Source organism: Hyperoodon ampullatus, assembly GCF_949752795.1.
Source record: "Hyperoodon ampullatus genome assembly, chromosome: 2".
NCBI classification, from domain to species: Eukaryota; Metazoa; Chordata; class Mammalia; order Artiodactyla; family Ziphiidae; genus Hyperoodon; species Hyperoodon ampullatus.
This window is the reverse complement of record NC_136915.1, coordinates 27,509,309-28,636,378: the sequence shown is the minus strand read 5'-3', so window position 1 is coordinate 28,636,378 and position 1,127,070 is coordinate 27,509,309. Positions and strand designations below refer to the sequence as shown.

Sequence of the window (1,127,070 nt, the reverse complement as noted above, 5' to 3'; positions counted from 1 at the left end):
ACCACAAGTCCCTCCCATCAGGAAGTTTGCATAATCCTCTTAGATAGCCTCATCCACCAGAGGGCAGACAGCAGAAGCAAGAAGAATTACAATCCTGCAGCCTGTGGAATGAAAACCACATTCACAGAAAGTTAGACAAAATGAAAAGGCAGAGGACTATGTACCAGATGAAGGAACAAGATAAAACCCCAGAAAAACAACTAAATGAAGTGGGGATAGGCAACCTTCCAGAAAAAGAATTCAGAATAATGATAGTGAAGATGATCCAGGACCTCAGAAAAAGAATGGAGGCAAAGATGGAGAAGATGTTAGAAATGTTTAACAAACACCTAGAAGAATTAAAGAACAAATAAACAGAGATGAACAATACAATAACTTAAATGAAAAATACACTAGAAAGAATCAATAGCAGAATAACTGAGGCAAAAGGACAGATAAGTGACCTGGAAGACAGAATGGTGTAATTCACTGCCACAGAACAGAATAAAGAAAAAAGAATGAAAAGAAATGAAGACTGCCCAAGAGACCTCCGGGACAACATTAAATGCACCAACGCTCACATTACAGAGGTCACAGAATGAGAAGACAGAGAGAAAGGACCTGAGAAAATACTTGAAGAGATTATAGTTGAAAACTTCGCTAACATGGGAAAGGAAATAGCCACCCATGTCCAGGAAGCACAGAGAGCCCCAGGCAGGATAAACCCAAGGAGAAACACGCCGAGACACAGAGTAATCAAATTGACATAAATTAAAGACCAAGAAAAATTATAAAATGCAACAAGGGAAAAATGACAAATAACATACAAGGGAACTCCCATAAGGTTAACAGCTGATTTCTCAGCAGAAACTCTACAAGCCAGAAGGTAGTGGCATGATATATTTAAAGTGATAAAAAGGAATAACCTAGAACCAAGATTACTCTACCTGGCAAGGATCTCATTCAGATTCGATGGAGAAATCAAAAGCTTTACAGACAAGCAAAAGCTAAGAGAATTCAGCACCACCAAACCATCCCTACAACAAATGCTAAGGGAACTTCTCTAAGTGGGAAACACAAGACATGAAAATGACCTACAAAAACAAACCCAAAACAATTAAGAAAATGGTACTAGGAACATACATATCGACAATTACACTAAATGTGAATGGATTAAATGCTCCAACCAAAAGACACAGGCTTGCTGAATGGATACAAATAAAAGACCCATATATATTCTGTCTACAAGAGACCCACTTCAGACCTAGGGACACATACAGACTGAAAGTAAGGGGATGGATAAAGATATTCCACACAAATGGAAATCAAAAGAAAGTTGGAGTAGTAATACTCATATCAAATAAAATAGACTTTAAAATAAAGAACGTTACAAGAGACAAGGAAGGACACTACATAATGATCAAGGGATCAATCCAAGAAGAAGATAGAACAATTATAAATATATATGCACCCAACATAAGAGCACACCAATATATAAGGCAAATGCTAACAGCTCTAAAAGAAGAAATCGACTGTAACACAATAATAGTGGGGGAGTTTAACATCTCACTTACACCAATGGACAGATCATCCAGACAGAAAATTAATAAGGAAACACAAGCTTTAAATGACACAGTAAACAAGATGGACTTAATTGATATTTATAGGACATTCCATCCGAAAACATTACACTTTCTTCTCAAGTGCATAAGGAACATTCTCCAGGATAGATCGCATTTTGGGTCACAAATAAAGCCTCAGTAAATTTAAGAAAACTGAAATCATATCAAGCATCTTTTCTGACCACAGCGCTATGAGATTAGAAATCAATTAAACGTAAAAAACAGAAACACATGGAGCCTAACAATATGTTACTAAATAACAAAGAGATTACTGAAGAAATCAAAGAGGAAATAAAAAAATACCTAGAGACAAATGACAATGAAAACATGATGATCCAAAAACTATGGGATGCAGCAAAAGCAGTTCTAACAGGGAAGTTTATAGCAATACAGTCTTACCTCAAGAAACAAGAAAAATCTCAAATAAACAATCTAACCTTACATCTAAAGGAACTAGAGAAAGAAGAACAAACAAAACCCAGAGTTAGCAGAAGGAAAGAAATCATAAAGATCAGAGCAGAAATAAATGAAATAGAAACAAAGAAAACAATGACAAAGACCAATAAAACTAAAAGCTGGTTCTTTGAGAAGATAAAGAAAGTTGATAAACCTTTAGCCAGACTCATCAAGAAAAAGAGGGAGAGGACTCAAATCAATAAAATTAGAAATGAAAAAGGATAAGTTACAACAGACACTGCAGAAATACAAAGCATCATATGAGACTACTACAAGCAACTCTATGCCAATAAAATGGACAACCTGGAAGAAATGGACAAATTCTTAGAAAGGTATAACCTTCCAAGACTGAACCAGGAAGAAAGAGAAAATATGAACAGACAAATCACAAGTAATGAAGTTGAAACTGTGATTAAAAATCTTCTAACAACAAAAGTCCAGAACCAGATGGCTTCATAGGTGAATTCTATCAAATATTTAGAGAAGAGCTAACACTCATCTTTCTGAAACTGTTCCAAAAAATTGCAGAGGAAGGAGCCCTCCCAAACTCATCTGATGAGGCCACCACCACCCTGATACCAAAACCAGGCAAAGATACTACAAAAAAAGAAGACTACAAACCAGTATCACTAAGGAACATAGATGCAAAAATTCTCAACAAAATACTAGCAAACAGAATCCAACAACACCTTAAAAGGATCATACACCATGATCAAGTGGGATTTATCCTAGGGATGCAAGGATTCTTCAACATACACAAATCAATCAATGTGATACACCATATTAACAAACTGAAGAATAAAAACCATGTGATCATCTCAATAGATGCAGAAAAAGCTTTTGACCAAATTCAACACCCATTTATGATAAAAACCCTCCAGAAAGTGGGCATGGAGGGAACCTACCTCAACATAAGAAAGGTCATATACGACAAACCCACAGCAAACATCATTCTCAATGGTGAAAAACTGAAAGCATTTCCTCTAAGATCAGGAACAAGACAAGGATGTCCACTCTTACCACTATTATTCAACATAGTTTTGGAAGTCCTAGCCACAGCAATCAGAGAAGAAAAAGAAATAAAAGGAATCCAAATCAGAAAAAAAGAAGTAAAGCTGTCACTGTTTGCAGGTGACATGATACCATACATAGAGAATCTTAAAGATGCTACCAGAAAACTACCAGAGCTAATCAATGAATTTGGTAATGTAGCAGGATACAAAATTAATGCACAGAAATCTCTTGCATTCCTATACACTAATGATGAAAAATCTGAAAGTGAAATTAAGAAAACACTCCCATTTACCATTGCAACAAAAAGAATAAAACACATAGGAATAAACCTACCTAAGGAGACAAAAGACCTGTATGCAGGAAATTAAAGACACTGATGAAAGAAATTAAAGATGATACAGACAGATGGAGAGATATACCATGTTCTTGCATTGGAAGAATCAATACTGTGAAAATGTCTATACTAACCAAAGCAATCTACAGATTCAATGCAATCCCTATCAAATTACCCCTGGCATTTTTTACAGAACTAGAACAAAAAAATCTTAAAATTTGTATGGAGACAAAAAAGACCCCAAATAGGCAAAGCGGTCTTGAGGGAAAAAAACGGAGCTGGAGGAATCAGGCTCCCGGACTTCAGACTATACTACAAAGCTACAGTAATCAAGACAATATGGTACTGGCACAAAGACAGAAATATAGATCAATGGAACAGCATAGAAAGCCCAGAGGTAAACCCACGCACCTATGGTCAACTAATCTATGACAAAGGAGGCAAGGATATACAATGGAGAAAAGACAGTCTCTTCAATAAGTGGTGCTGGGAAAACTGTACAGCTACATGTAAAAGAATGAAATTAGAACACTCCCTAACACCATACACAGAAATAAACTCAAAATGGATTAGAGACCTAAATGTAAGACCGGACACTATAAAACTTTTAGAGGAAAACATAGGAAGAACACTCTTTGACATAAATCACAGCAAGATCTTTTTTGACCCACCTCCTAGAGTAATGGAAATAAGAACAAAAATAAACAAGTGGGACCTAAGGAAACTTAAAAGCTTTTGCACAGCAAAGGAAACCATAAATAAGATGAAAAGACAACCCTCAGAATGGGAGAAAATATCTGCAAACGACTCAATGGACAAATGATTAATCTCCAAAATATATAAACAGCTCATGCAGCTCAATATCAAAAAAACAAACAACCCAATCAAAAAATGAGCAGAAGACATAAATAGCCACTTCTCCAAAGGAGACATACAGATGGCCATTAGGCACATGAAAAGCTGCTCAGCATCACTAATTATTAGAGAAGTGAAAATCAAAACTTCTATGAGGTATCACCTCACACCAGTTAGAATGGGCATCATCAGAAAATCTACAAACAACAAATGCTGGAGAGGGTGTGGAGAAAATGGAACCCTCTTGCACTGTTCGTGGAAATGTAAACTGATATAGCCACTATGGAGAACAGTATGGATGTTCCTTAAAAAACTAAAAATAGAATTACCATAGGACCCAGCAATCCTACTACTGGGCATATACCAAGAGAAAACCACAATTCAAAAAGACACATGCACCCCAATGTACATTGAAGCACTATTTATAATAGCCAGGTCAAGGAAGCAACCTAAATGCCCATTGACAGATGAATGGATAAAGAAGATGTGATACATATATACCATGGAATATTACTCAGCCATAAAAAGGAATGAAATGGGTCATTTGTAGAACGTGGATGGACCTAGAGAGTGTCATACAGAGTGAAGTAAGTCAGAAAGAGAAAAACAAATATCATATATTAACAAATATATGTGGAATCTAGAAAAATGGTACAGATGAACCAGTTTGCAAGGCAGAAATAGAGACACAGATGTAGAGAACAAATGTATGGACACCAAGGGGGGAAAGTGGGCACGGTGGTGGTGGTGGTATGAATTGGGAGATTGGGATTGACATATATACACTAATATGTATAAAATAGATAACTAATAAGAACCTGCTATATATAAAAAAATAATAAATTTCAAAATAAATAAATTGGCCTTAAAGATGGGACAAACATCTCACAGTTAATATTTAAAACAGAGCTTTGTTAGACTGTACCCTGAAACGTGAAAGCAAAAATTATTAAAAGTAAGTTTATTTTATTGTAAACTTAACAAAATTGGATTTGCAAATGATACTATCAGTTTGCTCTTTGAATGAACAGGAAACCAAGGGCTGACTTTTTTGGTGGAATTTTCCCCACAAAAGTATATGGTAGAATGAAATAACGTTCTCAAATTCATGTTTGACTTTTGCAGCATGATCATAAAAGTGTTATTTTTTGCAAAAACTCTTTGAGCGTTTTATAAATTTTCTCCAGAGCCTCTCTTATTCCTTTGATATTCAAACCAATCCCTTTCAAAGTCTTCATGGTATCATCGTCCTTGCTGTTCTCCCTTCTTCAGCTGTTAACTGCTTTAAGGCTCCCAAATACGCATTCGTCAAAGCCTTTGCACACGATGCCGGAAGTTCCTCAACTTCACTCTCATAGACTTTATGAAATCCTACCCCCTTCCTCTGCAATATTTGCAGTTATACTTTGCAATCAGTTTGCACTGTATTCCCAGGGTATTGATCCTCTGTCAACCCGGGAAAGGTTGAGCACCAAAGATGTTGATAGGAGGGGAAGGCATAGACCCTAGTGTGCATGTGGGAGGAATATTAAGGAGAGAGGACTAATATTATATGTGGAGACTTTTGCTTCCCTAGGTAAACATGTAACTGTAGGAGTTCAGATAATGAATACCTGAATAAAGGCAAACCCTGTTCTAAACTCTTAAAGTGTTTCTCATATGGCCCTTTACAAAGAGAACCACGAAGTTAATGAAGCAGTAAACAATATGCTTAATCACAGGTGTGCAGCAGAATTGGTGGCACATTCTATGTGGCTGTTTCTTGTAACCACCTCTGATAAAATTTGGGGCAGAACACCCAAACTCAGCTCAGTGGAGGTGATTCTGTGAGGGGCTGAGTTGATCTGACTCCACATGTGGTTTGCTTGCATTCATTCTCTGTTGCTGTGTAACAAGTGACCCCAAACTTATCAGCTTAAAACAATAAACATTTATTATCACATAGTTTCTGTAGGTCAGAAATCCAGGAGCAGCTTAGCTGTGAGTCAGCCAGGGCTGCAGTCATCTGAAGATTGTCTGTGTTTGGGGGATCTGTCTGAGCTCACTCATGTGTCTGTTGGCAGGAAGCTCCTGTTCTTGCTAGGTGGATCTTACCAAATGATTTCTTATGACATGGCTTCCTCCAGAGCAAAAGGTTCAAGAGAGCAAGAGAGAGAAACTGATCAAGATAGAAGCCACATTGTTTTTATAACCTGATCTTGAAAGTGACATGCCATCATTTCTGCAGTATTCTATCAATCACCCTGGTACAATTTGGGGGTATAAATTCCAGGAGGTGGTGGTAACTGGGGGCAGCCTGGGAGACTGGATACAATGCTGTCCATTGGTTGATTGGTTGTAAGGAAGAAGCAGTTTTACCATAACAAAAGACTGGGAAGGGGCAAGAAATTGAGAGGAGGGGAAAAGGAGAGAACAGATAGAAACAACTTATAGGGTAACGGGTGTTGATACTGTGGCAGGGCTGCCCCATACAGTTATGCTGGTTGTGCACTGCACCACTTTAGGAGGTTCCATTTACATAGATCATCCAAAGCCCTGAGCGGAGGTGAGCACAGCCTCTTCCCTGCAGAAGTTCGACATGGAAGGGGTTTCACTGTGGTGACCTCTTCATCATGCAGAAATGACACAAATGTCTCTGGAAGCTGGGTTTGTGGAAACCCATTCTCTGTGTAGACCAGGTGGGATGTGGCTGCTCAGGGGAGGGTGTCTAACAGGCACCTGTGAGCTCTTGGCTCTGGAATGACATTCCTTTCCCCTGCTGAAGGAACCAGTGGAGGTGGGTATTATGTGGGTGTCACAGGAGATCCTGGCTCCATTTAGGGATGGCAACATGACTTGCTAAGCAGGAACAGCAGTGAGGCAGACTGCTTTTTTTCTTCTTCTTAGTGTCTGCAGTTCCATTTACACCTCTGTCAAAAACAAAGGTTGACTGGGACACGACGATTTTGGAATAAGCCCCAGAGTTTCATAGATAAGAAGTCAGAAAATATTAAGTTCTATTTCTGGAATCATTAATGACTTTCTGTGTTGCCCTGTGTTATGGGCTGAATTGTGCCCTCCCCCACCTCCAAAACCCATATATTGAAGTCCTAACTCCCCAGTACCTGAGAATGTGACTATATTTGGAGATAGGGTCTTTAAAGAGGTGATTAAGCTAAAATGAGGTCATTAGGGTGGGCCCAAATACAATACGGCTGGTGTCCTTATAAGAAGAGGAGATGAAGACAGAGACACATATAGAAGGAAGACCATATGAAGACACAGGGAGAAGACGGTCATATATAAGCTGGTGAGAGAACCTCAGAAGGAACTAATCCTGCTGACACCTTGATCTTGGACTTCTAGCCTCTCGAACTGTGAGGCAATAAATTTCTGTTGTTGAAGCCACCCTGTCTGTGGCACTTTGTTATGGCAGCCCCAGCAAACGAATATACCCTGGACAAGTCTTTTTCCTCTCTGTGTCCTGGTCTTGCAATGCTTAAATTTATAACTCCTTGTCTTTGGTGCTTGTATATAATGCATGTTACACATATGAATGCTGTTGACCCACATGGTGCTTTTGTGCAAATTAATAAAAGATACCTCTTCTTCTTGGCAGTTGCAATCCTGCATCAAGGTGCTTGGCTTGGTGACGGGAGTGTGGGCAAGATTTCAGTGCTCCATCATCCCTAGACTGGGTGTGCTTGTGCTGGGTACAGTCTGCATCTTTACATGGCAAGCCTGCCATGCAAGAAGCTCTGGATCCTCAGGATGCAGGGAGGGATGCCGGTTCTGGCTGGGGAAGCCAACCATGCAGCTCTTCTTAAGGGGAAAGGTTGAGATGACATCTCTTTCTCCTCATTGACCTTTCTTAGAGCAAACTCGGTGGAAAACTTCTGCAAATGATGCATTAAACTCTTAAATTTACAAGATACTTTGCAAGTCTACTGTACCTTAATAACGTAACACACCAAAAGATTGGAAAGAGCTTCTTTAAAACTTTATGAATTCACGGCTCTGTACTCACTCTCATTCTCATTCTCAACCACAGATACTTACAAACCCAGAAATTTACATATTCATATATAGAGAAATGCCACTTAGCTCTCTCTATAAATACATTTTAATATCATTTTGAGGAAATTTGTAGGTCTGGCTACCTTGTCACAGTTTACTGAATATTTGGTTAGATGAAACTGGCTCTTCCTTGACAAATCTTCTCCTCCTAAGCCAAAAGCTCAGGAGATGTCATAATTCTCTTCCCATTACATAGTCTTCTCAAGGAAGCTCAGGAGAACTGGAGAAGCTGAGGAAATGGAGACAAGCAGACTGAACTTGGGCCTGGCTTGGCCACTGGTGTCTGGGGCAAGCTAAGGCCCATCTACAGTATCTGCAGCACTGGTCCTGGGGCTTTCCCCAGAACCACAGGAGGCCACTCTGCATGTGCTGGGGAAGCAACAACCCTGGGAGCAGCCTTCAACCAATGGTGAATGTGGGTTTGTATGTAAAATCCCCTAGCTACTTTGCTGGGTGTGTGTGGATAATTTGAGGCATGTGCTTTATAGCATTTCCTGGAGTTTCCTTATGGGATTATGTTGCAGTCTCTCACTGGGGAAGTTGGCTTATTAATGCACACATTTTGGCTGCCTTCCTCTCTCTGGATGATTTCCTGTTTCCATATAGTGTTCCTGGTGCCCCCCAAATAAATTATTAGCACTTGAACCCTGTCTCAGGGTCTGCTTCTAGGGGAGCCTGAACTATATCCCCCTCCAGATTATAAAAGACTCTGCTTCAAACTTTGGATAGAGTCAGCTAATTGCTCAAAGAGCTTGGCCAGAATGGTTCCTGCCACTAGTTGGCTGCAATAGGGCACATCCTGAAACACATCCAGTATGTTTTGCAACAATCCTATGGGGCCACTTATAAATTCTTGAGGTAGAGCAGTCAAGTTCAGGAAGTGGAGGGATGGAAAGGGAATCTGAAGCTATTGCACGCCTATTACATTCTAGATTCTTTATATACTTTAAAAAAACCTTTAATTTTGAGTGAACAGAAAAGTTGCAAAGATAAAACATTCTCTTAAGTTTCCCACCTCATTTTCTTCTTGCAAAACCACAATATAGATAGATGAAGAAATATCGATATGCATATATGCATGGGTTGGTGCACATACCTATATTTCTTAGCTCTGTCTCATGAGAGGGCCTAGAATCAATGACACCTCAGTAACCATGAGCACATGTAAGGCTCAGATCTTGGTCTCTAAACACCATTTTCCATTAAAAGGAACCGGGGGTCCTAGAAGAAGTGGTTGATTCCAGGAGTGAGGAATGGAAAATACAAGATAAGCTTAGAATATCTGGAGGCTTGTTGAAAGAAGATAGGAGCCAACTTGATGGAGCTCCCAATGGCTAAACCTTGAGCAGCAAAAAAATAATGCTGGTATTTTAATTAAAAAAATAACAACCCTATGATATGGATATAATTATTCCCAGTTTATAAATCCCTGAGGTCCTGGAGAAGTCAAGATTCAGATTCAGGTTCATATAATACCAAAGCTCCACTATACACACCTTCCCCATTGTAGCAAGGCAAATAGAATCTCTCAATGCATTAAAGCACTCACTTCTGCTTTGAGTTGAGCAACACTAACCTTCACCCAAATGAGAGTAGGTTCCATTTTCTTTCTCCACCTCTCCATCTTTCCAGCAAAACTTTAAGTCCTACAGGCCTCACACCGAATTTTCTCATTGAGTCAGTTTTGCTTACTCTGCTGGCTTAAATCAGAGGTCACTTGTCATGAGCATTACAATAAACTACTTTTTCAAAATCTACTGATGCTCCAGGTGTTTTAGAGCAACTCTTCCATTCTGGTCCACAACTCAGATAAATTCTCTGGGGAATTCCGGCGCATGGGAGGGAGTTAAAATAAGAACTAGAGACGGCGGGGTGGGGGGGTGGGTGGTGGGAATTTGACATCCCATTCTTAATCACCCTCTGTGCTTTGATGCCTTCCTTGATAGCATGGGTTCCAGATTCCTCATTTGTTCACATTTCCTGGGGGGCAGCGGTGAGGGCTGAGCACACTGCTACAAAAATAACGAAAGTGATAAATGGCCTCTAACAGCAAGGAAGGGAAGAAACGGCATCTTTTTTCCCTCTTTGCCTTGGCTGTAGATAAATTGCATCTGTCATGGCTGGGGCCATGGAGCTTTAACTGTGATGTAGTTGGGGTGGCTATCTGCCAGACCCTCCCTCCCCCTACAGCAAGGAAGCTGACCTGGCTGGCTAATTTTAAAAGAAATAAAAGGAAGCAGGGGCCCAGTCTGCCTAATAGTTAAAAACTCTGACTCTCCAGGTTCTCAAGACCTTTATCTCCATGTAGGAGCAGCTTCCTTCTTGAGAGCAGAGCCAACCTGTGTGTTCATTGCAGCACCTGTCCTTTACTGCACCTGTGGCTGACCATTTAGATGGGTTGAATGCAGATGGGTCCTGAGGCAGAGGGATGTATAAAATGGCCTCTGACAGGCTCCTTACTACCTCAGGTTATTTTAAAAAACAGCTTTATTGAGGTATAATCAATGTACCCCAAACTGCACATATTTAATATATTCAATTTAAGTTTGGACATATGCCTACACCTGTGATACAATAACCACAATCAAGGTAATAACCACACCCATCACCTCCAAAAGTTTCCTTGTGTCCCTTTGCTTTTTTGTGTGATAAGAACAATTAACATGAGACCTACCCTTTTTATTTTTTAAGTGCACAATACCGTATTGTTAACTATGGGTACTATGTTATACAGCAAACCTCTAGAACTTCTTCATCTTGTATAACTGAAATGTTATACTCATTGAGCAACAAGTTCCCGTTTCTCCCTCCTCCCCCCCACCATCTAGCAACCATCAATCTATTTTCTGCTTCTGTAAGTTTGACTACTTTAGATTTCCCATGCAAGTGGAATCATGTAATATCTGTCCTTCTGTGATTGATTTATTCCATTTAGCATAATGTCTTCAAGGTCCATTTATGTTATCACAAGTGATATGATTTCTTTCTTTTTTAAGCTTAAGTAATACTCCACTGGATGTGTATTTTCTTTAGCCATTTGTCTGGTGATGGACTTTTGGGTTGTTTCCATATCTTGGCTATTGCGTATAATGCGTCATTGAATGGGAGTGCAAAGAAGCCATACAAATGACCAACAGGCACATGAAAAGGTGCTGAACATCACTAATCACCAGAGAAATGTAAATCAAAACCACAGTGAGGTATCATTCACACTTGTTAGGATGGCTCTTAAAAAAAAATCAAAATATAATAAGCGTTGGCAAGGTTGTGGAGAAATTGGAACACTTGTGCACTGTTGGTGGGAATGCAAAATGCTACAGCAGCTATGAAAACAGTATGGAGGTTCCTCCCCATTAAAAATAGAAGTGCCCTATGATCCAGCAATCCCAGTTCTGAGTATATGTCCTAAAGAATTGATATCAGGATCTTGAAGAGATGTCTGCATGATGGTTTTTGAGTTCTGGCCCCAAATCAGTCTGTGATAAAGCTCTGTTGTGTCAGAACTGTAAAGGCAATTGGTGATGTCAATTGATTCTGCTTGTCATGATTTTAGTTAGGTCAAAACCTGGGAGTCACTCTAGCCTCCTCCCTCTTTACCATTCCATATATCCAACAGGATTCCGTATCTGGATGCTTCTATCTCCTTAACATCTGCTTGTGCCTCTTCTCTCCTCCCAGGGTCCCCGACTTAGGGCAGCCACCTCCTCCCTGCCCTAATCTATGCAAGGGCTTCCTGGTGGTCCCCATGCCTCTACCCTTGTCTGCTCTAATCCATCCTCTAGACCATAGCAACAGTGAGCACACATCTAGGTACAAATCTCCTCCAGTTAAAACATTTCCATAGCCCCCAGTGTCATGAAGATAAAATCCACATTCTGCTGCATAGCACACATAGTCTCGCATGATCTGGCCCCTGCTTATCGCTCCAGCCTGGTCTCTCCCTGGTTGCTTTGCAGCAAATCCTGGGAATACCAAGTCTCCTTGTGAGGCCTTAAAAAAGACTTACTTTTTCTTGCCTTTAATGAGATGCACAAACATGCTTCCGTCTTCTTCTCCTGAGTGATTCCTACTTATTGTCAGTGCCTCAGGTCCAAGGGCACCTCCTCTGGGAAGCCCTCCTAAGGTTAGATTAAGAGGCCTTCCTCTGCCATCACATGAAAAGCCTCCTTCTGTTACCCATCTTGCAGTCTCACCAGACTCCTTGATAATAAAGCTCTTACTATCTTCCAGATACTGTTTTAGCACATGAGCTGAATAATCAAGTCCTTACACACACCCACTGTTTAGCATCTTCATTTTACAGATGATGATGTTGAGGCACAGAACTGGTAAGTAACTTTTCTAAGGTTACGGAGCTTGTAAGTGACAAAACCAGGCTTGAACCTAGCCTATGGTTCTGACCACTAGGCTGTACCATGTGTACTTGCTTTCTCACAATTTTGCAGTTTTCCTTTGAGCAACTGGGCTGAGCGCCTGTGGCTATAATCAGTTTTGTGAGTTGTACCTGAACTGGGAGGATGATGGGAGGGAGGGGCCAATTATGCCCTGAGGGCAGGCTGCCTGTTTTTGTAAATAAAGTTTTATTAGGACACAGCATGCCCATTCAATTACATACTGTGTATGGTGGCTGTGGTTCTACAATGGCAGAACTTAGTTGTGAGAGACTTCTTGGCTTCCAAACCCTAAAATACATACCATCTGGGCCTTTAAGAAGAGGCTGGCAGACCCCAGCCTCTTCTTAAAGTCTTTCAGACTCCAAAGCCTGTGCACCAATTTCCCAGGCATGTCCCCTGCAGCCAGGTGCTGGGATAGATAATGCACAGTGGCAATGTACACATGAAAGGTGGTGGTCAGGGCCCCAGGAGGAGCTCTGTCAGCAGTATTGCAGTTTCTGTGTTTTCTCCTCCCCACTTGGTGTCTGGTGTCTTAGCTGAGGATGTTGGTCTATAGAGCTCACAGCCATGGCATCAGAGTCTCCATCCCTTCCTTAAGTTCCTCCTGGAACAACTGGTCAGACTCCACTTGCCCCGTACCAGCTCACTTCCTCTAGGCAGGTGCCAAGAATTAAAGTTTGCATTTCCTCCAGCCGGCTTCCTGGCCTCCTCTCCCAGGGCCCCATCACTCCAGACTGGTCTCAGTGCCACAGATGGAGGTGATTATAAAAGTGCAACAATAGGGCTTCCCTGGTGGCGCAGTGGTTGAGAGTCCGCCTGCTGATGCAGGGGACATGGGTTCATGCCCCGGTCCAGGAAGATCCCACATGCCACAGAGCAGCTGGGCGTGTGAGCCATGGCCGCTGAGCCTGCGCATCCGGAGCCTGTGCTCCGCAACGGGAGAGGCCATAACAGTGAGAGGCCCGCGTACCGCAAAAAAAAAAAAAAAAAAAAAGTGCGCATCAATAAATGGAATTGGGGAAAAATAAAATTCCCAGCATGAAGAAGAGCTGTGTGTGTGTGTGTGTGTGTGTAGAGGGGATGCTGGAGGATGGGCTGAGAGGAGGGCTTTTCAGAGAGGGAGAGAGGGCAAAGGCCCCAGGAAGGGAGGGTTTCATGGGGGCTGTCAGCAACAAGAAGGGTGATTTAAAATCAATTTCCTGGCCAAGAAGAGTCATTCTTGCCAGGGTGAAATATAATGTGAAATAGGAAAGAAAGGCAAGCTCGGGCCCTGCCATGATGTGCCTTGGGCCCTCCTGCTTATGAAGCAAATAACCTTCTCCATACACAGCCAGGCTGGCTCCGTTTTCATAGCAGGGACAGTTGCTAGGCGTAACCATCTCTAGTTGTCAGACTGGGGACATCAGGCTCAAGAGGGACAAGTGGCCCACGAGGGCTGCCCTGGCTCTATACATGAATGATTTTAGCATCAAGCATCTTGGGTATCAAACATTGTGAACCTGCCCTTTGGTCTACAGTCATGATATGAAATTTTTTTTGGTAGAAAGTGACAGAAACTCAGTTTGATTTAGTCTAAGATCCAACTGGCTCTATTGACTCAAATGACCATATCTCAGGCCAAGCAGACAGGGGCAGAGTTGAGTGTCAGGCACTCACATGCTCCAGGACAAGACTTTTGTTTCTCTAAATGTCAACTGAATTCTCCCACATGGACTTTCTCCACCGGGCTGGGCTACCACAGGGACCATTGGCTACTCTTGGACTCACAAACCCAGGTTTCAACACTAGAGAGGAAAAGCCTCTATTCCCTTGGTTCTAATTTGAGAAATCCCAGGGAAGGGCTTTGATTGGCTGAGCAGAGACTCAAGGCCCAGGTCCCACTAAAACGAAATGGTTGAGGTTGGGGAGGATATGACCCTAAAAGAAGAGGGCATATGGTTCCCAGAAGAAAGAAGAGTCTGGACACACAAACTGTGATGTGCACCACAGTGTCTGAGCTCTTGCCTAAGTCCCTGGCCCACCCCAGCTCCCAGCAACCAAGTCCTCCCTTTGGATCTTGAAGGTGTTGTCTATACCTCCTGCCTCTGCTTCTCCACTTCTCATTTTCTCCTCTGCACCTTGCAGTCCAATTTCTGGTCCTTCCATGTCACGGAAAATCTCCCTTGAAGGTTATGATGAGCTAAATCATTAGACGAAGCCTTCTATCTCATCCCATTCTCTTGGCCTCCCTGCAGGATCTGTATGGTTATTTACCGCCTGTTCTCCCATCCTTCTTGTATCTGGGAAAGTGTGCTCTCCTGCTTCCACCTACCCTCTGACTACTTCTCCGTTCCTTCTCTGGTCCTTCATAAGGCCATCCCATAATGAAGGGGTTTTCTCCAAGGGTGGCCCTTTTCTTCATCTCAGCATTCTCTTTTGGTAATTTCAATTAGCCTCAGAGCTACGTTAACAGAAGCCTAGTGAATAGAGAAAAGGAGGTGATATTCCTGTAGACAGACCCCACCTATGGTAATATCCTTGGTTCTAGGCAGCATAGTTTTTTTTTTGCAGCTTTATTGGAGTATAATTGCTTCACAATGGTGTGTTAGTTTCTACTTTATAACAAAGTGAATCAGTTATACATATACATATGTTCCCATATCCCTTCCCTCTTGTGTCTCCCTCCCTCCCACCCTCCCTATCCCTCCCCTCCAGTCGGTCACAAAGCACCGAGCTGATCTACCTGTGCTATACGGATATCCCACTAGCTATCTATTTTATGTTTGGTAGTGTATATATGTCCATGCCTCTCTCTCACTTTTTCACAGCTTACCCTTCACCCTCCCCATATCCTCAAGTCCATTCTCTAGTAGGTCTGCGTCTTTATTCCTGTTTTACCCCTAGGTTCTTCATGACATTTTTTTTCTTAAATTCCATATATATGTGTTAGCATACTGTATTTGTCTTTCTCTTTCTGACTTACTTCACTCTGTATGACAGACTCTAGGTCTATCCACCTCATTACAAATAGCTCAATTTCGTTTCTTTTTATGGCTGAGTAATATTCCATTGTATATATGTGCCGCATAGTTTTAAAGGAACAGTGAAAAATTAGTACATGTTCAAGGGTCATAACCAAGGAGACTTGGTTATATGGGGTCATATGGGGAAAAATCACAGGGACTGGAAACATTTAACCTGGACAGAAGAAGCATGTTAGGGCTCAAGAGGGCTCTTCTAGAGAGCTGTCCATTTCATCGTTCCAGTGGTGGGATGGGGGTAGGTCTCAGAGCAAGGCGAGAAAGGACAGGGTGGCCGATTTCCTCTCTGTGCCCCCAGGGCTAGCCCAGGCTTCAGCATGGGAATTAGGGCCTTGAATAGAATTAGGGCTGTTCTGTGTGAGGGGGAACTCCCCCTCCTGGAAACATGCAAGTGGAGACTGGGCAGCCATGATTCGGGACATACGGGTGGGTGGGTGGGAGGCTTGACTCCCTGATGCTTACAGGTCCTTCCAATTTCTAAATCACTGTGGCTCTTGGGCTCAGGAATGAGATTTTAAAAGAGGCTTGGGTCCTCTAAGTGAGCCGCTCTTCCTCCTCTAGGTCACCTGGTTTCATCCTGTGGCCCTGGAGAGATGACGGTGCTCAACCCCATCCTCCAGCAAACCTCAGGGGGCCTTCCTTCTCTGTTTATTCAGTTGTTCAAGTAGTACTTATTCAGGACCTGCTATAGGCCAGGCAGTGCTCTAGGTGTAGAGACAGGTGGATATACTACGTTACTACTACGACTACCAACAACAGCAACACTTAATAGTGCCTATTACATGCCTAGAACATCAAGGCTACATAAGTCAAACAAGGTCTCTGCCCTTATGGAGCTTATACTCTAGCAGAGGAGACAGGCAGTAGCAAGTCAAGATACTGTTATGGTGCTAAAGGTTACAATGAGAATAATATTGGGTTATAGGAGGAGCTGGAGTGTGGATTAGGGGGTGCAGAGGGGGGATCACTAGGAAGGGTGTTCGGGGAAGGCACCCCTGCCTGGAGGAGGTCTCTGCCTCTTCAGCCCACACCCCAGCCTGACAACTACCCCTCTCACCCCCAGCCACTGGAAGAGCTCAGCCTGCTTTAGGAACGGACCAGACTCCCCACTGAGGACAATAAATAAGAAACTAGTTGAAAATGTCTATACATGCAGAAAACACACACAGGCATAATATCCAGAGAGCAAGATGGTTTTTATTTGACTTTTTTTTTTGGTACCAGAAGGAGGTCTACGTAGGCCTGTGTATATTGGTTGGGGGAGGGGCTGTGCAAACCCCTGCAACTCACCCTAATTCTTCCCAATTTGTCACCCTCTCACTCACCTATTGGAGGGCACTTCTGAGCTCAGAGGGACTCTCTCTGGAGGATAGCTGTGCACAGTGCAATGGGTACAGAGGGGATGTGGGAGGTGGCACCCAGAGAACTACTGGCATCATCTTTCCGCCTTTAAAATTCGAATTTATGGGCTTTGTCTCTTGAGCCCATGGTTTTCTCGTTGTGGAGCTTCCATTTTATTTGTGGCAATAAAAGTCAGCGGCAGTTGATGTGGCCCTCTGGAGTTGCAGGCAATAACCATTGTGGGCAATGCAGCAGCAAAAGGGGAGACAGCTCTTTGAAAGTGGTTGATGAATGGCTATAGACTCAATAACCCCTCTCCACACTTCCCACCACCATCACCAAACACACACACCTAGCTTCCCTGCAGCCCTGCAAGAATCCTAATAAAAAATGCAGCACACAGAGAGACTGGTACAAAGGAAGGAAGCTGAGGAAGTTTCCAGGGGTCCCACAACTGGAAGGCTAAAGTGGTCACTGGGATGAGCCAGTGTCCCTGGAACAGGGAGAGAAGGAAGATGAGGTTTTCTGAGCCTCAGAAACATCTGAAACATCCCTGCTTCATAGGTGTGTGAGTGGCTTACGTGAGATAGCACATGTAAAGCATCTAGCATAGAGCCTGGCACATAGTAGACTGTTAATAAATGATAGCTCCATAACCTCCCATCCCAAGGCTGAAGAGGGAACCAATGATGCTTTTTCAAGAGATGAAGAGGAGAAACCCAAGGGGAAGCACTTGGGTTAGATCTGGCCCCTTGAATGTGCCAGTTGAAAAGAATTGAAGGTGCCACCAAAGGCTAAGGGGATTGCTCCCATTCAAATGCCATCTCCTCCACTTCTGACCACTCCCTGCCCAGCTCAGTGCTCTCTGCTTCCTAGATCTTGGGCTTTCACTGTCTGTGTGCCTTCTGTCAGCCTTGCTCTATGCTTTCTCCTATGTTCTACATCCCCTGCCCTGCTATATGTGGAGTCTTGCTCACTATGATGTGACCAGACAGTCCATTTCTTTCTTTCAAGGAGAGAGGACCTAACATTTTTTAAGGCTTGTACCGTGTGCCGGATACTGTGTAAGTCGTATCAACATCATTATTTTTTCTAATCCATAAAACAACCCGACGAAGCAGGCATGGAGGTTTTCATGTTACAGAGGAGAAAACTTGGATTCTGGAAGGTTGACTGATTTTGTTGTGAGTGAGGGAGCGAGGGGTCTGGAACACAGTCTGCTCAGACCCCAGAGCCCATGGTACCGGGGATCCAGACAGTTTATGGTACCAGGTTGCCTTCAAAGGAGTCAGAGAGACCCGAGCTCAAATGGGCATTCAATTAACAGGCTGAGCTGAGCCCACCTGTCCCCAGGAGATCCTTGGCACCCTTCCCACTGAGGACCCAGACTCTGGGAGCCGCTCGCTGGGAAAGCTCTGTAAAGAGCGTTTGGTGGACTCTGCCCATCTACCACCTCTGTTACCTCTGCTTGAATGTTTGCAAAGATGGGGAACTAACTCCTCCCAGCAGACTGCATACTATATAGTGCAGCGGTTCTCAAAGTATGGTGCATGCAACTTTGTATGGCAGCTTCAGCGTCACCTGGGGACCTCTTAGAAATATAAATTCTCAGGTACCACCCCAGAATCAGAATCAGAAACTTTAGGGGTGGGCCCAGCAACCATGCCTTCTGGGTGATTCTGATGTTCCTCAAGTTTGAAGCCCATTGGCTTAGTGGAAAGGAAAACGGCTTTGGGATCAGGGAGATTGGGGCTCCCAGCCCTGGTACCTCCCATTTGTGTGACTTTGGGCAAGTTAGCTGGGAGGACTTTGTCATAATTACTCACGTTTAGTGAGCCCTGTGGTAGACTGAATGACGCTCCCTTCACCATCAAAGACGTCCATGTGCCAATCCTCAGAACCCGTGAATATGCTACCTTATACAGCAAAAGGGACTTGGTGGATGTGATTAATTTAAGGATATTTAGTGGGGAGATTATCTGGGTGGGCACAATTTAATCACCTAAGTTCTCATAAGAAGAAGAGAGAAACATCTGAGAGAGGGGAAGGTAATATAATAACAGAAACGGAGACTGGAGTGATGGAGCATGAGGCAAGAAATAAAAACAGCCTCTAGGAGCTGGTGAGGAAGGCATGGATTCTCCCCTGGAGCCTCCAGGATGAAGCAGCCCTGCTGACACCTTGGTCTTAGCCTTGTAAGATTCATTTCATACTTCAGACCTCCAGAACAGCAAGAGAATAACTTTCTGTTGTTTTAATCCATGAAGAGTGATCAATTTTTTTTTTTTTTTTTTTTACAGAAGCAATGGGAAACTAATACAAGCACTTGCTAGGTGCCGGGCTCTGTTCAAAGTGCCTTAACTATAGAAACTTATCCATTATTTCTGTTCACTCATTTAATCCTCACAACAACCCTATTCTGTGAGCACTGTTATTAAGCCCTTTTTTGCAAATGAGAACACGCAGGCACAGAGAGGTTAAGTCACTTGCCCAAGATCATACAGCTAGTGAGCGGCAGAGCCTGGATTTGCTGTCTGTCTCTAAGTTTTATGTCACATGGTTGGATTCACCCTTTATCCTAGGAGGATTGCCTTTGCACATTTCACCTGTCTGCCCCTTCTCTATTCTCAGCAAAACTTCAATGCTTCCTTGTGGCTGTTTTATTCTATCAGCAAAGCTCTGCCTGTTGCTGGGGCCAAATTGCCCAAGTCAAAGCCTTGATCTTCTTGAACTCTTTTCTAATCATCTTCTCTCTGACCTGGAAGAAGCTTAGCTTTGGGGCCTTTCCCAGAGGCAGGGGCTCAGGCTGCAGAGCCCCCAGCTGAGTCCTTCCTGCATGTAGTAAAAAGAACTCCAGCTCTGCTAGGATGCTGAGCCTCCTAGCAGGCAAAACACAGAGGGCAGCCTCGGGAGAGCTGCCTGGAAGCTATGCCCAACCAGAATACCCTTCCTGGCCAGGTACCAGGGCTCTCTCTCAGGCTCCCATCCATCCCACAGCGAGAACTACATTCTGGCTCTTGTTGCAATGGATACACGTGTGTGAGCTGCATTTCTGCCAGAATTTGACACATGGGCAGAATTTTTGTAGCAAGCATATGGCTGGGAACCCTCAGATAACATGCTCAGTGGGGACCCATTTTGAACCAAGATTTCAAGTGAAAACATAAGTCTGCAAAGAAGTGAAGGCTGGGATAGGCACAGAAGAGCCCTTAGCCTCCAAATGTAGAACTTCCAGTGTGTGTGTGTCTAAGTGTGTGCAATGCATGCTTGACCATGTGTGTTGGAATATGTCTGTGTGACCACAGGTGAATTGCACAACTACTTGTGTATTGTGAGGTGTGTAAAATCTGAGGATTATGTGAACCTCTGAGTGGGTGAATGAATGGTTTTGGAGTGTGAGTGTGTGCATAGGTGTGTTTGAGTGTGTGCTGAGTATGCTTTCATGAGTGCAGGTGAGTGTGCATCATGCAGGAATAGTGGGGTAGAGTAAAAATACATGTTTCTGGGAGTGAGAACACATGTGTGCGCAGTGAGAGGATTTATGTGACTGTGCTTGCCCAGGTGTGAGCTTACGTGTGTGTGCAATGGTAGGAGTGAGCAGGGGCGTATTCCGCATCTCCGTGCTCTGTATCTCAGTGAATGGTCCTGATTAAACAGACTCAATGTTGTCTCTCCGGCTCCTGTTTGCAGAGCCTGGTGTTTTATGACCAAGCCTCCCGGGCACAATTTCAGTGATGCCCAAACAACAAGGCTTTTCAACAAAAGATCCTGATAGATGAGCCACAAGTTTCTTATATCCCACCTCCATGGTCGTGCAGCTGAATTTAGACCCTTAACTGGGCCAGAGTGCTCTCAGCAGCCCTCCCCCAGAGCTTTCCGGCCTGGGAAGCCACTGTGCACACCAGATCCAGGAAGGTTGCATATCTCAGCTGGTGCCTCCTGGCGAGCAAGGGAACATGGTCTATGTAGATTCCTTCTGGATTTGGTCACCAGGGACTGAGCCTGGGATCCTGCCCCTCCATCACCACTGTCTTGCTCTGCAACTTTTTGAAACACACTAAACCATTTTAGTGTGTTGCAAATAAGGTGGGCACAGCAAACAGGCCACATGTTCTCCAAAAGGGAGCATTTTCTCCATACTGTAGATCTGATGGAGAGTTGGAGATTGAAGCTGAGGTGACTTTGAGAAATCCCAGGTGGAGAGTGTGAAGTAGAAGAAAGTGATGGAATGGAACAAGTGGTATGTGCCCACGGGAGCAGCTGGACAGCGATTGTTCCTCAAGCTGTGGTTGTAGCTTATAAAGTGCTTTCACATACATCATCAAATTTTATTCTCACAACAATCCTGGGAAGCAGCACTGTTCATGTTTTATAGGTGACAAATCCAAGACTCAGAGAGGTTAATTGTCTTGTCCAAGGCCACACAGCTTTGAACTGCTGGAGCAGGCTGGCAATTTGGAGGAATGACTCTGATTTGCATTGAACAGGTGAAGTCTGAGTAAGGTCTCAGCCTGAGGTAGCTTGTAAAAAGTCATTAGTAACTTGAGTTGCCATGTTCTTCCTCCGCAGACACATCCACAGTCAAGCCCTGGTCTTTTCCTTCTAGCATATGTTTTACCTGGTAATCTCTCCTTAGCCATGGTACTTTTGACTCCAATCAAGGGCAAACAAATCCAGACAAAAAGTCAAGTCAGGAGTTACTGATGGAATCGCTGCTGTGGGCCTGCTCTGTGCCAGGTATTGTGGTGTGATATAAAAGAAACAAAAATGTAGCCTTTGTTTATGATTTGCTATAGGAGGCAAGCCTCAAACACCTGTCACTTTCTTGCTGGGTGACAGTGGGTAAGTCATTTGCTCATTCACTCACTCTCTGACAGGGCCATCTGTTACTTTGGCTCTCCAGTGGCTACCTTTCCTTCATAACTACACCCCAGATTTCTTTGGGGAACTCACTCCTCCCTCCCCATATGGCACTCTCTGTGGTGCTTTATCCCCTGATACTCTGGATAGAGCATTTGACTCAGACCTGGATAATCACAGCACTGTGTTTACGGGCCAGAGTGACTGGCCCGAGGATAGTCATGTGCCCCAGACAGAAACAATGAGATGTAAGGAGACTTGGATGGAACTGTCAGTAGTGGATACTCAATTTATGACTGGTGAAACATGAAAGAGTGGGAATCTGGGGCTGCATGAGCAGTTTGCCTCCAGATGGAGCCTGAGAAAGGAGCCAGTACATGGGGAGGGCCAGAGTCAGGCTGGAGACAGAGCTCAAGTCCTGGCATTGTTGAGCTTCTGAAACCAGCTATGCTGAACCTGAGCTGGCATATTCATTAGTGTGCAGACTAAGCTGCTGTAATAAAGAGGCTGACATATGCAATGGTGTCAACAAAATACATTCCCCTCTCAGGTCATAGCTGAGAGATAAGTGATCCAGGGATCCATCCTCAATTCATGGTTTCTCTCCCTAGGTCCAAGGCAGCTACTCCAGTATTTTGTCTTCTTACTCATTGGAGAGAGAAAGTGAGCAGGGGAACTTTAAAAAATGTTTAATTAGCTTTATTGAGGTATAAGTTACATCCAATAAAATTAACCTATTTTAAGCGTACAAATCTAAGACTTGACAAATGTATACTGTCATGTAACCACCACTACAATCAAGATATAGAACATTTCCACCCTGTACAGTCAATCCCATTCCCCAACCCCAGCCCCAAGTAATACCAACCTATTCTCTATAACTATAGCTTTGTATTTTCCAGGATTTCATATCAGTGGAATCACACAATATGTATTATTTTTATCTGGCTTCTCTGATTTAACATAATACTTTTGAGACTCAGCCATATTATTGCATGTATCATTCATTGTTTGTCTCTTTTTATTTCTGAGTAATAGTCCATTGTAAACATCTACCATAAGTTATTTTTCCTTTCACCAGTTGATAATCATTTGGGCCATTTCCAGTTTCTGACCGTTATGAATAAAGCTGCTATGAACACTTGAGTAGAAGTCTTTGTGTGGATATTTGCTTTCATTTTTCTTGGGTAAATACCTTGGAATGAATTTACTCTGTCATAAGTGTATGTTTAAGTTTGTAAGATACTGCCTTACTGTTTTCCAAAATGACTGTACAATTTTGCATTTCCACCATCAATATATGAGTGTTCCAGTTGCCCCACGTTTTTGCCAGCACTTGATATTTTCAGTTTTTAAAAATTGTTATGATTTTTTTTTAGCCAATCTAATAGATATGTTGTGGGGTCTCATTGTGGTTTTAATTTTGATTTCCCTAGTAATTATATTGAGCATCTTTTCATGTTTTTGTTTGTTCTCTATATATCTTTGGTGTTCAAATCTTTTGCCATATACAAAAAATAAAGCTTCATCCATACTTCATATAATATATAAAAATTAACTCAAAAACGGGTCATATGGATTTTCAGTTTTTCTAGCACCATCTTTTGAAAAGACTATCCTGTCTCCATTGGATTTCCTTGGCACTTTTTTTGAGAATAAATTGATCATATATTCAAGGTTTATTTCTGGATTCTCTTGTGTTCCATTAATCTACATGCCTATCTATTTACACACCATAGTTCTTGGTTAATGTAACTTTATAGTAAGTCTTGAAATCAGGTTGTATGAATCCTCCAACTCTGCTCTTCCTTTTTATTATTGCTTTGGCTATTCTGTTTCCTTTGCTTTTTCATGTAAATTTCAGAAAAAACTTGTAGATTTCTACAAAACTATGCTGGAATTGTAATTGAAATTGTGTTGGCTATGTTGATTAATTTGGGAGAATTAAAATTTTAATAATTGAAACTTCTAATCTATGAACATGGTATATCTCTCTATTTATTTGTCTTGTTTTTCTTCCATCAATATTTTGTAGTTTGCAGCATGCAGATTTTGCACATATTTTGTTAGATTTGTATTTAAATATTTTAGATTTTATGGTGCTATTATAAATGGTACTTTAAAAATAAATTTCCATTGTTGGTTACTACTATGTATTATAGAAATAAGATTGATTTTTGGTGTATTTTCCTTATATCTTTTAACCTTGCTATACTTGCTTATTAGTTCTAGTAGCTTTTTCTGGTAATTTTTTGGGAATTTTCTACATAAATAATCTGTGTAGAAACAGTTTTGTTTCTTCCTCTCTATTCTTTTAAAAAAAAATTTATATCTATTTATTTTTTTTTGCTGTGTTGGGTCTTTGTTGCTGTGCATGGGCTATCTCTAGTAGCAAGCAGGGGCTACTCTTCATTGCAGTGTATGGGCTTCTCATTGTGGTGGTTCCTCTTGTTGCGGAGCACAGGCTCTAGGCACACGGGCTTCAGTAGTTGTGACACGTGGGCTCAGTAGTTGTGGCTTGTGGGCTCTAGAGTGCAGGTTCAGTAGTTGTGGTGCATGGGCTTAGTTGCTCTGCAGCATGTGGGATCTTCCTGGACCAGGGATGAAACCCATGTCCCTGCATTGGCAAGCGGATTCTTAACCGCTGCACCACGAGGGAAGCCCCTTCCTCTCTATTCTTTCTTTTATTTGTTTTCTTGTTTGTTGATTTTGCCTAATTGCACTAGCTAGAATCTCCTGTACGAGGTTGAATAGAAATTGTGAGAATGACCATCCTTGCCCTGTCTCTAATCTGAGAGGAAAAGCATTTAATCTTTCAGTATTAAGTATAATGTTAGTTTTTGGTTTTTAATAGGTGCCCTTTCTCAGGTTGAGGTAGTTCTCTTTAATTCCTAGTTTGCTGAACATAAAAAAAAAAACAGGATGTGAAGTTAAATTTTGTTGAATGATTTTCTGAATCTACTGAAATAATCATAATGTTTCTTCCTTTGTCTGTTATATGATGAATTATATTGATTGACTATTAAAAAAATCTTGCATTTCTGGGATAAACTTCACTTGGTCATGATGCTAAATGGATGATGATCCTTTTAAATATTGTTGAATTAGATTTGTTAATATATAAAGGATTTTTACATTTATAATTATAAGGGATATTCTATATTTCCTTTCTTGTAATATCTTTCTCAGATTTTGTTGTTAGGATAATGTTGGTCTCATAGAATAAGTTAGGAAGTGTTTCCCATTTTGTATTTTCTGAAGGAGCTAGTGTAGAATTAGTATTATTTCTTTATTAAATGTTTTGTAGAATCACCAGTAAAGGCATTTTGTCCTGGAGTTTTCTTTGTGGTGAAGTTTGTAATTACAAATTCAAATTATTAGATATAAGGCTTTTCAGGACACACATTTTCTCTTGAGTGTGCATTTGCAGTTTGTGTTATTCAAAGAATTTTTCCATTTTGTCAAAGTTGTTGATCTATTGGCATAAAGTTGTTTGTAATGTTCTCTTATGCTTTAAATGTCTCTAATGTTTGTAGTAATACCTCTCTTTCATCTTTGATATTGGTATTTTTTGTATTCACTCCTTTTTCTTGATCATTATAGCCAAAGTTTATTAACTGTATTCTCTTTTAACCAAACAAGTTTTAGTTTCATTGATTTTTCTCTATTTTTTTCTGTTTTATTTTTCATTGGTTTTGGCTCTTCTCTTTTTTGTTCTTTTTCCTGATATCTTGAGGTAATGGCTTAGATTGTTGCTTTTAGACCTTTCTTATTTTCTAATATAAACATTTTTTAATATGAAAATTTCTCTATGCACTACTTTATCTGTATCCCACACTTTTTGATATATTATGTTTTTAAGTTCAAAATAATTTCTATTATCCTTTGTGATTTATTCTTTGACTGTGTGTTATTCAGATGTGTTGTTTAATTTCCAAGTAGTTGAGTTTTTACAGATATCTTTCTGTTATCGATTTTTAGTTTAATTTCAGTATGGTCAGATTCCGACCATTTTAAATTTATTATGAATTGTTTTGTGGCACAGAATGTGGTCTATATTTTGAATATTCATTGTTCACTTGAAAAGAATGTGCATGCAGCTGTTGAATGGAGTTTTCAATAAATGTCAACTAAATAAAAATTTTGATGGTGAGGTTAAAATCTTTATGCTTTTTATATGTGGTCTACTTATTCTTTCAATGACTCAAATTGGTGTGTTGACATCTCTGACTATAACTATGGATTTGTCTTTTTCTCCTTTCAGTTATATCTGTTTTGCATCATGTATTTTGAAGCACCACCAATAGGTGCATGAACATTCAATATTATTATTTTATCTTAATGACTTTGTCCCTTTATTACTATGAATTGTCACATTTTGTCCCTGGACTATTCATTGATCTATTTTTATCTTCTATTAATATAGCCACCCAAGCTTTATATTGATTAAAGTTTTCAGGGTCTAATTTTTTCCGTCTTTAATTTCCAACCTATCTGTGTCTTTACAATTAAAGTGAGTTTGTCTCAGGCTGCATGTCATTGGGTCTTACTTTTTTCCTTAAGCTGACAATTTCTGCTTTTAATTGGAGTGTTTAGGCCATTTAAGTTTAATATAATTGTCAGTATGGCTGGATTTAAACCTGCCATTTTACTATTTGTTTTCTATACATCCCATCTATTTTTGGATCTCCTTTTCCCACCTGTTTTTAGATCAAATATTTTTTTATAATTCTATTTTATTTCCAATTTTGACTTATTAGTATATGCCTATGTTTTATTTCATTTTACCAATTGCTTTAAGAGTGTACATATTTACCTATCACAAGCCAACTTAAGGTATTATATCATTTCACATATAATGTAAGAACTCTTGGGTTTTGTGCACAGTTGTTATATATTCTATGTGTGATATAAACCAGAAATTCATTTTTATTGTTTTTGCTTTAAACAGTCAATTATCTTGTAAAGTGATTAAAAAATAATAAATGTTAAATAATAAAATAAGTATTTTATATTTAACTATATATTTACCATTTCTGGGCTCTCCATTCCTTTGTGTAGATCCAGATTTACTTCTTTTACTTTCCTTTTGTCTGAAGGGTTTTCTTTAGTATTTCTTGTAGTGCTCATAAGTTGATGAATTTTTATGCTGTGTATGTCTAAAAAAGTATTTGTTTTACCTTCATTTTTGGAAGCTATTTTCACTGAGTATAGTGATATATTCTTCAGCATGTTAAAGATGTTGTTCCACTATCCTGTAGCTTGCATTTTTCTGTTGAGAAGTCTGCTGTTATTCTTATCTTTGGTCCTACACACATAATGTCTTTTTTTCTCCCTGTAGCTGATTCTAAGATTTTCTCTTTCTCACTGGTTGTAAGCAATTTGATTATTATGTACTTCAGTATTGTTTTCTTCATATTCCTTGGTGTTCATTGATCTTCTTTATCTATAGATTTTTGGTCAAATTTAGAAAAAAAGGCTATTATTTCCTCATATATCTTTTGCCCCCCCATTTTTTTTTTTTACTGAGTCTAGAATGTTAGACGTTTGCTGTTATCTCAGATTACTAAGCTATTTTTTTCAGTCTTTTTTTTTTTCTTTCTTTGCTTCATTTGAGACAGTTTTTACTGGTATATCTTCAAGTTCACTGATTTTTTTCTTCTGCCATCTAATTTGCTCTTAATCCTATTTATTTTATTTTTTATTTCAAATACTATATTTTTCATTTGTGGAAGTTCTGTTTGAGTCTTTTTATATCTTATATTTCTCTTTTTATGTGTATTTTTCCTTTATATCTCTGAGCACATGCTATTATAAGATTTATAATTTATAATAATCATTATGAGTTATAGTTACTTGTTATTTACATGCCTGGTAATTTTTGACTGGATTCTGGATGTTGGCTATACTGTACTCTTGAGTGCTAGATTTTATCATTTTCCTTTAAAGAATTTTAGATTTTTTCTGATGCAAATTTAAGTTATTGAGGATCTGTTTGATCTTTTTGTGGTTTGCTTTTAAGCTTTATTATTGAAAGTCCAGGATAGCTTTACTTGAGGACTAATTTAACCTCATAATGAAGGCCTGAAACTTCTGAGGATTCTACCCATGATTTCTCCATTCTGGCTTTGGGAATGTGAACTATTCCCAGGCCTGTGTGAGTTCTGGCCGTTCGTTGGCCTGTTGATTACTAGTGGTTCTTTCCTGGCCTTGAGGAGTCTTATCCCATGGATTCCTAGGTTAGTATTCAGCCCCAAACTTAAAAGGACCCTTTGGCTGACGTCTGGAGCTCTCTCTGAGTGCAGCTTCCTCCTTTCTGGTACTCTGCCTTAAAAAGTTTGGCTGCTTCAGCTTCCCCAATCTTTGTTCTGTCTTCTCAACTCAGCAGGACCACTGATCTCATTCTGATTGCCCCTCACTGTGCTATATCCTGGAAAATGCTTCTAGACAGTAAGTAAATGCCACTATTATGCTAAGCTTGCTTATTTCCCTTCTCTCAGGGATCACAATCCTGTGGTGTCTGTTGTCCAATGTCTTATAAAAGTTGTCTTATATATTTTGTCTGTTTTTCTAGTTGTCTATGGTGATAAAGTAGTCTCTACACAAAAGAAGCATAAGTCCTCCAGGGAAAAAACTTTTAAGGGCAAGACTCAGAAGTAGCCCTTCTCACAAGACTCAGAATTTTCCCTTCTCCCTTTTATTATCATTTGATTGTCAGAACTTAGTCACACAGTAACATCTAGTTATAAGGAGAGCTGAGTAATGAAGTCTAGCTGGGTTGCCATGTGTCAAGCTGAAATTACATCACTATGGAGGAAGGGAGAACTGTATGTTGTTATTACTTTTGGCCTTTTCAGTTATGTGCATTAGTCTGGGTTTGAGTTTTCTTCCCTTGTAATTTAGAGTTCTGGCTGATTTGTTTAGTCAATAGACAAAGGGAAACATATGTTCAAAAATAAGGAGATAGTTGATTTTTACTTAACCTCTTCGAAACTTAGCTTTCCTGTCTGTAAAATTGAGCTATGCTCTTATTCATCTCTTCATTCTTTACCCTTAGGTTTAATAATTTCATGAATGATCAAGCCCTTTGTAAGCTGTTTAATACTACACAGCCATATATTATATTAAACAATTTTTTTCAAACAAAAGTTTAGTTTGTTTTTTCACCTATTATATACTTTTAAAACATCTGGTTCTTATTCCTATAGTTTATCTCAATTGTAATAAATATTTACTTGCACAATTATTTGTTTCCAGGTTGTATTCCCCAATAGAATGAAAGATGCACAGGATGCTCAGAGTTGCTATTTTTCTTTTCTTTTTTTTTTTTTTTTTTTGCAGTACGCGGGCCTCTCACTGTTGTGGCCTCTCCCGTTGCGGAGCACAGGCTCCGGACACACAGGCTCAGCGACCATGGCTCACGGGCCCAGCCGCTCCGCGGCATGTGGGATCTTCCCGGACCGGGGCACGAACCAGTGTCCCCTACATTGGCAGGCAGACTCCCAACCACTGCGCCACCAGGGAAGCCCGCTATTTTTCTTGCTTATAGCTATATTCCCCAGCCCTTTGCACAGTGACTGGCATTTATTGAGTTCCTAAGAGTATTTAAGTGAATGAGTGGCAACTATATAAGATGACACATCATTCTCTGACCTCTAGGGAGAACTCAGGCTCCTCTATTTTCCCTGCACCTCACCCAAAGAAAAGCCAGGATATTTAGTGGAAGAGGATGCTTGAGAGCCTGGGGTAGGGGGGCATATGGGCAGCTTTCCATGAAGGTAGATAAAGATTAAGAGTAATTGCAAACATAGGGCATACATTATGGGTATATGACCTCCCTTTGGTTTGCTCTTTGAGTATTTATCTCCTGTGGATATGCTGCACTAAGATGGACCTGGAGCTGTGTCCTGATTAAAAATATGTGTCCATCCTGGGAAAGACTCCTTTTCCAGGACTTTGGAAGAAAGCTTTCTTTTCCGTGGGTCCACCTAAGTGATTAGACTGTGAGGACCACAGTCAAGATTAGGTTTCAAATATAGGATGTGAGGTGAATTTCAGAGTATGTCCTCTCTTTGAATTACCACTTTCTCCCTCTCTATCTCATATCTCCTATTTACAAAACCATCATTTGATCCCGATCTCTCCCAATTATACTCCATTTATCTGCTTCCTTTTACAGAAGGCTTCTTGAAGGAGCTGATTCTGACCACTGCCTCCATTCATCATTTTCCTTTCCTTTCAACCTACACTTCTCAGCATTCTGCCCCCACCACTCAACTGCAATGGCTCTTGTCAAGGCCATTAATAAAATTCACTGGTCACTATTTGTTCTTTCTATCTTGTCCTCTAAGCAACATTTAACACAGTTGATCCCTCTCATCTTTGAATCACTTTCTTCTGCTACCTTCCATGATACCATGATCTCCTTGATTGGTTCTTAATTTTTTATTTTGCTTTTAAATGTTGGAACATCATAGAGATATGCTTCTTCATTTCTCTATTTACATACTGTCTCTAGGTGAGCCCATCTAGTTCCAAGATTTAAGTTTTATCTATATGCTGATGACCTATAAATCTTTACTTGTAGTACTGTACTTTCGCTGGAACTCCAAACTCCTATATCCAACAGCGTATATATCCAAATGGATGTCTAATAAAGGCATTTCAAACTAAAAGTTGCCCAAATAAAACTCATGTTTTTTACTAAAACTCTTCCTCTTCTTCCTTATCTTGAAAAATGGCAGTATATCCCTCAGTTGTTCATATCCCAAATTGAAGTGTTATCCTTAACTCTTTTCTTTTACCCCCCAATCCAACTAATAAGCAAGTTCTGCAGACTTTACCATTCATCTATTTCTCTCCATCTCCAGTATCTCCCATTGTTCAAGCCTCTTTCATTTCTTGCCTGGATCCTGCAAGCATCTCATAACTGGTCTCCTTGGTAGTCAGAATTAGATTTTTAAAACACACATTTGATCATGTCTGTCCCTCTTTTAAAAATCCTTTTACATCTTCCCATGGCATGAAAACAACATTTGACATTTTATCTTCTTTTCAAAATTTCATGTGATTTGAACTTTTCTTATCTTTCTGATAAGGAAGTCATCCTCACATGAATTGCCTCTCTCCTTTTCCACTGTGCTTTCACTGTACTGGTCTGATTTCTGTTCCTCAAACTTGACAAACTTGTTCCCAATCTGGGGCATTTGTATTATCTGTCCCCTCTGCCTGGAATGATTTCACCCCAATCTTATCATGACAGGTTTCCATCTTCCTTTCTTACTTTAGTCTAAATATCAACAACTTAGAGAGATCCATCAGCTATAAATTAGGCATCTGGTTTCTATCTCATCACTCTATTTTACCTCTCTACATAACATCTTTTTACTATCTGGTATAGATGTTGCTATTTTTTTTTTCCTGGATGTTATCTTCTTCCCACTAGATTGTAAGTTTGAGAGTGGGGACATTATCTCTCATTTTCACTGCTATGTCTTCAGTACTTGGAATCACTCATGGCTGATAAGTGCCTGCTGAGTCTATTAGTGAAATCAGACCACTCATTTGTTTTAATACAGGTATCCGAAGTCTGATCTTATATAAGAAAAATGGCTTCTTATAGCAACCTTGGTCCAGCTGAACTTATTGGAAGGTCATAATGAGGTCCAGAGCCATTAATAAAGACCATTATTTTGGTGATTTCTGACTTTTGTTTGCCTCATTCACCAACCTATGGCAGCACTAGGTCTCTGATGGAAGATTTGGAACCTCATCTTAATAAACATCTGGCAGAGTCAGGAAGGTTTAGAGATCCTGGTTCCTTGTCATCACACTCCAACCCCTGAGAGTACTCACCTCTGTCAGAATTGACTACATTAATAGTGTTGGAAGTATGGTGGATAATCAGAGGAAGGAAATACTAGCTTAGCTTGTAGTTTTCATGGACTTTAGCTGGGCCATGGTAGGATTAGGATAGATAGATGCAAGAGGGAAGAGTGTTGACAAAGGTGTGGTAATGGGAAAAGTGGAGCATTTCTGTGGGAGAGTGACAAAACTTCTGAAATCCCTGAATCAATTTTTTAAAGTTTTGGGTGCAGGATTTAGGAATGTGTGGTAAATTATTGAGCTATGTGCAATACTTGATTTCTTTTAACAGCCTCTAAAAATAAAAAACAACTACTTCTTCTTCTTCTCCTTCTCCTCCTCCTCCTCCTCCTCCTCCTCCTCCTCCTCCTCCTCCTTCTTCTTCTTCTTCTTCTTCTTCTTCTTCTTCTTCTTCTTCTTCTTCTTCTTCTTCTTCTTCTTCTTCTTCTTCTTCTTCTTCTTCTTCTTCTTCTCCTCCTCCTCCTCCTCCTTCTTCTTCTTCTTTTTCTTCTTCTTCTCCTCCTCCTCCTTCTTCTTCTTCTTCTCTTCTTCTTCTTCTTCTTCTTCTTCTTCTTCTTCTTCTTCTTCTTCTTCTTCTTCTTCTTCTTCTTCTCCTTCTCCTTCTCCTTCTCCTCCTCCTCCTTCTCCTTCTCCTTCTCCTTCTCCTTCTCCTTCTCCTTCTCCTTCTTCTTCTTCTTCGTCCTTCTTTACTTAAGGCATCCATGGAACTGAAAGTTGCCTTCTAAAGTACTAAATGATAGAGAACTCACTCTCACACAAGGAAGGCCATTCTAATTTTAAAAGTCTTATTACTAGAAATATATTCCTTATACAGAGCACAAATTACGCTGAATTGGCTGTTTAATGGCCCTTGTTTTTCTCTCTAGAGCATCACAGAGTGAGCCTAAAATTCTCTCCCATCTGACAGTCAGTCAATAATGAACTGAATAATGTCCCTTCTCCAAATTCATATGTTGAAACCCTAACCCAAATATGAGTAGACTTGGAGATAGGGTATTTAAGGACATTCTTAACGTTAAATAAGATCATAAAGGTAGGGCCCTAATCAGATAGGATTGGTCTTCTTATAAGAAGAGGAAGAGAAAAAGGCCTTTTGAGGACACAGCAAGAAGACGGCCATCTGCAAACCAAGGATAGGAGAAACCAAACCTGCTGGTACCTTTGTCTTGGACCTCTAGACTCCAGAACTGTGAGAAAATAAATTTCTGTTGTTTAAGCCACCCAGCATATGGTATTTTGTTATGGCAGCTGAGCTGACTAAGACACAGTCTTTGTACACCTCAGGTAACAGTGAGATCTCTTTGTAGGCTTCTCTTATTCAAGCCAAGTGGCTCTAGTTTCTTCAGCTGCTCCTCACTGGAGAAGAAATGCCCTTTAGATGAAGGGTGCTGGCTAGAACAAAACATAATACCATGGTGGGCCCTGGCCACAGCAGTGGAATAATTGCCTCACTTGTTATATTGATATTATTTTCATAATAATACAGCTGAAGACTAATCTTTGGCAGCTCTTGACTCAGATTAACTTCCAAGATAACCCACTTTCTCATAAGTTTGGATGCTATTCCGTTGGCTTTGTGCGTTAAGTGCCTGACTTAACCTTGATCTGGTTAGGTTTCATCAAGTTAGGTGATGTACCTAATTTTTCAAGTCACCCAAATACACTCATTGTCTGCCCCAACTGCTTATTGTCAGAAAATCAATGTCCTCCTTCAGACATTTCATAAAGGCGTTGAGTGGGAAGAGGTCAAGAACTGAAACTGTTATTGTGAATGATAATAATAACAACTTATATCTATATAGGATTTACAGGTTATGGAGTTTTGGCCAGTTTAGGGATCCTGGAAAAATAGGAAATGAGTTTCATCTTTCATGACCTCTTCTTTATGAGTGGCTTAGTATGATGAAAAGGGACGGGAATCAGGAGCACTAATCTTAGCTTTGAAATCATGTTACCTCTCTCAAATTTGATGCCTACCTATGAGTGAAGGAAAAAACTTGGTGGTCTCCAAGGTCACTGTAGCTTCAATACTTTCTGCCCTGGATAGCCACACCACATAAAATTTTTCTTCGTACAACAGATCTACAGAAATATAAAGACCTGCTTTATATAAAGTCCCTTTCAAGGCAAACATCACTGGTTCTTGTGTTTGGTAAATCCACAATGATTCCCAGGCTTTTTGCTGTATCTCCAAAGTATTCATAAAACTTCTCACTAGTTGGTCATTTGAAGAATTCATCTGTTCCCTCTTTTCTAAATCAACTACCTTTCTCCATCTGCAGCCATAAGCATCTCACCTATTCTCCTTGATACCTCATAGAAAATGAACAGTGGTTTTGTGACTGCAACTGCTAGTCTTCCCAGGACTGTGGGGAGCAATTCCTCCAGCTGAATCTTTTTTTGGCTTCGCAAGAGCAGCCAGGTGCTCTCTTGCTCCCTGTTCACCCATTGTGAGTGCTTTCTTCAGCTTTTTCATCTGCACACTTGATATTCATGTCTGCCATATCTTTATTCAAGGTGCCAATAAAAATGCATTATGTATGACTTGATCTGCTCAGAAAATGATCATGTTTTGTATATTTAGGGATGTAAGAGCTTATAAAGAAGTAAAAAAATTGGGGGAAAATGTGTTATTTATTGACAAATGAAACATCTTCAGAAAAATAATATTTTGGTTTCACTTCTCTCTACCAACCCCTCCTCGCCCAAATCTCCACTTCTCAATCTAGAGTACTTAGTGCCTGAGGGGAAGGAGAAAGTGTTAAAGCTAGATAGGTGGTATACGGACAGGCAAAGTTGCCTGGAAAACCATACCAAAACATTCAGGTTAAATACAGTGGGACATAGCTAACCACGTGAGGTTTTTAAGCAGAAACATAAGGCAATGGTAGCATGATTTCTATTTGTCTTTAGATGGCTCTGATCAGACCAGGGGACTGCTTTCCTGAACTCCCACAGACAAAGCATATGTACGAACTGGCACTTGTCATTTGTTTATTGAACAGCAGAAGTTTTAAAAGCAGGTTTTTCAAACCTGTGTGTGTGTGTATGTGTGTGTGTGATCTGTTAAAATACAGATTAATGGGACCCACCCCCAGAGTTTTTGTTTCAGTAGGTCTGAGGTAAGGCCTGGAAATTTGCATAGTTAACAAATTTCCAGGTGATGCTGATGCTGCTGGCCCAGAGACACTTGAAGAACTACTGCTTTAAAGAATCACAAATGGGTCTTCCCTTGAAATTTCTTTATTACTGAGATGCAGGCAGCAGCACTGGGTTCATGAAAGGTCACTGAGAATAACCACATCTTCTTTGCCCGTGGTGGGACTCAGGGCTTCACCTTGACCTACAGCCAGACATTTCTTTTTCCTGGGGAGGGCTGCTTTCAATGAATGAGTTTTTATAGCCAAAGCTAGTGGAATTTAATATTTTGATCAATCTACAGTAGACTGAGATTTCCCTTCTCAATTGAATTGACCAGTTCATAGATATAATTCTCATCATATCATTTCCATCTTCTTAAGATGTTGAAATTATCCTGGGAAGGATTTAGATTAGGTACCAAGAAGAATCTACTGGATAATAAAAACTGCAGAATGTACTCAGAGGACACAAGAGAAGTTATGACATCTGGGCAAAAATTGGAAACAAATTAGATTTTCCTCAATGTAGACTAAGTTAGGGTTTGGAATCAGAGAAAACATAATTTTTATGTCTCTCTTTTTAGATAATTTGCCTTGGATAAGTCACTCAACCTGTCTGAGCTTTTGCAACTATATACATAAATAGAGATTATCAGGGCTTTGGTAAAGTTTAAGCACAATGAAGTGTATAACTTGTTTAGCACCTTGCCTTGCTCAGAGTAGATACTCAACTAATATTAAGAATCTCCCTTCTAATGTCTTCTCCTCCTTGTAATAGAGTCAGTTTTCATCGTTGGACCCTATGATTATTTTGAAATATATTAGGAAGAAAAATTAACCAGGTTGAGAGGGGAGAGACATTTTCAGAGTCAGCATCATTTCTGCCGGTTTAGAGATTAAACTTTCTTAGTGGCTTGAGAAGGAATATCAGCGTGGTAAAGGATTTACTTACAGGCTGCAGAGAGAAATTGACTCTTCAGGGGGGCAGCTGGTTCAGTGCTGTGTGCTCCCATGAATCTGCTTCCTGCAGACAGAGAGGGGGCCAGCAATAAGCATGGTGGGCTTCAGCACCTTGGACAGGGCACCAGAGGAACAGGTTTGTCAGCTGGGCACTCACTAGGCCTGGGTAATGATCCATAGCAGACTTGCTAATGGCCTTAGGGCTTCACATATTTCTGTAATTATTCCATCATTTGGAAGTTTTGAGTTTCTAATTATTAGGCATGAATTAAAATATTCTATGTAATTCAGTTCCCTCTAGGCTGAGAGCTAGTGGTGTCGGGTTCCTGTCGGGTTATCCTTCCTGTGAATGGTGGATGGTAGTAGTTACAGTCACCTTTCTCATCCTGTTTCTATGTATTTTACCTCCAGGACTTCCTCTTTGCCATCAGGTGCCTAAATCCTCACACCCATGTGCCCAGTGATAAATACCAGATGCTCCTCGTTCTAAGCTTAACCCCTTAGTCCAGGGTAAGAGTCCCAGCCCTGGCTGCATGCTAATATTATCTCAGGAACCCTTACAATGCCAATGCAAAGCCCCACCCCAGAGAACATGATTTAATTGGTATTGAGTGAGGCATGAGCATCAGTATCTCTTTTTTAAAAATTTTCCATTATGGTTTATTACAGGATACTGAATATAGTTCCCTGTGCTATACAGTGGGACCTTATTGTTTGTCTATTTGATATATAGTAGTTTGTATCTGCTAATCCCAAACTCCTAATTTATCCCTTCCCCACTGCTTTTCCCCTTTGGTAACCATAAGTTTGTTTTCTATGTCTGTGAGTCTCTTTCTGTTTAGTAAATAAGTTCATTTGTAGCATATTTTAGATTCCACATATAAGTGATATCATATGGTATTTGTCTTTTTCTTTCTGACTTACTTCACTTAGTATGATGATCTCTAGGTCCATCCATGTTGCTGCAAATGACATTATTTCATCATTCTTTTTTATGGCTGAGTAATATTCCATTGTATATATATGCCATATCTTCTTTATCCATTCATCTGTGGATGGACATTTAGGCTGCTTCCATGTCTTCGCCATTGTAAATAGTGTAAGCATCAGTATTTCTTAAATACTCCTTAGGTAATTCTAATGTACAACCAAGGGTTGAGAATCACTGGTCTGGAGATGGACCTTTCTATCTCCTAATGCCCCAACCCCTGCCCCTGGAGTTGATCTCAATTTCCTATGCATGTTTATGTTGGGACATAGACTGACTGAATCTCTAGCTTATTGATTTCTGGTATAGACATTGCTAAGCCCAGCATTGCAACCTCATTTCCCCCAAATTCAGTTGCCCTGGTTATCTCAAAAAGTATATCACAAAATTTAAACAAAATAATGTAAATATTGAGAATTGCATATGAAGATACTTAACATTAATATATGATTGGAAGACAAACAAAAGAAAAGATCTCAATTCTGGTGCAGCTGCCCTAGAGTTCGTTTAATGATGTTAAATGTGCACATGGCCCATGACCTGCCAATCTCAGTCTTGTGTATATACCCAGAAAACTTTAGGTACAGATTCACCTTGGAACATGGACAAAGATGTTCATAACGACATTGTTGGGGTGGCAGAGAGTTTTAGGCAATCAAGATACTTGTCACTAAAAAATTGATAAGCAAAATGTAGAGGATGCATTTTTGTGATATAGCATAGAAGTTAGAACAACAAAATGGGTATATACACAGCAACATGAGTTGAGCTATAAACCAGAGTGAGGAAAGTAAAAAGAAACAGCATGAAATATGTAGCACACTGCTTCTTATATACATTTAAAACAAACTCATTCATGAAGCACTATTACAGATTTTTCATGGATACATTTATATCCAAGGGAATTTACCAAACACCATATAGTAAGTGCCTATGGGAAGTGGGACTGGGGAGTGAGGTTGAAGGGGAAAAATAATGAAACAAAATTTAACAACAGCAGGACCCTAAACAGGCATATGCTGATGGTATGTGTTGTGAACTGAGGAGTATGATTAGCTTAGCCCTCTGCTCTTTCCAAAGGCAAAACAAGAGAGCAAAAGAGAGGGGGTGGCAGGGAGTGAGCCCTGACTGGTTTACAGTAGGAGCAGGAGAAGCTAGAGAGAAAAATGAGAACTTGGGAACCAGGAAAGGGAGCCAGGAACCTTCCCTGGGCTGGAAAGAAAAATCTGGCTTTATTGCTTCCCATAATGGATTTCAGAAGGAAATAAAAAGGCTTTCTAGGTTTGAAATAAAGGCATTTCTAATCGCTGAAGTAGAGGGGGAGCAATTTCAAGAGTCATGCTGAGAAATTGCACTTCTAGACCTGGAAGGGAGCTTTATGCTGCAGACTCATGGATGTTGCTGCTACCCCCAGTGAGGGATGGGTTGTTCCTTCTAACACTGAGTTTCAGAACAAAGGAGTTTCCAGAAAAGGAATGATGTTCCCCCATTAATGACTGACCCTGTTTCATTTTCAGATGTCTCCAGATAGTGATCTAATCATTGAATCATCCAACGAAGATCCATGCAATGAGCCTCTACCATGTACTGGGAAATGAGTGTGCAGAGAAGAGGGAGACCAATCCCTGGCTTAAGATGGAGCCCCTGTAGATGCTGAAATCATCCTTTACTTTGCTCTGAACACTGAGCTGGGGCTGTGCAGAATTTTTCTCCCTGAGAGCAGGGGATTATCTGCGTATAGAATTAGAAACCACAGTGATTCATTCACTGTCAATGCAAGGAACACATGCCTTAACAGGAAGCCTCTCCATCTGTGCCACTGATAAAGAATAATGAATATATTAATTAATACATTAAGGCATCATGTTTGAGCTTTTCTACTGGGAGCCTAAGAAGAACAATACAAATACCATCAACTTACAGTTGGGAACAACTTGTACATCAGATCAGACTTGTGTGACAGTGAGATCAGGTTCAGATGTAGGTGTGTTGGATTTTACAGTGGTGGGAATCATGGAGCTGTGACATCACATTTGAACCCCAAAGGTAGTGCAGAAAGCTGGTACCCTGCCTGGCCCCCGAAAGTCACACTGGAGTGGCTTTGAGAGCAATTATCCTGGTAGGACAGCTCTTACTTTGCATTTAAGATTGTCCTCCTGAAAAGGTCATGTGTAAATCAAATTTAATAAATCAAATTCTACACTTCATACCTTGGGGAGGCTCTCTCTTCAAAAGAAGCTGTGAGTGAATCATCCCTTTTTAATAGAAGTAATCAGCTCTTCATTTATCCGATTTGTAAGGTAAGATTTTTATACATCAGATTTTCTTAAAGTGATCAGCAGAGTTTTTCTTTTGTCAGTGATAGAAAACTTAACACAGTATGGTAAGTGAAAAACAAGAGCAGACAAATGAATTATAAGCATACATAAGGAAAAGTTTAGGGGTATAGTGGCTTTAGATAAGGCTGAATTCAGAACCCAAACAATGACAATAGGGTTTTGTTTTTTTTCCATCTCTTACATCTGTTTTCTCTTTGCTTTATTCTCAGGCTCTACCTGGGTGAAGCAGCTGCAGCATCTTACCTGCCAGGTTCAAGGCCAACAAGGAAGATTACTTGCTTCTTTTCCCAGTAGTCACAGAATTGGCTCTGATTGGGTCACCTGCCTATCCCTGAATGAGTAAGGAGTGAGGAACTGGTTTGCTTAGGCCTGGTCACACAAGGCACTACACAAACCACATGGACAGAGAATGGGGAAATGGCACTTCCCCGAAGAAAATCAGACAGTTGTCAGGAGAAGTGGGGAGCAATGTCAGGAAAGGGTGACATAAACTCAACTCTTCCCTCTCCCTCACCCTCATACCCAATCCATCACTAATCTTGTCTAGAAGTAGATCACAAGGGGTTATCTACACACACCTGCATCAGAATCTCCTAGGGTTCTTGTTAAAATGCAGGTTTTAGGGTCCTACTCCAGATGTAGGGAATTCTATTATCTTGGGGTGGATCTCAGAACCTGCAATTTTAGATCATTTCCCAGGCAATTAAAAAAAATGTACACTGACATTTAAGTACCACTTCCCAAAGCTGTTCCATCCTTCCGTCTCCACGGTAGCTGCCTTACTGCCTTAGCTCAGGACTTAACCGTTTCTCACCTGGACTATCCCACTTGCCTCCTTATGGGTCCTCCCTCTTTCATCTCTCCTTTGGCAGCCACAGTCCCCTTCCCCACTATGTCTGCTTGTGCTAAACTGCCACGATTTCCAAATTCTTACTCTGTTTAGCTCTCCAGCTTCCTGGCTTATGAGACCTCCTCACTTACCTTGGATCTCAGCCATTCTCATCCCCCCCTCATCCCTTCTCCAAACATTCCAGGTCCTTTCCCCACATTCAGCTTGACTGCACATGATCTTCCCTCTGCCTCTAACGCCATTCCCTTTTTCTTCACCTGGTGAACTCAAACCCCAGCATTAAGTCCAGCTCAACTGATAACCTCCTATGTGAAGCCCCTCCGTCCCTTCTCTCCACCCCCCCATCCTCCCTTAGAACCCTGTTTGTATCTCTTCTACAGCCGAGTTACAACACACTATGTGGGGCATAGGAATTTACATGTCTGCTGTTCCCTCTGGCCCTACAAAGCGGCTCAATAATATTTGGCAAGTGTTAAAAGCAAGTCTTTGGAGAAAGACAAACTGGGTTCTCATCCAACTTGAGATATTTACAAGATGTGTGACTATGGGCAAGTCACCTCACTTTCCTGAGCCTTAGTTTCCTAATTTGTAAATGGGGATATTCATACCTCCTGCGTAGGTATGTTGATGGGCTCAGTTGAGATAATGAACAGTAATCTCTTAGCATAGTGCCTGGCAACGTAATTAATGCCAATGAGTGCTAAATTTAAAAACTTAACCTTCAAGTCAAGGAAGCAAAAGTCCTCAATAGTACACTTAAATTCATATTTATGTAATGCTAAGCAACTCTTTCTTAAAACCACATTACTTGAACTAATCCTGTGGTGTTGTGTGGGTCAAATCTGGAATGGTGCAGGTGGACTCAGGCCTTATAGACCATTTTCCTATGTCCCCTAGACCTTCACAAGCCTCTTTATCTTCTTCTGGACATTGGGCAGCTTTAAGTCCATCCCTCTGAAATAATCACTTTCATTCTGTGGAATGCTGACATGAGAGTAATGCAGCTCTCCACAGTGTGATTTCTCTGGACCACGGAAATATTTTGGCTCCTTGAGAATGAGGAAGGCTAAGGGTGTCTGGTGGTGGACAGCCAGTTCAGAAGTGACAGGCTTGAGCTTGCATAAATGAAAGCCATTTAAGCCTCCTGAAGTGACAAGATTGGTCCAGGAATCTGAATGAACTGATGATAAGTGTGGAAGAGATAAGCATTTCATTTAAGTGAGCAGTGGGATGAATTTCAAGAAACTTAACCCCTTTTCTGGTGACTACTTCCTGCTTGTTTTATAATCTGCCTGAAATTGTCTTGCACTTGGCATGCAAGAGGATATGTAAAAGGGATCACAAACAGAAATTGGGAAAGCATAGACAGTTCAAGAAAAAATACTTGAAAATTCCTAATTATCTGCCATGCCCACTGCATGAGGAATATTTACATGCTGTATATTTGATGTATAGAAAGTACCCAGCACAGTGGCTGGATAGCTGTACTTTGTAGCTACTCACCAATGTTGATTTTCTCCTTTCCTTCCATCCATGGAGGTTAGTGGACAGGGAATGTGTGTGTGTGTGTGTGTGTGTGTGTTTGTGTGTGTGTGTTTATGTGCACTTGCAAGAGGATGCAAGAAAATGACTTCTATGTCTTTGTGGGTTGCTCAAAATTTAGAGTATATATCACAGCACGAACCTGATTGTGTTTGTCTAGTCAACATGTTAGATACTATTCTAAATGCAGCCCTGCTCTAGGTTCAGGGAATATAAAGTTTAACAAGAAAACAGAGGACAAATCCTTGCCTTCAGGGAACTCATGATTAGAACATAAAAATAGACAAGTAAACAAACAAAACATTAGATTAGGTTCCCTTGAAGCCAGAGATTAAGTTTTATGCATCTTTGTTTCCTAGCACCTCTAGGTTGTTTCATGACCTTCATAGGCTTATGATACTGTTAGTTTTAGAGGCCTGCCTTATTTAAAATCAAATATATTATAATGTCACTGCCACATTAAATATAATTTTTATAGCCATGTAGGAGATGTGTTGAAAGGCAGTTAACAGGTTGACGTGAGGTTAGACTTTGTAGACTTTCAAGTACATGTTTGTTGATTTAATTTTGCAGTCTTTGTATTATGGAGATGATATTAATTATTTTCAGGTCTCAAATATTTCCATGAACACTTGAAAATCTCATGGGTCATGGAAACTGCTCTGATAGTGTCTAATAGATTACACAGCCCTAGAAACTCCACACCATGTCTGGCACACAATGGGTTCTTTGTGAATATTTAATGAATGAATAAATAAATTAAGGAAATCAAATAATGAATAAATATCATGTGTTACAGAGTCCAGTTCCATGAAGCAAGGGACCTGTCTGGTAGCTGTGGGTTCCATTCTGGATCCTAGTTCTGTTCTCTTTGAAAGTGGAGGTCTTTGGTTGCTAAGGGATTATGATTGGGGCCAAATATCTCCTGCCAATCAGAAAACTAAAAAAGCCTGGTCCTAATAGGCTTTTAGCAAAAGGCATGGAATGGTCCACTATGCAGAGAGTGAAGTTAAGCATTGTAGAAGTAAGCAGATACTTTTGTCTTAGTTCAAAAATGACAGGGGCAGTAGCGTGGTGCAGAGTCAGAGAACCTGAAGCACACAGAAATAACGGTTAAGAGCATGAGCTTGGAGTTAGATTCCCTGGATTTGGATCCTGGCTCCAGTACTCCTGGTTGTGTGCCCTTGAAAATGACTTAACTTCTCTGGAGTTATTATTATCAACATCAGCTAAAAAAAGAAATAATATAGAACCTATTTCACAGGGTGGTGGTAAGAATTAAATGAATTGTGTGAAACACTGATCACAGTGCCTGACGTGGTAGGCATCCCTCAATTTTAACCATTGTTTTTATTTGTTCCAGGGTTGTCAAATGTTAGCAGGATGACCTTGGACAAATCTCTTAACTACTTAGAGCCTCTGGTTTCCTTTCTTTGGTACAGGCTGAGAAAAACCTTTCCTAATGAATCAAGGCCAGGTAGTTAAGACTGGATGAAGTCATGAGAAGTGGTACAGAGTTAGTGGTAGCACAGGGTGTTATAAGCTAAGAACTGGGAGTGACTTTTCTGCTTATATGTGTATAGATGTTGTGGTTGATGGGACATAACAGGAAGAAGAAGTTCTGGAGAATTCAGGGCAGGGCAGGTGTGTAAGTCAGAGCTCTTAGTTGCAAATGACAAAAACCAATCCTGACTAGTTAAGCATAGAAGGAATCCAAGAGGGGATATTAGAAAGCTTGGAGAACTTCCAGGGGGGGCCTAGAGACTGTGCATTCAGGAGAAACACCCAAAATCATACTGCAGAACTAGTTCAGTAGACATACCATGGCTGCCTAACTGGGCGTGGACATGGCAGCCCAAGACCAACTCTACTGATGCAGGACATTAGACATTACCATTAGACCCCCTGCTGTTGACATCTTTGGAAACTCGATATTACTGCTGCCACTAGATTCCACATAGTACTCTATTCAACAAGTCACAAGTTTCTTACTCAATGCTCAGTGCAGATGTGTCTGATTGGTGAAGCCAAGGTCATATCCCTGTGTCCTAGCTGCAAGGAAGTTTGCAAAAATATGGCTTCTATTAGGGGATTTGGAAGATGAAGAGTTCTCCAAAGATAAGAAAAGTGTTCAAAGATCTAGTCAACCCAAATAAAGACACATGTCTATTATAGTATGACCCTTTGGCTGAGTTTCGCAGGAAGTTTAGAAGTGTCAGACTTAAAAGGTTTTGATAGGGTATGGTAAATACAGTGGGCAATATATTCAAAGGCCTGGTGAACTGGGGAAGCTGGCACAGATAGGTGATTTTAAATATTTAAGTCTGGCTAAGTGGAAGTCCTGTGGGTGCATGCATGAGTGTGAGTGTATGTATGGGTCTTTTCTCTGGCTGCTTTAAAATTTTTCTTTTTGGTTTTCACTATGATGTAATTAGGTATGTATATGTATTTTTAAAAATATTCATTCTATTTGGAGTTTGTTGAGATTTTTGGATCACCAGGTTGATTTCTTTAAATGAAATTTGTAAAAATATTTAGTCATTACATATTTATATCTCTTCTCTCTCTCCTCTCCTTCTAGGACTGCACTTACATGCATGTTGCATCATTTTATATTAGCCCATGGATGACTGATGTTCTGTTCATCCTTTTTCTCTCTCTGTTTCCAGTTGGGTAATTTCTACTGATTGATTTTATATCTCTAAAATTTTTTTTAAAAAATTGAAGTATAGTTGATATACAATATTATATGTTACAGATGTACAGTACAGTGATTCACAATTTTTAAAGGTTATACTCTATTTGTAGTTATTATAAAATATTGGCTATATTCTCCGTGTTGTACAATATATCCTTGTAGCTTATTTTACACATAACAGTTTGTACCTCTGAATCCACTACCCCTATATTGCCCTTCCTCCCTTCCCTCTCCCCACTGGTAACCATTATTTTGTTCTCTATGTCCGTGAGTCTGCTTCTGTTTTGCTGTGTTCACTAGTTTGTTGTATTTTTTCTACTAGCTTGATTTTAAGTTTACTGTTTCTTCTTTTGTACCCAATCTGTTGTTAAACTCATAATATTAACTTTTAATTTCAAATAAATATGCTTTCTACTGGATTATTTCAATTTGGGGGGATTTCAATTTCTTTCTGATTTTCTACTCCTCTTCATGCATTCTATTCATTTTTTTCCCTGAAAATTTCCTAATATATTTATAAAAGTTATTTAAAGTCCTTGATTTTTAATTTCAACATATTGGTCTTCTGTTAGTCTGCTCCTATTCGCTGTGTTCCTCTTGATTATTTATCACATTTTCCTGCTTTTTTTTCACCTCTTGTCAAATTTAAAATTGTGTGCCAGATATTGCACAGAAAAACAGGGATACTGAAGTGTAATTTTTGTATGTATATGTACATATATATGCAAGTATGTATATATTTATTGGAGAGTACACAAATTTTTTCTCTGTCAGGTAAAATTCATATTTCACTAAGAATTGAATTGAGCTAGGGCTGGGATGCAACATTAATTAGACTGAGTCCACTTCTTGTTTCAAATGGGACCATGGATATATATATTTTGCCTTTCATCTGGCTCCTTGACCTTCCAAGGGGTGGATCTATTTGATATTTCAGAATTTCACTGGAGATAGGGAGTGTTCTAATCTCATACTTTTACATGTACCTGTCCTTTTTCCCAGCACCACTTATTGAAGAGGCTGTCTTTTCTCCACTGTATATTCTTGCCTCCTTTATCAAAGATAAGGTGACCATATGTGTGTGGGTTTATCTCTGGGCTTTCTATCCTGTTCCCTTGATCTATATTTCTGTTTTTGTGCCAGTACCATACTGTCTTGATTACTGTACCTTTGTAGTATAGTCTGAAGTCAGAGAGCCTGATTCCTCCAGCTCCATTTTTCGTTCTCAAGATTGCTTTGGCTATTCAGGGTCTTTTGTGTTTCCATACAAATTGTGAATTTTTGTTCTAGTTCTGTGAAAAATGCCAGTGGTAGTTTGATAGGGATTGCATTGAATCTGTAGGTTGCTTTGGGTAGTAGAGTCATTTTCACAATGTTGATTCTTCCAATCCAAGAACATGGTATGTCTCTCCATCTATTTGTATCATCTTTAATTTCTTTCATCAGTGTCTTATAATTTTCTGCATACAGGTCTTTTGTCTCCTTAGGTAGGTTTATGCCTAGATATTTTATTCTCTTTGTTGCAATGGTAAATGGGAGTGTTTTCTTAATTTCACTTTCAGATTTTTCATCATTTGTTTATAGGAATGCCAGAGAGTTCTGTGTATTAATTTTGTATCCTGCTACTTTACCAAATTCATTGATTAGCTTTAGAAGTTTTCTGGTAGCATCTTTAGGATTCTATATGTGTAGTATCATGTCATCTGCAAACAGTGACAGCTTTACTTCTTCTTTTCTGATTTGGATTCCTTTTATTTCTTTTTCTTCTCTGATTGCTGTGGATAAAACTTCCAAAACTATGTTGAATAATAGTGGTGAGAGTGGGCAACCTTGTCTTGTTCCTGATCTTAGTGGAAATGGTTTCACATTTTCACCATTGAGAACGATGTTGGCTGTGGGTTTGTCATATATGGCCTTTATTATGTTGAGGAAAGTTCCCTCTATGCTTACTTCCTTCAGGGTTTTTATCATAAATGGGTGTTGAATTTTGTCGAAAGCTTTCTCTGCATCTATTGAGATGATCATATGGCTTTTCTCCTTAGAACACTCCCTGACACCATATAAAAAATAAGCTCAAAATGGATTAAAGACCTAAATGTAAGGCCAGACACTATCAAACTCTTAGATGAAAACATAAGCAGAACACTCTATGACATAAGTCACAGCAAGATCCTTTTTGACCCACCTCCTAGAGAAATGGAAATAAAAACAAAAATAAACAAATGGGACCTAATGAAACTTAAAAGCTTTTGCACAGCAAAGGAAATCATAAACAAGACCAAAAGACAACCCTCAGAATGGGAGAAAATATTTGCAAATGAAGCAACTGACAAAGGATGAATCTCCAAAATTTACAAGCAACTCATGCAGCTCAATAACAAAAAAACAAACAACCCAATCCAAAAATGGGCAGAAGACCTAAATAGACATTTCTCCAAAGAAGATATACAGATTGCCAACAAACACATGAAAGAATGCTCAGCATCATTAATCATTAGAGAAATGCAAATCAAAACTACAATGAGATATCATCTCACACCGGTCAGAATGGTCATCATCAAAAAATCTAGAAACAATGCATGCTGGAGAGGGTGTGGAGAAAAGGGAACACTCTTGCACTGCTGGTGGGAATGTAAATTGATACAGCCACTATGGAGAATAGTATGGAGGTTCCTTAAAAAACTACAAATCATCTCACACCAGTCAGAATGGCCATCATCAAAAAATCTACAAACAATAAATCCTGGAGAGAGTGTGGAGAAAAGAGAACACTCTTACACTGCTGGTGGGAATGTAAATTGATACAGCCACTATGGAGAACACTATGGAGTTTCCTTAAAAATCTACAAATAGAACTACCATACGACCCAGCAATCCCACTACTGGGCATATACCCTGAGAAAACCATAATTCAAAAAGAGTCATGTACCAAAATGTTCATTGCAGCCCTATTTACAATAGCCAGGACATGGAAGCAACCTAAGTGTCCATCAACAGATGAATGGATAAAGAAGATGTGGCACATATATACAATGGAATATTACTCAGCCATAAGAAGAAACGAAATTGAGATATTTGTAGTGAGGTGGATGGACCTAGAGTCTGTCATACAGAGTGAAGTAATTCATAAAGAGAAAAACAAATACCGTATGCTAACACATATATATGGAATCTAAGAAAAAAAAGTCATGAAGAACCTAGGGGTGAGACAGGAATAAAGACACAGACCTACTAGAGAATGGACTTGAGGATATGGGGAGGGGGAAGGGTAAGCTGTGACAAAGTGAGAGAGTGGCACGGACATATATACACTACCAAACCTAAGGTAGTTACTAGTGGGAAGCAGCCGCATAGCACAGGGAGATCAGCTCAGTGCTTTGTGACCACCTAGAGTGGTGGAATAGGGAGGGTGGGAGGGAGGGAGACGCAAGAGGGAAGAGATATGGGAACATATGTATATGTATAACTGATTCACTTTGTTATAAAGCAGAAACTACCACACCATTGTAAAGCAATTATACTCCAATAAAGATGTTAAATGAAGAAAAAAAAAAGAAAAAGAATTTCACTGGAGAGGGAGTTGAGCTGCAACTTCAAATAAATTTGGATCACATTTGGATTAAACTCCATCAGGTCCCCAAAGTTTAAGAACCACAAGGCTACAAAGGCTTCTACTTTCCAGCTGTGTTTCTTCAGCTGGATACTCAGCAAAATTCCCAAGTGGGACCAAATAATTTATTTTTATGTTTGGGGCTCTTCCCAGATTCCAGTATTTTCTACGTTATCACACTTGGTTGATTTTTACTCATCCCTGAAAATTCTGTCTCTGGAAGACTGGATTCTCCATCCACTTACATTAAGACAAGGTCCATGCCTTCAGGTATGGAAACCACCATTACTTTCTGCTCACCTATAAAGGACTCATTCCTCCCTTGGAATTCAGTTCATCAAGGCTTTTTTGCAACTACTGCTCTTTGATAGTTTCATAGTCAATTTTTTGTTCATTTTTTTCCTTGTTGTTACCATGGAGTTCTAGATCTTTTACATACATTTACATACTAACCAGAAATAAAAATGACCTCCCCCTTTCCAGAGTGCCATTTTTCCTTGGTAGTACACTCTTTGGGTTTCTGCTTTGAGATGGAAGGGAGGCCTATGACTCTGGACACTTAAAGATCACTCCCTTCCCATCTATCAGTCACTGAGGAAAACCCTACTCCTCTCCCAAGTGTTCCTGAAAAGGCTGTTGCTACCTTGGTGATAGATGCTGTGGATTAGGCTTGGAAGATGCCTAATCTCTCATTGATTTCAGAACATCCACTTTGTACACTTTCAGACACTTCCCCTTTATACCTAATAGATACATTTATATAAATTTATAATTCCTTCTTTTGTTATTGAGTTAATTATTAAATGCCCTATAGGAGTTCTCTATTTAAAGGAAGCTTGTAGTTAATCCTTTCATAAAATGAATAATGAGAGTAACAAGTCACCTCCCACTCCTACACACCTATCTCCATTCCCACTGTTGACTATAACACTGGAGTCAGATAGGTCTGAAATCAAACCCTCTGCCAACCACCTCATATGTGTGTGACCTCAACCTCTGTTTGACTCAGTTTCATCATTCATTCAGGTTGTTCTTATTGCTCTAAATATTTTTCCTTTCCATCTTCCATGGTTAGAGTCTGCTACTCCACCTGATCTCAACTGAAATGTCACTTCCACAGGGAAGACTTCCTTGACCTCCTTGACTAGGTCAAATCTGCCTATTTTATATTCTTAGAGCCCAGGTACTTCTCACTTGTAGCACTTGCCACAACAATAACTTTATATTTATTTATGTGCTTATTTGTTTAGCATTTTCTCTCAGTCTAGAATACAAGTTCCATGAGGGCAGGGACCATGTATTCCCAGTGCCTAGTACAGTTCTTGGCAAAGAGTAGGTATTTGGTAAATGGATTCTAATATTAGGAGTAATGATGCTTTCCTCTACAAGGTTGTTGTGAGGGCTAAATTAGCCAATGCAAGTGTGTTTTAGTTTAGACCTCCCCCAAACAAGGACTTAGACACAAGAAATTTATTTGATCGTAGATCCCAACTAGAATGGTGAAGGAGTGAGAGAGTGAGACAATGGAGGGAGTAAAACCAGTGAAGGGTGAGTTTATGAGTGGGTTACCACTGTGGGTAATGTGAGCTCAGTAGAACATACCTTGGAATTTTCCAACCAAGGACAGATGAACCTGGGTTATTTATTCACCAACTCCTATGCCTCATTGTTTGAGGGTCACTCCTGGAACTTCACCTCCCAAGCACTCACTCTCCAGTCTCCAGAGAACATCCTTAGGCAGAAAAGTGTAGGAAGCCAGAAACTGTGTGTAAAGGAACTGTCTGCAGGTGACCTCCAGGGGGGGTGGGACAACTCCAGTGACCACTACTAAGGGAAAGCTCTCTGTGCAGTGCCGATGCAGAGTAAAGTTACTTCTACAAATTCTAGCCCCCTCCCCATCTCCCATGGTTTCATTGGCCCTGGAAGAACTAGGCACAATTTCAGAGCTTATGCCAGGGCTTCAGAGTATGCCTGTTTTACTGTTGACCAAAGTAATCAAGACAGATGGACAGGTATAAAGCTCCCCTGAGTCCAAGCTCTACCCTACTATGGGGAAGCTCACCTCTCATGCTGACCTTGGGGACAGTTGGGGAACACAAGCAAAGTCACCTTGGTGTGAATTATCTGGAAGCACTGGGGTATTGATCCAACTCTTGCCTGCGATACAATTACATAGCTTGTAGCCAAGGCAAGACCTACTATTTACCCATGGCATCAGTTCTGCACCTAGTAGGTGTATAATTAATGCCTATTGAACAAACACTGAATCCACCCCAACTGAGGCCCAACCAGAAGCAGGACTATCACGGTAAAAATACACCAATATTTTAAAGGGTTAGTGGCAATAGGGATGATTTGTGACAATAAAAAACCTATTTCTTTGAGAGATGAGATGGGATGATCCTAATTCCCAGAATATGAAATTAAGGTTTCTTTATTTTCACAATGAGATGAGGAGTTCTAGAACATTCGTGCTGCCAAATTTTAGCTCTGACTTAAAACACGTTTATCACAAATTCTGGCTGAGCATAGCCTTTTTAGAATGTGGAGAGCTGATTCAGCCCTCCCTCCCAAAGAGGAGCAGATAAGTGAGAGAGGAGAGAGACAGAGGTAGAGGGACACAGAGACAGAGAGAGAGAGAGAGAGAGAGAGCGAGAGGGAGGGATGGAGAGAGGGAGGGAGAGAGGTTTCTTTTCCTTAGCTTTGCAAACACCAGTGTATCTTCATAACTACATGTATGTCTTCATTCATGGAGCACATGTGCTCCTCTTTTGACAAGAAGGAAAGGCAGGTTTCTTCTCTGGCTTGCTCTCTTTCCTTCGGTGTCACTTTTTTACCTCTGTGTGTCTCTGGTCCCTGCTTATCTCTTTTGGGTGCTTTTTTGGTCACAGTCTGTTTATCTGCCTGTCACCCTTTTTTTCTGCTTCTCGTTCTCTGGCATTGTTTTTCTCTCCTCGCATGTCTTGACATCTGTCTTTCTGTCTCTTTCTGTAGTTTATTCATCTCTCTACTTCCGTTCATCCTCTTCTTTCCTTTCCTTTCCTCCCCCCCCCCCACTTCTTCTCTCTCTAATCACACACACATAGACAAACACACACACAATTCCTTAAAACAAAGATATATTAAATTTTATCAGAATGGAAGTGAAATATCCTTAATATGGCTCCCTCTTAAGAAAAATAAAACAAGGGGAGAAGAAAACTAAATTTTTCCTTTAGCCTTGCTTCCTCCTTCTGTGGCCCTGGGTGGAGCCCTATGAGGACCAGTAGACCTCTTGTCTGACCTTGACTGGCGACTTCTGTGCCTGAGTTTTTAGGGAGTCTCTCTCCATTCCTGGCTCTGGACCAAGCTGTCGGTGGTCCCAAAGGAGCCTCCCTGTGACCGGGTTCTGCTGGGTATGTCCTAGGAGTTTTCTCATGTGGATGAGACGCCCTAAGTCTCAGATCTAAGACTTATTGCCTCCACTCTGTTCTGCAGAGTCACAGCACAGATAAGAAGTTGGTTTGGGGCAAAAATACTGAGTTAACTAAGGTGTTTCTAATTAGTTGTGTTACCTCCACCTGCCATCCATTCTGCATTTAAGTCCAAGTTCTAACAGCAACTAGCAAGTGGCGGGCAAATTCCTTTACCCCTTGGTGCCTTGGTTTTCTCAACTGTAAAATGAGGATGATACTTCTGTTGAAGTGCTGTTTTTAGAATTTAATGAGGTGATGGAGGTAAGGCGCTTGGCAGAGTGCTTACAGTGAAACAACAGGTGCAATAGGGACATAATACTGCTCTGTCTACTGCACATATTCGTTTCAAGTGTTAAATGAAGGGACAATGGAGAAGGTGCTTTGAAAAAAGGACCAGGCATTACATAATGTTTACTCTTGTTATTAAGAAGATAATTTTAGTAGCTAGCATTTATTGAGCATTTACAATAACTCACTTGAATAGCCCTCTGAGGTAGGCATTATCTCTATTTTATGGATGAGGAAATGGAAGTACAGAGAGGTTAAATGATAACCAAGAAATACATAAAAATATTAAAACTTATTTATTAAATGCCTACCATGTGCCAGGCACCGTACCAAGGCTCATATTTAATTTTCACAATTTCATGAGGTAGATTTATGTCCATTTTTTTTTAAAAGATGTGAAGACTGAAGTTTAGAGAAGTTAAGTAATTTGCCCTAACTCATGTGGCCAGAGGCAGGGTCTATTAGACTGAAACTTGTTCTTGAAACTTCTCACCATCCCATCTCAAAACTCCTGGAGGGTAAAGCTGGGCTCAAGTCCAAGTCTTTGGGACCGTGTTCTGTCCTTTGACACCATTTCCTATGGGACGAGCAGGGTGCATGTGAGGGAGGGGTTCATGGTGTCCAAGGCTGCAGGCAGCCTTGCCTCCAGGGCCTGAAGGAGGAAATACTGTACAAGCAGTTCTTGGTCTTTCTTTCATGCATTCTACCTCCTCTTCCTCTTGTTCCTTCTTTCTCTTCCTCTCCAGGTACCTCCCCTTATTCCTCCCCCATTCCTTTTTCTCCTCCCTTACACTTCTTCACCTCCTCTGACTCCTTCCCTTCCTCTGACTTGTCCTTTCCCTTTCCTCTTGTATTCTCTCTCCCTTCCATCTCCCCTCCTGATCTCTCTCTACCCCCTTCCTTCTCCTTCATCACCTCTTTCATCTCCCCCACCCCTTCCCCACCTCCTCCTCCACCAACTAGATGCCTAAAGAGCAAAGCTGCCTGCTGTTGCCATGGGAACGCCTCAGCCTTGTTTCAGCCTTTTCCTGGCTCTCAGCTGGCCTAGGACCAATAAGAGAGACCTGATGGAGTGGCCCCAGGATTTCCTTCCTCTCCTGCTCACAGAGACCCCAGAACCCCCCGAACTCCCCAAAGGCCTGAGCCAGCTGTCCCTGGAAAGGCCAGGGGCAGAAACGCAAAGTGTTATCAAGAGCTCAAGGGCAGGGCTTCCCTGGTGGTGCAGTAGTTGAGAGTCTGCCTGCCGATGCAGGGGACATGGGTTCGTGCCCTGGTCTGGGAGGATCCCACATGCCGCGGAGCTGCTAGGCCCGTGAGCCATGGCCGCTGAGCCTGCGCGTCCGGAGCCTGTGCTCCGCAACGGGAGAGGCCACAACAGTGAGAGGCCCAAGTACTGCAAAAAAAAAAAAAAAAAAAAAAAGAGCTCAAGGGCAGCCTTGAGAGTGAGATTGGGCAGAGGTCACCTTCACTAACACCACAAACCCCACCTTCCAAAGAGTCTGCTGAACACCTTCGGACACAATACAGCAAAGAAAAGAGTTACTCCCAGCACCCAACTGTGCACAGGGATCTCCATAAACCTGACTTGGACTAGCCCCCAGCTAAGTATCAAGTTGTGATCAAAAACTTTATTTGCCGGGCATTTTGTCTTGGTGAAAGATGTCCTAGCCAGAATTTAGGGGATCTATGCTTGTGGCCACTCTTGCTGGGTATCTGGGAGCTTCACTCCTTGCCTGTCACATGGAGAGTCCCATTCACCCTACGGGCCTCCAGGACAGCGTGGAAGCCCATCTACAGGTCTGTGTGGGCTTTCCTGGCTCCTCCCTCAAACCTCCCTGCAGGAAAGCACTTTCTGTGGACTCTTCTCCAGGGCTTGTTCTCTGCATCCGCTGGAGCCACCACTGTCTTTTCTCACGGGAAATTCAGAGGACCTTGGCCACTTTCTACTTCTTCCCTCATGCCCCTGAGTCCTCTGTGGCTTCATTATTTTGATCTTAATTTAGAGAACTTATTTATTTATTTATTTATTTACTGCGGTACGTGGGCCTCTCACTGCTGTGGCCTCTCCCTTTGTGGAGAACAGGCTCCGGACGCGCAGGCCATGGCTCACGGGCCCAGCTGCTCTGCGGCATGTGGGATCTTCCCGGACCGGGGCACGAACCCGTGTCCCCTGCATCGGCAGTTGGACTCTCAACCACTGCGCCACCAGGGAAGCCCTAGAGAACATATTTAAATCACCAGTTATGTGCAAAAATGCAGCCGGCTGGTATAAAGCCCAAATGGATTAGTATTTAGTAAAGCAGGGAGCTTGGAATCTCCTCTCCTTTGCCTATTCCGTCAGAGTGCAGCTTGCCCAGTCTATCCCCCTGCCCCGGGGACCATGTCTGAGTTAGCCAGTTCCTGCTATGGCAACAAACTTCACTCTCTCTTGCCAAATCTCAATGGCATATACAAGCAAACATTTATTTCCTGCTCACATTATATGAGGGCTGCTGGTCGCCGGTAGCTATGCTGGATTCTTCTGGGCTCTGCTGGGCTTGACTCAGCTGCCTAGTCCTCTTATTCTGGGATCCTGGCTGAAGGGGCAGTCCCCCATCTGTAGCATGCTGCTCTCATGGCCCAGGGCAGAAGCTCAAGGGAGGAAGAGGTAAACCAGCTAGCCCACAGAACGGTTCTGCTCAGATGTGGGGTAAGTCAGATCTTCTGGCACATTAGTGGGCAAAGCAAGTCGTGTGGCTTAGCCTAAAGTCGAAGAGGAGGTAGGGCTGCCTACAGGGAAGCACGACAAGGACAGGGAGGAAACAGACAATTATGAACAAAGAATAGCAGCTACTACAATGTTTCAACAATCCCAGACTAGAGTTAGCCTGTTGCTTGGACTCTTCTCATATTATATTGAACTATTACCTGAAAGAACAAGAGTATGTGCCAGTTCAGTGTCAGCCAGATGTGGGTTGAAACCTGAATTCCTCTGCTTACTGCTGTGTGACCTCAGGCCAGTTGGTTAACCTCTCTGAGTCTCAGTTTCTGCATCTGTCAAGTGAGGATAATAACATGGATTTCACATGGTTGTTATGGGGATTAAATGGGGTTATTCAACACTTGGTACATGGTAGGCACTCAGCAGATCACAGCTATTACCATTATTAGTACACAAAAATGAATAAATTATTTTTCTTCAAAATAGATAACTGAGATATACCTAGATGTCTCCTGCTTTTTCCTAGTTACCCAATCTGGGTCATAGTCCTTGGCCAGGTGATGTTAGGGAACTATAGTAATGCTAATGCTAACTGTTGTGTGACATTTACTGCATGTGAGGTACTGTCTAAAAGATGACAGAATTTAAGCAAAAGGAAGCACAGGGAAGGAAGCTAGACAGGTGGATTGTCCATAGCCACATATGTGGCAGAGCCAGGATTTGAACCCAGGCAGCTCAACTGAAAAATCCATTCTCTTAACCATTGTGCTATTATTCTGTCTTTCAGCTTAGTTGGTAGCCAGTGATTAGACAGGGTTGTGGTGGGGTTAAAAGCTATGTGACTGTGGATGTGAAGCTAAGTCTAGTTTATTGGGCTGAAAGAAAATTTGTGGAATTATCTGGATTCAATATCTATTTGGATATAAAATAAAGAAACTGGGGAGGGGGGTTGGATGTTGGTGGACAAGAGTAAGATACAGAATCTGTGACACAGCCTCTAGTCAATTCAAGTGGAGTGTGATCCCAGGCGGGAGGTGAGGTGGATTTCCTGGAGTAGAGGCTACCTCTCTGTTTCTTTTCCATTCAGAAGCCCCAGGCCTTTCTCTCCAGCTGGACCAGCTGCCTTTTGGAAGGCAGGTCTTTGAGACTCCAGTGTCCGGCAATACTGTGGTTATTTGATCCAGTTCTGCATACCAAGGTAGTAAGATGAAAATTTCTCTGGGAAGTATCTCACTGCCCTTTCCCAGGACAGGTGAGAACATTGTCATCCCAGTGGACCCGTGGTGGCTTTGACATCTGCAACAAAAGGGGAGAGCTGGTAACACTGCAGGAGGTACTCCAGCCAATGAAGTCATTCAGGACCTTCTCCTGTAATACCAAGAGGTGACCATCAACGTGCAGCCCTGGTAACTGATGATAAGCAGGACAGCAAACTTCTGCCTGAGTCTGGGCCTTTAATTTAGGTCAACCCACACTCCCATGCCCCATGGGACCTTTTACAGGGTGCTCATCCCGGTCTTGTTGAAAGCGAATGTTCTTAATCCACTGGTGACAACTCACCAATTGTTTCTTGCTTCTTCCTCTGCATCTTTGTTTGCTCAGTTCCTGACTTTTTGATTTCGATTCCCAACCCTCACATTCACTTCTTAGATATAAGAAATGCTTGGACTTCGTTTGATTTGATTCATGGACATGGTTTTGGGATCACCTTCTGGATTCAGCACGAAGCATCACCTGCTTGGCTAGAGCCACTGGGCTGAGTTGGCTCCTGCAGGCCAAACATAGCTCCAATCCGAGTCAGATGCCCTCATGGATTTCACCAAGGTTTTCTCTGGTCATTGATAACGTGGGGAACAGGGCCTGGACTTCATGCCAATCCATGTGGGAATAGCATTAGCTCAAACTCGTTCCTTTCAGAACGTGGACTCCCCATCTTTGATCTGTGAAAAGATCACTGCTGTGCCCACCTTCACTTCCCACCTCCAGACTGGAGGAGGATTTGATTGGGAGGAATCATCTGCATATTTTCTGGGAAAGGTTATCTTTTTGCGCCTTGCTTGGTAAATCCAGTTGTCAAGAGTACAGTCCAGACCCGCTTCTCCTCCACCACCTGCTTAGCCCTTGAGTCAATGAGGACTCAGCCTGGAAAGCCATCAGGAAACCTTTGTCCACTAGTCAGTAGGGCTTCAAATTGTCAGCTGCCCTTACATCTGGTGTACCCAGTGCACAGGGTTATTTATTTAGCTCTCTGGGTGCTCGGGGGAACATCAGACTGCAGCTTCACTAGCCTGCCCCTTGAGTCTAACTGTCCTCTGTCCAGCTCCCTGATTCCTGATTTTACCTTGGGGCTGGTTGTTCAATCCCCTATGTCTGTATCTTACATACTCTATATCTTCCACCTCTCTCACCTGTATATTACTTCTGCTAGCCTTCATACTTACTTGGATGGCCGTTTCAGATCTAAGATTTTGATTCTAGTCAGATGTCAGAAAATGTTGCCATCTAAGAAACCCATCCAGACCTCTTGGGCATGATATTACATGAGCCAGACTACCTCTGACTATATCTCCTGGATTTAATGATTTGGGCTGCTAGCCTCTTCTTTAAGGGAGCCAACTGTCTTGTCCTGGGTGGTTTCTCCAAGAAAAGTCTCAGCAAGCTTTCCTCTCCTCCCCATGGGCTTTTGGAACTCCTCATGGCCCTGCCAAGCTGTATAGTGACCTCATCTCCTTAGATGGGGCCTTTCTTGGACTATTAAATTGACAAATTTAACAAGAATGAGACATCAAGTTTTACTCATCAGATTGGCAAAAACGAACATGACTGACAATGCTTAGAAAGGATGAAGGGAAACATACTCTCGGACAGCATTTGTGGGAGGGAACCTTAGCATAACTCTACTTTTTTGGAGGGCAGCTTGAAAATATGTATCAAAATTTTGACCTCAACAATTTTCCCTCTACGAATTTATCAGGGAGATAATTGGGCAAATTTTCAAAAACATATATGTGAGAGAATGTTCCTTGCAATGATGTTACCGGTAGCAGAAAAAGATATGAGATTTGTTAAACATTTTATGTGACATCCGTACAAAGGAATACATTGCAGCTGCTAAACAGCTTGTTATAGAGCAACATGCATTGATATGGAAAGATGCCCACACCATATTGCTGAGTCAAGAAGTAATTTACACAATAGCTTGTCCAAGATAATCCCAGTAATGGATTTCAGGTATATATACACTTACTTCAGGAAGCTCCCAGTCTAGTGGGGATGGTGGACAGAAATACAAGAAAAGACAAGTAGGGGATTGCATGGTGTATATGTCATGAGAGAAATGCAAGAAGGAACATCTAAGGGGCCCAGAGAAGCCTTGCCAATCAGTGACAGCTAAGCTGGGAACTGAAGGATGGAGTGGAGGATGCAGAGACCCAAGTGGAGGTGTCCAGTAAATGGTTGGGTCTATGGGTCTCAAAACATAGCCATGACCTAGACTTTCTGCTCTAACCACAAGGTCACAGGTCACGAACCACAGAGGATGCAGAAAACATCATTGAATGAGTCCCATAGATGGGCCATTGGACGACAGGTAGACTAGGATAGGAGCATTGAACTTTGGTCCAACACCTGTTGTCTGAGGCAGAGGGAAGTTCTGCCTTCTCTAAATGACTTTTTAACTTCTCCTTCTCTCGTCTGCCCTGCTGTGCCCTACAGCAAAATGACACTTGGTCACACAATCTATTCCATAGTTAAACTTGCACTTTATTAAAATTGCTCTGAATAACTCTGGGGGGAAAATTGTATCTGTCTCCATTCATCTTCAATGGCTTTTATACCTCACTCGACACAACTGTCTCCTTTGATTAAATCTCCATTAGAGCTCTGTTCCATATTCAGCAGTTCTATAAGCCAATTAACCCACCTTTCCACAGGTTAGGACAAAGAGTGGTGCTTCTTCAGAGAGAGAGAGAGAGAAGAGCGAGGAAGGGAGGGAGGAAGAGTGAGATAGGAAAGAGAAACGTATCTCCTTGCTAGAGCTACAGTTAATCAGTGTTTATCATCATGCTCTCATTTCTCCACATTTAATCTAAAGGAAATGGCAGGGATGTTGCCAGCAAGATGCAATGTCAGGGCTGGGAAGTTCAAGTTTGGCTGATCCATTACACCAGGCTCCGTAGAGGGGATGCCTATGTCCTGAACTGAGTGGTGCTTGGGCGTGTTCATGTACCTCTCAGTCCCTTCCTCTCCTTGCTCTGCCAGAATTCCCAGGAGTGCTCACCCCTGACTCTGCCCAGATCTGCATGTTAAATGCCCAGTCTCCACTAGCGTGAGTCTAATCTAGTCTCATGGCCCTAGGCCTTGGGTCTGGAGGTGGCAGTGGGGGCTAGTTATCCACAGATCACCAAGTTGGCTGCCTGCCCATGAACTGCCCCACCCTCATCCTTACCTTACTGGAGCAAAGTATAGGACTGGCTTCCATCTGGAGACTTGGCTAGTGCCCTAAGCCTCTTGAAGGACTGGAACTCCTACAAACTCTGATTTCCAGATTGGATGTCAGGGATCCTATACCCTACCTGGTTCTACTAATTCCTTCCCCTGGAGGATAGACCTAGTTCTCTGCTCCTGGCCATGGGATACAGTTCTGCCCCAAAAAGACAGCATCTGCCCACATTTTGGTATTGTCTGAAACTGGAGAATCCAGCTGACTCTCAGTGTCCTATTGACTGTATGAACACCACTTATTTGGGAGCTTAAATGCCTCAACAGCCTGGATCCATGGCTAGGCTGAATGAAGTGGCTTTGAACAAGAATTCATGTCAGGTCTTGCACTGAGGCCAAATGCTCATGATTAAGATGAGGAGACTCAGAGTCAAAAGACAAAGGTAGGATTGGAGGTCAATCCAAGCCTAGGATGAGAGAACAGTTGATTCAGACCTGAGTCTGTCCAGCTGCTTGGAATGGATCCACCAGCTCCAGGCTCTACCTACCTCACATCAGGGAAAATAGGAGAAGGATTCACCTAGCAGGCTGTCCAAAGCTCTCTGTCCTCTAGCAAGTGGCCTTCAAAAAACATTTTCAGCTGTTTTGGTATAGAAACGAGGCTTTAAGGAAGCCAAGGACCTGAAGGGCGAATGGTAGCATCTGTTGCATCTCCCTGAGCCTTCCCAAAGGGATTGCGTAGAGGAGGCTGGCATGAGCATCTGGAGTCCTTCAGCCTAGTCCTGTGACCCCATGGTGAACGCCTAACTATTGTTCTGGTCCTAGCCCAGCAGGGTCTGTCTGTTCTTCCAGGGCTGCCCAGCCTTTTCCCAGCCCTCCCTTAACTCATACAGACTTGCTGCGGAGGCGGGGGTCTGCTTTTCATCTGCTTGTCACCTCTGCTCTGTCCCCCAGGTTCTGTTCCCCTGCATCAGTGCTCTTAGACACTGAACTTGTCTGCAGTTGAGGACTTGTGCATGGTCCTTTCCTTGAGGCTTGGCATTTTTGTCCCTTCACTGGGATAGCACAGAGGAACCCCTTTTTCATTTCAGCTTTAGCTATTTCCTCCCTTGCAGACCTGATGGATTCTAAATATCACATGCCAGACCCCTATGGCTCAAGTCAATATCCTTCTGGGACAGCTCTGTCTGCTGAGGCTGCCCTTGAAACCAATGTGTTGAGAGGCAGCATTAGTATAAGTACAGCTTCTGGAATGAAGGAGGTGCCTTTCTGCATGCTGAACCTTCCTGTTGATTGGCTTTGCTGTCACATGTACCTAACTTTCTGCCTCAGCTCGATATAAACTTCTTATATTTAACCATACCAGTAAAAATGTATATACAGCAAATATTACAGAATAAAAAAGGAGAAGAATAATAGATGAATATTTTTTATTATGTTGGTGTAGCTTTTGAGAAAGGGAAAACAAATATCTACAGCATGCTGCAGTAATAAATAATAACATTACAGTTTTATTTTCCTGATTAATTTCTTAGTTCAAAGACAATTGACAATGAAAAGAAAAAGATGAATTTCCATTTTAAAGATATTATTCAAATGCAATACAGATGATGTAAAAATTGCACTCACCAAGCAAAAATTATTGCACTTTGCAGTTTTCACTCTGTTTCACTGTCCTAAATTTTAAATGCAAATAAAACTTCAAGTGGTCATATAGAATGTCAGAACTGAAGTAACTCTGTTTTTCGTCTTTACCATTTCTGTGCTTGTTTCTAAAAATTTACCATTTAAACACAGGGATATGTGGTACCTCAGGGCTTGAAGACAGGAACTGTGCTTGAAGAAAAACCTGGGATGAGTTCAAACCCTAAGAATTTACTCTTGAAATGAACACATGTAGCCAAATTTGTGTGTGTTGGAGGCCATTTGTATAACTGGGACTTCTCCAAATTAGTGCCCATGCAGAACACAAAGTTTATTAAAAGGTACGTAATAAAAATGTGCTAAATGGAATCTTATTACATATATATCATTATTATTAAAACTCAACAGTAACATAACAACTGTTTAGAATTTGACCAATAAAGACTTTGTCAAAGATGCATATTTGACCTCTTATGTTGTTTGGAATTGCTGGTGAATGGTGACTATAAAATGCAGACGGTTTAGTCAGTTTTATTACTTTTTTTTTTTTTACTGTTTATGACTGGATTTTGCTGTTTTTTTCTTACTGTAAGCAATGTTCCCTCTTACTGTCTGCACTTGGGGTGAACTGCCCACCAATACCACCCTCCATGTGCTCTGATTAGAGGGGGGGCCCCAATGGAGAGAAGAGTTCACTTCGGGCTCAGTGTAAGGAAGAGATTCCAACTGTCACAGCTCACCAAGGTGGAGTGGGTGGCCTCAGGAGGCAGGAAATCTCCTGTCATGAAAGGTGCTCAGGCATAAGATGCCCTGTAAGGTCTTTCCAGCTTGGGGACTCAGTGACACCATGAGTCAGGAATGACAGAGTCTCCTTCAGTCCATGGGAGTGTTGGGGACTTAGCTGTGTCTGAGGCATGAGTAGCAACCATGTCTCGAATAGATACAACCCCAAATTCTAGAGTCACTCCACACCCACCCCCATGCACAAGCTTTGCTACTGTCAGTAACTGGCCACATTGCCCATGGGCAGAGACAGACAATTACTGACTCCTAGTCAGAGCAAAGTGGGACAGGCCAGAGCCCCTGCAGGACTGTCCTAAGGAAGATGGTGAGTGGAATGGCCTGGATGAGGCTTTCTTGCTGACTTAAGTCCTTCCCTCAGTCTGGAGCTCCTCCTCCCAGCCTCAGCCTTGGGAGGGCTGGTGAGAACCCTGCTGTTTGCACCTCGGGGAATAAAGCAATTTTGGAGAAGGAGTGTCGACCCTAAATTCCTGTCACTGTTTAATCCCCCAGTGGGAGACTCCCATTATCTCTCTAGTACAAGGTACATTATTAATGGATTATGCTTTCAGCAGGTAAAGTTCATTTTTTAATGCTTTTAATGATTCCAACCTGGATTGTCTTTTCAGAGATAGTATTTTCAAGACTCTGGCTGTGAAATCAGCAGGCAGGCAATGGGTCACAACCAGGGGAGGCACCTGAATCTCTCTGCCTCATCCTGGGGAAACACACCCATCTATGTATTCATTGGGCAAATATTTGCTGACCCTGCTCTGGGTCTCATGCAGCACTGGGCACTGGAAGTCCAGAGATGCGGGAGCTGCCTGTACACTCAAGGCATCAACAGCCTGCCCAGGGCAGTCAGACCTGCAGATAAACAAAGACCACAGTGTAGGCTGATAAATGAATGCACTGATGGAGGTGTGGGAAAATGCTACAGGAGCTCAGTGGATTGGTTAAGTTGGCTTTATTCACTGAAGGAAATGAAAACAGATTCTGGATAGAGTCAGTGAAGGACACTGGGATATCTTTTGGAAATCAAGGAAGATCTCCATCACCAAGCTTATAGGACAGAGTCGCTCTGGAGAACTCAGCAAAGGGAGTTTAAGATCTCCTCTTTAGAGAGCTGAAAGGTATGGATTCTTTTCCAATGACCCCTCCCTCTTCCAATCCCCTGTCACTCAGTTAAAATTTCAAATCCCAAGAGAAGGAATCTGATTAGTCTAGCTTAACCCAGGGTTTATCCCTTTTATATTGGAGCAGTTCCCAGAGAAACTGCCAGCATTGTGAGTAAGGCAGCTGTCACAAGTAAAGAGAGAGTAACTAATGCTCTCTGCAGGATCAGAGAAGGCCACTGGACATTCTGCCGTTAGCATTAAACCTTGCTGGACTGTTCCAGGCGAAAGAAATAGTATGTGCAAACTCCTGGAAGAATTAAACATCGTGGCCGATGTGTAGAATTTTGCATACCTCTATATTACAGGCGCTACCACAGCTCAGTGCTTAAGAGTAGAGACTCTGAATCAAACTGCCTGGGTTTGCATCCTGTCTCAGCTAAGTACTAACTTTGAAACTTGGGTTAGTTGCTCAATCCTTTATGCCTCAGTTTCCTTAACTGTGATAGGATTTATCCCAGAGAATGGTGGTGGAGATTGAATGAATTAATCCATGTAAAAGATATGGATCAGGGTGTGGCCCACAGCAAGGGTTCACTAAATGTTAGTTATTATTCTCATGGATGGAACATTGAGTAGGAGAGGAGGGGGAAGTGAGGAAGGTCACTAATAGTTAGGACTTGATCCCTGTAGGCTAGTGGTCTCCAAAGCACCAGATGTTCCCTGGAGTGTGGGAAGAAAACAGCAGAACCTTGTTTTGTTTTGTTTTATTTCTCATGTTAAAAATGACAAAGAAACTAAGCTTTGCTAGTATTTAATAAATGGAATGACATTATTAATCTCCCTTATCGACTCATCAGACAGTTGTTTGGCTCCTGGGGTGCATGAGGTCTCCTGAGGAAGGAGTGGGAGTTCCCCCACGCTGAAGACTGCGAGGGCAATGCCCTCACTCACGTTTCAGCTTGATGAACCATATAGCAGTTGACATGGGCTGGCAGAGTATAGTATCTTAAGTGGTAGAATCTTTCAATATTTTGTAGGGAGAAGGAGAGTGATCTTGTGCCACCCAGAGGGTCTCTTGCTGGCTCACTGAATTTAATGATGAGAGATATAATTTTCTTTTACAAAAAAACAAGTTTTCCAAATTTGCTGACCTTTCCAGGGATGACAGGTAGCTGTTGCTACTAGATATTTTCAAAAAGTAAACATCTGTAAGCTGCCCTTTCAAGACAAAGGCAACATTTTTAACAATGAGTGAGAAAGGAACTGTTTTTGGAAAGAGGTTTCCACAAAAGAAAGAACATTTAAAAGTGGATGTTTGAAGTGTTTCCAGCATTACGTGATCTTATTGCCTAAAATATTGTCAGTGTGTCATTTACAAAAACTGTCATATCTGCGCTTTATAAAAACTTAGAAAAAGAATTTTCTAAAGTGTTAAAAAATCTTCCAAATAAAGAATTCTAGAGGATTGTGAACACACTTGTTCAAAATATAAAAATGCCACGCCTTCTGATTTGTTTGCAGAAACAACTGATTGTCATGTGGAATATGGGAAATCTGCCAGCCAAACGCCTACAGCATCCTCTGTATAATTGGTAGGTGAAATTGGAAAATGAGTCTGTTATATAGAAAGTGCAGCCAATAATGCACTTCTTCTGTTTTGATTGCCATGTCTTTGGGATGCCTGTCTTTCAGTTTGTCAAGTCACTAAACCCAAGTACAAAATAAACATACTTTCAACTTAAATGATTATATCAAAAAGTGCTAAAACTAAGATTTTGAAAAGCAACAAAGCACTTACAATGAACAAGTACATTGCTCTCATTATTCTATTTAGTGGTCCAAGATTTTTATTTATAAAGTATATTTTATAATTTAAAACTTTACATATTTTATCCTTGAAAATTTTCTTCTTGTGCAAAATTTCCACAATACATTAGCACACCATAGGTACATAACTTGTAAATAAATGGATAAATATATTTATGGTGCAGTTGCAGCTCAGTAACTCTTTACTGATGGGGTGTTGATCATGAAATTTGGAAACTCCTATAAACAATGGGACATCTTGAGGAAATTAACATATGAGGGTGACATGAACACATTTGTGTTTTAGAGAGGTGAGTTTGGCAGCGTGGTGAAGGATGATTAGAATCAGAGAGACTAAGGAGAAGGCTGCTTTGATAATTCTAGTGCAAGATGATGAAGGTCTGAACTAAGGATGAGAAAGTGGCAAGGGAGAAGGACCAAGATTTGGAACGACCCTTCCCCATCAGCTTTGCCCGCCTAAGTCAAACATATTCCATTCATCAAATCTCATTTCCCATCAACTACCCCAGGAAGCCTTCCCTGACTTCCCCAAACTGGCTTGGGTACCTCTCCATACCCATACCTCTCCAGCAAAAAGGGCTGCCATAATACCTGCCCTTTTTACAGTATAGCTCTAATCACACTGTTTTGCAACGGTCTCTTTACTTGTCTGTGTGCTACTCTGTCCACTATAGAAGGCAGAGAACTGGTGTTTGACTTTTATTTCTGACTCATAGCAGGCACTCTATCAATACTTTTGAATAAACTATATAGAATTTGACAGGGGTGATTGGAAAGAGAGTTTGGAAATATCTGAGATCAAATCCTTCAAAACAGAGAGGTTACCCTGGGCCCATGGATACTTTTTCTTTGCCTTCATAATGTTTTCAAAATTTTTTAATTAGCTGCTAACTTCATACATTAGGAGCTCCATGTTAATATCTGGATTTTAAATTTCTTTTGAAAAGTGAGAAGAGCAAGCAACTGGATCCATATTCCTCTATGGCAGCATCAGCTGGAGTTGGCAAGATGCTGCTTCCTGTAGCTCCAGCATGCATGCTCCAGTTCAACCCAGTGCTCTTTTCAGTTACTTGCCTGGACCCATCAGGCTTTTTTTTTTTTTTTTCGGTATGCGGGCCTCTCACTGTTGTGGCCTCTCCCGTTGCGGAGCACAGGCTCTGAACGCGCAGGCTCAGCGGCCCAGCCGCTCCACAGCATGTGGGATCTTCCCGGACCGGGGCACGAACCCGGGTCCCCTGCATTGGCAGGCGGACTCTCAACCACTGTGCCACCAGGAAAGCCCCCACCAGGCATTTTAGTTGTTGATGTCTGCTTTAAAGAAGTGTGAATTTTAAAAGTGGCAATGCTTGATCCAAGAAAGAAAATTATTATATGGGGCATTTCAGGCACCAGTAGAAAAAGGGAACTTCTGGTCCCTAAAATTGCACTGTATAGATGATCACTTGTGGATCAGACAAATCCACTGATGTATACTCCTTGTTATTTGTAACTATCCCTACTTCTCATGAAACCTCTAAAGTAAAAATCGCTTTCTCATAAAAAAAAGTACTTTTATCTAAATTCCTGGGAGGGGGAAGGGTAAGCTGTGACAAAGCGAAAGAGAGGCATGGACATATATACAGTACCAAACGTAAGGTAGATAGATAGTGGGAAGCAGCCGCATAGCACAGGGAGATCGGCTCGGTGCTTTGTGACCGCCTGGAGGGGTGGGATGGGGAGGGTGGGAGGGAGGGAGACGCAGGAGGGAAGGGATGTGGGAACAGATGTATATGTATGACTGATTCACATTGTTATAAAGCAGAAACTAATAAAAAATAAATAAATAAATTCCTTCTCTCTGTTAGAGTGAGCTGGTTACGCTTTGAATCCTCTAGTGGTGTTGGATCTCCCAACTCCAGGATTCCCTTGTTTCCACCTTAAAATCAAAAAAACAAGGTCAGAGAACAGAAGAATGTCTTCTTCATCATTCTCTGTCCCAGAGAAGTTGGTGATCCAGTCTGGGTTTTCCAGAGTAGATAGGTAGGTTTTTGTATATGAGATATAGGTTTATGTGTATGAGTACTTTCTTGAGGAATGTGATCCCAGAGAGCAGAAGTGAAGGACAGGGGAAGGGAAGCAAGGAAGGAGAGTGAGTCAATATAAGAATGCATTATTGGGGCTTCCCTGGTGGCGCAGTGGTTGAGAGTCCGCCTGCCGATGCAGGGGACACGGGTTCGTGCCCCAGTCTGGGAAGCGTACTGCAAAAAAAAAAAAAAAAAAAAAAAAAAGAATGCATTATTAAGTTGACCATCATCATGGTTGATTGGTGGTTGATTCCACAAGATCATCAACAAGCCTTTTTAGGACCATGTGTCCAGGGATAGAAAGAGGTAAGTACATCATTTTCTTGTCCCCCATTGATTGAAAGTTGGCCCTACAAGGAATTAACCCTGCTACACTTTTGGGTTGCACATGCATAAATGCTGAACACATTCCCATGATATCCCATAGTGAAGCATCAGCAGAGAACCCCTGGATGGGAGGCAAAAAGTACATGGTGTGGGCCTGAGGTAAGGCACTTTTTAGTTGCCCTGTGTAAAGCTGGTTAGGGTTCTGTGGGACAAATAGGATCTCTTATATGAATGACCCTATGGCAGACAGCAAGAGGGTCAATATAGTCCTAGCACAAGTGAATGTGTACTGTTGTCCTTCCCATGTAAAGGAAAATGGCATTTGATCATCCTTACTGATAAATATCCATAATAATTAATAGGACAAGTCAGTAATCATATACAAATACTAAGTAATGTGTTGATCTGCTCAGTAAAGATATCACAAGACAGCTGTGATTGGGGCAACCACCTGGTTAAGTTTACGGTAGTTCACTTTCATCTGCCCTGATCCATTTGATTTCTGTATGAGTCACAAATTAGAATTGCAGAGGGAAACACCTTTGTCTCTTATGGTGGCACTGATCTCTGTGATTCCTCTAAGAATGCAGGATGGCATCTGGTTTACTACTGTAGTTGGAAGCATGGGATAGCAGTTTTAGGGACTTCTGCTTAGCCCTTCTTACCATAATGCAGTTTTGTAGGCTAGAGGACCAATATGAGGGCTATTTCTACTGTGAAGTATATCTATTCCGATTATATACTTGGGGACTGTGGAAATAACAAAAAAGAAGGGTGGGTCCAGAATCCAGGAGCCATTGGATGAGACAGACTCAAACTCCACTGATCACCTGCCTTCTATTGTCCCCCACTTTAACTGGAGGGCCAGATTGTGTTTCAGATCATGCATCAGTATCATCTCAATCTCCATATCCAAATAGTCATCTGAAGGTCTATTTTTCTCCTTTTTCTCAGGGCAGGTTCACTCTAACAAATAGCCATAAGTCTTTTGGGAAAGGATCAGGGGTATATTTCCTGTATATATGTGCAAAAGCATTGCATCATCCTCTTCTTCAACTAATAGGTCCTGGATCCATGAACTAACTTAGATCTAGAAACTGAGCTAGGATGCTTGATTTTTCCGTGATAGTGTCTCATAGGAGACTTCTGTTCTCAAAGTTCTGGGTTTAAAAAATATTGTACAGGGCTTCCCTGGTGGCGCAGTGGTTGAGAGTCCGCCTGCCAATGCAGGGGACGGGGGTTCGTGCCCGGGTCCAGGAAGGTCCCACATGCCGCGGAGCAGCTGGGCCCGTGAGCCATGGCCGCTGAGCCTGTGCATCCGGAGCCTGTGCTCTGCAACGGGAGAGGCCACAACAGTGAGAAGCCCGCATACCGCAAAAAAAAAAAAAAAAAAAATTGTACAGATGAAGGCATATGTTGTTTGTCTGTTCATCTATCTTGGCCCTAAAATACCTTGATTTATTAGGCATCAGCATAGATCCCTGTGGACATATTAGACATATTAATTGCCATTCTGGTCTTGCTGCTCATAATGGAATTACATTCATTTTGCTCTGATGGTTAAGTGTTGACCTTGGCCTCTGGTATGCTGGGATCTCATTATCCCTATTGATCCTAGGGATCCGAGTTCCATGGCATTCTCTCTCACCATCCACCGGCTTAAGGAGGAAAACCACAGTATCTCCAAGATGATGATTCTATCCTTGTCCCAAGCATTCCTTATTGCTTTACTGGAAAAAGTACCCTCTGGCACACCCTGGAGAACCAGTGGTAGGTTCTCATTTGGCACATCATTCTAATATTCCTAAATCCCTGAACTTTCTGACTCCTTCCTTGATATGATACCAAGGGAAATCCACAATCTCCATCTCATTAATTGTAAGCTATGGTCGTGTCTAAGCTTCAAGTAGTCACCCCAGGAGACTCCTAGGACTGGCTCCATGCTTCCTTCCAGAATATTGAATCCCAAGTCACAGGTGACTTCCTCCAAGGTCAATAAATTCTCCCCTGTTCCACCCTGTATTCCAAATCCTCCTCCAGTCTAACATTATTGAGATCCCCACATGTCCCCAAATTCCTGCTTATACATATAACCTGGACCCTGATATTTCCTCCAGGAGCAAGGTTTGCACTCACAGAAGCTGTGCTAAGATCTGACCCTAATTATTAGTCTGGAGGCAATGAGAGGTGGAAGGGGAAGATCTTGAGAAGGATAAGTTTATTTTGTAAGCACTTGCCTTAGGTGAAGTTATTGGAAGTTACTGAAGTTTCTCCAGGCTGGGAAGGCTGTTCTCCTGAGACAGAGGAAGGGGGATACTTCTGCCATCCTAGAGAGCGCAAGGGAATATGGGGGTTTGAGATATTCTCAGGTCTGTCCACTCAGGTGTCCCCATTTAACATCTCAAGTTTCCATTGCTTTTCCATCAGAGTTTCAGTTTCAACACAGGAGACATGTGCATTCAGTTTCCTTTGCAATGCTGTCACTCTTTCAACTAGATCTTGGACAGACTTTTGGCCCATGGTTATAGGCAATGAAAATCTCCTCAAAGCTTCTGGTTTTCACAGCATTGCTTGAATCTAAGTTTGATATCTTAAACTTTTAATTCTCTTATTTCAAGGTGTTCAATGCAGTTAACAAAAGGCCACCACTCTATAATCTGTATAATTATTATTATCTTTATATAGTCAAGTGCTGCAGTCACCATAATCCAACCTCAGCTTCTAACTGGCTTCTCATATCCATCAGCCTCAGGTGGAAGTCTTGGTCACTGTGATGCTACTAAACGTCAGAGGTCATCACCTGCCACTTACCACAAGCATGAGGGTTCTTATTGCAATGTGACTGGTGAGTGATCCAGCCCTAACACCCCATCCTGAAGGTCTGCATTCCAGGCCCCAGGGGAGACAACCGTCTAAGCCTGGGACCCTTGAAAGCAGAGCCTGAGACAGAGACTTATGTACAAGTACTTTGTGGGGAACTGATCCCAGGGAACAGAAGTGGAGGACAGTGGAGTTTAAGGGAGTGGAGCAGGGTAGGAAAGAAGTCATTGTCTCGGCTACATCCATGAGCAACTGGATGCTTAATCCCACAAGACCATCTGAAAAGCCCTCTGAAATGTGGCTCGAACAGTGTTCTGAGGAGTGGGAGGGAGACATTTATCTATGATTTCTGTCACCCATTGGTCAAAGTTTCCTCAAGGGGTGTTAACATCCCTGCACCTCCAGGTTGTGCACGTGAAGGGTGCTGAGCAAGTTCCCCACAGTATCCCACACCAAGGTGTCATAGAGAAGCTCAAAGGAGGCAGGTGAGAGGTGCACGGTGTGGCCTGATCAAGGCACTGCCATTTTGTATCTGCATAAAGCTGGCAGAAGCCTGTACCTCCTGATTGCAGGAGCAGGAGCTGGAATCAGAGACAAGGGAGGCCAGGAGGACCTGAAGTGGTGCATGAGGGTGTCTATTACAGTCAGCTTGGTAGAGACTTGCATAACTGAGCACCATCTAGGAATGATGGTGGTACATCAGGCAAGTAAGGGTTGTCTGTCATCTTGAAAGGAAAGAGAAACATGCAGGAAACCTGTGGGCTACATGTGTGTGTGTGTACATGTGTGTGTGTGTACACATGTACCTGTGGCTGAGAGGTGACGGCAGATGCAGAAGGCTTTAAAAGTGCATTTGCCATGTGTCTGGAAACCCAATCAGAAAGATACCTACAGAGAGATGATCATTTTGAGAGTCCCATCTCCTAGAAGCAGGATCACCCGATTGAATTCCTTTAACCAGCACAGGGAGAACCAGTTCTTGTCTGCTGTTGTTTCAGCAGTTTTCCTCCTGCCCAAAGCAATTAATGATAGTTGAGAACAGAACCTGGCTGAGGAAGATGGACAGAAGGTGGTCAGATGTTGATGCTGAATTGTTGGAAATGCATTTCCTGGAAGGGTCTTTGTGAGTCATGAGATCTGTCTCCTTTTCTCCAATGTACAGATGCTCTGGAAGGGTAGTGGACCTCTGTTACATGCCAGATACAATGCTGGGCTCATGGTGGGGAGAATAGGGGTGAAGGTGATCAGACACAGCCTGATGGGGTGTGTAAGCCCTGGACTAAACATCAGAAGCATGTCTTGAGCTGGAATATACTCTTATTCTGGCTCAACCACCCATCCTTCATGGGGACTTAAGTACATCGTTCTCTAACTTGCGTTGGAGTTTTCTCATCTATAAAAGGAGGGCATTGGGCTGTGTTGATGTCTTTCTATTCTTTCTTCCAAGTGGCACCATGTGTCACAAATCCTCAATACTCACATAATAATAATAGTCAGAGGTCTACCCATTGTTGAGTGCTTCCTTTGTTTGAGGCAACATTAATAACACAGCGTTGCTCATTTAATAACACAGCAACCTTCAGAGAGGGAGAGTCTGTCATCTCTACTTTAACATGAGAAGCCTGAGACTTTGGTAAATTAAATAGCCCAAGATCAGTGTCTTACTCAGTTCGGGCTGCTATGATGATAGACTGGGTGGCTTAAACAATATACATTTATTTTTCTCAGTTCTGGAAGCTAGAAGTCCAAGATCAAGGTGCCAGCAAATCCACTGTCTGGTGAGGACTCTTGCTGGTGTTCAGGCTGCCTGTCTTCTCACTGTATCCTCACATGGTGGAGAGGGATCATCTCTCTTGGGTCTCTCTCATAAGGACACAAATCCCATTCATGAGGGCTCCACCCTCATGACCTAATCACCTCCCAAAGCCCCCACCTCCGAATACCATCACACTGGGGATTAGGCTTCAACATACAAATTTTGGGGGGATTCAAACATTCAGTTCATAGCAGTCAGGAAGCTGGTAAGTAATACAAATAGAATTCTTCACCCTCAAGTTTGTTCTCAGAGGCTCAAACACTTTGACACTATGCCAGACTTCTGGGTCTGATCTTTGGAAGGTTACTCATGATGTAATAGGGCAGTTTCCCAGTCTTTAAATATCCACTATCCCTTTTTGTTAGATGTGCAAATCACACACTGCCCCCCAGGGATTCTTATATATCCTAAAATGGAGTGCTGACTTGGTGAGAATCTCTGGGCCAAATCATCTCTACAGTCCATTTTAAAGCTAATAATCCAATGAGAGAGTTCACATAAAACACACAGTCCGTGGCACATGGTAGGTACTTAATATCCGGCCTTTGCAGCTGCCTCACCAGCATCTATTTCTTCCCTCCTTCTTAAAAGGACCCCACATCTCCCATTTGTCCATTTGGGATGGATTTAACGTACTCCCAGCTGAGGAGTGGGCCCTGGTTGGTTGAACCTAATACCATGATCTCATTCACATCTGCTCATCACATTCAAGACACAGTCATTCAAAAATGGATATGTGACCCAAATTGGTCTAATCAGAGAAAATCCCAGAATTTTGTTCAAAATCTTATATTTGCAATAGTAATGAATATTATGTATTACCAGGTATATTATAAAAGCTCTGAAGGAATGATCTGGAAAACATTGGTGGCACCATTTTACTCAGATGGAAGGCAATAAACCCACGAGGAAATAATATGAGTCTTGTAGACCAAATAGGAAAGATTGATTTCAGAGGGGAGAGGTCTTTCTCCTCCTCCCTCTGTATGTCTGCCTCTGCCTTCTGGCACTCCTGACAGCTGAGCCCCCTGGTCCCCTCACCTAAAGCTGCAGTCCCCATCTCTCCCAAAGGTCCCAGACCAGTCTGAGTTGAAGCAGGAAATATTTAAGAAACCTCAGCTCCTCCTCACTCCTGGGGGTGAGGGGTTGGGGTGGGGGGATAATGATCACTCTTATCACTCTTAAGCCACTTTCTAGTTTGACTCACAGCATTCATCCAAAGCCCTTGAAATGCTCTAGAGTCACAGATCACTTGCTCTGGAGATCCCAAGTTCTCTGCAATAGTTAACATGGCCCTCTATTGCTATGATGTCTAACTAGGCTTCAGTTTGGTGCCCCCTTGAAATAAGTTTCCAGGGGTTTTCCCAGTTCTCCAGGCCCTGAGAGAACAGAGGCCTGACCTTGCCTGAGGCCCTGATCCTGAACTGTGTCCCATGATTGCTACACAGGGACTAAGCCCTCTGAAGGGGGCTGCCTGAGTGGGTGTCACCAAACCCTGCCCAGTGTCCCTGGACACAGTGAACCATGACTGGACATTGCTGTTCCATGGAATGTTGTGTTTTCTCTCCTTTTCCATCTCTGTACCCCCAACACCTGTGGTTCCAGACTCCCCCACCCCACCCCAGGCCCTGTAGGATCTTACTGTGGACAAACACACATGCTTCCTTGTGGTGCTGAGTGATGGTGACAGGTATAACCTGCCTAGGATGCTGAGATGGGCGTGGGGTCCAGGCATTGAGGCCGGCACAGGGGGCTGGCACTGGAAGGAAGAAGGCTTTTGAAAAGAAGTGATAAATGCTGGTTTGAGGAGCCGGGGTGGGTGGGTGGGAGTCGGTCTGAGCTGACAGCCATTTTTCTTGTTCCCCTGGCTTCCACATGACATTCTTGAAACATGGCCTGACACAGTGGCTGGTCGGCTCGAGTGCTTTATTATTTTTTTTATTCCCAATCAACAACTGTACTGCTTTTATTAGCAATCAGTACTCTGACAGGAGTGCTCACGGCAAGAAGCCTGGCGGTGAGTTGCAGGGGTGGGCTTTCAGACAGCGAGTGGGCTGAGATGGGGAGGAGGATAAGAAGCATCTTTCCATCTCAGGAGGCTGAAGAGAGCTGAGGCAGCCAAGGCTGCTATGTCGGGAAGCTGGCCAGGGACCTGGAGAGTGAGGTGGGGTTGGAGGCGCAGGCTCAGCGTCAACCCCCTTCCCAGGTCCCAGAGTCTCAGGCCATCATGGCCTCAGTTCCCCCAATTTTCTGCAGCTGGGTGATGTTTCTAGAATGACTCCTATTCTCTTTCCTAGGAAGGATGAAGGAAAATGGACACATTCTGATCAGAGACAACAAAATCCTGTTCATGTATTTGAAATGGACAAGCTAGAGGATGAACAGGACATACCCCCCTTCCAGAGCTTGGGGCCCAGATTGTGGCCTAAATCCTCCATAGGTCTGTGAACTTTATTTTGTGGTTATAAACTGATCCTTAACTTGTTACAGCTGAGAACTGGAGTCTGAGCAGAGATTTAAATTCCTATTTTGTTACAGAGCAGTTAAAAGAATGAAATTGGGGTCAGGCCCACTTGTTCTGAATCCTGGCTTTGCCCCTCACTAACTGGGTGGCCTTGCCCAAATAACTTAACTTCTCTGACCCTAAGCTTCTTTATTAGAAAAACGCGAGATAAAATGAGGCCTAGGAGGCAAGCTGCCAGAAGGGGCCTGTGTGTCTGTGCTTCAAAGACGGGCAGAGCTCAAGCCCCCCGCCCCACCACTTATTGGTGGTGTGACCTTGGGCAAGTCACCAAGTCACTTACTCTCTAGGCCTCAGTTTCCTCCTCTGTAAGATGGGGTTGAAAATAGTAGTACCTCCCTCCTAGGGTCCTTGTGGGGTTAAATGTCTGTGAAGCACTTAGTACAGAGGCTGGTGCCTAGTAAACTCTGGGTTTAGCCAAGTTAGTCATCTCCTAACATCGTGCCTGGTGCACCGGGATATATGGCGGGTATAACAGCAGCCATGAATCATTGTCTCAGATGCTATTATCTAGGCTTGGCATCAGGAAGGGAGAGGCCAGATGTCCTCATTATAATGTTCTAGTGGCAAAAAAAAAGAAAAAAGAAAAGTTTGCCGCCCTTGCATAGAGCCTTATGTAAGTGACTGTTAGAAATGGGGTTCTTTTAGAAATGCAGATTCTCAGGCTCCACTCCAGACTTATGGAATCAGAATCTGCATTTTAGCAAGATACTCAGGTGACTGAGTGGACATTAACTCTTGCAAAACACTGAACTGGACACACTCAGAAGGAAGGATCAGACATGCCATTTTCCAGCACGTGCTATGAGATGGGGCCCTCTGTGAACTCCCACAGCACCTTCCACGCAGCATTTATCCCCCCCTGTTAGACAGCCTGTTTACTTGACTGTCCCCGCTGTGAGCGGGCGATCTGGGGGCAAAATCTGTCTCAGTCACACTGAGAGATGGTAGAGGGCTGCGGGTTAAGTGCACCAGCTTTGGGCCCAGACGGCAGGGCCCCCATCCCGGCTCTGCCACTAACTAGATGGGTGAGCTTGGGTAAGTAATTTGACTTCTCTATGCCTCTGTTTCTTTATGCATAAAAAGTGGGAAAGAATAATCTCTGTCTCACAGGGCTGTTGTGAAGATGAAAGGATTAATGAGTACCAGGTACGTGGTAAACATTCACAAGGGTTAGCTCCTCTGCTGCTGTTGTCATTGTGTCCCTGGGACCAAGCCCAGGGCCAGGCACACAGTAGACACTCAATAAACATTTATTGAATGAACGAATGAGCTCAGCTGGGTGCAGCTTAATGTGTTTCACACCCTTGACATTGGCAAAACTCTTTCAGATATCAGACATTGAACTCTGCTTCTGCTGTGTGACTTGAATTCCCTTGGAAAGATGAGCAATTGGGATCAGACTCTCAGTGTCCTCTAAAAAATAACCTGCTGAATGTGCAAGACCATGTTGGCTTCTGTCTTCAGGGCAGGTCAAGGGAAGAATAGCACTTTAAAAAATATGGTAGTTTTGGTGTAAGGAGGCAGCCCTTTAGAGCCAAGCAAGTATGATCCAGGAAAAACAAAGGCTGCTCATTTATATTTAAGGAGAAAGCAGAGGGCAAAGTTTTGACCCAGCTTGAAAGTGTCTTCTTGCTCTTGAACAAGATATTGTGCTTTCAAAATTTTCTTTGTCACCCAGGATCAATGGCTGGAGGCGGGAAATGAGAGGATCTCCATACTGAGTCCTTAGCTTCTGTTTCCACTTCCCCTTCTCCAAGTGATTGGAAACACAGATTCCCGTGCCCTCCCAGAAGCTCAGTCTCCAGGGACATAGCACACAGTGTGTCAGAAATGCTGGAGGTTGTTTGAGGCACCTCCTTTCCAGACAAAACACCAGCTGCAGAGGGATAGTGAAAGCATCTCAGTGCATACACGTCTATGCTCTTGAATTGTCCTTGCAAGCTTGGACCCCTCTGTTCCTCCAAACCTGAGACAGTGGCGACCCTGGACCCGGTTTTCTCAAGAACTTTGAGCTGAGGTTTCCTTGCTGTGTCCTCTACCTGGCTGGGAGAGCTTTGAGGGTAATTATCCCATCTCATTCAGCACTGTGTTCCCAGAGCCCTGGATGGGGCTTGACACATAGTAGGTGTCAGTAAATGTTGATGTGAATTGAATTTAGCAAGGATCTGAGAGGAGGGGACACTTTTTGGAAAACATGTGGGAGACACTGAGGGGCAGGGATGGGAAGACAGGCTTCCAGAGTAACAGCAATAATAGTTACTGCTTCATGAGCATCTCCACATGCTAGCCTCTGAGCCAGGCCCATAACATGTATCACCCCTCATCCCCACTTTACAGATGAAGAAACTGAGGCCTCAGAGAAGTTAAGTAACTTGCTGGAGATCAAATAATTCAATACATGATGGAGTCAAAGAAATGTGTGGGGTTTTTTTCCATTTCTGTCATTTACTGTGCTAAAATAATAATACTTAAACTGTAGACTAGAAATTAAAATCGAGGCAATCTGAGTTGAGAGGCAGAATCCCTGCATTTGAATGCCTGAGAGTCAGCTGTGCATAGAAGGAACAGTCTTTTTGTTTGTTTGTTTGGGTTTTTTTTTTTTGCAGATCTCTAGTAAATGGGAGAAGCCGTGAGCAGGTGAACGTTAACTCATTGTGAGAACTTTCCAATAATGAAAGCAGGTCCACAATGGAATCAATGGATGTTATTAATAAACTTTAAAAAAAACTGTGTTCCAGGGAACTCTAGACTTATCATATCTCTGACAAAAAAGTATGCAGGGTGGGGTGGAGAATTTTGCTATCAAATAGTTTGCAAAGCTGCAAACACCATTCCCTCTTGAAGATTCACGCATTAGCCTGATAAGTACTCAGAGCTATGTTCTGCAGAAGAAATGAGTGTTTGACTTCCTTGAATCCAGTGTTTCCAGCGTTTATTTGACTAGTGAGCGTTTTTATTCAAGTAACGTTTTTAAACATTTCATGGAACTACTGTTCCACTGAACACATGAGGGAAACTGCTGTAGAAGGTTGGCCTGGAATTTGCCCTCTGTGCTCTTTCTTGCCCTGCTGTTGAGCAGCTATACTGTAGAGCTCAGTGACAGAAAAGCCCCACTTAGCTGATTTGTAATGATTTCCTAAATTGGGCAAATAGCCTCATTCGAATGGCCGAGGTGATAAGCTCGCTGGAGGAGAGGACGCCACAGGAAGTGCTGTGTGCCAGGTGGCACATGGGCACTGCATCCCCTTCCAGCAAGTTGGTGCTGATAGCAATGTTTTCCTTGAGTGTTTGAATTTTTCATCCCACAATTATGTCTCAAGCCACAGATAAAATTCACATCCATGTTTCACTCAAGATAAACCAAACATAATAATAATAGAAAAGATTAATTCCTTGGGAAAAAAGGAAAAAAATGGCCTTGGCTTAAAAAGAACTCAACACTTAAGCCTCGCAGAAGGAGATTTCTTCTAGACCACACTCCACGCTGTCATGAGGATATGTGTGCATTCTCTTTAGCACATACGTGTCCATGTGTGTGCTACAACATGCTCCTACTGACATACCCACACGTGTGACTGACAGAAGTCCACTTTTAAAGCTCCTAACCTTTAAGTACATCCCACCATTTGGGATTCACTGCAGTCTTTTCTCTCTGAAATCTTCCATGACCACTCAGGCATCACTAACTTTTCTATGATCATCTTGGGGAGTGTATCAGTTAGCTATTAGCACAGTCATGATGCATAACAACTCTCTCCCCATCCCAGGAAAAAACCCTCAATGGCAAATAACAATAAACATTTATGACCTGCAGCATCTCATGTCTACAGATCAGCTGGGGTTTGGCTGATGTAGGCTGAACTTTGCTGTTGGTTCAGATTTGCTTCACGTGTCTCTCATTCTTCTGGTGCCAGGAGGCTACCTCTGGCACGTTCTTCAGGATAGGATTCCTCTTAAGGCCTAGACTTTGACTGATACACTGTTACATCCACCCATGTTCCATTGAGCAAAGCAAATTTCATGACCAAGCCCAAGATCTGTGGGGAGGAGAAGTGCATTTTTCCCATGGAGGTCAAGGGGAAGGGAGCCAATGTTTGAGGAACAACATGTGATATACCAGAGAGGGCTTTTAGCCATGTCCCTGATTTAAGTGCTGGGTCAGTTACTTCCATAGTCTTGGGAATTGTGTCTCTGTGTCTGCTAGAGGTGTTAGGTAACATTGGAGCTAAGTCTTGAAGAAGTAAAGTTTCCTCTGACAACTCTGGGTGCCCTATGTTCCTCAGAACAATACTGAAGGAAGGATGTAATAAGATGAAAAGTACATGGACAGCTTGGTAGACATAGCCATGCATCCTGGCTCTGCTGCGTGCAAGAAAGATGACCTAGAAAGTCCTTTATTGTCTCAGTGTTAGAGTTTATGAGTCATAATTAATCATACCTTTATCTCCTGAAAGTTTTGGACCAACTTGGAATTATACATGGGAGTTTGGTGGGGATGAAAATATTGACTTTTTAACAGGCAAAGCTGAATTTGAGGACAGCTTGGACCTGAAACTGAAGTGGTTTACTCGATACCTGCCTCTACATTTGGACTCTGGAGCCCACCTGAGGGCAGTTCTGGGTCTTCATAGCAGACATTTAGCTAGTTGCATGGGGAATTATGGCCAGGAGAGAGACCACACCTGGGAGGGATGTTTACATATTAGGGAAGCATGGACCAATGGGTATAGCCTTCTTGTCATATTAAAAATCATGCCATAAAGTAGGACTGATATTACATAGAAGGGGCTGTCACTGAGTCAGAAGGCACAGGCCACTCTATGCCACTTGCTACAGATGTACCATCAGGCCATTTCTATCATGCCTGGAACAGTTCTCTCTTGCTGCTAAGTCCAGATGGGGAACATCCTACCTCCATCCCAAATGCTAACCCCAGTCTTCACCCATTTCCAACAGAACAAAGTTCCCTCTGTTTGGGTGAGTTCATCTGCATGTGCTCACCACCTCTTGAGATGGAGCCAATACAGGTCAGGAGACTTGACCTGCTGCTCTCTTACACTTCCCTCTCTCATCTTGGATGCTAGTTTGTTCTGCAACCAACCAGAAGTTAGAAATAAAGCATGATGACCAATCAGAAATGAGAGAACGTGTGGCTAGTCTGAGAGTAAACTCCCTTAGCTTATGAAAAGCTGCACGTGCCTGGGAGCTTACACTAATTCCTCCAGGTCAAAACACTGAGTGAGGTGGAACTTGAGGGAGATACTGGGGAAAGGAGCTTGTACTCATAAAGGCCATGGTGTCATTATTTACAGCGACATATTTGATCCTCCAACCACCTCAGGTTTAGTGGTTAAGAACACAGACCCTGGAGGCAGCTTCCAGGCTTCTTCATATGCCAGTTGTATGGCCTTGGGAAAGTCTCTGTGTCCCAGTTTTCTCATCTGTAGAATGGTGATAAAGGAGGATATTAATGATACAACCACATAGTGTTGCTGTGAGGATAACGTGACAGTACACGTGGTGAGCAGCCTCTGGTGTAATCCCCTCCTCTTAGAAGTGGGCTGGACCTTGTGACTTGCTTCTAATGAGAGAATATGGCAAAACTGATAGGCTGTCACTTTGAGATTAGGATAAAGAGACTATGACTTCCATCTTGCTTACCTTCTCTCACCTCTTGTTTGTTCTGATGGAAGCCAATTGTACATGGGAGCTGCCCAATAGAGAAGCTCACTTGTAAGGAATAGCCAGCTAGGAACAAGGTCCTCAGTCCAACAGGCCTTGAGAAGCTGAATCCTGCCAACCGACACCTGAGTGAGCTTGGAAGCAGATCCTTCTCCAGTTGAGACTTGACATCTCTGCAAACCCATCTGACTACTGCAGCCTTGCCTGACACTTTAATTGTGGCCTGTGTGATACCTTAAATTGAAGACCCAGCTAACTCATGCTCCTATTCCTGACCCACAGAGACTATGAGATAATAAATATTGTGGTTTTAAGCCTCTAAGTTTTAGGGTAATTTGTTAGACAGCAATAGGTAACTAATATAATAATACATGTACAATTCTTAGAACAGTACCTACTGCATAGTAAACCCTCAATAGATATTAACTATCTTTATTATTAATACCTCCATTTCACAGATAAGAATGAGGCTCAGAGAGTGGTGAATTGCCCAGAATTACACAATTAATATGTAGTAGAGTGGGGTCTCTAGCATTGTTCTGACTCAGGGGTCAATGCTCTGAAAGCATCACTATTTGGAAGACCTAGCTCCTGGGGGTCCCTAGCAGGAAAGATTGAAGAAGAGAAGGCAGGTTTCCATGGGAAACCTTGGAGAGAAGAAAACCCCCCTAAAGACGCAGAGGGTCTAGCCCTAGACTGGGAGAGCTAGGGCCAGCCCTTCAGGGGACTCTACATGGGGGAGAAGGACTAACTCCTGCACCCAGACTTAGCTAGGGGCTAGGCACATGGGAGACCCAACACATGGCTGCCTCTATCCCAAGGGTTTGTAAGACCCTCTGGACGGAGGGCATGGGATGATGAATCATCTTAGCCAATTAGAAGATGGTCATTACCACTTGGGACAGCATGTTCTCTGACCACAGTGACTGCTGGGAACATCTGTGAGATCGCTCAGGATACACGAGAAGCAAACATGGGGAACCCATAGGGAGGCAGGCGGTGCAGCTGAGATTTGTGGGGATGAGTGACAGGAAGGGTGCAGGTTCAAGCTTTGCCACACAAAGAATCAGATACATGGAGGCACACAGACTGTATTAATACAAATATACTCCCACAGACAGAGCCACACTCAGAGACATATCACAGATATTCACAAAGACGAAAATGTTAAGATAAATGCCCAGATGTTAGGGAGGAATATTTATATCCCACCAGTCATGTTTCCATGGAGGGGAGGACATTTCTATTGCACCATCCAGAAGGGGAAAGTATGGAAGGAACTCTTCTGGCTTTTGTCCATCCCGTCACCTATTTCTCCCCAGAGGAGAAGTGACTTATCTGATTGGTGAGCTTGGGAGAAGAGCTGAACACGCTCAGCGTGGCCCCTCCTAGGGCTTCCCTGTCTTCTGCCCTGCCCACCTGCAGAAGGGAAACATTCTCACCAGTTCTCTGGGACTGGGTAACCTCCTAGGGTTGGCTTTGCCCCTCTGGGGAGTTGTCTGGTATGACCACTGCCGAATGGATAAGCCTGTCTAATGCAACGGTGAAGGAATGCAAACCCATTTGTTTACAGATCTAAAGCCACATTCTCCACTTGAGTTTACCTTGTAGACTTGACATTCTGATCTCCATCTTCTGTCTCCTGGGTCTTATTTCTCAGCTGGTTTCAAAATCAGCTTTCCCCAGTCCCAATACCAGACATTCCCAACGATAGAAAAAAAAAAAAAAACAGAGACATGTTCCAAGATACAAACATGGGGACATAGATGAGAGGGTACATTTGCCCTCCTAAGTGAAGGGGCAATGTTTAGAAGAGCATTTCTTGACCCTGACTGGGCATTAGAATCACCTGGGAAGATTTATAAACACTGCTGCCTGGGTCCCAACCCAGGCAAACTGAATCAGAATCCCCCAGGGTAGGATCATGGCAAAGGTAATTTTTAAAGCTCTCCAGTGATTTACGGTCAGTTGCCCCACCTCCCAACACTCAAAGGCTCACACATACTTTTGTCTCCATGGGGAGCCTTAGTGTTTTCCCTGTCGTAATCTGCCACAGACCCCTCTCTGACATCGTTTGCTCCAAGGTGCAGCTCCAAATTTCCCTCCTGTAGACATTCTGGAGATTCCGGGAGCAGCTAAGGGCTGTTTATCAAGCAGGTGGCTGCAATTGCCTGTGGCTGCTGCTATTCCAACCCTTGTTACTCCTCTGCTGGACCATGAAGGTTTTCTCACCACCTTCAAACAAAGGACTCCCCACCCCTGCCCCGGGGTTCCCAACCCACGAATGCTCAGGAAAACTTGGTCTTGTGATATTCTGACTCTTGCTTCTGATCTGCTTCTCACTGTACCTCTGCCTTGCTGGCCTTCGGCAGTGCAGGTGCTCAGGATGCTGAGCAGAGAGTAGCCCCAGTGGCAGTGTTTCAGCAAACGCTGCTCTTCCTGCAGCCAATGGCACTTTTCTTGCAATGGATGGAGAACAGACTTCTCCTCCAGCAACAGAGAGGGCAAGGCCAGGCTGGTGGCTGCAAGATGGGGAGCTTTGCTGGAACTGGGCCTAGAGCTGCCCAGATTCCTTTTCTGCCTTTCTCTATGCATCAAAGCAAGCCATTGGCATTCCAACTGGGAGTCTGGCCTTCTCCATCTGCCCCTTGCTCTAGGCACAGACTTCTCAAATTTGTGTGCAGCAGAATCACCTTGAAGGCTCGTTAAAAGACAGATTTCTGGATCCTACCTCCAGAGTTTCTGATTCAGTAGTTTGGGGGTAGGTCTGGGAATGTGCGTTTCTGACAACTTCCCAGGTGAGGCTGAAGCTGCTGGTCCAGGGCCCCGTGCTAGGCTGCTTCTTCTCCCACTCTTGTGCCAGCTTGATGATTTTTTTTCCCCTGTCACCTGAGGAGCCAGGGCCCAGGAGGGAAGCACTTAGTAACTTCAACAGCAATGATGCTCATAATCAAGCTCCTCTTTCTGACCCCTTATTATAAGCCAGACACTATGCTGAGTGCTTTATAGGCATTATCTTACCAAATCCTCCCAACCACTCTATACACAAGGCATTATTACTTCCCCCATTTTACATGCAGGGAAACTGAGTTTAGGTAACTGACCCAAGGTAACACAACATAGCATTATTAAGTAGTTGGGCTGGGACTGGAACCTGAGCCAATCATATTCTTAAAATATTCATTCATTGATTCATTCATTGATTCATTCATTCATTGGTTCCTTCATTAATTCATATATAACAGATATGTTTAACAAAAATATAGTAAAGATCTTCTATGTTGCTGGCACTAAGTCCTAATGGCATAGCAATGAACGAGGCAGAGCAGAGGGCTGCTCTCAAGGAGCTTAAGTTCGAGAGGGAGGGAGAGACAATAGCTAGTAAATTAAAAAATGCACACGAATTTTGGCCGGCTCTTCCTCTGTGGTCCACAAGGAGGGAGGACCTGACTCTGAGTGCAGTATGGGTTTGGGGAGGGGCCCCTGGTGGGGAAGCAGGCAGCGGGGGCTTCAATTCCCCCTTGTTGCTCCCAGCTGAGGTTAGTGGGCAGGAGCCCCTGGTTCCCGGAAGCAGGGCAGAGCCTGGGGCAAGGCCAGCTTTGGGATTAGCATTTATCACCCTCACACCAACACAAGTCCACCCTGCTCAGAGAGCACTCAGTTCCCTCCAGACTAAGGGATACTTTGTCCTTTGGTCAGCTGCAGCCCCAGTCATGGCAGTCTGGCTGGGTCTGGGCAAAGATCCTCTGATACTCCCTGGGTAAAGAGAAATGGCTTATTGAGCCGCGTCACTGAACTCGTTCACAGGTGGAGCAGGTGAGGGGGCCTGACTTGTGGCTTATTTTAGAAAGCAGCCATCAGCCTAATCTTTATACAACTTGTATCGAATACCCTTGCAGATGGCTCGCTGTACTGTCTCCTATTGGTTGCCCACACCATCATCACAGCCACCCTCTGACTCTCCCCGTTACTCAATGATACATGCCCTCAAGCTTACTGCACACTGTCAATTTAACTTAGCGTCAGGAGTCTGCTGCTCGGGGGCTCCCTGAAAGCACTGAATGGATCTTAAAAATCTTAATTTCTGCAGTACCCAGCGGAGCGCCTGACACTTAGATTTCAGTAACTGATGGATGGATGGATGGAAAGAGAGCGGGTCAGTGAGTGCATGAGATACTACTCCCTGCCCCTCTGCCCCAGCTGTGCTGGCCCAGGCCTGCTCAGCTGCAGAAACACACAGGTTCAGCCTCCTGACTCAGCCAGGCTGCATGCGAGGAGTCCCGTCACACCAGCAGCGGGATCTCGGGCGAGCTCTGCTGCTCCCAGGGCAGTTGTCTGGAGGGGAAAGCAGTGGCTGGTCCTGAGTCCCCATGGACCCTGAGCCGCTGCTCCCCTCATTCATTGGGCTCCCTGCCCCCAGACAAGCCCTTTCTGTATGCTTGCATGCCTGCCTCAATTTTCCAGTTGCCCGCCAGTCCCCTGCATGAACTGGAGCTTGCCTTGAATCCCTACCTGTGCTTTCAGGGTCCTCACCCTGCCTGGCTCCTTGCAGCTTCCCCACTCAGGGGCTGAACCTGCCCCCTGTCATTCCAGCTGCTGGCTGGACCCTCTGGAACCACAGTGTCCCTGCCCTCTATGCACCACATTGGATCCATCAGACATTAACAACTCCAGCCCAAGTCCGCCATACTCCTTGAGGTCCCAGCATTGGGACTGACCATCACCCTCTGCCTGCCAAGTCAGGCACCTGAAATACCAGCCCCCCATGGTCCAGCTTCTCCCCTTTTGTCCGTGACTCACTGAGGCATCAGCCCGCCTGGGTATGGAGCCTACACTGGTCAGGATGTCCTGTTTCTCATCTTTAGTCTCATTCCTGAGTCACCCTCTGGGCCTGGGAGGGTCTGATGAGCATCTCCTTCCCTCTTCTGCTCAGCCTGGGTCAAGCCTGCTGCCCACTCCCTTGGCCCTCTAGCATCCTGGGGTCGTAAACCATCTTCTGCATCCCTTCCCTCTCCTCCTCATGGCAGCTTCTTTTTTGGCCGCACCGCGCAGCATGTGGGATCTTAGTTCCCCGACCAGGGATTGAACCCGTGCCCCCTGCAGTGGAAACGTGGAGTCTTAACCACTGAACCGCCAGGGAATTCCCTTCAAGTCAGCTTCTGACCAGACCACCATGACCTCCCCACACTATTAGCCTTTTCAGACAAGAATATAATCTGCCAACATCTAATGCATTCTACTAATCTGCTCACAGGTGCCTTTGGCAATCCCAGTGAGAAAACTTGCTTTCAATATTTTAAGGAGCAACTAATGTGTTAGTTAACAGTTCAACTTCTGGTGTCAGACTGCTAGGGTTCAAATCCTGGCTCTGACATTACTTTTCTAAGGCAAGGTAATAAACCTCTCTGGGGATTGGTTTCGGCACGTATAAAATAGGGATATAATGCTCTTAGGGCTTTTGTGAGAATAAAGTGAGTCAATATATCTAAAATGCTTCAAAGACGATCTAGTGCATAATGAGCCCTCCATAAATGTTAACTAGTATATTACGTACACTGATTGTGGCCAAGAACCGTTTATTCATTAACTCATTCAAGATACTGTTTTTAAGAACCTACTATGTATCAGGTCCTACAAAGCAGTCGAAGATGAATAAGAAATGTCTGGAGCTCCCAGTACAAAGGGAAGCAGGCTCAGAATGTTCAAAGGGTGAGTGTGGATGTGTGTAAGCAGGGTGAATTGGGGGCAGGCATACCAGCCCACCTGGAGGGTTGCACATGGGGCTGCTGCATGGGGTGTGATGGGAGGTCTCAGTTATGTCCTGTCCTCCAGGCAATTTTGAAGGTAGCGGGTTCCCTGGGTCTGTGACAGGAGATCTGGCTGGATAGGGAAGCACCCCTTAACTGTGGACACATGAAGCAGTGTCTCCCAGGGCTCCAGGGTTCATGCCCCCCAACATGTCATGGTACCTTATGCAACAGGGCATCTTGCCTGGCAGGGGCCAGAGGGGATAATCTCACCAAGATGTTGGTGTCATTAGTGGGAGTGTGTCAGTGGAGCCTCCCGGGTCAGCGCCCATCTGGTATGGGGGTGTCTCTGCTATCCTAGCATCGGGCTCCACTCCCTGCCAAGGTTTTCTTCTAAGGGACACAAATGGTGATTTTCCCTCCCTGCTCTCACCCCTTCCAGCCCCAAACCTGAAAAGGGCTTTCTTTTATCTGCTTCTCGTCACCTTTGTTGAAGTTTCAGGTCTTAGAGGGTTTTTTGGTGTTTTTTCTCAGAACTTACTGGGAAAACTATGACCACCGTTTGTGCCTCTATTCTGTTCCTGATTTAAGGCCAATCCCTTTGCAGCTTTGCCTTTCCCTGGCCATTTTTTCTGCTTCCTCAAGTCAGCTCACTTCTATTTCCCTCCCATGGCACCCCGACCCCTGGATCCCTTAAATGGGCTGGTTCATCTCCAGGAGGGTTCCCAAAAGAGCTTTGGAAAGTTAGTCCAACCTTAAGGTTGATTCCAGTCACCCAGCAAAGCAGTCTAACTACCAATGATAAATTGCTACCTCCACTTATGGGGAAGATATGGGATGTTCTGCCACGCAAATAAGCAGACAGAAAGAAGATGTCTCCACAGAGAGCCCACCAACACTCAGGGACTTCATCATCCTGAGATGTCCCCGAGAGATACGACATCTGGTGGGAAATGGTGAAAGCCTGCAATCACCACACTTTCAGCAAATGAAGCCTGTGGTCAAGGGTAGACCACCCTTTTTAGAAGTTCCCTAGTGGGAAGAGGAGGAGAGGAAGGTGGTTTTTTTTGGTTTGTTTTTGTTTTTTTTGTTTTTTTTTTCTGCGGTATGTGGGCCTCTCACTGTTGTGGCCTCTCCTGTTGCGGAGCACAGGCTCCGGACGCACAGGCTCAGCGGCCATGGCTCATGGGCCTATCCGCTCTGCGGCATGTGGGATCTTCCCGGACCGGGGCACGAACCCGTGTCCCCTGCATCGGCAGGCGGACTCTCAACCACTGCGCCGCCAGGGAAGCCCGAAGGTGGTGTTTTAAAAAACAGATTAAATATGATTTTCTTTGTTTGGAGAGCTTGAGCCTGTCTGGAGACTGAGGGGCAGCGTCCAGAGGAGAGGAAGATGCTGAAGTTACATGAATGGGGTTGGGGGTGATCAAGGGATGAGCTTCCTCAGGATGAGGGATGGGACCCAGGGGGCACGTGCTCGAGGCCAGCTCTGGAGAGGGGAAGGGGGGGCAGGCCATCCCCCTAATAAGAAGCCCTATTTATGGAGAACTCATCAGGCCCCAGACACCATGCTGAGAACTTCACACAGATTGTGCCCTTTCATGCCTCCCACAGGCACTGTCATGTCCTCATTTTCCAAGTGAAAAAATCCAGTGTCAAGGAGGTTAAGTGACTCTCCTCAAGGACCCAAGGCTAAAACATGACACAGTTAGGACTTCAGAGTTTGTGTCCCCAGCACTGCTTTATACTTGTTTACACAATGTGCTTCTTACGTAAAAACAATAATCACTGCTTACATTATTCAGTACATACACTGTGCTAGACACTGTTTTTTTAAAAAAAATTTATTTATTTTTGGCTGTGTTGGGTCTTTGTTGCTGCGTGCGGGCTTTCTCTAAAAATAGAGAGCGGAGGGCTTCCCTAGTGGCACAGTGGTTGAGAGTCCGCCTGCCAATGCAGGGGACACGGGTTCGTGCCCCGGTCCGGGAAGATCCCACATGCCGTGGAGCGGCTGGGCCCGTGAGCCATGGCCGCTGAGCCTGCGTATCCAGAGCCTGTGCTCCACAACGGGAGAGGCCACAACAGTGAGAGGCCTGCGTACCGCAAAAAAAAAAAAAAATAGAGAGCGGGGGGCTACTCTTCATTGCAGTGCGCGGACTTCTCATTGCGGTGGTTTCTCTTGTTGCGGAGCACCAGCTCTCGGCGCACGGTCTTCAGTAGTTGTGGCACGTGGGCTCAGTAGTTGTGGCTTGTGGGCTCTAGAGTGCAGGCTCAGTAGTTGTGGCACACAGGCTTAGTTAGCGCCAGGGCTCAAACCGTGTTCCCTGCATTGGCAGGCGGATTCTTAACCACTGCGCCACCAGGGAAGTCCCTAGACACTGTTTCATATATGCTAACTCCTCAGGTTTTTAAAAAAATTTTTTATTTATTTTTGGCTGTGTTGGGTCTTTGTTGCTGCGTGAGGGCTTTATATAGCTCTATAAGGTAGAGGATACTACTGCTATCCCATTTTGCATACGAAGTGAATTACCTAAGGTCACACAGCTAGTAACAGGCAGAACCCATTCTTGATCCTGATGGACTGACCCCAGAGCCCAACACTGACCCATGCTTCACTCACTGCTCTTTTCTTTCAAAAAGAGAGACTAGTGTGATGATGGGAGCAGAGGTGGGGAGTTACCATCTAGTGGCCTCGGTGTTGCCTTGTAGATGGAGGTGAGAGAATCTGCTGGAGATGTGGGGTTGGGGATGTAGGCTAAGGGGGAATGGAGGTGGTAAGACTTCAACAGAGTGAAAGAGATATGGAGAACCCACCCTAGGAAATAAGAGCAGGGCTAAGGGACAAAACAAAGGGAGACCCAGTGGAAATTGCTCTGACAACTCTTACACCTTGAAGTTCCCTTCAAGCTCAGCCAAGATGATGCCCTGGACCTGAGCTGGAACTCATGTGGTCCTGAGTCTCAGCACTGAGAGCTGGTGAGCCTCCTGGAGGTCCCATGTTAACTTTGAGAGCATCTGATGGATAAAAGGGGCTCCACACCAAGAAGAGACATGCTATGGACTGAATGTTTGTTCCCCCTCATTCATGTGCTGAAGTCCTAATTCCCAATGTGATGGTATTTGGAGGCAGGGCTTTTGGGGAGGTAATTAGGTCATGAGGATGGAGCCCACATGAATGGGATTAGTGCCCTTATGAGAAGATGACTCAAGAGGGATGATCTTTCCCACAATGAGAAGTCAGTAGTCTTCAAATAAGAAGAGGGCGGGCACTCACCAGAACCCCACCATCCTGACACCTTGATTTTGGACTTCCAGCCTTCAGAACTGTAAGAAATAAGTAATTATCATTTAAGCCACTCAGTCTGTGGTATTTGTTATAGCAGCCCAAGCTGACTAAGACAAGAACCCATGGAATACAGGAGGCTATTAGTTCAGGAGGGAAACCCCAAGAATGTGCCTTTGGCGGCATTAACAGTAGAGTGACTGAGGGGATGTTTATCTTGGCACCACTGACCACTGGTTACTTCCAGCCTCAGGGAACCACCTGTTAGAGGCTTCCTAAGGAGAAGAGTCCCAGGAGGGCTCCCTCATTTTTGAAACTGAATGCTTGCGGTGCTCAGTGTGAAACATTCATGATCTTTAAACTCTTAGGAGCAAGAGCTGACCCCTCAGAAAAGGCCCAGAATTAGTCAGAGGACCATGGACCCACCTCCTATGTCCCACCCCAGTCTCTGTCTTGGCTTTTTCTCCAGGGGCTGACCCCTGGCTCCTGGCCTTCACTGGTGTACCTCTTGGTCAGTCTCTCTCTCTCTCTCTTTTTCTCTCTGGTGATTTTCTCTCATTGGCCTTGGTGGCTCCATGACCCTGTTTCTGTTATCATGAACTGAACCTAGTTCAGGATGGGACACTTCTCACATGGGCCTGGTCCACCCATGCTGTGGCTCTGTACATGCTTTGCACTGGTCATTGCACTTGAAACTCACTCCCATCAGTGTTCAGTGTCCAAAGAGACCACAAGGCTGTGGGGCTCCAAGAGTGCCTTGGGCAAAGTTCGATCCAATAAGACACAGCCTGTGGACATGCTCTGTGGACAGACGTGGACAGATGCAAGGGCAGCGACCTTTCATTCATAGCTGTCCCTTCAGGTAAGAGCCTTGGGGGTCTTGCTGAGCTCTTGCCAGCTGGGAGGAGAGCAGAGCTCAGCTATATCCTTGAAAGGAATCTCAGATGTAATAGCCAGAGGAAGCCATGCTCAGGGATGCATCCGGAGAGCTCAGGGGACTCATTAGAACATCATCTTGCTCTGATAAGTTGCTAGTTAAAAGTTCACCTGGAGGGGCTTGTATTGCACCCCACTAAGTATTCCTACCTCCTGCTAGGAGTGCACATGGGGAAGGAAGGGTTGTATAGAAGGTGTAAATGGCTGAACCTTCTGAGTGTTAATTCAAGCCTCACGTAATTGTGTTCTTTGGACCTATGGAAACCCAACCCTATACTGACTGAGTGGCAATCAAGGGAATCATGTTTGGGCAGAATTAGAGGGCACACATTGTAATGAATAATAACAGTAATAAGAATAGTAGCAGTAACAGTAGCATCTGTGCACCAGGTTCTGTATTGAGCACCTGCAGCAGGCTGAATAACAATTCCAAAATATCCAGGTCCTAATCCCTGGAACCTATGAATGTCACCTCATATGGCAAAAGGTACTTTGCAGATGTGACTAAATTAAGGATCATAAAATGAGCTTATCCTGGATTGTCTGGGTGAGCCTTATGTGTAATCACAAGTATAGGAAGACAGAGAGAGGTTTGGCACAGAAGAGAAGGAAATGTGACAACAGAAGCGGAGATTGGAATGATGTGGCCACAAGCCAAGGAATGCTAATAGCCACCAGAAGCTGCAAGAGGTAAGGATTGGATTCTTCTCTGGAGCCTCCAGAAAGAACCAACCTTGCTGACCCCTTGATTTCAGCCCTGGAAGACTTGTTTCAGGCTTCTGGCCTCCAGGACTATAAGAGAATACATTTGTGTTGTTTTAAGACACTATGTTTGGGGTAATTAGTTACAGTAGCAATAGGAAACAAATGCAGCACCTTAGGTCATTTAATCCTCATCCATCTTATGAAGTAGGTGCTATTATGATCTCTATTTATGGATGAGGAGACTGTGGCTCAGAGGGGATGAGGGTCTCACTCAAGGGCACGGAGCTAGCAAGTAGCAGGAAATCAAACTCAAGTCTATCTCTTGAGCTCATGTTCTTCACCACAAGTCTCTATGACTTGCAGCTACAACTCAACATCAGCCACAGCAAATGTGGCAAGGAATCAGGCAGACTCTACAAGGCTGGGCTAAGAAATCATGTAGTCATGACTGAGGCTACTTAGTGGAGGGTCCTTGGGCATGCCACTGTCACAGGAGAAGTCCCCAGAAGGGAAGGAGGAGGAGGAGTTATGGGTGTCATAATCAAGATGTTGCAAGGGGTGGCGGAGAAGTGGGTGGGAGTTAGGTTCTGGGGTAAACATGGTGCGAGCTTGGCCATGGGGAAGCAGAGGAAGTTGGGGGTCCAGGCAGAGTGAGGCGAGGGGTAGACATGCTGATCTGGAGTTTGCTACCCCTTAAAAGAGGCGCCAAACATAAAAATCTCAGTGGCATCTCAGTTACAATTGAGCCAATGTTAAAGACATTATTCCCGGGTAGAGCCCACCACGGGATGGGGTGGGCCTGTGTGTGACTGCAGCCCTCCAAGTCAGACAGGCACAGTGTTCCTCATCCAGAGGGGGCATTGCCTGGCCCCTGCCTGTGGAGCGAAGGAGGCAAGATGCCAGGTCCAAGCACTTGGTAAGGGGAGGAATGGAGAATGGCTAGGTGAGGTGTCAGGACCTCAGCCATGTGTTATGGAGCTGGGAACAGGGCTCCAGTGGCAAGGGAACTGGTGCTGAGCCAGCAGACCAAGGTTGAACCCAGGTGCTTGGGCTGAACAACCCCTGCAGGGGCTGGGGAAACTGTGACGCACTGGACAGGCAGATGCACGGGACTTTTCTCAGGCCACCGGACTCCACCAGTGCCCAGCCAAGTTCAGCAGCAAGCTCAGCCTGCAAGGATGGGGCTGGAGCTGAGGTTCCTCATGGGTTTCCAGCTGTGCTCAGGACCAGCTCAGAGGAGGCTGCTGAAAATGAGTAGGTAGGTGGAGGGCGGGGAGGAGACTGGCTGGCAGCAGGGTCCCTTCAGGGTGAACTCCTGGGTGTGACCATTCAGGAAGGTCCAGGGCACGGCTTCTCAGTGTGTGGTCCCCAGACCGGCAGCCTCAGCATCACTTGGGAATTTGATAACAAATGTAAATTCTCAGGCCCCACCCACATCCACTGAATCAGAAACTCTGGAGCTGCTGCCCCGCAACCTGTGTTTTAAAAAGCCCGCCAGGTGATTCTGGTACATGTTGAAGTTTAAGGACAATTGGCCTAGACCACCAACTAGGATATCATTGGTCCTCCTAGGAGGATTGGAGTCATAGCCCAATCCTTTGCATTTTCTTCTCTTCCCACCCCCATCTCCTACTGCACAAGTGGCAGATTTTCGAAGATGTTCACAGCTGTATCCAAAACAACCCTCTGTGTGAAAGGAGCCTTTTTTTTCTCCTTTCAGGGATGTGAATTCCTATCAGCAGATGAGTATCTCCTTTCACAGGGACTTTTGAATTATACAGACTGTGGGAGGAATTCAGAGGATCAGATATTAACTAGACCTTGAAATATATTTTTCCAAGTGGATGCATAGCCTTTATTTAAATAGAAAGCATTTCTGGCTAAATTTGGTGGCTCATTTGTAGGAAAACCAGCAAAAATCTGACTTCTGGGAGTCTTGATGATTTAAGCCATGTTAATATTAGCAGCTGGTTGAATCACAGGGAGAAAACTGACAGATTCATTCTCTTGGGGGCAGGGAGGAGAGGGAGCTCCCAGCTGAGCCAAGAATCCGCAAGTGCACGTCTGGGTGATTAATGGCCTCAGACCTTGGTGCCCTCTTTAGCAGTCCAGCCAGTGGCCTCAGGGAGGCCTGCAGCGTTGGGCTTGTTTGTGTGAAGCAGCTCCAGAGGGTTGGGGACAGGAGGTAGTGGGGTGGGACTGTCAGAGAGGAAGCGTGGTGAAGGAAACCATCTCCATGTTCCCTCCCCAGCCCAGCCGCCAGCCTGCAGCCTTGTGCCATGAAAAAATGATGACTTGACTTCATTAAAGAAAGCCTTGTCATCTTTCCCCTACTGACAGCTTGAAAAGAGTGCTCTTGCCTGAGCAGAACGGAATTCCAGAGGCCACTGGGGGCATGGAAATCACAGACTGAACTTTCAGAAAGAAAAATCCTTCTGCTCATGTTAAGCAAATGCTGATTATGAAAATGAAGGGGGTAGGTGAAAATTTCCTCTGAGTTTAGGCAGTTCTGGGGTATGTATAATAGCTAAATGGGCTTAAGTATGTCCAACCCAAGGGAATACCATGCTATCAGGTCCCTCCTCTGTTCTGGCCACTTAGTGGAGGTTCCTTGGGCATGGTCACTGTCACAAGAGAGACCCCCAGAAGAGAAGGAGGAAGAGCAGTTACAGGTGTCATAACCAGCAAATACTTGACTTCTGGCTGTCCTGGCATCTCAGCTTTCTGAAACCTGACCCTATCTAACCTGTTTTTGTCTGATTTTCCTCCAGCCCACATGGTTCAAGTCACTGATATCCATTGAGCATCTAAAAGGCCCTAGGGTGGGCACACTCCACATGTGATCCTTTGATGTCCTCTTTGAAGGTGGTATCGTTACCTCCATTTTGCAGAAGCTGGGAGAGGAAGAAGAGAGGTCATTTATTCAAGGTGATCCAGTGATGGGGCCAGGTGTGGAGTCCAGGCCTGTCTGACTCCCATGGGCCTGTAGGTCATTGAGACAGAAGGAAGCTTAGAGAGTTTCTGCCTTGCCCTGAACCCCAGAGAGATTCAGTGCCTTGCTGATGACCACTCAGCTGATTAGTGGGGGGGACCAAAACAGAACCCAGATCTCTGATGCATGTAGCCTGGTGATCTTCCCATTCATTCATTCATTCATTCATCAACTCAAAAATACTTTCTTATCTTAACTTCTAAAAAAATATTGATATATGTATATGGTTAAAAACAAATCAAATAATAACAAAAGGCTTATAATGAATAAGAGCAGTCCCTGACCTACCCTACAGTCTCCCCAGAGGAGATCATTTTAAACTCTTTTTGGGTTTTTTTGTATTGACTTTAATTCTGTATCTCTACATTTATGTCTATATTCTAGTTCTTGATTTGTGGAATGGGAGAATGTAGCTTTCTTAAAACAGCTCCCTCCCACCTCATCATCCCATTTAGACCTATTCTCATTTTTACTTCAATATGGGATCAGAGTCTACTGTAATTATATTTCCTTTCTTGAACAGATTTTGTTTTTCCTTGGAGTTAATAAGTGCCTAGTTATTTCACTTGCATAAATTTCTACATATGTGTCTTTAAAGTTTTTTTTTTAAATCAATCAGATTGATCATCCTCCTAACATTAGTTTCACAAAAATTCCGTTTTATGCTGTATTTTATCATTTCCCCCATTTTTATTCCTGGAGAAATCCATTGTAAAGAATTCTTTCCTCACTTCCGATTGTTCTGCTTAATCTGTAAACTTCTTGAACTGCTCTCCCCAGGGAATTCTTTTGCCCCTGTCTTGGGTTGGAGCCACTCTTTCTTGATCCTTTGTCATCCTCTCTCTTGGATTACTCCTTAATTTTGCTGGAGCACAACTTCTAGTAGCTTTTTTTTTTTTTTTTTTTTTTTTTTTGCAGTATGCGGGCCTCTCACTGTTGTGGCCTCTCCCGTTGCGGAGCACAGGCTCTGGACGCGCAGGCTCAGTGGCCATGGCTCACGGGCCCAGCCGCTCCACGGCATGTGGGATCTTCCCGGACCGGGGCACGAATCCGTGTCCCCTGCATCGGCAGGCAGACTCTCAACCACTGCACCACCAGGAAAGCCCTCTAGTAGCTTTTGAAAGAAAAATACATGAAAAGTAATTTTTTCTGAGCCCTTATGTCTGAAAATATTTTAATTTTATCCCCATACAATTTCTGTTTTGGCTGAATATAAATTTCAAGGCTAATAATATTTTATTTCAAAATGTCTCAGCATTCATTGCTTTGTTGTCTTCTAGCTTCCAGTTCTGTTCTTGGGAAGTTAAATGCCAATCCAATTATCTGTCTGTTGCACATAATATTATTTTTCTCCTCGGAATCTTTAGGATCTATTCTTTATCCCTGGTGTTCTGAAAATTTATACAAGCCCTGAAGTAGAAGATGAAGTCTAGTTCCAGAAAATATTCTTAAATTCGTTCTCTGACAATTTCTTCCTCTCTTTTTTGCTCTGTTATTTATTTTCCTATTTGTCAGATGTTGGATTTCTCAGTTGGTTATCTAAGATTCTGGGATTTTCTTCCATATTTTCTACCTCTATCTTTTTGTTCTGCTTTCTAGTAGATTTCATTATCTTTATCCTCCAAATCTTTTATTACATTGTTTTATTTTTTTCTCTCCTTATTTTCTAATAGTCCTTTCTTGTTCTCTTATTTTTCTTATTTTTTAATGAAACTTATTCTTCCTTAATGGAAGCATTATCTTCTCTTCCAGCTCTGAGTGGACTCATTCAATGTTATTTTCAAGTTTTCTCCTTAGTCCAGTGTTATCTCTATTTTCTTTTGTTCTTTTTCTTTTTCCTGTTTTGATATTGGTGTTTTCTGTTGTTCATTTTATTCTTTCTGTGTTATGTTGGAGTCTTTTCTCAAGTGTCTAGTGACTCTTTGTTGCCCATTCATGAAATAGGCACTAAATAGATGATTGAAATCCCTGTATGGGGGCTAGAGCAGTAGGTTTCACTTTAGGGTGATCAGACACCAAACTGTTTCATTTGGAGAGTTTCAAATAGCAATGTGTGACATCTTCTCTTTGGGCCCATCCCATTGACCCAGAAAAGAACCTTTCAATCTCTTGCCTGACTGGCATAGTCCTGGCTTCTAAAAAGTTGAACACAGGGCAAGAGAGGGAGCCAGGGGCTATGACCTTTCCATGTGCAACTTAAAAAAATATTTTCTATGGAGGTATAATTTATGTATAGTAAAATGTAAAACTCAATTTTATGTTAAGTGAATTTTTATATATCTACCACCCTGAAAACTTCTTCCTGCCTCATTAATGTGCAGACTGTTAATACCTATTTTTGGTCTTATACTTGGCTCCCAGCTTCTCTTATACCTGATGTTCCTGAATCCTGATCCTGTACCATTTTCCTTCGCCAGAGGATAATCCTTGTCTACTGCAGGGTATAGCTGTAATTGACGGAGCCTTGAATTTTAGTGGCTTAAGCAACAATATTAACCCATATAACTGGAAGCTCCAAGGTAGGGGGAGCTCCAAGTGTGGTATGGTCAGTGGCTCAATGATGCCATCTCGGATACAGGGTTTTTCACGTTCTTCGCTTTTCTCTTTTCAACATCTGATTCAAATAAATTGGTTCCCTTCACCACCGTAATATTGTGCCAATAGGAATTAAGCTATGGCTTTACTACTCAAAGTGTGGTCCTTGGGCCAGCAGCATTAGTATCACCCAAAAGCTTGTCATAAATGCAGAATCCCAAGCCTTGTCCCAGACCTACTGATCAGAATCTGCATTGTAATAAGACCCCCCCAAGAGATTCATATGCACATGAAACTTTGAGAAGCACTGGGCTATATACACTTCCAGATCCATATTCAACTGAAGAAAGAGGGAGAAAACCTCTCTTCCTGTACTTTTCTTCTATCTGATTGGGTCAGTTGGGCCACGAGCCCCTGTCCTAGAGCCCATCCGAACTGTCATATGTTGACTGACTTGAACTGATCAAGTTTCATCCGCTTGATCTGGGGATCGTCAGGTCTTCCCCTAAGCACACACTATATAGAAGAGGTGTTCATATTCTAACAAGGCATGGTTCTGCTGGGAAGGAGGGAGATGAGTGGAACTGAAGTGTGGGTGAACGGTCTACACAATCCACTAGAGAGTTTGGTCACGCCGTTTACCGACTTGCATCTCTGTTCGCAGCCCTGAGCGGCACTCTTGCACGCCATAGTATCTAGGTCCTGAACCCTTAAGGGTTCAGCTTTTCTTCTCCCTGATCTCGTCAGTATCCACCTCTGGAATGTGTAGCTTTCTCCTCCCTGATAAAAGAGTTACCACACCTCCCTTTCTGCTTTGCATCTTCTAAAAACGATTGAAAATCTGTTACTGTTTCTCTCCCTATTTTATTTGTCCTTGAAAAAAATATCCTTACTCTCATTTTAGTGGAGTCTGGGGAAGTAGAGGAGATGAACTTGGTGGTCAATTCACCATCTTCAACTGAAAGAATTCAACATGCATGTTGTTGATAGAGACACCATGACACAGCATCTTTTCCTGATTAAAATAAAAAAGGGAGAATGTGTGTGTATTGGAAGGGGGTGGGATGCGAGGATGGGGTGGAGAAGGCATAGAGAGAGACATAGAGAGAAAGAGAGAGAAAGAATCAGGAGAACAGAAGGTCTGAAGCTCACCTTGCAGGAAGTATGGGGTATTCCATGAGCAGAAGAGATGATATCCTTAAAATTGAAAGTCTAACTGTCTGGAGGGTTTGCCAAGCAATCAGGGCTGTCAGGTGCAGCTGGCCTGTGTGCTGATCTCTTCCCTATAAGAAGAAACCAGGCAGAGATTGGCATATTACCTAACCATAAACCAGCAGGGTCAGAATCAGAGTGAGGAAGGGGCATGGCTGAGAGTGGTGACCTGAGTACCTGGGCATGAATCCTGAGATGAAGCCAAATGGGCACTGCCCCAGGAGCCCCCAGATCACTGCCATTCAAGGCCAATGCTCACCTTTCTCCACATCCCTACCCTGCTTATCTCAAAACCACTACGCTCACAAGTTGCTTCACCAAAAAGGAATGTATAAATAAATTATGGTTATGCCATGTAAAGAGGAATATGTTTCATCTATTAAAGTGACAATGTCCATCTCTACTGATACAGAAAGTGACACATGATATATCATTGAGGTGGTGATGGGGAAGCAGACTTCAAAATGGCAGATCGAGCACATTTCTACTTTTGTCATGTGTCTATTTGTAACCAGGATGTCTCAGATGTCACCAGCCTGTGAGAACATATTTCAATGAATACCATAAAGTACAAAGGCTCCAAATCTTGGTGCTGCTTGAGTGTAGGAACAGAGCCTCCCTCAGAGGGTCGTCTGGTCATTTCTAAGAGTCCTCCAGGGCACTGTCTGCTCCCATTGTCCTGCTTCCACTCCTGAGCAAATGTCAGGATACAGGCTCTGTGTCCCATGATGTTCCAGAACTGGTGACCTTCTGCCAGCTGGAGCAGGCACCTCCAGGCTGGCTTTAAGAGGGTACCACAGCTCCCCTCTTCACCATCCTAACTCAAGCACCAAAGAGGCTCTTCCCTTGGGTACTTGGTTACTAGTACTGCCTTGTCACTAGATTTGGAGACAACCAAAGGAAAGAACCACCTAGAGCAAAACTGACAAGTCCCATCCAAAAGAACTGCTTTTGGAGTTTCCAATCCCAGGTCCACTGCTGGGGCTCCCCTGAGGACCCCCACTGCCTTGCTGCCGCCTCTATCAATCTGGAGGCCAACACCTTCACCAGAAATCTTTTAGGATGTCTGGGTCTCTGAGGTCTGGTCCAATTGCCACAGGACCTGGTGAGAGGCAGGTATTTCTCTTCCCGCCCTGAGGCTCACCTGCCCCAGCCTTGCTTGCTTTTCTGGGATCATCCTTTTCCTGGTCATGGCTGATGGCACACATGCTCATTTCTCCTTCAGTGAACTGAGGGGCCCTTTCTGATGGCCTCCAAGTGGACAAAGGCATCTAGTACAATAGTTCAATATCACTTCATTCCCCCAAAGCTGCAGGAGGGAGGTATTTGCTTAATGGTTTGTAACAAAAAGCCCATTCAAAGGGTTTTCCCAAAATAAACATTCTATTCCTAAGGTCGATATTAGTTTCTTTCACTTTCAGGACAAAACCTGTTTACATCAGAGCTTTAACCATCCACGTTAAAAACAAAAAACAAAAAACCCTTATGTCCAGAATTTTGGCTAGACATTTATTTATATCTGTGCATCTAGGTGTGGAAAATTTGCACAAAAATGTTAAAAACACTATTCTGTCACTTCAGAATAGTGGGATGAAGTGTAATTTTTCTTAATTTTCCCTTGATCTGTCTTCTTTTTCTATAATAAACATGTATTATTTGTGAAATTTTTTAAGTTAAAAAAAAAGTTTATGAACCTCACTGTTCATGTTCCTTCAACCAGGTCCTTAATCAAGATGCCAAGTGCAGCCGGCATGGGCACTGCCTCTCATTGGCCATGTGCCCCTAAGAGAATCCATCACCCTTTACATTCCCCCAACAGACAACTTCACAGATAATTTCAGTCCATTATCATGTCCCAGCGAATGTGAATGCATTTGCAAAGAAGACTAGCATCAGCAGACATGTATTCTAAAATCTGAAGAGGAAAAGGACCTCTGGGATGGAAGCAGTACTCTGTGACAGTGCCCCAAGCTTGTCTCCCTGTCTCCCTGCCACCACGGTCCCGGGAAGAGCCACTATGGGTGTCCACCAAGCCCTAAGGAGAGGACCAACCCCAGGGAAGCCCAACTCAGGTAGGCTCAGGGCTATTATGACTTGGGAATCAAAGCAGAGGTGGCTCAGATGCCAGGAACAGAGCTGGGCCTTGTCAGGTGTGACTCACAGGAAGCTGGAGGAAGTGTCCAGGGCCGCAGAGCGACTCACAGGACCTGGGGCATCAGAAATAGAGCCCAGGTGGCCTCTGTGTAGTTGGGGGCTTCAGTCATGGGGTCAGAGGAAGAGGCTGGTGCTCAGAGGCTCATGCTGGGCCTCCCTCTCCCAGTCCCTTAGGGTGGGTGGCTCAGGAAGGTGTATCCTTGTGCTGTCACTGGTGCCTCAGGACCTTGACCCCTTGGGGTCTCACACCTGAAAAGAGGGCAGCTTCCCAAAGCCCAGTGCTGGTATCCAGAGAGGTGTGGATGGTCCCTGCCTGCCAGGCTGCCCCTGCTCCCCTGGGCTCTGTGAGGTGGGCAGAGTTGGTTGACACGGGATCAGCTCGGGACTGGGTCAGCCAGTATCCTCACCCTGGGCTTTCCATGCTGTCCAGCCCTGCCTTTGCCAAGTCATAGGTCATTGCTGGTCTCTCTCTCATCCTGCTTGTGTGCTTTTGGTTTGGGGCTCAAGTGTAAAAACTTTTGTGAATCCTTGTTAATCATCCTTGCACTAAATTCACTTCATCTATTGCTCATCTATTCCTTTTGGGTCCCCTGCAAGAGGGACCAGGGTGGGGTGATATGAACAAATGGGATAGCTACTACCATATGATACTAAAGGTAGATGGGTGCTGTCTCCTTGGAGCAGGACCCCAGCACAGCCTGGGAGTGGATTCAATGTCCAGCCCCCAGAGGAGGGGCTGGCAGAGCTCAGGGTCCTGCCCATCAGGCTGGGGGCAGGGGTACAGGGCAAGGCTCCAGCCTCAGGAGAGGGGTGTAAACACTGGGCAGGACAGCAAAGGAGAAGCTGGTCCTAGAGATGCTCACGGGAGTGGTAGTTAAGGGAGGGGACATGACCAGGAGGTGTCTACGAGGTGAGGCCCATGCAAGAGCTTGAGGTCTGTCCAGCTTAGCGAGGCAGGAATCCCCGGGGATTCTTGTGCCCCAGCATCAAGGTGTTAAGAGTGATTCCAGTCTCTACATCATGGGTGGGGATGGGGCTTCCAATATATTCTCAACCGTGGACCAGGCGGAGCTGAATTCGTTGAGCACTTACTATGTGCCAGACACTGTTCTAAGTGCTTTACATATACTAACTCATGTAATCCCCCATCAGCCTCACGGGATAGGGAATCTTCTTACTCTCATTTAACAAATGAGGAAACAGGTGCAGAGATGGTGAACTTCCTGCCCCAAAGGACAGATGGTTCCATCTTGGTCCTCATAGTATCTCTCTCTCTCTCCTCACTTCCCTAGACCTGGAACTAATGCGGCTGGAATGGAACACCTTGGGGTGGCAGACACAGCTGATGCCCCACCCCAACCCCTGGCAGTCACCATTCTCTTCCCCGGGAACAGTTTTCCACTGCAAGCCCCTGCTCCCTCTAGCCAAAAGCATTCTCTAGTCAGAGAATGCTTGGCCAGAGGGCAGGACTGCCCAGAAGTTAACACCCCTGGGAGCAACCCTCAACCAGCCCCTGGAAAGGATTAGCAGATACATACCCAGCTCTTTGTCCTCAGGTGTGACAACTCTGAGGCATGTTCTACACAGTCACCAGAGGTTCCCCGCAAGGTGGAGGCCCAGTTGGCCACAAGGGAAATGCACTGGCTTCCTTCCCAGAGTGGGAAGTGTGACTTCCCACTCTTTTATCTGTAATCACCTCCTGTGTAAACTCCTTGCTCTTACATCCTTGTCTCAGGGTCGGGTTCTGGGAGAACCCAGCGCCATCCATCTGCTGTTATTCAGCCTGCCCGTCAGGACTTCTCAGGTCACACCCATTGGAGTTGGCCTCTTTCTCTCCAGGTGAATTCTCTGGGGTGTGGAAGGATGGAGGAGGCACAGCTCCTGGGGACCTGTCTGCTTAGTTCCTGGGTTGAAAGGAACCATGGAACCTTCTGTCTCTCTCTGTCAGAGAGAGCTGCTGCTTTACTCCTCAAAGGACAGATGCAGAAGTGTCCCCTGCTTCCCTTGTTTCTTAGAAATTCCAGTTCACGTCTGATGGAGGCTGTCTGTGAAAGATGTGGAAAGATGAGGGTGCAAAAGTTCTGCTCTGCTGTTAGGCAATTTGGGAACTGTGTGCCGCCCCTCTACTGTACTTAGCTCAGGGCTCAGAATGATGCAGCCCATGGGAACTGGGGTCAGTCCTCCTCTTCTGATTTTAATAGGAGCTGTGGAATCATAAAGCAGGAATTACAGTGGGAGTCAGATTTGCTCAGTTACTCCAAGCTTCAGGTTTCTCACCTTAAACGTGGGACTAATGACCCACCGTAGAGCTAATGACCCACCGTAGAGCTTTCTTTGGTGTAAGCGTGTGAACTTATCTGGCACACAGTGTGTGTGTTTGTTCCTGAGGTGATTAAACAAGGTGGTCAGTTTATTTCTGAGGTCATCACGGGAGCTCAGGGCCAGCTGGAGTTGGATGGGTTTGAAGCGTGTGAGAGGAGGGCTGTGAGACTGAGACAAATGCTGTTGAGAAGCTCCGTGGTTGCAGGCAGATCTCCCGCAAGTTAGTGATGGCAGTGCCCAGTGGAGTCACTCGCAGGGTTCTCACACTTTGCTGTGGTTGTTATTTGCAAGGTCAAACCAACAGGGCAGCATCAGTGCGTGTGTGTGTGTGTGTGTGTACCTGTGTGTGGGGGAGTGGGGTAGCGTGAGCCTGGCTGTGAGCTCCCACCCATGGGTTGTCTGCTTCCTTAAACTCCCCTATCCCTCCTCTCCCCCAGAGAGTCCCTGGTGGCTCATACTTTCTCCTCAATGGCCATGGAGTTTTTCCCACTGTATCCTTTGAGTTTACGTGATACTTGACCCATCATGACCTTGAGCTGGTCCTCAGGCTTCTCTGCTCATCCCCTCTGACTGCCCATCTTGTGCTCAGTAGTGGGAGTGCCCCTTATGTTCCAACATTTCTACTGGATTTGAACTCATAGGTCCAGATCAGCCCTTTTCTTCAGGAACTTGGGGACATTCCATTCAATTGGGGCTTGTTTGAGGACAGTCTGTGTAGTACCACACCAGATTCCAAATACTCTCTCCAAATTTAGCCAGAAATAGCTAAATTTTATTTTATTTTATTTATTTTTAAAAACTTAAGTATAGTTGATTTACAATGTTGTGTTAATTTCTGGTGTATAGCAAAGTGATTCAGTTACACACAGACACACACACACATATTCTTTTTCATATTCTTTTCCATTATGGTTTATTACAGGATACTGAATAGAGTTTCCTGTGCTATACAATAAGACCTTGTTGTTTATGCATTTTATATATAATAGTTTGCATTTGCTAGTCCCAAACTCCCAATCCAGCCCTCCCCCACCCCCTCCCTCCTGGCAACCACAAGTCTGTTCTCTATGTCTGTGAGTCTCTTTCTGTTTTATAGATAAGTTCATTTTTGTCCTAGTCTATATTCCACATATAAGTGATATCATATGGAATTTTTCTTTCTCTTTCTGACTTGCTTTGCTTGGTGTGACAATCTCTAGGTCCATCCATGTTGTTGCAAATGGCATTATTTCATTCTTTTCTATGGCTGAGTAATATTCCATTGTATATATATATACCCCATCTTCTTTATCCATTCATCTGTCAATGGACATTTAGGCTGTTTCCATGTCTTGCCTATTGTAAATGGCACTGCTGTGAACATAGGGGTGCATTATCTTTTTGAATTAGAGTTTCCTCCAGATACATGCCCAGGAGTGGGATTGCTCGATTATATGGCAACTCTATTTTCAGTTTTTTGAGGAACCTCCATACTGTTTTCCATAGTGACTGCACCAATTTACATTCGGATCAACAGTATGAGAAGGTTCCTTTTTCTCCACACCCTCTCCAGCACTTGTTATTTGTAGACTTTTTAATCATGGCCATTCTGGCTGGTGTGAGGTGGTACCTCACTGTAGTTTTGATTTGCAAGAAATAGCTAAATTTTAAATAGCTTCCTATTAAAATAAAAAGTACATATCCATTTGCAGATATACATTTCTAGGTCTGGTTAGTATTTGACCCTTGAAGTCTTATAGAAATCAAAGCCCCTATGAATGAAAATACTCTGTCCTGAGATTCCCAGCTCTGTACCTGGGAGGGTGACCTGTATGGACCACGAGGGTTTTTGCCTTCTAACTTCCACTTGGATCTGGTCAACGGGGAATGCCAGTAGGAGAGCCCAGGGGAGGAGAGAGGGAGTGGGTATTTTCCTCTGCTTCGCCCCTCATGGGGTCCTCATGACCTAGGTGACACCATGGAAGAAAACCACAGCTATTTTTGTCCCCAGATTCCTGCAAGTGTTCCCTCCCCTCATTCTTTCAGGCACAGGGTCCTGCACCATCCTTTATGGTGTCTTTACACCCTGCCCACCCCTTTATAAACTCTGCTCACTTGCCCAAGCTCGGTGTGGCACCTATTTCCTCCTGGGACCCCAACTGGTATGCGGAGCCCAGGTATTTTGACTGATGAACAATCTTAGTCACAGGACAAAACCTTGAGTCCCAGTGAGGACACTGTTTCTTCCAGAAGATTCTTTATAAAAAGATCACACCTCCTCTGCCCCCAGTGGCTGAGATGGTAAGAAAATTAGACCATGGCTGCAATGTTAATGGGATTGTATCTTTGCCATTTCATGATCATTCAGTTCATGATCAATGTTCATCAATTTTTTCTTTATTTGTATTTTCTTCCTTATAGCTGCCAGTTTTCCGAGAAGGAATGTCCTAAGCCCTAGGACCCGGGAATAAGGGTGCACTTTTGGGCATTTTTGTAACACTTAACAAAATGAATGGCTCTCTGTCAGTATTTTCAATGGATTTTATTTACTTTCTTGTATGTCTGTATGATAAACTCCTTCTTTCAAGATTTCTTTTCTTCTTTTTCTTTTTTTTTTAAACCAGAATTGCTGTGAGCTATCCCAAGGGCCCAGAATCTGGCAGGAGGTTTCTTGTGAAATTGATATTTTTCTTTTTAAAATGTAACATTTCTTTTTAAAAATCAATAAACCCATTGTGATACCTTTACTAGAGATTAGATCCACTTTTCTCTCATAAATATTAGCTTTTATCTCAGGATACCTCAGAGGATATTTCAATGTTGTGAGGGACTTGGGTCTTGACATACTCTGTTCTGGAGGTCTTGAAAAGTGCTGTTGGGTTTCTTGCTTTGAGATGGATGATGATTTAGAACAGTGGGTCCTAGGCACCCTCTGTAGATTCTTGTGGGGCTGGGATGAAGTCTCACCTGACAGCAGCATCCTTTCCTGATACACTCCTGACTGTTCTGGGTTGGCTGATCCAGGCTCCAGGAGGTACTGCCCTCAGTGTAAACTGGGAGGGCCCCTTCCTAGAGCCCTCATGAGGCCACATACGGCAGCCTCCATCAAGGAGAAGGTAGGAGTCTCAGTTTCCCCATCTCCATATTGGGGCTAATGTTTCTACTTCATAGGTTGTACCTTAAAGAGGTAAGACTTGAAAATTGCTGAACACGTGGTCTGAGTTAATACTCATTGAATGTTTTCTATCATTACTCTTGTCCCTGTGTTTTGAATGTAGAGCCTCAAGCTGACAAATTTCTATCAAGAAAAAAATTTGCCATGTGACATCGTAAAACAAAATTCTACATTGTCATTTTTCTGAATTCAAAAAATTTGAAAGCCCAACTTTTGGGGGGAATATGTTAATCTAAGTTGGCCAGCTGTTTTTCCTTAGAAAGGACTGTATTTGCTCTGGTAATATGCCCTCCTGGTTTTGTTGTTCAAACGTCCTTTCTTTCATGAAATGATAGCAATAGTAGATTTTAATTTAATTGCCAAAGTAAAATTTGCAAAGTCACCCTATTCTTTTTTTTTTTTTTTTTTTTTGCAGTAGGCGGGCCTCTCACTGTTGTGGCCTCTCCCGTTGCGGAGCACAGGCTCTGGATGCGCAGGCTCAGCGGCCATGGCGCTCCGCGGCATGTGGGATCTTCCCAGACCGGGGCACGAACCCATGTCCCTTGCATCGGCAGACGGACTCTCAGCCACTGCGCCACCAGGGAAGCCCGTCACCCTATTCTTAAACTCTTGTTTGGAAGGTGGAGGACTCTGGACCTCAGTAGTTTTGCATGGAGGGTGGCAGTGAGGGAAAAGAAATGAGGAAATGCACAGGCTGCTGGATGTGGGTGGCTGTTCTCAGTGATAAGTATAAAAATCCCACAAAGCCTTGAGCCAAGCCTCCTGCATCCTGGGCATAAGGGACATCCCAAACTGTTGTAGAATGTGCCTAACCACAGTGGGGAGGAGAACAGAAAGGAACCAGCATTACTGCATTCACTCGTGCCACATGTATTTATTGAGCACTTACTACGTGCCAGCACTGTCCTAGGGCTACAGCAGTGAACATAACAGGCAAAGTCTCTGCCCTCATGAAGCTCACGTTGTAGTGGGCCTGTCTGCCTGAAAGCTTCACAGTGTTATCCTCCAACAACCCCTGTGAGATGGGTTTGAGGCCTCCATTCTCAGTGTGGGAAAAGTGACATTGAGAGAAATTGAGTCACCCAGAATAACAGGAGCTCTGGTTTAGTGCCCTAGTCTGTCTCCAAAGCTGTGTTCTTCCCAAGGAGCCAGGTTCCTCGCAGTGGTCACCGCTAGGGGCGTAGTCTGCCATCTGGACACTTATTCCTCTGTTGAGTATGGACAGTTTTGCCTAAGGAGCTGAGCTGCATTTCCAGAGCTGCTGCGTCAGCAGAAGACATGGGCCCTAATAAGCGTATACTCCATCCTCTAAAGCAGTCTTGGGTAGCAGCAGAATGATGAAAAACTCCTGGCTCCAACCACAGATCTGTCATGGACAGCTGGGTGACCTTGAGGATGTCACTTACCCTCCTCGTCTTTACTCTGGCCACCATAATATTACTCCCTGGCAGAGCTGTTCATAAAATAGCATATGTGGAAGCACTGAGCTCACTCTCTGACAAATATAGTTGCTCAATAAATATTAGTTGAATTGCAATCTGAAACATTGAGGCAGAGGCAGTGAGCCTAATTCCTGAGCCTAGAGAACTCATCTGGCTCATCGATTTGCCTTTAAGAGGTTGATTTTATATGCCAGGGCACACATCAGGATGGTGCAGGGAACCCAATTTAGCAAGCTGGTTTTAGCTGATGTGGATGTGATCTGTGACTGAAATTAGGAGCGTTTGCACATGGGCTATTCAAAAGCTCTGTGAATGGACAACTCAGAGTTCACACCTGTGGACTGTATGCATCTCAGTGCCGACCTCAGTGGCACTTCAGTGCCAGGTGGGCCTCTCCCACCCCTCCTTGAGGAATCGAGCACCTTCCTGTTTCTGCTACCTCTGCCATACTTCGGGTGACAGCTTGATGCCCTCGCTGAACAGGGAGCTCAGTACCTTTAAAGACATTCCTATTTGGATCAAGGAGCAGGAGAAGCCCCCTCTGGCAATTTCCTTCGATGTCAGTGCGGATGGTGGTGGTCGTGCTGTGGGACTCCCAGCCAAGGCAGTGGACATCATTGTCTTGATGCAAAAAATAGGTGGGGTTACCACTGGCTCAACCAGGAGTGGGCTAACAGATACTTTCTTTGGAAAGAAGGCTGAGCCCTCTTTCCCAACAGTGAAGCAGAGAGAAAACAGGCCCAGCCCTTCAGTTCTTCAGGCTGAGGAGAGGAGAAGTGCCTCTTACTCAGAGCTTTGGAGCTGGGGAGCAGTGCCAGCCTGGTGTCCCTGGAAGGAAGGGCTAAGGCTAGAGACAGGTGTCCAGATGAGTCAGCAAGCAAGCGTGTTGGAAGTGGGCGTCAGGAGCCGAGGGAAGGAGCTGAAATAAGAAAGAGTGGGCGAGAGTGCCCAAGGGGGCTCTACACCTGAACGTGGGCTGCATGGGAGGTGCCCATTCCCAGCTCCTGTCAGCCCCGGGTACCAGGTGGGGCAGAGGTCTGACCACTGACCTGGACGTGGGTCAGAGTGGGCATGGTGGTGACCCAGGCTGGAGGGGAGGCCCCTGAGCTCCTGCACTGAGGCCCCTAGATTCCTCCTGATGGAAATCAGGATGCAGCGTGGGAGTCAGTCTTCTCCCGGGGGCTTGGCCAAGGGGTCGCCAGGGAGGTGAAGACCTGACAGGTCAACAAGCACAGCGTAGGCTGAGGTCCTGTGAGTCGTGGGCCTGGTGCAGACGTGGTAATGTAAGACAGCTCAGAGCCCACTCTCTGGGCCTGGCTGGCAGCTGCTGGCTCTGGCTCCTGGGCGGTTTCACCCTCAACACACCTCTTGCCTTCCAGTCTCAACTCGTGAACCCAAATGACTGAGTCTCATGCCGCCGGGCAGTGTGTCTTGATAGACTCTGACACACACACACAGCTGGTGGTTTGGGGAAAGTCTATGGCAAGAGAAGCAGAAGGGGGTGGCTGTCGGTAGACTCATCATTTGTCTCCTGATTGCAGCCGTGACAAGATCAGATCCCCTACCCTGGAGGACCCAGCAGGATCCTCACCCAGCCTGAGGCAATTACCCAGATTATGCAGGCAAAAGTCCCACAGTGCAGCTACCAAGACGGAGAAATTGCAAGTGGCAGCTTCCCATGAAAAATCCTACCTTCTCTATTTCAGTTGCTTATACAAAAAGACCCAAACCTATCGTGTTAAAGCTACTTACGAAGTTGACCCAGCTGGGATCTCACTGTGCTCCCCTCAGGATTCTAGCCTTCCTGCCCCTCCCAGGATGATTGCAGCATTGAGTGAAAACTGAACAGATTAGTAAATAGATTCCCATCTTTGTGCTATACAATAAGCAGCATTGAAGAGAACGCAGGAAAGGATTACTGGATAAAAAACCTAATCAATCCCACCAGAGGGGAAGGAGTCTCCACTATGATAGCAAAGGAGTGTCAGCAACCACCTGAGGAAGAGGAGTGGCTGGAACCACTGAAGTCCCCACTGGGAACTACTGGTCACCCCTCCATGAGCAGAGGTTTTTTTGGTTCCTGCTCCTCACTTTTCTGCAGAGCAGCAGACTCTAATGACCTGTTCCCAGCAGACAATGTCCTCGCTGACCTTGAGCCCACACTGACCCATCCTGGTTCCTGGGTGAGTCACATGGAAGCCCAGCAGGACCCAGTGGGGTTCCTGGACACGGAAACCTTTCTGTGTCTTCCGTTTCTTTTTTTTCTTCTTTTTTTTTTTTTTGTGGTACGCGGGCCTCTCAGTGTTGTGGCCTCTCCTGTTGCGGAGCACAGGCTCTGGACGCGCAGGCTCAGCGGCCACAGCTCACGGGCCCAGCCGCTCCGCGGCATGTGGGACCCTCCCGGACCAGGGCATGAACCCATGTCCCCTGCATCGGCAGGTAGACTCCCAACCACTGCGCCACCAGGGAAGCCCCTTTCCGTTTCTTGTTTGTAGGGAACAAACTCCAGCCTCCATGACCTTCCCTGAGTTCCAAAGGGCAGATTCTAACAGTTGCTGATCAGGGAAGGGAGGGGATGCAGAGACAAGGGAGGAGAAGCCAAGAAACAATGGTGCAGCCTTGGGGCAGGGTCCTGGTTCCGCCTCAAGGGATACACATAACCATATCTTTGAGCTCTTTACAGAACTAAAACCCCCAACAAATGGAAGATGTCAGCATTCTTCAATCCAGAGAAGACCACCTGAGGCCAGATTAAAGGAACCAGAGAAGTTCATCAAGAGATTACTTGAGACCAGATTAAAGGAGTGCAGGCCCTACACATACCCTAATCTTATCAGCAATCCCACAGCTTGAGCCATTGCTATCAAACTCCTCACCCAATCCTCCCAGTTTGGGACACACACACAGGTTTTGAGGCAGGAGCCTGCTGTGTCCCTCTTTGCCTGGCAATGCAATAAAGCTATTCTTTTTTACTTCACCCAAAACTCTGTCTCCAAGATTCAATTCAACACCAGTGTACAGATCCCAAGTTTTCAGCATCACCACTAGCTAGAGAGGCCTGAATCAGGCTGTGTTTCTGGGCCTTGTATGCAGCACTTGCCCATGTGCCCACATGCCCATGGTGCCACACTTTCTCCTGACCCTCAACCCAACCTGTGTGCCTGGCTTGCACAACTGGCTTCTGCTTTGGGTTGCAGTAGATCACCCAGCACAGGTTAATTTTCTGTTTTGGATGAGGGAGGGGTATGCATTATTAGGGGACTTCTCTGGGTCCCTATCAAGCCCTAGCACAGTGGTATCATTACATTCCAAGCAGGTAGGAGGGGTGTTGGGCTTAAAAATCCATCCTAGGCACACAGAATCCTGGGCTATTGATAGTGTGACTAACTCTGGATCCACTTGCTTGTGGGGTTCTTACCCAGGCTGGGTTGGGTCAGGATGGGCTCTGCTCAGGGCCTGAGTGGTCAAAGCATGCAGGGTTATCTGAGTCAAAGATAAAGTGGTGGGCAGGAAGAGCCAGACAAGAAGGGCTGCAGACCTGCCTGCTGATTATTCCAGGGTGACCCTGGGGGTTTAGCCAGCGTCAGCAACCCTTCCTGTCCCAGCCTGTGCCAACACTTACTTCATGTCATATCCTCATGACACGAAGGAGTCCTCCCAGACTCCTTCCTGCTTAGAACTCGACAGACTGCATTGGTTGAATTTATTTCCAGCCATCTTTTTGTTTGCTAATTCTGGAGGTATCCATTTTCTGGTACAAAAATCAAATCCTTTTATTAGTGTGATCAAATTTAACTCAATATGACAATCAGCAGCCCAGTGTAAGCGTTTCATCTCTCTAAGCCACGAGGTCTCATAAGACATTGATTTGGAAGCATGCCGTGTCTTTGGAGTCAGATGCTCAGCTGGAGCACGTGCACCGAACTCCCAGGAGACCTCCCCATGGGCGTGGTGGGCAGTGGACAAACAGGGAGGAGGATGCAGTGTCAGCAGCAATGAGGGGACACTGGGCTGGCGGGAACCGCTCCCCTGGTGCTCTCAGCCATGTGATCGCAGATTCTGGTCCCTGGCCACCAGCACTCACACCTGTTCGAGCCCTGAAGTTGGTGGCTCCGCCCATCTCTCTCTTTGTGTTTCAGAATTCAGCTTTTGCTTTGTTCTAGGCTTTGCACAGTCTTTCGGTTTTGATATTCTTTGGGGGTTTCAGGTAAGAAATTCCATTTTCCTCTTGCATTCACCACAAGGTAAGAACTGCTCAGACACTTGTCACAGAGTTGCCAATAGCCCTCATGCTTATGTCTGTACATGGCGCTTCTGGGCCGTTAGAGTAGCAGAAAGTGCCCACACCTGGGAGTTGAATGAGCCTGACTCTGAAGCAAGGCTACGCCTCCTTATTGCCTTGGCAACAGGGCACACTCCCTACTTCCTGTGGGCACTTGAGAAATGTCGTGCCTAAATGATGACCCCACTGTTTGGCTGCCCAGCATTCACCCTGGTGGGCAATGGGGCTAGGGAGGAAGGATCCTTGGTTTTCTTTATCTGACATAATGGACATCTTTTTTTTTTTTTAACATCTTCATTGGAGTATAATTGCTTTATAATTGTGTGTTAGTTTCTGCTTTATAACAAAGTGAATCAGTTATATATATACATATGTTCCCATATCTCTTCCCTGTTGCATCTCCTTCCCTCCCACCCTCTCTATCCCACCCCTCTAGGTGGTCAAAAAGCACCGAGCTGATCTCCCTGTGCTATGCGGCTGCTTCCCACTAGCTATCTATTTTACATTTGGTAGTGTATATATGTCCATGCCACTCTCACTTTGTCACAGCTTACCCTTCCCCCTCCCCATATCCTCAAGTCCATTCTCTAGTAGGTCTGTGTCTTTATTCCCGTCTTACCCCTAGGTTCTTCATGACCTTTTTGAGCCACCTCCTAGATAAATGGAAATAAAAACAAAAATAAACAAATGGGACCTAATGAAACTTAAAAGCTTTTGCGCAGCAAAGGAAACCATAGACAAGACCAAAAGACAACCCTCAGAATGGGAGAAAATATTTGCAAATGAAGCAACTGACAAAGGATGAATCTCCAAAATTTACAAGCAGCTCATGCAGCTCAATAACAAAAAATCAAAAAACCCAATCCAAAAATGGGCAGAAGACCTAAATAGACATTTCTCCAAAGAAGATATACAGACTGCCAACAAACACATGAAAGAATGCTCAACATTATTAATCATTAGAGAAATGCAAATCAAAACTACAATGAGATATCATCTCACACCGGTCAGAATGGCCATCATCAAAAAATCTAGAAACAATACATGCTGCAGAAGGTGTGGAGAAAAGGGAACCCTCTTGCACTGTTGGTGGGAATGTAAATTGATACAGCCACTATGGAGAATAGTATGGAGGCTCCTTAAATAACTAAAAATAGAATTACCATATGACCCAGCAATCCCACTACTGGGCATATACCCTGAGAAAACCATAATTCAAAAAGAGTCATGTACCACAGTGTTCATTGCAGCTCTATTTACAATAGCCAGGGCATGGAAGCAACCTAAGTGTCCATCAACAGATAAATGGGTAAAGAAGATGTGACACATATATACAATGGAATATTACTCAGCCATAAAAAGAAACGAAATTGAGATATTTGTAGTGAGGTGGATGGACCTAGAGTCTGTCATACAGAGTGAAGTAAGTCAGAGGGAGAAAAACAAATACCGTATGCTAACACATATATATGGAATCTAAGAAAAAAAAAAGGACATCTTTTTTTTTTGTCTACTTATTTTTCCTTTTCCTCAACTGCTTCTTTTCACTTATCAATTACTGTATAACAAATCCTCCCCAAACTTAGTGGCTTAAAATAACCATTTTGTATTATCACTCATGATTCTATGGGTTGACTGGGTTCTGCTCTGTGGTTCTTCTATTCGTCTTGGTATTAGCTGGGCTGCGGTCATCTGGGGCTTGACTGGGCTGGGATGCCCAAGTGCTCACTCGTATGGTGGTTGGTTGTGGCCAGAAGTTGGGGCTCATGGGGGCTATTGAGCCAAGCACCTCTGTTCTCCTCCACAGGCCTCTCTGTGTGGCTTAGGCTTCTCCTGGCATGGTGGCTGGGTTCTAGGAGGGAGCATTCCAAGTGCACGAAAGCAGAAGTTGCAGATTTCTTAGCCCAGCCTTGGTAGTAAAATAGCACCACATCTGCTATATTCTATTAGTCAAAATAGGTCATAAACCAGCCCAGATTCAAGGGGAGGAGAAATAGCCTCCACCTCTCCATGGGAGGCATGCCAAAGGAGTTTTGACCCTTTGAGTCTACGATACTTTCCTTTCAAAAACTGCCTGGTGGGGCTGCCAGTCAGAGCTCTAGCCCCGTGGCCAAAGAGATGGACAGTCGGCCCAGGCATGGACAATCAAATTTCCTTGTTAATACTCCCATACCCACATGCCCTGCCATGGCAGTTGGCCCAAGAATGGGAGTCACCTAGACTCCTTTCTTGGGATCTAATATATGGGCAATGGAAGAGACAAGTTTCCCCCTTTACTGTGGGGTTGGGTAGCTGGGATGGTGTAAGCCACTCTGTTTACAGCTAGAGTGCAGCTGCAAGCCACCATCATGAAAGCTCATCTGCCTAAGACAATAATGAAGCAAATGTTCAGAAAGTAGTAGTAGGAGAGAGAGAGAGGGAGAGAGAGAGAATGGGGATGATAAAGGGGAGAATGGCACTGATGATGACAGTGTAATTTGTTGAGACCTGGAATTACCAGACTTCCAGTTACATAAAGCCAACAAATTCTCTATTTTGTTAAAGCTAGTTTGAATTAGTTTCTATCACCCGTGATCAAACAAAAGGATCTGGCTAGAAGGAAGTTACTCATTAAGGTTTGGTTTCTCATCTAGAAAATAGTAGCAATTGTAGCTAGAATACATTGAGCTCCTATTACAAACCAGGCACTGTGCTAGGTGTGTTGTATACTTTTCTTCATTTAACTCTCACAGGAACCCTGGAGGGTTCCTTCAAAATGAGTATTACTGTACCCATTTTATAGATAAGGATATGAAGCTTAGAGAGATTCAGGCCCCACTCAACCAGGAAATGGTGTAGCCATGCTTCTAACTCTTTAGAACAACCAAGCCTCTGTCCCGCCCGCTACCGTGCATTGCCCCAGGTGAGGTATGCAGATCAGCCAGAGAAGGCCTGGTTAAAGTGAGGGTCAGCATGACTTTTGGACGAGCGTGCTAACAACACAAGGCGCCTGTGACACAAGGGGGTCCCTGGGTCCCTTTACATACTCCTTCTTCAGGGCATCTTCCTGGAATCACCAACTCACGGTCAACAGCAAGCAAAATCAGGCCATAGGTAATTCTAACATTTGAGGAGTGTCTTTCCCAAAGACATTTCAGATGGAGCTTCCGGTCCTAACAAACTCCAATTCTGAGGAAGGGGAGAGGGAATCAGTGGCGTGAGAGGCCTCCTGCCCTGGCTCCGGGCGGCGTGGGGAGCATTCCCAAGGTTCTGTACAAACCCCTGGGTCTCCTGCTCTGCATTCTCAGCCCTCCTGTGGGAGTTAGCTCCCATCTGTTGTTTGCAAGTCACTTTAACAATTGTCAACCAGATGGGAGTCTAACAAGGGAGCAAGCATAGCAGAGCAGATTAGGGCAGTTTGGGGACTGGACTGTTTGCCAAACGTAAAAACAACTCTTCCACCCCAGTCCTAAACATTTGTTTCAATACCCATTACCCAGGGGCTCAGCTCAAGGCCAAGATGCTGCAGCTGGCAGATGTCTGGGTGAAAGGGAGAGGCATGCACTTGGCTAATATTTACTGAGCACCTACAATGCACCAAACCTGACCAACAGTGAACCCTTGATGCCACTTCCTGTATCAGGGGCTTATCCAAAAATCTCATCCCTAGGCTGCCTGCCCTCTGGCCCTAGGCAGCAGTTCTGCAGAATTCTGTTGGCTTCCTGATGGAAACAGACTTGAGGCCCTAGTGAAATAAAGAACTCAGCACACACCAAGGCATGCAACCCACTTTCTCTCGTCTCTCTGCTCTGCCTGGGCCTCTCGCAGGCTGCATAGTTCGAGGTGGTTTTTAAAATGACACATGCCCATCCTGAGACCCCTAACACCTCACTGGTAGGGGAAGCTTCGGGCACTGGGAGTGATAGTCTTGTGGTAACTGTCGCCCCCGCCCCCCGTCCACCCCCCCGCCATTTTATAGCCTGGGTCTGCCTCCAGATTCTCTCGCTGCCCTTCAGAGTAACCTTCAGGGATGCATCCTCTGGAACCTGTGAAAGCTCTTACTTGCCAAGAGATGTTAAAGTCTTTCTCACAGGACCCATCAGCAGTAACTGACCATGTGTCCTTTCCCCATGTGGGCAATGGGAATGGGGACTGGTCTTCTCTTAAGATCAGCCTAGGCAGAGGAAAGGGCCCTTGACAGGCAGTTTGGGAAAGGAACTCTCAGACCTACTCTGCCCGTACAACTGGGTGGCTGGGGGGTTCCATACCTGCTGCCCAGCCCCTGCTGCCTGCCATAACCAGACACAGTTTTATCCAGCCCACCCAAGAGGATAGCTGAGAAGAACTCCTTTAGTAAGCAGGTTCTGGAATATCCAAGTGTCTGTGGTCAAGCCCATTCACTATTAAGCTGCATTCTCCTAGACCAGGTGTGGCCGGGCTGCTCGTCAGGCCTTCTGGTAAGATCCCCGTGTGCTGCCTCCTCTAGGAATGGGTCCCGGCACTTACCCAATGCAGACTGGGATGCCGGCTGCCTTCTGGATTCTGGTGGCCTCTCTGCTGGAGTTGGAGTCTGCTTTCAGGCCTTTCCTGTTACTCCCGGTACATGCTTAGCAAAATGGAGATGGTCTCTTAACCTACAGTAAGCCCAAACATTGCTCAGAACTCTGGAAGCCATCCATCATCTCTCTTCATCCCATTCTCTTTAAGCCAGAATCCTTAAAGCCAAGGCTGAACTTCACCTTCCCCCTGTCCCTGAACATGTGATCAGGAGGATCTCAGCCATCTCCACCCTCCTGACTCAGGTTCCCCTGCATCCTGAGCAGCTGTGCAGGAGCCCCCTCAATTCCTCAGCCACTTCACACACACCCCCGCCCAGCCCACACCTGCTCCAGCCTAGGGCTGGGTCATGTGTGCCAGTCAGGAAGGTGCATCAAACCTCAGTAGAATTGTTTTCTATTGGCCAAATCGTCTCTGGCACTTCCACTCGGGAGTCCCTGCACCACTGGGGTGGGGAGAGGGACAGGCCAGGAAAGGAGGCCACGCAGGTAAGGTGGGGAGAGCCTGGGGCAGCGGGAGGGGAATAAGCCAAATGACCTCTCAGTGTGGGTTCGTTGAGCCCGGGAGGAAAGAAGGTCAAGCGGAGGTTGAGAGCAGCCGTGGTAGGGCTCCCCGGGGAGCTGGAGCGGCTTCATGTGGGGAGAGCAGCCGCCGTGGCAGAGAGATGCAGCGGGCAGCTAGGCAGGCTGGCTTTGCCCACGTAGAGAGGGGCTCACTCTCATCTGGGTGTTGGGGAACTTTCTCAAGCCAGCAGCCGTGCTAGGCTGCAGGGCCTCAGGGAGTGTTACTGCTGAAACACAAGCCTGCTTCAACTCCTTTGGCCTAAGCTCTCACAGGTACCAGAGGGAGACACGCCTGCAGGCCCCGTGGGAGTGGCTTTTTCTCCTGCATCTAGGACCATACAATCTGCCTAGTATGTAGCTGCCCCTGAGTTGCCCCCTCTGCAGCCCTGCCCTCCTGCTGGCCTCCTGCAGCCCTGTAGGGGTCCAGAGTTCCCTGGGGAGTCATGAGGCCTTCCTGACCTTTCTGCCGCCTCCCACCCCATCCCCGTTTTGTTGCCGCAGCCTTCTCTCCTTCCTGCTGGTTCATTCATCCTTCATTCACTCAACAAACGCAGCACATACATTCTAACTATGTGCTGAGGCTACAACATCGAACAGGTCGAATAAGGTCCCTGCCCTCATGTAGCTTGTTGACTGATCTGTAGCAGACAAGTAAACCAGTAGAAACATAAAGGGTATATACTCTGATGAGGAAAGCAAAGGGTGCTCTGGGAATGCCTAGCTGGGGCCTGCGTTAATTTCCTAGGACTGCTGTAACACACTGCCACAATTTGGTGGTTTAAAACAACAGAAATTTATTCTCTTGTAGTTTTGGAGGCCAGAAGTCCAAAATCAAGGTGTTGGCTGGGCCATGCTCCCTGGCAAGGCTCTAAGGGAGGATCCTTCCTTGTGTCTTAGTTTCTGGTGGTTGCTGGTGATCCCCAGTGTTCCTTGGCTCTCAGCTACATCTCTGCGTCCGTGGTCACATGGCGTCCTCCCTGGGTGTCTGTATCCAAATTTCCTCTTTCTGATAAAGATACCCTGCTTTGGATCAGGACCTATCCTACTCTAGTATGCATTCTTTTTAACTTGATAACATCTACAAAGACTGTATTTCCAAATAAGATCATATTCGTAGGTACTGGGGATTTTTAAATTTTTATTTATTTATTTATTTATTTATTTAATTTTTTTTTGCGGTACACTGGCCTCTCACTGTTGTGGCCTCTCCCGTTGCGGAGCACAGGCTCCGGACGGGCAGGCCCAGCAGCCATGGCTCATGGGCCCAGCCGCTCCGCAGCATGTGGGATCCTCCTGGACCGGGTCACGAACCCGTGTCCCCTGCATCGGCAGGTGGACTCTCAACCACTGCGCCACCAGGGAAGCCCAGTACTGGGGATTTTGGTACATTATCTTTTGGGGGGACACAGTTCAACTCAACAGCACCCTTAATACGCACTTGGATCATCAGGGCAGGCTTCCTAGAGGAAGTGAAATTAACCTTTGAAAGCAAGTAGGAATTAGCCAGGGAAAGAAGGAGGAGGAACAAATATGTGTGAGGTCTGGGCACAGGAGAGAGCTAAGAGCATCTGAGGCAATAAAGGGCATGCATCCTGGCTGGCACATTGATTGGCAGTAGGATTAACATGGGATGGAACTAGACAGGGGCCAGATGGTGCCGGGCCCTGCATTGTCTGTTAAGGGGTTTGGATTCTATCCTCAGGTTAATGGGAAGACACTGAAAACTTTTATGGAAGAGACTGACATGGCCATATTTATATTATAGAAACATCATTCTTGCTCCATGGAGAAGTGATGGGAGAGCGGCAGCCTGGGGACCAGGAGACAAGTAAGGAAGCCTTTGTCATGGTTCAAGGTAAAGATGTTGGCTTAGGAAATGGAGTGAAGTGGGTGGAACGGGGAGATATTTATAAAGTGGAATCAAATGACTGTATGATAGAAGGGGGATGAAGGAGAGGGACAAACAAGGATTTCAGTAAGGCCTCTGACCCATCAGATTCCCAGATCACACCTCCCAGGGGAGCTTATGCAGAGAAGAAAGGGGTCCCCCACATAAGGAATGCACAAAGATGTTTCAGGCTTTGATGTAAAACGCACAGAGCATTTACACAGTATGGAGTGAAATGCCCAAAGGGCAAGGGTTCTGTCTTTCTTCAGAGAAAACTGTAGTCAGATTTCCACCGACTGGGAAACAAACAAACAAACACAAATCGTGACATTATTTGAAGGAAGCAAGATTAGAAGGGAGATGGCCCAGGGCAAGGGCCTTTACCACTGCGGCTGGGGGTGGGGAGCCCTGCAGGGGCAGGTAGGGGTGGAGCAGGTTGTGGCAAAGGTTAAGAAGAAGGGGCTCTGGGCCTCCCTCTCAACTCATCTTTCTCAGATCTCTTGAGCTTACGACGTCTTCCCATCCCCCAACCCCGACCCCCTCCCCGCCAATGCTCTGGGTGGATGATCTCCACGTTCCCTGCCCCCAGCTGGCCTGACCTGTCTGTTTCTGGACTGCAGCCTCCAGGTCTGCCCCGCTCCTGGGAAGGCTTCCACCAGGCCTCCCAACCTGGTTACGGGTGTTCCCTCCTGTCCCACGAGTGGTCCTGGCAGCTGCTGGTGTAGCCTCTCCCAACTGAAAGCAGCTGAGCAAGAAACATGGGACTGAAGTTACATTTTAGATTCTGAGAATTAGTGGGATTTGGGGACCTTGGGTGAAAAACCCAAGAGAATAAGAGTTGCTATTTACAAAGCCAGGCACTGCGCTAAGTAATTCGTAAGCATCAACTCATTTGATCTCCATGACCTGGGTAGGATTATCTCCATTTTACAGATGAGGTGGTTTGGAGAGTCAAGTGACTTGTCCACCGTCACACAACTTGCCCAAGGTCGCACGATTAGTGTGTGGCAAAGTCAAGATTGAGATCCAGGTCTGTCTGATTTTTTTTTTTTTGCGGTACGCGGGCCTCTCACTGCTGTGGCCTCTCCCGTTGCAGAGCACAGGCTCCGGATGCGCAGGCTCAGCGGCCATGGCTCACGGGCCCAGCTGCTCCGTGGCATCCTCCCGGACCGGGGCATGAACCCGTGTCCCCTGCATCGGCAGGTGGACTCTCAACCACTGTGCCACCAGGGAAGCCCAGGTCTGTCTGATTTTAAAGCCTGTGCCGATGACCCCCCCATTCCCTGCCTCCCGCACCTGAGTGTGACTGTCTCTCCCGGGGATCTTTATGGCACCTTGCCCTCCACAATCTCAACAGCCACAGGTGTGATGGTCCTACCCCCATTGGCAGGCTCACATGAAATTAAAAAAAAACCCCAGATCTCAGAAACAGAAATTATGTTAATCAGTGACTTCATATCATACTCATTATCTGTCTGTGCAAGGCCTTCCCTTGTTTTATGGGCTTTTTTCCACTTCATCCTCAGTCTTCACTTCTACTCCTTTCCTCCCCTAGGTATTCACTTCAGTGTGTTTGATATATGGCCTCACATACTCATGCAGCCTTGTTAAAATCTAATGTTGTTTTGTGGTGTGTATGTGCTTTTAATTTACACGAATGGTATTGTGTTATAAATCTTGTTGTGTTTCTTACTTTTTTTCTCCCACCCTGTACTCTGTTTGTAAGATCTATTCCTGTTGCTCTTTACATAGCTAGTCCATTGCTTCAGATGCATCCACCGCCTTTTTCCTATCCTTTCTGCCAGGCTTCAGCTAACCAGACACGGTGCCAGGATGATCATCCTGGTACATGTGCCTCGTGAATCTGTTCAGGAATGTTTCAGGCTCTACACCCAGGAAAGGTTTGTGGATTGCTAGGTTATAGACTTTAAACAAACAGAGTTTCATTAAATATTTCCATAACACTTTCCAGAAAGCCTCTACCAAATAGCAAGGGTTCCCAGCTCTCTATTTTTTCTCCAGCACTTGGGTTCATCCACTTTTCTAATGGTGTAACTCTCCTGAGATTGGTTGGCATCCAACAGAGGAAATTACATGGCCACGGGGCTGAGCCAGTCCCCTACTTCAGGACGGCAGCTCCTCCTTGGCTCCTGGCTTTAAGACGTATCCACGGTCTGGCCCTGCCCCTCCCTACCCTGTGGCATCTGTGAATTCTCCCCATTCTCTGGCTGTCCCAACTTATCTGGCCTTGTTTAAGCAGAGTCACCCCTCAGCACTGAGTAGAACTCAGAGGTAGGTGTACTGTTCTTGTGTCTGGGGATGTTCCCCGCCATATCAGTTTTCATCTCAACCCTCCCTAAGTGGGCTACAAATGTAGCTCCTTCTTTATTTACAGTGTGTCCATCCGGGCCAGACCTACAGAGCCCTCAGCTTTCCTAGTTCTCTCAATTTCAGCTACTATCCCTTCCCACCTCCACACCAGCCTACCGAGGTAGAAATCCAAGCATGCTCCCCTCCCTAAGACAGACAATTATTTGCATGAGTGTCAGAGTAACCTGCTGAGAGCTTGTTTCGGGTTTTCACTGCTGTAGCAAGACATTTCCCTAAATTTCCCCAGGGTTGGGGAGGACTCATAGGAAGAAACAGTGCTCCCTCCCCGCCCCACACCATGCCCTGGCAAGCCTGGAACACTCTTCTGTGTTTCTCAGTTTGGCTTTTCCCCTGATTGGCCATCAAGCTCTGGTGTGGAGTAGAGAGGGAGGGTTAAGTCCTCTGTGTCTCAGAATTTGAAAAGGAGATGGTCTGATGTTGACAGTGCATTCTTGAGAACCAACTCAGACATCTATGAGGGAATCATGTATAAGAGGAAGAGAAAGCGAAAAAGCTGATCTTTAGGAAAAGAATAGATGAAGCAGAAGAGCAGAGGAAAGCAGAGGTGAGAGAGCCTGAGGAATCTGAAAGCAGAAACAGAAATGGGTAGAGTCACTGCTTGACCCCTATATTGGTTGACTATTGTCCCAAATCGCTGCAGAATCTCAGTGTCAGATGACAAGTGTTCATTTCGCCCATGCATCTTTTGATCAGTTGGGATTGGCGGATCTAGGCTGGGCTGGGGTGGTGGTGGCTCAGTCCCACATGGCTCTCATTTTCCTCCCAGAACTAATGGGCAGCCCAGCCATGCTGTCCTCGTGGCAATGGAAAAGCACGAGGCAAGCCCAATCCAAAGCTTTGGGTACAGGATGCTTGTTGTGATTTCATTGGCCAAAGCAAGTCACCTGGCAAAGGGCACGGAAATAAGGGAGAGGTGAGGATTTGGGTCCATTGATGCACTCTACCATCGACAATTTCCATTCCTCTAAGAGCCAGCTGTACTCCCTTTTTTTAGTTTATTTGAATAGTTTTTTTTTTCCTTACCATCAAATAATTCCCAGTCAAGATGAGACTTTAAGATATAGGTTAGGTGACCAGCTTGACTTCTCCTTTGCATCTTCTTTCTTATGGCGGAGGGCCTGAGGCCAGAAGACATACATCTTGATAAGGAGAAAGTGATGAATTTGAGCAACCTGAGAGAAATGACCAAGGAAGGGTGGTTGCCCCTGGCAACTTGACCAAATCACCACATCCGAGGGAGTCTGCAGACTCTACTCCTCCTGGCTAGAGCTGCTTTCAGTGAGATTGTCTGCAGAGCTAGAGGGCAGTGGGCACAGCGGTGGGGCTTCTGGGTGTGGTAGTTCTCAACATCAGTTATAGTGTCAGACAGGGAGTCTATATGGGCCCACGTGAACTAAAAGGAAACTTGTCTCAAGGAAGGTGGAGGGACTGGTGTGAAGTAGACCATGAGTTAGAAGCCAGCTGATCAAACTGGGAGTCAGCTTCAGGCCCCAGTCCAACAGACAGCTAGAGTGGGAGCCAGGCACCAGGCCCAGGCACAAGGGCAGTCACAGCAAAGGGGGGAGCATCAAGAAAGGATCTAGCTCTGAGCCCCCATAAGTACCAGATGCTTTGCCTACCCAGGCTTAAGAAATGACACAGTATATGATTCCCAGTCATGGAGCAGCCGCTGATCTCCTTCCAGACCTGGCTCCCACTCTCCCAGGACCATGGGGTGGAACCTTCATGCGTGTGTATGTATTTTGATCATGGTGCTTCAATGAGCCTGGGACAGGTGGGTACTACCGAAGCAAGCATCCAGAGGCCTGGATATCCAGGAGAGAGCTTCCTCTCCTTTCTTCCCTTTCTCCCACCTTCTAGGAGGATGGAAGCAGTCTGGGCTGCCTCTGCTGCCTGGTAATGCTGCTGCAGAGTTACTGGTGGTCCCAGGGATCCTATCCCTCACTTACAACAACAGCTCAGAAGGCAGATCCTTGGGACTTTTATGGGTGATGAGGATGTATGAACCAGAACAAGTTTGACTCCCTGACCCCCCATTGAACTGGCAACAGGAGAAGTGAAATCAATTCTGGTAACCTAAGCAGCAGGAGAAAGCAAGCAAGAGTAACAGGAAACTGTCAAGGTCATTTTCTCACCTGCACAGCAGGGAAGAGGAGAAAAAATGAACCAATAGCAACACAATGATTGTGTATTGATGCCCGCTACGTGGCAGGCCCTGGGCTGAATAACGGGATGCAAAAGCTCATGAGATGTGGTTTCTGAACTAGTTCTGGTCTAGTTGATGTTGAAGGGACACACATGAAAACATGTAAACAAAACATGCAATGATGGGAGAAAAGACTGAGTGCTATTGGAGTCTTGAGAAGGTGAGACCAGCCAGCTTGGACAGGGAGTACATGTCTGCCAGCACAAGCTAGGTATGCTGCAGCAACAAACAACCCCTATATCTTTTTTAAAAGAAAATTTTATTGAAGTTTAGTTGATTTACAATGTTGTGTTAATTTCTGCTCTACAACAAAATGATTCAGTTATGCATCTATAGATTCTTTTTCATAGTCTTTTTCATTATGGTTTAGTCACAGGATATTGAATATAGTTCCCTGTGCTGTACAGTAGGACCTTGTTGTTTATCCATCCAATATATAATAGTTTGCATCTGCTAATCCCAAACTCCCAGTCCTTCCCTCCCCCACCCCCACCCCCTTGGCAACCACAAGTCTGTTCTCTATGTCTATGAGTCTGTTTCTGTTTCGTAGATAAGTTCATTTGTGTCATATTTTAGAGTCCTCATATAAGTGATATCATATGGTATTTGTCTTTCTCTTTCTGACTTACTTCACTTAGTATGATAATCTCTAGGTCCATCCATGTTGCTGCAAATGGCATTATTTCATTCTTTTTTATGGCTGAGTAATACTCCATTGTATGTATATACCACATCTTCTTTATCCAGTCATCTGTCAAATGGACATTTAGGTTGTTTCCATGTCTTGGCTATTGTAAACAGTGATGCTATGAACATAGTGGTGCATGAATTTTTTCAAATTATAGTTTTGTCTGGATATATGCCCAGAAGTGGGATTACTGGATCATATGGCAGCTCTATTTTTAGTTTTTTTGAGGAACCTCCATACTGTTCTCCATAGTGACTGCACCAATTTACATTCCCACCAATAGTGTAGGAGGGTTCCCTTTTCTCCGCACCCCCTCTAGCATTTATTATTTGTAGACTTTTTAATGATGGCCATTCTGACCAGTGTGAGGTGGTACCTCATTGTGGTTTTGATTTGCATTTCTCTAGTAATTAGTGATGATGAGCATCTTTTTGTTTGCCTGTTGGCCATCTCATCTGTATGTCTTCTTTGGAGAAATGTCTATTTAGGTCTTCTGCCCATTTTTCCATTGGGTAAACAACCCCTATATCTTAGTGGTTTAAAACAAAGGTTTCCTTTTCCACTGTAGGTTAGCAGGGTTGTCATTACCATTCTTACTCTGGGATCCATGTTAACAGAGCAGCTGCTATCTGGAATGATGCTGGTTGCCATGCCACAGGGAGAGGAAGATGCTGGAGGGCCTCACACAGCAAGCAGATGCTCCAGAATGCACATGTGTTATTCTTGCTTATGACCCATTGGCCAGAATTAGTCACACGACCTCAAACACAAGAGGTCCGGAAATGCAATCCTATAATGTGACTGGTGTGTGGAAAAAGGAAATATCTGATGAATGGCATTCATGACTGCCACAGAATGTTGGAAATACGTCACAGAGGAGGAGAACCTTGAGATGGGACTTGAAGAAAAAGTAGGCAATGAGGCAGAGAACAGAGAAGGATGTTCCAGGTTCACAGGCTTCCTGGAGACCTACAGATGTCAGGCACACTCCAGGAAACCTGAGGACCTGGCAGAGTCAGAGCCCAGGGTGGTGGGCACTGGAGGCAGCTGAGGGTGAGGTGGCCTCCCTAGGAAGCTTCTTGTGAGGCTTGCTTGGAAGTTAGGAATTTATCCTGCAGCAATGTGCCAGCAGCAGGCCCCTTTCAGCAGCACAGTGCTAGGGCTGCTCAAAACGGAAATCTTCCGGAGGGTTTGGGCAGAGCTATATTGGGCACTCAGCTTCCCAGGCAAAGGCCTGCAGTCAGCTGGCCTCAGCCTTCATTGTCTTTGTTTCCCTGGATAATGTTTTTTATAACTCTGCAATATCCAGCACTTGCTTTTATTTTAAAGATTTAAAAAATCCGCTGTAGTGACTGGGGTGAAGTTAGACTGCCTGAGCTGGGATTCTTAGGGTGAATGAAATCATGATTTTGTTGGACTCTGGAGACCACATATATGAATGATATCATTGATGCCAAGAGTTTGGGGGCTCCCAGATGTATTGGAGGTTGTTCCCAGGGCCCCAGATAGGGCTGTACATCACAAGTCACCACAAGACAAGAGGGGGCGACGTGACTTGATGAAAAGACTTCTGAGTTCAAGTTGCCATCTCCCAACTCTCTAGATAATTCCCATCAACATAAAGGGAGGACGCTGGACGGGAGGGACCTGTGAAAGACATTGCAAAGTTGGAAGGGCTCAGCCTACAATACCTTTGTCAATGTGGAGTCCTTGGAGCCATATTTGAGGCTTTGTGCTGAGACAAATGTGTGTTCACGGATGGCGCCCTCTATTGGGGGAACCCTAATATCCTCCCTGTCTCCTGCTCCCGCAGAGAAGAGAGGACTTCATTCCTAGATCCCAGGAGGGGTAAGTATTGGAGAAAGCACTCGCTCTTGGTTTCTCTCTGCGCTACATCAGCATGCTCCCTCTGGGAACTGTATCCTTTCTGTTGGTGAGCTTGACTCCCCCTGGCCATGCTGACTAGGGAGCAGAGCTTCTGCATCACACAGCAGTGCCGATCTCTCTCTCCTCCCATGATCTGTCACACAGACACAGACTGCCTCAAAGATAAGCAAGGAAAGCTAGGGTCCCCTCTCTTCTTCCTCCATGCTGTCAGCTCAGCACAGCAGGTCTACCCCTCAAGGAATGCCATCTTTCATTCTGGAACCAGATGGAGAAGTCAGATGGGTCCTATGATGGGGACCTGGCTATTTTCAATTCACAGGATAGGGAGATGGACGTTTCATTTTGACCTCAGGTCCAAGCCATCTTCTCCAATGCAGTTGCTACAAGAAAGCCCCAGATAAAGCTGACAATTGGCTCTCCATTTGGCAATTTGTGTCCCTTTTCTAGAATTCAGAGGGAGGAAGGTGAGCTGTCAGCACTTTTAATCACCAATATGCAGTTTAACAAGTTTCCTGAGGCCTGCGAGCCACAGGATTCAGTCTTTTCTACATGGACCCTGGTGACACTGACCACGATTATGGTAAGAGGGTCTCAGGACTGAAGACAAGAAACATCAGATTTGTGCTTTATAGTGGACCCTCTGTCAGGGTGTGAAGGATGGGTTGGAGGACGAGGGTTGGAGGCGGGAGCCTGGTTAGAAGACTATGGCAGTAATCGAAGTCAGAAGTGATGCCTGGAAAAAGTGTGTATCCATCAGCGTTCAACAAGAAACATAGAACCAGTAGGAGATATGTATGAAGAGATGCATTGTGAGGAACTTGCCTGTGTGATTGTGGAGGCTTCCTAGGCAAGTCCAGAACCCACAGAGCAGAGCATTGGGAAGGACTGGCTGAGCTCTCAGGCACGGGGTGAAGCTGCTGCCCACAGGTAGACTTTCTTCTTCCTCAGGGAAGCCTTGACTGCTCTTAAGGGCTTTCAACTGATTAAGCCAGGACCACCCAGGTTATCCAGGGTAGTCTCTTACTTCTAGTCAACTGATTATGGACTCGAATCACATCTACAAAATACCTTCAAACAACACCTCAATTAGTGTTTGATGGACTAACTGAGGACTGTAGTCTAGTCAAATTGACACATAAAACTGGCCATCCCCTAAGGGCTTTGTGTATTTTCCTTATACCAGAGACGGATGTTTTAGAAGACTCACCAGAGAAGCTTGCACAGGCCTTTGGCTTGCCTTGTTTGTGGCCACAATACATAACAAGCTCTAGAACTGGCTTTTTATCAATTTCCACCTGAGGTAAGGAAGAGCCTGGCTGAGGGAGCATAAATGGCTGTTACGAATTTCCCCAGAAGTTCCAGTAGAAGGATTTATGTAGCCTCCAGGCAGAAGCCCCAAAGAACTGAGCTCAATGTTACTTCCAGTGTAACATGGGGATCCTGATACTTACTTCAGAGGGTGTTTTTGAGGATTAGATGAGTTGGCAATGACCTGTAAGCTGTAATGTTTTGTACAGAGATATTGGAGTTTCTTTCTCATACAGACTATGAAACAGTTTATAAGTACCAGCCTCCAGTTCTAAATGTCTTCACTGATAAAACAGGTCTCCTCACCTATTACCAATCATCTGTAGCTGTGTTAAGATGCCAGATTCCAACAACATAACAACAAAGTTCAACTTTGAAAGGCACAATATTGTATTCTAGAAAGTTAAGTGAAACTACTTTAAGAAATGTGGGAGAAATGACATTGTGTGACTTGTTTTGTACATAATTCTGGAAAATGCTTACTTATCTTCTTACATCTAAATGAAATGTCGCTTCCTGGGTGAGGGCTGCCCTGAAGTCCCAGGCCTGGTTATGTGCTTCATCTGAGGATGACCCCTGGTGATGGGCGTCCAAACATGGATGTGGTCGCTTGCTGCCTGCCTCTGCCACCCACCACCTACCCTTCACCTCCAGGCTTCACACTCATCCGACATCCATATTCCTGCCTGTTTGGAGCCCCACACCCTTTGGTGAAGGGTGTCTGGGAACCTGTTCCCATCATGCCTCATGTCTGTTTTCCCTGAGGAACTGAGCCCCTGGTACCCAGGGTGACATCGAACTGCATCTCCTTCCCTCCTATGCGTGGTCTTTCATGTTTTAGGTACTGTGCAGAATGATTAACATAGATTATTTTAGTTATTCTTTAATACAATACTGATAGCAACTGATGTGCTATTTATCTATGGCCTTCTATGTTTCAGGCACTTTTCTAAAAATTTGGCATGTATTAATTTATGTAATCCTCATGATAACTCTACGAATAGGTACTAGTATCATCTCCATTGTACAGATGGTAAAACTGAGTTTAAAGGACTTGCTCAAAGTCATACAAATTGGTAAGTCACAGTCAAGTTCATCTGACATCACAGCTGGTGTTCTTTTTTTTTTTTTTTTTTTTTGCAGTACGCGGGCCTCTCACTGTTGTGGCCTCTCCCGTTGTGGAGCACAGGCTCCGGACACACAGGCTCAGCGGCCATGGCTCACGGGCCCAGCCACTCCGCGGCACGTGGGACCCGGACCGGGGCACGAACCCGTGTCCCCTGCATCGGCAGGCGGACTCTCAACCACTGCGCCACCAGGGAAGCCCCACAGCTGGTGTTCTTAACCACTACTCTGTATTAATTCCATGAAAACAGCCTAGAAGTTCCTGTTTCTATTTCTGTTTCCTCTTTCTATTTTTGCCACCTTCAGCTCCCCAAACACATGCATGTGCACGCGCACACACACACGCTCACACACACACACACACACACACCTCCAGACAAACACTCAGGCCCCTAAGATATAGATATTATTGTTAGTTTGGCTTCAGGGTAACTTAGACTTTGCAGTCTGGGCTCCTGAGCCTCCTTATCTCCTGTTACCATCTTAGCCCCACTCTCCACTCCATCAGCCCTTCAGGAGCCACAGAATGTCAGTAACTCCTACAGCCAAGTCCACATGCCCTGTGACGGCCAGCCCAGGCTTCTTTCCCTCCTTTATACCACTGCTCTGTTTTTATCTGTCTCTGTCTCTTCCCTGGTCTGTGAACTCCTCTAGGGCAGAGATTGCATCTTATTCATCTTCTTTCTTCTCTTCAGATCCTGCCTCAAAGGAAGTAATGGAAAAGTGAGTAGATCTGTAGCTTTCATTGGAAAACCCCGTCTTTGGACCAGGGTGGAAATAGGATTAGAGGGGGCTGGATGAACCTCCACAGCTTCTGGCTGAGTGGAGAGCAGCAGTCGCGTTTCCACTGAGAGCCGGAGGGGCTTAAGGGGCTGAAGAGTCACATTAGGACTCTGGCTCTGCCCAGAGCCAAGAGAGCGATGAAATGTTTCTGCCAGGGCACACCCCCTGCTTCTGTCCAAGTATCACTGTCCAGATTTCTCTGCCATTTGCATTTATTGAAATTCACTGTTCTTTCCAAGGAAAGAATGTCAAAAATACAGACAGCACCACGTTACATAGGTTGGAGGAAGAAAACGAGGGAAGGAGAACCAAAAGGAGAAGGGAGAGGGGGCAAGAGGAAAGGAAAGAGGGAAGAGAGATGGGGAAACAGCAAACACAGGGAGGAGAGAATATTTCAGGACAGACTGAAGCTCCATGGCGTGGCTGTTCAAACCAACAATCACAGGTTAGTGAGTTCTAATCACATCTCCACCATCTGCCTCCAGAGCCTCAGTTTTGCCTCCTGTAAAATGGGCAGTAAGAAACTCCTCCTCCACCCCCACTCTATACTCTGCCATGAAGAAGGACTTAGGTATGATCTCAAGAATGTGATGATTCCCTGAGACCTCCCTCCTTTCCCAAGAATGTCACGGATCTTGTCAAGTTGCCAGATTCAAGAGCTTTGAACTGAGATGGAGGACACCCCCACCAGACTTCCAGGGGGCTGTGGAAGGTAGATCAGCTTCATGCTGCTCTTGGTTTGAGAAAGAATTGGAGCATAGCTCTTTGGAACTCACTTCCAAGGGGTCTGCATGAAAGGGTGAAGGTCTTCTGGCGGGAACAGCAGCTTTGAAAGAAAGCAGGGCTTGAGGGGATGCAACAGAGCATTTTGGTCTCTTAAAAATTATTGAGGAGCCCAAAGAAATTTTGTTTACGTGTGTCAGGTGTATTGATATTTACCATGTTAGAAATTCAAACTGAGAATATTTTAAGACATGAGAACACACAAGTACACACTCCATCAGCCCTCAGAAGGGTGACATCCTCAGACATTATGTGGACACTGGAGAACTCCACTGTACACTTCAGGGGGAGTGCCAGTGGGAAGGCAAATGACATCTTAGTGTGGTTAGGAAAAAAGTTTTGATCTCCCAGATACCCTGAAAAGGTCTCAGAACCCCCATCGGTCCCTGGACCACACTTGGAGAACCTTTGAACAGGGGCACGGAATGTTGTACATGATGGAATTCCTGCAGTAACTCCTCAAGCCCTCAGATAAGACGCTGAATGATGGAATCACAACCACGGTTGGATTTCTTGAGGTACATCTACCAGTTAATGTGCAGACAAGTCAGAATGGTTCACCCGGCCAGAGGAGCAAAATCAGAAGAAGCCAGGAGGAAGCATAGTCGAGAAATTGTAGAAATCACGGGGAGGGCCCTGAGTCCACATGAGCTATGAAATTTGAAGGTTTGGATCCAATTTGCGTAAATCTGCCAGAAGCAGAAACGCCCCATGTATCATCTGGGTTCAAGCTTGTTGTGAGGTCAAAAGTGTAACTTGGCTTGAAGACCTTGAACCCTAAGGCAGCACCTGTGCCCCCTGCCGTGAGGTCAGCGTCTGCCCTCAATCTTCTACCCCCTTCGCTTCCCCAGTGCTTGAGGAAACAGGAAGCTGCTGCAACCAAAATGAAACATCCAGGTTTTTTTCTTTAAACCTGAGGAATAGCTGCAATTTGCAAGGAGACAGAATGCAACGAGCATACACTTGTCAGAATGGGAGAAGGTTCTCTGCGCCCCGTGTTGCTTCAGTTTTAAGACTGGACTGATTCCTGCAATTCCGTTGGCTTTTTGCCTCATCGAGAGCCAAGCCAGTACCATAAACGGGAAGTCAGTGAAGAGCATTTGTGGGCAGCATGGCCTGGCCCTTGAGCATCTGTCTCCAGGGAGGAGAGAGAGGACGTGAATGCCTGCTGTGCCTTTCTGCTCAGAACAAGGGAACTGAGGGTCCCAGCCCAGGGTCTCTCAGTCCCCTGGCCTAGCAGCACTTGATGTAATCTTTGTTTTCCCGGGTCACAGTGCTTCCTGAAAGACGGCAAGAAAATCAAGGCAGGTGGTAAATAATAACAGTGTTAGCTTGGTCATCTAGATGAGGCCCTGCGGGGAGAAGGGAGGTTACAGTTCCTTGGCAGGTTCCAGGATGGCCTGTAAAGTGTTTCTGCTGGGACCACTGTTCTCTGTGATGTGACATTTATCTGACCCTGCCTGGCCTTGGGGTTGCAACTTGGGGCTGCCCCCAAACCCACTGCTTCTCTGGTTACTGCTGCAGCCTCTTCCCATGGGCTCTGCAGATCCTCGAGTCAGGCCAGATTCTCTGGCAGGGGCTGGGGGCAGGGATTGCCTGCCTTTCGGGCCCTCGTTTGTGTCCACAGTCCTGCTGGATCTCTTCCCTGGGCTCCATTAAAAGACGTGGAATCTGTGCGTTGAGCAAGCACGACCCGTGGATACGACGAAGTATAATTTTATTTTTGCTCCCATTCGCCCTTTAAAATTTATTCAGTGAAGTCCATTTCTCCCTTGCCTGAGGATGAACTCTCTGTCTCAGGCAAGCCCCATAACTTTCTCCTGGCTTTTTGGTAATAAAATGATCTCTGAGGGCTTCCCTGGTGGCGCAGTGGTTGAGAGTCCGCCTGCCGATGCAGGGGACGCGGGTTCGTGCCCTGGTCCGGGAGGATCCCACATGCCGCGGAGCGGCTGGGCCCATGAGCCTTGGCCACTGAGCCTGTGCGTCCGGAGCCTGTGCTCCGCAATGGGAGAGGCCACAGCAGTGAGAGGCCCGCGTACCGAGAGAAAAAAAAAAAAAAGATCTCTGGTCACTTGATACCACAAATACAGTCACAATTCAGTAATTAAAATGGTCTAGTCCTAGATAATAAAAATTCTGAACTGGTTTCAATGCCAGCTTCACCTCCCTGTCCCAGCCTGGCCCATGAAAGAGGTCTTCTGCCTCTGGAGAAGGGCAGGGTCTTTGTCCAGCTTCTGACCCAGAATTTCTCCTTTTCTTCCAGCTGAGCTGGGAATTTCTGAGGTTTCTAATCCCTTGGGAGTTTGGCTCCAGTGGGAGGTGGGACAGGGAATGGTTTTGGGGGGTGGGGGGAGCAGTCCAGCCTCATGTAGACCCCCCCAGTAGTCTCTGCCACACAGCATCAACTCACTGGGGCCCCTTTGCCTGGGTTTACATGGTCCCTTGGCAAAATTTGGACAGCTCCAGGCAAGCATCCTTCTGCTTAAGGGATGGGGCCCAGACATTCTGGGGAAGCCACACTACCTCTCTCTTTAGACATGTGTCTTGGTGGCTTGACTTCATCCCAGCTCCACAGCGGGTCCTCTGGGCTTAGGCCAATCAGCTTATTCTGTGCTTCTTGACACAGGGACTGGCTATGGGCACATAGCCGATCCGAGCAGGGAGGGTAGGCGAGACACAGGCTGGGGATTCTGTTCTGGAAGACACGGTCTTGGTTCTGTCGGAATGGCCAAAGAGACCAACTCTTTCCTCCTGGACAGTAGGGTATGAGGCTGAAAGGGCTGGAACTGTGATAACCATTTTGCTACCATAAGGTGAGAATGTGATGCTGCCGGGGACCACAACAAGGGCCCTGAGGATGAAGCAGAGACTAGAGAAGGCATGTGCCTTGCTTGATTGTGAGAAACCAGGTGCTGGTGATGAGGTCAGCTTTCCCTAAAGCAGTAGTTCTCAATAAGGGGGTGAGTATGGCCATCCCCTCCCCGCCCTCCCGGGAACATTTGGCAGTGTCTGGAGGCATTTCTGGTTCTCGCAACTTGGAGTTTACTACTGGCATCTAGGGGTAGAGGCCAGGGATGCTGCTAAACATCCTGCCATGCACAGGACAGTGCCCCACAAAAAATAATTATTTGGCCCAAAATGTCAGTAGTGCTTGTTGGTAATCAGCTGAGAAACCAAAGCCAAAGTCTGACACCAAAACTATATCTGGACTTTACAATTATATGAGCCAATGTGTTTCCTTTATTTTTTGAATCAGTTTGAGTTGGTTTTCTTGTGATTTGAAATGGAAAGAATCTTAACTGATAGTTTTCAAAACAATGCCACCTCTTCTTCCCTCCCCCGAGTGCCCTCCTCCATGCCTGTCCTCAGCCTTGCATATTTCCTCTTAGGTGTATTCACAGACCTACTCCTCTGTCTCCTTGGTAGCACTTTTTAGAAATAGTATCCTGCCCATTCCTGTGCCCCTGTCAAGAATCCCATCTCCTTCAGGCTTAAAGATACTTGGGTGAAAGCATTTACGATTTTGCTTAGAAATTTCAAGGTCGCTATTTAAAATTTTTATTATGAAATATTTCAGACCTACAAAATGAGTGAAATAATGAGTGCCCTCTTGTGCTCAACTTCCACTTAATAAATAGGTCCCCTTCCCCAGAACCTTCCTCTCTTCCCCAAGAGAAACTACTATCCTCAATTTGGTGTTTACCTTCTCGTGCAGTGTTTTTGTATTGTGTCACCTAAACTATATATTCCTAAACAATATATTTTTTTAGTTTTTTAATATGCACTTGTATAAATGATATTGTATGTATTCTCTTGTGACTTGTTTTCTTTGTTATGTGTCTCAGAACCCTCTAGGTTGTTTTAGGTAGCTTTGGGTCTCCAGTTCTGTGTGATGTTCCATTGTGGGAATTTCTAAAGCCATTTTCATGGAGAAACACTAATTTTTCACAAGTAGAATGGATGCTGCTCTGAAGATTCATGAGCCTGTGTCCTAGAGCACAGAGCCTCTAGTGGATTCCCCTAGGAGTGGAATTGCTGAGTTGTAGGGTATGTGCACTCTCAACTCTACTACCTGTTGGTGTCAAAGGTCATTCGGATTTTACTTATGCTGAATACATTGTATAAATGTGTTGGAGGACACAAATATTTTTCTTGGCCTCCATCTCTCTTGATTACTCCTGAGATTCACAGAGTTTTTGTGTACAAAGTCTACACGAATAACTGTGGCAGAAAGATTAATGGCCCCCCAAAGACATCCACATTCTAATCTCTGCAACTAGTGAATATGTTACCTTACGTGACAAAAGGGACTTTGCAGATGCGATTAATGATTTTGAGATGATTACATTATCCTGGATTATCTGGATGGGTCTAATATAATCACAAGGGTCCTTATAAGAGAGAGGCAGGAGGGTCAGAGTCAGAGAAGGGGGTTAGAGTGATGCGAGGGAGGGGCCGTTAGCCAAGGAATGCAGGAGGCCTGTAGAAGCTGAAGAAGGCAAAGAAACATTCCCCCATAGAGCTTTCAGAAGGAACACAGCCCTGCTGTTTTAGAATTCTGATCTCCAGAACTGTAAGGTAATAATTAATGTTGTTTTAAGTCATCAAGTTTGTGGTAATTTGTTACAGCAGCTAATAGGAGACTAATACACAATACCAATTCAGAACAAAACTGAGACGGCAAAGCTGGTCTCCAGCGACCCCACATACCCACAACAGTGCCTGACTTATAATAGACATTTAACAAATGTCTTTCCCTCACTTTTCCCCTTCTCCCCACTTTCAATTCATCCCTTGCTCAGTCTTAACATTAGGTTCTATCAAAAGGGAAACCTCCTAATACAGGTTCTAGTGTGAGAAAGTCTAAGAGATCCCTTAGGTGTTCTAACCACAGAAAATCGCATTTATGACATGTCAGGAACTGCCCATGGTGCTTTCACGTGGTAACTCATTTAAGCCTCCCAACAACCCAGGGAAGTAATGATAATAATAATAAACAACGACTTATTATTATTGAGACCTTATTGTTGGTTCTAGGTTGCATTCAAAGAATCAGTTTAACCATACACCTAAGCATGGTTGTCTACTTTTTTGCTGAGGAGGAAACTGAGGAAGGCTAAGTGACTTGTCATGGAGCAGAGGTTTGTAACCTAGAACCATGTGACCTCAAATTCTCTGATTCTTTTATGATGAATTCCTGAGAACATTGCTGTAAGAGTTTCCCTTCAAAACACTAAGCTCTAATCCTTCTCCCCACTCCAGTCAATGCGACATGGCCCCTCATGAATCCCGTCCCCTCAAATCCCAGAGATACGTGTGTTCTGTTTATCTATTATATTTGCTGAAAGAAGAACATGAACCTGCTATTACTAGCGTATGTCGATAAGATATCCCCAGACAAACACAGGTGTGACTGTAGAAGATCGAAGACCTCTTTTGCACTTCCATTCCCCTGCAAACCTTTCCTCTTCCATCTGCTGCTGCTGATTTTCTGGCTTGCCTCCTCTCCTATCAGGGGCAACTATCAGAGGGTACCTATAAGCAAACTCTGATGGGTTGAAATCAACACGTTCCTAAATACATGTGTGTGGCGTGTGTATGGTGTGAGTGTGCTTGTGCATGCACACATATAACTGCTTGATTCCTGTGTGAGCCCACGTCCAGTCTCTGGGTTTGACCAAAAGTGTCAAGCATGGAGATTATTGTAGTCTTCGGTCTACTGATGAAGCTTGGGGATAGGAATAGGGCTGTGCATGAATGAAGACGCTTCAGTGGCCATTAAATTTTCCTGGCAGTGGCAGTTATGAGGGCCAGGAAAATATCCCATCTCTGATCAGGAAGTAAGTGATCTTAAATGGCAACTTAGTTTCCCCCAAAGATATTAGTTGTATCCCCCAAATCCATTGTCCTCTCCCTGCAAACTTCATTGCCCCCTCCCACAAATTCACTCTCTTCTTCTTCCTGAGCACATATGCCCTCAGAGACTACCCAACCTCTCCTGCAGGTAAGTGTGATCACATGACTAAGTACAGGGCAATGGCATGTGAGCAGAAGTGATATGTGTAGGTTCTGGGTAACCTCCAGCGGAAGGCAAGTTACCTTTCCTGACTGTGGCTCTGTGTTTCCCTTCCTGAAATCGAGAATGCTGATGTGCCAGGGAACCTGGCTTCAGCAATACAAACCAGGGGAAAATCCCAGGGAATAGAAGAACAACAAGGTGGAAGGGGTCTGGGCTCCTGACTGACTTCATGGAGCAGAGCTGCCCATCAGGCTAGACTGTCTGGACTGTTATACGAGTGGGAAATAAACTTCTACTTTATTTCAGCCACTCTGTCTTGGGGTGTTTTTGTTAAAGAAGCTGAGTAGTTTTACCTTAATTAATATAACTACACTGTACACAACACCAAGAGAGTGATTACTCAGGCTTTACACTTGTAGAAAGATTAACGTTATTTAGGAGAATAAGCCTTGGTTTTTGACTGCATGGATTACAAACCGGATCATTCTCCCATCTCTACTGCTCTCTTGACTATAGAGTGAAATTGCATCTTAAGTTGGGGTTAATTTCTGAAGTTAGGGTATAAGGTTAAAAAATGATTAATATTCAAAACATGCTTTAATATTCTCAATAAGTCCAATGCAGTAGTGTTTTCTTCCAGCATTGAACCATGGCTGTGTCTTTGGTTGAGCTCTTGATGAGGACTGACATTTAAGGACCTTATTTTGAAAAACATGTTTTGATATATGCTTAATTTTTCCTCTCCCATCCCAACTTTTTCTTTCTGGTGGCCAGTAGATAGAATTGAATTTACCCAAGTTTAACATGTATATGAAGCCATTTAGTATAAACACTGGTGGCCAGTAGCTTGGCTGTCAGGAAAGAAGTGGATTCTGAATGCTGGTGCCCAGTGAGCTCCCAATCCATCTGATCTGTTTCAGGTGCAGTCTTGCCTTGGGTTACGGAGCAGTGATTTAATGAGATTGCTTTGAGCAAAGACAGGCAGCCCCCAGAGTGATAGAGGAAGCAATTGCTTGCATAGGTAATTTTTTCTGTCTCTTTTCTCATCCTCTCCAACATCTATTCTAAGTATATACTAACCTACACTTAAAATTCCACAATGAAAAATCTCCTTTTTCTGACTTATTGCTTTAATAGATGCTTCAACACAAATCCTCAAAGTATTTTTCACTTTCATCATTTACATATCATTTTTGCAACCTCAGATTATTTATTAAATGTTCACTGTGGACATTTGGTAAAGAAAAAATATTACCCATATTCCCATCACCTTGCCATAACAACTGTCTTCATTTTAGTGTAGTCCCTTTTAGTTTTTATCCAAATGGATACATTTTTCCTTATTTGTAATTATATCAAGAATACTATTTGATATCTGGTTTTTTAATTTAAAATTTATTATCAGAATCTTTCTATATAGTTACATCTTTGTAATTATAATTTTAAGAATTTCACAAAAGCATATTGAATTTATAAACTATATTTTACTTCACAGCTGCCACAACCTATAATGGAGATAATATCCACTTCTCAGAGTTGTTGAGAAAATTACATGGACATGTGGTGCTTAGCCCAATGTCTGGCATAGGCATATCACAGGATTGGTGGAGAGCATTATTTTTGGACTCAGACTTCTTGCCTTGGAATCCCACCTTCACCTCTACCTAAGCAGTTTAACCCTTGAGAAGTTACTTACCCTCTCTGTGCCAGTTTCCTGAGCTATGAAAAGGAGATGATAGTAATCTTAGCTCATAGGTTTGTCATGAGAATTAAATAAGTAAGTACTACATGTGTCAATTGTTGTTGTCATTGTTATTATTACTATTTTAATTCCTCTCCAGTACACTTGGTCTTGGCCAAAGTCTGAGAACCAATGTTTTCATGTAATTCAATTTCATGTCTTATTGCTTTATCTAAAACTCCCACCATAATGATAAATGATTATAAGGTTATCTGACATAATTTTTCTGTTGCTTATTTTAAAGTTGTGTTTTTAGAATTATCATTAAGTATTCAGTAGGGTTTTTGTATACAATGAATATTAATTTTTATATAAAAGTGGATATTTCTGTCCCTTTCTTTAAAATTCTTAACATAAGGTATAGCTGTTAGATTGTATCAAATGCTTTGTTTCACCCATTGAAATGATTGTGTTGTTTCTTGCTTAACTACTGAAGTGTTGAGCATTTGTTCTTACTAAGATCTGCTAGGTCAGGTTTCTTTCTCTTACAATTTAATTATTATCCTCTTCTTTTTGATGTTCTTTGGGTTTTTGTTCTTGTTGTCATTTCCTACCTCTCTGCCCATAGCCTCCATACACACATTAAAGAGTAGGAAAGTTTTTTATTTTTTTAATTATTATTTTCTGGCTGTGCTCTGAGGCTTGTGGCATCTTAGTTCCCTAACCAGGGATCAAACCTGTACCCCCTGCAGTGAAAACACAGAGTCCTAACCACTAGACTGCTAGGGAATTCCTGGGTAGAAAAGTTTAGATGAAGTTCCTCTGGGCACTGCAGCCAGTGAATGAAGAAGGGCCAAGTGATGATTGAAAAGCACTCATTAATTTTTAAACATTGACATTGATAGACTAGCAACAGGTGAATATTTAAAAGAAAGTAATGCATTTTGAGTGCTTATTTACTTAACATTTGAAAATTAATCTTAACACTTCAGTAATGTGTAATGTTAACTATTACACTTATTTTAAACTTAAAAGGATTTCTTGTATGTGGTTCTGTGCTTGTTACAAGGGCAGATGTTTGACAGAATCACCTTATAGTCTTGGAAATCTGTGTTTAGTCACAGGCAACTCTGCATGACTCTCTCAAGAATTTTTTCCAGGATTCATGAAGTGTTGTATCTACTAGCAATATGATTGTTAATTGTGTTTACAATAAAATATGTGCATAAATAATAAAATAGACAATATTAATAACTATTCAGATCTTCTAGACCAGCATACATTATGCCAAGTATGGTTGATACGAATACATTTCCTTATTTTGCTGGAATAAATCGTATATGCTTCTGCTATATTATTCTTTTAATGTAGGACTGATTTTACTCACTGATATTTTATTTCAATACTTCATATCTGTGTTCAAATATGATGTTGGCATAGATCTTGCTTTGTTGTCCCATTTTTAACAGACTTCAGGCTTTGTATCATACTGACCTCATAGACCTATATGGGCACCCTGAAATTCTTTTCTTTGTTTTAGAACAATTTATAGCACACAGAAATCATTTGTATTAGGAATAATTAGCAGCACATCTTTAAGGTCCTTGTAAATAATCTCTTATGTAAGCCTAATATTGTTTTCCACTTTTCCTTGCATGAAGTTTGGAATGCCATGTTTTTAAAGACATTTTCCCCTATTTTATTGAGCTTTCAAATTATCTGATAGTTTGGCATAATGTACCTTCATAATTTAAGAAATTATTTTATATTGGTTGTTATGTCAGATTCCTGATTTTAACATTGTTACTTTGAAGTTGTTTTGATTAGATTTACTAGTTTAGGTTTCTTTATTTTGTCATTTGCTTGTTTTCTCCTTTCTTACTTCCTTTGGATTTCTGTTGCTATTACCCTTGGTGACAGTCTGGCTTGCCTGTATGACCCCACCTCCTTTCCTTAGTCATAGATATTTGGTTGATACAAGCATAGGTCTTCCAAAAGGTAGGGTTAACCATTAGATTCTTACTCACTATAAAATGCAATTAAGAGACCAAAAAACTGTGATTGGTAACTGTAGGGAGTGAAGCTGCAACATCAGAGTATGTATGAACCAATACTGTCACCAGCAAAGCCACATGCAAACTGAAATTAAGGGAAAGAAGAATACCAGTCTGAGCTATGGAGGCTGGTAGGGAAAAGAGATAAATATGCAGAGAGAAGCAGAGTCCAGGGACCATGTAACCCCAGGGAGAAGAAGATGGAGAATCTAGCTGCCTTTTGTCCTTCTAGTTCCCATGAGGTTTGACTATATTTCCTCACCATGAATTTCCATGAGGATCCTCCTCTATTTTCATATAAGTCCATTTTATCCTTAAGCTAAAGTTTGTTTCATGCAACCAAACAAGTCTTAAGATATTTCCTTTTCTTTTTAAGCTTAATGCTTATTTGACTTTTTTGGCTTTTGTAAATAATAGAAGAATTTAAAATAATTTAAAGGCTAAAGTGAGGCAAATTCATTATTTCTCTCACTAATTATTATGAAATATTCAGGCCACCTGATTCTTTGATAATCTTTGCTTTGCCCATTTTCCCATATGCCTAGCAGCCAATACCATCCTGTATCCTACAGTTTATTCTCATAACATTTGCCTTAAGTTTCTCCCAAGTAGATAAGGTACCAGATTCTCATTTCACTCTCCCTCCCAACACCCCACCCGAATTAAAAATCCAAATTAGTCAAAAATAAAATCCATGTCTCTGTGAATATATCTCTTACCTACAAGGGGGAAAAATTTTTATCAGTGGTTATCTGCAGTTTTCTTTTTCTTGTTTGTTCCTTCCTGTTTTCTTCAAACAATGAGAGTGCATTATTTTATAATCAGATAAATGCAATTCTATGATACTAAAAAATGAACAATTGATTTTCTGAGTCTGACTTTGTGGTACTACAGAGGTTTTTATATATAGTGTTTTTATTTTTATTGATTTCCATATTTGTTATTAGTTGACCTAAATGCAATTTTGCAAAGGATTTTTTCACTTACAAGCTTTAAAAATGTTTTGAGTGTTTTAACTTATATTGCTAATAGAGCATTATTTACCTGACCACAAGCTTTGGAGGTAATAAGGTCACAACACTTTTTACCATCAACTCTGCATCTGCTCTCTTGACTGGTTCTGACTTGTCTTTCCCAGGCACTGGTAGAATATAAGTGGCTGATGTGGGTACATTTGCTCATTCATTGTTTTCAGCAGTTATTTATGTGGGGTTTACAGGGTGCCTGGCACTGTTCTAGGGTCTGAGGATTCAAAAATGAGTAAAACGGGGCTTCCCTGGTGGCGCAGTGGTTGAGAGTCCGCCTGCCGATTCAGGGGACACGGGTTCGTGCCCCGGTCCAGGAGGATCCCACATGCCGTGGAGCGGCTGGGCCCGTGAACCATGGCCACTGAACCTGCGCGTCCAGAGCCTGTGCCCCGCAACGGGAGAGGCCACAACAGTGAGAGGCCCGCATACCACAAAAAAAAAAAAAAAAAAGAGTAAAACACATAAAACCCATTTTCATGGAGTTTATTCTAATAGGGGAGACAAGAACATAAATCAGAGTATAACATGTAGAAATAAGAGCTACCCAGAAAAAACTTGCTTAACTGGGATATGACAGAGACTGGGTTTTTAGGAAGGTATCTTTTCAGTGGCCATATTTACAAAGAGATCTGAAAATATGGGGAAATCACTCCAGGCAGCAGGGGCACAGGTGTGAATGTTCTAATGCAGAATGAGCTCAGATATTTGAGAAAGACAAAGAAGGTCAGTTTGGCTTCTTGCCTACTTCACTTGGGTAAGAAGTGTGGTAAAAGATGAGTCCAGAGAGGTGGGCATAAGACAGTTCATAAAGGTGCAGACCAGTGGAAGGAGTGTGGATTTTGGTTTAGGTTGGTTATGAAACCACTAGAGCATTTTAAGCAGGGAAGTGACATGATTTGTTTTATGTATTAAAAACAGCTCCAGGACTTCTGCTATGGGCAGGTGGAATACATGCATTTTTCCTATTCTTTCCACCAAGTACTACTAAAAACTCTGGACATTACATATAAAACAAATCTAAGAAAACTCTAAAAGGTGGAGAGAAATGAGGCTGGCTGGTGGGGTTCAGGACCTGAGGAATGACAATGGTGAGTTCCTTGTTTTAATTTTTTAAAATTTTGACTCACATATCCCTGATTTGAAGCTGAAGAAGGCAAGCAACTCATAAATGGGTCTGACAAAGATCAGGAAAGGGTCATGCTAGCAAGGCAGAAGACTTTTAGACAATAACCTTTCTATTCTAGCCAAACACTACAGAAAAAGGGTGGCCTCAACCAACACACACCAGCAAAGACCACGTGAAGAACTTAGACTTCCAACTTTTCCTGTCTGTAACAGGCACACCTACCCTTCTGCTCAGGAAGGTATTAGTGAAGGCCACATGGGGAGCAAGAACTCCCAACCCCTCCTGGCAATAATGAGGGACACACCCCTCCGGTGTTAATAGAGGTCAAGCTGGGAACCTGGACTTTTATCCCTACCTGACAGTAATGAGTTGGCCCCATCCCTCTTCCCCTGGAAAAGCAGTGTCAGAGGAAGCCAGCTAAAAGAAAAGATTTAAATAAGATCCATAACGTAATACCCATGTATTACGTAATACCCAATGTACAGGTTTCAATAGCAAATTATGTGTCATACCAAGAACCGAGAAAAGCTCAAACTAAATGAAAAAAAACAATCAATAGATGCTCACACTGACAGAGGTTAGAGTCTGACAAAAATTTCAAAGCCACTATCATAAAAAAATGCTTCAACGTGTGATTATGAACACACTTCAAACAAGTGAAAAACAAAGTTTCAGCAAAGAGATAGGAGGTATAAAGTAAAACCAAGTGGAAATTTTAGAACCATAAAATACAATAACCAAAATTAAAAATTCATGATGGGCTCAAGAGAAGAATGGAAGGGACCAAGGAAAGAATCAGTGAAATGAAAGATACAACAATAGAAATTACCCAATCTGAACAACAGAGAGAAAATAGATGAAAACTAAATGAGAAGAGCCTCAAGGACCTGTGGGATTGTAGTATTCATGTCATCAAAATCCTGGAAGGAGTAGAGAAAGAGGGCAGGACTGAAAAGGTACTCAAAGAAACAATGGCTGAAATCTTCCCAAATTTGACAAAAGACATAAACATAAGAACTTGAACAAATCCCAAACAAGATAAATCCAAAACATCATAGTTAAAGTTCTAGAAACTAAGAAAAAAATTGAGAGCATTGAGAAAGAAATAACCTCTTATTTATAAGGAAAAAAATTAAATTATACTGGATTTCTCAGCAGAAAACAGGGAGGCCAGAAAGAAGTGGCATAGCATTTTTTTCAGGTGCTGAAGAAAACAAACGTCAACCCAGAATATCCAGTGAAACTACTCTGCAGGAATGAATGAGAAATTAAGACATATTCAAATGAAGGAAAACTATGAGAATTTGTCACGAGCAGACATACCTTTAAAAATGTCTAAAGGAGGTTTTGTAAATAGAAAAAAATAATAAAAGAAGGAACTTTGAAACATCTAGAAGGAAGAAAAAATATCATGGGCAAAAATATGGGTAAATACAATAGACTTATTTTCTCTTGAATTTCCAAAGTAATGTTTGACAGTTGAAGGAAAAAATTATAACACTGTCTGATTTATTAGAGGAAATATTTATATAGAGGAAATTTTTAAGAGGAAATATTATATAGAGGAAATTTAAAATTTATATAGAGGAAAATTTAAGATATTTTGTATACATTAGAGAAGGTAAAGGGATATAAAGGGAGGTAAGACTATACTTCATTTGAACTGGTAAAATGACACCAGTAGAATATATTATATAAATATAACACCTATAGCAACAACTAAAAAATCTTTTCAAAGAGATACACTTGAAAACAACATAAATAAATCAAAATAGAATTCTAGAAAAATGTTCAAATAATCAACAGGAAGATAGAAAAAAAGAATAATAGAAAAACAAAAAAGAAATAGAGAGGCAAGCACAAAATAAGCAAAAATAATAATAATAAAATGGAAGACCTAAGCCCTAGTAGATCAATAATTATATTAAATGTAAATGGTCTAAATATACCAATTAAAAAGGACAGATTGGCATGGTGTGTTAAAAAGTATCACCCAATTATATGCATCTACAAGAAACTAACTTCAGATATAATAATATAGGTAAGTTAGAAGTAAAAGACTGTAAAAGTATATATCATGCAAATTAATCAAAGGAAAGCAGGAGTAGCTATATTTATATCAGATAAAGTAGATTTAGAAAAAAGACAATTACCTAAGACAGAGAGGGACCTTATATAATGATAAAACAAGTCTTCATCCACTAAGAAAGCATAACAAATTCTAAATGTACATGCACAAAACAAGAGAACTGCAAGATATGTGAAGAAAAATTAATATAACTGGGAGGAGAAATAGACAAATCCACAGTTATAGCTGGCTTTTAACATTTCTCTCTCAATAATTGATAAAACAGCTAGACAACAGGAATATAGAAGAATTCAAAAATACTATCAAATACTAATTTGGGGCTTCCCTGGTGGCGCAGTGGTTGAGAGTCCGCCTGCCGATGCAGGGGACATGTGTTCGTGCCCCGGTCCTGGAAGATCCCACGTGCCGTGGAGTGGCTAGGCCTGTGAGCCATAGCTGCTGAGCCTGTGTGTCCGGAGCCTGTGCTCCGCAATAGGAGAGGCCAAAACAGTGAGAGGCCCGCGTACCGCAAAAAAAAAAAAGAAAAAACTTTCCCTCCAAGAAATCTCCAGGCCCAGATAATTTCATCAGAGACTCCTACCAATCATTTAAAGAATAATTAACACCAATTCTAAACAATCTCTTCCAGAAAATAGAAGATGGAAGGAATACTTCTCAATTCATTTTATGAAGCTACTTGATAACTAGAGAAAAACAGCATAAAAAAGAAAATGTAGGCCAATATCCCTTATGAATATAGACACAAAAATCTTTAACAAAATAGTAGGAAAGTGCTTCCCTGGTGGCGTAGTGGTTGAGAGTCTGCCTGCCGATGCAGGGGACACGGGTTCGTGCCCCGGTCCAGGAAGATCCCACATGCCACGGAGCAGCTGGGCCCGTGAGCCATGGCCACTGAGCCTGAGCATCCAGAGCCTGTGCTCCGCAACAGGAGAGGTCACAACAGTAAGAGGCCCGCGTACCACAAAAAAAAAAAAAAAAAAAAGTAGGAAATGGAATTTAGCAATGCATAAAAAGAATTATACACTATGATTAGGTGGAGTTTATGATACAAAGCTAAACTAACACAGTATTGTGAAGCAATTATACTCCAATAAAGATCTATTAAAAATAAAAAAAAAATCAAAAAAATAAATCAAAGTGATCTACCCATGCAATAACATCAAGCATACAACATATCTGTAATGGTGGTTCCAAAAGGAGAGGAGAGAGAGAAAAGGGCATTATTTGAAGAAATGATGATTAAAAAAAATTTCCATATGTAACAACAACAACAAAACACATTAATTAACATATTTAGGAGTTCTGCAAATCCCAAGTAGAATACAAATGCAGAGAGGTAATATAATATATAAAATATGTCAAAATTAGGTACAAAGAGACCCACAGAGTACATTGTAGTCCAACTGTTTAAATCCAAACACAAGAGAAAAACTTGAAAGCAGCAAGAAAAAAATGACTCTTCACATGCAGGGGAACAACAGTAAGATTAACAACTGCCTTCTCATCTGAAACAATGAAGGCCAGAAAGTAGTGGAATGGCATATTCAAAGTGCTGAAAGAAAAAAAAAATCGTTGATCAAGAATTCTATATCCCACAAAACTATTCTTCCAAAATGAAGGTGAAATAAAAATACTCTTATATATGCAAAGAATGAGAGCAGTATTATAAAATATAGTAAAGGCAAACCTTCAGACTGAAAGAAAATGACAGCAGACAGCAAAACACAAAGGTACGGAGAGCACCAGAAATGGTAAATATGTGAGTTAATATAATAAAGTCTATAAATATTTTCTCATTTCTATTAATTTCTTTAAAAGAAATAAGATTGTATAAAGAAGTAATTATAACACTGAATTGTTGGGTTAGAACATATATGGATGCAATATGTGTGACAGTAATGACACAAAGAAATGGGCAGAGAATGGAGCCATATTGGAGCAAAATTTCTATATTTTACCAGAATCAGGTTAGTATTAATCTGAAGTAAACTGTGATAGATTAAAATGCATATTGTTGAGTTTTAAGAGTTCTTTGTATATTCTGGATAACAGTCCTTTATCAGGTATATGTTTTGTAAATGTTTTCTCCCAGTCTGTGGCTTACCTTTTCATTCTTTTTATGTTATCTTTTGCAGAGCAGAAGTTTTTAATTTTAATGAAGTCCAATTTATCAATTTTTTTCTTTTGTGGGTTGTGCTTTTGGTGCTGTATATAAAAACCCATTTCCAATCCCAAGGTCACCTAGATTTTCTCCTGTGTTATCCTATAAAAGTTTTATAGTTTCGCGTTTTACATTCAGGTCTATGATCCATCTTAAGTTAATTTTTATGAAAAGTATAAGGTCTGTGTCTAGAGTCTTTCTTTTTTTCATGTAGATGTCCAGTTTTTCCAGCACCATATTTTGAAAAGATTATCCTTCCTCTATTGAATTGCCTTTGCTACAGTGTCAAAGATCAGCTGGATATATTTGTGTGAGTCTACTTGTGGGCTCTCTACTCTGTTACATTGATATGTTTTGTCTATTCTATTGCCAGTATCACACTGTGTTAACTACTGCACTTTTTAAAAAATTGGAGTATAATTGTTTTACAATGTTGAGTTAGTTTCTGCCACACAGCAAAGTGAATCAGCCATATGCAAACACACATCTCCTCCCTGTTTTACCTCCCTCTCCACCTCCCCCATCCCAGCCAACTAGGCCATCACAAAGCACCGAGCTGAGCTCCCTGTGCTATACAGCAGGTTCCCACTAGTTATCTATTTTACACATGGTAGTGTATTTATGTCAAACCTAATCTCCCAGTTCACTCCACCCTCCCCTTCCCCCTCTCTGTCTACACATCTGTTCTCTACATCTGCTTTTCTATTCCTGCCCTGCAAATAGGTTCATCTGTACCATTTTTCTAGATTCCACATATATGTGTTAATATACGATATTTGTTTTTCTCTTTCTGATTACTTCAATCTCTATGACATACTCTAGGTCCATCCACATCTCTACAAATGACCCAATTTCATGTCTTTTTATGGCTAATATTCCATTATATATTTGTATCACATCTTCTTTATCCATTCATCTGTCAATGACATTTAGGTGTCTTCATGTCCTGGCTATTGTAAATAGTGCTGCAATGAACATTGGGGTACATGTATCTTTTTTTTTTTTTTTTTTTTTTTTGCGGTATGCAGGCCTCTCACTGTTGTGGCCTCTCCCATTGTGGAGCACAGGCTCCGGACGTGCAGGCTCAGCGGCCATGGCTCACGGGCCTAGCCGCTCCACGGCATGTGGGATCTTCCCAGACCAGGGCATGAACCTGTGTCCCCTGCATCAGCAGGCAGACTCTCAACCACTGCAACACCGGGGAAGCCCTACATGTGTCTTTTTGAATTACGGTTCTCTCTGGGTATATGCCCAGCAGTGGTATTGCTGGGTCATATGGTAGTTCTATTTTTAGTTTCTTAAGGAACCTCCATACTGTTCTCCATGGTGGCTGTATCAATTTACATTCCCACCAACAGTGCAAGAGGGTTCTCTTTTCTCTGCATCTTCTCCAGCATTTATTGTTTGTGGATTTTCTGATGATGGCCATTCTGACTGGTGTGAAGTGATACATCATTGTAGTTTTGATTTTCATTTCTCTAATAATTAGTGATGTTGAGCATCTTTTCATGTGCCTCTTGGCCATCTGTATGTATTCTTTGCTGAAATTTCTATTTAGGTCTTCTGCCCATTTTATGATTGGGTTGTTTGTTTTTTTGATATTGAGCTGCATGAGCTGTTTGTATATTTTGGAGATTAATCCTCTGTTGAAAATATTTTCTCCCATTCTGAGGGTTGTCTTTTTGTCTTGTTTATGGTTTCCTTTGCTGTGCAAAAGCTTTTAAGTTTAATTAGGTCTCATTTGCTTATTTTTGTTTTTATTTTCATTACTCTAGGAGGTGGGTCATAAAAGATATTGTTATGATTTATGTCAAAGAGTGTTTTTTCCTATGTTTTCCTCTAAGAGTTTTATAGTGTCAGGTCTTACATTTAGGTCTTTAATCCATTTTGAGTTTATTTTTGTGAATGGTGTTAGGTAGTGTTCTAATGTCATTCTTTTACATGTAGTTGTCCAGTTTTCCAGCACCATTTATTGAAGAGGCTGTCTTGTCTCATTGCATATTTTTGCCTCCTTTGTCATAGATTAGGTGACCATAGCTGCATGGGTTTACCTCTGGGCTTTCTATCCTGTACCATTGATCTATATTTCTGTTTTTGTGCCAGTACCATGCTGTGTTGATTACTGTCGCTTTGTAGTGTAGTCTGAATTCAGAGAGCCTGATTCCTCGAGCTCTGTTTTTCTTTCTCAAGATTGCTTTGGCTATTCAGGGTCTTTTGTGTTTCCATACAAATTGTATAATTTTTTGTTCTAATTCTGTGAAAAATACCAGTGGTAATTTGATAGGGATTGCACTGAACTTGTAGATTGCTTTGTGTAGTATAGCCATTTTTGCAATATTGATTCTTCCAATCCAGTAACATGGCATTTCTCTCCATCTGTTTGTGTCATCTTTGATTTCTTTACTCAGTGTTTTATAGTTTTCTGAATACAGGTCTTTTGCCTCCTTAGGTAGGTTTATTCCTAGTTATTTTATTCTTTTTGTTGTGACGGTAAATGGGATTGTTTCCTTAATTTCTCTTTCTGATCTTTTTTGTTAGTGTATAGGAATGCAAGAGATTTCTGTGCATTAATTTTGTATTCTGCAACCTTACCAAATTCACTGATTAGTTCTAGTAGTTTTCTGGTGGCATCTTTAAGATTTTCTATGTATAGTATCATGTCATCTGCAAACAGTGACAGTTTTATTTCTTCTTTTCCAATTTTTATTCTTTTTATTTCTTTTTCTTCTCTGATTGCCATGGCTAGGACTTCCAAAACTATGTTGAATAAGAGTGGTGAGAGTGGACATTCTTGTCTTGTTCCTGGTCTTAGAGGAATTGCTTTCAGTTTTTCACCATTGAAAATGATGTTTGCTGTGGGTTTTTCATATATGGCCTTTATTATGTTGAGGTAGGTTCCCTATGTGCCTACTTTCTGGAGAGTTTTTGTCATGAATGGGTGTTGAATTTTGTGAAAAGCTTTTTCTGCATCTATTGAGATGATCATATGGTCATTATTCTTCAATTTGTTAATATGGTGTATCACAATGATTGTTTTGTGTATATTGAAGAATCCTTGCATTCCTGGGATAAATCCCACTTGATCATGGAGTATGATCTTTTTAATGTATTGTTGGTTTCTGTTTGCTAGTATTTTGTTGAAAATTTTTGTGTCTATATTCATCGTGATATTGGTCTGTAGTTTTCTTTTTTTTGTAATATCTTTGTGTGGTTTTGGTATCAGGGTGATGGTGGATTTGTAGAATGAATTTGGTAGTGTTCTTCCCTCTGCAATTTTTTGGAAGAGGTTGAGAAAGATAGGTGTTAACTATTCTCTAAATGTTTGATAGAATTCACCTGTGAAGCCATCAGGTCCTAGACTATGGTTTGTTGGAAGATTTTTAATTACAGTTTCAATTTCATTACCTGTGATTGGTCTGTTTATATTTTTTAATTCTTCCTTGTTCAGGCTTGGGAAATTGTACCTTTCCATGAATTTGTCCATTTCTTCCAGGTTGTCCATTTTATTGGCATATAGTTGCTTGTAGTAGTCTCTTATGATCCTTTGTATTTCTGCAGTGTCATTTGTAATCTCTCCTTCTTCATTTCGAATTTTATTGATTTGAGTCCTCCCTTTTTTTCTTGGTGAGTCTGGCTAAAGGTCTATCAACTTTGTTTATCTTCTCAAAGAACCAACTTTTAGTTTTATTGATCTTTGCTATTGTTTTCTTTGTTTCTATTTCATTTATTTCTGCTCTGATCTTTATGATTTCTTTCTTTCTACTAGCTTTGGGTTTCTTTGTTCTTCTCTTTCTAGTTGCTTTAAGTGTAAGGTTAGATTGTTTATTTGAGATTTTTCTTGTTTCTTAAGGTGAGTTTGACTTACTGTAAATGTCCCTCTTAGAACTGCTTTTGCTGTGTCCCATAGGTTTTGGATCGTCTTGTTTTCATTGTCATTTGTTTCTAGGTATTTAAAATTTTTTCTTCTTTGATTTCTTCAGTGATCTCTTGGTTATTTAGCAATGCACTGTTTAGCCTCCACGTGTTTGTGTTTTTTACAGGTTTTTTCCGTAATTGATTTCTAGTCTCATAGTGTTGTGGTTGGAAAAGATGCTTGATACAATTTCAATTTTCTTAAATTTTCCAGTGCTTGATTTGGGACCCAAGGTGTGATCTATTCTGGAGAACGTTCCATGTGCACTTGAGAAGAAAGTGTATTCTTCTTCTTGTGGATGGAATGTCCTAGAAATATCAATTAAGTCTATCTTGTCTATTGTGTCATTTAAAGCTTGTGTTTCCTTATTTATTTTCTGCCTGAATGATCTGTCTATTGGTGTACGTGGGGTTTTAAAGTCCCCTACTGTTATTGTGTTACTGTCAATTTCCCTTTTATGGATGTTAGCAGTTGCCTTGTGTATTGAGGTGCTCCTATGTTGGGTGCATAAATATTAATAATTGTTACTGTACTTTTATAGTAAGTTTTGAATTTGGGTAGTTTAAGTCCTCTAACTTTGTTCTTCAGTACTGTGTTGATTATTCTGAGTCTTTTGCTTTTTCATATAAACTGTAGAATTAATTTGTCGATATTCAAAAGATAATATGCTGGGATTTTGAATGGGTTGGCAATGAATCTCTAGGTCAAGTTGGGAAGAACTGACATCTTCCTATCCATGAACATGGAGCATCTCTCCATTTATTTAACTCTTCATTGATTTCTTTTAGCAGAGTTTTGTAGTTTTCCTAATATAGTTCTTATACATGTTTTGTTGATTCATTTCCAAGCATTTCATTTTGGAAAGGTGCTAATGTTAGTGGTATTATATTTTAAATTTCAAATTCCAGTTGTGCATTGCTTACATTTATGAAAGCAATTGACTTAGGTATGTTAGCCTTGTATTCTTGCAACCTTTCTATTATTACTTGTTAGTTCCAGTTTTTGTTGAGTCTTTGGGATTTTCTACATAAATCTTTGGGATTTTTTCTATGAACAATGAAAGTTTTATTTCTTCTTTCTCAATCTGTATACATTTTACTTCCTTTTATTTCTTTATTTTATCAGCTAGGACTTCCAGTATAATGTTGGATAGGAGTGGTGAAAGAGAGGGAAATATTTGTCTTCTTTCTGATCTTAGGGGGATAATTTATTTTCTTACCATTAAATATGATATTAGCTGTAAAATTTTTATAGATGTTCTTTATCAAGTTGAGGAAATTCCACTTTATTTCTAGCTTTTTGAGGGTTTTAATCATGAATTATCATTGAATTTTGTTAAATGCCTTTTCTGCATCTATCTCTATGATCAAACAAATTTTCTCTAAGCCTGTCAGATTACTTTAATTTATTTTCATATGCAGAACCAGCCTTACATACCTGAAATAAGTCCCAGTTGGTTGTGTTGTGTAATTCTTTTTATATTTTTGAATTTGATTTCCTGGTGTTTTGTTGGGGATTTTGCCTCTATGTTCAAGAGATAAATGTCTTTGGTTCTTTAGCTGGTTTATAGTTTTCTTTATCTGGTTTTAGTTTTAGGGTAATGCTGGTTTCATAGAATTAGTTGGGAAATGTATTCTCTGCTTGTGTTTTCTGGAGGAGTTTATAGAAGAATGGTATCATTTCTTCTTTAAATGTTTTGTAGAATTTACCAGCAAAACTATCTGGGTCTGATGCTTTCTATTTTGAAGGTTTTAATTAATCATTTAATTTCCTTAATAGATGTGGGTGTATTAAGGGCTTCTATTTCTTCTTGTGTGAATTTTGGTAGTTGATGTCTTTCAAAGAATTGGTCCATTTCATCTGAGTTATCAAATTTGTGGACATAGAGTTTTTATAATACTCATTTATTATTCTTTTAGTGTTCAAGAGATCAGTACTGATGGCCCCTCTTTCATTTCTGATATGAGTAATTTGTATCTTCTCTCTTTTTTTCATGGTTAGCCTGGTTAGAGGTTTATCAATATTATTAATCTTGTGAAAGAATCAGCTTTTTTTTGCCCATTGCTTTCCTGTTTTCACTTTTATTGATTTCTGCTCTAATTTTTATTATTATTTTTTCCTGCTTGCTTAAGGTTTATATTACTCTTCTTCCTCTAGTTTCCTGGAGTGGAAGCTTAGATGAAACTTAGATATTTATCCTTATGTAACATGCATACAATGCTGTAAATTTCCCTCTAAGCATGGATTTTGCTGCATTCTACAAATTTTGCTGTTATATTTTCAGTTTAATTAGTTTATATTTTAAAATTTTTATAAACAACACCATGACTTATGAATTCTCCAGGTTTTCACCTGATCTGTCACAGTTAAGTGAATAACTGTGATGATGTCATTTATAAGAAGTGAAAGGAACAATAAATAAAGAAAAGTTGTCTTAATGTTCCTCTCCAATTAAGTAGGAAGAAATAAAATGTATTATCTAAACAAAATCAACTCAATATGCTCACTGGGGAATTACTCCCATCTTCAAATCAATTTCTCAACACCATTAAATATAATGAAAACTATTCTTAAAATCCCTGAGCAGGTCATAAAAGCAATAATTCATGAATGTTGGACAAATATCACATAAACTAGATTTTTCATGATTAACAGGCATTTGCATGGAGAGCAAAATTTTTCTCTTGAGTTTTCTATTTTGATCCATATGTTACTTAAAGTGTGCTGCTTAGTATCCAGATATTTTGAGATTTTCCAGCTCTCTTTCTGGTATTGATTTCTAGTTTAATTCCATTGTGATTTTGGAGCATACTATGTACGGTTTGTATTATTTTAAATTTGTTGAGGTATGGCCCAGAATGTTGTCTATCTTGGTGAGTGTTCCATGTGAGTTTGAGAAGAATATGTGTTCTGCTGTTGTTTGATGAAATATTCTATACATATCAATTAGAGTCAGTTGATGGTTCTGTTCAGTTCAACTATTTTTAACTGATTTTTCTGTCTATAAGATCTGTCAATTGCTGATAGAAGTGTGTTGAAGTCTTCAACTATAATAGTGTCTTTGCCTATTTCTTCTTACACTTATATCAATTTTTGCCTTGTATACACTTTGTTGTTAGGCCATACACATTAAATATTGTTGTATCTTCTTGAAGATTGACCTCTTTATCACTAAGTAATGTCCCCCTCTTTATCCCTGGTAATCTTCCTTGTTCTGAAATCTGCTTGCCTGAAATTAATGTAGTTACTTCAGCTTTCTTTTGTTAACATCACATATCTTTCTCTATCACTTTACATTTTTCCCCTGGCTTCTTTCAAGATTTTCTCTTTGCCTCTGATTTTTTTTTTGCAGTTCTAATATGATATGAGACTCTGTGTGTGTGTGTGTGTGTGTGTGAGCGCATGTGTGCATTTGGTATTTATCCTATGTGTCATTCCCTGAGCTTCCTGGATCTGTGGTTTTCTGTCTGTTATTAATTTTGGAAGATTCTCAGTTATTACTTCAAACATTTCTTTTGTTCCTTTCACTTTTTCTTCTCCTTCTTAGATTCCCACTACCTATATGTTTCATGTTTTTTAATTGTCCCACAGTTCTTGGTATTCTGTTAAGTCTATTTCATTCTTTTTCTTCTTTCCATTTCAGTTTTGGAAGTTTCTATTGACCTCTTCTTTCCTCAGCTATGTCCTGTCTATCTATGAGACTATCAAAGGCATTTTTTATTTCTGTTACAGAGTTTTTAATTTTTGGTATTTCCTTTTGATCTTAGAATTTCCATTTAACTGCTCATATTATCCATCTGTTCTTGCATGATATCCATTTTTTCCTTAAGAACCTTTAGCATATTAATCTTTTTTTAACATCTTTATTGGACTATAATTGCTCTACAATGGTGTGTTAGTTTCTGCTTTATAACAAAGTGAATCAGCCATACATATACATATATCCCCATATATCCTCCCTCTTGCATCTCCCTCCCACCCTCCCTATCCTACCCCTCTAGGTGGTCACAAAGCACCAAGCTGATCTCCCTGTGCTATGTGGCTGCTTCCCACTAGCTATCGATTTTACATTTGGTAGTGTATATATGTCCATGCCTCTCTCTCACTTCATCCCAGCTTACCCTTCCCCCTCTTCATGTCCTTAGCATATTAATCTTAGTTAAAATTTAAAATTCCTTGTCTGATGATTCAGAAGTCTCTATTATATCTGAGTCTAATTTTGATGCTTGCTTTATGTCTTCAGACTGATTTTTTTTTCTTGCTTTTTAGCATACTTTATAACTCTTTGTTGAGAGCTTGTCATTACATGTGGGTAATAGGAACTGAGGTAAATAAACCTTTAGTGTTGTCACTAAAGGTTTATTTTATCTGGCTAGGAGTTTTACTCCTACTCTGTTTACTATTTGCTGTAGTTGTGGGTGATAATGCTTCAATTTTTCTAGTGTCCTTGTTTTTGTTTCCACAGTTCTCTTTGTGCTTCCCTAGAAACTTATTCTTAAATAGGGTTTGAAGCTGGCAGTTTTCTGCTATAGTCCTCTGTTTTTATGCAGGAGCTCTATCATGGTGGTGAGGTATGGGGGGAAGGGGAAGTATCTTATAATCCTGTGATTAAGTCACAGTCTCTTAGTAGCCTGTGTTCCAAGGCTGTGTCCTTCACAAGTGCTTCTCAGTACCCTCTCCACTCTTAGGCAAGATAAGAAGTGTAGAAGTACTGAAGTTGGGTATTTTCCTTCCTCCAGGTAGCTGAGGCTCTGTTAAAGTAGTTTCCCTTGAGGGAAGGTGAAAAATAAAAAGCTCTGGGCATATTTCAAAATGGTTACTTTCCACTCCACCTCCTAGAAGTGAGGCAGGGGATAAATGGGCCCCTGGCTGAGCAGCTGGAGTTTGTCCCCTGTAGACAGATACTCCAAGATGAAGATAATATCAGGAGCAAGGAGGAACTGAGCCCTGCCCAGATAAAAGGTAAAGAGACTACACATTTCTCACTCTCAAGGTCAAGGAGACCTTCCCGACTACACATGTGCAGAAAGGCTCCTCAGGGGTCAAAAAGGGAGGGGGCAGCACCCCATAGTTACTGATGTCAACCTACCCATAGGCCTCTTCACCAGAATCCATTTTGGCTAAGAGATGCGCATGCACACAGGGGAGGACCCTGAGATAAACCAAATACAGACTCAGAACCAGGCAAAGCAAGATGATTGGCCAAAGAAAACCCAGAAGAAATGTCCCTTATAAGTGATTTAAACTACCATGAGCACACGACTCTCTCTGAGCTTACCTGTGTGTGTCTATTCACACATGCTCTTTTCCTCCTCATAAACACTTTAGTTGTTTCACTACTTTCCGTCTCTTTGTGGAAATTCATTTCTACAAAACTGATGGGCCAGGGGCCTTGTCACTGGCCACTGTCCCCTCTGGTCTAGTGGCTGTGATTCGGTGCTCTCACTGCCATGTCTTGACTTCAATCTCTGGCTGGGGAACTGAGATCCTACTTTAAGACGTTGCAGGCCAAGGCCACCCGAAGTCAGAAGCAGAAGGGGATTTTTCTATGATCTTCACAGTGAGAACCTGGTGGGGCTCCTGGATTTAAAACACACAGATGTGTGGGAGCTCCCTAAGACTGGCCCCCAAGAGTATAAACTCTCAAACTAGATCCCACTAAGCCTCTAGCAGTGTATAAATCACATTTTTTCTACCCTTCCTTTGCTCCCACAATTTCCACTTCCAGTAAGTTGTGTTTCTCTTTATTTTCCTGTCTCTCCAGTTTTGGGGGGAGTCAGTTTGTCCTGTGATCTTAATTCTTTGATGGATTTAAGAGGAGTTGTTGATTTTCAGTTTTGTTAGCTTTCTTCTTGTTGTGAGAACATGAGTGGCAACCTCCAAACTCTTTACATGTTGGAGTGGAAAACAACATCCCTGGGTTGTTTTTTAAAGTTAAGTTTAAATGATTAAAAATAATATGTATATAGCCCATGAAAATCAAAAGGAAAATTTTAAAAAATAGATAAAATTAGTTCTGATTCATTCATTTAGTCAACAAGTGTTTATTGAGTGTCTACTAGGTTCCAGACTTTTCTAGGCACTGAGGAAACAATGGTTAATTAAAGATCACATTTATCCTCAAGGAACTAACATTTAAATGGGAGAGGTGTTGTGATGAATCAAATTACATTTATTTAAATTATAATTCCAGGTATTGCTAAGTGCTCTAAAGCAGAATTAGAGGATATAGAGAGAGAGTGGGTGGGTAGGGCCATGCTATTTGCAATTCATTGATCAAGAAAGGCCTTTTTGAAGGAGTAGTTTAAGCAGAGGTGTAGGGAAGTTTAGGCTATGAGTTTAAGCTTTTGAATTTTATTTTATTTTATTTTTTTAACATCTTTATTGGAGTATAATTGCTTTACAATGTTGTGTTAGTTTCTGCTTTATAACAAAATGAATCAGCTATATGTATACATATATCCCCATATCCCCTTCTTCTTGTGCCTCCCTCCCACCTTCCCTATCCCACCCCTCTCTGATGAACCTAGGAGCAGGACAGGAATAAAGACACAGATGTAGAGAATAGACTTGAGGACACGGGGAGGGGGAAGGGTAAGTTGGGACAAAGTGAGAGGGTAACATGGACATATATACACTACCAAATGTAAAATAGCAAGTGGGAAGCAGCTGCATAGCACAGGGAGATCAGCTCGGTGCTTTGAATTTTATTGATATTATAAGTATGATGGAAAGTCACTGAGGGTTTGGAGCAGACAGGATACATGACTTCACAAACATATTGAAAGAATCACCCCAGCTGCTGTGTGGAGAGCAGACTGAACGGGAGCACCAGTTAAAAGTTACTGCAGTCATCCACTCCAGAGCTGATGTTAATTCGGACCAGGCTGGTAGCCACAGGCGTGGTGAGTGTGGTCAAATATGGGATATATTTGGAAAGCTGAGCCAGTTGGAAAAATACAAAAGAAGAAAAAATTTTAAATACTTCTAATCTCTTCCTCCAGAATATCTATCTTGGTTTTTTTTAACATATATTTAATATTTTATTTGCTACTTTATCATATATTACAAATATTTTCTACATAAATAAATTCTATTCTAAAACATAATTTTAATAAATACATAGTTTTGATTATGGAATGCACCAGAATTACTTCACCCATCCTCTACTTTAGGTTATTTTCAATTTTTCACTGTTTTAGAAACATCTATTACATATGTTTATTCTATTAGCTAAATGCACACATTCTTATTTCTTTAGGATACTTTCCTAGAGGCAGGTGAAGGGTTTGCATGTTCTAAAGGATTTTAATATGCATTTATTAATCATTCTCCAAATTATCCTCTGCCCAGCAGTTTATTAATATCCTTTCCACAGCACTCTTATTAAGCATCATCTATCTACTCACCACAGAGCATTATCTTTGCATTTAATCTTTGCCAGGTTTCTAGGCAAACAATGTTATCTCATTGTTTTAATTGGCTATTCTTTGATGATAAGTGAGGTTGAACATTTCCTTGACTACATGGTTTGACTCTTCCCACATCATTACTATGGTCACTGTTCACCTGTGCTGCCATGAAGGAGATACAAGTCCAGGGGGGCGGGGCCTGTCTACTGCAAGTGAAAAACAATCTGTCTCACAAAATTGAAAAGTCCAGGGGTAGAAAAGTCATATCCAGGCCTAACTGGATTCAGGGCCCAGAGGATGTTGTCTGGGCTTTGTGTCTCACTGTCATCCTTAATTCTTCTTTCTACTGGGTTGTGTTTTTGATCTTAAGCTCCTAATGGTACCCCCGTGGTGGCAGTCACTCCAGACCTTACTCCTATCAGTGTCAAATACACCTGGCAAATGCACCTGCCATTGCCCAGAAATACAGCTGCCGATGCCCAGAAACCACACCCAAAGCCTCAGGCACCCCATTGGTTCTGAGGGCTGAGCTGCAGATCCCAAGCCAAGCCTGGGGAGTGTGGGGCTCTTGTTGGCTTGGGTTTGGGTCACACATTCTGTCCCTGGGACTAGGGGTAGGGTCAGCCTCTTTCAAAATGGACTGAGGAGGAGGAAAGCAGGGAGCTTCAACTGAACATTGAGATACCATTATCACTTTGGGGCAAAAATGGGAAACTTTCACCACCAATTTCCACCACAAAAGAAGTAAATAACCCTTCTCTCTCTCCACCCTCTATGGTTCACTGAATTCATCAAGGACTCTTTTTCTAATATCTATGGCCCTTGGCTGGGCAGAGCTGAGAGTGGCTAGCCACTTCATCTTCAATGGAATGCCACATGGTACATATTTATTGATTACATACAATAGGCAAGAAATAGCAATGGTGCTGGAGAGGAATGGTGCCTCTTTCACTGAAAGAGGCAGAAACAAACAACCATAATTCAAAGTAAAACTGAAGTGAGGGCTAAATGCAGATGAAATGACCCGAGGAGACTAGATAAACGGGTGGAGGAGTGCATCATCCTGGGAAGGCTCTTTGGATGCAGCACTTGAGCTGAGCCCTCAAGACTGAGCCAGTTTTCCATAGGTAGAGAGAATAATGGGGACGCCCCAGAGCCCACAGCATACAATATATGGTTTCCAAACCCTTTCTTGCAGAGCTCTGTGCAAATGATGACTTGTAAATTACAGCAATTTAATTGCATCATTTATATTCCCTACAGATCCAAGGCAGATCTGATCTCAGCCTCTTTAAAGCAAATAGTACGGCCACATTTCTCCCTTATGGCAGATGCTAGTTCCTTCAATTATTTAAGCTCATTTGGACCCAATATTGTGGTTCAGCTGCCCAGGCAGGTACTCAGGCCCATGCCTCAGGTCACCAGGGGTGACAGGAAGGCAGGTCAGGCAGCACTGGGCTGGCCCCAGCTGTGTTCAGTCTGATTCTGATTGGGAAAGACTTGTTAGTACACAACCTTCCTAAGAGTTACCATTTTTAATTTCTCCTGAAATACTGGCAGGAGAAGGCCCTGTGGAAGAAAAATGAACCTTGAGAGATTATTCACTGACACAAGGTGCAGTCATGCTCACCACCAAGCCAGGTTGCCTGATCAAGGGCTGCTCTATCCAGTCTCTCTTCCAAATTCCCATCAATAACCCACTAACAATAATACATTGCTACATGACACCCTCACCATGCTATTGGGACTAAGCACCTGATGAGGTGTTTGCAATAAATTCCCCTCCTTTCCTTTCCTGTTCATATTTCGGAGTCCACAGATATTTATGGAGTGCCCACCTGGTGCCAGGTTCATGGTGAAAAAGACTGGGAGGGGTCCTCTCTATAGGGTACTCATATTCTATGGAGGGAAACAGACAAACAAAGGAAAATAAACTCACCATTTCAGACAGTGGGAACACTATGAAGGAAACAAAACAGGCTAATGTGATAGAAGGTGATGGGGGAAGGGGACTACCTCTTATTGAGTGGCCAAGGATGGCCTCTCTGGGGAGGTGACTTTTTTTTTTTTTTTTGTGGTACGCGGGCCTCTCACTGTTGTGGCCTCTCCCGTTGCGGAGCACAGGCTCCAGACGCGCAGGCTCAGTGGCCATGGCTCATGGGCCCAGCCGCTCTCAGGCATGTGGGATCCTCCCGGATCGGGGCACGAACCTGCGTCCCCTGCATCGGCAGGCAGACTCTCAGCCACTGCGCCACCAGGGAAGAAGCCCTGGGGAGGTGACTTTTGAGTCATAACTTGATGATTCTTCAGCTATGTGAAGAATCAGGGGAAGAACATTCCATAAAGAAGAGACAAGCCAAGACTGTGGGGGATGAAAGGAGGCCTGTGGGGTCAGGTTGTCATGAGCTGGGGGAAGGGTGGAGGCATCTAAATACATGCTGTCTCCTTCTCCGCTCTGTCCTTCTCCTTACCACCCCCCTTCTCCCTGTCCCCATCCCTTGCCCAAGCCTACAGGATTTCTCTCCGTCAGCTTCTCAGTCTGCACCTTCTAAACTCACAGACCTCTGGGAGTCCAGGATATTGTGTTTTTTGGAAAGTTTGGCTCTTGGCAAAGAGCCAGTTCTATTTCCATCTTGTGTGGAAAATATAGAATTACCGTGAATTATATTGAAAAATTAGATTCATTCACTGCTGTGATAATTTATCTCCCAATCTGTCTCAGAGAGTTAGCAGCTGGTGAGAAAATAAAATGTAATTTAGGCAAAAAAATAAAATCACTTTTAATCTATGTCTGTCAGGGGGAGAGCCTATTAAGTGAATTTACTCTTTGCCAATCAGGTGATTTTCTTTAGCACACCCTCAGATGAAATGTTGTGATGGAGACTAATGGGTAGCTTGCCCTCCTTGGATGGGCCCTGCTAACTGTGGATGAGAAGTCAGACCCCACTTAGAATTCAAAGCTTCCTAAGCTGGGCCTCCTCCCAGGTCTCATCTCCCTGAGAGCCCCATGGACTTGCTCCTGCTAACAGGACAGGCTTTACAGCACGGATTTTCCATGACAGTTTCTGCCTTGAGAAAGGAGAAGAAACAGCCTCCAATTTTAAGCCTTATCGATTTAAGGTGTTTGAAATATTCCTCCCCGATTGGTAATCATGGCCATTTTTCTTCTACGGAGTGCCTGATTATGTGCCCTGGAATTGTCCTGACATCATTGCATGAGTCAGAACACTGAGCTAATCGTGCTCTGCCCAGAGTCGAGTCCAAAGTTCCCTGCCCCTGTGAGTCAGCCCCTCACATCAGCAGGCCCAGGCAAAGCCACTTGGGAACAGCAGGCTTTAGGCTGCACCTGCTTAGATGCTGACCAATGCCCCTCCCCGCTGCTTCCTGCAGTGTCCCAGCAGCATTCTCCCCCTCCTTGCCAGGGGTCCTGGTCTCCCTGAGCAGAGGTGCAGCCCGCCTGCTTCCTGGGAAATGGATTCCCTGGGTGGCAAGGCTGGAGGCGGGGGCAGAGGGAAGGGGAAGTGTGGCAGGCACTTGCTGCTTTCCATTCTTCCTAGATTAGAATCCTGCATCCTTGGGGAAACTGAGGCACAGGGGAGTGAGAATGTTCTGGACTGGAATCAGGAGACTAGGGATGACGTGGGGGTCTGCCAATTGCTTGTCATATGAGCTTGGGAGGAAATCTCTTCCTTTCTCTCAGCTGGAGCTGCCTCATCTATAAAGTGAGGATCCTGGGTGAGATGGGTATGTTTCCTCCAGCTTAGAGTTTATTAATCTATAAACTTGGAATGCAGGCTCCACCGAGGCCTGCCCAGCTCTGCTCTGTGCATGCTGGGCAGAACAGGGACCTCGCATCTGTGCTCAACCCTCCCTGGAGTCCTTGCTCAAAAGAGGATGTGTCAGGTGGCTTAAGGGAATGGACGGAGGCTCTCATTTAGGAAGTAGAGGGGTGCATCAAGTTCTCACAGATGGCTTATACACGTGTACATCTGATGGGATGACCTGCTGTGTGTTGACAGTTGATATCCTCAAAGCGACCTGGAGACTGCTCTGCAGCCCCTGATGGGACCCTCCTGGGTGGGAACAGTGAGAGGGAGCCGGGGTATGGCGGCCCCTCCTAGAAGTCACCTGGTTCACCAGGTGTCACTCCAGGCAGAACTGTGCTTCATGAAGTTCCCCAAAGGTCTTGCTGACTTCTTGAACATGACCTCTGAGGTCAGGCAAAGAGAGAAAGGATTTGATTTAGATTCAGTTTGAACTTGCAGGAAAGCCAGAGCTCTCATTAGAGATTCCACCTGACCCACCTCCCTTCCTCCACCCCTGGTCAGGTTAAAATTACCAGGAGAATATAAACACAGGGAGGGCGTGCTCTGGTGCTCCAAAGTAAGCAAAGGTGATGGAAACGTATGTGGATGTTTGAAAGATAGAAGGCAGGCTGGCCCAGATGGAAGGAGGGCGGCCTCTCCTTGCAAAGGAATGGGCTACATCCATTCACGCATTTAACAAATACCTACTATGTGCCAAGCATCGCTCTAGGTGTTGGGGGCATGGAGGAGAGGACAGGAAAGACACATTCTCTGCTCTCATGAAGATTACATTCCAGTCTGGGGAGATAGGAACAAGATATTTCAGAGTAAGAACCGTTGTGGGACTCCATGGAGGGCGTGCATGTGTGGATGGGGGCAACAGGTTATCTCTACAGGGCGTCAGGAAAGCCTTTCAGGGGAGGGGAAGGGAGCTTTGAGCTAAGACCTGAATGATAAGAAGGAGCCAGTTGTGAGAGAGCTCACGAGAAGTTTCCCACCTGGTTCTGGCCTGGGAGCAGCCTGGCATGCTGGAGGAATAGGAAGAAGAGCAGAGTGGCTGCAGCGTGCACGGGGAGGGCTGGAATAGTTCAAAAGGAGGCCAGGAAGGCAAAAGGCGCAGATCATGGAGGGCCCTGCAGGCCATGGGGAGGAGTCTGGATTTTATGTGAAGAGCGCTGGGGACACATTGAAGGGTTCATGCAAAATAACATGAGCTGGTTTCTATTTTTAACAAAGCACGCAGTCTATGAAGAATGGACTTCGGTGCACTCCTAAGTTAAAGAAAGAGATCCTGGCAGAACTCCACTCTTATCAGACCCTTCCCTTCGTCTCAAAGGGAAGGCCTGGAGGTGAGGGGTGGGCTTTGGGCATGTCAGGGACATGTATGGATTCAACCAGGGCTTGGAGAAGCATGCCAGGGGCACAGGGTCTCATGAGTGACATCAGTTCCTGATTGGGCCAGGGAAACAAGAGCCACTGCCCCAATGCTTTGGGGCACCTCACCAGAAACAGCCAGGTCACCTCCTGGTGCTTAGGTCAAGAGTCCTAAAGCCCTTGCCTCCCTCCCTCCCTGCCTCCTTCTCTCCCTGCCCCAAACTGCTCGGTCTCTGATCTTCCATTACATTTACAATAAATCTGTTCTTTCTTCTTCTCCCTTTTGCCTGAACCCAACAGATAAAAAGATCCTGACCATCTCAGCCAGAACTAATTTCAACTTTCAATACTGAGCGAACTAACTCTGGCCCTGGGAGGGTGAAGGAACAGAAATAACCAGACACCGGGTAAAAAGTTAAAGTTCAAAAGATGGGGTCCATCTGCGACATCAGAGAACACATCTTCCTAAATAGTAAAATTATGGGAAGGAGCAGGAGATAATTTTAGACAACTTTTAATATTCCTCTCAACAAGATTCAAAATGTCATTGCATCTCTGAATCTAAAGCAGAAAGTCAGCCATGAAAATATGAGGAGAGGGCAAATTAGGACACACTAGGCTAGAAGACTGCAGGGTGAGGGTGAGGGGCCTTAGCTAAATATTGGCTCCACACTTGCTGCTTCTGTGCTCATGGGCAAGTTCTAGAGCTCATCAATTTCCTACAAAAAAGGGATTTAAAAGAGTTCTTCTTCCAGGAGGGTTGCATGGCTTAACCAAGATACCAGTGTATGATTAGTACTTAGCAAAATGCCAGGCACTCAAGAAGCATCCAATATACATTATTCTTCTTGAGAACGTGCATGAAAATGCAATGTGACTGCTTAATTTGAAGATCGCAATGAACGCAAAGAACAGCAGGTTAGATTCTTCAGGAAACCGAGAACAAAGTGGAAATCAAGTTTGGGAAATTCTCCCTGATTTCAAAAGAAAAGAGATAAAAAGTGAAAATAACAAGGCTTTAAAAAAAGAGAGGCATAAACCGCAGGCACAATAAATTCAAAACAGGAAGTGGAGTAACAACAGAGCAAATGTGGTTGAATTAATTACTTTTATAAAATAGGAAAACATTTTCTGATATTTCTGCAAATCGAAAGGACAGACTGAGCAACAGGAAAGGAAAACCGACCAACAACTAGAAACAGCCTCGTGAGAATTTTGTATCGCAGGGATACGGAAAAAGATTTGCCAGATGTAAGAGAAAAGAGAAGTTCATTACAAAGGAAGAAAATCAGGTTAGCTTTGTATCTTCCCACAAAACCAAACTCCAGATGAGAAGGAGCAATAGGACAGGTAAAGCATGATGGCGAATTCTGATTGTCATTCTGGGCTATCATTCCCTTGAGGACAGCAGAAAAAGGTTTTCTCTTACATGAATGGGCTTGGAAGTATACTTTCCATGGGGCCATGGGGGTGATGAAAAAAAAAATCATTTGAAGATATGGCCTACTGCTCCAGAAATGAATTAAATTCAGAATTTAAAGAACTAAGATGAAGCTAAAGCCAAACGATTATCTTTAATGAAGTTTTATAATATACAAATATAAAAAAAAACCTTGAAATAAGTTAACACAAACCCAGATCCAATACCATGCATTTCTTTTTTAAAAAAATTTTTATTGAGGTACAATCGACATATAATATTAAATTAGTTTCAAGTGTACAGAATAATGGTTTGATATTTGTATACACTGAGAAATAATCACAATGAGTCTTGTTAACATCCGTCACCATATATAATTACGAAACTTTTTTCTTGTGATGAGAACTTTTAAGATCTGTTTTCTTAGCAACTTTCAAATATGCAGTACAGTATTATTAACTACAGTCACCATGCTGTATATCACCTTCCCATGACTTATTTATTTTATAAGTAGAAGTTTGTACCTTTTGACCCCCTTCACCCATTTTCCCACCCCCACCCCAATCCCCCTACAACCCCCAATATTTTCTCTGTATCTATGAGTTTGTGGGTGTTTGTTTCTTTGTTTGTTTTAGATTCCATATATAAGTGAGATCCTGTGTCTTTCTCAGACTTATTTCACATGGCATAATACCCTTGAGGTCCATCCATGTTGTCACAAATGGTAACATTTCATTCTTATTTATGGCTAAATTACATATATATGTATATATAAATGTATATATATAATACATACATTTTCTTTATCCATTCATCCATTGATGAACACTTAAGTTGCTTTCATGTCTCGGCTATTGTAAATAATACTGCAATGGACGTGGGGGGTGCATATATTTTTTTGAGTTAGCATTTTCATTTCCTTTGGTTTAATACTCAGAAGCAGGATTGCTGGATCATATGGTAGTTCTAGTTTTAAGTTTTTGAGGAATTTCCATACTGTTTTGCATAGTGGCTCCAATCCAATTTACATCTCCACCAACAGAGCACAAGTATTCCCTTTTCTCCACATTCTCGCCAACACTTGTTATTTCTTATCTTTTTGATAGGTTATTAGTCATTCTAATAGATTCTTTTTTTTTTTAACTGAGACCTGGGGATGATGGGAGAGAATTCAAAATTTATTAGATTTCTCCTCTTTCACAAAGAGGTATTGATAAAAGTTTCTTTTTTTTGACATGAAGTAAGGTTATTTTTTACATTTAAAAATGATGTTTCAGGGGTGGGGCTTCCCTGGTGGCGCAGCGGTTGAGAGTCCGCCTGCCGATGCAGGGGACACGGGTTCGTGCCCCGGTCTGGGAGGATCCCACATGCTGCGGAGCGGCTGGGCCCGTGAGCCATGGCCGCTGAGCCTGCGCGTCTGGAGCCTGTGCTCCGCAACGGAGAGGCCACAACAGTGAGAGGTCCGTGTACCGCAAAAAAAAAAAAAAAAAAAAAAAAAAAAGATGTTTCAGGGGTAAAAAAAAGGATATAAAGTTCAAATTCATCAGACAAGAAGAACAGAGAAAATTCATTTCCAGACAACCACAACAACAAAAGCAGAACAAAGAAAATAATAAGTAAGCATGAAAACAAAAGCTTAAAATAACAGAAATAAAACTGCCTAGTGTTCATTGTGAAAACAGATGCTAATGAGCTAAGCTTCCTTGTTAAAATTAAGTCTCAATTAAATGATGAATTGAAATCCAACAAGTTTATATAACAGGAAAGTTAAAACCCTACTCTAGAACATAAAAGAAAGTGAATTAATGTCAAAATACACCACGTTCCTTGATAAGAAGTTTCAACATTTTAAAGATTTATTTCTAATTTACTCATAAATACAATATAATTCTAGTAAATATTCAAAGAGAATTTTTAAAACTTAGCAAAATGGTTTTTAAATCTGGAAGAATAAACATAGGAGAAATCAAAACAAAAATTGAAGCAGTGGAATAAAGAAGCCCATACTTTTAGACATTAAAATATATATTAAAGGTACATTAATAGAGGGAATATGGTATGGGTATAAAATGAAGGTATCACTGCAATATACTAGAATTCCCCAGAAAAGACCAGCATAAATAAGGCAGCATTTCATGCTATTGGGTAAAGAATAGATTATTCAGAACTTTGTGGTGAGGTAACTTGTTAATTATTGGAAATTAATAAAATTGTATCACTACGTTATAGCACATACCTAAATGAATACCAAATTGATTAAAATGTTAAATGTAAAAGATAAAACCATAAAACAACTAAAATAAAATAAAGATAAAACAAGGCTAAATATTTGCTTGATCTCTGGACAGAGAGGGATTTCTAGACCAAAAGGCACAAGAAGAAAAAAACACAACTGAAAAAAATGTAGGGCTTGACTACATAAATATTAAATAATAATAATAACTTCTCTTTTTCAAACAATCCATAAATCAAGTTTAAAGGGGAATAAACAAAACTGGAAACTGATCTCTCTCTCTCTCTCTCTCTCTCTCTCTCACACACACACACACACACACACACACAAGGTTAATGTCCTGACTGTATAGAAATTAATAACAATTAGAAAAAAAAAAAAGCACCTAACTGGAAAAACTGGGCAAAATGCACAAACTGATAAATTACAAATGAAGAAACACAAGTGGCCAATCAACATATGAAAAAATGTTCAACCTTATTAGTTAACAAAGATATTCAACATGACTGTTAAATTGAAATAGATTAAAACATACACAATTACTGAGTGCTGGAAAGGGTACAAGAAACAGGCACTCTTATGCACCTATGGGTGGAGATGTTAGCAATATACATCAAAATCCTTAAAAATGTTCATAATCTTAGGTATATATATATATATCCCATTCTTAGGAATTTATTCTAGGGAAACATTCAAGGATTTATACTAAGATTTACCTGCAAGGATGATCCTTACAGCATTTTAAAAGCGGGTCAAAATTGATGATAATACATCAAATATTTATACATTATTTCAGTTTATCCTCAAACAGCCATGTGAGGTCTATCCTGTTATTATCTCTATTTTAACAGATAAGGAGATAGAAGATCAAAACAACTCAAACGCCCAGCAAAAGAGGATGGCTACACATGTCATGGAGAAAAAATAATGCGAATGTAGTAAAGTCATGCAAAATCATGTTTCTCAGAGGATATATAAAGGGACATCACTAAGTGCTCACAGTACGTTTGTAAACATGTGTGTGAACAGGGTACCAAATATGTGGCCACATGACTTTGGGAAAAAACATAGAAAACATATGTATCTCCCTAGGAAAACAAGGATAGATGGTGAAAGAAAGAAACAGAGTGGGGGTGGGGAGGGCGGGGATGGGCAAGAGAGAGAGAGAAGGCTTGTAAACAGTGGTTTCACTATGTAGGTTATAGAATGTTGATAATCTTAATTTTCTTTTTCTTATCATCCTTTGTCTTCAAATTTTCTTCAACAAACACGCACATTTAGAATAAAATAGAATGTTATTTAAAGGAGGGGGACAACAATGAATGTCATTTCAAAGGTCTTCTTTTGATTGTTTTCAGATTTAGAGCTGAACCCTAATGGTATATCCAAGGTTGCTGGGGTCACTAAAGTTCACAAAGCTACCTGATCCTGTAAGAATAGGACTGATTTATTTACTTTGGAATAATTCCACCCTTTGGTCCAGAGAGTCTCTGGCTTAAAAGACACTCCTTAGATCACTAAGTCCTCTGTCTGGCTAAGGGTTTTGTTCTAAGCCTGAAGCCCCTGTGTATTTTCCAGTAAATATATATGTACTGATGTTTGTGCTTGCATACTGACGTGTCTGCATGCTTTCAGCTCCATGCTGGCCCGGATGGAGTGACAAATTCTACTGCCCTGTTGCCTGAATTTCAACAAACTAAGCTCTCCACTTAATCAGAGGTCCTGATTAAGTCACTGCAGCAAGGTGATGGGGGCTGCAGAGCGAGGGCTTCAATGTAGAAGGGGGTGTTAGGGTGTCTGTCAAGTCTGGCTGGTTTCAGGAATGCAGCCACTATGGTGACCACAGGTAGATGGGTCACAGCTCTACCCAAGGCCAAGGCCTACAGGTGGGAGGTTTCCTTCCAGAAGGGCAGAGCTTATAAGAGGTGGGTTTTCAGATCAGCGAAATAAGAAGCGGCCTTGGATGACAAGCTACCATATATAGAAAACCCTAAAGTCACCACCAAAAAACTATTAGAGCTAATAAATGAATTCAGTAAAATTGCAGGATACAAGATTAATATACAGAAATCTGTTGCTTTTCTATACACTAATAATAAACTATTAGAAAGAGGAAGCAAAAAACTATCCCATTTAAAATCTCATCAAAAAGAATAAAATACCTAGGAATGAATTAACCAAGGAAGTGAAAGACCTATACTCTGAAAACTATAAAACACAGATGAAGGAAACTGAAGATGATACAAAGAAATGGAAAGATATCCTGTGCTCTTGGACTGGAAGAACTAATATTAAAATGGCCATCATTGTAGAATGAGTAGAACTTTGAGTGAGTAAGAAGGGAAACTCATCCTAGACACAAATAGGGAACAGTACAAGCAAAAGCAAAGAGGCACAAGAGAGCTCTGGAGCTACAGTGCCAAGGTTGGATCCTGACTCTGCCATTTACTAGCTGTGTGCCCCCAGGTATGTTACTTAACCTCTCTGTGCCTCAGTCCCTTCATCTATAAAGGAGACAATAATAATAGTACTGACTTCATAGGATTGGAGTGGAGATTTAAAAAGTTAATATACATAAAGTGCTTAGAAGAGGATCTGGCACAGAGTAAGCTCTATAGATGTGCTAGCTGTTGTTACTATCATTGCTGCTACAGTTGTTGTTATCGCCATCAACTTTGGATGGTTGTCCTGTGTGGACTCCATGAGGCTGCAGGTGGATGAGTTGTCAGATATGAGATTGCAAAAGGAAACTGGAGCCAGATTGGGAATGGCAGGCCCAGTTGGGATTTCAACCCTTTTCTTCTGTTGGTGAATTTTCGCAAGCAGAAGGCCTGCAGCTCAGTTAAGGGGATACTTACACATGCCCATGCCCAGGACCCATGGAATGGAAGCTCTCTCAGAGCCTGAGTCCCAGATTCAGCCCCTGCTCTGGCCATCTATCAGGCTCAGCCTGTCCTCCAGAGATGAGGAGTCAACCTCACACGCCCCTATCTTGGTCACTAGGGTCTGAAGGAAAAGGCACAGATGGCTTCAAGACTGGAATGGGAGTGGCCACCCAGCAGGAGAAATTCTAGGCTATGGATGTGAAACCTAAAGGAAGTCATTGGTAAGAAGTGGCCTGGACGCCAGGGCCCCAGCCAGGTGGAGTTTAACATGGGCTTGGTCAGTGGGGGAGTGAAGCACTTAAGGTGACGCCACTGAACGAGCAAGATGCCACTGAAAGCAGAAAACAATTGCTTCTCACACCTGCCCTTTCATTTATTTTTATTTATTTTTATTTATTTATTTTTAACATCTTTATTGGAGTATAATTGCTTTACAATGGTGTGTTAGTTTCTGCTTTATAACAAAGTGAATCAGACAGTATGGTACTGGCACAAAAACAGAAATATACATCAATGGAACAGGACAGAAAGCCCAGAGATAAACCCGCGCACATATGGTCACCTTATCTTTGATAAAGGAGGCAAGAATATACAGTGGAGAAAAGGCAGCCTCTTCAATATGTGGTGCTGGGAAAACTGGACAGTTACATGTAAAAGAAGGAAATTAGAACACTCCCTAACACCATTCACAAAAATAAGCTCAAAATGGATTAGACACCTAAATGTAAGGCCAGAAGCTATCAAACTCTTAGAGGAAAACATAGGCAGAATGCTCTATGACATAAATCACAGCAAGATCCTTTTTGACCCACCTCCTAGAGAAATGGAAATAAAAACAAAAATAAACAAATGGGACCTAATGAAACTTAAAAGCTTTTGCACAGTAAAGGAAACCATAAACAAGACCAAAAGACAATCCTCAGAATGGGAGAAAATATTTGCAAATGAAGCAACTGACAAAGGATTAATCTCCACAATTTACAAGCAGCTCATGCAGCTCAATAACACCTGCCCTTTTAATCTCCACTTTCCTACCTCTGCAGTGATCTCATAATCTGGGCTGGTCACACCTTTATAATAGATTCCTCTGGTCACTTTCAGGCACCCCAATTATCTCCATTTAGTCATTAAAGCACCCAGTCCAGTACAATAGTTAAAGCTCAAAGCTTCATTTAAAGTAAACACTCTTCCCTTTCCCCAGCTTGGGCTTCAGCAAAGTAGGGGCAAAAGCAAGAGGTTGTCTTCTCTTTTCCTCTCTTTGCACAACTCCTCTGCCTCATCCACCTCACCAGGCTGCCTTTGACTCCTCTGGGGATAAAGCAGGAAGAGGGAGAGAGAGTTGGGGCAGGCAAGGCCTTACTGGACTTGCTGTGATTGTTATGGATTCTCTTTGGGCTTGATTGATGTTCAGTGTAACTCAGAGACCCTTCTTGGCGACACTCTTCCTGGGTCCACTTGGCCCACAGGGACCCTGGCCTCCACCTCACTCTGCTCGGTTGGTGGATATGTAGCAAGACCCAGTACAGCCTGGCCTCTCCCTGTCTCCTTCACCCAGTCAGCCAAGCCTTGACATCTCGCTTTATATTTCTCAGATGAGTGTCAGGCACCAGCTCTTGTCTTCCTCTATTTCCAAGGGGCACATATCAAACTCTCCAAGAGGTTCCCTCAAAGCCCCCTTCTCCACTTGGCTTAAGGTGGGGGGGACGTCCCTCTCCTCCTTGCCGGGTGTGGTGGACGCACAGTGCACTGACTGCCCTCTCCAATAAATTGCTCAAGCTCTCACCCTGCAATACTGCAAATTGGACCCTTTATACCTTTGACATGGATGATGAACTAACGTTCTCAAAGCTGGTTTCGGCCACTCCTTCCCATTTGTAAATCCCATATGGGTGGTCAAGTATGTCATCTGCCTCTTTTCCAGCCTGAGAACTCAGGAAGGCCGGGGTTGTATCTATTCACAACTATTCACAACTCAGCTCCTCAAACTGCATTTACCGTTTAATTGGTGTAGCAGGCAGAATAACAGACCGCCCCCGCAAATGTCCATGTCCTAATTCTTGGAACCCATGAATATGTTAGGTTCCATGGCAAAGAGCAATTAAAAGTCTCAGATGCAATTAAGATTGCTAATTCCTTATCAGCTGACCTTGAGAAGGGGAGGTTACTGGACATTGTAATCCATGTATAATTACAAGAGTCCTTATAAGTGGAAGAGGGAGACAGAAGATCAGAATCAGAGAGAGATTTGGAGATGCAGCTGGCTTTGAAGATGGAAAGAGACCATAAGCCAAGGAATAAGGGTGGCCTCTAGAAGCTAGAAAAGGCAAGAAAATGGATTCTCCCCTAGAGCCTCCAGAAAGAAACACAGCCCTGCTGACTCTTGATTTTAGCCCAGTGAGACCCATTTAGGACTTCTGATCTCTTCTGAACATCTGTAAGATAATAAACTTCCATTGTTTTAAGCCACTAACTTTGTGGTGGTTTGTTACAGCAGCAACAGGAAACTAATACAATCAGCACTCAATACAAACTGGTTGAATTGTAAGAGTACATTGAATTGGAAGGTTGCTTTACAGATGTGGAAGGAAGGACAAAAATCTGGCGGATTATTTCTTTCAGGCCCTGGTGAGTCTGTTGAACCATTCCTGGATGCTCCCTCTGCCCACCTCTGTAGGGACGGGTATTCAGGTCTGCCATGCTCGGAGGTACCCCCCATGGACAGTGCGAGGTTAACAATGCCAATTCCTGGTGTGCAAATTTCTCCCTTTCCAGTCTGCTTGCAGACCAATCTCTTCTGAAATTTTGTTGTTGTTTTTCAAAATTATAAATTAATATATGCACTTACTAAATGTTTTTCTTGCAATTCAGATGAGTATTATAACATGAAAATAGAAGTCCCCCCCGCCAACTCCCAGCCCGTCATTTCTGATCTTCAGAGATAAACTACTGTTATGTCTGTGGATCTTTTCAGACTTTTCCACACATAAACCAGCAGGCATTTACATATTCATTTGTGTACACACACATACATGAAGTATTTTAACACCAAATGAATCATACTGTAGACATTGTTCTACAGTTTGCTTTGTTCATGTAACAATATATATCTTGGTTCTCTTCTCCTATTGGTACATACAGATATACTTTGTTCTTTTTGAATGTTTGCATAGTGGTCCATTGTTTACCATAATTTCTATAACCACTGCCATCGTGGCATTTATGTCTAGCTTGGTACAAAATATAACAGATTCTTTAATAGCTAATCAAAAAATCCACAAACAGTAAAATGCTAGAGAGGGTGTGGAGAGAAGGGAATCTTCCTACACTGTTGGTGGGGATGTAAGTTGGTACAGTCACTATGGAGAACAATATGGATGTTCCTTCAAAAACTAAAAATAGAGCTACCATATGACCCTGCAATCCCACTCCTGGGCATATATCCAGAGAAAAACATGATCTGAAAGGATCCAGGCACCCCAATATTCATTGCAACACGGTTTACAATAGCCAAGTCAAGGAAGCAACATAGATGTCCATCGACAGAGGAATGGATAAAGAAAATGTGGTACGTATATACAATGGAATATTATGCAGCCATTAAAAAAGAAAGAATGCCATTTGCAGCAACATGGATGGACCTAAAGATTGTCATATGAATGAAGTAAGTCAGACAGAGAAAGAGAAATATTGTTTATATGAGGAATCTAAAAAGAAATGATACAAATGAACTTATTTACAAAACAGAAACAGACTGACAGACTTAGAGAATGAATTTATGGTTACAGGGTATGGAGGGGGGAAGGGGAGTGGAGGGATAGTTAGGGAGTTTGGGATTGACATGTATACACTGCTATATTTTAAATGGATAACCAACAAGGACCTACTGAATAGCACAGGGAACTCTGCTCAATGTTATGTGGTAGGCTGGATGGGAGGGGAGTTTGTGGTAGAATGGACACATGTATATGCATGTTTTGCTGTGCACCTGAAACAATCGCAACATTGTTAATTTGCTATACTCCAATATAAAATAAAAAGTTAAAAAAATAGTTAATCATTTCTTCCAAGGCCACATACTCACAGGCAGTTTATGATGTTCATAGGCCCTGAGCCTATGAAACTCATTTTTGGAATTTCTACCTCACATCACACCAAACATATGTAAGTATGCCCACATTCTATATCATATACTTTTTGTTGTAAAAAATTAAGAGGATTTTTTATGATTTTGCTCTTGAAATAATTTGGGTCTAACATTTAATTTATGGTTGACTACAATTTCTCAGCAATCATCATGCATAGTCAGGAATTCTTGTAAAGTGGGACAATTTAACCTGCAAATAGTTTGTAAATGTAATGACATTTTTATGAATATGAAATTTGACGATTAATGAATGTGAACTAATGCTGCACTTCACAAACATTTAAGTAAATGCCTATTAATTTTGATTATGCTGCTTTCTTTTTGTGTATTGAGGCCAATAGTCATCTTTTTTGGACCTCATATTTTTCTTAGGGCTTTGAGGAGATCGCAATTCCTAGAGATGGTGAATAGAGCATCCAAGGGGTAAAATAGCCCTGTACCCAGTGCCCCTGGTCGATGCCTGCACTCACTCTTGAGGTGAGTGGGTGAGAGAGTTGGGGTGTGCCTGGCCACCAAGTTCACCAGGGTGCCCAAGATGGGTGTTTCACAAGGTGGTCTGAGGCAGCAGAGTGGGGCTTGGAACTGGAATGGGTCATAAGGAGGGACCAGAGTCACAGCTAAGGAGACAAGGGTCATAGCCCAGGGCTGGCCTTTTTATAAAGGCAACAAGACTGGTCAGGAATTGGGTGCCCCCAAATTCCTTATCCACGTGTTCCAACACTGTCTATCTCTCAGGGGCTTGATTTTATTGTGGGGAACGTTTCCCTTATTTCTCTTCCAAAGGGTAGCCAAACCTTCAAGGTCTGGCGGTCTTTAACTCTGCCCCTATGCTCTACCTACAGTAAAATCAGAACAGATGATGGCTGCTTAAACAGAGCTGATGAATGGGCAAATGAGGGGTCTCCAACAGGAGGTAAATTTCCCCATCTGCATTGCTACATGTGAAAACGTCATACTGATCAGAGCAGTAAGTGCTCAGGAGGGAAAGGCAACATAATGACAGAGATAATTTGGCATCTCATTTGATTTCCTCACACACAAAAAAAACATTAACAGTTTTGAAAAGATTGACTTTCTCCATGGAAATTCCTCTCCAATGTAAGCACTTGCTCGATGATGAGCTATTATAAATGCTTATGATCATGAGGATGAAATTTCTATAGTGTCAGATGCTGTTATTACTTTGAATGAAGTCACTGTGAGGACAATTTCAGGTCCCACAAACAGCTCTTAGCTTTAAGAAGTCCCTGTGGATCAGAATACGATTTCCATAGCTCAGTAACATAGGCAGCCAAGAAGCAGGGGCAGAGCCACGTGGCAAGGAGGGAGGCCAAGGGCATGGGATGCCATGTGACCAAGAAACCCATCAACAGGACAAGGAGAAGGCTTGTAACCTTTGTCTCTTTCGTTATCCCACCGGGATAGGGAAAAGCTCACAGTTTCAGGCACACACTGTATTTCTGTAGTTTGGTCTTAACAGACTCTGTGGGATTCCCTGGAGGTCTCCTGCCAGGTCCATGTGTGCCCTAGATATTCGTTTTTTGCCCACCATCAATGTTCATCATCTTCCTCTCACCCGCTGTAGGTCACTGTGGAAATTATTTCTGCCACCAAGAGTAGCAAACATGTCCACACTTGCAGGGATGCTGAGGACATCAATATTGCAAGAGCTGCCAGGATGGCTGCCAATTCAAGATCATGGTTGATGCTGCCCAGTATCAAGGGTATCTACACTGATGTTTTCTCCTTGTGGAAGAGGATGCCTATTATACCTATTATATTTTTTTCTAAGTAAAAGAAATCTGACTTTTAGCTAGACGTATTCGCATTCGGCAGAAAGACTATATCTCCCAGCCTTCTTGCAGCTACATGTAACTGTGAAAGTAAGTTCTGACCAATAAGATTTAAGCAGAAATGCTGTAGGAGACTTCAGAGACTTCTCCTTATAATGATGAAGGTATGAAGGTACTTCCCTTCCCCTTCGTCCTTATTTGGCCCAGAATGCAGCTGATGTGATTGTTGGAGCTCTAGCAGCCATGTTAAATCATGAGATGGCCTTAGAATGGAAACCACAGTCTGAAGATGATGGAGTCTTGCTTCCTAAAGGCCCCAGGAGCCACCACACCAGCTTGTTTATGCCAATTTCATTTTGGGTCTTTATGTTTTTGTTTTTTAAATAAAAGCCAAGCTAATTTTCTTCATATTTATTAAATAAGTTCTTAGAAAATGCAAATAGCTATTATCTACTATAATGTATTACATCATCTTCATTGAGTTTTTTAAAATTAAGATGTAACTGACATGTAACATTGTGCCAGTTTCAAATGTACAACATAATGATTTGATATATGTATATATTGTGAAACAATGTTTAGTTAAAATTCATCGCCACACATAGTTACAATTTTTTTCTTGTGATAGGAACTTTTAAGATCTACTCTTTTAGCAACTATACAATACAGTACTGTTAGAGTCATCATGCTGTACATTACATCTCCAGGATTTATTTGTCTTGTAACTGGAAGTTTGTACCTTAAGAGGCCCTTTTCCCACCCCCGACCCCTGCCTCTGGCAACCACCAATTTGTTCTCTGTATCTATGCGTTCTTGGGTTTTTAATTTTTTTTTTTTAGATTCCAAATATAAGTGAGGGCATACAGTGTTTGTTTTTCTCTGTCTGACTTATTTCACTGGGTCTTTATGTTATATGCAGTCAAACCTTATGCTGATACATACCAGTTGCTGTAGAAACCCTGGTTCCAAAGCTTCTGGAAACCATATAGCAATAGTTCTCTGAGAGTTTTCTCACTGTCCATGGAAATCCTCTTACCCTGAGCCCAGACTGGAGCTCATGGCAGCCGAGGGACATTGACTAATAGATGAAGCACTCTGCTAGGGTCTCCCTCTCCTGATATCTCCCCCTGACAACCCATCACCACATGCACCTCCACCCAATCTTTCCTGGGGTGACTCACTTCTCTATAGGCTCCTCTGCCTCCCATCAAAATAGACTCCTGGTCGACCAGCCCCAGGCAATGCCTCAATCCCAGGATGAATACCATTCATGATAAAGTCATGACTTCTACTATACTCTTTCCCCTGTAAAATGCATGTGCTCTCTGCCTCATTCCTGACCTTCCTTTGAGATGGCCTCCTTGAAAAGACTGAGAGATGGTTAGACTTCTTGTAAGCATGCTGGTCTTCTCCAGTTGGCACAATGAAGAGTACGACTGTGTGTGGTATTTTTCTCTGTTGTCACCAGGCAAGTTTGTCCTTGGGTCAGACTTGTGCTCCTTGGTAGTAACTGTGAGAGTTAGATATTTGTTCCACAGGTAATTTCTCCCTGCTACCCTCACCTTCATGAGAGGTGTATAGTCCTCCACCCCACTGATGTTAAGCTTGGCCATGTGACTTGCTTTGACCAATGGAATATGGGCAGAAGTGACATTATATGAGGTCGAAGTCTTAAGACAAAATGTCTTAGGAAGTATCCCACACTCTGCTCACCCCTCAGAGAACATCCAACTTACACTAAGAACATTCTGGGCTCCAGAATGAGACACATGGAAGAAGAATTCTCCAGCCAGACCACAGTCTGAAGCAGAAACCCCCCCTCCCCGCAAGGCTATAGACCTGTGGGTTTGAAAATAAGTGAGTCCCATTTTAAGTTACTAGATTTTGGGGGTGGTTTTAATGTAGCATTATTTCAGTTAAAGCTAATATCTAAGAAGCCCCTCTTGTGCCTTACAGCATCTCTCAAGTCCTTGGTGGAAAAATCAATCTACTGGGCATGAACTCAGACCTATGAATATGGGCAGACAGAGCCCCAGCCTCTCCTCTGGGAGGCTTTAACTCTTGATGTCTCTTTTTCCTGAAAGCTAAAAGGGGTGGACTCAGACACCTGCCTGGAAGGGCCTCCTCCATCTGATCTGTGGCCAGCTCATTCCAAGCCCACCACCCCCATGTTCTCTCACCAGCAGTAGATTCTTTTCAAACCACCTTCTAAAAGGGAGCCAGAGCTGTTGTCCTAGCTGTTCTTTAGAACATCTTAACTGACCATGTCTGCCCCATGCTTACAAGCCCTCAGCGGCTCTTTATAAGTATTTAGTGCAAGTTCCCATTTCGTAGCTGAAAGGACAAGGCCTTTCTTGATGTGGCTCCTGCCACGTCTGCCAGCTTCCCCTCCCCATCCCTCTGCCCCTGACTCTAGAGAGCACCAGGAGTTCCCTAAGGCATATTGCTGCCCACACCAATGCGCATGCTTTCCACTGCTTGCATGCCCTCCCCCACTCCCTGGGGTGTGACTGTCCAGGTGACAGTGATATGATTGATGGGAAGAAGCCAACAGTCACAGGAAAAGGAAATGAGTTCCTTTAATTTATTTTATTTATTTATTTATTTATTTTTTATTTTTTTTGAGTTCCTTTAATTTAAAGTGAAGGATACAACTTACTACACAGAGCAGAAGATACAGCAGCAAGCCCAGTCCAAAGGGGCATTATTTAGGATCTAGTTTAACGGCAGTTACAGAGAGACCCAAATTCCTGATGCATCCTTCAAAACCCAGCTCAAGCCTCACCTCCTCAAGCCTTCCTTGGTCTTATTTTCCACCTGCTGCTCAAAACCTGGGTTCCTAAGGGACTTACCACACTATGGCACCATTGGTCTGTCCAGGTGCAAGAGCCAGTTTGGGAGCTTGGGGAGGACGAGTAACCTGTCATGAGCTTTTTTATTCCCCAGGCAGCACCTGGCACATTGTAGGTGCTCAATGCCTACTTGATGGGCAACTGGGATGCTTGGGTTGGGGAGGGGAAAGGTAGCAGCACACCTGGTTGATACATGCTACCTGGGTGACAGGGCCTTGCCATGGACTTGGAAGTGTGTCCTCGAAGCTGCCTTCCTGCCTCTGGGCTTGTGTCCAACACAATTCTCTACAGCACAGAGCTGGCGGTGTCACTCTTTTTAAAACCTTCCAAGAGCCCCCATTGTTCTGAGGTTGAAGTCTAAGCCCTTCCAAATGGCCTCCAAAGGAAGAAGGTTGCCATATTTAGCAAATAAAAATATAAGACTCCCAGTAAAATTTGAATTTCAGGTAAACAACAAACACTTTGTTAGTGTAAGTATGTCCTGTGCAATATTTGAGACATACTTACACTAAAACCAAACTTCTTATTTATCTGAAATTCATACCGGGTGTCCTGAATTTTATCTGGCTGCCCTGTTTACAAAGCCCTCTACCGCTGGCCCTGTCTTCTTCTGCAGCCTCCGCTCTCAGTAAGCCTCTGCCCCAGGCCCCTGCAGTCCCTCCCTTCCTTCTTCTGCACTTGCTCCTGTGAAGATTAAATGAATTGACACACATAAGGTGCTTCGAACAGTCTCTGTTCTAAGGGACTGACGTGGCCCATGGAAGGACACATTGAATTTTCAATGTTATTACCCACCCTGTCAGGCATACCAGCCCCATGGCACCCTCACTGTCCCACTTTGCTAGGCTAATTCTTACCCATCCTAGAGCAAGGTGGTGACCTTGAGAAGTCTTTTCCAACCACCCCTCAGATGAGATGTTTGGGATATATGCTCCCAAGCACCCTGCACTTACCATATTATAGCTCTTATCACCCTTTGTCATGATCTCTTAGTTGTCTGTTTCCCTACCAGACTGTAACATCTAGAGAGAAAGGGGTCATGTCTGCCTTGTTCACCTCTTTTCCCTCTGTGCCCAGCACAGTGCCTGGAATCGGAGATGGCACTCAGTACATCCTGAATGAATAAACAGCACCCTGAGGCCCCTATATTACTCAGGAGCTGGTTTCCTAGATACTTTGATCTCTTTGTGGTCAAGGTCAAGAGAGTTTTTAAAAATAAATTTTTATTTATTTATTTATTTATGGCTGCATTGGGTCTTTGTTGCTGCACACGGGCTTTTCTCTAGTTGCAGTGAGCTGGAGCTACTCTTTGTTGTTGTGCACGGGCTTCTCATTGTGGTGGCTTCTCTTGCTGCGGAGCACAGGCTCTAGGTGCATGGGCTTCAGTAGTTGTGGCTCGTGGGCTCAGTAGCTGTGGCTTGTGGGCTGTAGAGCGCAGGCTCGGTAGTTGTGGCACACGGTCTCTGCTGCTCCGCGGCATGTGGGATCCTCCCAGACCAGGGCTCGAAGCAGTGTCCCCTGCACTGGCAGGCGGATTCCTAACCACTGCGCCACCAGGGAAGTCCCAAGAGAGGTTGTCATGCTGTCTAGTTGCAGGTTCCCATTCCACTTGGGGTGCTCACTGCCAGTCCTGGTAGAGAGGAGGCAGAATAACAGAGTTCCCACTTCAGTTCTGTGTTCCTGCCTGTGAATCATATTTGCAAGTTACTTCTCTGCCCTGAATCCAGTGTCCTCATCTGAGATGTGAGGCCAGTAAAATCTGCCTGGATGGGACTGGGAGCAGAATTAACTCTGGTGATGTAGTGAGAGGCCCCAGAGCACAGCGGGCACTCAGCAAATGTTGGTTTTCTCTCCTTCCCTCCTCGAAGGCTCCCAGGGCTTCTTTCCTTCAGAACAAATAAAAAGTTTGGTAGCATGGGACCCATACCTTGTCAGTTGGCATAAAGCAATGTATTTTGGTTTCAGATCAGAACCAGGACACCCCGCACTTTAAAGATGAGAGGGGAAATATATGGAAGTAAGAGAGAGGTCACGTCCACGGACTTGAGAGAGAGAAAAAAGGGGCTGGAAGCAGCGGATCAATCATCCAGGTGAAAACTTAAAAGACGATTGATTTTCCTCCTTGATGTCCACGTTTCAAGGGCCTTGTTGGATTCCTCCTGGGAAATCAACTTTGAGGCTTGTCTGCTGCAGAAAGTCATTTCCTCTGAGCTCTTGTTTCCAGTGTCTCCCCGGGCTCTGGGCAGGGAGCAAACACCATCGGCCTTGGAGATGAGCAGCCTGACCTTGGGGCCAGCCCTTGCTCTTTCCGCATAACCAAGAGGGGGTCCAGACTGCTGAGCCTGGAGTTCCTGCATCTGGACTCATCCAGTTGCCCTGGCTGTGTGGCCTTGGGCGAGCTCATTCACCTGTCTGACAATTGCCAGACATCATCCAGGAGACATGAGAGGGGGGTTCTTGAAGATCAGGGGTAAATGGACAGGATGAGGGTGAGCCTGATGATAGGAGTACATGTCCTTGGAACATGGAGTCAGAATGGGAGAGCCAGTGTTTCCAAGGGCAGAGTTCAAGGAGCAAGCAGGGTAAGAGGGGTGGAGGCAGGTATAGAGTGAGAAAGGCGTGGAACCAGGTGAAGACATCCATGTTTGCTGGGAGCCTGGGTGGGCACGTGGAAGAGGGTCTGGAATGCCCAAGACCCAAATATATCTGCACCCGATCAAACTGGGCAAATCTGGTTTAAAAGACCGGAGTCAAAGTTGACTGCTGTGACTCTAATCCTGCAAGGATGGCATGAGGATTACACAGGGTAATGGATGAAAAACTCTATCACGGAGGGCTTGATAAATGGGCTGAGTCAGAAGAATATGAATCAGACAAAGGATAAAAAAATCAAATTGAAATGTCTCTCCCCTGCCTCAATGACGTGGGCCCTCAGCTGGACTCCTGGCCACCTCAGGGCTCCCACGACAAGTGTGGCCAAAGTTGATCTGCCCCAGGCAGCAACACAAGCAAAAGCCTTACCCATCCACAGCCCCTTCAGCAGATGCTCTTTCTCTGGTTTCCTAAGGGAGCTAAGGCCCATGGACCAAATCTGGCCCAATGTTTATTTTTGTCAATAAAGTTTTATTGGGTCAGAGCCATGCTCATTCATTGACGTACGGTCTGTGGCTGCTTTCATGACAAAACAGCAGAGTTGAGTCATTGCAGCAAAGACCGTATGGCCCACAAAGCCAAAAGTATTTATTATTTGGCCCTTCACGGAAAATGTTTACCAGTCCCTGGATTAGATGCATAAATGTTTATGGGTGAAACCAGACTTGAGTCTTCCTTTATGGCTCAGGTAACACCATCTTTTCCCAGAAGACTTCAGGAGACTATAGCCTGGACTTTGTTGTTCAAATCAGAGGAATAAGGCAAGAAGGAGAATTTCAGGGCCCGAAAGAGGGAATTATAGAGGAGGTGGAAGGATGGATGCTGGTCTGACAGAGACTTTCTATCCTGCTCCCCAAGCGAGGAGCATCTGGGAAAATAAGCAAATGGAACATACAGGTTAAGAGCAGGCTGACCCAAGTTCAGTTCAGTTCTGCCTCTTCCTTCCTGTGTGACCCTGGGCAAGTTACTTAACCTCTTGGAGCCTCCATTTCATTTCCCATAAAAGAGTAAAGAGCAAGAATAATAACTCTCACAGGGAAAAATCTAGAGAGGTCGCACTCGTAAAGTATTTATCATGGAGCCTGGTATATGGGAAGGATTTATAAAATATCATTATTCTCATCACTATAAACAAGACTTAGGATGGAGAGAGTGACCTATGTCCCCTTCATTCCCAAGTTCCCAGAAGGAAACAATTTTTACGTGTTGGAAACATAATACAAATTTTCCTGGGTACAGGAAAACTGCTGCAGAAATTACAAAGCAGAGATCATCATTCTATAGATTCTGCAATAGTGTAAATATTAAAAACTGTCCACCATATGCCAAAATAAAAGTTACTTCCACTTCTTTGGTATCACTTCCCCCACCCCATTAAAAAAACTGACCTATGAAAATTATTCAACCAAGTTTTCCCATCTTTCTGATGAGCACCAAGAGAGCTCCTTCAACTTCTCCTCCAGTCTCCATTCCAGCTCCAGATGGAAGGCAAAGTTTTGTCCAGCCCACCCCGTTTGTACCAGAGTCTGACTGCTATTGAGAGTTCTTCCCAGGCCTGTTTCCTTTCCCCTGACACAGCCTTCATTCTCTGGGATGGAGGCAGCTTCCAGGGCCTCTGAGTATGAGTGGAGGATGCTGGGTCTCTGGGAAGACTAGTCTGGGGTCATCCTCTCTCTCTTACTACCCAGTGGTATGTTGGCTAAACAACTCTCTGGGGAAAAAAAGAACTCTGATTAGTAGCATTTGCCGATTTCTGTGGTGTAAATACTCCCGCCATAGCCAATTTCAAGCTCCCAATGGCTTGCAAAATCCCTGAGCCAGTATGAACCAGCTCCAGTTTACCAGTGCCTCCATCCTGCATGCCATACCTATCCTACCTATCCTTGTTTCCCAGCTCCAGATACCCTTTTGGAGGGCAACCCTTAGCTCTGCCTCTGGGGGACTCCCTCCTGGGCCTAGAGCCCCCAGTGAGTTCTCCCAAAGGGTCTGAGCCATTAGAGAGTATGAGTCCATCCAGGCTCTGCCCCTTTCAGCACCTCTGTCCCTGAATCTGCAGGTTCATATTCTTCCTTACACCAGAACTAGCCTTCTCTGTGACCCACTAGGTGACATACCAGGTCACAAGCCAATTCCTTTCTTAAAGGTTCACCTGCCCCTCCCCACATTTGACCCCACTCCGTCATGACCTTCATTCAGACTTTACCATTTACCCCTAGACTTGGCTGCAGCCTTATCACTGGTCTCCCCAGCCCCAGACATTCTCTCTCCAGTCCATTCTCCACAGAGCCACCCGAGCAATTTTTCTAAAACATAAATAAAATTTTATTTCCCTCCTGCTTAAAAAAAACAAAAAGAACAAAAAGTTTTCCCTATCACCTATAGGGTAAAGCACGAATGATTTTTGTTGTTAGTGTGGGATTTTTGATTTGTTTTGTTTGGGGATCATATTTGGATCTCAGGTACAAAGGGTCAAGTTTTCACACACCTTGTTCCACAGGACGCTAATGTCATGATCTTTACAAGACCCCTCTGATTTCATTTATTTTATGTGTATTCTCCTTTCTCACTATTCCTCTTATTATAGGCAACCACGCAAATGTATCTTATGTATGTTCTTCAATTTGTATGTATCTTTGGAAAGTAAGGATTGTTTTAATCTCCATTAAACAGATCTCTGCTCAAGATCTGCCATGTTCCTTATCGCTTTACTCAGCACTGTGTTAACTCTTGTCCACTCTGTTGTGTGTGTGTCTGGTTCCATTGCTTCCACTACTTTGCAAGAACAGCTGGATTACCTCTGACTCCCTCCCCACACATCATGCCACTATGAGTATTCCTGGAATATCCACTGTGGACTGGTGTGAGAATTGCTCTGCAGAATTGTGGAGTCATGGGGCATGTGTTTCCTCAGTTGACTAAGTCCCACCGCGTTGCTCTCCAGTATAGCTGCACAATCCATATTCCAGCATCATCACCTCTCCAACCCCATCTCCCGCCGCCCCCCTCCCATCCTAATTCTCGCCACCTGATGTACTCACTAATGCACTGAAAGTGAATGTTTTTGGAGACCAACCCCCTAGTTTTACAGATTAGGACACTTGGATCCAGAGAGGGGACATTAATGACTAAAGTTCACATAGCATAGAATGGCTTAACTAGGAGAGCCTGAGTCTCTTGATGATTCAAGACAATTTCACTTCACTCCAAGGTCAAAATGTTCACCCATTTTTCAGGAGGGGAAAAGGGAATTCCAGAATCATGAAGTCACAAACTCAAGGTTACATGGAAAGTTAGAAGAAGAGGGAAGAATCATGGTTGTTTTGTTTGTGAAATCCTACTTACAGAATAAGCAAGAGCTCCAGGGCGTTGTACTGGGCTCACTCCAAATCATGCAAAGCAGTGATTGCAGGGGCTCAGATGGCCCACCCCACTGTGTTCACCTGTCATCTGGCACCAGCCTCTGATGCCTGGATGATCGAATGGGTCTTTTATCAGTCTGATCTTCCTGAGGCTTCAGCTAAGGACAGTGCATTTAGAGTGAAGTTTGTTTCCATGTAATTGTCCATTATTCCAATGGATCAAAGCTGGTTTGGGAAACCTGAGGCTAAATTTAAAAGTCAGTTTAAGCTTATGAAATTGTTTGGGGAAAATAATAATGTAAAGAAGCAGGCTCTTTAATACATTTTAAATGAATTAATTTCATTTTTCATGGGGTTTTAATCTGCTGTCCCCCCTCCACCTTCAGGGCATCATTCCTAAACTGAGAAAAGGTTTGGGAGGGAGAGGATGGAGTGGAGAACAAAGCAATGCTGCGTCTGGCTTCCCCAGGGTTCTTCTTCAGTCAGACCAGTCCACAGGTGTCCCTAGAGAGTGGTTCCCACACTGAGTGTGGAAGGGAACTCCCCATCTGGACTCGGGATCACTGAGTGCCCATGGTCCGCAAGTCCAGACTGTATCACTTTCCAGCTTCTGCAGCAAGAACCAGGAATTTCCAGCTTCTGCAGCAAGAACCAGGAAAACAGTCTCCTTCAGTGCCTGTTCTTTATGCAAGGAGAGTTCCATCCTGTCTCCACTCTCTGCCTCCCCTTGGTTCCCCAAATCCACCCACAAGTTACAGGGAATTTAACAGGTAGATCTAATCTCACCAAGATTTCAAAGCCACCCAGTCAATGCATCCTAACTCTGCTTTTCTCTCCTGTCCTCGTCCTCTTCTTCCTCGTCCTCCTCTTCCTCATCCTCCTCCCAAGCTTCTCCACAGCAGAGACCTGCCAGAGGGATCAGAGGCTCTCCTCCATTTGGCTTTGGCGCCTTCCCATGGAACTCAGGATGGAAGAATGCAAAGTCTTCAGCATTTCTGATACAATGTAGAGAATGGCTAAGAGCATGGGCTCTGGAGGCAGGCAGCCTGGATTTTATGCTAACTGTGTGGACTTGAAAGTTACTTAACCTCTCTGTGCCTAGGCTCCTTGGGATAGCAAAATGGGAGTACTGATGTGAACCTACCTATTACAGGACCTACTTCATTGGCTTGTTTGTGAGATTTAAATGTTTTAATACCTTGTTAATATGCTAAGAACAATGCCTGGCTTACAGTAAGTGCAGTGTAAGTGTTTGCTAGAATGAGGATGATTGATGATGGTGACGTGAGCGGCTTCAGGAAGGGAAGAGAGATGGAAATTTGTTGAATTGATTATTTCTGGGTCATCTTTCCTTCATTGTCCTTGGAGCTGAGATTCTACGTATATGCAAAGGAGCCTCCAGGAGACCAGGACTAAGCTGACTGGAATGAAATCATTCCCCGAGGTCAGTGATAAGAGAAAGTTCTCGACATTCAGGAGGGTGGGGCTCACCAGCAGATGATTACTGATACAACGTTGTTGCCAAGATGACTGGGCTTTTATCTTCTTAGGAAGGAGAATGAGCATCCTGCCACATGAGGTGTTCTAGCTTCTTGTTATTCAAAGTGTGGTCCAAGGATAAACAGCATGAGCTTCCCCCAATATTTATCAGATATGCAGAATCCCAGGTTTGTCCCAAATCTACTCAGTCAGAATCTGCATTTTAATAAGATCCCCAGGTGATTTCTATGCATATTACATCTTGAAAAGCACTCTTGCTGTCCCAATGCCAGGGAGTAGATTCAGTGGCCCTCCTCTGAGGTCCCACTGGACTGTACATGCCATGCAGGCAGGGACTGTGTCTGTTTTATTCTCCACTGTATCTTTAGCATTTGGCACCGTGCCTACCACATAGGGAGCATTTGTAAATATTTGACAGAGAGATGCGTGAATGAGTAACTGAATAAGTGAACGAGGGAATGGATGACTGCTGGGTTCAGAAGCTCTGTTGCCTTGTTTGGGGTCCTCAGTGAATAGGGCTGGGATATCCCAGCAGGAGACAAATGGGTGAACCAGACAGATGCTTCCGCAGCACCTAAGTTTCTGCCCCGATTGAGCAAGATTGGCTTGAGGGACTTAAAGACTTTCCGTTTCATGTAGCTGGGTAGAGCTGGGGCCTGCAGGGCCTGACCTTGTGTCTATCACATGTCCCTGCTCTCAGCCTCGCGTGTCCCTGACAAAGAAAGAAATCAGGTCAGTCTGACATGAATTGTTCTAAGTGTGCTTGTGCAGCCCGACGGTGCGCCTGAGTCCTCATCTGGGCACTCAGCATCCATCCCCTACAGACCCTGGAGGTGCTTTCCTGGGTGCAGACAATGACTTAAGAAACACACTCTCTCCAAGGCTTTGAAACTATAAATGACATTTGTCTGTTTCCAGACTTGCAGCCGCTACCAGACTAGCATGAGTCCTCAAAGATCAACAAATCATCGTTGGGCAATTGCCTTTGCAAGTGTTTTTAAATACCCTAGCACATTATTCGTCCGGGCCAAGAGGCAAGGGACAAACATAGTAACTCGGTGTTTGATTGCAGTGACCTCTTCCTCCTCTTTTGGATGTCTTTTATCCCTACTAATATTTGCTCTAACCTTTACAAGTCTAAAGATTATGCTAAAGATCTGTCCAAAGGACTGGGGGCCGTGTGTGATAGCCCCAAGGCTTTTGAAGATCTGTGAGCAGCTCAGTGAGAACCCCGCTGTTGAGGGCTCTCTTTATCTCATTTCCTGCCAGCCCCTTCTCCTGTGATTACTCAACTATAGGAGAATCTTTAAGAACGGCGGCAGAGGGGAATGTGCTCAAGGTTTGATGTCAGAGACCAGGGTGTGGATCCCAGCCAGTGAGGGGGATGGGGAGAGCTCTGGAAACAGGGGATAGCAGCTCCCTGGGCACAAGGACATCCAGGTCCCCGCACACCCCTCCTCTTACCGGTCCACCCTTCCCTTTTCCTCTCCCCTTCACTGCCTCGAAGCAAAACATTCCTGCTCCCCCTTTGCCTTGTGAGCTGGTAAGTGTGGTAGGCATGGCGGTTGCCTACCCCCAATATCCAGTCCCACCTCAGGCTTCCCCCCTTCCCAGTGGAGCCCTATTTTGTTGGATATCTACTTTTCTCATCTTGCCCTGAGCCTTGGGAGGAGCGGACACAGCCTTGGTGGTGCTTCCTGGTGAGTCTAAACCATTCTTGGTTAATCCTATTTGCACCACTGGTGACTAGACATCAATTCTGGACAGTAAATTGTGAGGAAAGCCTGCAGAGGAGCTTCTGGGAGGGATTTACTTGTTCTTGCAAGTAGACCCTGGGGAAAGAAGGTATTACCTTTTTCTCAACGTCAGCAGGTCTAGACGTGTTGCCTGGAAATGGCTACAGCTATGGGAAGAACGAGACAAGACAAAGCCAAGATATTTTTGGTGGCAGAGAGAAAATATAAAAGAAGGCTTGGTCCTTAATGACATCTATGGGTCACTGAATTAATCAACCCGGGAGCTGCCCTACCTCTGGACTGGTTGTAACATGAGCTAATAAATCTTCCCATTGTCTGGAGTGGTTGAGTTGCGTTTGCTGCAGCCAAAAGTGAAAAAGCAAAATGCGTGATTAGATGTAGCCATTCTCAGGAGGAGCTGTGGTGCTCCTGTCTCCTTTGTGGTGATTGATCTGAAGAGAAATCTGGGCCTCAGTGTCCAGCTTTATGCCTCCTGTAAACATACACACCCACATGCTTCATGACACTCACACAGATATACGTTCCAACATCAGCCAAGAAATGGAAGCGATTACATGAATATTCTTAAGAGAAGAACCTAGTTATGCTTAAAGCTTAGAGAACAAGGGCCTAGATTTGTTCAGATCAGGGAAATGCAGCACGACCAGGTGGGATTGGGTGAGAACAAGCCAATTAAATTGTGGCATTTATTAGTATCTTGTCCTTGAGCTTAGGGCCTAATTGGTGCAAGTTTTCTAGGAGAGGGCTTTGGCAACCATAATTCTGCTGTTAAAACTGAAACTCATAATTTTGATGCTAAATGGTCCTTCTCCTGTTCAGAGCTCATTATGTAATTCAAGAGATACACAATATCTGATGTATAAAGTTCTTCTAAGGAGGACGATGCCAAGCCTGTTCAGTTGAGTCCTGCCCATGCCAGCTTGCTGTGGTCCCAGGAGTCACCCTTGTACCCACCCATCGTCTTCAACCAAGCAGAAGCTTGGGTCTTGCACCTGTCTCAAGAGATAGAGATTTGCATACAAGAAGTTCATCTTCCCGAGTGGGGCATGAGGGTGTGGGGAGGTGGTTCTCAGGAGCACCCGGAAGGGGACGAATGAGAGAGACAGGGTTGGGCAGAGGGAGAGGTTGAGCTGAGATGTAGTAGTTTTGACAGCTCTTAGCAGATCCCACAGGGAGCTCTGGAACTGGGGTGGCCCTTCAGAGCTGCCCTGAATTAAGGTAAGGGGGCTGGGCCTTTGACCCTACTCATAGACTAAGGATGTGTGCTGCATATAACCTTGGGCAAGGCAGCACCCTTTGAAGGAAGGAGGGTAACTTCCAGGGAGGTAACTGGTGGGGCTGTCAACAGCCAACATTCTTGACCACTTCAGGAGTAAGGGCCTTAGTCCTGCAGGAGGGCTCTAGGTGGCACACTACAGCATCCACTACACATCTGATGTGGATATTGGAAAGTGCTGAGCAGAAAGCTCTCTTACTCTCTCTCTATTTCCAATACCTCCCTGAATGCACATTGTAGGCATTTTGTAAATATTGCTGGATAAATGATGATGGACATGCAGGACCAACCGAAGCAAAGATGAAAGCATCATGCTTCATTATCTCTTTTAAACTACTTCCCCATTCACAGAAATCACTGCTACCTCCAAATTGTCAGATATGGTTTAAATTGCATAGATCTGTTTCAAATAAGGGAAGAAAGGATGCCACGGGGCTGGGAGGGTTTGTTAACTACTTGGGGAAAAAAAAGTTAAAGCATTACTGCATAGCATACAACACAATAAAATTCAGGTGGTTAAAGAGTTAAATCTAAAGGCGTTATAACCATAAAAGAGTTAGAGGAACATTCTAGAGGAATGTTTATATAAACTTGGGGCTGGTTAGGCCTTTCTAAGTATCACTAAGCATTCAAGCATTTCTAAGCAAAAATGATAAAGAAAAAGATTGATGAATTCGATTACTTAAAAAGAAAATCTTCACTGTGTCCAAAAAAACCCACCATAAGCAAAATTAAAAGGCAAATGACACACTGAGGGAAATATAATAAACATATATTACAGACAAAAGGCTGATGTATATGAAGAGCTTTCAGAGTCAAAAAGGAAAAGATAAACACCCCCATAAAAATGGGCAATTGACATAAGTAGGCAATTCACTAAAGAAAAATTACAAATAGACAATAAACATATGAGAAAACGTTCAGCCTCACTGGAAACAAAAGATATGCAAATTAAATCAACAATGAGTGTGGGAATTGGGCATTCTTGTACCCTGCCGGAGGGAGTGCAAGTTGGTGTAACCTTTTTAGAGGGCAATTTGGCAATATTTATCAAAAGTCTTAAAAACGTGCCTACAGATCTTTGACTCAACAGTTTTATTTCTAGGAATTTATCTAAATGATCAAAGCAAATACACCTGCAACTATTTATATATGGATAAATATATTCTATAAAGAATTATTTATATTGATGAAACCGGGAAATAATCTGCATATCCATAGGCAGTTGGTTAAATTATGGAATATCCATACTATGGGATGCTATGGAACCATTAAAACGACGTGATAGAAGAATATTTGCTGACATGTTTGTAATGTGTCACTAAGTGAAAAAAGCAGCCTACAGAACACTATAGATAACACCATAAATGTGTGTGTGTGTGTTTGTGTGTGTACCTGGAAACATTTATTTTCCAAATATTTACTTTTCATTTGACGGTAGATTACTGGTCTTTATTTGCCTTGTGTTTTTCTGTGTGCTGTCCAAATTTTCTGAATTAGCAAAGAACTACTTTTGCATTTAGAAAATAAAATGTCACAAACAAAATAATTGAATTTGGTAGAATTAGCAAGAATAACGTAATTGATAATATTAGGAGTATCAGGGATGGACCCCTAACTCCAATCTGGGTCAGACTCAGACCTGTCTCACTTCTGAAATTGAGGACTGACAGCCAGAGCGAAGCTCACCTGAGTTCCGCAGAAGACAACCAGTGTGAAGGGATTGGTGGTATAAGACCATCTGCGGTTTGATTGCAGGCGTGATTCCTAAGCATCCCTGTGACCAGAACAGGCCTGGTGATGAGTTGAGTGAAGATATCAGTGAATCCATAATTAGTAAACCTGCCTTCTGCCCCTTCCCTCTCATGAGAAGGTCACTGCATGTGGAAAGGAGAGCCCCATTCCTTGCTCCTGCAGGAGCCAGCAGGATGCTCTTGTCAAGATACCCTGATTCTGAGCAGAGGTTGTGGTCCTATGGAGGCCACCTTCCACCTTGGTTCTCTTCCCCATGCCCGTCCCCTCCATCCCACTCTTGCCTGATTCTCTCTCCAGGGACTTTCTGTCTGTCTCACTGTAGAGACAGTGGGCTGCTCTACACAAGGACATTGTGTATTAACCTTGGACCCCAGGTACAGCTGTTTGAAACTCCCAAGGGCCCCCAGTACAGATTGTACCGACTCAGCTTTACTACTGGAATAGACGGTGAAACTGGAGCTAAGCTTGGGTGCGTGGGTGGCGGGGGGGAGGGGGTGGATGGGTGGATGGATGGATGAGTAGATGGATGGATGGATATTAGGTCTGTCTTAGATAAAAACAGGAAGTAGAAAAGGTAGAAATTGAGAAGTAGGATAAGCTGGGAGTGACTAGAAACACTGACAAGTGAGAACAGAGGTGTTCTCCATTCTCACCTCCCCCGATGTGCATGCATCAGCCCTCCTCTTTCTTCAGGAGTGAGTGACCCCACACCCTCAACACACAGCCCTGGGAGCTCTCACGGCCCTCATTTGTATCCACAAAGAAGCTGCCACTGTGTGTCATAACTGTCGACTTTCTTGTCTGCCTCCCCTTCTAGACAATGAATCCTCTGAAGGCAGTGATTTTGCTTCAGTCAGTTCTCTTTCAGCTGCAGGTTAGAGAAAGCCCAATCCAAACTGGATTGAGCACAGGGGAATTTGTCTCTTATAACTGTTAAGAACAAGGGCATGGGACTGGTTTCAGGTGTAGTTTGGTTCCAGGGTTCAGGCGATTTCACCATAGAAGACCTGATTTCTCTCTCCATCTCTGTGCTTTTTTCTTCCAGGTTGGTTCCGTTCTCAAATAGACATTTCCCTTGTGGTCGCAAGAGGGCTGCAGCAGCTCCAGCAATCACATTCTCTCTGCTTCAAGCTCAGATGAGAAAATATCCTAGAAACCTCCCAAAAGTCTTATTTCACCCTCAGGTTCTGATGGGGACTTGGGCTCTTCCCTGATCCAATCACCATGGCCAAGTGAAGGCAGAGCATTCTCACTGGCTTAAGTTTAGACTAAGAAAGGGGTGGCTGCCCAGAGAGAAGCTGGGTATCTTACAAGAAGGGTGAGGATGCTGATTTGCACAGTGCTGATTGGCACTGCTCATGGAAGTGCCAGGTCCCACCACCTGACATGTAGTCACTATTAATACATGCTACTTCCATGACCCCATCCCAACAGAGAACACAATGTGAGCTTGTCACGGAAGCCCTCCAAAACTTCACTAGCCCAGCAGGGGCTCTGTGTCCATGAGTCCCATCCATCAGCCACTCCCCTGCATTTCCTGTGCCTCCTTCCTGAAGCCCTCAGCTTGTTATGCCTAAGCCACAGGCAGCTGTCAGCAGGTCAGCCCAACTCTCCTCATTCCAGACCACTGGGTTGGAAGTGTTTGAAATTGATGCAAACCTAGAAAAATGCAATTTGGGTTTTTCCCTCTTCTTCCCAGCATGGATTTTGCTCAGCCAGAAATAGTGGCCACTGACACTACTGCCCAGATCTGCGCAATAATAACGATCCCACTAGCAACAATAATAGTCACTGTTATTACCACTTCCACTTTAAGGGTCTACAATGCACCAAGCCCTTTAAACATATCACTGCATGTCTATACAGTAGCTTTGCAAGATAGTGTAATTGAGACCACCACAGTCTTTGCCCATCTCTAGGTACAAATGGGATCACTTTGCTAATAACTACTCAAATTTCAGACTTGTTGCCTCCATGTGCTGGGGCATAATCTCCCGCTCCCTTCAAATATTTCTGTGGGTTCCCATCTAATATGGGCTCATAGGCTCTGCCAAGCTCCATGGTCTCTGTGCTGCTGCTTACCTGTACCCAGGTCCTTGTCACTGAGCCACCAGGCACTGTATTTCCTGCCACTGCATGGTGGCAAATTTGGGGAAGATGCCTCTCTCCTCCCCTCCACTCTATGCCACGTGCTGTTAGTGGGGCCCTAGAGCAGATCTGTTTGTGCCCTGATACAAAATACTATTACTGAAATGGCTCCATCAGCACCCCACTCTCCATCACACAACCTTGGCCACTGGACGCTGGTGTGAGACCAGTGGGGACTAAGCAGCGAGACAAGTACAAGTGATAGAAACCATGCTGAGCTCAAGAATCACACCTCCCAGCCCTGCCTTCCTTTTTCTCTTTCTCCTTCTTTCCCTCTTTACCTCACGAACTCAACCTAAGACTGTTTTATTGGGTCGAATCCTGTATATCTGATTCTCCTTTCTCAGGAGGGTTTCTCCTAACTGGCTGAGAGTAAGCATTCAGTAACTGTATGTTGAATGGTTGGTTGGTTGAATGGATGAAATACTGCATCAGTTCTCATGCCAAATAGTTTCTGGTGAGCTCACTTCACATATATCTGGATTTCATTTAGACTCAAGCTGCCATCCTTGTTAGTTAGACTGGTATGATTCTCCTCCATTTTACGGATTAAAAAACTGAGGCCCAGAGAAGTTAAATCACTGTTCAGAGTCACACAGCTAACAGATGTCAGAGCTGGGATTCAAACCCAGGCCTAACTGATGCTCAAGTCCTTTCCTCTTTCCACTCCACTCTCTACACAGAAAGACATTGGATCTCTGGTTAAAGAGGTGCATGACTCTACCTTGTGCAGGAACTACATCCCTGGGTGCCGCCTGTGGGGTAGGGCTTCCCAGACAATGCTGGCACTGCCTGGTTCTCCATTGCACCCCTAGATGTAACCAATCCAGGCTAAAGGTCCCCATGGACAGCCCACCCCAGCCTCTGGTTTGCCTGCCTGTCCTGGGGAAAAGGATGGCAGCTCCATCAGCTGAGCCTGATTCTTCCTGCTCATCAGCTACTCACACAGTTGCATCTCAGAGGCCAACTCTGTTCTGTGAGTCCTCCTGACCCCACTGGCTACCACATCTTTTCCCAACTCCCTCTGGCTCAGAGGAGCAGCAGTCCTGAGCAATGTCTCCAGAGCTTCTGGAGAAGATGGGTCAGCCCTTTGGGGTCAGTTCCACTAGTGGACCAGGAAACCTTTGGGGTCAGAGGTTCCCATCCCGCTAGCAAAATAGAGTCATGCCTGCCACATGGGCTGAGATAGGTTTCATAGATCTCCAGCCACAGTCCCCTTGTCCTGGGCGCGTTCTCTGCCCCACTGACAGGTTTCTGACCCAGCCCCTGGTTTTCCCTTCCAACTCTTAACTCTCTCATCAAAGTAGCTTTGTTGGCTGGGGCCTTGTCTCCCATCCACTAAGATGCCTCCATGCCTCTCTCCAGATGGGCCTTGATCCCTGTGCTTTTAGCCTGTGATTTTAGCCTACAGGCTCCTATAGTGTATTCTCAGCCTGAGATGACCAGTGCCTTTTTCCTGCTTCTGGGGCCAACACTTTGGGTATTGATTTTCACCCAGATCAGACAAAGTTCACTGGTTGAACTTTGGAGTTTGGACTGCTGGTCCCTCTCTCAAGCCTGAGTAGTCTTGGCCTTAAATCACTGCCTGGCAGAGTCCTCATCTGGACTTTTAAGTGGAGAGAGCTGAAAACCATGGAATTGATTTCCAGTGGGCTAGTTTGGAGATGTCCTGTAACAGTGGCATAGGTGGGGCTTCTGTAAACCTACAGATGCAGTTCTGTAGACTGGTGCCAGAAAATGCACAGTAGTAATACCAGACTAGCATCTGGACTCTGCCCTGCAAGAATCAATAAACGAGAATTGGAGATTAGTTTCACGAGATTGTACGCATATGTGTGTGCCTGTGTGCATTTTAATAGAGGCATTTCTATCACTTTTATTAATTATAACAAACATTTACTCAAATTTATTGTGTGCCAGGCACTGTGGTAAGCACTGATGCATTTGCATGAATTAACTGTTTTAATCCTTATCACTATAGGTGATAACCCTACAAGACAAGCACTATTGTTATCTTCATTTTATTTATGAAGAAACTAAAGCACAGAGAGATTGAGTAATATACTCAAGATCACACAGCTGGTAAGAGGTGCAACTGGTATCTGAACCCAGTCTTTGTGAATCCCATTTACATTTGATTATTAAAGTCTCAAAGATACTTGTGACCCAACAAGGCTAAGGGACTTCACCCAAGGAAAAGAAGCCCAAAAAGTGGAAAAGAAGCTTGATTGGGTCAAAGTACAGGGCAAGGGAGCATTAGGGAAATTGGCATCTACTACTGGCCAGCAGCACTCGCTCTCAGGACTCTGTATATGTTTTCATTTCCTCCTCATGAGAACCGTGTGGAGCAGCCTCACAATCCCCATTTTACATGAGTAAAGTGTGGCTCAATGAGACTCCATCATCTGCCCATGGACACTTACATACTAGCACATGGTGGTCCGAGTTTCAAACCCAAGCCCTTTTGAATCTCATCTGTGAGGGATGAATCTTCCTATCACAGACTTGCCCACCATGGACAGCGGCGGTGGTGTGAAAAGAGACCCTGTGCTTCTCTTCCATCTCATCCTGCCTGTCTGCTCTCCTCCCCCGCCCTCCACCCCACCCCATCCACCACAACTATCCCTCTTCACTTGCTGAGGATTAAGTTAGGAAAACAAAAATGAAATGAACACCGCTCTGCTGTCCCATCCCTGGAGACGCCGACTTACAGGGGTCTGACGCTGTTGATGATGTTCTATCGATTTCCCCTCTAATTGCTGCAGCTAGATCTATATTCATTTTCTGTCTCAAACTTCCCTTTTGTTGGCTCAATCAGCTAAATGAAGGGTCCATTTCTCACTGCTCCTGTCCTGAAAAGCCAAAGAAGTTTCAGATGAAGATCTCTCTTCAGTGAGATAAGTCAGTGAGGTCAGCAGACCAGGGACAAAGAAATTGGTCAGAATTGGATGACCCCTTTTGAAGACTTGGCAAAGAACAAGACTGGAAACAGAAGGCTCAAGAGACAGACCCAGTTGGCAAGAAGCAGAAATGTTCCACACTGAATTCACAGATCAGGAGTCCATTCATTCATTCAACACTTTTATTGAGACCCCATGGTAGGATCTAGAAATATTCAGGACACAGGCCCTGGCCTTATGAAGTTAAATGTGATTTGAGTGGACAGATATTAACCAATGGTCTCATAGATAAATAATTTTTACTGTGAAAAATGTCTAAGTCAACCTCAAGTCCAAGGAATGAATCTCAGGGAAGAAATCAGAATTGGTTCAAGGTAGACTCACCTTTCCCTTTGTTAACTCGGCAACCTTTTCTGATCCACTCAACTCAAGACATCCAATGAAGAGAGCAAAGTACTGAGGAAGATCTCCAATCTGGGCATGACTTGGTGCCTTTCTCCCAGAAGCTCACCACATAATGGAAAAACCAGATACTGCAGCAATTGCACCTGCTTGCCTAGGACCTAGGGTGGGGAGTGGGATGCATGCAAAATCAACTCTCTTCCTTGATGATCTGCTTCTGGCTTTGGCCTTTTGGGTAAACCTGGCACTCCCCTTTGGTGTTTACTCCTGAATATTCTTTCCTTTCTCAAGAGGCATTTGAGACTGCTTAGTCCCCATTCTTGGAATCTGACTACACCTTATCTTTCCAGCTCAGCCCATTGTCATTTGCTGACTTACACCAGACCATTCTTTCCCCAACCCTTTAATAATCAGACCAGGTGAGTGTACAAGGTACTCTAGGGCATTAGTCAGGATAGACTAGGTTATGCTGCAATAACAAATAATGCCCAAATGTCAGTGGCTTAACACAACAAAAATTTGTTTCCTATTCATGCAAAGTCTGAAACAGGTTCAGTGGCTCTCCAGAGCAATTCCCTTCTAAGCAGTGATTTGGGGATTTGGTGGGCTTCCACCTTTTGACTCTAGCATCTTAACACATGTTTGCTGCGGCAGGAGAGAGGGCTGGAGAGCCATTTGGGGTTTTTTCACTGCATGTTCCCTAAAGTGCCATACATTATTTCTGCTCACAGTCTTGACCAGAATTAGTCACATGGCACCACCTCATTTCAAAAATTCCCAGGAAGAAGAAAAGAACCTGATATTTATAAGTTCTAGTAATGTCTACCACAATGGTTCAGCCTCTGAAAAGAGGGTTTATTTACATTCTTATCTGGGGCCCCAAATTTTCAACCCATCATAGCCCATCTTCTTATATCTTATCTTTATTCCTTTGATGCAAGCTTAATTCACAATCCATCTCTGTCTTCACTAGATATACTTCTCAGCCAGTAACTGGTAAGCTATGATTCAAGCTCATGACTGTCTCCAAAAGGAAAACTCACATCTTTTCCTGTACATTAGACTACCTCCATGGGAAATGTCCGTGTCCTCAGTGCATTTCTGCTATTGTTGGGACAGCAATATTGAGGCATACATTAAAGTTAGAATGGCTCAACAGCAGTAGTGAAGAGCTTAGTTTATGAAGTGAGGCACACATAGTTCAACGGTTGACTCTGCCGTTTGTTATTTGGGTGACCTTAATTAAATGGCTTAACCTCTAATTTGCACATCTGTAAAATGGGAATTGTAATAGTAACAATTCAGAGTAGTTTTGGTGCCAAATGCACTAATGTAGTTAGTAAAGGCTCAATAAACAGCAACTGCTATTAGTATTACTATAGATTTCTAGAAGTCAATATCTAATCAAGAGTTTGATAATGTGTTTCAGACTCAATGTGAGAGATGCTAGGAGAGGAGGAAGGGGGAAGCAGAAGCATTTGGAGATCTTAATTTTCTGCAAGCTCCAAATAAATTGCTGGGCAATTACGCTGTCAAGAAAGCCATCCTTATCTCCAGGATAGCGAGAATATTTAAGCATGCACCTCAAGAGTAATGGGGCCTGGAGGCAGGGGTAGATAGATCTCTGAATACAAGGAAAGGGTTAGGGGTATGCAGAGATAGCCTCTTTGTTCTGAAACCTTGAACTTGAACTGGCTCCTGGTTGCTTGAATTAAATATTTGCCATGCTTGTAAAATGCACAGCATAGTCCCAGACCTATAGTTGATGCTCAATAAATAATAATAATTATGTTGATCATAATTATGATTATTATGCTACCCCAAAAAGTTGACACATTGATGTGGGAGACCATAAGAAGGCAGTTATCTCTGAAGAGACTTATTCTATGAATTGTTCTCCACCTGCATCTTGTTAGAGCACTCTATTCAGAAGCAAAATCTCCCTTAAATAGTGTGAGTTTAGAACTAAAAAATGCACTGCTCCAGATCTTGAGGAGCTTATAGCCTAGAAAGGGAGTTGGATATGGTGCAATGGCAAGGTGTGTAGAACACCTTATCCTAGACTGTGCACATCACTAGCATTATCTCCAGACCTCACAGTAGCCACACAAGGTAGGTCTTATTCTCTTCAGATGAAGAGAGTTGAGCCTCCCTTTCTTTAGCCTTAAAATGGGTACAAGAAACTTCACTGATTGCTATGAAGATTAGACACAGCAACTATACAAAGCATGGGATAATTCCGGGCACAACGATGTTATGGAAGATGATAGGTGAGTCTACAGAGAATGACCAGAATGTGTCTATTTATTTGCTGCCTGTACTAGGAAGGTATGTGGGAGGGGTGGGTGGTGACCCAGAAGTCTGATACCTGGAGTATTGTATAGAAGCGGTGTGTCCAGTGAACTCATAGGCACTGGAGGAGGATGGGGAAATGAAGGAGAGAATGAGTGAGTAAATGGGTGGGAGGGAGGCGATATGAAATGTGCCAGTTCATCCCCAGGGAGATGAACCTCAGACCCTGCAGGGGTATGAGTTGAAGCTGCTGCAGGGCTAGGGCCTGGTAGGGTATGGGACACCTTTCCCTGTTTCATACCTCCACAACCCCCAACCATGACCAAGATAATCCAAAATTTACATCCAGTTCCTAGCCTGAGATATAAGGACTGTCTGCAACTTTGGTTTCCTATGATTCCCTTAAGTCTCCTTTGTAACCAACCAGATCCAGAAGTCAGTGTGCCAGATATAAGCCTTAGGTGGGACAACTCCAAGTCTCCCCACAACCTACAACTTCCTCCTTCTGTATCATTTAAAGCTGTAAGACTAGGATCCTGCCTATCATTCCCGTGAGCAGAACTCTGGGACACGACACAATGAGTGTGAGCCAGTACCATCAGCTTCTCTGCACTCGTTCTGTTACATGTGCACATCTCCTTCCTCTCTGCTCCCAAATATTTGACTCAAGGTGACATATTTATAGGATCACAGGAAGACCTTTGAAGGAATAACAGGAACACATGCTTCTCAGAGTTAGCTGGAGATAGCTACCTGTAGGATGGACTTTTTGGAAGCCCCTTCTGCCCAAAATACTTCCTTTTGTCTGTTAAAGGTCTATAAATTCCACCATTGAGGATGTTTTAATTTGAATTAAGAATCCTTTAAAGTGAAAATATTTCTAATAAGGGTAACACATTATCAGAGTTGAGGCAAGCCTTAAAAGGGGGAGCTGCTTGATGAGGTGCCTATGGCAAAACCAAGTCAGAACACGGGAGGGTGGAGAGAGAAAAGTCAGTTTAGCTTTCATAAGTCCAGAACCATGGAGAGTTCCTTCCCAGCTAGTAGCAATTTCAGGGGGATTTTTTCAGATCTGCTCCATCTCCTGCAGGCACCATTGCCTTCAGGCCATTGGACTCTCTGGAGAAGAGTTCTCTAACAGAGATATTAGACATCAAGGTCTTCATTCCTGAGAAAATGCAAAGGTCTCTCCTCTGGATAGTTAGGGATTGGCTTGGAGTTTGTGCTTGAGAGATCAGATGGGGACATGAGGACACAGAACCCCTCCCTTGATTTATCTTGATGATGATGATGATGATGCTAGTGATGGTGGTGATGGAGATGGTAATAATATTGAGAGCTAACATTTATTGCATATTTATGATGTGCCAGGTACAGTTTTATGCACTTCACATGGATTAATTGACCAAACACTCAGAATAAGTCTAAGAGGTGGGGACTGTTATTATCCTTATTTTACAGATGAGGAAGCTGAAAACACAGGTTCAGGGCTTCCCTGTGCCACTGCATCACACAACTCCAAGGATGCCTCTCATTCTCACTTGGTCTATGCGAATGGTGCCCCCTGGAGGTATATCGGGCACAAACTGTACAGTCAGTCTGCAGAGAGGTTAATTAACTTACCCAAGTTTTCAAAGCTTAGAACCAAGGAAAAGTAGTTCTAGAGTTCCAGTTCTTAACCACTGTACTTGATGAGACCCTCTTTATCAGAGACTTCAGGTAAATGTATGGTAGCCTGATGGATCAGTGGTATCTTAAAATTTTATTTTTAAACTTCATTTGTTACTAAAAGATGAGACATACTCTATTAGCAATTCAAAGCAATCAAGACAAAGTCAAATTTTCCTCCCAACCCACCCCATCTTTATATTCTCCCTTGTGGGTGTCTATGCTCCACACACTTCCATCAATGCCCTACTGACAAGAGATAGGAAGGGAGAAGACAATGCTAGACTGACTTGATTATTATTTGGGGGGGGCAGGTGTTGATATAGGAAGAGAAGACAATAAAGCTTGAATTTCAGAACAACTTTTTGGCACTCAGAATAGTAATCCCCCTGGATCTCTCCCATCTGGAGGGAGGAGATGCGGACTCCATTGTATACACAACTTCAGAGTATATTTAAAAGAGTTTAAGAATGGGGCTTTCAGAGTCATTAAATATCACCATGACCTGGTCGACCCCTGCCAGGAGGACAAAGCAAGCATCAGCATATTATATCAAGAGCATGATGGTTTCTGGTCTCATTTTATGGACTTTGAAGATTGTGTGGCACTTCTGAGAACTTCCATAACCATAACCATAGCAGCAACTGCAAAGACATTGCTAACCAAGGATCATTCAGCTTAGAACATTCCTCCTAATCTTATAAACATATGCATATTTTTCTTTCTTTCTTTATCAAAATGAGATCGTGTTATATCTTGTCCACAGTTTTTCTGCTCAACACAGTTACATATCATGTGCATATCCCACGTGTCAGCACAAAAAACTTACCACTTCTTTCTAATAAGGGTGTGGTTGTCCATTGTGCAGCTGCACTACAATTTTCTGTCAGACTCCTGTTGATGGATATTTAGATTATTTCCAATTTCTTTTATTTTATTGTTGCAAGCAATGCTATTACAAGTGTTTTTACATATATCTTTTCACCTTGCACTAGTATTTTTCTATAAAGAGAAGTTGCTGTGTCAAAGGACATGCAATTGGTTGGGTTTAATGATATAGTCAGATGGCATGAGAAACAAAAGAGATGTATTTTAATATGAGGGTGGAGGTATAATGGCTTGAGAAATGGTCATGAGGAGCAAGGAGAATGCTGACCTGAGCTTTCATACATTAGCAGAATGAGCAGCCTGGACTTGGGAAGATCTCAGAAGCAGCAGTGTCTTCTGGGGAGCGGCGGGTTGGGGGGGGCGGGAATCTCATTCTCACTTAAGGCAGGAGGTGCAAAGAGTGTTCTGGGAAAAGTCTGAGCATATAGATAAATCTGTTTAGGAACCTGGCTGGGAAGGACTGGGAGAGTGGGAGTTATGAGGTTGGATCAGGCTTAAGGGAGAAGAAAGCAGTTTGGGAATGAGAGGGCAGAAGAAAGCAGAGATAGGAGGTGAGAGAGGGTCTTTCATCTGTAAGGTGGACAGTCACAAATGACAAGGCTGCAAGGAAGAGGAATAGTCTGTCTACAAGATTCAATGGATGTCAGGCAATAGTCCCTGAATGGTACCTAAGGTTTAATGACATTTGCAAAATTTGGATTTAACACAGGGTTTGTCTTAGGTCTGATTCCCAGGAAACAGAGCCTGAGCAATTTGGATGCATATGATTTGTTGAGGGAGGGCTCTTGAGGAAAACCTGTAAAGGAAGGAGGGATGCAGGATAGGACCACAAGGAGGCAGTGGGGACAGGGGAACAGAATTCTCTCATTCCCATGAACCTTGCCCCACAGTGGAACGGCAAGAATGACAGTGTGTGGAAAGACTCAGGTTTCTTCAGGTGAACAGCTTGCCAAGACCTGGCTTGGGCACACATTAGAGAAGCACTTGTTTTGTGGAGGAGTGGTTGTTCTAAGAACCGAAGGGCTGATGCTGATGTGGAGCATCTAGACAGGCTATCATTGGGACAGGTCACTGCTTCAGGGCTGTGGAAGCAGATCCAAGAGCCCTATGGAGCCTAGAGAGTGTGCAGTGAACTGCAGACAAGGTACAGTTGGGCATTCCCTTTCCTGCCCTGTCCATGTTTTATATCACTGGAGTATCTCACACCTACTGATGCCCTTGCTCCATGGAGGTTAAATCCATGAGCACTGGAGTCAGACAGGCTGGTCATGCATTCAGACTCTGCCTCTTTCTAATTGAGTGAACTTAGGTGAATGCTCTTACCTCTCTGAGCCCCATTACTCTTATCTGAAACATGGATGAAATAGTAATCATGTCATTGAGTACTTGTGCAAATAAGCTGATGACTACGAAGCACCAAGCACATAGTGGATGCTCAATAAATGCCAGTTGCATTTACAGTTGTATTTTAAAATCAGTATTATTGTCATGCCTAGAAGTGTCTATGCTGGCTCTCTTTTTGCCTATGGGCTTAAAAACAAACACGCCATAAAAGGGTTTCTCTCCCTCTATTCCTCTGGGAATCTTCCCAAGTTCTGCTTCCTGATTCTGCTGGTCCAACTTGCCTGTTCCTTATTTATGACTTATCACAAGAGATTTGCATTTTTATGATCCACCCGGAGTTGGAAGGAGATAGGACCAGATGGGACCAGGACTGAGCAGGTGGCTCTACTCTGGAGCTGACCTCCCAGAGAGGTTGCCATCCATCCTGTATGTAGTGTTCATAGGGGCATGGAGAGGTCAGGCTGGACTCCTACTGGCTCCTGTATTGCTTAGAAATGTGTACAGCTTCAATTAACAGAAAAATTGAATAAAGTTGTTTAAGCAAATAGGGAGATTTTTTTTCTCACACCACAAGGAGCCTAGAGGTAGGAGGCTTCTGGAAATGGCTCGGCAGCTGAATGATGTCAGAGGCAGCATCTCTGAGATGCTCTTGGTCTTTGACATGCTCTTGGACTTTATTTTTGCATTTTGCTTCATGGTCACAAGATGGTTGCTACAGCTCTGGACATGGCACCCATGCTCAAGGCAGGAAGAAGAAGGAAGGGGGAAGAGGCAGAGACTGCTCTGATCCTGTCTTTCTCCCCTTTTAATCAGGGTAATAGAAGCCAGATCCATTCCAAAGACTTCCATGCAGGCTCAATTGGCCAGTGTATATGAAAAATGCACTCCTGTGTTTCTTCTTTAGTCTCGCCTACTACCACACTTCACCTCTGGTCACCAAATATACTGTTGTTGTTGTTTTTTTCCCATACATCAAGCAATTCTCCAACACCAGTTGGGTATCCTGCAATTTAACTCAGTTCTGACACTATCCACCTGGAGATAGCATTAGATCCTACATGTTAATTGCTCAGCCCAAGACGGTCCTTCCCCACTTCAGATGTCAATCGCGAGTCCCAGGTTGTCGTCTGTACTTCTAACCAGCTAACTATAAATCAGGCTCCCCATGACCCCCTCCTTAGGTTTGGTAATTTGCTAGAATGGCTCACAGAACTAAGGGAAACAGTTATTCACATTTACTGATTTATTATATAATAAAGGATATGATAAAGGATACAGATGAACAGGCAGATGAACAGATACATAGGGCAAGGTCTGGAAGTGTCCTGAGTGCAGGAGCTTCTGTCTCCTTGGAGTTGGGGTGCCTTAACCTCCTAGCACATGGATGTGTTTGCCAACCCGGAAGCTCTCCAAACCCCAATACATTTGGAGTTTTTATGAAGGCTTCATCATATAGACAGCTTAATCTCCAGCCCTTCTCCTCATCCTAGAGGATGAGAGTCAACCATGACCTGGTTTTTCTAGTGACCAACCCCCATCCTGAAGCTATCCAGGAGTCCATCAAGAGTCACCTCATTAGAACAAAAGACACTCTTATCACCCAGGAAATTCCAAGGGATTTAGGGACTCTGTCACAGGAAATGGGGGCAGAGGCCTATATACATGTAATTTTGCAGCCCCAAAATGTCAAAAGTCTAGCTCTAATTGACAGGAAATCAAGGGTTAATATTGTCATGTTTGGGTTAGAGACTAATCATGGCTCATCTCCAAAGACTAGACACATTGCTGATCTGAACAAAATAAGGAGTCAGTGGGCAAGGAAGAAAGAGGGAATGGATATTTAGTAGGCAATAAACAGAGTCTGCCCACCTTTACACCCAAGAAAGTCAACCATTGGGAGTATGGATGGCAGCAGAGGATCTATGGCCAACAAAGGGCTGCACCAAAAGTCCAGTGAGCAAGACAAATTCCATCACAGCTCTGCTTCAACTCCCTTGAGCCATTTTGTACACCCAGCTCCCAGCATGCCTTCACTCCCTCCCCAGCTCCTGCGTCTCTTTGTTGGAGGGTGGCAGTGGGCTACAGGAGCTCACTTTGCCTATGCATACAGAGAGCCATGGGACTCCTTTGCCTCTGATAGGGACAACTCTGAAGTGTGACTTGGGTTGTCTTTGGAGCTCCCTTATGGAATTAAGGCCAAGTTGCCCTATGTGGGATTTTGCTTGAGAGCACACATTGCCTGGCTTCTTCTTTCACTTGTCTCACTTCCCCATTCCCTAACTGGAAACCACTCAAAACAAATCGTTTTCACATGAATCTTTGGGGTCTTCTTATGGGGGACCAACCTTACATCCTACAGTGTGATTCAAGTAGTCTGTTTAGAGGAGTACTTGAGAAAAGACTGGGTCCTGGGAAGTTGCTGAAAAGTGCCTTGGGGCCACACTGAGCAGTGGCTGGGATTTAGGACAAGGCTCCAGCTCAGTGGTACCTATGGAGGAAAGAAGGAAATGGAGGCAAAAGCTTGAGTAGAGGGATAGGGACAGCATCGCAGGTACTAGGGTACTGTTGGGCTGCCCTGGGAGGACCAGGTTCTCAAGGGCTCTCCAGCTCTCCAGAAAGAAGACTAATTCCAGGCCACACCTCCTGGTGGCTGAGGTGCCCAGTGCCCCTTTAGCCTGGGTCAGGAGATGCAGGGCTGGAGAGTGCTAAGTCTGTGGAACCAGATACCTGTCCCAGAGCTCTTGCTGGACAGTATGTACAAGAGGAGTGATGACACATGCCATCTCAGACTTCCCCTCATTTCAGAGGGCATCCCAGCCAGGAGGATCTCAACTGTCTTTTGGACAAGAGTTTTTCACACTGTGATCCTGAGCCCTTCTTCAGCCAGAGCAACTTTGTTTTCAGCACTGAGCTTCCTTATGAGATCATGTTTGGACAAAGGGTCCTGCAGATTAAGAATAAAGGTTGACTCTTGCACTGTTGGTGGGAATGTAAATTGATACAGCCACTATGGAGAACAGTATAGAGGTTCCTTGAAAAACTAAAAATAGAACTACCATACGACCCAGCAATCCCACTACTGGGCGTATACCCTGAGAAAACCATAATTCAAAAAGAGTCATGTACCACAGTGTTCATTGCAGCTCTATTTATAATAGACAGGACATGGAAGTGACCTAAGTGTCCATCCACAGATGAATGGATAAAGAAGATGTGGCACATATATACAATGGAATATTACTCAGCCATAAAAAGAAACAAAATTGAGTTATTTGTAATAAGGTGGATGGACTTGGAGTCTGTCATACAGGGTGAAATAAGTCAGAAAGAGAAAAACAAATACCGTATGCTAATACATATATATGGAATCTAAAAAAAAAAAAGTTGTTCTGAAGAACCTAGGGGCAGGACAGGAATACAGACATAGACGTAGAGAATGGACTTGAAGACACGGGGCGGGGGAAGGGTAAGCTGGGACGAAGTGAGAGAGTGGCATTGACATACATACACTACCAAACGTAAAATAGATAGCCAGTGGGAAGCAGCCACATAGCACAGGGAGATCAGCTTGGTGCTTTGTGTCCACCTAGAGGGGTGGGATAGGGAGGGTGGGAGGGAGAGAGATGCAAGAGGGAAGAGATATGGGAACATATGTATATGTATAACTGATTCACTTTGTTATAAAGCAGAAAGTAACACACCATTGTACAGCAATTATACTCCAATAAAGATGTTTTTAAAAAAAAGGTAATGATTAGGTTAAGAGGGTAGCAAAAAAAAAAAGAAAAAGAAAAAAAGAATAAAGGTTAAAAATCTCCAGACAAGTCCATTTCGTCTAATACTCTCAAATTTCCCCTGCACATGTGTTCCCAGCATTTGCCAACCTGGTATGTGAAAGTCAAGATAACAATATTACTTTGAACCATGGCTCAAAGAGCCATAAATTCAGAGTGGGGACTGTTCTACAGAAGTGAGTAATCTTAGGTAACTGAGGTGGGATAACTGAGCAGTGAAGAGTGTGGGCTCTGGGTTCAAATCCTGAGTCCACTACCCACTAGCTGTTCTACTAAGGGACAAGGAACCAACCTCTCTGAACCTCTGTCTCCTCATCTATGAAGTGGTAATACATAAAACTCGTAAAATAAGACCCATACCTAATAGATATTTGTTTAATGAAATCTGTAAAGATTAGATGAGATGATGTCTGTAAAGCACTAGGCAGAGCGCCTTACACATAGTAAATACCGATGAGATCCAAAATATTTACCAGCTGATATGGCACTAGTGCCAATCAATCAGCATGTTGCACTGGCCAATCAGAGTAGATGCACTGACCCATCAGTGCAGATCCACTGTCCAAGAAGAACGGATGACTGCCTGAACAGACTTACAAAACAACACCCTTGGGTTCTTCCTATAACTCTTACAGTGGTTTTATAAATTGTGACCAGCTAGCATGAACTCCTAAACAATATTACTTTGCCCCTTACTCTGGAAACTCTAAAATGCTCCAGTTAATATCTTTACCGTAGTCACTAAGGACAGACACCTGCTCTGCTGAGTGAGGGTGATTTTCTGCCTCCCCTTTTCCCTAATATAGGCTCCTAATGAAGATGGAGAGGAGGGATCTGAATCACGGAGTCTCAGTCTCAGGCATGCCCTTGGCTGAACCAGGGCAGAGAGAGGAAGATTGGCCATAGCCACATTCCCCCAGGGACCCTGTCAGTTCTCTGCTGGGAAACTGACATCTGGATTCAACATCTCACCAAGAACAGTGTGTTCTATCTTGTGGCTTTGCTCATGATTCAGAGTTCAGGGAGACAGAGTCTGAAGAAATGGGTTTTATTCATGGGTTTACTTTTGACTATACCAAAGCCCTGAGGGGGCAGATCCACCAGAAGGAGATAATTCTCAAAAAAAATAATAAATTGAGAAGGTGTTAGAAAAGGGTGATGAATGAGAGAGAGAGAGAGAGAGAGATGTGTCAACTAAAGAAGGAGACATATGATTCACCCTTTAATGTTCATCTTCTAAGTCACGACAAAGCCTCAATTTGCCAACTCACTAGAAGCCTTATTAAATATACTGTACACAGTTCAACTTCATTTATTCCAGCAGTGGTGATCAGAAGAAGGTGGGGGAGGTGTCTGCCACCAAGATTTCCTAGTGGTGTCCAGATACTGCCAGTTCCAGGTGTGATTTTTTTTTCATCTCCCTTTCCATTTGCGGCACATTCACCCTTCATAGGTTTCTAATAAATGCCCTTTTGGTTTAAGTTAGCCCACAGACCTAAACTAAAAGGATTGTAAATAGCAGGTTACCTTTGTGCATATAAAATGTGACAAGATTAATGGATAGTCAGTGTACATGTCACAGAGATGGCACAAAAAAGTAACAACAAAGTCGCTGTTTTGCCACAATCACACCATGTACCTTTTTACCTCTGTGCCTCAATGAGTCTGCCAACACGGCTCTCTCCAAGCAAACATCCTCTCTCCTTGCAATAGCCATCTCCTGGGGTGGACATTAAGCCCATATGATGACCCTTCTTTAGGAAATGCCCTAGATTCAGTGTCTGGTTCTGAACTATCAGAGCTCAGTTTTCAGGTCCAGCTAAATAAACCAGGAATGGACCTGTGACTCAAGCTGGGCCAATCAGATTCTTCGAAGAATCTGGAATTTTGGACTAAGACACCCAGAGGCTAGGAGCTGGTGAAGGAGAGTTATATTCAGATATGCTCTCTAGAAAGAAGGATCATAGATTCTTGCTGCCATGGTCTCCCAAACTTCTGGGTTCTTGCCATTCTTGAGATTTACTTGCTCATCTCTCCCTTGGATTCTTTGAAACGATCAGGACTCTTCCAATAACCCTCTTTTATTTTAACTAACCAGTTCATTTTTGTTACTTGCAACCAAAATAACCTTATTCAACACACTCCTGATTCTCTCTCTGTTTCTCCAAGTCTGCTGTGTCCCTTTTTCCATGAAGATGTGTCTGACTCACCCTCCCCTGGCAGGAAAAATGTGTCCCCTTCCTCATCCGTGTTCCCATAATACTTAATGCTCACCCCTGCTGCAGCATTTTGTACACTATTATGTAATCTGCTGTGTATTTAGACCATGGGTTCCTCAAGGAAAGAAGCAGCCTTATTAATACTAGTGTTCTTAATGCTGATCTTAGTGCTTGCAACGTAATACGTGTTTATTAAACTCTTCTTGAACGGATTAAATGAAGAATTAGAGCTAAATTGGAGACAGGCTCCATGAAGGGTTAAATCTTATTGCTTTTTTGTGTGTGTAGGTGAATATTGCAGACGAAGTCGGTGGCAAACCAGCTCTGTTCAACTTGCAGCTTCACCACAATGAACTCCACAAGCTGTCAAAATCCCTTTGTCCTGTTGGGATATCTGTTGCATGTTGATTGGAATGAAAGGCCATTAGATAGGGGGCTAATGATTCCCTTGGTTGTACAGAGATTTCTTGTTTCCAGAGCGCCTGACCTAGCAGACTTTCTGGCAATCCTATTGACCCATGTCTGTCTGGCGTAAGTCCCCGAGGAGCAGGGAAGGATGGCTGGGAGGAGGGCCAACAGAGAGCATCAGAGAGCCTGGCCACGCTCTTCTCCTCATTCATGAGGGTTTGAATCTGACAGGCTTCAGAGAGACTCATGGCTCAGACTCTGAGCTGAAATTTCAAGACAATTGAAGCATGGATGAACATGAAACTCCTGGCAAAGTCAGGATTTCCAGAACAACTGATCCAATGAATGTAACTCTGACCCAAGCTGCACAAAGCAAGTGCAATTATGGAAAAGCAGGGCAAGAGTGGACAGATGAATCTTATGCCGATCGAAGTTCAAGCACTCAGGACACATGCCATCTGAAAAGTAAGGCCACAAGGCCAAAGCTTAGATTTCAATTGAACGGCAGCATCTGTAAGAAAAATGCAATCTGCCCCAAGGGGCTGTAGTTGTGCCATTTGGGCACTGGATTAGAAAGGTGGAAACTGCCTGGAAGGAAGAGTTCTCTAAACCAAGGACCCAGGCAAAGGAAGGTTGTTAATTATGATAAAATACTGGTGATATACTAACAATAATAACAGCTAAGAAACCAGACACTGTCCTAAGTACTCTGTATGTGTTATTTCATTCAATCCTCATAATATACGTATGAGATCAATGCCTCTATTGTCCTAGTTTACAGAAATGAAAACAGCCCTGGACATTACATAACTTGTCTAAGCTCACACAGCTAACTGGCCAGTGGTGGGCTCAAGGGCTGATTCAGACAGCCTGATATGGGTGCCCTCACACAGAGCCTCCAGGCCAAAAATGCTCTTCAGACACCCTGGGCTCTTTCCTGCCTCAAGGACTTTGCATATGTTGTTGCTTCTGCCTGGGACACTCTCAATAACTGATAATAATAGTGTCACAAGATGGACATTTGTTCCAAGCCTCCATGTAGCAGATCTCAGATATCAGGTTGAATTGTGAGATAGGCCAGTCAGTAGAACCTTAAAAAGTGAAAAACAGCCGAGTAGTAGTCAAATAAATATTAAACTCTTCACCCTCAAGGAGGTCATAATAGCATTTGGAGAAAAGGGAATGGGGGAAGAGGATATTCTGGAGAGAGAAAACTAAGGCATTGTGATTTTAATTTAGCCAAGGTTATCCAAGAAACAGAATTTGTCGTTATGTGGCCTGGGGCAAGCTAACGTTGGCTTTCATTTTCCTTTTGTGGCAGTGACTAAACTACTATTCATCAAAACCATTTCCTTTTTCTCCAGCCCACTTGGCTAGAGGCTCTCTTCCAGCATCCCTTGCAGCTAGGTGTGATATAAGTTGTGGCCAATGGAATGAGAGTGGGCACATTTGCACTTCCCCTTTTTAAAAATCAATGTTTGGATGCTTATAAGAATGGTCCAAAAGAAAAAAGGAAATTGATACGAGGAAAATAGAGGCGATATTTTCAGGTTGACGGACATCCTTCAGAGGAAGGAGGGGATGAGATCCAGTGGCACAAGTGGTGGGAGGGTGGCCTAAGACAGATGCGTGTGCAGGTCAACAGGAGGGCAGGTAGCACTTACGGGCAGACACAGGTATCAATCAGGCTGTTAGCTGAGGAGCTGGAAACCTGTGAAAGTTATCCTCTGAGAGTTTCCATTTTCTGAAGGAACTAGGAAGCAAGATTATAGCTAAAATTGAGGAGGAGGAGGAGGAGGAGGAAGGAAGTGTGAAACAGTTTCCTAGGATAGGGGGAAGCAACCCAAACCAGAAGCATGCAGGATAATTACCAGGTTGCACTAAAGGCTTTTCTGAGGTTGGGAGACATAAGCTGAGAGAGAAAGAGCAATCAGCACGATGTGGGGTTTTCCTCCAGCCACATCCAGCCAGCTGTAAGGGTGCAGGCATGAAGCTGGGCAGGAAACTGGGTTTAACCCAAGCTGGTTAGGATGGATGCTTGTCACAGGGCAGCCACTTGTCTGAGAGAGAGCTCACCGATGCCACATTTGCCTTGTGTTGTTCCAAAAGCTTTCTTGTACTAGGATGCCTCTGTGCTCTTGGAATTTTATGAACTTTAATTGTAGTAATAGAGCTTGTTAATGTTTACGAAGTTCTTCTCTGCCAGATGGCATCCTAAGCACTTTACATGGATGATCTTATTAAACTTCGTGACAACTTTATGAAGCAGGTGCTCTTATTATTCCCATTTTGCTGATAAAAATACTGAGACACACAGAGAGATTTAAAATATTTGCCCAAGGCCATGTAGGTAATAAATGGCAGAGTTGGAAGAGGCATCTCGGCAGTTACTACAAACCCCAGAGTTTCCACCACTACTCTGTACCACCCAAGCACCCGTAAACACCACAAAACCCTGGGCTTTGATGTAGATCTCAGTGCCTCACACGAAATCACAGATTTCATAAGGCTGGATACCAGATGGCGAAACGTATTCTAATATATTGCCTAATTTATAAAGGGCTCTGACTTCGCTCAAGTTCTGGAGGCATGCTTGTCTCACATAGGCTTTCTAACCCAATTACGGGAGTTGGAAAAGGAAAAAATGATGGCTGGTAATTCGAAGCCAGCCTGCCTTAATTGTCAGCAAATGGAGGTGGGAGAAAGTTTGCCTCAATTCCTAAACTTCCTTGTAACTAACAATATTGTGACTCAACATCACATCCACACACGCCCACAAACGTCTGCATTTTGGCATTCCAAGGGCAGATGCCATATCCACCATGCTTCCTGGTGAGTAACCAGGGAAATGGACGTCTTGATCTACCCGGAGACTTTTGGGAAATGCCTCAGCTAAATGTTCTAAAAATCAGTATATTCTTCCCCTAAACTCTGTGCTCTTTGATTATCTTAATCCCCTGGTTCCCATGCCCCTTGAGCCCCGAGTCATTTTGCCATTTCAGCAGCTGTTCCCAGTCTTTCTCAGCTGCCAGAATCCAGCCACAGCTGCTTCTCCAAGGTAATCCACCTTTACCGGTGCATGTTTGTTCCTGATGTGACAAATACCTTTTTGGTAAAAAGCATCCAGTCTTCTCTTGTGGTGGTGGTTGGAATTGTTAACTTTGCTTTCAGTAAATGCTTAAGAGGATAAACTGACCCACAAGCCTTCTCCAGGAGAAACTAGGTCAGTTAGTAAGAGAGAGACCTACTGGGGATGGTTCAGGGCCCAGGAAAGTACACAGAACCTGGGAGCAAAGTCAGCAGGGGATTTAGGTGAAATGGGGAGAGACAGTGCTGCCCAGAGTGGACCATTCATTTCCTGAGGGCCTGAGGGCTCTTCTGGTGAAATGATGGCTAATGTACATTCTTTTTTTTTTTTTTTGTGGTACGTGGGCCTCTCCCTGTTGTGGCCTCTCCCGTTGCTGAGCACAGGCTCCGGATGCGCAGGCTCAGCAGCCATGGCTCATGGGCCCAGCCGCTCCGCGGCATGCGGGATCTTCCCGATCCGGGGCACGATCCCGTGTCCCCTGCATTGGCAGGCGGACTATCCACCACTGCGTCACCAGGGAAGCCCTGGACATTCTTGATTTTTAAATAGCTCAGTCCCTCTACATAGGGTGGCAAGTGCCATCTCTGTTCCTTTCAGGTCTGTAGGGTTGGTAGTGCTGCTCTTGATTTGCAGTGAAGGCAGGGCAGGAAGCTGGAGCCCTCCTCCGCATATGTTCCAAGCCCTCCAGCCCCCATCCACTGCCATGGCCTGGGCTGCAAGCTTGGGCACCTGGGTGGGTCCAGTCCTTCTCCTTCCATTGCCAGGCTGTTTGGATGGGGAAGGGGCAGCCCCTGAGGACAGCCACCCCATCTCTCCCCCAGCACTAACTTCACGGGGACTGTTGGGACATTGCAAGGAGCAGGAAGAAGAAGAAGCAGCTATAGGTGCCCTCAAAAAGAAGCCCCACAGTGAGGGTCAGGCGTGGACTGCTGTAGCCCCTGAGGAGCTTCTGGGGAACACACCTTAGAGCCTCATGGAGGCACCAGCTTCATCATACCAGGTGCCCAGCAAAGGGCCTGACATCAGGCTCAGAAACTCCCAGTGTCAAGTTCAAAGCCTGGTACATGGCAGTGGTTCTGCAGCCTGCCTTCATGGTGACCCAGAGCGGCTCTCCTGTTGCAGTTTTTTTTTAAGTTTAGTTAAGTAACACATTGCATTGTAGAGCAATTAGAAAAACTAAAGTAAAAGGGGAAAAAAGTCTATATTCCCACTACCTGAAGATAGACATATTAACACTTTTACCTTTCCACCAAGACTTCCATGTGTTTATCTACACATAAATATATTTCACTCAGATGGGTTTGTACTATATGTACTATTTTGTAACCTTCTTTTCCACTTGACAATACTTCATGTTCAGCTTTCAATGTCAGCACACCCAGTTCTATATCATTTTTAATGACTACACTGCAATCCTTTGGGTTAATATTCTAAAATTCATTTTACCAAGCCCCTGTTGTTGGCTATTTATGCTGCTTTCAATTTTTTTCCTGTTATAAACAAAGTTGCAGTGAATATCTTTGTATGTACAGTCTGCACCCTTGAGGAACTCGCAGTATAAAAATGTGGGACAGGGATTGCATCTCTTCCACATATGGCAGGGCAAAAATTGATTACTGCTGTTTTTAACCATAATACCAATAATAAAAGCTACTTCTGTTAAGCATTTGCTTCATGCCAGGCATTGTGCTAAGGGCTTTACACCCCAGCTCTGCTAGGTTGGAATTATTAATACACTTATTTTTCAGAAAAGGAAATGGAAGTTCAAAAAGAGCACATGACTTGCCCAACGTCACACAGTAGGTGTGTGGCAGAGACAGAATTCAAACCTCAGTCTGAAGACTCCCAAGAACAAGCTCTAGGCTAAACACTAGATTTTCTCTTGACAGTTACTCAGAGCCCATGTTCCTGGATTTCAGCCTCATACCTCTTCCTTATCAGGTTCAAGCTGAGATAATGAAACAGCAATAACAGACCACTTACGGCAGATTTTGTTTTCCTCCCTATATGCACACCTCTTTGTGATGTCCATTTGAAACGCCACCCTTTGAGAGTGGAACGTGTTTCCCTGACCCTGCAATCAGCACTGACCTCTGTGGTTTGCTTTAGCCAATAGAACGGGGCAGGTGGGACATTGTACCAGTTCCAACCTTAGGTCTCAAGAGGCCCCTCATCTGGGAACCTGCCTCAGTCATGTGAACAAGCTCAGGCTAGCCTGTTGGAAGATGAGAGATATTTGACTCAGTGGCCCCACGTCCACAGCCCACAGAACCTAGCAGTCTGGCAGGTGATCAGAGATGTAGCAGTCCAGCATAACCACCCACCACTCACAGCACTTAACGTTTTTTGTTTTTTGTTTGTTTATTTATTTTTGGCTGCGTTGGGTCTTCGTTGCTGTGTGCGGGATTTCTCTAGTTGCAGCGAGCCGGGGCTACTCTTTGTTGTGGTGCACGGGCTTCTCATTGCGGTGGCTTCTCTTATTGCAGAGCACGGGCTCTAGGCGTGCAGGCTTCAGTAGTTGTGGCACGTGGGCTCAGTAGTTGTGGCATGCGGGCTTAGTTGCTCTGAGGCATGTGGGATCTTCCTAGACCAGGGATCGAACCCATGTCCCCTGCATTGGCAGTTGGATTCTTAACCACTGCGCCACCAGGGAAGTCCCACTTAATGTTTTAAACCCACAGGTTTTGGGGTGGTTGTTACGTAACAAAAGCTAGTGGGTGCCTGGTTGGGTTCCGTGTGGTGGATGCAGTCTGGGAGACAGGGGCTCCAGTGGGGCTGTGAGCCAGGTGGCTGGGAAGGCTTCACAGAAGAGGTGACAGCTCACGCATTGTGGGATGTACAATAAACAGCAAAGCCTCCTGAAGCAGAACAGGGAGGTGGGCCTGCATGTACAATTAGATAAACCTCACCGCTGGGGCTGCGGGTTGCTGGAGTCATCTTCCCAGAGCCTGAACTAAGTAGAAACCTCGCTCTGGCCAAAAAGGCAGCTAGATGTCATTTACACACCGATGAGAAACAAAAGACACCTGGCAGATTCCCTGGCAGCCTCTCGTAGGTTTACCCTGAGGGCTGGAGTGGAGCAAAGTTGAATGTTGTTCTCCCTTTCAAATGGAGAATTGGAGTCCCAGTCTGGGGCCACAGGAAAATGTTGCTCTTTCTCCAGCTTCTCCTCCCCACCACCCCCCAACCCCGACTGGGGTGGCCCTGAGGTGTCCTGTGCCCTGGGAAGTCCTGAAGGAACAATTTGCCTGCATAGAGTGCAAAGTACTTTACAGTAACCCTCACGCATGGAATCCAGCAGGGCTGCTCTTAGCAGTGTCTTGATGAAAGCATTGAGCCAAATAATCTGCCCAGGTGAGCAACTCAGCAAGTCATTCATTCATTCATTCCATAAACTCTCCCAGTTGTTCTAAGATGCCCTGGAGAAGCTCACAGCCTAGTATGGTGGGCAGACACCAGCAGAAGCCTGGGGTTCACAAAACCCTACCTTTTCTAGCCACCTCTTTCTTCTTTGCTTTCCCTTCTTGCTCAGTAAACGCATCTATTTTTTCCTCTTTATTAAGGAAATGGTGATAATGGAATAAGATAGTATAAAATTATTAATATATTTTAAAATAGATATAAAGGAGTGTTTGAGATTGAGTGACTTCCTAATATTTCTTCTCCCAAACCTTATTTATGATTTAATCAGGGTGGTGATACTCCAGCACCCTTTTGACCCAGGATGTCTCATTAGTTTTAAATGCAGCTCTTGAAGATTCTGATTCCTGTTTTAACTAAAACTAGGTGAGAAATCAGGAGGTCCTAAAGGTGGACCAGGAGGGGACCCAACCTGTGCTGGGTTGGTGATGGAAGCAGTGAACTCTGTTTTCCAGGATGGGAAGGAGCCTGGGGGGCTGGGATAGTGATAAGAGAAAGACAGATGAAGTGATGAAGTGGGGGTGTGTCTGGATGCTGAAACCCATGCACCTAGGAAGAGCTGAGGAACACAAGCAGAGTTGCCAGAGGCTGTGTTCTTGTAGGAAGCCAAGGTGTTAGGTTGGAGTCCTGACGTCCTTGTTACCTGTATTGTGCCAGCATGATAACAGTAACAGTTTTTCATACCTAAAAGTACTTTTTAGCACTTATTTGTTAATGCCGTATTGTACTGGCTTTGTGGGAGGTGTTGGGGAGCTGAAGAGGATTCTGTCTCCAGGAATTCATGGGCTGTTGGGAGAGATAGGTCAGCAGACAAATTGTTGCATTCCAAGGTGATGACACTAATGGGGAGAAGCCTAGGATGTGCAGAGAGCAGAGGCAAGGGGCCTGGGTGGGAGGGATTCATATATGAGTTGGATGAGTAGGAGTTTTCCGGTGATGATGAGGCATTTCAGAAGGAATAAGGAATGAATACACCAGAGTGTTGCAGGATGAAAAAGCAGAGAACACTCCAATGTCCCTGATTGTAGGATGAACGGAGTTCAGCGGGAAGCAGGCTGAAGTGAGGCAGGCAGAAGACAGACCGTGCAGGGATTTATGGGTCAGCTGGAGGAGCCTGGACTCCTTCCAGTGGAAAAATGGGGAGTCCTTGAAAGGCTCTGGCCAGAGAGTGACGTGGTCAGAACTGTCTTTTGGAAAGAGTTCTTTGGTAGCTATTTGGGGGATGGTTTATAGATGGGGAAGACCAGGGCAGTTACACCGGCTAAGAGATGCTGCAGGAATCTCGGCAAAAGACGATGGTGGCAGTTGTGGTTGGAGAACATTAGTGCAGTGGTTATGTGCAAAAGCTCTGAAGTCAATCACTGGGATTCAAAGCCTGCCTGGAATCCTTACCAGCTGTGTGATCCTGGACAAGTTACTTAACTTCTCTGCACACGATTTTCCTCATCCGTAAACTAAGGATAATAAAAGCAACTACCTCATAGTAGTTGTTCTATGAATGAAATGAGTTCATCCATGTAAAGCACTTGAACCACCCCTGGTACATTGCAAATGCTCTATAATTACTGATTATTCTCATTTAATCCATTAGACCTGTGATGATTGCTGGTAGACAGTGAGCTAGAGGGTGAGCCTCAACTTGCTTCTACAGAGCTGGCTATGATGCTGCCATTCCCAGGGGCAAGAAATATGAAAATATTACAAAGTCTACTCCCCTACAGGAAAATGGAAGTGGTACCCAGTGCACAGAATGAAGCTTCTCTCTGAGGACTACTGCTGATGCTGTCTCAGTTTTGTATAAGTAGACTAGATTCTTACCCAAGACTAACAGCAATAATGGGAATCATCAGAGACTGTCATACCTGCTTCTTTTTTCCAAGTCTCACAATAAGCTTGTAATACTGACAAGACAGGTATACTATTGTTTCCATTTTTACAGATGAAGAAACTGAAGTTCAGTGCCATTGCCAAGGAGAGATGGGTGAAAAGGGAAAGACTCTCAAAGCCAGTACTCTTCCCATGACCCCAAGTGGCTCCCTTTTCCTTCCTCATACGCTTCCCAAAGTCCATGTGATAGCACAGAGACCCACTGAAACTCCAAATGCTGATCTTCCTGTCTCCCAGGGGAAGGGGGATTTCTGAGTACCCCAGAAAGGGTGGAGCATGAGGGTGCCCCCAGCTTAATTTGAGTTTCCATAGAAGGAATTCAGCCCCTTGAAGCCCTTGCTACAAGCCTGCAGATCTCTGGTAACAGTGAGAGGAGAGAGGGAGAGATGTCATACTTAGCTGTGCTTTAGAGAGTGGCCCAAAGAAGAGCAGAGGGGGAGAGGGAGAATTATTCTTCTTCTCTAAGCTCTGTGTTCCAGATGCCAGACATTCATCATCTCATTGACTGCTCACATCCACTGTGAGGTCATCAGTATCATTTCCATTTTTTATCTGAGGACACTGAGAGCCAGAGAAGTGAGGTATCCAAATTCTTAATCATTCTGTTAAGGCAATCCTGTCTTTAGGTGAAGAAATAAGGAGGTGGGACCTTGTGTCAGGATAGTGTCCCCTCATTTTGGGTGTGTTTTCTTACCACCTGGGGAAGGTGATCTACCTTTTTAATTATTTTATTTATTTATTGTTTTTGCGGTGCGTGGGCCTCTCACTGTTGTGGTCTCTCCCGTTGCGGAGCACAGGCTCCAGACGCACAGGCTCAGCGGCCATGGCTCACGGGCCCAGCCGCTCCGTGGCATGTGGGATCTTCCCGGGCCGGGGCACGAACCCGTGTCCCCTGCATCGGCAGGTGGATTCTCAACCACTGCGCCACCAGGGAAGCCCGGTGATCTACCTTCAATCACTGCTTTTGTGAGGACAACCAGGTGAATTAAGTACTGTTAGAGAAGCTAACAGCATGGAGTAGTAGGAGTGGGGAGAGGGGCTTGTTTTTTCCATCAGACTCAATGTGTATCTGTCTCTAGCCTGGAGGAACCTTTATATGAAACATATCAACAGCCAGGAAATGTGGTAAGTACTTTATATACATTATTTCATCGAACGCTTCAAGCACCCTTGTGAATTAGGTTCTATTATCATCCCATTTTCTTTTTTTTCTTTAATTGAAGTATAGTTAATTTACAATGTTTTGTCAGTTTCAACTATACAGCAAAGTGATTCAGTTATATATATGTACTTTTTCAGATTCTTTTCCATTATAGGCTATTACAAGATACTGAGTATCATTCCCTGTGCTATACAGTAAGTAGGTCCTTACTGTTTGCCTATCTTTTAAAAAAATTTTTATTTATTTATTTATTTATATACAGCAGGTTCTTATTAGTTATCTATTTTATACATATTAGTGTATATATGTTAATCCCAATCTCCCAATTCATCCCACCACCACTACCACCACCCCCAGCTTTCCCCCCTTGGTGTCCATATGTTTGTTCTCTACATCTGTGACTCTATTTCTGCCTTGCAAACCAGTTCATCTGTTTACCTATCTTATATATAGTAGTATGTATCTCTTCATCCCAAACTCCTAATTCATCTCTCCCTCCCACCCCCTTTGCAATCCCCTTTGGTAACCAAAAGTTTGTTTTCTATGTCTGTGAGTCTGTTTCTGTTTTGTAAATAAGTTCATTTGTATCATTTTTTAAGATTCCATAAATAAGTGATATCATATGACATTTGTCTTTCTCTGACTGATGATAATGATAATCTCTAGGTCCATTCATGTTGCTGCAAAAAGCATTATTTCATTCTTTTTCATGGCTGAGTAGTATTCCATTATATATATATATATACATATCACATCTTCTTTATCCATTCATCTGTCAATGGACATTTAGGTGGCTTCCATGTCTTGGCTACTGTTATTAGTGCTGTTATGAACATTGGGGTGCATGTATCTTTTTGAATTAGACTTTTCTCTGGATATATGCCCAGAAATGGGATTGCTGAATCATATGGTAACTCTATTTTTAATTTTTTAAGGACCTCCATACTGTTCTCCATAGTGGCTACACCAATTCCCACCAACAGTGTAAGAAGGTTCCCTTTTCTCCACACTCTCTCCAGCATTTGTTATTTGTAGACTTTTTTTTTAATATGATTTTTTCTTTTTGGTCACTTGGCTTCTGGGATCTTAGTTACCTGGCCAGGGATGGAACCCAGGGCACCAGCAGTGACAGCATTGAGTCCTAACGGCTGGACTGCCAGGAAATTCCCTACAGACTTTTTAATCATGGCCATTCTGACTGGTGTGAGGTGATGCCTCATTGTAATTTTGATCTGCATTCCTCAAATAATTAGCAATATAATCATCTCTTTTTCTAGCAGAGAAAACTGAGGCCCAGAGAGGGGGCGTAACCTCTTGATCTAGGATCATACAGCCATTAATGGCAGAGCCCAGTCCATGTTCTTAACCATCGGTTTATGCTGTCTTCTGAAAGGAGAAGAGAATATCCCTGCTAGTTACAGAACGGGGTGGGCATGGCGCATAGACAATCTATGGCATGTGAGTCCACTTTGGAGGCTAGAGGGCAATCCCCGAAGTTAATCCCCTATATGACCTTAGAACAGGAGCTCTTAGCCTTAGGATCCATCCCTGAATGGGGTCCATAAGCTAAGAACCTTGTATCATCCCCATAACCAGGCTGCACAGACAATTGCTTAATAGCTGGACAGTGAGGGCGCACAGGCTAAGTGGTGTGAAAGACCTAAGATTCCAGTCCTTACCTCCTATTAGCTCTTTGATACTTTGGTCCCAGATTCCTCAACTGTAAATCAGGGCCATACCAATATCTATTGTTTTGGTTACTATTGCTTTGTAACAAACTATCCCAAATGTATCAGTTTAAAACAATTGCCCATGAATTTGTGGGAAGGCAAGGTTGGGCAGATCTGTCTGGAGGCTCTCATATGATCACAGTCAGATGTCATCTGGGGCTGCTGCTTTCTGAAGACTCAACAAAGCTGGACATCCAAGATGCTCACTCCATGGCTGGCAATCAGTGCTGGCTGTCGGCTGCGAGCACAGCTGGGCCACTCCTTGGAGTGCTTACAAGTCCTCTCCAGCTTAACAGTTTTATGGTTGGACTCCTTACACTGCAATTCAGAACTCCAAAAGAGTCTCAGCTAACAGGGGAAAGTGAACGCCTTTCTAGGATAGAAGCTCAGAAATCATTCAGTCACTTCCACTGTATTCTATTGATTACAAGTGAGTCACAGGACTGTCACGTTCAAGGGCAGAGAATTAAACTCTGCCTCTGAATGCAGGAGTGGAAAGGGTCTAGAAGAGCATATAAACCAGGAGATATTGTGGGAACCTTTGGAAAACCCAATCTGCCAGCCTTGTATTATGGTATTACACACTGATTAAATAAGGCATTTTGTGGAAAGCATTTAAGACAATGCTTGGCATAAAGTGTTCATAAAGGTTAGCTATTGTTATTAGATACAACACATTTGGGAAATGTCTCTCAACATATCAGGATGGTGGGAAGGGTTGAGGCAAGAATAAAAGGGGTTACTGGTGGTAAAATATTGGCAGCCATTAATTTGAAAGAATGTCAGAAACAAGATTTCCTCAAGAGACAGAGTCACTTGACCATTTAGCAAAGGAATGGGGAGAGAAAAGGGAAGGATCTCTGGGAGAGTAAAGGAGTATCAGATTTGCACTGGCTGAAAGGCCTAAAGTCTTGGTCAGGGGAGGAGCAATCCAGGAGCCATGCAGGAAGGGGTGACAACATGCACAAGGCTAACCAAGGCTGTGGGGAGTGGGAACAGCACGTACTAGGCTATACGTGCTCGAGAAGAAGAGAAGTTTTAGGAGAGAAACAAAGCCTGGCATGGAGAACAACATGCAGTTCAAGGTAGTAGAGCTTGGTCCATGAAGGCTAGATCCTTTGGACCTGTGTCTGGGCTGGTCCAGAGGATGACGAATTTGGCCTGCAAAGCTGTTCATTTCGGGGACAAGGGAGGGACTGGAGGTGTTTCCCCCTTTGCTTCCTACAACATTTCTCAACCTAGGCATTCCCAACAGGAGATGAAGGTGGCCATATCTGAATTTCCTGAGAAAATCTGAGAAAACACTTAATTATTTTACTATTGTTCTTACAATAAAATCCAAACTCCATAACTTAGCCTACCAAACCATGCATAGTTTGGCCTCTGCTGTTTCTACACTCATCTCGAACTTCTCTCTTCTACTCACTAGACTTGAGTTCCATTAAGCTTTCTTCAGGTGCTTAAGCACTACGATTTTTCTTGCCCAAGGGCCTTTGCACCTGCAGTTTCCTCTGCTTAGAATGGTCCCCCTCCTCCCTTTACATTACTGGCTCCTTTTCATTTTCTAGCTCTCAGCTGGAACATCACCTCTTCAAAGAGGGTTTTCCCAATCACCCAATCTAAACTGACTGCTCTTTTTTCTCCCTGTTGTTTCCCTTCATATCACTTACTGCAATTTTTGGATATTTATGTATTGGACCATTTCCTTATTTATTGTCTCCTTCCTACTATACTGTGAGCTATATAAGGACACTTATATAGCTGTTAATTTCACTCTATATACCCAGCACTTAGACAAATACCTGGTACTCAGTGTCTATTCCGTAAATATTAGTTGTGGGAAAGTCTGTAACCTCAGTGTGATTGAGTTAAGGGATATGGACTTTGTCTACCCTAAGGCCACAAAGCCAGGATAGGTTAGAACTTACTGGAATGTTGGGAGTGGTGGTAGCCATGAACCCTTAGGTAAGAACCTGTGGGATTGGGGGGCTGAAGAGGTTTTTTCCTGAGGGTCAAGACCCCTTGAAGGTGGCTGTGTACAAAGTGATCTCCCTTCCTTAATGTGTTCCATTTGAGATGGTTTTCTGGTTTTCTAGTTTTCTAGGAAACATGTTTGTGTGTGTGTGCTGCCAATATTTTACCACCAGTAACCTCTGTTATTCTTGCTCCAACCCTTTCCACCATCCTGAATCTCAGTGTTTTCTGGTGTCAGAAGATGAAAACTGTATCACCCAATGTGCTGTTGCTACCAGAAACAAAGTCTAATTTATGGTCTGACACTTGAGATGGGCTCTGCTGGGGGCCTGCCGTCATCTGCACACTGTTTAGGCTGCTCTCCTTGGTTCTGAAACGAATTGTCTTTGCAACGTGTCCTTGCAGAAACCTGCATCTCAAAAGCCCTAAAAGAACACAAATTCACATGTACGTGAACATACACAGCCCTACAGACACTCATACATCATAAACTCATCCACATGTACTCTCATGAATAATGAGATGGCAAAACTCACTTGGTATGTATGCATTCAACTCCTGCTATATTTATTCCAAAAAACTAGGATGGTTTAGGTCTTTTTTTGGAAAGAAAAGGCAAGCATAGCTCCTGGGGTAGGCTGTTTGCAAATCCACAATTATTTCCCTTCTTGTGTCCATGCCTCTTGAAATGTGAATTTGCCCTTTTCTTTTCTAGAAGTAGAGTCTATTTCCTCATCCCAGGGATCCAGGCTGGCCTTATGAATTGCTTTAGCCAACAGAAAGGGATGGAAGTGAGATAGCACCACTTCCATACATCTCAAGAAGCCTTGAATGCTCCCATTCTTTCTCTTGGAAACTTGCCCAGCTGCTTTGTGAACAAGCCCAGGCTTTCCTGCTGGAGAATAAAAGACTACACAGGGTAGAGATGAGCCATCCTAGCTGAGCCTTTTCTAGACAAGTCAGTCCCCATCAGACAGCAGATACGTGAGTGAACATTGCAGCAAGTGACCTGACCCAGCCCAGATCAGAAGAGTTGTCTAGCCAACTAATGGACTTATGAGTAATAACAAATGATTGTTGTTTAAAGTCACTAAATTTGAGGTAGTTTGTTACCTTAAAATAGCTAACAGATGTACTTCCTTACATGAAAGACTAAATCTGAACTTTTCCTGAAATAATATGTCCTTAGAAGTCAGATGCCCATGTCAGATCCTGAAGCAATTCTACTGCTAATTCTAAAGCCTCAGAGGGATATGATCAAAAGAGCTTTGGAAGCAGGGAGACCAAAATCTTCATCCTGACTCTGCCACCAACTGACTGTGTGACCATGGGCAAGTCACTTGACATCTCTGGACCTTGATTCCTTTATCTATATATTAAAAAAAGCAAGTTTAGCTAATTTTAGACCCTTCAGGCTCTGACACATTCTGTGCTCCCATGATTCTCAGCCTCTGTTACTTTCATCTATAAAGAAAGAAAATATAACTCACGGTTCTTTCTGTCTTGCAGGATAATCCAAAATGATGAAGTACTATTTCCTCGGTGGCACCTCTGCTTTCAGACACTTTCAAGAATTTGAATGTCTATGCAGCAGGAACAGACACTCTGAGATGCTGGCTTTGTGATAATTCATTGTGTTTTATCAACATATGTGAACACACAGATTTTTCAGCTAATATTAGAAGTTGAGATGGAACTGATGAATGTCCAGGCAATCTCCATCACATCTCCTAAAAGAAGTACAAGCATCCTACTAGAACGTGCACCCTGGTCCTCTCTTCTTTTCTCTCAGGTTCCTTCTGGAGAAAGTTGCTTGGAGTTGTTTGCCTAGTTCTGACCACCCAGATATCAGTATAAATGTTGAGTGGAGTAAAATTATTCCTGTGCATAGTTCTGAATGAATTCTAATAATCTTAATAAAATTTGTTCCAGAAAAGGAATGTAGGCAGTGCCAGGTTGGAAACCAAAATCTGGAATCTGGCTTAAGATAGTGTCAGTGACTCAGGAAATAGCATCGTGGGTGGACTGCAAGATTGTGGAATCAGGATCAGGCATTTGTATGAAAGGACACCAAAATCAAGTCCATCAAAGAGCTATAAATCTAAAGTCCATGGGAAAATCAGAGTTAAGGACCATGCACCCACGATCAGCACCAATGCCAGCACACAGCAAAGGATAAAGCAAGCAGGGAATGTTCTGTGGCAAGTGTTTAAAGACAACATGAATAGTGTGTTGTTCAGGATTTGGGGGCTGCAAATCACAGAAAATCCCATCTAACATGAGTTAATCTGAATGGAAATTTAGTGGATCACAAAACTGAAAAGTTCATGCGTAGGATTGTTTTAAGGCATGGCTTTATGCAGTGACAGTGTCACCAGGACTCAATTTTCTCTGTCTCTTTGTTCAGCCCTGCTCTCCCCCATTGTTGTCTTTGACAGGTTCCTCCTTTACAGGCATAAGAAAGCTACAGCTGCACTAGATCTTTCACCTACTGCAATCTAAATCCAGCAGGAAGAGAGAGCCTCTCTTTCAATAGTGTGTACAAAGTCCTGGTTCTGACTGTCTTTGGTCCAGCTAGGCCATTTGATAATACTTGACCAATCCCAGGGCCTAAAGCCATACCATACACTAATTGGCTTAAGCTGATTAGAGCTTACCCTGAGAGCTGGCAGGGCTCAGCCCTTTCCAAACACTTAGAGAGGAGAAAGAGTAATTCCCCAAAGGAAATTCAAGATTCCTTTTTTAAAAAATCTGAAGATGAGTCAATAGATATGGGGGAACACCCCCAGGTGTTCACTATAAGCAGCTATGGGTAGAAATATGGAACAAGAATCAGAAGTCTTCCAGCCTGAAAGTTGAAAATTTCCTGGAAACGAAGAGTAAAAGTTGTTGCAAGCAGGCAAGGGCCTAGATGATAAATATTAGTAAAAGCAGTCAAATTATGGGTAGAGATGAAGGAAACAGGCTTTTGGGAGAACCTGTGGATTGGAAGGGCTCTGGTGTTATAGGAGTTCACGCCTTCTGGACGTGGGATCCCGAAAAGGGATCTTCCAGCCAATTGGGTACTGTTGGATGATACATCTGAAACTTGGAAACCAGTCAAATGGAACTAAGGTTTCTGGGGACCATAGGACTCAGAAAGATAAGCTTCTCTGAAGGGAAACAGGTTAATTTTTTTAAAAAATCTAGACATATTTTAAGGCATATCAAGCAGAGCTCTGATTCTTTTGTACATTGTATATACCTCAAATGCGGGCTGCAGATGCAAAGGACGTCACTTTTTTTTTTTTTTTTTAGGAGGTCACTTTTTTTTTTTTTTTTGCGGTATGCGGGCCTCTCACTGTTGTGGCCTCTCCCATTGCGGAGCACAGGCTCCGGACGCGCAGGCTCAGCAGCCATGGCTCACGGGCCTAGCCGCTCCGCGGCATGTGGGATCTTCCCGGACCGGGGCACGAACCCGCATCCCCTGCATCGGCAGGTGGACTCTCAACCACTGCGCCACCAGGGAAGCCCTAGGAGGTCACTTTTAATGCTCAAATTCATAGCTCCAAGTTCCCACTTGCTGGATTACAACGTTTATAAAACATGATCATAGTCTTCTTTACAACTCTGTCATACTCTGTCTCCTGGGCTCAAAGCAGTTCTGCTTGTTCCTCGAGTCCATGATATGTCTCAACAAAACAACTCAATCAGCTGTTGGCTTTAGCCCTTCAACCAGTGAGGCTTAAACTTAGCATCTGGAACTAAGAGGAGTGGATATCATGGCATCTCTCCCCTCAGTTTTTTTCCATCTCTATCCTGCACATGGAGTCCAATAAACTGCCATCCTCCTCCCCTAGCTTCTCCATAGATACAAATAAATATAAGTGGGCGGTAATTCATTCACTCAACTAATACATATTGAATATATAATATGCTAGGGGCTCAAGTTTACAGTTTACTGGAGATGACAAAGAACAAAGAAATAAACACAAGTGTGTGTGTGTGTGTGCAACTAGTGATAAGTGCTATTAAAAACTAGATGAAAATTAATTGATGTCATTATCACATCAACAGGCTAAAGAAAAAAATCATATCATATCAATAGAGGCAGAAGACACATTTGACAAAATCCAAAACCCGTTCATGATAAATACTCTTAGAAAACTATAGAGGGAAACTTCCTCAACTTGATAAAGAACATTTACAAAAAACCTACAGCTAACATCGTACTTAATGGTGAGAAACTAGATACTTTTCCACTAACATCAGGAACAAGCCAGAACGCCCCCTCTTACTGCTCATTTTCAATATCATACTGGAAGTCCTATCTAATGCAGTTAGACAAAAGACAAAAATAAATTGTATACAATTTGGAAAGGAAGATAAAAAAATTTGTTCACAGATGATATGATTTTCTATATAGAAAATACCAGAAAATCAACAACAACAAAAAACTCCTGTAACTAATAAGTAATTACAGCAAAGTTTCAGGCTACAAGGTTAACATACAAAAGTCAATTGCTTTTATATAGACAAGCAATGAAAAATTGGAATTTGAAATTAAAAACAGCATCATTTACATTATCACCAAAAAATGAAATACCTTGATATAAATCTAACAAAATATGTACAAGATCTACATGAGGAATACTATAAAACTCTGGTAAAAGAAATAAAGGAAGATCTAAGTAAATGGAGAGATATTTACATACATGGAAAGGAAGACTCAATATTGTCAAGATGTCAGTTCTTCTCAACTTGATGTATAGATTCAACACAATGCCAATCAAAATCCCAGCAAATTATTTCATGTATATAGACAAACTGATTCCTAAGCTTATGTGGAGAGGCAAAAGACCTAAAATAGCTAATACAACATTGAAGGAGAAGAGAAAAGTTGGAAGACTGACACTACCCTACTTCAAGTCTTAGTATAAAGCTGTGATAAACGAGATGGTGTTGGTACTGGTGGAAGAATAGAAAACAGATCAATGGAACATAACAGAGAAACCAGAAATAAACCCATACAAATATAGCCTGGGGTGAAGGAGCAAAGGCAATACAATGGAGAAAAGATAGTTTTTTCAGCAGACAGTGCTGGATCAACAGGATACCCACATGCAAAATACGAATCTAGGCACAGACCTTACACCTTTCACAAAAATTAACTCTAAATGGATTATAGATGTAAATGTAAAATGCAAATCTATAAAACTCCTAGAAGATAACATAGGAGGTTGTGACAAGTAAAAGGTGTATATTATAACTTCCAGGACAATCACTAAAAAATGTTGCAAAAAGACATAGATAAAAGCCAAGAGAGTAATCAAAATGGAATACTAAAAATATTTAATTAACCCAAAAGAAGACAGGAAATAGTATCAGGGGAACAAAAAAATGATGCTGGAAACATTGTATATGCTTAGACAAGAAAATGAACTTAAACCTAAGTCTCACACCTTAAACAAAAATTAACTCAAGTTGGCTCATATACTTAAATGAAATCTGTAAAACTACAAAACTTTTAACAAAAAACATATGAGAAAATCCTTAGGAACTAGTGGTTAGGCAAAGAATTCTTAGCACTTGACACTAAATGCATGATTTCTTAAAGGAAAAAACTGATGAATTGAATCTCATCAAAATTTAAAACTTTTGTTCTGTGAGAGATCAGGTGAAAAATATGAAAATACAGAACTGGGAGAAAATATTTGAAAAACACATATCAAGCAAAGGACTAGTATTGGGAATACATGAAGAACTCTCAAAACTCAGCAGTCAGTAAAAAATTTCCAATTAGAAAATGAATGAAAGACATGAACAGATATTTCATCATAGAGGAAATACAGATGTAAAAGAAACAGGTGAAAAGATGTTGAACATCACTAGCCACCAAACAAATGCAAATTAAAACCACATGAGATATCACTGTATACCTATCAGAATGGCTAAAATTAAAAAAGAAATAATGGCAATGTCAAATGCTGGCAAGGAAGCAAAGATCGCTCATACATTGCTAAGAGGAATATAAAATAGTGCAGTCACTCTAGAAGACTCTATGGCAATTTATTTAATAACTAAACATGCAATTGCCATAAGACCCAGCAATTGTACTCTTTGGTATTTATACCAGAGAAATGAAATTTTATGTTCACATAGAAAGCTATACATGGATGTTCATAGCAACTTTATTTGTAATAACCAGAGACTGGAATTAGCCCAGATGTTCTTCAACAGGTGAATGGTTAAACTGTGCTACATGCATATCATGCAATACTACTCAGCAATAAAAAGGAACAAACTATTAATACATGCAACAAGTTGGTGGAATCTCCAGGGAATTATGCTGAGTGAAGAAAGCCAGTCACAAAAGTTTGCATACTATGATTCCATTTATATAACCCATTTGAAATGACTAAATTTTAGAAATGGAGGACAAATTTGTGGTGGCAAGGGCCTAGGAAGGGGAGGTGAGTAAAGTGGGAGGGAGGGAGGTGTGGTTATAAAAGGGCAACATGAGAAATCTTGTGGTGTTGGAGTTGTTCAATATCTTGACGGTGGTGTTGGATATAGAAACCTATACAGATGATAAAATTATATGGTGCTTAATAAACACACACACACACACACACACACACAAGTAAAACTAGGGAAATCTGAATGAGATTGATGGATTGTGTCCAGGTCACTATCCTGTTTGTGATGTCACATTATAGTTTTGCAAAATACTACCACTGGGGAAAACTGAGCAAAAAGTGCAAGGAATATCTCTGTATTATTTCTTACAGCTGCATGTGAATCTATAATTATCTCAGTAAAAATTTCCATTAGAAAATCACATAGCAAATGGTAGACCTAAATCTAGCTTTATCGATAATTATGTTAAATATACATGAATTAAACATTTCAGTTAAAAGGCAGAAACTTTTAGAATGGATTAAACAAAATCATGACCTAGCTATATGCTGTCTACAAGATACAAACTTCAAGTACAAAGACACAAATAGTTTTAAAGTTTTTTTTTAAAGAAAACAATTTCCTGTGCATAAACATATTTTTAAAAGGTGAAATGATGTTATAAAATATCAGACAAAATAGATTTTAAGACAAGGAGTATTACCAAAGATAAATAAAAACATTCTGTAGGATTAAAGTGTCACTCTTTTAGGAAAACATAACAAGCACGAACATACATGAATATAATAATAGAACTTCAAAATACAGGAAACAAAAATTCATAGAATTAAGGATAGAAATAGCAAAATACATAATCATAGAGCAAATACACACACATACACACACACACACACACATATATAAAATCTGTAAAATTTTAAAGAAACTAGATGATACTGCCAAACATTTTGTCCTAATGTGACGGAAAACACATGATCTTGGGAGGCACATACAGTGTTCACCAAGATAGTTAATATGTTGGGCTATAAAACAAGTCTCCATAAAGTTTTGAAATATTGAAATCTTACCAAGATTATTCTCAAACTCAAATTAGAAATAACTAATAATAAGATATCTAGAAAAGCCATACATACTTCCAAATTAATTAATACACTTCAAAATTACCCATAAGTCCAAGAAGAAATCATAAGAAAAATTAGAAACTATTTCACAATGAATGATAATAAAAACCACGTATGAAAATCTGTAGCATGCAGTTAAAGCAGTACTTAGAGGGAAACCCATAGCTTTAAGTGCTTATATTAAAAAGGTCAAAAATCAATTATATAAACTTACACCTTAAAAAGCTATAAAAGGGGTACCAGTTTGGGGTAAGATTAAAATAGATTTAGCACCTCCACCATGCATTTCCCATGGAATGCAGTTATAAAACCTGGAGTAGCTATTTGAGTATTCTGAAAAGAAATTAGTAATGAGCAGATCGGTGAAGGGACAAGAATGCAAGGTACCACTGAACTGGTGGTGAGTTTACCTGACTTTTCACTCTTCCCAGTATCCCTTGACCTAATCTCAATGCAGTTCCCAAACCCAGAAATGAGCGGTGAGGTGCAGAAAAGAGAGCTCCAAGAGAATACCTCTAGTTCTGGCTCAAAGAGTGAGAAAGGGAACTTCTAATGCTCAGAATAGTGCAGAGAGCCCTGGTGTAGTCTCAGAGGATGAGCAAAATCCCATTGTTTTCTCTCCTTCACTCTCTCTCTCTCTTTCCTCATGTAGCTTGGCCTTGGATGCTGATGCAGTTACAGAGCATATGGTAGAGTAGGGTAACTAAAACTCCAACTTGCTGGACAGAGAACCAAAACGTAGTGCCCCAAATCATAGAGAGGGGGGAAATAAAGAAAGCAATTCCATAAAGTTGTTTTGAACTCCTGGGTTCACCCTCAAGCTGCACATGTATGATTCCAATCCTAATCAGCATATCAAAGAATTTGAGAATTAAACTAACAGACGGCCCAACATCCAGACCCAAGACTAGTGTCTAGGTGGCACACATGGGGGAAACATTAAAATAGCATGGTGAGCCTTTTGAAAGTTGAACTGTCATTGGAACAACAATCCACAGAAGGCCTGAACTTGAAGCCTCTTGCTAACCTGCTTGATTGCATGCTAAAACAACAATATCAACATCTGCATAGTATTTAAATAAGACTCAGAGTATCATAACATAATATTCAGAATGTCCAGAATACAGTCCAAAAATTACTTACCATACAATGAAACAGGAAAATCTTAACTTCCATGGTAAAAGACAATGAACAGGTCCCAACAACAAGATGGCAAGATGTTGGGATTATGACAAGGCTGTAAGTAGCTCTTACCAAAATGCTCCAACAGGCAATGTAAACAAATGGAAAAATAAAAAGTCTCAGCAAAAAAAAAAAAAATTTGAACTGTGTTGAAAAACACAGTAACGGAAATGAATAACTCAATGGATGGACTCAATAGTAGAATGGAGAGGGCAGAGGAAAGAAGGAATTTGAGGATAGAGCAATAGAAATGACTTAATCCAAACAATAGGAAGAAATAGCCTCAGGGACCTGTAGGACAATAACAAAGTGTCTAACATCTGATACATGCAACAACATACTCATCAGAAGAGCACGAATTCAAAAGATTGACAACAAAATATCACTAAGGATGTGGAGCAACCAGAACTATCATATATTGCTAATGGGGATATAAAATAGTACATTTACTTTTGAAGAAGTTCCATCAGTTTTTTATAAAGTTAAGTCTAGAACTACCCTGTGACCTACTAATTCCAGTTCTAGGTATTTACCCAAAAGAAATAAAAGCAAATGTCCAATCAAAAAATTGTTCATGGCAATTTTATTCCTAATAACCAAAACTGGAAACAACCCAAATGTGTATCAGTATGAGAATGGGCTTTTAAAATTGTGATATATTCATACAATGCAATACTAATCAACAATAGAAAAGTATGTCATTGATACATACCACATTGTTAAATGTCATAGGTATTAGGTTGAGCAAAAGAAGCCAGACACCACATTTTTCATATTTTATCACCTTATGTATATGAAGTTCTAAAACACACAAAACCAATGGTGAAAAAATTCAGAACAGAGGTCTGCCTTTGGGCTGGGGGTGTGAATTGACTGGGAGAAGACACAAAGGAATTTTTTGATAGAGATGTGGATAGCAAAGATGTATCCATTTGTCAAAACTATACAGCTTATATTTGTGTCTTTTAATGTGTATATACATTTTATTTTTAAAGTAAGAACTATTTTTAAAAATATAGATAAAACATAAAATAAGAAGGAGCCGGCCACACATAGTGAGGGGGAGAATGTCCTTGACAGATAGAACAGCATCTGTAAAGCTTGATAGTAACAAAATGCTTGTTCTGTTTGAGAGGGTAAAAAAGGTCAGCAGGACTGGAAGTGTTGATGAGATAAGCATGGAATGAGAAAACCATTGAGCTAGATATGGTCCAGATCACTCAGGCCCAGTTAAGCCAGAATAAGCAGTGTACATTTTATTTAAAGTGTAATGGAAAGCTATTGGGGTTTTAAGCAGGGAAACATCATGGTCCAATGTTTACTTTTGCCATCGTGTGGGGAATAAATTGGAGCAGCCAAGAGCCAAACCAGTGAAACTAGGAGAGGCCAGTGCAGTTGTCTTGGCAAGAAGTGAAAGTGACTGGAACTAGGTGGTAGCAGCAGTAGAGGGAGTAAAGTATCTTGTTTCAAGCTGTATTTAAGAGATGGAAATAATTGAACTTGATAATGGATTGGATAGGAAGGAAGAGATTAAGGGAGAGGGAGAAGCAAGGATGGCATCCAGATTTCTGACTTGAGAAATTGAGTAGAAGGTGGTGCCATTCGCAAAGGTGGGAAAGATTAGAAGTTCATGTGTCAGGAGAGACAGGAGCTTGAGGACATTTGGATACGTTAAATCTGAGAATCAAGTGGAGAGGTCATTGAGGTAGTTGGATACGCATGTGTGGAAGTCAGAGGTGAGTTTCATCTGGAGGTATGGATTAGGGAGTCATCAGCCTATGATGCCACTCAAAGCTCTGGAAATGGATGAGAGCGTAGGAGAGTGAAGAGAGAGCAAAGGTCCCAAGGAGTCCTGGGGAACACAGAGAAGTCTATATAGAAGTCCAACACATAGCAATTGGGCAGAGAAGGGGACACCTGTGAGAAGACTGAGAAGTGGCCAGAGGAATGAGAGAAAACCAGGAGACAGTGATGTCATGGAGAGTGTTTTGAGGAGAGGGGAGCAATCAACTGCGTCCAAAGAAGCTGAGAGGACTTTCCTGGTGATGCAGCGGTTGGGACTCTGCCTGCCAATGCAGGGGACACGGCTTCCATTCCCGGTCCAGGAAGATCCCACATGCCGCGGAGCAGCTAAGCCCGTGCGCCACAACTACTGAGCCTGCGCTCTAGAGCACACGAGCCACAGCTACTGAGTCCGAGTGCCACAACTACTGAAACCTGTGCGCCTAGAGCCCGTGCTCCGCAACAAGAGAAGCCACTGCAGTGAGAAGCCCGTGCATCGCAACGAAGAGTAGCCCCCGCTTGCTGCAACTAGAGAGAGCCCACGTGCAACAACGAAGACCTAACGCGGCTGAAAAAAAAATAAAATAAAAAAGTGTCTGCAGGATTTAGTAACAAGGAGGTTGCTGGTAACCTTGAGAAAATCAGTTACAGTTTGAGCAGGGGAAGCTAAATCCAGACTGCACTGAGTAAAATGAAACCTGGAAGATGAGTAAGTATAGTGTAGATGTGGTCCTCTCCTTCTAGAACTTTTGCCATGGAAGGAGCCAAGAGACTTGGGGTGTAGAAGGTTCTCGAGAGTGAAAGCATGATGTAGACTTTTTAGAGAGTGGTATTTCTGGCCACTGATGAGGGTGCTCCTACAGACAGGCTAATTTTCATGTACTTTCAGTATGATATTTCTTAGTGTAGGTCTCAGTGAAGAAAGGGGTCAAATTAAAAAATGATACAAAAAGAAGCTGATCAGCTTGGATGTGTGATGTATTTAACTTGCTTGGATGCAGGCATGGAGAAGACAAATGGTTGAGTTTATCCATAGGTGGAGTTTTTCAGAAGAGTATATGCAAAATGAAGAGAGGAGCAAGGGAGTTGAGGCTCTTTGCAAGGGGGTGGCTATAGCAAATAGACCCCAGAATCTCAGTGATAACAGAAGGCAAGTGATGACAAAGGAGAGCTGATGAGGGAGGGAAATTATGTGCATTAGGGGAGATGGGAATTAATGTGTATTTCAGAATGATTAGTGGGGGCACTTGAAAAAGTGAATATAAGGATAAGTTGTAGTCAGAGGGCAGGGTGCTGGAATTATAATTTTGGAGATATCAGTACCATTTGGGGTGATATTTTGGAGTCCAGAGGAAAGCCTTGGACATCATTTTTGGAGTGGAAGAAAGTATCCTTGGAGATGAGGAGGTACAAAACCCCAAAAGATGGATGTATTACAGCAAGAAAAAGATAAACACATTCAGTCATTCTGACAATATTTGAAATTAAAGTCCTCGGTTTTTAGTTCTCTAAGTCTGTTATATTGTTTTAAGTAGAATGGTTTTAAATGTGTGTAATGAACAAAATCAAATGACTCCCATTTGTTTTTGAATTGCTAATGAGAATAAATTGTATATAGAATGTGAAAAAAAAGATGGGCCTATTAGTTTTCTAGGACTGCCATAACAAAATACCATAAATTGTGTTACTTAGCAGAAATTTATTTTCTCAGCATTCTGGAGGCCAGAAGTCCAACATAATGGTTTGGTTTCTTCTAAGACCTCTCTTCTTGGCTTGTAGATGGCTGTCTTCTCAGTGTACTCAGAGAATGGTCCCTCAGTCTTATGTGTACCTAATCTCCTCTTCTTGTAAGGACACCAGTCATATTGGATTAGGACCTACCCACATATTCTCATTTTACCTTAATTACCTTGTTAAAGGCCCTATCATGACAAAGATCCTCTCTTTGACTAAACTCTAGTCAGGATCTCTGAATTCTCTTCTCAAATATGTCCTGACTTTTGGATTTTCTTGTATTACCCAATTTTAGCAAGAATCCTGATAAGTCACTTTAACCAAAATCCCCTCAATATCTAATCAGGCTTCCTCATCCTTCACCACACCCCTGCTGAGTCTGATCATCCTGGCCTGCCTTCAGTAAGAATTTTGTTAGGTCAGTTTGGCTAGAATCCCCCTTTACTCCGATGCTTCATCTTAGTATTATTCTATCTACTGACCCCCCTACCTGGCTCCTTGGCTATAAAATCCCCACTTTTCCTTATTGTATCCGGAGTTGAGCCCAGTCTCTCCTCTACTGCAAAACCCCAGTGGGGGAGTCCCTATACCTATTGCAATAGTCTCCTGAATAGTCTGCCTTGGTGTTCTTTAGCAAGGGTTGTGAATAAGTTTTTAACAGTCTTCAAATACAGCTGTATTCCAAGGTACTGGGGGTTAGGACTTCAACATGTGAACTTGAGGGGCACAATTCAACAATGGCAACAGGGTATTAGATGGGTTATTTATGTGGACCTTAGGGTACTCAGCAACTGAGACCTAAAGGAAACTAAAGAACCACAGACTAAGTGTTCAGTGAATGGGGAATGACCAGGCCAGTGGTGGCAGCAGTGGAGGTGTGTGTATGAGGGGAGCTGAGTCTCAAAGGAACAGCGGCTTTTGAAAAGAGAGAGGTGGTCGGGAAGCAGCCACAAGGAGTAAGGAGAATAACCAGGCCTCCCTCCCTGGTCCCGAGGCATTTGGAAATACAAACCTGAAGATGCTGTTTCCGCCTGAGAGGCTGTCTGAGCAGTGATATCGTCAGGGGACAGCCATGTTTTCACAAGGGCAAGAGGTGGATAGGATACTGGGAGAAGAGGCTGAGGATCCAGGGGAGTTTGCCAACCAGAGCAGGAGTCTACATGAGTAGTGTCTGGGGCACAGCCCTACAGCATCTGTGTGTGTGTGTGTGTGTGTGTGTGTGTGTGTGTGCAGTTCCATTTATTTCAAGACCACCATTCAGGCTTTCCCATCTCTAAAGCAATACTTCTCATTGTCTACTACATGTCCCTTGTGGGACATTTTCACCACTTTATATTTGTGACTGGAAGAACCACACTTACTGAATGGTAAGATTGGGCCACCTGTGAAATGGCAGGTGACTCTTCAATTGAACTTTCAAATTCATTTGTCAATTTGTTCCTGGTGAGTAGTACCCCCAAGAGCTCACACAGCCAGGTTTCTCTCCATTATTCCAAGGACAGCCTGAAGCTGAAGAATCATATCCTGGGATTTGGTGTCTCTGTTGGCCTTTCTCGTCAAAAGGATCCAATTAAAGTGCTAAGGGCTGAAATGCCTCTTTATTTCATTCACGTAAAACCAGGTGATTCCTCGCTTCAGATTTGTACATTAATGTTCAAAATACAAAGTCAGCTTGTGCGGTGGCTTAAACTAATCCAGCAAGATACATTTGGCCAAATAAGCTTGTGCAAATGCAGAAATTTGAGTTTTGAGCTGGAACATCTAAAGGACAGGATGTGCCTGCACATTTAATACGTTTTACTCAGTAGAATGAGCTGGCACTTTACTAAGATGATGCATTGCTGAAGGCTGTCTAGAAACAGAAAAATGAACCTGAGCCAGGGCAGGCTCCCTCGGCTTAAATAGACAGGAATGCAAAAACGAGGACCTAAAGGAAATGGGTTGAATTTGAATGATCTTAATCACTAGGAGGAAAGAAAGCTGGACTTTTTTTAAAAAAAGAATTAGAATATGTGAGAATATCTGGGCATCTCATTTTAAATAACAATAAAATCATCATGTAAATAATTCTATGTTCATTCATTTAACTGTAATTTTCAAAAACCTATTTTGTCTCATGTCTAATGCTAGATGCTGGGGATATAAAAAAGGCAGGACTCCTCTCCCTAAGGATCTCCCAGTCTAGGGGGGAAGACAGACAGTCACAGATGGTATCAATGCCATTAAAAGATGGTCTAGACTAGATTCTGATTCCCAACCTGTAGACTCAGGAGCCTGGGGCAGAAGGCATTTAGATTTGCAAAGTTTTATTGCACTAGGCATTCTCTAGAAAAAAAAATCATTTCACATATGTACATGCTATTTTAAAGGAGAGTGGATAAAATTGTGATTAGCAAAAAGAAAACTCATTTAAAAGATTTTCTGAACTCATGTTGCTTCTTGCCATTATGTATTTTCTCAATCAACGGATATTAAAATATAGCTACATTCAGGAATTCAGGAAATATTTTGAAGAAGAGCTTAAAATAGGGAAGAACTTGTAACCACAGGTCTAGTCACCAGCATGGCATCACTGTCTCCCAGTGTAATCCCAGCCCACTGAGAGTGCAGGACTAGATGTTTCCTCTGATCCAAGGTTGACCCTCTGCCCGGGTTCCAGATTCTATGCCCCTCTCCTGCTTGGGAACCTCCCTCCACCAATTACCTCTCCTCTTTGATATTTTTACTCTCTCCCTCTCTACCAGACCTTTTCCTTTAGTCCATATAACGCTCAGGTCTCTTCCGTCTTTACAAGAATATTCTCTATCATGTCAGCTCCACAGACACTTATTGGGTTTCGGTATCACCTTGCCTGGAATGTCAGGGAAAGACTCTCTGAGGATGTGGAAGTTGACCTCAGAATAATGAGGAGGCACTAGCCAGCAAATAGAGGAGCAGGGGCGTAGGGTGGGTGTTCTAAGCCTTTCACTTTGTCTCCTAAACTATCTCTCAAAGCCGTTTGCTTTTCTCCATCTCCAACTCCAGCTGGTCCAAGCTGTCATCACCTCCTGCCTGAATATTATAATGTCCTCATAACTGGTCTTACTGCAGTCCTTCTTGTCTCTTCTCTGTCTGGTCTCCACCCTGAAGACAGAATGGTCTTTTCAAACGGTGACTTCCCCAACTTCTTGCCGCCACCACCTCCAAGACCCTGGTGGTCCAGCCTCTGCCTAACTCTCCGGCCTCACGGAATGCCCCTCATTCCCTGACACCTTCCTCTCTAACCCACCTTGGCCTCGCAGCACCCCGTATTACTGTGCTCCCTCTCATCACCGGAACTTTTCACTGATTCCTTGGCCTGAACTCACTGGTAAGGAATTTCATTTCATTTTAAGAGCAATGGGAAATCTTTGAAGAGTTTTTAGGCAGAAAAGTGACTACATATGATCTGACATATTCCTAAAAGAGCACCCTGGCTATTGTGTGAACAAGGAATTTGTGGGGGCAATGGGTGAAGCAAAGAGACCAGTGGGAAGCTATTTCTGAGGTGCCGGTAAGAAATAATGGTGGCTTGGACCCAGGTGACAGCAGTATAGATGGCGAGAAATAGACGTAGAGATATATTGGAAATTGGAACCAGTGGAATATGGTGATAGATTCAGTGACAGAGAGTGAGAGAGATGAAGGACTGAAGACTGACTCCTAAGATTTTGATTTGAGCAATTGAGTAGGTGCTGGTTTCATTTACTGAAAGCCTGTGGAAGGGTCAGATATGGAGGCTTACTGTCCTATCTTTATTGATCACCTGCCCTTTCCAGCTCTTTATGGGATGTGAGTCATTAAAGTAATTGGGGTGTAGAGTGCTTGATTAGGAGCAAACTGAAAGATGTCAAAGTATGGAGAAGACTGAGGAGCATGGCCTATACAAAGCATTGTGAAATTCACTCCTTAGAGATGAACTTGAAGTGTTACCTTGCTGGGTCATAACACCAGCATTCATTCCTCTCTGTATACCAGCCCCTCCTATCTTTACTTCCTTCCCTATCCAGCATAGATACTATTTCTTATCACTTCAACCTCTCTTTTACCAATACTCTTGCCCCAGTGTTCCCCTAACTCAACTTCTGGCAAAATACTACCTTTGGATGAATCCAATTATCACTCATCTCTGGTTGCTAAGCACTGCTGGAAATCCATACAGACTGGTGTCACTATAAACCCTTGGTGCCACTCTAAATTTATGGTCTCCGACTTCAGATGGACCCTCAGTGCTGCCTGGCAATCCTCTACTTCTCTTGCCAGTTCTCTCTTATTCTCCACAATGACCATTGCAGAGTTTAACCCTTTCTTAGACCCCACTTCCCCTCCTCTCTGAGCAGATGAATCCACTCCTACTTCACAGAGAATATACAAACTATCAGAAAGTAGAACTTCCTCAGTCTTCTTCTGTCAACTTTACTTCAGTCTAAAACTATTCTTTCTTATCTCTCTCTGGTTACAAAGCTCTCCTTCTGTATCAAAGTAATATTTCTGCTTGGATCTCATTCCCTTTTACTTTTCAGGAATCTTCTTTATTTATCCCCTCTATTCCCTATATTGTTCACCCACTCCCTTACCAGCTCCTTCCTAACTGCATTGAAACTTCTCAGGTTGCCCCCAACTTTAAAAATTTTTTAAAGAACCTAGCCTTCTCTCTTCCCCTATCTAGTTACTGCCAGATCCCTCTCCTATTTTCTTATTAAAACTTTCTGAAAATGTTGTCAACACTGTTTGTGTCTCCAATTCTTACTGAACAGTCTCCACAAACCATCATAGTCTTGCTTTCATCGTGAACCTGCCCTCATCATTGTCCTCTGTTTAAATGACCTCCGTTTGAAATCCCAGTTGTCATCTTTCAGTCATCATGTGCCTTGGATTCTCGGCAGTCTGATGCTGTTAACCACTTCTCCCTCTTAGAAACTCTCTCCTCCCCTTGGCACACTCTCCTGGACTTCCCATGAACACTGAAGTTATCATTTAGTCTTCCTCTTCTTGACCTTGAATGACAGAGTTCTGTGCTGGGTTTCTTCTCTTTTTCTTTATATACCTCAATATTGGATGCATTCTGTGGTAGATTATTTGCAAAGATGATCCCAATTTTCTACCTTTCCTTGTATTCTATACTCTTTATAATATAACTTTGCAACTCCTCCTATCAAGAAGTAGAGTTTATTTCTCTACCTCTTGAATTTGGACTGGCCTTGACTTACTTTGGCCCAGAGAATATGGCAAAGCAATGGTGTAGCAGATCCAAGCCTGGGCTAGCTACCTGGATGATAAGAGTCTATGGCTTAGTCACCTCAGCCAATAACCAACCAAGCAGCTGGTGAGTGAATTCCCCTGAGACCAACCAGCCTCAGCCAACCTGCCAGCTGACCATGGACACATGAGCAAGCTCATTTGAGATCAGCCAAGCCTGTCCAAGATGACAGAATTTACAGACTCATGAAAATAATTCATCGTTGTTTCAAGCCACTAAGTTTGGGGATAATTTATTATGCAGCAAAAGCTAACTTATATAGTTTCACTCCCTCTCATGCCTCAATGGTCATCTCTGTGTTGATCATTTTCTAGACTACATCCCTAGCATAGATCTACCATCTTAAGGCCAGACTCACATCTATACTTGCCTACTAGATAATAGCATTTATCTAGGTTTTCGTATGGTCCAGCTGCAATGCTACACACATCTTTCTCTTTATCCTCTCAACCACCCTATGTGGTAGATTTTTCCATTACCCCATCTTACAAGTGAGAAAACCAAGGCAAGGAGAAGTTAGTGATGTGCCCATAATCACACAGCAGCAATTGGTAGATTTAGGATTTGAATCCATGTCTGTCAGACTCCAGAAGCCTATGACAGTCACCACTCTAGTGCCTTTCCTCACTACTTGTGGTTCCAAGTACGTATCACATTCTCACATCTCTAACTTTACTGATGTTGACTCTTCTTCCTTACACATTCCCTCCTTCTGCTCTCCTTGGCTAACTCCTACTTATCCTTTACAACCCTGTTTGTATATTACCTCCTTAGAAAGTTTCTCTGACTTCCCCTTCTTCCTCCAGAATGGATTAGATGACCCTCCTCTCTGCCACCATAACATCCCCTGCAAACTTCTACCTACTCACACTGCATTATATTGATGCGATGTCTCTCCATAGACTGTAAACTCCTTGAGGACAGGGATTCTAGCCTCAGGAATGGGGTCAGTGGGTGCGAGTATCACCTCACCCAGTCAGGCACCATAAGCCAATATACACCAAAAGAATGTTGCTTAGATACCGCTATGGCATTATGCAAAGTGAGATAAGTAGAACTGGAATACCTAAAACAGATAGAAATGCCAGCTACTCATACAGAAATGGAAATTTCAGTCCATTTGGCAATTTTTAAGGCAGTGTGTCTTAAAATGAACTTTTCACAGACAGGGAATTTGCAAGGCCACTCACCCCAAACTCTAATATGTGGGCTTGAAGAGAAAATGCAAGATTATAGGGTGATTGCTCTTTTTTAATTTCACTGCTCAACACTTTCTCATGAAAACAGACTCTAAAAGGTGCTGGAAATGAGAGATTTAAGGAATGGAACCCATCTCTCTGGCCATATCTCAGGCAATGCAAAATTCAAATGGCCCCAAAAGGACACTTCTCTTTTGACAGTGAAAGCAAACCCTCTCTAGATGGGCGGGGCTTCCCCAGAGCCCCATCTCAGCAGTTGTTATCATCCAGCTGGGGAAAGGAAGGTGTCATATGGTACAGGGCCATCAACTCCACTTCAGCCATCTTTGATGTGATGAGACAGTGATGGAAAAAGCTGCCTTCAGGAGAGGAGAGTCTTTAGAGCACAAAATCCTGGGTCCTAAGAAGTGACCCAAGCAATTAAAAAAGCCATTACGAAGTGTGCAGGGTGTGAACAGTGATATGGTGATATAACAGGTCTAGAATACATTTTGCAAAGTTTCTCAAAGAAACGCCAAGTAATCTTTTGCCACCTACATTTTTACAGCCTTCTGTTAAAAGTCCTTGATTCTAAAACTAAGTGCATACCAGTGAGGGGCTGTGGAGCCAGAGTGATCACGTGGGGCTATGGGCTAGTTTATCCCTGAGTTAGTGGTGTTTGCATTGTAATAATGGCGTGGTATTATTTTGGAATGTAAATACTGTTGTACATAAGTATGTACTGTTTTTCACCCAAAATCCATGGCTTCCTCTTCTCTTGGATACACAGGTAGACTACACTTTCCAGTCTCCCTTGCTACACTCTCCACCTCCACTCTCATAGGTGTGGCTATGAGAACAAGTTCTAGCCTTGAAATATGAGAGAAGATGATGTATACCACTTCTAGTCTTGGCCCTTAAAAATTCCTATCCATCAGTTTTGCAAGATGAAACAGCTCTACAGATGAATGGTGGTGATGATGGGTACACAAAAATGTGAATGTACTGAATGCCACTGAACTATGTATTAAAAATGGTTAAAATAGTAGATTTTTAAATTTAATTTTTATTGGAATATAGTTGATTTACTATGTTGTCTTAGTTTCAGGTATACAGCAAAGTGATTCAGTTATATATATATACACCTTTCCATTCTTTTTCAGATTCTTTTCCCATATAGGTTATTACAGAATATTGAGTAGAGTTCCCTGTGCTAAACAGTAGGTCTTTGTTGATTATCTATTTTATATAAAGTAGTGTGTATTTGTTAATCCCAAACTCCTAATTTATCCCCCCCCCGACATTTCCCCTTTGGTAACCATAAGTTTCTTTTAGAAGGCTGTGAACCTGTTTCTGTTATGTAAGTAAGTTCATTTGTATCTTTTTTTTTTTAGATTTCACATATAAGTGATATCATATGATATTTGTCTTTCTCTGTCTGACTTATTTCACTTAGTATGATAATCTCTATGTCTAACCATGTTGCTGCGAATGGCATTGTTTCATTCTTTTTTACAGCTGAGTAATATTCCATTGTATATATATACCACATCTTCTTCATCCATTCATCTGTCGATAGACATTTAAGTTGCTTCCATGTCTTGGCTATTGTAAATGGTGCTGCTACAGTAGATTTTACGTTATGCATATTTTATCATAATTTTAAAAATTCCCACACATACTCCATCACACTCTTGTTCCCTTCCTGGGAACTGGCTGAAATGGAGACAACTTCAGGGCATTCTTGGAAGCCATTGAAAATGTTGAAAATGACAGTCTCTTTAAGCACAGTTACAAGTACTAGACATAAACTTCTATTGTATTTGAGCCATTATTCACATTGGGGTCTGTATTAATTATCTATTACTGTGTAACAAATTACCCCAAATTTAGTGTCTCAAAACAATGACATTTATTATCTTACAAGTTCTGTGGGTCAGGAATCTATGTATAGCTTAACTGAATCTTCTACTTCAAAGTCACTTTCAGGCTGAGATCAAGGTGTCAGCCAGGGCTACAGTCAGCTTAAGCCTCAACTGGGGAAGGAAGTATCTGCTTCGAAGTTCACTCATGTGATTGTTGGCAGGATTTAGTTCCTCGAGGGCTGTTGGCCAGAGGCAGCCCTCAGCTCCTGGCTATGTGGACCTTTCCATGGGGCAGCTCACAACATGGTGGCTTGCTTCATCAGAGCCAGCAAGCAAGAAGAGCCAGAGGGAGAGCGGGCAAGACAGAAATCACAATCCCTTGTAGCCTAATCTCCAAAGTGACATCCCATCTTTTTGCTGCATTCTATTCATTAGAAGCAAGTCACTAGGTCCAGCCCACGCTCAATCAGAGGGAATTACACAAGAATATGAAAGCCAGGAGATAGGGATCATTGGAAGCCATTTCAGAAGCTTCCTATCCCAGGGTCTCTTTGTTACAGCAGATAGCCTACCCTATTACCATAAGTCTAATGGAGCAATTTACATCTTTGGTGTTGCTGAGAATTTTGAACAATTCTGTTTGAACATTTTACCCCATACTTCCTGCCTGTTCCTTGGAGTAGATGCAGAAGTGCCCAATTTCAGGTTTTTCATAACTGAATAGATGAGTGGTGACATTTCAAAGAGGACTGAGTTCTCCTGGCATGATTCACATCAACTTCATGATGACAGCTGACCAAATCCAAGGCCAAATGGAGAATTAGTTTCTCCTAGTTGTCAGATGCTCCTTTTTTCCTTCCCCCAGTGACTAAAAACCATGACAGCAGAACCTTCCTCACAGTGGTAGCTTTGCCACCATGTTCTCTGAAGGGTCTGACTAGTTCCTGATACTTCAGAAGGTGGAGAAAAGCACCCTGGTCTGGCTTTCACAAACCCTGTATTGAGGAAGGGCTGGTCCGACAGCTGTCAGATGCAAAGATCCTCGCTATGTGTATAGCTCAACTTAATTGCTCTTCTGGCTAGGCCCCATTCCGCTCCAGAAGTTGTATCACAGCACTGCTGGATTTGCTGCTTTCAGCCTCCTCTCATCACCTTAATTAAGCCAAAATAATAAGGCAGCATGTTAGACATGATGATCAAGTTTTAATTAGACTTTGATAAACCAATGTGAATTTGATCTCATCAGGTGCAACATTTCTGACAAGCAGTGAGGCCAGTGAATCATGAGATGGTTTGGGTATAAATAGCAACGATAGTCTCAATTTCATCTGTGTGGAGGAAGGTCAGGGGTTGGGTGTGTATGTAGCCATCATAACCCTTTACATTTGAGGAAGACTTTATAGTGGGCGAAGTCCTTTCAGCTCATTGTTATGTGATTGTGTGAGCTGGGACTCATTTGGCAACAAGACATCCAGGCCCAGATGGGGAGAAGAAGGCAGAAGCTCACATTTAATCAATTTATAAGACATGCCAGAGACAGTGCTAGGAGCAGCATATATGGAGTAGAAGTCAGTGTCTCACCCAAAGTCTCAGGACTTAAGAAGTGTCAGAGCAGAATTCCCATCCAGGTCTGTTCATTTCCTTTATAGAACCCTCTTCAGCACTTCATGCAAATAATCTTCCAAAGCCATCCTGAAAGGCAACTAAACTAGAGCTGAAAATGCCCTTAGAGATAGATCCAAATCCCTTCATTGTACAGATGTGGAACTGGGGTTCAGGAAACAGAAGACATTCCCCCCTGTTAGACAATAATTTTTTTTTTTTTTTTTTTTTTGCGGTACGCGGGCCTCTCACTGTTGTGGCCTCTCCCGTTGCGGAGCACAGGCTCCGGACGCGCAGGCTCAGTGGCCATGGCTCACGGGCCCAGCCACTCCGCGGCATGTGGGATCTTCCCGGACCGGGGCACGAACCCGTGTCCCCTGCATTGGCAGGCGGATTCTTAACCACTGCGCCACCAGGGAAGCCCTAGACAATAATTTGGTGGCAGAACCAGATAAGAACTTAAGTCTGACACAGCCACTCTCTCTAATTCACTTAATTCAGTTTGATTCAACAAATATTTGTTGACCATCTACTCTATTCTGAGCACTGTTTTAGGGATGTATCAGTGAATTAAAAGAGATAAAGATCCATGCTCTAGTAGCTTTCCATTCTGAGAAGAGGGGAACAGATAATGAACAATAGTTAAGTATATAGTATGTTAAGAGTGAATAAGTGCTATGGATAAAAACAAACAAACAAAAAGATAAAGCAGGATAAGCAGGATAGAGAGCTGTATAGATGGCTGAGCTTAATTTTAAAACATGACGGTTAGGGTAGGTCTTACCGAGACCGAGAAATCTTCCTAAAGGCAAAGGTTTCCATTCATTCATTCATCCATTGAGAAATTACTGAACACTCACTGTGCCCAGCCTTTTGATAGAGGTGGGCAGCCAGCCATCTCTCTTAAGGATCCCAAGAACACCACTGTGGTCTGAGCTACTTTTTTTCTAACAAATGGCATTCCCCAAGCTCATGACAAGCTAAGTGGCTGCAGTGCTACTGACCACTTCCATGTGGCACAAACCATCTAGACACAACATGAAAAGTATGATAGTCAGGCAGTGGTCAGGCATGGAAGTGATAAGGTATTCCCTGGTCATGCTGGGGGGCAGGCAACTTATCTGCAGGAGTCTTTCTCCCCTCCCACTAACTCACCACACATGGCAACCCTACAAATCTCCCTCTCTGGCAAATGTCCCACCTAATTTTTACCAACCTTCAGAATTTCCCCAGAGTAGTGCTAATCCCATGATCAAAGCCTTGTGTGAAATTCCCAGGTGTCAGTTAGTCACCCCTGTAAGCTAAATGAATCTATGGACTCCTATGTCTATTCCAGTCTGTTAATTAGAGTCTACTGACCCCAGACCATTCATTTTCTCCCTCCTTCTAATTTGTTGAAACACCATTCTAGAGATGAGTGGTCTCTCTCAGAGGCCTTCATATTACATTATGTGGGAGCAGTAATGCTGTGTGTTCGGATAGAATTTTAGTATTGACAAGGGCACTCTCACATCCATCATGTCATTTGAGCCCCATAAAAGTGCTGGGTCATTGCTCCCACTTTTTTTCAGATTAGGAAGCTCTTAGGAGTGAAAGATCTGTCCAACATCACACAGCCATTGAAACACAACTAAATGCCCAGGGCTCTTTCTAGAACTCCAAGCTGGCTGGCCCTGTGGATAACATCTGGTGACAGGCCAGATGGATGAAGTAAGGTGATCCAGCCTCAAGTTAAGTATAAAAAGAATAAAGATAGCAGCCTGAAATCCGGGAGCAGTACAGTATTCCCCAAACTTCAGTGCATACAAAAATCAGCTGAGGAGCTTGCAAAAAGCAGATTCTGAATCTGTAGGTCTGGGGCAGAGCCTGAAATTCTGCATTTCTTTAAAACTCCCAGGTAATGCCAATACAGCTGGTCCTTGGGCTGAGCTTTGAATAGCAAGAGGATGATGCAAGTCGATATACCGAGTCATCTGATTGGAAGGCTCCCAGATCTCAGTTCTGCCCTTTAGCAGCTGTGTGACTTTGGGCAAGTCTTCACCAAGCTCAAATTCAGGGTGGTTGTTGCTTTTTCTTTCCAAATTCAGCAACAGAGAAATGCCATGGTGGACACTCACATTTGTCCCTAACAAGACCTCAACTGACCAACTTCCTGAAACCATCAGGTAGGGTGAAACAAGATACACCCTGCACAGAGGCACTGACATATGGTGGTGGGTGTCAACTGAAATCCAGCCCATCCTGAACTCACCATGCAGAGCCCCCTGCACAAGGCTACATCCTCCTAGACTAAGGGACATTATTTCTCTCATTTACACAAGGGCACCACATGGACCAGTGGAGGTCTTGACCTTTCCACCATGCTGGACAACTGCTCTTAGTCTAATCGATCTGCCTTTTCAGGGTTCGATCTAGTGGCCAAGCTTCTCCTCTACACTTTTTCTTTTCATTCAGGTAATGACCTCTTTGACTCCCCTTCCAGGCCACTACTGATTCCCACCCCCATCCCTAGGTTTGTGGAGAGGCCATGTTCACTCATAACCATTTGTTCACTCAACAGCAAGTATTTATGTGATGTTCACTGTTTGCTAGGCACGGTCCCAAACACTAAGAATACAGTAGTGAATAAAATAAAGCTCTTATGGAGCTACCATTCTCAAAGGGAAGAGGCAATCCATAAATAATGTATAAGATATGCGTGTAATGAGGAAACTAAGGCAGGAGGTGACATTTGAGCAGAAACCTGAAGGAGGTGAGGGAGTGAGCCTTGTGGGGTGATGGAGAAGTGAAATTTGGGTAGAGGAATGACCTCTGCAACAGGTCCTGGAGCAGCAGTGTGCTCCATGTTGTCAAGGGAGATGCAAGAAGACCAGTGTGGCTGGAGCGGCATGTGTCAAAGGGAGCATCTAGACCACCTGGAGACCTTTGGGTTTTATTCCAAATGTGACAGGATAATGCTGGAGAGCTTTGTGTCATGGCCATTGTTGCTGTTACAGTTGTCCCCCCACCCTTTTGTTTCCCATTCAAGTATTTTAAGGGAGTTGGGGAACAGAATAATTCATTCAACAAACTCAACATATATATCTTGAGTCCCTACCATGTGCCAGGCACTGTTCTAGGCTTCAATCTAGGTCCTGGGAATATTAGCAGTGAGCACAATAGGCAAACTCCCCATCCTTGTGGGGCTTACATCGCTGTCAATGGGAAGATGAATCTCAGCTCTCTTCTTGCTGAGATCCACGTGGAGATGAGAGAGTGATTGCACTGCCTACCTCTCTTTGGATTTGCAAGTTGGGCTGGAGATGGAACAAGCCAGAAAGTTCTGAGGGACCCACTGCTATCTTCACACAGATGCTTTGTGTTGGTGACTCTTGTGGAAATCAAGAGCAAGAGGTTGATGTCATGTTGAGGGAGGTCAATGTGAAGCAGATGGAAAGTAGAGCCCCAGGTAGGAAAAGCCTGTGGGGCTGAGCTTTGTGAGGGAGCTGGAATTGACCTTGGGAATGAATATAAACCTTGAGAATGCACATAAATTCTGGGGAAGAAAGGAAATGAGCTGGGAGGCTTGACCTTGCTCGTATTTTACAGGCATGGACATAAGCATTCTGCCCGAATTGTACTTGCCCTTCAAAATCCAGCTTAAACAGCATCTCTTTTACAGGACCATCCTTAAAACCTTCATCACTTCTGCCTTTTAACAGATGCCTTGCCTTGCACCTAGCTCAGTACTTCCAGTGCCTGTCACAGAACCTGGCTCATAGCAGGCACTTAATAAATACTTGCCGGGTGAGTAAATAGATGGAAGGGTGGATGGATGGATGGATAGATGGATGGGTGGATGGATATACAGATGGATGGTATGATACCCTAACTTGTTGGCAGGTATACGCATGTGGCAGTGAGGGATCCTCCAGGAAAGATCTGAAACTGATTAATTAATCTCCTTTTCTCCTATACCACCTAGACTGTGGCCTTGTACATAATAAGAGTCCAACAAATGTGTACTGAATGAAGGAAGATAAGCTTTGACCAGAAATATGAGTCCAAGGGTTCAGTTTTTCCCATGAAACTTTAATGACAAAAAGGATTTCTGCATATAAATTCACCTTTCTCTGCTCACCTTTACATAATTCAAGGAGCATGTGTCTCCTTGGGGACTTCTTTGGACATTAACTTCTCTCCCAACAGTCTGAGGATTGAACAGTTGCACTGAAGCAATTACCATCGATTTGTCATTATGAGGGGAGTATGGGAGGAAGGGCATGGAGCCGAGAGACGGAGGTGCAGAAGAACCTGGGACAGAGGGACCCAGGGACCAAGAAACACAGGGCCTGCCTCTGTGGAGGCAGGCAACTTGGAGAAGTCAGTGTCTGTGGAAGAACGGGAATGCCAGGCAAGGCCATTAACACATCCCAGAGGCATGGAAGCCTTTAAGCTGCTTCCTGGCACGTTTGTTTCTTTCCCCCTGAATGGTATCTAGCTCATGCCCCCAACATCAGCTTGACAATCACACCTCAACACGGCAAGTCAGAAAAGGGAAGAGGTCAGAGAGGTTGTCTTTGTTTTGCAGTGAAGACCCAGGAGACGATGAGGAAAAGCCTTGAGTTACTCTTTGAAGATGGGAGTCTCCTGGGAGCTGTCAGAGAAGTGAGAAATGGCTCAGGCAGGGTCTGCCGGCTCTCCCACCCTCGGGTCCCAGAAACATCTGCACTGATGACTTGATAAGGAGAGATGTCCTGATAAGGAGAGGTGTCTTGATAAGGATAGATCCAGATTGGAGATGACCAGGACTGCAGAGGAGCAGCTGGTAAGGACCCTCTGGGAGGAAAGGTAATAAAGGTCTCCTGCAGGGGCTCCGAATTCAGAAAAAGGAAGCTCTGAGAGAAAGAGGAGGAGTAATTCCCCTTCCCTGACTCCTCACTTAAAAGGAAATTCCCTCCAGTGGAGGTGGGATGGGAGAAGAAACCCGTTGGTCCCTTCTGCTTCACTGTGAATTAGTCATGCTCAACCCTCTCGAGAACAGAGACACCTGGAGAGGGAGAAGCAGGGAGCAAACGAACATTTAGCATCCACGCCACTCTGAGGCAGGCAACTGCACATACATTGCCTTGTCAAACCCTGACAACAGTTCTCTAAAACGAGTTCTCTGATTCCCATCTCTGGTGAGTTAAACTGTGGCCCCCAACCAGATATGTCCTGGAACCTGACATTGCGATCTTATTTGGAAAAAAATTCTTTGCAGGTGTAATTGAGTTGAGGATCTTGAGATGAGATCACGCTGGATTTTCAGATGGGCCTTAAATCCAATGCCAAGTGTCCTTATAAGAGACAGGGGAGAAGACACTGACTTAGTGGAGAAGGCCACATGATGATGAAGGCAGAGGTTGGAGTGATGTTGCCACAAGCCAAGGAATTCCTGGAGGCACCGGAAGCTGGAAAAGGCAGTGAAGGATCCTTCCCTAGAACCTTCAGAGGGAGCACAGCTATGCCGACACCTTGATTTCATGCTCCAGTCCCACCGAACTATGAGAGAATAAATTTTTGCTGTTTTCGGCCACTGAGTTTGTAGTAATTTGTACAGCGGCCATATTACACCATTTTATAGGTGAGAAAAATGAGGCTCAGAGAGGGTGAGCAACTTCTCTAAGGACACCTGGCTCAGATGAGACAGATCTGGGTTATAGAACTCAGAGTGGAGCAAAAGATTAGCATTTTCCAAAGAGCACCTGCCGAGATGCACCCAGAAAGAATAGAATTCCATAATCAAAAAGCTGGGAAACGCCCTGCTTTGGAGGTCCTCTCTGTTAGCGTTTGTGGTGAAACTCCACAAAACCTGCTTAACCTTCACTTCCTCAGCAAGACCTGTCCTCATGCTCTCAGCCCAGCAGTTTCTTCTCATAGCACCTTCCCTGGGCTTCCTTCCTTTGCACTTACAATCACAGCCCGAGAAAATGTGTATTTGGAGTTATTTTTTAATTTTTATTTTATATTGGAATACAGTTGATTTACAATATTGTGGTAGTTTCAGGTGTATGGAAAAGTGATTCAGTTATACATATATCTATTCTTTTTCAGATTCTTTTCCCATATACATTATTACAGAGTATTGAGTAGAGTTCCCTGTGCTATTCAGTAGGTCCTTGTTGGTTATCTATTTTACATATAGTAAAGTGCATCTGTTAATCCCAGACTCCTAATTTATCCCTCCCCCACCCCGATATTTCCCCTTCGGTAACCATAAGTTTGTTTTCTAAGTCTGTGAATCTGTTTCTGTTTTGAAATACTTTCATTTGTATCATTTTTTAAGATTCCACATATAAGCGATATCTTATGATATTTGCCTTTCTCTTTCTGACTTACTTTGCTTAGTACGATAACCTCTAGGTCCATCCATGTTGCTTCAAAGGGCATTATTTCATTATTTTCTATGGCTGAGTAATATTCCATTGTATATATGTACCACATCTTCTCTATCCATTCATCTGTCGATGGACATTTACATTGCTTCCGTGTCTTGGCTATTGTAAACAGTGCTGCAATGAACATTGGAGTTTGTCTTTTGTTTAATGTCTTTCTCCCCAACTAGACCATAGCTCCATGAAAGGCAGAATGTGTCCAACTTCTTCTCCACAGCATTCCTGGCTCTGGGCCCAGCACTTGGTACATGGGAGGAACCCATTAATATCTGCTGAATGGATGATCAAGAAAAAATTATTTAACTTTATTTAATCCAAGGTTTTCCAAACTTATTTAACTGTTTTTTAATAGGTTTTAAAAATTTTTATTGGAGTATAGTTGATTTACAATTTTGTGTTAGCTTCAGGTGTACAGCAAAGTGAATCAGTTATATGTATACATATATCCACTCTTTTTTTTTTTTAGATTCTTTTCCCATATACACCATTACAGAGTATTGAGTAGAGTTCCCTGTGCTATACAGCAGGTTCTTATTATTATCTTTTACATATAGTAGTGTGTATATGTCAATCCCAATCTCCCAATTTATCCCTCCCCCACCCCCTTATCCCCTGGTCAAGAACTTATTTAACCATAAAACCCTTCCCCCTATAGCACCTGAGAAAGTCAGATTTGGGGAAAGGTGGGGGTCTCTGCCAACAAGTTGGGCTGATGACATTGTTTTCCCCTGAGGCCAGTTTGACTACAGACCTCCCTCTCCTCCTGGGCCAAAGGAGTCTGCTTCTCCTTGGGAAAAGGAGACAATCATGGGCCAATGTAAACCCAATGAACATACCTATGGGATTTGAAGAGTGAGAAGGAGCAGATGAACTGATTTAAAGTCTACATGAAGAGGACACAGAGCAGCCATGAGCGGGCCACACCAGCCCTCCGCTCTAAGCCTCCCCCAGTACCTCTACAGGGCTTACCGCAGGACGTGGGGCCAATCAGCTGGGGACACCATACCCAGTCATCGAGATGCTGCACTTGAGCCACGTGGAAGTTGCTCCAACTCCATCTGAGGCCCTGAGGCAGAGCTGAGGCTCCAAGCCCACTGAGCCTCACTGAGGCTCACACCATCGTGGGTGGGCACTGACAGCAGGCTCCCAGGAAGGAACCCGGGGAAGCTGGACAAGCTGGTTGGGATTTGATGACTCAGAATCACAGAAATTTCTCTCTTTCTTTCTATGGAGCAGCAAGAGCAGAAAATTCTAAGAACTGTATGATGAGAGCAGTAGGCAGAATGAATGAGATTTCCTGGGAAAATAACACTAAAAAAGATACTTTATCGAAAGTTCTCCAAACAATTAAGTGGACAAGTCATTACTGTCAACGATGCTTTATGAAGAAACATGATTGCAGAAATATAGATTTTTAAAACCACAATATTTAATTTATCAGAATGAAACCTGAGGCTCGTGACAGATCAACACCCAGAATAGCCATGGCCGTGTGGCTGACAGGGTCTTGGTGCTCCGGCCAGGTGTCAGGTCTGAGCCTCAGAGATGGGAGAGCCAAGTTCAGGACATTGAACCAGAAGAGACCTCCCAGCCCAATGTAATATCAATTGGCAAGAGCTCTCCCAGAGATCTCTGTCTCAACGTTAAGACTCAGCTCCACTCAATGACCAGCAAGTGCCAGTGCTGGACACTCCATGCCAAACAACTAGCAAGAAAGGAATACAACCCCATCCATTAGCAGAGAGGCTGCTTAAAATCATACTAAGTGAGATATACAGAGGGATAGCGGAGGAAGATGGCGGAAGAGTAAGACGCGGAGATCACCTTCCTCCCCACAGATACATCAGAAATTCATCTACACGTGGAACAACTCCAACAGAACACCTACTGAACGCTGACAGAAGACCTCAGACCCCCCAAAAGGCAAGAAACTCCCCACATACCTGGGTAGGTCAAAAGAAAAAAAGAATAAACAGAGACAATAGGATATGGACGGGACCTGCACCAGTGGGAGGGAGCCGTGAAGGAGGGAAGGTTTCTACACACTACAAGCCCCTTCGAGGGTGGAGACTGCAGGTGGCGGAGGGGGAAAGCTTCGGAGTAGCGGAGGAGAGCACAGCAACAGGGGTGTGGAGGGCAAAGCAGAGAGATTTTGGCACAGAGGATCGGTGCCCTCAGGCACACACCAGCCCGAGAGACTTGTCTGCTCGGCCGCCAGAGCGGGCGGGGCTGGGAGCTGAGGCTCGGGTATCGGCTTTCAGTCGGAGCGCAGGGAGAGGTCTGGGGCTGGCGGCAGGAAGAGACCCTGAAGGGGTTAGTGCTACCCCGGAGGGAGTCCGGGGAAAGGGTCTGGAGCTACCGGAGAGGCAAGAGACTTTTTTCCCTTTTGTTGCCTGGTGCGCGAGGAGAGGGCATTCCCCTCCCTCCCCTCTGCCTGAGTGAGCCAGAGCCCCCGAATCAGCGGCTCCTTTAAACCCGTCCTGTCTGAGCGAAGAACGGACGCCCTCCGGCGACCTATGCGCAGAGGCGGGGCTAGGTCCAAGGCTGAGACCCGGGAGCTGTGAGAGCAGAGACAGGGAAATCTCTCTGTGCAGCCTCCGAGGCAGCGGATTAAAGCTCCACAGTCCATTTGATGTGCCCTGCGTCTGTGGAGTGCATGAATGGACAGCGAATCATCCCAAATTGAGGAAGTGGACCTTGAGGACAAGATTTAAGACTTTCCCCCCTTTTTTTTCCCTCTTTTTACAACGAATTATCTCAAATTAAGGAGGTGGACTTAGCAAGATTTCAGACTTTTCGCCCTTTTCCTCTTTTTACAACGAATTATCCCAAATCGAGGAGGTGGACTTGGAGAGCAAGATTTTTGATTTTTCCCCCTGCTCTCTTTTTGTGAATGTGTATGTGTAATCTTCTGTGTAAGATTCTCTCTGTATAGCTTTGCTTCCACCATATGTCCCAGGGTTCTTTCGGTCCGTGTTTTTTTTCAATAATTACTTTTTAATTTTAATAACGCTACTATATTTCATACTTTATTCTATTTTACTTTACCTGCTCTTTCTTTTTTTCCTCCCTTCCCTTCCTCCCTCCCTCCCTCCGCTCCTCCTTTCCTTCTTTCTTTTTCTTTCCTCCATCCCTCCCTCCCTCCCACCCTTCTTCTTTCCACTTTCTTTTTCTTTCCTTCCTCCCTCCCTCCCTCCCTCCTGTCTTTCTTTCTTTCTTTCCTTCCTCCCTCCCTCCCTCTCTTCTTCCATTCACTCTTCCTTTTGCTTTCATTCCTCCCTCCCTCCCTCCTTTCTTTCCTTTCTTTCCATCCTTCCTCCCTCCCTCCTTTCTTTCTTTCTTCCTTCCTTCCTTCCTTACTTCCCTTCTTCCTTTCTTTCAATCTCTCTTTCTTTCTTCTACTAATTATTTCTTTCTACTTTTTCTCACTGTTATTCTGAGCCGGGTGGATGAAAGGCTCTTGGTGCTGCAGCCAGGAGTTAGTGCTGTGCCTCTGAAGTGGGAGAGCCAACTTCAGGACACGGGTCCACAAGAGACCTCCCAGCTCCACATAATATCAAGCAGCGAAAATCTCCCAGGGATCTCCATCTCAACACCAGCACCCAGCTTCAGTCAACGACCAGCAAGCTACAGTGCTGGTCACCCTAGGCCAAGCAACTAGCAAGGCAGGAACACAACCCCACCCATTAGCAGAGAGGATACCTAAAAACATAATAAGGCCACAGGCACCCCAAAACACACCACCAGACGTGGACCTGTCCACCAGAAAGACAAGATCGAGCTTCAACCACCAGAACACAGGCATTAGTCCCCCCCACCAGGAAGCCTACACAACCTACTGAAACAACCTTAGCCACGGGGGACAGACACCAAAAACAACGGGAACTACGAATCTGCAGCCTGCAAAAAGGAGACCCCAAACACAGTAACATAAGCAAAATGAGAAAGCAGAAAAACACACAGCAGGTGAAGGAGCAAGATAAAAACCTACCAGACCTAACAAATGAAGAGGTAATAGGCAGTCTACCTGAAAAAGAATTCAGAATAATGATAGTAAAGCTGATCCAAGATTCTATTTCCCAGATCCAAAATCTTGGAAATAGAATAGACAATATGCAAGAAACAGTTAACAAGGACCTAGAAGAACTAAAGATGAATCAAGCATCGATTAAAAACACAATAAATGAAATGAAAAATACTCTAGATGGGATCAATAGCAGAATAACTGAGGCAGAAGAACGGATAAGTGAGGTGGAAGATAAAATAGTGGAAATAACTGATGCAGAGAAAAATAAAGAAAAAAGAATGAAAAGAACAGAGGACAGTCTCAGAGACCTCTGGGACAACATTAAACGCACCAACATTCGAATTATAGGGGTTCCAGAAGAAGAAGAGAAAAAGAAAGGGACTGAGAAAATATTTGAAGAGATTATAGTTGAAAACTTCCCTAATATGGGAAAGGAAATAGTTAATCAAGTCCAGGAGGCACAGAGAGTCCCATACAGAATAAATCCAAGAAGAAATACGCCAAGACACATATTAATCAAACTGTCAAAAATTAAACACAAAGAACTCATATTAAAAGCAGCAAGGGAAAAACAACAAATAACACACAAGGGAATCCCCATCAGGTTAACAGCTGATCTCTCAGCAGAAACTCTACAAGCCAGAAGGGAGTGGCAGGACATAATTAAAGTGATGAAGGAGAGAAACCTGCAACCAAGATTACTCTACCCAGCAAGGATCTCATTCAGATTTGATGGAGAAATTAAAACGTTTACAGACAAGCAAAAGCTGAGAGAGTTCAGCACCACCAAACCAGCTTTACAACAAATGCTAAAGGAACTTCTCTAGGCAAGAAACACAACAGAAGGACTATACCTACAATAACGAACCCAAAGCCATTAAGGAAATGGGAATAGGAACATACATATCAATAATTACCTTAAATGTAAATGGACTAAATGCTCCCACCAAAAGACACAGAGTGGCTGAATGGATACAAAAACAAGACCCATATATATGCTGTCTACAAGAGACCCACTTCAGACCTAGAGACACATACAGATTGAAAGTAAGGGGATGGAAAAAGATATTCCATGCAAATGGAAATCAAAAGAAAGCTGGAGTAGCAATTCTTATATCAGACAAAATAGACTTTAAAATAAAGACTATTAGAAGAGACAAAGAAGGACACTACATAACGATAAAGGGATCGATCCAAGAAGAAGATATAACAATTGTAAATATTTATGCACCCAACATAGGAGCACCTCAATACATAAGGCAAATACTAACAGCCATAAAAGGGGAAATCGACAGTAACACAATCATAGTAGGGGACTTTAACACCCCACTTTCACCAATGGACAGATCATCCAAAATGAAAATAAATAAGTAAACACAAGCTTTAAATGATACATTAAACAAGATGGACTTAATTGATATTTATAGGACATTCCACCCAAAAACAACAGAATACACATTTTTCTCAAGTGCTCATGGAACATTCTCCAGGATAGATCATATCTTGGGTCACAAATCAAGCCTTGGTAAATTTAAGAAAATTGAAATTGTATCAAGTATCTTTTCCGACCACAATGCTATGAGACTAGACATCAATTACAGGAAAAGATCTGTAAAAAATACAAACACATGGAAGCTAAACAATACACTACTCAATAATGAAGTGATCACTGAAGAAATCAAAGAGGAAATTAAGAAATACTTAGAAACAAATGACAATGGAGACACGACGACCCAAAACCTATGGGACGCAGCAAAAGCAGTTCTAAGGGGGAAGTTTATAGCAATACAATCCCACCTTAAGAAACAGGAAACATTTCGAGTAAACAACCTCACCCTGCACCTAAAGCAATTAGAGAAAGAAGAACAAAAAACCCCCAAAGTTAGCAGAAGGAAAGAAATCATAAAGATCAGATCAGAAATAAATGAAAAAGAAATGAAGGGAACGATAGCAAAGATCAACCAAACTAAAAGCTGGTTCTTTGAGAAGATAAACAAAATTGACAAACCATTAGCCAGACTCATCAAGAAAAGAAGGGAGAAGACTCAAATCAGTAGAATTAGAAATGAAAAAGGAGAAGTAACAACTGACACTGCAGAAATACAAAAGATCATGAGAGATTACTATAAGCAACTCTATGCCAATAAAATGGACAACCTGGAAGAAATGGACAAATTCTTAGAAATGCACAACCTACCAAGACTGACTCAGGAAGAAATAGAAAATATGAATAGACCAATCACAAGCACTGAAATTGAAACTGTGATTAAAAATCTTCCATCAAACAAAAGCCCAGGACCAGATGGCTTCACAGGTGAATTCTATCAAACATTTAGAGAAGAGCTAACACCCATCCTTCTCAAACTCTTCCAAACAATATCAGAGGAAGGAACACTCCCAAACTCATTCTACGAGGCCACCATCACCTTGATACCAAAACCAGGCAAGGATGTCACAAAGAAAGAAAACTACAGGCCAATATCACTGATGAACATAGATGCAAAAATCCTCAACAAAATACTAGCAAACAGAATCCAACAGCACATTAAAAGGATCATACACCATGATCAAGTGGGGTTTATTCCAGGAATGCAAGGATTCTTCAATATACGCAAATCAATCAATGTGATACACCATATTAACAAGTTGAAGGAGAAAAACCATATGATCATCTCAATAGATGCAGAGAAAGCGTTCGACAAAATTCAACACCCATTTATGATAAAAACCCTGCAGAAAGTAGGCATAGAGGGAACTTTCCTCAACATAATAAAGGCCATATATGACAAACCCACAGCCAACATTGTCCTCAATGGTGAAAAACTGAAACCATTTCCACTAAGATCAGGAACAAGACAAGGCTGCCCACTCTCACCACTCTTATTCAACATAGTTTTGGAAGTTTTAGCCACAGCAATCAGAGAAGAAAAGGAAATAAAAGGAATCCAAATTGGAAAAGAAGAAGTAAAGCTGTCACTGTTTGCAGATGACATGATACTATACATAGAGAATCCTAAAGATGCTACCGAAAAACTACTAGAGCTAATCAATGAATTTGGTAAAGTAGCAGGATACAAAATTAATGCACAGAAATCTCTGGCATTCCTGTGCACTAATGATGAAAAATCTGAAAATGAAATCAAGAAAACACTCCCATTTACCATTGCAACAAAAAGAATAAAATATCTAGGAATAAACCTACCTAAGGAGACAAAAGACCTGTATGCAGAAAATTATAAGACACTGATGAAAGAAATTAAAGATGATATAAATAGATGGAGAGATATACCATGCTCCTGGATTGGAAGAATCAATATTGTGAAAATGACTCTACTACCCAAAGCAATCTACAGATTCAATGCAATCCCTATCAAACTACCACTGGCATTTTTCACAGAAGTAGAACAAAAAATTTCAAAATTTGTTTGGAAAAACAAAAGACCCCGAATAGCCAAAGCAATCTTGAGAACGAAAAACGGAGCTGGAGGAATCAGGCTGCCTGACTTCAGACTATACTACAAAGCTACAGTAATTAAGACAGTGTGGTACTGGCATAAAAACAGAAAGATAGATCAGTGGATCAGGATAGAAAGCCCAGAGATAAACCCACGCACATATGGCCAACTTATCTTTGATAAAGGAGGCAGGAATGTACAGTGGAGAAAGGACAGCCTCTTCAATAAGTGGTGCTGGGAAAACTGGACAGGGACATGTAAAAGTATGAGATTAGATCATTCCCTAACACCATACACAAAAATAAGCTCAAAATGGATTAAAGACCTAAATGTAAGGCCAGAAACTATCAAACTCTTAGAGGAAAACATAGGTAGAACACTCTATGACATAAATCACAGCAAGATCCTTTTGGACCCACCTCCTAGAGAAATGGAAATAAAAACAAAGATAAACAAATGGGACCTAATGAAACTTCAAAGCTTTTGCACAGCAAAGGAAACCATAAACAAGACCAAAAGACAACCCTCAGAATGGGAGAAAATATTTGCAAATGAAGCAACTGACAAAGGATTAATCTCCAAAATTTATAAACAGCTCATGCAGCTCAATAGCAAAAAAACAAACAACCCAATCCAAAAATGGGCAGAAGACTTAAATAGGCATTTCTCCAAAGAAGATATACAGACTGCCAATAAACACATGAAAGAATGCTCAACATCATTAATCATTAGAGAAATGCAAATCAAAACTACAATGAGATGTCATCTCACACCAGTCAGAATGGCCATCATCAAGAAATCTAGAAACAATAAATGCTGGAGAGGGTGTGGAGAAAAGGGAACACTCTTGCACTGCTGGTGGGAATGTGAATTGGTGCAGCCACTGTGGAGAGCAGTGTGGAGGTTCCTTAAAAAACTAAAAATAGAACTACCATATGACCCAGCAATCCCACTACTAGGCATATACCCTGAGAAAACCATAATTCAAAAAGAGACATGTACCAAAATGTTCATTGCAGCTCTATTCACGGTGGCCCGGAGCTGGAAACAACCTAAGTGTCCATCATCGGATGAATGGATAAAGAAGATGTGGCACATATATACAATGGAATATTACTCAGCCATAAAAAGAAACGAAACTGAGCTATTTGTAATGAGGTGGATAGACCTAGAGTCTGTCATACAGAGTGAAGTAAGTCAGAAAGAGAAAGACAAATACCGTATGCTAACACATATATATGGAATTTAAAAAAAAAAAAATGTCATGAAGAACCTAGGGGTAAAACGGGAATAAAGACACAGACCTACTTGAGAATGGACTTGAGGATATGGGGAAGGGGAAGGGTAAGCTGTGACAAAGGGAAAGAGAGGCATGGACATATATACACTACCAAACGTAAGGTAGATAGATAGTGGGAAGCAGCTGCATAGCACAGGGAGATCAGCTCGGTGCTTTGTGACCGCCTGGAGGGGTGGGATGGGGAGGGTGGGAGGGAGGGAGATGCATGAGGGAGGGGATGTGGGAACAGATGTATATGTATGACTGATTCACTTTGTTATAAAGCAGAAACTAATAAAAAAAAATTAAAAAAAAAAAAGAGACATGTACCAAAATGTTCATTGCAGCTCTATTCACAATAGCCCGGAGCTGGAAACAACCTAAGTGTCCATCATCGGATGAATGGATAAAGAAGATGTGGCACATATATACAATGGAATATTACTCAGCCATAAAAAGAAACGAAACTGAGCTATTTGTAATGAGGTGGATAGACCTAGAGTCTGTCATACAGAGTGAAGTAAGTCAGAAAGAGAAAGACAAATACCGTATGCTAACACATATATATGGAATTTAAAAAAAAAAATGTCATGAAGAACCTAGGGGTAAAACGGGAATAAAGACACAGACCTACTTGAGAATGGACTTGAGGATATGGGGAAGGGGAAGGGTAAGCTGTGACAAAGGGAAAGAGAGGCATGGACATATATACACTACCAAATGTAAGGTAGATAGATAGTGGGAAGCAGCCGCAGAGCACAGGGAGATCAGCTTGGTGCTTTGTGACTGCCTGGAGGGGTGGGATGGGGAGGGTGGGAGGGAGGGAGATGCATGAGGGAAGGGATGTGGGAACAGATGTATATGTATGACTGATTCACTTTGTTATAAAGCAGAAACTAATAAAAAAAAAAATCATACTAAGTTCACAGAAACCCCAAAACACACCACAGGATGCAGTCCTGCCAACCAGAAAGAAAAGATCCAGCCTCATCCACCAGTACACAGGCATGAGTCCCCTCCATCAGGAAGCCTACACAACCCAGTGAACCAACCTTACCCACTGGGGGCAGACACCAAAAACAATGGGAACTATGAACTTGTAGCCTGCAAAAAGGAGACCCCAAACACAGTAAATTAAGCAAAATGAGAAGACAGAGAAATATGCAGCAGATGAAGGAGCAAGGTAAAAACCCACCAGACCAAATAAATGAACAGGAAATAGGCAGTCTACCTGAAAAGGAATTCAGAGTAATGATAGTAAAGATGATCCAAAATCTTGGAAATAGAATGGAGAAAATAGAAGAAACGTTTAACAAGGACCTAGGAGAACTAAAGAGCAAACAAGCAACGATGAACACACAATAAATGAAATTTAAAAATCTCTAGAAGGAGTCAATAGCAGAATAACTGAGGCAGAAGAATGGATAAGTGACCTGGAAGATAAAATAGTGGAAATAACTACCACAGAGCAGATAAAGAAAAAAAATGAAAAGAAATGAGGACAGTCTCAGACACCTCTGGGACAACATTAAACACACCAACATTCGAATTGAAGGGATCCAAGAAGAAGAGAGGAAAAAAAGGGACTGAGAAAATATATGAAGAGATTATAGTTGAAAACTTCCCTAATATGGGAAAAGAAATAGTCAGTCAAGCCCAGGAAGCACAGAGAATTCCATACAGGATAAATCCAAGGAGAAACACGCTAGGACACATATTAATCAAACTATCAAAATTAAATAAAAGAAAAAATATTGAAAGCAGCAAGGGAAAAGCAAAACGTAACATGTAAGGGAATCCCCAAAAGGTTAACAGCTGATCTTTCAGCAGAAACTCTGCAAGCCAGAAGGGACTGGCCAGACAGATTTAAAGTAATGAAAGGGAAAAACCTACAATGAAGATTACCCAGCAAGAATCTCATTCAGATTCAACGGAGAAATTAAAACCTTTACAGACAAGGAAAAGCTACGAAAATTCAGTACCACCAAACCAGCTTTAAAACAAATGCTGAAGGAACTTGTCTAGGCAGGACACACAAGAGAAGGAAAAGACCTACAATAACAAACCCAAAACAATTAAGAAAATGGTAATAGGAACATACATATTGATAATTACTTTAAATGTAAATGGATTATGCTCCCACCAAAAGACATAGATTGGCTGGATGGATACAAAACCAAGACCCATATATATGCTGTCTACAAGAGACTCACTTCAGACCTAGGGACACATATAGTCTGAAAGTGAGGGGATGGAAAAAGATATTCCATACAAATGGAAACCAAAAGAAAGCTGGAGTAGGAATTCTCATAACAGACAAAATAAACTTTAAAATAAAGACTATTAGAAGAGACAAAGAAGGACACTACATAATGATCAAGGGATCAACCCAAGAAGAAGATATAACAATGGTAAATATTTATGCATCCAAAATAGGAGCACCTCAATACATAAGGCAAATGCTAATAGCCCTAAAAGGGGAAATTGACAGTAACACAATAATAGTAGGGGACTTTACACCCCACTTTCACCAATGGACAGGTCATCCAAAATGAAAATAAATAAGGAAACACAAGCTTTAAATGACTCATTAAACAAGATGGACTTAATTGATATTTATAGGACATTCCATCCAAAAACAACAGAATGCACTTTCTTCTCAAGTGCTCATGGAACATTCTCCAGGATAGATCATATCTTGGGTGACAAATCAAGGCTTGGTAAACTTAAGAAAATTGAAATTGTATCAAGTATCTTTTCTGACCACAATGCTCTGAGAGTAGATACCAATTACAGGAAAAAATCTGTAAAAAATACAAATACATGGAGGCTAAACAATATGCTAATAAATAACGAAGAGATAACTGAAGAAATCAAAGAGGAAATTTTAAAATACCTATAAAAAATGACAACAGAAACACGATGACCCAAAAACTATGGGATACAGCAAAAACAGTTCTAAGAGGGAAGTTTATAGCAATACAATCCTACCTCAAGAAACAAGAAAAATCTCAAATAACCAACCTAACCTTACACCTAAAGAAATTAGAGAAAGAAGAATGAACAAATCCCCAAAGATAGCAGAAGGAAAGAAATCATAGAAATCAGATTGGAAATAAATGAAAAATAAATGAAGGACACAATAGTAAAGATCAATAAAACTAAAGCTGATTCTAGGCAAAGATAAACAAAACTGATAAACATTAGCCAGACTCATCAAGAAAAAAAGGGAAAAGATTCAGATAAACAGAATTTGAAATGAAAAAGGAGAAGTAACAACTGACACTGCAGAAATACAAAGGATCATGAGAGATTACTATAAGCAATGATATGCCAATAAAATGGACAATCTGGAAGAAATGGACAAATTCTTAGAAATTCTTAGAAGAGCACAACCTTCTGACACTGAACCAGGAAGAAATAGAAAATATAAACAGAACAATCACAAGTACTGAAATTGAAACTGTGATTAAAATCTTCCAACAAACAAAATCCAGGACCAGATGGCTTCACAGGTAAATTCTATCAAACATTTAGAGAAGAGCTAACACCTATCCCTTTCAAACTCTTCCAAAATATAGCAGAGAGAGGAATACTCCCAAACTCATTCTACGCTGCCACCATCACCCTAACAAAACCAGACAAAGATGTCACAAGAAAAGAAAACTACAGGCCAATATCACTGATGAACATAGATACAAAGATCCTCAACAAAATACTAGCAAACAGGATCCAACAGAACATTAAAAGGATCATACACCATGATCAAGTGGGATTTATCCCAGTAATGCAAGGATTCTTCAATATATGCAAATCAATCAATGTGATAAACCATATATACAAATTGAAGGAGAAAAACCATATGATCCTCTCAATAGATGAAGGAAAAGCTTTTGACAAAATTCAACACCATTTACGATAAAAACCCTCCTGAAATTATGCATAGAGGGAACAACATAATAAAAGCCATATATATGACAAACTCAAAGCCAGCATCCTCAGCGGTGAAAAACTGAAACCATTTCCACTAAGATCATGAACAAGACAAGGTTGCCGACTCTCACCACTGTTATTCAACATAGTTTTGGAAGTTTTAGCCACAGCAATCAGAGAAGAAAAAGAAATAAAAGGAATCGAAATTGGAAAAGAAGAAAAACTGTCACTGTTGCGCACACACACACACACACACACACACACATGCAAAGCTTTGGAATAATTTTAGAAAAAAAGAAAAAAACTGTCACTGTTTGCAGATGTCGTGATACTATACATAGAGAATCCTAAAGATGACACCAGACAACTACTAGAGCTAACCAATGAATTTGGTAAAGTAGCAGGTTACAAAATTAATGTACAGAAATCTCTTGCATTCCTATACACTAATGATGAAAAATCTGAAAGGGAAATTAAGGAAACTCCCATTTACCACTGCAAAAAAAAGAATAAAATACCTAGGAATAAACCTACCTAAGGAGACAAAAGACCTCTATGAAGAAAACTATAAGACACTGATGAAAGAAATTAAAGATGATACAAACAGATGGAGATATATACCATGTTCTTGGATTGGAAGAATCAACATTGTGAAAATGACTACCCAAAGCAATCTACAGATTCAATGCAATCCCTATCAAACTACTAATGGCATTTTTCAGAGAACTAGAACAAAAAATTTCACAATTTGTATGGAAACACAAAAGACCCCAAATAGCCAAAGCAATCTTGAGAAAGAAAAACAGAGCTGGAGGAATCAGGCTCCTGGACTTCAGACTATACTACAAAGCTACAGTAATCAAGACAGTATGGTATTGGCACAAAAACAGAAATACAGATCAATGGAACAGGATAGAGAACCCAGAGATAAACCCACGCACATATGTTCTTATCTTTGATAAAGGAGGCAAGAATATACAATGGAGAAAAGACAGCCTCTTCAATAAGTGGTGCTGGGAAAACTGGACAGCTACATGTAAAAGAATGAAATTAGAACACTCCCTAACACCATACACAAAAATAAACTCAGAATGGATTAAAGACCGAAATGTAAGGCCAGACACTATAAAACTCTTAGAGGAAAACTTAGGCAGAACACTCTTTGACATAAATCACAGCAAGATCATTTTTGACCCACCTCCTAGAGAAATGGAAATAAAAACAAAAATAAACAAATGGGACCTAGTGAAAACTTAAAAGCTTTTGCACAGCAAAGGAAACCATAAACAAGATGAAAAGACAACCCTGAGAATAGGAGAAAATATTTGCAAACGAAGCAACTGACAAAGGATTCATCTCCAAAATATACAAGCAGTTCATGCAACTCAATATGAAAAAAACAAAAAAACCAATCCAAAAGTGGGCAGAAGACCTAAATAGACATTTCTCCAAAGAAGATATACAGATTCCCAATGAACACATGAAAGGATGCTCAGCATCAGTAATCATTAGAGAAATGCCAATCAAAACTACAGTGAGGTATCACCTCACGCCAGTCAGAATGGCCATCATAAAAAATCTACAAACAACAAATGCTGGAGAGGGTGTAGAGAAAAGGGAACCCTCTTGCTCTGTTGGTGGGAATGTAAATTGATACAACCACTATGGAGAACAGTATGGAGGTTCCTTAAAAAACTAAAAATAGAACTACCATACGACTCAACAATCTCAGTCCTGGGAGTATACTCTGAGAAACCATAATTCAAAAATTGTCATCTACCACAATGTTCATTGCAGCACTATTTACAATAACCAGGATGTGGAAGCAACCTAAGTGTCCATCCATAAATGAATGGATAAAGAAGATGTGGCAGGGCCTCCCTGGTGGCGCAGTGGTTGAGAGTCCGCCTGCCGATGCAGGGGATACGGGTTCGTGCCCCGGTCTGGGAGGATCCCATATGCCGCGGAGCGGCTGGGCCCGTGAGCCATGGCTGCTGAGCCTGCGCATCCGGAGCCTGTGCTCCGCAACGGGAGAGGCCACAACAGTGAGAGGCCCGCATACCACAAAAAAAAAAAAAAAAAAAAAAAAAAGAAGATGTGGCACATATATGTAATAGAATATTACTCAGCCATAAGAAGAAAGGAAATTAAGTTATTTGTAGTGAGGTGGATGGACCTAGAGTCTGTCATACAGAGTGAAGTAAGTCAGAAAGAGAAAAACAAATACCGTATATTAACGCATGTATGTGGAACCTAGAAAAATGATACAGATGAACCGGTTTGCAGGGCAGAAGATGAGGCACAGATGTAGAGAAAAAATGTATGGACACCAAGGAGGGAAAGCCTTGGGGGTGTGGGGATGGTGGTGTGATGAATTGGGCGATTGGGATTGACATGTATATACTGATGTGTATAAAATTGATGACTAATAAGAACATGCTCTATAAAAAAAATAAATAAAATAAAATTCAAAAATTAAAAAAAGAAAACAAAAAGAAGAACAAATACCATACGCTAACACATATATATGGGTTCTAAAAAAAAAAAAGAAAGAAAAGTTTCTGAAGAACCTAGGGGCAGGACAGGAATAAAGACACAAACATAGAGAATGGACTTGAGGACACAGGGAGGGGGAAGGGTAAGCTGGGACTAAGTGAGGGAGTGGCATTGACATATATACACTACCAAATGTAAAATAGGTAACTAGTGGGAAGCAGCCGCATAGCACAGGGAGGTCAGCTCCGTGCTTTGTGACCACCTAGAGGGGTAGGATAGGGAGGGTGGGAGGGAGATGCAAGAGGGAGGGGATAGGGGGATATATGTATACGTATAGCTGATTCACTTTGTTATACAGCAGAAACTAACACACTATTGTAAAGCAATTATACTCCAATAAAGATGTTAAAAAAAAAGGAAATTAAAAAAATAAAGTCTACATGGAGAAATAAACATGTGATACTAGGCAGAAAAATTCTGAAATTAAAAAAAAGAATAAATGAAAATAACAAGACTTAACCAGATATTAAAAAAATAATAAAAATCGATAATACTTAAAAGCATTTGGGAGTAAGACAAGGCAGTCAAGTAAAGGAAAATAAAATCCAGATAAAAATCCAAGAAGACACAGGCATTTTGTATATAATGAATATGGTATTTCAAATCAGTTAGGCAAAAGGGATTATTCAACAAGGGGTGTTGAGAAAACCAGCTTGCCATCTGGAAAAAAAGTAAAATTGGATCTTGTCTTCACTTATCACATCCAAAAAATTCCAGATGGAGCAAGGATTTCTACATAAAAAAATAAACTCATAAAAATACTAGAAAGGAATGTGGAAGACTTTTTATGACTATGGAGTGGAGACAGCCTTTCTCAGTAAGACAAACTCTGAACAGAAAAAGTAAAGAATGGATTCATTTGAATAGAAAAATAAAACTTTCAGAACTTCAAAAAATACTGTTAGTTAACTCAAAAGTCAGTGAACAAACTGGGGAAAATATCTGCAACTCATATGACACACAAAGGCCGAATGACTTCATACATCAAAAGCTCTTGCAGATCAATAAGAAAATGGCAAATAACCCACCAGCAAAAAAATGGGCAAACCCAAACCAAAATAAAAACCAGAAACAGGCAACTCAGAGAAAAAAGGCCTGCAGGTGGCTAATAATATGTTTTAAATATGTTTGTAGCATTTTTCATAATGAAAGAAATGCAAATTTAAATGATAAATTATGTTTCATCTTTCAGATGGGCAAGATTCAGAAATCTGATAAGACACAGTGGTAGCAGGAGGTGGGGAAACAGGTACTCTCATGCCTTTTGGTAGAAACTAAATTAGTGCAGGCTTTTGCTGGGGAATTTGGTGACATCTATCAAAATGAAAAGAGTGGGTCAGACGCTCAGTGTATGCAGATTCCTGACTCAGCAGTGGTTGGGCCGAACCTTGACCAGTCCCTCAGAGTCCCCAAGGCCACCTCTCCTCAGCTGCCTGCCAGGACCTCACATCCCCCTGAACAACCACAAGCACTGGGAGACCTCCCTCAACCCCAGACCAACCTGGAGCTCTGTGCCTCCTGAATCTACTGTCCATGGCTTACCACATTGACCAGTATGAAGTGGCTTTGGAGAACTCTGCCAAAGGTTTTCTTCTCAAATCCCATTAAGGGAGGAACATGCTTAGGAACCAAAAGCACTGCAGAAGCGACAATGTGGCCATCCTCCTTCAGAACCAAGAAAGCAGCCCATGGCAAATGAGAGTGGGATTGAATGCAGGGAAATGTGCATTACACTTGAACAAGAGTGTGAATTTGTTGTTAAAAGGAATTGCACAGAGAGGCTGTTGACCCAAATGATCCTCACTTTGTGAATTCTGAGGTCCATTACCTGATGTGTACTTGTTATCCATCAAAGAACGGGGTGAATATGGAACCAACTTCTCCACAATGAATAAGCTGTACCAAAACATCCTCCATGTTTTCTTTGAATATTTCCACTATTCCTTACAAAGGGAATCTTGTAACTCTCCCCAAAGAAATACACATTTTAACCCAGCAACCTACCTTTTAGGAATTTATCTTTCAAGTATGCTGACACATGTATTATTATAGGGTTGGTAGTAATAGTAAGAGACAGAAATAATTTAAACATCAATCAATAGAGAACTAGTCAGATTATAGGCCATCATGCAATGGAAAATCAGGCAGTAATGAAAAAGGGTGAGACAGCGATATAGATGAATCCAAGATATATTAATTTTTTTAGAGCATGGTACTGAATGTTCCATCATCGATGGGAATAGGAACATACATATTAATAATTACCTTAAATGTAAATGGACTAAATGCTCCCACCAAAAGACACAGATTGGCTGAATGGATACAAAAACAAGACCCATATATATGCTGTCTACAAGAGACCCACTTCAGACCTAGAGACACATACAGACTGAAAGTAAAGGGATGGAAAAAGCTATACCATGCAAATGGAAACCAAAAGAAAGCTGGAGCAGCAATTCTCATATCAGACAAAATAGACTTTAAAATAAAGACTATTAGAAGAGACAAAGAAGAACATTACATAATGATCAAGGGATCGATCCAAGAAGAAGATATAACAATTGTAAATATTTATGCACCCAACATAGGAGCACCTCAATACATAAGGCAAATACTAACAGCCATAAAAGGGGAAATCGACAGTAACACATTCATAGTAGGGGACTTTAACACCCCACTTTCACCAATGGACAGATCATCCAAAATGAAAATAAATAAGGAAACACAAGTTTTAAATGATACATTAAACAAGATGGACTTAATTGATATTCATAGGACATTCCATCCAAAAACAACAGAATACACATTTTTCTCAAGTGCTCATGGAACATTCTCCAGGATAGATCATATCTTGGGTCACAAATCAAGCTTTGGTAAATTTAAGAAAATTGAAATTGTATCAAGTATCTTTTCTGACCACAATGCTATGAGACTAGATATCAATTACAGGAAAAGATCTGTAAAAAATACAAACACATGGAGGCTAAACAACACTACTTAATAACGAATGGATCACTGAAGAAATCAAAGAGGAAATAAAAAAATACCTAGAAACAAATGACAATGGAGACACGACGACCCAAAACCTATGGGATGCAGCAAAAGCAGTTCTAAGAGGGAAGTTTATCAATACAATCCTACCTTAAGAAACAGGAAACATCTCGAATAAACAACCTAATCTTGCACCTAAAGCAATTAGAGAAAGAAGAACAAAAAGACCCCAAAGTTAGCAGAAGGAAAGAAATCATAAAAATCAGATCAGAAATAAATGAAAAAGAAATGGAGACGATAGCAAAGATCAATAAAACTAAAAGCTGGTTCTTTGAGAAGATAAACAAAATTGATAAACCATTAGCCACACTCATCAAGAAAAAAAGGGAGAAGACTCAAATCAATAGAATTAGAAATGAAAAAGGAGAAGTAACAACTGACACTGCAGAAATACAAAAGATCATGAGAGATTACTACCAGCAACTCTATGCCAATAAAATGGACAACGTGGAAGAAATGGACAAATTGTTAGAAATGCACAACCTGCCAAAACTGAATCAGGAAGAAATAGAAAATATGAACAGACCAATCACAAGCACTGAAATTGAAACTGTGATTAAAAATCTTCCAACAAACAAAATCCAGGACCAGATGGCTTCACAGGCGAATTCTATCAAACATTTAGAGAAGAACTAACACCTATCCTTCTCAAACTCTTCCAAAATATAGCAGAGGGAGGAACACTCCCAAACACATTCTATGAGGCCACCATCACCTTGATGTAAAAAAAATCCATATATGCATAGAATATATCTAGAAGAAAAATTGCCAGTACAAAAAGTATACAGTAAAATGGATCATTCTGTTCCACTGCAGGCCAACCTCACCCTAACTCTAAAGAAGGAAAGAGCTATTCATCATCCAAAATCTGCTTGATCACCAGCCCCTGAGCAAGGATGGAGTGGGTCTGCATGCGGCGGGTGCAGTGGCCAGACCCCTAACTCAGAGCCTTGAGGCAGAAACCCATTCCCAGGATACGTGTCTTCATTACCAATTGCCCCTGACGTGTGGAGTACAGTCTGAACAGAATACCAAGCACAGCTCCTAGAGTCCTGAGTCGTACCTCCTGCATGAATGCTGACTCCTGGAGTATTTACGACTGCATCTGGAGTACCAGGCACTGCTTCCTGAAATGCTGGACTCTCCCCTCAGGTAAACTAGGTACCACACCCCACCTTGAGTCATCAGCCCCAACAGATGCCCACAGTGCTCAGTGTTGCCTCCCGGGGTCCTGAGTTCTCTGCCTGGACTGCTGATGGCTTGTCTTTTTTTTTTTTTTTAACTTCTATTTATTTATTTATGGCTGTGTTGGGTCTTCGTTTCTGTGCGAGGGCTTTCTCTAGCTGCGGCAAGTGGGGGTCACTCCTCATCACGGTGTGCGGGCCTCTCACTATCGCGGCCTCTCTCATTGCAGAGCACAGGCTCCAGACGCGCAGGCTCAGTAATTGTGACTCACGGGGCTAGCTGCTCCGCGGCATGTGGGATCTTCCCAGACCAGGGCTCAAACCCGTGTCCCCTCCATTGACAGGCAGACTCTCAACCACTGCACCACCAGGGAAGCCCTGATGGCTTGCCCTGAATACAGAGCACGGCTTTCCTGGAGTTCAGAATGCTCCAGTCCTGATCACTTGCTGCTAGGGACCTGAGCAGGGCCTCCGAAGGCTGAGTACTACATGCATGGACCTCGGGGTTGAGTATGCTGAGAGTTTTGGGCACTGTCTCTTAGAGATGTGATGATTGTGTCTGGCAGACTGGGAGGGATCCCTGCCCCCACCCCTACTACCTCATCATGAACCACTACTATTTCAGACCAGGTTATGTTTCTTCCTGCCGTCTGGCCTCCTGTTCAGCATCTTCCCGAGGGTAGCTCTACCCTGCAAATGCAGTAACATATTTATTGAACACCAACCATGTGCTGGGCGCAGCAAAGCCTTGATACCGACTGTGTGCTGTGGGTACGGTGGAAGTCTTATAGGATTGGTAGTAGTAGCAATGGACAGGACCTGCTTTCTTGACCAGATCTCACTTAGACGCATGCAAGGTGGTCTGACAGTTTTCTAGGCTGCTCAGAGTGAGTTTAGCAACAAGGATATAGATCTTGGTTGGCCAAGCTCCCAGAAAGCTGAGGGCTAGCAAGATGGATTGACTTCATTTCAGGAGAGGTCAGAAGATCTGAGATTGGTTGTGAATACTGATAGATTGGAGCGGAAGATGCGCCGAGTTAGTCCAAGTGTGGGTCAGGGAAACCCATGCATGTCCTATGGGTCAGAGGCTGGGGAGCCCAGGGTATGTCGTAATACCCAAGACCCTTTCTCCTGTCTTGGTCCCTGCACAGCCCACCCCTTCCTCCAACAGTTTAGGCCACGGTTGTAATTAAACCGTTCCCAATCATGATAGCAGATTTTGCCAGGGGCAGCCTAGGAGATGGCATCAGCAGCTGGTTTGCCCCTGGACTGCCAAACTAGGCACATGGTCAATGGTTAGTGCATGGCAAATTTAATAGTCATTCTCTGCCAGGGGTCATTTTCTCTCCCACTCCTTCCCCATGCTAATGTGTATCCACAATGCTGACTCAGGCTTTTTGGAGAAAGATGGCTCCAGAAAGACTCATACCTGTTTGAGATACTTCACAAATTATAACACCAATCAGGAAGTTCTGCAGCCACAGCTATCATGTGTGGTACCCCCTATGTGTCCAGGGGTAACTCAGTGGATGAGCACTGACGCAAGAGCACCTAGCTGCAAATCTCACTCACAAGAAAGTTGCTTTATTTCTCCGTGACTTCGTTTTTTTCACTGGCAAAATAGGATAAAACTCGTATTATTTCATACAGTTGTTGTGAAGATTAGATGAATTAATCTAAGAGCGCTTAAAACAATGCCTGGCACACACTGAGTGCTCAATAAATATTAGCGAATATCACTACTAACAATGATCTACTGAACAGCAGACATCGTCCTTCACATGTGTTATCTTATTTAATTCTCACACAGTGCTCAGAGGCAGGTATTATCATCCCCCTTTGCAGATAAAATAACTGAGTCAAAGAGAACCAAAGTAACCTGCCCACGGTCTGATGTCTAGAAAGTGGTAGGGTGAAACGTGAACCCAGGCAGCTGGGTTCAGAGCCCCTTTTTTTTTTTTTTGCGTTATGTGGGCCTCTCACTGTTGTGGCCTCTCCCATTGTGGAGCACAGGCTCCGGACACGCAGGCTCAACTGCCATGGCTCACGGGCCCAGCTGCACCGTGGTTTGTGGGATCTTCCCAGACCTGGGCACGAACCCGTGTCCCCTGCATCGGCAGGCGGACTCTCAACCACTGCGCCACCAGGGAAGCCCCAGAGCCCATTTTTTACTCTAAACCCTGTACTCTATTGCCCAGCAATGCAGCCTCTTCGAATGGGTTTTTAGAAGCAACATTGCACACCAGGTTTCTTTGGAGACAGACAGAGCTCCACTTCAGGTATGCTCAGGACCATTCTTTGTGGCACAGAAGGTTACTTTCCTGAGGTCACTGTAAGGTCAGTCCTTGGTATCGGTGAGCTGGCTCCAGCGAGCGCAGGGAAATCAGGACAGGAATCAGCACTCATAAGAGCTAATAACACTTACCCAGCACTGTGTCAAACCCTTCTTCCTCATTTAAGTGTCAAATGGCCCTATTAATTAGGTCCTATTTTACCCCATTTTATAGATGATGAAGGTGAGGCATAGCCAAGTCAAATAACTCACCCAAGATCACACAGCTAGGAAGAGACAGAACCAGGACTGAACCCCAGAAAGTCTGGTTCCAGAGGCTATACCTTAAACACCACCCTAAACTGTGCCTGAAGTTGGCAGCCCAGAGTACATCCACAGAGGGCAAAGGATTGACCCCCAGGGCCTTCTTCACTTCCACAAAGCAAGAATGTGCCCAGACCCTGGGAGACCCAGGAAAATTCGGCAGTCCATCAGGAGCATATACTTGGAACTGGTCAGGAGGTGCAAGACTCTGGTCACGCCTATGTGTTGCAGGAAGGAGGCTGAAGAGCACAGAAGGAGGAGCATGGCTCTGGGGGCCAGGGGAACTGGGCTCTGGTTCCAGATGTGTGAGCCACGGAACATCATTTCCTCTCTGGAGATATCAGTTTTCTTGTCCATAAATTAAGGTGATCGGTTGAAATGAGCTCTAAAGCTCTCTTTTGTGCTGACACTTTTTGTTGTATCAAGAGAATTATGGTCCATCTGGGGACGGCGACTTGTCATGGATTGTCATCTGAGGCTGACATCTCCCAGAGGGTGGAGACTACCCCTCTAATTATCTTTGGATGGGCCTCGCTGGGTACAGCAAACATTAACATTGGCAAAGGCTCAGAAGGTGATGGCTGAACCTCTGATGTGATGGTCCTTCAAAGGGCCCAAGAGGTGGAATGAATCCTGGGCAGCCTCCCAGGCCTAAGTATGAGTCGAGAGGAAATGTCAGAGAAGGACAGAACCCAGCTCTGTGCAGGAAAAGCAGTAGAATGAGTTATCTTAGGAAGGAAGGGACTCCCCATAGCTGAAAGTGTCTCTGAAGAGATGAATGTTCATCTACAGGGGCCTTGGAGAGGAATTTCCTTCCTTCCCCAATGGATTCAAGGTGTACCACATCTTAGTCCATTCATTCATTGACCATTTGTTCACCCAATGAGCACCTGCTATGTGTCAGACACTGGACTAGGAACAATTGATGCAAAGGTGAACAAGACACAGCCCTTCCTTTGACCACAAAGGTATATTGTGGTATCAGGGGTATTCAGAGGACTCTCATTCACTGAGTTGTAACTTTTTAGTGAGTCAAAGAAAGCTTTGGACATGCACACCTACACAATATTTTATATCCAAAATTGAAGTCCACAGGAGAATGAGAGATGGAGTCCTAGAGTCTGTGCTTCCAACCTCTTAGCTCCCAAGCCCACACAGCTGAGCAGGGACTGGCTGGCTGCTGGCCATGCTGGGAAGATGGCAGACAAGGATACAGAGCTAGCAAGGATGCAGAGCAACTGCAGACTGAACTAGTGTCCAGGGAAGCCAGCCATGGTGACAAAATCCAAACTCTAAGAGGGCATGAGCAGACCTGCTCCAGCAGATCAAGATCCAAGAGGAATGAATGTTGCTGGCAGGACGAGCAGGGAAAGATGTTTCTGAAGTGCAGTGTAGGGACTAGGGGAGAGGGAGACTCAGAGCCAGGGCTTTCCTGGAATTCCAGGAGGAAGACCAAACTAGGCTCATTCTGGCAGAGGGGAAAGGTGAAGACCCAGGCAGAAAACAGAGCACCCTCAGTCCTCTACCAGTCCTTTGAAGGATTAGATGAAGGGAAGAGAAAAATCCAAGAGATACTGTCAAAGAAGAGCCAGGCAGTGACACCGGTCTCCCACAGGGATTTCTGGTTTTGCTCTGCAAAGAGCAGTCAAGACTATTTCTAACTCACTGTTGTTTCCAGGAAAAAATCTCTTGCTGTTGGGCTCTATGGGAGGTCAACGCTGGCCACAGCTCCAGAGGAGGGGAACTAGAATGGGTGAATGCTGCCCAGAGCCCTCAGAAACGCCACCAGGATCCAAGCCCCAGGATCAGTCCAGGTCATGTGGGGAAAAGAGGGCTGGGGCCACTCTCAGGGTCAATCCTGGAGAACAAAGGGTCTGGGACCTCCCCTGAAGAGGCCTTGGAGGCAGCAGAAAACCAGATGAGAAGTTGAGATTAGAGGGCCTGCCTCTGAGATGAAGCTGACCGTCGATTCATCTTCCATCAAGAAGGGGTTCAAAGGGCATCTCCCTGGGTGACCTTTTTCCGACACCAGTCTTTCATCATGAAAGTCTGGGGTGGCTGTTCTCATTGGCAGAAAGGTCCATAGGATGGAGACAACTTGTCTCCATCCACCCCTCTATCAACTTCAAAAAGACAGAGCCCACAATCTCCCTCCTGCTCAGTGCCAGATGCTTCTGGCCACTTTGCACATGCCTCTCCCATAATCCTCGACAACCATCATTGTCTTTACAAACGAAGTGAAGGGTCACTGGCCAAGATCACAAGTTAGTCATGGTAGAGCTGGGATTCAGACCCGGTCAGTCTGGGAGCTGTAGCACTGGGCAACCCTGCCCCCTTGTTACTTGTTCTGGCCTGGCTCCTCCAGTGATGCCCCCGGGTCATCTTTTTGCATGGCCTTTCATACTTTGGCATTTCGATAACCACAACAACCACACTCCTACTTGGTGAGGATCTGGACTCTGCTTCTGGATGGTCAGGTCTCTGGCTTTCTTCCTCAGGGGGCAGCAGTAGCTCCAGGTGCCTGGCACCCCCGCATTTCCACCCTCACTCTTGCTTCCGCCACCTGGCAACTGGCACCTCCATGCTACTGACCCTTAATGCCAATGTTCCTCCTTTAGTAATGTTTTTTCCAAACTTCACAACAGCACTATTGCTCTGCCTAATCCTCACTTGAGTATCAACCCACCCACAGCCCTGCCAGCTGAGACACAAGGGGCAGGCCAGCTGGACCTGATCCCATTCGCTTTGTGTCCCCCTCAATGTGATCCCTCCCGAAATATCTTCTGATGATGTCAGAGGCTTTAAGCCTGAGCCTCACCCACATTTAGTCCAGTTTTCCCCAGCCAGAGAAAAGCATCTTTCTCCAAAACTCGTCCTGCCAGCTGAGATTTTCTATCCTCAAATGGTCCAGGCCAGGATGTCCAAAAAAATCTGTCTCTGAGTTAACTGAGGTCTGCTCTGTTGCATCTCAGCCCAGGATAGATCTGGACATTCAGTGGATTGGCCACAGTGATCAACAGGAGAGGCTGGACCAGCTGCTCCATCTGGTACATCTTTGAACAAGCCTGAGCATTCGGCCCTTAAACTAATGCCATCATGAGTCATGACTTCACTGCTTATCTTCTCTTCCCGACTAGATTGTAGTGTCTTAACATTAGTCTCAGACCATGTGCTCAAAATAACGAATTGAATCAATGATTGGAGGAGGAGGAGAGGGAAACTCTCATTTACTGGACACCTACTTTGAGAAAATCACTAAGGGACTGCCACGGACTCAGTAGTGTCCCCTCCCAAATTCATATGTTGAAGTCCTAAACTCCAATGTGATAGTATTTGGAGATGGGACCTTGGAGAAGTAACTAGGGTTAGGTGAGGTCATGAGGGAGGGGCTCTCATGATGGCATTAGTGCCCTTATATGAAGAAACATCAGAGTGTGCTCTCTCTTTCTGTCTCTCCACATACACACAAAAAGAGAGATCATGTGAACACACAACAAGATGGTAGCTGCCTACCACTCAAGAGAAAAAACCTACCTTGCTGGCACTTTGATCTTGGACTTCCCAGCCTCCAGAACCATGAGAAATAAATGTCTCTTTTTTTAGCCACCCAGTCTATGGTATTTTGTTACGGCAGCCTGAGCAGACTAAGACAGGGGCATTCTGCCTTTTAACTCCGTAACAACCCTATGAGGTAGAGCCAAGCTATTCCCCCTTCTTCCTTAGTTTATAGAGCCCTAATTTGGCCTCTGTATTCGGCAAGTCTAACATGTTCAGGAAGGTAGGTCCCTTCTCCAGTTTCAGCATCTCAGATTTCACCAGTCAGAGTGGAATGTTGAACAAATGGACATGACCTTCATTCAACTCCAGTTACAGAGCCTGAGCTCTATAGACAAACTCCCTGGGTTCAAATGTAACCTCTGACAATTATCTGCTGAATAGCTTTGGGCAAATTTTTTAAACCTCTCTGCACCTTAGAAATAGCACCTATTTCTTGGGATTGTTTTCTTAAGTAAGTTAACCCATGTAAGTATTTAGAAGGTGCCTGTCATGTCCTAAGTGCTCCATAAATGTTATGATTGTTGTGGTGGTTATTATTATTGTTGTTGCTGCCATGAGCTACAACATGCAAGTCCCCTGGGAGTTTCTATGCAAGACTATGCTCCTTGATGAAAAGGGAGGTGACAAGGAAGGCAGCCCCCTTTTTCCTGTTTTGAATTTGATTGTGATAAGATTTGATACCTGGAACTGTCATGTTGGGATTTTGAAACAGTAACCTAAGGATGAAAAAGCAAACATGCTGGTGTGGCGAGATAGAAACTTAGAAAGCCTAGTTTCAAACTTCTCTTTCTGTGAGATGACGATTAACCTTTCTATGCTATTATTAACCCATTGTGCCAGTGAGGAAACTGAGGCTGGGGGAAGGGTGGAGATTGGTTAAGTCATTTGCTCAGGATCACACAGCTAGAGGTCAGATCTAGGATTCAAACCCAAAGCCCAGGCTCTTCCCTGGGAACCTACAGGCCTGGAGGCTTGGAGAGAAGAGTACGTGCCTTGGAGAGGAGGTAAGGGAGGGTGTGCCTTGCCTGACTCCTCGCATCCTCTGGAAGAGGTGTATCAGAGCAGGTGCCTGCCTGCCTCCAGTGCCTTGCCTGTCAATAAAACACCCAGCCTGACTGTGGCAAGCTGCAGATTCATGCAAATTCAGGGCCTATATTTAGCAGTAATTTAGCTGTCATCAGTCAGAGGGAGAAGAAAAAGCCCTCCCCGATGTAATGGTTATTCATATCGACTACCTACTCCTCCGGTGCCTTATAAATCCAAAGAAATCTGACTCAGAGCAGTGGTGGCACAGAGGGGGCTGGCTGGCTTGGATTCTTCGACCCCCTACTCCCACCCCTGGGCAGAGATGATGGGGCAGTAGCCTGAGCACAAAGGGAAGGAAGGTTCATTTTTCATGGAAGGTGATGATAAGGGAGAGATATGGAGAAAGATGAGTCAGTTGGAGAAATCTAATAAAAAACCCGAAACGAGAAGGATGCCGGTGAGTCAGAGGATGTCGGAGCTGGGACGGCCCTGGGAAATCAAGCAGTCCAACCCTGAGGAAAGTGAGGCCAGGGAGGAGAGTAATCATATTAACAGATCTCATAATTACCGTGAATTGAAGGCTCGCTCTCTGTGCCAGTCACTGTTGTCAGCACTCCACGGTGTGTAGTCATTTGTTCCTCCCAATAACCCACAAGATCAGAGTTATTGGCCCCACCATACAGACCAGGGACCAGAGATAAGGAGAGATTCAGTCACTCGCCCCAGGTCCCAAAACAGCAGAGCCAGAATTTGAACCCAGGTCTGTCTAATGCCATAGTCATTGCTTGTAACCACTAACAACACTGCCTGATTTGTCATCAGTTTCATGGTTGATAAATGTCAGAGCTGGACCAGACCTTGGCTTGAACAGCTATCCATTTTTTTTCTCCTGTATCTTCCAAGTAGAAAAGAGCAATGACAAAAGGATGGAAGAATGAAAAAAGGAACATGAGAGATAAAAGGCAGAGTGGGTTTGCGCTTGAGGTGGTTGGAATTTGGGAAGAAAATGAATTACTGTTTTCTCCCTCTAGTGATACACCCCTTGGATTTATTTGAGGGTGTTATGAGGTGCCTGGGAGATGGGAAGGAGAGGCTGCTTTGGGAAGGGGTGCAGGAGGCATGTCTGGGGAGGCATGATGATAGGGGCTTGGGGCATCCTGAGGGCACCCAGAGGATGGAGAGATGGGACACGGAAAGAGAAGGCAAAGAGGTAAACTCTGCCTGCTCGCACCAAAAATCTGCTCTCTTGCCTAAGCCACACCAGGCACCACTTTGTGCAAGGAAACTTCACGAAAAGAAACAACTCTGGAAAGGAGTGAGATTCGGGTTACACACTTGATTTCATAAGGGTTGGGCCAGAAAGGAGCCAGGTCCCTGCTCTCAGTTCACAGAACCTGACCACAGATTTCAAATGGATTCACAATGTACATCTCTACCTGGTGATGGAATCCCTCATATGTAGCCCCTCCAGGACAAAGAACATGGACTCTGGGACCAAGTTCGTATTAGCTGTGTGACCTTGAGCAAGTCAGTTAACCTCCTTGTGCTTCAATTTCCTCATCTATACAACAGGAATCATAATAGTCCCTACCTCCTAGGGTTGATGTGAGGATGAAATGAGTTAATATATAGAAGGTGTGCAGCATAGCACCTGGCACAGAGGCAGTACTGGGTAAGTGTTAGCTTTTACTATTGCTTTTGTTATTGTTCATTCTGAGATGCTTTTGTCTGCCAAAGTAGAAAGTCTGTAGGACTGAACATTTTCCCTCTATAAACTCAGGATGATTAAATTATCCCTTAGCCATGCCACAGAATGTAAACACCAGTCACTCAGATGATATGCAAAGATATTATATCTCTAACCCTATCCTTTCTCCACTATTTCCCCCCATTTTACCCCCCATCCCACACCCCAACATGCATGCAAACCACCTCCTCATAACTACCTTTATCTGGATAATAATAGAGAAATAAATCTTGCTTTGTCCTCAAATCACCCAGGTATCTTAAGGCCAGCTCATTTGGGAATATTTTGACCCAGAGTGACTCTGGCCAGGCTCCTCTTCTGCCTGAGCATCCCCTCCCCCACCCCCAGGAAGCAGGGGCTGCTACTACATCATGTCCCCCCACCTCTGCCTCATGCCATTCTGGTCCCCTGGGTCAGAGACCATCCTATCCCCCCTTTCCATCCTGGAAGTTTCAAACAGCAAGTGTGACTTCACAGTCAGTATTTTATATCCTGAGCAGCCAGGAAGAGGAATTGCCACAAATAACCGTGCTAATGGAGGTAATGGAAGTGGGGAGATTGATGTCTCTGGTTCACAGGAGGGCTGGTGGCACGGGCTTGCTGAGCACTTCAGCCAGCTGCTAGCTCCTCAAAGAAAAAAGCGGTGAACCAGGCTGCCTGTAGTGACAGCATCTCAGGAAAGAGTCCCACAGTCCTCGGGTCTGGGAAGGGTGCAGAGAGGACATTCTGTCCATTTTTCCTGCCTGCAAAAGGCCTGTCCCATTTTCCCCTTTCAAAACCCTTCACAGGAGGGAAATGCACAGAAAGCAAATGGTAGCATCCATCAATGCCTGTCAGTGAGCGGACCCTGGACCAGTGGCATCAGCATCACCTGGGAACTTGTTAGAAATCAAATTCCCAGGCTCTACCCCACATCTACGAAAACACTGAATCAGAAATTCTGAAGGTGGGTCCCTGCAATCTAGATTTTAATAAGCCCTCTAGGGAATTCTGCAGCATGTGCAAGTTTGAGAACCACTGGTCCAGTCAACAGTTCTCAAACTTTGTTGAATATTAGAATCACCTGGGGAATTTTAAAATCCCAATGACCTGGCCACACTCCAGCCCTATTAAATCAGAATGCCTCAGGGTGGGACCCAGACATCAGTGTTTTTAATGGTGATTCTATCAGGTGATTCTGATATAGATGTTGAAAGCTGTGAACCACTGACCTAAACATTTAATAGCCAAATCCACAAACATCCTCTTTCCAATACGAATGTGCTTAGCAAAAGTGGTAAAGATATTTTGTCTGTGCAAGAGAAGGGAAATCAAGTTCACTGCACCTATTAGATGCCTAGATATTACTGTGTCTGTTTTACCAAGGAATAAATGAAGGCACATATTTGTTAAGTAGCTTGTCCAAAGTCAGAAGCAAATCCACCCACCATGAGGCAGATTCTACACAAATCATAACCTGGGGGTTCAGGCTAGACCCTGTGTCTGGGGCTAGACCTTGACACCACATGCCATATAAAATGTGCACACCACTCTTGTTTCCACAAAGAAGTTCTTTAAACTCAGGTCTTGTGAATGACATCACCAGGTGGCAGACCTCAAGTACATTCAATCAATAAGAATTCAGCAAGACCAAGATCACCCACCAGTCAGATACACAGAGTAGTTTGTATATATTAGCATCATGAGATGGAAATTAAACTATAGTTGTAGAGAGTGTGGCATACTATACAAAACATAAAAAATTCATTAACTCTATCTAGTACCTAAGAATATAAATTAGAAATTTTTAACCCCCACAAGTGGAAGATATTATGCTAAGAGTAAAAAATTGTAAATCAGATTATTGTAAATCAGATTAGCAATGAAACCAAAGCAGTGATTTAGTTCTCACTGATTTCACATACCTTCTGGCATTGGTTCCCCATTTGGTAAGTTTCAGAGCCAGAATTTGAATCCTTCTCTGCCTGATCCCAAAGCTTAGGCATTTAATACTACTTTGGATGATTAATTCTTAGGTAACTATTCAGTAGAAGCAAAGAACTTCTGCATAAGGCTACTCATCAAAGCACTACCTATCATTGCCAAAAAAAAGTTGAAAAACACAATAATAATAATAACATTAATGATAGTGTCTACCCTTTAATGAGTGCTCCCTATGTTCCTGGGACACGGTGCTAAGAACCTCACATGTATGGTTCCATTTTAATTATATGTTGTGGAAATAAGCATAATAACATAGAATTCCACAGTCATGTGTTGTGGAAATTATCAAATGCTTCTAGTTCTCCCTGTCTAACAAGGTAAGATTATACTTCTGGTCCCCTTCATTGGTGGGTGGTGCCATATAATTCTGTCAAGAGAGTTGTAAACAGGTGACACATGGTTTCTTTGTTGTTCTGAGTCCCTAAATAACTGCAATGAACAGAACCACACCATCAAAAACCCCTCCCACCACCAAATAACCCATGATATGCATGTAACAGGAAGAAGAAAGAAACCTTTGTGTTTTAAACCACTGAGACCTGGGGTTGTTGGTTATGCAACATACAACCTACCTACACTGACTGATACATACATATTATCTCATTTTAACCCTGATAATGTCCCTCAGTATTAGTGTTGACTCCACTTTATAGATGTAGAAACTGAGGCTCAGGGAACTTAAATTGCTAACTTTCCCAAGGTCACAAAGCAAGGTTTTGAATGAGGCAGGCTAACGCAAAGACCATTAATCATTACAGTAAGGAAATGTTATATCCACTCCAAAGGACTATTCTGAAATCAAGATCAATAATTTCAAAGATAATGTGGAAACAGAGGGAGAATATATATGATGAAATAATAAATGAAAGAAGCAGATTACCAAATGGTGGGAACATTGTGTTTGCAATTTTACCTATATGCATCTGAGATGAACCAAACCAGGAAGGAAATATGCAAAAGCAGAAACGTTGGTTGTATTAGAACAGTAGGATTATGTGTGACTTGTCAAAACTTTCTCCAGTGTTAGTTCATCACATTTTCATTAATAAAACAAATTGATCTTCCTTCTCAAATGCCTACATCTGCACGATGTCGAACACGTGGGTGGAAGGTAAAAAAGTGCCATCTGTCAGCAGCACACATCTCTTGCCCAACATCAGACATCTGGAAATTCTGAATGAGCCAAATGACTGAATTTTTCATGCCTCACTGAAGACTTTGAGGAATGGGAAGGACAGATCTCTCTGAATAGCTTGGGAGCTTCATGGAGAAGCTGACTTGTGTAGAAATTCTGTGGACGGCAATGTCCTTATTGAGGAAAAGTATGAGAGGGATGGATACAGGCTCCCAAGAAAATTGGATGAAAGATATTGCTCTGGTCAGTCACCTCTACCTCAGGTCCTGGTGAGAAACATGGTTCTTGGGGAGCGAACCATTTAGCTGGTGACAGATATTGAGTTTATAGGGCAGGAATTCTGTCTTGCCAGGTCCTGTGGACCCCCACCTCTGAATATGAGAAGCTCTGAGGATTGTTCCAACCCACCTGAAGGAAACAATGCCCAGGTCAGTATTCATCAAAATACAGAGTAGATGGAGTCTCCAAACAGGCATGCCCATTAGCCCATCACTCTGGAGTCCTTCTACAAAAATTGCCATGCTGATTGACCCAACCACTCTCACCCAGACCCCACAGATACCACGCAGGAGAGCACTAGGCCAAGGGGTGGATGAGCTACAGGCTTGTGAGTAACCTCTGACTCAGTCTAGCCAGAAAGCTCTCCTCAAAGGAAAACTTCATCTTAAAAGTCGAATCCAACTCTCCATAGTGGGGGTAAGTGGGTAGCAAGGAGGTAACTCTCCTTAGTGGGGGTAATCTCTGCCTTAACACAAGGCAGAGATTAGACAGTGGGTAGCAAGAATGGAAGCAGGAGGACACACGGGGAGAGCTGAGATGAGAGCGTATCTCAGTCATGGTCATGGTGGAGCACTGGACACACTCTTGCTTCTGAGGGCGGATGGGTGGGACTAAAATGACTGATGGTTAAGTGGTGTTGGATCCTAGAGGATCTTCCAAGTTATCGTCCAGTCTCGAGATCGTGAGGCTGTGTGGCTGGTCCTAGGGTACCTTGTCCGGAGGTGTTTCTTAGGGTCATTCCTACAACCCGGGGTCTGCTGGAAGGACAAGCAGCTTTGCCGAGGGAGCTGTTCTAGGACAGGGATGCCAAAGCAACAATGGAGGGAAGTGACCACCAAGTTCTACAAATATACTTTCCAGTCTAATTGGTTGGGCCAGGAGTCAGCAGATTTCCTCTGTGAAGGGCCATATAATAAATATTTGCGGCTTTGAGGGCCAAATAGTCTGTCACAATGATTCAGCTCTGCTGTTGTGGCTTGAATCAGTCATAGACAATGTGTGAATGAATGGATATGGCTGTGAGCAAATAAAACTTCACTTACAGAAACAGGTGCAGGCTGGATTGAGCCTATGGGCTATAGTTTGCCGACCCCTGGGTTGGGCTATCAGTTTTCTCAACCTGATGGTGACATGTCCAGAGGCATCTCAAGGATAGTGTGCTTGCAGCTCACTGAATGCGTTTCCTACACACAAGTAGCTGGTGATGGCAGTGGAGGAATTAGCTGGCGAGAACACGGGCATTAGTCTCCAGCTAATGTCACTTTCTTCTGTTTCGTGGCCTCTAAGTCTTTTGCAGCTCCTGGATCCCAGAGACAGCCTGATAATGAGGAGATATAGGGATGACAGAGGGCCTGGCTCCAAAGCCTTGTCTTTCTTAACAACTCCTCTGCCTTTTGGGGAAAAACAGCTTCCTAAGGTGAGGGGAGATGGTGACTGTTCAAGAAAAGAAAACATCATCTGTGAAAATAATAAACCTACTTCTGACTCCACCCATCCTGAAATAAATTATCTTGCTCACGGAAAAGTAGATTTCTAACAATACCCAACCACTTCTATACTGATCATCTCTCCCAGACATTCCACACGGTCTGGTTAAAGCCACTGGCCTCAGCTCCAGGTACACATAGACGATTGTCTCCAGGTGGGTGTTCAATCAACATCTCTTGATTTCCACTCGCCATGGGTCCAAGATCTGTTCTTCCCCCAGTTTTCCACAGCATTAAAATGTCACCTTCAATTACTCCATGGCTCAGACTTAAATCTGAGGAATCCTTGTTCTCCCTTACCTTTTACATCCAATCCACTGGCATGTCTGAATCAGTTCCACCTCCAAAATTTATCTCAGGTCTTTTCTCCTGCCTTCTTCCCCAATTCCACTTCCACATCAAGCCTGATCATCCTCCCTTTCAATAGCTTCCAAAGTACTCTTTTTACTTCTCTTCCTACCCCTCATAGCTCACTCTCCATTCATCAGCTGGAGTGATTTTTTTTTAAAGAGAAAGATGGGGCTCATGTTTTATCCTGAAATTCCCTGCTCAAAATCCTCCCTTAGCTTCCTATGGCTCCTAGAATAAAGCTCAGAGTGCTGATGTAGCATACAGGCCTGGAATAACCTGACTGCTCCCCACTTCTCCAGCCCCATCCTGCAACACTCTCGTTGTTCACTATGCTCCTTCCACACTGGGGTCCTTTCTATTCTTTGAATACAATGGGCCTCGCCAACCTCCAGACTCCACATTTGCTGTTCCCTCTGCCTGGAATGCCTTGGTCCCGGTTCTTTGCACCATTGACTTATTCTCACCCCTCAGGTCTCAGTTCAAATGCATCTGCTCACAGAGGCCACCATATCTACAAGCCAGCCCCCAGTTACAGCCCTACCACACCATCTGTTTCCTTCCGCGCCCTTCTCTTAGTCCCAAACCATCTTTTTGGATGTTTGTTTACTTGTTAATTGTTGCCTCTCTCACTAGAATCTAATCTCCAGGAAACCAGGAATCTTGTCTCTTTGCTCTGCTGTTGCCTCTGTGAGAACCTGGCACAGAGTCTGTGTTCAATAAATACTTGTAGACTGATTGAATAAGTAACCTCACCCCACAACATATGGGGGGAAAAACCAGTGGTCCTCCTCTCCTTCGCCTTCTCCCCACTCATCAGGACTCTGGGTCTTAATTACCTGGCCCACATTTCCAGCTCCTGAGAGAATAGAAGGTACTCTTCTGCGTCTGTGTGTGTGTGTGTTAAGAACAGATAACAGGAGATCTACCTTCTTAACAAATCTTAAGTGTACAGTACAGTACTGTTAACTATAAGTTAACAATGTTGTACAACAGCTCTCTAGAATTTATTCATCCTGCATGACCAAGACTTTATACCCTCTGAACAGCAATTCCCCATCTCCCCTCCCCTTAGCCCTTGGCAACCACCATTCCACTTTCTTCATCCTGAGTTTGACTACTATAGATACCTCATAAAAGTGGAATCATGCAGTATTTGTCATTCTGTGACTGGTTTATTTCACTTAGCATAATGTTCTCAGGGTTCATCCATATTGTCACATATGGCAGGATTTAAGAAGGGACCTTTTGAAGTGTGCAGGGGTGCCCACACAGACTTTATTTCACAGCCAAGAGCAGCAAGAATTAGAAAAGTAACGATTCTAGCAATCCCACTACTGGGCATATATGTAGAGAAAATTCTAATTTGAAAAGATACATGCACCCTAATGTTTAGAAAGGCACTATTTACAATAGCCAAGACATGGAAGCAACCTAAGTGTCAATCAACAGATGAATGGATAAAGAAGATGTGGTACATATATACAATGGAATATTACTCAGCCATAAAAAAGAATGAAATGATGTTTGCAGCAACATGGATGGACCTAGAGATTATCATACTATGTGAAGTAAGTCAGTCAGAGAAAGAAATACCATATGATATCACCTATATGTTGGAATCTAAAATGTGACACAAATGAACCTATTTACAAAACAGAAACAGACTCACAGACAAAGAAAACAAACTTATGCTTACCAAAGGGGAAAGGGAGGAGGGAAAAATTAGGAGTTTGAGATTAGCTGAGACACATTATTATATATAAAATAGATAAACAACAAGGTCCTACTATATAACATAGAGAACTATATTCAATATCTTGTAATAAACTATAATGGAAAAGAAAAAAAAAAAAGAACAGTAAGGATGTGTGAGGCCCAAGAGCTCAGAGCAGCAGGGGTCCCCATCAGGCTTTTATATCCTTTACTCCAAGGAAATCCCTTGACCGTGAGTTTTGGTGTCCTTGCTCTGAGATGGGATCAGTAACAGCTACCTCAAAGGGGTAGCTATTTATCTCAGGATAAAATGAGAGAACATTCTTGAAGCTAACTTTGTACCGAGATCCTTTAGAATCTTGGAGCAGGGACAGGATTTTCAGGTGCTGCCTTGTTGGGCGTGTTTATCAGCGTCACTTAAAAGGAGAACATTCAGGGGCTTCCCTGGTGGTGCAGTGGTTGGGAGTCCGCCTGCCGGTGCAGGGGACACGGGTTCGTGCCCTGGTCCGGGAAGATCCCACATGCCGCGGAGCGGCTGGGCCCATGAGCCATGGCCGCTGAGCCTGTGCGTCCGGAGCCTGTGCTCCGCAGCGGGAGAGGCCACAAGAGTGAGAGGCCTGCGTACCGCCAAAAAAAAAAAAAAAGGGAGAACATTCAAAGGCTTTCTAGAAGAATGCAACCTCCATGGAGCAGAAACTTTGTTTTATCCTTGCTGTGTGTCCACTGCCTAGAACAGTGACTGGTAAAGAGCAGGCACTCTAGACCCAAGGGAAGTAGTCAGTGAAAGCCAAATGTTGTTACTTGTTATTAGTTAAGAATGAGAGAGACAGAAATCAAATGAGTCTGGGTTAATACTGCTGAAATCCTTTGCTCTCAGTTATAACAAAAGGAAAAAAAGGAAAGAAAAAGAAAAAAAGTGTTACTGAGTACAGTCAGGACTGTAATGAAAAAGCTTGAACTTGTTTGGAGCTAATACAGGTTTTAGCACTTAGGAACCTTGTTCTTCTGAACTGTTATTTTGCCCCTTTCTCATCTCTCTGCCGTTTGGACTCAATATATTTCCCAGCAGCAAGCCTTCCATATTACTTTTCTACCATGCTTCACGTCCCTCAGACAGACTCTGGGATTAACTTGGGCAATCCATTCTGTTCAGATGAGGGAACTCTTCATTTGGGCTGATGAATGTGGAAACACAGGTAAATTATTCACTCAGAATCAGTCACTCTTTGTGACCGTGGTGAGAATGCAGCAGCCCAGGCTCCAGCCTCTCCCCCTCCTGCCCTGGTTCCTGGTGCCTGGTCGTGGGGCTTCTCCAAAACTGTTCGGTCCTGAGAGCTACCACTTTCCTCCTCTGTCAGTTCCCGAAGTGAAGCAATTCATGATTCATGGTAGTCATTGGGGTGTCTGGACGTAACCCCAGACACAAACCAGGAACGACTACTGACTTGGGATGTGAGTCTGAGCTTCCTCAACGAGGTGCAGGGATGGATGAAATTGAGGAGGGAGGGAGCAGGGTCTCAGAGGCCATCTGGGTGCAGGTCCATCCTAAGCAGCCCTCAGTGTGAAAATGTCATGAGCCTCTGCCGCGATGTTTCTTTGCAAAAAAAACTTCCCCCACCCTCACTCCTTTTTCGAGGCTTATTTCTTTCTCAAGATTTAGCATGAGTACTTCCAGGAAGTCTTCCATGATCTCACTGAGTCAGAGGTCCTCCTGACTCATGTGCTGGCCCCTCACACAGCCCTTAGCTCACTATCTCCCCCTCTACACTGAGAGCTCCCCCATGGTGGGGACTTGTCTTATTCCTCTTTGATCTCTTGTGTCAAAAATAGGGCCTATGGGCTTCTCTGGTGGCTCAGTGCTTGAGAGTCCGCCTGCCGATGCAGGGGACATGGGTTCGTGCCCTGGTCCGGGAGGATCCAACATGCCGCGGAGTGACTGGGCCCGTGAGCCATGGCCGCTGAGCCTGCGCGTCCAGAGCCTGTGCTCCGCAACGGGAGAAGCCACAGCAGTGAGAGGCCTGCGTACCACACACACGCACACACACACACACACACACACACACACACACAAAATAGGGCCTATCACATAAGCATCAGTGAATTTTGGGGTTGAATAAAGGAAGCAACTTTCTGATAATCACACACCTGAGAAGTGGCAAAGCCAGGTATATGAGTTAACTTGGAATTATAACAAACAATTCCCGATCTCAAGGCTAAAACAACATACATTTACTTTACACTCACATTGCATGTCATTAGCTGCAGGACAGCTGTGTAGCTGCTCTACATATCTTCTCATTCTGGGACCCAGGTGAAAGAAGCATCCCCTGTGTGGGATACACCCATTCTCAGGGCAGAGGGGAAGAGCAAGAAGCTGACACAAAGCACACACTTAGAGCTTTTGCTCAGACATATTGTATGTCAAGTTTGCTTACATTACATTGGCCAAAGCCATGGCAAAGCCCAAAGTAGGTGGGCAGAGGAGACAAACAGCCGTCCTTCAGGGAACAGTTAAGTAGAATGAAACAGTCTACCACACCAGGACTATGTGACTCCAAATTGGCCTGTCTTTGCTTTGCACCTGCCTTCTAGCTTAGAAGCCCCTTCCAAGGCTTGACCCTTAGGAAATAAGGAAAAGGGAGGGATCCAGATGTAGAGAGTCAGGCTGGTCGTAAAGAATCATCATGACACCTTTCTGAAAAAGCTGTGTTTGTCTTCCATCTTTTTTTTTTTTTTGCGGTATGTGGGCCTCTCACTGTTGTGGCCTCTCCCGTTGCGGAGCACAGGCTCCGGATGCACAGGCCCAGCGGCCATGGCTCACGGGCCCAGCCGCTCTGCGGCATGTGGGATCTTCCCAGACCGGGGCACGAACCCGTTTCCCCTGCATCGGCAGGCGGACTCTCAACCACTGCGCCACCAGGGAAGCCCTGTCTTCCATCTTGATGAAAAATTGGCAACATTTACACCATCGTAGCACAAGTAGAACCAAGACTTAAGTATGACAACTTCCATAACTGATTTCATGCATTTTTGGCAATCCTAGCACGTTTCATGAAATCATACATTTTCTTTCCCCTCTGGGAACCATGTCCTTAAAACACAATGCTTATAGAAATAATAGGAAACACACACAACATAAGCTCAATTCTCTTCCCAAGTCTACATTTATGAGCAACAAAATATAAAGTGATATAAAGAGCTGTACAGAGTTGATGCCTACAACTCAAGCCAAGATTATGACAATAACACCCAACTGAGAGGTGACCTGTCTCCTCAAGGATATAGCCCTCACTTTCCTTCTTCCCTCAATGGTCTGCCTTTTTGAGGTCCATGTGGTATCTGGGAGCCATTTTGACTCCCTAAGGAGCTGGGAAAAAGAAGAAAGTCAGAGAGGGACTAATGTCTGCAAACTAGACTCTGACTAGTGAAAGGCAACATGAAAAATATCTGGAGATATCACTCAAAAAATCCATAATTCTGGACCCTAGAAAAACTGGAAGGTGAAGCAAGGTTAGCCTGCCTTCCCACATGGCAATTGTTGGCTAATGCTGAGCAATGGTGCAGCTGAGCAATGGCTGCCCCTGTTAACTGGGTCATAAGCTCTGGTCTCCAGATGGACAGAACCACACCCCAGTGTCTGAATGTGTAGTTACCTACACATTCTAGCTTGCTTCACTCATTTACAGTACCCGTGTGACCCTGTGGGTACCTGTCATTTTCAACTCCTTATTTATTAAGTGCCTACTGTGAATGAAGGACTGTTCTAAATGCTATTTATTCTCCTTGTTCATTGACCTTCTCCACAAACAATGCAAAAGACTGACCCTTCTTTCCAAACTTCCCACTCAATTCAGTGCTGAGAGGGTCACATAATGACTTTGGGGCCAGGGTGACTGGTATCCCAAAGGTCCAGTGAATGGTCTTGTTTAGGCCGTTGATATTATTTACCTTTGGAGCATTCCTTATTAACTCATCCATGTTAACCCTCATTGTTCACATTTAGGATGATGTTAACCTTGCAAGAATATGGATTTTGAGTCAAATTAACCTGGACTCAAATTCTAGCCCCAAGTCATAAAATTCTCTGAGCCTGTTTCCTCATTTGTAAAATGGGCATATTAATTTGATCTTGATGGGTTGCTATGAGGATGGAATAAGTGAGATCATGTATGTAAAAAGCGGACCACGCATTATAAAATATTCAATAAGTTTTAGCTCCCTTTCAAAGTCCCATCCACTTTAAAGCCTCACAAAATATGAATACCAGGTACATGCAATAATTATACAGGGAGAACCTTAGCTAACATATATGAGTGGCAGTAGTCTCTCAAAGAGATAATGGAAAACTAGGTAGGTCCCTCCATTTTAGGGAAGGAACATGCTGTTGCCCATGGATACCATGCCCTATGACATGGCTTCCTGTGGACAGGCCAGTTCTGTTTGCACGGTGAAGGTGTTTTCTTATTTATTGTTTGTGTTTTTATTTCTTACCATTGCACTTTGTTTTATGAAGTTGATTGGGCAGATGTTGTCCCATCTTACAGATACAGAAAGGTAAGTCTCAGGTGTTCTGGTTCTAGGTGTTCTAGTTCTAGTTCTAGGATTCTTGGTTGCAGAAGCCAAAAGCCACTCAAGCTAGGTCTGGTTGAACAATCTAATGAACATGAGAGGCCTGGGTCTAGAGTACAGCTGAGTCTTGCAGGGACAGAAACTGGCCAATCAAGGACCCAGGCTGTTCTTTCTCTCAGCAGCCTCACAGTCCCTCTCATCTCTTTTTCTCTCTGAGTACTCAGCTTGCAGTCGGCCCAATATGACCATCAGCCTGACTCTACCCCTTATCCTCTGAACTTATCAGCTTCCCACAGGCCAAAGTTGAGCTTCTCTCCTGGAGTCTGAGGTTCTTTCCCTTCTCTGGGAATAGGATGCCAGATAAAAGACCCTACAATGTATATGGCACCTGTTTTATGGGTTTTTCTGCCCTCTGGCCATTTTTCATAGTAGAATGGAGGAGTGGAAATACTCAAAGTAATAGTAACTTGGGATTTTCCAGAATTGATAAAGGAACATATTAACATGTGGATAAACCCAAATAAATATTGACTATACAAATAATTATAATAATGTCTAATTTGGGATGTTAAAAAATACTGAACAACAGTAGCCTTTAGTCAGGAGGAGAATAATTGTAGTAAAGTGAAATGTAGTTAAAATTCTTTGAATTATTTTGGTGGAAAGCATATATTTAACTTATTCGGTTAAATATGCGTAATATAATTTCTAACATAACACTACAAGAACAAAAATGAAATGTGTAACTTCTATACTATTTGAGGAATGATGAGTAAGTTTAGGGAGAATCAATCTAAAAAAAGGCAAAAAAGTAGAACAAAGTGGGAGAAGATAAAAGGACAAGACCAATGGAAAGCATAAAATAAAATGGAAAAATAAACTCCAACTCTACTGGTGATCCCAATAAATATAAAATGACTAAATTTTCCAGTTAAAATTAAAAGGTTACCAGAATTTTTAAAGTGTTACCAGAATAATAAAAGGTTACCAGAGAAAATAATGTCTTATATACTATAATTAAGACAGAAAGTACACAGAAGTAAACAGAAAGATTAAAGCATAAAAATGAGGAAAGATACATCATTTAAATACTAAACAAAAGAAAGCTCGTGGCTCTATTAGTATTATCTAATTTAAAAGACTTTAAAGTAAAAAGCTTTACTAGAGAGAGTTCCCTGGCAGTCCAGTGGTTAGGACTCTGCGCTCTTACTGCTGAGAGCCCAGGTTCAATCCTTGGTCAGGAACTAAGATCCCATAAGCTGGGTGGCACAGCCAAAAAAGCCCAAAAAACAAAAAACAAACAAACAAACAAACAAAAAGCATTGGTAGAAATAATAGGAGTCACTACATATTGATAAAAATTCAATTCACTAAGAAGACTTAAAAATTCTAAACTTGCATGTAATGTAGTGATATTACTTTGAAATAAATGAAACAAGAACTGATAGAACCACAAGGAGAGCTGATAAATCTGCCTCCATAATGGGAGAGTTTAAAATATTCTCACAGTACAATGGGAGACATTAAAATATTCTCATAGCACAGTAACAAATAGACAAAGAAAGCAAAAATCAGTAGAGATATAGAAGATGTAAATGCAAAATTTAAAAGTTAGATCTAATTGAAATCTATAGCAACTGTTGGAGAATAATAATCTTCCCTCATAAATAAGGAACATTAAACAAAATCTGAATGAATTTCAAACAATTTGTATTGCATAGACTGTGCTTAATGACCATAATGCAATTAAGTTAGATAACAATAACAAATGAATAACTAGGAAAATCCATTTGAATATCAAAAATCACATGTCTAAATAACTCATATGTCAAAAAGTAGAACACAATGGTAATTAGAAAGTACTTAGAACTAAATAATATTGAAAACACGAAATATAAAAACTTGTGGGATGCAGCTAAAATAGTACTTATAGGAAAATCTGTGTAGCAAAATGCTTATATTCATAAAGATTGAAAATTAATGAACTAAGCTTTTTCCAACTTAGTTACTTAGAAACAGAAAACAGTAGAATAAACACAAAGACAGTGAAAGGGAGGAAATAATGAGAAAAGCAACGTTACTAAAATTAGAAATATATGCAATAGTGATAATCAGCAAAGTCAAAAGTAAATGCTTCAAAAAGACTAAAATGATTATCAAATACCTGCCAGGGTTCTTAGAGGAATTAAAATTATGAGGTATAAAAGATGGCACACAATGCAGATATAACAGAGAATAAAAAGGTAATAAGAAATTATTATGAACAACTTTATTGTAAACTAGAAAACATAGATAAAATAAGTACCTGGGAAAAATGCCTAAAGTTATTAAAAACAAAGAGATAATATGAAGAGTTCTATAACAATTGAAGAAACGATCACTAGTTTAAAATTGTTCTATTGCTATATAGAAATACAGGGCCCAGAAAGTTGCACCCATGAGTTCTACCAAACATTAAAAAAAAGGTGATTCCAATATCACAGAAATTCTTTCAGAGACTATGAAAAGAGGGAACACTTCCCAACTCATTTTATAAGACTGGTATACTTTGATACCTAAATCTAAAATCTCAGGAGATGAAGAAAAGCATACAGTAAAATTTAACATCCATTGAGTTTTTAAAAAAATACACTATTGCAAGCTACAAATAGAATGAAACTTCCTTAAGCTGACATAAAGTATTTACAACAACATTACAGCAAAGAGTATACTGAACAGTTTAAATTTTTAAAAATTCTCTTCAAAATTAAGAACAAGCAGGGTGCTTGCTGTCACTACTTGAATTCTATATTCTAGTTCTAAGCAGTTCAGAATACAAGGAAAAAATGGAAGTCATAAAGATTGGAAAGGAGTAAAGAAAGCTATCATTATTCATAAGTGTTATGATTATTGATGACAAATACACAAAAGAATATGCACATTACTCAAATTAAGATAATTTAATAAAGTTGATGGGTAGAAAATCAATATATATAGATGTTGAAATTTTTGTTTCTATACACAACATTAAATTGCAAAAAAAAGTAAAATAAATCTAAAAAAGCATACAAGATATGAGAGAAAAGTATACAATGTTATTAAAATATATTAAAGATATCTAAATTAATGGATATAAATAATATCTAATAAATGGAGAAATATATCTTATTCATGAATAGAAGGAATCAAAATTATAAGAAGATCAATGCAGTACTATTCCTATTGGAATTCCAATAGGGTTACTTTTTTTTAACATCTTTATTGGAGTATAATTGCTGTACAATGTTGTGTTAGTTGCTGCTGTATAACAAAGTGGATCAGTTATACATATACATATATTCCCATATATCTTCCCTCTTGCATCACCCTCCCTCCCACCCTCCCTATCCCATCCCTCTAGGCAGTCAAAAGCACCGAGCTGATCTCCCTGTGCTATGCGACTGCTTCCCACTAGTTATCTATTTTACATTTGGTAGTGTATGTATGTCCATGCCACTCTCTCACTTTGTCCCAGCTTACCCTTCCCCCTCCCCATATCCTCAAGTCCATTCTCTAATAGGTCTGCATCTTTATTCCCGTCTTGCCCCTAAGTTCTTCATGACCTTTTTTTTTTTTTTTTAGATTCCATATATATGTGTTAGCATACGGTATTTGTTTTTCTCTTTCTGACTTACTTCACTTTGTATGACACACTCAAGGTCCATCCACCTCACTACAAATAACTCAATTTCGTTTCTTTTTATGGCTGAGTAATATTCTGTTGTATATATGTGCTACATCTTCTTTATCCATTCATCTGTTGATGGACACTTAAGTTGCTTCCATGTCCTGGCTATCGTAAATAGAGCTGCAATGAACATTGTGGTACATGACTCTTTCTGAATTATGGTTTTCTCAGGGTATATGCCCAGTGGTGGGATCGCTGGGTCATATGGTAGTTCTATTTTTAGTTTTTTAAGCAACCTCCATACTGCTCTCCATAGTGTCTGTATCAATTTACATTCCCACCAACAGTGCAAGAGGGTTCCCTTTTCTCCACGCTCTCTCCAGCATGTATTGTTTGTAGATTTTTTGATGATGGCCATTCTGACCCGTGTGAGGTGATACCTCATTGTAGTTTTGCTTTGCATTTCTCTAATGATTACTGATGTTAAACATCCTTTCATGTGTTTGTTGGAAATCTGTATATCTTCTTTGGAGAAATGTCTATTTAGGTCTTCTGCCCATTTTTGGATTGGATTGTTTGTTTTTTTGATATTGAGCTACATGAGCTGCTTGTATAGTTTGGAGATTAATCCTTTGTCAGTTGCTTCATTTGCAAATATTTTCTCCCATTCTGTGGGTTGTCTTTTGGTCTTGTTAATGGTTTCCTTTGCTGTGCAAAAGCTTTTAAGTTTCATTAGGTCCCATTTGTTTATTTTTATTTCCATTTCTCTAGGAGGTGGGTCAGAAGAAATCTTGCTGTGATTTATGTCATAGAGCATTCTGCCTATGTTTTCCTCTAAGAGTTTGATAGTGTCTGGCATTACATTTAGGTCTCTAATCCATTTTGAGTTTATTTTGTGTATGGTGTTAGTGAGTTTTACATGTAGCTGTCCAGTTTTCCCAGCACCACTTATTGAAGAAGCTGTCTTTTCTCCATTGTATATTCTTGCCTCCTTTGTCAAATATAAGGTGACCATATGTACATAGGGGTATCTCTGGGCTTTTTATCCTGTTCCACTGATCTACATTTCTGTTTTTGTGCCAGTACCATACTGTCTTGACTACTGTAGCTTTGTAGTATAGTCTGAAGTCTGGGAGCCTGATTCCTCCAGCTCTGTTTTTCTTTCTCAGGATTGCTTTGGCTATTTGGGGTCTTTTGTGTTTCTATACAAATTGTGAAATTTTTTGTTCTAGTTCTGTGAAAAATGCCATTGGTAGTTTGATTGGGATTGCATTGAACCTGTAGATTGCTTTCGGTAGTAGAGTCATTTTCACAATATTGATTCCTCAAATCCAAGAACATGGTATATCTCTCCATCTGTTTGTATCATCTTTAATTTATTTCATCAGTGTCTTATAGTTTTCTGCATACAGGTCTTTTGTCTCCTTGGGTAGGTTTATTCCTAGGTATTTTCTTCTTTTTGTTGCAATGGTAAATGGGAGTGTTTCTTTAATTTCTCTTTCAGAATTTTCATCTTTAGTATATAAGAATGCAAGAGATTTCTGTGCATTAATTTTGTATCCTGCTACTTTACCAGATTCATTGATTAGCTCTAGTAGTTTTCTGGTAGCAACTTTAGGATTCTCTATGTGTAGTATCACGTCATCTGCAAACAGTGATAGTTTTACATCTTCTTTTCAGATTTGGATTCCTTTCATTTCTTTTTCTTCTCTGACTGTTTTCACTAAAACTTCCAAGACTGTGTTGAATAATAGGGGTGAGATTGGGCAACCTTGTCTTGTTACTGATATTAGTTGAAATGGTCTCAGTTTTTCACCATTGAGGATGATGTTGACTGTGCATTTGTCATATATGACCTTTATTATGTTGTTCCCTCTATGCCTACTTTCTGGAGGGTTTTTATCATAAATGGGTGTTGAATTTTGTCAAAAGCTTTTTCTGCATCTATTGAGATGATCATATGGTTTTTCTCCTTCAACTTGTTAGTATGGTTTATCACATTGATTGATTTGCATATACTGAAGAATCCTTGCATTCCTGGGATAAATCCCACTTGATCATGCTGTATGATCCTTTTAATGTGCTGTTGGTTTCTGTTTGCTAGTATTTTGTTGAGGATCTCTGCATCTATGTTCATCAGTGATATTGGCCTGTACTTTTTTTGTGACATCTTTTTCTGGTTTTGGTATAGGGTGATGGTGGCCTCATAGAATGAGTTTGGGAGTGTTCCTCTGTCTGCTACATTTTGGAAGGGTTTGCGAAGGATAGGGTTTAGCTCTTCTCTAAATGTTTGATAGAATTCACCTGTGAAGCCATCTGGTGCTGGACTCTTGTTTGTTGGAAGATTTTTAATCACAGTTTCAATTTCAGTGCTTGTGATTGTTCTGTTTATATTTTCTATTTCTTCCTGGTTCAGTGTCAGAAGGTTATGCTCTTCTAAGAATTTGTCCATTTCTTCCAGGTTGTCCATTTTATTGGCATAGAGTTGCTTACACTAGTCTCTTAGGATCCTTTGTATTTCTGCGGCGTCTGTTGTAACTTCTCCTTTTTCATTTCTAATTCTATTGATTTGAGTCTTCTCCCTCTTTTTCTTGATGAGTCTGGCTAATGGTTTATCAATTTTGTTTATCTTCTGAAAGAACCAGCGTCTAGTTTTATTGATCTTTGCTATTGTTTCCTTCATTTATTTTTCATTTATTTCTGATTTGATCTTTATGAGTTTTTTCCTTCTGCTAACTTTCGAGCTTTTTTGTTCTTCTTTCTCTAATTTCTTTACGTAAGGTTAAGTTGGTTATTTGAGATTTTTCTTATTTCTTGAGGTAGGATTGTATTGCTATAAACTTCCCTCTTAGAACTGCATCCCATAGTTTTTGGGTCATTGTGTTTTCATTGTCATTTGTTTCTAGGTAATTTTTGATTTCCTCTTTGATTTCTTCAGTGATCTCTTGGTTATTTAGTAGTGTATTGTTTAGCCTCCATGTGTTTGTATTTTTTACCGAATTTTTTCCTATAAATGATACCTAGTCTCATAGCATTGTGATCAGAAAAGATACTTGATACAATTTCAATTTTCTTAAATTTACCAAGGCTTGATTTGTGACCCAAGATATGGTCTATCCTGGAGAATATTCCATAAGCACTTGAGAAGAAAGTGTATTCTGTTGTTTTTGGATGGAATGTCCTATAAATATCAATTAAGTCCATCTTGTTTAATGTATCATTTAAAGTTTGTGTTACCTTATTTATTTTCATTTTGGATGATCTGTCCATTAGTGAAAGTGGGCTGTTAAAGTCCCCTGCTATGATTGTGTTACTGTTGATTTCCCCTTTATGGCTTTTAGCATTTGCCTTATGTATTGAGCTGCTCCTATGTTGGGTGCATAAATATCTACCATTGTTATATTTTCTTCTTGGATTGATCCCTTGATCATTATGTAGTGTCCTTCTTTGTCTCTTGTAATAGTCTTTGTTTTAAAATCTATTTTTTCTTATATGAGAATTGCTACTCCAGCTTTCTTTTGGTTTCTATTTGCATGGAATATCTTTTTCCATCCCCTCACTTTCAGTCTGTAAGTGTCCCTAGGTCTGAAATGGGTCTGTTGTAGACAGCATATATACGGGTCTTGTTTTTGTATCCATTCAGCCAATTTATGTCTTTTGGTTGGAGCATTTAATCCATTTACATTTAAGGTAGTTATCGATATGTATGTTCCTATTACCATTTTTTCATTGTTTTGGGTTTGTTATTGTAGGTCTTTTCCTTCTCTTGTGTGTCCTGCCTAGACAAGTTCCTTTAGCATTTCTTGTAAAGGTAGTTTGATGGTGTTGATTTCTCTTAGCTTTCGCTTGTCTGTAAAGGTTTTAATTTCTCCGTTGAATCTGAATGAGATCCTTGCTGGGTAAAGTAATCTTCATTGTAGGTTTTTCCCTTTGATCACTTTAAATATGTCCTGCCACTTACTTCTGGCTTGCAGAGTTTCTGCTGAAAGATCAGCTGTTAACTTTATGGGGATTCCCTTGTATGTTATTTGTTGCTTTTCCCTTACTGCTTTCAATATTTTTTCTTTGTATTTAATCTTTGATAGTTTGATTAATATGTGTCTTGGCATGTTTCTCCTTGGATTTATCCTGTATGGGATTCTGTGTGCTTCCTGGACTTGACTGACTATTTCCTTTCCCATATTAGGGAAATTTTCAACTATAATCTCTTCAAATATTTTCTCAATCCCCCTTTTTTTTCCTTCTTCTGGGACCCCTTTAATTTGAATGTTGGTGTGTTTGATGTTGTCCCAGAGGTCTCTGAGACTGTTCTCAATTCTTTTTATCCTTTATTCCTTATTCTGCTCTGTGGTAGTTATTTCCACTATTTTATCTTCCAGGTCACTTATCCGTTCTTCTGCCTCAGGTATTCTACTATTGATTCCTTCTAGAGAATTTTCAATTTCATTTATTGTGTTGTTCATCATTGTTTGTTTGCTCTTTAGTTCTTCTAGGTCCTTGTTAAACATTTCTTGTATTTTTTCTATTCTATTTCCAAGATTTTGGATATCTTTACTATCATTACTCTGAATTCCTTTTCAGGTAGACTGCCTATTTTCTCTTCATTTGTTTGGTCTGGTAGGTTTTTACATTGTTTCTTCATCTGCTGTGTATTTCTTTGTCTTCTCACTTTGCTTAACTTACTCAGTTTGGGGTCTCCTTTTCACAGACTGCAGGTTCATAATTCCCATTGTTTTTGGTGTCTGCCCCCAGTGGGTAAGGTTGGTTCAGTGGGTTGTGTAGGCTTCCTGGTGGAGTGGACTGGTGCCTGTGTTCTGGTGGATGAGGCTGGATCTTGTCTTTCTGGTGGGCAGTACCATGTCCAGTGGTGTGTTTTGGGGTGTCTGTGAACTTAGTATGATTTTGAGCAGCCTCTGTGCTAATGGGTGGGGTTGTGTTCCTGTCTTGCTAGTTGTTTGGCAGAGAGTGTCCAGCACTGTAGCTTGCTTGTCATTGAGTGGAGCTGGGTCTTAGCATTGAGATGGAGATCTCTGGGAGAGCTTTCACCATTTGATATTACATGGGTTTGAGGGATCTCTGGTGGACCAATGTCCTGAACTCGGCTCTGCCACCTCAGAGGCTCAGGCCTGGCACCCAGCCGGAGCACCAAGACCCTGTCTGCCACACAGCCAGGTACGTGGGGTGTTTCTTGCCTTCTGCGAAGTCTGAGGTCTTCTGCCAGTGTTGACTAGTTGTTCTGTAGGAGTTGTTCTGCATGTAGATGTATTTTTGATGTATTTGTGGAGGAAGGTGATGATCTCCATGTCTTACTCCCCTGCCATCTTGAAGGTGCCCCTGAGAAGTGTTTTTAAATGTCCTATTTCTCACAAGTTTTTGTGCAAACTTTGTGATTCTTTGTGTTCAGGTTCTCCTCCTGCAGCCTGGGGGTCTGGCTCTGTGAATGCCTCCAATGGGGTTTTTCATGGAACTTGACAAGTTGATTCTAAAATTCATGTGAAAAACAAGAAGATAATCCTGAAAAGGAAAATTAGTGTGGCAGGTTTATTGCAACAGATAAAAAATGTGTTATGAAGTTATCATAATTATGTCCTTTTATTACAGGGACAAATAAATTGAACAGGACAATGGAACAAATTGGAGAGCCCAGTAACAGACCCACAAATATTTGGAAGCTTAATATGTAAGAACTGGAATTGCAGATGAGTAGAGAAAGGAAGGTCTTTTCCTTAAATCTTTTTGGGAGAATTATAGTCTTGCAGAAAAATTGTATGCTGAAATCTTGTCTCAAATAACATGCAAAAATCAATTCTAGATATATTACATATTTCGTATAAAGGAGAAGCTATAAAACTTTTAGAAAAATAATAGAAAATAATATCTATAAGACCTCAGAGTTGCGAAATATTTCTAAGACTCCAAAAGCACAAACCATAGAGGAAAATATAGATAAATTCAACTCATTGAAATTAAGTCTTTTGTTTATTATAAGAGCCCATAAAGAAGAAAAAATCACCAATTAGAAAAGCCTCAAAGGATTAGTATTCAGCATATATAAAGTAATTCCACAAATCAATAAGGAAAATTTAAAAACAGAAAAACCTCATAGAAAAATAGGCAAAGGCATGAGGAGTTAGTCACTTGACAGATGTGGAAACAAAAATGAACAACATGAAAAAGCAGATGCTCAGTTTCATAAGGCATTAGAAAAAAATTCTAATCTTACACCCTTAAGACTTTCAAAAAGTGAAGTTAACTTCTTTAAAAGGTAGTTGACTCTTTAAATTAAAATTAATAACAACATATTATGGGATTTTTAATCCCATAAAAATGAAATGTATGTCATAAGTAACACAAAGAAAGGGAAAGGAAAAATAAAAACATACTCTTTATATTTGTTTGCTGGGGCTGCTATGTGGCTTAAACAATAAAAATGTATTGTCTCACAGTTCTGGAGGCTAGAAGTCCAAGACAAGGTGTCAGAAGGATTGGTTCTTTCTGAAGCCTGTGAGGAAGACTCCATTCCATGCTTCCCTGTTGTATTCTGGTGGTTTGCTTGCAATCTTAGGCATTCTTGGCTTGTAGAATCATTACTTTAATCTATGCCTTCATCTTCACATGTTGTCCTCCCTGCGTTCATAATGACTATGTCCAAATTTTCCCCACTCGTCATACATACTAGATCAGGGACTCACTCTACTCCAGTATGACCTCCCCTTAACTAATTATACCTGAAACAACCTTATTTCCAAATAAGGTCACATACTGAGGTGGTGGGAGTTAGGAATTCAAGCTATGAATATGGGAGGAGGGCACAATTCAATTCATAACTGCTGCCCTCTGGAGCTCCCCAATTCGTACCTTATGCAAAATACATTCACCCCATCCCAACATCTCCAAATGTCTTAACCAATTCCAGCATCTAAGTCTAAAATCTCATTTAAATATCATCTAAATCAGTTATGGGTGAAATGGGATATGATTCATCCTGGGACAAAATTCTTCTCCATCTGTGAACCTATCATCTGTTTCCAAACTACAATGGAGGCACAGGCACAGGATAGACATTTCCATTCCAAAAGGATGAAATTGGAAGGAAAAAAAATATAAGGTCATGGGTCCCAATGAAGTCCAAACCCTAGCAGGGAAAATTCCATTAAATTGTATGACTTCAGACTAGTCAACAGTCCTTTCTGGCCTGATGCTTTGCCCTTCAGACCCACCCTCTATCCTGGGTGGCAGCTTTGCCCTGCTGTTTGGGCCTTTGGTGGTGGCAGTGGCAGCCTCACTGGCCTCAGCATTTGTGGCTCTGTCCTTGAAGTAATTCTTCCTTCAGTTCATCCTATCACTGTCTCTTTCAGTCCAGGTCTGCAGTGTTTCTGTTGATAAAAAATTGTTAAAACTCATGTTAGCCTAACATGAAATCTGTGAAAGATCAAGTCATTAGACAAGACAGTCTTCCCATATCCTTCCTGAATAACTACATCTCTATTCCTGGATTCTGCTGAGACAGTTGTTTGGATCCATGAGTCCCATGCCTAGTCTCTTTAGTCAACTGTTGTCCAGTCACACCCTTAGCTCCATTTCCAGAGCATCATATCTGGATAGGCTGAGATTCTTCCCAATTGTCAAGTGCTGGTTTGTTGTTGCCTATTAGTTCCTTCAATTTATTTCTCTCCACTCATAGCAAGGAGACAGCCTGCTTCACCTTCAACACTTTGCTTAGAGATTTCCTCAGCTAAATATCCAGGTTTATTACTTACAAGTGCTTCTCCAATTTTCAATAACATGACCTTCATTTCTGTATGAGACCTCACCAAAAGCATCTTTAACATTCATATTTCTAGCAAAATTCTGTTCATGATGCTATATGTACTCTCTAAGACAATAGAATCTTTCTCTTCAGCTCTCCTCTTTTCTTTCTGACCTCTCAGAATCTCCTTTAATATCCATATATATACTAACAGTCTCCTTAAGGCAATCAACCCACAATGTGGAAAGGTCATGTGTTATATATTACTTGAATCAGATGTAGTAAGTTAAAGAAGTATATTGTAAATCCCAGGGCATCCACTAAAAAATTTGTAAAAACATGGAAACATAGTTAATAAGCCAAAGTGGAAATTAAATAGAACATTTTTTTTAAAACTCAATATAAAAGAAGTTAGGAAAAGGAGAAAAAGAAATAAAGAACATATGGGACAAATACAAAACAAATTGCAAATGGTAAATTTAAACCCGGCCATATTGTTAATTACATTAAGTGTGAATATTCTAGGCTCTCCAATTATAAGATAGAAATTGTCAGACTGGATTTAAAAAACAAAGTCTGGAGTGACATCAGCAATATGGAGGAATAGGAGGTTCCAGTCCTTTTCTCTCCACAAAAATGTCAATTTAATAGCCATCCACAGGTTAAAATACTTTATGAGAGCTCTGGAATCCAAGTGAGAGATTACAGCACCCCAGTGAAGTACAGAATGAGAAAAGATGCATTGAAAAGGGTAAGAACAATTTCACTGCACCCACATCACCCCTCCCCAAACTTGGTACAGAGCAGCACCAAGAGAGATCCCTTTGGCTCAAGAATTCTCCCATGAAATAGATAGCAAGTCCACGTGTGGAGCCCTGTGTCAGTCCTGCCCACCTCTAGACCCCATTTACGGTTCTACCTTGCCCATGGGCTCTGTCACCTGGCCCACCCAGAATCTCTGGCTACATTGACTGGTGAAGGGCTTTCCCTGCTGAAGCCATTCTGTAAAGACTGAAAGAAGTTACTCCCTCTTCAAATGTGCAGATACCAACAAAAGTCACCAAAGGGCAAAAATAAAGCATCAGGAATTTACCCTAAAGAAATGGACATCTATCACTGACTGAGAATGAATTCAAAATAATCATCTTAAAGAAGCTCAATGAGCTACATAGAACCCAGACAACTAAATGAAACCAGGAAAATAATACATGAACAAAACGAGAAGTTCAAAAAGGAGATAGAAACCATTAAAGGAATCAAACAGAAATTTTGGAGTTAAAGAATATAATAACTGAATTGAAGCTCAATCAAGAGCTTCAACAACAGACTTAATCAAGTAGAAGAAAGAATCAGTGAATTCAAAGACAAGTCATTTGAAATTATCCAGTCAGAAGAACAAGACGAAATGAAAAAGAGTGAAGAAAGCCTGTAAGAGTTATAGAATACCATCAAGATAACCAATATATGCATTATGGAAGTCCCAGAAGGAGAAGTGGAAAAGAAAGGGGTAGAAAGCTTATTTAGAGAAACAATGGCTGAAACCTCCCCAAATCTAAGGAGGGAAATGGGCACCCAGGCCCATGAAACCTAAATGACTCCAAATATGTTGAACCTAAAGAAGTCTACACTAAGATGCATTATACTTAAATTGTCAACAGTCAAAAATAAAGAGAGAAGTTTGAATGTGGCAAGGGAAAAGCAACTCATCACATACAGAGGGCTCCCCTCCATAAGACGATCAGCATATTTCTCAGAAGAAACGTTACAGGTCAGGAAAAAATGGGATACTATATTGTGCTAAAAGAAAAACCTGCAAAACAAGAATGCTAGACCCAGCAAAACTGTCTTTTTAAAACATAGGAGATATAAAGACTTACCCAGACCAATAAAGACAGGAATTTTGTCACCACTACACCAGTCTTAGAAGAGGTGGTAAGAATTCTTCAAGTTGAAATGAAAGGATACTAAACAGTAACATGAAAGTATAAATCTCATCAGTAAAGACAAATATATAGACGAATACAGAATAATGTAATACTGTATTGGTGGTGCACAAACCACTTTGAACTCAAGTATAAAAGATAAAAGACAAAGGTATTAAGAATAACTATAGCCACAACATTTATTAAAGGATACACAATATAAAAATCATAGATTCTGACATAAATAACATATAATGTCAGGGGGAGTAGAAGTGTAGAGAGTTTTGCATGAATTGCTACAAATTGTTACAACTGAAGAGTTTTGGTATGTAATTGTTATCAATTTAAAATAGACTGTTAGACCTACTAGAGAATGGACTTGAGGATATGGGGAGGGGGAAGGGTAAGCTGTGACAAAGTGAAAGAGCGGCATGGACATATATACACTACCAAACGTAAGGTAGATAGCTAGTGGGAAGCAGCCGCATAGCACAGGGAGATCAGCTCGGTGCTTTGTGACCGCCTGGAGGGGTGGGATAGGGAGGGTGGGAGGGAGACGCAAAAGGGAGGGGATATGGGAACATATGTATACATATAACTGATTAAATTTGTGATAAAGCAAAAAATAAAAATAAAAATAAATAAAATAAAATAAAATAGACTGTTATAAGTATAAGAAGTTTCATGAAAACCTCATGGTAATCACAAAGAAAAAAACCTATAGTACATTTAAAAATAATAATAAAGATGAAAGAACCAAGTATATCACTACAAAAAAAATCATATCACAAAGGAAGACAGCAAGAGAAGAACAAAAGAACTACAAAACAGACAGAAAACAACCAACAAAATGGCAATAGTAAGGTCTAATCTATCAACAATTACTTTAAAAGAAAATGGATTAAACTCAATAATCAAGAAATATAGAGTGGCTGAACTGATTTTTAAAAAAAGCAATATCCAACTATGTGCTGTCTACAGCAGACTCACTCTAGATTTCAGGACACATGTAACTAAAAGTGAAGGGATGGAACGAGATATTCCATATAAATGACATCCAAAGAGAACAGAAGTGGCTATGTTTATATCAAAGAAAATAGTATTTAAGTCAAAAACTATCATGAGAGACAAAGAAGGTAATTATCGATACATAGTGATGAAAGAGACAATTCAGCAGGCAAGTATAACAATTATAAATATTTTTACACCCAACTTCAGAGTGTCTAAATAAATAAAACAAACATTGACAGATCTGAAAGAAGAAAAAAAGTAGCAACACAGTAATAGTAAGAGACTTCAATGTCTCACATTCAATAATGGATAGATCACCCAGATCAAAAAGCAATAGGGAGAGACTTCCCTGGTGGCGCGGTGGTTGGGGGTCCACCTGCTGATGCAGGGGACATGGGTTCATGCCCTGGTCCAGGAGGATCCCACATGCCATGGAGCGGCTGGGCCTGTGGGATATGGCCGCTGAGCCTGCGCATCTGGAGCCTGTGCTCCGCAGCAGGAGAGGCCACAGCAGTGAGAGGCCCGTGTACCACACACAAAAAAAAAAAGCAAGAAGGAAACAGCAGACTTGTACAACATTATAGACCAAATAGGTCTAACAGACATAAACAGAGCATTCAATCCAACAGCAGCAGAGTACAAATTCTTCTCAAGTGCACACAGAACATTCTACAGGATAGATCACATGCTAAAGAACTCTTAACAAATTTAAGGAGATTGAGAACATTCAAATATCTTTCACAACCACAATGGTATAAAACTGGAAATCAATAAAAAAGGAAAATGGAAAAACTCACAAATACATGAAAAGTAAACAACACATTCTTGAGCAACCATTGTGTCAAAGAGAAATCAGAAAGAAAATTAGAAGATATCTTGAGACAAACAAAAATGAAAACACAACATATCATATTTTTTGGGACAAAAAAAGCAGTGCTAAGAAGATTTATAGCAATAAAAACCTATATTCACAAAGAAGAAAGATCTCAAGTCAACAATCTAACTTTACACTGCAAGGAACTAGAAAAATAAAAACAAACTAAGCCCAAAGTTACCACAAGGAAGGAAATAATTAAGATTAGAGCAGAAATAAATGAATAGAAAAACAAGAGAAAAATTGACAAAACTAAGTGTTGTTTTTTTTGAAAAGATAAAATCAACAAACCTTAGCCATACTAAGAAAGAGAGAGTACTCAAGTAAATAAAATCAGAAATAAAAGGAGAACTTAAACTGACACTACGAAATATAAAGGTCTAAGGAGGTAAAGACCTGTACTTGTAAAAGTATAAGACACTGATGAAAGAAATTGAACATGACACAAACATATGGAAAGGTATACTGTGCTCATTGATTAACATGATTAATATTGTTAAAATGATCATACTACCCAAGACAATCTACAGATTCAATTCAACCCCTGTCAAAATACCAATGGCATTTGTCACAGAACTAGAACAATACTTCTAGAATTTGTATGGAAACACAGAAGACCCCAATAGCCAAAACAATCTTGAGAAAGAAGAACAAAGCTGGAGATATCATGCTCTGTGATTTCAAACTATACTACAAAGCTACAGTAATCAAAACAGTATGGGACTGGCACAAAAACAGACACACAGATCAATGGAACAGAATAGACAGCCCAGAAGAGAACCCACACTTAGATGGGCAATTAATCTACAACAAAAGAGGCAAGAATATATAATGGGGAAAAAGCAACATCTTCAATAAATGATGTTGGGAGAACTGGATAGCTACAGGCAGTAAAACTGGACTACTCTCTCACACCATGAACAAAAATAAATTCAAAATGGATTAAAGACTTAAATGTTGTAATGCCTGAAACCATAAAACTACTATAAGAAAAGAGAGGCAGTAAGCTCTTGACATCAGTCTTAGTATTTTTTTTAAAAATATGTCTCCTCAGGCAAGGGAAACAAAAGCAAAAATTAACAAATGAGACTACATCTAACTAAAAACTATTTGCACAGTGAAGGAAACTATCAACAAAACTACTGAATGGAAGAAGATATTTGCAAATGATATATCAGGTAAGGGGTTAATATCCAAAATATTAAAAGAGCTCATGCAACTCAATATTTTAAAAAATGCAACCCAATTAAAAAATAGGCAGAGGATCCGAATAGACATTTTTCCAAAGAAGACTTATAGGTGGTCAATAAGCATATGAAAAGATGCTCTGCATCACTAATCATCAGGGAAAGTCAAGTCAAAACTGCAATGAGATATCAGCTCTCACCTATCAGAACGACTATTATCAAAAAGACAGCAAATAATGTGTTGGTGAGGATGTGGAAAAAAAGGGAACCCCCCCTTGCAGTGTTGGTGGGAATGTAAATTTGTGCCACCACTATGAAAAATAGTATGGAGATGCCTCAAAAAATTAAAAATCAAACTACCATATGATCCAGGAATTCCATCCCGGGTATTTACCCAAAGAAAATAAAAACATTAATTACAAAATATACTTGCATCCCTATGTTCATTGCAGCATATTTATAGTAAGATATGGAAGCAACCTAAATGCCCATCAATAGATGAATGGATAAAGACAATGGAATATTACTCAGCCATAAAAGAGAATGAAATATTGCCATTTGTGACAACATGGAAAGATCTGGAAGGTATTAAGCTTAGTGAAATAAGTCAGACAGAGAAAGACAAATACAGCATGATTTCACTTATGTGTGATATTAAAAAAATGAAACAAATGAATAAACATAACAAAACAGAAACAGAATTATAGACACAGAGGACAAAACATGTCATTGCCAGTAGGGAGGTATGTGGGGAGAGGAAGGAAATAGATGAGGGAGATTAAGAGGTACCAACTTCCAGTTGCATAATAAATGAGCCACGGGTGTGAAGTATACAGTGTGGGGAATATAGTCAGTAACTATGTAATATCTTTTTATGGTGACCTGTGGTAACTAGACTTATTGTGGTGATCATTTTGAAATGTATAGAAATATCAAATCACTATGTTGTGCACCAGTAACTAACATATTGTTGTAGGTCAATTATACTTCAAAAGCAAACAGACTCATAGAAAATGGATCAGATTTTTGGTTACTGGAGATGGGGGTTAAGGGAGGGAGAATTGGATAAGGCAGTCAAAAGGTACAAACTTCCAGTTATAAGATAAATAAGTACTAGGGATATAATGTACAACATGATAAATATAGTTAACACTGCTGTATGCTATATATGAAAATTGCAAAGAGAGTAAATCCTAACAGTTCTCATCACAAGGAAAGTTTTTCCTTCTATTTCTTTAATTTTGGATCTACGTGAGATGATGGATGTTCACTAAACTTATTGTAATGATCATTTCATGATGTATGTAAGTCAAATCATTATGCTATACACCTTAAATTTACACAGTGCTGTATGTCAATTATATCTCAATAAAACTGGAAGGAAATAAATCTTTAAAACACTGATGAAAGAAAATAAAGCAGACACAAATGAATGGAAAGATGTTCCACTATGTTCATGAATTGGGAGAATTAGTACTGTTAAAATATTTGTACTATCTGAAGTTATCAACAGATTCATTGTAATCTCTATCAAAATCCTAATGGCATTTTTTACAGCAATAGAAAAAAACAATTCTAAAATTCGTATGGAATCACAAAAGACCCTGAGTAGCCAAAGCAATTTTGAACAAGAAGAACAAAGTTGGAAGCATCACATTTCTTGATTTTAAAATATATTGCAAACCTACAGTAATCAAAACACTATGGTACTGACAGTAAAAACAGACATGTAGATGAACAAACATGATAGTGAACCCAGAAATAAACCCATACATGTACAAGGGTGCCAAGAATACACAATGGGGAAAGAACAGTCTTTCCAAGAAATAGTGTTGGGAAAACTGGATAGCCACATGCAAAAGAATAAAATTTGACCCTCATCTTACACCAAACACAAAAATCAATTCAAAATGGATTAAAAACTTAAATGTAAACCTGAAACCATAAGACTTGTAGAAGAAAACATAGCAAAAATTCTTCTTGACATTGGTCTTGCCAATGATTTCTTGGATATTACACCAACCATGTAGGCAATAAAAGCAAAAATAGACAAGTGGGACTATATCAAACTAAAAAACTTCTGTACAGCAATGGAAACAATTGACAAAATGAAAAGGCAAACTGCAGCATGGAGAAAATATTTGCAAACCATATATCTGATAAAGAATTAATATTCAAAATATATAAGGAACTGCTACAACTAAATAGAAAAAAACCAAATAACCCAATTTGAAAATCAGCAAAGGAACTAAAGAGACATTTCTCTAAAGAAGACAGGTACATGTAAAAATGTGCTCAAAATTGCTAATCATCAGAAGAATGCAAATGAAAACTACAATGATATATCATCTTACACCTGTTACTGTTAGGATGGCTATTATCAAAAATAATAATAATAAGTGTTGGTGAGAATGTAGAGTAAAGGGAATGCTTGGACGTGGCTGATGGGAACATAAATTGGTGCAGCCACTATGGAAAACAGTATGGAGGCTTCTCAAAAAATTAAAAATAGTAGTACCATATGATCTAGCAAGCCCACATCTGGGTATATATCCAAAGGAATATATATAAAATGGAATATTACAGCCATTAAAAAAAATGAAATAATGCCATTTGCAGCAACATGGATGGACCTAGAGATTATCATACTAAGTGAAGTAAGTCAGACAAAGAAAGACAAATATCATATGATATAACTTACATTTGGAATCTAATAAAAATGATACAAAAGAACTTATTTACAAAATAGACTCACTGACTTAGAGAACAAACTTATGGTTACTGAGGGAGAAGGGTTGGGGAGGAGGGAAAGACTGGGAGTTTGGGATTGACACGTACACACTACTATATTTAAATTAGATAACCAATAAGGACCTACTGTACAGCACAGGGAACTCTGCTCAATACTCTGTAATAACCTAATGGGAAAAGAATTTGAAAAAAGATAGAAACACAAATATGTATAACTGAATCACTTTGCTGTACGCATGAAACTGACACAACATTGTTAATCAACTTTGCTTCAATATAAAATAAAAATTAAAATTAAAATAAAAGGAATTGGAATCAGGATTTCAAAGAGCTATCTCTGCGTTTCCATGTTCCTTGCAGCATTATTCACAATAATCAAGACTTGGAAGCAATCTAAATGTTTCCTGACAGACAAATGGATTTAAAAAATAATATATACATACAATGGAATGTTATTCAGCCTTTAAAAAAGAAGAAAATCCTGCCATTTTCCAGCATGTATGGAGGGCATTATGCCGAGTGAAATAAGCCAGATACAGAAGGACAAGTACTACATGATGCCACTTATATGAGAACTCTAAAATAGTCAAACTCATAGAAGCCAAAAGTGGAATGGTGGATGGCTTGGCTGGAGAGAAGGGAAACAGGGAGGTACTAGTCAGAGGGTACAGTTTCAGTTATGCAAGATTAATAAGTCCTAGAAATCTACTGTACAACATAGTGCCTATAGTTAACCATAATTATTAATTAATACTTGAAATTTTGCTAAGAGGGTAGACATGTTCTTATCACAAAAAGAAAATAATAATAAATAGAGAGGAAACTTTTGGAGGTGATGGATATGTTTATGGCATAGATTGTAGTGATGGTTTCACAAATATATACTTATCTCTAAACTCATCAAGCTGTATATATTAAATATGTATGGCTTCTTAAAAATTTATTTATTTATTCATTTTTGGCTGTGTTGGGTCTTCATTTCTGTGTGAGGGCTTTCTCTAGTTGCGGTGAGCGGGAGCCACTCTTCATCGCGGTGTGCGGGCCTCTCACTGTCGCGGTCTCTCTTGTTGCGGAGCACAGGCTCCAGACGCGCAAGCTCGGTAGTTGTGGCTCACGGGCCTAGTTGCTCCGTGGCATGTGGGATCTTCCCAGACCAGGGCTTGAACCAGTGTCCCCTGCATTGGCAGGAAGATTCTCAACCACTGCACCACCAGGGAAGCCCAATGTATGGCATTTTTAATGTCAAGCATACATCAACAAATTGGTGTTTAGAAACAAAAAAATTTTTTAAATAAAAAACAAGGCCCTATTATCTACTGTCTATAAGAAACACAATTTAAATATAAAAACACAAGTAGGTTAAACATAAAATGACAGAAAAAGATATACCATGTAAATACTAAACATGAAACTTGAAGTAACTATACTGATATCAAAGTAGGCACACACAAAAATTATGACAAAATAAAAAGGATCATTTCTCAAAGATAAAGGGAACATTAAACAAGAAGCCATAGCAATTTTAAATGTGCATGCACACAGTAACAGAGCTTCAAAATACATGAAACAAAAACTGACAAAACAGAAAAGAGAAATAGACAAATCCACAATTATATTTGCTGATTGAGAAAGTATCAATTGTTTTCTCAATAACTGATATAATAAATAGAAAAGCAGAAGGATATAGAATACTTGAACAATACTATCAAAAAACTGGAGATAATTGGGGCTTCCCTGGTGGTGCAGTGGTTGAGAGTCCGCCTGCCGATGCAGGGGACACGGGTTCTTGCCCTGGCCCAGGAAGATCCCACAGGCCGTGGAGTGGCTGGGCCCGTGAGCCATGGCCACTAAGCCTGTGTGTCCGGAGCCCGTGCTCCGCAACGGGAGAAGCCACAGCAGTGAGAGGCCCATGTACTGCAAAAAAAAAAAAACCAAAAAAAAAAAAACTGAAGATAATTGACATTTATAGAACATTCTTTCCAACAACAGCAGACCACACATTCTTTCAAGTGTACATGGATTTTTCACCAAGTTTTAACCATGTGCTAGACCATAAAACAAATCCTAACAAATTTAAAAGAATTGAAATCAGATAGAGGATGTTCTCTGAATACAGGGAATTAAATGGCAAGTTAGTAGTAAAAATATACCTGGAAAATCTGTAGATATTTGAAAATTGAAGCAACATTTCTAAATAATCCATATCAAAGAGGAAATCACAAGAGAAATTCGAAAGTATTTTGAGTTGAATGAAAACAAAAACAAAACATATCAAAATTTGTGAAATGAAGCTAAAAGTGTGCTTCAAGAAAAATGTATAATTTATATGCTTACATTAGAAAAGAAGAAAAGTCTAAAATCAGTTTTCTAAGCTTTCATCTTCAGAAAATAAAAAAGCATAACATATTAAGAACAAAGTAAATAGAAGGAAAGAAATAATTAAGATAAGAACAGAAATTAATAAAATAGGAAGCAGACTGAAAATTGAGAAAATAGTAAAATCAACAATATAATTGTTGATAAAACCATAGTGACATTGATCAAGAACTAAAGAAGAAGGTACAAATTACCAATATCAGGGATGAAAGAGGGACCACCACTACATACCATGTAGGGAATATTGTTATCAACTTTATGCTATCAAATTCAATACTTTAGGTAAAATAGGCTAATTCCTTGAAAGACAAAATATACTATAGCTCCCTGAAAAAGAAGCAAGGAATCTGAATAGTCTTATACCTATTAGTGAAATTGAATCCTTAAAGTCTTCCCCCAAAGAAAACACATGGTCCAGATGACTTTGAGTGCTATAAAATATTTAAGGGAAAAATAATACTAGTTATACACAAGACCTTTCAGAAAATAGAATAGAAGGAAACACTTTCCAAATAATGTTATGAGTCTGGAATTATCATGAACCAAATCTAGACAAAGATATTACAAGAAAAGCAAACTATAAGCTAATATCCTTTGTGAACATAGACACAAAATCCTTAACAAAACATTAGTAAATTTAATCCTGCAATATATAAAAAGATAATACATCTTGACTAATTGGGGTTCATTCCAGGAAGGCAGTATTGGTTAACATTAAAAAATTCAATCAGTGTAATTCAGCACATTAACAGAATAAAAGAAAAACTGTACTATCACCTCAATAGATAGAAAAAAGCATTTGAAATCTTCAAGACCTACTCATGATACACTCTCTCAGCAAACTAGGAATAAAAAGGAATTTTCTCAACCTGAAAAAGGACATCTGCAAAAAATACCCTACAGAAAAAAAAAAAAAAAGCCTAAATCAAACTTAGTAGTGAGACTAAACGCTTTACCACCTAAATTGGGAAAAAGACAAAGAAGTCTATTATCACCATTTTTGTTCAACGTTGTACCAGCAGTCCCAGGCAGTAGAAAATGACAAGAAGAGGATTTTAAAAGGTTCTAAGTAGAAAATTCTAAGCAACGTACCCAAAAATGTCACCAGTACTAATAAGCAAGTTTAACAAGGTTAATATACAAAATATATTGTACTTATATATACTACCAGCTTTCAATTGGAAATTGGAATAAGCAAACCATGCCATTTACAGTCATATCACAAAACATGAAATACTTAGGGATAAATTTAATAAAATATATTCAGACCTATGCACTAAAAACTACAAAACAAAGACAGAAAGTGTAAAAGACTAAACAATGAAAAGATATATCATGTTCATGGATCAGGTTTTAATATTGTTATGATGTTTGTCAGTTTTCCCCAAACTGATCTATAGATTCAATGCAATCCCAATCAAAACCCTTGTAGGCTTTTATACAGAAATTGAAAAGGGGATTCTAAAATTTATATGAAAATGCAAAGGAACTGGAATAACAAAGACTATTTTTAAAAAGAAGAACAAATGGAGGACTTTTATACTGTCTGATTTCAAGATTTGATATAAAGCTGAATATAAAGGTACAGTAAGCAAGACAGGGAAATGTACTGATCAGTGGAATAGTATGGCAATAGATCCACATATATATGGTCAATTGATAGCACTGTATTAATTTTTCATTGCTGCTGTAACAAATTACCACCAACTTAGTGGCTTAAAACAATATGAATTTATTTATTTATTTATTTATTTATTGTTTGCATTACACGGGCCTCTCACTGTTGTGGCCTCTCCTGTTGCAGAGCACAGGCTCCAGACGTGCAGGCTCAGCAGCCATGGCTCATGGGCCCAGCCGCTCCCCGGCATGTGGGATCTTCCCAGACTGGGGCACGAACCCGTGTCCCCTGCATTGGCAGGCGGACTCTCAACCACTATGCCACCAGGAAAACCCAATAAGAATTTATTATTTTATAGTTCTGTAAATTAGCAATCCAGCACAGGTCCCACTGGGCAAAAGTCACCGTGTCAGCAAGGCTCTGTTCCTTCTAGATCTAGAGGAGAATGTTTCCTTACCTTTTCCAGCTACTAGAGGCTGCCCTCAATCCTTGGGTTGTGGCCCCTTCCTCCATCTTCAAATTTAACAATGGTGGGTCAAGTACTTTTCACATTTCATGTCTCTAACTTCTATTCTGCTTCCTTCTTCCATTTTTAAGGACCTCTGTGATTACATTGAGTCAACCCAAGCAATCTGGGATAATCTCCCTATTTTAAGGTCACTCTATTAGCAACATATTCACCTAACATATTCTTATGTTAGGTTAGGACATGAACTTCTTTTGGGGGGTAGGGGCATTATTCTTTCATAGACGCCAAGGTAATTCCATGGTGAAAGGGTAGTCTTTTCAACATATGGTGCTGGTACAATTGGATAGACATACAGAAAAAAATGAACCTTGACCATTACCTTACCCACCCACAAATATTTTCTTGAAAAAGATCATATATCTAAACATAAAAACTAAAACTATAAAAATTTTAGAGGAAAATCCTTATGATCTAAAGGATGGCAAACATTTTTTTAGGACACAAAAGATTCAAACTATAAAAACAAAATTGGCAAGTGGGTCTGCATAAACATTAAAAATCTCTGATCTTCCAAGGATGTCATTAAAAAGTTAAAAGCAAGTGTCAGACTAAAAGAAAATATTCACTTGTATGTATCTGACAAAGGGTTTGTATACAGAGTATATAAAGAATTCTTACACCTCAGTAATAGAAAGACAAACAATAAAAAATGGGCAAATGATTTGAACAGACACTTCTCCAAAGAAGATGTATGAATGAAAAATAAGTACATAAAAAATACTGAATGTCATTAATCATCAGGAAAATAAAAATGAAAATCACAATGAGATATCTCTAGACATCCATTAGAATGGCTAAAACTAACAAGACTGATAATGCTAAGTGCTGACAAGGAAATGCAACAACAGAACTCTCATAGATTCCTGGTGGGAATGTAAAATGGTACAACCATTTTGGAAAACAGTTCGGAAGATTCTTATAATGTTAAACCTATATTTTCCATAAACGTAGCAATTCCACTTCTACATATTTATCTAAGAGACCTGAATACATTTTCCTGTACAAAGACTGATACTTAAATGTTCATAGTAGCTTTATTCATAATAGCTATTAATTAGGAACATCCCAAAGACCCAACTTCAGGAAAATTGTAGTATATTCATACATCAGTACGAATGAATAACTATTAAAAGCATCAACATGAATTAATAACATCGATTGAAAAAAGAAGAACAGATTGGAGTCCATATTTAAAGTGCATAAACATATATATCATCTACGTGCTTATGTATGTGGGAGAACTATAAGGAAAAGCAAGAGAATGACAAACATAAAATGCAATAAACTGGTTACTTCTGGGAAGGTTAGGAAGAAATATGGGTTTGCAGTGAGGCATGAAGAAAAAGTTAGAGGTGTTGGCAATATTCTACTTATGCTGAATGATGTTAACATCGATTTTTATTCTTCTTTGGAAACATACATTATAATTATTCTTTTGTATGAATATAATATTTGTGAATATAAAATTTTTAAATCACATAGCATTTCAATGGCAGAACTGGAACTTGAACCCAAACCTCTTGACCCTTGAGACCCCTGAATCTATGGACCCTGAGCAGAATAGATCTTACCATCCTGCTTCCAGGTTGGAGTTGAATTTTGGGGTGGCAGGCAGTGCTGTAGCTGGCTGGGGAAACAGCCTTCACCCTGCCATTTCCATCATCCATGGATATTGTTAATCTCATCTGCCTCTTCTCTCCATCAAATATCTCCTCTGAATAGTAGGATGTTAGACAATAGATTAGATCCTACACAGGTTAGATCCCTGTCACATGGGGACTTTTCTAGTGGAAGTAATGGACAGTGAAGGTGCTGGCTACCAGCACGTGTTCATTTTATCTTGAGGCAGCTGGGATCTCAGGGGCAAATCCTCCATAAGATGAGGAGCAGTCCACTAGGTTCCTTTCTAAAGCCACAATCAGAAAATCACCTCTGATACAAAGGTGCCATGTGCCACCCATCCTCCTGGATGGCATGAGAGACCCAACATCTATTACTCCTCCAGGGCTGTATCAAAATGCACATCCTTTACCTTGGACAGCCTGTTGGCTCTCTCCCATTAGCACATCTGCACCAATGAGATCAATCTCTTTAGAGACTGTTCCTTCCTCCACTCATTAGTCCATCATTTATCAAGCACCTACCAATTGTAGGAGCTGTGTCAGTGAGTGAGGTGCAATTATGATGAAGCAGGCAAGGTATCTTCCTATAAAAAGTTTATAAAGGGAGAAAAAGATATATTAACATATAATTCCAACACACTAAGCTTGGTGCTAATTGAGTTTTGTATAGAGGGAAAAGTAGCAAAATGTCAGAGGAGATGACATTTGAGATGGGGTTAAAAGGGGTAGGGATTTGCCAGAGAGAAGGTTGGAAGCAGAGATCAAAATAACTGATAATGCTTGGGGGCCAGAAATGTTCTGTGATCCGGGACTCACTGATGCAGGAAGGGGAATTTACCATGGATCTTCGTACCAAGAGCACCTGCGGAGCCCGCACCTTCAATATCACTGTCACCCTGACTACCAAGACGCTAGTCCTGCTGATGGGCAAAGAAGGTATCCACGGTGGTACGATCAACAAGAAATGTCATGAAATGGCCTGCCACCTGTGGCGTTCCCAGTACTGACCTCGTCTGTCACTCCCCACTGCTTTTGCACCCCTCTCATCCCCACACACACATACACCATTTTTATTTTGGGGGCCATTACCCCACCCCACTCCCTTATTGCTGTCAAAACCACATGGGCTGGGGGCCTGGGCTGGATGGACAGAGACCCTTCCCCCAACTCATATCCCTCCTGTGTGTGGTTGGAAAACTTTTTTTGTTTGTTTTTTCCTGAATAAAAAAGATTATACTGAAAAAAAAAGGTAGCTGATCAAAATAACCCTTGTAAAAACATATGCTGGGGGACACAAAGTGAGCCTCTTTATGAAACAATCGAAGATAATAATGTGAAAGGTTTTAATGATGATGTTTTACTTCAGATAGTTCACTTCCTACTGAAGGGACCAAAAGAAGACAAATCACAGCTGTTGGTAAACTAAGAAAAAACATTTGATTTGAGACTCTGGGAATACTTAAATTTCACTGAAGGAACAATAAAAAGGAATTTTGATTAAAAAAAAAAAAGGTTCTGGGGTGTCCTGAAGAAACAAAGAGATTCCCACAACTGGAGCTTGGCTGTACATGGGAAGGCAGTGTGCACAAAAGCCTTTTAAGAGAGCTAGAGGGAACAAGAGCTTAGAGTTTAAGTTCTAGGCCAACTATTTTTATCCTGTGAGCCCCAGAGAACTTTTGGGAGAATCACAAAGTGATGTGGAAGGAGTTCTCAAATTCTTATGTGCACCAAATATTGCCTGTGGAATGAATAAAGACTATAAATACATATGCTACTATTTTTAAATGTAAATAAATATTGCCATGATTTTTATAATTCAGATGCACTTAATGGTCCTAGTATGTTTGGGCATTTTGCATTTTCCCTTTTGACAGTGACTAAAAGTACAATCTCTGTCATGGGCTGAGGTGCAGGGAGGTGTTTAGAGACATTTTCAATGTGAAAGGTGGGGAGTGATGGTCCTCCTCATTGAAGTCTGGGCATTCTCTGAGGCAATGAGGAGACATGAGGCAGTTTTAAGTAGGGGAGGGACAGAGTCAGGTTTCTGTTTTGGAAAGGTCACATGGGCCACCACAGAGGCAGGATGGATTGCAGAAGGGAAGCCCCATTGGAGACAGAGCCATCAGTCTCTGGGGACTTTTGCAGTGATGGGATGAGATATACAGGTGGTCTGAGCTAGACAGATGGTGGTGAAGATGGCGCAGAGAGGCATATTCAGGAGGCATTCAGAAGTCAGACTTGGGTTGGGGGAGGGATGAATAGGTACAGCACCAAGGATTTTTAGGGCAGTAAAACTTCTCTGAATGATACCATAGTGATGGATACATGTCATTCGACATCTGTCCAAGTGCGTAGAATGTACAACATCAAGAGTGAACTTTAGGTGATTACAATGTGTCAATGTAGGTGCATCAGTTGTAACAAATGTACCACTCTGGTGGGAGACATTAATAATGAAGCGTGGGTAGAGGGGAAATGAGAACTCTTGGTGCTTTCCTGGCAATTTTGCTGCTCTTAAAAATTGTCTTAAAAAATTATAAATGTTTAAAAGTCCAAATTGATGGAACTTAGTGACCAGCTGGATGTCAGAGGTGAAGGAAAGGGAGTCCAGGATGGCTCCCTGTTTGCAGCTCTGATAGTTGCCGAGGCCATTCATCCAGGCTGCCTGCAATATCTCCTGTAATCCTATGATTAACCCCATTCGTGAGGTGGCCTGGGCTTTGCATTTGGAAATCACAAAACTCTGCATTCAAAAAAAAAAAACAAAAAACAGGCATGAAATCTTGACCAAAAGTTTGAGACAGACGGAGGCAAAAGGAATGAAGTATAAAAGTGTAGCTTCTGACAAATCCTTCAGGGAGAAAAGAGACTGAATGACACAAGTTACTAAATACAGGTGAGTAGTCATTATCTGAGTCATGGCCCAACCAATAGAAAACATTCTGAGCCTAGAGGACAAGGCTTGTCTGTTAACCACTCCTGTTTGCTCATGGGAATGAATGCGCGGCTGCAGGGGAACAAGGAAGTAAGTGTTGAAGCTGGAACTTAGACTAAATCACGTGCACGAGGTTTCACAGCTGGCACCTGGTAGGGAGAGGATTCAAATGATAGTATCTAACATACACGGAATGCTTAATAGGTGTCCAAAACTGTTCTCAGTTCTTAACACGTATGAATTCATTTCATAAGCCCCTCAGCTCCCAGAGGTAGGTAACATTTTTATCCCCATTTTACAGATGAGAAAACTGAGGCTCACAGATGTGAGATAACCTATCCGAGATATCACACTGATTTTATTTTTATGGTGGTAAGTGGGGGAAGCTAGGAATTAGACCCCGACAACCTGGCACTAAAGCTTGCCCTCTTGGCCACTACTCAAAACGCTAGGTCTGTCTGTCCAACGCCAGATACTGGTTGAGATGCTATGCTTAACTATTGAGCCGCACTGCCCTGACACGGGAGAGAGTCCAGGTGTCAGAGGAGATGGTGATGCCAGTCCAGTCAGAGACCAGGAGGGGTGGGTTGGCACACGGGAGATGCCTTTACTCAGTGAGGTGGGTCTGGTGGACCTCTGGACCCAGAGGGCCTAGGATGGGGAGGAGGCAGCAGCAGGACTGATGGCCCCAGGCCACCCTGGACAAAGGCAGGTGAGGGATGGAGAGATTGCAAATTTCCACGGAGGCTGGAGCAAAGGCATGGTGGTGGGAGGGGTTAGGAGACTGGAGATGCCTAAGCTTGTTGAGATTCTATGAGGGCACTTCACAAGAATCAGGCTTTCTGGGTCCTGTGAAATTGATTTTATTTTTATGTCTTAAGTTTGTGCCAGGATGTTATTTCTCAGTTGAATTCCTTTGACTACTTCTATCTCCAAATTACACTCTCATCTTCCTCCTGTAGCTGTGCATTCATTTCCACGTGCAGACAGGGATGGCAAGCCGACAAGCCTTGCTTCCTGTAGGTGAAGCATGTTGTCTGCCTTTTGGCCATGACCCAGAGAAGGGGTGCTCCTGAGTCTAGTAACCTGTGTTAAGTCAGACTTCCTCCCTTAACCATCAGTGACCGGTTTTGCTTTTTCTTTCTTTCCTTTTTTTTAAAATTCCTATTTGCCTCATTAACTCTTCACTCCACAGTCCCTCTATTTTTTTTTTTTTTTTTTTGCGGTACACGGGCCTCTCACTGTTGTGGCCTCTCCAGCTGCGGAGCACAGGCTCCGGACGCGCAGGCTCAGAGGCCATGGCTCACGAGCCCACCTGCTCCGCGGCATGTGGGATCTTCCCGGACGGGGACACGAACCCGTGACCCCTGCATCGGCAGGCAGACTCTCAACCACTGCGCCACCAGGGCAGCCCAAAGGTCCCTCTTTTTTTTAACTGTCGAAGTTCAGTGACTATGAAAGTTTCAAAGTACACAGAGCACACGCCTTGCTTCCTGCCTTTGGCCTCAGCTAACAGGCTCCATCTAAACTTCAGTGCCCTTGGGCAAGGCTACATCCTACTTAAGACTCCACTTTCCCTGGAGGCTCCTTCTGATAGAAGCAGCCTCAGGAACAAGCAGAGGGCAAAGGGGGTGGAGATGCACACTTACTGAGCCCCAGTTTTGTACCTGCTACACATACTGGGCATTCTCCAATTTAATACTCACATTTACCAGGTGCTGGACTCCATGCTAAGTGCTATGCAAAAACCACAGTGGTCTTTAAAAACACAAATCTAGGCCTGCCACCCTCCTCCTCAAAATCAGTCAAGGATTTCCCATTGCCCTTCGGATGGAGTTCAAAATGGGGTTCTTACCAAAGTCTACAAGGCATCTGCAGTCTGGTCCCTGAGGACATCTGTAGCCTCATCACATTGTCCCCTCCTCCCTCATCTGCTATCTTTAACTCTGCTATTCATCGTTCAGCTCTCAGCTCAAAAGCCACAGTATATGGGAGAGAGGGGAGTACAGTGGTTTGGGGCATGACCTCTGCAGCCAAACTGCCTGTTTTCAAATCCCAGCTCTGGGCCTGATTGGCCTGGTTTGGATCAGGTGTCTATCTATAAGCCAGTCACTGGCCAAGGTGATGGAACACCCAGTGCTGTTCCCTGGGACCCAGGAATGAAATCAATTTTACTGAAAGCATGGTGGTCTGAGAGTAGGGGAGAGATGATTCACCAAAGCAAATCAAGAACTGTTCCCCTAAGAAGGGAAAGCAGATGCAGGAATAAAAATTGTCACTCCATTGTCATGCTATGTTTTCCAGAATTTGATCACTGTGCTCCTCCCTGACACTTGCCATGTTCCTGTATCACTTGCGCTATTATTTAATGTGCATTATCACCACTCCCTTTTTGTACTCTCAGCCTTATTTTAAAATAAATTTATTTATATCCCTGCTGTAAATGAAAAATGAGTATTACTTACCATAAATAGGAGGTAATCTTAAACGTTTTTTTACAGTGAAAATAAAACAATATTATTAAATTCCAACGAGAGACTGTGGCCTGCAAAAATGCTTTGAGATTGTGGCCTTGTTCTCTCTTTGTTAAAAAGAGAGATTATCAAGTCTTAGAGAGGTGTAAAGACATGCTAACACCAAACTGAGCCTTTCTCCCTGATGTAATCAAAAAGTCTAAGAAAGCATTGAAAAGGAAATTACTTTCTCACTCTGTGATTCAATGTGATGTGATGCCATATCCATATAGCATTGAAAAGTCATTTTCCGCACTACTTGCAACCATCCGGTAAACACCTAATGCTCCCTGCCTGACGCTTTAAGCAGCACTGTCTTGGAGTGCTTGAACTTGGTCAAAATTGTTGAATGAATGGCCAAAGAGAGTGAGATTGAGTTGGCTAGTGAAGGGATTGGGAGGCAAAACAGCACATTTTATTAACAGAAAATTACCTCTTGGTCTGCTTGGTCCTTTCCAATGAGATATGAAAGGAATTAGTCCAAGTCATCTTGCTTCTCTCCTTGCTTCCTGCAGAGCTGCCTCTCCTCTGTGTCAGACGCTGTCCTTCTAGGCTGGTGCCTACACCGTCTTTTCAATGAACAACCCCTCTTTCTGCCAGCCTCCATCCTGTACACCTCCTGTTCACTCATCCCCTTCACCACGACAGTTTCCCCCACATATTCAGTCATTTCCACCTCCTAAATATTTCCTCAAATCTGTCCATTTCCGTTCTTCCCCACTGCCATCACCACAGTTCACACCACCATTACCTCCATTCTGGACGAATACCGTCGCCTCCTAACTCTCATTCTGCTTCTCCTTTTGCCCTAATTCCCCAATCCATTTTCCTATCATCCAGAGGGCTCTTTTTAGAAAGTGAATTGGAACGCTCACTCTCCTGCCTTAAGACTTCAACGGCCTATTGAGGTTCGAATAAAAGCTGCAGCAAGGCTTACCTGAGCCCACCTCACAGCTAACTTAATTCTCCTCACCTCCTCCATCCCTGCTTTAGAGATTTCTCATTTTTCCTAAGGTCCTGAATAAGAGGTTCCCTCTCCCTGGAGCCCTCTTCCCCGCACTCTGCTGCTACTTCTCTCGCTGTTTCCTTTTCATCCTTCAGGAATGCCTTCTCTAGCCCCCAGTACAAACTATATCCCCTCATCACAGGGCTCCACTCTTTGCCCTTAAAGCACTATTCACTGTTTCCTTTTCATCCTTCAGGAATGCCTTCTCTAGCCCCCAGTACAAACTATATCCCCTCATCACAGGGCTCCACTCTTTGCCCTTAAAGCACTATTCACCGTTTTAACTCTACATATTTGTGTGTGTGTTTGCTTAATGTCATTCTCCTCCATCAGACTAAAAGCTCCATAAGAGGAGGAAGCAGGTCTGTATTTCTTATTCACTGATACATCCCCAACCATTAGCCCAGAGCCTGGCACTCACTCAAGTTTGTTAAAAAGCATAAATAAATACTTTCCATAAAGCAAATAATGTCCTTAATGTCTAAAACTGGCTAAGAGGGAAATGCATTGCATTAGAAGAAGAGAATTTGTAGGTTAAGCATTAAGTGTATTGAATACATTTAGTAAGAGGTTTGGTAGGGGATAAGGTATAATTATGTGACTAAATACGTTTAGGGATGATTTGTGTTTTGTGTTTAGCTGGTGGAAAATTTTAAAATCTGTTAAGACAGGAAATTCAAGAAAACATGAAGAGTTCACTAAGGCATTGGACAAAACAGGTAGGATAGTTCAGAGGATGCTGTGTTTACCTCCTTGAGACCACAGGAGTGAAGTGAGCCACAGACATGGCTGGATTCCAGATAGGTAGAAAAGAGGACCTCAAAGCAGAGGCTCAACAATGTGGCCACCACTCCACTCGCTCTGCCCCTCCTGCTAATTACAACAGAAATGGAAAATCCTCCTTCAAATGGGACCGCTACAACAAGAAGTCAAGCTAGCTCCACCCTGAAGAGGAATTGGGTGGAAATAGGAGGGGTTTAGGGAGAGGATGAAACATGAGAGCATATGGGGATGACACTGAGGGGTGATTAATAAAAGAATATACTAAGCCTTGAAATTGTCTTGAGGAGGTAATTTCTTGCATGTTTCTCCTGCAAGAATGTGGCAGCTGGTGTTAATATATTAAGGATTTGGGAAGCCACATTTCCTCCTCTGTCCTGCTCACCACTACTGCTGCCTGGAAGGGAACCCCACAGGGAGATGGGCAAGGAAAAGCCAAGAGTCTCCACCAGTTTAAAACAAAAGTCAGCTATCTTCTTCTTATTATGCTGATAAGGCCAACAGGACCGGCAGACATGAAATGGTGACAGGATGGGCTCCTATGTGGTCACTACATTCACGCTGTGTGTGTATAGTCAGTGTATGATCCCCAGAACTCAGACATAAGATAACTTTTCATGAGTGCATCTGTTTAAAGTGTTAATTAGAGAGTAAGCTTTACTATCAGCACAGGGCCCTAACTAGGTAATAAAGCAGAGATGTGCTAGAACCAGCCCATACCAGCTTCCAAAAGTCAACATTAAATTTTCTGGAATTTTGTGAACCAGTTGTTAAGCACAGACATTGTTAAAAATTCAATTCTCTAAACCTACAATTAAATACATTTTTATTAAAAACAAAGATAACAAATACTCAGGACTCATATACTTCCCAATTATTTTGCATTTTACTACCATCTATTCTTTTAAAGTTACTTACTTCTATTATACCTGTATGGTGGAAATACCATATAAAGGTGTGCGATTACGATCTCTTCCCAATTCGGTGACATCACGTTGATGGCTTGACATCGGCCAAGGTGAGAGTCTTTACACCCATGTAAATCAGAAAATGCTACAAATCAGGACTTGATTTATTGTTCTGTTGATTGTCTGGACTTAAGAAAGTGATGAAGAAAATGTCAATAATGCAGATTAAACTTAAAAGCCTGTCATGTCTGTAAATGTTGCATTGTGAATGGCATAAAAATTGAGGAAATATTCTTCCAGTATTTGAAAATAATTATCTGGTTCAGCAAAGCAGTCGTTCACATCGCTGATGAACGAATGGCGTTCCGGCATGCCTTTGTGGTTTCACTTTCATCTCACTCATGAATGTAAAAGAAAATATCAGCCAGTATTCATGTCAGAACTACACCCATTCACCAAAGCTTCCTTAGGTTGGCTATAGACACAAGTGTTCAGCAAAAACGATGAAAGCATTCTATGAGAATCAATTGGCCCTATGGAATTTATGATAACTAGTGTTGTATATTAAATTATTTGCAAATTGTGTGAAACACAACCTTTATATCAGTAGAATTTTAATAAAGGTATGTACATATGTACAGTATATGTGTATCTTTTTGAGAGCTGGTTGTCAAATATTGACAAGTATACAACTTGGTACCTCCCAAATCAAAGCTGGGGACTGAGCATAACAGCACAAGAGGTCCACTGGATTCTAATCAATGACATTGATAGTACTGCAAGAAATGCCAGTGGAAGGAAGCTGAACTTCACAAAGCCCTGAGAGGATCCAGCAAAGGGGAATTTCACTGTTGATCCTATCTTGTCCAAGCGAGAGGATAAAGGCATTAGAATAACAAGCATTAGAGAATTGTTTTCTGCTGGGAAGGGCAAAGGTTTCATCAGCTCTCACCATTGTTTAGATCATGGTTTCTCAGCCTTGGCACTGTTTTGGACCAGGTAATTCTTAGTTGTGGAGGGCTGTCCTGTGCATTACAGGATGTTTAACAGCATCCCTGACCTCTTCCCACTAGGTGCCAGTAACACCTCCCTAGTTGTGGCAACGAAAAATGTCTACAGACATTGGTCCCTGGTTGAAAATCACCTGCTGAGGTGAAATATCATTTTAATTCCATTCAACTCAACAAAGAGTTATTATCACCGGCTAAGCGCAAGGCACTCTTCTAGGCACTGAGTTACCTGAGTGAACAAAATCTCCGTGAGAGATGCCAATCACCATGCCTTTGATGACCCACTGAGTTGATTTCTCCACCAGACTGCGAGCTCCTTGAGAGCATCATTGTGTGTTATTTATCTCTGGGTCTCCAGTCTGTCTCGGCACAAGACCTGGCACCAAGGTCCTCAGTAAATATGGAACTAGAGTGACGTGAACACCTGGGATGCTTGAACAGACTGCCTACCTCTATAGCCCCATTCCTTTTTCCAGCACTGTGTTTTGGCTGAGCTGAGCTATTTTCTTTCCTCAGGGTTCTCATGCCCTCTTTCTCTTCAAGATCTTCCTTAACCTTGTTCCCTAGGTGTGTTGGTGTCCTATTGATGCATCACAAATGAATACACACGTAGCAACTTAATATGGCACCTATTTATCATCTCATGATTTACGTAGGTCAGAAGTCCAGGCTCTCTGCTCAGGTTCTCGTGAGTGTGAAATCCAAGTGTCAGATGGCTGCATTCTCATCAGACCTCACGGGTCTTCTTCCAAGCTCATTCAGGTGGTTATCAGAGCTCAGTTCCTTGTTGGCTATGCACTCAGGGTGTCACACTCAGCTCCAAGAGGCCACTCTCCTGTCCCTGTCACATGGGCAACTCCATCTTCAAAGCCAGCCATGGAGAACTTCTCACACGTCAAACACCTCACGTGCTTCGAATCTCTCTGACTTTGATCTCTTTCTTCAAGAAGAGCATTGTCCCTTTGAAGGGCTCATGTGATGAGGTCAGGCTCACTGAGGATAAACTTCCTTTCTCAGTCAACTGTGCCACGTAACGTAACCTAATCATGGAAGCAATATCCCATCCTATACACAGGTTCCTCCCACCTCGAGATAGAAGGGATTATACAAGGATGGGGTTCTTTGGGAATCATCTTAGAATTCTGTCCACTGCAGTTGGACTCCCCCAGCTCCCCTTCAACTTTACTACCCTGGCCCTCTTCCCTTTTGGATCTCTTAGCTTAGATGTCACTATTTGATAACAATAGTCATTTCTTTTTGTGGAATTATTTCTAAAATCTGTGCACCACCCTTTACATATAGTTTTGTATTGACTTTTCACAACAGCCACATGAAGTACATATTATTTTTATTCTCTGCATTTAGAGTTTCCTCTACCTGACACTCTTCCAGATAATCTTTTTTTTTTTTTTTTTTTTTTTTTTTTTTTTGCGGTATGCGGGCCTCTCACTGTTGTGGCCTCTCCCGTTGCAGAGCACAGGCTCCGTACGCGCAGGCTCAGCGGCCGTGGCTCACAGGCCCAGCCGCTCCGTGGCATGTGAGATCCTCCAGGACCGGGGCACGAACCCATGTCCCCTGCATTGGCAGGCGGACTCTCAACCACTGCACGACCAGGGAAGCCACCAGATAATCTTCATGTTCGTTCCTTTACTCCTTTCTAGTTTCCATTCAAACGTCACCTCCTCAGAGATGCCTTCCCTGATGGCTCTACCTAAACATAGTTCATCGAAGAGGACCAACTAATAAATGCAGAAGGAATGACGGAATGAGAACATCACCATTTGGCAGCCATCGTATTAGTTATTGATTCAGGCAAGAATCATCAGTGGAGCTAAAATTAGTGGATAAAACTTTGTTGAGGAACAGGATAGCTATATAGGCTCAAAGTATCTCCACACAAAATACTTATTAATTATAAAGGAAAAATTAGAGCCGTTATGATGGAGAAAGTTGGGAAACACCACCTTATCTAAATGATCAGAGTTAATATCACCAGCAGTGGAATAATGCTACCGCACATGCCTCCTAACATGATGCACTGAGAAGGATATGTTACTTCCGTGGTTTTCCTGTCTTACCAGATAGGCCCCAGTGGAGGGATCACTAGCCTGGACTCTTCAAAAATGTCAAGACAAAGAAAAGCTGAGCAACTCTTCCCAATTAAAGGAGGTTAAAGAGACATGACAACTAAATGGAACATGTGATCCTGGATTTGGATCCTGGACCAGAAAAAGCAGCTTTTTTTTTTTTTTTAAGTATAAAGGACATGATTGGTACAACTGTTAAAAATGTAATAAGTTCTGCAAAAAGGATAATAGTATTAATTTCATGATTTCGATAATTGTCTTGTGTGGCTATGTAAAGAAAATGTGCTTGCTCTTAGAATATATACATTGAAGTATTTAGGGGTAAAAGGGCTCCATATCTGCAACTTATTGTCAAATGGTTCTGAAAATAAATAATAAAATAAAATAAAATAGTAAAAGTTTAACAGTTAGGAGTCCTGAGGGAAAGGTATACTGGAGCTTCTTGTCAACTATTCTTGCAACTTCTATATATTTGAAATAATTTTAAAATAAAGCTTACCAAAAGAAAAGAAAATAGGATAAGAATAACTCACTTCCCCACTCTTCAACCCTTACTCTGTTTTACTTTTCTGCATGGCCCTTATCACCCCTGGTTATAACATGTATTTTATTTAATTTGACAACAACCATATGAAATATGTACTATTACTGTTCCTTGCCTTTATAATTCCTTCTGCCTGGAAAGCTCTGTTCTCCAGGTCTCTGCACCTTACTCCCTTGCTGCCCTCCACTCAGATGCCTCTGATAAGAGTAGTAAGGTTCATTCCTTCCCTCACTATGTTGCAAACCCCATCAGAGCAGGGACCTGGTTTTGTTCATTGCTGATCCTCATATCTCTCAACAGGTCTTGGCACATGGTAGGTATTCAATAAACGTATGTTGAATAAAACACGTCCGTTTTAGAGAAGAGACTTAGGAAGAGACTGTGAGTTTTGAATCCAGGCTTTGAATTCAAGTCAAATGATTCTAGAACTGCTACTAATGACTCTGTTTTCTGGCTTCATTGTTCCAGGAAGCTCCCTAGCCTTCGTGTACTCCCTTCCTCTTGAGTGTGGGTTGGACCTTGTAACTCACTTCTAATGAATAAAATATGGCAAAATTACAGGCTGCCACTTCCATGATTAGGTTAGTGGACCCTTGCTGGCACTCTTTCTTGCCTTCTTGCTTGCTTTCTGTCTTTGTGGTATGCTCTATGGAAAGGTCCCTGTGGCAAGAAACCAAGGAAATCCCTGCAAGGAATTGAATCTTGCCAACAAATTCATGAATGCTCACTTTGGGGGTGGATCCTCCCCAGATGAGCCTTCTGGTGAGATTGCAGCCCCAGCAGACACTTGGATTGTAGCCTATAAGAGACGCTAAAACAGAGGACTCAGCTAAGCCATGCCCACGTTCCTGACCCACAGAAACTGAGATAAGTGTTGTTGTTTTAAGCCACTACATTTTGGAGTAATTTGTTGCATAGCAATAGGAAATGAATACTTTGATCCTCTGTATCTCCACAACTATGTTCTACTCTTATAAAAAACATTTTGTGTTATATTTATTTATATCTTCCACCCTCCCCATCACCCACACCATAAGCTCTTTCTTCTTGGGCAAGGACTGTAATTAGTTTACCATTTTATCTAGGATTCATAGCACGGTGCCTGTCTCATATCTGGAGCTCAGTAAGTGATTGTCAAAAATTACTGAGGGGTCTCTCATTAGAAATAAATTTTAGTTGGGTTTATACATCAACCTCGGAATTTGGTCAGATCTAAGGGCCCTGATAATGTTCTTGAATTTGCAAAGCTCAGAAGCAGAGTCTGAACTGTGGGCTCTTCACCATAGCTGTGTCCCCCATTAGGCCCCATCTGGGTGACCAGCTGGTCCCCTACATGGCAATTCCACCTCAGCTTCTTTTTTTTTTTTTTTTTGCGGTACACGGGTCTCTCGCTGTTGTGGCCTCTCCCATTGTGGAGCACAGGCTCCGGACACGCAGGCTCAGCAGCAATGGCTCACGGGCCCAGCCGCTCCGTGGCATGTGGGATCTTCCCGGACCGGGGCATGAACCCGTATCCCCTGCATCGGCAGGCGGATTCTCAACCACTGCGCCACCAGGGAAGCCCGCACCTCAGCTTCTTTAACATCATGATTCTTGAAACCAATGTTTGTAACACTAAACCACACTAGAGGACAAAGTGAACTGCCCATCCACCTGTTCTAATGAATATACTTTTAAACCACTCAAGGAAAACCATTTCTCCTCCTTCCTTTACACCAAACAAAGATTTAGCTCTAAAATTTCGGCTAAGAGTAATCACATCCTGAATCAATGGCTTATTTTTTGAGTTAAAAAAAAATCCCTCTAACATGCTCATTTTAATTTTAAAAATGCTCTTTTAAATGGTAGGGAGCCTTTTTATTCTGCACTCTGGCTTATAAAAAAATACATAGAAATGTGTTATTAAAGCTATTTTTCTTGGCGTTCTGGTAATTTAATAAACTGCTGAAGCTAAGCCTTGAGACTTTATGAAGCAGAAAGAAGACGATTGTTGATTAATAGTTCCTGATCATCCCCCAACCAACCCCCCTGCTTCCTGGGGTGATTCCTGAAGGACAATCAGTGATTTCTGAAGAATGAAGATTTGGAGAAACATTGTGCAAAAATATCTTGTCCAAGGAAGCTTAATCTCTGGGATGACCCTCACATTCTTCTCTAAGACTTGGGGTGCTGGAGAACTGGTTGAGGTGAGTCTCAGAAGATAACTCTTGATGTGGTCACTTCCATATTTGACAACTTCAGAGCATTTCACCAACCTTGAAAAGTTTCCGTGTCAAGGTCACTGCAGAATGTCTTAGTCTGCTTGGGCTGCCATAACAAATAATCATAAACTAGGTGGCTTGAACAACAGAAATTTATTTCTCATGGTTCTAGAGTCAGGGACCTCCAAGGTCAAGGTGCCAGCCAAGTAGGTTTCATTCTGAGGCCTCTTCTCCTGGCTTGTAGGGGGCCACCATCTGGCCATATGACCACGTGACCTCTTCTTTGTGTGCATGTGGAGAGGAAGAGCCAGCTCTCTGATGTCTCTTCTTTTAAGGGCACTAATCCCATCATGAGGGCCCCACCTTCTTGATCGCATCTAACCCTAATTACCTCCGAAAGGCCTCCTCTCCAAATACCTTCACATTGAGGACTAGGTATTCAACATATGGATTTGGTAGTTACACAAACATTCCATCCATAATAGAAGGTGTGTACCAGTTATTAGGCCTTCATTACCTGGATTCAAATCCACTCCTAATAATCCTTAAACTCTGCAAACCACATTTCTGCTTTGCCTGCTAGATCTCTGTTTGACTCTGTCAAGAAGGGGCTATAGAGGGAGACTCAAGGCTGGAGGAGGAAGAAGGGACTTGTTCATTCCTGTTTGGCTCCTATTCTGATCAGCATCACTGTAGCAATGACAATTTTGTTCAATAGCAGCAACTGCAGTCAGTTTACTATTTTTCCAATACTTGCAGAACCAGTCTCACTGTGCCTTCTTAGAATATCAACACCAGTAGTCTGATGTTTCCTTCTTAAAGGTCTGGGCTCCTACCCCCATGGAGCACCTTTTCTGGGCCCAGAGACACCAACGCCAATAAAACAGTTCCTGTTCCCCAGATCCTTGTGTCTGAGTTTCACCTCCTCAAGGCTCCTCCTCCAGGCCTCTACATTTTAATAATTCCACCCTCTTCTCTTTGGATGGTAGCTGCTTTTTGTAGTTGCTACTTCTGTGTTACCCTTGGAATTATTTTTTCCCCCTTTCAGTTTTTCAACATAGATTTAACAATGATTTATTTATATTAAATTATTTCTGTTAAAGTAAGTAATGTGGTTCTGTCTCCTCCTGACTGAGAATGGGAACTTGGCCCCTTCCATTTGACAGAAAGATGCAATCCCCCAAAAGTAGATAGGGCACTCTTGCACTCTCTAGGCCTATTTCTCTCCCTGTAAAGTGAAGCAAGTGGTAAATATGTTTCATGGGTGAGACTGACTCCATTAAGCCAATTTTTTCCTTTTCTTTCAGTAGCAGCTGGGCACTATGGTTATGGAAGGAAAACCTTCCTTGTTGAAAGCTTTTCTTTATAGGCAGCTCTGTGAGGGCAGAGAATAAAATTGTCCAACTATGTTACTCAGGACTTAATCCAATGCCTGGTGCAAGAGAGGCATTCAATAAGTGTCTACTAAGTGATGAATAAATGGAAAGATGGATGGGTGGATGGATGAGGAATGATGAATGGATGGATGGATAAATGGATTGGTAGATGGAAGGATGATGTTAGCGAATCTTGAGAACGTCTAGTAGTAGAAAGAAGAAGGTCTTCTTGAAGGAATGGTGTTATTTCATTTTTGAGCATGTCACATAGGATTAGATTTGGTTATGTGTGAAAGAAACCCAAAATAACAGTAGCTTTTCAAAGGCGTTTGCTTTCCTCTCAGGTCAACAAAGTCCAGGGACAGGAACTCCAGGGCTGGCCTGGCACCATCATGGTCACCAGAGGCTCAGCTTTCTCCCTTGTTGCTCCACCAACTTCATAATGTAGCTCCGATCTCCAGAAATCACACATAACACTTCTGCCTACATCCCATCTGGCCAGAACTAGGTAGCCTATTCTGGGTGGTCACGTGCCAATCTGAAAAGGGGAGTTCTATTACAAGGGGGGAAAGGGAGAAATGTATATTTGATGCCAATTGGAAATCCCTGTCATAGTGAGGAATGAACAACACAGAACTGAAGGAGGGAGCCTTGGAGGAGAACTTGAAGTCCGGGAGGAGTTGCTCCAGATGACACCCCTTTTCTGTAGGGCTACTCCCCTCCCACTTCTTCCACCATGGCTTAATGCTGGAAAATGACCTAGAGGTCTTAGTTGCCTGAAAACTTAATAGTCATTAACCATGTGACGTGTGTTTCAACAAAGTTCATTCACTCTGGGCTGTGTTACTAGAAACAGGGAAGTGGAAGGAAAAAGGGGTAAGAATATTGATTTTGAGTCACTTACCACCTGACCTTAAATAAGTTACTTAATCACTCTGAACCTTAGTTTCTGCACGTGTAATAAATATATATATATATCACAGGGTTATTATGAATGTTACTATTTTTTTAACATCTTTATTGGAGTATAATTGCTTTACAATGGTGTGTTAGTTTCTGCTTTATAACAAAGTGAATCAGCTACACATATACCTATATCCCCACAACTCCTCCTTCTTGCGTCTCCCTATCCCACCTCTCTAGGTGGTCACAAAGTCCTGAGCTGATCTCCCTGTGCTAGGCGGCTGCTTCCCACTAGGTATCTATTTTACATTTGATAGTGTATATATATATATATATATATATATATATATATATATATATATATATATATATATATAAAGTCCATGCCACTCCCTCACTTCGTCCCAGCTTACCCTTCCCCTTCCCTGTGTCCTCAAGTCCATTCTCTACGTTTGCATCTTTATTCCTGTCCTGCCCCTACATTAGATAATAAAGGTGATGTTTACAGCACGGTGCCTGTTCCAGCATAAGTGCTCAATGACTAATAGCTGCTTTTATTTTATTAAGTATTTCTGGGACCCAAAATTTTGCTACTCCTCAGTTTTGTCGCTTAAACCATGCATAGACTATCATTAGTTTTAAGATTTGCAAATAAAGTATGTTCTGAGGAAAGAGACTGGGGGTGGGGGATGGGACTTGAAAACATATCAGATGAGAATTAGCTTCAGAGTCCAGGGAAGTTAAAAGAGCAGACGTCATTCATCTGACAGTCTGAACTGGGGCGGGTGTCCTGCTCTCACATATCCCCTTAATAAACTCACCTTTCGTAGTAACTATGAGTTAATGTCTCAGCATAAAATGCAGGCACTATGTCTGCCTTGCTCATTACTGTATCTCTAAGAATAAGTTCCAATGCGAGTGTGCTGAATGGAGGGGAGAGTTGGTTGGAAGGAACACAGAGAAGAGATGGGGATTTTCAATCCCTTCCCAGACTTCAAGATCCCAGTTCTGAGTCCCAGTGCCCACCACTCTCTATCTGTTTCTGGAATTCTCTGAGAGGTGAACAGAGTCAGGAAGTGCAACATGTTAAAAAGATTTTGGGCTTTAGCTCCAGCCCTCCCTTAAGTTTCCTCCTAAGGAATTTCTTAGGGAAAAAAATCCATAGAGGCTTCTGAGAGTCTGATTCTTAGACATCCCGGGACAGGGGCTTGGGCAGTGAGCTCCAGCTGTGTCCGAATACAGCTCAGTACAGTTCAACAAACATTTTTGACACCCACTATGTGCCAGGCACCATACTAGATGGCATTCTGCATGCCCTTTCTCATTTTTAAAATGAATGCTTATTTTTATTAAAGTAATACACACACATTTTAAAAGCCAAATAGTGCTATTCACAATAGCCAAAACATGGAAACAACCTAAATGTCCATCCACAGGTGAATGGATAAAGAAGATGTGGTACATATATACAATGGAATACTACTCAGCCATAAAAAAGAATGAACTAAAGCCATTTGCAGCAACATGGATGTAACTAGAGATTATCATACTAAGTGCAGTAAGTCAGAAAGAGAAAGACAAATACCATATGATATCACTCGTGGGAATCTAAAGTATGGCACAAATGAACCTGTCTGCAAAACAGAAACAGACTCACAGACACAGAGATCAGGCTTGTGGTTGCCAAGGGGGAGGCAGGTGGGGGAGGGAAGGGCTGGGAGTTTGGGATTAGCAGATGGAAACTATTATATATCAGATGGATAAACAGCAAGGTCCTACTGTATAGCACAGGGAACTATATTCAATATCCTGTGATAAACCATAATGAAAAAGAATGTTAAAAAAAAGAATGTCTATATGTGTATAACTGAGTCACTTTGCTGTACAGCAGAGATTGGCACTACATTGTAAATCAACTATACTTCCAAAAAAAAAAAAGCCAAATAGTGCTAAGAGTCATAAACAAGGCAGCAAACCCCACACTTCCATCCCTCACAAACCAATCTTGCTTCTCATAGATAACTCTTCCAACTTTCTTGGCCCTTTAACTCTGGGATTAACCTCCAGAATTCCAGATAATTATGGGAATTCTGCTATCTCTCAAATCATCCATTTGGGATATCACCTACTGATTTTCTATTATGATAAAAGGATTTTAGCTCTATTCATACCCTTTTCTTCACCTCCATCCTCCCACTATAGTTATCACACTAATTTTGGTTAAATCCATATTTAGGCTTTTTACTATTATGATCACATAAATATTGTTCACTGCCAAGTTAATAACAATTGTTTCATTTCTTATTTGAATTTATAGCTAAATCTTCCCTCCCCCACCAACCACTGTAAAACAATTCTCAACACAGTTTTCCACACAGTCAACTCTGTCAGAATAATCTGTCATTTTCTTTTTCTTTAGCCACTCCCCGCCCCCCACCCCCAGACACCTCCTATCTGAGGTCTCCAACTTCCTGCTCTATTCTGGACTGGTGGTGGTAGTGGCTTTTCAGGCTTTGCTTCATGGTTCTTGAGCTAAGATCTTTCTTCATCACCCCAAGAGTTTCCTCGGCCTCCCCCCAACTGATGATACCTATTTTCTATATTCCACATCTTCTGTCTTGGTTTACCCTCTTGTCTTCGTGGGGCACAGAGCTTCTTGACAAAGGTGCAAAGAGGCAAATTTTTTGAGACTCTGCACATCTGAAAACATCTTCAGTCTACCTTCACAGATAAGAGTTTAGTTTTCGAATTTTCCATTAAAAGCCATTTCACTCAAAGCTCTGACAGCTTTGTCCCAGGATCTTTTAGGTTCCAATGTTACTGTTGAGAAATTTAATGCCATTCTCATTCATGAACACTTGTATCTGAGTGGGATTTTCTGAAAATCTTAGAGTCTTGCCTTTATCCCTGATACGCTGTAATTTCATAATGATATGCCTTGATGGAGATCTTTTTCATTCATTTCTCTGAGCATGGGTCTGGACCACTCAATCTGGAGAATTTTCTTATGTTTTTCTATTGATACTTCCCTCCCCTCTCTTTTCATTGTTCTGCTTAGAACCCCTATTAGCCAGATATTTTGTCTCCTGGACTGAGCTTCTCATTTTCTTACCTTTTATCTCCTATAATCCATCCCTGTGTCTTTTAAAAATTCTCCTTTCCAGAAGATCTTTGATGTTAGCTTCCAACCCTTTCCACTGAAAAAATTAAATCAGCTATCACTGTTTTAATTTCAAAAGCACTTTTCTGTTCTGATTTTTAAAAATAATCATAAGGCATATTGTCTTATTTTTAAAATAGGGTGGCTTCTCTTAGCTCCCTGAAAATGTTATGCTCTCTCTTTTTAGTTCTTTTTTTACCTTTGTTTTCTGTTTTTGTTTTTCTTGGCCACGCTGCGGGACTTGCAGGATCTCAGTTCCCTGGCCAGGGACTGAACCTAGGCCACAGCAGTGAAAGCCCAGAATCCTAACCATTAGGCCACCAGCGAACTCCCTTACCTTTGTTTTGATCTGTGTCTTTCTTGTTGGAGATTGTCCCTTTCCATTAAACATTAAGTCTTAAAACTTGATTGGAAGCTCTTTGTGAAAGGGCATAATCCTAGGGTAATTTTCATTGGTACCTCCAAGTGCCTTTGGGGCATTTCATTTTCTTCAGAGAACCCTCCAAATTCCTGCCTCTTGTGTAGAGTCTAGCTGCTGGCCTTGGGTGTGGATGTGTATTTCACTTAATGCCCATTTTCCATCAGTACCCTCATCTCCACAATCCTTATGCACGGTCTGTATGTTTCTCCAGAGAAAGTACCTCCTATCTCCTATAGAACTGTCTGTGGCCCCTGGCTTTGTGGGGCCAGGATAGGAGCTACTTCTCATAACAGCCCCTTGCTTTCATCTCTCTTCAGCCCCATCTTCCATCCTCAGCATCTGGCACCCCCTGAGAACTTCAGGCTCTGCAGGGGGAAATGGTTTGCTTCTTGTTGATTGGCAGACATTTCAACGTGATCTTCCCCTCCTCTGCTAAGGCATTACCATTCCTCCACCACACTTCTGCCCTTTTATATAGCAGATGAAATTGCTGGCTTCTCCTGATTTCATTGAGAATGGAGTTCGTATAGATGTTTTTACTCTCCTTCTTACTTGGGGGTAAATTTCAAGAGAAAAAGGGCAGAAACATCTTCACCATCTTGAAACCACAAGTGTGCGTGAAGTATACATTAAGCCTCTATTAAGACTACATTTTCCTTTAATCCTCAGAACTATTAACATTACCATTAGTAGAACTGAGGTTCAGAGTGGTTAAATTCTCTGCCCAACATCAGAGTTGGAAAGTGGCTAAGAACACTTGTCTCGCCAAGGGCAACTCCCTTATTCTCTCCTGCCCCCAAGCACTCTGAGATCCAGAGAGGGTGGTAAACTATGGCCCAGCCTGGGTTAATACCTAGAGGTACAACATGAGGAAGCCCTTTGGGGAACAAAAGAGGTCCTGCATTGGTGAGAACTTCTAACCAGTGTCTCTCAGTCAGTGGAGAGTCTAGACTGTTAACCAAGGATATCAACAAGAAACACGATGTGCTAGAAGTGGGGTGAGCCTTGGGGAAAGGGGCTGAAGAATTCAGGGGGAAATCTTAGACTTAGACCATGGAGAAAGGAGAAGGCATAAGTCCTAAGAGAACTTGGGAGACAAATTGGTTTCCAGGGACCCAGGAAGAAAGGCCAATTGTGTCACACTGTGAAGGCAAGAGAAATGCTCTTGTGAGCCCTGGACTTAAGCTCATCCCAAGACACTGGTGGCTTACAGAGTCCTAGCCTCTTGCTGCAATCAGGATTGGGCTGCTAACGTTCCCCAGACCTAGCCCTCACTGGCCTCAGCCAGGGTGGGCCCGAGCTTTCATGAGAGGAACAGGACTGGTAATACAGCAACTTAGAACTGACAATATTGGTCCATCTGTACGTGCATGGCTCATTTTTTAGACCCAAGAGGAGGTCTTTACATTAAACCTCTGTTTAATTTCATCTTATGATGGTTTGCCTAAGGATAGCACATGAGTTTCATTTCATAGACTGTCCCTGATCAGTGATGGCTGCCGGGACCACCATAGGGAGAATGATTCTGTGACTTTGCCCAGGCTCAGGGGATCAGCTGCTTAATGATGCCTGCCATGGGTGTTGAATAGGAGAATTACGGTATATGTGCATCACTGACTCAGGCCACCTCCTCTTCCCAGATTTGTGTCCTCCATTAATGTGATCAAGATGCTCTCAATGTCCTCATTAAAGTCACTGATAAAAGCTGATTGAGAATGATCCAGGGACAGTGCCATTGGGAGCAGTTCTGAGACTGATCTCTAGCTTGGCATCGATCTACAATGACTGGCTATAGTCTATCACATTCAGGATTATTTTTAGAATTGATTTTCAGGTCACTTTTTCCCATCTCATGTCCAAGAGAGACTTTTTCTGTAATCGCCACCTGGATAGGGCAGAGCAGGATGCACTTCTTTTACATCAATTCCAGAGATGTATAAACTGGGCTATTGAGAAGTGAGTGGATCACAGAAGAGAAGAGATAAGCCCTCTAGTGTATAATCCCTGGGATCCCTTATTTACAGAGCAGCACTTGGAGGACTGTAGCCCGTGGTGTCTCTTCATGTCCTCAGTAAACTTTGAGCCTCATGGGGGGAAAAGGAGCAGTGAAGATCACGCAGAACATTACAGAAAGTAACAGGCACACTCCATTTCAAGCAGCTCATACTTTTATCAGAAAATACAGACTTTCTAAATTAAGTGTCTTATGTCTATTTTACCAACAACAACAAAACCAAAAATCTCTCATGTTAGCTAAATACAGATGCATATGTGGCTGAGCAAGTGAGTATGAATCCGAGGGGTGTGTGTGCAGTCTGTGCTGTGTGTGAGGGCTGGCTCTGTGTGTGTGTGTGTGTGTGTGTGTGTGTGAGTGTTGGTCCATGGATGCGTCTGGCCTTGCTGTTTTCTGTCTGTGACCTGGTTGGAACCTTGGCTCTCCAAACTTCATACCAAGTTGTTGCAGAATCCAGAATTCCAGAGCCCTTAGCCCTACTCCAAGGGCTAAGGTAGGAGGAGGGAGATGAGAAGGAGATCTAAAAATGTGTGTCATTCCCACTAGAGGAAAAATAGGGGCTGTTCATCAGGGGCCCACCGGATGTCGAGCCGAACCTGGAGGAGAAAGAAAATGATGTTGTGATAGAATTCCTGATGTCGGCAGAGATATTAGGGAAAGTAGTATATTAATTTTGGGGCTGTCAAAAACTGGGAAGATCATGACAGGCTTGGAAGCTGAAAGCTTTAGCAACAATGTAAAAAGTTTTGGCTCTGGGAAAATAAAATATTGAAATGATAAAATTGGAGGATAATAAAGAGTTTCTTCCTTAGGTCAGGAAAGCCCTGGCAGCCTGTAGGGGCTATTTCCACCCAGCCTATGCTCTCTCCTTATCCAAGACCAAAGACTAAGGAGCCTCTCTGGATCTAAGCACCTTACCTGTGGGCCTGTAGCCCCTCTACCTGTCTTAGAGGACCCTGTGTGTCCCTAAGGAAATTCCACAACATCAGAGAACTCATAGCCACGTCCTAGGGTGAGATCTCAGAGTCCGGACAATCCCAGGGTTCCTGATTCCCTTCTCAGCACCAAGCTAGATCAGACCCTCCATTTCACACCAATCTGGCAAGTAAGCCCTGAGGCATCCCTGACTGCCTGGAACTCTGCTAGACCCTCAGGGAAGGAAGTGCCGAGAAGATTTGAGCCTCACCCTCCGAGAGCAGGAAAACACACCCTTCTGCTTTTTCTCCCTGGCACACTGCGAATTCATACTTCAAAAGAGAGTTCAAAAGCCATCTCCTCTGTGAAGCCTTCCCCAACGTCTCCAGATGGAATCATTTACTCACACTTGGGATCCTACTGCAATTTCTTTCCCCATCTGCTAGGATACTTTGAATGAATGGAACAGAGCTCAAGACAAATTGCTGCAGAGCAAATAGCTAGATATAGTCTAATCCAGGGATTCTCCGTCACTTTTCAGCTGGGCGGAAGCATATTACAGAAGATGCTCACATTCGTGGCGCCCTCCCATGAATTGATGAAACAAAAAAGGGGGGGAGGGGAAGAAGTGATGGGAACAAACCAGTGCATTAATTTGTAATGCCTCAGCTGGTATGTGTATCTGTTGCTCGCTGTGAGCAGCCATGGACAAGCGAGGCTTTGGGTTGTTTGAGTCCCTTCTCACAAAAATAAATTTCATGAGAGCAGGGACACTGTCTGGACTGTTCACCATTTGACACTCAGCACTCAGGCCAGGACCTGGCACCAGGTAGGTGCCCAATAAGCAATTAATGTCAGTGGTAACCCCACCTCTTTTTCTCTTTTTCAAAAATCATATTGGAAAAGAAACGATTAAAAGTGATGTTATTATAAGGACACTCTGAATTCTACTCTGATTTATAAAATAAAGGCTGTAACCCATACTCGAGTATTTAATAATTACCGGTAACCAATTACTCATGACACACCTTGTATCTGATTGCCACACCCCACACATCTGAGCCCTTCATGATGAGAAATTCTGATCAGATCTGCTGCCAAGGGCATGGTCTAGACAGGATGTAAACTAGAGGGCCAGGAAGAGAGGTAATCCATGTGGACTATAGTTATCCAGGAAGGCTTCCTGGAGGAAGAAGAGGGGCTTAACCTTCCTCACGAGCATGGTGAAAGGTCCTGGTTTGCCTGGGACAGTTTCTACACTGTCCAGTAATAATTCCAGTGTAATTATTATTTGTGCTCTTTTTTTTTTTTTTTTTTTTTTTGCGGTACACTACGCGGGGCTCTCACTGCTGTGGCCTTTCCTGTTGTGGAGTACAGGCTCCGGATGCACAGGCTCAGCGGTCATGGCTCACGAGCCCAGCCGCTCCGCGGCATTTGGGATCTTCCCGGACCGGGGCACGAACCCGTGTCTCCTGCATCGGCAGGCGGACTCTCAACCACTGCGCCACCAGGGAAGCCCCATTTGTGCTCTTTTTAACGCTCAGACTTATTGTTCTTTGGAAGATATATGGTATTGTTATCCTGCCCTGATGGATGTATGCAAATGGACTTGGCAGAGGGCAGGAAGGACTCCCCTCCTCCTTTCCTGAGAACACGGAGGCCACCTACTCCTTCCTCTCCCACCTCATACAGTTTAGTCTCTTGGTTCCTGACCCAGAGGAAGCACTGAGGCCCCTGGTCTCCCAGACTAAACTCTCCACCTAGGCCCTTGTACCTCTCCCCGACCCAGGCAGCCTCTCCCGGACCTTGTTCCATCCAGCACAGCTGGTAAACCTCAACTCTACCCCCGTGTCCAGTGCTCCCTACATTCCATCCTACTGTGCCCAGGTTTTCTTGCCATACTGTCATCCCTCCCTCTCTTCTCCTGGCTCCCACGCTCCACACTCTCCTGCTTTTCCTCCCACCCTTTAGATCCTTTGTTGGTGCCTCCCCATCTCCCCAACCCCTCTACATGTTGGAGACCCAGGGCTCAGTCCTTGGGCCTCCTCTCTTCTCCATGTACATGTGCTCCCGGGCGATCTCATCCCATGCCATGCCTTTAAGTATCATCTATATGCTAATGACTCCCAAATTTATATTATCAGCCACCACTTCTCCCCTGAGCCCCAGACTCAGATATCCACCTGCCTATCAACTGCTCCACGCAAGTGTCTAACGGGCATCTCAAATTTCACATATGCAAAACCAAACTCCTGATCAACAGATCCTTGCCATCATCATCTGGACCCTAGAATGTTGGCATTGCCAGTCATCTGGACACTCAAGTCAAAAACCTAGGAATCACGCTTGACTCCCCTCTTTTCCTCATTCCACATCCAACCATCATCAATTCCCATCAATGCTACCAAGAAAATAAATGCTCCACATCTTTTCTCTTACCTCCTTCCCATGGTCACTGCCCTAGTCTACGCCACCAGCACCTCTTGCTTGGATAGCTAAAAAGGCTCCCATCCTGGTCCCCTCCATCAGCTCTTACCAGTCAGCCCACTCTTCGTAGGTCGATCAACACCATCTTCCTTACACGGAGAATTAGAACATTCATGGCCTCCCGCTGCTTTTCCTTCCCTCGCCTCCCAGGCCCTGCCACCTCTCCGAGATTTCAGTTCTCTCTCCTCCACTCTCTCTCCTCCACTCACTGTGCTCCAGCTACATTTCCCACCTCGGGGCCACTGCACTTTCGATTCTTTCTGCCCAGAGTGCTCATCACCCATATATACACATGGTTCATTCTCTCGTTTTATTCAGATCTCGGCTCCAGAGAGGTCCCTTATTCCCTCCCCGCTTATCCCTTGTACCTGACAGGTATGATGCTTATTTACTTCCGTACTTTCTAGTTCTCCTCCTGGAATGATGGAAGTAAACACTTTGTCTTGTTCCCACAGAAGAGGCTATGAACGTTTTGTGAATGAACGAATCATCCCTTTGGGGGACACGGGCCTGCACTCCTCGCCTCGCTTTTCCGACCTCACTTACCTGGTCTTTCCACCCTCTTAGGCCGCCATTCCACCCTGCTGACTGCTGCTACTCCCCATCACTCTCCTCCTTTGCCCACCGTGTCCCCAGCTGGCCGCAGGCTCTCTCCCACTTCTAAGGCTGCTCCTTCCTCGGTCTCCTGCTCACTCCTTTTCCTCTCCTGCTCCTCGGAAGACAGCCAGAGACCAGGTCCCAACCCTCAGCTCTTATGGCTCCCAATCAGTGCTTCCCCGACCGCTGACTGGTGAGAACTTGGAACCACGCTGCCTCCCAAGGACATCAGGTCCTGGCTTCTGCAGTAACTCTCTCTTCTCTCGAGCCCAGAGTCACAGCGTGGAAGGGGCACGTCTGCTGGCCTGCAGGTAGGCTGTCTTCCCTCTGCGGTCTCATCTACTCTCACCTCCGGGGAGGTGAGAACCTCTCTTACAGACCCTGCAGTCACCTCCAGACTATGCCCTCTCTTCCCTCCTGTTTCTCTCCCCTCCAGCCCATCAATTCACTCCAACGTTCACAAATCTGCATTGGATCCCCAGGCCTACCAGTCAGAGCCTTTAATAATCCAAGCCCAGCCTCCCTTTTCCTATTTTCCACCTTGTTCAGGGATAAATCTAATACCTCAACCAGACGCCTTTATTCCACAGGCCTCAAGCCCACCATGCACCTTCCCACCTGAGGGCCTCATTCCCCTAGTCACTGCTCACTGGACCCTCCCCATCCTGCAGCTCTCATTGTCCACCCAGCAGGGATCCTCCCTCTGTCCTCGGGACACTCGGATGGTCTTCACTTTGTCACGGCATTAACATCGTTGTGTCCCCTCTCATCCACTCTCATCTCTGAAGGGAGGAACCATGTCCTATTCATGGACGGTGCCCCACAGGCTAAATTCACCGTAACTATGTGAACTGATGCAGCGCTTTCCAGGCTGCATTGGCGGAACACACCATGATATGCTCTACAAGAAAAGGGGAAAAAGGAGAGGAAGGAGGGAGGGAGGGAGGAAGGGAGGAAAGAAGGGAGGGAGGGAGGGATGGAGGAAGGAAAAGAAAAAGAGAACTAAAGAAATAAGAGGTCATGGGTTTTATATTCAAATGACACTATTGACCAGCTTCTTGAATGTTCTCCATGAGCCCTAGTAAATTAAATAATCTGCAAATTCCAACAGTTAAGAAATCTGTTTATCTTTGTTTCTACCTTTCTTTTCTCAAACAGATCTGACTATGGAAACCTCTTTCCAGCATTTATCCCTCTATCAAGACATTCATGGGAAACACTGATTGAAAGGGTCCCAGTCCAGGACACCCGGCTGACACTACAGTGAGGGGCTGTGATGGGGAGGAAGGGAATCTATGTCAGGTTGGGGAGTTTGGTCCTAATCCTGTAAAGGGAGGTTCTCAAACTGGAGCACACATTCCCCGGGATGTGCCTGGGACACTTGGATTCTCAGGACTGACACAGCACCACCCGCCTTGCAGGGCATCAGCCGTGAAGGTTTGGTGGGTGGGAATGAGCAGCTGCATGGTGTTACATTAAAACAACAAACACCAATTTCTTACTGACTGGCATGAAAAGTTTGTATGGAACTGTCAGCTAAAATGTTGAGTTTGTGTTGGCTGCTGGCTGCTAAGCTCCTCTCCTCTGCTGTTTGGGGTATTTTGGGGGAAAAGTGTGAGCAGCCTGATAAGCAGTGAGAGGCCCTTCAGCAGGGCCGGGTGCGAACTCACTGGGCTGTTGGAAGGATTAGCCCGGCAAGGAGCTCAGGAGGCAGTAAGTGGGGGAAAGAGCTGTAAGAAGATTACCTGGCCGTGGCTTGCTGGAAACCAGGCAAATGCGGAAAGGCATATGCGTCCCACTCCACTACCTGCCACCTGCTATGGGTGGTGCGCTCATCCACTACTGACCATGCAGCTGCATTTCTGCACCATGCTGAGGACCCCAGCCCTGACTGGGCCTGCCAAAGGGCCCCCCCAGGCCCAGATCAGGCTCACCTCCACATCAGCTCCACCGGGACCCACAAGGCACAGGGTCTGCCCTCCCCACAGCCAAGGAATATATGTACCAAGAGAGCAGCAGTGAGGCCCAGTGCGCCCACCTCTCCTCTCCAGCAGCTTTCGGGATACGAGGTGAATTTCCAGTGTGGGCTGAGGACTCACCCATTCGCCTCGGGGAAGAGGTACTGCAGCCCATCTCCTGCCATGGGGCAAGGGTCTCGGGGATTTCTGGCCAGCTTCTGAGGTGTCCTCTGAGGGTACAGATAGTTGGACTGGACGAAGGGGATGTAGCCCAGCAGGGGAGTGGAAGAAGAGCAGAAAATCTGCTGTCCCATCTGCTGTGGGTTGTATGGCATCACCTGCATGGCAGAGAGGAGACAGGGGCTAGAGGAGAGGACAGAGGTCCAGCAGAGCCCGCTGCTACTAAACTTCACAGTCCCCCAACCCTGACCCTAACCTGAGGCCCCACCCCTCAGCCCCTGTGCCCCTCAGTCACTGTGGGGTGCATAGGAGGCAATGTGTTGGACGGGGATGAAGCACGGGGCTCAGCTTCTATATGTGAGACTGGTAAGTTATTTAATTTATCTGTGTCTCAGTTTCCTTATCCATAAAATGGGCAAATGCTATCTCCATTGAATGGGGACTGAGTCAGCTGAAATAAGTAGAGAGACTGGCACATAATAAATAGCAAAGGAATATTATTTGCATTATTTCCATTCTCTTCTCTGTCCCCTGCCTCACCCTCAGTCAATAACCATCTCAAAAGCCCCTGGTTCATTTTTAAGTCTTTTACAATCTCATCAAAGGTTGCTGGGATTTATACACCCCTGGCTCAGGATCTCAACAGACCCCAAGTCCAAGACAGCTCTGCCCAGTGGAAATTCCTGTGACGGATGATGGAAATCTTCTGGGTCTGTACCACCCAATATGGTAGCCACCAGACACAAGTGTGGCTATTGAGCACTTGAAGTGTGGCTAGTGGGACTGAATTTCAAATTTTACTCAGTTTTGATTTCAATGTAAATAGCCAAATGTGGCTGGTGGTTATGGTACTGGTCAGTGTGAGTGAGGAGAAAGGCCAAATGGGGGCACTGGGATTGAGCTCAAACCCTAAGAAAAGTAGGAACTCATTGGGTTTGAGACCACCTGGATCAGACCCCCACCAAGAAGCAGGGCTCATACTATCCTGCCCCTGATGAGGCAGGAACCCCACCTGTCTTATTTACTGATTTAGCCTTGGCCCTGAGACGGGTGCCTGTCACACAGTAGCTGCTCGATAAATATATGTTAAATGGATAGGTGCAAGAAAGAGAGAGAGAGGAGGAAGGAGGAGGGAGGAAAGAAGAGACTACTAAGTGTCGGCTTGAATATCTAAAATGACAGGGAGCTCATTACATCATGAGCACTGTATTCCACTACTGACAGCTCCAAATGGCTTGTGTGGAGCTGACATCCATCCTCCTGTGTGTTTCGGTCAAAACTCGGGAAATTTCTGGATTTCCACTTTAATAGCAAGCCTGTAGTCCAAGCTGCTCAGGGGTTGGACATACTCACCCTGCACACCCTGCACACCCTTATCTAATTTAAAAAGATGACAAAGGTTAGTGCTTATTAAGTGATTACAAGGGTGTGCCAGGCCCTTCATGTGGATTCTCTCATTTAAACTCCAAACAGCCCTGTGAGGTAGGACCATTAGAATCCCCATTCTAGAGACGAGGAAACAGGTTCAGAGAAGTTAAGCAACTTGCTCAGTAAGTGTTTCAAGCGTCTGAGTTTTGCTGGAATCCCCAGTGTGGCAAGCCCAGAGCCCATGGCCCTGGACTACACTGCTATGCTTGCTCCCCCTGGAAGCCTGAGCCCCTCCCTCCTGGTCCTCCCCATCTTTCCCCCAGTGGACAGGTAGGATCTGGTGACACTGGACATGGGCACCAAATCCCCAAGAGGGTGAGCTGAAGGTCAGAAAGTGCCAAGAGCTCACAGAGAGACCCCAGGAAGGCACCTCCCAAGGCAGACACCAGAGGGTCAGCGTGGCAGAAAAAAAAAAAAAACCAAGTTTTCACAGTGAGGGGACAGTCCTGGACCTGGGAGGAAACTGACATGAAAGAGAAGATATGGGTCCTAGAGCTTATACAAGCTTTATGCAAAACTGTATCCTAACTACATGTCACTGATAAAATGCATAAAACAGAGCTGGGTATAGGGCTCTAGAACCATCTCCAAGGTATCCTCTTTGCTGACAAAAGCAATGATAGAGCAGTGTGCCCAGAATGCCACATCTGTATAAAAATGCTTGTATAAATAGATATGACTGGAAGGATATCTAAGAAACCAGTCACAGTGATTGCCTCTAAGATTTTTAAAATTTTGTACCAGGTTTTTATATTACTGTTTCAAATATATGCATTTACATAACTTTGTCTAAAAGCATTCACTTTGGAGCTAGGTGGATGGAATCACTGCTCATGGGGTGGAGGGGATGAGACTGAGATTCTGTGAGCCTGACTCTCTCATCTCAACTTCATCGCAGGATGCAAAAGCTCCTACTGCTGAAAGAGCAGTCCTGGCCCACGTAAGAAAGTAACCTACACTTATGGGCCCTTCTCTACCTTCTGGAACATTCTATCATCCTTCAGAGGTCAGAGGTACAGTTTGCAGAGAAAGGGTAGGGCTCCCCGGGGAGAGAGGAGAGGCGGAGGAGTCTGTGGGTTTGAGTGTGGGTTTGATCTGTCCACCTGACTGTGGGGTTGCAAGGCCAGCCTGAGAACGTAGCCGGTCCTCAGCTCCTTTCCTCACACCCCCATCCCTGCCCCTAGATACTCAAAACCTCTGGAAGTGTTGTTTTGTGTTTTGTGTGTGTGTGCGTGGGCCCACACGCATGCAGCTTGGCATGCATGTCTATAACTGCATCTTTATTTGTGTCTGGGTGTGTGTTTGTATTTTTGTCTCTGCTGCTTTCTTTTGATACTGTATTTTTGTGTGTCTGTATACAAGAGGCAGTAAGGCACGGTTATTGGGAACATGGACCCTGAAGCCAGGCGGCTCAAGGTCAAACCCCAATCTGCCATTGTGTTACTGTCAAGTAGATATTGACCCCCGACCTATCCATGGGACTAGAGGGTGCAGATTCAGCTAACAAAAATATGTAACACGCAGTTAAATTTGAATTTCAGATAAACAGCAAGGTTTTTTGTTTTTTGGGTTTTTTTTAGTATAAGTATGGTCCATGTAGTATTTGGGACATAGCTCTGCTAAAACATTATTCACCATTTATCTGAAATTTAAATTTAGCTAGGTGTCTGGTATTTTAACTGACAAACTGACATGGAAGGGATATGACTCCCAGCCCCACTGATGCTGGGCAGGCCATGTGATTTGCTTTGGCCTGTGGAAGGCAGGTGTACATTACCACGCCCCAGCTCTGAGCTGAGCCCCTCAGAGACATTGGGTGTTTCTGCTCAGCCCTTCCGCCATCCAACATGGCAGGAGCAAAAGTGACTGTATCTTCAGCACAGGCCCAAAAGGGGGACATGTGAAACAGGCTTGAACCCAATCCCAGTCCTGCTCAGCCAACCTGTAGATCCGTGGGTAAAAAAATAAATATTTTATTGCTGAAAGCCTCTGAGACATTGAGGCCATTTGTTGCCACAGTAAAAGCTAACTTATGTGTTAACTTTATAACTTTAGACAAATTATTTAATCTCTCTCCATTTCCTCATCTCTAATCTATAAGGTAGATTATAGGGTAGCTCTGAAGGTTAAATTAATGTGGGTAAGGCCCTTAGAGAAGGGCCTGGCACACAGTAAGGGCTCTGTAAGTGCCAGCTGGTATTATCACCTGGGGACACTAGTTTGTGTCCACATGCATGTTGGTGTTTCTGTCTGTACTGTGGGGTCAAGCACGGGCCGGAAAGTGTAGCTGGTGACCAGCTAGACAAAGACAGGGGAACAGACATCCTTCTGACCTGAAGGCCTTTGCGGAGCTGAGACAGAGGCGAGGAGGTCAGCTACTCACCTGTTGGGAGTAACACCCCAGCTGGGGGTGCAGGGTCTGCTGGTAGGGCATCATGGCTGCCTGCTGCGGATACAGGCCCTGGGGAGAGAAGGGGGATGCTCAGTGCTGTGGGGCGGTGGGCTCCCAGCCAGAGAACAGCAGTCACTCAACTCAGCTTCCAGCTCCCTTGCCTGGACCTCCAGACACGTTCGAGTCCGTCCCTCCACACTACTGGCCAGACCCACCAGCTGCCTAGTCCAGCTGGAGTCAGGTCGAGCCAGCACGCCTCACACCACACAGGAAGCCCCTGGTTAGCAGGATTCATGGCCTTTTTGGTGAATATTTAAGGCAAGAGCTTTAGGAACCCACCTGCCTCTTGAATTCCAGATCTGCCCCCTTAGTGTCTGTGTGACCTTGAGCAAGTCACTTCACCTCTCGGAGCCCTTTTTCCCTTGTCTCTAAAATTATGTGTGTTCAAGCCTGCAAAGCCTGTGAAGGTAGCCAGATTATCTTTGTTGCTGTCTATACCCCTTTCCTAAGTGCCTTTCCCCAAACCCCATTCCTGCCCCAAGACGTGAAGTACCCATGTACGTCTGTGTGCATGTGTGTGCTAGTTTGCCTCCATGTTTATTTAAGCACATCTGCACGTGTGCTTTCATTTGTGTCTGCAGCTGTGTGTTTCTATGTACAAATGTGCAACTATGAACCTAGATGTATTAGTTTTGGTCTCTGCTGCTGTGCATCTATCTGCTCACACATACACCTGTGTCTGTACCTGATGATGAAGACTGACGTGAAGATACATGAATTAATCCATCTAAAGGGCTTAGAACAGTGCAGCACGTAGTAAGGATTCTGCCACCATCTCTCACTGCCACTCCCTGCCCCTGCTACTCCCACCAATTGAAGAGGCTGCCTGGCAGCTCAGCCCAACGGGAAGTAGAAACTTTATTCACAGCTCTGTCCGGGGTGGCCTTAAGTGTCCATGTGTACACACACACACACACACACACAGCAGAACTGCCACTGTGGATGGGGTCAGCCCATGACCCCTCCAGTCCCAGGCTGCCTCTATCTGCCAATCCAGAGCTACCCCCTAAGATGCAGTTCAAAACCCAACTCTCCCCTCAGACCGTATGTCTTTCCAGAAGATTCCATGCCCCAAGATGCTACCTCCATCCTGGGCTCAGCTTGTGCCAATCGTCTAAGTGTTGATGGCAGATGCTGCCCTTGACGACTTCCTCAGAGCCCATGGGCTCCTCCTAAAAGGCTCCGAATCCCTGATGTGGGGCCCTGGGGAAGCCCCCCACCTCTCTCAGCGCCCATCCCCCATGTCCCCGAGAGAGCACATCCTTTCAGGGCCCTCCTTGCTTTCTGCTCCCATGCACCTGCACTTGACCGTGGCCGGGCCTTTCCCACATCCACCAACCCCTTCACCTGAAACCAGTGCACCTGCTCACCTTTTCTCCAAGCCCTGCTGCCAGGGCAGCCCCACTCACCACCACAACCAGCCTGTGACCCCAGGCGTGGCCTGAACTGGGACAGAGGTGTCAGCCGGATGGAGCCGCCCTGCCTTTTCCCAGCCCCCAGTGGGCTCCAAGGCTGCGTTCTAAGTGTCCCTCCTCTGCTTCACTCCCTCCCCATCAGCGCTCAGCTCTGTTTTCCACAGCCAACTCCCCCAGGGCGCCGTCCTCCCCACGCCCGCCTAGGTGAGGCTACCCCTAGGATCCGTGACCCGCCTGTCCTTGCTCTGTCTTGGGGTGGATTTTCAGGAGATGATGCCATATTCATCAGTATGAGCCACACTGTATGACTTGAAGGAGATTTCTAGTTGTTCAAATTGCAATTCTGTAAAATCACAAGCAAGGGTAAACACACATTCATTCCTCTTTGCTTGAGGCCACGGCCTCTTCCTACGTGCCCTCCCTCCCTAATTGGGAGCAGAGTTCCTTTGTGTCAAGCAGCCCAGGAGCACCCAGAGTTCCCGTGCACTGGAGACTTAGTCTTCCATGGCTCTGCGTCCGTCCACAGTGGAGCTCTGAGTAAATTGGATTTGGGATTCATTTTTATTCTTAACACCGAGCAGGAAAAGAGGCTAGGATAGACTGTTCCCCATTTCTCCTCTGTGCCTTCTCAAGGTCTGCTGAGCTCCCTGACACTGTTTCCTAGGAAGATCAGGGCTAAAAAGTAATCATAACCAATATCTATATCATACTTGAGATTTTACAAAGCCCTTTCCCATGCATGGACTCCATTAACCTGACAACTGACTCAAGTGTTTGCTGCTGCAGCTGTAATTATTAGGAGGTCATTTCATAGGTGAGGAGACCAGGGCTCAGAGCATTTGACTAACTTGCCCAAGACCACACAGCTTGGAAGCAGGGCAATTCCCTTAAACCCAAGTCTGACAATTCTAAAACCTGCTTTCTTTTTATCATATCAGGCCCCTTGATCAGCCGACTTGAAGCCTGATGGCATTATGAGATCATGAGGACCTGGGAGAAGGTAAATTACCCTGTCCCTTGTGACCACCTGGGAGTGTCCACGTGTGCAGCCAACTTCAGCTGGGCCTATTCAGTGTCTAAACTGCTGCATAGGACCCAGGGGCCCTACCAGCCAGGGCCCTTCTGCCCAGAGGCCCAGGAAGCTCAGAGTCAGCCCTGTGATGCACACATCAGCATCTCTAAAGACAAAGGACTTCATGCTGGAAAAATACGTCCAAATCTCACCCACTCCTCCAAAAGTCAAGTCAGAAGAAGTTAACGTAGCAGAGAGAAACTAGCCCCTCTCTACAAAACAGACCATTGCAAATTAGCTTTACATGGTGAGCCCTGTGAGTGCATTTCAGAGTGAATCGGTTTACACGAAATAAAATTATGCAATTGTTTCTCTCTCAGGGGTGGGGGGCACACCATGCTGGCTTTTGATTTGTCCCTGACTTGTACTGGACTCCGAGCTTCCTAGTCATCTTGGAATCACCTCACCTGAGTCAAGGCCTATACTCAGTGTGAAGCAAGGGTTTTTTTTGTTGTTTTAATTACTTAAATGAATGAGAAAATAAATAAATACAAATGAGTGCATCAGGGATTAGGTGATAAATGACTGCACAGTGAGTGAGTAAGGGTGGAGGGACATCAGTGAAGGAGTTGGTGAATCAATGAGGACGTGAACAGAGCATTTCTCTCGAGACCTCTGCCAGGACAACATATCATAGACATGGGAGGGACGCACTTGGATTTTCCTGTGGATCATGCTTCCTTATGACGTCTCACCTCAGTGGTGGGGTGTGAGGAGAGTGTGGCCACTTGCTCTGTTTAGCAAGCAAGAAAAGGCTTGAAAACAAAACTTTGCAGAAGAAAAGAGAGACCGTGCTAAACTCCTTTACTTTAGTTCCTGTTTAAGAATCAGGGGCTTGGGGCTTCCCTGGTGGCGCAGTGGTTGGGAGTCCGCCTGCTGATGCAGGGGACACAGGTTCGTGCCCCGGTCCGGGAAGATCCCGCATGCCGCGGAGCGGCTGGGCCCGTGAGCCATGGCTGCCGGGCCTGCGTGTCCGGAGCCTGTGCTCCACAACGGGAGAGGCCGCAGCGGTGAGAGACCCGCGTACCGCAAAAAAAAAAAAAAAAAAAAAAAAAAGAATCAGGGGCTAAGTCTGGTGGGCCAGCTTAGAGGGGCTTTACATGGAACAGAGAAGATCCACCTTCTGCACAGGCTGTCTAAGCTGTGAGGCTTGCCACTCTGTTGTAAAGGAGGAGATGACACGTGGGACCGGAGGGTCAGGGGGAGGGGGAGGGGCACAGAGACAGGATGAGTCGATTTTCAGGTGGATTTTCTTCTCTCTGCCCTCTCCGGGCTTGGCTGGGTTAGCAGGTTCCCAGGAACCTGGCCCTTTCATACACCTGCACACCATTCTGGAAAGGAGCCACGGAGGAGACAGAACACTGAGAAATCTTAGACACTGAGCACCTTTCCTGGAGGAAATGAGCCTATCTAAAGGGACTATTTAAGCTCTTGGTTTAGACTATGGTTTAAACCAGAGTGAACATTTATTTGATTTTTTTCTTCTACCTACCCAGTGGGTGGCAGCTCTTAAGGGAGATTAAGTTAAACAGACAAACTAAAGAAACTACACTTTCCCCGCATAAATAAGTCTGTGAGTAAAATTTCCCACCCTGCAAGTGTTTCTCCATCCCATTGTGTCTGGCCCCTCTTAGCTGTGAGCCCAAGACCAAGAATGTGTGTCAAGCCATCTTAGCTGGTAGAAGCTAAGATTGCTGGGTTGTAGTTGAAATAAAATGGCCACATAATTTGTCATCGGCACCAGGACACTTGAGAGTGAAAGGGGGTGCAATTAATAATTATGCTGGGACAAAAGACCTAAACTGGGGCTGTCCCAAGTAACCTAGGACACATGTCATTCAACTGTAAAGGAGGTGGTGGGAAACACGGACTATGCTATCATTCTCTCCCGGGAGCCCAAGTACTTCACAGGCCAAAACTAGCCAAGCTCTGGAAGACACGGCACAGAGGGAACTGAAATTCAGACAAAGGAAAATGAGAAATATACACGCACATGCACGTGCATGTGCGCACACGTGTACCGGGTGGTTGGTCTGATGTGGCCCCGATGAAAAAATTAACTAATGAGTCTATGGCTCTTTGTGAATTAGGCTTCCTGCAAGCCAAGGCTCCTCCGTGGACGGCCACCGGAGAGCCAGGCCCAGGATCCTCTCACTCACCTGGTACTGGGGGAAGGTGGAAGGATTCGTGAACACGGGCAGAAGTGGATAGTTCAGGTTGAGCCAGAGCGGCTGGTTCAGGGTCGCTGAGGTCACGGTGGTGGCAAAGCGTGGGGTGAACACATTCCCTGTGTTCTTGAGGTTGTTCTTGTCGGCCCCCGTCACAGGCGGGTTAACTGTAAGTCACAGGAGAGGTAGAGCGTTTCCGTGATTGAGGAAGGGAGAGGCCAGGACCCCCTCCGCCCCATGACTGCCTGAGGGGTAAATGTTCTCAGAGGTGAGGTCTTTTAAAAGCTCCCAGAGGGTTCTTCAACTTTTGGATGAATTTCCAACTCTAGGAAAACATTGTTAGTTCACACCTTGCCAATTTGGAAGGGGTGAAAATCCCAGCATGGTCTGGCAGGGAGCATCTGTCTCCGTCATTCACTAGCAAGGAGGCAGTTTAGCAAGAGGACGCAACAAACCAGATTGCTGGGGCTGTATCTCACCGACTTACAAAACTATGTTCTTTCGAGTGCTTTAGAAAAATCCAGTTTGGTATAAACAATTGCTATGCCACTGGAAGTCATTCTTATCAAATTATTAAAGCAACCCCCTGAGGACATGTACTTGGCAACAGCGAGGACCTGGTGCAGGTTGTTGTATGTATGTTGGAATCATTTTTTAAAAAATATTTTAAAATATTACATAATTCAGTATGATGGGACCCAAAATTAGTCTGAATGAATGAGATGTGATTGAGTTGTTTTAGGATATGGATCCTGGATTCTTTCCTTGTACAATATGCGCTGTGGGCTTATACAGTCTGAGCTGGGGTGTCAGTTTCCCCTTATTGGCACATTTTGGGGGGAAAGACAGTTAGACTAAAACAGTTGTAGAAGTACAAGGGAGAGAATGCCGGCACATGAATAATTTCAATGTAGAAATAATCTCAAAGAACGTATTTTTCTTTGGTTTGGGCCACTTGAGGGGATATAAGACATGCTGAGTCAAGGCTATATTCAAACTGACCACCAATAATGCCCATGTGACCCCTGAAAGTCAGCTGCATTTCTCTAGCAATAGTATTCCCTGTAGGGGACACAGGAAGTCATTTCCCCCATTTTATGGGACTAGGGAAAGACAGTAACTTGCCCATGGATGAGACAGCCCTTTGATGGCAGAGCCACTCCAGGGACATTTGAGGGTTTCTGAAATCCCTTCCTCTACAGATTTCCTCTGAGCAGGGTCAGCTTACGTTTCAGCTCCAGCTCGTCCACCTCCACCTTGCTGCGACGCTTCAGCTGCCTGCTTGGGTTCTTGGTGGCCCCAAGGAGCTCACAGAGTAGGTTCTTTTTGGCCGGCCAGGCAGGCTTCTTGGCTGGCAGGGCCATGGACATAGAGCCCATGGGGTCACTGCCACCCTCCTTACCACAGGTATCCTTCCGTCTCTGGGACCACTGACTGAGAAAGAGGCTCTCTTGACCCTTGGTCAGCTCCTTGGCGCCAGGGTTCCATTCTACAGCAGAAGGGAAACTGAGTCAATGACTCTGGAAGGCCAAGTGCTGGATGAGGGGAGCACTGTCTTGTGGACTAAGTGATGGGTCCTCCAGAGCACATCTGAGGCCCCAACCACTCTGGGCTCTATCTCCCAGCCAAGTTCAATCCAAGTTCAATCCCTGAAGGCTTCACGGACCAATGCCCATTATGGTCTCCCCATCCCACGCACACATGCATGCATTCATCCATTCTTATCTTCTTGCCTTCCATCCACCCACTCATCCTCCCTTCCATCCACCCATTCTTCCTTCCTTCCATAATTCCTTTCTTCCTTCCTTTCAAACCTCCTTCCTTCCAGTTACCTCTCTTTTCTTATCTTCTTTTCTTTCTTTTCTTCCTTCCTCCCTCCTTCCCTGACTTCCTCCTTTCGTCCTTCATTTCTACCTTTTTTCTTTCCTTTCTTCTTTTTTTTTCCCTCCCTTCCTTCCAACCCTCCATAGGTTGGAATACAAAGGTCCCAGATACAAAGCTGACTTGGACACAGTTCCTGCCTTCAGGGAGCACCTGGCTTAGTGGGGGAACACATACTCCTACAGAACACACGTCTGGTCCCTCATTATGGACTCTCCTCTTGCTAAATCGTCATGGCAATTTAGCACTCTCGTCAGCACCAGGCTCTGACCTGAGTCCTGGGGACACTGCGATGAGTCAGAGCCAGACTTGGCCCTGCAGGAGCTCAAAACAAGGAGGAAGAGAAAGACAGACCCAGAAATAGCTCTGGGACAAGGCAGATGGGAATCATGAGGTAACAGAGGGACACCGTGGGAGAAGAAGGTGGCTAAGACAGCTTCTGTCTGAGAGGACCAGAGGGCTTCCAGAAGGAAGAGGGTCTTCAGCAAGGCCTTACACCAGGGGCTATGGGTGATTGTGGGCAAAGGCACAGAAGCATCGGAGAGACACAGTGAGGCAATGGATGTGGTCAGTGCCAGGCTCAGATTTTCTCCAAACAGACCGAATGTCCCCCTAGTGCTAGGACACTGTCTGGACCACCATGGGATTCTCTACAGCAGTGGTTTTCATCCATATTTCCTTTTGAGCAATGGAACTCTTTCTTCCAACAAAATTAAGTATGATGGGGGGAAAATACATATATATATATGTATATGTGTGTGTGTGTATATATATATAAATGCACATATATAATCTATACACATATATAAATTTTTTAAGGCATTGCTTGGTTGAAGCAGGGAAGCGGGCCTTGTCCTCAACATCTTCACACCTTCCCCAACCAGGAGGTCCTGGTCTCCATGGAGCTTGGCTGGGAAATGGCGCTGGACACACAGCAGGCACCTCAGATCTTTCTGGTAGTGTCAGGGCCAGAGGACCTGTGCCCCGTATTACCTGTTAGGAGTGGATGTCATCCCACCCACTCTTGGCCCCATTAGCCCACTGGCCTTGGGGCTGAGTCTGGACAGGACAGGGCCTGACCTCCTAGTGCCATCCCAGCAAAGGAAACAGCTGCTCTAGCCTGAGCCAATTTAGGAGAAAATGACATTTTTATCAAACATGTCCCTAGAGTCTCTTCCAAGAGTTTGTCTGGTTGTGAGTGTAGCCCCCAGCCTCCTCCCCAGAGGCCCCGCACCTGCCATCACACACATACACACCCAGCTGCCTGAAACAGGCTTGCTGCTCACTCATCTCCAAAGCTCCCACTTCCAACGTCTGTGTACACAGACCCACACACATTCCTGCCTGTTGTTCCTTTGGCTCACTCACACGCACACACAGCTACACACAGAGAATGGACACACACAAACACATACACACGGTCACAATCAGATGCACCCACCCTGCATTTTCTCTAACAAATACACTCACACCTGCAAAGCTCCCCTTGGCACACCTTTGCCCACACACTTGTACACACAAACACACACAAATGGTGGGAGGGTGGAGGGGACAGGACGGCCTCCAGCCCAGCAGCCTCATCCGACAGAGAGACATCCATGCCTCTCTCCTGCAGAAGGAGGTGGGAGGAACGTCCCCTCCCCCAGGGAGGCCTCCATCCTCTCGCATGTACAGCCCATCGTCCCCAGAGTCCTCGGGCTTCTAGAGGCCTGCCCAAGACCCAGAGAACAGCGTGCTGTCTACAGCCCAGAGTCCTTGGCCTTCCTCCAATGCTCCAGAGCACAGAATGTTCTTTAGGGTGACCGTGTTCCCATTTTCTTAGGAAGATGGATCTGGGCCCTCCCAACACAGGCATCTCTCCATTACCCGTCCATGCTCACAGCCTGGGGGGAGTTTTTCTTTTGGTTTTCTCCTAGTGACCGTTGACAGCAGGCAAATGACACTGCCATCAGTCTGCCTTCTTGGACCCATCCAGTCTGAATGGCTGGATCAGAACATGCACAAAATGCAGAATCCTGGGAGTGGGGTGGGGGAAACTTGGGAGGTGGCTGGATTTCCTGGGGAGGATGCGAACTCCTCAATTCAGGAGTGGGAATGCACTTTTCTAAAGCCCTGCAGTACCTGGGAACAAATCCCAGGGCCAGCAGTCTGCACTGCACCTGGAGAGTTTACACATTCACCCTCCTGCCCCACAGAGAGGGGACCAAGCCTCATGGTTGGAACAGGAGCCTCCATGAGAAGCCAATCAAATTTCCCTCCTATCCAGCTTTAAGTCCTCACACTGCACTTTCACCCTGGACCCAGCGAGGATAAACGTTTCCTTCAGTGTACTCTGGGTGCCTGTGGATTTAAAAACCCAGTCAGGGGGTTTCCCTGGTGGCACAGTGGTTGAGAATCCGCCTGCCAATGCAGGAGACATAGGTTCGAGTCCTGGTCCGGGAAGATCCCACGTGCCACAGAGCAACTAAGCCCGTGAGCCAAAACTACTGAGCCTGTGCTCTAGAGCAACAAGAGAAGCCATTGCAATGAGAGGCCTACGCACGGCAACGAAGAGTGGCCCCCTCTCTCCGCAACTAGAGAAAGCCCGTGCACAGCAACAAAGACCCAATGCAGCCAAAAATAAATAAATAAAATAAAATTTAAAAAAACCACAAAAAACAAAAAACAAAACCCAGTCAGTTACCAAATGGGCCTCTCCCTCTTCCCAAACCACATTGGATTCAGAGCCACTGTATCTACTTACAAAAGCTGTGCCCTGTATACGGGCATCCAGCAGAGGAGGCCTGTGGGGACTGAAAACAGCCTGTACCGGGGGACTGTGCTCGCCAGTGAGGCCACGCCGTCCTACTTTGCGCAAAGACGTTGCATGTGCCTGATGCAGCCCGGTGAGTTGTTTCTTCCCCTGCGGGCCCATTCCCTAGCCCTGCCCCCAGCCCCACTCACCCATCAATTTGTTCCCCTCCATGGCAGGGTCAGCCTCAGGCTTGGAGCAGATCTTGGAAAACACTGGGAGCTGCTTCCTCTGAGCAGGGAGTTTGGGGGGCTTGTCGAGCTTGTCGGGAGGCGCTGGAGGAGGCAGGGAAGGCGGCAGCAGGAATGGGCCCAGCTCCGCGGGCTCCCTGGGTCCAGGGCCACTGAACATGCTGTTCTGCAGGAAGTCTTTGATGACCCTGGTGTCCTCCAACACCATCTTGCTGTCGGGGGCCTTGGACGTTTCCGTGGACTTCAGTGGGAACTGAGCCAGGAACTTGCTGATCTCCGAGTTGGAGGCCCCCAGGCTGTTGCCCCTGTCCTCTGTCCACTTGGCACTCTTGACCTTGGCAGTACGCAGGGTGCCTGTGACCGTAGACATGGCAGAACGGCAGTCCTGCCGGCTGCCGATAACGGACACTGCCACCTTTGGCTCCAGAAGCTTGTTACCGGCAATGATGGAGGCTTCTGGGCATTCACTGCCGCCCACCACCAGCGAAGGCACAAGAAGGCAGGGAGCCAGCTGCCCGGGCCCCTCGAGGGAGTTGCCGGGTGCCTCCAGCTCCCCAGAGCTCTCTGGGACCGGGATGAGGTACTCTTTGGTGAGGCTCAAGAACTCCTGTTCCACCAGCAAGGAGATCTCATCTCTGCCACTGGTGAGCTCCAGAGGCCTGCAAACAGGTCAGAAAGACAGATGGCTTTAGTGCCAGCTCCCTGAGGGTGGCTGTGCAGCAGGGCACAGGCCCCAAGGAAAGGAGATGGAGGAAACATGTCTCCAGCTGTAAGAAACCTATTGCTTTTTAAGAGAGAAAATGGATCATCAGTGGACTCCAAGGGATTTCTACACCACACCAGTGGGCATAGTACCGAGAGCTTGGTTCTAGGAATTGGGATGCCTGGGTCCTCTCCCAATACTACATCTTGCTGAGTGAGCCGAGCCTTAATTTCTGTCCATCTCTCCCTGTTCAGTCATGCTCAGGACCCGAAGCAATAAAAGACCAGTAGCAAAGGGGACAGGACTGAGCCGACAGCTCTGAGCGTGGCGTCCAGAGTGCTGGGGCTGAGTCTTAGGAGGCCCCCAGATGCACTGTAGGATGGTTGAGTGAGAGCGGGGGACCTCAGGGCCTCACAGCCCGGCTCTGTCACTTCCCAGCTATGTGATCCTGGGCCCCTTGCTCAGCATCTTGGTCTCCTCTCTTGGTGAACAGGAATATCATAGAGACACTTCAGACCATGTCTGGCACAGTAAGGGCAATACAAGTGTCAGCTAGTATGTTGACACTTCTGTCAGCCTGGCTGGGCCCCTGGTCCTGAAATCTGCACAGTGGCTCCATGGATGCCCATGTCCACCTTGGCTGGCATGGCCCTCTGACCAGAGCACAGACTGGGCCCCACTTCCTGGGAGCACCAACAATTTCTTGATCCCTGAACAGATTCACAAGCATCTCCCTGTATCTAAACACAGGCCTCTACCTGCACCTCAGACCCTGGGGGTTCCAGCCTGGACCCTTGACGGCCAGCACCAGCCTGATGGGGCCTGACGGTCCCATGGACTCTAGACTCCTGGTTGCTGGCTCTCTCCAGGTGTGGGAGAGGGTAGCAATCCTGCTGGCCCGGCTTGTGGCCCAGCCTGCCACGCCAGCATCCTTGGCAAAGGGGATGCTTCCTCCCTGGCACCCCCAGGAGGACCATGGTCACCCAGCTTAGAACCATCTGTTATCCCTCCTGGATGGGTCCCCATGAAGGGTGGATGAGGTGGTCTACACAGAGCATTCTGGAAACTGCTCAATGCTCTACCGCTGGTAGAAGGTGGTGAAAATGGCAAAAAAGAGGCAGAGGGAAAAACTAAAGCTCCCTGTGAGAGGAGCTTTGGGGAGGCCCTGTGCACATTCCTGCTCTGACGACCCATTCTGTGGGTGGATCAGCCCCTAAAATAATGACTAGGGAATGCACCCAGCAGGGACGGGCCTTCCTGGTAATGCTCTGCGTATGGGCACACGCACGTGGACACACATACACACACACACACATGCAGTGCAGGCACAAAATGACTCAGTCATCACACGTAGAACCAGGGGACAGTCTCCACATCTGACGACCAGCCACTGCCTACTGTGCCCGGCATGAGCCCCTTAGTTGCTGGGTCCTGATGAAGCCCAGAGGGTCCTGGAAAAGGTTTTGGGTACCCAGGGCCCTTGGGAAGCACAGGGAAGAGTTTAAAACTTGGGAGTTTGTCACTATTCTAACAACCGAGGCAACCAATGCCTCCTGACCACCAGCCCCCCATGTGGTCTCCCCACGCCTGGAGGCTGAGAGAGGTGCCAGGAAAAGCAGACTCCAGCCAAACAGACCGAGGTCAGAATCGGGCACCTCTGCGTCTTTCACGTCAAATCCTGGAAACTCAGGGACTCCCCTGTGATGAGGGTATGACACCTGTGACATGGGTATGACACTACAAGTGCCCAGACGCTGGGTGGGATGAGAACTTGGTGCAGTAACCCCTGTGCGGGCTCAGCATGGACACGCACCAAGGAAGCCCTGGGCACACGGTGGCTGTGAGCGGGAGAGTGGGAGCAGGCTGGCCCTGGAAGCTCCCGGAGGCCATCAAAGCTGTGTATGAGGCAAGGCGGTCCACTCCGTTCTTGCCCTCTTTCCCTGCCCTCTCTCCTATTCCCAGCCTTTCCTCCTTCTCAGTCTAGACTCGGTGTATAAACTGGACCCCTCTCCTGCCGTGTCCCTGGGAACACCTGGAATAAAGAGACTGCCAATCAATCCATGGCCCCGAGTTATTGATCCCCTGTCTTCCTCTTCATCATCACCCTCAAAGGGAACAGGGGAGTCTCGAGTCACAGAAACCAGATACTTGAGGGATCAGTTTTTGTCTCTCCCGTGCCTGCCCCAAAACTTGCAAAGCAAGTTATGGACCAACAGGTCTTCTAAATTGGAAAGACTCACCACAGTTATGTTATTTTTTTTTTTGGCCATGCTGCGCCAGGCTTGCGGGATCTTAGTTCCCTGACCAGGGATCGAACCCGGGTGCTCGGCAGTGAAAGTGCACAGTCCTAACCGCTGGACAGCCAGGGAATTCCTCAACTATGTTAATTTTTAAAAATTGGGATAATGGTATTGTACTTATACTTAACAACAAAAAGGGTCCTTATCTCTTATAGGTACATACTAAAGTATTTACAGATAACATTATGTCTGGGATTGGCTTTAAACTTAATCTAGCAAGGGGAGGGAAAAGATGGGGGCGGAGGGGAATAGATAAAATAAGATTGGCCCTATGTTGATCATGGCTAAGGCTGGATGAGGGGTACATGGGTTCATCACATACTAGTTGTTCTATTTTTGTCTGTATTTGGTTTCTCGTTGTTTTTTTTTTTCTAAAATAAAAATGTTCTATAATAGACGTACACACAAAAGTCTCACCACTGAATCCTTTAAAGTATCAGCTCCAAGGAGAAGTCAAAGCAGCTTCTAAAAGACCCACAGGGCCCGAGGTCCCGGTACCAAAAGCCGTCCCACAGGCAGTCCCTTCTCTGCACCTGAGAGGATACTCCTACCCCTCCCCCACCCAGGAGCCAGGCTGGCAGAGAGGACCCAGCAGGGGCTGAGTGTGAACCCCTGTTCATGTTCTCAGGTCATTCTCCTCTGGACACATCACGGGGGTCAATGGGCCTCTTAGGAAGCTGGCATTCCCAGAAGGGGCAGGGCAGTGCCAAGAACAGAGGGGCCCACCCTGGCTGTGGGTACCCCATGTGTCCCTGAAATGCTGGCCCAGAGCACCCGGCCCTCCCTGAGACAGCCCCTACGAACTCCTATTTCCTTTGCATCTGCCATGAATCCACTACAGGCCAGACTGGAAGCCAGGCATCCATACATATGCTTGCATTTAACCCTCTCCACGTCCCTGGGCAATAGACGATATCATTCTCACTTTACAGATGGGAAAAGTGAGCCTGAAAGAGGCGAAGGACCTTGTCGTTGAGAAAGTGAAGAGACTGGTGTGAGGATGCTGCCGGGTCCGGCTGACTTCTTGACCTCCTCCTACCCCAACCCGGCTTCTTTTCCAGGGATAGTTCTCCAGCGAGGTCCACCGGCCCCTCCTCCGTGGCTGGGCTTTGTTCCCCAATCTGAATGCAATCAGGGGTATTGCTAGGATCATCCCATCACTCCAGCCTGTGGAGGATCATCACGGTGAATACTGAGCCTGTCATCCGTGGCATTAGCTGTCCCTGACAGCTCTGTGTCAGCTGCATGTCTCATGAGCACGCCTTCTGGGTCCCCCACCAATTTATGGATAGAAATGTTGAAGGGGAAAGAGTCCAGGGCTGAGCCTTAGGGACATTGCTGGAAACCCTCCCCCCACAGTCTGACAGTAATCCTGGATCAACACTTTGGGGGAATAAATCAATCCAGTCACTATCATCCCATCTCCACTTCTCCAAGACAGCCTTTATCAAATACCTTGCTGCAATCAAGATTCAGCACACAATTACAAGTCTCTGAGCAAGGGTCTCCCCTACCTGCCCTCTCCACCCCCAAGAAAACAAGATTCGTTTGCTCTTTTCTGTTCTAGAAAACTGCATGCCTGCAGAGCTAAGACATTCTTAGAATTTAGATCAAACCATTCCCCCACTTAAACCCTTAAGTGAATTCTCACTACACATAGACTAAAAATCCAAACTCCTTTCTGACCCGCCAGGGCACCCCACAAAGTGGCCCTGTTACCCCCTCCTGCTTTGACTCCTCTTCTTCCAGCCACTCTGGTCTTATAAATATGCCTTGGCATGTCAAGTTCATTCCAACCCCAGGGCCTTTGCACCTCCTTTGGATGCTAGATCATCCCTTGACTGACTCTTACTAGGCACTCTACGCTCCATCAATCTGTTTATTTTCTTCCTAGTGTTTATCACCATCATATAGTACTTTTTTATGTCTTTACTTGCTACAACAACTCATCCTCCCTGAGGGCAGGGACTGTATCTTGTTCACCGTGGAGGCCTCAGGACCTCGAGCAGTGTCGGGTACGTACCTCCAGCTCAGTAAGGATTTGTTGAATAAATGAATAAACTGGCTCATGAACTTGTCTTTACCCTTGTCCATTTTTTTTTTTTTTTTGCGGTAGCAGGCCTCTCACTGTTGTGGCCTCTCCCGTTGCGGAGCACAGGCTCCGGACGCGCAGGCTCAGCGGCTGTGGCTCACGGGCCCAGCTGCCCCATGGCATGTGGGATCTTCCCGGACCGGGCCACGAACCCGTGTCCCCTGCATCGGCAGGCGGACTCTCAACCACTGCGCCACCAGGGAAGCCCCCTTGTCCATTTCTTGAAACTCTTGAAATCAGGCATTGTGCTGCCAAAGACTGCCCAACTCCTTCAATGGTTGCAACCTGCCTGCATTTGATTCTATTTCTGGCCTTCCATCTCATGTCCCACCTTGGGCCTGGCACCCCTGTGAGCTGACCGGATGACACTGACCAGCCTGCTTGGCAAGGTCCTAAGAACTCTCAACCCCTGTAAGTCAGTCCCACGGCAGAACCCACACAGACCCTGCCCAACTCTTAGCGACCACTTTGGGGCTCACAGATTTTTCCCTCTCCCAACAACTTTGCTGGGTTCCACATCGAGCCTGCCCGCCTGCATTTCCTGGTATCTATCTTTTTTCCTCTCTTCTTAAGAAGTTTTGCCGATGCTGGCACCTCTCCCGTGCTATTTGCTTTCTGCTTTGAGTTGGTAAAAAGCATAAAATCTGCCACAGACTCTATCACAGTGAATCATTCAGGGCCGTTAACCCAACTCCCGGGCGCTGACAAAGGAAGCTAGTCAGAATTGGTGCTGGGGCTCCAGCTGCTGACACTACCTCTGCTTTGCTCACCTCCAGAAATGATAGGTGTCTCATGGCGACTCTGTACACGGGCACCACACATCATTTCTGCATTTGCAGTGTATAGAGTCGTATAAAAATAAAGGCTATTGACTGGCTGGCACCCCTTCCCAGAATAATGACTAAGCAAGCATGCTGTTAGCTCCCCGACAGCAGTTCTGTGTTCACGATAACACAGAGCAAAGATGAAAACTGCTATTCATCTGAGCCAAACAACAGAAAAACGCAAGCAGAGAATTGTTAGTGCTGGAAGAGGACACCAAAACAACTATTTTCTTCCCACTACGGCATTTCAGATTGGTGACAAACACGGTACCCAGGCCCTGTGCCCAGGCAACATGGTTGCTTGAAGATCGAAGCAAGGGAAGGGCTCTGGCTTCATCGGGAGACTGGCCTCCTGGCTGGGGCTGAGGCTGACTTCAAGTGTCTGTGTGGGTGGGGCAGCAGAGCAGAGCGGCTAAAAAGCTCAGCGCCTGGAAGGAGGCAGAAACTGGATTCAAATTCCCACTGCTTAAAGGAGGCCAGCCCTCAAGCAAGCTGTCTAATATGTCTAAACCTCAGGTTCTAGTTCACAAAATCAGAAGGATGAGCATCTACAGAGAATGAACTAACCAGCCAGGCACTGTGCAAAATGCTCCCCACGCAAAACTCTCATTTTAATTCCCACAGCAGCCCCAGTGGGGTGGTGTGAGGACCGATTACAGTTTTGACCCTATGGTAGTTCCCAACCACCTTGGTTCAGTAACAGAACAGAGATTTGGAAAGTGCTTGGGCATTAGGGCTTAACCTCTTGTTTCCTTGGGACTCAGCAACCTCCACATGGACGAACCCAGGAAAGTCTGCTGGAGGATAACACATCCTGTGGAGAAAAACCTCGAGGTCCTCAGCTGACTAGCCAGACCTGGGTGACGACAGACACTGCAGATGTGTGGGTGGGCACGAGGCACGTCCTGCCAAGCCCACCCAAGCCTTTCCCAGAAGAACCACCCAGCGGAACCCAGCCCAGACTGCTCAACTACGGAAATGGGAGCTAAGTAGGAAGCTGTGGTGCTGAGCTGCTAAACTTTGATGTGGTTTGTTACACAGTTGGCCCTTCGTATTCACAGGTTCGACACTGGTGGCTTCAACCGACCGTGGATGGAAAATACTGGGAAAAAAATTCCGGAAAGTTCCAGAAAGCAAAACTTGAATTTGCTGCACACTGGCAACTACTTACATAGCATTTACATTGTATTGTACAACTCTTTACATAGCATTTACATTGTATGAACTATTATAAGTAATCAGGGGATGATTTAAAGTATACGGGAAGGTTGTGTGTAGGTTATATGCAAATACGACGCCATTTTATGTAAGGGACTTGAGCATCCGCAGATTTTGATATCTATGGACATTCTGAAACCAATCCCCTGTAGATACCAAGGGACTACTGTTTATCAAAAGCTAACGGGCAGGGGCTTCCCTGGTGGTGCAGTGGTTGAGAGTCCGCCTGCCGACGCAGGTGACACGGGTTCGTGCCGCGGTCCGGGAAGATCCCACATGCCGCAGAGCAGCTGGGCCCGTGAGCCATGGCCGCTGAGCCTGCGCGTTCGGAGCCTGTTCTCAGCAATGGGAGAGGCCACAACAGTGAGAGGCCCGCGTACCGCAAAAAGAAAAAAAAAAAAAAAAAAAAAAGCTAACGGGCACAGAGAGATACAGTTATCGCAGTTTTTAAATGAGGAAGCTAAAGTCACCATCCCCTGATTGGCCCCCATCTTCACTTGACCAAGGCTGGTGGACATTTCTGGGTCTTCCTGTCTGCTTGGGGAACAGGGACACACCTTCAATGCCCCTGGAGCATATGTCTCAGCACCCACGATTGTCCCTGTCCAATGTGGAGGGAAGGGACACAGCCACCTCTGTCAAAGACCTCTGTCTTCATCTTTCCTCTCCTCCAGAGCTAGGATTCACTGAACTGCCCTGGGTACACACACCATACCATGCACACACATACACACCAACTTATGTGTGCACACACAGCAGTCACGTACATGCACATGCACATATGCCAATCCATATGTGCACACACACACCCATACCACAGCTGTGCACACATACACACTAACACATATGCATACACACACAAAGCACAGCCATGTACACACACACACCAATGCACATACACACAGACAGGCACACAGCTGTGCTACAACCACACACACCTGTGTGCACACACACAACCATGCACACACCACAGCCATGCACACACACACACACATGCTACAACCATGCCCACACACATACCACAGACGCGCACACACCCACACACACAAACACACCACAGCCATGCCCACACACCTCACAACAGTGCACATACACCCAGGCACACACGCACACACCACCGCCATAGCTTTGTAGAAACCCAGCAGGAAGAAAGAAAGGGGGAAGGAGGGCGGATTCCCCTGTCTCACAGCCTGAGGGGACTGGGCCGACTGTTTTCAGTCTTGGGGCGGAGCGGGGGAGGAAGGGGGCAGTTGAGAGAAGCTGCAGATTCAGTCGCCATCCCAGGGCCTGTGCACCTGTGTCCCAAAGGTACCTGGAAAGCCACTGAGTTCCACCTGCCGGCCCTTCTCTGGTGGGGGTGTGGTGGGCAGCGGGCCCTCAGAAAACTGTGATTCCCATCCCATCCCTCCGCTCTCCAGGCTTCGTGAGGATTAAGTGAGATGATGAATGTGAAAGCGCTCGGTAAACTGTAACGGGCGCTATGCAAATGTTAGCGGCTCTGACGGAGAGATGTGCGGTGCCCAGAGGCCCGCTGACCCCTCGCAGCCCAGGGCCTGGCCGGCTGGGGGTGGGAAGCCGGGAAGTGGCTGAAACTGCAGTCACCTGCACCGTGGGGATGCTGACATCGCCCGGGGTTAAGGGAGACGACACTGTGAAATCCCTCAGCTGCCCGAATGCCACGCCTGGGCTAGATGTTCATCTCATTTCTTAGCAAAGGCCTTCACACAGAGTAGAGTCCATTTTTACAATGTCCCTGGCATCTTCTTAGAGCACAAAAACGGTCAATCTCCTTCCTTCATGCTTTTTTTGAAACACCTCTTTCTCAAAGCAGTGTCCCTTTGAAGCCTAAGGTTCCATCATCTTTGACCCCCAAAGTATCAGAGAACTTCCTACAAATATGCACAGGAATCCCCTGTGGTGCTTGTTTCAAATGCAGATTCCCTGGGCACTCCTGGGGAAATGGCAGTTCAGTTGGTCAAAAAGGGGGCCCAGGCATCTGCATTCTGAGCCAGGATCCCTCCTCCACCCTCTGCCCCAAGGCCTGCAGTTCTGGTACAAATGACGCACTTGAGGACACACATCCAGGTGTGAATTTCCCTTCAGACACTTCAGCTCCCTTCCCCACCCCCGCCTGTCCCTCAGGGCAGGCGGGACAGTCTTCTAAGACAGATTGGCAGGTGGAAGTGAGACCTTCCACTCTGCTCCCTCCCTGACCCTCCATCTGTCTGGAGGGGAGAGAAAGGAGTACACAGAGGCGGGCAGGCGTTGAGCCTCGGACGGGAAGGGCTGAGGGATGAAGGATTCAGTGAGCTGGGGAATGAGACAAGAAATACTGGGGAATAAATACAGCAGTAAAGGAGCTTCGGCTGGGAGCTACAGAGTGATTCTTATTGTTCAAATTATCTTTAAAACTTTTCATTTGAATCTGTTTAATAAGAGGAGGCTTACCCTAAGGAAGAGGTATTTTTTAAATGTGACTTGGGAGCTGAATTGGAAAGAACGTTGCAACAAAGATATTAAAAAGGGGATTAAACCAAACCACTGGTGGCCCATCTCTGCAGGCTCCCACAACCTGCGACACGACTCCCAAAACCATAAAATTAAATTAAAAAGGGGGACACGGGACATGGGATGTTAATCATGATTCATCTTCCCTTTACTGCTCATGGCTCCCGGTATTAGCGAAAGGAGGAAGGGCTATCCTGAATGGCTCCTGGGGTAGGGAAAGAGCTCTGGTCTTAAAGCTTCACCAGGTCCCTATCCTTGTTCGGCCCCCTCCAAGCTGGATGACTCTGGGCAAGTTGCCTAACTTCTCTGAGCCCCAGCTTTCTCATCTGCAAAGTGGGAATAATATTGACCATCAACTGGGAAGGGTTGTTAAGACAATGTGATACACAGAAAATTGAAATACAGAGCCTGGCACATATTAGGTGCTCAAGAAGATGTCAGTTCCCTTCTTAAGCTTAAGGCAGAAGGAGGAAAAGACCTTGCAATGTCTTGGCTTCCTGATATCCTGTCCCTACGTCACTCAATGCCTCCTCTGATGATTGTGACCTCTGGTTTGGATCCTGGCAACCTCTGGGCCTCACTCTCCTTGTAGTGACATTTTTATGGTTAATCCATCATTCACTTATTCATTCATACACATTGCATTGCCACTGAGTGCCAGGCACTTGGCTGGGCACCGGGGTGACAATGATGAGTAAGACATGGTCCTTGCCCTTAAGAAGCCGTGGTCAGGTAGGGGAAGAAAGACTGTTGCTACCGGCAGCATACAATACATGCCAGATGACCACCTCATCAGAAACTGTATGCCAGAATGGCGTTGACGCATCCCACTGGAACTTTGTGTCCTCCACTCTGGCCAACGGTCAACAAAAGAGCTGGTTATAAACTGACTCTTCCATTCTATTACCTGCTTATAAAGACCCCTACCATTGGGTCCCCAGAGCTAAGGAAGGATTTCTCTCTCCTGATGACCTCTCCTGCTTTCTCTTCTTAGATGATATGAGTTATAGAAACTAACTGGTATATTCCCACTTTTTGCCCCAGCTGCCAAGAGTCTCAAAGCAACATGCTGGCCTCCACTGAATACTTTTCCTTAGCTTAGCTTTTCTGGTATATAAGTCTCCTCTCCCCATACCACTCTTGATTACTTAACCCTTGTCATTTTGTCCTTGAGAGTAATGATAATAGGGGGATGATGAAGATGATGAACTTGAAGTCCTTATTTTCTGCCAGGTGCTGTATGAACTTTGCACACATTCTTTCATTAACCTCCACAATAGTCCTTCAGGGTGGTCACTATGACTTTTTCCATCTTTCAGATGAGGAGAATGGGGCACAGAAAGTTTGAGCAACTTGGTGACAGCTAGGAAGTATACTGGGATACCCCTTATTTTATTGTTATCTGAGCCACCTTTAAACTCTTAGGAAAGAGAGGAGATATAATTGTTTATTTAAATTTTAAAAAAGGAACGTGGAAGAGGGAGGAAGGAGAAATGTTAAATGGGGTGAGCAGTGAAAAATTTACAAAATGATACACTAATTCCAGGTCTTTAAGGGTGGGTAAGGTTTCAGTAGACAGAGAGAGATGGAAGAAAGGCATTCCTGGTAGTGAAATAACCTGAGCAAAGGTAAGGGAATGTGCACCTGCTTGTGGCAGAGACTCTGGAGAAAAGCAGCCAGGTGTGCACCTAGAGATGTAGGTAGGGCCAACTGCAGAGACTCTTTCAAGACCAGGTCAGGGGGTTCAGAAGACAATGAGGAAGCCATGGAAGATGCCTGAGCAGTACTGTTGATGTGCTTCAGGAAGATGAAGCTGGTAAAGGGCGAAGGACATCCAAGAGGGAAAGGAACCAGGCACAGTAAGATGAGACGATCTGAAAATGGCAGAAGAGAGAACTGCAGGGAAGCAAGGAAACAAAAACCATCATGAAGGCAATTGACAGACGTGTAAGGAGACTGGAGGAGAGAAGGGTCAAGGGCCTTGAACCTCTATCTGCAGCACTATTTATGCACTAATTCACTTGACAACCGGGATGGAGGATGCATTGATGTCAATGTGATTGGGGTCATAGTAGTTGCTGAGACCCAGACCTGGGAAGCTTAAGGGAAGGGGACACTTAAGTGTCCATGAGAGAAGGATTCCAACCTGGGGCCTGGGGTTTTCTGACATTCTAAAATGTCAAGGGATGTGAGGATGTGTTTCAGGCAAAAGGGTGTATGGCAGCTTCCCTCAGATTCTCAAAGAGGGGTTTGACCCCTCCAAGGGGAGAAAATGCTAGCCTGGAGTGAGCATTAGACTCCAAGGGTCTCCAGAACTGGCTTCTGCTCTAGGGCATCAGTCCGAGTTTCCACGTGTGAGTCTTGCCTCATCACTCCCATCACTCGGTTTCAAGTTTTTTAAAAAATAAATTTTTTAATAAATAAAAGTGGGGATGTAGTCCAAGCAACTTTTCCAGAAAAGCAGGATTCATCCCATTTTTCCTGAGCTGGGTCTTGAGAAGAAAGCCTCCAGAAAGAGTCCTGTAAGCACAGGGAAGGACGGGAAGCTCCCTGGGATGATGGGAAATCACGTGGGGGTGGATGAGAGCGGAAAGGTGGCTCTCTTACTGTTTTAATAACTGTAGCAACAAAGGACTGGTTTGTTGGAAGAACTGTTCAAACAAGGCAGCACGTTGGGTTCCAAGTCCCAGTGGCTCTCCTGTCTGGAGGACTGGCCGATGGGTGCAAACAGTGAAAATTTACTGGAGCAAGTGCAAAACAGCCTTCTTCCTTCATGCGACAGATAATACCTCAGAAGGCTGCCAGTCAGGAAATCATTTCTGTTTTTTAAATGCTTAAATAGATTTCCTTTCTTTCTGTAGACTTATCCTCCTACTTGGGTCTGGCTCAGGATGACCTTCCAGCTCGCCTCCCCCAGCCTCCTCCAGAAAGCCTTCCCTGAGCTCCAAGCCCAGGCCATGTGTCCCCTCGGTGTGCTCCCACAGCACTGGCACTTCATCCTGACCTTTATCCTGATATGTGTGATCTGCTCTCCTCAAGACACTGAAGGTCCAGGTAGGAGCTCAGAGACTGTCCCCATCTTTTTCACCACTGTATTGCTTTCACACTTTGTCAGGCATGCACAATAAATATTTGTTGAACATCATTGCTGTCACATGGACCTGTGTCTGTCCCACCCACTAGACTGGTAGCTCTCAGAGAGATGGGCTTCTGTCCTACTTAACTCTGTATCCCTGGGACCCAGCACAGGGCCTGCCACCCAGAAGGCAACTCTGAATGTTTGTTGAATGAATCCATAAATGAGGGAATGAACAAATGCCATTTCACAGTCAGGGCAATGGAGTCAACAGCAAATCCAAAACCCCCATTCTAAGGCTGTGAAGTTTTAGCAACAGGGGGATTGAATGAATAGGTAACCCTAGAATATGAGTCAGTAAGTGGCTTTCCACAATTCTCTCAGCCCCAATTTAAGACTAATTAAAAGATAACTGAACAAGAGTCTGGAGTTTAATTGACACTAGACAGAACTACTGATTTCTCTCCCATAGCCCATTTCTCCCCATTTCTTCCCCACCTCAACAAATGCACCACCGTCCAACCAGTGCTCAAGCCAAAAACCTCAATTCAGCTGTGATGTCACTATCTGTGTGCCCCAAACCATCTGCAGGTTCTTTTGACTCTTCTCAAAATACACGCCGAATCCCCCACTTTTTCCATTTTCACTGCAATCACTCTGGTCTAGCCACCATCACCATCGTGCTCATCCGGACTATTGTAGCATCTTCCCAGAGGTCTCCCAACTTGGTCTCTCACCTGTCTAACAAACCATCTCCACACAGCAGCTGGAGACATCTTTAAAAACCAGTGAACGTTGGGCTTCCCTGGTGGTGCAGTGGTTGAGAGTCCGCCTGACGATGCAGGGGACATGGGTTTGTGCCCCGGTCTGGGAGGATCCCACATGCCGCGGAGCGGCTGGGCCCGTGAGCCATGGCCGCTGAGCCTGCGCGTCCGGAGCCTGTGCTCCGCAACGGGAGAGGCCACAACAGTGAGAGGTCTGTGTGCCGCAAAAAAAAAAAAAAAAAAAAAAAAAAAACTAGTGAATGTGATCGTGTTACACCCCCTTCCTAAAAACCTCCAAAGGTCTCCCATAACATGGAGAATCAAATGTGAACTGCCTACTGTGGTCCTCCAGGCCTTCTGAGACCTTGCCTGACTGTCTCTGGTATCATCCTGTGCCACGTCGCATCACTCACCACACCCCAGCCGCGTTGTCCCTCTCCAAGCCCACTCACATCTCAGAGTCACTGTGGTTTCTCTCCTTTCTGCCTGGACATCCTTCCTTAGATCTTCACCTGACTGGCTCTTTCTTGGTGTCCAGGTCTCAGCTCAAATGACCGCCTCTACTCAGAGAGTCCTTCCCTGACCACCCAGTCTAAAGGAGGTCCCCCTAGTACTTTAGTCAGTTTTATTTCCATCAGAGCACTCTCTGCTAGCTGAAATTATTTGGTTTATTTTTATGTGTTTATTATTGGTTTCTTCCAACTAGAATACCAGTTCTTTTCCCATTCTAAAGTGATCATACTCTTTTATTTACTTATTTTCTGTTTCTCTCCCCTACTTGAATGTAAGCTCTAGGAAGGCAGGATCTCATCTGGTTTACAGCTCTATTCCACTAGCTCTTAGCACAGAGCCAGGCACATAGTAGATGCTTAATAAATACTTGTTGAATGAATAACTGAATGAATGAATGAATGAACTCAAAATGTGTCTATAGGCTGAAGTTGGCTTGTGGAGAAAAGTGAATGCGGTGTTAATTGCCATTAACAGGAATACAGAATATAGACCGGGAGAATCCAGTCTGCTTGGATTGGATCATACCTGGATTACTGTACTTGGTTCTGGTTGCTGCACTGCCCCAGGGACCAGCAGTGTGGGCAAGATACTGACCAAGTTGGTACGTGAAGGGAAACTTAGAAAAACAGAGATACTCAGCTTGTGAAAACAAGAAATCCTAGGAGAAGTGTTGTTACCATCTTTTAATATCTAAAGGGTTATTGAGAGGAAAGTGGGGATAGATTTGGTTTGGAGCCCTAAGGGCAGAATCCAGATCAATGGGTATTAGTTTGATAGAGACAGATTTCAGCAAGGAAGAAAATGTTTTTTTGACAGTCAGCGTTCATAGCAAAGGAAGGAGCTACCTTAGGAAGTAGCGAGCTCTGCATCTAAGAAAGTGTACAAGTGGATAACCACTTGGCAAGGATGTCGAGGAAGGGATTCAAGCAACAGAAGATAGCCTTCAAGATCCCTTTCAAACTTGAAATGTCTGGGTTTCTATGATATATGGGGACAAAGTAAAAAAAAAAAATCTGGCTAACAAGAGTTCTAGAGCTTACTTATCTACCTTCCCTGATAGCAGTCAGCATCTCCAAAACCCAAACTGGGTTTACAAAATTAAACAGTAGGCAGGTTAGCTGAGAGGTTATCTTGTGGGCCTGAAGCCATCCCACAAATATGCTGGACAGCTCCCTGGATTTGAAATCTGTTATCTATGTGTGATCACTCAGAACATGGGACTGCCGAATATTTTGACTCTCCAAAAAGATGCCTTAATTTCTAGGAGAAGGCAGCTAACTCTATCACATAGTGGCTAAGATGGTCCTGGGTTTCTTTCCTGAAACTCCACCACTTCTTAACTGTAGGACCTCGGACAAAGAAATGAACCCCACCAAACCTATTACCTCATCTGTAAAAAGGATCTGACTGAAAAATAGGGGAGGGAGGAATCGAAACAAGAATGGCCCAAAGTTAATAATTAATGAAACTGATTGACAGACATTCATTATACTATTTTATGTGTTTGAACATTTGCATAACAAGCAGTAAAAAGAGGGGGAGTTTAAAATAGTACCCACTTCATGTAATAATTGTAGGGCTTAAGGAAATCATCATCATCTTTATTACAAGGAATTTTTACAAATCCTAGTTATTACCGGGAATGTTTAAATATCCCATTTAATCGTCCCAACAACCCGATGAAATGCATAGTAATCATCTCCACTTGGCAGATGAGGAAACTAAAGCTCACATAAATTAAACAAATCCCACAGCTGGCACAGGGCTGAAATGCGATCTGCAACCAGAGTTATGATTCCACCATTGCAGCTGCCTTTATTTCAAGAACAGCTCACTGTGCTCTACTTGGTTGATATCTGCACGATTATGATATCATTTATTCATCTAAGGCAATGGTTTCCTACCTCTTTTCTCATAGCAGAACCCTTTTTTCAAATGCAGCCTTTACTCAGAACTTCAGTAAGTAAAAACCCATAAAAGCCGAACAGCTCTGGCTGATGTGGGGATCGGTACCCAGCAACCAGGACACTTGACTCCAGGTTGCCCCTGAAGCACCCTAAGGTCTATGAGCATAATGTGAAAACCCCAGATTGAAGGCAACAAAAACAGCAACCAAAACCCCTGAACCCTGAGAATTGCATTTAGGGACAGCCTCACTGGAATAATGTAGCTTTCAGTTTCCTGTCCCCATTATATTTGATCCTCATTATCAACTCTGAGATGGACAAGGCAGGCCATATCATCCTCCATTTGCAGATGAGAAAATTAAGGCCAAATGGAGTTAAGCGACTGGCCAAAGGTGTGCCAGTTCAGTTTTCGGCCAAGTGCAGACTGGAAATAGAGTCTGTTTCCATTAACTCCGTGTGACCTGGCAGAGAGGGTGCAATCTACTGGAAATTGCCACTGACCCTTGGTCCACAAAGTGGCCAATCAGCTCCTTGGCCACTGAGAGCTGAGCAGAGCCCCACAGACCCCCTCTAAGGCCCTGTCCCAGAGCAGATGGCAGTGGGCAGGGGAGAGGGTCTCAGTGCCACTGGAGGGCAGGACAGCAGGATTTTGGCTGTAGACAGGCCATTCCCATCCCAGCTGTGCACTGCTGAGCAGGGGGCAGGGGAGGCAATAACAGCCAAAGTGCCTTTCGCCTTCATGTGTAGCAAGTAAATAAGCCCAAAAAGGGTCAGCATGGAGTGCAGAACTGGGGAGCAGTTATGCTTTGCCTTTCTTAGCTCTTGTGTAGAAATCCCTGAAACCAGACTCAGCCCATAATTGCCTGCAGGGTTCCCCCACTCCAGAGCATCTCTGAGCTGAGCTGGAGCATGCGTTGGAAGAGGTAACACTTAATTATCACTTAGTCTTTAATTAGCGCTTAATTATTAACACTTAATCCATCTGTAAAATGGGGATGCGAATACCTGCCTCATAGGGACTCTGGGAGGATTAATTAATGTTTGCAGCCCACTTTGAAGACGCAAAGCAGTAAACAAGTGCTCAGTGGTGGCATTAATAACTCGCCGGATTTACTCGCTTTTTCTAACGAGGTCCTTTCTTCTTCTCTGTTCCTCCCTCTCCTTTCTAATATCCGTCCCCCAAAACATCTACCCAACTTTGCCCTGGTGGAGAAACTTTTAGCTCTGTGTTTCCCAGACACAGGATTTCCCATCCAGGAAATGGGCTATTTACAGCCATCTTCCTGTGCTTTAATTTTCTGTTATGTCCTCTGAATATGTCAGTGCCTTCCCAGTAAATATTTTGATGTGCGCTCTCGCAGCGGCTTCTATGGAGGCTGAATGGGACAGCTGCTCCCTGTATTAGGGAATTCCAGATGTGGTTTAAAATCATCAGACTCATCTGTGCCAATGCCTAGCCTTTGAGGGCGGCAGGGGAGAAGGATCTTCTAGTTGCCTCTGGGGAAAGCCACGGACTTCTAGCCTTCAGCCCCGGCTAGGGTGGTTTTTCAAGGTCCTCAGATCTACCTTGGAGTTGCCAATGACTTTAGACAAGAAATGTCCCCTGAGTGGGCTGGTACAGAGGCAGCAGAAATACAGCCCTGGTCTGGCCCTTCACTCAGGTAACTTCAGCATCCCAATCAACGCTCCTATTGGACAGAGGACCATGGTGGGTGGAGGAAAAGTACACAGCCTTCAGGGTTTAACCAGACTGAACAACAGGTCAAAACACTCCCCCAGAGGGTTAGACCGCATCTCCTCCCTCCTCCCTTGGGTCACGTAAGGGGACACTCACTTTTCTTGGAAGCTGAGGCCATTGTCTCTTGGGGTGCCAGCCATGGGGGCAGAGAGCTGCTCCTTGGAGGTCCTGGGCTGCAAGGCCTCGGGCAGGCCCTGAACTCTCTTCCAGATTTCATGGCAAGTCTTGTCTAAGCTGTCTTGGGGTGTGTCCTGGTGGATCCAGATGTACCTGGGGAACGGGCCCAGGGCGGAGGGGCACTTGGCCACCAGAGCTGAGGACAAAGCCTGCCCATTCCCACTGGCCATCCTCTTCCTCTCTTTTTGGAAGCCCCTTTGTCCACCCAGGGCTCGAAGACAGGGGGACCGTCCACCACCTCCCCTCCTTCACCAGAAAGGGAGGTGAGGATGGGGCAGGAGGTCAGTTCTGTGCAGCTGTTGGTCCAGCAGGTGACTATGTCCAGAGGCCTTCGATTTGTGTGTAAGTGATGGATGGAGGACAGCTTCCTTTTGGGGAGGGGGTACTTATTTTGATTTGTTTTTATTTGCTCTTTCTTGACTTCTGCCCCCCACCCCCTTCTCCCTTAGAAGAAAATATTTAAAAGTCAACAAAATACAGTAGTTTAGTAACCGTGGAATCCCCCTGAGCTCAGGAACCAGGCCCCTGGGCGGGCAGAATGACATCTGGAAACAGCTGGAAGGGGAGGGCTGGCTCTCCCCACAGTCCCTGGCACTCTCCCGTTGCCACCGGCCCCTGACTCCTGGCAGCACCCGGGGCTCAGCCCATTATCGCTGGCTAAGCCTGGGGGATGACCTGGTGAGGGCCTGGCACACTGCTAGGCACCGGGCTCCGGGATCCCGCCATCGGTTTCTCACTGGGCCTTCCCAGGGACCCTGCTCCCACCGAGGGCCAAGGGCTCCCGCCCGGCCGAGCTCCGCCTTGCTCGCCCCAACGCCCCCTCCGGTCCCCCTCTCCTGGCCGCTCAACCGCCCACAGGAACAGTCCCGAGTGCCCGCCCCGGCGCCCCCAGCAGACACCTGCCACGGTCCCCTCCCTGGACTGCGGGGTGGACCGGGAAAGGGTCCCAAGGCCTTAAAAGGAGCTGTCTCCGCGGGTGGCTGGGGCCGATTTGCAGCGCCGGTGGCTCCCACCCTCTTCCCGTCCAGCGCTGGAATTCCTCTCAACGGCTCCGGCTCGGTGCGCGGGGCGCTCTGCATCCGGTCTGTGCCCCAGGCCCCCCGGTGGGGTGGGGGCGGGGGCGGGGGCCAGAGGACCCAAGAGCGCTTTCCCCCATTAGAGGTCAAGGGCACCTTGCCCCGGCTCGCCCCGCCGCGGGCTCCTCAGTACCCACCTGGACGCCAGCCGGTCCCTGCCGGGGGATCACTGATTTCACCCCTAACTGCCCTTTGACCAGGCGCTTACAATGTGCCAAGCGCTCGGCTTTGAAGTTAGTACCGTTATGTATTATTGTTCTACATTTGAGGAAACCGAGTCTCAAAGTCCTAAAGGGGTGTGTCCAAGGCCCACTAGGAAGCGGGGAGCTGGGGTTCAAACCCAGGCACCCCAGGCTACTGATACAGACTGGTTTCTCCAGCGCTGGGCTCAGCGGTCCCCAAGGTGGGTGGAGGTGCAGAGAGGAGGTCTAAGCTAACTGTTTGCTGCTCAGTGGGCTCCGCCCCACACTGGAGAGGCTTCCTTAAACTCGGAACCAACATGGGACCTCCGTCTGCCCGGGCCTCTCTGGCCCCAGGAGTCAATGGTTGTTCCTCCAGTGTTTCCCCAGTAAAGGATGAGCAAGAGGATGGATGGGAAAGAAGAAAGAAGCCTGGACACGAACAGACGAGATGGCAGTCTGTACATGTAGGGTTGAACCCTGACACTGCCCCTTACTTGCTGTGTGACCCTAACAACTGTCTTCACTTCTCCCATCCTTCATTCATTCCCCAGATCCTGATGAGTATCTGTGCTGGTGAGTAGCGGGACAGTGAGAAAGCATGAAGGTGAAGGAAACTGCCATGGTCCCTGCTCTCATGGACCCTATATTCTCTCGTGGAGGGAGATAGATCGCCAACTAGCAGAGCAAGTAAATAAGTAATAATTACAGACGAAATAAGGGCTCTGATGGAAACTAACCAACAAGGTGAGGCAATGGGGAGAGAAGAGGTGGCAGCATCAGATGACCACGCAGGCAGGCCACTTAGGGTAGGTAAGGTAACATTGGAGGCGAAGCAGAAGGGTGAGAAGGGTCCTTTTTAGTAAAATGGTGTTAAAAATTATTAGGAAGATCACATTTCCGGTACATAGTAGGCACTTCATAAATCTGTGTTGGATGAATTCATGGCATACTGTACGGAGTGCCTGGCATACCATAGGTGCCCCATACACAACCTTGCTCTTTACAGAGGGCCTGAGTTCCTGGAAATGTTGACTCTAAATTTTAAAATCCGAGCTTGATTCCCCTTTGATTTTCATTATAAAATTGAAGATGTGTTCCTTTGGGGAAAATTCTGAGGACCTAGACTGAATAAAATTATAGTTAAGAATGTAGAAACCTTTTAAGATAGTGCATTTAAAGGAAAAGTGATCACTTCTGATGAAATATTAATAGTTCTGAAAATGTCACTCAGTGTTTGTGCTGCTTGGCATTTGGTTGGCTAACACCTATGCTTAGAGCAGAACACCGACGACCCTGTACTGCCCAGGCCACAGGATTCTGGAAAGTTAGCCAGCTCACTCATTCCTTCTGTTCTTTCTCCCCTTCAGCAGGAGACTAGGCAACAGGGGCCAAGGATTGCAAAACAGAACAGAACAAAACACGAAATACACCAGGGATAGAGAACAAAGACAGGGGTGTGTTTCTTGGAACACAGAGCTGAGGTATCTAGAAGAATCTGCAAAAAACTTAAGTGGCAAACAGTATAGAGGTGTTTCAGAAAACTAAAAATAGAACTACCATATGACCCAGCAATTCCACTCCTGGATATATATCCAAAAAAACAAAAACACTAATTCAAAAAGATACATGCACCCTAATGTTCATAGCAGTATTATTTACAATTGCCAAGATATGGAAGCATCCTAGGTGTCCATCAACAGGTGAATGGATAAAGAAGATATCTATCTATCTATCTATCTATCTATCTATCTATCTATCTATCTATCTATCTATATATAGTGGAATACTACTCAGCCATAAAAAAGAATGAAAATTTGCCATTTACAGTAACATGGATGGACTTGGAAGGCATCTTGCTAAGTGAAATAAGTCAGACAGAGAAAGAAAAATACTTTATGATATCTCTTATATGTGGAATCTAAAAAGCACATATACAATGAACTAGTGAATATAACAAAAAAGAAGCAAACTCAAAGATATAGAGAACAAACTAGTGGTTACCAGTGGGGAAATGGAAGGGGGGAGGGGTATTATAGGGGTAGAGGATTAAGACATACAAACTATTAGGTATAAAATAAACTATAATGGTCTATTATATGGCACAGTGAATATAGCAAATACTTTATAACTATAAATGGAGTATAATTTTTAAAAATTATGAATCACTATATTGTACACCTGTAACTTATATAATATTATACATCTACTATGCTTTAATGAAAAAATACTTAAGTGGAGTACTTAGAGCTAGTATAAGCAAACCACATCTAATCTGGTAGCCACTAGCCACATGTGGCTATTTTAATTTTAATGTAAGTAATATTAACATTTCAGTTCCTTAGTTACATTAGCCACATTTCAAGAACCATGTGTGGCTTGTGGCTACCATTTTGGACAGCACAGAGAACACTTTCATTATTGAAAAACACATAGACTCTAGAACCAGACTACCTGGGTTCAAATTCTGAGTTCATGTTTCCTGGCAATGTATCCTTAGGCAAGTTACTCTATGCCTTGGTGTATTCGCTTTCTAGAGCTGCCACAACCAAGTACCACAGACTGGGTGGCTTACTCAACAGAAATTTATTTCCTCACAGTTCTGGAGGCTAGAAGTCCAAGATCAAGGTGTTGGCAGGATTGGTTCCTCCTGAGGTTCTCTCGTTGGCTTATATACGGCTATCTTCTCCCTGTGTCTTCATATGGTCTTTGCTCTGTGCATGTCTATGTCCTGATCTCATCTTCTTATAAGAACACCAGCCATGTTGGGTTAGGACTCACCCTAAAGACCCGATTTTTACCTTAACCACTCTTTAAATGTCCTATCTCCAAATAGTACCTCAGAGTCTGAGGCACTAGGGGTTAAGACTTCAACATCTGAATTTGGAGGGACACCATGAGCTCATAACACTTGGTCTCCTCATCTGTAAAATGGGATGACAATAAAGAATATCTATTTTGTAGAATTATTGTAAATGTCCTATTACTACTTAATTATTTAACAAACGGAAAGCCCCTAAAACAACACCTGGCACACAAGAGACACCTAAAAGTGCTGTATATTAGTTTCCTTGTTGATTACATTGAAGTGCATGCCACTGGAGTTTCTCAATAACAGCTTCTGTGCTATGAGCAGGGAGGGAGAACTTTAGCTGTAGTGGGAAAATTTGCTTTGTGATGGAGGAATGGACTCGAATCATCAACTAAGCCTTTCTAGGCTTTGTCCGTTTTTTAGCACCAACCATGGCCAAAATTGTGCAAGGCACAGGGCTAGGAGATGAATAACACCTCTAGCCTACACATTGTCACAGGAAGGGAGCAAAGCATTCCAGAAGTGCCTGCTACACAGCAGGTGTGGGGAAAACTGATATACTCTGTGCCCAGCACGTGAAATGGTGTCCAGGACCATTGACTGCTTCGCTTCAAGCTCTAAAATAGGCAGGCACCAGGTTTTACTATTCTACCTTCAGCACCTTGAACAGTGGGTTCAATTTGTGAACCCCTATTACCCTGAGCACGTTGTTTCACCTCTTTATGCCTCAGTTTGCTCATCTGTGAAATAGGGATAATAAAACACTGACCTCATAGAGTTGTTTTGCGGCAACTGAGATAATACACGAGCTGTGCTTAGAATAGTGAGTCTGGCACATGCATTGTACCCAGTGAATGTTAGCTATCATTATTTACGATTCTGGGATTCTTGCTTTTCTATTTGAAACCAGGAAAGACTCAGGAGGAGACAACTCTCCCTACCTATGCTCCAGCCAAAGCCTCTCCTTCCATCACGGACACAAACACGGCTAGGATGGAGAACTCAGAAAGGTGGGCACGGCCTACGTTCTTTGGTGATTCACAGCTTACTCATGGAGGCCCTGTCCGTTCTCTAACATAGTTTCAACACCCAGCTCTCACCATAAATATCTCCTTTTGGATGTAAAAGAAAATTGAAAGGTTTTTTTTGCCATTTTGCTTTTGCAAATTTTTGGCCATGAATAATTTATTTAATTTATGGTCAGCTATGATTTCTCACCAATCTTGGTGCCTACCTGGGAGATCTTGTGCGGTGAGAAAACTCCAACCTATCAGATGTAATGAAATTTTTATGACTACTAAATTCAACAGTTAATGAAGTTGACATAATGGTACATTTAGCATTTAATTAAATATTTACTGATTTCAATGTTGCAGTTTTCTTCTTTGTATTGTGGAGCTACTAATAATAACACTTTCAGGCCTCAGACTTTTTGCAGGACCCTGAAAAATACAGTGACATGATGCCTAAAGCGACATGTTGCCTAGAGTGGATTATGCCTAAAGGGTCAAACCGCCCAGAGGGGGCCCATGCATAGGGAGACTGCAGGCAGGCTTCTTAAGGGACAAACCCCAGAACAGGAGGAAGAGAGGAGGGTGTAGCCATCTGTCATGTGAATGGGCCTCCCCTGGACATTGTCCCAGGAACTGAACCTGACTTCAGAGCAGCCAGCCCTGGGAATTCCCTGGTGGTCCAGTGGTTAGGATTCTGGGCTTTCAGTGCCGGGGGCCTGGGTTCGATACCTGGTTGGGGAACTAAGATCCTGGAAGCCAAGCATCGAGGCCAAAAAAGGAAAAACAAAACAAAAACTAAAGTAGCCAGCCCTTTCCAGGACTTTGGAAAGGACACCAGAGGAGGCTAGAAGCAAAGCTGTGGCTCTGGATTCCTCTTTCCTGGCAGCGCCATCAGCGATCCCTACCATTTCCACAGGGGATTTCATCCCTTATTATTGCCTCCAATCCTTGCCCATTTGTGAGGAGATTGTTAAGAGCTTGGGCGGTGGCAGCAGACACATTTGAATTTGAATTCCTGCTCTGCTACTTACTGAAGGGTGGCTTTGCACATGCTCAGCTTCTCTGGCATTTCATCATCTGCAAAGGGATGGAAACACTAGACAGGTGTGGAGGGGGAGAGTTTCAAAGAGGGACATCTATGAACGTTCCCAGCACAATGCCTGGTGCACGGTGTGCCCTCCATAAAAGATATCGATTATTGTTCTTGTTATTAGCTATTAATGTAAAAATGGGGGCTGATGAGATCTCCATGTAAAGTCAGGGGAAAGGAAAGCCATAGTTGGAGGGGGAAAAGGATATGACTTGTCAGCGGTGGCCCAGTTAGGTGGCACCAGAGTTGGAATGCAGTTGGTCTTCCGCTTCTGCTTGGCCTTCCTGCCAGACCCCTGTCATGAGAGGAGCCCCAAGAATCCCTGGAGAGGCTCTGTATGGGGTCCCACTCAACTAGAAGCTTGGTGTTCTGTCCTTCCATCCCTAACTTCCAGGCCTGGATGTTGGTCACCAGTATGCATTCATTTAAGATTTAGACTAGAGATGATTTGAGGCAGCTTTCAGATTAAGAAGTAAAAATTACAGCATCAAAGGATAAAGCAAGAACTGACTCCATCTAAAGAAAGCAGAAAGAGTTGCTGCTCTTAGGTCCCTGAACTGGTCAGGATGCATGGAGGTAATAAGGTAATAAAACTGGGTATCCCTATTTGTCAGCTAAAGCAAAAACGGAAACACGTCGGAAGGCAGGGTTTTTATTTTCTGACAGCAGAGACTACCCATCTTCATCTGCAGAGACAAAATGTTTCCTGGAAATAACCCCAAGCGTGAATTTATCATGAGTCCTTGTATAAAGGACACTGAGTGACATAGTGGGCCATATATTCAACTCTGTTTTCATAAAGACAGAAATGCCATTAAGTTGGTCAGTTTCTCACATCAGGGTTCTCTGAAGACAACATAACATTAAATCATAACCCAGAGAAGGCATTTCTTTAAGGAATTCAGATAATGGAGTCTAGGAGAGACACCTTTGGGTCCATTCCACAAACATTACCGAGCACCTACTCAACCATCCATCCATCCATCCATCCATCCATCCATCCATCCATCCAGCAAACATCTACTGAAGGCCCACCATGACCAGGTACTCTGAATGGCACTGGTGAAGATTGCTTGTAAGAGCTGATGTCTGGGCTGGGTTTTGAAGGACAAATAGGAGAACGCCAGACACAGAAGGAGGGGAGAGCATTCCAGGCTGAGGGAGCCGCGTGCACAAAGGCCCAGAGTGAAGGGAGAGAGAAAGCACGGCTCATTTCAGGAGTGCAGGGGCCTCAGAATGGCTGGAGCGAGCGTGGTGGGTGGACAGTAGGGAGACAGGAGGCACAGGAGAGAGGGGAAGCCAGGGGCAGGAAGGGAGGGTCTAGCAGAGAACTTGGATTTCACCCTGTAGGCCGTGGAGAAACATCCGGGGAAAGGCAGGGAAGCTGTGAAATCGGGTTAGTGTTTTAAAAGAAAAGCGGCACGACGGAAGACATGTTGGATGGGACAAGAGCGGAGTTGGGGGCCCCTGTTATGCGGCTGCTGTCAGAAACCCAGAAGAGAGATGTGGGGACCTGGCTAGGACCTGGGAGATGCTAAGGAGGCAGAATTTAGAGGACTTGGGAGCTGCCTGGATGTGGGGGCTGAGTGAGAGGGGAGGCCAGAATGACCCCCCAGGTTTCTGGCTCAGGAACTGGGTGGAGTGGAACCTGGTTCCTGAGATGGGGGACCGAGCAGAGGGGCAGGTTGTGGTGCAGGGTCAGAAGTAGGTGAGTTCAGTTGTGAGCAGGCTGGGGCACAGCATCCTGCATGACATCCAAGAGCAGAGGATGCCAGACACCACACAGGCACTAGGGACTCAGGCGGCCTCCAGAAGATTTCTGCTGTAGGGAACTCCCAGTCCACTGCGGGGGCAGCCAAAGAGAAAGCTGTCAATTACAGAGAGACTGGGGAGTCGCAGAGCAGAGGTACGGTGCCCCTGCTGCCTGCCCTCCAGCACCCTGGACCGCTGTGAGAACTGCAGATTCTTCTTGCTGGGTCTACCTCCCTGCATTTGCCCACACTGCTTTCTTCCTGGAAGGTGCCACTTCTTACCTGCCCCTCTCCCCAGGCTGAGCTAGAAGCCCTTCTCATTTCCATAACATCCTGTAATTCTCCCAGAGTCATTATGTTTTGCTGTTTAACTCTTTTCCCAATAAACTATCCATAGCCTGAAGGCGAGAACCACTGGTCATGTCTTATTCTTCTTTATATTTGTTTCCTCAGCACCTAGCACAGAGCCTGGTGTGCAGATTAATGTTTGTGGCTGCACAAATAAAAGAATGAGTGAGGAGTAAGCAAATGATACTGAAGAAAAAACATGGAGGGGTGTACGAGGGTGTTGCTAGCTGCTGTAACACACCTCAATATTTTGGTGTCTTTTTGCTGTTAAAGATCATTTCTCACCTAACAGTCCAATTCAGGTGTCCCAAACTGGTGGGTGACTTTTCTCTACAGGGTGATTTGGGATCCAGGCTTCTTCCATCTCATGGCTCTGCCATCCCCTAGGGACCCCAAATGCTCTGTATCCAGCCAGCAAATGGACGAATAAGGGTGGGAGGATTTTATGGGGTAAGCCTTGAAGTGACGCACACACCACTTCTGCTTACATTCCTTGGGCTAGAACCCTTGTCTTATGACTGCACCCAACTGCAAAGGGGGCTGGAAAGTGTAGTCCTGGCTAGGCAGCCACTTCTCAGTGATAAATTGGCACTATTGACATTTTTGGCCAAATAAACCTTTGGGGTGGAGGAGGGCTTCCCTGGGCATGTAAGGTGTTTAGCACCATCTCTACCCACTAGATGCCAGTAGCACCCTCCAGTGGTGACAACCAGAAACGTCTGTGGACACTGCCCAATGGCCCCTGGGGGCCAAATCACCCCTGGTGGAGAACCATTGCTCGATACAATGGAAGGGGAGGCGTACCGTTCTGACGTCCAGCTAGCTGGCCATGCTGCAAAGGGCATCTAACTAAGCAGAGGGTGTGTGTTGCGGGTGCTGGTTAGGAGAAGCTACCTGAAGGAGGCAACACTTGAGCTGGGTGATTAGGAATCATCTCCTCTGCACAGTGAGAGAAGGAATGGTATTGCACTCAGAGGAAGCAGCGTGAGTGAAGGCGTTGGGGCTACAATAGCAGAGCTGATTGGAGGAACTTCAAGTAGAGATGAGAGCCTAGCATAGCCCCTCTCCTGTGGATCATGGCCTCTGACAAGCAGAGGAAACATTCGACCTCTTTTGCCACTGACTCGAGTTCTGTCCCTTTCTTTGTTTCACAAACACAGGATTTTCTGCAGGAAATGCTAGAATTCGATGGTCCCAGCATTTGGTAGCACTGGAGGAATGGTCCAGACTGTGGGCCCTTCTCACATCCCCCTCCTGATTGTGGGGCTCTCACAGCCTCCCCCAAGTTTGTCCTGGGCTTTTTCTTCCTGAACCGTTTCTGTCACCTTTCCTTGGGAAGCAGATCACTGTCATCTCTACGGTGACAGCCTTGCTCTTGGGAAATACTAGTTTCTGTCCCATTGCGTTCATCATTTTAAAATCCCCACCCTCCACTCAGACCCCAGGCTTTTCCGCTGAGCCCTCGCCTTTGCTCTGTAGCCCTTCTCTGCCGTCCTACCCAGCCCTCAGCCTCCATTTCTGCCTTCGTTACTAGAGCATCCATTTGCCGGCTCATTTTCTCTCTCAGCTTCAGCAGGTTCTTTTATTTTCTTCTTAGGTCAGAATGAAACTTTCAGGGCATCAAGAGTGCAGCCCCTACTTGAATCAGGCCAAGTTCTCCAGAGCACCAGGCCTTGTTTTCTTTCTAAAACCAACTCTGATCTTATCTGGATATTAGGCTTATCTTGGCGAGTCACCACACCACATTGGGCTTTTTGCAATGTGATATTGTGGAGAGGCCTTGACCCATGGCTGCCTCTTGCTCCTGGGGAGACAGGAGTGGGTAGGCAGGGAGACAGCCCTGGGGGCTGGGCTGAGTCACACTCTCCTAGGCTAGACAGGGGAGGGCTATTATTATCTCTTGGACCCCTGCCTCTCTCTTGGCCTGCAAATGTTCAGGGTCCCCACCTTTAGTCTTCAGAGCCATGCACCTTTTCAGACTACTTTTTTTTTTTTTTTTTTTTTTTGCGGTACACGGGCCTCTCACTGTTGTGGCCTCTCCCGTTGTAGAGCACAGGCTCCAGACGCGCAGGCTCAGCGGCCATGGCTCACGGGCCCAGCCGCGCCGCGGCATGTGGGATCTTCTCGGACCGGGGCACGAACCCATGTCCCCTGCATCGGCAGGTGGACTCTCAACCACTGTGCCACCAGGGAAGCACTCAGACTACTTCTTGATAAAGCAGTCACACTCCACGCAGCCTGATGGGCATCTCTTTAAATCTATTTTCTGACTGGCATGCTTTTCTTCTCTCTCTTCCCTCCATCTGTAAAGACCTCTCCTGTTATGTGCTGAATTCTGTCCCTCCCTATGTCGAAGTCCTAACCTCTAGGACCTCAGAATGTGACTATATTTGGAGACAGGGCTTTAAAGAGGTGATTAAGTTAAAACTAAATCTGTGAGGTGAGGCCTAACCCACTATGACTGGTGTCCTTATAAGAAGAGGAAATTTGGGCACAGACACGTACAGGGGGAAGACAATGTAAAGATGTAGGGAAAAGACATGCCATCTACAAGTCAAGGAGAGCAAACTCAGAAGGAGCCAACCTTGTAGACACCTTGATCTCGGACTTCTAGCCTCCAGAACCTTGAGACAATACATGTCTGTTGTTTCAGCCACTCAGTATGTGGTCCTTTGTTATTTGTTATGGCAGGAGCCCCAGCAAATGAATACACCTTGTACTTTCCCCTTTTTAAGACTAAAATCCAATCCCCTCATCATCCCCTAAAAGACTCTGCATGATCTGGCTCTGGTCCCATCCCCTCCCTCCTCTCTTAGGTGTCCCCTCTTATTCACCTTGACCCAGACCCAGCTGCCTTTCCCAGTCCCCCTCCCTTTTCAGGGCCTTGCCCTTCCTTTTCCCAACTCTTTGCATGGCTGTTTATCTTAATTTTCAATCCCACCTTCAAGGTCACCACCTCAGAGAGGCCTTCCCAGACCACCTATTTAAGGTATTAAGGTATGCCCCGTGTAGTCCTTCTCACAGCAACTATGGACTTTTTCTTTATAGCATCTTTAATTAGTCACCTTATATATAATTGTTTATTTATCATCTGCCTTCATCAAGCCAGGGACAGTCCACTCAGGTGTATATATCTAGCGCAGTGTCTGCCATGTAATGACGCTCAATTACTATTTGTTGAGTAAATCAATCTTCACCTCGTCAATGTATCCAGGCTTCAGGGTCCAGCCCAAATTCTACTTCCCTCCTTAAATTGGCCTTATGATCCCCCAAGTCCAAGAAAAGCTTACTGTCTTGATATGCCTTTGTTACTGTCTGTAACATGCCTTTTCTGTCCTGGCGATTAGCACTGCTGGGTTGTGGGGGGGTGGGGGTGGTTTCCATCTGGGCCCCGCATCCTCCCATGCAGGACCGCACGCTGTGCATCTCTGCACTGCCCACAGCACAGGCTGGCACAGGGCCCAGAACTCAGGAGGCCTCAGTAAGTATATGTGGACACAGATAGATCAGAGAGAGGGAGGAATGGTGGAGGAAGTGAGTAGCTGGGCCAGTGTCAGGAATTAAAAGGGTGTCCCTGCCCTCCACAGCCCCCAGGGAGAAGGATGACAAATGCCCCATTGCCAGGGAGGGTTCTGGGGTAAACATCAGCTGTGAGTTGCAGCCACAGAGCAAAGTTCTGGGGCTGAGGAGGGAGTGGGGGAAGCCCACTGGCCTGGAGCCCCAGAACTATAGAGCAGCCCAGACTCTCTCCTGCCCAGCTGTGGGCTGCAGGGGAGGACTCTGCCCGCTGGAGCTTGAGGACCCCTCTGGCAGGAGAGGGGAGAGGCCCAAGCTTAGGAGCCAGGGCTTTCCCCCCCAGGGAAGATCCCACCAAGAGCACCCCCAAGGCTGCCACCCACCTACGGCCCAGCCAGTCCCTCCCTTCTCTCCAGCGCTGGCGGGAAGGCCAAGGCTTGGCTGGCTGAGCCCTCTCTTTTGGGGGCTGGGCCTGGACAATGGGAAGCGACAAGCCCCCTCCTCGCTGCTCCGGGGACATAAAGCAGGCCTTTCACTGTGGAGTTCTGGCTGTTTCGGTCGGTTCTTGGCAGCCAGCGAGGTGGCGTCGGGAGGGGCGAGAAAGCCAGCCTGTTGGCGGTGGGGAAGGGGCCCAGCGATTCTGAGGCCGCTCACCGGCCCGGGGCTACCGGGCTGGCTCCCCAGCTGCGGGATGAGCTCATACTGGGAAACCGGAACAACTTGAGGTGGAGGAGGGAGCCGGGCATCAAGGGAGCTGGGAGATGGGGAAATCGCGGCTCCGCACAGCAAGTTTTTCTTGGGGGGCAAGGACAAGCATCCACTCCTCCGGCCCAGTCGGCCGCCTTCCCCACTCCGGTCGTCAGCCCCATAGCCCTTTCCACGCTCTTTCCCGGAAATTCCCACCGACCGCGGGCCATTGCCCCCTGGGCTCGCAGATACTAGAGCTCCCGCTTGCCAACCCCCCTAAGCCCCTAGCGCAGCCTCTCCCGGGTGCCTCGGGCAAAGGGGGAGGGTGTTCCCCCGCTAGTGCCTTTCCACCCCGCGCGCCGGGGGGACCTCCTCCCCAGGCCCTGCCCCTCCTGCTTCCCCCCGTAGCGTCTGTTTCCTCTCGCGGAGAGTTTGGCGTAGACAGCTAAGGAGCCATCGTGACTGACGGAGGAGCCTAGGAGAGACGAGACAGAGACGGCGACCGAGTGGGGGTGGGGGATCGGGTGGGGACAGGCGCTGAGCCCTTGGGGCCTGGCGGCAGCGGCGGCGGGAAAGAAGTGGGGAGGGGCTCGCGCCATTGGGAGAAACTCGTCTGGTTTGGGGCCAGGGCTGGGAGGAGGAGGGTAAGGATGAGAAGAAGCCGGGTCCGGTTATTTAATTTTGAGGATAAATTGCACAAGTAACTCCTGCACCGTTCCTCTACCAACCTCACTTCCCCTCCCCCACCGCAACGGACACAAGCACGCCTCCCTCCATCCCGAGATTTTGCCTTAGGGTAGGGGAAGGACGGAACTGAGCCAAACCCGCGGGTTCCCCCACCCCCGCCCCTCCTTCCCTCCAGTTCTTAATCCTGGGTCTACGCACACACACCCTTCTCCTGGGATGGGGCAGGAGGCTGCTGCCACTGGGGCTGGTAAGCATCGCCCCACGCCCCAGATTGCAAGTTCAAAGCCACCACCCAAGATCAGCTCGTAAGAGCCGTGACTTGGGGAACCGCGTCCTTCTTTGGTTACCTTTTCCCAGACAGTATTCTAATTTCCAACCGTGGAAGAGGCGTGTGTGTACGTGTGTGTGTGTGTGTGTGCGCGCGCCTGTGAGTGCCTGTGTGTCAGTATCACTGTGTGTGTGCGCGCGTGTGTGTATGGGGGGTGTATTACGGGTGATCTTATAAATGGAAACGAGAGAACTGAACTTAAAAGAAACTGGTCAATTGTAAAACAAACAGGAATAAACAACCCTTTAGATGTAATCTGTGGTTTCTCTGGAGGTGGAGGTGGCGCTGAAGAGGAACACCCGCCCCCTCCCAATATTTTCTCCTTTGCTGCGCCTCCACCCCCAGCATTTGGAGCGGCGGAGAAGCGGCTCCGGAGTGATTAATCCGGGGATAATTCACCCCCCCCCGTCCCCCGGCGCGAACCCCCCGAAGCGGGATTGGAGCGAGTCATTTCCGAGAGCGCAGCGCGCCTCTCCCCGGCCGGGCGGACACTTGGTTCATTCCAGCCGCAGAAGCTCAGAGCTCCCGCGTACCGGGATTTTTTTCCGAGCAGAAAAAAGCTCCAGAGCTCTCCTGACCTCCTTTCTCCTCCACTGCGAGGGGAGCCTCTCCCTCGGCGCTGCCGGCCGCGCCATGCCGCGCTCGTGGGGATGGAAGCAGGGGCGCTGCGGCTGCCCCGCGGGGAGGTCTCGCGCCGAAGCCGGGATTTCGGCGCTTGTGCCGGGCGCCGGGAGCCGCTGGGGCCGTCAGCCGCCACCGCCGCCGACACCGCCGCCGCCGCCGCTGTTGCTGCTGCTGGGCTGGGGGCTGCTCAGCGCCTCGGCCGCCGCGGGTAAGTCCGGCCGCGCCGGGGAGCCGGCGGCCGCCGCGCGCCCCACCCGAGCCCCGAGCCCACCCATCCACGACCCGGTCCCTGTCCCTTCCCCCCGCCCTCCGCCTTAACCTCCCGCCCTCCCAAACGCCGACCCTCCTGCTCAGCCTCGCCTCTGCCCTCCCTCTTTTCCCCCCACCCTCACCCGTCCTCCCCGCCACCCTCACCCTCACTGCTACCTACACCCCCAGCCGCAACTTGGCCGGATCCGGCCAGGGGGCCTGGGAGACAGACCATCCCCGCCCGGGGTTGCGGGGCTCCCGGACCGTGGCTTCAGTTTCTTAAGCCTCCCAGCCCCCAAGGTGCTAGGCTTTTCCCAGATAAACTTTCCTGGAGCCCTCCCCGCCTCCCGATCCTCGTTGGCACGCCCGTCCTGGGGGCTGGAGCGGAACGGCGCGCCCCCTCCCCATTTGCGCGTCTGCAGGGTCTGCCTTTCCCTGCCCCCGCCCATTTTCCTCGCAACTGAAGCCCACGCCCCCGCCGGAGCCGCCCGGAGACTGCGGCCGCCACCCCCCTCCCCAAGTGTCCCCCTCCCTGGGCGCTCTGGGCTGGGAGGGGGGTCAGCTGGGCGAGGGCCCAGAGCACGCCGAGCTGGAGGACTCAGGTGGGGGCTGGAGGGTGCTGAGCGTCGGGCTGGCGGGGGCGGGGGTTGCGCCCGGGGACAGGGGAGGGAGTGTTGCCGCCAGGCTCCGCGCCGCCACATTGCCTTCGGTTTTCACTCCGCGCCAAAGTGCCCTTTCCCGCGCCCTGCTGCAGCCGAGCGCCGGGTCTGCGGCAGCGGCGGCGCGGGCGGCGGGACCTGCTCCCGGCGACCGAGTCGGGGAGGGGACAGACCTGGCGGGTGTGGCGAGTCCCGGAACTTCGCCGATGCGTGGCTGCAGCTTGCGGACCGGGAAGGCACGCGGACCTAGGAGAGAACCCAGTCCCCACTGGGAACCACTGGCCTCGACTGCTGCCCTTCCGCTTTACCCCCTGCACCTCTCCGAGTCTCAGCTCTAGCCACAGCCTAGAAAGTTCTGTGTCCCCGTGTGGGGACGGGTCCTACGGGCGATGCCTGGGGCCGCATTTTTATTTAGCCTGGAAGCTGACACCCACGGGGGGAGAAAACCTGTAACACCTGCTGCCCACGCTTTGACTGAGAGCACCTCCGGCCTGGAGCTGTGTTGGGTTTTTTATTTAATTAATTAATTATTATTTTTTTAAACCACCAATTGAACCTTTGAAGGCTTGGCCTCAGCCATCCGAGCCTCTAGGTGGTCCCTTTTTGGAAACTGCGACACTTCCCTGGCGAACTCTTCTGTCCACTCTGGGCTCCAGCATCTTGTGAGCCGGTGCCCGCAGACCGTGTCGCCAGCTCCTTAGCCGGGAATGTTAGGGCTGCTGGTCGGGAAGGGCGCCCCGAGCCAGCCCTAGCTCTCCCTTGCCTACTTGACCGGACTTTCTGAGGTTCCCCTAAGAGTCATAGCGGCCGACACCCAGAGAGGGGCGCCCGCGGTGCGCGCGCCTAGGAGCTCAGGCCTCGCGCACACCCACACCCACTCGGTGGCTGCACAGTTCACAACGACGCCGCTGGTCACCAGACTTGCCACATGAGAGGTGGGGGTACCGCTGGTACCGGCTGTCAGGCCTCTCAGACGTGTGTCCAGGTGCGGCCCCTGCTCTGGCTTAGCAGACCTGAGATTACCCCTAATATGATCCAGCTGGTTTTCTGGCTCGATTTGTCCCTGCCCCTTGGGCATGTCATGCCCCCAGGGAAAGAAGAAGGCCGACTACGGGAGCTTGCACACTGCTGGGCTGTGTTGGAATCCTGCCTTGGAGAGATCGGTTGGCTTGCAGCTCCTTGGTTGGCAGAGAAGTTGGGGGTGGGAGTGCTGAACGGCTTGGGGGAGGGGGCGCTTGCTCTCTGGTGGGCGTGCTCTGGCTTCCCGTCCCGCATTTACATGTGGTGTTTGACCTTGCCAGGAGCAGAGATTTGGAAGTGGACTTGGTGACAGATGATGGCAGGATTTGACACATTAGAGGGGGAAGCACATTTATTTTGTGTTCTCTTCATGCCGTTGACTTTAAAAGATGCTCAGGACTGCGCTGTCTCCCTTCCTTGGCCCAGTGATGACTGGATAAAATGAATATAGGATTTGAACCTGCCTTCGACTTGGACACTCACCCCTGCCATCTGTGCCCTCACACTTCCCCTACCCCCAGCCTCCCTAGAGACCTTCCAGCAGTTACCTCCTCCCCCTAGATGATAGCTCAATCACTCTCCTGTCTTTTGTTTTCCCTAAACAACTTAATCTCTAACATAAAACAAGCCAACCAGACTTCTTGGCCCTATTGACCTTTTAGCTCCCATCCCATCTTTCTTTCTCGTTTACAAGTTAACTCTCTTCAGATGAGTCTTGAACCCACTTTCTCTGCGACCATTCACTCCCTGCTGACTGGCTTCTGTCCCCAGGACTGGAACTCTCTAGGAAAGATCACTAATGACCACCTTAATCGCCAAACCCATCTGCTTTCTCTTTCTTTACCTCTCTGAACTGTGAACACTTTGGATTACTTCTTTTAAAATTTCTCTTCCTTGGGCTTCCGGCACACTGTGCTTGGCTGATTTTTCTCCTACCTCTTGGCTGTTCCTTCCCAGTTTCTAATAGTAGCACTTATTCCCCTCTTGAAAGTCTGGCTTCCTGCAGTGTTCCATTCCTTATGCTTTTCCTCATTTCCTTTCACTCCTCCCTGGGTGAGCTCATCCAGGCCCATTTCTTCCACTACCACACTCTGAAGCTTCCAGACAGATCTCTCCTGCCAAGATGCTTCTCCCGATATGTCTATTGGCTTCCTAGCCCACGGAAGCTCTGGATCTAGACAGCCCATATAACCGGCTGACTCTTGGACATCTTCACATAGATGTTTCCCTTCCAAAGCAAACTCATTAGCTCTGCACCTAACCTCCAGTATCCTCCATGCAGGCTGGTGGTACTGGCAGCTTCCCAGTTACCTAGCCGGGAACCTTAGGATCATCCTCAACTCCTTCCTTATCAGGTGGCCATCGAGTTCTGTCAGTTTCATTCTCTCAAATGTTCTCAAACCTGGCTACTTTTCTCTGAATTAAGCAGCTCTGAGCATTGAAAAGACTGTTATGCTTCCCATTTCCTTAATAAGTAATTTAAAATAAAGGCAATATTAAACCGTAAGTATAAGGATTTTTATACTTAACAGTTTAAAGTTCTGATTTTTCCCATGCTAACCACTTCATTGCTTTAAAAGAAATCAAATATCAAATTATTTTTAAAAAATTTCTCTCTTCTTTGCTTGTTTTCAGAGGCCTCTTAAAAACTGGAGCACTGACCATACCCAGTGTTTGATGACAGTACTAACTGAATTGTATTCAAAGTAGTTATTTATCTGCCTCACGTATTGAACTGTGAGCTTCCTGAGGGCAGGGACAGTGCTTTATTTCTCTTGGCATCCCCAGCACCCAGCTCAGGACCTGGCATAGAATTGGTGGCTGATAGATGGTTGTTAAATCAGCAGATGATTTTTAAAAATATTTTTTTCTTGGACAGTTTTCTAGGGGCTGATAAGCCTAAAACAAGAGTTTTAGGGATCAAAGAAGCCAGTTGGTTTGCAGAGGTAATGCGACAACAAAGCCACCTGATCCCCAGTTGCTTTCCCTCCAGAATCAAATGTCACAGATTGGTAAGATAGCTCCTTAAGTTCTAGAACCAATGCAAGAACAAGCCGTAAGCATTACCCACCCCCCCCCACCCCCCCAGGAAAGGCACCAGTGTATGGATTTGAACTTCCATTTGCAATTGAGCTGTGCGTTTATGGTTTTAAAAAAGAAACTGACCACAGCAGAGAGTGTTGACCATATCCTGGACTGGTGACAGTGTAGCTTTGTTGAAGGTGAGGCTAGAATGATGTGGAAAGGCACTGGAGAACCAGATTGCCAGGGCTCGGACACTGCAAGGTTTGGGTGTGTCCAGAAGAGTCCAGCAGGTGGCTTCAGCGACACCAACTTGCCTCATATGTCTCATCTGCCTCTGTTTCATCATCATTGTCATGCCAGCAGGATTTAGGGACTCTGATGGCTCAGCAGAGCCAGATGTTCCTTGTTGGAGAACTAGCTGATCTTCAGACCTCCCCAAGGCTCAGGCTGCCTGCCTGCAAAAGGGACAAGGCATCCCTGTGTTTTGGAAGGGATTAGAAATCAGAGATGCAACAGACCCAGCACATACATATTGATTGTGCCCATTGAATGGAAGTTGGGGTTGGAACAGGAACAGTGAAGACACAGGACTTGGCCAGGAAGTCTGTGCACCCTCCCATTATCCTCCTCCACTGCTCAGAAAGCTGTCTGGGTACCCAGGGGAGTGACACTAACAGCTGATGTCTGTTGAGTCCTCACCACGTGCTGACGGCAAGCCAAGCACTTGCATGTATTAACTCGACCCTCCCAGCAACCCAGTGAGGCCAGTAATATTATTCTCCCCATTTTATCCACAAAGAAATAGGTTCAGAGAGGACACATACCTTAACCACACCACTAGTCAGCCAGAGATTGAACCCAGGCCCGCCTGACTCCAAATCCTTTATGGTACCCACCCTGTTGTCTGATGTCTAAGGAGACCCAGCTGGTGCTACCCCTGGAATCCTTCCACACAGGCTGCCTATCTCTGTCCTGCTTTTCACACTGGGCTGTGCCCATCAGTTATGCTGTGATGCTTTTAGCACTTGAGCCTGGATCTCAACCTTCCAACTCCTCAAGCAGCCATGGTCCATCCATCTCCACCACAGCTCCTGGAGGGTGACTACAAAGCAAGCCGTCCTTGATTTGCTTCTAGTCCCAGGCACCAGTCTCGACTGAACTCTGCTGTGAACTCTCACAACCCAGGCTGTAAAACTCCTCGTATTGTAAAACTCATCAGGACATATCGGGATTTCTTGTTTAATGAGACAATGTCTACCGTTATTCCCTAAGGCTCTATGAACTCAGGTGAGCAGTGTAGCCCAGATCACAGCACATAGCAGACACTCAATAAATACCTGTTGAAGGGATCAGAGGCAGGTTCTCTGGAGCCCAGGGTTCCCTTTCTCTATGACTGTCCTTTTGGACATTCCCAAGGCAAGGGGCTTGGAGGAGTGGGATGCGATGGAGGGGCATCCCCAGGTGGGAGGCGGCCCTATGTCCTTCTACATATTACCAACGATAGCTCTCCTTTACCGAGTGCTGGCTTAGTGCTTTATAGACATTCATATTCAATTCTCACAACAATTCAGGTACTATAGTATCACATTTGAAGAGACTGAGACTCAGAAATTAAACAATTTGGCCAAGATTATAGAGCAGATAGGAGAGGAGACAGGATTGAACCTCAGGGCTTCCTGACTCTAGGGCCCATCCTTTTAATTCATGGAAAGCAACTGTCACAGTGCCGGACCTGTCGTTAGCATTCAGTGTATGTTAAATACTGCCACTACCTCTACTGCTACTACTGTTGTCCACTTGCTTTCTGCACCAGCCTCTTAGAATTATAAGAGAAACAGTTCTCATCCTATGCCACTCTGAGATGCCACCAGATGCATCAGCAAGAGTCTTTCCTCTGCTCCTCCCACTGAAAGCACACTCCTTAGAACATGGCAGACTCACCCACCTATCAGGCCATGGTAGTACACCTCTTCCTAGAGGGGTGAAGAGGGCGGACCCTCTAGCTCCCCCTGGAGGTTGGAGAATGTCACTGACACTGCCTTCCTTGGGTTTCACTCTGAGTGGGGTATGGCCTCCCAATCCCTCCTCTCTGTCTGCTACAGAGATTTTCCACGATAACAGGGGAACATCTGGGTAAACCTGAAAATGGAGGGTTACCTCAGAGTTTTCCACCTCACAGAGACACTGTCTCAGGATTCAGCGGCTTTGAATAGAATTCGGCTTCCCGTTGGGCCCACAGAAAGCAAAAGGTAGGCTATGCAATGTGGGTTTCTCAACTTGAAAATAGTGGTGTGGTTCTTAGAGCTTTTTCCTGGTTCTTGTAAGTTAAGAGAAACATGAAACTCATATTTATTTTCTTTCTGGATGTGGGAGCTCAAACCCCTGGGCTATCTTTTCATACCCCACCTTTAAAGATGAGATTCTTTTTTGGGGGGCGTGTACAAATTCAAGACATAATAAGAATTACATACTCTTTTTAGAGCATGCTTTTGATTCCCTATCAGTAGATTAAGCATTTTGGAAGTTGTTTGAAAAAAAATAAAGATGAGATTCTGTATCTTTTTTCCCCTCATCTTCCACCCCAATACACACTTAACTCTTAGATCTCTGGGGTCCTTTGGCCTTCTCATGTAGTTTCACATGACATGAAGAATGGTCATGCCCTGTATACATTAAAAAAAGAGAACTTTGGCCAAGCAGGAGATGGGATGGGAGCGAATGGAATGGAATATGATGGGGTGGGATTGGAGACACAGGATAATTTGAGATGGACTGAGGTGAAGTAGGAAGGAGTGAGTTGGGGTAGGATCAAGCATGGGTTGGGATGTATATTGGGATGGAACAGATAGAATGCACTGGGATGGACTGAGATGGGTGGTGGAATGAAATGGAATAGGATTGAGTAACATATGATGGTTTGAGGTGGAATTGGGAGATACAGAGTGTTGAGGGGATTGACTGGGATAGGACGGAGTGAAGTGGGATAGGATTGGGTCAGAATGGATTGGGACGGGATGGGTGGAGTTGGGTTGGGGTAGAGTGGACAATCGGGATATGGTAGAGTGGAGTGAATGAGTTGTGGTGGGATGGGGTGAGATGGGGGTGAGTTAGGATGTATTGGGGTGGCTTAGGTTGGGTGAATTGGGAGGGGATACTGGGAGATGTAGTGGGATTATATAACCAATTGAGTGGGCACTGTGAGGAAATGGGAAATTAAGGAGGGTACCAGAAACAACCTAACCTGCTTCACCTTATTGTAGCATCTTCATCTTCCTCCCCAGAACTCCTCAGTTCCTCATTTGCCTGAACTGTGAAATTTCTAGCAGATAGAAAGTCCCCATCAGCCCTTGGTTCCACACTGGTGTAGATTCTAAAATGCTGGTGGCTCCACTCTCTGCTATTAGGGGTCATTCTTCAGGGAGAAATTGGAAGTCCTGTGTGGCCACGACCATGAACCCTAGCAGAGAAATATGCCAGGCACAAGGCAGGAGCCCCAGTGCAGCCCTTGTCAAGCCCAACATCAGAGAAGGGCCCTGTGTCCACCCTGGAGCTAGCGGGGTGGCTGTACCCACAGAAAGCAAAGTTCTGGGTAGTGTAGGGGTTCACCTCTGTGGTCCCCTCTTTTGAGGAGTTTCCCCACTGGAAACTGCCTTTCACTTTCTACCTATTTGTTTCTTACTGTTGGAAAATTTTAAACTGAATTGAGCTCGAAAGAGATGTCAATTCTGCCCTTGAAAATCATCGTTATAAGGAACTCTTGTGATGCTAAAAATAATGTCTGTGTAGTTCAATTACTGGCAGCACCAAGATAACTCTTAGAAACTTATTTGAGAATCTCCCATGTGGTCTGGAGCAGAAAATAGGGGCTCATATTGTGGCACAAATAGCCTTCCTCCCTGCCTATGTCTCATTTATACTCAAGTGCAGTTATAATCCAGAAACCTCAAAAAATTATGTGTCCATCTTCTTGGTTTTCAAATAGGCAATAGAATAAGGTCCACTATTAAGTAGCTACATGTATTTATTGATTGAAAGTAAGCAGGTGTGACAGTTGTAACTTGAAAGGGAGAAAGCAGAAACTTGGAAATAGACCATTTGAGATACAAGCGAATTATCAGAGAATGTGTAGGCACTTTGTGCAGAGTGATTGATAACCCTTTCTGAGATGAGCAAGTGTGCTAGAGTCGACTCAGGCCCCGGGAGGTTTGTCTGCGGGTTGCTGCCTCACTCCCCACCCCAGCCTGAGTCTTACCACCTCCTGCCCCCATCACTCCTCCATCACCCTGTCAGGGGGAGGAGTCAGAGGTGGAGAGAGGCTCAGAGACTGGGTGAGGCTTGGTGATGGTGCATGGGACTTCTGGCACATTACTTGGCAACAAAAAGGAGGTGAAAGTTTAATGATTTATTTTCAATCCATGATCAACAAGGACCTACTGTATAGCACAAGGAACTGTGCTCAATATTCTATAATAACCTAAATGGGAAAAGAACTTGAAAAAGAATAGATACATGTATATGTATAACTGAATCGCTTTGCTGTACACCTGAAACTAACGCAACATTGTTAATCAACTATGCTCCAATATAAAATAAAAATTAAAAAATAAAATAAAATGTTCCTAGCATGAAAACTGCCCCTTCAAGGATGGCATCCCTCCCCCCAGGGACCTGTGTTGCCCTGGTCTCCTGGCCTTTGTCATTTGTGCAGTCCTAGAAGGGCTGAGCCATGGCAGATTCATAGCTGAAAGGAACACGTCCTGATATATTTGATATGTTTCTTGAACTTTGGCCTGAGAGTCAGGAAACTAGTCTTCCAGCCTCGGTCATTCCTCTACATCTCATGTCTTCTTCCTGGGCCTGACTTCCTTGCCTGTAAAGCGGAGATAATAATACCCACCTTGTCTATGTAATGCTGAACTTGGCATTATTTAATCAACAAAACAAAAAGCATCCAGAGATTTTAGAGTAGGTCACCAGTGTAAGCCCCATCCAATGAGAGATCCTGCCCAGTGGCCAGGCTGGCTTGGCATGCCGGGGATGCGAATCTCACTACCTGTGCAGACAGCCTGCCTGGCTATGCTTCAGGGCGCAGGGATAGTGGATGAAGGAGGGTGAACTCACTCAGCTTTCTGGCCCTTATCCATTCTTACCCGCCAAGTGGCTGATCCTGAGAAATTGAAAGGGAGGACACCGCCCATCAGACATCTGCTGCAGCCTCCTCCCTTCCCACCCACCCACCTACCCCGGGGCAGCATCACTGAGCTCAGGCTGGGAGAGGTGATTGCTAGGGCTTCATATTCACTAAGACATCCATCCAGGGGACAAGATTTGCCCCGAGGCCTTTTAACTCTAGCAAGATGGAAATTCCCTGTGTTTGAGGACCCCGGGACTCACATCTCCTGTGGCATTTTGTTCCAAGAAACATGGAAAGAGGAAAATGTAACAAGGATAGTTTTCCTGGTCATGTGGAAGGCACTGCTGGGTGTTTTTTGGTTTCTGCTTTTTTTTTTTTTTTCTTTGAGCATGACATGGAATTAACCTACCCTCAGATCATGACACTTTATGGTCATCTATCTATGAAAGGCTCCTTTCTTGTTTTACTTTAAAAAATTTCCTTCCTTTATCCCCAATCCCAAGGCAATTGTTGCCTTCTCCCATCAGTACCCACTCTAATATCTTTTATGTATATCTTGAAATATGCATGGATCCTTATAAAATATGTAAGGTTGTTTTGTGTGCATATGTAAATTTACATAAATGATAGTGAACTATAAATTTCATCAAGTGTCTTGCTTTATTGACTTAGCACTATATTTTATAGATCTAGCCCTGCTCCTTGTATGTGTCTAGTCCCTCACTGCATTATGATTGTGCATCCATCACATTGTATATATCCACTCCCCCTGGGGATAAACCCCTGGCTTGTCTGTAACTCCTCCTGACTACACATGGAGTTCTGAAGAACATCCTTGTACATTCTCTCTTGGGACCCCATGTAAGAATAACTCTGGGCTATACAGAGTGGAAGATTGGGATCCCTGAGTTAACATGTTGATATTCTATGATATGCCATAATATTTTTAAGAACAGCTGAGCTAGGGCTCATTTCCACCAAGAGTGCACTAGAGTTTCTGTCTCCCCATGTCGTTACCAATACCTAATATTGTCCACCTCTCTAATTTTTGCCATTCTGATGAGTTTAAAGCACCATCTCATTGTTTTATTTTGCATTTCTCTGATGACTAGTAAGTTTGAATATCTCTTATATGCTTGTTAGCTATTTGAGCTTCTCTTTTTGTGAATTACCTAGTCATATTCTTTTCCTTTTTTTTTTGCGGTACGCGGGCCTCTCACTGTTGTGGCCTCTCCCGTTGTGGAGCACAGGCTCCGGCTGCACAGGCCCAGCGGCCATGGCTCACGGGCCCAGCCGCTCCATGGCATGTGGGATCTTCCCGGACCGGGGCACAAACCTGTGTCCCCTGCATCGGCAGGCGGACTCTCAACCACTGCACCACCAGGGAAGCCCTCTTTTCCTATTTTTAAATGGGATTTCCTGTCTTAATTTAGAAAAATCTGGGTTTGATTTTCAGGAGTTCCTTTTATATTTCAGATATTGCCCTCTGTCAATTTTAGAGATTACAGATAACTTCTCCCAATCTTTCATCTGTCTATTTTGTTTATGATGTCTTTCTTTGGACAGAGATGCTTCATTTTGAGGTAGTCAGATTCATCAGTGTTTTGTGGAAGGCAGAAGTTGGGATATACGGCTGCACTGATGAGCTAAGGGGCAGGGTGGGCTCCCAGGCCCACCTGAGTCCATCCTTCTACAGGGCTGGCTCTCTGTATGGAGAGCTTTGAGCAGTCCCAGAGCCTTCCTGTCCATACTGGGACCCCAATTCCTATAGGAGGTCTTTATTCTGGCTCAAGGCACTGTGTTTTAGAAGGCGCCAGTTAAACTACAAATAAATTACTGGATGGGTGCCACACTTAGAGAATATGAGGGATTACTTAGCCCTTCAGCAGGCATTTATAGAGGGCCTATGCTGGGCCTGAGCTCTCAGATGCATTGGGGATCATAGACAAGTTTCAAAGATAAGGGTACATAAGAGAGACAACTGCCCACATATTCATAGCAGCATTAGTCATGATATCCAAAAGGTGGAAATAACCCAAATGTCTACTGATGGATAAATGGATAAACAAAATGTGGCATCTACATACAGTGTAATGTCATTCACCTTTAAAAAGGAAGGAGATTCTATATTCTACAACTTGGATAAGCCTTGAAGACATTATGTTAAGTGAAGTAAGCCAGTCACAAAAGAACAAATACTGTATGGTTCCAGTTATATGAAGTACCCAGAGTAGTCAGATCCACGGAGACAGAAAGTAGAATGGTGGTCGCTGGGGCTGGGGGTTGGGGGATTGAAGGGAATGGGGTTTTTTTTGTTTGTTTTTTTTGCGGTACGCGGGCCTCTCACTGTTGTGGCCTCTCCCGTTGCGGAGCACAGGCTCCGGACGCGCAGGCTCAGCGGCCATGGCTCACGGGCCTAGCCGCTCCGTGGCATGTGGGATCTTCCTGGACCGGGGCACGAACCCGTGTCCCCTGCATCGGCAGGCGGACTCTCAACCACTGCGCCACCAGGGAAGCCCCAAAGGGGGGGGATTGTTTTTTTAATGAATAGAGTTTCAGTTTTGCAAGCTGGAAAGAGTTCTAGAGATGGATGGTGGTGATGGTTGCACAACAATGTGAAGCACCTTAACGCCACTGAACTGTACACTTAAAAATGGTCAACGTGGTCACTTTTAGGTTACGTATATTTTGCCACAGTTAGAAAAAAAAGAGGGGTAACTATCCAGACTCCAGGGGTCAGGAAAGTCTCCTAGAGCAAGTGATGTTCAGGCTGAGACTCGCAGGATAGATAGCAGAGAGCAGCTGAAGAGAGGCAGCAGAGGGAAGGATTCCAACAATGGAAACATACCTGTACAGGCTCATGGTTGGGTGGAAGTGAGGCCTGTTCAAGGTCTGGAAGTAGCTCAGTGTGACGAATAAGGGCAATGAAGAGTCTAGAGGGTTTGGAGCAGGGGTGTGGCCCCATCAGCTTGGTTGGCTGGTGCAGGTCTTCAAGGAATGCGGTGATGATGAGGGCAGGGTGTGGACCAGGGCACTGCTGGGGAAGGCAGGTCTTGTTGCCCCTCGGGGAGAGGTCAGCAAGGAGGATATGAGGGCATCCTCTTCCTTCCTCATTTTTTTTTACCCTGTTCCCCACCTTCCCAGAGAGGGTAAAATATCCACAGAACTGTCAAAAGTCCATGAAACCCATGTAATAACTTGTGGATTGTAATTCACAGTTCTGTTAATCCTGCCTCAGTGAGAACGTCCCACAACTTTCTGCAAGAAAGAAAGTTAAAATTGTTAATCTACCTGCTCAGGGATGACTCCACAGGCCGTTTCAACATCCCACCTCCTGCGGAGACCTGCTGTACTCTATCTTGTCCAGGTCGTGTGTGCCCCTCCACATTTTGGTCATTCTGCGCCCCCTGGTCCACCTCCTCTCCTCTTCTGACCTCTCCAGTTATCTCCTGCCCCTTTCCTTTCCTGCTCCCTCCTTTTCCCAGTCCTGTTATTTTCCTGACACCAAAACTCTTCATTCTCATTGTAGAGTCATCCTTCTCCCACCCCCAGCCTCACCATCGATTTGAGCCTCCTCCTGACCTTTGACCTTGTTGCCTCCACTCCCTTCTCACCTAGGACCTGCCCCCTCCATGGCCTTTCCTTTAGCCAGGCTTCAGCCCACCAGCTCTGTCAGCAAGGAGGATTTTCAAGGCTTTTAGCTGCTCCCATCTGCTTAGGACCAGTGGGGCTGGGTCCTTTGAACATTCACTGAGCTCCCAGTGCAGTGGCCCTGGCCTGGGGGTCAGGGATACAAATACCATTTAAAACCAGTGCCTTCCTCAAGGACAGTTACAGGCTCCTAGAGGCCCAGGGAACTCTGAGAATAGAGGAGAGAGAGGTGCAGCAGGGCAAGCTTCACCTAGGGGTGTAAGCAGGCTCTCCAAGAGTGAGCAGGTGTCCTTCGGAGGAGGATAATATGGGGGTAGGAGGTCCTAGGTAGAGGGAGTGGCCTGGACAAAGGCTTGAGGCAGGAAGCTGTGTCGGGGGATGTCAAGTCTGCATGCCCCTCCATCAGCATCATTATCATGGAAGCTGGAATCGGTCCTTTAGGGAACGCTCGGGAGGTGCCGAGAGAGCTGTACTTTCCCCTCCCTAAACCTTGTGGCACTCCTAAGAAGGTGATGATTTTGCAGTTGAGGAAACTGAGATTGAAGGAGATTAAGTTACTCGCCCAAGACTAGACAACAGGGAGGGAGAGAGCCTGGATTTAAACCTGGTCTGATTCTGGCACCCATAGGCTTAACAACCACTGTTGTACCCAGGTTTCTCAGTTACAAATGTAGATTCCCAGGCCCTCCCTGGATCTTCTGAATCAGAGTATCTCGGAGCAGGGTGTGGAAGCTACATCCCTAATAAATTCCTGTTATTATTATGCACATTAAGTCTGTCTAGGAATCTCTTAGGCAAACAGCTCCGGACACCTGAAGGTGGAGCCCAGAGGAGATGGGCCTTCAGCCATCCGCTCCTCTGCAATGACCGTGGCCTTGACCTCACCCAGGAGTCAACAGAGGAAGGGCTTCCTGCTCCCCCTCCCCACTCCTTTCCTCTCAGCTCTGCCCTAGTGGAGCTGGGACTCCGGAGGTGAGCAGATTAGTGCTGCTGAGATTCGGTGGCCCCCAAGAAGAGGCTGGGGAAGCATACTAGCCCCACAGGCCTGCATCCCATACCTGAACTGCTTAGCACACCTAACAAAAGGCCTGTTGGTCAGGGTGGGCCTGACAGCTCTGAGCTCCTGATTTACCACGTCCTTCCACCAGCCCCTGATTTGTTAGATGAGAAAGCAGGACACTCAGGGGAGTCTTATCCTCAACTTCCTTGTGTACTAACTCCTATTATTCCAGATTTAATACTTGAAGAGCAGACACAAAGCACTGAAGTGCCATTTTCCTGGGGCCTCTTGCTGGGAGCCAGCTGTATTTTAGGACAGAGGCGAAACAGGCAGGCTAAGGCGGGGTGGCCAGTCGTGGTCAGGGTCAGGGCAGACGGGGAGGGCTCCCAAGGGTGAGGCCAAGGCGTCCAGGTTTGTTCCTGGCTGGAGCAGGACTCAGCTGCCAGGGGAGGGGCTCTAGCCCAGTGGATGGACATTTAGGGAGTCTGTTGTCCCTGTGAGGAGCCAGGGACTCTGCAGAGAAACCTGGCCAAAGGGCCAGTTATGCAAATAGGGATGCTAAGACAGGAAGTACAGAAGTACAGAGACTCTGGGAGGCCAGGGGGTTGGGGGGAAGGGGGTGGAGGGGGTCATTCATTCATTCATTCATTCGGCCAAGTGTTTCTTGGGTTTCAGGAAGTCGGGTAGGAACCATTAAATGAGTGCCCTGAGAGAGAAAGATTTCATGATCAGATGAATTTGGGAATCACTAGACCTCTGGTTTCCAATGTGTGGTCCAAGGCTTTGCCAGGAAGCTTCATAGAATTGCAGCTTCACTGTCCTGCCTGTAAAGGTCTGTGTTCGCCTGACTCTCAGCATGCAGCTTTCCTACCCCTTGTCCATATAAATCTGTGCCCCACTGACAAGCGTTTGGGTTCTTTTATTCACCGCTGTGTCCCTAGCACCTAGGACCGTTCCTGGAGCATGGTAGATGCTCAGTCAATATTGATTGAATGAAGGAATGCTCACCAGGTGATTGTCAGGTCCAACTGAACACCCTGGAAGCTGCTTTCTGAGCAGCAGAGACACAGTGCAGATTTCCTTTCTGTTTTCTGTTGCTGTATCAGATACAGCTGATGTCCTAAGGTGAAGAATTGCTGAGAGGCTTGGGCAAGGGGCGGTGGAAATTTTTAATGCAGAGCAATGGGATAGCTGCTTTGTGCCAGCCTGTGTTTCAGGAGGATCCTGATGTTGCTGGAATCTTTGAGTTGGAAGCCATTGTTAAAAGTCAATTTTTTGAGAAGCGTTAGCTATTAACACCTTAGTAAAAAAAATGAACTGATCAGTCTGGAGCGATTAGGGTCAGATAAGGTGGTAAAGGGTAAATTTGTGTGTATCGGGACCCACCCCATGTCCCCAGGCCTCAGATTTTGAACCTAGAAGTTAATCTGACCCAACCTTGTTCCTCTCTTTTCTCTTGATCCAGCTCTTGCTGGCCTCTCCCACTCAACTCAGTCCTGGTGTGTCCTTCCTCTGGCTCTGTGCCGGCCTGAACCACAGGCTCCATCTGGGACTGTTCTCACCTCTGGGGCAGCCTCACCCACTCATCCTCCTGAACAACCTTGTTTCCTACATCACAGAAAAATTGACACTAAAGGAAACAACTGCATGAACCTTGCTGCTGAACTTGGGTAGGAAAGCTCCAAGGATGCTGTGCCCTGCGCTACCCAGGAACGTTGCTGTTGTAATTGGCTAATTGGTGTCCCTGCTTCCCATTTCTCTAACCCCTCCCTCCTCTGTTTCCTTTCCATTAGCCCAGAAACACACTTTGTTTTCATCTTAAAAACACACTAGGGCTTCCCTGGTGGTGCAGTGGTTGAGAGTCCGCCTGCCAACGCAGGGGACATGGGTTCGTGCCCCGGTCCGGGAAGATCCCACATGCCGCGGAGTGGCTGGGCCCGTGAGCCATGGCCACTGAGCCTGCGCATCCGGAGCCTGTGCTCCGCAACGGGAGAGGCCACAGCAGTGAGAGGCCCGCGTACTGAAAAAAAAAAAAAAAAAAACCACACTAAACACCACCCCTTCCTTGACTCTGCACCTGCTTTTGACTGTCACCCCGTCTCTCTCCTTCCTTTCCTGGTCTGGTTTCCTGAGAGAGTGTCTGCCAAGGTACTTCTCAACCCCTGTCATCTGGCTTCCACACGCCCCACTCCGGCGGAAGTGCTCCAGCCCAGGGCACCACATGACTTCCTATTTTCCAAATCCAAGCCTCTCTCCACTTCTAGACCTTTCTCAGTCTTTCCACAGCCTGCCTCTTGCCCTTCCATCTGCCTTCTCCCCTCTTCAGCATCAGACACTGCTCATCATTTCCTCCCATTTAAAATTGACTGTCATGTTGGTGTTCCCAGGCCTTAGCTGACCTCTCTTTTTATTCTACGTTCATTTCTTCCCGTGGCTTTATGCCACTGTCCAAATGCTGATAATCTCCACATCCACATTTAGGTGAAGACCTTGCCTCTGAACTCCAGAGCCACATACCACCCGGCCAATCCATGGCCCCGCACTCAGCATGCCATCTACTGAATTCTTCCTTTCTGTTGTCACCTGTGTCACGCCCCTTACCCCCCAGCAGTCTCACCACCCCATATTCTTTTGTGTCTCACCTCCATGCATCTTCCTAAGCCAGAAGCCTGGGCATCATCCTTGAATTCCACCCCTACGCATTCCCTTTCACTAATCCAGTCTTGTGGATTCTACCTCCCCAATAGCTCTCCAGCTTCCCCACGGTCTCACTAGTGCTGCTGAGGCGCGGGCCTCAATCTTTGCTCCTGGACACTTGGGACCCAGCATTCTGGCCTTGACAGTGGCAACAATTTGGTCTCCCACAGCCATTCTTGTCTTCCTCCAGTCGATGGTGCACGGTTTGGTAAGAGAGACACAGGAGAGCGGCTTTACTCTCTGGATGGAAGGGGAAGGACAAGACAAAGATCAGTGAGAAGTTGGCGCTTCTTGAAGAAGTAGCAAAGACTCTGAAGCTCTTGGGATAAGAGTGGGTCTTGGGAGGAATTTAAGCTGATATGCCATGGACAGCTGTTTCTATCACCCCGTCCCTTCCAGGGTTCTGACTGATGGGGTGTAAGGAAAAAGAGTGTCAGTTGAGAGGAAGGGAAAGTACTGATTCATTTATTAATAGCTGGGCATGTGCCTGACACCCCTCGAGGCACTGGCCTTTGGTCCATCATGTTGGAGAGCATGGCTCAGGCCTGAGCCCAGTGGTGCTTTTCACGTCCCACTGTGAGGATAAGTCTTGGGAACTGAGCACTCAGGATCCTTGGCAGAATCAGGACTGAGAAAGGGTCTACAGCGTACACTCAGCGCCCCCTTTCCCAGCCAGCTCTCAGCATGAGAATGACGGGCTTGCTCTACGCAGGGGTTTTAGGTAGGACGGGGGGCATCTGGTGGACATGCTTTGCCTTTTAGTCCAGTGCCCCTGCCCCCTGGGGGAAGGGGAGATCCCCCCTCCTCTGCGGGCTGAGGCTGCGCGGTGAGAGGCAGGGGTCGGACCAGGCTCCTAAACGCCTCCCTCTCCCAACACAGCCCAACTTTCGTACGACTGGGGACACGCTCCTGTTCTCCGAGTTCCTCCCAAGAAACTTGCATATCAAGGCACTGTTTCCACCAGTCTGCATTTATCGAAAGGGACATGGATTCTTTTCCACATTTTTATTCCTAAAAGAAATATGTAACTGCCAATTGTTTCAGGTCCGTTGGCCCTGATCAGCTCTCTCTCCACATCCCACCCACCCCGAAACAGTTACAGGGAAACTGTGCCACGGGGTCAGAACAAGTGCAGGAGGCCCAGGCTTCCCTTCTGTTCTGCCCGCACACAGAGGGGGGCAAAGCCACATCTAACCTGTGGAAAGCCCCTCCTTCCTACCTTTCAGCTCTCTGTTCCAGAGCCCCAGGCTCCTTCCCACCTTCTCGTGGCCTCAGCCTTCCTTCATTTCTCACACGTTGTCTGAGTTGACGCCCTGATTTCTAACATGGGTGGTTCTGATCTTCCGCCCTGGGAAAAGGCCTCTTCTTGGGAACTCACTCTTACTCCCTTTATCTATGGTTGAGACACTCCCATTCATTCCCAAATGCACCTCATTGCATTTCTCCTTTCAAAGCAGCAGACAGTCCTGCCAAGGGGCTAAGGTTTCTCAGGAGGCCCTAGGCAGAGAGGCTGGGGAAAAACAACATCCCTTAATTGTCAAGCCTGTGGGCTCCATCCCACCAATCAGAATGGACAAAGGGCAGCGTGACCTCACTGACTGGGACGAGTTCCAGCCCGAAGCAGACACTTGGCATTTATTTGCCTGTGCATTTTGATGGTGGATAAATGCAGTTTCTGTTAGGCTCTTTGAAGTATTGAAAGTAGCTCACAAACTCTCATTACTGCCTTTGAAGACCCGTAGGGGTCTGGGAACCCCGGGCAGGGCCCTGATCTTGTCCAGTGCCTCCTCTGCACCCTCCCTGCCACGCCTTTCTTCCCCTCTCAAATTTGGAACCAGACAGAGTGAAAAACGACAAGAGGAGTCAAATGGAGAGATCAAAATGTCAGCTCATTACTGACGAAGCTGGTTGGAGAATGTGGCTTTGGATATGCAGCCAAAGTGGCTTCTTAATACATCACTCTTGTTTCTTTTTTTCAGTACGCGGGCCTCTCACTGTTGTGGCCTCTCCCGTTGCGGAGCACAGGCTCCAGACGCGCAGGCTCAGCGGCCATGGCTCACGGGCCCAGCCGCTCCGCGGCATGTGGGATCTTCCCAGACCGGGGCACGAACCCGCGTCCCCTGCATCGGCAGGCGGACTCTCAACCACTGAGCCACCAGGGAAGCCCTATACATCACTCTTGAATGGGAGAAATTTACCCACCCATTCAGGGGCAAAAGGGGACAACCTGGGACCTCCTTCACAGGGGCCAAGCCTGCTGGACTAAGTTTAGGGAGGTGTGAGGTGGGTGGGGCTGAGCTGAGCTCGCCAAATTCCCCCCCGCAACTCACTATTTAGACAAGTCACTCCCCTCCTGCAGGGGGCGAGAGTGAGGGGTCAGAGAGACCAGAGAAATATGTGTCAGCGGTACTTTATCCTCTGGGGCATAGAGTGGGATCGTTCTCCCCTCTGTGGAGTCGGGGCTTGGGCGAGCACGTGCTCTCCTACCTGGCCGTGTTGGATCTGAGCCAGAGCAGGTCAGCATCGCCTGCAGCTGTGGTGGGGGGGCAAGCATGCCTGTCCCTCCCACCCTGGAGGGATGGTTGGAGCCCCTTCCACTTTGGGCGCAGCTATGGATGCCAGCCAGCCTTGGAGTTTTCTCAAAGCCCTTACCCAGACCTAGAGCAGATGTTGACTAAGACATCGATCGTCTGGCCCGCTTATCTCTATGACATATTTAAATAAGGAAATAAATTGTTCATTTTTCTTTTCCTTTCATCGTCTCCTGGCAGAGTAGATGGAGAATGTGCTTCATCCAGGTGAATTTTAGGGAACGGGACTGCTGTTTAAAATGCCTCTGCTCTGGAGTCAGACCTGATTCTCCTTGGTTAACTCCTTGATAGAAACTGATGTCAGATGAGGGCCAGGCACCATACATTTGCTTTGCAGATGAAGGACAAAAATTGAGTGGAATAATAGGTCCAAGGCGAGAGGAGCAGTTGGGGTAGGACGGGGAAAGTTACTAGCCTAACAGTAGAAATACCAAGACTTTTTCCTTGTCTCATCCTCCCTTCCCCTCCCCTCCCCTTCCCTTCCCTTCCGTCTTTTTTCCTTCCTTCCATGCATCCAGCCATCTGTGCATCCATTCAACCATGTTGTGTTGAGCTCCCACACTGTTCTGGACTCTGTGGGGTTCTGGTACCTAGAGGTGATGACATGTATAGTTTCTGTCCCCCCAGCCCCACCCCCTAAGCTTTCATTCTTTCTAATGTATCACCACTGGGGTGGACAGATAACTAAGCATAACTTAAATGCGATGTGATGAGTACCACAATAGAGTTTAGCATGGGACTGGGATGGGGGTAATGGCAGGAATCCAACCAGGGACCACTAGGGATAACTTCCTGGATAGATTTTGAAGGTAGAGCTGACAGGGTCCAGTGGGAGTTGGTCTAGGGAAGACAGAGAAGAGTAACCTGTGGCTTCTTGACCTGGTAGCGATGGTGGTAATGGGCCGGAGGCCACTTCTTGGGGGTGATAGTGTGTCGCCTGGGTGGGACGTCTGTGTGATTCTGATTCTGTGTTGGGCACATCGCTGTACACAGTCACTGGGCAGCAAGACCCCACTGAGCTAGGTCGTATAGTTATTCCCATTTTATAGAAATAGAAACTGAGGTTTGGAGGAATGAAATTACTTGTCCAAAGATCACATAGCGGGTAGAGGCTGGAGCTGCGACCATTGCTACCACATAGCGCCACCCATGCGGAGTCTCTTGACAGTGTTTCTACAGCTGTTTCCACCGCAGCACACAACCCAGGATCCCTGGAGAGAGTCCTGCACTGGCACGAATCACAAACTGTTTTTATAATAATAGCGGTGATACCATTATCTTCATGTCTGCAGTTTCTACTATGAGCCACTGTGCCAAGCATTTTATTTACACCATCTAATATACATCTAACAACAGGCTTGTAAGATAAATGACATTATTACCCCCATTTGCAGATGGGCAAACTGAGGCTCGGTGATGTTACTAATGGCTCAAGGTGATACACGGTTGGTAAATGTTAGAGCTAAATGAGAACCCAGAACTGCAGGACCCCAGAGCTCATGGTGTCGAGCAGCACATTATTCACTTCCGCCTCTGCAATTTCACACAAGAATGGAGGGAAGGGGCCGTTCTTGTCTTATTTCACTCCCTGCACATGTTCCTGCCAATTTCCAAGCCTCAGTTTTCTCATCTGTATTAAGGGGACAGTCATTCCTGCCTGCCTTGAACAGAGACGGTGGCAGGCTCACCAGGGCCTTGTAAAGGCCTATTTCATTGGACCTGTAAGACGCTTGTAGCTGAAGCTCAGGGCTCTCATCTCCCGAGGGCTGGGTGTCTGTCTGGGGAGAGACTGGGGGGGTGGAGAGGAGCCACCTGTGGGCCCCGGCTCCAGGGATGAGTTCTCTGATCTGATCTGTCTGATCTGATCGTTCAGATCCATCGTTTCTTGGACGTGGACACCAGATGTGGAAGGTTAAGAACATCTTTGGAGGCAGATGGGGCAGGTGGGACAGGATGATCCCTGTCTCTTCCCCAAAGGCCACGGCAGCACAAGGAAGGTGCAGAGAGGCTGCTCGGGGCCACTTCAGGGCTCACACTAATGGGCCTGGCTCTGTGCAGTGTTGCCAAGGTGGTCGGATGCCGTTCCTGCCTTGAGGAGCTCACATCGCTGTGGGGAGGCACACGTGGAGCACACAGTGCAGCGTGATGCCCGGAAACCCGGCAGGCATCCTCCACGCCTCCCTTTCTTGTTTCCTTCCCCCCACAGTCAAGCCATGAGCCAACCTTGCGGGCTGCACCTTCAAAATACACCCAGGATCCACCCCCTCCTACCATTTCCATCACAGCCCGGAGTCCGAGCTGGCATCTCCTTTGCCTGAACTCCTGCAGGCACCCCCTCTGCGGGTTCCCTCCGTCCACTCTTGCCAGCCCAACAGCTGGAACGCTTTGAACAGTGTCATCGGATCATTCATTCCTCTGTGCTGAACCCTCCAGTGGCTCCCATCACGGTCAGAAATAAGTCAAAGTCCTTCCCACATTCTTGCCCCGGCTTCCTCCCTGACCTCATCTCCCCTGACACTTGCCCAGCTTACTCTGCTCTGGCCAGTGGCTCCCCTGCTGTTTGTTAGACAAACTGGCCGTGGTTCAGTGGTCTTGGGCTCAACGTCCCCAGATAGCCACAGGGCTCAGCCCATCGCTTTCATCAACTCCTGCTCAGATGTCACCTCCTTGGAGAGGCCTCCCTGATTCCCTTATCCTTTACTTACGCTATGCTGCATTAGGATTCTTCATAGTCCTTTTAATTGCCTGACATATTGTATATGCATTTCCCCCCCATTTAGTGTCTGTCTCCACAAGTAAGTTCCATGAGATCAAGGAGCTTGTCGGCTTTGTCCAACTCTAGAATAGTGTCTTAAACATAGTCGGGGCTCAGTGACTATTGGGTATTGAATGAATGAATATATATAGAGAGAATCAAGGCTGACAGAAGCCCAGAAGATGGAGCAAACAACTCCATGTGTGGGTGGGTTGGTAGGGGTGTCACTGGGTGAGTGGATGGGGGTCACTGGGTGAGGTGACATGGGAGGTGGGACGTATAGGAGGAGCAGGCAATCTTCAGGGGAAGAAAGAGGGGATGCGACCCCAGGAAAAACCCTCAGACCTCAAGGGGCTGGCTGTTGACAGGAGCGGAGGAGAAGTTCCTGTGGAGGGAGGACGCTTTGTGCTGTGGCTGAGGCCACGCATCCAGCTGGGAGCCGGGAGCGGGGCAGGTGGCAGAGGAGGGGAGAGTGGAGCCAAGCCCGGCCTCTGGAGCCAGTCTGGCTGGGTTCACATCCCAGCCCTGCAGGGAAATCTCTTAAGTCACCATCTGAAGTGCTATTAAATCATCTCGCAGGATCTCAGAGCACAGTGCTGGCGTGTTCTCAGAAGCACAAGTTGGAGCTTCAGAGAGACCTAGGCTTCAATCCTGGCCCTGCCTGGTCCTAGCCTGCATAAGAGACTGAATAATCTCTTTTGGCCTCAGTTCCCATCTCTAAAATGAGAACAATAGTCCCTAATTCACAAAACCTTTGTAACGATGCGGTGAGATGATGTACGTGAAGCACTTACCTAGGCTGGCCTGGTACTTGGTCATGGTTGCCAAGGCAACGAGCCTGCGAACCCAGTGGGATCAGGAGTGTTGGGAGGAAACTTGCTCTTTAAGCTCTTGGTGGGCCTCAGATGTTCTCCAGATACTTGCTCGCCTGCGAGGGCCCACCCGCTCCTCCCTTCAGGTCCTCAGAGGACCGTGCCCCCTCCTGCCTTTGGGCCTTTGCACATACTGACTCCTCTGTCTGGACTATTCCTGACCCCTTTCACCTCATTAACCGAGGCTCATCTTTGTTGTTTTTAAAGAAGATGTTGGGGGTAAGAGTTTATTAATTCATTAATTTATTTTTGCTGTGTTGGGTCTTTGTTTCTTTTTTTGTGCGAGGGCTTTCTCTAGTTGTGGCAAGTGGGGGCCACTCTTCGTCGCGGTGCGCGGGCCTCTCACCATCGTTGTGGAGCACGGGCTTAGTTGCTCCACGGCATGTGGGATCCTCCCAGACCAGGGCCCGAACCCATGTCCCCTGCATGAGCAGGCAGATTCTCAACCACTGCGCCACCAGGGAAGCCCTAACCGAGGCTCATCTTGGCTCAAGGTTCACTTCCTCCTCCTGGACCCTCCCTCTAGCTCATTTTCATAGAAGTGTGTTCCTTGCCCTTAGATAGCTTATCTTAGGTAATGATTATACATTGATCATAGTCATTCATTTACTATTATCACTCTCCTCATAGACCGTAGGCTTCAGGAGGGCAGGGACTGTGTCTGGCTTAAATCTGGACTATAGACAGTCCCTAGCAAATAGTAGGTTCTCAGTTCAGATGAGGAATGACTCAGGGAAGGTGGAAGGGACACGCACAACTGTAGCGACCTTGTCTTATTCTTACCCTGTTCTTCCCCAAACAAGACTGGGAAGACTGAGGGAGGCACCTGAGCCGTGAACCTCGCAGCATTAGGAGGAATCCCAGTTCTTTTAAAATTTACAACAACAATAATAAACACATACTCAGCGCTCTAGCCGCTATGCTAAGTACTCTGTAGACATTACTTCATTTAATTGAAACGTCATTATTATTGAGTGAGAAAAGTAAGATGCCGAGAAGTGTGTAGAATGTGATCCAATTTAAAAAAGATAAACAATGTCAGTCCCCCACTCTATATGTAAATGTGTATATGGGAGTATGTAATTTTCTGTTTGCATATGGTTTTATGAGCAAGAGTAAAAATATGGAAACATGCAAACTGGATTGTTAATATGGGTTACCTAGGGGTGTGTTTTGGCTAGTGGGTAGTTTGAGTGGGTGAGGTGGGGGAGTGAGGGAGAAAAAGCCAAGTGAAAAAAGGGAAAGTAAAAAGTAAAATTGCACTTAAAAACTCAGTATGCATAATAAGATCATACTTAGGTATTCAGGCAAGATTGTATATGAATGTGTATGTAAAAAGAAATAGAAAAATTGTTCCAGAAAGAAAAGAGTACTAGATGCCGGCAAGGGTGCAGTATGGTGGGCACTTTCATAAACTGCTGGTGGGAGTATAAATTGTTACAAACTTTCTGGAAAGCAACTGGGCAATAAATTACCAACAGCCTTAAAAATATTTATATGTTTGGACTCAGTATTTGACTTCAAAGAATTTACCCTGAAGAAATAATCAGAGTTGCAGTCAACCATTTATGTGTAAAATGCATAGCATTCTTGGTAAGAGAGGGAAAAATGGGAATGAACTAAATAGCCAACAATAAGAGAAAGGTGAAACAAAATGTTATGTCAAAAACTAAATTACAGTCTTATGACAGTCCTGTAGACAGGACGACTCTTACAGATGGAGGAAACAGAGGCTCAAGAAGGGGAAGCAAATTGGCCTTAGTCACCGGCCAGTAGGTGGTGCAGCAGGATTCGAACCCCTATGCGTTTGCAAAAACGTGAGAATTCCTGCCTTATGGGTAGGCTTGCCAACAAGGTGCATATCTGCTGTTCAAGTCCTTCCCCTGGAGGAAATTGTACAGTTCATTGCTCCAAACACTTGAGCTGGGACCTGTTTAACCATGACGTGTAGAGGGACCCCCAGAAGGATCATCAAAGTGACTTCACTTTCTTTTTTTAAAATTTATTTATTATTTATTTTTGGCCGCGTTGGGTCTTCGTTGCTGCGAGCAGGTTTCTCTATTTGCGGTGAGCAGGGGATACTCTTTGATGCGGTGCATAGGCTTCTCATTGTGGTGGCTTCTCTTTGTTGCAGAGCATGGGCTCTAGGTGCACAGGCTTTTTAGTAGTTGTGGCATGCGGGCTCAGTAGTTTTTGCGCATCGGCTTAGTCGCTCCACGGTATGTGGGATCTTCCCAGACCAGGGCTCGAACCCGTGTCCCCTGTATTGGCAGGTGGATTCTTAACCACTGCACCACCAGGGAAGTCCGTCACTTTCTTTTTGATGAGATAATATACAGAAAGCCTTTAGTCAGCACCTGACGCAGAGTTAGCACTCATTATAAACTCTAACTTGTAATTCACGTCATCATTTTTCCTTGGTTAGAGAGGCAGTTAGGAAACTAGGTCTTTTTCTTCCTTGTCATTCTAATTTCTTCTCTCTGGGTTAGCTTGGGAATTGTCCTCTTAGTGGCAGCCCATGGGAGCGTAAATAGTCAAAGCTTTGGAGTCAGATCTGGGTCTGAATTCTGGTATTGCCTCTCAGCAGCTATGTGATTCCAGACAAATTATTTAACCTCTCTGAGCCTCAGTTTCTCCTCTGATCCTCTTTGCCTGACTCCGAGAATTGCAGTGACGATGAAATTAGATGTCAAATAGCAAGTGCCTAACACGGTTCCTGCCTTGTAGAGGATGTTTATTAAATGTTAGGATGCTTGCCTTTCCAATTGGAAGGTATGTTCTTCAGCTGAAACCTTGCTGAGCGGCACTGCTTTGTGAATGGTTTTAGGCCAGGTTGGACCAGGCCAGAGCAAGATGTAAGCTGGGCCAGGGGTACAAACATTATGGCTGCAGCTTTAGAACCCCAGGCTAGAGTTGAAAGCGATGTGCAGGGTAGCAGGGAAAGGAACATGTGTTTACCTAGACTCAGGATGGGCACTGGAGGTTGCAGGAAGGTTTTGAGTCTGACATTTTTGCTTTTGTTGGTACCTAGAGGTCACAGCTGATAAAAGACCAGTGAGAGAGTCTAGCATGAAAGAAAGAGGAGGGATGTGACATTTGGATAAAGACTTGCTGTTGAGAGTGCTCGGATATGTCCTGGGTGAAAAGAACTTATCAGGCCTTGAGGAAAGTAGCATGGTTTCAATCACTTTTTTTCTTGTGTGGTCATTTGACTTTGGTTGACCCATTCTCTACACCTCCAGAGGCATAACCAGGTCCAGGCTATGGAGTGGAATGAAGAGATGCAGTTGATGAATGGATGAGTGGATGGATGAATGGATGGATGAATAAGATAGTAGGTGATGGTAGGTGGATGGGTGGATGAGACGGATAGCTAGATGGGATGGATGGGCATTTGGGATGGATGAATAGAGAGATGGGCTATTATATGGGGGTGGTGGATGAATGCATAGATGGCTAGGATGGAAAGATGAGGATTGACTGATAGGCTGGTAAAGAGGAAGGTGGAAGGATAGATGGGCTGGTGAATGGATTGGATGAATAAATGGAAAGATAAATGACTAAATGGAAGGCTTGACTTGATAGATTATACAGATGAAATGTGATGGTTGAATGAAAAGGTTGAGGGAATGGATGATGAGTAGATTCATGGGATGGGTAGATTTAAGAGTGTTTGGATAGATGAATGGATAAAAGAAAGGACCCAAAGATGTGTGGATGGAAGGATGATTGGATAATGGTTGAATCAGGGTTTTTGTAATTTATTGTTCAAGCAAACCTGTTTGGGGACTGTCTGGTTCAAGGTGGAGATAAAGGCTGATGGGAGAATAAAATACCTTGGCTTCTTAGAGGGACTGCCTGGGGATAGGAATCTGGACTCCTCTGCATCATTCTCTTATCAATTCGCACGATGTCCTTAGTGAAGACTGTATCAGGCCTAGAACACCAACACAGACTATGTTCACATACCTCTGTGTCTCTTCTAATGCACACACAGTGTTTTATTGACTCTGACATGCAAATACGAGATATGTCCACGCTGGCGTTTACACTCATATATAATTTGTAATGGAGATGGTCTGTTTGTTCTCTGCTGGAAACCAAATGAGATTCAATGGCTAACAGTCCACAGCACACCCAGTTGGGTGGGATGGGCCAAGAAGAAGGAAAATCAAGTGGCCCAGGGGCCCTTGCCTTGTTCAATGGATGTGGGGTTTTATTCTTTGTTAAACAAGTAATTTATTTTGAAGGCCACCAGTTCAGCACAACAGAGTTTTTAGTTGTTCTTTATCAAAGCAAGCTGGGTGGCTAAAGATAAAACACATAAGAGATCTCCCAGGTTCTCAGTTGGGGGTCTGAATAGTCTCTAGGGTACAGTTACCCAAATAATCTACTTTTCCTCTTCTCCCAGCCATGCTGCTTACTTGCTCTTTCTCTTTGTTGTAATTTAATTAGTTATAACTACTTTTCAATCACTATTAAAGTAGTGTATCCTCAGGGCAAAAATTCAAACAGCATAGAAGGGCATTTGGTGAAAAAGGTCTTCTCCCCACCACAGGTCCCCTAGTCCCACTTATTCTAGAGATTTTCAAATTCATAAGTAGAAATATGACACAAACTCTTTGTATCACACACAAATGGGATCATTCTAGGTATATCAAATATACTATCCTGTACCATGCTTTTTCTCTTGACAATATCTCTCATACATCTTTCTGGGTAGGCATATATTAATTCATCTCATTCTTATTAATGATTACACAGTATTTCACAAATTACCATAAATGACTCAATCAGTCCCTTATTATTTAGGCTTTTTCTAGTTTTTGGCTCCCCCAAATAACACCACAATAAAATAGTTGTGTGTGTGTGTGTGTGTGAGAGAGAGAGAGAGAGTGATTTCAACATGAATGAACTAGTCTATAGAATGGATTTAGTGCCTCAATAGATATATGAATTTATGCTGATAAAACTGCTAAATGACATTAATTTAAATACTACAAATAGTATTGGAGAGTTCTTGGTTTCTCTACATCTTAGAGTGCATCAGAATCAGCTAGAGGGCTTGTAAAAGTACAGATTTCTGGGCCCAAGAGTTTTCTGATTCAGTAGATCTGAGATGGAGTATATCGGGTACAGTACTGAGAATTTGCATTTCCAACAAGTTCCCAGGTGATGCTAATGTGCTGGTCCAGGAACTACTGCTCTGTACTTTTCCAACAACTTTAAAAAACTTGCCAATCTGATATATATCAGGTACCTGATTATTATATTTCTTTAATTATAAATGAAATTGATCATCTTTTCATGTTTGTAAGTTACTTTATCTCTTTTCGTGCAAATTGTCTGTTCATGGACTTTGCTCCTCTTGCTAGTTTTCTACGGCATTGTTCATATTTTTTCTTATTGATTTATAAGAACTTCTTGCATATGAAGGACATTGGCTCTTTATCTGTAACAGTGTGGCAAGTCTTTTCCCCAGTTTGGAGTTTGTTTTTAGGTTCTGTGATTCCTTCCTTCCTTCCTTCCTTCCTTCCCTCCCTCCTTCCTTTCTTCCTTCCTCTCTTTCTCTTTTTTCTTTCTTTCCTTGTTCTACATTTTTATGCAATCAGATTTGTCAATGTTCTGGCTTTCTACTTTTGTGTTATACTTAGAGAAAGGTCTTTCTCACTTAAAAATTATATAAAAGTTAACAATGAATATGTGTTAATGCTTGTTTTCTTACTTCTAATCTAAAATAGGGCAGCAAGTGTTACTATGGCAGTGTAGTAATTACTTAATTAAAAATGAAAATGTGAAGTCTTCACATTTCTGAATTAACCTGAAGGGATCTTTTCAGCCTCTTCATCCCTTGGGTTTGTAAGAGAGAAAAGAAACTCCCATTTGATGATTTCCTCCTCTTTTGGCTATTGCTGTGATGAGATGAGATTAAAAAAAAAAGAGTTTGAAGTTTGAGGGCAAAGTGTGTAGGCTGTTTTCAGACAAACAGATGTTTCTAAAGTGATGGAGGCACAGAGAAAACCATGGAGGCCACAAGCATGAGGTAGTAGAGCAAACAAAATCTCCCTCCCCTTCTGACAGTCTGGCTGCTTTCCTGTGAAACACTCCTGTCCCCGGGCATGCCTTCTTCCACTGAGCTGCAAGGCTTTCCATTGGAAAAGAGGATCAGGAATGAGGGATTGTGAAACAGCCTTTTATACAACCTGTAATAATGTATGCAACGATAATCGTGGGCTGACTGAGTTAATGGAACCATCATGATTTGGAAAGGATTGCCTTTTCTATTTTTCACACAACTTCACATGCAGGGTTTTAGAACAAGGTCCTGGATGCTGAGACAGCATCCTTAGCCAGCCACTGTACCAGCTTCAGAGGAACTGGCAGCCTAGTGGGCAGCTAGACATGGTCACAAGTGATACTTACAAAAAGGGAGAGAGGTGCTAATGGAAGGTGCTAGCTTGTACAAAGGCAGGAACCACATCTTATCTATCCTTCTGTCCCAGGACCTAGCACAGCACCTGACACGTAGGGGCTCAACCAATGTTTGCTGACTGAATGAATAAGTTTGGGGGCCGAGAGGAGTGAGCGAAGAACTGCCCAGGGAGCTAACAAAGGAGGAGATATTTGAGTCTTAGCAGGAGGAAGTGTTACAGAAAGAAGTGGGTAATAAGCAAGGTGGGTCTCTGTGGGTGCCACCCCCTGCTCAGCAGGGCTCAGGGTGAATTCTATAATGTCACGTGGCAGGGGTGAAGGTATAGACTTTATTGGGGAAAGGGAATGTTGACAGAGTCAGGGTCAGCAAGAGGGGCCACAGTGCTGTGCCTGACATCAGTGGGGGTCTGTGTTCCAGAGGAGGGGGCCACCCTTGTCTGTTGCTCTTCCTCCTTGCAGGCCAAGCACGTGAGCCACCTTATCAGTGAAGGGACAGGCTGCTTGGGAATGGGCTGTTTATACGATTTGTCTAGGAAGGCCTCTGTGCTGCACCTGGGAATTTGCGACCTGTAGGAAGTTGGAGTCCCCCTTGTCCCTTGGGAAGCTGAGCTTGGATGCTCCTGGTCCCAGCTAGCTCATGGTTCAGGGGACCCCGAGTGAGCACCCAGAGATGTTGTCAGAAAATCCTGATGCTTTTGTCACATTGGGGAAGGGTATTCTGGGCTGAGAGATGAGCTTGTGCAAAGACTGAGAGGCGCACCCTGGCCCATCTGAAAATCAGAAGGACGGTTTAGGCCTGAAAGGGAATGAGCAGCTTGGTGATGGTGGGCTTCCTGGACCCACTTTTCCCTGTGCTGTGCTCACTCACAGGGAGGCCTGGGCCGGGCAGCTAGGGGTGGGGGCAGGGTGAGTCTGTGATTTCACCTGCTCTTCACTTTCTGCCGTTCCTGGTGGTGGGCAGGCCGCTCCAAGCTGGGTGCTGGAGGTGGAGTGGAGGGAGAAGTTTCAGGATGCTGAGGCCAAGCCTAGTCTAGGCGCAGTCCTGGAGAGGGCAGGATGGAGACATGCCCAGGCCAGGCCGACCTGTGTAAATAACTTGCAAGATATAGTCACTCATTTGTTTATTTTAAAATATTTAAGACATGACCTCCACCATCCCCCATCCCGCCCACTGCCCCAGTGGAGCAGGCAGAACTTTGATTCTGGGTCAAGTACTGCCACTACCACACAGCTGGCTGTGTCACCCAGGGCAAGTTATTTACTCTTTCTGCACCTCAGTTTCCTCATCTGTAAAGTGTGGTTATAATAGCCCCTGTCTCATAGGACGGTTGGGAAGGTGAAATGAGAACGCGAGCTTGGAAAAGACTCAGCACATGCAAGTGCTTACAGTGTTTGTTAACAAAAGCGGAGCATCCACTGGTGAGATCAGAGGTAGGGGGACACTGGGGGAGGGGTGCAAAACTCTGGGCAGAAAAGGACAGGTGCCATATTGCAGATATGCATCTATTGAGCACCTACTATGTGCTGTATCTACTGGGTAGGTACATAAAGGAGACTCAAACCACGCCTGTTCTTGAGTCCAAGGTAGGATGACATTTGTTTGTCTTTTACACCAGGAACCAAGCGCTGTGGATATGCAGAGCTGGGGCCCAGGGTGGGTCTCCTGGGGAGGTGGCCTTTGCAAACATTGCTCACTAAGAGTTGGAATGTGGCCTCTGTAGTCTGGCATCATCAGAGAAGGCCTCTTGAGAGAGGATCCTGTGAATGGGTGGGAGGGTAGGAGATAGTCCGGAGGCAGGGAGGGCTTTGGGGGTAGAAGTGGGGCAGCGTGAGTCCTTAAAACCCTTTTTGTCTCTCCCCAGGGAAAATAGCTCCCTGGCTGCTCTGCCTGCTTCCCCACTGTGCGCACCTGTGTTCATTCTTCACACAGCAGCCAGAGACAGATCCCAAAACATGCAGATCGGACGAGGTCACCCCTCCCGCCACGTGCACACAGTTAAACCCATCCTGAGTTGGTCTGGTCTTGATCTACCCCATCTCATCTCCCAGCACTCCTGCCTTCTCTCCACCCAGGAGTGCTGTTACGTTGAAAACAGCAAGCTTGTTCCTGTCTTCAGGCATTTCTGCCTGCTCTTCCCTCTGCCTGGAATGCTCTCCCCCCAAATCTGCCATGGCTCACTCGTACTCCGCCTTCGGGTCTCTGCTCCCCGAGTGATGCCCTCAGAGGTGGACCACTGCAGATGAAGCTCCGCCCACCACCGTCTTCATAGCCCTGATCACGCTCGCTCTATCATTTGCTCACTGTTGACTTGCTTCCATCCGTCCGTCTCTGCACTAGAAAACAAGCTGTGTGAGGATGCGCATGGGCAATGTGCACCGCCAGTGCCTACAGCGGGCTTGACACACAGCGCTCAATAAATACTTATCAGTTGCATGAAAGAAAGACACAAAGGTGGGTGGAAGGGAAAAAGTGAGTGGTAATTAATGTCTATTGAGCTCCCTGTGCCTGGTGTTTCACATCCATAATCTCATTTAATCTTCCCAGCAGGCCTGTGAGGGAGCTATTATTATCCTTCCCTTACACATGAGGGAGCTGAGGCTCAGAGAGGGTTGAGCAGGGTGCCCAGTGTCACACAGCCAGCAAGTGGTAGAGTGGGGCTGTGAATTCAGGTCTGCCTGACCCCATAGGCTGAGCTCATCCTCACCGCTGTGCTGCGGGATGCTTGGTGTGTGCATGCTGGGAGCAGGGAGTGGGCTTGAGTGGCCTTGGAAAGTGTGTGTGTCTGCGATAGTGGGGGGGGCAGTGCAGATTAAATTGTAACTGTCATGGGCTCTTTTAAATTCCCCCATCCATGTATTCTCATCTATGTGTGTAAACCCAATTTCACCAGACACACACAGCCCTCTGCCACTCACAAACAGGGCACCAGGTGGAAGAGACGCACAGATTCTTCCAGAAGGCTGCGGGGGTTCTGGTGGAGGGAGGGGGCCCCCTGAGCCCTCCATCTGAGACGGTGGATAGACAGCCTGAGGGTGTGGGGTGTGCACCTGTATACTGAAGAGCTGTGTGCACATGGTAGAAACATGTGAGCTCCGAGTCCAAAGACAGTGTGGGAGAAAGGATGTCCACGCCCTGGCGTGGAGCAGAAGTGAGGCCAGGGAGCGGCTGAGGTCGGCTGCTGAGAAGGTGGTAAAACATGCCGCTTCCCCAGAGGGACGAACCAAGAGCCGCAGCCAAGGGCAAACTGAGGTAACGGCCGGCCAGCCGGGGCTGGGCAGAGGAGAGCCTGGGAACCGGAAGGCACAGGAGGTGGGTGGAACGGTGGCAACGCTCAGCCGTGCGAGGCCTCTTTAGAAGCTGGAGACCTCCCGCCCTGCAGCAGCCCCTTTCATTCCATGTCCAGCCCTTGAACGACGCTCCCCCGAGACCCTCAACCTTTAGTCCTCTGCCGCCCCGCCTGCACACGCTCGGCCCGGGCTGAGTTGCACACTTCAGTTCTCGGACTGTAAATCCGGCTGCTACTGCGTCCAAGCCCTGACCCCAGCCCGGCTTAGCCCTCCTTCCTCTGGCTGCCCTATCAGCTCCTGACTTAGTCCTGAGAGTGGATGTTCCAAGACACAAATTCCCGCGTCCAACACAAGATGCCCCGGCCAGTACCCTGCTGAGAACATACAGACCATCAAGGATGGGCTTCTCCCAAGTCCTGCCACCCTTCCTGCCTGTCCCCTGCCCCTGCGGCCACTCCCCCCCCTCCCCCCACTCCCTGGGGAAGAGGGGCGTCGCTCCTGCTGTCTCCAGTTCCCAGACCTGTGATCCCACCCTTCTCTCTCTCTCTCACCTCCGGGAGTCCGCTCTTCTCTCCCCTTCACGGCTCCCATTTCATTTTTCTCCTCCACTGACTTTACTCTTGAAAATATGTTCAAGAGGAAAAGGGGGCTGTCTCTGGGCCCTGAACTCCTCTGGCTACTGCCCTCTCCTTCTCCCATTTAAGGCCAAGCTGCTCCCAACGGCCACACTCAGTCTCCAGTTCTTCCCAATTACCTCGCCCAGGGCCTGTGTGTTCGGTGACGCTGACAGCCTTTGTCACGAGGCTGGGGACCCGTGGCTCCTCTTGCTTCCCAGTCCACATCCCTCTCTTTATTGTTGCCTTTTCTGCCCCTGATTTGGTCTCCCTGTGCGTTGTCTGTCTCTGTCACTTCCATCCTTTCTTGTCTTTTTCTCTCCTCTTCTGTCTCCCTCTTTCTCGCGCTCCCTCGCTGGGTCTGCCTTTGAGTCTTTTTTTCCATCTGCCCGTCTCTCTTCTGCCCGTTTTCCCTTTGAGTCTCTGGTTTTCTCTGTCATTGTCTTTCTACCTTTCACTGGGGTGTCAGGCCATAGATGGTGTCGGGCAATAGACGAAGGGGGTCCCAGTGGGTCCTGAGATGCCCCCTCAAGAGACTCTCCTGGGGCCTGGACAGGAGCAACATAGGTCTGGCTGTTCTGGGGCCTGACACGGTGACCCTCCTGGAGGCAGTGCCCTCCAGGCAGCAATGGGGCCAGGAGAGAGTCCATCTCTGTGTGGCTCTGTGGAGGTGTGCAAACGGCGGGGGCCTGGAGCACTTCCATTTAGCATAATTACATTCTTCCTGCTGACAGTTCCCACCGTGGTCTCAACTGGACATGACATTCTTATTAAATAACTTCACCAGTAACTAGTAATAATAACACAGTCCTTGCTTGCTGACCTAAATTGCTCGATGCTATTTTGGTAAGCAGCAGCGGTGCTGCAGGGCTTCTGCAGAATGGCCTGCCATATCGCCACCAGCACCTACACACACGTGCCCACACATGTGTGCATGACTGGGGCTGATGGGAAGTGTGCGTGCACCACCTGGGCACAGCCTACATGCATGTGCCCGGGGGTGCCTGGGAAGGCTGCACCCCCTCTCCAAACCAGGGAGTCCTGAATGCCTGATGGCCCAACATCCCTGGCAAGGATGACTCTTCCTAGCCTGGTTGCCACAGAGTAGAGATTCAGCTTCCAAAGGATCTCCTGATTCTCTGTCCCTTTCCCTACCCTGCTCCAGCCTCTGTGCATTCATATCTTCCTTCCCCTGCCTCTGGAGTCTTCTTCCCTCCCTTTTCCTCCAGGTGAAATTGTATTCATCCCTTAAGGCCCAGTGCTGATGTTACCTCTTCCGAGAAGCCGTCTCTGATTCCACCATAGTGGCATTAATCACCCCCTGAGCTGTTCTCCTGCTTTACTGTGTCTGGTCTGGCACTATATTCAAGTTTGTTAGCTGAAGATAGAATTGTCCTTTGAGCAATAGACCATAATTTAGTTAAAGGCAGGGATTGGGTCATAACCATTTCTGATGATGTACCCACCCACTCCCGTAGCAAGACTCCCTGAGTGTTTACTGAATGGAAGTGAATTCAGGTTTATGGGGAGAGGCGTACGGCTGGTAACTGAGAGGTAGTAGTGGTGGGTTTTTCCACAAAGATGAAACACTTGCAAGGCTCCTAGTCTTTGTTTTTATTTTCCATCCTGACAAAAAACAAAAAAAAAAGTGAGGTGTTCACTCTCGCAGAACAAATAGAACTGTGACTTCGGTTTCACAATTTAGGAGGCTGATTTTGTCTGCTTTTGACAGTTCTGTCATGTTCCTGACAGTTACAATTTGGTTTCTCTCTGGGACCTCAGGATGATAAGTTGGGATGCCAAGCCTGCACTGATCCATTGAGGGAGCATATAGCCCCTTTGGGTTTCTCCCCATTCTGTGCTTATGAATTTGGAGCTCTGAGCAAGCCAGGGGAGGATGGATGGGGAGGACGTAAGGCCATGTGAATGTGTGTGGGTGACTGTGTGCTGGGGGAGGGGTGTCACACAGATCGTCTGACGCAGGTTGCATCGGAGGACATGAGCAGTGCCCACCTGGACTTCCCCAGACCTTCTCCCCACAGCCGCTTAGTCTCCCAGAGGACTCCCCTGCCCTGCCTTCCTGTGCCCTCTTCTTCCTCCCCAATCCACCCACGAGTCTGCAGTGTGTCTTCCAAACTTGACATGAGCTTTCAAACAGAGTGCTCATGGCTGATTTTTCTCTGGATCCTTGACATGCAACATGTGACCACAAAAAGCATCAATACATGTGTACTGAGTGCATGATGAATGGATGGATGGGTGAATGGCTGGATGGGTGAATGGGTGAATGAATGAATGAGTGGTTCTGTCTTCTATAGCATGTTGTTTCCTTCCCTGACCTGAGCACGGAATGTTGAGTCTGTCTTAGATTTGAATCCTAGGTCCCCTGCACACTAGCTGAGTGATTTTGGAAGGTTCTTTTGCCTTTAAGAAGCTGGTTTCCATCTATAATATCAAGAACAGAATCCAAGCTTGCCTGGGTTGTTGTTGAGGTGAAATGCACGAGGGGCCATATAGTGTGTAGTGGTTAAACTCATAGGCTCTGGACTCAAACTGCCTGGGTTCACATCCTCACTCAGCTACTTCCTAGCTGTGTGACCTTGGGCAGCTTAGTTTGTGTGCCTCAGCCTGCTCATCTGTGTACATGGGGTAACAGTGGTACCTACTTCTCAGGGACGTTGGGAAGATTATATGAGGCAAAGCATTTAAAGCAGGGCCTGGAATATAGCAAGTGCCCAGGACATGTGTGACAGAGCATCTTGGCTGAGTCACAGCTGAGATTCAGATATAAAAGCATTTAGGAATCAGGCTATACCCTTTCTAGTGGGACTCTCTGTCCCCTGCTCAGATGTGTCCTTACATCTCATGGAGCTTTTAGGGTGACTGGCCACACTCTGGTTTGTGTGGGGTTTAGGAATTTCATGAGGAAGAACTTGAATCCTGAGCACAGATGGGGTTTAGAGATATGTAGACCCCAGTCCAGTGGGAAGTGGGGAGCTCCATGAATATTGAAGTGCTGGGTTAGATAAAGTGGTACCAGAGAGAAAACTCACTGTGAATGAGTAAGGGAGCAGACAGGGACCCATAGCTTGAGGGTCAAGAGAAGGCAGGGGTTCTGGATCAAGGACAATCAAATACGTCTCCAGACATTGCGAAATGTCCCCTGGGAGGCAAAATCACAAGCATCTGAGAACCACTGTTTTACTAGACCTTTAGAGGATGACAGCTCCCTCCCAGCTGGAAAGAGAAGTGAGAAGGGGAAGTCAGGAGGTGGGAAAAATAGAAAGGTTCCTTCCAGCTGCCTACGAGTGTTCATGCTCTTACACATCCCGGAGCAGAGTGGGCCAGTGTCAACACATGGCTCTCAGCAGACCCTCAGCAGCAGTGGTGAAGTTTCAGTGACCCCCAAGGCAGTCAAGGGAGGGCACAGCAGCTAGGTGAGGACTGCAGGGTCCAGAGCAGTGGCTCTGCTTCCATGTGAGTTAGTGCCCTTGGAGAGTCCTTGAGCTCTGGTTCTCAGCCTTGGCTGCACATTGCTGGGGTCCCACTTGCAGATGTTCTAATTTACATGGTCTGGGTGGGGGGCCTGGGCATTAATTAGGAGTCTACAAAGCTTCTCAAGTGCCACAAGGTTGAGAACCAGCCACTGTAAGCTGGGCTTTGCATCAGAATCACCTGGAAGCTTGTTAGAAATGCAGATCCTCAGGCTCCACCCAGCCCTATTGATTGCCCGAGTGGTTCGTACACACATGAAAATTTGAGAAGCACTGACCTGGGGTATGAAAAGTAGGAAAACTGAGGACATTTCAGCCTGGCAGGTGGAGTCTGTTGATTCAGCACCTTTAAGGAAAAACAGTTACATCAAACTGGCAAGAGCTAGTGGGCGTAGTGTTGTTTCTTTTGCTGAACCAGAAGGGACCAGGGGCAGCAGATCCTTTAGTGGATGGGTCTTCCCCATCTCTAAGACACTGGAAGCTGGTCTGGCTGCCTCCATAAGCCCAACCAGATAAGTAAACAGATAAGTAAGTAAATATATAACATTAGGTTGAGTGGGGATAAGCTCTCTGAAGAAAAATAAAGCAGGGGAAGGGTGGTTGGAAAGGCCACTCTGAGCATATGGAAGGAGGAGGACATTGCCTTTTTTTCTCTAGTTGGAAGGGGTGAAATTAGTCACTGATTGATGGCTGTCCTGCCTTCCTCACTGTCCGTATAAATCTTACCCAAACTCCCAAGCCCCCCACCTTTTCTATATTATGGTAAAAAACATATAGCATAAAATTTACCATCTTAACCATTTGGAAAATGTTCAGTACAGTAGTGTTAACCACCTTGTTATGCAGCAGATCTCTGAACTTTTTCATCTTCCAAAGCTGAAGGTCTGTACGCATTGACCAGCAACTCCCTTTTCCCCCCTTCCCCCAGCCCCTGGCAACCACCATTTTTAAGAGTTTGACTAATTTACATACCTCATATAAGTGAAGTCTTGCAATATTTGCCTTTTTGCGACTGGCTGATTTCACTTAGTATAATGTTCTCAAGGTTCATTCATATTGTAGCATATTACAGGAATTCCTTTTTAAGGCTGTATAATATTTCATTATATGTATATACCACATTTTATTTATCCATTCATCTCTTGCTGGACATTTAGGTTGATTACATTTCTTGGCTCTTGTGAATAATGCTCCAATGAACATAGGTGTGCAAATATCTCTTTGAGATTCTGATTTCAGTTCTTACCCCAAAGTAGGATTGTCAGGTCATATGGTAATTCTATTTTTAATTTTTTGAGGAACCTCCATACTGTTTTCCATAGCAGCCGCACCACTTTGTGTTCTTACCAACACTGCACAAGAGTTCCAGTTTCTCCATACCATCACCAACGCTTATTATCTTTTTTTTTTTTTTTCCTAGTGGCCATGCTGATGGTGTGAGGTGCTATCTTACTGTGGTTTTGATTTGTACTCCCCTGATGATAAGTGATGTTGATCATCTTTTCATATGTTTATTGGTAATTTGTATATCTTTGGAGAAATGGCTATTCCAGTCTTTTGCTCATTTTTTTAATGAGATTATTTGGTTTCAGGTTGCTGAGTTGTAGGAGTTCTTTATATATTGTGGATATTCATCCCTTGTCAAATACATGGTTTGCAGTTATTTTCTCCCATTCTGTAGGTTACCATTTCACTCTGTTGATTGTTTCCCTTGGTGTTCAGAAGTTTTAACATTTGATGTTGTCCCATTTGTCTATTTTTGCTTTTGTTATGTCCAGTAAATCACAGCCAAATCCAGTGTCATAAAGCTTTTCCCCTGCATTTTCTTCTGGGAGTTTTATAGTTTCAGGTCTTACATTATATCTTTAATTCATATTGAGTTAATTTTTGTATATGGTGTAAGGTTAGTGTCCAAAATCATCTTTTACATGAGGATATCCAGTTTTCCCAGCACCCTTTTGTCGAAGAGACTATCCTTTCCCCATTGTGTATCCTTGGCACCCCTGTTGAAAATCACTTGACTGTATATGTGAGGGTTGATTTTTGGGCTCCCTATTCTATTCCATTGGTCTATATGTCTGCCTTTATGCTAGTACCATACTGATTTGAGTACTGTAACTTTGAAATAGGTTTGAAATCAGGAGATGTGAAACTTCCAGTTTTATTTTTACTTCTCACAATTTTGGGGGCGGGTATTTGGAGTCCTTTGAGATACTATATGTTTAAGGATTTTTTCCCCTATTTTTGGCAAAAAAAACCCCAAACACTGGGATTTTGATAGACATTGAATTGAATCTGTGGATTGCTTTGAGTAATGTGGTCATTTTGACAATATTAAGTCTTCTAATTCATGAACATAGGATGTCTTTCTGTTTATTGTGTTTTCTTTAATTTCTTTCAGCAATGTTTTATAGCTTTCAACATGTAAGTCTTTTGCCTCTTTGGTTAAGTGTATTCCTAAGTATTTTATTTTTTGGAGTTATTGTAAATGAAATTATTTTCTTAATTTCCTTTTTGAATTGTTATTTTATTTTATTTTATTTTATTTTATTTTTCGGTACGTGGGCCTCTCACTGTTGTGGCCTCTCCCGTTGCGGAGCACAGGCTCCGGACGCGCAGGCTTAGTGGCCATGGCTCATGGGCCCAGCCGCTCTGCGGCATGTGGGATCCTCCCAGACGGGGGCACGAACCCATGTTCCCTACATCGGCAGGCGGACTCTCAACCACTGTGCCACCAGGGAAGCCCTGAATTGTTATTTTTAATGTATAGAAACACAATTAATTTTTGTGTGTTGATTTTGTATCCTGCAACTTTGCTAAATTTGTTTATTAGTTCTAACTTGTGTGTGTGTTTGTGTGTGTGTGTGTGTGTTTCAGGTCTTTAGGCTTTAGGCTTTGGTACATATAAGATTATGTCATCTGTGAACAGAGATAATTTTACTTCTTCCTTTCCAATTTGGATGCCTTTTATTTCATTTTCTTGCCTAATTGCTCTGGCTAGGATTTCCAGTACTACGTTGAATAGAAATGGTAAGAGAGGGTACCTTGCCTTGTTCCTGATCTTGGAGGGAAAGCTTTCAGTTTTTCTCCATTGAGTATGATGTTAGCTGTGGGTTTTTCATATATGCCTTTTATTGTGTTGATGTAGTCCTAGTTATGTGTGTGTTTTTATTATGAAATATTGAATTTTGTCAGTGCTTTTTCTGCATTAATTGAGATGATCAGGGTTTTTTTTAACCTTTGTTCTCTTAATGTGGTGTATTACCTTGATCAATTTTTGCATGTTCAACCACCCTTGTTTTCCAGAAATAAATCCCACTTGGTCATGATATATAAACCTTTTAATGTGTTGTTGAATTCAGCTTGCTAGTATTTTGTTGGGCATTTTTGCATCAATATTTAGCAAGAATATAGGTCTGTAGTTTTCCTGTAGTATATTTGTCTGATTTTTATATCGGATCAAAGTCATAATAGGGCCTCATAAAATGAGTTTGGAAGTATTACCTCTTCTTTTTGGAAGAATTTGAGGAGGATTGGTGTTAATTCTTATTTGGTAGATAAGAGTGTTTGGAAGAATTCTCCAGTGAAGCCACTGGGTCTGGCCTTTTCTTTGTTGAGAGGTTTGTTGATTACTGATTCAATCTCCTTACTAGTTATAGGTCTGTTTAGACTTTTTACTTCTTTATGATTCAGTCTTGGTAGCTGTATGTTTCTAGAAATGTATTCCTTTTTTTTCTAGGTTACCCTATTTGCTGACATATAATTGTTAAGTTTCTTATGATCCTTTTTATTTCTGTGGCATCAGTTGTAATGTCTACTCTTTATTTTCTGATTTTTATTATTTGAGTCTTCTCCCTTTTTTCTTAGCCTAGCTAAAGGTTTGACAATTTTGTTGACCTTTTCAAAAAAAAACCTCTTAGTTTTGTCAACATTTTCTATTGTTTTTCTATTCCCTATTTTGTTTAATTTTGTTTTAATCTTTATTATTTCCCCCTTCTGCTAACCTTGGGTTTAACTTGTTATTCTTTTTCTATTGCCTTGGGATATAAGTTATTTTGTTGATTTGACATCTTCTTTTTTAACGTAGTCATTTACTCCTAAAAACTTCCCTCTCGTCTTAATACTGCTTTTGCTGCATCCCATAGTTTTGGTGCGTTGTGTTTTCATTCTCATTTGTTTCAAGATGCTTTCTAATTTCCCTTGTGATTCTTCTTTGACCCATTTGTTGTTCAGTGGTGTGTTGTTTAATTTCCATACATTTGTGAATTTTCCAATTTTCCTCTTGCTGTTGATTTCTAGTTTCATTTCACTGTGGCCAGAAAAGGTACTCAATATGATTTCAATTTTCTTAAATTTGTTAAGACTTGTTTTGTGCCTAACATGCGATCTATCCTGGAGAATGTTCTGTGTGTGCTTGCAAAGAATATTTACTCTGCTGTTGTTGGGTGTGGTGTTCAGTATATGTTTGTTAGGCTTAATTGGTCTATAGTGTTGTAATTAAACACTTTCCTTATTGAACTTCTTTCTGGTTGATCTATCCTTTATTGAAAGTGAGGTATTGAAATCTCCTACTATTATTGTATTATTGTCTATTTCTCCCTTCAGTTCTTTCAATGTTTGTTTCATGTATTTGGGTGCTCTGCTGGTAGGTGCATATATATTTATAATTATTATATCTTCTTGGTGAATTGACCCTTTTATCATTATATAACATCCTTTTTTGTGTGTCTTGTGACAGTCTTTCACTTAAAGGTTATTTTGTCTGATATAAGTATGGTCACGTCTGCTCTTTTTGGTTACCATTTGCATAGAATATCTTTTTCCATAGTTTCATTTTCAGCATATGTGTGTCCTTACATCTGAACTGAGTCTCCTAGACAGCATATAGTTGGATCTTTTTGTTTTCTTCTCAGCCACTCTATATCTTTTGACTGGGGAGTTTAATCCATTTACATTTAAAGTAATTGCTGATAGAGAAGGACTTACTATTACCATTTTGTTAATTGTTTTCTGTATGTCCTGCAGTTATTTTGTCCCTCTTTTCCTCTCTCACTGCCTTCCTTGTGTTTCATTAATTCATTTGCAGTGATATGCTTTCATTCCTTTCTCATTTTCTTTTGTGAATCTTTTATAGCTAGTTACCATGGGGATAACATAAACTATCTTATAGTTAATACAATTTATTTTAAACTGATAACAACTTAACTTCAGTCACATACAAAAACTCTACTGCTTTACATCTCTCTCTTCAACTTTATGTAATCAATGTCACAAGTTATATTTATTTACATTTTGTATCCATTAACTTAGTTTTTTTATGTTTATCTTTTAAATTCTATACCAGAATTTAAAGTGATTTTTTGTACCACCACTACAGTATTACAGGATTCTTTACTTTCTATATATTTACCTTTGCCTGGAGCTTTGTAATTTTGCACTGCTGTGTAGTGTTGCTTTGTAGTGTCCTTTTTGTGTGTGTATTTACTGTGTAGTGTCCTTTCATTTCAACCTGAAGTACTCCCTTTAGCAATTCTTGTGAGGCAGTGGTGATGATCTACTTCAGCTTTTTTTTTTTCTTTTAATCTGGGAAGGTTCTTATTTCTTCTTCATTTTTGAAAGACAGTTCTGTCAGATATAGTATTCTTAGTTGGCAGGTTTTTTTCTTTTCTTTCAGCACTTTGATTATACCTTCCCACTCCTTTCTGGCCTGCAAAGTTTCTGCTGAGAAATCCACTGATAATCTTATGAGCACTGATAATCTTATGAGCTCCATTGTAGGTGACAAGTTGATTTTTGTCTTGTTGCTTTCAAGATTTTCTCTTTCTTTGTCTTTGACTTTTGACAGTTGATTATAATCTATCTCAGTGTGGGCCTTTTTGGGTTCATTCTAGTTGGAGTCTTTTGAGCTTCTTTTTTTTTTTTCTTGTGGTATGCGGGCCTCTCACTGCTGTGGCCTCTTCCGTTGCGGAGCACAGGCTCCAGACGCGCAGGCTCAGCGGCCATGGCTCACAGGCCCAGACACTCTGCGGCATGTGGGATCTTCCCGGACCGGGGCACGAACCCATGTCCCCTGCATCGGCAGGCGGACTCTCAACCACTGCACCACCAGGGAAGCCCCTTGAGCTTCTTGAATTTGGATGTGCATCTCCTTCCTCAGAGTTGGGAATTTGTAGCCTATTTCTTCGAATAAACTGCCTGCCCCCTTTCTCTCTTCTCCTTCTAGGACTCCTGTAATGCATATATTGGTCCAGTTGATGATGTCCCCTAAGTCCCTTCAGCCTTCTTCACTTTATTTTTTTCTTTTTTGTTCCTCTGACTTGATAATTTCAAATGACCTGTCTTTGAGTTCACTGATTATTTCTTCTGCTTGACCAAGTCTGTTGTTGAAACCCTCTAGTAAATTTTTTAATTCAGTTATTGTATTCTTTAGCTTCTTACTACAGAAATTTTGGTTCTTTTTTTAAAAAATACTTTCTGTCTCTTTGCTGATATTATTTTATTCATGCATCATTTTCCTGAGTTCGTTTAGTTGCCTATCTGTGTTCTCTTGTAATGCATTGGACTTCTTTAAGAAGATTATTTTGAATTCTTTGTCAGTAGTACATGGATCTCCATTTCTTCAAGTTCAGTTTCTGGAGATTTATTTTGTTCCTTTGACTGAGCCATGTTTCCCTGTTTCTCCATGTGCCTGTTTATTTTTTGCTGTGATTTGTGCATTTGAAAAAATAGTCACCTATCCTCATCTTTATGGACTGGCTTCATACAGGGGAAGACCTCCAACTAGCCTGGCTAGAGCCTCTGGAGGCAACTCAAACCTTCTCCAGGGATGTGTCTTCTCTGGGCTTGCGCCTGTAGCTTCTCAGAGAGGCTTGCCATTTTCTTTTGCAAGAGCTTGTAATTTCTTGCTCCCTCTGGTGTCTGTCTGTGTCTCTGCAGTTTCCCTGGTGCTGCACCAAGCACCAAGCTCTCTTGTTCTCTGTGGCTCCCAGGCATCTAAAGTATGCTGATTCCGTTTGCACTCCAGGTCAGACAAGACAGAAACCAGTTCCTCGGGCAGTTCTCTGAAAGTCTGAAGCATTGGACTTATGTTCCCTTCTTCTCTTCCCTCCCAAGGGAAAAGCTGCTGGTCGGGCTATTCTTCTTAGTCTTGCTGAGCTATGCTAGCTTGGGGCTGTTGTGGTTGGTGTGAAATGGCTTTTCTCACCTGGTTCAATGTGACTGTTTTTGAGTTTGAACTTGCCTGGGGTACTGTGACTTCTTAACAGGTTCCTGGAATTCTCATAAAGAGTTTTTGGATCACATGCTGTTAAGTTGGCATCTCTGTGGGGAAGTGAAGTCCAGAGCTTCTTATTTTGCCATCTGGCTGATGTCATTCCTTAAGCCTCTTTTTAATGGCACCTCTTCCATGCACCCTTCCCCACTGCCCCCAGCAAAGGCCACTGGACTGTAAGGGGTGTGGGGGCACCAGGACCTTTCTCCTGTAAAGGCCACACTGTGCCACAGTAAATGCTCTCCCACCCAGCAGTTGATCACGGGGCATGTGATGGTTGAACACACGTGTGTTTCTGCTTTTCCTGACCAAGTGCAGCGTGCATGGTCTTCATACTGCAGGTGAACATGTGCTCTTAGCTTTTTCAGGGACAGATGTGTCTTGAGAGGATGTTGTATCGGTGGGATCTGTCAGGAGTCGGAGATCCTGGGTCTCAGATCCGCCACCCCCAATCAATGTGACACTTCTGGTTTCTTTCTAGTCATGCATGATCAGAGTCACACATCCCTCTTGGGGGAGGCACAAGGAGATGGGTACCTCTAGATCCTAAAAATCCACAAGGAAAGTGTCACCAGGAGGGTACAGGAAACAGAGGCAGAACAGGTTCTCCAGCCTATGCTAAGAGACTGGAGCTAAGGGGTGGCCCCGCCAGAGCAGAGCTTAGCTCACAGCAGTAAGGATAAAGCTGGCTTCCACCTCTACCTCCAGGTCCCTCTCTTTCTCCTTTCTATAAATTCTCTGTCCTTCCCTGTTACACATCTGCTTTCCAGCTGCCACTCAACCAACAGCATTGTCAGGGAAGGGTCAGGCTGTCTTGCAGAAGGCGCTAGTAAATATCCATTGAATTGGCTTGACTTCTGTTCTTCGCATAGGCCCATGCTACTCCTCAAGCCAGTGTGTTTCCTGCCACAAATCCCCAGCACTGGGACCAAGTAGATTCTAGAGGCCCCTACCTACAGATAGGGGCCTCTAGAATCTCCTAGGGGCCTTACAGATTCTCCTATTAGAAGGCCGATCCATTCATTCAACATATACTTTTGATTTTTATCAAGGCCACCCAGCCGATGGCCCTGGAAATTCCTGATACCATTTTAGTGTGTCCACAGGAGAAGGGATACAGCACTGTCAGGATTTCTGGAGGCCCTAAACTGTCTCCAGGGCTCTCATCCACAGAACTCTGCCCAGCAGTCCTCCGGGACACCCTTTGAGTGACCTCAGGTGCTGAGTGTCTGTGGATGGGGCTTTCACTGGAGCATGGATGTGACTGGGACAGCAGGCAAGTATATAGACTGGGGCTGTGGCTGACCAGGTTGGAGGAGGCCCCGGGTGAATGAAGACCTCTAAGGCCAGCACTGAGCATCTGGGGAAACAACCATAGTGATGTCTTCTAAGCAGAAGTCTGAGGTCATTGGGGTGGGTTCTGAATCAGATGCTTCCACATGACCAGCCTCGTCATCCTGTTCACCATGGTTTGCATGTGTATGTGTTATGGAGCAACAGTGGAGCTGTGATTTCCTTTTATAGAGATTTTAAGAGGAAGCACATTTCTCTATTACTCCCTGACACAATTTTTACATTATCTGTCTCCCACTCAGATATATTTTTCCCTCAGTTCATTCAAGCTCAGAGAAACAGAGAGAAGATGTAAAAGAATTAATTAAAATTAAGTCTCTTCTAGGACAAGGAGTGTCGTCATCTCTGTACTTCCTCTGGGGTGGGGGGCGGGGTACAGGGCTGTAATGGAGTCGTGTCCAGCCAAGAGGAAAACTCGTTAGCCCTGGTCAGCTCTTTTAGACTTCCATGCTACCTATGGCATATGGCCTGCCCCCCCATCTTTCCCTCTTCTTTCCTTCCTCCTTCCATCCCTCTCTCCCTTTCTCATTCTCTCTCTCTCTCCCTCTCTTTCATCCCAGTGCAGTGGTAGAGCATATACTTTCAGATCTCAACCTCAGGAATCAGACAAACCTGCGTTTGAAAACCCGCTTAGTCATCTATTACTGTATATGTGAACCTGGGTGAGTTACTTAACCTAAACCTCATTTGCTAAACAAGGTGAAAAATAATACCCACCTCTCTGGTATGTGGTGAGGTTTGAAAGAAATAATTTGAGTACGGAGCTCAGCATTGTTTGGGGCACAGAGTCAGTGCTTGATAAATGATGGCTGAAATTCCTTCAACCTTGTGCTTACTGACCTTTGCTTCCTTTGGCAGCCCTGGGCTGGGCCCTCAAGAATGTGTTGGTGAAAAAGGCAGACTATGCTCTCTGCCCTCAAGGAGCTCAGTCTGGTGGGGAAGTGACCATGGCAGCAGTGGGCAGTGGCCCCTGGGAGGCCAATGGCATCCCATCCCCAGCTCTAATTCCACTGTGGGCTGGATCTGTGGGCTCTTCCACCCCAAACTGCTTTCAGACAGAGCCACACCAGCTGGTTTGGCTTCCTGAGCCTTTAGGGAGTTGGGTTTATATGAGCTGTACATTTGTGAGTGCACTGGATTGTAGTTCATTCATTCATTGAACATTCATTGCCTTACTCTGTACCAGGCACTGTTCCTAGTCACTTAGGATGTATCAGTGAATTAAACAGGGACTTTGCTCTTGTGAAGTAAATGTTCTAGCAAGAGGAAATAGACAATAAACAATAAACACAGTATATAAGTAAACTAGTAGGATGCTACAGAGTGATACATGCTGTGGGAGAAAGATTATATGAACAGGTGAGGGAGCTTGGAGATGCTAGGGATGGAGGTGGGGAAGTGGGATATGATTTTCTGAAGAGTAGTCAGGGTAGACTCACTGAGAAGGGAATATTGAGCAAAGACTTAAAGGAAGAGAAGGGGTTTGCCTTATCTGGGGTAAAGAACTTTGCAAGAAGAAGGAAAAGCAAATGCATGGCAGCTTGTGGCAAGAACAGGAGGGAAGCAAGCATGGTTGGGGAGGGGTGAGCAAGACAGGGAATCTCTATGAGAACAGAGATTGTGTCCACCCTGTGCCTGGCAGATGGTAGACGTACAGTGAGTATTGGTTGAATGAATGAATTTTTACCGGCATCCAGGCTGGTCCAAGCTGTGCCAGGCCAGAACTAACCCATCACTAATTTTCTTGAACAGAGAGGGCTGACTTAAGCTCTCGAATAGGAACAATTTTCAAATCACCAAACAGAGCTCATATAAAATTCAAATGTGCAGTTGCGGGCATCAAAACACAAAGACCTTTCCTTAGCATGTACAAAGAACAGCACATCTGCTGAAGAGTGGGAAAAAACAAAATGAAATTACAGATGACCTTTGAATGCCTAATTTAAAGGAAAGTCTGCTGCAAAAGTCTCCATGAGTGAGCCTTTTGGATTCCCAGCAGATGTCCAGTCTGAAGCTGCCAGAGGAATGAGGGGGCTAGGCCATCTACAGAGGAAGAAGAGGCTGTACCCAACTGCTGGTGACCACATGTCACATCTTCCCTTACTCTGGCTTTTAGGATGTCTGATTTTGTTTCTTACTCTGTAGCTCAAGTCTCCCCACCCCTCATCTCCAGAGAGGTGGTCTCCCACCTGTCCTACTTATTGGTTGCTGAGGATTAAGTGTTAGGAACATCTCAGGAATACACTCCTAAGGGACCACCCCCCTTTCCATCACCCCAGGCCTCCTGTGGCAGACCAGCTCTAGTGTGGCCTCTGCTCTGTCTGGCCTAAGGCTGGAGGACGTTGTGTCAGGCATTCAGGACCCGAGTGGAGCTCCAGTGCTCTCTGCCCTCACCTCTGCCTCGTCAGCCCCTTACCCCAGCTCTCCCTCTCTCCCTCTGCTTCTTCATCTCACCAACTCCTTTCTTCCTTTCTCATCTTGGGCAGAAATCCTGGGAGAGGTTGGACAGGCATCCTGACCCTGGCCCAGGGTCAGGAGAAACAACAGTCTCTGAGGACATTAATGGTTCAGGACCATGGACAGGGCTCTTCTGCTCCAGGCAGCACCAACCTTTCACTTGGGTCACCTGACTCAGGGCATCTATGTGAAGGTGACCTTGAGACCCCCTTTATAAGATGGAGGGGTGGGAGCCTTAGTGACTAAGGGACTTGACCATATTCCTTGCTATGAAGTGGCAAAGCAGAATTAAGAACCCAGGTTTTCAGATTCTTCCCATTTCACCATGTTAGGTTCCCCCCCGCCACACACATTTTTAAATTAATTTTCACATCTGGGTCACATGAGACCAAAGGGCTTGAAGTTACCCCTGTCTCTTAGAGATGAGGCCAGTTCCACCATGGGTGTGTGCATTAGAAAAAATAGCAGCCATGAGCTTTTGATGGATAAAGAAACAAATGAAAAGCAAAACAAAACAAACGAAGCATAGATGACAACTGGACAAGCTAATCTATTTACTCAACAAATATTAAGTGAGTGTCTATGAAATGCCAAATTCTGTGCTGGAGATTTAATAATGAATCAGATGTGGTCCTTGCCATCATGAGGTGCTCTGGTGGTAGAGACAGAGACATAAGCTTGGTTTCTCAATTCCACAATGCGGGCTTGGTTTTGACAATTCACTCCCATTTCCCAAGTTATTTTTTTTTCCTTCTGGGAAGTCCAATGTGTACAGAATTTCCCATGTGTCCTCTCTTCTGATGCCACACTGAGCCTCACCATAGTGGGCTCAACCCCCAAAAGGCAGGCAATAGGGCAGAAGCCTAGGAGTGTGAGCTGAGATGATTGATACTTAAGAAAAGGGCTCCCCAAGGCAACATTCTTTGTCTATCAGAGTGGTCTAGAAAGAGAAGTGGCTTATCACATTGGCCAAAATAGGCATCTAGCCACTCCCCTCACTCCCCCAAATCAATCCAGCCATCCATGGAGTAGTGGTTAAGAAGACAGGATATGACACAAGATTGCCTGGGGTTGAATCCCATTTCCACCATTTATCAGCTGTCTGACCTTGGGCAGGTTACTTAACCTTCCTGGGCCTCAGTTTTCTTGCCTGTGATATGGGAATCATAATAGTACCTATCTAATACAATTGTGGGGATGGAATGACTTATTAGATGTAAAGTACATAAGACAGCCCTTGGCAGAGGAAAAAATGTTTAATGATCTATTATTATTAGACTAAGTCCATAAGGGCAGGGTTAGTGCCTGGGACATAGTGAGTGCTCAATACTTTTTTTAAAATGAATAAATGAATGAATTTGCTAAGACCTGAACTTCTGTGTGTCATTCCCTGTACTCAGCCCCGTCCCTTGAACCAAAGCCACAGCTCAAGTGTCTTCTCAGCTGAGGAGAACTCAGTGATATCTCCCTATGTTTGCTCTGAAAGACCCAGCCAGGAGCACGACCAGCCCAGCAGAGGCACCTGTTCCCAGACACACCTGGCCTCTTCTCTTGGTGCTGATCCAGGGATGTAGCACAACCCAAAGAGTGAGAAGCTCTGCCGTCAGCAATGCAGAGATACCTCTGCTGGTCCAGGATTCCCTGTCAACATGATAAACAACCCCTGGCTGGTATTGGCTCAAAATGATGACAAAAGAGCTGCATCTGTATCACCAGGCAGGGAAAATCATATTTGGTCCACTGTGGTGGTTTCTGTGTTCAGCATGTCCTGGAGAATCAGAGAGCCTGGAGTTAGAATTAGGAAGCTGAACAGCACGGGATTATTCCCACAGAGTAATTGGACGTGGCACAGGGACAGGTTTGCTGCCTTACCCCGTCTGCCATGCATTGTTTTGTGCCTTTGCTGCATGCATCCCCAGCTTGAGAGGAAGAAGGAGACCCTGCTTTGTTTCCTTGTCCCTGCGGCACAGCAACTGTGCTAAGCTCTTTTCAATAAATCCCAGGCTTTGCCGCTAGAGCTGGGTGCAGAGTGGAAACAGCACCGTAGCTTTGGAAGTGTGTCCCCAGGTGGTGTGTGAATCTTGTAGCCTGGCAGAGGGAGGGGCCTGAGCTTTGCTTTCACACAGATCTGTGTTTGAATCCCAGCTCTTCCACTGCTACCTGTTTGACCTTGAGCACGTTCTCAAGCCTTGAGGAGCTTTGCTTCTTCACCTATAAAGTGGTGGAGGTGGGGGCATGACAGCCATTTCAAAGGGTCATTGCTAAATTCAGGGGGGTGATGTTAGGGAAGCACGTGGATAAACGTTGGTCCCCTTCTTAGACCTGCCCCAAAGCACCCATCTTTCTGGGTGTGTTTGTATGTGCTCTCCGCTGTGCCCCTGGGATCCAACAGTGAGGTGTCCTCAAACCACTCAGCAAGTGGAGACACGGTTAGGAAGATGGGCCATGTCTGTCTGTCTCCTATACTCCACTGTGAACTCCTTGAGGGCATGGATCGTATTATACACAATCCACCCCTCCCAATTCCCAACCCCCAATCCCACCCCCTGAGATCCACACACACCCATGCCCACATACGTAGAGCCTGGAACTAAACAGCCCTCCCCAGACTTGCTGAATGAAAGCTTGAATTTGGCTTGGACCTCTGAGGTTCTGGGTAGAATCCAGGGCATCTCTAACTTGGATGGAGAAAGTTGCATCTTTATTTTCACTAATCTTCTACTGAAACCTAGCATTTCTATTAATCATGAATATAAGCAACAAAGTACAGCAGTCCTAGCAGTACCTGTGAATTTGTCACTGATAAGATCACAGGTATTTTCATAGAACATTACAGTAGTTGCAGCTACCTAGAAAGAACATTTGTGCTTTGAACTACAGTATTTTTTAGGCCCACTGCTAGATCTTGTTCATAATGCATTAATAAAGGAACACCTATAATAATCTATGACAAACTTTTGAAATATTTTGAAAACTATATTTCAATATAATTGGTTTCCTTTGTAATTCTATGTATTTTGTTGTATGCATTTCAAAAGATCATTTGAGATGGCTTCACCAGGCTGCCAAAGGGGGCCACGGCACAACAAAGGTGAAGAACCCCTGGTCTAGGAGGTCCATGGGTGGGCTTCTTTGGCCTGCAAGTCCCCTAAAATGAATGAAGAAAGATGGGAGGCTAGGTTCTTCTGTATATGTGACTTTCCTTTTTAGTGAACATTTGGCAATGTCTGAAGACATTTTTGGTTGTCACAACGGAGAGGTGCTACTTGGCACCCAGGGGTGTTTAGCAGCCAGGGGTGTTTAGCAGCCTGGGATGCTGCTAAACATCCTGATGCACAGGACAGCCCTCCCAACAAAGGATTGTCCTGCCCCAAATGTCAATAGTGCTGAGTTGAGAAACCCTGGGCACATTAATGGAAATTTCTCGGATTGTTAAGACTTCTAGGGAAAAAAAAAATCAATGCACGTCTTCATTAGAAATACCTGTGATAATTCTCTCATCCAACACTGAAGGCACATCTACAACATATACCAGGCACTGGGCACCAAGGTTACAGGGAGGAGTACGACCCTGGAGGAGCTCTGGGTCTGCAGTTCAGTTGGATGTGTGACCCAGTAGAGTTGTGTGCAAGGTGCAGCCATTATGCAGATCTCTACGGGGCACCTGTTGTCCAAGCAACATGCTGGGTGCTGCGGATCAGTGTGAATGTGACAGAATCCGCATCTCCCAGGGAACACAGACAATAAGTGATGCCATGATGTGTGCTGTGAGTGATGACAGAGGTGCAGGGCACTGTGGGGACACAGTGAGGTGTGTGCTTGGGTGTATGTTGGGGTGAGGGGACTACACCTTAGTGCAGTGGTCAGTAAGGTCTCCTGGGGGTGCTGAAGTTTCAGTTGAGACTTAAGAGATGAATAGGAGTTAGCAAGATCAGAGGATATGAAGAAAGGATGCTTCCATCAGAGGGAAGAGCAAGTTTGAAGACAGAGGGAGCAAAAGAGCACAGAGCATCAAAGGAACCAAACAGAGAGAGCCTGGCTTGGGCTGGAGTGTCACTTAAGGGAAAGAGTGGCAAGAAGCAAAGCCTGGGAGAGGAGCAGTGGGTGGCTCAAGGGGGCGTCTTGGGTGCCATGTTTAGAACTGTGGGCTTTTCCCAGAGGAGCCATTGAAGGATTTTTAAGCAAAAATGGCAGGCCAATTTTTGTTTGTGTGTGTGTTTGTTTGTTTTTTGCGGTACGCAGGCCTCTCACTGTTGTGGCCTCTCCCGTTGCGGAGCACAGGCTCCGGACGCGCAGGCTCAGCGGCCATGGCTCACGGGCCCAGCCGCTCTGCGGCATGTGGGATCTTCCCGGACTGGGGCACAAGCCCGTGTCCCCTGTGTCGGCAGGCAGACTCTCAACCACTGCGCCACCAGGGAAGCCCTGTTTGTTTTTTTGAAAGGGATAGATTGGGAGGGAAGAGGCATGGAATTTGGTGGATGGCTGTTGCAGTGACAGAGAGAGAGAGGGAGAAAGAGAGAGAGAAAACTTAGTAACTGCCCAGGAAACGAGGGGAGGCTCCTCAGAGGAGGTGCTGTATGAACTGAATCTGGAACAGTGAGTAAGGTTTCCTAGGTCGAGAAGGTAAGGGAAAGGCATTCCAGGCAATGGGCCAAGCATTGTACGGCCTGCAGGATTGTGGGGTGTTTGTAGGTTTGTAGATGATGAGCTATTTGGTGTGACCAGCATAATGTGTAGGGGAGAGGGGCTAAGATGAGGCCCAGGGCCGGCATCTCTATGACCCTGGCTTCTGGTTCACAACTAAAGGGTGACTGCAGAGGCCAAAGATACTGTTTGACCCCTGCTTCTCCCACCTGTCCAGACAAGGTGCCCCTGCAGAAGGCAGGCACAGAGATAAGCCAGAGTCCCATTGTAGAAGTGAGATGTACAGTGGGCTCCCTGTGTGCAGGTGAGATGTCTTTAGTGGGCATGGCTTACCTGGCATCTACCACACTCCTCTGTGTTTCCTCTTAGGGCAGTCTCATTAATTGCATGGTTTCCACAAATCCATCTCTCCAACCCAGACTGCACTCCCACATTTCAGTCTACAGCCCTCATTGCTTTCTGGCCATCTCTGTCTGGATGTCCCAGTGGCTTCTCCAACTAAATTTGTCCAAAACTGACCTTATCAGTCAATAAGTATTTGCAGAATTGAATTGAATTTTCCTGCCAAACCTCTCAAAAGAGTTATCTCCTCAAAATTATCATTATTTGTAGACAACATGATTGTATACCTAAAACACCCAAGGGAATCAACTGAGAAATCTTTAGAATTCATAAGAGTTCAGAGACCCAGTTGGATGCCAGATGAATATATAAAAATCAATAGGTTTTCTGTATATCAGTAATAACCAGCTAGAAAAAAAATAATGGGAAAAATGTCATTCACTAGAGCAAGAAAAAGGGCATAAAATGTCTAGGAATAACCTTAACAAGATGTGACTGAGACCTATATAAAGAAAAGTACAAACCTTTACTGAAAGATTAGCTGGTATTTACTGATTACTTATAGTGTGTCAGGTACTGTACTGAGTATTTAGCAATTTAGCAGATATCATCACATTAACCTGTACAACCATCCTAGAAGTGGTTGTTAATTTTAAAGATGTTGAAATGAGAGTTTAAAGAGTTTACATAAATTGCCCACAAAGTATTAAGTGGCAAAACTGAAATTTGAACCGAAGGCTTTTTGTTTCCAAAACCCAAGCTTTTAACCTTTTCACGAAGCCACCTTCAGAATACGCCGTACATACACAAATGGTAGGTTGGTAGGTGTCTTCCGGGTATTATAAAAAGATTAATTCATTTCACTCATCCATTAATTCCAAAAATGTCTGTGGAGTGACTACTATGGGCAAGTATTGAGCTAGGTGCTAGAGATAAAACTATGAATGAAATCTCAAGGAGTCTATGGCTAGAGAAGCCACATAAACATATCATTATGTCACTATTGGAGAAAGCAGTGATATTCACTGGTTCACTAATTCATTCGCTAAGGGTGAGCAAACGAAGGAAGAATACTTGCCATTATCTCCAGGGTTCCAAGAGGGCTCCCTGGAGGAGGTAATGAGTCTTAGTGTGCCTGGAGTCAGCTGGGTGAGGGAACTAGAGAGAGAGCATTCCAAGCACAGAGAGCTGGGTAGGCAATGAATATGCATGAATCATTCATTCAACCAACAACTCTTCTGGGAGCGTCTGCTGTGTGCCAGGTGCAGGTCTGGGAGCTGGAGAGAGAGTAGAAACAAAATAGCTCCCCTGATCTTATGGAGATGGCATTCTATCGGGGTAGGGGGGCACTGAAAATAAACAAGAAAATAGATGTCAGAGGAGGCTCAGTGCTGTGGAAAAAATAAAGCAGGAACCTGGAGGGCTGGCGTGAGGGGAGGGAGGCTTGGATTTCATTTAGGGTGGGCTGTGAGGTGATGTTACTTGACTCAGGCTGAAGGAAGTGAGGGATCGGGTCACACAGCTCTTGGGGAAGCGCTTTCTGGGCTGGAGGTCGAGCAAGTGCAGGGTCCCAAGGTGGGCATGGGATGGGCTTAGGTATCACAGCCCATCACAGGTATGAAGGGATGAGCGACAGGAGAGAAGGTCAGGGGCAGCGAGGTGTCCGTTCAAGTAGGGCTTCTGGGATGTGGCAAGGACTTCGGCTGCTGTGTTGGGTAGGATGAGAAGCCAGAGAGAAATCTTTCTAGACGTCAATAAAGGCAAAAAATTAGTACCAAGAAAAAGACAGGTAGGGCTTCCCTGGTGGTGCAGTGGTTGAGAGTCCGCCTGCTGATGCAGGGGACACGGGTTTGTGCCCCGGTCCAGGAGGATCCCACATGCCGTGGAGCGGCTGCACCCGTGAGCCATGGTCGCTGAGCCGAGCCTGCGCGTCCGGAGCCTGTGCTCCGCAACGGGAGAGGCCACAACAGTGACAGGCCTGCCTACCGCAAAAAAAAAAAAGAAAAGAAAAAGAAAAAGACAGGTAAAGATGGCTGCCTGTAAAAACCAAACATTTCATTCTACATGAAAAATCTAAATGAAACAAAAAGCACACAACAGGTGAAAAACAACCTCTTCAGCAAATATAACAAAAGAGTGAAATCCTGATTCTCTAAAGAGTTAGCACAAATTAATAAGAAAAATAGTAAGACCTCATGGAATATTTAAGAACATAAAATTTAGATACCTTTGTATGTCATCATAAAATTAAAAGGCCAAAATGACTACAAATGTATATGTAGCACATGTGATGCATAGAAGATATAAATACGTAACTCAGTGAGAAAAAATAAACACCACGGTGGAAAATGAGCCCAAAATTTCATCAGATAGTTCCTCAAGGGAGGAATTAAAATTATTGAGGGCATCTTCTTTATCCATTCATCTGTCGATGGGCATTTAGGTTGCTTGCATGTCCTGGCTATTGTAAATAGTGCTGCAGTGAACATTGGGGTGCATGTGTCTTTTTGAATTATGGTTTTCTCCGGGTATATGCCCAGTAGTGGGATTGCTGGGTCGTATGGTAGTAATATTTTTAGTTTTTTAAGGAACCTCGATACTGGGTTATCACTTTCTCAACTCACTAACCAACGTTTGATTCCCAGGAGACTTCCAAATGAGTCGGGGTTCCAGGCCTGTCTAACCATCTCCAACTGGACAGCACACCCCCCAGAAACCAAAGCTGGATGCAGTTACCGCTTAAGTGAACACTCGGTCTGGGACTCTGGCCATGGAAAAGCATTTTCCACCGCACTAACCAGCATGCTGTCACCAGACCTTACTAAGAGGCCAGGTCTTACTTATAACAGAAAAAAATATCCAGAAACAATTTTAATGCTTGACAGAAGGAGAATGGTTGAGTAAATTCTAGTATAACCATATACTAGAATGTGGCGCGTCCATTTAAAATGCTGTTTATGAATTCAGTATCTTGGGGCGGGAGAGCTCATGTTGACATGTTTACTGAATTGTTGCAAAAGAAAACCGAGAAATGACCTGAACGGCCATCAGCAGGCGAGTGGTTGAATACATTGAGATACATCCAGGCTGTGGAATATTACACATTTATATAAAAAATCAGTTAGATATGGCTCCACTGACCTGGAAGGTGTCCCCGATGTAGTGTTAAATGAGAAAGCAGGTTGCAGAGAAATGAGTGCAACTACGATTTCATTTAAAAAAAATAATAAAAATTCTCCCGGAATGTGTCTTTGTTTGCATGAGAGATGAGAAGGTTGGAGAGGAGAGAATTACCTGCCGGTTAACTTTGGTAGCTTTGGAGTGGGTAGAAGAGAGAGAGATTGGGGACCCATTTGTCCTTATACATCTCTGTGTTGCATGTATGCATAGCCATGCATATTACAAATAACATTGCCTTTTACAACTTAAAACTGAAGAATAGTTTACTGAAAAAAGAGCCCACAAAATTATATATATAATATTATCTCAACGATGTGAAATATGCATGGAAAAATCTAGAAAACAAAGAAAATATTAACATCGGTTGCCTCTGAGAGGAAGGCGAGATTGTAGCGTTTCCCCTTTTTTTAATTCTTGCCTATATTTTCCAAATTTTCTTCAAGGAGGAAGATATATACATTATTGTTTAAAATATAATGGCCTCTACCTTCTCACCAGCCAATCTTGCCTTTACTTATTTACAATCTGGCCTCTGTCCACCGTGTCACCTGCCACCTGTCTTTGCTGAAGTTCATGCATCCATTCTGCAAATACTTATTGAGTTTGCGGAACTGGGGATGCGACAGGAACCAGGACAGAGCTCCCGCTCTCAGCATCCTTACTTCCCGAGGGACCATTTAGACATCAACCCGAGTGACCTCATCCCAGACCCTCACCTTAGCCTCCCTGTGGTGCTCAGTGCCCTGAGTCACCTTCTCCTGTATGAACTGCACTCTGGTTCTCCTCCCACCATTATGCCTGCCTTCCTGCCTCCTACTCTGTCATCTTTCTTGTCCCTGTACACGGAAAGTGTTCCCAGACTCTGTTTAGAGCCCCCGCCTGATTTCTTTCTCCGCAGGCCGAGATGCTGTTCATACCCAGGTTCTGAATCAGAAACTGCAGACCCACACAGCAGTTGGGATGCTGGGGATGGTGGTGAATGTTGGTCTCAGTGGTTGACCAGGACACGAATGAGGGTGGTCCTCAAGGCGTGACCCCTGTTGGGTCTATACTCCAGGATCATTCTGTGCAGCCCTGTAGCACAGTATTGCCATGTGGAAGTATTTGCTTATGTCTGGGTCTATGATCCAGGCCCCAAGGCCCATCACAGGGTCTAACCTAGAGGAATGAATGAATGAGTGAGTGAATGACATGGTGCAATGACATCACCAGACAGATTTCAGAGACATGAGCTGAGTAGATCTGGTGCCAGTGCCAGTGAGGTGAAGTTCAGGAACATGAACCAGGGGGCTCCTTTAAAAGTTGTGGAGGGCTTCCCTGGTGGTGCAGTGGTTGAGAGTCCGCCTGCCGATGCAGGGGACACGGGTTCGTGCCCCGGTCTGGGAAGATCCCACATGCCACAGAGCAGTTGGGCCCGTGAGCCATGGCCGCTGAGCCTGCACGTCCGGAGCCTGTGCTCTGCAACGGGAGAGGCCACAACAGTGAGAGGCCCGCGTACCGCAAAAAAAAAAAAAAAAAAAAAAAAATTTGTGGAGATAGGAGCTTTATTTCATTATTACTGTAGTTGAATATTTTTTCTGGGTTCTGAGCCATTTATGTCTTCCTTTATGAACTATCTCATTCAAGATCCTGTCCAGCATTTTAATTATAGTGCCTGTTTTCCTACTGGTTAGTAATAGTTCTTTCTGTATTAACTGTTTTATTGATACTTTTCTACCTAACCTTTTTGTGTGCCTTTTGATTTTGTTTCTATTTTTGACCTACACATACTACATACTTTCTGTATAAACTATCAGTCTTGTAGTATCTTCCACAGCTTTTTTTTTTTTTTACGGTACATGGGCCTCTCACTGTTGCGGCTTCTCTCGTTGCGGAGCACAGGCTTCGGACACGCAGGCTCAGCGGTCATGGCTCACGGGCCCAGCCACTCTGCGGCATGTGGAATCTTCCCGGACCAGGGCACGAACCCGTGTCCCCTGCATCGGCAGGCGGACTCTCAACCACTGCGCCACCAGGGAAGCCCTTCCACAGCTTTTACATTCAGAAAATCACAGTCAGATAATTATTTGTGTATATGTTCTTCTAATTATTTTTTGACTTTTTAAAAAACTTAGTTTAGTACATGGTGTGAATTGACAAGATAACTTAATTCTTTTCTCAAACAGTTAATTAGTTGACCTTGCAAAATGTTTTTCTTTTCTCACTGATTTTTAATGCTTATATATATTTTAATTTTTATGTCTATTTAAAGCTATTGCTGTAATACTGTGTCATGTTCTGCCTGTCCACCCTTGGGCCACCTCCACACTATTTTCAAAGCATCATTCGGTGATTTTGTTTAGTATCTGTAGAAAGAGAATACTACAAAAAATATCATTGTCTGCAACTGTCTATTTCTTCCAGTTAAACTTAGGTACCCTTTTACTAAATTCAAAACAGGTCATTGGGCTTTTGATCAGAATTGCATTAAGCTTATAAATTAACTTTTCAAAAGGTTAATATTCCAAATTAACCTTTCAGAAGTTAGTTTTCCACTCAGGATAACATATGTCTCTCCAATTATTCAAATTTTTTATCCTTCTCTAAATGTTATTTTTATACAGTGACTGCCTGTTTCTTATTAAGTTTATTTCCATTTATTATATGCATTTTGTAGTTATCATAAATAAGACCTTTTTTCTTTATATTTTTATCTGTCACTTGCATATGGAAATGTCACTGATTTTGTATACTTATTTTGTGTTTGGCTACTTTACTGAAATTTCTTATTCTAATAGCTTCCTAATTGATTCTCCTGGGTTTTTTGGGTATATTAATATATCATCTGCAAACCATAATTCTGCTTGCTCCTTTCTCATTTCTTTTTCTTGCATCACATGGATCAGCTCTTCCAATAAAGCGTGAAATCTCAGAGGTGATAGTAGCATTTCTATCCCATTCCTGATCTTAATCAGGCATTTCACCCTAAGTAGGATGTAAGTTATTGTTTTAAAATGGCTGCTCTGTCATGCTAAGGAAATATTCTTTCTCCTACTTCCAAATGCTTATTTTAATCAGGGTTACATGTCTAATTTTATTAAATGCCCATTTAGCATTTATTCATAAGACCTTAGCTTTTTTTTCTCTTTAAATGGGATACTTTGTGTTATCCCTCTTTTCCGTTAAAAGAGATTTTTCAATATTAAAGTCATTTTAGAGATTAACTGCCCTTTGTCAGTTAATCCCTAAAGTGGGCTTTAAAAAAATTAGTGTTGAGTCAATTTATCAGCATCGTAGTTAAGGTGGATCTGAAGTGGACTGCTTACTTTTGAATCCCATCTCTGAGTAACGGGGTGGCTTGGACCCCTTCCTTAATTTCTCTTTGCCTTAGTTCTTCATCTGTAAAATGGAGGTGATATGAATAGTATCCACCTTCTAGGGCTGTTGTGAGGATTAAACAAGTTAATATATGTGAAGTTCTCAGAGGAGTGTCTAGCCAAACACTCACTAAATACAAGCACTATCTTAAATTAATGAGAACTTACTATGTGTCTGGTACTGAGCTTGGGCTATGGATTCAAAGATGGGAAAACTCAAGTATGGTCTGTCTTCTCATGGAGCTTACAGCCTGGCAAGAAAACAGGTACTTATGAATTAATCACATGGAAGCATGGACATTTGCTTCTGTGATAAGTGCTACCAAGCAGAGGTGATGGTATCATGAGAGCATATAATAGGGGGTTTGAACTAGTCAAGGAGAGACAGTTGACTAGACATCTGAAAGAAAAATATGCCAAGAAGGGAGGGAAGTGTATTCTAGGAAGAGAGAACAGCATACCCAAAGGCCCTGTGGCTGTGCAGTGAGAGTGTGGCCAGTACAAAGGACTGAGAAGGGCGGGGTGTTTTTTTTCTGACAGATATACATCTGTGGCACATATCACCATGTAAATTTAAGACATACAGCGTGATGGTTTGATTTATGTATATTGTGAAATGATTACCACAATAGGCTTAGCTAACAACCATTATCTTATATAAAAACAATAAAAAGAAAAGAAGAAAGGAAAAAATGTTCTCTTTGTGATGAGAACTCTTAGGATCTACTCTCCGAACAACTTACCTGGGTATCACACAGCGATGTTAGCGATAGTCATCATGCTGTGCGTTACATCACTAGTACTTATTTATTTTACAAGTGGAACTTTGTACCTTTTGACCACCTTCCTCCAATTCCACTTCCCCACCCCCCGCCTCTGATAACCACAAGTCTGATCTGTTTTTCTATGAGTTTTTGGGTTTTTTTGTTTGTTTGTTTGTTCAGGTTCCATGTATAAGTGATATCATACAGTATTTATCTTTTTTTCTCTGACTTATTTCACTTAGCATAATGCCTTCGAGGTCCATTCATGGTGTTGCAAATGGTAGGATTTCCTTTTTTTTTTATGGCTGAATAATATTTGTGTGTGTGTGTGTGTGTGTGTGTGTATCTCACAACTAATTTATCCATTCATCTATCGATGGACACTTAGGTTGTTTCCATGTCTTGTTTATTGTAAATAATGCTTCTATGAATGTGGAGGTGCAGATATCTTTTCGAGTTAGTGTTTTTGTTACATTTGGATATATTCCCAGAAGTGGAATTGCTGGATCATGTGACAGTTCTATTCTTAATTTTTTGAGGATCCTCCATACTGTTTTCAACAGTGGCTGCACCAATTTACAATCCCACCAACAGTGCACAAGAGTTCCATTTTCTCTGCATCCCTGCCAGCATTTGTTATCTCTTGTCTTTTTGATGATTGCCATTTTAACAGGCATGAGGTTATATCTCATTGTGTTTTTAATTTGCATTTCCGTAATGACTAGCGATGTTGAGCATCTTTTCATGTACCTGTTGGCCTTTTATATATGTTCTTTGGAAAAAATGTCTGTTCAAGTCCTTTAGAAGGGTGGGGTTTGGCTGGAAAGCTAGTGGACACAAGGGTAAGAGATCACTAAGGGCCAAACCATGCAGAGACCCTCATAAGTCTACAAGTGATTTTTCCTTACTGGAGAGCAATGATGAGCTATGGGAGGTTTGATGTCGGTGGAGGAAAGGGGAGGTGACCTGATCAGATTTCTGTTTTGAAAAGACACCCCCAGCTGTAGTGTTGGCAGGGACCAGGGTAAATGCAGTTGACCAGTTAGGAGGTAGTTTTTATGGCAGTCTGGGGGAGAGATGCTGTGGGGTCAAGGGAAATAGAGACAGAGACAGGGTGATCGGTTGTCCATGGGGTTGTGAAGGAGAGGAAAGTGTCAGGAAAGGGTAGGTGGAGGACATCACGAGCCTGAACATCCCAAAGGAGGTGTCAGGTCTGGAGCTCAGAGAGAGGTCTGGCCTGGACTGTGAAGTTGTGAGTCATCAGTGCACAAGTGGAGGTCCTCTAGACCAGACAGAGAGGAGGAGAGGCCCCAACACTGAGCCTGGAAAGGAGCCAGAGAAAGATCCATGGGAGGAAAGATGGAGAGTGAGCGGTATGGGAGGAAGCCGGGGACCAGGCTACTCAAAGCATCATTGCATCTGCAGGGCACCAGGTAAACAAGCAGGCTCTCTGGCCCCTCCCAGGTGCTGTACATCAGAATCTAAATGTCAGCCAGGTCCCCAAGCGCTGCTCATGTGCAGTGTAGTCTGAGATGCTCTGGCCTGGGAGGGGTGATTCCAGAAAGGAGGCAACAGTGTTAGAGGCAGCTGAGAGAGAGGTCTGTTAAAATGAGGACTGAACAATATCCACTGGACCCATCGGTGACCTTAGACCTGTTTGAGTGGATTGTCAGGACCAGAAGACAGAACTGACGGGCTGGGAGTAAGGAAATGGAGACAAAGGACAGACAGATTGTGTTTTCTAAAACTTTGGCTGAGAAGGGGAAGAGAGAGACAAGGCTGGAGGGAGAAGAGAAGTGGAATGGGGAGTTGGTTTTTTAAGGAGAGTCTTGAGCACATTTAAAATGGGAAAGTTCCAGTGGAGAGGAAATGATTGAACACTTGGAACATACATAAGAGAGAAATGTGTATAAGGTTCTTGAAGATTAGGGAAGGATGGGATCCAAAGGGCACATGGAAGGGATATGTTTAGATTGCAGGAGGGCTAGTTGATCTGCAGGAGGAAGGAAGACCGTGTGAGGCAGGCTAGACGGATTTGGAATTGGGAAGACAATGGAATCCCCACTGATGGCTTTTATTCTCTATGGAGATGGGAAGAGGGGGCTGGGGCTGAGAAGAGGAGCCTGGAGGGTCAGGAGGCCGTGGAAAATGGAGAAAATTTGAAATCATCAGTCTGGCATTTAATGTTGTGAAGAGGAAGTTCCACCTGGTCTGCTGGCCTTTTAGTTCAAACTCTGAGCATTGTTTCCTACCTCACAGGGTTGTTCTAAGGCTTGAGTACGATGCCCATTTTATCACCTGGACAGCTCACGGCACAAGCAAGCTGGCACTCAGGGTGTCAGTCAACCACCTGCCTTCCCTCTGCACTGAGCATGGGCTGGTCCAGAGGAAACACTTGGAAAAGGGGGTTCATGATCCTCTAACACACTGCTCCCACCTCTCTGGGAGATTCTCAGAGTTCTTCTGGCCATACTGAACAGCCCCCTTTCTCTCTCCCAGGCCAGAACTGCACGTTCCAACTGCAGGGTCCCAATGGCACCGTTGAGAGCCCAGGGTTCCCGTATGGCTACCCCAATTACGCCAACTGCACGTGGACCATCACCGCGGAGGACCAGCACCGGATCCAGCTTGTGTTCCAGTCCTTCGCCCTGGAGGAGGACTTTGACGTCCTGTCGGTGTTTGATGGGCCACCCCAGCCAGAGAACCTGCGAATCAGGTATCACCCCCTCCTCCCTGTGGCCAACAGCTGGGCCTGAGCCAAGCTTGCTGAGAGGAAGAACCAGGCAGGGTGAATTGTCATCAACAAAGGCCTCTGTTTTTATGAGGCCTGCCCTGAACTCCTCTGCGTTCTTTATGTTTCCCAATTCCTTTCTCCTGCTTAGAAATTCCCAGTAGGCAGGAGTTTTTGTAGGACATTTGGGAAGACTAGATAGACAACATACAGAGCAATTCAAGTCTTTCTATTACAACTGATTTCGCATGCATATGTGTGTATGTGTGCATATCTGTTGGTGTATATTCTTTGCACACACAGAAATATATCCCTTGGACCCAGCAGATATGAACTGAAGGCTAGTAGCAACTATGTCTTACATCCCCGACTTGAAAACCATCAATACTTTGTTGGATTTTGCCTTGCATTTGCATGGCTTTGGCTGTGGATACAGAATTGAGAATTTAGGGAAGTTTCTACTTTTTAAACCGCAGCACACTTGATAGAAGAGGAAACAATGGGGAGGACGAGACTGCTTTCCCGTGCTCCTGAGCTACCTCCCAGTGGGAGAGTTCACATCAAGGCGGGAGACAGGGAGGAAGGCTCCCACCTCTGCAGGAAGAGCAGACTTTGGAGTGGGGGCAAAGATCAAGGCCCCAGGGTCATAGCTGTCCAGGTTTTGTTGACCTGGTGGCCTGCCATGCCTCCATTGCAAGACTTGTCCTAGTCCTGCAAGATACGCTTTGGGCTCCCAGGGAGACAAAGGGTTAATGGCTTACCAGCCAAGCCCTGGGGACCCCGGGGTCCTCAAGGCTTTGTTTAAGATGCTCTTGGATCAGAGTCACAGACAACATTCCCAGGACTGAGCCAGCCCTCTTCTTGCTTGCTCCCTGCCCTCTCAGGATAGTGCAGAGGTGAGCTGCCATGTCTGCAGCTGGGATGGGCATCTGGGGCTCCCCTGACTAGTGGTTCCTCTTAGACAAGACCAGGCTTGTCCATCTGCCCTTGACATTCCACAAGGATTGGCACACAGTAGGTGTTCAGTGAAACTTGGGTGGAGGGACTGGAGTGCTCTTCACTTACTCATTCCACAAATATTTCATGAGCACCTACTATGTTCCAGACACTGGCCTGGGTGCTGGGGACGCAGCAGTGAGCAAAACAAAGCTACTATCTTCAAGGACGTGACATGCTAATTGGGAAGGGGGCAGGCCTGGACTTGAATATGTGAGTTTAGAGTTCAAGGACATCGGGGCTAGAGATATAAAGTTGGGAGACTAGGACTGGTTAGTGCTTAAAACCAGGAGACTGGATGAGGTCACCATCAGATGTCGAGCTCCAATGACCCCATTGGTGGGGCACCGGCACAGACCCTTGAGGGATGTTGAAAGACAGAAAGTCAGATCAGGCCAGTGGGGCGGCTAGTTGGGGTGCAGATGACTGGAGGCCTATTCTGCGTCCTGAAGTTCTTCCAGCTCTTCTTTCTCTTTAGGCAGGGTCCACGCACGTGTGGTCAAAGCTCTATCTTCTGCCATTTGAGTTCTCTGGCTCTGAGGGTGAAGTGTGGAAGACCCCCAGAGGTGGGATGGCTCCGGCCGGGAAGGGTGGGGGTTCTGGGACCTAAGGAGGTGGTCCTGGCAGGGGGTCCCTGGATGTATTCCCAGCCAGGGCACAGCCCACTCTGGCCAACCAGCCATGTTTGAGGAGAAGCCTCCTGGGATTTGTACCTCCACAAGGTCATCCCTGCTCGGGCTCCTCATCCCTGTCATCTGCCTGATGTGCTCATTTTGGTTCATTTCAGAATTATATAGTTTTCCTGTACAGCATTTCTACCTCCACGCTGTCTGGGATCACATCCACTTTCTTGTATCTGCTCCCGCGCATTTGCATTTTCTTTCTTTTTACTTATTTAGTCTTGCCAGAAGTTTGCCTATTTTATTGGTCTTTTAAAAGTCCCAACTCTAGGGCTATCAGTTTTATCCCTTTCCTATTACCTGACTTACCTTGGGCTGGTGTTGCTCTTTTGCTGTTTTCATGAACTGAATTAGTTTCATTACCTCTTGTTTGATATTAAAATCATTGAGGTATTTTTCCCTAAGTACAACTTTGACCATATTCCATAAATTTTGATGGGTAGTTGTTATTTTTAGAATAAATAATTCTAACTGCAGGCTCTAACTGCAGTTTTGTTCCTTCCTTGACTCTAGGGTTTTTTCCCTCAAAATTTCCAAGTAATATTTTTTTATACTTAAGAAGTTATTATCTAGTTGTACTGTATTATGTTCAGATTATGATTTCTATTTTGGAGAATTTGTTGCCTTTTTTTCTCAGTATAAGATCATTTTTGGTAAACGTTCTGAGTATTTGAAAGGAACATGTATTCTGTGGTGGAAGGGTGAACAAATTCGTGTTATTAGTATTGTTTAATTTTTCTAATTTCTTATTTATTTTCTAAGTGATTTTTGTCAAGGATAAGCAACTTATTGTTTTCACATTTTCACTATTTTTTTACCACTTTCTCTCTTTATTTCTAAGTTTTTACTTTATATATGTTGATGTTATTCTCTTCAGTATGTCAGTATTTGTAAACATCAGATCTTCAGAGTGAATTATAATTCTTCCAATATGAAAGTTATATTTATCCCCCTTTTTTGCCTTAAATTCTACTTTGATACTAGTTTTACCATTTTTATTATCTTTTAGGTTTGCATTTATCACCCATCTTTGCTAATTTCTCTATTTTTAATACTTCTATGTCATTGTTTTATATGTATCTTTTAGAGTTTTGTTTTTAAATCTTTCATGAGAGTTTTTATTCTTTAACAGAAAGGTTTAATTCACTCACAATTTTTGGTGATAACTGATGTATTTGTTCTTGTATAATATTTCATACTTTCTGTTTTTAAGCTTCCTTACTATGATTTCCGTTTCTCCATCTTTAAGCACAAGTGTTCTTTGCCTCGTCTCTGATTTTTATTCTGCTAGTGGTTAAAGTTACTTCTTGAGAACACATTTTAAGCTATATTTCCCTGTCAGCATCCTGTCTAGTGAGCCTTTTTCTTAGTCAGGTCTCACCACACTGTATCTTGTAGAAATTCCTTAGTGTTTGTAGCATGTAGGTGTCTGTCTCTTTTTCCTAGTTTCCCACATGGATATATATATAGTCTCTCTTTTTATATACCTCAGACTACTTCCATGACAACTTGGGAGGTCGAGTTGAAGGAGAGTATAACATGTTGCCTTGGCTCTCCATCTTGAACTGGAAATCTCTCTTAAGATTTTTATTCTTTTTTGATTTGCTGTCATGAATAGAGTTATTTTTCATTATATTTTATTTTTGGATGATTCACTGCTAATATGTAGAAATACAATTGATATTTGTTTATTGATCTTGTATCCCATGACCTGGCTGAGCTTCTTATTAATAGTTCCGATAGTTTTTAAAAAATATCTGTGAATAAAAACAGTTTTTGTTCTTTTTCAATCTTGATGCCATTTATTTATTTATGCTTAATTGCAGCAGATAGAATATTGACTATACTCAATATTCAATATAATATTGAATAGAAGTGGTGAGGGTGGACATCCTTACCTTGTTCTTGATCTTAAAATACTCAGTCTTTCACCATTAAGCGTGATGTTGGCTGTAGGTGTTTGGTAGATGTCCTTCTAATGAATGTGTTTAAGCAGAGGATTTTGGCGTGGTCTGGCTGCAGTGTGGAAAATGTGTTAGGGTAGGGGCCAGACTGGTGACTGCCAGGCCAGGCAAGAGACGGAGGTTACCTGAGCTAGAATAATGAAGAGAGAAGATGGCAGGGGTTTGTATGATGTTCTGGGATAGTGCGGTACTTGGAATTAAGGGTGGGTTTCTGGGGATTGTAGAGTGGGAGTATGAAAAAGAAAGGGGTGGAGGATGACTCCACATTGTCTGGCTTGGAATCAGAAAACAAGCTAGGTCAGCCTGACGTGAGTTCCAGTCTCCAGGAAAATGTGTTCTCAAGGCATCCCAGGGTATTTTGTGCACTGATGTTTTTCTTCATTCGTCTAACAGAACAGGTAGGTCACCTCCTCTCACAGTGTTTTCCCGTGAGACAGGAGGGTACGGTGATGACAGGCCAAGATTTATACCCAGCTGGCTTCTACATTTATTTACGCCATGACCTGTGCAAGGTTTGGCTTCTCTGAGACTCATCTATAGAATAGAGGTGACACTGACCCACCTCACAGGGTTGTGTATATGAGGCACCTCCTAGGACCCCCTGCTGCTCCATAAACATTATTTGCATCTTTCCTGGCCTTCTGCTCTTAGGAACTCAGACCGCTCTGGAGCGCTTTTATGCCTGTCTTGACGCTTGCTCTGTGGCCTGCCCATTAGACTTTTTAGATCTGGGAGCTGCAGATGTGGAGGACAGACATCCAAGAAGAGACTGGGCTCAGGGGAAGTCATTCATTGTGGGTGGCATTGCTCGTCCCACGGTAGCCCAGCAGTGGGGCTGGACTGACAAGAAGGCTGCAGTGGGGCTCTCTCTGCATCACTTGGGGCTTTCGTCTCAGACTTGACAGGCATAAGTTTTGTAATTCTGCTCTTTGAGCATTTTAATGCATTTCTCTTTTCTCCCTTTACCTTCAGTCCTTTTCAATTTACTTATGGATGCATTCCAGCAAAAGGCTGGAGTCACCTCCCCACCCCAATCCTCAGCCCTCTTTACACTCATCTTTCTCCAGCTGCTAGCTCATGGGTGGTGGTGTGAGCAACAAGCTTCCCTCCTAGTTAGATTCTAAGCTCCTTGAGGCTGGGAGTCAAGCCTTCTACCACGTTTGGCTGTGGCTGAGCCATGCAGTGAAATATACATCTTGCACCTGCAAGACATGAGTTCCAGCTCCTCGCTGGCTGCTTGGCATAGACAGGCCACTTTGACTCTTATCCTCAGTATCTTCATCCATGAAGTGGATGTATCAGTATCTACTCCATAGGTTGGTTGGTAAGGATTACATTAAATAGTGTGTGTAAACTGCTTTGAACTGTAATGAGATATAAACAAAAGAAATACTTGTATGTTGGTAGAAAAAAAATTAGAAAACACAATTAAGCAAAACGAGACACACACACACACACACACACACAAACCCAATACATTTATATGACATGAGGTAGAACAGTGGTTTTCAACTGAAGGTGATTTTGACCCCAAGGGGACATTTGACAATGTCTGGAGACATTTTTGGTTGTCACAACTGGAGAGGGGCCCTGGCATCTAGTGGATCGAGGCCAGGGATGCTGCTAGGTGTCCTACCATGCACAAGACAGCTGCAACAAATGCCAGTGGTGCTGAGGTTGAGAAATCCTGAGGTAGGTGATTAAGGAGAAGTTAAGGCCTTTAGCATCAGACATACCTGTGTGCTAATCCTATTTCTGTGTCAGTGACCTTGGACAAGTGAGTCAACCCATCTGAGCTTCAGTTTCCTCCTCTGCAAAATGGGGAGCTCTCAGTGATGCTAGGTACTGACAGCTGCACCTGGCATCATTAAAGAAGAGGTACCAGTAGGCACACTGCACATAGCTTGTTCTATATGCAGATGCCATTCATCTCCCAACAACTCCCTTTCTCCACCAGGAGTTCACAGCCACCTTCTTGAGAGCATCTCACATTTCATCTAGAGCTATTCATAAGCAGCAACATCCCAGGGTGCCAGAAGGCAGCGTCTGGCTGCTTGAAATTAAATTTACAATAGAAGCTGATCAGATTCTTCCCATAGTGGATCCGGGTGGGAAATGGGAGTAGGAGCTGGTCCTGAAGGCTGGGGAGCCTGGAGGAGTTTGGAAATTAGCAAGAAAAGAACAAAGAGCCTCCCAGATAATGCAGGGTCAGCCCTGCCTGGATGAGTTACTGAAACAATCCCCACATCTCTGCTTTTGCACAATTAAGTGGCCTTTCCGTGCTGGCAAACATCCTATTGCATTGCAGTTTAATGTGGGATGAAGTTTTCTAATGGAACACGAGCAAACATAATCTATGGCGATGCTGCTAATAAACGACATCACTGTGTATTGGAGGGTTTATAGGGCACTGGTGATAACTGCACCAGTTAAGCACAGCTAAGCATCCCTTAATTGAGACATTTGGGCTCAAGTTATGGGAAACACTGCAGCTGGTTCCCTCCATTGCTGGCAATACACATTCTGTCATCAGCCTAAGGTGGAATGCAGTTTTAGTCATTTGGGGCTGGTTGCAGATTGCACTCAACTGGCATTAGACACCTGTTTGGAAGTTGTAAAAAATCTACAAATTTGTGAGATTTACTGTCTTCTTATGACTCTGTATTGCAGCAGAGGCCCCTAAAGGACCTGCTTGTTGGATTCCTTAAAAAGTGTGCCTTACACATCAATAGGATTGTCCTTGGAGGATCCTCTCCCCAGAGTGCCTTGAGAATGTGCTGTTGTGGTCAGGAGGTGGCTGGAGGGACCCATGGGGATGAGGGAGCATTCCTGTTAAGGATTGAAACAGAGGGAGGATAGTGGAAAGGAAAAAGAAGTGATGACACCAAGCACCTCTTGTGGGCCAGCCACCGTACTAGACATATTCATTCATTCATTCATTCATTCATTCATTGTCATGTATTCAACGTTTATTGAATGCCTAGTGTTGGGGATACAACAGTTAACAAGACAGCCTCTGCTTTCAAGGAACTTACAGTCTTTTTAGGGAAACATAAATAAGCAGGTGAAGGTAGTCCAGGAGGCATGACTGAGGAACCTGACCTATTCTTGGGGAGATATTTGTAGATGTGGATCTACGGGCCTGGGATGCTGTCCCTCCATCTGCCCCCTTGCTTAGTTACCGCTCCCTCATTTTTTATATGTCAACTCACTTGCACTTTCTCCCCCGGGGAATCCTGTGAGACACCCCTACTTCTCAACCTGGTCACACCCTCCTGTGATACCCCTGAGATTACTCTGCATCTGTTCTTCGTGGCTTTACGTGTGCGTGCGTGTGATTCTTGGATTTCTGCCCATCTCCCTCACAAGACTGTAGGCTCCTTGACTGTTTTATTCTCCAGTGCACCTCCAGGGCCTGGCCCATAGGAGGCGCTCAACAAAATATTTATGGAACGAATGAATGAATGCTCTCTGGAGGAAGGGATCCCTGATAGGGCGTGGAAGGAGGGGCTTGGAGAGTGTTTCAAGCCAGGAGAATAGTGTGTGCGCAGGTCAGGGCAAAAGAGAGAGAAAGGCGTGGTGCAGAGGGCTTGCTGGGGGTGGAAGTGCTGTGGGGAGATGGGGGCGTCCGGGCCGGATCACCAGGGCCCCTGTAGGCCATGCTGGGGAGCTCGCACGTACCTTAAGGGAAGTGGGGACACACCAAAAGGTCCTAAACAGGCATTAACACGTGTTATGTAATAATTCAACAACAGCCCCATGAGATGGGTAGGATTAATTTTCTTTGCAGAGGTTGAGTAAGCGGCTGAGGTCTCTTAGTTACTAAATGACTAGTGGAGGAGAAGACCATGGGTCTCCTAGAGCCAGAAACCAGGCTTCCTTCTCCACTCCAAAATGCCTTCTGACTGCTTGGGACTCATCTGCATTCACTCCATTTCCCTTTAAAAAATTCATGCCATTTTCCTTTTCAAGCTGTTTCTTTAAAATGGTAAAAGTAATGGGAACTCTGTATCTTTTTAAAAAAGTCAAGCAGTGCAGCAATGTATAGAGTGAAAAAACACAAGTGCCTCCTTCCCAGGCCCTTGTTCCAATTTCGCTCCCTGGAGGTAACCACTGTTAACAGTTTGGTGTGTGTCCAATTTCCTTTTAAATAAAGATTCATTAAACTGCCCATGAGGCTTATTGGGACATCCATCAGCCCTTTAAAAATTGTTCTGATGAATTAAGTGTAAACTAATTAGAAACATGGATTCAGTTACCCTCGAAACACACAAGGGTTTAATAATTAATAGGAAGAGGGCTTGAGGCCAAAGGCATTATGGATTTTATTAAACCCCTAACATCTGAAAAGTAAATACGTTTGATTCATCCTAAATGCAGGCAAATTTGCCATCTGGAGGCAAACCTGTTGGTAGGAGCTTCATATGTAATCGGGAAATTTATCTCTGATTAATAAGGAGTCAGCTGAAGTGTGCAGAAGCCAAGGCCTGCAGATGTAGCTGGATGGGGCTGCAGGGACAGGGCAGCAGCTTGTCTTTCTGGGTTGCCGTAGTCGGCTTTGTTCCTGACCTTTCCCCAGGCAAGCTTTGGGAGACCTGCACAGGTCCCCAGTGAGATCACTGACCCCTACTGTGGGCCCAGAGCATCTGGGGACAATACTGGGCCCAGAAACACTGTAGGACATTTGGGGGAACCATTCTGTTTATCCCCTGAACGATGAGTTCTGATGACTTAAATGGACATAGAGGAGGGTCAGGGGGTTGGAATAAAAATATTTACCTGTTGTGTGCCAAGAGTTTGATGTCCCACATCTCATTCAGTCTTCACAGTTTTCCCAGATATAAGAATTATCACCTCCATCTTTATCGCGAGAAAATACTGAGTCTCCAAGAGGCTGCGCGCCTTGGGCGAGCTGTATTCAAACGCCCATTTTCACACAGGTCGGCCCAACCACACTAGGTCTGAAGGGGGCTGCAGAAGGGAGGGAGCAGGGTCTGCCCAGCTTGGGGCTCGGGAAGCCAACTGCAGTGACCCACGGGCGGCCATGTGCTCCATCATCTAATGCCAAAGGGTGGGTTTGGGCAGACGTGGTGGGGCAGGGGTTGGCAGCCGGTGATATACAAAGCCAGGTGGGCAGCAGTGTCGGGGTCCTGAGCAATCTCTCCCTTCACAGTAGGACCCTGTGGTTCAAGGTCAAAGTGAATTTTTGTGGCAAAGCCTCATGTTGCTCATTCGCCAAGTCTGCCATTTAATAGCGGCCAAAATGTAAGGCCCCACGGAGCCTGAGTCTTGTGCCAAAAGGCTGTGTTGCCTACATCCCTCCCCATGATCGGTCCTGCCCACCGTGTCACCAGGTGTTGTCAAAGATGCGACATTACCCCAGAATGGAGTTGGCTTCCCCTTGACTCTCATCTGCCCCTTTCTTGCAAGTGGTGGCCGACAGGTGTGTTGCTGAGATAGGAGTGTATCCCCTTTTTTATCCTCAACTCATTCCCTGAACCTTTGGGGCAGCAGAAATCAAGGTGCAAGGGACCCTGGTAACCCAGGGATGTTGTCCTCAGGGTAGAGGCAGGTTTTGAACCTGTAATTTTAACATTTACTCCATTTGTCAGCAGAAATGGTACCCGAATAAACGCCTCCCAAGTACTGAGCTCCTTGTTCCCTTAGAGTTTAAGTAAATATAAAAGAAAACCAATCCTCAGCTTTTAAGTGAACAGAGAGCCAAGTTACTGCTTCCTTGGGTGGGTCTGAGCTGCCACCAGATGTGGTGCCAGGAAACAGGACTGGGGCAAGGAGACCTGAGTTCTGGCCCAGTGTGGCCACTGGTGTACTTGTGACTGTCACCAAGTCCCATCCCTTCTCAGGGCCAGCTGAATTTTCCTGATTTATAAATTGAGGACTTATATCTAGGAGAACTCCAAAGCTTCTTCCAGCTCTGAAATTGTGTGATTAAGTGTTGCTGGAGGTGTATGTAGAAGGGCTATAAAATACTCCTGATCTTCTTGGACTATTTCTGCCATATTCAGGAACCGCTCTTGGCTTTTTCAACAGTTTCCCCATTTGTCTCTGGCCTAAGGGTTTATTTCCCAGCGGCCTGTTAAGCAGTGTGTCAGAGAAGGCTCACTGTCCACCGTCATTCTTGCTTCTCTTCCGCAGGGCAGCGTTGTCTGTGGGCAGCAGCTGCCCAGCCTGGGTCAATATTTCTCAGCCTCCTTTGCATCGAGGTGGAGCTGTGTGACTTAGTGGTCAGTATAAAGTGAATGAAGTAATGTGCACCCCTCCCAGGCATGGCCCAGAAAAGCTCCCTTGCAACCTGCTCCATCTCTTTCCCTGGAAACAGGAGATATAAGAAGCCTGGATGCCTGGTTGGCCATATGAAGTGGAAGCCACCCCCTCCCCCGACTGCTGCAGATTGACTGGATTTTACATAAGTGAGACATGAACTTGTATACACACTTGGACCTGTGAGAGTCCAGGGTTTGTCTATCACTGTAGCTAGTGCTTCCTTGGTTCTTGCAAACTCCGAGTCTTGGCATTTAGGACCTAGATGTAGGTGAGGATTCTAGATAGCAGAGCCCATTAGCTTTCCAGACTTGACGCTTGTTTTTATTTGATTTTGGGGAGGTGAAGCTCCTGGACAGTCTGGCCCTGGTGCCTAAAAATTAGGCCATTGACCCATAAAGTACAATATTTTTTAAAGCAATGTTTGTGTGTGTGTGTGTGTGTGCTCCTGACTTTTGGAGGATTCTTCTTGGCAGCAAAATGTGGTTCTCATTATAATCCTTCTCTGTCTCACATCTCCTGCTGCCCCGGCTGAGCACACATGTGGGCTGGTGGTTAAGAGAGGGGCTTTGGAGCCAGCCTGCCTCTGCTCCTTACTTGCTGTGTGATGCTGAGAAAGTCACTTGTCTCTGAGTCTCAGTTTCTACGTCAACAAACTTGGGATTAGAGTAGTACCTACCCTGTAGGGAAATTGTGAAGATTCAACTACCCTACAAGGCATAAAGTGTGTAGAAGATGTTGGACACACAGTAAGCACCGGGTAAACGTTAGTCATCTTGTCATTGCTTCCTCTCCAAAGCTCATCCCTTCCGTCTCCCTCCACTGCCACCACTGTGGTCCAGGCTACCATCATCTTTTGCCTTGATTATCACAGCAGCCTCCTTCTTGGTTTCCCTGCTCTTGCCTTTGTCACCTTCAGTCTGTCCTTCATACCAGAGCTAGAGGGATCTTCTCTTTTTTCGTTTTTTAAAGAATAATCTTTTAAAATAAATAGAACTAGTTTGAGACTTATAGAAAAGTTATGAAGATGTGACAGAGAATTCCTATATAATACCCCTCACCGAGATTCCCCTGTTCTTAACATCTCATATTTGTATGGTACTTTTGGCACAATTAATGAACGAATATTGATTTATTATTATTAACTAAAGTCCATATTTTATTCAGATTTCCTCATGAGTTAGTTATTAGTTTTTACCTAACATTCTTGTTCTGTTCTAGGATCGCATCCAGGAAACCACATAATGTTTAGTCCTTCTGCGTCCTTAGGCTCTTTTGGCTGTGACAATTTTGCAGGCTTCCCTTGTTTTTGATGACTGACAGTTTTGAGGAGTAGTGGTCAGGTGTTGTGTTGAATGTCCTTCAGTTGGGATTTGTCTGATGTTTGTCTCATGATTAGACTGGAGTAATGTGTTTTTGAAGGAAGGTCACATGTTCATCACATCATCTCAAGGTTACATACCATCCACATGATTTGTCTCTGCTGATGTTGGCTTTGATCACCTGATTGAGTTCATGTATGTCAGGCTTCTCCACTGTAAAGTTACTGCCCACTCCGTACTGTCCTCTTTGGAAGGAAGTCCCTATGTGTAGCTCACACCTACAGAGTAGAGAGTCATGCTTCATCTTGAGGGCAGAGTAGCTACATAAATTATTTGGAATTCTTCTGTAGGAGAGATCTATTTTCCTCTGCTTATTAATTTATTTATATCAATGGATTCATGGATATTTATTTTATACTTTGGGTTAAAATCCAATACTAGCTTGTTTATTTTGTTGCTCAAATTGGAAAGCTTTGGCCACTGGGGACTCTTTTAGTTGGCTTCCCCTGTTTTCTTTGACAGTTCCCCATCATTGTGAGCTTTTGTCATTGATGTTATTGTTGCGACTGTTATTGTTTCACCAAAGCTCTTTGGAGCAATGAGCTTTGCATCCTTTAATTGGGAAATGGTGTTAGAAACCAAGATCTGGCCCCGAGTGTGCTCATTACTATTGAGGTATCATTGCTTCTAGGCCCTCTCAGCTGACAGAGCAAGGAAATATGTGTGTGTATACTAACTCATGTGTATACACATATCTATAAATATTTTTATATGTATCATGTGTATCTGTGTTCAGCTGAACACGAGTTCATATTGAAGTCTCCAACTCTAATCCAGTACCACATGGATCATTCTAGCCTCCTCCCCTTACTTAGCTGGAAACTTCCACTCCAACAGTGAGACACCTGGCTCCCACCATCTGCCATCCATTGACTGAATTGTTCATTTCCAGGATGTAGAGTGGTATCAGAATTGTTAACCCGTACCCCTTGGAAAAATAACTTTTCAACTAGAGCACAGTGATCATGTGCAGTTCTTTTTGCCTTTAGCCTTACAGTTTCCACTCATCTGAAAAGTTACTTAGATAAGCACTATGAAGAAAATACACATCAGGGAAAGAATGAAGTGCAAGGGGTGAGATTTCAATAGGATGGCCAAGGAAACTGTCACTAAGAAGGTGACTTTGGAGTAAAAAACCTGAAACAAGGTGAGTTTGGTGTCTCCACCTATCTTCAGCTGGCTTTATGACACCTGTTGTGTTGGGTTGTGTGCCTTACATGTGTTTCCTTTCTCAGGGCCCAGCAGGCTTTATTATGGAGATTTAAGGGAGTGGAAACAATATTCATTGGTAGCTTCAGATAACGTGATAGACACCCAGGCACACATTATGGTGTCTGTCTCCCAGAGCTGCACTGACTCAGGCTCCCAGGGTAGTGTGATGAAGGCAATGAAGACAGTGTAGACTGGCCTGGCTGGTGATGTCATAGCACCTCACATTGCCCTTGAGCATCATGGAGGCTGGCAGGGCAGTGTCTTCAATCCCACCCAAAGGTTTATATCAGCAGGCTCCTCTACGCCTTGGAAGATCTTCCCTGTCCCCTCCTGATTTGGTCTTCCCCATGACCATGGCCACTCATCCCTAAAGCAGTGGTGGTCTTATCAAGCAGCCTTATCAAGGAAGGAAGTGTATACCGTTGGCTCCACCTTTCCAATTTGATTATTTCATCCCAAAGGGCTCTCAATGAGCGATCCGGGGGCTTTGTGATCCCCTGGCCGATCGGTAGAGGCACATTCAACTTCTCTCTTCTTCAAAGTCCTGCAGCCACACATCACAGACAAGGTGGATCTTAGGCTTATGTAACCCCTACACAGCAAAGGGGAAAGGTGACAGATTCTGGCTCCGAGAGTCCAACTGTATTTCAGTCATAACAGGAATACATCCCTGTCCACAGATAAATGCAGAAAGCCAGAAGGCTGTCAAGGCCCTTAATAGGTAGAGGAATGAAGACCAGAGGAGTTCTTGCAAACCAAGGCAGGTTTGGAATCATCCACCTTTGAGTGCCTAGTATTGCTTCTCCCAGCTCTGGTTGTTTAAGCTTCCCAGACACATTGTGTTATTTACTTCTCTCAACAATCACCAAAGTGTCTTTTTTGGCCCCATTTTGCAGAGGAGAAAGCTGAGGTTCCGAATGGCAAATAAGTGCCATGTTAACAAGAAGTGGCCGAGTTCTCAGCTTTTTATCCCTGCTCTTTGTGAGTGTCCTCCAGCCATCTAGACCGCGATGCAGTGGGGAATGGGAGAAAGGCAGCCTGAACACAGAGCCATCCATCCTCAAGGGCCTCGATGGAAGAGAGGGAAACTACCAGAGATGTGATTCCTCTTCCACAGCTCCCTGCCCCCCACCGATATTAGAATTTACCTGAACTGGGGTAAAAAAGACAGAAGAATGGAATGGCTGTCTTCTCTCTGCTGTACTTCTCTCTCCAACATAAGCTAGGTGAAGACCTCGACATGACGAATTATTTGTAGAACCCCAAAGGAGCGGGTTCCTTCTATTTTGGAGTATGTAGAAGTGTAAAGATTTTCTTTAATTAGATAGTGCCAGATAGATTTAATTAAAGCTTCAAACCTGCAATTTTCTTTGTTTGATTGATCAGTTGGTGCTGATTGCCTGGAGTAATTATGAAGGGGGAAGTGGAGTTTTCAGTCTGGTGGCAATAAGAAGCAGACTGAGTCGACCCCTGGATGCTTGGTTGTCAGAGTGGATTCTGAAAAGGTTTAAATTGCACAAATGTTTGTTAGCCAGTCGGTTAAAAAATAAGGTCTCTAAATTACATTTTTGTCTAAATCGTGCTCCTGGCTGATGTGCTCCTGTAGAAAAGTTCCCTTTCCCCTCCTTTCTCCAAACGTAATCACGCCCCTGAGATCAGGCAATATTCTGTTATTTTTGTCTTTCTTTTGTGAAATAATTGAAGCACACGTTTGGGAGTGGCTCATAATGGCCTTTTGAGATTGCGGGAGCCCACGGAGGGTTGGGAGAGAAAGACAGTCTCTCATAATCTCAGTGTGAATTTAGGGAACTCAGAAGGGGTTTTGAAGTCAGACAGCCCCTGGGTTTGAATCTAGCCTGTGATCTTGGGTAAGTACCTTTTCTTTTTCCTCATCTGCAAAACGGGAGAGTTGTTGAGAAGAACAGATGAGCTGATGCATGCATATCTAGGCCCTGGCCTGTAATGGGCTCTCACTGAATGTCAGACCCTTCCCCTTCCTGTGCTCTGTCGCCCCTTTGAAGTATCACCACGGAAGCTCCATGAGCTCAGGAGACCAGAGCCATCTTGCTCACCATTGAAAAATAGCCCCTGGTGCATTGTTTGTATATGGAGGGTCTCAACAAATATCTGTCCAGTGGACAAATGAATGAATGAATACCCTGTGTATTTAAGTCCCCCCCCTCCAAATAGGTGACACCAGTACAGGGTAGAAGAGGGGGCACCATTCATGAAACCCTGAGGAGACTTGGTCTCCATTGGACAGTATGAAGAGTGAGGTGGGAGCTGCCTTTGGAGAGCATCAGTGAGAGAAACTGTCCCTTTTCTTCTGAACTGGCCAAACCAGGCTGGGAGACTGAGTTTACTTCTCCTTTACACACTGGGAGGGGATGCTAAGGATGACTGTCACGACTGTTGCAGCATAAAAAAAAGTTGGAGTTCAAAAAGCGAAGCATGGGCTTCCCTGGTGGCGCAGTGCTTGAGAGTCCGCCTGCCGATGCAGGGGACACGGGTTCGTGCCCCGGTCCGGGAAGGTCCCGCATGCCGCGGAGCGGCTGGGCCCGTGAGCCATGGCCGCTGAGCCTGCGCGTCCAGAGCCTGTGCTCCACAATGGGAGAGGCCTCAACAGTGAGAGGCCCGCGTACCGCAAAAAAAAAAAAAAAAAAAGCGAAGCACGCTCTAGACTTGCTTGTGCATTATATATATCACTGTGTAAGAACATATACACAGGTGAAAACGATTGGAGGGAAACACAACAGCATGCTAATAATATAGGTATTAGGATGCTTGATTATAGATTATTTTGTAATCTTTATTTAATTTTTTTGTAACATGGTGGTGTTATTTTTATAGTAAGGATGCATTTTCAATTAATACAAAGTTCAGTGTAGAAGAAAAGGAAGCAATTCGATTACTCTCCATGCATAGCCACAGGGGGATAGTGACAAACCAAAGTAGGTCCAAAGGAGAATGACCAAAGATGAAGAGGGATGTCATTTCTATTGCAAGATGGAAGCTGAAGGACTCCAAGGTGTTTACTTGGAGGAAGAAGCTCTTAGGGAAATGATGGCTGTTGTCAAAGGCCTGGGGAAAGGAATCAAAAGCTGACACCAGATGGTGGCACTCAGGCTGTGACATGCAAGGGACTGGAGGAGCAAACTTCAGGTCACTTGGAACGGTGGTATCTATCTAGAAGTGGGGTTCCCTGCCTCAAGGGGCACTGAACTTCCAGCTTCTGCAAGAATCAGTGCAGAAGCTGAGGCTTCTAGGGCTGCTTCTCTCTGGCCCACAGATGCCTCACCTGTACAGTGGAGGCCATTGGTCTGTAGATCAGTGATGCTCCATCTGGGGACATGCCTCTCCCCAACCCAGACCCTTAGAGTGGGGGCAATGGTGTTGCATCTAATATTCTAGAAAGGAGACGGGGTGGAGGTATACATGCATCTTCAGAATAACCATTCCTTTGATTTGTTTGTATTCACTTTATTTTGAAATTTTAAAGCACATTAAAGCAGGAAGTGATCATTGTATGTGGAACACAAGGGGCCCCAAGGTTTTCAAAGACTGACACACAGTGGTTTAGATGGGTGCTTCACAAACTTTAATGTGCATGCAAGTCGCCTGGGGTTTGGGGGAAAGTGCCAGTTCAGATTCTGCAGCTCTGGGGGGCGGGGAAGGGCAAGATTCTGCATCTCCCAGTGAGGATCCTGGTGATGCCAATGCTCCTGGCTCATGGCCTGTTCAAGAGGGTCTCTGAGCCCTTCCCAGCAGCTCCTGGGGCCCTGGCTCCCTGGGACGGCAGAATATTGGTTGCTTACATACAAGTCCTTGGCCCATCCCTTACAGAGTCTGTTAAATGGAGAGGAACCAAACAAGAATGAAGACCCAGGCATGAATGAATCCAGGCAGGACGTAAGAACTGTGTTTTAATAGCAGTAGAACTAGGCATTCATTGCTCAGATTTACATCTTCGGCACATGTTTATGCCTGTGCCGATGGCTGCTGATTGTTTGCAAATAATGCTCTGTTGTCTTAATCCTGCCTTTATGGCTAAGGATGTGTGTTTCATTCTGATCAAGTGTAGAATTTGAGTAAACACATATTTCTCAATATTTTCCCCTCTAATCGCAGCATTGTTTCCGGAGCCCATCCCCTCATGCCAGCCTTCCCTGGCTGCCCACCATGGGCCCAGTGGGGGTGAGCCTGTTCGTCCTCCAAAGTGCCTTCGTTGCTGGCAGACGGAGCCAGCGTGACTTTTTCCATGAATCTCCCTGGGCTTGATGGGCCTGCCAGTACCACTGATCACTGGTCCCTCAGAGCACAGTCGTTTCACTCTGTTTCCAGGAATTTGTGACGTCTGTAACGTGATCATTCAGTATCATTATCCACTGCCCCATGCCTGCTCAGCTGCAGGTGATGCTGTTCCCCACACCCCAACTCATCCTGCCCCAACCTGACTGTGGAGAGACCCCATCCTTACTAGAGGGTGACTCAGGGCTGAGCAGCCTGGGCCCAGGATCTGGGGACCCAGACACTCTGGTACCTGCTGTGCTGCGGTGCACCAGGCCTCCTGGCTAGTCCATGCCTGCTGGGCCCCAGCCTGCTTGAGCCCTGGCTCCCTAGGCTGCGGCTGGACTCCTTGACTCCTTGACTCTCACTAGCCCACTTGTCCCCGTAGCTGGACTCTGCTCCGGACTCCTGACTCCATGTCAGACAGCGTCCCCAGGGCCCTACCAGCCCCCAGGTCTCGAGCCTCCAGCCTCACTGCGCTTCCACCTCTACCAGGCTGGCTGCTGAACCCCAAGCTTTGAGTCTCCCCCGCTCCCTGCCATCCTCTGTCCCTACCCTAGGGCATATTTTTCTTTTTTTTTTTTTTTTTGCGGTACGCGGGCCTCTCACTGTTGTGGCCTCTCCCGTTGCGGAGCACAGGCTCCGGACGCGCAGGCTCAGCGGCCATGGCTCACGGGCTTAGCCGCTCCGCGGCATGTGGGATCTTCCCGGACCGGGGCACGAACCCGCGTCCCCTGCGTCGGCAGGCGGACTCTCAACCACTGCGCCACCAGGGAAGCCCTAGGGCATATTTTATGATGCCAACAAGAAGGGGATGTGGAGGGAGAGGCAATTCCAAGGCAGAGAGTGGGAAGCAGGAGGGAACAAGCAAGGAAGAGAGTAGGAAAATCAGAAGCAGGCTTTGGGACAGTGGTTCCTGAGAGTAAAAAATAACAGTAAAATTGTATCTGTATAATTTTGTATAAAACACACACAGATCATGGACATAATGTGCCTGGCATTCTTCTAAGCCTGACAAGCAGCATGTCATTTTGTGCTCTGAACAGCCCCGTGAGGGAGGTATTATTATTATCCCTGTATTATGCATGGAGATCGGAGTGAGGACTAGTGGCGTAGGTCACGTAGCTAGTAAGCGACAGAGCTAGGATTTGGACCCAGGTGGTCAGACTTTAGAGCTCATAGTCTTAGCCACTATGCAATATTGTCCCAAGTTCCTACTTTGGCAGGGTGGGGGTCATGGACCCCTCTGAACTCCTGGTGATAGCAATGTATCCTCCTCTCCCCCCAGGTACATACACACTCATTTAACAATGTGCATTTAATTTCATGGATGGACACATAAACCCCTTGGGGCCCACCTTTGAGCCCCAGGTTCAGAACTCCTGCTTTAGAGGCTGTGCGCATGAATGTCAATAATAATAACAGAAATTGATACTTTGTGAGCATTTACTGTGTTTTGGGCACAGTGCTAAAGGCTTTCTGGGAATTATCTCCTTTACTCTCCATAATAATTCCAGGGAGAATTTTCACCCCCATTATGCAGTAAAGAAAACTGAGGTAGAGAGGCTGAGTCACCATCCCAAGCTCCAGCAGCTGGTAAGCCCCAGAGATGGACTTAAACCCAAGTCTGCTGACTCCAAAGCCAGTGCCCTGTATACCCTGCAGCCACCCTGCAGAGGGCTGGGCAGTGCCCCTGTACCCAGGCTGACCTAGACCTGCAGGAGAGAAATGGAGATTTTGGGGGGATGGTGTCTAACAGGGGCTTCTTGGAGATTTTGACCCCAGCACAGACCTGATGGGTTCTGTGCACATCCTGCAGAGTGCCCCCATCTTTGAGCGCAGGAAGACGGTGGGAGAAAAAGAAGGAAAGAGTTGGGGCACCCCATGGCAGAACCGGGCACGGGAGAGAGGGGTTCATGGGAAAGGGGAGGGTTTTGGGGAACGTCATCTCGCAGAGCAGGGCTGGGGAATTGGTTTCCGCAGCCAATTGTTTTGCTTTGCTTTTCCACTGGCTGTCAGTTGTGGAGTCAGAGAAGGGTCTTAAAAACCAGCAGAAGCAAGGGTAGGACTGGAGGCCATCAAGCAGGACAGGCTGCAGGTTCAAAAGCAGAGATTTAGAGGTTGCCCGTGGCTGTCCTCCTGTGCCCACTGCCCCACCCTCTGGGATGGGCCCTCATTCTCTGTTCTCACGCTCATGGTCCTGCCGCCACCGTCCCTCCCTCTGCCCTCTCCTCCACCTTCCCTGTGCTCTGTGTCCCCTGTCTTCCGCATGGCCAGCTCAGGCCAGCTCAAACATATATCCTGAAACATGGCCCCAGCAGGACCTCCTGGCTTAGACATTTTAAAGCATCCACATTAAGGTGACAGTGTCAGATGTACAGGCCACTCTTTTGTTACCAGGCATGTGTGCCACAGACACCCTTGGTAGATGCCAATGACAGGCATTACTTGGTAATAAAAATAGCTGAAGGGTTTAGGGTGTATTTTTAGGCTGGGTCCAAATGTCACTGGCTGAAAATGCCATTACAGAACCTCGGAGGGCCTGGTGGGTGCTTTCTGGGTCAAGTCTTGAGCTACGGCCAACTCCTGGGTCCCGGTGAGGTCAAAGGGCATGCTAGAAGGTGCTCTGGTTGATTTCAGATTCATCAAGGTCAGGAGTCGAGGGTCCTAAGAGGTACATCTGCCCTGCTTGAGTCCACACTGGAAGGGAGGCCAGCAAATTCTCCAGAAGGGGGTTTTGTCTGATCCTGGCCCCTGCTGTGGGGATCCTACACCCAGATACGGAGAGGCTTAGAGCAAGTCCCCCCACCCAGCGGAGCCAACAATCTCCTATTGGGAAAATGGGGGTAATACTTGGGCTGTGCATATGCATGGCAATCATAGTAACAGTTTATAAGGCCTCCAAGAGGTCTGTGGGAACCAGAGCCGGAGTGTGTGTTCCTGTGTGTGTGAGGGGGACGCTCTGTGGCTATGGTGAGTTATGGTGCCCGGGGATCAGTTTCACTCACCTGAGTTACACCCAGGGCTGCTCTTTACTGAGCACTTGCTGGGTGCCAGGCACTGCTGTAAGCACGCTGCTTGTATTAACTCTACATCTTATAATAACCCAATGAAGCAGGTGTCCCCATTTTATAGATGAGGAAGCTGGGGCACAGGGACATTAAGTGACTCCTAAATGCTGGTGCTGGGAGTTGAACTCAGGCGGCCCCTGAGCCCCACTCTTTTACCAGTGAGATGGCACAGAATCTGTGAGTGGTGGCCCTCAGGGCTCAGGAGAGCCCAGGGCCTTGTCTTCCTCTGTGAGAGCCTTGATGTGTGTCTGGATAACCCAAGGATGGGGCAGAGATGGAGGCCACCCTGCTGCCAGGATGAGAAGGTGCGCAAGAAAGGGCCTTCACGGAGCCTTTCTCCACGGTGTCACCACTGATGTTTGGGGCTGGGTAACTCTTCATTGCGGGGGGTTGTCCTCCACGTGTTAGGGTATTCAGCAGCATCCCTCTCCTGCTAGGAGCCCCCCTCCCCTATTTGAGAAGCCAAAAAATGTCTTCAGACATTGCCAGATGTCCCTGGAGGGGACAAAATTGCCCCTGGCTGAGGCCCACTGCTCTAGGGGTCAGAGAAAGTGAGCTCTCTCCCTGTCCCAAGGTCTCTTCCATACCTGTAGGTTATGGTCTCTCGTGCAATTAGCTGCCTGCAGTCGTGGCCAAAAGCCGCTTTTCGCGCCCCCGGGGATGCAGGTGGGTGGGGCCTCTGTGCATCTCAGCTTCGAGGCGGAAGCCGGGGACACGAAGGTGAGGCCTGGGTGAGATGCGGGCCGGACAGTGACTGCTTCCCAAGCCTTCCTGGCCTTCTTTTCCTGTCCCCTTAGCCAGATGCATGGCACTTCTGTTACTCCATTTCTGCAAAGAATCAATTGAAAAGATAAAAAATATGGCATCTGGAGAGTTTAAAATTAGCTTCTTACAAAATACAGAGTGGAAGAGAGAGGAACAAAATAGAAACAGGGAGCCTGTGACTTGCACAAATCCTACATTTGTTGCCTGGGAGCTGAACAGCGTGTCTTCCCATGAGAAGGAATTCTGGGGCACCCAGGGGCGGGGTGCGCCCACCGGGGAGCAGGGGTCAGGAGCCACCCATCAGAGCTCCCTCCAGGCCTCCCATCCTCCGCCTCCCAGCCCTTCTCCTTCCCTTCCTTTGATACATAGGCTTTCATTATATAAACATATTCTAATTATAGAAAACTTGGAAAATGCAGACTATTATGAAGGAGAATTTTTAAAAAATCAGCTGTCACGTTGCCACCCCAAAAAGAACCACTGATAACACCCCCATACACATAGACGTTGAGTTCACCAAAATTAGGTCATACTGTATATCCTATTTTATAACTGCTTTCTTTTTTCCCCATTTAATGTGTCCTAGACCAATGGGAGGAATCCAGCCTCTCTGGGGTCCCCCTGCTCTCATCCTATCAGCGATGAACTCCACGGCGCTCAGTGCTGCAGGGACAGATGGGGATGAGAACGCCCCAGACACCCCCGGCCTCATCCCAACTCCCCTGAGCCCTCCCAGGCTGGAAAGGGACACAGGACCACTGATGGCCTGAGCATTGTCACAAGGCAGTGTCTTATCTTTGAAGACTTCCTGGAGGGACCCAAGCTGGGCTTCAAAGAATCAATCCGATTTGGCTGGAAGGACGGGACAAGGCAGGGCATGCCAGGGAGAGGCTACAGTGTGAGCAGTGGCTGGGGGGAGGGACCAGCCCAGTCAGGTTTGCAAGGATCTTGAGAAGTGAGGCTCAGACCTTACATGAAATAAGCACTCTATCCTGCCAAGCGCGTTGAGGATGAACAGTTCCTGGATAACTCCCACCATCTGCCTCAGGGGTCCTTGGCGCATCAGTGTCTGGTCCCCTCCATTTCAGTTTGCAGTGGCTACCTGGGTCCTCCCTATGGTCTAGACGGCCTCGGTTATCTCCATCCTGCATCCGGGATCACATGTCTTTGCTGGTCTCTCCAAACCTCCTCTGGTCTCTTGACATCCTCCACCCTTCTCATCTTGGTGCATAGCCAGTGCCCACTTCTTGGTGTGTGACCTGGGCTTGGAAAGGACCCACAATTGGTTTAACCTTCTGTTGTCACTATTTTGAAACTCCTAATCATTTTTGAACCAGGGCCTGCATTTCTTTTTCCTTTTCTTTTTTCAGTATTTTTATTTAATTTTGTAGCAGACAATTTACATACGTCCCCCACCCCTTCCTTTAAGTTAGTGTGACAATTTTCCATAATAAACTACTTAAAGAGAAGCTTTGGTCAAGAATGGGATGAAAAAGCGAAACAAAAAACCAAAAAACAAAACCCAAATCACTGCTGCTTTTAAAAAACCAACACTTTCACCAATTATCCTCGAACAAAACACACAACAAGGTTTGCGCCATATGTGTCTTCAGTGTTTCCTGGCGGCCGGCTCTCCTGCCCATCATGCGAATGGCAGAGCTGCCCGGCGCAGCCTGTCCGTCCTCATGCTGGATCTGGGCGGCTTGCTCACAGGGCCTGCATTTTTATTTTGCTTGGGGCCCCACGTGTTACGTGACTGGTCCTGCACTCGGTAGAAGGCGTCACTTCTCATTTTACTGAGGTCCTCTTAGAGGCCCCTCTGCCTCAGAGACCTGCCAGGTTCCCATCGGTCCCTCTTGCTCTGAGGCCACCCTTCTCCCTGGCTCTCAGGGCCAGTCCCACTTGGACTGTTCCCCACTGATGGTCTCTCTGCACTCTCATTCGCCCCTTTCCCGCTCCTTCACTTCAGCCTGCACAGAGGCTTGGTTATTACCATTCTTCAAAAGCAAATTTAAAAATCCATCTTTTGCACACCTACCTGCCCCTTCCTTCCCAAATGTCCTCATTCTCTCCTCCTTCCACTTCTAAACAGCCCCCTAGGAAATCTCTGTTCTCTTTGTCTATGTCTGTGTCATCTCCTGAAGTCGTGTCTCTGAGCCCTGCACCCCGTCACCCGCACAGCCTCTTTGCAGATATTCAAGCACCTGACCCAGGGGTCTTAGCTCACACTCCCTGCCCTCTGAGGTATCACGTCTGTCGGGCCTGCCTGTCTGGTCCTCACCCTCAGCTCCTGGCACTCTGTGCTCTCCTGCCTTTCTTCTTTCCCTCTCTTGTCCATCTCACAGAGGTGGTGAAGCCCAAGGGGTCCATTCCAGCCATGCCTGTAGCTTCTGGCAGCCCAGAGGTGAAGATGTGAAGATGCCCAATGGTGCAGCACGGTGGAGGGCTGGAAGGGTGGGCGTGTGAACAAACACAGTTAAGAGACACCCCCCAGACCTGGGTGTGCTGTGGTAACCACGGTAGTGGCTTCCCCTGCTCCCACTGCCTGACTTCACTCATTCATTCATTCATTCCCCAAATAGTCACTGAGCACCTATTGGGGCCAGGCACCGAGGGTGCTGAGTCATGTGTTAATTACAATGGGCCATGTCACCCCGCAGGAGTGAACAAGGCATTGGGAAAACAGTGAGGGAACAAAGCACACAGATTCCCATCTTGCCCAAATTTAGCCTGTAGGAGGAGAGAGTATTAAGTAAACAAAGAAACAAACAAAGGGATTACCGCTTTCCGTAAGCTTTCTGATAGAAATAAATAGGATGCTAGCAGAGAGAGAGTGTGCCTGGGTGGGGGAGGGGCAGCACTGGTGTGAGTTTTCACAGAAGGTCCCCCAGGGATCCGAAGGGTAGGGCGGGCAGAGCAGAGGGGAGAGGGTGCCAGGCAGAGGCACACATGGCAAAAGGCCCTGAAAGGCCCACTTGCCCATCCCAGCCACTGGGGCATAGCCACCGCTGGTCGTTGGAAGCACCTTGACCCCTGGTGATATTGACAGCTTCATCCTTTTTCACGTGTAGCAGCGACCTGATGGCCACAATGTCACCAAGTACTTGAGCCCTCATGACTCAAGCAGGGCCCAGTCAGGCACATTACTCTGGTTGTCGCTCATCTCTTTGTGTCGTGCCTGACCTTCACGCTTCTGTTCCATGGGACGTAGCCAGGAGCCCAGTCTTCAGATCTGCAGGAACCTCAAATATGGGATGGGGTGGCAGTGGGGGTGGGGAGCTGGGTTTCATTGCTTGGGATGTTCACTGACCAGTGCCCAAGAGGCAGAAGGTTCTAAAGCTGGTCCAGGCTGGGGTTCCCCTGCCAAGGTTCAGAACAAGTCAAGATCTAAGGATGTAGCATGCAGTTTGTAACAGGCTTCCCGTCTGTCAGGGGGTGAAGTAAGAATGCAATTCAGGGCTGGGGCGTGGGGAGCAGGGTCCTGTCTTCCGGGGGAGGGGGCTGACCAGAGCTTAGTAAGGCGGGATGAGCAGAGCTGAAGGCCAGTTGTGTGCCTTGGGAACCAGGGCGGAGTGGCCCTGCGGGCGTATGTGGCCTCTCAGGATTGACACCCACCCCCCGATGCCTGCCGGCCTTCAGTTATAGCCCTAAACCCGGCCTCTCCCTGCCCCCTCGGCGCCCTCGGTGGGTATGGAGTCCCTCTGCTGCTGCGGGCCCTTTACATCTTTCCATCCTGATCCAGACTGTGACCTGACAGCTAAATCCTTCTCTTTCCTGAGAGTATATCTTGGTTTATTTTTCTTCATAAATTCTGTCTGATGGCTGTAGGAATGTAGAGGATTTGTTTGTATATCATTATCATGATCATATTGACCCCTTCCTCTCTGCCAGCATCCTGCTAAGCGCCTTCCCTATATTAACTCACTGAGTCATCGCAAAGATCTGAGGGAGGTGCCATATTCTCTCCATTTCGCAGGTGAGGAAATGAGGCTTAGAGAAGGGATGTGACCTGCCTAGGGTCACACAGTGAGTAGATGACAGAGCCAGGGTCTGATTCAAGTGTGCAAGTGTTCTGCTTGGACCAGCTCCCATGTGATGGAGGACCCTGGGGAGGGGGCCTTTCTGCCCTCAGCACAAAGGCCATCCTTTGCCAAGGGGCACCTTGGAGTTCTCCCCTCCCACCACAGCTGTGCCCACCTCTGCCCCTGACCAGGTGGCTATGCCTGGCTTCCCCCTCTCCCCCTCCTCCCACCCCTACACTGGGTCCCCCTCTGCTTTCAGGCCAGGAGAAGCCAAGCCTGCCGGACAGTCTGGGTTAAAGGAGGAAGTCAGAGGCCTCTCTGGCCAATGTCACTGCCAATCTAGAGCACGGCTCACCTCCTTGCCCAGCTCCCAGCTTGCCTGCCAGTGCTCAGATGTGTGGTGCTATAAAAAGCCAAGTAGTAATACGCAAATTGCCCTGATTATTTATGGCAAAGTTACTAAATAAGCCTGAGAGACAAGGTGGGTTGTTGTTTTTACGATCTCTGCAGTCCTAGCAGGGAAATCTACGGTAAGCAGAGCTGGTGTGAGCAGAGCCAGAGCCCATGGTTTAATAAACACAGCCTAATTACCAGGCACCGGGGACAAACAAGCGAGGGGGTTATGGAAGGGAGTAATGGGAAGCTGGCAGCCAGGGAGGAGGAGGTGGAGGGGGCGGAGGGCAGGAGTGGGCAGCTGGATCCTCTCTCAGCCCACCTCTCTCAGGCCCAGCCTCTGAGCCACCTGCTGGGAGAGGGCGGGGACCTGGCCACAAATCACCATAATGGGCTGTACGTGTTGCTATGGGTCCTGCCACAATGCCGGGAGCTGCTACTAAAGCTGCAGAAAAAATTGTCAGAATGGGACTGATGAGGGAGGCCCAGGGATAAGGGGTCCATGAGAGGGAGAAGGAATGCTTTCTGCGAGTCATCAGCCCGTTGCTGAGGATGGCATGTCTCGCTGGCCCATTACCCTGATCAGTTTTCAGTGCTGTTGCCTCTCTGTGGTGCCAGCCCTTGGGAAGCTGTGATCAGGATGGAGTCAGGGGGAGAGACAGGGCAGGGGGCCAGCAGCACTCAACAGACCTGAGCAGAGCAGGAAGGGAGGCAGCCAGGGGCACAATCAGAAGTCCTTTTTGAGCATTTGCCCCCCACCCTCCCCATAGATCTTGTGCTTAAGTATCCAATGGGCGTAGAGGGAGACGTAGCAGAGCCAGTAGAGACCCCGACCATAGCTCAGTGGTTGGAGCTAAAGTCTCCAGGAGCAACCAGCAAAGGAAGGCAGTTGGTAGATCAATACCCCAGCTTCCTCTCCCTTCAGGTATGACTACTGAGTTGCCTGTTCTACACCTACTCCCAGCATCCCCCAGTGGGACTCACAATGACACCTTGTGTGACTAGCACCCCTTTATGGGATGCATTTCCTTTCCAACTCACTTCCTCTCTCCTTCACTGTGCTTCCTGGGATCAACTCACAAATAAGCTCACTTGCACACGAATACTTAAGCTAGGTCTTGCTTTTGTGGAAACCCGATCCAGGTGACTATAGGTACCAGGTGCTAAAAACTTTGATAGAAATAATTATAATAATAGCTATTGAGAACTTACAGTGTGCCAAGCACTATTCTAAACATTTTACCTATATTAACTCATTGAATCATCTCAACACTCTGTGTGAGAGATACCATGATTAATCCCCATTTGGCAAAGGGGAAAATGAGGCACAGAGATGTGACGGCACCTGACCGTGATCACACAGCTAGTTAGTAGCAGAGCCAGAATGCTAACCCAAGCACAGCTAGCTTTAGAGATTATTTTCTTAATTATCACACTAAACTGCAAGCCTCTCAAATATTCCCCAAGCACCTCTTTATTCCAGGCCTTAGGCTTGGATGTTGGGACCTAGAGACGAACCGGACACGGGTCCTGACCTTGGAGAGCTCAAAGCAGAAACATAAAGGAAATAGACAAGTCAGTGCAGTTTGGAGAGATGTGTCCAGAGCAAGGAGAGTTTAGAGGCAGAGCACCTGGACGGATCAGGAAGGCACAACTAAGGAGGTACCACTTGAGCCAAGTCTTAAAGAAGAAATTGGAATTGGGAAATGGCAGGGGATGAATGTGCAGGAAGAGTCCAGGCAGAGAGGATAGCGGGCATAAAGGGTCCAGCGTGTATACACCATGGCTGTATTTGGGGAATCGCTTGACCTTCTGTTTGGCTGGAGTGCTGGGGGTGAGTTGCGTATTTATTTATTGTTGTTGTTGTTTGCGGTGGGGGCCGATGACTGATGGGAAATGAGGCAGAAGCCAGATTATGGAGGGTCCTGTCGCCATGCCAGGGGGAGGGAGAGCTCCCCAGGGCTACGACTGTGTTTACAATGCTTCTTTTCCTTAGTGGGTGTTGAACACAAAGGTGCTTATTATATTCTTCTCTGGACTTTCTTGTGTTTCTGAAAGATTCTTACTTTTAAATACAATTGAGAAAAATAAAAGCAGTTAGGAGGTAAACAAACCCACGTGGATAGACCAGAATCAGTGCCCTCTCCCTTCCAACACTCTAGCCCTGGGAAGGTATCCCAAGGTCTCATAAGCTTTCTTAGCACCAGAGCGCACACTCAGAGTCAGCTTCGAGCTCCAGGAATGTTTGACAACTACTTTTATAGTATGGGTCTAGGGGTCAAGGACAAAAATTTACCCTTATCTGTCTTCAATGCAAGTTCTCTATATTAACCCTCGGGGGACCTTTTGGATTTGGGTCTCCATCATACCAGTCATAAGTTGACCAGGGTGCCAACTGTGTTCCCGTACAAGATGTTAAAAGTGATGGTGCTAAATGCAGTGTAGTACCCTGGATTGGATCTTGGAACAGAAGAAGTGGAAACACTGGTGAAATCCAAATAAAGGCTGTAGTTCATTCCTAGTAAAATGTCATTGTTCATCTCTTCATTTTGGCCAATTCCATGGTTACGGAGAAAGTGGATAAAAGGTATACGGGAATTCTCTGTACTATCTTTGCAACTTTTCTATAAACCTCAAATCACTCCAATATAAGGACTTTATTTAAAAATTGTGGTGAACAGGGCAGGGCCAAGGGCTGGACTCCATTACAAAGCCCTATTCCCAGCTGACGTCTGGGCATGGTGGTTGAGCAGGTAAAGAATCTGTATTAATGTGGTGATGTCTAGCCCACCTTTCCTTTTCTTGTGCGTTGATGCCTTATTGAAAGGCAGGTACTCCATACCTGTCACATTTTCCTGAGTTTCCCACCTGGTAATTCTTTTCCAAAGGGAATGAAAGTGATGAGGATGCACTTGGAGAGAGCATGCCACTTGATCAAAAGGTTTATCCAAGGCTGCCTTGAAATGGCATGCTTTCTTGCCACGCTTGAAGAAGTTCATCTACTAAAGCTATATTTTCATTGGCCTTTTCAGAAATCTCTAGAGCAAGGCAGACCTTTCTTCCCCAAGGAAGAAAGATAAGAAGAGGGCTTCAAGGGTGGCAGGGCCCAGCAATGAAAATGGGCCCATTGTGACCCTACGTGTACCACTACATTTTAACCTTCCTTGGAGATTTCTTGTCTCTGCTTTGCTCAAAGGGACCCAGGAAGGTGGACTAATGAGGAGTTAGTCACCCATGGAAGTATCCCATTCTGACCTAGAGATAGCGGGGACCTTTCCGTCTTTCCTAGACAGGCGACATGGCAAATCATCCTCCCCTTATATCGTTCTAATTGTCCCTGCTGATTAGTGAGGTCACTTAAGGTATCAATTATTATCCTGCCAAGAGAATGACTATTAGACTGAAACAGAGGCCCATGAACTTGCTTATTCTATTAAAAAATAAAGTAATGAAAGATGATGAATGGTGTGTGCCCAGAGAGGAGCCACAGGAAGGGGTGGGCAGGAGAGGAAGGTGGAAATGAGCATTTTCTGATGAGGGGGCAAAAAAGGCTTTTGTTTAAAACTAACTTCTGATTGACCCTCTTCCTTTCAACCCCACTGCTTGAGAGAGCCATCTAGACTCAGTGTCCCCACTTCCTCCCTTCGTAGGGGCGGCTTCCCCACAGTAACCCAGTTGCAGTCTGACTGCTCCACCATACTGCTCTGGGAAAACTCACCGCCGCCCTAATTGCCACATCCATCGACCCTCTGATCCTCCCTCATCAGACCCCTCAAAAGTGTTCGCTGCCTGTTGACCTTGTTCTTCTTGGAACACTTTCTTTTTCTAGCTTCTCTGACACCACCAACTCCTCACCCATTCATTCCATTTCACATGGATTTACTGAGCATCTCCTCTGAGCCAGGCACTGTGCTGGGCCCTGAACACATAAAGTTAACCAAGATGGACAAAGTCCTTGCTCTAAATGAAACTTACCTTCAAGCCGAAGAAGATAGGCAATTAACAAATAAATACATATCAAGAAGCCGTTCAGGGTTATGAGGAAATAGATGGAGTGACTGATGGAGGATGATGATCACATGGGAGGCGAGGCCAGTGGGAACCTCTCTGTGGACGAGGTACCTCCATCACTTTCGCACATCAGTCCCTTAAATCCTGCCGCTGTCTCCAGGCTCCCATGCCTTCTTTATTTTTATTTTATTTTTTTAACATCTTTATTGGAGTATAATTGCTTTACAATGGTGTGTTAGTTTCTGCTTTATAACAAAGTGAATCATTTATACATTTACATATGTTACCATATCTCTTCCCTCTTGCAGTCTCCCTCCCTCCCACCCTCCCTATCCCACCCATGCCTTCTTGTGTATCATCTCACTCTCCATAGACTTGGGCAGAATCTTGGGGATTAAGGGATTGCTCTGGATCAGTCTCTGCTTTGCAAAGTGTGACACCAAAGATGACCAAAATGATGGCATCCAGGGTGTAAAACCCATTTCCAAATTTAAGCTGCCAGTTGACTTAAGTCTGAGCCTCCAGGCAAAGAGACAAAATTCAGGGATAAGGCAACAGTTCCAAATCCAGGGCCATAGACCGTGATATGAATAGCACCCCTTGGAGTTGTGCTCCATGGTGGCCCTGGAAGCCACATGGAGTTAGAGACAGACACTGGTAGATAGAGCCTGAGAGATTCCCCGAACCCCCTGCAAAAAAATCCCAGGTAACCAAGCTGTCTCACTGCCCCTGTGGCTTCTTCCTCTCAGGTCTCCGGGTAAGGGCACAGGGAAGGGCTCTTTACTATCAACTACACACCTCTCTTGTTCCGATATGATAAGTCAGGTTGAGCCCCCGCTGTTCATCACCACCATCACCCATCACCTATGACCTGGCCTTCGGCGCTGTGCTTCATGCTGCACAGCTGTGGGTCCTGCTTGCCTTGTTGCCACATTCTAGCCTGGCCTAGGAACCCAGCCTGAGCAGAACCCCAGTCAATCCTCTTGCTTGGAAGGGAATCTGCACAGTGCCTCCTGAAGGCCATGGTTCTGGAAGCTTCTGTGCATCCTGGTTCCCCGGAGCATGGGAAAACAGTGGACATGGTACCCTGTGTGGCCTGGGCCTGGCCCTCCTGGCCCTGCCCTCAACCATGTCCAAGGGGCATTACTGCCCAGGTCACAGGGATGGTGCCTGAGCTCTCGGCTTCCTATCCAGCAGCTGCTGGAGGAGGGTTTGCCGCAGCTGGGGACGATGAGAGTTGTCATTCCTGGGCACGGATGCTGCACACTGGAAGTTCGGTCTCTAATATGGAGACCCTGATGCTTCATACCAGGTACCGTGCTCAGAACAGGCTCTGGTGGCTGAGAGGAAGGGCACGGTGGTGCAGGGGCAGGTCAGGTGGGCCACCCAGTTCTCTCAGTACAGCCTCCCTGCCCTCTTGCAGATATTTTCAGCATCTTGAGCCACCCAGAGCTCACAGAGACCCCACCTGCTGTCTTCCCAGAGTGGCCTCAGCAGCTGCTAGAGGCTAGGTGGGCACAAGTCCTTAGGATGGAGAATCTCCAGGGAGAGACACTGCTGACCACTCACTTATATTTGGACAACCATTGTTTGTGTCTCCCTGGTATGTGAGGAAGAGGAAATGCAAAGCTGTTCCGGGTAATGCCAACCCTAGGGTGGCACCATCTAAGGGCCTAGGTAGGTCCCAGATGTTCCATGGAGCCCCTTGAGGTGGTTCAGACTTTAAGGGCAGCCTGGACGGAGAGAGAACAGCCTCCTTCCCAAATGGGGGATGTCACTGGCCCGATTTGCGGGGGGGTAGCTACAGAAGCAGCAGTCTTCTGGAACACGGTGGCCCCTCTTCCTCAAAGGCCCCCTTCCCCATTGCCATCCCACCACGCCCTCCTGACCCATGGTGCAGGGCGCTTCAGCCTCTGTCATGGAAGACCAAGCTGGGTTAGGGTTTTCCAGGATCCTGTAGGAGCAAGTAAAGTCTGCACCTGAGCAGCCTCCAGAAAAATCCCCTCTCTCAGGGAGACTGGTAATTAAGCAGTCATGGCAAACATGTGAAGGAGGAACAGCTGGTGGTCTCCATGTGTTCTCCTGGCACTGGTTGGAGAACAATTTCATAAATTACACGTAAAGTTGGGTGTTGTCTCTCCTCTGCTCATGCCATCCCTTTTGCTTCAAATGACCTTCCTGTCCTCCCACTACCCTCTGTGTCCTTTGGATGATTGACTAATAATTTATCTTTTCCATCAGCTCAGGCTGGTGATGTTGAAATCCCTGGGCACATCTCTATCACTGCACTTACTGTGTTGCATTATCATTGCGTCTTCAGCGATAATAAAATTAGTTATTAACTCCTATTGTGTAGCTGGCACTGTTCTCTAATGCTGAGCATAGTCCAGGGAATCAAATGAATGAAATTCCCTGCTCTCATGGAATTCACATGCTGGTGTGGAAAGGTGGACTTAATAAATAAGGCTTCATTAAATATATAATATGTCAGATGGTGATTCATGTTATGGAGAAAATGCTGGACAAAGATCAGAAGCCATGAAATGGTGGTGGGGAGGGTTGCAATTTTAGATGGAGTGTTCAGGGAAAGCCTCAGTGTAAAAGTGCACAAAAACTTGAAGAAGATGAGGGAACCAACCATGGACATGTCGGGGAAGAGATGGGGTAGTTGGGGAAAGCTGAGGGAACAGCAAGCGCAAAGGCCCTGAGGCAGAAACTTGCCAGATGTGTTCAAGGAACAGCAAGAGGCCATGATGGCTGGAGCGAGTGAGCAGGGGGAGACAAGTTGGTAATACAGAAAGAGGCGATGGAGTGGGAGTGGGTAGTGGTGTCAGAGGATTGCCCAAGGCCTTTAACTTGTTATGAAATCAACTAGGGCACTTTTAGAAGAGTTCTAAGCAGAGAAGTGACATGATGGGACTTAATAATCATGCCGCTGCCTTGTTGAGAATGATCTGTAGGAGGACAAGGGGGAAATGGGGAGACCAGTTGGAAGGTTATTGCAATAACTGGGGCAAGAGATGGATGTGCCCTTAACAAGGATGGATGGCAGTAATGAAGGTGATGAGAAGTGGCTGAATTTTCAGATAAATTAATGTGAATGCCTCCTTTTGAGGGTGAACTCCTTGAAGGCCAGGTCCGTGTCTTATAAATTTTTATCCTTAGAGCCAAGCATAGTACATGATGTATCATAGGGCACACAATTAATATTTCTTAAATGGATGATTGAGGAGAAATAATTTTTAAATGTTAATTGTGGGAATAAGTAAGACTCTGGTCTCCTTTTTGAACCTGTCAGGTCATAAAGCAAATCCTGGGTAACATCCACCTAGATTTCCTGAGATGATGTTGTAAAGAAGGCTGTTGTTCATGCGTGTGCTGAACCGAGAAGTGTAAGGCTCAAACTCTGTCTATCTTTCTTGCTGAAGGACTTCTCAGAGCCTTTAATACAGTAATACTCAGGATCCCAACATTTCTTAGTTTGAGGTACCATTAAGTGCTTCAGTAATATTTCCACCGTGCTCCATGGATAAAAGAAATACCTATCCGCTCCATTTATTAAGTAGTAAGGGCTGACTAGCTGAATAAGTACTTATATCCTAACAACTTTGTAGCTCTTTGAAAAAATAATCAATATAAATTGAAAGAAAAAAATCATATTGTTATTTCATCCTTAACTAATCACAAATACTTACTAATGGAATATGTGTACTTGTTGGGCTCTGCACAGCTTCTCAAACCTTGGAATCCGATTGGACACTACTACCCTCACATCTTGTTCTGTGCTGATTGTCACACAGCACCTACTTTATTTCACACCAACCACCAAACACCCAGGTCTGAAAAGAAATGATGTCATTTAATGGAATGTAGCTTCAAGTTGAAACTGGAACTACTTCTAGCTAATACTTTGTGTGTCCAGTAGATATTGAATATCACAGTTTCCCTTGAACATTTAAAATATCCCTCAGTGCTCTTGTACATTCCCTGCAGCACCCCAGGGTACCTCAGCACACAGTTTGGGAACTATGGTGCTACTTTGAGTGTAGCATTTTCCAAAATTATTTATGCATGTTCTTAGGCAAACCTATTAACATAACACTGGATAATATTCCATGGATTGTGTTTTGGGAACTGTTGGCAGAGAGCAAAAAGAGGGAATGCCCAGAACTCCCTGCTGCAGAACCAGAAGCTACAGTCCTATGGGAAATACTCCTAGGTGTTGACAGAGTGTGTTGAGAGGATTTGCATTTCGAACATACAGTGCTGCTTCTCTATTTTTATTTATTTATTTTTATTAATTTTTAATTTTTAATTTTTTTGGCAGTACGTGGGCCTCTCACTGTTGTGGCCTCTCCCGTTGCAGAGCACAGGCTCCGGATGCGCAGGCTCAGCGGCCATGGCTCACGGGCCCAGCCGCTCCATGGCATGTGGGATCTTCCCAGACCGGGGCACGAACCTGTGTCCCCTGCATCATCAGGCAGACTCCCAACCACTGCGCCACCAGGGAAGCCCTTTTTTTTTTTTTCTCCCCTATTTTTAGACCTCAGCAGGTGGGCCTGCTATGACACCAGACCTTGCTTCTAAAGCCTGCATGCATTCTAGAAAGTATATATGGTGATTTGGAGGCCTAGCATTGCTCCCTCCAACCAGATACTTAAGAAAGATATCCTGGCCTCCGAAAAATAAATGGACATGGGCAGCTGAAAGGAGAGGTTTGTACAGCCAGTGAATGTTCTCTGGATAGACTGGAATATTTGAGAGAAGATCCTTTGGACTTAAGCTGGGGTTTTTCAGCAGATATCTGGCTAATGCCAGTTCGCTCTCAGAAATGGGGGTTTATTACAAAGATCCCCAGATCCTGGGGCAGCACAAGAACCATCTCTACAGATTTTTGGTTACTGTGGGTTTCAGGGCTTCTGAGACCAGGAGTGTCAGTGCTCTTATATCCAGTGTAGCAGCAGCATGATCTCCATGAGCTGCCTGCCATGGGCATTTCATTTCCCAGAGTATTTCATGGAACCCCAGCCCACAGGATGCTCTGAGGGAAAAAGGGTTTATGATATATATACACTTAAAAGCACAGAAGGCCCGATTTTTCCAAGTTTCCCAGTTTTAGAAGCTCTTGATTAAATGCAAATGGGAATTACCAGAGAGAACATGTGTCTGTAAGGGTGTCTCTGTGTGTCTGTGTATTGTGTGTGATTATGACTAATGTCCATCAATTACCTGAAAATTACTAGACGATGCCTGTAATGATAGTTCTGTTTTTAGCTTAATGGTTTATGTGTCTAACTAGTGGCTGCTGTCTGGAGTAGGGCTGCTGGCAAATCAACACTATTTGCCAAGCCTGTCAGTGTGACAAATGTTGCTTACATTTACTCTTTTATTCCCAAGGTCAATTGACATGTCTTCTTTAAATATCACTGTTTGAAGTGCTAAGAGCCTTAAATGAGAGCCACTCAATAAAGGCCCAATTTGCTATATTACTGTTTATTCCTGGATAATTCTATATTTGTTGGGCTTTTTAAGATTGCAAGCAAGAGACATGCATGCATCACCCTCAGAAATGGGGATTTCTTTTTTTTTTTTGCGGTACACGGGCCTCTCACTGTTGTGGTCTCTCCCGTTGCGGAGCACAGGCTCCGGACGCACAGGCTCAGCATCCATGGCTCACGGGCCCAGCTGCTCCGCGGCATGTGGGATCTTCCCGGACCGGGGCACGAACCCGTGTCCGCTGCATCGGCAGGCGGACTCTGAACCACTGTGCCACCAGGGAAGCCCAGAAGTGGGGATTTCTTACAAGGATCTCTAGATCTTGGGGCACTCTTCAGCCTTTTGGTGTCACTATGGGTTTCAGGGCTTCTGACACCCAGATCATCAGCAGCCTCCTGGCCAACGTAGCAATAGCCCAAGCTGTGACCTGCCTTCTCTGGGCATATCATTTCCTAGAGAGGGTTCCACACAACCCTGGCCCATATGCTGCTTTAAAAATAAAAGTGTTTATGATCAAATGTGTTGGGCAACTATTACATAATCTATCCCTGCCTTGGAAGTTTGCTGTTAGCTTACTAAAAGCTCCCATAAGCACCTTGTTTTTTGTTTATTTTCGAAAAATCCTTGCTTCACTTTGTTTAACCCAGCATTTCCCATTTCTGTTTAACCACTGAACACCTAGAATATCCTTCCGAGAATAATCTAGTATTTGTACTTTGCAGAAGAATCTGGTTGTGTTTATTTGTCACCCTCTGTGTTGGATGTCCCCAAGATCACTCTTAGCTTAGGTTCAATGACTGACTGGAAGACTCACAGGATTCAGCATATATTTGCATTCCTGGCTATGATTTATTAAAATGAAAGGATACAAAGCAAAACAACAAAGGAAAATTGCACATGGGATGAAGTCCGGGGGGAGAAACCAGTCACAAGCTTCCAAGAGTCCTCTCCCAGTAGAGTCACACAGAATGCGCTTACTCCCCCCAGCAGTGAACTGTGACAAGTGAAATGTTACCACCCAAGGAAACTCATTGGAGACTCAGTGCCCAGAGTTTTTCTTGGTGGCAGATTGCATGGGCACCCTCTGCCTGGCCTGTACTAAAGTTCCAGATTCAGAGGGAAAGCAGGTGTTCAGTATAAACCATAGTGTTTATACAAATATTTTAGAACACTCTTATCAGTTCTGGGAATGGTGGGGACCCTCCTGAAATCCATGATCCCAGATTCCAGCCAAGGGCCAACCTGGTAAATTGGCCTTTCAAAGGACAACAGTCAACGCTTTTTCTGTCTTTTGGAAGCTTCTGACTGCTTTCTCCCCCTGGACTTCATCCCATGCACAAGTTTTCTGTCGACTCTCTAATGGTTGAATATTCATTCATTCATTCTCTACATATTTGTCTTAATCAGCTTGGGCTGCTATAACAAAAATTCCATAGACTGGGTGGCTTATAAACAACAGAGGTTTATTTCCCATGTTTGGGTGCTGAAAACCTAAGATCAGGGTGCCAGCACGGTGAGGATCTGGTGAGAGCTGTCTTCTGGGTCACACACAGACTGCTACCTTCTCATTGTATCCTCATATGGTGGATGGAGAGCAGAGAGAGGAAGCAAGCTTTCTCATGACTCTCATAAGGGCACTAATCCCATTCAGGAGGGGCCCACCCTCCTGACCTCTTTGATTCCTAATTACCTCCCAAAGGCCCCACTTCCTAGTACCATTAACTCTGGGGAGAGTTGGATTTCAACATATGAATTTTGGGGGGACATATGCAGTCCGTAACAATATTCCATCTTATATGTGCTAGTGATGCAGAGAAGAAGTTAAACATCCTTACCTTTGAGGGACTTACCATCAAGAAGGAAAGACAGATACATCACAAGTAATTCAATAAGAAAATCAATTCATTATGATTGGAATGCATATTATAAAGGAGAAATACTCTGTTATTGGAGGAGGTTTATCAGGGATTTCCAAACTCTTTCCCAGAGGAAGTAACATTCAAACTGAGACCCCGGAAGCTAGTGGAAGATGGATAGGTGAGGTGGTGGCAGCCTGGGTGGCTAAGGGAGAGAGCAGTGCACACAGCCCTGGGGGCAGCATATGAAAAGGCCCTGGGGTGGGAAGAAATACAGCACATTCAAAGGAAGTGTAAAGGCCCATGTGGGTGCAGGGGAGAGAGCAAAGGGGAGAGAGATGTGAGCGGAGGCTGAAAGGCAGGCCAAGTACCGCAAAGGCAAAGCCTTGAGCCACATCACCCAAGGAGTGGTGTGTCTCTGTCATTCCCAGTCATCACGCCCTTAGAGCTGGCCAGATCTCTGGTTTCACTTGAGGCCTAGAGCACCAGCCACAGCAGTACTCACGCGGGGACGACTCATTGTTCTGTCCCTATCTCAGAAGGCCGCCACGTGCCTGGAAGACACTCGAATAAAGCCTTACTCTTCCGTCTGTCCTATCCTCCTGTTTCTCTAGACATCAGGAATCAGGATTTACACACACTCCAGTAATGGAGTCACTTCACTGTACTAATGGACTCCAAGGCTCCAGATCAGAGTTTGTGGAGATAAGAGTTTCATTCTGGTCTTTCCCATGGGTCCTCTGACTAGTGGAAACAAAGCCATGTCCCGGTGAGCTCGGCCCACGGCTCTGACCCGTCTCTGAGGTTCAGCATCTGACACCCATTGGCCCTCAATAAGTAACTGAGGAATTAAAATTGGATTGACCTTGAGAGGCAGCCTATTGCCTCCCCAAGCAGGTGTGATTGCCCATGTTCTTCTGTATGTCGATGGACCCAAGTAGCTTCCCCGGAACCTCCGTCCTTGCGGTCCTGGTTCTCGCTCATCATTTCATGAGGACGTTGGTGTGTCAGGCATGGACTTTCAGGGAACTGAAGACAGTTCTCTCCTGACCAGTTCTCTCTTACTTTCCATGCCCACTTCCTTCAACTGTTCCTCACCTGACAGGGTCCCTTCAGGGTCTCACCCCAACCCTTGTGCCTCAGAGCCCAGAGGCCCCAGCTTGGGAAGATGGTAGTCAGTCAACTGAGAACCTTGGAATTCTCAGACATGGGTACTATCTCCTGGAGTCAGAAGACTACCTTTTATTTTTACAGGTAGTAATATGCAAATGCTTCTCTTGGGTGGAAAAAGTGTCATATCATTGCATTTAAAAATTTTTTTGACCTAGAGCCCCCACTCATGAAGGTGAGAAATCTCATTTCAGCCGTTGTTGTGATTCCCCCAAGCAAGTCTTTCACAGACTTCGACATTTCAGGAGGGTCCCCCCGTCTTCAGGCCACACTGGCCACTGCTGATATGCTCAAGGCCTCAGTGCTTCTTGCAGGTGGGCAGCACCAACTCAGCTGCATCTGGGCCAAACTTGGGTGGGGACGTACCAGCCCTTTTGTGGACAGTCCAACCTTGCTGGGTGCCCCGTGGAGCAATTCCCCTCTAAGGGTCTCTCCCTTCCTCAGTCTCCACAAAGAAGGGAGGGTGCAGTTCTGAGCCTGGGGCAGTCTCACCTTCCCACCTGGGCTCACTGCTTCCTCTCCACCCTCCCTCCACTTCCCTCTGTCTCTTCTTCCTGACAGCCCCATTAAAAGCCCCTCCTCTTCCTGGAGATGTCCAGAACAGGCTGCTTTTTCCTTGTATCTCACCCTGTTTCGTGGGTGTAGGGAGATGGCCAGAGTCAGTAAGTGTTCCTTATACCATGTCCGGCTGTCTCCCCCTCCTGTTGTCTATCCCGGCAGCATCGCGATGAACTGTGACACTGTGTGGCTGCCCCTGGAAATGACAGATAACCCTCCATTCATTCATTCAAAAATAAATACAAGTCCCCTACATACGAACATTCAAGTTGTGAACTTTCAAAGATGCGAATGTGCATTCGCGTGTCCAGTAACATAAGCTAGTTCATGTGTCTGGTATACATTGTCACGTGCGTGCATCCTCTACAAGTGGTTGCGCTTTTGTGTACTCTGTACAGTACTGTATAGAGTACAGTAGTAAAGTGTCTTTATTTCAAGCCCAGTGTGTCTGGAAGCAAACATAAAAGCAGTGGTGATGTAGCTGGTACTGCTAAGAAGTGCCAGGAATTGGAGGCCCAGAGAAAAGATGAAGACAGACAAGAGGAAGAACTAACTGAAGAACCGAAGTGATTCACGATGCAAGAAATGGCAAGGGGATTTTCTTTATTTGAGGAGGCACTGTTAGTTTTTGAGGCACAGCACCTGAAGGTAGAACAGTACACGAAGGTTGCAGCAGCCGTTCAGAATGCAATCCAGTGCTACCGTGTCATCTATGATGAGAAAAAAAGAGCTACTACCCAGACATCACTGGATCGTTTTTTCAAGAGGATAGATAGAGTTGAATCCAGCAAGGAACCAGAACCTGCGCCATCGACGTCAGGCGTGAGTGAAATTTCAGCTTGCCTTCCATCTCTTATTGCTGACGATCCTTCAGCTCTACCATCTCCCACCTCCTCTCCCTCCTCCAGTCAGGAACTTCTTGCCTGTTCACTCAATGCCAGCCCCTGGATGCCAGCTGTTGTACTGTACTACTGTACTTTTCAAGGTACTGTACTGTAAGATTAAAAATGTTTGCTTTATTTTTTTGTGTTTGTTTGTTTTTTATGTATTATTTGTGTGAAAAGTATTATGGACGTATTACAGTACAATACTATATAGCCGATGTGTTAGTTGGGTACCTAGGCTAACCTTGTTGGACTTACGTACAAATTGGACTTACGAAACCGCTCCCCAAACGGAACTTGTTCATATGTAGGGAACTTACTGTATGCGATGAACTGGACAAGGATGGGGAAAGCAAACATATCCACTGCTTTCATGGAGACCTGAACAAAATAATCACAAAAATAATAAAAATATTTACCCCAAAATACATCTTATTAGGAAATGTGGTAAATGCTAACAATGAAAAAAAAAAAAGGGTAATTGTCAGGATGGGCCATGTATGGCTGTGTGTGTTAATCACACAAATAATACAAATATTTTCTGATGCTTTGACATCTTGGGACTTTGCTGACCCAGGAGAGGCAGCCCCTCTCAGGGTTAGCAATTCTAAGACACAGCAAACTACTCTTCTGGGAGTGAGCCTTTTATATGCAAATCAACCAATTCAGAGCCCACCTACCTCCTTTACTGAGCTCTTACCTGTTAAGCCACCATCCCCCTGCCCTAAGCACCCCAGGGTCAGATGTCAGACAACTAAGGGCAGTCGCCTGCTTACCCTGCCTCACCCATTCCTTCCCCTCCTGCAACCCCAATTAAGGCTCTTGCTCACATTTTCCTCCTATCTCTTCTACATCCTGACCAACCCTGGTGCTTCCCCGTGTGGCCCTGTGTGTGGCATGGCATGCTCCCTCCCCCACCTTTGGGAACTGTAACAAACTATCTTTTCAATGGCAATTGCCTCCTCATCTGTTGCCCTCACCATACCTGAATAGTAATAAAAATCTACACTTTGAAACATTTTGGTAACAAACAACCCTCAAATCTCCAAGGCTTAACTCACTAAAAGTTTCTTTCTTGCCATACTACATGTTCAGAGGTGGTGTGCAGGGGTTGTCTGCTTAGTGAAATCACTCAGACACCCCCGCTGACAGAGACCCAGGGTCACTGCAGCAGGGAAAAGGGAAGAGGGGAATTTCGTGAAAGGAACCCAGGGTCCTCGAGGCTCCCTCCTTGAAACAGCACACTTCGCTGCTACCCATTCAGCCTTGGCAAAGCCAGTGCCACGGCCAGGCATGAGCTCAGCAAAGGTGCGGAGGGACGGTTCCACCAGTGTCTGGAAGGAAAGCTGGAGATACATGAAGAGTAGCAGTGACCTCCACAGGGACCTTCGAGAATGCAAAATAGACAGACTAGTCTGGAAGGTCAGGAATGTGCCTTTCTGAAAATAATGTTGACTTTTGTGAGGAGAGTTGAATGATGAGAAGGGGTTAATCAAAGAGGTGGAGGGGATGTGAGAAAATGTTCTGAAGAGGAAACAGCATGTGCAAAGGCCCTGAGGATGGGGGCTTGGCCAATTGAAGGAACTGAAACCAGCAGTGTATCAAGGAGGAGGGTGGGAGAGAGGCGGGGAAGAGGATTTTATCACTGACACTGGGGTGCAGACTCATGGTGATAATAAGTAGACTTTTCAAGTCTGCTTTATTATTGTTTTCAAGTTCTCCACAGGAAATACACCCCGTAGTGCCTGCACTCTGGGCTGACTGCTGCCCCCACCCTTGACCAAAGAAGACTGGAGGGGCTTGAGCCAGGCAGGCTTTGTGGGCCTCCTTAGGGATTTTGGTTTTAATCGTAAGGACAGTTGGAAGCCATTGATGGATTCTGAACTGGGACAGTGAGAAATTTGGGGTCATGAGCATCACCAGTTTCCAAGACTCTGGGCTCCTCTGGGCAGGGAGACAAGCCAAACAACGGCTCGTGAGGAAGTGCAAAATCCAAGAAGCCTTGATAAAGCGAAAGAAGAGTATTGGCTTACATCTATGGCCATGCCATCTGTTTGCAAAAGCTGTTCTCAGGCTTCCCTGGTGGCGCAGTGGTTGAGAGTCCACCTGCCGATGCAGGGGACACGGGTTCGTGCCCCGGTCCGGGAAGATCCCACATGCCGCGGAGCGGCTGGGCCCGAGAGCCATGGCCGCTGAGCCTGCGCGTCCGGAGCCTGTGCTCTGCAACGGGAGAGGCCACAACAGTGAGAGGCCCGCATACCACAAAAACAAACAAAAACAAACAAAAACAAACAACAAAAAAAGCTGTTCTCCACACATTTTAGAGTCAACAAGAAGATAGCCAACAGCAATAGGGGCCTCTTGCCTTTCCTGCCATCATTTTACCCCTTTTCTCTAATAAGTCTGGACTGCACTATTGAACAATACCTCACTCCTTTCAATATAGTATTTAGACTTGTCAGACAAAAGATGTGAAAATCTGAAAGTTTTATTTGCTTATTCCGACATGCAATGTGATATCTCCTCCTGGCTTGCGGGGTCATCAACTCGTCTGAAATCAATTCAACAGTAAGGAGTGGGTGAGGGAAGAGCAGGCCGCAGGGCAGAGGAATGATTCAAGTATCCAAATGGGGAGACTCAAGCTTGGCCACTCCCTCGAGCTTTAGCACCTTTGAGGAACCCTCCATGTTAGAATTTATCTCCCAAACCTGGGAAAGAGCAGAGCCGTGGTAAGTATCTGATTAGAGAAAATGCCTAGTAAGCTGCAATTCCATATATTGCAAGTGATAAAAGTGTAATTGTTTGTTGACAGTGTACATTAGCTCTTTGCAGCTTGTGTCAATATAGTACCAAAAAACTAGGGTCTAGGAAGCTTTAATGGCAGCTCAAAAATATTGTGGAACTAGCTAGGGGAATAAAATCAACAAATTTTACTCGCTGGGAAGAATGTCATTTCCAGAGACAACTTCAGGGGAGAAGTGGTCATGCCTTGGTGAGGTGTGAAACTTCTGCATGAAGCTGTATGTTGTTGGGTGTCTGGGAAGGGCACCAAGGCATGACGCTGGTGCACATGAGTGAGAGGCAAGTTGCAGCTGCTGTGAACTGGGCCCGCTTAGGGGTAGAGACAAAAAGGGGGTGGGACCTGGGCTTCCCTGGTGGCGCAGTGGTTGGGAGTCCACCTGCTGATGCAGGGGATGTGGGTTCGTGCCCCGGTCTGGGAAGATCCCACATGCCGCGGAGCGGCTGGGCCCTTGAGCCATGGCCGCTGAGCCCGCACGTCCGGAGCCTGTGCTCCGCAATGGGAGAGGCCACAACAGTGAGAGGCCCACGTACCGCAAAAAAAAAAAAACCAAAACGGGGGGATGGGGCCTGAAGTTCAGATCCAGATAGAGGTCTGAGCCCTTTGGGGATAATTTGGTATTTTGATATCAGGGTCCACTGGGATCCACAGTCTGGCATTAGCATACATGACTGTCTGAGGGTGGAGAAGGATGTCTGGTGCACTGGCAAGTTGGTGGGAAACCAGTGAACAAGAGAGTGGTGGGCTGGGGGCCAGGGTTGTGGTTCTGGTGGTCAGCCATTTCCAGCAAGGACCCAGCCAAAGATGCACGTGTGTGTGTTTGGTGGTGGGTGGGGACATTGTTGGGCGTTGAAATGAACAGGAGGCAGCTGAACAGAGGGACCCACCAAGAACCAAGTAGCAGCTCAAGGCTCAATCTAGGTAGACTGAGTTTATGTCACATTTAATGGAGGACCGAGGTGCTGTCCAATAAAAATATAATGTGAGCCACATATACGATTTCTCAAAACTTTTAATTTTGAAATAATTATAGATCCACAGGAAGTTGTAAAGATCGTACAGAGACGTTCCATGTACCCTTCTCCCAGATTCCCCCAATGGGTACATCTAATGTAAGTACAGTACAACATCAAAACCAGGAAATAGACGTTGGTGCAATGTGTGTGTGTACGTCTATGTCATTTTATCACGTGTGGATTCATGTCACCACCAGTGCAATCAAGATGTGGAATTGTTCCATCACCACAAAGTTCTCCCTTGTGCTACTCCTTTATAATCACCCCACTCCCCTTCCTCTCACCAAACCTAACCCCTGGCAACCGCTCATCTGTTTTCCATCTCTTTAATGTTGTCATTTCCAGAATGTTATATAAATGGAATCATCTACGTTATCTTTTGAGATAAGCTTTTTTTTTCATTAAGCATAATAACCTAGAGATCCATTCCAGTTGTTATATGTATCAATAGTCCGTTCTTTTTTTTTTTTTTTTTTTGGTACGCGGGCCTCTCACTGTTGTGGCCTCTCCCATTGCGGAGCACAGGCTCCGGACGTGCAGGCTCAGCGGCCATGGCTCACGGGCCCAGCCGCTCCGCGGCATGTGGGATCTTCCCAGACCGGGGCACGAACCCGTGTCCCCTGCATCGGCAGGCGGACCCTCAACCACTGCGCCACCAGGGAAGCCCCGGTCTATTCGTTTTTATTAGTGAGTAGTATTCCATGGCATGGATGTACTGCAGTTGGTTTAATTATTCACCTATTTTAGGACATTTTTGTTGTTTTCAATTTGGGGCTATTCCACAAACAAACAAACAAGCAAAGCTGCTCTGAACAATCATGTGCAGATTTTTGTGTGGACACCAGTTTTCATTTCTCTGGGACAAATGCCCAGGAGTGTGATTGCTGAGTTGTGTGACTAGTGTATGTGTAGTATTTTTTAAAAAGAAATTGTCCATTTTCCAGAATGTCTGTACCATTTTACATTCTACCAGCAACGTATGAAAGATCCAGTTGCTCTGCATCGTTGTCAGTCTTTGGTGTTGTCACAATTTTTATTTTTATCTGTTCTAATGGTGTGTAGTAATATCTATCTCATAATGGTCTTAATTTCCCTTTCCCTAATGGCTAATGATGTTGAACATTTTTCTTGTGCTCATCTGCCATCCACATATCCCCTTAGTGAAATGTCTTTTCATGTCTTTTGCCTATTTTCAATTGGATTGTTAGATCCTTGCCTTGTTCTCAGTCTTAGGAGAAAAGCATTCAGTCTTGCGCCATTAAGTGTGAGGTTAGCTATAGGATTTTTGTAGATGCTCTTCATCAAGTCAGGAAGTTTCCTTCTAAGTTTTATGAAAGTTTTATTTTTATTTTTTATTTTATATTGGAGTATGGTTGATTCACAACGTTGTGTTAGTTTCAGGTGTACAGAAAGGGAATTAGTTATACATATTCATATATCCACTCTTTTTCAGATTATTTTCCCATATAGGTTATTACAGTGTTGAGTACAGTTCCCTGTGCTATACAGTAGGTCCTTGTTAATTACCTATTTTACATGTAGTAGTGTGTATATGCCCATCCCAACCTCCCAATTCATCCGTCCCCCTCACCTTTCCCCCTTGGCAACCACAAGCCCACCCTCTAAGTCTGTGAGTCTGTGAAAGGTTTTTGTTTAAATCAGGGATGAGTGTTGAATTTTGTCAAGTGCTTTTTCTGCATCAATTGATATGGTCATGTGATTTTTCTACTTTTGGTCTATCAGGATAGTGAATTACATTGATGGATTTTCAAATATTGAACCAGCCTTGCATCCTTTGAATTAGACCCCACTTGGTTATGGTGTATAATTATTTTTGTGGTGTATGTATTTTTGTGGTGTATATGGTGTATAATTATTCAGCAAAATTATTATTTTGCTGAATTCTCTTTGCTAATATTTTGTTAAGGCATCTTGTATTTATATTCTGTGGGATATTGGTCTTTAGTCTTCTTTATTTGTACTACCTTTGGTTTTGGTATCAGGGTAATACCTCATAAAGTGAGTTTGGAAGTGCTCCTTCTTTCTCTGTTTTCTGGAAGAGGTTGTAAAGAATTGGTGTAAATTCTTTGTACATTTGGTAGAATTCTCTATTGAAACCTTCTGGGCCTGGGTATTTCTTTTGGGGGAGTTTTTAAATTACGAATTCAATTTCCTTAATAGCTATATGGCTCTTGAAATGATTTATTTCATATTGAGAAATTTATGGTAGTTTGTGTTTTTCAAGGAACTGGTCCATTTTATCTAATTTGTCAAATGTATGTGTGTAATTTGTGGCATTTCCTTATCATTTTGATAACTACAGGCTTCATTTTCCCTAACCTTTGCCAGCTCTGGATATTTGCCAATCTGAAAGATGAAAAATGAGTCTCGTGGGTTGAGTTTTCATATTTTTTTTTTTTTTTTTTTTTTTTTTTTTTTTTTTTTTTTTTTTGCGTTACGCGGGCCTCTCACTGCCGTGGCCTCTCCCATTGCAGAGCACAGGCTCCGGACGCGCAGGCTCAGCGGCCATGGCTCACGGGCCCAGCCGCTCTGCGGCATGTGGGATCTTCCCGGACCGGGGCACGAACCCGTGTCTCCTGCATCGGCAGGCAGACTCTCAACCACTGCGCCACCAGGGAAGCCCCGAGTTTTCATATTTTTGATATTAATTAGGTGAAGCATCTTTCTGTTTCTGTTCATATGTATCCTTTGCTCTTTTCCTCCTTCCCTGTTTACCTTTTTCATATTGATTTGTAAGTGTTCTTTATAGATTATGAATACTAACCCTCTTCCTGTCATATATATTATACATAATTTTCCCAGTTTTCCCTTTATCTTTTTTACAGTTTTTTTTTTTTGCTCCACATACATGCTTTTAATTTTCATGTAATTAAATCAATCAATATTTTCCTTTAAGGCATGTGGGGTTTCATGCTGCATCTGTCAGTACTCAATCAATTTCAAGAGATAGAACCCAAATCAAACTAGCTTAAGCAAAAGAAAAGAAAAGAAAAAGAAAAGAAAGAAGGAAGGAAGGAAGGAAGGAAGTGAAGAATGTTGGCTCATGTAACTGGATGCTACAGAGGTAGCTCTTTCTGCATGGCTGGATGAGGATCTCCACAATATATCATCAGGGCTCTGTCTCTCTTCTCACTGTTCAGCTTTGTCTATATCTATATGAGATATCATTTTCTCTAAAGCAGATAATCTCTGTGTAATGATAAAAAGAACTGCTGGCAGTTCTGAGCTTACATTCTAATGATTTAGAATCCCCAAATAAAAGACTCTCGAAGTCTGTATATCATATCCCATGGAAGGACTCAGAATGACTCTGCTTGGGTTATATGTTCTCCTCCCCCTTCTCCCTGCCTTGAACCAGTCCATAGAGATGAGAGATGTGCCATGATTGGTCATTTGCCCAGTTCTGTGGCTAGCGAGCAGGTGGGGTATCTGTCACAACCCCATACAATGATGGGCAGGTGGAAGCCAAAGGGGTTCTTTAAACACGTCACACTTAGAAAGACCTTCACCAGCGTAAGAGGATTAAAAATAGTTTGTTTCCTTCTAATATGTATGGTTTCAATATTTGACATATAAATTTTTTGCTCGTGTGAGAAAGTGAGGGAGATAGAGACAGAAAGACAGGGACAGGAGTGGGAAGAGAAGATGGAGTGATGTAGGGATCCTTTGCTGGGTGTTTTGATACCTGAAGAGAAGATGACCTTGAAACTTATTTGTTCCCCCCTTCTACAGTTGGATTACTTTTCCTTCTCTTTTCCTTCAGTTTATTCTGAGTTAACATAAATCCTATAAGATTAGGATGATGGGAAGGGCAAGGGCTTCACCTAGCATAGGGATTTTCATGGCGGGCATTAGCAAATATCTGATTTAATTTGTTCGAACCCAGTACTCATGCCCTCCAGGGGATATCTGGGCATCCAGATATTATATAGCAATGGGAGGTACAGAGATGGATCCAGGAACACCACAGATATCCCAAACTACTTAAAAATGGAGGTAAATATGTCCATGCCTCTCTTTCGCTTTGTCACAGCTTACCCTTCCCCCTCCCCATATCCTCAAGTCCATTCTCAGTAGGTCTGTGTCTTTATTCCTGTTTTACCCCTAGGTTCTTCATGACATTTTTTTTTCTTAAATTCCATATATATGTGTTAGCATACGGTATTTGTCTTTCTCTTTCTGACTTACTTCACTCTGTATGACAGACTCTAGGTCCATCCACCTCATTACAAATAGCTCAATTTCGTTTCTTTTTATGGCTGAGTAATATTCCATTGTATATATGTGCCACATCTTCTTTATCCATTCATCAAAGCGAAAGAGAGGCATGGGCATATATACACTACCAAACGTAAGGTAGATAGATAGTGGGAAGCAGCCGCATAGCACAGGGAGATCAGCTCGGTGCTTTGTGACCGCCTGGAGGGGTGGGATAGGGAGGGTGGGAGGGAGGGAGACGCAAGAGGGAAGGGATGTGGGAACAGATGTATATGTGTGACTGATTCACTTTGTTATAAAGAAGAAACTAATAAAAAAAAAAAAGAACACCAAAAAAAAAAAGAGTGGTGATAAAAAATTAACATTCCTGAAAAAAACAGAAAATTAAATTGATTTTTAAAAACATTTTTTCCTACAGTATAATGAAACAATTTCAAAACCACAAGGCATTTGAAGAAAGCAAAATAAATGGACAAAGAAAAAGAACATTTTAAATAAAATTTTTGAGAATTATAATTTGGTATCTGTCTCCCCCTCTCAAGGGAAAATTACTCTAAGATGCCACCAACAGATACATAGTTGCCAAAGTCAATAATATTTACCTTCCAATGCTGCTGTGAGGTATTTGCTATTGTTGGCCTTCCCTTGTTCCTTCAAAATCTGACCACAGTAATCATTTCATTATGTATACACATATCACATTACCATGTTGTACACCTTAAGTAATTTTAAAAATTAAAAAATTCAAAAATTCAAAAAAAAAATGGAGGTAAAGTACACTTTGAATTCCTCCCTGAGCCCTGTCGGGGGTGGGGCACGGTAGATAAGCCTCAGATAGGGGACAAACGACAAAGGTGGACAGGAGCCTGGCCACCCCACCACCACCTTTGTGCACAATCACGTCACCTGTGGGGGCCACCATGTGTGGACACCCAGCAGAGGACAACTCCTTTCCTAAAATATGTTCCCAAGTGTTCAGTGAAAGCTTCATTATTTTATCCTTTTAAAATTAGAAGAATCTTTTAAAAATGACTCTCTTGTGCTAAAAACATTATTTCAGTTTCAACAATTCCTTTTGTTTCACCCCTGTTTCTTTTTCTTTACCTAACTCGCAGGAAAAAAATGTAAGCATTTTAATTTTAAAAGCACATACAATATGATCCCATTTGTATGAAATTATTTCACTGAATATGATCTGAACTACTCCTTCTTCCATCTCTTTGTATGTCAGCTGTCAAGAACAATTATTTCTAGGTTGTATTGGGTTTTTATTTTTCTGGTTTCATCTTTTAAAAATAATAAGCACTTATCATTTCTATAAAAGCAGTGGACCTATTCCTTTTAAAGAATAAAGTCTATGATAAGAAGCATCCACATTCTGCTACTTAGAGTTGGATATATTTTCCTCTGTATGTGAATAAATATTGTCTATTGGTGATCATTCATTATAAATTTGTGGCAAAGTCTACCCAGAGCCTCAAAGGACCTTAGCCAGAAAGGGAAGAGTCAGTGTTACTGAACGAAATGTGGGTCCGCTTGTCCACACACAATAAAGGCAATCTACTGACACCAGGTTGTGGTTTATTGCAGGGTGCCAAGCAAGGAGTCCAGGTAGCTAGTGCTTAGAATGCCAAACTCCCTGAAGGCTTTCAGGGAAAGGTTTGTAAAGACAGGGTGAGGGAGGGGGGTTGTGGGGTAAGTGATCAGCTTGTGGACATTCTTCTGATTGTTTGGTGGTGAGGTAATCGGGAGTCAACATCATCAACCTTCTGGTTCCAACTGGTCTGGGGATCTACGTGCTGTGGGCAGCATCCAGTTAACTTCTTTCACCTGATGGGATTTTCAGCATCTGCAAAACAGCTCAAAGGACATGGCTCAGAATATTATCTGTAGCCCCTGAGGAGGAACTAAAGGTCCTTGACTTTGTTTAATGGCTAAGCTATTATTATTTTGTCTAGCTTGACTGTTTTCCTTTCTTTCTTCATTTTCTCACTTCTCTGATTAAGTTTACTCTTTGGAACTCAGAGAAGGCCTAGGAGGCTACAGTTTTCTATGGACAAGAGGCAGGTGGAGGACATGGGGTGGGGTGAGTCTGTTCAGGGAAGGCCCCATAGGGTCCTGCTTGGATACATCAGGAGAAGAAACTGGAGGAGGAGAAAGAGAAGAGCCATAAATGAGCAAGCATCCAGGTTGGGTAGCCCATGGCTTCGGGGGAGTAGCCCCCCACATTTCTGTGATTGGTCTCCATCACCTTTGCTGGAAATTACTTTAACTTTGAACACCTTGCATATGCCTGGCGTTCGACTTCTTTCATATCCTTCCCTGTGCCTAGATCAGCACTGTGCATCCAGCAGGTGCTCAATAAATGCTTAAGGCATGTTCAGTTCCCAAGGGGGTCATCCTCCCTCCATCTCACCTCTTTGTCTTTCAGGCTCACAGGCTTTCAGCTGCCGGCCACCGTCGTCAGCGCGGCCACCACCCTCTCTCTGCGCCTCATCAGTGACTACGCAGTCAGCGCACAGGGCTTCCATGCCAGCTATGAAGGTAGGTGCCTCGGCCTGGCCTCAGGAGCCTTATGTGTGAGGTTGTAATAGCCGCAGGCAGGGCTGCTCTGCTCTTAGCTGCTGGGAAGGGCTTCTTCAGATTCAGAGCTTGTGCCTGTCCTAACAAGGCTGGTTACTAACCAGTAACTCAGTTACTTAAATTACCCCTGCGGTGTTGTTTCCAGGAAACTGAGACTTGAAATCAGAGCTGAGCTGCAGTCGTTTATCTTGAGGGCCTGGTAACATCTCTCTCCTTAACTGGATTTTGTTGTGTTTTTATTTTTTAAATTCTGTTTTCTCTTGGGCTTCATGGTATTATAAGGTACCTTGGCTTGTTTTTGGAAATAAGGCAGATATAAACCCTAAGTAAAAGACATAAAATAAGTAGCTGAAAAAATTTTTTGCTCACTATAGTGACTGCAAAGTGTCAGCTTTATATCATTCAGAGAAGAACAATCAGTTTTTCCTTGATAGCACAGATTAGGGTTTCTTGGTTTGCGTTATGCAAATAATTTCCACTTCTCTCAGCCTGTTTAAATATGGTGTTAGCATTCAAATTAACACTAATATCTTCAGATTATACACTATTATTATTATTAACTTTACTATGTTAGTTCAGAAGGTGGTACGTCTAGATCACTGTCATTTTCCTGGGAAATTTACATCTCATTAATAGGTAATTATGCTGCTCTTGGCTAAGACCCACACTGCTATTTTGTGTTGAGATCATTCATAGGCATATTTTAAGACTGTTAATTATAATTAATAACAATAATGACATAATACCCTAGTAAAGCATGCCAGTTATTTGAAAGCTTTCTTCCTCTTGCCTCTAAGAACTTAAAGAATAAGTGATGCTTTCTTGAATGGAGCTATAGCAATATACAAATAGATACCACTTTTGTCTTGGCTAGGAGTATACCACAGAAAGAGGGCAAATCCTAACTCCCTCGGCAAAATTCACGCCTGTTGGTAAGGGGTGTTTGGTGCTTTAACCTAAGCGATTGAGAGTTCCTGAGAAGGTCTTAGTTATTTTTAATTAAAGGTACTAAAAAGGCTCCAGAGAAGGTTTCACATGCCTTTAACCAGGGGCTTCTGACATAACTCCAGATTGCTTTAACTGAGGGCTTCTGAAAAGACCTATTTGTCTTTAAAGTGAAGTCTCCTGGGATAACCCAATTTCTTTGGAAAAAACAATCAGTTCCTCCCAAAAGCAAGCCTGTGCTCTTGGTCATCCTTGTTCTGTCCTCAGCCTGGACCTTTGACTCTGAACCCAGACTAAGTCTCTTTGAGTCTGAGCTACAACCTCTTGATTAAGTAAGAGAGGCCTCTTCAGAAGCTTCTTCCACAATATGTGGGCCTTGGGGGGACTGGCTGTGTTTGGGGATGGTGGGGGGGATGAGTCATTGACACTAGAGTTGGTGGCTGCAGAGATCCCAGGAGGGGCTGACACACAGCAGGACCCAGCTGGGCCCTAATGGTGTCCTCATTTAGCAATCTTTGTGGATATTTGTCTGAGGCCTGGACTTTTATGAGGTTTTAGGAAAAAAGTGTCCTGTTGATCCCTGACCGTGTTGCCTGCTCTGGGGAACAATGCCAAGTGCTTCTCCATCAGGCAGAGCAGAGCTGAAGGTACATTCATAGAGCCTTGTAAAATCAGAGGTTCTAGCCTGGAATTCATGGGGAGGTCTACAGTAGGGCATCAAAGGTCTGCAAACCCCTTATAATTAGGAACCACATTCTGAGTGTATAAGGGTATATGTATTTTTTTCTTGAAAGGGTCTAGATCAGGGATCAATAAACTATGGCCCACCTGGCCAAATCCAGTTCCTGGCTTGTTTTTATAAATAAAGTTTTATTAGAATACAGCCAAGCCCTGTTTCTGACATTGTCTATGACTGTTTACATGCACTACAAATTCAGAGTTGAGTTATTGCCCCAGAGACCACGTGGCCTGCAAAATCGAAAATATTTACTATCTGGCCTTTTACAGAAAAAGTTTGATGACCCCCCGGTCTAGAGCTGTGCTATCCAATGACAGTAGCCTTTAACCACATGCCACTATTTATATTTACATTAATAAAAACTCAGTCACATTTAAAATTTCATTTCGCACTTGCACCAGCCTCTATCAAGTGTTTGGTAGCCACCCGTGGCTTGTGGCTACCATATTGGGCAGCGCAGACAGAGAACATTTCGTCATTGCAGAAAATCCTCCTAGACAGGGCTGAGCTCGGGCTTCCATCAGATTGATGAAGGGTCTGCGATTCCCATGAGGTCACGAATCATTAAGATAAAGTGGAGGCCAGTGGGTCCCTCCTCCCCGCTGCCTGGCCCGGGGGTGGCAGCCCCGACAGGAGAAGGACCAACGGGACAGAAGGAAGGGCCCGCCCTCCGTCAGCCACTTCATGGTGTCAGGTCTCTAAGTCATCAGCACTAAGAAGGAAAAGGCTCCAGGCGAGGCCCAGGCAAGCCCTGCATGGTGCAAACAGGTTGCTGTAGCTGAGTGACTCTCTCTGGAGTCAAGTGGGCAGGGTTTCCGCCAGCTCCGTGGTCTTCGTGGCTCTTTGTGCTGCCTGGCTGAATGGCTCACAGGAGAGGCAGGTGCGGGGAAGCCAAGGCTGGGGCTATCACCATACCCTGACGATCTGGCTCAGGACTGGACCACGGGACAATTTCTGCATCTGGAAAAGTGTGAGTCACACTGACTTTTGGGGCGCCCACAGTGGAGGGGCAAGGAGGGCAGGTGGGAGGAGCCAGCAGGGGCGGCCACTGCTGCGGATGAACCATGTGATAGACTACATCCACAGCGGTCCTGGGCCCTCTCTCTCACTCGATTTCTCAACAAGACACAGGATGATCCCACATTTAGGGATTTACTGATACATACTAGCTTCTTGGGCCTATAACTGAGTAGCTGGGTGACCTTGGGCAGAGTTTTTCAAACTCTCTGGGCCCTCTGTTGGGGGGAAGGGGCGATCCAGTGGTCAAAAAGACGATAAAGATTTGGCTCTCAGGGAAAGAAGTCAGCCCCTCCCTCCTTTGCAGAGCCCCCCTTAGTCACTAGGGCTGGACAGCAAGCAGACAGACAGGCTCTAGAGAACTCCCCTCCCCGCAGCCCCTCATCAGCCCGGGCTGACCCCAGTCAGGACAGCCTCCTCGCATCCAGTCTTCTGGGTGTCACAGGACCTGTTTCTAAATGCCATCAGGGCCCCGCTCTTGGTAGCTACCCTTGGCTGACGGCCCTGAAAGTCTGCTATCAAAGGGAGGCTCATCCTCCTCCACCCTCCTTTGGAGAGTGAAAAGTGCAGATAAGGAACTGAACTGCTGCTAGGGATTTTGGAGAAAGGTGAAGTCAGATGAAGGGTGTCAGTTCAGAGCTGCTGCCGCTTCAAGGAAAAGATCAAAAAGGCCAATCGTCAAAGCCCGAGATGACAGGAGATGCTTGATTTGTAATCCCCGGGGGCAAGAGTGTGGGCTGCGGCTGTGGACAGGAGAGAAGGGGATCAACTTGTATTAAGCACTGACTGTATGCCAGGCACTTTACATACATTATCTCATTTAATCCCCGAGACAGCCCGGTGGAGGTGGACAGACGTTGCTATCTCCATCTGACAGATGCTGGAGCTGGAACTCAGGAGTTTTGTGTTTAGCTTTAAGGCTACTTGATGGCCAGGAGTTTTGTTTGTTTGTTTGTTTGTTTGTTTGTTTTGCGGTACGCGGGCCTCTCACTGTTGTAGCCTCTCTCCCGTTGCGGAGCACAGGCTCCGGACGCGCAGTCTCAGCGGCCATGGCTCATGGGCCTAGCCGCTCCAGGGCATGTGGGATCCTCCCAGACTGGGGCACGAACCTGTGTCCCCTGCATTGGCAGGCGGACTCTCAACCACTGCGCCACCAGGGAAGCCCTGGCCAGGAGTTTTAACGTGACCTTTCTAGCTCTAAAGATTGTACTCTTCTCCTGCAATGCACACCCTGCAAAACTCCTGGAGGAAGGCAGAGACTGGTGACTCCCTCTCATGGGCAGGTAGATTGGAACTAAGTCAGAGGCAGGGTGGACACAGGAAGCCTGCCTTGGCTTCAGTGCCCCTCCCGGATGACTTGGGTCATCTCAGGGAATCAATAAGAGATATGTCCAGAGCCTCTCAGCTAGGGTTGCCAGATAAAATCTAGGATGCCCAGTTAATTTGATTTTTAAATTATTCCAATTTTTTTAAATTTGAAAAAAACTTAAGTGTAAGTATATCCCAAATATTTCATGGGACATACTTTTACTAAAAAAAAATTACCTGTTGTTTGTCTGAAATTCAAATTTAATGGAGCATCCTGTATTTTTATTTGCTACATCTGGCATCCTCATTCCCAGCACTGAATCCCCAGGAGCTCTGACCCCACTCATCTCCTCCTCCTCCTCTTCCTGACGCCCAGATCCGCCCCTGTCCTGCTCTGCCCAGCTCGGGCTGCCCACGCACTACAGAGGATCTAGGCTCACCTCCGCCCTTCCAGTGAGTATCCATTTGACAGCTCTCTGAACGCCCACACACATGCAGAGAGACACAGATCCATGTGCACTTGGGGTTACACTGTGTGTGTAGTTCTGTAGTCTGGTTGACGAGGCTGACGTTTTTATGTGTTAATAAAAGCAGCCCTTCTTTGTTCTTCCTAATGAATATCAGTGAGGGAGCCACTGTGGTTTGCCTATACCACAATTATTTAACCAGTCATGGGGACATTTAAGTGAAGGACATCCCTGTACATACAGCTTTAACCCTCATCTAGTTATCTTAGAATAAATTCTTGGAAGTGCAATTGCTGGGTCAAAGAGTGTGTCGATTTTTCATTTTATTACATAATTCCACGGTGTCTTTAGGAAGATTCTACTGGGGCACACCTCTACCAGCAGGGTGTAAGAGGGCCCATTCACCCCCTTTACCTACATTGCGCATTGGGGAGTCTTAAGTCAGTTTCATTGATTAAAATGGTGAGATGAAATCTCCTTTGTGGTTATAATTTGCATCTCTCTGATGATCGGGAAGGTTGAGGACCTGTCACCACTTTCTAGCCTTTAGTAGATCATTTTGTAAGTTGCCTGTCCCTGTCTCTGTCTACTTTTCTTTTGGGGTGTTAGTATTTTTTTCTTATCCCTTTTGTAAGTGATTTTGCATATTAAGGCTATGAATATTAGGAGTTTCCTTTTGATGTGCAGTCATTTTAATTTTTATGTCACATTTTTTAATATTAATTTTTCTTTGATAATCTACCTTTGGTGTTATGCTTAGAAAGGGCTTTTCCATGCCTAGATCAGCTGGTCATTTAGATATTCCTGTCACTCTTTTAGCATTTTATTTTTCCATTTCACTTTTAAATCCTCCTGGAATTCAGCTATGTTTGTCTTTGTTTCAGTGACCGTGTCTCTGATTCTCCAACATTCGCTGTGTGCTTCTGTCTGTCTTTCAATGTGTGGAAGCCTGTTACTTCCCCGGCCCCCGCACTGTGTCTCTCCCTGATGTTTCTAGTCTTGCTGTGTTTAGACTTTGTTTCTCCCACCCGAGCCCTTGGGCTTCACACCTTCTCCATACACGACTCTCAGAGATTGTATGGGGTTGTTTCTGTCTCTGACAGGCTGATCAGCAGGTAAACAAGAGTTGTAAGCAGATCAGAAATGTCAGTTAGAGAAGAGTCTCTGCAGGTTTTAATGCCTAATCCTGGTTGCACCTTTTGCATTTTAGCCGCATCAATCCTGAGCAGTCACTCTGACACTTTCGTGCAAGAGAGCCCGTCTCTGACTGCTGGGTCTCAGTCTATTAGATCTATTTAATCATCTACATCTAAAAACAGGTATTTCTGTTTAGTTAACTCTATCACCTTGAGTTCTCACTCTCAAAATTATAAGAGGCTTCCTTAAAAATCAAAATCGCTTATTATCCCCACATGGAGTTTAGAAGCATGAGGAACGCTTATTTTTGTAAACTCCCTCATCACCACAAGGGGAGAGGCTGCACAGTACAATGATTAAGACCTCAGGTTCTGGGTTCCATCGGATCTGGAATCAAATCCCATCTTTGCCACTCACTTGCTGTGTGACCTTGGGCAAGTTACTTCATTTCTCTGAGCTCTGGCCTTTGCATCTGTAAAATCAGGGTAAGAATAATACTTCATAGAGTTGTGAAGATTAAGGAGAGAACACACAAGTCACATGATGTACTCAGCACAGGGACTAGCAGATTGTCAGTGCTTGATAAATGTCAGCTAATGAATGAAGTCACCCTCCTCCTAACCTCACCAGACTGGGATTATTTCAGGAGATGGAAGAATAGATATGTCTACTTCATAGGTCACAATCCCAGCCCCACCCCAGCCCGCTGGCTCCTGAGTTTGCTTAACATTCTCAACCCAATTGTTCGTGGTATGTCTGGGCTTACAAACAGACCATAACATCTGTGGGGAAGGAGCAGAAGTGTCTCCATATTCGTGAGCTCCAGCACCGCCGGAGCGACTGCCCACCACATGGGGATGAAGTTGTGGGCCCTGTCCCCTGGTGGGTTGGAGCTGATGAGGCCAATGCCGGGAATTCAGTCTTTTCATGTCTTCTTGTCTTTGTATCAGAGATGTTGGCTTTAGGGCTAATGGTGCTAGTGACAAGTCCAGCAGACCTTAGACTTTGGGGGTCATGGACTTGAAAGCTGTGACTATCTCCAGACATACACACACACACACACACAAACACTTTTCCATGTTATTTTTCATATAATTCAGATGCCCTGAAGCCCACCCATGAACCACTAGTCCACCTGAAAAACTGAGCCCAGAGAGGCAGGGATCACACATTAAGTGGGTGGTAGAGATTCTTTCATTCATTGAGCTGATATAATTGACAGCCTACTGGGTGCACTGCCTGATGTTTCAACCAAGTCCCATCCTCACCATCATGATTTCCTCCTCTACCCCTACCCACCTGCCCTCCCAAAGGGAACAGAACAGGGGAGGAAGAGCTCAATTCAGTGCCACATCTTGGTGAGTTTTTGCTCCCAGTGCAAGGTCAGTAATGTCACCTCTGCCTCTGGACCAGAGCATGGTGGAACAGCATCAGACAGACACATCTGCGAGGGACAGATGGACAGAGATGGAGCTCCCTGTTGTCATTCTATCAGGAGAGGCAGGCTTGGGACAGAGTGTGCTTTCCTGGCTTTTGGAGGGGGAAGTAGGGTAGAGGTGAGCGTGTCACACAGGGAAATGGAGGTCCAGAAATGGACCCCTCCTGGCTTTATTCCCTCCTGTAATTAGACCTGCTGATTTCCCTCTCCCGGCCTCTCAGATAATTTCCTCAATTTGAAAGAGTTCCCCAATTCAGGGACATTCTGCAGACATCTCAAAATTGGGCTAATGGAAGCAATTTGACCATATACATATATACACTGAATATGCAATTTGCACCATTCAGGCCACTCAGGCCAGCATGGCAGGCCTGGCGAGGCCTCCTTTGGGGGACGGGGGAGGTGATAAATGTCCATTTCCTCTACCTGGGAAGGGATGCTGTGTGCTTCCTGAATCAACCTGCTCCATTTCCGAGGGCTCTGCCTTGGGAGTTGGAGAACATTCCTTTTAATCAGTACAGTGGAGTAGCAACTTAATACACAGAGATGTGACATTTGAGACAAATTGGGCAGCACTTCTCCAGAAGTGGGGAATCAGGATGAATTTCATATCACGTCCTCAATAATCCCACAAACAGCTCATCATGCATAGTGATATTTTCCTCCTTTGGGGAAGAATATTAACATAGCTGGAAGATGATATCATAGCAAATTCTAGTGCCCTGACCCTCCTCACCTCAGGGTGTCAGAAGATAGGGTGATGAAGGCAAAGGAGCCTTTTCAGGTAGCTGGATGACCTGTGGGTAAGGGGTGCATCTACTTTACTTTTCTGGCCCTGTTCATTCATTCATTCATTCATTCACTCAACAAATATTTACCTGCTTTACTCCAGGTCCCTAGGTAGACTGTGAGGAATATGAATGAAAAAGAAGTGGCCTCCAGCTTCAAGGAGCTCTTAGACCTAAAATTGTTGGAGAGGAGTGCATAGGAGCAGGGGAATGGGGTCCAGGAAGAGGTAGGTTCAACCCTGGCTAGCTGTGACACCTTTCACATCTCCCGACCTCCCCGAGCTGATTTTGTGCAAAAGAGGAACTGCAGCACCCACCTCAGTGGTTTGTAATGAGCGCTAAAGAGTTAATGGCTGGGAAGTGCCTGGTACAGAGTCTCTGTTCAAGAAACACCCATTCCTCGACCACATGGAGAAAATTACTCTCATGCCTGGTTGGGTGTCTGGAGATCAAGTTTGAGCCCTGCCATGTCCCCACTGTGTGACCTTGGACAAGGCACTGAGCCTCTCAGCTCCCTCCTATGGGACATGGGATAATCATCTCTTCCTTTCAAGGGGGGAGTGAGCATTAGTGGTAAGGTACAGAAAGCACCTAGCATGACATTTGACACATAGTAGGCACTCAGTCAAAGGAAGCTCTTATAATAGGTGTGTTTTGTAGGAATGGAAAAAGAAATTCTTTCCTATGACAAAATCTTTGGTCAAGTCTTGTGGATCTCCAAGGGCAAGGAATGTCACCTATTTTTTGTTTCTTCTGTCACTGCGGTACCTTAGTCCAGGGCTTGGTACACAGTAGGGACACTGCAATACTAGCCACTGCTTGCCTCTCCTGACTTGGATCTTTGCTAGTCCATATAGGGCTTTTGTACAAATTAGCACAAGTGGCCACCCTGAGGGGACACAGCCCTGTGAGCGTTCGGCTTAGTGCATGGAGTAGAGGCTGGGTTTTAACCACAGTCACCCACTGTGAGTCATTAGAGGCAGGGTGCAAGGATCTTGGGGTGCTTTCACTTAAGACCCTCTAATTGGGGCTTCCCTGGTGGCACAGTGGTTAAGAGTCGCCTGCCAATGCAGGAGACATGGGTTCAAGCCCTGGTCTGGGAAGATCCCACATGCCGCGGAGCAACTAAGCCTGTGCGCTACAACTACTGAGCCTGTGTTCTAGAGCCTGCGAGCCACAACTACTGAGCCCACGTGCCTAGAGCCCGAACTCTGCAACAAGAGAAGCCACCACAATGAGAAGCCCACTCACTGCAACGAAGAGCAGCCCCCGCTAGCTGCAACTAGAGAAAGCCCGCGTGCAGCAACGAAGACCCAACGCAGCCAAAAATAAATACATAAATAAATTTATTTTAAAAAACCCCTCTAATTACTTCCCAGATGGAGTACAAACTCCTTACCTGGCCATCAAAACTGGGCATCAGCCTCACCTCCACCTGCTTCCTCCTCCAGCCACACTGGCCTTTGTCTGGTCTTCAGATACGCCACACTCTGTCTCCCCCACCCATCCTTCAGACACGCTGCTGAGTCCCTTCTTCTGAACCTTCCTCCCCCACCAGGCCGCTTTTCTCTGCCTCTTTGTTTCCTTCCAATCTCTGCTTAAACCAAATCCAGAGGCTGCCCCTGGTGCTCAGTACTCCCTTTACTTTCCCTCTTAGGTCCCCGGACATCTCCTCCAATTACATGCGTCCCTCGTGTATTTCCTGTTCCTTGTTTGCCTTCTCTCCTCCTGTATGTGCTCCCAGACAGTGGAGAGAACCAAGAGGAAAGCTCAGGGTCTGGAGGAAAAATCGACTCTCAGCTCAGCCAGTTAGTAGCCAGTGTGGGACTTTGAGCAGGTCACTTAACCTCCTCTGACCTCCGCTGTCACAGGGACAATAATAATAATAATCCCTATTCTGTGGGATTATCACCGGGAACAAATGAGGTAACACGTGTCGAGGGTTCCTAACGGTGCCTAGTGTGGAATAAACACTCAGAAAGCAGACGCATGGGCTATTATGATCACTGTTCACAGCTGCGCCTAGCCCAGGATCTGACGCATGGTAGATGCTCAGTAAATAATGATTGAATAAGTGCGTGGATAAGGGATCATTTCACCCAGCGTAATGGAAAGAGATTTGCTCAAGGTACCTGGGACCGTATTCCATTGAATCCAAGATGTCCTCAGTTAAAAGATGCAGGTTTATTGGAGGTACCACTAAGAAAAAAAAAAAAATGCTGCCGATTAAAGTAGGACATGCCATCGATTTTAAGATACATCCCAATTTCAAAGATATTAAAATATGGAAAAATGTGCTCCCTAGAACTGATGAAGTGTGGTAACTGCCTAATTGCTTCTGACCACCCCTCACCTTGTTTGGGGTGGGCTCATGGCTCTGACCTCTTCTCCAACCCAGGGCTCTCTGACCGTCAGGGCTCCTCCTTTTCATCATTCAGGTCGTGGCTCTCGCTGGACGTGTGATCACCTCTTAATTCGTTCTCTCGGCTCCAAGTCTCATTACTTTTCAATTTTCTGCATTGAACTCTATTTAACACCTATTAGCACAGGTCTTCAACTGATAAACGACCTTGTTGGGGGAGGCAGCAAGATGCCCCAGTTTTGATTCTGTCTCTCGTATCTGTGCCCCAGGCAGGGGAGCCCATAGAACGCAAATAGGGGTCCCTCAGGACCCCTGCCATCCTAATGCCAGCCCCTCCTATAATAGCTCCCAAGGCACCAGGAATACCACTGGGTGGGGACCTGAATGTGATTTCTCCCACTTGGATGGGAGATGGGAGAGTCAGCCTTCGGCCACTGCTCTGGTCATGACTGTAGCTGGACACACTCACCTGTCTCCTTCCTGTGGACCTGGGTCAGGTGACCCCATCAGAGCTTCATCCACTGACCCCCACCCTGGAGGTTCAGGGGACACACGTCCTTCTACCGTCTCTTCCTTGGGGGAAGTTATCTCCCAACCCATGAGCCGAGCATCAGCGGGGAGAGAAAGCTTCCAAGTAGAATATCAGATTGAATATTCCCACCCCACATCTTCCCATTAATTGATAATTTGGGTGTGATTAGCCACTGTTTTGGATTATTCTTTCCAGCCCTTTCCTTCATTAGTGTGGATAATTGAGGGTTGAACCCATTGCCATTTCATTGGAACAGCAGGAGAGAAAAGCATTTAGGACGTTGGTGGGTTCTGATTTGGAGATTTGGTGGTGGACAGCTCACCTCTAGCCTTCCCCTTTCCACTGTTGAATGATGGGCACTGTTTCCCAGTTCTGTATCCTCATTCACACCCTGGATCCCTGAGCCCAGGGCCTCAGAGATGAAGGAAACAAAGGGACCAGCTCACTGCATGACATGTCCAGCAATGCAGTGGGAGCTTTGCAGAAACTGACACACCGCCTGGTGAGCAAGGCCTCAAGAATCCCCGCTGTACAGAGAAGGAAGTGGAGGCCCAGAGAGGTTAGTTACCTTGCCTGAGGTTACACAGCACCTAAGGGTCATGCACAGTTTGAAAATCGGTTTGGTTCCAAAGCCCACCTCTTTCCACTAGGTGCTGCCTCCCCACATAAGTTACATATAGTTCTCCAAGCCCACAGAAAGGAGGGGCCGTGGAGAGGCGGGGGGCTAGCCCTTGACGCTGGAGCACCTCCCAGGTCTGGCCATCCCCAGCCTGGCCTTGCTGAGGACCTTGTTGCTGCCCAAGACCCTGTCTTGTGGGTGATGGCCTTCCTTCCCTGGTTTTCAACCTTCCTTCCAGCTCTTCCTGTCCTGCCCCTCCCTCAAGACCTTTATCCAGCCACAGTTTAGGAGTAATGCAGACTGGCCTTGGTAATGCATTAAATTACCAGAAGTTAGTCTTGTGAAGTGGAGGGGGGCAGAGGAATGGGCAAGCCAAGCACGTTCCAGCCTCAGGGCCTCCGTACATTCTGTTCCCTTTGCCTGTACTGCTCCGCCCTGGTGGCCGCGTAGCTCTCCCCGCCATGTTGTTCAGTTCTCCGCTTAAACGTTCCGTATCAAAGAGGCCTTTCCTGATGACACTGTATGACACAGCCGCCCCACCCGTCACTCCCTGTCACCCCCACCCCGACATATAATACAATTATTTGTCTATTTGCTTATTATCTGTCTCCGCTATCAGAATGTGAGTTTCCTGGGATCAGGGCCTTTGTCTCTTTTGCATTGTTACTGTTGTTCTCTGCTGAATCTTCAGTTCCTAGAACAGGTTCTGACCCATATTAGGTGCTTGATAAATATTTGGTGAACAAATGAATGAATGAAATCAAAGGCCAGAAGAAAGAAAGAATGTATGTATTTGAGCACCTTCAAGAAATCCCAAGGGATGGAAGTGTAAAGTACGAGAAGTGGGGGCAGCTGGAACAGCTGGAGCTGAGCTGGATGTGGATCGCGGGTCAGCTCATGCGGGGCCTGGGAGACCCCGGAAGGCATCTGGGCTTTATTCACAGAGCCCGCCCATCACCAAAGGGTCTTAGGCAGGGAGGTGATGCAGTGAGATTTCTGCTTTAGAGATGGTGAGGAGGGCAGGGGGGAGAGACTGGAAACAAGGGAGCCAGTCACAGGCTGGGACCGCTGTCCAGCACAGAACGTGCTTGGACCTTTGTCAGCACCGGGGAGGGTGCCAGGACAAGGGGAGAGCTAGCCCAGGCTCACACCACACTGCCCACATTCTGGGTATCTAAGCTGCTGGGACAGAAGGAATGCCCCACACGTGGAGCAGCTTGGCTTGCCCAGTGGCTTAAACAAAAATATTTATGATATTCTTTTCTGTTCTACGGACATTTGTGATGCGACTGTAACCCACTGAACAAGCTCACCTTAAGAGTCCCAATGAATGGATGAATGTTTGAGTGCTGGGGTCTCTGATGATAAGTGATATGGATGAAGCCCTTGAGATCACACTTGGAAACTTTGCACAGGATTCAGATCAGGGAGGAAGGGCAAATGCATTGCACCATGAGGACTGCAAGGATGACAGTGAAAGCTAACATCACTTCAGCTCTTACCAGGTGCCACGTACTCTTATAAGTGCCTTGTGTTTTTTTTAAAAAATTTATTTATTTTACTTATTTATTTTTGGCTGCGTTGGGTCTTCGTTGCTGCGCTCAGGCTTTCTCTAGTGGCGGCGAGCGGGGGCTACTCTTTGTTGTGGTGCGCGGGCTTCTCATTGCGGTGGCTTCTCTTGTTGCGGAGCACGGGCTCTAGGCGCATGGGTTTCAGTAGTTGTGGCTTGCGGGCTCTAGAGCTCAGGCTCAGTAGTTATGGCACACGGGCTTAGTTGCTCCGTGGCATGTGGGATCTTCCCGGACCAGGGCTCAAACCTGTGTCCCCTGCATTGGCAGGTGGATTCTTAACCACTGTGCCACCAGGGCAGTCCCAAGTGCCTTCCATTTTAACATTTAATCCTTACAACAGTCCTATGAGGTAGACACTATTATTATCCCCATTTTGCTGATGAGGCACAGAGAGGTTAAATAACTTGCTTGAGGTCACACAGCTAGTTAAGAGGTAGAATGTGGGTTTGAAACCAGGCATTTCAATTTCAGCCTGAAAAAAAGAATAAAATTGTTTCACACAGCTGGGACTACTGGGTCAAAATAAAATATTCCACTACAGTAGAGAGCAATGCCAAGGTTTGTACTTGAAAGGATCTAACAAAGGGAAACGATGCGCTAATCGGGCTATATTCAAATGTAAAAGTTCTGTACAATAAAAAACATCTAAAAATGGAAAGAAACACAATTGACTGTTGTATAATTTTATGCCAAATATGTCAGGAAGGGGTTATTCTCGATATTATGTAACCAGCCCATCTGAAGTGGTAAGAAAGCTATCTGGAGTTCACATCAAAGGAAGTAGAGTCAGCAAGTAAATACATAGGAAAGCTATCGGGTCTTGTTAGTAATGAAAGTAATGCCAATTAAAGCAATGAAACTACACTTCATCCCTAGTCAATTAGCTCTAAAAGCCTTGTGAGGACACAATACAGTGCTGGGGTGTTTGCAGAGAAACGGGCGTGCTCACATGTTGCTGGTGGCAATGGAAATTAGTCCTTTGGGAATCCAATTTGACAACATGTGTCAAGAGTCATAAAGTACTCATGTCATTTGACCCAGTGATTCCCCTCCTGGGATTATATCCTATGGAAATAATTCAACAGAAGAAGAAAGTTATATGCATGAAAGTGTTGATTTCAGCATTATTTATAATGATGAAAAATTGGAAACTGTAAAAATGTCCAACAATAGGGGAACGACTAGGAAAATTATGGTGTATCTACCTAATGGATTTATGCAGCCATTTACAATTATAATAGCATTATTTAGCAATTTAGAAAGATGTTTATGATATTACTTTTCAGTGAAAAAAGCAGAATGCAAAATTGTTTCCCCATATGTATTACAACCATGGAAACTAGGTCTTATGTGGACAGGGACTAGATGGAAATAAAAAAGGAAACAATTGATATGGGAGGGCAGTGAGATTGTGGGTGATTTTTTTTTAAAAGTTCCTCCTTATGGCTGCTCTAGTGTTGATTGTGTGGTAAAGAGCAAAAAGGAGAAAATCCAAAATCAAAGAGTAAACCAAAATCAACAGCAGTGAAGTCCTGGCTTATATGAAAACTACATAGGGGTTTCAGCTGGCTGTGAGTGAGGTGAGCCCAATACCACATGGCTGGATGAAGAGAAATATGGATTCCCCGCATAATAAGGCAATGATCAGGTGTTTTTTGAGGAACAGGGACTATATCTCCCATAAGACCCAGCACAGAGTAGGTGTTTGGGAGGAATGAATGAGAGAAGTAGTGATGATCCCACAAAGAAAAATTAAAGAGAAGACCTGGATGTGACTTGAGAATTTGCCACAGAAAAGACAAATAAATGTTTTTTCCTGGATTGCTCCAAAGAGCCGAGCAATGTCCAATGCATAGATGTTAGGGATAGGTGAATTTCAGCCAATAATCAAGAAGAAATTTTATGTAGCCTTAATTATCATAAGTTGGAGTAGGCTGCCTTGTGAGGGAATGAGTTCCCCATCTCTGGAGGTGATCAAGCAAGGGTTTGATTGATCAAGATCTGCCAGAGATGCTGTTAGCATACTTCTCAAACTAGTGTATGTACTGGATTTCATCAATTTAATAGTCCATCAATGGTAAGATGCACAGGAAACTTCAGAGACAGGTCCTGATGGTAGCCTGCACACTAGCTTGAGTCTCTAGTCCCCAGATGCATGCACACATGTTCTTTTCCTGATGAGGATTTTTTTGGTGTGAGCAGCCTAGCTGAATTGGATAGGCTGTTTTCCTAGATGCCTTCTAAAATTCTTGACAAATCTTAAGAGTCACTAATTCAGTGGCTCCGCGATTCTGTAACTCACTACTTGAAATCAACAACTCCCCATCCATTAATTCGATTGACTTTGATTCCAAAGCATTTTCTAATCTCTAGTATTGTTCTTGGCCCTGCCAATCAAGTCCCATTGACGCTGAGACTGCAGTGATACAGGCGCTTGGCCGGTACCCCCATCCCACAACCCTCTCCTGACCCACATTCCAGCACCTGTGGAACTGCGGCAGCCCTGTTTGATCCCAGAGCTGTGGGGGGCTTGAGAGGGCATGAAACTTCCTGAGGCACAGGTAAGCCTAGACCCAGTGCCCATGGTGTCCGCTCCATGCCTTTCACCTAGCTAGTCCACCTGGTTCTGGAGCCAGTGGGGAAAGCAGGAAGCAGCCAGGACAGTAGAATGAGCTTGCATCTTGGAACCAAATAATTCTTGGGTTAATCTGCCATTCACTGTGTTACCTGGGGAATGCTTTACAATATCTCAGAGCCTCAGTTTCCTCATCTGTAAAATGGAATGCATACGTGAGCACAGTGAGGTAACAGCCACGCTCATCCATAGCCAAGTCTGAAAGGGGTAGAGTTTGCTTCCTCCTCTAAGGCCCTTTCTTGTTCTGGGACCACATGTGACTCTTCTAAGGGAACTGTCCATCTCAAATGGAGGGTGAGATGTGGGGAGATTTCTTTCCTGTCTTGGGAAATATGTCTGGGAGGCTGTGGTTTCAGTGACTCCACCCTTCACGAGCCGGGGAGAGTATTCTCTTTTCTGTGCTGCACACTCCGCTGTCTTGGACAACAGCACGGACTCTGCTGTGAGGCCGCATGTGGACTGGTTGGCTTCTGCCTGAGGCTTCTTGGGACACAGTATATTTCTTGGTTTCTCACTGTGTAATCAATCACAAACAGGAGAAAATGTACCAAACAGTGTAAAGGGAGAAAACGTCCCCAATAGTGTAAAGGTTATGGAAAACCTAGCTTTTTGGTTCATCTATGTATCCATCCGTCCATCTATCCATAGATGGATGGAGTAGGTATCCATGCCTTGAATACATACTCTGAATGGGGCTGGGGAAAACACAGATGGGCAAGACCCAGTCCTTGACCTTGGACAATCATGATCTAGTTGGGGGAGACAGATAAGAAATCAAACAGCTGTGATGCAGTGTGATCACTGCCTGAGATGAGGGCCCGGGGCACGGTGGTTGCTTGCCTAGGCTCAAGGTGGGTTGCATACCACCACCTGCTGGCAAATCTCCAGGCTGAGTCAGCAGCACCCTCCATCCCCGCACCCCAAGGTGAGAGTTTGCCTGGTGCATCTGAAGAACAGAGATGAGGCCGTGTGGCCAGAGTAGAGCGACTGGTGGGGAGAGGTAAGGGTTACGAAAGTCAGAGAGAAGAAGGGAGTGGGTCAGGCACAGCTTCTACATGACGGGAAGGACTCAGCTTTTACCCTGAGCATGATGGGCTCACTGGTCGGCTCTGAGCAGAGGCTGGTCTGATCTGACCTACAAAGGAGGGCAAGGGTGGGGGCAGGGAAACTGGCAGGAGTCGGCTGCAGCGACGCAGGTGACAAACGAGGGACCCTAGACAAGTGCAGTGTCAGTGGAGGGCATGAGAAGTGGGCCAGTTCCAGGTAGATTTTGCAGGTGGAGGCAACAGAGTCAGTTGACGGATTGGGTGTGGGGTGTCAGGGAGAAATCAGCGTGGCTCTAGGGTTTTGGCCGGAGCCTCTGGCAGAGTGGAGCTGCCCTTAACCGAGGCAGAGAAGCCCATGGGTGGACAGGCTTGGAGGGGCAGAGGTGGAGAGCTCTGCTGGGACTGTTAGGTGGGAGATGCCTGCCTGGCACCTGGAGGACCTGGTGGGTAGGCAGCTGGAGGACCTGGTGGGTAGGCAGCTGGATGGAGAGAGCCTGTCTGCAGGTGTAACTTGGAGCCTCCCCAGCATGTAGACAGTATTTAAAGCCATGAGGTTAGATGAGATGACTTTGAGAAGGAGTGGAGATAAAAAAGGGAGATTCTTTTTACTCCCCAAAACTGTATTTGCCCGTGATATTCAGAGAAGTCCCGTCACCCCTTTTTCCCAGGTGTGCCTCTGAGAACCAGTTATGTCTGTTTCCTGGTTCTTGCAGCGGCTGTAGCTTCAGTTCCTTCCAGAGGTCTAGGAGAGGGCAGGCCAGCTTGCAGAGCGCCGAGGACCGAGGACAGTATTGGCCTTGGCAAAGGACAGCTGGTCCCCGCCCTGAGGGATTTACTGGGATGCTCTGTATCTTCCAGAAGCAGGTGCCCAGCACCCAGCAGGAGCTCAGGAAATGTTGGCTGAGCAGAGAACGCAGGGTCTCAGGAGAGTGGGAGAGCTCGTGGGCTCTACCCTGAGGTCCAGGGAGAAACAAGAGGAGACCTGTGGTGCTGAGGAGACACCCCTCTGGGCATCAAGGCAGGCTGTGTGTGCGCCTGGGTGCTGGGGGGCTGGGGACAAAACAGACAGTGGATTGCCTACAACACGGGGAGCAGAAGCTCATCTCTGCCTGGCGGGCACCTGCTGCCTGGGGAACTTTGGATTGAAAAATCTATAACGGGCATGACAGTGAATGATAATACTTGAAAGGAAGTCTGTGACGTCTGCTTTCGAAGGCACGTTCCCCGGAATGCTGATCTGAGCTAGGCTCCTGGAGCTGTGCCTTTGGAAATGTCCCTGAATGCTCAGCCAGCTTGCTGGTGTGAGCCCGCCGAGAATAATTAATGAAGCTGTGGCTTGGGCTTGGTGTTGGGCTTTTTTCTAAAGGCTAAACATTGGTTTACAGAAGTGAGGCACTGGGGACACATCATAGGTCGGGGCCCCAGGAAAACAATGGCCAGTCCTGGCTACAATGAAATGCACACAAGCTCAAGAGAGGCAGATGTGTCACCTTTATTCCCAAGCCCTGACAGCTATAATGAAAGAGCTGTTCAGGATTTGGCAATGGTTCACTGGCTTCGTTGATGGGGATTGTGCATTTTTGATGGAGAATCATGTATTCATTCAACAAATATGTATTGAGCACTGACTACGTGCTAGACACAATTTGAAATTTTGGGCTTAAAGCAGTGAACAAAAGAAGTGCCCTTATGCAGCTTACATTCTAGAATATGGAGCAGATAATGGAGAAACTAAATGAATAAAATATATAGTATATAGACATTAATGAGTGCAAAGCAAACTAAGAGAAAGGAGATAGGACAGGTCCAGGGTGGGGAGGTTATAATTTTAGACTGGCTAACCCAGGAAGCCTCCTTGAGAAGGTGATAATTGTGTGAAAATCTGAAAGAGGGGAAGGAGTGAGCCAGGGGGATGTCTGGGGAGAGTGTTCCAGGCAGCAGGAATAGCAAGTGCAAAGGCCCTGGTGTAGGCCTGACATGTTCAGGGAACAGCAAGGAGTCAAGGGTGGCTGGAGGGGATGAGTGGGCATTAGATGAATAGGAGACAGAATCAGAGAGGCCACAGATGCCATAGTCCCTGATAAACTGTTTTACAACTAGAAGAAAACTTTGAGCCTTGCCGCCTAAATTCCCAATTTTTCAGATGAGGAAACTGACCCCAGCCAGGCAAAGTGGTTTGTCCATTGTCTTTTTGTCAGGAGTTGACCTGATTCTCACACTCAGGTCCCCTGACATCCAGATTATTCCTTTTCATTCAACTCATTTCATCATTCAGAAAACGTTTATAGACATTTCATTCACAAGTAGAAATGAACAATACACAAAACTGGTGGAGTGGCCCAGAGAACTAGGATGGGGGAAGGATGGACTCTCATGAGAAGATGCTCATCAACTCTGTTTATATTTTCCCTCTTGAAAGCATCCAAAAACATCACCCCAGAGCAGACGCCCAGTTTCCCAGACTAATTTCTGGACTTTTGGAGTTTTGACTCTAGCTCACCTCTACCCACCTTTACATCTCAAAGTTATTAGACTAGGGCTCAGCCTCCAGTGGGAAAAGAAGTAAAGCCTGTAGTAATTTGATCAGGAATTACTGGCATAGTGCAAGGCGGTGGGAATTCACTGGTGATCCAAAGCAGCCTTCACCTGAGCCTCATGGAGCTCCCAGCTCAGTTGGGGGACAGGCCAGTAGTCATGCACGGTGACCAGGGCTGTGATGGGGTTGATAGGGAGCTGTGGGGTTGTAGAGGATGGGTGTTGAGCTGGATTTAAGGTGGGTGGGTTAGAGAATGTCTCCTAGAGAAAGAAGAAACCCAAAGGACGAGGAGATGCCAGGCCTTCCCAGGGCAGAGGGAGACTTGTAAACAAATCAACGAGAGTCATGTGGCAGGCTCTGGCGGTTATCAGCCTGGATTCAGGTCCAGCTCCATTGCTCATGACCTTTGTGACCTTGGGGAAGTCATTGAACCTCTCTAAGCCTCACTTTCCTTATTTATAGAATGAGAATAACAATAGAACTTACCTTATGGACTTATTATGAGGCTATAATAGGAGAACGCAGGAAAATGCTTACGTTATGTTACAAATGCTCAGTAGATGGTATATATCATCAATATAATCCAGTATGGTAGGGTGGACCATAACTCCCTGCCTGGCCTCTGCTTCCTGGAGGTGGTGTCATCGTAGCTGAGCCTTAAGAGAGAGAGCCAGTGAGTTGGGGAGGGGTGAAGGCATGGAGAGGAAGGCATTCCAGGCAGAAGGGGCAGCCTGAGCCAAGACTTGGAGGCCAAGGCCAGCATGGTGAGTGTGAAAAAGTCCATGTGGTAAAATAATGAATTAATAATAATTAGAAGGGAAGGAAGGAGGTAAGATGATGCTGTAAAAAAGAGGCAGGGTGGGGAGCATAGAGGCCTGTCTGAATGCTAAGGATCTGAATGTTGTCCTGTAGACAATGGCGAGCCATTGAAGAGCCCTTAGAAGGGAGGAAAAGGCATGATCAGATGTTTTGAAAGATCACACGGGGTGGGTTGCAAGGGTTCAAAACAGGAAGTGGGGGTCCATCTAGGAAAACAATGCGTTGGTCCAGGTGCGAGATGATGTGACCCCAGCTGGGATAACGGCAGGGAGGAGAGGGATGGAGAGGAGGGGTGGGAGATGAGTCACAGAGGAGTGAAATCAGTGGGATTTAATGTTTATTAAGTTTGGTGGCGGGGGGGGGGGGCAGGCGGGGAGACAATGAAAGAAAAGGAAGATCCAGAATATTCCAGGAGGCCGAGTAGTTTTAGGAAAGACACTCCAGATGGATTTAGGAGTTAATGAGTTTATATGTGTGTATTAGTCAGGGTTTTCCGGAGATACCAAACCAACAGGAGATATATTTACAATATATAAACATATTTTTAATATAAATATAAATATATATTTACAATATATAAATATACAATAGCTGTATATTTCTTATGAGAGACTGGCTCACATGATTACGGAAGCTGAGGAGTCCCAGGATCTGCCATCTGCAAGCTGGAGACCCAGGAAAGATGGTGTTGTGATTCAGTTTGAGTCTTAAAGCCTGAGAACCAGGGGAGCCGATGGTATAAATCCCAGTCTGAGATGTGATGTTGCAGCTCAAACAGTGAGGCAGGAAAAAAAGCTCATTCCTCCTTCCTCCACCTTTTTGGTGTATTCAGGCCCTCAGTGATTGGATGATGCCTACACACAGTGGGAGGGCAATCTACCTTACTGAGTCCACTAATTCAAATGCTAATCCAGAAACACCCTCACAGACAAACCCAGAAATAACGTTTAATCTGGGCACCCCCACGACCAGTCAAGTTGACCCATAAAGTTAACTATCACAGTGTGGTAGTCAGCACCGTGAAAGAGCATGAGGTCACCTGGGGAAGGCAGTCACAGTGGGGAGAGCAGGGGGCAGAGCTGGGAGCCCTGGGAGATACCCAGGGTAGGCAGAGGAAGAGGCTTACATGGAGGGACCATCGCTGAGGCCCTGGGAGAGCTGGGAGTCAGGTGCATGGATCCCAAGGGGTCAGGGCATTCGGGAGAAGGGGGAACAGTAGTGGTCAATGCAGCCGAGTGTCCAGGAAGATCAAGGTTGCACAATGTCTGCTGGACGTGGCTCTCGGGACATGGCTCCAGGGTGAGCAGGGTTAGCCATGCGGGGCTCCCCCACCCCCAATGCAGGGAGCTGAAGCATGAAGGGGAGGTGAGGAAGGAGAGACCAGAGTGCCTTGGCACCTCTTTAGAGACCGTTTGAATGATCAGGGGAGATGTCAAGCTAAGCGAGGTTCTGAGTCTGTTTGTGTCTGTTTTTACTATAAGAGAGACAAGAGTGGGCTTGAAAACTGAGGAGGAGCTTGCTGGAAGGGAGAGAAATGGATAATGAATGAAATCCTCTGTGATTAGTTGACAAAGATTTTTTTTTGGTACCTAAACCTGTTGTTCTGCTTAGTTCTCCTGTTGAACAGGCCAGGGTGATGATAGAGCCCTGTGGCAGACCACTAAAGACTGCCTTCAGATGGATAAAAGTCACCTGACTAAATCTAGGTCACTTTCCTAGTACTGGCATTTCTCCGTCTTTTTTTCTTTTTTTTTAGAAAATTTTTTTTATTTATTATTTTTTTTACATCTTTATTGGAGTATAATTGCTTTACAATGGTGTGTTAGTTTCTGCTTTACAACAAAGTGAATCAGTTATACATATACATATGTTCCCATATCTCTTCCCTCCTGCGTCTCCCTCCCTCCCACCCTCCCTATCCCACCCCTCCAAGTGGTCACAAAGCACCGAGCTGATCTCCCTGTGCTATGCGGCTGCTTCCCACTAGCTATCTACCTTACATTTGGTAGTGTATATATGTCCATGCCACTCTCTCACTTTGTCACAGCTTTCCCTTCCCCCTCCCGATATCCTCAAGTCCATCCTCTAGTAGGTCTGTGTCTTTATTCCTGTCTTACCCCTAGGTTCTTCATGACATTTTTTTTTCTTAAATTCCATATATATGTGTTAGCATACGGTATTTGTCTTTCTCTTTCTGACTTACTTCACTCTGTATGAGAGACTCTAGGTCCATCCACCTCATTACAAATAGCTCAATTTCGTTTCTTTTTATGGCTGAGTGATATTCCATTGTATATATGTGCCACATCTTCTTTATCCATTCATCCGATGATGGACACTTAGGTTGTTTCCATCTCTGGGCTATTGTAAATAGAGCTGCAATGAACATTTTGGTACATGTCTCTTTTTGAATTATGATTTTCTCAGGGTATATGCCCAGTAGTGGGATTGCTGGGTCGTATGGTAGTTCTATTTGTAGTTTTTTAAGGAACCTCCATACTGTTCTCCATAGTGGCTGTACCAACTCACAGAAACTTCTGCCCATCCACCGTGCTCCAGGTGACAAAAGGCAGCACGAGTGTAGGAGCTGGAGTCATCAGGAAACCTGGATTAAAGCCCCAGCCTGGCTCCTCCCTAGAGCAACACATTTGAATGAAACAGTGAACCTTTCAGGACCTGCATTCCCTCCTGTATGAACATGGGTTTAGTACTAATACCTGCCATGCCTTTTTCACACAGTGCTTGGGAAGGTTAAACAGGGATCCTGTGGGCAGACGCCTGGTAAAACGTCAAGGGCTGAGCACAGCTGTGGTTTTTATTTCTCACCTGTGCCCACTTGGAGTCTGAGCCACTGACTGGTAAGAGCAGAGAAATGGCAGCACAATTCAGAGCCCTGATTTGGTTCTGCATGCTTTATAAAGCATAATCATTTGTTAGTTTAAGTGAGATCTCTAGGCTTTTTTAGAGTCAAACAATTTATATTCAAACTGCAGCTTGACAGCCAGACTTGGAGATGCTCGTCTTTTTATCAAGAGCACGTGTCTTGCTTTTACAGATTATAAACGTATCACATGTTCATGGGAGAAAATGGGGGAATGCACAAAAGCACAAAGAAAATTACAAGTAGCTATGATCTGACCCTCTAGATAGGACCACAATAAATATGCTGGTATTTATTCTTCCAGGCGTTGTGTGTATATGTGAGCATAAAATTAGAATTTTTAATATATATAATATAGCTATATTGGTATAATTATTTAACCAATCCCTTGTGTTTAAATTGTTTCCACTTTTCCCCTCTGATAGATATTGCCGCAGTGAAAAATTTTTATACATAAATCATTGGGTGAATCCGATTATCTCCTTAGAATAAATCCATAAGGGCATGGCCATTTCAGAGACTTTTGGTAGAGGCAGCTTCAAATTGCTTTTGGGAAAGATTTATGTTCTTGCCAGCAGTGTATACCCAAGTCCTCACACCCTCCCCGACACTGAGTATTAACATGTTTAAACAGTGGTTCACCAATTTGACACGTAAAAGATGGTTCACCAACAGGGGTTAGAGGAGGCCAGTCCTGAGGGGTCGCCTGTATCCCAACAGCTGGAAGAACCGCAGCAGAGCTCCTGTTTTTCAGGAGCTTGTTGTTTTATGGCCACTGCCTGGGCCTCTGGGCCTGCCACCCATTCACTGAGGACCGAGCCAGTGCATCTGTGCATTTGCCCCAGAGTGGGGCACTCCCAGGAGGCTGAGGTCAGACCTGATGGGGTAGTAATGCTCAGGGGCATCTGAGTCCTGGAGAGAGAAAGCATTTCAGGTGGGGGACGGCCAGTCCCTTGCATATCATCTTGGATGTACTTCTGCGTGGGCTCAGATAGTAGGATGCTCTTTGGGGCTCCACCCATACTCCAGAATGCTCTGTTGTTCACGAAGCCTGGCTTTTTCCGGACTAGAAGCAGACCTTCTGGAGGCAGTGGGCTTGCAGAGTGTTCTGAGTGCCCATGCAGGAGGGAGACTGGCCAGCTGGTTCCCTGGAGGATGCTCACCCTCCTCCTCCTCAGTGCTTTCTTGTTATTCCTTGGGGGCTTCCACTCTCCCACAACTGGGGCAGTGCCCTGCTCTACCTCTGAATGGTCATGTGTCCACCCTGGACGTGGCCGGAGGCCCAGGGGAGAAGAGGAGGCAAAGAGTAGAAACTTCCTGAGTTGGTACCCAAGAATGAACCGGGGCGCATTCATCTATCCATTCCTCGAGCTGGTAGTAGGAGAAAAATGAAAATGAACAGGACTGGGTCCTTTGGTGCCTCTAGGAGCTCACAACCAAGACAGACAGACAAGCTCGTAACAAGCACTCACAAACATGGGCATGAATGGTGAGCCCAGAGGAGCTGGTCCTGAGGCTCTGGAGGCTCAGGCTGCTCACCAATCTTCTTCATCCATTATTTGCAATTTAGAAAATGATTCCTCCGGAAGCCAGTGTGGGATGGTGAACCAGAGTCAGGTAATGAGGACTGGGGTGGGATGGGTGGGATATGAGCAGCTGACCTATTGGCAGCCCTTGGCTGAAGCTCCTGGAATAATAAGATCAGGTGTGAGTAGGGTCTGGCAGCCACAGAATTCCCCAGGTGCAGTGTAAAGGGTTTCCCTCCTAGGAGCAGGATATTAGGGAATCAGGTGCAGGTGGCCTGGAAGGACTGCCCCAAAGTCGTCTGCTTTGGCTGGGAATCAGGATGGGCTCAGTGATGGACCAAGATGGTTTGGAGCCTAAAAGACAAAGAGCCACATATGGGCTGACAGAAGGGTCTGGCAGAGAGGGCAGATGGGTCTCACCTTGAATGCCAGTATCAGTCAATTCATGGTAGCTGCCAAGGACCATGTATCGAGGCCACATCTGGATTCACTGAGAAGAGTGTGGAGATCAGTTAGTGATGTCTGCATGGGAGTGGATGAGAGGAATGGTGACGTGTATACTATTTTCGTCATCCCTGATTTCAGGCATCACAGAAGATATTTCTGGATGCCAGAGAGGACAGTGTCATGATTTATGTTTGTCCCTGGGAAGGGAGCTGCATAGGCCCCACAGAAATACAAATTCCAGGTGGCAGAGGAGCAGGAGCCATCCATGGAAGAAAGATTGTCTGAGCTTAGCAGAGCATCAAGGTCCCAGCCTTGGTGACCAGATTCAAATAAGATTCCAGTCTTAGGGGAGCTGAAGCACCAGTCAGGGAAACTGAGGCAGGAGCCCAGTCATAACCAGGCCAGCGCGCTGAGGGCAAGGAAAGCTCCAGCTCAGTGGGCTCCCCTCGACTTATGATATTGGGCCTGTGACCATATATGTAATTTGGGCTCTACCTTCTAATGACCTCCCTGCTCCATTCAGGACTAAATCAGGACGTGGGCAAGATTGAGCCTGCAGGGGCTGCATGGGTTACATCTGATCACAAACCTGTCATGAATCAGCCATATAGAGGGGAATTAGAAGGAGTCCTGGCAAGTGAGGTTTTAGGAACATTGAAAAGCCTCCTTTTCTTCCCCAATGAAATCCTCTCCTGTGTCCTAAGCACTGTCTACATTTTCACCATCAGAGGTGGTCCCGTAAAATGTCCACTCTGGAAATGAGCACATGACCCATCACTGTCCAGGAAGTGGATCCCTTACCCTCCCTCTGCCTCTTGACCCCTAGCCTAAAGTGCTAGGCAGAGAGGGCACCCCTAGCCTAAAGTGCTTCTGTCTGGACATGTTGTATTTTTCTGGGAAGATTTCTCCATCTCAGCTCTGATTAGTTTCCGTATTGTGAGATCGTTTTTCCCTCAATGGGGACTCGGCTCATGTGTTGCCCATGTCAGTGGGAAAAGCCATTGATGGAAAGTGGTAGGAGATTGTGCTCCCTCGGCAGCCTCACCGTGTGCCCTGTCTTCAGTGGTAATTGGCGAATGACCAATAGCAGCAGGACCTGGGCTGCCCAGCCCAGCCCAGAAAGGATGGAGGCAGAAGTGTTTGCTGTAGAAGAGGGAGGGAGAGTGAGGATTGGCGAGTGGAGTCCAGAGCCAGACAGGAAACCCCACCTCAGAACAACACCATGCTCCCAGGTGCAGGAGAGAGTTGGAAATAATAGAATCGAATGGAATTAAGATGGTATTTGCCTAGGCCACAGGACTACCTGGAACCTACCTTAGACCATCCCTTCCTGAAAAATCCTCTAGGGAAGCTCTATCCTTGATTCTAAGATGTTGCCTTTCTACATTCCACCCAAAAGTTTAACCCTTCTGAAATCAAAACAAACCTTAAAACAATCATCACATGCAATTCATGCTGTATTTTTCTTTTTTCTTTTTCCAAAAAAAAAGCTCTAATTAAATTGACAGCTCATGTCATTACTGATGGCATGCTTGAATCAAGGAATTATGGTATATATACAAAGAATGAAGCTGGCAAAGGAACCCTTGATTATTAGATAAAATTGTGGTTCCAAATGCTCTTGTAAGCTGGCTGGATTCCAATGAAACTGTCTTTGACTAGCTTAACTGCATGATTCTTTCAGTGGTCCATGAGAGAAAGCCAAGTCAAAGAAACTTGAGCACGAAAGGGAATCTATTGGCTTAGGTTCCAAGGAAGTCCAATAGATGGATGGCTTCAGGAATAGCTGGATCCAGTGATACTGGGACCCTCTTCATCTTTCAGCTCTGCTTTATGTCTTTTATGTGGTGACAAAATGGCCCCGGTTGCTTTGGGCTTACACGGTCCTGGAGAAAGAGAGAGATCCTATTTCTCCCAACATCCATATGGAATCTATATGGAAAAACTGGTGTTGGCCATGCATGGGTCATGTACCAACTCCAAGAGAAATCACAGTGGGCTGGGGTTGAGATGCCATACTGGTGAGCCGTATGTGGCTAGAAGACAGGCAGGGTGTTGTGATTTGATCGACAGTCTGCACAGAGCCACCTGGGATGGAAGCAGGGCAGTTCCTCAGTGGGAAGAGAGAAATGCTGGTCAGGTAAAAGCTGTAGCTGTCTACTCTTGGGTCAGCCTGAGTGCCTAGCACCAGACCTCTTCTACCCAAGTTTCATCTGAGACTTGACTCTTACCACCTCTGTTTGAGAAAAGGCCAGTCTGGAATAGCCCATCAGAGGGACAGAGGACATGAAGAGGAAAAGGCAGAGGGTGTCCTCCCAGGTCAGGGCTGCCACTGGGCGCATCCCCATAGAGGGGACATGAGTGTCTATATAGAAACAAAATAACTGAAGAGGGTTAGGGCAGCCTAAGCCGAGCCAACAGGAAGGAGGAGGTAGAGGGGAGATTGCATCTTCTGTGAAGATAATGCATGAGAATGCTTAGCCAGGTGCCTGGCACCCAGCACTCAATCAACAAATGGTAGTTATTATTATTACCCATTAGAGATCATCCCTCAGCGCCTGCAGTCTGGGCGTGACGGATGCAGGCTGTGTTTGTGTAATGGGCATTATTTATTAGTCACCTTGTAAAAAGCAATGACAGAAAGGCACAAAACTGTGTTACCAGAGAGGGATCTTATCTCATGGAAATCAAAAGCTTCTGTTTTTTCCACTAGGAAACAAGAGCACTTGTTCTCAGAGATTAAATCCAATTCTTCTGTTGAGATGTCCAGGAGGAGGGCATGTAATTCCCATAGATCTCAGCATTGCTTGTAGGATAATTCTCCTCCAGCCCCTAAGTACCTGGGAGGCTGTGTGTGTGTGTGTGGGGGGGGGGGGTTGGGGGCTGTGGGTTGGAAGGAATGGGAGTTGGAGAAGGGCGGGCGCGTTGATGTGCAGAGGCAGCAGTGTCCCTTGGAGACCACAGGCCTTGGCTCCAGTTTTTCTACCTTTACAGGCTCAGGGCAAAGACCAGAGATGATGTTTACGGGAATCCGTTTCCTTTGGTTGGGGAGGCTGTACCACCCTGCCCACTCCCCTTCCCTTTCACCCCCTCCCCAGCCACACCTGCCTTCAGCTGCCTCACTTTGCCCACTGCTAAGCCTGGACCCATTTGACAAAATTTTGGCCCATTACCCATTGCCATCTAGTGACATAGACAGTTTTAGAACTACTTAAAACAATTTTTTAAATGGTTATATTTTCAGTTAACAGAGCTAAAAAGGACATATTTATGTGGCAATACCCATATAGCAATTCAGACTGGCTAGGAAGTCCCCATGCGCGAGATTAGGTCCTTTGCTAATTATTTGTTTAATAACAGCTCTGCCTAACAACAGTTGAAGACCTAAAGACAGCCACTGTTCCCCAAAGAACATGGGGACATTTTAAATTTATGCGGAGAATAGAAGGAAGCATACAAATCACCTCTTATTAGCATGCAGGGAGACTCTGAGGCTGCTCTGAATAGAACATTTATTAAGCACTTACATTGCCTGGCACTTTATGATCATTAACTTACTTCCCTCTCCAAACTATCCTCTGTGGTATGTGCTATAGACTATTGTTATCCCATTTTACTGATGAAGAAATTGAGGCACCAAGAGATTAATAGACTGGCAGAGTGTTGAAACCAGACAGTCTGACTTCAGAGTTGGTGCCCGCCACTGCCCTAAGACAGGGCCAGGTATGGAGGCACCTCATGGTTCATGTCTATTATCAACATCAAAGAGATACAGCAACATTATGAATACATATCAGCTGTGCAGTTTGTAATGGCACAAAGTTCCAACAATCTGAAACTAAAGCATTGTTAACATTTTGAGAGCATCATCCTGGACATCCAGCTACCCGGGGAGAAAACCAGCTAATGAGATGGCTGGAAAGAAAGAATTTTAGAAAAAAAAAAAAATGGAATTGCCGCAGTCTCTCCATTATATTTTTATTTTTTGAAAATTTTACTTGAATTCAACAGATGGGAAAAATTAAAGAAAAATGGAAGGAATTGTTAAATTTCAAATAAATAGACATTAGTTCCTAAAATATACCTCTAAAGTGAAGAACAGAGATTAAAGAACACGTTGAGATGTTTTGCGGTATGCGGGCCTCTCACTGTTGTGACCTCTCCCGTTGCGGAGCACAGGCTCCGGACGCACAGGCTCCGGATGCTCAGGCTCAGCGGCCATGGCTCACAGGCCCAGCCGCTCCGTGGCTTGTGTGATCTTCCCGGACCAGGGCACGAACCCGTGTCCCCTGCATCGGCAGGCGGACTCTCAACCACTGCGCCACCAGGGAAGCCCTTTACTATTATTTTTATTATTATTCTTTTTGCAATATTTGTTAACCCCCTGCCTTGAAAAATGAGGAGGTTAGCGCATTTATACTTGTTCTCGTTTCTTCAACCTCCTGGGTCAGTTTTCTTAAAACATTATTTTACCTGGCAAAGTCTATAACATTTATATTCTGTTCTGTACAATCACTCTCACAAGTGTGTGATTTTACACAAAACCTTTATAAAAACTCCATATTTATAAAAGGGTTTAACACTCATCACCCATCTTCTGACCACCTATTTTATATTCCAGAGTTCTGTATTCTGATTGGTCTCTTGGTTTGCTGAAGTTCACTGTCAAGTACCTTTTCCAAGAAGGGCTCATGGGTGGCTCTAGTCTCTGAGTTCCTACATGCTCAAGAATGTCTGCTTGTTGTCTAAATACTTAGGTGATAAGTTTACTGGGTATATAAGTCTTAAGCCACCATTCTCCTCAGAGCTCAATTAGATTGCTCTAAGGTTACTTCTCTATTGTTTGGCTTGGTTTTTCTGCCTGGATGCCTGTATGATTCATCATTTTTCCTTGAAATTGAGTAAGTTTACCAGGTGATTACTATATATAAAAGTTGTGGACACGTCATGTGCCCTTTTGATCTTCAAATTCAGCTCTTTCTATTTCAGGATGTTTTTACTGATGATATCTTTGGATATTTTCATCTATGGATATGTTGGATCACTTTTGCCATTATTTCATATCTCTGATATTCTCTATAATCATGTTAATATATTTGATGTTTTCCATTTATTTATTTATGTTTTTAATTGAAGTATAGTTGAATTACAATGTGTTAATTTCTGCTGTACAACAAAGTGATGCAGTTATACATATATATATACACATTCTTTTTTATATTCTTTCCCATTGTGGTTTATCTCAGGATATTGAATATAGTTCCCTGTGCTATGCAGTAGGGCCTTGTTGTTTATCCACTCTATATGTAATAGTTTGTATCTACTAATCCCAAACTCCCAGGCCACCACTCCACCACTTCCCCCTTGGGAACCACAAGTCTGTTCTCTGTGTCTGTGAATCTGATGTTTCTGTTTCATAGATAGGTTCACTTGTGTCATATTTTAGATTTCTTATATAAGTGATATCATATGGTATTTGTCTTTCTCTTTCTGGCTTACTTCACTTTGCATGATAATCTCTAGTTCCATCCATGTTGCTGCAAATGGCATTATTTTGTTCTTTTTTATGGCTGAGTAGTATTGCATTGTATTATGTACCACATATTCTTTATCCATTTATCTGTTGATGGACATTTAGGTTGTCTCCGTGTACTGGCTATTGTGAATAGTGCTGCTATGAACATAGGGATGCATGTATCTTTTCAAATTAGAGTTTTCTCCAGATATATGCCCAGGAGTGGGATTGCAGGATCATATGGCAACTATATTTTTAGTTTTTTGAGGAACCTCCATACTATTTTCCATAGTGGTGGCTCCCATGTACATCCCCACCAACAGTGTAGGAGGGTTCCCTTTTCTCCACACCCTCTCCAGCATTTGTTATTTGTAGACTTTTTAATGACGACCATTCTGACTGGTGTAAGGTGGTACCTCATTGAAGCTCTGATTTGCATTTCTTTAATAATTAGTGATGGGCTTCCCTGGTGGCGCAGTGGCTGAGAGTCCACCTGCCGATGCAGGGGACACGGGTTTGTGCCCTGGTCTGGGAAGATCCCATATGCCGTGGAGAGGCTAGGCCCATGAGCCATGGCCGCTGAGCCTGCGCATCCGGAGCCTGTGCTCCGTGACAGGAGAGGCCACAGCAGTGAGAGGCCCACGTACTGCAAAATAATAATAATAATAATAATAATAATTAGTGATGTTGAGCATCTTTTCATGTGCCTGTTGGCCCTCTGTATGTCTTCTTTGGAGAAATGTCTATTTAGGTCTTCTGCCCATTTTTAGATTGGGTTGTTTGTTTGTTTTTTTGCTGTTGAGTTGTATGAGCTGTTTGTATATTTTGGAGAGTAAATCCCTTGTTGGTCACATCATTTGCAAATGTTTTCTCCCATTCCATAGCTTGTCTTTTTGTTTTGTTTATGGTTTCCTGTGCTGCCACTTATTTATTTAATTTTCTCAAACTTGCCTGCCAAGTTCCTGATTTGGGTTTTCAAACATGCTTGATTGATTCTTCCCCCTCTCCTTCCCCCTCTTTCCTCCCCTCCTCCCCTCCCCCTCCCCCTCTCCTTCCCCCTCCCACTCCTTCATCTTCAATTACTTTCATTGCAATCTTTCTTTTTCTTTACCCTGCTCTGCATGCTCACTTTCCATGCCTTTTGCTCATCTTACAGTTTCCCTTTTAGATACTTGAAACTCTTCATTGAATTCCTTTTTAAAAAAAATCTATAATTATTAAGACTAGAGAACCCTGTTTTTCTGAACTAATGTTGTTTCTTTTGATAATTCCTTCTGAGGTATATGTTCTCCATAGCCTTTCACTTCATTAACTCCTTCCCTTCTTGTTTATTTGGTGATTTCTACTTTTACTTCTCTGGATGGTTCCCTACTAATTATCTCTGTTTTTTGAATAGGACCAAATATTTGCTGAAGAATAATGTGCAGAACTCTGGGGCCTGGGAAGTGAGGGATTATGAACTGATCAGTTCTGCACTGCAGGTCAGGTTTTGTGGCTCAGATATCCTCTCAGTAAAGCCAGTATTTCTATTGACTCTGGGCCAAAAGTGCTCCGTGTGGTGGTCTGGTCTGGGGATGGATTCCTCGCTCATTCTCTGCCTCGTTCTGCAGTCTCCTTAGGACAGGGGTGGGGATATAGGTCATTAAGCAGAAAGGCAACAGAGTCTCTTCCTCAGCTCCCTCACCTCCTTTCCTGCCTCTAGTGCTGATGGGGTTCTCTGCAGGACACTCCCAATTCTCTCCTGGCTGGTCCACATTCAGACATCTTGCCACTCTCATCAAAAGTTCATTGAAAAAGACTATTACAAGAGACAAAGAAGGAAACTACATAATGATCAAGGGATTGATCCAAGATATAACAATTGTAAATATTTATGCACCCAACATAGGAGCACCTCAATACATAAGGCAAATACTAACAGCCATAAAGGGGGAAATTGACAGTAACACAATCATAGTAAGGGACTTTAACACCCCACTTTCACCAATGGACAGATCAGCCAAAATGAAAATAAATAAGGAAACACAAGCTTTAAATGATACATTAAACAAGATGCACTTAATTGATATTTATAGGGCATTCCATCCAAAAACAACAGAATACACATTCTTCTCAAGTGCTCATGGAACATTCTCCAGGATAGATCATATCTTGGGTCACAAATCAAGCCATGGTAAATTTAAGAAAACTGAAATTGTATCAAGTATCTGTTCCAACCACAATGCTATGAAACTAGATATCAATTACAGGAAAAAATCTGTAAGTAATATAAACATATGGAGGCTAAACAATACACTACTTAATAACCAAGAGACCACTGAAGAAATCAAAGAGGAAATCAAAAAATACCTAGAAACAAATGACAATGAAAACACGATGACCCAAAAAGTATGGGATGCAGCAAAAGCAGTTCTAAGAGGGAAGTTTATAGCAATACAATCCTACCTTAAGAAACAAGAAACATCTCACATAAACAACCTAACCTTACACCTAAAGCAATTAGAGAAAGAAGAACAAAAAAACCCCCAAAGTTAGCAGAAGAAAAGAAATCATAGAGATCAGATCAGAAATAAACAAAAAAGAAATGAAGGAAACGATACCAAAGATCAATAAAACTAAAAGCTGGTTCTTAGAGAAGATAAACAAAATTGATAAACCATTACCCAGACTCATCATGAAAAAAAGGGAGAAGACTCAAATCAATAGGATTAGAAATGAAAAAGGAGAAGTAACAACTGACACTGCAGAAATACAAAGGATCATGAGAGATTAGTACAAACAACTCTATGCCAATAAAATGGACAACCTGGAAGAAATGGACAAATACTTAGAAATGCACAGCCTTCCGAGACTGAACCAGGAAAAAATAGAAAATATGAACAGACAAATCACAAGCACTGAAATTGAAACTGTGATTAAAAATCTTCCAACAAACAAAAGCCCAGGACCAGATGGCTTCACAGGCGAATTCTATCAAACATTTAGAGAAAAGCTAACACCTATCCTTCTCAAACTCTTCCAAAATATAGCAGAGGGAGGAACACTCCCAAACTCATTCTACAAGGCCACCATCATCCTGATACCAAAACCAGACAAAGATGTCACAAAGAAAAAAAACTACAGGCCAATATCACTGATGAACGTAGATGCAAAAATGCTCAACAAAATACTAGTAAACAGAATCCAACAGCACATTAAAAGGATCATACACCAAGATCAAGTGGGGTTTATCCCAGGAATGCAAGGATTCTTCAATATACTCAAATCAATCAATGTGATGCATCATATCAACAAATTGAAGGAGAAAAACCATATGATCATCTCAATAGATGCAGAGAAAACTTTCAACAAAATTCAACACCCATTTATGATAAAAACACTCCAGAAAGTAGGCATAGAGGGAACTTTCCTCAACATAATAAAGGCCATATATGACAAACCTGCAGCCAACATCATCCTCAATGGTGAAAAATTGAAACCATTTCCACTAAGATCAGGAAAAAGACAAGGTTGTCCACTCTCACCACTGTTATTCAGCATAGTTTTGGAAGTTTTAGCCACAGCAATCAGAGAAGAAAAAGAAATAAAAGGAATCCAAATCAGAAAAGAAGAAGTAAAGCTGTCACTGTTTGCAGATGACATGATTCTACATAGAGAATCCTAAAGAAGCTACCAGAAAACTGCTAGAGCTAATCAATGAATTTGGTAATGTAGCAGGATACAAAATTAATGCATAGAAATCTCTAGCATTCCTATACACTAAAGATGAAAAATCTGAAAGTGAAATTAAGGAAACACTCCCATTTACCATTGCAACAAAAAGAATTAAATATCTAGGAATAAACCTACCTAAGGAGATAAAAGACATGTATGCGGAAAATTATAAGACACTGATGAAAGAAATTAAAGATGATACAAATAGATGGAGAGATATACCATGTTCTTGGATTGGAAGAATCAACATTATGAAAATGACTCTACTACCAAAGCAATCTACAGATTCAATGCAATCCCAATCAAACTACCACTGGCATTTTTCACAGAACTAGAACAAAAAATTTCACAATTTGTATGGAAACACAAAAGACCCCGAATAGCCAAAGCAATCTTGAGAACGAAAAACGGAGCTGGAGGAATCAGGCTCCCTGACTTCAGACTAAACTACAAAGCTACAGTAAGCAAGACAGTATAGTACTGGCACAGAAACAGAAATATAAAGCAATGGAACAGGATAGAAAGCCCAGAGATAAACCCACGCACATATGGTCACCTTATCTTTGATAAAGGAGGCAAGAATATACAGTGGAGAAAAGGCAGCCTCTTCTATAAGTGGTGCTGGGAAAACTGGACAGCTACATGTAAAAGAATGAAATTAGAACACTCCCTAACACCATTCACAAAAATAAACTCAAAATGGATTAAAGACCTAAATATAAGGCCAGACACTATCAAACTCTTAGTGGAAAACATAGGCAGAACACTCAATGACATAAATCACAGCAAGATCCTTTTTGACCCACCTCCTAGAGAAATGGAAATAAAAACAAAAATAAACAAATGGGACCTAATGAAACTTCAAAGCTTTTGCATAGCAAAGGAAACCATAAACAAGACCAAAAGACAACCCTCAGAATGAGAAAAAATATTTGCAAATGAAGCAACTGACAAAGGATTAATCTCCAAAATTTACAAGCAGCTCATGCAGCTCAATATCAAAAAAACAAACAATCCAGTCCAAAAGTTGGCAGAAGACCTACATAGACATTTCTCCAAAGAAGATATACAGATTGCCAACAAACACATGAAAGAATGCTCAACATCATTAATCATTAGAGAAATGCAAATCAAAACTACAATGAGATATCATCTCACAACGTTCAGTATAGCCATCATCAAAAAATCTAGAAACAATAAATGCTGGAGAGGGTGTGGAGAAGAGGGAACCCTCCTGCACTGTTGGTGGGAATGTAAATTGATACAGCCACTGTGGAGAACACTGTGGAGGTTCCTTAAAAAACTAAAACTAGAACTACCATACGACCCAGCAATCCCACTACTGGGCATATACCCTGAGAAAACCATAATTCAGAAAGAGTCATGTACCACAATGTTCATTGCAGCTCTATTTACAATAGCCAGGACATGGAAGCAACCTAAGTGTCCATCAACAGATGAATGGATAAAGAAGATGTGGCACATATATACAATGAAATGTTACTCAGCCATAAAAAGAAACGAAATTGAGTATTTGTAGTGAGGTGGATGGACCTAGAGTCTGTCATACAGAGTGAAGTAAGTCAGAAAGAAAAAAACAAATACCGTATGCTAACACATATATATGGAATCTAAGAAAAAAAAATGGTCGTGAAGAACCTAGGGGCAAGACTGGAATAAAGACACAGCCCTACTAGAGAATGGACTTGAGGATATGGGGAGGGGCAAGTGTAAGCTGTGACAAAGTGAGAGAGTGGCATGGACATATATACACTACCAAACGTAAAATAGATAGCTAGTAGGAAGCAGCCGCATAGCACAGGGAGATCAGCTCGGTGCTTTGTGACCACCTAGAGGGGTGGGAGGGAGGGAGACAAGACGCAAGAGGGAAGACATATGGGAACATATGTATATGTATAACTGATTCACTTTGTTATAAAGCAGAAACTAACACACCATTGTAAAGCAATTATACTGCAATAAAGATGTTAAAAAAAAGAGAAAAAGTTCATTGAAGCCTTTCGGGGGCTAAGGTACATGATTTTAGGGAAATCTGCATTTGGTTGAAGGTCTGCGGATGCTGTCAGCATTCCCCCTTATTTAGGTCAAAATTCTGCAGCATTTGGCCAATATGCTTAATGGCTTGTGCTGGTGACCATTTCATTGCCAAAGATGCAGCTTTTATTCCCCTATATTTTTGTCCTTTATGTTGTCGTTGTCAGTGGATTTCAGGAGAAATAAATGGCTTTACTTGACATCTTTAAAAAGAAATCTTCTGTGGCATGATCGTTGAATGGTTGCACAGAATTCTACTCTGCCAATTAGCAACATTAAATTTACTACAATTCTCTGTTGAAGGACATTTATGTTTCCTTTTCTTCTTTATTTTTTCTTTGAATATGAACAATGCCATGATGCCTGTCCTTGGATATCTATCCGTTTGCCCTCATCCCACTGTAAAGAACTGGGAGAAAGCCTCAGAGAGGGTAAGGGGTTTGTCCAAGAGCAAAAATCTAGTTAGTAGTGGACCTGTGAATGTAAGCCTACCTGGGAGACCCCCATTTGAAGCTGTCCACCTGCCACAAGTCCGTGTCTCCTTTCATCCAGGAAGGACCCTTCCCACCGCCTGCCCTCTCACGTTTCACTGTCTCCTGCAGCTCCACATTCTTTTAGATTTAACCCCTGTTCTCATAGGGATTAACTATAAGAGGATTTCTGTGCAGCTTTTCTCCTGGATTCACACAAAAGGAATTAGATAAGTCTTGGCTTATGGGGCCCTAATGGGCCATTAGGGGAGACTGGAGCATCTGGGGCCAGCTCTAACCAGAGGAAGAATCAGGGAGGCTGGGGCATGCCTGGGGAGGGCCTTCCAAAGCCTCTTCTTCAGTGTGCTCTTTAACGGCAGATTCTGGGAGTCTGGGCTGTTTATGTGATCCTGATATTTGGACTTTCTTAAATTGAGGATCGACTCTTTGGAGGCATTCACATGCAAATGACAAATAGTTGAGTACCTAACAGGTACCCAGGGCCAGCTTCATAGGCATGCCACCTGTCCATTGCAGGGGGCACAGCCCTTAGAAGGGTCCGAGTCTGGTTGAATACTCTGCTGTTGCCCTCCTGAAATTCTTAATCATGTTTGAACAAGGGACCCTACATTTTCACTTTGCACTGGACACTGATTATGTAGCTGGTCCTTCATGTGCCAGATACAGTACCAAGCTCTTGCATCTGGGTAGGCTGTCCTGGGAAGCAGCAGAGACCTGGATCTGAGAGCTGTTAGGCTGAGAGTCTTCAAATCCTGCAGGCGACCTGGCGTTGAGAGCAGTAACGAGGCTAATGCAGCTGTGCAGATGGAGGAACACCTGGGCAAGGTGACAGTCCTCGAGTCCTGTAGCTGCAACTGGTCATATCGCAAAGAGCACCACTGGCTGGGTCTCGGGGCTGCACCAGCAGGGCAGACGAGCTGCCTATTCTGCCTTCCCGGACCACAGCCTGCTGAAGGAGGCTGCTAGCACAGAAGTTGTTCTTTAGGTTTTCACTCCATTTTTCTCCCATCACCAGTAGCAGCACCAAAGTGAAGGAGCCGGTTTTAATAATCGTGCAGACAAATTCCATTATTCCTACCTCACAGTGGCTGGAAGACAGCCTCCCTCTCGCTCCCCATCCAAGTCTCTCCCTTTCTCTCTTTTCTTTCTTCTGTTTTATTAGCTGCACAAACAAACAAGAAAAGATTTTTATTACTCAAATGAGCTCTCAGCATGTCTGCTAATACACTCCTAATGGGTTTTAAGACTTAAAAGCAACAGCATGGATCACCATTTGCCTGCTCAGCAAGAATTTGCCTGGTGGGAGGGCAGGATGAGGGAGGGGAGGAAGGCAGGGAACAGGAGATACCTCTGCTGGCCAGACCCACCATGCAAATGAGCTGGGATGCAGTCCCACATATTAAATGGATCAGAGCAGTTTCTCGTTCACATGTGCAAATTAGATTAATCAGACTGGACCCCAAAAGAGGAGAATAATAATGCCGTTACTAAGGACACATGGGCACCCGCAGGGATGCATGGGAACTGGACTTGGACTGGAAGTCATCTTTGGGTGATGGGTCATGACCCAGCCATTCAGCTGGGTCCAAATCCATCAACTGATCCCTGCCTTGCCTTCCCATTGGGTCTGGTCTGCTCAGGCAGCTTCCAAGCCACCGATGAGCAGGAAATCCAACTCCAGTTTCTTCACTGCCCTCTTGATGCCTAGGGCTGAGTGCTGCACACAGGCCAGGCTTCAGAGATGCAGTGTGGTCTGAGGGTTCAGAGCACAAGACCCAGAGTCTGATGAGCTGGCACTGTTACTGGCTCACTGCATGACCTTGGGAGAGTGACTTGATCGCTCTGACTTCAGTTTCTGCAGGTGTTAAGGATAACTTCTTCCAAGGGTTTTTCTGTGAATTAAATGAGATTATATATGCAAAGCACAGTGTCAGGTGCACTAAATATTAGCTATGCTTTCCTCCCTCCCTCCCTCCCTCTCTCATTTCCTTTTTCTTTTCTGATTCATGGAATCGGTTCCAGTTTTCTAAGTTGATTCATAAAACCGACTCCACGATTTCTCTCATTCGATCGTCCAGGGGAGGTGCACAAACCCTCCCACTCAGAGAGGGCACCTTTTGGTAACTGCCTGCCTGGAGCAGCCCCTAGGGCGGGTACCCCCTTTTCTAACAGTCTTTGCAAGCTTCTCTGTCCCCCTTCTCAGGGAGGGGAGGTGTGCTGGGCTCAGCCGTCTTGTCTGCCCAGCTCTCAGTTGCTACTGGACGATTAGGAGCCACTGCCAGTACATTCTGTTTGCTCCCCACCTGTTGTGCACTGACAGCTGATATGTACAGAATCCTCACATCTGTGCCACGATCTGTGGACAAAGAGATTTTTGTGGAAAAGCCACCAGCTAGGAGAGAGGAACTCAAAGCTTGACAGAATGTGGCTTCTTATCATCCGTCGACATTTTTTCATCCCTCTGTGCTGCATTTCATTTCGGTGGGCAGAGTGTGTCTGGATGGGGGCGGGAGGGAAGGGTGGCCACCTAGCCGGAGGGTGTGGTCCTTACACACTGCTCTGATGATCCCTGGGCCTGAGCCTCTGTCTGTGTTTATGGGCCATTTGTAATACCTTTCCTGTGAATTTTCTGTGTGTTTCCTTTGCCTGTTTTCTTGGGTCATTTGGATTTCTTTTCCTTTTTCAGTAATTTGCAGGAGCTCTTAATAATATTCAGTCATTCATTCTTTGTTTGTTATGTACATCGTGCCTATTTTCTTCCAGTTGACTGCTCGTCCTAACTTGGTCAATTGTGGTTTTCACCATGCACATCACTCCGATGACCTCAGCGAGGCGTGCACCGGCCCCAGGGTGGGCACAGTTGCAGATGGTTGGGGACACACATGGGAATAAGCACTGTCGGGTGTACATCAACAGAAGAATCTAGATGGAGTGCTGCTCCAGGTGACTGGATAGTAACACAGCTGGACTTTGAAGTTTTTTTTTTTTTTTTTTACTTTATTACATCTTTATTTTTTATTTTTTAAATTTTTTTTATTTTATTTTTTTTATTAGTTTCTGCTTTATAACAAAGTGAATCAGTCACACATATACATCTGTTCCCACATCCCTTCCCTCATGCATCTCCCTCCCTCCCACCCTCCCCATCCCACCCCTCCAGGCGGTCACAAAGCACCGAGCTGATCTCCCTGTGCTCTGCGGCTGCTTCCCACTATCTATCTACCTTACGTTTGGTAGTGTATATATGTCCATGCCTCTCTTTCGCTTTGTCACAGCTTACCCTTCCCCCTCCCCATATCCTCAGGTCCATTCTCAAGTAGGTCTGTGTCTTTATTCCCGTTTTACCCCTAGGTTCTTTATGACATTTTTTTTTTAAATTCCATATATATGTGTTAGCATACGGTATTTGTCTTTCTCTTTCTGACTTACTTCACTCTGTATGACAGACTCTAGGTCTATCCACCTCATTACAAATAGCTCAGTTTCGTTTCTTTTTATGGCTGAGTAATATTCCATTGTATATATGTGCCACATCTTCTTTATCCATTCATCCGATGATGGACACTTAGGTTGTTTCCAGCTCCGGGCTATTGTGAATAGAGCTGCAATGAACATTTTGGTACATGTCTCTTTTTGAATTATGGTTTTCTCAGGGTATATGCCTAGTAGTGGGATTGCTGGGTCATATGGTAGCTCTATTTTTAGTTTTTTAAGGAACCTCCATACTGTTCTCCATAGTGGCTGTACCAATTCACATTCCCACCAGCAGTGCAAGAGTGTTCCCTTTTCTCCACACCCTCTCCAGCATTTATTGTTCCTAGATTTCTTGATGATGGCCATTCTGACTGGTGTGAGATGATATCTCATTGTAGTTTTGATTTGCATTTCTCTAATGATTAATGATGTTGAGCATTCTTTCATGTGTTTGTTGGCAGTCTGTATATCTTCTTTGGAGAAATGCCTATTTAAGTCTTCTGCCCATTTTTGGATTGGGTTGTTTGTTTTTTTGCTTTTGAGCTGCATGAGCTGTTTATAAATTTTGGAGATTAATCCTTTGTCAGTTGCTTCATTTGCAAATATTTTTTCCCATTCTGAGGGTTGTCTTTTGGTCTTGTTTATGGTTTCCTTTGCTGTGCAAAAGCTTTGAAGTTTCATTAGGTCCCGTTTGTTTATCTTTGTTTTTATTTCCGTTTCTCTAGGAGGTGGGTCCAAAAGGATCTTGCTGTGATTTATGTCATAGAGTGTTCTGCCTATGTTTTCCTCTAAGAGTTTGATAGTTTCTGGCCTTACATTTAGGTCTTTAATCCATTTTGAGCTTATTTTTGTGTATGGTGTTAGGGAATGATCTAATCTCATACTTTTACATGTCCCGGTCCAGTTTTCCCAGCACCACTTATTGAAGAGGCTGTCCTTTCTCCACTGTACATTCCTGCCTCCTTTATCAAAGATAAGTTGACCATATGTGCGTGGGTTTATCTCTGGGCTTTCTATCCTGTTCCATTGATCTATCTTTCTGTTTTTGTGCCAGTACCACACTGTCTTGATTACTGTAGCTTTGTAGTATAGTCTGAAGTCAGGGAGCCTGATTCCTCCAGCTCCGTTTTTCGTTCTCAAGATTGCTTTGGCTATTCGGGGTCTTTTGTTTCTCCAAACAAATTTTGAAATTTTTTGTTCCAGTTCTGTGAAAAATGCCAGTGGTAGTTTGATAGGGATTGCATTGAATCTGTAGATTGCTTTGGGAAGTAGACTCATTTTCACAATATTGATTCTTCCAATCCAGGAGCATGGTATATCTCTCCATCTATTTGTATCATCTTTAATTTCTTTCATCAGTGTCTTATAATTTTCTGCATACAGGTCTTTTGTCTCCTTAGGTAGGTTTATTCCTAGATATTTTATTCTTTTTGTTGCAGTGGTAAATGGGAGTGTTTTCTTGATTTCATTTTCAGATTTTTCATCATTAGTGTACAGGAATGCCAGAGATTTCTGTGCATTAATTTTGTATCCTGCTACATTACCAAATTCATTGATTAGCTCTAGTAGTTTTCTGGTAGCATCTTTAGGATTCTCTATGTATAGTATTATGTCATCTGCAAACAGTGACAGCTTTACTTCTTCTTTTCCAATTTGGATTCCTTTTATTTCCTTTTCTTCACTGATTGCTGTGGCTATAACTTCCAAAACTAAGTTGAATAAGAGTGGTGAGAGTGGGCAACCTTGTGTTGTTCCTGCTCTTAGTGGAAATGGTTTCAGTTTTTCGCCATTGAGGACAATGTTGGCTGTGGGTTTGTCATATATGGCCTTTATTATGTTGAGGAAAGTTCCCTCTATGCCTACTTTCTGCAGGGTTTTTATCATAAATGGGTGTTGAATTTTGTCGAAAGCTTTCTCTGCATCTATTGAGATGATCATATGGTTTTTCTCCTTCAACTTGTTAATATGGTGTATCACATTGATTGATATGCGTATATTGAAGAATCCTTGCATTCCTGGAATAAACCCCACTTGATCTTGGTGTATGATCCTTTTAATGTGCTGTTGGATTCTGTTTGCTAGTATTTTGTTGAGGATTTTTGCATCTATGTTCATCAGTGATATTGGCCTGTAGTTTTCTTTCTTTGTGACATCCTTGCCTGGTTTTGGTATCAAGGTGATGGTGGCCTCGTAGAATGAGTTTGGGAATGTTCCTTCCTCTGATATTGTTTGGAAGAGTTTGAGAAGGATGGGTGTTAGCTCTTCTCTAAATGTTTGATAGAATTCACCTGTGAAGCTATCTGGTCCTGGGCTTTTGTTTGATGGAAGATTTTTAATCACAGTTTCAATTTCAGTGCTTGTGATTGGTCTATTCATATTTTCTATTTCTTCCTGATTCAGTCTTGGCAGGTTGTGCATTTCTAAGAATTTGTCCATTTCTTCCAGGTTGTCCATTTTATTGGCATAGAGCTGCTTGTAGTAATCTCTCATGATCTTTTGTATTTCTGCAGTGTCAGTTGTTACTTCTCCTTTTTCATTTCTAATTCTATTGATTTGAGTCTTCTCCCTTCTTTTCTTGATGAGTCTGGCTAATGGTTTGTCAATTTTGTTTATCTTCTCAAAGAACCAGCTTTTAGTTTGGTTGATCTTTGCTATCGTTTCCTTCATTTCTTTTTCATTTATTTCTGATCTGATCTTTATGATTTCTTTCCTTCTGCTAACTTTGGGGGTTTTTTGTTCTTCTTTCTCTAATTGCTTTAGGTGCAGGGTCAGGTTGTTTACTCGAGATGTTTCCTGTTTCTTAAGGTGGGATTGTATTGCTATAAACTTCCCCCTTAGAACTGCTTTTGCTGCGTCCCATAGGTTTTGGGTCGTCGTGTCTCCATTGTCATTTGTTTCTAGGTATTTTTTAATTTCCTCTTTGATTTCTTCAGTGATCACTTCGTTATTGAGTAGTGTATTGTTTAGCCTCCATGTGTTTGTATTTTTTACAGATCTTTTCCTGTAATTGATGTCTAGTCTCATAGCATTGTGGTCGGAAAAGATACTTGATACTAGTTCAATTTTCTTAAATTTACCAAGGCTTGATTTGTGACCCAAGATATGATCTATCCTGGAGAATGTTCCATGAGCACTTGAGAAAAATGTGTATTCTGTTGTTTTTGGATGGAATGTCCTATAAATATCAACTAAGTCCATCTTATTTAATGTATCATTTAAAGCTTGTGTTTCCTTATTTATTTTCATTTTGGATGATCTGTCCTTTGGTGAAAGTGGGGTGTTAAAGTCTCCTACTATGATTGTGTTACTGTCGATTTCCCCTTTTATGGCTGTTAGTATTTGCCTTATGTATTGAGGTGCTCCTATGTTGGGTGCATAAATATTTACAATTGTTATATCTTCTTCTTGGATCGATCCCTTTATCGTTATGTAGTGTCCTTCTTTGTCTCTTCTAATAGTCTTTATTTTAGAGTCTATTTTGTCTGATATAAGAATTGCTACTCCAGCTTTCTTTTGGTTTCCATTTGCATGGAATATCTTTTTCCATCCCCTTACTTTCAATCTGTATGTGTCTCTAGGTCTGAAGTGGGTCTCTTGTAGACAGCATATATATGGGTCTTGTTTTTGTATCCATTCAGCCACTCTGTGTCTTTTGGTGGGAGCATTTAGTCCATTTACATTTAAGGTAATTATTGAATATGTATGTTCCTATTCCCATTTCCTTAATTGCTTTGGGTTCGTTATTGTAGGTATATTCCTTCTGCTGTGTTTCTTGCCTAGAGAAGTTCCTTTAGCATTTGTTGTAAAGCTGGTTTGGTGGTGCTGAACTCTCTCAGCTTTTGCTTGTCTGTAAAGGTTTTAATTTCTCCATCAAATCTGAATGAGATCCTTGCTGGGTAGAGTAATCTTGGTTGCAGGTTTCTCTCCTTCATCACTTTAATTATGTCCTGCCACTCCCTTCTGGCTTGTAGAGTTTCTGCTGAGAGATCAGCTGTTCACCTGATGGGGATTCCCTTGTGTGTTATTTGTTGTTTTTCCCTTGCTGCTTTTAATATGATTTCTTTGTGTTTAATTTTTGACAGTTTGATTAATATGTGTCTTGGCATATTTCTCCTTGGATTTATTCTGTATGGGACTCTCTGTGCCTCCTGGACTTGATTAACTATTTCCTTTCCCATATTAGGGAAGTTTTCAACTATAATCTCTTCAAATATTTTCTCAGTCCCTTTCTTTTTCTCTTCTTCTTCTGGAACCCCTATAATTCGAATGTTGGTGCGTTTAATGTTGTCCCAGAGGTCTCTGAGACTGTCCTCTGTTCTTTTCATTCTCTTTTCTTTATTTTGCTCTGCATCAGTTATTTCCACTCTTTTATCTTCCACCTCACTTATCCGTTCTTCTGCCTCAGTTATTCTGCTATTGATCCCATCTAGAGTATTTTTAATTTCATTTATTGTGTTTTTAATCGATGCTTGATTCATCTTTAGTTCTTCTAGGTCCTTGTTAACTGTTTCTTGCATTTTCTCTATTCTATTTCCAAGATTTTGGATCTTGGAAATAGAATCTTGGATCATCTTTACTATCATTATTCTGAATTCTTTTTCAGGTAGACTGCCTATTACCTCTTCATTTGTTAGGTCTGGTAGGTTTTTATCTTGCTCCTTCACCTGCTGTGTGTTTTTCTGTCTTCTCATTTTGCTTATGTTACTGTGTTTGGGGTCTCCTTTTTGCAGGCTGCAGATTCGTAGTTCCTGTTGTTTTTGGTGTCTGTCCCCAGTGGCCAAGGTTGTTTCAGTAGGTTGTGTAGGCTTCCTGGTGGGGGGGACTAGAGCCTGTGTTCTGGTGGTTGAGGCTCGATCTTGTCTTTCTGGTGGACAGGTCCACGTCTGGTGGTGTGTTTTGGGGTGCCTGTGGCCTTATTATGTTTTTAGGCAGCCTCTCTGTTAATGGATGGGGTTGTGTTCCTGCCTTGCTAGTTGCTTGGCATAGGGTGACCAGCACTGTAGTTTGCTGGTCATTGACTGAAGCTGGGTGCTGGTGTTGAGATGGAGATCTCTGGGAGATTTTCGCTGCTTGATATTATGTGGAGCTGGGAGGTCTCTTGTGGACCCGTGTCCTGAAGTTGGCTCTCCCACTTCAGAGGCACAGCACTGACTCCTGGCTGCAGCACCAAGAGCCTTTCATCTACCCGGCTCAGAATAAAAGGGAGAAAAAGTAGAAAGAAAGAATTAGTAGAAGAAAGAAAGAGAGAGAGAAAGGAAGGAAGAAGGAAAGAAAGGAAGGAAGGAAGGAAGGAAGAAAGGAGGGAGGGAGGGAGGAAGGATGGAAAGAAAGAAAGAAAGAAAGGAGGGAGAGAGGGAGGAATGAAAGAAAAAGGAAGAGTGAATGGAAGAAGGGAGGGAGGGAGGAAAGAAAGAAAGACAGGAGGGAGGGAGGAAGGAAAGAAAAAGAAAGTGAAAGGAAGAGGGGTGGGAGGGAGGGAGGAAGGAAAGAAAGACAGGAGGGAGGGAGGGAGGAAGGAAAGAAAGAGAGAAAGAAGGAAAGGAGGGGCGGAGGGAGGGAGGAAGGGAAGGTAGGAAAAAAAGAAAGAGCAGGTAAAGTAAAATAGAATAAAGTATGAAATATAGTAGCGTTATTAAAATTTAAAAGTAATTATTGAAAAAAAAAACGGACCGATAGAACCCTGGGACATATGGTGGAAGCAAAGCTATACAGAGAGAATCTTACACAGAAGAATACACATACACATTCACAAAAAGAGAGCAGGGGGAAAAATCAAAAATCTTGCTCTCCAAGTCCACCTCCTCAATTTGGGTTACTTCGTTGTAAAAAGAGGAAAAGGGCGAGAAGTCTGAAATCTTGCTAAGTCCACCTCCTTAATTTGGGATAATTCGTTGTAAAAAGAGGAAAAGGGGGGAAAGTCTTAAATCTTGTCCTCAAAGTCCACTTCCTCAATTTGGGATGATTCGCTGTCTATTCATGCACTCCACAGACGCAGGGCACATCAAGTGGACCGTGGAGCTTTAATCCGCTGCCTCTGAGGCTGCACAGAGAGATTTCCCTGTCTCTTCTCTGCTCTCACAGCTCCGGGGTCTCAGCCTTGGACCGGCCCCGCCTCTGCGCGTAGGTCACCGGAGGGTGTCCGTTCTTCGCTCAGACAGGACGGGTTTAAAGGAGCCGCTGATGTGGGGGCTCTGGCTCACTCAGGCAGAGGGGAGGGAGTGGCGCGCAGAGTGGGGCGGGCCTGCGGCGGCAGAGGCCAGCGTGACGTCGCACTAGACCGAGGCGCTCCGTGCGCTTTCCCGTGAAAGCCGTCCCCGGGTTCCGGGACCCCGGCAGTGGCGGGGTGCACAGGCCCCCCCTGAAGGCGGGGCGGACAGTGACCCGCGCTCGCACACAGGCCCCGCGGCGGCGGCAGCAGCAGCAGCCCCAGCGTCCCACGCCCGTCTCCGGGGTCCGCGCCTTTAGCCGCGGCTCGCGCCCGTCTCCGGCACTTCCCAAAGCAGCCCTCTTAATGCCCTCTCCTCGCGCACCAGGAAACAAAAGGGAAGAAAAAGCCTCTTGCCTCTTCGGCCGCTCCAGACCCTTTCCCCGGACTCCCTCCGGGCTAGCCGTGGTGCACTAACCCCCTCAGGCTCTCTTTCTGCCGCCAGCCCCAGTCCTCTCCCTGCGCTCCGACTGAAAGCCGATACCCGAGCCTCAGCTCCCAGGCCCGCCCGCCCCGGCAGCCGAGCAGACAAGCCTCTCGGGCTGGTGTGTGCCTGAGGGCACCGATCCTCTGTGCCGGAATCTCTCCGCTTTGCCCTCCACACCCCTGTTGCTGTGCTCTCCTCCGCTACTCCGAAGCTTTCCCCCTCCGCCACCTGCAGTCTCCGCCCGCGAAGGGGCTTGTAGTGTGTGGAAACCTTTCCTCCTTCACGGCTCCCTCCCACTGGTGCAGGTCCCGTCCCTATCCTTTTGTCTCCGTTTATTCTTTTTTCTTTTGACCTATCCAGGTATGTGGGGAGTTTCTTGCCTTTTGGGGGGTCTGAGGTCTTCTGTCAGCGTTCAGTAGGTGTTCTGTAGGAGTTGTTCCACGTGTAGATGAATTTCTGATGTATCTGTGGGGAGGAAGGTGATCTCCGTGTCTTACTCTTCCGCCATCTTCCCAGGGTCCTCTGAAGTTTTTAAAGCACTGCTTTTCCTATTTGGAAAAAAGTCAGTTTCTTTCCCAGGTGACAAGGGAGCAGAGAGAGAGTGAACTCTCACTGTCCTGCTGTACCTGGGAACCAAGTGAGGACAAAATGATTAGCGACTAATCCAGGAGTTGGTACTGGTGAGACATCGGCCACACTTTCCTATTTCCTGAGAGCTAAGCTTCCCCTCAGGGTTCTGGGGGACACAAAAGTTCTACATGGGCCTGAGGTCAGGAGGCCAATTACAGAAGCAAAATCCTACAACGTGAGGTGGGCAGTGGCTCTTGGTCCTAGATTGCCGGGCTAGTAAGAAGTGACATCCAAGAGGACCAGGGCGCGTGTCCTGGAGCCCAGTCCTGAAGCCACCCACTCTGCCTGAATCAGCCACTTGGCAGCTCTGATGGTGACCACCTAGCAGTCCTGCAGATGTGGGTTTAAAATGGACGATTCCAGCCTTGGTAGCACCAAAGCCACCCCCCACCCCCCGCCATATGTGTACAGCTTGGGGTGCTTATTCTGTGAGAAGCCAGGACAGCACAGAGGAGTCCGAATATGAATTTTAAAGAAGTCCACCTGGGTCCACGATGAGAACTTGCCCTATTAGAGAATTTTTTTTCTCTTTCTCTTCATCATCGGGAAACACATTTACCAGTCACCTATCGCGTGCAGGACTGATGGGAGCTCTTGGAAGTATCTCTTAAGTGCGTAAACCAGCCAGTTGATGTATCCAGTCCGTGAGGTGAGATTCCTGGGTGCATCAGTGTGTGAGAAGTGGAAGTGGCTTTGGGGAAGAGGTTCCAGGGTGAAGGGAGTTTGAATGAACAATGAACTAAATTCCTTTCTTCTGGTGACTATTGATGGAATATCTACCATGTGTTGGTTACTGGGTTGGGATCTGGAGATATAATAAAAGAGAGAACCAGGTGCAGTCCTTCTCTGGGTAGATCTTAAAGCAGACATTAATCGAAGAACTCATAAATACAGGTACACGACAAGTGTGGGAAGGACCACCGAGGCACAACCCCGGTGCTGCGAGCAGGAGGCCAGGAGAACTGGCCCGGCAGGAGGTGGAGATGGCTGAGCCCGGAGCTGGAGGGAGATGGGCTTCAGCCGGGGCAGGGCAGGCGTTCCCAGCTCCGTGAGGACACCCTCCCATCCCTCATCCTCCCCTTCCTCCTGCTCACCTGCCCGCTTCCTTAACCCGAAGCACACCTACTGTATCCAGTTGGTCACACGTCCTGTTTATTCTCCCTCCCAGCGGTCCCTCGAATCTAACCCCCTTTTCATCTGCTCTCGCACTTTATATTCATCTTTATATCTCTCCCCCGATTTCCTCTAAGGATCTGCTTCCTCATGTACTGTCCTCCAGCATCTCCCTTCAGTTATTCACACATCCTGGAGGCAGGGATTTGCCTCCATCCATTGGCAAAAGCCTTCTTCACAGACCATGTTTGTTATTCTGTTAATCATTGAAAGTTGGTTATGTGTTAGACACTGAGAAGGCCACGGAACTTACTAGGAAGAAGTGGGTGGGTTTCCTGATATAAGGGGCTAGGGGAGGAGGCCATTGCAAAGAGCGATGTTAAATGTTTCTGGGGGTGGGGTGTGATGGTCCAGGGGCATGAGGATCGAGAGAAGGCAACTTAGGGGAACATCCAGGGCACTGTTGCCTTATTTGTCAGGAATAAGAGCTAGATAACATGGGATTGTGAGTCAAGGGGAGGGAGTCCTCTTTCAAGAGGTTTGCTCTGTAAGAGGGGCAAGTGAGATGGCAGCTGGAGGAAGCAGAAGTAGTGAAGGAAAGAAGTGGTGGTGGGGACGCTGGGGATGCAAGAGTGTCCGGCTGGTAGGGAAGGGCCCAGAAGAAGCAGGAGGGACAGAGGTGGCCTATATGGGGTGGAGGCCCCAGGGCCAGTGGTTCAGCATGGACAGGGACAGGGAGGCTTTTTTCCGAGACAGGAGGCTAGCAGAAGTCAGCCATGTATGGGGCACTGTGATGGACAGAAGCAGAGTGAAGGAGGGAGAATCCCTCCACCCAATTCTGCAAACCAAGTTCTTAAAGGATAAAAGTAAATAGGTGGATATAATATTTTGCTGCAAATTTTTCAAACAGTGCAGAAGTCTCCGAGGGAGAAAGAGTACCCCCCTTCACTAGCCCTCTCCCCCATTTGCCTCTCAGCGATTTTGCAGTTTGGTCTGTAATCTTCTAGATCTTTTCTAAACACTTATGCCGTTGTACATATATCTAGAGATATATACATCTACATAGGCACAGATGTACAGACACAGATATAGTTGTACTTTTTTATATAAATGGGACAGTACAAAATGTACTCTGCTGAAACTTTGCTCTTTTTTTCAGAAGACATATGTCTTTAGAGCTCTTTCTACATTCATATTCATTCTTCTTGGCGGCTGTCAGGATTTCTGTGCCATGAGTTATCTATTTAATTGATGGACATTGAAGTTGCTGCAGTGACCTCTGTGAAAAGCAGTGTTGCAGGGAGGGCTATTGTCCACACGTGTTTTTGTGCATATGTCAGAATATCTATCGGATACAAAGCTAGAAGTGGAATTGCCCGGTCAAAGAGTCAGCAGGCTCTCATTTTTATATCTTTCATTGTCTTCCCCAAAGCCATACTAATTTACATTCCCACCAGCGACCTAGGTTGATTTCCCTACCTTCTCCCCACACTAGATTTTATCAGTCTTTTTCATTCTGCCCATCTGATTGTCAAATAGTGCTGTCTCATTGTGGTTTTGATTTGCATTTTCCTGGTTATTAATCAGGTACCTCTTTTCATATGCTTATCCTCCATTTGTATTTTTTCCCCGGTGAATTACCTGCTTGTATCTCCTGCCCATTTTTTTTTTCACATTGGGACTTTTGCCTTTTTCTTATTTTGTGGAGATTGTAATATATTCTGGGCAAAACTCTTTTGTCCATTATACACGTTGTGACTTTTTTCTATTTTTCTGTAACTTGTATTTTGACTTTTTTTGAGGCCCATTTTAGAGATGAAGAAACTGAATCAGAGAGAGAGTTTTTTTTTTTTTTTTTTCCGTACGCGGGCCTCTCACTGTTGTGGCCTCTCCCGTTGCGGAACACAGGCTCCAGACACGCAGGCTCGGCTCAGCGGCCATGGCTCACGGGCCCAGCCGCTCCGCGACATGTGGGATCTTCCCGGACCGGGGCACAAACCCGTGTCCCCTGCATTGGCAGGAGGACTCTCAACCACTGCGCCACCAGGGAAGCCCTAATATACCACATCTTTATCCATTCATCTGTCGATGGACATTTAGGTTGCTTCTGTGTCTTGGCTATTGTAAATAGTGCTGCTGCTATGAACATGGGGTGAATGTATCTTTTCGAATTCTAGTTTTCTCCAGATATATGTCTACGAGTGGGATGGCTGGATCATATGGCAACTCTGTTTTTAGTTTTTTAAGGAACTTCCATACTATTCTCCATAGTGGCTGCACCAATTTACATTCCCACCAACAGTGTGGGAGGGTTCCCTTTTCTCCACACCCTCTCCAGCATTTGTTATTTGTAAACTTTTTAATGATGACCATTCTGACCAGTGTGAGGTGGTACCTCATTGTAGTTCTGATTTGCATTTCTCTAATAAGAAACGATGTGGAGCATATTTTCATGTGCCTGTTGGCCATCTGTATGTCTTCTTTAGAGAAATGTCTATTTAGGCCTTCTGCCCATTTTTTTTTATTGCATTGTTTGTTTTTTGTTATTGAGTTGTATGAACTGTTTGTATATTTTGGAAATTAATCCCTTGTTGGTCACATCATTTGTAAATATTTTCTCCCATTCCGTACGTCGTCTTTTCATTTCGTGTATGGTTTCCTTTGCTGTGCAAAAGCTTACAAGTTTGATTAGGTTCCACTTGTTTATTTTTGCTTTTATTTCTATTGCCTTTGAAGACTGACCTAAGAAAACATTGGTACAATTTATGTCAGAGAATGTTTTGCAAAAGGCAACATTTTAAATGTCTTTGACTTTTAGATTTAGAAATTTAAGGTACAAAGGGATCAAGTGACTTGGCAGAGCTGGGATTTGGATCAGACATTCTGAGAGAAGAGCCCAGGACTTTTCCCACATGCCCTGAATTTGGGGAGGCCAAGCCTCCTCTTTATGGCCTGTGACCATGAAGGGCAACAGAAGGTCCAGGAGCAGCAAAAGGTATGAAGAGACAGACCAATTATAATATGGAGGGAACTGATAGAGAGAGAGTAATGTGTGTTTTCTGCAAGACTCTCATTACCTTAAATGGAGTGAATCCACATTCATTCAAATTAAATAAGTATTTAATTGGCTCTGACTCCATTTCCAGAAGTGAGTTCATGGCCCATGTATGCATTTCTGGGCCTCTGATTTTTACATATTGTACACTTTTTAAAATATAGTTTTTCTAAATTTTTTTTAAAAAATTACCTTTATTGAGATATAATTAACCTACAGTGAAATGCACTAATTTTAAGTGTACAATTGGATGAGTTTTGACAAGTTTGTGCATCTGCCTCACTAACCACCACAATCAGGACACAGATGTTTCCATCACCAGGAAAACTTCCTCTGTGTCTCTTCTTTAGTCATTCTCCTCCCTCCCCCAACCCCAGCTAACTGGTCTGCTTCCTGCCACTTCAGATTAGATGTGTCTTTCCCGGAGTTTCATGTAAGAGAATGAGACAGTATAATCACACAACATACATAGTCTTTTTTGTCTGGCTTCTTTCAGTGTAATGATTTTGAGATTAACCTGTGTTGTTACCTGTATCAGTAGTTCATTCATTTTTACTGTTGAATAATAAACAGTTGTATTATTATACTGTTATTTGTTTATCCATTCACCTGTTGATGGCAATTTGGTTTGAGTTTTGAGCCATTATAAATAACTATGAATGAATATTTGTATAGAAAACTTTGCATGTTTTCATTTCTCTTGGGTAAATACCTAGGAATGAAATTGCTAGGTCACTTGGAAGGAGTATGTTTAGCGTCATAAAGAATTGCTCAACGATTTCCCAAAGTAGTTGTACTGTTTTACATTCTCATCAGCCACATGTGATGGACATGACTTTGCTACAAGTTGTTATTCTCAGTCTTTGAATTTTAACCATTCTAATAAGTGTGTAGTAGTATCTCATTGAGGCTTTAATTTACACTTCCTCAATAGCCAGTGATGATAAACATCTTCTCGTGTGTTTATTGGCCATTTGGATATTGTCTGTTCAAGTCTTCTGCTCATGTTTTAATTCAGTTGTTGAGCTGTTCATCTTATGAGTGAGTCATAAGACTTTATGTATATATTCATAACACATATACATACATATTCATAACACATATACATACATATAAAACACATATACATACATATAAAACACATATACATATTCATAACACATATACATACATATTCATAACACATATACATACATATAAAAATATACATATGTGTCTACATATAAATATATAATAAATATACAGAATGTATAATAAATATATCTAGAGAGTTGTCCAGCACCATTGATTGAAAAGATGATTGGATCATTTTTTTTTTTTTTTTTTTTTTTTTTTTGTGGTACATGGGCCTCTCCCTGCTGTGGCCTCTCTCGTTGCGGAGCACAGGCTCCGGACGCGCAGGCTCAGCGGCCATGGCTCACGGGCCCAGCAGCTCTGCGGCATGTGGGATCTTCCCAGACTGGGGCACGAACCTGTGTCCCCTGCATCGGCAGGCGGACTCTAAACCACTGCGCCACCAGGGAAGCCCCATTTTTTTTTTTTTTTTTGCGATACGCAGTCCTCTCACTGTTGTGGCCTCTCCTGTTGCGGAGCACAGGCTCCGGATGCGCAGGCTCAGCGGCCATGGCTCACGGCCCCAGCCGCTCCGCGGCATGTGGGATCCTTCCGGACCGGGGCACGAACCCATGTCCCTTGCATCGGCAGGCAGACTCTCAACCACTGCGCCACAAGGGAAGCCCCAAGATCATTTTTTAATTAAGATGCAACATGATTAATTCCATACCAGCCCTTTAATTTTTTCACCTTTTTTTTTCAATCAACAAACATCTGTTGAGTTTCTTGCATTGTTTTAAGTGCTGAGCATCAGCAGTGAACAAGGTGGAACAAGACCCTGCTCTCATGGAGGTCCTAGTCTAGCGGAAGGAGACAGTCAACAATTTAACCAAAAATCATAATAGCGAACCAGGTACTAGAAAGAAAAAGAAAATAGGGTTTGGAAGCAGAGAGCAGCAGGACGTGCTGGAGTGAGACAGAGGCCCAGTGATGGAGGGAGCAGGGACCAGGAACTCTGCAGACGGGCATTTAAGAGAAAAGCCTCATTTCAAACACCCCTCCCCTCCATTGCCCACTCAGCTTCTCAGAAGCCCCCTTAGGTCCCTCTGCAGAGTCCTGTGTCCCGTCAGAAGCTACATCAGGCCTCTTCCACACCCCAGCTGCTCCAGCCACTGCTCACAAAGCTGCATCTTAAAGCAGTGATTTTGCTGCCCAGTCTGCTGGGATTGACCTTAGCAGATTTCACTCCTTCATCCATTTCTGTAACCGAAGGCCATGTATGAAGTACACTAAGTGAGCTTGGCACTGTGCTTAACCCTGGGGAGACAGAGATGAATGAATAAAGAGGAGAAGGTTGGAGAGTGGACCCAAGTCACGGCTTCAGCAGGAGCCAGTTGAAGAAGAGTCTTAAATGCGCGGAGAGCACTAGGTCCTCTGGAGCCAGGCGAGCTCCGTGAAACGGCTGAGCCAATGACTGCTCTTGCTGCTGTGCAGGCACCAGATTTGGGGTTTTGGAGGTGGAGGGAAATGGAGGACTAGTAGGCTTGAGCCTGGGAGGTGTTGCAATAGGCCAGGCAGGCCGTGCTGCGGGTATGAGTTAAAGCAGTGGAGATGGGGACGGGGAGAAAGACTCTAGGGTGACTCCGGGTCTTTGACTTGAACAAAGGGGGCTGGTGGTACCATTGATTGTCTGAGGGGACAGAGGAGGAAGATCGGGTTTGGAATGGGTGGCTGGGGTGATAAGGAGCCCATGCGGGGCCTGCTGGGAGTGAGGCACACCTGGTAGAAATGTCTAGAGCTTCATTGCACTTGAAGGTCTGAAGCTCAAGAAGGAGGTCTAGGCTGGAGGTCAAGCCTTGGGAGTCATCCACATGGAGATCGTGGTTGATACCAGAGGTGGATGAGCTATTCCCAGGAGGTATCTAAATAATTACTTGCTCTGTGGCAGCCTTTGCACCCAGCACATTGCTAAATGCATAGTACAGAGGTTAAAACATTGGGTTCTGACACTCAACTCCTTTCATTCAAACCTCATTCCCACTTACCACCAACTCACTTCCTGTCTCTATACCTTCACTTCCTTGTCTACAAAAGGGTGGTAATAATAAATTCACCCTGTGGGGGTATTACATGGATGGAATTATTTAGAATGTGTATAGCACTGAGAATAGTGGTTTACTTTGTGATCGATAAATGTTAGTTAATTATAACGCCCTTTAATTCTCACAGGACACCTATAAAATACGGATTGTCATTCCCTGTTTTACAGATAGGGGAATCCAGGGTCTGACAGGTTCATGCCCAAGGCCATGGAATCAGGAAGTGGAAGAACCAGGATTTGAACCCAGGTCTGCCTGGTCCCAGAGTCTACCATGCAAGCCTGTCTCCCATGGTGGACAAAGACATTTTGGTGGGCATTCTTTGGCTTCTTGACTAACTCAGCTCCTCTGGGCAAAGGAGTTCTGACACGTGGCTGAGTGCACATCACTGCTGTGCCATCAGCCATTGCCAGCTTTTTCTCAACCCCAGCCTGGGGCCGACAACCCAGCAGACCAGCCTGCAGGCCTTATGCACGCATGAGTAGGGCACTGCCTTTCTTACCTCCTCCAGTTGCCCTTACTCTTTAGAAGCCAGATCCCTCCCTCCTCTCCCAGGAAGCCTTCCCTGACCACTCCAGTTCCCAGGAGCCCTCCTCCTCTGAGCACCCTTAGCTCTGACAGCCCTGCCCATTCACTTGGGACGTGCACACACATGGTGCTGGACAACCTTTGGCATTTTGTGGCATGATGTTCCTCTTGTACCTATGATGCTGTGTCTGAGTCAGATGCTGTGTGTCCCCTATGTCAGCCTCAGAACAGAGGGAGAGAGGCGCCTTTGAGTTCGTGCTGCCGGAAGTCTGTTCTCCATGCCCAGTGGCCTGCGTTATGCTCCGGGTGCCCATTTGGAGAAGAGAGCTCGTCAGGGGCCCTGGCTGATAGAGCCTGGTGGCCTGGGGTTGCAGCCAAGAGAGCAGACTTGGAAGGACTTGAGGCTATTAGCAAATAAAGCACAGATAGAGGCCAGGAGTTCTGACAGGTGCCACAGGGTTAAGAAGCCACCTGAGTCATGGTCCAGTGGGGAAGCAGGAAGGCAGCCAGCCCGGGGGAGGACCCTGAGAGCCAGCAGACCTGGGCTGGAAGCCTGGCTCTACTTACGTGCTCTATCACAAGACGCCCGACCTTCCTGAGCCTCAGTTTCCTCAACTGTAGAATGGGTATGACATTGATACAGCCCTTCCAGGGTTGCTTTGAGAACTCTGTGCAGTGCCATGGGGGTTACTTGTAGGTTTCCCTTCCCTTGCCCTGCCTCCCCAGGGAGGGAAGAGGTCCTACAGAAGACAACCTTTAGCAGTATTTGGGAGACAAGGAAGGAGGTGGATTGGGAGAGCAGAGGGAGGAGGGTATTGCTCAAGGGTATGAGCCTTGCAGCCCTGGAATTAGCTGTGTGGAGGGCGCTATGATTGGAGGAGTTAATAGGCATCCATACATAAAGAGGGAAGGAACTGGCTACTGTCAGTCTATAAATCCTCACTGGTGCCAGCTCTGGACTTGCCCTTGGGCTGGACTTGGGTGGTGCCAGGGTGAATGGGGTGCCACCTCTGCCCTCAAGGAGCTCCCTGGTGATGGGACAGTCAGGCTAAGTAATGGGGCATCTCCATTCAAGGTGTTGGGTGATGATCAAGGGGTGGGCCAAGACCACAGAGCTCAGGTGAAAGAGCGATTGCTTCTGCCTGGGCTTCTATCAGCATTGATTGCTATGGGCCTGGCGGCCTATGGGTGGACTGAAACCTCAGTGTTCCCCTAAGGGTGCGGTGCGGTCAGAGAGACTGTATAAACTGGATGCTGAAAAGGCAGCATGGGTTTGTACCAGCAGGACTGAGCTGGGCAGTGCCCTGAGAACCTTGACCTCCAGCTGGGGAAACACAGGAGCACAAGGTCTACGGGGAGCAGAGACTTTCACAAACATTATCCCACTTTATCCCCCCTTAATGTACAGAGGATCCCTAATGTATCCCTCTTTTATCTGACGCCCAAAGAGGTCAAACAACTTACCTAGAGCTACACAGGGAACAAGTGGCACCACCAAGGTTCCCACTGGGGTCCTTCAGGCTCCACCAGCCTGATCTTTCCCACATGCCCCCTCCTGCCAGCCTCGTGCCTTCTCAACAGATGAGCCACTCCCACGCTTCTGCGAAGTCCTGCAGACGCAGCCACGTCCTGCCTTATTCCAGAAGAGCCGGGGCAGCCGCGGGGCATGGCCCATCCCAGCCCTTCCTGTCCTCCCCAGCTGCCAAATTAGTGGGCCTGACATCGTGGACTCCAGTGCGCACTAGCGATTGCTTTCCAGCTTCCCTCCAATCACACCTCCCCTAGAAAACCTGGCCACCTCAGGCTATATTTAGCAGCAGCTGTTTGGCAGGGAGGGACAGGGTGGATAGAGAGGGGAAGGAAAGCGAAATCCACAGCCTTGACCCCCACACTGAGAAGGGGGTGTCGGGCCAGCCTCTCCTCCATCACCTGCAGGTGCAGCCTCAATGCTGTAGCACTGGGGCTGCTGCACATATTTGGCTCGAATATGATGGATGATGAGGTCCATGTAAAATAGCAGTTGAAATCTTCAACATTAGACTTCTGTCTTCATCAAAACTGCCTTGTTTCATTGACAGGTTTTGTAATAAGTGAGCATCACACATTTGTATGTGTACGATAGTTTTATATTAATGTCATCTGTTTCATACACTGAGACACTGTGCAAGGTTTCTTTTGAGAGGGGTTTGTTCCCTGAAAAAAAAGTTGGGGAATCAGAAGCTTCATCCTTTAGTGCCTTGCTGCTCAGGGTGTGGTCCGTGGACCAGGAGCATGGACCTCACTTGGGAGCTTGTTAAAATGCAGAATCTCGGGCCCCATCCCAGACCAAGTGGATTAGAACCTGGGCTTTAGAGGATCCACAGGCAAGTCCTCTGCTGTTTGAGAAGCACTGCCTTAGCATAAATCAGACTCACTGGGGGAGTCTGTGAAATGCAGACTCCCTGGCCTGGCTTCATGAGATTCTGATTCAGAACCAGGGCAGGGCCCAAGCAGTCTACATGTTTCAGAGCATTCTGACCATGGTGCAAGCCCTTGATCTGCCCCCAGAGATGTTGCGCTCTGCTAATAGCATCAGGAAGGCAGGCTGGCGAGCAAAAACACAGAAACAAGCTTTCCTGTGAAACTCCTTTCTTTCCTCCCAGGGACACTCTCCCTTGAGGTCCCTGACCCCAGGGGCAGTGGGATGGGTGACAGCCTCTACAAGCTCAGCCTGGGGGAAGACACACCTGTGACCCACAACTTCACTCATTCTCACTTTGGCCTTGACCATGGAGACATTCTTCAGCTGCAGGGAGAGAAGGACTGAGACAGTGGACACTCTGGGAACCAGGCCTGTCCCCAAAAGGAGCAGCCATGGTCTCAGACCAGATCTGCAGACTCTTCCTAATTATGGTCTCCAGAACCACTCACCAAGGTGTTGATGCTGGTTCTTTCCTGCCCTTCCTGCTCTGGCCTGACCTTCCTACAGGGAGAAGTGTTCCCTGGGAGAGAGATAATGTCCCAAGGTGGGTGGAAGGGAGGGGAGAGACAGGTGATCAGACAAACTGGATTATCCATATCCTGGAGGATGAAGCCCTAACAACTGCTTGGTACCTGCTAAGTGCACAAAAACACTGAATTAAAAAAAAAAAAAAGACCATCCCTCACCTGGATTGCTGTAGAAGGCTTCTAATGAGCCCTCAGCCCCCAGTCTCCCCTGCTTTAATTCATCCTTCTTAGGGCTCCCACGCCCTGCCATTCCTTGCTCTGAGACCTCTGTGGTTCCCTGGGACTCTCAGGGTCTGGTCCAAATGCCTCTGCAGGACTTACAGGGTCTTGTGACCTAGGCCCTGCCTGCTTCCCCAGCCTGAGCCTTTGCCTGACCCTCCACGTGTCCTATGCTCCACTTAGAATACTTTATGTCTGGTGTCTTGAGTGCACCATGCCCTTCCGCGTCTCTCTGCCTGTGTACCGGCTGTTCCCTCTGCCAGGGACACCCTTTCCCCCCCACTAGCAAGTCTCCTACAACTCACCCCAGGACCCACCTCATTGGTCCATCATTCATTCAGTTATTCAACAACAATTCAGTGAGTTCCTACCACGTGCCATGCACCAAGCTACGGTCTGGGGTATAAACGACAACAACTAATTTAAAGTACTCACAGACCCATAGGCTTCGGGATAATCTCTCCCCACCCCCTACATGTTACTGATGAGGAAGTCAAGCCACAGACTGGTTCAAGAACCTGCTCAGGAGAAACAACTAGGAGGAAGGCTAGGGTTTGAACACAGAGTCTGTCTCAGAGCCTGAGGCTTGGGCGCCCGCCGTTGGGCAGCCCTGTTGCAAAGGCCTCTTGCCAGTGTCATCCAGCTCCTCATCCCTCGTCCTCGTGCTCCCCCTTCCTCTGCCCTGGTCCTCCTCCCTGCTCCCAGCTCAGAGGATAGAACCACTGGTCATCCAGTAGCCCAGATCAGAAACCTGGAAGCCATCTTGGCCTCTGCCCTCCCCATCACCCGGTCCTGTCTGTCTGCCTCCTAAAATCTCTCTCTAGTGCCTGCCACCTCCCAGTCCAAGGTTCCCTCGTCTCTCACCTGGATGGTTGGTGCTTTCACTCTTGTACCCCTACAAGTCATTCTTTACATAGAGCAACAGTTTCACAGCCAATCTGACCAGGTTACTCAACGTGGATCCCCATCTGCCTGGAGGCTCTTCTCATCCCTCACCCCACCCCCACCCCAGCCATGTCTAATCACTCTCATTCTCCAGCTCCCAACTCAAGATTCATCACCCCAGGGGGACCTCTTCTGATCACCTGTTCAGCTCCAGTACCTCTGCTTTCTGCATGGAACTGCCTCGCTTTATGATTACACACTTAACGGGTGTCATTACTTTATTCACACCTGTCTCCTTCATGAGACCAAAAGCTCCAGGAGGGCAGTGACCATGCTAGTTCTGGTCTTCACTCTATACACAGCACCTGGCAGAGCCTGATGTTTAGTAGACATGCCAGAAATAGTTCATGAACAAATGGTGGGGTTGCTGTAAGATCAGACCAGAGAGTGCATGTAAAAGCACGTGGGGGCTTCCCTGGTGGCACAGTGGTTGAGAGTCCACCTGCCGATGCAGGGGACACGGGTTCGTGCCCCAGTCCAGGAAGATCCCACATGCCACGGAGCGGCTGGGCCCGTGAGCCATGGCCGCTGAGCCTGCGCGTCCGGAGCCTGTGCTCCGCAACGGTAGAGGACAAAACAGTGAGAGGCCCGCGTACAGCAAAAAAAAAAAAAAGCACGTGGTAGTCCCTCGCATAAAACAGGCACTCAGTTATTAGCTAATACTAACTGCTGTTGTTGTTAGAACTAATCTTGAGCAAGCCTTACCTGATGCCCAAAGCAGGTGCAAATTGCAAATCACAGGGGCGGTGGCTGCAAACAGCTGGAGAGGTGGCTGCGAACAGCTGGAGATGTGACTGTGAACAGCTGGGGTGGTAACTGCACACTCCTGAGGATAAGGCCTGCAAATAAGCGGGGAGCGACTGCAAAGAGCTGGAGTGTTGAACTGCAAATGCCTGGGAGGAAGAGCTGCAAACAGCTGGAGGGGAGGCTACAAATAACTGGCGAGCAGAACAGCATGGGGACAGGCACGCATGCGTGTGGGTGCGGCCCGCTCTCCCACACCTGCCATCTGCCAATAGTACCCCGGTTCCTACACACTCACATCCTCCTCCCTCCTAAGAGAGGGGGCCGAACCTCCACGGGGGTCTCTTGTGAGCCTACAAACAACCCCGGTGCGCCGTCTGTGTCTGATCACCTGGGTGACTTCTTTCTTTCCACTCCTGTGCCCCAGGCATGCCGCCCTCTCAGATACTTTGCGGGTGCCAGTTCCTCCCCTGAGCGGCCCTCACCCTTTCCTTCAGATCCGACTTCCAACGTCACTTGATCGGAAGGACTGGGTTGGGCTCTCCTTCTGCACCTTCCTCATTTCTTCTTCCTCAGTGAGAACAGTGATTACTCTTCCTTCGTTTGCATATACCTGTGGGGTGCTCTGATGAAAGCCCATCTCCCCTACTAGGCCATAAGCTTCTAGAGAGCAGACGCCATGACTGTACTCACCACCTAGCCCCAAGCCTGGCACACAGTAGGTGCTCTTAACTCTGAGATGGGTGCAAGGATGGATGGAGGGACTGAAGTGATGGCTGAGAGGCACTGGAGAGATCCTTGAAGGCAGGGCCAAAAAAAAAAGCTATTTATTGAGTGCCTACAGTATACTTAGTCCTGGGATAAGTTGTCCCCTTCTCGCTAGGGCTGGGGATGCTTGTGTGTTTCTCCAGGGGGGCAGAAGCCCTCAATTCCCACCTCGTCTTGGCCACTGCTTCACTGAGGACCTGGCCTGATAGGAAATCTGTTGGGAAAGAACAAAATAGGCCCATGACTCTCTGCACTGACAGCCACCCTCCCTGCTTGAGACACAGCAAGGAAGGAACCAAGGATCCTAGGCCTCAGTTTCCCCATCTTTTTTTTTTTTGCGGTACGCAGGCCTCTCACTGTTGTGGCCTCTCCCGTTGTGGAGCACAGGCTCCGGACGCGCAGGCTCAGCGGCCATGGCTCACGGGCCCAGCTGCTCCGTGGCATGTGGGATCTTCCCGGACCGGGGCACGAACCCGTGTCCCCCTGCATCAGCAGGCGGACTCTCAACCACTGCGCCACCAGGGAAGCCCAGTTTCCCCATCTTTAAGAGAGGGATTTGGGCTCCTAGGTGATCCCTGAGGACTGTGCCAGGTGTGATGGTGTGAGTCAGGGACTGATTTCTCTGGGAGCTCCCTATATGTTAATCCTAGAACGAGCCAGGCCTTCCCAAGAGTCTCAGCCCCCAGACTCCAGACATGAAAGAGTCTGGCTACCAATGTCCACGGCCTTGGCCAGGAAAAGATCCACAGTGAAAGCTCTCCTGGCTCCAGGCCACATGTTCTATCCACTGAGTTGCCTACAAGAATCCCACAGATCCATAAAGCAGGCACAGAGCCCAGACTCAAACAGGCACATAAACCCACTAAGAGACCCTAAGTAATAACAATACTCAACCATTAAAGCACTAGCTAGACGCTCTAAGCTGAAGCTCAGAGAGGCTAAGGAACTTGCCCAGTGTCACACAGATAGTAAGTAACAGGGCTGGGCTTTAGAATGAGGCAGGTAAGCTCCAGAGCCCCTGCTCTTGACACCTGCATCATAGTCTGCGACACCTAGACACACCCACTGCCAGACACACCAGCTCACAGAAGTATACACACATGTGAAACACACACAGGCTTTTTCAAAGAAGCCAACAAAATGGCTCCTGCCTTCTTCGTCTTTCCTCTCCTGAAGCACACTGGGGCTCCGCTGGCTAGAAGCTCTGCACAAAGCCGGAAAGGGGCTCTCGTTACCAGTAGGTTCCTCTCTCAGATGGTTTGGCTTCCCCGTCTCTCTGCCAGTCAGGCTGCAAATGAGGCTCAGGAAGCACTGAGCCTGCAGTTCCCTTGGTTACAGGTACCCGCAGTAGGGGGGAAGGGCTAGGGCTATTGCTCAGCGGGTCCCTGGCCTGGCTTGACAGCTGCTTTGGATAGTAGCCGAAATGCCTCCTTTATCTCTGTGCCATTAATTCAAAGATGCCTAGGAAACCTGTTAGGAAAAAACCAAAATCGGTCTGCTGACCCTCTGCACTGCCCTCCGCCCTTTCCTCCACCCTGCATCAGACACAGCGAGGGAGGGAACCCGGCGGCTGTGAGATGCCCGGGCCCTGCCGGGCACAGAATCTGACCTGCAGGGATGGGGGGGACTGGTGGGCAGGGGAAACCTGACCAGGACTTAGAGGGGGCAGAGCAAACCAGCGGGAGGGATGGGAGCGCGGCAGACAGGTGCACAGAGCAATGGGAATGTGGGGACGAGGGCTGGGAGCTTCTAAAACAGGTACGTGCATGTCACAAGGGTGCAGCCAGGGAAGGCGGGAGGGTGGGAGCAGCTGCTGTGGATCCTGCCTGCACTACTGACGGGCCGCGTGGCTTTGGGCGAGTTACTTACCTCCGTGCTTTAGTTCGCTCTCCTGTAAAATAGAGATGGCAATAGTCCTCACCCCTAAGGATTGTGGAGAGGATTTAACGAGATAATCTTGCAAAGAGCTTAGTATGGCATGTCCTAAGCATGCAATGGATGTTAGCTCTTATTATGGTAATAAGGAGGGTGATGAGGATGCAGCTGGGAAAGGAGTGATAGAAGGGACGGTGCCAGGACCAAGGCTGGCTCTGAGCATCCTTGTATTACTCCAGCCACCCTGAGTTTCTTTAGTTCCTTAGATGACGTGCTGCCCTCTCTTGGCCTTTGAATATGCTGTTCCCTCCACCTGAGCACTCTTTCCCGGTTCTTCTCTGGATTCATTCCTACAGTGAGTGCTAAATAAGTATGTTGGAAATGAATGAAAGAACCACTCGTGTCAGATCTTGTCCTATCAAACCTGAGTGACTCTTGAAGACCAAGTTGGCACGTCTCTTAGCAGCTTGAAGACATACTGAGACGCTGAGTGTGATGTGGTCAAGAGCAGAGGCTGTGGACTCTGAATTCTCCTTCCTTAGTAGCTGCGTGACCTTGGGAAAGTCACTTAACCTTTCTCTTCCTGAAGTTCCTTATCCACAAACCGTTAATAATAGAGTCATTGGGAAGATGAACAAGCTAATACACTAAAATTGCTTGGAACAGGGCTGGCCTAGAATGAGCTCTGAGTAAGCCTTAGTCATCTTGGACCAGACGTTCCACCCAACACCCCCTGCCCACATGGGGAATTGTGTCTGCCCCTGCGGGTCCCTTTCCCTCTTCTGTTGACTGTTTTAGTAGGTTGTGGAAGCTGCTGTGATTTTCCTAATTTAATGTTGATATCCTTCCATGTCCAAACCAAAAGCAAACAAAAAATGTATAAGGTTCAAAAAAGAGAAATGAAAGCCATGTTGGTTAGGACAGGGCAGGGTGTCTAATTTAAGCCCTGGTCAGTGGGACAAGGCTTGCCGGGCCCCATCTGGGTGGCTGGGCTTCTGATGTGGCCCAGTCCTCAGCCCCACCTGGGCCCAGGACAGCCCTGTTCAGGCATCTCAGGCTGGCTGAGAAGGCTGAAAGCCACCAGATCACGGACTGGCTGGGTTGTCCTCAGCTGGATGCCCTGTGAATAAATGCCGATGGGGGTGGTGATGGGGGAGAGCCACGCCACTCTCTCCTTGCTTCGTGGCCCTCCGTCTGACCTCAGTCTTTGTCTCTGGACTTCCTGATTCATCTGGTTTCTGGCTGAGGCTAACTGTGTCCTTCAGCTTGCTTGTCTGGGTCCCAATGTCCTATAGCTCTCACCAGCCCCTTCCCCAGGGCTGGATTCGTTCTCTAGTCCTTCAGCAGCTAGCTCGGCCTCCTTCACATCTGGCAACTTCTCCACCCCAAATCACCCAAAAATCTGGCATGAATGCCTCCCCAGTTCAGATCTGGAAGCAGCACCAGTTCCCATGAAGGCAGGCATGCCTCAAAGCCGCGCCTACAAAAGTTAGGACTCAGAATCAAGACCAAAAGCCAGGCATGGCCGACAAGGTCCAGAAGACAGGGTTGGTGCTCAGCTCTCAGCCCCCGCTCTCACCATGCTCCCTCTGCTTTGTGCATCCTGGCCACACTGGCCTTCCCTAAGTTTCTGGAATGCCCCCTGCCTCCTAGGGCCTTGGTAATGCTGCTTCCTCCACCTGGAGTGCTGTGCCTCTGCCACCCCCTCCTCTGTAGTCTCCTCTCATCCTGCTCTGAGCTCAAAGGTCACACCTCAGAGACACCCTCAAGACCACCACGACAGTCCCCCTGCTGCCCATTCCCACGGTTCCCAGAATCTGTTCTCCATCAGCTTTATCACTGCTTATAATTATTCATTAATTAGCATTTTATTTGATTAGTGTCTATCTTCCCACTAGACTTCGTGGGAAGCCCCCTGAGGGCAAGGCCTGATCTGCTTACTCACCCCGGAGCTTAGCCAGTGCTCATCATCAACACACTTTCCTTGAGCCCCTGCTGTGCACCACTAGGCGTTGAGCTAGTTGCAGCGGGTACCATGGTGAGCGAGACATGGGATAAACGGCAGGTGATCGGGGTGCTGGGGAAGCACAGCAGAGGAAACGCAGCAGAGAGGAAGGCCATGGGGAGGAGGGGATGTCTGCATTGAGACTTCCGGTCCATAATAATAGGTTCTGTTTCTTGAACTCTTCTTCCATAGGGTCAGCCATGTTGGAGGGTTGGGTTGGGGAAAGGTGTTTCAGTCAGAAGAGCCAGCAGGAGCAAAGGCCTGGAGGCCGGGAAGCATGTAAATATGATCCACAGCTCAGTGGTCCTGTTGCTGCCAGGGGAGCAGGGGAAGGGGCTGAGAGGTGGATGGGGACCTGATTGGGGGGATTATGGTGGGTCATGGTGAGGGGTCATGGTGAGGGTAGGAAATCCAGCAGGAAGAAAGCAGCATGCTGCTGAAGGTTAAGTAGAGCAGACCTGAGTGATCACCCTAATGGAGGGGAGCCATAGAGGAGAGTGTGCTGGGTGAGGATGGGGGTGTCTTTGAACAACCCGGCTGAGTCTCCTGCTTCCCCAGTCATCACTCACCACCCCATACTAACTGGGCCTGTTTGCTACTCTGCCCCACTCCCTACCCAGCCCTACTACCAGACGGGTACTTCTAAGGGCAGGTCATTCCTGCCTCTTTACCCTCAGCACCCTGGACGGGGCCTGGCCTAGGGTAAGTAGAGGTGTTTTCTTTCTTCTTCCTTTCTTTCTTTCTTACTAACTTCTTAACTCTTTTCCTCCTAACTCACTTCCTTACCTTCCTTCCTCCCTCTTTACCTCTTTCCTTGAATAATGGCTTGGGCTGTGAACTGATTTCTCTCCTGTTTCCCCTCCCCACCCTCCCCTCATCCCATCATCTGCCACCTCTTTGTTGGAAAAGTTCTGAACTCAGACACACTTGAAGAAGGTAGAGGGAGGGGCTAAAAGAACCAATGTCAATTGCACACCTTTTCTATGCCAAGAACCACACTAGGAACCTTACATGGATTACTTCATTTAATTGTTAAATCAACCCAAGGAGGTAGATATTAGTGTCTCCATCTTATAAATAAGAGTCAAGGCAGTTCAACGCTGCCCAGTGTCTCCTTATGGCAGAGCCAGAGGTTTCATCCAAAGAAAGGGTCTATAGTGATGGAACTTCAGGCTTTATGATGGGACAGTGGGAGAGAGCTTTTGGAGCAGAGACCTTCCCAGATCACTCACATCACGCCCCTGCTGTGATGCCTCTCCCTCTGCCTTGGGTCAGAGCAGGCCTGGTCTGAGCCTGGAGTAGACCATCAGCTCCCCTGGGTCAGAGGGTGCCCCAGACAGGATGAGCATCTAACTCAGGCAGAGCTGCAAAGGTGGTGTTGGAGCCAGAGTGGCAATGAGGCCAGAGGCCAGGACCCCAGAGATGCAGCACAGGGCTAAGGCTACACCTTACGCCAGGATGCTCTGATGGGCCTCGAGACCCCCTTTTAGCATCCCCTCCATTTGGATCCATGTCACCATGTCCTCAGGCATCTCCAGCCCCTGCCCCTATGCATGTCTCCATGCCCCAGTCACAGCCCTTGGCCAGGATAGATACGCTTTTGTTCTGGGCCTCACCACGGCTGGTGGAAACCCTGAGCCATCCACAGCCTGAGCTTCCTCTGAAAATTAAATTAATACATTCTACTCAGGTGAGGAAGCGACCCTGGCCCCTTGGCTCGGCATCATAGGGCCCGGAATTATCAGCAAGCTGCTTTTGAAAGAGTAGAGAAACGAAACATGGGAGGATATAACTTTTAATTTAAAATACCGTGCCCTCTGCATTTGGATGTCAGGAGGGATCTTGGGTGACATTTGCGGAGCTGCTGGGGTGAGCCTGTGAGGTCAAGCGTACTCATTAGCCATGCTTAGAGGCAGCGGCAGAGGGAATAGAGAGTAAATCAGTTCCACCAGCCAGGTTTCTCCCTATTAGGAGGGAAACAAAGCTGAGACTCACTTCAGCATCCCCTAGGCAGGGCCATGGCTAGGCACACAGAGAGCATGTCCGGGGGCCATGGTGGAGCATCGGAAGGAGATCCAAATGGCTTCACAATCTCCTTGTCCCACTGGGAGGGGAGACCCCCAGATTGATCCCTTAAAGATGGCACCTGTGTGGCATTGTTTCTGCTTAGAGCAAATCAGATTTTGGCTGCCAGGAATTTTACCAGGGGAGGAACCTGGATGACCAGACATTGTGGGGAATTCCCTAACCCATGACCTTCAGATATTTATGTAGCAGTGTGTGTGTGTGTGTGTGTGTGTGTGTGTGTGTGTACGTGTGTGTAGTGTTGGGAGAGGCAGGATCCATAGATCTATTGAATTTCTTCAGATTCTCAAAGGGGTCCATTCATTTTTTTTTCATAAATATTCTTTCTCTTTTAATTGAAGTATAATTTTTTACAATAAAATAAACAAATCTTAAGTGTTCAATTCAATGAATTTTTGACAATTCTATACACCCCTTTAACTACCACCCCAAACAAGAATTGAACATTTTTATCACCCCCAAAATTACCCTCATGCCCCTTTCTAGTCAATTCTCTTATGGCAGAATTTTTTATGTGAAAGCCCCCAAACGTTCTTAAGAATGTCTTCTATTTTCTTTAATTGAAGTATAGTTGATTTACAATGTTGTGTTAGTTTCTGGTGCACAGCAAAGTAATTCAGTTGTATATACATACATATATATATATTTCATATTCTTTTCCTTTATGGTTTATTATAGGATATTGAATATAGTTCCCTGTGCTATAAAGGAGGACTTTATTATCTATCTATTTTATGTATAGTAGTTTGTATCTGCTAATCCCAAACTCCTAATTCATCCCTCCCCCACCCCCTTTCCCCTTCGGTAACCATAAGTTTGTTTTCTATGTCTGTGAGTCTATTTCTGTTTTATAAATAAGTTCATTTATATCATTAAAAATTTTTTTTTCAACTGATAATACTACCTTATTTTTTAATTTATATTGGAATATAGTTGATTAACAATGTTGTGTTAGTTTAGGTGTACAGCAAAGTGATTCAGTTATACATATACATTTATCTATTTTTTTCAAATTCTTTTCCCATTTAGGTTATTACAGAATATTGAGCAGTGTTTCCTGTGCTATACAGTAGGTCCTTGTTGTTAAATATAGCAGTGTGGTGTGTACATGTCAACCTCAAATTCCCAATCTATCCCTCCCCCCAACCTTACCCTCTGGTAACCATAAATTCGTTCTCTAAGTCTATGAGTCTGTTTCTGTTTTGTTAATAAGTTCATTTGTATCATTTTTTTAGATTCCACATATAATCATGTGATATTTGTCTTTCTCTGTCTGACTTATTTCTTTTTAATGGCTGAGTAATATTCCATTGTATACAGGTACCACATCTTCTTTATGCATTCATCTGTCAGTGGACATTTAGGTTGCTTCCATGTCTTGGCTATTGTAAACAATGCTGCAATGAACATTGTGGTGCATATTCTTTCAAACAATGTTTTTCTCCAGATATATGCCCAGGAGTCGGATTGTCAGAATGGCCATCATCAAAAAATCTACAAACAACAAATGCTGGAGAGGGTGTGGAGGAAAGGGAACACTCCCAAACTGTTGGTGGGAACATAAATTGGTATAGTCACTGTGGAGAACAGTATGGCGGTTCCTTAAGAAACTAAAAATAGAGCTACTATATCATTTCTTTTAGATTCTACATATAAGTGATATCATATGATATTTGTCTTACCTGAGTTACTTCATTTAGTATGATAATTTCTAGGTCCATCCATGTTGCTGCAAATGGCATTATTTTATTTTTTTATGACTGAGTTGTATTCCATTGAATATATATACCACATCTTCTTTATCCATTAATTTGCCGATGGACATTTAGGTTGCTTCCATGTCTTGGCTATTGTAAATAATGCTGCAATGAATGTTGAGGTGCATGTATCTTTTTCCAAACAGAGTTTTCTCTGGATATATGCCCAGGAGTGGGATTGCGGGATCATATGGCAACCCTAGTTTTAGTTTTTTGGGAAACCTCCATACTGTTTTCCATAGTGGCTGCACCAATTTACATTCCCAACACTATAGGAGGGTTCCCTCTTCTCCACACCCTCTCCAGCATTTATTGTTTGTAGAATTTTTGATGACGGCCATTCTGACTGGTGTGAGGTGATACCTCATTGTAGTTTTGATTTGCATTTCCCTAATAATAAGCAGTGTTGAGCATCTTTTCATGTGCCTGTTGGTGCTCTGTATGTCTTCTATGGAGAAATGTCTACTTAGATCTTCTACCCATTTTTTGACTGGGGTTTTATTGTTGTTGTTGTTATTGAGTTGTGTGAGCTATTTGTATATTTTGGAAATTAATTCCTTGTTGGTCACATTATTTACAAATATTTTCTCCCATTCCATAAGTTGTCTTTTCATTTTGTTTATGGTTTCCTTTGCTGTGCAAAAGCTTATAAGTTTGCTTAGGTCCCATTTGTTTATTTTATTTTATTTTTTTAAACATCCTTATTGGAGTATAATTGCTTTACAATGGTGTGTTAGTTTCTGCCTTATAACAAAGTGAATCAGTTATACATATACATATGTCCCCATATCTCTTCCCTCTTGCATCTCCCTCCCTCCCACCCTCCCTATCCCACCCCTCTAGGTGGTCACAAAGCACCGAGCTGATCTCCCTGTGCTATGCGGCTGCTTCCCACTAGCTCTCTATTTTACATTTGGTAGTGTATATATGTCCATGCCACTCTCTCACTTTGTCCCAGTTTCCCCTTCCCCTTCCCCATATACTCAAGTCCATCCTCTGGTAGTTCTGCATCTTTATTCCTGTCTTGCCCCTATGTTCTTCATGACTTTTTTTTTTTAGATTCCATATATATGGGTTAGCATATGGTATTTGTTTTTCTCTTTCTGACTTACTTCACTCTGTATGACAGACTCCAGGTCCATCCACCTCAATACAAGTAACTCAATTTTGTTTCTTTTTACAGCTGAGTAATATTCCATTGTGTATATGTGCCACATCTTCTTTATCCATTCATCTGTTGATGGACACTTAGGTTGCTTCCATGTCCTGGCTATTGTAAATAGAGGTGAAATGAACATTGTGGTACATGACTCTTTTTGAATTATGGTTTTCTCAGGGTATATGCCCAGTAGTGGGATTGCTGCGTTGTATGGTAGTTCTATTTTTAGTTTTTTTGAGGAACCTCCATACTGTTCTCCATAGTGGCTGTATCAATTTACATTCCCACCAACAGTGAAAGAGGGTTCCCTCTTCTCCACACCCTCTCCAGCATTTATTGTTTGTAGATTTTTTGATGATGGCTATTCTGACTGGTGTGAGATGATATCTCATTGTAGTTTTGATTTGCATTTCTCTAATGATTAATGATGTTGAGCATTCTTTCATGTGTTTGTTGGCAATCTGTATATCTTCTTTGGAGAAATGCCTATTTAGCTCTTCTGCCCACTTTTGGATTGAGTTGTTTGTTTTTTTGATATTGAGCTGCATGAGCTGCTTGTAAATTTTGGAGAGTCATCCTTTGTCAGTTGCTTCATTTGCAAATATTTTCTCTCATTCTGAGGGTTGTATTTTCATCTTGTTTATGGTTTACTTTGCTGTGCAAAAGCTTTGAAGTTTCATTAGGTCCCATTTGTTTATTTTTGTTTTTATTTCCATTTCTCTAGGAGGTGGGTCAAAAAGGATCTTGCTGTGATTTATGTCATTGAGTGTTCTGCCTATGTTTTCCTCTAAGAGCTTGATGATGTCTGGCCTTACATTTAAGTCTTTAATCCATTTGGAGTTTATTTTTGTGTATGGTGTTAGGGAGTGTTCTAATTTCATTCTTTTACATGTCCCTGTCCAGTTTTCCCAGCACCAATTATAGAAGAGGCTGCCTTTTCTCCACCGTATATTCTTGCCTCCTTTTTCAAAGATAAGGTGACCATATGTATGTGGGTTTATCTGTGGGCTTTCTATCCTGTTCCATTGATTTATATTTCTGTTTCTGTGCTAGTACTATACTGTCTTGCTTACTGTTGCTTTGTAGTTTAGTCTGAAGTCAGGGAGCCTGATTCCTCCAGCTCCGTTTTTCTTTCTCAAGATTGCTGTGGCTATTCAGGGTCTTCTGTGTTTCCATACAAATTGTGAAATTTTTTGTTCTAGTTCTGTGAAAAATGCCAGTGGTAGTTTGATAGGGATTGCATTGAATCTGTAGATTGCTTTGGGTAGTAAAGTCATTTTCACAATGTTGATTCTTCTAATCCAAGAACATGGTATATCTCTCCATCTATTTGTATCATCTTTAATTTCTTTCATCAGTGTCTTATAATTTTCTGCATACAGGTCTTTTGTCTCCTAAGGTGGTTTATTCCTAGATATTTTATTCTTTTTGTTGCAGTGGTAAATGGGAGTGTTTTCTTTCTTTCTTTCTTTCTTTCTTTTTTTTTTGCAGTACGTGGGCCTTTCACTGCTGCAGCCTCTCCCGTTGCGGAGCACAGGCTCCGGACATGCAAGCCCAGTGGCCACGGCTCACGGGCCCAGCCACTCCGCGGCACGCAGGATCCTCCCAGACCGGGGCACGAACCCACGTCCCCTGCATCGGCAGGCGGACTCCCAACCACTGTGCCACCAAGAAAGCCCTGTTTTCTTAATTTCACTTTCAGACTTTTCATCATTAATGTATAGGAATGCAAGAGATTTCTGTGCATTAATTTTGTATCCTGCCACTTTACCAAATTCATTGATTAGCTCTAGTAGTTTTCTGGTAGCTTCTTTAGGATTCTCTATGTATAGTATCATGTCTTCTGCAAACAGTGACAGCTTTACTTCTTCTTTTCCGATTTGGATTCCTTTTATTCCTTTTTCTTCTCTGATTGCTGTGGCTAAAACTTCCAAAACTATGTTGAGTAGTAGTGGTGAGAGTGGGCAACCTTGTGTTGTTCCTGATCTTAGTGGAAATGGTTTCAGTTTTTCACCATTGAGGACGATGTTGGCTGTGGTTTTGTCATATATGGCCTTTATTATGTTGAGGAAAGTTCCCTCTATGCCTACTTTCTGGAGTGTTTTTATCATAAATGGGTGTTGAATTTTGTCAAAAACTTTCTCTGCATGTCTTTTTTTTGTTTTGTTTTTTTCTATTGCCTTCAGAGACTGACCTAAGAAAACATTACAATGATTTATATCTGAGAATGTTTTGCCTGTGTTCTCTTCCAGGAGTTTTATGGTGTCATGTCTTCTATTTAAGTCTTTAAGCCATTTTGAGTTTATTTTTGTGTATGATGTGAAGGCATGTTCTAACTTCATTAATTTACATGTGGTTGTCCAGTTTTCCCAACACCACTTACTGAAGAGACTTTTTCCCCATTGTATATAATTGCCTACTTTGTCAAAGATTAATTGACCATAAATGTATGGGTTTATTTCTGGGCTCTCACTTCTGTTCCATTGATCCATATGTTTGATTTTGTGCCATTAGCATGCTGTTTTGATTACTGTAGCTTTGTAGTATTGTCTGAAGTGTGGGAGGGTTATGCCTCCAGCTTTGTTCTTTTTCCTCAGGATTGCTTTGGCAATTCTGGATCTTTTATGGTTCCATATAAATTTTAGGATTATTTGTTCTAGTTCTGTGAAAAGTGTCATAGGTAATTTGATAGGGATCACATTAAATCTGTAGCTTGCTTTAGGTAATATGGCCATTTTAACAATATTAATTCTTCCAATCCAAGAGCATGAGATATCTTTCCATTCCTTGGAATCACCTTCAATTTGCTTTATCAATGTTTTATAGTTCTCAGTATATAAGTCTTTCACCTCTTTTGTTAGGTTTATTCCTAATTATTTTATTTTTTTGATGTGATTTTAAAAGGGATTTTTTTTTTTTACTTTCCCTTTCTGATATATCATTGTTAGTGTAAAGAAATGCAACAGATTTCTGTATGTTAATCTTGTATCATGCTACCTTGCTGAATTCATTTATCAGTTATAGTAATTTTGGTGCAGTCTTTAGGGTTTTCTATATATAGTATTATGTCATCTGAATTTAATGACAATTTTACCTCTTCCCTTCCAACTTGGATATATTTTTCTTCTTTTTCTCATCTGATTGCTGTGGCTAGGACTTCCAATACTATGTTGAATGGAAGTGGTAAGAGTGGGAATCCTTGTCTTGTTCCAGATTTTAGCGGGAAGGCTTAGCTTTTCACTGTTGAGTATTATATTGACTGTGGGTTTGTCATAAATAGCTTTTATTATGTTGAGATGTGTTCCCTCTATACCCACTTTGGTAACATTTTTATGATGAGTGGATGTTGAATTTTATCTATTGCTTTTTCTGCATCTATTGAGATGATCATGTGGTTTTTGCTTTTGTTGATGTCTTATGTTTTCTTTTGTTGTCATTTATTTATTTTAAAAAAGTTTTATTAAGCAATTAATATGTACCTGGCATTGTTCTAGGCACTTGGGGTATAGCAGTGAACAGTTTGTTGATGTTCTAATCCAGGAGTATAAAATATAAATTACTATAAAATATAAATAAATCCAATAGTATAGAACAAATACATGACAGTACTTTGTTTGATGGGTCTTTGTGTCATGAAGAATAGAGCTTGGTGAGGAAAACGGAGAGGGATAGACAATAGTGTATGGACAAAAGCATGACCCTGAAACTATCAGGAGCCCTTGGTGGAGACAGTAGTAGATTCCAGTCCATGTGAACTGTGTCCCTAGATCCACTGCACCTTACAGAACAGGTCTGGGTGTGAGCTGGTTACCTTTGGAAGCCAGGTCCTCTGGTCATGAGGATGGACCCCAGAGAGTCAGAGACCTCTCCTGAGCCTCCTTCCTGCACCTAGCCCTGTGCCAGGCCCCTGAAGGGAGGGATAGAGCCTGCCCAGTGAGGGGCAGGCTGAGTGGAGCTCCATTCGGTGGAAAGTACCCAGCTCCAGAGTCCCCCAAGTGGGGTCGATCCCCACTCCTCACTTGAGAGGTGAGCTGGGTGGACATATCAAGCACCTGATGTCGTGTCTGGCTCACGGTGGCTGCTTCATCCATAGAATGTCTTCCTCCCTTTGCTTATTAGAGATACTCACAGATAAAAAGTGTGCAAACATCCAAGTGCACTGGTGTGGAAGGGGCCAGAAAACTCTGGTCCTAAGAAGGTCACTCCTTAGAGAAGCTCCCTCTGCTCTCTGGGGTTCAGTGGCTTCACGTGCAATATAGGAGTTAGGTTCTAAGACGTGCCTGTGCTCCCTTCTGGCTCTCATGTTCATGCTCATACATTTGCCAGCATTTTCCTGAGAACTCCTTTGCGCTGAGCCCGGTGCCAAGATGAACAACACTCAGCCCTGACCTTGGGATGTTCACAGTCCAGTAGATGAAACATGCAGCTCTGCCACTGACCAGCCCCGTAACCTTGGGCAAGTTACTTCAACTGCCCTGGGGCTCAGTTTCCCCATCTGTAAAATGGGGAGTGTCAGAGTACCTTCTGGGGCTTTTGCAAGGATTAAACAAGTTACAACATACAAAGCACTTAGAACAGCATGCGGCAAAACCAGGTCCTCGGGGACAAGCAGACTGACGTGGTGATGTCTGTGTCCCTTGTGCCTGGCCCGGTGCCTGGCCTGGGGAAGCGTTTCCAGAAGAAAGGCAGAATGAACACACGTGGGAGGAATCTCTTCTGCGGGCCGGTTGTCCATTCCCAGAGCCACGTGAGATTTGTATGAGCCCATGTGACGCTCAGACAGCTCCAGCAGGCTGCTGTAAAGCTCCCACCAGCACCTGTCCCTGCGAGTTTTCACACTGTGTATTTGAGCCTTTGATATATGGGGCATGCTTGCCAGGGGAGAGAAATGTTATTGGACATTTTTTGTGGTCGTAAAGATTACTTCTTGATGAAAACACACACAGAGAAGGACTTACAGGCCTCCCTCAAGGTAGGCAAATGAATGACGTGTGTTTACAGCATCCCAGCCATTGCTCAGGGCTGTCAGCTTCGCAGGGGCAGGGGCGGAGGAAGGGGACCAGAGGCCACGTGCAGGCAGGGGCAGTTCCCACTAAAACTGCAGCAGCACCTTTTGCTGAGCCATCCCTTGTCTCCTTGCTCCTTTCAGGTGGTCTAAGTTTTTCCTGTGGAAGATCCAGCCTTTTCCTTGAGGTCTGTCCGTGTCACTCCCCCTCCCTGAACTAGAGAGGACCTTGCACTGTGTGCCTCCGTCTGGAACATCCGCCCTGGGCTCTGGCATCCTGGGGGCTCAGACCCTCCCACTGCGGGAGTCCTGTCTCCGGTGCCAGGTCCTAAGTCCGCGAGGGCAGTGTGCAGGGCCGTTCCTCTAAGGCTTCCTCGGACTCCACAGAGCACAGTTCACCACCTGCACCAGGCTGGCTGAGGGCAGAGGGGAATTGCCTTCAGGCAGCCAAGGCTTTCCTCACCTCACTGCACTTCTCCCAGCTGCCTCCTCTTTTGGCTGACCTGGGAGACGCTGTGGGCAGGAAGCTTGTCTCATTCAACTCCCCCTCAGGGCCTGGGGCAGTCGGTGGAGTGCAGGAATGCCTGAATGAATGCCTGAATAATGAAGCTCTTCTTCAGCCTCCTTGCTGACCGGCAAACCATTCCAGACCCCATCTCCCCCTTGGCCGGCCCCCCAGTGGGAAGGAATGTTCCCCCTCCTGGTTGGCTTCTCTGCTCCCTTCTCTGGGTCTGCTTCCTGCCTGGCTTGAGAGAACTTCGTGCAGCAAACACAGTGGTGCCCTTGCCTATGAAGATTGGGGCCTTGCAAGGGAGCGTGGCAGTAGGCCCGGAGAATCTGGAGGCAGTCAGTATGGCTAGAGTGGGGCCCGGTGGGGCTGGATTCTGGCTGGGCCTGGCCTGGAGTCTGGTTGAGGAGGGAGTTAGAGGCGGACAGGGCCTGGGTCAGGATGGGTGCCTGGGAGCTGAGACTGGGGATCAGAGGCCAAGATTGACTTAGAGCTGTGTACCCCTGGGTGGATGGCTTACCCTCTCTGTGCTGTGAGACATATAATGGGGGAACAGTGAGGGCTGGGTCACATTCCCCCACCTTTTCTCAAGGCGGGTCAGTTCTCACTGCACAGTTTTGCATGCAGAAGTCCCCAGGGAGTGCATTTCTGCCGCCACCCTCCGTCCATCCGCAGCCCCTCCACCTTCCCTCCCCACTCCCACCCCCTACCCCCATCCCTGTCCCTGGCTGGGTAAGTCATAAGTGTTGCCAAACCATAAAAGTGGCCCGCAGAAACTTTAAAATGTTTTTACCTCCTAAACGGCATGTTATTCTATACAGATCAGCTTCCCTAGGGAATATCAGTGATATAAACATAAATAGTATAAATATTTGTCTCCTGGGCTGATGGCAGTATCAAGCTCTGATTTATTTTGTGAACTCCAACCCACCTGAATCCTCTGAAAAAAAGTCCTTGGCATCTCTGTGAACAGTAGACTCTGCCTCTTTGGAAGTCCTCCAGGAGCCGGTCTTAGCACCAGCCCTCAAAGGCTCTCCGGGGCCCAGGAGGAGCCAGGCAGGAAGATGAGGGGGGTCAGAGTAGGTCTCCTGGAGACACTCTCCCTCACTCATCCCCCAGAGTAGAGCCCAGCCGTCCTGCTGAAGGCACTTGCACATCCCACTTGGCCTTCCCAAAGCTTCTGGAAAAGGCAAAGGAGCAATCAGCCTCCCTGCCACGGGGGTTCCACTGGGAAACCTCAGCTCTGTTCACATGTCACACGATATGTCTCCCAGAGCTGCTGGCAGTTGGTGGCCCCGCTCTCACTCACGCACATGATAGAAAGGACATCGGAATATGTCTGGCGTCACCCAAAAGCTGAAGTGATGGGGATCAGGCAAATGACCCAAGACAGGCACACTGCTTCCAGGGGGCTGCAGACGTTCCTGTCCAGGAGCTGCCCCATCAGGGCTGTCTGGGCGGCTGCTGCCTCCACGGGGCTGAAGGAAGGTCAGTCGTGAGTGTCCATGAGGCTGCTGACGCTAGCTCACCCACGCACTCGGGGCCTTGGGAACTCGGGAAGTCACCACGGATGTGGCCCAGGCAGGGCCTCCAGGGAGGACAAACACTGTGCTTGTCCACCGCCTGTTAATCTTGAGTCATGCTGTCCAGGAAGGCGTCCTTGGGCCACTCCAGAAGCCTTGAAGAGATGCTCTTAACTGCCAGCCACTTCCCCAAAGTCCCTGCAGACACCCCAGGGGCCACCATAATGATAATGGCCATCCTGATGATGATAACCGCACTCATTTCCAGAGTGTCTATGCTGTGTCCAGCCCGATGCTAAGCTCCTCACATGCATTACCCCAATGAATCCTCCCAGCATCGCAATTATTACCATCCCAATTTTACTGATGAGGCAACTGAGGCTTAGTAAACCATGAATGATGCAGATGGAAAGTTCAGGAGGGAGGCAGCATGGGTTATGGAAAAAGGAACAAACCTTTTAGAGTTAAACACATATGGATTAGAATACAGAGTTTGCCACTTACCAGTTAAGGGGCCTGGCAAGTCACTTCCCGACTCTGGGTTTCAGGGAGGCAGAAGAAAGCGGGTGGGCACATATGGGTCCACCTCCCCACGGTCTCAGCCCTGTACCCACACATGTGAGCTCCATCCCTAAAGGCAGGGAAGATCTTCACGGGAAGCCACCTCCCTCCTGGGAAGGTCCGGGCTGTCAGGAAGGGCTGCTCTGTCCAGTGGGCACCTGCTCTTCCCTGCCAGGCAGGGCAGGAACTGGGATTCTGCCAGGGGGCTTCTATAGAACTGCCCACTCCCAAGTGCCAGGCCTGAGCTCAGTCTCGGATGCCATCAGATGTCACCTTGCGATTCTGCAAAGCTGGGTTCGCTTTCTGAGAGCAGAGACCAGGGGGAGATCTGGAATGATGGTCAGACGAATGACTGCAGATACAGGGATTCCCAAGGGAGGCTGTGTGGCAGCCTCACACAGGGGAGGTAGGAGGGAGGGAGTCCGGGGCGCCATCTCTGCAACAAGGCTTGCCTTTGGCTAGAGAGCCTAGTGGCAAGAGCCAATCATTCCACCTTGCATCACCATCAGAAACATACACACGTGCTCATTCATTCACTCCTTCACTCATTCATTCATCTAAGGAGTCAGCAGAGCATAGTGGTTACCAGCAAAGAATTCTGAGTCGGCGAGACCTGGCTTTGAATTTCTGCCTCTTGATGAATTCTTCATGCAATCTTGGGAAAGTCACTTAAGTTCCCAGAACCTCAACTTTCTCATTTGTAAAACAGAAATGATACAGTATTACATGAGGATCAGATGACATAGTGTCATAAATCATTAACACAGTGCCTGGCACCAGAAAATAATTCCAAATAATTCCAAAATATCTATCAATCGATTGATCTAATAGAAATATAATGTAAACCTCAAATGTGAGCCATATATGTAATTTTAAGTTCCTAGTAGCTATCTTAAAACAATAAAAATAAACAGGTGAATTAAATCTAATAACATATTATACTTAAGCTAACATATCCAAAATATTATTCTTTAAACATGTAATCATTGTAAAACATACTAATGATATATTTTACATTTTCCCTTTCATACTAAGTCTCTGAGATTGGGCATGTATTTTATACTTATAGCACATCTCGACTTGGACCAGCTGCCTCGAAATGTGCACATTCCCCAGGGTGTGGTCCTGTTCTGTTCTCTCCTCTCCATGTTCTTTCTCACATGACCTCACTGACTCCCACAGTTTCAATTATCACCTCTAAGTGAATGATGATGGGAGAATCTGACAGGGAACAGACAGGATGTGCACAGAACATGCCAAGAGGGGCATGCAACCAACAAGGGTGAGTGTTAGCAGAGGCCTAAGAAAGTAGCCTTGGCATGGTAAAGTCCTAATGGAAAACGAGTGAAATAGTTGTCATCACAAATATCAATGATCACAAGTATAGATTATCCTAATTACAAAATTGTCATAAACTTAGCAGCCTACAACAACTCACATCCACTAACTCACAATTAATAATACTAACACAGTTATCATATAGGTCAGGAGACTGGGCATGGGCTAACTGGATCCTCTTGCTCAGGGTCTTACAGGCTGCCCTCAAATATTAGCTGGGCTACATTCTCATCTGGAGGCTTGACTGAGGAGGAATCCCCCTCCAAGCTCATTCAGGTTGCCGGAAGATTTTGTTTCCTAGCAGCTCAATTACTGAGGACCCTCAGCTTTCTGCTGGTTGCCAACCTCAGGTTCTGGAGGAAGCCCTGGGTCCTAGAGGCCACCTCCATTCCTTGTCACATGGGCTTCTCCAGCGTGGCCTTTTAGTTCATGAAGCTTCAAGGGGAGTCTCTATCTCCAGTCTGCTAATATGGCATAATCATGAAAGTGACATCCTGTCACCTTTTCCATGTTCTATTGTTAGAAGCAAGTCACAGGCTCTACCCACACTTAAGGCGATGGTATTACACAAAGATATGAACATCAGAAGGCAGGGATTTTGGGGGGATCACCTTGGGGTCCATCCGCCACATGGGATTTGTGAAAAACTGTAAAGAGTAACAAGAGTTCAAGGGGCTTAAGACACTCCTCTTCCCATTTAAATTTTAAGTCAAAGAAAGAAGAGATGCAAAGATAACTTGCCAAATAGGAGTCAAAGAACCAGCTTTATTAATTTCTGGACAAGTTCCCCAAAGTGGGGGACTTGCGAGGGCTAGACTGGAGAATAAGGTGGAGTTGCCCATCTTTCTCTCAAAGAAAAGATAGGCAGGCTCAAGGGGCAAGGCTGGCCAGATTTACCCTCCCAGCCACACACAGGAAAGGTGGACCAGAAGAAGAGAATGGTGTGCTTTCCTTTAGAAGGCAGATTAAGTCAGAGCAAACACAAGAGTCGGCCCTTTTGCTCTTGAAAATATGGCCTGATAAATATTGGGCTCTCAGTAATCAGTTGTGCTCCTCCTCTTTTCTTGAGGAGGAAGAAATAAGGGAGTAGGGAAAGAAGCCAGAAATGGCCTCTCCTTTATAGAAGAGAGGTAAGGACCTGCCCTCAATAAACATAAAAGGAATTTACAATTATGTTGAAGCAGGAAGAAGCGCCAGGCCCACAGCTAGGTAATAACTCCTAACATGTGCAGTGGAATTTGTAGTCTCCTGAACACTTTCATTCTCACTGACCCACTGAATCTTGATAACAACAGTCAAGGCAGGGATTATCATGCCCATTTTAGAAATGAGGAAGCTGAAAGTCTGAGTGATCACATGACCTCGCTGACCAGTTGCATGGCCAGTCCTTGAAACCAAATTTTCTGGTTCTCCATCTAGTCCCCCTTCCACTGTCTATTAATGCTGGCCACAGGTTGAAGACAATGCAGAGCAACTCAACCTCTCTCTTACTTACATCTGCTGTTATTCTTTATATCCACCTAAGAGAAAGTTTAGCAAAGACTTAATTTCATAGCGAGAACAGCTAGGTGCCAAACCAGCGTGGGTGCCCTCAGAATATGTCCCATCACGTTTACCTTGCTTGTTAGAGTTGGCCAGGGGTTGAGAAAATAACAGGTGTGCACGGTTCCCGTGCTTTAGCATCTAAGAGTGCTCCAACGGGGTGGTCCTTCACCTGTGGTTTTCTGACCTCCTTGCAAAAAACCATCCAAGGAAGACTTGGTATCCTCCTGAGTTTCTGTTATCCTAGAGGATGGAGCCCTTCAAACCATCCCTCCTTCCTCTATCTCGAGTGTTTGTCCTGCTGCAAGGCTATTGTTCACAGACTGGAGGTCTGAAAGTACAACAGGAATGAAGCAGAGTGTGACTTGGGATCTTCTCAGAGACCCATTGCCCCAAATGAGGTATTTTTAGCAGGTTGCTCTAAGCCAGTTGGCCCCAATATCCCTGGGCAGGCCCTATGGGATGTTTCTTCCAACTTGGAAGCCCTGACTTTCAGGTTAGTACCTGTGGTGGGGTGGCGGTTGAGGGTGATCACAAAGAGCTCATGTGTTTTCCTCGGGATACCTCTAGAACACCTGTTGAGTGACGTTTATGGACCTTTGGCTAGGATCTGACCTGAGGAGTAGAAAGAGGAGGAAGTGGCATCACCATAGAAAGAGAAAGAAGTCTGTAGAGATATCTACATGATGTAGGGAAAGGGGTGTGTGCACACTTGAACTTGTGAGTGCAGGTGTGCTGCCTGATTAAGCAAGAGTATACCTGGGTATGTTCCCACTAGGGTGAGTGAGCATCCTTTTGTGTGTAGATCCTTGAAATTCAAGCAGGGTATATTCTGAGAACTTGACATTCCCAAATCCTCAAGTATCTTTAGAGCATATTTCCCCCCTTAAATTAGTAGAGTGTGTACTTGAAAAAAAAGTATTTTGATGACCTCTTCAGATCTTTAATAATTCCATAACTAAAGACCAGAGCCATTTATAAAATATTAAAATTAATTCTCCACTAAAATAAACTCCCCTCTCCATTGCCTCCTATCATTACTCAACCAGCATTCATGCAGAGTTTAAGCAAAGCTTCTAAGCTGAAAGGAGGTCATGATGAATGATAATGCCATGCCCCTATTAACTTTTGTGGCAAAGGGAAAATACTTTGCAGAACTTTTAAACCTTTCCTGTGCTTAGTTAGAGTCAGCCCATAGCCACACGACTGCCTCTGCCACCCAGTGCTTTATGGAAATGTTAATGGGGCTCCCAGCTGTATTCCAAGGGCATTTCCATGGAGAATCCTGGGTTCCCTGGGCAAATTCTCACAATACTCAGCTGCCTTTTGAGCAGTCACCAAAGTATTCATTCCCACTCAATGAGCAATTTTTGCCCTGGCTGAAGCACTTGCTGAAATGATTTCATAAATCTTTTCCTTGTTTTCAAACACTCACAAATCGGAGCCACCATCAAATTCAACATCCACTCCTTAATTCACCCATGGCTTCTATTTTCTAGCTAAAACCCATTACTTCCTTAGACTCCTCACTTGCTTTTCACTTCCATTACCACCTTGGGCGGTTGGCCTTATTTAGGGAATGATTTTTCACAATAAAATGAAGATTTTCATCACTTCACAGGAATAGCTGCATAAACCCAAGAAGAGAACCCCAGAGAACCGGAGATGTCCCCTAGTCAGCAGGTCTGCCCACTATGTGATTCAAATCTAAGCCTCAGTATCATTAGGAATGGTGTCCTGGGTCAAAGTTCTCTTTATGGAGACTGAGCCTTCAAGGATTTTCAGCCCTAAGGGCAGAAAACTTCTATGGCTGTGGTTTAGATGTGCAGGTGGGACCAAGGTTGGCCTGGAGGTGAGGTCTTGAAGGTTTCATGGCTAGTGGGCTAGCTGGGGTCTGGGGTCAAGATGAGAGATCCAAGGTCCAATTCAATGGACCAGGGACTCCCTGGGAGTTCAGGGACCCTTGTAGGTTTCCTGTCCTATAAAATCCAGATCTTGAACCATTTCTTCCTGGAAGCCGTCCCTGACCTCCCCCTGGCCTCTGCACAGCAGGATAGCTGCTTTCCTGAAGTTCATGCCGCTACTGCCATGCCTTGGCCATTGGGCCTGTGGCTCTGTGCTGGGCTTACCTGCTGGCTTCTCTTTGCGTCCCCCATGAGACTGCGAACCCCTGAAGGCCAGAATTCTCTTCCATCCTCCTCAGCCCAACCTTCATTTTGCTGCTTCTCGGCCCATGGAGAGGATGTGCCCTTTTCATAGCTCCCTGCATTCAGGACCAGCTTCAGGGGTGTAAGGCCTGTGTGGTCACACAGGGTACCAGGTCCCCTTGCGTGGTTTCATGCTCCGCGGCTGCTATCTTGCAATTCATTTTTCTTTTGAATTTTATTTTATTTATTTTTTATACAGCAGGTTCTCATTACTTCTCTATTTTATACGTATTAGTGTATATATGTCAATCCCAATCTCCTAATTCATCCTCCCCCCCACTTTCCCCGCTTGGTGTCCATGCGTTTGTTCTCTACATCTGGGTCTCTATTTCTGCCTTGCAAACTGGTTAATCTGTACCATTTTTCTAGATTCCACATATATGCGTTAATATATGATATTTGTTTTTCTCTTTCTGACTTACTTCACTCTGTATGACAGTCTCTAGGTCCATCCACGTCTCCATAAATGACCCAATTTCATTCCTTTTTATACCTGTGTAATAGTCCATTGTATATATGTACCACACCTTCTTTATCCATTCGTCTGTCGATGGACATTTAGGTTGTTTCCATGAGCTGGCTATTGTAAATAGTGCTGCAATGAACATTGGGGTGCATGTGTCTTTTTTTTTTATTAAATACTTCTCTTTCCACTGTTTATTATCAAAGTACAAAATATACAAACCCAAAAGAAAAAAGAAAATACTCATCCTCAAATCCACTGTGGCTCTAACCCAAGACCCTGCACAAAACCCAACCAATCCACTGTTTTCATAGGAAACAACTGATGCTGAGACAGGTGAAGGAGAGGGCTGGGAGAGGGCAGGTCATCTTATCGAATCCACCCAGGAAGGCACCTGGTGGGGATTCAGAGGTGGCTGACAGGGCAAGGGAGCTGGAGGCCTCACACCCACAAGGTTCCAGGTGGGGGCCAGGAGCGCGCTAACTCCCAGAGGCAGTGCGTGTAGTGTGACTGGCATGCCCAGCACGCCGGGCTTCTGTTGATGACAAGCTGGTCTCACTGAAGTGTTTTAATTTCCAGAATGATCTGCAGGCAAGGGTGGACCACCCCCAATGGCCTCACCTATGTCAGCTAAAACTTTTCACCAGATGCCAATGTGAATTTGCCATCATTGAACCTAGCAGACCCATGATGAAAACTTGGGTGTTCACAGAAGATTGCAACGTCTTACTTGAGAAAGGACTCAATGTAAAACCTGTGTCAGGGGAGGAGTGGGGCTGATGTGTTCCAGAACTCAAATCCAGCCTGATTGAGTCCTCTCAGCACAGTGGGATACACAATACCCCTTTTACCATCTCCCCACCCCACGAGGAAGCATGAATTTGGCTGGGATGATTTCATAAGTGCAGCTGATCCCGTGTCAGAGTTCTGTGTGCATGTGGAGGACCCACAAGAGGAGAGTAGATGTGTTCTCCAGGATAACCAGCTTTAGGTTCTCAGGCATAAAGGGGTAATACCGGAGAGGCGCTTGGCATAAAGGGCAAATCTCCTCAAAAAGTGAAGCCAACTGGGTCTCCTCTTCAGCAGTCCAGGGTACAGAATGTGTCCAGTCTCTCTCCTCCCCAGACTGGAGGAAAATATGTACATCAATGAGCACCAGTGATCAGAAAACCCCCAGGAACCCAGGCAGGTGGGCCCTGAGGGGGCCGGCTCCTCATCAGCTGGGTAAAGGGGAAAATGGGCCTCACAGAAGCCATAAAAGACTGGAAGGAGCAAGGCTGCAGTCCACAGGGGTGTGGGCGGGGCAGGCAGGTGGTCCCTAGGGCAGGGGGGTGCCCACTGACACCCAGGTGGTAGAAGGCACAGTTGTTCTCATAGCGGCAGTTACCCTTCATCATGAAACGTCGACAAACAGGGCGATTTGACATGTCTCCTCCATGGCTGTGGCCTCCATCATGCCCTCGGTGGCCCCCTCCGCCATGTCCAGGGCCATCATGGCCACGGTGCTCATGAGGGGGTGGCCCTCGATGGTCGCCTCGGTGACCAGGGCCATCATGAGGCCGGTGGCCATGGGGCCCCCCATGTCCAGGGCCTTCATGGGGCCGATGTCCGCCACCAGCACCCATTCCTCCACCAGGGCCTTCATGAGGACGATGGCCACTACCACCACCCATGCCGCCGCCAGGGCCTTCGTGGGGGCGATGCCCACCGCCCATGCCACTGCCAGGGCCTTCATGGGGATGATGTCCGCTGCCACTGCTCATGCCCCGACCAGGGCCTTCATGGGGACGATGCCCACCACCTCCGACCATGCCCCCACCAGAGCCCCCTCGTCCATTTGGAGGTCCTCCTCCAGAGCGACCTCCTGTGGCCCCTCGGAATGGAGGAGGAGGTGGTTCACTCCTGCCTCGGCCACCACGGCCTCTATGGTATGGCCCCAGACCTGGTCCCCCACGCGTCGGGCCACCCCACATGGGGTCACCTGGGCCATCCCAGAAGGGATCACCCCCCTGGGGAGGGGGTGGGGGACCCAGGAGACGTGGACCCACTGGCCCACCAGGGCCCCCAGGGCCTCCATGGGGACCTGGCATAGGTCCGCCAGGCCCAGGCAGGAAGTGCTGCATGCCCTTGGGGCCCCCAGGGCCTCCCGGTGGGAAACCATTGGCGATGGGACCAGGGCCTAAGAGTCCATGAGGCACCACCATCTGCTTGATCTTCTCTGAATAGTCTGGTTGCTTCAGCAGTTCCTCTGAGGGATGACTGTTAGGGCTACCCGGGATGGAGGTGAGGATCTCCTGCACATTGATGCCTCCTCCTCCCGGACCCTGGGGGCTCTTCCCGGCACCCATGCTTCCCATAAGATTGGCCAGAACAGGAGGCAACTTGGAACCGCCTGCCCCATCAGGTGAGCCACCGGTCCCCCCAGGCTCCAGGGTCTCAACATATGGGGTCTCATCCATGGAACATTCCTCATCTAGGGGGATGAGTTTTGGGGGGATAGGCTCATAGGGCTCAGGATCAGGCTCGTGAGGACTTTCCTTGTTCAGAAAGAGCTCCTGAAGCATCCCCTTCTCCCGCTCAGCCTGGATGTACCGCTCCTGGCTGTTGCTTCCAGGGTTGACAAGAGGCAAGGGCAGCACCAGGGGCCGGGGGCACACCCAGGGCACCTTCTCCTCCATGTTGTCGTGGCTCAGACGCCGGGCCGTCTCAAACGCGTGTCAGTCTGACAGTATCTCTCGCTTAGCTGCCTCGCCGAAGTCCTTGATCTTATTCACGTTCACTCGTTCAGTTTCATCCAGTTCAAAATAGAAATACTCTCTCAGTTTGCCCTCCTCAGGCCAGGTCGCAGTTTTCCTCTTCCTGCCTTTCCGGGTCAGCTGGCTAGGATCTTCGGGACTCTCCACTGGCTTTGCATCCAGAGCTCCTGGCTCCAAAGAGGCAGTATTCATGAGCTCTGGGACTTCAGCAGGGGGATCTGGGGTCCCTGGACGTTCTGTTTCCATAGCCTCAGAAGGAGGTGCTGGCTCTGGGGAAGAAGGCTTGGCTGTGTTCGGTTCTGTGCTCGTTTTCCCTTCAAATGGGCTGGGCTTGGCAGCTGTGGGTGACAGCACCTTCTTCTTAATTTTGATGCCTGGAACAGGGGCTGAATTGAGCACATCCAGAAAGCCCAGGCCCTGCATAGGCTGTGGCGGGATGATCTTCACTTTGATCTCTTTGGTGGCATTGGGTGTTGTGTTGAGTGGCTTGTATTTCTTCTCTGCAAGGGCGCAGCATCTCCTGGGGCAGCTGTGGAACTCTGACGCTGGAGGGGGATGGGTTTAAGGTTGTACTTGTCAGAAACCACCACTGCACTGGCATTCTTCTTCACAGGCACCAAAGACGGGGTCTCCAGCTCTAGTCCAGTAGAGCGGAACTTGGCGTGACTGGGCGCCGTGGTTCGGAGGGACTTGGGCTTCTCCCTCTTCTTCTCCGGGGCCTCCTCAGCCCGAGTCTCAGCCTTCACCTCAGTCAACGGTCGCTCAGGAGGGGTAGTTCGACTCGTTCCCTCTTCTTTCCGTTTCTTCTTATCTTTCTCAGCAGGCTGGGTACTGCTCTGGGAGCGGATCACAGCCATCCAGTCGCTGACAAGGACTGAGGCCAATTTCCGGAGCTCTGTTTGAGATGGTCAACAGTGAGTGGTAGGTGCTGCAGGGTCAGTAGAATTTGCTGCAAGAGGGGAATGTTGTTGGTTGTCTTTGAATATGTCAGCCAATTGTTAAGAAGCTTGTAACCACCAACATCAATAAACTTGACCAATATTTCTGGTGAACGGGTCTGCAGGAGAATGTTCAAGTAAGTGCATCGACTCACCATCCTTCGTGCTTCCTTCATCAGACTGAAGATCTTCGAAATCCCATCCACACTCTTGACTTCCCCATCTCGGTTAAGGAAGCTATCCAGGCCCTTGAGAAGCTCTTTGGGATCTTTGGGACCCGAACCCATGATCGAGGTTTTTATCCAATTTTTTTGCGATGTCAGCACCTCGGGCTCAGGGCGGGAGGGGGTTAAAATTTTGGAGAAAAAAAAAAATAAAAGAACCAACCAGGACCCAAAACTCAATTATCTGGGGGGCCTCATTGGATCAAAAAGTCTCCTTAAAAAAAATAAAGGCCAACTCACTATTCATTCCCCCCCGCCACCCAACTCCATGTAGGGAGGGGGGTCGTAGAAAAAAACTTCTGAGTGGATTAAAAAAAGTAAACGCTGGATGAGTGAATTTGGGTGGCTTTGGTAAGGGAGGGTGGTTGATTATTTTTGAAGTTATGTGGTGACGGTCCTTCGGCCACAGATTTCAAGTCCCAGGCAGCGTGGGCTGGTGCGGTGGGCAAGATAGGTGGGAAGGGGCAGAAGACACAAGTGGTTGGGCTGGTGGCTGCTGTTTCCCCTTTCCGCCCTCTCTCAGGATCCTTTCAAGGGCTTAGATGTTGCTGTGGCTTGTTTCTTTTCTCCTCGTGGCCGGCCCATCTTTCTCCGAGAAAATTCAAACCTCTAAACGAACCCCAGAATCTGCATGTGTCTTTTTAAATTATGGTTTTCTCTGGGTATATGCCCAGTAGTGGGATTACTAGATCATACGGTAGTTCTATTTTTAGGTTTTTTTTTTTTTTTTTGCGGTACGTGGGCCTCTCACTGTTGTGGCCTCTCCCGTTGCAGAGCACAGGCTCCGGACGCGCAGGCTCAGCGGCCATGACTCACGGGCCCAGCTGCTCCGCGGCATGTGGGATCCTCCCGGACCGGGGCACGAACCCGTGTCCCCTGCGTCGGCAGGAGGACTCTCAACCACTGCGCCACCAGGGAAGCCCTATTTTTAGGTTTTTAAGGAACCGCCATACTGTTCTCCATAGTGGCTGTATCAATTTACATTCCCAGCAACAGTGCAAAGGTTCCCTCTCCAGCATTTGTTGTTTGTAGATTTTCTGATGATGCCCATTCTAACCGGTGTGAGGTGATACCGGTTAGACACTACACCTCATTGTAGTTTTTTTTTTTTTTTTTAATTCATGCTCATGCCTAATTCGAAATTTTCTGTTATTTCTTTTTTTTTTCTTTCTTTTTTTGAAGATGTTGGGGTAGGAGTTTATTAATTTATTTTATTTATTTTTGCTCTGTTGGGTCTTCATTTCTGTGCGAGGGCTTTCTCTAGTTGTGGCAAGCAGGGGCCACTCTTCATCGCGATGCGCGGGCCTCTCACTATCGCGGCCTCTCTTGTTGTGGAGCACAGGCTCCAGACGCGCAGGCTCAGTAGTTGTGGCTCACGGGCCTAGTTGCTCTGCGGCATGTGGGATCCTTCCAGACCAAGGCTCGAACCCGTGTCCCCTGCATTAGCAGGCATATTCTCAACCACTGCGCCACCAGAGAAGCCCTCATTGTAGTTTTGATTTGTATTTCTTTAATAATTAGTGATGTTGAGCATCTTTTCATGTGCCTCTTGGCCATCTGTATGTCTTCTTTAGAGAGATGTCTATTTAGGTCTTCTGCCCATTTTTTGATTGGATTGTTTGTTTTTTTAATATTGAGCTGCATGAGCTGTTTATATATTTTGGAGATTAATCCTTTGTCCATTGATTTGTTTGCAAATATTTTCTCCCATTCTGACAGTTGTCTTTTTGTCTTGTTTATGGTTTCCTTTGCTGTGCAGAAGCTTTTGAGTTTCATTAGGTCCCATGTGTTTATTTTTGTTTTTATTTCCATTACTCAAGGAGGTGGGCCAAAAAGGATCTTGCTGTGATTTATGTCACAGAGTGTTCTGCCTATGTTTTCCTCTAAGAGTTTTATAGTGTCTGGTCTTACATTTAGGTCTTTAATCCACTTTGAGTTTATTTTTGTGTATGGTGTTAGGGAGTGTTCTAATTTCCTTCTTTTACATGTAACTGTCCAGTTTTCCCAGCACCACATATTGAAGAGGCTGCCTTTTCTCCACTGTATATTCTTGCCTCCTTTATCAAAGATAAGGTGACCATATGTGCGTGGGTTTATCTCTGGGCTTTCTATCCTGTTCCATTGATCTACATTTCTGTTTTTGTGCCAGTACCATATTGTGTTGATTACTGTAGCTTTGTAGTATAGTCTGAAGTCAGGGAGTCTGATTCCTCCAGCTTCGTTTTTTTCCCTCAAGATTGCTTTGGCTATTCAGGGTCTTTTGTGGCTCCATACAAATTTTAAGATTTTTTTGTACTAGTTCTGTAAAAAATGCCATTGGTAACCGGATAGGGATTGCACTGAATCTGTATGTTGCTTTGGGTAGTATAGTCGTTTTCACAATATTGATTCTTCCAATCCAAGAGCATGGTATATCTCTCCATCTGTTTGTGTCATCTTTGGTTTTTTTCATCAGTGTCTTATAGTTTTCTGAGTACAGGTCTTTTACCTCCTTAGGTAGGTTTATTCCTACGTATATTATTCTTTTTGCTGCAGTGGTGAATGGGATTGTTACCTTAACTTCTCTTTCTGATCTTGCATTCTTAGTGTATAAGAATGCAAGAGAATTCTGTGCATTACTTTTGTATTCTGCAATTTTAACAAATTCATTGATTAGCTCTAGTAGTTTTCTGCTGGCATCTTTAGGATTCTCTATGTATAGTTTCATGTCATCTGCAAACAATGACAGTTTTATTTCTTCTTTTCTAATTTGTATTCCTTTTATTTCTTTTTCTTCTCTGATTGCTGTGGCTAGGACTTCCAAAACTATGTTGAATAATAGTGGCGATAGTGGACATGCTTGTCTTTTTCCTATTCTTAGAGGAAATGCTTTCAGTTTTTCACCATTGACAATGATGTTGGCTGTGGGTTTGTCATATATGGCCTTTATTATGTTGAGGTAGTTTCCCTCTATGCCTACTTTCTGAAGAGTTTTTTATTTTACTTTATTATTTATTTATTTATTTATTTAACATCTTTATTGGAGTATAATTGCTTTACAATGGTGTGTTAGTTTCTTCTTTATAACAAAGTGAATCAGTTATACATATACATATGTTCCCATATCTCTTCCCTGTTGTGTCTCCCTCCCTCCTACCCTCCCTATCCCACCCCTCTAGGTGGTCACAAAGCACTGAGCTGATCTCCCTGTGCTAGGTGGCTGCTTCCCACTGGCTATCTATTTTACGTTTGGTAGTGTATATATGTCCATGCCACTCTCTTACTTTGTCACAGCTTACCCTTCCCCCTCCCCATATCCTCAAGTCCATTCTCTAGTAGGTCTGTGTCTTTATTCCCGTCTTGCCCCTAGGTTCTTCATGACCGTTTTTTTTTTTTTCTTTTTTCTGGAGAGTTTTTATCATAAATGGGTGTTTAATTTTGTCAGAAGATTTTTCTGCATCTATTGAGATGATCATATGGTTTTTATTCTTCAATTTATTAATATGGTGTATCACACTGATTGATTTCTGTATATTGAAGAATCCTTGCATCCCTGGGGTAAATCCCACTTGATCATGGTGTATGATCCTTTTAACGTGTTGTTGGATTCCGTTTGCTAGTATTTTGTTGAGGATTTTTGCATCTATGTTCATCAGTGCTATTGGTCTGTAATTTTCTTTTTTTGTAGTATCTCTGTCTGGTTTTGATATCAGGGTGATGGTGGCCTCATAGAATGAGTTTGGGAGTATTCCTTCCTCTGAAAGTTTTTGGAAGAGTTTGAGAAGGATGGGTGTTAGCTCTTCTCTAAATTTTTTTTTTTTTGAAGATGTTGGGGGTAGGAGTTTATCAATTAATTTATTTATTTTTGCTGTGTTGGGTCTTCTCTCTGTGCGAGGGCTTTCTCTAGTTGTGGCAAGCGGGGGCCACTCCTCATTGCGGTGCGCGGGCCTCTCACTATCACGGCCTTTCCTGTTGCGGAGCACAGGCTCCAGACGCGCAGGCTCAGTAGTTGTGGCTCACAGGCCTAGCTGCTCCGCGGCATGTGGGATCCTCCCAGACCAGGGCTTGAACCCGAGACCCCTGCATTAGCAGGCAGATTCTCAACTGCTGCGCCACCAGGGAAGCCCCTCTTCTCTAAATGTTTGATAGAATTCACCTGTGAAGCCATCTGGTCTTGGGCTTTTGTTTGTTGGAAGATTTTTAATCACAGCTTCAATTTCATTACTTGTGATTATTCTGTTCATATTTTCTATTTCTTCCTGGTTCAGTCTTGGAAGTTTATACCTTTCTAAGAATTTGTCCATTTCTTCCAGGTTGTCCATTTTATTGGCATAGAGCTGCTTGTAGTAGTGTCTTAGGATGCTTTGTATTTCTGTGGTGTCTGTTGTAACTTCTGTTTTTTCATTTCTTATTTTATTGATTTGAGTCCTCTCCCTCTTTTTCTTGATGAGTCTCGCTAAAGGTTTATCAATTTTGTTTATCTTCTCAAATAACCAGCTTTTAGTTTTATTGATCTTTGCTATTGTTTTCTTTGTTTCTATTTCATTTATTTCTTCTCTGATCTTCATGATTTCTTTCCTTCCACTAAGTTTAGATCATTTATTTTAGAGTTTTCTTGTTTCTTGAAGTAGGATTATTTTGCTATAAACTTCCCTATCAGAACTGCTTTTGCTGCATCCCATAGGTTTTGGATCATCTTTTTTTCATTGTCATTTGTCTTTAGGTACTTTTTGATTTTCTCTTTGATTTCTTCAGTGTTCTCTTTGTTATTTAGTGAGGTATTGTTTAGTCTCCATGTGTTTGTGTTTTTTACATATTTTTCTCTGTAATTGATTTCCAGTCTCATAATGTTGTGGTCAGAAAAGATACTTGATATGATTTCAATTTTCTTAAATTTACCAAGGCTTGATTTGTGACCCAAGATGTGATCTATCCTGGAGAATTTTCCATGTGCACTTGAGAAGAAAGTGTAATCTGCTGTTTTTGGATGGAACAAAAATATAAATTTTAAATATCAATTAAATCTATCTGGTCCATTGTGTCATTTAAAGCTTGTGTTTCTTTATTAATTTTCTGTCTGGATGATCTGTCCATTGGTGTAAGTGAGGTGTTAAAGTCCCCCACTATTATTGTGTTACAGTCATTTTCCTCTTTTAGAGCTGTTAGCATTTGCCTTATGTATTGAGGTGCTCCTATGTTGGGTGCATAAATATTTATAATTGTTATATCTTCTTCTTGGATTGATCCCTTGATCATTATGTAGTGTCCTTCCTTGTCTTTTGTAACATTCTTTATTTTAAAGTCTATTTTATCTGATATGAGTATTGCTCCTTCAGCTCTCTTTTGATTTCCATTTGCATGGAATATCTTTTTCCATTCCCTCACTTTCAGTCTGTATGTTTCCCTAGGCCTGAAGTGGGTTTCTTGTAGACAACATATATATGAGTCTTGTTTTTGTATCCATTAAGCAAGCCTGTGTCTTTTGGTTGGAGCATTTAATCCATTCACGTTTAAGGTAATTATCAATATGAATGTTCCTATTACCATGTTCTTAACTGTTGTGGGTTTGTCTTTGTAGGTGCTTTTCTTCTCTTGTATTTCCCAGTTAGACAAGTTCCTTTAGCACTTGTTTTAGAACTGGTTTGGTAGTGCTTAATTCTCTTAGCTTTTGCTTGTCTGTAAAGCTTTTGATTTCTCCATCGAATCTGAATGAGATCCTTGCTGGCTAGAGTAATCTTGGTTGTAGGTTCTTCCCTTTCATCACTTTAAGTATGTCATGCCACTCCCTTCTGGCTTGTAGAGTTTCTGCTGAGAAATCAGCTGTTAACCTTATGGGAGTTCCTCTGTATGTTGTCATTTTTCCCTTGTTGCTTTTAATAATTTTTCTTTGTCTTTAATTTTTGCCAATTTGATTACTAGGTATCTTGGCGTGTTTCTCCTTGGGCTTATCCTGCCTGGGACTTTCTGTGCTTCCTGCACTTTGGTGGCTATTTCCTTTCCCATGTTAGGGAAGTTTTCAACTATAATCTCTTCAAATATTTTCTGGGGTCCTTTCTCTCTCTCTTCTTCTGGGACCCCTATAATGTGAATGTTTGTGTGTCTTATGTTGTCCCAGAGGTCTCTTAGGGTGTCTGCATTTCTTTTCATTCTTTTTTCTTTATTCTGTTCTGTGGCAGTGAATTCCACCATTCTGTCTTCCAGGTCACTTATCCGTTCTTCTGACTCAGTTATTCTGCTATTGATTCCTTCTAGTGTATTCTTCATTTCAGTTATTGTATTGTTCATCTCTGTTTGTTTGTTCTTTAATTCTTCTAGGTCTTTGTTAAACATTTCTTGCATCTTCTTGATCTTTGCCTTCATTCTTTTTCCAAGGTCCTGGATCATCTTCACTATCATTATTCTGAATTCTTTTTCTGGAAGGTTGCCTATCTCCACTTCATTTAGTTGTTTCTCTGGGGTTTTATCTTGTTCCTTCATCTGGTACATAGTCCTCTGCCTTTTCATTTTGTCTGTCTTTCTGTGAATGTGGTTTTCGTTCCACAGGCTGCAGAATTGTAGTTCTTCTTGCTTCTGCTGTCTACCCTCTGGTGGATGAAGCTATCTAAGAGGCTTTTGCAAGCTTCCTGATGGGAAGGACTGGTGGTGGTAGAGCTGGCTGTTGCTCTGGTGGGCAGAGCTCCGTAAAACTTTAATCTGTTTGCCTGCTGATGGGTGAGGCTGGGTTCCCTCCCTGTTGGTTGTTTGGCCTGCGCAACCCAGCACTGGAGCCTACCCCACTCTTTGGTGGGGCTAATGGCAGACTCTGGGAGGGCTCACTCCAAGGAGTACTTCCCAGAACTTCTTCTGCCAGTGCCCTTGTCCCCATGGTGAGCCACAGCCACACCCCACCTCTGCAGGAGACCCTCCAACACTAGCAGGTAGGTCTGGTTCAGTCTCCTATGGGGTCACTGCTCTTTCCCCTGGATCCTGACGTGCACAGTACTCTGTGTGTGCCCTCCAAGAGTGGAATCTCTGTTTCCCCCAGTCCTGTCAAAGTCCTGCAGTCAAATCCCACTAGGCTTCAAAGTCTGATTCTCTAGGAATTCCTCCTTCCGTTGCCAGACCCCCAGGTTGGGAAGCCTGACATGGGGCTCAGAACCTTCAGTCCAGTGGGTGGACTTCTGTGATATAAGTGTTCTTCAGTTTGTGAGTCACCCACCCAGTGGTTATGGGATTTGATTTTATTGTGATTGCGCCCCTCCTACCTTCTCCTTATAGCTTCTCCTTTGTCTTTGGATATGGGGTATCTTTTTTGGTGAGTTCCAGTGTCTTCCTGTTGATGATTGTTCAGCAGTTAGTTGTGACTCTGGTGCTCTCGCAAGAGGGAATGAGCACACGTCCTTCTACTCCGCCATCTTGAACCAGTCTTCTATCTTGCAATTCTTAACCATGCTTTGAACAAGGGGCTCTGTATTTTGCACTGGGCTTTGCACATTATGTAGCTGTTTGTGCATGCGTAATATACTGGTGACCAGGCAGTGGTTTTGGAGGGTTGGTATGCCTAGACCTTAGATGAGAATCCCTAAGGGCAGGGACCACAGTTATCCAGCACTTTCTGACAGCACCCAGCATCGGCCTAGGCACAGGGGCATCCATCCAATGGCCTTTACCCACTGATCTTGGCTGGAGCAAGTTGAAAATGAGGAGAGGGTTCCCTGCACCCAAGGAGCCTCTTTAATGTGAACCCTGGACCTACTCCTGAAGATCATGTGTTTAGGGCGCTAAGCATGGAAGGCATTTGTCCTCTGGCATTATTTCAAAGCCAAATGGCAGTAAAGCCAGGGATGCTGGGCTCTGATGAGGCCTCACAAATCAGGTAGGATGCAAAACCATAGGCCTTTTTATCAGGCCTCATCCCAAGAGGACTTGTAGGGGAAGCGGGGAGCATGGGGGAAGCGGGGAGCATGGGGGCCTGAGCTTAATGGTCAAGCGGAAGAGGATGAGTGGGGAGAAGAATTCTAATTCCATCCTAGGTGACTTTGATTCAAGCCTATGAGATTTACCAAGCAGTTGCTTGCTAAATAGAGGTGACCAAGGGGGACAGAGGCAGCGCAGGTGCCGAGACCAAGCAGCCCTCTGCCTCTACCTCTTAGAGGTTAAAGAATAATAGTTTCCTAAGCACTTTCCACGTGCCACTTGTGAAACTGCTGAATGCTTATGTGAAAAAGTACAAGTTCTCATTCAACCCTCCACAGTCCTTTGAGGGAAGTGTTAGGAGCGTCACTGTTTTCTAAATGAGGAAACGGATCCCAGAGAGATCTGATGACCTGTTCGTGGTCATCCAACTTGTCAGGGGCAAAGCAAGGTTGTAACCCAGACCTATCTCGTGCCGCAGCTCACTGCCCCTCCCCCACCAGGGACTGGGAAGCCCCTGCTCTACATCAGTGGCCTCTGGGGTCCAGAGGAGGGGCTTTCATATGAGGGGAAAGGGTCGTACATCAGTCCCCCTGGACAGGGCCAGAGGAGAGAGGAGGCTTGGGTCCCCATCCTCAGGAATAGAAACACAAAAGCAGAAGTCTTGTTGGGAGTGGGAGGTGTGAATCTCAGAATTATCTCAAAAAGCCTCAGCACCTTGAGGATTCTAGAACCTTTGCCATTGCACCACCCCAGTTGCTTTATTTTCCATCCAGCAGACATTTCCAGAGAGCCCGACATGTGCCAGGCAAGTTTTACTAGCCACCAGAAGTGTAGATATTAAAAGATAAATTGCAAATATTTATGAGGTGCCAAGCTGCAGATGTGCCATGCAGTGGGAAAACATGCAGCAGTGGACGGTAGCTGTTCTGAGGAGGTGTGCTCAGAGCAGGGCTGCCAGACCCAGCCTGGACGCAGTCAGGGGAAATGTCTCAGCCAGGAGACAGCTGATCACACACAAGGCAATGGCATTTAGAAGCCTAACAGGAGTTTTCCAGGGTAAGGAGGATGGAGGATGCCAGGAAAAGTGGTCCAGGCAAAATGGGCAGCTCCAAGGTCAAAGACACAGAGGATGGAGAGACCAGCATCTGAACAGGAACATCTTGGTGGTCCATTGCCTACAGCTTGGGGTTGTAAAGCAAAGAACGCAGGAGAGGCCACAGAGGCAGGACACAGGCCCTGCGGAGGAGTTTGGCCTTTATCTTGAAGGTCTCATTGGGGATAAGGGAAAAGTTCATCAAATGATGACACTACCCTTTCCCAAACGTGGCTCTCCCTCTCCCGGGAAGGCTTGGGTGCAGCACAGATTATTGGGCGAGGGACTCGATAAAGGGCGTTAAGGAAGAGAGTGATGTGGTCAGGGATGCCTTTGAGAGATCACTCTGGGAGCCACAGTGAGGAAGGCAGGAGGGCAGGATCTGGACTCTCACCCTGTGACAGCAGGATCTGGGCTCTCAGGTGGGTGGTGCCTGCCCTTTCTTCCTTCCTTCACTTATTCATTCATTCAGCGGATATTTACTGAGGGCCAGCTATGTGCCAAGCACTGCTCTAGTGCTAAGAATAGGAAGGAACGAATCAGAAACCTCTTCCCCAAGGAGCTTACATTCTAGAGAATATAAACCATCAAGTTAAATGACTACAGAATGTGTGGGGCGAGGTGTGGGGCTTGCGATTTTAAGTAGGATGGTCAGGAAAGATCTCACAGAAAAGCTGACATTTGAGGAAACAGCTGTTGGAGGTGAGAGAGTGAACCTTCTGACCTTTGGGAGGAAGATGGTTCCAGGCAAAGGGAACTGCAAGTGCAAAGGCCCTGAGGCAGGAGAGGTGGGAGTAGAGCAGTAGAGAGGAGGGCAGACGAGGAAGAGTTTGTGTGGGACCTTGCAGGCCTTCCCAAGGACTTCGGCATTTACTCTGAGAGGGGAAGCTGTTGAAGCATTCGAGCAGAGGAGCGGTAATAAATTGATTACTGCAGGATTGTTTGTAAATCAGATGTTTGTCAAGTGAATCCAGCTTAAAATCCCCTACGAGAACCCAGGCTGACCTAACAGTCCTTGCTTGGAGGTGGCTGGTTCCCACAGAGCAGGTGCATTTTCAGAGTCCTGCTTTTACCAAATTAAATCTTTATGTCCCCGTCCCCCCCCAACCCTTCTGGGAGAGAGAACCAGACCCTCAAATAGCAACACTGCCTACTTACAGCACTCGCTCTTCCCCGCCCCGGGGACTGCTTCTAGGCAGATCCACTCACCCTCATTAAAAGTGGATGAAGCCTGCAAGGAGGGGAGGAAATATGCAAAGAAGATGGGAATCATGAGAGTGAGGCTGCTGGGCCCTGCAGTCAGAGTTCCTGAACAAAAGAGCCTGAACATTCTCTGTCTAGCTGAGCCCGCATGCACTTGCTGAATGCTCTCCATCCCAGCCTAAACAGCTACGTACCATTTATTGGGCACTTACTATGTGCCAGGATCTGTGATAAGTACTTTACATGATCTATCTCATTTAATTCTTTCAACACCCCTGAGTTTTAATAACTCTCACTTCACACATGAGGCACCTGAGGATGAGAGAGGTGCAGTAGATTTCTCAAAGTCGCACAGCTCAACTGGAGCCTGGGTCTATCTGACTCCAGAAGCCTGCTTAGAGCCACTTGTCCCACCTGTCCCTGAAACATTGGCGGCCACTGCTTTCCAAACAGGAGAGGGCACACCAGGCCAGGAGACCCGATTCCCAGTGAACACAGCCGTCCAGCCCTCGGCAGCATAATGGGACATCGGTAGCAGGCTGTGGGGAAGGGGCGGGGTTGGGGGCCAGGATGGGCTTGAACTGGGGGAAGGGGCCAAGCTGCTGATCGTAATGAGGGTGCGCAGCAACATAACTGCAGAGCCCCAACGTCCCCTGACCTATCTGCAGGGGTCTGATCCAGTGGGGGAGACCAGGCAGAGGGGCGCTCCAAGCCAGAGAGTTCTGGGTACTCTGTCTTTTGAAAGTAGGACTCCAGCTGGCCAGCAAGGGGTTGGCAGACAGTGATGCTCTCTGTCACACTGATGGGCTGGATTTAGTTCAAGGTCCAGTGCTAGCTGGGAATGGGAGAGAAGGACAGGAGATGGAGACAGAAACCCTGACCCAGGCTTGTCTGAGCCAACACAGAGATCAGAGAAAGGATGGGCGACATGGCCCACTCCAGACCCTGTCCCCCATGGGCATGCACCCTGGAGCACTGCCCCCCAATATCTTACTAAACCCAGAGTCACCTTCAAACCAGATTTGTCCCCAATCTGGGAGCGACTTCTAAACACCTATGCATAGATTATGCAAAACACCAAGAAAGAACTGCAAAAGTCTCATTCTCCGGAAAGATTGTTAGCTGGGAGAGGAAGCGTCTGATTCTCGAGCTCAGAATGGTTGGCAAATGAGTTTCCATTTCCACGCGAAGTGATTGTGGCCCCCCGGCTCCCCCAGCACCCGGTGCAGGCTTCTGCTCCAGCACCCCCTCGTCTTCCTGTAATTATTTGCTTATACATTTGTCTCCCTAACAAGGCCACGAGCCCCTGGAAGGCGGGGTCTGAGTCTGATCCATCGCCCTGCCCCTGATGCCTGGCACAGGCTGCTCCATAGAGTTCTAAAATAAATTAATGAATAATTAGGAAGAAACGGCTGCGGGAGAGCTCCAAGCTTCCGAACCAGTGGTCTGATAACGTCTGTGCAAGTGCAGCGGGCTCCTGTGCATTTTGTCTGTTGAATAATTGAGCGAGGGATGCCAGAGGCAGAGGAGATGTGAGATTTCTCGGACCTGACAGATGAAAGACAGTTTCAGTACACAGGAGGCCAGGGTGAGGTCGAGACCCCTCCTGGGGCTTCATCAGGAGGAAAGGGTAGGGTGAGGGGCACAGCTTCAGATGGAGGAAGTGGACAGGTGATCCTGGTGCTGGGAGCACCAGGGACCACAGAAGGGGGCAGGGGCAGGGGCAGGGGAGGTGGACCCTGAGACCCAGAGGGCTGCCGTCTTATGGTGACCAGTATTTGGAGAGGGGCTGGAAGTCCAGGTAGAAGATAAGACTTCATTAATTCATTCAACTTGTGTCCTCGGCGCTAGGACCCAGCAGTGAAAAGATGGTCGCTGCCCTTGTGGAGGTTGACTTCTAGTGTGGAATCAGGTCAACAGGTAAATAATCGAATTTCAGAGTGGGATAAGCAGTGCACAGAAACAGGGCCAGGGAAAGAGAGCGGTGAGTTGATTTATTGTGGATAGACCCGTCCAAGAGGGCTTCTTCGAGGAGCTGACACTTGAGCAGACACCTGAGTGATGCCAATGCACCTGCTTTGGTGGCTCTGAGTTTGGCACGTTTGAGGAGCTGCCAGAAGGCCTCAGTGGCAGGAGACGGGCTCGGTGGGGAGGGAGGGGGCACGTGACCAACTGTGCTGCTGTGTCCTGACCCAGGCTTTCCCGGGACATGGGGCTTTCTGTACTAAACCTGGTCCCAGGCAAACTGGGACTGAGCTGGTCACCTAGAGGCAGGACAGGAAAACAGAGAGGAGGGCGGGGGCCGGAACACACAAGGCTGCTGCCTCTGAGGCCGCGCTGAGGGGTTTGGGTTTTATTCTGCGTTTGAGGGGAATGGAAGACAGCAACTTCTTTTTGATGTGACAGGTACCCCTGAGTGCCTCCTCTGTGCCCAGGGCTGCTCTGAACAGTGAGCGGGGGTGGGGTGCACACAGTCCTGCCTTCACGGATTTGGGGCTTTTGTGGTCTCTCACACTGGCAGTGAAGTCACTGTCGCCACACGTTTTCTCTTTGGCATTTTCCAACTAAGCTTGAGATAAACAAAGGAAAACGTCTGTAGCGATCAGAGCAGGTGCTTTCCTTTCCCATCCAGATCACCGGGACACTATTTCCAGACATCATTTCATTGTTACAGAGAAGGAAGAGCGTGTTATCTGATCTCACGCTGCAGCCCAGGCCACCTGAAAATCAAATCCAGGCTCACTTTGCACACCTGAGTTGGAAGGGCACAGGGCAGCTGGGAGGTGGAGATAAGGGGACAGTTTCAGCGCAGCCTGGTGAGGGCCGTGGTGGCTGTGTGAGTGGGGAGCTGTCACACCAGCAACAGCGAACGTCTACTAAACACCGACTGTGTCTGCTTCCCATTGCCATGTCACAAATTGCCACACACAGAGCCACTTAGAACACATTTATCATCTCACAGTTTCCTGGGTCAGAAGTTTGGGCATGGCTCCACTGGGTTCTCTATTCAGGGTCTCACAAAGCTGGAAGCTAGGTGTCTGCTGAGGCTGGGGTCTTATCAGAGGCTTGGGGTCCTTGCACCAGCTCACGTGACCGTGGGAAGATTTCATTTCCCTGCAGCTGCAGAGCCATGGCTGCTGGCTTCTTTAAGATCAGCAGAAGAATTTCTGCTGCTTCAAGTCTCTGACCACCAAAGCCTCAGGCTCACCTGATTTGGTCAGGCCCACCCAGAAGATTTTTTTTTTTTTTTAACTCAAAGTCAGCTGTTTTGGGTTTTAATTATATCTGCAAAAAAATCTTCCTTCGCCTTTGCCAAATAACTCTGTCTAATCATGGGCATGACATCCCATCATATTCATGGGTCATACCCACACCAAGGGGAGGGCATTATGGAGGTGGGACTCAGAACTCTGCTTACCATACGAGCCACGTAAGAAGTGCTGTACACACATCAGTTCGTTTAATTCTCAGAACGATCCTATGAGATGGATACTGCTATTGGCCCCATTTTACAAATTAGCAATGTGAGGCAGAGAGAGGGTAAGTAAGAAGCCTGAGGTCCACAGCTAGGACCTCAGGAGAAGCTCGTGCTTTGGCAAAGCACAGTGTCCTGGAGCCAGGATCCCTGGGGCAGTCAGGGAAGGAGGAGGGGAGGGGAGCCCGCCAAAGTTCCCATTGCTGTTTCTAAAACGTTGCCATGGAAACCCTGCATGAAGCATCACTTAAAGTGCTGTTTGATTATTTTTTCAGGGTGGCATCTGCAAGCACATAGCAGCAGCACCAACACACACACACACACACACACACACACACACATACACATCGTGGTTGAGTTCATGGGCCGAGTGGCAGGCTCATGGCAGGAGGTCCGGAAGGTCCACTGATAATGGAATATGCTCATTGGCGTGATCAGGGCCTGCTGAACGTCCCTGTTGCGGGGACCCAGATCTGGGGAACCATTCAGGTCCTGTTAGTTTTCACTGACTGTGCGCCCAGAGGGAGCCATCTCCCAGTTGTTCCCTTCTCTCCTCCCACCAGGCCTACATTCCTGGCCCCATCCCGGCCACGTCCTTCCTGGGCCTTCTCATAGCAGCAGTCTTTTTTTTTTTTTTTTAACATCCTTATGGGAGTATAATTGCTTTACAATGGTGTGTTAGTTTCTGCTTTACAACAAGGTGAATCTGTTATACGTACACACGTCCCCATGTCTCCTCCCTCTTGCGTCTCCCTCCCTCCCCCCACCTCCCACCCCTCTAGGTGGTCACAAAGCACCGAGCTGATCTTCCTATGCCATGCGGCTCATAGCAGCAGTCTTGGTGCCTTGGCGCAACCAGGGAGAGGGTGAGGCCACTGTAGAACTCATGGAAGTCAAGCCCAGACAAGGGACTCAGGAAGGCTCCAAAGCTGCTCACTAAGCCCCTTTGAGGAGTTCAGCTCCCATCATGACACAGCAAGGCCTAGACACTAACTGATCTTGTCCCAAATCTTGAAGTGAGGGCTGGCCCAGCAGACCAAGGAGGCAGGAGGTCCAGGGTAATGATTATGTCGACAACTATGATCCTAGTGACTGCCAGCTAGTGTGACTTCTGCCAGGCCCCACACAAAGTGCTTTGTAGCCATTGTGTCTGATTGCTCATTTGTCAGTTCACCCAACAAATATTTATCGCACAATGGCTGTGCCAGGCTCTGGGTCTACACGTGTGAAAACGGTGAGACTTGGACCTTATGTTCTCGTTCGGGGAGACAGACAATAAACAAAAGGGGAAAAATGACCCATTGCGGTAAGTGACACAAAAAGGATTAAAACAGAACAGTGTTGGGGGCTTCCCTGGCCGTCAAGTGGTTAGGACTCCGTGCTTCCACTGCAAGGGGCACAGGTTCAATCCCTGGTCAGGGAACTAAGATCCTGCAGGCCGTGAGGCATGGCCAAAAAAATAATAATAATAAAATAAATAAAATGTTAAAATAAATAAATAAATAGAATAGAATAGTTGGAGGAAGGGCCCGGGGGCTTCTTTGATTTGTGTGGTGAGAGGAGGCCTCTCTGAGGAGGTGAAAGTTAAGCAGATATCGGAATAAAAGGCTGTGCCAGGGAGAAGGTACAGCTGATGCAAAGGCCCTGAGGCAGGAACTGGCTTGGTGAGCCTGAGGAACAGAAGGAAGGGCCGGTGTGTGTGGAACGCAGAGAGTAAGGAATAGAGGGCAGGAGCGGAGGTTGGCCAAGGAGACTTTGTAGGTTCAGGTGAGGCGTATGGGTTTTATGTGAAGGGAGATGAAGTGCCTTTGAGGTATTTTCAGCAAGGCAGGTGCATGCTCTAACTTGTGTTTTAAGAGATCACTCTGGCTGCTCCTCAAAGAATGGCTGTGTGGGCACGAGAGAGCAGTCAGAGGTCCAGTTAGTAGACGTCTGTGGGGACCGGGGAAAGGATGCTGATGACTTGGACCATGGAGGCCGCACTGCAGCGGGAGAGAAGGACATGCATTCCGGTGTGGTCAGCAGTGCTAGCTGATGATTTGGATATGGGGGTGGAGAAAAGGTTTCTGGACTACTGCTAGGCTTTGGGGGTGAGCAGCAGGGTAGATTCCATCGTCGTGAGAACTCTAAGGTACACTGTTATCTGCATTTCGTAAGTTAACAAAGCAGGCCCACAATCACCTGACATCTGCCATAACATGGATGACCCTTGAGGACATTACACTAAACGATAAGAAGTAGTCAAATTGGGGCTTCCCTGGTGGTGCAGTGGTTAAGAATCCGCCTGCCAACGCAGGGGACACGGGTTCAAGCCCCGGTCCGGGAAGATCCCACATGCCGCGGAGCAACTAAGCCCGTGCGCCACAACTACCGAGCCTGCGCTCTAGAGCCCATGAGCCACAACTACTGAGCCCGCGTGCCACAACTACTGAGCCCATGCGCCTAGAGCCCGTGCTCTGCCATGAGAGAAGCCACTGCAATGAGAAGCCCACGCACCACAACCAAGAGTAGCCCCCACTCACCGCAACTAGAGAAAGCCTGCACGCAGCAACAAAGCCCCAATGTAGCCAAAAATAAATTAATTAATTAAAAAAAAAAGTAGTCAAATTCACAGAGGGAGAGAGTGGCAGTTGCCAGGGGCCAGGGGAAGAGGGGGTAGGGTCAGTGTTTAATGGTTATGGAGTTTTCTTTTCACAAGATGAAGAGTGCTGTGGATGGATGCTGGTGAGGGCCGCACAACAAGGTGAATGTACTGAATACCGCTGAACTGTGCCTTAGAAAGGGTAAAGATGGTAAATTTTATATTATGCGTATTTTCCACAATTTCAAAAAAAAGGAAAATAGGCCCAGCCAGGATCGCACTGTTAGTAGGAGGTCAAGCCAGGTTTTGAACTGGGCCCAGCAAACTCCACATATGGTGTGTTGAACTGCTCCCAGGGAGCACAGGGCCCCAGCCTGTGTGTGAGCTCACCTACCTCCCCAGCGCCAAGGCGAGGGTCACCCCACCTTGTGTGGGCACCAGGCGAGGATGCCAACCCTACACGTGGCTGATTGGGTGCCTACTTGTGGATGTTTGAAAGGCAAGGGGAACAACAGAAAGCAGACCAGTCTCAACACTTCATTTTGTCTAATAATCGTGTGCGTGTGTGTGTGTGTGTATGTGTTTTCCAAAGCAGCCCTTTAGAAACGATGATGCTGATGCTGGCGGTGATGAAGATGACGATGACAATAACAAAATGATGAAAATGTCAGCTCCCACACATGAACAGATGTGTGCCATGTGCTTTCCATATAACATTTTATCGATCCTCTCCATGACCTATGTGCGCACTTTCATTATCCCATTCTACAGATGAGAAGACTGAGGCTAAACGAGATTAAGAGACTCACCCAAAGCTGCCTGCCAGTCAGTGGGAGTGAAAATTCAAAGCTTGGCCTGTCTCCAGATGCCTTTCTAGTAAGGGCCCAGGTTAAATGAGGAGGCTAATTAAGAAGGTATAACTGTGCTGCTTCTCAGCGTTCTATTTTGGGGGCCAACTTGAAGGGACACAGATAATTATTTCCTGGAATGAGCATCTTCTGCACAGGTCCCAGGATCCTCCATACTCAGCCTCCTGCGTGGAAGCTGACACCGCCTTTGCTTGGCGACAAGTCACAACAAGGCTGGGCCCACACCCGCCCCGCCCCACTCAGACAGCACCTCACGGGGAAACAAGATAAAACAAAATTAAGCTGAGCTCCTAATTCACATTCCATCTCTGGCAGCTCCTTGATGATAAATAGTCTGGAATTGGAAATGAGGCAGGAGGGAGGCGGATGGCGATCTGGGCAGAGCGGCTCTGCAGACCGTTTCCACTTGGGATCACGCTCTCTGCTTCCCGGGGCAGCTAGGCAGGCAGGGTCTACGGCGGGGGTGAGCAGCCACCTTCTCCTCTTCCTTTAAAAAAATTATTATTTTTAATCATGATAAAATAGACATAAGGAAGTCCACCATTTTCAAGTGTACATATCAGTGGCATCAAGTATATTCATGTTGTTCTACAGCCACCAGCAGATTCCATCCCTAGAATATGTTCATTTCCCCAGCTGAAACTGTACCCATAAAATACTAATCCCCATTCCTCCCTCCCCCAGCCCCTGGCAACCACCCTTCCATCTCTTTCTCTGTGAATTTGACTACTCTAGGGACCTCATATCAGTAGAATGTGCGCCATTTGTCTTTTTGTGACTGGCTTGTTTCACTTAGCATGGTGCCCTCAAGGTGCATCCATGTTATAGCATGCTACAGAATTTCCTTCCTTTTTAAGGCTGAGAAGTATTCCATTGTATGGATAGACCACATTTGGTTTACCCATTCATCCATCGATAGACACCTGAGTTATTTCCACCTTTTGGCCAGTACGGATAATCCTGCTGTGAACATGCCTCCTCCTCTCCCACCCTAGGCTTGACCATAACTGTATAATCTGGGTGTAGAGGTGGCCAGGTTAAGTCAGTGTCCCCCACAGGACTGCCACCCTGCACAGTGCCCCCATGTACCCCTCACCTCGCCTCACCAGATCTCACCCCAGGTCTTGCAGGTTTCCATAGCAACCCTATGTCAATCAGCTGTGAAAGGCAGTCAAGTGTAGTGGTTTGAGTCCTGGCTGTGTTACTTACCAGGTTGGTGACGTCGGGCAAGTTCTTTTATTGTCTATGGCCTCAGTTTCTTCACCTATAGAGCTGGAATCATAGTAGGACCTGCTTCACAGCTAAGAGGAGGGGTTGTTCTGTGCCAGGCATCGTGCTAGTGCTCTGCATGGATTATCTGACCCCACAACTACCCTACATGGCAGTTATCCCCTTAATTAAAGTTAGTGTAACTTTATCTATAAAGTTATCTGCTTTCTAGATGAGGAAACTGAGTCTCAGGGAGGTGAAGCCCTTGCCAGTAAGTGGTGATGCTGGGATTCTGAGCACTGGGCTTGCACTCTTGTCTAATACCTTATCCTGCCTCCTGTGCCTGGAAGGCATCTAGCACAGGGTCTAGTCCACAGGAAGTGGCCAGCAAATGAGGACCAGTGTGATAAATTTTGGACATGGCCATAGCTGGCTCCTGGGTTGATGAAATCAACCTGTATCCTCCAGAGAGCAGAGCTGGCTTTATCAGGCAAGGCCATCATTTGGCTTGGACACTTTGAACTTGGGGCTGGGCTGACAGGTCTGCTCTGCTGGGCAAAAGCACTAGAGATCTATACCTGACCTCAGGGACCTGTGAATCCTATGATCCTGGGAAGAGGAGGATCCATGTGTTCCATCATTCCTCGAAAGGTTCCTGACCCCAGAGTGGTAAAGACGCACTTGGGTTCTAAGCCCATGGATCCCAGAAGGGGCCACAGGCTCTAAGGTTTTTATGAGCAGCAGAGATGATGTTATGCTGAAAGCTCAGAGGAGGCAAGCTCCTGGGTCAGCCAGGCTGCAGTCATCATGGGAACCTGGCAAGGCAGCGCAGACCATGGCTACAGGACAGACAGAACCAGCCAGGACCCAGGTCATGTGGGAGAAGCTGGTCCTGACTTTAAGGATGACCAGGTCAGAGAACTGAGAATGGTCAGCCAGGCCATGGTAACTAAGAGACACTCAGATTTCCATGGCCAGCAAATAGAAGCCCGTTTCCTACTCCTGTATCAGTCCTGGGCAGGTGTTCAGTTTGGTGGGGTGCCCTCCTCAACGTGGTAACTCAGGGATGAAGCCTTCGTCCATCTTGGAGCCTCAGCATCCCCTGTGGTCTGGATACCCACATCCAGCCAACGTGGAAGGGCCTGGAGGAGGCTGTGGAGGTTTTTGTGGGCCAAGCCTGGAAATATCATACATCACCTTTGCCCACATTCTACTGGAGAGAACCCAGCTGCAAGGAAGTCTGGAAAGTGTCACCTAGCTGTGCGACCAGAGAAGGGACAATGAATTTTGGTGGACAGCTAGCTTTTTTTGGTCACATTCAGTCAATCTGATAAACATTTTCTGCTGCCTGCTGCCTCAGGAAGTCTTTCAGGAACAGAAGCCCACTGAAGCAAACTCAGTAAAGAGGGGTTCATGATAAGGGTACAGCAGACAGTCTCACAGAAAACCAGGTACGTGGAGGTTGCCATCCATCCACTCATTTATTCCTCCATTCATTCTTAGAGTCATTCATTCAATGCAGAGTTTCTGAGTGTCTGCTCTGTGCTGGTCACTGTGCTATATGCTGGGATACAGAGATGGAAAATGTCAGATAAGGTCTCTGTTCTCATGGCGCTTCCATAGGAAGTGGGGAGAAAAAAACAATTAAGAACACATAGAAAGACTGCACATTGCAGCCAGTGCTCTGAAGGTCACATAAAGGATGGTGAGACAGAAGATAATTGAGGCTGGGTTAGGGGTCAGGACCTCTCCAAGGAGGCGGCATTTGAGCTGAGTTCTGATCAATGAACATGAATGAGCCATGCAAAGAGCAGAGGTCAGAGCACCTCTGGGCCAGGGAAAGCTGTGCAAAGGCCCTGGGGCAGAAAAGAGTTTGATCTGCTTGAGGATCATCCACCGCCACTCCGATCACGCTTATTCAGACCTCTAACTCTATGTTCCACTGCTGTTCCTCTGTTTAATGCTTCTGTAACTGGACCACCAAATTCAATGACTCAGTTTGTTCTCCTTTTGCCTCGAGCTCTCAGTGGCACTTCATGCTTTACTGGCCATGTTGTCCTCTCAAGATCCTCCTGGGCACCATGGCTCCCTTGGCCCGCCCATTCCTGTTCATACAAGTTTCTTTTTCCTCTGCCTTTGCTACCGTGGCCTCCCCACCAGCTGCTTGTGCTGCGTGTCTTCACAGAGGCCAGTGCCAAGTATGCAGGACTGTTTGCCTCCATGGAGGAGAAGGGACATTTGAGAAGAAGTGACATTTGAACTGAGTCTTTTGTGTGTGTGTGTGTGTGGTATGCGGGCCTCTCACTGTTGTGGCCTCTCCCGTCGTGGAGCACAGGCTCCGGACGCGCAGGCTCACCGGCCATGGCTCATGGGCCCAGCCGCCCCGCGGCATGTGGGATCTTCCTGGACCGGGGCACGAACCCGTGTCCCCTGCATCGGCAGGCGGACTCTCAACCACTGTGCCACCAGGGAAGCCCTGAACTGAGTCTTAATAAGTGGAGTAGGATGAGATCGGAAGGACAGAAGACACTTCAGGGGAGGGGACAGCAAATGCAAAGGCCCTGGAGCATGAAGGGCCCTAAGGGAGAGGCCAGGGAAGGAGAGGTGACAATTCCAAAGGGGTCGGGGTGTGCATGGCTGAGGGGGGTGAGGGATGGAAATTGTGGGAGCAAAGCCTGGACAGATTGCTGAGTCCTGACTAGGAAGGGCCCTGAATGCCTTGCTGAGAAGTTGCCAGTTTGCTCCTCCAGGAGCCACAGGAAGCTTAAGGATGGTGACCGGATTTGTCTTCTAGGCAGGTGACAGTGGGAGCAGTGTGGGGGACTGGAGAGGGAGTGGGGGTGGCAGGGGACCTTCAGGGGAGGCTGGGCGGGTCAGCACAGAAGGCCTGGAACGAGATCCGTTCTTCCTGGCTGCCGGGCATGTGAAGTAAGGCATAACGCGCTGGCACAGAGCAGGCCCTCAAATGCCGTTGCCTCACCTCCTGATGGGGGCTGCGGTCTGGGGTGGGCTCTGGTAGTTTCTTAAATAAAAGGGCACCATCTCCAGAGTGTCAGCATAATGCGGGCTGGGAAGGTGCTCCTTGTGGGACCGCCAGCAGCCACCCGTGTGTGAAGACGTTGGTTGAATACCTGAACGAATGAACAAATGAGCAGCTCTTACTGTAAGCCAGTGGCCCTTCTGGGCAGACGACAGTGTGGAGGGACAGCGGCCCTAGCGTTTAGAGATTCTTGTCACTTTGCTCGAGGCTGGGCAGAGAGGACAAGGCCTGCTTCCAGAGCCTCCTCCAGCCCTAACCAATTGACCGAAGGAAAAGAGGGTGGGAAGATCAGAGACAGGCTGGAGCGGCTGTGGGGTAAGTTCAGACAGAGGACAAAGGAGAAGGAGAGGTTGGAGCCCTCAGGTGTCTAGAAAAACACTGGAGGCTCTGGGTGAAGCGGTGACTCCAGGCTCTAAGCAGTTGGAGCCAGAATTTAGAGCTTGTCTCTCTTTGGGGAGCAATCCCAGCGACAGAGCCGTCGGGTCCACAGCAGCTCGTGGGAGACAGAGCGTGGTTCAGGCACTCGGGGCCTCTTGCCTCCATCCTTGCCAGAGTGGTGCAAGGGGACCGGGGCATGGCTCCATCTCCACACACATGCCCTGCGCCCCAGCCCGGTCTGGAGGGGGTGCGGCTCTCTTGATTCCACGTGGAGAGGGATGGAGGCCGGTATCTCCTGACTCCCAGGCCCTGGTTCCCTGGGGCCGTCAGCAGCCCTGGCTCTGCTGTAAATATCTAGTCTTGCCCAGCTGTGCCAACCATTGGGCCCCATCCCCAACAGGCTCTTCCACATAAATACACATGACATATAAATACACGTAGATACATGTATATATACACACATGTACACACACACACAGGTACACAGGCATGCACATGTAACACCAACACAAAAGCTCGGCTGTAGAAACCCGTGCCTTGGTGATACACACACACACACACACACACACACACACAAATAGCGTGCTGGAGGAAATGGAAGGAGTTCAGTGTTGCAGGAACAGCGGTGTGAGGGGAAACGGTGGAGATAGAGGCAGGGGCCAGGCCAGCTTGTAGAGGACCCTGAGTGACATTCCAGGGATTTGAACTGACCTGGAAGAGATGGGGAGCCACCACAGGGCTTCCAGTGGGAAGCGCTGTGGTCCCTGGGGCTGTTTAGAGAATGCGTTGGACTGGGGCGAGTCTGAAGCGGGAGCAGTGAGGAGGAGGGGACTGTCCCCAAGTCCCCAAGAAGAAGGGGAGAAGGGGGAGTGGCCCTGGGCATTAGCAGCGGGACTGGGGGTGGGGGGTCAGATGGGAGGGACAAAAGGAAGCCGACTCGAGAGACTGAGTGGGCTGGGCAGACTCCAGGTCAGTGCCAGGCTCTGGGAGCCCAGGGGACAGGTGGCTGGCGGCAAGGCCAGGGGTTGCGGTGGGCCGTGTGCAGCTGGAGGCACGTGTCAGGCTTCCACAGGGAGCCACCCAGAGGTGCTGGGACTTGGGTCTGTGGTCAGGAGGAGGGTCTGGGCTGGGACTCTGAATCAGTCACACAAGGGACAAGAGCCTGAAACACACACGGCAGCTGGGCACTCCTGCATCTGTGCCCACCCCTCTCCCTTCTGTGCCAAGACTACCCCGAACGCCTCTTCCAGGAAATGGCTCTGAGTTAGTCCTTCCCATCATCCCTGAGGCTGGGTGCCGAGGGCAGGTAGGGCAGCATAGGGCGGTGAGGAGAGGGGCAGAGAAGGGACAGGGTCTTGGGCTGGCATCCGTCACCTCCTGGGCCTCTGTGTCACCTGCCTTTCTCATGTTGCTTTGGGGCTTAGTAGGACCATTTGCGAATTATTCTTATTAGGATCTAGGGGAGGCCTTTCAGACAGGAAGCAGCAGGCCCCTGCCTGGCTCGGTAAAAGCCATGTGGGTCCAAGCGATGGCCCCTGCCTGGGTGGCTTCCCATGTTCCAGCTCCAGGGGCCCATCTGCTCTCTGCAGCTGCTACCCCGAACTGCTTCTCTTTCTTACTCCTCCAGCATCTTCTCCCAGGGAGCTCTAGGGACTTATATACAATCATATCCCAAATTTATCGAGCATGTACTATGTGCCAGACACTGAGATAAGCCCTTTGCCTGGTTTATCTTACTTCATCCTCTCAACAGCTCTCTGAGCTGGGTGCATTTATGACCCCCATTTTACTGGTGAGGAAACTGAGGTGCAGGAGGTGAAGGTAACTTGCTCATGAGGTAACAGAGTTGGGATTTGAACACGGGCCATCTCTCTCCAGAGCTCCCTTTGCCAACCAGTGCACTCTGCTGCCTCTTATGTCACAACTGCTAACCCCCGCCTAGGAGAGGTGCGGGCGAATTCAAACCCATGTCTGTGGGATGCCGGAGGCCTTCTCTGACCTGTGACGCTCTGTGCCTCCTGGACCCAGATACGCCTTTTGCCGCCCACCTCATAGACCATGGCTTGAGCCAACAGCTGCGTGGAGCCCCTCCAGGGTCAGATCTGCATCCCCACCCACGCATTTCATACTGTGCCTGGAATGACAAGAACTTAAATGCAGGTGCCAGGCAGGCCCCTGAGTGTAGGGGAGAGTGACACTGGCTTCCAAGAGGTGCTCTGGGTGTAGAAGTGGACTCCGGTGAGAGAGGGTCATCAACCCACCAGAGGCTCTCCAGAAGGGAATCGTCATTTGGCTACATAAACTTGGGTTGTTTACTGGTACATGTGGCCATAGGTGTCGTGTCTGTTGTCATATGTGTGAACGCAGGAGCTCGCACAGATGCATTCTGGAGGTCTGGTTTTACACGTGCATGTTTGTGTATGAGGATGTAAGTGCATGTGTGCACATGCAGGCGTGTATGTGGGAAGGTGAGTATCAGAATGGATGGATTTGTGCATATTGGCTGTGAAAGTATGTTGTTGTGTCTGTTTCCATGTGAGAGAGTGTGAGGACCCCCAAGTAAGGAAACTCCCTGGGCAGACCCAGTCCTCCCTCCTGCCTGCTGACCCTGGAGGACCTGGACCAATGGTCCCCGCGTGCACCGGTGCCTCCACAAAGCCTTTGGAGAGGTTGTTGGGCTCAGACAGGAGTAAAAATAAACGGCCAAGCAAGAAGCCAGGCCATTCTGTCTACCCCCATTCCTGATTCTCAAGCTGCAAAATGTACACCCGGCACCATCTTTGGCCCCATTGGGGGACCTGCAGGAAATGGAGCCTCGAAGCCAACTTCTCAGCCTCACCAACCCTTCCTCTGCCTCTTTGCTGGAATGCAGCGGCTAAGAAAGAAGGTGCAAGAGTCCGTTCCACTGGGCGTACCTCCCAGCTCCCCCAGCTCTAGTCATGTGAATGGAGAAGCTCACCGTCTCTGAGCCTCAGTTTCGTTGTCTGTAAAATGGGGATAGTACCCACTTCACAGTGTTGTTATGGGGATTAAATGAGATAGGGTTCAACGAGAAGTTAGTCCATACACGTGGTCAGTAAGTGATGGGGCTGATGCAGAAGAAGGAAGTGAGGACAAGGAGGATTTACAGAGATCCCATGGGGACTCAGATGCACCTTTCACTTAGGGTCTTTTGTAGTCACAGAATCCCCCATCCTTTGCATAAGGTACGAGAAATAAATAGGTGGATGATGGTGGCTGGAAGCCTCACTTCTCAGCTCCTCTGTAGGCCCCTCTGTCTAGTTTTTCTTAGATAGCGGGAAGCCGAGGGGTCCGGAGCCTTTGGAATATTGTGCTTCTTCCCATGGGATGCGAGTTAAACTGTCTCTTGCCTTAAGAAGAGAGATGGCTGTGAGGTATGCTGGGGCTTCCTGGTCCTGGACAGGGGGCCACATGGAGGAAACAGGGGCTCTGGGGCTCCATGCCCACAGGGCTGGCGTTGGCGGGTGGGGTATCGCCATGGGCATCGCAAATGGTGCACAGAGACAGCACTTCCCAGCTGGCCAGCAGGATATAGGGGGGCTAACACCCAGCCTTGGGGAGGGAGCTGCAGAGTCTGAGGGGAGTTAAGGGGAAAGCAAGCCAGTTATGCAGCAGTGGGGTAGCCCTAGCAAGAGATAGGATGACCTTTCTTATGGGCCGCCTCACCCAGGGTTAAGAGTCCCAGCCTCACAACAGGACCCCCAGCTGACCCAGGTCACTGCCTCCTCTTTGAGCCCCTTTGCTGGGATTGGTTCAGGATTCATGACTTCCTGTCTGCAGCTGGACAGGGCTGAGGACCAAACCCGGCTGGTGCCCTGGCCACAAGCCTTTGGAAGTCCAGGTGCAGCAGGTCAGGGATCGTTCTGCTCCAGCCAAGCAGAAACTGTGCCCTGCTATAAAAGTTGTCAGATGAAAAGGAAGAACCTACACCTTTGCCCTTCTGTAACATAGGCTGCTCTCAACTGGAAGTGATATTGGCTTCTTTGGTAAGAACTGATCCCAATCCCCAAAGCTACTGACCATCCCAGCCCACAGAAAAACAGATGTGCCAAAGGGACACATTGTTTGTAAAAACAATGCGTGTTAACCTGGAAAGGTCTGCATAAATGTCAACTATCATTGCTGTTGTTGTTTTATGATAATAATGATTAATAAGGAAAACAAAGCAACTCAGGCTTATCTTATCTAGAATCTAGCAATTCCCAAAGTGTGTTCCACAGAACAGTTCAGAAGCTAATAGGTGTTTCTGAGGAAAAAATTTAAAAAAGGGTGAGGAGAGATTCTATAGTCAATTTTGTTGAGATTCTGGTTGAAGCAAGGTTTAATAGGTTTCTCTCCTGCAGAACCTCTGAGATAAATTTGTAAGCATTTGTTTCTTCCAGAGGAGAGAATTTCTGCAGCATTTGCCAAAGTTCCTTGACCCACTGAATGCTTTTCTCGTGGAACTTATTTCTCAGCCTGTGTTTTATGGAATGTACTTTGGGAAACATTTCTAGGCGTCATTCTGCAATTAATCAGATTTAGCCCCAAATTGCATGGTTAGCTATTCTAAGCCTAACACTGACAGTATTTTTCTGTGTTGCCCCATAGGGTACCACTGATGCTCCATGCATTGGCCTGTCTCGACAAGGAAAATCCCAGTGCTAGTGTGTGATGGGGGCAGGGAGGGCTGAACAGGGTACAGCGGGGCTCAGGGCCGCAGAGGTCACCAGAGGCTGCATGCATCACAGGGGACCTTGTGCCAGCCTAAAGCTGTTCATCAGAGGGGCTAAGGCATACCACAGTCTCCTGAAACAGGAGAGGGACAAGTGGGTGCAGACTAACACACGGAGCTTCCCTTAGAGAGCTGACTGGGGGAAGGAGGAGGCCGCCCAGCTCACTGCTCCCCTGTAATCCTGCTGAACCCTAAACTTCCGCAGGCCCCACCCTGGGGGCTCTGAACTTTCCTCTCTGCAGCCTCTTTTCTGGTTCAATGTTGAGTTCCTTAAAGCTGGGCTATCTCTCTCCTTGTCCTCTTCCCCTTTTCCCCAGAGAAACCCCCAGTTCCTTAAGAAGCTGAAGTTATTGATGTAGAGAATACTCCCCTCTGGAGCAGAGTTGATAAAATTAGCAACTGAAGATCCAGGACGCCCAGTTAAATTTGAATTTCAAATAACAAACACTTTTTAGTATAGGTATATCCCAAATGTTGCATGGGATATACTTATACTAAAAAAGAATTTGTGTTTCTCTGAAATTCAAATTTAACTGGGTGTCCTGGATTTTAACTGGCAACTCTATTCTGGGGCCTAGGATGTAACCTTTTCGGTTTTGCTTCTAAAGAATCTCAGGTGAGGGCTTCCCTGGTGGCGCAGTGGTTGAGAGTCTGCCTGCCGATGCAGGGGACACGGGTTCGTGACCCGGTCCGGGAAGATCCCACATGCCGCGGAGCGGCTGGGCACGTGAGCCATGGCCGCTGGGCCTGCGCGTCCGGAGCCTGTGCCCCGCAATGGGAGAGGCCACAGCAGTGAGAGGCCCGCATACCGCAAAAAAATAAATAAATAAAAATAAAAGAATCTCAGGTGAGAGAGAGGAGGCCATGGGGCCCTATGGTTATGAAGCATCAAGGAGAACTCCCACCGAAAGCCCCTCTGTGGCCCCTGCTGGTGGGATGACGGATGTCTGTGCAGCCCCAGGTTGTCCAGGTGGGGGGATGGGGCCAACGAGGGGTCTGATTGGGTGTAGGTCAGGTGTGCTCTAGGCCTGGCAAGGAGAGGGACTGTGTGCAAGCCCAGAGCAATGCCTCCATGCTGGGAAACACAGGCCTTGAAGGTCAAGATTACAGCCTGATAAGGACACAGGCGCTGAAGTCAGACAGCTCAAGCTTCGACCCCGGCCCTGATCCCAACCAGCCCTGTGACCCTGGGTCAGAGGAGCCTCATTGTTTCTCATTCCCCTGCCCCCGAAAGGGCACAGTCAGAGTACCTCTCGTGGCAGGGTAAGGTGAAATAGAAGAGTCCAGATAAAGTACTGAGCAGAGTGCCACACTCATATTGAACACCCCAAAGGTGACTATTATTGTTATTGCAACTAGCTGCGTGACCCTTCAGCTCTCTAAATTCAGCTCTTTGGGGTAAAATGGGGCTCATAAATACCAACCTAAAGAGTAGTTCTGAGCACGAGCATGAATTCTATTTTAATAGGAAAGATTGTGGACCGAACATATGCACACAAGCCCTTCCCTGCAGCCAGCCAGCACAATGCCCCCTGTCTGCAGGGCCACATTGAAGGGGAAAGGAAATTTAAGTTTGGTCTCAGTGCTCAGGTGCCAGCTGCCTGTCTTCTTCCTGCCAGTCATCTGTCCAGGACTCTCACCTGTGCAGCCCACTCCCCTCACAGCCCCTTCCCTTCCTTGACTCCCAGCAAAACTGGTCTTTTCTTAGCTCTTTTTCTCTACTGTGGGAGATGGGGGGCGGTTCCTGAGATTGTACACCTGGGATAAGTACGTAAATGAACAAACACGAATTCAGGGGTACCACACCGTGGCCCGTGGGCTGCGGACCTGTTTTATAAGGAAAGCTGGGTTGGAACATGTATTGTCTAAGGCTGCTTTTGTAGCACAGTGGAAAAGCTGAATCACTGGGACAGAGACCATTCGGCAAGGCCAGAAGTATTTACTCTCTGGTTCTTTACAGAAAAATTTGCCAACCCTGCTTTACTCTGTTGCTCCCTATATATGATGCATAGCTTTATATGCACATAGTATAAACTATATGTGTGTGTGTATATATATATGTGTGTGTATATATATATATATATAAATATATATATATATATATAAATATATATAGGGGCTTCCCTGGTGGCGCAGTGGTTGGGAGTCCACCTGCTGATGCAGGGGACATGGGTTCGTGCCCCGGTCTGGGAAGATCCCACATGCCGCGGAGCGTCTGGGCCCGTGAGCCATGGCCGCTGAGCCTGCGCGTCCGGAGCCTGTGCTCCGCAACGGGAGAGGCCACAACAGTGAGAGGCCCGCGTACCGCAAAAAAAAAAAAAATAATAATAAATAAATAAATAAATATATATATATATATATATATATATATATATATATATAACACATTCCATCAGGGTACTCCCTCCCTGCCAGGCATTAAAGCAAACACTAGATTAAAAAAAAAGAAGATGTCAGTTCTGCCCCTCAGGGAAGTCCTGAGAAGAAAATAGACGCCTAAACAAACAATTACAGGCAGGCTTAGCTCCCGTTTGGAAGCTGGGGTTTTGTAAATTAATGAATGATTGAATTGTAATGTTGTATGACCAATGCAGGAATTGAAGTGCAAGTAAAATCCTGACTTAAATCTGCAAATGGGGTCCAGAAAATCCTGTCATGTAAAATGTGGGCCTGTGAGATTGCAAAATTAACCAAATGACCAGAGCAAGCCTGTGTAGTTGATGGGCTGGAAGTTCGAGGATTCTGGGAGCTGGTTGCCAATGACATTATACCTGAATTTACATTCTATCACGATGTCTTCTCCTGGGGTTTTCCAGTTGATACAAGACGCTAAGGGTATCAAGGAGGACTTCACAGAGGAAGTGGCGCGGGGAAAAGATTGGAGGAGCAGGAGATGAGGCAGAAAATGTCAGCAGGGGTCAGATCATAGAAAGATGGGGCTGCATGAACCTAAGACTGGATTAATCCTGACAGCAATAGGAGGGTGGGTTCTCATGGTTTTCTTTTTCTTCCCTTTTATTTATTGTGGTTGATCTTTCAAATCATTATTTAGTCTTACATTCATCATGCAAAAGACCAGAGGTCTTTTGCCCACGCACCTTGGTGGTAGGGAACCTGCTTTGGCACGTGTGCTCCGGAGGGTGGAACAGGGCAGGACCGTGGTGAATTTGCCATTGTAGAAGGCTCCGTCCAGCGTCAGTGCAGACAATGCACTGGAGGGCGCAGGGCCAGCGGCAGGGAGATCAGAGTCGGGTGCAGAGGTCCAGGAGAGAGATGATGAGGATCTTCAAATGAGAAGGAAGGCGAGGGCAAGAGTGATTTACAGAGGGCAGCAACATCCCGGGGAGAAGCCAGGCTTGCTGCTCCCAGAAGTCAAGCCCAGTAACAGGAAAGGCACTGGAAATTGAAGAGTTCACAGCTCAGAGAGATAACCCAACAAGGCTAATGGAATAACCTACATGAATAGGTTACTGTGAGTGGTTCTCAGTTTCAGCTCTGCCTACAGTCACCCAGAGGAGCTTAGGCTCTCCCTCTGAAATTCTGATTCAATAGGTTTGGGGACAGGTCTAGGCATTGGTGTTTTTTTTGTTTTTTGTTTTGTTTTGTTTCGTTTTTGGCTACGCGGGCTTCTCACTGTTGTGGCCTCTCCCGTTGTGGAGCACAGGCTCTGGACGCGCAGGCTCAGCGGCCATGGCTCACGGGCCCAGCCGCTCCACGGCATGTGGGATCTTCCCACACCGGGGCACGAACCCGTGTCCCCTGCATCGGCAGGAGGACTCTCAATCACTGCGCCACCAGGGAAGCCCGGCATTGGTGTTTTTATAAAACTGCCCACGTGACCCTGATGCTGAAGGTTGCAAAATTGCAAACGTGAGGCTCACAGTGGAGAGCTTATGCCAGATGCTGGGCAGGAAGAGGCTTCCCTGGTGGCACAGTGGTTGAGAGTCTGCCTGCCGATGCAGGGGACACGGGTTTGTGCCCAGGTCCGGGAGGATCCCACATGCTGCGGAGCAGCTGGGCCCGTGAGCCATGGCCGCTGAGCCTGCGCGTCCGGAGCCTGTGCTCCGCAAAGGGAGAGGCCACAACAGTGAGAGGCCCGCGTACCGCAAAAAAAAAAAAAAAAAAAAAAAAGGACAGGGCCCTGTGGACTCGTGGGTGGCGTACCCCATCTGAGGTCCTGGCACCCCTGCTTTGTTTGATTGACAGGTAGCGGGAAATGTACAGGACCAGGCTAAGGGTTGACTTGTCTGGTTGTCAACCCAAGTCATCCCCACAAGGAGAATGAGTGTGAGTCCCCTGTGAGGGTGTTTCAAGGTACACTAGTCACCGTGGACTCTATGTGGGATGGTCAGTGCAAGCATGGCCTAATGCAGGTGGAAAGTACATGGGCTCGGTAGCCAGGCAGTGCTGTGGACACCCAGCTCTACCCCCAGTGAGCTATGGGGCCTTGGGTAATGCTCCAAGCCCTCTGGCAATCACACTCATCTCAACGAGAGATAATAGCCCCTCTCTCAATGGGTTATTGGGAGGATTAAGTAAAATCATTAAGTCACACAATAAACTCTTATCAAGGTATTATTATACATCAGGCACTGTTCTAGAAACTGGGACACAGAAGGGAACAAAATAGATTTAAAAAAATGTCTGTCTTCATGGAGCTTATATTGTAGCAGAGTGGGACAAACAATAAACAAATGAATGCATCAACTATATACTATGTCAGATGTAGATGTGAGAGGAAGTGGAGACAACAAGTATAGACAATTCTTTGGGGTGGAAATATATGCAAAGCACTTGACAATGGGGATGACACATGGTAAGTGTGCAATAAATTATGTTTACAAGGCCAAACAGCTAAAAGCAAGGGAGTTTTAAGGGTTAACTAAGATAATGTGTGATGCAGAAGTGCCTAGCACAGCGCAGGTACTCAAAAGATAAGGGATCTTATTCTCCCCTCCCCTGTCCATGCCCACTACCCCTCAAGTCACACACACACACACACACACACACACACACACACACGCCATCTCCCCTTTCCGTGTTGAGGGCTGTGGAAGAAGAAATCTTTCTTCCTGCATCCTTTCTCCCAGCCACCCTGCCACTTTGTATCAACCGTATGGCCATGGACATGAAACAAGTTACTTGATGGAAGATTAGAAATCAAAACATATGGAGGGTGCTTGTCCGGAGAGCATAAACGACTCTTCATTACAATATGGGAACTAAAGTCTCACATTAAAAATAAAAGAAGGTATCATGTAGCTTTTGCTGCACTCCAACCACAAAGGAGATTCATTGTCATACAGTCACTGAGAATATCTTGTTGATTGGCAAGAGCCGGGCTTTGTAAAAGGGACAAAATTCCCCACAGCTAATCTACAATGGAATTGTTCAATGTCAGGCACAGCTTTAATAATATTGTTCTGGGCTGCCTTGGATGTAAATATCCCACTCTTCATTTTGTAAGCAATCAAAGGGACGTTTTCTAGACGGGAGAGCACGAACGGTTATAATGTCTGTGCCAAAAAAAACCACATGGGCAGAATCCAGAAATCAAAGAACGCTGTGCCTTAGAAAGTCTGGCTTTTGTGGCTTATCTCTGATCTCTGTCTGTCCAGCAAGTTGTGCCTCAGACACATTACAAAAGACCAAACTTTAAATGTTGCCCTTGACACTATTAAAAAGTACAAGATTGGCAAATCAGACTGGAGAAGAAAAGACAGACAATTAAACCTGGACAATCAGGTAATCACCCTTCATTTTGTCTCAGTGTCTAGAATAATGAAGGGAGGAAGGGAACTCTTGGTCATTAAACACCCACTATGTCCTGGGCACTGTCTCTGTCAGAAGCAGTATTGTATTCCAAAATTAAGAGTGCTGAACGATGGAGCCAGAAAGACCTAGATTCAGAACGTAGCTCTGCCATTTTCTAGCTCTGGGGTCTTAGGGAAGTTGCTTAAGCTCTCTGTGCCTCCATTTTTTTCATCTGTAAAATGAGGATAATAGGTGTTGCACATGATTGTTTTGAGGATTAAGTAAAATGAATTTGTAGCCCAGGGCCCAAAACATACAAGGAACTCAATGGTGGGTATTATAAATCTAGCTTTATTTAATCTGTGCAACAGTCCTGTTATAAGTTGAATTCTGTCCCAAAAAGATATGTTGAAGACCTAACCCCAGTACTTGCGGATATGACCTTATTTGGAGAGAGAGCCTTTGCAGATGATGAAGTTAAGATGAGGCCATTAGAGTGTGTCCTAATCCAATATGATTGGTGTCCTTATAAAAAGATGAAATTTGGACATAGAGACACAGAGGGAGAATGCCGGGTGAAGGTGAAGGATTGGACGGATGCATGGACAAGCCAAGGAACGTCAAAGATTGCTAAAAAAAAAAAACTACCAGAGGCTCGGAAGGGACAAGGAAGGTTTCCCCTACAAGTTTCAGTGGGATCATGACCCTGCCGACACCTTGATTTTAGACTTCTAGCCTCCACAACTGTGAGGCAATAAACGTCTGCTGTTTTAAGCCACCCGGTTTGTGGTACTTTGTTACAGCAGCCCTAGGAAACTAATACAATTCACCCTCTAGCCCCATAGGAAGAAAAAGAAAGTATCCTCATTTTTAGATGAAGAACTGAAGTCCAGAGAGGTAAAGTTTATGGCTCAAGATCATTCAGCCAGAGGTGGATGAGCTGAGATTTGAATCCAGGCCTCTCTGAGCCCAACGTCTGCCCTCTCTTCGTTCCCTCTGTGACCTTTCGGGAGTAAAGATAAAAAAGGAGGTGGGGTTGGAACTGAGACTCATCACACCCAAGTCCCAGTGGAGGTGCCAGGTCAGAGTGATCTGATTATAAGCGCTCATTAAGTAAAAAGCAGTGAGCGTTTGACAGTGACTTTTTAAAAAGAATCGGGCTTTATTTATAGTGACGTTCCAATCATTAATTTCAAAGGAAGAAAGCCCAAAGCAGAAACAGGTTCATTAAAAATTTGACATTAGTAATTTAATTAAACTGGGTCTTTGCGTCTCATTGCGGAAAATGAAACGTTAGCTCTACACCAGTTCTCAGCCCATTTCCCCGGCTGGCTCCCTCCCCTCACCGTAGCTTGCTGTCTTCTCCAAATGTTTACCTGACCTGCCCCTCCCACCCCCAACACTCACAAACGTACTCACATCGCAGTTTCTGCCTCCACTGTGGCCAGTAGTGCGGGATCGTGGGGGATGCCAAGGAAGCCAGCACTGTGGGATCATGGGGAATGCCAAGGAAGCCAACAGAGCGGGATCGTGGGGAATGCCAAGGAAGCCAGCACTGTGGGATCATGGGAGATGCCAAGGTAGCCAGCAGCATGGGACCATGGGAAATGCCAAGGAAGCCAGCACTGTGGGATCATGGGAAATGCCAAGGAAGCCAGCACTGTGGGATCATGGGAAATGCCAAGGTAGCCAGCAGCATGGGACCATGGGAGATGCCAAGGAAGCCAGCACTGTGGGATCATGGGAAATGCCAAGGTAGCCAGCAGCATGGGACCATGGGAGATGCCAAGGAAGCCAGCACTGTGGGATCATGGGAAATGCCAAGGTATCCAGCAGCCCAAGGACTATTCTAAGCTAGGCTAATTGACAGGGTGACGGAAGTCAATCCTTTCATCTGGGTTATCTCACTTGTCAGAGGTAGAGAACGGGCCTGGAAGAGGTCTTCATCCCTTAAGATAGTTCTCCCACAAAAACATAAGGGCAGGGGCCCTTTTTGTCTAGCTCATTGCTGCATTACCAGCACAGAGTGCAGTAGGCCCACAGTATATTTTCATTGTATGAAGGAATTAATGCATCAATGGGTAAGCCTTCCAAATGACTAATTGATGAGCACTCAAATATGTCCCTACAAGTGTCACACACAGTGCCAGGCTCCTAGGATACACCCAAGGACTGCATGGCCCTACAGTACAGTGGAAGGATAACATCTGCCATTTTTGAGCACCTACTCTGTGCTGGGCACTGTGCCAGCCATGCATCAGTTATTATCAGTAACCTCATCAACCACTAGATATTACTGTCCTCCTTTCTCAATTGAGGAAACTAAGGCTCAGAGAGCTCACATGACTCAAGGCCACAGAGTAAGACAGTGACAGCACCTGGCTTCAGACCAGATCAAGCTAGTACCAAAGTCTGCCCTTTCCCTCTACAACAAGCTGTCTCCTCCTGGGAGGAGAAGAGAAGTGGGAGAGAAAGCCTTCTTTCTGAGGGCTCTGAGATCAGCAAGGCTGGCAAAGAGAGTCCTGGAAGACAGCAATATGGGCTGGAAGAGGGTACTGCAAGGGCCTGGGAAGCTCTCTAGAATCCAGGCTGGCCGTCTCCACTTCTTCATCTTTATTCCTCATCACTGCCACCCCTACCCTCTTATTCCAGGCTCTCTGATCTCTTAGGTTATCTCTGGCCTCAGGGCCTTTGCACGTGATATTTCCTCTGCCTGGAACACACTTTGACCTAGCTAATTCTTACTAATCTCTCAAGGTTTAGCATAGACATCACCTCTTCCAAGAAGTCGGCTCTGACTACCCCCTGACTGGGTTTGTTCCCCTGCCTGGTCCCTATCTCATCATAACACTTAACATACCTTTAATCATATGCATCTCCCAATGGACTGGGAACTTAGATTCACTTGTGTGGTACTCACTGTATCCAGGCTTTACATACCTCCACTCACATAATGCTCACAGTGACCCCAGAGGAAGGTACTATCGCGAACCGCCTCTTACAAAGGAGGAAACTGAGGCACAGAGAGGTTAAGAGACTAGCTCAGGGTCCCACAGGTAGTTAGCCATCAGGCTGGGATGCGAACCCAAGCACTGAGGCTCTCGGGTCTGTACTTTCCACCACCCTGCTCTGTGGCCTCTCAGGATTGGCCTCAATAAACCATCGCCAGATAAATTAATGGAGAGGTACTTGGATGGCAATCTGGACACGGCTGTGACCGCCTGTCCTTGCCTTATGGGGAGGTGTGAAATGGTAGGAGGTGGGACCTTCTGGGCACAGGCAGTTCCAACTCTAGGAAGAAGGGCAGAGGGTAGGGGGACCTGAGTCAGGCTGAACAAGTGACTCGGGCACAGAGGAGCTGCACCCTCCCTTTCTCCCTCCTGATTGGCAGGTCATGATGCTTACGCACCCTCACCAAGACCATTTCCTCTGGATAATCAGTACACGCTGGCAGCTGGCATTATTGCTCTGGCTCAGGTGGCACACTGTATATCTTATTCTCTGGCTCCCCATTTTCCCCTTGAAACGGGTCAGTCTGATCAGAACTCAGGTTCTTGTCTCCCTACCTCACTGCCTACTCCAGCACTAATGACCCCTTCAACTCCCCCAAACCTGCTGGGCCAAAGTACAGCTCTGGCTGCTGGGGCAGATACGCATGAAAGAAAGGACATCGGGTTTAATGAGCACCTACTCCGTGCCACTGTCTGTCTCTTCCATGGCATTTATTGGGAAGGACTGTGGAGTCTGAGATCAGAGCAACCAAGCCCAAGAGATTAAAGTGATTTCCCTGGGGCATCTCGAGTGATGGGATGGACGTGTTACTGAACCAGGTTCGTTTTAGCCAAAGCGCTGAGACGCCGGGGTTTGCAGCAAAGAGAGTGTTTATTCACAAAGCAGCCAAGCGAGGAGATGGGAGAACAAGTCCCAAATCGGCCTTCCCAAAGGCAAGGGGCTTAGGGTATCTGTGGGATAGAGACTAAAGAAGCAGTGTGGTCTGAGGTGTGGGGAGCTTGGGAAACATGGGGAAAGGTGATTGGAAAAAGGTGCAGTAATCATCAGTCTGCTCAGGCGTAACTAAGCTGCAGGCCTCCATTTTGGGGGTGCTTAACACCATCTGAGGGTGGAGTTTTGGGCCCTCTGACATCAAAAGTCAACAAGCAGACACTTGCACATGTCCAGTTAGAGCTAGTCTTAACTGGCTTAATTCAAACTAGACACAAGTTCCTGGAAAACAATTCAGGCAAACATCTTATTGTTCAGGTTCCGTGCCGCTTGGAAGACATGCAAGTCTTTTGTAGCAACAGTTAAAACGACCTTGCGGGCTTCCCTGGTGGCGCGGTGGTTGGGGGTCCGCCTGCCGATGCAGGGGACGCGGGTTCGTGCTCCGGTCCAGGAAGATCCCACATGCCGCGGAGCGGCTGGGCCCGTGAGCCATGGCCGCTGGGCCTGCGCGTCCGGAGCCTGTGCTCCGCAACGGGAGAGGCCACAACAGTGAGAGGCCCGCCTACCGAAAAAAAAAAAAAACAACTTGATTGGTGAAGGCAGGATACAGGTGAAATGGATTTAACTGATGCTTACCCACAGTTCAGACATACTTCACATCCCGGGCTGCACATGAGAAAAGGCAGGAAACCTGGATGTCCAGGTATAAGTGGCGTGTGGCGTGTGTGGCTCCTCCTGAACGTGTGAGCCCTGCGAGTACTCGGGGGCCAGGCAGCCTTCAGGGGCAGCCCTGTCCTACGGAGGAAAGGAGGTCCGGGGAGGAGGGTCACCCAGGGAGGTGCTGCTCAGAGGCCAGGTGTCAGGGCTGGCGACCTGCTCACGGGCTGCGTGTCTCTCCTTGTGCTCACAGCTCTCCCCAGCCACACGTGTGGGAACCCTGGGCGGCTGCCGAATGGCGTCCAGCAGGGCTCAACCTTCAACCTCGGCGACAAGGTCCGCTACAGCTGCAACCCCGGCTTCTTCCTGGAGGGCCACGCCGTGCTTACTTGCCACGCTGGCTCTGAGAACAGTGCCACGTGGGACTTCCCGCTGCCCTCCTGCAGAGGTAGGTGGCCAGGGAGGGCCTGAGGGGTGGGCAGCACCTCGGAGGGATGCTGCAGCTTTCAATGGGACCCAGTCTCCATCCACTCCAGCAGGAGGTGGGGTACGCATCATGGGGAGCCCATGTCTGGGGGCCACCAAGGGTCCTCAGGGTCCCCAGGTATTCTAGGGGCTATTAGGCCTCCCTGGACCTCCTAGTCCTCAGGTGTGCACTCCCTCAACCTGCTTCCCCTGCATCGACTAATTTATTTTTAGTCGGTCTGCCCTTCCCTCCTGCCCTCCTATCTCCGAAGATACATCATTTCTCTTCCTGTTACCAATGTGTCTCCTGTGCATGGCTCTCTCACAGCTGTTTTCCTATTGCTCTCACCCTGGCAATTCTTCTTCTCTCTTTTCTATAAATTCAGCCTCTCTCCCTATATAATGGTGTCCTCCTCCCAGTCTTCAAATATGCTCAAAACCTCTTTACCCCAGCACTGCTCCCCAGAAAAACCCAACTTCCTTCAGTGCTACATGGGTCTCAGCCTCCCAGCTAGGGTAACCAACTTGTCCTGGTTTCCCTGGCGCTTTGCCATTTCTTAGCTCCAAAAGTCCCACATCCTGGAAACCCCCTCAGTCCCAGGCAAACCGAGACAGTTGGTCACCCCCTTCCCAGACTATTTCTTATTGCCCCTGCATAATAATCAAGCTTATTTCAAAAATAATTTCCCATGCTTCTTATCTGATGATAAAAATTATCACATGATCATTTTAAGTGAGCTTAGAAAATACAGAAGAGAATAAAGAAGAAACAAAATTTACCCATTTTAACCACGATTTTCATATATTCCCTTCCCATCTTCTTCCTCTTTTTTTTAAATTGAAGTATAGTTGATTTACAATGCTGTGTTAGTTTCAGGTGTATAGCAACATGATATGGATATACATATATATATATTCTTTTTCAGATTATTTCCATTATAGGTTATTACAAGATATTGAATATAGTTCTCTGTGCTATACAGTAGGACCTTGTTATTTATTTTATATACAATAGTATATAAAATATACTATTGTATATAAATAGTATATTTTAAAAGATACTATTTTATTTATAATAGTATATATATCTGTTAATACCAAGCTCCTAATTTATCCTCCCCCTGCCCCTGGCTTCCCCTTTGGTAACCATAAATTTGTTTTCTTTGTCTGTGAATCTGTTTCTGTTTTGTAAATAAGTTCATTTATATCATTGTTTTAAGATTCTACATGTAAATGATGTATGGTATTTGTCTTCTCTGACTTACTTCACTTAGCGTGATAATCTTTAGGTCCATTCATGTTGCTGCAAATGGCATTATTTCATTCTTTTTGATGGCTCAGTAATAGTCCAGTGTGTGTGTGTGTGTGTGTGTGTGTGTGTGTGTGTGTAATATCTTCTTTATCCATTCTTTGTTGATGCACATTTAGGTTGCTTCCATGTCTTGCCTATGGTAAACACTGCTGTTATGAACATTGGGTGCATGTATCTTTTCGAGTTAGAGTTTTCCTCTTTTCTGGATATATGCCCAGGAGCAGGATTGCTGGATCATATGGCAACTCTATTTTTAGTTTTTTAAGGAACCTCCATACTGTTCTCCATAGTGGCTGCACCAATGTACATTTCCACCAACAGTGCAGGAGGGTTCCTTTATCTCCACATTTCCCTCCTCTCCAGCATTTATTATTTGTAGACTTTTTGCTAATGGCCATTCTGATTGGTGTGAGGTGGTACCTCATTGTAGTTTTGATTTGCAGTTCTCTAATAATTAGTGATGTTGAGCATCTTTTCATGTGCCTGCTGGCCATCTGTATGTCTTCTTTGGAAAATGCCTATTTAGGTCTTCTGTTGGTCGCATTGTTTGCAAATATTTTCTCCCATTCTGTAGGTTGTCTTTTCATTTTGTTGATGGTTTCCTATAAGTTTGATTAGGTCCCATTTGTTTACTTTTGCTTTTATTTCTTTTGTCTTGGTAGACTGAGTGAAGAAAACATTGGTACAATTTATACCTGAGAATGTTTGCCTATGTTCTCTTCTAGGAGTTTTACAGTGTCATGTCTTCTATTTAAGTCTTTAAGCCATTTTGAGTTTATTTTTGTGTGTGGTGTGAAGGAGTGTTCTAACTTCATTGATTTACATGCGTCTGTTCAGCTTTCCCAGCACCATTTACTGAAGAGACTGTTCTCCATTGTATGTTCCTGCCTCCTTTGTTGAAGATTAATTGACTGTAGGCATGTGGGTTTATTTCTGGGGTCTCTATTCTGTTCCATTGATCCATATGTCTGTTTTTGTGTGCAATACCATACTGTTTTGATTACTATAGCTTTATAGTATTGTCTGAAGTCTGGGAGGGTTATGCCTCCAGCTTTGTCTAATACATATTGCATACATGCATATATTGTGAATATGTATATGATTGAGATTATAATACATGTAGATATTTTTAACCACCTTATACAAACTGTGACATCATGAGAAGGGTTTTCTCTTGACACCAACAATGCCCAGCATCTTGAAAGCTCCACCCAGCCTTGTCTATCCTCATCTCCCACTTACTCCCCTGCAAACTGGCCTTTGCTGCAAATATTTTGCATCACGTTGCCAAGTCAAATGGGAACTGTTTTGGCCCTTATATTCCTTGATGTCTCAACAGGCTTTTGCATTCTTGACCACTCTTTCCTTCTTGAAACCCTCATCTTGAAATCCCATGGATCTCCGAACACCCAGGTATAAGTCTAGGAGGATTGTTTCAAGGAGTTGAGAAGTGATTGGAACAAGTAGCTCTCCTTGGGTTCAAGTTTAGAGGAAGGTTTTCTGTAATTACTATCAGAAGAGTAGCTCGAGGAGAAGCAGCTCCCTCCTTCCACCATATGCTCACACCCATTTTACTGTCTACACGAGCGATGGAAAATACTTGGCACATAGATCCCTTTCTCTTCTACCATTCCCATGGGAGGCATAATTAATTGATCACAGCACCCTTCCTGCTTGAGTCCAGAGGCAGCTGTGAATTCCTTTCAAACAGGCAAGCCACAAGCAATCAATCTGAGATGCCGCTTGACTCCGTGTTTGTTTAACCCTCCTCAGCCAATAGAATTGGCCTCAGCCTTGTTGGTCCTTTTTGACGGAGCCTGGGGAAACTAGTCTCCTTTCTCGCCTTCCTAAGTCCCCTCCTCTCAGGCCCCCTTTCTAACATGGGATAACTTGGGACATGTCTTTCTTCATGTGATTGATACCGGGAATGTCGAAACCAATCACGTGAGACCTTGGCCCCTACACACAAGTGTGTGGCCCTGAGTGGCCTGTGGTCTGAATCTGCTGTTTCCACTCTTCCTGATAGCACCTCTACCCACTCCGTACCCAGAGGATGTCACGGTTTAACACACTGATCTTCCAAGGAGAGGCATCAGAGTTGTGACATGGTAATAGAATGTGAAACATGATGGTAAATGAAATTAAGTACTTAAGCTGTGAAACGGAAAACACAGTTCTCGTTCTTTTTACAGAACTATAAATATCATACTTTTTTAATCAATATGGAAACTAAAGACAAATGTAGCCCATATATCAGAGGCAGAGGGACTATCACCCTGTCCTCTGAAGTACAATTCACCTCCGTATCCCATCTTAATGAGGTGGAAATCTACAATCCCTCAAAGTATTTTCAGGAATCTTTGTCAGCTCTAGCTTCCTTTGAACCTTGAACTCACTGCCATGCCTCACCCCTCTTGGTTCTGCTCTGCCAACCTAGGTTGAAAACTTGGCCCATTTTTCCTGAACCCCGCCCCAAAACAAAAACAAAACCATTAACAAAGGTGTTTGCATGCAGCACGGCCTTTATTGGAGGTTTGTGGCAATGCAGGGATGTCACATCTCAACAATGCAAGTGGCTTGAAATGAAAATTGGAGCAGTCAGGAACCCCAGAGCCTTTCGGCCCCTCCCCCTGGAAGCTTCTCCCTGGCTTCTGTCTTGGCAAGCCCTGGCTTCCCTGTGATGTGCATTGCCCCCTCTCATCTCACTCCAGCCTCCTCCACTTTGCTGCCTCTCGACCTCGGCCCCGTCTCAGGACTTCTGTCAACTTCTTAGGCACAAGAGCCCGGTTGCCCTTGGCTTTGCCATCTCCTTACAGGCTGATGTCTCCCTCCCCGACCCAAGCTCTTTAGGTATAGGGTGATATTGTCTCTAACACAGAGAGCTTTCACTTGGAAGAAACCCTGGGGCTGGCTGTTAAAATATCTTTTTTGTTAACCTGCTAGTCAAAGATAAGATGAGGGCTGCCTCATGGAGGGCTTCCTTTGCCAGGTCAGACCATGGCCCCGCAGTGCAGGGTCTGCACGTCCTGGCATGCGGTCAGTGAGGGCTGGCCTTTCAGTGGGCAGAGTGGGCTGGGGTGACAGTGCTCCCCCAGTGTTCACATCACAGCAGTAATTCATGGACCTGCAGAGCCTTTGGGGGCCACAGCTCTCTCCCAAGTCACTCCTGATTCTCTCTCAACCTCTCAGATGACGATGATTCTTTCCCCACTTCTTCTCCACTGACTTTTCTCCTCCTCTTTCCCCTTAAAGCCAGAGGGCCCAGCATGGCCTCTTCTCTGGGAACTTCTTGCCTCTCTTGGAATTTCTCATCCACTCCGAGGCTTCTACTGTTGCTTGGGGACGACTCTTCAGTCTCTACCTCCAACCCTCCCTCTGTCCTGAGCTTCAGGCCCACAAACTCACCTGAAGCCCTCCCTGGAGGGTGCTTCACATGCAGCACGCCCAGGACCTAACTCTTTCTATTTTCCCAAACCTGCTCTTTTTGTTGCCTTCCCCAGCTCGGTGAAGAGTGTCACCATCCAAGGTGGCCAAGCCAGACACCACAGTGGCATCTTTACACTCCTCACCGTTCCCTGTACCCTTAGTCACCGCGACCTGGCAAATCCATCTCTGCACTGACACTGCCCTCCACGCCTTTGCTGCTCTTCAGGGGTGATGGTCCCAGGCCCTCTCAGCTCTCACCTGTCCCACTGCAAAGCATCTCCAGTCACCCCACCACACACATCCCAATTCATTCTCCACTGCAGGAGTGAACTTCCTAAGACACAGATCTGACAGCATCACACGTTGCTCAGACTCCCGCCAGTGACCCTTTATCACTGACAGGGTCAAGTTCAGATTCACAAGGCCCTTCCGGAAGGAGGCCGAGGCCAACTTTTCTAAGTCCTCTCTAAGTAGCTTGCAATTAGCCACACCAAAAGTGCTCCCTTCCAGAATGCACACACCAAGGAAGCCAGCCGAGCATGTGAAATCTTGCTTTCAGAAGGGCTTCGAGCCCCGGAGACTCCCCGGGGCCTGAGGGGCCTGAGACAAAGCTCTGCTCAAAACTGGGAGGGAACAAAATGCTGTCCCACTCTCTGAGCCCCCAGGGCCCTCCACTCCCTGCGATTTGGGTCCATTTTTCTGTTCTAATTCACCACGTGCTGCAAGAACAGCATGAGAAGCATCCTCAGTAATGTCTGTGATTTTCTGAAAGTGATTTTCCAAACTGCCCTTCCTTAGTAGGCTGAGCTGAAAGGAACAGAGAAGGGTCCTCCTCGCGTGCCTCATGGTACCAGGGGCTGTGGTCATGCCAGGGTTAATGAGTTCAGACTCAGGAGGATTAAAGCCTCTTGGCCTTTCTTTCTCTCGTGTAGAACCCGCAAGGGCTGGCATCTGTAAGTGGATAAACCTCATCCGCTGGGCAGTGGTCCGTAAATACTGTCCGTAAATACTTGCTGAGTGAACCGATGGCTGGATGGGTCTAATTCACCATCAGGATTATGTAGGCATACGAGCCCGAAAGGGAAATTACTGGCCTGGCTTTGCCAACCTGCCTGGCAGCTCGGAGTGACACAAGCTCTTTGAGTCCCAGGCTTCACAGAGCAGTTTGGAGGGTGGTGCCTCTGCCTCAAACAGCAAACGCCACCCGCCTGGGTGAAAGGTGAGCTCAGTCTGGAGACACAGCCCAGACCAAGAGGGAATGGGGGCCATCTAGGGTCTGGGGGCAGAGCAGGTGCAAGTTTCACCTCGAAGGAGGCCCAGCCCAAGGCTACTAGTCCGTCAAGGCTTGGCCCAGGTGGCAGAGGGAAGGAGGAAAGGTGGGGTGTAGTGAGGTGGGGTGACTGGAGACGCTTTGCAGTGAGACAGGTGACAGGTGGCAGAGACCACATGGTCTCCCTTCACTTTGTGTCACTTTCGGCACCTTTTCAAAGGGAGAAGTCCCTGGGAGCCCTGAACCTTGCGGAACCTCTTTGATCCATAAGAAGGGAGACCATGTGGATTTCAGCAACAGGCCCCTGACTTGTGAGGGACATTGGCCCTAGATCAAAGAGGACCGCATGGGGAAGTAATCGGGTTCAGATGCTCTGAGGGCTGAGAGGCAGGTGGTAGAGAGAAAGCATCCTGAACAAGAAAGACTTGACCCCTGAGGTCCAAGCCCAACACTGCAGGCTGCCCCCAAACCCAGGGAGACAGGGATTTGGTCTGCAGCAGCTTGGGCGGCCAGTGCCCAGGTGCATTCCAAATTTTTTGGCCCCAGGGAGAGGAACCTGTGAAATCTGAGACAGAAGCAGTGTCAGGCATGGAAAGAGCATGGATTCAAACAGGCCTCCATTCAACCCTAGCCATGCCAGCTCAGAGCTGTGGGTCACCGGCTAAACCCTGTTGAGTTTTAAAGTGGGGACATGAGTAGTGGCCTTAAAGGGTGATTGCTTACTTGTTCATTCACTCAGGATTTAACACCTTTTGGTTGAGTACCTACTATGTGCCAGCCAGTCACTGACTCAGTCCTTATTTATTAACTGCCTTATTTATTAAGTGCCAGACATTGTTCTAGATGCAGAGAATTGCAGCGATGAATAAGTCAGACCAAGTTCCATGATCTCAGGGCGTTTACGTTTTAGCATCCTCAGGCAGAAAACAGGCAAAAAATCAAATAAACAAATTTCAGATCATAATAGAAACTATGAGGGAAATCAAGTAACTAGTAACAAGGAAGGCTGCTTTAGAGGAAGCCGTCAGGAGGGGACTCTCTGAGGAGGTGGCATTTGAACTGAGTCCTCAATGACAAGAAGGAGCCTGTTATGTGATGACCTGGGCATTCCCAACAAAAGGAACAGCAGCCGTAAAGGCCCTGAGGTGGGAGAGAGCTTGTTAGAGGAACAGAAAACAGACCCACAGCGGGCAACGTCGAGTTGCGGGGGGAGGCGAGGGGAGTGGGTGGGGCTGTGGTGGAGCAGGACCGGAAGTGTGGGTTTGGTTCTAAATTCAGGAGGGAGCTAGGAAAAGCTTTTCAGCATTTTCTAAAATGATCACCCTGGGTTCTAGAAGGGAGAGTGATTGTAGCTGGCAAGAGGCACAACTGGGAGGCCAGTTAGGAGGCAGCTATTGCAGGTGTGCAGGCTGGAGACGATGCATCACGGTCAAGGGTGGCCGTGGTAGAGGTGGAGGGAAGGGGGTAAGTTGGGGCCTTGGTTTAGGGACACAGCCAACAGCCTTGCTGATGGAAGGCATGTAGGTGCTGATGGAACAAAGGGTCAGGGTTGACTCCTAGGCTCTTTCTGGAGTGCTGGCAGGGCGGGGATGCCAGGGACCAAGATGGGGACGACTGGGACAGGGAGTAGGAAGTGTGTGCCCTAAATACAGTCAAGAGAGCTCATTTTGTCCGGGTCAAGTTTGAGATGCCTGTGAGATCTCCAAGTAGGGGGTATCAGTTCTGTGGCTGGGGGCAGTTCCAAGCTAGAAAGAGATCAGGAGAGGGATGAGAGACCCTACGTGGCAATGGAGATAGCCAGGAGGGTCTGGGGACCGCATGCTGGGCCCCCTTGTGATGTTCAAATTATACAACATACAGAAAGCACCAAATACCATGCCAGACAGTGTGGACCTTGAGTGATTCTAAGCACAGGGACTTGGCATGGACCATGGCTCCCAGAGGGCATTCCTAACTACAGGGTCCCTCTACTACCACTGGGGTCACTAGTCCTCCTGTCGCCTTTGCCATCACTACCGTTACTATTACAGAACCACGCAGAACATGGGCTCTGGAGTCCGATCACCTGGATTCAAATCCTGGCCTTGCCACTCACACCCACTAGCTGAGTGATTGTGGGTGTGAGTGCCCTTCTCTGTGCCCTGGTTTTCTCACCTGTGAATTATAATAACAGTAGTACTTAACTCAGAAGGTGAAGTGAGGCTCAAGTTGATCAATGCTCCACTCGCAGCAGAGGGCCTTGTTCACAGTAATGACTCAATGACAGTTGTGATTCTCACAGCCACGGCCATCACTGGCCGGCATTTATCAAGCACTAACTATATGCCAGACCTTGTGTTATCTAATTTAATCCTTACAAAAACCCCAGGAGGTTAAGATCTTACAGTGAGGGAACTGAGACCTGGGGAGGTGAGATACTTTGCCTGTGGTCGCACAGCTAGAGGGTGATTCTGCCCAAGTCCATGTGCCTTCCAGCCACGATCTTGGCCACCCCCATCCACTGTAGACAAGGACGATAGCCTGTGACTCATGACAAGAGACTCATGATGGCACCGTTACTTCCAGAGCTCCTGCAGTTTGGTCCGGGACCCAACAACTTGGTGCCCTCATAGATACATCCCCTGCACGGGTGCACCAGGCCAGGGACTGCCCCGTCTGCTGTGGTTTCCCTTTGACCTTCCTCTTTAACTTGTACCAGGAACTCTTTAGGAGAGAAGCCCCAGGGAAAGGGCCTGAGGCGGTTCTGCTGGGCAGATGCCACTTTGGGGTGGGGACCAGGGTCCCTTATGAAGAAACCTGAACCAAGACTCACCCACCTCTACCTGAGCGTGGGTGGTGGGGTCCTAGCTGTGGAGACTGCACAAAGCATCTGCCTCAGGCCCCTCAGGCAGGGAAGAGGGGGAGTGGGAAGAGGCTTCTCCCACCTGGAAAACCCCCCCTCCAGGATCTGGGGCTTCCGGAAGCCCATGTCAAGACTGGCATTGCAGTGACCAAGGCCCGAGAGACAGAGAAATTGGTGGATAATGGCGTGGGTCTGGAGTCAGAGAGTTATGGATTTGAATTCTGGCTCCAACATTTAGTAGCCAGGTGACCGTGGGCAAGTTTAAAAACTCTCTGAGCTTCAGTTTCCTCATCTGTAAAATGCAGGTGACATAACACCTATCTCTTTGAGCAGTTTGAGGATTAAATGAGAAAATGTAGGTATAGCATTTAGCCCGATGCCTGGCCTGTAATGAAAGTGCAACAAAGAAGAGGTACATAGCCGAATACCATGTCCTGTTTACATTCATCCTCTCAGAAGTTCCCCTCGGGGGAAGTATCCACGAAGAATTCTGTGGGTGACGGAAATAACAGTGCTCTCGGGCAATTAGCAATTTCTTAATTTTAAGAAGGGGTGTCCTTCTGCTGGTGGGAATGTGAATTGGTACAGCCACTATGGAGAACAGTATGGAGGTTCCTTAAGAAACTAAAAATAGAACTATCATATGACCCAGCAATCCCACTACTAGGCATATACCCTGAGAAAACCATAATTCAAAAAGAGACATGCACCAAAATATTCATTGCAGCTCTATTCACAGTAGCCCGGAGCTGGAAACAACCTAAGTGTCCATCATCGGATGAATGGATAAAGAAGATGTGGCACATATATACAATGGAATATTACTCAGCCATAAAAAGAAACGAAACTGAGCTATTTGTAATGAGGTGGATAGACCTAGAGTCTGTCATACAGAGTGAAGTAAGTCAGAAAGAGAAAGACAAATACCGTATGCTAACACATATATATGGAATTTAAAAAAAAAAATGTCATGAAGAACCTAGGGGTAAAACGGGAATAAAGACACAGACCTACTTGAGAATGGACTTGAGGATATGGGGAGGGGGAAGGGTAAGCTGTGACAAAGGGAAAGAGAGGCATGGACATATATACACTACCAAACGTAAGGTAGATAGATAGTGGGAAGCAGCCGCAGAGCACAGGGAGATCAGCTCGGTGCTTTGTGACCGCCTGGAGGGGTGGGATGGGGAGGGTGGGAGGGAGGGAGATGCATGAGGGAAGGGATGTGGGAACAGATGTATATGTATGACTGATTCACTTTGTTATAAAGCAGAAACTAATAAAAAATAAATAAATTAATTAAAAAAAAAAAAAGAAGGGGTGTCCTTGATAAAACCAAGGATAAAGGGGCAGAATCCTGAGGCCCCAGAAGAGGGGACTGATGAGGTGGAGCAGGGACACTGAGCTGCACAGTACAAGGAAGGGGGGAACACTGCTGGTGGGTTTGGGGCAATGATGCCCTGGCTCTCTCAGCCTTGCACTTGAGTTGTAAGATGGTAGCTTCTCCCCAGTAGGGGGCCTATTGGAATTTTCCTTTCCTCAGAGGCTGAGTAGCCCTGTGGAGGGAGGATATGGGTAGAACCCCAATGCCAAGGGCCCCAAAGCTTCTAGGCATCCAAGATTGTGCCCTGGAATTGGCCTGAAATGGTGGGGGGGGGGGTTGGGAGGAATACAATGCAGGTTCCTCCATTCCTACCTGAAATTTGAGTCACTGGAGAGTTAACAGACATCAAAGGGAGCTGAGGGATAGTTCTCTAGAATAATAGTTAATTGAGGAAATTTCAGTGGAACTTAAAGACAATCATAAATAAAGTCATAAACTTGGAAAGGCAACTATCAGCATAACACACCTGCACCCTAGAATATACATGACTTAATAAAAATGGAGAATGCCCATCGCCACAGAAGGAGAAAGTGTAAATTAATATTTTAGGAGTGTGGTGTCAGCTGAAGGTTATATTTTATGACTCTGAAGTTGTAACCATGGAATATGATACCTTGTTTAAAGTGTGAGAAAACCTCCAAACAACTTTTATAGCATCTTCAATCAAAACAGAATGGTGGGCTTCCCTGGTGGCACAGTGGTTGAGGTCCGCCTGCCAATGCAGGGGAGGTGGGTTTGTGCCCCGGTCCGGGAGGATCCCACATGCCGTGGAGCGGCTGGGACCATGAGCCATGGCTGCTGAGCCTGCGCATCCAGAGCCTGTGCTCCACAACGGGAGAGGCCACAACAGTGAGAGGCCCACCAAAAAAATAAATAAATAACATAAAACAGAATGGTGCAGGAACAAGGGTGTCAAAGGAGCCTAAGAGGCAGGGAAGACTCCAACGGCAAAGGTGCCATCTTCAGAGTAGACAGGTGCCTCTGGCTAGAGGGTCTTAAGCTCCGAGTGCTCAGTTCCAGCACAGTCTGGAAGTCATTGACTAAAATTGGGAAGTTTGACTGTCTCAGGATGGCTTACCAAACTGCTATCAAGCAGGGAGTGTTACTGAGCCAAACCTGGGTCTGCTCGCCTGACGCACAGCAGAGCCAAACTACTGACACAGGATTGTGGTGAAGGAAAATACAGTGTTTATTGCAAGGCCAAGCAAAGAGAATAGGCAGCTCATGTTTAAAAGACCCGAACTCCCTGATGGCTTTCATGAAGGGTTTTTAAAAGCAAGGCGAGGGAGAGGGTCACAGGGTGCCAGATCAGCTCACGGACATTTTTTCTGATTGGTTGGTGATGAGGTAATTGGGAGTCAACATCATCAACCTTCTGGTTCCAACAGATATGGGTTCTACATGCTGGTGGTCAGCATGCGGTTAACTTCTTTCACCTGGTGAGGGTTTTAGTCTCTGCAAAACAACACAAGGATATGGCTCAGGATATTGTCTATAGCCCTTAAGGAGGAACTAAAGGCCCTTGACTTTGCTTTATGGCCAAACTATTGTTATTTTGTCTTGCTTGACTCTTTTCCTTGTTTCTACATTTTTTCACTATTCTAATTAAATGTGCTCGTTGGAATTAAGGGAAGGCCCACGATGCTAAACGTTTTTCTTTTTTTTAACATCTTTATTGGAGTATAATTGCTTTACAATGGTGTGTTAGTTTCTGCTTTATAACAAAGTGAACCAGCTATACATATACATATATCCCCATATCTCCTCCCTCTTGCATCTCCCTCCCACCCTCCCTATCCCACCCCTCTAGGTGGTCACAAAGCACCGAGCTGATCTCCCTGTGCTATGCAGCTGCTTCCCACTAGATATCTATTTTACATTTGGTAGTGTATATATGTCCATGGCACTCTCTCACTTCGTCCCAGCTCACCCTTCCCCCTCCTCGTGTCCTCAAGTCCATTTTCTACATCTGCGTCTTTATTCTTGTCCTGCTCCTAGGTTCTTCAGAACTTTTTTTTTTTTTTAAGATTCCATATATATGTGTTAGCATACGGTATTTGTTTTTCTCTTTCTGACTTACTTCACTCTGTATGACAGACTGTAGGTCCATCCACCTCACTACAGAAACTCAGTTTCATTTCTTTTTATGGCTGAGTAATATTCCATTGTACATATGTGCCACATCTTTATCCATTCATCTGTCAATGGACACTTAGATTGCTTCCTGGCTGTTGTAAATAGAGCTGCAATGAACATTGTGGTACATGACTCTTTTTTTTTTTTTTTTTTTTACTGAAACATCGTTGTTTTTTGTGTGTGTGGTACATGGGCCTCTCACTGTTGTGGCCTCTCCCATTGCGGAGCACGGGCTCCGGACATGCAGGCTCAGCGGCCATGGCTCACGGGCCCAGCCGCTCCGTGGCATGTGGGATCCTCCCGGACCGGGGCACAAACCCGTGCCCCCTGCATCAGCAGGCGGACTCTCAACCACTGCACCACCAGGGAAGCCCAGTATTACTTCTTCTTTTCCAATTTGGATTCCTTTTATTTCTTTTTCTTCTCTGATTGCTGTGGCTAAAACTTCCAAAAGTATGTTGAATAATAGTGGTGCGAGTGGACAACGTTGTCTTGTTTCTGATCTTAGAGGAAATGGTTTCAGTTTTTCACCATTCAGAATGATGTTGGCTGTGGGTTTGTCATATATGGCCTTTACTATGTTGAGGTCAGTTCCCTCTATGCCTACTTTCTGGAAGGTTTTTATCATAAATGGGTGTTGAATTTTGTCAAAAGCTTTTTCTGCATCTATTGAGATGATCATATGGTTTTTCTCCTTCTATTTGTTAGTATGGTTTATCACATTGATTTGCATATATTGAAGAATCCTTGCATTCCTGGGCTAAACCCCACTTGATCATGGTATATGATCCTTTTAATGTGCTGTTGAATTCTGTTTGCTAGTGTTTTGTTGAAGATTTTTGCATCTACGTTCATCAGTGATATTGACCTGTAGTTTTCTTTCTTTGTGACATCTTTGTCTGGTTTTGGTATCATGCTGGAGGCTGATACCAAAGGAGGCTGATGGTGGAGGCTAAAGATATTTTAGAAACAAGAGGTGGGAGATACTGGGGGTGGGAAGGGAAGGGTCTGTCCCTGGGAATATCCAACAGGATCCTGCTTGGTTTCAAGAAGTGTGATGTAATGGAGGAGACCACAGTCCTGGTCCAGAGAGACTCAGCTGGAATCCTGAGTTGGCCACGTACTGCATCACCTTTTGAAAGTTACCTTCTGAACCTTTCTGAGCTTCAGTTTCTTGTATCATTTATTTGTTCAACAGATATTTATTGGGTGCCTGCTATACACTAGGAAATGTGGTAGCTGCTGGGGACAGAACAGACATGGCCCCTGCCCTCATGAACTTTACTGTCTAGACATTAAATAAATTACTAAGTTGATCAATTGATTATGGGAAAGTATGTGGTGCTCTAAAAGTATATGATGGGGAGAAGGGGTATTCTGTTTCTGGAACGATCCTTGAGAAGCGACACTTAGACTGGGACCTAAAGGCTAAGGAGGGGCCAGCCAGACCCAAGGAGGTAGGGAAGAAGTTTTCAGAAAGAGAAAGTAGCACTGTCAAAGGTCCTTGGGCAGAGAGATACTTGGTGCAACAGAAGAGCTGGGAGGAGGCCGGTGTGGTTACAGAAAGTGGGCAGGTAGAGGCTGGTATGAGGCGAGGCCCTATGAGGTCCTTGTCAGCCCCTGGATAGGATATTCTGCGTGACAGTGGAGTTGTCGAAGGTCCCTGCAGAAGGGCGTGGCATCATCACGTCTGTACTGTTCGGGATCACTCAGGCTTCTGTGTGAGGAATGGGTGTGCTGGGGCAGGAGGGATGCTTAGACACAGGAGGGAGACTTCATGGCTGGGCTTGGACCACGATGTGGCTTAGGGTAGAGCAGATGCAGTGAAGACAGGAGACCGAATCAAGAGCCGCTTAGAAGGACAGACAGGCTTTGGTCACTGTTGGGTGTGGGGTGCAGGAGGGATTGAGGATGTCCCCCGGCTCTGGCATGAGGCATGGGGTGAGTAGTGCTGACACCCTCCCTCCAAGACAGGAAACTGGAAGAAGGCTGAGTGTCGTGGGAGGAGAGGATGAGGACGGTCTTGGTCAGGATGTGTTGGGAATGACATAAGATGGATACCTAGAAGGGTTTCTACGAACAGGAACCAGGGAGGAGGCTGAGGAGTCGTTCTCTCTCCCCGAAGACCTGCTTCCCCTCCAGCCTTCCTTGCTGCTGCGTCATCATCTAGACGCGCAGACCGTGTGGACCACGGGCCTGTTGGAGCCCCCTGCACACATCGTGGCAGCTGGGGCTGGCTCAGGGGCCCTGTGTTCCTGACACCGCTCCCTTGCCTTTCCCCTGAGGGCTTCCCCACTGCCCTCCACCTGGCTGCTCCTTCTCAGCCTCCTTTCAGGAGCCTCTGCTTCTGCCTGCTGCACGTTAAATGTCTTCTGTCCCTGGCCTTCTTCGCTCCCTCTTCATCCTGCCCACTCCTGGCCTCTTGGTTTCTAGGCTCCAGGTCCTCTCTGCTGTGCTCCAGGCCCACCTGCCTATATCCCTCTTGCGCTCACATTCAGCGTGGGGGCGGGGAAGGGGTCACCACTGTCCCGCATCACTGTCATCCTCCGCACTGTTACCCTGTTAGAGACCTCAGCATGCTCTTTCCCTCCTCCCCTTCTTCACAGCCCACTCCTGGGTGGTGGAAGCCACATCCTCTTGCTTCTCCGCCAGCCTCGTTCTTGAATCTCTTCTGTTCCTTCTCTTCCCTCCCACGGCCACGGGTTCAGGCTCTGACGTTGGGCACAGCCTCTTCACCGTTCTCCTCACTGCTGTCTCCCCACTGGGCACACTCACCACCCCCAAACCACAGCATCCATCCATCACGTAGGGACCAGAGTCATGTTTCTAAAGCAGGCCTGGGCTTTCACTCCCTGCTGACAAACTGGCAAGTCTACCCGACAGCTGCAGGGTAGAATCCATCCCTTTAGCAAGACCACCAAGGCCTTTCTGAGCTGACCGCTACCTTCCTTTCCATGTCCACCCCACCACACACCTCTGCATCCTGCACCTTCATCTGGAGGAAAGCCGACCACTCCCCAAGCACACCACACCCATTCGGACCCCCTTACCTCCAGATGCCCTGTTTCCTCTGCCGGGAGCCCCTTATTTTTCTCTCCCTCCAGCACACTCCTACTCCTTTTTCAAGGTCCAGGTTAAGTGTGTCTTCTTTGACCATGATTTTCCTAACCTTCAGTGCAGCCAAGATGAAGCCACTGTGGCTAGGGGTGTAGACACTTCCACCTGCTGTAGACAGGGCCAACGTGGGACTACTGGGCCCGGCAGGCCCAGTGCTTGCTGGGAGCGACATTGACAAATCTCCCGCTTGCTGGCTGGCTCCTGTAGCTTATCTCCCTGGTAATGGTCACGGTGAAGTTATTTACATCAGAAGGAGACAAACGCTGCCTTGAATGTCAAACTTCATAGGCTCCTGCCAGAGAGATAACCAGGGTGGAAATACCGTGTGATTTGATACAACAAACAAATAGCACCGGCAAACTAGATTTAAAGCTAGGCAAGGCAATCTGCCTACCTTCCCTCCCTCCCTCCTTCCTTCACAGGGGCCCGGGCACCTGGATTGGAGGTAGTGAAAGAGAAAGGGAGGAGGAGGAGAATAGACCCGCAGCTCCTTTCCTTGGCATCCTAGGCCCTTCACAGCACAGCCCTTGCCTTCCCTCCCAGCCCAGCTCCACCATTTCTGCCTTGCTCTTTGAGTTCACACAATCCTGACCAAGTCCCTAAATGACGCTCTCACCCCTGCAGCTGCCTTGCTCTTGCCTTTCCTCTGCCCAGGACACCCTTTCGCCTGACCCTACCAGGCAGTCAGCCCTCAGTTGAAGTGGATCCTGCCAGCTCAGCATTCAAAATGTGGTCAGTCACTGACTCCCTCTCACTGGTACCACCTGGTCCAGGCCACCATCATCTCTCTCCTGAATCATCACCATAGCCTCTACAAGCTCCTTGCTTCTGCTGTCTTCCTCTTTGGTCTGTTGTCTGCATAGCACCTCAAGGGATCCTGTTAATACACCAATCGGATCGTGTCATCTGCTCAGAACCATCCACTGGCTTCTCATCTCGCTCAAGTTAAAGCCCAAGCCCTAACAGTAGCCTCAAAGGTCCTCCATGGGGCCTCGTCCCTGCCACTCTCCTCCTCACTCCAGTGCTCCGGGCCCTCGGGCCTCTTGATACTCTTCAACAGTGCCAGGCCTCTGCACACCATGGCCTTTGCATTTGCTGTTCCATCTGGAATGCTCTTCCCCCAGATAACCATCTGGCTTTCCCTCTCCCTCCTTCAGGTCTTGGCTCAGATGTCAGCTTCTCAGCGAGGCCTTCCCTGACCACCTTTCTGCAATGTCCATACCCCCACTTCCAGTGCAGAATACTCCCCATCCTCGTTCTGCGTTTATCACCACCTCACTTGCCATAGGGTTTACTTATTTATCTTGGGTATTGTCTGTTTCCCTCTGACTGGAATGTAAGCTCCATGAGGGTAGGGATTTTCTTTTGTTTTATTTGCCGACGAATCCCTAGCACCTAGAAAAGTGCCTGGCACATAATAGGCACTCAGTAAACATTCGTTGAATGAATGAATGTTTCAACACAAATGTGGCCTCCTGTGTGAAGCCTTCCCTAAGTCCCATCTGCTATCACTGTGCCTCGACCCCTCGGTTATAACAATTCTGGGGAGCCACTGCGTGTGAGAAACACTTGGGGCAGGGAAGAAGTCAAGCTTTTCATGATGTAGTGCTGGTCCTGGCCCAGTGTCTGGCACACAGTAGGTGCTCACTTAATGAGTGTGGGAGGGAAACATTCACGAGTACCTACTGAGTGAGGCGCCTTCATTTCTGTGCTCGTACATACCAAGGAGCTTGCATTTAGAAATGGGCTCATTCTCTTGAAATAGACCGTGACCCTGTGGTACGACATTCGTAAGAATAGTTCAGGGCCACTGAATAAACTCACTTTTATCTCCATCCCATACTGCTTCTGTTTATCCAACTGTCAGCTCCATCTCTCCACTGGTTCATCCCCTGCACACACTGAGCCCTGGTGTCCAAAACGGAACCCTGGTTGCCTTCCGCACCACAAGGTGCCCCCCTCCTGGGTTCCCTGCTGCAGGAAGCGGCACCTTTCATCCATCCAGATGCTCGTAGCTGAAGCCTGGAATTCATCCCTCCGGACCACTAGTCCTGTAGATTCTACTTCCTAACTATCTCTCAATCAGGTCCTCCCCCCACCCTCCCAGGGCCTTAGCTCAGATCACATCTGGCCTCACCTTGACCTTGGTGACTCTGCAGTATCAAGCGCATCATGCCCGCTCCCCCAGCTCAGACCTCGTCTATGCCACAGCCACAGTGGTCTTTCTAAGACGCAAACTGAATCCTGTTTCCTCACTGCCTTTGATCCTCAAGATGAAGTGGAAAGAAAAGGAGAACTTGGCATCGGTCGGGCATCTAACACATGCTAGTCTCTGGCTAATGCTCGGTACTGTCACATTAATTATGCCATTCAGTTGTCATAAGAAACCATTCTACAGAGAAGCAGGATGAAGCTCGGAGAAATAAATCACCCAAGGTCCCATGGTTGGCAAACTGTGGAACCTGAATTCAAATCTACACCTTCCTGATCCTAAGATCCATTTTCTTTCCAATATGGTCCGCTGCTTCCAATCTTTTTGGGCCCAGCACTCTCTGTCATGAGGCTCCTTCTACATTTCCAGTACCATCGCCCATCATTCCTCTCTGTTCACTCTGTGTTAGGCCATCTAGAACTAATTATCTTAGATATGCCTTGTGCTTTGGGGCGTCCATGCTTATGACCTTTGGTTCCCTTTTCTTGTAAATGCCTTTCCATTTCTTCTCTAGTGATCTCCTAGTCATCCTTCAAAACCCAGCTCTAATGGCACCTCCTCCATTAAGCTTTCCCAAGTTGACTCACCCAAGCAAAGTAATGTACTGCTTTATCTCTGTCCTCAAAGTGTGACTTGTACTCCTGGGAGACAAGAATGTGTTGGTTAAGAGCATAGGCCCTGAAATCAGACTGTTGGGCTTAAAAATCCCAGCTCCTTTAATCACTATAAGCTGTGCCTTTGGCAAATAACTGAAACTCTTTGTGCCTTGGTTTCTTTACCTGTAAAATGGGAATAATACTTTGTAGGGTCATGAAATATGTAGAGTAGTTAAAACAGCACCTGGCACAGTGGAAGTGCTTAATAAGCAGTAGCTTTGATTGTTGTTACTCTACTGACTCTGATACACATTTGAACCCTGATATTGCATTTTTCCTTTCTTTACAACTTAGTCCATGTCTCTAATATAGCATATGCTAAGTGGATTACGATCACTTACTTGCATACAAGCTCCAGGAGGGCAGGCTTAGGAAATTTGGATAACTTCCACTAAGTCATCCAGCTGGAAGCCATAGAGGAGGAATTCACATTAAGTCTGCAATAATTGAAAAGCCAGTGCTCTTAACTATTTTATGTCAGAGCATGTTCCTTGGATCATTGTTTCTGAATATCAAGTCTCAGCTGGGATTTAGGCTGGAGCAGTGACACTCCACCAGGATGTGCTGCAGGGATGAGTAAGACGTGGTCCCAGCCCTTGGGGATTCCCAGCAAGTTCAGAACCTAGAGTGGCAGACAGACATGTGACAGGTCATTCAAACAGTGCCAAGTACCGTGTCTGAAGTTGGACACTTTGCTCCAGGAGCACAGAGGAGAGAGCCGTTACTAAAAGCTTGGGGAAACGAGGCTTTACCGAGACGTGGCTTTGGAGTTGGGTCTCAAAGCATCAGAAGACTTGCTGTGGACAGGGGGCATCCCGGGCAGAGGGAGCGATGTGAGCAGAGCCCAGGAGGTCTGACCACACACAGCACTAGAACAGAGCTGGCCTGGGCCCAAGGGGCAGGAGGGAAGATTGCAGAGGTCTGGCCAATCTATGACGGACCTGGAACGCCCTTTGAGTTTTGCCCAAGGGAGCTGTGCTGAGTTTTTGTTTTGTTCCCTCAGATCTGAGGTGTACCAAGATCTGGTGGGAAAAAACATCCTGGTCACCACAGTCGTGACCGTGGAAATAAATGTGACAACTGATTTCTCCTTCCTTCCTGGTCGTTGCAGAACAGTGTGGTATAGTAGTTAAAAACGTGCTCCAAAGGGCACAGTTCACCCAACTCGTTACCCTAGCTTGTTGGCTGTGTGACCTCAGGCAGGTTACATCACCTCCCTGTGCCTTGGTTTCCTCATCTGTTCATTGAGAACAGTAATAACTAAAATTCTCAGAACAGGGTCTGGCACGTGACAAGAGCTTTGGAAGTGCTTAGTATCATTGTTATGAGGCCAACTCAGACTAGGGTCTTGGGACACCCTCTCTGCACGTTGTGTCCCAGGACCCTCCCTGCCTCTCGTGGGTGAAGCGCAGGACGAGTACCAGGGCCTGGGAACCGACCGACTCACAGTGAGCCTCCTGTCTCTGTCCACAGCGGACGACGCATGCGGCGGAACCCTGCGGGGCCAGAGCGGCATCATCTCCAGCCCGCACTTCCCCTCGGAGTACCACAACAATGCCGACTGCACCTGGACCATCCTGGCCGAGCTGGGGGACACCATCGCCCTGGTCTTTATTGACTTCCAGCTGGAGGACGGTTACGACTTTCTGGAAGTCACGGGGACTGAAGGCTCCTCCCTCTGGTAAGTGTGCCTGTCCGCCCCCTCCCCTGTCCCCTGCAACTATGGCTTACTGGGATGTGATCCCCTCAGCGCCTGGACCTGCAGCTGAAGGCCCCTTTGCCACCTCCTCCACCCACTGCTGGAGAGCCTTCCTCTCATCCTAATGAGAAGTCACTACGTATTTTTAGAGCTGGGGTAAATTTTTACAGTGATTTTGGTATCTGATTTGAAGCATGTCCTTGCTGAAGAATTACAGGAGGGGCCTTGGTCGAGTAACTTACAGTAAGGCTAACAGTGTTCTGGTCTCAGGACATGGACAGGGTCTCAGTGAAGTGATTTGAAATATTGTTCCATTTCTGGAAGCATCCAACAAAGGGAATAGAACCCTGAGTGGCAGTTGCTTTTCCCATCCCCAGGGCTCTGAGATGAGACAGGCATTGTGTGTCGATTTCTGCGGGAAGGACTAGCCTGCTCCTGTCATTCTGGCTTTACCACAAAGCGGGGCTTTTGTGAGGTATACTCCGCTGCCATGGAGACCCGGTGTTGGCAGGTTTGGGAAGAGAGGGGTGATGAGGGCTCACCAGCCTTAGTTGCCTGTGGTCTCCCAGAGACGTGCCCGAACTGAGGTCGGCTTTGGGAGTGTTTACCTTCCTGTTTGGGTGACAAGCTGTGAGGGTGGTGGTGTGGCATTCAGAACACGTTCTCGTGTTCTCCTGGTGGCTCTGTTATCAGGATAAGGGCACCACTGGGACCTGGGTCAGCACATCAGGAGCCAAGAGAAGGATGCACTTAGGTGTGCTTCTTTGTAGCCTTTGTTGCCGCGTGGTGCTGCGGGAAGCAGGGCTCGGTGCCTGGGACGGAGGCAGAGGAGGTGTCACCAAGGGCTCTGAGAGAAGCAGAAAGTGGTAGCTGCAAAAGTCAGGGGCAGATAGCGCCTTGGAAAGACAGACACAGTGGTCAGTGGGCTGGGGACACAGGCGGAGACGGGTAGGAAGGGTGGGAACGGAAGAAAACACGTGTCCGCGGATACTGAACACCTCTTTTGTACCAGGTTTCGTGCTATGTTGTAGAAACGCCAGTTGAGAAGGACATGGCCCTTTGAGGGTGAGAAAATCAGACAAATCCACAATAGGAGCCAAGTATGACTCTTTGAGAGGGATAAAGTGGTAACAGACTCCTCCCAAATATGGACTTAGAGCTTTGGGAACCGGGAAACTCAAATCTCCTGGTGTAGTGGAAGGCACACTGACCTGGGAGTCAGAAGACCTTGGTGTCATCAGCTCGTCGCGTGAACTTGGCCACATCAGGTCATTTGCTACCCTGGATGGGGTGTTGAGAGGGACATCGGTGAGCTGATGACTAATTGCTGTGTGGAGGCTGGTCCAGGGCCAGTGGCTAGACGTTTGGTGCTCAGAGTTGGGGTGGAACTCTAGATGACTCTTCACTGAACTGCACTCCCAGGGACCTGCCCAGCCTAAAGACCTTCTGTCGCTCTGCCTCTTTTTGTAAAATACCTATTTTTCTGATCATAAATGTAATACATATGCTCCTTATAGAAAACACAGAAAATATTAAAAGGTATAAGGAAATGAATAACAAGTATTAACATTTTGATATATTCCCCTTTGGCCTTTTTGCTTTGCCTAGATCGAGCTAGCTGGCCATTTATATATATTTTAATATTATAAAATTAGGAACTTAAAAATAGATCAGTAGTTATGTACTTTTAACTTAACATTATATCAAGAAAATTTTTTCCCTGTGTCATTACAGTTGTCTCCAAAGTATAATAGGTGTGATAATAGTATTTATTTAGTAAATAAACTGTATTTATTGAGCTTTTGTTATCAATATTTGGCAGGCTAATTCTAAGCTCTTACAGCTATAATTTCATTTCGTCTTCTATGAAGTAGGTAGCATAATCTTCCTCCTTTTACAGATGAGGAAAACGAGGCCCAGAGAGGTTATGTCACTTGCTTGAAGTCACACAGGAGCAGAGCTGAGATTCAAGCCCAGGTTAGTTGGACTTGAAAGCCCATCTTCTTAGCCAGCCAGCACAGTAGTCATGCTACGTTTGTGAAGGATTGTCGGCTGTATGGCATTCCCTTGTGACACTGACACAATTTACTCAATCAGATCTCTTGATAGATTGTTTCCAAGTTTTCACTTCTATAAACAGATACGAAGATGAATATCCTTGCGGGTTCCCTCTCTTCCAGCCCCAAGGCCTCTTCCACTCACTTGTTTGTCTGCGGGCCAAATGGTCTCCCACAACTTCTGCCCCTCAGGTGAGGGTCTACACGGTTGTCCAAACTTCTGGAGTGAAGCAAATCTGAAAGATGATTCCTTTTCCTATTAAGTCACTCAGTGGGGAAGGAATTAAGCAGATGAAATCGTTAAGGGAGTCATTCAGAACTCTTTGCTATAAGATTAAATTATAATTATTTACAGGGTTGATGCATTGCCAGGCAGGATGCATTTGTTGTCCTAATTTATACCTGCATAGCAACTACGGATATGCAAACTTGGAGGGTCAGGACGTATGTGCAAAGAACCTGCTCTTTCCCCAGCCCCTCTCCTTTATGTATCCCTGGATTCCTGTGAAAATGTGATGTTCCTGGTTTATAAGTATACTGCTTTTATCAGCATACGTTACAATTTTAGGCTGTTCTCTTGAGTTCTGTACCAAGCATAGAAAGACAGCAGATCTTAGAAAAGATGAATTTGAACAACTGGGAATCCCTTTATCTATTGAGAAAACAGAGACACCTTTGAGAGAAAAAAATCCACTATCTCCCTTATCGGGTAGCAGATTCGTGCTGATTCAGAAGAGGGTGGTGGCATAGACTGTCCCTGACTCAGTTTCCACACTCTCCTCCTACCCCAAGGGGGAATATAAACAGGAAAGTTTAAATTAGGGGTTCCTCTGGTTTGGATTTCATGGACTAGTAAAATTTCCAAACAATCGGGGAAGTATAGGATTGATAATTTTTTATTTTGCCAAGTAAGGATATTAGAGAAAAAAAAAAAAAACCTGCCAACTCCTCAGAACATTATTCCATAAAACAAAGGACAATTCAAAGCCAAAAAAACAGCAGGATATAATCAATTGCACTGACATAATGAAAGACAGGGGTGGGAGGAGTGTACATAATAGCGGCGTTTGCCCGTAACTATGAAGTCCTGTGATGTATATACATCAGTCAGTGGATCGCTGCTTCCTGTTGTGCTTGTCCATCACTGGCCTCTGGGAATCCAACCGTACATGTTTTGAGCAGGAAAAGGTTGTTACTATGGTGAGCACTGAACCCTGTAACTCTGACATGCTGAGAGGGTCTCAAGCATCTTAGACTTACTCTCCCTAAAGTTAATTGCCTTTTTGTGTGTGCGATTGACCAGGAGCAAAAGCTGGGTTTGAATTGACTGAGAGTTACAATCCACATAGTAGATTTGGTATTACTCCCCCACTACACACACACATACACACACACACACACAGCCAAAGGACACACACCCCTCCAAGTCATCACCATATATACATCACCAGGTCAAACCCCCTGACACATACATTACTTCTAGTTCTAGTTCACCGAACTCAATTTAGGGGCCAGATTTTCTGTCACTGATCTTCCTCGGGGGTAGGTGGTGGTCTTTGTTCTGCTCTGACCCAGTCTTGGCAATGACCTTCACGGAGCCCCATTCCTTCCCCTCCAATTCTAGATAAATACTCTCTCCACTGCTCCAGTTCCTCGTGAGGTCCCTGGATTTTCAGAGGGCTGGGGCTGCAGAAGACTCTTAAAACCTGGGGTTCTGGGTCCCTGGAGGGAATCAGGATCGTGTTATCGTAACGAGGAGAAATAATTGCCAGCCCATTACAGAGCCGGCCTCTCCATCAAGGAGAAAATCAGTGAGTTAAAGTCCACCCAGAATCTGTCCCCTTCTCCGTCTGCCTCATGCTGGACTCTCTCCATTGGAGTCTCACCAGACGCTTCCTCTGGGCTACAGGGAAGGAGAGGAAGCCAGACACTCCTCCAAGAACAGGAGTGAGGTCTGTACAGTGTCTCCAGGATTAGGTGTCAAGCCTGCACCTTGGCATCTAACTGGGGAGATAGCAAGCTCGAGAGTCAGATGGACTTGGGCTCAAAACCCAGATCCACTTCTTAACAGTTGTGTAATCTCAGGATATTTACTAACCTCAGTTTCCACATCTGAAAAATGGGGCTCATTTTACCAACCTACAAAGCATATGGAAAGGGACAAACATGCAAACTGCTGCCTGGTTTATAGTAGGAATAATAGTCCTGGGATGGGGACAAGAGGCAGGGGCTCACTCTTTGAGGGGAAAAGGGTAAGAAGAGGCATCTCCAGCCACTCGCAGCCTCCCATGAGGCCATCTCCCAGCCTGCCAGCCTAGTGGCATCTTACCAGGCAGAAAGGCACACACAGGCTGGTCACTCTGCCTGATCCAGCTCCCAGGGAAATTGCCTGGAAACCAGGTAAGGTAGACTGGCAGAGAGCCCCTGGGTCAGACTAGAGGATGCCCTTGCAAAGGTCAGAAGGTGGAGGGTGATTTTGTTGAAACCGTCTTCCCAGAGCTGCACTTTGTGAGCACACTGCGGGCAGCATCACCTCTTCTCTGCCTGGACCCAGCCCCAGGCTGGCCAATTAGCTGCTTTTTAGAAAAGCAGAGGAAGGTTCAACTCATTCAGCTACCAATGGCTACTCTGTGCAGGACTGGAAGCAGGGGCGCTCCCTCGGAGCCTGGCACAGCCCCTGCCCTCAGTGGCCTGCAGATTTGGAGAGCAGGGGCAGAGAGTATGGAAAGGATATCCAGGAGAGCACTGCAGAGAGAGGGGAGGAACATCTCTGCCTGGGACCCGCTCGCTGTCTCTGATTGATGAGGATGCAGAGTTTGTAGGGCCTTCCTCCCTACTTTGCTCCTTCCCTTCCGCTGTCTGCCCCCACCCCTTTGGCAATTTCCTCCTATAGCAGGGAGGGCAGGCAGGGCATGACCTGCACTCAGAATTGAAGCCACCCTTTTCCTGGGGGCCAGCAGAAGTGCCAGCCACCGTCATGTGTTTGTTGGGGTGTGTATGGCTCCTTCCCACATCTGGGATTTCCGTGTAGACCCCAGGACCACTCTCCCATCTTCTGTGGGTCAGTCTCTGCTGTGATTCCCAGCCTCTCTTCCTTGCTTCCTTCAATATACTTCAATTTTCATTCTTTGTTTCACTCTAGTCATTTGGGATCTGCTGCCCATTCTCTATGTGCCCACACCCCCAAGCCAAGCCCCCCACAGATCTCTATGTGACAGACTTGCCTCCACCAAACATGTAAAGTAGGAAAAGGAAGGAGAACACACTGCAGGGCTTCAGAGGAGCACACTGTCCTGGGGCAGGAGACCAGGGCCTCCAGGCAGGACCTGCAGTTGAGTTGGGCCTTGAAGGGTGGGTACCATTTTGATATGGGAGATGGAGATGAGGGGGCGGGTGGGCATCATTCTAGGAGTGCTGCCTGGGCCTCCTGGCCAATGTAAGAGCTCCCTTCCCTGATCTAGGAAGTGGTCCCAGGGATTCTCTAGTGAAGATTTTCTCTACCGTGCACCCACCCTGGGGCTCTGACATCTACCTCTGAGCCTTGGTGGCCCCTTCCACCTGGAGAAGAATAGAAGAAAGTTGACTCCACTGTCTGGAGTTCCCAGGTCCTGCCCCCAGGGCCACCCAGTAGACTTCAGCTGTTTTTGAAAACAGAACTTCACTGGAAAGCAGGTTCAACCTACTCTCTGAATTCAACTTTGAGGGGTTTTCTTTACCTTGTTTCCCTTCACTTGTTTGCTTTTGTTTTTATAGGTGGGGATACAAAAACTCCCATCTACTTTAGAGACATTCAGTTTGAAAATTTTGCTAGTAACATTTTATCCTCTTGAAAGACTGAGTTTTAATTGTTAAGCATTTTACACATGGAATTTGAGCCAACTAGAACCATTTGATCTCAATGACTTTTAACTAGATATTTCATTCAGGAGTCATTAGATTCAGATATAATTAGAATGAGAACAGCATACCAATGGGGATTTGTTAATAATAACTCTTCACTTATTTATTCATTCACATATACTTTGTCAAACCATTGGTTTAGATCATTTTTGTTCTTTGTTACTTTTCCCCTGTTTATTTTTGGTAATCATTTACTGCCAGCCTTCTATGAACTAGGCTCTGCTAGGTGCTAGGGAGACAAAGACACAGTCCCATCCCCAAGGAGTTATTTATTTACTCCACAAATGTTTATGTAATAGCCATGCACTGTACAGGACCCTGGAGCTCACCGTCAGGGCGAAGAGGCAGCATATAATTAAGTGCTTTACAATCTCATGTGTTAGGTACTTTTCTAAGAGGTATACAGAAGTTCCCATAGGGGCTAAAAAAAGAAATGTAATAGCTAGGATTCTTTTGGTTTAAGACATAGAAACCCACCTCCAGCTGACTCAAGCTAGAAAGGGAATATGTTGTCTTCTGTAACTGAAAAGTCCAGGGACTGGCTACAAGCACTGCTGGATCAAGGCGTGCAGATGTCCACAGCTGCAGATGTCCACAGTTGCTTCTCCCCCTCCCACAGCTTTGTTCTCCCATGCATTGGCTTCAGTCTCAGGCAAGCTTTACCCATGAAGTAGCAGAGGTGACTGCCATCAGCTTCCTCCATCCTACTGGTTTAGCAATCCTAGCAGAAAGGAAGTGTGTCTTTCCTAATGGTTCCACAAAAGCCCTCAGATGATTCTTGATTGGACCAGATTGGATCATGTGCTCCATGCTCAATATCAGTATAGCTAGAGAATGTTCTCATTGGCCACTCCCAGGTCACATGACTATCTGTCCTGCCCACACCTCTGACTGGGAATGGAGAAGAGGTGGGTCACCAAAGGAATACAGGGTCACTGGGAAGACGGAAACAAAGGACGTCCTCTAAAAAAAGGTCTCCGTCTTCCATCACGATGGAGGGGCTGCTGGGATGACTTTTGAGTTGAACTGAGGGGTGAGTAAAAGCTTGCCACCGGCATGGAGCAGGCAAGCCTTGGTGTGTTTGGAGCTTTGCAAGTGGGGGGTACAGGGTGCAAGAAAGCAAGGACAGGATCTGAGGCCTGAGATGAGCACAGGAAGAGCATGGGTCATGAAGAACCTTGTCCCCATGTTCATAAGCTGGGAGAGGATTCCACAGACTGCAGAAAGCTATTGAAGTATTTTAAGCAGAGAAGTCACATAATCACACTGAATCTTAATTGGGTTCAACTAGAAGCCTCAGAAACCAGCTATAAAACTCTGTGACCCCTCAGGCAAGAGATCATCCAGCCTTGACTTATGGCTGTTGTAAAGGGATGGAGCAGAGGGGGTGACATCAGAGAACACCTCAGATATAGAATCAACTGCTTGGGAGCTTCACTGGAAAGGAGGAATGAAGGCAGGGGAGGAGTCTGGAGTGAATCCCAAGTTTCTGGCTAGATGACTGTGGTAGGATCATTTACCAGCGGAACACAGTGGAAGGAGCAGTACTGAGGGACGGTGATGCTCGTTGGCTTCCCCAGCATGAAATGGGCACAGAGAGAGAACTTAAGGCCATAGCAGGGAAGGAGATACAGGGACACAGGTGCCCTTGGTTACTGATACACAGTCTTTGGAATAAGACTAGTGGAGATGGTCGTGGGACAATCAATAGCTATGGCTGAAAAGTTCGGTATTTAAATAAATACTCTGGCAGGGCCTTGAGAAGTCATCTTCAGGATCAGCACCAGCATCATCTTCATCAAGGGTGTCTCCTTCAACATCTCGGTCAACCTTACCATCTCCATCTTTACGGCCATCATTCTTCCATCATCATTCATTCAAACAAACTACTTAAGCCCTTCTATTGTCTGACATTGAGCTTGGCACTGGGAATAAAATGGTGGAGGAGACAGATAAAGCCCCTGTCTTTGTGGGACTTCTGGTCTACTTGGGGGAAACTGACAATAAAAGAATCACAAAATAAATGTAAAATACACTTGTGATAAGCACCATGAAGGAAATGAACAGGATGGGGAATAATAGCAATGGAGACCTTATTAAGATAAAGGGGGCAGGGGAGGCCTCTCTGAAGGGGTAGGATCTAAGATTAAGACCTGACTACTGAGAAGGAGCCACCATGGGAGGAACTCAGGATCAGCATTTCAGGCAGAGGGAATTGCACATGTAAAGGCCCATCATCACAATGCCCTATTTTCCTTTGAACTTCATACAGGGAAGTGGCGTAGGCCTATGCCTGTTCTCTGGGGTTTCAGACTGTTTGAATGCCAGGAGCAAGGCAGGGTCAAGGTCTCGGGCTGGCAGAGATGCTCAGGAAGCAGCTGAGCTGGCAAGGGGATGGGCCTATTCCAGCCAAGACTCGGAACCTCCTGCCTTCCTGTGGGTCTGTGACACCCTTGCTTCCCTCTCCTTTCCTCTCACATCACAGTGCTTTAAGCCAGCCCAAGAAGCGGTTCTCTTCTCATGGAGCCCATGAAATTACATCTGTTGTCTCCATCAGGAGCCAGGCCATAAATAACCAGCCCTTTAAAATCTCATCTCCCGTATCAGAGATGGAAGTAGCATTACTGGCTCCGCAGCCAAGCAGTGGGAGAGGATTAGTACCCCAGCGTGCTGCTGGCAGAACAGGCCTGGAGAGCTGGGGAGTGAGGCTGGGGCTCCTGCACATGCCACAGGGTATCAATGTGACTTCCTTGTTTGCATCACTGAGAACTTGTTCTCAGGAAGAGAACACAAGCCGCAGCTGGAAGGGGCAGGAAGTGAGCCAGGGTTGTTCGCTGTTGGCACAGTGGCTCCTCTAGAGCTGGCGATTTAGCCAAGTTCTGTGTGTGGGAAGCTGAGGTCGGGCAGCTGGCCTGTACCCCGTGGGTCTGACTGCATGCAACAGGTTGGTAATAAGTACGGCGTCTGCGTGGCGGCCCGTGCCAGGACCATGAAGGGCACCAGACAGCAAGATGCTCTTGCCGCCCTCTCTTGAGGAGCTGCCAGATGCCTGATGGTGCCGCTAAGTCAGAAGGAAGGAGCTGTCCCCTTCCAGAGACCCATCATTCTGGCATGATCTGCCTTCCAGAATGATGTTAGTTCGTTCACAGTGTTCAAGGCCCTAGTCCTGGTCTCCTTCTTTGCACTTGGCCACAAATGTTTGTTCTACTCACTTTTGGCATCACCTAGCCCATGTTTCACGCTGGCTTTTGCCTGTCCCTTGCTCTTACAATCTCTTCTGGCTTCCTAAGACTGCCCTACCTCCCTGGTTGTAACCCTGAGCTTATATTTCTTTTAATCCCAGTTTCTCCTCATCCAGTGGCTGGTGTGTGACACCCACAGCCTCACCAGGGAAGCAATATTCACAGAGAAAACTAGCATTTGACAGTCTGATAAAATGGCAGATGGTCACTGTTGAGCTCAACAGATTCCGTCATTTGGGAAAGGAGAGGGCAGGCTTGGTTTGAAAAAAACGGTGAGGCTTCACGGAACAGTAGAACTCCAGTGTCCCTGAGAACTTCTCATCTACGTTCTTGGAAGAGTGTTCAATCTTGGCTGCCTCTAATTCTTCTGTCGCCAATAATTCCCACCTACTTCACCATGCCTTCTAACCCCAGCCTTGCCCTGAAACCATTCCTATTAAGATCATCATGAGAGAACCAACCCCCACTCCAAACACTACCACTTCCAATGCCAAAGCCAAAAGATGGTCTTTAGGTCTCATCTTACTGGATACTTCGACATTCCTTTACGTTGTTGGTTATTTCTCCCTTTGGAACTTTCCTTTCTCTTTTTTTTCTTTCTCAAGCTACCGTCTGTGATTCTTCTTGACCTCTCTGACCATTCCTTCTCTGTCTTCTTTGATGCCTCCAAGACTCTGCTCTTGCCTTACTGCTCTGTCCATTCCACATTCTTCCTGGGTAAACTTATCTGTTCCTGTGGCTTCAGATAAACCACCTGTCTCTTTACAACTCTCAAATCTGGCTCCCTAGCCTGGCCTCCCCACTGAGCATCAGACTGTGGAGCCAACTCTTGTTGGACAGCTCCACCTTGATGTCCCCACTGTGTCTCCAATTCAACAGGTCCCAACTTCACTCATAATCGACGTCTAAAATGGTCAGGGTTTGTTTCCTTTCTTAGTTTATGGCATCACCCTCTACCAAGTCATCCAAAACTCTGGGAATCATCCCTGTTTAATCCCTCTCTCTCACCAGCCACGTTCAATTAATTTCTAAATTCTCCCAATGTACCTCCTATAGCATATCTTGCCGTCTTTACTACCACTCCCTCAGTTCAGCCCATCATCTTTTCTTCTTTGTGGGTTGTAATAGCCTCCTTGCTGATTGCTCAGCTTCTTGGCGCTCTCCAATTCATCTTCCCTGCTGCTACCAGAATGGTTTAATTAAAATGCAGATCTGACGTGCTAAGCCCCAGGCAAAAGCTTTCAATCATCTTCCATTGTCTACAGAATAAAATTCCAGCCCTTGATAGGCCCTTCTTGATCCAGCCCTTGCCTCCCACCCCAGTCTTGTCTCTTGCCACTTCCTTCTTTGAACTTCATTAACCCTGACACTCATTGGTATAACACCACAAAGTTTTATTTCTCACTCATGCTACACATTTATCATGGGAGTGGCTCTAAACCACATAGTCATGCGGGGGCGGGCAGGGGGGGGCGTGGCGCTGGTATCCAGGCTGTAGGATCTTATACCTCCACCATCAAAGAGAGTAGAGAATCTAGCATGGGCTTTTCACTGCCCCAGCCCAGATATGATACATATCACTCCCACTCATGTTTCATTGGCCAAAAGTAGTCACATGGTCCAGCCTAGCTATAAGGGAGCCTGGAAACATGAGAGCAGATGAAATGGTTGGTGAGCCAATATCTCTGCCACACCTCACATTTCAGTAGACAAATGCCCTGGCTCCTGTCCCTCCCTTTATGCTCCAGCTCTCATCTTCTCCAAGGATTCCCTGCTAGAGACATCTCCTCTTTCTTGCACTCATCATTTTTCTCTTCCCTCTTAAACATTGCTTAATATTAAAGAACATAGAGACATGTTCTGATATCTACCATCTGAAGTCAAAACAAAAACAGCATGCACCAAACTCCCCCATCGCTCAGCCCCATTCAGCTACAGCCTTGGGAAGATTGCTGGTGACCAGTGTCACTCCTCCATCTTCATCTGACTTGGCTTCTTGGGAACATAACACTGGCCATGTGTCCTTAAACTAGTTCTTTCTCCTAGCTGACTTAAACCACGTAGCTAGCTGTCTATGGCCATTCCTTCTCTGTCTCGTTTGCTGTCTCCTCCACTGTTCAACCCCTGTCTACCCTTTACATGTGGACTGCCCAGGGGGCCCTGGGACCCTCCTCTTCTCCATTTACCCTCCCTCCCAGGTAATCTCAATGAATCACAGATTGGCTTTCAAAATCATTTATACGCCAATGGCTCTGAATTTCAATGTCCAGCCCTAAGGGACCTTTTGGGCTCCCTATATATGAACAGGAATCTCAAAATCTCAACAGGATCTCAAAATGAACACTTCGAAACAGACTTTTTTTTTTAATTGTGATAAAATAAGCGTAATGTAAAACTGACCATTTTAATCATGTTTAAGTGTATAATTCAGTGTCATTAAGTACATTCACATTGTTGTGCAACCAACGCCACTATCCATCTATAGAACTTTTTTCGCCTTCCCAAAGCGAACCTCAGTACTCATTAAACAATAACTCCCCGTCCTCCCCCATCCTCTGGTAACCACCATTCTACTTTCTATCTCTATGAATTTGACTACAAGTCATACAATACTTGTTCTTTTTGTGGTAGCATAATGTTTTCAAGGTTCATCCATACTATAACATGTATCAGAATTTCATTCCCTTTTAGGGCTGAATAATATTCCACAGTCTGTATATACCACATTTTGTTTATTCATTCATCTGTCCGTGGACATAGGACATGCCCTTCTCCCCCAGTCTCTCCTCTCCCAGGCTTCTCCACCTCTGTCTACTCTCCAGAAGAAGCTGCTCTGCCCATTCTATGCCACCAGCATCTGGCTGCTCAAGGGCCTTGTCTCCCAGCTTCTACCCCTGCTGTAGTCCATTCTCCACACAGCAACTGGAGTGACTGACATTTACACATCCCATCATGTCTCCCCTGTTTAAGGCTTGCCAATGCCTTCCCATCACACTTAGAATAAAATCCTACAAGACTATAGGGTTACTGCCCACCTCTTTGACTTCCATCCTATCGCCCACACCCACTCACTGCACCCCAGCTCCACTTGCCTCCCTCCTGCCCCTTGGATGGGCTAAGCAGATTCCCTCCTGGGGCCAGCACTAGCTGTTCCCAGGGTTTAAGATCCTCTTCCTTCATAGTTCAAAAACAAACAAACAACAACAACAACAACAACAAACCACAAGAAAACACACAAAAAAGACCTGGCTGTTTTGAAATGCAGAGTTCCATTTAAATTTCCCCTCCTTAAAAAGGCTTACCCTGTCCATGCAACCTAAAGGAATCCCTCACTATCAAAACATCTTGTTTTATTTTAGGTATTTGTCCCTGATATTTTCTGGCTTACTTATGGACTTGTCTGTTTTCTGTTCCCTCCCTTACCCCCACCACTGCCTGCAGAACCCTGAAAAGCTGCAAAGGCAGGGCTTGGCACTTAGTAGGTGTCCAAGACTGTGTTGCTTGGAGGAGAAACTTGCTTCTGCCTCACCCGTAACAGTGTCCTGGGGCTAATTGCAAAGGTTAACATTCAGCCTCTCCACCAAGTATTTTAAGTAATAACCTTCCTAGGGGACATTTGCAAATTAGCCCTGACTCTGGCTGATTACTCATCCTAAACTCAGTCTGATTAATAATTAATCAGCAAACTGCTTGGCCAGAGCAGGCTGATCAGTGCTAGAAAGGATCTTAAATTATGCAAGTCACTTGGCCAGTCTTAAAAAAATAAAAAGCTCAGCAGTCGGCAGAACTGGAGAGGTTTGATTGCAACGTGAGTGAGGTTAAGTTTTCTCCGTTGTTTTCCCTTTTTGTCTTTTTTTTTTTTTTCCTTTTGACTAAGAAATCAATTAGGCTCAAACTTGCCACCTCAGAGAGAGACTGTGTAGCACAGAAATAGAAATGTGTTAAATATCACTCTTTTTTGTTCCTTCCCTTCAAAAGAGTTTGGGTCTGGGAGACAGAGGTTAAAATTAGCCAGTTTGTTAAGCAGATGCCTGTCTGGCGCCTGATGTCAATTTCTGCAGCCACGTCAGTTTCAGCTAGCCTTCACTTCCTCTGACCAGGCAGCACACTGGGCCTGGCAGGAAGGAGGAGAGAGGTTTGATGAGCGCTACTCACTCCGCCTGCCCCTCGGTTGGGGCAGAATCGATTTGCTGGCAACCTGTCGCACCAGGAGTCCTTCTAGTGCTCTTTGCCTCCTGCCTACAAACCCCAGGGAGCCAGGAAAAAAGGCAATCAGGGTGATGAACAGGCTCCCCACTGCAGGAGTGAATCCGGTGACCGCCGGGGACCCCTTTTATCCTCAGTCTGCAGCCTCCATCCTCCAAGGCTGGTCCTGCATATCTTGCGTGTGGCTACATCTTTCTCCTCCAGATTTCTCTTCTGGTCACTGGTGCCATGGCCAAGGGGGAGATTCAGAGAAAGCAGAGCGATCCGTTGACGTTGCTCTCTGGGCCAGAGGAAAGCCAGGGATATAGGATTTAGAGCAGTTAGTGCAACCCCGATGCCCGTTGGAACCAACACCCAGATCAACTAAGTCAGAATGCCCAGGGGGTGGGGGCTTCCCTGGTGGCGCAGTGGTTGAGAGTCTGCCTGCCAATGCAGGGGACGCGGGTTCGTGTCCCGGTCCGGGAAGATCCCACATGCCGCGGAGCGGCTGGGCCCGTGCGCCATAGCCACTGAGCCTGCGCGTCTGGAGCCTGTGCTCTGCAACGGGAGAGGCCACAACAGTGAGAGGCCCACGTACCAAAAAAAAAAAAAAAAGAAGGCCCAGGGGTGGGAGCTGGGCATCAGTATTTGTAAAGCTCCCATGGGATCCCCTAAAGCTCCCATGGGATCCCCACGTGCACTAAAGTGGGGGACCACAAGCGGGTGGAGGGTAGGACGCTTTGGGGAAAGAGGTTATGAAGGACATCAAAGAATGAAGTAGGAAATGGCAATGGCTGATCAGGAGTTGACTGTCTTCCCCAGAAATAGAGTGACATCTGTCTGTCTTGTGATGGGCAGGGTGAGGGGAGAAGAGGTGGCAAAACACAGCAGCTTCCAGGAGCCCCAAAGCTCCTGATCTCTCTCAGTTCTACCCCCGATTTAAAAAAATACCCTCTAGAACGCACCCCTTGTTTCCCAAATTGTGATGCACCAACCAACTCCCTGAATCAAAAAACTTGCCTAGAAGGCATTTGGGAATGCAGATTCCTAAGTCCTACCCCAGACCACTAACTCCAGAATTTCTGAGGATTGGGCCCAAATTCAGTATTTGTAACTATTCTCTCAGGTGTTCTGAAGTAGATGAAAGTTTGAGGGCCACACTGGGCCTAAACAGGACTCCTGCCAGGGCAATAACAGGGTGTGGGTGGATTTTTTCCCATTAAGAAACGCTCCATCTTCTTATGAATGGCTCCGTTATCGAATTTCTTGGCATGGAAATTCCCAGATATATATATATACACACACCCGAAAATTTCCATATATATGTATTTTTAAAATAAATTTATTTATTTTATTTGTTTATTTTTGGCTGTGTTGGGTCTTCATTGCTGCATGCGGGCTTTCTCTAGTTGCAGTGAGTGGGGGCTACTCTTTGTTGTGGTGTGAGGGCTTCTCATTGCGGTGGCTTCTCTTGTTGCGGAGCATGGGCTCTAGGCATGCGGGCTTCAGTAGTTATGGCACACGTGCTTGGTAGTTGTGGCTCGTGGGCTCTAGAGTGCAGGCTCAGTAGTTGTGGCTCACGGGCTTAGTTGCCCCGCGGCATGTGGGATCTTCCCGGACCAGAGCTTGAGCCCATGTCCCCTGCATTGGCAGGCGGATTCTTAACTACTGCGCCACCAGGGAAGCCCCTCCTGGGTTATGTTTGACTTATATGTTTGGTTATGGTTTATGCACAAGGCCAGGCGAGCACATCTATTACCTAAAACAAAGCACACTGACTCCTAACTGACTTTATGAATTTATTTAACAAATGTTTTTGCCTGTCTGCTCTGTGCCGGGTTCTGTGATAAGCCCTGTGTTTACAGTGCTGAACTAGAATGTCTCAGCTCTCTGGCTTTGAAGTCTAGCCTCACCTTCTTATCTACCTGGTGGAGGCCCACACAAAGACTGTCTCCTTTGTGTGTGAAATCCTGAGATGTGATAGCATCTCTGCCTTCCCTCCCCACCCACCCACCCTGGACTCCTGCTGTACTGGCACCAGCCACTTCTTCTCTAGCGTCCTTCTCCCAACATGAACTCTTGAAGAGCATGAACTTGCCCCAGCATCCCTGAATCCTCAGTGCTCAGCCAAAGTCCCGGCAACAGGCAGGCATGAAGGTTTGCTGACAGTTTGTTGAATAAATAGAGCCTCTGACATCTTAGAATCTCAGCACCCTCCTCAAAGCCCCATCTCACCCCACCAGAAAGAAAGGCAGGTAGCACTTTGTCCCACCTACCTGGTCTCAGAGTCTTTGGCAATGGGACAGATATCACGATAAATCAGCAGGCAAATATCTCTTGTTCGCCTCAATGAGCCAGTAGGTTCCTGTGCTGAATGACATTACATATATTGTCTCCTTGAATCTTCATCAGCATCTACAAGTTAGGTATCACATCTTGCAGAAGAAGACACTGAGCCTCAGAGGCTCAGCATCCTCTCCCCACACACTCTCCTCTCCATCTGGGTTCTTCCCTTTCCATTCTCTGTGCACACCACTCTTGGGATAATTCCTTGCCCTTAGAGGGGGCTCAGGTTCTCTCTATCTGGCCCTTTCGAGTCTCTGATTATCTGCTCCCTCCTGCCTTAATATACCTTCAGGGGTGTAATGATCTTTAAGGGCTACAGGGTGTCAGGCAGTGTACCAAGGGTTTCACATGCATTGTCTCATTCAATCCCTATGAAACTCTTGTAAAGAATGTAGCATCATCCCTATTTTTCAGGTGGAAAAACTAAGACTCCAAGAGGTTAAGACATCTGTCAAAAGTCATACAGCTAGTAAGCACCTTAGCCAGGAGTTGGACGCTGCCCGTGCCAGACTCTAAATTCTGGTCTATTGCCCGTCTCTTCTGCTTCTTGAACTCATTCATTTTCTGCTCTGATCCCATCATTCAAGTGGCTTTTGGGGTCTCTCTTTTTGAGTCTGGGGTCCTCTCTTTCCTCCCTCTACAGGCCTGTAGAGTCAGTCCTGGGTCCCAGCCAGCAGAGGCCGGCCCCTACCCACTGTGCACTGCTGATGCCTCCAGGATTGCATCTCCCACTCAGTTCTCCTCCTGTCCCAAGATAGTCCCAGTTGCAGCAAGCCCCTGGCTCTTGAGCTAAGCATTGAGTTTTCCCTAGAATTACACTGGAGTCTTGCTCTGTTCCTATGACAGGCCATTGAGACTTACAGGCTGCTTCCCATGGAGAAGGTAAGGGTAATGCGACTTCTGCCCAATGCTTCTCCCCTCTCCCAGTTTTCCCTCCTGCATTCTATACTGCCAGCTCCATGAAGGAGATGTGAAACCTCCTTGGAGGATGTTTGTGGCAGGTCGCATGGAGAATGCTTGTCCAAAGGGTGTGTGGGCTTCTAACTCCCAAGCTGGGCGCTGAGTACCCGCAGCCCCATGCTGGGTCCCCAGTTAGGCTTGATCCTCCTACTTGGATACCTGTTGCCCTTCCCCCATGATGCCACAACTCCAGGTGTCCGTGGCCCAAGTTGGGAGGTAGCAAGGGCTCTCAGCCTGTTCTACCTCCAGTTCTGGTCCCCGAGCCCAGATCTGCAGACCTGGCTGAGAGAGGGACCATGTATCAGGGTCTCCCCTTCAGCATCCCGGGAAAGATCCTCAGGACTCCCTGCTCACCCCTGAACCTCAAGAAAGGCAGAGTTGAGCAAGAGAAAGATCTGGGATTTAGGAGTCAGTGTTGGGTTCAAATACCAGCTCTGCTGCCAATAAACCACGTGACCTCAGTTAACTTACCCTCTGGGGGCCTTGCATAGAGTTACAAGAAACATTTGGCAAGACAGACTGAACAGGCCCAGCTTCCCAGCCTTTAAACCCTGCTTGTGTCTTTCCTCTGACCTTGCATGGCTAAAGTACCTGGAAGGGCCTCCCTCCCCCTCCCCCACTCCTGGATCCTCCCAGCAGGTGCTCCAAGCAGACAGCTGCACAGGCTCCCTTCAGAGATTCCAAGGTGCTTTGGGTCTCAGCCTCTGCAGCTGATTGGTCAGGGTGGCAGCTGCAGGCTGGCCCCCAGCGGGAGGCCACAGCAAGAGGTTTTCATGACCCTCTGGGCCAGACAGCTCTGAGGTCCCAGGGCCATTTGGCAGGACCCTCAAGGGCACGCAGAGACAGACAGGAATGAACAATATGGCTTTGGCTCTCCCTCTGAGTGGGGTGCTCAGCTTTGTGAACTTCAGCGGCCCCAGTTCTATAAGGCAGGTGGTGGGTCCCCCTTCTCCCCACCAGCCCACTGGGAACCTGTGGCTTGTGTACAGAGACTTTCTAACTTTTCACGTATAAACGCAGCACCACAGACTCCCCTCCAGCAGGAGCCGCCCCCTACAGTGATTTTTCTGGAACTGGGAGGGTTTGAAGAAAAGACAAGTGTTCTTGGTAGAGCGTCAACTACGTTCCACGCATCTACACTCATTATTTCCTTCGCATTTTCAAGTAACTATGAGAAACTGAGACTGAGCAAGGTCATGTGGCCAAGGTCACAGAGCTGGCAAGTCGCAGACTGAAGCCAGGGCCCTTTGCCTTCCAGCCTCTTGGTCTTTGTGCCCCTCTGGATTGGGGTGGGAATTCCAGCCGGGAAGAGACTTTGGGTGTCCTGGAAGGATGCCCCCAGGCCTACAGCCTCAGCTCCCTCTCCTTCCCCTGGTGTGGTCCTTGTCTTTTTTTTTTTTTTTTTTTTTTTTTTTTTGGCGGTACGTGGGCCTCTCCCGTTGCGGAGCACAGGCTCCGAATGCGCAGGCTCAGCGGCCATGGCTCACGGGCCCAGCCGCTCCGCGGCATGTGGGATCTTCCTGGACCGGGGCACGAACCCGTGTCCCCTGCATCGGCAGGCGGACTCTCAACCACTGCCCCACCAGGGAAGCCCGGTCCTTGTCTTTTGAGCTGTACTTGGTAGGAGCTTTGGGCAGGCCTCCCTGCTCACCAAGGCCTCAACTGCCGCGTGTGGCCAGCTCCCTAGCAGACGCCCCATGAGCACAGGACAGACTGCCGGCAGCCTTCCCCTGCAGGACAGCCCTGTCACTGCAGACAAAGGGCCCGTGTCATCCAGCCAGGTCCTCCCCATTGCTGGTCTGTGGCCTGAGTTGTCCAGATAACTCTTTTCATTTGATGTTATCTTTACGGATGCCACAAAGGTCCCCGGGCAATGACAGCCTAGCCATTGCCCCAACCAAGAGGAGACGCAGGCAGGCCTGCTTCCTGACTTCTGTGTGCTGCCTGTTAGGCTCTCATAATTATCTGAATCTGTCAAGCTCCATCAAGTGACATTTTTCACATAAAGGCAAATGTCCCCTGGGCCACGCTCTGAGCTGGGGATGGCATCCCGTATGCTGATATGGCCTCCATCCTTCCACCAGCGATTTCCTTCACTGTTGCCCATCTTCTCCCAACCCTTGCCCCACGATGCCCTTCTAAGCTCCCCTAAATCCCCCCAATCCCTCTGCTTGTAATTATCCTCCCCCAGCCCCTCCCCCAGCTCCCCTCTACCCCCCACCCCATGCCAGTGCCTTGGCAAGTAATTGCTTTCACAGGGAAGTTGACAAGTCTCTGGCGACTCCTAGCCCGGCTGGGAAAGATTCATTATTCTGTATATGGAAATAACCAGTCCCATCAGCCCAGGGCTGAGATAACACCAGTGTAAAAGTTCTCTGTTCAGGGGAATTAATTAGGATTCCTTATTAAAGATCCAGTTAGGCAAAAGGGCATTTTTATCTGTGATAGTCAGCTGCTGCTATTTTTCTAAAGCCATAACTCCAAGTTTAAAAAAAAAAAAAGGAGAAAACCAGGGGCTGTGTTTTCCTCTAAAACAATTCACTCTTTCAGTGTCAGTTATGTCTTCATCAGGATGTGAAAATAGATTTTCTCATTCAATTTGCAATGCTTTATCTCCTCAGAGTCTAGTAATGACCCCACTATATCCCTTTAGCAAGAACCACGGCCCCGGATGGGTATTTGGGGAGTGGGACCTTTGGTTAGGATGGCTGCAAGAGAAACGGCGTTTTTTTAGCAACCCAATTCACGGGCTGGCAGGAAATGCCGGCTCTGCCGCATTCTGTCCCTGCGACCTTGGGCCAGGCATTTAACCTCTCTGAGCTTCAGTCTCCTCTCTGAATCTATCTCCCAGGGCCAGGGAGAGGATTAGGAGTAAATTGGTGCAATATAATAAAGTGACTAAGAACCAGCTCTTGACTGGGATGACCTTTCATTACATTTACAAGCCAGGAGTCCTTGGACCAGTTCACCTCGCTGAGCCTTGGTTTCCTCATCTGCAAAATGGGAGAGAAATCCCTCCTCCAAGACTCTGGGTGGATTAAATGAGAATAGGTGAAGGCACCCTGCCTATGGAGGGCGCTTAATACATGTTTCTCAAATGTGAATCAACCCATTTTGTATTTCCCTCAAAGAAGCCCAGTGGGCTTCCCTGGTGGAGCAGTGGTTGAGAGTCCACCTGCCGATGCAGGGGACACGGGCTCGGGCCCCGGTCCGGGAGGATCCCACATGCCGCGGAGCGGCTGGGCCCGTGAGCCGTGGCCGCTGAGCCTGCGTGTCCGGAGCCTGTGCTCTGCAACGGGAGAGGCCACAACAGTGAGAGGCCCGCATACCGCAAAAAAAAAAAAAAAAAAAAAAAAAAAGCCCATGAGGATCCCTCGGAAGAGCTGTTCCCGCTCCCCACCCGGAAGAAATGGAGCTCTTTTTGTTCTGGGTGGGGCTTGGGTGTTAAGTTCCCCAGGTGGTTCTAAAGTACACTGGGGCTGATACTTCCTGGGTCCCAAAGGAAGCAGTTCAGACAGGAGAGGGGTCACCTCTTGACCTCAGTGGTCGCCCTGCTTTACTCCCAGCCTGGGACCCAATGCCCAAAGTCCACCTGACCATATGATGTGGACACGCTCCATGTAAACCCCACAGATATTTTATTTGCATTGTTGAAGAGAGCAGCCACAGCCTGTTTTTCCATGGAAGAGAAGACTAGGAGGAATAACAGAATCTGAGGCTTCCAGAAAGTTCTGTAGAAAGCATGCTGTTGCCCTCCTGCTTCATTCCATGGATAAGGACTTGAGACCCAGCATCACTCAGCAAGCACATACCGGAGCCAGGGTGGAATCCAGGCTCTCCAAGTCTGATCCAGCCCTATTTCTACCACCTTTGGTATTTCCAGGCTCCCTACCACTGGACCAGCGTTTGCCAGACTTCACACCATGTTCCTCTCCCGTCTGCCTGTCCTGACTCATTGCTGTGCCCCACCCAGTGCCTCAGTTTACCCCATAGAGGAGCCACTTTGTCTTCTGTGTCCTCTTCTCACCTTTCCTTAATATTCTTTTGATCTCAACGCCCCCTTTTAAAGTCCCTGCACCCTCTGACCCCACTCCTTCCACCAGGACCCCTCTGCCCCTTACCTCTTCCTCCTCTCCCTCTTGTCCACTCCGGTAGCCACACTGGCTTCCTTGCTGTTCCCTAGACACCAGACATGCTCTTCCTATCTCAGGGCCTTTGCACATACTGTCCTTTCCACCTGGAATGCTCTTCCTCCCAGACATCACCTCACTTCCTCACCTCTTTCAGGAGTCACCTCTAAGGTCACATTCTCAGCGAGGCCTTCCCAACCACCTATTTAAAAATTACAAGTGCCTCTTTCTATTCTTCAGGGTCTGTTTTTTTCTCAGCTGGATCTCCACACCTTAAAGAGGGCTGGCATTTGGGGGTTCCAGCCCTTGGTTGCATCCCTGGAAGCTCTGATCCTTAATAGGCATCATCCTCATTCTCCAGGTGAGGAAACTGAGGCACAGAGAGATGGCAGGTGGCTTACTCCAGGTCACCGAGGGAGTTAGTGTCACAGGAGTGACTTGCTGGTTGATCTTGAAGCAACTGTAAAGGTAGTTGTGCTCTCAGGGTTATTTGCGTCTGTCTACGTGCTTTGCCCGGGTCCTCAGGGTCTGACTTCACTAAGTGATGCCCTTGAGCCTCACTGAGGCCTCCAAGAGGCAGCCCTGTTCAGGACACACATCCTGGAAACAAACCATCCTGCTGCAGAAATGCGTTGCTAGAAGAGAACACAGTCTGGGCTGAGAATCAAGAAATCCTCTCCCCCTTGGCACTCCCCTCCTCGTTCCCCTATCCCCCCTGCCAATTCCCCCATCAAATAATTCCTGATAATGAAGTTAAGATGATTCATTGGTTTTCTGATGAGCATGAGTTCATCATCAAAATCTACATATTTCAGTCCCCTGATATGTGCTCTCAGATTCCTAACCTGATTAATATGTAAAGTGCTTTATCCTGTGACTTAACAAGAGAAAATCCAGCTTGGTTTTAGGGGCCCACATGGCTCACAGCCTGTGGGGTTCTGGGGAGTGCCGGAGATGCTGCTGACTTCACCCTGGAGATGGTGCAAGGAGCTTATCGGGGACTGGGTCAAGGTGTCAGCAGGCACCTCAGCTGAGAGGGTGCTGGTTGCCCAGGGTCAGACCCCGGAATGCATAACACTGCAGCCTCAGGCCCAAGGTCTCATCACCCAGAGAGTCCTGGCTGCAAAGTTGTTCAACATTCACGGGCCCACAGATTTGTAGAGGCTGGGAATAGCCCACACCCCATGTCTGGGAACCTGGGGGAGATGCAGCAGCCCCCTTCTGAGCCTTTCTGGAGGGACAGCCAGTGTGCCCAGCCAACTTTCATCCAAGGCCATCTAAGCCTGATCCCGGTACCATGTCCCCAAGCCTCTCCGGAGGGCAGGCTCAGGCTCAACCAGCAGCCTTGAGCCTCCCTTCCACAGCCCCAGCCCCTGGAGCAGGCCCTGCTGCTACTCAGTCTTATCATATCTGAGATGCCTTCCATTTAAGATCTCCATCCCAGCCTCTTTCGCCTTGCCCGCCATGCATCCCCGCCCCTCCCCTACCAGATTCTGCTGGGGGCCCAGACTGTACCAATTTTGCTCCTGCTTCCTTGACTCAGACTGTGCCTCATACCCCCAGGTAGGGCCAACCTGCCTGTCTCCACCACCCTCATCCCTGACCCACAAACCCATAGGCCCACCCCCACCCCACAGTGTCTCCTGCCAGGTGCTGTGGCCACCCATTTCATGAGACACTGTTTGCCTAGAGTCAGACATGGATTCACACCTCAGCTCCAGGATTTGGGAAAAGGAGTTCACCTCTCTGAGCCTCTATTTCTTTAATTTTAAAATAGGGCTGTCAGCAATAATAATTGATGCTGCTTAGGGCTGTTGTGAATTTCATATTAGCACTAAGCAGCATGTCTGGCATGTAGCTAGCACTCGATTGAGTAGTAGCTGTTATTGTTATTGATTTTTATAGCTGCTGACTGAGGTGGACAGGTACGCCCACTTTTCTGATGTGGAAATGGAAGCTCAAAGGTGTTGAGGTCAGGATATGGTTGAGGGGAGCAAGGCAGTACCTTTTCTCCACAGAAGTACCTGGAGCCTTTGGGAGAAAAGGATTTGGGACCCTGCAGAAGATGGGAGTTCCCAAGAGGAGACCTGCCCTGTAAGAGATGGGGACGCAGTCAATGACCTGGACACCCCAACAAGATGGTGGTCCCAGTAGTGAAAGGCCACTGCTTGGCACATCTGTGTCTGATGCTGGTATTCTTTTGCCCCTAGAATCAGGGTATTGACCTAGTTTGGTTTTTCCCAAAAGCAGACCTGAGACAAAGCCTCAAGGGCAATAGTGTATTGAGAGGTGCAGATAACACCAGTCAAGGAGGTGGACATGATAGGGGAAGGGACAGTAGCCTATAAGGGGTATGTGATCACACCAGCTATCACAGTAGGGGCCTGGGGCATAATCCCACAGGGATACTCTGGGAAACCCAGATCTGCAGAACCCAGGTCTTAGAATTATCCCACCCAAGGAGCAAGGGAGCTGGGGTATTTATACACCAATTCCCAAAAGTCATTGAATGAGGGCTGCTCCTGGGGGTTTAGTAGTGCCTGGTCCTTCCAGCCTACTGTGCACATGAACAAAGTGGCCTTACATGGGGAAAAATGTCCTTGGGCGCAGGGGTACCTGTGCTGGCAGTTGGCAGTCAGCTGGCCCACTCTGAAAGACCCAGGATTATTGGCCAGACACTAACAGCACCTGCTATTATTGGCGAGACACTACCAAAGGGCAGGGTAGAGGTGAACTGAAAGAGCTGAAACACTTGGTGCTTAGGCAGCTTTGTGGTGGGACCCAGCTCACTGGGCATGACCTTGGGGAAGGAGCATCTTCCCTTAAGCCTTGAGAAACCACTGAGACTTGGGCAAATCCACAGAAATCTGCAGAGCGGACAGAGGCTCTGGAGAGCAGGTACAGGGGACAGCAGGACCCCATTATCCAAGTAGCCCCACTGCTGTGACACTAACCCCCCACCACTGTCAGACAACAGTGCTAGAGACCTCCCAGGACAGGAGGAGGGGGAGACCCCTTATCAGGGTGTGTTTGGATCTCCTGCCCTTCCAGCAGGCTGCAGCCAGCAAGTAAGAGGACCCTTTCAGGGACCAGTATCAACCACCCGAGGGTCCTGGGAAAGGCTAGGCTGCCTGCTGGCTTGGCACTTAGCCATTGAGATTTGGAAAATCAAGCACATGAAACCTATTTTGGGGTCACAGAATTGTAAGTTCTGTGAATTTAGGTCACATACACATACACATTTATACAAACCAGTTATTCACTGGGATGCAAGAATCTGCTGTCAACATTCACATATTTTTGGAAAGTTTTGCTTTTTCCTGGCTGCACTTTTTTTTTTTTTTTTTTTTGAGTGAAGTCGTGCTTATTCTACAAGTTGGAGGCACCAGGGGTGAAGTCACAAAGAGCTCATGCATAGTTGAGCAGGGACGCCCACATGGGGGCTTTATTTAGACACTCCCCCAGCATTCACTTCGTCATTTCTGGAAGTACCATGAGAAGTTTCAGAACTCAGCCTGGAGAGCAGGAAAAGGGCTCAGAGTTCAAACACATCCGTGACCCATTTAGTCTTCTAAAGTATGTGGGAGAGATCTCCTTCTTGCTTTACTTCCCCACCCTTCCTCCCCTCCCACCCTCTGGCTGGGAGGTTGCTGGACAGAGCCCAGGGCTTGGAGTCAGATAAACGGAGTTCTACTGGGCAACCTTGGGCAGGGACTAATCTCTCAATGTTCCCTTCTGCCAAGTGGGTATAATACTGTCAAAAATGGTGCTCAAGAGACAAGTGGAACACAGTAGATGCTCAGTAAGTGCTACTTTCCACCCCACTTCCTTCCTTATAAGTAATTTTAGTTCTCTCTTTGCTTTAATTCCTGTTCTTCCTGGCTCGGTCATCCAGGTTATACCAAGCAGAGATGTGACCCCGGTGTTTCTATTGATGTGGGGAGCGGCTGGATGGTTAGTGTGATGATCCACTCAAGTCATAATAAAGCATCACCAACTTATTGCACACCTACTGCTATACTAGGAACATTCCATTAATCATTTTTAAGAGATTGACATAAGCCTTCTCACCATCCCATTTTCTCTGATTCCTGTCTGCACTTGGTCATTCACCTCCTACAAATGCTCTGAAGTCTGTGCTTGGGGCCCAGAGATTCCAAATTCCCATTTCTGCTTCAAAATCACCCAGCCAGTCTCAGCGGAAAAGAGTAAAAGCACAATTATTTTGCTGGTTTCCAGCAAAAGGAAAACAGCTTTAAAAGAATACAGACCATTAGTTTTTTTTGTTTCCATTATAAACATAACACATGGTCATTAAAGAAAATTTAGAAAATAGAGAAAATTTGATAAACTCATGCATGAACATTTTTAAATTTTTATTTATTTATTTATTTATTTACTTTTTGGCTGCGTTGGGTCTTTATTGCTGTGCGCAGGCTTTCTCTAGTTGTGGCGAGTGGGGCTACTCTTCATTGTGGTGTGCGGGCTTCTCATTGCGGTGGCTTCTCTTGTTGCCAAGCACGGGCTCTAGGCGCACAGGCTTCAGTAGTTGTGGCTCGCAGGCTCTAGAGCACAGGCTCGGTAGTTGTGGCGCATGAGCTCAATTGCTCCGCAGAATGTGAGATCTTCCCGGACCAGGGCTCGAACCCGTGTTCCCTGCATTGGCAGGCAGATTCTTAACCACTATGCCACCAGGGAAGTCCCTGCATGAACATTTTGATGTATTTCCTTCTATTTTTTTTTTCTAGGCATGGCTTTGTTTTGTTTTTCATTTAAAGATCTGTGTTCTGGGAGTTTATATATCTATCCTTTTTTGTTATTTACCAAAGCAATTCATGCTCATTGTGGAAAATGCAAAACATACCCAAGGGTACAGAATAAAATATTCGAGTCTTGTTTGTCAACCCCCTACCAGAAGTCTCCTCTCCTCCCCAGAGGCAAACATTATTAATAAATTTGGTATGTAGCTATGTAGACCTGTCTCTATGCATTTACACACACACACGGGATAGGGAGTTAAACATGTTATCCTACAACTTGTTTCTATTCTCTTAAGTGTACATATTAGATATTTTTCCATGTCAGTACCTATATCTACCTCATTATTTTTTAAACAATTGGCTAATAATTACCATTTTTCATCATTTCAAACAGTGCTACAGTTAACACCTTCATGCATATATCTCAGTGCACATCTTGGAGCATTTATAGGAAACTTCCTTAAAGTGGAATTTCTGAGTCAAAGTGTGTGTCTTTTTAATTTAGTTTCTGCCTAAGTATACTCCCCCAAAGCTGTGCCAACTTAATATTTCCATCAACCATGTATGAGACTGGCTATTTCCCTACATCCTTCCCAAATTAAAATTTTGTTATTTTTATCCTTCTTGATGGGTGAAAAATAACACTTCATTCTTATGATTTCCATTCCTTTAATTATTAGTAAGTGATCACGTTTTCATTTGTTTATGGTCATTTCTATTTTATTTTCTGAACTACCTATTTATATTCTTTATCCATTTTTCTATTGGGTTGTATGTGTTTTTCCTATTGATTTTTAGGAGCTCTTTGTATATGTTGGATATTAAAACTGTCTATATCTTAGTCTGTTCAGGCTGCTGCTATAACAAAAATGCCACAGACTGGTGGCATATAAACAGAAATTTATTTCTTACAGTTCTGGAGGCTGAGAAGTCCAAGATCAAAGTGCCAGCAGACTTTGTGTCTGGTAAACGCTTGCTTCCTGGTTCATAGTTGGCCATCTCCTTGCCGTGTCCTCACATGGTGGAAGGGGCAAGGGAACTCTCTGCGGCCTCTTTTATAAGAGCACTGATCCCAGTTGTGAGGGCTCCACCCTCATGACCTTATGAACTATCAAGGACCCCACCTCCAAATAACATGACATTGGGGGTTAGGTTTCAACATATGAATTGGTGGGGGGGGACACAGACATTCAGTCTATACCAGTTTGTCCTATATGTTGTAAAATTTTCCTCAGTAAATAACTTGTCTTTCAGCTTTATTTTATTCTTCCTCATAGCAGACATTTTCTCTATTTCTTCTAGAACTCTCAGACTTTTATATTTTGCAGTCAGCTCTTTAATCTGCCTGAATTATATTTTGTGCCAGGTGTGAGATATAGATCTAACTTTTAGTTCCAAATGAATAATGAATTGTTCCAAACCTGTCCTTTCTGAGTTGAAAAGGCCCTTTTATCATAAACTAAGTTCATGTCTATCCATGGTTCTATGTCTGGATTTTTTCTTCTATTTCATTTATCTGTTTTTCTACTTATGTGCCAGAATCACATAGTTTCAATTACCATAGTTATATAGTAATTTTTGTTTTCTAGTAGGAAAAGTTCTCCCTCACTATTCGTTTTAAAACAGTTTATTGGCAATTTTTGTGCATTTACTTTTCCAGGTAAATTTTAGAATAAGATTTTCAGATTTCTCGCAAGAAATTCCATTGTGATTTTGGTTAGAATTTCACTGAATTTGCAGGTTAATTTGGAAAGAACTGACATTTTTACAATAGTGAATATTCCTGTACAGGACCATGGTATGTCTCCCATTTTTCAGATCTTTGTTTATTTAATAAAATTTTATAGTTTTCATCATTTAGGCCTAGTAAATTTCTTGTTAGGTTTATTCCTAGGTAGTTTTATAGCTTTTATTATTATTGTGAAGAGTATCATTTTGCCATTGCATTTTCTAATTGTTTATTGCTTGTAACTAAGAGAACCATTGATTTTTGTACATTTCTTTTGTAATCAACCATCTTATTGAACTCTCACATTAGCTCTAATAGTTTTAAAGTTGATTATTTCAGATTTTCTAGGTTAGAAAATCATATTAGCTGCAAGTAATGTGATTTTGCTTCTTCCTTTCCAATATGTATGCTTTTTGTTCCCCTGGCTTCTTACATGGCTAATGCCTCCAGACTGTATTCAAGAAGAATGGTAGGTTTGGCAGCCCCATTATTTCTGCATAGGAGACCCTTAAAGGCAATCATAATTTTTCTAAATTCTTTATTACAGATCAACAAAAATAGCAAAATTTCTAAAGATGATTATACTCCCATTTTGTATAAGGTTGATCAGTCATGCATTATTCCATATTAAGTAATGTTATTAATTTTTAAAATCTAGAGTGATTTAGAAGGGGCTGATGGAGATTGGAGGGGAAGTGCCAAAAAATGGAACCCTGTGTGGCTCTCTAGCACCATCGCTAGATGATGCTATGTGTAATTTTGCATGCTGATGATGTTCCACTTGTAATGTTGGTATTTTCCTTATTATTATAAACCCTCGGCCCCCAAATATTCCATTAAACGGATATTCACAACCATTCCTTCTGAGAACATTTAGATCGTCTCCAATTGTTCATGTTATAAATATTGCTGTGAAGAATGTTGTAGTGTGTAAAGCTTTTTTTTTTCTGAATTTATGATGATTTCTTTAGGAGCGATTCCCAGAACGAATATTTTTTTAAGACTCTTGATTCTTATTGCCAAATTGCTTTCTAAAAGCATTCGATCATTTTGCACTGCCAACAGCCTTATGTGAATGTCTGAAGAAATGGGACTTTTAAAATTAAAATTTATGAAATATGTCGCAGAGGAAAGAGAACGTGCTGTGGAGTCAGAGAGCTGGGTTTGAATCCGGTTCCACCATTGACAAACTGGGTTAGATTTTTTTTATATTTGCTATCGTTTTTTTGTTTTGTTTTGATTTGATTTATTTACATTTTTATTGAAGTATAGTTCATGTACAATATTATGTAAGTTACAAGTATACACTATAGGAAAAGCTTTGTGAGCCTCAGTTTCCCTATCTGTAAAATAGACAGCTAATCCTTTCTGCAGCCATGCTGAAGGTTGAATGAGAAGAAATAGGTGATGGTGCTTGGCTCAAAGTAGCTGTAAACATGTGAGAGTCCTTTTCCCTTTCTCTGGACTATTTTGAGAGGTTTTTCTTCTCTAACCAGCTTTGGAGGCTTCCCCTGCAAAACAGGCTGCAAATAGAGTGACTTCAGTCCCTTTCCATCTGTCAAGAGGGCAGTCCTTTCCTGCTGCAGGCCACTGGCCCCCGCTGTAAGCCCCACCACCTCTTTTGTAAAAGAACTTCTTATGGGCTGCCCACTGTGCCCCACTCTGTGGATGGACCATTCACGAGCCTCATGAACCTGGGGATGAGAAAGAGCAGCAAGGCCAGCATTCCCAACGGAAACAGTGGCCAGGGGCTTCTGGGGAGGGCATCGCCTCTCCTCTGAGTCCCTAACTGGATCCTCTCTTTCATGGGCATTGAGTCTGCTCGGCAGCAGGGCAGCTGTCATCTGCTGACATCTCTTGGTTGCCAGGTCCTGCCAGTTCTACCTCCTAAATGTCTTTCCAATTTGTCCCTTTTATTGCAACACCAAGATCCCAACCTCACTCAGGTGCTCTCACACCTGGAACACTGAGGCAGCCTCCCACTAGTATCCAGTATCTCCGCCTCCCATCTGTCCTCTCTTCTGGCCGGTGTGGTCCTATCTGGCCTTGCCATTTCCTTGCTGCAAACCTTCAGTGGTTGCTGTTACCCCACAGAGTATAGTTCAAACTCTGAGCTCTTCATCCAGGGCTCTTCCAGCTGGCCAGCACTCCTGAGATGTGCATTCCACTCGTGGGTTTGTTTATTGAATGGCTAACACTTTTCACACTCCTTACAGGCACTTGGTGCTGTGCTAATGAGCACTTTATATGCATAATCTCTTTTAACCCTTTCCGTAACCCTATGAGACAGGATTACTTTCATTCCCCTTTTACAGATGAGGAAACTGAGGCTCAGAAAGTTAACATAGGCTGCCCAAGGTGCCTCCGCTAGTAAGTAGTAGAGCTAAGTTCTCTGTCACTGGAGCCCCCGCCCTCATATGAAAGAAAGAAAATCCCAGTTTCTTTCATGTGTTTTATACCTGAGACTTCCTATTAGACTAAACTGGTGGTATCTTCTCTATACTCATATTTTATAAGAAATAATTAGCAAAATTACAAAACTTCCCACTGACCAGGGGCTAGCATAAGAACCTGGAAAATTCTCGACCTCCTGAGTGCTCCAGGACTGACCACAAGATGCCTGCCTGGTTCCAACACCCCACTTCCTGCCTCCTCATGTGGTGTCCCATGCCCTGGCTAGTTATGACTTCCCAAGAGGGATCTCTGCCTTTCTCTCTGGACCTTCCGTAGCCAGCCCTTACAGGGTGAATAGTGGGCACTCGATAACTGCACTGAATTAAATTGGATTGAATTGAACCAAACTGAATTCAGAAGCAGATATTCTCTAGCAGTGGCTGGGATTTAAGTTCATGGCTGTCCTAATCATCCTGTGGTAGAGTAACACTGTCTCTTCCATAAGCCAGGCTAAGCACTTGGGTGTTTGAGGATAGTATATCTTAAGGGGTCTCTGTTTGGGCAGGGTAGATTTTTCTGCATAGACCATTGGAAATAGATCTGAGTTGTGTTCTTTGATGTCGTTTTCTGATACGTCTCAGAAGTCAGACAACCTGGGCTGAAGAATCATCTGCACCACTTGTACTGCTGCATGACCTTGGGCAAGTTACTTAACCTCTCTGAGCCTCTGGTTCCTCATCTGTCTCTGTCCCGTGGGAATATTGTGAGGCTTAAAATGAGAAATTGAATGCAAAGCACTTACTATGCGCAGTGCTGCATAAGAAGGGCTCACAGGTTTTGATAATAATTATAATAACTGTTCTTTTCTCCCCATTTCTCCTGTCTGTGCTGAGTTGGATAGTGATGTGGATGGGGGCAGCGACAGTAGGGGAAAGGCAGAGGCAGGTAGTCAGAAGCCTGGTCTTCAGGGAGACTGGTCAGCCCAGGGGCCCTGGAAGGAGGAGGAGTTCCCAGGTTCCGTGCCTGGAAATGTAGCTGAAGGATGTGGGAAAACGGAGAGGGGATGAGCCTAAAGAGGGAGAGGGAGGCCGGATTATTTGCATTTTATTCTGGGGACAATAGGGAGGCACTGAAAGGTTTATAGCAGGTGAATGACGTGATCAGCTTTGCCTTTTTGAAAGACCACTCTGGCTGCTGCTGGAGAACAGGATGGAGGGACGGATGCAGGGACAGATCCAGGCTCAGACACAAGCTGCCCATTGTTGCAGTAGCCCAGGTGAGAAATGATGAGGCCTGAATAAACACAGGTGGTAACAGTGGAGACTGTATGGAGGGGTGGATTTAAGAGACTGGAAGACCATACACAGAGCATCACTTGGTTAGTGATCCATGGAAGACCATACACACAGCATCACTTGGTTAGTGATCCAGTGAACCCGGGGGACTAATTAGGAGGAGGAATAGAGGGGGCTCCCACTCTTGGTTTGCGTGGCAGGTGGGTGGCAAGAGGTGGTGAAGGGGGTGCCGGCATATTAAGCACTGGATGCCTACGGGCCGTCTAAGGTAGATGGATGTAAGGTTCTGAAATTTGGGGGAAGGGCGGGGGTTGTAAATAGACTTTTGGGAGCCATCAGCACAAAATTGGGTACAAGGAGAGAACTCACACCTGGGAGAACTCACAGCAGGGAAAGAGAGTGGAGCCGAGATGACGAGGGTGCCCATGAGGGTAAGTATGTAAACTGTTCCAAGCGTGAGGACTCACTGGGGGCCCCACTCCACCAGAGGGCAGGTCTGGAGTTGGTTGCACAGATATGCAGCGTGTCCAGGAAAGGCCAGGGCGTTCTGTCATCCACTGCTTGACTGTGTTGGCCCTCCAGCTCCCGGCCTGGCCTGGAGTGTGCCCTCAATATCAATCTGCTCGGCTGACCCCTGGGCCCCTGCCCTGCTTCTCCCCCTCTGAAGGTCTGACCCTCTCCCTTGGGCAATATGAAGATTATCAAAATAGCTTAAGCCCTGATCTACATGGCAGCACCTTTCCCAATCCCCCCCACTTCCACATTCCAGATCCCAGAATACAGAGGGAAGGCCTCTGAGTGAGAAAAGAGCGAGACTCCCTGAAAACAAGGCCTTGCTTCCCAGTTCAGAGGCATGTGTCCTCTGTGGGGTCTCACTCAGGGATCAGACAGACCGGCCCTTGAGTGTGGATCCCTGAGCAGCTTTGGAGACTTCCCAAAGGTCTTAAGGCCTTCCAACTTCTCAGCACATGGATACTGCCCGAACTAAACAAATAGAAGTTCCCAGATCCCACGCCCACTGAATGTGACTCAGTGGATTAGGGCTATGACCCAGAAATCTACATTTTAAATACCCACCCTAGGCCATGCAACAAGTCAGAGAGCACCTTTGAGAAATACTAACTTAGAAAGAGACAATTGTGAGGGGACCCAGCATCTATCAACCACCCACCACTTGCCGCACTATTGACATTTCACTCAGTCCTCACTACTCTCCAGTGAGGTAAATGCATCATTATTTTTGGTCCAGGAAATAACTGGAGACTTGGAGATGTTTAGCAACTTGCTCTAAGAAGCACAGCTGTTTACTAGAGTCAGAAGCAGAACCCCAGGTCTGTATGACTCCAAAGCCTTAGATGCTTATGCTCCAGCACCTCCAGCATACTGAGAGGAAAATGGCACCTATTTTCAGGCAGTTAAGTGTCCATTATAGGGAAGAAAGTTTAGCTAATTGGCAGAAACTGAAACGATAGGTAGTTGCAAGAGTTAAACCTTGACTTGGTGCAAGATCTAATAGTTAGAAGAGAACAGCTTTCTGCGGGAGGACTGTTGGAGTTAAGTATATGCTGGACAAACACTAGTTGGAGGTGTCATAGTGGGGATTTATGGAGCCAGCTGCAGTGCAACTCTGAATCCCTTTCAAGCCTGTAGTGTCTAAGATACGGTACTTTGATGAGATGACTCCCTGAGTTTGGTCCTCATGTTCTGCCTAGACTTATATTACTGAATTTATGGTTGTGAAGGGAAGGAGTGGGAGGGAGGGGAGAAAGACGTCAGCTAGTAGATCAAGGTATGAGGATTGAAAGAGCTCGGATCCTGAATCTTTTATCCCTCATCAAGTCATTTCTTAGTTATGAGACAACTGAGAAAACATGCTGTATCCCCAGAGAGATGGGTGCCTGATTTCCTTATGGCTTAAGGAAGGGGATGCCTACTGTAGACTTGTTCAGACATGAAGGAGGAATCCTCCTTGAATCATACTTCAGATGACCAGGCAAGTTTTCACATGTGCCATGTGCACTAATGCCAGCCCAAGGCCTGGGTCTACAAAGAAGTAACAGTCAAGAGAAAGGGAGATGTGTTTTATTCCTCTTTGGTCTGAACACTCTCAAGTGGGAAGAGTCGTGACATAGGCAGCTTTATAGAGAGTATGAAATTGCAAGTGTTGTCCGTTGAACAGCCTGTCTTTTGAAGCTGTCTCATTAGACCATCTATCTTCACCCAAGTCAGTTTCAGTGCTACAGACTCAATTACCTCTGGCCACCCCATCCTCCGTCTCCCCACCAAAGCTTTGCCATAGCCCTGTGGATACCGGTGCCCACATTTGATTTCCAGCCCTCCACTCCCCAGCTATTTAATCTTAGGCGAGTCATTTAACCTCTTTGAGCTTCATGCCCTGTTGGTGGTATTATAAATTGGCAGAACGTTTTCTGGGAAGGTAGTTTGACAGTACATAATGATTAAAATGTAAAAAATGCATGCCAGTATTAGGACTTTATCTTGAGGAAATAGTGAGAGATCTTTGTAAAATGGATACACAAGGATGTTCCTTGCAGTGATGTTTATTATAGTGGGGAAAAGGAAACAGTATATTTCCAGCATTAATGGTTCCATAAACTGTGGTACATGTGGCTGATAAAACGTGTAGCAATTAATTTCAAAGAATGTTCAAAGAAATTGGAAAATGCTTAATATGATATTATGTGAAAAAAATCAACATATGAAACAATGTATATAGTATGAACTAACATTTTTACACACATACATATATAAGTCACTAAAAAAAGGAGACAAGAAAAGTAGTAACACCATGAGCTCAGAATGGGGTGCTAATGTATTTTTTATGTTCTTTTGTGTTCTCTTAAAGTTTTACAACAAGCATATGTTACTTTCTGGGTGCAGAAAAATCAGTAAAAGTTAAAATACATTTTGATAGTTTCTACCACCTGCAGGATGAGGAACAAACTTCTTAGCAGAGGATTTTCATAACCTGACCCCATCCTAAAACAGCAGCTTCATCTTCTGCCACTTCTCCCCATTATCACCAGCTCCGCCCACCATTCCCCTGCCTTGCTTCAGCCACCGTAGCTACTTGCCATTCTGTAAATACATCATGACCGTGCATCCTGTCATGCCTTTATCCTTCCTGCATTCTCCATCTGGAGTGACCTTCTCCACAAATTTCTAGAATCAATTCAAGTATCTCCACCTCTTCCTTGACAGTTAATTATTTCCTGCTCTTTACCCCTGCAGAAATGTGTGTGTGTGTGTGTGTGTGTGTGTGTATGTACAGATATAGATATAGACATAGATATTTTTAATAGTTACTTATTTAGTGTCTGTCACCCCCACTTTCCCTTTATTCAAGATTTTGTGGGAACCCCAAGGAGGGAAGGCCAATTCTGTCTTGGACATTAAGGAAAGCATTCAGAGGAGAAGATGTTTGATTTGGGTTCTTTTTTTTTTTTTTTTTGCGGTACGCGGGCCTCTGACTGTTGTGGCCTCTCCCTGATTTGGGTTCTTGAAGAACGAATAGGAGTTTGTCAGCTAGACAAAGGATGATGGACATCTCACACAATTCTAGAACCAGCTCCCAGCTGACAAGTTCTTGTACCTATTTCTAGCATAACCCTTATCTCACTACAAAGTGTGCTGCATAAGGATATGTGTATCTCCCCAACCAGACAGTAGGTCCTTGAAGGTAGAAAATGTGCCTTGTTTTCCTTGCAGTGTTCAGCAGAGTGCCTGACATATATTGGGCGTCGTAAAGACATTTTTTGTCCCAGAGTATGAAGGTCTGAAAGTACCAAACCCGTAATTACCTTTCTCCTTGTGTGAGTGCACATGGGCAAAGATCGTATTCTTGTCTCTTATCACTGGTTTCAAGTATGGGCCCAGAGATGCTGAAAATACATACTCTATAAATTGTCTGCTGATTGGAACCAAATTGAAGAAGTTGCTCACTTGGTAGACATTAAGAGGATCTTATGCAACATTTGGACTTCATTTGAGTATAAAAATTTCACCAATATGAGCTTTGATTCCCTTTTAGACAACATGCCATGGTTTCAGAATGATGCCTTTGAAATAAATCCTGTTTGAGTAATGTTTCTCTTGGACTCATAAAATCTTTATGGCAATCTTTTCTCATCTGATAGACTATGAAAAGGAAGAGAGAGCCAGAACCACTGAGTGGGGAATGCAGTATTTTCTCATATGTGGGTCACACACTTATTGGAAATAGTTTTTAAATGCAAATACAATACCAACAGCCATTAGCTAAAAAATCCTAGCTCTGTCCAAAGTGCTGAATCTGTGGGTACTCTCTGATTAAGAGTAGGTGGTATAGAAATTATGTTTTCATTCAGATAGAAGGTTTGAATGCATTAAAAATCCAATAATAGCCATACTAAGGATAAGAACACAAATACTGGCAGAAATAAAACACAAATGAACAGCTTAGTGTCCCCAGTTGCAAAAAAAAAAAAAAAGAGAGACAGAGAGAGAAAAAATAAGTTGATAAAGCTGAGCTCTCAACCCAGTTATGCGAAGGAGCACTGACTTGGGAGCCATGCATTAATTCAACACACATTTTTCAAGCGCCTACTATATATTAGGCATTGTACTAAGACACTGAATGAGATAAATCATAATCTTTGGTCTCCACGAGGTCACAATTGGTGCTTGCTCAACCATGACCCAACTGTTGACCTTGGGCAATTTACTTAACCTTTCAAGGCTCAAAGCTCTCATTTAAAATTTTGGGAAAATAGGATCTCACAAGATTACTGTGCAAATTAACTAATGTAACGTTTGCAAAGCACTTTGCCCAGAATTTAACATATCAAAGCTCTCAGCAAATGTTACATGTTAGTATTATGTGTTACATTATGCTATGGTCTTTCTATCCATTATTTCATGTATGCTCTCATTTACTCTGTACCAGTCATGTGGGCTAGGTTTTAACAACCACTTTACACAGGTGAGGAAAATGAGGCTCAGAAGAATGGAGTTAGAAGAATTAGTCGCCCAAGTTCGTACCATTGGTCAGTAGTGTGGACAGAATTCAGGGCCAACTCTTTTCACTCTAAAGCCAATGCTTATAACTATGATGATGCTGATGAGAGCAGGACTTGAAAACAGACCAACTGTCCATATTAACAACCAAGGAAAAAGGCAAATTCTACCCTCATGTGGGCCTGAATTTTTGAAAAGGAAAATTCTGAGAGAGTGGGTGGCCACATGGCCTAGGTGCTTGTGTGAATTTTAGGTCAGGGACACTTGTGGGCTGATGGAGAAGGGAAGGATAAATCCTAGCACTCAGGAGAATGGGGCCAAACCCCAGAAATGCCAGAGGGTTTCACCAGGCTCCTAGCCCATGAGGAAGCAGGAGTGGAGACCAGAGACTACAGCAGGCCAGTTAGGCAGACAGGCCACAAGTCAGTGGTATGATTAACTACAGAGTCTGCAGGGGCTCTGGGGGCTGAACCCCACAGAACCCATGGCATCTTGGATTGGGGTGGGGATTATGCGGGAGGAGAACAGACTATTTCCAGAATCCACTTGACTCGAGGACAAGGGCCTCATGATGAATTTTCTGCTAGAGATTCACTGGCACTGGGACAGGGCAGGTTGAAACAGAATATGTGGCTAAGCAAAGGCGGGCCTCACAGAAGCCACTGTCTCACATACTCTATTTGAACCTCCGGCTGAGATAAATCTGTGATTTGCTGCTCTGTGTCCCATGGAGCAGGGTGGTGGGGTGGGGGGAGGGGACAGGGGATGGGGGAGAATGGGACCTCTGAATTAGTGACAACACATTGCTTACCTTGGTGGTAACTATGTGCTTTTTTTTTTAGGCCAAGTAGTTATGATTCAGTCCTACAGACTCCATGTAAATATATATTCTCTTTGCTTTTCTCCCTGTGGGAGGGCAACATAGGGCTAAAAAGCACAACAATACCCGCCCCCTTTTCCCACAAAACTGCCCAATAAACAGCGAATGCTATTTGAACTCCCTTGATTGAAATGGAAAGGTCACATCTCAGTAGTGTCTTTGGGGCTTGCTTTTCCCATTTGTGACAACGCTGGGCTGTCCTGGGGCCTCCCTAGGGTGCCCTTCCAGCCCTGACCTTCCGTGAGTGTCTTTTAAACACAGAGAGTCTGGCCAGCCCTCAGGCAGGTACATGGATCAATGAGGGCTTTGCATTGGATTGTGCTCCCAGGGCCTCCGTGTCTGCTGCCTTCCACCCCTGCTGCCGCTGTCAGATCAATGTGGGGACCAGATGGCTGTGCTGTGTCATAACAATGGCTTCTTTGCAGGCACTTTTCTCAGTCCTTTTCCTTCAAGCTATGGAGTCCAAGGGCAGCCGTGCCTCACACCCCAGCACTCTGGGGAGGCCCATGTTGGCTTCTGATAAAGGTCAGCAGGGGTCTCTGGAATGGTCCATGGGCGGCTCCCACTCACCTGTGGTACCGGCTATGGTGTCTCCGTTAGAGAGGAAGTGTGGCTGCTCCCATCTCATGTACCAACGGGACCTGGCCTCGTCTTCCACTGAAGCTGAAGGGAAGGCATGGAGTGTCAGAAGACAATGCAGGAGTTTCAGGTTGTTTCCAATGCCTCACCTTCATGCAGTCATGGCCTCACGGGGATGGCTCCTGGCTTAGGAATCCAAAGGGTTTATTGACTAAATACATGGGACAGAAAGTGCTGCAGAGCAACTCTCTCAGGTGTCCTAGTCTACTCCCCTTCTCTCTGATTGTTAAGCGGTACACACAGTCCCCGATGGTCACTCCCATCCCTGAGTCTGCCTGACCTTCTAGCTTTAGGGACCAACTGACTGACTCCCAGTTTCCACATCTCTTGCCTTGAATTAGCAAGAGAGAGGATCTGGTTGGCTCAGCTCATTAGTCGAGTGTCAACTTCTTGTCTAATCAGCTGATACCAAGAAGGGGGGGTGCTCAACTGGAACAGACACAGCTGCAGGAAGGAGCCCACCCCTGAGGAGGGGGCAGCACAGCAGTCCTGAGCAGAGGGCTCGGGCTGGGCACACAACCCAAGGCCTATCTTCGACGTGGGTTTCACCGTTCCAGCTTCTCTTCGGTCTCCCTCAGGAGGTAATGGAGAAAACTACTTTTCTCATCTCCCTCCTTGAGCAAAACAAAATCAGACCGACTAAGGGCCTGGCACTCTGCGAAGAAAACTTGAGAGCAATTTCATGGGGCCCTCACCACTACAATGTTGTCTATCTGGCTTTCACAGTCTACAAAGGGAAGCTCTGTAAATACCAGAGATTACTGTGATTACTGTGAATCCTCTAAGCAGCTAAATTCCCGCAATTCGCACAGTTGTAATGCCTCGGGATTTAGAGACATAATTAAGAACAGATGAGCCTCAAGAAGGTTGATGACAATGATGTGGGGTTGCATGAAACAGCAGAGGGAATGTTGATGGGAGTTCCAGGACTTCATCTCCCTCAAGTGGTGGTGGAACGTGGCCTGGAGGGGGTCGGAGGCAGGAAGGACCTCGGTGACTGGCGTCCCTGGGCCCAGGAGTCCTTGCCTCCCAGTCTTCCAGAACTGGGGACACAAACTACTAACCTACTCAACCGCTTAGGACTAACCAGAGCTGATTCAGCCTTGGACTGTGGCGCTGAGGCCACTCTGAACAGCTGCCTGCTGCTGTGGGATGGGAGGGGCCCGACTGGCCCCTTCTGACCCCTTTCCTCTCGGGCAGCCTTCTTCCCACACATCAGCCTTGGCACAGGAGGGCTTTGGCTGCAGCACTGAGTCTTTTCCCCTGACCTCGCCCCGGGCCCCTTTTAGTTTTTACCCATTTCTCAGTGTTTTTCTCTCTGGCTTTACTACTTACTGAAAGGCACAGGAATACCAATAAGGCAGTACTATGTTTTATTTGATCTATCCACTGCGGTGAACTGAATCTACAGTATTTGTCATGCCGAGAGTGTTTTGACCTTCCAAAAGGAAACAAGTGCTCTCTGAACCAGAGCCAAGTGAGCAGCTTAGACCCTTCCATGAGCAAAAGTCTGGGACCAGGGGAGTTCCAGAGCATGCAATCACCATCAAAATGTGACTAGACTCACTGAGGGTGAAGTCCTTGCAGTAAGGGAAGGGAAGGGGCTGTGATCCAACAGCTACCGTGAGGGTGCTGGAGCCAGCATGCCTGAGTTCTGCTCCTTGATAGCTCTGTGACCTCAGAGAAGTTGCTTAACCTCTCTGTACCTCCATCTTCTCTCCTGCAAACCAGGGACTCTAATAGAACCTGCCTCACGGGGCGGCTGTGTTAGATGAGTCTGTACATGTGAGATACTGAGAACAGTGGCTGGCACACAGGAAGTGCTCAGAGGGGACTCTTCTGTCCCCCAGTGTTGCATAGGTGCCTTATACTGTGTCTCTTCCATTTTTTTTCTCACAATAACTGTGGGAAACAGACTTTTATATTCCCATCATGCAAAAGAAGAAATTGGACCTAAGATGTCCAGAAAATTGCCCAGGGCCGGGTAGCTAGTAAGTGGCAGGGAAAGATTTCGAAGGTGGAGATCTCTGGCTCCAAATCCTATGTTCTCTCTATTTCACCATCGTAGCCAGTCCCCTTCCTGGTCAGCCTGGCTTCCTATAGTCATACCCCTTCCCCTCCTGTCCCCTGAGTCCCTCAGCACCCACTGAAGTTCCAGTGATGCTGGAATCACAGCACCACTTCTTAGCTTTGGCAACTCTCTGAGCCTCAATTTCTTTATTTCTGTAAGCTGGCACAATAACAGGGCCTGTTGGGAAAGGGAACAGCAGCCCCTGAGGACCAGAGGCTGGCCTGGTGCTGGGAGCTGGCCTGTACCCCACACCTAGACTTTGGCATGTGAGCGCTTCACGACTGTGATGGATTAAGACAAAAACAAGACTACTTCGTAACCACATCTGAACTCAGACACAAACAAGGACATTACCGAAAACAAAAGTGACCGACTATCCCCCTCCCTCTCGGCTAACATGAGTGACAGCTGCTTCTTTACCAATTCCAACTTTAGTCTTGCTTCATTCCTCCCACCTTCTAGATAAAATTTATTAAGTACCCAATGGTAGAAGTATATTGACTTCCTGACAGCATCCAATCCAGAGCAAAGCTCCACTTCTGTATTACCAAAAATATCTTCCTCCTTCGGACAGAGCTGGTGTGCACACGTACCTCTCACCAACCCGCACCTTCTTCTCTGAAATCCGTGCGGACACCCCCTTACGTTTGCCCCGGGCACGGCAGCGCGCCCCTTTGCATTTTCTCACAGACCTTTACTCCACACTGCAGACCCCAAGCCCGTAAAAACCTTTATCACCTGTGATATCCGGGTGGAGGACATCCTCTCAGGGTGTTTAGACAGCATGGTGGGGGGGATGGCAGGAGGGCCAGGTCGGCAGTGGAGTGACCATCAGGTGTCGGCAGGCCCCCTTCTGCTTCCTGGCAGAGCAGACGCTGTGCGAATGGACGCTCCCTCACCCACTCGCCAGAGCCGCGTGGGCCAGAGGAGCCGGGCTGGATTCTTCAGCGCAAATGTACTCGCAGCTGCATCCACCAGGGGCAGCCCCAGGGACCGCAGAGTTCTTTCATGCCCATTGCTGCTAATTGCAGATAATGCATTAAAAATACAGAGCCGCATCTGTTCATTTCAACATGAGTATCGAGGAATTTACATGGTTTGTAATGACAGGGTGTGAGGGCGGGAAAACGCTTATCCTGCCTGCGGGCCAGAGGCACAGCTGTGAGCAGAGAGCTGGAGGTGTGATTTCTGGTGCCCAACAAATTCTCTGGGTGACAGCCAAGCCCTTCCTTGGAGGCACCAAGGGAAAGATCCAGGTACTTCTCCGGAAATGCCAAACACAGAGTGTGTGTCTGGGTGCTCAGGAGGCCTCCTGGCCCAACTCTGCCTGTGTAGAGTTCCCGAGAGAGAGGAGGGAACTGACACTGCCAAGCCCGGGACGGGAGGAGCCTCTCCGGGTTCCATTGCTCATTTTCCAGCACCAAGCGCCTTGCCTAGAGTCTCAGTTCCTCATCTGCAAAATGCGGGTGTTTAAAGTTTCTGCCTCATTCAGTTTATTAGTAAATAAGATCGGTACATGTAAATTGCCTCAAACACTACCAGGCATGGCAAAAGTACATAAATAAGTTTTCTGTTATTATTTTACTTCATGTCAAGCATTGTGTTAGATTTTAAGGGTACCAGGATGAATAAGGCAAGGCACCTGCCCTCCTTCATTAGTCAAGACAAACACTAGTTAAGATGTGATATGAACGAGATGGTGATGTGATATGGGAGCACAGAAGAGGGTGGGAGGGTCCAAGAGGGCTTCCTGGAGGAAGGGACACTTGACCTGAGTCTTGTCTGAAGGTGGAAGTTTACCAGACCTAAAAGGTAGGATGAGTTCACCCTGGAGTAGCATGTGCAAAGGCCCTGAGGAGAGTATAGTGTTTCTGGGAGAAATACTGTAGGGCAGGACCTTAGGGTGGGTGTATTAAGTATCTATTCCTGTTTAACAAATCATTCCAAAACTTATGGTTTGAAGCAATATTTATTATCTCACCTTGTCTGCATGTTAGGAATCTGGGTGTGGCTCAGCTGGGTTCTCCAGGCTTAGAGTTTCTCACAGGGCTGCCATCAAGGAGTATTCCAGGGCTGTGATCATCTCAAAGCTCAGCTGGGGAAAAGGATTTGCTCCAAGCTTATTCCCAGGGTGCTTTGAAGGATTTTGAGTTCCTCAGTGCTGTTGACCAGAGGCTACCTCCGTTCCTTTCTATAGGGTAGAACATGGCTGCTGGCTTCGTCAGAGCGACTCCGAGAGAGAGGAAGACAGGAGTCACAGTCTTTTATAACCTAATCTCAGAAGTGGCAGACCGTCACTTTTGCTGTATTCCCTGTGTTGGAAGTCACTAGGTCCAGCCCGCACACCAGGGGAGGGGGCTGTACAAGGGTGTGAATGCCAAGAGACAAAGACCGTTTAGTCACTTTTGAAGCTGCCTACCGCCAGCTGCCCTCGGCCCCCAATGATTCATGTCCTTGCCACATGAGACACACAGTTACCCCTTCCCAAGGCCCCCAAAAGCCTCATCCCGTGAAAGCATCAGCTCAAAGTCCAGAATCTCACCATCTAAATCAAGTTCAAGTGTGGTTGAGGCTCTTGGGTATAGTTCCTTGAGTACAGGTCCTAGAGTACTGTTACTCTGGATCAGTAGCTCTGCAAAACTAGACAGACAAGTTCTCTGTCCCCACACACCTGACATACAGTGGTGGGATAGGTACAGGGTAATGGCTCTAGACATTCTTACTCAAAAGGGGTGGACAATGTGGGGCAGAAAAAAGTCCCTGGTCCATAACAATTCTGAAATCCATCCAGGAATATCTTGGAAGTTTCTTGATTAGTTTTAAAATCTGGGAATATTTAACTCCACCTTCTGAGTTCTTGGTTTCTCCCTCTGAGTCTTCCTTTTTTTTTTTTTTTCCCCCTCCATGAAAGGAAGTGCATGTTTGAAGCTGACTTTTCTTCAGCCTGCTTCCTGCTGAGAATTTTGGGAGTCCAGTGACCTCTTTTTGTTTTGTACTGTCTCTGTCCTTTTTAGTCCAAGCTGACAGTGTTTCTTCTGATAAAAGTTTTCTCCAAAACTTTGTGGGTCTTCTGTAAATTTCATTGAGAGTCGCTCTCGCACAAAAGCCACAACCACAGATTTCTTTGAACTAAACTTCTCTACCTTGGGCTTCCGCTAAGAAGGCCAAGGGACGCTGCTCATATGCTTCCCAGAGGCCCTATTGTTTGATCTTGAGGATCTGTAAGGCCCACCCTAATCTCTTTAAAGGGCCTTTATGTGGCTGAATAACACTACAGTCCTTTGATCTTTCCTAGGTCTTAGCCAAAGGCTGCACAGTCACACCCTCAGCTTTATCTCCAGACCACCTTTTCTCGACACTGCTCAAAGCCATCTCTTAATTTTAGCATTCTTTGCTGTCTTGGGAGGCTGAGAACTTTCCAAACTATGAAGTCTGGCTCCTTTCAACCACCTTTCCCTCAATTTATCTCTCTTCTCACATAAGCAGCAAGAAGAAACCAGCCAGTACCTTCAACCCTTTGCTTGGATACCTCCTTAGCTAGATCACAAAGTTGATTTGGTGCATGTCCTGCCTTCCATATCCCTGCAGACGACATTGTCGCTAAACTTTCTTCCACTGCATAACAAGGATCCCTTTCTTCCAGTTTCCAGTAACGTGTTCTCACTTCCTTCTGAGCCTTCACCGGCAACATCCTCCAAGTCCAGTTTTCTCTAACAAGGTCTTCAGAATACTCCCAGCCTCTACCCACTGCCTAGTTCCAAAGACATCTCACTTTTTAAGATATTTTTCATGGCACTATCCCCCTCTTGATACCAAAATCTGTATTCATTATCTATTTCAGTTTGTAACAAATTATCCCAAACCTCAGTGCCATGAAACCACATCTATCACCTTAGTTGCTACGGGTCGGGAATCAGGTACGGCTCAGCCGAGCCTGTCATAAAGTTGCAATAAAGGTGTCTACTTCCAAGCTTACTCACGGTTGCTGGCAGGATTCAGGTCCTTGCCAGCTGTTTGAGGGCCTCAGTTCCTTGCTGGGCATTGGCCAGAAGCCACCCTCAATTCCTTGCCATGTGGGCCTCTCTACAGGGTGGCTTTCAACATGTCAGTTTGCTTTGAGCAAGCGAGAAAGAGAGAGAGCCAGAGAGAGTCTTTCATAGCCTAGTCCAGTCCGAAGCAGTGACATCCTATCACTTCGGCCCTATCCTGTGCATTAGAAGGAAGTCATTAGGTCCAACCCACACTCAAAGGGAGGAATCCCACAAGGGTGTGAATCCCAGAAGGCCTGGTTCACTGGGAGCCATTTCAGAAGCTGAGCGTGGGCGACAGTGCAACTCATGAGGCAGCCATGGCCTGATTTTCCTGTGTCAGACTCCCGTAGTGAGGGGCAACCACTGAAATGTTTCACTGCTGACGGGGAGGAGTCTTCAAATATCGCTCAGCCAGCTGGAGCAGAGAAAGAACTGGAAAGGGAGCAACAATAGGGGGAGCTGTTGCAAGGCAGCTGTTACAAGGGGATGGCCAGGCGGGAACGCTCAGTGTGTCACTGCCGATCCACCCAGAGGTCAAGGCCAGTCTGCAGGGTCACATGACCCCCTTTTGGGCTTTAGCCAAGCTCTTTCTCCTGCTTGAACTGCCTTTGTGTGTGTTGTTCTCTCCTTCTTTGAACCATCCCTTAGAGACCAGGGCAGGCACACCCATCCGCTGGGCACTTCTTACACATCAGACTTCATTTACAAGGATGTCCCAGACATTTCGTTTATCCTCCAGCACACCTGGAGGGCAGGTATTGTTTGTGGGCGTGTGATTAGAGGTGCATGACAAGACACAAAGGGGCCAGGGCTTTGTGACTTCACCCTGATGACCTCACCCTGGCCAGGGGCCTGATCTCAGTCTTATAGGCCCAGAAATTGGACCTTTTTGTCCCCACACATGCTTTAGTGGAGGCTGAAATCAACTCTAAGATCCCAGAGAGGCTGTGTGGCCCAGATGCTCATCGATTGTTTGCAACTGGAATCGACTTCTCCGTTGGGATTTGAGGGAAGCCCCCAAAATGAATAAACAAACAAATACTTACTCCTTTGTCAAGTTCAGAATCAGTTGGCAGATGAAAGAGAAAGACAGATGAGGATCAGCCTTTCACCTTGATTACTGATGGACTGGTTGGAGAGCAGACCTGAACACACTTTGCAGCTGGCATTGGCTGGGGGAGGAGGGAAGAGCAGGTCAGCCCTTCCTCTCTCTCAACATCACTAGGCAGATCAGTGATGCCTCCTCTTCAGAGTAAATGCCAGGGCTGCGTGAGGAGAAAGAACTCCTCCGTGGTCCTGGGACCAGCAGCATCAATACCACCTGGGAACTTTCAGAAATGCAAATTATAGGCCCAACTCCCAGAAGAATTGAATCAAACTCGAGGGGTGGGGCCCAGCATTCTGTATCTTAATAAGGTCTGAAGTGATTCTAATGCAGCCTCAAAGTTGAGAACCACTGGTCTAGTGGGAGCTGCTCCACATGGAAATCTGAGGCCTGGGAAGCAGTGTGCTCCTGGAATATTTTGCCACCTGTGCCTGTCCTTCCCCCCATCTCTGGGAAAACAAATCACAGGGAGAGACGTTTCACAGCTTCCACATTTGATTTTTAGCTTACAGCTGCTCCCAGGAGGACCAAGTAGAGGCTCCTGATTATCTCCCCTCCAAAAGGGAAGAAGGTCATGGATTTGGTATTCGCTAGCCTTGCCTCTTTCTCTTGCAGACCTGGGAGGCGCTAGCATCCCCTTATTGGCCTTGGTAGTCTTTGAAGACGCTAGAATGACCATTAACCGGAAGTGGAAATGGAAGCACATGGATCCCCCTGCAGAAAAGCCTCTTTGGCTCCCATAGCCCTTAGGTTTCAAAATAAACTCCTTGCCAAGGCCTGTCCTCTCCAACTGCATCTCAGCCACTCACTCACCCGTCCAGTCATTCTAGCCTCCCTCTGTCTAATATGCCAAGCTCACTCCTGCCTCAGGATCTTTGCACTTGCTGTCCTTCTACTTGAACAACTCTTCCCTAAGGCCTTGGCAGGCCTGGCTCCTTCCTGTCCTTTAAATCAAAACCCAAATGTCATCTTCTCTGACCACCCATTTAAAGTGCCCTCAACCCCACTTGTCATTGTTTATCTCATTAGCCCGGTTTATTTTCTTCAGAGCACTTGACACTATCAAAAAATGACCTGGTGTGTTTATTTGTTGACTTGTTTATTTATAAGAGATCAGGGGCCTCGCTGCCTCCCTGGTACTAGAACAGTTCCTGGTACGTTGCAGGTTTAAGATTGACATGAATATTTGCTGAATAAATGAACACAGGAAAAGGCTCTGGGAGAGAAGGGTCAGAGTGGAGTGATTCAGGCATTAAGACAGCCATGGGCCCAAAGGCTCAGCCTCCTTCTTCCCGAGGGCAGGGGCCCCTGAGCCCAGCCGAGTGGGTCTGCGTAGAATGCTGGTACCACACCAGGTTTTCTACCTGCTTTTCCTTTCGCCCATTATCTTAGACTCAGGCTCCCCCTACTTCTCCTCCTCCCCTCCTTCCCCCTTCACTGTCATTACATTACAGTCATTAGAAGCCAGCAGATTCACAACCTCCTGTCGGCTTTTTCATAAAGGACTGTTAATAGAGTTAGTTTTCAGCGGGGGCGCTGCAAACTGTTGTCAAAACTCTGACTTAGCCACCCACATCCACATAATTAATCACAGAGGAAACCAGAAAAGAGTGGCATGAGGGCTGGGGTCCAGCTGTGTGTGGGCCCTGTTCCCAGAGGGGACTGTCATGTAACACACAGCCGCTGCCCACCAAGAGCAAGGCTGGAAACAAGACAGCCTCACTGGAACCACTGCAGAGTATAAGTCAGGATCTAATTAGCACTGGGGGGCGTCCGCCACCTTCCAGAGGTTGGTAGCAAAGGAAAAGAAATTAAACAGGTGGGGTCGAGGCTGGAGGGAGAAAGAAAGTTAAAGATGGTTTATTTTAAGATGACAAGGAAGCTGGCATTTATTGAGTACTGTATTAGTTATCTATTGCTGTGTAGCCAATTACCACAAACTTGTTGGCTTAAAACAACACATGTTTGGGCTTCCCTGGTGGCGCAGTGGTTGAGAGTCCACCTGCCGATGCAGGGGACACGGGTTCGTGCCCCGGGCCGGGAAGATCCCACATGCCACGGAGCGGCTAGGCCCGTGAGCCATGGCCGCTGAGCCTGTGCGTCCGGAGCCTGTGCTCCACAATGGGAGAGGCCACAACAGTGAGAGGCCCGCGTACTGCAAAAAAACCAAAAAAAACACATGTTCATTATCTCCTCATTTCTCTGGGTCAGAATCTGGTAACAGCTTAGCTGGGTCCACCACTTGAGGTCTCACAAGGCTGCAATCAAGGTGTTAACCAGGGCTGAGTTCTCATGTGGAGGCTCATCTGGGGAAGGATACACTTCCCTGCTCACATGGTTGCTGCAGCACTTAGTTTCTTGTGTTTGTAGGACTGAGAGCTTTGGGGTTTTTTTCCTGGCTGTTGGTCCGAGGCACCTTCAACTCCTAGAGATTCCCCACAGTTCCTTGCCATGTGGGCTTCCCCAGCTTGGCCACTTAATTCATCAAGCCAGCAGGAAGAACCTCTATAGAGCAAATCCACCAGCAAGATAGAGTTGTATATACCATGGCGTAATCACAGAGGAAATCATGTCCCATTTCCCCTGCCCTATTCTGTTGGTTAAAGGCAAGCCACAGGGGGACTTCTCTGGCAGTCCAGTGGTTAAGACTCCATCCTTCCACTATAGGGGGCGCAGGTTCAACCCCTGGTCGGGGAACTAAGATCCCGCATGCCGTGTGGCGCGGCCAAAAAAGGAAAAAAAAAAAAAGGGAAGTCACAGGTTCTGCCCACATTTAATGGGAGGGGGTGTCGTACCAGGGTGTGAACACCAGGAGGGGGAAATCATAGGACAGCTGCCCTAGAGGGTCAACCACAGTACCTTTTATGTGCTGAGGACTGTGCCACATGCTTTTGCGTGCGTTACATCATTTAATCACTAAAACAACCTGAGGGGCAGGCATCATCCCCTTTGCACAGATGAGAAACCTGAGACAGAGGAACGAGAACTTACCTGCCCAAGGTCCTGCCAGTGATCAGAACCACTTGTGTCAGGACGGCAAGCTTACAGGCTGGAGAGTCAGCATCTTTACAGGAGGAGCAAGGGCCCGAGGTTGGTGGGGTAAAGGATAGTGAGAGGGTTCTGGCTATGAGGCGTGAGACCAGGAGGGAAGATGGCTGTGGATTTCACGCTGAGAAAGAAGAAAACCGACAGTGCTTTGTTTGATGATCTCCATATTGTCAGTGAAGCAGGAAATGAGGGTGTCTCCTGAGAGATCGGAGGTTGGGCTGTAGGGGAAGCAGAGCCAAGTTGGAAGAGCACCTGTGGGCAATAGGAGAGGGGGAGCAGGTATCTGGCCAGCATGTGTACAAGGTTGCCGAGGAGCATAAAGCTGCTTCCTCCATGAAGACTTGAGCAGTTGCCTTGGTAGGTGGTACTCGCTCCCACCCCCAGCTCTTTGTGCGGTCTACACTCTCCTCAGGCCTTGTAGGGCTGTGGTTTATGCCCGTGTCCATCCCTCTCGTCAGGGCAGGAACCTAACAGTAGACCGCGTTGGGCCTCCTGGTACCCAGCACGGGGTCTGGCGCATGGGATCCCTTTGTAAATGGCCTGATTCCAGACCCTGAATTTCTAAATCACTCCACTCTATTACCTCTCACCCCCTAAAGGCTGACCCCGTTCTAAAAGGCTATTCAAAGATACGTATTTTAATTTTTGTTCCAAAAGTAAAATTTGAAACAACAGCAGGCTACAGAGATGCAGATCCCTCATGGAATTGGGGTTTAGAGCTGGAATTAGGGAAGTCTTTTGCATGCAGAACCTGGTGACAGAAAAATTTTGTATTTTGGCCCAGTCTCTTTGATATCAGAAGTCAAGAGCCATTTCAAAATATTCCATATCAATCTAGATTGGTATGAAACGTTGCCCACAGTGTATTATTGCCTGAAAAATACATTTATAGTAGATGGAACAATCCCATTTGTATCAAATGACAAGTTTTGACTCATTTTAAGTGACAGAAAACCGAACTCAAACTATCTTAGACAAAATCCAAAACGTGTGGGCTTATCTTCAGTGAAAGGTCCAGGATGCCAAAGGGACTAATATTTTGGCCTGAGAATGAGGCAAATGGCTGCCAACAGCCTCCCCTAGGATTCCTTATACAATTCCTGAGATCTACTCTGATTGGACCAACTTGGGTCACATGACCATCACTGAGCCAATCACTGTAGCCAGGGGGATTCCATCTGATCCAGCCTTGGTCAGGATGGAGTTGGTGTGCTGTGAGCAGGAGAAAGGGAATGGATGCCGCGGTGGTCATACAGGCAACAAATGTCCACTCTGTGTGTTGTGCTTACGTCCACAGAAAAATGACCGGGGAGATGCTCACCAAAATGTGGAGAAAAGGGTTCTCTCCAAGTTATAGTACTTGGGGCAGCGTCAGACGCCTCTTTTTGTAAAATCAGCCTCATGCTTCATCCTAGTGGCTAGACTAGGGACCACCACTGGAGCCTCATCCTGACCCACTAATAGTATCTAAGCCTTGCTGGAGGACCAGTTCTGGAATCCCTGGAGACACTGAGTCCCTTAAGGCCCACCTCAACTCCAGTTTCCCAGCCTCTGCTGGGGCCTGAATTGGGAGCCTGACCTGGACTCCAGGCCTTTTGCCCTCCTGGCGAGGAGGGTGGCAGGGCTGGCGTTTGCTCACTTCACTCTGAGTAGGGTCCTCCACCCTGGAGAACCACTTAGGGCCAGGCTGCTCCCACCCCCAGGACTCCTAGCTTCTTTACACCTGGAAATTCCCACCCCACCCTGCCTGCCCAAGCCAAGCCCGGTAAGTACGGACCACACACTCTTCAGACTCTTGTCCCAAAGCCAGCCCCTCCTGGGATCAGTTCCCAAACCCTGATCTCAGCTCCACCATGCCACTCACTTGTTGCCCAAAGCGGCAGCGATGGACCCTCTAACGCTACACACGAGACCAGGGACAGCAGTACGGTAGAATGGCATTTTATTTCCAATTGGATCTGTCAGCTGTGTCTGACAGTTTTTTTGAACCCTCTGCGCTGGTTCTTAGCCGACCCTTGGAGGTTCTTCTTCCTGGCATTATGGTAGATGCCCAGTTCCTCTTGGTACTTAGCTCTCAGGAGAGCTGCCCTTTGTTCATAAGGCTGCTGGTCGTTGTCAGTCACAGCTGACCACATCTTCCTCGAGGCCTTTGCCACCTGCACTACTGACCAGTTTGGATTCTCCCACTTGAGCTGGGCATAGTGGTCTTGGCAGAAGAGTAGGAAGGACGATGGAGGTCGTCTGGGTGCGTGGGGGTCCCGCTTTCTCTGCTTCTTCTTCCTGCCAGGGTAATTCATCATCTCTTCCTGGTATCAGGCTTGGTAGAGCTTAGTCACGTCTTCATATGTGGCCTTATCGTGCTTTGAGATAGACCTCCATTTTTGCGAACACTTTCTAGAGAACTCTTTAAAGCCAAGGTAGGTATTTGGCTGCTGCTCCTTGAACTTGTTTCTGTAATTCATCAAAAAGCGGATGTAAGAAGAGACATTGGCCTTGGGCTTTAGCTGGACTGCTCTTCCCATGTTCATAAGGCCATTTTATTTTCTGGATCTAGTAACTCAGAGACTTTTGTCCGCCACACTCCAGGAGCAGTTAGAAGGTGCTCTGCTGGCGGTGAATGTTTCTCTCTGTAAGAGCTGCAGGCAGGGGTGGCCTTTTCAGTGGTGGTGGCATTGTTGGGTCAGAGGGGATTGTGACATCACTCACAAGCTGGCCACTCCAGGCCAGTGCTGGTGGCATTTGCATACAGGTGCTCTTATTGGTTGGCTACTTGGCGGTCAAATTTTGCTTCTCGTGAAAGATAATGGTTCATCCAGAGAAGGCTCTGGAGCAGTACCGGCCCCCCCCCACCCCGGAATGTTTCTCCTTGGTTTCCTGGAGGCAGTGGGCTTTGCTCAGTTGGGGAGCTTTCCATCCCTCGGATGTAGTAACAAGCCACGGGGTCTGCCTTCCCCGCCGTATGATTGTCAAGATGCCGCCTCATCCCTTCCAAAGACAGGTTGGAAATAATGAACACGAGGAGGTGGATGGCTCCAGAGCTGTCATGATAAAATGTGAAGTCTTTCTGTTTGCCTTGAACAGTGGCAGCTCATCCTGTACAAAGAGTTTAGCAGTAACTCTAAAAATAATCAGGTATGACCGCTGTGACTCGGTTCCTGTCAGGACAAAGCTGTCTAATTTAAAACCCAAGCCCTTGGCTTATACGCCTGAGCTCTTCGTTTCTCTGAGGAAACTGGGGGTGGGGTGGAGGTTAGGGAAGAAGGGAGGAGAACCTTAAGATTTTATTAATTACGCCTGAGTCCATGAAAATGAGGCAGAATCCTTGGCCTATCAGGAGGCCCCCCGGCCTTTATCCCAGGGGTCCCCGTTTCCTGGGGCTAGAGCACAAAGCTCTAGCAGCTACACTCAAGCTAGTCGGCCTCTGGCTTTCTGAGAAAAAAGTTGAAAATATTCCGTCAGTCTTCCAACTGGAGGGAAAAGAAAAGAAAAGTGTCATTTATTGACCTTTGGACATTGCGAAGTACTTGCTTACCTGGTCATGGAGTTGACACCACTCAGTGGTTGTCGACAGAGCCAAGTTTACAGGACTGGAACACTGAGCCTCATTAACATAAAATTAACCTGTTTAAGGTAAAACAGCCACTAACAGGTTGGATCTGGATTTGAACCGATTTGCCTGACTGGAGCCTCTGCTTCATCCCACCTGCACAGAGCTGCTGCCTGGGGGGCCTAGGGTCCGGGTGCATGGCCTCAGCAGCTGAACTGAGTCTGACACTGAAACTTGCCTGAGGCTAGACCACATTTTGAATTTTGGCCAAGGCCATTTCCAGGGCTCCACAACCGATTTCACCTTCCATGTTACATAAAAGAAAGATGGATATTGACTAGAGTCTCCAATCCTGAATTCTAGTCCCAGCTCGCCACGAGGTGGCTGGGCTACCCAAGCCAGTCCCTTCCTTCCTGTAAGCCTATCATGTTTCATCTATGAAATCAGTGATGTGGAATCAGTGTTCCACTGGCCAGGAAAGACCCTCCCAGTGACATGCTTTAGTTCTGTGGCCGGACTGGGGAGCCCGTGAGATACCAGATACCAGCTCAGGGAGTCTGGGCTAGTGGTGGGGGCAGAGAGGTCTGGCCAGTGGGAACAGTTTAATCTGGGGACACTTCTCAGCCTAGGGAGCTTTTTGCCACTCAGGTTCTTTGTCCCACGGTGGCCAGAGGTTGGCTCGTCTTGTCTGTTGGACTTGAGCTGGGCTGCCAAGATGAATGAGACACAGCTTCTTCCTGAGGTAGGAGGCTGGGTTGTGAGGAAGAACTTGCCTAACATCCAGACATGATAATCAGCTTCAGCTCAGACGCACAAAACACCCAGCAGCTCATCTGTGCCTCTGTTCACAACCTTGTACCCCCTCTCAGGATGATAAGATCCAGGAATAGCCATCCGGAGCCTAGCAGATCTAGGAAGAGAAGACAGTTAAGGTGAAACCTATGACAGTCCTTTGGTGTTGGGGCCACATTCTCGACTTGGCGGGGTGAAGCAGGGCACCCCTTTGTCTAGTGCAGCTGCGGGAGAAGTAAATATACCAGACTTTCTAAATCGATGCTGTGTGCGCTGGCATTTGAGGTTTGCTCCTTTCCATCCTTCCCCAGCCTGCTCCCTGTCTTGGGAAGCTGACCCATATGGACCACATCAGTGGCTCCTAGGCCTTCTGGCTTCCACTTCAGTTTGACCACTGGGGACCCCAGCAGGAGATCAGGGAGGGAGGGAGGTGAGGTCAAGGCAGTTACTCTTCTGGCTCCCTCCCCGCGGGATTGCCTGGAGCTGGCTCCCCATCCCCAGACTGAAAGCCCCATCTCCTCTTAAGGCATCCTCTCGAAATGACTCTCCTTCCAGGTTCCCTCTCCTTGTCCCCCCTGCTGAGGGTGGTAAGAGCTCCACCTTTACTAGCCTCTGAGGATTCAGGTCTCCCTTGTGGCTTTCCAACACCTTGCCCATCCCTTTGTAAATAGCGTCTTTGTTAAACACTCCTCAAATTATTCTAATTTGAGTGGCCATCTGTTTCCTGCTGGGACCCTGACCAGTGTGCTGTGTTTCTAACCTTCCACCGTGAACAGCGAACAGCAGAGGTGGATAAATAAAGCAAGTGTGGGCATCCATCCAAAGTAGAAGGGTATTGAGCTTCTGGAGGCCTGAGTGCTGGGCAGTCACACAGCCCAGAGGGGCCTGCAGGGGCCAGTGTGCCTGCCGGGTGGTGGCAGGACAAGGCCACGTGGCTTAGGAAGAAGTGTCTAATGTCCTTTGTACCATGAGATGACCTCCAGGCAGGGGTGCTGCTCTGGAGGTCCAGGTAGTAAATAGTGCAGGCTTTGTGGGCCATGCATTTTCTGTTGCAAGTTCTCAGCTCTGCCATCGTAGCTCAAAGGACAACACGTAAACGAATGAGTGGCTGTGCACCAGTAAAACTTCACAAACACAGGCGTTGGGTTGGGGCTCATAAGCCTGCCCACCCCAGTCTAGAGATGTGAGTTCAGTATTTGCAAGCTTTTGGATTGCAGTCTACAATAAGAAATGTATTTTACACCGTGACCCATTTATGCACGTGCACACTTCATAATAATAATTGATACAATGCCTAATGTGTGCCTCTGTTCTAAGCACTTCACCCGTATCAGCTCATCTAATCCTCGTGACAACCCTGTGTGCGGGATGCAAGTCGGGGCGTGCTACTTTTATCCCCATTGTAAAGATAAGGTCTCTGAGCACATAAAGTTTTCAGAAACAGAAGTTTTATGAAACTATACCTACTATGTGTGTGATGTACTCTTTTCTTCTCCATTGTATGCTGTTATAGTCTCCTCTACTTTATTTTTTTCTTTAAAATGCACCCCACAGTCTGATCTTGTGACCTGCAAATGGGTCACAATCCATGGGTGGATTTGGAAAACACTGTTTAGGCAGGCTGAGATGGACTCCCCCACCTCGGAGGTGGTGAGAGCCTCTTTCTCGGCAGCGATAACACCAACTGGACAAGCGACATCCTTATAGTGGAGGAAGGGGGCAGATACCACTGTAACCAAGAGATCAAAGCAAAGACTATCAGTAATAGGCCATGCTGATATCACACACCCACTTCGATGATGCGATAATAAGAGCATCTCACCCAGTGGTATTCTTCCCCCAAATCCATAACCCTGGTCTAATCGTGAGAAAATATTAGACCAACCCAAATTAAAGGTCAGTCTACAAAATACTTGACCAGGACAAAAGTCTCAAGGTCTTGCGAAAACAACGAAAGCCTGAGAAGCCAACAGACTGGAGGAGACTCTGTAGACATGATGCCCCCATGCAAGAGAAATGCTGGACTGGATCCTGGAGCAAAAAGGGGCCCTAGTGGGAAACCCGGGGAGATGCGATAAAGTCTTCCATTGAGCCAATATTAATGTACCAGTGTGGTTTCTTAGTTTTGCTACATGGATCATGGTTATGTAAGATGCTAATATTAAGGGAAGCTAGGGGAGGGGTATACAGGAAATTTCTATACTGTCTTTGCAATTCCATGCTCATTTCAAAATAAGTTTTTTTTAATCTCCCCAGCTGATGGGAATGTGCACCCAGGGTTGAGGCACCCCACTCTTAATCCTTCTCCAGGAATCCTAGGGCAAATTTTACCCTCAATTGTAGCAGCATATGCTCCTGGCATATCATCTGTCACAGTGTTTCTCAAGTTTGGGCACAAGCATCAAATTTGGGGAAATTTTTAAAATCCCAGGCCATAACGACAACAACATGAAGAGAAGTACGTGGCAGGGGCACATGATAGATGCCGTGATGCTCTCTCCATCCCCCTGCTGCCCTTTCTCCTTTAGGGTGGGAATCAGTGCTGCACTTGCCCTCTGAGCAAGGCATCTGTGGCAGGTAGAATGGCTCCACGAAGATGTCCACATCCTAGGCCCCAAAGCCCATGAATATGTTACCTTACGTGGCAAAAGGAACTTCGCAGATATGCTTATGTTAAGGATTGGGGGATGGGAAGATTATCCTGGACTATCCAAGCGGGGCTGATGTCATCACATGGGTCCATATCAGAGAAAGGCAGGAGTTTCAGAGTTAGAGACGGAGATGTGATGACAGATGCAGAGGGTCAGAGTCAGAGAGAGATTTGAAGATGCTACGCGGTTGGCTTTGAAGATACAGAAAGAGACCACAGGCCGAGAAATGAAGGTAACCACTAGAAGCCGGGAAAAGCAAGCCAACGGATTCACCCCTAGAGCCTCCGGAGAGAGTGCAGCCCCACAGACACCTTGACCTTGGCGCAGTGATACCCATTTTGGACTTCTGACCTCCAGAACTGTCAGATAATTAATCTGTGTTGTTTTAAGCCACTAAATTTGCAGTAATTTGTGAAAGCAGCAATAAGAAATGAACACAGTATCCTTCTCATCCAACTGGTGGTCTGTAACTATTCCTGTACTGTTCTTAACCCCTGCTTGTGTTAACAAAGATGCGAAATGTATGCCTCCCCTTAATGGATTAGTTGAGGGAGTAGGGAGCGTGACCTAGTCAATTTTACACACTTCACTCTCTCGCTGACTCATTAAGTCACTAATCCGCTCACCGGCTTACCAGTTAATTCACTCTTTTATTCTTTAAGTTCATTCACTCACTCACTCCACACTCATGTGCACACATGTGGGCTCGTGCACACGCACACACATTTCAGCCAGTAGCTGAGTTGCTGGAGCATTGCGGCTGCTGCTTTCATGGCCATCGATAAGCAGTGTTTGAGGGATGGATATGTCTCAGGATTGGTGGTGGTAGGAGGCATCTGAAATTTCCTGGAAGCCAGACCGGTGGGGAAGACATGGTCATAAGCAGGGCTAGGCTCTTTGGCATGGACCTTATGCCAAGAAATGTTACTCAATCAGATGTGACCATGATAGTTTAATAAAAATGATACTGCTTTAGGTAGATCACCTCCAGAAGCCTAGAGAGAGAGAGATTAATTTGTGCAGGGCAAATGAGAAACACTGGATTGGATCCTGGAACAAAAACTGGGGAACGTTAGCAGAAAAACTGGGGAACTGTGAATAAAGTCTTCCATTGAGCTAATAGTACAGTACCAATGTTGATTTCTTAGTTTTTGATACATGGACCATGGTCATGTAAGATGCTAATATCAGGGGAAGCTGGGGGAGGGGCATACAGGAAATATCTTTACTGTCTTTGCAACTCTGTTCTCATTTCACAGCAAAGAGTGGCAGAGCCAGGCCTCAAACTCAGGTTAGTTTGACTCCAAAGTCTATGTGTTTCACCTCTACTGAGTGTCTCGGAACTCCCTGGGGGCCAAGGAGAAAGGGAAGCTGGCAAGGAACAAGGCCAAATACTGCAGGAGGAGAGCAGGTGGAAAGAGAGAAGGTGTCTAAATCTCAACACTTATGGGGTTCTGGGGAGACTTTTCCCATCTGGGTTGATCCTGATTCCAGATGCATCTGGTGAAGTTATCCCCAGGTCATAAGATGCCCCGAGTTCAGCATGTAGACTGACCTGGATGGCCCACTGAACCCCTCGGCAGGTACACATGGAGCCTGGGTCCACTCTCTTGGGCAGAGGCTAGCCAAAGCCAAGTACGGGGTCAGCACCTAGCCCAGTGGGCTAGTGGACAGGTGGACAGGAAATGGGACAGATGATCAGGTGTAAGAATAGGGTCAGCATGCGGGGGACCAGGCATACGTGTTTACCTTTGGCAGGTTGTGGCAAAGGGGGAGAGGATGAGAGCTAGAACAAGACCACCTCTGAGGAGATAACCCCCACAGCCAGCTGTGGGTACCCCTCACGGGCCTTGACAAAGCCCCTCCCTGACAACCACAGAGTAGGAAGAGTGGCCCCTGATCTTTCTGTCCAAACCCCTGCCTCTTTCAACCACAGTGGGCATCTTTTATCTGCCTGGCACCCCTCCCTTCTTTCGAGCCCATTCCTTCTTTGGGAGAACTGTCCCCAAGTCCAGTCATGGAGCTCTAGTAGGGGCCCATGCCCTCCGCCCCAGGAGTGGACACAACCCCAGCTAGACTAATCAGAGGCTCCCAGGGAGCTTTTCCTAACTGAACCCAAGGGAAGAGATCTTCGTTTTCTCTCTGGAGGTGAAGCTGGGAGAGTGAATCAGGGAGCTGCTAAGTATGGCCACAGTCCCAGCCTCTAGCAGCACCATCTGCAGGAGCGGGGATGAAGCCAGAGACAGAGCACAGCACAGACAGACCCAGAGACAGGGGCCTGTAGCATCTGAGTCCCTGGGTCTAGTCATCCCTGGGGCCAGCTACATTGTGACTATGGCAGCAGATAATTTCTTCTCTACTCCATGGCAATTTAATCAGGATTTCCGCCACTTGAAACCACGAATATAAGACGTTAACAGGACCTCTCCCCTCCCCCATTTCCAAGTCTTCCTTCCTGTCTCTTTCCTCTCCCCTCTGCTGTGTTTGCTCCACCATGCTAATGGCTGGGTCTCTGGTGTGCTGTTCAGGTAGCGTACAGACAGCACTGGCACACAGTGGGCCCTCCATAACAGCGGATGCTTCTTGAGCACTTGCTATGTGCCAAGCCCTGTACTCAGAGCTTGTAAACCCATTATCTCACGCAAACCTCCTAGAGTTCTATGAGGTGCGTGCCGTTGTTATCCATATTAAATACATGGGGACACCGAGGTGCACAGCAGGTCAGTTACCGGCCCCAAGTTAGACAGCTGGGAAGTGTAGAGCCAAGACTTGAACCCAGGCAGGTGCCTTCCAGGGCCCATGTGCTTAATCTCTGCCCCAAACTGCTTTGGATTCAGTAAATGTTAGATCCTTTGCCCACGAGTTTCCCTTGCTGCACAGAGCTATGACATGACCAAGAATGAGGGCTGCTGTGTCTTAAAGCCTCAGCAGGAGTTTATGAGCATCACTGCATCACCTTGAATCATCATAGTCACACTATGAGATGCACACTGGGGAAAGAGAGGCTCAGAGAGGGAAAGCAGCCTCCCCAGGTCACAGAGCCCATGGTTGTGGAGGCAGGATGGGAATCAGCCTCCATCTGACTCTAGGATAGCTTCTTCACTGACCTTATCAACCCCTATCTCCAAGATGGTTTAACCTATCCATTCTCCAGCCACCTGAGAGGTTCACTTCCTCAGCCAGGGCTTCAGAGCTGCTGAACCGTCGGGTGGGGCTGGCCAGCTGCCTCCTGGAGGGGGAGAGGGAACGTTGAGGATGCTCAAACTCCGAATGGCAGTCGAGTGGCAGGCAAAGGCTGGCGTGGGAGGCTCCTCGATAAGCCATCTGCAAACATTTCCTCTGGATGAGAAGTATTATCTGAATTTAATCCCCAGAGGCCTCTGCAAGACATACATTGCCACCCTCCCTGGAATGGGGGCAGGTCCCTTCTCCGATTCCTGTTACAGTGAAAGGCGGAAGCTGGGCAAGGCTGAGTAAGCACGAGCCAGTGGAGGCCAGGCTGGGGCTGCCTGAGGACGGGAAGGAAGGTGACTGCCGAGTGTACTGGCTATGCTGGGTGTCACAGAGCGCCCTGCCCTTTCACCCCTGCACTGTGCTCTCACCAGAGTGGATGCAGGCATCCGTATTTCCCCAGGGAAATGAGGCCACACTATTCTGGGATCTCCTTAATCCCTGTGTTCTCTGGAGGCTAGGGTTCAAAGCACTGATAAGATCCCATCTCCTCTCTTCTCAGACCTAAGCAAGGGAGTAAAATAGTTCACATTTGTGAGATACCTACTGTGTCAGGCACAGTCCTGGATACCTTATATGCAACAGCACAGAATCCCATTGCACAGATGAAGAAACCGAGGCTCAGAGAATTCATAGCACATGCCCACATTTCACAGCTAGATAACAGTCAAGCCCAGATTCAAATACAGGGCTGTCTGATTTTAGAGACCTGGCCTTTAACCCTGACCTTCTTAAACCTATTGCCTCAGTAGGGGAGCAAGACAGGTGATGAACCAGACAGGTGGTGTCTCCACCTAGACAGAGACCTGAGCCAGTAAGGGAAGAGGGTCCAGGTAGCGTGTGAGCACACCTTGGTCACGAGACTCCTAAGGCCAGCACCCTGTTCCTGGATGAAGCCTGGTGGGGGTAGGCTTTGACATTTTCCGGCATGGGGACCATCAGGTCTGCAGGCTGGATCTCAGGTCTAATCTATGGCAACAGAGACTCGGGCTGGGGGCAGGAAATGGCCAGCCGAGGGCCCAGCAGCTGGTCAGGACCCGGACTGCTCTTAGATTCTGTCCCAGTCAGACTGGAGCGGGACCTGGAGCAGAACGGATCTTATAAGAGTGATGGGGTGGGGGGCAGGAACAGAGGTGGGAGAGATGTTGCTGGGACACCCTTTTCCCAAATCTCCTCTGGGAGAGCTAGGCCTGTGGGGCCATCTGTCAGTCACTGCGTGCACGGTCCCGTTAGCTGATTGGCCCAGCTTGGGTCACGTGGCCACCCCACTCCATTCAGTTGTGGCCTAGTGTCACGAGGCTGCCCCTTCCCAGAGCTGTGTGTCGAGGGAGGGAGACTGATCTTCAGAGGCTTCTAGCACTCAGAAAAGAGTAGAACTGCCTGATAGTTAGACCTGGAGACAGAAAAGGAGAGAGTTGGGCATCCCCTGGGAGGCTGGGAAACCACCACAAGCCCCCTTGCCCAGAGCTTGGCCCCCAGCGCCAGTGCCCATCTCCAGACCCAACCCCATTCACTTTAGCATCATGGGCACGGTCTCTCCACAGAGGCAGGACACCCCTCACCCCGCAGCCCTGCCCGGTGAGTAGCTGAGCTGGGAATGGAAGGAACCAACAACCCAAGCCGCTCCCCAGACCTTCCCACTGTGTTTCCCCCAACTCACAGCCCCAGGACATCGTGATAACACTCTCATCCCGACAGCAAACACAGCCAGGAGCTCTGTCCCTCAGCCCTCCCGGGCTCAGACACGCGCCTTGCAGGGAGCAGTGCGTCTGGAGGACAAGCATGTACCTGATGTAGTTTGTGTGGGTTCCCTGGAGCTCACAATTAGCCGAGCAGGGAAGAACGATGATAATTTGTTGAGTTTATTGAGTTGCTTCTGGGACAGAGGGAACATTTGCCCACGTTGATTATCAGACTCCACTGTTGCTGCACTGGGGCCACATCACCACGAGAAGAGTTTCCCCAGAAGGTGCCAGCAGCTGCCCAGAACATGGGGAGCACAGTGAGGGCTGAGGGCCCAAGGGGCTGGAGCAGCACGTCTTCACGGGAGACCAAGATGGAACCCCGTGTGGCCTCCGAGCCCCTCCCTGCTGTCCCCAGGCTTCCCTGCTCACCTGCCTTTTCCTCTGCTCTCCCCACGTATGCCCTCTGCTTCCTCCCTCAGGACCTCATTCAACCGTTCATTTATTTGTGTTCCTTCTTCCTGTGAGCACTATTTCTCGAGCCTTTCCCATGTGTCAGGCACTCACAAGGTACTGAGGGAAGAACCGAACAAGAAAGGAAGAGCTCCTGTCTTCAGGGAGCTTGCGGTTTGGTGGGGAAGCACATCCCTGAGCGATGCATGATGAGACAAGCACTGGGATGGACCAAGCGTAAGGACTCTGCAAGAGAAAAGGAGGTACCAGGGAGAAGCCCACCTGGCTTCCGGGAGCCAGTGGCTGTGAGATGACACAGGATGGATGAAAAGGAAGTCGCTAGAAGAAGGGTGGGGTGGGTCAAAGTGGACAGGGAGAGTTTGGCTGGGAGGTGAGTTCTTGATCTTTAGAAACATTCAGAGCACACCTTGACTGACCATGTGTCCAGAATGCTGGAGCTGGGATTCGTGCGTAGCCAGGCAGCAGACCTGGAAAGCCTCTGAAATTCTCAACTATGATGTTAAGACTGGCTGTTTCCCACTCTTCTGATCTCAGAGGGGATAGCATTAGAAAAGATGCCCCACTGTTGAAAGCAAGAGACTGTCATTTGCATGTTCGCTCATTCATTCATTCATTCATTCATTCACAAAGCATGTGTCATAAAAGTGCTTTAACCATCTCCCCCCACGCAGCTCCCTGGAGTAGCTGGCACTCCCAGGCTTGATGGATCTTCCTGCCCGAGGCCCTGTGGCACTCAGCGCTGGCTGCCTGCGGGCTGTCTCCCTCCCCCACCCCCAATGCCTGTGCACTCCGTGCTCCCACCAGCTGAGCCTTGCACTTTCTGAGAATCGGACGGGTTCGTTGCCAACTCTCTCGATGCCAGTCATACTTGTTATTATAATTATGTGACTTATTAAACATCACATAAACTGATGAAATAGGAGTGTGAAAGGAAGTATAGCTGCATCTCTGGAAACTAATTTGAATGCTTTGGCATGGTTCCATGAAGGAGATGCTCTAAAAAGAATTGTTTCCTAAATAAACAATTTATTGTTTATTTGTGTGAGTGAGTGAGAGAATGGCACGCCACTGAGCTGTTTCCCTCTGGGCGGGGGCCAGGCCTGTCTTGCCTACTGCTGCATCCCCAGTGCCTAGCACAATGCTTGGCACATCGCAGGTGCTCCATAGTCATCTGTTGACTGGAGGAGCTGTGGCAGAATTGGAAATGGTGAGTGATGCATCCTCGGTGGAGTTTATGCAAGATAGACAATGCAGAGAAGAAACCCACGGTCAGAGGAAAGACCTTGCTCCTGAGTTACATGGACTGGCAAAAAAAAAACATGTCCCTCCAAGTGTTTTTACATTATAATGAAGTGTTTAAGCTATGAGTGTATTCTTTTATCATTCCCCACTTAGAAATTATTTTTTACCAACCAACTGCATCATGGGCAAGGCTTCTACGTTTGGCGTCAGTAAACTCTGTAAAGGGGAAGGTGAAGATTTTCAGCTTTGCAGGTTATACTTACTGTCACAACTACTCAGCTCTGCCTTTGTAACCTGAAAGCAGACGATATGTAAATGAATGAGCACGGTGGTGACCCAGTGAAACTTTACTGGCAAAAGAGACAGCACACTGTGGTTTGCCAAGCCCGGTTCTATGGAACTGATTTGTTCTGTGTGCCAGGCACTGTGCTGTGTTGCTGGACACACAGAGACAAAGAAAATGCTGTCCCTGCGTGTATGGAGCTCGCCTTCGAGTCAGGGAGGTGGTCATCAAGTCAAAAGATGATTACAGTGTACTGTGCTCAGGACAGCAGTGGGGCGTGTCCAAGGTGCAAAGTGGACACATGGAGGGCACTGCTCCTCCCACAGGGGCAGGGAGAGGGAGAGGTGGAGGAAAGGAAGCATTTTGTTAGGTTCATGGGATCCGTGATATTTTCCCAGGTAGCCAGGTCGGGCAGCAGGAAAAGGCATTCCAGGCAGAGGGAATAGCATATGCAAAGGCATGGAGACATGAAAGTGCCTGGAGCTCAAAGTGGGTGTCACGGGAGAGGGAAGACATGAAAAAGCTTAGACTTTATCCTGGAGCCAGTGGTCCTTTGCTGCTGGGTTTCCAGCAAGGCAATGACTTGAGCAAATGCCCGCACAGAGTATGGAAGAAGGATGGAGGCCGAGGGCAGATCAGAAGGCTGTCTCTGTGGCGCGGGTGAGGAACGATGCGGTCGTGAGGTAAAGACCATGTGGCCACAGTTGGCCACGGGAGTGAAGGAATGGAAGGAGTTAAGGATGATGCCTTGGTGTGGTGGCTGGGAGGAGGGCGCACATAGTGGGGAGAGAGAACACTAACGAGCAGGAATGACGGGGGAGGGGAAGCTTTTTTTTTCTCTTAAATGAGTTTTATTATTTTTTTTTACATCTTTATTGGAGTATAATTGCTTTACAATGGTGTGTTAGTTTCTGCTTTATAACACAGTGAATCAGTTATACATATGTTCCCATATGTCTTCCCTCTTGCATCTCTGTCCCTCCCACCCTCCCTATCCCACCTCTCTAGGTGGTCACAAAGCACCTAGCTGATCTCCCTGTGCTATGCGGCTGCTTCCCACTAGCTATGTATTTTACGTTTGGTAGTGTATATATGTCCATGCCTCTCTCTCGCTTTGTCACAGCTTACCCTGCCCCCTCCCCATATCCTCAAGTCCATTCTCTAGTAGGTCTGTGTCTTTATTCCTGTCTTACCCTTAGGTTCTTCATGACATTTTTTTTCTTAAATTCCATATATATGTGTTAGCATACGGTATTTTTCTTTCTCTTTCTGACTTACTTCACTCTGTATGACAGACTCTAGGTCCATCCACCTCATTACAAATAGCTCAATTTCGTTTCTTTTTATGGCTGAGTAATATTCCATTGTATATATGTGCCATTCTACCTTACTTTATTTTATTTTCTTTTATCCTCTTTCTTTCTTTCTTTCTACTTTTTCTCCCTTTTATTCTGAGCCACGTGGATGAAAGGCTCTTGGTGCTGCAGTCAGGAGTCAGTGCTGTGCCTCTGAGGTGGGAGAGCCAACTTCAGGACACTGGTCCACAAGAGACCTCCCAGCTGCACGTAATATCAAACGGTGAAAATCTCGCAGAGATCTCCATCTCAACACCATCACCCAGCTTCACTCAACGACCAGCAAGCTACAGTGCTGGACATCCTATGCCAAACCACTAGCAAGACAGGAACACAACCCCACCCATTAACAGAGAGGCTGCCTAAAATCATAATAAGTCCACAGACACCCCAAAACACACCACCAGACATGGACCTGCCCACTAGAAAGACAAGATCCAGCCTTATCCACCACAACACAGGCACTAGTCCCCTCCACCAGGAAGCCTACACAACCCACTGAACCAACCTTAGCCACTGGTGACAGACACCAAAAACAACAGGAACTACGAACCTGCAGCCTGCGAAAACGAGACCCCAAGCACAGTAAGATAAGCAAAGTGAGAAGACAGAAAAAGACACAGCAGATGAAGGATTAAGATAAAAACCCACCAGACCTAACAAATGAAGAGGAAATAGGCAGTCTACCTGAAAAAGAATTCAGAATAATGATAGTAAACATGATCCAAAATCTTGGAAATAGAATAGAGAAAATGCAAGAAACATTTAACAAGGACCTAGAAGAACTAAAGATGAAACAAGCAACGATGAACAACACAATAAATTAAATTAAAAATACTCTAGAAGGGATCAGTAGCAGAATATCTCTGAGGCAGAAGAACGGATAAGTGACCTGGAAGATAAAATAGTGGAAATAACTACTGCAGGGCAGAATAAAGAAAAAAGAATGAAAAGAACTGAGGACAGTCTCAGAGACCTCTGGGACAACATTAAACGCATCAACATTCGAATTATAGGGGTTCCAGAAGAAGAAGAAAAGAAGCTTTGGTTTGTTCAGAGCATAGAAAACAACCCCCAGAACATACAGTTAGGTAGCCATGAGTTGAATCTTTGTAGGGTAGCTCAGGCCCCTCAGAACTGCCTCAATACCTGGGGTGGGCAGGCACTGCTGGGAACAAGAACCTCGGGAAGCCAAAGGGCCTCTTTCCAAAGATAAGTCTAGAGGCCAGGGGGCTCCAGCAGCCCACAGCCAAAAGGGACTTGCACTCACCCCAGACGTTCATCCAGTTCCTGGAAAATATGTAACATCACAGGTTTGTCTTGGGAAAAGGGTTTTCCTCAATATAACAAGAGTCGTAGGTGTTTGGCTAAAGAAAAACTGATACGGAAATCATTTGTGATGAGACTGGGCGTCAGGGCTGAGTCAATAAAGGCTCACTTCAGGGGTGAGAGGAAGCTTGGGCGGGGGAACAGGAGTCAGCCTCTAGCAAGGGCCTCGGTGTCCTTTGCTGCCACCAGCAAGACATTTCCAGAAGGCTTCCCCTGGTTGCATCATGGTGTTCTCTCCATTCCCCAGCGGGGAGAGCAGACAGCAGGTGGGAGGGGCAGAGGGCTTGGGAGGGGGCGGCAAGCACCTCCTGTATGTCACTTTCTCCCCGGCCGGGTGGGTCGGGGGTGGAGTGGTGGTTTATGCTTGGCCCTGGAAGATTCTTCAAGCCTGAATCAGATCCAGGCTGTGCACATACCTTGGTTAAGAGATAAAGCCCACAGAAGGTGTGCTGGGAGCACAGAAGCCAGAGGCTATCGACCGAGGAGCTGCACAGAGAAGGAGACGGTGAAGCTGAACCTTGTAGATGACAGGCTTTGCAGGAACTGTTGTATCTAGGGAACCACAGTGGGAGTGGTACCCACCGGCAGACAGTGTACAGTACCTTGTACACAGTATGTGCTTGGTGAGTAAATGAATGAATGAAAGTTCCCCTGAGGATGTCCATTTTCAGGGATGCTGAGATTTAAACCAAGATCTCCTAATATTCCTCCCTCTCAATTTAAAATTAGGCAGCAATTCCTTGCAGATCACTATTGTCATCTTGTGGGGCGTGTCTCTCAGCACCCAAACATCCTGACTGTACGAGAAGCTTCTTAAGAAGAAATGCTATCCACGCAGTCTGCTCTGAGCTCTCCTATTACTGAAAGCAGAGCTTAGAGCTTTCTGCAGAGGAACTCCAAGCCACTTTTTCCATAATCAACTACATGCATTAAAGGGAGTGATTTTTTTTTTATTCTCCCCAAGCCAGATTCCATTAAGGAAGCCCCATTTAACGGAAGTCAATTTACCAAAAAGAAAAAAAATTGAGCATAATTGCTTAAATACATTTTACGTTGTACTACGGCAGCAATTTCCTGGGCAAACTTGGAATTCCCCAGGTCCCCCATAGTGAAGTTAATATGGACAGAAAGATTTGAAGGGGAGAATCTCTCTTTGTGTTTCTCTTCTTTAATTATGATTCTAACAGGGAGCAAAATTAAAGAGGATCCTGGGAGGAGGAGGAGGGAGGGAAAGTAAAGGAACAGGATGGAATTCAGCCTGAACTGTTCCACTGCCTTCCCCGAGTACAGAGGCTCTATCTAGCATGAGTGGGATGGTTTGGGTTTGAATCCCACTTCTGCCACTTAATAGCTGTGTGACCTTGTGCAAGTTTCTTAACCTCTCTGTGCAGCCAGGTGGTGCAAGGGGAAAAGGCATTATGAGCATGCAAAGGCAGAGAAACACTAAAAAGCAGTGTGTGTTCCAGTTCACGTAGGTTTTCTGTTGACTAGAGAATGGTGTGTGTGTGTCTGTCTGTCTGTCTGCAAGTCTGTGTGACGTGCTCAGATAGGGAAAGCAGGCAAAAGTCAGACCAGGAAGGCTTCACTGGGAAGGTGGCATTTGACCAAAGGCTTTGAGGAAGTGAGAGGGTGAGTCAGGTGGCAGTCTGGGAGAAGACCCAGCCAGGAGGCAGAGAAACTGTCAAGTGCAAAGGCCCCGAGGCAGGAGCGGTCCTGCCCTGTTTTGGGGTTTTTTTTTTTTGCGGTACGCAGGCCTCTCACTGCTGTGGCCTCTCCCGTTGTGGAGCACAGGCTCCGGACATGCAGGCTCAGCGGCCATGGCTCACGGGCCCAGCCGCTCTGCGGCATGTGGGATCCCCCCAGACTGGGGCACGAACCCGTGTCCCCTGCATCGTCAAGTGGACTCTCAACCACTGCGCCACCAGGGAAGCCCGGTCCTGGCCAGTTTTGAACAGCATGGAGACCCATGTGGCTGGAGCGTAAAGCATAAGTAGAGGAGGAGACAGGAGAGGTGAAGACACACTGGCTTTTTTAAGGCCTGTAGACCCTGGTATGGTCTTTGACTCTAAGGATTAGAGCCACTGAAGATTTGTTTTTAATTAACTCTATTAAGGTATAATTTACATAAAATAAAATTACCCATTTTATTTTATTTTATTTATTTTTCTGCATTGGGTCTTGGCTGCTGTGCACGGGCGAGCGGGGGCTACTCTTTGTTGTGGCGTGCGGGCTTATCATTGCGGTGGCTTCTGTTGTTGCAGAGCACGGGCTCTAGGCGTGCGGGGTTCAGTAGTTGTGGCATGCGGGCTTCAGTAGTTGTGGCACGTGGGCTCCAGAGCTCAGGCTCAGTAGTTGTGGCGCACGGGCTTAGTTGCTCCACGGCATGTGGGATCTTCCCAGAGCAGGGCTCGAACCCGTGTCCCCTGCATTGGCAGGTGGATTCTTAACCATTGCACCACCAGGGAAGTCCCTAAAATTACCCATTTTAAATGTACAGTTCTGGGGGCTTTGACAAATGTGTATATGCCATATCACCACCATCTCATTCAAAATATAGAACATTTTCATCACCCCAGAAGGTTCCCCTGTACTCCTTCCCAGGCAGTCCCCACCTGTACCTCTCACCCCCAGCTTTGGCAACCACTGATGTGCTTTCTCTCACTGTAGATTAGTCTTTTCCAGAGTTTCATATAAAGGGATTCACACAATATATACTCTTTTATCACTCAGCATAATGCTTTTGAGAATCATTCATGTTGTTGTGTGTGTCAGTAGTTTGTTCTTTTTATTGGAGAGTTTTGAGTGAGGCATGATACCATCGCAATGGCAGAGTTTAATGTGATGATTCCAACATTTAAGCCTCCCGTTCTCTGATAGATGCCAAGAAAACTCTCAAATGCGCCTTTATGTCCAAGGAGGCAGTAGTGCAGAGTAAAGATGCACAGGGCCCTGAGTTTAAGCCTTGGGAATGAACAATCATCATCAGGATTCCTGGGAGCAGGTGAAGGTGTGGGAGAAATGGGAGGCAGGGCATGTCCCTTCGGGCTCCTCCAGCCTGTACCATTGGGGGTTAAGGCAGATCCCAGGGCTGGAGAATACCGACTTTCTGACTTCCGGTTACAAGCTTGATCATTACTCTCTTCCTGCTCTTGGGACCCCAGCATCCTCCCCTCATTCCATTTTGCAGTGAACAGCCTTTAGTTCTGAATTATTCAGGTAAATTCTCCCTATTTCTACTTCCCTTATGTAAATAGCCTCCAGGCTTTGTCATTGAGATAGAATTGAATTTGGCCTGGGGAAGAAAAAGTCCACAATACTGTTTGTGGCTCCTTAGAAAACTTAAATGACTCTGCCTGTAATAAAGTATTTTAAATGGGGGCTAGTGAAATACAGTAATTGGTTTCTGTAATAGCTCTTACCATAGCAATATGGGTGATATTCCTGGAGGTTGGTGTATGTCAGCATTTTCATTATAGTAAAAACTCAGTTTTGCAGGGTGAGAAGCTCCTTGGTTAGTTTCTTTGTCTAATACGTGTTTATGGAGACCCACCATGCTGGATCTCTTCCTTTCACCCCTCCAGATCATCTCCCCTCCCTTGTCTACCCTGCTCCATACTTAGGAAGACTTACTTGTGATACTACATCAGTATGCTCCCTTGCCCTCTGGCTTCCAATTGGGCTAGATCAACAGAGCATCAGCAGTAGATTGGAGGAAGGGAGGGGAGGGAGGAGAGTGTGTCTTGCTCCCTCCTTGTGGGATTTTCACAAACTGGCTGTCGTCTCCACTGACTGAAGATCTGGGTCCTGCATGGTGGCCCTTTCTATGCAACCCTCTCCTTCAGGGATAACCCTGTCCTCTCCAGGCCTGTGAGTGGAAACCAGACCCCTGTTAACAGCCTCAGGATAGTGCCCCATCTCTGGTGGTGAAGAGACCATTCATTCAACTGGAATTATTCTCATATGACCGAGCCACCTGTTTTCTGCTGGAATCCTGACACACCTGCTTTGTATCAAGCATTGTGTTAGGTGCTTAGTACGAAGATGAAGAATAAAGATGATGGAGAATAACATAGCAGCTGCCATCTACCAAGAGCTTTCTATTTTCCAGAGACCGTGCTAAAGTCTTTTTTGTGGATTATCTCATTCAATCCCGGCAGCCCTTTGAGAGTGGCATTATTATCTTCATTTTACAGATGAAGTTACAGAGAATTTAAGTAATTTTCATAAGATAACAAGCCGATCCCTCTAGAGTCCCAGCTTCTCCCCTCCCCCACCCACCCACCATTCTGCACTGCCCTCTTGGAGGCATTATCCTAGGGAGACACACACCTAGATAAATGAATTTTAATTTTAATAACATGCTGTGTGGCATCACAGAGGAGGGGGAAGGAAAATTATGTTTATTGAGCTAATATGTGTCAGATACTGGGCTAGGTTCTTTGCCCTTAAGGCATCTCACATATTCCCACAGACTCTCCGGGCCAGTGTTTTTCCTCCATTTTCAGAAAGATCAACTAACTGGTCCCAGGTCACACTGGTAGGAAGTGGTGAAGCCTGGATCTGAACCCAAGTCCGTGTGACTTCAGAGCCAAGGAGAATAAGAAAGGCCTTCCTGGGGACATGGTATCTGAGGGCATCCCGAAGTCATCTCAAGTGATATGGCTGGTGCAGGAGAGAGGGTTACGCGCGGGTACATTCCAGGCAGAAAAGGCAAAGGCATAGAAAAGGAGAAAGCTTGGAATGCTTCGATGTAAGCAGGGTGTCCAGGCGGGGTGGGAGCGATGGTGCCAAAGGGGATACATCAGGAGGTTTGGTCCCTGATTCAGACGCAGGGGGGAGGAGCGGAGAGACACTGGGCATTGGCCCACTGGAGGCTGTGGGGTTGAGGAGAGAAGGGCGAGGGGCTCCTGGGGTGCAGGGCAGCGAGCAGAGCGACGAGGGGCATCCGGGGCTTAGCCTGGGTGTGGCGGAGGGGCCAGCACTGAGCGGAGGCCCATTCAAGCAGGGGACAGTGCGGAAAGTTTGGGAAGCCAGTCTTGCACGGGCACTGGGGAGCCATGGAAGGTTCTTGAGCTCTGAGCAACTCTAGGAGGAAAGATCTGATTGACCTGAAAGCTGGCTCAGGACACAGCTGGTCGAGAGGCTGGGGCAGTGCCTGGCGACGTTTGGGGATATCCTGGTTTCCCACCCACTGAGCCGGACTGGCTGAAAGCAGACAAGGCTAATCTGAGGGCAGAGAGGTGGCCCAGCAGTGGGGGCTGGCATCTTGTGGAGGAGCAGAGACAGGGGCAGGAGCCAGAGGAGACCCAGCGCCTAGTTAGTGACCCCAAAACAGGCTCTCACACCTGGGAAGGGCCGTGCTGCCTGTAGTGGCTGCCTGAGCCCTTTCTCCTGACTCCTTCGCGTCCCTGAGGGGCTGGCTCGGGGTAGCTGAACCTCTGCCCGGGAGTGGGGGGCTGAACCTCTGCTGGAGAGCTGGGCTGGTCCTCTGCTTGGGCCTGGACCTTTGCAGGGAATCTGGATCTCTGCTGGGGGTGGGTATGTGAACATCTGCTGGGGTGACGGGCCTCTGCTGGGAGGGCTGGACCTCTCTCCTGGACAGCTAGATCTCTGCTGAAGGTGGAGAAATAGGCCTCTGTTCCAGGCCTGAAGGATCGCCCCCTCCTCTCAGCAACTCAGCGGTGGGAAGAGCCCCTGGGGGAACCAGCTCCAGCAGCCCAGGCTGCAGGCTACTGGTGGGCGGCCGGGCCAGCACGGCCTTCCCTTCTGCCAGGCCCGGGAGGAGGCCCCAGCACACATGGGCAGTGGGGAGACTCCCGGGTGCCCGGTCTCAGGCAGCTGTGGTCCCTGACCCCGTCTTCCTGTCCCCACAGGTTCACCGGAGCCAGCCTCCCAGCCCCCGTCATCAGCAGCAAAAACTGGCTGCGGCTGCACTTCACGTCGGACGGCAACCACCGGCAGCGCGGCTTCAGCGCCCAGTACCAAGGTAGGCGGGGCCGGGCTGCCCTGCTTCCTCAGGGGGGCGGGGGGCGGCAGAGATGATGCCTGGGGCCATCTTGTCCCCGGACTGGGTCCGGTGTGTCTTCAGGGTACACTTGCTTCTGCTGTCCTGCTCTTATTTGCAGACTCAGAGGTCTGCATATCTGCATCTCTACATCTGCCATTGTGGTCTGTTGTCCAAGGGAGGACACTTCTCAAATTGTGTAGAATGGCGTACCCTGAGCTGCCTGTCTTCAGGCCAGGCGAATCATACTAGTTTATACCAAGGGCCTCCTGAGAGCCGGGCACTGTGCTAGGCTCTTGGTCGGCGTCATCTCACTTAATCTTCATCATTACCCTGTGAAGTAAATACCATCACCATCCCCATTTGATGGACGAGAGACCTGAGGCCCAGAGAAATTAAGGCAGTTTCCCAAGACCATCTGAACTCCTGCCTTTTGAATCCAGAGCCCACCCTCTTAACCGGCAGAGTTTAGCCTACCCTGGTGTGAAGTGGGAGAGCTGCCCACATTTCATCTCTCGTTCATTTCACGTAGAACACAGACGTTTGACAAACGATAGGCAAAAAAGCTCTAGGGAGCTCTCTAGCTTAGGTGCTCAGATCTGTGAAGAGCTGTCTGGTGGCACGAGATCAGACCAAGAATGGCAGGTGGAAACTGCAGGTAAGCAGATTTCTGCTCCAATCGTGAAGAATTTCTTAACCCCGAGAGCCGCCCCTAAAAATGAGGGGGTTGGGGCTTCCCTGGTGGCGCAGTGGTTGAGGGTCCGCCTGCCGATGCAGGGGACGTGGGTTCGTGCCCCGGTCCAGGAAGATCCCACATGCCGCGGAGCGGCTGGGCCCGTGAGCCATGGCCGCTGAGCCTGCACGTCCGGAGCCTGTGCTCCACGGCGGGAGAGGCCACAATGGTGAGAGACCCGCGTACCACAAAAAAAAAAAAAAAAAGAGTGGGTTGACCCCGAGGCAGGGAGCTCCCCACGCCTAGAGGAGATCCCAAAATCCAATGGATGGCTGGGAGTAGATGACAACATTCCTTTCCAACCTTGAGTTTGTTCAAAGTACACAAAATTTATCCACAGAGATAAACACCAAGGGTTGGCTTCAGAGTTGCTCATTAAGCCATTACCATCACCAATTACAAACTGAGGTTGGTTCTAATGGATTCAATGTGAACTTGTATTGCACACCTATTAAGCAGAAGGCCCTCTATACGACCCTGGGGAATAGAGTGGGCTGTGCTGTGAGTGAGAGAGTGTGGTATATTGGTGTGCGTAGGACACAGGCCTGATGGAAGAGTGAGCTGTGATCACCACCTCACCGCCGAGGGTCAGGAGGGAGCACTGACTCCAGTGGAGGAGGTCCTGGCAGCTTGTCCCTCCAAGCCTCACCTCAGAGGCTCTGAGCACACTGCCCGCCCGGGAGGTGGCACCAGCAGAGAGGGGCCCCCCAAGACCAGGCTTTCAGGCTGGACACTGGGATAAAAGCAGCACTGGGAGTAGAAGCATTACCTTGAAAATCTGAATCTTTTATGAATAGCCTCATTTCCTTAGCCTTGGGTAGCAGGAGTCCCTTGAAATATTTTTTAAAATAAACAGGAGGGGCTTCCCTGGTGGCGCAGTGGTTGAGAGTCCGCCTGCCGATGCAGGGGACACGGGTTCGTGCCCCGGTCCAGAAGGATTCCACATGCCGCGGAGCGGCTGGGCCCGTGAGCCATGGCCGCTGAGCCTGCGCGTCCGGAGCCTGTGCTCCGCAATGGGAGAGGCCACAACAGTGAGAGGCCCGTGTACCGCCAAAAAATAAATAAATAAATAAACAGGAAACCAACCTGGTCTGACAAGCCTGGCTCCGAGAACTTTCCTGGATACATTTTTTCCGCCGCTGAGGTTGGGCCTTTGTAGGAATGAAGCACCTCTCTGGATCTTTCTGTTGTGTTTTCCAAAATAGGAAAGACGCAATGAATGTTATTGTTTCATCTGATTAAATAGGTGCCAGGTGTTTCTAATATTTCAAGTTTCTGAGGGCCCGTTTGTCATGGTCATAGATGAGGGTTTTCTGCCAGACAACAGACAATGAGGACCCAGGCCAGGCAGTCTCTAGGTCAGGAGCACAGATCCATTGCACACCTACTGTGCACCAGGCCCTGTACTAGGCAGTGTATGAGTGTTGCCGCATTCGATCCTCCCCACAGTGCAGTGGCAAATATGTTTTTAATTTCCGTATTTCAGTGGAGGAAGCTGCGGTTCAGAGAGGTTGTGTAACTTGCCCAACACGCACAGATCACACAGCCTATACATGGTGAAGCTCGAATTCATTCGCAGGCCTATGTGAGTTTTTCTGCAAAATCACAGGGCCTTCTCGTGGTGCTTTGGGTGCCTCACTTTTCCTATTTGACTGGTATCTTTTAAACTTTGTTTTGTTAATCTCACCCCACCATAAAAAAATACATTTTCCATCCCAACCCAGGACACACATATATATCTGCAGAACTAAAAGGAAAATGTCACCAAGTGGTATTTACCCTTAGTAAGGGTGAGGCACCCTGAAAATTTCTTTTTCAATTTTTAATGTTAGTTGCAACCTCGAAATCAATTTCGCAAGTCTGTAGCAGGGAACAACCCACAATCTGAAAAGCTGTTTTAGTTATGAACTTCTCAAAAACAGGCCCTTTCTTATTCTCTCTCTGACTCCCCCCGAGACAGCCCAGAACAGGATTTGCACATTGGTGTGTGCCAGTGTTTCTCTCTGGGTTTCAAGAACTTGGCATTTATTACTTCTTTCAGACCTAACAGCAACTGTGTAAAGCAGGTACTACTATTAGCCCCATTTTACAGATGAGGAACGAGAGTTGCAGAGAGGGTAGGTATCTGGCTCAAGGTCTCCTCGATAGAATGTCGGAGTCTGAGTTTGAACCCCAGCCGTGTTCATCTGGATCTGGCATCCTAATATACTGTGGTGTATACTGATTGTGTTAATACATGATTCTCCCCTGTGAACTTTCTCTCGTGTTTTCCAGACTGAGGGTATATAGTGCAAGGGTCTACAATAATCATTTGAAAACTCAATTGGTAACTTTATAATGCAGGGTTTCTCAGCTTCCGCAAAATTGACATCATGGCCTGGATGATCCTCTGTTGTGGGAACCTGCCCCATGCACTGCAGGATGTTTAGCGGCATCCCTGGCCTCTACCCACTAGATGCTAGATGCCAGCAACACACACACACACACACACACACACACACACACACACACGACAACCAAAAAGTCTCCAGACTTTGCCAAATGTCCCCTGAGTGCAAAATCACCCCCGAATGAGAACCATTGCTCTAAAGGAGTGAAAACTTTGGAACCACTAAAGATCATTCTAAGTTTTGCTACTTGCAAGTTCAGTCCCAAAGAGTAGCAGAGAGAGGTTTCAGTCAGGGGTCTAGTAGGAGACAGGAGCATACTTATTGCATGGCTTTAACTGAAGAAGGTTTAGTGAAGGGTCCAATTACAGAGGTAAAGGTGAGATTAAACGAAACCCCAGAGGGTTTCTTTTTAATGAGATTACCCAGAGAATGAACGCCAGAGAGGCCTTTACCACAGTAGAGAAAGGGCCAGGGGAGAGAGGAGCAAGAGCTGGAGCCATTGAAGAGGGGCTGCCTGGCACAACTGAGGAGCCTGACCACTGCCAACCTACAGTGCAGAAGCGGGGCCCAGGAATCTGTCACCAGTGCAGGAAGAGGGACCTGGAAATATCACTGGTGCCGAAGGAGGGGGCCTGGGAATCAGTAACCAGTGCAAGAGGGGGGCCCAGGAGTCAGTAACCAGTGCAGGAGGAGGGGGCCCGGGACTCTGTCACCAGTGCAAGAGGAGGGCGCCTGGGAATCAGTAACCAGTGCAGGAGGAGGGGCCCCAGGAATCTGTAACCAGATCTTGCCCTTCTCCCTCCCTCACATCTGCTGTGCCTCCCATCTGCCAACCCAATAGGAAACCAGCAAGAGAACAGTCTGCTCTATGCCCTGGAGACTGACCAGTTTGACCAGTGGGCCCCCTTGTTCTGTAGCCGCCCACAGGGGTCCGGCTCTGGGGGCACAGAGCAGCGGGGAGAAGTTTAAAGAATGGTCCTGGGGAGTCATCAGCACGGGATCAGCTTGACCCGCACTCAGCTTTATGGCATTAGAGTCTCAAGGGATGTAGGGCGCTTCAGAGCCAACAATTACCAACTCCTGATTATATCAATGGATGTTTTGTCCCAGAGAAACAAAAAATAAAATTAAAATAAATAAAATAAAATAAATCTAACTAACCTACAACACAGCACATTCCATTCCTGTCTCAATCCAATCAGAATTTAGGGCTGTTCATAGCCAGACACAATTTTAACCAATACCACATGGTATCAGAGGATCTGAGTTCTAGGCTTGCTTTGCCTGGAGCTGGCTGTCGGAAGGTGGGCAATTGTATTTCATTTAACAAGCGTGTCCCATGTGACACTACCACGTGACAGCACAGAAAGATGAACACAACGAGGCCAGTCTCTGCTCTCAAGGAGAGCAGGTTCAAGAGCGGAACAGACATGAATCTACAACTTCTGTGCCACGTGAGAAGAGCTATAGTTGAGGCCTGATGAAGGGTTCTAGGACTGGAGATAAAGAAGCACTTCGTTTTGCTGGACACACTTAAGGAGAGCCAAAAAAGGGCAGTGACTTCAGTGTGAGTCTCAAAAAAGATGCCAGACAGACAGTGGAAAGAAGCATTCCAGGTAGAGCTGAAGCAAGGTAGCGTGAAAGTGCTAAGTCTAAGGAACCACAAATATCTGTGTGTGTCTGGAGCACAGGTCAGCAAACTATAGCCTGCAGGCCAGACCTAGCGCTCTGTCTGTTTTCATATGGTTCTTGAGCTAAAAATGGGTTTTACATGTTTAAATAGTTGGAGGAAAAAAATCAGAAGAAGAAGAATATTTCATAGCACATAAAAGTTACATGAAATTCAAATTTCAGTGTCCATAAATAAAGGTTTCTTGGAACTCAGTTACACTCATTCATAGACAGATTGTCTACAACTGCTTCGGTGCTACCAGAGTTGGGTAGTTTGCAATTGAGATGATGGGCCACAGCCTAGTATATTTACACTCACAGACCTTTTACAGAAAACATTTGCCGACCTAGAGCGAAGTCTGCAGTCCACAGCAGTGAGGGGTAGCGGGTCATGAGGCCGGAAAGAGAGGTGGGGGTCTCGTTGTAAAAAGCTGCAGTAAAGCTGGGCTTGGTTCCGTGGTGATGAGAGGTGATCAGAAGTTTTAACAAGAGGGGAGGTGTGATCATGTTTTCATTCTAGAAAAATCTTTGCTCTAGAATGAAACTAGTGGGAGACAGTTAAGAGTTTTGGAGAATGAGAGGATGATGAGGATCCAGAGTTTAGGCAGAGGCAGTGGAGAGGGAGAGGAGGAGACAGACCAGAAGAGACCTTTCCATGGCAAACCACCCTGGACTCAGGACTCGTCAGATTTGGGAGTGAGGGGGGAGGGGGAAAGGAGATGAATGAGTCGGGGGTGAATCTTAGGTTTCTAGCTTGAGTAAGTGAGAAAAAAAAAAAAAAAGTACTATTCACCAAGGTAGTCTCTGGCACAGGGAGATGGGGGATGGATTTTGCTTGAGACACATTGATTCTGGGATAACAGGGGTTGAGAGACTATCTAATAAGTACTTGGCTATTCTGTCCATCTGTAGCTCAGAGAAGAAAGGTCTAGTCTAGAGATAAAGACGTAAACGGTTCAAGGCAAAGAAAGTAGAGGCTAAGGCCGCCAATCCCCTCTTAGGGCACGAGTCCTCCCCATGTGTGTAATATGGGCCCAAGAGAGTGTGCTTTTAAAGTGGGTTCCTTGGAGGCCAAGGGGTTCTTCCAGCAGCTGTTTTGCTAGGGGCTGAGCAGGTGGGATTTCCACCCCAGCTTCAACCAGAGAATTCTCTCTTTGACCTATCTGTAGCAGCCATTTACCTAAGCAGATTAAAATAGGTTCCTGGCAACCACAGGACTTGAGGTTCTATAAGGTTCCTTCCGGTTTGGAAGGCCACTGAGGTTGTATAATCAATCCCTCTGTCTCCAGGCGAGGAATATTTCCAGTCCTTCTCAGAGTGTTAATTGCTTTCTTGGTTGTTTTGTTTTTATTTTTTTTAAGCCTAAAGGGATGACAGTGAGAAGAGCCTTTTTTTAAATGCCCACAGTGGCCAATGATCACAAAGGGTGAGGGGCTTCCCTGGCAGGGAGGATAGCACCCCTCACTATTGCTTTCCTCATCTGTAGAGGGAATAATATTAACCCCACAGGGCTACTGGAAATTAAAGGAGCTCCTGGTAGAATATCGGACACGTGGCAGTCACTCAAGAAATGGAAACTTGAAGCTTCCTACCCCATCAGTCACCTTGACCCCCTGTTTGTTATCTGGGAAACCCTTGTGCAGTGACAGCGAGCTGCCTGCTCTGGCTCCTTCTCACACGTGCTCCCTTTGCTGCCACTCTGACCTGATGATCATCCTCTAGTGTCCGTCCCTCCCTTCAGCCAGATCCCAGCCTGGCCCCGCTGTCCCTTCTCACTGCCTCTCTTGTCAAGTCAACCCTGGTGACCAGGAGGCTGGAAGATATTCTGCTTTCTAGAAGTCCTGTGCTGAGTCTCAGTCATCTGCCAAATAAACTTTTCCATTTGAGAACAATTTGCATTTACTGAGATGCTTGAGGCTTTTTACGGTAACAAGCTGAAGCTTCTGTTTTTCACATGAACATGTTGCATTCTTACTTGTGACTGATCCACAGTCCTGGGCCACAGCAAAAATGCCTCAGACATCCTATGGCCCTAACTCTGACTCATCTGTCCTATTCTTGTTGGCCCTCTGACCTGCCAGACCCTTACCAGCCTCATTTCCAGGTTTGGGCCTCTGGGGGCCTCAGCACAAGTCTCAGGAGCCCAGGGCCGGCTACCTACAAAGCCAAGCTCCTGAATTCAATCAAGAGGGAGCCTGGACTTCCCTGGCAGTCCAGTGGTTAAGACTTCACCTTCCAATGCAGGGGGTGTGGGTTCGATCCCTGGTCAGGGAGCTAAGATCCCACATGCCTCACGGCCAAAAAACCAAAACGTAAAACAGAAGCAATATTGTAACAAATTCAATAAAAACTTTAAAAAAAATGGTACACATCAAAAAAAAAAAAAAAAAAACTCTTAAAAAAAAAAAAAAGAGTGGGCCTGAACTGAAAAGTGGGCGTGAACACATATGTGATGCCCCTCACCTCACCAGGCTTCACGTGTAACCCCTTCCTTTGGCCAGAAATTAATTCAAAGTACATATTCTGTAACACTGGGTCATTTATCCACTCAGTCATCAAACCCTTATTGGGAACCTTCTATGTGCCTGGCTCTGTTTCAGTCCCTGGATGCAGACATAGGAGCTCATGAGGCAAATGGCTAGAAGCAGACCTGCTGTTCCCGTGTAATTAGGGCTTCAGCAGAGGTCCGAATGAAGCCTGGAGAGGGCACTGACTACTCCCTGAGACGTAGACAGAGAGGCAGATGGGAAGTAACCTCTGAGTGAGGCCTTCCAACAAGAGGTGGCCAAGCAGAAAAGAGGAGAAAGGATGTTCCAGGGAGAGAGGAAAGTGTTGCAAAGGCAACTGAAACCAATAACTGATGGCCATAGTGATCCCTTAAACATCCTTCTTCCGGTCGTTTCCTCCAGCTGACTTCTGGGAAGTTGTTCGTGAAGACCGCTGCACAGCCCATTATTAATAGCAAAGCATGTCTCTATTCTTTCTCAAATTCTTTTCCCATTTAGGTTATTACAGAGTGTTGAGCAGAGTTCCCTGTGCTATACAGTAGGGTTAGGGTTAGGGTTATAACTGAATCAGTGTGCTGTATACCTGAAACTAACACAACATTGTTAATCAACTATATTCCAATATAAAATAAAAATTTTTTTAATAGCAAAGCACAGTCCTAGGAATTAGAACATGGGCCACCCCCTACGCTGCCCCGCATCTACCATGCCAGGGTCCTCCTCTCCTTTAGCAATTCCAGCGGCACAGCGAGTTTTGCTGTGGTTAACCGAAAAACTGCACCAGCATCTCCCAGCAGAGCACTACTTACCACCTGAGTTGGGTTGATGATTCCTTTTGCCACCATATTTTAAAAATTGCACAGCATGGGGGCTTCCCTGGTGGCGCAGTGGTTGAGAGTCCGCCTGCCGATGCAGGGGACACGGGTTCGTGCCCCGGTCTGGGAAGATCCCACATGCCGCGGAGCGGCTGAGCCCGTGAGCCATGGCCGCTGAGCCTGCGCATCCGGAGCCTGTGCTCCGCAATGAGAGAGGCCACAACAGTGAGAGGCCCGTGTGCCGAAAAAAAAAAAAAATTGCGCAGCATGGTGCATAACCAGCTTCAGAGGAAGTTTGCAAAAATTTCTCAACTATCCATTATCCTTCAACACCTGCATTCTTAGCAGTGGTCATTGCCAGAGTTTTGAGTGTTCTTTTAATGATTTCTGTACCAATTTCTTGCTCTTCATTTAGCTGGATCAGTGAATCCAAGCCTGGAATGCACTGAAGCAAAGCATCCAGGTGACGCTTTTGTCAACAGCAGCTCTTGTGGCATTCAGAGCATCTGGGACTCATCCTCTTCCACGTCACTTGTCCTAGCAATCTTCAGCAGAGTTACTCCATCTGAAGTTTTGCCAGATGTTCATTTAGTTTTTCTTTTTCATGGTCACTAACAGTAACATTCTAACTGCTCGGTGATTTCTTAACTATGTTTCTCCATTTCAATATTGTCCCCTTTTCCTTGCAAGAATGTAGCATCACCTTTGGTCCCAATAACCTCTCCAGTTTTTCCTAGGTCATAAAGCAAAACCTCTTAAAGATTGAGGGTCCAACTCACTTTTCCAAATACCACACCATCAGTAGCATCAGCCTTGTTGCGTTCATTCTGTGACACCAAAACCTGGAGCTTGGGCTCTTATAACCCAAAAGCCAATTTTCATCCTATTCCATTTGAGTGTACTGAGGGCATTTTCAACAATTATAACCAAAGACTTTCACTGGACATTGGCAAGTTCAAGAGTGGATACCAGAAACCATCATTATCCTGGAATCCCCATTTCTGAACTTTTGATGTATTATTCAAGCAGAGAGATATGTAATCTTAGTCAACTTTTGTGCCTTCAGTTCCTAATTCATCATACAGTGTTTTCCTGTCCTCTATTGTAAGTACACCCTTTGAACCTTTGTGGTTACATCAGAAATGATGTTGCTGATTTCTGTCTCCATTTTTAGACATTGTGGCAAATTGAGCAGTCTCTTCGGGGTTTAGCACAGGTTTGGGCTGCTTCCTTAGTTCAGCAGTTATAGCGTCAACACGCAGCCTCGCACCATTCCTGATTTCCACCAGATTAGCACCTTAGCTAATCTTCTTGAAGCCTTCCATGGCAGTCAAGAGTGCCAGTGCAGTAGCAGTGGTGGTGCCACTCCAGCCTCTTCATTTGTGTTGGCAGCATCCCGATCAAGTCTGGTGCGATAGTTTTATATTTATCCTTTCAGTCAGTCGACCTGGCAACAGATACCTCATCTTTTGTTACTCTGAGGCATCTTCAGCTCTGTTCTGTAATCACTGTTCTTCCCACTGTTCTTCTCCGTAGTAAGGGCTTCCCCATCTGCTAGAAGGTCTACAGCTTGAAGCATTAGGTCTTAGGCATCTGCACTGAATTTTATGTCTTTGGCATGAATCTCAGTGAGATGAGGAGCCAGTGCGCCAGAACCTGGCTTTGTCCAGCAAAAGACAGTGAGTAATAAAAGCCTTTCTGCAGGGCTGGTGACCAGGCAGCAAGGCAGGTCCTCAATGACAACGGAAGGGCAGAGTGCAGGATGCACACCCAAGTTTGCGAAGCGGCAATCAGATTGCCTTTTTTTTTTTTTTTTCAGATTGCCATTTTTAAAAGATCACTGTCTGCAACATTTTTTAAGATGGGCCAGAGACAGTGAATCGGTGAACCAAAACCAAGCAAAAAAAAAGGATGAGTTTAGGGCAGGAATGGCTTAGAACATTGAAAGAAGGATACACACTGGAGAAATTTTCTGAGGCTGAATGAACTGGATTTGGTGTGGATGTGGATGTGGGAGGACATGAAGGGATGGTCCAGCCAGCAGGACAGCCGGGTGGTGGGGAAAGGCGAGTGATCAGGCTGAGAGCAGGGGCTCACTGTTGTGGAGGGAAGTCTGAATCCACTGGGATGAGAAGAAGCCATAGGTTCCATGCACTTCTTAGTTCCCAGAGCCATGGAGGCAGGTTAGGCCTCCCTCTCCTGTCTCCTCCACTAACAGGTCCTTGTCTCCCACTAGCTCCACCCAATAACTGATGCTACAGATTAGAGAGGCATTTGTATCACCAGATTCTTCCAGCTAAATGTGTACCATGTGTTCCGCTCACCTTTACAGCAGTGGGGAAATGTCTTATAATTAACCAGAATATAAAGGATGAATGGAGCAGCCTGGCAGTCTCCTGTAGTCATTATCATTCAGAGGAGATGAGTGTATCTACTAAGATTTCACATGTCAACCAGTTAAAGCCAGCACTTTTCTATTGGGAGTCCTGACTTTGTTCACATACAATACAAACACATGTATAAGTGTGAATTATATTTGTATGTAAAGGTTTGTAGCCATACATACACAGGGGCGTAAATGTGTTCTTGTGGGTGCACTGGTTGTAGACACAGATGTGCATGCGTGCCTGGATGTGTGGCGTGCATACATGCGCCGGGGGTGTGCATTCAAGTGTAGCCAGGACCCAGGAGCCAGCCCCAGGCTCCACTTTTTCTCCACTGCGCCAGTAGTTACAGAATCTTCTTTAGAGACCAGTGCTTCAGTGTAATACCATAGGTGCTACGCGAGTGGGCGCTCCGTGAATGAATGTTCCAACAAGAACAAATACACCTCAGAAATTCTCCGGGTCCTTGCTGTTTTGCCCTTGCTTTCTGCTTAGGTCTGTTAGCAGTGCGCTGTGGAGACCTAGAGAGAGAAGTGCCCTTGTTCTCTGACCCTTCACACCAGGTCTGCCCTGGTCTGTCCAGCTAGTTCTTCTACGAGCTCATTTCAAGGCTGATTTCCCATGGTGCTCCATCTTCCATGGTCACCCACCACACACTTGGTCAGACTAAGACAAATTAGCTGTCTGTAATTCCATGTGCCAGTGCTTCCCTGGGATAGCCAAACTACTGCGACCCCGGTATATGGAGGTGGTTTCTGGACACTAAGATCCTTGGCCATGTGGATGTTGCCAGGTGGGTACCCCCCGAGCCAGGTCGCTTTCTGACCCATTCATCAGTTCTGGGGATGGCATAGGCCAGCTGGGCCTGGACATATGTTTTCTGAGAGGTTGTGTTATTAGTGTGAGTTACCCCTGCCCACAGAGCTGTGGCCCCCGCATTTCCCAAGCTAATGTGGGGACCCACCAACAGCGTGGGTGACACAGCCTCTCAGACCTGGCTCAGAGGGGTAAACGGTCCCAAAGTTTGCATATAAGTTAAGGAGCCCCCTCTAGCTTTTCAGGTTCCTTCTCAACCAGTTCTTCTCATCACCTTAACAAACTCCATCCCGTGGCGAGTAGCAGGGTGCAAAAGAGGAAGAACGGAATTAGTTCCTGCTGGGAGGCATCATGACGTCATCCAGCGACTATTAAGCACTGATGAGTCAGGTTAGACAGTCCTTCGTGGAGAGGACCGAGTAGACAGGATGGACGTAGACATTGGAAGGATTCCCTCTGGGGCCTGGAGATGGGGGAGGGGTAGGAGCCTCTTTCTCGATGCAACCTTGAGAAGAGAGGGAGAGGGCTTCCTCTTAACCACCCCCTCATATCCACCTGCATCTCACGGTCCCCCTTCAGCAGCTACAAGGAAAACCCAAACAGTGTTTGCCCCTGGGAATGGCATCCACAGGGCACTGACCCCCTTCCTCACTCCCTCCTCCAGTGGACACGAGAACCTGAACGAGGGGCTTGGGAAGACTCTGACTCACCTCCTCCTCCTTCGCTGGATGCCCTGAGCCATCTTCCCAGACCTGCCCTCAGATGGGCTGCAGTGGGTCCTAGAGACCCTCTCCTGATCCCTGCCCGTTGGTGGGGCATCCGGCAGAAGAGCTGGAATTGTTCTCGTAGTGCTGGGACCATTCCTGTTCTCTTAGGGATGTTGAATCAGAGGACGTTTTTTCCCCTGCCTCACCGTTATCAGCTAGGCTTGAATAATGCATGTTTCCCTATGAATACCGTCTGTTTGATAATGGGCCCACGTTAGTGTTCCTTGGAGATTTTCCTGCTGGATACACATGGAGAGTAATGCACATTTATAAAAGGGATTTGAATGCACGTTGGGAAGTGGTGACTCCATGGAAGTAACTGAATTTTGTCAGGCATTCAGCTTAGACAGCAGCTTGCTGGGGGACCAACCTTTGGGGAGCTTTTTGATATAGGCAGAGCAGGGATGAACAGGGGGTGGGGGAATACTCGGAGTTGGTCCCCTTTGCACACCTGATCGCTGTGGGCTTTAGTTCTGGGGTTGGCATGTTATCTCAAGTACAGAGTGAATATCTGAGTCTCCAGGGGCTGAGCTGGGGAGGGAGCAGATGCTGAAGAAGGTTGACCATGCCCTTGGGATGACGTTGGGGACAGGTCACAAGAGAAGATTCTGAGGTCCCACCAAGAGCACAGCTGCCTCCTGGCTGTGTGACCTACAATAAATCACTTAAACCATTGTGAACCCCAATTTTCTTATCGATCAAGTAGGTATAATAACTACCAATCAAGGTAGTTGAACGTATATAAGGACCAAATGAAATGATTATTGAGGACCTGCTATGAACCAGGCGCTATTCTAGGCATTGAGGCCACAGCAATGAACAAAACAGACAAAAATCTCTGTCTTCGTGGAGCTTACGTTGCAACGTAGGATGACAAAAATCACTAAGAAAATTATATGTATGCTAGAAAGTTAGGGATAAAGTGGGTAGGGGTTAGGGAGAGCTGGGGTTGGAGGTGTAGTTTTAAGTGGAGTGGTCAGAGAAGGCCTGCCGTAGGAAGTGGCGTTCTCACAAAGGCTTCAAGGAGAGAAGGGAGCAAGTCATGAAGATATCTGGGAAAGAGCCTTCTAGGGAACTGGCAGGCTGAAGCGGGCATGCCTGGTGTATTGTTGGAATATCAGGGGGGCCCATGTGGCTGCAGAAGAGTGACCAAGGTCGAAGATGGGGTCAGAGAGATTACGGAGAGGGCCAGTTGGTCTGGGCAGGCCCTTTTAAAGACGTTGGCTTTTCCTATAGGAGAGTTGGGTTGCCCCTGAAGAGTTTTGAGGAGAGATGTAATTTGGTCTGACTTGTGTTTTAACAAGATCCTTCTGGATCTCGTGTTGAGAACAGATTAGATGGGGGCAAGTGTGGAAGATGGAAGGCCATGGCAACAAGGGGAGAAGTCTTGGAGATTTGGACCAGAGATGCAGATGTAGAAACTGCACTGGGGATAAATTTGGAAGGGTTTACTGATAGATCATGTGTGGGTGTGAGAGAAAGAAAGGGGTCAGTGATGCTGATATAAGTAAAGAACTTGTAAGGCCCTCAGCCCGGGAAGTGCTGGTCACAGTTGTTACCACTGCTGGTTCCAGTAAGAGTGGGGCTGAGCCACCCGGCAGGGGGTTCTGGGGTTGGACAGATAAACCAAACCATATAACCAGAGACAGGATGAAGCCCTTGGCCACCAGCAGAATGCTTTGGAACATAGGCGTGCTCAGACCCAAAGGAGGTTGATGGATTCAGAGGACTAGCCTTTGGTATTGTGGAGTTCTGGCTCTGGGGCCCTTTGTATGCTATTCGGCCAAGTCCTGATGAGCTACGGACAGGACTTAGTGTTGGGATCAAAACCCAGTTCAATCCATCAGACCACCCCCCAGGGACCTCCGGACTCGGCTGCGCCTGCTCACAACAGGTCAGCTGGTGTGGGCTGGGCTCGGCTAGGATGGTGGGTCCTGCTCCTCGTGTTCTCATCCTCCCAGGACCAGCCATGTCTTCTCCCAATGATGGCAGAGATTCAAGTGGGCAAGCCTAATCTGGCAGGCACTTTTCAAGTCTTTGGACATGTCAAGGCCTCCATAATGACCAAACCCAGAGTCAAGGGGTGAGGAAATATACTCCACCTCTTGAACAGGAAGGACTACAGTCACATTTCATTGCAACAGCTGTGGTTACAGCGAGGGTGACAACTTGGGGCCCTAATGCAATGTAACACACCCGGCCAGGGCTGGTTCAGAAATTGGCCAGGACTGGATCGGGAAGAGAGCAGAGCTGCAGAGGGCGGGCTGCGGAGCTTCTCATGTGGACACTCACTACCAGTTTGCAGGGAGGTCACCCCAGAGAGCCAGCCTGGATAGCAGCTCTTTCTCCGTGTTTGAGACCCTGTTGCACTTGAACTCTACCCTTAGTATATCCCTGCCCGGAGGGGCTTCTGGCTTTGACCCACCATGGAATGTCCCAAGCTAAGAGAGGGATCATTCTAGAGGGACCCATCCCCAGTCCCATATGACAACTAAGCCTGATTTTCCTTTCACCTCTTCTCTAGTCAAGAAGCAAATTGAGTTGAAGTCTCGAGGCGTGAAGCTGATGCCCAGCAAAGATAACAGCCAGAAGACGTCTGTGTGTAAGTGTCCGCCCGGCCAGGCCTCTCGCTCGAGGCCAGAACCACTGGCGCTGTGACCGCGGGGAAGCCAGATGATGCTGCGCTGATGTCCCTTCAGCCCGGCTTCCCTCCGCTCGGGTCTGCGCGTGCACACACTAACCTGGTGCCCAGTCAGCAGCCCCGGGACCTGCCCTTTGTCTTCTCGTGTTCCTCCTCCCATTCCCCTCCTGCCTCTCCTTTCTCCCTCACTTCCCATTCTAACTGCAGTCCAGGGAGTCATTACTGCTACATTTCTTTCTTTATTTTTCCTTTTGAATCACTTCCACCTGCTAAGACAATCCTTTTTCTGGCTCGTCTAGGAGTCAGTAAACTCCAGCTGGGATTTTGGAGGCTTCAAGTCCCTGATTCCAGCTTCCAAGGCAGGATTGGGGGAAGGGGAGAGACGGGAATGCCTAGAACCTTCCACCAGGGTCCATGGACCTGGCTGGGCAAAAGGTGGACTAGAAGGGGGGGGTGGTCCTGCTTCTTGAGCTGATGGGGCAGTGCCAGGGGCTCCCTGCTTAGACATGGGGCAGATTCTGTCCATGGAAATGTGTTCCTGCCATTGATGTTTGAAAGATCAAAAGGAGAATGTCCAATGCTGGGCAATTGTCTGGAATGTCACTCCAGAAGCACCTGATCAGAGCCTGTGCTAAGGGGCTTTTGAGCTAGAGCATAGGAAGGATTTCCCAAAGGCTCTGGGCCACTCCAGGAGGCTGGACTTGAAAGCAGAGCAGATTTTTCCAAGAAATGCTCTGTTTTCATTCTGGAGGTGGTGGCAGGGAGCCTCCCTTGGTCCCCCAAACACCTGGCCTTCTGGTCTACCTTCTGCCTCCCGTTGCCCTCTGCTTCTCACGCTCTTCTCTCTCTCCTTCCACTCGTCCTCCCTCTTTCCACTTTCCTCTCCTTCCTCCTCCCTCACCCTATCTGCTTCCCCCTCTTTTTCTCTCTGTCTCTGCTCCCCGCTGACCCTCTCCTTTCCTCTTTCACCTCCATGTGCTCCCTTCCCCTGAGGTGCTGGAAGTAATTGCTGGAGAGAGGCAGAGAGAGGCCATGGGTGGGTCCAGAGCTCCGTGCTTGGGTGGCAGGGAGCAGCAGAGGGAGAGGCAGTTTGGTCCCAAGGCCGTGACGAAACTGAGCCTGGCTGTGGGTTTTCTCTGGTCTTTCAAGTCCTCCAATTGGAGACAGGTACCACTCCTTGCCTCTGGGGACCATTGTCTGGTCACCCTGCCACTGGGGCCTGGATGGCAGAGGGCAGCCAGAAGGCCCTGCTTCTGTGCTTGCCTAGGGAGCCAAAGGAAGGAACAGAGCATTAGGTCAGGAGTCTGCAGGGAAGGCTCAAGACATGGCCCGGGCCCTCCCCGGCTCTTTCTTTCTGCAGCCACAGGAAACCAGAGGAGCCGAGGCAGGCACGATTCAACTTCAGAGTTTGCCCTGGGGCCACAGGCAAACTTTAAGGAAACTGCTCTGATTTGGGAGAGCACGTTTTTATCCCAGTTGTATCCTTAGGTAACTGTGATACCCCAGGCCCTAACACCTCGGTTTCCCCATCTGTAGAATGGGGATGCAAAACCTTATCCTCCCTTTCTCCTTTGGATCTGAGATGGGCCTTCTTGACGTAGGACTTCAGGAGGTCCATGAACTCACTAGAAAATCACATGTGATGTTGTGGGTGCGTTTTGGGGTAGAAGGGAAGGGTCTGTGGTTTTCATTAGTTCTCTGAGGTACCAAAAGCTCCCTCAGAAAGATGAAGAAACCCTATTTTAATTAAAAAAAATTCAAAACCTCTTTGAAAAAATATACATTTCTCTACAACAAGGTACTGGTCTCCTTTCTGAGATTCCCTCAGGGAGGAAAGGGTGTGTGACTCAAGCTGCCTCGGAGGCAGGTCACCAAATGTCTGCAGGGGTCTGGCCCATTGTGTTCTGCCCAGATTCCCTGTGGACAGATGTCCTGAACTTCAGGGGAGGAGTGGGCCACACTTACATCTCCTGGATCCTCCTTACTGCCTTTACCAGTCTGTGGGCACCATGGACCCCCGGCCATTGGTTCTGACCACCCATGCGTCTGTGGCTCCCTTCACTTTGAGTAGAAGGCGTTGTCTTTCTGAGTGTGTTGTGGCTTCTTCCTCACCATAGGGACCGGGACAAGGATCACCTTCCGGTCTCTTCCCTCTGCAGCCAAGAGCAAATTCATGCTACAAGCACAAGCGGCTGGTCTTGAATAGGCAGGGGAGGCTGGAACTCAGGAAAGAAAGGGGAAAAGCCTTTTGTCTCTATAACTCTGACAGTAAACTGTTCACTGGGATTTGAGTTTGCTTGTTTCCGGGGAGCCTTGAAGGCTCACACAGGGATGCCGTCACCTGTTCGGTCCTCCCAGGAAGAGAGGGTACTGGGGGTGTATGAGCTACTCACTGCTGGTCTTGCAATTTCCTGGATGGCGCCTGAGCCTCATTTCGGGCTGGCTGATTAAAGGGGACACAGCAAGGTTTGCCATACATGTCAGGGGCTGCGGTTCAGTGGGTGGGCTTCGCCATGGCCTCGGCTCTCCTGTCCAGCCACATCCTCATCGGTCAGCCTTCCTCTATGCTATGCTGAGCAGTGTCAGCTCTGAACGAGAGGGCGAGAGAAGGAGGCAAGAATCTGCTGTGCATTCTTAACACGCGGCAAGGTGGCGTGTGGTCCCCACGTGGTGGTCAGCAGGGCCTTTGGATGGGGGTGGTCGGTGCACAGGGTTGAGTAGGCAGAGCCTAAAGAAGGTGGGCGCTTAGCTCAGAAACCCGCAGTAGGGATGGATCACGGTGAGGCTGGCTTGCCAACAGATGGACCCGCAGGTACAGCTCAGGGGTCCTCTCTCCCTCCTGCCCCTGGGGATCCTGGAAGCCCCAGTTTTCTCTTTCTTCCCCGCTGCTCGCAAAACACCGAGGCCCCAGGAGGCAGGGGCTCGCTCTGCTTTTGGAGATGGCGCTTCTGTCTTATTAGCCGAGCCTGAAGGGTCCTGGACTGGGGGAATGTTGACGTAGCTTAGTTGAGGATGTGAAAGTTTCAGAAGTAGAGGTTTGTCAAGGAAGGGGATGGGAGTAGGGGACGAGCGTCCAGTGGGAGCGACTGGCTTGAGCCTGGCACTGTGGAATGTTGGAGAAAAGGAGGCTGCCCAAGAGGCCTTGTACTCGTCACCACACAACCAAGAGGGTAACTGGTCTCTGGCTTGAGCACTGTCCAAACTCAACTGGCTTGAGTCTGTCCAAATGCCCAGGTTCCTTTGGCCAGCCACACCTGGGGCTCCCTGGAGATTTGGGCAGGTTTCTAACAGTAGCAATGAGCTTCAAACTCAGGTCTGAAATGAGACTAAATGAGTCAAAAATGGTATTCCCCACTGCTGCACTTCCATCAACTCACTTGCATCCTCACAGGTCCCTGGGCCAGGAAGTCCCCTGGCCCCTCTCCCCATGCCCTGCTCTTCCACAAGCCCTGATGACTCTTTCTTTGCCACGTCCATTCCCGTCACTTCATGTCTGTCCCCACTACCAGGCTCTTGTTGTCCTTTACCTGAATGAACACAAAACTTTCTAACTCCTTTCACAGTAACTGGCCTCCCTCTGAGCAATCCAGATCTTACAGCGCCCTTCCCCACTCAGGACTCTTCCCATCGTCTTTAGGATCAGACTCGAGCCCCTTCAAAGTCTGACCCCTGAAACCTCACCTTCACTCCTCCATGTCACTCATACCCTCCCTCCTGTTCTGGCACACCGAACAACTTACAGTTCGGTTTCTGTGTCTCCACCTTGCTCCCTGGGCCCATCTGTCTGCCTGAAATGCCATTTCTCTGTTATCATGTATCTAAATCCCACTATCTCAGTAGATCCATGTCAAATGCTGCCTCCTCCAGGCAGCCTTCCATGCTTCTCTCAGCAATATGAGATGGGTCCTCTCTCTGAACCTCCCTGTAGCTGTATTTTTCATCACCTCCCATTGTGGTTCTGTAGTTTCTTTCCATAGTTCATGTAACTCCTTGAGGACAGTGGGGTGGTCATATCTTATACCTGACATTGTCATTTCCCACCGTATCCAAATAGGGTCCTGTATACAGTAGGTGTTCAATTAATGCTTGTTGTGTACCATGTGCAGGAATGAGTGGGTGAGTGAGTGAGTGATGGAGCACGTTGCTCATATTGTGGGACATTGACTGGGTGAGAGGGAAATGGGCCAACTCAGGGAACGTTGCTCCAGACTCCCCGTCATCCCTCATCTAGAGGTGGTTGTTGGGATTGTGGGGTTGGTGAGGGCTTGACTGGAACTCTGGCTCCTGGTCATTGCCAAGGCCAGGACTCCAGAGGTGCGAGGGAGTTCTAGCCTCACAGCATCTCAGGAGCAATGAACTGCAGGGGCCGGAGGGTTTCCACCTTCTCCACTGGAGACGGGAGAAAACTGACTTTGTGTGTATCCGCCGCCCTTTGACCAAGCTTCTCCTTTAACCTAGAGGACCGTGCACGTGGCTTTTAAAAACAGGACTCTGGTGTTGGCGAACGTGAGGGCATCACAGCACCTGCCAGAACTACCGCAGGTGCTACCTCGGTGCCCTCGGCCAGCGGCATGGGCGGGGGATGCTCTGGTTACCGCTTACTCTGCATTGAGAACTGTCCGGTGGGAAGAGGTTTCTCAGCAGAAATATCCGTGTTTGAGCTCAAGTCCCCGCTTTGAACTTCAGACTGCAGCTTTCTCTTACATTCTTTACCGTTTCTGACCACACATCCACCTTTTATTTAACTTTCTTTGAGTCATTTCTCCATTGGGGGCTGAGGTTGGGGGGCTCATCTCATCTAGAGCCGCCATCAGCAGATTGGAAGGGTGGGGAGGTCACCGGGGGCTGTGGACTGTCCACCTCTGGCCGCTGGTGCGGGATAAGGGAACGAACGGGATGGCTGTGGGTTTGGGGTGCCTCTGAGCCCACACGCTCTTGATGAATTTCACTTGGACTTTGCCCCCAAAGGAATTTGTCAAAAGCAGCTCCCCACCTGCACACTCGGGAAACCCGAGCCCAGTAGACCCCAGCAACCCCACAGGCCCCAGCAGAGCAGGGCCTCTTTCTGTCTCTGCGTCCACCTCCCACCCTGCGACACTGCCCCGACTGGTTTCTTCCTGTGATTATCCATCTCTGTATGTGCTGTTTTTTGCCTTGTAGTAACTCAGGTTGGTGTGTCCCAAGGGCATAATATGTGTCCAGACCCTGGCATACCTGAAAGGGGCAAAAGACTAGGCTCAGATTTCAGGTAAGATCTGTTTGGGAATGTTCTTATTGCAAGAAGGGTGTGATGGCCTGGTTGGGGGGAAGACAGGGACTGGCCTTCCTGGAGGTAGAGTGGAGAGGACCATGTGGGTGCAGGATCACTTCCTGGAGAAGAGCTTTGGCCTTTAACATTCTCTCTTGGTCCAGTCCTGGAACTAGTACCCACACCTTAAGGGGGAAGAGAGGGCTGTAGACTGCCAGTGTCACCCAGCAGACCTATACCCAGGGTACAAAGGGCTGCCATCATCAGGAATGATGTGCCAGCAGGCAGCTCACACCTCCGATAGTCTAGGACACCCTAGGGCCCCGAGACAGTGCATTCTGTAAAGTTTCTAACTATCGAGGCATCTTCTCATAATCCTCCACTTTCATGAAAGTTTATGGGTATCATCCACCCACTCTTAGCTGTCCCAATTGTCCTAATACTTATCTCAGAGGATTGCTGTTTCGCTCACAAAGTCACCTTTTAACTCAGCCCTAAAACCATTAAATGGTCCAAAAAAGAAGATGAAGGGCAGGTGTTCCTTCCAATGGAGGTTTTAAGTGATAAATGGTGGAGTGGAGATTAAGGGCCAGAGGAGAAATAAAGTTCGGCATGGTGCTTCTTTGTGGACCTAGGAAGGACTCAGGGGGTACCTGGCAGGCCCAGGGGTGGAGCTCACAGATACGCCTTGTCTCCCAGGTTAGGATCCAGCGTCCAGTTCACCTGCAACGAGGGCTATGACCTGCAAGGGTCCAAGCGGATCACCTGTATGAAAGTCAGCGACATGTTTGCAGCCTGGAGTGACCACAGGCCGGTCTGCCGAGGTGAGGGTGCCCCTGGAAAGGGAGGCTGGCCAGCAAGCTGGGCTGGGCGTGGAGGTCAGAGCCCAGCTCCTGTTGCCTGGGTCCAGGCTCTCATCCAGACTGGCTCACCTCATTCTCGCTGTTCCCCACACCTCAGATCCTGCACCCATTTACTAACGAACCCAACACATTTATTTAGCACCTCCTCTGTATCCAGGCCTATAGAGGAGCAGGAGATAACAGAGATAACAGATAACAGAGATGGGGAAGAGAGGCACGGTCCCTGCCCTGCCTGCACCTGACAGTCTGGTCAGGGAGTCACACATGAGCAGGTTTCTGGCCCGCTGCACCAAGATATTACAGCTGCACCTAGATGGGAAGGGAAGTCACTTTGTATCATGTCACCTTGAATCCTTCTGTTATAGCACACAGACATCCCAAACCCTCCATCTCAATGCCCTTGTGTCTTTCCACATACTCAGCAATAAACAGACCTGTCACTTCTGAAAGAATGCTCTGAGCTATGCAGGAGTAACAGGGCCCATGACCACAAAAGGCCTCTCTGTGGGATTCCTCTAACCTCACACCTGGACATCTTATTCTCAGGGGCCCTGCCATCCCAGGCTTCACAAGAACCAAGGCTGGGCTGGCCAAGTCCCCATCCCCCAAATAATCTTAAAATATGAGACCTGAATGTATTTTTTCTTTGGGACAGGACAGCTTCTATGGTAGAGAAGCCCCTGGCCTTATCTCGCAGGGCACCACTAGACGGCTTTTCATGTCCTACACTGCATTCATCTCTCTTTTTCCATTGTTTGCACACATGACCAGGACCCAAGAGTTCTTGGTACAAGAGTAAGGAGTCACTCTAGAGTTTGTAAACAAAGACAGCAGTTGTCCTTTTGAGTGACCCTTTGGAAGAGAAAGTGTGCTGCCCACTAAAGTTACATTCCAGATCCTTCCAGTTTAAGAAGGAGATTCTTTGCCTCTCTTCAGGCACATGCATCAAGATGAAATTCATGCAGAGTAAGATGGGTCCAGGGTAAAGAACTTAGATCACTGCTGTACTGAGGAAGGGGCAAGTTGGAGCTGAGACCCACTCCCTTTTTCTACTGTGTTGATAAGCACTCTGGAAGAGGGTCATGAAAATCTCTCTCAAATAAGCCTTAGATTAATTCATTCTCACTCAACTTTGAGGTGGCCACGATCCACAATTAATAATCTGCTTTGCATCCCCACTGATTTTAGTTATATTATTTCAAAGATTCCACTTAGCTAATATTTTTCTAAAAAATCAAACAAAAGAAGAATTCTTGGGTATTACTCTCAGCTTTGCCACCAGCTGGCCATGGGTAACTTGGCAAAGCCCCTATCTTCCCTGGGCTTATTTTCTTACTGGTGAATGTAGATCATGGCTCCTACCCTACCCATCTGTGTTAATGTGAGGGTCAAATGGAGTTGTAGATATGGAAACACTGTATGAATTGGGAAGCGCTGGACAAGAAAGCAAACATCCTTGTGCTAGAATATAAGCTCTATAGGGCAAGGATGTCTGTTTTGTTCACTGCCTTGAATAGGGCCAGGCACATAGTAGGTGCTCAATAGCATGTGTTGCATGGATGATTTAATAAATGAATAATTGAATAGCACAACACTCCATTTCCGGGGAACCAAGACGCCAGCTGAGTAGACAGGCATAGAATTACCAAGTCTGAGGACCAAGGCACCCTTTGCCTGTCTGTCATTTCAAAATTCCTTTTGAGGAGCCAGAACAAGGATGCCTTCAGGAGGTGGTGGGATCTGATCTCTCCCCAAGACCTTTTCATTGGAGGCAGGTAGTTCTCTTAGTAATGGTGGTTGTTTACGTGAATAAGCCCAGGGTGGGGAAGGGCTGGTGTTTCAGAAGAAAGTTCACAGTCAAATAATGTGCTCGTCTTTTTCTCCGGACATGTGTGCCCCAGTCAAGTCCATCCAATGATTTTGATCCACTGGACTCTGCATTCTCTGCCACACTATTGACTAAGCATCGGGCCGAGCTTTTTCACATCCATTTTCATCCCATCCTCTGCCCCTGGAAAGTGGGGGGGGGGGGGGGGGAGAATCACGGAAAACAGAACCAGACAGAATTGGGTACAAATCCAACAATTACCACTTTTTAGCCGGGTGTCCTTAGGCCTGTCTTTTCACCTCTGTGAATCTCTTTTCTTTTGATAAAAGGCAGTGATTATAGAACATTGCTTTATGACATTACTGCGAGAACTAGAGGAGACAGTGGACACGAAAGGCCTCATTTAGAAGTGACCCCAGCGTATCTGTGGGTCTCGTGTGCAGCGTGTTTAGGTTAAACTAAACAACTAAGGCCTGTCGGGATATAGCTTCCCCACACCTCAGAGCGCACCCTCAGCCTCTAGTGGCCCCAGATCTTTTAGAAGCCTGTTGTCTCACTGTCCTGTCCAATCCTGTTGCAATCACACACCTTGGGAGGCCCACAGACTTTGACCTAGAGACCAACTCTACCTCCTGCTGGCTTGCTGGCCCTGGGCAGCTTCCTTCCTCTTTTTTAGCCACAAGTCCCTCATTTGTGAACTGGGAAAACAAAACCTCCAGTGCCTAGTGATTGCCAAATTGAAACAAGCCATTTTATAGAAAGTGACCAGCACTAGCTGTGGTTGAGAGGGGCCTCTAGGGCAGGTTCACCTTCCTGCCACTCTCTCCCTCTTTTTCCCTCTCCCAAGGTCATTGTGAGGGAGGAAGAGAAAAGCAAAGGTTGCTGGGTTTGGACTTGGATGATCTGTCCTGGACTTCCCCAAAGGTCAAGGGCTGAGTTAGATATTAAATTCAAGGGGGCGGCTTCCCTGGTGGCGCAGTGGTTGAGAGTCCGCCTGCCGATGCAGGGGACACGGGTTCGTGCCCCAGTCCGGGAAGATCCCACATGCCACAGAGCGGCTGGGCCCGTAAGCCATGGCCGCTGAGCCTGCGCGTCCGGAGCCTGTGCTCCGCAACAGGAGAGGCCACAACAGTGAGAGGCCCACGTACTGCAAAAAAAAAAAAAAAAAAAAATTCAAGGGTGGGGGGGTTCTTTAATTTTGGCAGTTTTGAAAGTTTTCCTTTTAAAATCTCTTATTTTTAATTAGTCAGAATTACTATTCTAATTGTGATTTTTTAACAGAGAGTTTAAATGAAGCCCACTTTAAAAACGGAAAGGGACAAAACTCTTTGAATTCCACAATAGCTCCACTAATAAGCAGGTTACCAAAAGATCACAGTCTGAAAAGGATTCACCGCCACACACAGTGGTATTATTTTTCCTCTAATGCATTTAAAATATGATTTGATTTTAAACATTCATTTTCCACACAATTAATTCTACCAAAACATGGGACCCGGCAAATGATAGGTTTTCAACAAATGTTTGAGGACAACCTGAATGAATCAGTGATTGAAATGAATGAACAATTGGGGACCGTGCCCTCATTTTGGAATTTGAAATTAGATATTCACAGGCCTTTTTTTTCTTCCCTTCCCACCAGAAGAAATAAGCTTCTCATTTAACTACTAGAAAATTTTGATCATCCAAAGGAATTGAGGACAACATGAAACATCGTTATGCTGATAAACTAATTCTATTCAGGCCCAGATACAGGCAGTATAGTATAGGGCTTGTCAAACTTATTTCACATAGGCAGCCCAATATTTTTTAAAAGCTTTTGCAGGGGCTTCCTTGGTGGTGCAGTGGTTGAGAGTCCGCCTGCCGATGCAGGGGACGCGGGTTCGTGCCCCAGTCCGGGAAGATCCCACGTGCCGCGGAGCTGCTGGGCCCGTGAGCCATGGCCACTGAGCCTGCGCGTCCGGAGCCTGTGCTCCGCAACGGGAGAGGCCACAACAGTGAGAGGCCCGCGTACCGCCAAAAAAAAAAAAAAAAAAAAAAAAGGTTTTGCAGAGGTCCCATAAATAAAATAGATGCCGTGGAGCTTCTGTCAATGAAGTAGGGGCGGGGGATTTGGAGTTGCCCCCTTCTCACCACTTCCAGCAGCCGCGAAGCCACCTCCAGGGAACCCCTGAGGTTCTGGGGGACACGGTTTGTAAACCACTGATGGAGTGAAGTGGACCAAATTGACAACCAGGAGATCTGGTTTCTTGTGACCACAAATTGGTGTTGACAGAGGATAGGGTTGGAGTACCAGCCCCAGGTGAAATACAGTCACTGAGTCACAGAGTTGATCATCAACAGAAAGTCGTACATTATTTTTCTTCCTAGAATAAGAGCTTTTTTGGTAAATAGAACACCAGACTCAGGACTCAGAGACCTAAGTTCAAGTTCCAACCTTGCTAGTAACATACCATATGGCACAGGGCAAATTACTGAAATGCTCTGAATCTTCTCGCTCATTCTCCTAAGGTGGGAGTGAAATGCGGGAAATATTGCACAAAAAAGTTTAATTTAATGCCGTGAAAATTACAGGTGGCTGTCTTCCATCTTGGGTCAGCTTCCTGGACCTCCCCCTTAAACACTAATGTTGTTCAGAGTTTTGTCTTCATCTCCCTCCCCTCCTCTTTTCTCCACCCCCTCACCCCTACCCTCGTCCCTCCCCCATGCTACCCCCGCCTTCCTCTCCTCTCCTCTGTAGTTATTCTCCCCTGGGTGATGCACTGACTTCACTAGAATACATGCCCCATTGTTCCCTGAGCCCCTTACCTATACGTATGTACTAATGATAAAGCTCCCATTCATTAAGCTATTTATACTTGTATAAAGCAGTACGGTAAACATTTTTCATAATTTCTTTACAAGGAAAGAGGCAACATCCATGTTTTATGTTTAGCTAAAGCTTGGAGTGGTCCGCCAACTTGCCCAAAGGCCCAAAGCTAATCTTTGGAACTGAGATTCCACCACAGTCCAAAGGCTCTATCCTACTTCTACTTGAAAATTGCACCTGGACACCAATTTGGAGTAAATACACTAGATGGAACCACATAGAACGACCTCTCCTCCCCCTTGGCCCCACTTTTTGGTAACATTTATTTTGATCTAATTGTGAACTCACAGAAAATTGGCAGGAACTGTGCAAAGTATTATATGTTCTTTGCCCAGATTTAAACAACTACTTTTAGGGAGTTAATGGATAAGATGGATCAGTCGCAGAGGTAGGAGAACAGCCAGAGGCATCATGGAAGCCAATGAATGTGAGTTTCACAGAGAGAGAAGGGTCAGCAGGGTCAGACACTTTAGAGACGTCGAGTACAACAAAGACTGGAAAGCAGCCCCTGGGGTTAAGTGGCTCAACTAAGTGGTGGATGTTTGAAATTGCCCCTGTAAGGAACTGTCAAGGAAACGGAACAAAGACAAGAGAGAGGACTGACTTGGGCCAAAGCTTCCATTACAATGGCAAACCACAAGTCCGTGGTGGTGCCATGGTTCTCCTGGCAGCCCCCGGGCACCCAGGATTAGGAATAGAGATGGTTAATCAAAGGCAGATAGGAGAGTGTTACAGGAGCTGCTGGTGAGGGTCTTGAGGTCCAGACTAGGTAGTGAGAGAAGAAGGGTCAGGAGGGGATGGAGAGATGGGGAGAAATGAGGGAGCCCGGGGTCTGGAGAGACCTAGGGTTTAGGACAGCAGGTGGTGCATCGAGACCAAAGTCACTCTGCTGGATGCGTAGGCAGCAGGGAAAGGAACGGGGTGATGGAGTTTAAGATCTCACAGATGGACTCTCCTGGGTCCCAGAACAACAGGCCCTGGGTGTGGCCATGGACGTGGTTGACCTTGGGCAGGGACACCTGATCTCAGGAGGAGGCGCTGACCTCTGAAAGGCGAAGGAGCCATCCCTCTGTTGGAAACGAAAGGAAGACGATGAGCACATAAGCAGACGGGATTGCAGACTTGGGGGGTGAGAGAGAGGGCACGCCTGCCACATGTCCTCTGTTCCACCCACGAAGACTGAAGCAAGGTCATCACCTGAGAGTAAGGGGAGGCAAGGGGAAAGGTGAGAGGTCCGAGGGACATGGAGGAAGCATGAAAGGGTCTTTGAGCAGTGGGAGAGTGAGCTTAATAGGGCTAAATGGCAGAGTTGCTGGACAATATCCAGGACTTTTTGAGGTGGGTGATCATGAATTTATGGTGACACCAATCTTCCTACTCATGCGATTTTTCTCCAGCAAAGCTCTACTGCATGGGGGCAGGGCTAGAGAATGTAGGTGGAGAAGTTCATCCACAATTGATGTCTTTCGGGCAATCATTTAAAGGAAAAAGGAGCAAGGGACTTAGGTGAATTTGCAAGAAAATTATAATGGTGGACCATGGGATCTAAGTTGAATTTGCAAGAAAATGATCGTAATGGTGGACCATGGGATCTAAGTTGGGTAAGGATGGAGGAGAAGACAGGGAGCTGATGGTGGAGAGAAAGTTGGTGTCAGTGGAGTGAGATACAGATGAAGGTCAGAGAAGACTTCCTCCAGGGGGTTAGCAATTGTTTGTGGAAAAAACGCTGGCGGGGAGGAGAAAGCTCTCCACTGCGGAGTGCTGGGGACTCAGGAGGGGGAGATGGGCTTCACTCACGGCAGGAGTTGGAGCAGGCAGTTCTGAAAGACGTTGCAGCTGCAAGTCAGAGTTTGTTTGCGTTAGAATTGGTGGCCAGGAGTTGGTTCTAGAGAGAGAACTGTGGAAAGGAAAGGATGAGGAGGGAGGTCAGTAGTAGGAGAAGTGAGGGAAGCCAGCATGGAGCAGGGTGAGAATAAGATTTGGGGAGAAGATAGAAGACCAGAGGCACTTGCACCTGGAGCAGTTCCCTTTTTGGTACCAAGTTGTTTTGATGCCAGAACTGGCTGTGGGTCTAAATGATATCTCCCTAAAGTCCCCTGGAAGACTGCCCCTGTTATATGGTGTAGTGATGTTCAGAGGAAGAATGGGACTTTGCAGCAGAGCTTGGGCATGGAAGGTCCTGGAAAAGTCTCCTGAAAGCTATCCAGCAAGGCATTTGATGGGAAAAGGAAAATAGAGAAACATAAATATGTGTTTATTCATTTATTCAGTCACTGTCTGAGCATCAGCCATCTCGCCAGCCCTTGTGGGTCACAGCGATGAGCTATCCATCTGCTGGTGGGATCCCAGTGGCTGGCTGCTCAGGGAGAAGTCTGTCTGTCTGCAGACCCCCTGACCTTACCCAGACAGCAGAGGAAAAAAGAAGCTGATGCTCCCTTCTGAACCTATTTTTAGGTGCTCCATGCTAACTAGCTGCAGATTGTAATATTTTAATTAAAACCCCTCTAAGCCCTTAAAGTGGTAAATGCCTTTTTGACCTGTGCCTTTATCTTCAGCACATTTCAGCAAACTGCAAATACCATCTAATTTTTGGATACAAGTGCAGGATAAATTAAGTCTGAAGCTGAGGGCTTTTGGCAGCAAAACCTGAGTCTCCAGAATAGGTGTAAGGTAGTGCTGGTAGAGATTTGTCAGGATTCCCTGCAGGCCTAGCATTCTGAATCCACAGGTCCTCTTTGCAAATGTGGGCTGGGATCAGGGTTTGGGTTTTGATTATCTTATTCTAATTTGTTTAGTGATGTTGTCAGTCTCCAGTGTGGTCATGGGAAAAAAATCCTATAAAGAAACTTCAGGAAGGGTAAAATTAAGATCCCTGGCCTTGAGAAATCTTGGGGATAGTGAGATGGAATGAACATAATATCAGAGTCTGACAGTCCCAGCCTCCCTTTGTTAAATATTGACGATGTCCCGGATCCTTGGTGAACCTTCATATCCAAAATGTCATAGAATTTCATCCTCACCATGCCTCAGTGGGGCAATATCACTAGTCCCATTTTACAGATGAAGTAGAATCAGAGAGGTTTTCTAACTTACCGGACTTAAACAAACAGCAAGTGGACTTATAACCCAGAATGCCAAGCTGGTAAACCCCACAGCCTGCTCTCTCCTCCCCATGTGGTGCTGCCTTCAGGCCCAGTTATATCAAGTGGAATCAGTGATTGTCAGTGTTTCTCAGCACAGAATTACAGGAGCAATCAGATGCACGGGAGGGGAGTGCGGGAGAGGGTTCCCCTAGGGCTTTGTTCAAACTTGATTCAACATTTGAGGTCAGGATGAGAAGATCCTTCAGGTGCAGGACTTGGGAGAGCCAGCAATTCTGACCCCGGGTCTCTTGCACGTAACCCCTGACAACACTCGCTCCACTCAGTTGTAACTCTTTTTCACATCTGTTCCCTCCACTTGCTGGTGGCCCTTCAGAGAAGAGGGATTGTGTCTTAGACACTTTTCTCTCCCCACACTCTGCCTGGCCTGTTAATAGGCTCTCAGTATATGTGGGAATGAATGAGCACAGGAATGAGTGTGTGAAATGAGAAGAGATTAATTATGTCCAGAGCTGGGGAGCCTGTTTCCCCAGGCCCTCCTAGGAAGGGTTTCCTGGGAAAGGTTTATCACAGCCCTGTCCACACACGGAGAGGAGCTCTAGGATATTTTGCCCCATCAGAGGAAACCAGGTTTGACACCACTTTCATTTTATATACTTAGGCTTGTTGAGTTTGCTCACTATTTCTTTACCGTTAGGCACTTTGCCTACAATTAAGATAAATTGCCATGTGGGCAGCAACAGAACAGGCTCATAGAACTCTTTATTAAAATAGCTGAGCGCTAACATTGAAGAATGAAGTGGTTGGAACTAAAGAACATGTTTTTAAAGAAGGCAAACACCTAGATACAATGTAGTACCTTAACTGGTATCAATCACTACTTAATCTAATTAGTTTAGAAGCTATTTTAAAGAGCTTAATTAGATTAAGTTGTGATTGATAACACTTTATATCTACTTGAGGAGTGCACTTCTAATTCACCTTGAATCTTTATGCTTCCAGTCAAAAGCCTATTTCAGGCACTTGCTAAGTGTGAGGAAGTCACTGAAAATCTCTCTAGGTGCCTGGCACTGGGCTGAGCCAGAGGCCCCGGCAGAGTCCTTGGGCTCAGACATTCTGATACCTAGTGGGGTGGCCTTGACAAGGACACCCTGAGACTCTACTTCAGGAGGCCTGAGAGCAAATGGGGGAATGCAGAAAAGTCAGCAGAGCAGGAAGAGAGCAGTTTAGCAGGCCCATGGGTGCATGGGGTCCACCTAGCTTGAGGTCAAGGTGTATAGTAGCCCACACCCTCTTGGTAGAGATGTGCTGCTCGGTAACAGTGGAGTCAGGGTAGGGGGCTTGCTTAGCCTGACGGTGGAAGTTCATCATTGCCTAGAGAGCAGCGGGTCAAGGCATATGGAGCCTACTCCTCTCCCAGTGCTTGTGGAACTGTGACTTCCTTTGAGCCCGCTAAGAACCATGGGGGAAGGAAACAGGAAGTAGGAAGTTATATCTGGGGTTGGGATGTACAAACTTCAGTCTCTTCTGGGCTGGGAGTGGGAGGTGGGGATGGGAACTCATCCTAACCTAAACTAAAATGCTTGTCTTCCATCTCCTCTCTGCAGCCCGTATGTGTGATGCCCACCTTCGAGGCCCCTCGGGCATCATCACCTCCCCTAATTTCCCCATTCAATATGACAACAACGCACACTGTGTGTGGATCATCACAGCACTCAACCCCGCCAAGGTAAGGCTCTTGGGGAGGATGGGGAGTGTCCTATGGGCAGGACTGGATTGGGGACAGTTGTTCTACCAGGGATTTCAAACCCAGAACTTGGTTGTGGTAGATTCTCTGCAGACAATTATTAAAAATGGTTTTTACTAAATACCAAGTAGATAAAAAGCATACTTGTAAAATGTAAGATATAAAGAACATCAATACAACAAACACCTGTGTAGCCATCTCCCCACTCAAGAAAAACAAAACAAAACACAGATATCTTAGTGATGTGTGTCCCTCACTAACCTCATTCCATTCCCTATCCCTCAGGTCACCATTACCTCGATTGTGTGCTTTATTATTCCTCTGCTTTTCTTTATAGTTAGCACATAAGTGTGTTTCCATAAAAATATTTAGTTTGCCAACATTTGAACTTCATATAAATGTAATCATGATGTATATAGTGCTAATCAAGTTCACTCAAAATTATGTCCTTAAGATTTATCTGTGTTATCATGTATCATTTTGCACTGCTATATACATGTTTTCACATCTTTATTTCCCAGTTAGTACTTTTTTTCCTGTGAAGTGCCCTTTGTTCTCTAATAAATTTTTTAAGTATCTTGCCAAGATCCACAAAATGACCTGTTGCAATCTTATTTTAATTATACCAAAACTACAGATAAATTGGAGAACTGATATCTTTATGAGACCAAGTCTTCCAGTCCATTAATATGCTATATCTTTATTTACTTAGGGCTTCTTTAATGGCTTTCAGTAAACTTGTGTAATTTTTCCATTGTAAATCTTGTACAATTCTTAATATATTTATTCCTAGATATATTTGTTGTTGCTTTTATAAATCATACTTTTAAGATTTTATTTTCTACCTTTTTCTTGCATGGTGGTTAGAAATGCAATTAATGTTTATACTTTGATTTTTGTATATAGCAACTATTCCATAATAATTTATCTGTGAATTCTTTGGAGTTTTCTACATAAGACAGTTATCATCTGCAAAGAATTATGGTTTTATTTCTTCCTTTTCAATCTTATACCTTTTCTTCAACCTTTTTCTTGCCCCAGTGTTCTGCCTAGAATCTCCAGTGTAATGTCAAACCATTGTGATGATGGTAGGCACTTTTACCATTGTTCAGTGTTAAACACAATGTTTTACTTCCTCACCATTAAGTATGATGTTTGCTGAAGTCTTTTTCTTAAATTTATAGTTCCTTTCTAATCCTAGTTTGCTAAGAGCTTTTATTGTGAATGGATGTTGACTTTTATTAAGCATCTTTCTATATCTATTGATATAATCATATGATTTTCTCCTTTATTCTCCTGTGTGGTGAATTCCACTGGTTGGTTTTTCTGATGTTAAACCAACCTTGTTTTCCTGAGATAAACCCAACCTGGTCATCTAGTATTATCATTTTTAAACATGCCTATATTTGATTTACTAATATTTTGCATAGTGATTTTGCTTCTATTTTTTTTTTTTTTTTTTTTGTGGTACGTGGGCCTCTCACTGTTGTGGCCTCTCCCGTTGTGGAGCACAGGCTCCGGACGTGCAGGCTCAGCAGCCATGGCTCACGGGCCCAGCCGCTCCGTGGCATGTGGGATCTTCCCGGACCGGGACACAAACCTGTGTCCCCTGCATCGGCAGGTGGACTCTCAACCACTGTGCCAGCAGGGAAGCCCTTGCTTCTATTTTGTTATGTATTATATATATAACAAAATAGAATATATTATACACACACACACACACACACACATACATACACACACACACATACATACATACACATGCATACACACACACCCCTGCCAGATCTCTGTGTCAAAATATTGTTAACCCATAAAATGATTTGGAGTTTTTCCTCTTTCTATCCTACCCTTGTTTTTGGTGTTCTGCAGTTTCACTGTCATATGTCTAGTTGTGGATATTTTGGTATTCATCCTATTTGATATCATTAAGCTTCTTGAATCTATAGATTGCATCTTTCATCAGTTTGGGAAAATTTTTAGCCATTGTCATTTCGACTGTTGTCTCTCCTTTATTCTCTCTCTTTTCTGCTTCTGGAAGTCTGACAAGGCATGTTAATGTTTCTCACTCTATCTTCTTTGATTCTTAACTTCTGTCATTTTCTCTCATTCTGTTCAATAATTATCTAGTTATCTAGTTATGTCTAACCTCCGTTGAAGTCATTCACTGGAGATTTATTTTCATTTCAAATATCATTATTTTTAGTTTATGAAGTCCTATTTAGTTTTTTTCAGGTGCTTTTTGAGCTAATTTTATAATCTCTTGCTCCTTACATATATTTAAGTTATTTAAATATGTTAAACACATTTATTTTATATTCTGTGTCTATGAATCTCAGTATATGAAATCTTCGCAAGTTTCACTCTGTTGCCTGTTTTTTCTCACCTCTTGCCCCCAGAACCATGTTTCTTTCTTTGTTTTGTAATTTTTGACTATGTGGTTAGAATCATAAACTTTGTCTGTGGGAATTCCTTGAGACCTGGGTAGAAGCTGGTGTGTTTGCTTCTGCTCAGTGCCTGGGGTCATTACCAGCCAGAAACCTCTTCACACTAAATTCTGAGTATGAAGGTTTCAAACCACCCAAGTAATCTGAAGGCTTAAAACCGATGTGAAGACAGATTTAGCATGATGGAGTCTCAGGGGCAGTTTTCTGTTTGCTGTTCACTCAGTGTCAAGGTCTGAGATAAACAATCAGCCTCGAGATCTACCCAGAGGGTAGCAGTGCTGTATGAGAAGGATGGTAGGCTTATTTCTAGTTCATCCTCACACTAAGGGTGCAGCCTTAACTAGCTCAACTTTGTTCAGGGGTGTCATCGAGAGTCCCTAACTTTGGTGGACCCTGACCTTTGTCTCCTTCTCCCTCTTCTCCACAAGGCCCTGAAAACCAAAGCTCTACTTCACCAGTTTTTAAAAATGCACTCAAGGCCAAAGCCAGCTTCATGCTCTGAATCACATTTTGTATCTCCACATTGACTGGGTTTTAGACTCTGAGAATTCTTACTATACTAGTCTTCTCAGGCTTCCATAACAAAATATAATAGACTGGGTGGCTTTAACAAGGGACAGTTATTTTCTCACAGTTATAGAGGCTAGAAGTCTATGATCAAGATGCCAGCAAATTTGGTTTCTGGTGAGGACTCTTCCCAGCTCATAGACAGCCTCCTTCTCACTGTGTCCTCACATGGCCTTTCCTCTGTGCACATTCAGAGAGAAACTTTCTGTTATCTCCTCCCCTCTTTTGAGGACACCAAACCCATTGGATTAAAGCCCCACCCTTATTACTTCATTTAACCCTAATCACCTTCCTAAAGGCCCTATCTCCAAATACCATCACATTGAGGGTTTGGATTTCAACATATGAATTCTAGGGGGATATAATCAAGTTCATAACACTTACTAACTTGTAAAAAGCTTTTTTTTTCTTTTTAAATTTTACTCAACATTTTAAAATTGTTTGCTCAGGAGTGCCTAGGACCATAATACTTGGAACACTGGAAACAGATTAGCTCTGCAAGGCATTTTACAAAGAAAGATTCATATTTTATCAAACCACTTGATGATGAACCTAGTCAATGGAGAAGGATGTTTCAGCCACATGAGGGTGGAAATGGCGACTAAACCAGAAGAAGGACCTACTACCATGAAGTTATTAAGTTGCTGACTGGAGGACTCTTTCTTGGGCATTGTTAAAAATGCTTATCTCTGTTTGCTTTTGAATCTAAAGGTGGGGTACAGGAGGAAGTGTAGGTAAGGTGTGAGAATTTTCTGAGAAACAATTTGATTTGCCCTCAGAAGGCCTAGCCTTGGCTCGTGTGTGGAAGTCAATGGCCCCATATTGGTCACTACCCCACATGCCCTGCAGGAGGTCACTCCAACCTGGCTTCCTGAAGCCAGCCCCTCTGAAGGACACTCCCTCAGAGTCAAGTTGTTCAGAAGGGTGTTCTTAGAAGCTTCATGGGTTCTTACTGGGTTTCAGGTAGTGCTAGGGGAGCCCAGAAAGGCTGAAGGGAGTTCCTTACTGACACCACCCAGGAAGACAGCCAGGGAGCATACAGTGCCAAAAGGAGGGTGTAAGAGTAGAAACTCAAGATCTTAGACTGAAGACTCGGAGCTGCCTTCCTGCAAATAGCAGGGAAAATGCATAGTGTGTTCCTACCCCTGTTCGCTGGCCCACAGGAGAGATTCAAGTGTGCCCAAGGACTGCTTGTCTGGTCACTTTGGGAACATCTCCTTCAGCAAAAATCACAGCCTCTCCAAGTTCACAGTATTTTTCATGAGATGAGCATTTATTCGTTCATTGACCGTGATATGATCTCTGTCCTGCACAGAAGCATGCACATAGGAGAGAAGTCATGTAAGTAAATATAAAGCTAGAGTTTGGATAAGTGCTAATGGAGATGAGTCTAGAGTGCGATGGGAAAATCTAGGAAGGAGCCACTACCTGGAAGGTCAGGGAACTTTTCACAGAGGAGATGACATTTGAACAGGGTCTTGAAGGATAAGTAGGCTTAGAAATGAATATTTCAGAGTGGATACATGTGCAGAGGCACCAAGGTTTGGAACAGTCTCTTAGAACTGAAAATAATTCAACATGCCTATATCAAGATGCGGCTGGAAAGGTCAGCAAGATTTAGATCATGGTGAACACACGTGCTTGGTAGAAAGGCTTGAGTTTTATCCTGAAACGGATTTTTAAGGGTAGAAGTGTTAGGCTGTTGGTAATAACAATAATAGCTGTCTCTCATTGTATGCCTGTCATGTGCCAAGAACTGAGCTAGGCCTTCTGTGTAAATGACTTTCTTTCATTCTCTTCATAGCACAATTAATTAGGTTTTAAAAAGACCCATTTGATGGATGAAAAAACTGAATCGTGGACGGGTTGAAGGTTAAGAAACTTACTCATAGCACATAACCAGGAAATAAGTGGCAGCACTGAGATTTAAACCCAGTCTTCCTGGGTCTATTGCCCATGAACTTCAGTAGCTATGCTGTGCTACTGGATGGAACAAGGTGTCAGAATAGATGGGAGGGGCTGGGACTGGTAGCACTGGGATCAGCCTTGGGAAGGATGAGGGCCATTCTCTCTTCTGAACCAGAGCAATAGGAGGAAGGTCTGAATTTTTGAAAGATTACTCTGGCATCAGTAGAGCTATTAGAGAGGGATACTGGGGAGAGTGAGACCAGTTAGGAAGCTGAAGCAGTTACCCAAGTAAGAAATCTGGGGTCATCAACCAAGGCTTTGGAAACATGAAGGGGGAGACAGATTTAAGAGGAATTTAGGGAATGGGATGGGACTTGATGGCTGATTGGGCGTGAGATGGAGGAAGAAGGAGAGGTCTCATTCAACATTGTGTCCCAAGTGACCACCATAATGCCTGGTATATAGTAGGCACTCAGTAAACATTTATTCAATGAACAAATAGATGATGACTCAGTGTTTTCTGACGTGGACCAATCGGTGACTTTAAAAGGAAATACAAGAAGAGGAACAAGCTTGACAGCACTCAAGAGGGAAGCATGTGCATTTGAAGTGCCTGCATTTCATCCAATGACATTTGGATACACTGGTTGGAAACTGGATAAATCTGGGTTCAAGAGAGAGATTTGGGGGTCATTTCATCAACACACAGTTGGGAACAGAAGTGTAAGGAATGGATAACCCTTCTTGGAGAGAGCAAAGAGAATGAAAAGACTTAGAATGGATCTGGGAACACAATCCTTACAGATGAAGGAGATCCAGTGAAAGAAACAGAGAAGGAGCAGTCAACGTGGTAGGAGGGAAATCAAGCTGCAAAAGCAGGAAGAGTTTCCAACCAGGATATGTCTAATAATGGCAACACTGAGAATCATCTTGTTGGAAAAGGACTGGAAAGAGACTGTTGGCTTTGGTCTTGGAAGAAGACCTTTCAGTGGAGCTTTGGGGGGCAGAAACAGCAGTGGGATGGGAGTGAATGGATGGGGAGGGGGGGATGCTCAAGAGGCCAGACATGTAGACAGCCTTTTTGACTTCATTGTGAAGTGAGGGAAGGAGAAAGGGCACATGAGGGAGGTCAGGTGGACAGAAAGCTTTGGGCTACTTAGGGTGTTTGTTTAGGATATTGGGATTTTGAGCCCTTTTGTAGGCTGTGGGCAAAAGAAGCACAGAGAAAGAGAACGAAGATGTAGGAGAAAGAGGATGGTGAGTGAAGGATCTGGAGTGAGTGAGAGGCATATTAGACTGAGAATGCAGGGCCTCCTTTCACAATGAGCAGGTGAAGAAAAATGCTGTCATGAGAAGGAGCTGAGAGGTTTGCCCGCAGGAGTGTAGAGCAGGTCTCCTTATAATCATGGAATGATTACACATCCCTAGTACCCGTATGTGTGTGGGCATGAGGACCCTTCCTGCCATTTCATCCCCCTTGTAGGACCTCTCCTGGTTGAGCTTGAGAGGGAGCTGGGAATGTTTCAGTGACTAGGGCCTCCAAGGGCAATTGGAAGGTCCAAACAAGACCCAAAAATGGTCTGACATGGGAATGGCCGAGAACCTACGTCAAGATGCCAGCCTTGATTGAGCACCATGGGCTGTGCTACTCTGCACTGTGGGAACAAGAACTGACAGTCTCATTGCAGAGGCAGGTGAAGGGTATGTCTCTCCTCGATAAACAAAGAATAAAACAATTAAAACCACCTTGGTCCATCCTCCCGGAAGCATCCTCCCGGAAGCTGGGCAGATTCAGGGAAAAGAGAGAAGGCGGCTCAGAGCAAGTGATGCTGGCCTACTAGGTACACAGCTCTGCATTCTCCCTTTGATTGGGATGGTCTGGAGAAATGCGAGCCCCGTCTTGGCCAGATGGGCTATCTTAGTTTTTGTAGTCATTCTGCCCACAATCACATTTCCCAAATTTGGTCAATCATCAGAAATACCTGGAGAATGTTTAAAGACACAAATCCCAAAGCTCTTTCCTCAAAGGTCTGATTCAGTGGGTCTGAGATGGGAACCTGGAACCTACATTTTTTTTTTTTTGCGGTACGCGGGCCTCTCACTGTTGTGGCCCCTCCCGTTGCGGAGCACAGGCTCCAGACGCGCAGGCTCAGCGGCCATGGCTCACGGGCCCAGCCGCTCGGCGGCATGTGGGATCTTCCCGGACCGGGGCACGAACCTGTGTCCCCTGCATCGGCAGGCAGACTCTCAACCACTGCGCCACCAGGGAAGCCCGGAACCTACATTTTTAAAGAGCATCCTGGTGGTTCTGACCAACCTGGCGTATGTGATAAATAACAACCCCCTTCTCTCCCAGCAAAGCACACAAGGCCCTCCTGCCCACCCCCCCTCAGGCAGCCCTGGCTTCAGCCACACTGAACTCCTGGTTCAGACACAGCTGGCCCTTTAAGAGCTCTGTCCAGCACATCCTATCCCAGTGTGCCTTCCCTTCTCCTCCAGGCAAATCCCTACCCATCTTTGAGACACAGTTCAGATCCCTGCTCTTCAGACAAGCCTTCCTAACTCCACCAGGTCTTAGTCCTGCCTCTGTTCCTCCAGCACTTCATCAGCCCCTTCCGTTTGCATGCAAGTTACATTGCACTGTGTTGGGAATCTCTTTCCTCCATAGCTCATGCGAGCCCCCAGAGCAGGAGTGGCATTTTGTTTATCTCTCCTGCAGTTAGCACAGTGCCCGGCACAGAGGAGGAGCTCAGCAGATGTTTGACTACTTAACAACTGACGGAAGAGACCTATCTCTGGGTCAGGTAGCTCCTCAGGTATGGCCCCGCCCATGCTGGGCCCCAGAGCCTCCTCCTATTAGGACCTTTCAGCTCAGCCTCAGGAAAGATGTAGCTGATGAAATTTCCGTGGTCAGGACTGAAACCCAGACCTGAGTCGGTGCCCCCTACCGGCGCACATCTGCCTTTCCTTTACAGCTTCTCCGTATGAACTCAAGACATAGGAGTCAATTTGCATATGATCCTCGCTGGATTTGATCAGGACAGTTAATCCACCTGTGCTAGAAAAGAAGTAAAAGGCAGGCAGGAGAGAAAGAGAGATATGGGAGGGAGAGGGATGAGGATGCAAAGGAGAAGGAGGGGCCCTGGAAGGGGGAGGGAGAGGAAAGCAGATTTTATGAACTTCAAAGCCAAAGGTAACAGCGTTTTGATTACTCACTCCTTGGGGATTATCAGTGTCGCTCTTCCCTTTGTAGATCTGAAGAACAGAGAAATAACTCTCCAGCCAGCAATGACTCTCTCGTGCAAATGTCAGGCAGCCATGTGTTGGCCCTTTTGTTCACTCACTTATTCACTGAGCAAACATTCACTCTTGCACTCTCTGTGCTGTGCCCCATGCAAGATGCTGGCTGGTGATGAGAGAGGTTTTCCCTAAATTCCCCCACAGCTCATTCCTCACACCTGGGCGGCTCTAGAGGGACCCTTCCAAGGCCTCTTCCAAGTCCTGACCCTGATCCCTTTCCATTTTACAGTTGTTTTCAGTTCCCGGTGTATTTTGGTATTTCTCTTCCCCTAGAGCTGGCCGTGGCCTGTTCCCACACACCCCCCTCTATTCGTGAAGACAAGGCCTGCTCCCTCCTCTAGCCGGGATTTTGTGCCCCTCGCATTTGCCCCATCCCCGTGTTCCTCTGATTTCAGCACTCATCACACTGCGCTGTGTTTCGCATATACCCGTGTGTCTCCCCTTCTAGACTGTGAGGTCTCAGGGCAATGGCCATGTTTGTCTTCCTCTGTTGCCTCTCCAAAGCCCAGCACCTGGCAAAAGGACGTATTAACTGTTGAGTGAATAATTGAATGAATGAATCCATCAACCAATGAGTGAATGAATGGATGAAGGGCTTACTACTCTCAGAGCCGGCAAAATTAAACCTGAGGTAGTGACCAAAGTTCCAGAACCTCTGAAAGTTCTCAATCTCTGCCCCTGGGCTTTCTTTCCCAACCTCCTCCAAAACCTTCCTTAAGGGTGCTGGAGGCCTCTCTGCTTGAACTCCTGAGGGTTCAGAGCAGCCCTTGCACCACACTCCCCTCAGCCCCACCCCAAGAGCCAGTTCTCCAGCCCTGCCCTGGGCCCTCAGCAAGACCCAGGCAGGAGTCACCATGCAGGCTGTGCCCAGGGAAAGGGTGTTCCCTTCCTTTCATGGAGCTAATAGTCAGGCTGTTCGCAGCATTAGTATCCCGAGGCGGGGGGTTGGGGGAAGCCAAAGTCAGCCCTCAGGAGCTCAGAGAAGTGCTCTGAGGAGGAATAGGGAAGCAGGCCTGGAGCCGAGGGCTGTGGAGGGAGCTCTGACTCACTGGGAAGGGGCAGGGGCAGGCCATGGAAAGCCTAGGGTTTCCATGCCAAGAAGCGGAACTTTCTCCTGAGGCTCAAGAGTTGATAAACTTTTCTGTGGTGATGAAAGCCTTTCTTCAGAACCCATAGTCATTAGGTTCTGACTGGCTGTGAGTTGCAGAAAACTCCTCCACAGAAGCTTAAACAAAACACTGATTATTTTCTCCATAACCCAAAGGTCCAGAAGTGAAGACTCCAGGGCTGGTTTAGTAGTTTTCTCAGTGTCTTGAGCACCTCCTATTTTTCCCTCTGCCATGCTTTGCATGTGGCTCTTGTCCTCATCATCACAAGAAGGCTGCTTCACCTCTATCCTCACATCTGTATTCCAGGAAAGCAAGGGGAAAGGTGGGAAAATGCCCTGAGGACTCCTCAGCTCATGTCTCATTGCCCAGAATCCTGTCACTTCACTATCCTTAGCTCTGAGGTTAGCCAGGTATATTGCCACACTCCAAACAAAGCCAGCGTTCTATTAAGAACGGGTAAATGGTGGGAGGAACATTGAGTGAACCACTATGTCTGTCACAGAGTCCCAATCATGAACTAGATCAAAAGGAACTGCTTTGGTTGGAGCAAGGCCCTGCCCACTCTGGCTCTTTTCCCCCCTTTGTTTGTGCCCCCTTAGTACCTTTGTAGAACCCCGGGGTGCCTGGGAACTCAATTTGAAAACCATTGCTCTAGGCCAGAGGTCAGCAAACTTTCTGTAAAGAGCCAGATCATAAATATTTTATGCTTTGAGGACCATGTGAGGTTTTTGTTGCACATTCTTCTTTGTAGTGGTTTATGTATTTTTTAACCCTTTAAAAAAGTAAGAACACTTCTTAACTCAAGGGGCCAAACAAAAATAGGCCACAGGCCTGATTTGGCCCAAGGACCATAGTTATCCAACCCCAGCTCTAAGGGGTCGTGGGGCACAGAGTTTTTGGTACAGAGTGAAGGATGGGCAGCAGAGGCCAGAGCCCACCTAGGAGGCAGTTATAGACATGCAGTCACGGAACAAAACAATCTCAGTCTAGATCTCTTGGGACTCCAGCTTCCCAAAATATGCCTGAGAGCTGTCAGATCCTCTGGAGCCTCACTGAGACCTTGGGCACAGGCTGGCAGGACTGGGATCCCTGTCCTTCGGCTGGTCCTGGATGGTGCTCAGGAAGCAAGGAATGTCCTCTGGGCCCAGGGTGGGCACCCTCCATGGTCCCACTCCCATTGCCCATAATTCGGAAAGGCGGCTGTGTGCTTAGGGGTACAGTCTCCAGGATTCCCTCCCCCACCCGCTCTCTGCAATGAACACAGACTCAGGCTCCCCTAAGCCCTCGTCCCACTGCTGGGCCCTGGACCAGCCTCCTGGCAGGTCTCTCTGCCTCCAGCCCTCCCTCCATGCCGAGTTATAGCTTCCCCCCCATCTTCACCCTCAAATCCAGACTGCTTGCTCTGGCCTGCCAGGCAAAATGCAGACTCAGCCATGCTGCTCACCCCTCCCCGCTGACCCCTCGGCTGCCCTCCTTGCTCCTTGTTCCCTGTTCACTGCTCAGAGCATCTCCGGGATGGAGCCCACACCCTTCTCCATCCTGCAGGTCCCTGCACACCCACCTCCTCCATGCGGCCGCCTTTCATCTCTCCCTCCTTTGCCATCCTCCAATACTCACCATCTGCACTGTGCACTTGGCATTTAGATTCTGCTGTAGATTGTAGAACAAGTGAGATAACTTATGGGAAGCAGCTAGCTCAGTGCTTGGCACAAGGCAGGTGCTCAGTAGTCATGTCCTAGTGCAGGGTTTGTTTATTCATTTACCTAATGGGTGCAACTGGGTGTCTGAGCTGTATATACATGTGCCTCTTTAATCATGTCTATTTCATGTGCTGCCACCCTCCTGCCTTAGAAAGACACTTTGCCAGCTTGATTTATCTGCATGTTAGTTAATGAATCATTATAGGATCCTGTCTTTAAAGAAAGGCCAAAGAGAAGAGCGAAAAAAACATGAAAGCACCAGTACACTGTGCACTGGGGGCCCATCCCATAGCTTCAACATTGTGTATGTTGTGCTGTCTGCTTGGTGTAATTAATTAGCTCCCATGTTAGGGTCAGACACTCTAAAATGCAGCTCACATCAATGGTTCTCTAATCAGTGATGTGAATCATTTTATGGCTCTGGGTTCTGGCCTTCAGAGCAATGTTTTCCCATCGTAGACATAGTAATCCCATGCTCTGTCTTTTGGCGGTGGCTTCGTGAGTGGGGGCTGGCTGGAAGGGGGGACGGTGGTGAGAATGTACAGGCAGGACCCTGACTCCCTGCAGAGGCCAGGCCCCTGGGTCTGCAGAAGGCACAACTGGCCTTGGAGTATTTTATGAGCAAGTGTTAACTGAGCTGCTGGGATACAGAAAATGAGCTTAGGGAAGACTGAGAGGATAAGTCGTGGTCCCTACCTTGTGGACCAGAGACCTCCCTGGGATGCTATGAGGCAGTCAAGCACAGTGGTAAGGGCCTGGCCTCTGGCTGCCTGATGAGTCCCAGTTCTACCACTTAGCTGTGTGATCTTAGGCGAGTCGCCTAATGTCTCTGTGCCTGGGCTTTCCCATTTGTAAAATGGAGGTATTCATAGTGGCTGTTGTGAGTCTTACATGAGTTGATATATGTAAAGCGCTCAGAACAGAGTCGAGTACATTATAGGTGTCAGCTCTTGTAGTGACAAAATCTCTCAAGAGAAGATCAAAGGGAAGATCAAAACCTGTGATTAAGTGTCTCAAAGAATCTCCTAGACCAGAGGTCGGCAAACTACCACCTTTGGGCCAAATCCAGTTCATTGTTTGTTTTCGTAAACTAAGTTTTATTGGAACACAGCCATGGCCATTCGTACACATATCAATGTACATGGATTATGGCTACATGGATGTATGAAGCTGTGGCTGCATTCATGCTACAACAGCAAAGGTGGGTCATTGCAACAGACATCATATGGGATGCACAGGGGCAAATATTTACTACCTGGCCCTTTACAGGAATAGTCTGCCGACCTTTGTTCTTGACGATAGCTCCTGTGAGGGGTCCAAGAGCCTGGAGATAAGTCCAGGAAACGTTTGGAAAGCGTTCTCCCATTCAGCATTGTCTGAGCCCGTGGCATGTGCCTGGCACACCGACAGGCAACAGGCGCTGGTGGTTCAGAGGCCATGCGACCTGGCCCCTGCCCTCCAGGAAGTTCATGGTATAGTGGAAGACCAGATAAACAGATCAGTCGCAGTACAGCAGGTAAGTCCTGACACGGAGAGGAGAGGAAGGGCAATCAGGGAGCACTTGGACAAGAGCTCAAGGATGCGGAGACATTGCTAGGGAAACTGCGGGCGAGGGAGGGGACTGTGCAAACCGGGGTCGTGAATGGGCCGATGTGAGGGGAGACCACACGGGCCCTGCGGTGGGAGGGCAGAGGGGAGCAGGTGCCGAGGGCCCCTCCTTGCGTACTGGGCTAGGAAATGGCGACATCATTATGTAGGGCAGGACTGGGGAGGGTAAGAGATGGGAAGGCGATTCCAGCCTAAGCAGATGGTGATGATGGGTCATCAGGGAACATGGAGGCGAGTTTGCCTGCTCGGTGGGAAAACAAGAGGGGGCTAAGGCTTCCCCACTCACTGTAGGTTGCTCACTGTAATATGTGTCTATGTAGCCAACAAGGATTTTTATCAGTAGGGTCTAGTATTTTTGTCGAAACTATCTGAGAGCCCCAAGCAGGAATGCTTTCCTCACTCTACTTGCATACCACCGGTGACGGGCTGCTCACTACCTCTGAATGCAGTCCCTTTCATTGTGGGACAGTTCTGACTGTCACAGAGTTGGGGCTCAGTGCCTCGTCATCTCCACGTTTGCCCTTGGAGCCAGCCAGGGTTACCGCTGCTCCTGCCTCTGCCCCTGAGTCTCTCTTCTCCAAGGTCAGTACCCCCAGTTCCTCCATCCCCTGTTTTCTAACAGGCCCCAACTGCTGCCTGCTAAGGGCCCACATCTTCCCTCACCCACACTGTTGTACAGCCCAGACATCGGTCTGTTTTCCACCAGCCCTCAATGCTATTGCTCCTAAAACAAAAGTCTCATGCCGTACATTTTCTTACAACTCTTCCATGATTCCCCTTTGTCTTTAGGACAAAGCCTAAATCCTTAGCATGACAGACAGTCCTTCCTAACCTGGCTCCTCCCACTTCTCTGGCGTCACCACCCTCTGCTTCCCTCTCAGTCATACAACTCCAGATCTACTCGCCCCAGCACCTGCTTCTCCCTCTGCCTGGATCACTTTCCTTTCCTTCTCCATTTATCGGACCCCAGTCCATCTCCCAAACTCAGCCTGGGCTTCATTTCCTCCAGGAAGCCTCCTCCAGCCTCCTTCCAGCCAATGGCACCCATCCTCCCTGTCCTGTCTGTCCACGCTCACGGCTTCTCGCCGTGAGTCCCGTGCCCAGGCAGAGGGCACTGCACAGGCGGTACCGGGCTCAGGCACAAGTGCAGCAGCCGTTTCCTTCTGAGGCACCTGAAGGCACGCTGGAGTGAGGCTCTGCTGGGCTGTTTGGTTTGGACAGAGGAAGCCTGCACCACTAGGAAAAACTATCCATGGGAATTCTCTACTCCTTGAGTGACAGAATAGAAAACAAAGAAGCACTTGCAGCCTCCCTACTGGGAGACTGAAGATCTTTATCAGATTGAAACCAGCCTGAAACAGACAAAAAGAGGCCCAGATGAGATATTAGGGGAGGGGACTCTGTGTTCTGTCTTCACGAATGGCACTGTCACCCACCACCCAGTTGCCCAAGCCGGGAAGCTGCAGGTCTTCCCAGACTCCCTCTCTCCCTCAGTCCCCACATCCATCCAGTCACAAAGCCCTAAAGACTGCAGGACCGTCTCTCTCTTGCGTCTGCACTGTGTGGCCCTCCTGCATTGCTCACCTAACTGCCACTGAAGCCTCGAATCAGCCCCACCGGCTCTGGCCTCTCTCCTGCCATGTCAGTTTCCACACGAGCACCCAGACCCATGTTCTTCTCCAACACCTGACTGTCCCCGTCACCCACTGTTTAAAACTCTCCTGCCTCTCCTCCCTCAGGATAAAGCCCAGCTCTTCGGGGCAGGGGAGGCTATGAGGCCCTTTGGACCTCGCTCCAGGCAGATGTCTCAAGTTCTGGACCTTCTGGAGCCACCTCCTTGCACAGAAGGCCCAACCATGTTGTCCCCCAGAATGAGGCAGCTGACGGCTATGCTCAGTTTGTGGACCCGCATTGATAGACACTGACCACTCCGGAATGTTCCATCTCTACCACAGCTCAGGCCTTGTGCACTAGACCCTGCCTCTCCCGTCATCCCCTTCTGACCCCGACAGTCTTCCAGAGCCTTCAGAACTCTCAGACCACCGCCCCCCCACGCCAATCACAAGCAGCCTCCCCGCCTCCCCCCACCATAGGCTAGCGTCTGTCACCTGGGGTTCTGGTTATCAGTTTACTGTTCTGTCTCCCGCTCACCCAAGGCAGGGACCGTGTCATGCTCACCACTGAAACCCTACCTCCTAGGCTGGCATGTGGTGTGAGTGCTTAGTAAATATTTGCAGCAGGCAGGACTAAAACAAGATAAAAGAATCTTGTCGAAAGCCCTTTCTTGGAACATTCATTTATTCGACAAATAAACAAACAAAGTGGATGGAGAAAAGCAGGCAGAGGAGAGGCCGAGGGAAATGTCTGCAGGTCCCTGAGGACCGCATAACTCAGAGTCCACATTTGGCCTGAAAATCTGCCTCCAGTTCCGCGAGGATTTCTGTGTATTAAAGCATGAAGGAAGAGTCTCATCCTCTCACAGCTGGCCAGATGTGCCTGGTGTTGCCATGACAGCCTCCAGAATTGGCCAGATGTACCATGATCATCTTTGGAAAACGTCAGGGGACCCCAGAGACTGTATGGCCCCAGAGAGAAAAAGTTCACACTCAAAAAGGTGGCATGGAAATGCTCAGTTTGGATTGACGGTTGTGTGGGGTGGTGTCGCGGGCTCTCTGGGCATGGTGACATGAAGATCCTTGCTGTCTTCAAGGCCGTGGGGGTCTCTCCTGGCAGCCCCTGCCCTCTCCCTAACCCCTGCTCCCTCCCTAGGTGATCAAGCTGGCCTTCGAGGAGTTTGACCTGGAGAGGGGTTACGACACCCTGACGGTCGGGGACGGTGGTCAGGACGGGGACCAGAAGACGGTTCTCTACATGTGAGTGAAGCGGAGCACGTGGTGGGCAGGGCAGGAGCACGGGCACCTTGGCTGGGGGCGGGGGATGGGCTTGTCGAGTCCTGCTTGGTCCCCCTGACCCTACCCCCCGCCACCATGCTATGACAAGGAAAGGTGTCCTGCAGCACTGTCTCGGCAACAATCCTTCCGTCTCCCTCTGCTCCTACCAAGGAAAACAGAGCCCTGGGCCAGAGTCTCGCTAGGAAGTCACAGGGCAAGTATACAGAAGGAACAGACTCTCAGGGAGCAGGAGAAGTAGAGGTTTGCGGTGTGCGCCTGGAGCATTCCACTGGACGGTCTGCGTCTATGCAGACCCTGCTTCTGCCCCCAGGAGTTTTTCCTCAAGGCCACGTACATGTGTGGTGGTCTAACTTCAGACAGAGACAGTGGAAGTGTTTTGCTAATTTCCCTCCATGCTCATAACTGTCTGGGAAAAGGATGGTTTCAGAGAATTGGGACCACATTTTCTGAGGCCAGAAAGGCTGGTTTGACATGATCTAGTCACAGGAGAGGATGATGTCAGGCTCTCCTGGGTTCCATTACACTGGGTCTCAGCTCTTGGGGGCCATTTGGCTCCTCCTTCACCCACCATGATTAGCCTGACATGAAAGCAGGAGAATGCTCCTGTTCAGGGTGTGTGGCCCAGCGTTAGAGAGATAGACAGGCCTGACCTCATCTACCTCCCCTGCCAAGAAGGAGGGGAGATTTCACATTTGTTGGGCACCTACTATGTGCCCAGGCACTGTGATGGGAACTTTCACATCAGTTATCTCATTTAATTCCCACAGCAGCCCTGTGAGGAAGGTGCTATTATACCCATTTAACAGGTGGAGAAACTGAGGCCCAAAGGGTGCAAAGATAGTTGGTGGCAGAACCAGCACTTGAATTCATGTCTTTTGATTTCCATCAAGGACAGCATCCCATGCCACACCCCCTCCCAACCACACTAACACCCTCTGGTCTTAATGCTGAATAAAAAATGGCCATTCTGTAATAGCTGGCTTGTCCAGGAGCTGCTCTGTTCTGGGTGCTTCTCATACCTTCCTCACATCTACCTGGAATATCCTATTAGGGCAGTTGAATAACATTACCTACCATATCAGGTGACATGGCTGGGACTTGGGATCTCTCAAGAGAAAGGAGTGGAATGTCAGCCTGAAGGGCATCCTCCCTGCTGCCTACTCTCCACTGTATTAATCAGGGTTCTCCAAAGAAACAACCAATAGGATGTGTATATAAAAAAAGGGATTTATTATAAGGAATCATTTTGTGTGATAATGGGGACTGACAAGTCCCAAGATCCGCAGGCTGAGTCAACAAGCTGGGGACCCAGGAGAGCTGATGATGTAGTTTTAGAGCAAAGGCCAGCAGGCTCAAGACCCAGAAAGAGCTGATGTTCAGTTCAAGTTCAGGGTGGGAAAAAAGCACCTAAAATGTCCTAGCTGGAAGTCAGGCAGGCAGGAAGAATTCTCTTTTACTTGGTAGAGAGTCAACCTTTTTGTTCTATTTAGTTCTTCAACTGATTGGCTGAGGCCCACCTTCATTGGGGAGGGCAATCTGTTTTACTCAGTCTTCCAATTTAAATGTTAATCTCATCCAGAAACACCCTCACAGAAACACCCAGAATTATGCTCGGTCAGATATCTGGGCACTTTGTGGCCCAATCAGGTTGACACATGAAATACCCATCATACTCAACCCCTCCCCTCCTCTCTGTGCATCCCCATCACTCACCTGCCCTGGCATGCTGACCTGTGTGGTACATCAGCTCGATGTGTCCAAGAGGCCAGGATCCCACTCTGTCTCCACCATGACCCCATTGTGCTCTGTCATAGAGAGAACCGTAGAACAGCAGAACTGAAAAGACTCTGGGGGATCATACATTTCAACCCCTCATTTATATGGAGTGAAAAAGCTCAGAGAGGCTCAACCATTTGCTCAAGGTCCCACAGCAAATGAATGGCAGATCCAGGGCTTGTACCCAGGTCTCTGGACCAGCCTAGTTTGAGTGAGATCCCAACAAGTTCTGTAGCAGCCCAGGGGCTCTCCCACCACCCTCAGATCTCTTTAGGCCAACATCAATTTCAAAGCTTCAGGGAAACACATGCAGAATCCTTGGGTTCCTTAGTTGTCATAATTGGGTCACACAGAGGAAGAGCAGAGGCCTTGGTCTTCACCCTTGCTCACCACCACCCTCGAGTCCATCCTTACTCATTACAGAATGTCAGAGCCCCCAGCCCAGGGATGTCACACGCACCAGGCTGGTGTATCCCAGGTGGTCTCTCCCCGCTCCACCGGCACGGTGCTCACAGAGAACCGATCACCTCTCTGCAGCCAACTCAACAGCCCTCCTCAAGCTTTGAGACCCCAGGGTAGAGCAGAGAGTAGGGTCCATTAATCCAACCACCCCCTCACAACCCCCCGCACCCCATCTGCGCTGGCAGTTTGTCTGGTCTCAGCAGAAAAAGGAAGCCAGGTTTCTTCTAGGAGCCCCAGGCTGTGCCGTGGACTCTGACTCTGCCACTCCAGCAGGCTGACCTTGAGAAAGCCACTGCCCATTTTGCACCTCTGTCTTCTCATCTGTACAGTGGGGATAACACAACCTCTACCTCACTGGGCTACTGGGGACATTAACTAAGATAATGTAAGGGACATGGTCTGACTTGGGTAGGTGCCTGGTAAGTGTGAGTTGAATCAGAATCCTCTCCATGTCTAAACTCTCTTCTTCAGAAAGAGCGTTGCCCAGGGTGGTGGCTGCGCTTTAAGCCTCACTTCTCATTCTGGAGTGGAAAGAGGTGCCTCATTAAAAGGACGGGCTGGGTTCCGACTGGGGAAATGGGTTTCTGTCTGTGTCTTTTCTGCAATACAGTTCACATGAAAGACAGGAGGTTGCAGGGATGTAGACACCCCCTTGATTAGATCTGGCTCCAGCCATCCCTCCCCTGTGCAAGTGAGGACACAGATCTCTCTTCCAAGCCCTGGAGTCTGGGCAGGGGAGTCGTGGCTGAGACGCAAGCTTTGCCTGTGGCCAGAGGGGAGTGGTCCTGAGTCTCCCAGCACATGAGCACATGCTGCCGGGCTCAGTGCCAGAAACACTGTGGGGCTCAGTACCTGCCTGAATGGGCCTGGCACCTAGATATTCCTTTAGATATCATCAGTCACACCGTCATTCTCTTGGGGTGCCACAGTGGGGTACACACCTCTGAATCTCTCTCTCCTGACAGCCTGACAGGAACATCGGTCCCAGATCTCATTGTCAGCACCAACCATCAAATGTGGCTCCTCTTCCAGACCGACAGCAGTGGCAGCTCCCTGGGCTTCAAGGCTTCTTACGAAGGTAACTGCTGTTGGGGAGCCAATGAGTCAGATGCTTGGGGTCTGGTTTGGAGTCAACAAGCCCTGGGTTCGAATCCCAGCTCCGCCCTGCACTAGCTTCCTCTCCTTAGGCGTGTGATTCAACTTCTCTGAGTCCCAGCCTCCTTCTTTGTCCAGTGGGTCTCCTGGACTGTTTTGAGGATTATCTGGGATCAATCACACACATCAGTTCCATCCTGGGTTCATATCTGGCTTGTGTAGACCTCTGAAAAGCCCCATAAACTTTCTGAGCCTTGCTTATTTTATAAAATCTTTAGACTGGAGACAGTAGCTTCCCAAGCTACCCTATTTGGGTCATAGTGATGAGTGACTATGTGCACAGGGCTAGGGACAGACACACACCGTTGGTGACCTGAGGAGGATGCAGACGCGGGTGACCTGCATCTCTTGGTGGGAACAGGCATTAAGGGAACGGCAAAGTCTGGGGTTCAAGAGATACCTTTACCATCACCCCTCCATGCACTGCCAAGCCTCCTGATGACTGCTAGTGCAGATCCCCACAGAAGGTGGAGCAGAGACCATCCCCCAAGCATTTGTGAAGGCCCTGTTAGGTATCCGACCCGAGACCAGCACTGGGGGAACAGATGCATCAGATCTAGGCCCTTGCTGCAAGGGGCCTGCGCTATCATGGTAAGACAGAGGAGAAAACAAATGAGCTGTTATTAAAGCAACATAATTGCAGCAAACAGAACCAATGGGAGCACAGAGAAGGGGCAGCCATCCTTTCTGGGGCATCGGGAAAAGCTTTATCAAGAAAGTGAGCTTTAAGTCTTTCAAATGACTAGAGAGACAGGAGGCAGTGGAGGGGGAGAGAAAGCATCCTTCCCCACCCCATTCGGAGACGTGATCTTTCTACACGGGACTATTTAGGGTCCAAAGGACTCTCACTCTGCTCAGTGTGACTCACACCCCCAGTGGACCAAAGGCTCTTCCTGTACCAGGACCTGGATTCTGTCACCAAACTGGGTACACAGGACATGTATTAGTGTCCTAGGGCTGCCCTAACAAAGCACCACAAACTGGGTGGCTTCAACAACAGAAGTTTATTCTCTCACAGCTCTGGAGGCTAGAAGTCTGAACTCAAGGTGTCAGGAGGGCCACGCTCCCTCTGAGACTCTGGGTAGACTCCTTCCTTGCTTCTTTCTAGCTCCTGCTGGTGGCCAGCAATCCTTAGCTTATAGCTGCATCATTCTCCTCTCTGCCTCTGTGGTCACACGTCCCCGTGTGTCTCTCTCCTCTTCTCATAGGACACCAGTCATGTTGGATTAAGGGCTCACCATCTTAACTTGATTTCGTCTACAAAGACCCTATTTCCAAATAAGGTCACATGCCCAGGGACCAGGGGTGAGGATTCAGCATATCTTTTTGGAGAATACGATTCAACTCATAACGGGAGGCTAGCCCTTATTTCCTGCAGGAACACTGTCAAACCATGATATTCCCACTGGGGTAAGGATGATGGATGTACTGTTCGAAGAGTAGGAAACATGCATCTAAGTGAGACAGGACAGCAGACAGAGAACACCTATTGGGTGACAACGTGCTGAGCTCAAATCCTGGTTCTGTCACTTTCCAGCTCCATGGTGAGTCAGGGAGCCTGTCTGGGGCTCTGTTTCTTCATCTGTGAAATGGAGATAATAATACACCTTTGGGCACAGGGCTTCTGTGAAGATTAAGTTTAGATAAGGAATGTGAAAATTAAAATGTTGCAAATTACAAGGTAATTAGTGAGTAGTGAGTGAGTACATAGGTAGTTAAATGAATGGGCTCTTCTGGCACATAGTTACACATACACATCTGTGAGGCAATGGAAAAAGCCCCAGATGAGAAATCAGGAGACCTTGATTCAGGCCCAAGCCTTGGCCCTCACTACTCTGGAAATGGGAATGGGTTTAGACTCAAAAGTTTCTAAGGTTTCCCCATTTCAGAACTTCTACTGATATTCAGCAGTGAATGTTTCCAGAAGTGGGGAGGAATGATTCTGTGCCATCCACATTGGCTAATCTTTCCATATCTTATTCATGGCTTGGATAAGACAAAAGTCACATGAGCTTGAGAGGGATGATGGTACAGCAGTCAGCAAACATTGTGCAGAAAGATCTGGATGGAGTGGAGTAATTGGCTAAATTACCAGAATAAGATGAAATGGGAATAAATATCAAGTCCTGTTTGAAGTTTCAAAAATATTAGCTACTAGAATTTATCCCAGGGAGTGAGTGTTGCTTTATTCTATTCTGATCAGGCATCAGAGAACTGGGCATAGACGTGGGGACCTCAGCTTGAGATGGATAAGGAGAGGACTTAAAGTCAAGCCCAGTGAGCAAGGTTAACAGCCCCCTGAATGTTTATTCAGGGGAAAGTGGACTCAGGGGAGACTTGAGAGCTGTGTCCAAATATTTGAAGGGCTGTTCTGTGGGAAAGAGGAATTAGGCTTGTTTGGTGTGATTTCATTGGAAAAGAAAGGGACACATCACTTGTTGAGAGCCTATTATGTGCCAGAAGCTGCGTGTTCATTGTCTCAGGGTTTTCAAACAGTGTCACACAAAGACCTGGGGTACCCTCGGTGACCACCAAGGTGGTGGGATAGGGGATGCCCAGCAGGGAGGCCTCTGACCCTGCCTCCATCTCCTCCTCTCCTCCTGTAAACCTTCTTCTAAGAGGGGATTTGTAGCTAAGTACGAGTTTGAATAGTACCGCTTCATCTCATGCAGTGCTCACAGCTATGTGATGATGGCTGCTCTTCTGTAGAAGAGGAATCAGAGCCTCAGAGGATAAGTGACCTGCCCAGGGCCACACAGAAATGTGGGACCTGGCAGAGTCAAGATTCGACGCTGGGTCTCTGTAGCTTGAAAGCCCATGATTTTCTCTTATACTGGGAGCCTCCCAAAGTTACAGAATTTCAATTCCTTATAAAATCTTTATAGAAGCTGAAGCTTTGCCCCAGTCAAATGGGCCATGAGCCCAGTCAAATAAGTCATGAGCCTGGGTTCCTTGTTACTAGAGATTGGGATTAGGTCATTTGGTCATTTCACTCAGCCAGTATTGATTAAGCTCCTGTTATGTGACCAGAACGAGTCTAGGTACTGTAGCGACAACAGAAGACAACATAGACTTGGCCTAAAAGCATAAGCTGTGTGACTGCTGGTCACAGACTAGGTGTGGGCCGGACTTCTCCTCGGAACCATGACAAAATAGGAAGAGAGAAGAGAGTCTGGACGTTTCGACCCCTCACTAACCCACAGGGGCTACACGGGTTCTGGCACAGAGGCAGCAGCTTCTGTGAAGATAGAACAGACTCTGGAATTGGACCAGACCTGGTGAATCCCAGCTTGACCCCAGCTCTGTGACCTTAGGCAAGTTATATGGTCTCTCTGAACCTCAGTTTCCCCACTCATAAAATGGAGGTAATAATGCCGACTATATGGCATTGCTGTGCAGTGTTATGAAATGAGATCACGAAGGCCCCTGGCACAGTGCCTGGCACAGAGGTGCTATCCCCTGGGGGCTGAGAAAGTTCCGTGATGACCACTGCCCTCCACTCCGGGCTGTGCCCTCCTCTGCGGGCCACGTGGCTCCCTGCCTGTCCCCCAGGTGGCCCGTGGTTGCTGTGATAGCCCCAGTCCTTGGCCCCTGCCTCACCCTCACTCCCCAGACTGGCTGGGAAAGGAGGTGTTTCATGGTGGCCACTGTGTAAAGTGTGAAGGCAGACGTGGCAGAAGACAGACCCTGGTCACCAAGGGCCTCAAGGTCTCGTAAGGAGTTCGCACTTTGTTCAGTGGGAAGAAGAGCCTGGGAAGGGTTAAATGTCAGGATGGGCCTGCCTTTCCCTTCTTGTCATTCCACCTTTGACCTTTGTTTGAGGGTGACACCCATGGGTCTCACACCTTCATGGTGAGATGCCCTCTTCTGTGGAAGACGTGGGTGGTGAAGTTCCCTGAGGCCCCGATATGACTGTGCCCTTTCCCATCTGCTCTGGGCTTCTCTCCCTGCAGCCTTGTAGGTCCCCTCCACCCTCCTAGCTACTCCCCCTAAGCTCTTGCATGGCTCCCCACTGCCCCCTCAGGGCACGCACTTCTCAGGCTCTCAGCTTTCATCCTCTTTTTCTAGAACCTTCCACCGATGATCACATCTACTCCCATGACTTCAACCTCAGCCTGAACCCTAGTGACTTTCAGATCTACTCCCCACTTGCATGTCAGTCTAGCTGTGACACATCTTACATAGCTTAGCCCTCAGACATCTTAAGCCCACCCCATCTGTCTTAGGCCTATTCTGGCTGCCATAACAAAATACCGTAGACTGGGATGCCTGAATAACAGGAATTTATTTTCTCACGATTCTGAAGGTTAGAAGTTCAAGATCAGGGTTCTGGCTGATTCGGTTTCTGGTCCGGGCTGGCTTCAGATGGCTGCCAGATGTCTTTCTGGCTTGCAGATGGCTGTCCTCTCACTGTATCCTCACGTGACCTTTTCTCATTGTGTACACATGGAGGGAGAAGAAGAGTGCGAGTGTGTTGTCTGTTCTTATAAGGACACTAATCCTATCAGATCAGGGCCCCACCCTAGGACTTTGTTTAACCTTTATTACTTCCTTAGAGGCCCCATCTCCAAATACAGCCACACTGGGGGTTAGGACCTCAACATCTGAATCTGGGGGAGACACAAACGTTCAGTGCATTAACACCATCCCAAACCAAGCTGTCCATCTCCGCCCCCACACCCCCTGCTCCCATGTCCCCATCCCAGTGAACAGCACCACCATCCACACCATCACTCAGCCTCATCTCCACCTCCTCCTTCTCCCTCTCCCACCTCTGACTCAGTCCCCAGATTCTGCCAGTTCTCCCTCTGCGGCACCCCAGCTCCTCTGTCATTGACGTGGCTAGGCCCTCGTCACCTATCACCTGATGACCACACAGTCCTCCTACCCAGCATCCCTGACTCCAGGCCCCTCCCCCAGCCCCACCCATCTGCCTCTTGCAGCTCAGTGATCTTCCTAGAATCCAAATCTGGCACAGTTCCCTGCTACTTAAAAAAAATCAAAAAACCCCACAAAACTTCAATGACAACTTCTCACTGCTTTCAGGATAAAGCACAGTCATTCATGTGGCATCCAAGGCCCTCAATGATGATAATTCCAAGCCAAATTCTGGCTCCTATGAACCCATTCTAGGCAGATTACAGTTTATTAATCTATCTGGTCCTACAGGGCCTAGCCCTGTGCCTGGCACAATCGGGCACCCTTCCTCTACATCCTCTCAATCCCCTGTTGTCCCGCTTTACCACCTGCCAGCACTCAGGTGCCAAGAGCCCACATTCTTCACTGTCCCCATAGACTCTGGGGTCAGACAAACCCACTTTATAATCGAGTTCTGTCATTGGCTCTGTGTGTGATCTTCAGACAATCCCTCCACATCCCTGAGCATGAGTTTTCTCATCTGTGAAGAAGGGCTGATAAACATTCATCTCACAGGGGTCTTGCGAGGCTTCCGTGCAGTGAAGCCTCCAGCATGGGGCATGGCACACTCAGTTTAAAAGCCTGATCCCCTCCCCTGCTTCCCTAGTCCTGCAGCTCTTCTAACCTGCACTCATGGCCCAAAGCTTCAGAATTATCTCCACCCCCATCTTAGCCCTTCTTTTATCCCAGCTCCTGGGGAATTCTATGCAGGACAGACATCTTGGCTCAGGGATGGGAGGGTGGCCGGGATGCATGTGTTCCACAGGTGGCATGAGGCATTTGAAGGCAGAAACTCCCAGGCATACCTGGCCCCATCAGCATCAATACCTCATCTGCCCCTGTTCAGGTAGAGAAAAGCTTCCTTAGGGCAGGCAGGTGACACTGCAGCATCATCACTGCTCCCCCACCACCACGCCCATTAAAAGTGTGAGGTCCTGGGTGGGAAAAGTTGAGGGATTTATTTCCCAGAAATACTTCTCATTATGCTTGTCACAATCCCAGGTCAGGGTGGGGAAGGGGCCTCCATCTCTGTCAATATCTGAGTCTTTGGCACCTAGAAACTCAGGCCCCCTCCATGAGGGCAGCCAGCTGTAGGAAAGCATTCATATTTGCAATTGCTCTGCTTCCCAGCAGAATAAGAAATATTTAAGGAACAGGCAATTAGCACTTACCAGAAACATTATAAAATTACATACAACTTGCTAACAAGTTCTAGCATCAATCTCGGAGTCTGTTCACTTCCTGACTTGGAGCCTGGAATCTGGCAGCCTAATGCTAAATCTCGGAGGCCGGCCTAAGGGAGGAAGGAGCTGGGACCCTCACCCTGGAGATATGGAGAAGCAGGGCGGTAGAGATCATGCAGAAAGGATGCCCAAGAGTCCGGGGGACTTGTGTTGGAAATAAGGTCACCTGTGTATTCAGCATCATCTAGGCCCCTATTATGTGTTACAGACACTGTTCAGACCACAAGGGGATACAAGGATAACAAGACAATCTGTGCCTTCACCCAAGTCTTAGTCTGTCTTCATTAGAGTCCAGGAAGTATGAGAAAATGGGGAAATATCAAGGAGGGGCAGCTAACCTTACTTGAGGGCATCAGGGAAGGCTCCCTGGAGGAGCTGGTGTCTGAAGCTAAGACTCGTTTATAAGATGGAGAGGAGTTGGTCAACATCCCAGAGAGAACAGGTTGACTTAGAAAGCCTGATCCCCTAGGGTTGCCTAGGGTTGAAGCTAAAACTTCCACAGAATAAAGTTTGAGAGCAAGTAGGGGGAAGATGGCCAAGTCTAGCCTTCTGCAGGCGGTGCCTGCATCCCCTTCTCCAGAACTGAACTCTGGTGGTGGCACCAGGAGGCCTCCTGAAACAGATGGTGTTGGAGCTGAGCTTGAAAGGAGACCGAGGGCAGCAGCCCAGCATCCTGACTCCGCTCCTTGTTGGACCCTGCCTTTCCTCCAATCAGAGCGTTAGGCACATGGCCATTTTCAGCCTCCAGTCTGCAATTTTCAGGACCTCTGTCTCTTCTTACTTTATCCCCATAAGCTCAGAGGCCCAAACTTTCCAACTTCAAGCAGGAATGACACCAGGCATGTTTCTAAGATGCTCACTGAGTTTCCATGATACCCTTAAAGCTTCCGCAGGCACTGGGACCTAGAGGTTTGCTAGATACAGGCAGCAGCTACCCCTCTCAGGAAGGCCCAGTGGGACCCACGCTACACACGAGTCTTTCTTGGCCCCCGGGAGGCAGGGGTGCTAAGCAGCAAAGGATGCTGCACCTTTAAAATTTGGCAGGAAGTAATCTGTCAATGAGATATACTGTTTAAATACATGGGCTTTTGCAAATGGCAAGCTCCAGTTTGGAGCTGATACAGACAGCTTGGGGACAACCTGGATGTTCTACATGTTTGTCTTCACCCCATATTCACCATATTCATCCCTGTTTCCCAACCTCCTTCGGTCTGTGACACACCCGTGACAGTGTGGTGGAGGAAAGGGATGGGAGGGAGGAAAGAGATGGGAGGGACGAATGTCACCCACTTCATCCACCCACATCTCCATCCCATTCATGAAAATTGTGTGCAGAGATCGATGCACAGATTCCAAGAGATACATGTACAGCTGCCCTCTGTCTCTTGCCTGCTTGTGCCCTTCCCATCATCAGTAGAAACGTAGAGTGGGATGTGGTTACCAGGAAATCCATGAGATCCAGGCATACCCAGAGGTCGTCTTAATGCACCAAAGATGTCCTGGTCACTCATTAGGAGTCTGTGCTGGTTGAACAATTGGTCTGGAGGGCTCAGGATGCATAAGGCACTGCTCTTGGTTCTGGAGGTACAAAGAGCAGAAGGGGTGGGACCCCCGTGTATAAGGAGCTGATCCCGGCTCTTCATGGTCTCCCAGACCATCCCTCCAGCCTCATCTCCTTTCATCATCACATCCTGCCACATTGAACTTCTAACTATTCTCCAGAATTTAAAAAATAAATAGATAAATAATTGTCCAAGGGGGCTGGGAGTGAGAGAGAGAGAGAGAGAGAGAGAGAGAGAAAGCTCCCAAGGCTGCCTGGGTGATTCAAGGGTACAGCCCCAAGGAAGCACTTGAGCTGACACTGAGAGATGATTCTTTGTCTAGTTGACAAGTGGGGGGTGTTCATTAGGAAGAGAGGACAGCAGGTACCAAGTTAGAGCCCTGTGAGAGCCGGCTGGGCTCTGCCAACCATAGGTCAATAATGACCTTGAGGAAACACCTCCTGGTTACTGGTTACATGCCACGTGCTGGACATTTTTTTTTTTTTTTTTTGGTGGTACGCGGGCCTCTCACTGTTGTGGCCTCTCCCACTGCGGAGTACAGGCTCCGGATGCACAGGCTCAGCGGCCGTGGCTCACGGGCCCAGCTGCTCCACAGCATGTGAGATCTTCCTGGACCCGGGCATGAACCCATGTCCCCTGCATCGGCACGTGGACTCTCAACCACTGCGCCACCAGGGAAGCCCGTGCTGGACATATTGACAGTTGTCTTATATACATAAACTCATTTAATCCTCAAAACAACCCTGCAAGGTAGCTGTTCTTATTACCATTTCTGTATTACAAGTGACAAAACTAAGACTCAGAGAGGATAGGGAAGGTACCCAAGGTCTACTACTTAGTGTCAGAGCCAGGATACAGATCCGGGACTTTCTCAGAGTCCTCACCTTCGCACTCTTTTGCCCCCTGCAGGTGGCTCCGTTTTGTGGTGAATCTCAAGGTCGGAGATGGACAAAGAGGAGGCTGGGGTGGGAGGGGGCAGGCAAAGGTCCTGCCATGCCAAGGAGTTGGGGTTTTCATCTGTGGATTTTTGGGAAGCCATGGAAGAATCAATGAGCAGGGCACACTAAAGATCCGATGTTTGTTCCTGAGCGATCTCGTGCTGCTTTGCAGAATATGACAGAGTAGAGGGAAGGGGCAGGGGAACGGCTCTTGCCTAACGCCGTGCCCAGGTGAGGAATTAAAAGGGGTGGACTTGGGCGGTGAGGGGAAGAATGGAGAGCAGAGGGTGCAGGGATGTCTGGGAGGAGAAACCGCCAGGAGGTGGTTAGCGGGGGCTGTGACGGGGAGGGGAGGGCAGAACCAGGCTGATCCCTGTGTCTGCCTGGGCAACCTCCATGAAGCCTCTTGCCTCCCCCAGCCCCAGCCCGAGACCGGAGCTGCCTCTCCTTCGCCCCCAGAGGTTGTGTGGTCAGGTACACACCCCATCCCGGCCCCCATCATTTACTCTGTAACTATCTCTAGAGCCACCTGACTGTGAGTTGTCCAAGGGCAGGGGCCCTGGGTCAGGCAGCTCTGTATCATTAGCACTGAGCGTGGCATTTGACACACTCCCTGTGCAACACATATCAGCTGTGCTCACACACTGAGCAGTGTGCTGTCTGTGCTCCAGATGCTGTGCTAAGTGACCAACAACACATAACTGATGCCTGCCTCCATAGGGCTTCCCTTCCAGTGGGTGGGGAGATGAGAAACGAGGAAGCCACCTGGCAGCCAGCGGGGCGCCAGTGGGGGCTGAGATGGTGAACCAAGTTGTCGTGATGCCCCAACAGACAGTAGGCTCCAGGAGAGCGGACATTTTTGCCCTTTTTTTCACCGCTCTACGTGCAATGTCTAGAACAGGAACTAATGAAATGAATAGAGGAATACTTAACAATCGGTGCTACAAAGAAAAAGACCGGGGTGCCAAGAGAACAAAGGAAAAGGGAAACATCTAAAGAAGAGAGGTCAGGGAAAGCACCTTGAGGAGGTGACGTTTTAAGCTAAAGTCTGTGGCGTGAGCAGTCGGCCACGTGACATTGGGGAGGAGAGGAAGCTGCAGCCCGGGCTGAGGGAACAGGGAGTCAGTGAAGGAACAAATGAAGTCCCACCCGGTTGGAAAGGCAGCGAATCGTAGCCCAGGGTCAGACTCTCCTCTCCCTCTACACGGTGCTGCTCTTCTTGGAGCACATCCAACGGTGAATTTATCCAGACACGAGAAGCAGTTCCTTCTCTACAGACATTGTCATAAAAAGGATTCCAATTTGGTATCACAAATTGAAAAACCTGGGGAGAAGACAGTAAGGTTGATCACAGATGATAGGAATAAAACAGCGGAGAACGGGGAAAGCACATATGCAGAGCCCAGCCGTGATGGAATTCTGAGGGTCTTTGAAGCACGCATCTCGTGTTCGCCAGCTTGCTTCTGGTCAGCAGAAGGAGAGAGAGGGAAAGATAAACACTTATAGAGGGGAATTCTGTTAGGCCAGATAACAGGAAGCTGCATGCGTGATTTCCTCCAAGTCAGAATTTGGCTTATGGATTTGCAGTTCTGGGCCCTGATGTCAGATTTGGTTGGCACCTGGCCAGGAGGGTCAAGGTCACATGCCTTTTCAGGCAGGGCTGTGGAGCCCAGCGAGTCCCCTCGCAGGAGGGCAAGGGGCCTTGGTTCCCATGTGTCCCCAGCAGGGGTTGGCGCTGGGCTTGGAGGGAAGATCCAGACCAGGACAAGGGTGTCTGAGGGCCAGCCCCCAGCCCCCAGCCCCGCGGCCTTCCTGAAAGGAGATCTCAAACTCTTGAACCATCCTGCTCTGTTCATTTTTTTTTTTTTTTTTTTTTTTTTGCGGTACGCGGGCCTCTCACTGTTGTGGCCTCTCCCGTTGCGGAGCACAGGCTCCGGACGCGCAGGCTCAGCGGCCATGGCTCACGGGCCCAGCCGCTCCGCGGCATGTGGCATCTTCCTGGACCGGGGCACGAACCCGTGTCCCCTGCATCGGCAGGCGAACTCTCAACCACTGCGGCACCAGGGAAGCCCAATCCTGCTCTGTTCTTCCTCTCCCCCGACCTGGTCCTGATTCCATGGTCTGCACGTGCCCCTCTCCAACACCTTGGACCTCTTTGCCAAGTGCGCCCTTAAACCTGGCTTCCCCGAGGTCACCCCTACCCAGGAGCCCTCTCCAGCACTAGCAGCTCCTGTCCACAGGCCCCGTGAACTTCACATTTGAGCGGTGGGCTCGTGCGCTCGCTCTCCAGTGCAACCCCTTCTCCTCTGACCTAAGCTGTCTCCACCTCTGCCACTCGCTACCCTCCTCGTGGATGTCACCAGCCTCTTCCTCTCCACTCTGGGTCTCGCTGTCACCTTGCCTCTCGTTTCTCAGCCTTTTCCCATCCTGTCAGTGCAGACCTTGCTCTCTGGCACCTCTGAAGCCTTCGCTCCACCCACCTGCTCTGGGGCCCCTCGTCCCTTCCGCTCCCCCACCCGTGCCTCCCTCTACTCCATTCACCATCCTTCTCTTGGCCTCTCCATCCCCATCCCCTCCCCCTCCTCTGTCCACTTCCTTCCGCCTTCAGCCTGAGACCCTTGCGTCACACATCAGCCATTCCTTGAACAGTATCCTTGACTTCCTGCCCACCGCCCTGCCATTTCTCCACGTGCACGTGAACCAGGTTCTGAGGGATCTGGGACAAGCCACACAGCCCTGCTCGGTGGCAGCACCCCTGTAAATGAGCTGTCTCCACCCTCCATGGAACCCAGGGTGCATGGTGGCCCTTCCAGCCATGATTCCTCTTCTCCAGGTGACTGTTGCAGACGTTCTCGTCAACGTCGCATCCTTTTCCCCACACCTCGTCCCTCACCTTCAGCAAACATCATGACACGTCCTCCTCCTCCACTAGGAAAGTAGAGCCTGTGTCATCACAAGATCTTCTTCAACCTCCCGCTCTCCTACCTGAAAGCTCACTGTGATCACCTCTTCCCCCCATCACGAGGGAAGGGGAGCTTCCTGGTCTCTAAGCTGAGCCCCGCAGCGTGTGCTGGGCCCCAGCCTCCTGCTTCTCCATAGCCTCGTGCTGTCACTGCCCATTTCAGCTAACCAGTGTCTCTCATTCAGTTATATCCATTCACATTCTCTCTCTCTCTCTCTCTGCCCTCCCCTAGCATTTAACTATGGTCAAGTGTCTTCGACCTTAAAAAGCCTCTTCAGCTGCCCCCTCAAGGCCATATTCCTCATAGTTACCACCTGAATTCTCCCTATTGCTTCACTTCCAAGAAATGCCTTCTTTATGAGTCACCTACTCTTCCGTCAGTGCCGGGGCCGGCCCCATCATCACACTCAGTCTCCCGACAGTATCCACTGAGCTCCTTCCACTGACCTGCCTTCCAGTCCTTTCTAAACTTCCCTGCCACATTCGATGCTGTTGGTCTCCTTCCTGAAACTCATTCTCCTCTAAGCTTCTGGGGCTCTGCTCCCTGCAGGATCTTAGACTCGCCTTCTGCTGGTCCCTGCAGTGTCCCTAGCTGTTCTATCCGGACTGATGTCTCCCCTTGGGTGGTCTCATTCTTCCCATGACCCTCTATGAGCTGAATCCAAATTCTGTATTTCTAGACCAGATTCTCCTCGTGGGCGTAAGACCCACGTAGCCCCTTTCCACTACGTATGTCCCCGTAGAGGTGCCGAGTGACCCTCCAGCCCTGCTCCTCCCGCATCTGGTGAAGATGGAAGCACACCCAGTACCCAGGCCAAGCCCTGCAGTCATCGTAGCCCCTGCCTCCCCTTTATCCCCTGTCTGCTCACTCTCAGTGTGGCCTGTGGCTTCTTCCTGCTTTAGACCTCCCAAGTCCTTCTGCCTCTCCCCATCCCCTCTGCCTGTGCCCAGTCCAGGATGCTGTCAAAACAGCTCCCATGGGCTTCCCTGGTGGCTCAGTGGTTGAGAGTCCACCTGCCGATGCAGGGGACGTGGGTTCGTGACCTGGTCCAGGAGGATCCCACATGCCGCGGAGCGGCTGGGCCTGTGAGCCATGGCCGCTGACCCTGTGCGTCCGGAGCCTGTGCTCCACAACGGGAGAGGCCATAGCAGTGAGGGGCCCGCGTACCGCAAAAAAAAAAAGCTCCCAGATCATTGGGATCCTCCCTCTAGAACGGAACCTCCATGGTGGCAGGGCCTGTGTCTGCCTTGTTCTCTGTCGCACCCACAGTGCCCAGCACAGTGGCTCATGCTAAGGAGACACTCAAATGTTTGTTGAATGAATGAATGATCTCCCTGCCTCCAGAACTGCTGCCCCCAGACCGTTCTCCAGGCAGCAGTCAGGGTGACCTTTTAAAATCCACACTATGAAATGCCAAGTGGAATGAAACCCTTTCCTGAGCCCCCATTGCCTACACTCTGAAGTCCAGTCTTGTTAGCAGGTCGAACAGGCCCTTTTGTGGGTTGGCCCTGCCTGCCTCTTCCAGCCTCATCTCTCATCACCTGGTGGAAAGTACTCATGCTTGTGGAAAGGCAATGTGGCATGGTGGTGAAGAGCCCTGGAACCATACAACCTGGGTTTGGACCTCAGATTCACCATTTCCTGGCTCTGTGACCTTGGATAATTACATCACCTCTCTGTGCCTCAGTTTCCTCACCTTTAAAATGGAGATAATAGTACCTAGGTCACCGTGTACTGTAAGGATGGAATGATTCACTCTATGTAAAGTTCTCAGAGTGGCTGCCAGCACATAGTCAGCGCTAGAGTGATTAGTTCTATAACTAAAAGTTCGTTATGATCGTAACGATTAGTTATCATCACTGCTATCATTGCAGTCCTGCAAACAGCCTCTGAGGCTCTGCATGGGCTCCTCCCCCACCTGAAGGGTCCTTCCTCTCCTCTCCCTCCCACTAACGCCTTTCTCTTCTTCCCAGCTTTATTGAGACATAATTAACATATAACATTGTGTAAATTTAAGGTGTACAACGTGTTGACTTGATATATGTATATATTGTGAAATGATTACCACAATAAAGTTAGTTAACACACCCATCACCTCACCGTACAGTTTGTGTGTGTGTATGTGTTGAGAACTTTTAAGACCTACCCTCTTAGCAACTTCCAAATATGCAATACACTGTCGTTAACCAGAGTCACCATGCTGTACGTCATATCCCCCTGACTTATTCATCTTATAACTGGAACTTTGTATCCTTTTACCACCTGCACCTATTTCCCCCACCCCACTCTTGTCAACCACCATTCTACTCTCTGTTTCTATGAGTTCATTTTTTTTAGATTCCACATATAAGTGAGATCATACGGTATTTGTCTTTCTCTGTACAACTTATTTCACTTAGCATAATGCCCTCAAGGTTCACCCATGTCACAAATGGCAGGATTTACTTCTTGTTTGTGGCTGAAAAATATTCCATTGTATGTGTGTGCCACATTTTCTTTACCTGTCCATCCATCAGTGGACAGGTAAGTTGTTTCCATGGCTTGGCTGGTAGTAAATAACGCTGCAATGAATCCCACATACTTCTTTCACCTGCTGGCTCCTACACAGACTTCAGGCCTCAGCTTAAACATCCCCCAAGAAGCCTTCCCTGATGCCAGGGTTGGGATTGGGCTGAGATGAGAGAGACACTCACCTTGGGCATAATTTTAAGGGAGGCACCAAAGAACTCAGTAATTAAATAATATTTTAATGTAGTATTTTTTAAAAGCCAAGATTAATGCAAAATATCAATTATTAAAAAAAATAACATTTCAATAATGCCAGACTCTGATGGCCAGGACTAGGGTGAGACAAGTGAGGTGAGCTGTGCAAGTGCTGGGTCGGATCTGGTCTTTTTATTAAGTTCTGGTGTTTTTCTTCATGTTGGATTTGATTTATATGCATCAATTTTGATTTTCTAAAAACATAATATTGCACTAAGATTGTATTTGTCTAGATGGCTGAGTTTTTGTGCTCCCTATAATTTTGTGTGCAAGGTTAGTGCATCACTTCCCGCACACTGTTTCCAGCCCCACCCTCCAAGTTTGAGTTGTGTTGCTCCTCCTGGGCTCATCCATGGCACAAATCACCCTGTGTCGTAAACACTTGCTTCCTTGTCAGGATTGTTCAGTCCTTGAGACCAGAGCCCACGTCCAGGTCTCAAGTGTCTGGCACAGGGACTGGCACACAGTAGGTGCTCATTATATGCTTCTGATCGCACTGACGGCAGGAGAAATTGGATGGGTGTGGAAACAGCCAGGCCTGCGCAGTGGAGAGAGCTGGGCAGCTTCTTCCTCCCGCTCAGGATGCTTGTTCTCTGGAGCTGATCACACCTTCAGAGTAGCTGCTGTGGTCTAAGATGCAGGCAGGTGGACCCCACATTTACATCTTCTACAGCATGCTGGGGCCTCACCAGGACACCTTAAACCTGGGTCCTGTCCCAGGCAGTGAGCCCCAGCTCTGTCTTCAAACACTGGGTACCTTCTTCCAGGTCTCAGGGTGCCCACAGTGATAGTCCTCGCCAGGGCCTCACGCCCCAGAGAGAACGTGTTTGGGGACACCGGAAGAAAGAGGGCCTTGCTGCTCACTTCTGCAGGCTGACTTATCCCAGGGCCCATCTTCCGTTCCTTCCAGTCCCCTGGGGCTCTGGGACCTGGAGCCAAGGGGCCACCTTCCTGGGAATGCCTCAGTGGCTGCCTTCCCCCAGCCCTGGCAGGAGAAGAGCCAGCTTCAGAGGACGGTTGAGGTGTGCTTTCAGGCCGTGTGTAGACGGACAGGCCAGGGGCACGTGTGAGATGAGAGGCGGGTGAGCTGACCCGCCCTTGTGTCCTTAGGCCTGGTGTCTGCTCACATAGACCCCTCTTCTCCCCCCGAACCCAAGGACTCTTGCTGTTTGACTCAGATCTCTCTCCCTCTTTCACACACACACACACACACACTCCCACAATCCCAGCCAAAGAATGCCTTGTTCTGCCAGTAGTAGGGAACCATGAATGTGACGGTCAACAGCGCATCCATGTAAGGCGGCAGTACTCAGGGCTCACCTGACCAGCCCACAGGGCCCAACAGCTGTGGTAAGAAAGCTTTTGCAGAATCACCCGTGTCAGGGACATGCACAGCAACTTCGGGGACTATGGCTCCTGGCAGCCCATAATGGTGCCTACGGAAAACGCAGGGTTCCTTTGGCCTGACAGTCCTGGGAAGGTGTCCAAAAACTTCCCCTTACTCCAGCCGCCTCTCTCCTGAATCATAGGACTCCTGCCGTCCTCACCTCACCATCTGTCACAGCAGCCATGACTCGCGTCCTTCCTGCAGGGTGCCTTCCTCTCTGGGAGCAGAGCTTCTCCTCCTTCCCCACCCTCTCTCCTGCTTCTTCCTCCCTGCCTCCCTGGCCTTCATCTCTCACAGCACCAAGCACGGGGCTGGTGGAGGTGGGGGCAACTCGGGGGGAAACTCCAGGGACTTGGCCAGGACAGACTCCTTTCCTGGAACGTCGGGGTCCTGATTGTCTCTGCCACGAGGCAGCCAGCCCATCATGTCCCCAGATCCCAGACCCTCAGAGCTGTCTCAGGGAACCCACTCCCTGTCTGATTCACCACTGCTGAATCAAATGAACTTTAAAGGCATACTTAATGAGTCATGTGTTTCCTTTTACCTGCTCCGGTCTTAAATTGAATTAAAAATGTATCTTCGTGAAAGTGCTTCCATATCAGAAGGCAGTGAATATTGATTCTCACTTAATCTCTGGTTGGGGGAAAGGCAAGCAGCAAAGTGTCAGCCACCTTCTCATCTTGCGCTTGCCTTGCCTGCTCAGGAAGGGACTGAGCTTAAAATCTATCAAGTGACGTGAGTAATCTGAATGCAAGTCAAGTCAGTAAAGATCTCTCTGAACTGTGAGCTTGTGAATTCCTAGGACAGGTGTCTCACACAGAATGTAGACCCACCTTCCCTGAATGAAAATATCCAAGCACTTGGAACACTCTGTGTGGACATAGAGTCCAGGCATTTGAGAGCAGGAGGGCCTGATCCTCCCAAGATGCTGTTTTAAACACGACCTTGCAGGGCTTCTCATCAAAAGCCCACCTGGGTCCCTCCGAGCCCAGCCTCGTGGCAGAGGTGCAGCATGGCCTTCCAGCTCCGAGAGGCATGGAGTCACCACGTGTCTCTGTTTTCTCTTTTCCTGTCTTGCAGAGATCGAGCAGGGCAGTTGTGGAGATCCTGGCATACCTGCCTACGGCTGGAGGGAAGGCTCCTGGTTTCGCCACGGTGATACACTCCAGTTTGAGTGCCAGCCGGCCTTTGAGCTGGTGGGGCAGAAGGCAATCACGTGCCAAAAGAATAACCAGTGGTCGGCTAAGAAGCCAGGCTGCGTGTGTAAGTGAGCAGGGAGGGGGCCGCTTCGGGGTCTCCACCGAGAGGCCGGGGGCCCATTTCCTAGCTAATCCGGACCCCATCCTTGGGAACCGCGTAGGTCGTAACCGTAGCTTCACTCTGGTTGGTTTCTTCTCCTTCTCAAAACGTTGCTGGCTGAGTCCTCATTTCTGGCAGTGACGTGGGTCATAGCACTGAGAATGATTGCTCTTGACATTGGGGGGCCTTCTTCAACGCCGTCTTACTCTCCCTGGTGACCCTTGAGGGCAACGTCAGACCCCGACATTTCCTCCTCACCCTTCTTGCTGTCATTGACGCCATATAGTCGAGCCAGGGCAGAAGGTGCTGGCGATTTCGTGAGACTGTAGACTCTGTGCCAGCCTTGGGGTACCACGAGACACCGTGGCCTTGCGGGGATATATACAAAGTTTCATCAGATTGCTTCCTCTTGCATTGGATTTAGGGAGGGATGGGGATCAAGCTGTCTTTGAATTGTTGATCTTTCAGAGAAAGGGTTGGAGTTTAGTGCTCTGTGCTCCGGAGATAACAAGGAATCCTGTCTTCCTTTCTCTGGGATGGTCTGACCTCACTTTCCGGCGCAAAGAATACTTTAAGTCCTGGCTCCCAGGGAAATTGGCAAGTGTGAGGGGAGTGTGTATAGAGGAGCAGGCTTGGTCTTTGTTGAGAAATCAAAGGTTCCACCTCTCGGGGCTGTCACCTCTTCTTCTCCCAGCCCGTGCCACTGCGCCACTCCGTCTCTTACAATCTGCTTCCCTCTGGGAAGGGCAGACAGACTGACCCTCTGATCTTTCTTGCCATCTCAGTGGGCTTCTCAGAGCCTTGGAGTGCTGCTTCATAGAGAGTGGCTGCCCCTTGGGGCCAGGGAGAGGAATGACATGGGAGACTATAAGGGAGTATCTGTGGTGACAGAGAGTTTGGCAGGTGAGTTGGTGAGTTGGGTCATACCACGGTGATTCTACTTTTCAAACAAAAAATCACTTTGTGTAGTTGACAAAGCATTTTTGATGACTTGGGAGCTTATGTAAAAATTCTTGCGGAGGTTTAAAGATCAAATCGTTCTTAGATACACATTAAGCAAATCACCCTTATTGAAAAAAATAAAATTGCATGAAATTGGCTGCCCATCTCTGGCCCAGTGTGGTTAGATATGTGTACCCTGAAAGCCAAGGGGACCAGAGGGGCAGGGGAGGTTAGCAGGGGGCAGCTCCAGGCAGGCAGGAACAAAGGGCCTGACAGTCTAGAAACGAGCCCAGGGCAGAGTCGGTGGGTGGAATGGAGTTCCACAGGGTGGGTCGGAGGCAGGACCTCAGAAGGCAAAGGTCCAGACTGTGGGAGTCCCAGGCAGTATGGGTGTTCCATCTCTGAAATCCATCTAGGTGGGACAAGGCAGGGAGAACTGGAAAGGGTCAGGTCTCTGGGGCAGAGAGCTGGCAGGCTCTGTGTAGCAGAGCCAGCCAGCCACTTGGAACCAGGATAAAGTTCCCTGCCCCACAAGCTGAGAGATGCTGGGAGCAGAACGCTACCGGGGTTGGGGGGGTTCTGTCACTCAAGCCCTCCAGGAATTTACTTGACCCTTTGGCTCTTAGAAGTAGTTTCAGGAAATCTTTCTAGAACCTTCTGTAAGTGCTGCTCAGCAGGCCCATCGTTTCCAGGAGGAAAGCTGACAGGATGCTGGGTACTGCTTACAATCACCTGAGAAGAGATGAGGGCAGAGCAGTCCTGGAAGATATGGGACGGTGCTCTCTGTGGTTTAAAATAAGGAAGAGGGGCTTCCCTGGTGGCGCAGTGGTTGAGAGTCCGCCTGCCGATGCAGGGGACACAGGTTCGTGCCCCGGTCCGGGAAGATCCCACATGCCGCGGAGCGGCTGGGCCCATGAGCCATGGCCGCTGAGCCTGCGCGTCTGGAGCCTGTGCTCCGCAACGGGAGAGGCCACAACAGTGAGAGGCCCACGTACCGCAAAAAATAATAATAATAATAAAATAAGGAAGAGGAGCCCCAGGCTTACTGATGAGAGCTGTGAAGCAGGCACTCTGGGGGGCTAGGATGGCATTTCTTCTTCTGAATGATTCTGGGAGATGGGGGATGCTATCCCCAAGGTACACCCATTACTAGGGCTGTTCTGGTCATTTGGGCGTAAGAGACACAGCTTGAGTCTCAGGGATGCTGGCTTCAGTGGAGGAGGCTAGGGAGAGCCAGCTGGCCCCAGGCCTTTGTACCACAAGCAAGGTTACGAGTGAGTGCCATCTGTCCGCTCTCTACTAAGTACCCAGCCCCTAAGCTGATGCATCCCTAGGTCCTGGGCTTTGCCCTCAGGTGGTGAAAGATGGTACTAAGAAAATCCAGGTGCTCTGAGAGAACTTTGGATTCAACATCTGGAGACCTGTGTCTTAGTCCCGGCTCAGTTTTGTGACTGTGGCCAGGGCAACTTCTCTCTGGAGTTTGGTTTACTAATCTATCCGAGGGGTGGCACTCCCCAAATTCTAAGCCTCTATGATCGTATTTATAGAAAAAGACAACTATGACATGGACAGTCCTCACATTTTCCATCGTGAATACTTGGAAACCACTTTCTAAACTGGGTCATTTACAGAGCAGCTCCTGCTTCAAGGGATAAAGTTAAAATTTGGTGTTCTGCCTGATCCCAGATCAAATATATCATACTGTGTGATCTTCAGAAAAGGGACAACATCTGTAAGCATTTATAAAAATATAAAATAGTACAGTCAGCCTCTGTGTTTTATAATGTGGTCATAAATGTACATAGAAAAGCACCTCTAGCAAACGTTAGCTTAAGTGTCCTAAATGTTAGCACACATTAGTCACAATAAATATTAACACAATATTTGGCAAACAGCACTGTTCTTTCCTTCTGAGGGTTTAGAAGAGGATTGGGGGGAGGTTTTGATGGCTCAAATTTCTTTGAACAGTTGTCCCAAAAGTGCACAGCAGTGCATTGTTCTTCTCTTGAAACGTTTTCTTCAAAACAGTTCCTTACTCGGGAATTGCCTGCCTGCCGAGACTACACAAGTACACTGTTGCCTTCATGTTCCAAAGCATTTTCTGTAGCAAGCAGAGACTTCAGAATCATTTTGTTGGCTTTCGAGCTGTCCTCACAGCAGTAGATGCTCGATACACGGTCTTTTTTTCACTCGGTTTTAAAGAAGATGATGTTTCTTGCAGTGAAAAGCATTTTGAAAGAAAAGGTAGAGCCAGCTTCTCTCCTCTTACTCTCTCTTCTTCCTTGGCTAATTCACATCTCCAGGGATCACTGCTCCAAATCAGGTGGCACCAGTGCCACTTTCCATCCATTCAACAGTATTTACTGTGTGTCTACCCTGTGCCAAGCGCCAGGCATTGGAGTCAGAGCTCTTTGGGCTCTGCCTGGGAAACATGCTCAGCCTGGGGTCCTGGTGAGAAAGCTCCCCACAGGTTACACGCACTCTTCACCTTCCTCATAGGAACATCGAGAGCCTGTCCACTTATTCCTCCACAACAAGAGATACAAGGGAAGGAAGGTACAAGTAAGTCTGATGGTGGTTTGCACAACACTTGATGCTTTGTTGACAGGCTAGCAGAATACTTCACACTTCATAAGGAAGCCAGGAAACCAATTATCAGTCCATTAACAGCCACTTGCTGAAGAAGTTTCAAAACAGCCTTCACCAGAGAAACGCCAAGACTGCAAAAGCGCCAGCTTCCCCTCACCCTTTTGTAAACCACCATGAGAAGGTGTGAATCCTAACTGCTCAAGTGCCTAATGTATATGGCATAGGTGTGAAATGGGAATATACTGAGATGTATACAGTGTGAGTTACAAACCAGCAGCCAAAACTTGAGAGACCAAGGGAGGGAGAAGTGGGTCCTCTGGGGCTCAAAGAAAATGTCACAGATGATACAGGGCTGGAGCTGGGCCTTGAAGGGTTGGGAGGTAAAGGAGGGTGCTCCACACAGGGATGCTACAGGAAATGGTCCTCTCCTAGCACCCTCCTGTCCCTTGCTCCCCATGTTCCTCCCTCTAACCGCCCCTATGCTCTGGACACACACACACACACACACACACACACACACAGGTTGCTGGACAGAGAAATGGATTGAGTCCTAGGGTCATCAGAATCCTCAACCTCAGCACTACTGACATTTGGGGCCAGATGATTCTTTTGTGTCGGGGGCAGTCTTGTGCATTGCAGGATGTTTTAGCAGCAGCCTTATTCTGTACCCGCTAGAAGCCAGTAGCACACACACCCACCTCCCGCTGCCAGTTGTGACAGCCAAAACTGTCTCCAGACATCACCATACATCCTCTGGGGGAAAAGCCACCCAGGATGGAGAACCACCAGTCTAGGATAACCTAGTCTTGTCAAATTCGAAATACAATGAAATCTGTATATTTGCATTTTTTGTTAGATCATGATTAAAATCTATAGAATAGTGACAGTGAGGAAGCATGAGGTAAGGGAAGATGCCAGCATTTATTACATGTTTTGTTGTTGTTGTTTTTTTTTTAGATGTTAGGGGTAGGAGTTTATTAATTAATTAATTAATTAATTATTGCTGTGTTGGGTCTTCGTTTCTGTGCGAGGCCTTTCTCTAGTTGTGGCAAGCGGGGGCCACTCTTCATCGCAGTGCGCGGGCCTCTCACTGTCGCGGCCTCTCTTGTTGCGGAGCATGGGCTCCAGACGCGCAGGCTCAGTAGTTGTGGCTCACGGGCCTAGTTGCTCCACGGCATGTGGGATCCTCCCAGCCCAGGGCTCAAACCCGTATCCCCTGCATTAGCAGGCAGATTCTCAACCACTGCGCCACCAGGGAAGCCCCTATTACATGTTTTATGTCATTGAGAAGATAGGCATCTTCCCTACAACGTTATAGAATATTTATTCTCTCATTTTTACAGAGGAAAACAAAGCTCAGGGAGACAAGGTACATAGGCTCAGAGGTTATAGAACCATTAAATGATGGGCTGGAATTTAAACTATTAATTGACAGAGCAGGCTTCTACTCCATATCCTGTAGTCTCTCTATGGCACCAGACATCCAGAATCCAAGGGGTCATCTGCAGCAGGAGAAACAAGGAAGTCCTAGGACAACAAAATTCGTCCAGACTACAGAAACAAGCTGTTGTCTGTGTTACCCCCATGAAGAGACAGAGATTGACAAGAGTGAAACAAGTTCATGAAGGCTAGACCCATGACCCTTGTTGGGACTACATCAGTATTTGCACACCAGTATGCAACATACTGGTGTCAAAGGCATTTCCTCATCTTTACTTTTTCTCATTACTTCTACCCATCCATTTATCCATCCATTTTGATTTATTGAGCACCTGCTATGTACAGAGTCAGCTGCATAAGAGGATATGGCTTTTCCTGGTAAAATTCTAAACTGGAGGGCCTCTGGGGATGGTCCTGCTCAGCTTGAAGTGGTGAGCTTGTAGTGCCATGTCCTATGTAATGTGCTGTTAACTCTTTCGATAAGTATCTGGGGCTTAAGGGCTGCTACTCAACACAGGCTTTTGGTATATTCTAGTGTTTTAAAAGTTTAAATGAATAAGATACTCTTAATTCATTTCCTTAATCATTTTCAAATTTGGCCATTCCTTTTTGATTCTTATGCATGTACACACATATTTCGTATGGTTTTAATCAAAGTGAACATACCGTCTCGCATTCTGTCTCTTCAAGTTCACATTATATTGCATACCTTGCCGTGCTACTACATGTCTTTTGTAGTTATCATTCTTCATACCTATGGAATATTCTGTCTAGTGAGTGGACCATAACTTAGGCTACCAATGATGTTCAATTATTTTTATACAAGGCTATAATGAACATCCTCAAGTGTATGGCCTTTTTTTTTTTCTTCTCTTGAATTGTTTTCTTAAGATAAGTTTCCAGGAGTGACATTGTTGGGCCAGAGTAGAACATTTAAAAATAGCTCTTGATGTATACTCCTATGTTTCTCCCCCAAAATGTTGTGCCAGGTCATAATGTCAACAGCAAAAGCTTTAAGGTTAAAAATCAGATTCGTATAATACATGTCCTTCCCATCCAGAAATATGGCATAGATTTCTCTTGCGTTCATCTACTTCCCCTTTTCTAAATATAACAACTTTGTGGTTTCCTTCATATAGGTCACATATATCTCTCGTAACCTCTACCAGCATCGCCAAACCTCAAGTATTTGTGCGGCCTTTTAAAAATTGCTAATTTAATAGGTATAAGTTGAACACATCCCTCCAGCACACCCTTGTCAACTTCCGCAAAGTGCCAAATATTATGATAAGTGCTGTGAATGTAGAGACGAATTGTGCACAGCCCTTGACTTCAAAGAGCTCGCTCTAACATGAAGATAGACATAATTATGTAAATTAAAGTGGGCTCTTGTGGTTCAAAATTTAGCTTTTCAAATAGAAAGCATTGGTGAATCAGATGCATTTAGAACCTGCCCCATGAAGATTCATTCTTTTCTTTAACACATATTCATTGGGGGCCAGCGATGGGGCAGGCATCGTAGTGGGTGTGGAACAGGGAAGCAACAGCCCCTCTGCTCTTACAGCATAGACTTAGATCATCGCTATTAGAAGAGTTGGGGCTCAAAGAGGGGAGGACAGATTTGAAGCCCTGCTGGGAAGGGAGCTACCCTAGTGGCAGTACTGGGTTCTGAGAAAGGCCAGGGGGTCTGGACCTCTGCAAAAGGAGGATGTTCATTGGATACATTGACACACATACACACACGCGTGCACACACGCATGCACAGTCTGTGTACTTGATTTGCAGTGCTTCCTAAAGGGCTTGTACCGTGGTCGGACTGCTGCCGACCGTGGGTGAGTGAAAGAAGAGAGGTGGGGTCCATGGGAGTAGGGTCTGGAGAGACTGGTTGGTACCCATGGCTGGAAGCATGCCCCTGTTGGAACAAAAGGTATGAAAGTGGTGTCAGGATGTCCATTACAGGACCCTGGACAGAGACTCCAGTCCTGGCCTTTCTCCAGCTGGCCTGGGTCCAGTCCTGCCCAGCAAGGACATGGGGCATTTGCTATTTGTAACCCCCGTGTAACAATTGTCTGTCCTGACGTGTGGCTACGAGAGTATCATGTTGGTATTTTCCTTTCCAGTTTGAAGGATCTTTCTATTTGATACACATATCTTCCCAATCTCTAGCTTTCTTTTTTCTTTCTTTTTGTTTTGCTATTTTACATTGTACAGTTCTTTTACATTTTTATATAGACAAATCTCTTGATATTTGTGATTTCTTTTCAAAGTTGACAAACTTATCATTCTGCCACAGATCTAAGAAACAGCTTGTTGTATTTTTAGTTATTTGTCAGTAATTTGATTTTTTTAAAAAATATAATTTGTTATTCCATCTGGAGTTTATTTAGATGAATGAATAATATTGTCCAAACTATTACACAGTTTTCCAACATGATTTATTAAGTAATTCATTTCCCTTTTGATTTGAGAGAAATGAATTGTTCTATCACATTCTGAATCCCCAAATGTAGTTGTCTATTTCTTGACTCACCACTTCGTTCTGCTGCTCATTTCTATCTTAGCACCAGTGTTGAGTAATTTTAATTGTTGTTTTATAATATGTTCTAATATCTGGCAGAGCTGGAAACTACTCCTTCCTCCCTTAATTATTTTCTCTTTCAGAATATTCATTGTTATTCTCATCTGTTTGCTGTTCAAGATTAATTTTAGAATCATTTTGTCATAGTAAAAAAAAAAATCCTATTGGGATTTTGTGTGTGTGCTCCTATTAAACTATAAATTAACTTGAGGAAAATAGGCATTTTTATACTACACAGCCTTCCCATTCAGAAACATGATGTGTCACTCTCTTTGTTCATCTACTTTCATTTTTCTAAATATAACAGCTTTGTGGTTTTCTTCACATAGGTCACATACGTTGCTTGCTAGCTGTATTTTTAAACAGGCAGGTGCTTTTTCACTCCCTTCCCACCTCGACTGCAGTGCCCTGTGCACACATGAAGCATGTCCCATTTTCCCTCCTCTCTGTGGCTGAATCCTGGCGTTCCCCCTAAATATATAATCCCAGATTTTCCAGGACAAGTGCAATTTCAAGCATCCTTTCCTTTGTCCCAAAAAGTATGATCACAATAGCTAGAGTCCTTGGAAATTGCCTCTTTCAAATGTTCAGAGCCAGAACCGGGATCAGCTGAGGTTTGAAAACGTCAGCCTTGGTGTGAGGGGTAATATTCCTGGGAACTGCTTGTGATTGGGGCAGGGGCTGTGATCACAAGGGCGGTGTGAACTTCCTCCACTGGTGTAATGCTCTCCTCATTTCTCTGGGCTGCCTTAGAGGTCCCGTGAACACACACGTGGCCCCGGGAGAGAAGCAGGGAACCTGGGGATTGCTTTGGTCCAAGTTTGTCCATTTCAGGTCCATTCCTGGAAATTGAAAACCAGCGTGTGTAGTTCTGGGCCCCCTTCCTCTGTTACTCAGGCCCCCAGCACCTGGACACTGAAGATGTGTGGTCTCACTGTGCTAGTGATGAGCAGAGGTGGGGGCGCCTGCTCTGTAGAAGGACCCCAGTAATCCAAAAGGGTCAGTTCCTTGAGCAGAAAGTCCTGATGATGGTAAGAGCTGGGAAGCATCTCTATCTGCTCCTGCAGTGGGGAGTGGGCACTGCAGTCATGGCTGCGAAGCCTACCAGGACCACAGGGGCGGCCTGGGAAAAGTAACCCAGAGTCGAGGGAGGCTGAGGCTCGGAGAACTAACCCTGAATGAAGGGACGGCTCACAAAGGGGCCTGCCAGCACTTCCAATCAGAATATCCAAGGAAGTAGAGTCAACACTTGTCCTACCAGGCCAGTGTGGGTCATACATCGCTTGTTACCCTTATTCTTTTTTTTTTTTTTTTTTTTTTTGCGGTACGTGCGTCTCTCACTGTTGTGGCCTCTCCCGTTGCGGAGCACAGGCTCCGGACGCGCAGGCTCAGCGACCATGGCTCACGGGCCCAGCCGCTCCACAACATGTGGGATCTTCCTGGACCGGGGCACGAACCCGTGTCCCCTGCATCAGCAGGCGTACTCTCAACCACTGCGCCACAGGGAAGCCCACCCTTATTCTTAAATAGGCAGATACTTGATGGATGAAGGTGGCTTCTGGGTTGAATCAGGTCCTCACCCAGGGGAACAGGGTCTACCTGTGCAGGGTATCCCAGCCCCAGCAAGAGGCTGCAGTTTCATTAAGAGCTTTACTCACAGCAGGGCCTGGAGAGGAAACCAAGAACCAGAACAGAAGCTCAGTCCCTGAGCTGGGGCACACCTGGTGGGGCAAGGGTGGTAGGTGGGGAGGGTCCTGAAACTCTGTGGGTGTGCTGGGTTCCTCGCAAGCCCACCAAATGCTGACTGTAGGAAACCAGACTCACATGTCAGCCCACTGGTTTGAGGGGACAGGACTTCCGCATGACTATCAGGTGTGGCCGGGCTGGGCTCAGGATCTGGCTGTAAGAAGTGAGTCTGTGGAATAAAAGTGTTCAGTGTACCTGGGTAGGGTCTCATCAGGCAAAGACTGGATGTGAAGGGATGGCTCACAAAAGAGGCTACCAGCACATCCAAGGAAGCAGAGTCAGCGCTTTTCCTACCACGCCAGTGTGGGTCACAAACAGCACTTGTTACCTTTATTTTTAAATTGATACATTATGGGGGAAGGAGGTATCTTTGATGGCCCTGCCCAATACAAAATAGACCCAACCCAGCTAATCGTGAGAATCACTCATAGGCTTTTTAAAATACAGAATCGTGGTCTCATCCCCAGAAATTCTGATTCAGCAGGTCTGGGATGGGGCCCAGGAATGATTGTTCTAAAGCCTTCCTAAGTGATCTAGATCAGATTAGTGAACCCCACTAATAGGGGATACCATCTGTGTGCCCATTGCTTGCAGGGGTGTTTGGGATCATTCCTGAGGGGCTTGGTCCCCTGACAAGATGGCAGCCTCTTGAGGCATGGGGCTAGGATGTAGTACGTGGTCGTATGTTGTGATCATATGTTGTTTCTATGAGGTTGGCCAGGCTGAGGCTGCCATAACTCGGGTGGTTACGATGGTGGTGGCTTTCTGGGGTCCAAGGAATGTTGACCTCAGTATTGATATCCTAGTGAGGCATGGGATGCAAAGTTCAGTACTGTGACATTACAACTCGATGTTGAGATTGCCTGCCTTTCACTTCTCTGAATGCAGCAAATTGTGGAGGGGAGGGGCTGCTATACACCCGACAGTCGGAAAAGGGAACTGGGAAAGGGATGGGCATAATTCTAACATGGTTCTTGTCTGCCAAGAGCTCATGGTCTAGTGAGTGTGGCAAGCACATACTTTTATTATAAAGCAATCTTTGAATTACTGAAATTTATAGATGTGGCCACAAAGTGCTACCAGTATGTAAGGAAGAAAAATTTATTCCAGTTGGAAGATTCTCAGAAGATTTCTTGGAGGATCATGGGCAAAATTTCAGCCCAGCCCAACCCAGAGATATATCCAGAACCAAACTGCAGAAACAGTCTGAAGGCCATATTCCTATAGCTAAGAGTCCTGGTCCAAGGTATCTGGGGACCACAGCCACCTGGGTGGGCTGGGGGCTGAAAAAACTGACCAAGCTTTAGGGGTCTTATCCTGGACTATGACCTCTGCTTGAGGGCCGGTGGGGAATGGGTATACCTACCATTCTCACTTCAGCTTTCAGCTTTGGAATCAGAGCAAACAGGTTCTTTTCCCTTTATAAAATTTTCAAAGTTATGTGTATGCCAAGTGCATTCCCCATGCAGCAGCACAGACTGTGCCTTCTCCATGGTGCTTGCTCTGCGATGTCTGCTAAGAGAGCTATGGGAGAGACACAGCCTCTCTAGTCAGGGTCTGTTTTCACAGCTGCTGGCTCAGGGGCTGGGACTCAAAGCTCTCCCTCCCCCGTCCTGTGAGCCTCTGGATGAACCTGTCATCTCACGTGGCCAGAAGTACATCCCCATCAGTATCGGGTGTTGTGGGTGTCCTCAGGCTCTGTGGTTCCTGGGGAAGGCACTGCTCGCCTTTTCTAGGGGTTGGCTTTCAAGGAGAGCCTTGGGCTACCTCTCTTGGGGGAACAAAGACCCTTCCTCCAGTCCTATGTACAAAGGCAATCTGGGGGTCTCAGGAGATGGGCTGAGTACAGGACTGCTCCCCTTGGCTACCTGGTTAACTCCCATCTTGCTCAGGGAGTCAGGTCAAGCTCCTGGTCTTGAAGGTAGCTCTCTCAGGCTAACTGTAAACTCCCCTGGATCATCGTGGATTCCCCTGGAAGGAAATCCAAACATACTCCCTTACGATCCAGGGGAACAACCACTAAGTGTTCTTGTCCAGTCTGCAGTGACTGGTGGTCTGCGGTTATGACTGGGCTTAGGGTGGCCAGGACCATGGATAGCACTAGAATGCCTGAGTGAAGATGCTCTGCTGAGACAGCCTCAGAGGAGGTGGTGGGGCTCTCCGAGGGGTCCCAGAAGCACCTTCTGAGCTTTGGGGAATGTAGTCTACACCCTTTCTTGAATTCCCCTGGCTCATAGGAAGTCTTGGGTTCTTGGGCTACATCATGCCCGCATACTTTTCTCGCCAGCTAATACCTGTGTCTAGCTGATGAAGTTAATTAAGAACAGTTGAAGCTAACCCCAGCAGAGGGCACAGAGGCCCACTGAGGTCTGCCCTGTGGCAAGGAGGGTCCCCACAAGTATCACTCAGAGATCCTGGGGGCTGGGCCCAGGCAGCTGTAGGACCTCACAGCAGTGAGAAGCGCTTTTGAGAAGCCTTTGCTTGGCACATGGAAAGACCGGTCATCAGGGCACCCATTCCTCACCCCACAGGGCACAGCTCCTCGGAATCCCAGACAGAACTCAAGTCTGACAGAATAGCCAACACTCAAGTGTCAAGCTGTTCAGCTCCAGGCACCTCCGTGCAGCTGACAGAATACATCTCCTTTCCTAAGTTGGTCTTCCCAGAGAAGGTGACACACGGAGTCTTAGCAGCCAAGCATTCATTCCCACAAAGGAGGAGTTTTGTCAGAATCCTCTGGGTTTTGGAGTTATCTGCTCATCCACTGAGAAGAGGGACTGAGGACCAGAGTGCAAACCTTTCGATCTGAAGTCTTGCTTGGTTGAGGAATGGGCTATGCTGGAGAGGGGTGAGGAGACCCCACTCTGGCTGCCTCCTCAGGCTGGTTGAGACTTGGAGACATGCTGAGCAGAGGCCTGTGTGGAGACGTGGCCTCCAGCAGCAGCACTGAGACATGCCTTTCATTGCAAATTCAACAAAGATTGAATGTATAACGCCCGTGTGCCCAGGCACGGGGCTACACCCCATGCCTTCAGAAGCTTCAGCACAATGAATTGTCACAAAAAAAGGTGTGATTTAGAGGTTGTCAATCTAATTTTTCTGCATGTGGAAGTAGAAAGCAAGGTACAGAATGCTTCCCCCCACCTCCCCGCTCAAAACAACAGGCAAACCCAAATTTTCCAGGATTCACATTTGCTCTAGCTTTGGGGTGGTGGCTTGGTTTGGCTACATATACTTTCCAAAGAATTCATAGCCTGTTTTCAAGGTAAAAGCTGAGCCCCAGGAGTGTAAACTCAGTTCCTTCCCAGGAGTGGAGAGCAGAGATTTTTCTTCATGCTTTGTTCCATAAGGGACCAAAACTGTCCTTTGAGCCGGTGGCAGGAGATCCTCAGCCAGCAGCTAAGGAGTACATAAGACCCCAGCTCAGAGCCTGGCCTGGGCAAGGACCTCTAAGCAGGTCTGAAGAGGGTCTAAAGCCTAGGGTAAGTGCCAGGAGTGGTTTGGGTGGGCATTATTCCAGAGGTGTGGCAAAAGTCAATCACGACCGCAGGGTAATTCCAGGCAGCGGGTAATTCCCCGAGGTTGGTCTTTGCTGATAAGCAGTCAGTTTATACAAAGAACCTAGCAAGCCTCTAAGGGGGTACAGGGATCAGGGTCCAATCGCAGGAGACAAGAATTTAGCAATTGTTAGGCCCCTCCCAGTGAGCTTTGATTTAAGATTCCATTCCAGAAGGGGATTGGATTGTGAATGAGGAACTTGAGGCAGAAGCTACTTTCTCAGGATAAAGGATACTTTTGTGGAAGGGAAATAAAAAGACCACGTGTGGAGTGACCATACATCCATACTTGCTTGGGGCTCTCCCTGTTTACATCTTTTGTCCTAAGGTAATTATTAGTGGTACCATCTTTCATTCTCAAAAGTGTCCCAATTTGGGCATTATATTATGTGGCCTCCCCAACCATGACCCAACAAACGTTATGCCAAGAAAGGCATTGAGCCACAGTTGAGGGCTTTGGATGCTGAGGGTGATCTCAGAGCCAAAGATCTAAGAGGTGCTGTTCCTCCCTCTACCCTCATCCTGTGCCCCTCTCCACTTGCTTACTTTTCCCAGACACGCTGGCCCTCTTTCAGACCTTCAGATACACTAAACTCTCCTACCTCAATGCCTTTGACTTGAGGTTCACCATGTCGGAATGTTCCTCAGGAGGCTGGATCCTTCTCATCATCCCTAAGGCCTCCCCAGAGAGGCCTTCTCTAACTACCCTATCTGAAAGAGCTATCCTTCACTTTCTGACTTCTCCATATCCCATTTCATAAACATATTAGTCAACTTTTGCTGTGGCATCAACAGTGCAAAAATCTCAATGAATTGCAACAACAAATATTTATTTTTTACTTGCATCACATGAGGGCTGTAGGTCAGTTGCAGCTCTGCAGGGCTCAGGGGAGCTCTACATAGCCTCTTATTCTAGATGTGCCTGCTTGGACATGCCTATGCCGTGTCCACTCACCTTCCATGGGGTAAAGCAAGTCACAAGGCCAAGCGCAAAGTCAGTGGGGTGGTCAGGAGGGCTCTGCCTAAAAGGAAGCAAGGCGAGGGCAGGGCGGGCACAGGAATGGTTGTGAATAAATAATACACTCTAGCACAATAAGTTATGCTTATGTTATTTGTTGATTGTCTGGTGCCCTCCTAGACTGTAAATTTCCTGAGGGCAAAACAGTATATGTCTTGTTCACTATTGTATCTACGGTGCCAATCAGATAACAAATTTTTAGTAAGTACTGGTTTCCTAGTTTTGTTATAGTTATTACTAATCATATTAGTGTTGGAATTATTAGGTAGACAAAGCCAACATGGTAGGGATAGGAGAGCCTCTGGTTTGGAAGACACTTGGCAACCCAGAGCCTACTAATGAAGGATTTCATTCTTCAGCTCTCAGGCTGGTGGGGTTATAGCCAAGGGTGGCTTGGGTACTGCCTTAGTCCATTCGGGCTACTATAATAAAATGCCACAGACTGGGTAGCTTATAAACCACAGAAATGTATTGTTCACAGTCCTGGAGGCTAGAAGTCTGAGTTCAGGGTGCCAGCCTTGTTGGTAAAGGTCCTCTTCCAGGTCGCAGTCTTCTCCTTATATCCTCACATGGCAGGAGGGGAGCAGCTCTCTCTGGAGCCTCTTTTATAAAGCACTGATTCCATTCATGAGGGCTCCACCCTCATTATTTAAGTAGCTCCCAAAGCCCCCACCTACTAATACCATCACCTTTGGGCATTAGGATTTCAACATATGAATTTGGGGGAACACAAACATTCAGACCTCAGCAGGCACTGAGTGGGATGAGCCTGGTGTACAGACTCTATGGCCGCAGCTAGGAAGGATAAATGGGTGGGGGGGGGACACACAGCACTCTACAGAAATGATGCATAACAGAGTTTTCCAGGTGGAAAGGAGAGAACATTCTAGAAAGAGAAAATAGCCAGAGCAAGACCTGGCGTTAGCCTTGCACATTTGTAGGGCTGCAGTTATCTAATATAGCTGGAATGTCAGGGAGAGTTGGGGGGTGGAAAAATAAAGATAAAAGAGCTTGGCAAGGGCCTTCAGTCTTTGAGGGTCCTTTTGTGTTCTTTTGAGAAGTTTAGGCTTTATCTTCTGCGCAACAGGGGGTCTTTATTTAAAGAGTTCCAAGCAAAGATGAAATATCATGAGAATTGGCGATTTACAAAATTCATTCTGGAGCCAATAGGTAGGATGGATTCAAAAGGGATGAGATTTAAAGACAGAAAACCAGATAGGCTATTGCAGTAGAAAGAGGGCCTTCACTTAACAGGGTGTGATGGGGCTGTGACAAGTACAAGAGACACTGAAGAGATAGAATCAGCAGAAGTTAGTTACAGACTGGATTTGGGAGCAAGGGAAAAGAAGTTGATATATTTGCTTAGGCAACTGGTTATTGTCATTCATGGAGATAAGGAATGAAGGAGACTTAGGAAAATAGATGAAGAGATCAATTTTGGACATGCATTCAGGGTGCTGGTGGGATCTCCAGTAGAGATGTACATTAGACAGTTACATACCAAGTCTGAATGTGTAGGAGGGTCTGGGCTACCAGTATCATTTAGGAGGCAAGCACATAAGGAAGAGTGGTGGGAAGCGGGAAGGGGCCAAGGGAAAACCCATAACTGGGTGACGGCAGAGCTGAATCCCTGATGCCAGGGAATGTTCCAGATGCAAGATTCTAGGAGAACCAGTTTTGGGGGAAAAGACTAGGAGTTCAGTTTTGGCCATATTTCATTTAATTTGCTCTGATAAAATCCAGACTCCTCCTGAGTCTAAAAGATCTTTGCCATCCTCTCCTACTCATGTCATGTTCCTAGCTCCATGGTTCCCCTTGCTCCTGCTCTATTGGCCTTCCTTCTGTCCCTCACATACACCAAGCTCGCTCCCACCTCAGGGCCTTTGCACTTGCAGTTCTCTCCACCTGGAGTGATCTTCCCTTAGGACAGCTGGCCACATCCCAGAAGATGCCTCCTCAGACGGGCCATCACTGACCACCTTATTGAAAGCAAGCACCCCCCCATTCACTCTTTTCCCTTCACCCTGTCTTATGTTCTTTGCCACCTATTAGAATGTAAACTTCATGCCAGCTGAGGACTTGCTGATCTGTCTGGTTGGTTGCCTCCCATATCTAGATTAGTGTTTGTCGCACAGCAGATGCTCCGTTAGTACTCCAGCTAGGTGGAGACGTTCCAAGGCCATGCAAAGGGGCCTGCACAGGAGACAGAAAGGAAGCATTTCAGGAATGGGGGAGGGCTCAGCTCTGTTGAATGCCCTGCTCACCTAACGCAGGGGGCCTGCGCTTTTGCCTGCCTGCGAGGTGGGGATGGAACAAAACAAAGAAACACAAAAACTTGACATAATTCATGGCTTTTCGATCAAGTTACATCAAATATGAATTGAAGAGGACATGTTCCTTGGTCAGGAAATATGTGGACAGCGTCATCCGTTTATGCCTGATGCTCCTTTTGGAATGTGTATGAGTTTCTAGAATGCATCCTCAGTTCTCCTCAAAGAGAACCCAGCATTAACTTAATCTTGTTTATGATAAGGATGAGCCCGGCTGGGCGACCAGTTTCAGCCTCATGTATGTGACTTTGAAAACCTCGCCCAGCTTCCTCAGGCCCAAGGAAGTTAAATAATAACTCTCACCAGCTCCAGTGCCAGAGATGTTGAAAAACCTCGGATGAAAACTACTGTACTCTGAGCTTCTGAGCAGAAAGAGGTGAAAGGAATTCATTAGTGGCTTTGTAAAGCCTCTAGATGCAGCTCAGTTCTAGCATTCATCAGCAGAGCTACCTCAGTTTACTGGTTCATAGATGTACAGTGAAGCAAGAACAATCTGATTGGGCCTCTCCTGCTTGGGTGAGCACTGCTGGAGAAAATCGCCCAACCAGGCAAATTGGTGCTGCTACAAATTCAAGGTCACCAGTCTCAATCAAGCCTGCCACAGTGCCCAGCACCCATCTGTGTTTCTTCAGTCTGTTCTCCTCTTCCCCATGGAAGCTATGCCAAGCATTCTCCACTCCCCCCGCCCATCCTGGGAACAGCGCCCCTCCTCCCTTTACCCTGGAGAATGACCTTGTCTCCCACCTGGCAGACGACATCGTCAACTTCCAAATTCCAAAGACACCAAGCCTGCAGATCATCACCATCCCCATCCTTCCTCTCACCTTCCCACCTTTAATACCAGAGATGCTCACTCCTCTCTCCCATCAAAAACCAATCCCCCTGTAGCTTATGCATCCCATTTTGGCTTTAGATCAGGTACCTTCAAACACCTTTAAACTAACAGTAAGAAATGCAGTGCAGCACACACTCACACATGATTGAAACAGATTCACAAACAGTACTTTATCCCTATAATGCACTCAGTTATTTCCCATTCTCTTCCTTTTGTTTTTGTTTTTTTCTTTTATTTTAGCATCCAGCCCATGACCCACCACACTGCTTTCACGAAGAGTCACTGTTTCAAAAATTTTCCTATAGATTCCCCCTCGCCTCCCACCTTCTCAGGAATCTATGCCTCGGGTAATTCATCCTTTCTTCTGTCTCAGTCTCTCCCTTCTGCCACGTCCTTCCCATCACCATTTAAATTTCCCCAGGTCCTTCTTCTCTTAAAAGTAAAACTTTCTTCACACCTCCCACATCCTGCCCGTTCTGGAATACTCTCCTTCGCGTCCAGACTCCTTTGACGGGATGTCTTTCCTTGCTGTGACCACTCCTCACTTCCCAGTCCCTTCTCACCCCATCCGTTCTGACCTCTGTGTCCACCACACCGGGAAACTGCTCTCACCGAGGTCACCAATGAGCCTTCTGTGGCTAAAACCCAATGGGTTTTACCCAGATGCTCCACTCTATTTCCGGACAGGTAGCCCTTCCCTCCTTCTGGAAACCACTCTCTTGTTTTTCCTCCTACCTTCATCTGCTTTGTCTCCATCTACCCTGCCAGCTTCTCTCCATCCTCTTGCAAAGTTCCATGCTGTCTGTTTTTTCTTTGCCAACTTGATAGCCCTATTGTTTTAAGTTTTTGTTTTCTTATAATATTGTACATTTCCCCAGTCTTTATTGACCAACTTTATTCACTTGTTAGTTGCCTCTTAATTACCTTAGCCCATACTTCTATTTTGAGTGTTTTTCTTTTTGTGGAATTGTAGTTCTTCATGTGTTAAACATAGTAAATATTTAATTGTAATATCTTGCAAATATTTCATTTGGTCCTTACTATTTACCTTTTATGGTGATATTTGAACTCCAAAAGTTTTTCATTTCTGTAACTTAAAATATTGTTTCCTTTATGATTCTAACCTTAGTATAATGCTAAGTCCTTCCCCACCTCTGAGATTATACAAATATTCCTTATATTTTCTTCTAGTACTTCTATGGTATACTGAGTGAAATGTGGACCTAATTTCTCCATTCCAGATCCAAATGGTAGCCATTTGTCCAAGCATCCCTTATTGATCAATCAACCTTTACCCTGCGAATTTAAAAAGCCCCCTTCATCATATACTACATTTTTGGATGTCTGTATCCTTTTGTGAACTTTCTTTTTGGTTCCATGGTTGTCTCCTTTGAAGTTGATACATTACAGATTTTATTATTGCAGCTTTATAATATGTTTTAATATCTGAGTTGATAAGCCTCCCTGCCACTAGAGAAAATCAGTATTGTGGTTGAGAGCTTGGACTTTGGAACCAGCATGACTGGGTTCACATCCCAGCCCCATCACTTACATGCCTTGTGACTGTGGGCACGTTACTTGAACACCCAGATGCATCTGCATCTGTAAAATGGGGATAATAATAGTATCCACCTCAGAGGGCTGCTGTGAGGGTTGATGGGTTAAGATATATGACGTCTTGCAATGCCAGCTAGCACCTCATGTGCTGTTTTTCCTTGTCTCTCTCAACAGATTGATCTTATAGTTGTTTTAAGCTCCAGAAAAAGAAACTCAGTGTGGGCCTTGTCTGGAATTACATTAAATTTTGCCTTGAATTACGTTAAATTTATACAATGATTTGAAGATAATTGTTATCTTAACAATATGAACTCATCATCCAAGAAAAAGCTTTGTCTCTCATTTTTCAATTTTCTGCCTATCAATAAAGTTTTGTTGATTTTATTATATAGGTCATGTTTGCTTATTGTTTTAGGGCTGAATTTGATTTGGTAGCACTTTACAAATAAGATTTTTTTACACTGTGGGTGTATTGATGTGTGAGTAGATGAGCATGAATATGTGTATCATACATACTATCTTATGGGAATATTTGTATCAAGACTAATTAAATAGCATAGCTACTATAGCTTGCTTAAAATGTAAAAGCTCTGGCCCTAAAAATACCTATTCCCTAGATGTTTTCCAGTCTCCTCAGGTTTTTCTCTTCACACAATTTTTGTAATTTAAAATTTCCTGGGAAATTCTCCATTTTGTGAATATTTCAATTTTATTAGTATGTTATACATACTATTCTTTTATAATTGGCTTATCTCCTTAATTTTATTATCCTGTCTCTATGTATATATCTTCCCTCTTTACTTCCTGAGTAGACCAATAAGAAGTTTCTCTTTTGCTGGTCTCTTCAGTTAACTTTTTTCTGCTTTTATCTTTATTAAGTTTATTCTCCCTTTTCTCCTTAATTTTCTTTAGTTATTCTCTTTGTCACTTTCTTAGTATAAATGCTCATTTCACTTATTTCTTTTTTATTTAATAATGAATAAGGCTATTAATTTTCCCTCAAATACAGCTTTGGCCTACTATCATCAGCATTATTATAAGTAGTCTGTACTGACAGCCTTTCTTTCCTCTTTGAACTCAAGAACTTATTTAGGAAAGGGTTTTATAACTTTTTGGGTGATTAGGGGTTTTCTTCATTCTTTTATTATTTTTGTAACATCTTTATTGGAGTAAAATCGCTTTACAATGTTGTGTTAGTTTCTGCTGTATAACAAAGTGAATCAGCTGTATGTATACATATATCCCCATATCCCCTCCCTCTTGCACCTCCCTCCCACCCACCCTATCCCGCCCCTCTAGGTGGTCACAAAGCTCCGAGCTGATCTCCCTGTGCTGTGCAGCTGCTTCCCACTAGCTATCTATTTTACATTTGGTAGTGTATATATGTCAATGCTCCTCTCTCACTTTGTCCCAGCTTGCCATTTCCTGTCCCTGTGTCCTTAGGTACATTCTCTACATCTGCATCTTTATTCCTGTCCTGCCCCTACATTCATCAGAACCAATTTTTTTTAGATTCCACATATGTGTGTTAGCATACGGTATTTGTTTTCTTCTTTCTGACTTACTTCACTCTGTATGACAGAATCTAGGTCCATCCACCTCACTACAAATAACTCAATTTCATTGCTTTTTATGGCTGAGTAATATTCCATTGTATATATGTGCCACATCTTCTTTACCCATTCATCTGTCGATGGACACTTAGGTTGCTTCCATGTCCTGGCCATTGTAAATAGTGCTGCAATGAACATTGTGGTACATGTCTCTTTTTGAATTATGTTTTTCTCAGGGTATATGCCCAGTAGTAGGATTGCTGGGGCATATGGTAGTTCTATTTTTAGTTTTTTAAGGAACCTCCATATTGTTCTCCATAGTGACTGTATTAACTTACATTCCCACCAATAGTACAAGAGGGTTCCCGTTTCTCCACACCCTCTCCAGCATTTATTGTTTGTAGATTTTTTGATGATGGCCATTCTGAGTGGTATGAGGTGATACCTCATTGTAGTTCTGATTTGCATTTCTCTAATGATTAGTGATGTTGAGCATCCTTTCCTGTGTTTGTTGGCAATTTGTATATCTTCTTTGGAAAAATGTCTATCTAGTCTTCTGCCCATTTTTGGATTGGATTGTTTCTTATTTTCTTACTGAGCTGCATGAACTGCTTGTATATTTTGGAGACTAATCCTTTGTCAGTTGCTTCATTTGCAAATATTTTCTCCCATTCTGAGGGTTGTCTTTTCGTCTTGTTTATGGTTTCCTTTGCAGTGCAAAAGCTTTTAAGTTTCATTAGGTCCCATTTGTTTATTTTTGTTTTTATTTCCATTTCTCTAGGAGGTGGATCAAAAAGGATCTTGCTGTGATTTATGTCATAGAGTGTTCTGCCTATGTTTTCCCCTAAGAGTTTTATAGTGTCTAAACTTACATTTAGGTCTTTAATCCATTTTGAGGGGTTTTTTTTAATTAATTAATTTTTAGCTGTGTTGGGTCTTCGTTTCTGTGCGAGGGCTTTCTCTAGTTGTGGCAAGTGGGGACCACTCTTCATCGCGGTGCACAGGCCTCTCACTGTCGCGGCCTCTCTTGTTGCGGAGCACAGGCTCCAGACGTGCAGGCTCAGCAGTTGTGGCTCACAGGCCCAGCTGCTCCACGGCATGTGGGATCTTCCCAGACCAGGGCTCGAACCCGTGTGCCCTGCATTGGCAGGCAGATTCTCAACCACTGCGCCACCAGGGAAGCCCGAGTTTATTTTTGTGTATGGTGTTAGGGAGTGTTCCTAATTTCATTCTTTTACATGTAGCTGTCCAGTTTTCCCAGCACCACTTATTGGAGAGGCTGTCTTTTCTCCACTGTATATTCTTGCCTCCTTTATCAAACATAAGGTGACCATCTGTGCGTGGGTTTATCTCTGGGCTTTCTATCCTGTTCCATTGCTCTATACTTCTGTTTTTGTGCCACTACCATATGGTCTTGATTACTGTAGTTTGTAGTATAGTCTGAAGTCAGGGAGGCTGATTCCTCCAGCTCCATTTTTCTCTCTCAAGATTGCTTTGGCTATTCGGGGTCTTTTGTGTTTCCATACAAATTGTGAATTTTTTTGTTCTAGTTTTCTGTGAAAAATGCCAGTGGTAGTTTGATAGGAATTGCTTTGAATCTGTAGATTGCTTTGGGTAGTATAGTCATTTTCACAATGTTGATTCTTCCTATCCAAGAACATGGTATATCTCTTCATCTGTTTGTATCATCTTCAATTTCTTTCATCAGTGCCTTATAGTTTTCTGCATATAGGACAAAAGACCTGTACTAACAGGTCTTAGGTAGGTTTACTCCTGGGTATTTTATTCTTTTTGTTGCAATGGTAAATGGGGTGTTTCCTTAATTTCACTTTCAGATTTTTCATCATTAGTGTATAGGAATGCAAGAGATTTCTTGCTACTTTACCAAATTCATTGATTAGCTCTAGTAGTTTTCTGGTAGCCTCTTTAGGATTCTCTATGTAGAGTATCATGTCATCTGCAAACACTGACAATTTTACTTCTTCTTTTCTGATTTGGATTCCTTTTATTTCTTTTTCTTCTCTGATTGCTGTGGCTAGAACTTCCAAAACTATGTTGAATAATAGTGGTGAGAGTGGGCAACCTTGTCTTGTTCCTGATCTTAGTGGAAATGGTTTCAGTTTTTCACCATTGAGGACAATGTTGGCTGTGGGTTTGTCATATATGGCCTTTATTATGTTGAGGTAAGTTCCCTGTATGCCTACTTTCTTGAGAGTTTTTATCATAAATGGGTGTTCAATTTTGTTGAAAGCTTTTTCTTCCTCTATTGAGATTATCATTTGGTTTTTCCCCTTCAGTTTGTTAGTATGGTGTATCACATTGATTGATTTGCGTATATTGACGAATCCTTGCATTCCTGTGATAAATCCCACTTGATCATGGTGTATGATCCATTTAATGTGCTGTTGGATTCTGTTTGCTAGTATTTTGTTGAGGATTTTTGCATCTATGTTCATCAGTGATATTGGTCTGTAGTTTTCTTTTTTTGTGACATCTTTGTCTGGTTTTTGTATCAGGGTGATGGTGGCCTCATAGAATGAGTTTGGCAGTGTTCCTCCCTCTGTTGTATTTTGGAAGAGTTTGAGAAGGATAGGTGTTAGCTCTTCTCTAAATGTTTGATAGAGTTCATCTGTGAAGCCATCTGGTCCTGGGCGTTTGTTTGTTGGATGATTTTTAATCACAGTTTCAATTTCAGTGCTTGTGATTTGTCTGTTCATATTTTCTATTTCTTCCTGGTTCAGTCTGGGGATGTTGTGCTTTTCTAAGAATTTGTCCATTTCTTCCAGGTTGTTCATTTTATTGGCATAGAGTTGCTTGTAGTAATCTCTAATGATCCTTTGTATTTCTGCAGTGTCATTTGTTACTTCTCCGTTTTCACTTCTAATTTTATGCATTTGAATCCTCTCCCGCTTTTTCTTGATGAGTCTGGCTAATGGTTTATTAAGTTTGTTTATCTTCTCAAAGAACCAGCTTTTAGTTCTTGATCTTTGCTATTTTTTCCTTCATTTCTTTTTGATTTATTTCTGATCTGATCTCTATGATTTCTTTTCTTCTGCTAACTTTGGGGGTTTTTTTGTTCTTTCTCTAATTGCTTTAGGTGTAAGGTTAGGTTGTTTATTTGAGATGTTTCTTTTTTCTTGAGGTAGGATTGTATTGCTATAGACTTCCCTCTTGGAACTGCTTTTGCTGCATCCCATAGGTTTTGGGTCATTGTGTTTTCATTGTCATTTGTTTCTAGGTATTTTTTAATTTTCTCTTTGATTTTTTCAGTGATCTCTTGGTTATTTAGTAGTGTATTCTTTAGCCTCCATGTGTTTGTATTTCTTACAATTTTTTTCCTGTAATTGATATCTAGTCTCATAGCATGTGTTCAGAAAAGATACTTGCTATGATTTCAATTTTCTTAAATTTACCAAGGCTTGGTTTGTGACCCAAGATTTGATCTATCCTGGAGAATGTTCCATGAGCACTTGAGAAAAAATTGTATTCTGTTGTTTTTGGATGGAATGTCCTATAAATATGAATTAAGTCCACCTTGTTTAATGTGTCATTTAAAGCTTGTGTTTCCTTATTTATTTTCATTTTGGTTGATCTGTCCATTGGTGAAAGTGGGCTGTTCAAGTCCCCTACTATGATTGTGTTACTGTTGATTTCCCCTTTTATGGCTGTTAGCATTTGCCTTATGTATTGAGGTACTCCTGTGTTGGGGACATAAATATTTACAATTGCTATATTTTCTTCTTTGATTGATCCCTTGATCATTATGTAGTGTCCTTTGTCTCTTGTAATAGTCTTTATTTTAAAGTCTATTTTCTCTGATATGAGAATTGTTACTCAAGCTTTCTTTTGATTTCCATTTGTATGGAATATCTTTCTCCATCCCCTCATTTTCAGTCTGTATGTGTCCCTAGGTCTGAAGTGGGTCTCTTATAGACAGCATATATACAGGTCTTGCTTTTGTATCCATTCAGCCAGTCTATGTCTTTTGGTGGGAGCATTTAATCCATTTACATTTAAGATAATTATCGATATGTATGTTCCTATTACCATTTTCTTAATTGTTTTGGGTTTGTTATTGTAGGTCTTTTCCTTCTCTTGTGTTTCCTGCCTGGGGAAGTTCCTTTAGCATTTGTTGCAAAGCTGGTTTGGTGGTGCTGAATTCTCTTAGCTTTTGCTTGTCTGTAAAGGTTTTAATTTCTCTGTCAAATCTAAATGAGATCCTTGCTAGGTAGAGTAATCTTGGTTGTAGGTTTTTCCCTTTCATCACTTTAAATATGTCCTGCCACTCCCTTCTGGCTTGCAGAGTTTCTGCTGAAAGGTCAACTGTTAACCTTATGGGGATTCCCTTGTATGTTATTTGTTTCTTTTCCCTTACTGCTTTTAATATTTTTTCTTTGTATTTAATTTTTGATAGTTTGATTAATATGTGTCTTGGCATGTTTCTCCTTGGATTTATTGTGTATGGGACTCTCTGCACTTCCTGGACTTGATTGTCTATTTCCTTTCCCATATTAGGGAAGTTTTCTACTATAATCTCTTCAAATGTTTTCTCAGTCCCTTTTTTTTTTTTCCTCTTCTTCTTCTGCGTTCACTATAATTTGAATGTTGGTGCATTTAATGTTGTCCCAGAGGTCTCTGAGACTGTCCTCAATTCTTTTCATTCTTTTTTCTTTATTGTGCTCTGTGGTAGTTATTTCCACTATTTTATCTTACAGGTCACTTATCCGTTCTTCTGCCTCAGTTATTCTGCTATTGATTCCTTCTAGAGAATTTTTAATTTCATTTATTGTGTTATTCATCATTGTTTGTTTGCTCTTTAGTTCTTCTAGATCCTTGTTAAACATTTCTTGTATTTTCTCCATTCTGTTTCCAAGATTTTGGATCATCTTTACTATCATTACTCTGAAATCTTTTTCAGGTAGACTGGCTATTTCCTCTTCATTTGTTTGATCTGGTGGGTTTTTACCTTGCTCCTTCATCTGCTGCGTAGTTCTCTGTCTTCTCATTTTGTTTAACTTACTGTGTTTGGGGTCTCCTTTTCACAGGCTGCAGGTTCGTAGTCATTCTTTTATTATTGATTTGTAGTTTATTTGCACTGTGAATAGAAGATGTGTCTCAACAGTTTTTGCTTTGTGGAGGAGTTTATGGAGAATTCGTTGTAGCCCAATAGAGGGTCCATTTCTGTAATATTCCAAGGGCACTTGTGAAGAAGGTGGTGTTCCTTGTTTGAAGGTTACAGAGTTTCATATAACATATACACACTCACAGTATTTTACAGATCCACTTTATTTACTTTTGACTTCAGATTAGTATATTTTTCTCCAACTCTTATGTTTTTTGGGGTTTTTTAAAGTGTATTTATTTTTGGCTGCATTGGGTCTTCGTTGTTGCATGTGGGCTTTCTCTAGTTGCGGCGAGCTGGGGCTACTCTTCGTTGCAGTGCACGGACTTCTCATTTTGGTGGCTTCTCTTGTTGTGGAGCACGGGCTCTAGATGCACGGGCTTCAGTAGTTGTGGCTCATGGGCTTTAGAGCACAAGCTTAGTAGTTGTGGTGCATGGGCTTAGTTGCTCCACGGCATATGGGATCTTCCCGGACCAGGGCTCAAACCCATGTCCCCTGCATTGGCAGGCGAATTCTTAACCACTGTGCTAAAATTAGTTTATTTTGTCTGTTTCAGTTCTTTGGGGCAAAATGTATCATAACTGTCATATCTTCATTTTGGAATGTGCACATCATCCATTTTTTAAATGTCATCTTTGGATTTGAGATTTTGTTTTGTCTCATTGGGTCCCTAGTAACTGAATTATCATTTTGAAGGCACTGAAACTAGCAGTGACAACACCTAAGGAAAAGGTAGTAAAAGAGGGTTTTTCAACAAAACTTTTATTTCTTACTCAAGGTCCTATTGAATAATAATCAAATATTATACACAGTAATGATACATCCATTTGGTATTGAGGTTTCCACCTTTATTATTTTTCAAAAGTCTGAACCATTTAAAGGCTTATCCAAGGTCAAGATCCATGAGCACAACGTGCTTCCAAAGGGAGAGGGTGCCTCATCTTTCTCTTTTACCTGGGTGATTGATAGTGATGAGATCCAATCACAATACGTTTTGTTATCCTCATTTGGGACACTGAGAAGCAAATTCTATTCTCCAACAGAAACATTCTACTGTAATATATAAACCTAATTTTCCAGAGTAAGAGAGATTAGACCTTTGTTGGACAATGCACACTCCCTTTTCCTGCCCTCATTTTAACAAGTCTGAATTATACCTTGGGCTAGAAAACTGAGCTTTACAGGGCCACATTTCTGTTCTATTAGTGTCAGTTTATCAGCTCCATCTCTTTCCAGGTGCAAGAGGAAATGTCTCTTGGTAGCAGTCCAGAGGACTCTTGTACTGAAAAAAAAAGAATCATCAAGAGTCTGGTGTGATATTATAACATCCAAGGGTCTGGTATTAGTATTAAAACTCCTTTTTTTGTGGTTTGCATTTGCCTTCACCAGTAGTTCTCAAACCCTGGCTGCACACTAAGATCACCCGGAAGCTTTTAGAACCTCTGATGCCCTGGGTGTACTCCACCAAATAAACAGGAATCTTTGGGGCCTGGGCATTGGTAAATTGTAACACTCTTCTAATCTGAAGTCTGAGCTATCTTGGCCCATTTCCTTATTCTTGACTATTCTGAGTCACTTTAAGTTGTGTGTCTTTTCCCAAAATGAGGGTTATATTTTTCTAAGACAGATAAACCTGTATACATTTACTATCATAAATGAAGTTTTGTCTTTTTCCCCCTTTTTTAGCATCTTACTTTACATTTCCCCTCTTTATGATTCCTTGTTGTTTCCTTTGAATTCCATTTTTTTTTCCTAAATTGACTGCTTTGCTTTTTTCCCTTTGGTAATTTTGAAGATAAGCTACTTTATAGTCTACTACTAATTACACTTAACATCCTTAAAGACACAGTCTAACCTATATTTCTCTAATTAACCACAGAAACTATATAACAGAGTTTCTTACAAAATGAGGAAATTAGCATATCTCCTTGCTTCAACTTTATACTTTACATCAGAATAATCTGAAATATTTTACCCCGGGATTTAGGCAGGAGTGATATCTTTTATCTTCTCTTCCAACAAATATTTGTTACACTTGCAGTCTGTTTTCTAACTATGTTTATAGCAATTATTTAATTCTTTACTATATTGTTTATTTGCTTATCACCAATCTTTTTTCATTTTTTATTAAGCATAACTTTCTCATACTTGAGTTCTGCATTTTGATTCATCTCTTGGTTGGGTTGATAACATCTTTAAGTATTTCTTTAGCGTTGTGTGGATAATATACTTTTTGAGGTCTTTGATACTGGAAGCAGTTTCTGTTGTCTTTGCTCTTTAACAATTTGGCTGGGTCATACTCTTTTCTACTCTAAATTATTTAGGGATAGATCTGTACTGTGTCTAAGAGACATACATTGAGGATCACAGCATAGTATTTTTTCCATGTTTCCAGAGCTAACACAGGTATCCACCTATTTTTACAGACTTTGGTCAGTTCTTTTGGTTGGGGCTTGGAACGGGATGGGGATGTGAGGCACGCGTATCCATGTCACCATCTCTTCGGATGGTATCAACCATTAAATGCTCATTGATTCAATCAGCAAATATTCATTGAGCACCAACAATGTACCAGGCATTGTGGGAGCTATAGGGATTCAGAGAAATCAAACAGACAAGATTTCTGCCCTCGTGGAGTACATGTGTGTGTGCTGGGGAGAGGGAGGGACAGACCATAAACAAGCCAGTGAACAAGGTAATTTTAAAGAGTGATAGGTAGATCTGCCATGCACAGCTGCTCAAAATGGTGCCCCTGGAGCTTTACAACATGGCAACTCTGCATAAAGCGTATAAAGAAAAAAATGTGACAGAGTGATGGAGTCGGGGTGGGGACTCAGGTGATGTTAATTAAATTCTCTGCAGCAAATCCATTTGTTCTCATGCTTTCAGTGCCTTTGAAATCGTAGAGCTTTTCTTTGTCTTTGGCCCGCCTTGGTGTTGTTCTGCTGGTAGACAGGCCATGTGGTTTTTCCCCTTCTGTCTTCAAGGTAGTGGTCTTAGTTGGTTTCAGATTCCTCATTATTTGTATTATGCTCCCAGCTGGACTACCACAAAGCCATAGATGGGATAGCTGTGTGGGGGCATCTGTGTCCAGCCTAGAACCTCCAGTTCAGGGCTGTTATAATGCTTGGGGTTAACAGATGAATCTTTAACAGATTCTAAGAACACCCCCAAGGACTCCACTATTAGACTTAGTGAGCTGTACTGTTCTCATACTGGGACACGGTGTTGCTGGGTGGCTAAGGGCTTGGCCCGTGGAGTCAGGTGGATTTGAATTTGCACGGATTTGCGTGGATTTGAACTTGCTGCTAACATCTACTGGCCGCGCAGCCCTGGCAAGCTACTTAATCTCTGTGTGCCGCAGTGTGTTCATTTTTAAATGGGGTTAATAACAGTACCTACCTCATGCCGTTTTTGTGACAATTAAATTGAGTAATTGATGAAAGTGCTTACAACAGTGCCTGTACTTAGTAAACGCCCAATAATATACAATGGTAATTACTATTAACTATACCTTGTGTTGCCTAAAAGCTTTTTCATGTCCTTCTCTCCCCTTGACTCAAACTTTCAATACTTATGAAATGCAGAGATTATAGGGATGAGACTGATTGTGTCCTTGGGACCAGGTTCACTTTGCTGAATTTGATGGGAGGGCTTTGAGTAGCAGGTTGAAAAAGTAATACTTAATGCAGAAAAGGGGAAGGTGGGTAGAGCCAGGCAGAGGAAAGAGACACTCAACCGAAGGAATCACCAATCCCTTTGTTTTGTGTTTTTATTTTTTTCTTTTGCAAACATGATTTTATTATTATTTTTCACCTTAGCTTCATTATAATTAAGTCAAATATTATACTTACTTTAATTTCAATATAATTAACACCAAACATCACTGTAAATGTTGTAAAGGCACTTAAATGTTTGTCCATATTCGTTTCTACCTTCTTTACACTTTTATATATTAAAAAATGTTTCAATAAGCCTATATCATTTTTGCAGTCAGAAAAATTAAATATTGCTTTCATTTTGAAAAATATCACCCCCAAAACTTTTACTCTAATACAATTTTTATTTGGAGGCTCATGTCCAGTCTTTACCCATATATAAGCAAATATTTAATAGCTATAATCCAAAGCATGCATATAATTTTATGATGTACTGTTTTACTTTAAAATGTTTAACATTCTTCTTTCTACAGGGTCATATTTATCACTTTAATGATTGTGTTCAAACTGCACCACATTAAAGGCTATAATTTACCTCGCATTATTGGGCTGACATGTAGGCTGTTCACATTTTTTCCTCTGTAATAAAATTACGTCACTGTAAACATCTTTGTCCATGTGGCTCTTTTTCTTTTGAATTAATTCCTAGAGATTACTGAGTCTGAGTATTTGTATAGTGTTGTGGCTGCTGATAGGAATGCATACACTCCCTTCCAAAAGGGTTATATCAACTTTACTGTGCAACTGGCAATAAATACATATGAGTTTTCATGAAGCCTCAACAGTATGGGTTGTTTATTTTTATTCTTTTTCTAGTGAAATGGACTGTGTTTTCATATTAATCCTATTTTCTCTCATATGAATCCTCTGAGCATACTGTTTGGTCATCTTGGTGATGTTCTTACACAATTATAAAAGCTCTAATTCAATATTGATAGCTGTCCTTTGGCATATTTGTTGCAATTTTTTTTCATTCTGTTATTTTTCTTTTTAATTGTGGTTTAGTGTTTGTTTGTTTGTTTTTCCATTTATAGCACTTTGCTTTGCCTCAGCCTTGTTCCAGGGTCTGTTAGTTACTGGCATGGAAAGGGTTTAAAATAAAGATTTTCAGAAGAGTCGATCCTTGGAATGCGTGCAGGGCCTCAAGATAAGGCGCTGTCACCTCTCTCCCCCAGTTTCTTCCAAAGCTTTGGGCTCTGAAAGATGGTGCCTACCTAGCGCCTCCTTAGCATAGTTTTGTAGCTTCGAGGCTGGCAGAATCCCCAGGGGCACACCTATCATTTCCCCGCTAAAAATGTTTAAAAGATAGAAATGGACTTGGAATATCTCCACCCTGGTTACCACCCAGGGGATCACCACCAGCTAAAAGGAGCCAGGCACTGGGACTACATTTAAGCTTGAATGGTGGGTTTTTTCCCCAACTCAAGGGACCGAGAAGCATGCAGACTCTGCCTGGGGTGGGCTCACCGAAACGGAGAGAGGGCTAGGAGTAAACTAGCTCCACCTTGTCTGTGGTTTGCCAGAGGGACCCTTCCCAACACCAGGTGTGGCATGGAACCCAGCATGTCTCCCACCTAGAGCTCAGAGCCCAGCCAGTCTAGCCCAACCCTCATGTCACCCTTTCTCTCTATTGCTCTTAGACTAAGAAATGCTCCCCCGCCAGCCCTCAGTGGCCCAGGCACAATACCAGGGATGCTCACTGACCTCCACGGCTCTTCTCTTGCAGTTTCCTGCTTCTTCAACTTCACCAGCCCCTCTGGGGTCGTCCTGTCACCTAACTACCCGGAAGACTACGGCAACCACCTCCACTGCGTCTGGCTTATCCTCGCGCGGCCCGAGAGCCGCATCCACCTGGCCTTCAATGACATTGATGTGGAGCCTCAGTTTGACTTCCTGGTCATCAAGGATGGGGCCACGGCTGAGGCCCCAGTCCTGGGCACCTTCTCGGGAAACCAACTCCCCTCCTCCATCACAAGCAGCGGCCACGTGGCCCGTCTTGAGTTCCAGACCGACCACTCCACAGGGAAGAGGGGCTTCAACATCACCTTTACTAGTGAGTCCACCCTGTGTCCTCAGCTGACCGTCCCTCTGGGGATGTCCAGTAGAGGGGGCTCCAGCAGAGGAGTGTTGCTGTGGGTGGACCAGTTCCAAAAGCCTTGAGAGGCTGCAGAGCCAGGCATGGGGCTCCAGCATGAAGGGAAAAGCGGAAAGCGTTCTTTTCTGTGGCGTCACTCGCTTTTGAGCATTCATTTCCTATGGATGTGCCATATAATGTGAAAGGAGCCTGGGGCCTCATTTCTCCCTCCCACCCTCCCCCTCCTAGAAGGCCCAGCTAGAACTAGGAAGGGCCCAAGGGAAAGCAAGCCTTCCCCATCCTCTTCTAGCTACTGACGCCTCTCTCATGTGCTTGCTCCCCCAAGTCCTTGGACGCCTACTCACTGCCAACTTCGTGTATTCCCCGTGGGGCTGCTCACACTTTGCTTTGCCAGTTCCCATTCCCATAGGCAAATCAGAAACAGAAGTCTAGAGCAGTGTTTCTGTTTGGCTCTGAGGCTCATTAGAGCCAACTCTTGGGGCATTTCCTCATGGCCCCTCTCAGGGCCACAGTCCCAAAGTTGTCACCTCCAGTTTTAGCCCTTGGCCCCTTCTCTAGAAGCAAGCTGAAGCTCAGCAGTGATTATTGTCGTTTCTGTGTCTCGGGGGGTTGGGTGGGGCAGAAGCTTGGAGAGTAGAAACAGCAAGCGGCAAAGGTAGCAAGAGGTGCTGTTCAGGGCAGAGCCAGCTACAGACCCGGTGAACTTGGCCAATGGCAAATCTTCAGAGCGGGCTGAGGCTGGGTCCGTCTGAGCAGATTAACCAGATCCTTTCCCAGAGGCTGCTTGTGAAATGCAAGTCCCCAGTTCAAGCTCCGCCCCACGCACACAGCACACACGCAGCGCTTGTCCCTCTGGCACTTTCTGATAGAACTGATCTCCGCCCAGCCCCCCTCCCACCCTTGGCAGAGAGGTCTTGCTTCCTTGTCCCATCTGTCCCCAGGGTCTAGTGGAGCTGAAGACAATAAGTGCCAAACAGGGGTCATTGGGGACCCCAGATTCCAAGCTAAAGCCCTTCCCTGATATTTCCCATAACACCTTCTTCAGGATGCTGGACTTGATAGAAACAATCCATCTTCCCAGGGATGCCTCCTCCAGGGCACTTGTCTTCCCATCATCTGTGGGCAGGAGGAAGCAGAGCCCAGTTGTGTCTTCCCTAATCTTCCCAGTCTAGCACTGCAGCACTGGCTTTTAGGTTATCTGTCCTCATCCCTACTTTCCCACGAGGTCATGAGCTCTGGAAAGATGGGCGTATGTATTACTTATCTTTCTATGCCCTCTGCCCAGTTCAGGGTCGGGTACATGGTGAGGATCAGTAAGTATTTATTGAATGGAAAGATCCATGAATGGCTAAATGCTCTTTCTTCCTCCTGGTGGGAGTGGGAAAAAGAAGGGTGAGAGCTGTCCCAGGGAAGCCCACTTATCCAGGATGGGGAGGGCCGAGGACTCTGCAGGTTCAAAGCAGGTGTGGATATACCAATGGAGGACCTGGGTCAGAAACAAATACTCATAGTCTCCAAGGAAAACCATATCCTAGTAGGTCCCCACTTTCCAGGAGAGGAGCAAATGCCAAATCCTCAGGAGGAAGAGGCAGAAAGCAGCAAACCCGACCTGCTGATCAAGCTCTTACCCAGCATTCCTCTCGAAGGTTCCTCCGCCATTGTAAAAGTGATACACATCCAATATGTCAGTAAGCAAAACACAGGGGCAGGTCAAGGAAGAAATGCTGACTACCACCCTAGATCCCCCCGACCCAGAGATGATTCTTGCCAATATTTGGTAAACACTATTATAGACGTTACAGGTAATTTTCTGTGCATTTATACAGATAGAGTGGGATGGATAGGTAGCAATAACTTTTAAAAATCTAAGCCCCATCCTAGACCTGATGAATCAAAATCTCTAAGGAGTGAGGCCCTAGAATCTACATTTTTTACAGACTTCTGGGGTGATTCTGATGTAGCTAGTGAAACCACAGTCCATGGGCAAGTGTTTGGGAACTAGTGTAGTCTCCCCTGCAGGACGTGCATCTCCTCAGTCACGTCCCAACTGACGATCGTCTGGGAAGAGCTGGAATTTGCCCAGTGTCGGGGAGTTCGCATCCCCCCCAAGACAGCTCTCACCACAGTTAGAGAGCACTCGGGACTTCCCCTCATGATGACCTGAAATCTGTGTCCCTGTAACAAGGCTCAGGGATCCCGTTTCCACCTCCAGAGCTCCTTAGAGGAAACCTAACCCTTCTTCCATGTGAGTATTTTGGACAAAGATGAGAGACTGAGCACCTACTGTGGGAGCATCCTGCGGGCATCACTGCCAACCCCACAACAGAAACTTCCTAAGCTAAGATCTGTCCCCTTTCACCTGCCAGGAAACAGATTGAAAAGGTACAGGTAGAACTGAGCAGTATTTAAATCCTTGACTTAGAGCATTTGCTTCAAGGTATTGGAAATAGCTCCATATCCCTGCTCAGTGTGTACATGTGTGTGTGTGTGTCTGTTTCTGTGTCTGTGTATCTGTGTGTCTGTGTGACTGATAGGGTTTGTATGTGTGTGTGTGTGTGTGTGTGCATCTCCTGTCGCTACTGAGACAGTCCCACAGATTCAGTGGCTTTTTTTTTTTACAACTTTATTGGAGTATAATTGCTTTACAATGGTGTGTTAGTTTCTGCTTTATAACAAAGTGCATCAGTTATACATATACATCTGTTCCCATATCCCTTCCCTCTTGCGTCTCCCTCCCTCCCACCCTCCCTATCCCACCCCTCCAGGCGGTCACAAAATTCCCTGATAGGGTTTTGAATAGACAAATGCCTGGACTTCTGGGCCCCAAGTGCCACTTTTCTTCCCACCCCATGTCTCTAAATGTGCGGGCAAGCTCATGGTCATAAGTTCCTAATGAGGAAAGGTTGGGAGACTGATGTCTGGGCTGACTTAAGATTGCATTTCAGAGGGAAGGGGGTCAGGGCTCAGCTGGGATCATCCAGATCATCTCTGTGTCAGATGCTCCCTCAGCCCAGCTTCAGTAGGAAGGATCGCCAGGTTTGCTCCCAGCAAGATGATCTGACAGCCTCCAGGGCTGCTTCTGTTTCTGACTGTGCAAGTGTTTCAGTCACTAGGGAACCTCAGAGGCCTCTAAAGTGGCCCATGCCCTTGCAGCCGTGGAGCCTGGTCTCCACTGGGAAGCCACCGTCCTTAAAACAGCAGGGATGCAAATAGGGCGTGGCCTCAGACGGTGTGAGAACTGGGCACCCCTGTTGGAGGAAGGTTGGGAACAGGAAGAAGGAAGGGAACACAGACTTAAGGGGTACTGAGCACCCATCAGGTGCTTACCAAGCATTCGCCACTTGCAAATTCAAATCAACTTTCATGTTATTCCTGTCTCATCTCATGAGAATGGCTCATTTTATAGGTTAGGAAACAGAGGCTCAGCAAGATTACATAAGTTGCCCAGAACCATGTAACTAATAAGAGGCAGAGCTTGATTAAACCCACAAGTGTTCTGGCTCTTTCCTCCCGCCGCACCCCGCCCCCCGCCCGCACCATGGTATTATGAATTGCCTGGGCAGAGTGAGAGGCAGCCTGACAAGGGGAGAGGAAATGAAGGGAATGGCTTCAGACAGGGTTAATTCCAGGGCACCTACTTTATGATGCTTGGTATCTATTAGTGTCACAGGATTTAGAGCCCGGTTTTCCTGCAACATAAATGATCCTATAGCTGTCTGAAGGTAGGGACGCATGGAGTGGATTTGACATTGAGAACACAGATCTGCTTCTTAACCATGTTGAGCGTCAGTTTCCTCATTTGTAAACTGGGGTAATAATACCTACGTCACAGAATCACTATTTGGTGTAAATGAGCCAACAGGAGAAACAGCCCGCCGCCTGACCTATAAATGTGCTTTAGAATGAAGTTGGATTAGGTGCTCAGGAAGGCAGGAGATAAGTTTAACAAGCACCTGCTTTGTACCCAGTGTGGTTCTAGGGTATGTAGCGCTCCCCCCAGCATGCCAGGCTCTTGGGGAAGTGGGGGAGGTCTAGGATTGACCATGATAATGAAGCTTATTTTCTTTGGGGGTCCATCTGCACGTCAGCTCTGTCTAATCCCATCCTTGACCTGTATCCACACAGCTTTTCGACACAATGAGTGTCCAGATCCGGGCGTTCCAGTCAACGGCAAACGGTTTGGTGACAGCCTCCAGCTGGGAAGCTCCATCTCCTTCCTCTGCGATGAAGGCTTCCTCGGGACTCAGGGTTCAGAGACCATCACCTGCATCCTGAAGGAGGGCAGCGTGGTCTGGAACAGTGCCGTGCTGCGGTGTGAAGGTGCGTGCCTGCCGGGCCGGGGGCCGGGGCTGTCAGCCAGAGAGGCTGAGGAGGGGGACCGAGTGGCCCAAACCCCAGTCGTCCTCTTCTCCCAGGACACGGGACCACCCTCTCACCCTCACGCCGGAATGGCCGGGGCTTTATAGAACCACAGTGCACAGAAATTTGAATTATAACCAGAGATTAAACAGGAGAGATGCTGGTTCTAGACTGTCAGGCATCAAAAGTACCTCTTCTTTCAACTGGGAATGCTCTCAATATCACAGCCCTTAGGAGCCCTGCTCCCAGCTCCTGCACAGGGGAGCTCCATCAGCCTGAAGCAGTGTTGGCAGAGCTGTGAGTCTGCGTGTCTTTCAAGCTGCCTGCCACGCTTTCCTTCTCCACGTGCTAATTTCCCCCAATTCCCTGGGACGTCTCCCAGGCTTGGCCTTGGTGTCCCTGTTAAATGATGCCTTGATAGCCTTGCAGTGAATCTCCAGGAGACTAGGGGCAGACCAGCCAGAAAAAAGACACAGCTTGAAGCAAGCACAGGGGTTGTTATGGTGTCTCCTCGGTCCTGCCTTGCCATGCAGACAGGTTTTGACTCCATTTCAGAGGCTAGCCATCTGGTCCCCCCAAACTGCAGGCACGGAAAACACAAATTAAGCTTCTTAAGGGCAGAAATTATGTAAAACTTGTGCACCAAGCACAATGCCTGGCACAGAATAGGCCCTCGATAAATACTTGTGAATAATGGGTGGAAAATGAGTCTCCCACAGACCCCTTGAAGGCAGTGACAGTGGAGGCAAGGGCTGCAGTTCCCTGCTTCTGGGACCCAGAAAGCGCCTTCCTCTTACCTTGCGTGATGGACAGAGGGTAGAGACCTAAGGGACCTCTCCATATGCAGTCCCCAAACCCAAATCCAAGCACCCCGGCCAGCAAGGGGGAAGGACAGGAGAGCAAGGGGGCGTGCCTCAGGGTGACTGCTGCCCCAGAGCTGACAGGCAGGGGAAGCGGGGAGGAGAGACCACCAAGGGCACAGGGTCCGAGGCAGAGAGGGTGGCGTCGAGTCAGAGGGACCTGGACTGGAATCCTGGCGAGTCGCCTTTTTCCTTCTGAGCCTCTGGTTTGTTTGTTTTTCTTCAGCTAAAAAACAAGTGGGGAGATGATAATAAGATGCACATGTAAAGGGCACTTCCTGGCAGAGAGTGAGTTCCTAGCATAAGTGTTAGCCATGCTCTTGCTGGTGTGTAAGCTCCGTGAGGTTAGGGGATCTTCCTTGGGCTCGTATCCCCACAGCTGGCATATTGTTTGATGCCTACTAGATGCTCAGTCAATACTGGTTGATCAATCACTGAATGAATGAATGAATGAATGAATGAATGACTTTTTAACTAGGTTAGAGCCTCCCTCATGGCCTCCAGAGCCCTGACTCTCACCAGACTGCCTTTTGTCTCCTTCCTGAAACTTACCCGCTGAGTCACTGGGGCCAAGTGACTTGACTTCTCTGTGCCTCAGCTGCCCCATCTGTAAAGTGCAGCTCATAACGGGAGCCCCCTCACAGGGTGGTCGTGAGTAAACACCACTCCTGGAGCAGTGCCTGGCAGAGAGGCAGCGCTCAGCCAGTGTTGGCTGTGAGCATGATATTCACCCAATTTTAACCATTCCTGACACCATCAGATGCATATTGGTCCACTTCGGGGGATCATGTGGTGGGTTCATCCTTCCAGGTGCCTGCTCCAATCGTGACACAAACAGGCATCTTCCTGCCCTCCACGGTCACACAACCACGTCCACACAACCTCCTCTGCTATTTTTACCCAGCAGAGCTAGCACTTTTGGAAACAGCATAAGCTTTGGTGTCAGGGAACCGTGAAACTCCTATCTTTGCCCCCTCCCAGTTGTGGACCCGATGGGCTGGGTAGCTCCCTCGTCGGCAGCAGGGGCGTAACCACTCGTGTCTGATGGGGTTGTTTGGGGGTGAGGCAGAGCCCAGGGTCTGGGGGCTTGTCGGTCAGTGGTCTCGCCTTTCCTTCAGGCTGGGCCCCCCATTCTCCCTCATGCTCGTCAACCTCCTCTGACTTCTTTGGTTTTCCTCGTGGTCCATCTCATCCAGGACATCTTCCCTGCTGTCTCCCACTCACCTGATCTCTCCTTCCTCCTGGATCCCTTGCTCTATGGGCCACCGCCGGACCACTCTATCAGATATTTGGTCTCACCGTGACTACATTTTTCTTTACCAGTTCCACGAGTCTTGGCCCTATCTCCCAACCAAGACTACAGGACTTCCGGGGCAGAAGCCCAGGCCACAGTGCCCCTGAGCCTGCGGGGCTCAGCCCCAGTGGAGTTGACCCCCCTGAGAGGGATCAGGACTTGGTAACTACAGAATCCTCCTCCCCACCATCCACTTTCCTGAATCAGGTGCTCCTAGACCATAGTTCTGCCGGTGCAGTGAACCACTCCAGACCATGAGTGAATGTGCCAGAGAACTCGACCTTCATTAAAGGACCTTAAAGTGGTTCACTGCTTCATAGGCTGAGTCTTAATTTTGAAATTAGAGCTATCTCATTCATTCTGTCCCTGGAGGGGAAAATGCTTAGGTTGGGGGACAGTGGACAACCAGAAATAAGGGGGCAGCCTGTTGGAGAGGTGCTGAGTTGGCACAAGGGGAGTCTGCTCAGTCTTCCCAGAATGATGGGCGTTTGATACCAAACTGGTTTCCGGAGACCTGGGGAGCAGCAGATTAGAGGGCCAGAGTGAGAGCCAGACACCACCTAGGGTGGCCAATTCTGGACTTGAAACTGTAGAGCAGACAGGGTAAGAAGCTCCTGGAATCTGGCCCCTCCTTGGCCCCTTTCCCTCCTGTGTTGAGCCTTGGAAGAACCCTGATTTGTAATCAGCATCTTTGTCTTTCCATTTTTTCTAGTTTTGTTTTTGATTAAGTATCCCCACCTTGTGGACAAATAAATGTGGAAGCTAATGGTCTTTTAAAAAATCTTTTAATATATGCTAAGAGCCTCTTAGCTTTGGAGAGGCTATAAAAGGACAGGGAGAAAATGGCTTCTTCTCCTAAATTTAGAAAGAAGGATGATCATCTGGCTGATCTAAAGCAGAAGTCGGCAAACTTTTTCTTAAAGGGCTAGCTAGGAAGTGTTTTCAGCTTTGAGGGCCCTAAGATCTCCCCTCAACTCTGCCATCGTTATGCAAAAACAGCTTTGACAAAAGAGAAATGAATGGGTTGCATTTGGCCCCTGGGCTGTAGTTTGCTGACCCCTGATCTACAGAACAGAGGACATAAGAGATCCATATATTTAAAATCAGAAATTTCCTAAGAAAGACTTCCAAGTAGTGAAACGGCTAGAAAGGAACGCATGGTTCTCACCCCCGCATTCATCTCTTCCTTGTCTCTTTTAAGGAAGAACGAACTAATTACACATCACTATGGTAGGTGGTTTACAGGTGTCACCTCATTTCAGCCAGGTACCAGTCTAGGTAGCAGGTATTGTTATTGTCCTATTAAAGAACAGAGAAGCTAAGTCACTTGCCCAGGGTCCTCCCAGCTTGTAAGTAACAGAACCAGAATCCAAACCCAGGCTCTTGGCTACCCTGTTACTGTATTTGTCTTGAATTATATCACTAGAGAGAATGTAATTTCAAACATATTTGTAAAAGACTTAAAAGCATCCACAAATAGGATGAAAAGCAGGTTTTCTACTTTCTATATCCCAGTAGAAAATTAAAATGAAAGGAAACATATTGCCTATCACAAAAGACAAAGGAAACAGGACACCACGTGGAAGCATCAGAAATTGACAACATAAAACAAAATGACAGCAGTAAAACAAACATATCAGTTATGGTAATAAAGGTAATTAAATTCCCTATTAGAAGACAAAGACTCTCAAACTGGGTTTAAAAAAATATGCTGTTTAAAAGAAATACATGGGAAAAAAGGAGATAAATTATCTACAGTGAGTATGTATTTTCATTTTTAAAGTAATACTTGGTAGTTGTAAAAAATGTAAACAATACACAAGTGCAATAAAGTTAAAGTGGAAATATTCATTTCCTAATCCCACTCCCCAGAGAAAAATGGCGTAACACTTTGGTGTAGACACATCCACATTTTTTTCTCTCTGTATGTAAAATAAATGTGTTATTTTTATAATTTTTAAAAAAGTCTTCTAAAAAAGAAAGGTCAATTCTCCCCACTCCCACAAGAGGAGTCTAAGTGATGGTGGTAGTTCATTTAGGCCTCTGAGGAAAAAGGGTAGTTACTGAGTTTCTAACATTATTTCGTTTAATCTTCTTGTCACTCTTGTGAGAAAGATTATTATGCTTTATGCATGAGAAATCTGCAAACCAGCAAGGTGAATTGACTTGCCTGTGATTACCCAGCTAGTAATAATTGAGCACTTACTATGTGCTAAATACTACACCAACTGCTTTACACACACTCTTGTATTACATCTTCTACACACACTGTTGTATTACATCTTCATGATGACCCTACAGGGGAGGTACTGTTATGATCTTCATTTCACAGATAAGGAAACTGAAGCACAGAGTGGTTAAGTAACTTGACCAAGATCACACAGCTAAGTGAATGGGAGAGTCAGATCCAGATATTTTGATACCAAACAATCACTTTGAACCACCAAATGCAGTCTGACTCCAAAGTTCATTCTCCTTTTGTTCTACCACAAAATGGTGGAGGATAGGTGGTGAGGGGTATGGGGGGGTGGGGGGTGGTAGTGAGGAGGCAGCGCTGGAGGGAGTCAAGGAAAAAGCTTCCACTGCTTCTAGATATTCACACTGAGACCCTTTTGAGGGCAGTAGTGGGGGGGGGGTGTGCATTCCCACGTCCACCCGTAGAGGTTAGAAATGGAGGCTCTGGAGCCAGACTGCCTGGGTTTAAATCCTGGCCCTGCTGCTTCCCTGCTGTGTGTTTCTGAACCAGTTACCTAAGCCCTCTGTACCCGTTTCCTCAACTAGGAAATGAGGCTAATGCCAGTACCCACCGTAAAGTTTGCTGTGAGGGTGAACTTACAGAAAAAGCAGAAGCATACATCAATTAGCATGCGGCCTGTGAGGGCTCAGGAAGCATGAGTTCCCAGCATCACTCTATCCCATCACCACCCCCAACTGCCCTTTGCCTCGTACAACTATAGCATCCAAGGTGAGGAGAGGTGGATCCTCCCTCACAGGGGACACCAGCCCCTCATCAGAAGCCCAGCTCATTAGCCATCTCGTGCTGCCATAACAACATACCACAAACTGGGTGACATAAACAACAGAAATGTGTTTTCTCATGGTTCTGGATGCTGGAGGTCCAAGATCAAGGAGCCAGCAGGGTTGCTTTCTCCCGACATCTCTCTCCTTAGCTAGCAGATGGCCATCTTCTTGCTGTGTCCTCACACGGCCTTTTTCTCTGTGTACGTGCACTCCTGATGTTTCTTCTTCTTGTAAGGACACCAGTTCTTTTGGATTAGGTCCCACCCTTATGCCCTCATTTCACCGTTGTTATGGCCTTAAAGGCCCATCTCCAAAGCCAGTCACATGGGAGTTAAGGTTTCATCCTATAAATTTGAGGGGGCACAAAATGCAGTATTTCATTCCTTCCACAGACTATTTATTGAGCACCTACTCTGTGCCAGGCACTGGGATAAGGCACTGGGTACCTCTTTTGTCTTATTGCTGAATTCTTCTCTCAGTTCAAGGCAGGACCCTCTCCTCTTTTTTTGTCTTTTCCGTGTGTGTGTGTGTGTGTGTTTGTCTGTGTGTGTGTGTGTGTGTGTATCTATGTGTATATCCTTCTTTTCACCCTAACAATTTTTTTTTTTATTAGTTTCTGCTTTATAACAAAGTGAATCAGTCATACATACACATCTGTTCCCACATCCCTTCCCTATTGCGTCTCCCTCCCTCCCACCCTCCCCATCCCACCCCTCCAGGTGGTCACAAAGCACCGAGCTGATCTCCCTGTGCTCTGCGGCTGCTTCCCACTATCTATCTACCTTACGTTTGGTAGTGTATATATGTCCATGCCTCTCTTTCTCTTTGTCACAGCTTACCCTTCACCCTCCCCATATCCTCAAGTCCATTCTCAAGTAGGTCTGTGTCTTTATTCCCGTTTTACCCCTAGGTTCTTCATGACATTTTTTTTTTTAAATTCCATATATATGTGTTAGCATACGGTATTTGTCTTTCTCTTTCTGACTTACTTCACTCTGTATGACAGACTCTAGGTCTATCCACCTCATTACAAATAGCTCAGTTTCGTTTCTTTTTATGGCTGAGTAATATTCCATTGTATATATGTGCCACATCTTCTTTATCCATTCATCCGATGATGGACACTTAGGTTGTTTCCAGCTCCGGGCTATTGTGAATAGAGCTGCAATGAACATTTTGGTACATGTCTCTTTTTGAATTATGGTTTTCTCAGGGTATATGCCTAGTAGTGGGATTGCTGGGTCATATGGTAGTTCTATTTTTAGTTTTTTAAGGAACCTCCATACTGTTCTCCATAGTGGCTGTACCAATTCACATTCCCACCAGCAGTGCAAGAGTGTTCCCTTTTCTCCACACCCTCTCCAGCATTTATTGTTTCTAGATTTCTTGATGATGGCCATTCTGACTGGTGTGAGATGATATCTCATTGTAGTTTTGATTTGCATTTCTCTAATGATTAATGATGTTGAGCATTCTTTCATGTGTTTGTTGGCAGTCTGTATATCTTCTTTGGAGAAATGCCTATTTAAGTCTTCTGCCCATTTTTGGATTGGGTTGTTTGTTTTTTTGCTATTGAGCTGCATGAGCTGTTTATAAATTTTGGAGATTAATCCTTTGTCAGTTGCTTCATTTGCAAATATTTTCTCCCATTCTGAGGGTTGTCTTTTGGTCTTGTTTATGGTTTCCTTTGCTGTGCAAAAGCTTTGAAGTTTCATTAGGTCCCATTTGTTTATCTTTGTTTTTAATTCCATTTCTCTAGGAGGTGGGTCCAAAAGGATCTTGCTGTGATTTATGTCATAGAGTGTTTTACCTATGTTTTCCTCTAAGAGTTTGATAGTTTCTGGCCTTACATTTAGGTCTTTAATCCATTTTGAGCTTATTTTTGTGTATGGTGTTAGGGAATGATCTAATCTCATACTTTTACATGTCCCTGTCCAGTTTTCCCAGCACCACTTATTGAAGAGGCTGTCCTTTCTCCACTGTACATTCCTGCCTCCTTTATCAAAGATAAGTTGGCCATATGTGCGTGGGTTTATCTCTGGGCTTTCTATCCTGATCCACTGATCTATCTTTCTGTTTTTATGCCAGTACCACACTGTCTTAATTACTGTAGCTTTGTAGTATAGTCTGAAGTCAGGGAGCCTGATTCCTCCAGCTCCGTTTTTCGTTCTCAAGATTGCTTTGGCTATTCGGGGTCTTTTGTTTTTCCAAACAAATTTTGAAATTTTTTGTTCTACTTCTGTGAAAAATGCCAGTGGTAGTTTGATAGGGATTGCATTGAATCTGTAGATTGCTTTGGGTAGTAGAGTCATTTTCACAATATTGATTCTTCCAATCCAGGAGCATGGTATATCTCTCCATCTATTTGTATCCTCTTTAATTTCTTTCATCAGTGTCTTATAATTTTCTGCATAAAGGTCTTTTGTCTCCTTAGGTAGGTTTATTCCTAGATATTTTATTCTTTTTGTTGCAATGGTAAATGGGAGTGTTTTCTTGATTTCATTTTCAGATTTTTCATCATTAGTGTACAGGAATGCCAGAGATTTCTGTGCATTAATTTTGTATCCTGCTACTTTACCAAATTCATTGATTAGCTCTAGTAGTTTTTCGGTAGCATCTTTAGGATTCTCTATGTATAGTATCATGTCATCTGCAAACAGTGACAGCTTTACTTCTTCTTTTCCAATTTGGATTCCTTTTATTTCCTTTTCTTCTCTGATTGCTGTGGCTAAAACTTCCAAAACTAGGTTGAATAAGAGTGGTGAGAGTGGGCAGCCTTGTCTTGTTCCTGATCTTAGTGGAAATGGTTTCAGTTTTTCACCATTGAGGACAATGTTGGCTGTGGGTTTGTCATATATGGCCTTTATTATGTTGAGGAAAGTTCCCTCTATGCCTACTTTCTGCATGGTTTTTATCATAAATGGGTGTTGAATTTTGTCGAAAGCTTTTTCTGCATCTATTGAGATGATCATATGGTTTTTATTCTTCAACTTGTTAATATGGTGTATCACATTGATTGATTTGCGTATATTGAAGAATCCTTGCATTCCTGGAATAAACCCCACTTGATCATGGTGTATGATCCTTTTAATGTGCTGTTGGATTCTGCTTGCTAGTATTTTGTTGAGGATTTTTGCATCTATGTTCATCAGTGATATTGGCCTGTAGTTTTCTTTCTTTGTTACATCCTTGCCTGGTTTTGGTATCAAGGTGATGGTGGCCTCGTAGAATGAGTTTGGGAGTGTTCCTTCCTCTGATATTGTTTGGAAGAGTTTGAGAAGGATGGGTGTTAGCTCTTCTCTAAATGTTTGATAGAATTCGCCTGTGAAGCCATCTGGTCCTGGGCTTTTGTTTGATGGAAGATTTTTAATCACAGTTTCAATTTCAGTGCTTGTGATTGGTCTATTCATATTTTCTATTTCTTCCTGAGTCAGTCTTGGTAGGTTGTGCATTTCTAAGAATTTGTCCATTTCTTCCAGGTTGTCCATTTTATTGGCATAGAGTTGCTTATAGTAATCTCTCATGATCTTTTGTATTTCTGCAGTGTCAGTTGTTACTTCTCCTTTTTCATTTCTAATTCTATTAATTTGAGTCTTCTCCCTTCTTTTCTTGATGAGTCTGGCTAATGGTTTGTCAATTTTGTTTATCTTCTCAAAGAACCAGCTTTTAGTTTGGTTGATCTTTGCTATTGTTTCCTTCATTTCTTTTTCATTTATTTCTGATCTGATCTTTATGATTTCTTTCCTTCTGCTAACTTTGGGGGTTTTTTGTTCTTCTTTCTCTAATTGCTTTAGGTGCAGGGTCAGGTTGTTTACTCGAAATGTTTCCTGTTTCTTAAGGTGGGATTGTATTGCTATAAACTTCCCCCTTAGAACTGCTTTTGCTGCGTCCCATAGGTTTTGGGTCGTCGTGTCTCCATTGTCATTTGTTTCTAGGTATTTTTTAATTTCCTCTTTGATTTCTTCAGTGATCACTTCGTTATTGAGTAGTGTATTGTTTAGCCTCCATGTGTTTGTATTTTTTACAGATCTTTTCCTGTAATTGATGTCTAGTCTCATAGCATTGTGGTCGGAAAAGATACTTGATACAATTTCAATTTTCTTAAATTTACCAAGGCTTGATTTGTGACCCAAGATATGATCTATCCTGGAGAATGTTCCATGAGCACTTGAGAAAAATGTGTATTCGGTTGTTTTTGGATGGAATGTCCTATAAATATCAACTAAGTCCATCTTGTTTAATGTATCATTTAAAGCTTGTGTTTCCTTATTTATTTTCATTTTGGATGATCTGTCCATTGGTGAAAGTGGGGTGTTAAAGCACCCTAACAATTTTAATGGAAAATTTCAAACAGAGAGAATAGTATAGCGAACCCCATGTACCCATCACCTGGCTTCAACAATTATAAACTCATGGCCTATTTCATTTCATTCATACCCTCTGCCTTACCAGCATCTCCCACCATTACCCTGCTCTGGATTATTGTGAAGCAAATTTCAGGCATGATATTTCATGCACAACATTTTAGTGTGTATTTCTAATGGATGAAAAGAACTCCTTACAACAGAACCACCATGCTATTATCTTAAAATTATGAAAATAATTACTTAATACAATCAAGTTTCCATGATTATCTATCTAACCCTTTCTTTCATAGTATTTTTTAAGAAGTCAGAGCCCTAGTAAGGCTGATATGTTTCAAGTCCTTTTTCATCTGTAGGTGTCTTCCCACCCTCTTGCGATATTTTTGTTGAGGAAGCCAGGCTGTTTATCCTGAGGAGTCTCCTGCAGTCTGAATTTTGGCGATTACGTCCCTAGGAGGTTGTTTAACATGATCCTCTCTCTCTTATATTTCCTTTAATTGGCAGTAAGTTCTAGAAGCCTAATCAGATTCAGGTTCTGGTGTTTGGCCAGAATATTTTATAGGCAGGGCTCTGTGCCTCTATCAGATGCATGTAATGTCTAGTTGGTTCTCTTTGGGTGATGTTAGGAGCCATCAGTGATCATAGCCTAGAGATTACTAAATGGTAACATTCTATCTCTTCTTTTATAAGCTGGAATACTTACAGAAAACTTGCCCTGATCAACTATTTGGTTACCCTGTGGTGTAGTTCATACAGGAAAGACAGGACAAATACTTCATTATTTTCCTTTATTTACCAGTTTTCGTATTAATGGGTTGACTCTAATGTCTTCCAAAGTTGAACATTTTTTTAATATCATTACAATCCAAAGGATTGAAACATATTTTATGCATTTAACTCCATTGCAGTTATTACTGTAGTCAACGCTCAAATCGTCCCATTGGCCGGCGGGAGCCTTTTGAAATTGGCCCAACCTCATCTTGTACATTTTCTGTCCCTGACCTAAAATCAGCTGTTTCTCTAAGGAGTCCTGGTTCCTTTTAGTGAGAAATGATATTCAGAATCTGGGCACTGGCTCTGCTTATTACTATTGAGTAGGTCCTCAATTCTAAGCCTTTACAATGAAAGGAGCTAAGAAATATTTTTTGAAAGATAAAATGCATCATGGGTTCATTTCATTTCAAATATAGGAACATTTTTTCTTTTGCACTGAACTTCCTTGATGTTGTATCTATATCTTCTTTCACTCTTGCTGGTAATCCCAGTTCTCAACACCAACATAATTTCCCATATTCCTTAATATACACCCAGGAGTCTCAAATTGTAATACCAATACTACCAACAGCAATACGATTACTGAAAATCGTTTATGTGTTTTTCCTTTCAATTCTTCTTGTCTGTACATCCTACTAGGGATGGACTATCAAATTGCTGTGTTTTAAAATCTCTTTAACTAGTTTCTTCATGTGTGATTATGCTACCAATTGATACAGTATTATATTCATTTATTTTACACTGCTTTTAAGTTTTGAGAAATTGCTTATCAAATTTAAATCTTTTTTCATTATGTAAAATATTTACATAGTTCCAAAGCTAAACCTCTAAAAGAAGGTATATTCTGAGAAAGTCTAACTTCTATCTCTATCCTCTCTACCCTGGCCCCTCCCCCCAACCATAGGTAATCTTTTGCATTTTGAGTTTGCCCTTTCATTGATTGTTAATATGAGAAAATATGTGTGTGTCTCCCACCCTTTTCTTAGATAAATGGAATCATTACCCTTGCTTTTGCTGCTGTATCTTGCTTTTATTCACTTGATAAAATATTCTGGGGACCACTGCATGACATTATATAGAACATTCCTTATTCTTGTTTTATAGCTGCATAAATAGTCCATGTTGTTGATTACCCCAATTCATTTAGTCAGCTCCCTATTGCTGAGCATTCTGGCTGTTTCCATTCTTTGGCTGTTATAAATAGTACTGCGTTATGTAGCCTGGTACATATATATGTCTTTGCATATTTTTGCCAGTGTATCTTTGGAATAGAGTTCTAGAAGTAGAGTTGCTGGGTGAGAGAATAAATGCCTATGAATTTTGCTGGATGCTACCAAATTTCCCTGCGTAGGGTTTGTGCTCTTTTGCATGTCCAGCAGGAAAATACTAGAATTCCAGCTTTCCCTCGGCTTCACGAGTCCTCAGACTTTTTGCATTTTCCGCACCTGATGGATGAGAAATAATTTCTCAGTATAGTTTTGATTTGTATTTATTTTCTCAGTAAGAGGGAGGTTGAGCATCATCTCAAATGTTAAAGAGACACTGCACTTAGGAATCCTCCCCTCCTTCCCCCTGCCTGGCAACCACCACCCTGGGATATGAAGATTAACTAGAGAGAGTGAAGGATTGAATGAATGGAGAGGTTGTTTGCCAATCACCTGAGCAGAGAAGAGAGGAACTAACCAAAGTGATAAAATGATACAGCAGAGAAAGAAAACAAAATGGTGGACACCAAAGGAAAGATTTGAGTTTCCTTCTCTGGAAAGTTTAGGTAGGGCTTTGTTGATGTATATGACTGAATAGAGAGTAGCCTTGTCAGGCAACAGTGACTCTGTGATCTATGGCTTCCTGCAAAGTGAATGACAACATCACAGTCCAGCAACCAAAGAGGCTGGGCCTGTGCTGAATGGGAGCCAAGAGAGAGTCCCCACTCTCTTCTGAGGCTCTGTGCCTGCGGACCCAGGCGCATCGCAGCAGGCATGCCCCTCCCCACCTCCAAGGTCTCACAAGTCCATTGGAAGAGTAGAGCAAAGTATTAGTAGTTTCAGTGCCATGGATGGATGGGTTTTGAAAACAGGTTACTCAGGAAATAACAATACCTATAGACAATTTATGCTTTTCAATGTTTGATAGCGGTGCTATGTAATTTCTCCATTTCTCCAAGCCTCAACTTAATGAAAATGGGATAATAATCCCTGCCTATAAAATCAGGATAATAATGGTTATATACCTTTTAATGTTGCAATTGTCACAAGGATAATCCACGTTAAGCCTAACACATAGTAAACTCAATAGCAGTGAGTTCATAACTATCAGCTGTGGTTGTCGTGCTATTATGTGCTGCAGGGGGATTTGGAGACAGAGGTCTTGAGGTTCAATCTCTGCTCTAACTTTATGAGCTCTTGATCTAGTCTATCAGCCTACTTAGCCTCAGTTTTCTCCTCTGTAAAATGGGGATAACTTCATAAATGCTGTGCACATTTAAATGAGATAACACGTGGGATGGATTGGGTGGGATGGACTGGAAGACTGGGATTGACGTACGTACACTACTATGTATGAAGTAGATGGCTGGTGAGGGCCTACTGTATAGCACAGGGGGAAAAAAAGAAAGTACAGTCTGTTTGCAGGACATATATTAAGTCAACCTTAAAAATGCATTCCAACATACATTAGGTGCAGACAAATACTGTTTGATTCCACTTATATGAAGTACCTAGAATAGTCAAAGTCATAGAGACAGAAAATACCTTGGTAGATGCCAGGGGCAAGAGGGTGGGGGGTGTGGGGAGGACGAATGGGGAGTTAGTGTTTAATGGGGACAGAGTTTCAGTTTAGGAAGGTGAAAAATTCAGGAGATGGAGGATGATGAGAGTTGCACAACAGTGTGAATGTACTTAGTGCCACTGAACTGAACAGTTAAATATGGTTAAAATGGTATGGTTTATATTGTGTGACTTTTACCACAATAAAAAAAAATTTTTTTTAATGAGATAACACGTGTAAAGCAGGGAGCATCATAAGTCATCAGTACGAGTTGTCTACTATTAACATCATTATTAATCTTTTTGTCTTCTTTGTTAGTTAAACTTTCTAATATAATTTACTATTAAGAATGCTTGGGCTTCCCTGGTGGCGCAGTGGTTGAGAGTCCGCCTGCCGATGCAGGGGACGCGGGTTCGTGCCCCGGGCCGGGAAGATCCCACATGCCGCGGAGCGGCTGGGCCTGTGAGCCATGGCCGCTGAACCTGCGCGTCCGGAGCCTGTGCTCCGCAACGGGAGAGGCCACAACAGTGAAGAATGCTTGACAATTATTTTAGATATTTTCAGGAAGATTACAGAATTGAGAGAGGAAAGGTGTGGTACATTTAGCTATGTTTTATGAGACTGATTACTTGGGGAAATTTGCAAAAATTTGCAGAGATAGGAGTGCTGGGAGCTCCTTATCCCCTTTCCTTTCCAGTCTTGTTCAGCGCATTTTGGGTACCTGGTAGCACCGCAGTAAGGGGATCCCAAGGAAGCAGGGTTTCTTTTAAAACTGGGATGCTGCTTAGGGTATGATCTCTGGTTTTATGCTATCTTCCTAGGTCTGAATCCAAGTTCTACCACTTGCTAACCCTGGTTAACAAGGGCTAGTTACTTAATCTCCATAAGGCTCCACTTTCTTAGCTGTAAAATGGAGTAAATAATAGCACCCTCCTCACAGGGGTTGTGTTTTGTGAAGATCAAACATGATAGACACGTGAAGCTCAACGTGTGACGGGAACAGGCTCTCAGTCGTGGCCGTGGTGGTGACAGTGGCGGCGGCTTTGGTGCTGGTGCTGATCAATGTCCTCATTCTCAGTCTCGGGGAGGGAGGTGCCTTATCAGGGTGGGCGAGGTTAGACTGTACTAACAAACAACCCCAGAATCTCAGTGGCTTAAAAACAGGAGTCTCACTCTCACACAGACTACTCACGATACATGTGTAACCTGGGTCACGGAGCTCTTCTCCTCAGGGTCACTTAGAGGCCCAGGCTGATGGTACTTCCTTCTAGACTTTCACAGTCACAAGCTGCAGATCACACACTGGCTCTTCACATTCCCATGTGGACGTGACACGCATCACTTCCACCTTCGATTGATTGGTCAAGGCAGTCACATGGCTTTGCCTACATGGACACAAAAGGGTGGACAATGAAATCCAACCACGTGGCCTGAAGGCGGAGCACTGGAGCAGCTCTAATGACCACCACAGGGCCAAGGGTCTGGTTGCAGGAAGAGGCAGGAGTGATGGGAAAGATGGGAGAGAATGGAATGGGAAACTGAGGGATGGGAACGTGGGCAGAGAGAGACCAAAGGACTGAGATAACAGGGTTTGCAAGCTCAGAGCCAGCATGAGGGGTGCCTAAACCCTGGGGGTCTTGTGGCTTTACCTGCCGTGACTACGCTCATCCTTCCATCCATTCATTTATTCATTCAAGCAATGGTCACCGAGGGACACCCGTGTGCCAAGCACTAGGCTAAAGGCTGGGGGTTCTGAGTAGCATAAGACAAATTATATGGCCCCTGCCCTCAGGGAGCTCACAGTGGAGCGGGCTGTGTGCTCCTGGGCCAGAGCACCGGGTGCCAGCTGTGTCAGGGTGGGCCGGACTTATGCCTCTGCCAGAGGCCTGATGATTGAGTCAAGAACAAAGAGAGAACCAGTGTGACCCAAATATTAGTTGTACTTCAGCACTTCTAGAATGGCAAAGGACTTTGTTTAAAGGATTCTTTTCATTCCTCCCCTCTGGCCCTTCATAAAACTCCAAGTGACATAACTGGACATATCCGTAAAGGACCCAAAAGACAGAGCTCGCAGTTTATACAGTTTATGTAATTCTCCATAAAAACATAAACAATACTTGCTGGCAGACACGTTTTATAGAGAGATATTTTGTTTATTTATTTGTCCCCCCAACAAACCTGCTTCTCTCCCTTCTGTCCCCCCAGCTCCCTGCGGTGGCCATCTGACTTCGCCCAGTGGCACCATCCTGTCTCCGGGCTGGCCTGGCTTCTACAAGGATGCCCTGAGCTGTGCCTGGGTGATTGAAGCCCAGCCAGGCTACCCCATCAAAATCACCTTCGACAGGTGCTTGTAACCACAACCTGGGGGTGGGGATGAGGAATGATATCTCTGCCATGGTGTGGGAGGGAAGCTGGGGTGGGTGACGATGGACCAGCACCGATGCTGGAATGTCAAGGTCAGAGAACACTCGAGTGGCTGCCCTGCATGGGGTGGGGGCAGGCTGCACTGGCTTTGCCCTTGGCCTTGGTTTCTTCTCAGTAGTGGGGTCTGTGATGTTTAGGGGACTATTAGTATCTGAGGAGCATAACCCTGACATTTCCAGTGTGGGAAGACGGTCTTCCTCACCTCTGACCCGAATCGTGCTCATATGCCCCACTTCTAACTCCCACCCTGGCTGTGCCCCTCGGGTGGGGGAAGTAGCCACCCAAGTATGAACACAAACTTCTTCTAGACAAAGTGTTTGTGGCGTAGAATAGCCGTTGCAAACTTTTCTGTGAAGGGCCAGGTGGTAAATACTTTAGGTTTCATGGGACACTTGCTGATATCTGTTGCATAGTCTTTGCTTTAAAAAAAAAAATACTGCTTTATAAATGTAAAAACTATTCTTAGCCCTTAGGCCATCCAAGAACAGACTCTAGACCAGAATTGGCCCTGGGGCTGTAGTTTACTGACCCCTGGCCTAGAACATTCTGACTCCCATGAGGCTAGTCACTGTGCCTCTAGGTCTGAAGATGGGTCACAGCCCAGGCCACAGAGAGGACTGGGAGATCCGCATCCAAGCACAGGAGGAGGAGGAGGAGGGTTCAGTACAGGAGGGAAGGTCCTCCCACATCTCCAGTAAATGTGTGCAGATTATACTAAAATATCCCAGCCTGCCAAAATCCAGTTGTTCTGAAGCCCAGGTCAGTCAGGGCCTTTTGTCATTTGCAAATTAATGAAGTTTCTCAAAACGTCTTCATTTCCATCTTCGGCAGATTTAAAACTGAGGTCAACTATGACACTCTGGAAGTGCGAGATGGACGGACGTACTCGGCACCCTTGATCGGAGTTTACCACGGGACGCAGGTCCCCCAGTTCCTCATCAGCACCAGCAACTACCTCTACCTCCTCTTCTCTACCGACAAGAGTCACTCGGACATCGGCTTCCAGCTCCGCTATGAGAGTGAGTGTCGGGGCGTCAGTGACAGGGTCGGCCATGTGGGGAAAGAACCAAGGGCTGAGCTCCACCAGGAGGCCCCGCTCGGCCGCGTCGCCGTGGCGTTCTCTGTTAGGCTGTGCTCCTCGGGAGGTGCTGCTTGTTCTCAGCATCTCTCAGAGCTCAACTTTAGAAAGAATGGAAGGTCCCCCTCTGTGTGCAGATGACTGGGCGCCACCATGCTGGGCACTCTGGGGACAGATGGTGACGTTGGAGTGAGATGTCATCTCCCGCTCCCTCACCCTCTTTCATCACCTGCATTCATTGCTGGTGCCTCGATTGAAATAGCTTGTTGATTCAATTCTTTACAGACCACTCTAGTAACTTAGGGCCGAGAGCACCATGAGGAGAGGGTCGTTTTCTTACCTGTGTTCGTATCCATAACCCTCAGCATGGCGTCTAAGCCATAGGGGACACTTCACTGATGGTTACTGAACAAATGATGAACGAACAAGTGATGAAGACAGCTTGTTCTCCCTGACAGATGGGTCTTCAGATACCCTCAGCAGATACTGGCAGCCACATTTGAGGAGGGAGCGGATGACAACTCCAGCCTTCTCTCACTCGGGGCTCTCTCCCCCCTCCCTTTGTGAGTCAGCTGGGGTCCCTCTCTGCTCACAGTGAGCTGTTCCAGCTGTGGGCTCTCTATTCCAGCTATCACACTGCAGTCAGACCACTGTCTGGATCCAGGCATCCCCGTCAATGGGCAGCGTCATGGGAATGACTTCTACGTAGGTGCCCTGGTGACCTTCAGCTGTGACTCGGGCTACACACTAAGCGACGGGGAGCCCCTGGAGTGTGAGCCCAACTTCCAGTGGAGCCGGGCCCTGCCCAGCTGTGAAGGTGAGACATACCAGCAGGGGGCGCTAGAGTAGAGGACTCCTTTACTGCCCTGAAAACACAGGCACTGACCCCCTGACCCTGTCAGTGAGGGTTGGAGGTTTGGACGAGATGGGGGCTGGGATCCCAGGGGGACTGTGGGGGAAGCTCCCTGGGCCGCTCCAGTCTTTCAGTGCCCCCTTCCCTCCTCTCCAGCTCTCTGTGGTGGCTTCATTCAAGGCTCCAGTGGGACCATCTTGTCACCGGGGTTCCCTGATTTCTACCCCAACAACTTGAACTGCACCTGGATTATCGAAACATCACATGGCAAGGGTAAGTGTTTAGGCCCATGGCAGGTATTGGGATGCAACATGGTCAGGGCCCCAAGGTCCCCAGGTCAAGATGACCTCAATGGGGATCTCCCTCTCTAGTGACCTCTGGGCTTAGTCTGAATTTTTCTCACCAACCAGAAAACTCCCAGAACCTTCCTATCTCTTTGAATCACAGAACTCATTCAACAAATATTTTTCAAACCTAAAATCTCCATTCTGGAAGAGATCTTAGAGATTACCAGCTCTCAAACCTACTTAATTCGGTCGGGAATCTTCTCCAAATCACTCTGCACAAGATGGCAACACACCTTCTGTCTAAACACCTGCCGTGGTGGAGAGGTGACCAACCCACTCAACAAAGGGGCACCTATTCTCATTTTCTGCCAGATCTGACCCCTCCTGATAACCTGAGACTGAGTTCCTTGTACTGAGTCCTGGAGGAACATAGGCTGCCTCTGCTCCCTGTTCCTCACGACCGGCCTTCAGATATTGTACGTGGCAATCCTCTTCTCACAGAACTCACACTGTTCCTCAGAGGAGTGTTTTCATATTCCTCACCAGGCTGGACTCTTGCCCTACCTTCCCTGGCATAAATGACCTTTGGGAGTCCCAAGTTCAAAGTAAGGGTGCTGACTACAAATAAACATTAACTAATATACTCTTTCACTCCACAAATATTGATTGAAATCCACCTATGCGGCAGACCCTGGGGCTGGGAATACACAGTAACCAGGCAGAGATGGCTTCTACCCTCAGAAGCTTGCTCCGAAGTTCATCTAGAGTCAAGGTTCTTAATGCAGTTTGGCAAATACTCTAATGTTAGACCCCTACACAAGAGGTTTAGATTTTCTACGTTGGTGGTGGAAACCAGGCAACTATGTTTTTAGAACACTTCACTAGTAACTGTGATGCGTGCCTTTAAATAAGAACCTCTGATCTTGAAGAATTAACATGTAGAAAAGCCAAGAAAAACTTTAAAGGGAAGAGTAACCCTTCCAGATATTAAAATGTTATTATGGGATAAAATAATTTTAATGATGTGGTATGAGTATAGGAGTGGACACACAAATCAGTGGGGGAAAATAAAGATCCAGAAATAGATTCCCCTATGTGTGTGTGTGTGTGTGTGTGTGTGGCTGTGTGTGAGAGAGAGAGAGAAAGTGCGTGTGTATATGTGTCTGCGAGAGAGAGACAGTCTTTAGTATATGATTAAAGTGTGATTTCCAATCCATTAAAGAGAGGATGGATTATTTAATAAATGGTTTTAAAACAGTGGGCTTAACCATTTGGGAAAAAGAAAAAAACAAATCATACCTCACGCATTTATCCACAAATTCTAGTACTAGAAAGATATGAAAGCCTAACCTCAGGTGGGACTTACTTAAAGAGTAACACCAAAAGTAGAATCCATAAAGGCAAAGACTATTAGATTTGATTAAATAATACTTTGAATGGATTTATGGTTTTTTAAAATAAAGATATAAATATTCAAAATATTCATGTAAAATATTCAAATAGTTAATGGACAAAAATATTTGCAACCTATGTAATCATTTAAGGACCACGAACCTGATGCATAAAGAGCTCTTAAAATTTTTTTAGAAAAATATGCCTGGTCTACAGGGCTATAAAATAAGCAAAGCTATAAACACTTTGTAATAGAGGAAATACAAACGAAAAGACCTCGACCGCCCCTAACAATTTTAAAAATGCATGTTAACCCAGTAAATGAAATGCCATTTCCCTTTTCAAGTCAGCAGAGAACATCGCAACAGCGTAACAGTGTGGGGGACAGTGTAGAGACACGAATACTATTCTTCCGTGCTGCCATTGTGTGAAACTGCTCAGACTTACCAGAGGATGATTCAGCAATGAATCAAAAGCCTTAAGAATATACGTGCCTCCGGTACTTCCCTGTGGCACAGTGGTTAAGAATCCGCCTGCCAATGCTTGATCCCTGGTCCAGGAATATCCCACATGCTGTGGGGCAACTAAGCCCATGCGCCACAACTACTGAGCTTGTGTTTTAGAACCCGCGCGCCACAACTACTGAAGCCCGTGTGCCTAGAGCCCGTGCTCCACAACAAGAGAAACCACCGCAATGAGAAGTCCACGCACCACAACGAAGAGTAGCCCCCGCTCGCCGCAACTAGAGAAAGCCTGCACACAGCAACAAAGACCCAACACAGCCAAAAATAAATAAATAAATTAAAAAAAAAAAAAAAAAAGAATATACGTGCCTCTGGACCCAGCAGTTCTACTTCTTGGAATTTATCTGAAGAAAATAAATAAACTGTACATCAAGATTTAGCTACAAGGTTGTCCCCTAAAACACTTTATTAATTGAAAAACTAGTAACTATTCCAATGTCCATCAATCAGGAAATGTTATTGTCCCCTAAAACACTTTATTAATTGAAAAACTAGTAACTATTCCAATGTCCATCAATCAGGAAATGTTAACTAAATGTATGGTATAGCCAAATAATGAAACATTCAATATTACCATGCAGCTACTGAAAGGAGTAATGTGAAAGAATATTTAAAGCCCTACACAGATGGTTGCAATACACTGTGGACTAAAAAAGAAGTTTACCAAAGTAATATATTCAGTTTATAAAAATTAAGCAAGGAGGGCTTCCCTGGTGGCACAGTGGTTAAGAATCCACCTGCCAGTGCAGGGGACACAGGTTCAAGCCCTGGTCCAGGAAGATCCCACATGCCGCGGAGCAACTAAGCCCGTGCACTACAACTACTGAGCCTGTGCTCTAGATCCCACAAGCCACAACTACTGAGCCTGTATGCCACAACTACTGAAGCCCACGCACCTAGAGCCCATGCTCAGCAACAAGAGAAGCCACCGCAATGAGAACCCCGCACACCGCAACGAAGAGTAGCACCCACTCCCACAACTAGAGAAAGCCCGTGCACAGCAATGAAGACCCAACACAGCCAAAAATAAATAAATTAATTAAATTAATTTATTAAAAAATAAAAAATTAAGCAAGGATATGTGCATAGAAAACAGTCTGAAGAGCTATGCCCCCACAGGTTAATACTAGTTGTCTCTTATTTTCATCTTTTGACTTTTTCCTAATTTTGAGCACTAAATATGTATTCCATGTAAAGTACACTATATAAAAAAAGAAAATTTGAAAGAAAAGTCACTTATAATCCCACCTCATGTATTTAAGCACTGTCACTGTTGCCTTTAATAGGCCTGGTATTTAGCTGGGATTAAGACAGCCTTGGGCAAGACAGGACTCTCCGGCAGTCAGGGCAATGCGGGGCTGACCCCTTTTTCCCACAGTATTGTTCCCGAGGAGAAGAGGGACGGAGGCAGTGTCCTTGTTCATCCTGCAGAGCTGTTTCCACCAAGCCTAGTCCAGAGTTGGCCATTGCCAGAGCCAGAAGCTACTCTGTGGCATCAAGAGGAAAAGAAAGGCAGCCCCCTGTGACCCCTAGAGTAACGACTCCCCATAGTCATGATTCTCTCTGCATCTGACGTCTGTAATTATAGGGGTGTATGTTCCTCTTTGCCTTTCTACCTGTGTCTTTCCTTAGAAGTCAATGCAGTTCAACAAATATTTAACAAATGCTTATTTGATACTCGCGCTTGCTGTAGGTGCTAGGCAAACACAGGGGAACAGACCCTCTGGCGCTGCCTGCCTTGTAGTCTAGTGGTAGAGATCCAGCCTAAAGAGACCTCTCAATGTACCATGGTCAATTCTGGGATAGAGCAGACACAGGTGGGGAGTTGAGACTTAGGCCGGTCTTCAAGGATGAACAGGAATTAGCCAGGATGAGAGGTGTTCCAGGCAGAGAATCAACAAGAGGTCACTGATGTATAACCAGGTCACTTCTTCCTTAGAACCATTGAAAGGCTTCACCAGACCCTAAGCATTGAGCCCCAAATTGTAAACTAGCTAGCATGGCCTTATAGCCCTGGCTTACCTTTCTCAGCCTCCTTCTGAGCCCTCTAAGCACTAAGTTCTAGCTACACTGAACTTCTTTCAGTTCCTAGAACTTCTTAGGCTTTCGTTGTCCTCTAGAGCTTTGCACATGGGACAGTTTTCTTCTCCTGGAACACTTCCTATCCCCGCATCATCTCCACAATTCCCCTTGCCTGGCCAGCTGCTCATCCTTCTGAATTCACTTCCTCTACCGAACCTTCCCGTCCCCCTGCCCCCAGCGCTGGGTCTGGGTGGGGCCCCCCTCCACAGGCTCCTGTGTGACCCTGTACCTTCCCAATCCCAGACTTCTCCCCACTGTATGGAACTTGGCATCCTTGTCATCTGTCCCCCGGACCAACTCCAAGCTCTTTCAGAGAAAAGTCTGCCTTGCTTCCTGCAGTTTCCTCAGCTGCTGGCTTCATGCCTGGCACATAAGAAACTCCAGAAATATCTATATGAATGGAATTAAAGTGAACCCACACCCTTCTCCAGAGGGCACCCCTCAGGCTCTGCTTGTAACAGTATCTCAGGTTAACAGACCTATGGAGGTTGCTGACTCCGATTGCTCCCTACCAGGTAGAAGTCCAGCTGGGAAAACTGAAAACTCTGTGAAATTCAGAATTGTTCAACTTACCACATGCCCAGCCCAAGGGAACAGCCATTTCAGGAGTCCAGATCACGTGCCTTTGCTAAGACCCCGGGCCTGACATCTTTTAACCCACAAGACTGTCTGGGAGTTAGATGAACTGAGTACTAAGAACGCCTACTGTGTGCCAGGCACTGTGCCGTGGGCTTTGCGTGTGCTGCCCCAGGTGTTCCTCTCCCCAAGGATTAAATGTCACCTAAAGACGCAGAGCAACTTTGGCCCAGGCACTTTCGCTGGTAGACAGGCTTTTGACCCAGGTCGGCCTCCCTCCAAATCCCCTCCTTTCCCATGGCCCTGCTCTTTCTGCTCCAGTGTGGTGTTAATACCCTTTGCACGATTCTGCATGGTTCACTCCAGTGGAGTCTTCGTTTGTGTGTGCATCTGTCACGCCAAATCTGGATTCAAACTCCAACACAGGGCCTCTCTATTTCTGTGACAATGTCTTCATTTTCACACAATGGCCAAAAGAGCCCCAAGCAATCAGCATAGCTGGGAAACCCAGGAGTTTCACCTCAGTTGTTTACTCATCCTTAGAATCCCTGCCAAGTGTTTACTCCTTTGGAGGGGCTGTATTTGCATGCTGGAAAAACAGAGTAAAGGCACAGTGCTTCATTCACCTTCGTTTCCACCCGTTACTGTGTCTGACTCATCCTCCACCCAACCCTGTGTTCCAGCGAGGAGGGAAAGACATCTATTACAGCAAGCCTCTTCCCAAGCTCTGCAGACTGAGAACAGTTTACTCAGTTGCACACGTGTTTATGTATCGGCAGTACAGGATATGTACGGGCATACATACCCGTGGGGTTCCAAGCATGCTTACACCCCTCGTGTCCCAGACTGTGATCCCTGTGAAGCCTTCCCAACCCCGGAGGCGTAGTTGCCCACTCTCCCTCTGTGTCCCCACTCTGTATTCTCGCTGCTGATGTGCCTGTCTCCTCCTCTAGACTGGGAGATCTTTCTCGGTGCTTAGCACAGGCCTGGCACTTAGTAGGTGCTCAGAGCCTATGTCTTTGAGTAAACAGATAAATGGATGCATGTCAGCTGCCCGGGCACAGGGCATTCACAAGCTGCTTCCCTGGTCCCACCTCTACTGGGTTCTGTCCCCCCAACCCCCACCTCTAGAATCCCAAATACTCCAGATCACCAGTTTCTATCAACAGAGAGGCCAAAAAAAATGAAAACATCTAAAATGCTTAAGCATTAAGACCTTGGATCTAACCATCATTTATCAAAAACGTGTCATTAATCAGAGAAGTATTCCTCACACTTTTATGTGCCTACAGATCTCTTGGGGGATCTTGTTAGCATGCAGGTTCTGATTCAGGAGGTCTGTGGTGGAAGCCAAGATGCTGCATTTCCAACAAGCTTCCAGACAATGCCCCAGATGCTAAAGTCCGTGGACTTTGAATAGCACTTGGGTGCAGCATTCCTCGCCTACCCGAGTTCCTGCCCTGGTACATCCATGGCATGTATTACCATGGACACACTCACCCGTGGGTGGTCGTGCATTAAACATCTGCCCATCCAAGCACAACTGCCACCTGGACAAGTTCAAGAGTTGCTCTGGGTGTTAAGATTCTGCTGCTCCATAACCTTGCTCAACCCTGACCCCTGCGGCCACCTGGACCCTCCTACCGCAGGCTCTCTTTCCATAGCAGGAGAAGCTGCCTCGTAGGGTGGTTTATTGCACAGCCTCTGCCACCAGATTGTCTCAGTTCAGATCTCAGCTCTCCCACCTACTAGCTGGGCGACCTTGGACAAATGACTTCATTGCTTTGTGCCTTGGTTTCCTCAGGTGTAACATGGAATGAGAATAATCATACCCAGGCTGGAGGGTTCTTAGCAGGGTGAAATGTTTCCGTATCTTCCCTTCTGATTGATAGGGGCCAACTAAAGGGCAACTCAGGACAGTGACACACATATTTAGTGCTGAATGTTATTGTCTTTATTGAGTGCTCTTAGCCCCTCCCCCTCAGTGGAGGTCCCCTCCCTTTTTCCCATCTCAGATGGGATGGCTGCCTGTCCCCTCCCCCACCAGTCCCCCTCCTCCCTGTCTTCTGTTTGATGCCCCTCCTCCCCCAGGTTTCCAATCTGCCCCTCCTCTGATGGCCACCCTTCCCTGCCCTGGTCCTCTTCATGCTTGTGGATTCAGGTAGCAGGTATCCCAGATCTACTGCTGTAGTCTGACCTTAGTCCTGAACTCTAAGTCTGTACTTCCAGTTCCCACTAGCTCACGCTGCTTGAATGCCAAACATTCAGGGTGTTCAAAGCCAAGGCCATTACCCTTCTACCACCTGCTCCTCTTCTTCCTATGTGTCCGAGCCCGGGTCACAAAAGACATCACTGTCCTTCAGGTCAAGATCTTCCCCATCACCTGGGGAGACCTTCAAGATGGCAGAGGAGTAAGACTTAGAGATCACCTTCCTCCCCACAAATACATCAGAAATACATCTACATGTGGAACAAATCCTGCAGAACACCTACTGAACGCTGGCAGAAGACCTCAGACTTCCCAAAAGGCAAGAAACTGCCCACGTGCCTGGCCATGTGGCTGACAGGGTCTTGGTGCTCTGGCCAGGTGTCAGACCTGTGCCTCTTAGGTGGGAGAGCTGAGTTTAGGACATTGATCCACCAGAGACCTCCTGGCTCCAAGTAATATCAAACAGCGAAAGCTCTCCCAGAGATCTCCATTTCAATGCTAAGACCCAGCTCCATTCAACAACCAGCAAGCTACAGTGCTGGACACCCTATGCCAAACAACTAGCAAGACAGGAGCACAACCCCACTCATTAGCGGAGAGGCTACCTAAAATCATAATAAGGTCACAGACACCCCAGAACACACCACCGGTTGCGGTCCTGCCCACCAGAAAGACAATATCCAGCCTCATCCGCCAGAACAGAGGCACTAACCTCCTCCACCAGGAAGCCTACACAACCCACTGAACCAACCTTAACCACTGGGGACAGACACCAAAAAAAAAACAGGAACTACGAACCTGCAGTCTGCAAAATGGAGACCCCAAACAGTAAGATAAGCAAAATGAGAAGACAGAGAAACACACAGCAGATGAAGGAGCAACGTAAAAACCCAACAGACCAAACAAATAAAGAGAAAATAGGCAGTCTACCTGAAAAAGAATTCAGAGTAATGATAGTAGAGATGATCCAAATTCTTAGAAATAGAATTGAGAAAATACGAGAAACATTTAACAAGGACCTGGAAGAACTAAAGAGAAAACAAACAATGATGAACAACACAATAAATGAACTTAAAAATGCTCTAGAATGAATCAATAGCAGAATAACTGAGGCAGAAGATCAGATAAGTAACCTGGAAGATAAAATAGTGGAAATAGCTACTGCAGAGCAGAATAAAGAAAAAAGAATGAAAAGAATTGAGGACAGTCTTGGAGACCTCTGGAACAACATTAAGTGCACCAACATTCTAATGATAGGGGTCTCAGAAGAAGAAGAGTAAAAGGAAGGGACTGAGAAAATATTTGAAGAGATTATAGTTGAAAACTTCCCTAATGTGGGAAAGGAAATAGTCAATCAAGTCTAGGAAGCACAGAGAGTCCCATACAGGATAAATCCAAGGAGAAATGTGCCAAGACACATATTAAGCAAACTATCAAAAATTAAATACAAAGAAAAAATATTAAAAACAGTAAGGGAGGGCTTCCCTGGTGGCGCAGTGGTTGGGAGTCTGCCTGCTGATGGAGGGGACACGGGTTTGTGCCCTGGTCCGGGAAGATCCCACATGCCATGGAGCGGCTGGGCCTGTGAGCCATGGCCGCTGACCCTGTGCGTCCAGAGCCTGTGCTCCACAACGGGAGAGGCCACAACAGTGAGAGGCCCGTGTGCCTCCCCCCAAAAAAAAGCAGTAAGGGAAAAGAAACAAATAACATACAAGGGAATCCCCATAAGGTTAACAGCTGATCTTTCAGCAGAAACTCTGCAAGCCAGAAGGGAGTGGCAGGCAAATTTAAAGTGACGAAAGGGAAAAAACTACAACCAAGATTACTCTAGCCAGCAAGGATCTCATTCAGATTTGACAGAGAAATTAAAACCTTTACAGACAAGCAAAAGCTAAGAAAATTCAGCACCACAAAACCAGCTTTACAACAAATGCTAAAGGAACTTCTCTAGGCAGGAAACACAAGAGGAGGAAAAGACCTAAAATAACAAACCCAAAACAATTAAGAAAATGATAATAGGAACATACATATCGATAATTATCTTAAATGTAAATGGATTAAATGCTCCCACCAAAAGACACAGAGTGGCTGAGTGGATACAAAAACAAGACCCACATATATGCTGTCTACAAGAGACCCACTTCAGACCTTGGGACACATACAGACTGAAAGTGAGGGGTTTGAAAAAGATTCCATGCAAAGGGAAATCAAAAGAAAGCTAGAGTAGCAATTCTCATATGAGACAAAATAGACTTTAAAATAAAGACTCTTACAAGAGACAAAGAAGGACACAACATAATGATCAAAGGATCAATCCAAGAAGAAGATATAACAATTGTAAATATTTATACACCCAACATAGGATCACCTCAATACATAAGGCAAGTGCTAACAGCCATAAAAGGGAAAATTGACAGTAACACAAACATAGTAGGGGACTTTAACACCCCACTTTCACCAATGGACAGATCATCCAAAATGAAAATAAATAAGGAAACACAAGCTTTAAATGATACATTAAACAAGATGGACTTAATTGATATTTATAAGACATTCCATCCAAAAACAACAGAATACACTTTCTTCTCAAGTGCTCATGGAACATTCTCCAGGATAGATAATACCTTGGGTCACAAATCAAGCCTTGGTAAATGTAAGAAAATTGAAATCGTATCAAGTATCTTTTCCAACCACAATGCTATGAGACTAGATATCAATTACAGGAAAAAATCTGTAAAAAATACAAACACATGCAGGCTAAAAAATACACTACATAATAACCAAGAGATCACTGAAGAAATCAAAGAGGAAATCAAAAAAATACCTAGAAACAAATGACAATGAAAACACGATGACCCAAAACATATGGGAAGCAGCAAAAGAAGTTGCAAGAGGGAAGTTTATAGCAATACAATCCTACCTCAAGAAAAAAGAAACATCTCAAATAAACAACCTAACCTTACACCTAAAGCAATTAGAGAAAGAAGAACAAAAAGACCCCAAAGTTAACAGAAGAAAAGAAATCATAGAGATCAGATCAGAAATAAATGAAAAATAAATAAAGGAAACGATAGCAAAGATCAATAAAACTAAAAGCTGCTTCTTTGAGAAGATAAACAAAATTGATAAACCATTAGCCAGAATCATCAAGGAAAAAAGGGAGAAGACTCAAATCAATAGAATTAGAAATGAAAAAGTTGAAGTAACAACTGACACTGCAGATATACAAAAGACCATGTGAGTTCACTACAAGCAACTCTATGCCAATAAAATGGACAACCTGGAAAAAATGGACAACTTCTTAGAAATGCATAACCATCCGAGACTGAACCAGGAAGAAATAGAAAATATGAACAGACCAATCACAAGCACTGAAATTTAAACTGTGATTAAAAATCTTCTAACAGGGGCTTCCCTGTTGGCGCAGTGGTTGAGAGTCCGCCTGCCAATGCAGGGGATGCGGGTTCATGCCCCGGTACGGGACGATCCCACATGCCGTGGAGCGGCTGGGCCTGTGAGCCATGGCCACTGAGCCTGCGCGTCCAGAGCCTGTGCTCCACAGTGGGAGAGGCCACAACAGTGAGAGGCCCGCATACCGCAAAAAAAAAAAGAAAGAAGGAAAGAAAGAAAGAAAACATCTTCCAAGAAACAAAAGCCTAGGACCAGTTGGCTTCACAGGAGAATTCTATCAAACATTTAGAGAAGAGCTAACATCTATCCTTCTCAAACTCTTCCAAAATATAGCAGAGTGAGGAACACTCCCAAACTCATTCTACAAGGCCACCATCGCCCTGATACCAAAACCAGACAAAGATGTCACAAAGGAAGAAAACTGCAGGCCACACTGATGAACATAGATGCAAAAATCCTCAACAAAATACTAGCAAACAGAATCCAACAGCACATTAAAAGGATCATACACTATGATCAAGTAAGGTTTATTCCAGGAATGCAAGGATTCTTCAATATATGCAAATCAATCAATGTGATACACCATATTAACAAATGGAAGGAGAAAAGCCATATGATCATCTCAATAGATGCAGAGAAAGCTTTCAACAAAATTCAACACTGATTTATGATAAAAACCCTCCAGAAAGTAGGCATAGAGGGAACTTTCCTCAACATAATAAAGGCCACACATGACAAACCCACAGCCAACATCATCCTCAATGGTGAAAAACTGAAACCGTTTCCACTAAGATCAGGAACAACACAAGGTTGCCCACTCTCACCACTCTTATTCAACATAGTTTTGGAAGTTTTAGCCACAGCAATCAGAGAAGAAAAAGAAATAAAAGGAATCCAAATCGGAAAAGAAGAAGTAAAGCTGTCACTGTTTGCAGATGACATGATACTCTACATAGAGAATCGTAAAGAAGCTACCAGAAAACTACTAGAGCTAATCAATGAATTTGGTAAAGTAGCAGGTTACAAAATTAATGCACAGAAAACTCTGGCATTCCTATACACTAATGATGAAAAATCTGAAAGAGAAATTAAGGAAACACTCTCATTTACCACTGCAACAAAAAGAATAAAATACCTGAGAGTAAACCTACCTAAGGAGACAAAAGACCTGTATGCAGAAAACTATAAGACACTGATGAAAGAAATTAAAGATGATACAGACAAATGGAGAGATATGCTATGTTCTTGGATTGCAAGAATCAACATTGTGAAAATGACTATACTACCCAAAACAATCTACAGATTCAATGCAATCCCTATCAAACTACCAATGGCATTTTTCACAGAACTAGAACAAAAAATTTCACAATTTTTGTGGCAACACAAAAGACCCCAAATAGCCAAAGCAATCTTGAGAAAGAAAAACAGAGCTGGAGGAATCAGGCTCCCTGACTTCAGACTATACTACAAAGCTACAGTAATCAAGACAGTATGGTAGTGGCACAAAAACAGAAATGTAGATCAATGGAACAGGATACAAAGCCCAGAGGTAAACCCACGCACATATGTCACCTTATCTTTGATAAAGGAGGCAAGAATATACAATGGAGAACTACAATGAGGTATCACCTCACACCAGTCAGAATGGCCATCATCAAAAAATCTGCAAACAATAAATGCTGGAGAGGGTGTGGAGAAAGGGGAACCCTCCTGCACTGTTGGTGGGAATGTAAGTTGATACAGCCACTATGGAGAACAGTGTGGAGGTTCCTTAAAAAACTAAAACTAGAACTACCATATGACCCAGCAATCCAACTACTGGGCATATACCCTGAGAAAACCATAATTCAAAAAGAGTCATGCACCACAATGCTCATCGCAGCTCTATTTACAATAGCCAGGACATGGAAGCAACCTAAGTGTCCATCAAGACATGAGTGGATAAAGAAGACGTGGCACATATATACAATGGAATATTACTCAGCCATAAAAGGAAACGAAATTCAGTTATTTGTAGTGAGGTGGATGGACCTAGACTCTCTCATACAGAGTGAAATAAGTCAGAAAGAGAAAAATAAATACCATAGGCTAACACATATACATGGAATCTAAAAAAAAAAAAAAAAAAGGTTCTGAAGAACCTAGAGGCAGGACAGGAATAAAGATGCAGACGTAGAGAATGAACTTGAGGACATGGGGAGGGGGAAGGGTAAGCTGGGATGAAGTGAGAGAGTGACCTGGACTTATATATACTACCAAATGTAAAATAGATAGCTAGTGGGAAGCAGCTGCATACCACAGGGAGATCAGCTCGGTGCTTTGTGACCACCCAGAGGTGTGGAATAGGGTGGGTGGGAGGGAGACACAAGAGGGAAGAGATATGGGGATATATGTATATGTATAGCTGATTCACTTTGTTATAAAGCAGAAACTAACACACTATTGTAAAGCAATTATTCTCCAGTAAAGATTTTTTTTAATGTTAAAATAAAAAAAAACCTTCCCCATTATCCCTTATCTCCTCCTTTGCATCTGTTGCCTCTGATCCCTGTCCACTTCACCTCCTGAGTCTCATGCCCCTTTCCTGCTCTCACCCCCTCTGCCAGCCCCCATCCACTTTCCCCCAGTGCATGGCTGACATCCTTCTAACTGTTCTCTCTCCCTCCACTTCGTCCTCCTCACAGCAACCAACATCTTGCTAATCTGCAATCGGATACACTCTGGATAGGGTGGCTTCTCAATGCCTCCAGAAAATATCCAGTCCAGCCCCAGCCTACATTTCCAGCCCCTCTTCCAGATGTTTCCTGCTTAGTGTGTCCAACCGCACCGTGCAGCTCACAGAGCCCTGGAATCCACAGTGGCTCTGTCTCCGGTGCCCTGTCTGGGGTGCCCTTTCCCCTCTTACCCAGTTAATTCCTAAGCCTCCTTTTAAGACCCCAATCAAATGCTCACTCTTTAGTGAGGGCATCCTACCCTCCCCTCTTTCCCTTCTGCCCCCCAGCGCAGCCTGACCTGCATTGGTTCCAGCATTTGTCACTCTGTACTGTAGCTATATCCCCTTGCACCCACCTAGCCCTGGATCCTAGCCCATAGGAAGTACCCAATAAATGTACAAATACTTGTTGACTGAATGAATGACCTAGCCATAAATCTCCCTTTCAAATTGGGACAACCAGAAAGCAGCATCCTTCTCTCTGACTGGACCTCAGGGCAGAGGCGTGTGCGGTTCACCTGGGTTCCTTCATTCAGGTTGGCTGGTGTGTGTTGATCATGCTCAAGCTTGAGGTTCTGCACACCGAGAGATGTTTGCAAACAGGAAATCATCATGCAGCTGAGCCCCTTCAGGCCTCTCACTGTCATCACCCTGACCCTCTGGTCTCCTGGCAGGTGTGTTCTTCACTTTCCACACCTTCCACCTGGAGAGCAGCCACGACTACCTCCTCATCACGGAGAACGGCAGTTTCACCCAGCCCCTGAGGCAGCTGACCGGTTCCCGGTTGCCAGCCCCCATCAGCGCTGGACTCTACGGCAACTTCACTGCCCAGGTCCGCTTCATTTCTGATTTCTCCATGTCCTACGAAGGCTTCAACATCACCTTCTCAGGTAAAGCATGTGAGGGTCCCTCGGGGTAAGTGATGGCTGAGCACTCTGTCTCTCCCACCCCCCCACCCTGCTGCCAACCTGTGGTCTTCCCAGGAGATGGCTATCGGTCCCCTCCCCAGCATCCGGGAGAGGGACCTCACTGCTGCAGCAGAAGATAGTTGGGTTAGACACAAGGACGAACTTCCTTATAGTGGGCTTGGAAGGAATTAGCAGGTCTGTTGGGGAATCTCCTTCTGTGAAGGTATTTAGGCTTCACTCTGAACATGACCAACCCAACTGATTGAACTAGAGGACCTCAGGAGTCCCATCCTGCCCTAGTAATTCCAGATTCTTCTTCTGATTCCACTTCCACTACTTCACAACTACAGCAATTTCTAAAAAAAAAAAAAAGAAAAGAAAAGAAAAAGAAGGGAGACTGAAATTCACATTTTGGAGTGTTTTGGTCTCATTTGGGGGCTGCTTCACCAATGCTAATTTAGTAGCGATGGATATTTATCTTTGTGTTTAGGAATCCTGAAAAGAAAGCTCTTTAATGTGCATTCAGGGAGAAAAGAGGACCCCTCACTCCTCTAGCACCAAGTCCTCCTGCTGCTCTCATACTATTGCTCCCAGACCACCCCCCTCCCACCACCAGCCAGGAGCAGAGACAGCAGATGGATTCCCCCGGGATGGCTGAGAGGTATCTGACCTCTAGGAAATGGGACATGGCCGAGCTCAGCCTCAAAGTGTCCCTCCAGCAGATGCCACCTGCCATGTCCTGGCTGATGGGACATATCCAGCCAGTCTGCCTCATCCAGCCTCTTTGTCCCCACCACACAGAGCCCCGGGGTACTGTGTCCCAGAAGGGAGATGCCCTTGGGGATGAGGGAAAAGGTACTTCTATATCATCACTAGAGGTATAAAAGTCACTAGAGGCAGGTCCCTGGTGCATAAATGCCACTCCGTCACACATGCCATCTGCCTCAGGTGCCAGCGTTACCAAGACACAGCTTCAGCTGAAGCACTTGGATTCTTTTTCCCAATGTAAGTTGCCCTAGGCTGGGTCATGCATTCTGAACCTCTAGAGCCAGGCTGATTGAATTGATCTGGCTTGGTGCCCAGGGAGAAAGAGGCAGGAGAGTCCACAAGCCTGAGGCTGGGGTTCATGTGGAGATGAAAGGACAGAGGAGGGAAGGGTCAGCCTCAGAAACACTCCCGGGAAGCATGTTTCCAGAAAGTCGGTGCTCTCTCCCACTGCTTATGGTCTGGAGGCACTCAGACCACCCAGAACACACCTGCCTGTTCTCACCTGTCTCTGTCCCTCTCGGGCCCTCTCTCCTTCTCTCCTTACTTTTCGTGCATCGGTGTGTATCCTGTACCTCTGTCTTCCTCTCTCGTCCTCTTCTCCATGGTGTCTTTGTCTGTGTGTTCCCATCCTCTGTGTCTGACCCCAGCTCTCCTCCTGCCTTTCCAGAATATGACTTGGAGCCCTGTGAGGAGCCTGAGGTCCCAGCCTACAGCATCCGGAAGGGCTTGCAGTTTGGTGTAGGCGACACCTTGACCTTCTCCTGCTTCCCCGGGTACCGTCTGGAGGGCACGGCCCGCATCACGTGCCTGGGGGGCAGACGGCGCCTGTGGAGCTCGCCTCTGCCAAGGTGTGTTGGTAGGTGGTCACGTGCTTTCATTTTGCTTCACTAATGGGGTTGGCCGGACTTTAGTCAATTGCTGGGAGGTGGTGGAACGCACCTGGGCCAAGAGGCCGACAGGACTGGGTTTAAGGACTGTCTTAGCACACGGTTACCTTGGGTGGGTGGCCTACCCTCCTTCCACGCCAACCTCCTTATCGGTACAGGAGAGATGGCAATGCCTGCTTCATGAGCTGTTCTGTAGCCTCAACGGACCTTTACAAAGCGGGTCCACAGTAGGCACTCGGATGAAATCAATTTCTATGCTGTTACCTCCCACCCTTAACACACATTCCCATGGCTAATTGATGCCTCTTGCGGAGAAATCTGGGTGGGGTGTGTGGGTGCACCTATAGGAAGAAGGTATGACCTTTGCCCATGGAGAATCCCCATCTGGTGGAGGAGAGGGCTGATTTTACTTGTCCAATGAGGATGCTAGCTTTTGAGATCTCTAGAAAGACTTCCTCCATTCCGCTGGGGAAGAGAGAGAGAAGCAGGAGTTGGGTTCATTTATAGAGCACCCACTGCAGGTCAGGCATGCTTCTGGATGCTGAGAATACAAAGGTGAACAATACAGAGAAGGTCTCTGCACTCCTGGTCTCACATTGTGGTGGGGGGAGATAAGCTGTAAACGCATGGATGTGTAGTGTGTCGGGCAGTGTTGAGGGTTACAGAGAAAGATGGTCAGCTTAGAAAGTGCTGGAGGTTTTTATAACAAGTCGTCAGGAAAGACTTCTCTGATGAGCTGACATTTTAGTAGAGATCTGAAGGGATTCAAGGAGCCAATTCGTGGGAGAAGAGGGACCAGAGTACCAAGGCCCCAAGCCACGAGGATGCTCGGTGTTTGAGGAATAGCTTGGAGGCCAGTCTGGAGCGCGCGAGGGGGAGAGCAGTGGATGGTGAGTTAAAGAGGCAGCTGATGGAGTTGGGACCAGGAGCTCTGTGACCCAAGGTCCTGCCGGCCTCCTTGCCAGCGTGCTGGAGCAGGCTATTCAGAGCTCCAGGCCCAGAGGGTGGAGAGAAGTGGGGTGATATCCCAGGGACTGGAGACAGTTGCTGGCTGTCCCTCATTTACAAGGTTCATGGCTCTGCTTGCTCGATGCTCACACCATGGGGCTAGATGGAACACAGGCTGGATCAGTGGAGTACCTTCCATGCTCACTGCTATCCGCTAGTGCTAAATATTACAGAAAACCCCAATATACCAAACAGATCAAAGCAGCACTGCACTGACTGAAACAGGTGCCGGCGTCTTGAGAGCCCTTGAGGTCAGCCTTGCCCAAGACGACCGCATGGAGCCCTGGGGCTCTGCAGAGGACAGTCGTAAATAGGATGGCAAGCTGGGCTGGGCTCAGGCTGTGGGGTCACCTGGGCCCAAGGGTGAGTCTCTGCTCTGCCACTTACCAGCTGTTAGATCTTGGGCAAGCCACCAGACCCCAGCAGCTCCAGCCTCCTCGCTTATAAAACAGAGATAATATCCAATTCACAGGCTTTATTCCAGATTAGATGATGTAATTTACATAAACCAATGGGGTTCCATATAATTGTCATCGTTTTGCCAATAACCTTTTTATCATTATTTATCGATGACATGACCAACAACCAATAACCCTTTATGATCTCAGAGGGGAAACATTAAGACAAATAGATGCAGAATTCCATTTTTGATCAATTAACTAATCTCAAAGTTTATCCTTTTTCCTGCAACCATCCCCCAGAGCATCCACCCACCCTGACCTGGACACACATTCAGACACACATGTAGCTCCCACTGTGTAGGTTCAGTTTTGATGCGGCTGCTAGCAGCTCTTTTCTGCTCTGGAGAAATGTCTTCAGCTAAGTGGCTCTGAGGGGAATTTTTCCTGAATGGGATTATCCAGGACCACAGATACGCACACGCCCTAAGCTCTCGCCTCATTGATCTCATTACATAAACTCATTCTTTAACTTACTATTCCAATTACTGTTTGGTCATGGCGCCTCACAATATTTTCATTATTACATTTGTCTTCTGTTTTGTATGTATTCATAACGCATAGCAATTATAATCACCTCTAATTACCACCAGCCCGCAACAGAACCTCAGGCTGGAGGTATCACGGGAATGCCCACCCGGGAGATACTCCCAGTCGCCATACGCACTGGAGGTGTAAATTGAATAACTTACCAGGAACATTCCCTGCTGAGAAGGAGATGAACAGTCCTGGGCTCTAATTAATTGTGTGACAGGGCGACACAGCCCCTGACCTCAGGGTCCCCTGAGCTGGATGTGGAAGAGACAGCCCTGATCCCAGAGGACCCCATTCTGCACCAAGAGTCATGGCCCTGCCCTTGAGAGCCCCTCATGGTGGAGCAGACCTACCTCTCTGCCTCGGGAGCCCCAGACTGATAGACAAGACACAGCCCCTGCCCTTAACGAGACCTCTTCTGATGGGGATGACAGAAGTCGTAGATGCCTGAATTAGCCGCAGCACTTTCCGGTGCAGATGACTGTTTGTTTCTCTGGAACATTTATTTGTTTCCATTTATGCTTGTGTTTGGCTTTTCAGTGCATCTGCTCACCTCCCTTGATACTTTGGAAACTCTCCCAAAAGCAAGTGCCAGGTCCCGCTACCTCCTGTACACTCCCCGGTGCCCTGGAAAAAGGCCTCAGTAGGGGCCAAGGACTGGCCCCATCTGAAGCTGTCAGCCCCCTTCCCCTCCCAATAAAGGTGTCAGGCATGTGGGAAAGAGGATAGGGTCATGCTGGGGCAGAGATGGCATATAGCTATTGTGCAGCAAGCTGGGGTAGGAAGGAGGTGCAAAAATATGTCAAAGCCCACGTTCAAGGACAACCACCTTTTAGGAACTAGGCAGAGAGCAAGAGGTACCAGGAACAGTGAGGGTGCTGTGAATGTCAGGCAGCTAACACATGCTTCCCGAGAAGCTTCTTGGGCTTTCTGCCATTCCCGGAACCTGGGCAGTTAGGGCTCCAAATAGAAGCAGATAAGCTGCGTAGATTCATCGGGTTAGATGGGGAGAGAAAGGAATAACGCTTGTTGAGGGCCTACTAGGTGCTAGCCACTTCCTATATATTCACCTCTTTCACCATAAAATTTCATAGATGTATTCTCTCTAGTCTTATGTGGATACTGTTATTGTCCAGATGGAGGCAGATGAAGATACTGAGGTTCAGAGAGTTGATATAACTGGTCTGTCTGAGTCTAAAATCCATGCTTATCCCACTGCACCACATGTCATTCCCTAGACAGAAGAGAATACTGTGTGATGCCCAGAGATGATGGAGAGCTGCTTCAGAGGGCTGCCCACGTGATGTGACTGAGTAATAAATGTCTAAATATGCACAGCCCTCAGCACCCCCTCCCCAAATGGCCACCTTCATCAGAGGGCACCCAGAATACTTACACACTTTAGAAACATATCTACCTAAATTATCAGCAGCCACCAGGGTGCCCGTCCACCACCCACCCTTTAGTTTTATACCCCAGCTCTGCACATTCATTACGCACGTTCGGACACTCTGCAAACAGGCTGAGTTTAAAGTACTGCAAAGCAAGATTTCTCCTCCAAGACAAATGATGGCTGTCCTGTTCAGTTTGAGCTGCTATAAGAAAATACCATAAAGAGGGTGGCATCAACAACAAGCATTTATTTCTCACAGTTCCGGAGGCTGGCAAGTCCAAGATCAAGGTGCCAGTGGATTCAGTGTCTGGTAAAGTCCCTCTCCCTGGTTTCCAGATGGCAGCCTTCTTGCTGTACCATCACACAGCAGACAGATTGCAGGCTCTGGTCAATTCCTCTGCTGATAAGGGCACTAATCCCATCATGGGGGCTCTCCCCTCATGACCTCATCTAGACCTAATTACCTCCCAAAGGCCCCACCTCCAAATAGCATCACACTGGGGAATCAGGGCTTCAGCATAAGAATTTGTCAGAGGGACACAAACATGCTGTCCATAGTAATGACTTATGTGACGTCTTAGGAACCTGAAGCTGGTCCTGAACTGGAAAGGGCCCAGGGAGGAGGGCTTGTCCTCTGATTGGTGGGACATGGTCACTATCTTCAAAGTTCTAAGGAGCAGCCTTGGGGACAAGAGAACACACAGAGGTACAACTAAGCCCACTAGAGGCTCAGCTCTGAATGTTCCTGTATCACATGCTCCCTCCACACTGCTGTGGCCTAGGACACTCCAGGTTCAGGACAATTAAAGTTGAATATGTGGTGACCTCAGGGTCCTTCCAGCCAATGACTGTGCCTAGAATAGGGACACTGGGGAATGGTTCGGGGAAAGCAGACGTGCTACCACCAACCTCAGAGATTCAACATATGCTCCAAACTCCCCATATGTCCAGACAAATAATGGGCCTACCATCTGGACATGTATTTATAACCTTCCAGAACCTAATCATTTTTAGAGCTGTCCATCCTCTGAGGTCAGTGTCCTCCATATTTATTCATTCATTCATTTGACAAATATTTATTTTACAGACAATCTGGGCTAAGCCTTGGAAATTCATGGATTCATTAAGCATGACCTTTACCTTCAAGTAACGCACAGTTTGGTTAGGGGGTGCAGACAAGAAACAAGCCCTCAGGGTGCGATCTGGTAGATGCTCTGCTACAGGGAAGCCCAGGAAGAGGCTTCACAATTATCAAAGACCCTAGAGAGCCAACTACAGGGTCCTTCAGCACATGCCCTGCACTGAGCTACCCCTTTCATCACTGCTGCTGTCCTGCCCAGGCATGGAGCAGAGTGAGTGGGTGCTGGAGATACAGAAATATGACCAAGCCCTAAAGCACCCACAGGGCAGTGGAGGAGATAGAAATGTTAACAAATAAGTCAAGTAAAATGTGATAACCGCTATAAATAGAGGTATAGGAACAATGGGGAAAGAATGACTAATTCTGGAGGAGCAGAAACAGATTTTGAGAGGAAGGTGTGAATTCATTAGCTGTTGAATTAAACAGGGTTTCCATGGGTCTGTGCCAAAACTTTCTTCAGAGCCTCAGAGGCCCTAAATTCCAGGACCAAGAGGGCTGAGTTGTCAGCCCGCTCCTCTTCTTGAATTGAGAGACTTGATCTAAATTGCTAAGTACCAGGGTCTTTATCTTGAAAACAGGGATGGTAATTGTGCCTGCCTATAGGGATCGGTTGCTGTGACTAATGGCTGAAATGATCCTTGTAAAGCTTGGAAGATGCTAGCAATTATTATGCAATCTTGTCCCCTCTTCGTTTGTATCCTCTGATACTGAAAGGCTTCATCCCTCCTCACTTGGCTGCCCCCATCGTCCCCTGATGCCCTCCTTGGTCATTTCTGTTGCTATGATACTATATGAACAGGTGGAAGGGAGAATGGCTGCTTCATAACACCGTGAAAGTAAAGGGTGCCTGGTGGGTTTATTTCTATTTCTGCGGAAGAAAAACAGACAAACCGAAGGAGAGAAATAAAGGAACGTAGCAGAACTACAGGTGGGCAGGTGTTAAAAACAAACAAACAAACAAAAAACAAAACTTTGATAAGCATTCCTATAGTCAGGCAGACAAATGGACAGATAAACAGGCACTCTGGCAGGTAGAGAGGCAAGCAACTTGTCATCTTTGTAAGGTACTCCAGCGCTGTGAGTTGTTTTCCGGATGTAGCTGATGGGCGTTAATCTGTGATTATTGTGATTCTCTTTCCAGCTGAGTGTGGGAATTCAGTCACGGGCACTCAGGGCACTCTGCTGTCCCCCAACTTTCCTGTGAACTACAATAACAACCACGAATGCATCTACTCCATCCAGACCCAGCCGGGGAAGGGGATTCAGCTCAAAGCCAGGGCATTTGAACTCTCTGAAGGAGATGTCCTCAAGGTAACACTGATAGATTTCATAGAGTATGTATGTTACGGGATGCAAGAGTATGGTCACCACACTCATTTATCTCTGTGTGAATGACCCAACCTTTCTTCTTCCCTCCTGAGTCCCAAGATGTTGTTCTCACTCATCTGGGAGAAGTGAGAATCTAAGAGAGAAGGGTAGGCGAGTGTATTCTAAAGAATGTGGCTTTAGGGTTTGCTTAGGAGCTGACTGCTCTCAAATATGTATGTGATTGAGTAGGGGTTGTCTGGATAGTAAATCACCATAATAAACTCAGTTGGAGTGGCCAGTGGATCAGGTTTTCCATTGTGAACTGTGACCATCAACCTAGATAAGGAAGAGTTCATAGAATATGTGCATTTGTGTAGATATGTGTGGCTATAAATATGTTTATATGTACGTTTCCACATGTGTGTGCATCTGTGTCTGGGTCTGTATTTGGTTTGGGTGATCTGTGTCTGTACATACTTGTGTTCTGTGTGTGTGCATGTGTGTATGTTTTGAGTTTATGTTTCAGTGACCGGTGGGCTATTTCAGTAGCTTCAGTGTGCCATGGTGATGGCCTGTATGTAGCAGTGGGGTTGAAGAAAGTGGATTCAAGACCTACATAAGAGAAAGAAGTGAAAGGACTTGGACTAAAGAAAGGGTTATAGAGAGGGACTTGTTGAGACATTGAACACACTTATGACTGTGTTTCTTTGTGTGTGTGATTTGTACCTCCCATAACACATCGTGTGTGTGTAATCGAAGAGTTGACTCTGGAGAACTTATCAAAGAGCTGCCTTATTTAAAAGGATTATAAGGAAAATCTCATACTGAGTAGGTCCATTTTCATCCTAGGCCAAGAAACTTTTTTATCATATTCTAATATAGTTTTATTCCCTGTAGCCAGAGAAACCTAGACATTAGAAACAACCAAAGGTCACCACTCTAGAAAATCCAAAGAGAAACCATTAAATAATCCCCATCCGTTAGGACTCTGTAGATATGATGAGTACACTGTGCTTTTTATGCAAAGATGATACTCTTGACCCACCCTCTGGGGCATGTGTGTGTGTGTGTGTGTGTGTGTGTGTGTGTATTTGGAAGGCACTTCTCACTCTTACCTAATTACTCTTGAACCCAAGAGGAAGTACCATGAGATGACCAGTTGGGACCGGATATGCCTGAAACAGAACAGAATATGGCAAAGTGGCCCAGGAGGGAGTGGGTTCCTATCATTGGCTCCTTAAGCTCTACTTTTCAACCTCTAAGTTCCGCAGACAGAGAAATGCAGTGTGCATCTCCCTATAAGTGAACAATAGGCAGGACTTTATACTTTCCAAGGGCCATGTCTTCAGGCGTCTCCCTTGACCTCAGTTCTCTCCATCCATTTGTTCATCATCAACAACAGAGCCTCAGAGGACACACCCAGGGCCAACAAGGCCAGAGGGACTTCCGTGCTCTAGTGCTGCAGGTGGAATTGAGGAAAGCTGGACGATGCAGAGACCTTCTTGGAGGAAGGATGCTGTTAACCCTGCAGAAAAAGGCATTTTGGAGGCTTACAATTTTCGGGTTTTGAAGGGAGTGTGAGAAGCAGTTCTGTGAATGTGGCCTGATGGGACCAGCAGAAGGCCTTCTGCCTTGGTTGCTAGAGGCCACATGGAGCATGGCTGGTGCCCAAGCATCCTCTCTAGGGTGATCTGGACTCAGAGTAGCACCTAAGACATAGTCAGAAGGTGTGCATACCCCACTGCACTATCAAGGTTCTGCCTCAGGGTTGACTGAGCAGCTTAACAGACAGAAGAGAGACTTTTGGAGGTACTCAGGGTAAGAAGGGAGGAACCTGGGGCATCATCCCCAGGTCAGAGGTCAGGGAGGGCTCAGGCAGGGGTCAGGACCTCAGCTGGCCCTGCAGGGCTGTGGGGAGAGGGAGATGATTTCCTGTATTTCTTAGAGGGATCTTCCCAGACTTCAGACTTGGTCTCTGCAGCCACCTGCCCGGCTGGCCCTGCCACCAGCCTTCTAACACTGGGCTCCACCTTCTTGCCGAAAAGCCTCTTCCTCCCTTTCTAGGCCTCTGTAGTGTCCTCCTCAGAAGGTTGGGCTGTGGTGCTGACCTGGCCGAAAGGCCATCCACACGATCCTGTAACCACCAGAGCTGGGGGTCTGGGGAAGGGAGGGCAAGGCATCCAGGGAGATCATGTAGTTTCCTCTTCTAACTCTTCCCCTCAGGACCCTTGCCCTCCTGAGGGAGAACCTGGGACACGAATTATTTTGGAATGAAAAGAAATGCACAGTTATAGTTTCCACCCTGCAACCACTGTCAGCTGCAGTGGCAATGCTCTTTAGACCTGTCGCTCCGATCTACCTCGACACAAAGAAGGTGGCACCCAGAGTCACCTCCGGGAGCACCCTGCCCTTGCCCTGGTGTAACTGACCCATCTGCCAGAACACTGGTGTATTTCCAATCCTGAGGATGTACCTGTCCCTCCCAAGAACCCCAGTGCATACCTGGATTCCTTCCCGCCCAGCGAGACCTGCCACTTCCTCCACACTTGCGTCTGACCAACCCTCCAAACCTTCCATACACGCTTGGATTTCTGACCCATGAAATGACTGTTTTCTTGCATTTGTGACTCTCAATCTTTTCCTTACCTTTAATAACTGAACATTTCTTAGACCTCACCCCTACACATACTCCAGCTTGTCTCCTAGAACTACCTGATTTCTTCTGTTTTGGCCTCCACCAAAATTTTGACCTCTGTCATCTGCAAGACAGAAGGTCCTCTAAATGCAGTAGTGTGGAAAGAACAGCTCCCAGCTCAAGATGGCACACGAAGCCCATGTATATAACTGCATCCCCTATGGTTCCCACGGAAATGACTAAAGGGACATGAAAACGGGAAATTAGGCAAGGGTGCCTTTCACATACAACTTAAAGGAATTTTTGCCAAATAGAATACCCCCCAAAAGGGGTCCATTTTGAGAAAGAGCCTGATCAAAGTGTAATTCACATAAGTGAATTGAAAGCCTGCCAGTGGATTAAGTGCTAGAAACCTCAAGGAAAGAATGCATCTGAGACCACCTAGCTCAGAGCAGCAGAGTCTGGAGCCAAGGACACACCATGGGGCTGTTGGCAGGGGCCAGATCTCAATCCAACTAGCTCTTCTGGAAGCGTACAGGGTCTGAGAAACCACACAGAGCCACAGTTCCCTCTCAACATGACTTTCTGGATTCTGTTTGGCTGTTGTTGGCAAGCTGGATAAAGCAGAGCAATGCCATGGCTGGCGCCTAACAAGAGTGGGCAAGCTCATTTGAGAAGAGGCTGCCACAATCATACACACACACACATGCACATGTACACACACATACACGTATACGCACTCTCCCTCACACACACAGGCTTTAGTACCATGAGCAGGAGAAGCTCCTACTATGGCCTCTTCTGGCTTAACTCTTCTGCTCCCCCTTAGGGGAGCTACTGGCTCTTTCCATTATCCATTTTTATTTTCCCTCTGTCATGGTGTGCCAACTGGAAAATGAACTGGATATGTGTGAATATTCAGTAGATCAGAAGAAGGGGACCTGTCTGAGGCGTCAGAGTTAATTGCCCCTCTGCAAGCAACAAAGAAAAAAAAATACTTTAAAAACATCTAATTTGTATTCTTAACAGGATTTGAGAGAATATTATATTTATGACACAAAAATAGGCAATAATGAAAACAGAGCAATCTGAGATGAGGAAAGATTGAATAGAGATGAAAAACATGATCACCCAATTAAAAAATGGAATGGAGGCAATGAACAGAAGATGGTAAACCACAGAAAAATGAAATCACTTTATTATAGGATAAATTTGAGAACTTCTCTCACATAATGAAATGAAAAAGAGAATTCTTTTATATTAATAAAATGCACAATCAATTCACAGTAAAACTTTATGTGCCAAATAACATAGCATGAATAAATTAAATAAAAATTGTTAGATATGTAAAAAATTTTAATAAAGTCACAGTCATTGTGGAAGATTTAATATACCTCTATTAGTCTCTGATGTATCACCTAGGTTAAAAATAAATAAGGATTTAGGTAGCTTGAATAATATAACAGAATAAATCCAAAGAAAGTGGAAGAAATACTTTTACAGTTAAAAGCAAAAGTGACTGAAAAAAGAAACAATTTTTAAATAGCAATTATCAACAAAACCAACTGGTTCTTTGAAAAATAGTAAAGTAGACAAAATTTACAGGACTGATCAAGGAATAAAGAAGCCACAAATCTATAATTTTAAGAATGAAAAAGCAACATAGTCATAGACAAGGTAGAGATTATGAAAACAATAAGAAAATGTTTAGGAAAAAGCATAAAACAAAAAATCTGAAAGCTTAAATGAAAAGGAAATTTTTATAGATAATAGGTACTAATATCAAGAAAAAATACAAATCTGAATAAACCAATAACTATTTAAAACATTGGAATTGGGCTTCCCTGGTGGCGCAGTGGTTGAGAGTCCACCTGCCGATGCAGGGGACACGGGTTCGTGCCCCAGTCCAGGAAGATCCCACATGCCGCGGAGTGGCTGGGCCCGTGAGCCATGGCCGCTGAGCCTGCGCGTCCTGAGCCTGTGCTCTGCAACTGGAGAGGCCACAACAGTGAGAGGCATGCATACCGCAAAAAAAAAAAAAAAAAAAAAAAAACATTGGAATTCTCCCGTATTCTCTCTCAAAGTCCCCAGACCTAGTCTATTTTACAGGTAAACTCACAAAACTTCAAGGAACAATTAATCCCTGCAATAATCAAACTGTGTCAGAAAAGAGAAGAATTAGTATCCATCTCCCCACTCACTTTATTTAAATGGGACAAGTAGAAATATTGATATCAAACTGAATAAGGGCAGCATAAAGTATTAGGCCAGTTTCACTTATGATCATAGATCTAAAAATCCTAAATACAGTATCATGTTGAATCTAGCTGTGCATTAAAACAGAAATGACCAATGGGATGGATTCCAGGAAAGTAAGGATGTGTCAACATTACAAAAGCTCCTAATTTTCTTTATTGGGCAACCCATATGAAATTGCCATTTTTGTAGGTCAAGAGCAGTCAAATATCAGCAGTTTCATCCTATAAACAGATTAGGAGAGAAAAATACATGATCCTGCCAATGTATCCCAAAACATCATGTGATGAAATTCAGTACTGATTCATGATTTTTAAAAATATCTCATAAAGCTATGGACAGAACTTTCTTAATCTAATAAAAATTTTCTGCCAACACGTATAGCAAACATTATACTTAATGACAAAACTTCCTAAGGACTCGTAGTAAAGTCAGGAAAAACACCAGTTCTGCTACCACCAATAGTATTCAGATCCAAGCCACTGCAATCATACAAAGAAAAGAACAAAGAAACTATAACAATAAGAAGGGAATATCCAGATTGTCTCTTATTTGGAAAATATAAAACAACCAGCTGATAACCTATCAGACCAATAAGACAATTTAGCAGAGCTGCTGGTGTTTCTACAACAAATTCAAACATGTAATCAGAGGTGGGGAGAAGGTCTCATAATAGAAACAAAAACTATAAGACATCTAGGAATAAGCCTAACAAAAATGTGTATAATCTTTACTGAGAAAATTATAAAACTTTATACTGAAGGACATAAAACTAAAATAAATGCAGGGAGGTTTCATATTCAGGGCTGAACAAAGGCTATGAACAGGCAATTCACAGAAGAGGAAAGTAGAATTGATAAACATACAAAAAGATATTCCACTTCGGTGATAATCAGGAACATACAAATTAAAATGGGATACCATTTCACACCCATCATATTGGAAAATTTTAAAGTGCCTGAAAATATCAAGTGTTGGTGAAGATATACAGCAATGAAAGCTGTCATACGTTGCTAGTGAGAGATTAAATTGGTATTACTCTTTGGAGAGCAGTCTGACAACATCTAACAAAGTTGAAGATGTGCCTTCCATGTGCAACCCGCTTCTCTTCTCTGTTTTAGTTCTAGATATATGCCCTAGAGAAACTTGAGCACCTGTGTGTAAGCAGACATGCATGTAGCATTGTTCATAGGAATGTTACATTGAAACTGTGTGTTAAAAGCTATCCATTTAGCATATTCATTTTGAAGGCAGCCATCTTGCTGAACTGTCTTATTAGATGTAGTGGTATGTGCATATCAAAAATCAAGTTGTATGGGACTTCCCTGGTGGCACAGTGGTTAAGAATCTGCCTGCCAATGCAGGGGACACAGGTTCAATCCCTGGTCCGGGAGGATCCCACATGCCGCAGAGCAACTAAGCCCGTGCGCCTCAACTACTGAGCCTGTGCTCTAGAGCCCATGAGCCACAACTACTGAGCCTGTGTGCCACAACTACTGAAGCCTGTGTGCCTGGAGCCTGTGCTCCGCAACAGGAGAGGCCACCGCAGTGAGAAGCCCGCACAATGCAACGAAGAGTAGGCCCTGCGTGCCACAACTACAGAAAGCCCGTGTGCAGCAATGAAGACCCAACTCAACCAAAAATAAATAAATAAAATTGATTTGTACACCTTAAATATATGCAATTTTTATTCATCTGTTACACTTCAATAAAGCTGAAAAAAGTGGAAACATATAATAGATAAAAAGAAAGAAAGAAGGTTAGATGTAATGGGTGTGTATAGATTCTCTTGGAGTTGTCAGGGGTAAATCCATCACCTGTATATAATGATGAACTGGACCATCAAAGCAATTTTCTTATGGACAAGCAATATTCTGTTAGGAAATAAATGTATACAAGGACCCAATTCCCAATATCAATAAAAAATATAAAAATGCCCAGGAATACGTACAGAATTTTACTGAGAGATATAAAAGACAACTTGATTAAATGGAGCCAGATGTCATGTATATGGATAGGAAGATTTAATATCATATAGATATGTTTTCTCTCTTATCAATCCAGGCATTTAATATTAATCAGTCAGAATTATACAAGTTGTTTTGGGTCTTTTGGAGGGATTGGGGGGAGTTGTTTCTCTTAATTTGATAAAATTCTTCTTGAGTTTATCTAAAAGAATAAACATGGGAAGACAGTTTTTTAAATTAAAAGAAGACATATGTGAGGGGACTCGCCCTACCAAATATTTAAATATATTACAAAGCTACAATAACTAAAACAGTTTAGATCATGCACAGGAATAGGCAAATAGATAACTGCAGTAGAATAGAAAGTTGAGCAAAAAAAATTTATATAACTATATATGTGATAAAGTTGGATTTAAAGTTGGTGATGGGTGGAATATTTACAAACAGGGTTTTGTTAAAAATGGCTAATCAACCAGGAAGAAAATGTATCTTATACCATATGCCAAAATTCCAGGTGGATTTACGAACAAAATTACTGAAAGAAAATATTGGTTTATTTATTTATCATACATTTGTTGAGTGCGTCTTATGTGCCAGGGCACATATTCCACATATTCTGGACAATGACATGCGAATGATTATATTGTGGGTTGGGTTAGTTTTATGATGGTAATTTCTACAGCTGTTTAAGTGCTGTTGTGGAAAAAATATTTAATGATTTGAAAAATATACACATTAAGTGAAAAAGCAGGTTTCCATATAGTATCTATAGTTTGATCTTGCTTTTATAAAAAAATAAATTTAAAAACTATATAAGGAAAGATATGCATAGAACGAAGCCTAGAAAGAGAGTCACCAAAATGTTATGAGTGCTGAAAGTTGCTTTCAGTTTCTTCATGCTTTTCTGTGTTATAAGTTTCCTGCAATGAATATTTTATCATAGTGACATATTGAGAACAAAAATATTCTTAATGAATTAAGATAAATTATGCTTTGAAATTAAGGAAAAAACCCTATTCCCATTATACTTTTATTAATTAACAACAATTTCTTAATACCATAATATATCCAGTGAGTGTTCAAATTTCCAATTATCTCATAAATGTAATATTTTTTAAATTTACAGTTTATTTGAATCAGGATCCAAATAACTTGTACATATTGGATTAGTTGCCTCAAGTATTTTTTTAGCCTTTAGGTTTTACCTCCATCTCTTCTTTTTTACTCCCTTATAATTTATTTGTAACTTGTTTATTTGTAATGTATTCATTTCATATTTTCCTCTGTCCTCCATATTTCTTATAAGTTGGAAATTGGATACAATGGCTCGATCTGATTCAGGTTTGATGTTTTTTTGGCAAAATGACACCATAGGTATTGGTGTGTCTTCCATTAACAAGCACATGATGTCTGGTTGTCTCTCTTATTGTGATGTTAGCAAGTGTTGATGATTAATGCCTTGATCAGTTAATTAGAAAATATATGTTTTAATGGGTAAAACTATTTTTATAACTATCTGGATGCAACGGTGAGCTGAACTCTTTGAACTGGTGTCATGTCTATGTCTGCTGGCACTCTGGAATTCTCCCAGTCTATCAGTGATATAAAACAATTGCACATAGGATCTGGAAACAGACTTTTGAAGCTCCCAGGGGCCTAAACAAATCTCTAATATAAAGCACTGTTAGCTTGAAGGATGGCTTCTTTTAGAAAGCTTTGCTTCATAAATAGTAGAATGGAAATATTGTTCCAATTTGCTGGCAGCTGGCACCACATCCTGTGCCATGCACAAATATTCATCACCCACCCATAGATCCCATCTTTGATATTTACCAAAGCAACAGGGCGTCCTTCACTCCATCACAAATTCTGTTGTTATTTGCACAATTATCTGGAAAGGAGCAGCAACCTCGGAACCTGGGGAGCCAGTTCATTATTCTGATGCTTCTTGTCTTTGCTGGTGCTCAGTAGTTCAGGGGACAGATGGGAGTCAGGGAAGCCAGATGCCTGCACGATTCCACCTGGCAAGCCTGCAGGCCCTCGCTGGAGCCCTCATTTTAGGAGGGAAGGGGAAGATACCATGACACCTGACACGCTGGAGATTTTAACTCCATCCTGCTGGATCCTAGGGGTCATGTCCAGCAGTGTGTGAGACTGAGGCCACTGCCACAGTGGGGTGGGATTAGGGAGGAGGACGATTGTCTCATCTCCTGGAAGGGCAGGATGGAGTGTTTAGCAATGCAGAAAAGTCGAATGCTTTCAGCTTGCCTGTCTGCAGAAACAGATGGTTTGGGCACTCAGGCAGCCCCAACCTGGTCTCCCCCAAGCTGCTGAAGAGTAAGCTGGTGCCATCTGGAGGTTGGGGAACTAAGACCAGATCTCCTCTGGAAAGGTTAGAACAGCAACCACTTCCTAGAGATATGATTCACACCCGAGATGAGCTGGGCACAGAAGTGGTACCAAGTAGGCTAGTGGGGCTGATAACTCACCTGGTGGCACCTCCTCTCTGCCGTCTTTCTTGCATCTGATGACTGACTGTCCCTCTAGCAGTTGTTATCAATGCTAAACTCTGGGAATGTGGGCTGTTGGGTGGGAAGCCCTTGTTCAAGATAAGGCCATGCTGATGATGTGGGGTTGGGGTCTCTCCCGTGTCCAGGTCTACGATGGCAACAACAACTCCGCCCGTTTGCTGGGGGTGTTCAGCCGCTCTGAGATGCTGGGGGTGACATTGAACAGCACATCCAGCAGTCTGTGGCTTGATTTCATTTCTGATGCTGAGAACACCAGCAAGGGCTTTGAGCTGCAGTTTTCCAGTAAGTCTTTTTCTCATCGGAGTGGACAGTGAAACCGGGCTTTCCCCAGTTCCACACACAGGGAGGCTGGGCTCTGGGACATCCCCCATCAGTTAGTGGGTTTGATTTTTCTCTAACTGGTGTGAGCTTAGCTGACTGTTTCCCCTAAGACATTGTGCCCGTGATTTGGGTAAGCTGCCACTTGGCATACAGCTCCATGGTTACACCTGTGAGTAACTTAGCTGAGAGTCACAGCACACCTTTGACTCACTAATCACCTTTTACTCACTAAAAATAATAAGCGCTGAGCCTTTGAATGAAAGCAACCAAAGATAGCCTTTCCTAATGGTGACATTTATAAACTAATGTTCAGCTACAGTCAGATGTAAAAAATGCAAAAGCACTAATGTATAATTATGTTCTTTTTTACTACTTCCTAAAGAGTCGAGGCTTGATTCTTTCCCTTTTTTCCTGATTTTAACTTTCTCCTTTACTCCTGAGATTTCAAAAACAGAAAGCACTGGGGTTCATACGCAGCCCCGGAGTACTTGGGATGACATCTCCATACTTCGGCTTCACAGTTATTTTATTCATTTATTTGAGCTTCTACTTGCCCAGTAGCTACAAAGCAATGTGCTTTTGTAGACTATTTTAAAAGCCAGTGAATATCCATCAACTGATAAATGGATAAGTAAAATGGGATATGTCCCTCCATACAATGGGATATTATTTGGCCATAGAAAAGGATCCAGTTCTGATCCATGCTACAGTGTGGCTGACCCTTGGACACATGATGCAAAGTGAAAGAAGCCTGTCACAGTACATGTAGACACATGTATTGCATGAACCATTTATATGAACTGTCCAGAATAGGCAAATCCACAGAGACAGAAGGAAAATTGTTAGTTGCCTGGGGATGAGGGAGTTGAGAGGAAATCACCTTCTCTTTGAGGTGATGAAAATGTCCTAAAATCAATGGCAATGTTAGTTGCACAACTCTGTGAATAAACTAAAAGACACTGAATTATACACTTCAGTTGGGGGAGTGTTTAGTATGTAAGTTATGTCTCAATAAAGCTGTTAAAATAAAAACACCAATGAGTCTACTCAAGATTCCTCTTGCCTGGGTGTGTAGGGTCTGTGCCTGTTACAGCAGGCACATCAGTGGAAGAGGATTCAACAGAGTCATATTCAAATTCCGTTTCTATCATCTGTGATTGTGTGACTTTGGAACAATTTGTGTGACCTTCCCGAGTCAATATTCTCAATTGTGCAATGCACCCTTACCCCTCCCGGTAAGACTCCTGAGAATAACGAGTGAGAGCTAACACAGGTGTCCACCGTGCCCTAGGAGCTCTGTGTAAGCTCACAGAGGTCTCCTTCTCCAGGCTCGTTCAATAGAGTGTATTTAAGCAGGACAAAATTGAGCTTTGAAACATACATTTAAAGTGATTTTTCCATATTACACTTTCCCATCAGAGTGTCTCAGTTAACAAAATGGGAAGAGCAGCTCCCGCTACCAAAATGCTATGGGGTCAAACCAACAAAAAATAAAATAGGAAATCCGGACCCTATACCTGAAAACTATTAAAAGTCCTGGGAGAAATAACTGAAGTCATTTACATATAGCAACAGGGAGAACGAACACTCCGTAACAGACCGTCACCTGAGCACAGCCACGTGACACCCCGAGGGGCGCCTCCATCAGGGCCCAGGGGCATGTGCCGGGTGGCTTCCTTAAGGATGTGTGCTCTTGGTGGGGGGGTGGGGAGGGCAGGGTGTGGTTTGTGCCATGACACGTCTTGATCACCCTTATCTCTTCTCTCGTCCCCAGGTTTTGAACTCATCAAATGTGAAGACCCAGGAACCCCCCAGTTTGGCTACAAGGTTCGCGATGGAGGCCATTTCGCAGGGAGCTCTGTGTCCTTCGGCTGTGACCCTGGGTACAGCCTGCGGGGCAGCGAGGCGCTGCTGTGTCTGAGCGGGGAGCGCAGGACCTGGGACCGGCCGCTCCCCACTTGTGTCGGTAGGAGACCTCTTGCTCTTTAGGTGACCCCCCTCGGGTGTCCCCTAATCCCGAGTTCCCAGCTCTGGTCTCATTAAGGGTCTCCCGTTGGCCCTCACACTCCAGGGCCTTGGGGCCATCTGAACCGTCCTGTTCACCGGAGTCATGGCTGGCCCTGCCCACCCTTCCCCATGTCCTCATTCTCACACCTTATTACACCCGCACGACAGCGAGGCCAGGCGGTGGCTTGCCACTGTCATACATTTAGCGAGCGGGACCAGAGCCAGGTCATGCCCTCAGGATCGTAATCCTCTCCTGGTGGAGAGGTGGGAGGGTCAGTTAGAAGGAAGAGGTGGACTTTTTGCCTGGTTCCAGGGGTTCCTGCAACACCAAGTCTCAGATGAGTCTCCAGCTCACTCTGGCCTCAGTTTCCCCATAGGCAAAATGGGGCTCATGCTCCCTTTTCCAGAATGTTGAAAGAAAGAGTCAGGTCATGAACTAACATCTATCTTGTTCTTGAGAAAGAGTCAAATCATGAGCTAGCATCTATCTCACACTTAGGAAAGAATAAGATAATGAACTAGCACCTTCTTAAGCCTGTGGTGCTTCCAGAATGTCAGCACAGGCTCTCTGGAAGCTTCATCCATGTGTCACAGGACAAGAGAAGCCTGGTCCAAGGCAGAAGTGGGAAATAGGCAACACCCGTCCTTCTGTCTGTGTGGCCTTTCCACCTCTCACCCCCCGCCTCACTGCGCGTGTGACCCTCCCTGCTGACCAGGATTCCACCATGCTGCTTTGTCCTGTATCCCCAGCGCCGAACACCAGACCTTTCCCTCTCTCCATCTCCTGCCCCATGGCTCACAACCTCAGCGTGGCTGTGCAGCTCTGGTTAATCTTATAAGGACAAAACATCCACCGGGAGAACGTTTAAGTGCCTACTAAGCGCCACCTGCAAGAATCCTCGCAGATGCATGTTTGGGTATGTGCAGAGGCAGAGAAATAAAAAAGGAAAGAATAAAGCATTCTTCCTGCCCTTGGGGAGTCCATACCCTGGCAAGGAGAAGAGACACATAAACAGGTCATTATAATACAAGATAAGCACTGTAAAAAGAGTAAGTGCAGGGCTTCCCTGGTGGCGCAGTGGTTGAGAGTCTGTCTGCCGATGCAGGGGACACGGGTTCATGCCCTGGTCCGGGAAGATCCCACATGCCATGGAGTGGCTGGGCCCGTGAGCCATGGCTGCTGAGCCTGCGCGTCCGGAGCCTGTGCTCTGCAACTGGAGAGGCCACAACAGTGAGAGGCCTGAGGCCTGCGTACCGCAAAAAAAAAAAAAAAAAAAAAAAAAAAAAAGAGTAAGTGCCAAAGTGTTGAGGGAATACGAGAAAGTTGTGCCTAGGAGGTGATATTTCAATTAAGACTTGAAAGGATGGGTAAACCTCACCCACAGGAGGGGAGGTAAGGGCGATATTCTTTTCCCCCAGGCGACTACATGTTATCAGGACCTTTGACACTGTTACCCAACAGAGGGTCTAAAGGTGAGGATTTCAAACCTGACTGTGGATAGATCAGGATAGTGGCCTCTAGAATCTTCCTCTGTCTGCTCAAGTAGACCTCATCCGCAGGCATGCCCTGTCCCTTTCTCCCTGCTTCCCTGTTTTTGTCCCCTTGTTTTATGCATGTGCCAGGCCCTCTGCCAGGCACTGGGAATACAGGGCAAAGCAGATCCCAGGCCAGTGAGGGAGACACAGGCATAAACAGACAACAGCATGATGCCATAGGCAAGCCAAAGCAAACGAAATGTGAAGGAGGTGATGATTCACACTGCAAGACAATTATTTGCTTTGCAAAAAAGCTCCATCCTAAGGTCCTTCTGAGTATCTAATCTGCCAGTTGGACCAAACTTAGAGAATCCACTCAAGCAGTGCTAGTGAGAGTACTTATACTTTGAACCTCGGAGGGCTTCCCCACCGAGACTCCCTCAGGCCCTACGCAGGGGAGGGAGGCTATGTAGTTGGGATTATGTGTGTATAGTTTTACACATGTCACGTTGTGATGGACTTGATCGTGGTCTACCAGAAATGACTACTACAGCTGAAACCTCCAGCTGTTTTCTTTGTGGATGAGTGGATGCTACAGCCCAAATGAAACAGCCAGGGCTGTAGGATGGGGATAAGGGAGAAGACCAGAAAGACGAGAGTCTTAGGGTCTTGTTGGTAAATCTGCTGCATGCCAGCCACCTGGCTCCCCCTGCCCACCTGTCCGTCCCCAGATAAAGTGACCCCTGAGGAAAGAGCAGTCGTGTCCCCGAGGAAGTGCTGCTGGTGCCCCTGCCTCCAAACACTCGCCTCTGGGAAGCAGGAGGGGCTGTTGCATCAGGAACATGGAAGGAAGCTCCAGCCCAGGGCAGGGGTAATGTCCTGCCCCGTTTCTAGCTGCCTCTGCTATTTGTGGAGCCAGAAAGGCTTCCTCCCCACAACTTACAGCTCATCCTCCCACCCACACCCTGCTCCCTGCCACCGGCCTGTCCAGCCCGACATCTCTCATTCAGGTTGGTATCTCCCACCCCAACGCCAACACGGGGGTAGTTACACAGGAAGAAAGGGCCCAGTCTCATGCGCAGGCTTACTGCAGAGGGCCCCTCCCCCGCCCTGCCTTAGTGGGCCCGGGTCAAGCCATGGGGCCCAAGAGATGCTTGATGGGTCCTTTGTAGCAACAGATGGAGGTCAGTCTCCCATGTGTGACTTTGATCCCCTCATCTCCTACTTCTAAGATCTTGCTTAATCAGATCTTTCCTAAAAAGCCTTGCAACAAATCTCTTCATTTTCTCTCATGCTCCCTTGATTCAGACTCTTCACAGTAATTCGCCTGGGAAGCAGTAAGCTTCTCTCGTTCATTTGATCATCCACCCACCTGTTCATTCAATAAACACTTGTTAAAGCATCTGTGATGTGCCAGACACCATGCTAGGCACTTGATGTACAAATATAAGTAAGACAAGTTTCCTGCTGCTGAGGAGTGAAGGAGATAGATTTTAATAACCTGTTACACGTCTGTGATAAAAACCGGTTCATGTTATAATGGAGACACAAAAGAGGATAGTGTCAGCTCGATGTGAGGAGGAGAGGGTGTCACAAAAGTTTTCATGGGGGAGATGTTGGCCGACTTGTCAGTCCAAGGAGAGGCCTGAAGAGGCCCAGTGTGCCTGGGCTTGTGGAGTTTATCACACTTGGCTGGACCAAGGGGTGCCAGGACGGGGCCAGAAAAGGCCAAAGGGAGCCTCTCTGGGGGACTTGATGGGCTCTTCTAAGGAGCTTGGACTTCACTCTGGGAAGGAGGAAAGCAAGCAGTGATGTGGCCAGTTTGTATTTTAGAAAGGTCCTTCTGGTGGCACTGCTGAGGGGGACGCAACTCTGCCACCCTAGAGATGGTAAGGGCCTGAGCCACGACTCTAACAGTGGGGGCAGAGGGGGGACAGGTATGAAAAGCATCCCAGAGGTTCAGGCCCTGGAGCTCAGAGGCAGATTAGACAAAGGGAGGAAGAAGGCCAGGAGGATCACCGGCTTCTGACCTGGAGGGCTGCTCTGATGGGGAGATGGACCTCTTCACCGGTGCCCTGCCTCTAGGTCCACCCCTCTGCGCCCCTTCACACTGCTACAGGAGCATTTTCTCTAATGTGTAAAGGGCACTAGTGTGTAAAGTGATCCATTTACTCTCGTGCATAAACACGGCGGTTCTGTGCAGTGCCCTTCGATGAACGATGCTCGCCCAGCTTTCCAGCCCTGCCTCCCTCCAGGCGCCATCTCATACCCCGTCCCCCAAGCTGCCGTGCTGTTTCCCACCCCCAAGGAAGTTCGCAGTACTCTTCCCTGTCGGCCTCCCCAGCCTACGCCTCCCACCCACCCGCCCGCCTCTCCCTGCCCTGCGCTGGAGGAAACTGATCACCTCCTCCTCTGTGCTGCCACTTGCCGTGAAGGTGCATCTGTCAGGGTGCAGGGCACACACTGTGGCCGCCTCTTCCTCCAGGTCTCCAGAGGAAGGACGCCATGCCTTGTGCTCCTGGCACATGACACAGGCCCAGTTCCTGTCAGTGACCAGGTTCAAATGTCTGCACCTTCTCAGGAGACCTCAAAGAGTCTGGTCACAGAGTGGGCCATCAGCCCTACCCCTGGGGACCTTTTTTTTAATAGCTTTAATGAAATAGACTTCACATACCATACAGTTGGCCCATTTAAAGTGTACCACTTGGTGCTTTTTAGTGTATTCACAGGGTTGTACACCCATCACCACAATCTAAGTTTTGAACATCTTGTCTCCCCAGAAGGAACCCTATACCCGTTAGCACTCCCTCCCACTGCCACTCCTCTTCAGGCCTTGGCAACTACAAATGTACTTTCTGTCTTTGTAGATTTATCTGTTCTAGATATTTTATATAAATAGAAACACACAATATGTGGCTTTTTGCGCCTGGCTTCTCTAACACAGCATAATGTTTTCAACATTATGTTCATCCACGTTGTATCGTGTGTCAGTACCTCATTCTTTTTTATGATCAAGTAATATTCCATTGTACGGGTATACCACATTTGTTAATCTGTTCAACAGTTGATGGACATTTGGGTCATTTCCCTTTTTTGGATATTATGAATAATGCTGCAATGGTCATTCGTGTACAAGTTTTCATCTGAACATACGTTTTCGTTTCTCTTGAGCATATATCCAAGAGCAAAATTGCTGGGGTCATAGGGCAACATTTTGAGGACCTCTATAGGAAACTGCTTTCCAAAGCAGCTGCGCCATTTTGCACTCCCACCAGCAATGTCTGAGGGTTCCAGTTTCTCCACATCCTCACCTACACGTTAGTTAGTCTGTCTTTTTTTTTTTTTTTGCGATACATGGGCCTCTCACTGTTGTGGCCTCTCCCATTGCGGAGCACAGGCTCCGGACGCTCAGGCTCAGCGGCCACGGCTCACGGGCCCAGCTGCTCCGCGGCATGTGGGATCTTCCCGGACCGGGGCACAAACCCGTGTCCCCTGCATCGGCAGGCGGACTCTCAACCACTGCGCCACCAGGGAAGCCCAGTCTGTCTTTTTGATTATAACCATCCTAGATGTTATGAAGTGGGATCTCACTGTGGTTTTGATTTACATTTCCCTAGTGACTAATGATGTCACACATCTTTTCCTGTGTTTATTGGCCATTTGTATACTTTCTTTGCAGAAATGTCTATTCAAAGGCTTTGCCAATTTTTTAACTGAACTCTGTCTTTTCATTGTTGAGTTGTAGGGGCTTTTGTAGATCCTGGATACAAGTCTCGTTCAAGGGCCTTTCTCTATGCTGCGCTCAGCCACCTGAAATGAATGAGAGGGACCCTGGCACACAGGCTGGAGGAGCCAGTGGGTGGCTGCTGTGAGCACAGCTCACCCCCCTGAAGCTCACTCTTCTGGGATTTCTTTCAGCCGAGTGCGGCGGGACGGTGAAAGGAGAGGAGTCGGGGCAGGTGCTGTCACCCGGGTATCCAGCGCCCTACGAACACAACCTCAACTGCATCTGGACCATCGAGGCCAATGCCGGCTGCACCATCGGGTAAGTGCCAGGGCCAGCAGAGGAGCCATTGCCAGCCGTTCAGGGGAGTCATCATCAGTCCACCAGCCAGTGGCTGGCCCTGCCCACCTCACCTGGAGGCCCTGGTGAGCAACAGTGGTTGCTATGACCCCAGGCTCAGGCCGGGGCCCATGGAAAACCTGAAAAGGCCAGCCTCGGCATCACAGGGCTGCAATCCAAGTTCAGACAATTCACTGGCCTAGGCAGTACGGTGTCCACACAGTAGCTGAGGGCATAGGCATGAATCCCAGCCCAGCCATTTGCCATTTGTAGGACTTTGGGTAAGTTTCTTCTCCTCTCCTTCTGTGGCGTATGAGTTATAATATTGGCTTCTCGGGGTAAAGCATCTAACAGAGACACTGCAGGTAATGTACTCAGCACAGTGCTTGCAACATAGTAACTATTTATTCATGGTTCGGTGGTTATTTCTCTGATGGTAGTAAAGGTCAGTTTAGAACTGTATGACCCTAGATTGCTTCCCTTTCTCAATCTGAGTTTCTACATCTGTAAAATGGGAACAAAAATGCTTGTGATTTAGAGTTGTGGAAGGAATAGTCAGAAAAGCCCAGCATACTGTCAGGTACTGTGTACATATTCCCTCAAAATGTAACTTCCTTTCCATGTACATGCTTGACTAACAGCAATTACTTTTTGGAGTTCCAAAGAGTCAGAGAAGAAAGGAGCTTTACCATTTATTGAGCACAGGGCCTGGCATACGTAATGTCTTATTAACTCTTCACAGTAGCCCTGGTAATACGAATAGTAAGCCCTAAAAATAAATAGACATTCTTATTACTCCCATTTTATAGATGAGAGAACTGAGATTCCAGGAGAATGCATAGTGTGTCTAAGCTCACACAGTGAATCAGGAAGCTGGGGCGTGGATCCAGGTCTTTCTGAATCTTCGCACCAGATGCTGCTGCTGGCAAACTGGGTTCAAAGGAGCTGTGAGGAAAAGAGGAGGTTGGCGTGGTAGGATGGATGAGGTATGGAAAGAGAATTGAACCAGGCAGTAGGAGCGGGAGTGGTCTGGCTGGTGGGGAATGCATGTGGAAAGGAATGGGAGACAGACTGGGTTAGGAAGCAGCCTGCTTACAGAGGATTCTAAATGCCAGGAAACAAGAGGGAGCCGTGGAAGTTTCCTAAGCAGGGTTATTTACAGTGGGGAGAGCTCATGGGAAGAAAACCAGTCAAAAGTCTGTCACAATAATCCAGGGATGAACTGTTGAGACTTTGGAAGAGTGGGGAGTCAAGACAAGGGGCAGAAGTGTGGCTAGGAGAGTTTCCCTGCCCTGGCGAGGTCTCCGTGAAGGGGAACTGGCTGAACGGGTGTGTTGCTGCCAGAGATACAGCTGTTTGCACATTCGCTGACGTACACATGGTCTTAGACCCAGTCCAATTAAAGAAATGTATGAAGTGTTTGCCACGTGCAAGTTTTTGAGCTCGGCCCTGTACAAAATGAGGTCAGCAGAGCTCTTGGGGGTTTTGTGTTAAATACAAAAATTCATCCCACACTGCTGCTGGAATCAGTTTCTGGAAGCGCGCCCGATCAACTCACACTCTAACTAGAACCCTTGCGTGGCACCCATGCTTACAGGAGCTGAACATCTTATCCTGGTTTTCAAGGCTGTCAGGACTTCAACCCACCTCCCAACCTTATTTCCCACCACTTCTCTTCAATGACAAAGCTGCATTGCTAGTGGCCCCTGTACGTGTACTCATGGCCGTGCTCGGTGCCTTGGTTTCCACTCTGCCCTCCCCGGAATGCCCCCCTCCCTCCAAAGGCTTATGTCTTCAACTCTCGCTCCCTCAAAGTCAAGTGCACATGTCAGCTCACCCAGGAAGTCTCCCCCAGTCCACTCACAGGAGACTCCTAGGAGTCCCTTCTCCGCTTCTGCGTTCCCATCGCCCATGGCCTGTAGTTCCCTTATGACACTGACCACTCTTCTCCTCCATTTATGCTCCTGCTTTAGCTCCCCAGCCAGAGCCACGCTCTCTGCCCGATTCATCTTCACAAGTCTCCTGGCTCTCAGCACAGTGGCAGAGGCTTAACAAGTGGCAAGCGTTGAATGAATGAATGAATGAATGAAACAAGCAGGACCCAGATATAAAGGTCGTTTTATGACTAGCAGATCCATGAAGGTCCCTCAGTAAATAGTAAATGAACAATGAATTCATCACAGGTGTCTCCATATGCACATCAGGAGGTTTTCCCACGTTCCCACCTTGCACGTTACTCATTCATTCATTCGTTCCTCCATGTAATAGCTGTCTGCTGAGTACATGGCAGTGCCTGTGGGAGACACTGGCGTTGCCCAGATGAATAAGACCACGGCCACTGTTGGCAAAGAGGAGATGTGCGTGTACACAGAGCGAGGTGGTGGAAGGAGGGGGCAGGGGACTGAGCAGCAGGACAGGAGACCAGGGAGGCTATCCTGGAAATGAAAACACCAGAAGAAGCCGTGTAGGATGGAGGGGAGTTGCCGGGTAGCCAAGGAAGAGGCTTGGCAGCACAGAAGGGCCTACTAGGCAGAAGAGGTGACGCAGGGTGTGCGGGCTCAAGGAGCTGGTCCTCATGGCTGGAGCATCACCTGAGATTTGGTGGAGGGGTCGGCCATGGTGAGGGATGAAACTGGTGGAGCGGGCTGCATGCGGCCAGAGCGTAGAGGACCGTGGCGGCCATGATGCTGGGTTTGGCCCTGTCCTGGCAGCCTTGTGGAGAAGGGGACAGATGGGGTCTGGGACCCCAGTGAGGAGGAGGCCGTCTCCAGAGTGTCGTCGGGATGAGGAGACCTGAACCCTGCCAGTGGCGATGGGATGGAGAAGAAGGGACGCGTTCAGGAGACATTTAAGGAGTCACACCAGCCGGTCTCACTCGCCTCAAGAAATGTGGAAACTGAGATTTCTTCTGTTTCCCTATTTTTTGTTGTGCAACATACAATATGTAAAATAGAAAAGTCGAACAGTATGCCGAGCACCTGCTTACCTCCCACCTAGACTCAACTACTGTGAATATTTGCCCTCTTTCTTTTTTTTTCTCTCTGTCCCTTTTTTTTTCTTCTTCTTTTTTGGCTGAATCACACAAAGGTAACTGTAGACATCCTGTTACTTCTTGCCTAAGTACTTGGGCGTGCATCTCCTCCATGACGTAGTAACCTTAGCACACCCATGACATGCGACATCAGTCCCCGGGAATTCAGGTTTAGGAGAAGGGTGGGAGAACCGAGAGATCTCAGAGCGGCTGACAGGGAGAGCACAAGAATTCAGTGATGGCATTTCTGGGCAGACGTGAGGACTGTTATCACTTACAGGAATGATGGGTGTGGGGTGGGCTGGAGGGGACAGCAGAGCATCCCTTCCTAGCCCTCAGGAAGAGAGGATCGAGACAAATAGAGGAAATATTCTCTCCAGAGAGAGAAAGAGCTATAAAGGGGGCCTGCTGGGTGTGTGTGTGAGGACCCCGAGGTGGGGAATGGCGGGGAGAAGATGAAAGTAACCTCAGCCCTCGATTGGGAAGGCTTCTTGGAGCCACACAACCTCAAAGGAGCTGATGCCACATGAGCAGAGGCTGCACGGAGAGTGGCCAAAAGATGGGGATGGAGTGATGGGACACTTTCGCCTTCTTCCTGCGGTCCCTCCACCCCAGGTTGCCGTGCCAGCCAGCGTCTGCCCCGTCCACATGCACATCTGTGCTCTAGCGTGTTCTCTCCCTCTCTTCCTCTCTCTCCCTCACCACCCCCCATACCCCGCCACCCGTCCCTGGAATCACCAACCACAAAGTTAAGGGAATTTGTAATCAGATAGGATTCAGACAAACACAAAAAAGCCCCTTTTGTGTTTGTGCCCTTATTCAGAGTAAGACTTAGTTATTATTTTTTAAGTAAGAATTTCTTTATGGAATTTTTCTTTATAAAAAAGAGACACTCATTTTAAAAAATTCAAAGTACAAACCATAAAGAAGTTTATAAAGTAGAAATCATTGCCTTACTCTTCTCCTCTGCACACCCTACGTAAGATAGCCATTGATATCCATTTGTTCAACTTCCTCTTTTAGGTGTTTTGTATGCCATCGTATACAGAAAGCAAATGCAATAAGCATGCTTGCTAAAACAAGATCACCTCTTGAGTGGCTCAGTAACTTGCTTTTTGTCTTATCCTTTACTCATATATCATCATCTTATCCTCTCAGTCTATATAGATCAGCCTCATCCTGGTTGATGGTTACAGGGATTTCTGTTGTCTGTACAACCATAATTTATTTAACTACTTCCCTATTGATAAAGTGAATATTTTCAGTTTTTCGCCCCAGTAAACATCCTTACACATGAATCTTTGAACAGCTGTCCAATTAGTTCCTTAGGATATGTTCTTAGAAGGCAAATTTTGATGCATGACCTCAAATTTCCCTCTAGCTATTGCAGCAATTTACACATCTACCAAAAGCCTGCTTCCCTACCCAGCATCACTTTGTGTTGTCAATTCTGGCCGTGTTAACCAGTTTGAAGGGCAAGATGGTATTTAATTGCCTTTGCTGCTTCAAGCTCTTTGTATATTTTTCTATGGGGGGGTTTATTTTTTCTCATATAGACTGTTCAGCTGGGTTTATTTGTAGTCTATAATTTTAGGTTAGATTTCTTTTCAACCTGAGTATTTAAGAATGTCTTAAAAGTTACTAAGTTATATAATTTGTATGATTTTTAAATCAGTTCCACTTTTACTGCATTGTGCCCTTGTTACTTTTTGAATTTTTTCTTACTTATGTTCTATGTATATTTGAAGAAAGGGAAAAGAGTTCAGGAATTTATACATTTCTTTTACATCCAATGTATTATGCTTTCTTTCAAACAAAGTATATTATGCTTTTTATTGCTTTTTTTTATTTTTAACTTTTCCTTTTTTTAGTTGATTTGATTTAATTTGCTCCATTTCTCCTCTGGTGATTTGAAAGATCTATATCCCATTTGCATTCTGCCAGTGGTCTTGTGTTTTCATTAATTTTGCTTTCAACAGTATTTATTCTGTTATTCCTCCCTCTTTATTTTGGAAATCTTGTTTTGGTTTTCGTTTTTATTTCAAGAAAACTGCACTTTTTGTTTTCAGATTGCTCTTGACAGCTTACTTTTGTTTTTATCAATGCATTACCATCTTGCATCTCTCTGAGGACAGTACTTATGTTTTGTTTCACAACAGCTCCTGTTTTTTCCCGCATCGACTGCATCCTGCAGTTGAGCCATTTGGGCTAATCATTCAGCTGGATTCCTTTGAAGAGCTGACTATCTTTATGTCCCAGTTGTCCTCCCAGTTGTCATTCATTCAGTATCAAGTTGCAGCTGAGAGCCAGACTCAGCCACCACACTACCTACCACTCTTATTCTCTCTGTAGCTTGGGAAGCTCTTCAAGCAGGCACCCTGTGCCTCAGTTCTCTTCTCTGTAACACGGTGATTAAAATAGTACCTACCACTTGAGGCTGCCGTGAGGATGAAGTGAGCTAACATATCTGAACACTTAGAACGGTGCCTGGGATGTAATTCCCAAATGTGAAGAACCCCCTCCACGAGCTGTAGGTGGTTGTTCATTTGACCCAGATGGGCATCCCAGAGCACAGCAGGTGATAGGTCACCCCTCAGATCACAGATGGTGGGTGCCGTGCTGTTGGTGGGGGCAGGTGTCAAGCAGGTCTTTCCCTTGGGTGTGCCAGCTGGGAGGGGATGTGCGACAGCCCACAGGCCAGTCCATGAGACTGTCCCCGGGGGCGCAGACAGAAGGCTTGCAGATGCCTCCCAGCACCCTGCTCAGCCTCGACCAAGCATTAGAGGCAACGGGAGGGATCCATGGTTGCCTCACCCCAGCAAGCTGGGCAAAGAGAGTCCCTTTCCAGGAGTGCCCGGGGGGACGGTGGGTGGCTACAGGGGTTCACATTCAGGCTGAACCCTGGGTGGGGCCCAAGCAGGAAACTGGACCCTTCCTGGGTGTGCACAACAAGGGTGGGCTGGCTGTGAGACCATGCCCTTGAACGTGGGCGTGGGGGGGTGGGGGAGAGGCCTACAGCATTTGGCAAGTGTTTCTCCCTGAGGGCCAAGAATGGGACAGGCTGACTGATGAACTCTGTCCAGGCCTGGCAGCTAACAGCAGGAGAACAGATGAGGGAACTGCGCCCTTCATGTCGCCCCTAACTATGTTGTCAGTTCATAGAATATGGAAGTTTCAACCCACATGGGTGGGACCTCTTCTCAGTTTCCAATGTTGGGCCTGAGTTTTCCTTTTGATAGTCAGTGGACCAGCTCAGATGACATCTGGGGAAGAGCGGGAAGCAAAGCCTTTCGTTCTTGGGCCTCCCCTCTACTTAGTGTTTATTCAGTCTCTACAGCATACCAGGTTCTAGATCAGTTATTATTGTCCCCATTTTATAGATGGGATCATTGAGGCCCAGAAAGGATGAATGTCTCACAATTACCCAGTGAAACAGATTTCAAGCCCATTCTGTCTAGCCCCAGTCTACCCTTCTAACCCTGGTGTAGTTCCATTTAACAAACCAGGACATTGAACACCTTCTCTGTGCCAGAGACTGTGTGATGCTGTGTGGTGGGAAACACAAAGATCAGACCATGGCCAGTCCTTGTCTGCCAGGGGCTCATATTCTAGTGGGAAATAGGCAAATAAACAGGTACCCCCAAGACAGTAAGTGCAAGCCAAGTTCAGTAGTGGGGAAGAGAAAGACAAGTTCTACCTGGAGGTGTAGAGGGGAAGCATGCCAATTGAGGGGAAGGAGAGTGAAGGCATGAACCTAGGGGAAAGTATAGGGTCTGTCCACAAAGGAGGAACAAGCAGTCACTTGATGTGGCTGGATGTGGGGGGACAAGGTTGCATGGATAGAGACGGGTCTCTGCGGCACCCTGAATGCCAAGATGAGAACTCTACATGGATTCCTCAGGATAACGAGCAGCCACTGGAATAATTTGAAGACAGTAACGACATTCAGTTCATTTAAAAACTTGGAGCACTTAGTGCCAGGCATTCTGCCAGTCACTGAGGGTATAAATATAAATAAGAAACAGTCTTTTCCCTTGAAGGTCTCAGTCTTACAGGTAGAAATTTTATCCATTAGGAATGAAAATTTAAAAAACTGACTAAAGCTGGCTTCAGCAGATGGGGGTTCACTTTTTCTCCTGGAAAAAGAATCTGAAAATCCCATCCAGACCTGGTGCAGCTGCTCAGGATGCCATTGCTTTTCTTCTTGTTCTGCCGTCCTTAGGCTTTCGTCCTCATAGTTACCTAGTCAGCTGCTGCAGCTCCAGGCATTGTGTCTGTGTTCCAGTCTCAAAGAATAGGGAAGAGGAAAGGGAGCAGAGCTTTCTTCTAGTGAGGGTTTACATATTTATTGAGGAAGAACCACCATCCTCACAGACTTCTTCCTACATTCCATTAGTCTGAACTTGCCATGACTGGCTGAGGGAAAGTGAGAGATCAGTTTTGTTTTGCTTTTACAGTTTCAATAGTCGAGATAGATGAGAGGTTTGGAAATGGAGTACAGATAAGCCTACCTATACTGCCTACTTAGATTCTTATATAACGAAATAAATGCTATAGTAGAAGTATGTACAAAACACAATAGAAAGCATTTGCAAGGCCAGTTCATAATTTTAGGTGGCAGCTGAGGGGCAGGGTGTTACAGACAGGAAGTGCTATTCTAGCTACACTTTACCGAACAATAGTAGTTCACCATGCAGAGTGGAGGTAAAGACCTTCCAGGAATGTAAAAGAGAGGAAGGGGTGGGTAGCTGCTTCTGAAAGAGCTCATTATCTGGTATGTCGTGATGATATATCCACTTCAGGAAGTTCAGTGGCAGCAATGCAGAGGATAAATTGACTGGGAAACCAAGGAGGAATTGAGTATAACTGTTTGAGGGGTCCTGGTTACACTCAGAAGAACTGAGTACAAAGTAGGTTGAGGTTGAGAGCTCTATGTGGCTGGCTATAAAGAAGGGAAGGGGGAGAGGGATAAGACACAGTGCTTTGCTGGTAGGCTTTCCATGAAGAGATCTGGGGCACTTGGAGAATGGGGAACTTATTGTTCCTGGAAGCTCTGATTTCCGCTCCTAATGCCCATTTAGTTATAAAGTTCATGTTTGGCTAATAGTCCTAGTTTGTTGATTTTTAACTGTGGAGATGCTTCTTAATGATTAACACGAGGGCACCCTGGGAACTCTGTTCTTGGCTGTTGGTTAAGATGCAGTAGGATTGCTGAGAGAGGGGGCCATGGTTTTGATTAACCAGAACCCCTGCCCAGTGGAACTTGTCTTCCTGGGAGGATGCTGGACTAGACAAAACATCTGGCTGTGCCTGAAGCCCAGATGGCCCTGCTGCAGTTTCATATCAATCAGAGGGCAGTAATTCCCCACTGAGGTCAGTGAGGCTTCCCTTTTCCCAGCAAGCAGGCAGCTGGCCCAGAGGAGGCACCAGAAGTAAAGCTTCTGTTCATAGCTCTTGCCAGGAATTGTGGCTGCAGGTTTAGCAGCTTCCAGAAGGTTTATTTTCTTGCAGTGACAGCAAATCAGACCTTAAACAGAGGAGGTCCATGTACTCATACCACAAGAACTGACCTCCTGAAGGAACTGAACAGATAAGCACAAACACGATGGGCTATGGCTTTGTCAGATTTACAGTTTCAACAAACCAATAAAAAGGAGCTCAAAAGTGTTTGAAGGAGAGAATCTAGGTAACCTGGTAGGTATAAATGTAGCTTTAAGAGTGGTGGTGCTCTCTGGCACGTTAGCTTTTCATAGGTTACCTCTAGAAAGAGAAACACAAACTACTTCAAATTATCCAAGAATAATAATCTTGCTGAGCTACACTGGATAGTTGAGTTGGCCAGAATACATCCATTTGACTGCCAGTTTACAATCCCAGAAATGAATTCCAACATCTCTTAGGAAGAAAATAAACAGTTCAGCCAAAGAAATGCAAACCTTGTTGGTTGGCCACATTGGACCAGTGTAAATCTCTCCCTTTCAAAAAATAAGTAAACAAATAAGCAAAAATTAAACTAAATTAAATGAAAAACTTGTGATGCTACTTAAAACATACCATTCTTAAAAAGAGAGAACCATTTTCCTAAAGAAATAGAAACAATTTCCTGAAAAGATTTTACCATAGTAGGCAGAGGAAATTTGAAATGGGTATACAGACAATATTCTCATTTAAATATAAGAAATAGGGATGAGAAATAGCAGAAAATGGATGGTGAAATGGAGGAAGAGAGATCCTGAGCTAGAAACACAGTAACAGAGACAAGTGAAGAATGAAAAGAAACTAAATACAGAATGAAAATTACAATCACAGTAGTTGTCTTGTAAGAAATAAAAACATTGAAATAGGCGATGGGCTGGAGAATCTCTCTGAGACTGAAGAGAAAAGGAGTGAAGGTGGGGTGGTAATGAAAGAAAAATTGCCAAATGTGGAAGACAGAGCACCAATCCAGGCGGCATAAATGAAGAAGAACAATTAACAAATGGAACAATTAACAAAAGGTACAATAAAACACATGATGGCAAACTCTTCTTATCCTTGGTGAATTGAAAGGACTCACTGAGTTCCAGGCAAAATGAATAAGATACAACTTGATGAAAAATGAAACAGTTCCATGGAGAACAAAAAAATCCCTACAAGCATTTGACAAAACACACACAGGTAAGCACACAATCAGCCCTCAGCAAATAAACCAGCCATTTACGATAAACAATCACAACTAATCCAATCCTCCTGAAGTTTCTTCTCTGTAACATCAAAGACCAAAGACTTTGGAGAATCATTGATTCAGCCAGGATATAATATGCACAAGAGCCACAGAAAATTGCCCACCCGGGCTTGTTGAAGAACTTGCAGAGACAGGGCAGCAGGCCCCCAAAGTTATCAAGTCCTAAAGCCTGGAACCTGTAAACATTACCTCATTTGGTAAAAGCATCTTTGCAGATGTGGTCAAACCAAGGATTTTGAGATGAGGAGATTATCGCGGATTATCTGGATGGGCTCTAAATGCAATCATATATATCCTTATAAGAAGGAAGCAGAGGGAGATTTTATATACACAGAGGAAAAGGTGATGTGAAGACAGACACCGAGATTGGAATGATGAGGCCTCAAGCCAGGGAATGCCAACAGTTGCCAGAAACTGGAAGAGGCAAAGAACAGATTCTCCCCTAGGGGCTCTAGAGGAAGTGCAGCCCTGCTGACACCTTGATTTCCACATAGCAATACTGATTTCAGACTTCCAGCCTCCAGAACTTCAAAAGAATAAAGTTCTGTTGTTTTAAGTCACCACATTTGTGGCACTTTGTCACAGCAGCCACAGGAAACTAAAATAGACATAATTTTTAGCCTACTGAGATGTTTAGGAAAAAACTATACAACGAATTGATGACCATGAAAGATGATATTTAATTTGAGTCTATAGTCCCTGCTTGTATTGTCAGTGTTTTGATAGTTGGCGGAAGGCAGAAGGGAAAGTAAAATCTTTTTAGCTTTTCTGTCTTACATAAAGGAGAGTGAAATGGTATATTCTTTTCCTTTTTCTTTTTCTTTTTTTTTTAACATCTTTATTGGAGTATAATTGCTTTACAATGGTGTGTTAGTTTCTGCTTTATAACAAAGTGTATCAGCTATACATATACATGTATCCCCATATCTCCTCCCTCTTGCATCTCCCTCCCACCCTCCCTATCCCACCCATCTAGGTGGTCACAAAGCACTGAGCTGATCTCCCTGTGCTTATTATTTTTCTTAAAATTGATAATTAGAGAAAATGCCCATTTAGGAATATTTTTGAAAATGTTTAAAAATGCCTAAAGTAGAATTAAAAACAAAATGTATACTTTGCAAATCACTGAAGGAAATGTGAAAACTAAGACATGTTACAAAGAAAAAGGAAATAGCAAGAAAACATAATAAACAAAAAGCATAAAACAGGTTGATGGAGATAAGCTTCTATTAGTCTCCCTATATTAGGCTCCTTTCACGTGAGACCCTCACAGTCCTCCAGTGTGTCCTCAAATTTGGCCAGCTGAGGAGGGAAAGAGAAGGCATCAGAGAGTAGAACAAAACTGGTTTTAAGAGTCAGGTCTTCCTCCTCATCCCACTGACCAGAACACATTTCCCAGCTCACCTAATTATAAGGGAGGTTGTGCCTAGGTGGAAGAAGAAACAAGAGTTTGTGAACACATAACATCATCGCTGCTTCAAGAACAAACGTATCAATTCTGAAATAAGTATAAATTCACTTTTGTCTGGCCACTCCACAGTGCGAGGTAGAAGAAAATAAGAGGAGAAGAGGTGGTCCCTGGAGCCGGCCAGGGTTGCAGGAGCTCAGGATGGCTGGGGGAGGATTGAAGGATCAGCCAAGAACTAAGGTCAAGTGGGAGAGCAGAGTGCAAGACTAAAATGCTGAGCTAAGAGTCTGCAAAAGGAGTGGGCAGAACCGTGTGTGAGCATCCCAGAGGGAGGCCCCGAGACGAGGGCACACAGGAAACGGAAGCCTCTACTGTTACGTGTGGAGCTTTCACTGACCAACCTGTGGGCACGGAGGGAGCTGTAGGGAGCCTTGAGCTGGTGCCCACAAGTTAAATTTCCATATTGCAAGGAAAAGAGTCTCAAGTTAGGTAAAGGAAAAAAAAAAATGCTGCTAAACAGAAGAACAATAAAATATTAAAAAGTTGAGACAAAGGAATACCATGAGAACATACATAAATAAAAACAGGGGTCGCAATATTGCTTTTCTAAATAAAGGTGAAATTCAAGGTTAAAAATATATATATACATATTAAAAGGGACAGAGGGAATTATTTCACATGATAAAATGCTTAGTCCACAAATGTGTCAACAGTCATGAATCTTTATGCACCAAATAACCTAACAAGAAAACTTAAAGCAAAATCTGTCAGAAAAACAAGAAGAAATTGACAGCCATAGGAGACTTTAACAAATCTCTCTTAATGGAGTAAAACAAATACAGTAAGTCTTCTACATATAAACAAGTTCCGTTCTCAGAGCGCATTCGTTAAGTCCCATTGTTCGTAAGTCCAGCAAAGTTAGCCTAGGTACCCAACTAACACAATCGGCTATAGAGTACTGTACTGTAGTAGGTTTATAATACTTTTCACACAAATAATACATAAAAAACAAACACAAAAAATAAAGAAAACATTTTTAATCTTACAGTACAGTGCCTTGAAAAGTACAGTAGTACAGTACAACAGCTGGCATACAGGGGCGGTCATCAAGTAAACAGGCAAGAAGAGTTACTGACCGGAGGAGGGAGAGGAGGTGGGAGATGGTACTGTACTACTGTACTCTATACAGTACTGTACAGTAAAGTACACAAAGGCACAACCACTTGTAGAGGATGCACGCACGTGACAATGTACACCAGACACGTGAACTAACTTATGTGACTGGACACGCAAACGCACATTCACATCTTTGAAAGTTCACAACTTGAAGGTGTATATGTAGGGGACTTACTGTAAAAATATAGAACTAAACTGGAAGTTGTTTTAGGTGATTTTACCATCTTTTGATTTGATATTATGTATCAGGCTCAGTGCTAGGTACTTTATATGTGATTTCGTTTACAATAATCCTCTTGGCAACACTGCTGGATAGATGATGTTACTGCCATTCTACAGAGGAATAAACTGAGGCTCTGTCAGGTCACTCAATTATCTATCAAGAATGAGTATTTGAGCCCAAGTCTTTGACCCCGGAGCCATTTTGTTAAATAGCCTCTTCGGGAGGCAGAGCTTCATTTCATGGAAAACATTTCTTCCAAAGAGGATAAAGACACCTCTGCCCCTCACAGAGTTCCTGACACCGCCAGGGCAGGTTCTGGTGAACAATAGGCAGTCACAGAGCCTTCGTTTACAGGGCGATGATAATGAGAAAACAAGTGGTGCAAAGTTACTCAGCAAGGAAGAGTGAAACACAGGGCCGTAGCTTCAGTGCTGCATCTGTACACTGCCCAGCCTCCCAGAACATCAGTCACTGCAGCTTCTTCAGTGACGGAAGCCCAGGTTTATTCTTTCACTTAGGAAAATAACACAAGAAGACGTATCTTTCTGTCTTCCCAATACCAGCTGGCACCAGGAAAGGCCAACCTCTATTTTTGCTCTAGACACCAATGCTTGCTTTGAGCTTTGGTCTGTCTTCTCAGTTTTTGCTCTTTGGATGGCACAACACTTTAATTATTATTGTCTGCTATTATAATCATGGTTTAATTGTTGGTTTGCTGCACCGTGGCTCAGAGGGGGGCATTTTCTGAAACAAATATTATTTTCTTATTATCATTTCCAAAGTCACTGAGGATAATTTAAGCTGCGTTCTCATTTGGGGACAGGAGTGATTTCTGACCCCTCCCCCTGCTGCAGCAGCTGTTCGTTCACAGGCCATTTTCCCCTGATGTAAAGATCCACTGTTACGACTCTTCCCGGTGCAATATCCATTGTGTTCACGCAGTGGTGACAGTTGCTTCGAAGCACCCAAAGCCTTTTCATATTCTGGGGCCCAGTCAGAAGGCAAGTGAAATCAACATATAAAGATGCTGTGATTTTTTTCCTTTCTAGTTTTGGCATTTTTCTAATGTGTGACGGATACAGATGAACCACTTCTAAGTGTGGAGGTGGGCAGTACCCGAGAAATGCCCAATGTGTTAAAGTTTCCTTCAGACTGAGAACTGAAAACCATAATCCCAGACTCGAGTTTGTCTGTGGACAGCACTTAAGGGGTGCAGCCCCCTACAATGACAATTCGATGCTCTCCTAGCTTTTTAGATGAAAGTTCTAGCAGTAAATCTCTTCCTGTGGTTGAAGCTGAGTGTCATGAACCTTACCCGCAAAGCCTGGGGGGACTCTTAGTGGTGGGCTGGTGGGCAGAGGTAAGGGAGTGAGGGCCAGGTGAGGGCTCCCTCCCCTGGGGAGCTGCTTTTGGGACATTGTGGTGGAAGGTGGGACTCTGCGGAAACACCATGATGAAAAGGTGTACAGAGATCCCGGAACAGGGATGGCCCCACGGTCGGGGTGCCCTGCAGTTAAAGGGAGTGGCAGCCAATCTGACATGAAGACCCAGCTCCAGAGAGAGCAAGCAGAGGTTCCGGGCAGCCCCCAGGGGAATGGGAAAGAGGACCAGAGACCAGCGGGGCCCATTAGCTGGGCTGACATACTTGTCAGTAGTGAAAGCCCAGGCTGTACCCCAGGCAGATTTAGGACCCTGGGACCAACTCAAGGCCCCTCCTTCTTGGAAACGGGGCTCCCCCCTCTATGCCCCCAGCCCTGACCCAGCACCATGGAAAGGACCAAAGAGGCCATGCCTGCCTTGCCTTCTTCCACAGTTGGACATCATTGCCCTGCCCTGAGCCTCTCTTCTCTCTCTTGTTTATTTATTTATTTATTTTTGGCTGCGTTGGGTCTTTGTCGCGGCACGAGGGCTTTCTCTAGTCGCGGCGAAGGGGGGCTGCTCTTCGTTGCAGTGCACGGGCTTCTCATTGCGGTGGCTTCTTTTGTTGTGGAGCATGGGCTCTAGGTGCGTGGGCCTCAATAGTTGTGGCACGCGGGCTCAGTGGTTGTGGTGCATGGGATTAGCTGCTCCGTGGCATGTGGGATCTTCCAGGACCAGGGCTCGAACCCGTCTCCCCTGCATTGGCAGGCAGACTCTTAACCACTGTGCCACCGGAGGCCCCTCTCCTCTCTTGACTCCTTGGGCTGCACCTTTTTCTGGTTTACCTTCTACCTCCTCCACTCCTCATTCTTAGTCTCCTTCCCCTGTTCATCCTTACTGCCATGGATCTCCAGGACACCCTTCTCTGTGTGCCGCCCACACTGATACTTGTTGGATGGGCTTGTCCAAACCCATGGCTTCAGGTCTCACCCACCTGCACCCATGCTCTCGTCTTCCTGAAGAACCTGTACTATCCTGGGGGTGCCCGTCTCTCCATCCCATCCGTGTCTTTGCGCAACCTCTTTTCTCTGCCTGGCACTCCCCTTCCTTCTCACACTCCTCGCCACCCCCTTCATCTGGAAAATCCTGTTCATCTCTCAAGACTCAGCTTAGTTGTTCCCTCCTCCGGGGACCTTGCCTCACCCCTTGGCCTGAGGTGGGACCTTCTCTGTGCGTATCTGTACCATAGTACTGATCACACCACAGCTAGGGGCAGAAGCAAGCCATGTTCTTGTCTGTATCACCAGTGCCTGGTGTGGTATCTGCACCCACTGCCTACTATTCATTGATTGGATGTGTGAATATTGGTCAGAAGACTTGTAGAGCTGTAGTTGGAGAGTGTGAGACCACGGCTGCAGCATCCTCCTGTCTTCTGGCTTTAAACTAGGCAGCCATCTCTGGCCCAGGGTCCGTGCAGCTAGGACCTATCTCTATGGTGGCGATAGGATGCCAAGGACATAGATTCAAGGGGCAGGATGTGGGCAGTAAAGGGAGATGTCAGAACCTCCAGTGAAATAGGAAGTATCTTCCTTAGCACATAGGATTTAAGTTGCCCGTCACCAAGTGGCACACAGAGCATGGACAGTGGGTGAGTTTGGCTGAACTATGGGCGTCCCCGAAAGCTGATGAGCCATTCACTTATTCATCAACTCAACCAAACCGGGAGCTTAGTGTGGGTCAGGCCTGATGCTGGGTACCAAAGATAAAAACACAAAGGAGACACAAAAACAACAGTTAAGGAACTCAGTAAGACAGGTTATTCAATGGATGACTCTGATACACAGAGCACACAGAAGGAGCATCTCATGAGATTGGGGCCATGGGGAGGGCATGGAAAAGCCCATGGAAAAGCTTACCAACTGGAGGTGGGGATCTACTGGGACATGGTATTCAGGTGGTATATTAGTTTACTAGGGCTGCTGTAACAAACTGAATGACTTAACAAAAATTTATTTTCTCACACTTCTAGAGCCTAGAAGTCCAAAATCAAGGAGCAAGTAGGGTCACGCTCCCTCTGAAGGCTCTAGGGAAGAATCAGTTTCATTTCCCAGCTTCTGGGAGTTGCCAGCACTCCTTGGCCTTCCTTGGCTTGTGGATGCATCACTCCAGTCTCTGCCTCCATCTTCACCTGGTCCTCTTCCCTGCGTCTCCTCGGTGCCTCTGTGTCCAAATCTCCCTTTCCTTTCTCTTAGAAAGACATCAGTCATTGGACTCAGGACCCACCCTACTCCAGTATGACCTCATCTTAACTTGATGACATCTACAAAGACCCTATTTCCAAGTACGGCTACGTTCACAGGGACCGAGTGTTAGGACTTGAACATATCTCTTGGAGGGAGATCATTCAAGCCACTACAGGTGGTGTGAGGGCACGTGTCGGGGTTGGAAACATCCAGGCAGAGGGAAGTCCCCGAAGCCAGAGAAAGAGAAGAAAATGGGTAAAGAGTGAGAGGAAGAGGAGGAGGCAGTTGGGGCTATTCATGGAGGGCTTGGAGCATCCCCTAGGAAGCCTGACTTTATTCTGTAGGGAAAGGGGAATGACTGGTCAGATACGTGGTTCAGAAAGGTCAGCTGGCCCTGGTGGGAAAGGTGGATTGAAAGGGGGAGGGGGAGTTTGGGTGCACACTCTGTGTGCCTCTGTAATGCTGTTCTCTCTCTTGCAGTCATCTTCCTCTCTCACTTGCCTTGTGCTTCGCTTTTATTTCTCCAAAACTGCTTCAAAGACATCTCCTCCTTGAAGTTTTCCTTGCCTCTCTCAATTAGAAGAAGATGACGATGTAAAAGAAAGGCCTTTGGTCCCAGACAGACGTGGTTTGAATACACCCTCTGACCCTTACAAGCTGTTTGACGCCCGCCCCCCCACCCTCAGCAAGTCTCCCCAATTAACCCCCGGGAATTCAGTTCCCACATCAGCAAGATGGCAAAAATAGGCTCCAACTTACAGGCTTGTTATGAGGATATTAGACAATATACATAAAGTACTTGGCATGTAGATTTCCAACAAATGATTAGTTCTCTTCTTCGTCCAGTTATTTCGATAGCACTTTATCTATCCCACGCTTTCAGCACCTCCTGCACGTATTGTTGTGTTGTGTGTGTCTCTTTCAATAAACAGCAGCAGCCTCCAGGGCAAAGACACAGCCTTCCATGTTTCAGCAGCTCTCAGCACAGAGCGTGATGCACATCAGGCCCCCTCCCTCTTCCGTGGCTGTTGTTGTGTCTGTGGCCCAAAGAAACAAGAGCGCAAATGGGTGAGGCATCAAGATGAAGGATCACCTTCTCACAGCATGGTGGGCGCGGGATCCTCAAATGGTTTTCCGTATTTCAAAAGCCAGAAGGAGACCGGATGGTCACCTGCAGCGGAGCTGCTCAGGCAAACCCAAATGTCTGCTTGGGCCCAGAATTAGCCCTATCAATGAGAACCTCTAATTAGCATTTTATAGACTTTGATTTCTATGGGATGAAAAGCAGCTTCAATAAGAGTCTTAATCCTTGTGGTCGGATTGGCAAAGCTTCACTGGCTAGCATCAAGGATTTCTCATGAAAGAGGTCACTAGCACCTGTAGTAGCCCCCTAGCTAATTTCCCTGCATCTGACGTTGCCCTTGCCAGGCTGTTCTCATCCGGGCAGCAGGAGTGATCTTCAAATGAAAATTGGATCTTGTAAGGCCTCAGCTTAAAATACTTCAGTGACGTCCCTTAGCCCATAAAATAAAATCCAAACTTTTCCCCGACCCCCCGGGCCCCACGAGACCTGGCCTCTGCCTACCTCTCTTGGCCCAGGGACAGCCTCAGTGGCCTTTCTGTTGCTCTGATGCTCCGAGCTGCTTCCCTTTCGGGGCCTTTGCTCATGCTGCCCTTTATCCACAGAAAACGTCCTCCCACCTCTTGCCCTGCCCTGCTCTTCACGTGACTGGCTCCCTTTAAGCCTCTCCTCTTCCTTAGATGTCACCTCCATGGAGAGGTCTTCCTGGCCAGTCTGTCTAACCCGGTGGCTCCATCTCAGCACTCTACTGTTTCCTTCATCGCATTTGCCCACAGCTGATAGTCTTCTGACGGGGTTGTGTGTGCAGAAGTATTGCCCATCTCCAGAAACAGCTGGAAAATGACACCCTATCTGTCATCTTCGCCATTATCTCCCAGCACCTAGCACATAGAAGGCATTTACATAAACGAAGGCAGTAAGAGGTCGGAAACTTCAGCTTCTCTCCTTTCCACTGCCAAGCTGCATGGCTTCTGCATGCAAAGGACCTCAGGCTCCCTCCTCTGGCCCCTGGCCTCGTCCTCCCACCTCTGCTGACCTCATCAATGCCAAACCTTTGACTTTGTCTGATTAACAGATCAGTTAAGCTGAATGCACTTTTTTTTTTTTGCGGTACGCGGGTCCCTCACTGTTGTGGCCTCTCCCGTTGCAGAGCACAGGCTCCGGACGCGCAGGCTCAGCGGCCATGGCTCACGGGCCCAGCCGCTCCGCGGCACGTGGGATCTTCCCGCACCGGGGCACGAACCCGCGTCCCCTGCATCGGCAGGCGGACTCTCAACCACTGCGCCACCAGGGAAGCCCCGCTGAATGCACTTTTAATTAAGGGTCTTAAATCTCAGCCCTTTAACCTCATGTATGATTGACATGTAAACTGTTGGTTACTGATGGGGCCTCTCTGGAGCAGGCCTGGCTCTCGGCCTCAGCCTCTTCCTTCTGGAGGTGCAGGCAGCATTGTCAGGGGAGAGAGAGGAAGCGCCAAAGTCTGACCTGGACTGGAATTATATCATGTAATTCTCTGTCGCTCTCTGACCGGCCCTTGACCTTGAGCAAGTTATTTAACCTCTCCGAGCCTCAGTATTCTCATTTTTAAAGAGCGGAATGGTGCTACCTACAAAATAAAGATGCTTGTGAGGACTAAATGGGATAAGGTGAAATTGCCTTGTACACAGGGTTGTATAAATATGTTTTCTTTCATTTCTACCTAGTGTACGTATTCTCTTTTCACACTTCCCATCGGTCTGGTCCTTCTGGGATTTCATTTGTTCATTCTTCAATTCACTCACTCATCCATTCCATTATTCACCCTCAGGGACCTCAGTCGGTCTCTAACCAGAAGAGGATAAAACCCCAACTCTGCTAGCTAATACCGATGTCCCTCTCTCACTCCAGCTCTGTCCCCATGACATCCTCACGCCATCCAAACTCCAGTGTGGGTGTCGCCTGTCTTCCCAGGTACCTTAACCTCCCCCCTGCCTCTGGGTCTTGTCTTGTGTTATCACATCCAAAGAAAACACCCTCTGGGCTTCCCTGGTGGCGCAGCGGTTGAGAGTCCGCCTGCCGATGCAAGGGACACGGGTTCGTGCCCCGGTCCGGGAGGATCCCACATGCCGCAGAGCGGCTGGGCCCATGATCCATGGCCGCTGAGCCTGCGCGTCCGGAGCCTGTGCTCCGCAACGGGAGAGGCCACAGCAGTGAGAGGCCCGCGTACCGCAAAAAAAAAAGAAAAGAAAAAAAGAAAACACCCTCCCTTTCACGCCGCCCAAACTTCTAGCCTCGTCTCCTCCAGCCTTCCCTGACAAGCCTGGCCCACGAGGACCTCTCTTCCCTGAGAGCACGTCCGGCAGCACCACACAGCTACGGCTTGGTCTGCGCCTGCAGGCGGCTGCCAATTTCCCAGTGCATCACTAGAGGCCTGCCAGGGGGATGAGAATACAGCCACTGAGGAAACCCACACAGCTCTGGTACTGAGGAAGCTCCACCTGTATCTATAAAAAGGTCTACCTAGGAAATCCAAGAGCTTAACTTGAAGCCTGTTAGAACTTAACTAGTGACTGAAAATAAGAAATACATACACACACACACATATACATATATATATATCCAACAATAAATATGTAACTAATAATTAAATCCCATTCACAATGGAGCTGAAAGCCAAAAATTGAATTTAAGAGGAAGAATGCAAAGAGGAAAACCATAAAACTTTACCAAACTACCTAAACTAACCCCTAAATAAGTTACAACATCTACAGTGTTCCTGGCTGGGGAAAATAAGTAACGTAAAGATATCAAGTTGCCCGAATCAATCAGTAAGTGTGTGCAGGGCTTCCCTGGTGGTGCAGTGGTTAAGAATTCTCCTGCCAATGTAGGAGACACGGGTTCGAGCCCTGGTCTGGGAAGATCCCACATGCCGCGGAGCAACTAAGCCTGTGCGCCACAACTACTGAGCCTGCACTCTAGAGCCTGCAAACTACAACTACTGGAGCCCGCACGCCTAGAGCCCGTGCTCTGCAATAAGAGAAGCCACCGCAATGAAAAGCCCGCGCACCACAACAAAGAGTAGTCCCCGCTCACCACAACTAGAGAAAGCCCACACAAAGCAGCAAAGACCCAATGCAGCCAAAAATAAATAAATAATTTTTAAAAAAAAATAAATAAATAAGTGTGCAATTTCAATCATAGTATCCATGGGATTTGGAGGAATTTGAAAGGATAAATTTGGGAAATTAGCTAAGAAATTTTGGGGAAAAATACGAAGGGGAGCTTGCCCTGTAAGAATATCAAAATATGAGACTGAAAACTGAAATCAGCCGAGTAGCTGAGCTCCTGGTACCTCAAGTATTGAGAATCCCATCAGGGCAAAGGAGGGAGCCCTGGAACAGAGGAGAGTCTAGACTCAGACCCATGGCCAAGGTTTCAAACCCGTTGAGAGAGAGAGCCTGGATTATCCAGGCACAGGCATCTTCATTCAGGTACTCGTGAGCACTATCAGAAGGGTCAGGCATAGTCCAGGCAGTGGGGCTACCAGAGTGAAGAGGACCTGCCCCCGTGCTCGTGAAAGTCATGTTCTAGTTGGGGAGAGGAGTAGTGAACAAATAAAGTATAGACTGTAATCATTGCTAAGGAGGAAAGAAGAAGAGCATTTTGATAGAACATGGAAGAGGCTACTTTAGGTAGGTGGTGGGATAATTGAGGGTCCATTTGGAAAAAATAATGAACCAATAAACCTCAACAAATGAAACTACACAACTGCTGAGAAAATATTAAAGTTTTGCTTTTTAATCATATAGGGAAGAAGAGCGTTTGCCCAAGTGTACCATGACATCCAGTATCCTTACAGGAAAATATTAACATTTGATTACATAGAATGAGTAACTTCTATACCAGAAAAGACACCATAAACAAAATTTCTAGGAAAAAGAGATACCAGCTGCTGGGAGAAAATGTCAGCAACAAATATGTAAAAGAGAAATAAAAATATATAAAGATAATAAATAAAAATGATAATGTGTGAACAGAATTTAAAAAGACAAATAACTCAAGCTGGGTAAAGGATGTGAAGATATACAAATGACCAATAAATATATGCAGAGATACACAACCTTACTGAATTATCTAAATTTAAAACACTAGTGAGATTCCATTTCGGTTTAGCAGATGGGCAAGTATTTTAATATAGAATATATTTACATTGTAATATTTGATGTTGGTAAGGTGGAGTTTAAAGAGAACAGTCATATGAATACTGTTCAGGGGCAATGTAAATTGACACAATCACTTAAGAGAATAACTGAGCAGGATTTACCAACAACTTTAAATATATTGTATACCCGTCCCCCTGACCAAAGTATTCCTACAAGCCAACTGAAACATTAACATAAATGTGAAACACTACATAAAGATGGGAATGTTCCTTGCTGTCTTATGTGAAATATAGCAATGTACATTTCTACAGGAAAAAAATGAAGTAGATGTATATCTCCATTATATAGTATTAAGTGAAGAAAATTACATAAAACTATGTAAAATATAGTCCCATGGTTGGGGGGGGGGAATGTATGTGTGCACATTGAAAAAAATCTGGAAGTATTTGCACCAAACATAATATCAAGTGGAAAGTTCTAGAGAACAGATTGGTTTGTGTGAGAGAGACTTCTTAAAAATTCAGGATATCTGTATATTCTTAGCCTTTTTCTGCCTTGAGCATATCTTATTTTTATAATTTTAAAAGACATTTTTAAAAGGATATAGTGATAAATGGATTGGATCCTGGAACAGAAAAAGGCATCAGTGGAAACACTGGTGAAATCCAAATCAAGTCAGGAGTTGAGTTCATAGTAATGTACCATGTTGGTTTCTTAGTTGTGACAAATGTACCAGAGAAATGGAAGGCGTTGACAATGGCAGAAGTGGTAAGGGGTCTATGAGAATTCTCTGTATTATCTTTGCAACGTTTCTGCAAGCCTAAAATTAATCTGAAATAAAAAATTGATTAGGAGAGATAGAGACAGAGAGACAGGCTGGTATCCAAGTTCTGCTCTGGGAAGCGGAGGTGTAGGCTCACCCTTGCCCCCACTGCAGCTGGACCAGCTTCCCGAAGATCCTGCCATAACCCCTGACCTTTATTTCCCACACACACACTTTTTAAGACTTATTAAATTTTTAGAACAGGCTTACGTTCACAGCAAAGCTGAAAGTACAGAGATTTCCCATTCACCCCCTGCCCCGCACCTGCACAGCTTCCCCCATTATCAGCATCCCCCATCAGAGTGGTACATTTGTTAGACCTGATGAATCTACATTCATTGACACATCATTATCACCAAAAATCCATAGTTTATATTAGGGTTTGCTCTTCGTGCCCATATTCTATAGGTTTGAACAAATGTGTAATGACATGTATCCACTATTACAGTATCATAAGAGTATTTCCACTCCCCTAAAAATCCTCTGTGCTCTACCAGTTTATCCCCTCTCCCTGACCTAGCCTCTGGCAATCACTGACCTTTTTACTATTTCCATAGTTTTGCCTTTTTCAGAATGTTATCTACTTGGAATCATACAGTATGTAGCCTTTTCAGAATGGCTTCTTTCACTTAGTAATATGGATTTAAGGTTCCTCTATGTCTTTTCAAGGCTTGATAGTCCATATCTTTTTAGCACTGAATAATATTCCATTGTCTGGATACACCATAGTTTATTTATCCATTCATCTACTGAAGGACATCCTGGTTGCTTCCAAGTTTTGGCAATTATGAATAAAGCTGCTATAAACATCTGTGTGCAGGGTTTTGCATGGAAATCAGTTTTCAACTCCTTTGGGTAAATACCGACGAGCACAATTTCTGGATCATATGGTAAGAGTGTGTTTAGTTTTGTAAGAAACTGCCAAACTGTCTTCGCAAGTGGCTGTACCATTTTGCATTCCCACCAGCAGTGATGAGAGTCCCTGTTGCTCCACATCCTCATCAGCATTTGGTGCTGTCAGTGTTCTGAATTCTAGCCATTCTAATGGGTGTATAGTGGTATCTTATTGCTTTTTTCATTTGCATTTCCTCGATGACATACGATGTGGAACATCTTTTCACATGCTTATGTGTCATTTGTATATCTTCTTTAGTGAGGCATCTGGTAAACTTTAGCCCATTTTTTAATCATGTTATTTGTTTTCTTACTGTTGAGTTTTAAGAATTCTTTGTATAGAATTGGCTTTCCATATCTGCATGTTCAGGATCCACAGATTCAACCTACCTCAGATGGAAAGTATTTGAAAAAAATCCACAAAGTTCCAAAAAGCAAACTTGAATTGGCCATGCAAGGCAACTACTTACATAGCATTTACATTATATTTACAACTATTTACATAGCATTAACATTGTATTAAGTATTATAAGTAATCTAAAAATTATTTAAAGTATACAGGAGGGTGTTCTATGCAAATACTATGCCATTCTGTATGAGGAATTTGAGCACCATCAGATTTTGGTATCTTGTTATCTTTTGCAGAGCAGCAATGTTTAATTTTATTGAAGTCCAGCTTATCACTTGTTTTCTTCATGGATTGTGCCTTTGGTATTGTATCTAATAAGTTATCATTATACCCAAGGGCATCTGAGTTTTCCCTTATGTGATCTTCTAGGAGTTTTATAGTTTTACGTTTACATTTAGGTCTGTGATCTGTTTCGAGTTAATTTTTGTGAAGGGTATAAAGTCTGTGTCTAGATTCATTTTTGCATGTGGATGTCCAGTAGTTTCAGCACCATTTGTTGAAAAGACTATCTATGCTCCATTGTATTGCCTTTGCTCCTTTGTTAAAGATCAATTGACTATATTAATATGAGTCCATTTCTGGACTTTTGATTTATTTGTCTGTTATTTCACTGACATCACACTATCTTGATTACTGTAGCTTTATAGTAAGTCTTGACATTAGGTAGTGTCAGTTCTCCAAACGTGTTCTTCTTCAATGTTGTGCTGGCTCTTCTGGCTCTTTTGCCTCTCCATATAAACTTTATAAACTTTTATAAACAGTTTGTCAATATCCACAAAAATAACTTGCTGGGCTTTTGACTGAGTATTTGTGTTTTTACCTCTATCCTTTATCCCCAGATCCTGCCTTCTCAGCATCCCCTTCCAATTAGAATGATATGGATGGGGGCTCAGGAGTGAGGCCTGGGGACTGCCGTGTAGAGTTGAGGAGATGGGTGGGGTTTTACAGTGGCAACAGGAAGCTCCATAATAATACACAAGATGCACAAAATCTATCCTCCCTCACCCTTGTTCCCATTTGCTAGTGACCTCCAATGGGTGGAGCAGGCTGGATGGAAATTGAGAGGATAATTCCCTCTAATCCTCTTCCTTCCTGCAAGTCTTTCTTAGGTGTATGACTTCGCCTGACCGGAAGCCCCTGGAAAGAAGGGGCTGAGCCCCGAGTGACCACCTGCTTCTTTCTCTCCGTTCAGACTCCACTTCCTGGTCTTCGATACGGAGGAGCTCCACGACGTGTTGCGCATCTGGGATGGGCCTGTGGAGAGTGGGGTGCTGCTGAAGGAGCTCAGTGGCCCGGCCCTGCCCAAGGACCTGCACAGCACCTTCAGCTTGGTCGTTCTGCAGTTCAGCACCGACTTCTTCACCAGCAAGCAGGGTTTTGCCATTCAGTTCTCAGGTCTGTGCCCACCTTCCGCCAGCCTCCATCCGTCAGTCCTGCCGTAACCCCCCTTCCTCCTCCCACAAGTCCCTTCCTTCCTCCATCTCTCCACTTGGGTAAAGATATTTATTGAGCATTTGCTCTGTGCCTGGTCCATGGGTAGTGCTTGTCCTGATATCTGTGCCGAGCTTACTCTGAGGGGAGGGGAGACAGGTAGGTGAATAAACACTGACATACAAATCAACAAGTATCTGGAGGGAGAAGTGTGAGCTATAATGGTCACCTTGGAGCATGAAGGAAGATGTTCCAGGAAAGATGATGCCCAAGGTCCAAACGGAAGGATGAGTAGAAGTTACAGAAGAAAAGACAGTATTTCAAGGAGGGCATAGTCAACTGTGACGTGGATTTAGAGTTGCCATGGAGCTGGACTTGAAGGATTCGTGGGTCCTTATTAGATGAGAAAGAGAGAAAAGGGCATCTGGGTGCAAAGAGCGTGTGAATGTGTGAGAGGCAGGATAACGGGCTCTGGAAATGGAGGGTTGTCCACTGCGGCTGAAACATGGAGAGTGGGGAGGGAGGTAGGGGAGGGACAGCTGACACTGGTTTGGAGCACAGTCACAGAAGAGCTGAGCTGACATGTCACACACTCTTGTTCTTAGTTTGGTGCACATCTCAGTAAAGACTGGAAGCCAAATATGAGTAATCTAAATTCAATTAATTATGTACTGCGGCAGCCAGTTATGGAGGAGCATGACAGAGAGCTACCAAAAATGGGCAATGCTCAAACATCCAAGTCCCAATACTGGCTTGTTTCTATGATTGGTCCTGCCTCTCCCTGCGATGCATCATCTCATCTCCTCTGAAGTGCCTCTTCCATCACTCAGCTCCCTGCACGAGTGACTCTGCCTGGGTCTATGCTTATGTTTATTATACAGCAGCTGTCTTCATTACCATCTCCTTACTCCACTGTGTGTATGTGAGAGGGGGGTTTCCATGGTGATGCCAGAGCGAGGCTGTGTGGCACCTGGGCCATGGCTTTGCCTCCACACTCTCACCTGGTAGGTGTATCAGCTAAGGGTGGTTGGGTATAGCTCTAACACCAGTAAGGCTGTAATGGCATTACAGAGCCTACTTCTAGCTCTTTCCTGTCTCTGTCTTCCCCATGGAGACGAGCATTTAGCAGCATGTGTGGCAAATGAGGGTCTCCAGGATCATGTTCCTGTGTACTCATTAACTTGCCCACTTAACACTCATGCAGGCTGCCAGCCTCTCGAGGAATAGCTCCCTGTGGAGTTCATTGGGAGTCTTCTGACTGGAAATCCCCGTACCCATTCACCCATGGAGAGGGTCCCTGGGAACCAATGAGTAACATTGAACTCATCTAAGGTTAGGGTCCCACTGTGGGGCGACAAGAGAGTCATTTTAGATAAGCATTTCCCAACATCTGTTCCCAGGCGTTCCATGGACAATTAATTGGTATTTAAAGGAAAAGGGAGTCTGTGTGATCAAGTCATGTCAGGAAGGTGCTTAGGTTGAGGCAGACCTATTATCTGTAATTCGGAGCCTCCGAGAACATTTGTTCTGCTAAAGCAGATGCATTAGGAAGGTGTCTGGTAGGTCACAATTCTCAAACATAGTTCATCATGGATGACTTTTCTCTAGGCCATCTCAAGAGACTAGCATTTCATGGAACCAACTTTGGAGGCTGCTGGGATAAGCAATAGAAGGATCTCCCAGCAGTAAGGAGAGTAGAATGCTAAAGAGACAGCTCAGTCCACTCGCTGGGGGGAGGAGAATTGGGAATAATTAAGCCAGACATGCATCTTCTCTGTGCTCAAGCTGATGGGTATGGCTTTAAAAAAGGAAAAAAAAAAAAAAAAAAAAAGAGCCCATCATCCTACCGGCAAATTCCCCCGTGGATTTGCATTATCTGACCTCCAATGTGTCCTTGCAGTTGCCACGTGGGATAGAGTCCCTGGGCGCTCTGGTGAGCCGGGCCTTCGCCCAGCAGCTTCAGCTGCTTTCTCCTGCATTGCCCAACTCGTAGAAGCCCTATCATCCTTCAGGGTTCATCTCAGATGCCACTTCTTCCTAAGCTCCCTATTCAGGACAAATTGCTGTCGCCGATGGCACCCCCAGCACTCAATTTCTATTTCTTCGGCACGTTGCCAGTTCCAGGCACCTGGCCTTGCCTGGGAGCTGGCCACCTATTTGCCAGCTCACAGAAAGCTCTTAGAGGGTAGGGGCCACCTCATGCCCATCAGACTCCTGCACAGCGTGTGTATGCAGCAGGAGCTCCCTCACCACTTACTGGACCATTGGGCACAGGAAGACTTGAACAAATGAAAGGATGTTTTTCTCTAACACAAGAGTTGCTTTGGGCAAGCCACCCTGAACATCACTCAGGCCCACAGAGAGGAGAGTGGGCAAAACTACCTGGCCTGGTGTGCTGGTGTACCCGAGGTTTGGAAAAGGTCACCTTCCCTGTTGCTGTCATCGCTTAGCAAATACCAGCACTGCTCTAGGGAAGAGAGAACAGCTCACCCCATGTTAACATTATAGTGTGTGTTTGACGGGGGATTGTACAGAAATGCCAGGGACGGTTAGTGCAGGCTTGGCTTTATTGAGTAAACATGACTGTGTAACATCTAACATCCTGTGTGTACTACGTGGATCCTGCCTCTCCCTGGAGGCTTTGCCAAGCAGCTCATATTCAGGAGCATTAAAGGGAGAAAGTGAGAACGAAAAAAGGTGAGCGGGAGCAAAGAAGGAGAGGAAAGCCTAACCACTGCCATCTATAGAGCCAGCGCCACCCTAAACTCTCTACGACATTATCTCTCATAATTTTCACAAAAACCATAAAGTACAGGCATCATCATTAATCCATGTTGCAGATGTGGGCTCTGAGGCCCAGAGAGGTTTCTCATTCAAGGTCATCTAGTTAGTAGCAGAGCCTGGGTCAAAACGCCTGTGTCTGATTCCCAAACCTAGGCCCTTAATCATCGCACCCCATGGCCTCCCCTATAAATAATCTTTCTGCGTATGGTCACAACAGTGAGCTATTTTTCTTCCAGGGACTCATTTACATATGTACGCTGTAAAGCTAGAGATGAAAGCTAAGTCTGTTTTTAATTGGGTAGTAAGAAGATGGGTTCTTGTTTGACTTTATAAATTCAGTAAGTATCTGATGGTGATACTTTGTTCATTTATTTATTCAGCCAAGAAATATTTACTGAACATCACTGTGTGCCAGGTACCACTCTAGGCCCTGGAGATACAGTTGAGATCAAAACAGCCAAGGTCTCTATTCCTGTAGAGATGCACAAGTGATCTACAATAAAGAGGCAAACACATGAACTAGCAAGATGACTGCAGATGGTGTTATGAAGAGAACAAAACAGGATAATGTGACAAATTTGATGGAAGGGGGTTAAGGGATGAGCCCAGAAGGTGATCAGAGAGGCCTGTCTGAGAAGAGGATATTGGAGCTGAAAACTGAATGACAGGATGGAGCTGACATGAGAAGGTGTATGGCAAGAGCATTCCAGGCAGAAGGGCCAGCAGGTGCAAAGGCCCCTGGGGGCAGGGATAGGGGGAAGATGGAGGGGGCTAAGCTGGCTGTATTGGAAGGAGATTTTACCAGTGTGCCTGGAGCATAGTGATAACAGATCATTGAGGGTGTTGATGGTTTAAAGCTGGATCAAAGCAAAGGGTAGGTTTAAAATGGGATCTCAAAAGAGGTGAGTGTAAGAGACCATACACCAGCGGTCGGTAACCTTTTTCCGTGAAAGTACAGGTGGTAAATCTTTTTCTGTGAAAGTCCAGGCTTTGTGGACCACATGATCTCTGTCATAACAACTCCACTCTGCTGTCGGAGCATGAAAGCAGCTGTAGACAATATGTAAACAAGTGAGCGTGCCTGTGTTCCAATAAAACTTTATTTGTAAGAACAGGCATAGAGCCAGATTTGGCTGTGGACCTCAGTTTGTTGCATACTGTCTTAGCCGTTACTGGGTGTAAGGTATTAGATGCTCCAACTCCAGACTCGTCCATGCAATCCTAGATGGTATAATTAGTGCTGTTAGTGTATACAGTTGCCCTGGGCTTTTCCACTGAAGCCATCCTAATAGCAGAGGAGAGTGAATGTATATCCCCAGGAGATCTGAGGGATGTAGGAAGCATAAAATCTCTTTGAGGCTTCCTGGTTTGCTTAAGAACTAATGTGAATCTTACATTCTACTCCATAATAAATTCATGTGTCTTAGTGTAAAAGTTATTTTTCCCAGAATTTCTGAGAAAAACTGACCCTCCAAGCTAATGAATATTATGGATCCTGTGTCCTCCAGAACCTCCTGTCCCTGGGGCCTGCCGACCACAGTCTGTGAATGATGACACAGGCGGGGACCACGGAGGCAGCCAGGGTTGATACAGCTGCCTCAGCATCTTTTCTCTGGAGTTCCTGTTGTACCATTTCCTTTGGTGTGTTTTCTCATGCTGCATTTTGTCCATTTGTTCCCTCAGCTGTGCTTTTATTATTTTTTCCTCCCTTCCATCATTCATTTGATGTTTGCTTTTAAAACACCTTCTCTGTATTATGCTGTCTGGTAGTAGACTACAAACACCTCCCAAATTCCTGAGTTTTTAGAATTTTTAATACATCCCAACTACTTATGCTTATTTTGAACTCTACTTTGCCACTTGCTACAAACACCAGAATTCTCTCGGGTATCAGTCTGATGAGTTGTTGGTTGTTTGCCATACAAGGGAGAACATGACCTTCACCCGACCTTAGTAACTCCAAGCATCTTCTCAACCACTGCTCAGCATTCAGGCAGGCCAACTCCCAAACTCCTTTGCAGACCTCTCTCGTTGAATATTGGAGTTTATGCTTAATTACCTTGTCACTCCCTCATGCGGATCATGTTAGCTACATTTTGCAAAATTGCAAAGCTAATCTATGTAATAAGACTTGTGTTGTTAAACCAAATTGAACTCAGTCCTACAGTCATAGCGGTGCAGTCATGCTTAACTCATAGTATAGTATCCCAGGACAGGTGGATGATGGTAATGGTGAGGGTACCAGTAGAATAAGTGATGGTCACAAGTAGTGGTGGAGGTGGAGACAGTAATGGGCGTGAGAACGGAGATGGTGGCGCTGTTGCTCCCGCTGTTACACCGGCAGGAGGTGATGGAGATTCCAGCAGTGGCCCTGGTGATGGACGTGGTGATGTCAGTGACGGTGGTGAGCCAGGAGCCTCACTGTCTGGCAGACACCTAGGCAACCCCACTTCCTCCTCTGTTTTCTTATCCCAGTGTCCACAGCAACATCCTGCAATGACCCTGGGGTCCCCCAGAATGGGAGCCGGAGTGGCGACAGTTGGGAAGCCGGTGACTCCACGGTGTTCCAGTGTGACCCTGGCTATGCACTGCAGGGAAGTGCAGAGATCAGCTGTGTGAAGATCGAGAACAGATTCTTCTGGCAGCCCAGCCCACCAACGTGCATCGGTACAAAGCAGCTGCAGTGTGAACCCTCCCCTCTGGTCCCACCACTTGTGTGCTCCAGACCTCCTACCCCCTTAAGTGGCAGCTGCCTCTTGAGCCTGGCCAGGAGAGTCAGAAGAGCTGAAAGTTGCAGAAAACTCAAAGTCCACTCTGCTTTGCGTGTCTGTGTATACACACACTCACTCGCATTCACACACCCACACTCTACACACTATGAATTCTTCACTGTCCAAAATGGCCCCAAAGATTTTTAAGCCAGGTGTGCCTGTCCCTCTTCTCCTGACCCAGACCATATAGACTGGAAGGAGGACTATGGGTCACCTTGGGTAGCAAGGGTCTTCAGGTTCTGCAATGACCCTTCTATTACCTGGAGCGCTAGAAGGGCACCCACAGACCTGGAGGTAAAGGAAAGACCTTTGCTCTTCCTCTTGGCAAGGAAATTATTGGTTGCCTGGCTTTTGGTTCTCCAGATCTGTCCTTAGTCCTTAAGTCTCCCCATTTGCCAGATGAAGCAGTGGAGGCTCTGTGATGTGTCCAAGGTCATGTAGCTCATAAGGGTTGGTGCCTGAGGAATCGATCCTGCTCCCCAGTTCCTTAAGGCTGGGAGGAGGAAGGAACTTGAAGGGAGAGGAGGACAGGAAAGAAAGAGGAATTGATGGAAACCAATGTTCCAGGGGCTCACGTCCACATGGCTCTTTTCCTCAGGCAAAATACTGAGTGCAGTTCTCTGCTGTATCAGCGATGGCTGTTAGAAGAGACCAGTAGTCGTGGAGTCCTTACTGTGTGCAACTGGACATTTACTTACACAACCTCACTTATCTTTCCCTGCAGCTCTCTGTAATGAGTACCGTTCCCTCATTTTACAGTAGAGGAGACTGAAGCTTAGGCGACTTTGAGTATCTTGCCTTAAATCACAGAGCCGGTACCGGCAGAGCCAAGAGTCACACCCACATCAGTCTGAATGCAAAGCTTTTCGCTTTCCTAACTCCCACACTGATTCCCACCCAGGAGATGGGCTCAGGGGACTTCCTGAGATGCACCCCAGCATTGCCCACCCCGGCGACGCCCTGCACCTCCTTGCACACAGACTCAGGGGAGGCGCTGTCCAGGCATCTGAAGACTGGCCTTTGCTGGGCATGCTCTGAGGCCTGGTGTTGACACTAAGTCCTGTCCCTCGGTGGCAGTGAGGAGTCACATGGGTATGTGTGGTTGGATCTCCGAGAATGTACTGCAGACAGGAAGGCGAGACCTGGGTTCCAGAGCAAGCTCAGTTCTCAACTATGTGTTGTGATACGTTGAGAGAGTATAGGATATTGAAGAAGACAGATCCAGGTTTAGTTCCTTGCTCTGCCATTTACTAGTTCAGTAGCCTTGGGGAAATTGCTTCAACTCTCTGACCCAGTAAATGGGCAGCCAGCAGAGCAGAGAGGCTAATTCAGCTTTCGTTACCCGCTCTTCTGCGCTCGGCGCGGGGAAATGTTCCTCGCAGCTAAGTGAACCCCTGCCTGTCCTGTCTAACAGCCTGGAAATCCCAATGACAAGCCCCTAATTTCCAGCACCCTTGGCAGTCTGCCAGGACGGGTCTGGCTGGTCGTCCTCCCCCTTCATTATAGGGCGGAAGCAAAGGGAAATAACAAATGTTCATTGAGCGTCATCCCCAGGATAGGTGCTGGGCTAGACGTTGTACCTACGTATTCACAAATGATATCACCGTGCGGTAAGTTTAGAGCTTGGGTTCTGGATTCCAACTGCCTGGGTTCGAGTCCCGCTTCACCATGACAGACTGTGTAGCCTTAGACAAATCACTTCATCTCCCTGTGCCTAATTTTCCTGCCCTGTAAAACAGGGAAGATAATAGTACCTATCTCGGGCCTCCCTGGTGGTGCAGTGGTTGGGAGTCCGCCTGCTGATGCAGGGGACAAGGGTTCGTGCCCCGGTCTGGGAGGATCCCACATGCCGCGGAGCGGCTGGGCCCGTGAGCCATGGCCGCTGGGCCTGCGCGTCCGGAGCCTGTGCTCCACAACGGGAGAGGCCGCAACGGTGAGAGGCCCGTGTACAGCAAAAAATAATAATAATAATACCTATCTCATGGGGTTGTTTTGAGAATTGAATAAGATAATGCTGTAAAGCACTTAGAACCATACCTGGTTCATAGTAAACACTGTGTATGTTAGAGGCCATTATCATCATTATTCTTTCTCTTTTTTTTTATTTTATAGATTAGATAACAGAGGCTCAGAGAGGTGGGATAGTCTTGCACAAACTCACAGCTAGGAGGTAGCCGGATCAAAATTGGAACCCAGGACTGTGTAACGTCGCAATCAATGGTCTTTTTCACAACTCTCACCTGTCGGCACAGCCTGCCCACTTTTTAGCCACCTGGAATGATCACCTGTTCCCATTCCAACCTGGGCAGCGTGGTTTGTAAGGTCAAGCCTGGGCCGGAGGATGGAGCCTGCCTTCTCCTTCTAACTCAGTGGGGAGCAGACCGGGCCTGACGGTGGGGGTAGGGGGCGCCAGTGCCCAGGACTGGAAGGGAGGCCTGGCTTCTGGTCCAGCTTGGTTGAGTAGCTGCTGAAAGGATGGGGTGCCACTGGGATGTCACCAAGGCCTTATTTAGTCTCCTGCAGCTCAGTTGTCCTGCTGGCCAGTGCCTGGGCCTAGAAGGGGGAGGGGGACTTTGTGCCTCTCTCCCAGCCCCGCCCAAGCAGCGGGACCTGTCTGTCCTGTGGGTGAAGCAGCCCAGGAGTCCAGCCAGGGCCTTGAGGACAACTGGCGGAGGGCAGTGAGGCCCACGCCGGGGTCCTGAGTGGGAAGCAGATGCCTGACTGTCCGATACTGAGGAGCCATCTGCCAGGGAGCTGGGCCAGGGCAGGGGCCACGAACCCAAACGCACTTTGGGGGTTGGCGGAAGAATAACGGGAACAGTTTTGGAACACCCAGATTCACCCCACCTGTGGCAGCTTAAGGGAAGGAACCCCTGGGCTGAAGATAGGTCGTGCTTAGCAGCCCTTTCCCGAATGGAGGCATCATTAGGAAGATGCCCCGGTAGCTGGGACTGCTGCCATGACAGGGCTTCCTACTCTCACTGGCTGCATCACTGTGTTTCTAGCCCAGACTGGGTAGGGCCACTCTCTGTGGACTGTGCTGTGTGGTCTTGCTTTGTTAAGTCCAAGGTTTTATCCTTATCAGGCAGGCCTCCAGTCTGTCCCATCCATCTAACCATCTTGTCTAGAGAGGGTTCAGTGGAGAAGAAGTGAGTGAGATACAAGGCAGACCAGGCTCGAGGGACCATCCTCGCTCCTAGAATCTCTTCGCCTGGGGCCCCTCCCCTGCCAGCTTGCAGGGAGGGACAACCCTCTCCACTCCCACTGCGGCCAACGATTCCGAGGCAGTGCAGAAGAATGGGGAAGTGACGGACTTTGGGACCCGGCAGATGTGGGTCTGAGTCTCAGAATGACTCTGGGCAAGTTCCTTAACCTCTCTGAGCCTCAGTTTCCTCCTTTCTGAGTCAGGAAGAATAATCCATAGCTCAGCAAGTTGTTGTGAGACAGAAATGAGGTAATGAATCTAAAATGCTGTACGTTGTGTCTGACATTTAATAGGTGTCCACTTGAGTGTTTCTGGTACTCAAGTTGGTACTTGAGATATATTCTCCACAGAAAAAACCCCACACTACTCATGACGCCTCGGGTTTTATGTTCAGCCACATTAGGGCTTTAATGGCCTGGTCTGAAGACCTACCATTTTGTAAAGAGACCCTGCTGGGGATTGATCCAGCCCTTTAACCTCACCCCGAGTAAAAGCTACACTGAGGCAATAAAGCTCAGCTCTGGGACAAGCAAGTGGCCACTCTGAAGTTCAGTCCTGGATGTACCCGTGGCTCCCACCTCCACGTCCGTTCCTGTGGGCTCACTATTTGCCTAAAGTACCACCAACCTCCAGTGCTGCCCTGAGGTTTTCAGACCAAGCCATGTTTAGAGTCTCAGCCATCTTTTCCTGTTAGCAGCCCCATACACCCCCAGCCTCTACTTTATCAGACCCTCATGCTATGGTGCAATAACCCAGCCATTTGGGGGAGACCCTGATTCAGGATCTGGGAAGTGCCCCCAGAGGGCTCTGGATGAATCGCTTGATGTATCCCTGGCCACCTCCCCACTCCCTGCCCCTGGAAAGGCCCGTTATTTCAGGGGAGGGGGATCACTGTGGACTAACTGGGGTTTTGTAATATCTCCATACAACGGAGGAACACATGATCTCTTGGACAAAGGCCTTTGAGAAAATTGGAAGGTATCTGCATCCCTAAGAACACTGGCAGCGTAGGAGGCCAGGCACACTTGGCAGGTACACATGATTGCTTTCCGTTCCTCCTGACATTAAGTGCACTGGGACTCATGGTAAATACCCACAAAGCTCGCCCAGAGACAGGATGTGAGGCCCTGGAAAGAGACTGTGTATTTCATATCTAAAAGCCTAGTGATGGCTCTATATATTGACTACGTACGGTATGCCAAGTGCTTTAACAGACATCTCTAAAATCTTTACAACTACCCCATGAAAGAGGTATTATCTGTGCAATAGCGGGAGGACACTGAGGTCCAGGGAGGTTAGGTAAATTCCCTAAGGTCACACAGCCAGGAAGTGGCAGAGCCAGGTATTTTGGTTTTGCTTTTTAATAACCGCGTGGTGAGATTCCCGTATCATAACATTAACCATTGGGCTTCCCTGGTGGCGCAGTGGTTGAGAGTCTGCCTGCCGATGCAGGGGACACGGGTTCATGCCCTGGTCTGGGAAGATCCCACGTGCTGTGGAGCGGCTGGGCCCGTGAGCCATGGCCGCTGAGCCTGCGCATCTGGAGCCTGTGCTCCGCAATGGGAGAGGCCACAACAGTGAGAGGCCCGCGTACCACAAAAAAAAAAAATTAACCATTGAAAAATGAACAGTTCAGTGACACTTAGTACATTGACAATGTTGTACAAGCACCTCCTCTATCCTGTTCCAAACATCTCCATCACTTGAAGGTGAAGCCTCATGCCCATTGCAATCCACCCTCCCCTGGGCCCCTGGAGCCAAGTTCTAATTTAGGTGTATCAGACTCAGCCCCTCCTCTGCCAATACCCATTGAAAGGTGACCAGGTGAAGGGGACAGTCTCACCCTCATCTTCCTCTCTCCTCAGCTCCCTGCGGGGGAGACCTGACGGGACCATCGGGAGTCATCCTGTCACCAAATTACCCAGAACCCTACCCGCCAGGCAAGGAGTGCGACTGGAAGGTGACCGTCTCTCCGGACTACGTCATCGCCCTGGTATTTAACATGTATGTACCTTTCCCCCTGGTGGGAGATGGAGGGTTCAGAGCAGTGAGGGGTGCAAACCTGGGTCTCTGGGTGAGTATACATAGGTCTGCTGTGAGCGGGATTTCATCCCAGGGGGGTGAAGGGGTCCAGAAAAGGAGAGAAACCAACATGTATTGAACAGCTCCTGTGTGCCCAGCACTGTGCTCCATGGCTTCACACATATTATTGTCTTATTTAATCCTTAGGATAATTTATGAAGTAGCTATTATTATTTCTTTCTTTCTTTCTTTTTCTTTTTTTAACCTCTGATGATGCTAAGATGCTAAGATGCAGAAAGTAGGGCACTGCCGGGTCCTTTCTCCCCTGACCTTCTGATTTCTCCTCCTCTGCTGTCACCGGCTCCTCCCATCTGCCTCCCCAGTGTAGGAACAGCCCAGGTGTCTCTCAGCTGCTCCCCCTTCAAGATCCGGCACGATCTCCTTGGTTTCTCTTAAAAGCAAACTCTTCAAAAGAATTGGCTCTGCCTTTCTCTCCTTCCTCGCCTCTTGTTCACTTTCCCATCACTGACATCTGGTTTCTTCCTCTACGGTTCCACTGGAAACTCCTGTGAAATTCCCACGCACTCCTGGCTGCCAAACCAACTAGCACTTTCCATGCTTTATCCTTTCCATCACTCCCTCCATCCTTCCCCGGCTTCTCCCCTTGGTTTTGTGGACTTACTCCCCCGCTGGCCCTCCAGCTCCTTCTGGGACTTTGTGGCTTCTTTTTCATGCCCTTTGCCCTTTGCCAGGCTCTGTCACAGATTCCTTGTCTTCTCGCCACACCTCCTTCCTGGACAAGCTCATCCACTCGGATGCTTCACTCTCCTCTTGTAAACTGGAGACTCCCCTCTACCACCCGCCCACACTCTCTTGTGGGCTGCAGGCTCCATAGCCAACTGTTGGATGGTCTCTGTCTGATGCCTGCAGGCTCCTCAATTACAACACATACAAAACTAAGCCTCCTGCTTCTCCCCACAGATGAGCTCTATTCTGAAAATGGGGGAGCGGCCCCATCATCCACCTTCACTGCTCCTTCTGTTAGTGGCCAAGGCATGGAGCCTCTGCTGCCTTAACCTCCGATTTTCCCTTCTTCTCCATTCTCCCGGCTGCTGGCTTGGTTGAAGCCCTTATTGTTTTCTGTCTGAATTACTGCCATAGGCTCCTAACTGATTCCTCCCCATCTTTGCCTTCTGTGCCAGTCTCGTCTTTAGCTAGCTGTCAGTGTGATGTTGACACTGGAAAACGCTGAAATATGCGCCTCATTTTCCATTTTAACATACGGTAATATACTACTCAGCAATAAAAAGAAATGAACTACTGACACATGCAACAACGTGGATGAATCTCAAAATCTCCCGCTGACTGAAAGAAGACACACAACAGTACATAATGTATGATTCCACTAATATGAAATTTTAGGATCAGCAAAACTAATCAAGGTGATAAAAATCAGTTCAGTGGTATCTTCTGGGGGCAGGGAAGATTGATTGGGAAGGGGCACCTGGGAAATTTGGGGGATGGTGGAAACCTTCTGGATCTTGATATACATGTGTCAAAACTGGGAGTGATTTACTTTAGATCTGATTATTTCATGGTGTATAAATTATACCTCCCTTCAAAAACAAAGAAACAAATGTATTCTTTATTTCTGAATCCTATAATGGCTCCTTCTTCTCTATAAATTAAGGTTCCAACCCTTTTGTTTGTTTTGTTTTGGGATATTTTTTTGGTCCAGTCTTTTGAGTTTCACTCCAAGCCATCTGGCCCCTGCCTACCTCTCCCCTCAGTTCCCCCACCCAGTCCTAACCCCACCCCGTCTAACCCCTGAGCGTCAGACTGAACTATTCACAGTCTCCAAAATTATTTCATGCCTTCCTGACTTTGCTTCTGCTTCTCCCTTCTTAGCGACTTCCTTTTCCCTCCTTGTCCAATCGCTGAGGGTCTTTTAATGCCAAGACAAACTTCATTCCCATCCTCCCCCACAAACTTGGTGCTGTGTTCCCACATGCCTGTACAGACTTTAGACTTTGTTGTCTTCACGTCTGTCATTTCCTTCAGATCCGTCACCGTCTTGAAGAAGGGGTGATGTCCGCTACATCCCTGCATCCTGGGCACCTTGCACAGTGCCCAGCATACTGAGGGTGCTCAGATAAAACCTGATGATTGATGGAAAGCAGGGGCAGATGGAAGGCATTTTGGAAGTGATGGAGCCATAATTTGTGACCCAAATTGACCCACTCCCAAACCCTTCCCTGGTGTCCTTTGAAAGAGTCAATGAAGAAGCTGAACTATGGGAGCAAGAAGACCATACCACCCAGCAATGGTGGGGTGACCCTGCAGCTGACACCAGTGTGAGAGGGTGCTGTGTAGGAGGGAGGCCAGTGCACACCTGGCTCCACCTCCAATCTTCCCAGATCCCCGTCCTGTCTCTCTGCAGCCCTACCCCTTTTGTCCTAGATATTTCATGACCTCATCTCTCTGCCATGTCTTAGCTAAAGGGTAGAACCGCCATTTTGTTCTCAGTCCTGCCAAGTGGAGTGTCTGAGTATCCTAGCCCTTGGTTGGGCTATGAACCAGTTTGCATCAGAACTCTATTCTCTGCAAACTCATTTACTTCTGTTGTTTCCATCTTTACACCCTTGATTGGCACCAATTGCCTTTGTTGGATGTACACCCAAGAGTGGCACCGCTGCATCATAGGGCATGCATATGTTCAGGTCTAGTAGATACTGCAAAACAGTTTTCCCAAGTGGTTGAACCAATTTACATTCCCACCAGTAGGATATGAGCGTTCCAGTGGCTCCACGTTCTTGACAGTCCTTGGTATTTTCCATCACTTTCATGCTAACCATTCCAATAGGGTAAATTACACTCAAAAACTCTAATATTCAATTTGCTAAGCTAAGACAGTTTGTAAAATGAGTTTTTTCCTAGACTAGGGTCAGGATTTCTGAGAAAGAGGCACACCTGTGAGAGCCAGGAGTGGGATGGGAGCAGATCCTGAGGAGAGCTGAGAACCAGCCCCAGGGTAAAGGAATAAAGTGAGGGTCCTTCATCAGAATAGGCCCCTTCCTGCCTGGGAATGGCTCGTGGCGTGGCTCTTTCCCCTCAGAAAAGGGGGTGCAGCATGGACAGTATAAAGACATTAGAGGCAGGTAAGAGACCTGGGTCTGACCACTCTGTGTAGAGCTGGTAACTGATTTTCCCTTCTGTGCACAGTGTAGTAAATATAGACAACAATATTGTGTTATCATCATCAAACTTGCTAATAGGCTAGATCTTAATCATTCCAACCACTAAAAAGAAACGATAATTATGTGATGTGTCAGAGGTGCTAATTATTGCTACAATGCCAATTATATAACAATGGACAAATGTATCCAATCAACATGTTGTATGCCTCAAATTTACATGCCATGTCAAATATATTTCAATTTTTAAAAATATTTTAGCTCCAGCTAAAATAGGTTTTCAACTCCAGCTTTCTGGACACCCGATGCTAGAATCTGGTTCCTCCGCCCGAGGCTGCCTTATCCATCTTCTCTCCCTACTGGGAGGTCACGGGGGCTTCATCCTCCCCCTCCCCACCAGTAGGTCTTGGGTTGGGCGCTGGTGGGATGGAGGCCCTGTCCTTCGGTCGAACCCGAGGCCAGTACCGTCTTTATTTGACCTTAGTGGGATGGGGGCGGGATGTTTTTGTTCCCCAGCTTTAACTTGGAGCCTGGCTATGACTTCCTCCATATCTACGATGGACGGGACTCTCTCAGCCCCCTCATAGGAAGCTTCTATGGCTCCCAACTCCCAGGCCGCATCGAGAGCAGCAGCAACAGCCTCTTCCTCGCCTTCCGCAGCGATGCGTCAGTGAGCAACGCCGGCTTCGTCATCGACTACACAGGTGAGGGCCCTGGGAGCAGAGATGACGAGGGCCCAGGGAGCAGAGATGACTGAGAGCAGGGCCAACCAGACCTGGCCAGGGATGGGGAAGGTGTAATGTGGCGAGGAGAGCACTGGACGGGATCACAGGGAGCCCACTGCCACCTGCAGAGCCCCTGCCTCTCTGTGGCTCTCTGGGTGGCTTAGTCCCTCACACCCAGGTGCCCCAGGCCTGGGAGAAAAGGGGCCTCACGTTCTTCTTGCACCTCATTTCTGCTGCCACGTCACTACTCCCCTTTGCTCCTTGTTCTGTGAGGATCATGCCTAGGTCTTCTTGAGTCTCATAGCCTCAGCTCATGCCATCCGCTGACGTCTTCATTGCCATGCCCCTGCATTTGCTGAGGGTTCTGATACGAGGCTCAGTCCTCCTCTCTACCCCAAAGCGTCCCACCCTCCTGGATAACTTCAGCACCCATGTGGACAGCCCATCCAGCTCCTGGGGTCACAGTGCCTGGACCTTTGTCACAAGGCCTTTCCTCGGCTATCCTCTAGCTCCTTGTCATAGACTGGACGCTTTCTGATACTTCTTGATCACATCTTCTCATCCCTCTAGCTATCCCATCCTTTTATTCTCATTCCACTTTTAGATTAATGAAGGCAAGCTGACGAGTGTGAGGGTCAAGAGCCGGGGTGGCAAATTTTTTCTTAAAGGGCCAGACGGTAAATAGTTCAGGCTTGTGAGCCACGCAGTCTATCTGGGTTACTCAGCACTGCCCTTGTAGCATGAAAGCAGCCAAAGACTGAACAGAAAGCAATGGGCATGGCTGTGTTCTAATAAAAATTTGCTTACAAAAACAGGTCTTGGTCCCTTCCCAGTCAAGAGCATTGACAGATCAAGTGGGTGCATGGCTTATGTTTGTTGTGTGGCCTTGAGCAAGTTATTTAACCTCTCCGAAACTCCATTTCTTCATCTGTAAAATAATGGTCAAATAATTCCTACAGCACAGAAACATAATTGATGAGTCCATGCATTAAAGCCCTTGGTCTGGGCTCTGGCATCTTCCAAACATTTTGTAATGTTCACATGGTAGCAGCAGCAGGAGTATCCCAGGCTCTCGAGCACTCCACTTTCTTCTACTCTGCTATTCTCTTTTTGACCTTTTCTTCTTCTCTAACGAACCCAGGCCCCATTATCCAAATCCTAGCTCCATTTTTTGCTTGATTTGTGAGCTTGGCAAATTATTGTCTCTTGGAACCCATTTCTCCATCTATAAAATGGTGGTAATAATAGTTATATTGCAGAAGATATTTTATACGTATAACTGAAATGTGTGAGGATAATGCCCAATATGGACTAAACACTCTGTAGATCCTGTTGAGATGATTGATTTTATTATTGCTACTGTAACCCAAGTTCACCCAGGCCTCATCAGCCTGTGTGTACAAATGGGGTCACAGTACCAGTTAAAATTAAAAAGCTCCCAGCTCATTTCCCCCACTTGCATAATGTGAGACCTCAGCAACCTTTTAAAGTGTCCCTTAATTAAATATTTGTGGCAACTCCTGGGAATATCTCACACGAGCTCACAAACAATCCCAGTCATAATGGCAGTTAACTTAGCGCCTGCCAACTGCCAGCACTGTCCTGAGCAGTTCACATCCATCAACTCACCGAAATCCTCGTAACTCTCCATCACTTGCTGTGTGTCAGATACAGTTCTAGAAGATGCTTGGTGTGCAAGTTAGAGAATGTTTTGCCTGTGGTCATCTTTTCTCATGGGGCTGCCCTGGGAAGTGGATACTTTGCCATCTTCTCTTCCTCCAGACACCTGCCATTGGATAAACCTCTGTACTCAATCTCCACACGCTGATATCAGAACAAACACAGTCACAAGTTGTGGAATTCTATCCGAAGGCATGACTTAGGCTCAGCCTGGGAACCCCATTGCTCCGCCCACCACCATTCCCACTGCCGTATCATCATCATCATTTCATTATTATTCATCTCTTTAATCACACTGTCATCAGTCCCCACAATATTCCTGCCCCCCGATCCTTCCAATGCCTAAACCTTGCACAACTGCATCTTTTATTAAATGCACACCCAAGTGGCTGAGCACAGCCAGAAGTCACACAAACATGGCACTTGGAGCCACCACAAGTGATATCCTTTAACCCCAGCCAGGCCTTAGCAATGACCAGAGCCACACCTGACTCGTCCCACCTGGGTCTTCTACATCACAGAGATTCTAAACTTTTACCCCAGATATCACCACTTCCAGCCTCTTACAAGATGACTGCATTTCATCATCCCTGGTTACAGTGGCCACTGGGAAGAAACTCCCTCAGCTTCCTCCCTGGTCACCTTGTTCCTGGAAAACTGGCTGTGGCCACCTCTCCCCCAAGTCTTCTCCATGAATCCATGTGCTAGAGCTACACTTCTAGGTCCTCTTTCCCAAAGAAGCCCCTTCCACGTTCAGCTGTTGGCCCAAGACCATATCTAGAGGGGTCCTCAGATCCAACACACAGCTCCAGAGAATAAAGCCTTCCGGGCTGCCATCTGAACCAGACAAGCAGCTGAAGGAGGCCAGTTACTGGGGAGAGGGGAGCGGGGAGGCACAACCCACCCACGCACCCTCTACCACCTTATGAGGATCTGTGGTACAAGTGCCAAATAAATGTGTCTGCTTGGGGTGGGAGGTACCTGGTGAGAACTGGAGCTGCCCTCCTTCCTTCCTTCTCAGATTACACACCTCCTAACATGGGTGATCCCTCTACTATGTCCCTAGCCTCTGGTCAGGTAGCCCATTTGATGGAGCCCAGGGACACCCTGTCTTACCCCATGGTCTCCTTCTCCATATCCCAGGATCCCTGGATTCCTGGAATGGGTCTACTCTGGTACTGGATCCCAAGGACTAGACGACATTCTCCCATGTTCAATATCTGTATAGGGGAAACTGCCATCACTTATCACCTATATGGCCTTAAGTTACTTAACTTCTCTGACATCACTTCCTTGTCTGTCAAAAAGGGACAGTGACACCATATGAAGGGGTTGTTGTGAGGGCTGGTCAATAGGCACAGCACCTAGCAGCGTGCCCCATACCAGTAGGTAGTTGTCACATACTTTGATCCAACTTCTTCCATTCCATTGCCTTTTTTTCCTGGGTGATGGATATTTCATTCATTCTGCCCTTGTTTGGAAGGGAAAACCTCTCTTCATGGGGCTAGCCCAGTAGAATGAAGTAGATTTTCTTTTCTGTTTATTGAAGATATAAAGTATGAATTTGATGTTTTGTACACACATATATATATGGTAGTGTGGGATTTATATATATACATATATATATATGAGTGTGGGAAATATATGAATATTCCTGACGTATGTGTATGTGTGTCCTGTATACTTCTCCAATCCATGGCAAAGAATTTAGACACTCTACTCCCTGCGAGTCCATAGAACAACCTGGATTGAGATGGTAGCCCATGGAGGACTTGCACACTAAGGCAGGTGTGGATTCTTAGGAAAAGAAGAATTGACCTCCTCTATCTAGAAGCCGTCCTCTGTCCAAAGGCAGAGAGATCCAGGGCTCCACTAATGCTGAGGATCTGGGTCTCCTAGGAGCTGTGGCTTCAAGGGTTCTGCTCTGGGAGGTGATTGAGGACCGACTTGGAGAGGTGTTGCCAGACTCAGCTGGGCTTAGCCCAGTGAAAACCACTCTCTGACCCAGGTCAACTCCTCCTTTGACCCAAGGTGAACAGACCAGGAGCCTTTCCCCATTTCCCACCAGCTTCCCATGGGGGAAGCAGAAACAGTTTCATCCCATCTTAGTGAGGGATCATTTAGTTCATATCAAGAAGCTCACTCAGACCAACTTAAGCAGAAAAAGGAGCAATTTATTATTAAAAAAATGTGAAAAACAGAAACACATAAACCAACTTGAGACAAAAAGAAGACTTTATTTTAAGAAAACAACTAACAGCCAAACTGATTTAAACTAAAGAGCATTCTGTATTTTAACGATACAGATGATAAACACTCACTCTCACTTAACACCAAAAGGGAATACATTTTTAGAATACAAGAGCCCAAGGACAGGAAGCATGACCTCCCAAGGGGATTACAATCAGGATGGGAAAATCGGAGGTTGAAATCACCCTCCTCCATCTCCAGGGCCACTCCATCTCCTCCCTGCTCCTTTCTGAGTACATGCTACATTAGCCTTTCTCTGCAGGTCAATTTTCATTGCTTCTCCATTCTCCTAGGACAGTAGGGCTGCCTCACTCTTGACTTTGAATCACTTCCCAGTTTGTAGCCCAACTCCAAATCCTAAAGGACCATCAGATTGACAAGTTTAAGTCAGGTGTCCACTGAGTGGTTGGTGTCATTAGGTGGATTAGGTGGTGGATTAGGCTTTTGCATAAGGGGCAAAGGCAGATCAGGCATTTTGATTCATTTGTTCAGTCAATAATATTTATTGAGCACCTACAATGTCCAGACACTGTTATAGGGGCTAAGAACAGAGCAGGGAACAAAACAAAGTCCCGGCCTCCATGGAGTTCACATCCTAGGCTGACAGGCATTTCTACTACAAATGGGATGTTGGAAGCTACCTGATTACAAGGCAAAGATGGGTGGGTGGGGTGGATTTGTAGATGTCTCTGTTCCGTTGCTCCTGGAAGGTGGCTGTGCTGTGTTGGTCATCTCTGGGCAGGCCTTCTAAGAGATGATTCTGAATGCAGTCATGTTAACTGTGGATTTCTATTACACCATGCTCTGGCACACTTCTCATCTGAATGCAGCCTCCTGGGTAGTTTTACCCTCTGCTAGAAGGATGCAAAGGGAAGGAGGAGGATCCTGTCTTTTGAACACAGTTATTACAAATGAGTCCCAGGGAGGTTTAGTGTCTTTTTTCAGGCCAGAGAAACCAATAGGATGGGTGGGAGGGACCTTTATTCTTATCTTGCAGCAGGTGTGGTAGCCTCCTCCTGGGGAGGGAGGGACAGGCTAGGACATCCATACACGTGTCTAGTAAATGTTCATTCATTCAACAAATGCTTATTAAGCTCCTACTTCATGCCATGCCCTGTGCTGGATGCAGAGGACACAGCGGTGAACAAAAGTGTCAGGGTCCCCACCCAAGGGGAATGTAAAGGTGAGTGAGGGAAACAGACAGTAAATAAGGAGACGAACAAGAAGTGAGAAGCATAAGTTAGGAAAGAACAAACTATCCTAAGAAAGAGAAATGGGGAGCCCACTTCAGAATGGCGAAGCCCTTGCCAAGCAGGTAACATGTGAACAGAGACCTAAAGTTTGAGAAGAAGCCCCCTGTGTAAGAGCAAGAGTGGGGAGGGTTTCAGACAGAAGGATGAAGAGTTCAAATCAAGTGTTAGAGAATCGGAAATAACTCAGGAAAGGCCAAGATGAGTCAACTTTTACTGAAAGGTACTAAAAAGTACCTATTTTCTCTTTCAAGCCCTTGAAGTAACACTGTAGGCCAAGGAATTATCACCGACTTTCCACATCTGCTCCTGCCATGACTACTCCCACCACCCAGCTCTCCCATGGTCTGTCTTTCTAAATTCAAGATCTCTTCATTTATGCTTATTTCAAAGTAACACATGTTTGTTGGAAAAATTCAAATAATACAGAAGCATATAAGATGTGCTCTAAAAACTTAACATCTCCCAATACTACCATCCCCTGAAGTACCAATATTAATGGTTACCTCATTCCAGATGTTTTATATACCTATAAATAACGTACATGCTATACCAGAGGTTGGCAAACTTTTTCTGTAAAGGACCAGAGAGTAAATATTTTTGGCTTAGCAGACCAGATGGTCTATGTTGCTATCAATTCTGCTGTTGTAGTGCTAAAACAGCCATAGACGATATGTTAAACAAACGGGTATGGTTGTGTTCCAGTAACACTTTATTTACAAAAACAGGCAGCGAGTCAGTGGACTGTAGTTTGCAGATCCCTGTTCTATATGAATGGGGATCACACCATATATACTAATCTGTAACATGGGTTGGCTTATTTTTTTGCTTTGTTTTGGGTTTTGCCCAGCAATAGATCTTGGGCATCTTTCCATGTTAGTAGTCAAAGACGTTTGCTATTCTTTTCAAAGGTTGCTTATATTTTAGTGGATGGCTCTAATCCAACATTTTTAACAAGTTCCTTCCTGTTTGGGTTGTCATTTTCAGTATTTTGCTGTTACGGTGTTTGGAAATGGGCCTTATCTATTAGGACAAAAAGAATCTAGTTCTTTTTATTTTCCCATTTTGGAGGGCTTGGGGTTTATTTATTATCATCATCATGCTGTTTTAGTCATTTAGTTTTATCATTCACAGCTGAGCTCTGGTTTGGCAGCCTGAAGACCTCATTTTGGTTTTAATTCTACCTCTTAATAGTTGAATGGCTTGGAAAACTCATTTAGCCTCTCTGATCACCACGTTCCTCATCTATAACCGGAGCAGAGGCGTACCTGGCCCTGCCTGCTTCAAGGGCTATTGTGAGACACAAATAAGATAACAGATAGGAAAGTGCTTTGAAAATTACAAAGTGATATTCCTGTGTAAGGGGCTATCATCATTATCGTTAGCCTTGTCATTATTATTAATGTGATGATGCTTGGAATGATGAGCTCTTCTTGCTCTGACATGTGAGCAATGGTAGAATAGAATCTGTAGTTGGATCATTGATGTGGTTGTTGATTTTCTAAGCCCGGAGTTGTTCAGCCAATCAACTCAGCATCCATTTATTAAGCCCTTATTATGTGCCAGATAGAGCCCTAGTGCCAAGTTCTGTGCTAGTTGCCAGGGTCATGAGAAGAATAGATGATTGATTTCTGTCCTCTAGGAGTTCAGAACCCACTAGAAAGAAATACCCTTAGACAACCTACCAAGATAATCAAAGAAAGAGAAATGGAATTCTGCCAGAGAGAAGGCAACGTTCAGGACACTTGCGCAGGAGAGGGTGGTGCTGAAAAGTGTAGGAGTTTGCCACACAGAGAAGGGAGGAAAGGACTTTCTGACACAGTGTAAAGTTTGGGGCAGTCATACCCAGCTGGGTACACTAGTGTGCCAGGTACCCAAAAGCACAGTTGTTTATATGCGGTAGAAGTCTATTCTTCTTCCTGTAAAAGAAATCTGGGTATTGTCATCCAGGGCTGTTGAAGTGGCTCCACCTAGGCTCCTCTTGTCTTTCTGCTCTACCCTGCTGTGTGGTTCCCATCCCCAGGGTTATCTCAGCATCCAAGGTGGTGACTGGAGGTCCAGCCATCATGTCTGAGTTCCAAACTGTGGGAAGGAGGAAGGGAGGAAAGAAGGAAGGGTCACTGAGCATTCTCTCACCTGAGTCACCTTCCCTTAAGCAGCCTTTCTAGAAGTCCCACACGTATCCATTTAAGAAATATTTATTGAGTGCCAATCATATGCCAGACACTGGACCACAGCAACGAACGAAACTGGAAAACTGCCTTCGTGGAACCTACATTCTAGTGGAGGGAGATAGAGAAAATACGGTAACTATATGGTGCATGAGATAATATTGACCTCAGTGCAGAGAAATAAAACAGAGAAGGGTGATGGGGAATGTTGGGGAGAGGAACATCACAGTTTTAAAGAGCTGATCAGGGAAGTGTCATTGAGCTAAGTCCTAAAAGAGGTAACAGGGGAGCCGTGCGGATGGGGAAATGTTCTGTACACAGAGGTCAATGTGATTGGAGCAAAGTTAGCAAAGGGACAATAGGAATCAAGGTCATAGAGGGGAGGACTGGGGCAGAAGGTACAGGGCCTTGGAGACTTGTAAGGATTTTGGCTTTTACTCTAAGTGAGACGAAAGGCAATCACCTGACCTGACTGTGTTTACTTCTCTTTGGCCAGATCTAGCTGCCTGGGAGGCTGGAAGGTACATATCTTAGCTGGGGCTTTGATAATCTAGATAAAACCTGGGTTCCATTATAAGGATGAAGTGGGGGGTTGGATACTGAGTGCCACAGCTTGTTCTGCCTCTTATGAGCTATGTGAACTTGGTTCCAAGTTACTTAATTTTTCTGAACTTCAAATAAGATTTGACCCACTCTGAATTTATAAAAAAGACATGAAATAGAAGACCTGGTGACAGTTCCCTGTATCTCTGCAATTCACAAATGGGCCACCCAATGGTCAGTTGCATTCTGGCCAGAGCCACTAAGCTTTGGGGGAGGACAGCTTTGAAGTGGGGCACAAGGTGATACATCACAGGGCACATGAGGAAACCACTGAGGGGTCCTCTGTTAGGTGAGGAGCCATTTTCTGGGTCCCACTTGAGTTTAAATTTAGTAATGCATCCAGGACTGCTCCATCCTAAATAAGCTCTAGGCAAAAACAACGAGCAGGGCCATCCCACCATCAGGGCACAAATGCAGGTGTCTAGACTTGACTGAATCACAGACTCAGAGTCCCATCCCATCAGTCAACGGGCTGATCGGCAGCTGAGCAACACCCTCAAGGCTATGACTGCCTCTTATACACGCAGCTTAAAGGTACCCAGGTGACAAGGACAGACCTCAGCAAAATCCCTCCTGACCTATTCATCTCTGAACTCTGATCCCTTCTGTTCTGGGTCTTTCCTCCTTAAATCTGCTCTTTGAATTTCTGGTTCCTTCTGCAAGGGCTGTCGGCACCTCTTTGTGAATCCCCATCTCTAGACCCTTCCGCAGTGTAGCCTCCAGGGTTTCGATGGTATCCTGATACTCTGTTGCATTCTCCTGACACTGCCCAGGGCTCTTGACCATCAGTGGCTCGGGAACAAGGAGGATGAGGAAAGGCAGCAGTGGATGGATGTGAACATTGGCTCCCAAGAGCTGTTCAGGATTTCCAGCTGCTGGGGAGGGAGGCTGTGCAGTGAGTGTCCTTCTCCAGAGACTTGGAGCCCCAGCTAATACTCTCAGTGGCTCAGGCAGCATCAAGTTCACTGTTGTCCAGTGCCCAGGGACAGAGTGGATGCAGCGTAGGTGCAGCCATGGTATGCCTGATTGGGAAGACATATAAGCATCAGTAGTCAAACGGAAAAATACTGCTGTTTTAATAAGCTGGCAAACACTCAGTACCCCAATGCAAAGCCCTGGAAAACTGCATTGGAGGTCTGGACTCATCCCAGAGGCTAAAATGGGGTTTCCTACTTTCTTCCTAAATCTAAATATCAGTACCCATACACTCAGAGCCTGCAAAGCTGGTATCAGCTCCACCTACCTACCCAGCCAGCAACACAGCTGTCAGCAAAAGAAAGAGAAGAGAAAGCATCTCCAAAAGCGTCCCTGCTTCCCACACAGACAGAAAACCAGGAGGCCGCCATGTTGAGTGTGCAGGATCAAAGCTGAGCAAAGGTGGACTGTGCCTAAGCACTGACCTTCACCACAGGGACCTGATCACTACTGAGACACAATCCTAGGACTGTCATCTCCCACCAGTCAGAGCAGCACGTGCCTCCCCGGCAGGAGGAGTGAATCAGGGCTGAGGGACAGCCTCAAAGGTGTAGCCGCAACTCCCTCTTTTGTGCGTCAGGGCAAGAATGTGGGGAGAAGAAGGGAGATTTCACTCTCCAAAATGACTTCCAGCCCTAGTTTCTTTCTTTTTTTTTAATTTTTAATTTAATTTTTATTTTGTATTGGAGTAGAGTTGATCTACAATGTTGTGTTAGCTTCAGGTGTACAGCAAAGTGATTCAGTTACACATATACATATATCCATTCTTTTTCAGATTCTTTTCCCATATAGATTATTACAGAGTATTGAGTAGAGTTCCCTGTGCTATACAGTAGGTGATCTATTTTACGTGTAATAGTGTGTATCTGTTAATCCCAAACTCCTAATTTATCCTCACCCCCAAACCTTTCCCATTTGGTAACCATAAGTTTGTTTTCAAAGTCTGTGAGTCGGTTTCTGTTTTGTAAATAAGCTCATTTGTATCATTTTTAAGATCCAACATGTAAGTAATATCATACGATATTTGTCTTTCTTTGTCTGACTTACTTCACTTAGTATGAAAATCCCTAAGTCCACCCATGGTGCTGCAAATGGCATTATTTCATTCTCCAGCCCTAGTCTGTAACCAAATTTAGAGAGGTTTCCAGACCTAAAGAGAATACATCCATCGGCCCCAAATCCCCATGCGCTCTGTGGCTAATCAGAGTCAGGGTCTCCCCATAGGTGCTGTGCCCTGGGATTAGGCCACTTATGAGCTCTCTGTGTATATGTGTCTGTGTGTGTATATACGTGTTTATTTATTTTTTCCAGAAAACCCACGGGAGTCATGTTTCGATCCTGGTCCCATCAAGAACGGCACGCGAGTGGGGTCCGACCTGAAGCTGGGCTCCTCCATCACCTACTACTGCCAGGGGGGCTATGAGGTGGAGGGTTCCTCCACCCTGAGCTGCATCCTGGGGCCTGATGGGAAGCCTGTGTGGAATCATCCCCAGCCAGTGTGCACAGGTGCTGGAGCCCAGGGCTGGGATGGAGGGAACTAGGGCATGCCAGAGGCAGAAGGGGCTGGAGGCTAGAGGAAGGGGCAGGCAGGACATGGGCCTCACAGGAGGGCTCCTTGGGTTCGCCATGAATGAGAAGGGCTGGAAATTCCCCAGGTCTACCAGTCCCCGTCAATGGGTCATCTCTCTCAGATCACATAGTGTCCTCATCCCCACTCCAATAGATGTCCTCAGCAGTGGCCCGAGACATGCCAGCAGCCCACACCACAGAGAGGGGAATCTAAAAGTGACCCTGAGATTGTTCCCGGTCCTAGGGGAAATCACTGAGAGTTCAGATGTGTAAAACTAAGACCAGCAGGGTGGGCTAACTCCAAGGGCAGCTGGGTTAGCCATGGGGCCTTGACAAAAGGGATCGGATGGAGTGCCAGAACTTCAGGAGCATGGCGGCCACCTAAGTTGAAAAGTAAGGAGGCCCCTTTGCCCAGGTGGGAGAGGCTGGCTCTGAGGTCCACCCCTCATGGGACTGGGACCATGGCTGGGTCACGTGAGATGTCTGCTCCCAGCGGGCTATTCTGGGCAAACCTCTGCTCCTTAGTCGTGCGGACATTAAGTGCCCAGGTACAGACATCAGCCTTGGGGTGGCAGACCATCTCCGGGTCCCACCTGTAGGCAGAAGAGGTTCCTAAAGTGCTCCCCAAGGCTGGGCCTCCAGGGACCAATGCCAGTGTCACTAGTTAGAGGGCAAGGACTGGCCGGCACCCAGGGGGGCCCTTGATAGCATCGGGGGTGGTGGTGGGGTTCAGGCCACATGCCAGGCCAGGGGTGGATGTCTTTGGGCAGGGCGGGGCAGGGCAGGGCATGTCCCCAGAATTCCCTTCCTCCACGTTAGTGGCTTCAGACCTCAGAACAGCCCCACCAGGGCCAGAAGTTCAGGCTGAGAGTGAGCAGAGATGGAGGGTGGACAGCTGATGAGAGGCCCATGAGGTCACCTGACCCTCTACCTGATTTCTTTTTCAGCCCCCTGTGGGGGACAGTATGTGGGTTCAGATGGAGTGGTCTTGTCCCCTAACTACCCCCAGAACTACACCAGTGGACAGATCTGCCTGTATTTTGTCACCGTGCCCAAGGACTACGGTATGGATTTTGTGTATATTTGTTTATGTTTTTCAACTCCTTCCAATTCCACTCCAAATTGTTTCCACTCCTATTGTGCCAATGGGCCGAGCAGTCTCCCTTAGAGGACAGCTGTGTGCTGTTGCTCTGCAGTGGGCTGTAGAGCATACTCCTGATACACACAGGAGGAAGGGACCAGTGAGACCTGCTGGAACCAAGGATAGGGTGGTTAGGAAGGGACCAGCCAGGACAGAGGGAAGGCAGGGTGCACCAGGGACTCCCTAGCCCAGCCCGGGTCTGCATAGAGGTGCTGCAGACCCAGGCCGACTGGGAACCCAGAGGAGGGTGGTGGAGGGCCAGGAAGAAGGGAAGGAGTGGGACTGAGCTGGACTTGAACATACAGGTGAGGGAGCTGGGCGCCCCATCATTCCACTGTTCCGTCTGTGAGCGGGAGCCTGGTCCAGCAGCAGTTGGTAGGATGAGCAAGAGAAAAAGAGAGGAGCAGGTCAGGGCCCTGGAAAGGCAGAGAAACCTCCAGATTCCAAGAGGCCCCGGCAAAATAAGCCAGCCTTGTCACCTGGTTAGCAGTGGGACAGTTAAGAGTCCTGGCAGCTCTGGAGGATTCAGGAAGTTCCTGAGGGGCACAGGCTGGTTGTACCTGGGCAATCAGTGACTGGTCGGGCTGCTTTCTCCCTGGATCTCCTCTTTGTAGGAAGAGGAACAACTATTTCTAAACAGAGTTGGCATTAGTGGGGTAAAGGTCATCTATATATGCTGACCATCTGAGATGAGGCAGCCTGCAGAGAACTGGCTGCTTTTTCCCAAGAGATAGGATGGACTGAACCTGGGGCAAGGCCTGATCATTCACCAAACATTTATTAAGCACCTCCTAGGGACCTCGCACTCTGCTGGGAACCAGAGCTGCAGAGATGAGAGAGACGTGTTTTCTGCTCTCTGTAAATTCCCAGCCTCATCTTTACCCACAGCTCTTGCCATTGGGCACCACTCCCACACCAGCACCTGCACACTCGTGTGCATGGACACACACGCTCCCCAGCACATTCATGTGGCAGGAGCTTTTGACCTGTAGAATCACAGGTAGAAAAGTACTGAAAGGTTGTCCAATCCCACCTGCCACCCGGAGCCGAATCCTTGATAGCTGGGCTGCATACTGTACTTAATTCCTCCAGTAATAAAGAGCTCACGCCTTTGCAGGCAGCCAGCCCCAAGGCTGGGCAGTTTCACTGGGCTGGAACCTGTATGTGGAGAGCTGATTCTAGGAGGGGTCGTGATCTGTCCCAAGCATGTTCTCTTTTTTAATGATGCTAAGCCCAGGGATCTAGGTGCAGATTTTTGCCTCAGGTCGGAAATACTTGTCCCCAGCCTGTGTCTCAGCCTTAACACCCTCTCCTCATAGATCTTTCTTTGATCCCCTATCTGAAGTGGACTGCCTTGCTTTATCACTTTTCTCACACTCCCTCTAAAATGTAACACTATCTGAAATTATTTTGTTTATCTATTTGCTTAAGTGTTTTGTTTTGTTTTTTCACTTTTGACTGTCTCTTCCCACTAGAATGCACACTGTGTGAAATCAGGAACCTTGCCCATCCTGTTCACCTCTGTAGGGGAGAGTGTGGAAATATCCCTGCCACCACCCCTCACTCAGTGCCCATTTTCAGGGCACCAAAACAGGCTCTCCCTCCTTCTCCTCTGCCCGTGAGTTGAGAGCTAAAAATCTCTCACTCCATTCACTACTATACTCATCATTGTAAATGCTTTCTTTCCGCAGGCAGTCAACTCCACGGCCTAAGTCCCTCCCAGCCTCAACACACACACACACATGCACGTGTGCGCGTGCGCACACATGCACATGCATGCACATCTGACTTCCTACGTGCTCAAGGCTTAAGCCAAAATAGAGAAGGGCTTATCCTGGTACTTGCTTTCAGATGCACCCAGCCAAATGGGAGACCAGTGCAGGCAGAATGTACCAGGGTCTGAAATGGAGCTGTGCCCCCCATGGCCCCACAGGGTCAGTAACCCCACCCCCTCCAGCAGTGACTGGCAGAGATGGGACAGTTGAGGAAAGACCCTGTGATAGCCATCCAATGGCAGGGCCCTTAGGTCTTGTCTGAAAGGGGACTCCTCAAGGTCATGGTCCACCAGTTTTTCAGCCCCCTCCCACGAGCTAGTTGAGTGGCCTTGGGGAACTCAACCTCTGAGCTTCAGTTTCTTTGTCTATAAAATCAGATATCTGGAAGAGTCAGGGTTGAAGAAGATGACGTGCATGGCAAGCATGGTACCCAGCACAGAGTAGGTGCTCAATACATGTCATTTTGCCTCTTTCCTTGGATTTGCCAGAGGGAAATGAGGTAGAGATGTTTGCCTCTTCCATGGACAGTTGCTCCTTCCTCAGGAGAAGGCTGCTACTCAGCACCCTCATTCCTCTTAAATGTGTGGGATCTTGTATCCAGGGGATGCCCTCATTGGCTGGATCTTTGAAGAAAAAGTGAAGGAAAATACAGGGTCCTGAGATCAACATGGAACATGGGGGAAGTTACGGGAAGCTATTCCTTTTCCTAGAGTAGCTGCTGCCACTGCAACTTGAGAAAGGACTAGGGTTAGCCTGGCTGCTCGTGCAGTCCACAATGTCACCTTGACCTGTGTGGAGAATGCCAGCCCGACCCTTCCCAGGTCCCCGCATCCCTGTGCCCAGTGTCTAATCAGCCAGTGGAAAGGCTCAGCAAGCAGTTAGCCCCATGAACCGACAACCTCCTCTGAGGTCGCCCTGCTCCTCCAGCTGTCCAGGGCTCCCCCGCAGCACGGCCGCCCAGCCTTGCCCCTGAGCTCTCTGCACCGTGTCTCCTCCGCAGTGGTGTTTGGACAGTTTGCCTTCTTCTACACGGCCCTCAACGACGTGGTGGAGGTGCATGACGGCCACAACCCGCACTCTCAGCTCCTCGGCTCCCTCTCGGGCTCCCACACAGGTACCCAGGGCTGGGCCAGCGCAGTGAGGGTGGTGGGCAGGGGCGTCGAGGGGAAGGAGGAAGGAGGCCCTGTGAGCAGGGCGTGGCCACAGGTGGAGCCACACCTTTGTGTTTGCCGTACGCTGCTGCTGTCAGCTCCTGATGACACCACATAGAAGGAAGCTTCAGAGGCTACCCTCACCCCAAACTGTGTCTACACCCCCCCAAGTGGCATAGCATTCTCCTGTGGGTTGATATTGAGACCCAACCTGTTTTTCTAATGATAAACGTGTTGCACTTTCATAGTAGAAAACTTAGAGGCAAGACAAATTAATTGTATAGAGAATTAAAATAAAAACCACCCCGAAAGAGCCACTGAAAAGGTGGAGTGTATTTCCTTCCAGTCTTTATATCTACTTGGACCTAATCTTTTACATTTTTTATTGAACACAACAATATACATATTTTTATTAAAATGTTCATTGTGAGCATTTCTGTTTTTATTTTCCTCTGTAATAGGATTTTTAAATGCTGCATAAAAGTCTATCATACAGTTATTTAAAATTTATGTAATGAATTCTCTATTATTGAACATTTAGATTGTTTTCTTATTTTTCACTCTCATGAATAGTAATTCAGTATAGTATACATATATCTTTGTATACATCTCTGTTACCTTAGAATATCTAGAAGTAGAATTGCTAAGTTAAAGGAAATGTGTGATCTTTAAGGCTTTTTATAAAGATTGTCAAATATCACTCCAGAAAGTTCTTGCCACTTTGTTCACCAACAAATAAGAGGGCATGGTTTTGCAGCTCAATAACAAAAGAACAAAAAACCCAATCCAAAAATGGACAGAAGACCTAAACAGACATTTCTCCGAAGTAGACATACAGATTGCCAGCAAACACATGAAAAGATGCTCAACATCACTAATCATTAGAGAAATGCAAATCAAAACTACAGTGAGGTATCACCTCCCACTGGTCAGAATGGCCATCATCAAAAAATCTAGAAACAATAAATGCTGGAGAGGGTGTGGAGAAAAGGGAACCCTCTTTCACTGTTGGTGGGAATGTAAATTGATACAGCCACTATGGAGAACAGTATGGAACTGAAAATAGAATTACCATATGACCCAGCAATCCCACTACTGGGCATGTACCCTAAGAAAACCATAATTCAAAAAGATACATGTACCACAGTGTTCATTGCAGCACTATTTACAATAGCCAGGACATGGAAGCAACCTAAATGTCCATTGACAGATGAATGGATAAAGAAGATGTGGTACATATATACAATGGAATATTACTCAGCCATAAAAAGGAACGAAACTGAGTTATTTGTAATGAGATGGATGGACCTAGAGTCTGTCATACACAGTGAAGTAAGTCAGAAAGAGAAAAACAAGTACATTATGCTAACGCACATATATGGAATCTAAAAAACCCGTACTGATGAACCTAGTGGCAGGGCAGGAATAAAGACACAGACACAGAGAACAGACTTGAGGACACAGTGGGGGAAGGGGAAGCTGGGACAAAGTGAGAGAGTGGCACTGACATATATACACTACCAAATGTAAAATGGATGTCTAGTGGGAAGCTGCTGTATAGCACAGGGAGATCAGCTCGATGCTTTGTGAACACCTAGAGGGGTGGGATAGGGAGGGTGGGAGGGAGGCTCAAGAGGGAGGGGATATGGGGGTATATGTATACGTATAGCTGATTCACTTTGTTGTACAGCAGAAACCAACATAATATTGTAAAGCAATTATACTCCAATAACGGTATTTTTTTTTAAAAGGGCATGTTTTATTCTCACAAAAACTAGGTAGTTAAGAAAACAAAAGCATCATCAGTTTGAAAAGTGAAAATGGTATCTCATTTTTTAATTTGCCTTTTTTTATTACTACTTAGGTTAACCTTGTATAATATAATTATTGGCCCGTGAATTTACTTGTAAATTAGTGTTGATTTTCTATTAGCATTTATTTTTGTATGTATTTAGTAGAGCTCCATATTATTAGAAGCTATATATATTACATGCCATAAAAACCTCTTATCTATAGTATATGCTATGAAAAACTTTCCCCTATAGTTCATCATTTGCCATTTACTTTTCTTCAGGTTATGTTTTAATGTCAGAAAATCTAAATTTCCATGATATTAAATCTGTCAATGTTTTCTGTTATAGCTTTCTCCTCTACTTTTCTGCTGACTAAATAAATATTCTTCTGGGTTTTCCTTTACTTCTTTTTTAGTTTCATTTTTTCTTTTAATACCTTTGGAATTTACTTTGATTTATTATTTGAACTAGGGAACACCTAACCAACATCTTGCAAATTTAGTTAATCAGTTGTTCTAATGGAATTTTCAAAATACCAGATTCACATATATTAAGTTTTTATAAAGTTAAAGGTATGTTTCTAGACTCCTCTGTTTATTCTTGTATCAGTATCAAAAAGCTTTAATTAGTGTAACATTATAATAATGTTTAACACTATAATAATTTTAAACATATGGTACTGTAAGTCCCCATTGTCATTCTTGATTTTGAATTTTTAATTGATTATTCTTGCTTAATTTTGCTTCCAAATAACTTTTAGAAATATTATATCAAGTTAAAAAAATTGCATTGGAATTTTCATTGGAATGCCATTAAACTTATAAATTAATTGGGGGAGAACTCACATGTTTATAATAGTAACTCTATTTCCCATTAGGAATATGGTATGTCTCTCTATTATCTTTTGAAAGAAACAAACAAAAAAAAACCTTTGGAAAGGTGCTATAATTTTCATTTAGGCAGTATCCATTTTCTGTTGACTTTATTTCTAGATATTTTGTGGAATTTTTGTTGCTGCTACTGTAAATGAGTCTCCCCCCGGCATCACCTGCCGGCCCCACCATTATATTTTCTAAGTGGTCTTTGCTAGTATATTAGAAGACTGATATTTGGGGTATATTCATCTTGTAAAGTCATTGAACCCTCCATAATAATGCTAACACTGCCAACTGATTCTCCTGGGTCCTCTAGGCAAGAAGTGATATCGTCTGAAAATAAATCTGTCTCATTATTTTATCTCTTTTCAGTAGTTTTTCTTTTATTTTCTTCCATGGTTATTGGTCTAGTCAGGTATATTACCTTAACATCAATGTTAATATTTTATATATCAGTAAAAAAATCTATTTTGTGGGGCTTCCCTGGTGGCACACTGGTTGAGAGTCCGCCTGCTGATGCGGGGGACACGGGTTCGTGCCCCGGTCCAGGAGGATCCCACATGCCGCGGAGCAGCTGGGCCCGTGAGCCATGGCCGCTGGGCCTACGCGTCCGGAGCCTGTGCTCCATGGCGGGAGAGGCCACAGCAGTGAGAGGCCCGCGTAGCAAAAAAAAAAAATCTATTTTGTGATTATTTTAAATGGAACAAAATCGCTTACATAATATCCTATGATGATGTTTAATCTCTTTTGTATTAGTGGTTATACACAAGAAGAACAAAATAATCTGAAGAAAAATAGGAGGAGAGATGTCATGAAACAAAAGCAGAGGTTAATTAATTAGAAAATAATAACAAGCTCCACAAACTGAATGGTATATTCATAGTTGCCCTTTTTTCTCAGCTGGACCAGAGGTTTTGTATTGTTTAGTTTGTTTCATTTTGTTGGCTTCATTCTGTTTTATATTCAACTTATCAATTCTTCTGTAGACTTTGTTATTGTTTTCTAATTAATTGAACCCCGCTTTTGTTTCATAACATCTCCCCTTTTTTTTCAGATTATTTTATTCTTCTTGTTGTAACTTTTTGAATTGAGAGTTTTGTTTATTTTCTCTGTGTAATAAAGAAGCATGTTTACAGCATATATATATTCCCCTCTAAGCATAGTTTTGGCTTCATGCCGTAAATTTTGATATGTACTATTTTCATCATCATTACTTTCTAAATAATCCATGATCATGATTTACTCTTTCTGCCCAAGAGTTGTTTAAGGATGTCTCTTCTTTTTCCCCAAGAACCTGGATTTTGTTCCCGTTACATTTAAACATTTGTGTTAATTTCTATTTTTATTGCCAGGTAGTTAGAGAATGCGGCCTGTACCATTTCTACTTTGGGGATTCAATGAGGTCCTCTCAGTAGCCAAGGACATTTTTTTAATTCCTTAATTTTCTGAGAAGAATGTGTATTCTCTGTTGCGTAGAGAGAAGGGGCGAGCTCAGGCCCTGTGGTCACACTGCCTGGTCTCTAATCTCAGCTCTCCAACTTGCATGCTAGGTGCTTGCCACCACAATCCTTGGCCACTCTGAGCTTCAGTTTCCTCATGTGCAAAGTGCAAAAAGTAAAACTTCTACCTCCTAGATTTACTGTTAGGATTCAGTAAGCTTTGTAATAGCCATTAGATAAGGCTTACTCATTTTTATTATTCAAACCCATTATATCAGTGGTTCTCAATGAAATGGAACACCCCACACATACACACTCATCCAAGAGTGTAAATCAGGATTTTGGAGGGCAAGATGCTTTTTCAAAATCTCTTGATAGATAGATAGATATAAGTATATCCATAGATATAGAAGTATAAGCATAGGTACAGGTAGAGAGATAGGTATACACTTAGGACCTATAGATATAAATATGGATATAGGTATAGGGATAGATAGAAATGTAAATGACCAATAGAAATAGAAAGAAATAGGGATAGAGATAGATGACTGATAGGTGGATGGATGGATGGATAGATAGATGGATAGAGAGATAGACAGATAGATAGAGAAATAGAAGTATAGGATCTATATACATTAATATCAATATCCTCAGATCATCTCTTATTCCTCATATAGAGAAACACTGATGATGAGCCTTTGGTGCTGATGGGAGTGAACTGTGTCCCTGTCCCTGAGGCTGGGCTGGGGGAGAAAAAGAAAAGCTTGAAGACCACAACTCAACAGTCTTCATTTTGTTTTTCTATTTATATATCGATGAGAATGTTGTGTGAAAGTATCTGCCAGCACAATTGTGATATTTTGTTGTCTTCCTGTGTTTCTAACAATTTTTTATCTGTCTTTGCCTGATTTATCTTTTCTCATTTTCTTTGAGAGTCTTTTTCTTTTAAGAAGAAGTTTACTTATAAGTGAAACATGTGGCCTGCTATCTGTCACCTTGTTTTGTTCGTTCTGGGGTTTTGTTTGTTTTGTTTTGTTTTGCTTTTGCTTCTTCACGTTTCCATTCATACCTGACCCATCTCTAATTTCCAAGCTTTGCTGATACATTTGGACTTTACCAATGTTATTAGTAATTATTTTATAATTATGGACTTCTTCCCCAAGAACAAGTTTTTCCATTTGCATTTAGTTTTGTTACCTCTTTAACAATAATTAATTGGGTTTAACTATATTTTCCTAGCTGTCTTTATCCCTGATAGTTTTTGATTTCCCTACTTTTGTTCATTTTTTTAAAGTAGGGCTCCTCACTGCAGTACTTTCTGTCACCTTGCATGTATGAGAATGCCTTTCCTTTGATGTATCATGTAAATGACAACCTGATTATAAATCAAATTATGGGTCACAAACATTTCAAAGCTGCAGAGGTTACTTTATTGCAATAGTTAATATTATAGATGAGTTGACATTCAACCTGATTCTTTGTCCTTGTAGGCAACCCATGCTTTTCTCTTTTAAAAACCTTTCACATTTTTTTCTTTATTTTTAAAATTGAAAAGCCCACTAGGATGTGTTGTGGTGGAAATCTCTTTTCATTAATTAGATCTGGCACTTTGTGAACAATCTCATTCAAAAACCTCAAGTCTTTCTCAAGCTTAGAAAGTTGTCTTCCTTCTTAAATTATTTTTTCTCGTTCAATTTCTCTTGTCTTCTCTCTCTAGAATTCTTGATATATGCATATTAGATTTTTTTTCTGCCTGTCTTCCACGTCACTTGTCGTTTCTCTCATTAGTTTAATCTCTTGATCCTTTTTCTGTGGATTCTGGAAGAATTTCCCAAATTTAATCTCCACTTTGCTGTTCAATTTCTGCAGAATCCAGCACCATGTGCTAGAGTTTCTCATCTCTTTGTAGCTTTTATTGATCTCAGATCTGTTCTTTGACACATCTTCCTCCTCTAATTTCAGAGACGCAATGCTAAATTTAATCTTGTGACAACCGCTATTAAAAATCTTCTGAGATTTTTATCTGTTCTTTGTTGTAGTTCACATAAAGATACTTGCTTTGACTTCTGAGAGGTCTCCTACCTTAAAACTTTGGAATCTTTTCTTATGTCCAGTGATTTTACTGTGTGTTTATTCCTGGAGAGGGAGCGCTGCATACGTCCAGCACTGGAAGTTGAAATGGGTCCTGTGAGAGATTACGGGGGGTCCTACTCCACATATATCCGGCCAGATGATGGGAAAATGGAAAAGTTGAGTTTGTTCTGCTCACATTTATTGAGAGGAGGAACTAGAGATGGTGGTGAAAATCAAGAAAAGCTTTTCTTCATGAGTTTCTTTTTGCTTTGGCAGCCAGAATTTAGCTGGGCAGTGACTCCTAGGCTCAGCCTCCTGGGATCTATGTAAATCTAAGTGTGTTGTGAAAAAGGCTCTCTAATCCCCATGACCAGTAGCATCACATGGGCTTTCTGGAAGCACTGGTGGACCCCAGATGTGCCTCCCAATGGCTTCTTGGGTGGTTCCAACTCCAAGCCTCCCTGAAGTGGAGATGTAGCCTGGCTTTCTGTAACACCTACTTCCCTTCCGACAGTGGGGTCGGCAGACATTCCCAGGGGTCCCTAAGGCTATGGAGGGGCAGCATGCCGAGTGGTCATGCCACTGCCCATCACCCCACATTCTCCCTCAGCTTCCACAAGAAGGCGATGGTGAGCAGGACTCCACCTCATGGCTGCAGGTCCATCTGCACCACATCAAGCAGAAGATATATCTTTATCTTCTGACATAGAAGCTATTGGGCTTCCTTAGCTTCCTGTGCCTGTGCGGACTTTCCCCACTTTATTGTGTTATTGGTTGGGTGACAGTACACCCTGCTTTCCCTGGGATAGTCCCAGCTTTCACTTGGTTGTCCCAGCATAATTATTAATAGCATGCCCTTTGACTCTCAGAAGTGTCCTAGTATGAGCAATAAATTATATGATCACTCTGGTTGTCAATCATTTCACAGGGCATCTGGGAAAAGCCAGTTACTCTCCAGTGATTACATCACCCTCCTTTCCAGAACTTGGTGCCTTTTTTGTTTGTTTTTATCAGATTGATATCAGTTTTCCAAGTAAACCACCAGTCAGTTTGGTAATGGCCATTCTCCCCTATCCATGTGGGTCAACACATCTTCAGAAGCTTTCTCCTTTCCAAGCAGGTCATTTGATCTGAACCTATCTTTCTTGATCTATAAACTGCAGGTACTGAATGCCAACCTCACATTGACATGGGTCAACGTTAAGACCACGGATGTGAAAGCTTTCTGTAAACTTTAAACTGTAACTTGCAGTAAAAATGTGAGGTTTCGGGCTTCCCTGGTGGCGCAGTGGTTGAGAGTCCGCCTGCCGATGCAGGGGACACGGGTTCGTGCCCCAGTCTGGGAGGATCCCACATGCCGCAGAGCGGCTGGGCCCGTGAGCCATGGCCGCTGAGCCTGCGCGTCCGGAGCCTGTGCTCTGCAACGGGAGAAGCCACAGCAGTGAGAGGCCGGCGTATTGCAAAAAAAAAAAAGTGAGGTTTCATATTAGGAAGACCTGGGAGGTGGAAGGGGCTGCTGTGTGGGGTGTGGGCAGCCCCTCCATCCTGGCCAGGATTTTACCTGCCAGGCCCGACTGCTGGACTCACAGTCTTCCTCTCCTCCTTGCCCCTTATCTCTGCAGGAGAATCGCTGCCCTTGGCCACCTCCAATCAAGTCCTCATTAAGTTCAGTGCCAAAGGCCAAGTTCCAGCCAGAGGCTTCCACTTTGTCTACCAAGGTATGCAGGACGTGGACGTGGGAGGTGTGAAGGCAGTCTCAGTTCTTCAGAGAAAACAGGGACCTTTGACCCCCTAGTCTGAGCCTCATTATTAGGGTGTTTGGGGGCAGTTACTGGTTTATGGTGCAGTTCCCTGAAATTCAGTTGAATTTTATACATTCATGTACCCAACAGACAATTCTTGGACCAAACTCCACACTGGATAAGGGAAGAAATAATAGAAGGGAAGCTAATTTGCACACATACCCCCGCTGCCCATTGTCTGGCACAGTCCTGATGGCATTGGGAAGACCAGCCCAGGCCTCTTACCCAGACCCTCTCCCGTGGAGCTTGGTTTTGTCTGCAAGACCCAGTAAAGGTGTGGGGAAAACACAGGCTTTGGAGTGAGTTGGACATGGATTTGGATCCCAGCTCTGTCGATTTCTAACTGGGCACCAGCTACTCCTCCTCTTGGAGCCACAGTTTGTTCACCTGTAAAATGAGGGTGATCATATTACCTCACCAATGGCATTAAAAGAGTTCACAGAGTAGCTGGCATGAGGCAGGTAATCAGTGTCTGTTCCCTTCCATACAAGCCCAGAAAGGCCAAGTCTTGGAGCACCCTGGCCTCCACCTGGAGGCCCCAGCCTCCCTCTGTCCAGCAGAACATCCACTCTTCTAGGGCTCAGGTTCCAAGAATGGTCCTGTTCATTCCACCGCCCAGGATGAGCTGTATTGCCCTGTGCAGGGGTAATCCTGCCCCCTGGGACACCCCCCCTGGGGCCTGGGTTCAAAGGTCCTATTAGCCCCTGTAGGTAGGAGGAAGGGAGATTCAGGTCATGAGAGCAGGGCCCTGGGTAGGGTCTTCAGGCACAGGGGGTGCAGAGGGCAAAGGCAGGGTCAGGGGAGAAGGAAGGGCCATTCTCCCTGTTAGGGGACATGGGACCCTACTGGACAAGGGGCTTCACTGGGAAGGCGGAGAGCACGACTGGGCCTAAAGTCTGGGCCCAGGGGGCTCACAGTGCCTCCCGTGGTTTCCAGAAGCTGTGCTACAACATTGTGTGTCCAGCTATGTTTCAGTAAGATGGGCCTTATCCTAGAAAGCCCCCTACCCTTGCTCGGAGGGAAAGTGCCCAGAGCCTCTCAGGGTCCCACCCAGTTCCAGCCCCCCGGTGTGCCCATCCCCAGACCAGTTTCTAGAGGGGTGCGGCCTGCCCCTCAGCGCCTTTGTCCCCTGCAGCGGTGCCCCGGACCAGCGCCACGCAGTGCAGCTCGGTGCCGGAACCCCGCTATGGCAGGAGGCTGGGCAGTGACTTCTCGGTGGGCGCCACCGTCCGATTCGAATGCAACTCCGGCTACGCCCTGCAGGGCTCCCCAGAAATCGAGTGCCTCCCTGTTCCCGGGGCCTTGGCCCAGTGGAATGTCTCAGCACCAACGTGTGTGGGTGAGTCCTGGACAACCAGGACTTAGGGGCAAGGGTGGCCGGCCAACACCCAGCAAGACGCACAGCAGCCCCGCCAGCCAGAGTGACTTCAGAGCGGGACCCCTTCCAGCCAAGCCCTCGTCCTGTGGGTCGGCGTGAAGACAGCGAGGAGGAGCAGCGGGGGCTGCTGGGGGAGGGACATGGGGGCGGGGCAGCGGGAACCAGGTCCCTCAGGAGGGTCGTATGGGGAGGAGCCACGGGAGGGGGCGGGGTTGGGGCCCAGGGTGGGGAAGCCAGCCTGGGGTGGAGTCACAGCGAGGCTGGGGGCCCTGGGAGGGATCTGCCGAGGAAGCTCCCCTGGGGACCCACAGAGACCAGAGCGGCCTCTTTCCCAGTGCCCTGTGGCGGCAACCTCACGGAGCGCAGGGGCACCATCCTGTCCCCCGGCTTCCCCGAGCCGTACCTCAACAGCCTCAACTGCGTGTGGAAGATCATGGTCCCCGAAGGCGCTGGCATCCAGGTGAGGGCCAAGGGGGTGCCGGGGGCAGACACAGCATCCTGACCCTGCCCCTCAGGCCAGGTGTGCGGGGGAGGCCCACAAACAGAAAAACACAACAGCTCCCGGATCAGGAAGGACAAGGGGTGGGCACTGGCTCGGCCATTAGGGAAGCCAGAAGCAGGAGGTGGGCCTGGAGCTGGAGTGTGAAGGCTGGGGAGGAATCGTAGATATTTCTCAAACGGCTTGAAGGGTTCTGTTCTTCAGAGTGTGGGGGGATGGAAGAGGAGGCATTGCAGGTGAGGGGGAGGGAGCAAACCGGCAAGCACAGACGAAGCAGGGACAGCGCCCGGTGCACACCTGGGGCGTCGCCCCTGCAGCCTGAGGCCGCAGTGGAATCGGGACCATACTGGTGCCCGGGGGTGACAGCCAGCTGGAGGAGGCCCAGGACAGCTGCAGCGGCCGGGAGGAGGGCCCGGGGCGGGCAAGGCCAACAGAGGGGAGCCGCAGGGACTCAAGGTGGACAGGTCCAGCCAGGCGCGGGTTATACTGGCTCACAGCTGCAGGATGTCTGGTGCAGTCGAGACAGGAAAGTGAGGAAACCCAAGGAGTGTTGGAGAAGTGAGGAGGAGGCCAGCTGGCCCGAAGTAGCCTGGACTTGCCTTTCCCCGTTCTCTACCTGACAGAGTACCCCACTGCCGTGCAATCATCTCACACCTCTCTCCGCCACTGGACAATGAGCTACTGGAGGACAGGGACTGCATCTTACTTTTATCAGAGTTCCTAGCACAGTGTCGGGTCCAGACTAGGTGCTCCTCCCTTCACGTAGATGGGAAGGGAGGAAAAGAGGGAGGGCTGCCTAACCCATGATTCAATCCCCCTGCCTTTCCAGATTCAAGTCGTCAGTTTTGTCACAGAGCAGAACTGGGACTCCCTGGAAGTGTTTGATGGTGCAGACAACACTGTAACCATGCTGGGGAGTTTCTCAGGTGAGGCGGGGCTTCTAGGGACCTGGACTCTGAGGGCAGTAGTGGACTTTCATTATTAGTATTGAAATGTAATTCACATGCCATAAAATTTACCATTTTAAAGTGTACAATTTAGTGGGGTTTAGTATATTCACAAGCTTCTACAACCATCACCGCTATCCAATCCCAGATCATTTTCATCACCCCAAAAAGAAACCAGGTACCCATTTGTACACACTCCCCGTTGTCCCGCACCCCCGCACCCCCTGGCAACCACTAAGCTACTTTCCATCTCTATGGATTTGCTCGTTCCAGACATTTCATATAAATGGAGTCATACAATATATGACCTTCTGGGTCTGGTTTCTTTCACTCAGTGTAACGTTTTCAAGGGTCACCATGTACAGCACACATCAGCACTTCACCGTGTGGACAGACCACATTTCATTCATCCATTCATCAGTTGATGGACATTTGGTTGTTCCCAACTTGTTGGCTAATTATGAATAATGTTGCTATGGACATTCACATACAAGTTTCCTTGGGAACATGTTTTCAAGTCTCTTGGGTATACACCTAGGAGTGGAATTCCTGGGTCCTATGTGATTCTATATTTAACTTTTTTGAGGGACTGTCAGCAGAGTGGCCACACCACTTTCCATTCCAGCAGTGGACTTCTAAGTGTGGTGTATGATTTTGCCCAAAGGTCAGGGCAATTATCTGGGTCTTGTAGACCCCAGAACTTCATGCTGCCAAGACCTAAGAGGTGTCATGTGCCCCAGATAAACTGTCTACACTGCCTGAATGGCCTAGAGAATTATCCACGTCAGAGTCACTTTGAAGACGCCTGGAAGGGGACCAAAGTCATAGGCCACCTGAGGGAAGTCACCCTGCTGCTGGCATGTGGCTCTGCCACTGCTATTTTGCAGGAAGTTGTTTGGAGTCTCTCCTCCCTCAGCCGCTGGAGACCCAGCACACTAAGGCAAGCTAATTTGTCATTCAGTGAGTTTGATAACTGGGGACATCTGGGGGCCTTGGGAGCAGAACGTCAGCAGGTAGCAACAGCCGGTGAAATGGGGAGGTGCCCAGGGGTGAGGAGAGGCTAAGTCTGATTGGTCTCCATTTCCTCGCCAGGTACAACCGTGCCTGCCCTGCTGAACAGCACCTCCAACCAGCTCTACCTGCATTTCTACTCAGACATCAGCGTGTCTGCAGCCGGCTTCCACTTGGAGTACAAAAGTGAGAATCCAGAGTGTCAGCTGCTTGCAGGGTTCAGGGTGGGAACTGACAGGGCCCAAGTTCCCACAAGGATCAGGGGTTATCCTGGGGCTATATATTCTCCACCCCACTGAAGCCTTACGCCCAACTAGATGAGGATGCTCAAGCTCAGAGAAGGTCTGAAGCCTCCTCAAGACACACAGCCAGGAAGTGGTGGAGCCAGGGTTCTCACCCAAGGGTCCGTTCCTCAGAAACCTGTGTGCTTCCTCTGTGTCCACACAGGAGTGGGAGGGGGGGCCTGGTCACCGGCTTGGGCCCAGTAAATTATTTGGGGTGTGAGACAATGGAGGTTCTCTCCTCCTCCAGTCCTAAAAACTAGCTTCTCCAACCCCTGGTCAATGATGCAACTGTCCTTGAAGTTCTCCTCATTGCAAACTTCACTCCTCTCCCACTCTCAAAACCTTACATCCTGGCTTCCAGCATCCCTCAGTGGTCACAACTAAAAACTCTTAAAGAAAAAGGGTGGCAGGGGGAAGGAGAGGTACAAACTACTGGGCATAAGATAGGCTCAAGGATGTATTGTACAACACGGGGAATATAGCCAATATTTTATAATAACTGTAAGTGGAAAGTAACCTTTAAAAATTGTATTAATTTTTTTTTAATTTTTAAAAAAAGAAAAGGAAAAGGGCTGTGCCTTGTGGGGCGACAAAGACAGAGGTTGCTGGGGTAGCTGCTTTCATCCTGAGACGTCCTGCCCATCCCCATCCCCACTGGGTACAGGAAAAAATATGTTGGCAGCAGTGTTTGCCATGCATTCATTCAGCAATTACTTATAGGGTATTTACAATGTGCCAGGTGCGATGCTGGGATTGGGTAAGATCAAGATGGGTGAGTCCCCTCTGAGTCCACAGGAGAGAGGCAGACACGTGGACAGAGCAGGACATGACAGCATTCCAGGTGCTCACAGGGGTGTCGCCAGGAGGTACAGCAGTGGTTCAAAGGATAGAACAGTCACTTCTCCCAGAGGCTGGTGGAGAAGTGAATGTCATGAAGAAACCCTGGACACCTGCAATGTGGCACGCCCTGTGCTAACTGCCCATGGAACAAAGATGAATAAGGCACAAAGCACAAAGTCTAGGGGGAGAGATGGACATGGAAACAGTAATTGTAGTTCAACCTGATATGCTAAGGGTGTACAGAAGAGGGGAGCTAACCCTGGCCACGTGAGACTTTACAGAAGGGGTACCTGAGTTAGATTTAGAATGAGAAGTAAGAAATGGGGGAAGGTGTGGTTGGCTGGACCATCTTGGACAGGATGGGCAGATGGAAGCCCCACTTGCTGCTAGAGGCCTGATAGGGTCAGCATTGCCCAGCTGGTCTCAAAATGAATGAGCTTTGTCCAGGTAGTTGGAAGAGGATTAGCTGGATCCCAGGATGTTCATCACCTGGAAGAACTGAAATGTGCAGCTGGTCAGAAAGCCCTGGGGCAGCTGGAAGCCAAGACCCTGCAGGGTGGAGGATAGGACAGGGACCTCCAAGACCTTCCTCCCACAGACCTCTCAGGCCTCACTCACCCAGCAGGGTGAAGTATCCTGGGCTCTTGAATAATTCATACTTTTCCTTTCACCCTCTCGTCTCTGTTCTCTCCAGTTTTGTTTCCTTATCCAATATTTAAATTTGAGTTCTTAAATGTTCCCTAGAATCTTCTCTTTTCTTACATGTTCCAAAGATAGAACTTTCCTAAATCTCTTTGCCGTTCTACTGCCTCATTCCCAGGAAAAATTCACCTTTCTGAATTTTTGTTGCTGTTGCTGTTGTTCAAAAGAATGGGTAGTTTTCTCAGTAGCTGGTGTTTATCATGCACTGTCCTCTCACAGTGGAAAGAACTAGGGGAAAACAGAGGTCTCCATTAGTATTTGGAGACTGAAATTCCTAGGAGCCAGTACCCTGTAGTTGTGTTTGTTTTGTAGATAATCTACAAAGAGGGTACAGAAGGGGAGAATTAACTGCTATTGTAGAGGCAAATGGTTTTGAAGGGTACTGAAAAGTCTTGTCTACTGCTGTGACTCATATTTAATATTTATTTAATTGAAATGGAAATGAAACAATATGCTTTCAGAAGTAATAAATTGCATATGATTTTTTTAAGTCTTCCTTTGTTGTAAGCATGGCTTAAATAAAATCAAGCTATGCAATGTAAAGAAATTAGAATGGACTTTTCTCTGTGTCCTATATCTTCCTCTCTCGGTCCTCACCTCTCTCCCCATTGCGTTCTTCTCCCACCACACGCTTTGGCTCTTGCTTTCTCTTTCTCTCTGCCCCTCCTCCTCCTTCTGTCTACCACTGCCATTCCAGTAAGCAGGTGTCAGGTTACTAAGTTGTGATCACTCCCACTAAATACTGAGTTGTCTTCTACTTGGACTGCAGGGAAGAGTGGGGCAAAAAGAGACAAGATAACAGTTGAGATGAAGTACTTTCAATTCAGTTTGATGATTGTTTTAATATTGTCCTTGGAGTCTTTTGGCCCAGATGCTGGGATTTGTGGATTTAGGCCCAAACAACTTCCATTTCCAAGCACCACATTCACTTCTTAAAAGCACATGTAGGACAAAAGTTGCTTGGGAAGAGCATGATGGAACTTCTTGAGGTGATAGCAATGTTGTATAGTTTTGAGCCCGAGGGCCTCTGGACAGCCAGAGTCCCCAGATGATACCCGCCTGCCCCAGGAGGCTTTGGTCTGTTGAGCCTCTGTGCCATATGAACATTCTGATTTTCTCATGTGCTGGGAGATGAAAGGCTTAGGAAACCCTGGCCTAGAGGCTGGGAGGAGAGAAAGCAGAGAAGACACAGCTTGGAGGCAGCTTCTCCTCCCTGCTGCCAGCCATGCCCTCGGCCTGCTCTTACGTCCACCTGATGGGCTTGTCCATTCTCCCGTTGTCTGTCTCTGTCTGGTCTAGCGGTGGGCCTGAGCAGTTGTCCAGAACCTGCTGTGCCCAGTAACGGGGTGAAGACTGGCGAGCGCTACTTGGTGAACGATGTGGTCTCTTTCCAGTGTGAACCGGGATATGCCCTCCAGGTACCTCCCATTGACCCCCAGGGCCGCAAAGGTGTCCCCTGAGCTGGGGTCAGCCAGCCTTCCCCAGGCAGAGCTGCAGTCGCCAAAGAACAGAGAGAAGCCCCCCAGATCCCTCAGGCACCGTTATCCCCTCTTGGAGCTGTTCATGAAAAAGACAAAGTGCTGACTTTAGCCATTTGACACAAGCCAGCCTTGAATGTGTTCCTGCAAAGTTTCGGTTTGATTAGACTTTAGGAAAATTTAATTTTCCTTTGAAGGCAGTGAGGGACTCTGGAAATTAAAGGAGTCTCACAAGAAACCTTTAGTAATGAGAATTCTTTAGCAATAGCTGCTAATAAGCATCCTTCCCCAGATCTCTCTCCCTCTGACTCACTCTCCATTCCACAGTGGATCCATGTGTCTTGTTCCTTGACCCAAGGTCCCAGAACAAGCCCCCTGCTCCAGGTTGTACACGCAATTGTGCCCGTGGGGGCAGCTAGCCCACCCTGTTCTTGATTCCTCCAGGGCCACGCCCACATCTCCTGCATGCCCGGGACCGTGCGGCGCTGGAACTACCCTCCTCCGCTCTGTATTGGTAAGAGAGTCCCCACTTTTCCAGTTCATTCAAATCCATTTCTACCAGGGCTTTGAGTTCAGTGACATATCACTGGGATCAAGTTTGACTCCAAAGGAAGTTTGATATTCCGGGTCTGCTCACAGGCAGTATTTTAGACTGATGTTTTTGTAAGCTTTAACTCTCAAGATTTTCCTGACTTTTGGATACCTTCACCCACCAAATGAAACATGATAGGAGGCTTACCCGTTCGAAAACCTGATGATGGCCATTCTGATTCCAGATAATCGACCAAACCCCAAATGGAACCTCTGGGCACTTTGGGCTTTCCCCTGTGACTTCTCGTGGGACAGACAGATGGAGTCCACTGATAGAGGAAGGCTGAGGGTTCCCTGTGAAACGAGGACTTGGTTTGGTTTCTGTGCCGAGTAGTGATGAAGAGATCATTGGATAGAAGAAAAGACAGGATCTCCACCCTCAGAAGCTTGTAGTCAGCTTGGGGCAGGGGGAACATCCCTTTATTGAAGGTCTGCCACCTGCCGGGCACCAAGCTACGTGTCTCCTCACCACAGCTCTTCAGGGCAGCTGTCATCACCCTCATTTTTGCAAATAGGAAAACTAAGGCTTTTAGGATTCAGAAGAAAGTGGCAAAGTTGAGAATGGAAACCTAGGTTTCCCTGATGCCCCGCCAACTGTCAAGTGCAAGTCTAGGCTAACCTTCGGGTAGGAAACAAGGTGAACCAAGGGCGTGGCAGTGGAGTATATGACATTTCCCTTCAGTGATCTCATCAGGATACAGACCTGGTCATCTGCATAACAGTCAGAAATGGGACTGGTCAGCCCAGGGCCCTTTCCCCATCCTGTATCACAAAGGCCTTGCCCAGGGGACTGCTCATAGAACAGCAGCTGCCGAGGCTGAGGGTGTACTGTGTGTGCCAGCCACTGTTCCAAGTCAAGCGAAGCCCTTTCTGTTGTAACCTCATAACCACCCTGTGACACAAGTGCTGGGTGGGGGAAACTGAGGTTTGGGGGTTTGGGGTGGAGGGAGTTAGAGCTGGCCCAAAGTCACTCAGGAAGTGGGAGCATTGGGATTGTGACCCCAGGGGTCAATGCCCAGGTCCCCACTTTGCACCCGGGCACTGATCCCTTCGGGTCTGTGTGCTCGAGTAGTCCTCTCCCCAGAAGGCATTTGTGTAGCCATGGCATATGGCCTCCCCTCCGCTCCTTTCTGTGGCCTCCCATGACAAGCTAACCCCTTTCTGCTCACACAGCCTTTTCCTAATAAGATGTAAAAGGAAAGAATCGCCATCAACTGACCAGGCTGCAGTCGTGCCCCAGCCCTGCGTCTTCAGGTGACTGTGACAGAAGTCACCTCGATTGGAGATTCAGATGCCCCAACCCCTCCTGGGATGAAATAATCACAGTCACTTTGGCTCAGGGCGTGTGTCCACGCTCTGAGGGTGGGCTCGTGGTGGGGCTCTTCTGTTGACCACCCAGTCCCACGGAATATGTATTTGTAAAGAGCCTGGTCGTGTGCCAGTGCACCCCGTCCCCTTCTTTCCTATTTTTCAGTCCTGGAAGAGTTGACTGGACAGTGAGGAGAGGGAGATTTGGGGGATAGTGTAGGAAATGGTCACACTTCTCTTGGGGCAGACCACTTTTGCTGCATGACCTCACTAAGGAAACTGACTTTGAAGGGCATGCTCAAGGTCAAGCATCCGTAACTTGGGTTTGTGGATGGCTGGGCAGACCTAGGATATGCTTCCGTTCCTGGATTTACATACTCAGTTTGGCCCTTGTCTGCAGTTTTTTAGGGAGATGACTTACAGGTTCCTTTGGGTTCTCAAAGGGAAATTGACTTGGGAAAGTCCAAATGCTGCATGGCCCCGTACTGACCTCACTGCAGTCCTAATGCTCTGTCTGGTCTCACGGTCACAGCGCAGTGTGGAGGAGCAGTGGAAGACATGGACGGGGTGATCCTGAGCCCCGGCTTCCCGGGAAGCTACCCCAGCAACACGGACTGCTCCTGGCAAATAGCACTGCCCGTGGGCTTTGGTAAGTCTTCACACCCAGGCCTCTGGCTTAAAGCAGCTGTCTGCGGCTGTCAGCAAAACCTCTGCTGAGTCCATTTAGCTCTCTGCCTCTCTGCTTCCTCAGCGGTCGACCTCTTGTGCAAGCATGAGGATCAATTAGGAATGGTAGAGATTAACGGGCCTTGGGGACATAAAATAGGGAAAAAAATTCAGGGACTGCCATTATTATTTTTATCATTTGAACAGTGGGCTAAAATGTGGAATGAGAAATTACTCAGGGCTGGTTAAAAAAGAAAAAAACAATCTATTTTACTGAGACTGGACTTCAGCCTGTTCTTTTAATTCCAGTATCTAATTTCTCAGCCTAATTAAATTGAGCCAAGGTCAACGTGAAATTGAGTTTGCGTTCTTTATACTCACCTTCTAGCTGGCCTTAGAGGTTGGGAGGTGTCTTTGTGTGTGTGTGTGTGTGTGTGTGTAGACACGGGTTGGCGTGGTGTAGAGGACACTGATCTGGGTACAAAATTAAATTAGTGGAGATTCATGTGTTGTGCACTGGGAATGTAATCTAACCCCCAGTATTTCTGTTGAAGAGATAAAGGATTTATGTTGAATGGAATTTATAGGCTGTACACATAGGTCATCTTGCCCAAGTCATTTCTCTGCTCCTACAAATGAAATGTCCTGAGGAGATCACTGCTGCACAGGCCTGTGAACCCCCAGTCTGTGACCTCAGGAGTGAAGACCACCTCTTTTGTCCTTTATTTTTCATCCTAGAGTGGGTCTTCTGATGGAGAAGAAGCTTTTAAGAGAAAGTGATCTAACTAAAGATCTAAATCTTACCTGAGGGGAGGAGAGAGGTTGTGACCCTCAGAAAATGGAGTCATATTAAGTACCATCTCCTGAAGGAAACTGGGGATGGATGATCAGGGTACAAAATGATGATGACTTTGGCAGCCTTGGGAAACTTCAGATTTTGAGACATTGAGGAAAGAGGAGCTGGGAGACCCTATAGCTCTGCATCCAGGCACGAGTCAGAAGAAGTTCAGATGATAAAGGGCTGGAGGGAGGGCTACATCCAGAGGAAAACAAGTTTAAGTGGGAGGTGCATCACCTTCTTTGTATGTCTCGATGTTCAGCCACCAGAGACCTCTATCTTTAAGTCCTCCAGGAAGTCATCCTCTTGCAGGGACCGGTCACAGAAGACCAGATCCCTTGCTTTCAAGTTAGTGTTGGACTCCAAACAAGCCCTAATGGCACCTGCTTTGTGTTTTAAAGCCGCTGCATTTACAAACTTCTGCCACTAGATGGCGGCAGTCAGGCAGCTCAATTCAGAAATTCTGCAATCCTTGAAGAGCCCTTTTCACGGACGTGCAGCCACGGTGCTGGGATGACGCATGGGCGGTGGGCTGGAAAGCATAGGTTCCGCAGATAAGTACAAAGGTGCTCAATGTAAAGTTATCTGTAATTTGGAGACAATATACATGTTAAATAATAGGAGAGTGAATAGTGTGGCTGGATAATTCATTAAATGGAATTAATTAATATGTAGTTAAAATCAATGAACTGTATCTTTACATATCAACAAGGACAGACCTTTAAAAACACATGCTAAATTTAAAAGTTTACAAAACTCTATATAGAGTTTAATAAGATTCATGCAAATGTTTAAAACAAACCAGATGTATTTAAGAATCTAAAAACATGAACTGGGAGCTATCTTCCAAATTCATGGGAGTGACTGCCTCTGCAGAGAGAAGGACAATGGGAGAGGGCAGGAGACATGAAGGTATATGCCAAGTCTTTATTTTATTTAAATAATCAGATGCAAAAAATTCACGCCTATGTGCTCATTCTAAGCAAATTATAAAGTACAGATGAGCAAATTATAAAAATTCTAATTTATCTGTAACCGCACCATGCAGAAATAATCACTCACAGCTTAGTCCTCACCATCAAAATGTGACCTTCATGAAGACAAGGGCCTTGTAGATCTTGTTCCTCCCCGTGCAGTGCCCACCTAGCACAGCCCTGATGCATGGCAAGAGCTCAATAAATGTTGTTAGTGAATCAATGAATAGTCCTCCGGTTTTTTAATACAAAAATTCGAACTGTATGCTACATACTACTTTGCAGTCAGATTTTCATAATTAACATTGCAGACTTCTTTCTATGCTTAGAAATATATTTCTTCAATAATAGTAATCTAATTTTGAGAGATCTTATCAATAAGTATCAGTAGTCCCACCTTTATTCTTCAAAGAATATATTAATATGTAAGTTAAGATATTAATGAGATCCATTTAACCTGTTGGGTTGCTAGGAGGTCTTGATTAATCCAATAAGATCCCAAAGTATAAACTTCACTTGGCATCTTAATAGAACCAATAGGACGATGTATTCTTCTAATTTCTGAATCATCCTAAGTGCTCTGGAAAATACCAGTATTGAAGTTCATGTCTTTTGATTGGATGTAGTTATGTTTAAGTGGTGGTATTTTTAAGTAAAAAGTTTATTTTAACAAAGCTATCTTTATGCTGATACTACACATATGAATCCTAAATTTAATCAGGTGTTAATCCTGAACTTCGTTTCCCATAAAATAAAACAGACTCAAGACGGCACTCTGAAATGACTGATGCCTTTCATTTCAAATGAATAATATAAATACTTTTAAGTTCAGTCCTGCCTGAAGACGAGAGACTGGGCTGGACTGGTGATTCCCCACATGTGGTCTGTGAACCCTAACTGGGTGGGCAGTCTATAGAGGGGACCCGTGGGCTCTGGCAGGTGATGCTTTCATGAGGCGGCACATGGGATGCGGGACGGTATTGCTCTGGGCACTGTCTGCCTCTGTCTTGCTCCCAGGAGCTCACATCCAGTTCCTGAACTTCTCCACCGAGCCCAACCATGACTTCATAGAAATCCGGAATGGCCCCTATGAGACCAGCCGCATCATGGGCAGATTCAGTGGAAGTGAGCTTCCCAGCGCCCTGCTCTCCACATCCCACGAGACCACCGTGTATTTCCACAGTGACCACTCACAGAACCGTCCGGGATTCAAGCTGGAGTATCAGGGTGAGGACAGGGAGGGCCCATCCATCCCCACCTCTTACAACCACCCGTCTTCCCAGCCTTCTGCCTAGGGGAGGAGGGAACCCAGGAAGGACGGGGAGGTGGGGGGCAGGCCCGACCACCGTGACATGTCTCTCTGGCCCACAGAGGCTGTTGAACCCCTTCGACAAGCCCTTCCCAGGGCGGCAGCCCCAAAGCGCCTTCTCAGGCTCCATCCCCAACCCCGCCCAACATCCAGCAGCTTCCCCTGAGCAAGTGACCCATCAGTCCCCCTCAGGCATCCCCGAGTGTCCAACCAGCCACTGCCCCTTGGCCTTGAGAGGCTCACTTCCTCCTCTGGGTCCTCCCCCGTGTGTCAGTTATGCTCAGCAAAGCTCCTCCTCTGACATGATGAAGGATTCCAGTAACAATTCTTGTAACAAGTCCAGAAGCGCCCACTGAGCCTTAACGATGAGACAGGTGCGTTTACTCTTGCTGAGGGTTTCCCTGTGTGAGGCCAGACCACGCTCACCACAGCTCCCCCATCCTGAGCTGGAGTCCTGTGACTGGCCCTCTCCTCCTGGAAAAGCTCCATCCACTCCAGCTCAGGCTTCCCCTGTGGAGGGGCTGTTACCTGTGCCCATGCAGCTGTGCCCACCTGTGCAGCGGTACACAGGCCCTGATCGGACCCGACGTCTCCTTTGGGGGCTTTCCTAGTGTGACTAACTGAACCATTTGTTCTAACCTTTTTGCCCAGATTCTTCCACTGAATTTTTTTTCATGTGTTTAGACTTTTTTCCAAGGCTAGTACATGCTTGTCAAAAAATTGAAACATCACAGAAGTTTTTGTGAGTGCATCACAGAAAGTCAAAATTCTCCCATAACCCTGCCTTATGCAGAGATATCAACTTGTAACAGTTTGCTTTTCCCATTTTTTCTGCACATATACTGATGTAACTATATTTTTAACCAAAATTGGATCACTATAGATACTGTTTTGCAATCTGCTTTTTTTAAGTTAAGTTTTAATTACACAGACAGTCTACAAACACACCTACCGTGTTAAAAAAGAAAGGGGGAGGGAGAAAGAGGAAAGAAGGAGGGAGGGAAGGAGGGAAGGAGAGAAGGGAGGGGAGGGAGGAATTAAGAAATTAAAACATTACAAACATTAAAACAGGTAAGGCCAAGCTTTCTTTGTCTACAGCCTCCAAACCCAGAATTATTCCCCAGAAATAACCACTATTGTTTTGATGTGATCTTTCCAGATCTTTTCCCACACGTTGCCACACCTAGTTACATGTTTCTTGTGAAGAATATGTAATATGTCATGATTTTTTTGGTTGTGTTTTCTATGGTAATATAGAATTTCTATATACATACCATTCTGACACTTGGCTTTTTTATCCCTTGTCAGAGATGAATACTGACCAAAGATTTGGGCTTGTCACTGAGGGAAAGCCTTAAAGGGTACCCCACCATTGGGCCAGTTATACGGGCGTTGCCCCCTCTGGGGACCGTCCCTGAGTATGGTCAGGGTTGTTACCACCTGGGAAGCCTCAGGAGGAGGAGCTGGGACCCTCACACCAAGGCAGCAGCAGCGAGAAGCTGAGCCTCTTTCCCAGAAAGTGCCACTTCATTGGTGGTAACGCAGCTGCCCACCCAGAGGGGCTGTATGTGGGCGCAACGCAGAGGCCAACCTTAAAAGGAGCCTGTGCCTGTGAAGTGTGCACAGCCTCGGTGGGTGGTGAGACCTGCCCAATGGGTCATGATGCATCCCGCAGCCACAGTCTGTCCCAGGAGAGACTCAGGCCCAAATACAAGGTCAGGGTGCCTCTCTGGGACAGACGCATGCCTCTCTCAGGCTTCCTAGGTATTAGTCTCCTAGGGCTGCTCTATCAAAGTACTGCAGACTGGGTGGCTTAAACAACAGAGTTCATCCCTCACAGTCTTGGAGCCTGGAAGTCCCAAGATCAAGGTGTGGACAGGGCTGCTTCCTTCTGGGAGCTGTGAGGAGGAATATACTCCATGCCTCTCTCCTGGCTTCTAGTGGGTTGCTGGCCATCTGGCATTCCTTGGCTTGTGGAAGCATCACCCCCATCTCTGGCTTCATCTTCATATGTCATTTTCCCTGTCTGTCTGCCTCCAAATTTCCCCTTTTTATAAGGACACCAGTCATATTGGAATAGAGCCCACCCTAACGGGCTCATTTTAATTTAGGTAAAGGCAGGCAAAGACGCTGTTTCCAAATAAGGTCAAGTTCTGAGATACAGGGGTGGGTTAGGACTTCAACATGTGAATTTGAGGAGGCCACAATTCAACTTGTAACATCCTCTTTCAGGCCCAAGGGCTCTCCCTGAGGCTCCTCCTCTTGGATAAATGCAAGGTCTGATTACGCCACCATTGTGACAGGGACAGCCGCTCTGGGGCCCACCCGTGCCCTGTGCCTTCACCCCTGTGACGGGCACAGCCCTGCCCGCCCAGCTGGTGTGGTAGGACTAGACCCTCTCGCTGCATTCCCCACGTGTTAAGTCCGCTTTGTCCTTGTCAAGGCTGCCCTCTGAGTCCTGCAGACTCCATGGACTCCCTCCCTGTAGAAGAGACCTAACTAACCCCACGGAGCCCTGGTCTCAGCCCCTCCCATGCTCACCAGGCCCTCACCTCTGAGGAGCTTCCCCTGAGGCTCCTCTGCACACGGGTCCTGCACTAAGGCTTCCAGACACAGCCCAGCACTCTGGGTTAGCGCCACACACACCGAGGCGCCCCACGTTGAGAGGAAGCCGGTTTCTTGAGGATGCTCGCTGTGTGTGTGGCGGGGGCAGGGGTGGAAGCAGGGAGGAGGGGTGGTAAGTTTGCCTTCAGAGGACCAGCCCCTTCCCCTGAGTTGGCCCAACTGTGTGAGAGGCCCAGCGACGTCCCCTGGGGTTTCCACTCTGTGGTAGCCCAGCTCCCCTCACTCACATTTTACCCCAGCACTTGCCTGGATGTTCCCTTTGAGGCTTCCCTTGGGTCACAGGCCCAGCTCTTTCCTCAGCGCCTGCCCACTGCCCCAGTCCTGACGGCCCCTGCGGAGCCACTCTTGGTGTCAGGGCAGCTGTCCCCCTCAGACTTGACTCAGCTTCCGTTAAGCCTTCTCGTTTATGATGACCCCAACCTCCCGACTAGGTTGTCTCTAGTGCCAGAGGCCCAGGCGCTCCCACCAAGGCCTCCCAATGTGTCAGGCCCAAATAATCCTCCCTGTCCCATAGACACACATTCTTTTTTTTTAATCTTTATGGTAAGTTTAATTTTTCATTGCGAAGAAGGTCATTTCCAGGACGTACATATTATTAACATTTTTTTTGATGTTGGGGGTAGGAGTTTATTAATTAATTTTTTTTTGCTGTGTTGGGTCTTCGTTTCTGTGCGAGGGCTTTTCTCTAGTTGTGGCAAGCGGGGGCCACTCTTCATCGCAGTGCGCGGGCCTCTCACTATCGCAGCCTTTCTTGTTGCAGAGCACAGGCTCCGGACGGCCAGGCTCAGCGGCCATGGCTCACGGGCCTAGCCGCTCCGCGGCATGTGGGATCCTCCCAGACCAGGGCTCGAACCTGTGTCCCCTGCATCAGCAGGCAGATTCTCAACCACTGTGCCACCAGGGAAGCCCAACCCACATTCTTTAGCCTGACCACTCACCCCAGGTTTTTCCTTTATGAAAAGACCTGCTTCATGAAAGAGCCACCTGTCACCACGGCCGCCATTTCTATAGAGCAGGCCTAGCTCTCTGTGGTCCCTTGACTTTCTTTGGAAGAAATCCAAATCCTTACTTTTCCTCAAAATCCCTCCTGTTAGACACTCTGATCTTCCTCGGCTGGGGTTCTCCTTTCCCTTCTTCAGGTAAATATTCCCATCAAGTTTTCAGTAACAGCATAAGCTACTCCTACCCAGGTCTCCTAGTCTGACAGGCTTAACTTATTCCACTAAAATTTCTCAGGAAATTGTAAAAACACAAGAACTTAGCAAAATGATGACATTGTTCCAAAATGTTAGACATCATCATTATTAGTATTTTTAATATGGCGCTTTGTTTGAAATTGTATCTGTTCCCACTGGAGCATCTACTACTAGTCTCCCTAAGGAGCCCACCTCTTAGGGGTCATGTCTGCCCTCTAGGCCCAACCTCTCCCTTTTTTTTTCATTTTTTAATTAATTTTTATTGGAGTATAGTTGCTTTACAGTGTGTTGTGTTAGTTTCTACTGTACAGCAAAGTGAATCAGCTTTACGTATATATATATATCCCCTCTTTTTTGGATTTCCTTCCCATTTAGGTCACCACAGAGCATTGAGTAGAGGTCCCTGTGCTATACAGTAGGTTCTCATTAGTTATCTATTTTATACATAGTAGTGTGTCTATGTCAATACCAATCTCCCAATTCATCCCACTCCCCCTTCCCCGCCTTGGTATCAATACATTTGTTCTCTACATCTGTGTCTCTATTTCTGCTTTGCAATTAAGTTCATCTGTATCACTTTTCTAGATTTCATGTATAAGCGATATTATATGCTATTTGTTTTTCTCTTTCTGACTTACTTCACTCTGTATGACAATCTCTAGTTCATCAACCTCTCCCTTTGAAGCTTCCTCTGGTGGAACGGGCTCTGAGACTTCTCTCCATGTGAAAGCAGTCCTGGTACCCTCACGTCAGGGTCTCTCTTTGTGAAAAGCCCAGCTCCTTCCGCTGGAGACAATTCCTGTAAGAAAGGCCCAGCTTCTCTCCTCCAGGCTGCTTCTGGCTTCTCACGAGGCCTCGGTCTTCAGGCTCCTCCCCATCGCTGGGTCCCCCTGTTCCCACTGAGGCTTCTCTTTAAAAGCCCAGCTCGGACTTCCCTGGTGGTGCAGTGGTTAAGAATCCACCTGCCAATGCAGGGGACATGGGTTTGAGCCCTGGTCCAGGAAGATCCCACATGCCGCAGAGCAACTAAGCTGGTGCACCACAACTACTGAGCCTGCGTTCTAGAGCCCACAAGCCACAACTTCTGAGCCCACGTGCCACAACTACTGAAGCCCATGCGCCTAGAACCCTGTGCTCCGCAACAAGAGAAGCCACCGCAATGAGAAGCCCACTCACTGTAACGAAGAGCAGCCCCCACTCGCCTCAGCTAGAGAAAGCCTGCACACAGCAATGAAGACCCAATGCAGCCATAAATAAATAAATAAATAAATAAAAATATTTTACAAAAAAAAAAAAGCCCAATTCATCCATTCAGTCACCTCCCTGAGCTACAGGCTCCCTGCTTCTACTAAGACTTTATTTGCCAGGTCGCCCAAACCCTCTGCTGCTAACAGAGCCATGTTCCCTTTGGTTGACCAGCCCACCCACTATCTCTAGAACTGCTCGATTTTTCAGCACAGCCAACTACTTGATGATGTCCAGTGAAACCTGCCCATTTCTTCCCACAGAGACCTCCCTGCATGATACTGAAAAGAAATACATAATAGCCACCATCACAGAGGGAGCACTTTGGTAATGGCACTCTCATGATGACTGTTAGTTGTGTTGTTATTGCACGTGATGAGTGCACCGGCTTGCATGGAGCATTCACTGGGTCTCAGCTACTCCCCCTGAGAATTTCCACTATTGCAATGCTCCCTCTACTCCCATGGCTGACTTTCTGTCTGGTGGGCCCAGTTACTGTCCAATTCAGTGAAGGCTCCGCTCTGTGACATGCTCAGCAAATCCCTCAATGACTTCTCCCGGTGGGCCAGGACTCAGCCACTCCCATTAAGGAGTGTGAGGCAGGCACACTCATACTCAGGGAAGCAACTTCCTTGTTCTTTAGAGGGAATTTTACCCCAGCTATTCTGTCCTTTGCCGCAGGTTTGGCTTCCTCCCACCTCATTTCTTCCTTCCTGATGGGCTCTCATTTCTCAGAGTTAGAAGGGCCCCACTCATGTCCTCACCTGACCACTTCCCGTGTTTGTGACCTTGGTGGTTGAATGAGATCAGCAACAGGAAAGAGCAGAGGTCAATGCTGAGCCCCAGTGAGGTGCTCAAAGAAGAATTGTTCACAAACGTGTAATAGATAGCTAGTAGGAAGCAGCTGCATCACACAGGGAGATCAACTCCGTGCTCTGTGACCACCTAGAGGGGTGGGATAGGGAGGTTGGGAGGGAGACGCAAGAGGGAGGGGATATATGTATACAAATAGCTGATTCACTTTGTTATACTGCAGAAACTAACACAACGTTGTAAAGCAATTATACTCCAGTAAAGATGTTTAAAAAAAAAAAAAGAATGGTTCAATCTAGCCTTGTCTTCCTTGGGTCCCCTATTCCCATGGAAACAATAATAACAGATAGCATTGATTACGTTCCGACCATGTGCCAGGACTGTGCAAAGAGCTGTGTATATTTGATCCTACTGGATTCTCACAATAATCATTTTCTAAATAAGAAAACAAAGGCATAGAGAGCTTAAATCATTTGCCCAAAGCCAATAGCTAGAAAATGAGGAAGGCCCATCTGAGTCCATGTCTTGGTTCTCCACCACTGTGCTAACTCCCTGGTATGCCTATATTCTGGTCAGGGAGAAAATGCCCAGAGAGGAGAAAGTAACCTTCTCTCATGATCTTTTCCAGCCTATGAACTTCAAGAGTGCCCAGACCCCGAACCCTTTGCGAATGGCATTGTGCGGGGAGCTGGCTACAATGTTGGGCAGTCGGTGACCTTCGAGTGCCTCCCAGGGTATCAACTGATGGGCCACCCTGTCCTCACATGTCAACACGGCACCAACCGGAACTGGGACCACCCCCTGCCCAGGTGTGAAGGTATGTCCCTTCCTCATCCCTGGTGATTCTTTTTAGGGACACTGATCCAGAGCAATCCCAGCCTCCACGTGCCTGCTCCATGGGATCACCCATGCTGGGAGGTCCTGCCAAATTTTGTCCATCCTGTTTCCATAGAGATGAGACCAAGCCTATCCAGGAAGAGGGTCCTGGGACAGAGTTCTGGGCCAGCACTAGGGAGGACCTGGAAGAGATGTGGGTCGCAGCCAAAGGAATACATACTCAGCCCTTGGGAAGAGCCAACCTCATGGGTTAGATGTCCCCAGTCAGAAGGGAAGACACTGATGTACTGGGGGGTAGAGAGAGGTAATCATGACACTTTCTTAAAGGGAGAAGAGAATAAAGCATCTTTCTAGGAAATTCTTGTTCCTCTCTTCACACCTCCCAGCTTATTCTCCCTCTCCTACACGACCCTAGAGGGATCTGAGTTGATGATATCAGGGAGATAGAGGTGGCACTTTCCTGGGTCTTCATTAACCAGAGCCAGGATGGAGGAAGACCAAGAGGTCATGCTGTCCCTACCCCTGTCTGCACACCTCAGTTCCATTTTCCTTCCTTTTCCTAGAGGAGAAGCTGGGATTTGTCTTGAAAGGGGAAAATATGGCAGGAGGACAGTATAGTCCAGGAGAAAGCACCCCAGATCCAGAATCAGACCACCTTGGGCTTCATCTCTGGACCACTTCACCTCTCTGACCTCCAGTTTCTTCCTTAGTACACTGGAGCTTCTCACCTCTGCTTCGTAAGAGCTGCGAGAGTTGCAAGATGGCTCATGTAAAGCGCCCAGTGCAGTAACTGGCCCAAAAACGATGAGCTGGAAGTATTAACTCTCCATAGATAAAGAGACCTTGTTTGCACAACTGAGCTGTTCTGGTGTTGGGATATAAGATCATATTCTCTAAAACTATTCAACTTCCAGGTCGTTTTTCAGATTTTCAAAACCATCCTTGTGTATAACCAGTCCATCATTCTGGAATTGTTGGCTGGTCACCTGCTATATGACAAGCTTCATTGTGGACTTTTGTTCCCTTTTTTACTCCTTTTTATGTAATCACAGAAGAGAGGAACGAGCAGTGCTTCCTCCATCAGACATCTTGAGCCACAATCCCTTCTCCCTCCTAAGAAAGTTCTTCCCTTAGCTTCTTTTATTTATTTGTTTGTTTGTTTGTTTTTGGCTGCATTGGGTCTTCGTTGCTGCGCACGGGCTTTCTCTAGTTGCGGTGAGCAGGGGCTACTCTTTGTTGCAGTGCTTGGGCTTCTCATTAGGGTGGCTTCTCTTGTTGTGGAGCATGGGCTCTAGGTGCGTGGGCTTCAATAGTTGTGTCATGCGGGCTCTAGAGCACAGGCTCAGCAGTTGTAGTGCACGGGCTTAGTTGCTCCGCGGCATGTGGGATCTTCCCGGACCAGGGCTCAAACCCGTGTCCCCTGCATTGGCAGTTGGATTCTTAATCACTACACCACCAAGGAAGCCCTCTTCCCTTAGCTTCTTAGACTTTTCTTAGACATCTTCTCTTGCTTTTCCAATTACCTTTCTGCCTGTGCCAACTTTTTGGTCATCTATTTCTTTGTCCCTTATGTGTTGCTGTCCTTTGAATTTTTTTCCCACACTGTCTTCTTTCCGTCACATCTCCAAATGCCATCTGTATCTGCAACCTTTATCTCTTTCCTGAGTTCTTCACCTGTACATCCAATTCCTTACTGAATATCTTCTCCTATCCAGAGGCATCTAAGTCCCAGCGTATTCAAAATGGAAGTCATCGTCTTTCTGCCTTTACATTGAGATCCTCATCTAGTGAAGCGTGCCTCTAGTCCCCTGGTTATTCAGCCTTCAGTTTGGGCAGCCGTCCTCTCCCTTATCCAACCTAGTCACCAAGTCTTGCTAATTCTACGTCCTAATTGCCCTTCAAATGCATCCACTTCTCTCTGTGTGCTGCCTCCACCTTCATCCAGGCCACTTAGATGAGGCTCGTCACTGGGCTTCCAGCCTTCAGTCTGTGTTCCTCAATCCACTTTTCACAGTGTAGTGAGGGTGAGCCTTTGAAACCATTCATGTACTCCAGACACTGCCCTGCTCAGAAGCTAGCAAGGTGTCCCCATCTCCCTTGGGGTAACGTCCAATCCCCTTGGGGTAGCACATGATGTGCCCCAGGGCCTGGTCACCACTTACCTCCCCCTGTTCTCCACTCTCTCAGACTTTACGCTCCAGCTCAGCTGAAATACTTTCCATTTTCACCGTGTGCTGTCCTCTCTTAACCCCTGGTTCTGAGTGCATGCTGGTCCCTTCTTATAGAACATTGATCTTCTCTCCTGCCTTACCTGTTTGGCCCTTGTCATTCCTCAGGTCTGAGTCTAAATGTGAATTCTGCCAGGACTCCCTCACCCCCTCACAGGACCAGATGAGGGCTCCCCCCAAATGTTCTGTGGCATTCCATGTTGATGGCGTGCTCCACCCTGGGCTGGAGATGCTGGTACACTTAGCTGTGTCCCAGGGCACTCACAGTCCCCTGGGACACACTCACAGATCAGGATCACATGCCGTGGTATCCTTGCTGTCCTTTGCCTCCCCTGGCCATGCCTGGCACTGAATGGAGGTTCACTACATGGAGGAGGGATGCCCATGTGCACCAGCTTTAGGGTGCGTTCACATTCTCAGGAACCCTGGCCGCCGCTTGGAGGCATTGGGACTCTTTCTTCTCAGCCTGGTCCGGCCCCATCCACATCTCTGCATGATGACCCATGCCAACCAATACACTCATTATTCTGGACCAGGGTTTTTTTTTGTTTTTTTCTGCCCAGAACCTCTTTTTATTCTCCTCCATGGTGATTAAATCCAAATACCATGGAGACTTCCAGGACTCTTTATACCCCTGCCTAAAGCCTAGATCAGAGTGAGTCTAAGTGTAAGTTTGCTCTGGGGAGACAGAAAGATAGGGAGAGAGGATCATGTCTATGTAGCAGATGCCTCCTCCGTGAGCTAGCACTGGCTGAGCATTTTACACGGAGCAGTTCATCTGACTGCCACCTCAATCCTATGAGGAGGGAAGTCTTAGTCCCATTTTCTAGGTGAAGAAAGAGAGGCTACACTTATCTAGTCAATTATCTAGTCAATTAATGGTTTAGCCATAATTTGAACCCAACCATAGCCTCACCACAAGAATCCGCAACTCTTAAGACCAAAAGTACCACTCCAAGAATCTCAGAATAAAAAGAGAAAGAAAGAGATACTATCATAATTTCTTACCTCTTCCCAGCAACAGTACTGAAGCCCTGACTCTAGTGTTCCTAGGAAAGGAGAGGGGGTAGCTTTGGTGTGTCCTTCCTTCTGGACAGGTCTCTTCCACAAGAAAGAGAAAGAGGGGGGCCAGGGGCTGAGGCAGGCCCACAGAGGACCTGCACTGAAGGTGAAGGGCCACTCGGGCTGTGGTGTGTTGGGAACAGCAGGGAAAGCCAGGCCTGGCCCTCCCTCAGCCCCATCTCCTCTCCCCATCCCGCCCAGCCTCCTGGAGCAGGATGATTCGTGCTGGGGGCTGGGACTGCATCAGGAAGTCATCTGAATTCTCAGGGGGGAGGTGATCTCCAGCACTCATCTGTGTTTGTGTCCTCTCCCTGGCAGTGCCCTGTGGCGGGAACGTCACCTCTTTCAATGGCACCGTGTACTCCCCGGGCTTTCCCAGTCCCTACTCCATCTCCCAGGACTGTGTCTGGCTGATCACCGTACCCATTGGTCACGGCATCCGCCTCAACATCAGCCTGCTACAGACGGAGACCTCTGGAGACTTCATCACCATCCGGTAGGACCAGCTGCCATGTCAACAGCCAATGAGAAAGGGACACTAACTGGGCTCTAAACTGGGTCACCCATCTATTTGTCCAGAATACCATGAGCAGAATGGTTTTAAATGACTGTCAGCCTCTTGGGTCTCAAAAAAACATAGTGGAATGAGGACTCAGCTTCAATTAGCCTTTTTGACTCCTTGGAGGGAAAGGAATGGCAAGACAGTGGTTCCCAACCTGGAGTCCTGCTGGGGGTCAGTCAAAGTACCAACGGGTATGGGAATGGGAAAGGGCGTAGATGAACAGACTTTTCTCAATATTTCCAGAGTCCAAACCAAAATTCTACATTTACCTAAGATAAGCTACCTGAACTAATGAAAGAGCTTTGGAGTGGAATTTTGTGAAATCCCACTGGTCATCTCGTGCTGAGCCAGTGCTGACCACAGAACTGTCCGCAGTGAGAGAAATATTCCATATCTGTGAGGTCCAATATGGCAGCCACTCTACATGTGGCCATTGAGCACTTGAATGTGATGAGAGTGACTGAGGAGCTGATTTTTAAACTTTATTAAAGTTTAAATAACTTAAAAGTAAATAGTCCCATGTAGCCTAGTGGTTACCAAACTGGACAGCTCAGCTCTGAGTTATATAGTTAGCGTATCTTGAGTTAATTTTAAAATGGGAATGTGAATTATTAGTTGATAAGTGCAGTTTCCTAGACAGCTTTTTTTCCAAACCACTGAATCTTTGGACAAAGATATAATTTAAAAATTTCTTTGTTTGGAGGTTCTGGGAATCAGCAGAAGATAGTGAGATTTCTTCTCAAAATTTCCAGGGCTGGATAACTGTCACCTGACTGCCCTGGATTGATTTCTCACTTAGTTTCCAGACAGTGGCTAAGAACAAATGGGAGGGACTGGATAAGGTTCCAGGGAAGGCAACACAGGGATGTCTCTTTGCTCACTGAAGGCCGCTGACACACCAGGTGGAACAGGTAGGCGTGGTGACCCGTGACATGCAGGACCTTCTTTCCTGTTGCAGGGATGGGCCACAGCAGACAGCCCCACAGCTCGGAGCCTTCAGCCACAGCTTGGCCAAGAAGACAATGCACAGCTCATCCAACCAGGTCCTGCTCAAGTTCCACCGTGATGCGGCTGCGGGTGGGATCTTCGCCATAGCTTTCTCCGGTCAGTATGGAAGCCGGGGGGGCGGGGGGCGGGGTGGGTGGGCAGACTCTCAAGTGTTGGGCTTGACTCCTGGCTCCCGCATTTGCCAGCTGTGGGACTTGGAAGAGTAACATAGCTTCTCTGCCTTGGTCTCCTCAGGGTTATGAGAATTCGTTGTGTAGGGTATGTGAGAGCTGCCAGCACAGGGCTCCATAAATGTGAGTCTTCCTTCCCCTCCACACTAGTAGGGCGAGAGGCCCATGACGCTGATCCTTGGCACCAAGTTCAAGTTCAGAGGCAGCAGAGTGAGGCTTCTTTCTTATCCATCATTCACACCAGCTCCCTGGCTGGGTTATCCCTTTACCTGTGCCCCACCCTGTCCTTCAGCACATTCTAGAGGCTTGTCCCACTCCAAGGGAATCCAGGGCCTCTGTCGACCCCACAGGAACTACTGTGCACGGACAAAATCAGGGAGAATTCAAGTAGAGGAGCATGAACAATTCAGGGTGCATCTGTCCTTATCGACAGCCTACTTTTTTCTAAAAGTCCAAGGTTATGGACCAAGGTATTTCCTCATTTTTGTTATAGTGGACACAGCATAGAAAAACTTATAAAAAGTTCTCCGTGGGCTTGTGCCCAGCCATGAAATAACCCCCCTTGTTTACAATTTGCAGAACATTGCATCTATTTGGACTGGAAATCAGGAAGGCTTGACTTTATTCGTGGCTCCACCTCAAGTCAATGTCTGACCTTGTGTAGGTCTCTCCCCAGCTTGAGAGCTCAGTTTCTTCACCTGCGAATGAGGGGCTTGGAGTTTGTGACCTCTAAGAATCCTGTGAGGTAGTTAAGCAGCTATTATTACCCCCAATTTACAAATGAGGAAATGAGGGCCAAGGAAGGCAGGAGAGCCTGCCCCAAATTGCATGGCTATAATTGGGAGGAGAACCCAGTCCTTGTAGCTCTGCACTGACTGCTCCAGTGGGACCGCACGGTGTTACTGCCTCACACGTGCATTTATAGAAACATGAAAGCATTCAGCCCTAAGTCCTTGGGAAAGTTAGTGATATCAAGACAGAAAGACAGAAACAACATTGTTGAGAGCGTCGGCAGCTCCAGCCGCTGTCCCCAAGGAGCTTAGGCCCAGGTGGGCATGATATGGAGATGAGAAACCCACCATCTCAATCTGCCTTGGTACCCACACCCCTCTTGTTGGGCACACTTCTCACCCCATTAATGGGACCCAGGTCTTGAAGACTATGTCATTCTGACTCCATGTGACTTGCCCATAGAGTGGTAGAGTGTGGACTCCAGAGTCACACAGACTTGGGTTCAAATCTCTGCCACACATTAGCTATGTGACTGTGGGTCTGTCATTTACCTTTCTGAGCCTGGATTTCATTATCCACAAAATGGGAATCATATCAGTACCTAACCTCACAGAGTTAAATGAAATCATGCATGGGAATGCCTAGCTCTAGGCACAGAGTATAAAAGGTACTCAATAAATGGCAGTGTTAATAATCATCATCATCATTATCATGATCATCATTATTATTATATTTAGAGATTAACAGAATCCATATTGAAATCACCTCAGTCCTAGGCCAGATCTCTGGTCCCTGCTCTTGAGCATTCACCTACGCCAGGACCAGCTGAAGGAGGCCCAGCCCGGCCCTGGGGCGTCCTTGTTCCCAAGTTCTCCTGAGTAAGTCTGCCCAGGAGAGCATTTGCTTCTGTGTGTGTCCTGGCCACTGTGCCCCTGATGCCCTCAGATGAGACATGAGACCCTTAGGTGCTTGCTCAGACCATGGTCCAAGGCCTCATTGACTAGAGAGCAGACAAGGGCCTGGGTGAGAGGATCTACTGCTAGGCCCAGGCCAACGGGCTCGGGTGGGACAAGCTCTTTGCAAGGGGCCGAGTGAGCAAGAAGGCACCTTCCACCCACTCATAGGGCTTTTGATAATTGTGGAATATAGCAATGTGTAAAAATTGTGTGTAACATACATGTGCCGTTTAAAGAAGAATAAGATGAACACCCATGGCTGAGCCTAAGAAAAAGAACACCAGTGCCTTTGAAGCCCCTGTGTACCGCCCCCAACACGTTCCCCCTGCCCGACCCCCAGAGTTAACCACGATCCTGAATTTTCTGTTAACCATTCATTGCTTTACATTATAGTTTTACTCCATAGGTGTATGTCTCCAAAAATATATACTGTTTCATTTCACATGTTATTTCTGTTATGTAAATAGAATTGTTCAATAAGTGTTCTTCTGTGACCTGCTTTTTTCACTCAGAATTAAGCTTTTGAAATTCATGCAGATGCATGTGACTAGATTTAGTTCACTTTTCAATGCCATCTAATATTCCATTGCATGAAAATAGTGATTTATCTAGTCTACTGTTAATAGGCATTCAAGTTATTTTATTTCAAACAATATGAGCATTGTTGTACATTCCTTCTTGTGGACAAGAGTTTCTCTAGGGTACTTGCCTGTGTGGAATTGTGAGGTTGTAAGTATTCACATATTCAGTTTTACTAGGTAATGCCAAATTGATCGCACAAAGTAGTTATAACAGTTTACACTCTTCCTAGCAACAGAGGTAGAGCTTCTGTTGCACTACATCCATGCAAACGCTGGGCTTTATTGGACTTTAAAATTTTTGCCAACCTGGTGGATAGCATTTCACTTTTATGTTGAAGATGAGGATGAGCATCCTTTCATATCTTCATTATCTATTCATGCTTCCTGCTCTGTCAAATGCCTGCTTCCCATACAGCTTTCTTCCCCCAAGAAGAGATAACAAACAAGTAAGTAGATAAATAAAATCTTTGCAACTTGTAATATGTGCTATGAAAGAAACAAGTAAGATAGCAAATGAAAAGGTAGAGGATCTACTTCATGTAGAATAATTGGGGAAAATGTGTCTTAAGAGTTGGTATTTGAGACTAGAACTGAAGAAAAAGAAGGAGGCCGACTTGCAAAGAGCAGGGATTGGGAATGGGATGGGGGAAAGAATGTTTACCTTTTTATAGCCAAATATTAGCCCTAAATAAATTTCCTTTCATATGAGAACCAAAAAGAAGAAAAATACCTTAAGGAGACTTATGGCAATATTCTACAGTATTTTTTAATGACAAAATAGGATTATAATAGCAGAGAAAAATGCCTTTGGAAACATATAGTTTAGGAAATAGAAGGAAATTTTGGAAAGCATCTGCTTCCAGCATAAGAGTCTAGGTAACATGGACTCCAAATAAGAGCTATCTGGCTGAGAGACTAATAAAAGGGGAAATCATACCCCACCTGATAGGATGCAGTGAGAAGGACGAAGCATCACTTCTGTAATCATCCCATCAAAGATGTACAACCTGAATCTAATCATGAGGAATCAGACAAACCTAAGTTGAAGGTAATGTATGTAATACAGTGTTACACACTAGAAATTAACTGGCATATAATTTTCAAAAGTGTAAAAGTCAGGAAGGTCAAGGAAAGACTTTAGAACTGTTGCAGACTAAAGGAGACTAAGAAACATGACAACGAAATGCAACGTATGGTTCTGAACTGGATGCATTTGCTATTAAAGACTTTATTGAGACAAGTGGTAAAACTTGGATGACATAAGCAAATGAGCCCTGCCCACTAGTTAGCATGTTAACACGTAATGGAGTCAAAGCTGTATCAGTGCCTCACCCCCCCCCCAGGGGAACAAGGGAGATGGAGACAAAAGGAAACAGGAGTCCTGAATGGCCCCCTGCCCTAGAGTTCTGCAGCAGTAACATGGTAGATGCAGTGTGTTTTGGGGGGTGCGGAGGGGAGAGGAGTTATCTGTAAAATATCAAAAGTCATACACCAAAATGCTAGCAATGGCTATGCCCAGGTGGTGGGACTTGGGGAATTTTTGTTTTATTGCTTTTTAGTATTCCACCAGCTTTCTGCATTGAGCAGAAATTTGTAATTTTTTAAAAGTTAATTTTAAAAATGTAATGGGAAATCACCCGATCAAACTAATAACCACAAACTATAAAATATCCTCACGGTGTTTAGGTGGAGATTTCTTTTATTGATTTTTTTTCTGGGAAAGTTAAGTGTGTCCTAGAAGGTTTTAGAAGGTGTGTTTTAAAGGTAAGCACGAGGCTGAGAATGGAAGGAATCAATTTTTTTTAAGCTCTATAAAGGAAAACATTGAGAATTGGCTAAATAAACATTTAATGCTTGTACAAGTCAAAAGAGTGCCATAAATAGATGGGAGCAAATGATAAATTGGGAAATAATAGGTAAAGATCAATCTTAAATATATTGTACATAGAGTTTTTCAAATTTATAGGAAAAATAGAGGCAAAGGACATGAATAGAGAGTTAAAAAGAAAAATGTGGGAGGGAGGGAGACGCAAGAGGGAAGAGATATGGGAACATATGTATATGTATAACTGATTCACTTTGTTATAAAGCAGAAACTAACACACCATCATAAAGCAATTAGACTCCAATAAGGATGTTAAAAAAAAAGAAAAGAAAACTGCAAAGAGTCTATTAACATATGAAAAAAATATTTAACCTAACTGGTTGTCAAATGCCAATAAAAGAAAAGAAGTGGTACTCTGTTTGCTGTCTATCAAGTTGACAAAGATTAAAATTGATGACTATTTCCTCCCCCCCATGGCTTTAAGTTCTGTGAGGCGAGGACTGTGTCTCTTTACTCTTGCATCATCCACACCTAACACAGAGCCTGACCCAGGGCAAACCCCCAATAGATAATCATTAAAAGGATCAGATGAAAGAAGAATGAAAGTACCCAGGGTTGGAGAAACTGTCGTTCTGTGGACAGTATCTGTTGGAGCAATTTTCCTGGAAAGAAAAATGGAAGTATGTATCAAACACAGGCCTGGTCCTCCCTGATTTATGTTAAATCAAGATTAAACCTGTCTGGTTACCCCAAGAGGGCTTCCTAAAGCTATGTGTCACTCAATATGACGTGTTTCAGTGGACACATCTGTAGAAAAAATTAAAGTTAAATCCTCAAAACATAATACAACATTTTAAATAAAACTACATGCAGGAGAAATCTTAAGTTACATTCCAGATACGATTGGTAAAATGTCAGAATGCCACATGAACATTTGGAACAGGTGTTTCAGGTGCCACTGGCTCTGAGATTATCCCAGAGTGATGTTCGCTGTGAAGGGTCCACCACCCAGCGCTGTCCCAAACACGTTCTCACCATGCCTTTCGTATTTAGCCTTTGTTTCTGCCTAAGGTTTCTGTCTCAAGCTGAAAAGTCTGCAATGTTCATGGTGCAATACGCAATGCATAGAACTGCTGTTTTGTTACAAATGTACTAATCATTGGTTGATCATGAAGTGATGCTTTAAGTATTTACCTTCTAGCATAGTGGTTTGTTGCATATGTATAGGTATTTTTTAGTTTTCAGTACTTTTGGGGTCTTGAGTTATGCATTATAATTTTTTCCCATTTAAAGTAATGGGAAGTAGACTCCTAGTAGCATCTTGACACAGAATGTCTGATTTCCAGGAATGGATTATTGATGTCCAGTGGGAGATGCCTGTACTTTAAAAAAGTCATACACTCTAATCATTCCTAGTTTTATAAAGAGAAAAAACTTCATAAAAGATGCATATATAGAAGGATGTTCATCACAGTTTCATTTTAAATTGCAAAACTTTGGAAATCTAAATGGTTAACAAGAGTGTCTGTTAAATAAATTTTAGTAGATTATGTAATTAAATCCTATGAAGTCATTTCAATCATACTTTTGAAGGAATGTGATGACATGGGAAAATTCTTGCAATATAATAACTGCACAAGGACCAACACAAAGTATGTCGCATGGTGCAAATTTTGTAAAAGAAAAATCTATGTGCAGAAAATATATACCCTAAGAATTTACAGTAAAGGGTTAAGAGTGGTTATCTCTGAGAAGCCAATGGATGAGTTTAATTTTCCTCTTACTCTTCTCATAGAAAATCTCAGGTTTTCTTTAATGATAATGTGTTACATTTGTAATTTTTTTTAAAAAATGCTATTTCAAAAAACATAGCAAGGGTTGAAGTGACTTTGGAAATAATAACAGCAACAGCAGTGGCAACAGCAGCTAACACATCCAGCACTCAACCACGTACCAGATAATGAAAGAAAGCCAAGTTATGAGCCCACCCTGAACTTTACCTCGGTAACACCCTCCCCACACAGGCCAGTCTCTGCCCAGAGGGCTGGCTTCTGGTTTAGAAAATCCACTGAAGCCAGAGTGTTTAGCCAAAGGTCAGAAGAGAAACAAGCTGTCTTTGCTGGTCCCCCACGTAAGCCACACACAGCATTTAGATGCTGAGTAGTGGAAAGAATATGGGATTTGAGAGCAGCCAGACCTGGATTCAAATCCTGTCTGTGCCACTTACTTCCTGTGTGACCTTAGAGAAGTAAGTGAAGCTTTCTGAATCTTAGCTTCCTCATAAGTAGAGTGAGAACATCTCGCAGGGGGATCAGCTATTGTGAGAATTCAAGGTGACAGCGTTTGAAAATGCTTGACATATAGTAGGTGTTCAGTAAATGCTTCTCTCCCTTCCCTTCAGCGCTTGGCACCGTCACTGCCTTCTTAGATCCTCTCCTTTATTGTTAGTCTTGATATATGGTTCCTGGTTTTTGCATCAAAAGCAAATAAAAACAGGTGGCAGCAGATAAGCAAAATAGTGCTTGGCTAATCTTGCCCTGGGTACAGATAAGTGCTCGTTAATATCTGCTGTGTGGATAGATGAGGAGTGAGTACGTGAAGCACTGAACAAATGAATGACCATGTGCCCCAAGAATGATGCTCTTACACCGACTTGTCTGCTTTTGTCTTTTCAGCTTATCCGCTCACCAAATGCCCTCCTCCCACCATCCTCCCCAATGCTGAAGTCGTCACAGAGAATGAAGAATTCAACATAGGTTAGACCTTCCAAACCAGCAAGGATGGGGCTGGCGAGGAGGGGCTGGAGATGGGTGGGGCCTGGCCAGTGGGGCTTATCTCCACCTCCTGTCCATGGAGAGAAATAGGCCCAGTGCAAGAGGGTTGATATTCTGTCAACTGAGTTTCACCCAAAATACAATCACTTTTCTTTTTAGCCATATGTAGCCAGAGGAGCTAGGAAAGCAGTTTTCTTCCATGATTCAAGTCAGAATGTTTTGAGAAATAAGTCCATGCAAGACACGATAAAAAGTTCCTAGAATGTGGAACACTGTTAGGCTCAGCAGGGCTGAGCTGTGAGAGGGGAGCCACAGTCATCTGGGTCATTTGACTGGAGCTGAGCTAGTAATTTAGTCTGAACAGAACACACCCCACCACTGATCGTCTTGCCTGGAAGTGGGTTCCAGCTAAGGGGTGCCAATCAGCCCTGCCCAGACTTCTCCAGGGAATCTCCATATTGGTCTCTCCTTGACAGGTGACATCGTACGCTACAGGTGCCTCCCTGGCTTTACCTTAGTGGGGAATGAAATCCTGACCTGCAAACTTGGAACTTACCTGCAGTTTGAAGGGCCACCCCCAATATGTGAAGGTAATCACACTGAGCCATACCTTGGAGTTCCTCCAAAACCTCTCCCCTGTTTTCCTTCTCTCTATATTCCCAGTCCCTGCCCATGAAGCAAGAGGTCACTTGGTAAATGTTTGAATGAGTGAGTGAGCAAGTGCTCTAGATAGGTTCTCTGCTCCTAGGTCCGGGGCTGTGATTTGGCTGCAGTGGCCACATTTATTTCTGTCTCCCTTTTTTCTAACTGACATTCCCTGGAAATGGTAGGAGGTTGTGGGACCTTGGTGGGAGTTGGGACTCACACACCAACCTTGCCTTATTGGAGTGCAGGTGCATCCAAAACCCTATGTGCTGAACTAGGCAACCGAGAAACCACAGTTGTCTTCAATCCAGTGTGATGCCTTGATGAGAATGAATGTGCTTCACCAAGTTATCCCAACTAAGACCAAAAACAATTCTTTCCACTCAGGAGGCATCTGACCTGAGGCAAGATACTTAACTGTGCTATGCCTCAGTTTTCTCATCTGTAAAATAAGGATAATGATATTACTTATGCCATGGGCTTGTTATGAGGAATTAAATGGGTCAGTAATGTAAAGCACTTTGGAAAACTATGCCTGGCACATGTAACTGTTCAGTGTGGGCTATTATTATTGTTATTAGTTTTACTACTGCTTCTAGTGCTGTTGCTACCAACAGATATTTAGTAGCCTATGGAGAAACAGGTCAGCTTCTCCTCCATCTCTAGGAAATCAAGAGTAGGGAGAATCTGCAATATGGATTATTAACGAGGAAGAGAGGGGCTACAAGCCCCAGAATTAGGCTGCTGAGACACGGAGAAATACAGTATTTATTTCAGTTGAGCTGACCCACCCACATACCAAATGACCAGTCCCCAATAAAAGTGAACTTTCACCTTCATCTGCTCCAGAATCTCCTTAATTTGCTCCAGCCCAAGTTTCTCATCATCTCTGGCTCCGTTTCTATGTCTACATGGCTCCAGTCTTCCTGGCTTCATTCCCCATTCTCAGCCTTGTGCTTTCCTCTGGGACTTGGTGTCATACTTGGGCTTCCCAAGGTGTGACCCTTCATAGTCTTTTTTATAATAGCAGCTTGATCGGGATATAATTCATATACCATGCAACTCATCCGCTTGAAGTGTATACTTCAATGGTTTTTAGTATATTCAGAGTTTTGCAACCATTATCACAATCAATTTTAAAACATTTTAATCACCCGCAAAAGAAATCCTGTATCCTTTAGCAGTCAGTTCCCATTTCTTTCCAGCCCCCTCAGTTCTAGGCAACCACCAAACTACTTTCTGTCTCTATGAATTTGCCTATTCTGGGTATTTCATGTAAATAGAATCCTATGATTTGTGGTTTTTTGTGACTTCTTTCACATAGCATAATGTTTTATAGGTTCGTTCATGTTGTAACATGTATCAGCACTTCACTCCTTTTTGTTGAAAATAATATTCCATTGTACCTATACCACATTTTGTTTATCCACTTATCATTGATGGACACTTGAGTTGTTTCTACTTCTAACTATTATGAATAATGCTGCTATGAGCATTCATGTACAAGTTATTGGGTGAAACATATGTTTTCGTTTCTCTTAGGTATGTATCTAAGAGTGGAATTGCTGGGTCATATGGTAACTCTATATTTAAACTTTTGAGGAACTGCCAGAGTATTCTCCACAGCAGCTGAACCATCCTATTCCCACCAGCAGTGTATGAGCATTTCAGTCTTTCCGCATCCTCTCTGTTATCATTAACTGTCTTTTTAATTATAGCCATCCTAGTGTGTATAATGGGTATCTCATTGTTGTTTTGATTTGTATCTTCCTAATGGCTAAGATGTTGAGCATGTTTTCATGTGCTTATTGTTCATTTGCATGAAGAAATGTCTCTTTGGATCCTTTGCCCATCTTTAAGTTATTTATATGTTTAATTATTGAGTTGTAGGAGTTTTTATATATATTCTAGATACAAGTCCTTTATCAGATGTGTGATTTTCAAAAAACTTTCACATTTTATGGGTGGTTTTTTCGCTTTCTTGATGGTGTTCTCAGAAGCACAAAAGTTTTTTATTTTGATGATGTCCAATTTATATATATATATATATATATTTTGGTGCTTGTGCTTTTGGTGTCATATCTGAGAAACTATTGCCTAATCCAAGGTCAAGAAGATTCACATCTATGTTTTCCTCTAAGAGTTTATAATTTTAGCTCTTACATTTAGGACAGTATCTATTTTGAGTTAATTTTTATATATAATGTGAGGTAGGGGTCCAGCTTCATTATTTTGCATATGGATATCCAGTGGTCCTGGCATCACTTACTGGAAAGACTATTCTTTCCCAATTGAATTGTTTTGGTACCCTGTTGAAATCTATTGACTATAAATTTGGGGATTTATTTCTTGATACTCAATTCTATTTTCTTGATCTCTAAGTCTATCCTTAGCCAGTACCACACTATCTTGATTACTGTAGCTTGGTCATATGTTTTGAAATCAGGAAGTGTGAGTCCTCCAGCTTTGTTCTTCTTTTTCAAGATTATTTTGGATATGCTGGATCTGCTGAATTTCCATATGAATTTTAGGATCAACTTATCAACATCTACAAAGAAACCAGCTGGGATTTTTGTAGAGATTGAGTTGAATCCATAGACCAGTCTGGTTCTCACTGCCATCTTAACAATATTATGTCTTCCAATCCATGAATATAGGATGTTTTTCCATTCAGAACCTCTTCAGTGTACAACTTTCTTTTACGTTTTGGCTTTTTCTTCTCTTTTCTGCCTCAGCTAATGCCTTGTCCAATGATGCCCTAGCCTTCTATGACAAAGATCAGACATTTTTCTATCAACTCAGAAGCTTGCTATAGCAACTTAGAAAATTTGGTGAAATTCAAACCTAAAAACATCACAGTGCAATTATAGAACATCAAGGATAAAGATAAACTGTTAAAACCATCATGGAGACAAGATAAATCAGACTCATAGCATTATTGCATCAACAGTAATACCTACCAAAAGATAAAATGCAGCAGGAAAAATAATTGTAAACTGAACTTCTAAACCCAGCCAAATTATCAATTAAGAGTGAGAATGAATTAATGAAATCTTCAGACACACAAGGACTAAGTTACTACCTTACTAAAAGCATAATTAAAGGATACACTTCAGTGCATTAGTCAGGATAGGATAGGCATATGCTGACACACAAGGACTAAGTTACTACCTTACTAAAAGCACAATTAAAGGATACACTTCAGTGCACTAGTCAGGATAGGATAGGCATATGCTGCAATAACAAGCAATCCCCACATTCAGTGGCTTAACACAAGAAAAGTTTATATCTTCTTCAGGCAAAATTTTCTGTAGTCCAGGTAACTCTATAGAGCTGATAACTCAGTGATCCAGGCTGCTTCAATCTTGTGCTGCCATCTGAAAACTAGGCCCCTGCCTCCATCCTCCATTGCAGCAGAGGAAGAAAGAGAGTGGACATTCACATAAGGGCTTTTCACTTCCTCAGCCCCAAAGTGACACACATTATTCTACTCACATCTAACTGGCCAGAAATAGTCACATGGATGGAAAGTGAAGTTTTTTATATGCTAAGGAAATAAAAGATAGTCTGATACTGGTAAACACCAGAAATATCTACCACATTCAGCAAGAAAAAGATGAATACAGGTAGAATGATTCAGATGCAAAAATTAACAATAAGCTAAGAAATCAGTAAAATATGGTAGTAAATCTAAAATATATTGACTGTAGAAAATAAAAAATATGAAGACAACTGGAGAAATAAATGACATTGGAGAACCTATTTTAAAGAAAGAAAAAGTGAGCTGAGGACCCTTTCCTGCTGAGGAAAGCCATAGATATTGATTAACCATGTACATTATTAAAAATATATACATTTAAATACAATGTTTAAATTTATGCATAGTTTTCTTAAATTATGTATGTCCATAGTATGTGTAAGTTCTAAATTCATAACCAAAAATAAAGAGAATAAAGTAAATTTGATTAATCAAATAGGAAACATTAAAGGAGAAAAAAAAATTTTAAATCATGGTAAACAGAAAATACAAAATGAGGTAGCAAAACTAAGTGCAAGGGCTTCCCTGGTGGCACAATGGTTAAGAATCTGCCTACCAATGCTGGGGACACGGGTTCGAGCCCTAGGTCCAGGAAGATCCCACATGCTGCAGAGCAACTAAGCCCATGCACCACAACTACTGAGCCTGCACTCTAGAGCCTACGAGCCACAACTACTGAAGCCGCATGCCACAACAACTGAAGCCCGCATGCCTAAAGCCCGTGCTCCACAAAAAGAGAAGCCACCTCAATGAGAAGCCCATGCACTGCAACAAAGAGTAGCCCCCACTCGCCACAACTAGAGAAAGCCCGCGCACAGCAATGATGACATTTGATAAATTTATTTATTTTTTAAAAATGTGCAAATATATGTGCAACCATGATAAATATAATTGAATCAAACTGCTAATTATAGGTCAGAGGTTTTCAGATTGGTTAAAATTTAAAAGTCTAATTATAAGCTTTCCATGAACTTAGAATTGAATATATTCATTTGCCTCTCTAAGGTCATAGCTAGAAAGGTGTCACTCATCCCTGGTATGAAGCAAAATGTTAAAAAAAAAAATAGATAGCAAGTACTAACCTCTAAAATCTGGTGTAGCAAAGCTGATAACAGACAAAATAGAATTTAAGGCAGAAAGCATTAAAAGACATAAAAAGGGATATTTCATGCTGGTAAACATAATCTACCAAGAATATATAATAGTCATAAACTTCTGTGCACCTAAGAATAGTATTGAAATGTATAAAGGGAAAATTCATAGAATTACAGGGAGAAAGGGACAAATTCACAATTACAGTGGTAGACTTCAACACATCTCTTTCAATGACAGACCAAGAATAAGTAGTTAACATAAAATATTTGCAAAATATAGTTATATTAATGAACTTTTGTTGCAAAAAAAACATGCCAAAATTTAGAGGCTTTAAACAGTAATTGTTTTCTACAAAAGTTGTACTTTAAATATAAGTACCAGATAGATTGCAAGGGAAAGAAGAGAAAAAGATATGCCATACAAATGATAAACATAAGAAACATAAAGAAATTTCAAATAATACTGCAATCAAGGAGTATTACCAAAAATAGAGATATTTAGAAATGACGAATAGGCTAACTACATTAAAAAATATATACAAGTGTATATGCAGATGATAAAAGAGATTCAAAACACATGAAGGAAAAATCAACAGAACTGAATGTAAAAAGTAAAGACAAACTACAGAATAAGAGATGATATTCAGAGTATGTATATTTTTTAAAAGGCCCTGTACCTAGACTATGTAAAGAACTTTTACCACTCAGTAATAAAATAATCCAATGAAAATATGTACAAGAGACTTGAACACTTTGTAAAATAAGGTATGAATGGCCAATAAGTGTATGAAAACATGCTCAACATCATTAGTCATAAGGAAAATGCAAATTAAACCATAATGAAATATTACTATGCACCCCCTAGAATAGCTTAAATTTAAGACTAACAATACAAAGTGTTAAAAAGGATGTAGAACAATTAGAATTTTCATATATTGCTGGTTGGGATGTAAAATCATACAATCATTTTAGAAACCCGATTAGAAGTTTCTTTTAAAGATAAATTCACCTACACTATCACCTGGCAATTCTACTCCTGGTTATTTATCAAAGAGAAATGAAAACCCATATCCATAAAAAGACTGTTATACGAATTTCGTAATAATCCAAAACTGGAAACAACCCAACTGTTCATCAATAGGAGAATAAATAAGCAAATTGTCCTATGATTGCTACAGAACAATAAAAACAAAGGAAATAGTGATACATAAAACAGCATGAGTTGACTCTTACAAAAATTATGTTTATCAAAAGAAACCAGACCCAAAAATAATGCATATATGATTCCAACTACATGAAGCTCTGGTACGCAAAACTAATGCTTATAGAAATAGCATCATTGATTTCCTGGAGCATTGGGGCAGGTCATACTGATTGCAAAGGGACATAAGAGAACTTTCTGGGGCAACGGAAATAATCTATATCCTGACTGTGGTAGTGGTCACACAGATATATACATTAGCCAAAACTCATTAAATTGTGTACCTAAAATATGTGCATTTATTGTACATAAATTATATCACTAAGTTTTTGAATTTTAAAAAGAAATTAATGAGTTATAAGCAGAAAAACAGGCTTACTGGTAAAGTAAAAAGAAGTACCTGAAATAAAGAGTAGCAAAATAATCAAACCATTAGGTAAGTTAAACAAAGGGAAAAAGCAGGAGTTTACAAAAATAAAAAAGGAAGAGTGGAATATAACCATTGAACCAAGGAAATTTTTAAATTATGAGACTATTTTGTACATATCTATGCCAAAAAATTAGTGATATGAATGAATTTCTAGGAAGCTATAACTTAATAAAATTGACCCCAGTAGAGAGAGAAAGTTTGTACTTTCAATATTCTCTTTAAAAAGGTGGAAAGAATGTTTTCAGAGGAAGCCCCACCAAAAACATCAAGACTAGATGTTTTCACAGAAGAATACTGCTAAATCTTCAAAGGCCAGATATCTCAAGCATAGGAAAAACAAAAAACAAAACAACTTGTAAACACTAATGCCTAAATTTGATAACATTGCACACAAAAAGGCAAACCTATGGACCCATCTCATTTGAGAGAGCATGACTGTTTCCCCCTGATGGAGGCAGATTCAACTAGAAGGTAAAAAGCTTGCAAGAGACCTGCTACTGGAAGGAGCAGACCATAAGGCCTGGGGAACTTAATTATCAGCACACCTCAGTGACCTGTGCTGGCTGTCAGGTTAGTGAAATCTGGAACATTTCAAAAGCCAGGCTGGTTTCCTCCTTAGAAGCCATTCTTATATAATTCCAATGTTGCTTCTCCATTTCTTCTGAGTCCCACACTGACCATCTTCCTTAGGGTGATATGTTTATCTTTAGATATCTTTCCTTTTAATCAAATTATAATTGACTTACAATATTACATTAGTTTCAGGTACACAGCATAGTGGTTTGATCTTTTTATAGATTATGCACCATACAGTTATTATAATATTATTGACTATATTCCCCATGCTGTATATCACATCCCTGGGCCTTCTCTATTTCCTAACTGGCAGTTTGTACCTCTTAATCACCTTCAGCTGTTTTCCCAGCTCCCCATCCCTCTGTTCTCTGGCAACCACCACTTTGTTCTCTGTATTTGTAAGTCTGTTTCTGTTTTGTTATATTTGTTAGTTTGTTTTGCTTTTCAGATTTCATATGTAAGTGAAACCATACAGTATTTGTCTTTAACTGTCTGATTTATTTCACTTAGCATAATACCCTCCAGGTCCATCCATGTTGTTGCAATTGGCAAGATTTCATTCTTTTTTATGACTGAGTAATATTCCATTGTGTATATATACCACATCTTCTTTATCCATTCACCTATCTATGGACGCTAAGGTTGCTTCTATATCTTGGTTATTGTAAATAATGCTGCAGTGAACATTGGGATGCATATGTCTTTTCGAATTCGTGTTTTCATTTTCTTCAGATAAATACCCAGGATTGGAATTGCTGGATCATATGGTAGTTCTATTTTTAATTTTTTGAGGGAACTCCATGCTGTTTTCCATAGTGGCTGCACCAATTTACATTCTCACCAACAGTGCACAAGGGTTCCCTTTTCTTCACATCCTCACCAACACTTGTTATTTCTTGTCCTTTTGATGATTGCCATCCTGACAAGTGTGAGGTGACATGCACTGTGGTTTTGATTTGCATTTCTCTAACAATTAGTGATGTTGAGCATCTTTTCATGTGCCTATTGGCCATCTGTATGTCTTCTTTGGAAAAATGTCTGTTCAGGTCCTCTGCCCATTTTTAATCAGATTGTTTGTTTTTTCTGATATTAAGTTGTATGAGTACTTTACATATTAACCCCTTATCAGGTATATCATTTGTAAATATCATCACCCATTCAGTAGGTTGCCCTTTCATTTTTTTTTTAACATCTTTATTGGATTATAATTGCTTTACAATGTTGTGTTAGTTTCTGCTGTACAACAAACTGAATCAGCTATATGTATACATGTATCCCCATATCCCATCCCTCTTGCATCTCCCTCCCACACTCCCTATCCCACCCCTCTAAGTGGTCACAAAGCAACAAGCTGATCTCCCTGTGCGATGCAGCTGCTTCCCACTAGTTATCTATTTTACATTGGGTAGTGTATATATGTCAAAACTACTCTCTCAGTTCATCCCAGCTTACCATCCCCTTTCCACTTGTCCACAAGTCCATTCTCTATGTCTGCATCTTTATTCCTGTCCTACTGCTAGGTTTGTCAGAACCTTTTTTTTTTTTTTAGATTCCATATATATGTGTTAGCATACGGTATTTGTTTTCTCTTTCTGACTTACTTCACTCTGTATGACAGACTCTACGTCCATCTACCTCACTACAAATAACTCAATTTCATTTATTTTTATGGCTGAGTAATATTCCATTGTATATATGTGCCACATCTTCTTTATCCATTCATCTGTCGATGGACACTTAGGTTGCTTCCATGTGCTGGCTATTGTAAATAGTGTTGCAATGAACATTGCAGTACATGACTCTTTTTGAATTACAGTTTACGCAGGATATATGCCCAATAGTGGGATTGCTGGGTAATATGGTACTTCTATTTTTAGTTTTTAAGGAACCTCCATACTGTTCTCCATAGTGGCTGTATCAATTTACATTCCCACCAACAGTGCAAGGGGGTTCCCGTTTCTCCACACCCTCTCCAGCATTTATCGTTTGTAGATTTTTTGATGATGGCCATTCTGACCGGTGTGCGGTGATACCTCACTGTAGTTTTGATTTGCATTTCTCTGATGATTAGTGATGTTGACCATCCTTTCACGTGTTTGTTTGCAATCTGTATATCATCTTTGGAGAAATGTCTGTTTAGGGCTTCTGCCCATTTTTGGACTGGGTTGTTTGTTTTTTTGATATTGAGCTGCATGAGCTGTTTGTATATTTTGAGATTAATCCGTTGTCAGTTGCTTCGTCTGCAAATATTCTCTCCCATTCTGAGGGTTTTCTTTTTGTCTTCTTTATGGATTCCTTTGCTGTGCAAAAGCTTTTAAATTTCATTAGGTCCCATTTGTTTATTTTTGTTTTTATTTCCATTTCTCTAGGAGGTAGGTCAAAAGGATCTGCTGTGATTTATGTCATAGTGTGTTCTGCCTATGTTTTCCTCTTAAGAGTTTTATAGTATCTGGCCTTACATTTAGGTTTTTAATCCATTTGAAGTTTATTTTTGTGTATGGTATTAGGGAGTGTTCTAATTTCACTCTTTTACAAGTAGCTGTCCAGTTTTCCCAGCACCACTTATTGAAGAGGCTGTCTTTTCTCCATTGTATATTCTTGCCTCCTTTATCAAACATAAGGTGACCATATGCGTGTGGGTTTATCTCTGGGCTCTCTATCCTGTTCCATTGATCTATATTTCTGTTTTTGTGCCAGTACCGTACAGTCTTGATTACTGTAGCTTTGTAGTATAGTCTGAAGTAAGGGAGCCTGATTCCTCCAGCTCTGTTTTTCTTTCTCAATATTGCTTTGGCTATTTGGGGTCTTTTGTGTTTCCATACAAATTGTGAAATTTTTTTGTTCTAGTTCTGTGAAAAATGCCATTGGTAGTTTGACAGGGATTGCATTGAATCTGTAGATTGCTTTGGGTAGTATAGTCATTTTCACGATGTTGATTTTTCCAATCCAAGAACATGATATATCTCTTCATCTGTTTGTATCATCTTTAATTTCTTTTGTCAGTGTCTTATAGTTTTCTGCCTACAGGTCTTTTGTCTCCTTAGGTAGGTTTATTCCTAGGTATCTTATTCTTTTTGTTGCAGTGGTAAATGGGAATGTTTCTTCAATTTCTCTTTCAGATTTTTCATCGTTAGTGTATAGGAATGCAAGAGATTTCTGTGCATTAATTTTGTATCCTGCTATTTTACCAAATTCATTGATTAGCTCCTGTAGTTTTCTGGTAGCATCTTTAGGATCCTCTATGTATAGTATCATGTCATCTGCAAACAGTGACGGCTTTACTTCTTCTTTTCTGATTTGGATTCCTTTTATTTCTTTTTCTTCTCTGATTGCTGTAGCTAAAACTTCCAAAACTATGTTGAATAAGAGTGGTGAGAGTGGGCAACCTTGTCTTGTTCCTGATCTTAGTGGAAATGGTTTCAGTTTTTCACCATTGAGGACGATGTTGGCTGTGTTTGTCATATATGGCCTTTATTATGTTGAGGAAAATTCCCTCTATGCCTACTTTCTGCAGGGTTTTTATCATAAATGGGTGTTGAATTTTGTCAAAGCTTTCCCTGCATCTATTGAGAGGATCATGTGGTTTTTCTCCCTCAGTTTGTTAATATGGTGTATCACGTTTATTGATTTACATATATTGAAGAATCCTTGCATTCCTGAAATCAACCCCAGTTGATCATGGTGTATGATCCTTTTAATGTGCTGTTGGATTCTGTTTTGCTAGTATTTTGTTGAGGATTTTTGCATCTATGTTCATCAGTGATATTGCCCTGTAGTTTTCTTTCTTTGTGACATCTTTGTCTGGTTTTGGTATCAGGGTGATGGTGGCCTCGTAGAATGAGTTTGGAAGTGTTCCTCCCTCTGCTATATTTTGGAAGAGTTTGAGAAGGATAGGTGTTAGCTCTTCTCTAAATGTTTGATAGAATTCGCCTGTGAACCCATCTGGTTCTGGGCTTTTTTTCGTTGGAAGATTTTTAATCACAGTCTCAATTTCAGTGCTTGTGACTGGTCTGGGTATATTTTCTACTTCTTCCTGGTTCAGTCTCAGATGGTTGTGCTTTTCTAAGACTTTGTCCATTTCTTCCAGGTGGTCCATTTTATTGGCATATAGTTTCTTGTAGTAATCTCTCATGATTCTTTGTATTTCTGCAGTGTCAGTTGTTACTTCTCCTTTTGCATTTCTAATTCTGTTGATTTGAGTCTTCTCCCTTTTTTTCTTGATGAGTCTGGCTAATGGTCTATCAATTTTGTTTATCTTCTCAAAGAACCAGCTTTTAGTTTTATTGATCTTTGCTATCGTTTCCTTCATTTCTTTTTCATTTATTTCTGATCTGATGTTTATGATTTCTTTCCTTCTGCTAACTTTGGGGGATTTTTGTTCTTCTTTCTCTAATTGCTTTAGGTGTAAGGTTAGGTTGTTTATTTGAGATGTTTCTTGTTTCTTGTCGTAGGATTGTATTGCTGAAAACTTCCCTCTTAGAACTGCTTTTGCTGCATCCCATAGGTTTTGGATCGTCGTGTTTTCATTGTCATTTGTTTCTAGGTATTTTTTGATTTCCTCTTTGATTTCTTCAGTGATCTCTTGGTTATTTAGTAGCATATTGTTTAGTCTCCATGTGTTTGTATTTTTTACAGTTTTTTCCTGTAATTGATATCTAATCTCATAGATTTGTGGTTGGAAAAGATACTTGAAACAATTTCAATTTTCTTAAATTTGCCAAAGCTTGATTTGTTGCTCAAGATATGATCTATCCTGGAGAATATTCCATGAGCACTTGAGAAGAAAGTGTATTCTGTTGTTTTTGGATGGAATGTCCTATAAATATCAATTAAGTCCATCTTGTTTAACGGGTCATTTAAAGCTGGTGTTTCCTTATTTGTTTTCATTTTGGATGATCTGTCCATTGGTGAAAGTGGGGTGTTAAAGTCCCCTACTATTATTGTGTTACTGTCGATTTCCCCTTTTATGGCTGTTAACATTTAAATGCCTTATGTATTGAAGTGCTCCTACGTTGGGTGCATAAATATTTACAATCGTTATATCTTCTTCTTGGATTGATCCCTTGATCATTATGTTGTGTCCTTCTTTGTCTCTTGTAATGGTCTTTATTTTAATGTCTATTTTGTCTGATATGAGAATTGCTACTCCAACTTTCTTTTGATTTCCGTATGTGGAATATCTTTTTCCATCCCCTCACTTTCAGTCTGTATGTGTCCCTAGGTCTGCAGTGGGTTTCTTGTAGACAACATATATATGGGTCTTGTTTTTGTATCCATTCAGCCAGTCTGTGCCTTTTGGTTGGATCACTTAATACATTTACATTTAAGGTAAGTATCGATATGTATGTTCCTATTACCATTTTCATAATTGTTTTGGGTTTGTTTTTGTAGGTCTTTTTCTTCTCTTGTGTTTCCTGCCTAGAGAAATTCCTTTAGCATTTGTTGTAAAGCTGGTTTTGTGGTGCTGAATTCTCTTAACTGTTGCTTGTCTGTAAGGGTTTTAATTTCTCCATCAAATCTGAATGAGATCCTTGTTGGGTGGAGTAATCTTGGTTGTAGGTTTTTCCCTTTCATCACTTTAAATATGTCCTGCCACACCCTTCTGGCTTGCAGAGTTTCTGCTGAAAGATCAGCTGTTAACCTTATGGGGATTCCCTTGTGTGTTATTTGTTGCTTTTCCCTTGCTGCTTTTAATATTTTTTCCTTGTATTTAATTTTTGATAGTTTGATTAATATGTGTCGTGGCGTGTTTCTCCTTGGATTTATCCTGTATGGGACCCTCTGCATTTCCTGTACTTGACTGACTGTTTCCTTTCCCTTGTTAAGGAAGTTTTCAACTATAATCTCTTCAAATATTTTCTCAGACCCTTTCTTTTTCTCTTCTGCTCCTGCAACCCCTATAATTCGAATATTGGTGCATTTAATGTTGTCCCAGAGGTCTCTGAGACTGTCCTCAATTCTTTTCTTTTTTCTTTTCTTTCTTTTTTTTTTTTTTTTTTGGAGGTACACGGGCCTCTCACTGTTGTGGCCTCTCCCATTGCGGAGCACAGGCTCTGGACACACAGGCTTCATGGCCATGGCTCACAGGCCCAGCCACTCCGCAGCATGTGGGATCCTCCTGGACCAGGGCACGGACCCGTGTCCCCTGCATCGGCAGGCAGACTCTCAGCCACTGCACCACCAGGGAAGCCCCTCAATTCTTTTCATTCTTTTTTCTTTATTCTGCTCTGCAGCAGTTATTTCCACTATTTTATCTTCCAGGTCACATATCCATTCTTCTGCCTCAGTTATTCTGCTATTGATCCCTTCTAGAGAACTTTTAAGTTCATTTATTGTGTTGTTCATCATTGTTTGTTTGCTCTTTAGTTCTTCTAGGTCCTTGTTAAACGTTTCTTGTATTTTCTCCATTCTATTTCCAAGATTTTGGATCATCTTTACTATCATTACTCTGAATTCTTTCTCAGGCAGAATGCCCATTTCCTCTTCGTTTGTTTGGTCTGGTGGGTTTTTACCTTGCTCCTTCATCTGCTGCATATTTCTCTGTCTTCTCATTTTGTTTAACTTACTGTGTTTGGGGTCTCCTTTTTGCAGGCTGCAGGTTCGTAGTTCCTGTTGTTTTTGGTGTCTGTCCCCAGTGGGTGAGTTTGGTTCAGTGGCTTGTGTAGGCTTTCTGGTGGAGGGGACTGCTGCCTGTCTTCTGGTGGGTAGGGTTGGATCTTTTCTTTCTCATGGGCAGGGCCACGTCTGGTGGTGTGTTTTGGCGTGTCTGTGAACTTAGTATGACTTTAGGCAGCCTGTGTGCTAATGGGTGTGTTTGTGTTCCTGTCTTGTTAGTTGTTTGGCATGGGGCATCCAACACTGGAGCTTGCTGGCTGTTGGGGGGATCTGGGTCTTAGCATTGAGCTGGAGATCTCTGGGAGAGCTCTCGCTGATTGATATTACATGGGGCCCCGAGGTCTCTGGTGGTCCAATGTCCTGAACTCGGCTCTCCCACCTCAGAGGGTCAGGCCTGACACTTGGGCCAGAGCACCAAGACCCTGTCAGCCACACGGCTCTGGGAACTCAGGCAAAGTCACCAGGAATCATCTCCAGATGTTAACAACTTTCAGCTTACTAACCAAGAGGAAATGCCTGCCCTTTCATTTTTGTTGATGGTTTCCTTTGCTGTGCCAAAACTTTTTAGTTTGATGTGGTCCCATTTGCTTATTTTTGCTTTTGTTGCCCTTGCCTGAGGAGACAGATCCAAAAAAATATTGCTAAGACTGATTTCAAAGAGTATACTACCTATGTTTTCTTCTAGTTTTATGGTTTCAGGTCTTAGATTTAAGTCTTTAATCCAGTTTGAGTTTATTTTTGTGTATGATGTGAGAAAATGGTCTAGTTTTATTCTTTTACATGTAGCTGTCCAGTTTTCCCAACACCACTTCTTGAAGAGACTGTCTTTTCCCCATTGTATATTCTTGCCTCTTTTATGATAGATTAATTGCCCATATATGTGTGGACTTATTTCTCTCTATTCTGTTCCATTGATCTATGTGTCACTGTTTGTGCTAGTACTATACTGTTTTGATTACTGTAGCTTTGTAGTATAGTTTGAAGTCAGGAAGCATGATAACTCCAGCTTTGTTGTTCTTTCTCAAGATTGTTTTGGCTATTCAGGGTCTTTTGTGCTTCCATACAAATTTTGAAGTTATTTGTTCTAGTTCTGTGAAAAATGCCATGGGTATTTTGATAAGGATTGCATTGAATCTCTAGATTGCTTTAGGTAGTATGGACATTTTAATAATAGTAATTCTTCCAACCATGAACACAGAATATCTTTCCATTTATTTTTTTCATCTTCAATTTCTTTCTAGATATCTTAATACTACTCATCAGGTCACAGCCACACTCTGCTGTTTCCTTCTGTTCCTGGTGTAATTATCATCATCATCTCTGTAATTTATGGAGGCATGCCATACATATATTATTTAGTATTATATGGTAATATATTATGTTATAATATATAATCTTAATATATAATTATATAAAATAATATATAATTATATAACATTTGTGTAATACAACAGCCCTGTAAGGTAGGTGTTATCTTTTTGGGTTGGAGATGGTGAAGCTATTGCACAGAAAGGAAATAATTTGTTCAAGACCACACAGGTAGTAAGTGACAGAGGTGGACTATAAATCCAGGTGTGTTTGACTCAAAATCTCATGGGTTTACCTCTGCCCTATACTCTCCTTGTACAAATCAAACTCATTTAGCTCTGGGATTTGAGGACGCCTTACAGTTATCTGTATGTACGTATCATCCCCACCTGCTCCAAAGCCCATATCTGAGCTAAGAAGTGATTCCAACCAACTGACCAAGCCTGAGTCTCAGCAGTATAGTAACGCTGACACAGAATCTGAGACCAACTCATGTAATGGAGCAGTAAAATGATGGGTATTGGAGTCTTGCTTGAATGTGCTCAAATACCGTCTGGTTTTCCAATGGTTGTCTTCTTCACCAGGGAAAAGCCAATGTGTTGGCACTCGTTCCATCTCCATCCCATGTACCTGGTATTTCTCTTTCTTTCTTCAAGTGCACTGCCCAACGAATGAGCTTCTGACAGACTCCACAGGTGTGATCCTGAGTCAGAGCTACCCGGGAAGCTATCCCCAGTTCCAGACCTGCTCTTGGCTGGTGAGAGTGGAGCCTGAATATAACATCACCCTCACAGTGGAGTACTTTCTCAGTGAGAAGCAGTATGATGAGTTTGAGATCTTTGATGGTAAGTAAATCAAATTGTGCCCTGCTACAGATAGCACAGACTGGCTTCAAAACCCCAGGAGTCTATGATGCAACCTTCCAATTAGGACTTTCCAGATGCTCCACACAAGGTCCTTCCCTACCACAGAAACTCCAGTACCATGGAAGCTGATGAGTTGTATGAGCAGGGCTGCTCATGTTACAGCCTAGACCTGCTACAGCACCCTTTCTTTAATCTAGCCACCACTCAAAGCTAGCCCCTTGAATGTCAACCAATAAATGGGTCATAGAAGTTCTCCCAAGTGAAGAGTATGCTGCTTCCAAAACCCAAAGAGGTCTACCAAACACTGTGCTTCTTTCTTGGTGGTAGGAGGGGAAAGGTGCAATAACCTGCTCTTTAATTTGGAGGATATGTCTCAGCATGCCCCAGACCACAGGACCCTAAAAAATTCACCTGACTCTTTGTAGGGTTCCTCTCTTACCCTTTGGAGCGTGTCTTGCAAAGGCATCTACACTAATTGTCCCTTCTGGCACATCAGATCCAATTAATACGATGTCATTGATATAGTAAATCAATACGCTGTATTCTGCAGGATGTCCAGATGGTCCACATCTCTTCATACTACATTATGACAAAGCAGGAGAATTAACATAGCTCTGGAGCAAGACCATGGATGTATACTGTTGTCTCTCTCATGTAAATGCAAATTGCTTACAATCCTCCTTTCTGGTGGGTATAGAAAAGAATGCATTGCTAGATCAATAACTGCATTTCATATAACCAAAGCTATGATAATCTCCTCTAATGAATATACTACATCTGGCATAGCTACTGCAGTTGAGGCTACTACTGGGTTAAGTTTTGGGGACAAGACTCCATTTCTTACCAATCCCATCCCTCATATAACCCTGTTGTAACAAAGGAGCCATGATAGTGCTTTGGGTCCCAGGTATCAGCATCAATTCACACACTCTGTATACAAAAGTCTTCCAAATATCCAGACCTTCCCTTTCCCCCAATATTCAGTTACCTGAATTAATAGTGGTGGGTCTTTTGGGATAAAGACTCTGGAATCACTACCATAGCCAATTGGTGTTACTTTGCAGGGTCCTTTTTCATAAGGACCCAGCCCCTCCTTCAGCCAAAGTATTCTGGAGTAAGAAACGAAACCTGGCTCAAGTCTCCAAATTACTCCAGGGATTGGAACTTTCTACACCCTTTTGGTTATATATTCATGATCTGTTTTGTTCATATGTTCATTTTTTTTGGCTGCCCATCTATCTTGCCCTTAGGAATATCATGTTGTGTCAGCCATCTCCATAGATCCTGCAGGTCAGGCCCTCCTGGCTGCCATCCCAACCTTGCTGCCCATTTTAGTAATTATGCCAACCAGTGCTTCTGCCTGGCCTCTGTATTTAGGCTCCTTTCCTCCCCATCAATACTAGGAAGCCCAGCTTGGTGACAGCCTCTCCTCCCATCAGTTTCCGCCTACAGAGGACAGCCAATACTCAGGCTGTTGGTGATGTTCATCCTCACCCCCTCAGCAGTGCATTCCTTATTGCTTTAGGAACTGGTGTGTCCCCCAGATCCTCCCGAAGGTCACGGTCAGCTGGTGGGTGTTCTGGTCTAATACAGCAGACCTATCCCAGCATGCCATTCCTCTGAGCCATTTGACCCCTTCCTTCATAGTTTGTCACAGCAGTTCTGATGGCTCTCCTTTGTTTAATGTGGTCTATTACTTTTGCCAAGCTCCCAAGAGCTGTCTCGGAAGCATATGAGAACCATCACTCAGGGCTCTTTCCAGGATAATAAATCCTGTGTTTTTGGATTATCTAGCTTTGTACTCTGCCTCCCTTGAGTCAGCACCCTTGGGATGCACTTCCAGGCATCTAAGGAGGAGAGAAAGAACAGGGAGACCTTTCTGGAAGAGCCTTGGAAGGGACCATTGGGGAGCTATGTTATTTATGACATTGAGACATGATGATGTTTTCCTCTAGCTTTATTACTATCTATTCATTAATAAATATTTTTTCTATGTGGCAGGGACTGAACTGTTTTTAGTATGCACAGGTAGGATGGTGAGATAGAAAATGTTCCCAGATTGAAAACCAGCTCTTCTTTTAACCCGCTGCTTGACTGTGGGCAAGTCCCAAGATGGCAAATAGATGTCGTCTCACCTGCCAACTGCTATGTGTTTTCAGGGACTTCTTGGATCCCTGCTTTAGGGCTCAGGAGGGGAGAGCACCTAGAGCAAAGCCTATGGATACTGAGAGAGGAGCAGATGGACCAGTGATGGTGCTGAGTTACCATCCCAAATCTTCACGTCTTCACTTGAGGAGGGGAAAATCAGAGGTGGTTACATTAAAGGTATCACATCTAGTATCTCTGATAGCTGTGAGAGTCTGTAATCCTGTGTCCACACTCTCCTCCCAGGTCCCTCAGGACAAAGTCCTCTGCTGAAAGCCCTCAGTGGGAATTACTCAGCTCCCCTGATTGTCACCAGCTCAAGCAACTCTGTGTTCCTGCGCTGGTCGTCTGACCATGCCTACAATCGGAAGGGCTTTAAGATTCGGTATTCAGGTGAGTAAAACATAAAGACTCATGAGAAGGGCCACAACCCCTGAGCCCCTTACGTTTCTCACCCAGAAGAATAAGCCATGGGCCATATCCTCGTGCCTGGCCGAGCTCCTCCACGGGCCTGGGGACTGGCAGCCTTGGTCCTCCTCGTAGGCACTCTCACCTCTAGCTGCACAGTGTCCTTGACATTTTCCCACCTCCCCTTTTTCTATACCTCTCCCCACTTTTAAGCTCTTCCCTCTTTCTGTTCATACTGCTAGCCTGTGTCTGTTGGATAAGTTGATTGTATATGACCTGATAAGGCCTATAGGTGGTCCTGTCCCTAACACTGTTGAAATGCTAATAAAAGGTCCTTTAAACCAAAAAACCCTAAGATGTGGGTCCCCAACTGGCAAATATTAGACAAGCAGCAAATGATGGGTTATATTCCAAGTCCAGGAGCTTCTCTTCTGCTCTGCAAGCCGTATCTCATAGGCAGAGTCAGATTGAGGGCCAGTCCAACCAGATAGCTGAACAGCCAGCCATCTACAAGGAGCACAAAAATATCCTTGGAAATAAAATGAGATGGAGAAAATCAAAGCTATCTGAACTCCCATCACGGGGATTACTGTCTGTCGCTGGAAAGAAAATTTAAAAAGCTGCTTGCTGCCCATTTTGCAGGGCAGTGGGTCCATTGAACTGCTGGCTGGCTCTGTGAGCTTGGGAGCAGAAATGAATTACTTAAGACCATGGCAAGTTCCACCAGTCCCCCTGCAGCACTCTTTCCCCTGGCTGCATTTAGCTTGAGTTCCAAACAAACGTTGGACAAATTTTCAAAGAATATTGGTTAGAAGGGATGTCAGATATACATATTATAGCCTGAGTTGCCCCTTGTCTCAGTCCATCTCTTCTCATGGGCTGCCGACTTGGAAGACCAACCCAAACTTAGCGGGCTATCAAAGTCTTAAGAAACTCTTAGGTATGGCCTTGGGGGTGGGGGGGACCAACCAGATGAAGCTGAGGGGAGCCTGGGAGGAGAAGGAGCTTTACTATCTCAGCGTCCATTTCCTCTGCAAAGTGGACCCCAAATTCCTTTCCCCCACACACACAAGAAGGAGGGTACCTTCACGCCCTCCGGGGTTGGCAGTTGGCTCTGTCACTCAGCCTCTTCAGGCCTCGGTTTCCTCATGATGGAAAAGAAACCTTAAGCCATCTGTCAGGGAGGTTCAGGCTGAGTTCCTAGAAGCTACTAACACAAAAGAGAAATAAAGCAATTTAGCAGCATTTCACTATGCTAGTTGCTAAACTCTGAACTAAAAGCCATTAAGGAGTTGTGCTTCCCTTGATGTTTTTAAAGATTAATCACCTGTTTGTGGGTAATGAGTCAGTTATAATTACAATGCATACGCCACATAGAAAGTGAATTAATTACATGGTGAAACAATGAGTCCTTAATGAAAATACAGTAGAGTCGTGTACTTTGCACATGCCTCTATCATTGTGACTAAGTATATTTTATAACTGAGATTCTTGTTCTTGACCGAGGTAGACTTGTAGATACCACATAAACAGGACACAGGTGGCAAAGCAGAGGTAAGGAAGCGTTTCTGGCTTGGAAAGGAGGTATTTAAAACATCAATTGCACCAGCAGAGGGATGTGATCACGTAAGAGGCCAGAGGACCATACTATGGGGAGGATGCCGGAAGGGTCCTGTCATCTTCATCCTACCTTGATCCCATGCCAGGGACTCTTAGAGCAGATGAACGGGCTTGCTCTCTGTGCTCCTTTGGTCATCCCTCTTTCCCAGCCTCACAGAACTTCCCCCGAGCATCCCTGGCAGAGGTTTTTATTGCCAAGTTCTCTAAGGCTGGGGTTTTTGTCTGTTCTCTGCACTGTTGTATTCCCAGCACTTAGAACAGCACCTGGCATATAATAGACACTCGCTATCTGTCTGTTGAATAAATGAATGAAATAAGTTGAAGCCAGATGTCGAGGGGGAATTAGGACTGTGGATTTGATGCCCTGGGTTGCCACAGCTCTCTCTCTCCCCATCCTCCACACACAGCAGAAAGCAAGACAGGAACCATTTACTGAGCACTGAGTGCCCTGCACTGGGCTGGGGGTTTTACAGACACGATCCCATTTAAATTGTCCCAAAACCTATGAGGGAGGCATTGCCAATCGCAACACACAGGTGAGGAAAGTGGAACTGAAAGCGCCTCAGTGATTTGTTCCAAGTCACAGAACTGTGGAAAGGTGGGAAATGGGACTTGAGCACAGCCCTGACTCCAGAGGCCTCGCCCCTGCAGTCACACCCTTCTGGAACCAACCCCATTGCGTTCTATTTTCTGTGTCCCTTTGGGATATGGTGGGATTCGAGAGCCTGAACTCAGCTGCACAACTAGTGCTGCCTCCAGGTGCAAAGGGGACCCAGTGCTTCATGGAGCTGTTTTTTTCTTCTGTTTTCTTCTCTTTCCTTTCCTTTTTTTCCTTTCTTATCCTTCCCTTCTCTTTTCCTTTCCTTTCCTTTCTTTTCCTTTCTTTTCTTTTCTTTTCTTTGGCTTTCCTAAACTGGCTGCTTTTCAGTATCAACTTCCTCACTAGCACTGGACCTGGCAGTGGTGAAGATAGGGAAAGAGAGGGAGAAGCAAGGGGGCGGGGCCTGCATGAAGGACCACCTCTGTCTTCCCGCTGTGTGTGGTCCCCTGACCCTCATCTTGTTGTCCAGCTCCCTACTGCAGCCTGCCCAGGGCTCCACTCCATGGCTTCCTTCTGGGCCAGACCAGCACCCAGCCTGGAGGCTCCATCCACTTTGGCTGCAACGCCGGCTACCGGTTGGTGGGACACAGCATGGCCATTTGCACCCGGCACCCCCAGGGCTACCACCTGTGGAGCGAGGCCATTCCTCTCTGTCAAGGTGAGAAGCAGGTGGGAAAGAGGGGACAGGTGGCTTGGGTCCTACCCGGAACTTGGGCTTGTCCCAGGACCCATCACTTCCAAATGTGGGCTTCCTCATAGATAATTAATTCATTCTTTCAGCAAACATATACTGAGGATCCATAATATCTGAAGCCCTGGGGATATACAGATGTGTAAAACACAGCGTTAGTGTTTTCAGAGCAGGGAGGGAGATGGATATGTAGCCACAAAAATGCCAAATGACAGAGGAAGGAAGTGCTATATCAGGAGCGCAAACAGTACTGTGGGAGCCCAAGGTTAAGAGTGGACCTACCTGCTCCTGTACAGCTAGGGGACTTCCAGAAGAGGGGATGCTTGGACTCATAGAACAAGGAAAGTTGAGGGCCAGGCATTGGCAAGGAAAGCATTCTAGGCAACAGCAAAAGCGTTTGCAAAACCACAGACTCTGAGAGAGATCACAGCATATGCAAAGCAGTTGGGGCTGGCTGAAGTGCCAGGTCAGGTGGGAGGAGACGAGGGGCAGAGGGAACAGGGTGGACAGTGGCCAGCACCTACTCAGTCATCAGCGATCAAGCACATGATATATACCAGGAAGTTTGCATGCATTGCTTTTGATCATTTATGGGATTTTGTTTTCCTTAAAGTAATATACATTCACACTAGAAATCTGAAGAAAAAAAAAGAAACTATAGATAATGCCAAAGAAAAAGTGAAAATGACCTATAACCCCATCAACTGAAATCACTGCTGTTAACATTTCCTTTGGTCGTTCATATATTGTGTATAAAAATGGCATTATTGGTGTACAAAGCTCTTCATATTTTGTTAGCATCTATCACATGTTTAAATACACTTCATCATCAATATTTGCAATGGTTGTGTAGCATTATAGAAAAACTGTCATTTATTCAAGTATCATCCTATTGTTGGTCATTTGACTTTCTGTATTTTTTGCTACTATAAACAATGCTGCTGTTAAAATCCTTATAATTCCATCTTTGGGACCATCCATATTTATTTCCTTAAAATAAATTCCCAGAAATGAGCTTATTGAATCATACCTATACAAAGTCTACAGCTTTTGATATTCGTTGCCATCCAGAAAGTTTGAAGTTTGTCTTCACTTATACCTCCACCAGCAGCTTGTTATCTTTCCTCCCAGATTCTCAACATTATATACTGCATTTTAAAAAAGAAAGAAAAAATTTACCAATTATATAGAGAAAAACAAGAAATCACTTAAGGTTGAGGTTCTTGTGTTCTGGTTCCCAGCATGGTGACGTACTTTTTTAATGACATCTGTCATCTCTGACCCTCACAACCTTCTCAGGCCTGTGCCTGAGCTTTCTCAAAGACCAGAAGCAGTGCATCATTGATATTCTCTTTGATGCTTTAAGCTAAGTTCACAGAGAACTGATTGTCCGCAAACGGCAAACGTCTTTTGGCTTCAGTTTCCATTTTTCTAACTGTATCCACACAGACAAGTCTTTTCCCCAAAGTTCTAGCTGGAAGCAACCAGGCCTCTCACCTCTATCTTTTGTCACTTCCCAAAACCAAGCTCTGTCCACTCATCCCCACGCTGCTCTGTGCTGCTTCTCCCCAGCCCCAGCCCCAGCCCCAGCCCAAGTTCCTCTCCGATGCCCTCCCTCTCTGCCATTCCCTCCGTGCTCTCTGGAATCCTGGTTCCACGGCCAACAAGTGTACACCCTCAGTCACCGCCCAGAAGGCTCTCTTCACTTCCGTCCTCCACGGAGACTGTGGCTCTCATCTGAGAACACAGATGCTGTGGCCCTTTCAGGGGAGGGCGCTCATCTCCTATTTCCCACAGAACTCAGGGCGAAAGGCCTGGCGTGCTTCTTTTTCCCTGCTGCTGCTTTCCAAACCATGACTCCTCCACCGACAAACACAGCACATTGGAGAGTCTATGCATCCTAATGCTTTCTCTCTCCTTCCCCTGCCCGTTCTCTCACTACGCATTCTCTCCCTCAGAGACCTCATTCCACCACAAGCTTTCAGGTACTTTGTGATTCTCCCCCGTCCTCTCCTACCCACGGGAGGTGTCCCTCTGGGTTTGGGGGACTGTGGTGTGTGATGGAGATCCCTAGACAGCCTGGTAGTCTCTCAGGCTAAGAGGTTACCTTCTGTCCTCTCAGTTATCCAAGAGAGAAGGGCCAGGGAGGGGCAGTGAGATGAGCTGCCTTTGGCACCTTTCAATCTGAACACTGTCTCTCTCCAGCTCTGGGAAACTTCCATCTATGATCATTCCATCCCCTCCACTTTCTCTGTTCTCTTTTCCTGCAACCCAGACCTGCTGGACCTCCTGGGCTGATTCCCTGTATTTCCAGTCCTTTTCTCTCTCATTTTCAGTCTCTGGCTTTTTGGTCTATATTCTGGGAAATTTCATTTACTTTTCATTTTGTGGACTGAAAAAAAATGCACAGCCTAAAAGTTGAGAATTATGTTTTATTTGGCAGAATTAAGCCCGGAAGATAGCCTCTCAGTTATTCTAATGTTTTTATTAGCATCCGTTAGACCCACTGAGGGGAATCAGAGACCAGAAATAAGGCTTCCCAGACCAGTTTTTGTTTGTCTGTTTTAAATTAAAGGAGTTCTTAGGTTAACCATTATATATCTTTTTCCACCTTCTAATTTGTTTCCCCCACCCCCAAAGGTACCAATAAAACAGCGCTTTATAATGAGTGTTCTCTAAAAATTGATCAATTTAGAAGTTCCTCCAATTTAAAGGATCCATAATCTGGCCATCAATGAGATATATGTAAATAGTGGACTCAAACCAATAAGACGCAAGAGGCATCCCCATAAGAAAGTGTGAAGGATGTAGCCTTCACAAGATCTAGAAAGTTTACTCCCCAAAACAGTCTAAGAAAGTAAAGGTCTTCACTGTACAGGCTGATGCAACAAAGGTTAAGACGGCAAAAGCCGCTGAGAGTCGGCACAGTCAGAAGACGGCTCAGAATCCCAGTCTACTTGATTGCCAGATGTGTATCATATGTGCACCTTCCAGATGGCAGAGACCAATTTTTGAAAACACACACACACACACAATACACCTAAGAAGATCAGGTAGAAGATTTACACCTCAGACACAGGAAGAGAAATGCAAGTTCCCCCTAGAAGAGCTTTTGTGGGTTTTTTTGTTTGTTTTTTGGGGTTTTTTTTTTGTGGTACGCGGGCCTCTCACTGTTGTGGCCTCTCTCGTTGCGGAGCACAGACTCCAGATGCGCTGGCTCAGCGGCCATGGTTCACGGGCCTAGCCGCTCTGCGGCATGTGGAATCTTCCCGGACCAGGGCACGAACCCGTGTCCCCTGCATCAGCAGGCAGACTCTAAACCACTGCGCCACCAGGGAAGCCCCGAGCTTTTGTTTTTTTAAGGTCAGAATTCTGAAAAGATGTTTTATCAAGCCGGCTTTTTTTTTTTAACTTAACTGAATACACAATAAAAGAGCCCCATATTGGCCATTTTAGGTTGAGATCTCCTTTAATATAATTTTCCCAATTAATTAGGTACTTGCAAGTATAAGACATGAATCTGGCTGGGGTGTTAGCTGGAGTTTGGCTTTCTGATGCCCCTTGTTTTTCTGTTTGAGAGACTCTATTTCCCACTTTAAAGCTGAATTTCTTGAGGATAAAAGTTACTGGTGAAATCGTGTGGTGGGCCAATGTGCTGCTTATGAGCTTCATGCCTCTAGGTTTCTCCCCTAGAGTTATTTCAACTCCTCTTCATGTCTCGGGCTCTCCCTCCCAAGCACTGTGGGTGCTCAGATCACAGAATGGCCGGTTCTTTTTCATGCAGAGAAAGTTGTTTAATTAAAATGAGTTGGTTTCCCTGCTAGCAAGTCCAAGCTCACTCTGCTCGCCGCACGACAGGCCAATAAATCAGGAGATGAGGTGCTGAGGCAACAATAGGACTTTATTCGGAAGGTTGGCAGCCCGAGAAGATGTTGGACCAGTGTCTCCAAAAAACCATCTTATGGGGTCTGGATGCCAGTTCCTTTTATAGAATCAGAGAGGGAAGTAAAGTAAAAAGGGCCATCAGTCTTGCAAAACATCTCCTGGAATGGCCAGCCTCGGGGAGGGGATGTGTTGTTAATTTCTTCTTTCTTGCAGCCATTCACAGGTGGGCAGGGTTCCCTGAGGCAGGCCATGATGTACGATTATAATAACAAAAGCAACAAAAAGCAAAGGCTGAAGTCAAAGAAACAGATCCAACATGGAGTCAAAATTGGCTCTTCCCTGTTACAGTTCCCCACTGTGAATGTGCATTCCACAATCTTGTGGAAAAAGGGGTGACAACCATTCTAACTGCTCTGTCAGACAGATCTTTCTGGGAGTGTCCGCCATTGGTGCCAGTGTTCCAAATGATGAGATTTTTGTTCCTCTTTGGAAGTGTCTGCTTTACACCTGTAGACTTAAAAAATATTCACAACCTAGAAAGTTGAGAGTTATCGGGAATTTTGAGGTCTTCAAGCCTGGGAGGCCACATCTCTAGTTAAAAAATTTAGCGTTTTTCTATGTATGAGAAGATGCAAGTGTCTGGGCTCACTGAAATCATTCCTTTGTTATGTACCACAGCTATCTGGGGTCTGTATCCTGTATTTTCACATTCTGAGTTTCTTCATGGCTCACCATAGGAAATGGCTGCAATCTGATGCCTGCTAGATGGCAGGTATTCTTCTTCCTGAGTTTCCTCAGGGTTCACCGGCTGACATTGGAGGTCTGCAGTCTCTGGTGACTGATCCTTTCCTCTTGGTCAGGAATGTGACCAATATTTGGGAGACATGTCTTGATCAAATTTTGTCCCACAGTCCTGGGAGGCTCATCCCAGGTCAGGCAAAAATTGTTGATATGCCACTCCAGGTGCTAATTTTTGGATTAGGCCCTATTGATAATGAAAGATTCTCTCGATCCTCTATCTAATTATGATCAGGAGACATTTTCCCTTGTTGCTTCTTCCCATACGTAGAATCACACTATTACAACTATTTTATGTTATAAATGTGAGAAGTTTTGCTGGGGGCCTGGTTACACACTAGGCACTGTAAGAGACAACAATCTTATGAAATAGACAGGATATAAGTAATGCAGCTAGTAACATTGACAAAGACATAGCGCAGCAGGGACACACAAAGCACAAACAATTTGGAAACAAAGAACAAATTAAAACGATTAGTATAGGGCTTCCCTGGTGGCGCAGTGGTTGAGAGTCCGCCTGCCGATGCAGGGGACACGGGTTCGTTCCGCGGTCCGGGAAGATCCCACATGCCGCGGAGCGGCTGGGCCCGTGAACCATGGCCACTGAGCCTGCGCGTCCGGAGCCTGTGCTCCGCAACGGGAGAGGCCACAACAGTGAGAGGCCCGCGTACCGCAAAAAAAAAAAAAAAAGATTAGTATAACTAGTTTTAATTCCAGTTCCGATAACGAGTGACCAAAGGAACCATAACTGATTTAATGAGCCATCCACAGTTTCACTGTACTGGCCATGCATACTTAGACATGCATGGCTTAATCTTTGAGATAAGCATATGCTACTGGCAGGATCAACCAGGTAGAGAGAAAAAGATAAATGTTTCATCTTTGTTTACAAAGGCATACTTTATCAACTTGTTGTAGGTCATAGCATAAGAGAAAAGGTTTTTTTCTGAAAAACAAAGGTTAAAGCCAGTATATTTCCTAAAGTCATAAAGTTATAAATCATATTTACCAGTTCATTCAGTCCCATATTTACTAGTTCATTGATTAATTCTTGTTGATCCGGTTGAGGTTATCAGGTTTTCCATTAGTTTTGTCATTTGTCACCCAATCCAGTGATATTATCTGAAGGCTATCAGAAACTTATATTTGTCAAAAAGTTCCTTTTTATGAGTCTTCTTGAAAATTTTCATTTTTTTAAAGCATCAGGACAAAACTTAAAATAGCATGGTTAAAGATTTGAGTACAATGCAAATAGCAGGAAACGGATATTTCTGTGACATATAACATTTTAGAATAACTAGAATTATGATTGATAACATATCAGGACATCATATCAGCTGTTAGGGATTCCATATAAATTTTGGAATATCTATATTAAATATTCTATAACCTAAGGTTCATCTCCAATCACTTGACAATGTTTTTGAAGTAATTTAGCATACCAAATAAACTTAGTTTGACATTCCTCTCTGAGATGTCTCAGAGATGCTGTTTCGAAGTAGCCCAGAGTCAGCTGGAGGCTAAAAGGCTTTAGTCAGATTTTGATATTTGGGAAGTTTGTTAAAAATATCAAAAATGTTTTAAAACACAACAGGATCATAGGTCACTGTGAAACAATACTTATTCATTTAACCGAAGTCACAAAACGATTAAAAGAAAACAAATACGGATCACCTAAGGGCACAGAGACTCATACAAACTGTTATCAAAAAGGATCACTTCTAACAGAGAGAGATCAAATTCGTCTTGTATTAGCTTACTTAACAGAATCCATTTACTTAGTTAACTTCCATCTAAATTTAGTTAATCCTGACCTTGTATAAAACTTTCTCAGGGCTTCCCTGGTGGCGCAGTGGTTTAGAGTCTGCCTGCCGATGCAGGGGACACGGGTTCGTGCCCTGGTCTGGGAAGATCCCACATGCCGCGGAGCGGCTGGGCCCGTGAGCCATGGCCACTGAGCCTGCGCGTCCAGAGCCTGTGCTCCGCAACGGGAGAGGCCGCAACAGTGAGAGGCCCGCGTACCGCAAAAAAAAAATTTCTCAGTAAAATGTAATTCCATTCCTCATACCTTCTTAACTGAAAGCACACATTCTACCATACTGAAGTGTTTTATTATTTTCAATAGCTTTAATTATATATTTAAATTAGAATCCCCGACTCTTAAAAACCTTAATTTCTAGTGAAAACCAAGAGATAAGTAATAGTTACCAAAATCTGGAGAAACTATTTTAGATGATTTTTAGAACATAATTATTCTTATAGAGTTTACCTAAAAGCGCTTATCTCGTTTCCATTTACTTTAACGTTTCATCATATCAAGTTATTTCTCTTGCTGACAAATTTGCAACAGGTATAACAAGATTTTATTTAACTTCTACTAAACCTAGGTGCAGTGAAAGTATTATACTTAATGTTGATGGCTCTAAAGACATGTCTATATTAATTAGATCAACAAACAAACATTAATACCAGGTATTAATTTAATACTAAATATTTCCCAGTTCACGTGAACCTGAAAACTCATTTATCTTAATTTCTCTTGTATTTAGAATTGTTTGGTTTGTAAGCACTTACTTTTCTTTAAGCCAGTTAAATAGAGATCATTTACAGATTAACCTCAGCAATGTTATACAAAGACACATACAAACAAACAGAGAGACATCATAGCTCTCATTTCAAAATTTCAGCCCTGAGTCGGGTACAGCAATGTAAAAACCCATCAATTTACAAAACAGGTTGGATTAAAATTGGGTTTCTGGCAGATGGAGCAAATCAAGCTCACTTGTCTAGATGGCTAAACCCTTTTTACTAATATTTATGGAAAACAGGTTCTAAATTACTTTACCCTCTTTTTCAAAATTTGCATTTTAAAAAGATGGCAGAGTTAAGGGTTCCTGAGAAGACAAGATAGGACATTTGCATCTCAAAGATACAGGCAAGTTTCTCCTAGGATGACTTTGTTTCCCCTTTGTTGGTCTCTCAGCAGACAAAGCCATTACAATCTTTCGGGCCTTTTTCATATTTCTCTGGGTACGTTTAGCCTTTTCGGCCGTATCCCTATTATTGAAAACCGAATAAGCCAATTGGAACAAATCGTTCATTGGAGACTGAGGACCAGCAGTTGCTTTCTGAATTTTGCTCCTGATGCCTGGGGCAGACTGGGCCATGAAATGCACAGCCAAAAGGTCCTGTACCTTGGGGGAGGAGGGATCCACATATGTTCGGGATCCATGGCCCTGTAGGGTGAGGTCCCCTAGTTGGCATTCTGAGGTTGTAAGAATGAACGGTTTTGTATTTCTCCAGAAACTCCCTTGACCGGGATAGGCTGAGAAGTTTTCTGTGCCACCTTGGTGTTTACCACAGAATATGTGGCACCCATATCTATTAGAAAGTCAATCAACTTGTTCCCCACTGTCAAAGTTACCCGGGGCTCCTGAGGGGGAATTAGAATTGGACGCCTCAAGTCTAAGGGAGTCCCCTGGCCTCTTACAGGATATCAGCAGAAGGGAAATTGCCCTGCTGCAGAAGTGGCTCCCGGTCCAAATTGGGTGCTCTATCAGGTCTTAGATGGTGATGCTAAACCAGGTTCCTGTGCACCAGGGGTTACTATAGAAACTGCTATTTGATCCCCATGGGTAGGGGAACAAGGAGGCGGTGAATATGTTGGCAGCATGGGGGTGGGGGGTGCAGGTGGAACACCTGCTGGTGCAGCCTGCTCAGCCACTGGGGGAGCTGGATAGGCTGGAGGTGGGGGTTAAGTTTTGAAATAACATGTCCCCACTCTCATTTTCTCCCTTTTCCCCCTGTAGAATAGGTTCCTTCTTAGGTTTTCTTTCAGATCGCTGCACCGTAAGGTGGCAGCCCTCTGACTCCTTTTCTTCCTGATGCAATAACATAAATGCTTCTACATACGGAATCTCATCTCTTTTCCCTGCTCTTTTGCAAAACACTTCTAACGGCGAGATGGTATAATTGAGTGAGCCATTCAGGGGCCACCGTTCTTCTGATCCTAACATATATTGGGTCCACACCCTATTACAAGAGTATATCATGTCTTTCTTAGTCATAGGCTCACGGCTATGTTTTGCCCATTTATCTAATATACGCCTCAAAGGGCTCTCTCTCGGGATAGATGGAGTATTTCCCATTTTTATAAGTTTGATAACACCAAAACACAAAAGGCGCAGACAAATTCCAACACAAAAGGCACAAATAAATTCTAGCATCGATGCACACAAAACCAAAACAAAACCAAGACCAAAACCAACGAACTAGTTCCCAAATCAGGTAGACTTACCCTACGAAACCAACGAACTAGTTCCCAACGGACCAGTTCCCAAAATCAGGTAGAGTCCAACAACAATTCCCCTCTCCAACAGGGTACCCCAACCAAATTGGCTTGTCCCATAGAGGAAAAGCCCAAACAGAGGGGGGAATATGTTCCCTGTGTGCACGCCAGAGCGACTTACCCTCCAAAATCGAGTCCGTCGACTCGTAGACGTTTGTCGGTTCCTTGCTTACACTGCCAAGTGCTGGGGTAGCCGGTGGTGCTTCAGGGAACTTTGAAGGGAAGATCCTCAGGACAAATGATCCAGGCAGCTGCTAGAGCCTCGCCCCGATATTCCCCAACGGGGACCTGCTAGCCACGAGCAGCAAGGCTCCCAGCTGGCTCAGCCAAATTTGTTACCGAGTCCAAGCTCACTCTGCTCGCCGCACAACTGGCCAATAAATCGGGAGACGAGGCGCTGAGGCAAGGAATATGATTTTATCCGGAAAGGCGGCAGACCGAGAAGATGGCAGACTAGGGTCCCCAAAAAACCATCTTATCAGAGTCTGGATGCCAATTTCTTTTATAGAATCAGAGAGGGAAGTAAAGTAAAAAGGCAGAATAGAGAGGGAGAGGCGGGGAGGAAATAAAGTAAGAAGGGCCATCAGTCTTGCAAAACATCTCCTGAAATGGCCAGCCTTGGGGAGGGGAAGTGTTCATTTCTTCTTTCTTGCAGCCGTTCACAGGTGGGCAGGGTTCCCTGAGAGAGGCCATGATGTATGATAAGCAATGAAAAGCAGAGGCTAAAGTCAAAGAAACAGATCCAACATGGAGTCAAAATTGGCTCTTCCCTGTTGCATCCCCATGGGACCACTGCACAGTGTGAGGACTTGCCTCCACCACTCCCGCAAGTTTCTCAGTTGCCTGAGAAAGCCCTTCTCGGCCAGGAGGAGATGTCCCTTCTTCGGAGCTAAAAGTTCTCATGTAATATTTTCACTTTTATCCCAACACGTTCTCGTATAGGCAGCTGATTTGAGGGAAAACGTCAGGTCAGCCTCCTCCTTGACCACTCAGCCCAGACCGCTCAGCATCTTTCGACTGAGCAAATCCCAGTGTCTTTCAACTGGGCTCTCCTAGTATCTTTCAAATGCAGAGCCAGGTACCTGTTAGACACCACCTAATAAAACTCAGGATCTTCAACCAATGATCAGGAGCTCCAAGAATCAGGAGAGATTCACCCGAATTTGTCTGGATTCTCCGAGGAGGCGGATGGGCACCAGAGGCCTCTGCTGGTCCAGATTCCAGATCCTCATAGAGTTCAGGTGAAGGAGAGAAGTCTGCTCTAGGCCCCTTCGTCAGTCACCAAAACTGTCGACTGAAAAAAAATGCACAACCTTGTCGACAAAAATTAATCAATAGTCAATCTATGAAAGAAGTGGAAAATTTTATTCGAGCCAAATTTGAGGATAATAACCCAGAAACAGCATCTCAGAAAGCTCTGAGAACTGTTCCACCCGTTAGACGTCAGAGTTATATAAGTTTTTTGAAGCAGGGGGCTCTACGTTAAATGACATATTATTGACAGTTTACACAATCCAGACCTAAGTGTCATCGTGGCCCCTTACAAGATCAAGAGGAATGTTATCTTTTAAGGGGTTGCCTTGTTGATGGTAGGAGAATGTTGCTCTTTATGGTTGAGCAGGTATGTCTGACAATGGGGGAGGTTTGGTCGAGACATAAGGCAGATACACGATGCACGCTAGGCAGGGAGAGGAGGCCAAAAGGCAGAGAAAATTTTTTGTTTAAGTTTTTCTTGTCTTGCATAAAATATGAATTTTATTTCACAGCCTAAAATTTGAGAATTATGTTTTTATTCAACAGACTTAAGCCCAGAAGACAGCCTCTCAGATAGCCCTGAGGGACTGCTCCGAAGTGGCAAAGCAAGAGCCAGGATGTATAGGAGTTTTTGCAACAGAAACCAGGTGGTCAGGACATCAAAAGATTACTGTTAATTAAAGAAAACCAGACCTCTCAGGTTAATGAGTTTAGCGCTTTTCTCTGTACAAGATGCCAGAGTCAGGGCTCATTGAAATCATTCCTTTGAAACGCACCTTAGCTATCTAGGGCCAGCATCCTGTTCTTCCATTCCTGAATCCCCTCAGGGTGCACTGTCGTGGGCCGCTGCTGTGGCTGAGGGGGCAGCCTATCTGTCTCCATCCTGAGCTCCCTTAGCGCTCACCAGTTGGGGGTGGCTGTAGGGCTGAGATGGCTGCAGTATCCTTTGTTTGCTGAAATGGCAGGCAGCCATATGTTTGTCTACAATTTCCACCCCTTCTATTTAATGCTTATTTTGGTGATCCTATTTTTAACTTCACAGAGCCCTTCCTTGTTCACTTTTTGTTGTTCTCTTTTCAAAGTCCTCTCTTCTCATTTTATTATACGTAACCTTGACTTTCTCAAGATCAGAAGTTTAAAGTTATGTGTCTTTTGTTACCTGAGTTAGTTCTGTTTCCTAAAGGAGACTTTTCTTTCTATTTTTAATCTTATCTTTGTTTATCACTTTCATGCTGCTGGTTTTCTTCATTTGTATAGTGATCTTTGATTGTTCATATTTCAAAGTAAAGGCTAGGTTGATTTTTCCAGGTAACAGATGTGGGTTACCTTTGCTGTTATTATATGCAGCTATCATTGCCCACTAGGTCTCTCCCATGAATAAGAAGCTGAGTTGAGTATGTGGCAGAGATAAGCAGACAGAGGGGCAGGCTTTAGGCTGAGAGCCTTTATATTTAAGGATTAAAAGAGCTTTGTTCCAGGATGCCTACTTCTACCATAGCATCCCTAATTCTCTCAAGGGAGTTCTTTCCTTTTTTTTTTTTTTTTTTTCTTTTTTTCCCTTCAGTGGTAAGAAAACTCTCTCTGTTTATTTTGGAGAATGGCTGCCTGAATGTCTCTACACTGTGTTTGTGGCAAGGGATGGAGAACTGGTCTCACCCCATAGCTCCCTCCTGTATATTTTGTGCTGCAACTTCTCAACTCCATTTAATCCATCAACACACTTCTATCTTCATTTCATCTTCCAAAGCTTTTTATTTTCATCTCCTTTACTGATCTTCCCACTTCCTTTTTTATTATGAGGCTTTTCCCTCTTATTAGTCTTTACTATCATTTTATTAGGACCTCAAGGGAGAGGAAAGATAAAAATATGTTCTCAGGACACCATCCTTGAAGCAGACGTGCTCATGACATTTTTTTCCTCCACTAGCTCTTTCCTGTGGGCTTCCTGAGGCCCCCAAGAACGGAATGGTGTTTGGCAAAGAGTACACGGTGGGGACCAAGGCTGTGTACAGCTGCAGTGAAGGCTACCACCTCCAGGCGGGTGCCGAGGCCACAGCAGAATGTCTGGAGACAGGCCTATGGAGCAACCGCAATGTCCCCGCACAGTGTGTCCGTGAGTCCTTGGGTAGGGGAGGGGTGGGTGTCAAAGGGCTGGGTAAGCAGCTGAAAAGATTCCTGCAAGGAGCGAACTAAAAATCCAGTAATGGGGAAAGACATGCCCATGGAAGCTGGGGACTCAGAGAGCTGAGACAAGTGGGTACTGCCATCTACCAACTTGGGTTCCCATTTGAAACTGCTTCAAAGCATTGATAGACCATTGCTCCCTGAGATGTTTCCATAAACCATCACAGAATGTAGGAATGACTGGTCCACTTCCTTTTAGACGGAAAAACTGTCAGAAAGTTGGCATGAATGTCCTTTGATCACAAAACTCTAAAATAACAGAGATATACTTCAGTTTTAAGGCCAAAGTCACACACTGGCAGCCTAATGGGCTATATCTAGTCTGAAGATACAAGGTTGTGTTTTTGTTTTTGTTTTGTTTTGGTTCTTTGGCCTATGCAGTGCTTTATTAAAAATTTTTGAATTTCTTCCCAACATTTTAAAATCAGAAAATTTTACATAAAAATTCGTATTTCTAGCTTCTCTTGAAAAAGGCAGATCTGACCAATTGGAATTTGCAGTCTCACATCCACAGTCAACACTGACTGAGTGCCACCTCCCTTCCTTTTTTAATTTGGCAGATCTGCCCACCCCAGGTTGCTAATTCCCCACCCAGCTCACTTCACTCATTGACCACACCTGCCTGGGGACTAACGGCTCTTGGATTCATCATTACTGCGTTACCGTCTCCCAGTCCCCAGCTCTGGGTTGTCAGTGTCTTCCATAATTAATTTATTAATCCTCCTCTCTGCTTTTTACCTCCCCAGCTGTGACCTGTCCTGACATCAGCAGCGTCAGTGTGGAACACGGCCGATGGAGGCTCATCTTTGAGACGCAGTACCAGTTCCAGGCCCAGCTGATGCTCATCTGTGACCCTGGCTACTACTACACTGGCCAGAGGGTCATCCGCTGTCAGGCCAATGGCAAGTGGAGCCTCGGCAACTCTACGCCCACCTGCCAAAGTAAGCCCAGGAGGGCAGGGTGGGCAAGTTTTTCACAATGCCTACACCCTGAGCCGTCTCATACCTGGGCTGAATTGGGGGGGTGGAGAAGAGGGGTGTAGCCAGGGACTGCTGTGAACCTCCTCTGATCACTCACCTAGAACCAGGAGCTGGGGAGAGACCTATTCCTTTAAGGAAGCACTTCTCAGCATCTTGTCATCTTATTAAAAAGCTGCCTCTGTCCAGGTGAGCATCCACTAATTCATTTATTCCACATTCATACCAGGTATTGTAGAGGTATGAGGAGAAAAGGTTATGGTTCCTGCCTGCAAGGAGCTGAGAGTCTACTGAAGAGGCAGACAAATAAAGAAGCAAGGATAACAAAGTGTGATAAGACCTATAATGGGAGTGTGTATAGGGGGAATGAATATAGCGTAAGGGACCAGGCCACCCATGTGTGCCTGCCTCTCCTCCATTGGAAGTTGTTTTTCTTTGGTTCTTTAAGATCGTTTCAAAGGTCAGGGTCCCTGGGAAGCACCTCTGAGATGGAGGTTTGTTCGGGAATGCCCTTGGGATCACCACCTGGGGAAGGGAAGGGGAGGGGAGGAGGAGGGGGAAAGGGGAAAGGGAGGGGAGAGGATGGGGATGGAGAGGGAGGGGAGGCAAGAGGAGGAGAAGTGGGACTGGGAAGATGGAGCAGGTGATCTCTGATGCAGTATCAGAAAAGGCCTCAGGGCCTCCCTGGTGGCGCAGTGGTTGAGAGTCCGCCTGCCGATGCAGGGGATGCGGGTTCATGCCCCGGTCTGGGAGGACCCCATATGCCGCGGAGCGGCTGGGCCCGTGAGCCATGGCCGCTGAGCCTGCGCGTCCGGAGCCTGTGCTCCGCAACGGGAGAGGCCACGGCAGTGAGAGGCCCGCATACCACAAAAAAAAAAAAAAAAGAAGAAGAGGCCTCAGCTGACCCTGCAAAGAGCTCTGAATCTTGGTGGCCCTTCAGAATCGTCACAAGTTAGGGCAGGAAGCCCTTAAACTTCCACACTGACCAAACACTGGGTGCAGGCTGCCCCAGGAAGAGAGCATGACCTTAGGTCGGAGGACTCTTTAACCAAGGCAGTCTGAAGAGGGCTCGCAGCAAGGGGTTGTTTGCCAGCAGCTGGGGCAAGAGGTCCTTCAGTCCTAAAAGGGGGTTTGAGTGGGTCAGCACAGCATCCACCAGTAGGGATATTCTGATGCTATTTACTCAATCAGTAAAGACGTGATAGAGGAAGTAAGTGTTTGTGAAGGGACAGGAGATCACTTATCAGGGCACAGGGGGACATTTGAGACTGGGTAGGAGGCGTGGTATCTTCCCAACACCTATGAGCCAAGACACTGTTACCTTTGTTCATCCAAGTCCAGACTCCGAAGTGGAGCCATGTATGTGACTGAGTAGGAGTCACGAGTGTGGCACAGCTTCCTTACAATGAAGGCGCTCACGTCTCAGTGCAGCCAGGGGCCGTCCGCAGTGCTCTGTGGAGAACGAGTGTAGGGCTGCTGCTGGGCTCGGCAGAGAGCACAGGGGGAGTGCCTGGCAGTGTCTGCCCTGGACACCGAGGGGCACACCACAGAGTTGCCATCTCTCTGGCGCCGTGGCTCCTAACAAGGGTGCACATCCAAAACCCCTGAGGAGTTTTGGTTTTCTTTAATACACATGCTTGGGCCATATCTCCAAAGATTGTGAATCGTGGGTCCAGAGTGCAACCTGGACATTTTTAAAGCTCCTTGGATGTTTCTGGCAACACCTCCAGTTAAGAATCATGGGCCCAGGGCTTCCCTGGTGGCACAGTGGTTGAGAGTTCGCCTGCCGATGCAGGGGACACGGGATCGTGCCCTGGTCCGGGAGGATCCCACATGCCGCTGAGTGGCTGGGCCCATGAGCCATGGCCGCTGAGCCTGCACGTCCAGAGCCTGTGCTCCGCAACGGGAGAGGCCACAGCAGTGAGAGGCCCGCGTACCGCAAAAAAAAAAAAAAAAAAGAATCACGGGCCCAGTGTAACAGCACAGCAGTCACAGTGGCGACCCATATTCTGGTCATGAGTCCCATTAGAGTAGGTTAAACAGATCTTATTTTTGTCATTATTCTTGCTAATCAGAAGCAGCACGTGTCCCGTCTCTCGGGGCTGGCTTCCTGAGCATTTTGTGGTCTTTGTAGTCATCTCCTGTGGAGAGCTCCCCATCCCACCCAATGGGCACCGCATCGGAACCCTGTCCGTCTACGGGGCAACGGCCATCTTCTCCTGCAACTCCGGGTACACGCTGGTGGGCTCCAGGGTGCGAGAGTGCATGGCCAACGGGCTCTGGAGTGGCTCTGAAGTCCGCTGCCTCGGTAAGTGACCTCCCTGGACCTCTCCTGTCCCTTTTCCCCTCCTCAGGACAGGTTAGATCTTTCCAAAGCTGCATTCCAATCTTTGAACAGTACTGTTTTACCTACTGTCATAAAATGCTTAATCCAAACAGCTATTGGCATCCACCGTAAGCAAAACCCTGAACTAGCTTCCCTTGGAGCACCCAAAAGAATGCGAAGAACTTCAAGTCTGAGGTGACAAACCTTTGAGGGGCTCTCATTCTGATCAAAAAGACACCCCCTTCTTATTGGCCCTTGTATGATGGGTGAAGCCCCCGTCTCCACCTCCAGGGACACTTTACAGAGACACATTCCTGCAGCACACCTAAAATACCATTTATATTATTGGTTTTTCCGTAAGATCTTAGGGGAAATCCCAGACGAACTTTTTGACCAACCCAATATGTATTAGCAAATTTTACATAAATATGTATACAAAAATACAATATTATATATACTATATTATATAATAAATAAATATTTTTGTCATTAGCTTGTTTTATGACAAAAATATGTCCATGTATGACAAAAGCATAAAAACCAACCTGGCTTACAGAGGGCAGAGTTATCATTTCCCCCATGGTTAATCCAGTCCCTGCCTAAACATTAGATACTAAAGTTCTCTCTTCTCTCACACCTTTCTTGGGCCCCTCAACTCCAAAGGAGGGTCCCAGCTACACAGACCCAACAGCATAGATTGGACGGTCTGTTCCAGAGTGTACAGTGCTGCCCTCCCCCTGTCTCAGGCCTCTGTTAGAGACACAGTCATGAGTTATTTCCACACAGAGCCAAAAAATGCTAGTGGAAACACTAGAAATACACTCTACCTAAACCCCATTTTAAAAAAATAACTCACCTAGGTTTATATTATCTGTGTTCCTTGCCACTCAAGAAAGAAGGATGAATTTAGCTGAGCCACCTGGTCTTACGTAGTTATTTTCAACACGACCAGACATTTTTTTATTCTTTTTCAAATTCTTTTCCCATTTAGGTTGTTACATAATATTGAGCAGAGTTCCCTGTGCTATACAGTAGGTCCTTGTTGGTTATCCATTTAGAATATAGCAGTGTGTACATATCAATCCCAAACTCCCTAACTGTCCGCCCACCCCCACCCCGTTCCCGCTGGTAACCATAAGTTCGTTCTGTCAGTCTGTAAGTCTGTTTCTGTTTTGTAAATAAGCTCATTCACAACTACGCTTTGACTGCCTTAATGAGACCACAGTGCCCTCCATGCAGTCGATGCTCTGGAAATGCTGGCTGATGAGAAAAAGAGGGGGACGATCCCAGAGGCAGGGCAGTAACAGTGATCATTTCTCACCCGCGTACAGACACAGAAACTAAAGCTCAGAGATGGGTAGCCATTTGGAATGCAACCTTGGGATTTGGGGTTGCCAAGTCTTCAACACCACTTCTATCACGTCTAGGATGCCTGAAGTCAGTCCTGGATGCTGCAGTCAGGGGGAGGTGGGAAAAACGATGGGTGGTCCTTTTCCCCACCGTCCATGTCTCCTCCTCCCCTCATTTGACCAAGTCCCACCTTATTTTCTATAAGCTCCTCTTCAATTTACTCTCCTTTCCCACATTCCACCAAAGCTGGACACTGCGGGACCCCTGAGCCCATCGTCAACGGGCAAATCAATGGGGAGAACTACAACTACCGGGGCAGCGTGGTGTACCAGTGCAATGCCGGCTTCCGCCTGATCGGCATGTCTGTGCGCATCTGCCAGCAGGATCATCACTGGTCAGGCAAGACCCCTTTCTGTGTGCGTAAGTATGGTACCCACTCTCCCTAGTCACGGGCTCAGGTGCAACATGGACTTTCTCTTGTGTTGTCTTGATTAGGTTAGCTAGAGGTTTTTGTATGTTTTGTTAATGTTTTTCAAAGACAATAATTACATCTGTTGTTTTCAGTTTTCTGCATCATTAATTATTGCTTTCACCTTTAGTATTTTCTTCCTTGCGATTAACTTCTTTGTTCATTTTCTTGCTTTTGAATTAGGAATTTAGTTCATTTATTTTCAGTCTTTTGTTTTTATTGATTATTATGGATGTAAGTGTTTAAGGCTATAAAATTTCTTCTGATCACTGCTCTAATCATATCCCACAGATTATAAAAATTAGGGTTTTATTATTTCTCAGAAATTCTGTAATTTTGATATTAATTCCCCCTTTCACCTAAAAGTTCTTTTTAATAAAAGAGTGTGTGGTTTTTATTTCCAGATGGAAGAACCTTTTTGATTTTTACATTGATATTCATTTCTAATTTATTGCACTGTATATAATATTTCTACTTCATGGAATTTCCTGAGGCTTCCTTTGTGGCCTAATATTTGATCAGTTGTTATGAATGTTCCATGTGCATTTGAGAAGAAAGCGTATTAGTGTGTTAAGTTCTATATATAATCATAAGACATGCCTTATTGATTTTGTTGTTCATGTCTTCTGTATGCTTACTTATTTTTTTGTCCACCTGACCTGTTTTGTTCTGAAATTTGTGTTTCAAAGTTTTCTTTTATTAGTGTTCTTCTATTTTTTCTTACATTTCCTATAGTTTCTGTTATGTAACAATAATTGCTTTATTTGGTACATAGATATTCATAACTATTATATCTACATTGCAAATTGTGGTTTTAGCCTTTAAAAATATCTTCATTATCGGGCTTCCCTGGTGGCACAGTGGTTGAGAGTCCGCCTGCTGATGCAGGGGACACGGGTTCGTGCCCCGGTCCGGGAGGATCCCACATGCCGTGGAGCGGCTGGGCCCATGAGCCATGGCCGCTGAGCCTGCACGTCCAGAGCCTGTGCTCCGCGACGGGAGAGGCCACAACAGTGAGAGGCCCGCATACAACAAAAAAGAAAAAAAAAAAGGGCTTCATTATCACTTTTAGTATTTTCTAGTTTGAATGGTACTGTGTCTAATACTATTAGGTTTATGGCCCCTACTCTCATCCTTTGCCCATTTGCCTGGTATACCTTTAACCACCCTTCATTTTAGAGTTTCTGAATCACTTAAATTAGATGTGTCTGTTATATACATCATAGAGTTGGGCCTTGCCTTCTGAGCCAGTTTGAAAATCTTTTTCTTTTAATAGGTTAGTCAAATTCATTCACATATATTGTTATAACTTATATGTTTTGTTTTAATTGTCATGTTTAATTATTATGTGTAAAATATAATACACATATTTATTTCTTTCTCTGTATGATGTGTTCTCTTTGCTTTTTTTGCTTTGCTTTTTTTTTTTTCATTTGATATTTAGGAAAGGTAGTTAACTTGTATGTCCCTTTCCTGTAATCAGTGCATTGACATACCCGGATCCTTTTTCAATATGTTCACATTTAAGATAGACTTTCTCTTTCTAGCAGTGACTGTAGATCAACATTCCCCTGCTCCTCTCCTCTCCTGTCCTCTCCATACAGCCTTGCTCTCTACAAAGGCTTGCGACAGAAGCATGAGAAATAATTCTGCCTGGGTTTAGTGTTTATTTTTCTACTTACACGTAACTTAAAGTTTACAGCATCGTCTGTCTTCTAGTTATGCTGCAGGCCTGGGCTTTCTACAGTTTTATTTCTTCTTCTTGTTAGTCTGCATTTTTGGGATTTAGATGGCCACTGTTTATTCTCAGTTGCCTGGAAGTAATTTGGAAAATTTTTTACTTTCTAAAGTTCCATAAAGTGAGCCTTTATATAAAGTGCAGGTTTTGTTCTTAATTTTTCTAAGGCAGGTTTTTGTTTTTAATTCTTTTTCATTTGGTTTTTCATATATGAGATGGAACAATGAAATAATGAGCCTTACTCAACAAGCAATGCGTGAAAATTAGTCTTAATAGTTTCTTAAGTGTTAGGTTTACAGAAAGGAAGACCTACCTATATTCAGTCAGCCTTCTAGATGTGTCTAAACAAAACATGTTTGGTTTAATCCAGGAAATGCAAATTCAAATGCCTTTAAGAAATTGACACAGAATATGTGTGAAAAGATTTGGATTACAAATAATAGGGAATGTTGGAGTCTGAAAAAATGGAGGATGTCTGCCGAACCTAAGATACTTAATTTTGCACCTGGTCCTTACTGAAAGGCAGTATAGTAAAGCATTTGGACACTTGGACCCTGGACCTAGATTGCCTGGGTTCAAGTTCCAGACCTACCACTACATAGCATGTGGCTTTAGGCAAGCTAGCTTATCTCACTAGGTCTCTTTCCTCATCTATGAAAGGCAGGTACCTCAGAGACTATTGTGAGGATTAATCAATACATGTGAAATGGTCAGATGCTGCTGTTGCTGTTGTGATGATAGTGTGGTGGTGGTGGTGATGCCACCGCTCTGTCACATCACAGAATCCAGGATCTCTTGTACCAAGCTCCATTCTCTCCTGGAGCACAGAGTTTTAGGAAGTATCTGGAGTAGGACGGCAAGAGTAATAGAACAAGTATTTAAAAGTGATTGCTCTGTGGCAGGTACTGTGTTAGCTGCCATCACCTATGGACTCAAAATGTATGATATCAACCAGACTCTCAGAACTTTCCAGCTGCCCATCTACATTTCCTCAGTCAACTCCCTTGTCCATTCCGCACAATTTCACAGCTAGTTCACAATTTCACCTCCTTTCTGAACACCCGTATTCTATTTGTCAGCAAATAGCAAATAGTGAAGATGTCCTGAAAGCAGAGAAGCTAGGTTGAGAGCTCAGACGAGCCACTTAGAAACTGTGCCCCTTGAACAAGTCCCCAGACTCCTCTGAAACTCTCTTTTCCTATGAAGATAACGATGGTGCCTACCTCACGGGGTTGTGAGGATTAAATGAAATAATGCATATAGACCCCGATAATTATTAGCTAATCATATAATCTCACTTTCTACTGTGCAGAGACAATAGAAGCCATCAGATAATAACCCCTTCCACTTCCTGCTTCCCTGGCTCGCCCATCTGTCCTTGTCTGCCTTCATCCTTGTCCCTTCCCTCCCATCTGGAAGGAGGCCCAAGGCTAATCCCTCCATGGGTCTCTGGACCTCCTTCCCTTCTGCCTTCCTAGTAAGCTTAGACTGTTTTCACTTCTCTCCTCTGAACTGTGGACCTTCCATTTCTATTAATTTCCCTCAGCCTGTAAGACCGAATTCAAGAAACCTTTCCTTAGTACCTACTCTGTGCCAGGTGCTGTGTTAGGTGTTGTGGGTAAAGATGAATTGAATGTGTCGTAGTCTCGGCCCTCAGGAAATCTGAGTCCAGTAGTGCATGTGCTCGAGGTCCAGTTAAGAGCCCCAGTCCAACAGAACTCCTCTTTTCCTTCCCAGTGGTGTGTTCTCCTTTTCCCTTTGCGCCTGTATTCATCAGGGCTCTCCAGAGAAACAGAGCCCTCTGGGCCATCTGATGAGTCTTGAACTCTCTCCATGGGTCTGTGACACTCCCACCTCCTGTGAGCTTGATTTACTGCTTTGCTGACCACCCCTCCGTGTCCTTTGCGGGCATTTTGGTCAATCTGCAGCTCAAAAGCTGGTGCTCCTCCCAAAGGTTATACTCCTCAGCCCTCTTCTCTCACTCTATACAAGTGGTTATTTTAGCCTTTGGGGTCATGACCCTTTGTGAGTCTGGTGAGAAAATGGATCCTCTCCCAAGTTGATCGCAAACACCCAATATTTTGCATATAATTTCAGAGGATTCACAGACCCTATGAAGCTTACCTCCATTCTCCCACCACTTCACTAACCTGGCAAAGTCCTGCTCAGCCTTGAGACCCAGCTCAGAGGGCATGCCATGCCCTCTGTGGACCTTCCTTAACCACTCCCCCCCTAACAGAGGGTAGGTGCCCCTCCTGGGCACCCGCCTGTCTCGGCACCAGCCATGGTGTTGTGAGAGCCTGCATCCCTGCCTACTCTCCTACTAGGCTGAGAAGTGAGCCCCCTGAGCTCCTTGCATATCATCAGTATGTAGCAGAGTGTCTCGCACTAAGTGTCTTACTTAGTGCGCAGTAAACATTTAATGAAGAGCAAATGTATGAATCTGTTTTTAAAGCAACCCTGTTAATGCATATTGAAATCCTTACTTTACAGATATAGGAGCTGAGGTGTAGAGTGAGTTGTCCAAAGGAAGGAAAGGGCAGAGCTGAACTATAAACCCTGGTCTGCTGGCCTCCTAGTCCATTCTCGCCCCACCGCACCGGGCAGTCTTGAACCCCTGTAGTCCATTATAACAGCACGCTTCTGCCCAGCTCTCTCTGCTAGAGTCAGGGATGCTACTGTTGGGATTTACATAAGAGAACAGGCCCAGAAAGACAGCAGATGTGGCCACAGCCAAACATGGGTCCTACTTGGCCTTGTTCCCCGACCTCCGTCCATACCATTTGGGTCTGGGGTGGGGTCCTCATAAATCCAAGTATTGGGATAAGAAAGCATTCCTCATGGCTCCTCAACCCCTCACAGCTAAAAATCCAGAACCATGGGAGAGGCCTCAAAGCCATCAAGTGGGAGTTCAACCCAAAGAGACTAGGTACCAGGCAGGTACTGAACAGAACTAGGGACGAAGGATCAGAGCAGAAGCCAGTCATCCATCCATTCATGGCTCACTCATTTGTTCGTTCACTCAGCAAATATTTATCAAGCTCTTCCTGTATGTCAGGCACTGGTACATACACGAAACATAGAGCAAGGAGCGAAACAGAGTCCCTGTCCCAGGGAGCTTCCATTCAGGTAGAGGGAGACAGGCAATGAACACATGAAGAAGTACATGCAGAGTGGAGAAAAGCAGGGCAGGGCAAGGGGGCTGGGCAGTACTGGGGAGGTTGTTTATCTGGTCGTAAGGGAAGGCTTCTCTGCTAGTGACATTGGAGGGGGCACCTGAGGCTATGAGTGCAGGAGCCAAGGGATGTTCCAGCCAAGAGGAGAGCAAGTACAAAGCCTCTGGGGCAGGAACTTGCTTGTTCAAGAAAACTCGAAGAGACCAGTGCCACTGGGTAGAGTAAACTCCACTACTGGGAGGAAGGGGGGAAAGCCTGAGCCCTACAAGCACCAGGGCACTCTTCCTTCCCTGCCCAGGGTTGAACAAATTACAAAATGAAACAGAGTCATGGGTGGAAGCCAAAATATAACTTTTATTCCTGATAAAGACTAAGTTGGAACCCATAGCTTAATGTGAGAGCCAAGTGGAATCTGCTAAATAAACCCCAGAACGGGGTGGATTCACACACAGTCAGAGGCAGTACTGCACTGGGGCGGGCATCGCTCCATTGCTGGGGAGGGCCTGTCTCTGGAGGAGTGGGGCAGAGGAGCATCGCTGCCTACAGGCCGCCGGGTCCCAAGAGGAGGAAGGCAGGGCTGAGCCTTTATTCTTCCCAAATTGCACGGATGGGCTGCTCCACGTTACCCAGGGCAGAGTAAGGAAAAGAGCACAGAGCAAGGCCAGGAATTACATGAATTGAACTCCCTTCACGTGGAAGGAGTGGGGGAAGGGTTGTGCCCCCACTAAGAGCTCTGGTTCCCACTGGTCTGTCAGAGTGACCGGTCCATCCACACAGGTGTGGTTAGTATTGACTCTGGCTCCGTCCACATTGGCCCAGGAACTAGGCTGGGTCTGCATCACATGAGGGGTAGTTACCAATGTATCTGGCGAAGAAGAGTGGAGTTGGGGAGCCAGGGGATAAGGGAGAGGAAACGAGGCGGGAGGGACAGAGAGTGACGCTGTGAGCCTAACACCCTGTGGAAGTCCAAGAATGACTTCTCTCGTGTTGTCCAAGCGGTGGACGTGCCTTCAAAGAATCGGGAATGTCCACATGCTGATTTCAGGGAAGCAGAAGTTTGCAGCAAAAGAGACTAAAGTTAGACCTAAGGCTGAAATTCACTGATGGGTATGAGAAACGCCAGGTGAGGACAGGATGGACTTTGGGGGATATGGAATAACAGGAGGGCTTACCTCTCTTCTGTTCTGATTACAGCGATTACCTGTGGACACCCAGGCAACCCAATGAACGGCCTCACCCAGGGCAACCAGTTCAACCTCAACGATGTGGTCAAGTTTGTTTGCAACCCTGGGTATGTGGCTGAGGGGGCTGTTCGGTCCCAGTGCCTGGCCAGCGGGCAGTGGAGCGACGTGCTGCCCACCTGCCGAAGTGAGTCACCCTTTTTCTCCCCTCCCCCACCCCCAGTACCTCTGCCATCTGTGGTCTGTGACCCACAAGCGGAAGCCAGTGGATTCCATTGTGGTGCTACTTTGACCAAATGGGGAAGACTTGGGACAGAAAAGAACCATAAATGGGGGCTTTCTCAACCTCTAGATACAGCCACGTCAAATTTCTTCACTGGTTATATAAAGAAAGCAAAGGACGTTCATCTTTCAAAATAGAAATGGAAAACCATCTTCTGTTTACATTTCGTAGACCCAATAATTCACCATTATCATATAGAGCCCCATTCTTGATGAAAGAAAAAAAACCACAAGGGTTCAAATGAAAAATAAAAAGCAAACAGTCTAGGGGTTGGGATGAAGAGGGAGGGAAGAAAAGAAACCACGGACTCAAGAGGCAGACTCTGAGTAGAGGATATTCCAGCCCCATTCGATCTATTTAGGAAATAGCTTCTAAAGCTTTTAAAGGCTGCTCACAGCAATGAAGGGCAATGGAGCTGTCTGCCTCCACCCAAGAGTGGCCTGGCAGGCTAGCTGACGTTTGAATGGAGAGTCAGACAGAGTGAACAGTGAGCAAGGCCAGCGCTGGTCTAGAGGTTGATCAAGTCTTCACAGCTGTAAGGTGTGAGGGCTGAGACTCCCTTGGATGACGGCTCCTCCTCGCAGTGTTTGGGGGTGCACGGCGATTGGCTGAGCAGTGTGTCACAAGTCATTTGTAACTGATATTAAAGAACCAAATTTTTCAAATGATGTTTTAAAATCATTAAAGATACATTCACAGCTAACCTTAAAATAACATTCCTCTCAACATTTCAAGGTGCCATTTTGAGCGAGACAAGGTTCTAGAGAACACAGGGGAAATTGTTGTGACCTTGAGTTGACCTTCCTTCCATCACCTATCCAGGCAGGAAGAAGCTGAGAACTGATGCTTTGGGGTGTTGTTATCCCACGCCCCCTTCTCCTGTCTCCCCAACACAAGGTCCTGCCTGTAACTTCAGCTCCCCCCGTCCCAGCCCCTTCCCGGGGTGCTGTACTCAAGAGCCAATCTTAGAAACAGACGGCTGGGGTAAAATCCTTAGAAATCATGGCCTCTGGTCCTTCTCCCCACCAGCCTATTCTCTACTCTGACAGAGTGACCTGCCTAAAATGCAAATCTGATCAAGTCACTCCATGTTTAAAACACCTCCCGAGACCTCCCACTGCCCTTAAGATAATAATAGTCTCCTCTGCTGGTTTACGGGGCCCACAGACCTGGCCCAGCCTCCTGTCCAGCCCACTCTTCTCCACTTCGTCCACCCCCAGCCTCAGCTCTGCATTGGGTCCCAGACACACTGACCCTCTTCCGGAGTCCTCACACAGTGCCCTGTGCCCATAAACCCCCCCCCCCCAGGGCACCAGACAGAGTTTCCTCCAGTGCATTCTTCTCTGTCCCCTCCCACCCTCTCTTTGTCTGGGTGATTTCTACCCAGTCATCAAGAGCCAGCTTAAATGTTGCTCCTTCTGGGAAGCCTTTCCTGCTCCACCCCCTGCACTGGGCTAGATGCTCTGCTTTGTGCTTCCAGAACATTCTCTGCTGTCCCTATCAGAGCACTTATCAAACAGGATAATTGTTCATTTGTCCCTTTCTCTCTAGACCAGTAGTTCTCAACTGGGGATGATTTTACCTGCTCCACTTTCCCAATAGGGGACAGATGTCAGAAGACATTTTTGGTTGTCACAACTGGAGGGTTTCTATTGGCATCTAGTGGACAGAGGCCAGGGATGCTGTTAAACATCCTACAATGCACAGGACTGCCCCCACAATAAATAATTATCAGCCCAAAATATCCTTCGTACCAAGGTAGAGAAACCCTACTCCAGACTAAATTCTGTCATATCCTTACTGCCCAGCACAATGCTTGGCACTCAATATATCACGATAAACAACATGAATGAATAAAGGCTACTTACCTGTTTTATGACTCCAACCTCTCTGAGCCTCAGAGAGGCTCATCAGAAGTTAAAACTGCTCACACCTGAAAAGCTTATCAAAGATTTTAAGTACTGGCCCTGCCCCCCCTTATGATGCATATGGGGTTCAGGTAAAATAATGGATGTGAAAGTGTTTTGAAAGCAAAAGTACAGATCATCGGGCTTCCCTGGTGGCACAGTGGTTAAGAGTCTGCCTGCCAATGCAGGAGACACGGGTTCGAGCCCTGATCCGGGAGGATCCCACATGCCGCAGAGCGGCGGGACCCGTGCACCACAACTACTGAGCCTGCGCTCTAGAGCCCGCGAGCCACAACTACTGAAGCCCGCGCGCCTGGAGCCCGTGCTCCGCAGCAAGAGAAGCCACTGCAACGAGAAGCCTGCGCACCGCAACGAAGAGTAGCCCCCACTCGCCGCAACTAGAGAAAGCCCGCGCGCAGCAATGAAGACCCAATGCAGCCAAAAATAAATAAATTAAATAAATGTATTTTTTTAAGTACACATCATGGGTTATGAATAATATGGTTATTACTCTCAAATCTCACTCGATTTTGAGTTAAGTTGCTTTGGAAACACTTCAGGATTTAAAAGTCAAATTTATCCCCCGGGATTAATCTCCCCCTGAAATACTCGTAAAAGTGGTTAAAACAGTTTCCAGAAGAGCCCACCCCCCCTTCCACAGCTTTGCTGAGGGAGACATTGTATCAGGGATCTGCTCACAGAGAGGAGGCATCCCTGCCCTCAAGGGATTCGTGTATTCAAACAAATCACAATCGAGCAATCCAGGCTTGTACCTGGAGCGCTGAGGAGGGAGAGGTTAACCAGTCTGGGAGGAGGTGGGAAGGCTTCTGCAGGGAGGTGATGTCTAGCTGGACATGGAAGAATGAATCCCTTAACCAGGTGATCAAGGTGAGGGGAGAAGTACAGCAGCCTCGACAAGCTCACCTTCCCAGGCAGGATCTCCTTTGTGTAGCCTGTCTTGGTCCGGAAATTTTGCTGTACTGGAAATACGTGCCTGTTTGGAATTCTGAATTCTCATTTAAAAGCGTAGGAGGGCTTCCCTGGTGGCGCAGTGGTTGAGAGTCCGCCTGCCGATGCAGGGGACACGGGTTCGTGCCCCGGTCTGGGAAGATCCCACATGCCGCGGAGCGGCTGGGCCCGTGAGCCATGGCCACTGAGCCTGCGCGTCCAGAGCCTGTGCTCCGCAACGGGAGAGGCCACAACAGTGAGAGGCCCGCGTACCGCCAAAAAAATAAATAAATAAATAAAAGCGTAAGATAATCCTCACGTCCAGGTCTCTACATCTAATCATCCCGTTCCATTGCAGTCATCAACTGTACAGATCCTGGGCACCAAGAAAACAGCGTTCGTCAAATCCATGCCAGTGGCCCACACAGGTTCAGCTACGGCACCACTGTGTCTTACCAGTGCAACCACGGCTTCTACCTCCTGGGCACCCCGGTGCTCAGCTGCCAGGGAGATGGCACATGGGACCGTCCCCGCCCCCAGTGTCTCTGTAAGTTGATGTTATCTACTCACAATGATCACCCGTGCCTTCTGACAGGATGGTCCATATCAAAAACAGCCCTTCTCTCTGTGTGTGTGTGTGTGTGTGTGTGTGTGTTCACGATGACAGTCACTCTGGCTGCTCTATGGATGTCAGAGAGCATCTTGGGCCCTGTTGGGTTGATTGCCACACCAATTCTCACTCTTCCTTTGTTCCTGGCTACAGGCTTATCCTCTTGCCTCTCTAGTGCTGCCACCAACCTCTTCAGCCTCCAGGGTTCCCTTCCTTCAGGGGTCCTGGCTGCCTAGCGGGACACTGTCTCCCATTTTACCCCCTCCTTGCTTTTCCAGAAAGACAACACATGAACCCCTTGCTCTTGAAAGACTGAAGCAGAAATGCCACCGACCCTGGAGGCAGACCGACCTGGATTTGAATTCTGGCTCTGCCACTAAACATGCTGTGTGGTTTGAAAGAAGTCCATTAACCTCTCAGATCCTCCATTTCTTCATCTGTAACAATGATGCTAATGCCTCTTCCATAGGGTTATTAGAGGATTAAATGGGAACATCCATTAAAAGTGCCTAGTACAATATGTCTGGTATATAGTAGCTACTCAATAAACAATAACTGCTTTAACTGTAATTAGGAAGAAATATGGGGACACCATGTGGGGAAGAAAAGGATGGGGGAGGCACTCAGAATCCTGACATCTGGTTGCTAGCCTCACACATCCTGAAGAGAAAATCAGTTCCCTGGGCTCCTGATCTTTTCTCTTGTTGCTAATGATGAACCCTGTGGGTTACTCTCTCCCCCCTCTTCCCAGTAGTAGAGGTGAAGATGCAGTCCCGAGGGACTGATGGGCATTGAGCTGGTGCCATTCAGTAGTCTTCTTATCTGTGGTGGGTCATACATATTTTGTAGGCCCCCCAGTCTGGATGACTCCATCTCATTATGCCCTTGTGCCTCTAGGTATGATAGGAGTCTGGTACAGCTACTCACCTGCCCATATTTCGCTTGCTTGAGGACCCCAACCTGGCCATCCAGCCCCATTTACGACTGACAAATCATCTGGGGTTGGAAATGGACAGCCACCTGAGTACAGTGGTGACAGCTGAGATTCAGAGTGCATGGTGGTTTCAAATTGCTGTATCTTCTGGTAAAATGAGGATTTATCATAATAAAGTGACCCTATCTATGTTAATTTTTTGCCCCAAACTTACTTTATCTGATGTTAATATTGATATTGATATAATTAATATATCATTACATCAATATTATCTATAATCATTTCCTTAGGAGGATTTAATCCACTTCCATTTTTCTTCCTTTTTTTGTAGAGAAATATAATTCACATACCAGAAAATTCACTTTTAAAGTATATAATTTGGTGATTTTAATATATTCACAAAATTGTGCAACCATCTCCACTATCTAATTCCAGAGCGTTTCATCACCCCAGGAGGACACCCTTTAGCAGTCACTTCCCATTGCCCACCACCACTCTATTCCCCAGTAACCATACTTTCCATCTGTGAATTTGCCTATTCTGGACATTTCATATAAATGAAATTATGTGTGTGGCCTTTTGTGTCTGACTTCTTCCACTTAGCATAAGGTTTTCAAAGTTCATCCATGTTGTAGCATGTATCATTTACTTCATTCCTTTTTATGGCCAAATATTATTCCATTGTATGGATATACCACATTTTGTTCATCCATTCATCAGTTGATGGACATCTGGGTTGTTGCCACTTTTTGGATATTATGAGCAATGCTGCTGTGAACACTTATGTACAAGTTTTTGTGTGACCATATGTTGTCAGTTCTCTTGAATATATACCTAGGATGAAATTGCTGGGTCATATGGTAACTCTGTGTTTAATTTTTTAAGGTTCACTGTTTTCTAAAGTGGCTGCACCATTTTACATTCCCATGGGCACTGGTGAAGGTTCCAGGTTCTCCATATCCTCATGTACACTTGTTATTGTCCATCTTTTTTATTACAGCCATTCTAGCAGGTGTGAAGTGGTATCTCATTGTGGTTTTGATTTGCATGTCCCTAATGACTAATGATGTTGAACATCTTTTTATGTGCTTATTGGCCATTTGCATCTCTTCTTTAGAGAAATGTCTATTCAAGTTCTTTGCCCATTTTTTAATTGGGTTGTTTGTCTTAATATCATTTGTTTTAACTGTTCTTTATATATTCTGAATACTACACCTCTATCAGACATATAATTTGTAATCTTTTCTCCCAAAGATAATTCTGGATGATGTCCTTTGATGCATGAAAGTATTGAATTTTAATGAAGTCTGAGTTATCTATTTTCTCTTCTGTTGCTTGTGCTTTTGAAGGAATATTTAAGAAACCAGCACCTAATCCAATGTCATATCATAATCATGTCATCTGTGAAAAAACATAATTTTACTTCTTTCTTTCCAACCTGATGCCTTTTATTTCTTTTTCTTACATAATTGCCCAGCTAGAAACTTCAGTACAATGTTGAATAGAAGTGGCAAAACAGACATTCTTGTCTTCTTTCTAGTCTTTGGAGTAAAGTCTTCAGTCTTTCACCATTAAGTATGATGTTAGCTGTGGGATTTTTGCAAATTCCCTTTATCAGATTGAGGAAGTTCTCTTCTACTCCTAGTTTGTTGAACATTTTTACCACGAAAGGGTATTGGATTTTTTTCAAATGATTTTTCTGCGTCTATTGAGATGATCATGTGGGGCTTTTTTTTCCTCATTCTATTAATATGGTGTATTACATTGATTGATTTTCATATGTTGAACAACTCTTGTGTTCTTGGAACAAATCATTCTTGGTCATGGTAAAATTCATTTTAATATGCTACTGGATTTGGTTTGCTAGTATTTTGTTGAGGATTTTTGCAACTGCATTCATAAGGAATATTGGTCTGTAGTTTTCTTTCCTTATGATATCTTTTGCTTTGGTATCAGGACAGTGCTGACCTCATAGAATGAGTTGGCAATTGTCCCCCTTCTTCTATTTTTAGGAATAGTTTGAGAAAGACTGGTATTATTTCTTCTTTAAATTTTTGGTAGAATTCATCTGGTCCTGGGCTTTACTTTGTTAAAATTTTTTGATTATTGATTGTTTCTACTTATTTGTTATAATTCTCTTCAGATATTTCATTTCTTCTTGAGTCATTTTTGGTAGCTTGTGTGTTTCTAGTAATTTTTCCATTTCATCTAGGTTATCTAATTTATTGGTATACAACTGTTCATGTTCATAGTATTCTATAATCCTTTTTACTTCTGTAAACTCAGTTGGTAGTAAGGTCTCCACTTTCATTCCTGATTTTAGAGTTTGAATCCTCTCTCTCCCCCCGTATCTATCTCTCTCTCCCTCCCTCTCTCTCTGGCTCTCTCTCTCTCTCATCAGACTAGAACATTTGTCAATTTTCTGACCTTTTCAAAGGACCAAGTTTTGATTTTGTTTATTTTCTCTATTGTTTTTCTATTTCATTTATCTCTACTCTAACCTTTTTTATTTCTTTTCTTCCATTTGCTTTCCTCTTCTTTTTCCTAGTTTATTGGAGGGGAAGTTTAGGTTGTTGGTTTGAGACCTTTCCTCTTTTTAATGTAGGCAATTACAGTTATAAATTTCCCTCTGAGCACTGCTTTCACTGTATCTCATAAGTTTTGGTATGCTATGTTTTCATTTTTGTTAACCTCAAGTATTTTCTAATCACTCCCCTGATTTCTTCTTTGACCTACTGATTATTTAGGAGAGTGTTGTTTAATTTCCATATATTTGTGGATTTTCCAAATTTCCTTCTGTTATTGGTTTCTAGTTTCATTGCATTTTGGTTGGAGAACATACTTTGTATGATTTCAGTCTTTTAAAAATTACGGAGATTTATTTTTTTTAGCTAGATAATTATTGAATGTTTTACCATTCAATAATCATCTTTTTAGTTAAGTTGAGGTGTAACTCTTCATTGAGTTCCTATTTCCAATTATTTATTTTGCATTTGAGAAATGAATGCAATATTTGTTTTTCAAATTTGCTTAATTATTTCCATAGTGTATTGTTCCTATGTAAACATGTTCTTTTCTATATTTAACATATTAAATATACTTATTATGTATTCTATATCTGATACTTCCAATATCAGTGTCTTTTCAAGTCTAGTTCTGCTACTGTCATTTCTCCTGCTTCTCACTCTTGGTGACTTGTTTCTCATTGTTTTATTATGTTTACATTATGATCTTTTGTTTAACTGACCTTAATCTGTGGGAATCAGGAACCAAGCTCTCAGTCTGGTAGAAGCCAATGCCTTAAAAACAGGCTAGGCATTTTCTCTCTCAAAAACTAACTAAATAAATAAATAAGTGGCTAATGCTCAACAATTGCTGATATTTTTTACTACAGAAAGCCAGTGGTCACTTCTTTTTCTCATTGGGATTTACATGGTGCCAAACTCTACTTATAGTAATTACTGACACCACCACATTATGTTTTTATTAGAGACACAGAAACCAAAGGACCGACCAGTTCTTTTTGGAGTAGATTTTCCCAAAGCAGACCCCATTCAAAGACAGCAACGTTTCTTACTTCCTCTAAATATGAACTTCAGCAAGATTCCCATTAAAGGGATATACTAGCATCAGAATCCAATTAGCCTATTCACTTGTTGAAGGGGGAAAACATAGAAGTTTTCCCTGAGATTTGGTGAGACTATTTCAAAAACACCAGCCCTGAGGAACTTCCACTGGCTGTAAGGCTCTAGATCCCAGGTGACTCCCAGTAAAATAATTTTCACTGATGTTTCATGGTTATCGTGACATTATTTTAGTGGACTAATTGCATTTCTACTCCTAGAAGATCCAATTACCTGTGAATAGGATTGTGACAAATTGTAGATGACTATACATATCCCCTAGTCAACAATGTCAATCAGCTGTTCCTTCCAGGTGAAGGCAAACTGCTTTAATTAGTGTGGACATGCAGGGACCAAGGAAAATGCATGATCCATATCTATGTTATATGCCGTTTCCCTGCTAAAGTGCTTTAAAAAACAGTGGAAGCTCTGGAGGTGGCTGGCCATTAGTCCAACTCTCATACTTATGGTTTAGGAACCAGGGTGGGGGGCCTTTTCATTTTGCCATTGGACTCAGCATAGTCCACACCCAATCATGAATTGCTGATTTATATTATTGTTTTTTGCTTAATTACAATTTTATACTTTCTCAATCCCCTGTTATATGTGTATCCTGTGTAATGCAAGAAAATCTGCTACTATTAGGAGTGCTAAATACCTATCTTGCTGATTTTTATGCACACATTTAAGCTTAATGCATAGTTAGCAGCTAGAGAGCCACTGCAGAAACTGGAATGATCCAAAGAGATCCCATTTGGACATGGGCATGAACATTAAAAACGTTAATCTTTTATATCGACAAATTGAGAAATGCAGCAACAGCTATTCACCTTGTCTTTGTTCTTCGCCTTCTAGATTTTTATGCAAATATGCAATGAATGCAAGTTGTTTCTCTTTATTGTTATCATATGTCCTTTTCTTGTTTCTCCTTATCCATGGCAGGCAAATTGTATTGTCATTAATTTTTCTTTTGTCACAAGCATCATTATTGTTGACTTTTTCCTCCTTTAAAAGAACAAACCACAGGAAGGGAATAAAACAATAGAGTACACTGTAGTTGCTAATTTTACAGACACCCAAGTAGCCTAGATCAAGCCAGTAATGAAAAAATAATTTCTTGCATTGCACATACATTTTTAGAGATTATTAGATATTACCATAATTGAACACTATCCTCAAATTCCCCAAAGAAACATTTTAAAGCCAAATAAGAAAATCAGAAAAAAACAACCAGCTGCTGTCACAGAAATCATTATGGGTAACCAACATAAATGTGTACATTTGTACACTAATAGCCATGAACAGAAATGTTCTTAACAGCATTATTCATGAGTCCAAAACCAGAAACAACCCAAACATCCATCAATAGGAAATGGATGATAAATGTGCTATATTCCCACAGTGGTGTGACAGTCAACCTATTCATACCTTTATGTAGCATAGTCCTACATTGTACCAGGGCTGGTCTGTGTAAAGTGATGTGACTTGCAAAGCTAGGTTATAAAAGATATCCCACCTCCACCTGGCTTTCTTAGATCAGTCACTCTGGGGGAAGCCAGTCAAGCCTTCAGAGGAATGCAGCCACAGTCAACATCCTGGCTGCAACTTATGAGGGATTCTGAGTCAGAACCACCTGCCAAGCCACTCCCAAATTCCTGACCCACAGAAACCATGATCAGTAATGCATTTATTGTTGTCTAAGCTTTGGGGCAATTTGTTACACAGGAAGAGATAACTAACACAAATGGTAAACTATATAGCAGAAGCCAGCCAACTTTGGTTCCTGGGCTAAATCTAGCCTATGGCCTATTTCTGTATGGCCCTTAAGCTTAGAAGAGTTTTTATTTTTAATACTTTTAAAATATTGTACAAAAAAAAAGAAATAGAAGAATATGCAACACAGACAGTATGTAGCCTCAAAACCTAAAATAATTACTGTCTGGACAGTAATTAAAGAAAATGTTTGCTGACCCTGGTATACAGCAATGATAATGACCTACTGTTATATACAGCGTAGACGAATGTCACAGACATAATGTTGAGTGAAAGAAGCCAACACAAAAGAATATATACTATATGGTTCCATTTAAATAAAATTCAAGAACAGGCAAACTAATTAACGGTGTATGAAGTCAAGATAGTAGCTTAATTTGAGGAGGGAAGAAGAGAGATAGTGATAGAGGGCATGAAGGGGCTTCTGAGGCACTGGTGATATGCTTTTCTTGATCTGGGTAGTGTATTCACTTTGTGACAATTCATTAAGCTCTGTTTTTATGATTATTGTGTTTTTCTATATGTATGTTGCATTTCCATTAAAAAAGAATTTTTTTGAAAAATCATTTCAGAGTTAAAATTGGACAATTTCTGGAAGTCCAGAAATTTCTAGTAAACATAGAAGCATTTAAATTATAATTGTGGGCTCCATTCCTTCCAGAAAGAGAGAGTTCATCAGCAGTATTAAAGCAGTACTGCAGAAGGGAGTCAGTGACAGTGCTTGAGAGTGTGCCCTCTGGAGTCAATCTGCCAGGTTTCAAGAACTAATTCTACTGCTGAACAGGCCTGTGATCTTGCGGAAGTTACCCTGCCTCACCATGCCTCATTTTCTTCATCAGGAAGGTGGAGATAAAAACAGTGCCTACCTCATAGGGTTGTCTTAAGGAATAGATAGTGTAATCCTTGGAACTCACTGTATCAGTTACCTATTGCTGCGTAGTAAGCCATCTCAAAACTTAAAATAGCATCGATTTTTGTTTTCTCACAATTCTAAAGGTCAGGAATTTAGGTGAAGCTTAGCAGATATATTAATCTGGGTTCTCCAGAGAAACAGAATCAAAAACCAATAGGATATATATTTTTTTACATATATTTTATAGATAGATAGAATATATAGTATATATAGGTATGTAATAAGATCTATATCTATATAGATTTAAATATATGATTTATACCTATATATCTGTACCTATAGAAACCATGAGCCATCTATATATCTGCTTCTAAATATAATATATAATATATATTAAAATCATGTGAGCCAACTCCTTATAGATATAGATAGAGATACAAATATAGATAGATACATAGATAATAAGGAATTGGCTTATACAGTTTTGGAGGCTGAAAAGTCCCCAGATCTGTAGTGCACATGCTGGAGACCCAGGAGAGCAGATGGCATAGTTCCAGTCTGAGTCTGAAGGCCTGAGAACTAGGTAGAGCCAACGGTGTAAATTCCAGTCCAAGTCTGAGTCCAAAGGCAGGAGCTCAAAGACAGGCAGAGAGAATTCTCTCTTACCCCACTCTTTTGTTCTATTCAGGCCTTCAAGAGATTGGATGAGGCCCACCCACACTGGGGAGGGCAATCTGCTTTATTCAGTCTAGTCTGCCAATTTGAATGTTAATCTCATTCAGAAACCCCCACAGATACATACAGAATAATGTTGGACCAAATATCTGGGCATCCTGTGGCCTAGTCAAGTTGATACATAAAATGAACCATCCCAGCAGGGCTGGCTCATCTGCACCCAACGTGGTTCAGTTAGGACTGGAGGATCCAAAACAGATCCAAAATGACCCCATCTCCATGTTTGAGGACTTGCGGCTGGCTGTTCTCCACGTGGCCACTCTCTCCAGCAGGATGACATGGTCTTCTTTACTTGGAGGCTGGGTTCCTAGAGCAGAAGAGGAAGTTAAAGGATCTCTTAAGCCAGACATTCTGTTGATCAAAGCAAGTCCCAGGCCAACCCAGGTTCAAGGAGGGAGGAAATAAGAGACTCTACATCTGGGAGTGGGAAGAGTGGTAGGCCTGTGCCGGGATGGGGAGAGTTGTGGTGGCCGTCTTCGCAGACAGCCAGCCCTTTGGCCACCAGAGTACCTATCCTTCCCAGTTGCATGCCAGACCCCAAGGTTTAGTCCAAATCACTATCATCTCTTCTTGAACTACTGCATCAGCCCCCTCTTTTCTTGCCCCGCCCTAGAATGTTCTCCACACAGTAGACAGAATGATCTTGTTAAAATGTAAATCAGATCATATCACTCCAGTGGGGTCCCGTCATGCTTGTAATAAAGTCCAAATTCTATGCCATAATCTGGCTCCCAGTAACCTCTCCACCCATGTCTCCTTCAGTTCTTTCCTTGTTCGTTCTATTCCAGCAACCCTGGCTTTCTTGCTGTTTCGCGAACACCCCAGGCTCATTCCGGCCTCTGGGCTTTTCCACTCGATGTCCCTTCCCTCAGAATGCTCTTCCCCCAGATCTCACATGGCTGGCCTTTTCACATCACTCAGATCACTGCTCAAATGTTGCCTCAGAGAGATCTTCCCTGACCATCACCATCCTACTCAAAAACAGCTGCTCATCCCACCCTGAGCACCCTTTTCCTGATGCAGCTTTCTTTTCCTTCATAGCAACCCCTAGAATTACCTGTTTTCTTATTCATGGTCTCTCATCCTCACTAGAACATAACCTCCACGAGAGCATGGACTTTGTTCTCCCAAATACATATAACGGTGCCTCGCACTCAATACATATGTGTTGAGTAAATGAAAGAGCCTGGGATCAACCGTGGCAAGAACAATGCGAGGCAAACCCAGCGACGTCGACAGCACTGTCCTGCCCTGGCCCGTGCACCTCAGCTCTGCACTCTAACCCCATCACTGGTTTCCACAGTTACACTTTGGTGTCTCAGGAAAGGGAACTTGCAACAGAAGAGGACAAGTTGGAGACAACTGATGTGGGCAGCTGTGAGATGCATTTGGAGAGGACTCTAACTGGCCCTCATTCTGGATCCTGTGGCCAATGCTGACAGTCTCAGGATGACAGATCACCCATTTGTCCCTTTTTTAATTAATTTTTTGTTGGAGTATAGTTGATTTATGATGTTGTGTTTCAGGTGTACAGCAAAGTGAATCAGTTATACATATACATATATCTACTCTCTTCTAGACTCCATCCCACGTAGGTCATTACAGAGCACCGAATAGAGTTCCCTGTGCTATACAGTAGGTTCTTATTAGTTATCGATTTTATATAGACTACTGTGTATATATCAATCCCAGTCTCCCAGTTTTTCCCCTCCTTTCCCCCTTGGTAACCATAAGTTTGTTTTCTACATCTGTGACTCAATTTCTGTTTTGTAAATAGGTTCGTTTGTACCATTTTTTAAGATTCCACATATAAGCGGTATCATATGACATTTGTCTTTCTCTGTCTGACTTATATGTAGTTATACGTATACTATATGTACCACCTTTCTGCCAGAGACCTCTTGGTATGTCCTACAGCAGTGAGGAAATAGGGAGAGGTGAGCACAAGAGGCAAGAAAGAGAAGAAACGGATATTACTGTGTCCCTACTATGTGCTGAGCAGTTTCACATGTATTATCTCATTCAGCTCTTAAAACAACAGGTATCGCTCTGCAGTTCACAGATACAGAAACTGGACAGCGAGGTGGGTAGGCATTGTCTGCTGATGCTGAGTGGGTGTGCCAGCAGGAAGTTTGCTTCAGTAGATAACCCAGCTTCTCTTCTGCTCTTCTGTCGCCGTGAAAAGCCTAGCATGTGTCCTGTGATGATGATCCATCCTGGTGCAGAGTTGATGACATGTTTGCCCTTCCCCACAGTGGTGTCCTGTGGCCATCCGGGCTCCCCGCCCCATTCCCAGATGTCCGGGGACAACTATACTGCGGGGGCGGTCGTGCATTACAGCTGCACCAGCAAGCGGACTCTAGTGGGAAATGCCACCCGAATGTGTGGACTGGATGGACACTGGACTGGCTCCCTCCCCCACTGCTCAGGTATGGGCTCTGGTGTGGGAGAAGGGGGTCCAAAGGAACACCTGGCTGGGAGGCGAGTGAGCTCCCGAGGGTGTGAGTGTGACAGATGGACGGGAGGGAAGCAGACCTTCTGAACCCTCATCGCATCCCTCCCAGGCAGAGAGCACGGCTATCAGAGGTCCCAACTGGACTTCAGCCCTTGGTGGTCTGAGCCCAGCTTCATGCCCTTAGTCAGCACTGGCCAAGCCCATACGGCCAAGCCCATACAGCCAAGAGATTGCAAAACTAGTGAAGACGCAGTTTGTGAGGTCACCCTATGGCCAGAGTCCTGTCCAGACCTTATTACCATGAGGTCCCAGGAATAGTCCAAGCCTTCCTGTTGTTCAGCCCAGGTCCAAACCCCCTCCTGTGTTCTCTTCTTCCCTGTTTGGGACTCCTGGGCCTCAGCCTGCTTCCCTTTCTGTATCACCACCTCTCCCGTTTGTCCTGTGTCCTGACTGCCCAGTGAGTACAGTTCTTCCCTTTAGCACTAACACACCAGCCCCCAGACGTTTCCTATGAATGAGTTTGTTTTCCTGTTAATCTCTATGGGGACACGGAGAGATGTTATCAACACAGCACATGTAGCACATGTAGGGAACTGCCAAAGCTCCCGTGTCCATATTTCCAGATATTCATCTGTAATGTCATAAAAGAACAAAATATTTGAAATTGAATTGTCCCACCAATGAAGAAACTACTAAGCAAAAAAGTTAGCACCCCACAGCTTTCTTTTCTTTGGGGTGAGCCTGCCTGGCCCCAAGAAGGGATGCCACATGGGGTGTTGCCCACAAGAAGGCAGCTGTTCATGTAGCTTGACGTTCTTCAGGGGACCTACCATGGCACTGAAATTAACCCCTAAGCCTTCCCATGCCAGATGCCCTCTAGAGGTAAGAATCCTGACCTCCTCCTAATATAGAAGCCTTCTCCTCAAAGTGGGACTTCACCCACAAGATGTGCAGCTGCTCTTGCAGTTTGAAGTTCCCAGATGAGCCTGTCTTCCAAAATTTAGGGAACTGCCAGAATACCCACCAGATATTAGTCAGGGCTCCTAAGAAAGAAATTCCCAAAGCACTGGCCACTGTTTCAAAGGGTTGTGGGCTGCCCAGGACAAGCCCAGACACGTCACTCTGTTAACACCCAAGACTTTGGCCTCTCACCCTCATTAATCTCATTAATCACCCAGTTCATGAACTGGCAGGACTGTGTATGAGCCACTGGGACTCCTTTAGCCTATCAGCTGGGCCCCAGGCTCCTGTCTGTTTGGACTTGTATTGGAAGTGTCCTGGGGAGGCTGGCATGGGGACAAGGATCATGTATATTGAGGCCTCCAGAGTTGTCCACAGAGCAAGTTCCAGGAGGAAGAAGTATTCCACAGAAGAAAAGCATGCATTTCGCATCCAAATGCCCATTCAAGCATGCATTTGCCCCAGTCTCTTTGGTGAACAGTCCCTTTTGCATAAAGTCCTCCCTCTAGACGTTTCTCTAGGACATGGGACTAATGGTGTTCTTAAGGTCTGTTTTATGTATTTGGGGATCCTTGTTCTCCATGGGAAAAGGAAGTACAACGTAGGGGAGGAAGAAATCAGAAAGAAAGGCTTCAGCATCTCCAACCCATTAGCATATGTAACCCAACCACACAGTGTGTCTCCTGGCCCAAAAGCACAGAATCCAAAGTCTTTTCTCCCAAACTGTAATTGTCCTTCTCTGAAGTTGTTTTTGCAAAGGCTGTGAAATGACATACTGGAAATATTACAGAAACAATTCTTATAGATAACTAAGCTAGAAAACCTCTAAAACCTTTTCAACCCTGAGATTTCATAATTTTGTGACTACCTAAGTCCTGGTTCTGCATGTGGAAGAAGGGACTCTTCCTTGGCCACATCAAAGGTCAAGGGGAGACTAGAAACAAGCTGACACCTTGGGAACATGAAAAAGTAAGAAGCAGAAAAGAACCTTCAGAAGACATGGACCTCACTCATTAGGGGATATGTTGCGTTAAGCTGTTTGATCCCCAATCCTGAATATTCTGAAGAATAGTTTGCAATCTTACTTCTCCCGTGTCTTCCTCAAGGATGACAGACACTTAGAAGAAGAGTATCATGGGCAGAGCTTTCCTGGAGACCTCTGAGGACAGGAGTAGAAGGGATTCCATAAATACTAAGGCTGAGGAATGAATGAATCTTAAATACCTTAGATAAGAAAGTGAAGGTGGAAAAAATAGGTGATTAGGAAGTAACGCTAGATCTGTACTAGTGAGTGGGATATAATTCCACCAGTGATACAGATATCATCTTTTGCAACATCATCTCCTGTCAGTCTTAAAAGATACACATTCAGGAGTTCCAGGGTCAGATTTTCAAACCTCATTCTGTACAGTCAGTGCACCCAGATGGTGCATAATAGAAGTCATAAGTCCCTGGGCCATAAAGGACATGCAGAGATTTCTGGCATTTGAGACACACTTCAGGAAGTTCATTGCCTACCTCTGCAGTGTCATCATCTTGCTGATGTACCTCTTCAGTAAAGAGTCAACAGTTGCCACCTGCCCCCATGGTACAGTATTCTGTCCCAGACTTCCTTATATCGTTGAAACAGAGGCCAAACACTGCAGTGGGGACTGTTCTGTCCGATAATGCCCAGGATCTGGGAGTCCACCCTCAGGCCTGTTGTTTAACAGTGCTGGCTTCAGCTGAGGCCAGCTAGCCAGTGAGGGAGAGAGAGCGACTCACCATCAGGGCTGCCTTCAAGGGGACCCTGTACTGCCTGTTGCATGAGCCACATCCTGGAAAACGTCAAAAGATAAGAAAACCTGGCCAAGTGTGATAGGCTTTCTTTTTTCAAGTGTTTTAGTTGAAGGCTGAATGAATCCCCCTTCCATGGTAAGGAGCAGAATGAGGAACATGGGGTTGTATAGTATTCTCATATTCTGAGACTAGACTGGAAAAGGAAATAATCCCAAAACTGAGAGGAAGATACATTAACAGTGAATGGTGGGGTACACATGGCTTAAGCCCCTTGTGGTCAAGATGTTACTATCGATGCCTACACATGTGGATTCACGAGGAGGTGCATTCCACATCACTAAGGCAGGAGCCTGTCCTGGTGACTGCACTAAGGCAGGAGCCTGTCCTGGTGACTCAGGCTAGACACACGGTCAGTTTCACTGCCCTCATTCTCAGGGCCCACTGCCCTTCCTTAGCATCAGCCCAGCATCTTTCTCTCTCCAAGTTCTCCACTCCCTTTCCTGCCATGCTAAAAACAACGGGGTTTTTGGTTCTGGTCCATAGGAACCAGCATGGGAATCTGTGGTGACCCTGGCATCCCAGCCCATGGCATCCGTTTGGGAGATAGCTTTGCCCCAGGCAGCCTGATGCGCTTCAGCTGTGAAGCTGGCCACGTACTCCGGGGATCATCAGAGCGAACTTGTCAAGCCAACGGCTCGTGGAGCGGCACGCAGCCTGAGTGTGGAGGTAATGTATGTGACCATTCTGCTTCTCCCCTCTGCCGGCCCCAGGATCTTCCCCCATTTTCCTACTCGCTAGTGCCTGCCCTCACATACACAGATAAAATCCAGGGCCCCATTTGAACCCTTGGCATGGTGAATAGCGGGCATCAACAGAGAGTTCATGTTCATCTCATTAGTAATCCAAAGGCAAACATATTCCCCACTTACCTAAGAAGGGAAGACACCAGGATAAACTAAGTTAAGCACATTTGTGCATTTATTTCCATACAGTTTCATTCAACAACTGTGTGCCAAATACTGTAGTATAGGCTAGAGACACAATGGTGATGGAGACAGACCCACTTTGCCCTCTTGGAGCTTACAGTTTAAGGGAAAACACTGTGTTTAAATAGCATCCAAAGTGCCAAACGAAATACAGATCCAGCTTTTAAAAATCCTTTAAAAGTAATATAAGCTCTGAATGATGGTTCCTGAGGTAGGCCCAGTAGGGAAAATATATTTCTCCACACACTTCTAAGTTTCTGGGGAAAAAAAAAAAACCTCTTTTTTAAAACCTCTCTCCCTAAAGTCCAACTTTTTGTACCTGCTCCCCAAATTTCTCCCTCCCTCCCTCCCTCTCTCCCTCTCTCTCTCTCTCTGTCTCTCCCTCTCTCTCCCCATCTCTCTAAAATACAACCTGCATAGCACTCTCCTAGTTAGGAAGCAGTTTAACAGTAAGAGGAAGATTGACTGAGGTGTTGGAAGAGGAAGGACGCAATATGAAATCATCATCTAGCAAGGGAGGAGTGGGAATGGAATAGGGAAATGTATAATTGCCAGGCAGCACTGAGGGCTCATTAAGGTAAGAGCCATTAACATAAAGTGACAGTAGTCAGCATCGGTCTGGGTTTTTGTTCAAACACATTTAGCTACATAGTTTCAGGCACAGGGTAGGTGAAGCATTAGGTGTAGGATTGGGGTTTTATTAGGCAACTAAGACATTGAAAGAAAGTGGCAAGGAAGATGAGGGTATACACAAAGCAGTGATTATGATAAATCTTAGCATCTAAGCTGGGTAAGGAGGGGACGGGTTTATGAGTGGAGTAAGGGGCTGTGAAAAGGTGGTAGGATCCGTGGATTATAAGTCCCAATCACCAGAGAACGAATTCCAGAGGGAGCGAGCTAAAGAAATAAAAGGCAGTGGTTAGAGAATGGGCTGCATGAAACTGAGATTGTGACATAGTCCTGAAGAGCAAGGGGAGATGCTCTGGCCCATGATCAGGGGACAACAGTGATAGAAATGGAGTCAGTGCCTTCGCCCACTTGTCTCTCCAAAGTCCTGCCTTTCTGGGGGTGCAAAGTTAGTTTTTATAGGATTTCCTAGGCATAGTAAGAGAGGTCTGTGGTACTGAGAGAGTGTTTTGGCAGGGGGAGACTTCAGTATATTCTCAAATATCCACTGTGACCCAGGTTCCCTTTCTTGCCACTCAGGTCCCAGGATGGAGTCAGCCATCAATGTCAGGAGTGTTCAGGGAACAGAAAGTGGGCAGCTGAGAGTTTGGACCTGGAAGCAAATATTTGTTGAGTGAGTGTATGTGTAACATGTACACAGCTCTTTGTGACTTCCCTTGACAAGCTCCCACTTATCTTTTAAGGCTCTACTCAAATTCTTATCTCCAGCCCCAATAAACTGCTCTCTTTTTAGTGCTTTTTTTCCTTCAAGTGTAGCACTTATTACATCATATTTTAATTCATCTGTTTATAGGTAGGTTCTTAAGATAGACTGGGCTCCTCAAGGGCAGGGGACATGGCTTGGTCACCACTGCATATCCAGCACCTAGGCAGCACAAATACTTGTTGAGTGGATGGATGATAGGGCCTATCTGTTGTGCTAATTACATAGGAATCATTTTGTAGATCTGACTCTGGGACTATGTAAATGTTGTACATACTTATAAAATAAAATTAAATGAAAGATTAGAAACAAGTACTCTCCGAATATCAAATCAAAATGGAAACAAATGAACTTAACTATGTATCAAGTTGGTGATTTAATAACCCAGAGAATTATTTCAGTTGACTTGAAAAAATGAAATCTGACTATGGTACATATATCCTAAGGACAAAGAACTACAATGAAATCTTAAACTGTTTTTTGCAATCATATTGCTAGTAATAAAACTGGTATTACTATTGTGAAACTATTATGTATATAATACCATAATATATATGGATAAAACAAGTTAAAATTATTTATTGTCATTAAGAACCAAGATTTTCAACATAAAAGGGATATATAAAAATCAGAAATTTCGGGCTTCCCTGGTGGTGCAGTTGTTGAGAGTCCGCCGGCCGATGCAGGGGACACGGGTTCGTGCCCCGGTCCGGGAAGATCCCACATGCCGCAGAGCGGCTAGGCCCATGAACCATGGCCGCTGAGCCTGCGCGTCCGGAGCCTGTGCTCCGCAACGGGAGAGGCCACAACAATGAGAGGCCCGCGTACCGCAAAAAAAAAAATAAATAAAAAATTTAAGGAAAAACTCAATTCTAAACTTGGCTTGGTAATATCAGCATAAAGTCATAATGTATTTTCAATTTGAAAAGTTATTTTCCCAGACTAAAAGTCTAGAATCAATGACCAGCTCAGTAACAATGAGTACCCTTAATGCCCAGATTGTAGTTTTTAAATCCATTGCCCATTCAAAGGAAACAGAGCTCTTTAGAGAAATGGCTGATTCCAGGACTGGGACAGGATATATGCAAGATGAACATGGAAAATCTTATTACAACAAGGAATCTACCAAACACAAGTGGGTCATGTCAAAGGAACTCAGGAGCCAACTTGAAGGGGCTCCCACTAGTCAAAGATGGGATAATTTGAGCGTCCATAAGAATAAAAGTGGCAACAGATGGAAACATAGCAAATAAGCTCAAATCTGTGAATTCAAATATTGTCCTTTGGAACTTGCTAGGGAACCAACTCATTGTTCTCACGTCTGATTTAAAAAAAAAAGAAATCAGGGCTTCCCTGGTGGCGCGGTGGTTGGGGGCCTACCTGCCGATGCGGGGGACACGGGTTCGTGCCCCGGTCTGGGAAGATCCCGCATGCTGCGGAGCGGCTGGGCCCGTGAGCCATGGCCGCTGAGCCTGCGCGTCCGGAGCCTGTGCTCCGCAGCGGGAGAGGCCGCAACAGTGAGAGGCCCACGTACCGCAAAAAAAAAAAAAAAGAAAAGAAATCAAGCATTAATCCAGCCGTCCTATATGAACTCTATTTCTGGGTAAGCAAATATTTGATGATAGACAAGTTCTTAAACACCAGCTAAAGCAGAAAGAATTATAGAATTAGAATGTCACCATTTCTATCCCCTAATGAAATAACGAATCTGGTCAACAATATTTAATTTCTGGTAAAACCATTAAGTGACAACTAATAGGAACTTTATAATGCCAGATGAGGCAGGCAGACCCGACCCACTGGTCAGCCTCAACATCACTAACAAGGAAACAACCAGACATTCTGTGCCTCCTGATGTGATAAGAAAAACACAAAACCTTTGAAAAGTACCTTTGCCAAAAAGTAGAACTTGACTACAGTAACTACAGGGGACAGAGGAATATGCTGAACAATGCCTCATTGGTGCAGTTAGTAAAATCCAGAAAGTGGGAGATTCTACCGGATAAATGCCCTGATTCATGTAACAGATAAATTGTAGGAGAGGGTAATCCAGTAATCTCTGGATTCAGAGTCTTAGAGACATGCCAACCAAATGTCATGTGTGGACTTTATTTGGATCGTGATTCAAACAAATCAACTGTAAAAAAGAGATAGACAGAAACACTAAGCACTGATTGGATATTTGGTGATATTAAGGAATTGTTTAAAATTTTAGGTGTGATAATAAAACAGATATAGTCTTTAATTTTTAGAAATCATAAAAAATCTCTACAGGTCTCTCCTCCCTCCTCCTTCTAAGGGGGAGATGATCCGACATGAAAGCATCCCAAGAGGCATTTCAATCCACAGGGTCCTTACATAGCACGAGGTCTTCACTCTGGGCAGGGCCCAGCCCCCCAGAGGATGCCTGCTCTTGTTCTGATGAATAATGTGTCCTTTCGGCTTCCTAGTGATCTCTTGTGGGAACCCCGGGACTCCAAGCAATGCCCGAGTCATGTTCAGCGATGGCCTGGTTTTCTCCAGCTCCATCGTCTATGAGTGTCGGGAAGGCTACTACGCCACAGGCCTGCTCAGCCGGCACTGCTCGGTCAATGGCACCTGGACAGGCAGCGACCCGGAGTGCATAGGTGAGAACCTCTGGGCTCCATGGCAAATGGTGGCCAAGGCAATCGGGCTTCTCCGTGCCAAAGAAGAAGGTTGTCTGGAGGAGACTGGGAAGGCTGGCTGACATGGTGGGACTTGACCCTGAATGAGAATCATACAAATAGCCTCCACTTACTGGGCACATAGCATGTGACAGCCACTGAGCTAAGTGCTTTGTTTCACATGCATCACATCTTTTGATTCTCACCACAACCCCATGAAGTAGATACTATTAGCTCTACTTTATGTATGAGACAACTGAAGCTCAAAGAGGTTGAGAATATATAATTATTTGCTATCTCTCAGACTCTAGCCAGTTCCTTGGGCTTTCTTTTTCTCTTTTAGGGAAAACCCCCAGTGCTCAGCCTGATTCTCTTTCCACCTTAAAGCTGCTGCCATCTACCATCTTTGTTAGTTCCTTCTCTCCCTTGGACCCAACCCCACCCCAGCCTGGCTCCCCTTTCTTGCTTCTCTTAAGGGCAGCTCCAGATCCTTTTCCTTGAAAAGCAAATCACTGTGGGGCCCAGATGGAAGGAAGTGATAAGATAAGGGAATCTGACAACATTCTCCCTTTCAAAATCCTAGCTGTGATTTCAGGCTGCATTTGAAATCCCCTGTCAAGTTCACTTTTGTTCTGAGGCCAGAGCTCACCAAACCCCACCCTCACTTGATACCGTAACATCGGTATGACCACTGCATCGGTCACAAGACCCTCCTCCTAGGCCACTGGACCCACAGAGGTCTCCTGGGCAGAAGAGCAGGCAGTAAGATGCCCTTTCCAGCGAAAAATCGTCTTATGTGGTCCGTCAACACATCTTAAGCTCTTCAACCTGGAAACGTCCCTCTCCTTGGACCCCAGCCTCATTTATGAAGCGAGCCCTCTGGATACTGCCTCTTAGAGGTGTGGGCTTTAAATGAAAAAGATGGGTTTCCCAGCCCAAGTTGCTGGGGTGTGTAAGGATGGTGCGGGCAAGGATGGGAGATGTAAGACAGCCTTTGCAAGCAGACTTGGCTGCGGGGACTTAGAATGGATGGTGCCCAACTAGGAACCGGGGAGGGGACAGGACATCCCTACCCTGACAGCTTTCCTTCCCAGACACGTGCAGGGAGTGATAGGGATGGTGTTGGGGTGCTGGGGAGAGGGGGGGTCTGTGCTCAGAATGAGCAATGCTCTATCTCCTCATCCCAGTCATAAACTGTGGCGACCCTGGGATTCCAGCCAATGGCCTCCGGCTGGGCAGTGACTTCAGGTACAACAAAACTGTGACCTACCAGTGCATCCCTGGCTACATGATGGAGTCACATAGGGTGTCCGTGCTGAGCTGCACCAAGGACCGGACGTGGAACGGCACCAAGCCGGTCTGTAAAGGTGTGTCTGGGGACTTCAGATGTGGACACAAGGACAAAGAAGGTACAAAAGTCTTGAACATCTAGAAGGGAGGGTGTGATGAGGCAGAGCCCTAACATCTTATCGGGGGGTGTGCAAGGTGAGGAGTGGTCCCTGAACATCTGCAGGGAGGGAGTGGGAAGGTCCTGGGCCTTGAACATTGAGGGCAGGGCCGTGCAGAGAGGAGTGGGTTGTCGTAAGGTGCAAAAAGCCCAAGCTCCCAAAGGAAGAGGGGGCGTTCCTGCTTCCTGACACTTAGCCCAGACTCCCGGCGGGCACAGGGAGCCAGTGACATCTGTGCCGGCGGCCACTAGGGCCTGGTTTCCCCCGGCAGCCCCAGCACTCAACCTGCTTTGGTCTCCCCCAGCTATCATGTGCAAACCGCCTCAGCTCATCCCCAACGGGAAAGTGGTGGGGTCCGACTTCATGTGGGGCTCAAGCGTGACGTATGCCTGCCTGGAGGGGTACCAGCTCTCCCTGCCTGCGGTGCTCACCTGCGAGGGAAACGGGTCCTGGACTGGAGACCTGCCTCAGTGTTTCCGTAAGTCGCTCATGGGGGCCTCCGAGGTGTCCCATCTGCTGGCTCCATCCTCTTCCCTCCTCTGCTGGTCTGCTTCTAGAGCTCTGCTGCTAGGAGGCCTAGAATGGAGGTCCCCGGCCCAAAATCAGGGAGGAGCTTTGTCAAAGACACTATTAAAGGGCTTCCCTGGTGGCACAGTGGTTGAGAGTCCGCCTGCCGATGCAGGGGACACAGGTTCGTTCCCCGGTCCGGGAGGATCCCACATGCCGCGGAGCGGCTAGGCCCGTGAGCCATGGCCGCTGAGCCTGCGCATCCGGAGCCTGTGCTCCGCAACGGGAGATGCCACAGCAGTGAGAGGCCCGCGTACCGAAAAGAAAAAAAAAAAAAGATACTATTAAAGAAGAAAGGGATTTTAAAGGAAGGATATGAGACTATCTTAATTGAGCCCTGGCTCCTCTCACTGTGTGGAGTCACAGTGGAAGGAAATTAAGCCAGAGATAAAGGAGGTGTTTCTTAACCTGAAAGGTCGTTAACTGGATGCGCTAGAGCCCAAAGCTGGGGTGATAGACAGGCAAGCGGGGCAGTGCTAGAAACATGCCTGTCTTCAAGGAAAATACCCTGCACAGAAGAGACGCTGGGGCCCTTGTGATTTTCTGGTGAGAGAGTTATTTCTGATCTACCTGGCCCGATTGTGTCTCAAAGAGCCTCAAGTCCATGCCAGGGCTCATTTCTTACCGAGTCCCCCAGAGAAGCAGGTTCCAGGTCACTTATTCTTGCCTTACCCCATAATCTGGCTCTGGAACTTGGACAAACAGTAGGACCTGTTTTTCCTTTCTACTTGGCATTTGTCTAATGCTGCAGAAAACTATCAGCTACACATGACACTGTTTGGAGACCTCTGAAAATTTACTTCAGTTTGGGAAATTTCAGCAGAGACAAGGGCCAGTAAAAGTGGACACAGGAAAGGCAGCATGTGGTGTGTGGTTAACCCCTTAGACTTTCGTATTCCTCCAGGGAAACATTAGGAAGGGAGCAAGACTCCAGGTTGAGTCTGGACTCAGAAACCTTGCTTTTTGTCTTGAGAAATAGCTGAATTGCTTTTTAACAATGAATTATGGTTATTGTTTAAAAAAAAAACCCAAAACTGTACTATATCCAAAAATACAAAGAAGAATGAGCTCTCACTGAACCCTCCTTCCCAAAGATAGCCATAGTTAGGCTTGTCATACTTCCACACAATCACTATGCGTTTTTGCATGTATAGCAGTATGTATGCAATTTTCTATATAAATGGTATTGAACCATGCTCTTCACAACTTGTATTCATTCACAGGCCATCAGACCCTTGCTCTATCAATACATACTAATCTATACATCATCCTTTTTAATGGCTTTAAAGAATTCCCTTGTTATATATGCCACAACTGGTTTAATCTTCTCCTACTGGTGATGAAGTTGGGTTTCTCCAATCTAATCATGTTAGAAGCAGTTCTGCAATATATAGCCTCGAAAGTAGCATTTCTTTATGCTTGTGTTGAAGTCCTAGGAGTGAGGATGCTGGGCCAATTGGTGTGCACGCTATACATTTTGACGCATGTTGCCAAACTGTCTTCTAAAAATGGTGTCCCAGTTTACACTCCCACCAGCAGTTGATGAGAAGATTTCTTGACTCACACCCTCACTAACAGTTGATTTTGCCAATATTCTTAATATTTACCAGCCTGAGGAGTTTAAACAAATATCTCATTGTTTTCATTGCCATCACATTGCTTCTTAGCCAAACTGAGCTGCTCTTTGTCATCCACTCGTATTTCTTATTCTTTGAGTTGCCTCTTCCGGGGTGTGGTGACTTCCAATTGGCTCAGCCTTTAACTGACTTCTGATTGCTCCATCCAGACTCCGCAGCTTCCAGGGCCAGGCTTCCATTTGATTTCACATCTGACTGTGAACCTCATGACTCTATGTAAAGACACACACACACACCATAGCATAAAGAAGGTTCCTCACGCTTGAAGTGATGTCTTGGGGAACTTGGCCTTCCACAGTCAATTTTTTTTTTTTTTTTTTTTTTTTTTTTTTTTTGTGGTTCACGGGCCTCTCACTGTTGTGGCCTCTCCCGTTGCGGAGCACAGGCTCCAGACACGCAGGCTCAGCGGCCATGGCTCACGGGCCCAGCCGCTCCACAGCATGTGGGATCCTCCCGGACCGGGGCATGAACCCGTGTCCCCTGCATCAGCAGGCGGACTCTCAACCACTGCGCCACCAGGGAAGCCCCCACAGTCAATTTTTAAAGATGCTCTCTGCTGATCCAAATGAAACGGGCACACCCAGATGCTGCTCACTGCAGGGTAAATACACAGTCCATGGAAAGGCATTTGGCAATACGCATCAAGAGCTGCGAACACACTCAAACCCTTAAGGATAGTAAGTTCACTCCTAGAGAATTCCCCTAAGAAAATAATACAAGTTAAAGAAAAGCCATAAGAAACTTTATAATAATAGAAAATGCCTAATGTGAGGGTTAGGATAATCATGTTACACCATCTCATTGCGAATTTACGTAGCCAATAAGTGATAATGATGTCATAAACACGGGAAATGTGTACAGAATATCAAGTGAACAAAGCAAGGGTGACAGCACCTGGACATCAGGTTTGCAGCCACGCACAAGTTTCCATACAACTGAACAAACACTAGAAGGGAATGAGCACAAAAATGAACAAGATGTTTTGGGTAGTACGATGATAGTTTATTTTTTCTCCATGTTCTAGACTTCCTGTAATGTTACTCTATTACATGGATATGGTTATTAATAAGCATTTGAATGTGGAAAGGAGAGGAAACACACAGCAGCGCTGAGGCAGGTGTAATCATTGACCCAGGGCTGCCCCACAGCCAGAGTTCAAGTGGAACCAAGAGGAAAGCAGTACAAGGACCAAAGGCTGGGTGGGGGTTAAGGGGGGCGAGCAGACTGAGTTCTAGAAAGCAACTTGGACCTGCCCTTCTCCCTCGTCTTCCCAGCTGTGTTCTGCGGAGATCCTGGCATCCCGGCCCATGGCAGGAGAGAGGACCGAGGCTTCTCCTACAGGTCTTCTGTCTTCTTCTCCTGCCAGCCCCCTCTGGTGCTGGTGGGCTCTCCACGGAGGTTCTGCCAGTCAGATGGGACGTGGAGTGGCACCCAGCCCAGCTGCATAGGTGAGAGGTGACCGGGAGCAGAGTGTCCCAGCTGGTGGGCATCCTTCTTTGGGTCCCGAGATGATGAATTTTCTTCCCGGTCTTCATCGGTCTCATCTGCAAAAAGGGGTGAGCACTCCTCTAAGCTACTTAGAACAGAAGGTGAAGTAGCCAGAGCTCATGTGCTGCCGGGAATCATCGTCAGCCGGGGCATGACTCCGGGGGGAGATTCCCAAGGGCAGGGAAGTCAGGGCGTGACTCCATCCTCTATCCTGCATCTGTTTCTCAGAGTGAGCAGGGGCGATGAAAGCTTCCGTGACCATGGTCTGTTTCTTTGTTTTGCAATCCAGACCCCACGCTGACCACGTGTGCAGACCCTGGCGTGCCACAGTTTGGGATCCAGAACAATTCCCAGGGCTACCAGGTAACGAGGTCAACCGAGATCCGGCCTTTCTGCCTTCTGTCCCTTCTTGTCACTGTCCTCAGTCTCAGAGGACTCAGGAGAGCACTAGGGGGCATGAGACCTTGGAAGCTGGAGAGAGAAAGCAGCCTGCTTCTTCAAGCCAGGCTGCACAGCACGCCCCCTCAGAAACAGGCAGGCGTTTACACCAACCCGAGAAGCTGATGTGGAAGAACAGACTCACGTGTAGCTCCACAGGCACTTCCCAGCAGCCCCTTGTGACTGGGGCAGGGACGGAAATGAGACAGATGGATCTTCTGTCCCCAGGGCACCCATACCCTACGGGGCTCAGACAGGGTGGTGGGAGCCAGCAAGTGCCACATGGGAGACAGTCTCCTGCCCAGTGGGCCCATCCCAGCAGGATACAGGCTCCAGGGACACATCTCAGAATGCGCTTCAAAAGGAAAGGATGTGGACAGCCTGGATGGGACCCTCTGAGCATAAGGAAGCAGGAAAGTATGGGTGTGTTCAAGGCAGGACAATGAACTGGAGCCCCCAATGTGCCCAGGGGATATCAGGGACTAAGCCAGCAATGGCGGGTTGGGATCTTACCTAGTAATGGGACTTATCAAATATTTACTGCCGTGAACTATTCTAGGTGCTAGGAATACAGTGGGAACAAGACAGGCCAAGCGCCTGCTCTACGGGAGTTCCCTGGCTGGTGACAATATATAAACAAGATCACTTCTGTGAGCGATAGGCGTTACACATGGCACAATATAAAAGGGTGTGACGGGGGTGGGGAGGGTTGCTGTTTTAGGAAGCAGAGTGAGGGAAGAGGCCTCCTAAACTTGAACTGTGGCGCCCATGGTGGGAAGCGCCAGCCCTGTGCAGAGCTGGGTGGGCGTTCCCAGCAGAGGCAACGGCCAGGGCAGAGGAGCGCTGAGGCAGGGAACTTGGCAGGTGGCAGGACTAGAAAGCTGGCCAGCCAGTGGGTCGGGAGCATAAAGAGGAGAAGGACATGAAGCCGAAGAGCTAGGCTGGGTTTGACAACCACCTGGCACTGCCTTGTGAAGTTAAATATTCACACATCCTATGACCCAGAGTAAGCAACCCCAGAGACGCTCTCGTACATGTTACCAAGAAATGAGAAAAATCCTGGTGTAGTCTCAGGAGGCTTCATCACACAGCAGTGACAACTAAGGAACTATAGCTCCACACACATGGATGACTGTTAGAAACATAGTATTGAACGTCAAAAGAGATAGGATACTATTTCTAGAAAGATTAAAACCAAGAAAAATTTATATTGTTTAGAGATATATGTGGGCATATGTGATAGAATTATTTTTTAACTAAGCAAGGAAATGAAAAACACAAAATTCAAGAGACTGGTTTTCACCGAGGGAAGCTGAGGAACAGGGCAGGGAAGGAGCACGCAGATGACAAACCTGTCAATGATGTTCTAACCCTTAAGTTGAGTGCTGGGCTCCACTTAAGGTGTCCATTTTATTATGATGATTCACGTCTGTATATGTGCCATATATTCTTTTCTATGCACCAAATATCACATAATAAATTTTGAAAAGAGATGGGCATGGACCAGGTCATATAGGGCCTTGAGACCATGATAAGCATTTTGGATTTTATTCTAAATGTCATAGGAAACCATTTGAAGGTGACTTCATCTGATCCATCATTTGAACTATCACTCAGGACCCTGAGGAGAGGATGAACAATAGGGGTTAAGAATGGAAGCGCTTAGACAAATAGGACATTATTGCAGCATCTTGAGAGAAAGATGAGGGTGGGACTGAGCCGGGGTAGCGACAGTGGACATAGAGAGATGTGAAGGGGTCGGGAGGTATTTTGTCGGTGGAACCAAAAAGACTTCTTGAAGGATTGAATGAAGGGATTGAAGGAAAGGGAGAAATCAAGGACAACTTGAAGTTTTTGACTTGCACAACTGGGTGGATAGGGGTACCATTTGCTGAACGAGGTGATGGGCGTGGAGGAAGGGGGTAGAAATTAGGTTTCACCTTGCGTTTCAATTTGCCCCCAGAGGTAACAGAGACACGTGAGTGTTTTGAGCTGGGAAATAGTGTGATCCGAGTTGCAGTTTAGGAAGCTGATCTGGCAGCATGGTGCCGCACGGATTAGAGATGGAGAGATGGAGCTGGTGGCTTCAGGGAATGTCAAGTCAGACGGTGAGGGGCTAGTGGAGCAGAGGGAGGGATGCAGGGAGGGTAGCAATTCTGCTCAAGAGATTTTTCACAAAGCATAGCTCCAGATTCTATAGGGGACATGTCCTAAAAGAATTTATAGATTCATGGAGGGAAGAGACACACACAGTAATATTCTACTTTGCACAGTTCTTCACATTTCATAAAATGCTTTCAAATCTACCCTCACATTTGAGTGTCACGACATTCCAGTGTAGTGTGGCAGGGCTGCTCATCCCAACTCTACACAGGAAGGCTAAGGTGTAGAGAGTTTCGTGCAGCCTGGCATCCACTGAGTAAATATAGATACCAGAACTCAAACCCAGGGTCTTCTGATTCTGGGTCAGGCACTCAGCCCCCCGCAGCAGAATATGATATATCCCATGAGAGTGTTGATCTGGCCCAGGGAATTGGGTGAGGCCTTGTGGATGAGGCATAACGTAAGCTGCCTCAAGGGATAAATAAGATTTAATCAGGCAGAGAAACAGAAGGGTGGGTAGGAGTAATGTCGTGGGAAAGTAAGCAGTCAGGTGACAGGTATGAAGCGTCGCTGGATGGAAGGTGATTGTGGGAACTTCGTCCTGGCCACAGGTTGGAAGCACCGTGCTCTTCCGTTGTCAGAAAGGTTACCTGCTCCAGGGCTCCACCACCAGGACCTGTCTCCCCAACCTGACCTGGAGCGGAACCCCACCCGACTGTGTCTGTGAGTGCAAACTTCACCTACAGCCCAGACACCTCCTCCTGGCAACTCATATTCTCCCCCAGCTGGGCATCTAGGCAATGCTTGAGTGCTCTGAATGACAGAGCTCACAACTCCTCACTGGGCCCAGTACTGGTTTCTTTGTACTCCTTACCCCTTGGAGCCCCACAGAAGATATTTACACACAGAAGCCTTTCTGATATTTGAAGGCAATTCCTATGCCTTCGCAAAGAAAAAGAAAGAACTTTCCCATGGCAGGAAATACTAACAACTACAAGGCCTGCCCTCAGGATGGAAGATTTCAGGCTTTTGACCATAATTACTCCTTTTCCCTCAGGAAAATTGCTGCAGGTTTAGGTTCCCCCAGGGTTGACTGAGCCAATATCCACAGGATCTCCATCTTGGCCTCTCGTATAGACATCAAGGCTGGGGTGGGGCTGGGGCTGGGGAGGGGATGCTGGACCTGAAAGGGACCCATAAGGGAAAGGAAGGGGGTGGTCCATCAAGGAACAGGGGAGTGGTGGAGAGGCCTCCTGGAGACCCTCGTCTCCCAGCAGCGTCTTCCCTGTCATCCAGCCCACCACTGCAAGCAGCCGGAGATGCCGACCCATGCCAACGTTGGGGCCCTGGACTTGCCCTCCATGGGCTACACACTCATCTATTCCTGCCAGGAGGGCTTCTCCCTCAAGGGTGGCTCCGAGCACCGCACATGCAAAGCAGATGGCAGCTGGACAGGCAAACCACCCATCTGCCTGGGTGAGTGTGCCCCCTCGGTGAGCTTCTCCAGGGTGGGGGGCCAAAGGGGACAGCTGAGCTTGAGTGAAAGAGGGCCAAAGAGAAGAAAGAAATGTGATTTCCGGAAGCTGGTGCCTGCTTCTGATTTTCTGAGGTGTTGAGTCTAGGAGATGAAACCAGAGTAGTCTAAAGAGGCACAGAGTGAAGCCATCCCAAGTTTTACCTTGCTACCTTCTGCTTGAGCTTAAACACTCTGCCCAGTGGTAAGTATACAGTAGTCTAAGGATTATACTTAATCATCAGACGGAGAAAAGCTCTGTGTTCCACTAAACTGGAATAACACGTTATGCATATATGCATATCATAACCTTGATAAAACTACCCACTCACAGGTCCCTCAGGGTTACTGTGATGTCTCGGACCTCCCTCCCCCTCTTCTTCATTCATTTGTTCTCTATTTATTGAGTATTATCACTGTGCGTGGCTGTGCCGGGCATGGGGGATGGGGAGGTGAAAGACACAAACTCTGCCCTAAAGGAGCTCACATTCAGCTGTGGAAGACACACATTATCAGATATAACAATACCTTCAGGAACATAGAGATGCACTGAATGCTGTGGGGATGATGGGAAGGGCACTAATTCAGCCTAAGGGGGAGGGGAGAATCAGAGAAGGCTTCCTGGAGAAGGTAATCTGAGTCCAGTCTTAAGTAAAGAATCCAGCAAGGATAAAGGATGGGTTTGGTGCTAGGGTGGCATTCAGTAAGATGTCTCTTACAGGTGCTGACCTCACCTCACCACATTCCAGGTATTGTTCTAAGTACTTCGTGTACTAACTCAATCCTTGCAGTCATCCTATGAGGCAGGTGTTACTCGTATCCTCATTTAATATATGAGGAAACTGAGGCACAGAGAGGTTAAGTAACATGCCCCAAGGTCACCAGCTGGTAAAGGGAGAGAGCTGAGATTCAGACCCTGCAGGTCTAACTTCAGAATCCATGCTCTTAAGTACTCTGCTGTCCTGCCCCTCAGAGAGAGAAGGCTTCAGGTTCAGAGCTAGAATTTAATAATGTATTTTCATTGTATGAATTGTTGTAAATTTCTTTTATTTAGGGAAAGTAATATTTGTGTTCCACAAATGCTAGTGGTATAATTTTTCTTTTTTAGAGTACATTTAATGTTTAATTGTGGTAAAATATACAAAACATAATATTTACCATTTTAACCATTTTAAAATGTACAATTCAATGGCATTAGATACATTCACAATATTGTGCAACCATCACCACTATCCATTTTCAGAATCTTTTCATCGTCCCAAACAAGAACTTTGTACCCATTAAACAATAACTTTCCATTCCCCTTACTCTGCAGCCCCTAATAACCTCTATAGTATTTCCTATATCTATGAATTTGCTGATTCTAGGTACCTCATGTTAGTGGAATCATATGATATCTGTCCTTTTGTGTCTGGATTATTTCACTTCGCATAATTTTTCAAGGTTCATCCATGTTGTAACGTGTTATTACTTCATTATTTTTTATGCCTGAATAATATTCTATTGATGGATATACCACCTTTTGTTTATCCATTTGTCCATTGATGAACATTTCAGTTGTTTCCACTTTGGGGCCATTATGAATAATGCTACTTTGAACGTAAATGTACATGTTCTGTTTGGATATATATTTTCAGTTCTCTTAGGTATATATCCAGGAATAGAATAACTCAGTGTTTAACAGTGTAAGGAACCGTTCTGCAAAGTGCCTTTACATTTACTTTACATTCCCACCAGCAGTGCACCAGGGGTCACCAGGGGTCTAATTTCTCTACATCTTCCTTGCCAGTACTTGTTATTGTCCAGCTTTTTGAGTATAGCCATCCTAAGTGGGTATAAAGTAGTATTACATTGTGGTTTTCATTTACATTTCCCTAATGACTAATAATGTGGAGCATCTTTTCATTTGTTTATTGGCCATTTGTGTATCTTCCTTGGAGAAAAGTCTATTCAAATCCTTTGCCCATTTTTTAATTGGGCTATTTGCCTTTTTATTGTTGAGTTGTAAGAACTCCTTTATGTCCTGTTGATTTCTTTTTTCCAGCTTTATTGAGGTATAATTGACAAAACAAATTGAAATATATTTAAAGTATACAACATGATAATTTGATATACATTGTGAAAGGATTCCCACTATCAAGTTAACACATCCATCACCTCACATATTTATCTTTTTTTTTTTTTTTGGTGAGAGCACACGAGTTCTACTCTCTTAGCAAATTTCAATTATACAATGCAGTATTATCTACTATAGTTACCATGTTGTACATATACATCTTATCTTATAACTGAGAGCTTGTATCCTTTTACCAGCCTCTCCCTATTTCCCCCTCCCCCCAGCCCCTGACAACCACTATTCTACTCTTTTTTTATAAATTTGACTTTTTAGTTTCCACATGTAAGTAGTAGCATGCAATATTCGTCTTTCTCTGTCTGGCTTATTTCACTTGGCATAATGTCCTCCAAATTCATCCATGTTATCACATATGGCAGGATTTCCTTCTTTTTAAGGCTGAATAATATTCCATTGTATGTATACACCACATTTTCTTTATCCACTCATCCATCAATGGACACTTAGTTTCTTTCCATAGTTTGGCTATTGTGAATAATGCTGCAGTGAACATCTCTTCAAGACAGAGATTTCATTTCCTTTGGATATATAGAAATGGAATTGCTGGATCATATGGTATTTCTATTTTTAATTCTTTTTTTTATAGAATAAAAATCTCTATCCTTGTATTGGTTTACATTATTATTTTCTTCATTACAGAGAATATCTACTATTCATGTCTGCTCCTATAACAGCAGTCCAGCTTTTAAAAATTTCATATTATTCCTTTACATAATTATACATTAGATTTGACTATTGATCCTTTACATTTATGATTACACATTATCTATTTTTAATTCTTGAAGGAACCTCCACACTGTTACATTCCTACCAAGAGTGCACAAGTACCACATTTATCAGTTTGTGTATATTGAACCATCCTTTCATCCCAGGAATAAATCCCACTTGATCATGGTGTATGATCCTCTTATTTTACCGTTCATTTGGTTTGCTAATATTTTCTTGAGGATGTTTGTGTGTATGTTCATCAGAGATACAGGCTTGGAATTTCCTTTTCTTGAAGTGTCCTTGTCTGGCTTTGGTACAAGGGCAATGTTTTGATTCCTTACACTTTATATTTTGTATATCTACTGTAGGTTATGCTTTGTGTTTTTCACGAAGCTTACATAACACATATTTACAACAGTCTTTTTTTTTTTTTTTTTTTGTGGTACACGGGCCTCTCACTGTTGTGGCCTCTCCCGTCGCGGAGCACAGGCTCCGGATGCGCAGGCTCAGCGGCCATGGCTCACGGGCCTAGCTGCTCCGCGGCATGTGGGATCTTCCCGGACCAGGGCACGAACCCGCGTCCCCTGCATCGGCAGGTGGACTCTCAACCACTGCACCACCAGGGGAGCCCCCACAACAGTCTTTTATTAAGCTGATAGCAACCTAACTTGGAATGCATACAAAAGCTCCACGTTTTTACAGTCCCCCACATTTTATGTTTTTGATGTCACAATTTACATCTTTTCTATTGTATATCCATTAAAAATGATTGTAGTTATAGTTATTGTTACCATTTTTGTCTTTTAACCTTTATACTAGAGTTACTAGTGATTCACCCACTAACATTACAATATTAGAGTATTCTGAATTTAATCATATATTTATCTTTACCAGTGAGTTTTATACTTTCATGTGTTTTTATGTTAGATTTTCACTTCCACTTAAACCCCTGCTGTTTAACCCCTCTATTGAATTTTCTAGGTCAATTATTACATTTTCAGCTCTATGGTTTCCATCTGGTACTTTTAAAATATTTTCTCTTTGTTGAAGTTCTTGCTTTGTGCATTGCTTTCCTGACCTCAGTGAGCATCTTTATGACCATTATTTTGAACTCTCTATTGGGTAAATCACTTATCACTGTTTCATTAGGATCCGTTTCTGGAGATTTATCTTATTATTTGGTTTGGAACATTTTCCCTTGTTGATTCACTTTCCCTGATTCTCTGTGTTGGTTTCTACTCATTAGATAAAACAGGCAGCTCTCCCACCCAGTCTTCACAGACTGGTCTCGTTTAGGCAATGAACCTCGCCAGTCAGTGCAGCCCAGTCTCCTGGTGCCTCCCAAACCTTTGTGATTGTCCAAGCTGTCGTCTTTATTCCTAGTGGCTCCCAGTAGTTGAGGGTGTACCAAGACCCATCAGTGTCCCACAGAGGTCAGCATCTAGATGCAGGCTGATTAGAAGCAGACTCTCAGACAACAGTTGGAAAAGTATGCAGTCAGACCCCTTCCAGGGAGAACCTGGGAGATGTGCATTTTTACCTGCTCCCTCAGTGTGAGACCAGGTTTCTACTGTGTCTATTTAAAAACTGCTTCCTTGTTTGCTCTAGTCCTGTGGAACTCATGAACACAAGCCCCAAGACCCATTGGCCTTCAGAGCTAGGTGATTTGGGCACCCATCCCTCAGGTGGCAGCCTTAAAAGTCAGGGTGCTAGATGTGTGGTACAAACTCAACACTCCCAGGGAAAAGCTGGGAGTTGGGGGTCCCTCCTGATTGTATGGTGCCGTGCCCGGTGTGGGGTTTATTTCAAGAATGTGTCTCAGCCTTTCCTACCTGTTTTGATGCGGGTATTTTCTCAGTCACCCAATGTGTAGGTGTCACTCAGCTAGTTGCTGGATTTCTCTCAGAGAGAATTGATCTGTTTTCTCCTTCACATTCAGTGTATCCGTGGGAGGAGGGGAATTCAGGAGCCTCCTATGTTGCCATCTTGGTCCAGAGTCCCTTCAACTGTTCTTTATATATCTAGAATATAAGACCCTTATCAGATGCATGATTTGCAAATATTTCCCCCATTTTGTGGGTTGTCTTTTCACTGCCTTTTTTTTTTAAATTTACAGTACTTTCTTTTTATTTCATCCATCACCTAAAATTTAAGCTCCATTTTATCTTGTGTTAATTTTTTTCTTTTTTTTTTCAGGTGTGGATTTTTTTACAGCCTTATTGAGATATAATTGATATACAAAAACTGCACATATTTAATGTATGCGATTTGATGAGTTTGGATCTTTTCACTTTCCTGTTGGTGTCCTTTTAAACACAGAAGCTTTTAGTTTTGATGAACTCCAATTTATCTATATTTTATAGGTTTACTTGTGCTTTTACTATCATATTTAAGAAACCATTGCCTAATCCAAGGTCACAAAGATTTGTACCTGTGTTTTCTTCTAAGAGTTTTGGGGTCCAAATTCATGCTATTGCATGCGCATATCCAATTGTCCCAGCACCATTTGTTGAAAAGACTATTCTTCCCTCATTGGATTGTCTTGGCACCCTTTTCAAAGACCATTTGACCACAAATGTGTGAGCTTACATTAAGGTCCTCAGTTTTATTCCACTGATCTGTATAACTGTCCTTATACCATTACTGCCCTGTCCTGATTACTATAGCTTTGCAGCAAGTTTTGAAGTTGGGAAGTGTAAGTAAGTCCTCCTTTTTGCTCTTCTTTTTCAAGATTGTTTTGGCTATTCTGGGCCCCTTTTATTTCTATATGAATTTTAGGAATGGATTGTCAATTTCTGCAAACAGACAGCTGGGATTTTGATAAGGGTGGTGTTGAATCTGTAGATCAGTTTGGGGAGTATTGCCATTTGAACAATATTAAGTCTTCCAAGCCATGAGCATGGGATATCTTTCCATTTATTTAGATCTTTAATTTCTTTCAATGATGGTTTGTAGTTTTCAATGTACAAGTCTTGCACTTCCTTGTTTACATTTATTCTTAAGTATTTTTAAGCTACAATAGGTACTTATATTTAAAAATACAACATGCTTTAGATGCAGTTGAATCTCAACTCAACCCCTTACTATAAGACCCTGGGTAAGTCCCTTCACCTCTCTGCCTCTAACAAGTTTCTCTTCTATTAAATGAAGACAGTAATGTCTACCTCACAGTTCTGAGAGAAGGAGTAAATGAAATAACATGAATAAAGTGCCTAGCACAGTGTCTGGCACATAAAATGCTTTCTCCCTCTTTGCTCCCTTCATCTTATAAAACCTAAGACAAGGGCTTCCCTGGTGGCACAGTGGTTGAGAGTCTGCCTGCCGATGCAGGGGATGCGGGTTCATGCCCCAGTCCAGGAAGATCCCACATGCCACGGAGTGGCTGGGCCCGTGAGCCATGGCCGCTGAGCCTGCGCATCCAGAGCCTGTGCTCCGCAACGGGAGAGGCCACAACAATGAGAGGCCCGTGTACCGCAAAGAAAAAAAAAAAAAAAAACTAAGACAGTAAAGGCATTTTGTTCAGAGGTGTGCCTTCATGGAGTCACTGTGGAAAATATGTCCACAGCCTTCTGTACACCCGAACATAAGCTGACCTCAGATTTGGAGACAGTAGGGGGAGCCCCCCCGCTTTACTTGGCAACAAGACAGATATTTCTGTTGTTTCTCTGCAAAAGAAGAAAAGACATTTTTATTGACTGTGACTTTCACGTTCATAACCACATTTATTCAGTGTAGACCTGTGAGATATGTTTCAGTATTTTCCCATGTTTCAGATGAGGAGACAAGACTCTGAGTGGTGTTGTGACTAGTTGAGGTCACACAATCACTAAGTAGCACTGCTGGGACTGGAACCTAGGCTGTCGGGTTCAGGCCCAGAGCCTTCTCCTTTGCCTTTGCCTGTGAGGGCTTCTCTGTCTTAATATCGTGACTCCAGGTGACGGAAGCCCTCCACTGAAACCCTTCCTGGGACTTAGGCACTTCACTCCTGATTGGCGGAAGGCCGTTCTTTGTGCCTGACCTCTGGGAGGAAAGCAGAGGTCCTTCAACCAAGGGTCCTCAGTAGTGGCATTCAGCAGATCTGTGTGCTAGGATGGGAAATAGACATCTTTATTTTCCTTTACCTCTTACTGAAATGTAGCATTTCTTTAATTTAGGATATAGACAAAAATGTGTAGTAGTGTTAGCAATACCTATAAATGTGTCACCAGTAGAAACCGCAGAGATTTCCACATTACAATAGTTATGGATATCACGAAACGTTGTTGGGAATTCCCTGGCGGTACAGTAGTTAGGACTCCGTGCTTCCACTGCAGGGGACACAGGTTCAATCCCTGATCAGGGAACTAAGATTCTGCATGCTGTGTGGCATGGACAAAAAAAAGAAAGATATGTTGTTTATGTTCCTGACTACTTCAAGATGAGAATAGTTACTGGACCTACTACTAGATCCTGTTATTTAATGCAGTAATAAAAAATCACATATATAGCTATATTCTAATTTTTTGCTTAATATTTCAATGACTATAATTGGTAAATGGATTTCCTTTAAACTCTTTACATCTCACCAGACAAAGTAGCCCACCTCCTGGCCTAAGAGGATAATTCCAAAGCAAGATCTCAAAGAACCCACTGACCTAATGTCAGAGAGCTGACCATTATTTTTCCAATAGAACATGGACCAGAGGGTGAACCTGTTTTCTTCCATTCTCTTTCCCCAGCAGAGGTCCGGCCCAGTGGGAGACCCATCAACACTGCCCGGGAGCCTCCGCTCACTCAAGCTTCAGGTAGGTATGCTCTAGATCTTTAGCTCAAGAAACTGGTATTGCTTCCTTCACCTACTTACACAGAAACATACACATGAGCTTCTGTGTACCCAGTAGGAGGGTGTGAAAACAGTCTATAGAGCCGAACAGATTTCCCCACCCACCTCCCAACCCCAGGCAGACCTCAGGAGGAAGTGAGCTTGAAGGAAGCAGGAACTGCATCCAGAATTGAGAGCCAAAGCCTTCTTGAAACATGTCCAGAGCTTCAAGCTCTGGAGCCAACCCCTTCTGGCACAGAGCTGGCCAGTGTGTGGTCAGACACATACACCCAGGTCCTGCCTAAGGAGCTTGCTGGAAATGGTTACATTTTTAAGACAGGTATTGTGTCTTTCAAAGTGTGATGTCCGGAACTGGGCACAGAACTGCAGGTATGGCCTGACCAATGCAAAATTATTCTGGACTATCATATCCTTTTTTGAACCTTATACTTTTATTTACCATATTAGCATGTGTGTTATACAAGAAAGAAAACTAGATTTGGCATCAAACTCAATTAAAGTGCCATTTTGGTCACTGATCAGCTGTGTCCTTGGACAAAGAAACTTCACCTCTTGAGCTTCCGTTTACCTTTTGTTAAAATAAGGCTCATAATACTCTCCATAGAAAATTATTATAAGGATAAATAACAATTTTGATTGCTGTCGTTCATTATATGCTTTTATGTGCCCAACATCATGTGACATACAATCATTCAGCCCCTGACGAGATAAGCAGGACAGCCCCATTTACAGAAGTGCAGATGTGGCCTACACAGGTGAGAAAGTGGAGACTCTTGTATGTAATCAAACAACTGATAATTGACAGCCAAAATGAGACTCCAGATCTGCCTGATTCCATTAGTCCATGTTCCTATTTTATGGCATTGGTTTTCTCTCCTCTCTTTTTCTCTTTCTCCGTCTTTTCAACCCCTTCCCTCCTTTTATTTTCTTCTTTCTCCTAGTTCGTTCCCCCGTCCCCTCATGTTCTCTTTTTGCTTTATCCACTTTCTCTCTCTCTCTCTTTCCCTCCACCCATCCACTCTGAGACACAGAGCATCACAAGGAGGCCAGAACACTCCACCACCTCCTGCGTGTTAGATGTTGGGGAAAACAATCTCAGGGAGTGAACTGGGGTTAACCATCAGGTGGCCTCAATTCCACCAGCACAGGTGAAAGCCCCTCTCACATCTGTTTCTCAATTCCTCTAGTTCCTGGGGATGTTTTTGCAAAGAATTCCCTATGGAAAGGTACCTATGAGTACCAGGGGAAGAAGCAGCCAGCCATGCTCAGAGTGACTGGTTTCCAGGTCATCAACAGCAAGGTCAACGCCACCATGATTGACCACAGTGGAGTGGAGCTGCACTTGGCTGGTAAGGGGCAGGCCACCTCTGGGAAAGCCTGCAGATGGTATGGGTGACGGGCACATGCTCTTCACAAGAACGAGTCTACTGTCACTTCCTTGTACTATTTTGCAGGGCTAGTCTGGTAGGCAGGGGAAGAGGAAGTGTCTATTCATCTTTGTTTACATGATAAAAGCACCACAGACTAAAGGGAAATGGTTAGATGACAAACATTAATAAATTGAACATACAAAGAACTCTTACAAATAAAGAAAAAAGAGACGTATATCCCTAAAAACTGAACCAAAAATAGGGGCAGAGAACTCCCAGAAGCCAAAGTACAGACAGTTAATAAACAAATGGAAAAACGTTTTTCGCAATAATCAAAAAAAAGTAAACATAAAATGTCACTTTCCACTTATCCCACTAAGATTTTATTAACAATAAACTCTGGTGCTAGTCCAGTGAAGGTACTAATGCAGTGCTGGTCAAAGTATAAAATAGTATAGTCCTAGAAAATAATTTGTCAACTTGTATCAAGAGCCATGAAAATGACTGGCCCCATCAATTACACTTCTACGAATTTTGATCATAAGAAATAGTTTTAGAGGGAATCAAACATTTACCAATAAAGAATGTTCACATTACAGGGCTATTTCCATAACATAAAACCTGGGAATAGAAAATTATCTCAAAAAAAATGGATATATTAATTATAGTATGTCTGCCGGATAAAATATTATGCCACTTTGGGAGAAAATACACCTACTACAATGCATTTAAAATGGGACTCCAGTTTTTGAAGGAAAAAATTATATTCATAAGAAAGAAAATTGGAAGTAACTACACCAAAATATTAACAGTGCTTATTTCTCAGAAGTGAGATCAGGAGTGAATTTTCTTTCTTCATGCATCTCTGCATTTTCCAAAATTTCCCCAATTTTCAAATTTTCTATAATCAGAAAAACTGAATATCTTAGAAAGCAAGTGTGTATTCGAATAGATGGGTAGAATGATGGATGCATGAGTGAATGACTGTACACGTGAATACACGACCCCACGTGCAGTCACAGCCACTCACTCATGCACACACACACAAACACAACTAACGTTCATATTCACTCAGTTTCTCTAAGCCATAGTCCTAAACACATTCACACACTCCCATATACATGCCCTCACGCATTCCTGTACCCACTGAATTGTAAGCACACCCATGCATTAACTGACCCTGTAACATATACAAAATCCAATTCCCTTTATTCTCACACATGCATGTGTAAACGGGAGCCCAACCACAGGTCAGTAATCCAGTTGATTATTAACACACATATGCACATTCTTGTGTATCCTCACATTCAGCCTGCACAAACTCACAGGACACACTACACTTACCTAACTCCAGTTATACATGGGATGTACACACCAACATCTACTTGTGAAATCCCACTCAGACACTCACACCCACATACCCACAGACTTGGGTTTTGAAATTTTCCTGGATCTTTCAAGTGTACCCTCTGAACTTTCTTTTCCCAGGAATTTACAAGAAAGAAGATTTCCATCTCCTCCTCCAAGTTTACCAGGTTACAGGGCCTGTGGAGGTCTTTGTGAATAAGTTCAAAGATGATCACTGGGCCTTAGATGGGCATGTAAGTTCAGTAAAGCCTCACTCAGTCCTTGACCTCCCTGTGCCCCTGCCCCATCCCTGATTCCCAGATCACTGGTAGGGAGGAGGAGGGGAGAAGTTGGTGGAAACTCTTCAGATCAACATGGAAACTTGGGAGGAGGGTTTCTTTGGGGCCAGGACTGGGAGCAAGGGAGTCCTCATCTGCTAGTAAAGTGAGCACAGGAAAACATAGCAAGGACCAGGAGGCTGAGAGTCTAAAGGTCAGTGCATCTGAGCGAGGTGAAGTAGGTTCTGATGTGTGAGCAGAAAGCAAGAGATTGGAGGTTGGCAGTACATGAGTAAATTCAAGCAAGTTGAAGGTCACGATGTGGTGGTGGGAGCTGGGAGAAGGTGGTGAGTCCCAGATGCACACTGAGCATCTTCTCACGTTCAAGGATGCCTATTGTGGGTGATTTAGCACAGCTTGAGACACCAGGAGCTGGGGGAAAGGAGACAACTCTCTTGCATTCTCTTGTGGGAAAGACTTGTTCCGTGCAAGGGCATTCTTCAGGTGGGAGTCCTGCAGTGATTCTCCTCTGCCCATACCTTCCAATCTCACAGACAGGGGAGTGGAGCAGTCATCTGTCACATCCTCAGCTTCCCTGTCTTGGATTATTGAAGCTAGAAGCGGAGGGGTGGGAAGGAGGAAGAGGTCATGGGGCCAGAGGAGCAGAGAGCTGAGGGGTCAAGGTGGATCCTCACGGACAAGACTAGCTGGTAGAGGGCTGTGGGTTGAGTGACTTTGATGATAATCACATGAGAAGCAAGTGGCTTCTCCAGGGGCTGGTACATGGGGTTAGTTCCTCAGGATTCTTGAGAGTATTCTATGGATCCCCTTGGGTATCCTGGTCCTGGCTGGCGTCAATAGTAGTAGTCCAAAAGCTGTGCCAGGACACCAGACTCCATTGTGCTGGGAGGATGGCCAGAGGGGAGAGAACAAGGGTAAAGTTGGGAGCTTGGAGTGCAGGCCAAGGGCTACATGTAAATGGCGTTCTGGAGGGCCAGGAACAGCCGGAAGGGCTGCCTGGGACTACAGCCAACAATCGGGCCCACTTCTCTGTCACCCAGGGTGTGTTTGGGGGGACAGGAGGGGGGGTCAGCCTAGAGCACAACAGACAGAGGGCTGCACCTGGGGATGGAGCATGAGTCAGAAGGAACCCCGGTAGCAGAAGCATCCTTAAAGCAAGCACGCCCTCGGCCGAGCAGTCCCCAGCCCACAAGTTTGCGTGTCTGTGTCTGGTACACGAACATCACAGAGGCAAGTACAGAGAGAGCCAGGAGGAGTTATGTCCCCAACTACCCGCCCCCAAATTAATAGCTATTGGAACTGGGACAAACTTTCCAAAGTACGTTCAATCTGCTAGATACATTTTTTTTTTTTTTTTGCGGTACACGGGCCTCTCACTGCCATGGCCCCTCCCGTTGTGGAGCACAGGCTCTGGACGCGCAGGCTCAGCGGCCATGGCTCACAGGCCCAGCCGCTCCGCGGCATGTGGGATCTTCCTGGACTGGGGCACGAACCCGTGTCCCCTGCATCGGCAGGCGTACTCTCAACCACTGCGCCACCAGGGAAGCCCATGCTAGATACATTTTAATCATGGTTTGGTTTGCTCCGCGGTGCTCTAAAACTCAGTTTTTCATCACAATAATAATAGCTAACATTTACTCAGGGCCTATTAGGTGTTCTAAGTGCTTTACCTATATTAGCTCATATAAATCTTCAGAGCAGCCCTATGACATAAGTACTGTTTTTGTTCCCATTTTAAAATGAGGAACTGAGGCACCAACAGATTAAGTGATTCGACCAGTAGAAATAAAAATGTCTCCCCCCCTCCCGCGAGCAGTTGGAGCCCCTGCCCTATCCCCAGCACCTCGCCATTGCCTGAGGGTGGGCAGAGAGCCTATGTCAGTGGAGGTGACAGGCAGGCAGGTGAGCCCAGCTGTGGGCACCCTGTGCCTGTGGGCGTGTCTCCGGCCTGGCTGGCCGGACCTCTCGCTCCTTCTGGCGTACCTCTCATCTCACTCTGTCTGCTCCCGCCCTCACAGGTCTCCCCAGAGTTCTCCGGAGGCACCTTCATTTACCAAGGCGCTGTCAAGGGCCAAGGCTTTGGGCAGTTCGGCTTTCAAAGACTTGGTAACTAGCGTTTGTCCCTGGAGTGTATGCTTGAGCGGGTGGCGGAGAAACTTGTATGTTGGCATGGAGGGCAGGGGGTTGGTAAAGTTCAACAGTCCAAGAGGGGCTCTTAGCCTCTTTTGGATCAGGGACACCTTTGAGGTTTTGATAAAAGCTGTGTAATATCTCCCCAGAAAGAAGCGCAATGCATAATACCCTCAACTTTTGCCAAACAGTTTCATGCTCAGCCCTGGATTTGAAAGCCCCCAGCTTAAGGGACATTGGGTCTCAGATGCGTCCCACAACACTATCTAGCCAGCCCTCGGGCATCCCCGGGACCCCCCGAGCATTACGACATAGGGCTCTCAGGGCAGTCTCAGTCCCGGAAGGGTGGTATTGCTGTCCTCATTTTACAGATGGGAAACCAAGTGTCAAGGAGGCTTCCTTCACTACTTCCTCCCCGGCATCTTTACCCTGGACCAAGCATCCTCAGTGTCGGGCATCCTCACTCCAGAGACTGGCCTTGACTCAGAGCCTCTAATGTGGGGAGGGGTCCTGGCTTCTGGGAAGCAGTTCAGGGGGAGACAGGAGGCAGGCCCAGGTGCTTGATGGGCAGCTCGATACACCCCGGGTGCTGACTGCCCTGTCCCCCGGGACCCCCTGTCTACCGAGGCAGTGCACTGTGCTTTCTCCCAGCTCTGACCTTCAGAAAGCTCCTCCTTGGCGTAAGCGGAAACCTGCTTCCCTGTGCTTCCCACTCCGCCCTGCTCCTGCCCTGGAGTTATTCCTAGCTCTATCCTCTTAGCTGCCTGCAGTAAAAGCACTCCCTCTTCCACACAGCAGCCCTTCAAAGACTTGAAGGCAGTTCCCTGGCCCCTTACACACCAGAGAGACCTCAGGAAACCGAGTTCGTCTTCTGGCTTCACGGCTGACTGCCGGTGTGCCGGGCAGAGCCGTCCCCTCTTGGACGGAGCCTCACCCCTTCGGTTCACTGACAGGGGCAGAGGCTCTCACCGTGGTCTTCTGAGCGCTCCCAGTCTGGGGCGAGGGGCGGCGGGGAGGAGGGGAGACCCTAGGAGGCCGGAGCTTCAGCACTGCTGCCACGCCCTCCAGAGCAGGTCCACCTTCATGTGCTTTATATTTTGGCTTCCTTGTAAGGTCTCATGGGATAAAATTTCTATGGCCGAAAGAAGTTTGGAAGCTTCTAAAGGGCTGCTCTCTTTTAAGGCTTTATTCTGGGACATGGTTTCAGGTTCTCCCGCAGACTGGCTTCCCCAGGCTTGACCAGCTCGTGTGGACTGACCATCCTTCTCCAGGGAGGATGGCCCAGTGCATGGGGGAGGCAGGTGGGGGGCCCTGGCCAGCACCCCAAGCCCCACCACAGTGGCCACTGTGTCTGTGACCTGAGGTTTCTGCTCTGGGACTTTGCAGACCTCAGGCTGCTGGAATCAGACCCCGAGTCCATCGGCCGCCACTTTGCTTCCAACAGCAGCTCGGTGGCGGCCGCGATCCTGGTGCCGTTCATCGCGCTCATCATCGCGGGCTTTGTGCTCTATCTCTACAAGCACAGGTACGGGGAAGGGACAGGAGGGTCGCACGATGGGTGCCAGGGCCTCTCCCTTTCCCTGAGCCACCCAGAGCCCTCCTGGCTCAGGCGAGCTGTGACCTTCTGAAGGGGACACAGAGCCTCCCTCTCCTCTTAGGGCCCCGAGTCTCCTCTCTTGACGTCTTGGTCACTCTCTCTCTCTCTCATTCCCAGGAGAAGACCCAAAGTTCCGTTCAATGGCTACGCTGGCCACGAGAACACGAATGTGCGGGCCACGTTTGAGAACCCGATGTACGACCGCAACATCCAGCCCACAGACATCATGGCCACCGAGGCGGAGCTCACAGTCAGCACGGTGTGTACAGCGGTATAGCCTCCAGGCCAGGCTGCCTTCGTCACCGCCACTGAGAGCCCCACCTCCGGCAGCTGGTGAGACACACACCCCTACAGACACATCCAGTGTGAGAGGGACTGAGTGCCCAGTGCTGCCCTGTGCTGGCCACTGAGGCAGACACCTCCGTACACCTGGGTCGGAGACTGTTGTCGCCCTTTTTACAGATAGGAAAACTGAGGCACAGAGAAAGGAATTAACTTGGCCAAGATCACACAGCTAATAAGCAGGATCAGAATCCAATCCCAGGCAGGCAGCTCCAGAGGCTGTGCTCTTAGCCACTAGGCTCAGCAAAATATCCAAGTAGGTGTATCAGTCAGAACTCTCCAGAGAGAGAGAGATACATATATATACACAATATATGCATACATATATATATGTACATATATATATAAACTCTCTAGAGAGAGATATATGTACATATTATGTGTATGTTTGTATTGTATATATAGATATAGAGAAAGAGAGATTTATTTTAAGGAATTAGCTCACAGGATTGTGAGGCTGGCAAGTCTGGAGTCCACAGGGCAGGCCTGCAGGCTGGAAATTCCATCAGGAGCTGAGGTTGTAATCTTGAGCCCAAAGGCTGTCTGGAGGTGAATTCCTTCCTCTCAAGGGGGACCTCAGTCCTTTCTCTTAAGGCCTTCAACTAATTGGTGAGGCCCACCTACATTATGGAGGGTAATCTGCTTTATTCAGAGTCTACTGATTTAAATGTTAATCACATCTAAAAAATGCCTTCACTGCAACATCTAGACTGGTGTTTGACCAAACAACTGGGCACCAGAGCCTAGGCAGTTGACATATAAAACTATCCATCACCTAGAGTGTAATAGATGGGCAGTTGCCATCCCTGGCGCTGGGCAAGACAGGAGGGCCCCCCATTACCCAGACAGAGGGGCAGACGCACACGGTGGCTCCCCTGGGTCCACTGGACACCCTCTCTCTCTCTCTCTCTCACACACACACACACACACACACACAGTCCTGCCAGGAGGAGCTGACAAGTCTAGAAGGCACGGCCACTCCCCGCTGTGTCCTTCCTCACCGATAGCCCTCCTCCTGGGGCCTGGGAACCTGCAGGAACTGTCCCCACAAGGTGTGCAAGCCACACCCTTCTGAGAACCGTGTCATCTCCCGCAGACCCCACTTTCTGGGGAAGGCAGGTGCCCTCTCTCAGGTGCCTCCCGGACCTTAGTAAGCCCAGCTCTGGGGAGAAGCACCCCAGTGCCCAGAGAGCTGGGGTTCCAACAGGGCAAGGGAGTCATCAGCCAGACCCTAAGCAGGGACAGCTCTCCTTCCATGCTCCTGTCTGTGGCAGTGCATGCGATAGGCAGTCCCGGCCCGACACGCATGCAGCTCCTGGAGGGAGCAGGCTGTGTGGGGGGTTGGCTGGCGGGAAATGAGGGACCGGTAAATGCTGGGAGAGAGAAAGGGATTGTAAAACCACTAACCAGCACTGACTTCCCGGTCTCTGGCATGCGTTGCTTCCTTTCATCCTCACAACAACTCCAGGAGCATTTTCACCACTTCAGCCTGAGTCTCAGACTATACGCCCAGTCAGTGCTGCAGCCCTCAAACATCCCAGCTTTAAGCGCTCTGCCAGGCTGCACCCCATCCTCCCCTCCCCTCCCCTCTTTGGGTCCACTTTTTTCTCTAGATCATCTCTCTTGCATAAGTCTAAGCTTAAAATGGTAGGTACTAAGATAATTTATACATAAAGAAATAAAAATTATCTTCAGAATATATAAAGGCAACTATCGAATACAAATAAGTAATTGATTGAGTGTTTCTGCACCAAAACAAATATTTAAAGAAGGAGGAGAAATTCTTCCAGTGGGATCATTTTAATATGTCCAAATTAGTTCTGAGGTTTCACCTTTCTGCTCCATCTTTACTTTTTCCTACTCATACAAATAGAAAGCAAAAACGAAAAAAGAAGAATCCCCTCTGATGACATAAATCAGGCCTTACAGGTGATCCGTAGTGACTCTAAACTTTGAGTTGCAGAATTTTTGAACAGTAGAGGAAAGAAACAAGAATGTCCCAAGACCTGCACACACACCCTCACTGCCACTCCACATCTGGGGCTCCGCTGGGTCCCAGGTGCCTGTGTGCACGAGGTTTCACCTCTGGGTCACCTGAGGTTGGTTGCTCCAGGTCTAGGCAGCCCTCGCACTGCCCCTCGCCAGCATCCAAGGCCTCGGAGCATCCCGCCCAGCACACAGCTCTCCGCGAAGGCCCCTGCTCGCTTCCGGCCCTCCCAGAGCTGGAGCAGAGAAAGTGTTGCTTGGCTTAGGAAGGTGATGCATGAAAAACCACCCTGAATAGACGCACATACATTTAAAATGAGTGACAAGGTGATAAATTCAAATGATGCCTCACAAGAATGGCTGAAATTAAAATAAACCCCAGACAGGGATGTCATCGAGGCCTGCGGGGTCAGCAAGTAGAGGGCAAGGGACAGGGCTGTGTTATGACTTTCATGGACCCTTTCCTCTGTTTAAAATTAAAAATGGTACTTTACAACTCTGTTGTTATACAGATGAATATAATCCAGGCTGGATTCATTATTACATGGCCATTATTATTATTTTCACTTTTTCCTTCTGATTTTGAAAGAAACTAAAAACACTTTCCTGGACCCCTAAAAGTGTAGCAGCCCCTAGGCGCTGGGGCTCCTTTGGCTGACAGGTAAGTTGGCCCTGCCCGGGGGAAGAAAATGACATGAGGAAAATATATATTCTTCTGTGTGTATTTCCTACCTACACCTCCACCCTTAGTTCGGGAGGATTAAAACTCAAAGGTGAAGATCAAGGCAACTGATTTTCTTTCATTCTTTCCCCTTATTCCTTCCTTGCTTCGCCTCTTTCCTCTTGCTTTCTTCTGCTCCCACCCCTCACCCACTGCCCCTATTGTTTTACCAACTCTGGTGTGATCGGTTTGTTCCCAGTTCTCCAGGGGACAGGAAGTAAGCTCCCCTGGCACAGTGCCCAGTGCCCATCTTCGTCTGTCTCTCTGCCCGTGTCTCTCTGCTACTACTGGGACTTGGGCCCTTGCCCTGCCACCATCCACCCCCATCACCCCGGAGAGGACACCCACCCCGCCCCGACTCGGGGCCCTAAAGGAAGAGGGATGGCTGCCATCAGAGGAAGGACATGATGGATTGAAAACAGCAAAGGATTTTGTGGGTGTGCACGTGTATATAGGGGCTTGAACACACACAAACACACACCTCTCCTTCAGTGGAGTCCTACAGAAGAGACCACAGAAGCTTGAAAAAGCGAAATGTGTGTGAAAGATGCCCCATGCCCTGCTCCCCACAAACACAGAGAAGAGGTAAAGAAGACGCAATGGATGTGTTAGCAGATACATCCCATGGCGGTCGGTACGCAGAGACCAGCCATCTGCAAGTGGACGGTCCCAGCCGCAGAATGACAGCAAGGATAACCCCAAGGGCCGAAAACAATCTTAAGAAATCGTTTGGAAATCAGTTTCTATTTTTTCTAACATAATTTTACTGAGCTCTAAACGCAGTGAATTTAAAAAGTCCTCCTAGGTTGAAAGCAACACTGAAGAAGTAGGGCACGTCAGGGGAGGTAAGGGCAGGAAGCCGGCCATGAGCCCAAGGTCAAGTCTGCCTGTTAACTGACAAAGAGAAACAGGTGTGTGGCCCAGACAGGGACACCAAGTCTGCAGGCATCGGAGAGGTGCTGGAAGGGACAGGACAGCAAGACAGCCCCAGGGTCCAAAAATAATGGCTACCGTGGACTGAGTTCCTCCTCTGTGCCTGACACTTTATAGGTGGTTCATTTCTAGACTTTACAGCAACCCCAGAACGTAGGAAATAGTATTCCAGATGGATGAGAAGGCAGAAAGGTGAAGAGATGCAGGCCACACAGTAAGTGTGGGTCTGACTCCAAAGTCCACTACACCAGCTTCAGAAATCTGGGTCTAGAAGGGGGAGGAGTAGGTGAATCTCTAAGTAGGACTGTGGCCAAGGCTGGTGGGCCAGGCAGGGGACCCATGTATCCTATCTGGGTCCTGTTCTCTCCACCCTGGCAGCATCAGGGCAAGGACCCATTACCCCAGGCTTCCTGGAGCTGGTGCTGGTCCCTCGGCTCCCAGCAGCCCCTCGCCATAGCAGACAGAGGCCCTAGGAACTTTTTTTTTTTTTTTTTCCTGTGGTACACAGGCCTCTCACTGTTGTGGCCTCTCCCGTTGTGGAGCACAGGCTCCGGACGCGCAGGCCCAGCGGCCGTGGCTCACGGGCCTAGCCGCTCCGTGGCATGTGGGATCTTCCCGGACCGGGGCATGAACCTGTGTCCCCTGCATCAGCAGGTGGACTCTCAACCACTGTGTCACCAGGGAAACCCTCTAGGAACTTCTGAATCAATAGAATGGAGTGAATAAGGCATATTCTCTCCAGCTCCTTGCAAGTAGGTTTGATTAATTTTGAGTTTCATCGTGCTTGGGTCATTGATGAATTCCATTTAAGTATTGTTGAGAAGCTAATGAGTTTGGGAATCAAACTGTGGCATTTAGAGCCCTTTCTCTGTCCTCGGGAAGGTCCCCGTGGGCTTAAACCCCTGTGCATGTGTGACATGCTGGCCTCAGATGTTCAGATCATGTATTGGAATGACAGATAGAAACATACAGGGGTGGAGTGGCAGGGACACCTGGTTTGTAAGCAGATTCTGAGTTGAAACCATGAGATCTGACTCATGTGAAGATGGACTGAAGTGAGAGTGTCAATTTCCAGCAGATGCAACTGACAATGGCAGGAGCCCAGCTGCCCACACCTGCTCTGGGTCACAGCATCCTTGGGCTTGGCAGGAGAGGACCAGTCCAGACAAACACACTCACATGCTCATCTCTCTCTTTCTCTGGAAGCAAATGCAGGAAGCTCTTTGGCTGTTCCCTTCCCCCCTTCTTACACTCCTCTGAGACCAACCAGTGGACTCCTCCTCCAACCCTGCCTCCACCCCTCCCCTTGTGAAGTCCCAGGAGATGCCCAAGGAGCACATGCTGGTGCGGTGCCCAGCACTCTGCTGTGCATTACCCTTTCCCACCTCTGGCATTTTCTCTCCACCTCCAGAGGCTTGGAAGCGACCAGGGCAAACTAGGCCCTTCACCTACCATTCACACCATATACCCGCTGCCATCCCATGAGGCTAAAAAAAAAAAAAAAAAAAAGTAAAACAAGAACAACAAAAAAATCTTTTGTACAGAGATATATTTTTATTATACAAAGTTTGTACAGTACCAAAAAAGAAAGAAAAAAGGTGTAAATTTTTTTTCATTATTGTAGGTAAATGGTAGTGGAAGCCTTTTTGTAAATGTAATAAAATGTATAAATATGGTTTTCAGAAATCATCAAGTGCTGTAAATATGTAATCTACACACCTTCTTGGCTTGTCTGCAGTATATACATTTAATTTATCTGTCTCTGTATATGAGGCTTCCCCCTGGGGTCCTGCATTATGGTACTTTCCTGAATTTGAAAGCAATTTTAAAATTTTTGAATTCGAATAAAATATAAATTTTGCATTGGTTTTCTTACCTTTTTTATGGCCTTTTTCATGGCTAGGGGTAAGTGTTTGTTGGGGAAGGGGAGGAAAGATATTTGGGACTAAAAGTCAAGTGGAAATGTGGAAATCTCTTTCTTAAATGGCTTTGTGTTGCCTCCATGTTGGGAACTCTCAGCAAAAGTGATAGTGGAGGCACCATATGCAAAAATTAACTCAAAATGGATCAAATACCTAAACAAAAGACCTAAAACTATAAAATGTTTACAAGAAAACATGGGAAAGCTTTGTAACTTTAGACTTGGCAATGATTTTGTAAAATAGATGAATTGGGCTTCATAAAAATTTAAAACTTCTGTACATTAAAGGACACAACAGAGTGAAAAGGCAACCTATGGAGCAGGAGAAAATATTTGCAAATCATATATCTGATAAGGGATTAATATCCAGAATATATAAAGAGTTCCTACTGCTCAACAATGAAAACAAACAAACAAATAACCTGATTTAAAAACGGGCAAGTGACTTGAACAGACATTTCTCCAAAGAAGATATAAAATGGCCAACAAGCACCTGAGAAGATGCTCAACATCACTAATCATTAGGGAAATGCAAATCAAAACCTCAGTGAGAGCCACCTAACATCCATTAGGATAACTACTATAAAAAACATGAAAAAAACAAAACAAAAACCAGAAAATAACAGGTGTTGGTAAGGATGTAGGGAAATTGGAATCCTTGTGCACTGTTGCTGGGAATGTAAAATGATGCAGCCACTATGGAAAACAGTGTGGAGGTTCCTCAAAAAATTGAAAATAGAACCACTATATGATCCAGCAATTCCACTTCTGTATATCCAAAGAAAATGAAATCACTATCTCGAAGAGATATCTGTTCTCCCATGTTCATTGCAGCATTATTCACAATAACCAAGGTATGGAAATAACTTGTGTCCGTCAGTGGATGAATGGATAAAGAAAATGTGTATGTGTATATATACATGGTTATATAATGTATGTGTGTGTGTATATATACACACAATGGCATAAATAATAATAAATAACTTTTTAATTATAGTGATGCCCAGGTCAGCTCAGGACAGAATCCTGGGGACAAAGAAGCTGCTCCCCTTCAGGATGGGGTCTGGCCTGAACTGAGGAGGTCAGGGTCTAAGGACTGCAGTCTAAAGGGCAGGTGGCTTAAGCAGAAGGAATCTATAGCAGAGAAAAGCCAAATCAGGAGGGTCATCCAGGAGCAAAGGCCGCTAAAGGAGAGGTGAGGAAGGAAAGGAAAGACTGGCAAGAACTAGGAGTCTCCTTCTCTAAATGCATATATATATTAGAAGTCATCATTTTCATGGAAATTTCATCCAGACTACCTTCAGGTTCCCAACTCCTACTATCCTTCACTTTTGCACTGCATCCTGGATCCCATTGTCCCACAGTCACCTCAGTAACCTGATTTATATGAACTTTCCCAGTTATAAAAATCGCATTTCATCAGGGACATAATGTCTTGTATTTATCTCCTGGCCATAAAGAACCAGATGTGTAGACCCAGCCCGCCCATCAGGGATGTCAGTACCTTGGCTGGGATTCAAGGTCATGAATTGGACTGTTGTAAAACACAGGCAACTGGTGGATTAGGAGCTGGGAGCGCAAAGTAGCAAGTATTAAATCTAAGTTCCAAATATAAATTCACCCAACATAGAAACACTTTATAATAAATTGCATACAATTTCTAGACACCCCTTAAAGTGAGGAACACTCCCAAACATTCTGCTAGGACAGGCTTTCATAAGCCTAAGGACATAGAGGGACAGTACCTGTGAGACAGTGCCTGTAAGGTCACCCAACACCAAAAGAAGAGCATGCTTTTGAACTAAGAAATCAAATAAGAACCCAAATTACTCCATCCCTCACTCCAATAGGATCACCTGTTATTCCTGGTCTAGGAAAATCCTATACATTTATTTTATCATGGACAGAAAAGGGGCACTCAACATACCTACAATGTTTCTATAAGAACAAAACAGAAAATAATTAGTAAAACGTTTTAGCTAATGAAAATTCTCCCTTAAGAAATAAAGGACAAGAATCATTTTAAAAAGCATTCCAACATTAATTAACTATAATTAAACAGGCAATTGCAAATATTACAGTGCAACACAAATAAGTTAAAAAACTCGAAATACAAATGGACATATAACAGAAAGAAGTAAAATGAGAGCTTACCAAAAAAAGCAATAGCTTAGAAATTAAGACCAACCTGCAAAGTGTCCTAGAGATAATAGACACAGAAAGAAAGTATAATAAAGACATATAGAAAGAAAATTAAAGCACTTAAGAAAATAAAAATCAAAGAAGTAAAAAGGATGAGGGATAAATTAGGAGTTTGGGATTAACATATACACACCACTATATATAAAATAGATAATCAACAAGGACCTACTGTATAGCACAGGGAACTCTACTCAATATTCTGTAATAACCTATATAGGAAAAGAATCTGAAAAGGAATGGATATATGTATATGCATAACTGAATCACTTTGCTGTACACTTGAAACTAACACAACGTTGGAAATCAACTATACTCCAGTATAAATAAAAATTAGATTAAAAAAATAAAAATAAAATAAAAAGATAAGCATAGAAGACAAACAAATATAAACTAATTTATGTGAAATAGGAGTCCCTGAAGAAGGAAATATAAATAAATGGAACAGAATTGATATTTATAGCACTCTAAGAAAAACTTCTAGAACTAAAAATATTTAACCTATATATTGAAAGTCCCACCATGTTCCAGGGGAAATTATCCTGGAATAGCCAACTCTGAGACATATCCCAGTAAAACTCTATTTTAAAGAAAAAGAAAACATTCTCTGGGCCTCCAGGTTAAAAATTAAGTCAGTTGCAAGGAAAGAAAATCAAGTTGTCATCAGATTTCTTAATAGCAACACAAAAAGTGAAATGAGTAAAGCAACATTTTCAACAAACTGAAGGAAAGAAAGTATAAGCCAAGGGTTGTATATACAGCAATTATTAAGCATCAAGACTGTGAAAACACAGTATTAAAAATTCAAGAACTCAGGAATATTTTACTCAAGAGCCCTTCTCAAAAATCCAATGGGAGGACAAGTTGCATCCAGCCAAGTGATAATTGGGAAACTTCAGCAAAAGGACTGGTATGACTGGGACTGAGAATTGTTTATATCAAAATCTAAAATGAAGATGGAGATAAAGAATAGTATGTAAATGCCATATTTCTGACAAAGTGGAAATAACATACTTTGTTAACGTGAAGAGAAGGAAGAGAAAGGGGGAAAGTAAAATGACTCATTGATTGTGACATAAGTAATAGGTGGGTGTCAAATAACGGTATAAAGAGGGATCTCTCAAACTTGGAAATGTTGAAATTTTGGGCCGAATGCTTTTTTGTTGCTGGTCTCGGCTGTCCTCTGCATTATAGGACATGTAGTAGCATCCCTGGTCTCTACCCACTAGATGCTTGTACCTCTCCTCCCCAAGCTGTGAAACAACCTAAAATGTTTCCAGACATTGCCAGATATCTTCTGGGGAGCAAAACTGACACTCACACACACACACACGCGCGCGCGCGCGCATGCACACACATGCACACACCCTCCCTCCATTGAGAACCACTGATACAAAGCTAATAAAATAGCAAGGACATAAGTAGAGAAAAAGAGGACTAAGGGCACTACATAAGTATATTAGTATAAACGATGGAGATGGAGAGATATACCATGCTCCTGGATTGGAAGAATCAATATTGTGAAAATGACTCTACTACCCAAAGCAATCTACAGATTCAATGCAATCCCTATCAAACTACCACTGGCATTTTTCACAGAACTAGAACAAAAAATTTCACAATTTGTATGGAAACACAGAAGACCCCAAATAGCCAAAGCAATCTTGAGAACGAAAAATGGAGCTGGAGTAATCAGGCTCTTGGACTTCAGACTATACTACAAAGCTACAGCAATCAAGACAGTATGGTACTGGCACAAAAACAGAAAGATAGATCAATGGAACAGGATAGAAAGCCCAGAGATAAACCCATGCACATATGGCCACCTTATCTTTGATAAAGGAGGCAAGAATATACAGTGGAGAAAAGACAGCCTCTTCAATAAGTGGCGTTGGGAAAACTGGACAGGTACATGTAAAAGTATGAAATTAGAACACTCCCTAACACCATACACAAAAATAAACTCAAAATGGATTAAAGACCTAAATGTAAGGCCAGACACTATAAAACTCTTAGAGGAAAACATAGGCAGAACGCTCTATGACATAAATCAGAGCAAGATCCTTTTTGACCCACCTCCTAGACAAATGGAAATAAAAACAAAAATAAACAAATGGGACCTAATGAAACTTAAAAGCTTTTGCACAGCAAAGGAAACCATAAACAAGACCAAAAGACAACCCTCAGAATGGGAGAAAATATTTGCAAATGAAGCAACTGACAAAGGATTAATCTCCAAAATTTACAAGCAGCTCATGCAGCTCAATAACAAAAAAACAACCCAATCCAAAAATGGGCAAAAGACCTAAATAGACATTTCTCCAAAGAAGATATACAGATTGCCAACAAACATATGAAAGAATGCTCAACATCATTAATCATTAGAGAAATGCAAATCAAAACTACAATGAGATATCATCTCACACTGCTCAGAATGGCCATCATCAAAAAATCTAGAAACAATAAATGCTGGAGAGGGTGTGGAGAAAAGGAAACACTCTTGCACTGTTGGTGAGAATGTAAATTGATGCAGCCAGTATGGAGAACAGTATGGAGGTTCCTTAAAAAACTAAAAATAGAATTACCATACGACCCAGCAATCCCACTACTGAGCATATACCCTGAGAAAACCATAATTCAAAAAGAGTCATGTACCAAAATGTTCATTGCAGCTCTATTTACAATAGCCAGGACATGGAAGCAACCTAAGTATCCATCATCAGATAAAGAAGATGTGGCACATATATACAATGGAATATTACTCAGCCATATAAAGAAACGAAATTGAGTTATTTGTAGTGAGGTGGATGGACCTAGAGTCTGTCATACAGAGTGAAGTAAGTCAGAAAGAGAAAGACAAATACCGTATGCTAACACATATATATGGAATCTAAGAAAAAAAATAGTTCATGAAGAACCTAGGGGTAAGACGGGAATAAAGACACAGACCTACTAGAGAATGGACTTGAGGATATGGGGAGGGGGAAGGAGAAGGTGTGACAAAGTGAGAGAGTGGCGTGGACATATATACACTACCAAACGTAAAATAGATAGCTAGTGGGAAGCAGACGCATAGCACAGGGAGATCAGCTTGGTGGTTTGTGACCACCTAGAGGGGTGGGATAGGGAGGGTGGGAGGGAGGGAGACGCAAGAGAGAAGAGATATGGGAACACATGTATATGTATAACTGATTGACTTTGTTATAAAGCAGAAACTAACACACCATTGTAAAGCAATTATACTCCAATAAAGATGTAAAAAAAAAAAAAAGAGCAGAAGTAGGAGTGCAGGTTAGAAGACAGCAGGTTAGCAGTCAACCAGGTGGGGGTGATGGTAGCCAGGACAAAGGCAGTAGCAATGGGAGTGGAGAGAAATGGGTGAATTCAAGATATCTTTTGGAGATTTATTCACATGACTCAATGATTGGTTATAGAGGCAAAGGAGAGAGAAGATTCAAGGGTGACTCTCAGATGTCTGGCCTGAGCAGCTGGATGAATGATGATACTCTTTCCTGGGATGAAAAAGAAAGGGATGGAGGCTGGGGAGCAAGCCTGGGGGAATCAGCCCAGAGCAGAGGCCAAACAATGAGGTGTGCACACCTGGAGCTCAGGAGAGAGCTTAGTGTCCCAATAAGTCGGATTGATGACATCAGAGGTGGTGGGTTCAAGGACAAATGTGGCTGAGCTGGCGTGGCAGAGGCGGCCGTGAAGTCAAAACCTGCGTGGCCCTCCTGCAGATGTTTGAGTCACTCAGGGCTATGGCAAGAGCTGGGGTGCAGAGGAAGACGCCAGGCAGAGGAGGGAGTCTTCAGTGAGTGCGGGAGCATGTCCAGGGGCTGGGGCTGGCACAGGCAGGAGGAGGCTACCAAGTGATCCAGGCGAATGGGATTCACATCAAAGGAGCAAGCTTCAAAGGACCTCAAGGTCAAGAGTGCAGGCCTGGGAGCCAAACTACTGGATTTGGACTCTGGACTTTCCCATTTAACTAGTTGTGTGTGTGACCCGAGGCAAGTTGTGAATTTGCCTCTGGCCCCCAAACAGGCATGATGACATGATCTCCTGGAGTTGTGATGAAGCTGAAATTACATCACCCACGGTCCTTAGCCGAGTGCCTGGCTCTTGGGTACTGGACAAATGTGAGCCTTTAGAGCTATTCGCTCTCAGTGATTGGTCACATGCATAAGGGAGAAACAGAAGTGATGATCTGGAGGCAGCAGCAAGGAATGAGGAGGACAGCAGCCCTACCTCCCCAGCAAGAGGAGCAGCCTGCCTGAGAGGGCTGAGGGGGCAGCGTCCTCTGAGAACAGCGGGCTTGCACAAGGCGGGTGGTGCAGCAAGGGCTAGGTGAAGAGGGGGTGGAGGCTCTAGGGGTTGGTCAGTGCAGACCAGGATTTCTAAAGGGCTGGATGGACAGTTTGGGGGAGAGCAAATGTCTGAAAAGTTTGGCTCAAGGAAGCAGCAGCTGCCTAGGGCGTAGAGAGGTTGATCAGTAAAATCAGCGATGTGAGAAGGGGCCTGGCAGAGGTGGCCCTGACCCTGGGCACTTTAGCCTCAGAGAATTCAGCTACGGTTATTTCTATTCTATGGGCAGCGAGAGGAGGTCCAGGAGAGGCTGTAGAGCAGTAGCTGCCTGAGAAGCACACACAGCAGAGGGCGAGGAACAAGAGGACTGAGTCGGGTCAGTCGGCACTCTGGGATGGGCAGCACTGGGTGGGCTTTGGCCCTGTGTATGTGGAGCAGCCAACGAAATCCTCCTCCCACATCCCAGAATCCAACAGAGACCAAGAGTAAATCATCATTGGAAAGTGTCTGCTGGAAATGCACAAGAGTCTTTATCTTCACTGGGGCCAAGGGAGTGGGAAAGGCGCTCACCAGCAGCCAGTGGCCTTCCTTTTAATGCCCTGTATCCTAGCCACCTGCCTTTGGCTATTAAGTAGAGAGAGCACTGAAGTAACATGAGGAAGCCTGCTTAAAAGGCATCTGCTATTCTACCTCTTTGTTAATTGGATCGGAGACTTCTGGACAAGTTTCTCTTCTGAGCCTTAGGTTCCTTACCTGAAAAATGAGCATAACATCTTCTCTTGAAATCTTCACATGAGTAGATTTCAATGGGATAAACTCTGAAAAGATTTTGAAACCTGAGTTGTGACATATAGGCTGAAACTGTGACTTTGACTTCTCTCCTTCAACCTATTCCAGCTTCAGAAGCTTCTTCCCGGTTCCCAGCATCCAGACTCAGCTTTGCTCAGTTACAGCCCACTGAGGAGCTCAGGTGTGCTACTGCTTTCACCTGGGGCACACGGCCCCTCATTCAGTGGCCTTCCTGACAAGAGCAATAATGGGGCCATTTAAGGCCCTGGGCTTGCAAAAGAGGTAGATAGAGGGGCAACAGGTATGCCTTTCATGCTTCTCATGCAATACCTGGGGGGTGACCTCATGCCTGTGCACAAGCCTGGCTGTGCCTAACCAGCTTGACCTTATGGAGAAGACCCCACACTGACGGGGATCAACAAACCTGGATCCTAGTCCAAGTGCTGCTACATTTGCCTGGTGACCATGTACAAGCCTCTGGGATCTGATTTCCTCACCTATAAAATGAGGCTTTCAGGGGTCTTTTCTAGTTCAAATGCCCTAGAACCATGCTGTGTAATAGAAATATAGCGCAAGCCAGAAATGCAAGCTGCATGAGCACTTTACATTTTTCTAGTAGCCATATATAAAAGCAAAAAGAAACAGGTGAAATTAATTTTAATAATATATTTTACTTAACCCAATATATCCTAAATATCATTTCAAGATATAACCAAAATAAAAAATATTGAGTCTGCATTTTTTCACATAAGCACTCAAAATCTGGTGTATATATTACACATCTCAATACATCTCAGTTCAGACTAGCCACATTTGAAGGGCTCAACAGCATGTGTAGCTAGCTGGTGGCTACCATACAGGACAGCGCAGCCGAGACCGCTCGATCTCGGTTACTATGGAGTCTGGATCACAGGAGGATGGAACAGGGGAAGGATAGAGCTTATTGACCCAAGCAGCCCAGCCCTCCATGTCTAACTTGGGAACCATGAAGAAGCTGCCTTCCGTTTCCCTGCTTCCCTCCCCCTCGCCTGCTGCAGTTCCGGCTCCTCCCTGTTCAGTTCTGCCTGCCCATCCCCCACCTCACTCACTGGACACCCAGGATAGCCCACCCCCGTTTCTACCTCTTACCCTTCCTCTCTCCCAGTCTTGGTTGCCTCCTCCCCTGCCTGCCCCTTGGCTCCTCTTCCCTTTCTGTTTCTCTGCCCTCCCCATACACCCACCATCCTTTCCGACTTGCTCCCTCCACCCTCAGTCCTTCCTTTGACCTTGACCTGGCTCCTTCCTCAAGTTGCTTGAGCCTTGTAACCATCGGATCCCACACGCCTCCTCTTCAGACCTCAACCGCAAGGATGCCCGGACCTCACCTGGTGATTCCCACTGCTTAGCTGGGGACCAGGTGCCCTGCCAGTCAGATTCCTGGTTCAGCCTAGAACTTCTGGCAACAGGAGCACCCAGCAGCCTGTGGACGTGAGGCCAACAGAGAGCCGGCCCAGTCCACAGGCATCCCGTCAGGCAGGGTGTCTCTCCTAGTAGTACATTCTCAGTCGTGCCGGCACTGGCCAGCTCTCTGTCAAGATTGATAAAAGAGTTCCTGTCCCCGCCACGGTGGGCTGGTCAGCCTTAGTGGACCCCAACGTTTGTAACTGACCTCTGGGCCCTGCTAACGGCAAGAGAATGACAATGAGTTATCTATGGCCTCTGACCTGTCTCCAGGAAGGCGAGCCCTGTGGCTCTGGTCACTGTTGGAGCAACTGCTGAAAAGAAGTTCCATGAAAACCTGTAAACAAGAGCTAGAACTTCTCCAGGGAGACCATGACTCATTTTCTCCCAGGTCTCATCTTTGTCCCAAGATGTACAGAACATCAATGCATTCCAACCACTACTAAACCTACACTTGACATTCTGACTCCTACAGGAAGAAACAGTTTCCTGTGGATTCTGGTCAGAGTCACATCAAACTGAAATATCACTCTCTCTAATTCACGACCAGAATTCAAGGATAAGAGTCTAAAAGGCAAAGGGTTGCCTATACCCCGTTCAGGATGAAAGAGTAAAAGGTTACAAAGGAAACCTCAACCTTAAACTACAATGTCTTCTGGACGTTACCAGAAGTGGAACGGGTGGAGGAAGGCGGGGAAAGAACCCCCCTAAAGACCCTCCAGCTCTTCCCTCTTTCTCACGTATGAAGTGTTTCAGCTCTGGTCCTGAACAAGGAAGCAAATTGGGAATCAGGTAAGATTCAGCCCTCTGGGAACGCCTTCCTTTCTTTTCATCCATCATCACCCTTATGTTATTTAGGTCCCAGACACCTCAGATTCCCCAGCACAGAGACCCTGGGGCACACAGCAAAGTAGATGTGTGGAGAAGGCCAGCAGACCAAGGAGCAATGTGTTATGGACAAAAGGCAGACTCCTGCGTTGCATACATCCACTCATGGCTGAAGAGCCACAGAAAAGTGAAAGATGGCAGTCCACCACAGGGGCGTGAGATCTTGGGCCCCAATCCTCCCTGACGGTCTCATTGTGGCCCCCTGATTTCCCACCTCCTCCTTTGCTCCATGCTTTTCGTGTAACCAGCAAGATGCCAGAAGAACCCAAGACACGTTCTTTTTTATGGTTTGCAGTTCAATTAATATAATTTATTAATTTATCAGCTCATTTCATCCCAAAATAGGATTTGACTCGTTTTAAGACATGTACATAATATCACAGGAAGAAGAAAATAATAAAGGATCAGGAAGTGAAAACAAAGCCAAATATAATGAAGGCAGGGGTTGATGCACAAATGGAAAATCAAAAGAGCCTGTTCTGGTCTTAGACTTGGACCTTAAATCTCTGCGCCTCCTAGTGGCCAAAATTTAATCCATTTTAACGCCATAGTCACTAACAGGGAACGAAAATCAATCACAAATGTCTAAGAAATTAGTTGCTCAAGAAAGGTCCCTGAGATAACACCGGTGTTTTCTCTTCCCTCCACCAGGACACGCTGGATGGGTTTAGCGTGACCTTCAGCCCAGGTAGCCTCACCTCCTCCGTCTATTTCTGGGCAACTTCAAGGAGTGGGGTTGGGTTAGGGACTTCGTATGTGATCCTGAACAAGCCCTTACCGGGTGCTGTCCGTAGAGGGTGCTCCTGGCCTGGCACCCTGGGTGCAGTCTGCATGCAGAGCCCCTCACAGCCGCCTCCAGACCCACCTCCTGCTGGTCTCTACCACCTCTAACTACACAGAAGCGACTCTGTGGTCTATGAATTCCCCAAAGCACTAAAGCCAAGCTGTGTTCTGTGCAGAAGGAGGGAGAAGACCCCTTTCCCCTCTGTGTCACACTGGTCGTCTGGCACGAAAGTAGGGCTCCCTGACCCCCAGTGACTCTCAAGAGAGTCCAGTGACCACAGCTCCGTCAACGCCTGCCCGCGGCTCCTCTCCTGCTTGAGCTCAGATGGACCCATAAAGCTGCTCCAGAAGCAGCCTTAGCAGTAGACCTGTTTTCTTCATCTTCCCTCCCATGGCCCTCACCCTCTGGATGGCAAGATTATAGGGTATTTTCCTACAATGAAAATGTGAAAAATAAACGTGACTATAGAAAGAAGCAATGTAACGGCAGACCAGGTCATAATCATCTTCACATGCAAAGAGAATCACTAGCCATGGCCTGACTAGGAAATCGATCCCTAGTGAGTTTCGGCAAAATGGTCTCATTGGATTCTGGCCTTGATTTAACCTAGTGGCTCCCAGGACAAAGCAGCTTTCTGCCTTGAGAAGTGGGAGAACTGACTGCACGCTGAGAAGAAGAGGGGCTCTTGAGCTCTCTGCCTTCCCTCCCAGCAGCATAGGCTGGGGTCACTGGGGTTCATGACAAGGACCAGGGAAGCGAGGCCCCAGAGGGAGATGAGGTTATCTTTCTGCCACAGGGTTAGCTGGGGGAAGTCACAGTGAGGTGAGAAACTCGACACCCCAAACAACTGCATTTGGAAGTAATTCCAGATTTGCCTAAAACCAGAGTGAGGGGGAAAGTGGTGCTGAAGATAAGGTGGTGGTAATACTGATGGTGGGAGTGTGCAGAGAGAACCAGCCACAGGCGGGGGGAGAAGACAAATGTCTGTCACCCTCGACCCCAAAGCCCAGCCTGAACCCCACCTCGCTGGCAAAGCCTTCCTGACCTCCCACTACAGGCAGAACTAACCTCTTGTAGGCGGTGACAGGGGCTTAAGATGGGCGTTTGCTGCTAAGAGGCGGAGGCTAAGGGACATCCAAAGGAAGGGTGGGATCAAAATTGAGGTCAGGTGATGTTTCACTTGATTAATTCTGAGTCTGTTCAGAAAAAGACTTCCTAGGCCGCTGGGCAACCACAGCCCAACTGGAAAATGCCCTTAGAAGGGACAGCATGTGTCTGGGGGGCCACGTCTGGATGTGCACGTCTTGCTGGACGGAGGAGGCTTTCTGTGAGCCCAAGTGTGCAGGTGAACGCCTGTGCTGAGCGGTGGACCAAGAGGCCGGAGACAGCAGCGGGTAGATGCTGGGCTGGAGGGCCCAGGAGGAACCTGAGTAGGGCTGGCTTCCAGGCCACATGGAAGTTATCAGCATCTACACAGCGGTAAACATGCAAATGGAATGGAGTGAACGGAGTGAATGGAGAAGCAGGCCTGGGCCCCAAGGCTGGGCTACAGAGACCCAGGGTGGCCTGGGGGACGAGACCGCCCGCCACCCACACGCACCCCGGACGTCACTGCATTCATACCTCAAAGCCTCCGCACCCCCGGCCCCAAAGGGTGTCACTCTTCTCCACAGACTGACTAAAGGAAGTCTTTTCTGCAGCCCGAAGGTGGAAAGCCATCCCCATTGCGGGCCCCAGACAGGATGAGGCAGGGAGAACCCAGGGGACCCGCTGCTACATTTTCCAGCACAGGAGGACCGAGTTGCCTGACACTCCTTCAGGCTGGGGGCTGGGGGACACGTTAAAGCGGAGGCAGCCAGGACCGTGCCTTCAGCTGCTGGGGCCAAGGCCCAAGAACAGAAACGGGTATCTAAAGCAGCCTGGTCCCGCCTTTCCCTGCTGCTACCTTAGGGCCTGCTGCCTGCTGAGGAGTCTGTGGAATGAGAGTCTTGGTGGTGCCCTTTAGTCACCTCCAAGGAGCCAATGCCCTTCCTGGGGTGGAGGGTACAGAAATCAAGGAAGGAGATGCAGCTCACACAAAACACCTTCCCAGGGAGGCAGGTGCTGCTTCTGTCTCCCACGACCAGGGTCTCACCTGTGGCCACGCAGGCTGAGAAACCGCCCATTCTGCTGTGTGAATCTACTTCCCAAGAGCAGACTGACGGTAACAAGGCTCGGGGTGTGTCAAGCCAGATGTCGGTTTATTTGAGCAGCAAAGACCTGTTGGAGGATGTCTGGGTGCCCTGGCAGAGTGATGGGTCGGGCCCCAAACATGGAAGCCACCTGAAAGGGAACTTCTTCCAAAGGAAGAGTCAGGTACACAAGGAGAGAAGGTCCTCCTGGGCCACTTTCTCTCCTGGCCCACAGTGCCCTCGATTTCATGGCTGAACTTGAGTTATGAGAAAGGACCAATAGGTAACAAACATCAAAACTGTTCACTTGAGAACATGAGACACCAGCACACTTCCAAGAGCAGGGGAACGGGTGATGCTTGGGAGGGGAGAGGGCCATTATCTCACTTCTACACAGAGCTCAGCTTGGCTTCTACAGGGAAGGTTCCAGGAAATTCAGAACTACATTGAGAATTCCGGTGTCAGCAGCGATTGAGGCAGTGTCCGAAAGTTGGCTGGAGTGCGCAGGAGGTGGTGGCACTGGGGGGTAGTCTAGATCTCCTCTGAGGGGCATCTTCCTCTACACATGGTGCTTCTCCACTTCTGTCCCGGGCCCAGCCTTTCTATGACTTGAACATGAAGGTAACTCCCAAGCATACAGATAACTGTCTAGTCCTAACCTCCCCCCAGCTTCAGGCCCAGATATCCAAATGCCTGCTGCATAGCGTATGGCCTCTTGGATGTTCCTAACCAAAATGGCCCAAATTAAACTTCTGATCTTCTGCCCTCCTGCCCTATCTGCACCTCCTCCTGGGATCCCAGTTCTGAATGACGGCAGGCCCCACCAGCCACCCAGGCATCCTGGCTTTCCTCTGCTGTCCTCAATTCTGCCTGTGGAAGCTCTCAAATCATCCCCTCCTCTTCAACGTTAGCCCTGCTCTAGTTCGGACCCTCACGTTTAACTGGAATATTGCAACAGTGTCCCAACAGGCTGTCCTGACTGCAACATAGCCAGGTTCCGTTCAGCTATTAGGTTTCAACACCACGCATCTGACCATGTCCCCCTCAGCAGCCACGGGTCCTCCATGACCCGCCCCCACACCCTTCCAATCTGAGCTAAGACTCCTCACCTCCCATTTACACCCCAATAGAGCTAAGAAGTTATGGCCCCAGCCCCACCCTGAAGCCATGCTATTTCACACCACTTGGTCTTTCCCTGGACCTCCCCTCCCTTCCTCCAGGATCCTTCCTCGTGGCTCAGGTGGTTCCCTACCCACCATCCTGGTGTTGCAGGTACTGACACCTGGTGGTTCAAAGCCAGGGCTCACTCACGGGCCCTGCTCCTCAGAGGTAAGGTGAGCCAGGAGACGTAAACCGGGGAGGGGGTGACAGGCAGTGATCCGAGGTAAGCAGGTGCTTGGGAAGCCGAGGAAGGGACTAAGGAGTGATCAGCGTCAGTGGGAGTGCCAATCTCCCCACGGACTGCTTCACATGCAGAGAGTTCCAGTCTTCAAGGTTCCCTCACATCTACTATCTAATAGTACTTCCCAAGTTGATGAACGAGCCAGGGTATGAATGGCATTCCCAGTATCATCGGCGGATGTCAGGAGAGGGATGCTCCTTTAAAATCCTTTTGGAAACCATAGTCCTTGGCCAACATTGTTTAACCCTCCTGAGGAGAAGTCCTGGAGGCCAAAGTGCTGCGAACCAGGAAACCATCCTGTGTGAACCTTTCTGATTGAGCCTGTTGGAGCTGGAGGCAGGTCTTTACGGCCAACATTTAGACAGCACTGGGTAGGTCTGGGCCGAGATGGCTTAGAGTAAGAGTGCACCATGAACCTGGACTAAGCAATAGCCCTCAAAGCCCCCTCCGCGGCACGCCACACACACCGCTCCTTCCACCCCCGCTTCTGCCTCAGCCTTGATGCAAAGCTTCTGCTGTGCCTGGAGGGAAAGGGCCAGGGGGCCAACACACCAGGGTGAGTGAGCACTGGCCAGAGAGCCCAGGTTTCTTAAGGTTCAACCTACGATCCAGCCAAGTCTAACAAGAAGCAGGGCTGACCCCCTGAGAAAAAGGGAAATTCTTAAAAACCCCATTTCCTTAGCCAAAACTGTATCTCATTGGAAGAAACATCACTTTGGCTACATTATTGTTCCCAATCTCAACTCACCTCTGTCTCTCACCCATTCACATCAAGTGCTCTGATGAGCGCTCAGCCTTGCTCAAAGCACACTGCCAACTGTGAACATCCCCAGGCCTTCAATCTTTTGGGATTCTCAATGTCCATATTTGTTAAAAACAGAATTCATAGGGAATTTTAACAGAAAATGTGGTCTACAAAGTGCTTTGGCACCTGAGTTACCTGCCCCAATGCGAAAGGAGATTCAGTGAAGCGGTGAGAGCACCTCAGGCCCTAGAGACAGAGCTGGTTGAATCCTGCCTCTGCCATTTTCAGATGTGTGACCCAAGCAAGTCACTTCTCTCTTCTGGGAAATGGGGAAAATATTAGTACCTCCTGGGGCTGCTGTGAGGAGTAAATGAGATGATGTATACAAAGTGCTTAGCACAGAGCCTGCTGAAGAGCTCGATAGATGCTGGCTACTTTTGCTATTATTAATAATGATGTAATAATGATGTCACTGTTGTTTCTACCCTTTGATAAGCTCATGGTGGCCTGCTCTAGGCCACTGATTCTCAATTATGCCCCCATCACTGGAGAGTCTCAAAGTTCTCCCAGGAGGTTACGCCCCAATGGAAAATGGCCACATATGAGAATTTGCCAACATACACCGATGGGGCGTGTGTACATGTGGACGGTGTGAAGGCACAGCAAGGTCTAGAATCACTGTTCAGGATCACTGATTTACCTCTAATCCCCTCATTTACCAGTCTGGCTCAAACACTGATAAAGCTCTTACACGACAGCAAATATAAAAGCAGCCTGAGGATTGTGTGGGGTTTTTTGCAGGAGAAGAAACACATTACACTTAAGAAAAGTGCCTTCATGTACCAAGGTAAGTTCCCCAGGTACACGCTAATCTTAAAAATTGGGACAGTTTCTTTCTAGCATACGTCTTAGGATCTTAGGAGATTTAAATATATGTTTTCCTCTTTTGTCTCCTATGATGACTTCCCTCCTGCATGGGTTCTCCTGTGGGCACTGAAGTGGGAGCTGTTGTTGAAATCTTTGCCACACTCCGTACACTTGTAGGGTTTCTCCCCGGTGTGGATTCGCTGGTGAATAATAAGACTGGAGCTCTGGTTAAAGCATTTCCCACACTCTCTGCACTTATAAGGCTTCTCTCCTGTGTGGATTCTCTGGTGGGTAATGAGGTTGGAACGGTCACGGAAGAACTTCCCACACTCGAGGCATCTGTAGGGCTTCTCTCCTGTGTGCACCCTCTGGTGTGTGATGAGCTTGGAACGCTCCCCGAAGCATTTCCCACAGTCCGCACACTCATACGGCTTCTCCCCAGTGTGGGTTCGCTGGTGGTTGGCCAGCGTGGAGCTCTTACTGAAGCTTTTCCCACATTCAGCACATCCATATGGTTTCTCTCCCGTGTGGATTCTTTGGTGACTGATGAGGGCAGAACTCTTGGAGAAGCTTCTTCCACATTCGGAACACTGATAAAGTTTATCCCCTGAGTTGGTGCTTTGCAGTCCAGGAGAATTCAAGTTCTTACTGGCACTTTGAGTTTGTTCCGGAGATGTCTCCTCTGTTGAGTTCCTCCAGTGAGCACTAAAGGATGGGCTGTGGCCAGAGTTTTTCCCAGGATCACCACAGTGATCAGGATTTCCTCCCAAGTGGATTCTCTGATGTTTCAGAAGGTTTGAGCTCTGGGCGAAGCTTTCCCAACATTCCCCACATTTATAGGGCTTTACCCTCGTGTGCGTTCTCTGGTGGGTGATGAGATTGGAGTGGTCACTAAAGCTTTTCCCACATTCAAGGCATTTGTAGGGCTTCTCTCCAGTGTGGATTCTCTGATGGGTATTGAAGTTGGAGCGGTCACTAAAGCTTTTCCCACATTCAAGGCATTTGTAGGGCCTCTCACCTGTGTGTATCCGCTGGTGGGCGATTAACTGCGAATTCCGGCTGAACCTTTTCACGCACGTGTCACACTTGAAGGGTTTCTCTGCAAGGTACAGGCCTTGATGATCAATGAGTTTTTCTAAGTCCTCTTCAGAAGAACATTCTTCCCACTGATCCTGGGATGGATTTCCCCACCGCCCTTTACCTTCGTTTTCATTTTCACTGTCTTCCCCCCAGTCATGAGGGTAGCAATCATCCTCTGCAGTACACTTTGATAAGGCTCCAGGCAAATCTTCAAAAATGTCCTGCTCTGAAATCTGGTCTTCATCCTCATGCCTCATCTCAAAACCTGAAAGAATGGACAGAAATGCATTCATTAGTTAGTGTCTATTTATACATCTGGATCTTCTGTCTTGTGAATTTGGCTAACATGAATTTGTACTTATATTTTATATCTCACAGCTTATAAATGTGACTAACATGAAATTGATCAAGTTTCAGCACACACATGCATTTCTGACCTGTAAAGCTTAGGAACAGAGTTTGGGACATGCTAACTCCACCAAGGGAGCCATAAGCCCCAGCCCAAGCAGCCAACTGTCAGTCTCCCTGGCCAGCTACCCTATCCCACTACTGAACAATGAACACTTTCTTCTCCTGGTACATTAAGTATGGCCTATGACATATGAGATTGAATAAACTCTATAACTGCCCAGATGAATCCAAGTAAAATCTAGACTGACTGCTTTTCTTATTTAGGGGATTACACTAAGCTAGAGACTGGATAATCTCAGCAAAGCACAAATCCTTAACTTATTCAATTTCATTCTCACTTTTAGTTCAGAGAAAAGAAATGAGTCTGGCTTCCACACTCTCTCTGCATGCTTGCAGATTTTGTGGACATCTAATTACTCCAAGCTTACCAGTGTCTGGGGTTTTAGGACCTGGGGTTGGAGATCTGACAGCATCTTCACCTGCCATTTCATCCCAGGCCTCCTGGTTGACAATCTGGGTACCACTCTCCCCAGAAGTAGGAAGACCCACTGCCTCCTTGCTGGTCCCCATGTCTCGAACCGCAGTCCGAGCCCTCATCAGCGAGTCCAGCTCCTCATAGAAGGGGCAGGTCCCAGGTGGGTGGCTGCTCTTGGCTTTTCGGTAGCTTCGAAGGAGGTTTTTGAATCTGTAGCGACACTGCTCCAGGGTCCGCAGGAAGCCCTGTGCACACAGCCGCTCTGCAATGGCCCGGTACACCTGGCTGTTCTGGTGACAAGTGCGAAGCTTCTCAGAGAATGGGGACTCACTGAGAATGGTCAAGAAGGCCTTGGTCTCCTCGTAGCCCCAGTGCACACCTGCTGTCAGGAGTGAAGAGTTCAGAATTGAGAGATTTGATGAGATTTGCCTAGGTCATCAGGGATTGGGGTCACCTGCCCTGCTAAACACCTAGGCACTTTGGAAATCGTCCAGGTGCCTGGCACACCAGCAAAGAATATACCCTTGTTTCTCAAGGCTGTGCCAGGGCTTCCCATCCCCACCCCCTTCTAAGAGACTCTATTAACATTTAAGAGTCTTGGCTAAAGGGGAGGATTTAAGTGGCCATATTATACCAGTTGACCCACGTTCCTGGCTTCAGCTGATTCGTTCAAGAAAAGGCCTGTAACTGAGATCAAGACACTGTCTCTATACCCATTCAATACATGTGCTCTACTTTATTTATTTATTTATTTGTTTGTTTGTTTATTTATTTATTTATTTACTGGGGGGGGTTGGTTTTTAAATTTTTTATTTATTTTTTTATACACCAGGTTCTTATTAGTTATCCATTTTATACATATTAGTGTATACATGTCAATCCCAATCTCCCAATTCATCCCACCACCACCACCACCACCACCACTTTCCCCCCTTGGTGTCCATACGTTTGTTCTCTGCATCTGTGTCTCAATTTCTGCCCTGCAAACCGGTTCATCTGCACCATTTTTCTAGGTTCCACATATATGTATTAATATACCATATTTGTTTTTCTCTTTCTGACTTACTTCACTCTGTATGACAGTCTCTAGATCCATCCACATCTCTACAAATGACCCAATTTCATTCCTTTTTATGGCTGAGTAATATTCCGTTGTATATATGTACCACATCTTCTTTATCCCTTCATCTGTAGATGGGCATTTAGGTTGCTTCCATGTCCTGGCTATTGTAAATAGTGTTGCAATGAACATTGGGGTGCATGTGTCTTTTTGAATTATGGTTTTTTCTGGGTATATGCCCAGTAGTGGGATTGCTGGGTCATATGGTAATTCCATTTTTAGTTTTTTAAGGAACCTCCATACTGTTCTCCATCCTGGCTGTATCAATTTATATTCCCACCAACAGGGCAAGAGGGTTCCCTTTTCTCCACACCCTCTCCAGCATTTGTTGTTTGTAGATTTTTTGATGATGCCCATTCTAAATGGTGTGAGGTGATACCTCATTGTAGTTTTGATCTGCATTTCCCTAATAATCAGTGATGTTGAGCAGCTTTTCATGGGCTTCTTGGCCATCTGTATGTCTTCTTTGGAGAAATGTCTATTTAGGTCTTCTGCCCATTTTTGCATTGGGTTATTTGTTTTTTTAATATTGAGCTGCATGAGCTGTTTATGTATTTTGGAGATTAATCCTTTGTCCATTGATTCATTTGCAAATATTTTCTCCCATTCTGAGGGTTGTCTTTTCGTCTTATTTGTAGTTTCCTTTGCTATGTAAAAACTTTTAACTTTCATTAGGTCCCATTTATTTATTTTTGTTTTTATTTCCATTACTCTAGGAGGTGGATCAAAAAAGACCTTGCTGTGATTTATGTCAAAGAGTGTTCTTCCTATGCTTTCCTCTAAGAGTTTTACAGTGTCCAGTCTTACATTTAGGTCTCTAATCCATTTTGAGTTTATTTTTGTGTATGGTGTTAGGGAGTGTTCTAATTTCATTCTTTTACATGTAGCTGTCCAGTTTTCCCAGCACCACTTATTGAAGAGACTGTCTTTTTGCCATTGTATATCCTTGCCTCCTTTGTCATAGATTAGTTGACCATAGGTGCGTGGGTTTATTTCTGGGCTTTCTATCCTGTTCTATTGATCTATATTTCTGTTTTTGTGCCAGTACCATATTGTCTTGATTACTGTAGCTTTGTAGTATAGTCTGAAGTCCAACAGCCTGATTCCTCCAGTTCCGTTTTTCTCCTTCAAGACCACTTTGGCTATTTGGGGTCTTTTGTGTCTCCATACAAATTTTAAGATTTTTTTGTTCTGGTTCTGTAAAAGATGCTCTTGGTAATTTGATAGGGATTGCATTGAATCTGTAGATTGATTTGAGTAGTATAGTCATTTTCACAATATTGATTCTTCCAATCCAAGAACATGGTATATCTGTCCATCTGTTGGTATCATCTTTAATTTCTTTCAACAGTGTCTTATAGTTTTCTGCAGACAGGTCTTTTGTCTCCCTAGGTAGGTTTATTCCTAGGTATTTTATTCTTTTTGTTGCAATTGTAAATGGAAGTGCTTCCTTAATTTCTCTTTCACATTTTTCATCATTAGTGTACAGGAATGCAAGAGATTTTTCTGCATTAATTTTGTATACTGTGACTTTACCAAATTCATTGATTAGCTCTAGTAGTTTGCTGGTGGCATCTTTAAGATTCTTTATGTATAGTATCACGTCATCTGCAAACAGTGAAAGTTTTACTTCTTCTATTCCAATTTGTATTCCTTTTATTTCTTTTTCTTCTCTGATTGCCATGGCTAGGACTTCAAAACTGTGTTGAATAATAGTGGTGAGAGTGGACATCCTTGTCTTGTTCCTGATCTTAGAGGAAATGCTTTCAGTTTTTCACCATTGAGAATGATGTTTGCTGTGGGTTTGTCGTATATGGCCTTTATTATGTTGAGGTAGGTTCCCTCTATGCCCACTTTCTGGAGAATTTTTATCATAAATCGGTGTTGAATTTTGTCAAAAGCTTTTTCTGCATCTATTGTGATGATCATACAGCTTTTCTTTTTCAATTTGTTAACATGGTGTATCACATTGATTGATTTGCATATACTGAAGAATCCATGCATCCCTGGGATAAATCCCACTTGATCATGGTGTATGATCCTTTTAACGTGTTGTTGGATTCTGTTTGCTAGTATTTTGTTCAGGATATTTCCATCTATATTCATCAGTGATATTGGTCTGTAATTTTCTTTATTTGTGGTATCTTTCTCTGGTTTCGGTATCAGGGTGATGGTGGCCTCATAGAATGAGTTGGGGAGTGTTCCTTCCTCTGCAATTTTTTGGAAGAGTTTGAGAAGGATGTTTGACAGAACATCTAAATGTTTGACAGAATTCACCTGTGAAGCCATCTGGTCCTGGACTTTTGTTTGTTGGAAGAGTTTTAATCACAGGTTCAATTTCATTACTTGTGATTGGTCTGTTCATATTTTCTATTTCTTGCTGGTTCAGTCTTGGAAGGTTACACCTTTCTAAGAATTTTGTCCATTTCTTCCAGGTTGTCCATTTTATTGGCATAGAGTTGCTTGTAGTAATCTCTTAGGATGCTTTGTATTTCTGTGGTGTCTGTTGTAACTCCTCCTTTTTCATTTCTAATTTTAATGATTTGAGTCCTCTCCCTCTTTTCCTTGATGAGTCTAATGGTTTATCAATTTTGTTTTTCTTCTCAAAGAACAAGCTTTTAGTTTTATTGATCTTTGCTATTTTCTTGGTTTCTATTTCATTTATTTCTGCTCTGATCTTTATGATTTCTTTCCTTCCTTCCTTCTTCCTTTCCTTCCTTCTTTCCTTCTGCTAACTTTGGGTTTTGTTTGTTCTTCTTTCCCTAGTTCTTTTAGTTGGAAGGTTAGATTGTTTATTTGAGATGTTTTCTGACTCTTGAGGTAGGATTGTATTGCTATAAACTTCCCTCTTAGAACTGCTTTTGCTGCATCCCATAGGTTTTGGATTGTCGTATTTTCATTGTCATTTGTTTCTAGGTATTTTTTGACTTCCTCTTTGATTTCTTCAGTGATCTCTTGGTTATTTAGTAACGTATTGTTTAGCCTCCATCTGTTTGTGTTTTTTATGTTTTTTTTCCCTTAATTGATTTCTAATCTCATAGCGTTGTGGTCAGAAAAGATGCTTGATATGATTTCAATTTTCTTACATTTACTGAGGCTTGATTTGTGACCCAAGATGTGATCAGTCCTGGAGAATATTCCGTATGCACTTGAGAAGAAAGTGTAATCTGCTGTTTTTGGATGCAATGTCCTATAAATGTCAATTAAATCTATCTGGTCTATTGTGTCATTTAAAGCTTGTGATTCCTTATTAATTTTCTGTTTGGATGATCTGTCCATTGGTGTAAGTGAGGTGTTAAAGTCCCCCACTATTATTGTGTTATTGTCGGTTTCCTCTTTTATAGCCGTTAGCAGTTGCCTTATGTATTGAGGTGCTCCTATGTTGGGTGCATATATATTTATAATTGTGATATCTTCTTCTTGGATTGATCCCTTGATCATTATGTAGTGTCCTTCCTTGTCTCTTGTAACATTCTTTATTTTAAAGTCTATTTTGTCTGATACGAGTATTGCCACTCCAGCTTTCTTTTGATTTCCATTTGCATCGAATATCTTTTTCCATCCCCTCACTTTCAGTCTGTATGTGTCCCTAGGTCTGAAGTGGGTCGATGGTAGACAGCATGTATATGGGTCTTGTTTTTGTATCCATTCAGTGAGCCTGTGTCTTTTGGTGGGAGTATTTAATCCATTCACATTTAAGGTAATTATCGATATGTATGTTCCTATTACCATTTTCATAATTGTTTTGGGTTTGTGTTTATAGGCCCTTTTCTTCTCTTGTGTTTCCCACTTAGAGTAGTTCATTTTGCATTTGTTGTAGAGCTGGTTTGGTGGTGCTGAATTCTCTTAGCTTTCACTTGTCTGTAAAGCTTTTGATTCCTAGCCTTTGCTTGTCTGTAAAGCTTTTGATTTCTCCATCGAATCTGAATGAGATCCATGCCACATAGAGTAATCTTGGTTCTAGGTTCTTCCCTTTCATCACTTTAAGTATGTCATGCCACTCCCTTCTGGCTTGTACAGTCTCTGCTGAGAAATCAGCTGTTAACTTTATGGGAGTTCCCTTGTATGTTATTTGTCGTTTTTCCCTTGCTGCTTTCAATAATTTTTCTTTGTCTTTAATTTTTGCCAATTTGATTACTATGTGTCTTGGTGTGTTTCTCCTTGGGTTTATCCTGTATGGGACTCTCTGCGCTTCCTCGACTTGGGTGGCTATTTCCTTTCCCATGTTAGGGAAGTTTCTGACTATAATCTCTTCAAATATTTTCTCGGGTCCTTTCTCTCTCTCTTCTCCTTCTGGGACCCCTATAATGCGAATGTTGTTGCGTTTAATGTTGTCCCAGAGGTCTCTTAGGCTGTCTTCGTTTCTTTTCATTCTTTTTTCTTTATTCTGTTCCACAGCAGTGAATTCCACCACTTTGTCTTCCAGGTCACTTATCCGTTCCTCTGCCTCAGTTATTCTGCTACTGGTTCCTTCTAGTGTATTTTTCATTTCAGTTTTTGTATTGTTCATCTCTGTTTGTTTGTTCTTTAATTCTTCTAGGTCTTTGTTAAACATTTCTTGCATCTTCTCGATCTTTGCCTCCATTCTTTTTCTGAGGTCCTGGATCATCTTCACTATCATTATTCTGAATTCTTTTTCTGGAAGGTTGCCTATCTCCACTTCATTTAGTTGTTTTTCTGGGGTTTTATCTTGTTCCTTCATCTGGTACATAACCCTCTGCCTTTTCGTCTTGTCTATCTTTCTGTGAATGTGGTCTTTGTTCCACAGGCTGAAGGACTGTAGTTCTTCTTGCTTCTGTTGTCTGCCTGCTGGTGGATTAGGCTATTTAAGAGGCTTGTACAAGTTTCCTCTCTACTTACTTTATGAATTGCCTTTTTAACGAACATGGGAACTGAGAATCCCTAAAGACATAAGTGGACTCCAGATAATCTTGCAATAGAGTCCAACTGAGGATCCCTTTCCTCTTTTGTGGAAAGAAAAGGAGGTGGTCTATTTTCATTTCCTCTGCATCTAAATGATGCAGCCAGGGAGGCAGCATGGTGGAGGGAAAACCAAATAAAATTGGAGGTGGGATCCCTGGGCTCTGGTCTCGACACTTCACAGCTTGGGCTTCTGTATTTCCACTTTTACAGGGACTGGGTGTTTCCCTAGCATCAGTTGTTCAAGTATATACTGTCATGATTTCTGCTATATCTATTAAATATTTCACTCAACATCTTTCTTTACCTAAATTTACTATTTGTGAAATCACCTGTTCATGTGCTCATACACATTAAAATTAAAAGTTCACTCAGGTAACACTTATGATCATCTCCATACTACCGGTAATACACTCTGGGAAATACTGAATTAGCTCTTTAAGGTCACTTAAGGTTTTAAAAGTGTTTGCTTCTTTTTGTACAGCAAAGGAAACCACCAACAAAAAGAAAAGACAAACTACTGAATGCGAGAAAATATTTGCAAATGATATGACCAATAAGGGATTAATATCCAACATATATAAAAAAGCATAGGTCAAAATAGAAAATAATTTAAAAAATGCATGGAAAAACTGAATAGACATTTTTCCAAAGAAGAAATGCAGGTGGCCAACATGCACATGAAAAGATGCTCAATATCGCTAATCATCAGGGAAATGCAAATCAAAGCTATAATGAGATATCACCTCACACCTGTCAGAATGGTTAGTATCAAATAGTCTACAAATAACAAATGTTGGCGAGGATGTGGAAAAAAGGGAACCCTAGTGTACACTGTTGGTGGGAATGTAAATTGGTGCAGCCACTGTGGAAAACAGTATGGAGGTGTCTCAAAAAACTAAAAACAGAACTACCATGTGACCCAGAAATTCCATTCCTGGGTATATATCCAAAAAAACAAAAGAAACTAATTTGAAAAGATACATGCACCCCAATACTCATAGCAGAACTATTTATAATTGCAAAGACATGGAAATGACCTAAGTGTCTGTCAACAGATGAATTGGTAAAGAAGATGTGGAATATATATATACAATGGAATACTACTCAGCCATAAAAATGAACAAAATTTTGCCATTTGCAGCAATGTGAATGGACTTGGAGAGCATTATGCTAAGTGAAATAAGTTCAGACAGAGAAAGATAAATACTGCATGTTATCACTTATACGTGGAATCTAAAAAATACAACTAGTGAATATAACAAAAAAGAAGCAGACTCACAGATACAAGAGAGCAAACTAGTAGTTACCAGTGGGGAGGGGCAAATATAGGGGTGGGGAATGGGAGGTACAAACTATTAGGCATAAGATAAGCTCAAGGATGTATTGCACAACATGGGGAATATAGCCAATAATTTTGTAATAACTGTAAATGGAAAGTAACCTTTAAAAATTGTACAAAAATTTAAAAAAATTTTAAGTGTTTGCTTCTATAACTAAGAAAACTCAAACAAGCAGAACTGATCATAGGAGAGAGAACAGGAGCTTGAGGATGACCTACTCTAGCAGCATCACTCCAGACTGTGCCCTGAACTAGAGAGCAGAGGTTTGGTTGGTAAGAGGGTTGGAATCTGGATCCGATTAAGCCCCAATGTTCTTACCAATACGACTCTGGAGCAGAGCTGGGCCCCCTGGAATCCTGGGTCCGTGGACGAACTCTTCAGTGGCCAGGTGACTGTCATCACCATTACAGTCGTCAGTTGTTTCCTCAGGCTCCCAGCCCCCTTCCTCCTGCTCATCCACCTCCACATCACTGTCCCCCAGGCTGGGGAGAGCCACAGCCTCTCCTGGGCCATCTGAGGCTCTGATGGCCGTCCGAGCCCTCACCAGGGCCTCCAGCTCCTCATAGAAGGGGCAGGTCCCCGGCGGGTGGCTGCTCTTGGCTTTCCGGTAATTCCGTAGGAGGTTTTTGACTCTGTAGCGACACTGCTCCAGGGTCCGCAGGAAGCCCTGTGCCCTCAGCCGCTCTGCAATGGCCCGGTACACCTGGCGGTTCTGGTGACAAGTCCGGAGTTTTTCAGAAAAAGGAGACTCACTCAAAATTGCCAGGAAAGTCTTAGTCTCCTCATAGCTCCAGTGCACACCTGATACTTTCACATCCTCCATGTCCCACTGATATCGTTCTTCCCAGGCCTTGGAATCCCTCCAGGCCAATGCCTGAGCTGGTTTTGTTTGCTCAGTATCCCAGCTGTAATCTGAAGGGTTCTTTTGTCCAGAATTTACAAGTCTTGGACCCCAAAATTCTGGTCCTTGCTCTTGCTGGGAGATGATGGTTGGTTTTGAAACTGGAACTCCTATACAAAAGGAAGAAGAGACATGATTAAGTAGAAATTATCTGTTGAGCAAAGCGTTTGTCTAAGAAGTCCTTGAAACATTTGCCTGCAAGAAACTAAAGAGAAATTCCCAAGCTAATCCCTTAAGAGGTCTGGAAAGAAAGGGAGAGGTAACTAGAGGTAACCTCATCAGAAATATATTGACCTGTATGCTTTGTTCATCTGCTTTTATGTTGGTGTTATGAAATACATCATGCAAAAGAGTGACTGTTACTGGTTCACAGATGGGCACATGCCCTAAATTAGCCAAATCAGAATAAATTTAACAGTTGGAGGAAAGGTTGTGTGTGGTGTGAGTCTCTCTTGCTAGAAACTTGAGGTCTCAAATGCCACTGGCATCTACCTTTTGCCTATGACAAAAAATTGCTTTAATATGAAGCTGACACAAAGAATGGCAGAGCAGACAGAAAGAAAGAACCCAGGTCCGCTGTGAAGTTGCCGAGCCAATTTGTACTGTGGTTGGAGCACACCCTCCTCTGGGCTTCCAATACTGTGAGAAAATAAATTTCCATATTTCTCAAAACACTTAGCTGTGTTTAAAGGACAGATGTCCCAATAGCTCCCAACCCCAGCAAATAGGAAGGCTTTAATTAAAATAAATATTTGAAGAAAACTAGATGAAAGAGTTTAGAGCTAAAAGAGGCTTAAGGATTCTCTAGTTCAGCATTTCCCAAAGGTTGTTCCATTGAACACTATTTTCCCCAGATATCATGTGTAAAAAGGGCACACTTTTCATTGTGTGTAAAAAGGATACACTGCCCAGCAAGTAGCCAACGGCTCCTAGTGTCTTACTTTACTGCCGTGAGTCAGACCCGCCACTGTCTCTCTACCTTATCCCACTCTCACGTCTAACTCTCCTCTTACTGATCCCAGGCTCCATGGGGAAATGTTCATCATTGCTTGACTTCCTGTGAAAATGTGCCTAAAGAGAAAGGGGTCTGTGCTGGTCATATGGGCTTCAAGTATTTTGAGCCCTGTGATATTTATTTCTCATTGTGGTTTAAACACATCAGTCTCCTGGGCTTAGTTCACTTGACTCTGCCCCGAGAGATGGACCTTGTTTGATGCTGAAAAGACTGGGTTTCTGGGCCAGCACGCTGGGCGCAGCCCTGGGACAGTAGTGAATGTACTGAGGAAATAAAAGATAATGAGCGCTGAGAGGGCAGGCTCTTGGCAGCCAGCCTGCCGGCCCAGAAATCCACTCCCCACACCCCCTGCCTGCTGCCACAGTGCTGGCCACAAAGAGCATGTCTTCTCCCTAGGTCTGAAATTCCAGAGACTTCACAGAGCCATGAGTCTTAGGGAGTGACGAAACACTCCTTGGGAACTGAGTGTACCGGAAACCCGACCGTATCTTATCCAGAGGGCACTGTTTCCTTACCCAGGGGCAGGCCGTTCCCACAGCTGTCTCCTGGGGGGTCCTTGCAGAACTCCCTCTCAGCGTGTCTGCCGGGACCCAGGGCTTCCTGCGGGATGTACAACAGAAGGACCTCAAATGTCACTGACCCTTCAAAACAGCCTGGGAGTCCCACCAGGCCCCAGGAAATATAATGGACACAGCGATACCATGTGTGAGGCTAGCATCCTAAGGAGCAGCTTGACCCAGGAGAGGCCCAGTGGGCGGGGGATGAGGGGCAGGGGCTCGCACCCTGCACCTGACAGCAGGGCAGAGAGAGAAGAGAGGAGCAGGGCAAGGGCACAGGAGAAGTAATGACAGGAAAGGAGGAACAAACAGCAGGTTACCTGGGACTCCACTGTCGCCTCCCAATCTCCAATGCTCCCCATCTTTGGTAGAGTAGGGACTCGGGGAGTGAGGACAGCTGAGGAGGAGAAAATATCTCTGAAACCCAAGCTCTGGTTCCCAAAAAACCACCTCCCTCTCAGGTCCAGCTTTGCTAAAGCCTTGCTTGGATCAAACTGAGACTATTCCTGTAGCCAGTGCAGACTTCCACTTTCTTTCCTTCTAGAGTATCTAGCTCCTAAGTTGCCATGTGTGAGGTGTCAGCCCTGAACTCCTACGATCACCAGCCTGCCCCAGGCCCAGCCTGAACCTGCTACATGATTCAGCTACAGTGAGGTATGCTAACACCATTGGGAGCTTCATCTTCTTACTTCTCAGGGTGTCCATCAGACACTGTTGTAGCCCTTGCCTTGAATTCTGCATATACCTCCTCAGGCACCCTTCCTCACCCCCCACCCCTTACCCCTCTTCCCTGATGGTCCCTGACTCTTGGTACTCACCACTCTCTTTCAAGGGCTGTGCTGCCATCTTGGTGTCAAGATGCTTGGGAAGGTCAGGACATGGATTCTTCACACACTGCTTCTGGGACTGTCCCTCAGACCAGTGATCTGCTGGCCACAGCTGGAAGCTCTGAGATTCCTTCATTGTCTTTAAGGACTTGGTCTCTTCTGCACACAGTTCCAGTTCCTACACACAGACAGCCAAAATTCCCAACCATAAGTTCAATAACTGGTAGGGCAGGGCATGCTCTTTTGAGTACAGCTGTGGTTCAGAGGTTAACAGGCTCTTTTTAAAAACCAAAGATGGCTTAACGTTTGACGACAAAGCCATCAGACTAACTTCAGTAAACATACCAGCATTTAAACCACCAAATGAGTACTTTCTATTCAACACAGAAAGGCTATACAAGTGTCTAAATGAGGCCACTATTACTCAAAACATTTTTGAATCATAACAAGATAAATTATGTAAAATTCTCGTGACATTAAAAAGATAAAAGTTAACCAGGTATATGTTAAAAGTCAAAAGGAAGCATAAAAGTAGATACAACTATAACTCTAAATGTAATTGCTCTAAATATTCCTGCTGAAAGGCAAAGAAAATTCAAAGAATTGTAGATGGAATTTTAAAATGAAATGAAAGAATGTGCTGTTTCAGAAAGGCACATCTGATCTCAAAACAGAAAGATACGCAGAGATAAGGCACTGTAACGCAAAAAGAAAACAGAATTTCAATGTAGAAGTTTAGGCAAAAAAGCACTCAGAGATATGGAGAATATAAAAGGAAATAATAAATTAAGAGATAACATTACCCAATTCAGCTCTATCAATCATAAAGCTAATTTCTTATCTCTCTCTCAATTGGTTCCAAATTCAGAGGTAGTGGTTGAGCTGTTATTTCCTGGCCCTAAAAGCCCAACAATAGAACAATCTCATTGTGTCATAGAAACACCTAACTTTAAAACAAAGTATTACAATTTTTTCAATAGGCATTTTCAATACTCACATGGTTCAAAAACAGAAAATATACACAAGGATATAATCAGTGAAAACACCCATCCCCCCCTGTCTCCATTCCACCTGCCCAGTATCTTCCTGGACTCCTCATCACAGGTAAACACGGTTCTTCTGCATCCTTTCAAGTTTCTTTATATACACGCAGCTGTAAATATATATTCTTATTTTTCCCCATTTTTACACAAAAGACAGCAACTATATATATACATTGCCCTGAACCTTTTTTTTTTTTTTTTGCGGTACGTGGGCCTCTCACTGTTGTGGCCTCTCCCGTTGCAGAGCAAGGCTCCGGACGCGCAGGCTCAGCGGCCATGGCTCACGGGCCCAGCCGCTCCGTGGAATGTGGAATCCTCCCAGACTGGGGCACGAACCCGTGTCCCCTGCATCCGCAGGCGGACTCTCAACCACTGCACCACCAGGGAAGCCTGCCCTAAACCTTATTTTTTTTACCCAAAATAATATCCATCTTCATCAAACTTTATTATTGAGTTTGCCAAACTTCACTCCAAAAATCTTTTGACCAACCTGAAAACTCAAATCTGCTCTCAGAGAGGAATTTTATCTTTGAGAAGATATATAAGAATGGGCCATGATCATCAAAAGCCATTCCCAGTGAGGGGACCCACCAATGTCCTGTGTGGTTCACAGAAACACCTGTTTATCAACATTTTAAGAAAATAATAACTTTGTGTTCAAGATAAAAATAACCGTTATAGTTACAATCTTATAACCCACAGAAGTACTGTGGACTAGACCCAACAATAATCCTCACTCCCAGCCCTAGCTCCTCCAACTATTGCTACACCTAAGCAAAGATTCTTATTCTATGGATGGTCATTGTAGACACAGAAAGAAGTAGATTCAAGTGACAATCAGGAGGCAAAAATTCAGTAGGATATTGGTTGGGGTAAGGTGAATTAAGAATCCATCAAATGTGGTACATATATACACTGGAATACTACTCAGCCATAAAAAAGAATGAAATAATGCCATCTGCAGCAACATGGATGCAACTAGAGATTATCATACTAAGTGAAGTTAGAAAGAGAAAGACAAATACCATACAATATTACTTATATGTGGAATCTAAAATATGACATAAATGAACCTATCTACGAAACAGAAACAGACTCACAGACATAAAGAACAGACTTGTGGTTGCCAAAGGGAGGGGGCTTGGGGGAGAGATGGATTGTGGCTTTGTGGTTGCCAGAAATTAGGGGCAAAGGAGGGATGAATAGGTAGAGCACAGATGATTTTTAGGGCAGTGAAACTATTCTGTACAATACTATAATGGTGGACACATACCATTATACATTTGTCCACATCCACAGAATGCACAGCACCCAGAGTGAACCCTAACGTAAACATGGACTGTGGGTGATGACAACGTTCAGGGATTGTAACAAATGTACCACTGTGGTAGGGGACGCTGACAGTGGGAGAGGCTGTGCATGTGTGGGTCAGGGGGTGAATAAGAACTCTGTACATTTTTTTTAATATAAATTTATTTATTTATTTACTTATTTGTTTTTGGCTGCGTTGGGTCTTTGTTGCTGCCTGCAGGGTTTCTCTAGTTGCGGCGAGCTGGGGCTACTCTTCGTTGCGGTGCCCATGCTTCTCATCGCGGTGGCTTCTCTTGTTGCGGAGCACGGGATCTAGGCGCACGGGCTTCAGTAGTTGTGGCACGCGGGCTCAGTAGTTGTGGCACACAGGCTTAGTTGCTCCGCGGCACGTGGGATCTTCCCAGGCCAGGGCTCGAACCTGTGTCCCTTGCACTGACAGGCAGATTCTTAACAACTGTGCCACCAGGCAAGCCCAGAACTCTGTACTTTCTGTTCAATTTTGCCACAGAACTAAAATTGCTCTAAAAATTAGCTTTTTCTTTTTTTCTTTTTTTTTAACCTGATGGGGACAGGGGCTGTGCAAGAGGGTGATGACAGAATAAACAAGCTCAAAATGACAAAATAGCAAAGCTGAAAGATTTTTTTAAGGAAAATATTTTAGAGGCCATTTAGGCAGCAACCCTAAGGTGATGGTTCTCTTTGAGGAACATAGTTAATGTATTTTATTCCATTACTAAGACCTGGAAAAATTTTACCTGCAGAGACTGTAACCAACCTTGCAATGTAAGATCACAAGCTACAACATATGTGCCTAGGGGGAAAAAACAAGCTTCTCTGCTACTTATCCATTTGTTTTGACACTTGTGAGTACTCAGGAGCAGGTAGAAAAGTTAAAAAATGAAAATAAAAGTCACAGGAGAAAAAAACACATTATAGAGAAGATTCTGTTACCCTTTTTTTTTTTTTTTCAATTTTAGATGCAGTTCAACCTTTGCTCAGTTCACAGGGGTATAATTTGAGAACTTCTGGTCTAGTCCAAACCTCTCATTGTACAGATGAAGAATTATAAAGACCTTGATTTAAGACAATTCTCATCTCCGGGTTTCAAGTTCTTCATCTTCTAGCTCTGAAGCCCTAAGACGTCCATATGTTTCTTCACTGTCACTTAAAACAAATAGCTGGTTTCTTTAAAAGAAATAATCTGGGAGGGTGCAGTAATATATTAAAATAAGGTATACTCTCTCATATTTAAGTCTCTAACTTTAAATGTTATGCTTTCTGTATCTTCAATCAGTTTGTAAAGGAATCCAAAAAGCGAAGCCACAGACCTTAAATCTTTCTGGCCCCTAGTCTCACATCTCTATAGAGCTTTACTTTTTACAACGTACAGAAAACCCCTACTGTGCACAGAGATATGTCCTCAAACCTATGATTTCCCCCAAAGAAATGTGATTAATTATAATATCACAAGAATTACTGACTATATAAGAAGTGGAAGCACCAAGGGTATGTTGAGATGAAGGTTCTACGTGGCTGGCTCAGCCCACAGCCGGCTGAAGGGCTTGTTCTACAAGTACCAGCTTTGAAGCAGGATTCAAAATTTGTGTTGTAGCAAAATTATAAATTATTATCATGGGCTTTCAGGGTCCCTTGCAAATTGTATAAACTGTGAATGTTAAATCCATAATACTTTCCCTTATCTCAGCTCTACAACTTCTATAAATTTGGACAGGTTACTTACCTGGGTCTGTTGAACCATTTGAAAAACTGGCCATGGTAACAGCACCTACCTTATTGGGTTGCTGGGTTGATTAGATAGATGAGCAATACATACAGAAAGCTTAGAACAGTGCCTGATGCACAGTGAGTGCTCAATAAATGTCAGTTAATATCTCGTTTGAGCCTCATGACTCAGAGATATTTCAATTCCCATGGTTTTCAGATAAGGTATCTCTCATGTAGTAGAAAGAACAATGAACTTGGAACCTAAGGATCTGGGTTTATGCTCTAGTTCATACTGATGGAGCCTTGTGAGCCACCTGACTTTGGGGGCCTTAGTTTAATCTATAAGATGAGGACAATAATGCTATTTCTGTCTACCTACATTACTGCTGTAGGCATCCAAAGAGATCACATATGTAAAAAGATTCTGTTAAGTATAAAACACAATACAAATTAAATGTACTGTGAATATGGTACTGAGAGGCAGCTTAGAGCAGTGGTTACAAATCCTGGCTTCAGAATCAGACTGCCTGAATTCAAATCCTGCCTCTAACATCTAGTAGCCAGTGACCTTGAGCCAACTACCTTTCTCTCCCTTGCTTCAGTTTCCTCATGGGTAAAATTAGGCTAACAGTATCTATCTCGTTTAACTGGTGACAGGATTAAATGAGTTAATACATGGAAAGCACTTAGAACAGTGCCTGGTACATGGCAGTGTTCAATAAATCTCAGATGCTTGATAATATTATTATTGTGGTTTTGGCAATTATCAGCCTAGCTGCAGCCCCACTACCTTGCCTGACCTGTTCCTTGGAGAACAGACTATTTGCCTCACCCGCTGTCCTGCGGCCCGTGCCTCTCGGTGCCAATCCTCCACCAGGGCCACCGCCTCCTCGCCGCTCTCAGGGTGGCGTGCCTGTACCCAGGCCTGGACCTCCCTGGGTAAGATAGTCAGGAACTGCTCCAGCACCAGCAACTCCAGTATCTGCTCTTTGAGGCGGATCTCTGGCCTCAGCCAGTGACAGCAGAGTGCCCAGAGCTGGCTGAAGGCCTCGTGGGGTCCTGCCGCATCCCTGTACCGGAACTGCCTGAAGCGCTGGCGGGAGGCCTCGGGGCCAGGGACAGGGTCATGGTCCTTCTCCTGGGGTTGGGAGCCTGGTCTCCATGAGTCCTCCTCCAGCTTGACAATCAAGAGTTCTTCAGGCTCTGGTAGTGGGGAGGCCTGGGCCCGGGCTTCCAGGGCTACAGCCATGGTCTCTCCTGGACGCCTCCTTTCAGCTGGCCGTCCTTGTCCAGCGTCTTCCTGCATCTGTAGTGTGTCCTCAAGGGGCTCCTGAGAGAGGAAATGCTCCCCCAGGCTCTGAAGGCAGAAAGACAAGGGACAGTGTGAGCAAGAGGACCAGGAGCCTCACCTTCCCCACTCCCCACACACCTTCCACTGCTTTGCATGGGGTGGGACTGCTAAGAAACACCCTTTCCCGTAAGCAGGAAGTTAGTCCACAATCTGCCACCAAACCAGCAGCCAGCACACCTTGGAGGAAGACAGCACAGTATTAAATCCTCTGGGACACCCTAAATGTCTTAGCTGGGCATCAAGGCTGCCACGATTGGTCCCAGCCCAGCCCTCCTCCCTCTACATGTGTCCCAAGTCTGACCTTCCCTCAAGTTGCATTCCAAATGTCGCCCCCTCCATAAGGTCTTTCTTCCTGGGCCTTAAGCTTTCCTCTAAGAGTGCTCTCCTTGCAAAATCCCTCACTCTACACTCTCCCTTGGTCATCCCACCCATTTGCCATTTTTCACCATCTCTAGACTGATGACTCCCAAAACTCCAGCCGAGACCTGTCTCCAGACTCCAAAGTCCAACCACCTACAAGGCATTTCCACTTGACTCTTTCTTAGGCACCTCCAACTCAATGGGTCAAAAACTGAATTCATCATTTTCTCTTGAAAACCTTTCCCTCTTCTGGAGCTCTCCATCCAGTGAAGGCACCACCTTCCATCAAGGTACCCATGCCAGAAATGTGGTCATCATATTTTTCCAAATTCCCCACATCCATTCATCACCAAGCTGGGTCTTCTTGGCCTTCTCAGCATCTCCATCCCCAGCCAGTGTCACCTCCTTGTCCAAAAAAACATGCTTTCACTTGATCAGCCCCCTAATTCATGTCCCTGCCATCACTCCCCTCATCCCAACCCCTGATTCATTCTTCACACAACCAGATGAGATCAAAATCTGACCATGTCACTTCCTGGCTAAACACCCTCCACTGACCTCCCATTGCCCTCAGGATAAAGGGCAAGGCTTGCCCAAGTCTCCACCTCATCTCTTGACCACGCTCCCACTTGGCAGGGTGTTTCAGGCATGGCTCATAGCTCCTGCAACGGGTTGCCCTCTGAACCCTCCCACACGCCACCGTCTTCTTTGGGAACAGTCTCGTCCCTTTCTTCACGTAGCTGTCGGCTGAAATTGTACTTTTTCCAAGCAGCCCTCCCTGTGCCCTGAAACAAGATTTAATCCTCAGCCACATGCTCCCATGCCACCTTAGGTGTTCTCTACCATTACCCTCATCATATACTTTATTGTAATTATCTTACCCACTAGATCATACGCTTCCTAAGGGACCTAGCACAGCACTCCACACACAGAGGAAGCACTCAATAAACAGTGAAATAATGGTCACCTGGTAACGGTGATGGGTCATGAAGCAAGGATTATAATTAATCAATTTCTAGATTAAAAAACAGAGAATGACCTTCTTGCTGATGTCAAAAGGAATTCTTTTCTCTTTATTTCCATCTCTGTGACACTTCCCATGTTCTACATTGTACTAGAGGGCTGTGTGTACACGTGTGTCCCCAGAAAGATCACAGCCTCACTGAGGGCAAGGAATATAGCTCACTCTTTTTTTTCACACCCCTCCCCTCCGCCACCCCACAATAAGCAAGGTGCACTAAACACAGGAGGCTCTCAGTAAATGCTTGTTGAGTGAACGCCTGAGGGTTGCTTCTTTTACACGATGAAGACTCTGACGACACTCATGCTGGGTTATCTGGAAAAATGAGCTCTCTGCGTCACTCCCAACAGATATAGATAACATTAAAAACGCCTACTCACAGGAGGCTACTAGCTGCTTCCAAGTGGGAATGACACAGCTGAATTGAGAATGGAGGGAGGGTGATATTTCGATTTTAGGCCATCTGACTGGACTGTCTGCAAACAGGCAAGGGTGATGAAAAATAAAGGCTTGTCCTAAGGACCTCCACACACATAGGGAGAGGCTAGGAACACAACTCAGGACCACCTGGCAACTTCCTGCTTGTCCTTCAGCTACCAGCTCAATGTCACCTCACCTGTTAAGGGTTTCTTGACATGCCCTTGTCATGCCCAGCTCCCATCCCCACTCTCCAAAAATCACCGCCCCTCATCCTGTGTGCCCAAAGCACTTGGCACGTACCTCTAACATAGGTGTTACCTGACACTATTGTAGTTACCTGTTCTTACTTCTGACAGTCCCATTAGATTGTATTGCTAGAGCCACTACTGTATCTTACCCATTTCTGTATCCACAGTGCCCAACCCAGTGTCCAATAAATAGCAGGGCCATTGGAAATTTTGCCTTTTATTAAAATGGTAAATCGGGTACATCAAAAGCCTAATGGGCTATGGAAGGTCCATAACTTACACTGAGCTAAAGAATTAACCTTTCAGGAAATTTCTTTTTTAACCACACCTTAATCATGCACTAGTCCAAACACATTTGCATCACTGTCTCACATGAAGACTAATTCGCCAGTCATCTGCAGAGTCCCACTATGGACCCTGCCCTGTACTGGGAGCTAAAGCGCCAACAGTGAGTAAGACAAACAGTCTCCACCTTCATCAAAGTTACAGTCTAATGAGAGAGACAGTCAATAAAGCAAGCAAAGAGGTGTATGCGCCTGCACAGAGTGGACACTAACAAAAACAGGCAATTAGTAGTCCCACCAGGCCCAAAGAGTCTCAGATAATAGGTATTTTCTTCTGGGAATACTTCAAAGTTGCAAAGGTTAGTTTCAAATACAATCTGAAAGATTTTTCTGTTACTCTCTTAGACAAATATGAATAGCAGTCTAGCCAGAGGGACGTCAACATAGTCAGCAAAGCAGACTTCACACAGAGCTGACAGAGGAAAAATGGACAGCGGCATTCCTCAGTCCTGAGACTACCAGAAATACGGGGGCTCACTAGGATCAGCAACCTCCAAGAGTATCCATTTATTGAGTGCCCATGGGGTGCCAGGCTTGGTGCTAAGTGTTCTACATTCATGATCTCACTGAATCTTCCAGGCAAGCAGCTGAAGAGTCATTAGCGTTGAGTTGACTTACACTGATCTGTAACTTACACACACTAAATTACATACAAACACCAGAAAGAGAAGGAAAAGACATAATTTAAATAGTGCAGCCAGTTCCATTCACTATGTGTCTATTCCAGAGCACGTGGTGATGAAACCCATGACGCTGCTGGTCCCCAGATTGATTCAGCTCCCCCCAGCCCCTTTCCACTGAGAGTGAGCAGAGTGTCTTTCATACACTGTGGTCACTAAACACAAGCCAACTCTTTCATCTAACGTTCAACCAATAAACCCCAGCTGTGCTATTAGCTTATTAAAAGACAGCATGTTGGTTTCTAAATGGCTCCTAGCCAAAGGATTTTCAAGCTGACTGTGATTTTTGGCTAAATGTGATTTTCACCTTCTGTGCTGACGTTAGAATATGATCAGCCCGTAAGGTATGACTTCACTATGTCCCCAATTCACATACAGGGAACTGAGCTTCTATGAAGAAGATTCATGTGAGGTTCCACAACCAGCAAGTGGTAGAGTTGGGATCTAAGGCCAGTTTTCTCCAGTCGTTTTTCTTAACCATCACACAGAGCCTCCTCTAGGTTGGCCAGTATTCCAAACCCCCGAGAAGATGGTATGGAGAGTGCAAAGAACATGAAGGCAGGAGTGAGCAGATCAGGGTTCCAGTTCCACTCCTGCCTTTTACCAGCTGTGTGACTTTGTACAGGTCATGTAACCTCAGCAGCTGCCTATCTAGACTGCAGCTTACAGCCAGACTCTACTCAGCAGCTGCCCCAGGCTCCCCAATTAGTAAGATGGGAACACAGCAAAGACACAGGGAGACTAGAATCAAAGGTTACAAATTTAAATGGCTATGAGTCAGGCAATGTAAATGAGTACACGAGTGGAGTGGGGACTGCAGCCAACCACAGAGCACCAGGACGCACACTGGCCCAGTGTTCCCAGGCCTTCCAACTTTTCCGAGAGAAGCTAGAACTCTGCAATTCTAAATGTTGGCAACCAACTCAAAATTGTTTCAAACACCATAAGGATTAAATAGAGGATGATGATAGGCTTCATTCAGCATAGGCTGTCACTTTGCCACCTTTCAGCTAAATGATCTCAAAGGTCTCTTCCAATAGCCAGGAAGACCCAGAAAGGGTACAGATTCCTCTCAGCAATGAGGGATCTGCCATCAAAGCCAGGATGCCTTCATAAACCCAGAGAAGCTGAAGGGCATCCTGGCTCCTGTGGATGTGGACATGGTTAGTGGGGTGCCAGCGAACAGTGGGCTGGAAGAGAAGCTCTGCCCCAGTCCCATGGGAAAGGTCAAGACTAGTCTGTGACCTCCAAAAAGAAAGAAACTGGGAGTTCCCAAAGGCTATCAAACTCACTTGGCTGACGGTCCAGGCTACTGCTTAAAGCAGCCTGACCTTACACTTACGGGCTTAAACCAGGGAGAGCAAATAGGTTTCATTTAAGGCACCAACTTCAGTCAACTGTGCTAAGGATTCTGAATCCCATGTGAGTATGTGTTGTGACCAATGAGTTGTGACTTCCAGACACAGGAGGTGGAGTAGCAGCACACAGTCCGTGTATTTGCCACCCCTGGCTTAAACTCCCATAGGCACTGAATCAGCTTCCAGCAAAGACGGCCCTGACAGGCAGGAGAAGATTAAAGCTCACACCCATGGAAATCCACTGGACGAAGCAGTTTTCAAGCCTGGTATAGCAAAGCTCACCCTGGATGGTCTTTATTCACATATTCATCAAGCATCTATTGACTTACTTGATTTACATCAAGTACTTACTACTCTGGGCTGGGCAGTGGGGAAATGGAGGTGATGCAGAAACTGTTCCTGTCCTGGAGATGCATACAGTACAGTGGAAGAGACAAAAAAGAAAAAAAAAACACAGATAATTATGATCAAATGTGGTAAATGCAATAAAAGAGGTCTGTGGGAGCTGGGGTGGGGGGTGACTTGAACAAAGTAACCTTTGAGTTGGTTCTAGAACAAAGAATGGTTCTCTTAGCACAGAATGGGGGGTGGGGGAGTGTATTCTCAGCACACAGAACAGCATGTATAATGGTGGAAAACCAAACAGCCTCCCCGAGATATGAGGATAACCTTGACAACACGAAGATCAGGCTGGAAAGGGAGTTCATTAGGGTCTTGAATGTCAGGCTAAGGTGTTCAGACTTAATTCCATAGGTGATGGGAGTTAATGAAGCTTTTTAAGTAGAAGGCCAAATCTGATTTGGGTTCAATAGATCACAGTAGCTACAATGTGTCTGTCCAAACTGGGGAGGTGAAAAGGTGTAGGCTTCAGCAAAACCCCTGATAAAGAAATGTCTCAAGATACATTAAGGAACCTGAAAGATCTGAATATTCCTGGATGTGGAAGGATGCAAGAGGAATCAGAGGGCGCCTGGTAAAGTGGATGTTGGTACCATTCACTTCCATCAGGCAGAAGGAAAGAGGTGCAGGTTTGGGGAGGAACACAACAGCCAGTCCCACCCACAGGGTTCCAGAGGTCAAGACCATTAAAGAAAGTGTACGGGGGTATCAACTCAGATGTTTGTTTTAGATGAGCAGGTAGAGGCTGGAACACTATTTTTAAGGTCCGGCTTCATGCTCAGGCCCACTCACCTTCACTTCTTGTAGGTCCCCAGAATCCTCTATACTTCCCTATAAGGTCTCCAGACCCTTCCACCTTCAGAACCTCTCCCGGTCCCCTCACCTACACACCTTTCTAAGAACCTCCATTCCCAGGGCCTTCTATCTCCCTCCTCATCCCCGACCCCTCTATGACCCTTTCCATCTCCGGACACTTCATCCTCTGACCGCCCCTCACCCCCACCCCACATAAAAGCTTATTTCTCCCCTCTCACCTTCCCCGGCCCCCCGTGACACCACCACCTCCTAAGTCTCCAGCCTAGAGCCTTGAGTCTCAGCTGCCCCCGCCCCGCCACCCGGACTCACCCACCGAGACACCCACTTCACAACAGGGCGGAAGTGTTCCAGGGCTCGCGCAGGGAATGCTGGGACGCGGAGTCCGAGCGGCGCCACCCCGGGAATGGAGCGTCTGGGACTACAACTCCCAGAAGGAATCGCGGGAGCGCCGGTGGGCGGCACCCACCGCTTGCCGCCTTTCAGATGCCGTCAGCCAATAGATGCGTCATCTCCTCCGGGTCCCCGGCACCGGAGCAAATCGGAACAGAGTCTAAGCGTGAGGGCGGGGCCTGTTGTGATCCCGGTCCTTTCCACAAGCTCCGGGGTAACGTCACCGCCCAGTGGGCGGGCATTCAAGAAGAAGGGGCGGGGTGTATTGAAGGGGCGAAGCGAGAGCCCGAGGCGCTGGAGAGATCAAAGCAGAAACAGTAAGAAATAAGGGAGAGAGGGTGACTAGAGGTGACCAGACTGGTGGGCGGGAGAGAGTTGAACAATTGTAGGTTCAATTTCCAGCTCACAGTTAAGCTGCGTAACTTTGGATCAATTGAGAACCTCGCTTTCTTCACCTGTGAAGTGAGGATAATAATAGCATCCATGTCGCTGGGTTTTTGTGAGGCTTACTGGGATAATACACCTAAAACATTAGCTCAGAATTTGGGTCCTAATAGCGAATATTAGCTATTATTATGTAAATCAGTTAGTATGGAACTTGGCACTTCCTGGGTGTTGGAAGAATGTTAATCGTTATTAGAATAATAATAATCACAACAATTTTAATATAAATGCAGTTGCTTTGTTCCGTTGTGAATACTTTGGAGTATGAGCAATCTAATAATGGGTTTGAGAATGTGGGTTTTGTAGTCAGAAACGGATTCAAATCCCAGCCCAACGACTTGATAGCTGTGTGTCCTTGAACGAATTATTGCGTCTCTTTTGTCTTCAGTTTTTTCCTCAGTAAAATGCAGGTGATAGAACCTACATTGCAGGGTATTGTGAAGATTAGATAAGATAATGCAGGTAAAGCATGGTCTCTGAAGTCAAGGTGCTTGTGTTTGAAACGTCTTACTTTCAAATGCAGGATGTAGGCCTTGCCACTCACTAGTTGTGAAACCTTGGGCAAATTACTTAACCTCTTTATGCCTCAGTTTTCTTATCTATAAAATGGGAATTATAATAATGGCATCTACCTGCTAGGGTTTGTGAGAGGAATAAATGGGGAAAAATAGGTAAAGAGCTTGGTATGTGTCTGGCAGAAGGAGTTTAATAATCATTAGCTATTATTATTTTTACTAATAGTTATGAGATTTTGGGGAAATTGACAGTACCTAGCATATGGCAAGTGCTCAACACATGTTAGTTATTGTTAAAATTAAGGGGATTCTATATTTTAATTTTGAAGACCCAATTCAAAGCGCTTGTCCCCTGTGAAATATGTTCCAACTCATTGGTAGTAATAACTCATGTGATTTTACTCAGTGAATGTAACAGCAACCTACAAACACTCATTGTTGTTGAAACCTCACAACAACCCTATGAGGTGGGTATTATTATCCCCAATTTAAAAGGGGGAAATGAGGGCTTAGACAGGTGAAGTGACCTTCTTGAGATCAAATAGCTAATATGAGCCAGGGCTGGGATTTGAACTTCAGGGCATATAACTCGAAAGATTTCTTCTTGGCCCCATACCTGCATAAGGAAAAGATCACAGGTGGAGCGGGGTGCTGAGTGGGGAGAGAGATGGTGCAGCGGTGTGAGGTGCTAGGAGAACTGGAGACATTTAAGACTCAGAGCGTCAGGCTCTGAAGCTGGAAAGGCAGCTTTGCAGGGTCAGGTAAGAATGTCCTCTTCAGGTTCACCTGCCCTGAAGAGGAGGAATGGAGGTGAAGATGCACAGGGAGAGGACACCATTAGGACACAAGAGGGCGCCCCTCACCCTAAATCCAGCCTGGATTTTTTTCCAAGCTCTCCCTTAGCCTCTGTCTAATTAATGCCTGGCATTTTACAGGAGAGGAAAACTAAGGCCCCAAGAGGCCAAGCGCCCTGCCCAGTGTCATATAGAAATAAACAACAGAGCCTGAACTAGATCCCAGTTCTCTGCTCCAGCATCCACCAACATTTTTTTCTGTCCACAGTTGTCTACCAAGACCCTCTCTGCACTGGGCTAGCATTAGGCTCTAAGGATTCAGAGATGAATCAAACCTGGTCCCTATCATCAGAGCCTGATCTCTAAACTTGCCCAGTCGAGTTTCTTGTTAGTAAATTAGTAATGTTCCCTATTAGCAAAAACATTTTTGAGCACTCACGCCCAATATATGTGTATTTATCTACTTATAAATTATATACATGTACGTATATAATTACATGAAAAGCTAACTTTTATTGAACATTTACAATGCAGTATTAGGTCCTACTCTCTGTACTTTATACGTATTAAGTCATTTAGCCTCTCAAAGTCCTTTGAGAGAGGGTCTAATACTATTCCACATTACTAAAGTCATATGGCTAAAAAGCAGGCATTCTAGCTTCAGAATAAAGTGAGATTAGAAACAAAATAGAAATAGAAGTTTTAACACTTTCTTCCTAAACTCCAGTGGCTCATCTTGTGCACCCCTCTTTGAAAACCACTGCTCAGGAGTCTCCCAGGGGCTTTCCTGGTAGCACAGTGGTTTAAAGTCCACCTGCCAGTGCAGGGGACACAGGTTCATGCCCTGGTCTGGGAAGATCCCACATACTGTGGAGCAACTAAGCCCATGCACCACAACTACTGAGCCTGCACTCTAGAGCCTGCAAGCCACAACTACTGAGCCCACGTGCCACAACTACCGAAGCCCATGTGCCTAGAGCCTGTGCTCCACAACAAGAGAAGCCACCACAATGAGAAGCCTGCACACCGCAACGAAGAGTAGCCCCTGCTCGCCGCAACTAGACAAAGCCCGCGCACAGCAACGAAGACCCAACACAGCCAAAAATAAAAGCAAATAAATAAATAAATTTATTTAAAAAAAAAAAAAAAAAGAGTCTCCCAGACCTGTGAAGGCCAGTACAGTGTGATCAGTACTTTGAGAAAGGGAAGTGCAGGAAATTGTGGGAACCCAGAGGCAGCAGCTTACCCAGGTTGGGAGATCAAGATGGCTTCCGGTCATGGCTGAGCTGAATCTTAAAGGATACTTAAAGGATACTTTTCTCCCCAGAGGAAAGAAATTGGGGGAAAGGGTGTTCTTGGGTGAAGGAGCAGCACGTGCAAAGGCCCAGAGGCAAGAGCGCATGGTGTCCTGGGAGTACAAGTAGTTTAGCACAGCTAGAGCACAGAGTGTCAAGGGGGCGGGTTCCCCTCCCAGTGCTGCTATGAGGCTCAAACAAGATGATAGAAATGACCTTGCCTTTGTGTTCTTATTGAGGGAACAGGCAATCAATCTGCTGCCTCCTGGACAGTATCCCAGCTTTTTGGTCCTCAGCTGCCAATTCCTCTATAAGCCAAGGGTCCCCTTTGCCCCTTGAAGATCTAGTTGAACTTGGCCTGGACCCCATTCCACGGCTTAAGAGTGCTCAGAGCCCTCCTTCCGTCCCCATACTCTCCATCAATTCCCAACTTTATTTCCTCTGGGCTACAGTTTCCATGACCCCAACCCCTTTGCCCTCTGCCTCATGTGGGTTTCCATCAAAAACAAAAAGCCCAATTAAGCCAAGAACTTCATGGATTTAGTAGGTTTACTGAGGATTTGGAGATTTTGAGATCACATCACATACTGCACTGTCACTTGCCATCTCCCAAATTTTCTCATTCATTTGGAAAGCCTCCAGAGCCTTTCCAGAGCGTGGGGTGTGCAGGGCCTGGCGACTCAGCACACAGAGCGTGACCCAGCTCCCTGCCATGCCATCTGCCACCTTGTCATCCATGTCCTTGCCTGGCTCAAAATCCCACTCAAGGAGACGGAAGCGCAGCCCCTGGCCCATCGGAGGGCAGCCCTCCAGAGTAGGCAGCAGCTCCCCAGTCAGCCAGCTCTGGTCTTGCCTTCAGTGGGACACAAACACATCATAAAGGAACCTCCTGCCCTCACCCCTCTGACTCCTCAGACCCTGAAGCCAAGCCCTGAACAAGGCCTGGAGATGGAGGATCCAGGAGTTCCTGGCTTCCTGTAGGAAGGGCAAGGAGATCAACGGAAGCAGCTGTGCAACACGAGGAGCTTACTAATGCAGCCGTGATGGAATTGGAGGCCCAGAGAAAGGACGAAGTGACACAAGAGGAAGAAGAAGTAACTGAAGAACCGAAGAGATTCACGATGCAGGAAATGGCAAGGGGATTTTCTTTATTTGAGGAGGCACTGTTAGTTTTTGAGGCACAGCACCTGAACGTAGGACGGTACACGAAGCTTGCAGCAGCCATTCAGAATGCAATCCAGCGGTACTGTGCCATCTATGACGAAAAAAAAAAGCTACTACCCAGACATCACTGGATCATTTTTTCAAGAGAGTAGATAGAATTGAATCTAGCAAGGAACCAGAACCTGTACCATCAATGTCAGGCATGAGTGAAATTGCAGCTTGCCCTCCATCTCCTATTGCTGACGCTCCTTCAGCTCTACCATCTCCCACCTCCTCTCCCTCCTCCAGTCAGTAACTCTTCTTGCCTGTTCACCCGATGCCCCTGTACGTCAGCTGTTGTACTGTACCACTGTACTTTTCAAGGTACTGTACTGGAAGATTAAAAATGTTTTCTTTATTTTTTGTGTTTGTTTTTTATGTATTACTTGTGTGAAAAGCATTATAAACCTATTACAGTACAGTACTATGTAGTCAGTTGTGTTAGTTGGGTATCTAGGCTAACTTTGTTGGACTTAGGAACAAATTGGACTTACAAACACACTCTCGGGACAGAACTTGTTTGTATGTAGGGGACTTACTGTATTGGGGCATCTGGGGACTTTGCTCCTGGAGGCTGCCATCTAGCGTGAGGCCTGTCTTCCAGTCTAGAGACTTCCCAAGCCCTGGAAAGCAGCAGCAGACAGTGTCTCTAACCCCATTTTGACCAGATGTAGCACCTGCCCTGGGCAGCTCACCCAGAAGCTCCTCAAGCAGTACTGAGCAGGGCCGGGTGTGGGACTGAAGTGCCTGCGGCTTCCCCTCCCATAGGCTGGGCAGCCCCGTGATGCAGCAGGGCTTGGGGCTGTGCCCATCCCCCCTTACCCTCTGATACCAGAGCCTGGAGAGCTGCCAGAGGAAAACGTTGGAGGTGTCCTGGGAGCAGAGGGCCTGCAAGCAAGCTATCACCAAGCAGGGAGAGTTGACAAAGGGCAGGGAAGATCTTGGTGACATTCCATGTCCCCAGCTTCAATCCCCAGCCTTTTAGAGTCAAGGTCTGCAAGACTGGAAAGACATTAGAAGCCAGCATCCCAGGCTTCCTGCCTGAGACCACATGAAACTCCAAGCTGGTCAAGCTCATGGGCAGGGATAACACTACCCCGGAAGGGCCAGAGGGGAGCTGCAGGCTCAAGGTATGCAGACGCCCTGGAAGCCCAAGGCTGAGCTCAGCACCATGCGGGTATCCAGCAGGCTTAGGGCGGTTACTGCAGGCAGCAGAGCCAACCAGCTCTTGCCCAGGTCTACCAGTGGATTCTTGGCCAGGTCCAACTTCCCCAGCCTCCTTAAGCCCTGGAATGCCTGGCGCTGCAGACAAATCAGCTGGTTTCCCTGAAGTAGCCGCTCCCGCAGCTAGGGCAGCATGAGAAGGTGACTGGGGACAGGGTGTGCAGCCCATTGTTGGACAGATCCAGGGCCCGCAGTCTTGACACAGCCCCTGTCTCGTTCGTGCCCAGCATGGCACTTGCAGTTGGTTCTTACTCAAGTTCAGTTTCTGAAGGCTGGGCATGGCCTCCAGGAAACCTGGTGGCAGGTTAGTCATCAGGCCACTGCTCTTAAGACCCAAGCTCTTCAGGCTGTGGCAGGAAGCTAGGGCCTCCAGAGCTATGTGCCCTACAAGAGTGGATGCCAAATTCAGCTCCTGCAGCTCGAAGTGTGCAACTGCCCCAGCAGGCAGCTTGGCCGTGTCCGCATTGATCACAGACAGGGTGTCTAGGCTCTGCAGCCCCAGTCCCACCACTGCAGCTGCCTTCATCTTTGTGTGGCCCAGACACAGAGTCCCCAGCTTGAGCCCCTGGAGGGCCCCGGGACTGGCCATCTTCAGCTGATTGTTGAATGACAGGTCCAGATCTCCAGAAGCTAGGCATCACCAAAGGAGGGGCCATGCACCGGGTCTGGGAAGATGTCCTCCAGCTCCCCCACATTCTGAAGGCAACTATACTTGACACTCAGCCGCCGTAGACTGGGAGAAAACTGGACACCCGTGTTCCCATCCAGGCAGGGGCCCAAGAAAGCGAGGCCTAGAGGGAGCTTAGGTTGCCATCAGGGGTAGGAAGAGGTAAACTGTGTAGGGGCCTGTGAAGAAGAGCTGCTGCAGCTGTCCCAAGCTGCCAAGAGCTCCTGACAGGAGCTGGGTGAGATGCAGACTCAGCCCCAGGACCTTGATCCCAGGGAAGTGGGAGAAGGCGTCCAGGCACAGAACGGAAGTGAAACCAGAGAGACAGAGGCCCTCCTCACTATGGGGCACAGCCTCCAGGGTCTGTGTCAGGTTGGCCACTGAGGAGCATGCCACAGGGAGGGGCAGGCTGGAGTCCAAAGGGCAGATCAGGAAGAAGAGGGAGACCAGAGGCAGCCGGGAGCCTTCAGTCACCAGGCAGTTGGAAGCTGTCCAGCCTGCGGTCACAGAAGGGACAGGAGCAGACCAGGCAACAGCAAGTGCCCGTCCCATCTCAGCACTAAGCCTGGTCCACAAAGAAAACAGAATCAGAACCCCGCTCTCTGCTCCCATCCCTTTTCCAGAGAGGAACCCAGACCCTATCCTCCCCCTGCACACATACATACACAATACTCATAACACTGACAGGATACACAGACCCCCAGGAGGGTCTGGAAGCAGGGTCGGAGGGCCACAATGCTTCCAAACTGAAGAACTGCTGGGAGGATGGGGCTAGACTCAGAGATGCTTAGAGCTGAGGATCCAAGGGTCAGGGAAAAACAGAAGCACACTGTGGGAGGTGAGACCTACGTCTCACTTCCCTGTTGTGAGGAAGCAAGCAGTGTTTGTGAGCACAAGGTATGGCATCAGAGGTCCAGGATCTCACTCTGCCATTGTCCTGAGCAGTGCATGTCCCCTCTCTGGGCTTCAGTTTCCTCACCTGTAAGCCAAGCATACAGATACCTACTTCATAAGATTGCTGCAATATACATACGGGTTTCTCTCCACAACACTCTCTTTACTAATTCCTCTCCTAACTCCAACAGAAAGGAGGTCTTGAATAAATCAGGACTTTTGTTTGTTTGTTTGTGTTTCTTTTTTTTGCGGTACACAGGCCTCCCACTGTTGTGGCTTCTCCCGTTGCGTAGCACAGGCCCCGGACGCGCAGGCTCAGCAGCCATGGCTCATGGGCCCAGCCGCTCCACGGCATGTGGGATCTTCCCGGACCGGGGCACGAACCCGTGTCCCCTGCATCAGCAGGCGGACTCCCAACCACTGCGCCACCAGGGAAGCCCCAAATCAGGACTTTTTTAAGCAGTTGCTTTGTAAGCAAAATAATACATCAAAATGATGCCTTCATGGGCATCTTGTAATGCTCCACATGGAAGATTCCAAGAAGCCCAAAATTTACCCAAGAGGACCCATAGGGCTCCATTCCTGCCCTTCCAGGCTGGAGCTAGGAAGAACAGTCTCTGAGTCCTTGACCTTGATTTGCCACTACCATAATGGAGGCAAGACCCCAAGGGAGAGCAGAACAAGGAAAAGAAAGGAGCTTTACGATTATTTCAAACAATGCCGTAAACCATTCAATACAATTCAATACCTGATCATGACTTTTTAAAATAATAAATTCAAAGAGAAGAAAAATTCCTTGACTTATAAAAGGGTATCTACCCCAAATCTATAATAAGTATAATTATTAATGGTGAACCATCACCTGCATCACATTACAGGAATGAGACAACTATAGTTACTTCTGTTTAACATGATAATGGAGGTTTTAGCCAGGAAAATAAGAAAGAAAAAGAACAGAAAATAAAATTATAAAATCATAAGTATTTTGAAAAACAAAAGGGTCACCATTTATAAGATGCTATGATTGTCTACATAGGAATTTCTAGAAACAAACTATTAAAACTAAAGTATGTTTAGCAAAGATACTAGAAACTAGATACTTTAAAAACTTTCTAACACACCAGTGCATTAGTCAGGGTCTCAACAGGAAACACCATCTTAAATGAGGATTCTTCTAAGAGGTTTGTATGCAAAGAGGCTAATCACAAGGTGTTAGCAGTGCTTAGGAATACTACAAGGGGTAGTGTAGGAACCCAGGGCTAGCAATCATAGAAGCTATCAACACTGCTAGAACTGAAGGGATAAGGACTGGGAGAAGTTACCAGAACCTGGAAGGAGAGAGAGTCTTATAGGTTCAGCTGCCTTGAGAGAAACAATGACATTCAGTCGAGTTACAAATCCAACATGAGAAGACCTCACAGGAAGAAAGGAAGTTCTGGAACTGAAAATTTCAAAATCTGTAATGAAAAGTCCATGAGATAGAATTAATAGCATATTCCACACCAAGAAGAAAATAGTCAGTGAACTTGAAGACCTAGAAATAGAAACTATCCTAAGTGAAATACAGAAAGATAAAGTCAGGAGAAAAGGAACAAAACCTCAATGACCTGTAGGAAAATACCAAACAGTCTAACATATGTGTAATTGGAGTCCCAAGGGGGGAAAGGGGAGGGGGAGTGTGAAGAAATAACCAAAATGTTTCCAAATTTAATGAAAAGTATAAACTCATTATGCCATGAATTTCAAGAAAACCTAAAGATAATGAACACAAAGAAAACCACAGTAAGAATGTCAAAATGTTGAAAATAATTGATAAAGAGAAAATCTTATGGGTTGCTAAAGGAAAATTACATAAAGTGACCCATTACAAAAGCAGGAAAAAAGACAAGAATTGCCATTTACGGTAACCCTATGTTGGTAGAGCCACCAATGACTCAAAATCCTCAAGAATGAAGATTTTGGTTACCCTACTGGATAAAACAAACAAGCAGACAAACAACAACAGTTGAGGTGCTGGATTAAGCTAAATAGAACATGAAAGGGTTAATGGAGAACAGAAGCAAAATATACCACCAGAAAAGAAAGAACTATAACTACAGATCTGTATTTTCTTCCTTGTAGTGTCATGTGTGTTTTACATTAACTATTGTATTTCATCAATTCTAAGATGCTCATTTTTTTCATGTTTTCAACACCTTTGAAATAAGGCTGCATCCTAAAATTGATTACCTCACTATTGCTGGTAACCAGGCAACATTCATGGTATAGTTACTATATGCACATATGCTTACTTGGTCATAGCAGTTCACATTATTATAACTGCATTTGAGTTATGGATATTGTTGATAATACTCATTTTAGTTTAATTGCCCTTTAAAATGCCTTCTAAAATATTACAGTACAATTCCACATCGAAATGAAAAGTTATTCTATGTTCAGAAAAAAGCATGAAAAGAAAGCAGTAGGGCAAATAATCTTTGTTGGAGAAATAATGTGGGAGGAATTCAGGGTAGGACTATAAATATGAAGAAGTCTGAGGAATACCATAATCAATATATTCTTCTTATATTTTAATTTTTTGTATGCATAAAGTTATGTAAGATAAAATCTATATCTACATTAAATAATTATAAAATAGCTCTAAATTATAAGTGATGAGAAAGTAGCGTGTCATCATTTAATGGATCATTTTCCTTAATGGTACATAAAATAAGGGTTTATTTTACAACTGATCCTTAGATTCAATAAAATGCAGCAATGTATCTATTTTAAAATAATTTTTCTCTTCTTTCCTTCATTATTAATAGTGTGTTGGTGGTGGTTAATTTTACAATTTATTGCTCAGATTATAGAATTTTTAGACAAAATAGCGGTTATCAGAGGGGTGACCATCACCCACAGACTGTAGACATGCAGTTACTGGTGAGATTTAGATTGAATCTTTTGAAGATAATTAGAATACATTACCGGGTTTTGTTTTTTTTTTAATGGTTGGTTGTGTTATAGTTGGTGGAAGCTTTATTTTGAAGTGTAAGTATTAGGAAAAGGAGTTATGTCAATGGACAGGCAAAGAGGTAGATAGTAGTGGGCATTTATTATTCATCTAGCATCTGAATTTCTTTCTTGTGCCTATTTGGTAACCATGTCCACCTTGCCTTTAGTGCTACTGCTTGGAGTCTGCCACCCTAGGATCCTGGTAGCCCTACTGAAATCAGGGAGCCCATTTCAACTGCAGCGTCCTATGACAATCCTCGGCCTAAACAGAGAATAGCCATGATAGTATTTTTCAAAGATGACAGTGTTTCCCTCACTAATGTATTTCTCAACATTTTCAATAAAGGATTGTCTTCTGGAACCATTCTAGAAATTCAGTTAGTGGGTGGAGAAAACATTGAACATGGAAATGTCCTCAATATTCCAATCTCCCCTCTCTATCCTGTCTCCAAACTCTGTTTTATACCAAGGAATTTATGACACTTTAACTTCGTTTAGTAGACCACTGTTTAGTCCAAGATTCAGCCAACCAAACAAACAAATAATTGGAACTCTTCTGGCTACTCAAGCTAGCCTATTGAAGGATCTCTGGTAAAGGATCCATACAAATAAATTCAGTATAATCTAAAATTATTTTGCTCCCTCCTTGGTCTAGCAAGCACTCTCAGGGTTTATTTCCACATGTATGCTTTAGATTTTGCCAATACAAATCAAAAAAAATTTACCCTTATTTGCCTCTCCTATTGCGTTTGACTTTGTAATTGCCTTCTAGGTACACTGGAAACTGTTAGTAGTTATATATCTCTAGACTGTGGAAAAGATGACCTTCCATTTGTATCATGTCTGAATCTGTTTTTCAGGTCCATTCCTCTCCTTCCCCTCCTCTGTTCCATATCACAGGTAAACTGATATAAGTAAGTTATGTTTTCTGACTTCTGTGTGAGTTAAGAGGTTGGAGGGCAGGAGAAAGGGAGAAGCTGGGATATTTTTCCCCCTCCTTCCCTGCTTTGGTATAACCACCACCACCAGCTACAACACTTCCATGATTCCAACTCCAGTAGAGCAGACCTGCTATAGTTCTGGCTTCCCACTGATTGACCTGTTTGGCCCCAGTAATACACCTCTTCCTCCTGTTCCTGCCTCTGCAAGAAATGTGAGATTCTTCCATCACAGTCATAAAAAGTCCTTAGTTTTTAGGTGGACACTTGAGCTGAGTAATTAGTATATGAGCTTGAAGTCTATGTGCCCCTCATTGTTCTATAGAATAGCCACTCAGCCTCTTAGAGCCTTGCTTTCAACGGGCACTTCATTTTATCTGACTGGAAGTTTTCATTTAACTGACTCTTTCACCATTGTATGTCTGATCTGTCAGAGTCCCATTGTTTAAAGCTGGATTTTCACTGCCCTTGATCCCAACAGGCCCAATAACCAATCTTCAGGTTCTTCTTCTTTTCCTGAGGGTCTGTTGTTTACACCCACTCCCTGTATAGACCTCTGCATCAGTCAGGGTTTATTTATATGCAACAGAAACTGACTTTAGTTGATCAAAGCAGAAAAGAAGCTTATGGAAAGGATTTGGGGTAGCTCATGGATTCTTTAGGGGGTGGGGGGTTGAGAACCAAACTTATGGCCACCCCATTATCAAAAAGGGATTCTGTTCGGTCCCTACATTTTTTTTTGGAATTTTATTTTATTTATTTTTTTATAGAGCAGGTTCTTATTAGTCATCCATTTTATACACATCAGTGTATACATGTCAATCCCAATCTCCAAATTCATCACACCACCACTCCCACCTGCCACTGCTTTCCCCCCTTGGTGTCCATACATTTGTTCTCTACATCTGTGTCTCAATTTCTGCCCTGCAAACCGGTTCATCTGTACCATTTTCCTAGGTTCCACATATATGCTTTAATATGCGGTATTTGCTTTTCTCTTTCTAACTTACTTCACTCTGTATGACATTCTCTACATTCATCCACGTCTCAACAAGTGACCCAATTTCTTTCTTTTTTATGGCTGAGTAATATTCCATTGTATATAGGTACCACATCTTCTTTATCCATTCACCTGTCGATGGACATTTAGGTTGCTTCCATGACCTGGCTATTGTAAATATTGTTGCAATGAACATTGGGGTGCATGTGTCTTTTTGAATTACAGTTTTCTCTGGGTATATGCCCAGTAGTGGGATTGCTGGGTCATAGGTAATTCCATTCTTAGTTTTTTAAGGAACCTCCATACTGTTCTCCACAGTAGCTGTATCAATTTACATTCCCACCAACAGTGCAAGAGGGTTCCCTTTTCTCCACACCCTCTCCAGCATTTGTTGTTTGTAGATTTTCTGATGATGCCCATTCTAACTGGTGTGAGGTGATACCTCATTGTAGTTTTGAATTGCATTTCCCTAATAATTAGTGATGTTGAGCAGCTTTTCATGTGCTTCTTGGCCAACTATATTTCTTCTTTGGAGAAATGTCTACTTAGGTCTTCTGCCCATTTTTAGATTGGGTTGTTTGTTTCTTTAATATTGAGCTGCATGAGCTGTTTATATATTTTGGAGATTAATCCTTTGTCCGTTGATTCATTAGCAAATATTTTCACCCATTCTGAGGGTTGTCATTTTGTCTTGTTTGTAGTTTCCTTTGCTTTGCAAAAACTTTTAAGTTTCATTAGGTCCCATTTGTTTATTTCTGTTTTTATTTCCGTTACTCTAGGAGGTGGATCTAAAAAGATCTTGCTGTGGTTTATGTCAAAGAGTGTTCTTCCTATGTTTTCCTCTAAGAGTTTTATAGTGTCCGGTCTTATATTTAGGTCTCTAATCCATTTTGAGTTTATTTTTGTGTATGGTGTTAGGGAGTGTTCTAATTTCATTCTTTTACATGTAGCTGTCCAGTTTTCCCAGCACCACTTATTGAAGAGACTGTCTTTTTGCCATTGTATATCCTTGCCTCCTTTGTCATAGATTAGTTGACCATAGGTGCGTGGGTTTATCTCTGGGCCTTCTATCCTGTTCTATTGATCTATATTTCTGTTTTTATGCTAGTACCATGTTGTCTTGCTTACTGTAGCTTTGTAGTATAATCTGAAGTCCAACAGCCTGATTCCTCCAGCTCCGTTTTTTTCCCTCAAGACTGCTTTGGCTATTCGGGGTCTTTTGTGTCTCCCTACAAATTTTAAGATTTTTTCTTCTAGTTCTGTAAAAAATGCCATTGCTAATTTGATAAGGATTGCATTCAATCTGTAGATTGCTTTGGGTAGTATAGTCATTTTCACAATATTGATTCTTCCAGTCCAAGGACATGGTATATCTCTCCTTCTGTTGGTATCATCTTTAATTTTTTTCAAGAGTGTCTTATAGTTTTCTGCATACAGGTCTTTTGTCTCCCTAGGTAGGTTTATTCCTAGGTATTTTATTCTTTTTGTTGCAATGGTAAATGGGAGTGTTTCCTTAATTTCTCTTTCAGATTTTTCATCATTAGTGTATAGGAATGTAAGAGATTTCTGTGCATTAATTTTGTATCCTGCAACTTTACCAAGTTCATTGATTATCTCTAGTAGTTTTCTGGTGGCATCTTTAGGATTCTCTAGGTATAGTATCATCTCATCTGCAAACAGTGACAGTTTTACTTCTTCTTTTCCAATTTGCATTCCTTTTATTTCTTCTTCTTCTCTGATTGCCATGGCTAAGACTTCCAAAACTATGTTGAATAATAGGGGCAAGAGTGGACATCCTTGTCTTGTTCCTGATCTTAGCAGAAATGCTTTCAGTGTTTCACCATTGAGAATGACATTTGCTGTGGGTTTGTCATATATGGCCTTTATTATGTTGAGGTAGGTTTCCTCTATGCCCACTTTCTGGAGAGTTTTTATCATAGATGGGTGTTGAATTTTGTCAAAAGCTTTTTCTGCATCTATTAAGATGATCATATGGTTTTTATTCTTCAATTTGTTAATGTAGTGTATCACATTGATTGATTTGCATATACTGAAGAATCCTTGCATCCCTGGGATAAATTCCACTTGATCCTGGTGTATGATCCTTTTAATGTGTTGTTGGATTCTGTTTGCTAGTATTTTGTTGAGGATTTTTGCATCTATACTAATAAGTGACACTGGTCTGTAATTTTCTTTATTTGTGATATGTTTTTCTGGTTTCGGTATCAGGGTGATGGTGGCCTCATAGAGTGAGTTGGGGAGTGTTCCTTCCTCTGCAATTTTTTGGAAGAGTTTGAGAAGGATGGGTGTTAGCTCTTCTCTAAATGTTTGATAGAATTCACCTGTGAAGCCATCTGGTCCTGGACTTTTGTTTGTTGGAAGAGTTTTAATCACAGGTTCAATTGCATTACTTGTGATTGGTCTGTTCATATTTTCTGTTTCTTCCTGGTTCAGCCTTGGAAGGTTATACCTTTCTAAGAATGTGTCCATTTCTTCTAGGTTGTCCATTTTATTGGCCTAGAGCTGCTTGTAGTAGTGTCTTAGGATGCTTTGTATTTCTGCGGTGTCTGTTGTAACTTCTCCTTTATCATTTCTAATTTTATTGATTTGAGTTCTTTCCCTCTTTTTCTTGATGAGTCTGGCTAATGGTTTACCAATTTTGTTTATCTTCCCAAAGAACCAGCTTTTAGTTGTATTGATCTTTGCTATTGTTTTCTTTGTTTCTATTTCATTTATTTCTGCTCTGATCTTTATGATTTCTTTCCTTCTGCTAACTTTGGGTTTTGTTTGTTCTTCTTTCTCTAGTTCCTTTAGGTGTAAGGTTACATTATGTGAGATTTTTCTTGTTTCTTCAGGTAGGCTTGTATAGCTATAAACTTCCCCCTTAGAACTGCTTTTGATGCATCCCCTAGGTTTTGGATCGTCGTGTTTTCATTGTCATTTGTCTCTAGGTATTTTTTAATTTCCTCTTTGATTTCTTCAGTGATCTCTTGGTTATTTAGTAATGTATTGTTTAGCCTCCATGTGTTTGTGTTTTTTATTTGTTTCCCTGTAATTCATTTCTAATCTCATAACATTGTGGTCAGAAAAGATGCTTGATATGATTTCAGTTTTCTTACATTTACTGAGGCTGGATTTGTGACCCAAGATGTGATCAATCCTGGAGAATGTTCTGTGCTCACTTGAGAAGAAGGTGTAATCTGCTGTTTTGGGATGGAATGTCCTATAAATATCAGTTAAATCTATCTGGTCTATTGTGTCATTTAAAGCTTGTGTTTCCTTATTAATTTTCTGTTTGGATGATCTGACCATTGGTGTAAGTGAGGTGTTAAAGTTCCCCACTATTATTGTGTTACTGTCAATTTCCTCTTTTATAGCTGTTAGCAGTTGCCTTATGTATTGAGGTGCTCCTATGTTGGGTGCATATATATTTATAATTGTTATATCTTCTTCTTGGATTGATCCCTTGATCATTATGTAGTGTCCTTATTTGTCTCTTGTAATGTTCTTTATTTTACAGCCTATTTTATCTGATATGAGTATTGCTACTTCAGCTTTATTTTGATTTACATTTTCATGGACTATCTTTTTCCATCCCCTCACTTTCAGTCTGAATGTGTCCCTAGGTCTGAAATGGGTCTCTTGTAGACAGCATGTATATGGGTCTTGTGTTTGTATCCATTCAGCAAGCCTGTGTCTTTTGGTTGGAGCATTTAATCCATTCACATTTAAGGGAATTATCAATATGTATGTTCCTGTTACCATTTTCTTAATTGTTTGGGGTTCGTTTTTGTAGGTCCTTTTCTTCTCTTGTGTTACCCACTTAGAGAAGTTCCTTTAGCATTTGTTGCAGAGCTGGTTTGGCAGTGCTGAATTCTCTTAGCTTTTCCTTGTCTGTAAAGCTTTAGATTTCTCCATCGAATCTGAATGAGATCCTTGCCAGGTAGAGTAATCTTGGTTCTAGGTTCTTCCCTTTCATCACTTTAAGTATGTCATGCCACTCCCTTCTGGCTTGTAGAGTTTCTGCTGAGAAATCAGCTGTTAACCTTATGGGAGTTCCCTTATATGTTATTTGTCATTTTTCCCTTGCTGCTTTCAATAATTTTTCTTTGTCTTTAATTTTTGCCAATTTGATTACTATGTGTCTCGGCATGTTTCTCCTTGGGTTTATCCTACCTGGGACCCTCTGTGCTTCCTGGACTTGGGTGGCTATTTCCTTTCCCATGTTAGGGAAGTTTTTGACTATAATCTATTCAAATATTTTCTCAGGTCTTTTCTCTCTCTCTTCTCCTTCTTGGACCCCTATAATGCAAATGTTGTTGTGTTTAATGTTATCCCAGAGGTCTCTTAGGCTGTCTTCATTTCTTTTCATTCTTTTTTCTTTATTGTGTTCCACAGCAGTGAATTCCAGCATTCTGTCTTCCAGGTCACTTATCTGTTCTTCTGCCTCAGTCATTCTTCTATGGATGCCTTCTAGTGTATTTTTCATTTCAGTTTTTGTATTGTTCATCTCTGTTTGTTCTTTATTTATTTACTTATTTTTTTCCGTTACGTGGGCCTCTCACTGTTGTGGCCTCTCCTGTTGTGGAGCACAGGCTCCGGACGCACAGGCTCAGCAGCCATGGCTCACGGGCCCTGCCGCTCCGTGGCATGTGGGATCCTCCCGGACCAGGGCACAAACCCTCATCCCCTGCATCGGCAGGCGGACTCTCAACCACTGCGCCACCAGAGAAGCCCTCTGTTTGTTCTTTAATTCTTCTAGGTCTTTGTTAAACATTTCTTGCATCTTCTCAGTCTTTGCCTCCATTCTTTTTCTGAGGGATCATCTTCACTATCATTATTCTGAATTCTTTTTCTGGAAGGTTGCCTATATCCACTTCACTTAGTTGTTTTTCTGTGGTTTTATCTTGTTCCTTCATCTGGTACATAGCCCTCTGCCTTTTCATCTCATCTATCTTTCTGTGAATATGGTTTTTGTTCCACAGGCTGCAGGATTGTAATTCTTCTTGCTTCTGCTATCTGCCCTCTGGTGGATGAGGCTATCTAAGAGGCTTGTGCAAGTTTCCTGATAGGAGAGACTGGTGGTGGGTGAGCTGGCTATTGCTTTGGTGGGCACAGCTCAGTAAAATTTTAATCCACTTGTCTGCTGATGGATGGGGCTGGGTTCCATCTCTGTTGGTTGTTTGGCCTGAGGCAACCCAACACTGGAGCCTACCCGGTCTCTTTGGTGGGGCTAATGGCAGACTCTGGTAGGGCTCAAGCCAAGCAGTACTTCTCAGAACTTCTGCTGCCAGTGTCCTTGTTCTCATGGTAAGACACAGCCAGCCCCTGCCTCTGCAGGAGACCCTCCAACGCTGGCAGGTAGGTCTGGTTCAGTCTCCTATGGGGTCACTGCTCCTTCCCCTGGGTCCTGATGCTCACACTACTTTGTGTGTGCCCTCCAAGAGTGCAGTCTCTGTTTCCCCCAGTCTTGTCGAAGTCCTGCAATCAAATCCCACTATCCTTCAAAGTCTGATTTTCTAGGAATTCCTCCTCCGTTGCCAGACCCCCAGCGTCAGAAGCCTGATGTGGGGCTCAGAACCTTTTCTCCAGCGGGTGGGCTTCTGTGGTATAAGTGTTCTCCAGTTTGTGAGTCACCCACCCAGCAGTTATGGGATTTAATTTTATTGTGATTGCCGCCCCTCCTACCATCTCATTGAGGCTTCTCCTTTGTCTTTGGATGTGGGGTATCTTTTTTGGTGAGTTCCAGTGTCTTCCTGTCGATGATTGTTCAGCAGTTAGTTGTGATTCTGGTTTTCTTGCAAGAGGGAGTGAGAGCCCGTCCTTCTACTCTGCCATCTTGAACCAATCTCTTGGTCTCTACTTTTTTTTTTTTTTTTTTTTTTTATAAATTTATTTATTTATTTATTTATTTATTTATGCTGTGTTGGGTCTTCGCTTCTGTGCAAGGGCTTTCTCTAGTTGCGGCGAGCGGGGGCCACTCTTCATCGCGGTGCGCAGGCCTCTCACCGTCGTGGCCTCTCTGGTTGCGGAGCACAGGCTCCAGACGCGCAGGCTCAGTAGCTGTGGCGCACGGGCTTAGTTGCTCCGCGGCATGTGGGATCTTCCCAGACCAGGGCTCGAACCCGTGTCCCCTGCATTGGCAGGCAGATTCTCAACCACTGTGCCACCAGGGAAGCCCTGGTCTCTACTTTTTAATGTCACTTATCTTATGATTTAAAATCAGTTTTATCAGATCAGTAAATAATAGTCCATGAGTCTACACTACAGTTCAAGGGAGGTTGAGATGCAAGCCTCTGGTATTTTTTATCTTCTATAGTGAGAAGCAGGCTCTACCTATCTGTGGTTGGATGAACTTTCTCCCCTAAAAAGAAACATAGAAAGAGGCTTGGATACTGGACAGCCAAAAAGATGATAAACATCCACTGCCCTGTGTGAACATACTGAGTTCATGATACATGCCTAGAACGGAGTGCTTAGGGAAGAATGCTTCTTACCCACTCCTTCTTCCTTGTAGAGAAAGCCATTAGTATAACCCTCCTGGGTCTTCCCCCCTTCATACCTCCTGGAGGAAGAAATACGACTTACATTATTGATGAGTTTGAGAGAGAACATGAGTGTGTGGAGCTCTGTGTCTTCCTCTTTCCTTTCCCTTTGGGAGTACACGTTCACATCTGCTTTGTGCACCAAGTTTTATAAGAACAGATGTCACATGGGGAGATGTGTATATTCCTTGCAATGTCTATAAATGGATGGATAAAACTAGTGTTCACTATTATGTCTGCAGCTCTAAGACATAGTCTCCAATAACAGCTCTACAGTAGGAAAGATGAAAATTTATTCTTTGGCATACTTCTCAACTGGTTCATGAGTCAGGGATGAAAAGGAGGCCCCTCAACCCACTAATATTTTTTATTGTTCTGCAGCTAAATGTGACCTAGCCTCTGACCCTGGAGGGCTCTCACTCTAGTGGGAGAGGGATACATAGCAGATCTTTATAATATACCATGACCCCTGGGTCAACGTTTGACTGTGTCACTCCTTAGGACAGTCATACTCCAGAGCCTTTAGAATGCAAAACTATAGACTGTACCCTTTAGGTGATTGTCCACCTGGCTTTTTCCTATTTAAAAGTGAGACGAGTAAAATTTGCAGTCAGGTAAAAAGGAACTATTAGAATGGGACTGCTTCAGTTTCCCTTTGTTACAGTAAACAGATTAACTTGCTTTACCCTAATTCCCCAAGTGGGGGTTGGAGGGCCAGCATCTGATCAGAAGCTCTGAGATTCCTGCCCCTGTCTCTTTCCTTTCCCTAGTCATTCGAGCATCTCAGAGATTTACAGACTGAGGTGGAGAGGCCCTCTGAGTTCATTCAGTCCAACACCTCCCTTTTCAGATGGGGAAACTGAGACCCAGAAAGAAGAAGGGGATTTTCCAGGGCCAAACAGAGGGCAGATGGCAGAGCTGGGATCAGCACCCAGGGTCATGGTCGAGCCAGGTTGGGATGGAGTGTTAGTGACAACAAGCAGCCTTCACTCCTGACCATGGGAAGTGAAGTGAAGCTCTTGGAGTCTAGAAGACCCCTCCTGCCATCCTCCTGGCCCACTGTACCACACACACATTTAGGACAGGGATCTCAGCTTCCCTTCCCTGCGCTGGGATGTGAGGAGTTTATGGAAGGAACCTGAAGTCAGACCTCAGTTCTCATGCTGTGGTCTGGCTAGTACTGCCCAGAGAAGTGCTCTGGGAATAAAGAGAGCTGAGAAACCAGCGTTGCAAATAAATAAATGAAATGAAATAATGTGACATGGCGTAAAATAAAATAGATGCCTTTGCCCTCAACAGGGGGCCACTTTCTGGAGGGACTTTCTCCTTTCTCTCTCCATTCACCCATCTCTCCTGCCTCCAAGCTCAGCAGACCCTTACTCCCCATACTTTCCCTCGATCGCATCTCCACCACCTCCTTTTCCTCCCCACCCCTGCCTAGGCACTCCTGTTCTCCTGCAGGATGGACTTCTGACAAACCCAGGTGACTGCCTTCTCTGTGGGTTGTTAACTGGTCAGCAAATATAATCTTTAATCAAACAAATTTTCAACGATTTTATCGCATAACCACATTCAGGTAACATCACTAGAATTCTAAACAGAAAGAAGAAAGAGTTGACCCCCAGCTCCACCACCACCAAATCAAATGGCTTTGGCCCGCCTGAGTTTGCTTCGGTTCTTGTCCTGACATTAAACAGATAGCTACCATTTTTTACACCTTCCTATATGCCAGGCATACTGAGAAGCACTTCAAGCAATATAAACCTGGAAGTATTTTATTTCCCAGAATCCCCTTTTTTTGCCTATCCAGAATCCCTTTTAATAATAAGAAGAATTAACATTTATTGAGAACATACTATGTGCCAGACACTATGCTCTCTTTTCATCCTCATGACCCAGTTTGTGTGTGCTTTCCTAACCCCACCAACATTCTCCAAATGGAGAACTGTGGCCCAAGGAAGTTCAGTGGCCCGTCCAAGGTCCCTAGGGTAGTTAGTTTCTTCCTCTGTCAAAGGTGAGAATGTCCTAGTTATTACTTCCCCATTTGGGTTTCCAGGGGACAGTTGGGGTTTGGCTATGAGTTCCTTTGTTCTAATTGCCTTTGTGGCTTTGGTGTTTTCAGGTGTAATTCCCAGACAGCCTTGAGTGAAGGATGCCCTTGTTTCCTGTTATTCCAAACATCACAAGGGCAGACAGTGGAATCCAAACAAGGGTTACAGGATGAGGAGATATTTTCACTGATACACAGAACAAATGGGAATCCAGCCAGGGGCAGCTGGACAGAACTTTTGGAGAAGAGCTCCCTGTAGTACTGCCGTAGCACCAGCCCTTCTGGGAAAGTGAAAGAGGCCAGGCCAAGAGTGGCCTGGGCTGCTGTGTTGTCTTGGTGGAGGTTCTGTTTGTGTTCAGGAACAAAAATCATCTCAGACTACCCCAGGCACAATTTGTTGGGAGGATGTAAGGGTATCTCATTGAACCCTAAATCAGCTGGGCCTGGGGAAAGCCTGAAGTCAGGAAGTAGAGCCATCAGAGAACTTCCAGAAGTTTCTCTCTCATCTCTACTTCAACTTTCCTCTTCCTCCTAAACAGATATCTCTGCTTCTATGCTCTCATGGCTGACGAAGCCACCTCATCCTAAGGGAACTCCCGGCTGAACTAAACCAAAGGTCAGCTTTGGAGGCGGCAGAAGCTCCACCCTCCCTGCTCTAGTTTACCCCATCCCACCACTCCCACCACCAACCACATCTGCTCAAGGTCCTTTCCCAGTACTGGTCTTTTTTTTTTTTATGAGAAGACATTTTATTATTTTACTATATAACGTATTAGTGAATATACCCAATTGTATTTTCTCAAATGGCAAATGAGATGCAGGATAACATTTCTCTTTGATTCCTGAAAACCTCAATATCATCTGTCTTTTGGAGGATTCAGTTTCCTATGACATCTATGATACTGTCCACAAGGATACCAACGGTGCTTAGTAGTAAAGAACATTTTGCTAAGTTGGTCTATCATGGGTCCTTGCTCTAAGTGTTCACCTTTTTCTTCTAATCTGGTTTTCAGCACTAGATCATGTGTTTCTTCATTATTCTGCACAGGATCTGGCCGAGGGATAGGTTTTGTGTGTTCATACGGAATGTCCACAGAAGGGTGATAGCATACTATTGTCCTGCCATCAGATGTCAAAGCAAGCTCTACTTTGCAATTATAGTCATCTGGAAGAGAATAATACGTAGTTTTATGACAAGCACAATATAAGGCTCCATTTTGAATTGGAAATAAATGTTTCAAGATAGTTCTGCTTGATATAGCCCATTTTACTGCTGCCAATGCCATGGTGAATCAAGATGCTTATCAGGTGGTATGAAAGGTGATTTGAAGAGAAACTGCTTTTAAAATCTGCTTCTCAACCCAGGTCCCCCCACTACTGGTTTTGATGCTCCCCCTGCCCATCCACCAGGATCCACTGAGGGAGCTCAGAGGGAGGAGAAACCACCATCTTCCTTCCTTGGGGACTTCTGAGGAATCCTGCTCCATATGTTCCCTGTCTATGTTGTGAGCCTGCAGGATGCTCTGCTTGGGGATGGATGGGTTTCTCCACCATTCTGGAGAGGGAAGCAAATATTCTCTCGCTCAGGAGGAGAAGCAAAGAGTGCCACTGTTCCATGGCTGAAGAGGGCTTGCAGGCTGGGCTGTAAGGAACCAGGGATCCTGGTTTCTCAGTGTCCCCTTTCCTGTTGGCTTGCAGATCTCATTATTTAGACGGTCTCCTTTTTAGACAATTTGTACAAGGCCTGTTAGACATCATTCTATTCCCTCATTCAAGCCACAGCTATTCTGAGCAGGGCACAGGGTACAGAGGCAAAGGAGTCCGGGCACCTGCCCTTGGGAGGCTCATGGTAGGTGGGAGTGACCAGCCCATGAAAAGAGGAGTGATCCAGACGTCCTCTTGTTTCTCCTGCTAGCAGGTCACACTTCCTTTTAATGCATAAGCAGCAATAAACTGAACCCTCAGTCTGCAAGACTTCAGGAAATCCGGTCTCTTACAGAGCGCCCTTTCCCAAGGATCTCTGAGAATTCTTACATATGCCACCAATTCATATGGTTGTCACTTATCACCTTTGTCTGCTCCACTGGACCCCCGATCTGGAGCCCCAGCCCTGGGAGACCTGCTCTCCCCAGGCTCCTGTTTGTCTAACGAGGGCTTGTTCCCAGGGACTCCCAAGCTCCCTTCTCTCCTCTGTACTCTCTCCCTACATGATTTCATCCAGTCTCACGGTTTTTAAATATCATCTATTTGCCTATGAGTTTACAAATCTCTATCACCACCACTGACTTCTCTCCCCAGCTCCAGACTCTTGTATCCAATTGCCTATTTGTCATCTTCACTTGAAGGTCAAACAGGCAATTGAAACAACTTAGCCGAAACAAACTCCTGATTTCCTGCCCTGCTCTGCCTGCCCCAAAACCAGCTCCCCTCCAAGTATCTCCATTTTAGGCAATGTTTCAGTACATAGCAGGACACCATCCACTTAGTTGCTCAATCTACAAACCTGAAAATCGTTCCTGATTCTTCTCTTTGCTCCCCCACCGCCCCCCACAGCTAGCCCTGTGGAAGCCACATCAGAACCCATCCTGAATCTGCCCGCTTCTCTCCATCTCTATCGGTGGGCTCCTAGATCACGTGGCCATTGTCTCTCACCTAGATGATGGCAATGGCATCCCGACTTGCTTCTCTGCTTTCACGCCTGCCCCCTGCAATCTAGTTTCCACACAGAATCCAGAGTGAGCTTTTAAAAATACAAACTCGTCACATCACTCTCCTGCTTAAGCCTTTCCATAGCTTCCCATCACATTTAGAATAAAAATTTAATGTTTAACTCTGACCTACAGTGTCCTCCCTGAGCTGGCCCTGCCTGCCTCACTGCCATCCTCAGGTGTCGCACACACAACTGTCTTTCTTCCTCTTTCTCTCTCTCTCCCTTTCAGCCACACTTGGCCTTCTCTCTGTTCATCAGAAGGGCCAGGCCCACCTCTACCCAAGGGCTTTTGCAATAACTGTTCCCTTTACCTAGTAAGCTCTACCCCATCTTGGAAGGGGTGTGTGTGTGTGTGTGTGTGTGTGTGTGTGTGTGTGTGCGTGTATTTTTACTAATCATAAGTTAATGCTAGAATACTAATCACTTTACATATGAGTCACCACCATAGGAACTTTTTACCTGAGACAAAACAATTTTCCTAGGCCACCTAGAAGCTCTGTTCTCCCATCCTATTTTCTTAGCAGATAATATGACTTGGAACTTAAAACAAAAAGAAACACTTTGAAGTCTTTCCAACAATGGGGGGGGGGAAAGGACAATAACTTTGTAAGAAGAAGAACAAAAAGGAGGTAGAAGAGGAAGAGAAAACAAAATAGAATTTAAGACCAAATTATTAAGTGAGATTAAACAAATCATGTTGAAACAATAAAAGTTATATTACTAGAGCAACAAAACACACCAAACATAGCTTTTACAAAGATAAAGAGAAGTTGCCAGAAGCACAATGGTAGTTTTCATTTATTCATCCAACAAGTGATAGCCTACTATGTGCTCAACTGTTAGGGAATAAGTGTTAGGGAATAAGAATAAGGCTGTTAGGGAATAAGAATAATCATTCTAAGTGTTAGGGAATAAGCAGTAAACAAAATATAAAACCCCTGAGCTGTGGAGAGAAAAGACACTTTTTAAAGTAAATATATAGTATGTATTATAATAATGAGTTCTAGGGAGAAAAATAAAGCAATAAAGGGGATTAGAGAGAAGCAGGGGTGGGGAGGGAGCTGCAATTTTAAATAGGGTGGACCAGGAAGACCTCTCCAAGGAGGTGATATTTGAGCACATTTGCATATGAAGCTCCCTGGAGAAGGGCACTCTAGGCAGAAGGAAGAGCAAGTGCAAAGGCCCTGGAGTGGGGCTTCCCTGGTGGCGCAGTGGTTGAGAGTCCACCTGCCGATGCAGGGGACACAGGTTCGTGCCCCAGTCCGGGAAGATCCCACATGCCACGGAGCGGCTGGGCCCGTGAGCCATGGCCGCTGAGCCTGCGCGTCTGGAGCCTGTGCTCCGCAACGGGAGAGGCCACAGCAGTGAGAGGCCCGCATACCGCAAAAAAAAAAAAAAAAAAGCCCTGGAGTGGGAGCTTGCCTGGCCTGTTAGAAGAAAAGCAGGAAGCCAAGGAGACTGAGGGGGGATAATCCAGGAGAATTTGTAGAAGATGAGGTCAGAGAGGTCGTTGTAAGGACTTTGGCTACTCTGAGTGAGATGCAGGGTCATTACAGGGTTTTCATAAGAAGAGTGACATAATCTGACTTATACTATTAAAGAATCATTGAGGCTGCTATGTTGAGACCAGAATGGCTAGCACTCTCAGTGGGTGAGACCAGAGCATAAAAACAAGCAAGGAGATATTGTAGTAACTCAGGTGAGTGGTCATGTTGGCTTGGACCACCATGGAGA

General features: G+C 45.5%; 5 protein-coding genes across 5 annotated transcripts; 1 reads left to right on the top strand and 4 right to left on the bottom strand.

Moving 5' to 3' along the window:
* Window positions 1-336,113: 336,113 nt before the first annotated feature.
* Window positions 336,114-385,650, bottom strand: LOC307064037 (uncharacterized protein C1orf94; the record flags this gene model as incomplete). Its single annotated transcript, XM_079720463.1, has 11 exons — window positions 336,114-336,189; window positions 341,692-341,888; window positions 345,542-345,619; window positions 350,257-350,432; window positions 351,494-351,754; window positions 355,090-355,787; window positions 372,868-373,194; window positions 373,714-373,869; window positions 385,263-385,342; window positions 385,388-385,452; window positions 385,641-385,650. The coding sequence occupies 11 exons, from the start codon at window positions 385,648-385,650 to the stop codon at window positions 336,114-336,116; spliced, it is 2,124 nt and encodes a 707-aa protein (XP_079576589.1).
* A 1,418-nt stretch (window positions 385,651-387,068) lies between these two features.
* CSMD2 (CUB and Sushi multiple domains 2) lies at window positions 387,069-1,056,735 on the top strand (the record flags this gene model as incomplete). Its single annotated transcript, XM_079698551.1, is given in 71 exon segments — window positions 387,069-387,267; window positions 449,406-449,622; window positions 499,153-499,265; window positions 623,151-623,345; window positions 643,191-643,398; window positions 713,664-713,776; window positions 728,402-728,479; window positions 733,679-733,766; window positions 734,466-734,590; window positions 744,035-744,156; window positions 759,583-759,686; window positions 762,929-763,041; window positions 779,973-780,155; window positions 810,905-811,231; window positions 815,399-815,593; window positions 830,917-831,055; window positions 831,967-832,154; window positions 832,842-833,030; window positions 833,223-833,339; window positions 846,935-847,150; window positions 848,604-848,792; window positions 854,499-854,668; window positions 864,180-864,336; window positions 866,150-866,341; window positions 871,777-871,903; window positions 896,627-896,829; window positions 902,125-902,316; window positions 907,491-907,629; window positions 911,358-911,545; window positions 921,807-922,001; window positions 923,012-923,128; window positions 925,981-926,094; window positions 933,934-934,029; window positions 935,249-935,452; window positions 935,827-935,951; window positions 936,820-936,916; window positions 938,030-938,134; window positions 941,074-941,192; window positions 941,697-941,766; window positions 943,684-943,800; window positions 946,647-946,856; window positions 953,446-953,634; window positions 957,263-957,440; window positions 958,465-958,610; window positions 965,454-965,534; window positions 966,029-966,142; window positions 981,616-981,804; window positions 984,217-984,363; window positions 987,069-987,257; window positions 999,503-999,688; window positions 1,000,506-1,000,700; window positions 1,002,871-1,003,048; window positions 1,004,587-1,004,650; window positions 1,004,652-1,004,832; window positions 1,010,990-1,011,163; window positions 1,014,473-1,014,661; window positions 1,024,898-1,025,071; window positions 1,028,380-1,028,562; window positions 1,032,663-1,032,839; window positions 1,034,045-1,034,224; window positions 1,034,610-1,034,783; window positions 1,037,784-1,037,957; window positions 1,038,287-1,038,360; window positions 1,041,150-1,041,261; window positions 1,041,835-1,042,014; window positions 1,049,615-1,049,677; window positions 1,050,903-1,051,064; window positions 1,052,574-1,052,686; window positions 1,054,750-1,054,837; window positions 1,056,248-1,056,386; window positions 1,056,576-1,056,735. Coding segments are annotated over 71 exon segments (10,908 nt in total).
* LOC307048402 (serine/threonine-protein phosphatase 1 regulatory subunit 10-like) lies at window positions 583,314-586,149 on the bottom strand (the record flags this gene model as incomplete). The annotated part of the gene is given in 4 exon segments (XM_079697481.1): window positions 583,314-584,885; window positions 584,889-585,430; window positions 585,433-585,822; window positions 585,825-586,149. Coding segments are annotated over 4 exon segments (2,829 nt in total).
* On the bottom strand, window positions 693,166-693,732 carry HMGB4 (high mobility group box 4; the record flags this gene model as incomplete). Its single annotated transcript, XM_079697475.1, is given in 2 exon segments — window positions 693,166-693,516; window positions 693,520-693,732. Coding segments are annotated over 2 exon segments (564 nt in total).
* Window positions 1,056,736-1,123,520: 66,785 nt separating the features above from the next.
* Window positions 1,123,521-1,123,912, bottom strand: LOC307048437 (large ribosomal subunit protein mL42-like; the record flags this gene model as incomplete). Its single annotated transcript, XM_079697520.1, is given in 2 exon segments — window positions 1,123,521-1,123,552; window positions 1,123,555-1,123,912. Coding segments are annotated over 2 exon segments (390 nt in total).
* Window positions 1,123,913-1,127,070: the final 3,158 nt, after the last annotated feature.